At 37.1% G+C, this 1153433-nt stretch overlaps 2 protein-coding genes, 1 long non-coding RNA gene, 1 other non-coding gene and 1 pseudogene across 13 annotated transcripts; 2 read left to right on the forward strand and 3 right to left on the reverse strand.

Annotated features, from left to right (window-relative positions):
* The first annotated feature begins 20574 nt into the window (after positions 1-20574).
* LOC110565286 (small ribosomal subunit protein eS24-like) lies at positions 20575-20956 on the forward strand (annotated as a pseudogene).
* Positions 20957-103076: 82120 nt separating this feature from the next.
* LOC132646368 (uncharacterized) lies at positions 103077-144808 on the reverse strand. 6 transcript variants are annotated; one of them, XR_009584580.1, is made up of 4 exons: positions 144696-144808; positions 142112-142223; positions 108689-109891; positions 103077-105433 (listed from the first exon to the last, which is right to left on the reverse strand). It is a non-coding gene; the product is annotated as an uncharacterized LOC132646368 (long non-coding RNA). The 6 variants fall into 6 exon arrangements; XR_009584582.1 differs by having other exon boundaries at positions 144662-144792; XR_009584581.1 differs by lacking the exon at positions 144696-144808 and adding an exon at positions 142470-142791.
* On the forward strand, positions 142812-636457 carry Brinp3 (BMP/retinoic acid inducible neural specific 3). 5 transcript variants are annotated; one of them, XM_060364421.1, is made up of 9 exons: positions 142812-143054; positions 143139-143286; positions 161944-162229; positions 366435-366625; positions 386774-386964; positions 454243-454348; positions 460645-460881; positions 534533-534755; positions 634982-636457. In XM_060364421.1, exons 3-9 carry the CDS (start codon positions 161994-161996, stop codon positions 636096-636098), a joined length of 2301 nt encoding a protein of 766 aa, XP_060220404.1. In that variant the 5' UTR covers positions 142812-143054; positions 143139-143286; positions 161944-161993; the 3' UTR covers positions 636099-636457. The 5 variants fall into 5 exon arrangements, with proteins under 5 accessions (XP_060220404.1, XP_060220401.1, XP_060220402.1 ...); XM_060364418.1 differs by having other exon boundaries at positions 142812-143286; XM_060364419.1 differs by lacking the exons at positions 142812-143054; positions 143139-143286 and adding an exon at positions 144802-144941.
* LOC132646646 (U6 spliceosomal RNA) lies at positions 273344-273446 on the reverse strand. Its single transcript, XR_009584895.1, has one exon. It is a non-coding gene; the product is annotated as a U6 spliceosomal RNA (small nuclear RNA).
* A 68864-nt stretch (positions 636458-705321) lies between the features above and the next one.
* On the reverse strand, positions 705322-712530 carry LOC132646542 (uncharacterized). The gene is given in 6 exon segments (XM_060365086.1): positions 705322-707190; positions 707282-708473; positions 708573-709694; positions 709697-710898; positions 711139-711791; positions 711874-712530. Coding segments are annotated over 6 exon segments (6651 nt in total). The 3' UTR covers positions 705322-705365.
* Between the last annotated feature and the right edge of the window lie 440903 nt (positions 712531-1153433).

Genomic DNA, 1153433 nt, shown 5'->3' on the forward strand with positions numbered 1-1153433 from the left:
ACTTCATTCTGTTAATATATCTTTCTTTTAATTAATTACACTTTATTCACTTTGTATCCCCCATAAGTCCCTCCCTCTTAAGCTTATTTACTACACCATTCTTTACCTCACAAACACAGGAACAAATGGTCAGCAGTTATGGACTCTTCTATAGGTAAGTGTCGCATCCTAACTAATTTAGGCCACATAACAAGGTACTCTGGTCTGTTCATGTGGTATGTGTGAGCCTACTGTCACTCCTTATAACTGCCTAGAACAGTGTGCGCTCTATAAACTGACGATTAAATTTATACTTTGCAGTAACTTAGACTTTTCATGATGCCATACTTTAGAGATCTTCAAATATGAGCACCTAAAACTGTCCATAATGCTTTATGAACAGTTTTAGCATCCTGTGGTAATTGCATTAAGTTATAATATTCTTTCAATCATTTTTCGGCACCGCTGCATGTTTCTGACATGTTGTAGGCATTGTAGATGTAAATAGAAAGACAAATACATTGTGTTTCATTACTCTGGGTGTAGTAAGTAACAGAAATATTAAACACATAAGTAAGAAAATATACACAAAGGTCATAAGTACCAAAACTTAAATCACCATGTTTATTAGATTTAAGGTCATGGAGATTGAAACAATTAGTAATTGTTTCATTATTAGTAATATGGAAATCCTGAGCAAGAGAGTGATTTTTGACTGTAGACATTTGAAATGAGTGAAGCCACTAAGCCTAACGATTAGAGGGAAAAAGAGGACTCAGTTGAGGGGTGGTTAAAATTTTCAAAATATGGAAGTTATTTAACAGATTTTTATTTATTTATTTATTTATTTATTTATTTATTTTATCAGTTACATTTTATTAACTCTGTATCCCAGCCGTGTCCCGATCCCTCATTCCCTCCCAGTCCCTCCCTCCCTCCCTCATCTCCACCGTGCCCCTTTCCAAGTCCACTGATAGGGGGGGTTAACAGATTTTTTTAAAAAAGTATAAAAAAGCAGTGACAGATTGATGATAGATAAACAAGAATGCTAGGGTTATTTAGAATACACATTTGTGGAATGCTATGAACAATGCTATACATCTTTATTTCAGTCTTTTATACAGTGGACAAAAACCACTGTCACAGGCCCTATTACACTCATATCTGCTTGTACAGGTGTCTATATATTCATATAATATAAGTCAGTTTCATAGTAAAGCTGGATTAAAAAAGAGCTATCACAGAGAATAAAATGATTATGTCTGATATTTAGAAACCTCCCTTATGGTTATTTTGTTAATTACTTAAGTAATGTCATTGAAACCCATGTACATATTTTTGTGAAAATATTGTGGTAAAGTTTGTTAGATGGGTTCGTGGAGGTAAAACATTTAGTCAAAGTTTATGGTTTATGATATTAAAATAGACTCTGTATCTCTTGTAGTTTATATATATATATATATATATATATATATATATAATCTAGTGCATTTTGATTCCATTTGAACATGTAATGCAATACTCTTTAACAAAGAGCTTTTATGTGCAATATAATAAACTTGAGATATAAATAAATCCTTTTATAGAAAATAAATTTTAAAGTGTAATTCATTAATCATGCCACTGTTCTACAAGCTTGTAAACAATACCTAATTTGTTTTGTCCATTTCACCATTAAATAATAAAAGTTATCTGTGGAGGAAAATATTAAGTCATAAGACCAGCTATTTGGGAAACAGATTCTCTGAAATAAGTAATCAGATGGATTGTCTGACATATATATAAAGCACAATCAAAAGAACAACTCTTGCCTTTAATCTTCCCTCCTCTATAAATAGCAGTGTGAAATTAGCACATTGGGAACTCAGACATCACTAACGTGACCCTCAAATGACTATAAACACTTCACAGAGCAATAGAGTTTTATACTAATTACTTTTTCAATGAGCAACATTATCAGAAGAGCATTTCCATTAATATTTCACCTTGAAGATCAAAACTAAAATTGTATTCACATAATACTTTCCCATAAGTGTTTCTGTTTACACGACATCCATTATTTTCTTTCTGAATAAGCAGATTTACTGCCATTAGCTTGCCATGGCTGTGAATATATTTTAGAGCAGCACATAGGAGCAGGAAATAAGATTCCTGGAACATGGCCATAGTTTGATTTTGTCTTCTGTTAGATGTATCATTATTTTGAAAAAAATAGATTGATTGCTGATTTGGGGGAAATATGTGCAGAGAATAAAATTGGGAACCAACTCAGCATCAAATAGTACTGGTAGTATTAACTGAAAATTGAATGTGTATGCGTACTAACCTTTCTTTCTTTTTTTGCTTAATTGTAGCAAATTTGCTTGATTTCATTGCTGTTTTAAAATTATCTGGAATGAATTTCATAAAATGCATCCATTTAGTTATGCTAAATCTTTGCAAGAAAGTTGAGCATAAGCTTCACAAGTAAAACTGCGTAAGTTAAATTCTACTTTGAGTGTCATTTAATATATACTATGTCAATATTACACTTATATATTATTTTAACAAGTTATGTCATAGCTGGTAGTGATGGTCAGTTTAAAATATCAATACAATCTAGGGTTACAAAGAAAGAGTCTCAATGGTTAGTTGCTTAGGTAAGATCAAATTATGAGCATGCCAGTTAGGGACTTTTTCTTGAATGGATTATTTGAAGAGGGAAACTGCCCCAACTTATGACTGAGCACTGAACTGTAGACTAGAACTTCAGGTCAAAGGCATGCACAAATAATCCCATCACCTTGCACTTGACTCTAGAAGCTTTAAGGTTTTTTTTTCCTTGATTGTCCCTTGATGATAGACTGTAACCTACTGTATTAGTTACTTTTTTGTTGTGATATAATACCATAGCCAAGGTATCTCAGAAGAAAACGTTTCTTTGGTTTATGGTTATACAGCACAAAGATTTCAGGATAGTGAAAGTGTCAGGCATGCTCTTAGGAATAGGAAGATAGAGTTCACATCTCAGGAAGCAGGAAGCAGAATGCATAAACTGGAAGTGGCATGAACTTTCAACCTCAAAGCCAACACCCAATGAGTGAGGTCCTTCCTGCAGGTATGGTGCCCAAGCTAAACCATCTCAAACACTGTCACCACCTGGGATCCTAGTAATCAAATATGAGAGACTATGGGGAAAAAAATTATTCAAGCTATTGTACCTGGAACTGAAAGCCACTTTTTGTAGTTAGAATTTGCTGTTTTGTGGGTAGTTCTTTCTTCTACCCTTTTCCACCACTTTTCTTCCACTCTTTCAATCCCCTAATACTAGAATGCAGAGAAAAAATAAGGAGGAAAGAAAAGCAATCCCTGAATAAAGTCATAAGTGAGGGGGGCATTATAGTTAGACTACTTCCTGAGGATTAGGGGTGTCGAGTTCCCTGTAGCAAATTTGATCTTTGCCTTTAGGATATCTGATTTTTTCTCTTACTACTTCTTTGTGCATGACTACTTAATAAACCATGACCAACAACAACTGATGACAAGCAACAGTCAACCAACAACCCACCCAAGCTCTGCAAGGCCCTAACATTTATATACACTCTTTGAAAAGTCCCCAGAACTCCAAACGTTACACTATTGCAGGTAATATATGCAGCTGGCAAAACCATGTCTCTTCTAGAGCATAAGGCTAACTGTAATCAGCATCCACATATACTCATCCAGGGATTAAAATGAAAACATATCCTTATAATAGGTTTTTTTAAGAATCCAAAATTGTCACTACAACTTTTGTCAGGGTATTTTATCATAGCAACAGAAATGAAACTAAAATGCTACTAGGTTTAGTGAATATGAAAACAAAAATTCTCAGAACATAATAAGAAACATGGGGGCAGTTAAACAACTATAAATTTACTTTAATCCAATTTAAACTAATTTAACTTACTATTGAATATTTATCATGAGATAGAGATTATGTAAAATAATCTGTAATCTACAATTTTGACTAATGTGTTATATGGTAGAGAAAATATTTCCCATCCAGATGTATATAAATGGTCATCCCTGTAACTTGAAATTCTACTAGCTAGCAAGGTGAGTTTGAATAGCAAGAGAAATGATATTGCTAATCTGCTGATTCTATAATAAGGAAGTTCCATTTTCCTGTGTAACAAGAGTTCTCAAATGTGGCTAATGGCTCAGAAGAGTATCAAAGTGGCAAATAAGGACAAAGAAACACTGTATCCTCCTGACTTCTGAGATTCTTCACTGCCATTACAGACTCAGATTTAGACTCTGCATTAGAGTTTGACAAGGCCTTAGCTTTAGACTCAAGTTTTCGGTTAGAAATATGGTCTATCAGAATTAGGGTTACTCTTATTATGAAGAAGCTTCATGATGAAAATACACCTTGGGAACAAAGCCTTTATTTCAGCTTATACTTCTCCATCACTGTTCATCATCAAGGAAATCAAGACAGGAATTCAAACAGGATAATAACCTGGAGACTGGAGCTGATGCAGAGCCAGTGGAGGGCTTGCTCCAGTACTAGAATTAAATATTTCTAACTAAGCATAACTCCAAAATTTAAACCAGTAATTGTAGGCCTAATCCTAAAATATAATCCTGATCCTATACCATACATAATAACCCTTAATCTCAAACCAAGCCTAACCTAACCCTAACCAAACCCTAACCTAACCCTAACCTAACCCTAACCCTCTAAGCCTCTAAACCTAACCTTGACTTAGGGTGGGAATTTATATTCTAATGAGAGACAGAAAAAGATTGTATCTTGATAGAAGGCTAGTAGGAGAGGTAATTGGAAAAGCAAAAGGGAGGGGGATGTGTTATCACCTATATTAAGTAAGAAAAAAATATATTTCTTATAGAAGTTAAAAAATATTAAGTTACAGGAAAAATTCAATATTCAAAACCCGTAAATTCATCCAAAATTTAATATATTAAAAAGAAGTTGGTTAAATTGTGCACAATTCATTACTACCTCATGTTTTGCCATAGTTCTGTTATATGATGTTTTACTTTTATATAAAATATATAAATATATATACATACATGTGTATGTATGTACATATATATGTGTGTATATATACACATAAAGTTTTCTTAGATAAGTTTACTGCTTTTTAGTACAATAAAATAAGTGGAGTGAAATGTGAAATTTCTTAACAATTTCATAGTTAAGAATTTTGAGACTAGTTTTACAGCAAATAGTTTTATAGGAAATCTTTTCATTCAGAGAAGTGGGGTCTATATATCACTTACTCAATTTTTTTCTGTCTGAATAAAATATTAGACATTTTATCAGATACATAAAAATGAGCAATATTAAAATTTTGTTTAAATGGCTTATAATACTGTAGACCTGGTTTAAATATAGAACAGGAGTAGAGGTCTTAGTTAAAAAACAAAAACAATCAAACAAAAACTATTTGTTTAATGAAGAAACACTTTGAACAAGTACATTTAAGTACCAGCAAGAAAATGAGTGATCAGCCAACATTACCTACAAGGTCACAGTGTGGTTATCAAAGAAAGGACACATTTCTGTAGAAACTGGATTGTATTCTGTTTAGGCAGAAATATGATGTGGATTTAAGGAGTAATATTCAAAATGAAGTAAAAAACAAATAGCACTGGCCACATAAGATGGCACAACGGAAGGCAGAGGCAGAGGGAGCTATTTGAGTTTGAGGCTGTAATACCAGGATCACCGGACCCTCAGAGACCACCAGGAGACAACTTGATGTAATGCCAAGAGAGCTTTATTACAAGAGCGATTGAACTCAGGACCCAAGTCTCACTGACACAGCAATAGAGAAGCGGGGACCTCGAGCTCTGAGTGAGCAGGGTTTTTAAAGGGAAAGTCTGTGAACAGGGGGTTTCCATGACAGCAAGCAGAGGTGCACAGGTTTCCATGACAGCAAAAGGGGGGGGGGCACATGTCTTGACATTACAGGATTAGGTAAAAGTTAGAGGGGAGAGGTGACCTTCTCTGAAGCACATAATCACAATTGCTATTCTTCTAAATTATATCTGAAACATTGGGGAGAATTTTCCCAGCCGATTCCCAACCGTTTTTCATTGATAATTGCCAGGGAGATTGTCTCTGTTTTCTATGAAGTATTTATTCTGTGATATTTCGTGGAGGCTGTTGCTAGGAGAGTTAACTTTGTTGTCTGCCAAGTGTACATTCTATGATATTTCCTGATACCTGAGTTCAGCTCCCAGTTAAAATGGCTCTTTATTTCAAAATGGAGTTATACCCAGTCTAACTTAAACTCTTCAAGGCCAAACCGCTTTACAGAGTGAGTTCCAGGACAGCAAAAGCTACATGGAAAAACTATGTCTAAAAATAAATAAATAAATAAAAATAAAAAAACTACAACTAAAAATTAACATTTTTAAATGTGTTTAGCTGAAAAACATTAGATACAGGTAGAGTTGAATTAGTTCTATATACCCATGATATTGATGGCCAAGGTTAACAACTTTTAGTTCTGGTCACTTTATTTAAGAAGTAGGTTTCTTATACATGTTTTCCTTGTGAAGAGAAAATTTTCAAAATACTTTAAATATTGTAAAATATGTTGGAGGCTTGTGGTGAGAGGACACATCTTTAAATGTTAGCACTGGAAAGGCAGAAGAAGGTGAGTCTCTGAGTTCAAGGCCAGCCTGAGACCATAGTGAAATTAAGTACAGCCAGGATTACACAGAGAAACCCTGTATCAAAAAAATTAAACAAACAAATAGGCGAGTAAACAAACAGCAACAACAAAAAAGACAACAGTAGAAAAAGTAACATCTGGGAGATGAAGGCAGTAACACCTTAATAGAAAATTAAAAATACATGTTTAGTATTTCTTTTAGCAAACTTTTCATTTAACAATTATAATTATTGTGGAAATTATTTGAAAACTATGAACAATAAAATTAGAGGTGCTTCCCACTGCTGACCAGTGAAAATGATAGTGCTGTAAAAGAAAATCACATGTGCCAGAAAATTAAAAGAAAAAGATTATAATCTTCAAAGAAATAATAAAATATGAACATCCTTTAAACAGTTTCAAGACTTACACATTCATAATGAGAAAATGTATCAGAGCACATAAGGGTATTGAAGAATATTCATGTTCCCAATCACTCTGCAGTGCCAGGAATGAAAGCATGAAAATCAATGTGCCTGCCTTTTACAAAAGACTGTGTATGTGTTTTGGGGTGTGTGTGTGTGTTTCATTAGAATCTATATCAGTAAAATGAGTTATTATTACATATGTGGATTTAGAAATAAAAAAGTTAAGATTAAAATCATTTAGAGAGCAGAAATGCAAATTAACCATTATTAACTATATGAGCTAACTGTTTACTTTGTTTTGCTTTATTTCTTAAAGAATATTTATACTGTTGTGGTTGTTGTTTGAATAAGAATGGCCCCCTATAGACTCATATATTTGAATGTTTGGTTACCAGGGAGTGGCCCTATTTGAAAGAAATAGGAGTTGTGTCTTTGTTGAAGTAAAAAGGGGTGGGCTTTGAGGCTTCAAAAGCTATGCAAAGCCCAAAAGCTGTTGGTCATAAAGTAGACCTCTTTCCTACTTTATTTTTTTTCAATGCAGTTTATTCAGGAACCTTGAACAATCATCTGACCCTGGGGAAAGCCAGCCCACAGCTTAAATAGCCTCTGGGTAGCCAACCCAGGCGTGCCACGTGGGCAATGCAAATAGGTCCACATACATGGAAGCAAGCCAGATCCTCAGCCTTAGCCAAATGTGGAATTGTTCGTGACAGAGAGCACTCACCATCGGGAAGGTGGAAGGAGGAAACCAGCTCCATCTTTAAGGCATAGCATTCCGCAGCTCTCTACAGTTCCCCCTTTTTGTTTTAGACGCATCAGGCAAGAGTAGAGGTCTGATCTCTGATATTAGAAATAAATTGGGACTTTGTACCGATGTTCATTTAGGTGTCATCCACCCAAAGAGCATCAGACCCGTCCGATACCTTTTTCTCAGAGGCGGGACCTGGGGCATCAACCCGCATGCAACCAGACATGCTCTTCTCTGGGTCCAAAGCGGCTGACCCTGAGTGCAGTCACTTCACACTCATCAAGGGAAAATTCTGCCAGGAAGACATCACAATCCTGAACATCTATGCCCCAAATACAAGGGCACCCACATTTGTGAAAGAAACATTGATAAAATTTAAAGCACATATAGATCCACACACATTAATAGTGGGAGACTTCAACACCCCACTCTCAACAAAGGACAGGTCAACCAAACAGAAATTAAACAAAGAAACAATGTCTCTCACAGAGGTCATGAATCAAATGGACCTAACAGACATTTACAGAACTTTACACCCAAACACAAAAGAATTTACCTTCTTCTCAGCACCTCATGGAACCTTCTCCAAAATAGACCACATAGTGGGTCACAAAGCGAGCCTCAACAGATACAAGAAGATTGAAATAATCCCATGTATCTTGTCTGATCACCATGGAATAAAGCTGGACCTCAACAATAACAGAAATAACAAAAAGCCTACACACACATGGAAACTGAACAACTTGTTACTAAATGACAGCTGGGTCAGGGAAGAAATAAAGAAAGAAATTAAAGTCTTTCTAGAAATCAATGAAAATGAAGACACAACATACCCGAACTTGTGGGACAAAATGAAAGCAGTGCTAAGAGGAAAGTTCATAGCACTAAATGCCTTCAAGAAGAAATTCGAGACAGCTCATTCAAGCACCCTAATGGCTCACTCAAAAACCCTAGAAAAAGAAGAAGCAGACACACCAAGAAGGAGTAGACGGCTGGAAATAATCTTACCTACTTTTTAAGAACCGTGTCTGCCTCTCTGTCACCATCTTCCCTGCCAAGAAGATAATGAAGTATACTTCTGAAACTTTGAACCAGCCTCAATTAAATACTTTTCTTTGTAAAATAATAGTGGCCTTTGTCATGGTGTCTTTTCACAATAGAATACTAACCAAGTCAATTGTCAGGAATTTTCTTTAAAATGTTGCCCGAACGTCACATAAAGAATTACAGTCAGCAAAGGAATGCTGAGAGTGTGAAAAATAGGCTTCCTCAAGATAGAACAGCCAATTGGTTATCCAATATCAAATTGTCCGTTCTGAAAATATTCATAGAAATATATTATTCAGACTGAGAGGGTTATATTTAGGAATAGGTGTGTATACATATATGTATGTATTTAACAATAATTAATGAAGAAGCCATAAACATGAAAGTGATTGGGGAAGGCTTATTGGAGAGTTTGGATGAAGGAAATAAAAAAATAATGTAAATATATTAGAATCTCATCACTAAAAGAAATAATTAATTTAAAAGAATAAATTTCATGTTTAAGTACATGATTGATGGTGTACGGAAAGTGGTCCCACTTAAGTCTCTCATTCTAAGTACTATGCGGATGTCCCTTCCCTGTATTCTTCAGGGGTGTTTTTGCAGTTCATTAGTCTATTATAGCTCTTTTATTCTTTTCTTTTCCCATCCTTACTCTTCTCACCATATTTAAATCCTCATTCAAGAAAATTTTAATCATTGACCAGTAGGTGCCAGACATACTTCCCCAAGACATCAATAAACAAGACACCTAAATAGCATTTCTTAAGTAAAGAAGGGTTTTCTGTGTTGCTGTAGATAATTTGGAAAATATACAGTAAGTGAGACTTTGTTGAAAATATAAGTGAGCAATGGAGACACCAAATGTTTTAAAGTAAGATTTTTTTTTTTACTTATTTTTTTTTTCAATGCAGTTTATTCAGGAACCTTGAACAAACATCTGACCCTGGGGAAAGCCAGCCCACAGCTTAAATAGCCTCTGGGTAGCCAACCCAGGCGTGCCACGTGGGCAATGCAGATAGGTCCACATACATGGAAGCAAGCCAGATCCTCAGCCTTAGCCAAATGTGGAATTGTTCGTGACAGAGAGCACTCACCAGCAGGAAGGTGGAAGGAGGAAACCAGCTCCATCTTTAAGGCATAGCATTCCGCAGCTCTCTACAGTTCCCCCTTTTTGTTTTAGACGCATCAGGCAAGAGTAGAGGTCTGATCTCTGATATTAGAAATAAATTGGGACTTTGTACCGATGTTCATTTAGGTGTCATCCACCCAAAGAGCATCAGACCCTTCCGATACCTTTTTCTTAGGTATTTATTTATATTTATTTTTATTGAAAAGAATTTTCTTTTTTCCATATGGCTTTTATTTATAATAACCTACATACAGTAAGAAGAGTTATGAAACAATCAGGAAAGTCATATCTAAAAGTTACCTTCAAAATGCTTAGCTCCTTTATATTATGCAGTCTTGAAGGAAATACTGTTTATCCTATTTAGGTGAGTCTACAGTTTAGTACCTAAATCGTTACCTGTCATATCTTGCATTTATTAGCTTTAAAATCATCTTTCTAGACCCTTCAAATATTTTCTTAAATCCTTATCAATTTAAGCCTAGCTGTGAAACTACAACTCTCTAGTTTAACCCTATCAGAGAACTTGAAAAGGAATAAAATTATTACTTAAGTAGGAAGGACAGGCAAGTAGCTTCCAAGACTAAGACAGAGACAGTTTGCTGCCTGGTCATTAACCATTTTCATCTTTAATTTAATCCAACATAGTGAAGGAAGAATTATTAGAGATGGAATTTATCTCCACAAAAGTTATTGGCCAAATTGCTTATTGTTTTTACATTTCAGTTTCTGTAAACAGAAGATTTATAATTGAAGTAGACAAATATAACTTAGCATCTTCTAAAAGATAATTTTTAACAGAGAAATCTACATCACCTCATTTCTATGTGATCTTCTTTATCAAGTATTAGGAAATTTTATAGTCATGATGATCTGAGAAGATTTTCATTTAGTTCAAGGGTTTAACAGGCTTTCTTGGGCAGAAACTGATGACTCAGTGTCTTTTCTGACCTTAGCTTGAGTATCATACAATGTGTTCTGCAGTCACAATGAGTGTAATTCTTAATATGAGGAGTGAAATAAATTGTACTGAACAAGAAACTGTGCCAATTTTGTGTGTGTTGTTACTAGTGTTTTGAAATAAAGAAACACTTTGATTTCTACCAGAAATATATTTTAAGAACCATGTGTATGTCTGGGTTCATAGAAAATCCAAAATATTCTATATACACTATTTGACATTTTTCTAAAACTAGATGTTTTATAATGTAGTTTAATTTGTAATTGAACACAAAATTAAATAATAATAACGTTAGTAAAATAAGCACTCATGAAAATATAATGTTGTAAAATTTCCTGCATCTCATTACTTGCCATTTGGAACACAAGTTAAATAAAACAAGTAGTACTGAAAATTAAGTAATATGATATGCTTAGAGTTGATTTATCATTGGGATAACTACTGAGTGATTAATGGGAAAATAACCTGGACAGTGTGGACAACTGCATGAAAGAGTGACTCATGTACTGTGTAAAAAAGAGCAGAGCATTCCAAGTTTCTATCATACTGCATAGAAATGCATGCTTCTTATAACTTATGTACTGTATAATTCAGATTGAAATTGGACACAGGTGACTCAAATGATATTAAATCCAGTTGAAGATAAGGAGGGACAACATATTCTACTACAAGACAATGACATATGATTCCTTCTTAGGAAAGAATGGCTATTGAAACATAATGGTGGATCAATGGAATCAAATAGAAAACCCAGAAATAAACCCACACACTTACAGATTCTTGATTTTTGACAAAGAAGGCAAAAGCATTCAATGGAAAAAAGACAGCATATTCAACAAATGGTGCTGGCCTAACTAGATGTCTACATGTACAAAAATGCAAATAGATCTGTATTTATCACCCTGAACAAAACTAAAGTCCAAGTGGATCAAAGACCTCAACATAAAACCAGATACACTAAATTGGTTAGAAGAAAAAGTGGGGGAGAGCCTTGAATGCACTGGCACAGGAAACAACTTCCTGAACAGAACACCAGCAGCACAGGCTGTAAGAGCAACAATCAATAAATCGGGACCTCATGAAACTGAAAAGCATCTATAAAACAAAGGACACTGTCATCAGAACAAAACGACAGGCTACAGACTGGGAAAGGATCTTCACCAACCCTATATCTAACAGAGAGCTAATATCCAGAATATATAAACGACTCAAGATTAAAAAAGCAACAACTCAAGTAAGCCAATTACATAGCTAAACAGAAAATTCTCAATAGAGAAATACTGAATGACAGAGAAACACTTAAAGAAATGCTTAACATCTGTCTTTAGTCATCAGGAAAATGCAAATCAAAACAACCCTGATATTTCACCTTATACCCATCAGAATGGCTAAGATCAAATACTCAAGTGGCAAAACCTGCTGGAGAGGATGTGGATAAAGAGGAACCTTCCTCCATTGCTGGTGGGAATGTAATCTCGTACAACCAATTTGGAAATCAATCTGGTGGGTTCTCAGGAAAATTAGTAATAGTGCTTCCCGAAGATCCAGCTATGCCACTCCTAGAATATATCCAAAATATGCTCAAGTATACAATAAGGACATTTGCTCAACCATGTTCATAACAGCTTTATTCATAATAGCCAGCATCTGGAAACAACCCAGATGTCCCTCAACTGAAAAATGGATAGAGAAATTGTGGTTCATTTATACAATGGAATATTATTCAGCAATTAAAAACAATTAAAATCATGAAATTTGCAGGCAAATGTGGGAACTAGAAAAGATCATCCTGAGTAAGGTATGACAGAAGCAGAAAGACTCACATGGTATATACTCACATATAAATGGATATTAGACATATTATATAGGATAGACATACTTAAATCTGTACACCTAAAGAAACTAATCAAGAAGAAGGACTCTGGGTAAAATGCTCAATCTTCATTCAAAAAGGCAAACCAGATGAGCATCGAAGAGGGAGAAAACAGAGAATAGGACAGGAGCCTACCACAGAGGGCCTCTGAAAGACTCCACCCAGCAGATTATGGAAGGAGATGCTGAGACTCATAGAAAAACTTTGTGCAGAAGCCAGGGAATTGTATGAAAGAAGGGGGAGATGAAAGACTTCGAGGGGACAGGAGTTCTACAAGGAGAGCAACAGAATAAAAAATCTGGCCCAGGAGTCTTTTCTGAGACTGATACTCCAGCCAAGGACCATGCATGGAGATAATCTAGAACCCCTGCTCAGATGTAGCCCAAGGCAGCTCAATGTCCAAGTAGATTCCTTAGTAAGGAGAAGATGGGCTGTCTCTGGCATGAATGCAGTGGCAGGCTCAATGTTCTCCTCCCACTGTGTGGAGGGCAGCCTTACCGGTCCAAAGAGAAAGACAATGCAGCCAGTTCTTCATTGTCCAGGTTATTTGTCCTGATAGGCTAGGGTCAGAAGGAAGGGGAGGAGGACCACCCTAACAGTGGAATGGGTAAGAGGCATAGGAAGAGTAGAGGGAAAGAGTGTGGGATTAGGAAGGAAAGAGTGAGGGGGGATACAGCTGGGATACAAAGTGAATAAATTGTAACAAATAAAAATGTGACTAAATTATAATAAATAAATAAATTTTAAAAAATAACATAAGTTAAAACTTTCATGTTCAATTCCTTTTAAAGAAGACTTTGAAAATACTGTTTAAAAATACTTAACTATTAAAATTTAGCTGGTGTAAGCCCTCATTCAGTGGTTATTTCTTCCATGGATATTTTACCATCAGATTAAAATTATGATGTTATTTCTCTCAGTGCCTCACATTTTTCATATTTAGTATATGTCTAATTTTTTGGTAGATATAAACTGATCTTGTATAGAAATTATATTAGTTTTGTTTAAGAATTTCTTTTGGGATACAGAGTTAATAAAATGTAACTGATAAGAAAAAAATAAAATTAAAAAAAAACCAATAGAGAGACAGGAGTGGAATTGGGGAGGAGGGACTAGAGTATCAATTTGGTCAAAATACATTATATGCATGTAGAAAATTTTCAAACAATTTAAAAACCTAATACCTTTTTAAAATGACTTCACATTTAAACATAGTGTATTAAAATAGGAACAAATTAAGAATGTTAAATCGAACCACAGGACTCAGGACCTACTCTCCTGCAGGACAGATGAGACATAGCAAAAGGAATTGATGAACAGATAGACAATTGTCTCCTTACTAAACCTGAATAGTCACCAGATATGTGAAAACACTAAATAGGAGGGGTGTGGAATTTGAGTGACTAAACTGTGTTAACAATAAATAGAAAAATGTTAATAAATAAAAGTTGCCAACAAAAAAAAGAATTTCTTTGATGAATATTAATAATAGTTTGTTTCTGCCTTGTTCTGCTTTCTTCACAATTTGATATTAGCATTAAAATAAGGAAATACCTCCTACCACAATGATTGAGGCTATCTAATAATAAAATAGAATCATTTAATATGTCAGAAAAAGTTGGCTACATTTTAAATAATGGTGTTTGAAATTTAAAATTTTATCTCTTTCAATTTCAAATATCCTGAGATGAATTATTCCTTAAATACTATCTCTCAATCTAAGCATGACACTGCTATGTACAAACAACCTTGATTTTTTTTTATCCAAAAAAAAAAAAAACATATGGAGGACTTGAAGGCTCTATGTGTTTCTACTGACCAAAGAAGACCATAATTCATCCTCTATCATCTGTCTTTTTTGTCTTTTATATTCTTCTCCCCTTCTTCCTTCACCTTCCTTTAGTCCATTCTTTCACCAGCCTCATACCTCTCCTTTACATTCTCACCTTCCTGTTCCACCCTGTCCTTTTCCTCTCCTTTAACTTACCTCTCAAAATCTCATTTAACATTGTTTTAAATGTACCTGTCTTATAAATCCACTATCAACTAATAATCTCACAGAAGACAAAACTGAATTGCTAATTTTGGCTAATACAATTTTAAGAGACACAGACTGTGAAACCATAAGAAATGAACACCCTTGTTATCTGTAAATCACCTTTTTTTTTTTTTTTTAGTTGGTAAATGGTATTGTAAACATGGTAGCAAAACATTTTTTGGAACAGGCAAGCAGAAGTCATGCTTAAAAGATTCCTGTTACTTAGTTTACCTAAAGGTTTGTCTATCTTGTTGATTTTCTGAAAGAATCAACTCTTGCTTTCATTGATTCTTTGAACTGTTCTTTTTGTTTCTAATGTATTGGTTTCAGCCCTGAGTTTGATTATTTCCAGCCCTCTACTCCTCTTGGGTGTGTCTGCTTCTTTTTTTCCTAGTGCTTTCAGCTGTGCCATTAAGTTGCTTGTATGAGATGTTTCAAATTTCTTTTTTATTTTATTTTATTTTTATTTTTTTAATTTTTTATTTAACTTCTATTAATTACACTTTACTCATTTTGTATCCCCCATAAGCTCCTCCCTTCTCCTCTCCCAGTCCCACCCTCCTCCCCTTTCTGCATGCATGCCCCTCCCCAAGTCCACTGATAGGGGAGGTCCTCCTCTCCTTCTTTCTGATCTTAGTCTATCAGTGAAAGCAATTAGTGTTAAGAATTTTCCACTTAGCACTGCTTTCATTGTGTCCCATAAGTTTGGGCAAGTTGTACATTCATTTTCATTAAGTACTAGGAAGTTTTTAATTTCTTTCTTCATTTCCTCCTTGACCCAGTTGTCATTGAGAGTTGTTCAATTTCCATGTTTTTTGCTGGCTTTTTGTTATTTCTATTATTGTTGAGGTCTAGTTTTAGACCATGGTGGTCTGTTATGATATGACATATTATTTCAATATTCTTGTATCTGTTGAGGCTTCCTTTGTGCCCAACTATATAATCAATTTTGGAGAAGGTTCAATGAGGTGCTGAGATGAAGGTATACTCTTTCGTGCTTGGGTGAAAGGTTCTGTAGACATCTATTAGGTCATTTTTATTTAAGACCTCTGTGTCATTATTACTCTTTTATTCTGTCTAGATATCTGTCCTTTCTTGAGAGTGGGGTATTAAAGTCTCCTACTGCAGGAGCCCGCCAGCAGAGTCCAACGGTTCTTGAGTCAGGAGTGATGATTAAAATTAATAAACTAACATACAACACATGGGACCTTTCCTAGAGGCTCTAGTAGAGACTAGACTCCACCAGCGCCCTGGCTTTATTTCAGACTGCTTTTAAGCCAGAGTGAAAACAGCTCAGCACAAGGAGGTGAAACAAGAGGTATGATTTTGACAAGCTATCCAACCTGCTGTCACAAACAAAAGGAGATGGACTTGGAAAGTCTTCACTGACTTCAGTGAAGGCCTGGTAAGACCAGTCTTTCCACTGAGATTTAAATATCAAAGCAGATGCTAGAACAATGGCTCCCAACATCCTACTATTAAGGTATTGGAATCAATGTGTGATTTAAGCTTTAATAATGTTTCTTTGACAAATGCAGGAGCCCTTGTTTTTGCTGCATAGATATTCAAGACTGTGATGTCCTCCTGGAGGATTTTTCCTTTGATAAGAATGCAGTGTCCTTCTCCATCTCTTTTGATTGATTTTGGTTGAAAGCTTATTTTATTAGTTATTAAGATGAATACTTCAGCTTGCTTCTTATGTCTGTTTGCTTGGAAACCTTTTTCCAGCCCTTTACTTGGAGGTAGTGTCTATCTTTTTGGCAGAGGTGTTTTTCTTGAATGCAGCAGAATGTTGGATCCTGTTTCCACAGCCATTCTGTTAGTCTCTGTCTTTTTATTGAAGAATTGAGACCATTGATATTAATAAATATTAATGACCAATGATTGTTAGTTCCTTTTATTGTGGAGTTGGTGTTGATTGTGTATTTGTAGAAGACAAATAACAGGACAGGAGCCTTCCACAGAGGACCTCTAAAAGATTCAAACCACCAGGGTATCGAAGGAAATACTAAAACTTACAGCCAAACTTTGGGCAGAGGGAAGGAAACCTTATGGATGAGGAGAGAGATATAAAGACTTGGAGTGGATAGGAAGTCCACAAGTGGAACTAAAAACCTCTGCCCAGAGGGGCCTGCAGAGACAGATATTCCAACCAAGCCCATGCATAGAGAGGACCTAGACCCATTGCTCAGAGGAAGCCCATAGGCTGCGCAGTGGGTTTCCAAGTGAGTTGCCTATTAAGAGGTACAGGGACTGTCTCTGACAGGAACTCAGTGGACAGCTCTTTGATCACCTCCTACTGCAGGGTGCAGCATTGACAGGACACAGAGGAAGATGATACAGCCATCCTTGATGAGACCTGATAGGCTAAGGTCAGACAGACAGGGAAGAGGTCCTCCCCCATCAGCAGACTATGGAAAGGGAAAAAGGGGAGAATAGGGAGGGTGTGTGTGGGGCACTAGGAGGAGATGAAGGAGGGAGTTGCAGACGGAATACAAAGTGAATAAACTGTCATAAGTAAATTTTTTAAAATGATGCCTAAATCTGTATAATAGTGGAAGTCAACCAACATCTTTTACATTACGAAAATGGCCATTTTATTTAATATAAATGATATTATTTTTTATTTAATATAATTGGTCTTAGAGTTTTTTTAAATTGTTTTTCCAAATCTTTAAATTTTAACTCACTCAAATTCCAGAACCTACTTGAGAATGTAGCTTTATGAATAAGCAATAAATAGTAATAGGAATGTTGCCAGTGGGGAAGGCAGGAATGGTTAATTTCCTTTGTTAAATTTAGTGAATTTAAGAGTCACAGAGAAAACATAGATCTGGTAGCCAATTGAATGAGGGAGTTTTCAGAGAAGTTTCACTGCAGCGAGGCACATGTCGAATATAGATAACAGTGTCCCAGAGAAAGAGATTCTAAACTGAATAAAACAGGAAAAGAAGGAATTCCCTGACCAGGAGTCTTTATCTCTTTCTGTTTCATAACTGTGTATGCAAAGTGACAGCCACCTCACACTCTTTCAGCCACAGCTGGAATTGCTCTTGATGACACACTTTCCCACTCATGAACTATACCCTCCAACTGAATCTAAAATATCCCTTCATCCCTTAATTAATTTTTGTAAGGTATTTTTTGTCAATCAGTGGGAAAATTAACTAATGCAAGTGATTCTAGGGCCACAGAAATAGAAATTTCCACGCAGTTTTTTTCAGACTAGTATTGTTCCTAAGGTACTAAGGAGTTTCTTCTTGGGTTTTAATGTCTCTAATAAAAGACTTTAAGGATGGGCCTAGAAGCATGCTTAAGGTCAGTTTTACTGGGGTTTGAACAGAAAACAATAAGAAAGGCAAGCTTTAAAACTTGGCAGTTCCCAGAATGAAAGAGATGGATAAGAGTCAGAAAGATAGTCATGCCTTTTGAGTTAGCATTCAAGATAACTGCCATGCTCAAAAGTAAATGCTGACAACCAGCTGCATGGAGATAAGAATAGCAGTGAGGAACTTCAGAGAATAATTAAGAAATTTCAGTGGGTAGAAGAAAGCATGTTCAAGGTTGGGGCTAATATAATAAAAAGAAAAGACAGAAAATAGAAAATTTGTACTTTTTAAGTTAGAATGCAGAAAACAACCAGGCTTAGTAATTCTGCATGGTGAAAAATTTTAAAAGGCTGCTTTGGGGAAGGCTTTGGGACTTTGTAAATGTATTATCTCATTAGGAAAATAATCATTCCTCCCATCTCTCTAGTATGACTTCAGATGAATCAGCTTTCCTGTAGGGGTTCTATTAGACAGGTGAGTGAGTGGTCAGGCTGGGTTAATTTTTAAGAGACATGACAATATTCTGCAAAAACTTAATGTTAGGAGCATCGGGCTGGTATGTCATCACCAGGGCTAGAGAATGGACTCAGATTTCATTCATTCTTTTTTTTTTTTTTTTTTTGATTCACCAAATATTTATTGAGCAGCTGCTCTAACACAGACATCTGATAAAATGTTAACCATCATTATTTTTTTTCAAACCCTTAGCCAGGCTAACTAAAAGGCAGAGAGACACCACCCAAATCAACAAAATCAGAAATGAAAAGGGGGATATAACTACAGACACTGAGGGAATCCAAACAATCATTAGGACTTACTTCAAAAGTCTATATGCCACAAAATTTGAAAATCTAAATGAAATGGACAATTTTCTTGATCGATTTGACTTGCCAAAGCTGAATCAGGACCAGGTAAATCAACTAAATAGTCCTATATCCCCCAAAGAATAGAAGCGGTCATCAAAAGTCTCCCATCCAAAAAAGGCCCAGGACCAGATGGCTTCAGTGCAGTATTCTACCAGACCTTCAAAGAAGAGCTAACACCAATTCTCTTCAAACTATTCCACAAAAAAACCATCATTATTTTTATTAACATGTATTACATAAAAAGTTTCCTTATAGAAATTTTACACACATCTAAATATATGTTTACGTTTTTGTCTAATTTTCTCCCATCAGATTTCATTCTTTTAACTAGGAATAGTAATCTCTTCCTTGGCTAATATAGCAGTTATCTCCAATTGGTAAATGTTTATTAATAAAGGAATGGTTTTCTCCAAAGTAGCCTCATTGAGTATAAAACCACTTTTAATGACAAGCCCAATGTCCAAGAGTAGTTGAGCAAGCAAAACAAACTCAATTGCATTTTGGAGGTTCTTGATCTCATAATGCTTTGCCAGAGGTGTTTTTTTGTTTGTTTGTTTTTAAATCTTGCAGGTCTTTTGTACATGTATGTATATATATATATATATATGTGTGTGTGTGTGTGTGTGTATATATGTATATGTATGTACATATATAAATAATTTCCAGTTTTAGTTTTATGGGATTGATATTTGTGCAGAAGTGTAAGTCTCTGTGTGTATATGTGTTTCTTTTCTTTTTTTCTTTGGCTATTTTTCTTGTTTGTTTTTTCCTATTCTGGTTTCTTTGTTTTTGTTTTTGTTTTATCTCATTTTTCTATTATTTTTAGATTCTATTTATTTTCTATTATTTTTATATATTGTTCATATATAATGAAAAAGACAGAAATGATAAGAGTTTGAAAAAAGAGGAAGTGGGGAGGATATAAGTGGTGTTGCAAAGGTGAACCATAATCAGGATACATTGTATGGGAAAAAAACTGTTTTCAATAAAAGAAAAATAAAATTGTAGTAAAAATATGTAATTCCCATTAAAATTTCAATGATATATCTCACAGAACTGACAGAAATCAATGCAAAAAATATGAAAACACACAAGACCATATGTAGCCAAAGAAAATTTCCATTTATGATTTATTTTAAAATTATTATTTTTTATTATCTGAGAATTCCATGCATTATATTTTTATCATAATCTTTCTGTTATCATTCTCCTCCCAGATCCTCTCCCACCTATCCACTCACCTAACTTCATGTTCTTTTTTTCTGATTACACAAAATGAGTATAAACATGAAGAGAATTTTTCTTTTTTGGGCCTCAATAATACCCTTTATCTTAAAGGGAGGTCAAGTTTTGATACTTTATTATCTAGTATCCCTCAGCAAATGTGATGTGGAATCAAAAGCCAACCGTGAGGGACAGACTCATCCTCTATAACCTCAAAAGATACTAACCCTTGTAACATTACCCCTTGAAAGCCAAGAGTCACTTAAGAGATGTGTTGACCGGGCACTTTAGCTATCATAAAGGACACCATGATGGTCCAGACCAGGAAGTTCATGACAAATCGTCTGCTTCAGAGGAAACAGATGGTCATTGATGCCCTTCATCCTGGGAAGGCAACAGCATCAGAAACAGAAATCTAGGAAAAGCTGGCCAGAAGGTATAAAACCACAACAGATGTCATGGTAGCAAGATTATTGGCTTTGGCATGATGTATGATTCTCTAGATTATGTAAAAAAGAATGATGAGCCTAAGCAAAGACTTGCAAGTCATGGCCTTTATGGGGGAAAAACAACAACAACAACAACAACAAAAAACACAACTCCTGAAAACAATGAAAGGAATACAAGAAGAGAATGAGGAAGGAAAAGGGAATGTCAAAGGCCAGTGTGGGTGGCCTGTGGTAATTTGACCTGCTGTGATGTGCACATTTCCAAGAAAACAAACTAAGAAGCTTAAAATGAGAGATAGGTATGTGTTGAAATTGGGGTAGAAGCTTAAAATGAGAGATAGGTATGTGTTGAAATTGGGGTAGAAGCACTTAGAGTCTCTACTCTAAATGATTTTCAGGCCTTAGAGGACAATCAGGGACCCAGATTGTTTGAGCTACATTGTTTCAGGACCATCTGAGTGTAGATTCAGTGTAAATCAGAGAAGATAAATTTAAGATAACAATTGAGTAAACAGCATCCAAATGGCAGAGATCCAGTTCTAACGCTGTTCATCAAGGGGATGGGTCTCTTTATTACTGTTGGCTGAGATCAAGTAAGAGGTTTCTATAAAGCTGAAAATAAAATCTCACACAAATTCACAAAGTAATAAAATAATGTTATTCAGAGGTAAAAGAAATCATAGATTAGAGAGGGAGATACTGGCACTCTTGGTATTGAACAAATAAGTAAGTGTAATCAAGGACTTCAGGTCTTTTTTGGAGCTTTCCATGACATGATCCAAGAGAAAGAGGAGTTTGATCATTTAATGAGTGTGGCTATCTGTTTTTAGTGATAAATTAAATTATATAATTATTTGTATTGTGCATGTCAACTCCCTTCCCACAGTTTACCTGATTTTAATAATGTCCACCTAATTTTGTACAGACATCTGATAGTAAAAAGAACATTCACATTGTACATTCACTTGAAAGACGCTGCATGCATTCAAAATAAGTTCAGGGAAGATTGGCCTTTCTAGTCACTAAACCTGAATACATTGTGAATACACTGGAAATACATATGTAAAATTGATTACTGTTCAGGTTTGAGAAACACATATACTATTGTTGACAGGACTTTGGTGTATAGTTTTATGATATTAGAGGTTCAAGCAGATTCTGAGGTTTCTAGGTAAATTGCTTGGGTAGAAGTATGTGTGCATAATATATGCACACAAAGGGTCGAGGCTGTCAAGTTCATTATTAGAAAGAGATATTTGGCTGTGCACAATCAAAACCAAAGAGGATCACAAGCTACTAAACTTTATTTCCAGTTTTTGCTGTCCTCATTTATACTGAAAGCTTGGTCACAGCCTGATTGCTGTCTTCAAGAGATCTCTATAAGATAACCAGACACCAGACCAGAAACTAAAGATTCCTAATACTTCTGTCCTTTATATGGGATAGAACAAAAGACATTTCTGTGTTCTCAATAAGGGCATGAATGGAAATGGTCATTTTTGAGTTGCCTGATCATGCACTGGCTAACAAGTTTCTATTTTCTGTTTTAATCATAAAAAGAATGCATAGGTATTAATATATAAACAAGGAAAATGGGACAGAAGACAGGAGAAAGACAGAGAAAGAGAGACTGAGAGAGAGAGAGAGAGAGAGAGAGAGAGAGAGAGAGAGAGAGAGAGAGAGAGAGAACAGTAAAAAGCATGGAGGGAGAAATTTTAATGAAGGTCAAAGGATAGAGCATTGTCCTTGGTTGAGGTATCAGTCTCTGCAGGCCACTCTTGGCTCAGTTTATTTTGGCTCTGTGGTCTCCTTTTGGAGCTCCTGTCGATTCCCTGAACTCTGCTCAAAGCTTGGCTATGAGTCTCAGCCTCTGCTATAATACCTCAATCAGTAGTCTTTCAGACTGTGTTAGGCTCTTATCCTCTTCGCTGTCTTCCCTAGCTTCCGATGTCTATCACAGTTTTCCTACTGAATGAGGATTGAGCATCTTCCCTGTGTCTTCCTTGCTGTTTAGCTTCTTTAGGAGTATAGGTTTTAGTATGTTTATCCTGTATTATATGGCTAATACCCTCTTATGAGTGAATATATATCATGTGTGTTTTTCTGCTTCTGGGATAACTCACTCAAAATGATCTTTTCTAGTTCCCACCATTTGCCTGCAAATCTCATGATTTCTTGTTTTCAGTTGCTGAGTAGTATTCCATTGTGTAAATGTAACACACTTTCTTTATCCATTCCTCCTTTGAGGGATATCTAGGTTGTTTCCAGCTTCTGGCTGTTACAAATACAGCTGCTATAAACATTGTTGAGCAAATGTCCTTGTTGTATATTTGGGCATATTTGTGTATAGTTTAGGAGTGGTGTAGCTGGACCTTGAGGTAGCATTATTCCTAAATTTCTGAAGAAGCACCAGATTGATGTCCAAAGTGGTTGTACAAGTTTACATTCCCACCAGCAATGGAGGACGTTTCCCCTTTCTCTATATCCACTTCAGCATGGAGACTTAAAATCCTAGCTCTGATGTAGTCCATAGACTCAGTATCCAAGGGGGTCCCTAATAAGAGGTTTATCCTTTACAGGCTTTCTCTGGCATGAACTCAGTGACAGGCTTTCTGATCACCTCACCCTGGGGGAGAGGGGATGCAGCCTTTGCAAGGCCACAGAGGAAGACAATGCAGTCAGTCTTCATGAGACCTGATAGGCAAGTGTCAAATAGAAGGGAAGGAGGACCTCCCCTATCAGTGAACTAGGGGATTGGCATATGGGGAGAGGAGGAAAGGAGGGTGAGATTGGGATGAGATGAGGGAGGGGGCCACAGCCATGATAAAAATGGAATAAATTGTAATAAATGTTAATAATAAAAAAGAATTTAAAAAGGGATAGAGCATGCTCATGAGGGAAAGAGGAAATGGAGAAAAGCTGGTTTCTTAGACTGAGTATTTTACAACTCATCTAAAAGGCAAACCTTAGGGACTGATAGGACTGACTGTTTAATGTGGAAGAATTTTTAACTTTATTATTATTATTGTTGTTGTTGCTGTTATTATTATAACTATTTATTCACTTTGTATCCCAGCTGTGGCCCTCTCCCTTATCTACTTGCAACCCCACCCTTCCTCTCACTTCTCCTTCTATAACCTCCTTCTAGTCCACTGATAAGGGAGGTCCTCCTCCCTACCATTGGACCCTAGCCTTTCAGGTCTCATCAGGACTGGTTGCAGAGTCCTCCTCTGTGGCTTGGCAAGGTTTTAAGGCTAGACTTTGAATCACTGTGCCTTGCAAGGTTGACATCATTTTGCTGGTTTTTGTTTTTCTAATTTATTTATTTTTATTTATTACAATTTATTTACTTTGTGTCCCTTCTGCAGGCACCCCCTTCCCATCCCAATCCAACCCTCTCTTTCTCTTCTCTTACCATGTGCCAACCCCAGTCAACTAATAGGGGAGGTCCTCCTCCCCTAATATCTGACCCTAGGCTTTCAGGTCTTATCAGGAATGGTTGTATTGTCTTTCTCTATGGCCTGGCAAGGTTTTAAAACTAGACTTTGCATCACTGTGTTTGTAAGGTTGACATGGCTTCACTGGTCTTTCTTAATCATTTTTAAAAAATTATTAATTTTTTAATTTATTACAATTTATTCACTTTATATCCCAGCTGTAGCCCCCATCCTCCCTACCTCTACTCCTCCCATGCCCCTCTCCCAGTCCAGTGATAGAAGTCCACTCCCCTTTCCATCTGACCCTAGCCTATCAGGTCTCATCAGGACTGGATGTGTTGTCTTCCTCTTTGGCCAGGTAAGGCTGCTCCCTCAACAAGGGGAGGTGATAAAAGACCTAGCCACTGAGTTCATGCCTGAGAAAGCCCCTGTTTCCCTTAATATGGAACCCATTTGGAGACTGAGCTACAAAAGGCTACATCTGTGCAGTGATTCTAGGTTATCTCCATGAATGTTCCTTGGTTGGAGTATCAGTCTCAGAAAAGACCTTTGTGCCCAGATTTTTAGTTTCTGTTGGTCTCCTTGTAGAGCTTCTGTTTCCTCTAGGTCTTTCATGTCCCCATTTTTTCATAAGATTCCCAGCTCTCTGAAAAAACTTTGGCTATGTGTCTCAGCATCTGCTTTAATACTCTGCTGGGTAGAGTTTTTCAGAGGCCCTCTGCGGTAAGCTCCTGTCCTGTTCCCTGTATTCTCCCTCTTCTGTTGTCTATCCCATTTTCCTTTCTGAGTGAAGATTGAACATCTTACCCAGGGTCAAACTTCTTCTTTAGGTGTTCAGATTTTAGTATGTTTATCCTATATTATATGGCTAATATCCACTTACGAGTGAGTATATACCATGTGTGTCTTTCTGCTTCTGTATTACCTAATGCAAGACGATCTTTTCCAGTTCCCGCCATTTAACTGCAAATTTCATGACATCCTTGATTTTAATTGCTGAGTAGTATTCCATTGTGTAAATGTACCACTGTATCCATTCCTCAGCTGAGGAACATCTAAGTTGTTTCCAGATACTGACTATTATGGAAAAAAAGCTGCTATGAGCATAGTTCAGCGAATCTCCTTGTTGTATGGTTCAACATCTTTCAGATATATGCCCAGGAGTAGTATAGCTGGATCTTGAGGTAGCACTAGTGCTAATTGTCTGAGAAATGGTTGTACAGGTTTACCTTCTCACTTGCAATGGAGGAGGATTTCCCTTCCTCCACATCCTCTCCAGCATGTGTTGTTATTTGAATTTTTGACCTTAGCCATTCCGATGGGCGTAAGGTGAAATCTCGGAGTCGTTTTGATTTGTATTTCCCTAATGACTATGGATGCTGAACATTTCTTTAAGTGTTTCTCTGCCACTCAATATTCCTCTATTGAGAATTCTCTGTTTAGCCCTGTACCACATTTTTTTATTTGGATTACTTGTTTTGTTGCTTTTTAATTTCTTGAGTTCTTTATATAGTTTGGATATTAGCCCTCTGTCAGACATAGGGTTGGTGAAAATCCTTCCCAGTGGTGCCTTTTTTTCTAATGACAATATCCTTTGCTTTATAGAAGCTTTTCAGTTTCATGAGGTCCCATTTATTGATTCTTGTTGACCTTAGAGCCTGTGCTGTTAGTGTAGGGTTTAGGAAGTTTTCTCCTGTGGCAATGAGTTCCAGGTTCTTCCCCACTTTTTCTTCTAACTGATTTAGTGTGTCTGGTTTTATGTTGAGGTCTTTGATGCACGTGGACTTTAGTTTGGGGCATGGTGATAAATATGGGTCTGTTTTCATTTTTCTACATGTAGACATCCAGTTGGACCAGCACCATTTGTTGAAGATACTGTCTTTTTTCCATTGTATGGTTTTGGCTTCTTTTTCAAAAATCAAGTATCTGTTAGTGTGTGGGCTTATTTCTGGATCTTCTATTTGATTCCATTGATCAACCATTCTGTTTATATGCCCATACCTTGCAGTTTTTACCACTATTGCTCTGTAGTACAGCTTGAGATCAGGGATAGAGCTACCATCAGACAATATGTTGTTGTATGTGATTGTTTTAGCAATTCTGGGTTTTTGTTTTTCCATATGAAGTTGAGAATTGTTTTTTCAAGTTCTGTAAAGAATTGGGTTGGTGTTTTGATGGGATTTGGAATGAATCTGTAGATTGCTTTTGATAGTATGGACATTTACACTACCTTAATACTACTAATCCATGAGCGTGGGAGATCTTTCCAGACTCTGATATCTTCTTCAGAGACTTAAATTTTTTTTCAAACAGTTCTTTCGCTTGCTGGGATAGAGTCACACCAAGGTACTTCATGTTATTTGTGGCTATTGTGAAGGGTGTAGTTTCCCTAATTTTTTTTTCAGCCCTTTTGTATTTTATATATAGGAGGGCTTACTAATTTTTTTTATTTAATTTTGTATCTGGCCACTTTGCTGAATGTGTTTATAAGCTGATGGAGTTGTCTGGTTGAATTTTTGGGATAACTCATGTGTGCTATCATATCATCTACAAATAGTGACACTTTGATACATCCTTTCTGATTTGTATCCCCTTGATTTCGTTTAGTTGTTTTATTGCTCTAGCTAGGACTTCAAGTACTATGTTCAAGAGATACAGAGAGAGTGGGCAGCCTTGCCTTGTCTCTGATTTCAGTGGGATTGATTTATACATCTCTCCATTTAGTTTAATGTCAGTTATAGGCTTGTTGTGTATTGTATTTACTATGTTTAGAAATGTGTCTTCTTCCCTGATCTCTCCAAGACTTTAAACATGTATGGGTGCTGGATTTTGTCAAATGCTTTTCTGGCATCTAAGGAGATGATCAGTTGGCTTTTCTTCTTCAGTTTATTTATATGGTGGATTACATTGATGGTACTCATATACTGAACCACCTCAGCATGCCTGGGATTTGTCATGGTTGATGATATCTTTCATGTGTTCTTGAATTCAGTTTACGAGTTTTTTGTTGTTGTTGTTTTGAGTATTTTTGCATCAATGTTTACAATAGAGGTCTGAAGTTCTCTTTTTTGTTGGGTCTTTGTAGGGTTTAGGTATCAAGGTGACTGTGGCCTCATAAAATGAGTTTGGTAATGTTTCTTCTGTTTCTATTTTGTGGAATATTTTGAAGAGAATTAGAGTTACCTCTTCTTTGGAGATCTGGTAGAATTCTGTGTTGAAACCATTTGGACCTGGGCTTTTTTGGAAGGGAGACTTTTGATGACTGGTTCTATTTCATTGGGGATATAGTACTGTTTAATCTATTTACCTGATCATGATTTAATTTTGGTAGATGGAATCTATCAAGAAAATTGTCCATTTCATATAGATTTTCAAATTTTGTGGTACATAGGTTTTTGTAGTTAGACCTAATGATTGTTTGGATTTCCTCAGTGTCTGTCGTTGTGTCCTTCTTTTGTGTCTGATTTGCTGATTTGGATATTTTCTCTCCTCCTTTTAGTTGGTTTGGCTAAGGGTTTGTCTATCTTGTTTGATTTTCTGAAAGAATCAGCTCTTGGTCTCATTGATTCTTTGAACTGTTTTCTTTGTTTCTAATTCATTGATTTCACCTCTGAGTTTGATTATTTCCAATCATCTACTCCTCTGGGGTGTGTCTACTGGTTTTTTGTTTTTTTGTTTTTTTTTTCCACTAGGGCTTTTATTTTTCTTGTATGAGATGTCGCAAACTTCCTTCTGAAGGCACTTAGTGCTCTCATCTTGCCTCTTAACCTGGGTTTATTTGCCTCTTAACATATTTGGGTAAGTAGTGCCTTCATTTTCATTGAATTTTAACAAGTTTCTCTTTTTTTTTTTTTTTTCATTTCTTCCCTGCCCCAGATGTCATTGATTAGAGAGTTGTTTATTTTCCATGTGTATGTAGGCTTTTTTGTTATTTCTGTTGTTGTTAAGGTCTAATTTGGGGCCTTGGTGGTCTGATAGGATACAAAGGATTATTCCAATATTGTTGTATCTGTTGAGGCTTGCTTTGGTGCTAGAATATGTGAACTTTTTTTGGGAAAGTTCCATGAGGTGCTGAGAAAAAGTTATACTCTTTTGAGTTTGGGTGAAACATTTCGTAGATATCTATTAGGTCCATTTGATTTAGGACCTTTGTAAGTGCCATTATTTCCCTATTTAGCTTCTGCCTAGATGATCTGTCCCTTGGTTGAGAGTGGATTGTTGAAGTCTCCCACTATTAAAATGTTAAGATCGATGTGTGATTTAAGCTTTAAGAATGTTTTATTTACAAATGCAGTGCTCTTGTTTTTGGGGCATTCATGATCAGGATTGTTATGTCCTCCTTGTGGATTTTTCCTGTGAAGAGAATGGAGTGCCCCTCCTCATCTTTTTTGATGAATTTTGGTTAAAATTCTATTTTATTAAATATTAGGATAGCTACTCCAACTTGTTTTCTGGATCCCATTGCTTGAAAAATCCTTTTTCTAGCCCTTTCCTCTGAGGTTCTGTCTGTCTTTGTTGCATAGCTGTATTTCTTAGATGCAGCAGAATGTTGAATCCTATTTCTGCAACCATTATGTTAGTCTGTGCCTAACTGTGCCTTTTTATTGGAGAGTTGTGTTCGTTGATGTTGGTCGATAATTGTGACCAATGAATGTTTTTTTCCTTTTATTGTGGAGTAGAGTTTGTAGTGTTACTATGTTTCTATACTTGTTTTGTTCTTTTGTTTTTTTAAATTTTTTTGTTGTTGTTGTTGTGATGCTGTCTACAACCTGTGTTTTCTTGGGTATAGTTGATTTTGTTAGATTAGAGTTTTCCTTCTACTATCTTCTGTAGGGCTAATTTGCTTTGTAGATAGTGTTTAATTTTAGTTTTATCATGGAATATTTTGTTTTCTCCATCTATGTTGATTATTAGTTTTTCTGGGTATAGCAGTCTGGGTTGCATCTGTGGTCTCTAAGAATCTGTATGACATCTGCCCAGGCCCTTCTGTCTTTCACATTTTCTATTGTGAAGTCTGATGTGATTCTGATAGGTCTACCTTTATACGATACATGGCCTTTGTCCCGTGGCTGCTTTTAATATTTTTTCTTTGTTGTGTAGATTTAGTGTTTTAACTATTATATGGTGTAAGGAGTTTCTTTCTGTCATAGTCTATTTGGTGTTCTGTAGGTCTTTTGTATGTTTATGGGCATTTCTTTCTCCAAGTTGGGAAAATTTTCTTCTATGATTTTATTGAAAATATTTTATAGACCTTGAAGACTAGAATCTTGTTTTCTATCTGTTCTTATTACTCTTAGATTTTGTCTTTTCATGGTTTCTTGAATGTTTTGTTTCTGGAACTCTCCAATTTTACTTTTTCTTTTTCAGATGTATCAGTTCCTGCAAGTGTATCTTCAGCGCCTGAGATTCTCTCTTCCCTTTCTTGTATTTTATTGAGGATGCTTGCCTTTGTGTTTCCTGATCTTTTCTCTAAGTTCTCCAGCTCCAGGGTTCTTCCCGTTTGTGTCTTCTATATTGATTCTAATTCTGTTTTCATGTCTTGCAACATTTCCTTCATCTGTTTGAATGTAGATTCCTGTCTGTCCATGATGGCCTCTATATTTTTTTTTCATCTCTATATGGCTCTACTTGTGCTTCTACAATGTGCCTCTGTTTGTTTGGCTTTTTTTCCTTTATATTTCTTTGAGAGCTGTGGTCATTTTTCCTTTTTGTGCCTTTAATAACTGGATATGCATAGATTTGAGATCATTTTCCTGTGTTTCTTATGAATTAAAATTTCCATTCGCACATGCCTATTGTTCTGTCCTCCAGGTATTCAGATCTGTCTGCTTTGCACCATCTTGGCTCCAGGAAATGTTTGCCTGGACTCCACTGGGAGACCTACAGAACAGGGGCTTCAATGTTGAGAATGCTTTCCTAAGGATCCCTATGTTGCCCACAGTGGGGATGTAGGTGGGAGTGATCTGATGTCTGTCTGCTAGAGTAGAGGGACTCTGGATCTGGGGCTCTGCAAGCACTCACTTCAAGGTGCACTCAGTTGTTTGCAGGCCTAATTGGAAAGCACCATGGTTCTTTACCCTGTTCCTTACTCTCAGATTTTTGCCCACAGGTGCAAATGAAAGTATAGGATATCCATAAGCTCAGTGGTGTCGGCTGTTTGGCTGCAGAGCAGGGAGACCCTCTGCTGTCTCAGTCATCTATCGAGGAGGCTCCTGCTTGCAGCAGGAGCTGCTGCCTCTGCCGAGCAGGGAGGCTTGTGTTTGGGGCAGTGGCCACTGCCATCTGCAGAAGACAAGCTGGTTGACCCATGCTTGGGGCAAAGGTACTTGGAGGGAAGTCGAATGTTTACCACTCTCAGACCCCTGAGAAGTTCACAGGTGACTGCATCCAAACTGTCCCAGTTCACCGGGTTGTCCCCTCTCACCCAGGAAGCCTCAATGTAGATATTCTGCTTTCAGCAGCCCCTCCACTCACCAATTTTGGAGTTTCAGATCCTCTGCCCCTTGGATAAGGTGCTCACTGGTTGCTGCCATCTTGGATTCCCCCGTCCTTCGTTTTTTTCCACACTTTATTTCTCAGGAAGAAATGCTCCAGAGAACTTCTTCTAGAACTCTGGCTGAGTCTTTCAGCTTTCCCTGACTTGTGTCAATTTAGCAGACTTGTTTTTGCAGAATCACACCACTGCTGTTGATTCCTGTTGCTGTTTGGTGTTTGCTCTTTGTCTGTTCTGCTAGTATCTGGACCGCGAAGAAGAGACAACAAAGAGTGGAATCACCTCAAGGAACTATGTCAACAAAAGTCTACAACTCCCTTTTCCTAATAATCTTCTTTTTCCTCAACCTCTGAACAGTGTGTTAGAAGGGAGGCAAAAGTGTTTAAGAACCCTAAAAAGAACATTTTCAAAAAAAATTCTAAGCCTACACATTCTTATGAAGCTGACATTATAGGTAAGCAAGGGATGGTTAGTAATGTTCTTAGTTGGTCTTGGCAAGTTCTGTGTGGTCTTTTTTTGTTTGTTTTGTTTTGTTTTGTTTTGAAGTTTTTTGTTTTCTGACAATGAATGGTGACATGATATTATCACATCACAGCTCTGTGATCTCATCAGCCTCTAGTTAGAATACAGCTGGCTTTCTCTTTTCTCTATGACTTCCAAGCATGATTCAATATTGGATTCTATCACAGAGAATATAAAGTATTATCGATGGCTGTTTATATGCTATGATATGTCACAGTCCATCTGATACAAATAAATGAAGAATGTAAGATATATAAAACTAAGAGAAGAAACAGACATGTTCCTACAGAAACTATAGTTTCTTTTTCTTTTTCTTTTTTTTTAATTAATTACACTTTATTCATTTTGTATCCCCCCACAAGCCCCTCCCTCCTCCCTTCCCGATCCCACCCTCCATTCCCTTTCTACATGCATGCTCCACCCGAAGTCCACTGATAGGGGAGGGTCTCCTCTCCTTTGTGATCTTAGTCTATCAGTTCACATCAAAAGTAGCTGCATTGTCCTCTACTGTGGCCTGGTAAGGCTGCTCCCCCACAGGGGGAGGTGATCAAAGAGCAGGCCAATCAGATTATGTCAGAGGCAGTCCCTCTTCGCATTATTATGTAACCCACATGGACACTGAACTGCCATGGGCTACTTCTGTGCAGGGGTTCTGGGTTATCTCCATAAATAGTCCTTGGTTGGAGTATGAGTCTCTGGGAAGTTCCCTGTGTTCAAATTTTCTTGTTCTGTTGCTCTCCTTGTGGAGACGCTGTCCTCTCCAGCTCTTACTATTTTCCACTTCTTACATAAAATTCCATTCACTCTGCTCAACAGTTGACCATCAGTCTCAACATCTGCTTTGATAGTCTGTAGGGCAGAGGCTTTCAGAGGCCCTCTATGGTAGGTTCCTAGTTTGTTTCCTGTTTTCTTCTTCTGGCTTTCAGAAGTCCTCTGTAGAAGGTTCCTAGGTTGTTTCCTGTTTTCTTTTTCTTCTGAAGTCCATCCTCTTCGCCTTTCAGGATGGGGATTGACCATTTTAGTTAGAGTCCTCTCTCTTGCTTAGTTTCTTTAGATGCACAGATTTTAGTGGGTTTGTCCTATGTTGTATGTCTATATGAGTGAGTATATACCCTGTGTGTGTTTTTGCTTCTGGGACAACTCACTCAGGATGATCCTTTCCAGGTCCCACCATTTACCTGCAAATTTCATGATTTCCTTATTTTTCATTGCTGAGTAATACTCCATTGTATAGATGTACCACAGTTTCTGCATCCATTCTTCAGTTAAGGGGCATCTGGGCTGTTTCCAGCTTCTGGCTATTACAAATAAAGCTGCTACAAACATGGTTGAGCAAATGTCCTTTTTTGTGTACTTGAGCCTCTTTTGGATATATGCCCAGGAGTGGTATGGGTGGATCTTGGGGAAGCGCTATTCCTAGTTGTCTGAGAAAGCGCCAGATTGATTTCCAGAGTGGTTGTACACGTTTACATTCCCACCAGCAGTGGAGAAGGGTTCCCCTTTCTCCACAACCTCTCCAGCATGTGTTGTCACTTGAGTTTTTGATCTTGGCTATTCTCATGGGTGTAAGGTGAAATCTTAGGGTTGTTTTGATTTGCATTTCCCTAATGGCTAATGAGGTTGAGCATTTCTTTAAGTGTTTCTCCACCATTCTATATTCCTCTACAGAGAATTCTCTGTTTAGCTCTGTTCCCCATTTTTTAAGTGGATTACTTGGTTTGCTGCTTTTCAGCTTCTTTAGTTCTTTATATATACTGGATATGAGTCCTCTATCAGATGAAGGGTTGGTGAAGGTTCTTTTCCAATCTGTAGGCAGTCGCTTTGTTTTGATGACAGTGTCTTTTGCTTTGCAGAAGCTTTTCAGTTTCATGAGGTCCCATTTATTGATTGTTGCTCTTAGAGCCTGTGCTGTTGGTGTTCTGTTCAGGAAGTTTTCTCCTGTACCAATGAGTTCTAGGGTATTCCCCACTTTTTTTTCTAGCTGATTTAATGTGTCTGGTTTTATGTTGAGGTCTTTGATCCACTTGGACTTCAGTTTTGTGCAGGGTGATAAGTATGGATCTATTTTCATTTTTCTACATGTAGACATCCAGTTGGACCAGCACCATTTGTTGAAGATGCTATCTTTTTTTGCCATTGAATGGTTTTGGCATCTTTGTCAAAGATCAGGTGTCCATAAGTGTGTGGGTTTATTTCTGGGTCCTCTGTTCGTTTCCATTGATCCACCATTCTGTTTCTATGCCAGTACCATGCAGCTTTTTATGTTGCTCTATAGTACAACTTAAGATCAGGGATGGAGATACCTCCAGAAGATCTTTTATTGTAGAGGATTTTTTTTTAGCAATTCTGGGTTTCTTGTTATTCCATATGAAGTTGAGAATTTTTCTTTCCAGGTCTGTAAAGAATTGTGTTGGTGATTTGATGGGAATTGCATTGAATCTGTAGATTGCTTTTGGTAAGATGGCCATTTTTACTATGTTAATCCTGCCAAGCCATGAGCATTATCCTAATTATTGTTTGGATTTCCTCAGTGTCTGTAGTTATGTCCCCCTTTTCATTTCTGATTTTGTTTATTAGGATGGTGTCTCTCTGCCTTTTAGTTAGCTTGGCTAAGGGTTTGTCTATCTTGTTGATTTTCTCAAAGAACGAGCTCTTCGTTTCATTGATTCTTTGAATTGTTTTATTTGTTTCTAATTGATTGATTTCAGCCCTGAGTTTGATTATATGCAGCTGTCTACTCCTCTTTGGTGTGTCTGCTTCATCTTTTTCTAGGGTTTTTAACTGAGCCATTAAGTTACTTGAATTTGCTGTCTCAAATTTCTTCTTGAAGGCACTTAGTGCTATGAACTTTCCTCTTAGCACTGCCTTCATTGTGTCCCACAAGTTTGGGTATGTTGTGTCTTCATTTTCATTGAGTTCTAGGAAGATTTTAATTTCTTTCTTTATTTCTTCCCTGACACAGCTGTCTTTTAGTAGCAAGTTGTTCAGTTTCCATGTATGTGTAGGCTTTTTGCTATTTCTGTTGTTATTGTGGTTCAGCTTTATTCCATGGTGATCAGACAGGATACAAGGGATTATTTCAATCTTCTTGTATCTGTTGAGGCTTGCTGTGTGGTCTATTTTGGAGAAGGTTTCATAAGGTGCTGAGAAGAAGGTAAATTCTTTTGTTTGGGTGTAAGGTTATGTAAATGTCTGTTAGGTCCATTTGATTCATGACTTCTGTTAGAGATATTGTTTCTTTGTTTAATTTCTGTTTAGTTGATCTGTCCTTTGTTGAGAGTGGGGTGTTGAAGTCTCCCACTATGAGTGTGTGGGGAGCTATGTGTGGTTTAAGTTTTATCATTGTTTCTTTCACAAATGTGGGTGCCCTTTTATTTGGGGCATAGATGTTCAGGATTGTGATGTCTTCTTGGTGGAATTTTCCCTTGATGAGTATGAAGTGTCCTTCCCCATCTCTTTTGATTTATTTTGGTTGAAAGTCTATTTTATTAGGTATTAGAATGGCTACTCCTGCTTGTTTCTTGGGTCCATTTGCTTGGAAAGCTGTCTTCTATCCCTTTACCCTCAGGTAATGTCTATCTTTGTGACTTAGGTGTGTTTCTTGTATACAACAGATTGCTGGTTTTTTTTTACACATCCATTCTGTTAATCTGTGTCTTTTTATTGGAGAATTAAGTCCATTGATATTGAGAGAGATTAATGACCAGTGGCTGTTAAATCCTTTGACTTTGATGTTGGCTGTGGTTATATGGTTGTGTGCTTGGTTGCTTTTTGTTTTACTGTAGTGGGGTTATTTATTTCCTGTGTTTTTTTGGATGTAGCTAGTTTTCTTGGGTTGTATTTTCCCTTCTAGTGTCTTCTGTAATGCTGGATTTGTTTATAGGTATTGCTGAAATTTGTTTTTGTCATTGAATATCTTGCTTTCTCTGTCTATGAGGACTGAGAGTTTTGCTGGGTATAGTAGCCTGGGCTGACATCTGTGTTCTCTTAGGGTCTGCATGATATCAGTCGAGGCCCTTCTGGCTTTCATATTCTCTGTTGAAACCTCAGGTGTGATTCTAATGGGTTTGCCATTATATGTTACTTGGCCTTTTTCTCTTGCAGCTTTTAGTATTTTTTCTTTGTTCTGTATACTTACAGTTTTGATTATTATGTGGCGGGAGGATTTTCTTTTCTGGTCTAATTTATTGGGTGTTCTATAGGCCTCTTGTATTCTTATTGGCCTCTCCTTTAAGTTGGGGAAATTTTCTTCAATGATTTTGTTGAAGATATTTTCTGGGCCTTGGTGCAGGGAATCTTCTTTTTCCTCTATTCCTATTATTCTTAGGTTTAGTCTTTTTATGTTGTCTTGAATTTCTTGGATGGTCTGTGTCAGGAATTTTTTAGACTTAAAATTTTCTTTGACAGATACATCTATTTCTTCCATTGTATCTTCCACACCTGAGATTCTTTCTTCCATTTCTTGTAGCCTATTGGTTATGCTAACCTCTGTAGTTCCTGTTTTCTTCTCTAAGTTCTTTCTCTCCACAATTTCTTCCATTTGTGTTTTCTTTTCTTTTTTTTTTAATTTTTCCAATTCTATCTTCAGGTCTTGAGCTATTTTGTTGGTTTCCTTCATCTGTCTGACTGTATTTTCATGTTTTTCCGTCAATTCCTTCAGCTGTTTGTTTGAACAATCCACTGTTTCTTTTATTTCATTCAGTGATTTAAGCATTTCCTCTCTAAAGGCCACAGCTGTTTGGCCGCAACTTCCTCTATTTCTTTCTGTATTTTATTTGTCTCCTCTGTTATCTTCCTCATGAGCATAGACGTTAGGTCATCTCCTTGAATTTCAATTATGCTGGGGTGTCTAGGGCTATTTGCCCCTGGATAACTGGGTTCTGGAGATGCCATATTGCTCTGGCTTTTGTTGGTTGAACTTTTATGCTGTCCTCTACCCATTGGGCTATCTTAGTTGTTTGAACTTAGTTTCTGGTTGTTCTTGGAGTCTTGTAGTGGAGAAAATCCCTTTGGCAGGAAGATGTTTTTTCCTGAAGGAAGCTTTCTCAGCTTTTTGGGTATAGTCACTGGATGGCCGGCGCTTTTCAGGAGTTGCTACAGCTTACTCAGTCATAGAGACCTGGGCGGTAACTGTGGTCCTGATTAGTCAAGAGGGCTCTCTTCTCACCGGGAGAAGTCCTGGAGACAGCTGCCCTCCTTCTGGGTTTCTTGCTGTAAATTTAGTGATCAGCTGCTCTAACCTGTGTGTCCCATCATTTGGTCGGTTTTGTTAGGGATAACTGGTTGCCCCTTGGAGCAGTATCTGGGGGTTGATCTCAGGGTTCCTGGTCTTTTGTAGGTCTGAGATTGGGGCTCTGTGCCCCAGAACCCAAGAGGTAATCTGTGGTGGATGAGTACTGCTCTGCTGGTAACAGCAGGTTATCTGGGGTACAGCAGTTCCCTGGGTTGGGCCAGTCTGTGGGACCTTTTCCGGGGATATACTGGGTTGCCTAAGTCTGTCCCCTTTGCTTCGTTCCTTGTTCCTTGTGAGGGTTTCTCCAGACAGTGACTCTAAGACTCTGGTGTCTTGGGGCACACAGTTCTGTCTGTAAGGAGTAGTTGGTACAAAGCAGGCCTCTGGGCTGGCGAAGGGTGCCTCTGCCTGCTATTCTGCGGGGGCTGGGTTCCCAATATCTCTGTGCTCCCTGTTTGGGCCCGATCTGTGATGGCTGGCTGTACTCGCCTGTTTGCGATCTGCAGTCTGTTAGGCTTTCCCCTGGCACAGCCTAGGTGACCCCAGCAGCACAGTTTCTTCCTTCCCTGTGGGGCCCTCTCTGGGCATGGGTTCCCAGTCCCTGTTGCACTGGGGCGCACAGCTTGTCTGTTGCGACTGGGACTCCCAGTCTCAGGCTCCCTTGTGCCCACCAATCACCCTGGGAAAGTGATCGGGACAAGCAGCCTTGCGGCTCTAGCCCGGATACCCAAAGCCCGCGTTACCTGGGATTTCTTCCGGGTTCTGGCTGGACAGCCGAGAGTGGACCCGACCGATTCCCACGCCGTGGGAGTCTCCCCTCATCTGGGAAACATGATCGCTGCAGTTTTAGGGCCCAGAGTTTAGTCTGCTGGTCGCTGCATGGAGAGTGCTGTCCTGCTTCTCAGAAGCAGTGCTCTCCCGGCGCCGTCATCTTGGCTTCTCCCCAAAACTATAGTTTCTTATAGCGTAGTTTTAATTCATGAATATGGAAGGTATGACAAAAATAGAAAATTAGTAAGAAGTAGCATCATATAAATAACAAGTGCAGGTGAGATCAATAATTACTAAAATAAGTGAGCAGAACATGATCAGATAAGGGCTGTCTGCATAATCTCAATGTATCCCTCTGAAGACACTAATTTATATAAAGGGGAAAATAGTAATTATAGTGAAGAAGCCTGAGAGACAACAACTTAATAAACTGATCAATGTAGCAACAGCACTAATAAGATATATTGATGTTTCAAACATCCTGATATGATGAACAGAAAATAACGTAATGTCAGTAGCATACTTCCAAAACTGCGCAACTGAAAATAATAATGTGAGTTTTGAAATACAACACAGTCAATTTATTGTATATATGTTGCTTTCAGAAAAATAGGAAGTCAGCTACTGTATAGTTAGGGAGTTTGAAGAATGTGACAAGTGGGTGCTGGATCAAAGCAACAATGCAAACACCACATACCTGAAATAGATAAAGTTGTAAAGAGGCTACTAAAATTCAGTTTATTTATTTGTGTTTAGGAAGTGTGGTAAACAGAAAATTCTTTAAAAATAATGACCAGACACAGAGATAGAGACAATAGCACAGTGGTTCTTAATCTCTGAGTCATGAACCTTTCACAGAGGTTGTCTAAGACCTCTGATGTTTACATGATGATTCATAACAATAGCAACATTATGGTTATGAAGTAGTAACAAAAGTAATAGTATGGTTGGGATTCACCACAACATAAGGAACTATATGAAAGGATCACAGTATTAGGATGATTGAGGTATTAGGATGATTGAGAACAACTGAAATAACACTATAGCATAAACGAGCTACTTCCTAAAACCAACTTGCTTTTCCTGTAAATGATTAGATGGTCTGAGGACTCTTACTGTCTCTAAATCCCCAACTTTCTTTTAGTACATTTGTTTTTGGAAGCTCATTTTAAGCCATGCTCTTTTCCTAGGAGTTAAACTTGTTCCCCTTGACTTAAGACAGATTCTCAGCAACTCTAAGAGTTAACATGTTTTTCTCAAGGGCTTAGTAGCTTATGTTTTGGACATAATTAGCAAAGGATAAAATGTTCCATTTATCATTCTTAATGTAATATGATCATAAACTTCAAGAGAAAGTTAACCTGTACAATGGCCTAAATCATGTTGAATAAATCCCTTGTAAGTTCACCGAGCATTTGCCCACTTGTTCACATAAATACTTTAAAACTACTTCCTTTCATTCCTTAGAATTATATATTTTCTTCAACTACAATGGTTTTCCTTTAAGATTTCTGTTGACTGTTGCTTTGACTTGTCACAGCAACTATTTTTTGTTAGTATTTAAAACTACCATCCAATTCATTTATAGGTCTGTGATCTCATCCTTTTTTAAACATTTTATGAAATACTGCTAATTCAGTAACTGATAGAAAAATAAACTTTCCAATAAATGTCTGTAGGGGTTAGCATCTGGAATCTTTCCTTTATACCATGTCCTATGGATGCTCAGGATGTGCTATGTCCTTTCTGTTAAATTGTGAAGTATTTGCATATATACTAAGCATATCCACATGCTTAAAGTCATCCCTAGGTCATGTATGACAACAAATATGAAATGAATAGTATGAATAAAGCTATTGTATTTATGGAATTATAACACAATATTATATCCACAATATTATTATATTATTTAATATAACAATATTATTATATCCACAATATTCAACACAGATGCAATTTTCAGATATTTATAATTCACTTTGATATGAATTTGAAGATTCAAAATTAGGGATATGAAAGGCTAGAATAAGAACTACCAAGAAACTTAAGATGTCCAACTTAAACCATTTCATTTTTTATAAACTAAGATTAGCAGGAAGTATCTATCTATCTATCTATCTATCTATCCAGGATATTAGATGGAGGGTTGGTGAAAATCTTTTCCCAGTCTGTAGGCTGTTGTTTTGTTCTGCTGACAGTGTCCTTTGCCCAGCAGAGTATAAAAGCAGATGATGAGATACACAGCCAAACTTTGGAGTCTTATGAAAGAGTGGGGGATAGAAGGACCTGGAGAGGACAGGAGCTCCAGAGAAAACCAACAGATCTGGGCCCAACAGGGTCTGCAGCAACTGATGCACCGACAAAGGACCATGCATGGAGAGGACCCAGGCCCTCTTTTCAGATGTAGCCCATAGGCAGCTCAGTCTCCATGTAGGTTGCCTAGTAAGGGGAGCAGAGGCTGTACTTATATGGAATCTGTTGCCTGCTCTTTGATCACTGGTCCTGGACGAGATGACCTTACCAAGCCACAGAGGAAGAAGATGCAGGCAGTCCTGTAGAAAGTTTTTGTTTGTAGTCAATTGGTAAGGGAGGAGTGCTCCCTCTTTCTGAGGACTAAGGGACAAGGATAGAAGGAAAGAGGTAGAGGTAGGTCCAGGAGGAGACAAGGGAGGGGACTATAATCAGGATATAAAATGAATAAATTAATAATAAAAAGAAGTTTCCCAGAAAGAAGCCCTACCTCTAAAAGAGATGGTTCACTGATTAAAATTTAGTTGGTTAATTTGTAAAGTAACCCCCCATAGAATTATGGTTAACACTTGTTTCCATGAATTGGCAATGCAAAGAACATCAAGCTTCAGTAGGACCTATTTTTAGCACAACAATTGTTAGCCACAGGATATCTGGAACCTAAGCATTAAGCCAGCCAGCCCAGTCTATACACATCTCGGAGGGGCCTACACATTTTCCAGGGTTGTATCCATTCCCTTCATTATGTAATTATTACACCAATATGCTAACCAGGTAAGGATTCTGCTTCTGTAATCGCTCTTAAGTGCTGTTTGCCAAAATTAACTAAGGTAAAACCTCACATAGAAAGAAATACCCAGAAGTGATCTAATTGTCATCTGTACCTTTAAAAATCTACCAGGACCCTCATATTAGCAAGAGAGTCCACTGCCAAAGCACTGATTAATAAACTTATTTTTGGAACCTTAAAAAAATAACAAAAACAAGAAATGTGGTGATTACATACAGGTTGGAATGCTGGTCCTTAACCCAAGTTAGCTTAGTCTGTTTTATTACCATTGTCACTAGAGCAATAAGACAACTAAAGGAGATCAAGGAGATACAAACTAGAAAGGAAGAAGTCAAAGTATCACTATTTACAGATGATATGAACATATACATGATTCACAGCAAAAATTCTACAAGAAAATTCCTACAACTGATAAATATCTTCACCAGCGTAGAAGGATACAGAATGAACAAAAAACAAAACTAAGAAAACAAGAACAAAAATCTCAATAGCTCTCAAGTATTCAAAAGACAAATGGGCTGAGAATGAAATTAGAAAAACAACTCCCTTCACAACAGTCACAAATAATATAAAATACATAGGTGTAACTCTAACCAAGCAAGTAAAAGACTTGTATGAAAAAAACTTTCACGTCTGTGAGAAAAGAAATTGAAGAAGATATCAGAAGATGGAATAATCTCCCATGCTCATGGCTCAGTAGGATTAAGATAATAAAATGGCCATCCTACTAAAAGCAAGTTATAGATTCAATGCAATTCCCATAAAATAACAACACAATTCTTTACAGACCTAGAAAGAACAATTCACAACTTCATATGAAAAAAAAAAGTGCTGCTAAAACAATTCTATACTATAAAAGGTTTTCTGGCGGTCTCTCCATCTCTGATCTCAAGCCGTATTATAGAGCAACATTAATAAAAACATCACAGTACTGGCATAGAAACAGACTTGTCGATCAATGGAATCAAACAGAAGAACCAGAAATAAACCCACACATCTATGGACACCCTATTTTTTACAAAGAAGCCAAAATCATACAATCGAAAAAAGATAGCATCTTCAACAAATGGTTCTGATCTAACTGCATATCTACATGTACAAAAATGCAAATAGACCCATATTTATCACCCTCCACTAAAGTAAAGTTCAAGTTGATCAAAGACCTCAACAACCAGACACACTAAATCTGTTAGAAGAAAAAGTAGAGAAGGGTCTTGATGTTATTGGCATGGTAGACAATTTCCTGAACAGAACACCAAGAGCTTGGACTCTAAGATCAACAATCAATAAATGAGACCTCATGAAACTGAAAAGCTTCAGTAAAGCAAAGGACACTGGCAAAAGAAGAAAATGGCAGCCTGGAAAAAAGATCTTCACCAACCTTACATCTGACAGAGGGCTAATATCCAGAATATATAAAGAACTCAAGAAATTAAACACCATCAAACCAAATAATCCAATTAAACAATTGGGTAAGGAGCTAAACAGAGAATTATCAACAGAGGACTATTGAATGGAAGAGAAATTCTTAAAGAAATGTTCAATATCCTCAGTCAATCAGGAAAATACAAATCAAAACGACACTGAGATTCCACCTTACACCCATGAAAATGGCTAAGTTAAAAATCACAAGTGACAAAACATGCTGGAGAGGATGTGGAGAAAGAGGAACCCTCCTCCATTGATAGTGGGAATATAAACTTGTACAACCACTTTAGAAATCAGTATCGCATTTTCTCAGAAAATTTGGTATAGACTCAAGACTCAGCTATGCCACTCCTGGGTATATATCTGAAAGATGCTCCACCATATAACAAGGACATTTGCAGAACTTTGTTCATATCAGCTTTATTCATAGTAGACAAAATATGGAATCAACCTAGATGTCCCTTAACTGAGGAATGGATACAGAAATTGTGTTACTTTTATACAAACCAATACTACTCATTAAGAACAAGGGAATCCCTGTTCCCATTACTATGGAACCCACTTGGACACTGAACTGCCATGGGCTACACCTGTGCAGGGGTTGTAGGTTATCTCCATGCATGGTACTTGCTTCTGACATGAACTGATTGGCCTGCTCTTTGATCACCTCCCCCTGAGGAGGGAGCAGCCTTACCAGGCCACAGAGGAAGACAATGCAGCCACTCCTGATGAGACCTAACAGACTAGGATCAGAAGGAAGAAAAAGAAACCCTCCCCTTCCAGTGGACTTGGGGAGGAAAGTGTGTGGAGAAGGGGGAGGAAGAGACGGATTGGGAGGGGAGGAGGGAGGGAACTAGAGGAGGCATACAAAGTAAATAAAGTAAAATTAAAAAAAAAAGAACAAGGGAATCATGAAATTTACAGGCAAATGGGTCTAACTAGAAAAGATAATCCTGAGTGAGGTAACCTAGAAGCAGAAATACACACATGGTATCTATTCACTGATAAGTGAATATTAGCCCTATAAAATAGGATAAACATACTAAAATCTACAGACTTAAAGAAGCTAAGCAACAAGGAAGACCCTAAGGAAGATGCTTAATCCTCATTCAGAAGAGAAAACAGGATGAACACTGGAAGTGGAAGAAGAGAGAGGACAGGTTTGGAGCCTACCACAGGTCTCCTCTAAAAGACGCCACCCAGCAGGGGATCAAAGGAAATGCAGACACTCACAGCCAGACTTTGGACAGAGAACAGGGAGTCTGCTGGAAGAGGGGGGAGACAGAAGGACTTAGAGGCAATAGGAGCTCAACAAGCAGACCAGGTAAAAAAAGCTAGGCCCAGGGGAAAATACAGAGACTGATATAGCAACCAAAGTCCATGCTTAGAGAGGCTATAGAACCCCTGCCCAGATGTAGCCCCATAGACAGCTTTGTCTCCTTGTGGATCTTCTAGAAAGGAGTGAAGAGATGTCTGTGACATGAACTCTTGCATCTTGATCACTTCTCCCTGGTGGGGCAACCTAGTTAGCCCACAGAGGAAGATAATCCAGACAGTCCTGATGGGACCTTATAGACAAATGTCAGGCAGTAGGGGGGGAGGACTTCCCCCATCAGTGGACTAGGGGAGACAGATAGTGGAGGAAGAGGCAGGGAGGTTGAGAATGGCGGAGATGAAGGACCGTGTTACAACTGGGATGTAAAGTGAATAAATTGTAAAAATTAATAATAATAAATAAATAAATATAAAATAAAGAAAAAGGAAAAAAAAGAAACACATAAATACAAGAAAGGGGAGTATCTTTTGTGGTTTAGACATTCCTAGTGTCCTGCCTAGTGCTACTCAATAAAGCCACAGGCAACTTCATCTGAAAGACTATATCCTGGGTATTATTCTGTTTCACTAAGTAGTAATTGCAGCCCGATGGTAAAAGAGTAGGCTTAGAGAATCACTGTATAGTTTTACATGGTAAAAAATAATAATAATAATAATCAACCAAGAAAGTTGAGTCTAGACCTTGGCTGGGGGAATGGGACATGAGTAATTTTGCTTTTATTTATGTCACTACAAGTATATTTTCTTTTGACTTATTTGTTTTTTCTAAGACCACCTGCTGTTTCACAATTTCTCACATGCTACATTCCATAATTGTGTTTATATTTCTATCCAGACTCACCTGTTTGTTTTGTTCTTTGTTTTTGTTATTGTTTGTTTGTTTGATTGATTGATTGATTGATTGATTTTTTTATCTCAGAACCAATAGATAGAACAAAAGAAAAGCTCACTCTTCTATTGTTACCTGTTACTTGGCTTTCTACATGGTATTGCTACTTGATAGTTAGGGAAGCCATCGAAAGAGAGGAGTTGAGACTTTTTTTCAGGTGTTCTAAGGTACATTCAGTACCAGACAAAATAGGTCAATAATGAGGAAAAGTTAGAACAAGAGGAATACAGGTGACAGAGAAATAGAGAGAAAGAGAGGGAGAGAGAGCCAATGTTACAAAGCAAATAACAAAGTACCTACTACAGAGGGAATTCAGGCTCAGAAGAAATTAGAAATCCAGAATTTCTGATAGCCCATATTTGGAGAAAATTATAAATGAGGAGGATTACAGAGATGGGCCAGGATTTGCCAATAATAAGGTTTTCTGTTCTCCTGTGCGATTTCTGATGTTGTGGCAACAAACATATGGTAGAAAGAGCCTCTTATTCAAGGCTAAAGATACTGAACTGCTAAAGGAGAGAAAAGCTACACCTGGGCTCCAGGAGCCCTGTTGGTCCCTTTCACTCCTGAGTAGCATGTCTTCCCTGCTCTAGAAACATAAGATGTCCTTCAGTGACACAGCTCTTCAATGGAATAAGCTTCTAGTCACCAGGCTGTTCTTTCTTCATGCCTGTGTAGTATACAAAACACCTGCCCTCAGACTCAGATAACTTTTACAGTTTCTACAGTCATGTAGTACTTCATGGTTCTATTAAAAGTTTAAAAAATGATTGTATTAGTAATTAATAACATAAATTTGCATTCACTTTTTTTTTCAACTAATTGATATTTCAAGGACAAGTTTACTTACTAAGGGTAATAGCTTGACCATGGATTATTTGATTATAAGAAATCCAAAGGAATATTAATACAAAAGAATACAAGTGACATGTCCTTATAAGGAGATTAAAGAGAATGCTTTATATTTCTAAGATAGTGGTGTGGATGTCTTTCATTAGTTGCACTTAATTTTTTCTCATAAAATTGAAATCATATCAGATAGTGTTTTCACACAGAAGTCAAAATGAAATAAATCATTTTCCATAGGATAAAATTTTAAAACATTTTAAAATAAAATAACCTAAGCAAAAAGTCCAGCGTTAGCAGCAGATGAAGTGTTTCTAAGTGGGCTACTACCAGACATACACACGGTATGTTCTCAGAATATTCCCAGTCCCGTACTTTGCTAACTTTCGACATTGGAATATTTATACAACTGAACAAAGTACAGCTTTTATATTCTCTGTACAGCTGTGGCATACAGGGATTTCAAAAATCTTTCAAACAAACTGGAATGAAAGCAGAATACAAAGAACGTAAGTCGTTGTATATTAAAGAGTAATATTCTAAATGAGTCAGTGAAGAATGATTTTCCAGGCTTACTAGCCACACTGCATGATACCCTGGGGTGAAAAAGTATAAATAAACAATTAATAAACCAAAAAATGATGTGCAGAGCCCTCAGTGTCACTTCCCACTTTTCAGCACAGATCTTTATAATGAATATAAGCATTCTTATAGAACACCCATATTCAGCCATAGATCTAAGTATTCTTTAAATATTAAAAATTAAATCCTATCCTACCCCACAAGTTTACCTCAAACCTTCTGTAGGAATTTGCGTGTGTGTGTGTGTGTGTGTGTGTGTAACAGGACTATCTATCTATCATCTGCCTGCATGACTGTTGATTTACCTACTGATGTTACCTACCTACCTATCTTTATAATTTAAAAAGTGACCAGTTGGAATCAAAGGGAGGGAAGGCAGTTAGTCTAAAAACATCTCTGTTCAAGCTGGAGAGGCAAAAGAAATGTGCATGATTTTTTTCAAGAACTTAGATGCCTCAGATAAAAGAGCAGCAATCCAGCCAATGCCCATAGCTGGATATCTGGAAGTTTTAGACTGAAAAGGAGATTTAGTATAATGGGTCAGGATGTGCTAGGAATAAGGTTTCTTGGCTTCAAGTGGAGTTTAAGGATGTGATGACAGTAGAAAAATGTAAAAATATAATTCTTCAAGGTCAAAGATAAGAAAATATAATTGTTGTGTGTTCCTACAGGAAGATAGAAAAAACCTGTAGTCTGGTGGCTATGTGTGATGGCAACATTTATAAATGCAATTACACAGGTAAGATGGAGCCTGTGCACTCTAGATGGTATTTTCCCTATTAATTTTCTCCAGAGAGCCTGATATTAAGTAAAGCTCCCCACATTCAGATCATGCCTTCTCGCTCAACCCCAATTCAAACATTGTCCACATTAGAAATATTCTTTCATTTTCTTTTTTTTCTTTTTCTTTATTAATTACACTTTACTCACTTTGTATCGCCCCCCCCCGTGGTTCCCTCCCTCCTCCCATCCCAATCCCTCCATTCCTCCACCCTCTGCATGCATGCCCCTCCCCAAGTCCACTGATAGGGGAAGACTTCTTTTCCTTCCTTCTGATCCTAGTCAATTAGGTCTCATCAGGGGTGACTGCATTATCTTTTTCTGTGGCCTGGTAATGCTGCTTCCCCCTCAGGGGGAGGTAATTAAAGAGCAGGCCAATCAGTTCATGTGAGAGACAGTCCCTGTTCCTATTACAATGGAATCCACTTGGATACTGAACTGCCATAGGCTACATCTGTGCAGGGGTCTTAGGTTATCTCCATGCATAGTCCTTGGTTGTAATAGCAGTCTCAGCAAAGACCCCTGTGCTCAGATTTTTTTGGTTCTGTTGCTCTCCTTATGGAGTTCCTGTCCTCTCCAGATCTTACTATTTCCCACTTCTTTCCTAAGATTCCCTGCACTCTGACCAAAGGTTGCCCATAAGTCTCAGTATCTACATTGATAGTTTGCAGGGCAGAGATTTTCAGAGGTCCTCTGTGTCAGGCTCCTGACTTGTTCCCTCTTTTCTCCTTCTTCTGATGTCCAGCCTCTTTGCCTTTCTGAATAGGAATTGAGCATTTTAGCAAGAGTCCTCCCTCTTGATTAGTTTCTTTAGGTGTACAGATTTTAGTAGGTTTATCCTATATTATATGTCTATTTGAGTGAGTATATACTGTGTGCATCTTTCTGCTTCTGGTTTACCTCACTCAGGATGATCTTTTCCAGATCCCACCATTTACCTGCAAATTTCATGATTTCCTTGTTTTTTATTGCTGTGTAATAGTCCGTTGTGTAGATATACCACAATTTGTGCATCCATTCCTCCACTGAGGGACATCTGGGCTGTTTCTGGAGTATATTTTACTTAAAACCTTACATATATTTCAGTACTGTCATGTTGACCCTAAATTTTAACCACCATAACTCAGTTTTTCACAGATCTTCTTAAAGGTGTGTGAAAGAAGCCCTTGTCCTTTTCCTGACAAAATGAGAAGTTTTAAAGTCCCATCCCCATAAGTATAGAGAAATAACATTATATTACAATACTGATTAAATCTTGAAATAAGCCTGCAACAAAGTTAGGAAGCCTAAAGCAATCATGGTTTCTAACATTTAAGTTGTACCATTATATGTTCTTCCATATATCATGAAATATAATACACTTAATGGATTTAATGTTGTCATTATCTATAAAAATAAAATTTTATCAATTGCTAGTAACTTATGGAAGAAACATTTTGCCCTTTACTGTGGCAAGCATGGTAATTGAAGATCCATTATAAGGCATTCACTTTAAAGCAATCTAAAGATAAAGCTTTTGGAAATGCTAAGGTAAGACCAAGTGATAAGTTAAGAATTTTGTAATATGTCTGGACACAGAGGTCTTTTCTGAGACTGATTCTCCAAACAAGCACCATGCATGGATATAACCTAGGGCCGCTGCTCAGAAGTAGCTCATGGCAGCTCAGTATCCATGTGTATTCCCTGGTAGGGAGAACAGGGACTGTCTGCTACATGAACTTAGTGGCTGGCTCTTTGACCCTCTCCTCCAGAGTAAGGAGCAGCCTTGCTGGGCTGCTGAGGAGGAGGAGGACCTTGCAGACAGTCCTGATGGGGCCTGATGGGCTGGGGTCTGATGGAAGGGGAGGAAGACCTCCCTTATCAGTGGACTTGGAGAGGGACAGGGAGGGATGGGGGAGGAAGGATGTTATTGGGAGGAAATGAGGGAGAGATCTACAGCTGGGATACAGGATGTGTAAACTGTAATTAATATTAAAAAAATAAAATTTAATTAAAATAAATAAATAAATAAAAATCGTTCAGTGAAAAAAAAAAGGATTATATAAATTACCAAGGGAAATACAAACTCCTTAGTAGCAGGTATTACCAAGAGACAAATCATATTAGAACAAAAATGCCAAGAGAAGACTTTTGGTTTTGTCTTCTTCATTTTCTAAAAAGAGTAGCATTTCTTATCTCTTCATAAACAGTTGTATGTTTTTTTTGTCTTTGTTAAATATCATTAAAATTTTTATGAGCTTTATAATATTAAAAAAAACAGTTGACAGTTCATGATAGGTGGCCTCAAACATCTCTAAAAGTGTAATATCTAAATGATATGTATAGACTACTATTATGAATAGAAATAAAAATTCAAGAATTCAAATCATGTATGACACATATATCATCTATATAACATATTTTCAGCATGAATAAATAGATCACATGGAAGAAAACTAGCCTATTTTTTTCTCTTGAATTTTTTTTGGTACTTCATCATGCAGTAAGGTACACTTAATTTTATTTTTTACTTTTATTAACAATAGATTCTTTTCTTATATAATATATCCTTTTCTCATTATTATTATTATTATTATTATTATTATTATTTGGAATTTGTTCACTTTGTATATCAGTTGTAGCTTCCTCCCTCATCTTCTCTTGCTCCTTTCCCCAATTATCACTATTCCCTAGTCCACTGATAGGGGAAGTCCTCCTCCCCTATTGTCTAACCCTAGCCCATGAGGTTCTATCAGGACTGCCTGGATCCTCTTCCTCTGTGTGCTGGCTAGGTTGCCCCACCAGGAAGAAGCGATCAAGGAGCAGGCAACAGAGTTCATGTCAGAGAATCTCTCTTCTCCCCTTACTAGGGAACCCACTTGGAGACTGAGCTGTCTATGGCCTAAATCTGGGCAGGAGTCAAAGTCTTCTATGCTTGGTTGATGCATTATTCTCTATAGTGTGCCCTGGGTCCACATTTATCGGCTTTGTTGGTGTCTTTGTGTGGCTCCTGTTGTCCCCTCTTGGTCCTTCAAGATCCCCTTTTTTCCTTAAGACTCCCTGTGCTCTGCACAAAGTTTGGCTGTAGGTCTCTGCATCTGCTTTACCCCCTGTTGGGTGGAATCTTTTAGAGAAGATCTATGGTAGGCTCCTAACCTGTTCTCTTTCATCTACCATTTCCAGTTTCTATCCTGTTTTCCCTTCTGAATGAAAAATAAGTATATCTGTGAGGGTGGGACTGGGAGGAAATGAGGTGGGGGCTACTGCTGGGATACAAAGTGAATAAACTATAACTAATATAAAAAATAAAAATTTAATTAAAAAGAGATCTAAGAATAGTTCTAATATAAATGAATTCTGGAGTATGGATGTGAGATATGTATTGCTGTAAAGTTATCAGTACTTATTAAATGACAGACATTCTTGCAGTGTATAAATAAAAGAGGTCTGCCTCCCCTTCCATCTGACCCTAGCTTATCAGGTATCTTCAGAACTGGCACCAAAGTCTTCCTCTGTGATCTAGCATGGCTGCTCCTCCTTTGAGGGTGGGGGGAGGGCAAGTGGAGATCAAAGAGGCAGCTACTGAGTTCATGTCAAAAATAGTCCCTGTTCCCCTTACTAGGATACTGAGCTGCCAAGGGCGATATCTGAGCAGAGGTTCTAGGTAATATCCATGCATGGTCTGTGGTTGGAGAAACAGTCTCAGAAAAGACCCCTGTTCCCTGATATATTTGGTCCTTGTGGAGCTCCTGTCCTCTCCAGGTCATACTAACTCCCCCTTCCTTCCTATGATTCCCTGCACTCTGCTGAAGGTTTGGTTATGAGTCTCAGCATCTGCTTTGATACACTGCTAGGCAGAGTCTTTCAGAGGCCCTCTGCAATAGGCTCCTGTCTTGTTACTTGTTTTCTCCTACTTCCAATGTCTATCAGGAGAAGATGAAAGAGGGAGGGGGCTACAGCTGGGATACAAAGTAAAAAAACCTGTGATTAATATAAAAAATAAAAATTATTAAAAAAATAGTTCCCTGAGCCCTAAGGTGGTGGGACGGCGGGTATTTGATGAAGACATTCACTTTAGGGTTGAGTTCTCCAAGGTTTTTCGCTGTCTGTGTAATGTCTGGCTGGGTCTCCTTCTTGTCTGTTCCCATTTGCTGCAGGAGAAAGCTTCTCTGATGATGGCTGAACAAGCCACCTGTGTACGATTATAGTAGAATATCATTAGGAGTCAATTTACTTATTTGTGTTCAAGACAGTGTTTTTCTGTGTGTTATTCTGGCTAGCCTTGAATTCACAGAGATCCACCTGCCTCTGCCTCCAACATGCTGCGATTAAAGGCTTGTACCAAAAAAAAAAGTATTTCCTAATTACCATTTCTACCTTTCTCTCTGCTCTCCTCCTATTCCTCTTCACCTCCCCTCCATCCAGATCTGCTTCCTTTCTGCCATTCATTACAAAAGAACAGGGGTATAGAGATAACAATAAAATCTACAAAAATTATGTAATAAGATGAAACAAACAAACAAATCACATCAAAGTTGGACAAGGTAAACCAACAAAAGGAAAACAGCCCCACATAAGGCACAAGAATCAGAGACCCATGCAGGCCCTGTGCTTGCTGCTCCAGTCTCTGTGAACTCACGTGAGCTTTACTCAGTTAATTTAGTTGATTCAGGGTTTTGTTATTTTGGTGCCCTCCATTCTCTCTGGCTCATTCACTCTTTCTATCTCTTCTTCTGTGGGGTTCTCTGAGCTCTTAAGGGAGGAATCTGATGGAAGCCTCCCATTTAGGGGTGCCCTCCCCTCCCTCTGTATGTGTGTGTGATGTGCTGTGGGTGTTTGTATTTGTTCTCATCTGTTGTAGGAGGTAGCTTCTCTAATGCGGGCTGAAAAGGAACTGAGTTTTGAGTATAGCAGAATATCAATAGGAGTCATTTTATCATTTTGTTTTTGTTTGCTTTTATACCAATAGTAATTGGTTTTCACTTAGCTCTCTGGGCTGCTTAGCATCAGGTTCTTGGTAACCCAGGCACTGTCAGGTATTGCTTCTAGCTTCATGGAGTGGGCCTTACATAAAATCAGTTATTTCCACAAGTAATATGCCACCATTGGTCTACCTTATTTTTGAAAGCAGGACAGCATTGTAGAACAAAGGGTTTGTGTTTGGGTTGCTGTTTGCATTTCTCTTTTAGTAACCTTCAGAATACCTTCCTATACAAAAGATTCTTGGACAGAGTTGTGAAGGTTGTAACTATGCACCATCCTGAGCTCTCCATGTCACGTGAGTTTTGAGTGTTGTCTTCAGTAACAGGAGTTTGCTCTCCATTTGTGGAAAACAGCTTATTGTCTTGGCAACAGCCTAGGTGGTTTGGGGATATCGTGGGCACCCTTTTTATCCAATAATTTAATTGGATGTAAGGCAGTCTTGGAACTAGAAGTTTTCCTTGGTGAAAATGAGATGTTCAGTTATGAAGCTGTCTCCTCGATTATTGGGAGACTTCATTATCATCATCTTTATATACTTTAGGAAGTTTCCACTGTACCTGGTTTCCGTGTCTTCTCTCAAAGGCCACTTAATTTTAGCTGCTTTTCTTCACATAACCTTTCTCAGCCTCCCCAACCCCTTCTCCTATACCAGTGCCTCTGTCCCCAGTACTCTGCTAAAATTCATTGTTTCCTCCTCCCAGAGAGATCCCCATGTGCACACTAGTTCATCCCTTTATACCTAATCTCTCTGGGTATAAAGATTGTAGCTTGATTATCATTTACATAATGGCTAATATCTATATGTGAGCAAATACATACTCTATTTGTCTTTCTGAGTCTGGCTTACCTCACTCAGAATGACTGTCTCTCTCTCTCTTTTTCTATTTCCGTCCATTTGCCTGCAAATTCCATGATGTCATTCATGATAAGAGTACTTCTATTTATCTTAATTGAAATAAACCAACTTGAAAAATGACAGTAAAGCATTTTAGTGAAATAGCCTTTAGTTATCAATCCTGAAGTTAAAAATGATGAAAGACACTTAAAAAGAATTTTTTTTTTTAACTTTATGGGCAAGAGCTGTGTGGCTACCTAACCCACTGAAGTCACCCACCAATTGTTCCCAGGAATTCTTCCCACTGTGCTAAGAGAAGGATGTTACTAACAGTAAAGTCAGGTACTGTAAAGCTAAGCCACTGTCACCAAGGAATAAATACAAGTCAAAGTGAAGAGGGAAAATGAATATTATAAGTAAGGTTTTATACTTAGGATTTATGAGATGTATGCATTTGACAAGGAAAAGTAACATTTCACAACTGAAATGTTAAATGAATGGTTAAATTTATGGGCTAGAAGACCAGTAGGATAGTTATTTAAAATATGTTTTATAGAATGATGATATCTTTATATATTTTTCTCCAGGAAACTTTCCAAATTACATACATATAGCACAAAATCTTGTATGCTATCTAAAAATGAGACATTTCATTGTTAATTTTGCCATATTAAAATTTGAGTCTATAGGATAGCAGGTTCTTAAATTTAATATGAGCATGTCTACTGTTCTGGATAGGAGTTTGAGAATATTCACATATACTTCTTATGTTTTCTCTTATTTTAATTTTTTCCCTTCTATTGAATATAGATTACTTTTCTTAAACAGTATATTTTGATTATGACTTTCCCACATACAATATAACCCGAATACAGTTTTTCCTCTCTCTTCTTCTCCTAATTCCTCCCTACCTTCCCTCCTCTCTAGGCCCACTATAATCACTATAATGTATATGCAGAGGACACGGTGCAAAGCAGTGGCGGCCCTATGCTTGCATTTTCAGAATTATATGCACCTTGCTTAGTTGACTCAGAGGACCTCTTTTTCCTTGTGTTCTCTGTCCCCTCTGGCTCTTACAATCTTTCAACCTTCTTTTCCAGACTTTTTCAATAATTATATTTTATTCACATAGATGTGCAAAAATTCAGAAATTTTATTGGTTCATGGCAACATGCACAACAAATGTGGATTTGCTCAGAGATCTTCATAAGGATTGTGGAGTACTCAAATGAAAAGAGATTACCAGGCAATGTGTCCCTAAGGAAGATTTGAAATACTGTTCGCCACAGAAGGCTAAAACTTTTCTATGTAATTTGCTTAGAGTTGATTGTAGATTTATTTTAACTACTCAGGTCAATACTTCCCAAAACAGAAATTATTTCTAATTATATTGTTCATGCAATAGATGTGCTAATACCATACAAATAATTCCTCAAAATCAAAAGATATTTGGACAGAAATACCTGAAGTAAATATAGGCCAGATCAGGTCTTATTGTCAGAGATTTAATTAATTATAGATAACTTGGATAGAATTTTGGGGAGGCACCTTCTCCTCAAAATTCTAATGAACACTTCCAAGCACAGTGTTTATTAGAGAAGGCACTACATAGCCAGGAAGGATGTGAGAATGACCACTCCTGTATCTTTGTGTATTCGAGCTTATAAAAAGTTTGGAAAAAACATGATAAAACTATTAATATGTTTTATGGAAATAATAGACTTACTCACGATGAAACATGGTTCTGTGAATGATAAAATGAGGTCTATTTGATTAGATGACCATTGTCCTCAAAGTTACATCAATGATATATGAGATGTAAATGTCATTTTTGCAGAGAAGTGCATATTAGTGATTGACTCTGAGTTACCAATAATGAGTTGGTGTCATATTAAGGGAAGAAATAAAAGTGCTTCCCCTGGCAGTCATTTAACCAAGAACAGACACAAATTTGAATTCTCTGTTTTATATTCCGTCTGTCTTCCATCTGTGCATCTCTCCTTTTGATTATCTATCTGCTGTGTGAGCTTTGTATACGTGTCCTGTCTCTTATACTGCCTGTGTATGTCTGTGTCCGGTATTTATCTGTTGTGTCTCTGTATGAGTGGTGTCTGTCTGTCTGTCTCTAACAGATAACTTCTCTATTTAATGAATAAAATATAAAGTGTCACACTGGGAAGGAATGGGTTATAGAAATATTTAGTACTTAATAACAAACGCTTAAGTACCGGCTCCTGGCTCCTAAAGATCCCAACTGGTCCGGGAAACAAACATCATTATTTATCAACGAAACTGAGATTGGTTTCAATATTTTTCTTTTAGAGGCGGGTTAAACAAACAGTTTGAGTAAAAGTTGGCTAGCACTCTTCAGTTTTAAATGTCTTTATGATGTAATATTAATTCTGCCTTTGAAGTCCAGCAAAATCTCCAGTCTTTTACTGAGAGATGTGTTCATAATAGTGAACTGCCACATCATTGAAGGAAATTTTGATATTAAAACCATTTCATTTTAATTGTAATTTAAAAATAACTTCCAATATGAACATTTTCAAATCCAAAATTCAATGAAAGACAATTGTACACCAAATTTAATTAAATGGAAAAATGAAAACACTTCGATTTCCAAGGAATAGAAATACTTTTCACTATATAATAATATAGATATTTTTGTTACCTGGTAAGACTATTGAAAAAGCATCTATACTTACTTTTTTTAAAAACTTAGTAAAAATGTTCTAATAGTATACGAAGGTTAGAAAGAATAAAATGTAAAGCCCTTCCATGGAAAACCCAAAATTTCAAAGACTTTATCCTAGAATCAGTAGTTTTGATCTGTTTTAGTCCCAGAATCTAGAGGCTTAGCCAAGAGCCAGTTGGATCAAAACTTGTCTCCCTGACATATTTCAAAAAGAGAATGGTTAATCATGTTTACTTAAAATGGGAAGAAGGACCCCAATAGCATATCTCAGACAGATGTAGATGAATTCTTTGTATGTGCATGGAAAGAAAGGATGTCTTGCTCATAGTGTCCTTTTGCATTATTTATGCCTCAATGAATTATTTTGATGATTCTTAGAAGAAAATTATATCTGTGGTGCAGCTTTACATAATTAGTTGTATTAATTTTAGTATAAAATTTGTATGTATGTAGATATTTTTCAAATTTTTGTTCATGTTGAAATAATTATCTTTTCTTTCAAACACAGACAATACAGTTTTCTAATAAAATGTTCAACGGAATTATAATAGAGACACCTACATTTATTATTAAAATTTAGATTTAAGATCAAATATTTCCTTTCCTGTTATTTGGCAGTATATTATATAATGTATATTACTTACACTTCAGTAGTTATTAGTCATTATTGTTGTAATTCACAGAAAATTATATCACTTTGTAGCAGAAAGTTAAGTAATTAATTTCTTTTGTTTATTAATATAATTTTTATATAATGGAAATTATAACAACAAAGTGCATTTTAATTTTAATCTATGATTAAGGCTGTTATTACCATTATATTTAAGGATGTTTTGTATTTCTAATGCATGAGTAGGAATATGTAATGATTTCAATGTGAATCTAAGTCTATATTAAGATTTTTGAATAGAACGATTATGTTACGTTTATCCGTCTATTGAAAGGTTAGTATAATATTACATTTCCAATGAAATGCAAAGTTAGATCCACCTACTGGAAGCTTGGTGCAAATATATTCCAGAGCTATGATTAAGCACCGTTTGTTTGTTTGTTTGTTTCTTAAAGTCATTGCTCATGTCAGAAATAAATAATGGACTGGTAAAATGCATGCTCTTTTATTTTCAGGCAGTTTTTTATTTTAAAGATAAAACTACCTTGGATGTTATACAAATAGTAAGGAATGAAATTCATAATAAAATTTACTCCCATAAACACTGAGCATTACATATTGTACAGAGAAAGACAGACATTTCAAAGGGAAAATATACTAACCATGAGCTTTTCAAGTTTTGAGCAAACATGATGAAAGTCACAAATAAGAAAAACTAAGAACGCTGACATATATTTTGGCACTTATTTCTAGGATTGTGTGATATTTCAATAAATGAATAAAATGAAGTACATGCATGGCTTTAAACTATAAAACCACTGCAAGAGAACACTGGAGAATTACTGAGGACACGGAAATATTTATTGTAAATAACTCCAAAAGCACTGGCCAATAATCAAAACAAATACATACATGGAGTCCAAAACAGCTCTAAGCAGCTTCTGTACAGTGAAGGATACATTGAATAGACTGAAAATTCAGATACAGTATGAGGAATTTCCTTTAGTGTGTATCTGACAAGGGGTTAATATGCAGAAGATAAAAAAAAAACCTAAAAATCGAGTATTCATAGGTGTGTGGGTTTATTTCTGGGTCTTCTATGCGGTTCCATTGATCCTCCTTTCCGTTTTTATGCCAATACCATGCAGTTTTTATTACTATTGCTCTGTAGTACAGCTTGAGATCAGGGACGGAGATACCTCCAGATGATCTGTTGTTGTACAGAATTGTTTTGGAGATTCTGGGTTTTTTTGTTTCTCCATATGAAGTTGAGAATCTTTTTTTTCAAGGTCTGTAAAGAATTGAGTTGGTATTTTGATGGGAATTGCATTGAATCTGTAGATTGCTTTTGGCAGGATGGACATTTTCACAATGTTAATCCTACCAATCCATGAGCATGGGAGATCTTTCCATCTTCTGATATCTTCTTCAATTTCTTTCTTCAGAGACTTGAAGTGTTTCTCAAACAGGTCTTTCATTTGCTTGGTTAGAGTCACCCCAAGGTACTTTATGTTCTTAGTGGCTATTGTGAAGGGTGTTGTTTCCCTAATTTCTTTCTCAGCCTTTTTGTCTTTGGTATATAGGAGGGCTTCTGATTTTTTTTTTGAGTTGATTTTGTATCCTGCCACTTTGCTGAAGGTGTTTATCAGCTGAAGGAGTTCTCTGGTTGAATTTTTGGGGTCGCTCATATATACTGTCATATCATCTGTGAATAGTGACACTTTGACCTCTTCCTTTCTGATTTGTATCCCCTTGATCTCCTTTAGTTGTCTTATTGCTCTGGCTAGGACTTCAAGTACTATGTTGAAAAGGTATGGACAGAGTGGGCAGCCTTGTCTTGTCCCTGATTTCAGTGGGATTGATTTAAGTTTCTCTCCATTGAGTTTGATGTTGGCTATAGGCTTGCTGTATATTGCCTTTACTATGTTTAGATATGTGCCTTGTATCCCTAATCTCTCCAAGACTTTAAACATGAATGGGTGTTGGACTTTGTCAAATGCTTTTTCAGCATCTAAGGAGATGATCATGTGGTTTTTCTCCTTCAGTTTGTTTATGTGGTGGATTACATTGATGGATTTCTGTATGTTGAACCACCCTTGCATGCCTGGGATGAAGCCTACTTGGTCGTGGTGGATGATATCTTTGATGTGTTCTTGGATTCAGTTTGCAAGCATTTTATTGAGTATTTTTGTGTCAATGTTCATAAGTGAGATAGATCTGAAGTTCTCTTTTTTGTTGGGTCTTTGTGTGGTTTAATATCACAGTGACTGTCGCTTCATAGAATGAGTTTAGTAATGTACCTTCTATTTCTATTTTCTGGAATAGTTTGAGGAGAATTGGTGTTAGCACTTCTTTGAAGGTCTGGTAGAATTCCGCGCTGAAACCATCTGGCCCAGGGCTTTTTTTGGAGGGGAGTCTGTGAATGACTGCTTCAATTTCCTTGGGGGATATAGGGCTATTCAGTCTTTCTACCTGATCTTGACTTAATGTTGGAAGATGGAATCTATCAAGAAAATTGTCCATTTCATTTAGGTTTTCAAATTTTGTGGCATATAGGCTTTTGTAGTATGACCTAATGATTGTTTGAATTTCCTTGGTGTCTGTAGTTATGTCACCCTTTTCATCTCTGATTTTGTTGATTTGGATAGATTCTCTCTGCTTTTTAGTTAGTTTGGCTAAGGGTTTGTCTATCTTGTTGATTTGTTGATTTTCTCAAAGAACCAGCTTTTTGTTTCATTGATTCTTTGGATAGTTTTATTTGTTTCTAATTAATTGATTTCAGTCCTGAGTTTGATTATTTCCAGCTGTCTGCTCCTCTTGGGTGTATCTGCTTTTTTTTTTTTTTTTTTTTTTTTTTTTTTTTTTTTTTTTTTCTAGGGTTTTCAGTTGGGTCATTAAGTTGTTTGTATGTGATGTTATGAATTTCTTCTTGCAGGCACTTAGTGCTATAAATTTTCCCCTGAGCACTGCTTTCAATGTGTCCCATAAATTTGGGTATGTTGTGCCTTCATTTTCATTGAATTCTAGGAAGTCTTTAATTTCTTTCTTTATTTCTTCCTTAACCCAGCTGTCATTGAGTAACAAGTTGTTCAGTTTCCATGTGTGTGTCGGCTTTTTGTTATTTCTGTTTTTTTTTTTTGAGGTTCAGCTTTAGTCCATGGTGGTCAGATAGAATACAAGGGATTATTTCAATCTTTTTGTATCTGTTGAGGCTTGCTTTATGACCAATTATATGATCTATTTTGGAGAAGGTTCCATGCGGTGCTGAAAAGAAGGTATACTCTTTTGAGTTTGGATGAAAAGATCTGTAGATGTCTATTAGGTCCATTGATTTAAGGTCTCTGTAAGTGTTTTTATTTCCCTATTTGTTTTCTGTCTAGTTGATCTGTCCCTTGGTGAGAGTGGAGTGTTGAAGTCTCCCACTATTAGGGTATTAGGATCAATGTGTGATTTAAGCTTTAATATTGTTTCATTTACAAATGTAGGTGCTCTTGTATTTGGGGCATAGATATTCAAAATTGTGATGTCCTCTTGGTGAATTTTTCCTTTGATGAGAATATAGTGGCCCTCCTTATCTTTTTTGATTAACTTGGGTTGAAAGTCTATTTTATTAGATATTAGGATGGCTACTCCAGCTTGTTTTTTGGAACCATTTGCTTGAAAAACATTTTTCCAGCCCTTTACTCTGAGGTAGTGTTTATCTTTGTTGCATAGGTGTGTTTCTTGGATGCAACAGAATGTTGGATCCTGTTTCCGTAACCATTCTGATAGTCTGTGTCTTTTTATTGGGGAGTTGAGTCCTTTGATGTTGATAGAAACTAGTGACCAACAATTGTTACTTTAGATGTGGGGTTGGTGGTGTCACTGAGTTTCATTGCTTATAATCTTTTGGTTTTTTTGTTGTGTAGTTATCTATTTCCTCTGTTTCCTTAGATGTAGTTGTTTTTCTTGGTTTGGAGTTTCCCTTTTAGTAACTTCTGTAGAGCTGGGTTACTATGTAGATATTGTTTAAATTTGGTTTTGTCTTGGAAAATTTTGAATTCTCCGTCTATGTTGATTGAAAGTTTTTCTGGGTATAGTAGTCTGGGTTGGAATCTGTGGTCTCTTGAGGACTGTATGATTTCTGTCCAGGCCCTTCTGGCTTTCATAGTTTCTGTTGAGAAATCTGGTGTGATTCTGATAGGTCTACCTTCATATGTTACTTGGCCTTTTTCCCTTGCTGCTTTTAGAATTTTTTCTTTGTTCTGTAGGTTCAGTGTTTTGACTATGATGTGATGTGACAAATTTATTTTCTGGTCTAGTCTACTTGGTGTTCTGTAGGCCTCTTGTATGTTTATGGCCATCTCCTTCTTTAAGTTGGGAAAGTTTTCTTCTATAATTTTCTTGAAAATATTTTCCGGACCTTTGAGCCTGATGCTGTTAGGCACAGCATACTCAGCTATGTTGTGAATTTCTGTCTATCCTGGGCTATGTGAACCTTATCTCCAAAACCAAAAACAACAACAGGAGTAGATTGAAAGGTGTTATTCTAGTTTACCACATTCAGAAGAATTTTGACAAGAAAGAATTCAATAGCAATTGGAAGAAGACACTGGACAGGGCAGCACAGAGACTGTAAGCTTTTCTCAAGTACAGGAAAACAAGCTAATTTAAATAGTCTTAATTAAATCAAGACTAAAACTATGAGTCTTGACGGGCAAGAATTCAATCAAGCTGTGATAACCAGCTGGGCAAAAGTAACAGGCACAACTATGCAAGGCTAAACAAAAAGTGTTTAAAAGAAGTCTATCCACTGATAAGGGAGGTCCTCCTCCCATAGGAGGAAAAGAAGGAGATAAGTTGGGATTGGGAAGAGGTGAGGGAGAGAGATACAGCCTGGATATAAAGTGCATATAATGTAATAAATAATAAATCAAAAAAAGAGGAAAAAATAAGTCTCTCCAGAAAGAGCATTGCTTCATTCTCCACCTAGATATAAATCAAAGCACCAGAAATTTAAAAATTCCCACTTTCTATACTGATTACCATGTTTCCTCTTAAAATCATACTCTTCACTATTATATATTGATGAAAACTTGGTGTAAATACAATAGATAATATAGAAGCAGACCTGCTTTTATGGTCCAACTGCAGATGGCTCATTATGGACAGGTTAAAGTTTTCAATTAAATAATGATGGGGAATTACTACAACAAAAATAATTATAGATGTCTTTCTGTTTTTGAATTTTTTTAATTAATTTATATTTTTATTAATTACAGTTTATTCCCTTTGTATCCAAGCTGTAGCTCCCTCCCTATCCCCTTCCAATCCCACCCTTGCCTTCTCCTCCCATGCCCCTCCCCTAGTCCACTGATAGGGGTGGTCCTCCTCCCCTTCCATCTGACCCTAGTTTATCTTTCTAGCAGAAATTATATCCCAATAGAAGATGGAATAATATAGTTTTAAAAGCAGTATTATATGACTTGTTAATGTCCGTCTTTATGACTTTGGGGTAAGCTCAGTTTTCTCAAATATATTTAAATCATACATAGTAGGAAAATACCCCACAATGTAATTATAATGCCATGAAGACTTTTCTCGTGTGTAAACACCTCATTCACTATGTATTAGCTAGCCAACATACACGACTAAAAGAAACTGATCCTAACCTGATATCCATTATGTTCTCCCAAACAACAACAACCAAGAAAACCAGAGTCTTGCCAGATGCCTGACTGGCATCAAATCTCCACTTGACTCATCATGCCCTGAGACCCAGGATCTGTCCATATTGCTGGGCAAAAGTTGTTCTAAGCTCCTCATCCCGGTGTAAAGGCACCAAGGCTAACAAGCAGGACTAGGATGCAGGCTTTCACTCTAGGAAAACAGAGGGCACCAGACTGTAGCTCACAAGCACGATACTTAGGAAAAATGCCGTCACCTAAAACACCAGAAAAACAGACAAAATCAATATTCTCAACCCTGTTCTGAATTTCTACCCTCTTGAAAATTGTAAACCTTTCTGATGAAAGAACAAAAGATGATAGAGGACGTGTAAAACCAACAAACCAACACCAGGTACAAATACATCAAGGAAGAAATAAAAACAACATGGAAATCCATTCAACACGAAAAACTAAAATTGCATGTCTCTTCTAAAAAGCTATATATCCCATAGTAATATCCTCTAATTAAAATGATGGAGAAATTTCCAAAAGAAGAGTTCAAAGAGGTGATTATGACCATGACCAAATAACTCAAAATATTGGAAAATTTGTTCTGAGAGATGTATACCAGACCAAGACTAATTTTCCTTACTTGATCTCGTTTGTGGATGCTATCTTTGAATCTTTAGGTACATGCCTATGTTTGGAATATCCATATAAATCATGACTAAGTAGTTATGTAGATTTTTTTAAGGGAGGAGACAGAGAACCCAGTGGTATGAAAGGTTAAATCTGAATAATGTAATAGGAAGGGTTTAATGGAATATTTGGGAGGATTAAACACTGAACATCTCTAAAAAAAAGTCATAAGAAACTCAACTATTGCAAAAGCTTTCTAATTATATATATATATATATATATATATATATATATATATATATACACATACACAAATGTAAAGAGTTTAAATAATTTTTATCTTTCTACTCCAGTTCCAATCCCTCCCAGTCCCATGCCTATTTCTGTAGTGAAAATCATGTCACTGTCTCCTTTCCTATCTTGCCATTCTTAATGGATAACAAAGATCTTCTCTAAAACTTACTTTCCTCACCTCAGCCCATCATCCCAGCATTCAACCCAATAGCCACTCACTGGAAATACACTAGCTGAACAGACCAGGGGAACAGGTGAGTCAACTGAGGATTTTGAACACTCCCTCATCCCCTCTAAATCCAATCCTCCAGTCTCATCCTAAGTGCTTCAGCAGAATAGCAAATGCAGTCTCCCCTCCCCCATGCCCTCATTTTCTGTGGATTCCCACAGACCATCCCCTTTTATCCTTTCTCCTTGACTACTCATTTTACTGTATCCCCCACCTCAAGCAGGTACCCTCTGATAATCCATAAGCAATGCCTGCCAAAAAACCCAGGCAGACTATCTGCAAATCTTCTCTTCTGCCTGTCCCCCCACTACCACCATTACATACACACTCCAGTAGCAAAAACAGCAAGCACAAAAACAACAAAATTACAGGTATCAACAATTATTGGGTCATTGATATCTCTGAATATAAATGGTCATAAACAATAAAATAAACAATAAAATAACACAGACCCATATAACAGTATGGATGTGAAAACAGGATCCATCTCTCTACTGCATTAAAGAAACACACCTCAACATCAATAAGGTAGACATTACCTCAGGGTAAAGGGCTAGAAAAAATGGAAAAGGATAAAGAATTTAAATGTAATCAATCTATAATGGGGCCCCAATGTTCCTCTGGACCCAAAGATTATAAATAAAGCTGTAATGTCATGAGTGTGTCATAATTTTAGAGTTATTGAACACAGAATCCCCAACAATACAGGCTGTTGGTAGTACTACTGATTATTCTCCAGAACTTGACTTTAAGATCCTATTGCTGGGGACCACACACACAAAATTGTAGAACTTAGCCTAATCAAGCTGTTATTCACCTGGAAGCCACTACTGATCACCTTTCATGGTGCTAGAAGGCATTATACATTACATTGGAGAAAAAAATTTATCATCAAACTCATCCTCCATGAAAACTGCAAAGTAAGATAACGATCGTCATGTCAAGACAAGGTGCTGACATTACAGTGGCTCTAACACTGTAGGAGTAGACAGACATTTTTGAGTAGATACAAAACTCACTCTACACATTGAAACTCACACATCACACCATTGTCAGGACCAATAACCAATGGTTAGGAAGGTCGTAGGCCCTGTTGGAAGACCTAGCACTATTTCTTTTTAATTTGCTCCTGATAACTCTTCATTCTATGTATAGAACAGGACATTGGCTACCCCTCATCAGACAAGTTCCGTCTTCAGTACATGGTGATTAACATTGAGAACCACAAGTCATCACTGTTCAAGCATTATGACTGTGGAATGCCCGTCCATAAACGGAATATCTATATCACAATGCTTTCTCCTAAGACAGAGGAATCATTGTGGAAGAAGAAGCAGATTTTATGAGCCGCAGTTGGTGGATAACTGCTAGTAAAGAGGGTGTCTCAGGTGCAACAGGACAGCTGCACATATGTACTCATGGCACTTCTGACAGCATTCAAAGGACCTGTGCAGCCTCGAGCCAGACCAAATCCCAGCACAGAGTGTAAAGGTGTGCACAGCCTTCCGATCTGTTGACCAAAGGAAGCTCTCGGCAACTCAGAGCTCCCGGGAAAGAAACAGGCAGTTTTCTATTAGAATGTGGTCATTTTTAATTCAACTACACTCCACTGGAAGATCACATATGCAATAATGCACGTTTAGTAGGAATTTAATTTTATGGGGTTTTAAAAGTCAGGGAAGAATATTTGGGAAGACAAGGAAGAAATAATATGGGAGAAGGTGAAAATAATAAATACACATTTGGTAAGAGAAATTGAGAAAAGTACCTTAGAGCATATGATTTAGAGAATTACAAAGGACATATACAGCACACACACACACACACACACACACACATATGAAACATATAAATTTAGAGACTGCGGATTTATCTATTGAAACCGAAACAAACATGGTCATAAACCAAATGAAAATATTGCAATATGATATGGATAAGCATTTTACACGAGGAAGCCAAAATTAAAATAATGAAAATGTTTTATTCCTAAGCACAGAAATATAAATTATTCATTAAGAGGTATCTATGTATAAAATTTTGTACCATCAAAGGTCATTAAATCATATGCACACACAGGCATGTCTATTTGTTTAAGTTTTATGATAATTAATATTTAAGAAAATTAGCAAGAATTGTAGGTTGCTTTTTTTATAATTTTATTTTTTCTTATTAGTTACATTTTATTAACACTGTATCCCAGGTGTATTCTGCTCCCTCATTCCCTCCCAATCCCCCCCTCCCTCCCTCATCTCCACCCTGCCCCTTTCCAAGTCCACTGATAGGGGGGACCTCCTCCCCATTCATCTGACCCTGTTTTATCAGGTATCTTCAGGAGTGTCTGCAAAGTCCTCCTCTGTTGCCTAACAGGACTGCTCCTGCCTTGGGGGGGGGATGGGAAGGTCAAAGAGCCAGCCATTGAGTTCCTGTTAGGAATACTCCCTGTTGCTCTTACTATGGGAAACCAATTGATTACATGGGCTACATCCGAGCAGAGGTTCTAGGTTATATCAAAACATGGTCGTTGGTTGAATGTCAGTCTCAGAAAAGACCCTGTGCCCAGATATATTTGGTCCTTCTGGAGCTCCTATCCTTTCCCCATCATGCTAACTCCCCTTCTTTCCTATGATTCCCTGTACTCTGCTGAAGGTTTGGTTAAGAGTCTTAGTGTCTACTTTGAAACACTGCTAGGTAGAGTCTTTCAGATGCCTTCTGCGGTAGACTCCTGTCATACATTCAATGCACATCCCATCTGTTTTTCTAAATGAGGATTGATCATCTTACCCCATGTCTGCTCTCTTGATAAACTTTTTAGGTGTAAAGATTTCATTATGTTTATCATATCTTATAGGTCCATATAAGCGAGTTTATACCGTGTTTGTTTTTCTCCTTCTGGGATATTTCACTCAGAATGATCTTTTCTAGATCCCACCATTTGCCTGCAAATTTCATGATTTCCTCCTTTTTGATTGCTGAGTTGTATTCCATTGTGTAGAAATACCACAATTTCTGTATCCACTCCTCCATTGATGGACATCTGGGCTGTTTTTAGGTTCTGGCTATTACAAATAAAGCTGCTATAAACATGGTTGAGCAAATATCCCTGTTGTGCACTTGAGCAAATTTTGGGTATATACCTACCAGTGGTATAGCTGGATCTTGAGGAAGCACTATTCCTAATTGTCTTAGAAAGCGCCAGATAGACTTCCAAAGTGGTTTTACCAGTTTACATTCCCACCAGCAGTGGAGGAGGGTTCCTCTTTCTCCACAACTTCTCCATCATGTGTTGTCACTTGAGTTTTTCATCTTGGCCATTCTGATGGGTGTAAAGTGAAATCTCAGGGTCATTTTGATTTGCATTTCCTTGATGGCTAATGAGGTTGAGCATTTCTTTAAGTGTTTCTCTGCCATTCGATATTCCTCTGTCGAGAATTCTCTGTTTAGCTCTGTTCCACATTTTTTAATTGGATTACTTAGTTTGCTGAAAAGCATTTGACAAAGTCCAACACCCATTCATGTTTACAGTCTTGGAGAAATCAGGGATACAAGGCACATACTTAAACATAGTAAAGGCAAGATACAGTAAACCTATAGCCAACATCAAACTCAAAGGAGAGAAATTTAAGTCAATCCCACTGAAATCAGGGACAAGACAAGGCTGCCCTCTCTCTCCATATCTCTTCAACATAGTACTTGAAGTCCTAGCCAGAGCAATAAGTCAACTAAAGGAGATCAAGGGGATACAAATAGGAAAGGAAGAAGTCAAAGTGTCACTATTCGCAGATGATATGATAGTACATATGAGCAACCCCAAAAATTCAACCAGAGAACTCCTTCAGCTGATAAACACTTTCAGCAAAGTGGCAGGATACAAAATCAACTCAAAAAAATCAGAAGCCCTCCTGTATACCAAAGACAATAGGGCCTAGAAAGAAATTAGGGAAACAACAAACACCCTTCACAATAGCCACTAATAACATAAAGTACCTTGGGGTGACTCTAACCAAGCAAGTGAAAGACCTGTTTGAGAAAAACTTCAAGTCTCTGAAGAAAGAAATTGAAGAAGATATCAGAAGATGGAAAGATCTCCCGTGCTCATGGATTGGTAGGTTAACATTGTGAAAATGTCCATCCTGCCAAAAGCAATCTACAGATTCAATGCAATTCCCATCAAAATACCAACTCAATTCTTTACAGACCTTGAAAAAAAGATTCTCAACTTCATATGGAGAAACAAAAAAACCCAGAATCTCCAAAACAATTCTGTACAGCAACAGATTGTCTGGAGGTATCTCCATACCTGATCTCAAGCTGTACTACAGAGCAATAGTAATAAAAACTGCATGGTAGTGGCATAAAAACAGAAAGTAGGATCAATAAAACTGCATAGAAGACTCAGAAATAAACCCACACACCTATGAATACTCAATTTTTGACAAAGAAGCCAAAACCATTCCATGGAAAAAAGACAGCATCTTCAACAAGTAGTTCTGGTCCAACTGGATGTCTACATGCAGAAAAATGAAAATAGATCCATATTTATCACCCTGCACAAAACTAACGTCCAAGTGGATCAAAGACCTCAACATAAAAGCAGATACTCTAAATCTGTTAGAAGAAAAAGTGGGGAACAGCCTAGAACTCATTGGCACAGGAGACAACTTCCTGAACAGAACACCAACAGCACAGGCTCTAAGATCAACAATCAATAAATGGGACCTCATGAAACTGAAAAGCTTCTGTAAAGCAAAGGACACTGTCCTCAGAACAAAACGACAGCCTACAGACTGGGAAACAATCTTCACCAACCCTTTATCTGACAGAGGGCTAATATCCAGTATATACAAAGAACTAAAGAAGCTGAAAAGCAGCAAACCATGTAGGTTGCTTTTTAGGAACATGCCACAAATAGAAAACACCAGGGAAGAAAGAAACTCAACTGAGGAACTGCTTCCATTATGTTGGTCTGTCAACATATTTGTTGTACATTGTCATGCTTGATGATAGGTGTGAGAGCTTCCAGCCCAATGTGGACTGTGCTACCAATAGGAAGGTGGGCTTGGTTATATAAGAATGCTGGCTCAGTATGAGGCAGGGACAAAAACAGTAAGCACTATCTCTTTTTATTCATTATTGAGTCCTTGACTCCATGTTCCTGCTTTGATTTCCTGCCCTGGCTTGATGGGAGACTGCATACTGCAAGTGGAAATAAACACTTTTCTCCCCAATATTTCCAGTTATGGTGAATTTCACAACAATGTAAAGCAAACAAGGGAAGTAAGTAAAAAATATTCTTGGCAAAATGGCAATTATGATAATAATCTTAAAAACCTATTTATAATTATCTGGTTGCAATAAATATTTAACTTTAAATGTATCGATAAAATTGCACATTATATGCATCTTTTTAATTCTATCTATCTATCTATCTATCTATCTATCTATCTATCTATCTATCACAATTATTCCCTTTGTAGCCCTACTGCAGCCCCCTCACTGGTCTCCTCCATGTCCCACCCACTCTCCCTCTTCTCCCCCTATGCCCTTTCCCTTGTCCTCTGATAAAGGAGGAATTTCTCCCCTTCTATCTATCTGACCCTAGCCTATCGGGTGTATGCCTTAAATAAACTTTTAAAATGTGCAAAATTACACATGAACAACTAAACTCATTTTCAAAAGTAAAATGTGAAAGGAATTCATGTATTTATTTTTACAGAATTGACAAATAAACATGATCTATTCACTGTCGAGGAAATTTGGGAGATTGGTAATTGTTTCTGATATAAAAGGTAAACTGTGCACAATTTTTGGCTTACACAGAAAGGGGAACTGTGTAGAGTAACATGGCTCTACATATCCAACAACATGGCTGCTCTCATAACATCCAAAGACCTATGTCAGTGCGATCTGGCTGGAATGCAGACTTGCAGTTAGTGCACAGTCTAAATCCCGACAACATAGGCAAAGTTAGTTTGTAAAAGGAAGAACCAGTGTAGGAAAGTTATGTCTAACTGAGAGGCAGACAGAAAGATCTGAAAGACTATGATGCACACAAATCTCATGTTAAAGAGAAAAGAGAAATAACTTAAGGCATAGAAGCACATAGGGGGAAAGCCATTTTATAGGGACAGTTTAATGGAGACAAGTTAAAGAGAAAACAAGCTAGAAACAGGTAAAAACAGAACTAGCAAAAGAATGAGAATGTCCAGAAAATTAGAACAGACTTTTAGAGTTAGTTTGAGGCCAAACACAATTCATTCAGAAGTTGAGAGAAACCAGGTTGAATCATGATCCAGAAGAGCTGAATTGAACAGCCAGCCAGCCAGAGGGCAGAAAGACCTAGAAAAATGTAAGATTATTCATCAAGAAGTCTCAGAGGCTGAAAATATTCTAGGCCTACATTAGCATAGGCCTAAATTAGCAGATCTCTTAGCCTAGGCATAGGTTAGCAGGTGGAGGCAGTAAGCTTCCAAGACTACAATTACAACAGGAGAATAAAATTTAATTTTACAATTCAGAATATGTTATCCAGTGTATTATAAACATTATGAATGAATGTAGAAATTTGCATGGTCAAATTTTTAGCCTTAACTCTCTCAAATACTACATTCCAGAGATGAAATATCATAATTCAAAGTTTTAGTAATATAAGCAAACAAGAAAAATAATTGCTTGGAAATATATATATATATACATAATATATATATAGTGTGTATATAGACATATATTTTATATTTCATATATTATATATTATATGTTAAATATATTATATTCGCATACACATATCTAAAGTTTTGTAAAAGATAAGTTGGTAGAAGTGATATAAAAATACCTGACCCATGGCATTCAGATTTTTTAAAAGGCAGGAGAAAAACCCAAAGGATTCTAATTTCTTAATTTATTAAGGTTTTTATATCCATATTTTAAGCTGGTATGTGATTATGTTGATGTTACACATATAATTTTGATTATATTCCATATCTTTTTACAGGAGTATATTCAATATATCCATAGTATAAATGAAGAAGGGTGACCAAAAAAACAAGTAAGTAAATTCAGTTTGGCTATGATAAATTTTTAATTTTAAACACTCATACAACAGAAACTCCTTCCTGTTCAGCAATGGTAGCACTTTGCTCTGGTCTAACTTATTAACTTGGAGGTTACTATTTGTAAACTGTCCATCTCTTTCTTCAAAAGGAGATGCCATGTAAAACATAGAAGAGAGAGAGAAAAAATGAGTTCAAAATCAGTCTCTAATGAATATATGTAGGTTTATTTTTATTTTTCTATTTATTTATTTTTCTATCTATCTATCTATCTATCTATCTATCTATCTATCTATCTATCTATCTGTCTGTCTGTCTGTCTGTCTGTCTGTCTGTCTGTCTGTCTGTCTATCATCCCTCCTCTCCTCCTAATCTCACCCTTCCTCCCTCCTCTCCTCCCATGCTCCTTCCCCAGTCCACTGGTAGGGGAGGTCCTCCTCCCCTTCTCTCTGACCCTAGCCTATCAGGTCTCCTTAGGACTGGTTGCATTGTCTTCTTCTGTGGCCTAGTGAGGTTGCTTCTCCCTCAGGGGTTGGTGATCAAAGAGCCAGCCAATGAGTTCATTTCCTTCATGACGTTGTGGGAAGATCGTTTTTTAATGTCTTTTTAATGTCTTTATTGTTACTGCTTTTAATGTCTTTCCTATTAGTACTTTATTTACTATACAAAAATATTTCTAGGCAATCCATTTATTTGTCTCTATCAGTTTCATACAAACATAATTCCCTCTATTTTGCTTATCATCTTTATGATAATGCCAAATATTTGTGCATTGGTGTTTGGCAATAACAGTGAGTCATCAAAAATATAGTCTGTTTTCTAAGTTGCTTAATAGTTGTTTGAAAATGGGAAAATAAATATTTAAACCATACTTTTTCTCTTAGGCTTATAACAAAACTTTATATTCACTGTGTAGAAACTATAATTATATATGTATATAAAATGTACATATATACTTATAAATATATATGTTTAGAAAATATATTTTATTTAAAGTATAATAAATATTTTAAAATTTATTAAATTTAGTATTTATTTACTATTAAATATATATTTAAAAGAACTTCTTAAGCCTGTTTAAAGCAGAGAATGCATTTCAAACCCCTTTTTCTTTTCTTCTTTTTTTGATGGGGGAGCATAATAATCTGTTACAGCCACTTAACACATAGGTGACTTGCATGGAATATGTTTTAATTACTCAAATATAAAGCATTGTTAATTACTTCTTTAGATAATTAATTACTTCTTTAGATAATTCTAATAAGGATATTATATTAATATGTAATATGTTCTTCCAGTTCACCAAACTAAAATCACAGGTGTTAAACCTTTCTTTACCTCAATAAAATCTTTCAAACTTTCAATCTTTAGAAGCAAAGTAACGAATTTCACAGAGGAACAAAGTGGCATTCAGACCTCTGTTGCCTTTTCATTGTGCTTGTGTTGTGCTAAATTTATATCAAAGAAACCCTGCTAATTAACTAGATATTTCTGAGATGGGAAGTCTTTTCTAAAGTGTGTCTTTTTTTTTTTTTTTGAAGAATGTTATCATAAAAGAGCTATGAATTGCTGCTGTTATCTTTCTCCTTGCATATCTTCACAGGACTATCAAATATTGCTAGATCCCTTTAGGTAGAGAGCTTATAGAGACTATACTACTATCATTCACCAATATGTTGTCTCTACATGCAGGGGGTGAAAGGAAGTGCAAGTTAAGGTTATGATCCTTAGTTGTAATTACAACCTACTATAACAGCAATAGTCATTTAGCCTCCAGTTTATACCATCTAAAGTAAAGGTCATCAAAGTTTGAACAATCAATCCCAAACAAATTTACATAATAACAGTGTTAGATGAAGTCAGACAGCTTTGTGCTTTGCTAACCCCGGTTGTTAATGAGACAGGCTTCCCTGTATTGGCTGCCTGTGACTATTGCAACAGATATTTACCATTACTTTTGGATTCTTTTAACTAAATATTATGTAAACAGAAAAAAGAATTTTCTAAAAACCAGTAACACTCATGAATACTACTCACCCTAACATTTGTACATCTTTTTGAAAATCTCTTTTATTCTCAGAACTACTGGGGTACTTTTACTCTCAACTTCCTGTGTACCTTATAAGTGATTAAAACAGCTGGGGTCAACATCCCAACTTCCCTTCATCTTTTAAGGCATGTTCCTAAACTCTGATGTAGTTTCCTTGTAATTCTATCATATTTTCAGGGCCTTCTTTAGGACTCTGAAGTACTTGGTGAAGGGTGGTATGAGTCAGAATCCTGGTTTTTTTTTAGAGACCGACAACAACATTTGGTTATAAAGTGTAGCAATAGGGATGTTGAATCAAGCTCATTTAGACTCTGATAGCCATGTCTAAGCAAGGATTTCAAGAGCTCTATGCGAACTGTATTTTTAAATTCCATTTTTCATTAGGCTGAGTTCACATTTACGGTCTAAGGCAGTGCTCTGTTTTCCCTTAGCAGCACCAAACATACTTAAAATATATTTTTTGTCCTTGACTGTGGGATCTCTGCTCATTTTATACAAAGCTGTTATTCTGCTCTGTTAGACTGAGTGCTAGCAATGGGCTTGAGAGTTATGGGGTAGCAGGCAAGCCACATTCTGCAACTCTTAACCAGAGTACTGTACTTCTGTGTGTTTCTGCCTCCACTACATCAGACTTTACTTCAAGTGCTTTCCATTCATAAGTGGTGGAGTGGACCTGCAAGGGTAATTTTTAATGAAATGTTTTTTTCTTAATTTAGCCATGGAAAATAATGATATCTTGTTCTTGGAACAGTATTTATCACTTTTTTTTTTTGCAACCTCCTCCTTCTTAGAGTCTTCTAAGAAGCCTCTGCTCATGAACAGACAGTTCTGAGGCACAACACATTCTACTAAGGTTACAGTAATATTACACTTGTCCTTTCATAACATTCACTAAAGTCTTCATCTTCTGATAATTGTCAAGCTAATGTTATCTAAGTACAAGCCTAAAGCTTTATTGAGAAATTTCTACATAGTTTTTATACTGTGATCATAATCATATATTTGCTTTATGATTTTCATTTATGTAAGATTATCATTTGGTTCAGAATTAAGTTCTGCTTGTAAAGGTTTTTTGCAGTCTAGCTTATCATTTTGGGATGTTTCATTATTATGACTTTTCCTCAACTGAAGTACATCACAGTGCAAAGAATATAAGCAAATTCAAATACTGGAGAAATACATGCTTAAATAGGTGCATATCGCCATGATTAAGATGACCAGAAATCAAAATACAACTTCATTTTTACTAGATGTACTCTAGTGAGAGGAGTGAGGTAAGCACAGAGTGATATGAGGCTTTAACCATGGTGTGTAGCATTGCATCAGATATATAATTTAATGCAGAGGGGGCTCTAGAGATAATATATTGAAAGAAAAAAGTTGTGAATACAAAATTTATAAGACAAAGTCCTAAAATTGGAAATATATACTTAAAAAGTTCTTTCGTTCTTTCAACTAGAGAAGAAACGTAAATTCTGTTGAATTTTCAGTGATTATTTACATGAATATTAACATCTATTTTATTTGATAATTCAAACCATGTCTCAAATGACTTATGATTTTAAATATAATTGTAAATAAGTGTCCATGTAAATGTAGTAAATACACATTTATGGAAAACATAAGATGAATTAACTTGTGTTCTCATCAGCATACTGTTATGATTTTTATTTGCAAATGAATTAGAATAAGTTTGATTAAGAATTTCTGTCTCCGACATGAACTCAGTGGCTGAATCTTTAATTACCTCCGCCTGAAGGGGGAGCAGCCTTACCAGGCCACAAAGGAAGATAATGCAGTCAGTCCTGATGAGACCAGATAGGCTAGGGTCAGAGGGAAGGGGAGGAGGACCTCCCCTATTAGTGGACTAGAGGAGGGGCGTGTGAGTAAATGTGGGAAGGTAGGATTGGGAGGGAATGAAAAAGGGGGCTACAGCTGGGGTACAAAATGAATAAACTGTAATTAAGAAAAAAATTAATTAAAAACAATTTCTAGATACACAGTCATAAACACAAACACAAATGCATAGATAGTATTTTCTCTTGACTTAGATGATTAATGATAACTGATTTTCATATAAATCTCTTTTTATTTAGAAGTTGAAATAAAATTCTTTTAAGAGATAAAAGAATTACCCTACAAGAGAAAAATGTAGGAGTATAAATCAGACTTCACTATGTCACATCTATACAGACACATACACACAAAGAGAGAGACAGACAGACACACAGAAACACAGACAGAGATAGGGACTAATGGAGACAAACACGAAGATAAAAGCATCAATAATAACAAACACAGGAAAACACCAACATGTATGCAAAAACATTGTCACACATAAACATACTACACACAGAAAAGTCATAGACAAATACAAGCACACAGAAAGACACAGATATACATTCAAATACAAGTGTACATACACAGATACAGACCTATATTGTAAGACTTAATTTTTGCTTTTACACAGGACTTTAGAAACGGGAGCTTTTTAAAAACATGATTTTAAATTCAAGCACATTCTGTAAATCTCACAGAAAGTAAATACAGGATAGATGGTTATCTCTTATCCTTACCTATTACAAATAGCTTAGAGTATAATACAATTTCTAGATACACAGTCATAAACACAAACACAAATGCATAGATAGTATTTTCTCTTGACTTAGATGGTTAATGAAAACTGATTTTCATATAAATCTTTTTTATTTAGAAATTGAAATAAAATTCTTTTAAGAGATAAAAAATTAACCTACATAAATTAAACTACTTATTGTCAATAAGGGGTGTGGATCATCTCATATTGTCTTTCAATTATTTATATTCCATGCAAATATGTCTTCATTAAAATCCTAATGTTTATGTGAAAATTATCTTGGAAGTTCTTAAAATATGACATGTCAGAGAACCTTAATGAACTTAAACAGATATCAAGGATATAGGATCTTTAAATAACTGATGTCATGTGCCTGAAACTCTATAACAGTTTTAAACTCGAAGTTTGGCTGTATACTGTAAGCAGATTACTTTATTTGATTTTTATTCATTTACTCTAATCCTTTTTTATAATGTGCCTTACGTAATCATTATTTATCATGTAATTAAATAGAGATATCATTTAATCTCATCTTTCTGATGTTTTTAAATACACTAAATTGAGGAAACCAAGTAAATTTATGTGCATTCCAGAAATGAAAGTACAAAAAAAACTTATTAATATGTCAATCTGTCTTGTAAAACACATTAAGAAATGCATTCACTTTTTCTGTTTTTGTTTACACCAACAGAACCAACATCACAAGACACTTATTTCCTTTTGAGTGTTGAAGTTAAATTACTAGAAAGGCCAGTGAAATCTCAGCTTTGACTTAGGAACAGTGCTATGTTTTCTGGGACATGAAGGGTGAGACATGTGGGCAATTATGTGTTGGAGTTCAACAATCTCAAGGTTGGCTGTTGAAATTACTATAAGATTTTTGAAAAAAAAAAAGCTGACTTCCCTTATATGGAAATTTTAAATGTGGCATTTTGCAGGAGAATTTGCAAAATATAAACAATATTTTTAATAGATGAACCTGGAAAATGAATAAACCTTTGCTGACTGGTCTAAAACACTGATAGGAATGGAAGTTGAAGCAGAAAAAGAATATGGACAATCTCAAGCAGAAGGGAATTTGTAGCCAAACATAGGAAGCATCCAACTCAACTACAATCGGTGTTATGAAATAAGATACAAACACATGTGGAGAGTATAGAAGCTACAAATCTCCTCTGGCAAGAAGTGAGCCCTTTTGACCTTTTAGGACATGGGGTCCCTCTTCTGTACTGTCCATGAAATGTATACAATGGTGTTTGTAAGAAGACTCAGCAAAAAGAGGCTTTGGGACTTATTTTGAATGTTCTGTATAGCAAAGGACATTCAAATAGTTTAGCACCTAAATATTTACCTTGGAAACACTGGGAAACGAAATGAACATTATTTCTAGTTAGTTGAAAATACAGAATGTGCAATGAATATAGATGAACTTCTGCTACTAGTACAGTGGAGCAAAGTTATTGAAACTGGTGTTAAATAGTTCAGCAGGAGAGAAGTTTGGAGAAAACCAAGTAGCAAAGCATAATTTAACTTCAGATACATTAAGAGAAGTACCTGAATATTATTAAGATTTAGCTAGTGAAGGGTAAGTAATAAAGTATAAAAATAAATAAAAAACAAAACCTAACCATCTAATCAATGAAAGAAATGCTAAGAGTTTGCAAGAAAGCGCATCATGAAAGGTACTAACTGCTAAGTATGAGGAACTGTCTCCAAAGCCCAGGACATACGTCATGAAAGCAAAGGATCAGTTTCCATGAATTGTTCTTTGATCTCCTTATTTGCAAAGTAGGATGCATGCAGTTATACACATACAGAAATATACACAAATTAATAAATTAAGGCATTTAAAATTAAAAAAAAAAAAAACACTTGAAGGCAGAGTCTATGGGCTACATCTGAGTAGGGGTTTTAGGTCCTGTCCATTCATGGTCCTTGGTTGGGGTATCAGTTTCTGCAGGGCCCCCAGGGCCCAGATTTTTTGTCTCTATTGGTCTCCTTGTGGAGCTCCTGTCCCCTCCAGGTCTTTCCATCCCCCCTTCCTTCATAAAATGCCTTGCATTCTCCCCAGAGTTCGGCTATGAGTCTCAGCCTCTGCTTAGATATCTTGATCAGTAGAGTCTTTCAGAGGCCCTCTGTAGTAGGTGCCTGTCCAGTTCCCTGTCTTCTTCGGCTTCCAATGTCTATTGCAGTTTCCTTCTGAGTAAGGACTGAACATCTTCCGTAGGGTTTTCCTTGTTGTTTAGCTTCTTAGGACTAAAGAGTTTGTTATATTTATCCTATATTATATGTTTAATAACCACTTATGAGTGATTTTATACCATGTATGTCTTTCTGCTTCTGGGTTACCTCACTCAAAATGATCTTTTCCAGTTCCCACTGTTTGCCTGCAAATTTCTTGATTTCTTGTTTTTAATTGCTGAGTAGTATTCCATGGTAAAAATGCACCATAATTTCTATATCCATTTCTCCGTTGAGGGACTTCTAGGTTGTTTCCAGATGCTGGCTATTAAAAATACAGCCTCCAAGAAAGGAGCAGGGACTGTCTCTAGCATGAACTCAGTAGCAGATACTCTGATGACCTCCCCCTGGGAGGTGTAGCCTTGCCAGGCCACAGAGGACTACAATGCAGGCAGTCCTGATGAGACCTGATAGGCTAGGATCAGATCGAAGGGGAGGAGGAACTCAGAAATCAATGGACTAGGGGAGGGACATCAGAGGAGAAGAGGGAGGGAGGAAGTGGTTGGGAAGAGACTAGGGAGGGAGCAACAACTGGGATACAAATTGAATAAATTGTAATAAATAATCATGATGACTTTAAAATAAGAAAATTTAAAAAACACAAATAGAAAATACATTCATAATTATTTTGCTAATGTATTTCGGCAAGATTCTAAATGCTTCCAAACACACAATCTTGTTTATTTTCCTTTTGCCATGTGAAATGCAATATATTCTGCTTGTTAAGTATCTTGGAATGCAAAGTCTCCGAGATAGGAACAGATGAAATAACGGCTTAACCTATCTCGAGCTACAAAACTACCTGTAGCTTCCAGTACACTGAGAATGAAATATGATAATTTTGAGTCTCATACTAACATCACAAATATCAAATCCATGGCAATGAATTGTTGCCTTTGAACATTTAAAAAGTAGTGGAAAGAAATGTGCTCACACATTGCCAGGGAAAGCATCTCAGACATTGCTTCCTAAAGAATATAAGCAGAAAATTCTAAGTACAAAAAGAAAAAAATAAAAAATAAAAGGATAAAGATATGTTGGGAAGAAGTTGAATGCAATCCAAGGCTTAGAGAAGAGTAGCCCATCGCTCAGATCTCCCAAATGTTATATGTGTGTATGCAGGGAGCAACTTATAAAGATTTCTAACTATGAAATCAAATGAACACATTCTTCAGATAGAAGAAGGATGAAGTGAGCTAATCAATAAGATCCACCAGAGACACAAATGGATGAGTGGGTTCCTGGTTTATTTAAAATTGGTAGGTGAAAGAGATACCAGGATAAATGACAGATAAAATGCAGACAGAAATAAAGCAGGGGAAAATGTAATACTATAAAGGGGCACCTTTTTTTAAAAAAAGTTTCTGTACATAAGAACAAAGGAAATATATTGAATATGGCCAAAATTACAGAGAAAATAAGATGAATATGGTTGGGAATGTATTTCTGTTTTATATATTTATATTAGTGCTGACTTAAGACAAAACTAATTTTACTATTCTTTGTTTTTTTTTAAGTTTTTTTTATTTTTTATTTTTTTTTTACTATTCTATTAAAGGTAAAATATAGATTTTAGGATTTTGTTCTTCAAGGAAAAATAATCTCAAATTAAATAATTATAGAGGCATGCTCAGTTGCATTAAAAATACTTGAACTAATTTTAATACAAAATGAAAGCTAATAGGAACTTCTATAATGCACGTAAAGAGTAAATTAATTGCTAGAGTGAAGGGCTAGGAAAAGAAAGTGAATGTCAGACAAAAATCAAGCAAGCGGTGCTGGGGAGATGGTTCAGTCCATATTGCTTTGAAAGCATGAGGACATTCCAGTCTGTAGAAACCAAGTGAAAATTAGCCATATAGTTTTGCAATCCCAGTGCTGGAAGGCAGAGAGAAAAAGTTTCCTATTTCTAGCCAGCCTAGCATTGTTGGCCAGAGACTCTTTTATAGAAAAAAAGGTGACTCTGGAACAGTCTTTTCTGTACATTACACAATATTGCACTCGGGAAAGCTCTAGAGTTTTGTTTGCCTATACAAGACATGACAACAACACCCCAGACAATAATAAAACATGAATAATGTTCACTATACCTCTCATAGAAGAGAGCTATAGCCAGTCTTGGTTGTCATGAGATTGAAAGTCAGTTTTATGAATAAAGCTTCTATGAACATAGTTGAGCAAATGTCCTTGTTGTATGGTTGAGCATCTTTCAGGTACATGCCCAGGAGTGGTGGAGCTGGAACTTGAGGTAGCAGTATTCCAAATTTTCTGAGAAAGCACCTGAATGATTTCCAAAATGGTTGTAGAAATTTACATTCCTAGAAGCAATAGAGGAGACTTCCCTTTTCTCAACATCTTCTCCAGCATGTGCTGTCACTTGAGTTTTTGATCTTAGCCATTCTGATTGGGTGTAAGTTTTTTTTTTTTTTGACTTGCATTTCCTTGATGACTAAGGACATTGAGCATTTCTTTAAGTATTTCTCTGCCTTTTGATATTCCTCTGTTGAGGATTCTCTGCTTATCCCTGTACGCCATTTTAATGGAATTATTTGATTTGTTGGTATTTAATTTCTTGAGTTATTTCTATATTCTGAATATTACTCCTCTGTAAGATCATCTTGAGTGAGGTAAGCCAGAAGAAGAAAGACACACATGGCATATACTTACTTATTATATTAGCCATATATTATAGGCTATACACAGTAAAAGTTATATTCCTAAAGAAGCTAAACAACAAAGAGGGCCCTAGTGAGGTGGCTGAAACTTCATTCAGGAAGGCAAACAATATAGACATCAGAAGTAGAAGACAAGAGCAGGACATCAGCCTTCAACAAGGGGTCTCTGAATGACTCTACCCAGCAGGGTATTAAAGTAGATGCTTAGACTCATAGCCAAACTTTAGGAAGAGTGGAAGGAATCTTATAGAAGAAAGGGGAGAAAGAAAGACCTGGAGGGGACAGGAGCTCCACAAAGAGACCAACGGAACCAAATACTCTGTGCCCAGGAGAGCCTGCAGAGACTGATGAATCAACCAAGAACCATGCATGGAGAGAACCTAGACTGCCTGCTCAGATGTATCTCATGTGTGGCTCAGTCTCCATGTAGGTTCCCTCGTAAAGGGAGCATGGGCTATCTCTGACATGGACTCAGTGGCCAGCTCTTTAATCACCTCCTACTGGTGAGGCCGCCTATGTAGACCACAGAGAAAGAGGATTCAAGAAGTCCTGATGAGACATGATAGGCTAGGGTCAGATAGTCGGGGAGGAGGGCCTATCTTATCAGTGAACTAGGGAAGGGAAATAGGGGAGGATGAGGAGGGAAGGTGGAACTGGGAGGAAATGCAGGGACTATACCTGGGTTACAAAGTGAATAAATTGTAATAAATAATAATAATACACTAAAAATTAAAATTTTGAAAAGTAAAGTAATAACAATACTTTAAATCCATTATGTCAGCAATCATGTGTCTGTGTATGATGTGCTCATGTGGGTGTGTTACAAGTACATGTGATACACAGCCATTAGCATAGGTTTCTCCTGCTTAGAGGCTGAGGCCAATTGTTTTCTCCTCTTGCTCTCCTCATTGTTCCTTTAATTTTTTAACAATTTATTCATTGTATATCCAGATTTTAGCCCCATCCTTCACCTCCTCCCACACACCCTTTCTTCCTATTCCTCCCTATTCCCTTCTTCTACTCCACTGAAAGGGAGAGTTCATCTCCCCTGCCATCTGCCCCTAGCTTATCAAGTCTCATCAGGGATGCCAGATCCTCTTCCTCTGTGTCCTGGCAAGGATGCATTACCAGGGACAAGTGATCCAAGAGCAGGCAACTGAGTGCATGACAGACCAGCTTCTGCTCAGAATCCACATGGAGACTGAGCTGCCTATATAGGCTGCATCTGAGCAGGGGGTTTAGGTCGTCTCCATGCATTGGTCGGTGCATCAGTCTCTGTCAGAACCCCCACACCCCGGGGCTCAGATATTTTAGCTTTGTTGGTCTCCTTGTGAGGCTCCTGTTCCCTCTTTGTCCTTTTATCCCTCCCTTCTTACATAAGACTCGCTGTGCTCTGCCCAAAGTTGGCTGTGAGTCAAAGCATCTGTGTTGATCCCCTGTTGGGTGAAGCCTTTCAGAGAACCTCTATAGTAGGCTCCCACCCTGTTCCCTCTCTTCTGTCGATTCTGGTGTTTAGCTTGCTTGCCATTCTGAATGAGATTTAAACATCCTCCCAAAGGTCTTCCTTCTTTAGGTCTGTAGATTTTAGTATGGTTATCCTATATTTTATGGCTAATATACACTTATAATTTAGTGTATGTGTGTCTTTATGTCTTTATGTTCCTGGGTACTTCACTCTGGATTATCTTTTCTAGTTCAGTCGTTTACATTCACATTTCATGATTTCTTTCTTTTTAATAGCTGAGTTGTGTTCCATTGTGTAAACATGCCACAATTTCTGCATCTGTTCCTCTGTTGAGGGACATCTAGGTTTATTTATTTATTTATTTATTTATTTATTTATTTTATAGATTCTAAGCTATTATAGATAAAGCTGCTATGAACATAACTGAGCAAATGTCCTTGGTGAATGATGGGGCTTCTTTTGGGTATATTCCCAGGAGTGGTATAGTGGTCTTGATGTAGCACTTTTTCCAATTTTCTGAGAAAGCACCAGAATTATTTCCAAAGTGGTTGTGCAAGTTTGTACTCCCATCAGCAAAAGAGGAGGGTTCCCTTTTCTTAAGATCCTCTCCAGCATGTGTTGTCACTTCAATTTCTGATCTTAGCCATTCTGATAGATTTAAGATAGAATCTCATAGTCCTTTTAATTTGCAAGAAATAATAAGAATAAATGAAATAGTCCTCTATCATAATTATTCCTTTAAAGTACAGTCTCTCTCTCTCTCTCTCTGCATTTGGAGCTCATTGAACTACCTGACCAATGAAAATTAATGTGTTATATGTCTCCACTTTCCCAGGCCTGTGCATATAGTTACACCATCTCAGCAAACGATTTCTATGTGGATGTCTGGTATGCAAACTCAGATGCTCCTTCACGCATCCCTGGCAAGCCTTGTAACAGCACTCTTCCCATATCTCGAAATTAAACCCTTTCAGAACAAAAATTAAGATAAAAAATCTCATTGATGTCATAGGAAAAGCATTGATATTTATAAAAGAGAATTTTAAGTCTAAAAAGAAAGAAAACTTGACAAAGAATTTAAAACTTACAAGGGAAGAATTCTACTCATGTTATATGTGTATAAACAAGCTGGTGTGAGGGAGCTACTAAAATTAAATTTCCAGTCTGCATATTTATTTACTGAATGTCATGAAAATTTTCTTTTCTAAAAATAGGAGGACAAACAAATTAAATATCTCATTTCTGGTTAGTACAGAAATGAGGAATAAGTCAGCAAAGACTACTAAATGATGCGAAGAAAGAAGTTTTCTTTAGTTTTTGTACAAACAGCTTCTCTGAGGAAATAAAATTTGAGCAGAAACTCTATAGGGACAAGGTTTGCGTCAGATATCTGAAGGCAGGTCCTTAGGACAGAGGCACTCAGAGACAATGACAACAGGTCCTGGCATATTAACTAGCTGTGAAGGTCAGCGAGGAAATCCATGAGTCATACAGAGTAGTAAAGGCTCACCATGAGCTTTGAAGTCCTTGATAAGTACTTTTATAGTATTTTGAGCTGGAAGATAAGGTGGAGATTTAATATATTGCAATAAAACAAAATAAATAAAAGCAATTGATAAGTAAAGTGTATGGTATGTAACAAGCATACATTATTTATTTATATATTTATTTACACATTCATTTATTTATTTATTTATTTATTTATTTATTTACTTACTTACTTACTTACTTATTTTTAGTTTTGTAGTCTTGGCTGTCCTTAGCTCACTTTGTAGAGCTTGAACTAATAGAGATTCTCCTTCCTCTGCCTCCCAGAGTGCAAGGATTGCAGTCTACAGGACCCTGCCTCTGCACCTGGCTGAGTATATGGCTTTTTGTTTCTTTGTTTCATTTGTTTGCTTCTGTCTTTCTTTCTCTTTCTTTCTTTTCTCTCTTTTTTTTAATATGGCTTCTTAGCATTGCTTTTATGTGTCTGGAAAAGATGAGTGGGATTCATATTGAGGTGATAGTTAATGTGTAAAGAAAATATCAGGGAAGGATTTCAGTGGTGTTGAAAATAAATGGCTGTTCTTTAATTTACATAAAATATTTTCCTACAGTAAGACTATATTATGGTTGTAAAGGTAAAACATCCAAAATGATAGTGAAAACAGTATGTTTATGAAATATTTTAGTTTAAAGTGAAGTAAGCAAAATGACAATATTAAAATATTATTCAGTCTTGCATAAAATTAAAAGAATAATAAAATAAATTATTTTATATCTGAAAGTTAAATTAAATAATTAGTTTGTATTTTAAGTTGACACATAATACTGGAGTATAAAAACATTTAGAACACTACATCTGATATCTAAATATATAAATGATCTGAAGCTAGGACTAAGTTAAAAATTCTTGAGTTTCTCCCATTAGTTCCAGCAGTATCTTTTGAAAACTTGGAAATTGCTCATGAATATTATTTTTTTATTATCAGTTTCAAAAAGGATGTCATCAGTCTGCCTCATGGGATTGATACAAGGACTAATTAGATAATGTTTATGCAACATTTTGAAGATTAAAAGTGTTAAGTATTATTATGATTATTACTTCACCAGTGACTCATTTGTGTTCCTCAAGGACTTAATCTATTACTTGGCTGACAACATTTCAAATCATCAAGCCACTGAAGGGAGTTCGACACTCTAGCAGACTCAGCCTAAAATAGGCTTCTTTGAAATAGTCTCAGTAATCAGAAGTCCTTTAACTATATTTCACTCAATCCAGTCTTTCCCTAGAAGATTACTCAATCAGTTCTCAAGTACTCTAAATTATTTCTCCGGTGATTAATTCATTTTGTCTAATAAATATTTCTTTAGCATAATGCCTATGGAAACAAAATCAGAACTTTTCAAAAGATTTGAAAAGAAACCTTTGAATTCTAAAGCTATTATTTAAGAAAATAATACATTTGTTGATTGCATTACTAAATATACATTTTGAAGAAATTATTCAAAGAATGGAGACAGAAACTCTGTCTGCATATTCAATGATGACTGTATCCCAAAATAACTTTCCTCATCGATTCATTCTGTTATTTAAAACCATACCCTAATTTCATATTGCTTTAAGTTCTCTTTGTATGTCTCTCTCTCTCACACACACACACGCACTTTCCCTCTTTCATCTCTCTCTCTCTCTGTGTGTGCTTGTGCAATGATGTGTGCATCATAGTGATTAAATGTAAGACTTCAGGATTTGTGGAAGGCTGGATTCTTCAATCACTGAGCCATCTCTGAGGGGGAATATTGTAAAAATGATGCGTCAAAGCAGATGCTGAGACTATAGCCAACTGTTGGGCAACGTTCAGGGAATCTTATGTAAAAAGTGGGAAATAGTAAGATCTGGAGAGGACAGGAACCCCACAAGGAGAGCAACAGAACTAGAAAATTTGAACATAGGGGTCTTCCCAGAGACTCATACTCCAACCAAGTACCAGGTATGGAGATAACTTAGAACCCCTGCACAGATGTAGCCCATGGAAGTTCACTGTCCAAGTGGGTTACATAGTAATGGGAAGAGGGACTGCCTCTGGCCTGTTCTTTGATCACCTCCCCCTGAAGGGAGAGCAGCCTTACCAGGTCACAGAATATGACAATGCAGCCATTCCTGATGGGATCTGATAGACTAAGATCAGAAAGAAGGAGAGGAGGACCTCCCCTATCAGTGGACTTGGGGAGGGGCATGTGTGAAGAAGGAGGAGGGAGGGCCTTATGGGAGATAGAAAGTGAATAAACTGTAATTAATTAAAATAAATAAATTTTTTAAAAAAAGAATATTTTAAAGCAAAAAAAAATTGAAATAAGACTATACAACAATTTTGTTCTTGTTGCAAAACTGGTAGAAATAATAAAGACATAATTATTCTTCAGTGTAGCAAAAGATTATGTAATATTGATAAGTTAATGTACTATTGAATAATGACAAAGTAAATACTGCTTCAAAATATAAGCTATTTTCCCTCTTAAAATGACAGATTTAATGTAAATAAGTCAGTTAAAAATCATTTTTTATTCTTATTAATAAAATTTTATTTTAAGTTTATAGGAAATTGTTTATACTAATGTTTTGGTTGAGTTCTTGATGATTACAGTTAAAATATTATGTAAGGTACATAGATATGGCCTTCAAAATTACCACCATTCTTTTAAATTTAATTCATAATTTTTTTTACACAGTTAACTTAAAATTGCATTAAGCTTATGTATATTATGGGCAAGCATTTGTGAAAGGAGTATTTACCCCCCCACCACTTATCATTCTTTTTCTCATGACCTGTTGCATTCCTGAATTCATTTAGTGAAGTTTATAGATCCTATGGTTACATTTGGGATGCAATATGTTTTACTCTGGTATTATGTAGTTTTAAGAAATGTAGATCATTTCTTTTATTTTTATTAATTATTTTTTCAATTTACTCACTTTGCATCTAGGCTGTGGCTCCATCCCTCGTCTCCTCCCAATCCCTCTCTCCCTCCCTCTTCTCCTCCTGTGTCCCTCCTCTAGTCCACTGATAGGGGAGGTCCTCTTCCTCTTCTATCTGACCCTGGCCTATCAGGTCTCATCATGACTGGCTGTACTGTCTTCCTCTGTGGCCTGGCAAGGCTGGACCCACCAGGGGAAGGTGATCAAAAGCCAGCCACTGACTTAATGCCAGAGACAACCCCTGCTCCCCTTACTAGGACACCCACATGGAGATTGAGCTGTCTATTGTCCCCATCTGAGCAGGGGGATTAGGGTTCTCTGCATGCATGGTCCTTGGTTATAGTATCAGTTTCTATAGGGTCCCCAGGGCCCAGGTTTTTGTTTGTTTGTTTTTGATCTGTTAGTTTCCTTTTGGAACTCCTTTCCCCTCCAGGTCTTTCTGTCTCCCGCTTCTTCCAGAGTGGATGTTACTCATTTTTAACTGACACTATCTGTTAATAAAATCTAGTTGTACATTGAAATTTAATGGAGAATATTCGAATTTATATCGTTTTCTGTTAGAAAGTTTTATGGATATTGATTTTGAATTTCTGTAGTGAAAAGAAAAAGTGACTGTCATGTAAAATTAGAAAATATATTGATTCTTTATGGGATGAACATTACAAAGATTACTATAAAGCACTAATTTAGAAGAGATTTGTAAAGTTTTCAGAAGTCTATTCATGCTCTGCAATAATATTTTAAATTTTATTCCTTTCAGTGAAATTAGAGGGCCAGTTAGTTAGATGGCTCAAAGGGAAATGACACTTGGCAACAAATCTGGTTGGTCACTTGAGTTGTACCCCTGGACCTATGCTATGGAAGTGAACTGACTTCTGCAAGTTAATTCCTGACCTCTGCACATGCATCCATTTAGATGTGTGATTATATGACTGTGTGTGTGTGTGTTTGTGTGTGTGCATGTGTATACACACACACTCAATTTACATACAGATGAATAAATTAATTCAATAGAAATAAAATCAGGGAACTAGAAAACAGGAGGAATGCAGTATGAAGGAGAGAGGGTTTTTTGTATTAAATTTTATACATTCATAATATATTGAATGAAAAATACAATTAAAATTAAAAGACTACTTCAGTATCCATACAGGAAAATTTAGTGTTCTACCCCAAGCTCCACAGTGAGGATGAGAACTAAAATCAACAGGCCTCACTGCAGAAGTGTGCCGTATCTACTTAAGTGATTCTATTTATTAGACCTTTCACCCAAGTTTCAGTTTTAAAAAGTTAACATGATATTTTGTATAAAAATTTAAAAAGCCAAGGAGTTTCTCTCTAGTTGGTTGGTTTCTTCAGTGGTTGGTTGGTTGAGTGATAGATCACTGGATTTTAAGTTGGGGTTTCCATGTGCTGCAGCTAACAAGGACTTATAATCTTTATTCTCATAAGAAAATATAGCTAATCTATAATAGAATATAAATATAGTTATATAAATAATATACAAATAAATATATAAATAAAATAAATATAAAATAAAATATTACTAATGAATAACAATGATTAGCAGTGGACTTAGTTTGATTGTATATTCTGTGTGTGGGTAGTGAAGTCAAGTGCAGAATCCTAGGTAGCTGGTTACACTATGTGTACAGTCAGGAAATACAGTTAAATCAGTTTTGTGTTCAGCGTTAGCCATTTGCTATAATCCAGGATCCAAACTTTGAAATGGTGCAACTCATATTTAGTATGGGTTTTCCACTTCTGTTAATCAAATCTAGACAATTCTTCAACAATACTTCCAATAGCTCTTTTCTATAATGAGTCTAAATCTAAGCAACTTAACTGCTCTTATCTTTATTATCCATAAAGTGAAGCCAAAGATGATCCAACATTTTAAGCAGTAGCTGGTTATAAAGAATTTTTATTAATAAAATAGGCCAACAAATGTAGGTGGTAAAGCCGGGAAAATGAATAACAGTTTTGAAAATTTCAACCATGCTGATATGAACTTGAATCTTTCTACATGAAGAATAAAGGGAGTTGAGGTTTTTTTTTTGTTTTGTTTTGTTTTTTTTTTTCTACCCAGTTAAACTTTACTTGGTAGCTCATTTATGATGTCATTATGGGAAAAGTATAATTTATAAAGCTTCGTAGATAGTTTTTGGTATTGTGAACCTGTATAACTAAAGAATAAGAGCTTGGGAAGTACTGGGATAGCAATATCTATAAGTAAATTTTGCTCTTGCAATGGAAACATATTCATTTGTGAATATGATGTGAGCAGTTTTGCTTATGTTCTTTGTTTCACAGTGGCATTAGAATAATGCAAAGTTATAAGGGAAATTACCAAATAACCATTCCTACATAGTGAACTACAACAGAAAGGGGCACCTTTACTCCAAAAATAGAGAAAACCCATGACCTGGGAAAAATGGTAGACCAATGAAAGACTTTTAATTTGGAAAAAAATGTGACTCTCTCTCTGTTTCTCTCTTTCTCTCTCTTTCTCTCTCCTCTCTCTTTTTCTGTCTTGGCCACTATTAACTATAGTGGCATACTGAATTCATTGATTATATACCAAGGAATTGTATAACTGAATAATTTTTTAACTTTTGTGGTTTTTCAAAGTGTTTTCATAGCAGTTGCTGAGGTTTCCATTTTTACCAAGTGTGAAATCTGTTTTCTGGGGTCTTCTACCACATTTTTTATCATTTGCTTTTCTAATTTTAGCCATTCCTACTAAAGGAAGATAAAATTTCAAGTCAAAGTATCACTATTCACAGATTATATGATAATACATATAAGTGACCCAAAAAATTCTACCAGAGAACTCCTAGAGCTGATGAACACCTTCAGCAAAGTTGCTGGATACAAACATATCTCAAAAAAGTAGCCCTTCTACATACAAATGATAAAGGGACTGAAAAAGAAATTAGGAAAAAAAATATCCTTCACAGTAGTCACAAATAATATAAAGTATATTGATGTAACTCTAAACGAGCAAGAGAAAGACCTGCTTAAAGTCTCTAAAGAAAGAAATTGAAGATGGTATCAGAAGACTGAAAGATCTCCCATGCTCATGGTTCACAGAATTAACATGGTAGAAGTGCCCATCTTATTAAAAGCATTCTACACATTCAATGCAATTACCATCAAAACACTAACACAATTTTTTACACACCTTGAAAGAACAATGCTCAACCTCATGTGGAAAAACAAAAAAATTCCAAGAATAGCTAAAACAATCCTGAACAATAGAAGATCTTCTGGAGGTGTCACCATCCCTGATTTCAAACTGCACTAGAGTATTAGTAATAAAAATTGCATGGTATTGGCACAGATACTGACAGATTAATCAATGGAATCAAATCAAAGACCCAGAAATAAACCCACACATCAACAGACAAGTCCAAGAGGATCAAAGACTTCAACATAAAATGGAATTTAAGTTTAATTAAAGAGAAAGTGAGGAATAGCCTTGAATGCATTAAGAGAGGAGACACCTTCCTGAACAGAGCACCAATAGCTCAGACACTGAAAAGCTTTCAGAAACTGAAAAGCTTCTTTAAAGCCAAGGACAAAACAGTAGCAAAGAAAATTGGAAAAGATCTTCACCAACCCTACATCCAACAGAAAACTAATACCCAAAATATATAAAGAACTTAAGAAATTAGATACCAGCAAACCAAATCCTCCAATTAAAAATGACTATTAGAGTTAGTGGAGATTTGAGTTTTATGCAGGGTGATAAATATGGATCTATTTGCGTTCTTCTACATGCACACCTACCCTTGGACCATCACCGGTTGTTGAAGATGCTGTCTTTTTTTCCATTGTATGGTTTTCGCTTCTTTCTCCAAAATCAAGTTTCTATAGCGTAAGGCAGAGAATTCTCAACATATGAATCTCGAAAAGGCAAAGAAACATGTAAAGAAATGTTCAACATCCTTAATCATCATGGAAATGCAAATCAAAACGACCCTGAGATTCCATCTTATATCTGTCAAGATGCCTATGATCAAAAACTCAAGTGATAGCACATCTTTGTGAGGTTGTGGAGAAAAGGGAACATTCCACCATTTCTGGTTTGGGTGAAAAGTTATACAGTCCTTGTGGAAATCAATCTGTCAGTTTTTCTGAAAATTGGGAGTAGTTATACCTCAAGACCCAGCACATACACAAAAGGATCTCCACTATACCACAGACACTTGCTCAACTGTGTTCATAGCAGCTGTGTTTATTCATAATAGCCAGAACCAAGAAACAACCACTATGTCCCTCAGTTGAAGAATAGATAAAGAAAATGTGGTACATTTACACAGTGTAATACTACTCAGCTATTAAAAACAAGGACATTTGAAATTTGCAGACAAATTAATGGAACTAGGAAAAAAATCATTCTGAGTAGATCCTGCAGCAACTGGAGTGGGTGTGCCCTCTCTGACTCTGATGCCTCCCTTTGGATCCTGTTCCCCTTACTGTGCTGCCTGGTCTCAGTGGAAAAGGATGTGCCTACTTCTCCAGCAACTTAGTTTCCCAGGGCGAGATGGTATCCATGGGGACCTCCCCTTATACTGAAGAGAAGGAGAAAGCAGAATTCAGGGGAGGGGAGCCCAACGGGTACTGGGAGCAAAGGAAAGGGCTAAAATCAAGATGTAAGGTGAATACATAAATTAATTTTTTAAAAAAATAAAATTTTAAAGTAGTTTTAGCTGGGCAGTCATGGTGCAGGCCTTTAATCCCAGCACTAGAGAGTTATAGGGAAGAGGATCTCTGAGAAGCATACAAAAAAAAGTTAAAAATTTTCTATACTCCTGTTCCCACAAATATGTCTTACATTTTCATTAGTCATTAGAAGTATAAAATGGTATTCAAGAATCACACAATAATAGAAGTGGGTAGAGTTTTACTCTACATAACTGAAAGTAAAGGAATATAATGTAAAGTATCTAAAATAAGATTTTGCTGTCATTGTGCTACAGGTGACATCAGTTGTATGCATAAAAGGAGTCTAATTACAAACATAAATATATTTTTTTATTTCAGATACCTGAGTTTACAACGAAAGTAATATTCTACTTCAAATTTCTACCAAGATACCTTTTATTTTTATTTTTAAGTTTTTAAATTTAATTTTTTATTTTATTACATTTTATTCATCAGGTATCCTGATTGAAGCCCCTACCTCAACTCCTCCCAGTCCTATTCTTCCACCTTCCCTCCCTCTTCTCCCCTGTCCTTTTCTCATAGCCCATTGAAAAGGGGAGTACCCCTTCTCTGTCATCTGTCCATAGCTTATCAAGTCTCAACAGGACTGGCTGGATCCTCTTCCTCTATGGCCTGGCAAGATCACACCACCAGGGGCAAGTGATCAAAGAGCAGACAACTGAATTCAAGACAGAGGCAGCCGTGCTCCCCCTACTGGGGAAACTACAAGGAGATTGAGCTGTCTATGGGGTACATCTGAGCAGGTAGGTGGTCTAGGTCCTCTTCATGCATGGCCCTTGGTTGGTACATCAATCTTTGCAGACTCTCCCGGGCTTTGGGATTTTATTTTAGCTTTGTTGGTCTCCCTGTGGGACTTCTGTCCCCTCTGTGTACGTCTATTTCCCCTCCTTCCATTAGACTACCTGGGCTCTGCCCAAAGTGCAGCTGTGAGTGTCAGCATCTGCTTTGATCCCCTGTTGGGTGGAGCCTTTCAGAGGACCTTCTATAGTAGACTCTCATCTTGTTCCCTCTCTTCCACAGCTTCTGATGTCTATCCCATTTACCATTCTGTATGAGATAAGCATCCTCCCTAATGTCCTCCTTGTTGTTTAGCTTCTTTAGTCTGTAGCTTTTAGTATAGCTGTCCTATACTATAATATCCACTTATAAGTGAGTATATACCGTGCGTGTCTTTCTGCTTCTGCGTACTTCACTCAGGATGATCTTTTCTAATTCCATCTATTTGCCTGCAAATTTCATGATTTCCTTGTTTTTAATAGCTGAGTAGTACTCCATTGTGGTAATGTGCCTCAACTTCTGTATACATTCTTCTGTTGAGGGACATCTGGGTTGCAAACTTGTACAGCTACTCTGGAAATCAATCTGGTGCTTTCTCAGAAAGTTGGAGATAGGTTTACCTCAAAGTACAGCTATATAACTTCTGGGCATATACCCAAAAGATGCCCCACCATTCACCAAGATATCTTTTAAATGGAAACATTTGCATAAAATGTGCAAGAATTTGATGTGGTGGCAATGAGAATTTGATGTGAAAATACAGTTATAGTTCCAAACTTGAGAGAATGAGAAAAACTCTGGAGTTCCACATGCACTTGAAATACCTTTAGTCACATCTAATACTGCTTTTAAAATATCATAATCAAGATACCACCAGACATAACAAAGAGCATGATACAACCATACCTGGTACTCCAGAAGTCATGAATGCTAAGTAAGCATCGCAGCCTAAGGATTTATAGTAAAGTCATTCATAATTGCTAACTATAAACACATGCCTATGTGTAATTATCCATTCATGATTTACATATGATAGCGAGATAGAAAGGACCTCAGTGAAGTTGTAGGTGAAGCTACAGTTACACATGACTGCCTTCTGCTTTCTTCTGTGCATGTTGCCTGAGAACAAAGAAATGTCCCATTCTTATTGAAGTGAGTCATTTTTACACTACTTTGTTGATGAGTGTGTGGAACTCGGGGTGTATGTATACATCTGCATATTTGTGCCGTGCCATGGGCAGGTCAGAGGACAGTTCTGAGTCAGTTCTCCGCTTTCAGGAATCAAACACAGGTCCTTCTGTTTGGAGGCAGATGCCCTAGTCCACTGAGTCCTTTTGCAAGCCTTAAAATAATAATAAGAGGTACTGTTTAACTTCCTTGGATTTTTTTTCTTTTGTATATGCCCTTTGTTTCAGAGTGCTACTGAACAGAGAGTTGTCCTCGTTTTCAATGTTTCCATTGTTTAAAATTCAGTTAGATAGCCCGATTTTCATCTAACAAAATTCTGAGATTAATCTAAACTCACTTCTCCCTCAAACATTCTGTGATGTATCAAATTGTGGACTATTATCCAACACGTATTAGTGTGTGTTTTAAGCTCCTACCAGGCACAATAGTACTTCTATGACATTCACAAATATCCAATTATTTACTCTCCAATTTCTTCAGTTTTAAAATAACCCTAAGGTTTATGATGAAGGAAAATAAAATTGGGTTATTTTGATCATTTTTTTTTCTCCAGAGAAGTAGGAAACTAGCCACTTAGAAACAGCATGTTGACGTACCTTATCATATAGCCTCTGCTGCTTCTTTTTTATCTATTGCTTCAAAACATCATTATTTCTGTAGATTGCAAACTATATGTGACTAAAATTGCCCAGCCATTTTTTAAATGATATACTTACGTAGTCATGCAAACTCTTAGAAAAAGAACAGATTTTAAAAGACATTTAATTTTGGCAGATCTAGCTTCAACTTTTGAAATTTAACTTTGACCAGTAATCTATATCTAGCAGGAGAGCTGTCCATCTTGTGAAAAAAATTTCTCTGTTTCAGATAAGAGAGGAAACAGAACTTGCTTTATTGTTGTTCCTGTCTGGAAAAAAAAATGAAGAATAGCACGGATCTCTGCTGTTGTGCACGTGTGGACAAAGTTCAAAGAAGTACAGCCTGGCTGGTATTTGCAGAAAGTAGATTTCCAGGAAGCCTCTTCAGCTGGTCTCCACACACCCTTATCATTTCAGAAGGCTGGCTGTGTTTGTTCTCTTAAAGTGGTATAAATCTGTAACAGCTCAGAAACATAGATGTCAAAGCCCAGAAGGCAGCAATGTATTTCTCTGACAGTATGAACAAAAACAACAACATAAAGGTTTGTGCAAAGGATTCTGTGAAGTCCTACAACATCCCCCACAGTCACCCCTCACAAAGCCTGCAAGTATGTGGTCAGAAATGAGTTTGTCTAGAATAAAACCAGTTACTTATTGCCCCTCAGGAGTTGGTCTGAAATGGCATCAGTAGTCTCATTTTAATAGCCGATTATGACCTAAATGTTGTAAATCTTAGTAATTCCACTTAAAATTAAGTTGCAGATGGTGTACTCAGGAATGGAATAATGTATACATGTGTTATAAACTTGTCTACAGAGCATCAGGACCAGAACTACTTTTTTTCTTTTTCTCTTTGTCTGAAAGATTTTAAAACCAGAATAAGACTCTTGTTTTATTACCATACTTCAAGTAGTTAAAGACACTTGCTTTCAAAGCGTAATGTGAACTAACTTAATCTTCAACTGCAGCACTGAACAGAAGCCATTGTTAATGCTTAGGTGGAGAAAAAAGAAGAGTCTATGGGTTTAAGAATTAACAGACTCTTTAATCAGAACCGTTGAGAAATTAACACAGTGATGGTGATTAGATTGAATTTGGACTAATTTTTTTATTTTTTTTATATTTAACTAATTTTTTTAAATTTTTATTTTTTTATATTAATTATAAGTTATTTACTTTGTATCCCAGCCATAGCCCCTCCCTCATTCCCTCCCAACCCCACCTCCTTCTCTCATCTCCTCTCTGCCCCTTTCTAAGTCCGCTGATAGGGAGGACCTCCTCCACTGCCATCTGACTCTAGCTTATCAGGTATCTTCAGGACTGGCTGCAATGTCCTCCTCTGTGGCCTAGCAAGGCTGCTCTTCCATTGGGGGAGGGAGGTCAAAGAGCCATCCATTGAGTTCATCTCAGAAATAGTCTTTGTTCCCCTTTATACTTGGATACTGAGCAATCATGGGTTACATCGGAGCAGGGGTTCTAGGTTATGTTTATACATGGTTCTTGGTTGGAGAAACAGTCTCAAAGAAGACCCCTATGCTCCGATATATTTAGTTCTTGTGGAGCTCCTGTACTCTCCAGGTCTTATTAACTCCTCCTTCTTTCATATGACTCCCTGCACTCTGCCCAAGGTTTGGTTATGAGTCTCAGCATCTGCTTTGATACACTTTTAGGTAGAGTCTTTCAGAGGCTCTCTGTGGTAGGCTCCTGTCTTGTTACTTGTTTTCTACTACTTCCAGTGTCCATCCGATCTGTCTTTCTAAGTGAGTGATCATCTTATCTCGGGTCCTCTCTTTTCTTATCTTCTGTAGTTGTATAGATTTTAGTATGTTTATCCTATCTTATAGGTCTAGAACCCACTTATAAGTGAGTATACACCATGTGTGTCTTTCTGTTCCGGGGATACCTCACGCAGGATGATCTTTTCTAGATCCCACCATTTGCCTGCAAATTACTTGATTTTCTTGTTTTTAATTGCTGAGTAGTATTCCATTGTGTAGATGTACCACAATTTCTGTATCTAATCCTCCACTGAGGTACATCTAGATTGTTTCCAGCTTCTGTCTATTACGCATAAGGCTCTATGAACATGGTTGAGCAAATGTCCTTGTTGCATAGTTGAGCATATTTTGGATATATGCCTAGGGCTGGTATAGCTGGATCTTGAGGAAACACTATTCCTAATTGTCTGAGAAAGCGTCAGATTGATTTCCAAAGTGGCTGTAATTTGAGCACATGGAATGGGAAGTAGTTACTAAGTTTAAATTGAATAACTTGCTCACTGCTAAGGATTTACTGTTCCTTCAATACATAAGCAAATCTATGATTTTTCTGTTTTACGGTATCATTTAAGAATTTTATACATAAGTACCGTGTTTATAACATTTACATCTTTCTATATGCTTTCACCAACTTACCTGATGCCACTAACTACTCAAATTCATTACTTTATGACCTGTTATTCTATAATTATTACTACAATATATATATTTGTGTATATGTATAAATTATGTATATTACATATACTTAATATATGATATACTATATATAATGACTTATATGTAATATGTAAAATATGTATAAATTATATATAGACATATGTGTATGTAGCAGGATACATATATGTGTGTATTTGTGTGTATGTATTCTGCTGTGTCTATATACTCTTACTTATATGTATATAGCTGTATTCAGGGATGATTACTTTGGACTAGAAAATCTATAGAAGACTGAATCACCCCTCCTTCTTGCCCTCTTAGCATCTATTAATTGCATGGAGCTTTTAATCTAGGGATGGATCCAACTGAGATTTTCCCTGTTTGCTTTGCGATACCTATTGTTTTATTGGGCATCCATTTTGTCCTTGAGACTTTCTGTTTCTTTTCTTCTTTCTTATTTTTTTTTTTTGACCTATTCTTTGTGTTTGCACTTTTTCATCATCTGACACTCAGGTAGAGAACACAAGCAACCCATGGCCATAGAATTCTGTTTTATGGAGTTTCCAAATGAAGCGCTTCTCAGCAAAGTATTTATTTCTTGCTCTCCACCAAATTCCTATCTTTATTACTTATCTCCATTGTAGATTTGACTTAAAAATAGCTAAGTTTTTCCTAGCTGATTGTCTTTCAGCATACTCTATGTGTCCAATATTGTAAGTAAACTTAGATTAGAAAAATTTCCTCACTTTCAGTTATCAAAGGCTACATTTATTGTCCTGTGTGGAAGGAAAAAATAAATCTCAATGTTCGGAAGGTAGAAATAGGATGGTGTTGAGTATGATTATGACAGGTATTTAGGGAGAGGGAATTAATATGTTAAAAATGTGACATGAAATTTTCAAAGAATTAATAACATGTTATAAAAATAAAACCTACTAGGAAACATTAGAGTTCATGTTTTGAGGAAATATTCATGGCCTGTCGTATCAGACATTAGAACTGTTATTAGCAGTCAGCACACCTTATGAGATACATGTCTGCATAATTTATTTAAATAATGCAGTTTGTGTTCTGTTTGGTGTGATAAAAACACCCTGACTAAAAACAACCTGGGTAAGAAAGGGTTTATTTCTCTTTACAGGTTACAATGCTTCATGGAGGGAAGTCAAAATAGTAACTAAAAGCAAGAGCTTGAAACAGAGACCATTGAGGAATGCCACTTACTGTCTTTCTTGCAATAACACCTTGCTCAGTTACATTTCTTTTGCAGACCGGGCCAATTTGCCCAAAGATGCTAAAAGCCAGAGTGATTTGGGCTTCCCCACATCAATTAAATATGTACCTAACTATCTACCCACCTATCTGCCTGTCTGTCATCTATCTATCTATCTATCTATCTATCTATCTATCTATCTATCATCATCTTTTTCTTCATTTGTCTCCTTCTCTTGCTTTTTTGCAACAATGAATGGACAATTATCCTCCAGTATGCACTTGGTATGATGGCACTATACTTAGGCACCAGCACCCCACACAATAAAGTCAAAAGCCCATGGACATAACTTCTGGATTTATGAGCCCAAATCAACCTTTTAAAAAATTGTTAAACTTTGAAGTTTTTCACAAAAACAGAAAACTAATTAACACATTACATCTAGAGTTAAACTGTCATTGTTTGGATTAAGTTTGGTAATAGTTGTCTCTGTCAACTTGCTTAGGTTAATTTTTGTTTATCATGTCTGTATTTTCCTAAATTAAATTGAGAAAGTGATGCCTACCACCATAATATTTTCTAGAAATTAATTAAACATTGGGATATATCCAATTAAAATCATTGAATATTTTAAACATTATTTGTAGTAGGCAATTGTTTTTAATATTATTTGATTTTTCTTCATATCTGCTCTTAATATTTCATTTCTATGTTTTATATCATTATTTTATCATAATTTTTAAACTTAGGAATGACAAAATATTATTGATAACACCAATAAAATTTATAATTTATTGGTTGTTTACATTGTCCCATATTGAACACTCCTCTCCTTTCTTCTTCCTATTTCCTCATTCTTTCTTTAAATTTTACCAATTTTTATAAATTCAACACATTTTAATTTGAAATGAACGAAGCAAGGATTTTATTTACCCTTGTTTTGTAGGTTCAGCAATAAAATAAATGTTATCTTGAGGCAATCACTTCCTAGAAAATAAAGGGTTGGGCTTTTTGTTGTTTGTTTGTTTGTTTGTTTGTTTGTTTGTTTTTTGGTTGATACAAAGAAGATGAAATCTGTTGCTCTCCTTGTGGAGCTCCTGTCTTCTACAGGTCTTTTTATCTCCCCTTTTTTTCATAACGTACCCTGCGCTCTGCCCAACGATCCTCAGCATCTGCTTTGATACCCTAATGAGTAGAGTCTTTCAGGGACCCTCTGTGATAGGCTCCTGTCCTGTTTCCTGTTTTCTCCTTCTTCCAATATCCATCCTGTTTGTCTTTCCAAGTGAGGATAGATCACCTTACTCAGGATCCTCCTTCTTGCTTAGCTTCTTTAGGTGTACAGATTTTGGTATGTTTATCCTATTTTACATGTCTAATATTCCCTTATAAGTAAGTATGTACCCTGTGTGTCCTTTCACTTCTGGGATACTTCACTTAGGATGATCTTTTCTAGATCCCAGCATTTGCCTGAAAATTTCATGATTTACTTGTTTTTAATTGCTGAGAAGTATTCCATTGTGTAGATTTACCACAATTTCTTTATCCATTCCTCAGTGAGGGACATCTGGGTTGTTTCCAAACTCTGGCTATTATGAATAAAGCTGCTACAAGCATAGTTGAGCCAATGGACTTGTTCTGTACTTGAGCATATTTTGGATATATGCCTAAGAGCGGTACGGTGAGGAAGTGCTATTTCTAATTGTCTGAGAAAGTGCCAGAATGATTTCCAAAGTGGTTGTAAAAGTTCACATTCCTACCAGCAGTGGAGGAGGGTTCCCCTTTGTCCACATCCTCTCATGCATGTGATTTTGATTTGCATTTCCCTGCTGACTAAGGATGTTGAGCATTTACTTTTTATTAATTTTTAATTTTTTAGATTAATTACAGTTTATTTACTTTGTAGCCCACCTGTAGTCCCCTCCATCATTCCCTCCCAAACGCACCCTCCCTCCCTCATTTCTTCTCTGCCCCTTTCCAAGTCCACTGATAGGGGAGGTTCTCCTCCCCTTTCATCTGACCTTAGCTTATCCAGTCTCTTCAGGACTGGCTGCAATGTCCTCCTCTGTGGCCTAGAAAGGCTGCTCCTCCCTCTGTGGTGGAGAGGTCAAAGACCCAGCCACTGAGTTCATGTCAGACAGTCCCTGTTCCCCTTACTAGGGTACCCACTTGGATACTGAGCTACTATGGGCTTTGTTGTAGCAGGGGTTCTAGGTTATATTCAGGTATGGTCCTTAGTTGGAGAATCACTCTCAGAAAGAACCCCTGTGCCCAGATATATTTGATCCTATGGAACGCCTGTCCTCTCCAGTTCTTTAAGTGTTTCTCTACCATTTTATATTCTGAGACTGATACTCCAACCAAGGACCATTCATGGATATAACCACAAAACCCTGCTCAGATATAGCCCAGGGCAGCTCAGTATCCAAGTGGGTACCCTAGTAAAGGGAAAAGGGACTGTCTCTGATGTGAACTCAGTGACTGGCTCGTTGTTCACCTCCCCCTGAAGGGGGAGCAGCCTTGCCAGCCCACACAGAAGGACAATGTAGCCTGTCCTTATGACTGCTGATAGGCTAGGGTCAGATGGACAGGGAGGAGGACCTTCCCTCTCAGTGGACTTGGAGAGGGGAATGGGAGGAATTAGGGAGGGAATGGGGGGGCCTACAGTTGGGATACAAAGGGAATAGACTGTAATAAATATAAAAAATAAAAAAATTAAAAAAACAAAGAAGTTGAAGTGTCACTCCATTTGAAAATTTTAGGGAAAATACAATTGTATTGTTATTTTTATGAAGACAGATTGTTTTTTTAGGATGCTGTTGCCAGAAGTTCTGAAGTTGTTCTGAAGTTCCCAGTAACTTTGTCAAATGTATTGTTAACACAAAGCTGTAATTTTTAGTAAACTTACTGCCCAGTGAGTAGCGATTGATCTCGGAAATCCACATTGGTGAAAAGAAAGTATCCATTTCCCTCAAATTTTCCTTCAGACTCCACTCAACTGCCATTGCGTGTGTGGACTCTTTCTCACTCCATCTCATGTACACACAACATTAATTATAATTAAAAGTAGAAGTGGGAATTTAGCAGACACTGCTACTTCATCTGATTAATATATATTAATTTATAATGAGGATGAAGTGCCAAAATTCTGTGATATAAATCATTATCATAAATATATTTATACCATACCATAAATATCTCAAGAATAATTTCTAACAAAATAAAACATTAATTTAATGCAAAATAAAGTGTTCCAGAAATTTCCATATTATTTTGTCATGAGCAGCTAGCATACAGGAAAAATAAATAAGTTCTTTCTTTGAATCAATGATCAATGCAATTAATAATCAATAAACTTAAAAGCATTGACTCTTTGTTTTCTTTCTAAATATGTATTACTTCATATTGTTATCTCATTCTATTTTTAAGTGCTTAGATTTTTTATTACTGTTATTGTATCATCAATAAAGACATTGTAACTTTTTCTCATGGAGATAAAATAACTAGGATAATATTTTAATCATTGATAATTCAATTTTCTCCTTTTTTTAAAGATTCTCCATAAGAAAATTTGCAATAATAACAAGCTAATAAGTCTTAATTGCATTTTATTTCTCATTTCCCATACAAATACGTTAGAATTAGATAACTGCTTTTTTTCTAGAATGCTTTGTATGTTCTTGCTTCTGTTTTATACACACTCCAAATAAACATTATATTCATTATTCTCACAATCAACATTTGTTTGTATTCCTTTCTTGACTGTGTTACTGTTCCTGGAATTTTCTACTCGTGATTTCATGCTTTCATTTGTTGGCCTTCCCCTAGTGCAATAAAAGACATTAGACTGTTGCTCCAGGTTATTTTCAAATATGTACATATTTTTAAGTTTTTATATATTGCAAGGAATCATATACTTCTTGCTCAGTAGTTCTTTTATTTTAATTTTTGGAGGTTTTATACATGAGAACATGTCTTGCCCCACGTTGATTTTCCCCTATCCTCCATCCATCGCCTGATGTGTTTATGGATGAACAGGGGATGTGTACGGGTAACCAATAAGGGCACACTTCCTTGGAGAAGACTTATGCTTCCATTCTGAGCAAGTACTGACTTCCTTTATCTTTTCCTCTAGCGGAGGGACATTTGAACTTTTCATATCTATTCTAGCATGTGGACTGGTGTTATCATTACATAGGTTTAGGCAACCATATTTCTGAGATTTCATGACAAAGAGTCTGTCATGTCTAGAAGAATCTATTCGCGTAGAACCTGGTTCTCTGGTTTTACAATTTTTCCACTGTCTCTTTAACAATGTACCCTGACCCTTTGGTATTGGGATTATCTTATATATGCACTATTTTGGGTGGGTACTGAGTACCTCTTGATTTGTGTTTTGAACAGTTGTATATCTCTGAAGTAGACTCTGCTTGATGTAAAAAAAAAAAAAAAGCTTCTTTGATGGGGCATAAGAATTATAGTTACCTATAGATGTAATGTTAGATTATTTAAGACACAATTAGAAACTTTTGATTTAAGAAAAGTATTCATTGATTTTTATCATACTCTTTCTGTACATAGATATCTTCTTTTCGTTCTCTTCATTCTTTTTCTTTCTTTTGTTCTTTCTTTTTCTCTTTCTTTATTTTTTTTCTTTTTCTTTTTTCTTTTGCTTCCAACTTTCTTCCCTTTATCCATGTGTAGCAGATTCTGGAATCTCTGCTCTATTCCTCAACAAGGTTGAATATAATGAGAAAGGAGATACAAACAATGGCTTCATCTCCATGCATTTTACTTTTCTCTAAACACTCTCCTTACAAACGTCATAGCCTAACTAGATATTCAATATTTTCAAACAGACTAAAGTTATTATTTATAGATTTTTCTCATTGCTCTCATTGGGAATGCTAGACTGAATTATGTAGTCAGTCTTTGCTGAGATATTTCTCCAGAACATTCATTATCTTGATAAGTTTCATCCAACTGGATGCATGTAGGTAAGGGTTTAGAAGTTGTCAATACAATATAAGTCTTTTAAAATGTTTATTTTAGACAATTTTGTTCTATGACTATTTCATGATCAACTGAGCATTTTATCAATATTATACAGTGTCTTACCATAAAAGAGCAGGTGTAATTGACTGTTTCTCATCACACAAGTTTTATTTAATGACCTCTCACATACAGAATGTGACTCTTAACTGAAGTTATTACAGGCCTCAAGTTTCCAACTCAAAGTTTATATTACTCTTTCTAAAATCTTTGTCTTGTTGAGTTTTGTTTCACATAGCATGCCACAAAGTTTCAGATCTCATAGAAGATTAGCTCCTTGGGATTCCTGGATGTCATGTGTGCTTGCTTTTTCTCTGATTATCTATACTGTTTAGCTTCTCCTGATTTTCAGATACAAAGTTTTTCTCCAGTGCGTACCTAAGCTATTATGTTCATTCTGCAGCTCTCAGAAGCACACACAGAGAGTTTGATGTTTGTAGCACTTCACACACTGGTAATGAAAAGAATTTATTTTTTCAAAACTTAATTGTTGGATGGATATACTCATTCCTTCTTCTGCATAAATGCCATATTTCCAAAGTAAATCTCACATACATTTATTTATAGATAATACAATATAACTTGTTTTATGTAAGTGAAAAAAATCAATGACTTTGAGTAGCTTATTGTATAGATAAATAAAATTAGCGAATATAGAGAATGTATCACTGCTCTCTATTTTTATTTATTTAATCACTTTATACCCTGATGTAATCCCCCTCTCTCCTCTCCTTCCAGCCTTACCTTCATCCCCCCTTCTTCTCCTCCCCCCTTCTCCTTTCTCTCAGAGAAGGGAGAGGCTCCCAAGTGGTACCAACCTCCCATGGCACCTCAAGTGGCAGCATGGTTAAACACATCTCTCCCACTGAGGCCTGACAAGGCAGCTCAGCTATGGTTCAAAAGGGGAAATGAATCCAAAGGCAGACAGCTGAGTTAGAGATATCCCTTACCTCCAATGTTAGAGGACTAGCCTGTGGACCAAGGTGTCCATCTGCTACTTATGTATAGGGTGTCTAGGTCCAGCCCATGCATGCTCTTTGGTTGGTGGTTCAGTCTCTTTGAACCCCCATGGGCTCAGGTCACTTTACTCTGTAGGTCTTCTTGTGGTGTCCTTGATCCCTCCCGCTTCCTCTATCCTTTCCCCCAACCTTCCACAAGACTGTCTGAGCCTATTGTTTGGCTGTGTGTCTTTGCATCTGTTGCCATCAGTTGCTACAGGCATCCTCTCAGAAGAAAGGTATGCTAGGCTCCTGTCTGCAAACATAGCAGTGTATCATTAATAGTGACATGGATAGGCTCTCTCCCATAGGGTTGGTCTCAAGTTTCACTAGTCATTGGTTTGCCATTCCCTCAATCTCTGTTCTATCTTTATCCCTACACTTCTTACAGGCAAAACAAATTTGGGTCAAAAGTTTTGGGGTGGGTTGGTATAATCCTCCCTCCCCTGGACATTCTACCTGTCTATAGGAGATGGTGACTTCGGGCTCCTTAACCCATGCTGCTAGGTCTCAGCTAGAGTAAGTTACCCCTGTAGACTGCCAAGAATCTTCTCTGTCCCAGAGATGAGCCATCCCCAAGCGGATAAAAGGTCCTTGTGGTATGGTGGAGCACCTTTTGGGTATATGCACAGGAATGATATAGCTGTGTCTTGAGGTAGATATTTTCCCAATTTTCAGAGAAACCTCCACATTGATTTCCATAGTGGCTATACAAGTTTGTTCTCCCACTAGCAATGGAAGAGTATTCCCTTTGCTCTTTTAAGGTATTTCAACTCTGGTAAAAACAGAAGCTTCAGGGCCTGTGGTTATTTCAGTGATCCATTACTGTTACTTTTGAGTTACAGAAACATATGTGATCTGTCAAATAAATTATAAACAATGTATGAATAAACACTTCTGATTATATAATGTTATTTTTATATGTTGCATATTATAATCTAACCAAAATTAATTTAAAAAATACTGTAACTTTATTTATTTTGTTCTTATGTGCTCTGAGTATCTCTTGATACTGTTTCCTTCCATACTTAGTATGTGTAAGAATGCATTGCTTTTTCTAGGTGTATTCATCATTTATTCATATTCAAGATTATGTCTTTTATGTATTTATTTTATTTTCATAGTTCACACTTATTTTTTGTTTACTATAAAAACATTTCTAATGTTGCCTAGAAGAGAACCAATGCATCAACTTATCTTATGCAGACTGTATATGTTAATTATATAATATTAGTTAATACATTCCTTTTATGCTGTAACTGTTGCCTGAATTAATACCAATGTATCACCTTATCTTATGAAGGCTATATGTATTAATTATATTATTTAATACCTTCCTTTTATTCTAAAAAGTATAATTGATGAAAAGTGTAGTCTTTTATCTTAGATTTAAAAATATGAACTGCATACTTCAACAAAAACTGTTGTGTTCCTTCCTCATGAACAAAAATCCAAAATTCTGAACATAGGATATGTATGAAGAAGCACGGCAATGATTAAGTGATACATTCTTTCTGTATAGAAGGCTCTGCATGCATCCATTATGGTAAAGACCTGCATAGATTGTAAATTCTGGAGGCACGGCAGATAGAAAAGAGACCCCACAGTGCTTCAACCAACCCTGGCTGTTAATTGTGTGCTCTAAGTGGCATATTGGGAATCTTAGGAAGTTCCCTTGCCACACAGGCAAAAGAAGATGATTGGAACAATAAGATGCAAGATGAGAAAGTGCTGCTACCCCGTGAAGTCAAGTGACAAGAACATTGTGATTGACTGTGTGCAAGGCCTCTGTTAAATTGAGCAGAATCAAGACTGACAGAGAACTCTGAGATTGGCAATCAGTAAGTCACATTTTGTTACATGCACAAGGATCAGAGTGTATTTTATGAAACAAATAGTGAAAGGAAAATATGAAGGCTATAGTGGCAAAGAAGAAAAAGTATTATAAAAGCATTTTAGAGCTGAGTTTATCATGCTTTGAGACAATAAAAATACAGTATGAATGTTAACAACACAAATTCTGTGACTGCGAAAAGGTAGCAGTTAGCATCTATAGGCAATAAACCCTCTTCTGTAGCTCAAGACTTTGAGTGATCAAGTTCAGCATGTTTTTTCCTTTTCTTTCTTTTTTTCTCTTTCTCTATCTCTTTATCCCCCTTTTGTGACAAAGAGTGTTATGATAGGCACTAACTTCAAACTTACTATGTGCTCAAAGATGATTTTGATTTAATGAACCTGTTTCTTAGATTTCCCTAAGCCCTTCCTACTGAAGATTTCATGAATTTGAGTACAATTTAAACTATCAGATGGTCAACCATAGAAATAAAGAAAACTAATATGAAATGATATTCATGTCATTATTTAATCTAATATGGAATGACTTAAAGGATGTCTATATAAGCCCACAGTGTTATTACAAGGACATTTCAATAACAACATAAGGAAAAATCAATGATACACAGCATATGATACGCAGAACATCATAATGGGTTATGGTTAGTGACTAGGAGGAACAAATAATTATTATTAAGATGGTATTATCCTGAACTTAATAAAACTACAAACCAAGAATTTGGTAATGTACAGATAAAATAGTCCATAAATTTTAGCAAACCAAAGTTTAGCAAAGTGAAATAATGATGATATACCATCATACATCAATGCTTATTCTAGAGATGTAGAAGCAGTTTAATATTCAAAAATCAATCAGTGCTATCACCTTGACAAGAGAGGTCAGGACAGGACTCTGGCTCAGTAGCAGAATATTTGTCTAGCATGACGTTCAAGGCCTTGGTTTTGAAATTCAGGATTACAAAATAGGACAGAAGAAAGATATGTGAGTATATATGTAGAAGCAGAAAATCACTTGGGCAAATTCAGCATCTTATGAAATAGTCTTATCTCTAGTAATAAAACTTCTGTAATTTGATGACCATAAATAAGAAATGTCTTGACCTAATAACTAACAATATTTGGTTTTAGCTGACCAATCTAATATCATTGGCTATTGCATTAAAATGTAGCATAGATCCTAAATAGCTCAACTAGAAAACTGAAATATAAAGAAATGTTACGTATATAAAAGCAGGAAGCAAAACTCATTCAAAGATAACGTATTTACAGAGAAAACAAGGATAATAATGATAACTTTGTGAAAATTTGTAGTAAATTTAGTAAGATCACATGACACAAAGTCAAAACATAAAAATCAATTTAAACAATATTATATATATATGTAAATATAATTTAAAACGTAAATTAAAATATATATTTTAGGTTATCTCCATCAGTGGTTCTTGGTTGGAGTATCAGTCTCAGAAGTGACCGCTCTGCCCAGATTTTTTGGTTCTGTTGCTCTCCTTGTGGAACTCCTGTCCTGCCCAGGTCTTATTATTTCCCATTTCTTTCATAAGATTTGCTGCATTCTGCCCAAAGGTTGGCCATAAGTTTCAGCATCTGCTTTGATAGCCTGCAGGGTAGAGCCTTTCAGAGGCCCTCTGTGGCAGGTCCCGAGGTTGTTTCCTGTTTTCTTCTTCTTCTGATGTCCATCCTCTTAGCCTTTCTGAATGGGGATTGAGCGTTTTAGCCAGAGTCCTCCTTCTTGATTAGTTTCTTCACACGTAGACCATGGCAGTTCAGTGTCCAAGTGGGCTCCATAGTTATGGGAACAGGGACTGTCTCTGACATGAACTGATTGGCCTGCTCTTTGATCACTTCCCTGTGATGGCGGAGCAGCCTTACCAGGCCACAGAGGAAGACAATGCAGCCAGTCCTGATGAGACCTGATAGACTAGGATCAGAAGAAAGCAGAGGAAGACCTCCCCTATCAGTGGACTTGGGGAGGGGCATATATAGAGAAGAGGCAGGGAGGGTGGGACTGGGAAGGGAGGAGGGAGGTGTTCACAGAGGGATACAAAGTGAATAAAGTGTAATTAATAAAAATTTAAAAAATAAAAAATTACATTAAAATATATATTTTTAAATACAATAATACAGGCAGAGAAAGAAAATGGACACTTATATTCTTTCACATGTAAATGGTAAATTTCACAAACAAATGGAACTTGTTAAATAAAAAGGACTATGATACACAGAGAAAGGGACATCAAGGGGAAGATGTGGAGTAAAAGGTTGAAGTATTCACTGATGTCAAATGTGTGTGTACATAAATATCAGTATAATGTTCCCTAATGTGTACAAATGCTATGGAATTTTCAGGTAATTTGATGGAACTGTAAAATATATTCTGAGTTATGCTGATAAATAACTTATGTCTGGAACTGAACAAAGCATGTTCTCTTCTATATATGGTTCTTATCTTAAAAGCTTACTCTTTTGTGTTTAAATTTGAACACCTGTAGAAACTAGGGAACAAGAAAAGAATTAATAGAGAAAAGATGTCTTAAGGAAGTGGAGATAGTAGAAGATAGATAATATAAACAGAGATAAGAGAATACTGGACATGAAAATGTTCAAATAGGCCTGGGGTAGAAATGGCAGGGCAGGGAGGAACAGTTAATCATAGTGAAGAATCTATGTAAAAGCCATGTGAAAGCCTGGTGAAGTTGTGTACACCTGTAATCCCTGCACTCAAGAAGGCAGAGGCTGGCAGATCTCTGTGAGTTCCAGGCAGTCTGGTCTACAAAGTGAGTCCAGGACAGGCAAGGCTACACAGAGAAACCCTGTCTCTGGAGAAAAACAAAAGAAAAACAAAATAAAAGAGCCACTTGGAACCTTACTGCTCTCTAAACCAATTTAAAGTTTAAGTAAAAAAGAAGATACTCTGCATGGCAGGAAGATGCTGTTCCTCAAAATCACTGTTTATTAAACAAAATTTCCAGTGCCAGGTGTGATGTACCTCCTCATAATCCATCTATCAGAGGATTCCCACTGGAATTTTCAGAGAGGCCCCAGAGGCACTCAATGCAGGATATTGCCACTTCTTTGGCAGTTTATCACAGCTAAATGATAAAACCTTATTTTTGAAGACAAGAAACACCATGGTTGAAAGATACAGAGAAAGCAGACTGGAATTGAACTGTAAGGTTCTTCCCTGCTGGGTAGATACAGGGGTCTTTTCTGAGACTGATTCTCCAACCAAGGCCCATGAATAGATATAACCTAGAACCCCTGCTCAGATGTAGCCCATGGCAGCTCAGCATCCAAGTGGGTTCCCTAGTAAGTAGACATGAAGTCAATGGCTGGCTCTTTGATGCCCCTCCCCCACCCTGAGGGAGGAGCAGCCTTGCTAGGCCACAGAGGAGGACACTGCAGCCAATCCTGATGAGACCTGATAAACTAGGGTCAGATGGAAGGGGAGGAGGACCTCCCCTATCAGTGGACTTAGAGAGGGGAAGGGAGGAGATGAAGGAGAGAGGGTGGGATTGGGAGGGATGAGGGAGCAGCTACAGCTGGACTACAAAGTGAATACACTGTAATTAATATAAAAAATAAAAATTATAACAAAAAAGAAAAAAAACAATAACAACAACAAAAAGCAGCATGGCACATGTAGAAGTAAACAACTATCTTTTATTGGATATAAGGTCAACTACACAAGAAGGAATATATGCATGATACTCTACACCTGGTCAAAAACACATAGGAAACAACTTAGATGTCCCTCAGTGGAGGAAAGGATACACAAAGTGTGGTACATTTACACAATGGAATACTACTCAGTAATTAAAAACAAGGAAATCATGAAATTAGCAGGCAAACGGTGGGGACTAGAAAAGATGATCCTGAGTGAGGTAACGCAGAAGCAGAAAGACACAAATGGTATATGCTCACTTAAAGGTGGTTATTATCATATAATATAGTATAAACATGAAAATCTATAGCCCTAAAGAAGCTAAACAACAAGGAAGACCCTAGGGAAGAAACTGAAACCTTACTTAGAAGGGCAAACAGGATAGCTGTTAGAAGTAGGAAAAGACAAGGAACAGTACAAGAGCCTTCCACAGAGGACCTCTTAAAGACCAGCAGGGTATCAAAGAAGATACTAGATTCATACCCAAACTTTGAGCAGAGTCCCAAAATCCTTATAGAAAAAGAGGTTGATAGAAAGACCTGGAGGGAACAAGAACTCAGGAGAACAACAGAGTCAAAATGCCTGGGACCAAGGGGCCCTGCAGAGACAGATTCTCAAATAAGGACTATGCATGTAGAGGACCTAGAACCCCTGTTTAAAGGAAGCCCATGGGCTACTCAGCTTCCAAGTAGGTTCCCTAGTAAGGGTACAAGGGCTGTCCTGCCATATGAACTCAGTGGCAGATTCTTGGATCACCTCCTCCTGGGGGGTGGGGGGGCGTGCAGCCTTTCCATGCCACAGAGGAAGATGATGTAGCCAACCTTGATGAGAACTGATAAGCTTGGGTCAAAAATAAGAGGTCATCCTCTATCAGGGTACTAGGAAGAGGGCCTAGGGTGAGAACAGTGAGGATGGCTGGGACTGGAAGGAGACAAGCAAGGAGGACTGCAGAAGGGATACAAAGTGAATAAATTGTAAAAATGATAAATATATAAATAAAATTAAATAAAAAAACATAGATGGCATGTGTGTGCCCTACATCAGAAAGAAATATTGTTCTTTAGGTATATTACACTAAACTACACAAGAAATATTATGCTTATAGCTGTAGACAAATGGGGCCTCTCTGGTTCTTGTGAAAGCTGGAACTCGTGAAGAAGACTGAACTTTTCAACAGCTATTTATAAATGAGAGAGAGAGGCTAATGAAGTTCTACTTCTTCCTATTAAACTCTTCTCCATGGATAGAGACAGTCATTAATTACAGTTCTGTGCCAAAAGATGAACCCACCAGGCTCCAGTAAATAGTGACTCACAAAAGGTCTTAGCAAAATCTGTGGCTCACCAAACTTAAAGGAAAGAGGACCTGTTATATGCTGGATTGGTTTGAGAGTATTGGGGGCTGATAGAGACAAGGATGGTAAGCAATGTCCAGAAAATACTTAAAAAATTGTCAAACAAAACATTTAATCAATAAAAATATTCTTAAATGAAAAAGTTATAAACAAAAGGATTGAGTTTTAGTATATAAAGTAACATGCCTAATATTGGATGTCATTATATTAAGAGAAATTGGCAGTCACACAAAGAGAAATATTACCAGATTTCACGAGGAGGTGCAGTCCAAAGTTGGTGTCAAAGAAGTTCAGGCTGGAGTATGCCTTCCCAGAACTGGCAATGAGGAGGAGGAGGGCTCAGAGGACAGAGAGAGCACAGGTCAGAGGTGTGGGACATCAAGTGCATTGGAGGAACATTTTCTGCTGTTCTGTTGCCAGTATGATAACTACAAATGGCAACGAATTAATATATAACAGATATTCAGGTTAATTTTGAATGTTCCCTATGAAAAGAAATGATGTGTTAAGATGTGATAGATACCTCAATCTGTTCCAATAATCATACATTTCCTATTGCTACAATACATGGATATGTACAACTACTATTCACAAATTAAAAATAATAATGTATCTTAGCAAAAACACATTACAGATAAAACAGACTAAATTCATAAAACGTTTAAAGAAAATGGGATTTTTGTAGACAATTACATAAATTTATTTAGAATTTTAAAAACTATGAATTATCAAATAAACAAGTATACATTAACCACTATGAAAATTGTAAAGGCTGCAATGCATGGGGATGCTTGCCTAACACTGCTAAGGACTATGCCTCCTTGGGAAATCATCTTCAGTCTTTCAGGGACTGGCTTCACTCTCAGCACAACAGGGCTATGGGAAAATGTTCATAATTTAATTTCAAGAATCGTCAATAGAAAAATGTAAATATTTACACATAGGACATAAATTATTATTCATAATAGGTATCAGGTGACTACTTTTGGTGGTGATGAGAAATGTTCTTCATGTCTGTATTGGTGGTAGCTGTGTGTGTATGTGTGTGTGTGAATTTTAGGTATAGTCATATATTTTGCTTTCTTTAAAATGTAAGCTTAACTTCTCAGGCCTCATCAAGGCTGGCTGCATCATCTTCCTCTGTGGCCTGGCGAGACTGCAACCCCAGGCAGAGGTGATCAAAGAGCCAGCCACTGAGTTCATGTCAGAGACAGCCCCTGTCCGCCTTACTAGGGAATCCCACTTGGAAACGGAGCAGCCAATGGGCTTCCTTTGAACAGAGCGTCTAGGTCCTCTCCATGCATAGTTAGGTGGAGTAAGTCTCTGCAGGCCACCTTGGACAAAAGTATTTTGGCTCTGTTGTTCTCCTTGTGAAGCTCCTGACCCCTCTAGGTCTTTTTATCTCCCCCTTCTTCCATAGGGTTTCCAGCACTCTGCCCAAAGTTTGGCTGCAGTGGGGAGACAAAGTGAATAAATTATAATAAATAAATATTTTAATGGAAAATATAAGCTTAAATGAGCATAATTTAATGTGTACAAAGAAAGTTCACAGTTTATTAGTAAACCTGCATCCAATGATAGTTTATCCTTCTGAAGAAATCACATAGAATATTTTGAATTTTTTATAAAACAATACTGCGACTGTGCAGTAAAAACAAATGCATCCCAAATAACAAACAAAATATCTTAAAACCCAAGTGCAGTTAGAAATAGAGTTAGGAAAAGAAACAAATCCCAAACAGACAGAAGAAATAATTCAACAAACATTTATTCTGTACTTTACCTTGTCCAGGGCACTAAAATAGGTTTTAGGCACACAAACTCCCAAAATAGGTAAATGCCTATGTGTTTGTCATTGATTAAGTTCATGCTAAAAATACCTTTAGAATAAAAAAAACGTACAGTTTTAATATTTTGTATTATATGCAAATATTTAAAGCTTTATAATGTATTCCACTAATATGGGGAAAATTGCATATTTAAAAAAAGTTTAGCTGCTGAGGTTGTGCAATTATGTTAAATAGTAATTAAATCTGATAACTTTCACCATGATGGCAGTTTAGCTTTGAGTGTCTCTTTGGACAATAGCATTAAAAACTAACAAGGCATAAAATTGTGCATGTTGAAAATCAATTTACTGGACAGAGAATCGAAATAAATGGTAGGGCGAAGGTGTGGTTCTACTGATATACTGCTTACATAGCCTGTGTTAGGCCCTTACATCATGCCCCTGCTCTATGCCAACAGACAAAGAGATGCAGAAGCACTGAACAGAACACAGAAGCCCAAGCCACGAAATTTGCTGAACCTGCCTTTTCAAAGATACACATTAACTTTGTTAAATGAAAATATGAATTATTATGAGAATTAAAAGCTAGGAATGATCTAAAGGGAAACACTGTTAGTCATAGGTTACAAACGTACAGCAGCATATATTTGTTGTTGAACATTATGTATGCAATTGCCATCATTCACTGTGGCAGGCCTGAAGTGGCATTTCTTCCTTTTCAGTCTTCTGGAACTGAACCAGTCCAGTTCCAAGAGATATTCCTTAAGGTCTTCAGCTGGAGAGAGCTGGAAGAATCTATAAACTGTAGTCTATAGACTTAGGGTACTTAAACACTTCAGATTAAAATTTCAAGATAATTGATTCACTTCAGGAAAACACAGGAGGAAATGAAATTGAGGCTGAATCACAGTACCTCTTTCCTTTTCTTTCTTGTCTTCCATTTCAAATACAAACCTCTTTTCCACTCCTCTGTCAATTGCTCTCTCCAGACATTAAACAAAAACAAAACAAAACAAAAAAATGAAAACTGCTTTTTCTCTTTTACACATTAAAACACTTATTTAATTTATGTAATACAAATTAGAATAGCAGCCAAAGATATTTTTTACTTATCTGGTTATTCTTGGATAAAGATAAGTATAAGGATAGTTGATAAATACAGAGAACTTAAGGAAAACATAAACATTACTATATCAGTTCCATTAATTCCAATAAAAATATTAAAAATACTTAAGGGGTATTACAGTAACTAGGGTTATTTCAAGCCATATCGCTTAATTGTATCAAAGAGTCTTGCTTCCAAATATTGATCTAATGTGTGCTGACATCTCCAAAACAAAGTTGTCTTAGGGACTCCAGAAAAAAACAGATACAGCCTACTTTTGTGACATTCAGTAGTGATAAAGAACAAGGCATCTGTATTCCTAATTCCAGTCAATGGCTTCTACTTTCTTGAATGCAAACAGACTGATGAGATAGGATAAATCCCAGGTTCCCTATTCTGCTGTTTTATCTTAACTCCATAATTCTAAAATCCCTGTCTGTAGTCATACCCTCCAAATAAAGTCATGCTATTAAGGGGAAAACTTAGCTAACACTTAGAATATTCTCTTTTTTTTAAGCTTCAATTTTTTTTTTCATTTTATTTCACTTAGAATATTCTAAAGGACATTCATTTAAACCCAGGAAGGAATTAGCTCGTGTCACAGAGGTCCATGAAATTCATCAGATTCACAGTTCTCCTCCCTTCAAGGCTGTTTTTCAGTAACAATTTGGCAAGCAAGGAACTTCTTTAACCTAAGAAAATTTTTATAAATCAGGCAAATGTTTCCATGAGTGAACTCCATGATGGCTTGTCCTTTCTCTAAAGCAGATTCCTGTGAGCTAGCAATCCTCTTGTAAATTATAACACTTCCTTATATTCCTGTAAGTAGCACCAATAAACTCACTGATTCAGCATCTTTGACTTGGGTTGTACTGTTATTTTGGTTGACCCTTTGGTTCTCAATCTGGGAGGAGTAGGCATTTGTATACATCTTCGCAGAAAGAGTGTCACACAAACAGCCTCTCAGAAACCTTGAAAGACCATGAAGTCCAAAGGTGAGAATCCTTTCTTTTGACAGCAATACCATCTTTTTTGAGATCCCTGAGTGTGTATCAAAGTGTGTCTTCTGCCCTACTAGAACTCTATTATCTGTAAATTTCATTGGGAAAATGCCTGGTGTTTTTTGTACTTGATCATTTTAATATTATTTTCTATGTGATAAGGTTAGTGTATGGTTCTCTAATTCGTAGTAGAAATGTAAGTAAATGTAATAAACTATATTGTTGTATTTAAAAGAATTATTTTTTTCTGAATATTAGGTTTACTTAAAATTGGAAAGACATTAATATTATTATTATTATTGTGCCTTTACCTCAATATTTATAGATGTTTAGAGAACAATTCTTATTTTTATGATTTTGTACACATGCCCATGTAGTTGCATCTTATTCTGTGGGCATATTGATCCCTCACATTAGAGTGTAAATGTCAAAGGGCAGCTATCTCAACCTAATTAAAATTGACTTGAGTTCCTAATTCATTTCCTTATGCAGTAAATAGTTGGGGAGGGATTGCTCTGTACTACATGACTGCTGGGGCATTAAATGTTGGGACTGCAGTAGGAAATTTGTTTAGTTGAAGATGTAGATAGCCCACCAGAGAAGGAACTTTGATTTGTGTGTAAAAGCTGAGAAGAAATCAGCTAGATGAATCTGCAATGGTAGTTATTTCTAGCAGGACAAAGAGTCTGTTTAAAAAAAAATGAAGTAAATGAAAGCCTGACAAGTAAAACAGAACTAAAACATTGTCTTGAGCGATCGGAACAAGAATTTTATGCAACCTGAAGTTAGAGCCAGATTTTTAATTGATCCTTTGAACACTGAAAAATCATGCTAAAACTAAAGAGCCCCAAGAAAGCAGTAGTGGCATCATCATATGACTTTCAAAACTCAACGGTGGTTAGGTGGTAGAAAATTTGGTTAAGATGCAGGAAAAAAGATATGACTAAGAAACTTTGATGTCTTAGAAGAAGTATATTGAGTTACAGTCTAAAAGATGTGATCACAATTGAGTTGTTTACTGCATGGATGAATCTCATAGCTATTGAAGAAAAAAAGTTATTCAAGATTGATTAATATAGCTGTATAGATAATTGCTGTGTCACTCAAATGGGGACACTCAAAAGGAATTAAGGCTTGAAAAAAAAACAAATGGCGATCTCAGTTTTTAGTTTATTAATATGTAGAAATTTATGACATTTTCCTAATAGGGCACAGTTCGTGGGCATTCCTCACATTAATCTAAGCTCGTAAGGGACATTTAGGACATTATTATGCATTTCCCAGTTTTAGTTAATAGGTTTTTCACAAGTAGGTATTAGAAACAACTATGGCACATTGTAGTAGAAGAGTGAGTCCACTGAAAGGGTCTTATCACCTAAAGGATTCTTTAATGGGACATGTAACTGGACTCAAAATAAGTTTTAAATGGTATTGGTAAAAAAAGTTTAAGATAAAACACACACACACACATACACACACACACACACATAGGAATTCCAGTATAGTGACAATGAAACCATGTTGTCCTGTTCCCTACACGTTTGATCGCCCTGTACCACAGGACTTCTGACATTGTTTCTGCATAGCATTGATCCTAGAGTCCCTTCTGTTACCTAAAATGGAAATAAGAAGCTTACTACAGTGTCTTCTGCCAATCCCTAATTATGTGAGGTGATTACATTTTTAGTTGGAAATTTAAATCAGTGGGTGTCTACATTTGATTACCTACTTACACTGGTCTAAAATCAGTCAACTCTATAGCTCTTCTAGTCCAAATCAGTGATTTTTTTTTTTTTTACAGATCTGTGCTACTTTATTTTTTTATTAGTTACATTTTACTAACTCTGTATCCCAGCTGTATTTCACTCCCTCATTCCCACCCAAACCCTCCCTCACTCCCTCATCTCCTCCCTGCCCCTTTCCAAGTCCACTGATTGGGGAGGATCTCCTCCCCTTTCATCTGACTCTGTTTTAACAGGTATCTTCAGGACTGGCTGCAAAGTCCTCCTCTGTGGCCTAGCAGGACTGCTCCTCCCTTGGGGCTTGGGGAGGTCAAAGAGCCTGCCATTGAGGTCCTGTCAGAAATAGTCCCTGTTCCCCTTACTATGGGAAACCAATTGGTTACTGAGAAGCCATGGATTTCATCCAAGCAGAGGTTCTACGTTATATCCATGCATGGTCCTTGGTGGAGTGTCACTCTCAGAAAAGACCCCTGTGCCCAGATATATTTGGTCCTGGTGGAGCTCTTATCCTTTCCATGTCATACTAACTCCCCTTCTTTCATATGATTCTCTGAACTCTGCTGAAGTTTTGGTTATGAGTCTTAGTATCTGCATTGATACACTACTAGGTAGAGTCTTTCAGAGGCCCTCTGCAGTAGGCTCCTGTCCTGTTACTTGTTTTCTCCTAAGTCCAATGCACCTCCCATTTGTCTTTCTAAGTGAGGATTGATCATCTTACCCTGGGTCTTCTTTCTTGTTTATCTTCTTTAGGTGTATAGATTTCATTATGTTTATCATATCTTATAGGACTATATAAGTGAGTATATACCATGTGTGTCTTTGTCCTTCTGGGATACCTCACTCACAATGATCTTTTCTAGATCCCACCATTTGCCTGCAAATTTCATGATTTCCTCATTTTTGATTGCTGAGTAGTATTCCATTGTGTAAAATTACCACAATTTCTGTATCCATTCCTCCATTGAGGGACATCTGGGTTGTTTTCAGGTTCTGGCTATTACAAATAAAGCTGCTAGAAACATGGTTGAGCAAATGTCCTTGTTGTGTAGTTGAGCAAATTTTGGATTTATGCCTAGGAGTGGTATAGCTGGATCTTGAGGAAGCACTATTCCTAATTGTCTGAGAAAGGGCCAGATATTTTTCAACCATGAAAATGGATTTCCAACAATCAGTAGCCAATATTTCAACAAATTAACATTATAGGTATTATACTAACTATTTAAGAGATTTCAAATAAATTTTTTTGGGGAAGGAGGAAGGTTCAAGACAGGGATTCTCTGTGTAGCCCTGGTTGTCCCAGAGTCACTTTGCAGACCAGGCTGCCCACAAACTCACAGAGAACTGCCTGCCTCTGCTTCCCAAGTCCTGGATTACAGGTGTATGCCATCATGACCAGCTTTGAATAACTTTTTAAAAAATGTATTTATATTTTTTTATAAATTACAGTTTATTCTTTTTGTATCCCCACTGTATCCCACTCCTTCAGCCACTACCAATCCAATCCTCCTTCCCTCATTTCCTCCCATGCCCCTTCCAAAGTCTACTGAAAGGGGAGGTCCTCCTACCCTTCCATCTGTCTATAGTCTATCAGGTCTCATCAGGACTGGCTGTTTTCATTGTCTTCCTCTGTGGCTTGGCAAAGCTATTCCCCCCTCAGGGGGAGGTGAACAAAGAGTCAACCACAGAGTTCATGTCAGAGACAGTCCCTGTTTCCCTTATTAAGGAAACCACTTGGAGAATGAGCTGCCATGGGCTACATCTGTGCAAAGGTTCTAGGTTATCTCCATGCATGGTCCTTGGTTGGAGTATCAGTCTCAGAAAAGACCCCTGTGCCCAGAATTTTTTGATCGGTTGCTCTCCTTGTAGAGCTCCTGTCCCCTCCAGGTCTTTCTATCTCTCCCTTCTTTCATAAGATTTCCTGTACTCTGCTCAAAGTTTGGTTATGAGTCTCAGCATCTCCTTTGATACATTGTTGGATAAAGTCTTTCAAAGGCTCCACAAGGAGAATAAGAGAACCAAAACATCTGGGCACAAGGGTATTTTCTGAGACTGATACTACTACCAAGGACAATTCATGGATATAACCTTTAACCCCTGGTTGAATGTAGCCCATGGCAGCTCAGTATATAAGTGGGTATCCTAGTAAGAGGAACAGGGACTGTCTCTGACATGAAATCAATGGCTGGCTCTTTGACACCACCCCTGAGGGGGACACAGTCTTGCCACGCAACAGAGGAGGACAATGTAGCCAGTCCTAATGAGACCTGATAAGCTAGAGTAAGAAGGAAAGGGAGAAGGGCCTCCCCTATCAGTGGACTTGGAGAGGGGCATAGGAGGAGAAGAGGGAGGGAGGATGGAACTGAGAGGGAATGAGGGAGGGGGCTACAGCTGGGATACAAAGTGAATGAAATGTAATTAATGTAAAAAATAAAATAAAAATTTAATTAAAATAATCTTTCTAGTTGAGGGGCATCTGGGCTGTTTCCAGCTTCTGGCTATTAAAAATAAAGCAGATACAAACATGGTTGAGCAAATGTCCTTTTTGTGTACTTGAGCCTCTTTTGGATATATGCCTAGGAGTGGTATGGCTGGACCTTGAGGAAGAGCTATTCCTAGTTTTCTGAGAAAGCGCCAGATTTATTTCCAGAGTGGTTGTACAAGTTTACATTACATTCCCACCAGCAGTGGAGGAGGGTTCCCCTTTCTCCACAACCTCTCAAGCATGTGTTGTCACTTGAGTTTTTGATCTTGGCCATTCTCATCAGTGTAAGGTGAAATCTCAGGGTCATTTTGATTTGCATTTCCCTAATGGCTAATGAATGGATGCAGAAATTGTGGTACATCTATACAATGGAGTATTACTCTGCAATGAAAAATAAGGAAATCATGAAATTTGCAGGTAAATGGTGGGACCTGGAAAGGATCATCCTAAGTGAGTTGTCCCAGGAGCAAAAAGACACACACAGTATATACTCACTTATATAAACATACAACATAGGATAAACCCACTAAAATTGGTACATCTAAAGAAACTAAGCAAGAGAGAGGACCCTAACTAAAATGCTCAATCCCCATCCTGAAAGGCAAAGAGGATGGACATCAGAAGAAGAAGAAAACAGGAAACAACCTAGGAACCTGCCACAGAGGGCATCTGAAAGCCTCTGCCCTGCAGACTATCAAAACAGATGCTGAGCCTGATGGCCAACTGGCAGGCAGAGTGAAGGAATTTTATGTAAAAAGTGGGAAATAGCAAGAGCTGGAGAGGACAGAAACTCCACAAGGAGAGCAACAGAACAAGAAAATTTGAACACAGGGAACTTCCCAAAGACTCATACTCCAACCAAGGACTATTCATGGAGATAACCTAGAACTCCTGCACAGATGTAACCCATGGCAGTTTAGTTTCCAAGAGGGTTATATAGCGATGGGAAGAGAGACTGCTTCTGACATAAACTGATTGGCCTGCTCTTTGATCACCTCCCCCTGAGGGGGGAGCAGCCTTACCAGGCCACAGAAGAAGACAATGCAGCCACTCCTGATGAGACCTGATAGTCTAAGATCAGAAGAAAGGAGAGGAGGACCTCCCCTATCAGTGGATGTGGGGAGGAGCATGCATGCAGAACGGGAAGGTAGGGTGGGAGCGGGAGGGGGAGGAGAGAGGGGCTTATGGGCGGATACAAAATGAATAAAGTGTAATTAATAATAAAAATATATATATGGTAATTTAAAAGCAAAAAAAATAATCTTTCTAGAGTTTAAAACATGTTTTCAAATGTTTTAAGAAATGTTTCCAAACAACTTAAGCCTAACTGTGAAACTAGTCTCCAACCCCATCAGAGACTTGAGAAGGAATAAAGTTATTAAGTAAATAAAAAGTACAGAGAAGCAATTTCAAAAACTAAGATATGACAAAGACAGTTTACTGCCTGGTCAGTCATCCATTTTCTCTATAAAATATAGACACATCATCTTCAGCCTTCTAGCCCAGTATATCTGACAGACATACTGTGAATCAGGAAATGTGAAGGACTTGCTTACCCTGTCATCACATATTGGACAGCATATTGTCTATAAAGAGAGCTGGGGAATTTTTGCCCAGTGGCTAGCTTGCTATTAATGAAGCTATCTCCAAAAGGAGATTTTATGATGCTCATCATCTTTATTGAAACAGACTGGGGGTGTTGCCATGAGCTGCTAAATCTCTAATCTAATGGCCTTAAATTAATAAAAATGTAGTTGAGCAAATGTCCTTGGTGTATAGTGCAGCATCTTTCAGATATATGTCCAGGAATGGTATAGCTGGGTCTTGAGATAACAGTATTCCTAAGTTTTTCAGAGAAAGCACCAGAATGATTCCCAAGGTGGTTGTACAAGTTTACATTCCCACAAACAAGGCAAGAGGGTTCCCCTTTCTCCACAGAATCTCCAGCATGTGTTGTCACTTGAGTTTTTGATCTTAGCTATTACGATGGATGTAAGCTGAAATCTCAGGATTGTTTTGATTTGCATTTCCCTAATGACCAAGGACACAGAACATTTCTTTAAGTGTTTCTCTGCAATTCGATATTTCTCTTTTGAAAATTCTCTGTTTAGCTCTTTACCCCATTTTTTAATTGGACTACTTGATTTGTTGTTTTTTAACTGCTTGTGTTCTTTATACATTCTGAATATTAATCCTCTGTCAGACATAGGGTTGGTGAAGATCCTATTCCAGTCTGTAGGCTGTTGTTTTGTTCTGATGACCGTGTCCTTGGTTTTACAGTTTCATTAGCTCTTAATCAATGATTGTTGATCTTAGAGCCTGTGTTGTTGATGTTCTGTTTAGGAAGTTGTCTCTAATTCCAAGAATTTCAAGGCTCTTCCCCAGATATTCTTCTAATAGCTTTAGAATATCTGGTTTTTTGTTAAGGTCTTTGATCCACTTAGAGTTTAGTTTTGTGCACGATGATAAGTATGAATTTATTTGCATTTTGCTAGCTATTCAGTGAGACCAGCAACATTTGTTGAAGTTGTTATCTTTTTTTCATTGTATGGTTTTGGCTTCTTTGACAAAAATCAAGTGTCCATAGGTGTGTAGGTTTATTTCTGGATCTTCTGTTCAATTCCATTCATTCATCAGTCTCTTTCTATTCCAGTACCATGCCATTTTCATTACTGTTGGCCTATAGTGCAAACTGAGACTAGGGATTGTGATACCTCCAGAAGATCTTTTATTATACAGGGTTTAACCTATTTTGAGATTTTTGTTTTTCTCTGGGAAGATGCTTAATCCTCATTAGGAAGAGCAAACAGTATGGACATCAGAAGTGATAGAAATCAGGGAACAGGACAGGAGCTTACCAGAGAACACCTCTGAAACACTCTACCCTGCTAGGTATCAGAGCAGATGCTGAGACTCATAGCCAAATTTGGGGCAAAATGTAGGGAAGGTTATGGAAGAAGAAGGAGATAGAAAGACCTGGAGGGAACAGGAGCTCCACAGAAGACCAACAGAGACAAAAATCTGGCCCCCAGAGGTCTACAGAGACTGATGAATCAACCAAGGACTATGTGTGGAGAAGGCCTGCTCAGATGTAGCCTAAGGGAAGCTCCCCATGGGATTTACCTAGTAAGGGGAGGAAGGGCAGTCTCTGGCATGGACTCAGTTGCCTGATCTTTGGTTACCTCTCCCTGTCAAAATGGCTTTGCTAGGCCAAGGAGAAAGAGGATCCATACAGTCCTGATGAGGCAAGATGGACTAGGGTCAGATACTAGGGGAGGAGGGTCTTCCCCATCAGTGGACTAGGAAAGGGTCATGGGAAGGAAGAAGAGGGAGAGTGGGACTGGGAGGAGATGAAAGAGGGAACTACAGCAGAGGTACAAAGTGAATAAATTATAATGAACAACAACAGTAATAATAATAACAAAACAAAAACATAAAAATTGGTCATTAATTTTGCTAAGTTCCAATAAAGTCTTTATGAATTAGAAAAAAATACTCAAATGTATGTATGTTTCAACTCTGCTATGAGGTATTGGGCTTGTAGAACTCACTTGAAAGTGAAGGTTTACTTTCAGTTCTGTTAAAAGCTAAAAGCTCCTATTACAAACTTTGTAATCATTAACTTATACAGTTAATGGTTCATCAATCAGACTTATGCTCATATCAGATACTAGTCTAGCTTATCATAGATATATACTCCTTAGGTTGATCAGATAGTAACTATCTAGAAACAAACAATGTTTGCCTATTCAGATTTACTTCAGATAGACAGGTAGATAGATAGTTGATAAATATATAGATAATTATAGATAGATAGATAGATAGATAGATAGATATGCTTTTACTTTGTGTAAATATAAATGTAAATAGATGAATTTATAGTCCTAAAAAAACCTCAGAGTTTTCAGCATGCTTTTTTACAGAACCCAGGACTATCAACTCAGAATGGGACCACCCACAACAGGCTGGGCTCTCTCTCCTATCACTACTTAATCATTCAGAAAATGCCTACAGCTGAATCCTCAACTAAAGCTCCTCCCTCTCTGATGACTCTCACTTGTGTCAAGTTGATACAAATCCAGCCAGTATACCAGTATTAAAAAAAAAAAAAGTGTTACAATGGAATATTCTAACACAATAAATAAGTACCTATATTTTCTTAATCTTAATGTAACAATAAATCATGTTCATATTGTCTATGAGCCAATTATTTACTGACAAGAAATTTTACTAATCAGGTTTAGAAAGAAGTTGTTTATTTAAACATAATATCAGTTTAAAAATATAAACTTTTACAAACTGTTTAGGGTAATTAACTTATAAAAGTTAATATACAAGTTAATATGTAAAGAACATACTCATGGTCGTGTCAGATACTAGTCTAGTTTATTACAGAAACATACATCCTCACATGTATTAATACAAATATTATTATTATTAACACATACAAAAATATTAATACTGAGTCAGTAGTTTAATCATTATAAACATATTAAATATATTCCTTTCAATGTGCATGCATCAAATTTCAAATGGATATGTATATGTATATACATATATAGAAATAGATATATATACCCCTTGACTTGTCATGCATTTTCCCTATACTCAATCAAGAAAATTGTGATGATAAAGTTTAGTATTATTAACTCATGTTCAATAGTAAATAATGTATTAAATTTAATGAACAAATATAAATTGTTCCTAGCTTCTCTAAGCAATGTAACTATATATATGACAAATTTAGTATAACTTTTTTAAAATAAAAAAAAAAACAATGAAAGCTAGTGAGAGCTGGAGAGATGGCTCAATGGTTAAGAGCATTGGGCAGGTTCAGTTCCAGAACCAACAGGATGGTTCATAACTGTCTGTAACTGGAGAGTCCTAAGGATAGCACTCCCTTACTGTGATTACAATAAATATTAAACTAATTAAAAACTATTATTTAATAAATTATTTTACTAAAACTTGTTATATCATGTGATTAAAATGCCTATCCCTTACTATCAATATCTCTTTTAATTTTTACTTTAAGATTTTTTTTTAATGAGAAGTTTATGTTTTTTTGTTTAACTTTTATTAGTTACACTATATCCACTTTGTATAAACCCCTCCCTCCTCCCCTCCTAACCCCGCCTTCCCTCCCCTTTCTTCACACATGCCCCTCCCCGAGTGCTCTGAGAAGAGAGGGCCCCCTCTCCTTCCTTCTTATTTTAGTCTATCAAATCTCATCAGGAGTGTCTGCCTTGTTATCTTCCGTGGCCTGGTAAGGCTGCTCCCCACTCCAGGGAAGGGGGGTGATCAAAGAGCAGGTCAATCAGTTTATGTCAGAGGCAGTCCCTCTTCCCATTACTATGTAACCCACTTGGACACTGAAACTGCCATGGGCTACATCTGTGCAGGGGTTCTAGGTTATCTCCATGCATGGTACTTGGTTGGAGTATGAGTCTCTGGAAAGACCCCTGTGTTCAAATTTTCTGGTTCTGTTGCTCTCCTTGTAGAGTTCCTGTCCTCTCCAGATCTTACTATTTCCCACTTCTTTCATAAGATTCCATGCACTCTGCCCAACAGTTGGCTATAAGTCTCAGCATTTGCTTTGATAGTCTGCAGGACAGAGCCTTTCAGAGACCCTCTGTGGCAGGATCCTAACTTGTTTCCTGTTTTCTTCTTCTCTTTGCCTTTCGAGATGGGGATTGAGCATTTTAGCAAGAGTCCTCCCTCTTGATTAGTTTCTTTATATGTACAGACTTTAGTAGGTTTATCCTATATTATATGTCTATATGAGTGAGTATATACCGTGTGTGTCCAAGATTTTTAATATATTACCTGTAAACAAAATACACTGGATTATGGAAGAAATTCTATGTATATATTTTTCTATTTATGTACAAAAGTTATGAGACATGCAATAATTTCCTCATAAAAATGTATATGGTAAGGTGTTTGCGTTATATTTGAAGTGAGGACATAAAAATAAAATAAAGAAGCTATAACAGAGATATAAATATCATGATAAATATCTAATTTTTATTCTTTATAATATTTGAGAAAACTAATTTTTACTATACAAATTGTAAGCTTGTATTCTTTACATCGATACTGAAAGGATTTGTCCTCTTATTAATAATTTCAAGTGTTTAATTATCTGTATTTGACAATGTACCATAGTGTAAATAAAAGCATGAATAGTTAGAGTCGTTCAATTATAATTTGTAGAACTCATTTAGAGTTGATGAAACTGAGTAATTAGTTTGGACAATCATCATGCATTTTTTTTTGAGCTGAATATTTTGTGTAGAAATTGAAGGACAAGTGCAAAGATTTTTGAGAAAAGAAAGAAAAATGCATACAATTCAAATCTCTTTCAACATTTACAAGTTGGTATTAATCAGCAACCTCCTACAGCTGTATGAAGAACTTACAATCATCTGTCAGTAAGTCTCTTCCAGTGTGGTGAACATACTCTGATAGAAAGAGAGACACCATGGATTCCTCCAGACATCTGTTTAGTGATGACATAAAGTGTGGATGATTGTTGATTAACTATAGAAAAATGTAGGTAGATAGTTGAAAAAAAGGATTGGGGTACAGTGCTAATTTTGGATCCATTTCATTATAAAGGCTGTTATGCTACCAAGTAAGATTCCTGAATAAAAAGGTGCATGGACTGCGTAAGGTTAGAAAAGAGCAAGTCCAAAGATACGCATTTGGAGGTAAGGTAAGAAGAAGCCAACAGTATCAGAAAGAAAATGAAACCTCAGGAATTTTTTCTAATCATTAAAAGTGCAAGAAATGTACTTAGAGGAATTTCAGCTCATGGGATGGAGAGAGGCCTCTGTAGTTAAAAGCACTGATGCCTTTCCAGCATACCTGGCTTGGATTCCCAATATGCTAATGATGTCTCACAATCATCCGTAACTCCACAGCGCAGCGATCCAATGATTTTCTGGCTTCCACAAGCACCAGACAAGCACACGGTGCACAAACAAATATTCAGGGAAATGCATACACAAAGTAAATAAATAAACAAACAAACAAACAAATAATAATAAAATAATTCAACACAAAATCTGATTTCATGAGAATAAACTAGAGAATGTTTCTTGAGCACACAGTGATGGTACATTTTAGAAGCAACATTATGTTTTAAGAAAAAGTGTAACATTAAGAGTTATTAGTTCATCAAGGACCATGAAGATCAAGAATTAGCCGCTGGACAGGGTTAGAAATACCTCAAGGCCTACCTGTGTAATAGTTTCTCCCACTTTCACCACTAAAATTCAGTGACCATTTAATCACTGACACTTTTTCTGTTTTGTAGTTCTGTCCTTTCCAAGATGGTATGTATCTACAATCAATTCTTATGTATCCTTCTCACAAATACATATATACATACATATATGTACACACACACACACACACATATATATATATATATATACATATGTTTTCTCTATGTATTACTTAATTTGGTGATCCACTTATTTGCTCACTGCATTACATAATGTTATATCAAGATGGCACGCTTCTGTCTTCACTTTTTTTAAGGATAGTTGTGTGCTGCCAAATTGTAGAAATTGAGAAAAGTGACACAAGTATTTTCTGTGTATGCATGTAAGCCACTTGATAAAATACAAAAGGATATGGTTATTTAACTGAATAATAAAACTGTACTGAATTTTCCAAACTACTCTCCAAAAAAAAAAAAAAAAAATGCCTGTCATTTTGCATACTCGCCAGCAAGAAAAAAGGATACATTTATTTTACATTCTCTCACATTTTTTTTGTTTTGTTTTAATATAGCTGTTGTAATAGATGGGCTTGTTGTGTTTCAATGACCTCTTAATTTGCACTTCCCTAACATCATAAAGCTGAGGTTTTTTTTTTTTTCTTTCTGTCTTTCTTTGAACAAAGTGAAAACTTTTATTATCATCTCAAATGTGTAACGAAAATAATTTAGACTAATACAATAAAATCACTGTTTCTTTTTTGTTTTTATCAAAAATGGACTGAAATAAGTGATATTCAGGAAAAACAAAACGAATCAAAAGCAGCCAGAAAAGAGGTGGGACAAACAGACACAAATGAAGTGGCCACACAGAGCAGTTTGCCATCATCCCTTTGTCGTCTGCAGCCATTATTGTTTTCACTCATTAGTTTCAAGCCCAGCACCATTGATTTCTCTTCTTCTGTGCCAGCTTGCATAGCACCTTCTATTGCTATGAGAGCTAGTCCACAGAGAGGTGTTTTCCCAGTCAGTTCTACTGCTCCAAGTCATGCCTCCAAAGTGTTTGCTGTCATTATAGGGACTTACCATCAAGTTCTGAGAGACACCCAGCGACAGTGGCAACAGCATTTTCTCTTGGGGGGAGTGGTCTCTTGGACCTCTCTAAACACCTTACATAGAATTTCTCCATGCTTGGCACTGGGGCATTTGTTAGGGAGTTGATGGCATGTACCTACAAATTTCATGATTTCGATTTTTTGAGAGTTGAATGAATTTCCATTGTGTATTTAGACTGTATTTTTTTATTCATTAATTAATTGAAGGACATTTAGGTTTTTTTTTTTTTTCCAATTACTAAGTATTGTGAACACAGAGGCAATGAACATGACAGAGTAAGTATATACAGAATTGAATGTTGAGGCCTTTGGCATTATAATACAGCAGTGCAGGAAGATATTCTTTTAGCTTTTGGGGGAATTCTCCACACTCATTTCCATTGTATATGTACTTATTTGCAATTTCACCAACAGTGAGCAGGGACGCCCCTTTCCCTACAAATCAATGTCCCTCTAACTGTTCATCCAAGAAGCTCCGTTCTATGGTAGACAAGGATACTACAAACATCTCGACCTGATTCTTTCTGGAGAGGTCACAGAATATAGAGGAGTTCCTCCTGTGATCCATTTCCAACCCAGTGAAATTACCAACTGTGTTCTATATACCTGTCTTAATTTCAGTTTTATTACTGTGAAGAGAAACCATGACCAAATCAACTCTTTATTTTTTACAATTTATTCATTTTATATCCCAATTGTAGCCCCCTTCCTCATCTCTTTCTGGCACCACCTTCCCTCCATCTCCCCCTTCTCTTCCTCCAGCAGGGAGCTTAGGGAAGAAGGGGGCAGGGATAAAAGGACCCAGAGTGTACAGGTATTCCACAAGGATACCAACAAATATCTCAGCCAGGGGGACCCTACAGAGACTAATGCACCAACCAAGGACCATGCAAGGAGAGGACCTAAACTTCCTCTTCAGATGTAGCTTATAGGCAGCTCAGTCTCTATGTGGGTTCCCGAGTAAAGGGAGCAGGGACTGCCTCTGCCATGAACTCAATTGCCTGCTCTTTGACCACTTACACCTGGTGATGTGGTCTTGCGCGGCCACAAAGGAAAAGGATTTATGCAGTCCTGATGAAACCTGATAAGCTAAGGTCAGATGAGAGGGGAAGAGAACTCCCTCTTCCAAATAAACTCTTATAAAGGAAAGCTCTTAGAATTGGGGCTTTCTTACAGTTTCAAAGGTTTAGTCCATTATCATCATGATGGAAAGTATGGCAGGATGCAGGATGACATGGGTTTGGAGACAGAACTGAGAGTTCTACCTCTTCACCTGAAGGCAGAAGAGTAAGACTGAGTTTGATACTGGACTGAGATTGAGCATAGGAGACTTCAAAGCCCACATCAATAGTGAAGTGTCGCTGTAAAGTGTCACAGAAAGTGACACACATCCTCCAACAAGGCCACACCAATAGCGCTGCTCTTCCTGGGTCAAGATTCACACATGTAAGTCTATGGAGACTGTATATACCCATACAAACTGCCGTCTTACCTAGTATATCGACAGAAAATGTAGCTTAAACTCTTCATCAAAGAAGTTTCATTTTAGAGCAAACAGAGGAGCACGTCATATAAACCCACAGCTAGTCAAAATGCATAAAATGAGTGACATGCAATGCCCAGGCTCTGCTCCAAATAGTTCCTCTACAATACAACCCCAATACCTAAGGCTCAGAAAACATTGTGGAAGAGGGGTTAGAGAGATTGTAAAAGAAGGATGAGAATACTTGTGACTAGACTGTCTTCTATATATGACAAGAAAGTGAACCCATGAACTTTTTTTACATGATCATTTAATTTTTACATTAATTACAGTTTATTCACTTTGTATCCCAGCTGTAGCCCCCTCCCTCATTCCTTCCCAATCCTACCCTCCCTCCCTCATCTCATCCCATGCCTCTCTCCAAATCTACTGATAGGGGAGGTGCTCCTCCCTTTCCATCTGACCCTAGCCTATCAGGTCTCATCAGACTGGCTGCATTGTCTTCCTCTGTGGCCTGATAAGGCTGCACCCCCCTCCCCAGGAGAAGGTTATCAAAAAGCCACCCACTGAGTTCATGTCAGAGAAAGTCCCTGTTCCTCTTACTAGGAACCCCGCTTGGATACTGAAATCTTAACATATGGTCACTTGAACAAGACATGCATAATGACAAGATTAACTGATATTGAAGCATGGATGTGATTCATCTCACAAAGACTCACCCTTAGATAAAGAGCTACAGGTAACCTATACTAATATGAGGAGAATCAGTTTTTTTTCTTGTTAGATTATCTAATAGAAGGAAACAGTAATAAATACATATACATATGATCAATATTAAATGGAGTCATATATACATACATACACACACACATATATATATATATATATATATATATATATATATATATATATATATGAGAGAACGACAAGCTCATAAACTTTAGAAAGGGAAAAAAGTGAGTAAATGAGAGAAGTGGAAATAGAGAAATTACAAGTTGGAAAGCATACTAATATAGTCCTCAATATGACAAACTCAAAAAAATGATACTTGAATTAAGCAGAATTTAATGAATAAACAGCATTCATCATTATGATGGTGTAAAGACTTCTTTAGTAAACATACTGTTAGATGAAAATACTGAGATCATTCAGTAAATACATAGGAACATATTCACTCAGAGGGGCTGAGGTTTCTCTACTATATCATCACAAAAACTTGGAAGCCATTTGAAATTCAGTCACTTTCTTATAAGCTGTTACTTTGTCTTACAGAAAAATATTGGTCTTTAAATTACAGTTTGAGTTCCCTAGATCCGTGGTGAAGGGCTAGTAACACCACCTTCTTCATCTACACTCCAGGCTTAGCTTCTTTGAGTGCAGAGGTAAATAATTTTCCATTTTTTCATCATAAAACATGAGGATCGAATAATGTCTAACATAAACATTCGGAATATAATAAGAAGCATGAGAATTACCAAGCAGTTATTGTATCTGGAGACATTGCTAATAAGAAGCCTTAGTAGCTTTATGACCCTGGGTAAAGACAGTAAATTACGAAAGCTAGTTCTTTTGAAACTCAAAAAGCTCAGTTTTGCAGTGTTTATGAGGTTGTGTAAGACAGTATGGAAAAATGCTTGCTTCTATAACTTGAATTCTTTTTCTGGGGGTGGGGGAAAATGCATTATCTTTTAAAAACTATTTATTTTTGAAATTATAATACAATTACATAAATGCTCCATTCCCTTTCCTCCCTCTAAAACCCTCTCATGTGTCTCTCTTTGCTCTTTTTTCATACACATAGCCTTTTTTCATAGATACAAAGTGAATAAATTGTAATAAATAAATAGAAAAAGAGAAAAAGAAAAGAAAGCATATACCTATGAGAAACATTATCCATACAGAGCATGTTGTATAACTAGAATTCTTATGGAAGACTACCACAGGTAAGGCTCAGAGACTGCTCAGTCTTTCCATCCAACAGCCTTTATGTACTTTGATCCCATCTGAACCTTAAAGGAACCAGAATTACCATGGTGACTGCTTTAATTAGAGATGAAGCATAATAGGCTTCTCCCTCTGTAGTGTTCTCTTTGACTTTTCCAAAGTCATCCTCTCTGTTTCTCAAAGAAGGGCCGGAGAACTTGCCTTCTTTTTTAATTAATTAATGTACTTATTTTTTACCTTACATCCAAACCACAACCCCCTCCTTCTCTCTCTCCCACACTCTCTCCCTTTTCTCCTTATCATCCTCCCCTATTCCTCAGGGAAGGGGAGACCCTTCCACCAACCCACCACAGAACATCAAGTCACATAAAGACTGAGCACATCCTCCTCTGTTGTGGCCTGCCAAGGCAGCCACACCAGAGGGAAGTGATCAAAAAGCAGGCAACAGAATCCATGGCAGAGAAAGCCCCTGCTGACTTCTAGCCAGAGCTGCTACAGTCTTTTTTTTTTCCCTCCAGAATGGTGGACCATGTTCTTAAACAAATTCTAAACATCTTCTAAGAGCTTATCCAAAAATATTATTTTTGCAAATCCACAGCACATGTTGTCAGTGCTGGATTATAACAAATATGTCTGCCTAAAGAAGCTGTCAATAATCCTCTAGCAAAATCTTATGAGCCAGGAGGTAAATACCTCCTTCTATTTCTATATTTATTTATGCTTCATGACCTAAGTCACCAATTTCACAGAACATGTTGGGAAAGAAAGAAAGCAGGTTCACTTTCATTTTTTCTGAGCTCCCAGAACAGTCACTTTATATTCTGTAACAAATATTCAGGTATTTGATGCATGACTTGTGATCACACTTAAATCCCTAGAAGGATGTCTTAGAGAATGGATTCCTGAAATGACTTCAAGATGTAGTGTCCGTCTATACAGAAGCTTGCAAGTTCCCAACCAGGTACCTTTCATTCAGAATAACCAAGTGATATTATGCCTATGAAGAATAACAACATATTACATGGAGATGACTTCCAAGCACTTTACAAACATGAATTGTATGCAAATACAAATACAAATTTTATAACCCTGTGAACATTTTCATTGATTGTTTTACGAGATGAACATATTTACCTAGCCTCTCAATAAACTTTGTAGTGTGTATCAAATTCTCTTGCACATTTTTTGTTATTATTATTTTAAACTCCAATCATTCTTTATTATAGAAGGAAGTTGCAGTTAGCTTCATATATAATAGTTTTCTTAGTATCTATTGTTATAATTTTGATTTATCTGTAACTAGACTCCAAGTTATCCTAGGTTTTATCCCTTAACCTTTCATTTAAGAAATTATTTTCTATTGAAACCCATATGTCTATAGATCAGTGTCAAATAAGTCTTCTTTTCCATGAGGGTATAAGCTGTCTCAGATACTTAAAGATCCAGGAAGGGAAACTCCTGGTAGGGGAAACTCTTGATATTTGGAAAGGTTAAACACTGGCGTCTACAAAATGAGGTCCACAGTTTTTCCTTTCTACTGAGACATATCAAGTTCCCGTCTAAAAGGAGAATGGTTGCTTCCCTGTCACCAGTCCTACCTTTAGACTTCACCATTCTCTTGTTCTGTCTTCATATTGTCCTTCTCTAGTTCTTTAACAAAGGAAAAGATTAATTTTCGTTTTGAGTCCTTGCTAAGATCTCTGTTATCTGCCTTAATGAAGGAGATTCCATTGCAGGCCATGAAGTCTCTGAGAAGGAAATATCTGAATTTACAGACAGGTAAAAGGAGAAAAGAAATCAGTAGCTTATCATTTTTAAGTTTTGATAAAGATTTTATTTAATTAATTTGCCCAGTTTCTGTTAATTTTTTTATGATTGCTGCATTTTATATGATTGTTCTGTATTTTAATACCAGTCTATTTTTCATATATGTGTTTTGAGAAATTTTTTCCAAGTCTGTGGCCATCCTTTAATAGCATTACTATCATTTGCAATGAAAAGGCTTTTAATAAGAATGATCTTCAACTTACTATTTTTCATGAATTATTAGTTATATCAAAATATTTCTAAACTCAAGATCATCTAGATATTTATATATGCTGTTTTCTCATACTTTTATAGTCTATACTTTTTACTTTAAGTCAGTCATCAATTTTGAGCAAATTTGTGTAAAATATATAGTGTCAATATCTTGATTAACTTTATATGTGTATTAGTTGAATGTTGGTGTGGATATCTAGTTGAATACCACAAAGATATCTTGTGAGCATAATCAGGGAAAATAGATATCCATTTGTTTAAAAGTTAAATATCTATAAAGCCTATTAGCTTATGGAATGGTCTGGTTTCTCTTGTAACATACTGGTCTCATTTTTATTAAACTTCCTGCCTGACTTATTCACAGAAGAAGCTGAGAATTCCTCAATCTATATTGAATGTGTAATATGATTCTTTAATCATTTAGAAAAACACTCTGGCTTAATAAAATCAGTGCAGCATCATGCTTCCTTTATGACACCTTCAACTTTCCAGACATGAAGGACTTTATTGTTGCATATTCTTTGTAGCTAGGTGTGGTTCTGTAAATGACTTGACTCGTAGATTCTGATTTTCCATCAAATCTCTAAAGAGATGCTTCATGCTCTTTTTCCCCACATTTTGCCAAATGCAACCATAAAGTACAAAGACTTAGTGCACTGATGAGCCATGAGAGAAGACCTTTCTGGGTCACCGAAGCCCTGTGAAACAGAACACCAAAGCCATTCTAGAAACTTATCTGAACTCTGTCCAAACAAAGAAATAAAACAAACTTTAATTTATTTTGAGTTCCTAATTAATACATTCGCCTTAGGTAGAACAAAGCTGCCTTTCTAATTCAACTGTTTGTATTAAAATTTAAGAGAAATGAAACTATGGTTTAAAGTTATAGTTAAAGAAATTAAAATACTTATAGAAGCAGTAATATTTGTTTCTAGGATTATTATTTTCTCTGTTGATGGAGTAATTTTGTTAGTATTTTGTATTCTACTTAGCATCTTTTCCTTTAATTTTCTCATTTAGCTTTTTTTTTCCTAGGAAACAGGTGGTCTACAAATGATATCAACATATTTGTTTTCTTTTCTTAAAAAGATTATTATTAAAGATTATTAAAGAAGTAGGTTAGTATAGTGTGAAATGAATATTGTTCATATTCATCAATATATATTCTTCACTATAAATTCATAGTTTTTTCACAGAACCAAAATTGGATGATGTTTGTGAAGGACTGTTTTCCATCTCCCTACAAGGAATCTGTTTCTTGAGAAGAGAAAGTACAAGCATTAGAGAGACTTAGAGATACCAAGAGAATTAGCAATCAAGTAGTTCAGCTTCTCTTTATTTTCATTAAAGAGGTGAAAGGCCTTCAGAGTTCATAAGACACTAAAATTAATGATGCATTCTAATTAAGTAAATGTTCAGTTTGCTTTCTTGATTGTACACTATTAAAAAAAATGTACAAGAAGAAAAGGATCAAATTGCTACATGCCATTCCCTTCATTAAAATACACTCTCTACACAGTCTGTCATTCTCTTGTGGTCTCATTTTAAGATATCTCTCTCTCTCATATTTCTTTTTATGTGAAAGCATTCTAATTATTTTTTATCAATTTATATCCCAACTGTAGTCATATCCTTCAATTCCTCCAAGTCCAACCTTCCCTTGTTTTACCCCCCATTTTCTCCCTCTAAGCTACTGAAATGGGGAGTCCTCATCTCCTATCATCTGACCCTAGCCTATCAAGTCTCATCAGGGCTGCCTGGGTCCACTTCCTCTGTGGTCTGACAAGGTTGCCTCACCAGGGGGAAGTGATCAAACAGCAGGCAACAGAGTCCATGTCAGAGTCAGTCCCTACTACTATTAACTAGAGAACCCTCAAGGAGATTGAGTTGCCAATGGGCTACCCCCTGGTCTGGGTCTTCTTCATGCATGGTCCTTGGTTGGTACATCAATCTCTGCAGGCCATCCAGGCTTGGATATTTTGGCTTTTTTGGTCTACTTGTGAAGCTTCTGTCCCCTTCATGTCCTTCTATCCACCCCTACTCCCTTCTTCATAAGACTCCCTGAGATCTGCCCAAAGTATGGCTATGAGTCTCAGCATCTGTTTCCATTCCCTGCTGGGTGGAACCTAGAGAGGATGTTTAATTCTCAATCAGAATAGTAGACAGGATAGACACAGGAAAGAATGGAAAAAGGAAACAGGACAGGAGCCTATCATACACATCCTTCTTGTTATTTAGCTTCTTTTGGTCTGTGGATTTTACTACAGTTGTCCTATATTGCATGGGTAATATCTGCTTATAAGCGAGTACATACCTTTTGTGTATTTTTGCTTTTGAATTACCTCACTCAAGATGATCTTTTCTAGTTCCATCCATTTGCCTGCAAATTTCATGAATTCCTTGTTTTTTTTTTTTTGTTTTTTTTTTTTGTTTTTTTTTTTTTTATTGAGCAGTATTCCATTGTGTAAATGTACCACAATTTCTCTATACATTCTTAGGTAAAGGGGCATCTAGGTTGTTTCCAGATTTTGGCTATTATGAATAAAGCTGCTATGTACGTAGTTGAGCAAATGCCCTTGTTGTATGATAGAGTATATTTGGGGTATATGACCAAAGGCAGTATAGCTAGGCTTGAGATAACACTATTCTCAATTTTTTGAGAAAGTGCCAGGTCTCAAGTTTTACTATAGAGTGACAATAATGAAAAACTGCATGGATCTGGCATAGAAACCGACTGGTGGAACAATGGAATTGAGTAGAAGATCCAGAAATAAATCCACACACTTAGAGACACCTGATTTTTGACAAAGAAGCCAAAACTATATAATGGAAAAGAGACAGATTCTTCGACAAATGGTGCTGGTCTATCTGGATGTGTACATGTAAAACATGCAAATGGATCCATATTTATTGTCTTGCACAAAACTAAAGTCCAAGTGGATCAAAGACCTCAACATAAAACCAGACACAGCTGTGTCCCGATCCCTCATTCCCTCCCAGTCCCTCCCTCCCTCATCTCCACTGTGCCCCTTTCCAAGTTCACTGATAGGGGGGACCTCCTCCCCATTCATCTAAACTATACCCCTTAGAGTGTTATTTTAAAGGTAAAAATAAAACTCAGTGTGGTTGTATAGAAAAAAAAAAAAAAAAAAAAAAAAAAAAAAACGAGACACAGTAAATCAATTAGAAGGAAACTTGAGGAAAAGCGTTGAACTCCTTGGCACAGTAGACAGCTTTCTGAACAGAACACCAACAGGTCAGGTTCTAAGATAAAAAATTAATAAATGGGACCTCATGAAACTGAGAAGCTTCTGTAAAGCAAAAGACACTGTCAGTGGAACAAAAGGACAGCTTACAGAGTGTCAAAAACTCTTCACCAAACTTACATTTATCAGAGGTCTAATATGTCGATAATATATAAAGAACTCTTTCTGCTTCTGGGATACCTCACTCAGGATGATCTTTTCTAGATCCTGCCATTTGCCTGCAAATTTCATGATTTCCTTGTTTTTTAATGGCTGAGTAGTATTCCACTGTGTAAAAGTACCACAATTTCTGTATCCATTCTTCCATTGATGGACATCTGGGTTGTTTCCAGATTCTGGCTATTACAAATAAAGCTCCTACAAACATGGTTGAACAAATGTCCTTGTTGTGTACTTGAGCAGCTTTTGGATATATGCCTAGGAGTGGTATAGCTGGATCTTGAGGAAGTGTTATTCCTAACTGTCTGAGAAAGTGCCAGAATGATTTCCAAGGTGGTTGTACAAGTTTACATTCCCACCAGCAATGTAGGAGCATTCCCCTTTCTCCACATCCTCTCCAGCATGTACTGTCACTTGAGTTTTTGATCTTAGCCACTCTGTTAGGTGTAAAGTGAAATCTCAGGGTTGTTTTGATTTGCATTCCCCTGATGGCTAAGAATGTTGAGCATTTCTTTAAGTGTTTCTCTGCCATTCTACATTCTTCTATAGAGAATTCTCTGATTAGCTACGTACCCCATTTTTTTTTAATTTGGTACATTCTCACTTATAAGTGGATACTAGACCTATAAGATAAGATTAACATATTAAAATTGGTACACCTAAAGAAGATAAGAAAGAGGACCCAGGCTAAGAGGATCAATCCCCACTTAGAAAGACAAAGGGGAAGGACATTTGAAAAAGGAGAAAACAAGAAACAAGACAGGAGCCTACTCCTGAGGGCCTCTGAAAGACAGTACCTAGTAGTGTGTCAAAACAGATGCTGAGACTCATAACCAAACTTTGGGCAGAATGCAGGGAATCATATGAAGGAAGAGGTAGTTAGTAAGACCTGGGGAGCACAGAAGCTCCACAAGGAGAGCAACAGAACCAAAATACCTGGGCTCAAGGGTATTTTCTGAGACTGATACTCCAACCAAGATACATTCATGGATATAACCAAGAACTCCTGCTCAGATATAACCCGTGTCAGCTCAGTGTCCAAGTGGGTTCCCTAATAATGGGAACAGGGACTGTCTCTGACATGAACTCAGTGGCTGGCTCTTTGTCCACCACTCCCCCTGAGGGAGGAGCAGCCATGACAGAGCACAGAGGAGGACAGTGCCTTCAGTCCTGATGAGACCTGATAAGCTAGGGTCAGATGGAAGGGAAGGTAGAACTCCCCTATCGGTGGGCTTGGAGAGGAGCATGGGATATGAGAGAGGGTGGGTAGGATTGGAATGGAATGAAGGCAGCTGCAGCTGGGATGCAAAGCAAATAAAATGTAATCAATAAAAAATAAAAATTTAATTTAAAAATATATATGAAAAAAATCAAGAAATTAAAAACCAACAAACCAAATAATCCAATTAAAAGTGGGGTAGAGAGTTAAATAGAGAATTACCAACAGAGGAATATCAAATGGCTGAGAAACACTTAAAGAAATGCTCAGTGTACCTACTCATAAGGAAAATGCAAATCAAAAGGACCCTGAGATTCCACCTCACACCCATCAGAATGGAGAAGATCAATAACTCAAGTGTCAACACATGCTTGAGAGGATGTGGGGAAAGAGTGACCCTCCTCAATTGCTGGTGGGAATGTAAACTTGTACAATTTGAAAATCTTTTATATTTCTTAAATCTCAGCAGCTCTGTGCTTAGTGCCTTTTCAACATATTTGCACTGGTTCTCCCTATCTAGTTTTCAATTAATTGAGCATGATTCTTTCTTTCTTCCTTTCTCCCCCGTCCTCATATAATAGTGTATTTCTCTTCTGATACCATCTTGGTCATGAATCAAGTTGTATGATAAGTTGTATATTTGAAATAAATCTATGCAATCATAGATAGTCTTAACCATTCAGCTTACTTGTAGAAAATAGTGTGGTTTCTTTCATTTCAATACCTAAATAAGTTCACTGTTTCTAGGAACTGTAAAGAAGATTTGCTTCCATTCCTTTTCCAATTCCAGAAGGTTCTCATACAGAATGACCTGGCTTATGCAACTCCAAAATAACTCCAGCCATTATTCTTCTCTTACTATTATTTCTTGTTCATACCTTGCATCTTCTTTTTTGAGTTTTATGATTATAAACAATATGACGTACATATCATAAGGTGCATAATTATAAAGTTATTTTTGTCAGGAAATATGACATTTACAATTACATTTATGATAAGTGGTAGGGACTATCATACCTATTTGTATCATTTCCTGTGTAATGAATACATGTAATCACAGAATTAATGAATAGTTTTTAGTAGATAAGTAACTAATATAATGATTTGACAAAATAACGTTCATCTTATAAACCTCAAATAGCAAAATTATTATATATATTAGTTTTATAGTTCAGATCTTTATATCACAACATATTAGTTTTCTCCAAAAATATTTTATTTCTGAGAAGCAAATGAATAATTTTTACATTACATAGCATGCTAATGTAATTAACAAAATCACTTAAAATTAATATTTCTATCCTAATTGTTCTTCTCGTCACCACTGGAAGAAATGCAGTATGGTGAATTAAGGGAACCTAGTATGGGCTGAAGAGTTGGTACATGGCTAAGAGTGAATGAATGCTGTTCTTAGAGGGGATCTGAGCTCTATTACCAGCACCAGTGTCTAGTGGGACACAAAGGCCTGAGGCTCTGCTTCCAGGGCTATCCAAAGCATCTGGTCACTGGCTCGCTCACACCTGTGTGCACGCACACACACAGATACAGACACACACACACACAGAGATTAAAAATAAATAGATAAATAAAAAATAACAAAAAATTGGTGACATCTCAGTGCTTTATTTTTTGAGATTATAATTGTCACAGTTCTCCCTTTAAAAAAATCCAATATATCCTGTCTTGTTTTGTTTTTCAAAGTCACGCCCCTCTTTTCATTAATTGCTATTGCATGAAAAATTATCCTGTATATGAATACATATTTATAAATATAACCCACCTAGTCTGTATAATGTTACATGTATGTATATATTTAGGGCTGACCTTTATTACTAGATAAGAAACTGGTATGCTCCTCCCTGGGCAAGGCTATGGCTCCTCTTATCAGCAGTCCTCAGGGGCCTGGAGGTGCAAAGGGTCGAAGCCTGCTGGCTTTTGCTATTCCCACTGGCTTCTCTAGTTGTCTTGTTATAGGCTGGTTTCACTGTAATTCCAAAATTGAAATGAATTTTCCAGTTTAATTTTGGAGAAAATAAAATATTTTAATATAATGATCTGCATTATAAAACTACTTTGTATAAAATTACACTTGGAGGGCCAGTCACTGGAGACTGTGGTCAGTGAATTAAGGAAGAACACTTCTCATCTGCTCTACAATCTCTAGTCTTTCTACCTTGCCTTATTTGTTTTTGTTTTGTTTTGTTTTGTTTTTTTACCCCCCAACATGATGGGAAAGGCTGTGCAAGTATTCTCTAAGGCTTCTATCTGAAACCAGAAAGTAGACCTTAAACCCTCTCCAGTGACCACATTTACAGACAGCTTCATCAGAAGTTTTTAGTCCAGAGAAATAAGACTAATAAAGTTCTGTTTTCTGCACCATCCAACATATATTTTATCGTAACAGCCTGAAAAGACAGATTAAAACAGAAGTTAATAACTGATATCCAATTCTCCTATACCTCGCTGCTCCATTTTCAAATAAGCACACGGTTCTACTTCAAAGCACGGTAAAAATCCAGTTGACTAGCAAGCCTTGAACCATATTTATTGCTGACATAGAGTGGATTGTGAGCACTGTCACTTCTAGCAGGTTTGCATTCAATTGGTCAATATATAACAAATACTGTAAAAATATTTTGAAATAGAATGATTTATTTAGTACTTAGTTTCAGACCTCCAAAAAACATTTATTGGGCTTTTCCTCTCTCTTGAGTACTGTGCTGGATAATAGGAATATAGAGTGAGGGAGATAAAAACAGCATGAAAAAACAAAACAAACAAACAAACAAACAAAAAACCCAACCTGTGATTTTTTTTTCAATGACAAAACAATGGTTGACAGAATGTTATCTGAAATGCATGTAAGACTTGGTATTGAGCACACAAACATGTACAGTAATACAAACTCTACTCAACAAATGTTTCTAGCAACATTTCCATAAGTCATAAATAATGCTTTCAGCTTAAATATTTTAATTTGGTAAGGGAATTGCATGAGGGTTTAAAAATTTTTAGAGTTTATTTTTGTCAGTTTTGTTGTTATTTCTATATAATTCATAAAGAACATTTATCAAATAGATTTTGATGCGCACATTCACTTTAGGTTTGCTGTATAAAGAAACAAACAAATAAATACTTGCATAAAATGCTCAAAGGTTGACATATATGAAAGCTTGAAGTAATTTTATGGATTTCTGCTTTTCAGAAAATTGAGCATTTTTATATGACTGAGGTTTTGTTACTTCATCATAAATTGGATTTTTGTATTATTTTAACAGGATGTATTTTGTTCTGCATGTTTCCGTAATAAGAAATTCAGAACAAATCTTTTATATGAGGATTATTAAATTGTGGTTCTCTTTGCAATAGTCCCATTTTCTATGTAGATTAGAATTTTAAGAAACAAATCAGATGTGACATAAGAGTATTATATTTCAGGTAGTTAGACTTTCCAGAGATTATAGTGTGAGGGGAAAATAGTCTAAAGACAATACAAGACATGTACAGATAGAAAAAAAAAAGGCACTTGTGATAAATCAGCATTATGCTGTTAAATATTTTCTCATTGTGTAGGGTGTGGAGAAGTGTCTATTGGGTGAGTTGGAGCAGAAATTGAATTAGTAGCTTCCTAAAAGTTCTGACATAGCTGGCTGCAACTGATTAGTCTTTGTAGTGTGTTCCCACCCTTCCACATACTCTCTATCTTAATCTGAAATGATATGTGCTGTAAAAACTACTAAAGGATTTCACTGGTACAGAAGTCACTAGCTGAAAGCCTAGAAAAGATCATTTCAAATCCCTTAGATAACTAGTTGTCATATGCTGATAATAACTATGTCACCTTGCAGTTCTCAACTTCTTCATCAGTATGAGAGGACAAACTAAATTATTTTTATAACCCGGCTAGTTCCAAGACATTTTTTACTTGAGATTCAAATGCACTCAATTAGTTAATTCACAACATATTGATCTTATAAAATTTAATGTGGAGAATTCTATATGCAGAGGTACTAAAGAAACTTTGGACACTTTTAACAGGAAAGCTCTGAAGACGAAATGAACTCAACAAGGAGACTAAAGTGAATAATTTTCAATACCTTAATGAGTATAAATATGCATACATAAATTTGTGTCAAAAATGTATTTTTCATAAGCAAGCACACATATATATATATACACACACACTCTTCCTTAATGGGCTCATATATTTATATTTTTATTATAAATTAAATTTAATGTTAAAAGTAACCTAAAGCATCTAGATATTTTTCATTACAAGCAAATTGCAAGATGATTTCCTTAAGAATACATTCATTTTGAGGGGACAGGTGAGATAGTTTAGTAGAGTGAATACTTGCCACCAAGCTCAAAAGCTGAGGTCAATCCTGGAAATCCATATGCTGAAAGAAAGAAATGGCTTCTCATGTGGACCATGCACAGGAGCTTGTGTGCACGCAAGTGCACACGCACACACACACACACACACATACACACACACTGTTGGTTTGTTGAGTTGAAGTGTTGTTTGTTGCACAGGCTAGGCTGGCCTTGATCTTTTAGTCCTCCTGCCTCAGTTCTAGCCTGGTGTAATTACAGAATACAAGTGTGTATCACTGTGGATGCCTATAAAACAAAATTTGTTTCAATTGTCCAACGTAAGTCATATTGGGTCCTCCATAAACAACACATTTCTCTAAATGGTCAGTAAGGTGAATGCCTTTGAATAACATTCTATGGTCCTCAGAGAAAGAAAGTATGGTCTTTACATGCCACAGTTGTTAAGCTGTATTGGTAATGAACATATTTCAAGACATAAGAGGAAGATAAAGAGCTGGAGGGAACAGGAACTCCACAAGGAGTTCAACAGTGCCAAAATATCTGTGGCCAGTGGCCCTGAAGATACTCCAACCAAAGATAGGACATGGACAGGACCTAGGCCACCTGCTCATAGGAAGTCCATAGGCTGCTCATTTTCCAAGTGGGTTACCTAGTAAAGGAGACACGGGCTATTTCTGACATGAACTCAGTGGCAGGCTCTTTGGTCACCTCCCCCTGGAGGGTACAGCCTTGCCAGGCTACAGAAGATGATGGAGCCAGACTTGATGAGACCTGATAGGCTAAGGTCAAATAGATGTGGAGGAGGTCTTCCCCTATCAGTGGATTAAGGAAGGGGTGTAGGGGGATAAGAGGAAGGTGGGACTGGGAAGAGATGAGGACAGGGGCTACAGCAGGGATATAAACTGAATAAATTGAAATAAATAAACAAACAAACAAATAAATGGGAAAAAAGATGTTGGTGCTCTTTCTGTGGAGTCAAGACCTCTTAGCAGAATTTTATAGCCTCAGTAACAAGCACAGAGGCACACCCAAACCATCTATCATCTCGCTGGAAAATGAGACACCAAAGGAAAACATCTACTCTCTCACAGCTCTCAGGACAGTTTGCTTCCTAAAAAGAGAAAGTTATGTCAGAAAATCCACTAAATTTTTGCCTTTGACAGTCTTACACTAGAGGTCCTTGAGCACAAACATTTGCTTCTGCTGTATGACACATACTATCTTTCTTTCTCTGCATTACAGTATTGATTTCTACAATGTTGACTATCATAAAGGAAATTTGTTTTTAAGCAATGGAATTCTAGTGTACTTTTCTGCTGAGGCTTAAGTCCTCTTTTTGGTAAAGCCCTATATATTTGCACCAAGTAGCTTATCTTTTACTAGTGAAGTTTGGAGATAAGGTGTTATATCAATAGACCAACAGAGGAAAACATTAATATAAATATTTTGCCAATGAAATGTATTTTGTAATTCAAAATTGCAAAGCATTCTTATTTGATAGACTTTTGGGAACTTTTGAACCTTAATAGTCAGTGTGCACTTGGAATCCAAATTGACACAAATTTCAAGGCTTGTTTTTCTTCATGTTTAGCATAATAGAATAACAGAACCATCAAGAGCTATCCAGCTTCTTCACAAGTTTGGGCATGCCCTCTCTTCAAGATCAGCGTGAACAGGCCAGTTCTCTAGACTCTTGGCAAGCCCCGTGGCTTTATCATGACCAGCAGAAATTCACTTGGGATAATATTCATTGGCATCAGATACAGGAATTGGAACTAAGATGCTCACTTACTAAATGTGAAAAGAGAATTATTGTTAGTAAGATGGAGTTAGTAAGAAAGAGTATTGTTTTTTAAAACATAGCTAGAGCATTCTCATAGTATACACATGGGCTGCTAGCCTCAAAGTCACTTTGTTTCCAGAAAAGAAAGAGTTAAAAGCAATGGGATCCCTAAATACAACTCAAGACAACAATGGTTACTTTACCTGTGAGTGTTTTTATACCTTAAGGTGTTGATATTGTTTCCAGAGTTCCCTCCCCACTTCCAATTCACAGTTGAGGGCTTCTACTCTCCCAGAAAAGAGGAAAAGAAAATTTCCACTGACCCAGCTCCTCCGTGATTTACATACAGAAAGGAAATAAATGAATGGAGTGGGGGATGGGTCACTGAGAAGCAATGTGTTGCCTTTTCAACCACAGAAAATAAGATTACTTACCAAGAACATTTTTATCCCTGGCAAATGCTTAGCCTTTCGATCATTCAACAACTCAGTTTCTGCAACAAATAAATCTATTTCCAGGTTAACATCTCTTCCTATTTCTAAAACAGACAGATGCATAATTTGGAAGCTTCAGCAAGACTGAGCTGGAGTCCAAGGCTAATAACTCCCCTACCTGACTGCACTCTCTCCACATCTTCTGGATCATTCAGAGACCCTCTAAAGATGGGCACTCAGAATCTTCCCAAATAAAAGCTTTTGAGCACTGAGGTGATGTTCATTCCATGTTAATATAAATGCATGAGTAATAATAAATAAATAAGTAAATAAATAAAACAGTTACAGTGTTTTCCAGCCTCTCAATCAAACAGTTCCCAGTGGTAGTAGGTTTCCGAGAGAAAAGGGAAAAAAGAAGAGGGCAGAAGCAAGGCAGGAAGCAGGGAAAGAAAGGTAGAGGAGTAGGTTTCCGGAGAGAGCAGGGTGGGGGCGAAGGGGGTCACAGACAGGAAAAGGGAGAAGAGATCAGGCTAATCTTACCCAATCGATCCGGTGATCAGGTGATCAGTTTATGCGGTATCGGTATCCTGATACGAAAATGGCACGACAATGCAATCCACAGCAAAGCTATTTCTCTACTTTAGCTCTGTAACTGCAGGAATCAAATGCAAGGCAAACAGGGCACAGGCAGTCAATCATGCACCCGAGCGACCCCTCCCCCAAGGGACCAGGGACTGCCGTAAAATCTAGCAATAGTGTAAGGTTTTGGCGCTGGGGACTCGGGACTGAAAGCAATAGCCTTAAACACAGGCAGCATGATTTCACAAGGAAGTGGGACCTAGGAGGGCTGCTGCCGCCTTTGGCATCCCATCACCCACTTCTGTGTCCCCTTGCTAACCCTCCAAAGCATAGCGCCCTGGAAAACTCCGTGTTACTAGGACCTTCCACCATTCCTCTCCCAGCCCGTCAAGGCAAAAATCGCTGGCTATGTTTTCAACGCAGTGGGACCGGTCCTGCTGGTTTATTTGGAGTGTGTGTTATGTCAGGCATTCTTAGTAAGCCTCTGTCCGTTTCTGCATGAGAAAGGGTTTCACGGAACTGCTAGTGAAAAGCACTGATGGAATACTATTAATCCTAATGATAACGTTCCTAGCTCAGGTAAACTCTGAAAAGAAACGCGAGGGGGAAGATCCTGCAGGATTTCCGAAGCGGTGCTCTCCTAAATTCTCATTGGATCTTCCCCAGCAGCCTAAATCATTGCTGCTGCTCTCTGAGGATGATGACTACAGCCTAGCCCTCTAGTTGTCTACTCCCTGTCTTGAAGACATCCTTTTACTTCTCTTTGCAGAACTGTCTATGATACACATTCTGTTCTCTGGGTTGCCCAGCTTTTGTCTCTCCTCACAGTGTGGGGGCATGCACTTCGGTAAATTTGTTCACCGGAGGATCATCACAGAAAAAGTCCCCGCAGCTACCCTCATCAGTAAAAAGCACTTCTTTCACATTTCGCCTCTTTTACTTTTGGGTTCTTGGACGCCCCTCCAATAACTGTCTTTCACTTGGTTAGATGCCACCAGGAACTGCTGAGTATTTTCAAGCGCTATTGCCCTGCAGCTCACAAATCTACACTGCTTTGGAAGACCATGGAATATCTATCTCCTTGAATCCTGGATGTATTTCTCTCACAGTCATCTTGCTTCATTAAATTTCCTCTGGTAAGTATTTATTTATGAATGATGAGTAACTTACTACTTGTATTTTTTTAAATAAGCATTACTTTTTCTTCAATCTGCTCTCTGTGTGTCAGTCTTTCTTCGTGTCTTTGCATATTTACTTTCAGATTTCAACTACCTATGTAGTTGAAACTACTAAGATATAGTCCATGCAAAGAGGCAACCCAATATCTCCTTCTTTCTTCAAATAGAAAAGAATTTATATTATCAGTTTCTGTCAGGTAACGTGGACATCACCTCCCTACCATGCACCCCTCTTGGAACACAGCATTGTGCCATTTGAAAAGGTAATTTTTCTGTTAGTCTATGAAAATGCCTAGAGGACAGGTGACGATTTCTGGGTTCGAGAAAGTTCACTAGTCTCTCTGATGTTCAGAAGGTTGTCCAGGTTGGTGTGTGCTCATCTCTTTCTAAAGAACTGAATGGTTGAGGGGGCACTGGCAAAGTGTGTCTATTGATTTAGTAAGTTCCTAAATACTAATGTGCCACTCTATGACAAGAAAAGGAGTCCTGTTTTTGAGGGCATCATTCTTTTATTCAGTATCCTAAACGTACATGGGCACATTATTTTGGTCATTGTGTCTCCTGACTAGGCAGCATTTTGCAATGCATTTAGGTTGTGTGAGTTATGTTAGGGAGCAGTTAACTGGTCAAAGAGGTCTCCTTTCAGATGAAGAGATCCATCAGAAGCCACTGATTATCTGGGTTTAATATACTGAAATTCAGGGAGGGACATTACATGAAAAATTTAATTGCCTCACTCTTCACACGAGCCCACCCCTGCCCTCAGTTTTTAATAAGTATGTTAATATGGTCCCTGCGTTGTGCTTTTATGAAAATTTCTACGAGCTTTAACTGATAATCACTTCTCATCCGGCTACTTGCACTGAGGAACATTTACATGTTGACTTTTACTTCACATTGGGCAAGAGTTTGGTATTTATCAAACACAAACCTGCATGTGTCAGTAATCTGTAAGCACCCTGAGGGTTTTCCTGTGATTGCCCCTCACCCCCAATGAGGACAAGTTTCCCTAATAACCCCCTTTAAGGGGGTGGGTGAGAGTAAGGATCTATTGTTCAAGCCTCTCCTTCCTAAGTTATTTTGGTGGTTTTGTTTTGGGGGCTGGTGGTGTTCTTTTTAATTTCTGGGAAAGAACTATTCCAGTCATTGATGGCTGACGCGACATTCTAGGCAATGATTTCTTTTTAATTCAAAAGCCTTTAAAGCTTCCAGACATAAAAGTACTCCAGCTGCAGCATCGCCACATCCCCCTCCCCCCTCTCAGATTCCAGGGCTTTCCCCCTTGCTTCCCAGCGAGTAGGAGAGGGGTTGGGGCTGACACAGTGATCCGCACCTCTTGGCGTCCCTTTCCCAGCGCTAGTTTCTACCTGGTGTCTTTGCCAGTTCGGTCCGTCCTCTCCGACAAGCCAGGGCCATTAGCGTCCGTGACTTCATTTGAAGAAACAAGGCTTTGGTGTAATTCGCCAATTCAAATATCCTCTCTAGAGGACTACTGCTGTTGCGCAAGGGTGGAGGGAGAGAGAAAGAGAGAAAGGAGAAAACTTTCAGTGCAGTCAGACCTTTTTTCTGCTTAATCAGTGTGGCACAGTGAGGCTCAGACATTCGCTGTCTAGGTAAGTGCGTTTTGCTGTGTTAGAACCCTGGACTCAGCCTTCTATGGGGAACATTGACAGGAGAGAAGGGCTCTTGCAGCCAAGAATGCTTTAACCAGAGGGCTAGCAACAGGCTACTGTGTCTGGAGATTTAGCGGCGGCTCTTAGCTACACCTAAGCCTCCTGGGTTCTGGGAACGTGGAGGGCAAAGCGCCTGGTTGCCTGGCTGGACCAGGGCTCAATGCTGGTGCAGGAGAGGGAGGGTGGGGATGGAGTCCCTGACCCGCTGGCGCAAGCTACGCTCTCAGCCCTAAGGCGCGGTGGACATTTGCAGCCCTGGAGAGTGGGCTCAAAGGGTTTTTCAACCTTCCACAACGCCGGGTGTCTAGTTTTCGTGGGCTTCTAAACCTCTTCTGCGGGAACGAGAGACTTGCTTTTTCTGTAATCTCTTAACACCTTTCTGCCTTGCAATTTCTTTATTATTTTCATGAGCTAAAGCTAAACACAGCGTGCGAAGCTTCCCCAGGATGCCTGTTTTTAAAAACCCTGATCGCTGTCGTTATCTGCCTGTTTAGTAGGGCTTAGGATAGCTGAAGGACTTTTTTAGATCAGTGTTTAAGTATTCCTAATCATCACTCCTTCCTCTCCTTCCTTCAGTAACTCACAGAATCCGGAGGGCGGCAGGGTGAAGTGAGTTGGGTTTCAACTTGGAGACAGGGTTTGGAATGCAATGTTATCCGCAGTCCGAGGCTTAGGAGCTACACGCTTATGTTAAAGCCACTGTAAAGTTCTCGCTTTTATTTTGCTCATCCCTTTTCCTGGAGGTGGGGGTGGGAGGAAAGAAGACCCATTTCTGGGCTCTCTGCTCCAGAGGTGACCACCAGGGAAGGGGCGGCACCGCTGGGATACTGTTTCTGCAGCGGCTGTAGCCAAACAGTGGAAGAGAGTCCAAGTCTTCGATGGCTGTTTTCCTAGTCCCTAAGAGTTGAAGCAGGAAGCCGTGTACTTTCCTTCAGGTCCAGAACGTCATCAGTCTTTCAGATCAGGGACCTCTTCGTAAGGGGAGCCTGGTTTGGAGACTTAGGGTAGGCTGTGCTTGAAAGGGTAAAATGGACTTCCCCTGCTGTGTGAGCTGCCAAACAGCTGTTTGAAAAGAGGAGGAGGTGGCCAGGGTTACAAATTAACCCTAGCGTCCCTTGCAAAGGATAGTCAGTCAAATGTGTGTAAGCAAAGAAGCTAGCCCCAAGCTGTAAAGCTGTCACAGTAGCGTGGAGACAGATGATTCAGACTCTGAGGACTTTCTCTTTTGATCTGTTTGTCATCATGCAGTTGATCAGGTAAGGATTGAATATCTATACGATATCAGCAACCGTATAGTCTGTGTTTGACCTACCTTGTGATAATATTTCCATTTCAAGCTACAGAAAAGATGCATTTTTCATACGGTCCTAAGATCCATAACTTCTTATATTCACACTAATGGGTACCTTTTATAGCATTTAAAGACTCAATGTGCATTCATTTAAATGATTAATGTGATTTTATTTAAATGCTGAACAGTGGTAGAGAAATCATGAAAAGGACCTAGGCAAGAGTCAGTGATTAGGAAGGTAGAGAGTTAGAGGAAGGGGTTGAGGGGAGGTAGCCCTAATGAAATATGGAAGTGACAGTTGCAGAAAAGCCTTATATGAGTCTTTTGTTGGGGTCAGAAACCTTCCTATATAGAGGCCAACTGGAGAACTTCTAAGGGCTTCTTGAACTAGAAAAGTAATTTTGATTCCTTGGGGGAATGTTTTTTAATGGGCATTCCTGTTCTGTTTTCTCAATCTTGAAAATAAAAATGCATGAGCTTGGCACTGGATTGGTGTGTAAAATTGCAGGAGAAAGAGGAGATTGCCCCAAGACAGGGTTTTACAAGAACCCAGTACCAACATCTTTAAGTCTCAGAAAAAAACAAACAAACAAACAACAACAAAAAAAAACAGTTGAAAAACTGGAAGAGAGAGAGAAAGAAAGAGAGAATTATGGGAACCCCCCCCAAAAAAAACCCCTCTTTTTTAATTCAAAGTTTGGTAGATATGTAGACTGAGCAATTAGTAGATTTTTTTTCCACTATCAGATGTAACTTGAAGTTGCAATATATCTCCATGGTCTAAAGTTTTGTTATTACTGTCTTCATTTTGTTATGCTCTGTTCATAGTTGAAGGAGCTGAAAATTTGCAGATAGTGAAGCAAAATACCAAACGAATTAATAAAGCAGCATCATAAAACCATGCCAGTTGCTAATAGCATATTTGTCAAAGAAATTATCTTTACAATATCTGTGGAAATAATTTGAGTGCTTACATATATTGATGTGGACGTCTGAATCAATATTTTTTTCTGCTTGTAAGGCTCACTGATAAAATACTGAATAAATAAGAATAATTGTAACTTTGGGTTGGAAAATTGCAAAGTTATAGTACTTTTATTAGTTTGAAGCAAATTGTAGTTTTACCCTACAAGAGAATGTCATTAGTATAGTTCAATTTGTCAATTCTTTTGCATTTTAGTCTGTGGACTTTTATTGTAATAAACATGTTCATTGTGTCTTTGTGTGGATGTGTGCATCTGTGTCCACTTTTGGATTGATAGAGGATATAATTATGTCAAATATTGTTTAAATTATATCTTTGAAGTGAAATATACAGGGTATCATATAGGATCAATTTCATCTACTTTAAATCAGATCATATATTATTTCATCCTCTCATGGGCTATTTTGTTTTAAGAAACCCAACATTATTGTAAATGTCTGCTTTATAAATTATAGTACCTGTTGATTGTTTTCAACAAAATTTTTGGTGTGTTATAGCTAAGTAAATCAAATCTAAGTTGAAAGTAGTCTTTATATTAAAGTGGAGGTGTTTAGACATTTTATATAAACATGCACATACCATCCCTACCATTAACTGTGCTACTAGACTGGTGTTTTATTCAATGCAAAACAATTGCTTTCCCTAATAGTTCTTCATAGGTATCTCTGTGGAAGAGGAACCTGAAACATAGCCATAGACTTTATAACTTTGATGTCTCCCTGTTGGTCCTTTATTTCTTGCTGTTATTTTACTATATTCATATTGTCTTTAAAATGAAAGATACTGGTTAGAGCAAGATTCACAAATGTTTATTGATAAAGAATATTTACTTTAATATCTAAGTATTTTCAGCATATAAAAACTATGATAACTGTGTGATGTGGCAAAGTTTGCATAATTTTTAAAAAAAAAACCTTATGTGGTATTTTTAATTATGTTCATGACTTAGAATCAATGACGAAGGCTTCTAACACACTTTCCAATGCACTGCTTTCCCTCTTAAGAGGAAGTTCATAGAAAAGGTCGATTGTTGGTAGATCCAGGACTTTCTCCCTCATTTCTGCTTTAGTTCTACCTCATTTCTATTGCCCTACAGAGACATTTTCCACCCAGTTTTAGTTTATTCTTTTCATAGATATTCTTCTCACATGGATAACAAAGAGGAGTGTACTCTTTCTAAAGCATGCTAACATTGGTGAAAAACATGTTGCAAAAAAAAAACATAATTCATCCATTCAAAAGATTACATTATGTTTGAATTTCTTATTCTTAAAACAGTGTTATAAAAAACTTCTCAAGAACAAATGTTGACCCAACTATTTTAATTTGAGTATGCAGTATTCTTAGTCTATGCTGTAACGGTACCACCTGAGTTTTACTATTATGTGATTTTTAAAAAGTGAAAGAGCACACTTGTTGAAACACACTAGGTGTTATTTTATTGACAGGGTATTTATCTTGGATTTTCTATTTTTAGGAAAGGATAAACACTTAGAAAATGAGACTTTTAATTTACTAACTTTATACTGACAATGAAAGAAGGTGCTTATTATTAGTGGATTTATATTTATCAATATGATAGTCTCTAGCCTCAATTGAAATAAAATGTATTATCACATAATATTAAAGTACAGAAATATAAAAATTGTAATTTATACTGTTATTTTTTACAAATTTATATTCAGTTTACTAAAATGAAGAAAGGTGACTTCTGAACTGATATACTTAACTCAACAACTACTTGGAGAATTTTTTTTTAGAAACTTAAAATTATGTTTCTGAAGAATATTTCAATGTACCACTAAGTATAGCATATCATTTACAATTTATAAATTGCCACTGAGGGCAAAAGACAAAAGTACTACTTTCTGTTAGAATATCAGTTTTTAATGGACAGTTTCAATGGTTAAATAATAGAAGAGTGTAATAATGTTTACTCTGTTCTATAAAAACAAATTGAGTCTTGAAGTTGAAATTTAATATGAATAATAATGGGCTTTCCATTCAATCAATACCTGGAAGGTATAGCTGGAACGTTTAGCAACCAGTTCATTGCTTTCTTGGTGGTATCAAATGACAATATAGCCCTTCACAAATTGTTTTCAAGTATACATGACAATAGCATTTTAAAACTCTCATGACTATCCTTTGCAAGAATATCTGATGAGCCATATAAAACACTTCTATATAATTTCTAACAACTATTCATATGCAATTTCAAAGGTTTGATAGATAACTATTTTATAAGTTAGAAATTTACTCCTTTATATAAAGTTTGAAATAAATAATGCAAAGAGTTTTGAAGTGCTTCCTAATTAATATTCCAAGCAAAAAGTTTTCATTCTCTGTCACATTAAGTAAGCCCAATTGTGAACCAATAAGAAATATTTTCCCCAAAGATTAAGTTACATAATTAATATTTTCGATGGACTGACTGTTTCATTACATATTTAGGGATAAAATCACTGTGTTGTTTATAGGTTTAATTTTAATTAAGAAATGTAGAAAATGATATGTAATCTACTTGAGAAAACAGTGATTCTCAATCTGTTATTCTTAGCCTTAACTTATTATTTTTAAAAATTTATTATGTGTGTAGTTTAAAATATACTTATCCATAGTCTGACCTATTTTACATATCATTTTAAGTATGTATTTTAATGTATAAACCTTAATTTACCCAGATGCCTTTAAGAGCACCCAAAGCATAACAAATTTTCCTTAATAGCTAATAAAGGAACTATCATACTATAGTTCCAGCAAATTAAATCTATAAAATACACGTTTATTGATTGAATTAATAAATATATGAACATTACATTCAAATGCATTATAGCACTCTGCTCTATAAGAATTATTTTCTCATAATGGTGTGTTTCATTTAAATTCCATTATAGATTTATAGTGAAGGAATACTTACAGATAGACCTTGTATTCCTGAATTCTGTATCAGCCAACCTCATCAGAATTGAGCTAATTTTTATTAACTTTTCTGGACTCTTGCATCTTGATAATTTTTAAATTTATCTTTAGAATATTACACCATTAAACTGCACTCTAGCCTTGGAAAGAACAGAACTGAGTAAGCATGCATTTTAGATTGCTGAGTATAAAATAGTGGCCATTATGTAGCATATAATTATTTCTAGATACACATTTACTCCCTTTTACGCTCAAACAAACTTTTTATTTCAAACATTTTTAATGAGATTCACAAACGTAATCCAGTTTGGGTGAAATGTTATATTACAGAATATAATTGAACATGGTGGGTTTATTCCGTTATATTTAAGAATCACATGCATTTTCACTTGTAATTTTTTTTTTTTTTGCTTAAATTCCTCAATTTCAGAAAGCTGAAGCTAGAGGATTGCTGTGATTTCTAAAACAGCTAGCCTAGGTTACACAGATTTATTCTCAGCTATGAAGTGAGATCTTGTTTTAGAAATGAAACAAAATAAAACAAAGTAAATCAAGCTTATTCTCAATGTTTATTATTGTATAATATGTAATGTATGAAAACTTTGAAAGCAGGAGTCGTTATGGCTCTTATGAGATATGCTAATTAACAGAGCCTTTTATCACAGTTAATGTAAATATAGAACAAAACTAATGATATTAGGAAAATTTGGGGATGGGTGATATCACTCAAGTGTCTTTCATGTCTTCAATGAATAACAATTCTTATGGCTTAAAAAATCAGCTCTGCCTTGCCAGGCCACAGAGGAAGACAAGACTGGTTAGTCCTGATGAGACCTGTTAGACTATGGTCAAATAGAAGGGGAGGAGGTCCTCCCCTAGCAGTGGGCTAAGGTTTGTGCATAAGGGGAGAAGAGGGAGGGAGGGAGGGAGACTGGGAGGAGACCAGGGAGGGGACCACAGCAGGGATACAAATTGAATAAATTGTAATAAATGATAATAATTTTAAAATGTTTTTAAAAAGTAAAATAAAAAAGAGCTCTGAAAAAAACTCTGCAAATGTATATGGAAAAAAAAACACTTTTTTTTAAATAGAAAAGTTTTCTTAGACAGATTCAACAATCACTTCAGTTTTATAAGAAAAGCCATGAAAGGATCAATAAGTAATGCAGACAATGTGTGCAAAATGTTTTTCTTAAGGTCATTAATGTGTGGTTTTCTCAACATATGAGTGAACACCAAAAAGCATCTTAATAAATGGACAAATTTGAGTTTACTCATTTCATTAAAATTGAATGGCTCTAGCTTAGAGAAATAGAACTTATTCTCTGTTCCACCGGTTGTTGGTATACAAAGGCATAATTACATGAATGTTGTAAGTAATATTTCTAATTATATTATAGAATAGCAAAATATAAAATAGTAAAAAAGTTTTGCAAAAATTATGTCATGTTTCATAAAAAATAACATCAGTTAATTGTGGCAATAATAACAAAGAGCAGATTGATGTTGGTTACTGCTGGTATTGCTCAAAATCAGGTTTTGAAATAATGTGTTAACTTTAAAAAAAAAAAAAAACATAAATGCCGAATCTGAAGAGATGGCTCAGTATTTAAGAGGATTTCCTATGCTTGCAGAGAAACTTGGATTGTAGCACATACACAGTGACTCCCAAGTGTCTGTAACTACAGTTTCAGGGGATCTGATGTCTTATTCTGGCCTCTGTTGATATAAGAGAAAACATTAATATAAATAAAATAAACAATAAAGACTGATTAAACTAATCTCTGAATAAAAATATTTCAATAGAATCTGTTTTGCTAACATAGAGGACATTCATTTCAAGGGTTCTGCCCACCATTCCAAGGCAGTCAAAGACTAAAAACTATGTTACTTGTTACAAATTGTGAACGAGATATTCCAAGACTTAAGAATGGAGATTTAGAATTCATAGTAAAGAAAAACAAATTCCTACTGTATTTTTTGAAGGACACTCTAGGTAAATCTCATGATATTAAACAACCCTTTGTTTTTCAAGTAATTTTATATTCATCTGTGAGTCAATATATTGCTGGCCCTATGCAGTTATAGATCTTTCTCCTCCCCTTTCCATGATAGAGATCAATTTCCACAATTTTAATACAAAAAATAGATTACTGACATCTTAAAAGTAAACAATCATTATTGAATAATATAGCTACACATAGTACTATGTTTGAATGGTAAACTACATATGGGAAACAAATTTGATCATTTTTTTTAATGGCAGTAAACTCTAGTACGGTTTTTCTTGTTACATCCTTTTTATCCAGCCACAAACTACATAAAATTCAACATGTTTTTGTTCAGTTAGTTTGAAAGATATAAAAGTTTCTAGTGTGTTGAGCATGGGCTGGAGTGAGAGCAGAAAACTACTTACTGCCTTTATCACCTTTAAACCCATCTGGGCAACTGCTCACTGACAAATCAATTCTCATCTTTGTAAGAGACCATTGCTCCTAAGAACTGTTGTGATCATGTGTTAAAATATTAATCTTCAATGATCCCTAGCACACAAGGCAAAACAATGTTTAATTGACGCATGTACCTTCGACATGGTTATTTCATCACAAAAATGGCCAAAATTGGCTGTGCTTTGCTGCCTTTTAGAGATGTCTGAGATAAAGAGGACTATCTTTTTGAGTATCTATTGGTATAACCTGCTCATTAATATGTAGCTATTACTAAATTAGGCCTCAGGTAAGTGTCGTAATAGCTATCCAGTTACTATTGTTGTGAAATAATTCTAGTCATGTTCTATCGAGTTGGTTTCCAAATCACCACCCTTAAGTAACAACACACCAGGCATATCTAACTGTTATTCTTTAATAATCAGACATAAGTTTTGCACATTTTACTCTTTTGTTTTCTGAATTTTCTTCAAAAATTAATTATTATTGAAGACAGCTATTTTATATGTAGTTTTTATCTTATGAAAATTTCAATTGATTTTTCTATTCAGATTAAATGTATCATCACTTTAAGGTAGCAATCGTTAAATTATTTTAGGCCTTAAATTAATAGTTTTTGAGAGTTGTTCTTAAAAACATGAAAATTTTCAAAATTTCTATTTTAAGGAATAGTGATGTAAGCAGATGCCTCCTGGTCAGAAGAACAAAGCACATTCAGCTGAATATATCACTAACATCAGGTGTTATGAGACGGCCTCATTAGCTAGCATGTCTGTCAGCCAGGTCAGATATGCAAATGTTAGTGAAAAGACATTATTCAGTTAGAGATATGTGTAGTTCTGGCATGATTTGTCGGGTGGCTGCTAGGAAGGTGCTGGAGAATAGGAGATACATTTTAAAATATGTAATCTTGTATTGGTTTGCTCACTGATGATAACCTCTGGTTAGTTTTTATTTCTGATTCTTAAAAATAACTACGTATTGAAAAGCTGACAACTGTGTACATGAAGCCTTAGGAGTGCAACAATGAAAACATAGCTGATATAAGCAATGATAAGGCAGATGCCTACAACTCTGTTAGTTGAAATTTTCTCAGCACTCATTAATCCAGTAAGTGGAAGGTGATGCTTGTCCACTCATTTAATTGTCATTCATGTCAAATTTTCTTATTGGAAATATATCTGCCTTTAAAGACAGACATATTCAATATTTTAAAAACTTGGATCTTTCTTGAAAGTTCAATAAATTTAATATTTCTCGTATGTGTGGTCAGATAACACATTGCTATTTAAGATTTTTAACGAAACAACTTTTAATTATATAGTGAACTTTCTTTGCAGATTTGATAAACTTTGAGGTTTTCTTTCTTGCTTCACATCAATAAAAATAAAAATATTGTCTGTCTGGTGACCCAATTCTAAAGTTGTTTAAAAGAAGTTACTTGTTATTAGACTAATACAAGTCTTTAGCTGAAAGAAGCGCAATTTCTTCTACTGAACAAATTTGCAGTGATCACTTTGCAAATTATTGCATAACAATATTATTTTAAAGCATTTCAAAATGTTTACTGAAAAAACCCCAATGATTCTATTCATGAATGCAAGGGCAAAATGATAATTATCTTTGAGTTTCATTAATTTAGAAACAACATATTGCCAAAAAATGTGAATTTACTCACACTTCTCACATTTCCTTCAAAATAATATTTATGTGCCAAATTATTATACTGATAAGAAATACTTTATTTTGATAAAGCATAAAGATAAAAGACTCTGCCAAAAAAAGATGAATGGTAAAGCCATATTGAATATTAATGTCTGCAATTGTTATTTCAACTCTTCCTACATTTATACTATTTTAACCTTTATCTTAAACTGTCTTCTGTTTTACTCTTCTAATGATAGAATATTATTAATTGTAAAGCATTACCAGTTGTTTCCAAAGTTCCTCATGACACTTGCTAAAAAAATGATAAGATATATTAAAGAACTATTTTAATGGGATTTTATAAGAAAGTAATGTTTGACTCAGTTTTCTTTCTTTCTTTCTTTCTTTCTTTCTTTCTTTCTTTCTTTCTTTCTTTCTTTTCTTCTATTATAATTTATTTACTTTGTATTCCTGCTGTAGCCCCTCCCTCATTTTCTCCAAGTTCCAACCACTCTCCCTCATCTCCCTCTATGCCCTTTCTCAGTTCTTAATAGTAAAACAAAAAAGCAAGAGATAAAGAACTGTAGTAGATGAGCCAATGCATGACCAATGAACAAAGGGAAGAGTAGGTGAAAGGAGACACTGGCTTAAAACACCTTTCAAAGTTCTTCCAAAGTGATAACATACCACAGGAAAGTTGATGGTGAGGTACTCCCCTGTGAAAGGTATGGATTGGACAAAAACATATTAAGCACACAGTGCTGACTAAAATGGATGCATCAGATCCCAATTAAAGACATTTTAAAAATACAATACAGAGAATCCAGACCAGAGTCAGATATAGAAGAATATCATTGTCACAGAATTTCTCACATATTCTTTATGTAAACAAATACTTTATTTTATGTGTATTTTATTGTTTTTCCTGCATGTTTATGTATGTGAACTTCATGTATTTCTGAAGCTCATGGAAGATGGAAGAGGGTCTCAGATACAGATGAAACTGGAACTATGGATGGCTTAGGGTCACAATGTGGGCCTTGGGAACAAATCCCAGTTTCTCTGTAAGAGTAATAAATACTCAGATCCCTCAATATTCATTTAAAACTTGCTTTTAATGCAGTTAAATACAAATCAGTTATAAACATCTATTTTGGATCAGCCTTCATTTGACTTTTGTCTTGTTTTCCTTATGATTTCTAACTTGAATTTTACAGTATTTGTTATGTGTTCTCCCATTCTGAAACTTCCATCTTATATAGCTATTTGGTAACCCAAGTGGTTCTCACACTTTATTCTAGAAAGAATCATTTTCCCATGTGCTGGACAATGTTAAGGAATGAAACTCACCTTCTCTTCTTCATTTTTCCTAATCTGTGCTACCATTAAGCAGCAGCATTTAATGTCCTCTTTATTGGTAAGACAAGATTGTATTGACAGGATCAAGCAGGAGATTAGTTCTCTCTGCAGTGTGTACTTCCCAGAGGAATGCTCACCCTCATTAAGATGGAAAACACTTAGAGCTCTAATTCAGAGGCTCTGTGCTGCCTTCTGAGTTAAAATAAATAAGGAGAAATGGCCCTCTGGATCCGCGTTTAACACAGGTAAATATATAGAAGGACATCCTTATATAGACAGCTTTAACCCACACAATGTGAGTGATGCAAGGGAGTTCAATATTCTAAAGTGGATGGCTGAGCTAAGAAAATGTAAAAAAAAAAAAAGTACAATAATCTACTACTTGTAGATGAGCTTAGTCGGAATCTCTATCTAGAACTAGAAGACACAGTTATCTAGCCTAGAAAGTTAGAGAAAAAGAGTTAAATTTAACACATGTTCTAATACTTTACTAGGTACAAAATAGGATGCACAGTATTAGCGACCACAGGATGATGGCCTGAGCTAACACTGAGAGGAAGACTCTGTGCTATGAACAGATAAACAAAACTGTGAAGAGGCTGTCGCCAGAACATTGAAAAAGTTTAGAAAGCCTTAAGACTCAATCTAAAACATTCTTTTTTCTTATCTATTTATTTATTTATTTATTTATTTATTTATTCATTCATTCATTTTACATTTTAATCATATCTCCTCTCCTTCAGTTCCCATTCTTAATTTTAATACTTGTAGCTTATGATAAATAAGGAAATTTGCTAAAGACAGTTTCTTATTCCACAGTATTTTTAATGTCAATGTGTTTATCTAACTGAGTTTTATTCAGTCTACAAATAAGTAGTCTAACTACTTTGATGACTGTTGTGAGATCTTTCTCTTTGTGATTTATAGCTGTTTAAGTTTAAGGATTTAGCAATGTGTTACATATATTTTAAAAAAATTATCAATGAAAAATAAATTTAAAATATTGTAGTTTTCATTTATGTCAGCAATACTAGAACAGCTAGTGTCAGAATTTTCCACTTCTACGCATTACAGTTTGTTACTTGAACAAAAGCACAGACATCAAGCAATCATTCTACACTTCTAGTAAAGTGAAGGGAAGAAGGAAGTACTATCTGTGTGTAAAATGGCATACATGAGTAAAGCTTGTAATATGTTCATAAATTTATTCTGTTAATAAAATGTTAAATCCTAGTTTATTTCACACTTCATCATCTTTCAAATATCCAATGTATAGTTTAAGTATAAAAAATTTAAGACACTTCTAAAATTTTTTCCTTGTTATTGTCATTTATTACAATTCATCACTTTGTGTCCCCTCCCTCATCTCTTCCTGGTCCCATCTCCAATCTCTTCCCCTCCCCATGTCCCTCCCCTAAACCACTGATACGAAAGGTCTTCCTCCTCTACTATTTGATCCTCTTTCTCAGTGGCCTAGTACAGCCACAGGAGCAGGAGGAGGTGATCAAAAAGCAGGCAACCAAGTTCATGCCAGTGACTGCCCCTGCTCCCCTGACTAGTGAACCCACATGGAAACTGAGCTGTCCATTGGCTACAGCTGAGCAGGGGGTCTAAGTCCTCTCCATACATAGTCCTTGATTGATTTTTAAGACATTTTAAATCTAAAATTGTAGACCATCATTCGTATTTCACTAAAATAATAAAGTAAATAAAATAATAAAATCGCAAGAGATGAGGTCTTTGAAACCAAAAGCCAACAGGCACGAACATGTAGAAACACCAACATGCCCATGCAGTGGAAACGTGCCTCTTTATGCTCATGTAGGAAAAGTGTGTGTTTTCAAACTTAACATTTATCAGTATTTGTTCTGATGTTTTATTTACTACAAACATCAATTTTTATAAATACAGTGAAATTTACTAACATATATCACATTGTATATTTTCTGGAAAGAAAAATAATAGCCCCTCTTTTTTTATCAATAGAAACTATAAATAAATCGGCATAGTAGAAACAGCTCACGTTCTTCAATCACACTAACATGACTGAATTTGATACCCCTCTTCACTGACTGGCTCAGAATCTTTAATTACGTTTATAGTTGTGTCAAGGAGCTTTAATACCAGGAGAGTTTTGCTTGTGGCTGGAGTGATGACTCTGCAGTTAAGAGCATTTGCCAGTATAATCATTTGTAGAGAAGTATTCCTATTTGTAACAGTGGCCTACATCCAGCTAAAAATTATCATATTTTGTACATTGTACATAAACCATAATATTCATGGTATTACATATGGCATATACTCACTTATAAGTGGATATTAGCCATATAATATAGGATAAACATGCTAAAATCCATAGTTCTAAAGAAGCTAAACCACAAGGAGGACCACAGGGAGGAGGCTGAAACCTACATCTGACAGAGGGCTAATGTTCACCATAGATTTTTTTAAAAGATCATTGGTATTTTGCAAATAAATTTAGAACATGAAACAATAGACAGAATATTATTGTATAAAAATTAGTAACAGTATGTATGTAATGAATAGTTTTTACAATTTTATTATCATCATTATTATTATTGTTATTTACAATTTGTTTTCTCTATATCCCAGTTGTAGTCCCCTCCCTCATCTATTCCGTGTCCCTCCTTCATTTCATCTTCTTCCCTATCCATCTTCCCTAGTCCTCTGATAGGAGTTCTCCTCCCCTACTGTCTGACCCTAGCCTATTAGGTTCCATCAGAACAGCCTGGATCCTCTTTCTCTGTGGGCAAGCTAGGTTGCCCCACCAGGGAGAAGTGATCAAGGAGCAGGTAACCAAGTTCATGTCAGAGACTGACTCTTCTCCCCTTATGGAGACTGAGCTGTCTGTGGGCCACATCTGGACAGGGGTGCAGGTCCTCTATGTGCATGGTCTTTGGTTGATGCACCAGTCTCTGCACTCTCCCCTGGGCCTTGTGTTTTTTGTTTGTTTGTTTGTTTGATGTTGTTGTTCTTTTGTTTTTGTTTGTTTGTTTGTTTGTTTGTTTGTTTGTTTTCCTGTGGCTTTGTTGGTCTCCTTGTCTACCTCCTGCCACATCCTGATCCTTTTATATCCCCATTCTTCCATTAGTTTCCCTGCACTCTGTCCAAAGTTTGGCTGTGTCTTGGTATTTGTTTTTTTCCTCAAATGAGAATGATTTCTTTATTTACTTATTTTTGTAACAGAAAGAATATCTCAACGATGCTAATTTTAAAAGTACTTATCACACTATAACGTCTTGGTTTTTTAATTTGAATTTCGGGATACAAAGTGAATAAAGTGAAATTAATAAAAGCTTAAAAAAGAAGGGGAAAATGACATAATACCCACAAAATTAACACAATGTGTAAATATATTAATTTTATCCAAAAGATTTGGAAGTTATAAAACGATTGATCTGACAATGATGCCTTTAAACAAGGAGAGTCCATGAATTTCTTCACACATGTTCCCACATATATATTATATAAGACATGATAATAAATTGTTTTAAAAGTATTTTCATATGATAATTGTCTATGTTAGTTACAAAAAGGAGCTTTTCTTATTCACCATAATGGAGCTACTTCATGTTATTTGGAATGTATATTTTCTAGACTCTGTTTTAGTAAGTTTGTAGTGCAAATTGTGACATTAGTGATCTAGGCCATGTGGCTTTGTTGTCACTATTAGATATTTTTAGTTACAAGTTATTGGAATATACCTCTTATCAAAGTACCTTAGGATTAAATTAATTAAAATGCAGCTAGAACAATAAATTAAGGGTATTAAATTTCATCTGAGTGCAAAAGACATTCAAGCTATTATAAATTATTTTACTTACTATTTTGAATTTTAGTTATATTATGAAGAATTCTGCTGGCTAAAGCTTTTACTCTATTACTTTCTACTACTGACAATGTAAACACTTTATAATGTCTTTGAAAATGTAAATGAGAAAGCAAATTAAATTCAAATGATTCTAGAACATGTTGTGCACAATATATAGATATTTTACCGGCAGCGTGGCACGTAATGATTTGTAGTAATCCACACTGGGAAAATATGCTGGGGTTACATGTCTCTGACTTCATTCTTAGATGGGTGTAATATAATGTATTCAGCTTCATAGCTTATGAATTATCTATATTGTTTAGTTTCTGTGTTCACAAGAGCTGTGTGAGTTAATGCAAAGGCAAGATGCACTATACATGTGGGTATTTTAAATTCATGAGAAAAAATTTAATTATAAATTTTCTAGCACTTTAGCCAGAGTCCTCCTTCTTGATTAGTTTCTTTAGGTGTACAGATTTTAGTAGGTTTATCCTATGTTATATGTCTAAATGCTCAATCCCTGTTCAGAAAGGCAAAGAGGATGGACATCAGAAGAAGGAGATAACAGGGAACAGAACAGGAGCCTGCCACAGATGGCCTCTGAAAGACTCTACCCTGCATGGTATCAAAGCAGATGCTGAGACTTATGGCCAAACTTTGGGCAGAGTGCAGTAATATCATGAAAGAAGTGGGAAACAGTAAGACCTGGGAGGACAGGAGCTCCACATGGAGAGCAACAGAACCAAAATATCTGGGCTAGAGGGTATTTTCTCAGACTGATACTCCAACCAAGATACATTCTTGGATATATCCAAGAACCCCTGCTCAGATGTAGCCCATGGCAGCTCAGTGTACAAGTAGGTTCCATAGTAATGGGAACAGGGACTGTCTGACATGAACTGATTGGCCTGCTCTTTGATCACCTCCGGCTGAGGGGGGAGCAGCTTTACCAGAGCACAGAGGAAGACAATACAGGCACTTCTGATAAGACCTAATAGACTAGGATCAGAAGGAAGGAAAAGAAATCCTCCCCTATCAGTGGACTTGGGCAGGGGCATGAGTAGAGAAGGGGGAGGGAGGGAGTAATAGGGAGGGGAGAAGTGTGGAAGCTACAGGGGCACGGTGGAGATGAGGGAGGGAGGGAGGGACTGGGAGGGAATGAGGGATCGGGACATGACTGGGATACAGAGTTAATAAAATGTAACTGATAAAAAAAATGAAAAAAAAAACAAAGTGAATAAAATGTAATTAATAAAAATTAAAAAATAAAATATTAAAATTTTTTCTCTAGTTATATAGTAAGAAGTTTAAGAAAATATGGAAAATATTTCTGAACAAATACTTTTCCTTCTTGTGCCACTTTATTGTAAACAATCTCCTACTTACCTATCATCTATCTGCTTAGATACACACACCTGATTGTATACACATATTCATGTTATCCTGTTTTCTCAAGTACCTACAAGAGCTGGGTGTAGTGGGGTACACCTTTATTCCAGCTCTCAAGAGACAAGAGGCGGTGGTGGGTAGATGGAGTTGGAGGTTTGCCTCTACGACATATAAAACATTTTGTTTGTTTTGTCTCAAACCAAATGTTTGTCTCAAACCAAACTAACAAAAACAGATCCTCTGCAGTAATCATGAGAGGTCATCATGCTTCTGTAGGAAGTGTGGTGGTTTCATAAAGTTGAGCCTTTAATTGGAGCCCTTGCCAGGAATGGTAGTATACTTCCAGCACCCTTACAGAGAATAGAAAGGGGAATCCATAAAATCTCCCAGGCCATTTTCCCTGCATTTGTACAAAATATCCTACCTCGGACAAATTGGAAGGCAAGACGAACTAACATTTGAGGTTGTCTTCAATGTTCACATGCACTGTGGGGTATGTATATCTGTATTCAGACACATTAAGGCAACACACACTCTGTGTGTTGTGTGTGCGTGTGTGTGCGTGTACATATATACATATATATCTTAAAAAGATTAAAATAAATGATAAAATATCAAATATACCTATTGTCAAAACTTACTGTGTAATCATTTATTTGTTTTATTTAATATAAATTTTACATAGCTTCATATATTAACATAATAAAAATTATTATTTTGATCATACTGAATTTGACAAATACTTTAGCAGAAGAATAAATATTTGCTCAAGCTTATTATTGTTTAAGATAGTTAAAGAATGGTCCACTGGATGGCATTCTTATGACATGATCTGTAGCTTATTTAAGGATTTATTTTCTATTGATGCAAAAATTTAGACACAATGTATAAAAAATACGCAGCTCTGAAACAAGAAGTAATTGTGGTTTGCTTCTTGGTCACTTCTGATATCAACTGACTTAAAGTGTCAAGTAGACTAACTAAAATCAGCGAAATTTGCCAGCTCAGCAGCTCAGCGGATGCAGAGTTTCTTGCCAGGTAACTAATTGCCTGTGTATTCTGTCTAGGTGTTGAGGGAAAGCTGAGAGGATGAAGGCTCTAAGTCCCCACTGGAAGCATGATATGGCGGCGCAGAGCTGGTGCTGAATTGTCCTCTCTGATGGCTCTATGGGAGTGGATAGTACTGAGTCTTCATTGCTGGGTTTTAGCGGTTGCTGCTGTCTCTGACCAGCATGCCACAAGCCCCTTCGACTGGCTCCTCTCTGATAAGGGACCCTTCCATCGTGCACAGGAGTACACTGATTTTGTGGACAGAAGCCGACAGGGATTTAGCACACGATACAAGATATACAGGTATGAGGAGAAAGCAACTACAGATATTGTACTTGGAGGTTGTGTGTAAATAATAATGGCTGCTCCAATTGAATGTTCCAGAAGGGCCATCTTTGCTTAACCCTGCAGTGATGTTCTCCGAGATTTAAAATTATTTCTTGTAGGTGTGACATATTATCAGAAAAATAGCTAACTGGTTATATAACTTTCTCAAATTCGAGAATATATGCCAGTTTTCTTTTGAGTCCATTTCTTATTACATAGCATATGCTTAAAAATTACTTTTATAACTTATATCAGTCTGTCAAACTTCTTAAGCCTAAATGGGAATAAAATCTACTAGTCACTGAAAAGTTTTGCCAACTTATCTTCTTTTACAAGAATGTGATTGTGTATTACTAAGCTTAGAGAAAAAAAAAAAAAAAGCAAAGGTATGACTATAATGACTATAAGGAAACACCAGAGAGATAGACATGGGAATAAGCAATACAACAGGAGTAAGATGTCTGTCTACTGACATATGCCATTTTTAAACTTGAATTGTAAGTAAGTTGTACAGAAGAAGTTCTATATTAAACCCAAAAAAAGCTACTTATTCACACACAGCCCAGAGATTCCATTAAACAGATAGTGAAATGAGGGTCACTTGAATAAGTTACATCATATTTTTATTTACTATTATGAATGTTTATGCAAGTTATTTTTGGGGGGTTGTTTCTTTGGCAGAGTTGGCAACTCCTAGTTGTGGGTATTTATGAAAAATCAAATTGAACTTATCATGTTTCTGTCTCTGGCTATTTAGAAAATGTTTTATAAATATTTTATTTTATGCAGTTTGTGCACCAGAGGGCAGTGTGCTTCAGGTATATGCATAGTCTTTTATTATGGAATTAAGAAAAAAAATATAAATCTTATCTACACACCATTTTTTCAGAAGATACTGCATATACGCAAGTTCCATTTATTGCTGAACTTTCCCAAAGAAGATGCGCTATTTGCACACACACAGCCCTATAATGTCCAAAAGCAGAAAAAAGTAGTATTTTTAAGTCTTTAGAGAAAGTGACATATATTGAGAATCTTATGCCTTAAATTATAAGAGACAGTAACTACATGAAATTTCTGGTTGTGCATTTTTGTGAATATTTGCTGAAGCTCCCCTTTAAAGACTCCATAAAGATGCTTGACTTTAAGATTGTGAATGTCTAAAATTTCAGCCTTGAAAGATTTTTGACATGCAGGAAAGCTGACAGCAGAGAATTTCTCTGTGTTGTTTTGGTGTCTCTCTCTGGATGTCCTATATGTTAGTTCTGGTGGTTTGGCCTGTTAGCAAATCATGTGTGAACAACAGACTGCTTCAGTATGTTTCTTCAAGGTTTGAGTTGAATAAAAATGATTATTTGGGTCACAGCACTTAAAAGTTTGGAAGAAATAAAACATTTGAAGATTTTCCACAAGGCTCATCTATTGCTTGGTCTTTGGGTATTTTACAACGGATTTCACTAGTCTCCTTCATGCTATCCTTGTGGCTTGAACTACATGTTCAGATGATAAGCAGATTTTTAAATGAAGATTTAAAATCCACCTGTTTCTATGCTGGGTTGTAGCAATTTAAAGTCTTTTGTGCTTTTCTAGCAATGCAATTCTCATTGATAATTGCTGTGTAATGAATGATCTAACATCTTCATTGGAGTTCTTCAGTGTCGGTGAGAAGCTGACTTGTCCAACCAGAATTTCTTTACGTGCAGAGATTGCTTTCTCTCTCCCCATACAATGCTATCAATGCAAAACTTTACTTTGAAAAAAATTACTCCAGTGTTGAAAGGTTAGACAATTTCAGAATTCGATACTAGAATAACTTTTTAAGGTTTGGCCTTATTTTTGTCCTTTATTTAAAAAAAAATAATAATTTTTGGATGCTGTTATTCCAAAACTCAGAAGGCAGGGGCAGGCTGATCTCAGCGTTCAAAGCCAGATGGGTCTACAAAGGAAGTTTCAGAATAGACAGGACTACACAGAGAAACCCTATCTTAAAAAAAAAGTTATAGTGATTTTTAAAATTATTTTGCATATATTGGCCAGAAATATTAATTTAAAATTATGAATATTTGCAACATAGATTGAAAATTAAGATATTTTACACTATCTACTTGTGCTATTATTTTAAGACCATAGGATTTCCTAAAGTAATCAGCCATATCTATGATTGTTTATTACTGCCATAAATTCCTTCATGTGGCATATTAAATTGCCAAATCTTCTGGAAGACATTAGCTCTGAATTTAGAACATATTAAGCATGTTAACATAATTAGGTCAAATCTCTTTCTCTTGCCTTTCTTCATTTCATCTCCTTTCCTGGAAACATTTTCCCTTCACTTTAAACACTAGACCGAAATGAGATTATTAAAAATCACACACCCAGAGAACAATATGTAATTGTTTTCTTATCTTTCAAAAAGATGCAGCTTTTTTTTTTTACATTATTTCAATGACTTTCTTTTCTTAAAAAAAATGCAGCTTTTGTCAAATAAAAAGGCCTCTGTCTGTTTCTTAATACAAGCACATGTAAAGAACTATCAAATTTTGTTTCTGGAAATCAAGAGGACAATGCCTCATATTGATATTCAGCACTGTCTGTGATGCAGAGTCCCCTTCGGTGTGTTATCACACTGCAAATTCCTTCCCTCTGCCTTGCTAGAAATAAAATTACACAAGAGTAAATTGGTAGGTGTTTTTTTTTTTTAAGAAATATTTCCTATGTAATATTGTAACATGTTTAACTATAATTTTTTTTTATTTATCAATATATTGTAGTTGAACCTACTAAACTGGAAAAATCTAAACAGAAGTGCAGAGGTGATGCTGAGCTATTGTGTGGTCGACTCCTGGAGTCCTTCATGGCTTAGGATCTAGAGGATGCAGAACATGAATCCAAACACTTCTCTCGATTAGTTGCATTTGAGAATGCAGTTTTATAATGTCATTTGTGTTTATATATACTTTGAAAATACAAGCAAAGGGTAGAGCATTTAAAGATAAAATATGGGTTTGTAGAGCGATAGCTCAGAGGTTAAAAATATTGGCTGCTTTCACAGTGTACCAACAATCAATTCCCAGCTCTCACCCGGTGGCTCACAACCACTCCTGGCTCCAGTTCCAGGGGATCCTTTTGTGACCTCTGTGTGCAATGTGCTGGCTTGTAATACATAGGCAATATCAAGCAAAACCCTCATAAAATACTCATGAAGGTAAATAAATCTAAAACATAACAGAAAAGAATTAATAAAAGTGAAACAAAAGTAGGATTATACTTATTATACTTACATTTTTGTTTTTTTTACAAATTATGCAGAATTCTTCTTCCAGATTTTTTACATTCACTTAACACATGGTAACTCACTTAAGCATCTGGTCAAGAGTGGCAGTCAGGCAGTCAAATCAAATCTAGGAGACAGTGTCTTCATTGCCTTCAGGTACCTACCTGCTCAAGAACACTGTCACAGTTGCTTCATAAGAAGTTAGTCAGTCTTCCCTTGACTATGCACCTAATTTGTGTAGCCTCACTGCAATGACCTATTCATGAATGTATGTAGGAAAAAATATTTACAACAATGAAAGGGTAGAGGATTGTCTGGAAAATATACCTTATGCAATATTGTGAAATAATTTACTGGAAAAATGGTATTTATTTTAATTGAACTTTTGCTATGTTTCTTCATGTGTAAATTCTGGAACGTCTAGAAGAAAACACATGAGTATTGATATTGAAAATTATTTCTTAGTAAGATGAAGAGATGGTTCTCTGGACAAGGTTCTTGCTCTACATGCACGAGAAACTAAGTTCTAATGCCCAGCATCTGGGAAAAGCCATATAGAGCAGAGCAGTGTATTTCCATAACCTCAATGAAAGACTCTGACTCAAAATATGTAATGAGGAGAGTGATAGAAGGAGGTCAATAAGGTCAAAGTGTGCTAACCACATGCACATAGGCTGTGTGAGGAAGCATACACTTTATACACATGTACATGCAAAAGTACACCGAAAACATATACAAATACACATACACAAACACACGGTGTCTCAGTTTCGTTTTGTGGCAACATGTAAGTTCTGACAAAGTCTCTTTATTAACCCTAATAAAGAAAAAATAAAATAAAATAAGGCAGTAACACACTTCGATTTGTATTCAGCAAAAAAGTTGGTCAGAATAGTGAAGGAAGTAAGAAGTAGTAGTTTACCATGGCAAACAAAGGAATTATTAATTATCCTAAAACTCAGTGGTAGGACGCACTTATTCATATTCTTTACACACAAATAGAGATGTTCCATAAATACTAAACTCGCCTATAATCATTACAGATGTGTACATTTGGTCGCCTCAATATGATATATGACATTGTAACATCCAAACAAACAATAAAGTTGAGAACGATGCTAATTTGCAAACATATAAGAATTGGTTTAGATAAGGAGACAGAAGTAAAACCAAATGAAATTAATGAGAGTAAATCACACATAAATTATTACATCCAGAGATGCATATGATGCATTACTTTTGTGAAAGATTTTTTTTGGTGATTCTATCCTTGACACTGGACATAATGATTAAAAATATTCTTAGTACATAAGCTCAGTTAGTGTGACATTCACCAAGAACAATGGTCAGGCTAAAAGTTAAAACAAACAAACAAACAAACAAACAAAAAAAAACCCTTTAAAAATTGAAAAAATCAATATTCAATGTGCAAAAGCAAGTTTATTTAAATATATAAAATAGGCATTAAAATAAAAACAAGTTTATAGGGCCAACAAGATGGCCCAGGCAGTAAAATATTGCTGTACATGTCTGATGACCTGAATTTTATATTTGGACTCAACAAAATGGTAGAAAGAGAGAGCTAACTCAAGAGTAATCTTCTGTCCATTATTGTCTCCTGTGGCATTTGATCTTCCTTCAACAGGATATAAAGCTTTTAAAAACAACCAATAAAGGTTACTGAAAACCTTAGAAAAACAAATTATTTTAAACTTATATATAGAAAGATATAATATATGTCTTAAAATTATCTGCCATAGGGAGGAATAAATATACATTAAGTGCTTTCTATACAAAATGATAATGGTATAATTATAAAATTTAGTAAAAAATCACTTCAAGGAAATTAAAACTCTAATTACTTCAGCAATTGCAAGGGCATCGAGATCTAGCAAACATAGTCATAAAAGAACTCTGTTTGGACTATGTGGTATATTGTAACCTGAAAACCTGAAACAGTAACGCTGCTCACAGGAGGTACAAAGCTGGATGATTCCCTCCAAGCCCACACACAAACCAGGCCACCTTATGAGGAAAATGTCATACTGCATCTTCAAGATCAATTTAATAATTGTGATTGTCACATAAATATCAATTAAACATCCATGTTGTTTGTAAAAAAAAAAGTAAATCACCGAAAAAGCAGTGTAAGAAAAATAACAATGCTTTGAGCAACTTTATAAACTAAAGCACAAGCATATGATATGCTTCTTTAGTAAAGTATTTGTTGAATATTTGTATAATTTGATTTTATTCTAACACACTAGATATTTCAACATAATAAATAAAATTATCATATCCTTACATCTTAAAGTTCTCAAATATTACTTTAAAGACAAAGTTATAAACATATATACTATATATTTTTAGGAAAATTAGTTTGTTGCTCTGAATTTCAAAAGTCCTACAATATTATTGGTAATAAATAACATTTTATTTTAGTAGCAAGGGAAATTCAAAAGTTCTTGAAAGCTTAGTAAAACTAAAACACATCCATAAATACCTAAAAAACAAATTCACTTTGACTTACATTGATGTTACTGTACTTTATCAAAAAATATGAGCACAAGGGAAAAGTTAATTTCAGAAACACTTTCAAATAACTATAAATGAAATTATAAGATTTTATCAAGATTATTGTAATTAAAGTAAAAACAACAAAAGAAGATGGGCTGTGCCTGATTTTAAATTTTTCTTCATGATTGTAATCAAAGTACATTTCATATGAGGGAGATCCATAAAACACTTTAGCAGTCTTTTAGGAAAAGAAAAAAATATTTTTGCCACAGACTATAAAAGAGGAGACAGGCTTAATACTGTGTTTCTGTTGTGAGATTCATTCTTTCGCATATGATAACACTAAGTCCTCATTAAAATAACAATGAATTCCATTTTAAAAAGCATTACATAATGGCATGTATCTAATGGGCTTTCTTATTCCTGAATGTTACTGCCATTAGATTAATATTCAATTAATAGATTAATATGAATTTATTTATTTATATTAATCAGAATGTATCAACAATTTTTCTTATCTTTTTATTTCTATCTTTCTATTTACACTTCTATTCATTGAGCAAGCCAATAACTTTTCTATCAAAGACATCAATTTTATATTTATATCTGTCTGACTTAAAACACAAAGCTCATTCCAACAAAATACTTTTTGTCATAATGATAAACAGGTGTTTAACTTCTATCTATCTTTGGCATAAATCAATTGTGCTAACACAGAATCCTGAGATTTTAGCATCCTCATTTTTGTTATAGTTTTATAACCACATCAGTGAAATTAAATATTCAGTTTGATCACTACATATCTGCTCAATTATAAAATCTACATTTCTATAGCAAAAACAAAATGGGAACACATAAGAATGTGTAAATCACCATTTAAGCTAAAGCCAAATTCAGGGCTTTATGTTTGTATAAATGTGTCTTTTTCAAGTATTTTATAAATACCTCCATTATAAAAATAGCTGAGAGTCTTTTTTTTTTATTTTATTTTTTATTTTTTTTTTATTTTTTTTTTAATTTTTTTTTAATCAGTTACATTTTATTAACTCTGTATCCCAGCCGTGTCCCGATCCCTCATTCCCTCCCAGTCCCTCCCTCCCTCCCTCCCTCATCTCCACCGTGCCCCTTTCCAAGTCCACTGATGGGGGGGACCTCCTCCCCATTCATCTGATCCTGTTTTATCAGGTATCTTCAGGACTGGCTGCAAAGCCCTCCTCTGTGGCCTAACAGGACTGCTCCTCCCTTTGGGGGTGGGGAGGCCAAAGAGCCAGTCATTGAGTTCCTTTTAGAAATAGTCCCTGTTCCCCTCACTTTGGGAAACCAATTGGTTACTGAGCTACCACAGGCTACATCTGAGTGGAGGTTCTAGGTTATATCCATACATGGTCCTTGGTTGAATGTCAGTCTCAGAAAAGACCCTGTGCCCAGATATATTTGGTCCTTGTGGAGCTCCTATCCTTTCCCCATCAGACTAACTCCCCTTCTTTCTTATGATTCCCTGTACTCTGCCAAAGGTTTGGTCATGAGTCTTTGCTTTGAAAACACTGCTAGTTAAGAGTCTTTCAGATGTGCTCAGTAGACTCCTGTCATAAGTTCAATGCACATCCCATCTGTCTTTCTAAATGAGGATTGATCATCTTACCCCATGTCCGCTCAATTGATTATCTTTTTTAGGTGTATAGATTTCATTATGTTTATCATATCTTATAGGTCTATATAAGTGAGTATATCCCATGTTTGTCTTTCTCCTTCTGGGATATTTCACTCAGAATGATCTTTTCTAGATCCCACCATTTGCCTGCAAATTTCATGATTTCCTCCTTTTTGATTGCTGAGTAGTATTCCATTGTATAAAAATACCACAATTTCTGTACCCATTCCACCGTTGATGGACATCTTACACTTCTGTGTTACTGGTATGTTTGTTTATAAAACGTATTACTTCTCTTTCTTCGACAATTCCAAGTCTTTTGATTCTTATGTGATTTTCAGGGGTTTTCTTATGATGGAAGCTATTAGTCCTACGGAATTCCTACAAATTATTTCATCAGTCTGCAGCACACTGAACAGTGCAGGGATAAATTATGACTATTCTAGGCAGAGTTTTACACATTTGTAAACACAATTACTGAGCACACTTATTCTGTGTATCTATCACTGAGATTAAATAATGTAATGTATTTTAAATTTTGTTATTTAATCTTAATCTAGAATTTGACTCTGTGTAGAAATTCATACTTTCAACACCCTTTGGAAATATTTGAATTATTACATTTAAGAATAAATTTATTAATTCAAGACTTAAGAGATTATGATTCAATTTCAGAAGAATCAGTTCTTAAATTCAATTGTAAACAATTTCATGATTGTATTTAAGAATATGCTTTTAAATAACTAGTTAAACTTAAGATGTTTTATTTTAAAATTGTCTTCAATTTTTTTTATTTGGAGGTGAGAAAATGTAAAAATTTTGCTAATTCATGTGGTTATTTATAGAGAGGAATGAACAACTACAATGTCAGTATTAAATGCATGATTTGATTATTTGGTATGTCTGGTTACATCTATCTGTTTACTGTGACTGTAACAGTACATAGGTACTCTTTTTCAAGTTCAGTAGCCCAAATTATCAGTGTGGTCTTTCATCCTTACTAGTCTGGAACTTTCAAGATATTATTTTGCACATTTTTTAAGTGAGCAGTATATTAAAATTTATTGAATTTTGCGAGTTTTTGTGATCTCATTTTTCCCACATTTGCAAAAATATTTTAGTTTAAAATTTTTCTCTCTTAAAACAATTGCAAGAGGCAGTAGGAATAGCCTGTCCTGGGACTACCATGTCCTTTCTCCAACAGAGATTTCTCTGGATGCTTACTTAAATAGATATTAGCAGCTCACTAATTAAACTACTTCTCCTGTCAGCCTGGAAAAAAAGAAAAAAAAAAAAGGAAAAAGAAAAGGATTCCCCTTTTCCCCTTTGCTGTGTCTGTGTGCTTTCTTACCTTAAACACACACATACACAGCTATTATCTCAAAACACACTCGAAAATTACATTTCAACAAATACTCAAATGTAGTCAAGTATTTTTTTACAGAATGCAATCATTGAAAGGCTTATCATAACTCGCAATGTCTTCATATAATACAAAATTCAACAATTAAACAATTCTTTCTATATCCAATTAAAAAAACATAAAGATAAGAGTGTTTTGCTGCTATCATTTTAAAAGTGAAGGGAGAGTAGTAAAAAATCTCACAATTGAACAACTGCATAACTCAGATACTCACTAGAATGATTATTAATGTCTTACCTGTGAAAAAAACAACTTTTTAAGCCTGTATCTTCTAATCTTTCTCATTTTTACTTTGCCACTCTTTATTCAGAAGCCATAATTTACATATAGTATTAAGCCTCTCATTTTTTTCTTTTAATAGAAAATAATTATCCTACTGCATTATCTTTCCATGGTACCAACTGATTTTTCTATTTTCATAGCACTGTCTGTATTTATGTATCTGTTATAGGTTATTAATATTTAGTATTGATTTATCTTTTTGTTAAGCAGTGGTTATTTTTAATCCAGTTGTATACCCAAATAATCACACAGAGACTAGGATTTTTTTAATTAACCTAGAGTACAATGCTGGGAAATGATTACTCCATCCTAAATTTCCAAGCCTGTATAGTTTCCTACTATTCATATTTTACCTATTATATTTGCTTTTAGTCACATATTAGGTCTCCTTCATCTCTCCATGTCATTCCAAGTTCTCTCATGCCTACCCCTGCCTCCACTCTCCTGCTTCCTCTCTCTCTCCTCTGGACCAGGATGTCATACCCTTTTCTCTCCATTGCTAGGCTTTGGGACTGGTTGTTTAATTGACAATACAGAGAACAAATGGGAGTATGTTTACACAAACTTGAGACAGGTGATCCTTATAATAAGCAACACAATGCAATGTCCCAGATGAAACTAATTAGTGAGGTAGAGAAATCAGTATTTGACCGAACAAGGGTAAATTGTATACATTCCAAAAGAACATTATACCAACGTATATCATTTAAAGTAATATTAAAAAGAACCCATACATCTGGTCCTTTTTTAAATATGTCTGAAATTTCCTTCTTTTCTTCACTATAATCCAGCATACTTTTACAATTCTGCGTATTTGAAGATATGTGAAATATACTACTTTTTAAAAATAGGAGGGGATAAATTGCTATTTTGAAGGCTTGAAGTATTTTACATTGAAATTGTGAAATGCCAAACTCATATCTCCTAAATTGAATCATTTCTTTCTGCACATGGAGCTTCAAAACCTTCTCTGGATACATAAAAGTTATTAATAGGTTTTAAATTTTTGTTGCTAATACTTTTGGATTTAGCAATGTGGTTACTGCCTAATTTGATTGTGGCTGGCTGGGAAAACTCCACTGAAAGTACTGTATGACATCCGCTGTCTATGCTTTGTTCACTTCTGAAGTCTAACTGTGACAGAACTAGGAAACACATTTGAACTCAGCACTCCTGCTGATACACTCTGATTTATTCTCACAGGCGTCCAGCTTTCTCCTAGGTCCTTACTTTGAATATTGACTTTGAGTAATCAAGATGTATATAAACATTTCAATTTTTGTATTGTTCTTTATTGACTGATTTTCTTTATCCACAAAATAACCTAACAATCACAATTTAGAGGGGAAATAATTTGGTTTATCTTTACCTTCTCTTCTATACAGTAAAACTCATGCATATTTAATCTAGGGCTATTCCTTTCTCTGTTAAGCAATTAATATTTATTATAAGAAATTAATTTTTATTAGAAATTATTTCTCATCAATCTTTCACAAATCTTTGCTTTACTTTTTACATGAAATTCATTAAAACTTATTTTGTTTTTCTCAATAGATACTGTGCATAAAAGTTAAATTACTTTATATTGGGCATTATTTTAGTTTAACTTTTCTCATTTATAATAAAACATAAGCAATTGTCAATAGCTCATAGAGCTAGCTAGTTGGCTTTGTAGAACTGTTCATATTAGTATTTCTTCATTTTATTTTTTTGGCATTTGTTTCATACTGCTTTATCCCTGTGTTCTTTATTCTTCAGCTCATTCATGAGGAAATGAGGATAATCCATACATTTATTTATTGTGGTGTTGGATTCAAGCAAAACTGAACAAGAAACCTTTTTTAAAAAATCAAATTTAAATGATTGACATAAAGGAAAAATGCAGTGTTTATGAAAAGTGAAAGTTCAAAACTATGCAGTAGGAAAGAATGAAGATTTCCACCTTAGATTCAATATCAGAATTATTTTCAGCTTCATTTGTGATTTAGTGAATTGAGTAAAATATATGGCATAATACATTGGCCTGTTTCTTTTAGTTATTTATGTAATTTATATGTAAGTTATTGTAAGAAAAGTCACAATTGCTTATAAAATTAGAATCATAAAACACATGAATAAGATTGATTGAATCTACTGAAGGCAAAACGACTTTCAGCAAAGTAAATAGTTTTACTTTCTTTGCAAATTTTATAATAATCAAACCTTAAACATGCAAATAAGTTAGATTGTTAGATTTTGTACAGTATATGCTGCATGAGCTTTTTTTTTTTATTTTAACTGAATGTTCTTGAGAAGCATTACCCTAAGAAACCTAAGGCCATCCATGCTAAGTACTGAAACTCAGTGGCAGCAAGTGGTGGAAAAACCTTATTTATTTATATCAGAGTGTTTTTCAAGTAAAAATTTTCACAAAATATTTGAAATATGCAATTTGAGAAGTTTTGACATGCATAGCCGTGCACTTTATAAAGTAGCAATGTCTCCTCATGACTGGAGAGCTTTCTGAAAGACTGGCGGAATCACTCTCTTCTTCTTCCTCCACCCATGTAATCCGCAGACCTGCTTTCATGTCCTATAGCCCATTTTAGGTTTTCAGGCTCTCCTACTAATGTAATTCAACAGAACATACTTTCTGTTCATCCTGTCTTCATAAGTTTGGACTAATATCCTCTCCTGTTCCATTTTTAACAGCTTATGAATTTTTATTTCTGACAAGCATTTGATTTCAGATGTTACAATTTGTTTGTTCACTCATAAATTCATGAAATTTATGTTTCCAACACATACACACACTCAACTCAAAACAAAACAAAACCGACATAGTGATAAAGAGATTCCTGGAGTTCTAATTAGAACAATGAGTTCTAATCAGTAAAAAACAGACCAATCCTGTTAGAGTCCTGATTTATGACAGAGAAGCAAGAGACTACAGTGGCTACAGGGAAGCCTAGAACACCACTGCTCCTGGGATCTGAGGACGGTATACCTGAAAAAGTGCTGATGTGCTCGGCCCTTTACCTTGCTACCACTTTATGCTAAGAGCTGGCTCTGTCTGTCTTATAGTATCTTCAGAGGAAACGTTTATTCTTCTTTTCAGGCCCTTCTACTATATGGTAGAGAATGCTCTTCTCATAGCCAAAGATCTGTCAGTCCTGTCTGGATATAAACCAGAACAAATGTTCACATATGGGTTAGAGTATAGAATTTCATTTACAGTAACATTCTAAATATGGTCACCTTGAAAATTGTCTTGGTGGTTTTAATATAAAGCATTCAATGTTGAGATTTTTAAAAGATGTATTAATTTTTCTGCTCGTGTGCTTAAGTGGGTGCATGTGTACCACTAGTTTGTAGGAGCCTGTGACTGGGAGAAGACAGAGTTTGATCCCTGGAAATTTAGCTGCAGGTAGTGCTGGGCCACCAATGTAGGTTCTGGAAACTGAGTCTTTTTCCTGTTCCAGAGCAGTAACTGCTTTTAACAACCAATCCATCTCTCCAGCCCTGTAAGAATTTTATAGCAAACACACCAGACAGCACAGACTATTTGTTTAAAGACACAATGGGTTTTAACATTAAAAATGTGAGTCTCTCTGAAGTTAGGATCATTATCTTTTTGAACAGTAATTATGGGAATATTAAAGCAGGTGGCAATGATGGGGCTAATATTTTGATTTAGTTTATATAGACAAAAAGGAAAATAACAACAGAACTGTCAAAGAAAAGAGAATTGTTAATGAGATCAGGTCATAACTAAATAAATGAAAAAAACACTAAGACAATATTTAATACTCTATTATATTGATTCATACAAAAAATAAAACAATGTTATTTTAATGAGTTTATTCCAAACAACTAAAGGCTATACTCTATATTACATAATGATCAAAAAGTGATTCTCTAATGATGCTTAGATTTGAGAAGAACATGTTAATTTGAATATTCTCTGAAATTTTGACAAGTAATGTTATATTTTTAATCAAACTTCCACAAAACCATTTTTTCAATATTCTGTATTTTTATCCAAGGTTCTAGTAAAATAAAATAGAAAGTACTTTTGAAGCCCGTGTATTTTGAAAGTTTAAATTGCAACAAGGCATTAAAATTTTGAGTTTTCATATAAGTAGTAGGATGCATGATTAATATGTATAAGGCCCTAGCTTTCATCGCAAAACCGTATTAAAGAAATGAATAATTAAACATATAAATAAATAAAGTACTTAAAATTTTACAAAGTTTAAATATTACTAAACATATACTTGTTTAATACTGGCTTCTGTCTAAAGCATCTGCTAAGAAGGACAAAGCTGATTTTTTTGTTCCTGGAAGTATTCTGTCTAATGCTCTCTCTTTCATATGTAAACCCTGGAGATTCTTTAATAGTAATTAAAGAATATAATACAATATTGCTACTTGAAACTTAACTTCCATAGTATTTTATGGGATAATAAAATGACATTTATTGTCACACTAATGTTGTAAGATCTTTTTGTACATATGACTCAACACCTCATCATGCTATACTTTTATTAAAGATGGCTATTTTCCAGAGGATTAAATACAATGTCTAAGGTTGTTTACTTAAAAAGCAACAGGACAAAAGCTTAAGTATTTTCACTATAATGCAGCAATGCAGATTTCTTGTGAAGAAAGCAAATGGCTTTACTTGTGTTTTTCTTAAATAATAACAAGAAAGCCACAATGAACTTTAAAACTCCTTTAATAAACAGATTAATTCTACTCAAGGCAGAGAGCAGCACACAGGATAAGTTTGTTTGTTTGTTTGTTTGTTTTTGTTTTTTGTTTTGTTTTGTTTTGTTTTTTAGGAAGGCTAGAATTGTAAGACTATGGTAACCTGTCCTGTAATTGCCTGATCATCTGCCAATACTGTGTAAGACTGAAGAGAACCTGAGAACAAATGCAGTGTGCTGTCCATTATGGTTCCAGGGTGGAGGATAAGGTCATGGCATAGCATGTGCTCAATAAAAAACGCTAAGACGTCATTAAGTCTTCCAGAAGGTGGCAGTGTGGAGCTAAGTTTCAGTCATCCCCACTCATCCTCAGCTGTAGCTTCTCAACCAGCTAAACCTCAGGGTCTACTTGTTAAGTGTGATTTTTCTTTTACACAGACTGTATTATTCTAGATGTATTTATTATGTGAAGTGTATTATTCAGATAATTTTACACACTGATAAAAATTTATTAAGATAATTCCTCATTAAATATTTTGCATTCAATATTTTTTAATTAAAACTTTATAAGCTTAGCTTTGAAGTGAGAGCTGCTATGAGAGAATTTACCTTGTCTCATAAGGAATTTTATGTTATCTAAGACAATTACAGTATCTAGTATTCTAAGGAAAAACAGGAACGCGCATAAAATTTGTCCTTGTTTCTAGAGTTGTCTCTTTATGATGGATATAACTACAGCAACTTCTATCTTTCTCTCCTTTAACACACCCACCTAAAATCGACCTAGATCAAAGCAATACAAAATTTTGTTTTTATCATTTCATAAAACCTTAGCTATTATTTATATAAACAAAAATAGAACAGATATAAGCCTCAATGTGTATGTTTAATTTGAAAGTCAATTTATAAAAGAAGATATAATAATAACTTCAAATAAAGAGATAAAGAGCACAAATAGAAATTGCAACCCTAATGGGGAAATAAGTTAGAACTAATTTAAAGGAACAGTCAAACAAGAATATTGAAATCAATATATAGATATATATACATTTATATATATATATATACATATTATACAATATATATAACCCAAAACATCCTTCCTTTACAACATTTACTTTATTAATAACAGTTGCCAGAAACTATGGATTGTAAAAATTTCAGACACTGTAGAAAGAATATGGCCTTCCCAAACCTTGAAACGCTAAATATATTGTGTTAGAGACCCAACCATATAGATCCTGTGTTTTTAAATGCCAAAATTAAATTTAGGTTATCTTCTAAATGCAAGGGAATACTATTGAAAGTTTATAATCAGCCTATCTGAGTTACCTCAAAAGCACCATTAGCACTATGGAAATGGTTGACTTAGAAGAAAGACAGAGCAGATAATAGAATAGCAGAGGTGAGATTTGTAACAATCTGTACAGAGTATAGGAAGACTGTCAATGATAGATTTGTAGTAGGCTATGCAGACATAGATCAGTGTAGATTAAATTATACCTTCATGGCCTCTTCAACTCAAACAAAACACTTTTTCAAATGTTTCAGCCATTAAAACTGAGTGAGGATTGATCATGTTAGCCAAGGTCCTCCTCTTTGCTTAGTTTCTTTAGGTGTACCACCTCCTCCTGATGGGGGAGCAGCCTTACAATGCCACAGAGGAAGACAATGCAGACAGTCTTGATGAGACCTGATAGGCTAAGATCAGAGGGAAGGGGAGGAGGACCTCCCCTATCAGTGGACTTGGGGAGGGACATAGAAAATGAGGAAGGGAGGGTGGGTTTTGGAGAGGATGAGGGAGGAGTCTACAGCTGGGATACAAAGTGAATATAAAACTGTAATTAATAACAAAAATTAAAAAAATAATAACAAAAAAACTGTACCAGTTAGGACTGAGAAGATGGTTCAGTGGTTATAAGAACTTGCTACTCTTCCAAGGGGGAACAATTTAGTTCCCAACATAAATGTTTAGGGAGGTTTCAACTGCTGCACTCGTTCTTCACTGTGTTCTGAAGTATCTGGCCCCTTAGGGCATCTGCACTCACATATGCACTCTCACATACAAGCACACCTATATAACACAATTAAAAATAATAAAAGTAAGTATTTTTAAAAGTGTGTCAGTTAGATTGGCCTGCTCTTTGATCACCTCCTGCTGAGGGGGGAGCAGCCTTACCAGGCCACAGAGGAAGACAATGCAGCCACTCCTGGTGAGACCTGATAGACTAAGATCAGAGGGAAGAAAAAGAAACCCTCCCCTACCAGTGGACTTGGGGAGGGGAGTGTGTGGAGAAGGGAGAGGAAGGGAGGGATTGGAAGGGGAAGAGGGAGGGAACTAGAGGGGAGATACAAAGTAAATAAAGTATAATTAAAAATAAAAAAAGTTTGTCAGTTAACAAAATTACATATTTTAGTCTGTGCTTTCTATTTTAATAAGCTAAAATATATTCTTTTTCCTAATTTAAAAATAAATAATGTATTATACACTGTCTGTAAATTAACATAAAATTGCCTTTGGAACCACCCTAAGTATAAGACATGTCTATCTAATGGATCCTTAGTATGTTTCAGTTTTTTGAAGTGAGGTCACTCTTTTCCTTGTCATCCTGGCAAATTCAAGCATTTAAAAAAAATGGATAAAAGTGGACTTCGACTGAGAAACCATAAAAAATATTAATACTCTAGTCCAGTTGAGATGACAACTTGGCTTCAATCTCATCTACTACAATGGGCAGGACAAATGCAGGCTAAAGCAGATAGCTCTTAGTTCAACACTGCTGGGAAGAGTCCACAGGCTTTTTCATGGCTGAATTGTAGACACTTAGATACACAGAGCTCTAGAAGCCGTGTGTTTCCAATTAAAAGAGCTGTTTAGTTTTGTGAGCATGCAAAACATGGGGTGTTAGCTATTGTGAATGGTCCAGAGTGAAAATGGTAAATTGTTCAATTGCTGTTGTCAGATGAACTTTATAGTTCCTAGAACCTGTTATTTTGAAAATGGAGGGACTGCTAAACACCAACTACAAATTCTCCCATTTGCAATCGCAGTACAATGCTGTGATCCCTGCTCATCAGATGAAAGCTCAGCTCAGTGAGTCATAGCAGGACTTAGGAATGAGACAAGAAGTAAGCTTACACCACAGGTTCTATTTGTTTCCTTAGAGTTTTGTATGATGTGTAAATTTGCCTTTTGTAGTTTTGATTTTTATAGTGTACAAACCTTAACATTTGTATGTCTGAATGTGCTTTATTAATATGTTCTCCTGTTATCTTCGGTATTGTCCTCCCTACTTAATATTTTACAGTAAAAACGAATGTTGAGCAAGATGTTTGTGCTCATGGTAAATTATTTTATTTTTCAGTTATCATAGGAATATAGATAAGCATTTGGATGTTTTAGAAAATATAATTCTGCACATTCACAATAACTTACTTTCTACTGGTCAAAGACAAGATCAAGGATAGTGCAATGAGAAACATCAAAAAGGACTATTATTGAAGAGTTTTTAAGAATGTATTTATTTTTCTGCCTTGTATCATATTTCCTTTTATTTTCCATGGAAAGGAAACATTTTTCAGCTTAATAATTAAAATAATTATCATAAAAATAACATCCATACATATAAATTTTGTATAAGTTGTTACTATAAACTTGAATCAATTGTTTTTAGCCAATGAATCAATACCTACTACTGCCAGTATTTAAAGATTAGGCAATAATCTCCACCATTTCAGGATTAATTTTATTTAAAATAATATCACAATCAAGGAATGTACTGTACCTTTAGACATATTTCTCACAATAGTCTAAGTGCAGACCTAATTCATAACATTTTATGTTATCCATTTCACATAGAATTTCTAGTAATTACCATACCGTCCAGTAGTTTAATGAGACATTATAAGTCATAAATCATTTCGGAGAGATATAGAAATCCTGTGAAATATCATTTTATTAGAATATATCTGAGTCACTCACACTGACAGTCAATTCTGTTTCTTATAAACTGTTCAGTAATTAAAGAGTTCTGATGGGGTGGCCATACTAGGCCACAGCAGAAGAGGATCCAGGCAGCACTGATGAGACCTGATAGCCAAGGTTCAGATGAAAGGTGAGGAGGACCTCCCCTATCAGTGGACTAGGGGAGGAGGATGGGGGGAGGAGAAAGAGGGAGGGAGCAGGAGAAGATGAAGGAGGGGCTACAACCAGGATACAAAGTGAAAAATTGTTAAAAATAATAAAAGTTAAATATAAAAAATAAATTATTCAGTAAGATTGAACTAAAGTATTGTATAGATCATCTCTAAAGGAGAGAAAAACAATTGAATTTCTTGTTTCATAAAGCCAAAACAGACTTTGTCAATGTTTCAACATTTTACACTAATAAAATGTGAAATGTTATTACCGCTTTTAAATTTGATGATTTTTAAATGTCACTAAAAATGTTAGCCGTTCGTATATAAGGTTTGAAAATGAAGAGGTTTTGATGATAAAAACTCAACTATAAAACACTCAAATGTATTTTAGCAATATAGTTGAGCACTGCAGCTCTGAAATGTTCACTGTAATTTTTGTCATTTCAGAACTGACCTTCTGACCTTTGTCTTCTGGCCTAAACACACACAGCTCTTATGCAAATCTTACCTCATTTGTAAGAAGTTTGAATACTGCTAAGTCAACACTCTTGGACTGAGGCTTCTTCCACCTTCCATTTTTGCCAGTTCAAAATTTTAAATTTAAATTTTAATTTTTTATATTAATTACAGTTTATTCACTTTGTATCCCAGCTGTAGCCCCCTCAATCTTCCCTCCCAATACCACCCAACTTCCCTCATCTCCTCCCATGCCCCTCTCCAACTCTATTGATAGGGGAGGTTCATTTAACATTAATGTAGGTTCTGGTTTCCCTAAGTCGTAGTTTAGAGAGTAAAAAGCCTAATACAAGGTTGGTTAGTTACCATATTGACCTCTTTTTCTCTCTGCCATGCTACTCCCTGAGTTATTAAACCCAGTTCCTGACAAGGTGGCTACCAAATAACCTAGCTTTTATTTTCATTAAATAATTAATTTAGAGGTAAGATCTCTGTACCTAGTTTGGCTTGAACTTGTTCTATTCTTCCCTCAGTGTCTTGAATGCTGGAATTACAGATAATATGACCTCACCTAGCCTGAATCCACTTTGGGTGTTTGAAACATTTTCTTTCTGCAATTTACCTAACCTTGATAAAAGAGATCTTTGAAGTAAATATCTATCTTGAATAATGATGAAGTCAATCATTATGACAAGAAAGAAAAAAGACCAGGCTCAAGTGAAGTCAGTTTAAATTAGAAATTTTCCTAAAACTCTAAACTGTAGGACATTTTTCATGGAGAAAGGATTTTTGCATAATTACACAACAAGAGTTCCATTATAATTGTTCTCAAGATTTTCATGAATATTATGAAATAAACATGACTAATGATGCTTTTTGAAAAACAGGTATATACAATATTAAACATAAAAGTCTTTCATTAATTTATTATTATTATTGAAACCCCAGTCATAATTAATAAAAACATTTACTACAAAATCATACTGTGCCAAAATGTAGTTGATATAAAGTAAGTTTATATGCTACTATTGAACTTTAAGAGAGCAATGTTGATTTGATCTAACTCTCCAGTGGCCTATTTTGAAAATCCTGTGCACTCATTTTTGTTGACAATATGGAAGTGGCTGATCATGTGTTAATTAAAGCTCTAAATTTGCAGTATTGCCTTGCTACTTTGATGACTTGAAAGTTTGAGCAAATAACTTAAAGTCATTCATTATTTCTTTCATCACCAATAAAAGGAGAGAAGGGTGTTATCTACCTTACTGCTCTATTATGATAACGCAACAAAATAACACTTGTGAGAAAACAGTTTAAGGTCTGATGGAAGAATAGTTGCATTACAAAGTAAGATTACATAAAACAAAGCAACAAAAACAATGAAGCTTCCAAGTTTCACTACTACCAGAAGTGTATAAGAACATTTTTGTGAGAACAAGACACGAATTAAAATCTAAGCTAATATTATACAAAACAAATGAAAACTGAGATTACAAAGGGAATTAAGTTTGAAGATGGGAGATTAAGATTTGAATTATGATAAAATGTGTATTACTTCTTAAGAAGTCACCTTCCAAATGGTGGGAACTGGAAAAGATCATCCTGAGTGAGCTATCCCAGAAGCAGAAAGACACACAGTATATACTCACTCATATAGACATACAATATAGGATAAACCTACTAAAATCTGTACACACCTAAAGAAACTAATCAAGAGGGAGGACTTTGGCTAAAACTCTCAATCCCCATCCAGAAAGGCAAAGAGGATGGACATCAGAAGAAGGAGAAAACAGGGAAAAAGTCAGGAGCCTGCCACCAAGGGCCTCTGAGAGGCTCTGCCCTGCAGACTATCAAAGCAGATGCTGAGATTTATGGGCAACCTTTGGGCAGAGTGCAGCAAATCTTAGGAAAGGAGTGGAAAATAGTAAGATCTGGAGAGGACAGGAACTCCACAAGGAGAACAACAGAACCACAAAATCTGAGCACAGGGGTCTTTCCTGCGACTGATATGCTAACCAAGGACCATGCATGGAGATAACCTAGAACCCCTCCACAGATGTACAGCCCATGGCAGTTCAATGTCCAAGTAGGTTCCATAGTAATGGGAACAGGGACTGCCTCTAACATGAGCTGATTGGCCTGCTCTTTGATGACCTCCCCCTGAAAGGGGAGCAGCCTTACCAGGCCACAGAAGAAGACAATGCAGCCACTCCTGATGAGACTTAATAGAATAGGATCAGAAGGAAGGACAGGAGGACCTCCCCTTTCAGTGGACTTGGGGAGGGGCATGTGTAGAGAAGGAGAAGGAAGGGAGCGATTGGGAGAGAAGGAGGGAAGGAGCTACAGGGGGGATACAAAGTGAATAAAGTGTAATTAATAAAATATTAAAATACGAGCTCATTCTAAAAAAAGAACTCACATTTCTCTTCTTCAGGAATCAGTCTTCTGAAAAGCTGGAATTGATTAATAATATCAGATGTATTGTAAACTCTCAAAACACTCATATAATTTAGAGTTTCTTCTATTCTGATATCATTTGAATATTTTTATCTAAATGGACTCAATGTGCTTCTGCTGATGACTGCTTTAGTTGTCGTTCGTCATGGATGGAAATATAAACAAAACTGAAGTATAATACAAATTATTTAAAGAAATATAATAATAAATGATTATGGGATCATCATATTCAAGATACTCTATGACTTGTACAACTCTTAAAACACCACAATTTTGTTTTTACACTTATTTACTTGTATTTATGTGTGTGAACTTGCAAGTGCTTGCACGCACGAACACACACACACGTATGTGTGTGTCTGGAGATACTTCTACTATATGGGACACAGAGATTAAAATCAATCCATCATGCTAAGAGACAACTCTTCTTACTAGCTGATAAATATGTATGATCTGATACAATTTAAGTTTGAATTTTTCCACTTGCTACTTTCTTTTTGTTTTTTTGTCCTACTAATTTTTAGTTTATCTTTGCCCTGACATCCAAAAATATGCTCTTAACTTGTTAGGAAATTAGACTCTCTTTAATTAATTAATATTAACTAATTAATTAATATCTTTGCCTCTGTGCTCTAAAACGTTTCAGTCTTGCCACAAAATAAGATTCAGGTCAGTGTCACTGGTTATATGTCATCTACTCAATGACTGCTTTTCTCACTAGTCACTCTGCGTATGAGTTCCAGGCCTGCTGGTGTTACTACTACTGCAGACACTGCTGCTCTGCAGACCTTTCACACTTTCTGTGTCCTAACGTGGCTGCATGTTGCTTATTTTGCAGTTTCCTTGCTGCCTATGAAGCACCTGCACAGCAGCATTCCACCATTTCAGACATTTATAAAAACTGGGTACCAGTTTTGAGCTTTATATCACTCTGCCTCACTCATTATTTTTCTCAGTGTTTTTTTTTTTTCTTATTTTTCCACTTGAATGACACCTGTATGAGGGGAAGACCGTCATTTGTAGAATTTTATGTTATGTATATCAATTTTTGATCTACTATGCACTCCTCATTAATGAATTTTATTTGAAGGATTTAATGTAAAGCAGCCATTTTTATTCTAATTTATGAAAAGTATTCAATGTACCCTTCAGTTTTAACATGAAATTCAAATGTGATTTTAAATAGTTTTTTTGTGATCCTGAACCTATTTTCTTTGATACTTGATTTTAATAAATATGCACTGAACATCTAGTGAAATGTCTTAAGCTGTGTTTCAGAAAGTTTAGTCACACACAAAAAAAATAAGCGTTAGATAGGAGAGTATGAATTTAGAAAGACAATTTTTTAAATTACAATTGATTAGAAAATAAAAATCTCTAGATAAAAGATGATAGCACAACAGAGTGAATTATGGATGAATTACTGTTTGTGTGGAAAATCCACATTTTTTTTAAAGAAATACCTCATTTTGGAAGACTACTAAGGTAATGAAATCATCTAACATGGAAGCTGTAATCATTACTTTGATTACTTTGATTTTTGAAATAATAAATAAAGATAGAAACAGGAGCAGGCACTTATAATCATAGGATTAGGGATAGAACTCAAAGGCAAACAGTAATGTATTGTTCAGGAGAACGGTAATTTAAGACAGGAGAAAAAAATAAATTTTTTCTTTTGTTATGTGAACTGAATGCAAAAAAGCCCAGGAGAGAATATGCGAAGTTCATAAGGCCAAGAACAATATAAGAACTCAGGAAGGGTAGAATGAAGAATGTCTGAAATAGGCAAGAAAAATAGGCACTGCAAATTTTTAAATAATTTGAATGTTTATCAATTGTAAATGTCAAAAGAAAATTAATATGCATATTATTTAGTGAAGAGAGAGTGACTAATTGGAGAATAGTCAATAAAACTAATTCAGAGGAATCCATTGATTATCCAAGAAATAATAACTTTTAATGGATGTTATGGAAGGGATCCTGAGTACACAGGCTGCAAGCAGAACCTGAAAAAACATGCAGAATTTCCTAACACCTTTTGCAAGAAAAACTGTACAAAGTAAAGACAGTGAGCAAGAATTATTTTAATAAAATTTAATAATTAAATTTAATGATAAGAAAAATAATTTTATTTTCATTAGAAGAAAAATATATATTTAGTCAGAAGTTTTAAGAAAAGAGGGGCTTCTTCTAAATGAAAAGAACATAAGAATGTCTACTCAGAACAAATTTTGTTATGACACATAAGATAATTTTCCACTGCTGAGATAATACATTAAATTAAAACAGCACCACTCTTTTAGAATACAGTTCAGTAGGACAGATAGCAAAACACAGAAGTGTGAATTTCTTCACTTGGAATTTTACCCATGTAAAGTCCGAAGGCAAGATCCCATCTCCATGCAGTGGGAAGCCTGACTATCTATTGTCAAACAACTTACAATAGGAACAGGGACTGTCTCTGACATCTTCTTTTCTTTTTTTTTAACTTTTTTAATATTTATTTTTAATTAATTACTTTTTTTATTTTTTAATGATTTATTTTTTAATCATTTATTACAATTTACTCAATTTGTATTCCAGCTGTAGCTTCTCCCTGTTCTCCTCCCAGTCCCACCCATCTTCTATCTTCAACCCCTGTACCCTTTCTTAGTCCACTGATAGGGGAGGACCTCCTCCACTTCTGTCTGACCCTAGCCTATCAGGTCTCATCAGGACTGGATGCATCATCTTTCTCTGTGGCCTGGCAAGGATGCATCCCTGAGGGGGAGGTGATCAAAGAGCTAGCCACTGATTTCATGTCACAGACATCCCCTGCTCCTGTTACTAGGGAACCCACTTGGAGACAGAGAAGTCTTTGGGCTTCTTCTGAGCAAGGGGTCTAGGTCCATCCATGGTTGGAGTGTCAGTCTTGGCAGGCCCCCTGCAACTCCCATTTAGACAAATGGGCTAAGAAAGTAATTTCAAGTCTCTGAAGAAGGAAATTAATGAACATATCAGAAGATGGAAAGATTTCCCAGGCTCATGGTTTGGTAGGACTAATAATGAAAATGGCCACCCTACTAAAAGCAATCTACAGATTCTATGCAATCCCCTTCAAAATACCTACACAATTTTTTTTTCAGACCTTGAAAGAACAATTCTCAATGTTAATCTCAACCTATTTATGAGTAGTTCTAAATTCCAGTAAGGGCACATCCTTGCAGAACATCCACCTTCCACCACATTTCCATAAGGATTTATCCAGCAAGAAAAACCCCGCACACTGAACATTAACATCACCTGACCATTTTAAAGGATGGACTACATCCCACAGCTACAGCTAAAACAATGATGTGTTCATGATCAGGAGAGCAGCCACACCGAGACGGCTGCTCAGGCTGTCCCAGAATGACTTAATCACAAGCCACTTTACTCCTTTCCTTCTTGCCCACACCGAACAAATCTGCTCCATCTGCTTTTCATGTTATTTGTTTCTCTCTTTTGTGTACTGGGAACAGGTGGTATTGGAGCTTAGTTTGTGAAGGTTGCAAAGGCCCACTGTTTTGACTAACATAATTCCAGTAAGATTATGACACAGTTTTATGTTTTAACAAAGTACTTACTCATTAAATCTACTATTGTTGGTTAATGAAAACCATGACTAAAAAGCAATTGGGTTTTCAGGAACAGAATTTAACGCACATACTTAAATCATGATAAATCTTGAACTTAACTAAAGTAATCAAATGTTCGTTGATAGCTGTCCTTCTACTGTGCTTTATCCATGTGTCTATTTTTTTTTAATTTCATGAAAATACTCAACATAATCAGGTGCAAGTCTGTATTAGGCTTGAAATGTTAGGATGGTAAAACCTCTGGGGGAGAAAAAAATCAAACATATATTACTTATATTAGACATTTAATGTTGCCACAGCAATACTGACATTTCTTTTTTTTATTTCAATTTTATGAGGTAGGCTGCAGAGTTAAAAATATAAGAGGAGAATATTTTATTTATTCCTATAGAATCAAGTGTGAACATGCAGCTGTAGTTTAAACACAAGTTTCCATCACCATAATATATTTCACAACTAAGGGATACATAGAGACTTTAACAATCTTCAGAATTACCTGTATGCCTCTTTATCTTCAAGTCCTGTAATGTACATATCAATATACAATTTCAAAACTTTCTTGCATTACTGAGACTGTACATGCCAATGCATTTAAAGTTTCACTGATTAAAAATAAAATTCTAGGCTTTTCATTATTTATTGGCCTTTCATGAGTGTCAAATTTATTGGCTTCCTTTTGAAATGAATACTGTTAGAGAGGAAAATTTTATTGCAACAATTTTGTTTGAGCCATTTACCTTTCAGGAAGGCACAAATCAACATTGTTTGGGTCTAATGGTTATTGATTTAGAAATAATTCTAACAAGTATACTTCTTTAAGGTCAAGGAAAGGTTTTGCCAACTTAGCTGTTGTACAACATTATACATTGCCTAAGCCTCTTTCCACAGAATCCATTTTACTTCATCAGTTTATAGTTCATGTTCCTCAGAGAAAAGTGAAATTAAAACCCTTCACATAATATTCACTATTTCTTGTTAAATAGGCTAAAATTTCTCAGAGCAGAAAGAAATGCCTTTCTTTGCAAAGCAAAAATTCAGGCTCTTTTGAAACAAACAAATTTGCACATTCTTAGTACCAGTGGACTTAGTTCTAGATTTTTCACCATGGACATGAACTGATGATTAGAGAGTAAGAAAGGGAAACCATGTACCTTAATTTTGGGGAAGCATATAAACTTATTTGAGACGCTGTCTTTTGTTGGCTTCCGAAGCTTCACTCTACAATGCATCTTCTCATTTTATTATATGTTCTTCTTTTGCAGTTATTTAACACATCAGTTCTGCTTCTGTCTGTCTTCAGTCTGATTCTAATTTATTGTTACAGTTTCTTGCTCCCTTGAAGTTGTTTCTCAGCTCATCCATCTTCCCCTTAATTGAAATCCTCTTTTGTGTCTCTGGTTTTTTTTGTTGTTGTTGTTTGCTTGTTTGTTTGTCTTTGTTATTGTTTTCTTCCTGAATATTTTAAAGATTCAACGCCACAAAGCATATTTCTTTCAAACAGCTGTCACAGTACTTAAATTTTCTTCTAATGTTATGAAGGAAAATAAATACTTCTAAAAGATGATTTTCTAACTGTAACATCTTTAACAAAAATGCAATTTTCTGTAAATTCTAATACTTATAGAGCTCCTTTATAATAGGTTTCACATATTCTACATTCTTTGAAATCAAAATTAACAGTATTATTACCAGTCATTATTACCAGTGATAATTACCAGTCATTATTACCAGTAATAATGACTGACCTTAGTATCTCTCAGTTCTTCTACAGAGAGCAGGAAGATACAATATTTAGCAGAGTTCCTACATTACATTTTTTTAATCAGGAAATTCCTATTAGTTTAGACCTGATATTTTATAGCCAGCCATTGCAGGGCTAAAGAAGCATTGATTTGTCTATACAAAGAAAATGATAATGCCTGATATAGTTCAAAGAGTTAGAAGTTAAGTAGGCTGAGTATTTTCACCATAAAATAATAATAAATATTTAAGGAGATAGATGCGTTTTCATAATTTAAACATTGTACAGTGCAGACATTTATCAAAAGCTCAAATGGTACCCAGTAGCTATGAATGTTATTATTATCAGGTAAAACTGCTTTCATTTTAAGACAGAATGTATGCAGCTCTAGATACCTCTAATCACAAAATTACTAGAAATGTTCATCCTCTTTCCCTGACTTTGTCATTCTTAACATAATTATTCTGACCCTGTTTTTAAATAACCCTGGGTCAGAAGTAAGTTGTGATTCAAGACTTGCTGTCTTTGAGTGAATGTAGAAAAAATGGGAATGGAAATAATAAGAAAAATAGAATACATGTTTACAAACTTTTTAAAAGTCAATTGAGTATAGGAAACCTCCACCAACTATTCTAACCATACACAAAATCTGTAATTTATATGTATATATGTTTGTGTGTGTGTGTGTGTGTGTATGTGTGTGTGTGTGTGTGTGTGTGTGTGTGTGTGTAGTGATAGCCAAGAATTCAAAGTCATTAAGGACAGACTGAAACTCCATTAACATAAAACATGCTATATATGGTCAATATTGTGTTACAGTGATAGTAAGTTATTAAACCTTCCAAAGAATAAAAAAGCTTTAAAATAAAGCTTTTCTAGTAGTAATAAAAAACAAAAATGTTAGAATTAAGCGTTACTGTGAGATAATTGCATATGTTTGGTTTAGTGCTGGGAAGATTGAAATTTTTTTTTCTTTTTAAATGTTTTTATTATTATCAATTATCACAATCTATTCAGTTTCTATCCCCTTTGTGTCCTGCTCTCTCATCTTCTCCCAATCCCACCCTCCATCCCTCTTCTTCCCCTATGCCCCTCCTCTGGTCCACTGATAGGTGAGACATTCCTCCCCTTCCATTTGACCTTAGACTATCAGGTCTCATCAGGACTGGTTACATTGTCTTCCTCTGTGTCCTGGAAAGGCTGCATCCCTAAAGGGGGAAGTGATCAGAGAGCCTGTCACTGAGCTTATGCCAGAGACAGATCCTGCTCCCTTACTAGGGATCCCCCCCCTTGGAGAATGAGTCTATGGGCTATAGCTCACCTGGGGTTTTAAGTCCTCTCCATGCATTGCCTTGGTTGGGGTATCAGTCTCTGCAGGGTCCCCAGGGCTCAGGTTTATTGGCTCTGTTGGTATCCTTTTGGAGCTCCTGTCCCTTCCAGGTCTTTCTATCTCCCCCTTCTTTCATAAAGAAAAAGGAGATACAAAACCAAGAGGAGACAAGAGATCCACAAGGAGATCTGCAGAGCAAAAATCTGGTCTCAGGGGTTCCTGCAGACTGATGAATCAACCAAGGGCCATGCATGGAGAAGACCTAGACACCCTACTCAGATGTAGTCATTGGGTAGCCCAGTCCTCATGTCACTTCCCTAGTAAGAAAAGCAGGGGTGGTCACTGACATGAACTCGGTTGCCAGCTATTTAATCACCTTCCATGGTGAGGCAGCCTAAACAGCAAGAGGATCCAGACAGTCCTGATGAGACCTGATAGTCTAGGGTCAGGTAGCAGGAGAGGAGGACCTCTCCAATCAGTGGACTAAAAGAGAGATGGGAGAAAAAGGGAAGGAGGGAGGGTGGAATGAGAAAGAGATAATGGGGGGGGGCTACAGCCAGGATACCGAGTGAATAAAGTGTAATAATAATAAAGGAAAAAAATTTCCTCTATGTCATTATGTTAAAAAAATGGATTTCAGGTCTGTTTGGTAGATTGGGCTTTCCACAATTCTAGAGTCCCGAACAACAGACTGACTCTATTTTGTTGTTGTTGTTTTGACAATTGTATATTGAACAAAACATATCATTTGGAAATGTTGTGGTCTGCTTCCAGAAATAGGAAACCACCCCCGCCAAATAAAGAAGAGTTTAACCATTTATAGCAAGGTCATTGCTCCAACATCTCTTCATGCCTCATAAGTGAATCCATAGGAAGCTACAAGAAACCTAATTACAAGTATCTGTTCAATAAAAATAAAAAAAAACATACAAACAAACAAAGAAAAACAGGAGGAAGAATCCTATCAGGTAGAGATGGAATGAGAAGAGGTATAGGACAAAACAATTTTCTCCATTTTTTTTTTCAGTTGAGATGAGTAAAAACTTATTGTCTGCATAGACGAAAAATGAACACTTGTAGCTCTTCAAATATCATACTAAGCTTTGTATTTTCAATTACTGAATTCAATATGGAAACTGAAATTCACAATTTGAGAATACCCTGAGATTTAAATATGATAATAATGTCTGGTATTTTGTTTTATTTTGAAAATCACCAGTATTTATAAATGATATGAAATGTTGATTAAAATGTACAATATCTGTAAGTTATTTGAATTATCCTTAAGGGTTTTGCAAATAATCTCTTTCATGAATTGAATCCTTAAACAATTTAATGATGTGTAACCTAACTTTTTTTCTCTGTTTTTGAGATTTGTAAGAAATCAGAGTGTTAGAATTTTTTGAGTTCTAGGTTGTAAAAATTCAAAGTATATGACATCTCTGAACTGAAAATGGTTAATCATTTGGGTTTCAAAGACAGAGACCATGTGAATGATTGCAGGCAGAGCTTTTAATATTCCAAGTGTGACATCATTTTACTCTGGAGTTGCACCTTAGATATAATTATGGTTTTTACTCCTCTGATTCTAAAGTTTATGTGTAAAAATGTTTACTATTTTTTCCCAAGCCACACAGCTCTAAAGTCAGAGAGTGGGAACACAGATATAGTCCTTTGCTGAGATGATAGAAATTCAGAAGAAGAAAAAAAAAAGGGGGGGATAAAGTCAGGAGCCTGACACAGAGGGAAACAAACAATCAAACAAAGAAAAACAGGATAGTCTGCTCTGCCCTGCCGACTATCAATGCAGATGCTGAGACTTATGGGCAGCCTTTGGGCACAGTGCAGGGAATCTTATGAAAGAAGTAGGAAACAGTAAGATCTGGAGAGGACAGGAACTCCACAAGCAGAACAACAGAACCAAAAAATCTGAGCACAGGGGTCTTTCCTGAGATTGATACTCCAACCAAGGACTTTGCATGGAGATAACCTAAGACCCCTACACAGATGTAGCCCATGCCAGTTCAGCATCCAAGTGGGTTCCATTGTAATAGGAACAGGGATTGTCTCTGACATGAACTGATTGGCCTGCTCTTTAATTACCTCCCCCTGAGGGGAAAGCAGCATTACCAGGCCACAGAAGAAGACAATGCAGCCACTCCTTATGAGACATAATTGACTAGGATCAGAAGGAAGGAAAAGAAGTCCTCCCCTATCAGTGGACTTGGGGAGGGGCATGCAGGCAGAGGGTAAAGGAAGGGAGGGATTGGAAGGGGAGGAGGGAGGGAACCACAGGGAGGATACAAAGTGAATAAAGTGTAATTAATAAAGAATTAAAAAAATAAATAAAAATAAAAAACAACCAACCAAAAAAAAAAAAAAAGAAAAAGAAATGGATGTTGATACCATTCATAAAGAAACACATTATTTATGAAAACAAGTCACAGAGAATCTAAGTCTGTGAATAATACATTAATTATTTCTTATTCATGCCCACTCTTTTTCTCTGAAATTCCATACATAGTACATTTACCAATGATGGTAGAGGTCAGTGAAACAGAATTATTTGCTAGAAGCACAGCCCCTATGTACAGCAATGTCCAGACCGAAGATCTGCAAACCTTGTTGCCAAAATCATGTCTAGGAAAAGCTTTCATAGCATTACAGCATGTAAAATCAGGGTGACTTTTGTTTTCAAGTCTGGATTAACATGACACAATTCTAACATTTACTTTGTAAGTCCTCATGACTTCGGCCACATTTGAAGCTTCTAGTGGGAGTAACATTTTTTTTCTTTCAATGAAACTAATTTGATTCTCTGTTTGGTTGCAGATTTCATTTAATCCTAATTGTGTTGAATTTAGACTTATCCTAGGATTTCTATGCACATCACTAATACCTAAGGCTTGCCAAAGTTTTAGAAACAGCCTGCAAAAAGAAACGTATATTTTTATCTTTTAAAAGAGCATTTCACAAATTATTCCAGCATTTGTCTGCTAATGGAATTTCATATTTTATTAAATTTAAGCAAATTCAATCTATCTATTATAAATGGCTATATTATATTATAATGATCAAATAAATGAATTTTTACTTATTTTTATAATCAAATCATTTAACATTTAACATTCAATCACTGTCATCAATGAAACACATATAAAGCATTGTTTATCGGTTGTCTTCTATAGGGTACTTATATTGTTTAAATCCTTACATGGATAACTTTGAAAAGCAGGTGATATTAGTTAAGAAAGAAAACTGAATGTTCCCCTTTCTTCACATTCTCACTAGCACGTGCTGCTACTTGAGTTTTTGATCTTAGGCATTCTGATCTGTGTAAGATGGAATCTCATCATCATTTGATTTGCATATGCCCTATGACTAAGGACATTGAGCATTTCTTTAAGTGTTTCTCCACAATTCAAAATTCTTTAAAAAATTCTCTGCTTAGCTCTCTATCCCATTTTTAGCTGGATTATTTGGTTTGTTGGCGTTTAATTTCGTGAGTTCTTTATGTATTCTGGATATTAATAGGAGTGTAAACTTGTACAACCACTTTGAAAGTCAATTTTGTGCTTTCTCACAAAACTGAGAATAACCATACCTCAAGACCCAGCTATACCACTCCTGCTGGGCTTATGTTTCTGAAAAATGTTCCCCCACACAACAGGGGCATTCGCTCAATCATGTTTATAATAGCTTAATTCATAATAGCCAGAAACTGGACAAAACCTAGATGTCCCTCAACAGAAGAATGAATAAAGAAACTTTGTGGTACATTTATGCAATGAAATACTACTCAGCCATTAAAAACAAGGAAATCTTGAAATTTGCTGGCAAATGAATGGAACTAGAAAAGATCATCCTGAGTGAGGTAATACAGAACCAGAAAGACACACATGCTACATACTCAGCTTTTAGTCATATAGTTCATGATAGACATGTTATAATGTACAGACCCTAAGAAGATATGTCCAATGGGTATCTTGGGCTTCATGTTGGCTCATTGTTAGTAGAGTGGGAAATGTCATTGACACAGACTATGCCGCCTGCTTTTTGTTTTTCCTTTTTATTTATTTTTATTACAGTTTATTCACTTTGTATCCCTGCTGTAGCTCCTTCCCTCATCTCCTCCCAGTCCTACCCTCCTTTCTCCCTATGCTCTTCCCCTACTCCACTGATAGGGGAGGTCCTCCTCCCCTTCCATCTAACCCTAGCCTATCAGGTCTCATCAGGACTGGTTACATTTTCTTCCTCTGTGGCCTGTCAAGGCTGCTCCCCATTAAGGGGGAAGTGATCAAAGAACCAGCCACTGAGTTCATGTCAGAGACAGCCCCTGTTCCCAATACTAGGAAGCCCACTTGGAGATTCAGCTGCCATGGGCTACATGTGAGCAGGAATTTTGACAGCATGCATGGTCCTTGGTTGAAGTAATGGTCTCTGCAAAGATCCTTGGGCCCAGAATTTTAGGTTCTGTTGGTCTACATGTGGAGCTCCTGACACACTACACCTGTTGCCTGCTTTTTGATCACTTCCTCCTGATAGGACTTCCCAACCAAGCCACAGGGGAGGAAGATGAACTCAGTAGTCAGGTGAATAGATGCTCTGGGGTGTCTGGGTAGGGAGAGCTCCCCTAATCTGACGATTGGTAGGGAGGGGATGGTGGAGGGAGGGTGGGAGGTGGAGAAGAGAGGGAGAGGCCTATGACTGAGGTGCAAATTGAATTAAAAAAAGGAAAAAAAACTGAATGTGCAGATTATTTACTTTACTAAAAAAATTCAAAATTGTCTGTACCATGTTTAATATTATACCCCAAATAAGTTGAAACATAGGCATGTATCCACAGTAAGAATATTCAACAAATTCATATGCACACACACAGAGTAATCCAGTGTCCACATCTTCAATGGTTATTACATTGCACTCAAAATTACTACATTTTGGATGAACACTGTAATAATAATTATTCTCAAAATGCAGATAATGCACAGTTTACTTTCATACAAAGTTATTCTCAGAAAATGTACATAAAGATCGCACTCATAGTAATGTATTTATATGAAAAAATTAATGAAATGGCACATGAATTATATTTTTAGTATTGTTTTAAAAATTGCATAGCTTCAACAGCTCATCAGTCGTGGATGGACTGTACCACCTGATGAGAGCCTTACTTCCTTACATCCCTATTCCTTTTCCTTGCCTTCAATGATAACTCAACAGTAATCATGACAGTAATTTTAAAAATTTCCCTGCATTGTATGTTAAAGTAAGGTTCAGTGGAATATTATTGTAAAGTCATTACACACTAATAAAATATTGAGGCCTTTGAAAGAAAATTTGCTCAGATACCCTTCAGAAATTTTGATGGATAAGATACTCATTATTATATCACTTCAATTGTATCCACCACAAAAAATGTCACATTTGTGTTAAAGAAAAAAAAATCAGAGGAGAGGATTGAGAACCTGTGCAAGAAATGAAATGTATTGGGCTACGGTTGAAATTCTTTTTTTTTTTTTTTCTAGTTATAATTAACTTTAGGTCATGTTCATACCGCTGCCAGCAGAAGAGTTAGTACTCTTCTTCCTTGCCTGTTGAGGGAGTACCCTACAATGACCACATTTGCCAAGGTTTCAGGACAGTGAAATCGTTGCTTTACTCTCAAGAGGTTTTACAGAAGAAGACCATTTTGACCTCATTCTGATGAGCAAAAATAGAAACTTCAACTGGTGGAAGGTCTGAAATCGCTAACAGCATTATTCAGCCATAGTGACATACAAAAAAAATCTCAGCTCCTTTGCTTGAATCTTTGTACGAGGTAGCTCCTCTCTCCTGGGTAAGCCATGAAAGTGGAACTTTCCTTGTCATGAATGCGAAATTGATGATGTTTCAAAGACACTTATCGATACTGGAGGGCTGGAATTTCCATTTTTTCTAAACAGAAGTTTAAAAATTTAGAGTTCACCAAGTATGTGGAATAATCATACCTTAAGTAGAAACACTATAGCTCGTTGGTGGTGGTTTATGATTTTAATCCCAGCACTCAGGCGGCTAGGGCAGGCATATCTCTGTGAGTTGGATGGCAGCCTGGTCTACAAATTCAGTTCCAGATAGCCAGGCCTACACAGAGAAACCTTTTCTCAAAAGCTTGTCTCAAACATTACAATGAGAATTGTGACAATTTTGTGAAGTGCTTTTTTGTTGTTGAAAGAGAAAACATGTATCAGTTTTGCTAATACATGATTATAAGTAAAATGTCTTCTAAATATGTGATTTTTAGACTGCTCCTATTATTGAGTTAATAAATCTGAATGAATTGCCTTTCCTTATTATTTCAATTCTTTGTTTTCCCCAGGTACAATAAGAATTTACATTTTCCAAGTTCGGGAGCTCTCTAGTTTTTATGCATATTCTAAATGCACAGTTTAGGACGTAAAATAGGGAGTTCTTGGTGAAGGTGATTTTCAGGAACAAGTGGATATATAATTGTAGCCTGGTGATTAAGAGAAAATGGGATAAGTCTTAGAATACTCAGGGTGTCCATTGCTGCTTTGAGTAACAAATGTTCCTCCTTGAATAGCTTTCTTTGGGACGACCATGGCCACCTGGAGGACCATCTGCTTGCTTACTGAATCTTATTTAAGATTCACAGATAGATTCATTGCAAAAATGAATCTACTTTGGCCTTGAAATTTGGTTTGCTTGAAAACATATACCAACACAGCTGATATTTGTATAACCTCTCAAGAGAAACAAATTATTTTAAAAGACAGACTGTCTTGTCAGTGGTGTGGAGACATAGACAGTAATTCTTGCTGTTTTGGCCTCACTCTCTTAATGACCCACAAGTTAGGGAAAATCAGATTTGTTTGGATACAGGAAAGAATTACACAGCTAGCTAGTATAAAGACATGTTTTTTTTTTAATTTTTATTATTAGTTACATTTTATTAACTCTGTATCCTAGCTGTCTTCTGCTCCCTCATTCCCTCCCATTGCCACTCTCCTTCCCTCATCTCCTCCCTTCCCCTTTCCAAGTCCACTGATAAGGTAGGTCCTCCTACCCTTTCATCTGACCATGTTTTATTAGGTATCTTCAGGACTGGCTGCAAAGTTCTCTGTGGCCTAGCAGCGCTGCTCCTCCCTTGGGGGGTGGGATGTCAAAGAGCCTACCATTGAGTTCCTGTTAGAATTAGTCCTTGTTCCCCTCACTATGGGAAACCAATTGGTTACTGAGCTTCCACAGGCTACTTCCGAGCAGATGTTCTATGTTATATCCATACATGGTCCTTCGTTGGAGAAACAGTCTCACATAAGACCCCTGTGCCCACATATATTAGGTCCTTGTGGAACTCCTATCCTATCCATGTCATATCGACTTTCCCTTCTTTCATATGATCCCCTGAACTCTGCTGAAGATTTGGTTATGAATCTTAATATCTGATTTAATACACTGCTAGGTAGATTCCTTCATAGGGCCTCTGTGGTAGGCTCCTATCCTGTTACTTGTTTTCTCCTACATCCAATGCCCATCACATTTATCTTTCTAAGTGAGGATTGATCATCTTACCCAGGGTCTTTTTTCTTGTTTATCTTCTTTAGGTGTATAGATTTCAGTATGTTTATCATATCTTATAGGTCTAAATAACTGAGTATATACCACATGTGTCTTTCTCCTCCTGGAATACCTCACTCAGAATGATCTTTTCTAGACCCCACCATTTGCCTGCAAATTTTATGATTTCCTCTTTTTAAATTGCTAAATAGTATTCCATTGTGTAAAAATACCACAATTTCTGTTTCCATTCCTCCGTTGATGGACAGCTGGGTTGTTTCCAGGTTCTGGCTATTACAAATAAAGCTGCTACAAACATGGTTGAGAAAATGTCCTTGTTGTGTACTTGAGCAACTTTTGGATATATACCTAGGAGAGGTGTAGCTGGGTCTTGAGGAAGAGGGATTTTAATAATGTTTTTAGGCACACAGGTCAGGAAAAAGTCAGGCACTAAGAAAGAAAGATATACTCAAGTGTGAGTATCTGCATCCAAGAAGAGTCATAATAAATTGTCTTGAAATTATCCCCACATACCATTCATAAGGCCCTTAAGTTATATACCAAAAATTGGCTACGAAATATTTTTGTTGTTCTTTTTTTTTTTATCTCTTTTTGTAAGTGAGTTTCTAGTTTGGTTCTGGGGATGATTTAAATAAAATTCTCTCCTGATAACACATAACAAATAGCCATTAGCATTGTACAAGATGCTAAATAAATATTCTTTCACAGTAAAGGGGACTTCTCATTAACTTTCTAGAAAATTACAGGGTTTTAGTTAGAAATGGAGAAAGACCTTAAACTGTTGTTAATTATGCTGGAATTATTGCTCCTATTTAGGTCAGAAGCTTCATCAGCCCCCATGGTAAGACTCCTTTCCCTTCTCAGAACTCAATAATGTATTTTTCTTTTCCTATTCTCCCTCAGTTTTAAATGACTTAAACATACTAACCTGGAATTATACAGTTTCTTTAAAAGTGATTTTTTTTCTTTTTTATTAATTAATTCAATTTACATCTCTGTCAGAGGCCCGTCCTCCTCTCCTCCCAGTCCCACCATCACTCCTCCACCTTCTTTGGCCTATTCCTCAAAGTAAGGGGCCCTGATTTTATATTTTTTCAATAAAAATTAGCATATATGCAAAATGAAACAAATTTTAGAAAAAAAATTGAATCCCTATTGTTTTAACATTGACCAATGTAAAGGTTTGAAGGAGAATGGCCTCCATGTGCCCATGCTTGTTCCTCAGTCACTGTGACTCTTTGGTTAGGATTAAAGGTGTGGCACGGTGGGTGTAGGTGGGTTCTTCCTGAAGAGCTTTGTCACTGGTGGTGGGCTTTGAAGTTTCAAAAGCCCATGGCAGGCCCAGTCTCTCTCTGTGTGTCTCTCTTACTGTCTGTCTCTGTGTGTGTCTCTCTGTCTCTGTCTTAGTCTCTGTCTCTCTGTCTCACTCTGTGTCTCTCCCCCCCACCCCACCCCACGCCCCGTTTACTATTTGTGGATCTGGATGTAAGCTCTCAGCTATGGTTGTAGCACTGTCTGCCTGCCACAATGTTTCCTGCCATGACAATCATGAACTAACATTCTGCAACTCTCAGCAATCTCTCAATTAAACGCTTTATTTTAGATTTCTGTGGTCATAGTTTCTTCTTCACAGCAATATAACAATAACTAAAACATCCAGCTTCATTAGTGTCTGAAACATTCTCATTAAATCACAGCAAAATACATAAGATCCATGCATATTTATGTGCCATGAGAAGGAAAATAAAATTCATTAAAAAAAAGACAGTTGTGAGAGATACGGAGAGTTTTGGGAAATGGTACAGACAATGTGAAGGAGTTAGATTGAATCATGCATCTGCTGTGACATTGATGATATTTCATTTTTAAAAGATATTTATGAAGTTAGAGTAAATTTATTTGTGAAAAATAGAAAGGCAAGCTAAATAATTTACCTTTGAAAAAAGTCATTACGGACACAAATTATTTGCTGGCATACATCCACACACTGAGCCTATGAGCAAAATACTTGAAAAATGCATTATCAGTAGAATGACACTAGGATTGAGCATTGAGTAGAGAGAATTTCAAACCCAGGAGACACTGGGTAGTGCTATTGGAATCAGACCATTGATCCTCTGGCTCTATTGTTGAGCTCTGGATGAATGACAATAAAAAGAAAAAGAGGTAACAGACTTTCTAGGTAAGAAAGACAGAGAAATCATGACCCTGGCTATAGGTAAGATGACTAGAGTTAAAAGCACCAGGGAAACAATTGCAATCAGTAATGTTATGTCAGGGCACTGTTCTTCATTGTGAATTTAAGTACACATGAAGAGACTGATTCAGTTCCTCCAAATAATCTGTACTTACACACTATCTAAATTCAGAGGAAACTTCAGTATGAACAATTTTTATATTATTTATATTACTGGGTATTTTTCAGTGGGTCAGCAACAATGTGATTTTGATGTGCTTTTCAAAAGGAAAAATTCATTTGTGAGAGGTATAAAAGAGTAGCATGCATTTCTCAGCACTCCTTTCTCCTTTATCTCATCGTCATACCACATATGTTCTTTTATTTTTACCAAGAAGAATATATTAACTTATAAAGAAATGGCTCTTCAACTTACAACAAACACAATTAGATATTTGTTATCTCATCACTCTTATTATTATTTTTACTTAAATACACCTGCACTTTTGTTTAAAGAGAGGATCTCATTCCATATCCCAAATAGGCTAGGAACTTACCTTGTAGCTCAGAGTGAACACAAAAGCATGGCCATCTCTTTGCTTCATCCTTCTGAGTGCTGAGATTATAGGATCTGACCCACCACATCTGGTTTGTATCAGAGAAGGGTAAATTGTTATGTGTTTGCAATATGATATAGGATACAGACACATACATTTATATAATAAATATATAGATTTTGTTTAGTTGGAACTATAATAACCATAGAAAATATGCTGATAATGGGTAGCATTAATATTTAAGTGCAGATTTTTTTGTAAAATAGAAATGTAAAAAAGTCAATTAAGCATATTCCTTTAACCAACTCAAGGTAAATTTTTTCTAAAGCTCTTAATGTAGAATGAGTAGTATTTATAGACACAATTATATTTCTTTTATTATTCTTTTACATGGAATTATGTCCAATTATATAATTTTGCATTATTGTCTCCTTTTAAACTAAACATTTTTAATAGTGAGGGTTTGTGGCATTTACTTATATATAGTTGTAGGTGGAAAAGTCGTTAGGTTTTGGTTTTTATATTTTTTATTATTATCATTTATTATAATTTATTCCATTTGTATCCCAGCTCTGTCCCTGCCCTAGTCTCCTCCCAATCCCACCCTCCCTCCCTCTTCTCCCCTTATGCCCCTCCCCTAGTCCACTGATAAGTGAGGTCTTCCTCCCCTTCTGTTTGACCCTAGACTATCAGGTCTCATCAGGACTGGTTGCATTGTCTTCCTCTTTGGCCTGGCAAGGCTGCACCCCTGCCCCCAAGAGGAGGTGATCAGAGAGCCTGTCACTTAGTTCATACCAGTGAATTCAGAGACAGATCCTGCTTCCTTCTTTTTTTTTTTTTTTATTTTTTTCCCTTTTTTTCTTAAATTTTTCATCAATTACACTTTATTCATTCTGCATCCCCCTATAAGCCCCTCCCTCCTCCCATCCCAATCCCACCCTCCCTCCTCCCTCTGCTTGCATGCCACTCCCCAAGTCCACTAATAGGGGAGGTTCTCCTCTCCTTTCTGATCTTAGTCTGTCAGTTCACATCAAAAGTGGCTGTATTGTCCTCTACTGTGGCCTGGTAAGGCTGCAACCCCCCCCCCAGAGGGAGGTGATCAAAGAGTAGGCCAATCAGATTATGTCAGAGGCAGTCCCTCTTCACATTACTATGTAACCCAATTGGACTCTGAACTGCCCTGGGCTACATCTGTGCAGGGGATCTAGGTTATCTTCATGAATAGTCCTTGGTTGGAGTATGAGTCACTGGGAAGTTCCCTATGTTCAAATTTTCTTGTTCTGTTGCTCTCCTTGTGGAGATCCTGTCCTCTCCAGCTCTTACTATTTCCCAGTTCTTACCTAAAATTCCGTTCACTCTGCCCAACAGTTGCCCATCAGGCTCAGCATCTGCTTTGAAAGTCTGAAGGGCAGAGGCTTTCAGAGGTCCTCTGTGGTAGGTTCCTAGGTTGTTTCCTGTTTTCTTCTTCTTCTGATGTCCATCCTCTTTGCCTTTCTGGATGGGGATTGGACGTTTTAGTTAGGGTCCTCTCTCTTGCTTAGTTTCTTTAGATGCACAGGTTTTAGTGGGTTTGTCCTATGTTGTATGTCTATATGAGTGAGTATATACCATGTGTGTCTTTTTGCTTCTGGGACAACTCACTCAGGATGATCCTTTCCAGATCCCACCATTTACCTGCGAATTTCATGATTTCCTTATTTTTCATTGCTGAGTAATATTCCATTGTGTAGATGTACCACAATTTCTGCATCCATTCTTCAGTTGAGGGGCATCTGGGTTGTTTCCAGCTTCTGGCTATGACAAATAAAGCTGCTACAAACATGGTTGAGCAAATGTCCTTTTTGTGTACTTGAGCCTCTTTTGGATATATGCCCAGTAGTGGTATGGCTGGATCTTGAGGAAGCGCTATTCCTAGTTGTCTGAGAAAGCGCCAGATTGATTTCCAGAGTGGTTGTACAAGTTTACATTCCCACCAGCAGTGGAGAAGAGTTCCCCTTTCTCCACAACCTCTCCAGCATGTGTTGTCACTTGAGTTTTTGATCTTGGCCATTCTCATGGGTGTAAGGTGAAATCTCAGGGTTGTTTTGATTTGCATTTCCCTAATGGCTAATGAGGTTGAGCATTTCTTTAAGTGCTTCTCTGCCATTCGGTATTCCTCTACAGAGAAGATATGAGAAGATGGAAAGATCTCCCATGCTCATGGCTTGGTAGGATTAACATAGTAAAAATGGCCATCTTACCAAAAGCAATCTACAGATTCAATGCAATGCCCATCAAATTACCAACACAATTCTTTACAGACCTGGAAAGGAAAATTCTCAACTTCATATGGAATAACAAGAAACCCAGAATTGCTAAAACAATCCTCTACAATAAAAGATCTTCTGGAGGTATCTCCATCCCTGATCTTAAGTTGTACTATAGAGCAACAGTTTTAAAAACTGCATGGTACTGGCATAGAAACAGAATGGTGGATCAATGGAACCGAACAGAGGACCCAGAAATAAACCCACACACTTATGGACACCTGATCTTTGACAAAGACGCCAAAACCATACAATGGAAAAAAGATAGCATCTTCAACAAATGGTGCTGGTCTAACTGGATGTCTACATGTAGAAAAATGAAAATAGATCCATACTTGTCACCCTGCACAAAACTGAAGTCCAAGTGGATCAAAGACCTCAACATAAAACCAGACACATTAAATCGGCTTGAGAAAAAAGTGGGAAATACCCTAGAACTCATTGGTACAGGGGGAAACTTCCTGAACAGAACACCAACAGCACAGACTCTAAGAGCAACAACCAATAAATGGGACCTCATGAAACTGAAAAGCTTCTGTAAAGCAAAGGACACCGTCATCAAAACAAAGCGACCACCTACAGATTGGGAAAGAATCTTCACCAACCCTTTATCTGACAGAGGACTCATATCCAGTATATATAAAGAACTAAAGAAGCTGAAAAGCAGCAAACCAAGTAATCCACTTAAAAAATGGGGAACAGAGCTAAACAGAGAATCCTGCTTCCTTCTTAGGGAACCCACTTGGAGACTGAGTCTATTGGCTATATCTGACCTGGGGTTTTAGATCCTCTCCATGCATTATCCTTGGTTGGGGTTTCAGTCTCCACAGGGCCCCCAGGGCTCAGATTTTTTTGGCTCTGTTGGTCTCTACTTGGAGCTCCTGTCCCTTCCAGGTCTTTCTATCTCCCCCTTATTTTATAAGATTCCCTGTACTTTGCCCAAAGTTTGTCTGTGAGTCTCAGCCTCTGCTTTGAAACCTCGATCAGTATAGTCTTTCAGAGGCTGTCTGTGGTAGGCTCTTGTCCTCTTCCCTAGCTTCTCCTGCTTCCAATGTCTATTACATTCGTCCTTCTGAATGAAGATAGAGCATCTTCCCTAGATTTTGTTTTAATAGACCTTGATTAATACCAGCCATCGAGTATAATGCCTAGTCTGCCAAAAATTCAATAAGCTTGAATAATTGAGTAAGTATAGGCTAGATGATCCAGTATCATTCTTTCCTTATTGTTGACTTCCTTCTTTTTTTATATTTCCTTTTTTTTAAGGAAAGCAAATACATGTAGTATGACCTCATGAATTATATCCAGTTCTGCTTTAATTTTAAAAAATTACTTTTCTCATAACAACAGAATAAAGGAATACACTACCAGTGTGCTTCTGCCAGCAGCAGACACCTGCCTGTAAGCACACCTGTAATTTCATCTGTCTACAGCCATTTTTGGAATTACTCTGACATTCCAGGCTTCGTCATTCCAATGGGAGGCTAGGAAAACTTGCTTCAAAATTCAAGGCAAAGTTTATTATTATAATAATTATAATAATTATTATTATTTACAAGTCCCTGCTCCCCTTGGAATTTTACCTTTAGAACCATAGGTGTTACTATTGAAGCTGCAGGCCTGAAAGACAATAAAAAGTCAGGAATTCCAAACCATTTGTGTGAATTAAGGGGCTTATGTAATATATTGCTGTAGTACACAGGGAAGGGTAGGGAAGTATCAAGAAACGCTGTAATAGCTACTGCAGCTAAGAAAGAAAGAAAGAAAGAAAGAAAGAAAGAAAGAAAGAAAGAAAGAAAGAAAGAAAGAAAGAGAAAGAGAGAGAGAGAGAAAGAAAGAAAGAAAGAAAGAAAGAAAGAAAGAAAGAAAGAAAGAAAGAAAGGAAGGAAGGAAGGAAGGAAGGAAGGAAGAAGAAAGCTTGTTTCCCTTTGAATTTTAAAATTGTTCCAAAGCAGCTTATTTTATATTTGATTAATCAAATAAAAGGATGATTTTTAAATCATAGGTTAAAAAGTAGGTCTACTTAAAAAAATCTTGAAAAAAATTGAGATCTACTTAAAAAAATAACCCTTAAATCACTTCTAAAACAACTTCATTTGTTTAATTAGTAATTTCCTTTCAAAGAAGTTTTACTGTAGTTTAGGAAGTTGTTCTCCACTTGAATTTAGAAAATTTTGCAGTCTTTAACTGTCAGTTTCTTAGCAACAGGAAGAAAGAGAGGCAGCATATAACTAATTTTAGTTTCTGAAATAAGCATATTAAATAAACCCTGATCTTAATCCCCTATACAACTTTCTCTGGTTAGGATATGATTAAGAAGTAGGAAAAAGCTCATCCTAAGTGGTTTTAATCCAGAATGAAGCACTGCCTTGTTCTTGCTCTCTGAGGTATCTCTTACTCAGTGTAAGTCATCTTTACTGAAGACCAGCTGTAAAACCCAAAGATTCAAAATTTGCAAATGACAGACAATAGCACTGTAGTTCCTGCTACATGGAATAATTAGTGTGTGTTCTTTGTAGTGAATAGTATGTTATTGTTTGCTTGTTTTCTTCTAAAACTGTTTACCTTCCCTGTATTTATCTCACATTTCTTTTCTCTTTTTAATTGAAAATAGAATTTTTATCAAATATTTCCAAATTAAAGTCTTCCATCCCTCTCCTCCTCCAAGTTTTTTCCCACCTCTACTCCAAACTAGATCTACCACAATTTAGTGTATCTTTAGAAAATAAAGAGGCTTCTAAAGGATATTAAAATAAAATAAAACATATCAAAAAACTAGCACATCAGAATAGGACAAAACAAGAAAAAACCCTAAGAGAAGGCACAAGCAACATAGAACCACTCATTGACAGACTCAGAAATCCCATAAAGAACTAAAGTAGAAATTATATATGCAAAAGTGTAGAGTAAAAGGAGAGAAGAAACACATACACACATATGTGTGTTATATATATATAGTTTTTTTCAAAAAAGAAAAGCGTTGTCAAGACATTCTGAGACTTGGAACCCACAAGATGCCTTTGGGTTCCTTTTTTACTGTCCCTCTACTTCTGGGCATGCTGCCTGCTCTTACTGCTCTTAACAGTAGCTTGTTTCCCCAGTGAGACTCCAGCATAGAAAACTATCTTTGTATTTGCAAGTGGTTATCAATTGAAGATTACTTCTGGATTAAGGATGGGGCATGTGTCTACTTCCTTTTTCAGTTCTAGGACTCCAGGTGGTAGAGGTACATGAGGGCTGCGTCAGTCTCTGTGACTTCATATGTATGTCAATCATGTTGACTTCAAAGGTTGTTTGCCTGATAGGCTAGGGTCAGATGGAAGGGGAGGAGGACCTCTCCTATCAATGGATTTGGAAAAGGGCATAAAGGAGATGAGGGAGGGAGGATGGAATTGGGAGGAAATTGGCAAGCTGGGGTTGGCTACCCAGAGGCTATTTAAGCTGTGGGCTGGGCTGGCTTTCCCCAGGGTCAGATGATTGTTCAAGGTTCCTGAATAAACTGCATTGAAAAAAAAAAGAAGAAGAAGACAAAAAAATAGATTTACTTTCAAAAATTAAAGAAACAAAAAGCAAAAAAAATAATAATAAAAATTATAAAAAAATAAATACAAAAAAGTTGTTTGCTCTGGCCTCAGGTTTTTGGCATCGCAAGCAGTGTCTGATATGGCTCACATCTTTTGGAGTGGGCCTTCAGTCAGAAGATATTAGTTGGTTACTCTCACAAATTTTGTGCCAACATTGCACCAGCATATATTGTAGTTATGATACAACTGTATATCAAAGCATTTGTGCCTGTGTTGGTGTTTACATTTATGCTTTAGTAGCCTGCAGAGTACTTTCCTGTACCAAAGACACCAGCACGTAAGGGTGAAAGTTCTATGTAGGTACCAGCTCAACTTCTCTATGTTCAACAAGAGGTGTATGTGTTTTCTTCAGCTATAGGTCACTGCGCTTAGCATATTGAAAACAGCCTAGAGTTTTGACAACAGCCTGGTTTGCTTGAGGATTCTCACGGGACCCCTTTGGCCAACAACTCCATTAGATGTAACACAATCCAAATACTTGAACCTTCATTTGGTGACAAGAGATGGTCATTTGGTGCTGTTGCTCCTATTATTTGGCGATTTCTTTTATACCCCCTTCATGCATGTTTGTATTTTAACAAGCTTCTACTGAGGCACACAGTGGGAGCACACTCCTTTGATTCTAGCGCTTGAGAAGCAGAGGCAGGAGGATCTTGTGAGTAAGAGGCCAGCCTTGTCTACAGAGTGAGTTCCAGAATAAACGAGGCTACACAGAAAAACTTTGTCTCAAAACAAAACAAAGAACCGAAAATAATTAAAAAAATAAAACCTTCTACATTAGCATTCCACACTAGCACTCAAACAGCCCTAATTTTAACTGTCACTCTTCAAATTTCCCCCTTTCTCTCTCTCCTGTTCCTCTTGTCCCAGTCCTCCCATTCATCAACCACAAGTATCTTTTGTATTTCTCTTTTCTATGAAGATGCACTGCACCCCAGTTCACTTACTCTACACCTGACCTCTATGGGTCTATAAATTGTAGCTTGGTTATCATTAACTTAACAACTAATATCCACATATGAGTGAAACCTCACACAGGATGAAGTTTTCTAGCTTTGCCCATATACCTGTGAATTTCATGATTTCATTTGTCATGATTGAGTCATATCTCATTGTGTAAATGTACTGTATATATGTATGTATATATATATTATATTCATCTATTGAGAGACATGTAGGTTGTGTTCAGTTTCTAGCTGTTTTGAATAAAGTAGCAATGAACATAGCTGAAAAAGTGTCTCTGTGGTACGATAAAGCATCCTCTGGTATAACCGGAACAGGAAGTAGATCAGTTCCTTCTTCCCGAGGAAGCACAGCTCTGGTTAACAGAGTGGCTGTGAAAATTTGCACTTCCACCAGCAACAGATGAGTGTTTCTCATGCTTCTCATCCATGCCAGCATGAGCTGTCATTTGCTTTATTGATCTTAGTCATTTTAACTGGTACAAGATAAAATAATAAGCAAGTTTGGATTTACATTTACCTGATGACTAAGGATGCTGAAAATTTCTTTATTGCTTTTCAGCCATTTGCGTTTCCTCTTTTGAGAATTCTCTGTTTAGATCTGTACCCCATTTTTAGTTGGGTTATTTGCTTTCTAGTTACTTATTTGCTTGACACACACACAAACATGTATTCATATTTGGCAAAATCTTTTTCCACTTTGTAGCATGCCGTTTTGTTTGAATGACGGTTTCTTTTGGCAGGCATGACTTCCCACTTATTAATTTTTGATCTTAGTGCCTGTGGTAATGATGGTTTATTTACAAAATTAAAACTTTTCTTTAAAAAAAAAGCTGTATGCATGCAGTGTGCGTGCATGTGTGTTTCTGCGTGTGTGTGTTTGTGTGTGATGTCCAAGTGCATGAAATTCCAGAGAAAGACAGAAGAGAACTTCTGATCACTTAGGACTGGAGCTACGTATGGTTTTTAGATGTCATGTGGGTGCTGGAAATGAAGATCTGGTTTTCTGGAATAACCCATGCCCTTAACCATCTTAACCATGTTCATATTTATGAAAAACATGATATTGTTATTTGTCATAGATTTAAAACATAGAAATCAAGTTATGAGAACCACATTCTGTCATGAGCATTTGTGGCATCTATTGAATTATAGGAATTTTCCTTCTCAAATCAACTTTCCGGTGTTCTACTTCTGGTTTTGAAATTTAGTTCACTGGTTAAATTTTCCATGTCTTTGTTCAGCTCCCACAAATTTTGGAAACTCTCTTCAGTGTTGTTGTTAAACCTAGAAAAACATTTAGTGCCCAGAAAAGGGCTGGCAAAGTTATAAAGGAGCACTAATATACAAGGTATATATGTTACTTGAGTAACCAAATTAAAATTCAAGTTGAAAAATGCTTTATAAATGTCCAAAGTAGACATGATTATTGTTTAGCTTTAGATACTTATACATATTTACCCAATATAGACATGAAAGAAATTTAAGCCAACCATTAAATGTCAGATATGTGAAGAGCTGTGGAGATCTTGAAAAAACTTAATAAATTTGTTTTTGTTTATCATATTTAATTCGGGTTTCAAGCTGTATGCTATAAAAAATCCAATTAAAAACATTTTTAGAGGGATCAAAATTGAATTTAAATTATGGAGCACATTGAACATATCATTGAGATAGTAGAATGAATTGTATAAAAATAAGTACTGATCTAAGTAAAAATTTGCTGAAAATTCATTTTTGAAAACTAAGTTAAATTTAAATTCTTAATTTTATCATGTTCATACTTATTTGAATTTTTTTCTTTATATGAAAAACAGCAATTATATTTAGATAAAAATGATTGACTAGTTTGCTTTTTGAAAATTTGCTATGCTTGTTTGATATTGGCTTCTGTAAAATTGTGGCCATTGAATGTAAGCTGTCAATACATGGAAGGTGCCTTTGAAGACTAGCAAAGAAGAAGAAAGAAGAAAAAGCATGCTTGTTGCTTTGTCATGCTTTGCCAACTTAGGGACTTAGTATTGGGCACCCTGACTGGAATCTTACTAATTTAGGTAAGCATGTTTACAAGGAGTTACTCCCTTACTGAACTCAGATTCTTCTTCTTTTTCTTTAAAAACAAACAAACAAAATTAAAAAGAAACTTTTAGCCTTTTAATTGGCTATGTTTTCTTAATAAATTTTTTAAATTATTTTTTATTAATTACAGTTAATTCACTTTGAATCCCAGTTGTTGCCCCATTCCTCATTCCTTCCCAATTCCACCCTGCCTTCCTTATCTCTTCCCATGCCCCTCCCCAATTCCACTGATAGGTGTGGTTCTCCTCCCCTTCCCTCTAACCCTACTGGCTGCATCGTCTTCATCTATGGCCTGATACTGCTGTTCCCTCATCAGGGGAGGTGATCAAAGAACCAAGCACTGAGTTCATGTCAGATACAACCCCTGTTCTCATTACTAGAGAACCCACTTGGGTTGGAGTCTGCAAGACATTTGCCCAGACCTTTCTGGATTCCATATTTTCTGTTGAGAAGTCCGGTGTGATTCTGATAGGTCTAACTTCATGTTACTTGGCCTTTTTCCCTTGCTGCTTTGAATATTTTGTTGTTGTTGTTCTGCAAATTTAGTGTTTTACGATTATGTGACATGAGTAGTTTCTTTTCTGTTCTAGTCTATTTGGTGTTCTGTAGGCCTCTTGTATGTTTATGGACATTTCTTTCTTTAAGTTGGGAAATTTTTCTTCTATGACTTTCTTGAAAATATTTTCTGGACCTTGGAGCCCAGAATCTTCTTTTATGTCTATTCCTATTCTTAGATTTCATCTTTTCATGGCTTCCTTGATTTCTTGGATATGTTGTGTTTGGGACTTTTCTGAATTTTCTTCTTTGAGAGATGTATCAATTTCTGCAATTCAGGCCCTGAGATTTTCTCTTCTATCTCTTGTATTCTGTTGGCGATGCTTACCTTCAAGGTTCCTGATCTTTTCTCTGAGTTTTCCAGCTGCAGGGTTTCCTCTGTTTGTGTTTTCTTTATTGATTCTAATTCTGTTTTCAAGTCTTGCACCATTTCCTTAATCTGTTTGAAAATGGATTCCTGTCTTTCTATGATGGCCTCTATTTTTGTTGTTGTTGTTGTTGTTTATTTCTCTCTATATGCCACTACTTGTGCCTCTATTTGTTTGGCTGTATTTGCCTGTATTTCTTTGAGAGTGTTGTTTTCCCTTCATGTGTCTCAAATAACTGGACAAGCATAGATTTGGCATTATTTTCCTGAGTTTCTGATGAATTAGCATATCCATTGATTTGGGGGGTTGCTTTTGAAGCCATGATGTCCTTATTTTTGTTGGATATGTTCTTGTGCTGACCTCTAGCCATCTGCTTATCTATAATCTTTGCTGTTTGTTTCTGGAGTCTGTACTTCAGACTGGGTCAGTCCATCTCTTATGTCTGCAGTATTCTTCAGGAAGATGAGAGAGGTCCACCAGTTTGAGAGTGGGTGTTGGTGTTTAAGCTGCAGCTAAAGGAAAAAGTTTGTATGCATATGTGTGCAAGCATGCCCTGTGAGTGGAAGTGTGCCTTGAGGGACAGGATTCTAGAGTGTGTAGATCCCTGGAAGGGTGGAGCTTAAACACAAGAGGTGGTGCTGATGATTTCAGTGCTTGCAATGTGCATGGGCAGGTGACCTGAATACCTCAGTGTCCTACAGGTCTGTCATAATGTCCCCCTGGTATTCAGTTCTGTCCGGGCTTCAGGAATTGTTTGCCTGGACTCTACTGGGAGACCCACAGAACAGGGGCTTCAATGTTGAGAATGCTGCCTCCCAAGGATCCCTATGTTGCCCACTGGAGTGTGACTGGGAGGGATCTCATGTCTGGCTGCTAGAGTAGAGGGACCCTGGATCTGGGACTCTGCAGGCACTCACTTGAAGGCGCACTCTGGCCCTATGTTCTAAATAACATAAAAAGAGTATGCTCTGGCTCTTATGGCTATTATGCTCTTTCTTCTTTTTCTTCTTCTTCTCCTTCTCCTTCTGCTTCTGCTGCTTCTGCTTCTTTTGTGTGGTTCCCTGAGCTCTGCTGAAAGCTCTGCTGGAGATGTACTATTTAGATATATGTGTTCCAAGGACTCTCTCTGTGTGTAATGTCTGGCTGTGAGTTGCTGTCTGCTTCCAGAGGAAGGTTCTCTAATTTTTAATAAAAAAGAAGATACACATTTATGAGTACAGCTGAATGTCTTTAGGAGTCATTTTATTGATGTTATTATTATTGTTGTTGTTGTTTTTATTATTAGTAGTACAATAGTGTTTGGATTTTACCCTAGGTCTCTGGTGTGTCTAGTCTCTGGCTTGGTAGGATATGGGTTCCATCTCATGGAGTGGGCTTTACGTTAAATCAGTGAGTTGCCTACTGCCACAAGCTCTGTGCTACAGTTGCTCTAGCATATCTTCCAGAGGATATCAAGTGTTTTGTTGCTGCTTTGGTGCTCATGTTTCTTTTTTGGTAGCTTGCAGAGTACTGTCCTGCATGAAAGACACTTGAATGCATGGCTAAAGGCTCCATGTAGACACTATCACAACTTCTCCATGTTCAGTGAGTTGTGGAAATGTAGTCCTTGGAAATGGAGTCTTCCTGTCAGTTTTCTAGGAGTAGCTGACCTTCTTAGCAAAAGCTTTCGTTGTTTAAGGATTTTCATAGGACATCTCCACTTTGCCCAACAACTCAGCTGTTACTAACATGTTCTGAAAAGCAGACAAAATATTCCAATCCATTGCTATTTATAAAAATAAAAGTTTTAATTGATGTAAATATTTTTAAATTTTTAAATACCAAACTTTGGACACACTAAAGCTTTTATATTTAAATAAATACATTACCAAACTAATAAATCTTATTTATCTTTGACTATTAATTCAAAACAGTACTTTTAGGTATAAATCTAAGAACCTGCATCACTGAGATCTTTAACCAGGGATGCAGTGATCTGTAAAATAGTGTAAGAATAGACACAAGAAGACTGTAATCAAGTTGTGTGTCAGTTATACATATAGACAAACAAATTAATGTCTAACTAGAAAGACAATTTCTCCTTTGAACTTGCCTTTGTATCTTCCAGAATTTAAAAAAATAATAATAATGCATTTATTTTCCCAAACAACTTGTTTTGCTACTGCTGCAATACTTTTATTTAAAAGATCAAAGGATACTAGCAAATATTAAGATGAATGCATTGTGATAAAATATTTTGAGTGCAAATTTGACATCCAGCTTGACCAAACTAGAACATCAATACATGGTCATGGGAAGCTTTATTTTTGTGCTGATTCATCTTTATTACAATGAGATGGCTATTACTGGTAAAAGGATTAATTATTATATGAAATTCTTTTGTGATGTTAATTTGGACTTTAGAAAAAAACACCTCTCAGAGTCAATTACTTTTTTTTTTTATATTGGTGATGTGAAACACATTTTGCCACCATATAAAGCATACAGAAATTGGTATATATATTTTCTATTTTTAGAATTTCTGGTTCCTAATAATAAAACTTTGTCCTCCGTATACAGGATTCTCCTCTCTTTTAAATTAACTTGATCTATGTCACACTAGGACTTAGTGTTCCCCTGTCCATTTAAAAGCTATATCAAGTTCTTTAGAACCAAGTAAGGGGAAAGCCAAACTAAAATTCATTCCATTTTATATCACTTGAGATTGAAATCTGAGATGTCAGAAGACTCAGCCAGACAGCTCTGACTTGCAGTGGCATTGAAATACAGGCTTGTAAAAATAGTAGTATAATGTGATTTGTGTCAGGCTTTATGGAACATGGTGGATAGATTATTAGAAGATAATGATGCAGAAATGATTACTTTGAAACTTATGTTATTCTTTGCTAATTTCTCAGAATGAGGAATGAAAAGACTCTAGCGGAACAGATGTGTCTAAGAATTGCTATCACAAGAGTGAACAGAGGATCTGAGACCCTGAATATCCAACATCTAGAACTGCATGTTAAATTCTGAAGCTGTTCACAATGGTATACAATGCAACAAATTCACAATGCTTTCTAGTTTATAACTTACAAAAACCTATTTGAATCTAGTTTTGTTAGTCTAAAATCTATCAATATTTCTGACATAGTTAGTAATTTGGGATAAATAAATTTAAAAAATGAAGAAATAGCAAAAGTAGGGTACCTGAAAATCATTATACATTATTGAAAGTTCCTAAGCATTCTGGCCCTATAGTATAAATAACATAAAAAGAGTATGCTAACCAGACTGACTAATCTTTAGTAATAATACTTTTATACATGTGGATTAATTTTGTTGCTTGTCTGTTCTTAGCAATTTCAGCAATTTACATAGTATAGAAAGGAATATTTGCAAATCAAATCCATATAGCCACCTCTGGAATCCCCAAAGCTTAAATTAAAGACTGAAAAGACATTATTGCATATTTTCTGCTTTATTTTAGAATAGCATGTCTGGTATTTCCCCTTCTGCAGTTTGAATTCATTTCTCTGTCTTGCTTGGGGATGTGATATTGCATTAATTTATATGATAAGCTTCTAAGCTCAGGTCTTGCTTCTCACAGCATCTTCACAGCTTAAACCATTCAAATTAAAATGATGAGAAATATGTATGATTATTTGAAAATGTGTTTTATTATGAAAAACTGAAAATTATCATATAATTAATTCAGGAATTTTTAATGTAAAAGATGGGTTTGTTATCTAATCCTTCCCATAACTGGGAAAAGAATTAATTCATTTTTGTTCATATTTCATTTTCTGTACAACAAATATACTTAATTCTGTGAAGGTATTTTGAAAGTCCTTATGCAAATTATTTTATAGCAACCATATAATTGTGAAGTTCAAATTAAACCTTTTGAACATTGAGGTATGGTTACTGTCCAGAGAAGCATATCAGAAACAAACAGAAAAAATTGACGTTAATAATATATAAAGTCACCATTAAACTATGAGGATTATTGGTTAGAACATTTAAACTTTCTAAGCCTAAATTTGCTCACCCGCAAAATTCGGTTAATAATTTACCTTACCTGGCAAGCTCAGGGGGCTTTTCTAGGTCTGTGTGATATGGTGTCTTTCAAAGAGCCTTCAAAATTATCAGCTACTTTACAAATGTGAGGTAATATTATTTTTCCCTAGGTTCTTTTTTCTGAATATCTTGTTTGCTGCCATATGTTCATCATATCTTTTCTTTCTTAAAATTTAAATATTAAAACATTTTTAGCAATTGAATTTCCTTAAGCAAAGTAAACATATCAATAAATTACATGTTTTAAAGTTATAAACACGCTGGAAAGTTTTTTTGTCTTAAGTGTTTCAGCATTTTGCCTAGGTTCTATGTGTGTGTGAAGCCTCCCGATTTCCTGAAATTGATGTTGTGGATGGCTGTACATCACTGTGGAGAGTTAAGAATGCTCCCACAGACTTGTGTATTTGAATACTTGGTCCCCAGGTGGTGGAGCCCTTAGAGAAGAATTAGGTGTGTTGGAGAATGTGTCACTGAAAGCAGGCTTTGAGGTTTCAGTTCTGGCTTTGCTTCCTTCATGTGGCTGAAGAAAAAAGCTGCCCAGTGTCATGTCTGCCTGGCAGCATGTTCCCCATGTGAAGTCTAACTCTTTGAAACTGCTAGCCACAAATTAAACCAAAACAAACTGTTGCTGTTGTTTTTAAAGTTGACTCGGTCATAGTTGGTTTTTTATTATTTTTTTATTTTTTATTTTTTTGTCATGACAATAAAAAAGAACACAAACATGGGGGTACCAGAACTGCACCTGGTTCTGCTGCAAGAGCAGTGAGTGTTTGTAACAAATAAACCTGCCCTTCCCCTTGATATATTTAGTATTTTTGTTGGTCAGAACAATTTATTCAGAACAGACCTCCAAATGAAAATAATGTAAATGTCTAGCAACCCATGAATGGTTCAATAAATTGTGGTATATCCATACAGTTAAAAATGGTTTTCATCAGTCAAAAGACATGAGCCACTGACACATTCTGTAATGGATGAATTTAAGAAATAGAGTCACAAGGAAGGGCAATCACATCCTCTTTAGCACAATTCCATTTTTCTGTCTAAAAAATAAAATATGAGTTTAGTACTTATAGATCATTTCCAAGAAAATTTAGCCTCATGACATAGAATTCCTTTAAGTTATTTTTTTAATGTTACATTTTCTGATTTTTTTTTACATTTTAGTTTTGTTGTTTGAAAATTACATACATGAACGTAATATATTCTGATTCTGAGAGACCAAAGAATTAAAAATTATTTTTTTGAGGTATTGGTTCAAAGTTTAAAGTACAAGCCTGAACAAAGGCCAGACGGGTGGAGACATTTCCAGCCACCTGTGAAGAGGAACCAGCCTTACTGCATTCTTTTCCTGTCCACTAGAGATATAGTTGCTAGGAAACTCGCCCCTCTTTCCTAGGACAGCCAAACAAGGGAAGCCAGATTATTAATGGTTTGGGGCCTTCCTACCCAATCTATTCAAAATGTAACATCTCCTTTTTTTTTTTGTTCTTCTCAATGCAGTTTATTCAGGAACCTTGAACAATCTTCTGACCCTGGGGAAAGCCAGCCCACAGCTTAAAATAGCCTCTGGGTAGCCAACCCCAGCGTGCCACGTGGGCAATGCAGATAGGTCCACATACATGGAAGCAAGCCAGATCCTCAGCCTTAGCCAAATATGGAGTTGTTTATGACAGAGAGCACTCACCATCGGGAAGGTGGAAGGCGGAAACCAGCTCCATCTTTAAGGCACGGCATTACGCAGCTCTCTACATTTCCCCCTTTTTGTTTTAGATGCATCAGGCAAGAGTAGAGGTCTGATCTCTGGTATTAGAAATAAATTGGGACTTTGTACCAATGTTCATTTAGATCTCCTTTTCTGTTTCAACCAATAGACACCTGCAAAGCAGGCATCCCCCTGCTTTGGGCGCACTGGTAGAGACAGAACAATTTAAAGCAATCATCTAACCTGAGCACAAGGCTCCTATAGCTTGTAATAAAAATATCCTCATGTGTTTTGCAATAGACTCGACCCCTGGTGGTCTTTTGGGATCTTGCGAATCTGGCACAATTCCTCATTCCAAACTTCCCTCTCCTTCTTATCATTATCAACCCCCTCATTCTAGCCATGCCATTAAAGCTGAGAGTAGAGTTCATCAATATTGAAAGGGCCATTTGACTCTGTGTATTTCTCTATCACTAAATAACTATACTCAGCAGCCACTAAGGACCTTTAAGTTTTTTCCCTTATTTCATACCAGATTTAACTTCCCGTGAGGTGATCTAAACATGAAACTGGAAAGCAGTTGTGTACATTCCTAACTATAGTACCACTATTGCATTTATCTTGCCTGAGAACTTGTTTTTGTAAATTATAGGATATATAACTGGGTAAGAGCATTAGTGAATTTTCTTTCCCAGAAAACCCACATAATACCATCTACATTTATGAAAACAACTGAGAAGAGGCTTACAGAGCATTCCAGGTTCTTTGCTCTCTTACATACCTCCTAGATATGTGGTACCTTCAGGGATCATGAATGCTTTTAAATATATATTGCAGTATTAGCACAGGATTTTGATTTCTGCTACCCATAACTTTTCTATGTCATATAATAATATTTACAAAATTACTTAGGGAATAAAAAAACTGATTCTATCAAACCAATATGTGTATAATATAATAATGACGAGCATTAAAAACATAACAGAAATAATATGAAGTATTAGATAAGCTAAAACTGCTTCAAAATAAAAAAGAAACTGAAAAATACTCAATACTTCAAGGTAGCTCCAAAATACTTTTAGTTTTCTTCATAAAGTGCATTATTCAAAACTCTTATCCAGGATAATTGTTGAATCCCGTCAACACAGATCTTAAACCTTTCATCTACACAGATACATTATACTCAGAGAAAGGCTGTATACATGCCCTGCTCTGTGCCAGCAATAAACACAGAAGTCAGTTGTTTAACATCTGCATCTGTGTTTGAGCACAGATCATATGATGCTGTCAGCTCCCCTTGCTGTGCAAGGTTCTGTCAGGTGATGTGATCCCACAGCTTCTGTGTTCACTCAGTTAGAAAACAGAATCAAGCCTGGGGCTATACAACTGTGTCAGTATTGCCATTAGAATTCAAGTGATTTTTGTAGCAGAAATTAATGAATTACCTGATTAGAACCTGAATAAATCATCACTGCTTAAGCCAGATTATCATAATTTAGCTGGGATGGAATTCAACCATAGACAGTTTAATTTGTGCTCACATCACCCTAGGACAAAAAAATAAAAAATAATAAAAAATAATAAATAAATAAATAAGATAAATTTTTAAATAACTTCTTTTGTATAATTTGTTAGTTCAGAAGTTTATATTTCCATGACAGTAGGAAAAAATAATGCGGGTGAAAGATGGAAAAACTGCACTGTTATTTGTTAGCCTGTACGTCGAGAGGTAATATTTTTCCCCTTTATAGGGATAACTCCATTAAAACTCTGGCACTCTGAACCACCAGAGAGCATGCATGGGACAGAACTAGGCTCTGCACACATGTAAGAGTCGTGCACTCAGTCTGTATGTGGGGCTCATAACAGTGAGAACAGAGGCAGGATCTGTCTGACTCTGCTGCTTGACTTTGGATCCCTTTCCCCAACTGAGCTGCCTTTTCTAGCCACAATAGGAGAACTAGTACTACTATAACTTGATACACCAAGGATGATTGTTGTCCATGGGTGACCTCTCATTTTCTATTTTTTTATTTATTTTTTTATTTTATCAATTACATTTTATTAACTCTGTATCCCAGCCGTGTCCCGATCCCTCATTCCCTCTCAGTCCCTCCCTCCCTCCCTCATCTCCACCGTGCCCCTTTCCAAGTCCACTGATGGGGGGACCTCCTCCCCATTCATCTGATCCTGTTTTATTAGGTATCTTCAGGACTGGCTGCAAAGCCCTCCTCTGTGGCCTAACAGGACTGCTCCTCCCTTTGGGGGTGGGGAGACCAAAGAGCCAGTCATTGAGTTCCTGTTAGAAATAGTCCCTGTTCCCCTCACTTTGGGAAACCAATTTGTTACTGAGCTACCACAGGCTACATCTGAGTGGAGGTTCTAGGTTATATCCATACATGGTCCTTGACCTATAAGATATGATAAACATAATGAAATCTATACACCTAAAAAAGATAATCAATTGAGCGGACATGGGGTAAGATGATCAATCCTCGTTTAGAAAGACAGATGGGATATGCATTGAACGTATGACAGGAGTCTACTGAGTGCATCTGAAAGACTCTAACTAGCAGTGTTTTCAAAGCAAAGACTCATGACCAAACTTTTGGCAGAGTACAGGGAATCATAAGAAAGCAGGGGAGTTAGTCTGATAGGGAAAGGATAGGAGCTCCACAAGGACCAAATATATCTGGGCACAGGGTCTTTTCTGAGACTGACATTCTATTTTTTTAATTATTATTTTTTAAATAATTTATTCACTTTGTATGCTGGTTGTAGCTCACTCCTTCACCTCCTCCAGGTCACACCTTCTCTCTGTCTTCCACTCCTCCCTCATCTCCCTCCCCTAGTTCACTGCTAGTGTTGTGCCCAAGTCTCCAGGACCCCAAAAGACCACCAAGGAGCTGATTCTGATGCAAACATAGTAATGTCTTTATTGCAAGCTATAGCTCCCACCCATACCCTCACCAACACAGTGGTTGTGGAGTATAAAGATCTGACTTACGGAGAGAGGGGTTTTATTGGGGTCCTAACAATGGTAGGGAATTTGCAGTTGCAAGATTGGTTTGCATTTAGCAAGGTCAAACTTGTTACAAAGAGGTTGGCTAACTGACTTTAAGTGAGCTATCTATAGTCCTCAGGAACTTTTGGTATTTTCCAGCTGCCCTCTTGTTAATTTCCGTTTTGGAGTGGTTTCTGCCTAAGGCAGTTTCTGTTTTTTCCAGTAAACAGTGACTTGCTTCCTTGAAATAGAATCATATGCCTGTTCCTGTTCCTCTCTGCCAAATGTGATGGCCTGTCATGGAGTCAGAATTGTCTCACACTAGGGGAAGTCTTATTCCACTACTATCTGACCCTAGCCTAGCAGGACTCTTCAGGAGAGCAACAGAACCAAAAAAATCTGGGCACAGGGGTCTTTTCTGAGACTGATACTCCAAGCAAGGACTATTCATGGATGTAACCTAGAACCCCTGCTCAGATGTATCCCATGGCAGCTCAGTATCCAAATGGGTGCCCTAGTAAAGGGAACAGGGACTGTCTCTGACTTAAACTCAGTGGCTGGCTCTTTGATCACCTCCCCTGAGGGAGGAGCAGCCTTGCCAGGCCACAGAGGAAGACAATGCAACCAGTCCTGATCAGACCTGATCTAGGGTCTGCTAAGGTCAGATGGAAGGGGAGAAGGGTGGACCCTCCCTATCAGTGGACTTGCAGAAGGCATGGGAGGAGATGAAAGAGGGAGGGTGGAATGGGGAGGGAATAAGGGAAGGGGCTACGCTGGGATACAAAATGAATAAACTGTAATTAATATATAAAAAATAAAAAAGAAAGTTTTTAGTGTTAACTAGCACACATAATTGCATCCATTTCTTCACCTTGTGAACCCCAACCTATTTAACCATTCTTGTTCCAGTACCCCCCTTTATATCAGTGCCATCTGTTATTTTCTCTTTCTTTTTTCCTCCTTCCTTCCTTCCTTCCTTGCTTCCTTTTTTTCTTCCTTCCTTTCTTTTCTTTCTCATTTTGAGACATGTTTTCTCTCTGTATGCCATCCTCAAACTCAGTTTGTGTAGCAGCCTGAAATAAAACTCAGAGATCTCCCTGCCTCTACCTCCTTGTAATTAAATACATAGGCTATATGCTCAAATATTTTCCCTTTCTTGACACCATACCTCTTCATGTCTCCTTATTCAGTTCCTGATATCTCTGGGTGTTTCAAATGAGACATACATATCTAAAGATTCCAAACAAACACACAAATGGGAGGAAAAATGTGACCATAGACTGAACTTATTTGTCAGAAATTACTTATCTCAATTATAGCTTTGGACAGAGATATCCAAGAGATATCATTCTCAATAATATTATTGGCTATTGCCAATATTCCTGGTTATTAACCAGGAGAAATTGAAATTGAAATTAAGGATGTTATCATATGCTTAAGTCATAGAACATGTGGAAGTCAACTTGCTATTGACTTGAAAATTGTGTTTTTAGGAGCTAGTTTTCACAGTAGTGGAAGACACTTATACATGTTACTGGGGGAGAAAGGTAATCATCGATCTTCTCTATATCTGAACCTGTATTCTACGACAGTGGTCTTTCTGTCAATATGATCACTGATGAAACAGTAGCATAAATGTTATAGGAATAATTATTCATTTTCCGATGAGAATTAATACTTACTTTATAAGATAGAACTTTATACCTAGAAGAGGTATTTGTGTGGTTGTGGGAGGGAGGTGGTATGAACCCATGCTTAGGCAGATCATGAGCCCCAGGGGAACTTGTAGTCATTATTTCCATATGTTAGTAAATTTCTCAAATATTATCAGAAAACCTTATTTTATTTATTTATTTATTTACTAGTAGGTGACAGCTAACACAAACACCCACTATTGGTCGATGTGCAGGGAATCAGTGACTGAAATAATTGTCCCTAAATGGAATGACTATATTTTATAATGTCCCTTCCACAGGCTTAAGATTCACTTAAGAAAAGGGGGCAGGAAGAGCCAGAGGCAGTGGGTAACTGCAGGGAAACAGTTTATGGACATAATATTGAAGCTGCATATATTCAATTCATAGTGGTGTGATTGCAGGTAAATAAAATGTATATAACCAAGGTAGACAAAATTCCATTGTAGATGTTGGAGATGGGCTGAGGAGCTACTAGTATCTGAAGCTTTCTTTAAGAGTTGCCTCTAGTAGGTAGAGGAGGTTCAGCAGAAGGTAGCACACCTAAGACAATCTAAGCAGCAGTGATGAGAATTGGTGTTTTTGTTTTTATGGAAAGATAAAATCAATGACATAAAATTTAGTGGGTATTATTAAATGAGGGATGGATCTGGAAGGAGGAATATGAGTATGATCAAATATTCTCCATGAAATTCTCAAATAATTAAAAAAATATTTTAAATAATTGAAGTGTTTTATGATAATTTAATATAAATAGACTTTTGAAGACTTTTATGGCAGAAAAGTTATCACATCACTTACAAATGCAGTCCTTTTTATTATAAGTTTAAAAACTTTAATTTGGTTTATACTATATAATCATAAAATATGAGTGGTATATTACAATGGGTAATGTAAATTTTCTAGTCAGTTCAGCACTGATATACGGACCTAAGACATTTTCATCTACTGTGTGAATGGATAGCTTTAATGGCACCCTCCTCTACGGAAGCTTCCAAGAGATTTTAATATAGAGCCTGACAGAATTTTCTTAAAGTAAAATTAAATTTCTAAATTGATAGTTGCTATTAAGTTTAAAGACGATGTTACTAATTTTAATTTAGACTAAGAAGCTGTTATAGCCCATTAACATCTGAATACTCGTGTATCTAAAAGTCTTCCAGTTGACGACTGTAAGAACACGTTCATTGCATTTATTTATATGATTTTGAAAATTATGTTTTCATAGAGTGTAAGGTCAACTATGATTTTTTTCTTTTAAATTTAAAAATGTTTTATTTCAGTTCATTCAAATTAAAATGTCTTTTGAAAAATATCATAGATTAAGCTTTACTGTCTCATACATGCACATACACATATGAAAAATTGTTATTTTACAATGTTTCACATGGATTTTATCTTAGGAGTAAAAGATATTAACCCTAAAGAAAAATGTAAATGTTAGTATGGAAACCTACTATGTAAGAAGCTTCAATAATACATTTTAAAAAGAACTTACCTGAAGTTATACTACATAGGGAACACTGCTTTCCCAGAAGCCATATATTATTAAATAAAAAGTACCAGGAATAGAATATTTGTTTTTGAGTTGCTTGTCAAGAGCCACAGAGACTCCCCAAACATTAGACGATATTATGATTGTTTTTGATGGCCCACTACATTCAGTGGTACCAGATTTGGTGATTACTGGACATGTAAAAATCAAGTTGGTATTGAACTTGCAGCTTCCTCCTTATAGGCTTGCTTTCATAGTATAAGAAAAATGTTCTTCAGGCTGCTTGGGAAAAAAAAAAAAATGTCAGGTACAGTTTACCAAGCTATGACCCCTGTGAGCTAAAATAGTTACTAAGCTGACAAAAAAATACCACTAGTATATGAAAAGCTTTTGTTCACCAGTTGTAATTGTCATTTCAGAGGCTTACTGCTGAATAGCTTACTGACTTACTCACTTTATTTATTTGTTTACTTATTTACTTATTTTAATCTCTTTCTGAATTCTGCTTGGCTGTGTCAACTCATCTGTTGAGGCCTAACCTCTCCAAGCTGACTGATTCAATCAGGCTTCTCTTTTGGCTTCTGACTGAATTGCTCTGCTTGGCTAAAGCTTACTCTGGCAATATATTCTAATTGTGTGGCTTGTTCTCATTCTCTGGCTAATTCTTTCTTCATCTGTGTCTAGTTTGTTCTCTCTGCAACCTGTCCTGTAAAACTGTTCCAGTAAAAGTGCTGCACATGCAACTCCTACTTCCACTACAAACACTTTCTCTCCTCGCACTGCTCTTTTTTTTCTTATTTCTTCGTCATTATTACTATTATTAAATATGATTTATTCACTTTGTATCCTAGTGTGACACCCTCCCTTATCTCTTCTGGTCTGGTCCCATTCTCCCTCTTCACTTCTATACCCCTCCCCTACTATCTGACCCTAGCCTATCAGGTTTCATCAGGACTGTGAGGATACTCTATTCTCTGTGGCGCAGTAAGTTCACTTCACCAGGGGGAGTTGAACAAAAAGCAGGCAACTAAATGAATATTAGCCATAGAATATAGGATGAAGATGAACATGCTAAAATCTATAGCCCTTTATAAAGAAACTAAACAACAAGGATGACCCTACGGAAGATGCTTAATCCTCACTTAGAAGGGCAAACAGGATAGATACTAGGTGTAGAAGAGCTAAAAATTAGAATGTAGATGTAGGAGAAGTAGGGAACAGGACAGGAGCCTTCCACAGAGGGCTTCTGAAAGACTCTACCTAGCAGGATATCAAAGCAGATGCTGAGACTCATAGCCAAACTTTGGGCAGAGTGCAGGGAGTCTTATGGAAAAAGAGGTAGATAGAAAGATCTGGAGGGGACAGGAGCTCCACACGGAGACCAACAGAGCCAAAAAATTTGGGCCCGGGGGGAATGCAGAGACTGATGCACCAAGCAAAAACCATACATGGAGAGGACCTAGACACCCAGTTCAGATGAAACCCATGGGCAGCTCAGTTTCCATGTGGATTCGCTAGTAAGTGGAGCAGGGGCAGTCACTGGCATGAAATTGGTTGCCTGTAATGCTCTTAAATAGCCTCTTTTCCTATGCTGTTCTGGTGAGATTTGGGCATATCTTATTCTGTCAAATCTTTCTCTGATTTAAATCTTTGTCTGCCGCTCAATTACATGTCACCTTCAAACATTCCTGCTGCCTTCTATAAACTACCCTTGTTTTCATTGTGTGGGATTAAAGGCGTAAATTAGATGTATTTGTGTTCCAGCCATATCATACTGTAATCCAGGGTGAGTCTGCCTTCCATCCAGATAGCATTGACTTGGAAGCTCTATCCATGTGATTCTTTTCCAGAACAGCCCTGTTCCCAAATAATTAAATTTCCACTATACAAGTAGGAGAGTGTCATGACTATTAGGGGTGGGGTAACCAACTGTTCTCAAATTAAAATAAAGGCTCACTACACAAAATAAAACTCATGAATAGAAGTGTCAACTGGACAAGAACCCTGGCTGCATAGTTTACTCTCCCCATGTTTTATGCCACTAAATGGACATAGTGTCCAAATGTTCATGTTTATACTCTGATTAATTCCACAGAAAAGCTTTTTTCTTTTGCTTTTTCTTCCTATTATTTCTTTCCTTCTTTCTTTCTTTCTTTCTTTCTTTCTTTCTTTCTTTCTTTCTTTCTTTCTTTCTCTCTTTCTTTCTTTCTCTCATAGAGTTAGGGGTTGACATACAGACATACTACTGGATAAATCACAGAGAGTAAGAGACTGTGGATAATTCAGCCCTAAATTGATTACGTATAGCATAGATGAGGAATCAGAAAGTATATAAGAAGTTGGTGAGGTCACTAAGAAACTGTGTTTTTTAGACTTTGTACTATAGGAATTCACAATATATTTAGTAGATGCTGCAGAAGATCTTCATAAAGATAAAGCGGGTCATACATCCCAATACCAATAGCAGAGAGGCTCTTGAAGTCCCATCACTAGCTAAGGCAGTACTGGAAATTGTTGGCTGCCTCATGTAGGTTGTTGATGTTCTAGGGGATGTTCTTACAGTCATTTTCATAATGACCACACTTTCTGGACTTAGTGATAAAAGAAAAAAAAAAACAGTACATGAAGTTGGGTGGGGAAAGTAGAGAAATATGGGGGAAGTTTGAGGAAAAAGAACTGGAATGTATTTAAAACCAACATTGTATAAATTTATGAAGTTATCAATAAATAAAAATACAGTTATAGGTACTGTTAGATTTTATTGCCTCTCTATCTTCTGGTTTGTTTTCTGTGTTGGGAATCAAAACCAGAGTGTTGTCCTTGCTACAAAAGTGCTCATTCACTTAACAAAATAATTGCCATTAACTGCCAATTTAGAATGTGCAGGATTTATAAGAAATAAAGACCATTTTTTGCTAAAGCTAAAATATATATGTTTATACAAGAATATATATGCATTGGATCATAAATAATGTGTTAAGAACAAGGGTGAATAACTTCTCATTTTTATTTCCTTTTATTATTTTTATTTATTACAACTTATTTACTTTGTATCCTGGCTGTAGCTCCCTTCCTCATTTCCTCCTGGTCCCACCTCCCTCCCCTCCCTGCATGCTCCTCCCCTAGTCCACTGATAGGGGAGGTCCTTCTACCTACAATCTGACCCTAGCCTATCAGGTCTCATCAGGAGTGTCTAGATCCTCTTTCTGTGTTGCCTAGTAAAGCCACCTCACCAGGAGGAGGTGATCAAAGTGCAGGCAACTGAGTTCATGCCAGAAACTGCCCCTGCTCCCATTACTAGGGTCCCCACAGGGAGGCTGAGTTTTCCATGTGCTACATCTGAGAAGGGTGTCTAAGTCCTCTCCATGTATGGTCCTTATTTGGTTCATCAGTCTCTGCAGGACCCCTGGACCCAGGATTTTTGTCTCTGGTGATTTCCTTGTGGAGCTCCTGTCCCATCCAGGTCTTTCTATTTCCTCCTTCTTTCATAAGATTCCCTGCACTCTGCTCAAGGTTGGGCTATGGGTCTCAGCCTCTGCTGTGACACCCTGCTGGGTGGAGTCTTTCAGAGGCCTCTGTGCAGGCTCCTGTCTTCTCCCACTTGTGCTGTCTATTCTTTTTGTTCTTCTGAATGAGGATTAAGCATCTTCCCTATGGTAAACTTGTACAACCACTTTGGAAATCAACCTGGTGCTTTCTAGGAAAATTAGGAACAGTGCTACCTCAAGATACCGCTGTGCCACTCCCGGCTATATACCCTAAAAGTGTTCCACCATTCAACAAGGACATTTGCTCAGTAATGTTCATAGCAGATTTATTTGTAATAGCCAGAATCTGGAAACAACCTAGATGACCCTCAACTGAGGAATGGACACAGAAATTATGATACATTTACACAATGGAATACTACTCAGCAATTTAAAATAAGGGAAACATGAAATTTGCAGGCAAATGGATGGAACTAGAAAAGATCATCCTAGTGAGGTACCCCAGGAACATAAAGACACACACGGTATATACTAACTTATGAGTTTCCAATAATAGAATAACATTTAGGCTAGGTCTTAGTTTTAATCTCTACAGCTGCAAGAAAAATTATATTTAAAAACTTAAAATTCACTTCCGTATTGTATCAGCAACAATATATCTGAATATAATTGGTTCATTTTCTTTGAAAGAAAAACTTACTTTTTATTATCTTGAGTCAATTAGACTATAATGAGGAAAGTTTTAACTCAAAGTGGGTCATGTCAATAATTCTCAACCTATGATATGTTTTGCAAGGAAAATGAAGATCTTAAGTTCACATGTGTCCACAGGAATCAATCCATCATCTGATTCACTAAGCCTCTACCATGACAAGCACCTACCATAGTATTAAACTCCGGGCTTTGCTTACTATCTACATGTCAGAGCCTAAACGAAAAGATACATTACACAGTTTAAAGGTGTATGCTTTAAGTAACTATGAAGCACTGTGGGTTGTATTTGTTCTTCTAAATGTTTTGTTTTTCTGTGCAATACCTGTCACATTTTGTTTTACCTCAGACAGATTTCCCTCATTCCACAGTATGACAGCAGGCAGAAATTGAGGCAATACTCTTTTGCACACTGTCAGTTAAAAAAGAAGAACTCTTTCATTATCATGAACTAGAGGGCTTTTCTTCTGGTGCCCTATTGGATCAACATATGCATACACCTAAATATGAACAAATAATAATTACTAGGGCACCACCTTATGTGTTAATGTTAAAGTAGGGTTTCTGAAGTGTATCATAAGCACAGCTTTAGGATTATCTCAGTGGCTTAAATTAATCAGGATAACTGAGGAAATTATGGGTAAGATTTACTTTGCTGAAACATGATGAACTCCTTGATAGACAATGAACAAGACTTGTGTCCTGTCATAATAACAAAAGGAGATGGAAAGTAATAGGCAGGAAAAACTAATACTGATTCCAAGTATAAACTCAAGTATAAACTCAAACATCAAACTGTTGAAACATCAGTATTTTCTTTAAAGTCTTGAGACAAAGAGGGGCAATTCATGATCTAAAAGCAAATGAGTAAAAAACTATAAATATTTTGATGTAAATATTTTTCTGAAATAATATTACTTTAAAACTAAAATATAATTATGTCACTTCTCCTCATATACTTCATCATACTCTTCTTTCTTCCAAACACTCATACTTAAATATTATTTCTTTTTTTATTAAGGCTTATTATTATTGTTATTATTATTCTTTATTACAATTTATTCACTTTGTTGTAATCTCCTCCCTGTCCTACTCCCAGTCTCCTTCCTTCTTTCCACTCTGTGTCCCTCTCCTAGTCCACTGCTTTTTGACCCTAGCCTCTCAGTTCTCATCAGGACTATCAGCTCAGCCAGTAAGAACTCTAAGGCCTCTGAAAGACTCTACCCTGCAGGGTATCAAAACAGATGCTGAGACTCATAGCCCAACTTTGCGCAGAGTGCAGGGAATCTTATGAAAGAAGTGGGAGATAGTAAGACCTGGAGAGGACAGGAGCTTCACAAGGAGAGCAACAGATCCAAAAAGTTTGGGCACAGGGGTCTTTTCTGGGACTGATACTCCAGCCAAGGACCACTCATGGAGATGGCCTAGAACCCCTGCACAGAGGCAGCCCATGGCAATTCAGTGTCCAAGTGGGTTCCCAAGTGGGAACAGGGACTGTCTCTGACAGGAACCAATTGGCCTTCTCTTTGATCACCTCCCCCTGAGTTGGGAGCAGCATTATCAGGCCACAGAGGAAGACAATGCAGCCACTCCTGTTGAGAACTGATAGACTAGGATCAGAAGGAAGGGGAGGAGGACCTCCTTTATTAGTGGACTGGGAGAAGGGAATGGGTAAAGAATTGGGAGGAAAGGTGGGATTGGGAGGGGGGAGAGAGGGAGCTACAAGGGGGATACAAATGAATAAATTGTAATTGATAAAAATAAAAATAAATGTGTAAAAGAAATGGAAATAAAACAGCTCTGTCTGTTCTTCCAGAGGTTCTGAGTTCAATTCTCAGCACCCACACAGTGGCTTGCAACCACCTATACCCTCTAATACCCTCTTCACAGATATATATTATTTCTTCATCAAATTGTTTTGTATAAGTTATATTACCTTTATATATTTTATTTTTTACCTGACTATATGGTCACTTTTTGAAAAGGTTCCTTGAGGTGCCGAGAAGAAGGTATATTCTTTTGAGTTTGGGTGAAAAGTTCTATAGACATCTATAAGGTCCATTTGATTTAGGGCCTCTATAAATGTCATTATTTTCCTTCTGTCTAGATGATCTGTCCCTTGGTGAGAGTGGAGTGTTGAAGTCTCCCACTATTAAGGTGTTGGGATAGATTTGTGATTTAAGCTTTAATAATGTTTCACATAAAAATGCAGGGTTTCTTGTATTTTAGGCACAGATATTCAGGATCGTGATGTCCTCATGGTGGATTTATTATTTTTTTTATGAGAATGAAATGTTCCTCCTCATCTTTTTTGATTAATTTCGCTTGAAAGTCTACTTTATTAGATATTAGGATGGTTACTTCAGCTTATTCTCTGGGTCTGTTTGCTTAAAAAACCCTTTTCCAACCCTTTACTCTGCATAGCTCGTGAGTAGCTCAGTCTCCATGTGGGTCCCTAGTAAGGACTCAGTGGCAGGCTCTCTTGATCACCTCTTCCTGGAGGATTCAGCCTTGCCAGGCCACAGAGGAAGACAATGCAGCCATTCCTGAATAGACCTGGTAAGCTAAGGCCAGATAGAAAGGGAGGAGCAACTCCCCTATCAGTGGACTAGGGGAGGGGCATAGGGGTAGGAGAGGGAGGGTAGGACTGGGAGGAGGAGACCAGGGGTTGGTCTATAGCCAAGACACAAAGTGAATAAATTCTAATAAATAAAAAATAACTTTTAAAAATACAAAAAAATACCACTGTAATTTATCAGAATTTTTACCTACCTTAAAACAACTTTTGAAGGACTAATCCACTTTAAAGTTTTCTGACATACTTCTAAATTTAAATTTTATGACCTGTTTAAAGTTATTACTAATTAACATACATGTATTATTAATCTATATATTGAAGATCCTTTTCTGACCCCACATTCTAGATATCTTCAATGATGGAATTTGGAGCCTAAGTTCCAATTATCAGCAAGGTGTTTTCAGCCATTATGTGTGTATCATACCAGATGTATGTGTTAAGCTGAAAGTTCATAGAGGACGGTAGGGAATATTTTCAATACTTCTTGTGAGATCAACCATTCAGGCTAGATTGTCAAGGGTACTATGACTTTTTAAATTAATAAATGCATATTTGAAGAAATGTGGAGAATGTCTGGTGTACTATAAGAAACAATGAATCACTGAAATTACCATCACTTGGCTCAAAACGCAGCAAAAACCTCATAATTGGAGGCTGAATGTGTCATACATAAAATTAGGAAAGTAAAATTTAAATGAATTCAGACAAGCTTAAAAAGTTTTTAAAAATAATGATCTGAACAATAATTTTGTTTCTCATCTCAGGAAATCCAATATGATGAAATGAATGTTAAATTGAGAGTTGGAGGAAGGGAGTACCTTTGGAAATCTCATTAAGTATCTCATTACCATTTCCAACACAACCTAGTCTAGTTCCATGGACTTGATGTGGTTAAATATTTATTTCCCTTTCTTCTTTTCTTGTGAACGTACAGCTACCAAAGGCTTGTCTAATTTTCTCACTATTAAAGCTGTGGGGAAATCTATACAAGAACTGTTTATTGTTATGATAAGGAAATATTTCAGGCTCATGCCTATGTTCTGCCACTGTTATTAGTAACTTAAAGTCATAGTCAAAAGAATTCCAGGTAAGCCCTTCTTAGACAGGTATCTTTTCAGCTATGAAGTTAAGTAACTAAAATAAAAATAAAATATATAAGTAAACAAAGAAATAACCAAACCTAGAAATAAGTCTATAAAATCATTCTAAAAAATGTCTTCTATTCTTTACAAAGGATCATGTTGGTAGTCTTTTCTCAATTTTTGTTTGGGAGAGAGTGAAATATTTACCTTTTATGTTTTACATTAGATAAAAGAGAGAGAAAAAAGAAAATGCATATGGAATAAAAAGATAACAAGTGAAAATATGAACAACACATGAAATATACATGAATGTAAAATAAAAGTGATTTTATATTTAACATTTTAAATAAATAATTAAACATGAAATCATGTATGCTGTTACTGTTTCTATTCTGAATGAAAGATCTATTATTTAAGATATGATAAAAGTTGATATCAAAACAACTTTTTTGATGGTAAGAAAAATATGAATCAAATTATAGATATCATATACATATATACATACATACACACACACACATATATATATATACATATAAAGAATATGGAAGAAATAAGAACTTGCCTTATATTTTACATTTATTTAAGTCTTCTGTTTGGTAGCCTCAAAAAATTTAACTTTTTACTCAGAAAGAATTCATCATCTCTGAGAAGAACAGATCTTTTTTCCTCCTTATTTTTCAGTGCTCAAGGCAGAACCCAGGGCAGCACACAAAACAGCCACCCGTGAAAATATGTCTCTACTACTTTTAATTTTAATTTCAGACAATGATATGAGTAAGTTTACTAAACTTGGAATGCGACTATGAACATATTCCTAAACCCAGATAAGATTTGAAATTGTAATCCCCCTGCCCCATCTTTCTAAATAGCTGATGTTAAAGGAGAGGCTAAAAGCAGGTATTAATGGTAAAACACTATTGAGTTTTGAATACTTTATTTTTTATTAATTTTCTCTTTTAAATTTGTTACCAAAATAAAATTACATCATTTCTCCTTACCATTCCTCTACATCCACCTATAACCCTCTGCCTTTCTCTCTTTTAAATTCACGGCCTTTTTTCTTTGCTGTTTTATGCACACAGACACACAGACGATCAGCAACACACGCACACACTCTATATACATCTTCTCAGGCCTGACCATTGGTATTGGATAACAATTGGTATTTGGTGCTCAATCCTCATTCCTAAAGGAAAATGGGATGGACACCAGAAGAGGGAGAAAACAGGGAACAGAACAGGAGTATACCACAGAGGGCCTCTGAAAGACTCTACCCAGCAGGATATCAAAGCAGATGCTGAGACCCATAGCCAAACTTTGGGCAGAGTGCAAGGAATCTTATGAAAGAAGGGGGAGATAGAAAGACCTAGAGAGAGAGGACAGGAGCTTCACATGAAAACCAACAGAGGCAAAAAAACCTGTGTCCAGGGGGTCTTGCAGAGACTGATGAACCAAATAACCAATATGCATGGAGAGGACCTAGACACCCTGCTCAGATGTAGCACATAGACTGATCAGCCTCCGTGTGGGGACCCTAGTAATGGGAGCAGGGGCAGTTTCTGGCATGAACTCAGTTGCCTGCTCTTTGATCACCTCCTCCTGGTGAGGTGGCTTTACCAGACAACACAGAAAGAGGATCTAGACACTCCTGATAAGACCTGATAGGCTAGGGTCAGATGGAAGCAGAGGTCCTCCTCCCGTATCAGCGGACTGTGGGAGGGGCATGGAAGGAGAGGAGGGAGGGAGGAATGGATTGGGAGCTAATGAGGGAAGGGACTACAGCTGGGATACACAGTGAATAAGTTATAATTAATTAAAAAATATATTTTTTAAATTGGTATTTTGTGTGTTCTTCCTGGTTAAAGCTTTTTTTCTGCTATCAATAATGTGTAGTTGCATGTAGTTTTTATGTAGTGTTGCTACCTACTGAGCCTTCCCTGTACACATTAGCATGTGTATTGAGGTCCTTGTTCAGTTCATGGTTAAAAAGTCACATTGCTAAGATTTCATGTGTGTTGCTCTGGCATTTCTACAAGATGAATTTTCACATAAAATTCCCCATCTTATAATGTTCCTACCCCTCCTCAGTGACTGAGGAGTTGTGTTCTGTACAGTTGTAAATGTATCAGTTGTGGCTTGCTCCTGATCGCTTTTCACATTGTAAAAGGAGAGAAAATGAAGCAAGTCACTGGGGAAGGTGTAAAATCAGGGCTGCTTGGGAAAGTTTAACATCTATGGGGTGTAAATTTTTAGCTTAACAAGAAGGGAGGAAGCAAATGTCATTCTACTAATGTGATCATCCTGTTTTATATATTTGTTACTATCATGTCAGTGACAGAAAAACTCATGTATATAATAAAATTAAAATGAATACAAACATAAAATTTTGCTTAGGATGTAAAGTAGCTCAAAATGTGAGTTATTTTATATTTGGATCTACTATATTTCATAAGAATAGAAATAAATTTTCTTTTACATACAGTTTTTTTTTTCTGTTAAAGAAGAAGCCTTGGAATTACCCTTTCTTTCTAGGGAATCTGATAGCATATAAGGGGCCACAGCCAAACAATATGTCATATTAGTTAGAGAAGGAGCAAAGGCAAGACACGGACTGACAGCAACACCGTTCATAATGAAGCCAAATTCAGTGTAAACCCTGAGTCCAGGGAAAGAAGATAATAATCGCAATGTTAAGCGACACAAACCACACAGCCTGTCATCTGGGTTCTCCCCTGCCTTCGGGTGTCTCCACTGCCTACTGGCTTCCTCTCTGCCCTCCATTTCCAAGTGAAATAAACTTTCTGATAAAGACAAGTTAAAGGAAATGAAATAAAATGTATAATTTCTGTACTTATAGATTGGGAGAATATATTCAAGAGAAATGCTTGAATTATGAGTGAGTGAACATCAATTTAGTATTCCTTCACTTCCTACTCTCACATCTCTCCAAGTCCAGCTTATCAACTGGAAGTACTTAAGAAGTGAATAATGACTATTTCTAACAGGAACTCAACGACTGGCTCTTTGGTCTCCCCACCCCCCCAAGGGAGGAGCAGTCCTGTTAGGCCACAGAGGAGGGCTTTGCAGCCAGTCCTGAAGATACCTGATAAAACAGGATCAGATGAATGGGGAGGAGGTCCCCCCATCAGTGGACTTGGAAAGGGGCACAGTGGAGATGAGGGAGGGAGGGACTGGGAGGGAATGAGGGATCGGGACATGGTTGGGATACAGAGTTAATAAAATGTAACTGATAAGAAAAAAATAAAATTCAAAAAAAAGAAGTGAATAATGACTAAATGTACAAATTAATTAGATAATTTATATAAATATGCATTATCACCTTGCATTCTGTGGTTTGTTGCATTTAATTGTAAAACAGAATGGAATATAGCTTATTTAAAAGAAAATTCAAAGTTGAATCAGATTGTTTTGGTCCTGATCGCTGATGACTGGTTAAAATCATTGGTTTCCATGAAAACCAATAAACACCTGATCTGTGAAGGCTAAGCAAGAATAAATATTTAAACTTGTTCTTACTGGTCCAGGTTCAATGAAAGTGTGAAAACCTTGGTCTGGAAATATTGTTAAATTAGTAACACTATATTGTAGAGGGATTTTAATAAAACAACTTGGCTGTTCTCCAAGGGATTAATAACTTCCAAAGACCTTCTAGGTCTGTGTGATCCATCTGGAATGCAAACATTCTACACACCTTTAATTCAGATATGCTCTTAGTACCTATACCTGCAATTCTAATCAATGACATTTATTTGAAGCACAGAAAAATGATAACTCAGAGAATGACTTTATAGAATGAGTCAAAGATACACCAAACTCTCATGAGAACAGATAGGAAATAGAGGCTAAGGAGTTGAGTTTGGTGCAGGACAGTTGAATGCAGTTGAGTTCAGCTGAGTTTCTGCAGTTCCATTCACTTCATGTAGTCAGTTCAGTCAGTACAGTGCAGTTCATGTAGTCCAGAAGCAATTTTTCCCAAGCAAAACAATTCAATGAGAAGTGGAGGAGAGTGGCCAGTTTGAATCCATCAGCTTGGAGAGGAGTTTTGAGTCAGAACAGCTGAGTTGTACAAGGCAGCTTGAGTTTAGACAGAACTGGAAAGGGTGAGCTTATGCTGCAGTAAGTCTCAGACGATGAAAACATTCTAAGCCTAGATTAGCAGAGAGAAGATGGAAACTGAAACCTTTAAGGTCCAGGCTTATGGAAGATTAGATTGTACAGAGGCTATGAGTGTCTAGGTGTAGGCCTAGGGATAAACAGATAGAATTGCTTTAGGTTTATTCCCAAGCCATGTCTACATAAAGTTTTTGTGTGGATGTCATTTCATATATTCCTCTAAATAAATAAAAACATTTACACTATATGAGGATGATATCATTTTGTTGCATTTGTTATATATGTATGTACTATACAGTGTGCAACTAATCAATACATTGAATTATTGTTATGAGACAGTTTGCACTTAAAAACAACAATGTGTATTATGAATTTCAGCATCAGTATCATCAGTTTATCAGCGAGGAGAATGAAAATATTTATTTACTTTAAGACCTCCTGATTCTCTCCATCTATTAAGTTTTCATGAGCCTTCCCTGCCTGCCTTCTACATTTGCAAGGAAATCAGTATAATGAATATTGAGGATATACCTCCAAATTAGGTATATTATCAATACTTGGTGTGGGCAACAATTTGAATTATTACTAACAAATAATGAGAGTCAGTGGATCTCTCTAGATTTCCAGATTGCAGTTCAGCACAGTGGCATTAACTTAAGGGAGAGGCATTTGTGGCAAACTGACGCGAATAGTCCTAGTTTAATTTTTCTATCGAGGTAATGAGTGGAGAGAAGTGAGGACAAGCTTCAGTCTAAACCTATTGATCAGTAACCCCACAGAGATGAAACAGAATGCCTGTTTGTAACTGGACTGTGCAGCAAATCATATATAAATTGTAACACAAACCATCATTGTATAATTGGCTGGTACCAACATAGGATGGCAGTTACAGTATGCTATTGAAATGTATTAAATTTGATACACAGTATAGTAATAAACACATAATCTCAACATGTAAGAGGCTGGGGTGGGAAGATTTTACTAAAATCCAGGAAGTGGATGGCTTAGTATGTTAACGAAGAATTGAAGTAGGTAAAAATCATTTAAACAAACATCATTTTTTTTCATATTAAAATTCTATTTTTTCTTCTTACCATGCTTACAGAAGTTTTTAAACTTTAATCCATGATGAATGGCAAATAAAGCTTTTGACTGTATCTTTTCAAAGACTAATCAAATGAATTCCATCAGTCCACCTTTTCTTGTGCTTACATCTTACTTAATGTTTACTAAAATGAAGTCTCCAGAAAAAGAGTCCAAAGCTGATGGAATTACCTATGGGCATCATCTCTAAAATATAATCTTTAGCAAAATGACAGAAGCAATAACCATCTAACCATAAGCCACGGATAAACTAATTAAATTACTACACACATATTGGCAAGACATTAGTTCTTATCACTTATTTTTCACTAAAACTAATGGATCAAACCTTCCTCGGTGGATTTACTGAGTACCCATTGAGAAAAGTAAGACATTCTAAGCATGCTGCTAAGAAAGACCCCTGAGAGAGCAATTCGTTCAGGAGTCTTTCCTTTTCTAGGCCTCAATTGCTTTTTTTGTAAACTAGATCCCTTTGTTCTCCAGAAATTCAATGCTACAATTTAAGTGAACATCTGTAAAATATATTTCATAAGTACAAGAATATTAATGTAAAATTGTTGTGGTTTATTTCAAAATAAAAGTTAGTATTGAGCTTGGGTATATAGTACTTGAAAGAAGAAATTTGGATAGCAAAAGGGAGTATGTTCTTACCTTTAATTAAATTTTGTTTCTTAATCCTCTTTGCTAGCTTAATTTCAGTATCTCTCCTTATAGCTTGGGATATATAGCAGCTCAGCAACTTTATTCAAGGGCAGAATATGGCCCCTGAGACAGCTCCTTCATAACTGCTAAAAAAAGTTAGAGCAGTTTGCAATAAAACAAATATAGAGGTTGCTAGTTTTTTGGCACAGGCACATCCATGGTGTCCTTAAAAAAGAAAATTAGCAGTTGATAAAACAGTTCAAGGAACACATTGCCAGCTGAAGTCAGCCTTTCCGGAAATAATGGCATTTTAATTATGTTGTGTTTAATAATACTATTTTCATTAAAATATATTTTTCTAGAGAATCATTAAATACGCTGCATTAGTTAGGCAAAATAAATTTAAGTGAAAGAAAAGAGAGTATCTTACAGTACTATGCAGCCTTAAACTTGTGAACAACTTGACACTTTCAACATGATGTATATCTTCTTAGTTCAATTTGTTACTCTGAATTCAGGCCAAAGAATTTATGATGAGTAATTTGCCTTCAATTATTTACCCACCTGAAATATAAGCTATTCAAAAACGCAGCACAACTAACATCAAATGGGTGGTATGGATTAAAGCTGAGTCCAAAATAATAGGATATTTGCTATTTTATAATTCCTCAACATAAAGAGTTTTAATTCAAAAGAAAATGTTAAAATGCTTGTAACTATTTCTAAGAATAATTTTAAACTCCTTGACTCTACTTTAGCACATAGAGAAATGTTTAAATTCTTAAAACTAATTTTTTTGCAGTGAATGCATGCACCTAGGCATCAAATTCATTTAGAAAAATTAAATGCAAATTTATCCTAACTTTTACCATAATAAAACCAAGCAAAGCTTTCAACATGATTTAAAATTTAATAGTTAGAAACATAAGCTATGTATAAGATAACATTTAAAAATATATCGATGATTATTTTTTAATGATGAGACTATACTAGAAAATGAAAAGAGAGCAGAGGGGAACATTGAGTTTGTCTGAAGTTTGTACATATGCACACATGTATAGATGCAGGCATACATCATGTGCATATATTACCAAGTTAAACTCCATATGTATTTTAAACCAGGGATTTGGTTCATGTGCTAAGCATATTGATGTATCAGCTGGGAACATGCTGAAGTCCAGAACAGTAAATGCTGTGCAATAATCAACACACAGAATTTTACTCCCATCTTTATGCACATATCCTTCCTATCAGATCCAGGCTCAGGCTGTCATTACTGTACGCATTTCTAGGTGCCTGTGAAGTTCTTAGGGAATATTTTAATTATCTCTTCTGCATTTACCAAGCCTTTGGAAGACAATATGAATGTGGGTAAAATACACGCATCCTTGTTCACATGTGTTCTTGCTGACAAATTTAATGTTGCTCACATCCTTCTTTTAACAAAACAGAGTCATACGCAAGATGTCTTCTACTACAAAGAGCTACTTTTTTTAAAAAGAACTTAAAGCTATTTTAAGGTCCGTGGCAAAGTGGCTTTCCTTTTATTCCTTTTTAAAATAATTATTATTAAGATTATTTATAATTTATTCACTTTGTATCCCGGTTGTAGCTACCACCCTCATCTCCTCCCAGTCCCACCCTCCCTCCCACTTCTCTCCCTATGCCCTTTCCCTAGTCCCCGTCAAATGGGGAAGGGTGCAGCCTTGCCAGGCCACAGAGGAAGATGATTCAGCCCACTTTTCATATTCTTTAACTTGATAATGTCCCCCCTGTACACTCTACTGTAAATCGTACTGCCTGCAAGAAGTATTTTGCTTGTGGGAAAAAAAAAAAAAAAAAAAACCCTCAGGTAAAACTGAGTTTTACTTCATCCTTTTACTAGATATACTAGATATCCTTATCTAGTATACTTCTTTTATTTTCATCAGCAAATATGAAATAGTATAGGCTCTCAGTGATTAAGTGAGGATATTTTCTTTTGTGTGTAAGTTAGCTCCTGGCCTGTTGAAGTTAATGCAAACTCTGGATGAGGCTGTCATCAGGATTATTACCATTAGTGCAATGGCCACCCAGGTTGGCATTACTCATTATTATTTTATTACTTTAATTTCATATTTGTGTTATGAAATGCCAGGTACAGACCACAATATAATATAAAGCACATTTTAATGGGCTTATTAATCATCAGGGAACAAAACCTTTTGAATGCTAATCTCTAAGGAGGCTTTTAATTTCACACTTTAGAGTACTTAAGGATTCTTTTGTTCCACTTTGACTTAACACAGTTGGCTATAGTCACCAAGTAAAATAGTAAAGGTTTAAAGAGAGGGGCTATACAGGTACTAGCATTCTCAGAATATGTTGTGAACTAAAGAAAATGGTGTTCACAAACAAATTAGTAATGTCTCCTCTCCCACTTCATGTGTGATATATAAACCTATAAAAGGAGCCTTTTATGGTAGAAGAGGGCATACCCAGGCATGAGATTCATTAGAGATGGTAATAAAGTAGCTGTAATAATAAAAACTGAGGCCAAAAATTTAAGAGAAGAGAAGTGTATTAGTTAGTGTGTAGAAAGAAATGTAATCACATTATAATGTCAGTAAAGATTTAAAAAAAATAGAAAAAGTGGATTACTTAAATCCTAAGAAACTGATGTCAATATTTTAAAGCAGAAAAGAAAAAATGATTATATGATTAATGCTTAGATCTATTTTTTCTCATAGACTCCAGAATACAGAATGTCTCCTAGTACGTGAAACACTGCCTGTCATTTTCTCCAGTGTGAATGAAAGTGAAACCTATGTTTCCACTGGAGTTTTTAATTCTGGCATGTCAGAAGTTAGACTGAGCTCTGGTGTTGTACACTGAATATAATATTGTTATTTATCAAAGCATATTATTGGAGAAGAAAATAATATTTTATATACCTACATTTTACCTGTCTTCTTTTTTTCTATTTCCTATATCTTATTTTTTCTTTCATTCTCTTTTGAATGTTATGAACATTTTGGAAGACAGCCCCATTTTAGTCAACATTAGCATTCCCTTAAGAAAATATCATCAACCAGAGGACATGATGCATGGTGATAACCATTAGTTTGGAATACACTTTACTTTTTCAAAAGGAAAAATATTGTTGTTGTTGTTACTACTACAAGTAGTAAGAGTGGTAGTAGTGGTGGTGGTGTTGGCAGTGGTGCCAACTGTGCTTAAGAGCCTGTAGAAGAATAAGGTGTGTGTGAAAGGGAGGTTGTACTTGCCACAGTGTAAATGTGGAGGTTTGAGGAAAACTTCGGGAACTGGTTCTCTCATTACATGTTGATATGGACGCTTCGGATCAAACTCAGTCTCCAGGCTTGTGTGCCAAGAAACCAAACCTCCGAAGTTATCATGAATGATTCCATTTCCCCTTTGAAGTAAAAAAAAAAGGTTTGTATACAAAAAAAACCCAAAACATCAATTTTTAGTCACTTATGAGAAAAAGAAATTTTATAGCTGATAAATAATAAGATGGACATTTTCTCTAGCATTTGCATTTTATTATATGTATGTATATATATATTATATATATATATTTCTCTTCACTATTTTGTACAAAACAGTGGTGCCAGGTACACATCATTTTTCAGTCTAAATTGTTTTTATACCTCCAAAATGAGAAATAAAAAATAGCACATAGTTACAGTTGCAAAGATTTGAAGTTTAAAGATTTCAAATTTTTTATTGATTTATTGAATATTGATCTTAGAGCCTGTGCTGTTGGTGTTCTGTTCAGGAAGTTGTCTCCTGTGCCAATGAGGTCCAGGCTCTTCCCCACTTTTTCTTCTAACAGGTTTAGTGTGCCTGGTTTTATGTTGAGGTCTTTGATCCACTTGGACTTTAGTTTTGTGCAGGGTGATAAATATGGATCTATTTTCATTTTTCTACATGTGGACATCCAGTTAGACCAGCACCATTTGTTGAAGATGCTATCTTTTCTCCATTGTATGGTTTTGTCTTCTTTGTAATAATCAAGTATTTATAGGTGTGTGGGTTTATTTCTGGGTCTTTGATTCAATTCCATTGACGGTCCTTTCTGTTTCTGTGTGCTTGTATCATGCCATTTTTATTTTTGCTCTATAGTACATATTGAACTAAGGTGTGGAGTACCTCCACAACATCTTCTATTATACAGGGTTGTTAGAGCAAATCTGGATTTTTTTGTTGTTGTTTTTCCATATTAAATTGAGAATTTTTCTTTCAAGTTCTATAAAGAACTGTGTTGGTATTTTGATGGGAATTGTACTGAATCTGTAGATTGCTTTTGGTAGCATGGTCATTTTCACTGTGTTAATCTAACAATTCATGAACATGGGAGAGCTTACTGTCTTATGATTTCTTCTTTTTTCTTTCTTCTTAGACTTGATGTTTTTGTTTTGTTTCGTCTCTTTAAATTTTTTTTATTAATTACACTTTATTTGCTTTGTATCCCCCCTCTAATTCCCTCCTGCCTCCCCTTCCAATCCTTCCCTTCATCCCCCTTCTTCACACATGCCCCTCCCCAAGTCCACTGATAGGGGAGGTCCCCCTTTCCTTCCTTCTATCCTAGTCTATCAGATCTCATCAGGAGTGGCTGCATTGTCATCTTCTGTGGCCTGGTAAGGCTGCTCCCCCTCAGCGTGAGGTGATCAAAGAGCAGGCCAATCAGTTCATGTCAGAGACAGTCCCTGTTCCCATTACTATGGAACCCACTAGGAGACTGAACTATCATGGGCTACATCTGGGCAGCAGTTCTAGGTTCTCTCCATGCATGGTCCTTTGTTGGAATATCAGTTTCAGGGAAGACCCCTGTGCTCAGATTTTTTCGTTCTGTTGCTCTGCTTGTGGTGCTCCTGTCCTCTCCAGATCTTACTATTTCCCACTTCTTTCATAAGATTCCTTGCATTCTGCCCAAAGTTTGGCCATAAGTCTTAATGTCTCTTTTTTAATCATAAAAGTTTTTCACTTGCTTGGTTAGAGTCACAAGGAGAACCCTAGAGAATATGCTTAATTTTCGATAAGAAGGGCAAACAATATAGATATTCGAAGTGGGAGAACACAGGGAACAAGAAAGAGCCCACCACAGAGAGCCTCTGAAAGACCCTACCAAGCAGGGTATCAAAGCAGTTGCTGAGACTCATAGTCAACCTGTGGGCAGAGTGCAGGGAATCAATGGAAAAAGGGGGAAATAGAAAGACCTGGAGGGGACAGGACCTCCACAAGGACACCAACAGAGCCAAAAAAAAAATTTGGTCCAAGTGGTCCTGCAGAGACTGATGAATCGACCTAAGACCACGCATGGAGAGGCCCTATAACCCATGCTCAGATGTAGCCCATGGTCGGCTCATTCTCCATGGATTCACTTTGTAAGGGGAATCGGGACAGTCACTGGTATGAACTTGGTTGCCTGCTCTGGGATCACCTCCCCATGTCTAGTTTCCCTTACTAGGCCATAGAGAAAGAGGATCCAGACTGTCCAGATGAGACTTTATAGGCTAGTGTCAGATAGTAGGGGAAGAGGACCTCTCCTATCAGTGGACTAGGGGAGGAATATGGGAGGGGGAGAGGAAGGGTGGGTGGCACAAGGAGGAGATGTGGGAGGAGGCTCAAGCCAGGATACATTTTAATGTGAATACATTTTGATAAGTAATAATAATAATAATAATAAATGCAAAAATTTTCAAATAAAGGTATCTGTTGAACTATATTCCTCCTGTAAAATATAAGACAGAATGCCTTTTATTCTCTTTGCAATTTTAGATAAACTATTAACATATTTTGACATTCTTTGGCTTGATTACAATCCCTGCCAGTCATTTCCTGATTATCTGAGTTTCTTCATTTCTAAATTTCTTTTTTATAAAAATACTGTTTCCTGGATTAAATGTGCTCCAATACAGTGCAAAATTAATTTCACAGATATTATAGCCTATAAGGTGAATGTAGGTAACATTCACAGTTCTTGGGTGTTAAAAACAAAAATTTTGTTTTAGGGGACACAATTCATCTAATACCCTGTGATATATTGACTCAAATAAGAATTCAAAAATATTCTTGTTGTTGATTTTGTTTTGATTTTGTGCATATATGATTTTTGTCTGCAAGTTGTATATGTATCTCGTGTGAGTTTGAAACTCCTGAGTTCTGAAAAGGGCTCAGATCCTCTGGAATTGCAGTCACAGACTGTTGTGACTCTCCTCAAAAAGAGCAAGAGAAATTCCAAACTGCTGAGGAAATTCCCTAGTTTCTTATATTCATCTCTTTAATTTCATGAAAGCTGGAAGGAGTAGGAATCTTCTACCTTACCTGATTTTTTTGTTTGTTTGTTTGTTTTGAGATAGGGTTTCTCTGTGTATTATTGGCTGTCTTAGACTCTCTTGTAGACAAGGCTGGACTCAAGCTCACAGCAATCTCCCTGTCTCTACTTTCCTGAGTGTTGTGATTACAGATGTGTGCCACCACTTTTGGCTTGAAATACCTGAAATTTTAAGTAGATGTCAATGTCATTTATTTTGAATGGCAACTCAGAATGAATCCCCATTATAATTCACAGAAAGATATGTTTAGTCACTCTATATTTTAACATTGAAGATGGATAATGTTCTTTTCAATCTATAACATTTTGTTTTTAGTGTTTTTCACCGTAATTAATGTGCAAACATGTATGAGAAATGAGGTTTTCTGTTGCTTGTACACTTTTGCGGTATGAGACCTGAATGAACTGTAACATAGTAGAGAGTCTTATTCACTGAATTATCTCAGTGATAACTTCAGAGGCAGTTAATAATCCTGAAGAATGTGAGAAATGACAGTTCCTACACACACACGATAACTTTCATGAATTGGAGGTGGGATGAGGAAGAGAGATGTGTCAAGGATGACACTTCCTGCCTTCTTTGAGTGACAGCAAAGACCAAATTTTCATTTAATTAGAAGAGGAAGAATACTGGAAACCGTTGTTTGAGAGAGAACATTAAAGCATAATTTTGGATTTATTAGGTATAAAACTCATGAAACTACCAAGTAGATATATCCAGAAAGAAGTTAGGCATTACATTTCAAAGTCCACACATGTGCTGGGAGCACGCGAGTGCGCACGCACACACACGCACACACACACACACACACACACACACACACACACACACAAAGCATCCCAGGGTGAATCATTAGCACAAAAGAGGGTATTTATAGCCATATAGGTGAATAAAGTCACCATGTATCAACATGACAGAATCAACATGGGAGAAAGAAGAGGGGAGTGTTGAGCATTGTGCAGAATTAAGCCTCCACCAAATAGGAAGAGTCTTACTCAAGCAGGAGTAGCACTGTGCTTCACGACAGTGAGGGAGTGAGCATTAGTGAGAAGCTGGTAATTGAAATTGTACTAAATGATGAAAACAGAAAGCATTTGTTCAAAAATGTGAAAAACTGCAGGATAGTTATTTTATTCAACCATCTATTCAGCAGAGGACTGGAAGCTTTGACAGAAAAATTAGGCCAGATAAAAAGTACCAGCTCCAAAAGGTTCAGGTAAAGCAATTTCAGTAGTGATGACAAATTGAGCTATGTTGCAGAATTGGATACCAAAAAGAGCAACAACAAGACTAAGAGCAACCAAACAGAAGGGATTATATTAGAAAAAAATGAACATCCAAAATGAAATAGGCAGATATTCTTATTTATAATAATTCTACAAACTCCAACAATGATAGGAATGCACTGATTTGTAGAGGTACAAGCCATAAAAATGATAAGCTTCAGTGATAACAATTAAGGAATTTTTTAAAAAATAAAATAAAAAATCAACTGAGGAACATACTTATGAGTAGAAAGCTATATCTGTGTACGTAGCTGAAGACAACAATTAATTTCAAATATCCACACGTGAAATTTGTTTATTGACATGCTATGATTCTGAGATGGCTCATTGGCCTCCTGGTCCTCAACTCAACTTGACTAAGACTATGTGGAGTAGAGACAATGGGAAAGTATTTGTGTCAGTGGTGCTCTCAAAGATCATAGGACACTTTCCCGTTGCCTTCTGGACCTGAATTCAGAAACTCTGCTCGCTACTTGAGATTTCATGATATGCTACAACACACAGACACCCAATGCTTTCAGTGTTAAGTCTGCTCATTTGTTCAAGGAAAACATGTATTTTTAACACAACAAAACTCTTATCATCTTAGGTATTTGTTGTATTAAGAGAAATTTGAATAGCACACAGATGTACCACTTCTTCCCATACACAAATGACATTCTTCCAAGGATATAAAAAACATTCCTGAATCAAAATAGAAGCAGAAAAGAATACAAATTTTAAAACAACATTAAAAGTAAATAGTAAAATATCCAGTCTCCAGGCTTAGCCTATAATGCTGTTTTAGGAATCATGCAAGAAAAAATCTACTAGCATTAGGATTCCTTATTTCAAACTTATCCCAATATTTTTTCTTAGCTGCCGAATGTCCTATCAGAAATACCACTGTGCTAAAAGCCTGTGCTGCTTCCTGGATTGATTTACAGGCAAAAGTTGATGTTTCAGAAATAGTGCATTTTGAAAATGAAGTTACCAACAGTTTCAGTGTCAGATTTAATAAATATTACTTTCTTTGTATACATTAATTCTATTAATTTTACATTTTTTATAAAACTTAGTATCTCATAAATATGAAAGCAAATTTTACCATTATCGTAATAGCTGACATCCATTCAATTTAAAAATAATATTTTAAAAATATGACCTATGATATTTGGTAATATGTTAGTTAACTTTGTAAAAGAATAAAAGAACAGTCTTGGAATGAACTGTCATCACCTTGTCTCTCTAAGCATAGCCTCCACCCATCATCCCCAACTCCCCTTCTTGGCCAGATTGGTATATATGAATTCCTTATCAAAATGGTTGGTATTAGTCATCATTCTAATACTCATAGTTTTACATTTTTGTTATTTGTATAATAATATGAACAGAATGAGGTATCTGTGGGATGAGACCCAAGATTGAATGAAAACAATTCTCTTTCATATGGTCCTGTGCACACTCATAGAGCAGCTTTGTTTGTTAAGGTCAATTCAGATATGTTCTCTGTACAAACAGGAGGTCAGATGTGGAATTTTCCTTTGTGGTAACAAAAAAAGGGCTCTTTATTTTGCTGCATTATAAACTTCAGACTTTTAGGCTATGTGTGTTAACCATATAATAATATACTCATTAAAATATAAAAAATAATTAAAAAAAACATTGTGTTTTTTATTACCAATGAAACAGAAGATAGAGTGTTTAAAAACAAGACTGCCCATGTTAATTTTTTCACAAATTTTCAAATGTAGACATTGAAAAGAAAAGAGTACTTTGACCAAAGTGTTCAGGATGCTAGGTATCAACATGCATAGGAATGGAAATGCACCATTATTTTATACAATGTATAGAAGTCAATGAAAAGTTTCAATCTTTAACAAATATTTAATTCAAAATTAGCTAAGAAAAAAACTATCAATGTATCTTACCTATATTTGTAACTGTTGGCTATCTAAGATACAGTGTTTTCTAGGATCAGAAGGAAGGAGAGGAAGTCCTCCCCTATCAGTTGATTGGGCGGAGGGGCATGGGTAGAGAAGGGGAAGGAAGGTTTAATTGGGAGGGGAGGAGGGAAGAAGGTACAGGGGGGGATACAAAGTGAATAAAATGTAATTAATAAAAATAAAAAAGAATACTTGAAAAAGGTCAATGAAAATGGTAAAGTTTTAATATGTGAAAGTTAAAACTAAAAAAAAAAATAGAGAGAGAGTGAGAGTGAGAGTGAAGGCCATTGATACTGGCAATAGGTGCTTCGATTTAATCCTCAATGCATAGTGTATATTTTTCTTGTTTTGATAAGATTCTTGATAAAAGCACTGCAATGAAGCAGGAATTTAACTCACACTGTAAGGATGAAGTCTATCATGTGGATGATAGCATCCACAATGAAGAAGTGGAGATATAGGAATTCTGGATTAAGGTTACTGACTCAGGGACCTCTGCCAGATAGAAGATGTTACTCACATTAAGGATGGGGTCTTCTTCATCGGTTAAACCTTTCTGCAAATGTCTTCACAGAACAACAATGCATGTGTGCCTATGGTGATTTTTCATTCCAACTGATTTGACAATAAAAATTAACTATTTAACACACACACACACACACACACACACACACACACACACACACAGAGAGAGAGAGACCTAATAGGAGTACAGTAAGAAAAAACAGCTTTCATGAAGCAAACAGTATGCAGGCAGAAAAGGAATTATACAGCCAGAGAGAGTAATTATAAGCCACACATAATATAATGGATTAATATTTATTACACATAAAGAACTCAAATGTCTCAATAGAAAACACATCATGAATTTGAATGAACAATAGACTTGAATAAATGTTCATTAAAGACATAAATTGTCAACAAAGAAAGAAAGAGAATCCACAACATTGAGTACTGGTGAAATGAACCCTCAAACCATTTTATTTCTTTTAACGTTTACTAGAGTGGCTTTGCAGAAAAAATTAAAGATAGTTTCTTGTCAAGGAAATGTCAGAAGTCAAAACTCTCAGAGGCAGTTAATATCATTTAAAATAACAAAGCTACCTATAAACATACACAGATCTTTAAAATGTGAAAATACTAAAATAGAATTGTCATTCAATCCATAAAAATCACTTCTGGTTACTTTTACCAAATATGTTTGAAATTAATATGCTCAACAAAGGAATACACATCTATGCACATTGTAATGCTATTTGTAACATTGTAATTTCTAGGGAATGGAATTATATTTATAATCTATGTCTACTGACACAAAATTATAAAATTGACAAAGACATATTTATACTTATACAATGGACTATGATACAGCCTAATAAAGAAATTATATGTGAATAATTGAAGAATCAAAAATGTGGATGGATTCTAAAATGAGCTTTGGGTGTTATGTAGCTAAAAGTTGTAGTGTAAGGATAAAAGAGGCTGGTAGCGAGGAAGTAATTGTGTGTGTGTGTGTGTGTGTGTGTGTGTGTGTGTGTATTAAAGATAGCTGACAAAACTACTCAGGGGACAATTGATGTCTTGTGAGACAAGGTATCTCTGTGTACTGATGTTCATTGATTAGACTAGTCAGAAAACCTCAGAAATACATCTGCCTCTGCCTCCCCAGCACTGGCTTTACGGACATGCACCACTAAAAGCCCTGGGTTTTAGAGATTGTATCCAGGTCCTTGTACTTGTACAAGCACTCATTTGACTGAAGCATCATTCCAGACTAAGAGTATATATTTGACATTGTGAAAATGATGACTTTCTTGACTTCTTTCTCATTTTAATAATAAATCACATTTTCTCACATAAAATATAAATTTAAGCATTCACACATTTTTAATTTATGATCTAAAAAGAACATTGCCATCCCCAATGTTTACATGAGTGAACATATTATATTTTAGGAAGACAACTTATACTATATAGTAAGCAGATAAAACATGCTGTGCTGAAATGCAAAATTATTATAAACAGACACCTCTTATGATCTTGGGCATCTGTGTTGGAATTTTTGTCCTTTTTGAATTGTTGTGCCTGAAATGAAACAGAGTTTCAAATTCACTCTGACAGTACAGAGTACATTGGGCCCATCAAGCGCCCTGATGCCCTCACTATAACTCTATTAATGCTGCCTAGGATTGCATTAACTCCAGCTAGCTTGTCTTATTAGTTCTATTGATTAACTGAAAACATGAAGACCTTCAGTACATGAATTATTTTCAAGCCAAGCTTAGCTCAACTTCTAAATTCTCTTATTGATTTCTGGAAAGCATATCTGGAATTTTACATTTATCTTTATTAAGTGGTCATCATTTGGCTTTACCCTATTGTTCCTTTGAAACTCATTCTGGTCCTTCAGTCAGCAGTTAGATAAGATAGGCTCCAAAGGGAACCTGAAAAGCATACTTTACTTGCCCTTTCCAATTCATCAATAATTATGATCACAAGGGTTGAAGTCTACAGTGGTATCTTAGAAACTTCTTCCAAGATGACATGAAATCTATGAGAAGTAATTCATGGTGATTCATCACTATATATATATATATATATAGTGAGTGTGTGTGTGTGTATGTGCGTGTGTGTATTATATATATATATATATAATTTTAATTTTAAGTTACATATGTGTTTTACATAGATACATTATGGTTAACCATTGCATACACGGTGCCCACAAAAGCCAGAAGAAGGCACTAGATACCCAGGAACTGGAGTTACCTGGACTTGTGAGTTGCCATGTGGGTGTTGATAATTGAACTCAAGTGCCTTATAAGAATACAAAGTGCTCTTATCTGCTTGTTCATCTCTCTAGCCCCCAAAGTGTCCATAGGCATGTGTTTTTATTTCTGGGTCTTTCATTTGATTGCATCAATCTACCAGCCTGTTTCTATGCCAGTACCATGCAGTTTTTATTTCTGTTGCTCTATATATTACAGCATGAGACCAGGGATGGAGATACCTCCAGATGATCTGTTATTGCACAGGGTTGTTTTAGCTATTCAGGGTTTTTTGTTTGTTTGTTTTTCCAAATGTGCATTGAACATATGACAGGAGTCTACTGAGCGCATCTGAAAGACTCTAACTAGCAGTGTTTTCAAAGCAAAGACTCATGACCAAACCTTCAGCACAGTACAGGGAATCATAGGAAAGAAGGGGAGTTAGTCTGATGGGGAAAGGATAGGAGCTCCACAAGGACCAAATATATCTGGGCACAGGGTCTTTTCTGAGACTGACATTCAACCAAGGACCATGTATGGATATAACCTAGAACCTCTGCTCAGATGTAGCCTGTGGTAGCTCAGTAACCAATTGGTTTCCCATAGTAAGGGGAACAAGGACTATTTCTAACAGGAACTCAATGACTGGCTCTTTGACCTCCCCACCCCCCAAGGGAGGAGCAGTCCTGTTAGGCCACAGAGGAGGGCTTTGCAGCCAGTCCTGAAGATACCTGATAAAACAGGATCAGATGAATGGGGAGGAGGTCCCCCCTATCAGTGGACTTGGAAAGGGGCACGGTGGAGATGAAGGAGGGAGGGAGGGACTGGGAGGGAATGAGGGAGCGGGACAGGGCTGGGATACAGAGTTAATAAAATGTAACTGATAAGAAAAAAATAAAATTAAAAAAAAGTTTTCTAGTAAAGATGTAGAGGCATTTTTTTAAAAAAAAAATTAGAACTCTGAGTTGGGGACTGGCATGTGGACTCTGACATCTGCCTTCTTAACTGGTAAGTAAGTGAGTGAAAACTATTATCTCCTGATAAAATCATCTTCTCTAAGAAAATCTATGTTGAATTTGTGTATTTTTACTATCATATAATTATGTTGAATATTTATACACACGTAACATTTTACTATACTTCATCACATAGGCTTTCTGATCACTGCCCCCTGGCGTGTGCAGCCTTGCCAGGTCACAGAGGAAGACAATGCAACCAGCCCAGATGAGACCTGATAGGCTAGGGTCATATCGAAGGGAAGGAGGACCTCCTCTATAAGTGAGTTAAGGGATAAGCATAGGAGGAAGAGGCTGGGTTTGGGAGGAGACAAGGGAGTGGGCCACAGCCAGGATGCAAATAGAATAAATTATAATAAATGATAATAATAATAAATTCTAAAAAATTGTATAGAATCAATTTTCTTTAAAAAATTTATTTCTCAAAGCAGAATCCATTAATACAAAGACACATTTGTAATTTTGATATAGTTTTATAGTCAAATTGTCTGTATTTTATTTAGGAAGTATCCCATGAAATATTAATATGATTTTGCCTTAATTTGCTATATTCTATAATTTTCAAATTGTCTATTAAAAATAATATAATAATAATATTAGCTTCATAGAGTTAAGATATGGATAAATTAAAGGAGTTCCAGAATAATCTTACAATTGTGTTAGGTATAGATACACACACAGTTTTTTATAGATAGTGCAAAGATTATCTTGTAGACTATGACACTGAAAGTAATATGACAGGAAATTACAAAATGGATTCTCTTCAATTATTAATACACATACAAAATTCTCTATCAGAATGATTTATGATTAATTTTCCTTAAGAATAAGAGCAATTCAACTGATTTCATGTAAATCAATCTTTCAGAATTTCATTACTTAGTAAGCATTTATTTATAAATTGATTTCTTAGATGATATGATATTTTATATATATATGGGGAATACTATTTTTATTGTATATAACATATACTATGTTCAGTTTTCAATATTTCCTCCTACAAAATGAAATTTCCTCTCTAATATACAATGTGAAACTAGAAATAAAATACATAAAATTTTGATAACTTTGTATGCACAATTCTGTATTATTAATTATAGGAGTATATACCAAATGTGTCTTTCTGATTCTGGGTTACCTCACTCAGGATGATCTTTTCTAGTTCCCACCATTAGCCTAATAATTTCATGATTTCCTTGTTTTTAATTGATGAGTATTATTCCATTGTGCAAATGTACTGCAATTTCTATATCCATTTCTTGGTTGAGGAACATCTCAGTTGTTTCCAGTTTCTGGCTAAAATGAAGAACCCTGCTATGAATATGGTTGAGCAAATGTCCTTGTTGTATACTTAAGCATATTTTGGATATATGCCTGGGAGTGGTATAGCTGGATCTTGAGATAGCACTATTCCTGACTTTTCTGAGAAAAGCCACATTGATTGCCAAAGTGATGGTACAAGGTTACATTCCTACCAGCATTGGAGGAGGGTTACCCTTTCTCCACAACCTCTCCAGCAGGTGTCATACCGTAAGGTTTTGATCTTAACCATTCTGATGGGCATGAGGGTCAATTCGATATGCATTTCCTGGATCACTAAGGGCACTGAGCATTTTTTAAGTGTTTCTCTGTCATTTGCTATTCCTTTGTTTAGCTCTGTACTCATTTTTAAATTGGATTACTTGATTTGTTGGTGTTTAAATTCTTGAATTCTTCATATATTCTGAAAAAGACACATATGTTATAACCTCACTTTTATGGTATACTAGCCATATAATATAAGATAAACATACTAAAATCTATAGTCCTAAAGAAGGCAAATAACAAGGAGGACCCTAGGGAAGAGCCTGAAACCTCATTCAGAAGGACAAACAGGGTAAAAATCAAAAGTAGGAGAAGACAGAAAATAGGACAGGAGCCTTCAACCAGGGGCCTATGAAAGACTTTACACTTCAGGGTATCAAAGTAGATTGCTGAGACTCATAGCCAAACATTGGGCAGAATGCAAGAAACCTTATGGAAGAAGAGGAAGAGAGAAAGATCTGGAGGGGCCAGGAACTCCAAAGAAGGTCAACAGAACAACAACAACAACAAAAAACCAAAACCAAACCAAACCAAACCAAACCAAACCAAAAACAAACAAACAAACAAAACTGTGCCCAAGGGGGCCTGCAGACACAGATACTCCAACCAAGTACCATGATGCATGGAGAGGACCTAGACCCGCTGCTCAGATGAAGGCCATAGGTACAGAGGCTGTCTCTGACCCAAACTCAGTGGCTGGCTCTTTGATCACCTCTCCTGGGGTTGGGTGTGTGTGTGAAGCCTTCCCAGGCCACAGAGGACTATGATGCAAATGGCTCTGATAAGACCTGATTGGCTCAGTTCAGATAGAAGGGACAGAGGTCCTCCCCTCTCAGTGGACTATGCCAAGGGCATGGGAGGAGATGAGGGGGCCCTACAGCTTGAACACAAATTTAATAAATTTTAATAATGTGTAAATATACACATACATACATACATACATACATTTTAAAATTATTTTAGGAAATATGAGTTTAAGAAAATAGAAAGTAGTCAGAAACAAATATATATCTCATAATTTTTAGTTAAAATGACAGGAAGCTTGTGATATCTTCATTTTTTATTTACTTTATTTTATTTCACTTACAAATGAATGGGAAGTTTGCATATAAATGAGATGGGTGTTTTAGTGTTGCAGGAGGACCTTACTAAATGTTGCCAGGACTGGGTCAGCGTACTGACGAGCATTTCCCAGCGGAGGCTAGATGAGTACTGCTTCAGAACCAGGAGTTCCAGCTACCAACATGTTAGAGGCCAACAAACCAATAATGACTGATGGCACTTTTACCTAGGGATAGAAAGGGATGTGAACGTCATCCATAATCTCGTGTTCCACTGTTAACTGAAGAAAGTGTAGATCTTCACAGTCACTCTTACGTGGAAGTCACCTTTCCTTTTGTTTTTCTAGTCCATGGAAAGGTCTAGCCATGCACATGGGTTTCACATGCTCTGTTGACATATTTTACATTAAAGACGGAAGAAATGCTGTTATTGACATTTTTCAAAGTCGTAAAGTAGAGGTTATTTCCATTTGGTCTACCCTAAATGCTTTTTAAAACTCCTCTATCAGTGGGACTTGGAGAGGGACAGGGAGGAGAGGAGACAGGGAGGGTGGGATTGGGAGGGAATGAGGTAGGGGTCTACAGCTGGGATACAGAGTTAATAAACTGTAATTAATATAAAAGTAAATAAATAAAAAGTCTGTAAACAATATTTAAACTTTCTAATGGGAAATATTTTTGCTTTATTCCATATTTAACCTTATACTTCAGAGATGAATTTCTTATTCTTCATAAATACAAATAGTGATTTCCTGCTAAAGTATAAACTACTGCCTTACTTCATGGAGATATACAGTTACTAAGGAACAGGAATGCCCTAGTTTCAAGTTTTATCTTTCATAAGATTAACTGTGGCAGAAATGTAATATTAAGAAATCAGTTCATTTTAGAAATCTAGTGCTTGCATATTATTAGATGGTTGAAAACATTAAAGGATGATGAGTAGGTTGATGGCACAGAGCTTGTACTCATTCTGAGTTTGAATTTTGATTTCATTAATAGATAAATGGTGTTACTTGTATTTTCTGTGCCTCAATTTCCCCCTTGATGTAACTAAAATCATCTAGTCAAGAGGTTGTTATAATGATTCTATGTGTTAATTCTTGTGATAGGCTTAGAACCAATAATAATAATTAATAATAACAATTAATAATAGACAGCATGTACAGTTTTCTGTGTCTATATTATTTGGAAAATGAAAATGCTGGCCTAAAATCTAGTGATATTTACTGAGTACCTTAAGGATGCTTATTACAACTTTATTTTGTCATACAATTTATTGAAATGAATGATATTCTCATCACACCGGTCAATACATAAGCTAGGGAATATCAAGGGAATTTAACAGGTAATTTGGATGGTCAAGTAGCTGAACTCATATCCAAGTCTTCTGGTTTGAATTTCATTTGACTTCTCATTAGTAAAAGCTTAGTTACACTGTAACAGAAAATGCCTGCTAAAAGTCCTAACTGATGTTCAGTTTACATGATTGGTACATAGTTCATTCTTTATATAAGAGAATGTCAGAGATCTCTAATGAGATCTCAAATTTGGGTAGTAATTTTTGCTAGGTGTAACATAGCTGTTTTGATTGCATGTTTTTGAAAGGAAAAATGCGCTCAAAGGTAGTTACGACCTTTCTTTCTTCAGTATTGGACTGGAATTACTGTGTCACTTCACTGCCCTCTAAAGGTGGCATATTATGTCTTGTGAATTATGTCGTGTTTTCTTCTTCTACTACTGCGAAAAGAAACCAGATTCTGTATCTCATGGTTTACACCCTCTATATCTACCAATAATGATCAAAAAAAGGAACACTGCATTACTACTGTTCTTTGAAAAGTATCCAAGCAGGCCTTTTTCAGCCAAAAATGAGATGCATAGAGAGATAATATATACATATATACCAGGAATGGATGGGTGCCAGAATACTAATTTCAAGGCCCTTCTTTCATATCCCTTTCCACCTGCAGTGCTTGGAAGACACAGAGCAACACTGTATCTGTTCTGGCTTGTCAATTTGCCAAACCAAAGAAGGGTAAGCACTTGATGAAAGGTAGAGTGAGCTGCACTGACATGACCACAGAAATTAAAATGATTGGGGCATGTGCTCTCCCAGTATTGGGTGTTAGTATCAGTTATGTGGCTTGGACCTGTAAACTCATCATTATGCACCTCCACTTGGGTCCTAGGTACTGGGCAGTACTGTGAGCACAGGTTTCAGCCAGTTTCTTGGCTAATTACTGTACAAAAAAAAAAAAAAATCAAACAAAAAAAGCAAAAAACAAGCAATAATGAGAATGTTTTAATGTTTTGCTTGAAATTCAACAGAAGAACTTTTGAATGGTGAAATAAGAGAATGCTTTGAATGCTGTGTTCTAAAGAGATGAAAATTTACTTTGCCGTGGCATTTGCCAAAGGTAGGCTGTCATTTCCTAAGCAAGATTAAAGAATGTTTGAGAGCCGCATCTCCTCCTTTGAATAAATTGAATCTTGGTTCAGCGTGAACTACATCAAAATTTATGATTTGTTTTTTTTTTCTTGACTTTTTACACTACTTGACTGAAGCATGAGGTTTTTGTTTTTGTTTTTGTTTTTGTTTTTCAAACTTTTAAAGTGATTTCACAATTCTCATTTTCTCAGGAGCTTGTTGGAAACAGAAACAATGTTTTTATTTGTAATGGTGTTTTAAGAGAGGGAATGTAAATCCCAGCTGTGTGACAAGGAAAGATGTGACAGGATTTCTAAGTATACGTAATTAGGAAAAGTTTTGAGCATTGAAAAACAAAACAAAATCTGAGAACTCTTTAGAGGTATTGCAATGCATTCTGTTAGTTCCCCTGATGTTTATAGTTTATGTCAAAAAAAAGTGAAGTATAGAAAAGAAAAGTTATTGTACTGAATATTTTGGTGCTTCCAAGCCTCGCAGGATATTAATATTTAAACTAATTTTTTCTTAATATTAAGAGAGAAATGTATACCATACCCAGATTCTCCAAAGAATGGTGTGTAATAGATATATATGCATTGTAAGTATACATATAATTATCTACATTGTGTAGTAAGTTTTTTCCTAATCTTTATCTAGAAAATTTATACCACAAATTGTTTATATAAAAGGGCAAATGATACTAAAATAGTATCATTGGATATAATATTTCTAAGTATTAATCCATATAGACTGGACATACAAGATAAATAATGTATGTTTCATGAGACTAGGCTAATGAGTTAAATAAAAAATGGGCTTTTCACCAACCATTTACATAATTATTATTTGTTAGTATATAGTGAATAACTTGCAGAATGTTAAAAATTATTTTGATGATTTAAGGAAAAAATAGTTAGAATATATCCTAGTCATTGACATACATTATATTAGAAATTAAATTATTCAAGATAAAATAAAAGTAAACATTTATTTTTGAAAATTACCAGAAGATATGAAAATATTTTTACAGTCCAATTGGTTTATATTCCTTCGCATCAGTGAGTGAAAATTATCTGTAAGATTTGAAGGAATATAGCTCTGCTCCTGAAGGGACTCTTTCAGTAAAAATGGCTTGTTTTCATTGACAGTCTGTGCTGAGAAATTATCATGTGTCACCAGGACCCCATTTTTGGTACAGAACTTTCCAGAGTTCTAAGACATCTGGAAAATTAAATAGGACTAGTGTATAATGCACAAGGGCCTAAGAAACTTGCTTGTTTGTTTTTATGAACCAAAAGTACATACAGGTAAATTTATCTATTTAAGATATAGTGATAGTTAAATGATTACTCATTTTTACTGTTCCTTGTCATATATATATATATATATATATATATATATATATATATATATACAATATATGACCAAAAGAAGCTAAATGAGAAGAAGAATCCTAGGATGATGCTTAATTATCATTCAGAAGGGAAAACAAGATAGACACTGGAAGCAGTAGAAGAGAGGAAACAAGAATGGAGCCTACCACAGATATACTCTGAAAGACTCCAACATGCAGGGTATCAAAGCAGATGCAGGTACTCACAGTCAAACTTTAGACAGAGCACAGGGAGTCTTACAGAAGAAAGGATATAAAAGCACAGGAGGACTTCCTCTATCAGTGGACTTGGAAAGAGGAATAGAATAGGGGGATGGAGGGATGGTTGGACCTGGAGGAGATGAGGAAGGGGCCTATAACTGGGATTAAAAGTGAATAATTTGTTAATAATAATGATGATGATTGTAATAATAAAAGAATAAAAGAGCTATAGGCAAAAAGGAACAGAATGAATATAACAGTATATAGGTCATTCAGAAGTCTTGGGCAGTCTAAGAACAAAAAAGCTCTTAAATATCTTCTGGAGGTATATCCTTCCTTGATCTTAAGCTATATATAGAACAATAGTAATAAAATCATCATGATACTGGCATAGAAACAGAGTGGTGGGTCAATGTAAGTAAATCAAAGATCCAGAATAAACCAACACACTTACTTATACTTGATTTTTGACAGAGAAATCAAAAATATACAATGGGAAAAAAGACAGTATGTTTCTTCAACAAATGGTGCTAGACTAACTGGATGTCTACATGTAGAAAAATGCAAATAGACTCATATTTATCACCTTGCACAAAAGTAAAGCCCAGCTGGATCAAAGACCTCAGCATAAAATGAGATACACTGATTAGACTTGTTAGAAGAAAAAAATGAGGAAGAGTCTTGACCTCATTGGCACAGGGTACAACTTCCTAAACAGAACTCCAACAGCACATGCTCTAATATCAACAATTGATAAATGAGACCTCATGAAACTGAAAAGCTTCTGTAAAGCAAAGGACAGTGTCAACAGAACAAAATGACAGCCTGCACACTGGGAAAATATTTTCACAAACCATGCATCAGAGAGAGGGTTAATATCCAGAATATATAAAGAACTCAAGAATTTAAACACCAACAAACCAAGTAACCCAACTAAAAATCGGGTACAGAGCTAAAGAGAGAATTCTCAACAGAGGAAATTGAATGGCAAAGAAACAGTTAAAGAAATGCTCAATCCTTTTAGTCAACCAGGAAGTAAAAATCAATACGACCGTGAGATTAAACCTCACACCCATCAGAATGGCTAATATCAAAACATCAAGGGATGGCACATGCTGGATAGGTTGTGGAGAAAGGGGAACCCTTCTCCATAGCTGGTGGAAATGTAAACTTGTACAACCACTTGTACAAGGAAGTCAATATTATGCCTTCTCAGGAAATTAGGAATAGTGCTACCTCAAGATCCAGCTATTCCACAGCCTGGGCATGTATCTGAAAGATGCTAAACCATTCAAGAAGGACATTTGCCCTACCATGTTCATAGCTGTGTTACTACAGAATCTCAAAACAACCTACATGTCTCTCAACTGAAGTATGGATACAGAAATTGTACATTTACACTACTCACCAATTTAAACAAGAAAATCATGAAATTTGCAGACTAATGGATGGTATTAGAAAAGATCATCCTGAGTGAGGTATCCCAGAAGCAGAAAGACACACGTGGTATATATTCACTTGTAAGTGGATATTAAACATATAATATTAGCATAAACATACTTAAATCTATAGTTATAAAGAAGCTAAACAACATGGATGGCCTAGGAACATGGCTGAAACTTCACTCAGAAGGGCAAACAGGATAGACAAGGGAAATAGAAGATAGGGATCAGGACAGGATCCTTCCACAGGGGGCTTCTGAAAGACTCTACCCATTGGATACAGTGCAGGAATCTATTATTATTATTATTATTGTTGTTGTTGTTATTAAGTTGCAATAACAATTTATTTATTTGTTTAACTTTAAATATTTTTTTCCTTTTTAATTTATTTTTTGGTTATTATTATTTATTCACTTTGTATCCCAGCTGTAGCCCCTTCTCTCGTCCCCTTCTCCCTCCCTCCTTCCACTGATAGGGGAGGTCCTCCTCCTTTCCAGCTGACCCTAGCCTATCAGGTCTCATCAGGACTGGCTGCATTGTCTTCCTTTGTGGCCTGGTACAGCTGCACTCCCCATGGGGAATCTCAGGGAAGAAGTGAGAGACAGAAAGCTTTGGAGAGGACAGGTCTACCAACAGACCAACACAGCCACAAAATTTCAGCCAGGGGGTTCTGGAGAGATAGATACTCCAAATTTGTTCTCTTATTCCTGAGGGTCCTACCAAGACATCAGGAGTAGTTGATGTATGTGCTACACCTCCTGTTTGTGTCATAATTGAGAGATGAAACTTAAGCTAGGACATTCTGATATTTTAAGGATAATGACAACAAACTTGCTCAATTGTTTATCCCTTTGTGTATTGTGGGGTAGTGTACAAATGGCCTTTTTATTATTACAGACAGAAAATAACCAACTGTCTTTTCCCAAGAGAAACATTATTTCCAGATGCTAGGACAGTACAACATGTAAATTTTCATTAACAGAAAGCCTGTGTGAAACATTTACAGTGAGACAGCAATAGTTGTTTTTGTTTTTGTTTTTTTATTTCTTTGGTATTTAGTTCCTTGATAAATTTTAAGATATTTACAGTTATGAATCTTTTTGTATACTTAGACTGAGATGAACTGAATGAATGAATTTCATTCAAGGAAATATATTCAGTTCATTAGGACTAACAACTTTGATCCATAAACTTGGGGTATTTTTGCATTAAGTTCAATTCTTTTGCTGACAATATTTTCCTACATTTATTGCTCAAACATTAATCTCCTTTGTATTAATACATTTTAAGCACTTTCTTCTTCTGATTGCCTTGTAAATATTTTGAATTGTGCACTATTAGTTTACAGAAATATAGCTATATGTTGACTAAATTTTGAGTCCTGTATTTTATTGAATTTATTCATTCCAATAGTGTGTGTATATGTGTTTGGGTATTCTTTAGGAATGTGCCTACATAAAGACCTTTAAATTTGCAAACAAGAGTTTTAACTCTCTTCTGAATCATACATCATTTATTTATTTATAAAGCCTAAATACTCTTACTAAAATTTCCATTATTGTGTAGCATCCAAGTGATGCAAGAAGACATTCTTCCCTTATTGCTATTCACAGGGGGAAACTCAGTCTTTCCTACTTAATATTGTGTATTATAAGAGGTTGAGTTCTTCAAGGGAATTTGCTATTGCACAAATAGTGGTGTGAAAGAAGTAGACACTGACATTTCTATTTGAAATCAATCACAATAACTGCTGTATTTTTTTTTTAGGAACACAAAAATGAGTGGAAGGAAGACAGACATTTTTCATGTCAGTTGATAGCTCTTCCAGCAGGAACAGATAAGATGCTGTTTGGCATGGACTATAAAGACCAAAGTCCTTTACCCACATGTAGATATGTAAATTAATTATATTACTCAAAATTAATAATTTAGTTTCTCAATGCTCTGGTCTCTTTGCCAGTTTGTTGCAGTCACATGTGGCTAGTGGCAACTAATTAGAGTAGGAATGTGGAGTTATTCCATAATTGAAGATAATTCTACTGACCACAGGCTCCAGGATCTACATATGTGCATCTGTGATTGTTATTCTGTCATGGGCTAGTAAGTGAGGCAGTGTCTTTCTGAATGCAATGCTTACTTATAAATATAGATGCTTTCTCTTCAGTCTCTTGAGTATCAAGGACTCAGGTTTGCAATGACTTCATGAATATTCAAATTTAGTAACTCTCCATGTTTGATAGTTATTTGTTATAAAACCATTGTACCATTTTTTTGTTTTGTTTTGTTTTGTGGGTTATGGATTTTCTTTTTCCTTTTTTTCCACACATGTCTAATAAATCTATGGATTATTTAAAACTTTATCTATTTCTATAGTTGGTTTTGAGGATTGTTTTTAGAATGTACCCATTTATCTAACTTCAGGTTTATTTATTCAAAGTTATATAAGCAACTTAACATTTCTAAAAATACTTTCTGTCTCTATGGTTATTCTTTTTGGCTTGTAATTTTCTCTTATTGTTGCTTGATTAGATTACCTAATCACTTATCCATTTAATTTATAGTCTAATAATCAGCTTAAGAAAAACATTTGCTATAAAGGCATATATTAACTAAATTAACTCTCTGATAATGTAAAAAGGAGGAAAACAGCATGCAACTTTTCTTGCAGTAGCTCATTTATCCATAATCCTTCTGAATTATATTCATTAAGAAAATCAATTAAATGTGGAATATGCTATCACGGCAAGGAGCACAGTACCAGATGTGAGTTAGGCCGGAGTCTTCAGCAAAACTACTGTAGGAAGAGCTAAACACACTTAGTTAAATTACTAATAAAAATGTAGGAGTGTATTTACACATGTGCCCTTTAGTGATGATTAATTACAAGTTGGAACACTGTCACAAGACATGACTTTTAATGAAATGAATTATTACTGTGGAATTTAGATACAAAAGTTTTGCAAGTATTCTTGGTCAGTAGCTATTACTCATATGGATGCTTCCTGGTTAATGTGGTTGCATTAAGCTAGTTTATGAACTGAATGTATACTTATAAACACAAAGAGCAAACATTTTTCATGTCTCCATTAGTTAATTGACTGAGTTTACCGTATTTTTGAAAACCAGTGATCTTTTGTCACCCTCTGTAATCACTGGATACTCATAGATCATACATTTAGTATTAATTTGAAAGCCTTTGTATTTAAAAATAGTAACATATTAACTTATTTAATAAAACTTTATTTATTTTACCTAACTTGTGCATTTTAACTGTACCATTGTTTTTAACATCCATATATATAAAGAAGATGATTAGTACAAATATACATAAAGACAAAAATTTCCTGTGTTTTACTCTTACTCTGAAACAGATTCTCCAGACAAAGCACTTTTGGTGTTGCCTGATACACTGGCTGTGGTTCTTCAGGTTTCAGTTCAGTTTTATATGTTGTTTTTTTGGAATTAAAAATTCCGTTAAAAATTTTGTTTCTACATATCCTTCCCTCATCCTTTATATCTTCACCATCATTTCTTCAAAGATATTTTCAAACATCTCACAAATTTTGGTGTCAGAGAGATAAATGATTTATAGGTATGGAGACATACATGCTGCATGCACGCAGCCATGCTTCACCTAACATTCAGAGTAATGAGTCATCAGGTGCATGTAATTGACTTAGAGTTTTCTTATGTAAGGGAAACATGGCTGAGATATGATAAGGGCATATAATATCATGACACCACTCTCTAGGAGCACTCTGTCCTAGATCAGATATTAATTACACACTGTGCATGACTGTAGTACGAATATATTTTCTTTTCTTATTTTCTTCTTTCCTCCTTTGCCTTGTCTTTACTTCTTTGTTCTGCCTTCCTCCCTGTGTACCTCTCTTTTCTCCAACACTCTCTATCACTGTCTTGTGACATCCATTGTTTCACAGAAAATGGTTTTAAATAGTGAATGCGTAGAAGGTTTAAAACAAATCCTTTTTCTGACAATTACTAAATATCACTCAGATGATCATCATATTTTGATGGAGATGAAAATTTTTCAATTTCTATGATAGTATGATGATGCATCATTCTCACATATTTTCATATTAAGGATAAATTAATATTTACAAAAATTGACAAATTGCAAAATCAAAATGACTCTGTAGTCTACAAATTTTCATGTTTAATAAGGCAACTTCACATTTTATTGAAATAAATAAAATGTTCTTTCTGTCTAACAACTCTTGGTGTTACATAGGTTAAAATTTTGGCTGTCAACTCATTATGAGTCAAATAAATTCCTAACAGTCAATCATTATATTCAGTCTATACTTTATGGGCTATCCTAAATTAAGGAAATTAATGTTGCAGAAAAGGGCTCAGTGGTAGGCTCTCTTTTCATCTCCCCTTTGGGGGAGCAGCCTTGCCAGGCCACAGAGGAAGACAATACAGCCAGTCCTGATGAGACCCTAGAGGCTAGGGTCAGATAGAAAGGGAGGAGGTCCTCCCTTATCAGTGGATTTGGGGAGAGGCATGGGAGGAATGAGGGAGGGGCCACAGCTGGGATACAAAGTTAATAAATTGTAATAAATAATAATAACTAAATTTTTAAAACTTTTAAAAAGAAACGATCTTTGTCACTCACTCAGTCTTTTTCTCTTTTTTCTATAAATGTTACCTTTCAAGATTGTTACCTTAATATCAGTTTTCAAAATATTCTAACATATAAATTGTGAAAATTTTTGAAGAATTATTAAACTTGCTTTATGACTTCTTAAGATCACTCAAGGTATATTTAAGTTAGTAAATTTCTTGGAATTTTATCATTTCATATAAAATACAGTACAAAAACCAGCTTATTAAAAATTTACCTTAAAAAAGAAATTAACCATTATATCCATGAAAAATTATGATAGTTATAATTTGAGTCACTTTTTCCTAAATGAGATTGTTCTTGGATTTTTACTATTATTATTGTGAGCTTTTGCCATATGTTGTTGTGAGTTTTATTTGATCTTATTGTTATTTTCTGTGATATTGAGACCAAAATAGCTACTTTTTGTCATATTAAAACAAAGTTTTCAGACCCTAAAATAAACCATGCATCCTAATATTCATTAAAATGATGTGTGAGTTGTTTCTGCATTATACCAGTTAAATGTATCCATGTTAGAGATTGCTGATATAAAAGAGTCACAATATCCACACAAAATGAAAATGAAACAAAAACTTAGCTCATTAGATTATTGATTTACAGTTGAGTGGGAGAAAAATACATTTCTCAGAAACTTCCTGAACACTGTTTACAAATTATCTTAAAATTGATCGTGCATGTTAATGTTTTTTTCCCAAGAAAAGCAATTATGAATTACATTTCACATAAACCTTAAGCTTTGAGACAGAAATTGCTTTTACCACAGAATCTATTAGAGACTTCGTAAACACTGTATTCTAAGATTGTATTTGTTCTGTGTTTTCCATAAACCTAAGTCTGGACTTTTTTTCTATGTTGCATTAGTTATATATTTTATTCTCTTTTGTAAGTTATTTGGTACCTATTATTTTATTTTATGGATGTGGCAGCTTTGATCAAAGCCCAGTACTTTTTTTTTTTTTTTTGCTAAAGCAATGAGACAACAAAATGAGAGACCATGGATGCAAATCAGAAAGGAAGACATCAGAGTATCACCAAAGCAGACAGTATGATAGTATACATAACTGACTCAGTTTTTAAGCCTACAACTTAACAAACACCATCAGTAAAATGACTGGTTACAAAATTAACTCAAAATAGTCAGTAGCCCTCCTAAATATGAAAGAGAAGGGCTGAGAAAGAAATAAGGGAAACAACACCTTTCACAATAGCCACAAAGAACATACAGTACCTTGGTCTAACTCTAACCAAACAGTGAAAGACTTGTATGAATAAAAATTCAAATCTCCGAAGAAAAAAACTGAAGAAGATAAGAGAATATGGAAAGATATCCCATGTTCATAGATAGGGAAGACTGACATAGAAAAAAAATGGCTATCACACTAAAGGAATCTAGAGATTCAATGCAATTTCCATCAAAATACAAACACAATTCTTTAAAAACTATGAAAGAACAATTCTCAACTTCATATACAAAAACAAATAACTCAGAATAGCTAAAACAAACCTGTACAGTAAAAGAGCTTCTGGAGGTATCTCCTTCCCTGTTCTCAAGCTGTTTATAGAGCAACACTAATGAAAACTGCATGGTACTGGCCTAGAAACAGAATGGCAGATAAACGGAATCAAATAGAAGACCCAGAAATAAACCCACACACACATGAATACTTGATTTTTGACAAAGAAGCCAAAATCATACAAAATCATGCCCTATATTTGACAGAGGGCTGATATCCAGAATATATAGAGCTCAAGAAGTTAAACAGTAACAAAACAAGAAATCCAATTAAAAAATGGTTACAGACCTAAACAGAGAATTCTTAATAGAGGACTATCGAATGGCAAAGAAACACTTTAAAAATGTTTAATATCCATAGTCATCAGGGAAATGCAAATCAAAACAACCCTGAGATTCCACCTTACATCAGAATGGCTAAGATCAAAAACTCAAGGGAAGACACATGCAGGAGGGGTTGGGAAGAAAAAGGAACCCTCCCCAACTCCTGTTTTAAATGGAAAGGCATCAATTTTGTTTACTACAATTGTTCTTAGCACTATGATGTTTTCAGCTGGAAAATTCTGTAGCTTTATGTTGTTGATAATGATTTGTGTGTTGTAGGATGTTTAGTAACAATCATTGCTACTCCCAGTAATTCTTAAGTATAGAGGAATAAATAATTAACTTTGGTGAGTTTTCTCTAACTATATCCGTAAGGGTGAAAGGGTAAGAAAGACAAATAGCTGAAAAATCTAATTCAGTATAACAAATTACAAAGCCTGTTATGAGAGCAAGAAAGCATTCCTTGGGTACATTGGGAAGAAAGGATCCTATAGAATGCCACATCTCAAGGTGAGAGTGAGATGAAGATGTATGCAAATCCTGGATTAGCTGCTCATGTGTTAAAGAAGTTAGATTGTTTTCTGCCAGCACTGAGAGCTTATTAAATGAGACAAATAAAGGAAGATCTTCATTACCAAAAGCATAACTAAGGCTCTGCTTCCTACAGGATATTAAAAAGAGAGTGTTGATTCCCAATAAATTATATTAATATCCTGCTATTAAAGACCTGGAGGAGGCAGGAGTTCCACAAAAAGAACAACAGAATCAACCAAATAAGCAAACAAACAAAACAAACAAACAAATGAAACAAAAAACAAAAACTGGGCACATGGATTTTTTTCTGAGACTGATTTTCCAACCAAGGACCATGCATGCAGATAACCTAGACCCCTGCACAGATGTAGCTCATGGCAGCTCAGTGTCCAAGTGGGTACCCTAGTAAGAGGAAGAGGGACTGTCTCTGACATGACTGGCTGGCTCTTTGATCACCTACCCCTGAGGGGGGAGCAGCCTTACCAGACCACAGAGAAAGACAATGCAGCCAGTCCTGATGAAACATGATAGGCTAGGGTCAGATGGAAGGGGTGGAGGACTACCCCATCAGTGGACTGGGAGAGGGGCATGGGAGGAGATGAGGGACAGAGGGTAGGGGTACAGCTGTAATACAAAGTGAATACATTGTTAATTAATTAATTAATTAATTAGAAAACAAAAGGTGTAGACATTTCCTAGTTGCCTATAGATCTTTGTCTTCAGCCTTCTGTGTTTGCATGGCTGTTTGTGTTGTGCTTTTCAGCTAGGTTTAGACAGCCATATTCTTTTTTTAATGATAATTTATTATTATTATTATTAATTACACTTTATTCATTTTGTATCCCCTCATAAGCCCCTCCCTCCTCCCCTCCTGATCCCACCCTTCCTCCCCTTTCTTCATGCATACCCCTCCCCAAGTCCAGGGAGAAGCTTCACTGACATTTGTAGTACAGTGACCTTTCTCTCTCTCTTTTGACCTCTCTCTCTTTCTATCGTGTGTGTGTGTGTGTGTGTGTGTTTCATATACACACACACACAAATATCCAATTCCTCTGGATTTTGCAATCATTTTTTCATGTTTTCTGTGTTCTTTGCTGAGCCTTTGTGTTAGAATTGTTCTCTAGATGTTGTATCTAGGTATGTCACCATTATTTGTTCTCTGGGTTTTAAAGTTTATGGTTTCTATAGTGGTTCAGTTGTGGCTACTTAAAATCTGACTTTAATTTTCACTTGGTCACAATGATTGCCATCCACAGCAATAATGGTCACAATTTAACCAAGCTCACCTGTCACTGAATATGAACTAACAATGCAGACAGCGACTTCGTGGTTCTACTTCGACACTGATGAGGGCAGCACTGGTAATAATATTCAGGAAGAAAGTATTATTCTGACTATACTTTAATATTGCTGAAGAATACTAAAAGATATTAACCTTTGGCTCTTTATTTTATGAATTTCTATAACTAATTATAGGAAATTTTGTTCCTACATTACTAACCTTTTTTTCTGGCTTATTAAACCATGTACTTCATTATGGAAAGTGTGGCAGTATATAAAATATGGAATATGTGTTAAATAAAAATATTCTTTTTTATGTGTCTACAGATGTCATTTTAGCTGGAATATTTAATAAATGAAAAGAATAATTTCTGCTGTTCTTAGACAGCAAAAACAATGCATTCTTTCTAAACAACAGCCACCTGTGTCAGCCACATGCTTGGATGTCACAGAAAAATGTTTAACAGAATTCTTACTCTGTCAGATTTAAATATACACATTCTTGTGTTTACTTGGATGAAAGAGAAGACAATGTTTCATTATAATCAAACAAAATAAAAAAATAAATGATATCATTTTATCTTGCAAACACATAGGAAAAATGAATTTCATTTTATAACGTGATAAGTGTGATTAGACAGGCATCAGCAAAGTTAGAAAATAAAGATTGGCAGCTTAGTGTGGGATAAAGGACATTCATTGTTATGTTTTCAGACAGTTCAAAAAGTCACATGTCATCATTTAAAAATAAATTTCTGTAATTATTTACTAAAGATCAGATTTTAAGTAGACTGCATGAAATCTAGCTATAGTTTCTTAATTGAACATAGCCTCTTTTTAAATTCTGTTTTAAGACAGATCTTATATCGAAATCATGGCTGGCCTATAAAACTTATATGTGGAACAGGCTAGCCCCTAACTTGTGGTAATTGTCCTACTTCAGCCTCCCACAAAATTAATCATTCCTAAAATTAACTGACACAGATGTAGTTGGTATCATCATGTTGTAAGCTGTAACTGTGCAAATTGATTCTTTACATGTTAAATTTGTTTGTAGAGATGGTATTTTGCTTGGTATGTGTTCTATTTACCTTCAGTTATTAATATGACACTACCTAAAGTAACTTGAAGAGGGAGTCTCAGATGCAATCAGATTGGCCAGATTGTCATGTTGGTCAAGTACTGTCTGATTTTTGATTGATATGGTAGAGACCATCTCACTATGGGCAGCTAAGTCAAAGCAGCCATGGCTGTGTGACAAAGCTATATAAGAAAAGCAAGCAGCGAGCAGCCAGTGGGCAAGCATATTCCTCCATGGTTTCTGTTTCAAATCCCACTTGAGTTCCTGCTCTGATTTCTCTCAATGATGGCATGTGACCTACAAGCAGGAGCTGAAGAAAGTCCTTACTATACAAATTTTATTTTGGTGGATATTTTGCCAAAGAAGCAAAATAAAGTGTGATTGAACATTTGAGGGTCTGGAGAGATGGCTCAATGATTAAGAACACTGCATTCTCTCTCAGAGGACCCAGGTTCAATTTCCAGCCTCAGAGAGTGTCTTACAGTCACCAGGAACTTCCGTTTCAGGGAATTTATAACCCTTATCTGACCTTAACAGACAAAAGGCAGATATGTGACAAATGAACACACATGAAAGGCAAAGCATTAATTTAATAAAGGTAACTGAATATATAAAATTAATGAAAAAATTGAAATGTGATAACTAATGGAAATCTAAAACTAACATAACCCTTACACACATGAACATATATGAATGCACATATGTGTGCGTGTGTGAGAACGTGCACACACAGACACACAAAGATACATGGTATAAAATCTTTAAGGCAAAAAAAAGTTTTCGTTTATTAAGGGGCTTCATTTTTCTACTTTCTACTTTAGAGTAATTGGTCTAAATGTCAGGTGTTGTCCTTTAATTGTTATCAGGATAAGTTCACTGGAGAGATGAGGGAAATAAAACACTGGTAGGTGTATCCCAGCCCCCTGCTTTCTCTATTGTCTGCAGACCTTTGTCTTACAAACATGTGATTTTGTTCTACAGGTTTGGACACCAGAACAGAGCTGTAGTTCAGTATCTGAACATATTCGTAGAGTAATGAATGTGGCTTAGGCACGTTTCCCCATGTCCTTGCCTGCTTTAACAACAGGAACCAATGGTGTGAATTCTTATGTGTTATGGCCACAATGTGTCTAAGTGTGGTTGTACTTTCAGTCTTCCTTTATACCGTTCAACTGCAAATATCAAGAATTCCTAGTCAAATTTCATTGTTAACCCTGGCTTCTATCACTTTCTGGGATTATTTGTTTTGGGAAAAAAATAAAATATTCAGTTCTACCTGAATCTAACTGAAATCATTGCTGAAAGATGCTCCTCTGCTGTAGAATCTTTCCTGTTGCCTATTCTCTAGAATTTGGCTTTGTTCCCCATAAATAATTACAATACTAAAGAAAGTCAAGTTTCAGGTGAAGTTCACCAGGTGATGAGCTCTTCTTCTTAGTTTCCCTATGTGTTCATTTTGTATGTATGATTTTCTTTTATGTATGTGTTATAAAACAAGGAACTTTCATGCATCATAGAAGAAAATTCACTTGATTATATATAAAGAAAAGGCTTCAATACCTATTGCAGAGTAGAAATGGAGAATTCTAAAACACAAATCATATTCTCTAATTATCAGTAACAACGCAAACCACAAGTTCCTCCTGGGTAATACCCTCCTGGCTATCTCTGATAGTTCTTATGGCACTACAGCTAAAAGAGGCTATGGTAACCCAGCAAGGAATAGATCGGCATCCCAAAATTCTTTTTAGAGCAGTGATTCTCTGTCTGTGGGTCAAGATCCCTTTGACAAATATCTGTCTCCAAAAACATTTATGTTATGGTTCACAATAGTAGCAAAAATACAGTTATGTAGTAGAAATGAAAATAATTTTAAGGTTGGGGGTCACCCTAACACAAAGAAGTATTAATAAAAAATAAAAAATTTAATTAAAATAGATCACAGCTTTAGGAAGATTGATAGCCTCTGATCTAGAGTGATGTGTGGTACTGGTAATTAATTTATAACAGGACATCATAGATATTTCAAGTTTGTAACCAAAGTTTTCTATGTCCCTGATTCTTTGCTGTCTGGCTTCTTTCTGTGACACAACACTTATGTCTGAAATCTCTCCAAACTACTCTAAAAATAATTAGTAAAAACTATATGAATTAAATTTAATTGTGAAAGTAAAACAAGAAAAGTTTATCTTAGTAAATTTTTAAATGGAGGAATTTAAACCAACTCAAATCTTCTCTAGTATGACAATGATTTTCTGGGGTCAATTGTTATCTGCATATCATTCTTATATTTTTAGAACTGATTAAGGGATTGCCTTTTGGTTACCCATGAACTGTTTGGTTCATATTCTCTATTCTCAAACTTTCATAGCTATTTGACTTGGGAACATCATATGAACATCATGGGAACAGATGTGTCATAACTTGTTAGTTTTACTCAGAAAATAGTAGGAATAATATCAGTAAAATGTAGTATGTTGTACTTCATCTTCTTCCAAAGTAGGCGTTGAGTGAATACTAAGCTCTGATTAAATCATAATTCACCTGATGTAACTATATTAAAAAAAGATATTGAGAATCCATTCTTTTAGTCTTGGATAAAATGAACCATATCAATTTAAAATGTGAAGACACAAGCTGCACATGGGCAGATATGATAATATACCGCCGAGTGACAGTTAAAAGCATAGCCCTGGAGGATACAAAATCCTTAGCCTATTTCTAGTATAATGTGTGACACATTCTTTGCAGATAAACGATTTTTGATACCATAGAAAAGCAGACTCCAGGGGTTGGTGGGCATTCATAAAGATCATGCGTGGATAACTATAAGTATAATAAGGACAGTGAACTGAAAATCATGGAATTCCTTATTCTTCCAATATCTTCCTGACTAAAGTTGCTTTACTGGCTTCTATAGTCATTTTATAATACATAACATCGGTCTTTTTAGATTTTATTTTTAAGATCATAGTAAAATTAAATCATGAGTACATCCAAACTTCCCATCTAGCCCTTCTTGCTCTAATATTCAAGGCCTCTCTATTATGTATAAATGTAAACATGTGTACACTTACGTATCCATAAATATAACATTATATACACATAATTTTATTTGTGTGTCTGTTTTTAGAGTTGCTCACATTGTGTTGGATAACCATTTGCTGTACCAGCCACTGAGTAAGATGATTTCTGCCACTCTGTGCATTTTTCACTCCTGGAAGTTCTTTGTGTATGATTGAGGCTTGTGGACTTTCCACCTTAGAATGTCTGTTATTGTTGTCCCTATTCAGTTCTTGTTTAGACAGTAATGCTGACGAGACTTTGTGGGTGTAAGTTTTACTTTGCCAGGAGACATAATCTCACAACAAAATCTCTGATCATCGGGAATTTAAAGTCTTTCTGCTCCCTCTTCTGCTATGTTCCCTGATCCTTAGGTACCAGATTTGTTTTGTAGATGTTTGCTAAGACTGGACTCCAGAGCTCGGCATTTTTATTAGTTGTGGTATATGTAATGGTTTCTGGTTTTTCAAAAAAGAAGATTATTTGATGAAGGGAGAGTCTATACTTATCTGTGTTCAGAAAGATAAATATTTAGAGTATTGGTAAGGATTATACTTGTTTAGGAAAGTGGTAGTTGCAGGTTCTCCTCCCAGATACATGACTTCACTGGCCCTTGGTAGTCGGCTAGTTTTCCACTATTAGGCATGATTTTCTTGTAGAGCACTATTAAGTCTAATTAGAAAGACATTATTTACTGATAAAAAGAGTATATCAGCACTGCACATTTAGGGTTTTCTAACAGTGATGTTTATTGTTTTTTAAAGGAGTCATAGTTGTGTAGGACCATTGATTTTGTACCTCCTTAGGAAACTTGCATGCACACTTCTGGTCCTATGAAGGCTAGTTTTCAGGCAGGAGGCATTCAGGTCATTTATAGCTCAGGGACATTTGTGCCCAGTGTCTGAAAATGCCTGATGTCTTCAGTTTGATGTTTTTTCCTTCTGTGGCTCAATCACTCAAAAGAGTATTTCCCATGCCTGATGTTTTGGAATTTTGATAGATGGTTTCGGCTCATGGAGGGAAAGTCCTCAAGCTAGATGAGAAAATTTCATCTAAGCTATATGTATAATTATACATAGACTTGCAACTATTACAGCTTTTGTTTTCAGGTAAACAATTACTAGTATGATTCCTTATTTTGCTGTAAGACATCCTTACTGTTATTCTACCCTCCTACCACATTTTTCTGTGTTTATATTCCTCTACTCTCTCTAATGACAGTGGTACCTTCTTTCCCCATTTTCCATATCTGAAAGCTGATACCTTGCTATCTCCCTTTTATTGCTCCCAAACAATTTAACCACAACAATGGTTCATTTTTTTTTTATTTTTTATTCTATTTATTTATTTATCTATCTATTTATTTATTTATTTTCCTTTTCTTGGTTTCTGCACTTACCGTGGTATATGTATACTCACTTCTGAAGATTTGGACACTTCTGAAGTGTACAATCAGAGAGGGCATTTTTCATCGTGGTCTGGGCTACATCAATCAAAACAATTCTCTCAGACCCCATCATTTACCTGTAACAGTCATTATCTAATCTTACTGTACAGCTGAATAATATCTCATGGTGTAGGTATTACCATAGTTTTGTTATGTATTAGTTAAATAACATGTAGGATGTTTCCATCTCCCAGCTACTGTGAATAGAGTGACAATGAACGTGTCTGAACAAGTATCTGTGGAGCAGAATGTTGAGGCCTTTGGTCATACACCAGTGAGTGGTATAGCTGGTATAATGGACCTATTTTTGACTTTTTTGAGAATTCTCTATATTGTTTTCCATAGTTAAAACACATGTTTTCACCGTAGCTTACTCACAATGAGGAATGTACAATTTCATGAGTTTCTGTAAATTTCAATTTTGTCTTGCTGAAAATTTTTGTGTGGATCACAACTAAATGGTTGTTGAATGGCTTTTGTATGCTACAACAGTATAAGAAAAAGTAAATGATTGACATTTGATTTTTTCCCTTTCAACAATCATTAGCCCAACTAGAATCTAGGCTTGAACAACATTCATTCATGAATTTATGAGCTGACACTGCAACAGTCAATTTTGTGAACAAATTTGAAGGATAACCCCAACAGAGTCAAATTTGCTACAAAATAACTGTCTTTAGCTTTTACTGACTTTAGAACACAGACTGACCTTAAAACACAGAGTCATCTTTGCTATCTAACTCAGCCCTGGAAATACTGAAGTAAAAATTTCATAGGAAGAACAGAACAACACAAACAGCAAAATTGTCCAGTAATTACCATGAGATGTTCCCAAAACAAAAGTCCCTTAATTTTATTTTTCTTATTATGTTTTCTTCTCTTCCTCCTTCTCTTCTTCCTCTTCTTCATTTTTCTTCTTCCTCTTTTTTTTTTCTAATAAATGACTAAAAGGCACTAAAGATTTTTCTGTGAACATATATCTTTTGGTTAAAGAATGTTGACTGAAGTACATAGAGGGACAGTTTATTATTGGGTATGAAAAAATAAATATTTTCATGGAAATTTCATCTAGTTCATTAAACAGCAGTTTAATAAGCTGAGTACTAGATAAAGCAATTATGATGGTTATTTTGGTTCTTATTTTTTACCGCTTGTATTATAATACTAATAATTACTATTAAAGTCACAGTCAAGCAAGCACTACACACAAGACACACAAATGCACTAGACACACAAATTAACACTTCACTGGCATCCTACATCAGAGTAGTTTATGGTCCCAGAGTGACCATAAACTTGTGACAATATCTTGTTATGTTTTAGCTGAGTGAGTTGAAGATTGACTGAAAAGCTGAGCTGACTTCACCAAGGGACCTGCCACAATAAATAGCAGAATAAACAATTAAGTTTAACCCAATAAAGTAAAACTTACTTTGTATTTGCTTTACTATCACAGAATTACTCTTTTGTTATCTCTAACTTTAATATATATCTAAAATGATTTCTCAGAGACCAAGTTATTTTTATTATTATTATTGTTTATTATTATTAGTTACATTTTATTAACTCTGTATCCCAGCTGTATCCCACTCCCTTATTTCCTCCCAATCCCACCCTCCCTCCCTCAGCTTCTCCCTGCCCCTTTCCAAGTCCAAGGATTGGGGAGGACCTCCTCCCCTTTCATCTGGCCCTATTTTATCAGCTATCTTCAGGACTGGCTGCAAAGTCCTCCTCTGTGGCCTAGCAGGACTGCTCCTCCCTTGGGGAGTGGGGAGACCAAAGAGCCAGTCATTGAGTTCCTAAAACCAAGTTATTTTTTTTGTATATCTGCTAGACACCTAAATATTTACTTCTGTAAACCGAAAGCACCTTTATATTTTCTTTTTTAAAATTTATTTATTGTTCTTTTACAGTTTGTTCACTTTGTATCCAAGCTGTAGCCTCTTCCTTAGTCCCCTCCCAATTCTAATCTCTCTCCCTCCTCTCCTCTCATGGCCCTATCCAAGTCCACTGATAGGGGAGGTTCTCCTTCCCTTCCCTCTGACCCCAGCTTATCAGGTCTCATCAGGACTGGCTATATTGTCTTCTGTGACCTGGTAAAGCTGCACTCCTCTTAGGGGAGGTGATCAAAGAACAGGCCACTAAGTTCATGTCAGAGACAGTCCCTGTTTCCATTACCTACTTAGAGACAGAGCTGCCACGTGCTACATCTGTGCACGGGTTCTAGGTTATCTCCACGAATGGTCCTTGGTTGGAGTATAAGTCTCAGAAAGGACCGCTGTGCCCAGATTTTTTTTTCTCTCCTTAAAAATATGAATGCTTCATGAATTTCCGTGTCATCCTTGGGCAGGGGCCATGCTAATCTTCTCTGTATGGTTCCAATTTTAGTATCTGTGCTGCTGAAGCGCGCACACCTTGATATTTTCTAATCACAAATATCTGCTCCCATTAATATTTTTAATTTTTACCAAAAAAGAAACGGAGTACATGTGTAATATGTTTACATTACATACATGAGTGATGCATTGACATTATTTCTGTACTTTCCTCTAACCCCTCAAACTTCTTTCCTTCCCCTACTCATTTACAAAACCATGACCTATTATTTAATTATTGTCATAATCTTGTTATACATGTGTATACATACATATAAATAATATAAATAATAAGTGAGTTTATAGATGTTCATGAGTGCAAATTTAGCACTGGTGGTTCTTCCTCAGTTTTCATATCTTTATTTCAATACACTAGTGATTAATATACCACCACATTTGTTATTACTTTATATCATTCTTGACTGAGAAAATTCTCCCAATAATTAGCTAAAAATCCACAGTAGAGTTATGTCTGAATGCATACACCAGTCCTTTAAATTTCACTGAATAAAATTCATAAGCCTTACAACTTTAGTTCAAAGCCTTTTATCATATAGACATTTCTGCATTAATTCTAGGCTACAGGCAAACAGAAATATTTGTCATTTGGGAAAAGCCTTAGAAGTTTTATATATATATATATATATATATATATATATATATATATATATATATATATTTGCACTTATCCATTTCCATTCTTAAAATAATCATGAGATTCTGAGAAGGGCTAGGGAGGTTTTTTTTTCTTCTTCTTACATGAATAATCAGTCCTAGTCCTTAAAGGTGAGATTTCACTTGTAAATACAGAGATATGGATGGAGTACAATCCTTAATTTATTAATCTAATAGTTTATTTATATTTAAAAATATTTTTCTCTTACACAATAAACCTTGGAGGCAATTTCTAATCCCTCCATTCCTCCAAGTTTCTCACCTCCACTCCCCTAGATCCACTCCTGCTTACCTTAAGAAAAGCACATGACATAAACATAGTTGAGCAAATGTCTTTGTTGTGTGGTTGAGCACCTTTTGGATATATGCACAGGAGTGGTATGGTTGGATCTTGAGGCAGTACTGTTCCTAATTGTCTGAGAAAGCACAAGATTGATTTTCAAAGTGGTTGTATAAGATGACATTCCCACCAGCAGTGAAGGAGTGTTCCCCTTTCTCCTCACCCTATCCAGAATGTGTTGTGACTTGAGCTTTTGATCTTAGCTATTTTGATAGGTATAAGATAGAATCTCAGAGTTGTTTTTATTTGCATTTCCTTGATAACTAAGAATGCTGAGCATTCCTGTAAATGTTTCTCTGCCATTCAGTATCCCTCTGTTAAGAATTCTCTAGTTAGCTCTGTACTCCTTTTTTTTTTCTTATTTTGACATTGTAATTTAATGAGAAAATAGGGGATCAACAATTCATCAAGATTCTGTAGCAGTAATTATATTCTACATTGTGACAATCAGGTCACAGGCTGATCAGTGTTGTTAATAACAGCTAATTTATCATCGAATCAAATTAAGCTATGAAGATGAACAAGGTTGTTTTGAAGGAAAGATAAATAGAAAATATAAAACTAACATTTCAAAGTGGGTCAGAACACAACAAACAATCTAAAATTATTTAAACTAATACTTGCATAAAGAAAATCAAGAGAATGAAACATTGTGAATGTCATGGGAAGAAAATTTTCATAACACAGAGAGAAATTGTCTAAGCCAATGACAATTGGAGAAAGGTTTATCATGGTGCCTTCTCCTCAAATCAATGTGGTGTTTTAAAATACCAATTAAATGTCTTTTATCCTTCTTCACTATATTTTCTGTACTCCATTTGTATTCAGTATTACAAACTTGCTGTGCTTCTTTTTATTTTTTAAAATTGAATAACTTGGTTTGTTGGTGTTTAAATTCTTGAGTTCTTTATATAGTCTGTATATTAGCCCTCTGTCAGACATAGGGTTGGATGAAGCTCTTTACCCAATCTGTAGGCTATCCTTTTGTTCAGTTGATAGTGTCCTTTGCTTTACAAAAGATTTTCAGTTTCATGAGGTCCCATTTATTGATTGATGATCTGAGAGCTTTTGCTGTTGGTGGCCTGTTGAAGAAGTTGTGGCAATGAGTTTTCCCCACTTTTTCTTCTAACAGATTTTAGTATGCCTGGTTTTATGTTGAGGTCTTCGATTCACTTGGACTTTACTTTTGTGTGGGGTGATAAATATGGATCTATTTGCATTTTTCTACATGTAGAAATACAGTTAGAACAGCACCATTTGTTGAAGATGTTATCTTTTATACATCGTAAGGTTTTGGCTTCTTTGTCAAAAATCAAGGATCCCTAGATGTGTTTATTTCTGGATTCTATTCCATTCCATTGGTCCACCAGTCTGTTTCTTTGTTAGCATAAGGCTGTTTTTACTTTTGTTGCTCTATAGTGCAGCTTGAGATCAGGTCTGACAATACCTCCAAAAGACCTTTTATTGTACAGAATTGTTTTAGCTATTTTTTTTTTGTTCTTCCATATGAAAGTATGAATTGTTCTTTCAATGTCTGTAAAGAATTGTGTTGGTCTTCTGATGGAAATTGCATTAAATAGGATGATCATTTTCACTATGTTTTCCCATTAATCCATTATCATGGGAGATCTTTCCATCTTCTGATATCTTCTTCAGTTTCTTTCTTTAGAGACTTGCATAGTAGCTTTATTCCTAATAGCCAGTATCTGGAAACAACCTAAATGCCTTTCAAGAGAGGAATGGGTACAGAAATTGTGGTAAGTTTACACAATGTGATACTCCTTGGCAATTAAAAACAAGAAAGTCATGAAATTTTCAGGTAAATGGATGGAACTAGAAGAGATCATCCTGAGTGAGGTAACCCAGAAGCAAAAAGACACATATGGTATATACTCACTTATAAGTGGATACCAGCCATATAATATAGGATAAAAATACTAAAATCTATAGTTCTAAAGAAGCTAAACAGAAAGGAAGACCCTAGAGAAGATGCTTAATCCTCATTCAAAAGGACAAATAGGATGGACATTGGAAGTAAAAAAAGACAGGGAGTAAGACAGCATCCTTCCACAGGGGGTTTCTGAAAGATTCTACCCAGCATGGTATTAAAGCATAGGCTGAGACTCATAGCCAAGTTTGGGCAGAGTGCAGGTAATATTATGAAAGAAGAGGGAGATAAAAACAAAAACAAAAAACAAAACAAAACAAAACAAAAACAAAAACAAAAAATACAGAGAGTGTGCAGGAGTTCCACACGGAGAACCCACCCAAAACTTTCAGTCCCAGAGGGCCCTGCAGAGATTGATGAATCAACCAAGGACCCTGTGTGGAGAGGACTTAGACCTCCTTCTCAGATGTAGCCTATGGGCAGCTTAGTCTCCTAGTGGGTACCCTAGTAAGAGAGCAGGGACTGTCTCTGGCATGAACTTGGTAGCCTGCTCTTTGATCAGCCGCTCCTGGTGGGGTGGCCTACTAGGCCGCAGAGAAAGGGGATTTAGACAGTCCTGGTGTGTCCTGATAGGCTAGGGTCAGATAGTAAGGGTAGAGGACCTCCTTATTAGACTAGGTGAGGAGCATTGAGATGGAAGAGGGAAAGAAGGTGGTACTGGAAGGAAATGAAGGAGGAGGCTACATTAGAGATACAAAGTGAATACAGTGTAAAATAATAATAATAATAATAATAATAATAATAATAATAATAATAACAGTATTAGTAAAAAGCATGCCTCCCAGGGATATCAGCTCAACTCAGCATAACACATTACAACAATACTAGGCACACATCCTTATATCAAGCCTGGACAAAGCAACCTAATGGGAGAAAAAGTTTCACAAGAGCAAACAGAGAGGTCAGGAACACCCACACTTCCAGTGTTAGGAATCCTACAAGAACACCAAGCTATACAACCATAACATATATGCATAAGACTTAGCTCAGACCCATTCAGGTTCCTTGATTGTAGCTTGAGTCTCTGTGAGCCCCTATGAGCCCTGCTTAATTGATTCTGTGGGCTTTATTCTTCTGGTGTCTTTGACCCTATCATCATTCCTCCCCCTCTTCTGCAGTGTTCCCAAACTGCCATGTATTTGGCAGTTGGTCTTTGCATATGGTGGATAAACTTCATTGATGATTGGGCTAGGCACTTATTTCTGGGTATAGAAGAGAGGATGATGCTTACTGGGCATTCATTCCTCTCTTTAATCACTTTGAATGTACCCAGTGATTCCAAATTAAACACTTTTGGAATGTGATTGTTGTATTTGCTTGGGGGAATTATTTAAATACTTACAGATTGTCAACTATCCTTTTAATGTTTTTAAATTTATTTATTTATTTCTTTAGTATTTATTACAATTTATTCACTAGGTATCCTTGTCAAGGCCCCCCACCCCTTCTCCTCCCAGTTCCACATACGCTCCTCTTTTTTCCTTTATGCCATCTGACACTAGTCTATCACGTCTCATCAGGACTGGCTGCATTGTCTTCCTCTGTAACCTGCCAAGGCTGCACTCCTCAGGGAGAGATGTTCAAAGAGCCTGCCACTGAGTTCATGTCAGAAACAGTCCCTGTCTCTTTCTAAGGAACTCGTTCGGAAAACTGTGCAGCCTATTGGCTTCATCTGAACACGGGGTCTAGGTCCCCTCCATGCATGGTTCTTGGTTGCAGTATTGGTCTCTGCAGGTCTCCTGGGGCCCTGTTTTTTTTTTTTCCTCCTCTGTTTTTCTCCTTTTGGAGCTCCTGTCGCCTCCAGGTGTTTCTATCTCCCCTTCTTCCATAAAGTTCCCTGCACTCTGCCCAAAGTTTGACTTAGACTCATTGACTTTTCTTATAAGAAGAGTGTGATTATTTATGTATAGGCAAAAATACTGGTTTACAAAATAAGCATTTAAAGTGGGGATATGTTAACTTATTTGATAAATTGTGTTGGTTAACTTTTGTGAATTTTATATAAACGTGTCATCTGGGTAGAAGGAACCACTGCTGATGAATTTCTTACATCAATTCGGCCTTGAACACCAGATTGTCCTTGAACTTTCTATTTTTTTTTTAATTAAAGGTTTGATGGGGGAGGGCTCAGCCTACTGTTTGTAGTGGAATCTCTAGAAAGATGGGACTAGGATTTACAAGAAAATGAACTGAGCACATAGAAAGAGCAAAGTTTGAAACAGTGTTCTTCCATTGTCTCTGTTTCAGTTCTTGAATCTGACTTCCTTGCTTGAGTTCCTTACTTGGCTTTCCTCGGTGAAGGACTGTAATACGAAATAAACTTTTTGTTCCCATGTCTGTTTATAACCATGGTGTTTGTGCAACAATACAAAGCAAACTAGGACATAAATGTTAACGTTGGGAATTTATAAACTTGGGTCACAATTTGACAAATGGCACTATTATAGATAATGCTAGATTATTCTAGATTATTATAATGGTATAAGTATAATCACCAGGGTTCTTATAAATGGAATTTTCAGAAAATACGCTTTAGAGAAGACTTCCTGACCTCACTAGCATTAACAAGGATAGTAATACAGAATGACAAAGTTACTAGACATCCAGAAAGTGGCACCAAGATCTTATTTGTTTCTGTATGTTTATTTTGTTTATAAGAATGTGTTTTTTTTTTCATTTATTTAGGGCATTCTTCCAACTTTGTACCATTGCTGTTATTTCTCTTTTCCTTATAGGTATAAATGCTGAGCTTCAATTCCATTAAGCTGCCAGAAAAAGGGTAAAGCAAATTGTATCATTGTGGAACATTCCTTCAAGATTGAAAGCATACTGCCAAAATTCTTACCTGAAAGATAAAGAAATTTTTTTCTTATTTCCATTAAGAATCAGGGTACTTTGCTTCTTAAAGCAATATATATATATATATATATATATATACATATATATATACATATACATACATATGTGGATAAAACAGAGTTTTTTAGAATAAACTTACCCCGTTATAGCTTGAAAATATATAATAACTGTTCCATTTAAAGGCAAGAATATATTGCTCACTATGTTTTAGGCTTGTGAAAGCATGATATTATATGATGCGACAAACAGTTCCTCATTACAAACCTTTCAAACCATTTCTAAGTCTAAACTGGCTTTAACTTGCATTATAACCTGATAGATTGTGCTTTAGTTTTACAGTATTCTTGAATAATATAGATGGGGTAGTATAAGTAAGCAATGAGCAGCCCATTAGACTGAAATAATGCTACTACAACTATTCGATAGCATAATATAAGATATTAATGATAAAATGATTTAAATATACAAAAATTTTCAGCATGTTTGAAGTTAACATGACCTACATTCGTCATTCACCTGTTTTTTTTTTTACAAAACATTGTCTTTCAATTATGTAACATATGATAAATAGTGTACAATATATAATGTACATATAAAAATACACATATAAAATTGCAAACAGGAGCAGCATTGACATGATTATCTTGTTTTAGTTCTTCATCATTAGATGCTGCAAAGAGACAGACCTCTTTTACTTCTGTGGGCTTAAATTTTACCTGCTCAGTAACACAACCAAAATATCCTAGCCGAGGAGAACAGAAAAATTACCTTTTCTCAATCTCCAATAAACTGAGTCCTTCAGTAATAAGTATTTGAAAATTAAATTAGAACCAGAGATGACTGTACTGTTAAGAGAAGTGGCTGCTTTTACACAGGATCTGAGTTTTATTTATTATCAGCACCCACATGGTGGTGTTTATATTTCCAAGGGAATTATCTTCTGTGAGTACCAGGCATGTATGTGGTGATCAGGTATACCATGCTTGGAAAAATCTATACATATAAATTAATATAATAACAATTTATTATTTATTATTATTAAACTAAGCATCATGTTACTTTTAGAGCCATTCATATAGGTCTACTGTTCTGACATTTCTCAACTAGAGTGAGATATTAAATTTAGATATTAATGAAAGTTTTCATAATCCATTCAGAAGATACCTTATTGCTAATCACTAGGTATTAGACATGATTTACATTTGTTTTAACACATATTGATTGCACAAATGTGCGGTATTTATTCATTGTGATAGTCCCATATTCAGAGACTGTATATATTCTTCTTTTACTGCTGACAGTCTTCCAAGCACCTGGGACAGAATTCAATTTCTAAGTGCACCTAAAGCTGAGGATTGATAGCAGAAGTTGGGGAAAGGTTGTAAGAGCCAGAGCAACAGGAAGATTGCTGTGACATTGTGTCTTCTAGAAATGTCAAAGAAGTTACATCAATACTCTAGATTTTGATTGGCTTTTATTTAGTTTCCACACATGGGAAGAAATATGAAATGAGTTTCTTTGTATCACTAGTTTATTTCTTGTAATATGATGATATTTAATTCTATTCAATTTGTTGCAACTGGCAAATTGCAAATTCTTAAGTATTTATTTATTTATTTATTTATTTATTTATTTATTTATTTATTTATTTTGATTTATTCCAATTCATTCATTTTATATCCTGGCTGTAGGTAGGGTGGCTGAAACAAGTAACATTTCTTTTTAAAATTATTTTATTTTTATTATTTATTACAATTTATTTAATTTGTATCCTGGCTGTGACCCCTTCCTCATCTCCTCCCCATTTTACTCTCCCTCCCTCTTCTTCCCCTGTGCCCCTCACCTAGTCCACTGATAGGTGAGGTCTTTCTCTTCTCCTATTTGACCATAGCCTATCAGGTCTCATCAAGACTGGTTGCATTGTCTTCCTCTGTGGCCTGGCAAAGCTTCACCCCCAGGAAGAGGTGATTAGAGAACCTGTCAGTAAGTTCATGCCAGAGAAAGCCCCTGCTCCCCTTATTAAAGAACCCATTTGGAGACTGAGTCTATGGGCTACATCTAAACCAGAGTTTTAAGTCTTCTCTATGCATTGTCCTTGGTTGGGGTATCAGTCTCTACAGGGCCCCCAGGGCTCAGTTTTTTGACTCTGTTGGTCTCCTTTTGGAGCTCCTGTCCCATCTAGGTCTTTCTTTTTATTTCTTTTTTTTAAAACATTAATTATAGTTTATTCACTTTGTATCCCCCTCCCTCACTCCCTCCCAATCTCGCCCTAACTCTAACATCTCCTCCCTTATGTCCCTCTCCAAGTCCAGTGATCAGGGAGGTCCTCCTCCCCTTTCCTCTGACCCTAGCTTATCAGGACTGGCTGCATTGTCTTCCTCTGTGGCCTGGTAAGGATGTTCCCCCCCTCAGGGTGACCATCTAGGTCTTTCTATTCCCCCTTTCTTTCATAAGATTACCTGTTCTCTGCCTAAAGTCTCAGCCTCTGCTTTGATACTTCAATCAGTAGAGTCTCTCAGAAGCCATCTGTGGTGGGCTCCTGTCCTGTTTCCTGTCTTCTCCTGCTTCGATTGTCTATCGCATGTATCTTTCTGAATGAGGATTCAGAATCTTCCCTAGGGTATTCCTTGTGGTTTAGCTTCTTTAGGACTGTAGATCTTAGTATGTTTATCTTATATTATATGGCTAATATCCACTTAAGAGTGAGTATGTACCATGTGTGTCTTTCTGCTTCTGGTTTACTTCACTCAAGATGATATTTTCTAGTTCCTACCATTTACCTGTAAATTTCATGATTTTCTTGTTTTTAATAAGTGAGTAGTATTTCATTGTATAAATATACCACAATTTCTGTATCCATTCCTCCATTGTGGGACACTTAGGTTGTTTCCAGATTCTCACTATTACTAATAGAGGTGCTGCAAACATGGTTGAGCAAATGTCCTTGTCGTACGCCTAGGAGTGGTATACCTGGATTTTGAGGTAGCACTATTCCCAGTTTTCTGACAAAACGTGGCATTTCTTTATAACTACATAATTACACGATGTTCCATTTTTTAAGTGACTCACAGAGTAGAGACACCTGAGAGGAAGGTAACTTAATACAGGAATTTCTTCCATCATATTAGTCTGTGTCCATGTCTGTGGGACACTGTCTTGATTGGTAACAGAGGCAGAGGTATCCCACTTTGTGGCTCTATAATAAACTAAGTCCAGCAGTCTATGGAATTCACACCAATATGCAGTGAAACTCCATCACCTATGCTTCACTTCCTGCATTCCTGTTTTTGACCTGAACTCATGCCTTTGCTTCCTTCAGTGATGGACTGTAATAAGTGGGCTAAATAAACCCTTTCCTCAGCCAAGTTTATCAGAACAACACAGAGCATTAGAGATATATCATTTTGTATTCATCTTTGTTTGCTGATGTACAGCTTAATTTAGAAAGCTGTTGTGATATTGTGATGTTGTGATATTGTGTGATGTAGTCTGTGAGAGATGTCAATTAGCATCTCTTCACCCCAGATAAATGTGCAATAGATTTTATTGGATTTAACTTTTCAAAGAAATGGGCTGTTTATTCCAAACAGTGAAAATTAACAAAATGACAAGTGAAAATCTGAAGTAACTCTGCATATAACATATTATGTTACCAATTCAAATAGTGTAGGTTTTTTTTTTTGTTTTTTTGTTGTTTTTTTTTTTTTTTTTTGTTACAGTGGAATGGATCCTATACTGAAAAATCAGAGAAACTTTGAAATTATAAAATTATAAATTATATGCCATCATATGGTTAGATGGATTACTGTATTGATAATACTAAATTCTTTCTATATGTCCTAGTGTGTCTGCTCTTGTATTAGAACTTATTTTGTCACAAGACACTGTGATACAGTTATTTTGTTTCACATAAAAGTATGTCCCTGTTTCATTGTTTTAATAAGACTGACCTGAAAATTATGGATCCCATCAGTGCTTATTCAACTTTGTTCTTACTGTGAAAGATAGCTTGCGGGGAGTTGTTTTCTTGCTGTTGTTTTTGGTTTTTGTTTTTGTTTTTTTCTTCACTCAGGACTTGAAATACAACATTAATTTTCTCCCACAAAGTAGGACATCTGATGTTTCCATATTGGGGATGCCTTTACATTTTACTTGTAGTTCAATTTTCTCTGAATATTATAAATAATTTCTTTGTTCTATACTCTTAGTTATTTGATTGTAACAGTTTGTGAACAAGGTATTTTGTGACAACTCATGTTTAGCACGTTAAAACTTCTACCTAGATATTTACATTTTATCCAAGATTAGGTCATTATATGTTAAATTTTGTTCAGCAGGTTTCTTGCCTTATTCTTCCTCTCTGGATACGTCATTCCTTTGGATATTTTATTGTTCCAACAATGGTCTCATATATTACTTATTATTTTCTCTTAATATTTTACCTTTTTGAATTTGATATACTAAAACTCCTTGTGATTGGTAATATTTTTTGACAACTTAAACAATGTTGGAAGTAAGACTCTCAAAAGAGATATTGGGCTTCATAATAAAGGGAGGTGAACCATGGAACCAATCTCATGAGAGTCTTTATCTGTGGTCTCTGCTTCAGTTCTTTCCTAACACTTCAGTCTTAATCTTCTTCTCTGTCTTCCCTCAACAATAGACTATACTCTGTAAGTAGAATAAACCATTATGCCTAAAGTGATAAACTTTGGTCAGGGTCTTTATCATAACAACAAAAAAGCAAACCAGGTCATCTCTTTTACTTTATTTTATTTTGTCATTAAAATATGACATCATTTCTTTATTTTCTCATCCAACATTAGTTATACCTTTCTTTGTTTTGTTTCAAATACCAGGTCTATTTTTAAGTTGTGTTTCATGCATATATATAAATTGTATATGCATATACATGAATATTCATAAATAAAACCTGCTCAGTCTGACTAATGTTACTCAAATCCATCTTTTCAGGACTGACTATTTGTTATTGTATAACCAACTATGTGGTCTTCTCATGAGAAGACTATTTCTCTCTATTTTTTCTTTATTTAGTATACTGCTGAAGATTTCCGGCAAAAAAATTATTTATTGAGCTCTTTACTTGAGTTCTTTGTTTATAAGAAGTTTGTTTAGTTTGGATTCAGTTCAAAATATTTCCTCTTTGATGAATTTCTCATTTATATCCTACATAATCTTCCTAAAAGTAAGTTTACCTATTTTGTCATGTAATTTATTCATTGTGTTGAAAATGATGGTTGAATTATTTATCAGATATTTTATCCACTTCACATTCCTTATAATCATCCACTAAGAGGTTATAGTATTTAGAAGTGCCACAATATTTTTTCTTGTGTTTTTACAATGCATTCTGTACTTGTTGATCAAGTAGTTCTATTACCTTTATTGGGTGGCCTTTTTACTAAGATTATTTCACTGCTTTATGTGTCTGTGATTTGGTAATACACGGTTGATTTTATTCTTTTCTAAAAATAATAATATAATTTTTGTAGTTTTTTTCTATATTTAATGGGCACTTTTATACCACAGAAGAGTTGAAGGAAAAATAAACTCTCTGTGTTCAAACCAAAGTGTTTATCCTTTGGAATTTCAGTGAAATATGGCACAGTCAAGTGAGGATATGGACAAATCTCTGCAGTGACTCATACATTGAAAATGGAAGAGCCTCTTAAATGACTAGCTTCCCTTCAGCTTCAAGTGCTAATGAGTCTATTGCTTTTCACGTTCTGTGTAAAGTATCTATATTTGATTGTGAAGTGTTTATCACACCTCTTCAATCATACATTGCTTTCCATTTTTATGTCATGTGGATACAGAGGCCAGAATTCATCCACTATCCAAACTCATCAGAAATGATCAAGGGACAATCTAGGCCTGGGACCAGTGAGGTTGGCAGTAGGAATTATGACATTTAATCTCTGCTGAAATTATGGATATGTTTTCTTAGTCATTGGACATAGGACAAGTGTTAGTCCAATATATGTGCAGGGAAGCATGTGGTTATTAATATTCCTAGCTTTATTTTTCTATCTATATTTTCACACATAAGTAATCCATATAGAGCTGGATAAATTCTATTGCTAACTTCTTTGACTCTACAGATCCAGAAGAAACAACTTTCTTCAGATTCTCAGTTGCAGTTACCTCTAGGGCATGAGAAAGTGTGTACAGTAGCAGGAGACAGACCAAAGTTTGTTAAGTTAAAATTCCTAGAGGATTAAGCAGAATAAAGTGTGTCTAGATCACAGCAAAGGTCTTTTTTTTAAATATATATACTTCTTAAGCTGTGTGCCTGAGGTTATAACAAGAGTAGGTGCAACAGCCAAAGTATGTACTCAAGATCACTGCCTTGGTCACACGTAAGGGGAAGTAATATTTTTTTAATGACTCTTTTTTTTGAATTCTATTTTTTTTATCAGTTACATTTTATTAACTCTGTATCCCAGCCCTGTCCCGCTCCCTCATTCCCTCCCAGTTCCTCCCTTCCTCCCTCAGCTCCACCATGCCCCTTTCCAAGTCCACTGATGGGGGGGGGACCTCCTCCCCATTCATCTGATCATGTTTTATCAGGTATCTTCAGGACTGGCTGCAAAGCCCTCCTCTGTGGCCTAACAGGACTGCTCCTTCCTTGGGGGTGGGGATGCCAAAGAGCCAGTCATTGAGTTCCTCTTAGAAATAGTCCTTGTTCCCCTCACTTTGGGAAACCAATTGGTTACTGAGCTACCACAGGCTATATCTGAGTGGAGGTTCTAGGTTATATCCATACATGGTCCTTGGTTGAATGTCAGTCTCAGAAAAGACCCTGTGCCCAGATAAGTTTGGTTCTTGTGGAGCTCCTATCCTTTCCCCATCAGACTAACTCCCCTTTTTTCTTATGATTCCCTGTACTCTGCCAAAGGTTTGGTCATGAGTCTTTGCTTTGAAAACACTGCTAGTTAGAGTCTTTCAGATGCGCTCAGTAGACTCCTGTCATACATTCAATGCACATCCCATCTGTCTTTCTAAACAAGGATTGATCATCTTACCCCATGTCCGCTCAATTGATTATCTTTTTTAGGTGTATAGATTTCATTATGTTTATCATATCTTATAGGTCTATGTAAGTGAGTATATACCAAGTTTGTCTTTCTCCTTCTGGGATATTTCACTCAGAATGATCTTTTCTAGATCCCATCATTTGCCTGCAAATTTCATGATTTCCTCCTTTTTGATTGCCGAGTAGTATTCCATTGTGTAAAAATACCACAATTTATCTGTTAATTATAAACAGGAGCTTTTTTCAGTGCTAGTTGAAGTGGTGCAAACCACGTAGTTGGCAACCTCAGTTCTTTAACAGTTATAATTCTAAACAAATCTGCATCTGTGCTAATTGAAGAATAGGCTTCCTGATGTCTTAGTTATTAAAGAGAATATACTTCATTTTTATCCATTTTATACCTACCATTTTCTTCTAGTCATTTTTTTATTAAATATTTTATTTATTTTACATGGTGATCACAGTTTTCCCTCCCTCCTCTTCCCCCAGTCCCTCCCTTTCCCCTCACCTCCCCACCATCCTCCCATCCTCTCTGTCTTCTCAGAACTGGCTCAGAAAAAGGACGCCTTCCATGGATTTCAACCCACAGTGGTGTATCAGGTTGTAGTAGTCTAAACACATTTTCTGTTATTGTGGCTAGGCAAGACAGCCCATTTAGGGGAAAGGGATACCAAGGCGGGCAACAGAGTCAAATACAGCTCCTGATCCTGCTGTTAGGAGTCCTACATGAAGATCAAGTTGTACCAGGTTGCATATGTGTGGAGGAACTAGGTCCATCCCAAGTATGCTCTCTGTTTGGTGGTTTAGTCTCTGTTGGCCCTTTGGACTCAGGCTAGTTGTTTCTTTATGTTTTCTTGTGGTGTCCTTGACTGATCTAGCTCATTCCATTTTTGTCCTCCTCTTCCAGAGAATTCCTCAAGGTCTGCCTAATATTTCATTGTGGGTCTCTGCATCTGTTTCCATCAGTTGCAGGGTGATGTACCTTATACGACAGTATGCTAGGCTCCTATTTTGAAATGTAGAAGAATTTCATGAATAGGTCAGGGATGGGCTCTTTCTCATGCTATAGGTCTCAAGCTGGGCCAGTCATTGTTTGACCATTTCCCCATTTCTGCTTCATCTTTACCCTGCACATCTTGTTGGCAGGAAAAATTGTCGGTCTAAGATTTTGTGGATGGGTTGGTGTCCAACTCCACTAAAAATACCACTCACTGTTATAATATCAGTGAGACTGATACAGTTCTCTGATTAGTGAGCACAGTGGAAGGTCTGTGAAGTCTCACAAATTCAAATGAGAAAAAGTTTCAGCCCCAAGAGCACTTTTACAATTTTAAAATAGGTCTCTTTTCTAGTAAGCTTATGGTTTCAAGACCTTGTGAATTCTTTGGAAGATAATACAAATTCCCTTTTTCCTGCAATGCCACCTTGAAGTTTTATGTTGTTTATCTATTAAGTCAACAAGACAGTGATGGTTGGGAAACTTTCCATTAGCTAGAATTGTCAATAACTTCACTGATAAAAGAGTTCTTGAGGCTCTCATTCACGTTTATGCCTGCTTTAGGGAGACACTCATCCCATTTCTGTAGTCCAGTGTAGCAGGTATCTTGATATTTTATTTCTTTTATTAAACTGCTGCCCCAGATCTCTGAATCTTGAAAGGTTTCTATTTTCCTTCCGTTGATTTCCAAGTTAGCACACAATGACCACAAAATGTATCTATTTACCTGTCAAATCACTTTTTTGTGGAGATAAAGGCGTTTATTGGGGACTTTGAATGTACCTTGCTCTTGCTATGATAACTTCTTTTCTAAACATCCAATACTCTTTCTTAGAGTTTGTTAACTTTATGCTTTTAAAAAGAAGTGTTTACGGTAGGATAAACATGGTAAGCAAATCTAAAAGATCAATACAGACTTGAAGAAATGAAGCCCAACCTAGATTTTTCTTCAGTTTATTTTGACACAATTTATTTCATGCAGAAGTATAAGCAGAACTATTTCATGTTTTAAAAATAAAATATGCATAATCAAAAAGAAAAATCTATATATGATTATATGTTATGTTCATGTCTGTGGGTAAATTTTAAGAGAAGGCTACAGAAGCGTTCAGATAGGCAAGCAATGGAAAACTGAACTATTTGGCTCATTTGAACTAATTCCTCTTTATTTGTCATGTCTCCATTATCCATATATTATTACAATGTTGTATATTGGACTCTTAAATGTTAGAAGTACAAAAAGAATATCACCTACAAAATAAAGTTTAGCTGACACTCTGTAGCACACAAATTAAATAGATTTTATATCTTTTTGCTGTGGATTTATATCACAGTAAATATAGTAAGCCTTAGGACATGGGAAGAGGGAGAAAACAGGGAATGTGAAAGGAGTCTACCACAGAGGGCCTCTGAAAGACTTTACCCAGCAGAGTATTAAAGCAGATGCTGGGACTGACTCATAACCAAACATTGGACAGAGTGCAGGGAATCTTATGAAAGAAGAGGGAGATAGAAAGACCTAGAGAGAGAGGACAGGAGCTTCACATGGAAACCAACAGAGGCAAAAAACCTGAGCCCAATGGTCTTTTCTGAGACTCATACTCCAACCAAAGACCATTCACAGAGATAAGCTAGAAACCCTGCACAGATGTGCAGCCATGGCAGCCCAGTCTTCCCTAGTAAGGGAAACAGGGGCTGTCTCTCTCATAAACTCAGTGCCTGGCTCTTTGACCACCTCCCCCTGAGGCGGGCAGCCTTACTAGGTCACAGTGGAAGATAATAAAGACAGCCCTGAGGAGACCTGATAGGCTAAGGTCCAATGGAAGGGCAGGAGGACCTCTCCTATCAGTGGACAGGATAAGGGGCGTAGGAGGAGAAAAGGGAGGGAGGGGTTGGTGGATGGAGGAGGCTACAGCTGGGATAAAAAGTGAATACAATGTAATACATAAAAAATTAAAAAAAAAAACCAAAAAAATTAAAAGAGAAAAAATATTTAATCAAGTTAAAATATGAATATTTTTTCCATTTTTCCTGTTTGAAAAAGAGTGTAAATATATTGTACAATTTACCTTTCATTTTGTCACTTTTCACGTGCTTATGGATAGAAAATTAGTGAGTAATATTTTTAAGCAAAAATTCATATTTCAAAAAACAGTAGTAGAATACAGGAAGGAATATAAATCAACCATGGAGTTTCTTATATCTTACTTTCCACCTTTGATGCTTTATGTTATTAGTATTATTCAACACTGTACATAATTCTTGTGTTTTGCTGATATTCATGGAATCCTAAAGTTATTTCATCAAATATTCATTATGCTCCTTGTGTGTATTTTTCTAGGTAATGTCATTTAGGTAGGTAAAATGTAAAAAGAAGGAATATAGATGAAGGGAGAGAGAACTGTGTAGATTGTTACTATTGAGTTCAGTGGAATTTTATTTACTATTTACTACATAATTTTAAAAATGATTGTGAATGTTGCACACATTGTTATAATCTTTATTCCTTAAATTTTATTTGCAGTAGCTCCCAGAGAAGGTTAGAGTTTCAAGTGTGACTGAGCTAGAAAATTCTTCCCTGCAGGCAACCATTCATATTTCTAGAAAATGCTGTGCAGGCTGTCATGGAAAAAAAAGGCTTCAATAGTGTTACCCAGCTGTGAACCCTGTGAATGTCAATTCCAGCTGGCCAGGCAAGGTATGCCCACTTTTACAATACTGGCCTGATTCTTAGGATGGAAACTATTCTAAAACTGGGGCTGAGTCCTCAATGAGAGAACCCATTCCTGGAACTCTCAATAATTATATATATCTATTTTTTTTTCATTTGTTCATATAATATGTTCATAAGTAGTAGCAGGTGACATATTTATATTATTTGACTAACATGAAATATTAAAAAAATGACTTCTGAATATTACTGTGATATAGACTAAAGTTACTTTCAGAATTAATTAAAGCCACATTTTGCCTGGAGTGGTTGTGAATACCAAAGCATAAGTTGCTGAGAATAAGTGGTAGTTGAGTACTCAGCAAAACAAGATATTGATGTCACTCCCTTTAAGCCTTAGGAAACATGAGAAAAGGAACAAAAAAGAGGAAAGATCTGGAAAGCTGTGTAAAGTGTTATATCTAGAAAGAGCATAGTCATCACAGTCTTTAATTAACCATACCTAAGGTTTCATGTTCAGTGCATATAAAAGAGAAATCATGTCAACAGCCAATTGTTGAAGGGCTAAAAACTCAAGGGATCTTAAGGCTGCCAGCTGAATTTTTTAATACTTGTAGACTCTAAGAAAGAGGGAATCATTTTCCTCATTACTGTTTCCATGTTGAGCCCAACAAACTCTAATATATATTTGCAAACTCATGACCAAAGAGATGACAATGATTAAACAAAATAAATGATAAGACAAAACATCAAAACTTAGACCTTTTAATTTATTTTTTTATTAATTATAATTATTCACTTTGTATCCCAACTGTAGCCCCTCCCTCCCAGACCCATCCTCTTTCCCTCTACTCCTCCCATGCCCCTCTCTAAGTCCCCTGATAGAGGATGTCCTCCTCTTCTTCCATCTGGCCCTATCCTATCAGGTCTTTTCAGGACTGTCTGCATTGTCTTCCTCTATGGCCTGTTAAGGCTGCTCTCTCCCTCAGGGAGAGGTGATCAAAGAGACAGCAAGTGAGTTTATATCACAGACAGTTCTCTGTTCCCCTTACTAGGAAACCCACTTGGAGGCTGAGCTTCCATGGGCTACATCTGTGTAAAAAGAAATAAAGTCTTTCTGGGATGAGAGGGATTTATGAGAAGATATGAGGTGTAATTTTTAAAATAATTATATTTTCTATAATTATATTATATATATACATATAAATTGTTACAAATTTTTGAAAATATTTTCTCCTAAAAACTTGCTGTATCAACCACAATTTTATAATTTTTAGAAATTTATTTTTAGTGTTTGACGTTTGTATAGTGTGGATGGTCATGTGACACCACCCTTGTTCTCCTCTTTTATCTTGTTGAAGTAGGATCTCTCTTGTTGCTTTTGCCATTCCAGGTTAATAGGTTCAAGAGATTGCAGAATGTTCTCCTGTCTTTGTGTCTAATGTTAATATAAGACACCACCAGGAAGACACAAAGACGCCATCATCCTTTTTCATATGAGTTCTGGGAATTAGGCTCAGACTGCAAGCACTTTTACCAGCTGAGCTCTGAGCTATATCACTAGCCTCATGATATTACTTCTATTAATTTTTTTGTTATGATTGCCTACTTACCTCTTTTAAAGCTCTAAATTTTTAGAAACAATTTATTTCATTAAATTTGTCAAAATGTCTTCAAACTAATTCTCTTATAGTTACAAAATACTTATCATGTCTTATTTCTTAGCCTTGGCATACATTACTTAAAATGTTACAAATGACATTTTAAAATGTTTAATCATTTATTTCACTAAAATATATTATTACTATTTATTTTATAGTATTTTTGCAGTTATATGTATGGACATTATTGGACAGCTGATGATGATGTCAGGAAACCTCTTTTGCTTTTCCACTTCATTCATTTTTAAGATATTGTTTCTAAAGCAAATTATACTTCATTGATACAGTCCTCATTAGTTAGCATACTTCAATGATAATAATTCTGTCTTCCAAGCCTGGAGTAACAGAAGACACCACACACAGAGATAAACATGAATGTTAGCTCCTGATGGTGAATCTATGCCAATGACAAACACATTAACTACTCAACTGTCTTTCCAGGCATATAATTTTTCTTTTAGTGGTGACTTTTTATTGTTCATGATATTTGGGAGACTATCTTAATTCAATGCATCTAGTATATAGATGCATTAGTGGTAGTGACAGCATTTTTAACCATTTTTATGCACACTGAAGCAGATCACAATTATGGAAACTGCCATATTGGTTTACATTTTATTGTACTTTCCTTCTTTAACAAAAACTATTTCTTTTCTTATTTTCATACAGCTTGGATCATCACATAGATTGGAGTAACTATAGATGTTATATAAGGATCTACCTGTCTTGTAACTCAGCCAAACAATGTAATAAGTTTTACCAAACAGAAAACAAAAACAAGTCTAGCTCTAAGAAGTTTTTTTTTAACTATGTAATAGTTTGTTGTGTTTTAACAAATTTGACAATTAATTGGTTAGTATGCAGAGACATACATATTAAGATCAAAGCATAATTTGTAGGAATTGTTTTTCTATCCAACATATGGTCCTGGCAAACTAATTCAGGTTGTCAGACTTGCAAGCAAGTGTCTGTACCTGCTGATCCATCTCATTGTCCCTAAATATGTGTCTTTCCCACGTTTTTATACTTTGATTTAAGCAGAGATTTATTGCAACTGCACTCAAACTTCTTTTTTTTTTTTTTTTTTTTTTTTCAATGCAGTTTATTCAGGAACCTTGAACAATCATCTGACCCTGGGGAAAGCCAGCCCACAGCTTAAATAGCCTCTGGGTAGCCAACCCCAACGTGCCACGTGGGCAATGCAGATAGGTCCACATACATGGAAGCAAGCCAGATCCCCATCCTTAGCCAAATATGGAGTTGTTTGTGACAGAGAGCACTCACCATCGGGAAGGTGGAAGGCAGAAACCAGCTCCATCTTTAAGGCGCGGCATTACACAGCTCTCTACAGTTCCCCCTTTTTGTTTTAGACGCATCAGGCAAGAGTAGAGGTCTGATCTCTGATATTAGAAATAAATTGGGACTTTGTACTGATGTTCATTTAGGTGTCATCCACCCAAAGAGCATCAGACCCGTCTGATACCTTTTTCTCAGAGGTGGAACCTGGGGCATCAACCCGCATGCAATCAGACATGCTCTTCTCTGGGTCCAAAGCGGCTGACCCTGAGTGCAGTGCTTAGCCTCGCATCCTGAGCGTAACATTTTAGCTTTTTATGGTAGCCAACCATGTTCACAAACTTCTTGAAAAAATAAATAATCATTTGTATTTGTTTGTTTACTCTTTTGTGTACCTTTGTACATATCAGAAAAATGCATTTCCAAAAGTATCTTGGATTCCTTCCAAAAAATTTATTTAGTGTAGGAATTCAGGTTGTGTAAATATAGGTACTTCTTAAAAGTTAGGTGTTTATCACTTAACACTCACACATTCAAGGAACAAGTGTAAAGGGATTTTTGTTACTGAAGGCTTTTCATGAGCTGTAATGATGCTGCTGTCTTATGATTCATCATCCCTGTCCTGTTGGTCTTGTTTTCTTGTGTAATCTCAGTGACATGAGTTATAACAGCCAACCACTCAGAACTGGTAAATAATCAGACTTAACACAGCTCACTAAAAAGTGAAAAAAAAATCTAAAGAGTCATTTCACATAATTTTCATTACGCCTCTGCTCTGCAGACCATTTTATGTGCTAAATGTTGTCACTTATCATTTATTCAGCTAAAGTATTATGTAAGAGCTTAAGTTATCTCAACTTTCCTTTCAGTGCTGTGATTATAATAGTTAGAATATTACCTTTTATAAATGTAAGAGTTTTAAGTGGACACTTTCCTTCTTCCATTTGAACCCTGAATACCTCAACTGTACTTGAATACCTCAACATTACTATGTTTCTAGACCATTCAAATGGATAATGATCTGTCTCTTATCTTTCCAGTTATGATAGCCATTAAAATAATAGTTATTATTTTAAAATTTCAAAAATTTAATTTATCTATTTATTTTGGAAAGTAAAGTGACTATTTTCTGTTTGCTTTCATCAAATTGTCATAATTTAAATGATGCATATTAAAGAGATACATGCTTTGTGGCAGTCTTCCAATAAACACATCTACACTAATTGGTAGATTATCCAGACTCCACTGTCTAATTTACATTTCAAATAAACTATTAATGTAGCACAAACTTTAAATTGATGCAACCTTACTCATACTACATTGTACAGTCAAATTTGTTTTAGGTAAATAATTTAATATTTTTGGTACTATTAAGTAGTTTTAAGCTGCATCATCAACTACTTAAGGGAGTCAGTTAAGTAAATGATGTAAATGATTCATTACCTCTTGAAACATACTTCTTCAAGTATTTTTGGATAATTTTTATGGTATTTTGGACAATAACAATTTCAAATCTAAAAGTATACAACATTATCACAAATTGTGTAAGACTTCCTACTGTACAGGGAATAAGAGATTTAACCTCTACAACCCAGAATTCATGTTTCCATTCTTGAAATGGACAAAATGGCTCCTCAGGCAGATTATGGTTCTAATCATCTCAGATCCTCTGAACCACCACTGTTTAAGCCAACACACATTGATCTGTCTTCACCATAATTATGACCTAGAGGATAATAATAATTTAACACTATTTCTTTTTAGTTCTGATCAACTGGGTTTGTCTTCTTGGTCAGTTATTTTATATCTTGATTGACAGTTCATTGGGAACTATCAGTAGTCACATAGGATGAAGAATGTTACTTTGTTACAAGGCAAGGAAATTAAAAAAATGATTTTGGTATAAGCAATTTTTTTCTGCACTACACTTATAGACAAATGATTGTTGTTCATCTTAGATGCCCCCAAATACCTGGATGAGTTGAACAGTTTCCTTTCTTGTCATTCAGGGGCCTGGGCTTATTTCTTCTCTTGGGGTGTCCAGACACATGTGTCTTAGACTCAAAGGAATGAAGCTTAGCTGTTGGGGTGGATCAGCAGAATTCCAATTAGTCAGGGGAGGGAAGCCCTGTCTCCAATACAGCTCATTCAGTGATTCAGCCCTTTTAGTGACACAGTTCTTTCAGTGATACAGCTTTATTTATTGGGGGGTGGGAGTGCTATATAAACATTGGGGGAGTGGGGTTTTAGGTGAATGTACATCACTGGCTTGGGCTGAGTTACTGGAAAGATTCGTTTGCATGGAGAGGAATTCCAGGTGCCATTGCCTAGTCTCTGGACTATGTGACTACCTTGAGAATACAGGGGTTGTACCAGGGGATGAAGGCAAAGAACACAGAGGGAACGGTTCTTACTCCTGCCAGTCTCAAGATAGAGATTTTCAGGATTTAGACATGTCTCAACCTCATTCTAGCTTTAGGAAGGTTACCCTGGTCTCATGGTTCATGTGCCTCGCACTTTGTCCCATGCCAAACTTATTATAAAAGGAGAAAGCCACATTTTCAGAATCAAATGTGATAGTATGTTGAAGTGAGACATTCTTCAATATCATGCTGTATGTATAAAATACCTTTGATTTTATGAGCTTTTGAGCAGACTGTGATGACATGGGTCAATATACCCAGTACTTAGAATGCTAGAGCATGATTATAGGTCTATTTGTTTCCTTAAATAAAAACTCAACAATGTTTCATTCATACTGATATAATGACCAACAGAATTCCTATAACCTTTATATACTCTTGATGTTTGTAATTGGATATTGTGTTTATGTCAGAGATTAGTATTGATTTTTTTTCTTCTTCATGTTTAAAGCCAACTTTATTCTTCAAATTTTTCCTCTGGATGATAGGGTTGTTTTCCCCAAATCTACTATTCTCATTCTGACTCTAATAAAAGTTTAAACATATAAAAATATTATTTAACATTTTTATAAATTTTGTAGCATTTACATAATATGCCTATACACACATATGAATAGTACAATGATCAAGATAAATGAACAATAATATGGAATTCTATTACCTTCTTTTTAAATTGTTGGTTCATTTTCAGTACATATATTGAATGTCAGCACCTGTAATAGGTGCCAAGTGTACAGAAGCAAAGAAATGAAATCCATATACTAAAATGTATTTCTCTAAAAGGAAATAAATATATTAAAAATGAAATTATATTTGGATATGAGCTTATCACAGAGATACACACGTAGCATTAAACCAGAGAAAAGAAGCTAGGAAATGGTACCAGATATATTAGAAGAAAGGAGCATATCAGGAAAAGGAAGAAGAAGAGGAGGAGGAGAAGGAGGAGGTTTGTATCACTTTGAATTGAATTTCAGGGATAGAATATAGAGCCAGATGGAGTAGAGAAAGAGCATAATTGAAAGATTTGGCTGAAAATGTTATCTTAAAGCCGTTCTTTGATAAGGACTGTTCTAGAACTGTGTTCCTGACTATCCACCATGAAAGATTAAGATGAGCAAGTCAAAGCAGTGATGTTTAAAGGCAAATCAAGCTTGTTTCTCTCATCATTTCATGCCCACTTACACCTTTAGGGTTACTTCTGTTTATAAGATTTAACTAATTCCTAGGACAATGCATTAAAATTGCCTGTTTAAACAAATGAGCAAATCTAAAATTAAAAAAAAAAATAAGCCATTCATTTTTTTTTAGGGAAGATGAGTGGAACAGAAGCCTGTGTTGGCAACCTAATTCAAGAATCAACTGGATTAAAAGAAAAAATTAATAAAAAAGTTCTGTAAATGTATCGATGCCAAGCCACAGTAGCAATTACTTTTATTAACAACAACAACAACATACGTGGGGCCACTACAGTTATGAACATTTCTTTTTTTACTATACTGTTAACTGTCAGAAATGTGCACAGTACTTTTGCCCACTAATGATGGTGTATGACCCTGATAAACAGGTTGCAATAGTAAATTCCATAGGCATTTGCTAAAATGTAAGTTCACATTTTATATGTACTTGAAGAAATAGTCATGAGATACATTGTTTCCCTTATATAATTTTTCTAAGCATGAGTAGGGAAAATGAAACAATCAAAATATTGATATCAGGGCAATGTTTTCTATAGAAATAATCAAACTATGATAATTCGTGTTCTCATTATGTGATAAAATGATGATATCGCAAAAACTTAAAATTAATGCATAAATGGAATTTGATTAGAAACTAGGATGAGGAGATTTTTAGGAAGTAATAAAATTCTGTTTCCATATTAGTTACAAATCTGAACAGCATCATAGTTTTATCAAGCTTTGAGGTGAAACGTAATGAAGTCACTCTGAAAATATCTTCCCTCTTTCCAAGTGATCCTAGTAAAAAGAAAGAAAAAACTTTGTTTTCTTAATATGGTTAATACTTCCATTCATTTTTTCATTCCTGAAAATATGCATTCAGTGTATGTATGTATATATACTAGTTCATTTTAAAGTTTATTATGTTTTTTTATGAAATTTGCCTTCTATCTCAAAAGTGCAACTCTTGGTTTGTTTGTTTATTTTAATTAAAATTGATAGGAAAATAACTGATAATATTAATAAAATAAATTTTAGCACAAAGATTGCAGGAATGAGGAGTATATTCACTTAAACCAACAACTACTTGAAGAAGACAGAACAATGGTAAAAATCTAACAGGATAAATAGGAATTAAAAGTACAGAAATATTCAACAGAGATTTTGTGCAGAGGAACCAACGCAGGTGAAAGTACATATGTATTTAAAATGTGTTGTTTAAAAAACAGACAATATTATAACACAGTTTCATTCAATCTGAGTTTGTTAAGAATGACTAAGTGAGGTCAAAATTGAAAATTTGAGGGAAAGGAAGTTATGAAGTTTGGACATGGACTCAAATTCTCATGTACAGTTTACAAAGGAAAGGTACAAAAACATTTCCCCAGAGGCAGGAGAAAAAAGAGAAGCATAGAATCTGTTGCTGCACACTAGACAATTGGATGAAGAACTTCATGAGCCTTCCACAAAACAGCTTCACTTTCTACTATGAAGTAAGAAGCAAGGCTTGCTATGAAAAGGGGTGAGAAATCTGAGGAGGGGCAGATGAGTGACAAAAATCTTGTGTTTTATCAGGGAATGGCTGGGTTTGTGACAGTTATAAATGAACACACTTCCATACATTTTTCAGTTTAATATCTTGCAAAAGTCACATGTAATTCTTTTTCTAAAGATGATCCACAAATTAGGTATTGTTGTCAGAAAAAATTGAATGGCAAAAAACTCTAGACATCTTTTAGCTTGTCAATGTAACCAAACCTTCACAAAACTATCTTTTTATAACCACCCTTATGATTCCTTGTTATGAAAATATTGAGAACACTTAAGTTGGTAAATTTGGAATATATTCGGTATAACCTTTAATAATTCTATCATAAGTTACATGCAGGTATCATGTTAGCACTGATTGGTCTTGGTCCAGAAATGCTACGGGTGTTGGAGTTTAGCTGAGCCACAGGTACCTTAAGCTTTATATCACTGAGCTGTCAGAATTTATGAAAAATTGTAGACCTCCAGTGGATATTTCTGTGACTCTGTTTTATTCAATATTTACAACTTTATTCACTACTTTATTTATAATTTTATTCACTATTTATAACTTCTGCACATAATAACACTTTAACTTCGGCTTTGACATCTATCTTTCTGTGGGCAGTAGTACTTTGTTTTTGCTTAAGTTCATCGGCTATATTTTATAATAAAAATTAAGAGAGAGCATCTACAGGCAAACTGCCTGTATAGAAGACAAACTAGAGCAACCTGGGCAAGAAGTTTGGTTTCTAAGTGCCACAGTTTCCTCGTCTCTGAGGTATGATGAACTGAATCTCCTTAATGCTGTTCACGGATGTCTGTGACATAGCCACATGAGCTTCCAGAACAAATAACTACTCGATGACACAGGTTTTGGCATTCATTGCAACCCAATGATCATCTTTTGTTCTGGCCTGCAGCTGAACAGAATATGGTACTACAGGTTTGTCATGTGATGCTCCCATATGATTTTAAATTTCTGTATGCAGTTGTGGTCCAGTGCTAATCATAGACGTGAGCAGTGCCAAGATACATGGACATCGTACGACTACAAACATTTCTCATACCTATGAGTTACTTTGGGCAAAATGAAAAATTTATAAAATGTTTTACATCTTCATTTTCTAATTAAAATATTATTGAAAAAAAAACTTGCAAACAGAAAACCACATACAGCCTAATTAAAATTCACACATCGGAGAAAAGTCTAATGTTGATGTTCTAAGAATATTATAAAGATCAAAATGCTAATTGAGGCATGTAAATTAAATAATATATTTAGATGAGATGTGTCTATTTGTTTCCTACGCTAGCCTCAAATGTGATCATTCTGGAGTAAATATTAAATAATTGCATTGTTTCTGGTGCTCAGACCTAATCAGGACAAATTTACATACCTTCAAATTATCGATATCAAATGTATGTTAAGTGTACAGAAAGCAAAAGCTGTATGAAATATATAATGAGAGCAACAGAACCAAAATATCTGGGTACAGAGATATTTTCTGAGACTAATACTCCAACCAAGGACCATTTATGAATATAACTTAGAACCCCTGCTCAGATATAGCCATGGAGCTCAGTATCCAAGTGAGTTCCCTAGTAAGAGGAACAGGGACTGTCTCTATGAGATCAGTGGCTGGCTCTTTGACCACACTCCCCCTGAGTGGGGAGCAGCCTTGCCAGGCCACAAAGAAGGACAATGCAGCCAGTCCTGATGAGACCGGATAAGTTAGGGTCAGATGGAAAGGGAGGAGGAGGACCTACCCTATCAGTGGACCTGGAGAGGGGATTGGAAGGACATGAAAGAGGAAGGATCGGATTGGGGTGGAGTGAGGGTGGGGGTTCCAGCTGGGATATAAAGTGAATAAACTGTAATTAATACATAAAATAAAAATTGATTAAAAATATAGTATATTAACAAGAAAATTTGACTGAATAAAACAATAAGATCTAGATGTGGACAGGTACTAAAAGGAATGGAGAGGTGCCTCTCAACTTAATTAAAAGAAAAACTAGAAATAACATGGATCATGGAAAATAGAGAATAACATTGGTCAACAAAATAGAAGTTTCATAGTAAAAAAGATCACTAAGCACTGGGTTCCACAATTCCTTCAAAGTAGGAAACATATTTTAACAACTATGCGATTGTGGCTCTGATTTTTAGTTGGCCACAAAAACCATCCTACTCCAAAGACTAAATATTTAGCAAACACAAGGACACAGTGCCTGTCTAACATGAATGAGTCCTTGAGCTTGATTGCCAACACCAAGGGAGGGAGGAGGATATATATATATAATTTTCCTAAGCAAGCAATTTATTTTATCTTTGAAATAAATTGTCTTGGCAACTGCAGTTGTACTTATAGTGTGAGTGGAAAAGTGTTTATCATGTGTAAATCTGGTCATCTAAATCCATTATAATAATATTCATGATATTCCACAAGAAAAGAACACAGATTTTATAGACACTAGCAGTTTTATCCAAAATGCTCTGTGTGGACTTACTGAGCACTGCAAGAAAACTGTCTATGGCTAGTCTATAAACCACCTCACAATGACAATTGTTTATTGTTCAGTGTTATCAAGTAAAAAAACTCCCTGGCATGCGTTATGGCAATAGACAGATAAATCATGTGTAGAGCCTATGTAAGAAGTTACAAGACCAGGTAAAATATTCTTTTTCTTCTGTAAAAATAGTAATGATATAGGAACCATCTAATATTTGGCATCCTTTTCCTTGTTCCCAGAGTATATAAACTATGTCATACCTTTTCTAATTTCCAAAATTATCAAGTTAAAGATATGTACTAAAACATAGTCACTTTATTGAGATACATATTTGAAAAATATAAAAAATTGGCATTTAAAGCACATGAGTTGAGTAATACTACTCTCTTTTTCAAAGGCCTCGTCACAATTAGATCTGGAAATCTATTCATTTTGTGAATTAGATTCAGCTTCCATCAACTTTCTGAAACAACTATAGGTCATGGCTGATAGTTAGGTCCTTTTAGTTGAGCCCTTTTTGTATCATAATCCCATCATATTCTGTGTTCTTTATAAAATGCCATGCCAGTAAATTCAATTATAGAATGTCCTTTCAAAATATAGTGAACTACTTATAACAAACTGTCTTTACTTTTTCCTGCAAATGTGACAACATGGATGATTGGTAGACATTTCCACCGCCTCAGGAATTACTTGAAATAATTGCACAGTGCATTATTTTAATTTTAAATGTTTTTAATTGAAATAGAAATATATCACTTTGTTTCCCTCCTCTAGTCACTTTCATTTTTACTCTCTTGAATCTCTACCATGTCTTCTACCTCAAAACTGCATTTTTCATTTCTTATAGTTCTTTGAGACTCACCAAACTATGCCCTGAAACCTCAAATGTCTACTCTTCCTCATTTCCCTAGATTCTACTATCTTACTTTTTATTTTTATAAATTATATTATTTTTTAATATTTTCAAATTTTATGTACTTTTAAATAATTTAATTTTTGTAAGAAATCAATGTCTTTAAAGTAAAGTTGTTCTTTTTTTTTAAATCTCAAAAAAAAAAAAAAGCCTCTCACAATGTAAGAGATGAACAAATCACCCTATATCAAAAGCTTAACATCTGGGAACACATAGAATAATTACCAGTTACTTTTAAGAGAATTGTGTATTAAGAACTGAGATCAGATAAATGATCAGAAGAAATAACTATCTTATAATCCAAAATTGGATATTATACTGAGAACTCTGAAATTTTGATTTCCTTAAAAAGCACAAAAACATAATTCTTTTTTTTTTTTCAATCCCCTCTGTGGGGATCCAGGGGTTGCTCCAGGGCGGCTGACTAGGATTTACCACATGGTTTTGTAGAAACATGGCTTCACAGGTGGTTTCTGCAACTGTGTGGCTTCTGGCCTCCAGGTCCTGGAAGGAATGAAGCTTAAACAAGCAGGTGACTCAAAGACAACTTATTCCATTGAAAATGTCTCTGTTTAAAATTTCCTTCTACATGTCGCACATAATTAATTACTTAAAACAGAGGGGACTATGTATTGAGAATTCTGGAAATTTGATTTAGTTTTTTTTTTTTTTTTTTTTTCCTCTCAATGCAGTTTATTCAGGAACCTTGAACAATCTTCTGACCCTGGGGAAAGCCAGCCCACAGCTTAAATAGCCTCTGGGTAGTCAACGCCAGCGTGCCACGTTGGCAATGCAGATAGGTCCACATACATGGAAGCAAGCCAGATCCTCAGCCTTAGCCAAATATTGAGTTGTTTGTGACAGAGAGCACTCACCATCGGGAAGGTGGAAGGCGGAAACCAGCTCCATCTTTTTTTTTTTTTTTTGTACCACTTTTTTTTATTTTATTATTTTTTTATCAGTTACATTTTATTAACTCTGTATCCCAGCCCTGTCCCGATCCCTCATTCCCTCCCAGTCCCTCCCTCCCTCCCTCATCTCCACCGTGCCCCTTTCCAAGTCCACTGATAGGGGGTGACCTCCTCCCCATTCATCTGATCCTGTTTTATCAGGTATCTTCAGGACTGGCTGCAAAGCCCTTCTCTGTGGCCTAACAGGACTGCTCCTCCCTTCGGATGTGGGGAGACCAAAGAGCCAGTCATTGAGTTCCTGTTAGAAATAGTCCTTGTTCCCTTCACTACACAGCTCTCTACAGTTCCCCCCTTTTGTTTTAGACGCATCAGGCAAGAGTAGAGGTCTGATCTCTGATATTAGAAATAAATTGGGACTTTGCCACGTGGGCAATGCAGATAGGTCCACATACATGGAAGCAAGCCAGATCCTCAGCCTTAGCCAAATGTGGAATTGTTCGTGACAGAGAGTACTCACCATCAGGAAGGTGGAAGGCAGAAACCAGCTCCATCTTTAAGGCACAGCATTCCGCAGCTCTCTACAGTTCCCCCTTTTTGTTTTAGACACATCAGGCAAGAGTAGAGGTCTGATCTCTGATATTAGAAATAAATTGGGACTTTGTACTGATGTTCATTTAGGTGTCATCCACCCAAAGAGCATCAGACCCATCCGATACCTTTTTCTCAGAGGCGGGACCTGGGGCATCAACCCGCATGCAATCAGACATGCTCTTCTCTGGGTCCAAAGCGGCTGACCCTGAGTGCAGTGCTTAGCCTCGCATCCTGAGCATAACATTTTAGCTTTTTACGGTATCCAACCATGCTTGGGGCGAATGTCCTGCTTCAATTGCTTTAAAGGCCTGAATGATCATGGCTGCATCACACTGTTGTGAGACTCTAATCTTTCATATATACCACAGGCAAACCAAGGAGACCAACACCAGAAGACCTACTAATGCTCCCATGCCCGCCCATTCCTTCAGATGATTCATGGCTGCAGCAATCCATGATGATAATCCTGTGGCTAGTCCTGCGTCCACTCTGGTAGAATTTACTGTGACAATGGCCACTCTCAGCTGCTCCATCGTAGTATCGAATTCTCCAGTCCAATTACCTAAAATATAGCTAGACAATTGTTTAGACAGATTTGCAGCACAGGAAAAATTCTCATGTTATATGCTAGTGACTGAAAGTCCAGCATATTTTCATTGACAGCCAAGTTGAGCGATTTGCCATAGGGTATCAATTTGCTCCTGCACGAGGTCAATCCTCTGAACACCATCAAGCTTCCTTTTAGTTGAGCATTAATTCCTTTATGTAAGGCATGAGCTACATTGGCTAAATGATTATTCAGGATCTGAGCAGTCTGCCCAGTATGACTCATGGCTAATGCCCCGGTGGTAGCTCCAACAGCCGCCAATGAGATGGTAGTAACAATAGTGGCTGCAGTTCCAAGATACCTTTTCTGTCTGAAGAGAGTCATAGCGTGAGGGGCATCAATGGGCACAGGCACCCAGTGAGGCATGCGAGTAACCAGGGCATACCTAAATTTACTAGCATTCCAGCATTGGGCAAAAAAGCAAGTATCATTACCACAATTACTTGGCTCTATTTGGCTAATAATAAATAAAAATGGGGATATAGAGAAACAGGTGTGGGCTTATAGGAAATATTATGAGAAGCCTTAACCCCCTCGTTGAAACATCCTGCGTCAGTTCTAGAACTAGCAGTGGTGGTGTCCAAGGTCTGAGTAGGTTCAGGAGACCATTGCCCCCATGGGCGAGACGTGCTCCATGCCAAGTGACTAACTCCATGTTTTCCTCCACTTTTGAAAGTCATTTAAGGTTCTTAAATTATTTTTTCCCTTTTTTTTTTTAAATTTTTCATCAATTACACTTTATTCATTCTGCATCCCCCCATAAGCCCCTCCCTCCTCCCCTCCCAGTCCCACCCTCCCTCCTCCCTCTGCTTGCATGCCACTCCCCAAGTCCACTAATAGGGGAGGTTCTCCTCTCCTTTCTGATCTTAGTCTGTCAGTTCACATCAAAAGTGGCTGCATTGTCCTCTACTATGGCCTGGTAAGGCTGCTCCCCCCCCAGAGGGAGGTGATCAAAGAGCAGGCCAATCAGATTATGTCAGAGGCAGTCCCTCTTCACATTACTATGTAACCCAATTGGACTCTGAACTGCCCTGGGCTACATCTGTGCAGGGGTTCTGGGTTATCTCTATGAATAGTCCTTGGTTGGAGTATGAGTCTCTGGGAAGTTCCCTGTGTTCAAATTTTCTTGTTCTGTTGCTCTCCTTGTGGAGACCCTGTCCTCTCCAGCTCTTACTATTTCCCAGTTCTTACCTAAAATTCTGTTCACCTGCCCAACAGTTGCCCATCAGGCTCAGCATCTGCTTTGATAGTCTGTAGGGCAGAGGCTTTCAGAGGCCCTCTGTGGTAGGTTCCTAGGTTGTTTCCTGTTTTCTTCTTCTTCTGATGTCCATCCTCTTTGCCTTTCCGGATGGGGATTGGACATTTTTGTTAGGGTCCTCTCTCTTGCTTAGTTTCTTTAGATGCACAGGTTTTAGTGGGTTTGTCCTATGTTGTATGTTTATATGAGTGAGTATATACCATGTATGTCTTTTTGCTTCTGGGACAACTCACTCAGGAAGATCCTTTCCAGATCCCACCATTTACCTGCAAATTTCATGATTTCCCTATTTTTCATTGCTGAGTAATATTCCATGGTGTAGATGTACCACAATTTCTGCATCCATTCTTCAGTTGAGGGGCATCTGGGTTGTTTCCAGCTTCTGGCTATTACACATAAAGCTGCTACAAACATGGTTGAGCAAATGTCCTTTTTGTGTACTTGAGCCTCTTTTGGATATATGTCCAGTAGTGGTATGGCTGGATCTTGAGGAAGCGCTATTCCTAGTTGTCTGAGAAAGCGCCAGATTGATTTCCAGAGTGGCTGTACAAGTTTACATTCCCACCAGCAGTGGAGAAGGGTTCCCCTTTCTTCACAACCTTTCCAGCATGTGTTGTCACTTGAGTTTTTGATCTTGGCCATTCTCATGGGTGTAAGGTGAAATCTCAGGGTTGTTTTGATTTGCATTTCCCTAATGGCTAGTGAGGTTGAGCATTTCTTTAAGTGCTTCTCTGCCATTCGGTATTCCTCTACAGAGAATTCTCTGTTTAGCACTGTTCCCCATTTTTTAAGTGGATTACTTGGTTTGCTGCTTTTCAGCTTCTTTAGTTCTTTATATATACTGGATATGAGTCCTCTGTCAGATACAGGGTTGGTGAAGATTCTTTCCCAATCTGTAGGTGGTTGCTTTGTTTTGATGATGGTGTCCTTTGCTTTACAGAAGCTTTTCAGTTTCATGAGGTCCCATATATTGACTGTTGCTCTTAGAGCCTGTGTTGTTGGTGTTCTATTCAGGAAGTTTTCCCCTGTACCAATGAGTTCTAGGGTATTTCCCACTTTTTTTTTTCAAGCCAATTTAATGTGTCTGGTTTTATGTTGAGGTCTTTGATCCACTTGGACTTCAGTTTTGTGCAGGGTGACAAGTATGGATCTATTTTCATTTTTCTACATGTAGATATCCAGTTAGACCAGCACCATTTGTTGAAGATGCTATCTTTTTTCCATTGTATGGTTTTGGCGTCTTTGTCAAAGATCAGGTGTCCATAAGTGTGTGGGTGTATTTCTGGGTCCTCTGCTCAGTTCCATTGATCCACCATTCTGTTTCTATGCCAGTATCATGCAGTTTTTAAAACTGTTGCTCTATAGTACAACTTAAGATCAGGGATGGAGATACCTCCGGAAGATCTTTTATTGTAGAGGATTGTTTTATCAATTCTGGGTTTCTTGTTATTCCATATGAAGTTGAGAATTTTTCTTTCCAGGTCTGTAAAGAATTGTGTTGGTAATTTGATGGGCATTGCATTGAATCTGTAGATTGCTTTTGGTAAGATGGCCATTTTTACTATGTTAATCTTGCCAAGCCATGAGCATGGGAGATCTTTCCATCTTCTCATATCTTCTTCTAATTCTTTCTTCAGAGATTTGAAATTTTTTCATACAAGTCTTTGACTTCCTTTGTTAGGGTTACTCCGAGGTACCTTATGTCATTTGTGGCTATTGTGAAGGGTGTTGTTTCCCTATTTTCTTTCTCAGCCCTTTTGTCTTTTGTATACAGGAGGGCTACTGATTTTTTTGAGTTAATTTTGTATCCGGCCACTTTGCTGAAGGTGTTTATCAGCTGTAGGAGTTTTTGGGGTCACTCACATATACTATCATATCATCTGCAAATAGTGATAATTTGACTTCTTCCTTTCCAATTTGTATCCCCTTGATCTCCTTCAACTGTCTTATTGCTCTAGCAAGGACTTCCAGCACTATGTTGAAGAGATAGGGAGAGAGTGGGCAGCCTTGTCTTGTCCCTGATTTCAGTGGGATTGCTTTAAGTTTCTCTCCACTCAGTTTGATGTTGGCTATAGGCTTGCTCTATATTGCCTTTACTATGTTTAGATATGTGCCTTGTATCCCTGATCTCTCCAATACTTTGAACATGAATGGATGTTGGATTTTGTCAAAGGCTTTTTCAGCATCTAGGGAGATTATCATGTGGTTTTTTTCTTTCAGTTTGTTAATATGGTGGATCACATTGATGGATTTCCGTATATTGAACCACCCCTGCATACCTGGGATGAAGCCTACTTGGTCATAGTGGATAATATCTTTGATGTGCTCTTGGATTCGGTTTGCAAGTATTTTATTAAGTATTTTTGCATCAATGTTCATAAGGGAGATTGGCCTGAAATTCTCTTTCTTTGTTGAGTCTTTGTGAGGTTTAGGTACCAAGGTGACTGTGGCTTCATAGAATGAATTTGGTAATATTCCTTCTGTTTCTATGTTGCGGAATAGTTTGAAGAGAATTGGTGTTAGCTCTTCTTTGAAGGTCTGGTAGAATTCTGCACTGAAACCATCTGGTCCTGGGCTTTTTTTGGATGGGAGACTTTTGATGACCGCTTCTATTTCTTTGGGGGATATAGGACTATTTAGTTGATTTACCTGGTCCTGATTCAGCTTTGGTAAGTCAAATCGATCAAGAAAATTGTCCATTTCATTTAGATTTTCAAATTTTGTGGCATATAGACTTTTGAAGTAAGTCCTAATGATTGTTTGGATTTCCTCAGTGTCTGTAGTTATATCCCCCTTTTCATTTCTGATTTTGTTGATTTGGGTGGTGTCTCTCTGCCTTTTAGTTAGCCTGGCTAAGGGTTTGTCGATCTTGTTGATTTTCTCAAAGAACCAGCTCTTGGTTTCATTGATTCTTTGAATTGTTTTATTTGTTTCCAATTGATTGATTTCAGCCCTGAGTTTGATCATTTCCAGCCGTCTACTCCTTCTTGGTGTGTCTGCTTCTTCTTTTTCTAGGGTTTTTAAGTGAGCCATTAGGGTGCTTGAATGAGCTGTCTCGAATTTCTTCTTGAAGGCACTTAGTGCTATGAACTTTCCTCTTAGCACTGCTTTCATTGTGTCCCTCAGGTTCGGGTATGTTGTGTCTTCATTTTCATTGAGTTCTAGAAAGACTTTATTTTCTTTCTTTATTTCTTCCCTGACCCAGCTGTCATTTAGTAACAAGTTGTTCAGTTTCCATGTGTGTGTAGGCTTTTTGTTATTTTTGTTATTGTTGAGGTCCAGCTTTATTCCATGGTGATCAGACAAGATACATGGGATTATTTCAATCTTCTTGTACCTGTTGAGGCTTGCTTTGTGACCCACTATATGGTCTATTTTGGAGAAGGTTCCATGAGGTGCTGAGAAGGTAAATTCTTTTGTGTTTGGGTGTAAAGTTCTGTAAATGTCTGTTAGGTCCATTTGATTCATGACCTCTGTCAGAGACATTGTTTCTTTGTTTAATTTCTGTTTTGTTGACCTGTCCTTTGTTGAGAGTGGGGTGTTGAAGTCTCCCACTATTAATGTGTGGGGATCTATATGTGCTTTAAATTTTATCAATGTTTCTTTCACATATGTGGGTGCCCTTGTATTTGGGGCATAGATGTTCAGGATTGTGATGTCTTCCTGGTGGAATTTTCCCTTGATGAGTATAAAGTGTCCTTCCCCATCTCTTTTGATTAATTTTGGTTGAAAGTCTATTTTATCAGATATTAGAATGGCTACTCCTGCTTTCTTCTTGGGTCTGTTTGGTTAGAAAGTCGTCTTCCAACCCTTTACCCTCAGGTAATGTCTATCTTTGTGTCTTAGGTGTGTTTCTTGTATGCAACAGATTGCTGGGTTTTGTTTACGTATCCATTCTGTTAATCTGTGTCTTTTTATTGGAGAGTTGAGTCCATTGATGTTGAGAGAGATTAATGACCAGTGGCTGTTAGATCTCTTGATTTTGATGTTGGCTGTGGTCATCAGGTTGTGTGCTTGGTTGCTTTTTGTTTTACTGAAGTGAGGTTATTTTTTTCCTGTGTTTTCTTGAATGTAGCTAGCTTTCTTGGGTTGTATTTTCCCTTCCAGTGTCTTCCGTAATGCTGGATTTGTTTGTAGGTATTGTTGAAATTTGTTTTTGTCATTGAATATCTTGTTTTCTCCATCTATGAGGACTGAGAGTTTTACGGGGTATAGTAGCCTGGGCTGACATCTGTGTTCTCTTAGGGTCTGCATGATATCCGTCCAGGCCCTTCTGGCTTTCATAGTCTCTGTTGAAAAGTCAGGTGTGATTCTAATGGGTTTGCCATTATATGTTACTTGGCCTTTTTCCCTGCAGCTTTTAGTATTTTTTCTTTGTTCTGTATACTTACTGTTTTGAGTATTATGTGGCGGGAGGATTTTCTTTTCTGGTCAAATTTGTTGGGTGTTCTGTAGGCCTCATGTATTCTAATTGGCCTCTCCTTTAGCTTGGGGAAATTTTCTTCAATGATTTTGTTGAAAATATTTTCTGGGCCTTGGAGAAGGGAGTCTTCTTTTTCCTCTATACCTATTATTCTTAGGTTTTGTCTTTTCATATTGTCTTGCATTTCTTGGACGGTCTGTGTCAGGAATTTTTTGGATTTTACATTTTCTTTGACAGATACATCGATTTCTTCCATTGTATCTTCTACACCTGAGATTCTTTCTTCTATCTCTTGTAGTCTGTTGGTTATGCTTACCTCTGTAGTTCCTGTTTTCTTCCCTAGATTCTTCCTTTCCATTATTTCTTCCATTTGTGTTTTCTTTAATTTTTCCAATTCTATCTTCAGGTCTTGAGTTGTTTTGTTTACTTCCTTCACCTGTCTGATTGTACTTTCCTGTTTTTCTTTTAGTTCCTTCAACTCTGTTTCTATCATTTCATTCAGTGTTTTAAGCATTTCCTTTCTAAAGGCTATAAACTGTTTGGCTGCAGCTTCCTCTATTTCTTTACGGATGGCAATATTCTGTTTGAGTTTATCTTCCTCTATGTCTTTATGAATCTTATTTGTTTCCTCTGTTATCATCTTCATGAGCATACTTGTTAGGTCATCTTCTTGGATTTCAGTTGTGGTTGGGTGTCCAGGGCTACTTGCCCCTGGGTAACTGGGTTCTGGAGATGCCATATTGCTCTGTCTTTTGTTGCTTGAGCTTTTACGCTGGCCTCTACCCATTGTGTTATCTTAGGTGTTTGGGGTTATTTTCTGGTTTTTCCTGGGGATCCTGTGGTGGAGAGAATTCCCTTTGCAGAAAGCTGGTTTTTCCTGAAGGAAGTCTTCTCAGCTTTTTGGATATAGTCCCTGGATGGCTGGTATTTTTTCAGGAGTTGCTCACCTCAGGGATATAGACCTGAGTGGTAACTGTGGTCTTTGTTAGTCGAGAGGGTTCTCCTCTCACCCAGGGAAGTCCTGAGGGCAGCTGCCCTGTTTCTGGGTTTCTTGTTGTAAATTTAATGATCAGCTGCTGTGACCCAGTTGGACATCAGGCGCACCTCAACTGTTTTTGCCTGTGTCTGGAGCACAGCTGAGTGCTGACGCCTCGGCCCCACTAGACTGCTAGACTTTTTCTAGGGAAGGATTGGGTGATTTAGGTCAGTACAGTTTCCTTCCTTCCCCGTGGATTCTCTGGAGACATGGACTCCCTGTGTCTTTTTTTGCCCTGGTGCACACTGCTCAGTGTCCACCAGCTGGCTGGCCACAGAAACTGCCTGTGCCTGGAGCACAGCTGTGTGATGGCGGCTCAGTCTCTGCCAGCTGTCTGGTGCACAGAAACTGCCTGTGTTTGCCTTTGCAGCTTTTGGGAGCCTGAGTGCCTCCCTAAGCTGGGTAATTTTCTGGGGACCTTTTCAGGTTGGGGGTGAGCTGAGTACTCTGAGATCAGACCCGCCGTTTCTATTTCCGGCGGCGAATCAGGCGCGCAGGCAGGCAGGGCTCTGTGCTGGAACCTGGGTCCCTGGCTCTGGCTTCGGGCTGGCTCCTGGGGTGCCCGTGGAACCAGCCTGAGTCTTTTCCAGGGGATGTCTGGGTGACCTTAGGCCGGTCCCAATCATTTCCTGTACCCTGGGGTTATCTCTCGACTGAAAATTCCAGTCTCTGATAGTGTGGTGCACAGGGTTCAGTCTGGGACCATGACCAGAGACACTGGCTTGTGGCTCTGGGCTGGGTCTGGGGCTGGCGGCCGGCAGCCAAGCGTCTGGTGGAACCGGGATCTCTTCCTCGGTTTAGCGGGGTGAGTTAAAAGCTGATTGAATCCCCCACCATGGGGTATCCTCTCACCTGGGAAACACAATGACTGTGTTTTATGTTGGCAAGTTCAGATTGCTGGTCACTGTGCTGATCCTGCTGTGCTGCTGCTCAGAATGAGAGTCCTCCCGGCGCCGCCATCTTGCCGCCCCCCCCCCAGATAATTTTTTAATAAACTCACTCTGTCTGAATTTATAAAAAGATTTAAAGTTCATTCAATCCCAAACCCATGTATTTCTTTAAATTAGCAGTATTTCTTTTTTTTATTGTTTATTATTATTAGTTACATTTTATTAACTCTGTATCCCAGCTGTAACCTGCCCCCTTATTCCCTCCCAATCCCACCCTTTCTCCCTCAGCTTCTCCATGCCCCTTTCCAAGTCCTGGGATTGGGGAGGACCTCCTCCCTCTTTTTTTTTAATCTTTTTTTTTAATTTTATTCTTTTAATATTAGTTACAGTTTGTTAACTTTGTATCCCTGCTGTATCCCACTCCATCTTTTCTTCCCAATCCCACCCTCCCACCCTTATCTCCTCCCTGCCCCTTTCCAAGTCCATTGATAAGGGAGAATCTCCTCCTCTTACATCTGATAAACATACTGGTTTATCAGGTGTCTTCAGGACTGGCTGCAAAGTGTTCCTCTGTGGCCTAGCAGGGCTGCTCCTCCCTTGGAGGGGGTAGTCAAAGAGCCCGCCATCGAGTTCATGTCAGAAACAGTCCCTGTTTTCCTTATTAGGGTACCCACTTGGATACTGAGCTACAAAGGGCTACATCTGAGCAGGGGCTCTAGGTTGGATCCATACATGGTCCTTGTTTGGAGAAACAGTCTCATAAAAGACCCCTGTGCCCAGATACATTTGGTCCTTATGGAACTCTGTCTTCTCCAGGTCTTATTAACTCCCCCCGCCCTTATTTTTGTATTCCCTGCATTCTCCTGGAGGTTTGGTTATGGGTCTTAATATCTGCTTTGATACACTGCTAGGTAGAGTCTTTCAGAGGCCCTCTGTGGTAGGCTCCTGTCCTGTTACTTGTTGGTTCCTATATCCAATGTTCATCCCATTTGTCTTTCTAAGTGAGGATTGATCATCGTACCCTGGGTCCTCTTCCTTGTTTATCTTCTTTAGGTGGATAGATTTCAGTATATTTATCCTCTTATATGTCTTTATAAGTGAGTATATACCATGTGTGTCTTTCTGCTTTGGGGATACCTCACTCAGGCTGATCGTTTCTAGGTCCCACCATTTGCCTGCAAATTTCATGATTTCCTCGTTTTTAATTGCTGAGTAGTATTCCATTGCGTTAAAGTACCACAATTTCTGTATTCATTCCTCACCTGAGGGACATTTGGGTTGTTTCCAGGTTCTAGCTATTACGAATAAAGCTGCTACAAACGTGGTTGAGCAAATGTCCTTGTTGTGTACTTGAGCATATATTGGATGTATGCTTAGGAGTGGTATAGCTGGATCTTGAGGAAGCACTATTCTTCATTGTCTGAGAAAGCACCAGATTGATTTCCAAAGTGGCTGTACAAGTTTGCATTCCCACCAAAAATGGAGGAGTCCCCTTTCTCCACAACCTCTCCAGCATGTGTTGTCACTTGAGTTTTTGATCTTAGCCATTCTGGTGGGTTTCAGGTGAAATCTCAGTGTCGTTTTGATTTGCATCTCTGATGGCTAAGGATGTTGAGCATTTCTTTAAGTGTAACTCTGCCATTCTGTATTCCTCTACTGAGAATTATGTTTAGCTCTGTACCCCATTTATTAATCGATTTGCTTGATTTGCTGCTTTTTAACTTCTTTAGTTCATTATATATTCTGGATATCAGCCCTCTGTCAGGTATAGGGTTGGTGAAGATCCTTTTCCAGTCTGTAGGCTGTCGTTTTGTTTTCATGACTATGTCCTTTGCTTTACAGAAGCTTCTCAGCTTCATGAGGTCCCATTTATTGATTGTTGCTGTGCTGTTGGTGTTCTGTTCAGGAAGTTGTCTCCTATGCCAGAGTTCCAATGTCTTACCCACTTTTTCTTCTAACAGATTTAGAGTATCTGGTTTCATGTTGAGGTCTTTGATCCACTTGGACTTTAGTTTTGTGCAGGGTGATAAATATGGATCTATTTTCATTTTCTGCATGTAGACATACTATTGGATCAGCACCATTTTTTGAAGATGCTGTCTTTTTCCACTGAATGATTTTGGCTTCTCTGTCAAAAATCAAATATCCATAGGTATGTGGGTTTAATTTTGGGTCTTTTATTCGGTTCCATTGATCCACTATCTTATTTCTATGCCAATACCATGCCGATTTTATTAGCATTGCTCTGTAGTACATCTCGAGATCAGAGAACTTCAGACTATCTCTTATGAACATTGATACAAAAATACTCAATGAAATACTGGCAAATCGAATCCAAGAACACATAAAAGATATCATCTACTATGACCAAGTAGGCTTCATCCCAGGCATGCAAGGGTTGTTAAATATACGGAAATCCATGAATGTAATCCACCACATAAACAAACTGAGGGAGAAAAACCACATGACCGTCTCCTTAGATGCTGAAAAAGCATTTTACAGTCTAATGCCCATTCATGTTTAAAGTCTTGGAAAGATCAGGGATTCAAGGAATATACTTTTACTATGGTAAAGGCAATATACAGCAAGCCTATAGCCAACATTAAACTCAATGGAGAGAAATTCAAACCAATCCCACTGAAATCAGGGACAAGACAAGGCTGCCCACTCTCTCCATATCTCTTCAAGATAGTACTTGAAGTCCTAGCCAGAGCAATAAGACAACTAAAGGAGATCAAGGGGATACAAAAAGGAAAGGAAGCGGTCAAAGTGTCACTATTTGCAGATGATATGATAGTATACATGAGCGAACCCAAAAATTAAACCAGAGAACTCCTCCAGCTGATAAACATCTTCAGCAGATTGTCTGAATACAAAATTAATTAAAAAAGAATCAGAAGCCCTCCTGTATACCAAAGACAAAAGGGCCGAGAAAGAAATCAGGGAAACAACACCCTTCACAATAGCCACTAATAACATAAAGTACCTTGGGGTGACTCTAACCAAGCATGTGAAAGACCTGTTTGAAATAAACTTCAAGTCTCTGAAGAAAGAAATTGAAGAAGATATCAGAGGATGGAAACAACTCCCATGCTCATGAATTGGTAGGATTAACATAGTGAAAATGGCTATTTTGCCAAAAGAAATCTACACATTCAATGCAATTCTCATCAAAATACCAACTCAATTTGTTTTTTTAAAAATCATCATGTGCTATTTATTTATTTATATTTATCAATTTTTTTTCATTTTATTTTTTTCTTATCAGTTACATTTTATTAACTCTGTATCCCATCCATATCCAGCTCCCTCATTCGCTCCCATTCCCACCCTTCCTCCCTCATCTCCAGAGTGCCCCTTTCTAAGTCCACTGATGGGGGGGACCTCCTCCCCATTCATCTGATCCTGTTTTATCAGGTATCTTCAGACTGGCTGCAAATCCCTCCTCTGTGGCTTAACAGGACTGCTCCTCCCTTTGGGGGTGAGGAGGTCAAAGAGCCAGTCATTGAGTTTCTGTTAGAAATTGGCCTTATTCCCCTCACTATGGGAAACCAATTGGTTACTGAGCTACCACAGGCTACATCTGAGCAGAGGTTCTAGGTTATATCCATATATGGTCCTTGGTTGAATGTCAGTCTCAGAAAAGACCCCTGTGCCCAGATATATTTGGTCCTTGTGGAGCTCCTATCCTTTCCCCATCAGACTAACTCCCCTTCTTTCTTATGATTCCCTGTACTCTGCCAAAGGTTTGGTCATGAGTCTTTGTATCTGCTTTGAAAACACTGCTCGTTAGAGTCTTTCAGATACGCTCAGTAGGCTCCTGTCATACATTCAATGCACATCCCATCTGTCTTTCTAAAGGAGGATTGATCATTTTACCCCATGTCTGCTCTCTTGATTATCTTTTTTAGGTGTATAGATTTCATTATCTTTATCATATCTTATAGGTCTATATAAGTGAGTATATACCGTGTTTGTCTTTCTCCTTCTGGGATATTTCACTCAAAATGATCTTTTCTAGATCCCACCATTTGCCTGCAAATTTCATGATTTCCTCATTTTTGGTTGCTGAGTAGTATTCCATTGTGTAAAAATATCACAATTCCTGTACCCATTCCTCTGTTGATGGACATCTGGGTTGTTTCCAGGTTCTGGCTATTACAAATAAAGCTGCTATAAACATGGTTGAGCAAGTATTCCTTTTGTGTACTTGAGCAAAGTTTGAGTATATACCTAGCAGTGGTATAGCTGGGTCTTGAGGAAGCACTATTCCTAATTTTCTGAGAAAGCGCCAAATAGATTTCCAGAGTGGTTGTACAAGTTTACATTCCCACCAGCAGTGGAGGAGGGTTCCTCTTTCTCCACAACCTCTCCAGCATGTGTTGTCACTTGAGTTTTTCATCTTGGCCATTCTGATGGGTGTAAGGTGAAATCTCAGGGTCATTTTGATTTGCATTTCCCTGATGGCTAATGAGGTTGACCATTTCTTTAAGTGTTTCTCTGCCATTTGATATTCCTCTGTCTAGAAGTTTCTGTTTAGCTCTGTTCCCCATTTTTAAATTGGATTACTTGGTTTGCTGCTTTTCAGCTTCTTTAGTTCTTTGTATATATTTGGATATTAGTCCTCTGTCTGATAAAGGGTTAGTGAAGAGTCTTTCCCAATCTGTAGGCAGTCGTTTTGTTTTGCTGACGGTGTCCTTTGCTTTACAGAAGCTTTTCAGTTTCATGAGGTCCCATTTATTGATTGTTGCTCTTAGAGCCTGTGTTGTTGGTGTTCTGTTCAGGAAGTTGTCTCCTGTGCCAATGAGTTCTAGGCTGTTCCCCACTTTTTCTTCTAACAGATTTAGAGTATCTGGTTTCATGTTGAGGTCTTTGATCCACTTGGACTTTAGTTTTGTGCAGGGTGATAAATATGGATCTATTTTCATTTTTCTGCATGTAGACATCCAGTTGGACCAGCACCATTTTTTGAAGATGTTGTCTTTTTTCCATTGAATGGTTTTGGCTTCTTTGTCAAAAATCAAGTATTCATAGGTGTGTGGGTTTATTTCTGGGTCTTCTATGCGGTTCCATTGTTCCTCCTTTCTGTTTTTATGCCAATACCATGCACCAACTCAATTCTTTACAGACCTTGAAAAAAAGATTCTTAGCTTCATATGGAGAAAGAAAAAACCCAGAATTTCCAAAAAGATCCTGTACAACAACAGATCTTCTGGAGGCATCCCCTCTATCCTTCTTTCTCTCTTCTCTAGTGATAGAGGATGAAACCAGAAATAGAAAGGGTGGCGGAAAAAACAAAACCAGAAAATAGTGAAGATCATTACGGGGTATATTCATTTTATTTTAAGTGTGTGGATATTTTCATTGAATATATGTTGAATATGTGCACCACATGGGAGCAGTGCTCACAAAGATCAGGGGAGAGCATCAGGTTTTCTTGAACTGTAGATATAGATGGTTGTGAGTGTGTATGTGTGTGTGTGGGTGTGTGTGTATTGGGACCTGAATATGGCTCTCTGCAAGAACAGAAAGTGCTACCTTTTTTGATTTTGATAATAACTATTTAAAACCATTTTATCTATTCAGTATTTACATGAAAAAGGCTAAAGCTGAAGCAATGTGAAAATCAGAAGTCAGAGCAATCTGTTAGAATGATGCATTCCTGGTTTCTATATACTCCTATACATTATTGTTTATTCTGTTAGCCCATGTTTTTTTTTTGTTTTTTTTTTTACTGTGTATGGAAAATACAGCATAAGTAGCTACATCAAAATTATATATAAGAATAAATAAGAATAACTGTATAGAAAGTCGTTAAGTTATTTGTATATTTCCTTGATAATTATATATATATATATATATATATATATATATATATATACACACACATAGAGTGTTTTCTATATAACACCAAATGTGAAATTTCCATAAATATAATTTGTTCATATTAATCAATTTATAATTTCGTTTTTCCTGCTCCCCACTCTTTTTTGTGACTTTTGTTCATTTTTTTCAGTCCCTTTTCAACTATGTTACCTGTTTCTCTATCTTTGATTTTATTGAATGAGTTTATATCTTGCCCTGATATATCAGAACAACCACAGTCTAATATGTTGGCTGATGTACATAGTAAATCACCAGTTTCTTTACAAGATATTTCACCCTTCCAACCAAATCTAAAACCTTAAATAGACACATATTTTCTATCATACTGAAACCTGTTAATTGTATTGGAATATAATTATATGTTTCCTGTTTTCCATGAAGAATGGATGAATTTTCACTAGTCATTATCATTTTAGAATGGGAATTTATATTAAAATATATTACACATTATGGTACATTTTACCAGATAGAAGTTGCAGTTGATAACATTATAGTTATTTTTACAAAGAGAAATTGTTTAATTTGATATGTACATTTAAACTCCACACATTGTGAGGTTAACCTATTATACTACAATTTATTGAATAGTTCTAATTAAATTTCAAAGAAGTAGCCTATAAGGTATTGACTAAAATGTACAAAGTCATATTCTTTATAATCATAATTATTATTACTCTCATTATTATTATTTATTACAATATATTCACCTTGTATGCTGGCTGTAGCTCCCTTTCACATCTGCTCAGAGTTACACCCTCCACTTCTCATGTCCCACCCCATGCCCTTCCCCATATCTTCTGATAGGGAAGGTCCTCCTTCCTTACTATCTGACTCTAGCCTATCAGGTCTCATCAGGTCTGTCCCAATCCCATTTCTCTGTGTCCTACTAAGGCTACCTTGCCAGGGGAGGAGTTCAAAGAGCAGGTAACCAAGTTCATTCCAGAGACTTCTCCCTGCTCCCCTTACTATGGAACCCCCGTGGAGACTGAGTTGCCTGTGTGCTACATCTCAACAGAATGTTTGGGTCTTCTCCATGCGTAGTTCTTGGTTGACTCATGAGTCTCTGCAGTTCCTCTTGGTTCCAAATTTTTTGACTCTGTCTCCTAGTGAAGCTTCTGTCTGCTCCAGGTTTTTCTATCTCCCCCTTCTTCCATAAGATTCAGAAAAAGCAAGGAAGGCCCTTGAACTCATTGGCACAGGAGACAACTTTCTGAACAGAATACCAACAGCACAGGCTCTAAGAGCAATAATCAATAAATGGGACCTCATGAAACTGAAAAGTTTCTGTAAATAAAGGACACTGTCAACAAAACAAAAGGACAGCCTAAAGACTGGGAAAAGATTTTTACCAACCCTACATCTGACAGAGGACTAAAATCTAGAATATATAAAGAGCTCCAGAAATTAAATACCAACAAACAAAGTAATCTAATTAAAAAATGGGGTACAAAGCTAAACAGAGAATTTCAAAAGAGGATTATTGAACAACAGAGAAACACTTAAAAAAATGCTGCAAGTCCTTAGTCATCAAGGAAATACAAATCAAAAGTACCCTGAGATTACAACATACACCCATCAGAATAAATAAGGTAGACCTGATAGGTTAGGGTCAGAGGGAACAGGAGGGGAGGAGGACCTCCCCTATCAGTGGACTTGGGGAGGGGCATAGGAGTAGATGAGGGAAGATGTAATTGGAAAGGGATGATGGATGGGGCTACAGCTGTCATACAAAGAGAATAAACTGTAATTTATAAATAAATGAATAAAATAAATAAATAAGTTACAACACATGCTAGAGAGATTGTGGAGAAGGGGAAACCTCTCCCATTGCTGGTGGAAATGTAAACTTGTACAACACTTTGGAAATCAATCTGACACTTTTTTAGAAAATGGGGAATAATGCTACATCAAGATCCAGCTATACATCTCCTGGGCTTATGTCTGAAAGATGCTCAAACAAACAACAAGAATATTTGTTCAGCTAATTTCATAGCAGTCTTTTCATAATAGCCAGAATCTGGAAACAACCTAGATGTCTCTCAACTGAAGAATGGATACAGAAAGTGTGGTACATTTACACAATTGAATACTACTCAGCAATTAAATTTTTAAAAAAGGAAATCATGACATATGCAGGCAAATGGATGAACTAGAAAAGATCATCCTCTATGAGGTAACCAAGAAGCAGAAAGACACACAAGGTATATACTCACTTATGAATAGATATTAGCCATATACTATAGGATAAACATACTAAAATATATAGTCCTAAATATATAGTCTTGTTTACAACAAGAAGGACCTTGGGAAGATGTTTAATCCTCTTCAGAAGGGCAAACAGAAAAGATAGCAGAAGTGGGAGAAGACAGGGAACACAACAGGGGCTACCACAGAGGGCCTCTGAAAGACTACATACCCCTCAGGGTATCAAAACAGATGCTGAGACTCATAGCCAAACTTTGGGCAGAGTGTAGGGAATCCTATTTAAGCAGAGTTGTATTCTAGTGTTTCTCATGCAAGCAGATGATACAAACAGATTTCATTTAAGAATTTGGATCAATATTTCTAAACCTTCATTGTAGAAACGTTTGGTTTTTTCTTAAAATAGCTTTTTGCCCCTTGAACTGAAAGATCTCAATGACATTACGATAAATCTTTTCAGAAAATAGCCTGAGAGTATTGAAGGGGGACAGAAAAAAGTTCAATGTGACAACTCAAGGTCTATTTCATAGGCTGTTTTAAGGAACGAGGACAATCTATGACATAACTGACTCCACAGCTGATAGCGCTGAACGCTCAGGCTGCTTTATCCATTTCAGCAGCTTCTGGTTGAGTGGATATATTTAGGAGATCACTTTGAAGCATGAAGTATCTTTTTCCCCAAATATCTCTGGGGATCATATAAAAGTATTGTTAGAAATTCTATATTTTGACTTCTCGTCACTCAGCTGCCATTCCAAGCTATATTTTAGCTCTTTGAAATTTGTTCCATTTTACAATCTCTCTAAATTATAGCTAATTTTAAACTTTGTAGGAATTCTTATGATGATCATTATATTGAAATTTGTAAAAACACAATTTTTAAAAGATCATCATTGTCTATTAAAGTTTGGTACAATTTCAAATATGGTTAGTTACTTGAACATAGTATATATGGTTAGTTACTGGAATTGTGAAGAGTTCTTATCTCAGGTGACCTAAGGAAAATGTTTAGTATATCTTGCTTCTGTCTGACCACATTTTAAATTTTTTATTTAATTAAAGGGTAATATGCTTTTAATATATAATCCAGAAATGCTAAGAACATGTTTTTAGATACAAAATACCTCCTGTGCCAATGAGTTTTAGGCTCTTCCCCACTTTCTCTTCTAACAGATTTAGCATATCTGGTTTTATGTTGAGGTCTTTGATCCTCTTAGACTTTACTTTTGTGTAGCGTAATAAATATGGGTCTATTTGCATTTTTCTACATGTAGACATCCAGTTAGACCAGCACCATTTGTTGAAGATGCTATCTTTTTTCCATTGTATGGTTTTGACTTTTTTGTCAAAAATCAAGTTTCCGTAGGTGTGTAGGTTTATTTCTGGGTCTTTGATTTGATTCCAGTGTTCCACCAGTCTGTTTTTGTGCCAGCACCATGCAGTTTTCATTACTGTTACTGTGTAGTACTGCTTGAGATCAGGGATGAAGATACTTCCAGAAGTTATTTTCTTGTACAGGGTTGTTTTTAGCTATTCTGGGTTTTCTGTTTTTTTTTTTTTTTTTCATATGAAATTGAGAATTGTTCTTTCAAGTTTTGTAAAGAATTTTGTTGGTATTTTGATGAGAATTGCATTGAGTCTGTAGATTGCTTTTGGTAAGGTGGTAATTTTCACTATGTTAATCCTACCAATCCATGAACAGTCAATCAATTTTACGAATAAAGACTCAGGACCCAGATGACAGCGTGAAAATCTGCTATCTCAGAGAGGAAGAGAATGCACTAGCTGAAGTTCTGTCTCATCCACCATTCCAGAAAGAAAAACCCACTTCTACTCAGCTCCTTTCCCAGAGGAAAAAGTTCTTCCTATTCAGCTCACATCCCTGAAGGCAAAAAGCCCTTTCTATTCAGCTCATGTCTCAGAAGGAAGAAAGCCCTTCCTCCTTCACACTGTCTTAAATACCCTCCACCTTAATGTCTCTCTATCAGTTCTGCTGGCTTCCTCTCACTTTCCATGTTTCTTTGTCTTTTCTTTTTCTTTTATTTTTTAAAGTTCACTTTCTGTCAATCTATTGATAGCTCTGTGTCTTGACCTAGGCTTAACTTCATTTAATCCTGTTTACAGAAAGCTCTTGCATTAAAGGTCAATGCCAGGGCTGAGGCATACAATAAGAATGTGTTTACAGTAAACAGAAAGCTCTAGGATCAAAGATTGAGCCATACCACAATTAAACACAGGTTTTACAGTCTACAAGCTAGTGGTAGACAATGGTTTCAAATGTCTTGCAACAAGAACATAGCACATCTTTCTAGGTGTGTTGTTTCTTTTTCTGCAGAGAATGCCCATAGGGTTGTGTCATGTTTGTGCCTTTTTGGAAATCTTTGAGGGTAAAATGCATTTGTTTTGTTTCTTTACTGACTGTTTCATCCCAATTCCCTCTTCCTTCCCTTTATTTCTCCCTACCTCTCTCTTGATCTCTCTCATATCTAGATATTATTAAGTTTTTATTATTAAAGGAAGAACTGTAATATTAAGTAACATTCAAATAAAATTGTAGTTTGTTTTTTTTTCCATTTTTTAGTATTTTGAAGAAACTTTTGTCAACATTATTTCCTCTATCAAGGCCCATTTCTTGTCTTTTGGTTTCCAAATTTCTAGCCTTTAATGATCACATTCTGTTGCCAACTTTTTAAGTGTTATTGCTTACATCCTTACACTTTCTCCAGTTTCCTAGAATCAATCTTTGCTCCATCAGTATGCTCTGTGCTTCCATTAATCCATGTCTGTTTCTGATTCTCTTTTTTAGCCTTGGATGGTTTTTCACATTTCTCACTTATGAAAATCCTTGTCAGCTTTCAAGGCAATGCTTAACTGGTGTGTCTTCTGTGCACCCTTTCCTGATATTCAAGATTAAAATAAATCTCCAACATCTGTGAACCACAACAATTTATGATTCCCTTGGGTAAGAGTTTGTGCTTGCCCTTTAGTTGGTTGGCACTCTTACTGGGTATCTGCTGCAACCAAGAGTCCGTGCAAAATAACTGGAAAGTCATACTTCGAGGCAAAAGTATCATCATTTCAAGTCAAACTCCCAGTGTTAATTGGATTTATGATGAGAAAAAGAAAATCTAAGAGCCATAAATTAGAACTATTGATTTCCTTACTGTTGTTTAGATGTTATAATTCTTATGACTAAATAATTTGCATACAATTTCAAATATTGATTTAGTATTTTTACTTGAATTACATTATGTTGAAATTAAACTTCTACTTTACCTCTCTTGGCATAATCTGTCATTTATTCTTTTGCAGTGTATTTTGCATAATTCAAAGAGGATATATCCAAGGAAAGAAATATTGATTTAGGGGTGAGAACAACAGGGAGCAGCAGGGATTTTAGGTGAAAAGGTGAAAGCTTTAAGTATATCCAAAAGAAGATTGTTTTGATCAGAAGATTGATTCTGATCATTTTATAGCAATGTTGGAAAAACAGAGAGAAGAGAGTAAAACCAAGCTAGCGAAACAAGAATGTTTTGATAGTCTTAAATTACAAAATTAGAATAATGCATTATTGGCCTCACTGAATATTTCAACTTTGCGAAGATTATTTTGAACAACATGCACAGTGTTAGATACTACATGACTTCATATTTTATTACCAAATATTCTTGGCGAATAAAGAATGTTTGTATACTTCTAGATATGCATTAAATATATTAGCACTGAACATATCAAAAAAGAATGCTGTTCCATTTCAAAGCTCTCACCTGAAGCTGCAGACAATGACAATGATTCTATAGAAATCCAGAACTCAGAGCAGCTTCTCAGGCAAAGGCACTTGAGACGTGAGCATCAATACAGGAACATGACCTTAGAACCATGCGAAGGTAGAAGGAGGAAATGAATAATGTTTTTATGTGAAATGGAGTGATTTCTACTTATATGAACATAGTAATAATAAGAAAATATTTTTAAAACAGTTCTTTGATTATATAATCTTATTTTAAGATCAAAGTTGTATGCAGTGTATATCATTATATAATGGAATCTATAGCAAAATACAGGATGAGACTTGTAAAAATAAAAAGTATCTTTGAGTCCCATAATTTTAGAAAACAGTGCTATGTATTTTTCTATAGTAACAATAAATATTTGAGAGGGAAAAATTTTAAGTTGCGTTGTGTTTGTGTAGTACGTCTTCATTATCTACTCTTCTCTTGAATCTCAGAGTGTTTTTAATTTACATTTCCCTGATGACTAAGGAGGTTGAAAAGTTTTTAAGTATTTATTGGCCGTGTATTTTTTTTCTTTTGAGTCCTGTCTACTTAAACTATTAGACCATTGATTGACTGATTGGAATAGTTTATGTTTTGGTGTTTGAGTGTTGCATTTCATTATACATTTCTAATTTTGTTTCAGAGTTGTCTATTGTGAAAATAACACATTTTTCCATTTTGTCTGATACCTAGTCACTGAGTGATGGTTGCAATTGCTGGCTGATGTTTTTATGTTTCAGGTATTCCAACTCATGTGTGTGTGTGATGTGTAGTGTGTGCTTGTTGTGTGTGTGTGTGTTTGTGTGTGCATATGTGCTACTATTTGTTTTGTTTTGTTTTGTTTTCAGAAAACATTACCATTGTCTGTATTTTGATCTATTGGTCCTATGATTTTTTTTCTAGCAGTTTCAGAGTCTCAGGCCTTATGTTAAAGTACTTAATCTATGTTAGTTGAGACTTTTTAATTTCTTCTTTAAGTAAGAATTATGTGTCCCGTTCCATTTCCTGCCTATGAAAATTCAGGTTTACCAGTAAATTGATGAAGAGATAACCTTTTCTCAAATGCATGCTTGTATAATTTTGTCAAAACATATAAACTCACCAAATAACATATATCTGTGCCCTACTGTTCTGTAGACTTGTGCCACAACTATTCTGTTTTTGTTTTGTTTTGTTTTAGTATATTTTCAGATGAAATGTTGTGATTGTTTCAACATTTGTTTCAATTACTTTAGATATTTGTGGCCCTTGTTTCTATATAAACTTACAATAATCACCTTTGTCTAACAAAGAATGTCAATGGAATTTTGATAAGAATGCATGAATATGTATATTGTTTCTGGTAAAATAATTATTTTTACAGTAATGATTCTGCTGATCCATGAGCACAGAAATCTTCCTGTCTTTGCAGGCCTTCATTTTATTTAAATGCTGTCTTAATAAATTCTTTGTAAAGGTCTTTCATCTCTTTCATTATATTTACCTCTAAATATTTTACTATTATAAAGCTATTTAGAATGCTGTCCAATTAAGCTTAAGTTTTATTCAATAAGAGAGAAACTCTTCTTGCTACTGAAAACCTAGACTATCTACCCAGACCTAGTGAGGTCATTTGTATTGTTGTTGAAAGACAAGCATAAATTTACTAAGCCAGCGTTATTCTCAAGTACAGTCTAAACAATTATCTTTATACTACAGATAAGCATATGCCTTACTCACCTTGAAGGAAGTTTCTCTTTGGAACGCACTGATTCCATTACAGAAAGTGACAATTATCAAAATCAGAGACAAGCTGATAGTAGGGTTCATGGCCCAACTAGTACTTCTTAGATAAACCCTGCACCTAGGTCTCAGGGAACATCACTGAAGAGAAGACAGAAAGAGTCTAAGAGCCATGTGAACAGGAAATGTCTATGATTTTGTGTCTTCTACCAATGACAGAAAAGTTTCACCCCGAGTAAGATGCTTTTTCCTGTTTTTCTTTCTCAGTAAGTTTGCAGCTGCTAAATTTAGTAAAGTAACCTACTTTTGCACTTTGGTTTTTGTATTCTTTTACTTTGCTGGAAGTGTTTATTAAAATTAAACATCACCTGGTAGGCACTCAAAGTCTTATATGCACAGAAACGGTTTTTTTAAATAGCAATAATTTGAATTCCTTCATATCTTTATTGTTTTTTCTTTCTTTTGTGTTATTGCTGTAGTGAAAATATTTAGCAATATATTGATATCCTTGTCTCACTCTAGACTTAGAGAAAATCTGTCAGTTTGATAAAGTATGAGACTGTTAAATAACATTTTTATGTTGATAAACGTTCCTTCTATTCCTGCTTCTATCAGCATATTTATTATGTGTGAATATTGCCATTTCCAGATAGTTTTTGCCACATTGAGACTATTATTCAATTATATTCTTAAAGTTAATTTATTTGCTCAAATACACAAAATTGCATATGTTGAGTCAATATTCTATTCAAGAAATGAAACAATATGATTATAGCATATGATCTCCTAAACAGGTTCTAAAATTCAGTTAGTAAGAATTAATTGGGCCACTTTTGCACTTTTGCATATACATTAACAAAATATTTCTCTGTACATTTTATACATTGTGCTAGTGTCATGGTAGTGCTGGCTTTACAAAATGATGTTGGTATTTCTGGTTAAATTTCTATTTTACTCTGCCCTGCAGACTATCAAAGCAGATGCTGAGCCTGATGGCCAACTGTCCGGCAGCGTGAATGGAATTTTATGTAAGAAGTGGGAAATAGTAAGAGCTGGAGAGGACAGGGTCTCCACAAGGAGAGCAACAGAACAAGAAAATTTGAACACAGGGAACTTTCCAGAGACTCATACTCCAACCAACGACTATTCATGGAGATAACCTAGAACCCCTGCACAGATGTAGCTCATGGCAGTTCAGTGTCCAAGTAGGTTACCTAGTAATGGGAAGAGGGACTGCCTCTGACATAATCTGATTGGCCTGCTCTTTGATCACCTCCCCCTGAGGGGGGAGCAGCCTTACCAGGCCACAGAAGAGGACAATGCAGCCACTTTTGATGAGAACTGATAGACTAAGATCAGAAGGAAGGAGAAGAGAACCTCCCCTATCAGTGAACTTGGGGAGGAGCATGCATGCAGAAAGGGAAGGGAGGGTGGAATCGGGAGGGGAGAAGGGAGGGGCTTATGGGGGGATACAAAATGAATAAAGTGTAATTAATGAAAAATAAAAAAAGTTAAAAAATTCTATTTTATATAACAATTTGAGAACCATCAATGTTATGTCTTCTTCACTGGTTTGGTAAGAAACAGAAATCTAGCTTTCTTTGTTTATTTAAGTGGCAAGGAGCTTCTGTTGTATATATTTGAAATAATGTATTCCAATGTGTGTCCTATTTTTTTTTTTTAGAAATTTGTCACTTTTTAATCTTTCAATATTCAAAATATATGTAATTTTCATACTATAACCCTATTTAATAAAATGAATTTTGACTAAATTTACAACTTCCTATATCCACAGGCCATTTTAAATTTTATTTAGTTTCCTACTAAATTCTAACTACATTAATTAGTTTTGTCGCATTATTTTATTTAAAATGTGCAGCAAAGATTTTTTGAAATGAAATTTACTGATTTCTGGTATTTTTTTTTTTTTTTTTTTTTTTTACAAATTATTCTTATGTAGTCTTGGCTGGCCTGAAACTTGCTATGGAGTCCCAGCTGCTTGTGAACTCAGAGAGATCAACAGATCAATGTGATTCTGCCCACCACATACTGGGGTTATGTGTGTGTTTCTCCATTCCTGGCAAGAGATCTCTTTTATGAGGTTACTATTCAGCACATAAAACAGTTCTCTTTTCATGAAAGTGGTAGTATTCTTTTTTTTTTGGTAAACTTTTTTTTTTAATATTAGTTACAGTTTATTAACTTTGAATCCTAGCTGCATCACACTACCTCATTCCCTCCCAACCCCACCTTCTCTCCTTCATCTTCTCCCTACCCCTTTCCAAGTCTACTGACAAGGGAGGATCTCTTCCCCTTTCATCTGACCCTAGATTATCAGGTGTCTTCAGGCCTGGCTCAAACATATTTGTAGTAGCTTTATTTGTAATAGCCAGAACCTGGAAACAACCCAGATGTCCATCAACAGAGGAATGGATACAGAAATTGTGGTATTTTTACACAATGAAATACTACTCAGCAATTAAAAACAAGGAAATCCTGAAATTTGTAGGCAAATGGTGGGATCTAGAAAAGATCATCCAGAGTGAGGTATCCCAGAACGAGAAAGACACACACGACATATACTCACTTACAAGTGGGTACTAGACCTACAGGGTCGGATAAACATACTGAAATCTGTACACCTAAAGAAGGTAAACAAGAAAGAGGACCCTGGGTAAGATGATCAACCCTCACTTAGAAAGACAAATGGGATGGACATTGGAAGTAGGAGAAAACAAATTACAGGACAGGAGCCTACCACAGAGGGCCTCTAAAGTCTCTACCTAGCAGTTTATCAAAGCAGATATTGAGACTCATAACCAAACCTTCGGCAGAGAACAGGGTAGTATTCTTTGGTTAAGAATACTAAAACAGAGAAACCCCAGAGTCCTAAGAGTGCATAGATGGCACAAGGTAAAGAACTCACCCTTCTTATTTTTAAGTATCTGCATTTTTGTCTTTTTCTGGAGAACTATATGTAAAATCATGTAAACAACAACAAACCAACACATAATCATCTTTATCTGAGTTCAGCAAACCAGTTACTCTAAGCTTCAGTTCATATATTTTCTTTTGAAGACTTCTATATTTTTTTTAATTTTATTTGATTTTTAGAGAAAATGAGTGACTTAATTTTTATATATTTTTAACTTTTTCTCATTATTATTATTATTATTATTATTATTATTATCATTCACTACAATATATTAAATTTATATCCTGGCAGGGGCATTCCTAATCTCCTCCCAATCCTACCTTCCCTCCCTCCTCTCCCCTTATGTCCCTCCCCTAGTCAACTAATAGGGGGGGTCCTCCTCCCCTTCTATTTTACCCTAGAGCTTATCAGGTCTCATCAGGATTGGTTGCATTGTTTTTTTCCATGGCCTGGCAAGGCTGCATCCCTCAGAGGAAGGTGATTAGAAAGTCTGCCATTGAGTTCATACCAGAGAAAGCCCTGCTCCCCTTACTAGGGACCCCACTTGGATACTGAGTCTATGGGCTACATCTCATCTGAGTTTTATGTCCTCTCCTTGCATTGTCCTTGTTTGGGGTATCATTGCCTTAAGAGACCATAGGACTCAGTGTTTTTGGCTTCGTTGGTCTCCTTTTGGAGCTCCTGTCCCTTTCTGGTCTTTCTATCTCCCCCTTTTTAAATAAAATTCCCTGCGTTCTGCTCAAGTTTGGCTATGAGTCTCAGCCTCTGCTTGGATACCTCAATCAGCAGAGTCTTTCAGAGGCTGTCTGTGGTAGGTTACTGTCCTGTTCCCTGATTTCTCTTGCTTCGATATCTATTGCTATTGTTCTTCTGAATAAGGATTGGGCATTTTCCTTATGGTCTTCCTTGTTGTTTAGCTTCTTTAGGAGTATAGATTTTAGTATAATATGTTTATCCTATATCTCTAATAACCACTTATGAGTCAGTATATACCATGTGTCTTTGTGTTTCTGGGTTACCTAACTCAGGATAAGCTTTTCTAGTTCCCACCATTTGCCTGCAAATTTCATGATTTCCTTGTTTTTAATAGCTGAGTAGTATTTCGTTGTGTAAATAAATGCACCACACTTTTAGTATCTATTCTTCAGTTGAGAGACATCTAGGTTGATTCCAGATTCTGGCTATTATGAATAAGGCTGCTAAGAACATAGTTGAGTAAATGTCCTTGTATGATTGAGCATCTTTCTGATATAGGCCCAAAAGTTGTATAGCTGGATCTTGAGGTAGCATTATTCCTAATTTTCAGAAAAAGTGCCAGATTGATTTCTGAATGTACAAGTTTGCACTCTCCAGCAATGGAGGACGGTTCCCTTTTCTCCATAATCTCTCCAGCACTTGGTGTCACTTGAGATTTTCTTTTCTTTTTTTTTTTAATTTTTTCTTAATTACACTTTATTCATTTTGTATCCCTCCATAAGCTGCTCCCTTCTCCCCTCCCGATTCCACCCTCCTTCCCCTTTCTGCATGCATGCCACTCCCCAAGTCCACTGATAGGGAGGTTCTCCTTTCCTTTCTGATCTTAGTCTATCAGTTCACATCAAAAGTGGCTGCATTGTCCTTTACTGTGGCCTGGTAAGGCTGCTCTCCCCCAGGGGGAGGTGATCAAAGAGCAGGCCAATCAGATTATGTCAGAGGCAGTCCCTCTTCCCATTACTATGTAACCCACTTGGACACTGAACTGCCATGGGCTACATCTGTGCAGGGGTTCTAGGTTATCTCCATGAATAGTCCTTGGTTGGAGTATGAGTCTCTGGGAAGTTCCCTGTGTTCAAATTTTCTTGTTCTGTTGCTCTCCTTGTGGAGACCCTGTCCTCTCCAGCTCTTACTATTTCCCACTTCTTACATAAAATTCCATTCACTCTGCCCAACAGTTGCCCATCAGGCTCAGCATCTGCTTTGATAGTCTGTAGGGCAGAGGCTTTCAGAGGCCCTCTGTAGTAGGTTCCGAGTTTGTTTCCTGTTTTCTTCTTCTGGCTTTCAGAGGCCCTCTGTGGTAGGTTCCTAGGTTGTTTCCTGTTTTCTTCTTCTTCTGATGGCCATCCTCTTTGCCTTTCAGGATGGGGATTGACCGTTTTAGTTAGGGTCCTCTCTCTTGCTTAGTTTCTTTAGATGCACAGATTTTAGTGGGTTTGTCCTATGTTGTATGTCTATATGAGTGAGTATATACCGTGTGTGTCTTTTTGCTTCTGGGACAACTCACTCAGGATCATCCTTTCCAGGTCCCACCATTTACCTGCAAATTCATGATTTCCTTATTTTTCATTGCTGAGTAATATTCCATTGTATAGATTTACCACAATTTCTGCATCCATTCTTCAGTTGAAGGGCATCTGGGTTGTTTCCAGCTTCTGGCTATTACAAATAAAGTTGCTACAAACATGGTTGAGCAAATGTCCTTTTTGTGTACTTGAGCCTCTTTTGGATATATGTCCAGGAGTGGTATGGCTGGATCTTGGGGAAGCGCTATTCCTAGTTGTCTGAGAAAGCGCCAGATTGATTTCCAGAGTGGTTATACAAGTTTACATTCCTACCAGCAGTGGAGAAGAGTTCCCCTTTCTCCACAACCTCTCCAGTATGTGTTGTCACTTGAGTTTTTAATCTTGGCCATTCTGATGGGTATAAGGTGAAATCTCAGGGTTGTTTTGATTTGCATTTCCCTAATGGCTAATGAGATTGAGCATTTCTTTAAGTGCTTCTCTGCCATTCGATATTCCTCTACAGAGAATTCTCTGTTTAGCTCTGTTCCCCATTTTGTAAGTGGATTACTTGGTTTGCTGCTTTGGATGGGTGTAAGGTGGAGTCTCAGGGTAAGTTTTGATTTGCATATCCTTGATGACTAAGGACTTGGAGATTTCTTTAAATTTTTCTCCACCAATGATGCTGGATTGCTTTGTTTGGTGTATAGCTTCTTGAGTTCTTTATATATTCTAGGTATTAGCCCTCTTTCAGATGTAGAGTTGGTTAAGGTCTTTTCCCAGTCTGTAGGCTCTCCATTTGTTCTGTTGGCAGGGTCTTTTGCTTTACAGAAGCTTTTCAGTTTCCTGAGGTCCCATTTATTGATTGTTGTTCTTAGAGTCTGTATTGTCGCTGTTCTGTTAAGGAAGTTGTCTCTTGTGCCAATGAGTTCAAGGCTCTTTCCCAATTTTTCTTCTAGTGGATTTCATGTGTCTGATTTTATATTGAAATCTTTGATCCACTTAGACTTTACTTTTGTACAGGGTGATAAATATATATTTTATTGCATTTTTCTATATTCAGTTATACCTACACCATTTGTTGAAGATGCTATCTTTTTTTCATTTTATAGTTTTGACATTTTTGTCAAAAATCCAGTATGCATAGGTGTGTGGGCTTATTTCTGGAGCTTTGATTTGACTCTATTGATCCACTAGTCTGTTTCTATGGCAGTATCATGCTGGGATTTTTTGTTTGTTTGTTTGTTTGTTTGCTTTTTCTTTTTCTTTAGCTCTATAATACAGCTTGAGATCAAGGATGGAGATATCTCCAAAAGATTTTCTATTGTACAGGGTTGTTTTAGTTATTCTGTTTTTTGTTTGTTTATTTGTTTTTCTATATGAAATAGAGAATTATTCTTTCAATGTCTTTAAAGAACTGTGTTGCTATTTTTGTGGGAATTACATTGAAATTGTAGATTGCTTTTGGCAATCAGAGACTTATTTATTTTTCAAACTAATCTTTCACTTGCTTTGTTAGAATCACACCAAAGTACGTCATGCCATTTGTGGATATTTTGAAGGGTGAGGTTTCCCTAATTTATTTTTCTGCCTATTTTTCTTTTGTACATAAGAAGACTGTTGATTTTTTTGAGTTAATTTTGTTTCTAGCCACTTTGTTGAAGGTATTTGTCAGCTGAAGGAATTCTCTGGTAGAATTTTTGCCGTCATTCATTTATACTATCATACCATCTGTGAATAGTGATACTTTTACTTCTTCCTTTCTGATTTGCGTCTCCTTTATATTCTTACATGTTTTATTGCTTTAGGTAGCATTCAAGTAATAGGTTGAAGAGATAGGTAGACAGTGGGCAGCTTTGTCTTGTTCCTGATTTCAGTGGGATTGATTTAAGTTTCTCTCCATTTAGTTTGATGTTGGCTACTGGCTTGCTGTATATTGCCTTTACTATGTTTAGGTATGTCCTTTGTATCCCTGATCTCTCCACCAATTTAAATATCTTTTGGTATTGGATTTTGTCAAATGCTTTTCAGGACCTTAAGAGATGATAATGTTTTGTTTGTTTGTTTGTTTTATATTTGTTTTTATGTTTTCTGTTTCTTTTATTTTGTTTATATGGTGAATTACATTGATGTATTTTTGTATATCAGACTACTTCGGTATTTCTCCAATGAAGCCTACTTGGTCATGGTGGATGATATCTTTTATTTGCTCTTATATTTGGTTTGTGAGTATTTTATATTTTATTGAGTGTTTTTCCATAAACGTTCATAAGTGTGATTGGTTGGTACTTCTCTTTCTTTATTGGATCTTTGTGTTGTTTAGGTATCTAGGTGACTGTGGCCACATGGAATGAGATTGGTAATGATCCTTCTGTTTCTATTTTATTGGAATAGTTAAAGAATTCTATTTTTTTTTAATTTTAGAGTTTGTTAACCATCCATTCTGCACATATTTATATGGAAAGGACAATCTATTCTCTTTATATAAGTTGAAGATTTTTTTTTCTTTGTCTCCTCAGTTGAAGCACAGATTTCTGAGAAAGACAAATAAAGAAGTTCTTTTCTCTACAGAGTGTTCTGCTGTAAAGGTGCAGGGGTTATATGTGTTGTTACATAAGTTCTACACCCTGAAAATAATGAATTAAAAACATAAAATTGTGGGTTTTGTCCTGAGTAATATATTATCATTGAAGAAAGCAACATAGCTAGTTTTGATTGTTTTTATTTTTCTATTTATTACAATTTATAATGTATCCTGGCTACAGCAGCCTCCATCTCTGCCCAGTCCAACCCACTCTCTCTCTTCTCCCCCTATGCCACTTCCCTAGTCCACTGCTAGTGGAGGACCTCCTTCCCTTCTATCCGACCCTAGCCTATCAAGTCTCATCAAAGCAGGCTGCATCATCTTCCTGTGTGGTTTGGCAAGGTTGCATCCACCAGGGGGAGCTGATCAAAGAGCATCCCTTACTAAGGTAACTGAGGAGGGGTCTAGGTCCTCACCTTGCATAGTCCCCGATTGAAGTATTTGTCTCTGCAGGCCCCAATAGGCCCAGGATTGTTTTTGGCTCTGTTAGTCGGCTTGTGGGGTTCCTCTCCCCTCCAGGTCTTTCTATCTCCTTTCCTTCCATAAGGTTTCTGGCACCCTGCCCAAAGTTTGTTTATAAGTCTCAGTATCTCCTTCGATACCCTGGAGGGTAGAGTCTTTCAGAGGCCCACTGTGGAAGTCTTCTGTACTGTTCCTTGTCTTCTGCTTCCAATGTCTATCCTGTTTGCCCTTCTAAGTAAGGTTTCAGCTTCTTCCCTAGGGTCCTCCTTGTTGTTTAGCTTCTTTAGGACTATGGATTTTAGTATGTTTACCCTATATTATATGTCTAATCTCCACTTATATGTGAATATATACCATGTGTGTCTTTCTGCTCTGGGATACCTCACTCAGATGATCTTTTCTACTTCCCACCATTTGCTGACAAATTTCATGATTTCCTTGATTTTAATTGCTGAGTAGTTGTTCATTGTGTAAATGTACCACAATTTCTGCATCTATTTTTTCAGTTGACAGACATCTAGGTTTTTAAATGATTCTGGCTACCATGAATGCAGCTACTATGAACATAGTTGAGCAAATGTTCTTGTGATATGGTTTAGCATCTTTTAGATATATGTCCATGAGTGGTACAGCTGGATCTTGAGGTAGCACTATTACTAATTTTCTGAGAAAGCCCCAAATTGATTTGCCTAGTGGATATAGAAAGTTATATTTCTACTATCAATGGAAGAGGGTTCCCCTTTTTCTCTAACCTTTACAGCATGCATCATCCCTTGAGTTTTTGATTTAGCCATTTTAATGGGTGTGAGGTGGAATTTCAGGATAGTTTCTATTTGCATTTAGCAGATGACTAATGACGTTGAGCATTTCTTTAAGTGTTTCTCTGCCATTAGATATTCCTCTATTGAGGAATTCTCTATTTAGCTCTACACCCCATTTTTAATTGGATTACTTGCGTTGTTGGTGTTTAACTTCTTGAGTTCTTTATATATTCTTGATTTTAGCACTGTCTCAGATGTAGAGTTGGTGAAGATCCTTTCCCAGTCTGTAGGCTGTCATTTTGTTCTGAAGACAGTGTCTTTTGCTTTACAGAAGCTTTTCAGTTCCATGAGGTCCCATTTATTGATTGTTGATCTTAGAGGCTGTGTTGTTGGTGTTCTTTTTAGGAAATCGCCTCCTGTGATAATGAATTCAAGGCTCTTCCCCACTTTTTCTTCTAACAAGTTTATTTTTTTTCTGGTTAATGTTAATGTCTTTGATCTACTTGGACTTAACTTTGTGCAGTTTGATAAATATGGGTGTATTTGCATTTTTCTTCATGATGCCAAGCAGTTAGATCAGCACCATTTGCTGAAGATGCTATCTTCTTTTGGTTTTGTTTTCTTTGTCAAAAATTAATTTTCCATAGCTGTGTGGGTTTCTTTCTGCATCTTCTATTCAATTCCATTGATCCAGAATACTGTTTCTATGCCAGTACCATGACGTTTTTATTGTTTTTTTTTGTTTATTAGTGTATTTTTTTAATAAATGTATATTTGTGCACCACCTACATGCACTATCCACAGAGTACAGAAGGGGTCATTTGAATCCCATGGAACTAGAATTACAGACATTTGTGAACTGCCATGTGGGCGCTGTAAATTGAACTCAGGTGCTCAGCCAGTGCTCTTAACCACTGAGCCATCTCTCCAGCCCTAGTTTTGAATTTTAAGTTAAATTAAGTTTAGTTAGTTAGTTAGTTAGTTATGGCTTGATTTTTTTTATTGTCTAAATCTATCATTATTGAATAATCAGATACTTAATTTTTTGAATTCTTTTTTAAATAAAAGATAATTTCCATCTGCTGTTGTATGGTCAAATTTAGAAAATTAAAATGTGTTATCAACTTATAACACTTATCTTTATGTCCTTTACAAGTGTAAAGCTGTGCTTTATAGTTACATTTTTCACTTGGATGGTGGTGAAACAATCTTCTTCACATGGTAAATATAAATTATTATGAGAGTTGTGTAGATTCTTGAAAATATCTAACAATATGAATAGTGTCTCAGTATTGGCTGTTGTGAAGATTTTTAAATTTTATTTATATATTTTTAAGTCATAAATGATTCCTTTATTAGAGGATATAGAGTGGGTAAACCAACACTCAGGAAGATGCAGCCCAGTGTTGAATACATGTAGGAAAGAGGATGAGGAGTGAAAGTCAAGGAATTACTCATACACATGACAAATGCATTTATAGGTCCAAATGATCCTTAAATTATGCTTAAATACTGTGAATACAAAGCTAAATATTCAAAATATAAAGTAAACTAAATATTACATATAGTCAGTAGAATGATCTAAAAACTGGACACTATTTTGTGTACTTATTAATCATTATGTGCAACGATATATTACTATATAATATATTTCCATACCTATCTGACTAGAAAAATGCTAAGAAGTGCACTTACAACTTACAAACAGTGGAATATGGATTCTTTTGTTTTTCTTATTAGTTACATTTTATTAACTCTGTATCCCAGCTGTATCCTGCTCCCTCATTCCCTCCCAATCCTACCCTCCCTCCCTCATCTCCACCCTGCCCCTTTCCAAGTCCACTGATAGGGGGAGACCTCCTCCCCATTCATCTAACCCTGTTTTATCAGGTATCTTCAGGACTGGCTGCAAAGCCCTCCTCTGTGGCCTATCAGGACTGCTCCTCCCTTCGGGGGTGGGGAGACCAAAGAGGCAGCCATTAAGTTCCTGTTAGAAATAGTCCTTGTTCCCCTCACTATGGGAAACCAATTGGTCACTGAGCTACCACGGGCTACATTTGAGCAGAGGTTCTAGGTTATATCCATACATGGTCCTTGGTTGAGTGTCAGTCTCAGAAAAGACCCTGTGCCCAGATTTTTTAAATTAAGGTATTCTTTTTCATCCTTGGAGTCATATCACAAAGTTTCCAACATTTTGGGGTCTAAGTCACATTTTTAGTGTTTCAAATGTTTGTACTCCCTGATTTGTAACCTGGTTTAAATATGCTAGGTATCATATCACATATCAGGTATTAAGTTGCAAACTTTTATTTACCATCTTCACAACTCTCACGATATTAATGCAATATACTTTATAAGGTTATTGTGAGTATTCAGTTGGAAAATCATTCATAAATCTATGATTGATTCAAGTTTCACAGTTGGCATTCAAAAAGTAGAATTCTGGATTATGTATGTATGGAATAAGGATATAGGAGAAATTCAAGGAAATGTGATAGTCTTTGTTAAATCAAAGGAAATTAACACATCAGCAACCTGGTAACATGTTCAATCTTGAGATGTTTATGTTATTTCTTTAGTAGAATTATATAAAATATGGATGCTTACACTTAGTTTTAAGTACAACTTCTTTTTTTAATTTTTTTAATTAATTACAGTTTATTTATTCACTTTGTATCCCAACTGTAGCCCCCTCCCTCATCCCTTCCCAATTCCACTCTCCCTCTCTCTTCTACCCATGCCCTTCCCCCAGTCCACTGATAGGGGAGGTCCTCCTCCCCTTCCATCTGATCCTAGTCTATCAGGTCTCATCAGGATTGGCTGCATTGTCTTCCTCTGTAGCCTGGTAAGGCTGCCCCTCCTGATCCAAGAGCAGGCCAATGAGTTCATGTCAGAGACAGTCCCTGTTCCCATTACTAGGGAACCTACTTGGACACTGAGCTGCATCTGTGCAGGGTTTCTAGGTTATCTCCATGAATGGTCCTTGTTTGAAGTATCAGTCTCAGAAAAGACCCCTGGGCCCAGATATTTATTTATTTATTTTGCTCTCCTTGTGGAGCTCCTGTCCACTCCACGTCTTTCTATCTTTCCCTATAGTCTATATAATAAAAGTGTTTATTTGGGGTCTTAAAGCTATTTGGGGCCTACTCATATGACTATGGACTTTTACTTTAATTATCTATCAAGTTTTAAACACAAAACAGTTATTTTGGTAGTGCTCTTCCTCAGGAGATAAATACTTGAAAATTTATGTAAATTTCTCTTTTAATTAGCAGCTCAAGAAAAATTAAATTATCTATGACTTCTTTTGATTGTTAAATTTATTAATACAATGTCAGTTGCTTTAAAAATATCTACAGGGAAAGGGAAGATACTTATTTTAGCTGAGTCTGTAATTAGAAGTGAGTCATCTTCCATTGACGGGGCAAATTACCGGCAATTTTCCAATTTGCCAGATTTTCGCATGTATCACATGAATAATTGAATAATTAGAATGAGCCAAATCTAGGGTAGTTAATTTTAGTTGGGTAAATTCAGTACCATCTGGACTTCTGGCTTTCCTAACTTTTAATTGACCTACTTCTTTCAAAAGAATCCCAATACCCAATTTATAAAATAGATGTTTAAGAACAAACCAGAATGAGCTAGGCCACATGTTAGAATACTTAATTACTGTTTATTCAAATCACAACAAATAAAATAAGAGACTGATACGCGGTGTTAGAAAGCTCATTTCAATTTAATAATTTCACAATACTGTAGTTTATTCTCCTAACACTTAATTTTGTTTTTGTAATACTTCAGTTTTTATCGTAAAAATTCTTTATTCCAAGCTACCTATCTTTAAATGTATGGTTAAGATATGACTGTAAGTTGGGTTACCTACAAATTCAGAGTCCTTTCGTTCTCATCAGAATGGTTTGACTTCTGTAAAATATTAACATTTTCTTTAAACTCATGTTTTTTTATCTGATTTTTATCTGTTTATATGGAGAGCAAAATATTAATGTTTCTAAAAGCTTAATTTAATTACTTTTTGGAGAACATCTTGGCATGAGATTTTTATTAAGTAAAAACGCTAATTTCCATCTGCTGCTATATGCTCAAATTTAGAAAATTAAAATATGTTATCAAATTATAAGACTTATCTTTATGTCCTTTACAAGTGTAATGCTGTGCTTTGGGATTTTTGCTTCTTATTTGGATGGTGGCATACCAATCTGCTTTACATGATAAGTTTAAATTATCATTTTTATGGTTGCTATATTAAAAGCATTAAGAAGTCTCCATTTTTTTAAAAAAAGGTATTCTGTGATCAGGAATAATTATATTTTCTAATAGACACTTACAGCTGTATGTGGTTGAAAATAGCTGAATTTTTTCCTGTATTACAAAAATAATTTGTATTAGATGAGAATACAAAATCGAGGCACAACAATATTTTATAGACTAACTCTGATCCTCAGACTCTTGATTCTTGTTTATACTTATTGTCTGAGAGTCTATCAATAGCTAGTTTAATATGTGCGGAATACTGAGCAATGTGAAAAGCAGTGAGCAAGCATGGGAAGGTTTATGCGAAACATATCTGAGGAGAAAATGTAGGAAAAAAAAACCAACAAAGTTGAAAATTTGGTAAAATTCTTTTGCCTTATAGAACTAAAATTTGGAATTGAAGAATGGGGCTACCAGAAAAAGCCTAAAAATTATACAGTGAAACAAAATAAGCAACAGAAGAACCATCACTAGGAATGTGTTTCCTCTAGTTACAGGACTAGGGAAGGGGTATTACTTCTCTCAGAAAACTACAAATACTAAAAATGAACAAGAAATACAGCAGAAACAAAACCAGACAAACACAAACAAATAAAAACAAACATTATAAAGCCACTCTACTCACTTACTATAGTCTCCGTGGAGATTCTAGACTTTGGACTCTGTCTCTCGCAAGGCTAAAAGGAATGATCCAACCAACAGGTAAGGCTCTTCCATTGCATGCAAACTCAGTGGGGATCTAGGAGGGGATAAGCCCCACTGCTCTGAGTAATACTGGAGATCCCATGGGAAGCCTAAATTTCAACCAAAATGCAACAGTAAATAGGCACCTTTAATAAGGTCTTAAAGGAAAACAGGTAAATAATATTTTGCGCTCCATGAAACATATACTAAAACTTTTAGCACATGCTATTTGCACAAGGCATTATTATAGTCTTAATTATAGAAATATGTAGTAAAGCAATGACCTAGCGTAACAATAGAATGTATGCCTTCTTTTAGTGTTACTAAAGTTCTTTAAATTTTTTAAATTTTTTCATATTTTTCCTCACAATTTATTCATTATATATTCCTATTGAAGTTTCCCCATTGTCACCCTCCCTCCACCTTCCCACCACCTCCTTCCCCTAGTCCACTGAAAGGAGTTCTCCACTATTGCCATCTTCCCATAGTTTGTTAAGTCTCATCAGGACTGCCTGGATCCTCTTCCTCAGTGGCTTGGCAAGGCTGCATCACCAGGGGCATGTGATCAAAGAACAGTCAACTGAGTTGATATTAGAGGCAGCCCCTGCTCCCCTCACTCAGAGATCATGTCTTTGAGGAGTATCTTTCTCCACTGAGATTCAACACAGGTTGACTATGAGGATTGGACCTCTTATTGTACTGGAAAATAATGCAACAAAGCACTTTCTATGTTTTGATTGTTGCAAGGGAAAACTATCTGATTCAAATAAGGAACAGTGTTTTCTAAATTCATTTGTGAAACTCTCAGACTTTAGTTATAAATAAATCCCAGTGTAAGAAAATGAAAATCTAAATTATAGTGAACAAGCACAACTATGAGTAAGAGCACAAATATCAGAAATTTAAGAACTACCTGAAATGATGTAAATGAATCTCACAAAAAAGGTCCGTGCAGTTAGAGCCACAATTAAGCAAATGGGACAGATTAAAGGTCTTAGCAGTTCTGTGGAATGAATCAATAAGAACAATTACAAATAATAAGAAAAGGAAACAAAATTACATAAAACATTAGTTAGCATAAAGAAAAATATCAGAGAAGAAGAAAAAAATTAGGGATCAGGGAAAATTACACAATAATAATGAGGGTAAAAAAAAAAAAGCAATTAGGAAAAAGACAAAAACAAACCCAAACAAAATAGTACCACAAAGTAATGAAAGAAACTTGATTTTCTTTGAGATTATTTTAAAATAAGATATCTGTAACCCTGGACTATTACAAACAAAAAGAGTGAAACAAAAGCTAAAAACAGGAATTCATACGAAATTAAGCCTTTTCACATGTAATGATGCATTGTATAGTGAAATGATGCTTAAATGATTTTTTATCAGAAATCATAAATTCATAGAATCAATATGTAGAATAAATGTTATTATGAATTCAAGATATACATACTCAGTGATACAATAGAAAAGAAATAAAAAGTTGGTTTTCCAATAGTAAAAGAGAAGTGATCTTTTACCCTCACGAGAAAAATAACCAAATGGCCATTTTGTGAGTGCTGTGAGAAGCAGCAGAGTAGACAGAGTAAATACAGCATATATATACACACATACACATATCTGTGTATGTACATGTATATAGGCATGAAAGGGACAAGAAGAATTTACTAGCTAAATGAAGGAGAAACTGTAGAAGGAGGCCAGAAACAAAAAAAAAAAGAGAATAGAAGATGATGTGTTATCATAAAAAAATACAATTAAAAGCACAATTCCAGGTATATATAATAAATTTTCTTTAATTTTATTGAGTATTCTAAGTTATACTTGGTTAGTTGGGTAAAAACCACTAATATTTAAGCCTATAATGAATTCAGGAAACTTTAATAATTCTCTATAAAAAAGGAAGAAAATTAAAAAAAAATGACATTAGAAGATCTACTAGCACTAACAAAATTATGACTACAGTAAACTTTAATTGCATATTCACATAATATATGCTATGTAGAACCACTAGTGAAAGTACAACAAATGTTACAGGTAGCATTTTATTTTATTTTAATTACTTTATTAATTACAATTTATTCATTTTGTATCCCCGCTATAGCCCCACCCTGGTCTCCACCCAGTCCCATACACCCACCCTCTTCTCCCCCTATGCCATTACCCTAGTCCTAGGGGAGGTCCTTCTCCCAGTCTATATGAGCCTAGCTTATCAGAGCTCATCAGGGCTGGCTGCATCTTCCTCTGTGACCTGCAAGGCTGCATCGTCCCACCCCCAAGAGAAGGTAAACAAAGAGCAGGCCACTGAGTTCATGTCAGAGAAACTCCTGATCCCCTTGGTAAGGAAACCACTTGGAAAGTGAGCAGCCTATGGGCTTCCTCTAGCAGGAGGTCCAGGTCCTCTTCATGCATGGTCCTTGGTTGGAGTATCAGTCTCAGAAAAGACCCCTTTTTTTTTGGTTCTGTTGCTCTCCTTGTGGAGCTCCTGTCCCCTCCAGGTCTTGTTATCTTCTCCTTCTTTCATAAGATTGCCTGCACTCTGCCCAAAGTTTGGTTATGAGTCTCAGCATCTGCTTTGATACCCTGCTGGGTAGAGTCTTTCAGAGGCCCTCTGTGTGGGCTCCTGTCCTGTTCCCGTTTACTCCCTCTTCTGATGTCCATCCAGTTTGCCTTTCTGAACGAGGATTGATCATCTTACCCAGGATCCTCCTTCTTATTTAGCTTCTTCGGGTGCACAGATTTTAGTATGTTTATCCTATATTATATGTCTAATCTTCATTTATAAGTGAGTACATACCATGTGTGTCTTTCTGCTTCTGGGATGATCTTTTCTAGTTCCCACCATTTGCCTGCAAATTTGGCGATTTCCTTATTTTTTAAAATTATTTTTTTTTATTTTTTACACAAATTACATTTTATTCGCTTTGTATCCCAGCTGTAGCCCCTTCTCTCATTCCCTCCCAATTTCGCCCTCTCTCCTAGTGTAAAAGTACCACAATTTCTGTATCTATCCCTCAGTTGAGGGACATCTAGGCTTTTTTCAGATTCTGGATATTTTGAATAAAGCTGCTAGGAACATAGTTGAGCCAATGTCCTTATTGTGTATTGAGCATCTCTTGAATATGTGTCTAGCAGTGGTATAGCTGGGTCTTGTGGTAGCACTATTCCTAATTGTCTGAGAAAGCGCCAGATAGACTTCCAAAGTGACAGGCAGCATTTCTAAAGATATATCAAAAGGAAGTTCTAAAAATTGTCATGTAAGCGAAACAGAAGAATAATGAAAGAAAGAGATATCTTAATGAACTTAGCATCCAAAGAGTACTTGCTGCCCCCAGCGTACCAGCATTCCACTTCCTGAACGCACTTAAGGAAGTTTACAACCACCCTTAATTTCAGATCCCCTGGCAGCATCCACACATATGTTTCATATGCTCATAAATAAAAACAATCTTTTCTTTAAAACAGTACATTTTGTACATAGTATTGCATACAAGTTGCATTGCATTGCATACAAGTAAATACATTAATATGAGTAGTGTAAGAGACAAAGTCATATTTCTATTGAGCTGCAAAAAAAGTCACAGTTTATATATAGATGTATGTGTGGAACAGAGGAGTTTAAAAGATATATCACTTGAACAATAAATAAAACAAAGCTGTTGAAAAACAAACAAACAAACAAACAAAAACAAGGCCAAAGCCTGGTGCAGTAGTGCACTCCTAATATTCCAGCACTCAGTGAGGAGCCAGAGGCAGGTGGATCTGTGAGTTCAAGGCCAGCCTTGTACACAAAGTGAATTCAAGGCTTTACAAAGAAAACTTGTGTTGGGGTGGGGAGAGGAAGAAGGCAAAGAAGAATTCAAAGTAACTTAGGATTTAATTTCCTACTTAATGGGGAGGCCCCAGCTGGTACCAATCCAGGCTGGTGAGTCGAAGCAGAACTAAGCACATCCTCTCCAACTGGGGAGTGGCAAGGCAGCCCAGCTAGGGGAAGTCAACAAGTGGCAGTTAACACTTTCAGAAACAGCCCATACTCCTATGGTTAGGAGACCCACATGATGACCATGTCGCACATTTGCCACATTATGTGTTTGGGATCTAGGTTCAGTCCATGCAATCCCTTTGGTTGGTGGTTCAGTATCTGTGAGCCCCTGTGGACCAGGCTTAGATTGCTCTGTAGGTCTTTTTGTGGTGTCTTTGACCCTTTCAGCTCGCTCCGTCCTTTCTCTCACTCTTCCATAGCACTACCTCTACTCAGTCCATTGCCTGGCTTTGGGTCTTTGCATCTCTTTCCATCAGCTGCTGGATGAACACCCTCAGAAGACAGATATGCTAGACTCCTATAAACAATTGTACCAGCACATGGTTAATAGTGACAGTGGTCTGCCCTCTCTCGTGGGATGGGTCTCAAGGTGGGCCAGCAACTGGTTTGCCATTCCCTCAAGTTCTATTCCATCTTTGCCCCTTTAATTCTTGGAGCAAGACACAGTTTGGGTCTAAGGTTTTATGTGTGTGTTGGTGTCCCCCATCATCCACTGGGAGTCCCATCTCGCTACAGGAGGTGTCAACATTATTCTCACCCATTGCTTGGAGTCTCAGCTAGGATCACTGCCATATACTCCTAGGAGCCTCCCCTGTCCCAGAGATGTCCTCAACCAATTTCAGTTCTCTCTCCCAGTTGTTCTCTTCACTCTCCTCCTCATTTCTTTGTTCACCGGAACCGCACTGCCATTATCCTCCCCACCACATCTCTCACACTGTACTGACTTCTAGATATTTATTGTATTTCCCATTCTGACTAAGATAAAAACACCTTCCCTTGTGCTCTCCTTGGCTTATTTGGGTTTGTGAACTATAGTATATTTATCCTGCACTGTGTCTATTATCTACTTATAAGTGAGTGCATTCCATATGTGCATGTTGGTTACCTCACTCAAGATGATCTTTTCTAGTTCTACCCATTTACCTGCAAATTTCATGATTTCCTAGTTTTTAATAGCTGAGTAGTATTCCATTGTATAAATGTACCACAATTTCTGTATTCATTATTCAGTGGAAGGGCATTTGGATTATTTCCAGTTTCTGGCTATTACGAAAAAGGCTGCAATAAACATAGTTGAGCAAGTGTCCTTGTGGTAAGGTGGAGCATCTTTTTGGTATATGCCCAGTAATGGTATAGCTGGATCAGGAGGGAGATCTATTTCTAATTTTCTGAGAAACATCCAGATTGATTTCCACAGTGCCTGTACCTGTGTGCACTCCTACCAGCAATGGAGGAGTGCTCCTCTTAGTCGTTATCATCACCAACATGTGATGTCACTTGAGATTTTGATCTTAGCCATTCATAACTGTGTAATATGGAATCTCAGAGTCATTTTGATTTGCATTTCTCTGATGACTAAGGACACTGAACATTTCTTTAAGTTCTTCTCAACCACTGGAGATTGCTTTGTTTAGAATTGTCTGTTTAGTTCTGTACCCCTTTTTCAATTGTACTGTTTGGTTAGTTGGTGTTCAATTTCTTGAGTTCTTTATATACTTGTATATTAGCCCTTTGTCAAATGTGGGGTTGGTGATGATCTTTTCCCAATCTGTAAGTTGTCTTTTTTTTTTCTTTTGTTTTGCAGAAGACTTTCATTTTAAAGAGGTCCAATTTATTAATTCTTGATCTTAAAACCTGCGGTGTTGGAGTTCTGTTCTGGAAGTTCTTTTCTGTGCCACTGACTTCAAAGTTCTTCCCCACTTTTTCTTCTAATAGGTTTAGTTCATATGGTTTGATGTTGAGTTCTTTGATCCACTTCAACTTGAGTATTGTTCATGGTGACAAATATGTATCCATTTACATTTTTCTTCATGTAGATATTTTCTACATGTAGATTTTCTACAGGTAGTTCTTCAGTTAGAAGAGCCCCATTTGTTGAAGATACTATCTTTTTTTCCATTGTATGGTTTTGTCTCCTTTTTTTAAAAAATCAAGTGTTCATAGGTATGTGGATTTATTTCTGGGTCTTTGATTTGATTCCATTTTTTCAACCAGTTTTATTCATATTCTTCTCCTGTTTAATTGTATTTTCCTGTATTTCTTTAAGGGATTTATTCCTTTCCACATTAAAGATCTCCATCATCTTTTTAAGAATAGATTTTAGATCAATCTCTGTGCTTTGGTTTTGTTACAATTTATTTAATTTTTATCTCTGCTGTGACCCCTTCCTCATCTCCTACCGATCCCACCCTCCTTCGCATTTCTTCACCTATGCCCCAAATAAATTTCATGAGATATCATATCTTTTAAAGAATTGCCACATATTTGGGTATTATAAACATCTTTTTTTTTCTAGAATGTGTTCCCGTGCAAAGGTCAAAAAATCATTCTGTTACTATGTAATCCACTTGGACACTGAACTGCCATGGGCTACATCTGTGCAGGGGTTCTAGGTTATCTCCATGAATAGTCCTTGGTTGGAGTATGAGTCTCTGGGAAGTTCCCTGTGTTCAAATTTTCTTGTTCTGTTGCTCTCTTTGTGGAGACCCTGTCCTCTCCAGCTCTTACTATTTCCCACTTCTTACATAAAATTCCATTCACTCTGCCCAACAGTTGCCCATCAGGCTCAGCATCTGCTTTGATAGTCTGTAGGGCAGAGGCTTTCAGAGGCCCTCTGTGGTAGATTCCTAGGTTGTTTCCTGTTTTCTTCTTCTTCTGATGTCCATTCAGGCCTTTACAGCCATTGAAGCAGGACAGTCTCCCCAAGCATGGTTGGATACCATAAAAAGCTAAAATGTTACGCTCAGGATGAGAGGCTAAGCACTGCATTCAGGGTCAGCCGCTTTCGACCCAGAGAAGAGCATGTCTGATTGCATGCAGGTTGATGCCCCAGGTCCCGCCTCTGAGAAAAAGGTATCAGACGGGTCTGATGCTCTTTGGGTGGATGACACCTAAATGAACATCGGTACAAAGTCCCAATTTATTTCTAATATCAGAGATCAGACCTCTACTCTTGCCTGATGCGTCTAAAACAAAAAGGGGGAACTGTAGAGAGCTGTGTAATGCCGTGCCTTAAAGATGGAGCTGGTTTCCACCTTCCACCTTCCCGATGGTGAGTGCTCTCTGTCACAGACAACTCCATATTTGGCTAAGGCTGAGGACCTGGCTTGCTTCCGTGTATGTGGACCTATCTGCATTGCCCACGTGGCACGCTGGGGTTGGCTACCCAGAGGCTATTTAAGCTGTGGGCTGGCTTTCCCCAGGGTCAGATGATTGTTCAAGGTTCCTGAATAAACTGCATTGAGGAAAAAAATAAAAACAAAAACAAAAAAAAACAAACAAAAAAAAACTGGCACAGGGGGAAAAATATCATTTTGTTTTAATTTTGATGAATTTTTTCTTTTTGTGCTTTTTTTATTTTTATATTAATTACAGTTTATTCACTTTGTATCCCAGCTATAGCCCCCCCCCTCATTCCCTTACAATCCCACCCTATCTCCCTCATCTCCTTCTATGCCCCTCTCCAAGTCCATGGATAAGGGAGGTCCTCTTCACCTTCCATCTGATCCTAGCCTATCAGGTCTTATCAGAACTGGCTGCATTGTCCTCCTCTGTGGCCCACCAAGGCTGCTCCCCTAATTTTTTATGCTCTTTGATAATGCTACAGTGCATTTCTGACTTATCTGTGAATTTATATGTAGGTTTCTATCATCTCTGGAATCCTTCTTATGTATTAGCCAAACTTCAGCACAGTGGTTGTTTGATAAAATTTATTTTTTTCATCACCTTTACAATTTCATCCTTGAGTTCCCCCAACATTGTTGTCTATTCCCATCTAAGTAGCTCTTTGATTTTTACCACCAGCTTGTCATTTTTTTCCTGAGCTTTTATTCTCTGAATTTCTGTCCTATTGTTTGGACTGCCATTCATGACCCATAACAGTTATCAACATAATCCTGCTCTCCAATCAGATGCTAGAATTTCTGTTCCAATAAAATGTGAATTAATTCTAAAAATCCTTCTCCCCTTTCCATTGATAAGATATTTATATTCACAGGTGTGCTATTTAGTCTGGACAAGATAAGAGTAACTTGTATTCAATATTTACTTCTGATTTAGACCATATTAGAATTCTCCCAGGCTTTTGCATTTGACGGTTTTATTTACCTCTTATTTTCTCTTCTGCCTATCTAGTTGTCTTTTCACTCTTCCCACACCTCTCTCCCAAATCTCCCCTGTACTTCACATACACCTAGTCACACACTCTTACCAAGGTCAGATAATGTCTCTGAAGCCCAGTGTTCAACCAGTGGTATAAATTTGTAATTCAGTTAACACATTTGTGCTATTGTAACACATCTGAGATTCAAACTAATGCTGGTGTACAGCTTTGCATAACTCTTTGTAGCAATGAGATATGTTTACAAAAAGGAGCACATTCTTCAATTGTGGAACATTTTAAGCTCTTAGGTTCCTTACTTCACACATAGAAAAAAAAATCTGTCTTCAGTTACCATATTAGTTATTTGTCATGTTCTTATTTGTCATTTGAATAAATTTTCTTCTTGCGACCAAATTAAAAACGTCTTACTGGTTTCTGTGGAAAAAATAATTTTAAACATTTTTCAGAAAACTAATCAAATATATTTTTATTGAAAATACAATAACTGAATTTGTGTAAATCTTTATCCTACCTTTTTTAAGGCTGATGCTTATGTGACAATAAAGATCTTATAACTGAGAAACCATGATTGCTCCACGCACATACATGAAAATTAAAATATCTACCTCTTCATTGACAGAGTCAGACAAAGACAATAGAGACAGATTAAAACAGAGATGCACAGAGGTGGAGAGAGAGACACATATACAGAAAAGAGGGAAAGAGAGAATAAAAAAGGTAGACAAAGAAAGATACAGATAGACAGAGACAGACATACAAAGGGACAGAGAGGGACTGAGGGGGAGGAATAAAGAGACAGACAGGGGACAAAGAGACAGACAGGAAGAGAGACACAAGAAAGCAAATAAAGAGTGAGAGAAAGGAGTGAAAAAAAGGAGGAATTGAGGGGAGAGTGAAGCTATTAGTGCAAGTAGGTCTTTACATAGTTGTTAAAGCTTTTCAGTTTTATCTAAATAGTTATTCAATATTCTGCCACACCTCAGTCCCTGAAGCACACAGAAAAGGTAACTGAGAAAGAAGTACTTCCACTGTCCTTTGAGTTCTATATGTTTCAATCACTGTAAGTCAGCCTCTAATTTCTTCTTTTTTATTAATTTTTTATTTTAATATTAATTACAGTTTATTTACTTTGTATCCCAGCTGTAACCCCCTTCCTCATTCCCTCTCAACCCCACCCTCCCTCCCTCATCTCCTCCCTACTCTTCACTAAGTCCACTGATAGAGGAGGTCCTCCTCCCCTTCCATCTGACCCTAGCTTATCAGGTATCTTCAGGACTGGCTGCAATGTCCTCCTCTGAGGCCTAGTAAGGCTGCTCCTCCCTCGGGAGGGAGGGGTTAATGAGCCAGCCATTGAGATCATGTCAGAGACAGTCTCTATTCCCCTTACTAGGGTAACCCACTTGGAGACTGAACTGCCATAGGCTACGTCTGAGCAGGGGTTCTAGGTTATATCCATGCATGGTCCTTGGTTGGAGAATCAGTCTCAGAAAATACCCCCGTGCTCAGATATGGTCCCTGTGAAGCTCCTGCTCAACCATGTTCGTAGCAGCTTTATTCGTAATAGCCAGAACCTGGAAACAACCCAGATGTCCATCAACGGAGGAATGGATACAGAAATTGTGGTACACTTACACAATGAAATACTACTTAGCAATTAAAAACGAAGAAATCATGAAATTTGCAGACAAATGGTGGGAACTAGAAAAGATCATTCTGAGTGACGTGTCCCAGAAGCAGAAAGACACACATGGTGTATACTCACTTATAAGTGGATAATAGACCTATAAGATAGGATAAACATACTGAAATCAATACACCTAAAGAAGCTAAACAGGAAGGAGGACCCAGGGTAAGATGATCAATCCTCACTTAGAAAGACAAATGGGATGGACATTGGAAGTAGTAGAAAGCAAGAAACAGGACAGGAGCCTACCTTAGAGGGCCTCTGAAAGACTCTACCTAGCAGTGTATCAAAGCTGATGGGGAGACTCATAACCAAACCTTGGGCCAAGTACAGGGAATCATAAGAAGGGGGAATTAGTAAGACCTGGAGAGGACAGAAGCTCATTTCTTCTCTTACAAATATGTCTTCATTTGTTTATTCAGAATCCATTCCCCAAGTGAGGACTCTGTGGTGTACATATGAATTTTAAGAACAAAATTGACATAAATAAAAAAAATTATCAGTGATGATGTGGATCTCATTTTATAGTAGAAGTAAAATGATATGAATCAGTTAACCATTTAGTATATAATAAACATGTAACCTAATATATATATATATATATATATATATGCACAGAAGAAAAAAAACACATGCTAAATGATAATCCATAGAAATAAGACAAATTGGCTGCAGCAAGGGAGTGTCAGTGATAAAGAAGGCAACCTACACCAGGCCTTTGGGATTTAAAATTCGGGGAATGTGTTTGATACTTACAATATTTAGTTAGTGTGAGATTTAACTGTGGAACATAGAAAGAATTAGTATGTTCAAATTATAATTTGCATTTTGTAATCTACAGATAACAGTCATGCTAAGAGATAGGTGACATAATTTTTTGAAATGGCTGCTCATGTGTGAAGTACAAAAATCTTAAAAACTCCAGGCTAACTCAATATGAAAGGTTGCAATTTAGAGAATTAATAAATTGTACAATTAATGCATTACATTTTACTTCACATTTATCTTGTCAGAATGTGCTATATCCAACTTCACTGTGCCATAAAGACATGAAATATGCAAAATGAAGGTCAAATCAAAATAAATTACTCAAATCTTAACACTTACCAACTACTGCAATTAAATTTTATTTGTCTCAATTACATAGGAACAGAATAAAATATTTAAATATTTTTCATTATTAATGTGATTTTACAATTTAAGATGTGTTTAAGAATCTTGAGCTCAGAAGCCATATAATTAATGCTATGTTCAGCAAATGTAGATGAATCCTATTTAATTCAATAGCTTTGAAATTGCAATGAAAATTTTTGTAGTTTTATATCCTTAAGTTTTGAAAAATACAGTATACCTATGTCAGTTTCAAAGCTCCATTTTCCAAATTCTTGTGTTTAGTTAAAGCCTGCTACTTTGTCTGTTTTCCCTCATTGCCTTTCAGTGTCTTTCCCTTTGTCTTCATCTCTAAGCCTCTGCTCTCCTCCCTATTTCCTCACCCTCTACTCCTTCTCCTCTCCTGGCCAGGTCCAGTCTTCAGTCCACATTCAGTCTGCTAATTTCTTTTCCTGATCTGGACTCTTCCAAATGCTGCATGTTGTTTGTTCTCTCGTGTTTACAATAAATACCTTTCATTTAACCATACCTTGATTACTTACGTGAAGACCACATTTCAGTTTATGCAATTTCAATTTTTAATTACGTGTGGTAACCGCATTACCTACTGTGTTAAAGAGGGATTTTGACTTCTTCCTATCCAGTTTGTATCCCATTGATCTCCTTCAACTGTCTTATTGCTCTATCAAGGACTTCCAGCACTATGTTGAAGAGATACGGAGAGAACTGTACCACACATTCAGAGTATTCCCCTACACCACCAACTGTGCCCTTCTGTTATTTGTTATTTTTTGTTCTCTAGGTCATTTCACTTCTACAGCCATATATTTATATATTTATATTTGGGGAATTATATAAAAACTTAGAAACAGCAAATAAGAGAATCATATGCTCATAGTTATTTAAGACTGGCTAATTTGCTTCAGTTCTCCAGTTATATCCATTTTCTGTCAAAGGGCATATCACAATTATTTATTGCCATAAAAAGCTAAAATGTTACGCTCAGGATGCGAGGCTAAGCACTGCACTCAGGGTCAGCCGCTGTGGACCCAGAGAAGAGCATGTCTGATTGCATGCAGGTTGATGCCCCAGGTCCCGCCTCTGAGAAAAAGGTATCAGACGGGTCTGATGCTCTTTGTGTGGATGACACCTAAATGAACATCGGTACAAAGTCCTAATTTATTTCTAATATCAGAGATCAGACCTCTACTCTTGCCTGATGCGTCTAAAACAAAAAGGGGGAACTGTAGAGAGCTGTGTAATGCAGCGCCTTAAAGATGGAGCTGGTTTCCACCTTCCACCTTCCTGATGGTGAGTGCTCTCTGTCACAAACAACTCCACATTTGGCTAAGGCTGAGGATCTGGCTTGCTTCCCTGTATGTGGACCTATCTGCATTGCCCACGTGGCACGCTGGGGTTGGCTACCCAGAGGCTTATTTAAGCTGTGGGCTGGCTTTCCCCAGGGTCAGATGATTGTTCAAGGTTCCTGAATAAACTACATTGAAAAAAAAATTCATGCATGCACATGTACCTGCACACACACACACACACACACCATATAGGCATATATGCTCTTTTTAATTCATTGATTAATTTGATATCTCTGATATTGAACACTTGGTTTTGTTTTGCTACTTGCTGTTTTGAGTGATGCTGCAATATTTCTGTGATGTGAAATCATTTGGGCATAGAAACCAAAAGCAGAGAACCTGTATGCCTGGACCATATGCTGGACCTGTTTTCAGTTTCTTGAGGAAACTCCTTAGGGGTTTCTCAGCAACTGACTAGTTTCTGTACCCCCCAACAGTGTCTAGGTCTTCCTTATTGTCCTAGTTTTATTACTGAATGTATTTCTTTCTGTAGAGATGGGATATATTAATTGTTTTAATTTTTATTTATTTGACAGCTAATGAGATTAGAATTTTATAATCTATATAGTAATCCATATAGTAATCCTCTGTCAAATGTAAAGAAACAAAAATTTCTACCATGCTTTAGCTTCCCTTTAGGATCTTAATTCTTGCCATGTGTGTGTAGAAGACTTTTTAAATTTCATGATAAGTTTCTGGAAAAAAACTGACTCAGTGTTTAAGAGGACATACTTCTGTTCTAGAGAAGCCAGATCTGGTTCCAGTACACATATGGCTGATTTACAACAGCTGGTCACTGTAGTTTTGGAGAATCTGTTGCTCTCTTCTATCCTCTAAGGGAACCCATACATATGTGACATATACACTCATAAGTAAATATAAATAAAGTCTTTTAAAGAAAACTCATTCAAAGTGTACATACACATTGAAAAAAAGAATTGCATTAAATATGAACAGTATAAGCACCAAAGCCACATTTCTACTAAGATCTGTGAAAATTCAAGCTATAAATATAAAGATGTATGGAAATAAAGGATTAGAATAGATATATCATTCAAGCACCAATTGAAGAGAGGGTGATGGTTAAAATACAGGGTAAATTGGAAATCAGAGTTAATAAATTCATCATATCATTTCCTCATATAATGATAAAATTTAATATATGTATAATTTATTTATTTATTATTTATTACACTTTATTTACTTTGTATCCTGGCTGTAGATTTCAACATGATTAAAGAACACAAATGGATTTAAAGAAAAGATTTAACAAACACATTTAAATAGAATAAAAAGATTAAAAGATTGTTTTACAAACTTATAGCAAATTGATATTTCAATACTTTCCCATTTATCATTTGTTAAGAAAAATCATATTCTGGTTATAATTTAGAGTAATTCAACACAAGCAAACCAACATGTTCTACCTGACATTTGTACAATACCCCAAATAATAATTTAAAAAACCCTAAAGTCACAAATGTGAAGCCCACATATAAAATAATATATTAATGTATAAAATAAATATTTAAACATTTTGTTTTCACTTTATATTATCTCTTTGGTCTCTTAGCCTGCTAGTGTGTCTCCCCACCATGTGTATTCAATACTTATTCAGGCCAGCAAAGGGGGACAGATCATGAGGAAATAGTGTTATTGATGGTTATGAGTTGCATTTAGGCTCTGAGAATCAGACATGGGTCCTCTGGAAGAACAACCAGTGCTCCTAACTAATGACATGTCATTCCACTAAAGCAAATAAACTTTTTTTTTATTTTTTATTTTTTTATCAGTTACATTTTATTAACTCTGTATCCCAGCCATGTCCCGATCCCTCATTCTCTCCCAGTCCCTCCCTCCCTCCCTCATCTCCACCATGCCCCTTTCCAAGTCCACTGATGGGGGGACCTCCTCCCCATTCATCTGATCCTGTTTTATCAGGTATCTTCAGGACTGGCTGCAAAGCCCTCCTCTGTGGCCTAACAGGACTGCTCCTCCCTTCGGGGGTGGGGAGACCAAAGAGCCAGTCATTGAGTTCCTGTTAGAAATAGTCCCTGTTCCCCTCACTTTGGGAAACCAATTTGTTACTGAGCTACCGCAGGCTACATCTGAGTGGAGGTTCTAGGTTATATCCATACATGGTCCTTGGTTGAATGTCAGTCTCAGAAAAGACCCTGTGCCCAGATATATTTGGTCCTTGTGGAGCTCCTATCCTTTCCCCATCAGACTAACTCCCCTTCTTTCTTATGATTCCCTGTACTCTGCCAAAGGTTTGGTCATGAGTCTTTGCTTTGAAAACACTGCTAGTTAGAGTCTTTCAGATGCACTCAGTAGACTCCTGTCATACTTTCAATGCACATCCCATCTGTCTTTCTAAACGAGGATTGATCATCTTACCCCATGTCTGCTCAATTGATTATCTTTTTTAGGTGTATAGATTTCATTATGTTTATAATATCTTATAGGTCTATATAAGTGAGTATATCCCATGTTTGTCTTTCTCCTTCTGGGATATTTCACTCAGAATGATCTTTTCTAGATCCCACCCACCATTTGCCTGCAAATTTCATGATTTCCTCCTTTTTGATTGCTGAGTAGTATTCCATTGTGTAAAAATATCACAATTTCTGTACCCATTCCTCCGTTGACGGACATCTGGGTTGTTTCCAGGTTCTGGCTATTACAAATAAAGCTGCTATAAACATGGTTGAGCAAGTATCCCTTTTGTGTACTTGAACGAACTTTGGGTATATACCTAGCAGTGGTATAGCTGGGTCTTGAGGAAGCAATATTCCTAATTGTCTTAGAAAGCGCCAGATAGCTTTCCAGAGTGGTTGTACCAGTTTACCTTCCCACCAGCAGTGGAGGAGGTTTCCCCTTTCTCCACAACCTCTCCAGCATGTGTTGTCACTTGAGTTTTTCATCTTGGCCATTCTGATGGGTGTAAGGTGATATCTCAGGGTCGTTTTGATTTGCATTTCCCTGATGGCTAATGAGGATGAGCATTTCTTTAAGTGTTTTTCTGCCATTCGATATTCCTCTGTCGAGAATTCTCTGTTTAGCTCTGTTCCCCATTTTTTAATTGGATTACTTGGTTTGCTGCTTTTCAGCTTCTTTAGTTCTTTGTATATACTGGATATTAGTCCTCTGTCAGATAAAGGGTTAGTGAAGATTCTTTCCCATTCTGTAGGCAGTTGTTTTGTTTTGATGACAGTGTCCTTTGCTTTACAGAAACTTTTCAGTTTCATGAGGTCCCATTTATTGATTGTTGCTCTTAGAGCCTGTGCTGTTGGTGTTCTGTTCAGGAAGTTGTCTCCTGTGCCAATGAGTTCTAGGCTGTTCCCCACTTTTTTTTTCCAATTGATTTAGGGTATCTGGTTTTATGTTGAGGTCCTTGATCCACTTTGACTTTAGTTTTGTGCAGGGTGATAAATATGGATCTATTTTCATTTTTCTGCTGTAGACATCCAGTTGGTCCAGCACCATTTGTTGAAGATGCTGTCTTTTTTCCATTGAATGGATTTGGCTTCTTTGTCAAATATCGAGTATTCATAGGTGTGTGGATTTATTCTGGGTCTTCTATGCGGTTCCATTGATCTTCCTTTCTGTTTCTATGCCAATACCATGCAGTTTGTATTACTGTTGCCCTGTAGTACAGCTTGAGATCAGGGATGGAGATACCTCCAGATGATCTGTTGTTGTACAGGATCGTTTTGGAGATTCTGGGTTTTTTGTTTCTCCATATGAAGCTGAGAATCTTTTTTTCAAGGTCTGTAAAGAATTGAGTTGGTATTTTGAAGGGAATTGCATTGAATCTGTAGATTGCTTTTGGTAGTATGGCCATTTTCACAATGTTAATCCTACCAATCCATGAGCACGGGAGATCTTTGCATCTTCTGATATCTTTGATTTCTTTCTTCAGAGACCTGAAGTTTTTCTCAAACAGGTCTTTCGCTTGCTTGGTTAGAGTCACACCAAGGTACTTTATGTTATTAGTGGCTATTGTGAAGGGTGTTGTTTCCCTAATTTCTTTCTCAGCCTTTTTGTCTTTGGTATATAGGAGGGCTTCTGATTTTTTTGAGTTGATTTTGTATCCTGCTACTTTGCTGAAGGTGTTTATCAGCTGAAGGAGTTCTCTGGTTGAATTTTTGGGGTCGCTCATGTATACTATCATATCATCTGCAAATAGTGACACTTTGACCTCTTCCTTTCCGATTTGTATCCCCTTGATCTCCTTTAGTTGTCTTATTGCTTTGGCTAGGACTTCAAGTACTATGTTGAAGAGATATGGGGACAATGGACAGCCTTGTCTTGTCCCTGATTTCAGTGGGATTGATTTAAGAAATAAACTGTTTTTTAACATGAGTATCATATTGTTGATTTTTTAACATTTTATCCTAACCAACTGGTGTCTTCTTTACAAAACCAGTTCCAATGCCTGTGTTGTTGTTGTTGTTGTTCTTCTTCTTCTTCTTCCTCTTCTTCTTCTTCTGCTGCTGCTGCTGCTTCTTGGAATGTGTTCTTTGCATTTTTTACTAATTACTATTATGTGTTACAATGATTCACTTTGTATCATGACTGCAGACTCCTCCCTTGTCTCCTCCCATTTCCACCCTCCCTCCCTTTTCTCCCTCTATGCTCCTCCCCTAGTCCACTGATAAGGGATGTCCTCCACTCCTTCTCTCTGAACCTCACTTATCAGGTTTCATCAGATTGGCTGCATTGTCCTCCTCTGTGGCCTGATAAGGCTGCATTCCTAGAGGGGGCAGTGATCAGGGAGCCTGCCACTGAGATCATGCCAGAGACAACCCCTGCTCCCCATACTAGGGAACCCACTTGGAGACTGAGTCTATGAACTACATCTGAGCCAGGGATTTATGTCCTCTCTATGCATGGTCCTTGGTTGGTACATCAGTCTCTGCAGGGCTCCTACCCACCCCCCGCTTTTTTTTTTTTTTTTTTTGGCTCTGTTGGTCTCCTTTTTCATTCTAATAGTTTCAAAGTCTTATATGTTAAATTTATTCATTGGTTTATTTGGAGTTGGTTTGTAGATAAAGAATTTGCTTCATTCTTCTTCAGAAGGATTACCAGTTTTCTCTGAATCATTTAAGAGGCTGCATATCTGCTGTACTTTTGTGAAAACTTGGAGTACAATAGACTTATGAGCTTACATCAGGATCTTGTATTCTATTCCACTGATCTTCATTTTGGATTTTGTTCCAAGATATGCTTATATTTCATATGCTTTTATGTGGTTACTATAGCTCTACAGTGTAACTTGAAGTCAAGAATGGAGATAAGTCAGCATTGTCTTTTTGTTCAGGATTGCTTTGAACGTCTGGTTCTTTTGTGCTTTCATGAGAAATTTCAAATTCTAAAATTATTTCTATGAAGAATTATATTAGAATTTTGAAGTAAGCTAGTACTCTAGGGTTGGGTTTTTTGCTTTTTTTCTTTTTGAAATAATCCATTTTTAAAACATTATTTCTGGCAATTAACGCACAAAGAAAATCTTTCTGTCATCAGGTGTTTTTGTTTCAACTTATGTTTTAAGATTTTCATTGTAAGGGTATTTTAGTTCCTTGGAAAGAGGTATTATTTAGGGATTAAAATAATTATTATTTTTAAAAGAAGTAAAGGTTTGATTTGTGCTCCTGTTTTCCAAGATTTTTGAGGTTTCAGCCCATTATTTCTTTTGTTGTGTTAGAACTGAGCATGGTAGATGAATGCATAATCACTTTTTTCTACTTTACAATCATTTCCATCTCTCAAAGTCTCCTCTGTCATTCATCTATAGATGTTAAAGCAGAGAGCACATTAAGAGCATTCCCTATCACATGGAGTGGTTAATGATAGGCACACAAACTTTGGTACTACTTTAATCATGGCTGAGGTGTTTCCAAAGTATTCATGTTTACACTTAGTTCCCAGATGTAGTTCTGTTTGGGTAAAACCTGGAGGTTAGTCCTTGTTTGAGAGAAGTTTGGAGATAAAAGATACCACCAAAAAGTTGCTAATCACTTATAAGTGGATACTAGACCTACAAGATAGGATAAACATACTAAAATCTGTACACCTAAAGAAGATAAACAAAAAAGGGGACTTGGGGTAAGATGAAAATCCTCACTTAGAAAGACAAATACGATGGGCATTGGAAGTAGTAGAAAACAAAAAAACAGGAAAGGAGCCTACCTTAGAGGGCCTCTGAAAGACTCTACCTAGCAGTGTATCAAAGCAGATGGTGAGACTCATAACCAAACCTTGGCTGAGTGCAGGGAATCATATGAATGAAGGAGTTATTGAGACCTGAAGAGGACAGGAGCTCCATAAGGATCAAATATATCTGGGCACAAAGGTCCTTTCTCAGACTGATTCTCCAACCAAGGACCATGCATGGCTATGGATATGCAGGAGATAGAACCCCTGCTGGGACGTAGCATAGCCCATGGCAGCTCAGTATCCAAGTGGGTTGCCCTAGCAAGGGAAACAGGGACTGTCTCTGACATGAACCCAGTGGCTGGCTCTTTGACCTCCAGCCTAGCTAGGTCACAGAGAAGGACATTGCAACCAGTCCTGATGAGACCTGATAAGCTAGGGTCAGATGGAAGGGGAGGAGGACCTCCCCTATCTGTGGACTTAGAGAGGGGCAGGGAGAAAATGAGAGAGGGAGGGTGGGATTGGAAGGGAATGAGGGAGGGGGTTACAGCTGGGATACAAAGTAAATAAACTGTAATTAATATATAAAAAATAAAAAATAAGAACAAAAAGTCACTAATCAAGTATTATATAAATTAGTAATTATTGAAACAATATTAATTTTCCATCTTTAAGAATAATTTCTATTGTTAGTTTGGTTTTCTTACTAGCATTTTATTTTTAATATGTGCTCAGACCAATTAGAGAGCTTCTTGAATAGTACTTGAGTATTTTAAGAAAATTTTCTTATTTTTAAACAAAATATGTATATATAGCATTATAGGTTAATGGTCTATAATTTCAGTGTATATTCATATTCAATATCAAAGTACTTAATGGTAAAATATATTTATCCCTATGCTTTAATGATTTTAAGGCTTTAACCTGAATATACACAAAGTTAGTATTTTTAGATTATTAAATCCTGAGGTTGAAAACATATTAATATTCAGAGTTCTGAAAATTGATTTACATTGTGATTATGCTATATTAAACTTTATTTTTCTGACTGATAAAGCATTGCAATTTCCAAGTCTTAATGTCACCTATAAAATTTTTTATTGAAATGCATAATTTTCCAATTATGAACAGGCAATTACTTGAACCATCATAAATGCAAAAACAAAGATTTTGTTGTTTGCTTATAGAATTTTCATAAAGAATCCAGTTAGATAGATAATTTTATTTTAGTGTATTTATGTCTTTTCTATGGGAGTATCTATTCTAATCAATAATGACCAAATCTATGCAATCATGTGGTTAGGACAAAAGAAGAGTTGTGATATATTCATTTATTACTTAGAATAGATGGCATCAAAAATTCTGGGCTCAGGGGCTTCTGCAGGGACTAATGAATCAACCAACGACCATGCATGGAGAGCACCTAGATCCTCTGCTCAGAAGTAGCCCATAGGCAGCTCAGTCTCCATGTGGGTTCCCTAGTTAAGGGAGCAAAGGGTGGTCTCTGACATGCAATCAGTGGCCAGCTCTTTGATAACCTCCACCTGATGAGGTGGCCTAATTAGGCCACAATGAAAGAGGTTCCAGGCAGACCTGATGAGACCTGATAGGCTAGGGTCAGAGAGTAGGGGAGGAGGACCTCCCCTAGCAGTGGACTAGGAGAAGAGTATGGGGTCAGAAAAAGAGAGGGAGGGTCCCTGAGGAGATGAGGGAGTGTCCTACAGACAGGATAAAAAGTGAACAAATTGTAATAAATAATAAAGAAAAGTTTAAAACTCACGATAGATGGCATCTAAGGGAGGAACAGTCCTGTTAGGCCACAGACGAGGACTTTGCAGCCAGTCCTGAAGATACCTGATAAAACAGGATCAGATGAATGTGGAGGAGGTCCTCCCCTGTCAGTGGACTTGGAAAGGGGCAGGGAGGAGATGAGGGAGAAATGGTGGGATTGGGAGGGAATGAATGAGCGGGATACAGCTGGGATACAGAGTTAATAAAATGTAACTAATAAGAAAAAAAATAAAATTTAAAACAAACAAACAAACAAAAAAACTCCTGGCACAAGGAAAAAAATAAGTTTCAAACTTAAGATTAAAAAGATCCTGAGTGTGTGTGTGTACGTGTGTGTATTCACATGCACCCAACATGTTCTTCATAACATGATTAAAAGGATAATTGATCACTGCTGTCTTGTATTACTGCAGTACTGAAATGAGTATGAACTACTACTCTTCTGTTTATGGTACTAATATGGCATTGATTGTGATGATTAAATTTGCTGGTATTTTCCTTATAATCAGAATGACATTCTCTTAAATCAGAGCAAATTATTTTTAAACAATTATAAAAATTAGATTGATGTCAGTCATTTCACAGCTCTATACATTTAGCAAATTTTAAAAAAGAAAAGGACATGACTAGCCTTAAACAATACAATATTTAAAAATGTTCTCAACAACTCAAAATTGTCTTTTTGGTTCAATGATACACAAATGCCTGCTGCTGTAATCAATGCTTATTGTTTTACTGTTCATTGTAATCATGTTACTTACTTCACTCATCTACTCTGAATTAGGCAGGTTATTTAAAATAGAGTAGTCATTAATTTCTAATGTTGAAACTGGAAAAAGTAACATTTTATAAAATCACTGAGGGATTGTGATTCTCTTCTAAGATGAAAATTTCATAGGTACTTTCTAATAAATTTCTAGCTGTGTTCAAAAGGAACTCCCAAACCTCTGGTGTGTAGTGAGTTTCCTGTGCTTGGGGGAAGAATAGTGGAAGACAGTGCATCTTCTGCTCTGCTACCTACTCAGAATAGCTCTGTTCAGTGTCTGGTGTGTATTTAGCACACAGTGTTCTAGTGTGTATTTAGCACATTTTTATTATCAGTTGTTCAATGATGGATATTTACGTTATTTTTTATTTTCTAGTTATTGTAACTACAGCTGCAATAAATATGGCTGAGTAAGTATCTATGGAATAGGACACTGAATACTTCAGGCACATGTCAAAGAGTACCATAGAGAGGTGATTTAGCTTGAAAAACCAACACACTGATTTTTAAACTGGCTTCACCAGTTTGCAATCTCACAAACAGTGAATGAAGGTTCCCTTTCCCTCGTGTCCACTCCATTGTTTGTTGTAGTTTGGTTTGTTGGTCTTTGACATTTTGGCTAGGGTAGAATGAAATCTCCAGGTGTTTTGATTTGTATTTACCTCATTGTTAGGGAAAATTAGTATATATATAGTAAATATATATATATATATATATATATATATATATATATATATATACATTTCTCCTTTTGAGAACTCCCTGTTCATGTTCAGTCAGGTCCATGGTCCATGGTCCATTTGTTGAATGAGTCTTTTATTTCATTTTATTTTGATTATTTGTTCATAGTTCAGGTCATCCAGCATAAGAATTTTTTTTTTAATTTTAACTGTTACCAGGCAGATGAAAAATAATGTCATTTCTAAAATCAGAACATTGTGTAATGAGAATGGCAAAAGCAAGCTAATTATATATGAAACATTTACACATAATAAAGTTATGAGAAATATCAGTCATTGCAGGCATTATTTAAGGTTGGTATGTTTTTACAGCTGTAATTACAAGGTTATTGCTCCTAACATTTGCCAGGTCACTTTATGGCACTCTTGTTGAATTTGTTCCTACTACTACTTCAATACAATATTTTGATTTAATATAATGTCTCTAAGTTTAATGACTATTGATAAGATTAATATTATAAGCCAACACGTGTAGTAGTGTAAAAACCGATGCAATTAACAGCCTTTGGTAATAGAAATACATTCATTTGGTACAAATTAGTAAAGGATAACTGGTTTGAGCAACTGCATTATCTTGATCTTTCAAAAATTTAGACAACTTTTCCTATGATGTTGTGTTCAAATTTTTCAGCATTTACAATGACTAATTCTCTACTTATAGGAATCAAAACCTGTGGTGATATTAATTGCATTGAGAACATTTACTTCTTGGCATAGAATTTAAATATGAACATGACAGGGAGGACAATGGCCATATAGAAATTATGTGACCATAACTTCCATGCATTTTGATAGTGTAGTTCTTGTTCTTCAACCTTTTAGTAAAATGAGTAGGAAAAAACCCAAATTAACATTGTAGGTAAATAAATGTATGTAGGTGCAAACTATAGATACTTGCAAATCAGAATTTTTAGCAAGCAAAACACATGATACTAACAAACTATTAGAAGTTTATTCTTTTAATTTATTACTATTATTATCAATAACTATTTTAATTTTAATTTTATTTGCTTTGTATCTCAGTTGTAGCCCCCTGCCTCTTTCCCTCTTCCTCCTCTGTCCCTCATCCGTAGTTTTCAGATAGGGAAAGTCCCCTCCCCTGTTGTCTGACCCCTAGCCTATTAGGTCTCATCAGGACTGCCTGACCCCTCTTCCTCTGTGGGCTGGCTAGGTTGATCCACCAGGGAGAAGTGAACAAGAAGCAGGCAACTGACTTTATGTCAGAGACTGTCTCTTCTCCCCTTACTATTTCATAGAACCAGAAAAGTCATATCAAAGTAATGTTTTATTTGGTCTGGTTATGGTTCCTTTTTTCAATCTATAGAATTATTGTACTTCTAAACAGGCTGAGACATGTCTTTTATTTTTTTTTTTCTGGGTAGGGGTTGTCTGTGTAGCCTTGGCTCTCCTGTACTCACTTTGACCAGGTTGTCCTCAAATTCTGTGATCCACCTGCCTCTGTCTCCTATGTGCTTGGGTTAAAGGCACGTGCCATCATTCCTGGCTAATACATTGAATTCTAATAGTGTGATTCTTTCATTTAAAGAATCACCACAGTTATAACGAGAATATGTTTATGCAGTGTGTTGGCTCTAAATGGGAATGGAGGACTGAGTGAGCTTTCAGGCCATTTTTATTTATTCCAAGCATGCAACATCTGGGTCGAATCAAGATTGCTTTGGATAAAATGTTCTCGATATGGTAATCAAACCTAGTATATATTTTTACATGCTTTCAGTAGAGCACTATCTTGCTTTACTTTGAGAAAACTGAGATGAATCTTTTTTTTTTGCATGAAAGAGAAATTAAAACTTCAAGTTCCAATTCATATACAGATATTAACTTCTAATTTGTTTCCTGAAGTTTTCCTAGTGTAAAAATATATATGTCATGGTACTGAAAATATTTCTAGAGAGCAAGCCAAAAGTCCAAACAATAAATCCATAATCATAATGACTTTACATGACCATGTTTATTTCAAAACCTTGTATATTGTTTGTTCCTGGAATCTGCAAAGATATGTTTCATAGGATGTAAAGTGATGATCTGTGTCCATTACTGTATCGGGACAGTGAACAATATTGATGTAATATTTTAGCATGTCATCGGGCAAATAAAGCAGCAGTTGCTTTAGGGAACAGCAGCAGAATCCAGCTGATCCCAGGCCCATGAAAGAAAGAGTGGGTGTCAACATTTTTCTCTGAATAGGTTGTAGTCACCAAACCCAATTTCCTCTTAGAATGTTGTTTATCACCTCTTCTCAGTATTGTTCCAGAAGCTTTTATCTGAGATGTCAGAAAAGCATTGCAGAGAGTACAAGATGTTATATATCAGTACAGTGCAAATAATATTCCTAAGTAGAAATAAGAATCCAAGTAGATACTGTCAATTTATATTTTTTTCTGCACAAACAAAAATATTGGATATACACTTGTTTTATATTTTATCTGAATCTCCATGAGAAAATATGGGGAGTGAAGAAATTGTAGTGCCTTAATCGAAGCTCTGACATTTATGAAAGTAATTCCTTGTAAATCACTTGGAAACTTAATTAATCTATGATTGGTGGTATCTACAGTGCATTCTTCTTGGTAAGTGACATTGAAAAGAAAATGATGTTCAAGAATAAAGAGGTGTTTTCTCTATAAAAAATGATAAAACAGTTAATTGAGACTGTGAGCTTATCAGATTTGGTAAACTGAGGTAATCAAAACCGTGGAAGGCTGAAGCACAATATTTAAAAGCTATTTACAGTCTTAGGCTGTTCATATTAGTTTATGAGATACATAAATATAAGGGAAGACAAATCACAAAACATGAGTTAGATGAGGACAAGTCATATCAAGCAACAGTCATGAAGCAAGTTAAGTTGTAAAAAAATATAACTACATGCTTATATTTCATACAGGTAAAGCTATATTAAAGACTTTTTCTTTCGTTTTTCTCATTTAGGTTATATCTCAGTATAATCCTCGACTCCCTGTGGCTATATATTTACATTGCTTAAATTAAATATAGTTTTTGGATGATAACCAAAAGACAAACTTATGGTTATTGGCTATTATGTGATGTTTTCATTCTATGTATGACTAAGTCTAAATAAGACATATAATACAGAATAGACATTTTATATTATTATTATGTCATCGTATTTTATTAAATGGCTTGTACTTCTCTTAGTAGTAACTATTGCTCAAACTTCTCCAAAACTTCACTTGTGTTTCCCACCTCTTTTGCTGGAGTTCCTTTCTCTATATGCAGTCAGATTTTTAAATTTCTCTCATGAGTCAGATTCTGTGCTTATGGCCTTTCTGTATCTGGTATATTTTACCTAATTTTAGTATCTTCAGGTCCAGTCGTCACAAAATCAGGATTTAATTTTTTATAACTAGAAGGTTTTAATTGGTAGGAAACTAATTTGTATAAATATACTTTAATGAGTATATTTTCATATTATTGATGAACAAAAATTTCAGAAATTTATTGCTACATCTTTTTTGCTGTATTGACAGTAACAAGATAAATATTTCATTTAAAATTGTCTCATTTTAAATGATTTAAATGCATATTTCTAAACATTCCAATGTACTATGTGTTGTAATATGAAAATATTCAAGCAAATTTTTGCACAAGAGGAATTTATAAGATAAAATGTTAATATCAACTCAAGCTTAGACAGGTTAAAAAGACTGTGTGTGTGTTTAAAGTATTATAATAAATTCAATTGTTAGAGGCTGTGTGTTTAATGAAGGACACCACATTGAATGGATCTTGAGGAAAATATACGAAATTATGTAGACAGCAGTTTTTCTTCACAGTGTGGTTTCTTGAGCAGCAGCATTAGCATTTTTCCTTTATTATTCTGCAATAAAGAAGAACAGAATTATGCCATTTTCAGAAAAATGCACCATGTTAAAGGAAATACATGCAGAATTAAGGATTAAAGGAAAACAGAAGCATGAAAGTAGAAAAGGAGTATTTGAGATGTGAAATGCAAGTAGGACAGACTGGAACCAAAAGAGGCTAAACAGAGATGAAGATACTTGATTAAATTATTCACCTATATAAAATTGCATAATGAAACCCAACTGTGCTTATAATCAACATGTAACACTAAGTTTTTTTTATTTTAAAGTATATAATATTATTTCACCCAATTAACCAGTAACTATGATATAGAATTTCCAAGTGTCTTTAATAACTGCTGAGCTTAAGAGCACTTGCTGAGGCAAAAGTGTTTAAAGCCCTTTAAATGATCTAATAGAGAAGGAGTAAGTAATTCATGTTCGGGACAAAGTCTTCTCTTTATTCCTTAGTGAATATGACCTTACAATTAGCTTTCCAAAATTAGGGATTTTTAATTCCCAAAGTGTGTCACGTTTGCAAAATATGTGCAGTTAGGAATGCCACGGTCTGACCTCTCAGTCTTCCAAGTATCTGCAATGTCCCTCATTAATCTGTGTAAACCTTGCCCTACTTCTCTTTATCAGGCAGCCCTTTCTCCTTTGAGTATTGCTTTACATACCGCCTTTCCAGAGATGCCATCCCTGGCAATTAATTAAAAAACAGGACAGCTGCACAGTACCATTGGCTGTTAGCTCAAGTGGGTAGTGCATTTCTAAGAACATGCTATTTGAATACTGTTCAATAGAATTCTCTTTATTTATTTAGATAGTAAAATCCTAGAAGATGATCAGTATGACAGCATAGTTATTCTTGATGGGTATATCTAAGTCACACATTTTTGCCTACATACTCTAAGCATTTTTGAAGATATACACCCCCATCCTGTATTTTAAAATACTTTGAATATCATTTTATCTAGTTTGAAATAGGATTTTTCTAAAGCTTAATATGGACTTAACTGAAGCTAAATGTCAATATTTTTCATGTAGGATGTGTAATGTCTTTACCTGGCATTTCTGTCATTTGAAAAATTTGTCTATAAATTTATACATCTTGAAAATTTATCTAAGTAGATTTTGAAATTTTGAATATGTCACATACAATTAATTTTATAAAGATGAACCTGAAATGATCAGAAATAGAGTTTTTCATTTTGATGACTTAAAACTTCTACAATTCTGAATATACCTCAAATGTTAAATTTTTATTTTCTAAAATGAATGGAAAAGGTACCTTGGGAGTGATTTTATCAGTTTTATTATTTTTTTTTACTAATGTTCTCACATAAATTATCTCAGTTTTTATTTTTCTCATTTTTAATAACTATTCATTTTCTTCACAAGGAAGTAATGTTTATGAATATGCATGCCCTTGGGAATTTATGTCATTTAAAGGTCTTCAATTTTGGAAGCATATTGTCACTCTTAGTTGGGTTTTAGTAAAAATTTCAGTTAACTGACTTATAGATTTGGCTTCTACGTAAAACTCCTGGCATGTTACTGCACACTGTAGTCACAGTAATGAGCGACCTCAACTAAGCTCTCAAGTGAATTTTCAAATGAAAGCACGACCGGTTCAGGACATAAATCTAGGCTGCTCTTTACCCCGCTCTTTACCCGAGGGCCATGTGGAGCTCAATAGTCCACCCTGTTCCAAGGGATGGGTGCCACTCACCCAGAGACTGCCCCCAACTGGGCCCAACTTTGTCCTGCTCAGTTACCTCTTTTGTACTTTTGGTTTTGTTTTGAGACAGGCTCTCACTTTGTATCCTAGGTTGGCTTGAACTAAAGATCCTCCTGCTTCAGCCCCTGGAGTGCTGAAATGAAAATTGTATACCAAGAATGTTTTCCATGCTTCACTTTTTCTATTTTCTTTACATACTGGGTCCTATTTCACATGCATGGCTTTGTTCTATTCCCGTTTACTTTGCTTAAAAAGTCCTTCTATTGAAAAAAAAAAAAAAAAAACTTAGATTGTACAGCTGTGAATAAAAGTAAATTTGCTTTTCAGGGAGTTTGGCCGTTGGAAGGTAAATAACCTCGCAGTTGAGAGAAGAAACTTCCTTGGCTCTCCTCTGCCTCTTGCCCCTGAATTCTTCCGCAACATAAGACTTTTGGGACGCCGACCCACTCTTCAACAAATCACAGAAAATCTTATCAAGAAATATGGGACTCATTTCTTGCTATCTGCTACTCTGGGAGGTAGGAGCCTTTGAAAATATTTGTGCTTGTGTTTGCCTGTGAATAAGACTGCATATTCAGTCCAGAAGGTCATTTAATCCATATTACCACTATAGACTGTCTTCATCATCAAAAATTTTGATGAAGTGATGGCTTAATATCTTCCATAATATTCACAGTTATGAGAAAGATAAGGGCACTACTTAGTGTCTTCCAAAACCTGCATAGAAGTCAAATATACATGAAATGTATGCATTGTTATGACATTCTATCATACAAATTGATACAGTAAATCATGTTTAAAAAATAAATAGCTTCAATGGAGGTGAGACTCATCACTTCTGGTAACAGAATAAAATACGATTTCCTGGAGTAAGTGGTAAAATTCTATTATAGCTTTAAAAACTGCTATTTTGGTAGTGTGTACTTGACCTTTGATTTGGGGAAGGTGAAAAATATAAAAACCGATCATGAATATTAAAAAAAGATTAAGACTCACTTATTTCTTAGGTTATTGAGGTTAAGAAACCTATTATTAAGCATGGTTAAACATGGGTTAGCATTGTGGTTATTATTCAGCAGTGTGAATAATCCTAAAGTTTGTTTAAGAAGATAATAAGAAAGAAATAAAATATGATATTATCATAAAATGTTTTTTTTCAATCTTTCAAATCTTTCTATATAGTCAGATTAATATTTTCAACAAGTTGTGCATATTCCAAAGGATGTTGCCAACAGAAAGTGGTTTATCACAAAGTAAATAAACTGTGATTAATATAAAAAAATAAAAATTATTTTTTTTAAAAAAGAAAGTAGGTTTTCTGGTTCTATTATGAGACTGGTTGTAAAATTTTGATAAGGAATATGTGGGAAGATCATGTGCTTTCTTGTCAGTTTTTACATAAATTCAGAAAATGTAGCTGAGCTGATATTCTCACTGTTGAAGACTAATTTTTCACTGTGCTCAGCACTATAGCATCAGCTTTCTCTGTTATTGGCCACCCAAACCAATCTGTCAGGAATTCAGGCAGATAATGACTTGAAAATATATACCATAAGAAACTCTGTCTTCACCTTGTAGAGGGATACTTATAGCAAGTTGTCAAAGATATGAATGTCTCCAAAATTTATCATAGTAATTCTGTGGTTCATCCTTCATGCAGTATATTTGAAAAAAGTGATCCAATATAAGATCTTTCTTTCAGTATGAATCAAAAACTTGTCACTTACTTTAAAACCTAAATTTGCTGTGGTTTATAAATCCCAAATTACTCTACCCATCAGGATATTGAGGCAGATGCTGAGGCATATAGCCAAACTTTGAGTGTAGGAAATCCTATGGAAGAAGAGAAAGATAGGAAGACTTGTAGGGTACAGGAGCTTTACAAGGAGATCAACAAATCTAAAAAACCTGGGCCCAGGGGGACCTGCCAAGGCAAATACTTCAACCAAGGACTATACATGAAGAGGACCTGGCCCCTCTGCTCATATGAAGCCCATAGGCTTCTCAGTTTCCAAGTGGGTATCCTAGTAAGGGGATCGGGGGTTGTTTCTGACATGAACTCAGTGTCATGCTCTTTGATCACAGCCCACTTGGGGGTGGAGTCTTGCCAGGCCACAGAGGAAGATGATGCTTCCAGCCTTAGTGAGACCTGATAGGCTAGGGTCAAATAGAAGGAAACGAGTTCTTCCCTATCAGGGGTGTAGGGAAAGGGCATAGGGAGTGAAGAGGGACGGAGGGTGGGGCTTGGAGGAGATGATGGGAATGGGGAGAGCTACAGACTGGATACTAAGTGAGTAAATTGTAATAAATAATTAAAAAAGAAAACAAAAAACCAAAAACAAAAATGTATTAGCTTTATTTTGAACATCATGTGTGACTGTTATTAATGTATTTTATACTTACAGTACCTTTTAATTTACTGAGAATACAGCAAACCTATTATTCTGTGCCATATTCTTATCATATTTTGCCTTGTTCATAAGCTTTATACTTATTCAAAAATATTTGATTTGTTTGTTGACCTTTACTGTGTGTGTTACCTGTTCTCTCTGTTCCTATAATAGCTTTTGGATATAAGGCAGGCTTTTGTTAAACTGTTTGTTCATTAAATAACAATATGGAATTATACCAGGAGACTAACACTAAGATTGTCTAGTTTTCTAAAAAAAAAAAACCAACAACAACAACAAAATGGTAGCTCTGTAATTTGCAGAGGATATTCAAGTTCTCATCCTGAAATAAAGAAAACATAAAAAATAAAAACAACTGAAATTGAGCCAGGTGTGGTGGTGCACAGCTTTAATCCCAGCACTCAGGAGGCAGAGGCAGGCAGATCCCTGTGAGTGTGAGTTGATGACGGCCAGGGCTACACAGTGTAAACCCTGTCACAAAAAACCAACAACCAAAACCAAAACAATGACAACTAAACAAAACTTGAAACTGGTGAATTTTACAAAGAGATTTGGTGTTCTAGCAAAAGGCAGATATGTAAAGTATGAGCAGGTTGGGAAGTGATAGAGCCCTCCCATATTGAGAAGATGCCAGTCTACTGTGTCATGTCATGACACTAAAAGGGCAGCATGAAGGTGATGGGCACAAAGAACAGGCTACTGCAAGTGGATGCAACCTCATTCCCACCTTCGTAGGTGGGTATTCACAAAACAGCAGATAGAGACAACAAATATGTCCTAAGTCCCTTCTGTCTCCACTTTAAACTAACTGAACACATTAAAATCATTTTTACCAATCTCTATGATTTTGCTATTTATTTTATAGTTAGGGAAGAAACAACATAAATATGGAAGTCATGATGATACTTTTGAAACGTGTTTGGAGATTCCTTTAATGCAGTATAAATTTCAATATCAACATATGATATTTAAGTTTCTGCCATTATGTTAGTATAGATATAAGAAAAATAGAATATCTCAACAATTACAAATTTGTGCAACATGTGTCTAATTTGTCTTGTAATGCCAAGTATTATAAGTATAATGAAGTCTAAAATTTGAAAGCAACGTTGTTTCTAAATATTCACAAAATTGAATAATTTAAGGCGTATATAAGACTTCACTACTTGTTAATCAGCAAGGTAAAGGAGCTATAATAATTTCTACCTATAAAATAAAGTTTACAGGTAGGGAAAACAGAAGCATATGTAGCTCCATATATTCAATTGTTAATATGTTTTTCAAATTTTGTTGATTTTTTTACTTAATTATTTCATTACTTTTACAATATGAATGTTACATTTGTGTTGAGTATTGTTTTGCTTTTATTGTTTTTGTTTTTGTTTTGATTGGTGTTGCTGGTGATCAGTGATTTCTAAATAGTGTTTAAAACCTTCATGGGATTAAGTCACTTCTGAGAAGGCCCGTTCCTCTGTTCCGATGACACTGGGGTGTTACTATTTACATTTGTCACTTTATCTTACACAAAAATTTTCCAAAGGCTCTAAATAGAAATTATTACCAATGAACAGATTAAGTGAAATTGCATCCTCTAAAGACAATGTAGGCTTGTTTATCATTCAATAAAAATGTGTCTGGCAAATAAGACAATTTAATGCAGAATATAAATAAATTAAAATTTAATGCATAAAATAAAATAAAATTAGGGATAATTTTTTCCAATGATCTAACAAAAATCTGTTATGAAAGCTTAATACACTGATGACCATAATTAAATAGAGAAAATAATCACAAGACAAGTGTGTATTTATAGGCTAATGGAAGCAGCATTTCCTGAATATTCTGCTGAGCCTTCAACTTAAGGCTCAGTGAATTCACTGTCCCACTATCAGTGCCATTTTTTACAGATATGGAAACTAAATACATAAATCCATTAAAATTTGTAAGGAAAAACAGATAATTAACAAATATCTAAAACCATTTGGTATTTTGAACAATGTGTTCAAAGCTCTGCTCATTCCTGACTGCTTTTTCTCTGAGGATTGTATGGGCTTCGTTTATGTGAAAGTTCTGTTCAAGCATTCCCTTTAGGGGGTTGAACTGGAATCAATGTTCCAAATTTCTGATCATGGAATAGCTCTTGAATTTAAAGATCATGGCCTTTTCTGTTTGAATTATTTTTTTCCCTCTAAATGTTACCTGTAGATTCCTTTCGGACTCTTCATTGGATAGGGTTAACAATTGGGTTGAAGTAAGTGAAATTATTAAATAGGTTAAGCATATTCACTATCTTTACTTAGGCAGTAAGTTCTGATTAATTTCTGGCAAATTTTAGATTGTAGCTGTTGTAATTGAACTTAATCTGGTTTTTGTTCTCTGTCCATTTGCTTCATATGTTTTGCCTGTTACAGAATGAAACTATTATATTCTGTTTTTAGGGAAACATGAGATTCATAATAACTACATTAAAGGAATTTTCTCTGCACCTTTTCTTCTCATTTTCTCTCATGTACCTCCTAAAATATTCAGAATAATTAGAACATCAACACACTGAAGGCTCATATATATTAAAATAATTTTAATATAAAAAGGTAAAAGTATTATAATGTGTCAGGGAAGCCAGAATATTTACCAAAATATAATCATTTGAAAAAAATAAATTGACTTTAAAATACTGTCAATAGTAAAAACATGAAAAGAAATAAGTCAAAGTTTTTCTTTCCCAGTGTTCCTTAGGGAATCATGCTATTGACTTAAGTATAAAATCTGGCTACTCTATTTAAAGCCTTTAATAGGATATTTTATGATAGATAATGCTGCTGATTGAACTATTTTTTTCTTTAGAGAAAATCCGCTATACAAAATCCGTCAACGTGCATCATTTTCCCTGCGTGTTTTGTGTTTTTTGCTTCCATGCTGTTCATCAGTGCAGTACTGGTACTTGCTGTTACCTTGGACAATGATATCTAAACCTCATCACTGTTTAAATTTCTAATATAGCCCGTTCAATTTAAAAATCTGTCTTGATAACGATTACAATGCTAGAGTGTATTGATTTCCAGCTATGGAATATATTACATAATAATTTTGTTAGCCATTTTGTTATAGTATAATATATAATGAAAAAATAATAGTGCATCTCTGTAATGTTTTTGGCAAATAAAAATAAGAAATAAAGAAGAAGAATTTTGTTGTGAGGAAAGAATAAAAAGAGAAAAACTAATATTTTTTGAAGTATTTGCACTGGGCATGATTAACATAGAAGACAGCAAAGTAGAAAAGGGACACCATTTTTACAGTTAAGACAATGTTATTCACTCATACTTCCTCTTTATTTCAAACTTTTCCATTTCTCTGATATGTAAAATGAAAGATCTGAAGTTTAATAAATATTTTCTCATTTTAATTGTTTACAAGGTAGTTATTTACTAAAATTATGAAAATGTTATGCTTCAATAAGAATAATGATAAATATAATAGGATAAATTGAAATAAAATTCTTGTTACTTGTTTTTGATAGCAGTGTTCTTGGTGATGAAGGATTAGAAGTTAAGAGGTAGAATGGCAGTCATTTGAGTATAAATTTTCTCTGCATTCCTTTATGCAGAATACTGATAAAATGAATCAATCCTGTGTACATTGCTTGATTAATATATAGCTGCTATCTATTGCAAAGCATAAAACTTAAATGTTTCCTATAATCATAGCATCACCCAGGAGAATAATGAATGATTTTTTTTTTTAAAGAATAAGCCCTTTAGTGACAAAGAACCTCAAATATAGAGTGAACTATGAGCATCCTTCATGGAACTTATTATAAATGCAGAATCAGAGACTCAGAACCACATCAATTTAACAACATTTACAGGTGACTTCAATACACATTACTTTCAAACAGCACTGCTTGAATTGCCTAACTAAATTCAAAGTGCACTCAAGTGTTCAAGAATTGCACTTCTGAGAATTAATCTATAGAAAGAATAGCAGAAATTCTCAACTAAACATGAAACAAATGTTCAAACATCTTCATTTTTTATTGTTTTTGAGTGGCTACAAAATTAAAACTGGGTTATTTTTCATTCGGTCAGTGGAGTCATTGTTAACTTATGTTAAGCTAGGTCCAATTACTTTATTTATTTAATTGTTCTTTAGGGAGTCTTGTAGTGTTTGAGAAATTCTGTTAGAACTGTTTTGGCTTTTCCTGGGGATAACTGTAAATAATCATAGGATCACTTGTTCTCCTTCAGAGTATTTGGGGAAACATTTACATGTTTTTTTTCAAAGCTGTACAAACATAAAAAAGCTGTACAAACATAACGTGGTGCAAATGTTGACTGGTGTTAAGCCAGCATGTCTGTATTTTATCTACAGCCTTTACATACAACAGTAATTGTACATCTTTTCCGAAGACACTCTTACGGCTGTTTATTTCTTAATGCTGTTTGTTTCTGAAGTACTTTTTGCCCAACTTTTATCAGATGAAAAGAGAGCAGCCACCCGGCTGTGCACCTTCACTGTTTTTTTTTAATTAAATTTTTATCTTTTTAATATTAATTATAGTTTATTCACTTTGTATCCAAGCTGTAGCCCCCTCCCACATTCCTACGCAATCCCACCTTCCCTCCTTCATCTCCTCCCATGCTGCTCTCAAAGTCAGCTGATAGGGAGGACCTCTTCCTCTTCCATCTGACCCTAGCTTATCAGGACTGGTTGCATTGTCCTCTTCTGTGGCCTGGCAAGGCTGCTCCTACCTCAGGTCGACGTGATCAAAGAGGCAGCCACTGAGTTCATGTCAGAGACCGTCCGTGTTTCCCTTACTAGGTTTCTTCAATAACCTTCACTGTTTTGAAGAAGATAAATTATGAGAGCAAAATGCAAAGGTGAATTGAACACAAGCCACCCATACTTCAAAATTTCACACAAATAATAATGTAATATTCTATGACAAAATTCAGTCTCTATGTATTTTAAATAAATGCCTAAATCAACTATGAAAAATTTAAGAGTATTTAATCCATATTGAGAGGATTCTTCCCATGAAAGTTTTTTTTATTCTTATAGTATTTTTGTAAGATAATATTATATAAATCAAAGATACATCACAATAAGATTTTTAAGTGTCAAGATGTTGAAGAAGCTAAACAACAAGGATAACCTTAGGGAAGAGGCTGAAACCTCACTAAGAAGGGTATACAGGATAGACATCAGAAATAGGAGAAGACAAGGAACAGGACAGGAGCCTTTGACAGGGGATTTCTTTTTTTTTTTTTTTTTTCAATGCAGTTTATTCAGGAACCTTGAACAATCATCTGGCCCTGGGGAAAGCCAGCCCACAGCTTATATAGCCTCTGGGTAGCCAACCCCAACGTGCCACGTGGGCAATGCAGATAGGTCCACATACATGGAAGCAAGCCAGATCCTCAGCCTTAGCCAAATGTGGAGTTGTTCGTGACAGAGAGCACTCACCATCGGGAAGGTGGAAGGCGGAAACCAGCTCCATCTTTAAGGCACAGCATTCCGCAGCTCTCTACAGTTCCCCCTTTTTGTTTTAGATGCATGAGGCAAGAGTAGAGGTCTGATCTCTGATATTAGAAATAAATTGGGAATTTGTACTGATGTTCATTTAGGTGTCATCCACCCAAAGAGCATCAGACCCGGCCGATACCTTTTTCTCAGAGGCGGGACCTGGGGTATCAACCCGCATGCAATCAGACAGGGGATTTCTTAAAGACTGTATCCATCAGGTTATTAAAGGAGGTGCTGAGAGTCATAGCTAAACTTTGAACAGATTGCGGGGAATCTTATAGAAGAAAGGAAAGACAGAAAGACCTGGAGGGGACAGGAGCTCGACAAGGAGACCAACAAAGCCAAAAACCTGGACCCAGGGGGCCCTGCAGAGACAGATACTCCAACCAAGGAACATGCATGAAGAGGATGTAGACTCCTTGCTCATTTGAAGCCCATATGCTGCTCAGTTTCCAAGTGGGTCTCCTCGTAAGGGGATCAAGGGTTGTCTCTGACATGAACTCAGTGGCCTGCTCTTTGATCAGCTCTCCTGGGGGAAGGCAGCCTTGCCAGGCAACAGAAAAAGATGATGCAGCCAGCCCTGATGAAGCTTGATAAGCTAGGGTCAGATAGAAGGTGAGGAGGTTCTCTTCTATCAGTGAACTATGGGGTGGGGGAAGCATGGGGAGAAAAGATGGAGGGTGGGTGGGACTGGGAGGATAGGAGGAATGGGGGGGAATACTACAGCCAGGATACAAAGTGAATAAATTGTGAAAAATACAAAATAATTAATTAATTTAAAAAGCTTTTGAGGTTTGTTACAGATCTGCCATCTGTGCTTATGTATTTATTTATTTATTTATTTATTTATTTATTATTTTTTTATTTATTGTCGGAAATGCTGTAAGGCAGTAGAGTAACCATGAAACTATGATAACCACACAATGAATAAAGTATGGTCAACCAGAGGATGAGAGAGGTGTACTTTTTTTCTATTCTTTTCAACAGTTCTAATGCATGATGGCATATACCTGGTTCATTTAGAATCTAGGCCACAGAGAACTTTGCAGCCAGCCTGAAGATACCTGATAAAACAGGGTCAGGTGAAAGGGGAGGAGGTCCTCCCCTATCAGTGGACTTGGAAAGGGGCAGGAAGGAGATGAGGGAGGGAGGGTGAGGTTGGGAGGGCATGAGGGAGCAGGATACAGCTGGGATACAGAGTTAATAAAATGTAACTAATAATATAAATTTAAAAAAGAAACCTGACATTCAACCAAGGACCATGTATGGATATAACCTAGAACCTCCACTCAGATGTAGCCTGTGGTAGCTCAGTAACCAATTGGTTTCCCAAAGTGAGGGGAACAAGGACTATTTCTAACAGGAACTCAATGACTGGCTCTTTGGTCTCCCCACCCCCGAAGGGAGGAGCAGTCCTGTTAGGCCACAGAGGAGGGCTTTGCAGTCAGTCCTGAAGATACTTGATAAAGCAGGATCAGATGAATGGGGAGGAGGTCCCCCCTATCAGTGGACTTGGAAAGGGGCACGGTGGAGATGAGGGAGGGAGGGAGGGACTGGGAGGGAATGAGGGATCGGGACACGTCTGGGATACAGAGTTAATAAAATGTAACTGATAAAATAATAATAATAGTAATAATAAAAATAAATATCAAAAACAAAAAAAAATAAAAAAGAAACCTTAAAAAAAGAAGAAGAAGAAAACAGGAAACAACCTAAGAACCTGCTACAGAGGGCCTCTGAAAGCCAGAAGAAGAAAACAGGAAACAACCTAGGAACCTGCCACAGAGGGCATCTGAAAGTCTCTGCCCTGCAGACTATCAAAACAGATGCTGAGCCTGATGGCCAACTGGCAGGCAGAGTGAATGGAATTTTATGTAAGAAGTGGGAAATAGCAAGAGCTGGAGAGGACAGAAACTCCACAAGGAGAGCAACAGAACAAGAAAATTTGAACACAGGGAACTTCCCAAAGACTCATACTCCAACCAAGGACTATTCATGGAGATAACCTAGAACCCCTGCACAGTTGTAGCCCATGGCAGTTCAGAGTCCAAGTGGGTTACATAGTAATGTGAAGAGGGACTGCCTCTGACATAATCTGATTGGCCTGCTCTTTGATCACCTCCCCCTGAGGGGGGAGCAGCCTTACCAGGCTACAGAAGATGACAATACAGTCACTCCTGATGTGATCTAATAGACTAAGATCAGAAGGAAGGAGGGGAGGACCTCCCCTATCAGTGGATGTGGGGAGGAGCATGCATGCAGAAAGGGGAGGTAGTGTGGGAGTGGGAGGGGGAGGAGGGCGGGGCTTATGGGGGGATACAAAATGAATAAAGTGTAATTAATAATAATAATAATAATAACAAAAAACAAAAACAAACAAACAAACAAAAAAAGAATCTGTTGATCATGGCATTCCCCCTTTAAATACCACAGGAAATAGATTATTTTCATATGGTGCTAATTGATCATATTTTCATATGGTGCTTATGGACCAGTGGTTCACATATGCTTACTTGTCACCATAAAACAATTTCAGTAAGTGATTGCAAAATTAAACAAAATGTGTTGAATTGCTCTCATTAATTTAAACCCAGGAGTCATGTAAAGATTGATTTTTTTAATTGAGATTATAATTACAAAGTTTCAATCCTAATCCTTCCCCAACAAATTCTATGCTGCACTCCTTAAAATCATGACTTTTTCACTAATTGTTATTTAACATATATATATATATATATATATATATATATATATATATATATACATATATTTCTAAATATAATTTGGTCTTTCCACACAACGTTATTTGTAAGTATGTTTTCAGGGCTGACCATTTGGTACTAAACAAGCTATTAACTTATGCATAGGAATGTTTTGCCTATGTGTTTACGTGTATGCACCACATGTGTACCTGCTGCCTCTGGGGGGCATAAAAGGGTGTTAGACCTCTGAGGCTATAACTAAGAAACATTATTAATAACCATGTGGGTTCTGAGACCTAAATGCAGGTTCTTGCAAGAGCTTGCAATGCTCTTATCTACTTACTCATCTCGCCAAACACTTCATGTCATTTCTTCTTTTTTCATTTATAATAACAATAATATTTCTTAAAATTTATTCACTTTGAATCCTGGCTGTGCACTCTCCCTCATTTCCTCACAGTCTCACCCAACTCCCTTCACACCCCCATGTCCCTCCCCTAGTCCACTGATAGGGAAGTCCTCCTTCCCTACTATCTGACTCTAGCCTATGAAGTCTCACTGGGGCTTCCTGGATTCTCCTTCTCTGTGACCTAGTAAGGCCACCTTGCCAGGGGGAGATGAACAAAGAGCAGGAAACTAAGTTCATGCCAGTGGTTGCTTGTGGTCCCCTTACTAGAGAACCCTGATGGAGACTTAGCTGTCCCTGAGCTATACCTAAGGAAGGGGTCTATGGTTGATTCACCAGTATCTGCAGAAAGCCCTGGGCCTAGATTTTGGCTCTGCTGCTCTCCTTGTGGAGCCCCTGTCTCCCCCAGGTCTTTCTATCTCCCCCTTCTTCCATAAGATTCCCTGTACTCTGCCCAAAGTTTGGCTAAGCGTCTCAGAATCTCCTTTGATACCCCGATGGATAGAATCATTCAAAGGCCCTCTCTAGAAGGCTCCTGTCCTGTTCTGTCTTCTCCTACATCTGATGTCTATCATGTTTGCCCCTCTCAGTGAGGGTTAAGCATCTTCCCTACGGTCTTTCTTGTTGTTTAGCTTTCTTAGGATTACATATTTTAGTATGTTTATCCTATAATGTATGGCTGATATCCACTTATAATTGAGTGTATACCAACTGTGTCTTTCTACCTCTGGATGATCTTTGCTAGTTCCATCCATTTGCCTGAAAATTTTAAAATTTCTTTGTTTTTATTTGCTGAATTGTAGTCCATTATGTAAATGTACCACAATTTCTTTATCCATTCCTCAGTTGAGGGACATCTAGATTGTTTCCAGATTCTGACTATTATATATAAAGTTGCTATGAACATATTTGCGCAAATGCCCTTGTGTAGTTGAGTAATTTTCTGATATATGCCCAAGAGTGGTGTAGCTTGATTTTGAGATAGCACTATTCCTAATTTTTTGATGATGCATTCTATTAGTTTTAATCCTAAATTTTTAGAATATTATTTCTTGTAAAGATAATAATATACACATGAGAATGAAAAGTGACAAAAACCATATAAAATTAGACAGTAAAAAAGTGATTCAATTTCTATTTCTACTGGAATCAACGTAGCTTATATGCATGTCAGAATAGGAAAAAAAGAAAATGACATGTTTGAGAAGTACATAAGGCTGTCAGCTAATTATGGCATAATGTCAAAACTGTGATTTGGTTTTGCTTAATATTTCTGTGCTTCACATTCTCCATGAAAGCATCCATCAATTTGTGCTTTTATTGTACACAAACCATAACAAAATTTCATTTGGAGAAGACAGCTGCTTGGTTTCCATATGTAATAATCACATCTTATTCTTTCTGCAATCTTTTTTTTTTTCATGTTCTAGCAGACTTTGAATGCTGAAATACTTTCAAAAGTACAGTCTGTGTTTGTAATATGTGACTGTCCTTTGTAACTCATGACTTGCTTAGTGTAAGAAAAATTAAACATATATTTCTAAAAGACTTGAATAATTAAATACTTGTGGAAATTCTTTTCAAATTGAGAATACACCCTTATATCTCAGACCTTGTTCTAAGTATCTCAAATAGTTTGATAACCATAAAAACTCGGGAAAATATAATTTTTTATATGTTAAATTTAAAACAGATGCCTTAATAAGAGAATGTTTTTATTCTCTATAAGATTGATGATTCTTTTTAATTATTATTAATTATGGTTTATAATACTTGTAACCTGGCTGTGGCCCCCTCCCTTGTCTCCTCCCAATTCCACTCTCCCTCCATCACCTCCCACTATGCCCCGTTTCTAGCCCACGGATAGGGGAGGACCTCCTCCACTGCTATCTGACACTAGCCTATCATATCTCATCAGGGCTGGTTGCATTGTCATCCTCTGTGTCCTGGCATGGCTGCACCCTCCAGGGAGGGGTGATCAGAGAGCCTGCCACTGAGTTCATGCCAGAGACAGCCCCTGCCTGCTCCCCTTACTAGAGAACCAACTTGGAGACTGACTATGGGCTTTGCCACAGCTCTATGTGTAATAACCAGAATCTGGAAACAGCCTAGATGTCCCTCAGTGGAGGAATGGATACAGAAGTTGTTTCATTTTTATAACTGGTGATTTTTGAAAATACAACACATTAATTGACTTAGGAAAAGGTGGTTAACATCAAATAGATGTTTGTCGTATTACAAATAAGAAATTAACACTGTGTACTCTGCCCAAAATTTGGCTATGAGCATAGTTAAACTTTAGGCAGAGTGCAGGGAATGTTATGGAAGAAAGTGAAGCCAATAAAACCTGGAGGGGACAGAAGCTCCACAAGGAGACCAACAGAGCCAAAAATTATAGGTGCAGGGAGTCCTGCAGAGACTGATGAATCAACACAGGACCATTCACAGAGAGCATCTAGACCCCATGCTCAGATATAGACTGTGGGCAGCTCAGTTTCCATGTGGGTGCCCTAGTATAGGGATAAGGGACAGTCACTGGCATGAACTAGGTTGCCTGCTCTTTGAACACCAGCCCCTGTTTATAAGTGGCCTTACTAGGCCACAGAGAAAGGGAATCCAGATAGTATTGATGAGACTTAATAGTCTAGGTTCAGATATTAAGGAAGGAGAACCTGCACTATCAGTGAACTAGCGGAGGGACATAGGGAAGAAAGAGAGAGGGAGGTAGGACTGGGAGGAGATGAGGGAGAAGGCCACAGCTGGGATAGAACATAAATAAATTGTAGTAAATAATAATAACTTTTTAAAGATATGAAAATTAATTAACACTCATTAAAAATAACACATTTAGATTGATGCAGTCTCTAAGATTTGACTAAGGGAGATTTTTTGCATACCTGAATTAAGATTCTATTATCTAGGATAAAAAACAGGATATTTACAAATAGGTCACCTTCATCAGACTGTTGGAAACCCATCATTGTTTTTAAGCATACAAAGTATTTTAATTACAAAATTACAGTATATAATTATATTGATTGATTCTAGGTTCTCGTAAAAATTTAGTAACATAAGCTTAATATGAAATATTGACTTTATTATTCATCGTGGGGTCCAATAAAATTAGGAAAAGAAAATAAACTATTATTTACTATACATATATTTGCTCTGTCAAGGGCAGTATAGTTATTATATTGTTTAACATTCCCAAGGATTTTAAAGAAGTTGATAGCTCTCATTTGAACCTGAGGGCACTAACACCCTATACACCTTTAATAAATCTCAAATTGAGCAAAGGAAGTTAGTAAAGGCTGACAATTTATCCTTCATGTATGACAGTACAAACATGCATGCCCCTCTCATTTTATCATATTGTCTTTAGAATTGTTTATTTAAATTGGCCAAATTTGAATAAATACATGGAATTTCTAAACACATAAGTATACTAAGATACTCGATATTCTTATTTTTATCATTGTATGAAGTAGTTATTAATGCTTTTATGTTGAAGAAAACACAAATATCTGTAACGTCTACATGCCAGTGCAATAAAAATTAAAGGGAATATTTAGCTCTTCTTTAGATAGAAAATGAATATTCTCTTTGCTTATTCATTTCAGTCCCATATTTCTCTATGATCTTTTTCAATATAGAGTATTCTGTGAGTCAACACATAAATTAGTATATTCTGAGTTGCTTGATCTAAAATGATAATTACTGCATTTTTCTGCATTATTTTTGATTTTGCACAGGATGGTCTAATATTTGGTAAATACTTTTGGATTAGTGGACAATAGCAAATAAAAAAACAAGCAAACAAACAACAGCAACAACAAAATCAACAAGAATAAGATGCTCTCTCATTTTAGGTAAAACATGATTGGAGTTTCATGACAAATTATTTAATACTATATTTTTCCTCTGAAAGTGATGATAGGGAAACATATTTTAGAAATATCCATGTTGAGAACCTATATTGACAATATAGGTAACGCACTCTAGGACAGAGCTAAAAACTTATTAAAGGAAAATTTGAAAATCAGCCTTTATTTATCAAAATGCTCACATTAGTAAAATGCTTTGGTCTAAAATATTTTTTATTTTGTTTTTCTAAACATTATATGGATTCAACACAGTAAACTAAATATATATGCATATATATATGAGGGAAGCTAGGAAGCTTTTGCTGAAATTACTGGGATTCGTTCTCCAATGCATGCTCACATGTGGTCTCATTTGCTGTTAATACTCAATGCAGTCGTAGGATAGAAGCAGAACAAGTACCACAATGGCTGATGCAATGGTTAGAGGTCAGGCCACTATGAGCACAATGTTTAGTACAATCTTTCAAGCAAGAAAGAAACTGTCATTTGAAAACTGCTTATGAAGGATGGATGTTTTCATATACATCAATATATCCAAATGAAAAGACATAGTTTAGTATCACCAACATGAATTCTCATTGGTGACATCAAAAATAAAATCTTAAAGACCCCTCTCAAATATTAAGAAAGTTTTTCCTGATTTATAATAAACTATATTTTTTTAATTTTTATGTTTTAATATTAGTTACAGTTTGTTAACTTTGTATCCCTGCTGTATCCCACTCCCTTTTTTCCTCCCAACCCCACCCTTCCACCCTTATCTCCTCCCTGCCCCTTTCCAAGTCCACTGATAAGGGAGAACCTCCTCCCCTTACATCTGATACTGCTTTATCAGGTGTCTTCAGGACTGGCTGCAAAGTGTTCCTCTGTGTCCTAGCAAGGCTGCTCCTCCCGGTGTGTGTGTTGGGGGGAGGTCAAAGAGCCCGCCATCGAGTTCATGTCAGAAACAGTCCCTGTTTCCCTTATTAGGGTACCTGCTTGGATACTGAGTTACCAAGGACTACATGTGAGCAGGGGCTCTAGGTTGCATCCATACATGGTCCTTGTTTGGAGAAACAGTCTCATAAAAGACCCCTGTGCCCAGATATATTTGGTCCTTGTGGAACTCCTGTAATCTATAGGTTGTATTAACTGCCCCCCCCCTTTTTTTTTATTCCCTGCATTCTCTGGGAGGTTTGGTTATGGGTCTTAATATCTGCTTTGATACACTGTTAGGCAGAGTCTTTCAGAGGCTCCTGGTAGGCTCCTGTCCTGTTACTTTAAACTACATTTTTAAATCATTAAAAAAAAAAAAAAAGAAACTGCAGAAAAACATTTTGAACACTATCTCAATTTATTTGTCTAAATAGAATGATCTTGAATTTCATGTTAACCTTAATCTTGCTTAAGAAATAATTTATTTCTTCATTATTTCCTTGATTTTAATTGCTAAGTGGTATTCCATTGTGTAAATGTACCACAATTTCTGTATCCATTCCTACCTTGAGGGACATCTGGGTTGTTTCCAGATTCTGGCTATTATAAATGAAGTTGCTATGAACATGGTTGAACAATTATCCTTATTGAATGGTGAGTCATCTTTTGGATATATGCCTAGGAGTGGTATAGCTGGATCTTGAGGAAGCACTGTTCCTAATAATCTAAGAAAGTGCCAGTGTTATTTCCAATGCGGTTGTACAAGGTTACATTCCCACCAGCAATGGAAGAGTGTTCCCCTTTCTGCACAACCTTTACTGTATGCATCATCCATTAAGGAGTTTTTTATTGTTTATTTTTTAATTTACTTTTTATTAATTACAATTTATTCATTTTATATACCAGCTGTAGCCCCTTCCTCATCCCCTCCCAATCTTATCCTTCTTCCCTGTTTTCCTCCCATGCCCCACCCCAAGTCTACTGATAGGAGTGATCCTCCTCCCCTTCCCTCTGACCCTAGCTTATCAGGTCTCATCAGGACTGGCTATATTGTCTTCCTTGGTGGCGTGGTAAGGCTGCTACCCCCTCAGGGGGAGGTGATAAAAAACCAGCCACTGAGTTCATGTCAGAGACAGCCCCTGTTCCTGTACTCACTGGAGACTGAAATGTCTACATCTGTGCAGGGGTTCAAGGTTATCTCCTATGCATGGACTTTGGTTAGAGTATCAGACTCAGAAAAGCCACCCGGGCCCAGATTTTTTGGTTTTTGTTGCTTTCCTTGTAGAGCTCCTGTCCCCACCTGGTCTTTCTATCTCCACCTTCTTTCATCAGATTCCCTCCACTCTGCCCAAAGTTTGGCTACGAGTCTCAGCATCTGCTTTAATACCCTGCTGGGGTAGAATGTGCTTAATCATGTTTATAGCAGCTTTATTTATATTAGGCAGAATCTGGAAACAACCCAAATTTTCTTCAACTGAGGAATGGATGCAGAAATTGTGGTACATTTACACAATGGAATACTACCCAGCAATTATAAACAATCATGAAATTTGCAGGCAAGTGCTAGGAACTAGAAAAGATCTTTCTGAGTGATGTATCCCAGAAGCAGAAAGACACACATAGTCTATACTCACTTATAAGTGGATATTAGACATATAATATAATATAGGATGAACATACTAAAATCTATACCCCTAAGAAGCTAAGCAAGAAGGAGGACCCTGGGTAAGATGATCAATCCTCATTCAGTAAAACAAACAGGATGGACATGGGAAGAGGGAGAAAACAGGAAATTGACATGTATCTTATAAATACACTATGTGTTATAACTGAAATTTCTTTGGAATTTATCTGTGAAGTCACAATATTTGTCAAATGACAATTCTGGACTCACAGTCTGTTTTTATGAAAGGTCTATTACTCTTCAATAATTAAGTTAGTCACATTATACTGACATTCCATTTATGCTACTTTAAAATTTTTGTACTATGCCTTTCATTTACATTATTTTATATTTGTAGATTTATAACACATTCTTTTATGATGACAGTCTCTTTCAGAAAAATATTCTTGTCAATTTTCAATTAATCATTTGTATTTAGAACTGACATAGCCTGTTCTGAAATACAAAATATGACTTGTTCTGTCTTTTGATAAGTTTACATTAAAATTGTGCATTAATTTTATATTTTAATGATAAATAGAGATGTTTAAGTAAAATATGTAAGTTGTTTGTTAAAGTCTGGTTTTGTGAGTTTTAGGACTATTTTATAATTTTTAATTTACATTTTCATTTCAGTGGTGAGCTTAAATGTATAATGGTAATAATCCTGCATCAGTGTGGTTTTGTATATTTATTATTTTCATATAGCTTATGTATATGTAATTTCCATATTTGAGTGCAATAATTTGTTATTGATTTTTCTGAATATTTAACAACTACAGTAGCATTTATCATTTTATTTTTTATTAAAAAATCAACCCAGTATATATTATTTGCGTATTTGCCTAGTCACTGCATTTGTGTACATGTCTGAGTTTGTGTGTTTATGTTTCTGTGTATGTTTGAGTGTTGAGACAGAATTTCAGACAGCACAAACAGCCCAGAAACTCCCTACATTTCCCTGAGAGGATTTTGTCTCCTGGCACCATTCTTGCCTTCAGCTTCACTGTAGCAGGTTTGCAGAGCAGTGGCTTCTCATCCAGCACTTACGTGGGTCTCATTGTAATCAGAAACTGTCCTGACATTCTCTAGTAGGCTATTTGTCTATCTTCCTGAGAGCTAGGTCTTTCCTCATATTAAAAACATATGATCTAATACTTTACAGACTCCTCATTAATCAGGAATAGATATTCATCATCAAATACATTGTAGTATTAGTGATAATCATAGGTTCTCTTCCTAAGTATCATGATATGCAAATTTAATTTTTACAAAATTTCCTAGTCTTGAAACATTCTCACACTTTTAGAATTACCATGTTTGTTAAGGAGAAAGAATATTATTAATTTCACTGGTGAATATTATTTATTTTCGCTTCATTTTTAATCTTTCATCAATATTAACTTACAATTATCAGTTGTGTGTATACACCTTCAAATAGTCAAGGTTTAGGAGAATTTACTTTTGAAACAATTGTGTCAGCTCAGTAACTCTTGCACATGAAATATTCTATTACAAAAAGGTTTTTAAAAACTCATGATTAAACCATGCAATAAAATAGGTAATTTTATTATTTTTAGTTTTCATTTATTTTAGATTTACTATGTCAATTTTCCATGCATGTTATTCTTCCCTCGGAAAAAAATTATGTGAGTAGTTAGTACATTTGCTATTTATGCTTTTGAAAGGAGCTTCTTTGAGACATATCTAAATTTCTAACACTTTAGAACCCATTGTAAACTACTCTTATTTTTTATTGTCTCATTTTGTATAAACATTTTTGGTCATCATTCATTTAGTTTCAGAATAATATACAGTTCCCTGTAGCACATCACATATGTTTATCAGTATAACCCATTCCCTGTGCACTGTCAGAGCACTGTCCTTTAAACTATGATATCATGAAGACCTCCTGGAAAATTACAACAGTGCCTACACAGTTTACTACAGCAAAATATTATAGTAAATATTTTCTTAGGTTTTCAGAGATGGGGGAAATGATTTAATCATATTGTAATCTCAAAAATTATTTTAGGAGGGGAAGAGAGAGGGAGGGTGTAACTGAGAGGAAATTAGTAAGGGGGCTACAGCCAGGATACAAAGTGAATTAATACTACTACTACTGATAATAATAATACTATTGATAATAATAGTGTTAAAATATTTTAAATCATTTCCATCGCATAATTTTCATAAATAAATTATGTTAACACCTTGCTATAATATGAATTAAATTGAGCTGCTGTAATACAGACGTCTATGGGCTCAAGCATTAGATGATCCCATGAACTATGCTATTATAAAATATTCATCAATTTTTCAGAAGGAGAGAGGAGACATACTGATCTTGTGGATGATCTTTTTTTTACCTTTTCTAAGCATAGTCAGTTTGCAAATGGGCACAGTGCCACCAGAACAGATGGGTTCATAAGAGACAGAACATACAGCCGGTTTGGCAATTATGTTCAATATTGCAAGTCTGAGAAGGAAAAAAAAAAATGTTCTTCATGTTTAACTTAGATAATGTGGGAGTTGTTCATTAGCATTTAACCTTTGGAAACCTGGGCCTCCCTGTAACTCTCTCTAAGTCTTGTCTCAGCGTCCACTGTCCACTATCAAGTTGTACAACTTCATTGAGTTTAGTGATTTACACGGGGCTTATTCATGTACCTTTAATACATAACAGGAAGGAAATTTATGAATGTGTTACTAATTTGTATACACGTGAATAAAACAGAGATGCTGTTCATTCTAAGTATATAACAATACTAATTATATTTTATTGTTTCTTTCTTGGTATACTGTTCCCATTGTAAAATACTGTGTTTCAAAACTTCACTTAGTATTTTATCATACTTATCTTTGTGGTCTACATGTGTTAACTCAGTTACACTACATGAAAAGGTCAATTAGTATAATGAAAATGTATTTTAATATTTCAATATTTAAAGTTTGCCAAACATACATCAAAAGCCTGCAATAACTGTGAAACTTATATGTACTTGTAAAAGAAAATAATAAGAAACTTTAAAATCTTCATTAACTTTTCTTTTTTTTACTAATCGTTTCTTCACAGCAATTCATAGGAATTCTTTCCTGGAGATATGTATAAAACTTATTTTAACTGGGAAACATAATCATTTTATATCATTAATACAGGAGAGGAGTCACTCACAATTTTTGTGGACAAGCGGAAGTTGAGCAAACGCTCTGACGGAAGTGATACCAGCACCAATAGTTCATCTGTCACTTTGGAGACCTTACATCAGTTGGCTGCTTCCTATTTCATTGACAGGGACAGCACCCTTCGCAGACTTCACCATATCCAAATTGCATCCACTGCCATCAAGGTAAGCATGAAATTACCAAAACATTGTCTTTTCTCTTCGTTTATCCCATTTTTATAATATCTTTCTGGATATTTTGCTGACCAGTTATTTGCATAATTATGCTTAAAATATGCTTTGCTTTTTCAATTGCTGTTAATTATAATATAAAATTATATGCATCCTGATGCAGTATTATCAATTGATAAGTAGCATTTTAAAAGTTTTTGTAACCAATTGTAATTAAACTTTACTTGCATTTTGAAGTTCTTCTTGTTATGTGTGACTCTTTGGAATGGTTTATGTAAGATTAACCTTAAAAATCATGTATATTGTCTTTGCAATTATTTCTCCTGTTATGCTTTTCAATTACAGGAAGATGTATTATTTTGATACAAATGATTCACAGAAAAAAATAGAGATTTCCTTTTTAAGGTTTAAAAACTAGAGTTATAATATACAAGTTCTGAAACACAATGTATTCCATAATGTGGAATTAATGGAGCAATACTTTCTACTCACTGAAGGCATTTGACTTTGTACATAGTAAGGCTGACTATCAAAATTGATATAGCGACAAATGATATTGGTAAAATTATCAAAGGAAATAAAAAAAGATAAAAAATAGGGTTTGGAAAGATGGGGTACTGAAACAATATTCTTTTAATAATACTTCTACAGAATATTAGAATAATCATGTTATTGTGTTTAGAAAATGTCAAGTGTATTTTAATAACTAAGTGGGAATAGGCATAGTAATTTCTTGAATGAAATTGCTATAACAAAATAACTAAAGAATATTTTGTCATCTCCTGTCTCACATTTCATACTCAGTACAAGAAGCAAATATTAAGTATAACATTCATTGTTTTATTACATTAAAATGAATATGTCCATGTCCTTTTGCCTGTAAGTTGCAGGGTTATCACTTTGATATTTGGTGAAAATGAGCATATGTACACTCAGACATACACAGACGCACACGCACAGGCACACACAAACACGCATGCACATATATTAAAGATAATCTTGGAAAATATTGAAATGTTTAGCAGAAGGATTTTTGAACAATATGGAAAGTTCTAACATGTTTATGTTTAGTGTCTCTAGTACAAGGAGTTGAGAATTTTTCTGTATAATTATAAAGCACCATATAAATAATTTATGTTTTATGAGATATAATTTACAATGTAGCAGTCAGCTTATAAATGTGGAGCTTGCACAGAGGAACTGAGCATAAAAGAAACATTTAAGTTGTAAAACTAAATATGTAACTAATGCAATTTCAGATATTTGAATGTAGAGAAGCTTCAAGGTAGGATATTGTTAGATAATTTGCTTGATGATGCTGAATAGGACTAGACTTTCTCAGAGGTCAATTTAAATAATAAAAACTCTATGTAAACCTATAATTTTTAATAGAGAAATCATGACTATATGTTTATTATATAGTTATTGACTTTTGTTTCACTAAAAGTAGAATTATAAAACCAAGGTTTTAGTACTTATAAGTAGAAAATATTCACTCACATATTAAGACTAAATTTAATAAATATTTGTCAAAAGACTTTTTCTCACACAAAAGAATATCACTGAATGTATACACACACACACATATATATTCCTATGTCAGACATTTATTTATTCCTTTGTTTATTTATTTAGATTTATTCATTTTGTATCCCAGCTGCAGCCACCTCCTTCATCTCCTTCCAGACCCACCCACTATCCCTCCCTCCCATCCTCCTCCCCTTTACCCCTGAGGACGGGAGGACTTCCTTCCCTTCTATCTGACCCTAGCTTATCAGGTGTCATCATGGCTGAGTGCATCATCTTCCTCTGTGGCCTGGAAAATCTGTAATATCGCCCCGAGTGGGAGGTGATCAAAGAGCCTGGCACTGAGCTCATGTCAGAGACAGACCCTGTACTGCTTACTAGTGAACCCACTTGGAAACTGAATAGCCTATGGGCTGCCTCTGAGCAGGGGACCTAGGTCCTCTCCATACATGAACCTTGGTTGGAGTATCATTCTCTGGCTCCACTGGACACAGGTATTTTGGCCCCTTTGTTCTCCGTGTGGAGCTCCTGTCCTCTCCAGGTCTTCGTATCTCCCTCTTCTTTCGCAAGGGTTCCTGCACTTTGCCCAAAGTTTGGCTATGAGTCTTAGTATATCCTTCAATACCCCGGTTGGGAGAGACTTTCAGAAGTCCTCTGTGAAAGGCTCCAGTCCTGTTCCTTGTCTTATCCTACTTTCACTGTCTATCCTGTTTGTCCTTCTGAATGAGAATTAAGGTTCTTTGCTATGGTCCTCCCTGTTGTTTAGCATCTTTAGGGCTTTAGATTTTAGTATGTTTATCCTACATAATATGGCTAATATCCACATGTAAGTGAGTATAAACCATGTGTGTCTTTCTGCTTCTGGGTTAACTTACTCAGGATGATTTCTTCTAGTTCCCACCATTTACCTGCAAATTTCACGATTTCTCTGTTTTAAATAGCTGAGTAATATTCCATTGTGTAGGTGTACCACAATTTCTGCATCCATTCCTCAGTTGAGAGACATCTAAGTTGTTTCCAGGTTCTGCCTATTACAAATAAAGCTGTTATGAAATAAGAAGACCAACAAAACTAAAAGATTTGAGCCCAGAGGGTCCTGCAGAGACTAATGCACCATCAAAGACCATGCATGGAGGGGTCCTATGCTCAGATGTGGCCATTGGCAGCACCGTTTCCATGTGGGTCTCTGAGGGGAGCAGGGGCTGCCTCTGTTATGAACTCAGTTGACTGTTCCTTGATCACTTGGCCCTGGTGATGCAGCATTGCCAGGCCACAGAGGAAGAGGATCCAGACAGTCCTGATGAGACTAAACAAGGTATGGGCAGATGGCAATAGTGGAGAATTCCCACTTTCAGTGGATTAGGGGAAAGAGATGGGGGAAAGAAGGAGGAATTGTGAAACTTGGGGAAGGTGATGGATGGGCTTTAATCAGGATATATAATGAATAAACTGTTAAGAAAAAAGTAAAAATTAAAAATAAAAAAAAAGAAAAGACCTGGAGAGGACATGAGCTACTCTATGAGACCAGCAGGGCCAAAAAATCTGGGATCAAGAGGGCCTGCAGAGAATGATGAATCAGCAAAAGACAATGGATAGACAATACCTAGATCCCTCTTCTCAGATGTAGCCCATGGGCAGGTCAGTCTCCATGCGGGGGACCTAGTAAGGGGAACGGGGCCAGTCACATGCATGAATGTGGTTGCCTGCTTTTTTATCAACTTCCCATGGTGAGGTGGCCTTACTAGACTGCAGAGAAAGAGGATCCAGACAGTCCTGATGAAACTTGATAAGGTAGGATGAGATAGTGGAGGAGGATTTTCCTTATCAGTGAAGTAGGGGAGAAGGATAGGGGAGGAAGAAGGAGGAAGCAGGGGACCTGGAGTAGATTAGGGAGGGAGCTACAGCCAGATAAAAGTTAATAAACTGTCCAGAGACTCATACTCCAACCAAGGACTATTCATGGAGATAACCTAGAACCCCTGCACAGATGTAGCCCATGGCAGTTCAGTGTCCAAGTGGGTTACATAGTAATGGGAAGAGGGACTGCCTCTGACATAATCTGACTGGCCTGCTCTTTAGTCAACTCCCCCTGTGGGGGAACAGCCTTACCAGGCCACAGTAGAGGACAATGCAGCCACTTTTGATGTGAACTGATAGACTAAGATCAGAAAGGAGAGGAGAACCTCCCCTATCAGTGGCATGCATGCAGAAAGGGGAGGGAGGGTGGGATCAGGAGGGGAGGAGGGAAGGGCTTATGGGGGGATACAAAATGAATAAAGTGTAATTAATACAAATTTAAAATAATAATAATAATTTTAATAATAGTAATAACAATAAAATAATGAGGAAAAGAAGAAGAATACAGTGAAACAAAAATTTATGAAAATGGAAATGATACATATGCTAGATCGCAATAACAGGTATGATTTCTGGCACAGAATTTTTTCAAGTGCCAGACGCAAGGACTTACAAGGAGGCAACTTCATCTCTCTGACCTTAATTTTGTCCTCAAAGCTATTGATTTTTAGAGGAACGTGTAATTTTTAAGTGTCTGGTTATGTCTGAAGCATGATAGCCACATTCTGGGTTACTCTGATGGTTTTATGTCACTGTGCTGTCCTCAAGATGCAATGAAGCCCACTGATATATGTTCCTATCAGACTCAGGTCCACAGACTTCTTTAAGTGCAAACATTCTAAAAATGGCCCTGTGTGGGCAAAACAATAAGTCATGCATGCTTGTGTATAATAATACACATATTAAACTGTGTATAAATGGCACAGTGCACACGGTAAACACGGGCAAATAATGAGATGTGTGGATGCTGAAGTGCACGTAAATACAAATAAAAATGGCACAGGTCTACTTTATGGAAGACATGTCCACAATTATCCAGGGGTGAAGTAAATAATCGAATACAGAGTTTTTTATACTGTGTCGAAATTAAATTTAATTTCTGCATTAAATCCCCAGAGTTCTATTCATTCCTTTCATATATTATACATTATATTAGTTATATATATTTTATATATTTATATAAAAATGTATTTATAATTATATATTTATACTTATTATATAAAGCTGATATTAGAATAACAAAATGCAGTTTCTCTGTTTTATTAATGTGTGTGTGTTTTTGAAGTACCATGTATTGGGCATTTTTTTCTTTAATAAATGTTGAGTGCTTTTTCTTCTCAATTCTCATAATTTAAAAGGCAAAGCACTGCTAAAAATAAGCACAAATGATATGATCAGACATCAACAAAAATACAATTAAATCTTCACAATCATGCCAACTTTATTCATGTGAATTTTGAAAAACACAAAGGAATTGAACAATTAGTGCTAACTGTGAGCTGCATTCTAGAAAATGAAATACAGCAATTTGTTGTGTTTATCTCCTATAATTATGAAAGTAAATGTGAGCAGTAGCTCATTAATGCAACTGTAAATTTCAAAACAGAAGCTCAAGCTGCTGTGGAGTTCAATATTATCCTATATAAGTGTGATTAATACATTGACATAAGTGTATTCCTCAATAAATCATTCATTGTACTGTGAAATAAATATCTAAAATTAGCTATTACTTTTTAAGAGCTCAAGTCAACTGAGTTAACTGACATATAATTTCATTAATACAGTCTTTATTTTGAAATAGCCTGATAAAGTTAGAAGTTTTAAGAGGGCCATTAAAGAGAAAATAAAAATAAAATTTATCTGGGGAGATATTGGAATGAAAAACTAATTTTGATTATACATATGCATTGTGGTTAATGTTTTGTTACATTAAGTTTAAAAATTATTCAGTCATTAAAATTGAATTATTTGGTAGAATTTAATTAATTGTTTTAGAATAGTATAATTGTTATTTTATTGAAATATCTGATGTCTTGCTCTTCCATAGTGTGCTATATGCTATGACAGAACAGTAGTTACTCTAATAAAAAAAATCTGAAAGGTTTTTTTTACTTTTAGTATTTATACATTAAAATGCAGAAACACACACATTGTATGCTAAGGTTAACTCACTTCACAAGGGTTATTCTTGTTTCTTTCAGATTTAGAGTTCTGCAAGTACATGAGGGATCAGCTCCAGAAGAGGTCAGGGACTGAAGAAGGGTAGCTATATGGAATCAAGGGAGGAGCAGTCCTGTTAGGCACAGAGGAGGGCTTTGCAGCCAGTCTGAAGATACCTGATAAAACAGGGTCAGATGAATGGGAAGGAGGTCCCCCCCTATCAGCAGACTTGGAAAGGGGCAGGGTGGAGATGAGGGAGGGAGGGAGGGATTGGGAAGGAATAAGGGAGCGTGACACGTCTGGGATACAGAGTTAATAAAATGTAACTGATAAGAATAAAATAAAATTCAAAAAAAAAAAGAAAAGAAAAGAAAAGAAGAAAAGAAAAGAAAAGAAAAGAAAAGAAAAGAAAAGAAAAGAAAAGAAAAGAAAAGAAAAGAAAGACCAGGAAGGACTGAATTAGGCACAGGGCCTGAGAGGAGTGTTCCATCCTGACCAACTGGCACTCTGAGTGATTGTTAAATACAAAACTTAGTAGGCAGGGATAGATTCACGTTGTTCCAAAACATAGATATCATTTTTTTATTCCAAGGCATGTATGTTGATTTTCTTGATCATTAGTTTATCATTTATAAATCATGGGAGAACAGAATAATCCTTTACAGTCACTTTCCCTCATGAGATGTACAACCCAACTTTTAGCAATGTTCCAGTTTCAAGGGCATATTTTGCCAAATCATGACAGCCTCGTCTCAGGCTGGTAGTTCTTGCTGTTTCAATGGTACTACATAGCACGAATATCTCCAGTCAGTCTGGGCTGCTTGTCATATCCTAAGCAGTGTATTATCAACTTTTAATAGTCAGAGTGAGAATTGTCATTAGGTCCAGAAAAGGTCTTGAGGCCAAAGTTGCTGCAGTTATTATTCATTTTCTGCTATAATTTCATATTTATGTTTATATATTTATGGGATTTATATATCTAATCTTGGTATCATTTGTACCTTTGTCATAGAATGCCACAGTGGCCCTCGAGAGTTCAGTTTTCTGAGAAAGGGAGGCCTTAACATTTTGACTTTAATCATTTATCCACAACATTCTCTGTTCATCTGTAGTGGGAAGAGGCTTTTAATATTTTCTACTGCCAAATTCTCTAACTTACAGAATATTGTTTACCTTTTAACATTTACTTTGTTTTGATTATTTTGTTTCTTAGTAAGTGGAGAGGCAGAGGACAGTCACCTTGTCTCATGTCTGCAAGCATAGCAGGTTATCATTACTACTATCAGGGGTTAGCACTCTCCCATGGGGTGTGTCTCAGGTTGGGTCAGTCATCGGTTGGCCATTTCCACAAATTTTCCTTCAACTTTATCCCAGTCCACCTTGTAGGCAGGGTAAATTTTGGGTAAAGTTTTGTGGGTGGGTTGGTTTACCCTCCCTCCAAGTCTTCCCTGGCTATGAGGAGATGAACCCCTTCTGTCTCCGTATCACCTGCTGTAAACAGTCTCAGCTAGTTACTCCATATCCTCCCAGGAACCCATCTGCACTGTCACAGGTCTCCAGCTTGTCCCAGTGATCCCAGCCATGGGCTTCCCATCACTCTCCCAGCCCTACTGCCTCCCACACCTGCTTTTCTACAGCTGGTCCTCATCCTCATTCCCCTCTGCCTACCTCTCCCACCCAGTTCCCTCTCTACATCTTCTTCCAAGTTACACATCCTTATGACTGAAAGACTGTGAAATCTGTGGGATTTATAACCTAACAAATATGTGTATATCTTTCTGTGTGTGTCTATTTCTGTAGGTCTCTCTCTCTCTCTCTCTCTCTCTCTCTCTCTCTCTCTCTGTGCGTGTGTGTGTGTGTGTGTGTGTGTGTGTGTGTGTGCGCGTGTGTGCCTATGCATGTCTCTGTGCTCCTGTGCTCCTGTGCTGGATTATTTAAATTAGTTCATTGAGGATAAAATACTAACTTTAAATAAGACAGGTGTCATTCCACAGGATGGGGTTAAACAAAGTCTGAAAAAAAAAAAAAAAGAAAGAAAAGAAAAGAAAACACTCCGCCTCAGGGCCAGATTTTTTTAATCTCTGCTTCTTTTTTTTTATTTTTTATTTAACTTTTATAAATTACACTTTATTCCTTTTGTAGCCCCCCATAAGCCCCTCTCTCCTCCCCTCCTGGTCCCACCCTCCCCCCCTTTTTGCATGCATGCCTCTCCCCAAGTCCACTGATAGGGGAGGTCCTCCTCTCCTTCTTTCTAATTTTTTTTTTTTTGTTGTTGTTGTTCTTTTCAGTGCAGTTTATTCAGGAACCTTGAACAATCTTCTGACCCTGGGGCAAGCCAGCCCACAGCTTAAAATAGCCTCTGGGTAGCCAACCTCAGGATGCCTCGTGGGCAATGCAGATAGGTCCACATACATGGAAGCAAGCCAGATCCTCAGCCTTAGCCAAATATGGAGTTGTTTGTGACAGAGAACACTCACCATCCGGAAGGTGGAAGGCAGGAAACCAGCACCATCTTTAAGGCACAGCATTACACAGCTCTCTACAGTTCCCCCTTTTTGTTTTAGACGCATCAGGCAAGAGTAGAGGTCTGATCTCTGATATTAGAAATAAATTGAGACTTTGTACCGATGTTCATTTAGGTGTCATCCACCCAAAGAGCATCAGACCCGTCTGATACCTTTTTCTCAGAGGCAGGACCTGGAGCATCAACCCGCATGCAATCAGACATGCTCTTCTCTGGGTCCAAAGCGGCTGACCCTGAGTGCAGTGCTTAGCCTCGCATCCTGAGCGTAACATTTCAGCTTTTTATGGTAGCCAACCATGCTTGGGGAGACTGTTCTGCTTCAATGGCTGTCAAGGCCTGAATGATCATGGCTGCATTACGCTGTTGTGAAACTCTAATCTTGCATATACACCACAGGCAAACCAAGGAGACCAACACCAGAAGGCCTGCTAAAGCTCCCATGCCCGCCCATTCCTTCAGATGATTCAAGGCTGCAGCAATCCATGATGATAATCCTGTGGCTAGTCCTGCGTCCACTCTGGTAGAATTTACTGTGACAATGGCCACTCTCAGCTGCTCCATCATAGTATCGAATTCTTCAGTCCAATTACCTAAAATATAGCTAGAAAATTGTTTAGACAGATTTGCAGCACGGGAAAAATTCTCATATTGTATGCTAGTGACACAAAGTCCAGCATACTTCCACTGACAGCCAAGTTGAGTGATTTGCCATAGGGTATCAATTTGCTCCTGCACAAGGTCAGTCCTCTGATTGAACACCATCAAGTCTCCTTTTAGTTGAGCATTAATTCCTTTTTGTACATCTAAAGCATGAGCTACATTGGCTAAGAGATTATTTAGGGTCTGAGCAGTCTGCATAGTATGACTCATGGCTAATGCTGCGGTGGTAGCTCCAACAGCCGCCAATGAGATGGCAGTAATAATGGCGGCTGTAATTCCAAGATCCCTTTTCTGTCTGAAGAGAGTCATAGCGTGAGGGGCATCAATGGGCACAGGCACCCAGTGAGGCATGCGAGTAACCAGGGCATACCTAAATTCACTAGCATTCCAGCATTGGGCAAAAAAGCAAGTATCATTAACAAAATTACTTGGCTCTATCTGGCTAACAATGAATAAAAATGGGGGTTATAAACAAACAGGTGTGGACTTATAGGAAATATTATGAGAAGCCTTAACCCCCTCGTTGGAACATCCTGCATCAGTTCTAGAACTAGCAGTGGTGGTGTCCGAGGTCTGAGTAGGTTCAGGAGATCATTGCCCCCAGGGGTGAGACGTGCTCCATGTAAATTGAAAGACACACACGGTATATACTCACTCATATAGACATACAACATAGGACAAACCCACTAAAATCTGTGCATCTAAAGAAACGAAGCAGAGAGAGGACCCTACCTAAAGCGGTCAATCCCCATCCTGAAAGGCAAAGAGGATGGACATCAGAAGAAGAAGAAAACAGGAAACAACCTAGGAACCTACCACAGAGGGCCTCTGAAAGCCTCTGCCCTACAGACTATCAAAGCAGATGCTGAGCCTGATGGGCAACTGTTGGGCAGAGTGAATGGAATTTTAGGTAAGAACTGGGAAATAGTAAGAGCTGGAGAGGACAGGGTCTCCACAAGGAGAGCAACAGAACCAGAAAATTTGAACACAGGGAACTTCCCAGAGACTCATACTCCAACCAAAGACTATTCATGGAGATAACCTAGAACCTCTGCACAGATGTAGCCCATGGCAGCTCAGTCTCCAAGTGGGTTACGTGGTAATGGGAAGAGGGACTGCCTCTGACATAATCTGATTGGCCTGCTCTTTGATCACCTCCCCCTGGGGGGGGAGCAGCCTTACCAGGCCATAGTAGAGGACAATGCAGCCACTTTTGATGTGAACTGATGGACTAAGATCAGAAAGGAGAGGAGAACCTCCCCTATCAGTGGACTTGGGGAGTGGCATGCATGCAGAAAGGAGAAGGAGGGTGGGATCGGGAGGGGAGGAGGGAGGGGCTTATTGTGGGATGCAGAATGAATAAAGTGTAATTGATGAAAAATTAAAAAAAAAGAAAAGATAATTTAAGAACCTTAAATGACTTTCAAAAGTGGAGGAAAACATGGAGTTAGTCAATTTACTCTCTGCTTCTTAACTAAAGATTACATACAGTCAACTTTTCCAAGCTCCTTTCACATTGATTTCATTGCAAAGATAGACTGCCCTGTCAAACTGTAAGCCTAAATAAATTCATCCTTTCTTAACTCGATTCTGTCTGTCTTTTTACAGAAAGAACAAGAAGAATGCCAAATGTTTGTGTGTGTGTGTATATAATATTTGAATCCACTGATAAAATTAAACTTGAAAATCATTAAGAATTATTATTTATATTTGAAAGTAAAATTATTTGCTTGCTATTAATTTTACTTTATATACTTAATGAATTTTAAGAGTGAGAAACTAAAGCTAGACCCAAAATCCTTGTTATCCAAAACATTGAAACATGAAGATTATAAATTCAAGGCCTGAAATTATTACAGCATATGATCAATTTAGAAAGACACTCTTACTATCCTAAAGTAAAAATAAATCACAAAACATTTGGGATATAGCTCAGTGCTAATGTGCTTAAAATGAGTCACCTCTGACGGGTGAAATTTGTGTTACAATCAATCTACTTGACCTAGCCATTAAAGTTGAAGCTCAGCTCATTTGCTCTTTACAATGATTTCTTCTATTTTTTGAGATTTTAATTTAATTATATAATTTTCACTTAACATTTACTCCCTTTTAATCCACCGATACACCCATTCGTTTTTCGTTGTTTTTTGTTTTTTATTTAGGGTTTTTTTAAATATTTTTTATTTTTATTTTTTTATATAATTTACAGTTTATTTTGTATCACAGCTGTCGCCCACTCCTAATCCCACCCTTTTTCCCTCATCTCCTCCCTGCCCCTCTCTAAGTCCACTGATAGGGGAGGTCCTTCTCCCCTTCCATCTGACCCTAGCTTATCAGGTCTCACCAGGACTGGCTGCAATGTCCTTCTCTATGTCCTAGCTAGGCTTCTCCTCTGATGGGGGGGGGAGGTCAAAGAGCTAGTCACAGAGTTCATGCCAGAGACAGTCCCTGTTCCCGTTACTAGGGTACCCACTTGGGTACTGAGCTGCCATGGGCTATGTCTGAGCAGGAGTTCTAGGTTCTATCCATGCATGGCACCTGTTTGGAGAATCAATTTCAGACAAGCCCCTGTGCCCAGATATATTTGGTCCTTGTGGAGCTCCTGTTCTCTCCAGGTCTTACTAACTCTCTCTTCTTTCATATGATTCCCTGCACTCTGTCCAAAGTTTGGCCATGAGTCTCAGCATCTGCTTTGACAACCCAGATGTCCCTCAAAGGAGGAATGAATACAGAAATTGCAGTACATTTACACAATGGAATACTACTCAGCAATGAAAATCGAGGAAATCATTAAATTTGCAGGCAACTGGTGGGACCTAGGAAAGATTATTCTGAGTGAGGTATCCCAGAAGCAGAAAGACACACATGGTATATACTCACTTATAAGTGGATACTAGACCTATAAGATAGGATAAACACACTAAAATCTGTACACCTAAAGAAACTAAACAAGAAGGAGGACCCGGGATAAGAAGATCAATCCTCACTTAGAAAGACAATTGGGATGGACATTGGAAGTAGAAGGAAACAAGAAGCAGGATAGGAGCCAATCATAGAGGGCCTCTGAAAGACTCTACATAGCAGTGTATCAAAGAAGATACACCCATTCTTAATTCTTTTCTAATTCATGACCTCTTCTTCCATTAATTGTTAAAATACATATCAAGTTTTCATTAATTGTATGTACATACATTTATACATATACGTATACATATGTACATATACACACAAGATAGAAGAAATGATTCAGGGGAAAGAATTCAGATATTTAGTCAGATCTATTACTGCAGGTATTTTGTTGGCTTCTGGAGAAGTGATGCAAAACACATTTTAGTTCTATAGTTGTCTCTGAGTGTGAGGAAGTGAGGCTGGGGGTGCTGAGTGTGAGGATGGTCGCCTGCCTCACTTACATCAGCTTTCAAGAGCTTTTGTTGTTATAGTGCACTTAGAAGAATTAAGTGATGCACTGAGGGTGATAAGTCTTTGGCACTTTCTTTTATATATGTGTATAAAAATTACATGTATTTATGTAAATTGATACAATGTTTCTCTGAGTTCCTAGTGCTTTTATTTTGGCAAGAAAAGTGATTAGAAATTGTTTTTTTGTGAAAATAATGGAGGTGTTTAGTCAGTTTTAAATTTGTGGTAATAAAATATTCATAATCACCAATACTATATGGATTTAGAATTTGCCTAATATTCACAATTGTCTAATTTTCATTTTAGATATATTTTTTTCTCTCATTGATTAATTTTAATTTTATGCAATTCTACTTGTTTTTCTGGTGTTTCTGACCCCTATGCCTTCTGTAATCCTTCCTCCCCTTCTTCCATGGAGTTCCCCTGCTGTACATAACATTTGGCTTTGGGTCTCTACATCTGTTCACCTCAGCTTCCAGAGAAATCCTCTCTAATGAAAACTGGGCTAGGCTATGACTGTAGCGGAATATCATTTGATTTTTTTTTCATTCATGTCTCATTCTACCTTAGGTCTTCAAACCCTCTAACTAGCTTCCAGTTCCTGAATGTTGAGGCTGTGTGGGGCATGGCCTCCTCTCATATCGTAGAATTCAAGTTAGACCAGTCATTGGTTTGAGCACTTCACACCAGCTCTGAGCCACCATTACTCCAGCATATACTGCAGGCAGGACAGGTTGTGGGTCAAAGGTTTTGTGGCTGGGCTTCTGTTGCAGCCCCACCACTAGATGCCTTGCCTAGTTATAGAAGATGGACAGTTCATGCTCTGTATATTCCATAACTAGGATGCCTCACTAGGGTCAGACTCAAATATTCCAGGACCATGTTGCTTCACTAGCTTTCCCCACCATCCCCACCATCCCCTTCAGTTCAAGTTCCTTCTCTCTGTACTTTCTCTCTCCATCCTTCCTTCCCTCACCTAACCAAGCACCCCTGTTCCCACACCTACCTTCCTCCAGTTCATCCACAAAATCTATTCTATTTTCTCTTCCAAGAGAGATCCATTTCTACCTGTCACCCCTATGATCCCCCCTTGTTACTTACCCTCTCTGGGTTTGTGGATTGTAGTGCATTATCCTTTCCTAACAGATAATATCTGTGTATAAGTGGCTACATAATCTGTTTACTTTTATGGGTCTAATTTTTTTCTAGTTCAGTCCATTTATGTGCAAATTTTATGATGTCATTTTTTAATTTTAAATCTGAATAATTCTCTATTGTGTAAATGTATTATATTTTTATTTCATTATTTAGTTGAAAAACATCTATGTTGTTCAAAGTGTCTGACTATTATGTATAAAACCACAACAAACATTGTTTATCAAGTGTCATTGTGGTAGGATTGAGAATCTTTTGTGCATATCGCCTGAGTGGTATAGCTGGATCTTGACATAGAGTGAGTCCCATTTTCAAAAGACTTAACCATATTAAATTACATAGTTGCTGAAAAAGGATGCAATCACACCCAAAATGGAAAATTGTTCTCCTTGTTCCACATACTTGTCAGCATCAGTTATCACTTTAGTTATTCATCTTAGGTATCTTTACAGGTGTAAAGTAGAATCCTAAAATAGTTCTGATTTTCATTGCATGATGGCTAAAGATGTAAGACATTTCTTTGTTTCTCACCAATTTGAGATTCCTCTATCATACTTTTGATTCTTTTAGTTTCATGCTTTTGTTAAAAATTGATTCCTTTCTTGTGTAATATATCCTAATTAGTTTCCTCTTCCTCTAATCCTCCCAGTACAATCCCATTTCCCTTCCCTTCCAGATCTGCTAAGTTTTTTGTCACTCGTTAGAAAAGAGATGGCTCCTAATATACAAAATAAAATGTAACAAAATAAAATATAAGAATACAAAAACCAGCAGTGGAGAAGGGTTCCCCTTTCTCCAGCATGTGTTGTCACTTGAGTTTTTGATCTTGGCCATTCTCATGGGTGTAAGGTGAAATCTCAGGGTTGTTTTGATTTGCATTTCCCTACCCTTCTCCACTGCTGGTGGGAATGTAAACTTGTACAACCACTCTGGAAATCAATCTGGCGCTTTCTCAGACAACTAGGAATAGCGCTTCCTCAAGATCCAGCCATACCACTCCTGGGCATATATCCAAAAGAGGCTCAAGTACACAAAAAGAACATTTGCTCAACCATGTTTGTAGCAGCTTTATTTGTAATAGCCAGAAGCTGGAAACAACCCAGATGCCCCTCAACTGAAGAATGGATGCAGAAATTGTGGTACATCTACACAATGGAATATTACTCAGCAATGAAAAATAAGGAAATCATGAAATTTGCAGGTAAATGGTGGGATCTGGAAAGGATCATCCTGAGTGAGTTGTCCCAGAAGCAAAAAGACACACACGGTATATACTCACTCATATAGACATACAACATAGGACAAACCCACTAAAACCTGTGCATCTAAAGAAACTAAGCAAGAGAGAGGACCCTAACTAAAATGTCCAATCCCCATCTGGAAAGGCAAAGAGGATGGACATCAGAAGAAGAAGAAAACAGGAAACAACCTAGGAACCTACCACAGAGGGCCTCTGAAAGCCTCTGCCCTACAGACTATCAAAGCAGATGCTGAGCCTGATGGGCAACTGTTGGGCAGAGTGAATGGAATTTTAGGTAAGAACTGGGAAATAGTAAGAGCTGGAGAGGACAGGGTCTCCACAAGGAGAGCAACAGAACCAGAAAATTTGAACACAGGGAACTTCCCAGAGACTCATACTCCAACCAAGGACTATTCATAGAGATAACCCAAACCCCTGCAAAGATGTAGCCCAGGGCAGTTCAGAGTCCAATTGGGTTGCATAGTAACGTGAAGAGGGACTGCCTCTGACATAATCTGATTGGCCTGCTCTTTGATCATCTCCCCCTGATGGGGGAGCAGCCTTACCAGGCCATAGTAGAGGACAATGCAGCCACTTTTGATGTGAACTGATAGACTAAGATCAGAAAGGAGAGGAGAACCTCCCCTATTAGTGGACTTGGGGAGGGGCATGCATGCAGAGGGAGGAGGGAGGGTGTGATCAGGAGGGGAGGAGGGAGGGGCTTATGGGGGGATGCAGAATGAACAAAGTGTCATTGATGAAAAATTAAAAAAAAAAAGTCAAGGCAAGGCAAGCTCCCTGCAAACGCTGACATCTTTTGAGCAACTTGTTTTGTTCTTAACATATTCCTAAGAGCTTAATAAATATTATTTTTGCAAAAAAAAAAAAAAAGAATACAAAAACCATGACAACAAAGTTGTACAAAACAAAACAAAAGAAGAATGATGACCAGGAGAATGCACAAGAATCAGAAACCATTGGTTCACACACTCAAGAGTCTCAGAGAAATAATAAACTGAATGCTATAAAATGTATGCTGAGGATCTTGTGCAGATCCATCTAAGCCATATGTTCCCTGCACTTTCATTCTCTGTGAGTTTAGATGTGTTTTGTTTAGTTGATTTAGAAAGTCTTGTTCTCATGGTGTTCTCCATGTCCTTCAGCTGAACTACTGTTTCAGCTTCATCTTCCACAAGGTTATTCAAGTTTCGAGGATTAGGGATTTTATGGAGATATGCCATTTAAAGCTATGTGTTCCAAGGTCTCTATCTCTCTCTGCCTTATATCTAATCTCTGGTCTCTATGTTTCTTTCCATCTGTTGCAAGAGAAAGCTTCTCTGATGATGGCTAAATAGGCACTGATCTATGAGTATAGAAGAATATAATAGCAATTATTTTATAATATTTGTAACCTTTTTATATTTTTTTATTTATTCAGTTTACATACCTGTTACAGCAATCTCCCTTCTCTTCTCCCTTCTCTTGACTCCCACCCTTTTCCCCCTATCATTCTCCTCTTATTTTAAGAAAAGGGGAGCCCCGCTACCACCAACCTGCCCTGTTACATCAAGTCACACCAGCACTAAACACATCTTCTTCCACTGAGGCCCAACAATGCCATCTAGCAAGGGGAAAGTTATCCAGAAGCAGGCAACACAGTCCATTCCTGAAACAGACTCCACTCTAGTTGCTAGTGGATCCTCGTGAAAACCAAGCAACCCATCAGATCCATATGTGTAGGGGACCTAGGAGCACTCGTTGCATGCTCTCTGGCTGGTGGTTTAGTCTCTGTGAGCTCCCAGTGGTCCTTGGTAACTTGACTCTTGATAGTCTTATGGAGTTCTTTTCCCCTCTGTTTCCATTTATCTCTCCCACGGTTGTTGCACAAGACTCCCAGAGCTCTGCCTAATATTTGGCTGTGGATCTCTGCATCTGTTTTAATCCACTGCTGGGTGGAGCCTCTGACAGGACAACTATGCTAATTTAATGTCTGTAAGCATGGCATAGCACCAAATAAGGGGTGGCTTTCTCCAATGGGGTGGGTCTGAAGTTGGGTCAGTCATTGTGTAGCCCTCAGTATCTACTCTGTCAATATCCTTGAGCACCTTATTGGCAGGGGAAATTTTAAGTCATAGGTTTTGTGGTTGGGTGATGTCTCCCTTCCTCTACTGGAAGTTACACTTGGATGTAGAAGATGGTCACCTTTTTAAAGACTAGTAGTATTTTGTTTTCCTATAATTATAGTTATTAAGATAACAATACACAGTTATACTTAATTGGGCTTACGGCAAAAAATTAAATATGACAATTATCATGAGAATATTAGGAACAACGAAGAAAACATAAATAAGAAAATAAATTTTAAAAATCATGGGAGAAGAAGGAGGGAGAGTAGGATTGGGAGGAAATGGAGGAGGAGGCTACAGTTGGGAAACAAAGTGAATAAACTGTAATTAATATAAAAAAATAAAATTAAAATTAAAAAATCAAATAGATACAATTTGATCTTATAATATCAATGAGCATGTGAAATATAAGTAACCATTTATATATATCCATATCTATCACATATATATGATATAGATTTTCATCACAACAGATTTTTCAAGCCAAATGCAATTTAAACTTTATTCTTCTCAGTTATTATTTGAAATTTCAAGTATAGATTATTAATTAATCCCACATTAGGCAACAGAAGCAGTTAAATTTCTGTGAGTTCAACCAGCCTGGTTTCTATAATGTGCCCTAGCAGAGGCAGGGATATAATATTCTGATAAAACAGAACAGCAAAAAGTAAAGACATGGGAATAGGTAGACCATGCAGATAAAATGCAAATATTAGAACATAAGATTTTAGAGAAAATAACCAGTATAGATATATTCAAAAGAATATCATAGTTAATTATCTTAGAGAAATACAATTTTTAAAATTTGGTAAATAAAAGAGCTTAAGCCAATTTAAGAGACAAGAAAATAGGGAAATATAACAGTTTCAGATTTTAACACCTTCTGTTTTCTTTTTACTGGAAAGAAACATGTAATCAGCAAAAAAATAATATATAAGTGATTGTAATAAAAGCCATTCATACATTAATCAGTGATCAAAGAAATATTGAAAGTCATCAAATAGAAAACAAAAACTTTTAAAGTGTCTACAGGCGAACAAAAAGTACGAAGAAATAACACTAAAGAGATGGTTCTTTTCTAGCTCTATCTGTTTGCAAATTTCATTATTCCCTTGTTTTTAATAGCTGAGTAGTATTCTTTTGTGTAAATGTACCACAATTTCTGCAGCCATTCCTTGTTTGAGGGACATCTAGATTGTTTCCAGATTTTGACCAGAAAAGAGTATCCCGAGTAAGGTAATCCAGAAACAGAAAGACACATATGGTGTATATGTACTTATAAGTGGATATTAGCCATATAATATAGAATAAACATATAAGAATCTATATTCCTAAAGAAACTAAACAGCAAGGAGGACCACAGGGAAAACAGGATAGACATAGGAAGCCAGAGATGGACAAGGGACAGGACAGGATCTTTCCACAGGGGCCTCTGAAAGACTCTACACATCTGGGTATTGAAGCAGATACTGAGACTCATAGCCAAACTTTGGGCAGAGTGTAGGGAATCTTATGGGAAAAGGCAGAGATAGAAAGACCTGGAGGATACAGCAACTCCACAAGGAGACCAACAGAGTCAAAATCTGGGCCCAGAGGGCCTTCAGAATTTGATGAATCAATGGAGGACCATGTATGGAGAGGACCTGCACACTCTGTTGAGACATAGCCCATAGGAAGCTCCATCTCTATGAGGGTCCCTTAATAAGAGGAGCAGGGTCAGTCTGTGGCATGAACTCTGTTTCCTGTGTTTTGATCACCTCTTCATGGCTGGGTAACCTTACTAGGCCGCAGAGCAAGAGAATCTACACAGTCCTGATGAGATCTGATAAGATAGGGACAGATAGTAGGGGAGGAGGATCTCACCTATCAGTTTACTAGGGGAGGGGTAAAGTGTGGGAAAGAGGGAGGGAGGGGGTGACCAGAGGAAGATGAGGGTGGGAGCTGCAGCCAGAATACAAAGTGAATAAATTGCAATATTAATAATAATAATAACTAGAAGAAGAAAAGAATAATAAGACAACAAAGTATTAAAAAGGGAGAGAATTCGGTAGATATAATGCTTGCCCATTAATGTGAGATTCTAAGTTCAGGTCATTAGAACCCACCTAAACACAGATGCTTTAAACCTAGTGATTCTCAGATGAGAAGGGAAGCAAAATAGTGGAATGATAGAAGCATATGGGACTACTACTCTGGCATCTGAATCAGTACAAAAGAAGAGATTTAGTCTCTCCCATAGTGGGAGGAAAAGACTCCATACACTCAGCAGGTAGATGATAGGTATCAGGAAATATCAGTATCCTTTCAAGACATAGATAACAATGTAAGGCAAATTGAAAAGATTATCAAGTCAAACATATAAAAGTTTTTCACTGTTTGCATAAACTTTCAAGCAGCTTATAAAATATTAAGCTTAAAATGGAATAAACTGATTTTTTTTCATGAAACAAATAACAAAACATAACTACATAAATAAAAAAATGGGGTACAGAGCTAAACAGAGAATTCTCTGCAGAGGAATATTGAATGGCAGAGAAACACTTAAAGAAATTTGCAACCTCATTAGCCATCAGGGAAATGCAAATCAAAACAACCCTAAGATTTCACCTTACATCCATCAGAATGGCTAAAATAAAAAACTCAAGAGACAACACATGCTGGAGAGGTTGTGGAAAAAGGGGAACCCTCCTCCACTGCTGGTGGGAATGTAAACTTGTACAACCACTCTGGAAAGCAATCTGGCGCTTTCTCAGACAACTAGGAAAACACTTCCTCAAGATCCAGCTATACCACTCCTAGGCATATATCCAAAAGATTCTCAAGTACACAATAAGGACAGTTGCTCAACCATGTTTGTAGCAGCCTTATTTGTAATAGTCAGAAGCTGGAAACGGCCCAGATACCCCTCAGTGGAGGAATGGATGCACAAATTGTGGTATATCTACAGAATGGAATATTACTCAGCAATAAAAACAAAACAAAACAAAAAAACAAAACAAAAAAAAAAAAAGGAAATAATGAAATTTGCAGGTAAATGGTGGGATGTAGAAAAGATCATCCTGAGTGAGCTATCCCAGAAGCAGAAAGATGCACACGGTATATACTCACTCATATAGACATATAATATAGGATAAACCTACTAAAATCTGTACACATAAACAAATTAATCAAGAGGGAGGACTCTTGCTAAAATGCTCAATTCCTATCCAAAAAGGCAAAGAGGCTGGACATCAGAAGAAGGAGAAAAGAGGGAACAGGTCAGGAGCCTGACAAAGAGGACCTCTGAAAAGCTCTACCCTGCAGACTATCGATGTAGATGCTGAGACTTATGGGCAACTTATGGGCAACCTTTGGGCAGAGTGCAGGGAATCATATGAAAGAAGTGGGAAATAGTAAGATCTGGAGAGGACAATAACTCCACAAGGAGAGCAACAGAACCAAAAAAATCTGAGCACAGGGGTCTTTCCTGAGACTGATCTCCAACCAAGGACTATGCATGGAGATAACCTAAGACCCCTGCACAGATGTAGCCCATGGCAGTTCAGTATCCAAGTGGGTTCTATTGTAATCGGAACAGGGACTGTCTCTGACATGAGCTGATTGGTCTGCTCTTTAATTACCTCCTCCTGAGGGGGAAGCAGCATTACCAGGCCACAGAAGAAGACAAAAGCAGCTACTCCTGATGAGACCTAATTGACTAGGATCAGAAGGAAGGAAAAGAAGTCCTCCCTTATCAGTGGATTTGGGGAGGGGCATGCATGTAGAGGGTGGAGGAAGGGAGGGGTTGGGACGGGAGGAGGGAGAGAACCACAGGGGGGATACAAAGTGAATAAAGTGTAATTAATAAAGAAAAAAAATAATAAAATAATAAACTCAAGCAAAACAAAAAAGTAAATGTGGAAGTCAATAAATTATAAAACTAGAAACATTGAGAAAATGCATTTAAAACAATTACTATTTTTATAGAACATAAATAAAATCGATATGAACCCAACAAGAATTACCAAGTAACAAAATAATTACAAGTTCAATTTCTAATATTAGAACTAAAAGAGATAGCGTTACCCTCAGTGACTGTAACGTATGAATACAAATAAGGACCCAGTACCAGCCAATTTGTGCTAAAGGTATGAAAATTAATTGTCATATTTCTTGACAGACAACTTTCTCAGTCTTATTCAAGAATATATAACCTTGTATCACTCAATGCTTATTAGACAGACTGATGTTTAGTTAAAGAAACATCTTGCTAAAAGACATCCTGCCCAGATGGCTCCAGTATTAAATTTTAACAAATAATTTTATATGATAAAATTATATCAGTCTTCAAAACTCATATAGAATATTGAGATAGATTGATGTTGCCTAAACTATGTTGTGAATTGAAGTCATTTTGGTGCCAGACTGGATAAAGTACCACCAATGAAGCCAGGGTAGTGTATAATAGCACACATACAGGTCCACACTAAATTAAAGCATCTTGAACTAAATGTGTCCAAAGTTAGGTTGATTCCTTGAGGAACATGGAAAAATTTAATAATTTTAATTATCCAATTAATAATGCTAAGTTTAGGATCCTAAATTTAGTAAATTTAGGCATTTACTGAGAAACAGAACTAAATCAGAAATGGGTTTCTATAAAAGAAAATAAAATCAGGGAGAAATGGACCTTCCTTGCTTGATAAGGACTACATACAAAAGCCAAAATCTCACACACCCATGAATATTTGATTTCTTGACCAAGAAGCCAAACCATACAAAGGAAAATGTATCTTCAACAAATGATGCTGGATGTCTACATGTAGAAAAATGCAAATAGATCCATATTTATCACCCTGCACCTTGATCCAAGTGGATCAAAGACCTCAACATAAAACTAGACACACTACATCTACTAGAAGAAAAAGTGGAAGAACCTTCAACTCATTGGCACAGGAGAAACCTTCCTGAACAGAACACCAACAGCTCAGGCTCTAAGATCAGCAATCAATAAATGGGACCCCATGAAACTGAGAAGCTTCTGTAAAGCTAATGACACCTCAACATAACAAAACAACAGCCTACAGATGTGGAAAAGATCTTCACCAACCTTACTTCTGGCAGAAGGCTAATCTCCAGGTATTTAAAGAATTACAGAAATTAAACAGAAAGAAAAGAAACAATACAATTAAAAATGGGGTACAGAAATAACAGAATTCTCAATAGAGATATATTGAATGCTAGAGAAACACTTAAATAAATGCTCAAAGTCCTTAGTCATCATGGAAATACGAATCAAAATGACTCTGAAATTCCATTTCATACCCATCTGAATGTCTAAGATCAAAAACTCAAATGACAGCACATGCTGGAGCTAGAGAGGTTTTGGAGAAAGGAATACACTACTTCTTGGCTGGGGGGAGTGCAAACTTGTAAAACCACTTTGGAAATCAGTCTGGCACTTTCTCAAAAATATTTGAGAATATTTTTACCTTGAGACCCAACTATACCACTCCTTGGCAAATATATCTGCAAGATGTTAAACCATAAAATAAGGAAATTTACTCATCTATTTTCATAGCAGCTTTATTTTTAATATCCAGAATTTAGAAACAAGCTAGATGATAGTCAATGAAAAACAGATGAAAAATTGTGGCACATCTATACAATGGAATACTACTCAGCTATTAAAAACAAGAAAATTGATTATTTGAAAGCAAATGGATGGAACTAGTGAAGTAACCCAGACCCAGAAAGAAACACATGGTATATACTCACTTATAAGCGGATATTAGTAATAGAGTACAAGATAATCATACTATTATTCATATACCTAACAAAGCTAAATAACAAGTATGATGCTAGGAAAGATGCTTAATTCTCATTCAGAAAGTAAAGTAGAATAAATACAAGAAGTAGAAGACAGGGGAAAGGAAGGAAGCCTTCCACAGAGGGCCTCTTATAGATTCCACCCAGCAGGAGATCAAAGCAGATGCTTAGACTCACAGCAGAGCGCTGGGAGTCTTATGGAAGAGTGGGAGGATAGAAGGATCCTGAGAGGACAGAAGCTCCATAAGAAAACCAAGAGAGCCAAAAAATCTTGGCCTCTGGGGGCCTGCTGATGGACCAAGCAAGGACCATGCTTGGAGAGGACCTAGATTCCCTGCTCATATGTAACTAATAGGCAGATCATCTCTCCATGTAGGTATCATAGTAAGGGGATCAGTCCCTGGCATGGACTCTGATGGACTCCTAGCTCTTTGATGTTTTCCCACTGACAGTGTGGCCTTGCCAGGCCACAGAGAAAGAGGATTCAGGCAGGCCTAATATCCTAATATTCAAATTAGACTTGACAGGCTAGGATCAGAAGGCAGGGGAGGAGTGTTCCCCTTTTCTGAGGACTAAGGAAGGGGGATAGTGGGAAAGAAGTATGGAGAGTGTGTCCTGGAGGAGAGAGGGAGGGAGTTATATTTGGGATGTAAAGTAAACACATTATAAATAATATTTTAAGAGGATCCAAACAGGTGTTTTCTAATTTCAATAGCAAAACTGGCTTGCTATTGCGCTGTTCTTCAGGTTGCAGCTATTTCCATCACTCAATTCAAAGAACTAAGTCATTTTGATACGACAAAACCAAAACTGTCTTTATTCACAGGTGGTATAAGTGATAAAATTCCAATGACATCCTTAAAAGCACAGAAAATAGAATGGCATTTTTCATGCTTACAGAATAATATAGTCTTAAAATCCATTTCTATAGAATGCAGAATTAGTAAATATGAACAGTTCCATGAAAATAATTGATGCCATTACTCAAGTACTTCTGTTTTTTAAACTTTTTTAAATATTTAAAAATATTTTAAATATTTCTGTTTCACCTCTTTAAAAACATATGGAATACATATGCTTATGTCATCGTCATCATACGTGTACATTTGCTGTGTCTATCAGTACATTTATTTATATATGATGAGTAAACATTTGGAATTTTTTTGTCGTCAATGTTGTTTTGTTTTTTTGATACAGGATTTCCTAGTGTAGCCTTGGCTGTCCTGGACTCACTTTGTAACCAGCCTTTTCATTGCTTTCTACATATCTTGTTTTCCTCTTCTTCTCTCTTCTTCGTCATTGCACTGTCCACAAGCATTTGAAAAGAAATGTCCTGCATTTATTGACACTCTGGGATACATATTAGTTAAATTTCTTTACTTTTCATCCCAGTTTTTTTTCCCAGAAGTGAAAGTCAAATGTATAATATGAAGGTTTTTCTCAGCTCATCTCACCTGCCTAAAATATATGTGAGCATAGCATTTTTACTTAAAACCCTTGAGTCAGAAAATAGTTGTCTCTGCCTTCTTTCTTTAAGCATTATTTCCTAAACACCACAACCATACACTTAGAAAAGGCTGATGGTCTCAGTTTACTGAGTAAGTTTAAATTAATTTTGTAGTTTTAATCTACCATTTCATCCCTAAAATGTCAGTTAAAATTTTCTTTGCATGTTTCTTTATCTTATTAAATATAGATATTTCTCTCATCTTTCTGCCTGGGGTGAAGGCAGCAATACATCCATTGTATATAAGAAAATCTTTATTATTTTCTGAATGCTATTTTATCAACAGCATCCTTTGTCCTTGATAAGTTAAAATGTCAATTATTTGTTAATCTCACTCGTCTCATTTGGATGACAGAGATAGTCTGTTGTGAGTTTTCAAACATGTATTTAGAATTGGAAGCCCTCGTTTTTGTAATTGGCTTTGCATGTCTACTACCTGTTATTAATTAATTAATTAATTTTTTCTATTGCACTACAATAATAGGGAAGAGTAAATTGAAGAACAAAAAGAACTTACTTGGCTCTCAATTCTGTTATAGTCAGCTAGTGTGTGAAAATCAAGGCAGCCAGAACGTTAAACAGCCAGATAAAGTTCATCCATAGACCAGAGCACAAAACAGTGAATTAGTACATGCCTGCCAGTGCTCAAGCTTTTAGTTACATTTTTATGTAGTCCAGGACCCCAATTCTAGGGCATAGTGCTTCCCAGAGTAGGTAGGTCTAATGTCAATTAACACTTTAAGACAATCATCCACACAGATATTCTAAGAGGCTCTTCTACTGATTCTAGTTTTTTTTTCCCCAAGATAACATTTGAAGCTAATCAACACTGTCTGCTATACAAATTTATTCATTTCTGCAAACCCCTGACTTGAATCCTTCATCTTTACATATGTGCTTCAACTTCTCCTAGATACAAATAACTGGTTTTAGTCATGCACTACATTTCCAGCATTAATCTATCATAACTTAAAGAATTCAATGTAAACCTCTCCATCCTGTTAATACAATACAACCAGCTAGAAAATAACTGTAGAAAGTAGAGTGAGTGAAATCAAAGTAGATTCGGCATTTGAAAGTATCATTTTGTAGCTCAGACCCTCAAGGCTTCAAGCTGTTCCACCTAAATTAAACTTAAATAACTAATTCACAAGCAGAATCATTTCAAAAATAAAGATTACACCTTCTCTGATGGATCCACTCAATTGATATTCTGTGAGGGCAGAGCTGAACATCCATAATCTCTTTCTTCAGTGACATTTATCAGATATGCTTTTTATTTTTGATAAAAGAATTTGGGTATTAAAAGAAGCTGAAAAAAATCTAATCAGAATGGTTCTCCAAGACACACTAGCCTCAAGAAAAGACAACTTCCTTCTTAGTAATACTTAGGTCACTTGAAATAGGCTTTTTTCTTCAGAATTTTATGGTGACATTTTTCTTATTTTTAGAGTGCTAGAAGAATAAGTCTGTCTCTGTGTTAACAATTACTTGAACAGCAATTCAACTTGTTTTTGAATGAAATACATATCATTGTTATCATATTTTAAAGAAACGTGGCCTTTTGCTTTCGATTGTTTGTTACACTATGTATATATTGACATACATAGGATTCATTAATCTGTATGTTGAGATTGAAAGTTCAAGTTAACATCATTGTGCTACATACAGGTCATTTATTTCTACTAAAACTCAGTCTTGGCTTATTATAAACAATAATCTGGAACAAAGACTCTCACGGGTAGTACTTTTAGTCAATAAAATTGTGAACACCATCTCTTCCCACATACGACTTAAATTATAGATCCTAAGGGAACATCAAAGGCACAAATATAAAATAATAAAGGTAGCAGTCTATCCTGTTTAGTAAGGGCAAGTGGTTAATAAAGGGTTTCACTAAGCCCATATGGCTCTCTCTGGACATACTTATCTTGGTAGAAAAGTTGAATTCAGGTGTAATAAATGCCTGATATATTGATCGGAACTTTCTTCATTTCTGAGGTACTTCTCTAACTGTACAGTGTGTTTGTGTGTTTGTGTGTGAGTGTGTGTGTGTGTGTGTGCAGCATTTACAAACATCTTTTATCTTTTACCAATTTCTCAGACTCCTGAGTTATTTTCCCACCTACTTGAAGTGCAAAATATCAGATCTTCAAAAATACTGGTTAATCTGAATTTTCAAATAAGGGAATTTCCCTAAAATTAAAACATAATTTAAATGAAAATGGCATTTTTCGGAAGCACTGTGCAAACCCTTAGCAGATTGAATAAAAGAAGACAGATTCATTTTTATAAATGTTAAAGGCACATGTGAATGACAGTTTAAACAACATATGCAGGAAATACAAGCCGTAAGTTTGCATTCAGTTTGTGTGTAGCTTGCCCCACCACAGTGAAGAGACAAGATTTGCCAGTTTTTATCTATAGCATCATCATTGGTTTTGAAATCAGCTTTTGGGGGATGTAATTTATATTTCACATAATTTATTGAAAATGTGTATTTCCATGAATTTTAGTGTAGGGAAAATATCAGCCCAGAAAGTTTTAGAGTATCTTCATCAGATCATGAGGAACCACAGGCCCTTTATTTATAACCACACTCAAATGCCTATTCCCAGAAATGGCCACATATTTTCTCCCTTTTGATTTCCTTGTTCTGGACTTTTGTATAAGTGGCAACAAAGGAATGTATAAATATTTTAAAATATATATGTTGCATTTAGAAAAGTCTTTTTGTGTATTTTTTTTCATTTTTTTATTATTATCCTTTATTACACTCAAAAATTTTAAAACTGAAAAGAACAACTGATGGCTTAGAACCATTTATAACTGGGTAAAAAGCATGTAGAACTTTGGTTTTAGTATTATTACTTCATAGATTATAAAATTAGATTTTTTTTAATTTTATTTTTTTCTTATCAGTTACATTTTATTAACTCTGTATCCCAGCCGTGTCCTGATCCCTAATTCCCTCCCAGTGTGTTTGTGTGTGAGTGTGTGTGTGTGTGTGTCCCTCCCTCCCTCCCGCATCTCCACCGTGCCCCTTTCCAAGTCCACTGATAGGGGGGACCTCCTCCCCATTCATCTGATCCTGTTTTATCAGGTATCTTCAGGACTGGCTGCAAAGCCCTCCTCTGTGGCCTAACAGGACTGCTCCTCCTTTGGGGGGTGGGGAGACCAAAGAGCCAGTCATTGAGTTCCTGTTAGAAATAGTCCTTGTTCCCCTCACTTTGAGAAACCAATTGGTTACTGAGCTACCACAGGTTACATCTGAGCAGAGGTTCTAGGTTATATCCATACATGGTCCTTGGTTGAATGTCAGTCTCAGAAAAGACCCTGTGCCCAGATATATTTTGGTCCTTGTGAAGCTCCTATCCTTTCCCCATCAGACTAACTCCCCTTCTTTCTTATGATTTTGTGTATTTTCATAGTTGTAGCATTTCTGACATTTTAAGACTTAATACTCCACTGTTTTCATCTGTAGTTATTGCGTCCATCAACTGATGGATATTAGCTAGTTAAGATCTTAGAAATCTTACTATAAACATTTAGAGAAGATGACTACTTGAACAAGTACTTGCTTTTCCCTTTAATATATGCTGAAGAGTTAGTTCATTTGTCTTGTTATAGATTTGTGTGTGACTATCCCAGGAAGTATCAAGTTACGGCTGTGCATTTTTTTCCTTCATACTGGATGGAGATCACAATTTCTCCACTTGAATGCCAGTATTTTATACTCTCTGATACTTTTGTTGTAGTTATGTTTGTGGGGGCATAATCTCTTTGAATAGAGTTCCCTGGGAGAGAGCAATGTCCAGCTTCTTTTTATGTACCTATTAGCTATCCATACATCATCCTTGGAGACATTCATATTTTAATCTTATGCTATTTGTCTGTTTTTGATACAGAGTTGTAAAAGAGTTTTATATATATATATATATATATTTGAGATACAATTACATAATCATATATATAATATGTAAATGTTTTTTTCTTTATGCTGGGAGTTGCCTTTTTAATTTCTTTGTGACATTATAAAACATTATTCTATTTTAAGAAGTGTAATGTATTTTTTTAAATTTATATTACTTATGATTCTTGAAGTTTTGAACTTACAGGCAAAGAAATAGTATTAATAACTGTTTCATTTTTCATATTAAGGGAGATTATTATTATTCCTTTGTGCATTTTTCATAGGCATTCTTTAAAATGAGCACTTTATAGTTTGATGACTGTTTTATTATAAAAGAATGTCAAAATGTCAAATGATTGTTTTTTGTTGAGATGAGCATTGAATCAATAAATTTTTCAGTAATTTTCAATAATTTGTGATTTTCCAGCTATATTCTAACTTCATAGTATTGTATAATTTGATGATATACCATTATTAGAGAAGTTATTAGTATTGTTTAGATTTCTATAAAGTGAGACGTATTAGTATTATGTCTTATTTATTCTTGAGTTTCAGTTATTTTAAATATATTTATTTCTAGCATCTGCCTTTATTGTTTAAATTCAGCTAGTGTAGCTTTTATTTTAAAATGATTTAAATATTGTTTTAAAAAAGCAGGTTGTGTTTGCCACTTATACAATTTTTTTGCTTCAATTTACATTCTTTATCTACTTGGTTCTGTTTATGTAACACTTGTTTCAATACAGGAATTTATAACTACTGATTTGTTTGGGGGGATTTATTTTTGTTTTGTTTTTAGTGTTCTGTGAGTGTGTGTGCATGTGTGTTTGTTTCTATTTGTTTTTCCATGACACGTGACACATTTCTTTGTGCTTATATTGTGTAGTATTTATTGAGCTTTTTAAGTGTGATTGCTCTTGTTTGTAAATTACTTTTAGAGGATGGGTTTGTCACTGTTCTATCCCCCTCTTACCTCCTCTCTTAACCTTGTATCATTCTCTTACACATTTTGCTTCAATAGATAGTACTTTAGAATTTTCTAAATCTCTGCTGTTTTCTTGTATATTTTTCATGTTCTTTGGATTGTACATTATCAATTGACTTATATAAGTATTCATTGTTCCCCAATTCTAGGATTTTAAATCTATTTTGAAACTGCCTGAACATTTTTCTTTAGTTTTAAACTATATTCAGAAATTTCATTAATTTTTATCATGTCTATCACATTATTTATACTCCAGATAAAACTGCTATCACCTTTTTTCATTTCTTTGAAATTAAAGTATTTATGTTGCATGTTTTTAAATTATTATACTATGTGTATGTGTGTTATGGCTTTATCTATATCTGCATACCATGTATCTACCTAGTGCCTAAACAGAAGACAAAGAATGCATTTCATTGTCTAGTCCTGGAAATTCATAGGGTTTTGTGATGCTTTGAATTTACTGGAGATTGAACCAAGATTCAATAGTGCAGCAGTCAGTGCTCTTTACTACTGAGCCATCTCTAGAGTTTTTCACTATTTTCAATTCTTTTTTTTTTTCAATTAAACAACTGGCTCCTTGTTAAAATAATTGGTACCGGCCTCTTTCCGGGGTAAGGGTCATGATTTTCCACTTTATTGTATGCTTCACATGCTTTGTTTTGTTTTTATACAGGGAATATTTAGGTAATACTTGAAGGATGGAGGGAGGGAAACTAGGGTCAAAATGTAATATATGATGAAAGAATAAATTTTTAAAATTAAATATTAAGAGAAAAAAGCTAAAAATAAAAGAGAAGAAAGTAAAACATGTTCTTTTTTTTTTTTTTGCTTATTTGTGAAATTTTATTGACACAGTCCCATAGCAAACAGTCCCATAGCAAAGGAAGTGAGGTGAATATACAATTAACTTATTAACATTTGTTGAACATGTTTATTTACAAGTTCCACAAAAGGCATGTTAGGGTAGTCTATACCATATTAATACTACACTAAGGAGATGGTGATTTAGTTTGAGACTCCTGCTTATGTTGTATTTTTTTTATTTATTTTTTATTCTTTTTTATTTTTAGTTACATTTTATTAACTCTGTATCCCAGCTGTATCCGGCTCCCTCAATCCCTCCCAAACCTTCTCTCCCTCCCTCATCTTCTCCCTGCCCCTTTCCAAGTCCACTGATAGGGGAGGACCTCCTCCCTTTTCATGTGATCCTGTTTTATCAGGTATCTTCAGGACTGGCTACAAAATTCTCCTCTGTGGCCTAGCAGAACTGCTCCTCCCTTGGGGGGTGGGGAGGTCAAAGAGCCTGCCATTGAGTTCCTGTTAGAAATAGTTCCACTTACCATGGGAAACCAATTGGTTACTGCGCTACCACGGGCTACATCTGAGCAGAGGTTCTAGGTTATATCCATACATGGTCCTTGGTGGAGTGTCAGTCTCAGAAAAGATCTCTGTGCCGAGATATGTTTGCTCTCTATGGAGCTCCTATTCTTTCTACGTCATGCAAACTCCCCCTTCTTTCATATGATTCCCTGCACTCTGCCAAAGTTTTGGTTATAAGTCTTAGTATCTGCTTTGATGCATTGCTAGGTAGAGTCTTTCAGGGGCCCTCTGCTGTAGGCTCCTGTCCTGATAATTGTTTTCTTCTATGTCAAATGCAACTCCCATTTTTCTTTCTAAGTGAGGATTGAACATCTTACCCTGGGTCCTCTTTCTTGTTTATCTTTTTTAGGTGTATAGATTTCATTATGTTTATCATATCTTATAGGACTATATGAGTGAGTATATACCATGTGTGTCTTTCTTCTTCTGGGATACCTCACTCAGAATGATCTTTTCTAGATCCCACCATTTGCCTGGAAATTTCATGATTTCCTTGTTTTTGATTGCTGAGTAGTATTCCATTGTGTAAAAATAGCACATTCCTCAACATAAAACCAGATACTCTAAATCGGTTAGATAAAAAAGTGGGGAACAGCCTAGAACTCATTGGCACAGGAGACAACTTCCTGAACAGAACACCAATAGCACAGGCTCTAAGAACAACAATCAATAAATGGGACTTCATGAAACTGAAAAGCTTCTGTAAAGCAAAAGACACTGTCATCAGAACAAAATGACAGCCTACAGACTGGGAAAGGATCTTCACCAATCCTATATCTGACAGAGGGCTGATATCCAGCATATATAAAGAACTAAAGAAGTTAAAAAACAATAAATCAAGCAATCCAATTAAAAATGAGCTAAACAGAGAATTCTCTGTAGAGGAATATAGAATGGCAGAGAAAAACCTAAAGAAAAGCTCAACATCCTTAGCCATCAGGGAGATGCAAATAAAGACAACCCTGAGATTTCACCTTACACCCATCAGAATAGCTAAGATGAACAACTCAAGTGACAACACATGCTAAAGTGGTTGTGTAGAAAGGGGAACCCTCCTCCATTGTTGGTGGGAATGTAAACTGGTACAACCATTTGGAAGTCAGTCTGGCGCTTTCTCAGACAATTAGGAATAGTGCTTCCTTAAGATCCAGCTATACCACTCCTAGGCATATACCCTAAATTTGATCAAGTACACAACAAAAACATTTGCTCAACCATGTTTGTAGCAGATTTATTTGTAATAGCCAGAAACTGGAAACAACCCAGATGTCCCCCAATGGAGGAATGGATACAGAAATTGTGTTTCTACACTATAAACTATGTGACAATTTTGAAATCTGTTCATGAGATTGCGTACAACCATGCTACAGTGAAGCAGTCATCTTTGGTGCTTTGATTAAAACAAATTCAATTATCTTAAAATCATGTCTATTAATCATCATTGTCTGAATATGAAAAAAAATTGATGTCATTTCCATACCTCTGGTAAGTGAAGATCAAAAGTGCTGCCTGGGATTGGAAAATATGTGATAGTTTTACAGCTATCTTCATTTGTGTTCTTTCAAAATAATAATAGAGAGTTATAGTGTTAGGTATATTGACTGAAAATAATAATTTTGTATTCTGTTACTTCCACACTGTTCTGGTAATTTAGCTGCCTGCCAACACAAGAAGGCAGATATTGTCAGTCACTGTATGCTGCTCTCAATTTGTTGCCTTGTATAGCTCTTGAGTAAAGAAATAGCCAAAATTAATAAATTCTTTTATTTTCTTTTGTTCCACCCACTTTTAAAAAGCCTGTGCTATAAATTGATATATGATGTCAGACACAGGCTTGTTTTCCAATTTGATTTTGAATCCTTGATTTGGTGGTACAGCTACACTAGCAGTATGTGATCTTGTTGTTAAATGTGTTCATTTGTATCAGTTTAGACATTTATAACAGGTAGATAAACACAGTGCTGCTTAGAAGAGCATCTGACATACAACAAGGATTGTTGAAATGTTAATTTTATTAATTATAGTAGTGATTTTAGTGAAAGTTCATGTAGATAAAAAGAACTCAATAATAATCTCCAATTTAGAAAAAATTAAATTAGAGTAGAAATGAGAAAAGATCATCCTGCGTGAGGTATCCCAGAAACAGAAAGACACACATGGTATATAATCACTTATAAGTGGATATTAGACATATAATATAGGATAAACATATTAAAATCTGTATACCTAAAGAAACTAAGCAAGAAGAAGGACCCTGGGTGAAATGATCAACTCTCTTTCAGAAAGACAAATGGGATGGACATTGGAAGAAAAAGAAAACAGTAAACGGGACAGGAGCCAACAACAGAGGGCCTCTGAAAGACTCTACCCAGCAATGTATCAAAGCAGATGCTGAGACTCATAACCAAACCTTTGGTAGAGTGCAGGGAATCTTATGAAAAGAGGGGGAGATAGTAAGACCTGGAGGGGACAGGAGCTCCACAAGAAGAGCAACAGAACTAAAAAAGTCTGGGCACAGGGGTCTTTTCCAAGACTGATATTTCAACCAAGGACTATTCATGGAGATAACCTAGAACCCTTGCACAGATGTAGCTCATGGCAGCTCATTCTCCAAGTGGTTTCCTTAATAAGGAAAACAGAGACTGTCTCTGACATGAACTCAGTGGCTGGCTCTTTGTTCATCTCTCCATGAGGGGGGAGCAGCTTTGCCAAGCCACAGTGGAAGACAATGAATACAACAAGTCCTGATGAGACCTGATAGGCTAGAGTCAGATGGAAGGGGAGGAGGACCTCCCCTATTAGTGGACTTGGGGAAGAGTATGGGAGGAAATGAGAGAGGGAGGGTGAGATTGGGTGGGGCAGAAGGAAGGGGTACAGCTGGGATACAATATGAATAAATTGTAATTAATATAAAAAATAAAAATTAAAAAAATATTTTATTTTGTTTTATTTTATATCAATCACAGGTCATTCACTTGTATCCCAGCTGTAACCCCCTCCCTCTTTCCCACACAACCCCACCCTCCATCCCTCATCTCCTCCCTGCCCTCTTCCAAGTCCACTGATCGGGGGGTCCTCCTCCCCTTCCATCTGATTCTAGCCTATCAGATCTCATCAGGACTGGCTGTGCCATGGCAACACTGAGGTCTGGAGGTGGGAATTAGGACAGTGAAGGTCAGATACTGAGAATAATCTTGCAAAATAGTTTAGGAAAACTAGAAATTGAGCATTGTTGAGAATTATCAGAAATATAAGATAGTCATGGAAATAAAAAATTTTATTATTTATTTGCTTTTAAAAATTCATCATCATTATATTATTATTAAGTATCTATTTACTTTGTATCCTAACTGTATCCCCCTCCCTTATCTCCTCCAGTCCTACCCTCCCTCTCTCTTTCCTCCCATGTCCCTTTCCTAGTCAACTGGTAGGGGTGTTCCTCCTCTCCTACTATCTGACCCTATCCTGTCAGGTTTTATCAGAACTGTCTAGGTCCTCTTTTTCTGTTGCCTAGTAAGGGACCCTCACCAGGTGAAGGTGGTCAAGGAACTGGCCACTGAGTCCAAGTCAGAAACAGCTCCTGCTCTTCTAACTGGGGAACCCTCTATGGAGAATAAGCTACCCATGACTCCATATGAGCAGGGAGTCTAGGTCCTCTCCATTCATGATCCTTGGTTGAGGTTCAGTCTCTACAGGAACATTTGAGCCCATATTTTTGGCTCCTTGTGGAGCTCCTATTCCCTCCAGATCTTTCCATCCCCTTCTATGATAAGATTGCCTGCACCCTAGCCAAAGTTTGGCAAAGATGTTTTTAAGTTAGTTTTATTTCAATTTCAGGGGCAACCAAGTGCATGAGTTATAGTATTTCACCAACAGGAAGCTTTATAACTCTAAAGAGTTTGATATCTATTTATGGATTAAAGAGGAAGAATCCATAAATACTTGGCCTCTTGTAAAGTTTACGACAGTGGCTTAAAAGAAAGCAAGCTGTGGTAAGAGAGAGTTAGCACTTGTCTCAGCAGCACAGACATATAAGACCATACTAAGGAATAAAAAATAGGAAGTTGACAAAGTGATGAGATGTATTTACTAGAAAATGGCAGCAATTACATGGGAGAACAAGAAAATATAAATGTATCTGAATATATTTACTTATTATTACATTTGTATTATATTTATATAAATGTATTTGAATATACAGAGAGAAAGATGGAGTTTGAGAATTGACTAAGTAGTTACAAATGCTCACCATTTTTGGATGATTCTGATCCAACTTTCATCACCCACATCGTGACTCATATCCATCTGTAACCCCTAGTACAGAGCATCTGATACCCTCTTGTGTTTTGTCTCATGTGGTCACCAGACATGTAAGAGGCTCAGACACATGCATGCAGAGAATGCACACTTACACATGAAAAATAATACATTTTTACTTTAATCACAGGTCATTCACTTGTATCCCAGCCTTAGCTCCCTCCCTCTTTCCCTCCCAATCCCACACTCCCTCCCTCATCTCCTCCCTGTCCCCTTCCAAGCCCACTGATAGGGGAGGTCCTCCTCCCCTTCCATCTGACCCTAGCCTATCAAGAATCTTCAGGACTGGTTGCAATGTCCTTATCTGTGGCCTAGCAAGGCTGATCCTCCCTCGGGTGTGGGGGGGGGAGGAAAAGCTTAATGAGCCAGTCATTGAGCTCATGTCAGAAATAATCCTTGTCCCCCTTACTAGGGAACCCACTTGGGTACTGAGCTACCATGGGCTACATCTGAGCAGGACTTTTAGGTTATATCCATGCATGGTCCTTGGTGAGAGAAACAGTCTCATAGAAGACCCCTGTGCCCTGATATATTTGGTCCTTGTGGGGCTCCTGTCTCCTCTAGGTCATTCTAATTTCCCCTTCTTTCATATGATTCCCTGTGCTCTGCTGAAGGTTTGGTTATGAGTCACAGCATTTGCTTTGATACACTGCTAAGTAGAGTCTTTAAATAATATTTTTTATTGTTGCTTACAAAAGCAAAATACATTTTTTAATTTTATTAACTGCACTTTATTCACTTTGTATCCCCCCATAAGCCCCTCTCTCCTCCCCTCCTGACCCCACCCTTCCTCCCCCTTCTTCACGCATGACCCTCCCCAAGTCCACTGATAGGGGAGGTCCTCCTCTCCTTCCTTCTGATCTTAGTCTATCAGGTCTCATCAGGAGTGGCTGCATTGTCATCTTCTGTGGCCTGGTAAGGCTGGAAAAAAGGTATTGTTAGGTTACTAATGGTTAAAATATGTTATTGTCAAAATATGAATATGGGATTTTTAATATGCTATGTTAATATAGCACACATTCTGTAGCAAGTAGCAAATCTGTGCCCTCATTTTGAAATAGCCTCAAGTGTCAGTATAAGTATAAAAAAAAATCTTATCGGTCTTATTGAGTTTACACTAAATTCTTAATGATACACACTGTTCTCTATTTTATTCTCTATATTCACTCTTCAGGTTTATCTTCCATCACTTTCACTCCATTCTTGACAAAAAAGTATAGTAGAGTTCATTTTAATGCTTTTTTCCCCCCTCCTTATTTGGGACTTTTCAGATTCAGCTTGACTGATATTCCTAGATTTACTTTCTGACACTTTCTTGTCCCATATTCCAGTGATTTCTGACATACTCATGGTTTCTTATTTCCAGTGATACCTGCTGTCGCTGAATGAGTAGTCTCTGCTATTTGGTGATGTTCTGCTCCTGCATCTTACTGAGCAATTACCTCACTGACTTGAGAGGGTTTATCAAATTGTAGGAAAATGTGTAGGAAGTAAATGTCAAAGAAAGGCATCTCAGAAAGCTCATGTACAAGTGACTATAGAAATGAACATGCTAAATAATAAAATAAAATAAATATGTTGGTGACATAAAAATGAAGTTAACAAAGGGTGTTGTTGTTCCCTCTTTAATAATCTAAACTTTTAAGAAATTATTTGTTCATCCTAAAATTTGAAGAGTGTGTTTTTTCAGAATTTAAAAGAGTCTTAACTGTGTTTAACTCATAATTGGTGGTACAGTCTATAACAAATTTATTTTCCCAATTAATAATATTTTACTGTGATACTTACCATCACTTCATCAGTTGATGTGAGGTGCACAGAATCTATACTGCACATTACTACTTTTCCTCTAGCTGCAATGGGAGAGAGAGTGGTTAAATTGCTTGTACACTTTAAAGTGCATTAGCTTCTAAACACCTGTCCCTTTAAGTGCATCATGACTAGATATGAACTGTATCCTATTAAATTAAGACAGAAATTTGATTGAATCTTCACCGTATTTTCCTCACTTTGAAACTACAGAGTTCTGTTACAATGTTGTGAGTCATAAATGGAAAATTTTGTTTTCCTTAAAAAGATACTTTTCTTCAAATTTAGAGGCTTATGTAAGAACTATAATAATTCTGTCAGCTTTAAAATATATAGCATTAGTCACTTTGACTTACGTCAGTTGGAAATGCTGGAGTCTGTTTTAGTTAGGTGTATGAAAAATGTACTTTCACCTTCCCACAACTCAAAAGTGCCTGATGCAATTTAGATCTCTCTCAAACAAGTTCACCTTTGGTCCTAAAATTCAAGACCTCATCTGAGATGTCATACATAGAAAAAAAACCTGTGATTTACACAGGAGCCAGAAGTTTGCAATCATTCCTTTTTTTTTTCCTTAACGTGAGAAAACTAGGTAACTAGATTTCTCTTCTTTTCTTTTTGGCTTTTTATTTTTTTTTAATTTAAATTTTTCTTTTTAGATACAATTTGTTAACTCTGTGTCCCAGCTGTATCCTGCTCCCTCATTCCCTCCCCCTCCCCAACTCCCTCCCTGGTCTCCTCCCTGCCCCTTTCCAAGTCTTTAGGCGAGGACCTCCTCACCTTTTATTTGACCCTGTTTTATCAGGTATCTTCAAGGCTGGCTGCAAAGTTCTCCTCTGTGGCCTAACAGGACTTCTCCTCCCCTGGGGGGGAGGATCAAAGAGCCTGCCCTTGAGATCCTGTTAGAAATAGTCCTTGTTCCCCTTACTTTGGAAAACTACTTGGTTACTGAGCTACCAAGGGCCACATCCGAGCAGAAGTTCTATGTTATATCCATAGATGGTCCTTGGTTGAGTGTCAGTCTCAGAGAAGACCCTGTGCCTGGATATATTTGGTACTTGTAGAGCTCCTATCCTTTCCATATCATACTAACTTTTTAAACTAAATACTTGCACTTATTATTTAACTTATCAACATTTATTTTCTTTTTTAAAAGATAATAAAATATCTGATATCACCTGATGATATTTATTTAAAACAACATATTTACACATGTGAATATGTGATTGCTTTGATTTGTTAAATTCTTAACCACCTAGTTCCTGGTAATTGCTCTGAAGTGTTACAAATTTTTTCAGATAAGGGGCTTGAATAGTGAATGTTAGTGCGCAATGGTGACATTCTCGTACTGTGGGGTCATACGCTTTGTAGAAAGAAATGGTGCCATGTTTGTCTATGAGGTTTTTATTCAGCAGAATCAGATATCGGAACAGTACAAGTCAATGAGACATAATTAGAATGAATTCAAGAACCCTGATTGATTTTGCCTGAGGGAGTAGGTAAGGACTCTCAGCACTCTATAACTTTGAACCACATGGCTTACTTCTCTCCAGTATACTCTACTGTTCTCAGGAGTCCCGCATGTGATGGGTTCTAATATTCACTTCTTTGAATAAGAGTCCAAATGATCAAAACTAATTAAGGCAAATTGAATATGGAATAAACTGAGGAAAAAAATAGAAAACAGAATGTGCACCTCAAAAGATCTATAGGCAATGCAAATGATTTTTGCCTTTTTTTTTTAGCAAATACTAGTCAATAGTAAATTAACTGAAGCAATTATTATAGAAAGACTGAGATGAACATCTACATGTATTTGAAATATAAAAATGTGTTTGACAATAAATTATTCTGAATGGTAAGGTTTTTAAGTATGTAGAATTGTTTGTTTTTCCATTTGTATTTCAAAATGAATGAATGTTAAAGCTAAAGTACTAAGATAGGAAAAATGAAAGCCTATTTAAGTGGTCCTTGGCCCTGAACCTCCACATACATAAGATGTGGATACACATGTGGTAAGAACATATGTGTTAGTGATTGTTTGCTTCAGTATGAAGGCAAAAATACAGATTTCTGAAAAGTGTAAGGTTGTGTTCTATCCATGAATTTACCAATGAGACCTCAGGTAATAAGACTCCCTGCACTCTGCCCAAGTTTGGCTATGAGTCTCAGCATCTGCTTTCATACACTGCTGGGTAGAGGCTTTCAGAGGCCCTTTGTGGTACGTTCCTGCCCTCTTTTCTATTTTCTCCCTCTTCGGATGTCCGTCTCATTTGTCTTTCTGAAATAGGATTGAGCATCTTACACAGGGTCCTCCTTCTTGCTTAAATTCTTTAGGTGTTCAGATTTTAGTGTGTTTATCCTATGTGTCTAATATCCACTTATAAGTGAGTATATACCATGTGTGTCTTTCTGTTACTGGGATACCACAGGCAGGATGATCTTTTCTAGTTCCTACCATTTGCCTTCAAATTTGATAATTTTCTTGTTTTAACTTGTTGAGTAGTATTCCATTGTGTAAATGTACCACAATTTCTGTATCCATTACATCCTCTCCAGTATATATTGTCAGGTGAGGTTTTGTTCTTAGCCATTCTGATGGGTCTAAGGTGAAATCTCAGCGTCATTTTGATTTCCATTTTCCTGATGACTAAGGACATTAACATTTCTTTAAGTGTTCCTCTGTCATTCAATATTCCTGTAGTGAAAAACTGTTTAGTTCTGTACCCCATTTTTTAATTGGATTACTTGATTTGTTCCTTTGTAACTTCTTGTATTCATTATATATTCTGGATATAAACCCGCTGTCAAATATAAGTTTGGTGAAGATCCTAACCTAGTCTGTAGGCTGTGGTTTTCTTCTGATGACATTGTCCTTTGCTTTACAGCAGCTTTTCAGTTTTATGAGGTCCCATTTATTGATTATTGATCTTAGAGCCTGTCCTGTTGGTGTTCTGTTCAGGAAGTTGTCTCCTGTGCCAATGAGTTCAAGACTCTTGTCCACTTTTTCTTCTAGCAAGTTTAGTGTTTCTGGTTTTATGTTGAGGTCTTTGATCCACTTGGACCTTAGTTTTGTAAAGGCTGATAAATATGGATCCATTTGCATTTTTCTACATGTAGTTATCCAGTTAGACCAGCACCATTTGTTGAAGATGCTGTCTTTTTTTCCATTGTAGGATTTTGGCTTTTTTGTCAAAAATCAAGAATCTGCAGGAATGTTTCTTTTGGGATATTATGGGAACCACACATGCACTTGTTCCTCAGTAATGCATTTGGGGGAGGGAGTACACATAAAATAAAATACATTATAAACTATATTTACATAAATTTCACTTAATAGAAAATATTTTGAAACTTGCTTTTGGATGGGAAAGAATTTTAGACAAAAAAGGAGAAGAAACTTCATTTTTCCTTACTGGCAGAGGGAAATTAAAAATTTCTGAAAGACAGGTTGATATTGAATACGTTACCAGAAGAAATGAATACCAATTTGGTTTAATCAATAAAGTTTGGAAAAGCTGAAATAAAACAATGAAAGTAAATAAAAGACATAACATTAATGTCTTTTACTCTAACATATCTACGTAATCTGAAGATTTCATTTACTTCAAAATAAATAAAGCAGAAGAAAGTCTAAAATAAAGAGTAATCAGTGCAATTTGAGATTGATGGATTATGCTCATCTGGTGAGACAAGCATGAGATCACTCAAATTACATAATTAGAAATTATAGGTAAATGCTGTAAAAAATGTCTTCTGTGAATCCAACATTTTGACAGAAGGGAATATGAAACTGGAGTGGAAAATCCCTTACAAATGGCTGAGTAGGTAATGGTGCTTGCAGAGTTCGAGAGCAGCTTCCAAACTTACTGGCAGAAAAGTAACTGCTGGGAGCTCTCATCAGATCTCAACACCTGTGTCATGGTACACACTTGTCTGCACACACACACACACACACACACACACACACACCATATACCCAAGCACACCAACTCTTTGTAAAATGAAGTTTAGCTGATAAAGAAGGTAAAATCTTTCCCAGATTTCTAAATTAAAATGGACCTAAATATTTCTTGATATTTGTTTTGAGGCTCAAGACATTAATGGAAAGTGAAAATTCTGTATAAAACAGGTCACCTGTAATCCTGGAAAATTTTACAGATAGTAGAATTTATACACTTAAATTATGCCCACTATAAATAAAAAGTTACTTTTAAAACTGACATTAATTTATAATATAAAAGTATTTTTTAAGCAGAGATTGAATGTTGGCCTTTAATCTACACTTTAAGGAGGTAGAAGTAACAGAGTATCTTTCACATTGAGCCTAATCTCAGGCTAGCCAGAGTTACATAGTGAGATCTTTAAAAATATATATATTTATTAAATTAAAACTAAAATAATAAAAAGAATTCCAGAATCCTATTACTGCATTTTTCAATTTATTTTTTTTATTAATTACAGTTTATTTACTTTGTATCCCAGCCTCCCTTATCCCTCCAAATCCCACGCTCCCTCCCTCATCTCCTTCCATACCCCTCTCTAATTCCACTGATAGGTGAGGTTCTCCTCCCCTTCCCTCTGACATTAGCTTATCAGGTCTCATCAAGACTGGCTGCATTTTCTTCCTATGTGGCCTGGTAAGACTTAATTCCCTGAGGGAGGCCACATAAGAAGACAATGGTAGTGATCATAGAGCCATAATAGATACACAGTAGAACTGGTACAGATCCATATATGCCCTGTGCTTGGTGCTTCAGTCTGTGAGTTCTTACGAGCTTTGCTCAGCTGATCGAGGGGGGTCTTGTTCCTCTAATGTTTTGCTCCTCTCTGGATCTTTCTTTTTGGCTCCTCTTCTATGGGATTCCAGGAGCTCTGAGGGCACAGATGTGATGGAGTCATCTTAGAGATGTGTATTTCAAGTACTCTGCCTGCCTGAACAGTGTATGACTCTCTGCACCTGTTCCTGTCTGCATCAGGAGAAAACTTACTTGATGATGACTGAATAAGACACTGATATCTGAGTATAACAAAATATCATTATGAATCATTGATACTTTTTCTTTTTTTCACTCGGTAGTCTTTGGTTTTACCTTAGGTCTCTAGGCCATCTAGTGTCTGGTACTTGATCACGTTAGCATTGTCTGCTATGGGTTCTATCTTGTGAAGTGGGACTCAATTAAAATCAAACATTGTTGGCTACCCCAGGAATTACTGTACTATCATTGCCCTAGCATAACACTCAGGCAGGATGACTTTTAGATCAAAGGTATTGTGTCTTCATTAGTATTTATACTTATAACTATTTGCTACAAAAATAAATTTTCAACACACGTATTGATTGTACATGACATATTACAAGAATGTTTCCACACAATAGGTTATATTCTAAGTATATGATGTTTCTCAGTGTTTTAATTCTTTTTTAATAACAATTTCATTTTTTATATTAATTAGTTTATTCACTTTGTATTCCAGCTGTAGCCCATTATCTAATACCCTCCCTCATCTCCTCCTATGCACCTCCATATCTTGGCAGAGGGGTCTTTCCTAAGACTGATACTCCAACCAAGGTCAATGCAGGCTGATAACCTAGAACCCCTGCTCAGAGCCCATGGCAGCTCAGTCTACAAGTGAGTACCCTAGTAAGGGGAACAGGGACTGTATCTGACATGAACTTAGTGGCTAAATCTTTGACTGCCTCCCCTTGATGGGTGGAGCAACCTTGCCAGGCCACAGAGGAGGACAATGCAGCCAGTAGTGATGAAACCTGATAGAATAGGGTCAGAGGGAAGAAGAGGAGGACCTCCCCTATCTGTTTTTTTTTTTTTTTTTTAATTTTTAGAGTGCTTGTGTATCATACTTGAAATCCTGACTCTTGTACTCACTGCATGATATATATGAATTTGGATGGATGATTTACTTCAAGTGGTTCTTACTAGACTTCATTTCATTTTACTGTGGGCATCACATGATTCAGAAAGAAGAAAGGATTTCATCACAAACTGCCAAACAGGATAGTTTTTGCTTCCTCACTGATTATGGATTAGTAATTAGCTTTGAAGAATGATATAAGACCAATAAACATTGGAAGTAGGAGAAAACAAGTAACAGGACAGGAGCCTACCCCAGAGGGCCTCTGAAAGACTCTACTTAGCAATGTATCAAAGCAGATGCTGAGACTCATAAACAAATCTTCAGCAGAGTGCAGGAAATCATATGAATGAAGAGGGAGTTAGTATGACCTGGAGAGGACAGGAGCTCCACAAGGACCAATATATTAGGGTGCAGGGGTCTTTTATGAGACTGTATCTCCAACCAAGGACTATGTATGGCTATAACCTAGAACCCTTGCTCAGATGGAGCCCATGGTAGCTCAGTATCTAAGTGGGTTCCCTAATAAGGGGAACAGGGACTATTTCTGACATGAAATCAATGGCTGGCTCTTTGACCTCTCCTCCACAACTGAGGAAGGAGCAGCCTTGCTAGGCCACAGAGGAGGACATTGCAGCCAGTCCTGAAGATACCTGATAAGCTAGGGTCAGATGGAAGGGGAGGAGGACCTCCTCTATCAGTGGACTTTGAAAGAGGCAGGGAGGAGATGAGAGAGAGAGGGTAAGATTGGGAGGGAAAGAATCAGGGGCTATGGCTGGGATACAAAGTAAATAACCTGTGATTAATATAAAAAAATAAAAACTATTAAATAAAAAATACCTAATAAACATAATATCTTTTGAAACACAGAAAACAGATTTTTTTAATTGGATTGCTTGATATGTTGCTTTTTTCTTTTTTTATTGTTCATTATTATTAGTTACATTTTATTAACTCTGTATCCCAGCTCTATCCCACTCTCTTATTCCCTTCCAATCCCACCCTCCCTCCCTCAGCTTCTCCCTGCTCCTTTCCAAGACCAGGGATTGGGGAGGATCTCCTCCCCTTTCGTCTCACCCTGAAGGAGAAAGACAAACATGGTATATACTCGCTTATGTAGACCTACAGATATGATAAACATAATGAAGTCTACACACCTAAAGAAGATAAAAAAGAAAACAGATGTTTATCAATGCAAAGAAACCAACAAAAGTTTCTGTAACACTAGTAATTGCTTCTACACTAAGCTAAGAGATATATCCTTGAGATGGTTGGATAGACACTTCAAAACACACTGAAATTACATCACACTGAAATTACATCTCTGGCCCTTCCTCCACTTCAGAGCATAGAAAAGAGCCCAATGCTCCACACTCAACAAAATTCCTTTGGTATTTTACATTATCAAACTGTTCATGATAAGAAATACTGTTTTCTGAAACACAGTGATACTACCAACTCCACAATAAAAGGATCTAACATTCATTGGTCACTATTATCTTTCAATATCAATGGACTCAACTCTCCAATAAAAAGAGACAGAGTAACACTATGGTTGCAGAAACAGGATCCAACATTCTGCTGCATTTGAGAAACACACTTTTGCAACAAAGATAAAAACTATCTCAGATATAGCCCCCTCCTTCATTCATCTCTCACACAAAATGAATAAATTGTATATAACAACAACAAATATATATATATATATATATATATATATATATATATTATAAGAAAAGCAATGCTGGAAGAGTCACACAATAAATTTAAAACATATATAAATACAGATAAATAATATCATATCAAGTCTTTGAGTATAGTAAATTAAATTCTGACTATTTCATGATAGACAAAATTTATGTATTTTCTACCATATTCTATTATAATCTAATACATTCTATTATATTTTAAAACTGCAAATCACTTATTTGGAACTATTTATATGGTACTTTGTGAAATATTTCTCAAAATATACTTCTAGAATGAAATCATGTTTAAATTTTTATTATCTGTGTTCTTGCCATAACAACTTGATATTGATTACATATTATTAAAGATATGTTTACTTGCAAAAAAAAAACTATCTCAGACACTCATAACCAAGCTTTGGGCACAGCACAGGGGATCTTATGTATAAAGGGGGAGATATAAAAGCCTGGAGAGGGCAAGAGCTCAACAAGGAGAGCAACTGTATCAAAATATCTGGGCACAGGGGTCTTTTCTGAGACTGATAGTCCAACCAAGGACCATTCATGGATATTACCTAGAACCCCTGCTCAGACAGCCCAAGGCAGTTCAGTATCAAAGTGAGTTCCCTACTAATGGGAACAGGAACTATCTCTGACATGAACTCAGTGTCTGGCTCTTTGACTGCCTCCCGCTGACTGGGTAACAGCCTTGCCAGGTCACAGAGAAGGACAATGCATCCAGTCCTGATGAGATCTGGTAAGCTAGAGACAGAAGGACTGGGAGAAGGACCTCCTTGAACAGTGGATTTGGAGAGGGGCTTGGGACAAGATGAGGGAGGGAAAGTAGGATTGAGAAGGAATGAGGGAGGGGGCTATAGCTGGGATAAAAAATTAATAAACTATAATTAATATGAAAAATAAATTAAAAATAGACAAAAAAAGCTATCTCAGGGTAAAGGGCTGGATTATGGTTTTTCAAGCAAATGGACCCAGAAAACAAGGTGGGGTAGCTAACCTAATATCTAATAAAATACACTTTCAACCAAAATTAATCAAAAAAGATAAGGAGGGGTACTTCATTCTCATCAAAGTAAAAATCCACCATGAGGATATCACAATCCTGAACATCTATGCCCCAAAATACAAGAACATCTGCTTTTGTAAATGAAACATAATTAAATCTCAAATAACACATCCATCCCAACAACTTAATAGTGGGAGACTTCAACACTCTACTCTCACCAAGGAACAGATCATCTAGACAGAAACTAAATAGGGAAATAATGACACCAAAACTCAAAGGAGTATAACTTCTTTTCAGCAACACATATAGTTGGGCAAAAAGCAAGCCTCAACTGATACAAGAAGATTGAAATAGTCTCTTGTATCCTATCAGACCACCATGACCTAAAACTAGACCTCAACAACAGGAGAAATAACAAAAAGCCTACACACACTTAGAAACTAAACAACTCTCTACTCAATGACACCTTGGTCAGGGAAAAAATGAAAAGAAAAAATAGAGACTTCATAAAATTTAATGAAAATGAAAGCACAACCTCCCCAAACTTATGGGACACACTGAAAGCAGTGCAAAGAGAAAAGTTTATAGCAGTATGATGTACCTCCAGAAAAAAGTTGGAGATATCTCATACAAGCAACTTAAAGCCACACCTAAAAGCCCTAGGAAAAGAAATGAAGCAGACATACCCAAGAGGAGTAGACAATTGGAAATGATCAAACTCAGACCAGAAATCAATGAATTAGAAACAAAGAAAACAATTCAAAGAATCAATGAGACCAAGAGCCGGTTCTTTGAGAAAATCAACAAGATAAACACACCCTTAACCAAAACTAACTGAAAGGCAGAGAGAAATTATCCAAATCAGCAAAATCAGAAATGAAAAGGGGGACACAACAGCAGACACTGAGGAAATCAAAACAATCATTAAGTCTTACAAAGCCTGTATGCCACAAAATATGAAAATGGAGAGTTTTGCTGATAGATTAAATTTACCAAAATTAAATCAGCATCAGGTAACTAGTTTAATAGTTCTATATCCCCAGGGAAATAAAAGCAGTCATCAAAATCTCCCTTGTAAAAAATCCCAAGGCTAGATGGTTTCAGCTCAGAATTCTACCAGACTTTCAAAGAGGGGCTAACTTCAATTCTCTTCAAATTATTCCACAAAATAGAAACAGAAGGAACATTACCAAACTCATTCTATGAAGCCTCAGTCATTTTGATACCTAAACGACACAAAGACCCAACAAAAAAAGAGAACTTCAGACCTATCTCTCTTATGAACTTTGATGCAAAAATACTCAATAAAATATTTGCAAACCGAATCCAAGAACACCTTAAAGATATCATCCACCATGCCCAAGTAGGCTTCATTCCAGGAATGCAAGGGTGATTTAATATATAGTATCCATCAGTGTAAACCTCCACGTAAACAAATTGAAGGAGAAAAACCATGTGATCATCTCCTTAGATGCCGACAAAGCATTAGATAAAATCCAACACCCATTCCTGTTTAAAATATTGGACATTAGGGATACAAGGCACATACCTAAGCATGGTAAAAACAATATATAACAAGCCTACAGCTAACATAAAACTAAAATGAGAGAAACTTAAATCAATCCTACTGAAATCAGAGAAAAGGCAAGGCTGCCCACTCTTTCCATGTCTCCTCAACATAGTACTTGAAGTCCTTGCTAGAGCAATAAGACAATTAAAGTGGATCAAGGGGAAACAAATCAGAAAGGTAGAAGTCAAAGTATCTCTATTTGCAGACGATATGATAGTATACATGAGCAACCCCAAAAATTCAACCAGAGAACTCCTCCAGCTGATAAACACCTTCAGCAAAGTGGCTGGATACAAAATTAAATAAAAAAAAGAAGTAACTTTTCTGAATATGAAAGACAAAAGTGTCAAGAAAGAAATTAGGGAAACAACACTCTTTACAATAACCACTAATAACACAAAGTCCCTTGATGTGACTCTAACCAAGCAAGTGAAAGACCTATTTGAAAAAAAAAATAAGTCTCTAAGAAAGAAATTAAAGATAATATCAAAAGATGGAAAGACCTCCCATGCTCATGGATAGGTAGGTTTAACATAGTGAAAATGGCCATCCTGCCGAAAGCAATCTAAAGATTCAATGCAATTTCCATCAAAATACAAACACAATTCTTTACAGAACTTGAAAGAAAATTCTCAATTTCATATGAAGAAAGAAAAAATCCAGAAATGCTAAAAAAAAAAATTCTGTACAACTACAGATCATCTGGAGGTATCTCCTGATCTCAAACTGTACTACAGAGAAATACTCATAAAAACTTGCATCGTATTGGCATAGAAACAGAATGATGGATCAATGGAATTGAATAGAACACCCTGAAATAAACACACACAGCTATGGATACTTGATTTTTTTTTTATGATGAAGCATAAACCACACATTGGAAAAAATAAAGCATCTTCAACAAATGGTGTTGGTCTAACTGGATGTCTACATGTAGAAAACTGCAAATAGAACCCATATTTATCACCCTGCACAAAACTAAAGTCCAAGTGGATCGAAGACTACAACATAAATCCAGACACACTAAATCTGTTAGAAGAAAAATTGGGGAAGAGCCTTGAACTCATTTGCACAGGAGACAACTTCCTGAATAGAACACCAACATTACAGGCTGTAAGATCAACATTCAATAAATGGGACCTCATGAAATAGAAAAGCTTCTGTAAAGCAAAGGACACTGTAGTCAGAACAAAACAACAGCCTACAGATAGGGAAAGGATCTTCACCAACTCTATATCTGACACAGGGCTAATATCCAGAAATTGTAATGAACTCAAGAAATTAAACAGCAACAAATCAAGTAATCTGATTAAAAAATGTGGTGTAGAGCTAAAGAGACACTCCTCTGTAGACGAATATTGAATGGCAGAGAAACACTTAAAGAAATGCTCAGTGTCCTTAGTCATAGAGAAATGCAAATCAAAACAACCCTGAGATTTCACCTTACACCCATCAGAATGGCTAAGATCAAGAACTCAAGTGACAACACCTGCTGGAGAGGTTGTGGAGAAAGGGGAACCCTCCTCCATTGCTGGTGGGAATGTAAACTTGTACAACCACTTTGGAAATCAATCTGGCCTTTTTTCAGACAATTAGGAATAGTGCCTCCTCAAGATCAAGCTATACTACTTCTAGGCATATATCCTAAATTTGCTCAAGTACACAACAAGGACATTTGCTCAACCATGTTTATAGCAGCTTTATTTGTAATACCCAGAATCTGGAAACAACCCAGATATCCATCAACTGAGGAATGAATACAGAAATTTTGGTTAATTTACACAGTGGAATACTACTCAGCAATTAAAAACAAAGAGATCATGAAATTTGCAAGCAAATGGTAGGAACTAGAAAAGATCATACTGAGTGAGGTAATCCAGAAGCAGAAAGACAGACATGGTATATTTCGACTTATAAGTAACATACAACATAGGATAAACATACTATAATCTGTACACTTAAAGGAGCTAAGCAAGAAAAGGACCCTGAGTAATATGATTAATCCTCACTCAGAAAGGCAAACTGGACAGACAAGAGAAGAGGGAGAGAACATACAACTAGAGAGGAGCCCACAACAGAGGACCTTTGTAAGTCTCTACCCAGCATGGTAACAAAGCAGATGCTTCTTAGCCAAACTTTGTGTAGAGTGCAGGTAATCTTATGAAAGAAGGGGAAATAGAAAGCCCTGGAGGAGACAGGAGCTCCACAAGGAGAATGACGAAACCAAGAAATCTGGACACAAGGCACTTTTCTGAGACTGATACTCCAACCAAGGCCCATACATGAAGTAACCTAGAACCCATGCACAGATGTAGTCTATGGTAGCTCAGTGTCCAAGTGGGTTCCCTAGTAATGGGAACATTGACCGTCTCTGACATGAACTCAGTGGCTGGCTCTTTGATCACCTCCCACTGATGGGGGTCACAGAGGAAGACAATGCAGCCAGTCTTGACGAGACCTGATAGGCTAGGGTCAGAGGGAAAGGGAGGAAGACCTCCCCTATCAGTGGACTTGGGTAGGGAAAAGGGAGGAGATGAAGGAGGGAGGGTGGGATTGAAAAGGGATGGTGGAGGGGCTACATCTGGGATACAAAGTGAATAAACTGTAATTTATAAAAAAAAATAAATTTAAAAAAATTAACCCCTTTTTTGAAGCAACTATAGCAAGTAAGGGAGGTCATAACAGAATAATTTTATTTCATAAATTGAGCTTCTTGTAAAGGAAAATCAGAGATCTAAAAGGTTTCCAGAAAGGAGATGCTGGCATTAGGCATGCATTATAAAAATTAAGAAATTATAAAATTGTGTTTTTAGGTCATAGGACTGAAGAAGTATCTCAGATTTTTCAAATCACTAATTAAATGTTTAGGTTACTTCTCAGAACAGAACAGTGAGAAATTTCTGGGAAGTAAATAATAAGGAGGAACAAAATTATGCTTCACTAAATAAAACAAATTTAAAAACTGTGTAATGACACTGCTGGAATATTTGAACATTTCTGAAAGCAAAGCATTGTGGAAGATTTTGTAACTGTAAATATTCTTTTTTGTTTGTTTCTGAGCACAGTGTAGACAAGTGAGTGTAGCAATACCGTAATGAAAAAAAATCTTTCCAGTATTGTCTGAAAGTTTGTATGCATATATGTGTGTTAGTTATGTGTGTGCATGGACACAGAACACATATGCCAGTACATTATTCATAAGTGTGTGATCAATGGACTATCAATACAAAGATTATCCCAATGCTTACTATTAATACATTTAACTAGTTATTACTCATTTTTAATCTTAATTTTGAGTCATCAATTTTTTAAGCATCCTTGATTGCCTTGGCAATTTGCTACCTTCCTGTCAGTATCTTGGATGTTGGGATTACTATTCATTATAACAATAACATAATAATTTAAGGGAAATAAAGACATCTTATATGAAAAAAAGAAAGATTTTTTTCTGTAATCTTTTATTTTTTTATTTGTATTTAAAAATAAAAAAATAAAATAAAATACTATCTAAGAATATTTATTTCCTTCTAATTTTATGGCAGTTGAGTGGATTTTAGTATTTGGAAGGATTAAACATCTCTAATTGGCCCAGGGAAGACCAGCTTGGAAATGCAAATTCAGACACAGGACTTTATAGCATGGACTTTTCTATGGCATTCTGTTATGCTGTCACTGCAACTTGATTGTCCTCATTTTCAATAAAGCTTCCAAACAATCTAACACATACCTCAGAAGTACTGAAGTGTCTTTGAGAATCTTGTCTTTAAAAAAACTATGTAGTGAGGAGGATATAACACAAAGGATCACTATACAAGATGAACGATATCAGGAACAAGAAAAAGATGTCTGAGAGTCCACAGATTTATTACATATTTTAAAATTTTTTTCTAAGAAACAGATAAATTTAGCTTAAGATAAATAATAGTTTTCATTGCATTTTATCATATTTTCATTAATGTTTAAAAGTTAAAAGTATTGTGAAGCATATACTTCAAGCAATATTTCTGATGAAATTAAATTAGAAGAGTGTTGCAATAAATGATATGATGAAATAAAATAAATAAATTTGATGAGTACTTTGAATATTTATGTCTCTTGGAATTTCAATAATTCATACATAATTTATGTGGTTCATGGGATTATTCTTTTTCTCTAAAATTTATTTGTTATCTGCTAAAGTCACCTTAGTGTTGACTTTTGTTGATTATTAGTGCCAAAATAATTTGAATTTCCACATACATTTTTGTGAGCAAAGCCAGTTCTATTCAGATATAAAAAGAATGATGGAACTGTGTAATGGCCAGTTACAACAAGAAATCCACTTCTGTCTTGCTAACGATGCTCAAGCCCAGAGCTTTGCTGTGCTGGTCTCATCAGTTCTCTGGGGCGCTCATGTAATTGCATGATAAATGGTGGGATATGCTCATTCCAGTATGAAAGTTCAGCCAGTCTATGCACAGGCATTATTTGTCCTATTACAAAGAGATAACTGAAGTCAGCAACTATGAACATCATTTCTGAAATATGTGATATGGCTGGAATTTCAAAAGGCACAAGTAATAAGAACAACTTTAATAAATATTTCAGAATGATAATGTTAAGTATTCAATTTCAATGTAATAATCAGAACTTTTGTGTTAAGGTTTTTTTCTCTTTTTTAAGATAGAAGACATTAAGAGAAATGTTCTAATATAGTACATTATTTCCTAAACCAAAAAAATGCAAAAATTAAATTATCTGATTAAATTTGAGACAAACACACAAGAACTTATTTCTAATCAGATACCTATTATTTTTGTGTTAATATGCGGCAACACTTTGGGAGACGGTTGCTGGCATTCTGACAGTGACAGATGGGTCAGGGTGTGCTTTGTGTGAGCTGCTAGACATGTTGGGCTGTCAGTGACCTTGATTCTGTTATCACTGTCCTCTATTGCAATGATAGGGACTTCATGCCAGCACGTGACATTTAATCTTGAATATTTTCAGTTACTCTGTCAAAGAAAACAAAACAGAGAACTCAGTTTTTAATATGTACCTTCTGGAGCATCAGCTTATTTCTCACTGCTGGGATGAGGCTCCACCCACAGGAAGCAGTGCACTGTGGTAAGCAGTGGGGATAATGATGGCTAGTTCTCCACAGTGAAGGACTGACTCTTGATACAACATCAATAAACTCTTCATTTCTATTTGGGTGCTAACAGAGATTTGATTTTGATCTTGCTTTGTGCTCAGCTGTAAACCAAAGTCTCTGCCAGCCCTGTTTCTTCATTATTCCACTAAATAAAGACAGGGAATATTAAGATTCATCAATACCTGGGAGTTTTTCAATCTGAGGCTGTTGATGGTGTTTGAAACATGACAAAAAAGAAACAAACAAAAAGAAAAACACCAAGAAAAGCCTGACTATTTTCTGTCTTAAACAGAGAACAGTATCTCCAGTTTTTTGTTTTTTTTTCAAATCCTTTTTGGAATATGTAGTTATACTAAACATGGACTTTCAGAAGATATCAAACTCAACATTTTTGTATATAATTTAAAATGATACATCTGACAGAGGGCTAATATCCAGAATATAAAAGGAACTCAAACACCAACCAACTAAGGAATCCATTTAAAAATGGGATAGAGAGCTAAACAGAGGGATATCTAATGGCCGAGAAACACTTAAAGAAATGCTCAACATCCTTAGTCATCAAGGAAAGGCAAATCAAAACAATCTTGAGATTATACATTACACCTTCAGAATGGCTAAGATCAAAACCTCAAGTGACAATACATGCTGGAGAGGATGTGGAGAAAGGGGAACACTCCTCCACTTCTGGTGGTAATGTAAACTTGTATAACTATTTTGGAAATCAGTCTGATGCTTTCTCACACATTTCCAAATATATCTGGGCACAGGGTCTTTTCTGAGACTGACATTCACCCAAGGACCATGTATGGATATAACCTAGAACCTCCACTCAGATGTAGCCTGTGGTAGCTCAGTAACCAATTGGTTTCCCAAAGTGAGGGGAGCAAGGACTATTTCTAACAGGAACTCAATGACTGGCTCTTTGGCCTCCCCACCCCCCAAGGGAGGAGCAGTCCTGTTAGGCCACAGAGAAGGACTTTGCAGCCAGTCCTGAAGATACCTGATAAAACAGGATCAGATGAATAGGGAGGAGGTCCCCCCCTATCAGTGGACTTGGAAAGGGGCACGGTGGAGATGAGGGAGGGAGGGATGGAGGGACTGGGGGGGAATGAGGGATTGGGACATGGCTGGGATACAGAGTTAATAAAATGTAACTGATAAGAAAAAAATAAAATTCAAAAAAAAAGGAGCTATACCATTCCCAGGCATATATCCAAAATATGGTCAAGTATGCAATAAGGTCATTTGTCCAACCATGTTCATAGTATCTTTATTCATAATAGTCAGAATCTGGACACAACCCAGATGTCCTCAAAGACAGAATGGATGCAGAAATCATGGTTCTTTTTTTTTTTCTTTTTTTACAATGGAATACTACTTAGTAATTAAGAACAAGGAAATAATGAAATTTGCAGGCAAATGGTGGGAACTAGAAAAGATCATCCTGACTGAAGTATCACAGAAGCAGAAAGACACACATGGAATATACTTACTATAAGTGGATATTAGACATATAATATAGGATAAACATTCTTAAATCTGTACATCTAGAGAAGCTAAGCAAAAAGGAGAACAGAAAGGGAAACTGTATGGACGTCAGAAGAGGGACAGTGAACAGGAGAGGAGCCTACAACAGATGACTTCTGAAAGACTCTACCCATCAAGTTATTAAAGCAGATGCTGAAAATCATAGCCAAACTCTGGGTAAAGTGCAGGGAATCTTAGGAAAAAAGGAGGAAGATAGAAAGATGGGACAGGACAGGGGCTCTACAAGGAGAACAACAGAACCAAGAAATCTTGGCCCAGGGGTCTTTTCTGACACTGATACTCCAACCAAGGACCAAACATGGAGATAACGTAGGAAATCTGTACAGATGTAGCCCATGTCAGCTCAGTTTCCAAATGTTTTTCCTAGTTAGTGGAACAGGGACTATCTCTGAAATGAACTCAGTGGCTGGCTCTTTGATTACCTCTGCCTGAAGAGGGAGCAGCCTTACCAGGCCAACAAGGAAGACAATGCAGTGATTCTTGGTGAGACCTGATAGGGTAGTGTCAGATGGGAGGGAAGCAGGACCTCTCCTATCAGTGGACTCAGGGAGGAACATGAGAGAATATGAGGGAAGGAGGGTGGGGTTGGGAGGGAGGGGCTACAGCTGGGATACAAAGTAATAAATTTTAAAAAAATGATATTATTTTACCATAAATAAAACTCAAGTGAGAATAATTGCTGGAGAGGTTGTAGAGAATGGGTAACCCTCCTCCATTGCTGTTGGCTATGTAACCTTGTAAATTCATTTTGAAATTCAATCTGGAGCTTTCTCAGAAAATTAGGGATAGTGCTATCTCAAGATCCAGCTATATTTCTCCTGGGCATGTATCTGAAAGATGGTCGTCCATTCAACAAGGTCTTTTGCTCAACTCTTTTATAGCAGCTTTATTCATAATAGCCAGAATCTAGAAGCAATTTAGATGTTCCTCAACTAAGAAATGGATTAAAAATATGGTGCATTTACACAAGGAACACTACCCAGCAATTAAGAACAAAGAAGTCATGAAATTTGTAGGCAAATGTTTGGAAGTAGAAAAGATCATCCTAAGTGAGGTAACCCAGGAACAGAAAGGCACACATGCTATATACTCACTTAGAGTGGATATTAGCCATACAAAAAGGATAAATGTACTAAAATCTGTAGTTCTAAGCAAGCTAAGCAACAAGGAAGATCCCAGGGCAGATGCTTAATCCTCTTTCAGAGGGCAAACAGGCTAGACGTCGGAACTTGGAGAAGACAAGGAACAAGACAGGGGCCTCTGAAAGCAGGGTATTGAAGCAGGTGTTGAGACTCGTAGCCAAACTCTAGGCAGAGTGCAGGGAATCTTATGGAAGAATGGGGAGCGAGAAAGGCCTGGAAGGAACAGGAGCTCCACAAGGAGACCAACAAAGCCAAAAATTCTGAGCCATTGGCCCTGCAGAGGCTGATGAACCAACCAAGTACCGTGCATAGAGTGGACCTAGACCACCTGCTCAGATGAAGCTTATGGGCAGCCCAGTCTCCAAGGGGTTCCCTAGAAAGGGGAGCAGGTATAGTTTCTGGTATGAAAAATTTAGCCGCTCTTTAATCACCTCCCCCAGGGCAAGATGGCCTCACTAGGACACAGAGAAAGAGCGTCTAGACTGTCCTGATGAGATCTGATAAGCAATGGACACATACAAGTGGAGGAGGTGTTCCGCTATCATTTTGACTAAGGAAGGGTCACAAGGTGGGAAGAGGGAGGAATGCCTGAACTGGGAGGAGATGAGAGATTTAAAATAACTAAATTTTAATTAGTAATGATAATAATAATAAAAAGAAATTAGAATGAAAAATGCTGTCTATTTTATATTATTGTTATATTCATTCTCTAAACTTTGATGTAGAAAAATTAATTCATATTGTACATGAAAATATTTTGTCAGTTTTAACAGAATAAAATCCTAAATTTTGGGTCCAATGACAGGGCACAGTGATTCAAGGTATTTGATGCCAAGAATATTGACCTGGGTTCTATCCTTGGAATCCATTTTAGGTAAGAAAGCTGGCTCCAGCATATTCTGACACACAAAAGGTGCACACACACACGCATACTCACACACACATACTGGAATGAAATAATGAATAGATACATAAAAAATGAAAATATAGTACATATAACAAGCAAAAAGAAAAACAGAGAAAAAGTCATACACCAATTTACTTTTCAATTTGTTTTCATTTATAAAATAAGTACAATGAATTGTTGCCTTGTAATTCTCATCCCAATTTCTGATAATATCTTTAATTTGAAATAAAACTGCATCTTTGGAGCTTGCATAATAATCTTACTATATGCAGACAACATGTATCATCTCTGTCTTGTACTGGGGCAGGCTGACTGTTATCTCTGTGCATGTCCTTCTGCAGGAAGTTTTTCCTTCTCTTCAGTATTTGTTCTGAAGACATCAGATGATGACTAGATGATTGTAGTGTACTAACAAAATACCATTTACAGCTTGATAATAGAGCACAAAGTTACACTGGAGAATACCATCAGTTACAACTATCACAAACATAACCTAAGCCTTCGTAATGTATATCCTGGCACCCAATATTGTCTCTCTCTCTCTCTTCTTTTTTCTGTCTTGCTTCATTTATTTTAAATTGCTACAATTTAAGATCTGAACGTAAATAAAAAATAACATATGTAGGAGTGAGACACAGGTTTGGCAGCTCCATGGCCCAAAAGTACTAAATGTGTAAGCTCCATGGAAACCATGGTTTAAGCACAAAAAGACCCACTTTATATTAGGCAAGTTGGCCCTGACGCCATTGTGTCCACTTTACCTATTACACATCACATTAAGAGACACTTTAAAAACATTTTTTTCTATCCTGGTGTGTAATCCTATTTTTTTAAACGTGTCCTTGGATAGTATACAGAGTTTCTCTCAATAGATTGGCGTGTGGCTATTTGTGGGTAGGAAGTCTCAATATTACTTTGATGGAGGATAATTTGTAGAGTACAGAAAAGTAGGCCAGTCATTGTAGCCATGTGTGCACCCATGGAGTCAAGACCAAAAAGAAACCACTTTGAAATAATTGTGTTCCTGAAAAGTAAACTCTGCTGTGTCCACAAATAAATCCATGTTCTAGTTTTCTTAACAGTCTTCTCAAACTGTAACGCCTCTCTTCACACAAACTATTTATGTTCCACATTGTTTGAATTTTCATACTTTAGTAAATTATGCTATTATTATTTGCCTTGTATATATGTGATGGATATACATAGTAATGTTTGTAATATTGTTTTGAGACATAGTCTTACTAGGTAGCCTTGGCTGGCCTTCAAACACCCTATATAGTCAGATAGTAGGGGAGGAGGACTTCCTTTATCTGTGGAAGAGGGAAGGGACATAGGGGAAAAGCAGAGAGAGAGGATGGAATTGGGAGAAGATGAGAGAGGGAGCTACAACTGGGATACAAAATGAATAAATTATAAATAATAATAATAATAGTAACATACTATTATTATAAATAAAAAAATTAAAAATACTACATGCATTGTTTGCAGATTTTTAACTTCTTGGCAGATGAATAGGAGATGTAAACTTATAAAACATGGAAAGATTTATGTTAATCATTTTTATTAAAGCGTTTTCTCTGTGGAACAAGAGAAAGTAAAAGTAGTATAATGCAGAGGTCCAAAGAGGAAAAGTATTGGAGCTAGTAAACTCTACTGACATGAACTCCCTAGGAATTTCAACACACTGTTTGCCTACACAGGTTCCAGTAAAGTTAATAGGAACTGTGTGACTAATTCTCTCTTCAGAGTCCTAAAAATGTATCCTGCAGTATTAGAGAGTCTGAACAACAACAAAACAAACAAACAAACAAACAAACAAACCCACCCTATATAGAACAGGCAGGCCTTCATCTCACAGAAATCCTAACGCCTCTCCCTCTCAAATGCAGGGATTAAAGATGTGCACCACCACACCCGGCTAATGTACCATCTTAATGGCATAGTTTAAGCATCTAAGCTCTGAACACAAAATAACTTCTGAAGAACATTCCAAAGTGACTGCTGTGGCTGGACAGAGGTCTCTGCTTCTGCAGACACTACAGTGCAGGTCTCAGCATCTACATAGATGGTGCACAAGATCACCTTCATAGCCAGCTTCAGAGATTCTGTTAGGTGTTGTGTACTAAAGAGGCATCTGCATTCATGCTTGTATATGATCTTATACAGATATGCAGTATATGCATAATTTTGGCAATACATGAATAAAAGTAAGATAAAAAATGAATCCTATAAATTATTTAATGCAATATCTAAATATATATTTAATCAATTGACATTGTAGGGAATAGAATTTAGGTAAGAAATATCTGTAAGAAATTATTGGAATAGAAATGTAATTCAAAACTAGCATATAGTATGGGAAAAAACTTCTGTTTGAGTGACAATTGTGTTTTTCATAGGAAAATGTTGACAATATACACATTGATTATGTATAATAAACTATTTTGTACTACTGCTAAACAGGTGGAACAGGCTCAAGAAAACAAGGACATTAAATATATTTAATTCATTATATATTTAATAATGTATCATGCACTAAGAATAATGTTCATTATTTCATGTAGCTTTAAAAGAATTGATTTGTTATACTCATGCATTTTTATCTGAAAGTACTTGACATATGAGTCTGTACTTTTCAAAAATAATATATTAAACCAAAAAACTTTGAGACTTACAAAATATTTGATCCCAAAGAAAACTTAAGAAAACATTTTCAAGTACTTTATAAAAACACTTTCAAGAACTTTAGAATAACTATGTTTGAAAATTCACTTATTGGTTAAAAGTAAATTCCTTAAAATGTTTCTGTGAGATAAAGAACTGAGTCCACATGGAGTCACAGTCTGATGTAAAAGGCTTAATAAATGTTGAAATAAATTAATAACAGTCAGGAGAAAATGAAATAGATGCCTCACTATCTATCTCCCACACAAACCAGAAACAATCCTAAAGCTACACATTTAGTTGAATAAATAATAAAGTCATTTTTGCCTTTGGTTTCAGCAGTTTTAATATTTTAAATTTTTTATAATTTAAGCAATATGTAATGTTGAAATATCCTTTGTAGTTGGCAGAAAACTACAATTTCTAAACTCCAATTTAGATTTCTAAAACTCCAATATAGTTTTAATTTTTGTGTTTTTCTCATTGATTTTTCTAAAACATTCTTTAAAAGTTTAGTAAATTAAGTATCACCTTATAATAAAGCTTTTCCTTTACAATTACCTTGTAATAGTGTCTAAGAAAAATAATAGAATTTATGTGCTGATTTACTGTGTAGATACTGAACTATATTGGATTCTTGAACTCCATCTGTACTATTCCAGGTGCAGTGCAGTTATCAGTAAGAAGATGAGCACTAAACAGACATTATTGCTTTCATTGATTGCTTAATAAAGCCTAGAAATGTTTGTAGTTAGAAAGTGGAAAAGATAGGAAAATGCTTTCAACATATTAATCTCTAATTATTTGCATATTTCTTCCCCAAGTTCTTTTGTAGTCCTGAGAAATAGTGCTTTTAATAGTGTTTTAAACATAAATTCTCAAAATTATTTTACTGAATGCTTTTCTGGAATATTTTATTGACACATACTTTTCAGCCCCTGAGTTCATTTATTGATTGATTCATAAGAATTATTCATTTTATGTCTATGTGTATTTGGCCTGCATGTATGTTCATCACTTATTTGACTGGTAATCTCAGAGGCCAGAAGAGGGCATGGCATCCCTGTAGATAGTCACTGATGATTATGTGCTGTCATGTGCATGCTAGGAATTGAACCTAGGTCTTCTGGAACAGCAGCCAGTACTCTTAGCCATGGTACCATCTCTCTAGTCCTTGATGCACAGGTTTTTGAATGGACGAATGCATAAATAGGCAAATAAAATAAAATCCATATCTGAGGCTGGAGTTGTATATGACTTAGTACCTGTCCTGATATAACGAATAAAGAAAAAGTACTAATGTTATTAATAAAAAGATATTAACTTATTAACCATGTTAGTTGTTAGTAAATAACATAACCATAGAAAAGATAATTCAAAATGTAACTATTTCAGCATCTATTGTATATATCAAAATTAAAAACTTACCAGAAATAACAAATCCTTTTATGTCTTTACTTTTACCTCCATGCACTCAGAAAATACCATCCTGGTCTCTGATACTAACTTATTTTGCCTAATTTTTAAATGTGTAACAATGTAGCATTGTAGTCTCCTAATTTTTGCTTAACATAAGCATAAGGGACATCTGTAATATGCCATTTTTGAGATCTGTCATTCTTATTACATATCATCGTCTTTAATATTTGGCTATAGTAGTCAAGCAATCAATTTATTTCCACATTATATTAGTAACTGAAAGAAATTGTGACATTTTCCTAAATTGCACTGCTGTCAGGCTCTGCATACTGAGACTGTCCTTGCTGTGAATGTCTTTGCATACCTTTTGGCACATTCATACTAATTTATACTGGACACCCAGTGTAATATCTTTCCCTAATTACAAAGACATTTTCAGTGTAGGTTTAGGGAAACAATTGTTTTGTAGTATTATCAACACTATTTATTTTCATCTTTTTAAAAAGCTCTTTGTAAAGTTTTAATACATAGTATTATTATCCCATTATGCTTCTACTTTCAGGTCCTTGATAGGAAAGGCAAACAATTTTGTCTTGCTTAACTATTTTTTTTTTTTTTAGAATTTCATATGTGAGTTCTGTATTTACATCATTTTTACCTTTTTTTACTAGATCCAGTTTCTCCCTTATGCTCCTGATTCTTTTGCTATCTAATGACCTCTTCAACTTCCTGACTTAGGCATGACTCACTAATAGTCCATTGTTTAATCTACGTAAGCAGAGTTGTATATATAATTACTCCAAAATTACTTTAATACAGCTAAATTTAGCTGTGAAATACAACTTTGTCTTTTCAATAATAAAGTCCGTGGGTAAGTTCTCCTTTGAAATTCTGGTATAACTATGTGGAGAATTGATGAAGGATGACCCCTCCTGAATGGCCCTACTTGATGATCCCACTCATGTTTGCATCTTCCTGGTTCTAATCAGAATCAGAGTAAAAACTAACTACCTAACTAAACAAACATAAATATTAAGACAAGAATTTAGGAGGGAGATAGGATGGAGGGTTCCTGGGAAGAATTGGAAGAGGTGAGGTTTGATATTATCAAGACACATGGTATACATTGATGACATTTTAAAAGAGTAAATAAAAATAAAATAATAAAAAAAATTAGAGATCTGTGAAAGAAAATTACTGTGAATGGTTTGATTCTATGAACAAACAATGGTTATGAACAGCAGTTTCTTCCCATTTCCACTATTTTCATGTGCAATAAAACTCTGAAAGTAAACAAGCAAAAATGGGGAAAACATGAGCAGCTATGCCTCTGGGCTACTCATTTATCTAGTTGCTTGCATTTACAACATGGACATTTATTACTGTTTCTACTGAAAATGGCAGTTGAACAAATAATAATAATATTGCTACTCTCTATTTCTTGTAGTCATGTAACCAAGAAGCAGTACATAGATGACAAGACACTGTCCAGAGAAAGACACATTCATGTCTTTTTCAGAACTAAAAAGAGATAAGAAATTCTTCCCTTTGTGTATTTTTTAATATTCTTAGAAACATTAAGTTTCATAAGATGTAGATTTAAAAATATTATGGCATGTTGACTTGCAATAAGTGATAATCATACATTGTGTTGAAATTTTAAGAAGCAATAGTCAACTTTGTCATTTGTTGACCTAATCGGTATTTATTTATTTATGTATTTATTTAAAAGACTCAAAAATAAAAGTTGTTGCTCAGATAAAAGGTATGTATAGGTTGGTAAGTGGAACAGAATTTGTTAATAATACACCAGAACCTGTATTCTGTTTTTAATATCTACCACTGCAAAAAAGTAAATGACAAGTAATTAGGAATTGTACTCAAATCTTATTGCTAAAAATAAGTGATGATAAAAAGTAGGATACTTTAAAATAAAATATATGATTATTCATGTGTGTACTAGGTTCCAAAGTACATATAATTTATGCTCAATGTAAATAAATGTTTTTGTTTAATCTTATTTGAGAACACAATAGCATCATTAGGCACAGAACAGCTGTTTTTGTTTTCGTAGCTGTTCTTTCCTGCTATGTGATATTTAACACTGCTTCTCTCCTTAATCAACATTTCAGTATTAGTGTTCCATTTGTCAGTCTTATGTTATCACTTACTTGTAGTTTTGACAATGAACATATATGTATGCACATATATTCCGATTCTGTGAAAAGTATAATTTGGAATTACTAACATGCAAACATATTTTATTTGTTTATAAATGAAAAATAATGTTATACAGAAGAGCACTGTGTTTCATTCTTAGAATGTGTGTTATGTGTGTGTGTTCATGACTGTTTGTGCTTTCTAAAATATATAAATACAACATGCTCAGTCATTTTAATGTTAGAGCTATGTATATGATCTCAGGGTAGGTACTTGGTACTGGATACTGTGTGGTCTCCTGCTTTCAGCATTCCTTACTTTCCTGAAGTTTGATGTGTAGGGTTGAGACTGGCTAACACTCCCTCCTCCCATGTCAGCATATGTAGATATTACTCTTGTTCATATCTTGTTAAGCATCCATGTTAATGAGACCTAATGGGTGTAGTTTCTGTGACATTTCTACTAGACAATATCTTACAGCAAACGTCATATTTTTTTTTTTAATTTTCCTCTCTTCTTCCTCTATGATATCTGAGTCTTAGGAAAATACATATTGTAATAGATTTGTGAGTTGGTACTTGGCGCCACAGATTTTCTTGTTCTCTGAATTTTGATGGGCAATGATTTTCTGTAATGATTTCTATCTGTTGCAAGGTTACTGGTGGGTGATGTCTACATTATCTGTGGAGATAAGCATGAATATCCAGAACGTAATTGGGAATTATGCTAGTTTGGAAAATTGAAAATTGTAGATTCTTCTCCAAAATCGTCAACTTTGTTATGTAGGCCTAAGTAGATGGTTCTTAGTGGGAAGTTTAATGTTTATCTTGTTGAGAACATTAAGTACAGTTAGACAGACTATGATTACTGCATGTGAGTATTGCATCCTTTGACATGTAATCCCCTGATAGATTACTGTTTTAGTTCATAGGCACAGAGTTAGGAAGATTTTTAAAAAAATTTTTAAATGTACTTTATTAGAGGGTAGCAATTATCTTTCTTACTTTGCTTACTTTATTTATTTATTTATTTATTTTATTTATTTATTTAGCATTTACTTTACATCCTTGTAGCCTCATCCCTCCTCCCCTCCCAGCCTCTTCCTTCTTCTCTTCTCCTTCCCCTTCCTCTTTTCCTCAGAAAAGGGAGCTCCATTTCCCATCCACCCCAGCTTAAGAAGCAGGACTGAGTATGTCCTCTTTACCTGTGGTCTGGCAAGGCTGTCCTGCCAGGGGGAAGTGATCAAAATCTGGCAAGTGAGTCCTTGTCCGATGCACTCCCCTCTTCCCTTACTAGAGGACCTACATGAATCCTAAACTGCCCAAGTGCTACGTCTTTATAAGAAGTCTAAGTCCAGATCATACATGGTCATGGTCTTCTGGGATCTGGTCTGTTGGTCTTCCTGTGGAGCTCCTGTCAAACCCAAGTCCTTTTATCTTTCCTCCCACTTTCCCTCAGGACTCCCTATACAAAACCAATGTTTGGGATTGAGTCTAGGCATCTGTTTTGAGGTGCTGCTAGGTAAAGCCTCTCAGAGGACACGTTTGTCAGGCTCTTGTCTGCAAGAATAGCAGAGTTTGTGGTGTCAGGCATCAGCACTCTCCACTAGGGTGGGTCTTTGGTTGTGCATTCCCTCAGTCTCTGTTCCATCTGCTCTATCTTTATCCTGGGGGAAAAAATAACTGTTTTACTCTATTGAGAGCTAGCACAGAGGCCTCTGAAAGCATAAAAGTTAGTTCTCAAGTAGGTTTCTTTCTGGTCAGAAACACCTCAGGTCCTCAGGATCACATGTTTAAAGGCATAATAGCTTCAGCAATAGGGATGTGCTTCTAACTTATGGGTGGCAACCAAGGGCAAGAGTCAAATCTTATATAACTTCCGGAATCTCTTGGAAAACCCAGACAAATCACTCAGATGGGATTTCCCAAGCCTCCTATTGTAGTTATTCTTAGGTATTCTAGATCTATTGCAGGAAACACTCTCATACCTCATAGGAAGGGTTTGATATATATATATATATATATATATATATATATATATATATATATATATGTGTGTGTGTGTGTGTGTGTGTGTTTATAATAATTAAAATGATTCCCCAGAGATTCAGTTAATAAAATTTATATGTAATATATGTATTGTATACATATACATGAATATAATATTTAAATATATGTATATAATAAATATATATGTTAATAATAATTAAAATATTATTCCCTATAGCCTAAATTAATTAATTATTACATTTTTTCCTTTGTATTCTGTCTGTAACCCATCCTTCTCTCCTCCCAGGCCCACCAACCTCTCTCCTCTATTCCCCTCCCCTAGTCCACTGATCGGGGAGGATCTCCTCCCCTTCTGTGTGAGCCTAGCCTATGATAAACATGTTACAATCTATAGTTCTAAAACCTATAGTTCTAAAGAAGCTAAACAACAAGGAGGACCCTAGGGAAGAAGCTTAATCTTTATTTAGAAGGGCAATCAGGGTAGACATCTGAAGTGGGAGAAGACAGAGAACAGGACAGGAACTTTCAACAGGGGCCTCTGAAAACTCAACCCAGCAGGGTATGGAAGGAGATGCTGAAAAAATTCATAGCCAAACTTTGGGCAGAGTGCAGGAAATCTTATGGAAGAAGAGGGAGACAGAAAGTCCTGGAGGGGATAGAACCTATACAAGGATATCAACAGAACCAAAAAACCTGGGCTTAGGTGGCCCTGTAGAAACAAGTACTCCAACCAAGGACCATATATGGTGAGAACTTAGACCCCCTGCTCAGATAAAGCCCATAGGTTACTCAGTTTCCAAGTGGGTACCCTAGTAATGGGATCAGGGGCTGTCTCTCACATGAACTCAGTGGCTTGTTCTTTGATCTCCTCTTCCTGTTAGGTGCATCCTTGATAGGCCACAAAGGAAGATGATGCAGCCAGCTTTGATGAGTCGCTATAGCTTTTAAGGTAGCATTGATAGATAGTTTGTTTTATTTAGTTAACCATACACATTTCAATTAATCTAAGCAAACATATCCTGTATTATTTTGTCACAAAATTACTATGGTTTTCTTGATTTAGGAAGATATCTGTTCAGGATCTCCACAAGGACCAAATACATCTGGGCACAGGGGTCTTTTCTAGGACTGTTTCTCCAGCAAAGGAACATGCAAGGAGATAACCTAGAACCCCTGCACAGTTGTATCCCATGGCAGTTTAGTGTCCAATTGGGTTCTATAGTAATGGGAAGAGGGACTGCCTCTGACATAATCTAATTGGCCTGCTCTTTGATCACATCCCCCTGAGTAGGGAGCTGCCTTACCAGGCCACAGATGATGACAATGCAGCCACTCCTGATGAGATCTGATAGACTAAGATCAGAAGGAAGGAGAGGAGGAGCTCCCCTATCAGTGGATTTGGGGAGGGGCATTCGTGAAAAGGGGATGGGAGGGTGGATGGGGAGGGGAGTGGGAGGGGCATATGGGGGGATACAAAGTGAATAAAGTGTAATTAATAATAAAAAATAAAATAACAAATAAATATTTTAAAAGCAAAAAAATAATCAACTCAGAGAAAGAGAACATTCTTAACAAATTTGGTTGGAGGAGGATCCAATGAAGGGTAAATTACTCAAATTAAGATGGTGACTGATTAGCTCTGTTCCCCATTTTTTAATTGGATTACTTGGTTTGCTGCTTTTCAGCTTCTTTAGTTCTTTGTATATACTGGATATTAGTCCTCTGTCAGATAAAGGGTTAGTGAAGATTCTTTCCCAATCTGTAGGCAGTCGTTTTGTTTTGATGATGGTATCCTTTGCTTTACAGAAACTTTTCAGTTTCATGAGGTCCCATTTATTGATTGTTGCTCTTAGAGCCTGTGCTGAAATGCTCATCCTCATTAGCCATCAGGGAAATGCAAATCAAAACAACCCTGAGATATCACCTTACACCCATCAGAATGGCCAAGATGAAAAACTCAAGCGATAACACATGCTGGAGAGGTTGTGGAGAAAGGGGAACCCTCCTCCACTGCTGGTGGGAATGTAAACTGGTACAACCACTCTGGAAAGATATCTGGCGCTTTCTAAGACAAATAGGAATAGTGCTTCCTCCAGACCCAGCTATACCACTGCTAGGTATATACCCAAAGTTTGTTCAAGTACACAAAAAGGACACTTGCTCAATCATGTTTATAGCAGCTCTATTTGTAATAGCCAGAACCTGGAAACAACCCAGATGTCCATCAACGCTGGAATAGGTACAGAAATTGTGGTATTTTTATACAATGGAATACTACTCAGCAATCAAAAAGGAGGAAATCATGAAATTTGCAGGCAAATGGTGGGATCTAGAAAAGATCATTCTGAGTGAAATATCCCAGAAGGAGAAAGACAAACATGGGATATACTCACTTATATAGACCTATAAGATATGATAAACATAATGAAATCTATACACCTAAAAAAGATAATCAATTGAGTGGACATGGGGTAAGATGATCAATCCTCATTTAGAAAGACAGATGGGATGTGCATTGAACGTATGACAGGAGTCTACTGAGCGCATCTGAAAGACTCTAACTAGCAGTGTTTTCAAAGCAAAGACTCATGACCAAACCTTTGGCAGAGTACAGGGAATCATAAGAAAGAAGGGGAGTTAGTCTGATGGGGAAAGGATAGGAGCTCCACAAGGACCAAATATATCTGGGCACAGGGTCTTTTCTGAGACTGACATTCAACCAAGGACCATGTATGGATATAACCTAGAACCTCCACTCAGATGTAGCCTGTGGTAGCTCAGTAACCAATTGGTTTCCCAAAGTGAGGGGAACAGGGACTATTTCTAACAGGAACTCAATGACTGGCTCTTTGGTCTCCCCACCCCCGAAGGGAGGAGCAGTCCTGTTAGGCCACAGAGGAGGGCTTTGCAGCCAGTCCTGAAGATACCTGATAAAACAGGATCAGATGAATGGGGAGGAGGTCCCCCCTATCAGTGGACTTGGAAAGGGGCACGGTGGAGATGAGGGAGGGAGGGAGGGACTGGGAGGGAATGAGGGATCGGGACATGGCTGGGATACAGAGTTAATAAAATGTAACTGATAAAAAAAAAATAAAAAATAAAAAAAATAAATAAAAAAAAAATAAAAAAAAATGCAACATCAGAGGGAAGGTGGGATTAGGAGGGGAGGAGGAAGGGGTTCATGGAAGGATACAAAGTGAATAAAGTGTAATTAATAAAATTTTAAAGAATTAAAAAAGAAAAAAAAAAAAAGATGGTGACTGAACAGAGACACAGCCTGTCTGCTGTGTAGAGGGAACACAAATAGCTTGGAATGTTGTTGCATTCAAAAATTGGATATATTTTCAGTTCATATAATAAAATTGATAGATGATTTTAGGTGTCTTTTGAAATGATTTTGATTTACAAACAAAAATAAAAATAATTATTTATAAGTAAACATTCTCTAACAGCCTTTAGAAGTATAGTCCTGTTGTTTCTCTGGAAAAATCAGTGGTTATATGTTAGTTACATTTTTTTCCCAAAGTGATTTTTGTATTTATTAGATTTCTGGAGACAAGATTATTTGCTCATCTTTGTGCTTTGAAGTTCCTCTTGCTGTCATCTATTACATCTCTGAACTTTCAGTAATGTTTACCATCAAATACTTCAGTATTAGACAAGAACACTCAACAACAACAACAAAAAAAACATTTTAAGAGTCTGATTTATTTAACAAAGTTGATGTTTTCTTTATCAGGTGACAGAAACACGGACCGGTCCTCTTGGCTGCAGTAACTATGACAACCTAGACTCTGTCAGCTCTGTTCTGGTTCAAAGTCCTGAGAATAAAATTCAGTTGCAAGGTATGTAGATAAATTTTTATTAATTCTTTATGAGTCTAGATGATAAACTATCCGGTTATAATTTATTTCATATTTATGAAATATGAGTCAGTTGGCACTGGAAAGGTAGCTCAAAAGCACTTGGTCTTTTTCCAGAGGACCTGAGTAGGGTTCCTGGCACCCACATATAGACACTCACCACCCTCTGTAACTCTGGACTTAGAGGATCTGAAACCTCTGGCCTTCTTGGGCACCTGCACTGTTAATAAATACCGTTTACTTCAGATATTATAAAACATTTAAGTATTTTAAATTACATGAAATTTATTATTCATTTGAGTTTAAAGTTATTAAAATATTTTTATTATTTTAAACAGTAAATATACTGTTCACAGCACAGTAATTCTCTGTGGATTATTTTCTTTTAATGTGAGACTTATTTTTTCATTGGTATATTACAATTAATCAAAATATACAGGAACTCTAGAAAAAATCCTATTTTATTTAATTATCCACAAAAGTCATTTATGATGAAAGCTTGATTTCATTATTTGTGTATTATTGCACAGTTTCACAATATAAAGAGAAACTCAGGACTGCTGAGATGGTCAGTGTATAGACACACTTTGACTCTGAGCATGACAATGGAGTTTGGTTACTCGGGAACAAAAGCTGGAAAGAGAGGATCAGTTTTCACAGGCTGTCTATCTTCTGCCCTCCAACACATACAAACACACATCCATACCCTCACTCACACATACATACATGCACACAACACATACACATGAATGTACAAAAACACACATAAAAGCACACACAGAGAGAATTACAGGTACACATATAGAGAGATAAACACACTCACAAAAGGAGAGAAAGGGAGAGAGAATTACAGGGATACATACAAAAAAAACACACACACACACATACACATGCATACAAACACACCATAATTTTAAAAATGTCAACAGCCTTACTGAGAACATGATGAAATGAATTAATACTTATTGAGTTTTATTTTAAAATCTTATTTATTTATTAATTTATTTCAATTTATTCATTTTGTATCCCCTCTGCAGCCCTCTGCCTTTTCTTCTCCCAGTCCCACCTACCCTCCCTCATCTACCCTTAAGCCCTTTCCCAAGTCCACTGGTAGGAGAGGTTCTCCTCCCCTTCCACCTGACCCTAGCCTGTCAGATCTCATCAGGACTGGTTGCATTGTTCTCCTCTGTGGGCTGCCATGGCTGCTTCCCCCTGGGGGGGAGGGTTCAAAGAGCCAGCCAAGGTTTAGAATATATTTCTGTATGCAATTTAAATTTCTTGAAAAGCTTCCATTTTTATAAAGCTTTAATAAGGAAATGTGAATGTGAAAAATGAAAGTATAATAATAAAATAAACTATGTTTAGGATACTGGAATAGAATTTTGACTTCAAGGATGGAATCTATCTATCTATCTATCTATCTATCTATCTATCTATCTATCTATCTACATAGATAGATAGATATATTAAATGTGCATGCAGTGTGCATATCTTTTATATATGCAGGTCTTTATTTATATTTATTTATTTATTATTATTATTTTTGTTTTTTTTCTTTATTATTTACACTTTACTCAATTGTATCCCCCTCGTGGTTCCCTCCCTCCTCCTGTCCCAATCCCTCCCTTCCTCCACCCTCTGCATGCATGCCCCTCCCCAAGTCCACTGATAGGGGAGGTCTTTTCCTTCCTTCTGATCCTAGTCAATTAGGTCTCATCAGGAGTGGCTGCCTTGTCCTCTCCTGTGGCCTGGTAATGCTGCTTCCCCTCAGGGGGAGGTAATTAAAGAGTAGGCCAATCAGTTCATGTCAGAGACAGTCCCTGTTCCTATCACAATGGAACCCACTTGGATACTGAACTGCCATAGGCTACATCTGTGCAGGGTCTTAGGTTATCTCCATGCATTGTCCTTGGTATATTTATTTTTAATATTCATATTCTATTTCTTTTACAATTTATAATTCATTTTAGTATTTCACTGCATGTACTGTAATCACACAATTTTAAGCTTCTCTTCTTTCCTTTGCCCCTCTCAATTCTGTGTGTGTGTGTGTGTGTGTGTGTGTGTGTGTGTGTGTGTGTGCGTGCGTGTTTAAGGAGAACTGCCAGGAACTGTATAAGTATCAAGTGGCTGCCCTCTACTCATTACTGATACTTTCTCCTCCAGTAGCCATAGTTTGTAAGTTTTCATCTGGGGACTTTTTTGAGTTTCTCTCCATCAATTTTGGCATTCAAGGTAGTGTTACAGTTTTCAGGTTTTGCTTAGACAACCACATTGTTGATATTTCATGTGTGTGGCTTCCCTGTCATAAACAGAGTACACCATAAGCACACTTCTTCACCATCTCACTCTTGTAATTTTTTCATTGAATCTCAAGTTAGTTGATCTCTTCATTTTACCAGTTGTGATTTTCTGAAATGGTTTCTGTCTATAATAAATGAAAGTTTCCTTGAAGAGAAACTTTTTTTTTATCAGTTACATTTTATTAACTCTGTATCCCAGCCATGTCCCCATCCCTCATTCCCTCCCAGTCCCTCCCTCCCTCCCTCATCTCCACCGTGCCCCTTTCCAAGTCCACTGATAGGGGAGGATGGGGTAAGGTGATCAATCCTCATTTAGAAAGACAGATGGGATGTGCATTGAACGTATGACAGGAGTCTACTGAGCACATCTGAAAGACTCTAACTAGCAGTGTTTTCAAAGCAAAGACTCATGACTAAACCTTTGGCAGAGTACAGGGAATCATAAGAAAGAAGGGGAGTTAGCCTTGAAGAGAAACTTACCTGTGGTCATAGGATAGTTATTAATATGTAGTTAGGAGTTATAGCGAGTTAGGGGAGCAGGTATAGTTTACTCTCCCCTGGGTTTTAAGGTGTCACTGGCCACGGGTTAGTTTCTCAGTTCTGCAATAACCAGCATGGATTCCCTCTTATTAAGTCCAGGTAGCTGTTGGTTCTATCTAGCTCTACTGCGTCTTTGTAGATCTCTTGCCATTCTGATAATTGGTGTTGCAGATCGGTAAGACTACTGATGACTTTCCTCTTCTTGAAGCTGAGATAGATAGATAGAAAGATAGATAGATAGATAGATAGATAGATAGATAGATAGATAGATAATATTTAGAAAGATATATTAGGTTTAGTTAATGGAGGAATTTACTTTTCTAAGTCAATTTTATGGTGGTATTTTCTTTTCAAATCTATAGTAACTGCCACCATCTGACATATTTCCTTATGTGAAAATTCCTATTTTTCCTCTATATATTCTCCTTAAAAGAAATACTACCCATATGTTTAAATGTCATTTAAAAAGAGATGAGATAATTATAGAGACTTCTTCTTCATACATAAATTTAATTAACATGACCACGTTTATTTTTCTTGAATAACTATGTCCCATGCACACTGAAACAACACTATGTCCAATACATGGGTTTGTGTAGTCATTCTTTGATATGAAAATTTGACCTCAGAATGTTGAAAGCAATTCATGTGTCATATAAATGGTCAAATGTTGTCTTTAGTAAAGTGTTTTTTTATTTCTCTTCTGAAGCTAATATCGTTACTGACATATTTAGTAGTATCTCGTGAATTACATATATCAGTACTTAATAGTTACTAAGTTACATTTTATTACATTACCACAGTAATCATACTTTTATTAAATATACTAACAATGATAGGAGAGGAGTATGTCTGTAATTTTCACATCCATAGTGTGCCAAAGAGTGGACTTTCAAATAAACTTTCCACTAAATATTTCTATTTAGAATAAAATTAAAACTTATATAATACTATTCCAAATAAGTAAATGTGCAGAATATACATTTACTGACTAATACATGGGATTATTTTTCAGCTGATAAAGGATTTGGGTTCAGCTATTCATGTGTTTGTGGTGTTAATTTTTTTCTGAATATAAATGCATGGTTTTCACTAAATATGGTGCATACATTAAAGTCAAAGGGGAAGTAGTAAATTCATGTTGTTGTGAAAGAAATGTAACTATTATCAAAGTTTATTTTGCTGGTAAAAAAATTGTTAATGTTGGTGAAATTTTCCAAATGTTTATATATGCTTTGGTTCACTATTTCCTTCTGTGTTGCTTTTTTGTTTTTATTTGTATGTTCATGTGGTATGCATGGGTTTTGTATGTGTATTTGTGTGTATGTGGGTACACATGTACCCTAATGTGAATGCACATGTGTGGAAGTGCTTGTGGGGACATGAATGTCAGGCGTTTTAGGGACTAACCATTTTCCTTAGCCCTCTCTTCTTTCCATCTTCCCTTCCTTCCTTCCTTCCTTCCTTCCTTCCTTCCTTCCTTTATTTCTTTCTTTCCTTTCTTTCTCTTTCTCAAGTAGCTCAAGCTTGTCTCCATCTTGTTATATAAGTTAGGATGTCCTAGATTCTTTATCTTCTAGCTTCTTCCCCTCAGTTACTGGGGTGACAGGCATGTGAGACCATGAGAGCCTTCATTAGAATATTTTACTGCTCTTTTCTTGTTGTTGTTATGGTCGTGGTAATTGTTTTTACTGTTTTATTGTGCATTAGGAAATACTGAAATTGAAACTATGGTTTTCTTCAAATATATTAAATATAAATATCAGTTTTAATGTTTATTTCAAACACCAGTTCTCTAAAGAAATAATAACCACAAATCTGGTATCTAATATAGTAATGAACTGTATCAGTAGGGATGAGTTGCACACAGCAAAGAAATGAACTGTGAATAACTATGTCAGCTCATCTTCTCCTCTCTACCCAATCTTTGTCCTTGCTCCTAAACAACAGAATCCTATAAGGTAGGCATTCTTGGTGTCCATTGTTGAGATCTGCCCTCCTAATAACCTGGCTTAATTCTTAGAATATAAGTAATAATATTATAGTATCTTTGTTGTTACAGATTGTTAGTCTAAAAATAAACTAAATATTGCATTTAAGAGGAAGAGAAGAGTGAGCATGCATCTTGAAACATCTAGGTTTAGTGTAAATTTTGTAAAACATAAAATGCTCCAATTAATTACATCAGAGATCCTAAAGATTGCTATAAAAAGTGTAGAATACTAATCAAATCCTTAAATTTTGAAATTCCATATTCACAAAAGCTTTTTTTATTGAAATTGTATAGTCAGATAATTTTCTTTTTTAATTCATTTTTTAATTAATTACAGTTTATTCATTTTGTATTCCAGCTGTAGCCCCTTTTTTATCCCCTCTCAATCCCATCCTCCATCTCTCATCTCCTCCCATGCCCCTTCCTAAGTCCACTGATTGGGGAGGTCCTCCTCCCCTTCCCTCTCACGCTAGTGTATCAGGTCTCATCAGGACTGGCTACATTGTCTTCCTCTGTGGCCTGGTAAGGCTGTTCCTCCCTCATTTTCTTAATGATAGTTTTTGTTTGTTTGTTTAGTAAAATGGATCTTTTATTTCTCAAAGAAGAAACTGAAATAAATAATTTTCTATGTTATTTTTCTCATATTAGAATGTTTGAGCTATTATAAAAGTAAACAAACAAACAAAAACCTACCACCTCCCTGAAATTTAACAAGTGGAATGGTAATACAAATATTTCAAAAGTCATAAAATTTCATATTGTCACAGTTGTTTCTTCCATATCCTTGCCCTGAGTCTTGAATGTTCTTTTTTTTTTAATTTTTAATTTTTATAGTGCAGGGAATTTTATGGAGGAAGAGAAGGGTGGGAATAGAATGACATGGAGAGAACAAGAGCCCCACTGGGGTACCAAAAAACTAAAAGATCTGAGCCCAGGAAGGTCCTGCATTGACTGATGTACCAATGGAGGACCATGCTTTGAGAGGACCTAGACCCTTGCTAAGATATGGTCAACTGGCAACTCATTCTCCATGTGGATCTCTGAGTAAGGGTGCCTCTTTCAGGAACTCAGTTGATTGCTCTTTTATCACTTGCCCTGGTGATGCAGCCTTGCCAGTCCATAGAGGAAGACGATGCAAACAGTCTTGATGAGACTTAACAAGCTATGGGCAAATGGCTTGTGGAGAACTCCCCCTTTCAGTAGACTAGGAGAAGGGGATGGGGGAGAAGGAGGGAGGATGGGACTGGGGGAAGTTGAGGGAGAGGGCTTCAATCAGGATATATAAAAAATAAATTGTGAAGAAAAAAATAAAATTAATGACAGTTTTTAAATAGAGATAAATTCATGAGTTAAAATTAACTTTCTCTACTTGGGATTGTAAACTAGTGCTGGCTGTTTAAAATTGATGCTGCAAACTTGATCACTTCATTTGTCTTTCAAAGGGCTTCAAGTTCTCCTTCCGGACTATCTTCAGGAACGTTTTGTGCAGGCAGCCTTGAGCTACATTGCTTGTAATTCTGAGGGGGAGTTTATCTGCAAGGATAATGACTGCTGGTGCCACTGTGGTCCAAAATTCCCAGAATGCAACTGCCCCTCCATGGACATTCAAGCCATGGAAGAGAATCTTCTTCGAATAACTGAAACATGGAAAGCCTACAACAGTGACTTTGAAGATTCAGGTAAAATAGATATTTTACTATCCTGATCTCAGTTTTGCCCCTAAAACATGACGAAAGAACTGCTTTCTCCCTTTGAAGCAGTGTTTCATTTCATAGTTGAAAGGGTTCGCATTTTCCTTATTCTTTCAATTGGACAGTTATACTGCATTCGTTTCAGCTCATGCCATGTTTTACTAAGGGTTTTGATGTTTTGTGTATTGCTTATATGCTATTTGGTATCAGGGCACAACCTGCTGTTGATTTGAAGTTAGCTTTTATTAAGAAATTGGATTGCCAGTTTATGATGCCAGATTGTGATTTAATGTTCTTCATGTTTCTCTACAATTCTTTGGAAGCCCTTGAGTTTCATTTGTGAGGAAAACGTTGTCAGCGTGTGCTGTGGGCTTTCAGAGTCACATCATTCTCATGACATCTCACTTTAATTTGACCACATTTAGAGCAAGATACAAAATTAACTCAAAAAAATCAGTAGCCCTCCTGTATACAAAAGACAAAAGGCCTGAAAAAGAAATTAGGGAAACAACATCCTTCACAATAGCCACAAATGACATAAAGTACCTTGGTGTAACCCTAACCAAGCAAGTCAAAGACTGTTATGAAAAAAAATTTCAAGTCTCTGAAGAAAGAATTAGAAGAAGACATCAGAAGATGGAAAAATCTCCCATGCTCATGGCTTGGCAGGATTAACATAGTAAAAATGGCCATCTTACCAAAAGCAATCTACAGATTCAATGCATTTCCCATCAAATTACCAACACAATTCTTTACAGACCTTGAAAAATAAATTCTCAACTTCATATGGAATAACAAGAAACCCAGAATTGCTAAAACAATCCTCTACAATAAAAGATCTTCTGGAGGTATCTCCATCCCTGATCTCAAGCTGTACTATAGACAAACAGTAATAAGAGTACACATTTTAAAAATACTGACCTTAAAACAATGCATGGTTAAAATATTACTTGAAATAAAATAACATTATTTAAAAGTCTATCTATTTATCTATCTATCTTTCTATCTATCTATCTATCTATCTATCTATCTATCTATCTATCTATCATCTATCTATCTATCTGTAGGTGTATATACATACATATGTATTTAAAAGACCATGTATATATTTAGACATAAATATGTATATATATATGTATCCATGTATATATATGAATATAAGTATTTGTGTGTATATATAGGTGGTCTTTTAAATATATATATAGCAACACAAACAATATTAAATCTAATGTAATATCAGTGGTATAATTTAGTCGAGTTGTGCAAGTCATCATGAAACTCAAACAATCAAAGTGAAGCATGACCTTATATAACAACAAACAAGTAGAACTGGGGAGGATGGATACATTGAGGTTTATTTTTATCAAAATAAAGAATGAAGACTTGGAAGTAGATACTGGAAATTGAATTTCAATAGAATAGTTGTTTACTATCACATGACTTCGGTTAGACACAAAGAATAAGATTAGAGAGTGATTACTTAGTTTTATGACAGCAAGAATATATTTGGATATTTGAAAAAGTTTGAGAGAAAACTCCTATTATTATCACCTAAAATGTCTGAATTACTGTGAGGAACAATGGATACTTAGTATGATTTAGTTACTCCATATTAGTTTTGTACATCTTTTATAATATTTATTTTATTATTATTATCATTTTTTACAATTTATTCAATTAGTATCCTAGCTGGACCCCCTCCCTTGTCTCCTCTTAATTCCATCCTCCCTCCCTCTTCTCCCTTTATGCTCCTCTACTATGCCACTGATAGAGGAGGTCCTCTTCCCCTTCTATCTGACCCTAGCCTATCAGGTTTCATCCTAATACTAAATCACATGGCATAATAATGATTGTCAATTTGTACTAAATTATAATTTAAAAAGTAACAAAGATGTGTTAGAAGGGTAGATTTGACAACAATATGGGTAAGAATAGAAAATGATAGAGAAATGACAAATGAACACCCTGAGTTTCAGTGCTTTTCCTTGGGGCACATTTATCAACTCACGGCAGATTCCAAAACCAAGAGACCTACTTAGTCCCTAGAAAATGTTTCTGCTTCAAGGCAAATAACCTCAACAAATGTCTACAGCCCAATTATGCTATAATGATTATACTGAGAGTGCGAAGTAGGCAGTAAGTATTTATATTCTTTTCTAAATTTCAATCTAGATTTGAAAGCTGATGATTAGATAAACTAATAATGCCTGAAGGAGTCGAAGGGAATCTTATACAATCGCATGCCACAAGAGCAAAACCAAGATTTGAAATTAAATGTGCTCTAAGGTTATTTCAGAAGGAAAGGTATTAAACAAAGCATGATTATAACTTTGATTTTGACTTTAGAGATTTTAAAATGATCAGTTCTTATAGTGATTATTGAACATAGAACATGCTAAGAAATAAAATACTGGTCTATTGGAGATGAAAATAGTTTCTAATACATGGATGAAAGATATAAAATTGTATTAGTACTTTCTTGACTGAACAATATATACTGCACAATATTAAGAAATGTCAACCCGTAGATAGCAATCAGATTCACATGCAAGCAAACACGTGCACACACACACACACACACACAGAGAGAGAGAGAGAGAGAGAGAGAAATTAATTATACTTCTAGTCTCTCTTTCTGTTTCATTGAGCCATTTTACTCACATTTTATTCTAATTCCATGCTTCATTGTTTAGCTCAGATTTGAGTACCTTTTTAAGTTATATAAACTGCATGCTTCCTTCCTTTTGCTCAGGTTGTCTTAGTTATTCATCATGAACATATGTGTGTGTGTGTGTGTGTGTGTGTGTGTGTGTGTGTGTGTGTGAGATAGAGAGGGAGAGAGTTCTATATGATAGACAATTTTACACACAAAAATCTTAAGAATATGGTTGTCTACACCAGACCTACACAACGATAGCACTGCGCCTTCCAATATTGTTGGGAAAAAAATCTCATAAGGCCCCCAAATTGGTTTTAAAATGTAGACAAATAATGGCTGTTGAGAGAAAAATTAGTCTTCTCTTGAGACAAGCCCCTAATAGTCTATTCCTGAGTGATCATATGAAAAATACTAAAAACACTCAGCAAGTCACAAATTTTATATATATATATATATATATATATATATATATATATAAACCTTCATATATATGATGTATGTATGTGTATGTGTGTACATTTGTATGTGTGTACACCAGTATATGCATATATACATATATATGACTGTGTGTAATGATAATATTAATTAAAGAAGAATATGTCATGAATTGGGGACAACTTGGTGCCAGATGTAGGAGGAGTTGAAAGGGGGAGTAGAATGGAAATTGTATAAACACAGTACTCATTCATACAATTATCAAAAATATGTTAAAAAATGAAAAATTTGGTCATTACAAACCTGTAATAATCTGATTTTTTTTTCTAGTTCTAATGTGTTCTTCTTTTTCTTGCCTGGTTGTTCTCAGTGGGTCTTGTAGTGCTATGTTGAGTGTAAACAGTAGAAATGAATATTCTGTTCTTGACTGGGACCTGAGTCTGAAATCCATTGGCTAGTCTCATGTTTTGAATGTTTAAAATATGAGAAAACTGTGAAACACTAGAAAACAATATAGGAGCTATGATTTATCTCGTTAAAGTAAATAATATATATTTTAACAACACTTCACAGCAATAAAAACAAATATTATAAAATAAAAACCAAAATGAGAGAATGAATAATAGATAGACCCTGAAGATATAAGAAAATGTTAGAAGATAATCAGGAAAAGGCAACATATTCAGAATGTAAGGAACTTTAAAATCTCAAAGCAGAAAAAAGTCTTGATTTTTAGAAAAGAAATTCACCAAAATCTTTTTCAAAAATGACATATAAATGGACAAGAAAATATAAGAATGCTTAAATTTTCTGTCATGACTGCAATGAAAACTAAAGCCTCAATAGAGCAGTTTACTCAGGAAGGATAGCTGGTCTAGCCAGTTAAAAACAGGAGCTACCAAGGCTGTGCAGTGAACCTGTGCAGTGAGGATGTGAAATAGCACAGCCAGAACAGAAGGCAAGACGGCTCTTCATTCAAAGCTTAACAGTGAATGCCTCATGTGCTTGAGTTTCTCTGTACTTGAGACACAGAAACTTCAAAATGATTCTATTCACAGGTAAAATCTAAACAAGAATCCGGCTTATTGGGAAAGAATGGATGAGAGGAAGGAACAAGAAAGCTTGATTGAAAATCTTGTGTAATACTGTGTCACGAAGGATGTTAGAAGAACCAGTTTTGAGATTTTCATAATTAAAAATTAGAAGTTTAGAGAAGCAGAATATATGGATGTCATGCAATGCACATGTGTCCTGACATGAAGAAGCACACTTTATGTGTCAGTTAAAGAACACTTAACCAGTTGAAGAAAATCAGACTCTGTAAGCTGATAATCTAAACACTAAAATGAGTAGCAAATATCTTTCTGCCTGTTATCATGATAGTGACTGAAAGAAATAAAAAGACCTTGAGCTTGTTTGAGGTTCTACCAGGGGAGCACAGCTACTCTTATACCCTTGACCTAAGATCGGTCCTCCTCTACTCAGTGAATGTCGTCCTTTTCTCCCAGAAGCAGAAAGACAGACATGGTATATACTCACTTATAAGTGGATACCAGATATATAATACAGGATAAACATACTAAAATCTGTACATCTAAGGAAACTAATCAAGAAGGAAGACCCTGGGTAAGATGATAAATCCTTACTCAGAAAGACAAATGGGATGGATATTGAAAGAAGGAGAAAACAGGAAACAGCACAGGAGCCTACCACAGAGGGCCTCTGAAAGACTCTACTCAGCAGTATATCAAAGCAAATGCTAAGACTCATAACCAAACTTTGGGCAGAGTGCAGGGAATCATATGAAATATGTGGGAGTTAGTATGATGTGGAGAGGACAGGAGCTCCCCAAGTAGAGCAACAGAACCAAAATATCTAGGCACAAGTATCTTTTCTGAGACTGATACTCCAACCAATGACCATTCATTGACATAACCTAGAACTCCTCAACAGATGTAGCCCATGGCAGCTCAGTATCCAAGTGGGTAGCCTAGTAAGGGGAACAGGGACTGTCTCTGACATGAACTCAGTGGCTGGCTCTTTGATCACCTTCCCCTGAGAGGGGAACAGCCTTGCCAGGCCACAGAGAAGGACAATGCAGCCAGTCCTGATGAGACCTGATAAGATAGGGTCAGATAGAAGGGGAATAAAACCTCCCATATCAGTGGACTTGGTAATGGGCATGAGAGGAGAAGAGGGAAGGAAGGTGGAATTGGGAGGGAATGAAGGAAGGGGCTACAGCTGGAATACTAAGTGAATAAACTGTAATTAATATAAAAAATAAAAATTTAATTAAAAAGGAAATAAAAAGGAAAGATGCATAAGATAATTATACTAAAATGTTCACTAGATATTTAAAATCAAAAGTTTGATTAGGAAAAATGTATAAAACAGAAAAATAAAGTGATGTTACAAATTACTATCTCAAATTTTTGTTTTAGGCAGCTTTCTTCTAGATAATGGCATGTTTAATAAAACGAAGTGCAAATTAGTAAAATGTCCATATGAAATTAGTGAGGATTCGATTACAGAAAAAAAAGACACATGACAACCACATGCTGGGTGTGTTAGTATACAATAATGTGTAAGGGACACAATCTTCAGGGTTGTAACAGACCTAGTGTCTAAAGATATTTGAACCATGATTTTAAAACTAATGCTAACATAATGTAAGAGCTAGATGAAAGGGAGAAAAACTATGAGAAGAGTCGTTCTGGTCATGACAGAGCTATAGTAGTCATGATATCACAACAGTTAGTATTGCCTGAAAGGGAGGCTCTCACAAAGCTGTACCTCAACTCTGCTAAACAATTAGGGTCCTGGTATCTTCTGGGAAAGAGAAAGCGATTGCCTTCATTCGTATGACCACATGTCAGCCCTAGGCTTCAATAGACAGTTCAAAACCTCTGCCTATGTAGGCAGGCCTCCTTGGTTAAACTCAGTATGTAACAAGAAAAACACAGAAACAGAAGTCTGAGGTAAAGACATGAAAAATAGGAGATATGGTAATTATGTTGAGAGGGATATATGAGAGATAGGGGAAAGAATCATCAGAATGTATCATATTGATATATGAAATTGCTAGAGAAGAAATTTAATAAAAACTACTTTAAAAGTAATTCCCTATACAATCATTTAAAAACTGCACTGCTGTATCTTACTGCTATTTTCTCAACTACCAGAGAAATTAAATAATCAAAGGCATAAAACCATGATAGTTAGAATTATTTTGTTTTAGTCTGCTAAAACTTTAAAGGTACAAGAGATAATAATTTGTCATACCTACATTTATTGCAGAAATTCAAATCCTTTTATATGTTACATAAAGGAGGAAAAACCAAACAAAACTGAGGCTTTGTAGTTTACTTTTAAATGGTTGGTACAATGTAACTTGAAAAATAAAACAAATGCCAGTAATGAACGTGCTAAAATACAGTTTTTATTGAAGCTGAGCAATATCAGCTTGTAATTCATTAATTAGGAATATAATTATCTGAATTTAGGTTTTTTTTTTGCAGTTATCAATAGCAGCATGAAGCATGTCAGGGAGCATATCACAACAATTTAAACTGCTAATTGCAGTCACCACAGGGGAAAAAAAAAGGAGGAAAATAAATTTCATATCACCTCAGGTCATGATAACTTGTTTGTAAATGCTTTTATGTTGGCTATGCTTACAATTATCACATGTAAAATCCAATCTGTAGATTAGAGTAGCATCTTGTATTTGGGTCATTTTGTTCTGTTATATGTAATTCTTAGAAAATATATTTATTGCAGCCTGTAAATAAAGGTGTCGACAGTTTCAAGAACAGATGTACTTCTTGTCAGTCCTTGCAATCTGAAAATTTTCCAATCTGTTTAATTACAAGAAAATGTTCATTTGGATTTAGAAGATTCTTTCTGAGAAATAGCAACATGGGGTATTTCAAAGTGTGAACCACAGATATTTATAAAGTTAATAATAAAATAGTATTAAAATGCATTAATTCTTTACATTTCAGAAAATGAAGCAATTATAACAAATGCTGTTGGCACACAGGCACATCAAGTACAAGGTGTAATTACAAATTAAATGAATTATAGATACAGACAAAAGTATTCATATACTTATATTTGCAATAATTAAATATTATTTATTCACTATGCTTAATTATGTGAAAGTAACAAATATATGTCCACTGATGGAAAGCCAATGTCTTTCCCTTATTTGGGCCAAGATTCCAAAATTTTATGGAGAATATTAAAATATTTAAGTCTTGTATATGAATCTAAATTTTGCTTAAATTTAAATTATAATAAAATAATTTACCAAATGCCCCCAAAATAAATAAACTCAAATAAATGCCATTATATTTTCTACTAATTTTCTAATTCATCAACTATTTTGTTTAAATGAGAAACTTAATTATTTAAGGAATGGTTCTGGAATATAGGGATCTTTCACAGGTAATAGTCTTATAGGATAAAAAGCTTGTTTGACATAAAGTGCAGTATTTTGTAATATTTTGACATGACACTTGGAGTCTAAGGAGTCAACAAATCTCTTCAACAAAATCTTGTCCTATTATATTAAAGGATATTTAAGTGATGTTCCAAGAATATCAGTTGTAGAGCACCTTGTAATGTAAAGTGTCTAGGTATGACTTCTGGAAAGGGCCATACATTTTAAGTTTTGATCTGAGGTGACAAACGCCATAAAGACAGAACAGTATAGAATTTTATAGTTTTCAAAAGCCCAGGTATCTTCATCTACAATTTAACTACTTACTCATTCTTCTCAGTTTCATGTCAGTAGCTGTAAATTTTACCTTCTTAACCAGGGCCCAGAGGGACTTGCTGAGACTGAAGCAACAACCAAGGATCATGCATGAACACCACCTTGGCTCTCTACAAAGATGTAGCAGATGGGCAGCTTAAGCTTCATATGGGTCATCTAGTAAGGGAAGTGAGGATTGCATTGGGCAGACTCACTTGCCCGCTTTTTGATCACTGTCTCCTGGCTGCACTGCCTTGTCAGGCCACATTGGAAGAGGACATACTCAGTCCTGATGCAACATGATGAATAGTGGTGTATGGAAAAGGAGAGGGCAGAGGAGGAAGGAGGAATGGTGGCACTGTAAGGAGAGGAGGTATGGGGCTACAGAAAGGATGCCAAGTCGATAAACCAACAGGACATATAGCTTGTGAGAAAAAGAAAAACAAAAGACCAACCAACAAAACAAGCAAAAAACCTTTTTTTGGGAAACAGCACTATTCACAAATAAAAGTGTTAAATGTCAAAGGGACTTTAGAAGTTATAACATTTAGAAAAACATTACTATTTCCTACTCTATTTTTATTCTCCTCTCTAAAAATAAATAACTCCTATTTGCTTTAAGAATCGACATTTCAGGTTTAGCATTGCATGACAAATTGTATATACTGGTATATAATATGGATGCTAAATGATACCTGATAATTATAAATTCCCTTTTTTATAGACATGCATCACACAGATTAAGCCTTTAACTAACTAAGGCACCACAGTTTGTTTGTCAAACGTTGCTTGCCCATTTCTTATTGACCCTGGACTTCCTATATATCATCAGAGAACATTAGGTAACAGTGCACAAGTCATGTGGAACAACGTCTCATTGCCATGTAGGATGATTCTGTGCCATACCTGACTAAAAAGAGTTTTCAGAAACACAACTGATTTTTAAAATTAAAAAAAAATAATTATTTATTACAATTTATTCACTTTGTTTCTCTGCTGCGACATCCTCCCTCATCCCTTGCCAAACCTACCCTCCCTCCCTTTTCTTCTCCTATGCCCCTCACCTAGTTCACTGATAGGGAAAGCCGTCCTCCCCTTCTTTCTGACCCTAGCCTATCAGATCTCATCAGGACTGGCTGCATTGTCTTCCTCTGTTGACTGGTAAGGCTGCTCCACCCTCAGGGGGGTGATCAAAGAGCCAGCCACTGAGTTCATGTCAGAGACAGTCCCTACACCCCTTACTAAGGACCCCACTTGGAGACTGAGTCAATGGGCTATATCTGAGCAAGGGTTTTAGTCCTCCTTGGTTGAGGTATCAGTCTCTGCAGGGTACCCAGGGCACAGTTTTTGTTTTTGTTTTTTGTTTTGTTTTCTTGTTGTTGGTTTTTTGTTGTTGTTGTTGTTGGCTCTGTTGTTCTCCTTTTAGAACTCCTGTGCCTACCACAGACAGCCTCTGAATCTACAGATCAAAGTATCAAATCAAAGGCTGAAACTCATAGCCAAACTTTGGCCAGAATGAATAGAATTTCATGAAAGAAGGGAGAGATAGATCTGGAGGGGACAGAACTGATATTTATTCTTCAATTCAGGGTTTTATTAAAAAAATACTTTCTGGTTATTGCAGAAAATAGTTTTACCAATGATTTTCCCAATATTTATCTTGTGTCATTATTCCAGTTCCAGACATAATTCAGTGTCATTGATATCTCAATAAGCCATTAGGTCAATGTTACAAGATTAAGCTCTCCAATGATGACTAGTATTTCTTCTTGAAACTCTTGTTACAATTTTTGTAGATGTCAAGAAGAGAATGACAACACTACAATGGTAAATGACACTATAATCTTTGCATAAACAAATGTAGTTTCTTATGTGCATTCTATATTCACGACAGCTTAGCAGATGTCCGCTCTTAATTTTGCTTTTTTGTGAACCCAAGCTAAAGTAAACACCACCGTGTAACGGTTTGGTTATGAGAACACTGAGGTAAAATACCATTGATTTCTATTGGATCCCATGTGAATCTACCTTCACTCTATTTGAAATCATGTTTTATGATGCAGCCTAACTTGATTGGAAACATAGAAATAGCATTTTACCATGTGAACTGAAGAAAAAAAGAAAGTATTTCTGCAAAGTCAAAATGCTAGTCACAGTTGGATTTTCAAGTGCTGGATATGAAACTCATAATCTGTGCCATCAAGCCATATGATTTCACAACACGGGGGCAAAATACAGAGTTTTCCCTTTCTAGGCAGCTTTCTTTAATTTGCTGTTCTAGCAAAAAAAAAAAAAGACAGTAACTAAAGCAAGATAGACATGCCTTATTAGTAACAAGCAACACTGACTTTAGCAAACTGCTTGCACTTTAAAGTTCAACAACTTCATTGATCACATAGTAAGTTTATTTAAACTGATGATGTAATAAAGAAAATTATGCTACCTTCTTGTATTATGTTGCCTTCTTGTGGGTTACATCATTGTGGAATTTACTTACTAGTGCTTATTACATAATTATTTAAAGGAATTTGGTAAGTTAGAGTTAAGACAAGAAAAAAAACTTTTTGTAATACCAAGTAGCAATCTAAATTACTATAAAAACATTTTTAACTTATGATAAATTTCTCTTTGGCTCTACAGTAGTTTTTAAACAATTTCCACACAAAATACAGTTACTAGGACCAATAAAGAGGAAAGAATATCAAATTGGTTTTCATGCTGTTCTGTTTGGTTAGTTATTGTTTTCATGGTAATTGTGTTTAACTGTGTAGTATTTAATATATTATGAATAACACCTTTGACATTAACAAATTTTATTTTGTACTTCAATTAATTTTTAGTCTCATCTGAAGTAAGATGTGTGTAGAGTGCCAAACAGGTGTTTTACACAATGATGCTTGATTTAGATCCTGGGTGTTACTGCCAAAAACCTCATATCTGTTCCAGTTGGCCATGAAGTCTTTCATTCCCTGTCAAAATCAGCGTTAGCATTTGAAGAGGTTAGGAGGGGTTTGCGGATTCTGTGGAGCAAAAAGCAACCTATTTCCTGTGTCATCACACAAAACTGTGTACTATATGCCAGGCAGAGAACACATATTAAATCATAATATGTGTGTTATTTAGTAGATAATATAATACAGTTGTAATGCATGTATGATCAAACATGTATATGGTTTTGGTTTTCTCAATTTTGTTCTCTTTTTTTCCTGAGAATGTCACAGTAACTGCCATATTTGCTTTTCATTAAGTGTGCCCTAAAAATAGACGTTTTTTTCTTTTTTTCTATTTATTTATTTATTTATTCCACTTTATTTACTTTGTATCCTGGCTGTAGCCCCCTCAATCCCCTCCAACCCTAACCATCCTCCCTCTTTCTCCCTTATGCATGTTCCTTAGTCCACTGATAGGAGAAGTCCTCCCCCCCTTCTATATAACCCTAGTCTATCAGGTCTCATCAGGGTTGGCTGTTTTGTCTTCCTCTGTGGCCTAGTGAGGCTGCAACCCCAAGGGGGAGGTGATCAGAGAGTTAGCCACTGAGTTCATGTCAGAGACAGCTCTGCCCTCCTTACTAGGGAACCCACTTGGAAACTGAGCAGGGAGTCTAGGTCCTCACTATGCATGGTCCTTGGTTGGAGTATCTTTCTCTGGAAGCCCCCCTGGGCCCAGGTTATTTTGGCTCTGTTGTTCTCCTGTGCATTTCCTGTACCTTCCAAGTTGTTCTATCTCCTTCTTCCATAGGTTTCCTGCACTCTGTCCAAAGTTTGGCTGAGGCTCACTATCTCCTTGCATACCCTGTAGGGTAAAGTCTTTCAGAGGCCCCCTGTGGAAGACTCCTGTCCTGGTCCCTGTCTTCTCCTACTTCCAGTGTCTATCCTGTTTGCCCTTCTGAGTGAGGTTTCAGCCTCTTCCTTAGGGTCCTCTTTGTTATTTAGCTAATTTAGGAGTATAGATTTTAGTACGTTTTTCAAGTGGTTAAACAGCAAAAATAGCAAGTAATCCAATAAAAAAATGGGGTTTAGAGCTAATCAAAGTATTCTCAACAGAGGAATATCGAATGGCAGAGGAACAGTTAAAGATGTTCAACATCAAAAAATAAATAAATACAAATAAAATAAAATAAAAAATGTTCAACATCCTTAGTCATTAGGGAAATGCAAATCAAAACAACCCTAAGATTTCACCTTACACCCATCAGAATGGCTAAAATCAAAAACTCAAAGGATGAGACATGCTGGAGAGGTTGTGGAGAAAGGAGAACCCTCCTCCATTGCTCGTGGGAATGTAAACTTATAAAACCACTTTGGAAATCAATCTGCTGCTTTCTCAGACAATTAGGAATAGTGCTTCGTCAAGATTCAGCTATACCACTTCTGGGCATATATCTTAAAGATGCTAAACCATGCAACAAAGACATTTGATCAACTGTGTTCCTAAAAATACATAAATATAAATACATAAGTAAAAATATATAAATACATATAAACATAAATATTCTCTGTGTTATTTTGAATGTAATAAAAGAACTGTGAATGTTAGCCTTCATTGTGTTTTGTTTTTGTGTAATTTATTCTTTAAATGCTAAGTAGAACATGAACAAAGTCCTTGAAATAAATGTTAGTAGAACATATAGATACATCAGAGAATATATACATATATATTTATAATTTTGTTTTTTATTGGTTTGAAATTCTTTATCACAAGAAAATGTCTACTTATAGATGATATGGATTTTTCTTATATTTTCAATTATGTTAATCTGTATGTAAGTTATACTTTACTCAAATACAGATTTTAGCAATAAGCAAAGCATTTAAGGATTATTCTCAACACTACATAAACAAGATAGACAGTGACCTCATTAGGTGCTTTTATTGGAAAGACTATGGAACCATGAGCAAAGTAAAGCAGTGTAGCCAGAAGCTTTATAAAAGTGTGTCTGATGATATTGACTAAGATTTTGATACTGCTTACATGATTATTCATTTAAACTGCATCCTTTTTGAAACCCTGTCAAAGTCTTTTGGCCTTCATTGCATGTGTTGCTTCCATGACAACCTCCTAAGGACTATGTAGATTTTATTAAAATCTTCCACTGTGGTATGCCTGGCACTTTATAAATTATTGAATCTATTATTTTATAAATGTTAGGCATTGCTCTGTTACACTGAGAAACTACTTTTACTTATTTTGGGGGTAAATACACATATGCTATTTATATTTATTCTATACATTTATATAGCATGTACAAATATATTATTTCCCTGAAAATATATTTGTATTTTTTTTGTTTTCAGTAAATCTAAACAACAGTCTCCCCTCCACTTCCGTCAGTTAGATATATTTCAATATAATCATTTCAGCTAAAACACACAAGTAAGTGTTTTTTCACCTGGGGGAATAATGATATCTTTTACATTTCATATATGAATAGCCTTGTTAATTATTCTGTGTCAAAACATCAATGTAAGCTGTTTCAGATTTTTTTCTGCATACCTGAATGCTGGCACAACATTAAGGAATTATTGTCAAAGCATAATTTATCACCAGAAACATTATATATCTAGTAATCATAGTTTTCAAAATAAATACTTAAGAGTTACAAAAAATAATTAAAGGAACTGGGGATATAGTTCAGTGATTGAGTGCTTACTTGCCATACTCAGGTCAACCCCTAGGACTGCCAAGATTTACAGAAAAAAAAAAAAATCAAGTTTGCTAAAAGAAATTTATATGTTAGACAAGTTGTCATTCACACTTTTTTAAATTTTATTTTTTTTTTACCAGTTACATTTTATTAACTCTGTATCCCAGCTGTATCCCGCTCCCTCATTCCCTCCCAATCCTACCCTCCCTCCCTCATCTCCACCCTGCCCCTTTCCAAGACCACTGATGGGGGGGGACCTCCTCCTCATTCATCTGATCCTGTTTTATCAGGTATCTTCAGGACTGGCTGCAAAGTCCTCCTCTGTGGCCTAAGAGGACTGCTCCTCCCTTGGGGGGTGAGGAGGTCAATGAGCCAGTCATTGAGTTCCTGTTATAAATAGTCCCTGTTCCCCTTACTATGGGAAACCAATTGCAGAGTACAGGGAATCATATGAAAGAAGGGGGAGTTAGTATGATGGAGAAAGGATAGGAGCTTCACAAGGACCAAATATATCTGGGCACAGGGTCTTTTCTGAGACTGACATTAAACCAAGGACCATGTATGGATATAACCTAGAACCTCTGCTCGGATGTAGCCTGTGGTAGCTCATTCACACTCTTTATCACATAGACATATCACACATAAGAACTAATAATTGATAGCCCAGAATCTTGAAGTTTTTAGCCTTGTGAGTTGTTTGAGTAAATGGGCTTTGAATGGAGAAAGTGCTGACTGCTGAAGTAAGGAAGACTGTAGGTGAATGGCTATGACTACATTTAGGCTATAACCAAAACTACAGGTGACATTCAATATGGGAAGGACAGACACCCTTTGTTATTAAAGGAGGACAAAGGAAAGGCCACTCAGTAGCCATATGAGAGGGCTACAGGACAAAGGGCAAAACTCAGAATTGTTTTTTGTTTTTCTTGAAAACGACATATTTTAGCAGTATTAATTATTTCTGCAAAACATAATTAATGGTGCCATGGACAAAAAGACATTGCACATTATCTTATATTATATGGAAAAAGACAAATATCAGTATTGTGATATTTTTATATAATAAAAAGTATCATTTGCTGGTATTTTTATTTTATTATTTCCAGTGCAGAGTGATGTTAAAAGTAACTATATTTCATATTGCTGATATACAGAGGCTATTATTATGGTGGACTATAACAGAATACAGAGTATAAGAGCATTTCAGGCTCTATTCTTATTCTTTTTGTTTTTTTTTAATTTTTCATCAATTACACTTTATTCATTCTGCATCCCCCCATAAGCCCCTCCCTTCTCCCCTCCCAATCCCACCGTCCCTCCTCCCTCTGCTTGCATGCCACTCCCCAAGTCCACTAATAGGGGAGGTTCTCCTCTCCTTTCTGATCTTAGTCTATCAGTTCACATCAAAAGTGCTGCATTGTCCTCTACTATGGCCTGGTAAGGCTGCTCCCCACCAGAGGGAGGTGATCAAAGAGCAGGCCAATCAGATTATGTCAGAGGCAGTCCCTCTTCACATTACTATGTAACCCAATTGGACTCTGAACTGCCCTGGGCTACATCTGTGCAGGGGTTCTGGGTTATCTCCATGAATAGTCCTTGGTTGGAGTATGAGTCTCTGGGAAGTTCCCTGTGTTCAAATTTTCTTGTTCTGTTGCTCTACTTGTGGAGACCCTGTCCTCTCCAGCTCTTACTATTTCCCAGTTCTTACGTAAAATTCCATTCACTCTGCCCAACAGTTGCCCATCAGGCTCAGCATCTGCTTTGATAGTCTGAAGGGCAGAGGCTTTCAGAGGCCCTCTGTGGTAGGTTCCTAGGTTGTTTCCTGTTTTCTTCTTCTTCTGATGTCCATCCTCTTTGCCTTTCCAGATGGGGATTGGACATTTTAGTTAGGGTCCTCTCTCTTGCTTAGTTTCTTTAGATGCACAGGTTTTAGTGGGTTTGTCCTATGTTGTATGTCTATATGAGTGAGTATATACCATGTGTGTCTTTTTGCTTCTGGGACAACTCACTACCACTCTGGAAATCAATCTGGCGCTTTCTCAGACAACTAGGAATAGCGCTTCCTCAAGATCCAGCCGTACCACTACTGGGCATATATCCAAAAGAGGCTCAAGTACACAAAAAGGACATTTGCTCAACCATGTTTGTAGCAGCTTTATTTGTAATAGCCAGAAGCTGGAAACAACCCAGATGCCCCTCAACTGAAGAATGGATGCAGAAATTGTGGTACATCTACACAATGGAATATTACTCAGCAATGAAAAATAAGGAAATCATGAAATTCGCAGGTAAATGGTGGGATCTGGAAAGGATCATCCTGAGCGAGTTGTCCCAGAAGCAAAAAGACACACATGGTATATACTCACTCTTTTTGGTTTTTTTTTTGCTGCTGTTGTCTTAAACAGGGCTTAAGCCCATGCTGTCTTAAAAGTTCTATGAGTGGTCGTACCAGTTTACATTACCACCAGCAGTAGAGGAGGGTTCCCCTTTCTCCACAACCTCTCCAGCATGTATTGTCACTTGAGTTTTTGATCTTAGCCATTCTGATGGGTGTAAGGTGAAATCTCAGGTTCATTTTGATTTGCATTTTCCTTATGACAAAGGACATTGAACATTTCTTTCAGTGTTTCTCTACCATTTGATATTCCTCTATTGAGAATTCTCTCTTTAGCTCTGTACTCCTCTGAAAATCAATCTGGTGCTTCCTCAGCCAACTAGGAATAGCGATTCCTCAAGATCCAGCTATGCCACTCATAGGCATATATCCAAAAGAGGTTCAAGTACACAGTAAGGACATTTGCTCAACCATGTCTGTGGCAGCTTTATTTGTAATAGCCAGAAGCTGGAAACAGCTCAGATGCCCCTCAGTGGAGGAATGGATACAGAAATTGTGGTACATCTACACAATGGACTATTCTAAGCAATAAAAAAACAAGGAAATCATGAAATTTGCAGGTAAATGGTGAGATCTGGAAAAGATCATCCTGAGTGAGCTATCCCAGAAGCAGAAGATGCACACAGTATATACTCACTCATATAGACATATAATAAACCTATTAAAGTCTGTACACCTAATCAAAAAGGAGGGCTCTTGCTAAAATGCTCAATCCCTGACCCATCCAGCAGGTCTGGCAATGGAGATCCTGAATAGGGGAGTGGGAATGAAAAAAGGGGACAAGGGCACAAGAAATGAAGACCAAGACAGTATCTCTGATCAAAGTCTCCGTTTATTCAAGTTTTCCATACAACAATATAGGCAGAAGTGGAAGAAATGTAATTACCTTTGGCAGGGTTACTAAATAACTAGAAATCACAGGATGGCCCACCAAGATGTGCTAATAATGGTAATTTGGAAAGTTCCTCAGAAGAGTTACTTAGGAAGCCCTGAGGGAGAGGAGGATTTAAGGTAATTCAGAAAGATGATCTTATCAAAAGCCCCAGGTCAGCCAGGAATGCAATATTGTATCCGGGCAGTAGTCCGGTCAAGCCAGATGACAAAATTTAGGGGGCAACAAGGTGCCAGAAGGCCCCCAACAAATCCCTATGCAGAAACACAAAGAGGATGGACATCAGAAGAAGGAGAAAAGAAGGAACAAGTCAGGAGCCTGACACAGAGGACTTCTGAAAGGCTCTGCCCTGAAGACTATCAAAGCAGATGCTAAAACTTATGGCGAACTGTTGGGCAGAGTTCAGGGAATCTTTTGAAAGAAGTGGGAAACAGTAAGATCTGGAGACGACAGGAACTCCACAAGGAGAGCAACATAACCAAAAAATCTGAGCATAGGGGTCTTTCCTGAGACTCTTACTCCAACCAAGGACTATGCATGGAGATAACCTAAGACCCCTGCACAGATGTAGCCCATGGAAGTTCAGTGTCCAAGTGGGTTCAATAGTAGTAGGAACAGGGGCTGTCTCTGACATGATCTGTTGGCCTGCTCTTTAATTCCCTCCCCCTGAGGGGGGAGCAGCATTACCAGGCCACAGAAGAAGACAGTGCAGCCACTCCTAATGAAACCTAATTGACTAGGATCAGAAGGAAGGAAAAGAAGACCTTCCCTAACAGTGGACTTGGGGACAAGTGCAGAGGCAAGAGGAAGAGAGGGATTGGGATGGGAGGAGAGAGGGAACCACAGGAGGGCTACAAAGTGATTAAAGTGTAATTAATAAAGAATTTTAAAAAATGGTTAAAAAAGAGTTGCATGAGGTCAAGGAGATTATTGAACTCCTGGACCTCCAGATTCTACCTCCCAAGTGCCAGGAATTACAGGTATGCGCTTCCTTGCCCCCAAGTCAATTTCACTTTAATGCAAATATTTCCAATAATATGATTAAAATTATACTTAATAAATCTAGACAAAATGCATCATGAGTAGCCTTTTCACATTTAGTAAGAAGTGCTAAGTCCCAAAAAGTGCCCTGATTAAATACCATTCTTACAAAGCACAATGTCTATTCAAGAGCGTGCATTTTAACTTCACATGCAATAATTTATACAATAGTTTTTGTAATACAGATTTGAGTATGGTTACTGTACCCCAAACAAAAGAATCTTCAAGTGTGGAGGCTGCTTCCCAGCTGTTGACACAACTGAGATTTGATTGTACTTGACATAATAAGTAAATACATATATGGATGGATTCAAATATTGGTGGTATTTTTGGATGGTAGCATACATTTAAATGTGCCTTACGAAGAATGAGGCTAGAGAGAACTAGCTCATTAAGGACTGTTTTTCCTTTGGGCCCCACCTGCTTCTACTTTTCCAAGCTGTCACATGTAAACACTTTCCTCCAGCACTCTCCCCCATCACTCATCACACATGAGGGTAGAGGCAACTGAAGATAAGGTCTTGGATCAAATCCTTTGTGACTAGAAGCCTGTTAAATCTTCACTCACTAGAGTTGTTTTTTTGCTGTATTATGTTATGACAACTGAAAGCTAACTACAGTAGCACTTACTGATGAAGTTAGAGGCTTTGGATCAGATACCAATAGCTTAAACTATGTAGTCCTGGAAATATAACTTGATACAAAGACTGCAGACACAGGGCCAGTGGCATAATGAATAAAGTACCTAACCTCAGATCAGAAGATCAGGCAGGTCTCTAACTCACCTAGTGTAGTGTGCATGTCACCACACCCTGAGGCAAAGAAACTCTTTTTTATTAAATATTAGTTACAGTTTATTAACTTTGTATCCCAGCTGTATCCCACTCCCTCATTCCCTCCCATTCCCACCCACCCTCCTTCATCACTCTACCCCTTTCCAAGTCCACTGATAGGGGAAGACCTCCTCCCCTTTCACCTGACCATAGCTTATTAAGTATCTTAGGCCTGGTAGCAAAGTCCTCCTCTGTGGCCTAGTAGAGCTGCTCCTCCCTTGGTGCAGGTCAAAGAACCAGCCATTGAGTTCATATCAGAAATAGTCCCTGTTCCCTTTACTAGGGTACCCACTTGGATACTGACCTATGTGGGCAACATCCAAGCAGGGGTTCTAGGTTATAGGCATGCATGGTCCTTGGTTGGAGATACAGTCTCACAAAAGACCCCTGTGCCCAGATATATTTGGTCCTTGTGGAGCTCCTGTCTTTTCCAGTTCATACTAACTCCCCCTTCTTCCATATGATTCCCTGTACTCTGCTGAAGGCTTGGTTATGAGTCTCAATATCTGCTTTGATACACTGCTAAGTAGAGACTTTCAGAGACCCTCAGTGGTAGACTCCTGTCCTGTTACTTGTTTTCTCCTACATCCAATGTCCATCCCATTGTCTTTCTAAGTGGGGGTTGGTCATCTTACTCAGAGTCCTATTTCTTGTTTATCTTCTTTAGGGGTACAGATTTCAGGATGTTTATCCTTTATTATATATCCAAGATCCACTTATAAGTGAGTATATACCGTGTGTGTCTTTTTCCTTCTGGGATACCTCACTCAGAATGATCTTTTGTAGATCCCACCATTTGCCCACAAATTTCATGATTTCCTTCTTTTTAATTGCTGAGTAGTATTCCATTATGTAAAAGTACCACAATTTCTGTATTCATTCCTCTGCTTAGGGACATCTGTGTTGTTTCCAGGTTCTGGCTATTACAAATAAATCTGCTACAAACATGGTTGAGCAAATGTCCTTGTTGTGTACTTGAACATCTTTTGGATATATGCCTAGGAGTGGAGTGCTATAACTGGATCTTGAGGAAGCACTATTCCTAGTTGTCTGAGAGGGCCAGATTGATTTCCAAAGTGGTTGTACAAGTTTACATTTCCATCAGCAATGGAGGAGGGTTCCCTTTCTCCACAACCTCTCCAGCATGTGTTGTCACTTGAGTTTTTGGTCGTAGCCATTCTGATGGGTGTAATTTGAAATCTCAGGGTCATTCTGACTTGCATCTCTCTGATGGCTAAGGATGCTGAGCATCTCTTTAAGTGTTTCTCTGCCATTCTATATTCCTCTACAGAGAATTCTCTATTTAGCTGCATGCCCCATTTTTTAATTGGATTGCTTGATTTATTGCTTTTTAACCTCTTTAGTTCTTTAAATATTCTGGATATCAACCCTCTGTCAAATATAGGGTTGGTGAAGATCTTTTCGCAGTCTGTAGGCTGTGGTTTTGTTCTGACAACAGTGTCTTTTGCTTTACAGAAGCTTTTCAGTTTCATGAGGTCCCATTTATTGATTGTTGCTCTTAGAGCCTGTGCTGTTGGTGTTCTGTTCAGGAAGTTGTCTCCTGTGCCAATGAGTTCTAGGCTCTTCCCCACTTTTTTTTTTCTGACCAATGTAGTGCCTCTGGTTTTATGTTGAGGTCTTTGTTCCACTTGGACTTTAGTTTTATATAGGGTGATAAATATGGATCTATTTTCATCTTTCTGCATGTAGACATCCAGTTGAAGCAGCACCATTTGTTGAAGATGCTGTCTTTTTTTCTATTGTATGGTTTTGGCTTCTTTATTAAAACTCAAGTATTCATAGGTGTGTGGGTTTATTTCTGGGTCTTCTATTCAGTTCCATTGATCCTCCTTTCTGTTTCTATGCCAACACCATGCAGTTTTTATTAATATTGCTCTGTAGTACAGCTTGAGATCAGGGATGGATATATCTCCAGACGATCTGTTGTTGAACAGGATTTTTTTGGAAATTGTGGGTTTTTTGTTTCTTCATATGAAATTGAGAATTTTTCTTTCAAGGTCTATAAAGAATTTTCTTGGTATTTTGATGGGAATTGCGTTGAATCTGTAGATTGTTTTTGGCAAGATGTCCATTTTCACTATGTTAATCTTTCCAATCCATGAGCATGGGAGAGCTTTCCATCTTCTGATATCTTTTTCTATTTCTTTCTTCAGAGACTTGAAGTTTTTTTTCAAACAGGTCTTTCACTTGTCTGGTTAGAGTCATCCCACGGTACTTTATGTTATCATTGGCTATTGTAAAGGGTGTTGTTGCCCTGATTTCTTTCTCAGCCCTTTTGTCTTTGGTATACAGAAGGGCTACTGATTTTTTTTTTTTTTTTGAGATGATTTTGTATCCAGCCACTTTGCTGAAGGTGTTCATCAGCTGAAGGAGTTCTCTGGTTGAATTTTTGGGGTCGCTCATATATACTATCATATCATCTGTGATTAGTGAAAAGTTGACCTCTTTCTTTCTGCTTTGTGTCCTCTTGATTAAGCAACTCTTGATATTCTATTTGATGATGTTTTTTGTATCCTCCAGTTCTCATTGAGCTTCGTAGAGACAGATAGAAGGATAGAATGGATAGACAGACAAATGGACAGACAGAAGCACATACACATGCACACACACACACGGTGGGGAGCAAGGGAGAGATAGAAAAATGGAGGAGACAGACATTTGGAAGCATTAGTTGGAGATGTTATTTCATCCTTAGCTTACTTATATACAAACTAATGAAAAACACTATACATAAAACAGATTTCACATTTAATTTGTGTGAGGTGAGATTTACTGCTACACTTTCAGTAACTGTTAATATTTTTTAAAAGAAAACCATTGCTCAAAATTAATTTTTAAAACAGTTGTTTTTTAAAGCTTTAATATATTATAAAAATTTTTCCTTCCATTTCTTTCTTCAAACCTTTCGTATGTACTCCTTACCACTCTCCTTCAAATTAATGGCCTCGTTATAACTAATTGTTATTGCTTATATATAAACCAAATATTCCCAATCATGACCTGTTAGGACTGTATAATGCTACTTAAAGAGTAATATCTTGGCTCATAAAATATCAGTGTGCCTTCTGATGCCACAATTGAAAAGTCGCAGTGCTTACTAACTCATAAGATGCAGTTTCCTTTGGTTTGAACAACACTGTTATATTCTCACTTAGTGACAACATTATAGCACACACATAGCATCTGCCACACAGTTAAATGATCTGTCACACAGTATCCCATTTGCTTTCTGTTATCTTGCTAGCAAGATCTTAAGGGCTACCTTTAAAAAAGAAAGAACCCTTGTGCTGGCAAAGTTAGTGCTGTGCAGAAAAAATTGACAAAGTGTTAGTGGAAAGATCTTGAAGTTAATTGGCAGCAAAACAAATGTGTGATGCTCTGTCCAGGTTTCAAGAACTGTGTTACGTGAACTTGGATCAAATACTGTCCTTCAAGGGTTGAATAGATTTGTCACCCTGGCTATGCAAGACATCACAGAATAACAAGATAAATTTTCACAAACACCATCGAAGCATGAAGCTACGTCTCAACTCTTAAAACTGACAAGACTGCAGGTCACCAACTTGTCAAACCTACCTGAAGATGAATGCTCTTTTTCTTTAGGCTTAGTATTGATTGTTTACATTCTATTCTAGTCATGAAGGACTCAGTGGATCACAAAGCTAAAGCTTTTGACTTTGAACATATCTAAGACAGTACTTACTTAATTTGAAATAAAATTATTTTATGCAGCCCCTCCCCACACTTTTTTCCTCCCCAAAAAACAAGTTACATTGTGTGTGTGTGTGTGTGTGTGTGTGTGTGTGTGTGTGTGTGTGTGCAAAAATGGATATACTTCTAACTTCTGTCCACTAGTATGAGTCATCTTTGGGGATAGGCACACTGTCTTCTTCACAAGGAAAGCTTTACCATCTGTGTACAATTCTATAATTCTTGCAAGTTTGTCTCGTAAGTTTAATGTTCCCACCTTCTTAGACAACTATATTTTAAAGAAATTTTAAAGTATTAATTTTTCTGACTCATGGTAGAGGACTAGCAATATGTAATTGAATTCAGGAGCCAGAGGTTCCTAGACTCAAAACATTGAAAGTTTATTTATACTTTACACTTGTATGTGGCAGCTCAGCTCTTCTTTGCCCTTTACACTTCAAAGACATGTTAAAAACAAACAAACAAAAAAGCTCTCTGTTGAATGCTGGGGCTTCTACAATTGTTGCAGAGTGGGGAGGGGTCTATAGGATCTTCATTCTAGCTCACAGGTCCTTTACCAGATGTAATATAAGTTATTTATGCTCAGAGTTCTTTTTATTAAAGTATGTGATGTAGTGAGTTGGAGAAAGCATCATTATGCTAGAGGAACGTACACCAAAGAAAACTCACAAAATCAATCACACTTTCTGCTTTATAATTTGATTCGTCAAATTCAGATGATGTGTCTCAAGGAGAAGAAATGATCAAATTGTACTGGTTTAAGCTTAAAGTGAGATGACTTAAATATTATATATATTTGTGATAATTATTTCAAATTGAAATTTCATTGTGGTTTCACATTTCAGTGTTAGGAATGTGAATTAGGCATCAACTGGCCTGTCTGATGTTAGAGTGTCTCCATTACAAGACATGGAATATTAACTAATAGGTCTAGTCAGATTATTATGATGATGCTCTTGCTTTCCCAAGGCAGCAACTTCAAAGCTTAGATGTTATTGCAATTAGTTTCCTTTAATTCTTCTCAACCCTCTCTCCTATATTTCTGAATATTCTAGTAATTTCTTAGTGCTTTAGATAACAGTAAGGAAAAACAGCATATCCTGTTTACATATTTAACATATTTGTATTACATATTTGTAATTACTGAGTGTACTTTTCAAACAAGCTAATTATTTCTTGTGTAGTCTTTCTTTCCATAACTGATTTCAAATGTATTAGTTTTACAATTTTATTATTAAGAGTTTTCTCATAGATAATCCAATTATAAATAGTGCTAATCAGAAAGAGAAAAATCTTCTATTGAGTTTAACCTCGTTAAATAAACTATAGTAAATTATATTTCATCAATGTAAAATTCATTCAACATTTGTTTAGCAAAAATACTTTAAGTAGTGTGCATTTTAGACCTGTGACAAATAAATTATGATATGACCTTACCAAAGCATTTTAGTCATTTAAAATAAACCAGAGCCTGCATATGTAATGTAATTTGTAATTATCAATAATCTCAAATACAACTAAATATCATAATATAAATCTCTACCATGTTGTGATATTTCTAATGGGATTTTCTTCTATTTGTGAAAAGTATTAACAACTGTTTCTCTTTGAAATGTATTTAAAAATCTGCAATAAGAACAGCGATAGCTATAACGTTAAAATTCTGTGAGCCTGATCTTTGTTTTAGTTAGTTAGTCACTTAGTAAGTTTTATCTTCTGGCATCTTTTTGTTGTTGTTGTTATTCTGTTAAAATATATGCTTGCACGTTGGAAGTTCTCAGATGGAATATAACATACTACCTAGCAAATTTCCTAAGGGAAACTACATTTGTTCAACAATCTTTAAAAAAATGCTTGAAACTCTCAACATTTTACATTTCAGAGCCAGCAGATTTGATGATAACATTCTTGGATGTGAAAATCCTTCCTAAGAGGCAAGAGGGCAGTAGACAAATCCACTTAGTTGGAGTTACAAGAAATACATTTACTCTTGAAAAGCAAAACCCATTTTAATGCATGTCCTTTAAAATGGTATTTGTTTTCTTTCTTTCCAAATTCACCTGATGTTGTTTTAAAGAATTAAACATAGATTTTGAAAGAATTAAATCATGCTTGAATAAATTCATATTATAGTTACCAAATTATGTAATATTTTAAAGAACGGTATCCCCATGTGATGTGACAACTATAACACATCTTACATCAGAGTTGACACGTCTAATAATACTTGGTGGAACAGCCTGGTGTGCAAGCTTGGCTTTGAATTGTAAAGAAATCACTGAAGTATGAATAAGAGAAAAAGGAAGGGAATGTCAGTCAGTGTGGAACTCATGCTTCCAAGAAATTAATCCCATAACAAAATAGCCTGAAAAGCATACAGCTGCTCATGTCATGTTTCCTAACATAATAACCCAAGTGGGGCTAGGAGTCCTGGAGTCTGTCCATGCAGTCTTCAGCATTATTTCCTACTATGAAAACCGGCTTCTGGTTAAAAGTTTTCTTGTATTATCATGGTTCCAGAGATAGTTAGTGTCTGGTAACTATATCCATGTTTTTTGTTATGTATCTTATTTTCCAGACTCACAAGGAAGCAAACCTTCATGAAATCCTTCATGTTTCAAGAGAGATTCCACATTCTTGCTTCGTATTTTTGTCAACCCTACTAGACAGCATACTGCCTGAACATATTTTGTAATTTTCTTTTTTGGCAATTCACAGTTTCCATTTCTTTCACGATTTAACTAAATCTCTGCATAGCACTTAAGAGTGTCTATCTAAATATCAGAAAAGTTTGTAGGTACTGGCTACTTAATCATGAGCAAGTACATAATAAGAAGTAGGCAAAAATGGTTATAAAAAGTTCAGAACTGTGACCTCTGAGAACAGAAATTCTATTTTAAAACCTAGCTTTTTTATTTTTTTTTTTACTTTTTGCCAGTGTAAATGATGAAGGTGGGTGCTTGACAGTGCAGGAAGACCCCTAAAGCACTATGCGTTGGTGAGGAGCATTGAAGATAATTTCTTAGGGAAGTGAACACTTTTCCAATGTCTTGAGAACAAATGGGCATTGATCTGGTTCTGATTAAGACTATCCAATCATAAGATGGAGGAGTGACTAACAGTGATGCTGGCAATTACAGTTTTTAGCATGACAGTGAAGGAAGTTTGGTGTTTTCTTTAATTATATATAATAAATATATATATATATATATATAATGGGAAGAATGTGACTGTTTTTCACTTTGTCATATTGTGCTTCAAAAAAAAAAGAGCGGTTTACAATTAGGAATGTGTTGTTCTTTCTTTACTTTGATATTCATTGTATCCACTGTTCCTTGCTTTTTTGGCAAAGTAAATATCATCATTAGAATTTTATCAATCCCAATTAGCCTAAGAGGAAATAATATTAATGAAACTGTAATAGATACACACCCCAGAAATTTGTCATTGATTTCAGTGGAAGAATTTTCTCTTCAGCATTGGCCTGTGTTCGCTAATGTTGTATTTCAGATTTATTCTTCATTGCATTGGATCCTCATAGATAAATAATTGACATAAGAAAACTGAATACAAGGGGCTTGTGTAAATATAAAAATTACGTAGTTCTTTTTATTATTAAAACACACATCTATTATGTTCTACAGTCCCTGTGCTCATGTGCAAGATTAATTTTATAGTACTGTGCCCATGGTTTTTCCAGTCTTTAACTTGCATTCATCTCATGGATGCCCTTCTTTAAAATGGTCTAAATATGGCTCTATAATCTATGTTCTAAAATTTAAATTCATTTAAAAATCACAGTTACTTAGAGTTCACTAGGACATAATCTAAGGAAAGCCTTGGTTAATGCTCCCTGTTGTATACAGCAACAATTACTAACACAGGCATGGATACATTTATGCCTGGTGTCTTTTTGCTTGCTTCATATCAGCATCTTCATATTTTTCTCTGGTGCAATGCCATCTCAAGGAACTGTTCAAACTGTTTACTTTAAAATACTTAAATACATATGTTTAAAATACATAAAACATGTGTTTTAGTATTTTTAGGGAATAATGCACATTATATAGTTCTACAGCCCCAGAAGAATATCATGAAATATCCAGAGAGTCACCAAATTTTACAATGATGATGCAATTATCTTTTATCAGACAGGGAATCTACTTACTTGGTGTATAGGACCTACAAAACCTACTCCTTTCCCCGACTGCTAATGGTGCTCTGACTAACAGTGGCATGCTGGTAGAATATGAGTTGCCATTGCTGAGACCATGAAATTGTAATGGTACTTAATGAAATTATATTACTTCAAGAAGCATGACAGACACTTAGAAGTCGGGTCTGGAATAACGTGTTGATTCTTCATGGTGATACCTCCTCATTTTGGAAAGAACTGTCATACTGCACATTCTTAGCTTCAAACTTCATGTTGAAATACCAAAAGGTACTACCCAAGTGCAAAAGGCCACGGTTAAACTTAGTTTGTCAGTAAACAAAACACTTATAATACTAATACTGTTGCTACTCCTTCTACATTCATACCTACATTTAGTAAATGGATTAGAAGATATGAGGAAGTGCTGACAAGGACAGGGTGTGACCGTCATCAGGATGCACTGTGTATGTGAACGAACTTGTCAAGGAACAAATACAATTAATAAAAGTTTCATAAATCAGAGTTGTCAAAGAGATATAAAAGCCTCTGTCAGTCTCTCAGGAAGTTGATACTTAACACATTGTAGCAGCTGCCAAGACTCAACTTGATTTGAGAGATTCAGACAGAAGAGTTATCTGACATATGTTATTGATGAGTGGAGCTGCACATTGGTTTACAAATAAGTAGGATGAAACTGAAGAGAAGAATTATTTGAAAAATCTAGGTTTAAAATAATGAAACAATAGAATACTGTCTTGAGGAAAATATAGGGGAAATTACACAGCTAAGAAATCATTGTGTGTTTTCATATTAATGGAGCCCAAAAATGAAGTGAAAATTAGTGAGCCAAGGGAAACTATAGTTGTATCAAAAGGATGTGTGGCCTTCGGGGAATACAGAATATGTAGATATAAATGTACATACTCATGCCTATTTTTCTATATTAGGAAGTTGTTTTGTCCTAATTGCCGGAAATTCACCCCAAGGCTGTAAATGTTATGGCGAAGTTCTCTCTCATTGAACTACTGTGCTGCCAGTCCCCACAGGATTTATTTACTCTTATAAAAAAGGCAAAATCACAACAAAGAACAGCATTAATCTAAAGTATTTTTCATGAAGAAGCAGTGTCAGATTACCTGAAAGAGGTTAATATAAAAACCTCGCTATAAAATTTAATTACTTCGTAGGATTATCAAAAACATTGTGCTAGTATTATATATTTGATTTTTTTTTCACTAAAGGACAAATTTGAGATTCATGTTGTTCCTGCATCAATTGAGATGAACTGCGTAGAGACGAAATAGTAAACAATAAATGCTAAGGGAAATAAACTTCAATTATTTTGTGGGTGTTCCAATAATGTTCTGAGGACTAAATGAAAATACATTTATCTTCAGCTATGTTTTATCTGTGCCCTTGATGTATCTCCTTGTAATTGTGCCTATGAAGTACAGATACGAATTTTTCATGATGTATGTGGTATTGTATAGATGCCAGCATATAGATTACAGACCTTCAGTCCAAACTTCCTGTTGAATGCAACCAACAAAAGAAAATAGAAATGTTTGTTTACCACAAGTTGCAAGTACAGGATCGTTTTGAAGATTCTGGGTTTTTTGTTTCTCCATATGAAGCTGAGAATCTTTTTTTCAAGGTCTGTAAAGAATTGAGTTGGTATTTTGATGGGAATTGCATTGAATCTGTAGATTGCTTTTGGCAGTATGGCCATTTTCACGATGTTAATACTACCAATCCATGAGCACGGGAGATCTTTCCATCTTCTGATATCTTCTTTGATTTCTTTCTTCAGAGACTTGACGTTTTTCTCAAACAGGTCTTTCACTTGCTTGGTTAGAGTCAAACCAAGGTACTTTATGTTATTAGTGGCTATTATGAAGGGTGTTGTTTCCCTAATTTCTTTCTCAGCCTTTTTGTCTTTGGTATATAGGAGGGCTTCTGATTTTTTTGAGTTGATTTTGTATCCTGCCACTTTGCTGAAGGTGTTTATCAGCTGAAGGAGTTCTCTGGTTGAATTTTTGGGGTCGCTCATGTATACTATCATATCATCTGCAAATAGTGACACTTTGACCTCTTCCTTTCTGATTTGTATCCCCTTGATCTCCTTTAGTTGTCTTATTGCTCTGGCTAGGACTTCAAGTACTATGTTGAAGAGACTGGTCACAGGGTCTTTTCTGAGACTGACATTCAACCAAGGACCATGTATGGATATAAGCTAGAACCTCCACTCAGATGTAGCCTGTGGTAGCTCAGTAACCAATTGGTTTCCCAAAGTGAGGGGAACAGGGACTATTTCTAACAGGAACTCAATGACTGGCTCTTTGGTCTCCCCACCCCCGAAGGGAGGAGCAGTCCTTTTAGGCCACAGAGGAGGGCTTTGCAGCCAGTCCTGAAGATACCTGATAAAACAGGATCAGATGAATGGGGAGGAGGTCCCCCCTATCAGTGGACTTGGAAAGGGGCACAGTGGAGATGAGGGAGGGAAGGAGGGATTGGGAGGGAAGGAGGGATCGGGACACGGCTGGGATACAGAGTTAATAAAATGTAACTGATAATAAAAAATAAAAAAAAAAAAACAAGTTGCAAGTAACCTTGTAAACATAGTTCAACATGCTGTTTTTCCCCTAAAGAAGTGACTGGAAAGCTCCTTTGAATTATTTATGCTAGCCATCTGTTCCTTGCTTTTCATTTCTTCCAGAACAGACAAATCTCATGGCCTTCAGACTTTAGCTACTACTTCGTGCAGATGAGCAGCTGGTTTCTTATCAAAAATCCATACTGAAGCTGTTTATCCTAAATTGGGGAATTTCATTATTATCTCCAGGGCTCTGGCAGAACTAATCTGTTTAAACAGTATCTTTCTTAAAAACAGGTGCTTAAGTGGCTTATCTAATTCTACCATTTTAACAATAGTACTCAGAATAAGGCAGTTCACATTTATTCTTCTAAAACAAAATAATATGAGGGTGGGTATAAAGAATTTTTTGCCCTGGAAATAATGTCTGGATCTCAACATATGGCACTCTAATAGGGCCATGATTTTTTTTTAAGAAAAATAGGTTTAATTAATTAATTAAATTTATTTATTCACTTTCTATTCCTGCTGTAGCCCTTTTTCTTTTCTCCTTCCAGTCCCATCCACCTTCCCTCTTCTCCCCCTATGCCCTTTCCCTAGTCCCCAGATAGGGAAGGACCTCTTCCCCTTCTATCTGACCTTAGCCTATCAGGTCTCATCAGGACTGGCTGCATCCTCTTCCTCTGTGGCCTGGAAAGTCTGCACTCCCCATGGGGAGGTGATCAAATAGCAGGCAACCAAGTTCATGCCAGTGACTGTCCCATCCCCTTACTATGGAACCCCATGGATACTGAGCGGCCCATGTGCTACATCTGAGCATGGGGTCTACTTGGTCGTCTCCACTCATGATCTTTGGTCAATTCATCAGTCTCAGCAGACTCCTCTGGGCCCAGGTTTTTTAGTTTTGTTTGTCTCCTTGAGTCTCAGCATCTGCTTTAATACCCTAATGGGTGGAGTCTTTCAAAGGCCCTCTGTGGTAGCCTCCTGTCTGTTCGCTGTCTTCTCCTACTTCAGATGTCTATCCTGTTTGCCTTTCTGAATGAGGATTAAGCATCTTCCCTAGGATCCTCCTTGTTGCTGAGCTTCCTTAGGACTATAGATTTTCGTATGTTTATCCTATATTATATGGCTAATATCCACTTGTAAGTGAGTATATACCACTTATGTGTGTCTTTCTGCTTCTGGATTACCTCACTAAGAATGATCTTTTATGCTAGAATAAAAAGTGGGAAGAGCCTTGACCTCATTGGCATAGGAGACACCTTCCACTGCAACACCAACAACACAGACTCTCAGATCAACAATCAATAAATGGGATCTCAGAAATGGAAAAGATTTTGTAAAGCAAAGATCACTGTCAACAGTACAAAAAAAAAAAAAACAGCTTACAGACTCTGAAAAGATCTTCATCAGCCCTACTTCTGACAGAGTGCTAATTTACAGAGTCTATAAAGAATGGCATTGCGGAGCTTGGAGTGATAAAGCAGCAGCAGCAGAAGAAGAAAGACAAAGACAAGGCCAAGGTAGTGGAAGTCATGGGGGTAAGCAAGAAGAGAGAGGACAAGAGGTGCTGCCTGGACAAGCTCATGCCAGCTCAGGCAGCCTTCGAGAAGATACAGAAGAAACAGAAAATGCAAAATATCCCGAAGAAGGCATACAAAATCCACAAGCATAGAGTGAAGGACTTTAGAAAATGCCTGGACACACTTACTGAGCATTACAACATACCCAAAGTCAGCTGGACCTAAGTGGCCTGCCATGGGTCCAGCTAAAATGTAGGAGCCCCAGCTAATCATGTTGTTCCCCTCTGTGTTTTCCTCAAGGTTCTACAGCTGTCTGGTGCATCTGCTAAGACAAGTCTTCCTGAAACTTGATTAAAGTCAGGATGTTCTTCCACTGGGTTTTGGTTTCTGGGTAGTGGCTTTTCTTATTTGGTCTGCAACATTGTGTATTGACAAGATGAGGTCATTTCTGGGTAAGGGCTATGGAAGGAGGGTCCTCTTCCCAACCTATTGCAGCATCTGTCTTCACCTGCACCTCTATGCCAGACAGGTAAGCCCTGCCTGTGGACCATCACAGAAGTTCCTACAGTGCTGGTCCATTTAGACATCAGTGCTGGACATCAGAACTTTTGAAACAGGGTAGGATCGGGAGGGGAGGAGGGAGGGGCTTATGGGGGGATGCAGAATGAATAAAGTGTAATTGATGAAAAATAAAAAAAATAAAAAACAAAAACAAAACAAAACAAAAAAAAAGAAGTTAAACACCAACAAACTAAGTAATCCAAATAAAATATGGTACACAGAGATAACAGAGAATCCTCAAGAGTTATACTGAATGACAGAGGAACACTTAAAGAATTGCTCAACATCCTTAGTCATTCAGGAAATGCAAATCAAAATGACACTGATATTCTACCTTAACCTTTCAGATAAGAATGGCTCAGATCAAAAACCCAAGAGACAACACATGCTGCAGAGGTTGTGGAGAAAAGGGAACCTCCTCCATTTCTGGCAGGAATGTAGAGTAGTACAACCACTTTGCAAAACAATCTGGTGCTTTCTCAGAAAATTAGGAATAGCGCTACCTCAAGATCCAGCCATACCACTCCTGGGCATATATCCAGAAAATGTTCAACCATAGAACAAAGGCATTTGTTCAACCATGTTCACAGCAGCTTTATGGATAATAGCCAGCATCTGGAAACAACCTAGATGTCCTCAATCGAGGACTGGATAAAGAAATTGTGGTACATTTATGCAATGAAATACACTCGGCAATAAAAACAATGAAAATTATGAATTGTGTAGGCAAATGGAAGTAATAGAAAATAAATACTTTCAAAAAAAGCATGAGTAGTGAAGGAAGGAACAGAGAAACATAAGGAGTCAATACAGAAAAAAAGTAAATAGTTCAATAAAAAAAATTGTGAAAAAAAATAAAGCTTAAATTGCTTTATCTCTGAATGCTTACAAAAAAACTGAAAGTAAAAATAATATCAGTTCTTGCCAGGTAGTGGTGGTGCATGCCTTTAATCCTAGCACTAAGAGACAAAGGTAGGCAGGTCTCTGCATTCAAGTCTAGCCTGGTGTACAGAGCCAGTTACAGGACAGCCTGGTGTACACAGAGAAACTCTGTCTTGAAAAAACAAACATAGATGACAGGCAGATACATAGATTGATAAATAGACAAATACCTAAATAGATGAATGAATACATAAATGTACAATGCATAAAAAATAATTCTCAAACATTAAAATATTTATGAAGATGGGATAATTTCAAATATTTTTTTCTGCATTTAAATTTATGTTGATACTAAGTTTAGACAAAGACAGCAAAACAAAAGAGAGAACAGAATGTTATTAGCTAGCACCCATTGTGCAATCAAGAAATGTTCATGGCCAAGTACTCAGTCAGTACTCACAACCTTAACTCAAGAGCATAGTGAAAGGAGTTTACCCTGATTAGTGAAATATGTCTGTAGCAGCTTTATTTGTAATAGCCAGAAGCTGGAAACAGCCCAGATGCCGCTCAACTCAAAAATGGATACAGAAATTGTGGTACATCTACATAATGGAATATTACTCAGCAATGAATAACAAGGAAATCATGAAATTTGCAGGTAAATGGTGGGACCTGGAAAGGATCATCCTGAGTGAGCTGTCCCAGAAGCAGAAAGACACACATGGTATATACTCACTCATACAGACATGGTATATACTCACTTATATAGACATATAACATGGGATAAAACTACTAAAATCTGTACATCTAAAGAAACTAATTAAGAGAGAGGACCCTAACTAAAAACCTCAATCCCCATCCCGAAAGACAAGGAGAAAGGCCATCAGAAGAAGAAGAAAACAGGAAACAAGCTAGAAACCTGCCACGGAGGGCCTCTGAAAGGCTATACCCTGCAGACTATCAAAGCAGCTGCTGAGACTTATGGCCAACTGTTGTCAGTGTGCATGGAATCTTATGTAAGACATGGGAAATAGTAAGATCTGGAGTGGAGAGGAACTCCACAAGGACAGCAACAGAACCAGAAATTTGAACACAGGGGTCTTCCCAGAGACTCATACTCCAACCAAGTACCATGCATGGAGATAACCTAGAACCCCTGCACAGATGTAGCCCATGGCAGTTTAGTGTCCAAATGGGTTACATAGTAATGAGAAGAGGGACTGCTTCTGACATAATCTGATTGGCCTGCTCTTTGATCACCTCCCCCTGTGAGGGGAGCAGCCTTACCAGGCCACAGAAGATGACAATGCAGCCACTCCTGATGAGATCTGATAGACTAAGATCAGAAGGAAGGAGAGGAGGACCTCCCCTATCAGTGGAGTTGGGGAGGGGCATGCGTGAAGAAGGGAGTGGGAGGGTGGGATCAGAAGGGGAAGAGGGAGGGGCTAATGGGGGGATACAAAGTGAATAAAGTGTAATTAATAAAAAAAAGGGGTGGGAGTAGTTTTCTTCCATGGTGCATTTCCAGATAAGTGGCCTTTGCTTCACTGCTTAACCTCCAAGCCTGGCTCACACACCAAAATACATGAAAGAGACTAGCAGAAAAGAACTGTGCCAATGAAAGAGGGAGGGCAATGAGGGAGCAAATGTCTCACATCACTATATGATCTATGAAACTATCAAACAATAAAAGATAAAACCTTAAGGAAAATAAAGAAATATATGCAAAGTTGTTGCAACACATGCAAATAAATAAACATTTCACATTAACACCTCAGTACATTAAAATAATAGTTTAATAGGCACCACAAAACATTTGACAAAATTTAACATCCTTTTATTATAAGACTTTCTCAATAAAGAAAATATCAGCCACATTGTAAATGAATAAAGCCTCAAAATTAAAACCCACAGCAGATGTTCTACTGAATGGTGAAAACTTTGGAAGTCTTGGTCTAGAGCAAGGCTGGCCAGGGAAGTCTTGAGTCTTCTCTTCAGCATGAGATTGGAAAACCCAGCCAAACGAACTAAACAGAGGAGACAAATAAATCACCCAAATTGGAATGGAAAATAAATTTAAGTTGACCTTGGTTGCAGATAACAAGATCTTAAGCATTGAAAATCCTAAAGAGTTCAGTACTTACATGAATTAATTTACTTTTTTTTACCTTTTTAAAAAAATAAATGACCCAAAATACCTCACTTGAGGGATTCAATCAAATATGGTGTGTTTATGTTGTAGAATTCTACTCATCAATAACTGGAAATATTTTTTAGCATGGATCCACAGAAACTCTGATAAAAACTTTAGGGCATCATGTTAAGGAAAGGGGAACCAGTCTTTAAGATTAATGGTTTTGTCTTCATTATGTGAAATTTTTTTTAATGATATAGATAAACTGAATAAAGTTTGTTTTCAGAAATTTCAGAAGCAGGAAGTGCTACTTATATTAGATGTATGTTTGGTGTAACAAAATAGCATTCTACCTTGACAGTGATGATGCTTTTATATACTGATAATATACTAGACTTAGATATATACATTGTCAAATATATATTTATACATATTTGTACGTATACATACATTAATTTCATCAATTGTGTTTTTTTTAGGGTTTCCTCTTTCTTTACTAATTTTTATTTTGTTTTATTTTTAATTACACTTTATTTACTTTGTATTCCCCCTCTATTTCCCTCCCTCCTCCCCTCCCAATCCTTCCCTTCTTCAACATTCTCCACTTGTGTCCCTCCCCAAGTCCACTGGTAGAGGAGGGTTTCTTTTTTTCCTTCTGATCCTAGTCTGTTAGGTCTCATCAGGAGTAGCTAGATTTTCTTCCTCTATGGCCTGGTAAGGTTGCTCCCCCCTCAGGGGGAAGTGATCAAAGAGAAGGCCAATCAGTTCATGTCAGAGACAGTCCCCATTCCCATTACTATAGAACCCACTTGGACATTAAACTGCCATGGGCTACATCTGTGCAGGGGTTCTAAGTTATCTCCATGCATGGGACTTGGTTGGAGTATGAATCTCAGGAAAGACCCCAGCGCTCAAATTTTGAGTTCTGTTGTTCTCCTTGTGGACCTCCTGTCCTCTCCAGATCTTACTATTTCCCAGTTCTTTTATAAGATTCCCTGCATTCTGCCCAAAGTTTGGCCATAAGTCTCAGCATCTGAGAGTTATTTGATAGTATGCAGGGCAGAGCCCTTCAGAGACCATCTGTGGGAGGCTCCTAACTTGTTTCCTGTTTTCTTCTTCTTCTGATGTCCATCCTCTTTGCCTTTCTGGATAGGATTGAGCATTTTAGCAAAAGTCCTCCATCTAGATTAGTTTCTTTAGATGTACACATTTTAGTAGGTTTATCCTATATTACATGTCAATATGAGTGAGTATATACCATGTGTGTCTTTCTGCTTCTGGAATAGCTCATTCAGGATGATCCTTTCCAGTTCCCACCATTTACCTGCAAATTTCATGATTTCCTTGTTTTTCATTGCTGAGTAATAGTCCATTGTGTAGATGTACCACAATTTTTGTATCCATTCTTCAGTTGAGGTTCATCTGGGTTGTTTCCAGGTTCTGGCTATTACAAATAAAGCTGCTATAAACATGGCTGAGCAAATGTCCTTATCGTGTACTTGAGCGTCTTTTGGATATATGCCTAGGAGTGGTATGGCTGGATCTTGAGGAAGGGCTATTCCTAATTATCTGAGAAAGCGCCAGATTGATTTCCAAAGTGGTTGTACAATTTTACATTCCCACTAGCAGTGGAGGAAGGTTCCCCTTTCTCCACATCCTCTAGCATGTATTGTCACTTGAGTTTTTATCTTGGCCATTCTGATGGGTGTAAGGTGAAATCTCAGGGTCATTTTGATTTGCATTTCCCTGATGGCTAATGACATTGAGCATTTCTTTAAGTGTTTCTCTACCATTCGATATTCCTCTATCGAGAATTCTGTTTAGCTCTGTTCCCCATTCTTTAATTGGATTACTTGGTTTGCTGCTTTTCTGCTTCTTTAGTTCTTTATGTATACTGGATATTAGCCCTCTGTCAGATAGAGGGTTGGTGAAGATTCCTTCGCAATCTGTAGGCATTTGTTTTGTTTTGATGACAGTGTCCTTTGCTTTACAGAATCTTTTCACTTTCATGAGGTCCCATTTATTGATGCTCTTAGAGCCTGTGCTGTTGGTGTTGTGTTCAGGAAGTTGTCTCCTGTACCAATGAATTCAAGGCTCTTCCCCAGTTTTTTCTAACAAGTTTAGTGTGTCTGGTTTTATGCTGAGGTCTTTGATCCACTTGGACTTTAGTTTTGTGCAGGGTGATAAGTATGGATCTATTTGCATTTTTCTACATCTAGACATCCAGTTAGACCAGCATCATTTGTTGAAGATGCTATCTTTTTTCCATTGTATGGTTTTGGCATCTTTTTCAAAGATCAGGTGTCCATCAGTGTGTGGACTTAGTTATATATGTTGTCAAATGTATATTCATGCATATTTGTATGTATACCTACATTAATTTCATCAGTTGTGTTTTTCAATGTTTTGAAAGCTAGGATAAAGATTAGTACAGCTTACTTGAATTGCACATGCACAAGATAGTCTACTGTTTTCCATTTTTGATTTAATTTTTATTATTTTTATCAGTCGTTTGAAAATTGTATGCACTGTGTTCTGAGCATATACAACCCCCGTCCTTTCCCAACCAAGTTTGGGTCCTCTATATTTAAAAATAATAAGTACAATTTTTGCTGCCTATATTGCTATTAGAAATGTTACCATCCACTAAACCATAGCTTTCTCTAGGTTTAGATATTTTAAAGTAGAATGTGAAACACAAAGGCTTATCTTTGAAGAATTATGAGTTAAAGAACGTGTACTCAGAAATTGTTATAAACTGAATTTTTAATTTCTAAAGCATTTGAAAAAGAGCTAGAGAGAGAATTCTTGCTTTTTAAAAAAAAAAACTAAACAAATGTGATAGATATTGGAAGTGGGAGAAGACAGGAAACAGGACAGAAGCCTACCACAAAGGGCTTCTGAGAGACTCTACTGATTGAGACATCGAAGCAAAACCTGAGACTCATAGCCAAACTTTGGGCAGAATGCATGGAATTTTATGAAAGGAGGGGGAGATAGAAAGACCTGGAGGGGACAAGAGCTCCAAAAGGTGACCAAAATAGCCATAAAAACTGAGCCCTGGATGCCCTGCAGTGATTGATACCCCAACCAAGGACAATACAAAGAGAGGACCTAAAAACACTGCTAAGATGCAACCCATACACTCAGAAGTGAGGTCCCTTGTAAGGGGAGCAGGGGCTTTTCTCTGGTATAAACTCAGTGTCAGGCTCCCTGATCACCTCCCCTGCCATTCTACGGAGGAAGACAATGCAACCAGTCCTGATGATACCTGATAGGCTATGGTCAAATAAAAGGGGAACAGGACCTCCTCTATCAGTGGACTAGGGGAAGATGAGGGAGGGAGAGTGAGATGGGAGGAGTTGAGGGAGGAGGCAACAGCTGGGATTCAAATCGAATGAATTGTAAAAAAATTATTAAAAAAATCTAAACAAACTGAATATTTCAGATTTATTTACTCATTTCATATATTATCTCAACTAATTTGTTATTTATGTTAGATTGTATACTTTTCTGAACTGTGTTGGTTTCTCTGTATAAAACACTTGGTTTACAAACCGTTCCTGGGCCATCGGGATTAGGTCCTCATCACTTTTCTTCCAATATGAGAACATTTTTTCCAATATCAAAGAGTAGTAAAATTTAAGCAAACTCTCTCCCAAATGTTAAATGTCCATGGCTGACATCAAATTTCTTGCTTAACTCCAAAATATAAGGAGACTAACTGTATGAGCGCAGATTGCAAGTCAGATGAGAAGGAGGGGTACCTGCTTCCAGGGATATTATAGACTGATGACATGCACTGAGGATTCAGAGTGTGTATTTTTTTCAGGTGATCCCCTTCAGGGGCCATTTTTCCTCTATAAGCTGAATCATTATTTTCTGTGCCTCAAAAAATGGGTAGAGGTTATCATTGGAGGAGATAAGGCATCATTTCCCCTTATATCACTTCCTGGGTGAGGCCAGTTTAACAGAGGGAAGCCACACTATTTATCGAAGGCCCATTTCTGGGCAACGATGACAAGTACGCTCATAATGGACAGTACTACTAGAAACAACACACACAATGCCCCAAAGTGTGACAGTTGATAGCGTGATAGCCCAAATAACCTTCCTCAAGAACTTATGACCTTCTTGGTGATGCTGCAGAAGTTTACGTTTAAGTGCTCTGGCACTAGATTGTACTCATTGAGACACAATTCTGTGAGGAGCAAAGAAAAAATTTATCAAGGTCACAGGTTGATATTAAAGTGTTCTGACTCAGTAATATTAAATATATTTTCCTCAAATTTTATTTTAAATGCAAATCAAATTTTATCTGCTTTCATTGAGAGTTTCCTTGAAGGAGTTTTAAATTAGACTAATGAAAATTGCGGATCCTTTTTAATAATTCATCGTAAGGATATAATTCATTAATAATTACTGCTTTTGTCAGAGATAGGGACTAGGCTGAAAAAAAAAGAGAGGCTTGATATGGATATTGAAAGAGACCTGGGGATATCGTGTTTAAGATTACAAACAGTCTCTGGGGTTTCCCAATATAATTATGTTTTCTTCATTATTTTGTAAGGGTGTTAATTGCCTGCTAGCAGGTAACTTCCCATGTGACTGTCAAGAAATGTAATCAATAGTAAGAGCAGAGGGACCAAGCTGTTGTGGTTTATGTGACCAATATCCTTTTTCCATCCCTGGCAAGGTGTCTCTGTTTTAATAAAATGAACAGGTGCATATGTAGGAGGCTTCTCCAAAAAAGCCACCAGCTAAATCAGTACATCTGATGTGTCTCAAATTAAAATGTGGCCAATCAGAACCTGAAAATATAATTGCCTCATTTTCAAACTTAAATACATTATAGGCCTCCTGCTAGTACTGCACCTGGCAAATCTACTTATTAAAGTTGTGTAGGGAAGAGTTTGCTGAGACATTTTGAATATTATGCTGACATTGTAATAAAAGAAAGGAGGAAGGAGGCATGATCTAATTCCACTGACGTCTGCTCAGATTAATATAGACCATTACTCCTGCAGAGCAGGTAATCGAATCTCATTCATGGAAATATTTCAGGTAATTTTTCACAAAGTAAAACCCATTGCATTTAAATATATCACCTCACTGATAGTTTTTCAATGTTTCTAAATACTTTCATTACTCAGATATTGTATCAGATTGGACTTTGACTCACCTGATGTATTGAGTATTCCTTCTTTATTATATATGTGCCTTTATACCTTTTTAGTGTTTGCTTATACATTAATTTGTGTAGACCTATGTAAATAATGTGTAGAATCCCAAGAAAGGTAAGATTCAACTTCTGCCAACGTACTGCCAATATATATAATTCTAGGTATTTGATCTTTTTTGTAGGCAAAAAAATAAATAAATAAATAAGATAGATAACCAGGATTGAGATTTTTCTCAATATCATTTTAAGCAAACATTGTTACTTTTATTACCACATTTTTCTTTTTTTATTATGTGATTTTTTTATTAATTAGAGTTTATTCACTTTGAATCCCAGCTGTAGCCCCCTTCCTCATTCCCTCCTAATCCCACCCTTCCTCCCTCTTCTTCTCCTATGCCCCTCCCTCACTCCAATGATAGGGTAGGCCCTCTTCCTCCCCTTCCATCTGACCCTAACCTATCAGGTCTCTCAGGACTGGCGTCTTTGTCTTCCACTGTGGACTGGTAAGGCTGCTTTCCCCTCAGGTGGAAGTGATCAAAGAGCCAGCCACTGAGTTCATGTCAGAGACAGTGCCTGTTCCCATTACTATGGAAACCACTTAGACACTGAACTGCCATGGGCTACATCTGTGCAGGGGTTCTAAGTTATCTCCATGCATGGTCCACTTTTATGGATAATAAAATATTAGCATTGGCATACTGGCATGAGGCTTATGCATATAAAACCAATTATATTGGATAAGTATCTTTTAACCATGAAATGGTTATAATGGTGAAAGTACAAATAACAATGTGCAGTAACAGTCATAAAATCATGACTAAGTATTGAATGAGAAGAACATCGTTAATCTAAATAAAAATGTTGAGTCATATTGTGTTCCAAAGTAGTACTACTGTACATGGATGTAATGCCACGGTGATTCGTGCAGTGTATTGAATGCTATGTGCAAAACAATTATTGAATGTATGGTACATGGTATAAAATACTCAAGCTTTTAGAAAGAAATTTGATTTATTATTATTATTATTAATTACAATTTATTCACTTTGTCTCATGGCTGTGGCCCTCTCCCTTCTCTCTTCCTAGTCCCACCCACCATCCCTCTTCTCCCCCTATGCCCTTTCCCTAGTCCACGGATAGGGGAAGTCTGCCTTCTCTTCCCTCTGACCCTGGCCTATCAGGTCTTATCAGGAGTGGCTGCATTGGCTTCCCTTGTGGCCTAACAAGGCAGTACCCTCTCCCCAGGGGGAGGTGCTCAGAGAGACTGCCATTTGGTTTATATCAGAGACAGCCCCTGCTCCCCTTACTAGGGTACCTCCATGGAGACTGAGATGCCTATGCTCTACATCTGTGCAGGGGTATAAGGTACTCTTCATGGAAAATCCTTGGTTGGAGCATCAGCAACATTATGTAACATTCAAAATTATCTAAAATTACATTACTGGAGAAGTATGTTTTCAAAAGTAAACTGAGAAAAAATAGGCATGTTTGTTTTGTTTTGTTTTTAGAATATTTTTTTATTGGTGACATATATCACTGAAAGATATAGAAAATTTTCTGTTCATGTAAAGCCTTAGGAAAAAATACTTTATTTTTCTATATTACACAGTTAGTACTCTGCCTTTTTAAATTTTATTAATTTTTTTATTAATAAGTTTTGATTTACTTTTTATCCCAGCTGTAGCCCCCTCCCTTATCTCCTTTGTATGCCACCATCCCTCTCTCATATCCTCCCATGCCCTTCCCGATATCAAGGAGGTCATCCTCCTCTTCCCTCTGACTCTAGCCTATCAGGTCTCATCAGGACTGTCTTCCACTGTGGCCTGGTAAGACTGTTCCCCCATCGGGGATGTGGTCAAAGAGCCAGCCACTGTGTTCATGTTAGAGACAGTCCCTGTTCTCCTTACTAGGGAAACCACTTGGAGAATGATCTGCCATGGACTATATCTGTGCAAGGGCTCTAGGTTATCTTCATGCATGGCCCTTGGTTAGAAAATCAGTCTCAGAAAAGACTCCTGTGCCCAGATTTCTTGGTTCTGTTGCTCTCCTTGTGGAACTCCTGTCCCTTCCAGGTCTTTCTGTCTCCCCCTTCTTTCATAAGATTCCCTGCACTCTGCCCAAAGTTTGACTATGATTCTCAGAATCTGCTTTAATTCTTTGCTGGGTAGAGTATTTTAGAGGCCCTCTATGGTAAGCTCCTGTCCTGTTCCCTGTTTTCTCCCTCTTTCGATGTCTGTCCCATTTGCCATTCTTAGTGAGGATTGATCATTTTACCCACGGTCCTCCTTCTTGCTTAGCTTCCTGAAGGTGTACAGATTTTAGTATGTTTATCCTATACTATATGTGTATGTCTAATATCCACTCATAAGTAAGAGTATACCATGTGTGGTTTTTTTTTTGTTTGTTTTTGTTTTTTGCTTCTGGGATACCTCACTCAGGATGATCTTTGTTAAACTACAAATTCTCATTCAGCTTTCATAGCACTTGCAGTCATAGTATTTTAAATATTGACCTGTAGTATTATACCATCATAACATTATTTTTCTTTTACAGTTATTATTTGTTTACCATTTCATTACATGTAGATATTAAGAAGAATTTAATTTTTGTTGATTAAAAATTTTAGACCATAGGTCTCCCGAAATAACTAAGTTTCATAAATTCAGTTGTCTCTGTGATTACTGTTCCTGCAGAAACTTCTCTTCTGCTAGTACAGGAACTGAATACTTACAATGGTCTACTTAGATGACAAATTATACTGATTTTACTAGTCATCATTCATTGCAGTAGTGAATATAGCTGTCAACTCATATTACCTTCTCTTAATGCTGTTGTCTGCAATTATTTGCAGAGAAGGACAATTGTAACATGTAATGTCAACATTACTTGAAGTTTAAAATGAAAAGTGTTTGTGTTTTGTGCTGTTGACTAATGGCAGGATTTGGCCAGGTATTTAAATAGTGTATACATTCTGTTTATGATTAAGGGCCAAGGCCCAGAAATTTCCAGCTTCCTCTTAGAGAGCCTAAGTACTTGAAAGTTAAGAATAAGAAAGTGGTGGGGTTCATAACTAAACTATGGGCACAGTGCAGAAAATTTTATGAAGGAAGGGGGAGATAGAAAGACCTGGACGGACAAGTGCTCCACAAGGAGAGCAACAGAACCAAAAATTCTAGGCCCAGGGAGCTTTTCTGAGACTGATACTCTAGCCAAGGACCATGCATGGAGGTAACCTAGAACCGTTGTTCAGATGTAGCCAATAGCAGCTCAGTGTCTAAGTGGGTTCCATAGAAAGAGGAACAGGGACTGTCTCTGACATAAACTCAGTGGCTAGCTCTTTGATCACCTCACCCTAAAGGGGGTGCAGCCTTACCTGGCCACAAAGGAAGGCAATGAAGCCAGTCCTGAAGAGACCTGATAAACTAAGGTCAGATGGAAGGGGAGGAGGGCCTCCCCTATCAATGGACTTGGAGATGGGCATGGAAGGTAATGAGGGAGGGATGATGGGATTGGGAGGGACTAAGGAAGGGGGGTACAGCTGTGATAAAAAGCGAATGAAACAGTAATTATTATAAAAAAAGAAATATAAAAGTTTAAAAAATCTCCAATTAATGACATAAAAAAATAAGAAGAGAGTCAAAAGACATGTATTTATACACACACATGCACACACACACATACACACACACACACACACACACATACACAGACACATGCACACACTCAAAAGGTTTTTGTGTGTATATTTGCTCTAAAATTTTGACAACTTTGAGATAGTCCATGACTTATAGTTACCAGAGATTTTAAATAAATCAAGAAAGTAAACAAACTTAGAAGGTCTAAGAACCATCCCTGAAGAACTGTGACTGAGATTCCTAGCACTGGACAATAAGTAAAGGAAAATACCTCAAGAATGTTGAAATGTGGCTTAGTCTATGGTCTCCCTCTAATTCTAAAACAAATACCCCCGAATGTGTCTTCCAAAAGAAGTTGAGTGTGACAGTCACTTCTCTACATGCTCCATTCCTGAACTTCACAGGCTGTATTATTTATGGAGAATGGTATGACCCTCTTACTTCATTGATGTTGAATATAGAACAAACATAATTCATTCTTTCAGTTCCCTGAATGTGTACAATACAGAAGCTATAGAAAAGGCAGATTTCCTATAGTTATCAGTGAACTTTTTTTTTGTAACTTGGAATATATTTTTTATTGTTTGTTATTATTAGTTACATTTTATTAACTCTGTATCCCAGCTGTATCCCGCTCCCTTATTCCCTCCCAATCCCACCCTCCCTCCCTCAGCTTCTCCCTGCCCCTTTCAAAGTCCACGGAATGGGGAGGATCTCCTCCCCTTTCATCTGGCCCTGTTTTACCAGGAAACTGTTTTATCATCTTAACTTGGATAGAAACCTGATTATAATATATATATGAGAAAAAGAAAAGAATGTGAAAACCTATTGCCAGCCATTTGAGGGTAAACAAAAATGATGACCATTCCTTCCATCTGCTTCTTTACTTTTTCTACTCTTGCTGCAGTTTCATCACACAATAACTGGTATTGCTTTGCTTAAAGATATTGTTCATGGCCAAAAAAGAAAAACTAAGCATGAAGATCTGTTTTTCACTGCTGTTGAAATCAACAAAGCAGTAGGGTCCAGGTGCTTAGTTTGATAGTCTTTGGGATCTTATCTGAGATGCCTCAGATAACACAATGGTGATAGATCAATAATTTATACTCTTGAAAATAAGCAAAACACACTACGTTGCCTAAACCACTTAATAAATATTGAGTAGCTTATTATGGTCGCCAAAAAGAAACTTTTCTGAAACTTATAAGACAAGAAATACTTTTGAGATCTATGATGAGCAACAGTCTGACGAACAGAGACTGGTGAATAGAGATGAAACAAATAGATTAGCAGAGAGATTTGCTTGTTAGGTTCTTGTTCCATGAGAAATTAAAATGAATAGTGTTCTTTAAATATTTTTCTAAGTTTTCAAATCCTAAGTTGTCTGCCCTGAGATCATGTGATAGAAGTAACAGTAATCAGTTTGAGCAAATCCTATTTATGTATTTTTTAATTTCTTTCCTATTTATAAATTAAGGCATAACACTAAAGAAAATGAGATCATTGTTTCAAGAGGGAACAAATACAGTGGTACATGAAACAGGTTGAAGTTTAAAATGGGGGGACTAATATAACTGATTAAAATACACTTAAAAACTGTAACTTTTTAATAACTGTAACTTTCTTGTTTGGAAGCAGTGGATTCAGTGTCTGTTTGTACAGTCAAGGCACACTTCTGCCTAAGAACTAATTTTCCCCTGGAATTCAATACAAAAAAAAAAAAAGCCAACTTCTTTACAGCCAAGAGTTCAGTCTTTTTAGAATGAGACACAAAATATATTGTGAAGTAAAATTCCCATGGAACATAACAATGAATGTATTTTCGTTTTATTTCTCTGTGTTTTGCCCTAACATATAAAAGATGGCTAGAGGTTTTAAAGTGCTATATCTCTGGTAAATCATTATCACAAAGCTTGCACAATAGTGAAGCATCATTTTATTGAGCATTTATTTGGGAGTTTGAGATATTAGTATTCCTGTAGATCAATCCCTCTGATAACAATTTTCCTAGCATTGCAATTTGCCATTTCAATTTAATATTGCCAGTAGTGTTAGACCTGCTATTACATTTATGGCTTAGATTACTTTTGAAAATATTGTTAGGAGAAAGAAGTAATATTGCTGTGATTTTATCATTAGATCACTTTCTTATACACAATACCAGGACTCCACAAAAGCATCAGGTTCTCAGGCCATATGGAATCATTTATATTTTTATGACCACCTCGTGGGGTTGTCCACTAAGATAGAATAGAGATTTTGAGAGCTGTGGTCAGAGTAGTTCACTGCTTCAGCAAGTAGCATAAACATGATATAACCCCTCTAAAATCTAGAACTTTATTTCGGAGGGAACAAAATAACAAATAATTTTTGGAGTTCTGTTTCATAACTTTATGAAATTCCCGGATACATAATACAAAATGGAAATTCTATTAAATAGAATGCAAGGCCAGTAAAATACAAGCTTATTATACAATTCTTGCTTTTGTTATTTTCTCCAAAAATTTTGAAAATATGAATAAAATTTAAATAACTAGAGAATTAATATCACAGTTCTTTCAAAAATCAACTATGAAATTGGGTCAATTTATTACCATTCATTTAATATTTTTTCACAAAATGTATCTTATATGTAAAACACATAGTCTATCATTTACTACCTAATATATAAGCTTAGATTTTATTTTGAAATATAAGCAATATATGATATAAATATAATATATATGATATAAATCCATATAAATTAATGCATACAGTTTTATCTGTACTGAGAATTATTACTATTCTTTGTTCTGAAGCCTTTCATCACATTCCCTTAGAACTGTCGTTCACACAGAAGAACTCCTTTGGGAGAGTGAACATTAATAATATCAACTCAGACAGAAAATAATCTTCTCCTGATGCTGACTTCCCTAAACAATAACAGAACTAAGAATAAAACTCATTTTCCTAGAATGGCAAAGTAAATAAGATGTAATATGCAATACAGTTTGCAAATATAAGATGTTATCATCAGGGAATTCTTTGGAGCAGTGCTCAAGTTACAGTCACTGGGAATCTGGTGGCATCTAACGTACTTGCATGAGGTCTCTTAGCTGAAGCCTCTGCTACATGAAGAACTTGGAGTCCTACAGTTTCACATTTCAAGAGTACAGTAGAAATCTGTTGAAGCTTTGTTTTAGGGTATCTCACAACAAACTTAACAGAGAAGAAAACATAACACTATATATTTATCCTCAATAATACATTAAAATAATTTGCCAGAAAGTAAAATAATGTTGATTTCTTTAGACAATTTTGGTTTATGAAATTTAATTATTTTTTTAAAAAGGTAATATACACGAAAGGCTAGTATTCTTGATTTCACATCCGTTAATAAACAGATACTGAATTTGATATGGTAACTTTCCATAAAATCTCAATGTCATCCTCAATTGTTCGAGAAGCCCATATTGGACATGTGAGATAGGGTGTTAGGCACGGTTGCACTAAAGCCTTATATTCTGTTTCTTCTTTCTTGGTACAGCAAGCTGTATGTTAGCAATTTGGAGATTTCTTTTAGGGTTTGAATCTGAGGGCCATGAGATGGAGACTGGGATGCCTCCCTTTCTATTGACCTTGACAATGCAAAAAGTCCAGGAGAAAGGAAATCTGTAAGTTTGAATGTGATCACACTGGCATTTCCTACCAGTTTTGTAGGGGTTCTCTATCTGGACCAGTTATTTTACAGAACAAAATTAATGCTTTGGTTATAATGAGAGAATGATGACAATGGTAAATAATCTAGGCACAAATATCTTTATTTATTTATTCATTTATTTATTTACTTACTTATTGCCACAAATATCTTACTGTGAAAAGCTTATATAGAAAACCAAAGACATTGCAGGTATTAAGGAGAAAATATTATTTTGTTAACAACTATTAATTCACTTTTAAACTGATATATAAAATACAGTAACTTTATGCTTAAGGCAAGTTATACATACCTAACTTACCACTTACATTTTTTTATGGTGAAAACACTCAAAATACTTCCTTCTGTACTTTGTAATTTTTTATATTAATTACAGTTTATTAACTTTGTATCCCAGCTGTAGCTCCCTTCTTCCTTCCCTCCCAATCTTACCCTCCCTCCCTCATCTTCTACTATGCCCCTCTCCAAATCCACTGATATGGGATGTCCTCCTCCTCTTCCATCTGACCCTAGGTTATCAGGTCTCATCAGGACTGGATACATTGTTCTCCTCTGTGGCCTGGCAAGGCTGCTCCCCCGTGAGAGGGGGTGGTCAAAGAGCTAGCCACTGAGTTCATGTTAGAGACAGTCCCTGTTCCCATTACGAGGGAGAGGGAACCCACTTAGATACTGAGCTGCCATGGGCTATATCTGTAGATGGTATGTTGGGATGTGAGGAAGACAATTGACTGATAGATTTTGTGCTATAGATAAGATTTTTTTGAAATACCTCACATCCCAACTTCCCATCTACTCTTTTCAGCTTCTTATAACAAATCAGTCTGTTCCATTTTTAAAATATTTTTAAGCCTTCATGAATGATATTATGTTTGCCTATGTATGGATTTAGAAATTATATTTTGTACTGTGAACACCCTATATGTTATACTTTAGGCTTATCCAAATTTTACAATCACAGAATTTACTTCTTTTTATGACTATTATTCTACTGTGTATATTATGATATGAATGCATACATACATACATACATACACACATACATATATACATATATAGGTACATACATATATAAATACAAATATACATAGTCACATACACAAAAATTTCAGTATTTGTGACATTTTTTATATAATTAAAAGTATCATTTGCTGGGTGTAAGGTGAAATCTCAGGGTAGTTTTGATTTGCATCTCTCTGATGGCTAAGGATGTTGAACATCTCCTTATGTGTTTCTCTGCCATTCTATATTCTTCTAAAGAGAATTCTCTGTTTAGCTCCATACCCCATTTTTTAATTGGGTTACTTGGATTATTGCCTCTTAACTTTTTTAGTTCTTTATATATTCCAGATATCAGCTCTCTGTAAAATGTTGGGTTGGTGAAGATCGTTTCCCAATCTGTAGGCTGTCATTTTGTTCTAACAAGAGTGTCTTTTGCTTTACAGAAGCTTTTCAGTTTCATGAGGTCCCATTTGTTGATTGTTGCTCTTAGGGCCTGTGCTAATGGTGTTCTGTTCAGGGAGTTGTCTCCTGTGCCAATGAGTTCTAGGCTCTTCCCCATTTTTTCTTCTAACAGATTTAGAGTATCTGGTTTTATGTGGAGGTCTTTGATCCACTTGGACTTCAGTTTTGTGCAGGGTGATAAATATGGACCTACTTTCATTTTTCTGCATGTAGACATCCAGTTGGAACAGTACAATTTGTTGAAGATGCTGTCTTTTTTTCATTGAATGTTTTTGGCTTCTTTGTCAAAAATCAAGTATTCATAGGTGTGTGGATGCTGGAGAGGCTGTGGAGAAAGAGGAACCCTCCTCCATTGCTGGTGGGAATGTCAACTGGTACAACCTCTATGGAAATCAATCTGGCACTTTCTCATACAATTAGGAATAGTGCTACCTCAAGATCCAGCTATACAACTCCTAGGCATATATCCAAAAAATGTTCAAGTACACAACAAGGGCATTTGCTCAACCATGTTTGTAGCAGCCTTATTAGTAATAGTCAGTTAGGCCACCTTGATCTAGCCACTGAGTCTATGTCAGAGACAGCTCCTGCTCCCCTTACTACCTGCAGAGACTGATAAGTCAACCAATGACAATGCATGGAGAGGACCTCCACCCCCTACTCAGATGTATAGCCCATGGTCAGCTCAGTCTCCAGATAACAGTATCTGTCAAAGCTGTTTTTCCTTTTCTTTAAAATCCATAGCTTTGCATACAGTGTGACAGTGTTCTGCTACTGAGCTTCATCACCTAGCCCAGATTTTTGTTTGTCTGTTTTGTTTGCTTGTTTTGAAGAAACTCAATGTTATTGTATATAGGTACTATTTTATATCCTCACCAGCATGCACAGGTTTCTCATTTTATCAATGTTCTTGCTAAAAATGTGTGCCTTTTGTCCATTAGACATTTGCCTTTGATAAAGTTACTTAAGTAAGAAAGTATCTAATTGTGGTTATACTATTTATTACACTAATAATTTGTGTTGTTAAAAAAGTTTTCTCAGACCATTTGAGTGTTTTTCATTTCAGAAATATATTTAAACCTATTGCTCATTTTTGATGGGGTTATATATTTCTAAACCAGAAGATTTTAACTTCATTATATATGCTGTGAATACATTTCTTACAAGAGAAATTTACTGAATATATTCAGAATCTAGTTGGCGATCTCTTTACTCTGTTATTTCTTTTTTTTTTTTTTTTTCAATGCAGTTTATTCAGGAACATTGAACAATCCTCAGACCCCGGGGAAAGCCAGCCCACAGCTTAAATAGCCTCTGGGTAGCCAACCCAGGCATGCCACGTGGGCAATGCAGATAGGTCCACTTACATGGAAGCAAGCCAGATCCTCAGCCTTAGCCAAATGTGGAATTGTTCGTGACAGAGAGCACTCACCATTGGGAAGGTGGAAGGCGGAAACCAGCTCCATCTTTAAGGCACAGCATTCCGCAGCTCTCTACAGTTCCCCCTTTTTGTTTTAGACGCATCAGGCAAGAGTAGAGGTCTGATCTCTGATATTAGAAATAAATTCGGACTTTGTACCGATGTTCATTTAGGTGTCATCCACCCAAAGAGCATCAGACTCGTCCAATACCTTTTTCTCAGAGGCGGGACCTGGGGCATCAACCCGCATGCAATCAGACATGCTCTTCTCTGGGTTGAAAGCGGCTGACCCTGAGTGCAGTGCTTAGCCTCGCATCCTGAGCATAACATTTTAGTTTTTTATGGTAGCCAACCATGCTTGGGGAGACTGTCCTGCTTCAATGGCTGTAAAGGCCTGAATGATCATGGCTGCATCACACTGTTGTGAGACTCTAATCTTGCGTATATACCACAGGCAAACCAAGGAGACCAACACCAGAAGGCCTGCTAACACTCCCATGCCCGCCCATTCCTTCAGATGATTCATGGCTGCAGCAATCCATGATGATAATCCTGTGGCTAGTCCTGCATCCACTCTGGTAGAATTTACTGTGACAATGGCCACTCTCAGCTGCTCCATCGTAGTATCGAATTCTCCAGTCCAATTACCTAAAATATAGCGCGACAATTGTTTAGACAGATTTGCAGCACAGGAAAAATTCTCATGTTATATGCTAGTTACTCAAATATCTAGAATCCTTTTTAAATGTTCTACGGTCTCTCTTTTTGGTAATAGTTTTATTTCTAGTTGTTGGAAAACTTTTGTAGAAAAAAAAAGAAAAAAAAGTCATTGCTTTTTCCATTATTTTTTTGAGTCTTCGCTAAGCTTTCCTCCATCTGTTTCACATTTCAGGTTATGCACTTAAGTCTTTAATCCATTTTGAGCTGATTTTATCTCTGGTCAAAGATAAGGCTCTACCTTCCTCCTATTAAGTGTGAAAAGTTAACTTTTCCAGCACTAAGTACTGTTTTTGTTTGTTTGTTTGTTTGTTTTTGTTTTTGTTTTGTTTTGTTTTTTGTTATATTTTCCTCATGAATATTCTTTAGGTTTGAAAAAGACTAAGTTGGCCTTAGGTGGATGGCTTATGTTTAAGTTTCCTGTGATGTTCTGTTACTTTCTTTGGCTATTTTAAACACTTGTTGTGTTGAGTGTTCCTGCTCTGTAGGATATGTTGAGGTCAGGCATTGTAATGACTTTTGTCAGCTCATGACTGCTTTACCTCTTTCTGGATTTAGGAGGTTTGAGATGGGAAAATGTCATGAAATGCAAAGGGTTAGAAAAGTGAAAGATATATTTGGTCCTTGTGGAGCTCCTATCCTTTCCATGTCATACTAACTCCCACTTCTTTCATATGATTCCCTGCACTCTGCCGAAGGTTTGGTTATAAGTCTTAGTATCTGTTTTGAAACACTGTCAGGTAGAGTCTTTCAGATGCCTTCTACGGTAGACTCCTGTCTGGCACAGGGGTCTTTTCTGAGACTGACACTCCACCAAGGACCATGTATAGATATAACCTAGAACCTTTGCTCAGATGAAGCCCGTGGTAACCAATTGGTTACCATGAAGCTCAGTAACCAATTGGTTTCTCATCGTAAGGGGAACAGGGACTATTTCTAACAGGAACTCAATGGCAGGCTCTTTGACCTCCCCACCCCTCAAGGGAGGAACAGTCCTGCTAGGCCACAAAGGAGGACTTTGCAGCCAGTCCTGAAGATACCTGATAAAACAGGGTCAGATGAAAGGGGAGGAGGTCCTCCCCAATCCATGAACTTGGAAAGGGGCAGGGAGAAGATGAGGGAACGAGGATGAGATTGGGATGGATTAAGGGAGCGGGATACAGCCGAGATACATACAGAGTTAATAAAATTTAACTAATAATAAAAAATAAAATTAATTAAAAAAAAGAAAAGTCAAATAAAGGTAAGGGAAAGACAGAAATCTGGAACAATATCTGCATCCACCTATTTGCAAAACTCTTTTAAGTGTACCGGCCCTGAGACTACATGGCTCTTCACTGAAGTATAGACAGCTGGTGGAGAGGTGTGTGAACTTTGTTGCATGCTGTTGCCTTTTTGCAGACTACTTTTCTGTGAAAGCTACTATGTACATTTTGAAGAAAAGTGTCTTCTGTCACACGTTCAGTTACATATTTTTGAGAAATGATGGCTTCCAATTAATGCTATGGTTCCACATCCAATGTGAGGGATTTTTGTTTTGTTTTGATTTTGTTTTTTTGTTTGTTTATCAAAACCTCAGTCCAAGAAGACTTACCGAATTTACAGCTTTAGTCAGGTGATGGTGGTGCCAAGTGATTTTTTTTATAAACAACTTTAAAAAAAATAGCCAACAGTGTATGTAAAATGACAATACAGTATGTGTGTTGTTTGATTATGGAATAGTCTAAGTATAATAAGAAATACCCGAAGTTCCTGACAAAATTTAATTAATGTAAAGCATGCTCTGGAAGAACCTGAAACAGTATAATGTATTTATCTGAAAACAACTATAGGAAACTTTCAGCAAGTGGAGAAATTAAATAAAAAGAAAAGAAAAGAATAAACAGCAACAACAAAAACAATTGCAATCATGGAATCCTAGTAACAGAAAAAAATGCAAACATTTAAATCCTGTAAACTTGCTCAACTGCTTTGGAAATCAGTCTGGGGATTTCTCAGGAAATTAGGAATAGGGATACCTCAAGATCGAGATATGCTACTCGCCCTGAGCATAAATCCAAAAGAAGCTCAACCATACAACAAAGCAGCCAACTTATACAAGAGACGCTGGGTACCTATTTGTCACTGTAAGCATTCTGAACCGTTAAAAATTGCATTACCTTGCCTTTTTCCTCTGTTAGACATCTGTCCTCATGCAGACCTCTCTAGAGAAAGGTAGATAATAGCTATAGTCCCAGCACAAAGGGACTCTAGTTTCTTGATATCAGTTCTTTTCAATTCTGTGTAAGGACTTGAATCTGACTGGTATGAAAACTTGCCCCATAACCATCATTTCGTCTGTGTCAGGTTTTTCTTCATTGCTTTTCTCTGAGTTTTCCTGCTTGAAAAATACATCTACATTTATTCAAAGGGGTTTTCAATATTCTAAAAGAATTATTAAAATATAATTTAATGATCAATTACATAAATATTACTTCACCTATGAGTCTTTAATTTGCTTGGAATTATTTTTAGATTAATTTATCTAGGAAGCATAAAATAATGCATTTTATGTTTATTCTTAATTATTGATTGGCCAATGTGAACATTCAAAAAGTTCTTGATGTAATTTATAGTAATCTAACCATCTTCTTTGGAAATATTCTCTGATGTTTGTTTGTGAGTTAGTATTATTTTCAAAACTGTATGTTTTTTAATGTGTGAATATTATGCTTGACATGATAGCATAAATAACACTCAAAATATAAATGAAAGTTTTGTTTTTCTTTTAGATTCTTCTAGGTGGACATTTTTTCTTCCTGTTTTCAAAGAAAAAGGAATCAAAGGAAAATTAAATAAATAAAACAGTAGCAATATTATTAACAAATAATAAATAATAATGATAATAATAATAAACAGTTGCCTTTCAAGAAGAAAGGGATGGTAAAAAGTTAACTAATTAATTTCCCCTTTCATTAACAATAGATTATCTTTTCATACAATTTAATCAGAATATAGTTTCCCCTCTTCATTTCCATTCCACCCCTTCTCTCAGTGAATTCACTGTCTCTCATTAGAAGAGAATGAGCTTCTAAGATATAACAACAAAGCATAAAACAATAAAATATAAGAAGATTAAAAATAGATTGTATAGAAGCTGCATAAGATAAGCAACAGAAAAATAAAAGAGCCCCAAGAGAAGGCACAAGATTCAGAAACGCATTTTTCCCCCAGAGAGGACAAGAACTCCACAAAAGACCAGCAGAGTCAACTAACTAAGGACCATAGGGGCCCATAGAGACTGAACCACCAACCAGAGAGTATGCTTGTACTTGACCTAGGTCCCCTACACACATGGGGGACTCAGTATTCTTGAGGGTCCCCTAGCAATTAAAATGAGCCTGTCTCTGACTTTGGCTCTGTTGCATATTTTTCAAAAACCTTTCACTAGCTGGGCTACCTTGTCAGGCTTTAGGGTAAGAGGCTGCACTTAGTCCTGATGAGACTCAACGTGTTGGAGGGGGCTGGTGGTGGTGGAGCTCCACTTTTTCTGACAAAGTGAGGGAGAAAGGGGGAAGAAGATGGGAGGGTAGAACTGGGAGGAGAAGAGGGAGGTGGCTGCAATAAAGATGTTACTAAATAAATAAATGAATTTTTAGAAATCTCTTTAAACTTAGAATACTGGACATCACTGGTATAGGACTCTGTTGCAAGAGTTCTTCTGTTTACAATATTAGGAAAAAAATTTAAAAAATATGTGTGCAAGAAGGACCTTTATCCATCACGCCAGGAGACATGACACCAGTAAAGATCCCCATGAGGAATTTGATTAGAATCTTTGCTTAAAATATAGGCATCACAGTGAGTTAATTTCAGGTAGAATTTGAAATTCTGAGTGTGGAACACAACACTCATTTCTTCAAGTTCGTTCAGTAAATAACAAGTCACTGTAACTTCAGAGATATTTTTTATTTTTTTACCCAGACAATAGAACTTTATTTAGTAATACAAATTAATGATGTTATAATGTAGATGTACCTCAGAGACATTAAGCTAAGCAAAAGAAAGCAATGCCTACATACTGCATGATTGCGTTTATATTAAGCAGAGGTGGAGAGTAGGCTCTGGGTTCTTAGACCTTAGGAGGCACAGGAGGGAATGGCATGTATCCTTTTTTGGTGTGTGTGTGTGTGTGTGTGTGTGTGTGTGTGTGTGTGGTTTTCTTTTCCTGAAATGATAGAAATGTTGTAGGAATGATGGAAACATTGTAGATTTAATTGTGTCCACAAATGCACAAATCAATGACTATAACTAAACTATATACAATAAAAAGGTCAATTCTATATTATACAAATTATATCAATACAGCAATTATGAGGACAGCCCCTCATCATTAGGTAAGAGAGGACCAGTTGCAAGGTCTCTTAAGGAATATGGTTTAAGGAAGAAGGCATTTTGGATTAGTTCACCAAGAAGGAGAAGGGCTCCATGAGCTCTTTCCTGATCCATGATTGGCTGTTAACAGGTCTAGTCTCATATCTAAACATAGTAAAGGAAATATACAGCAAGCCTATAGCCAACATAAAACTAAACGGAGAGAAACTTAAAGCAATCCACTGAAGTCAGGGACAAGGCAAGGCTGCCCACTCTCTCCATATCTCTTCAACATAGTTCTGGAAATCCTTGCTAGAGCAATAAGACAATTGAAGGAGATCAAGGGGATACAAATTGGAAAGGAAGAAGTCAAAGTATCACTATTTGCAGATGACATGATAATATACCTGACTGACCCCAAAAATTCTACCAGGGAACTCCTACAGCTGATAAACACCTTCAGCAAAGTGGCAGGACACAAAATTAATACAGGGATAATTTTTAAAGGAATTGAGAGGGTACCCAATTTATATAATATTTCTCTCATATGTACCTATGTTATGTATATTTGTATAACATATTTAACATATTTCTCTGATTTATGAACTCTCTAGAATTTGGAGTATAACATTAGCAGTTACACTCTCATTCAAAGGAAAGGTTCATTTTCTAAAGCTGTGTTACATCTTGGAAGTTCATGTCTTTGAACTGTCTTAGCCTGATAATTTGGTGGGAAGCTTTGCTTTGGGTACTTTTTATGTTGTTTTATTTTGCTTCATTTAAATGTGCAGACCAAAGAAACATCAAGGAATGCTCTGCAGTTTTTTGTTTGTTTGGTTTCATAGAGACCATTGTGTAATCAGTAACTCTAAAGTTTCGATAGCCAGACCTACAGAGGAAGAGGATCCAGGTAGTCCTGGTGGAACCTAATAGGCTAGGGTCAGACAATAGGGGCAGAGAACTTCCCCTATCAGTGGACTAGGGGAGAGACATAGAAGGGGAAGAGGGAGAGAGGGTGGCATGATTGGGAGGAGATGAGGGAGGGGCTACAACTGGGGTAAAAGTGAATAAATTGATAATAATATTTTTTAAATGTTTCAATAACTTTAATGTTTTTTTTTCCAACTGATCATCACTACACTCCTCCCAGTGCACCCCAACCTCCTCATTTCTCTCCTGTGCAGCTCTGTTTTCATTCAGAAAAGAGAAGGCCTGGCAGGGATATCTGCAGAACACAATTTAACAAAATAAAATAAGACAAACCATTTAATCAAAGATGGGCCAGACAACAAGGAAGAAGGAAAGGGGTCCCAAGGCCAGGCAAAAGAGTCAGAAACACCCCTAACCCCACTCTTAGGGGTCCTACAATAATGTCAAGGTAAACAACCACAATATACATGTTAAAGATCCACGCACAGACCCATGCAGGTTCTCCTCATTCTGTTATAGATTCTCTGAGCCTTTATGAGACCTGATTAATTGATTTTGTGGGATGTATTCTCCTGGTCGCACTCTGGCTCCTACAATCCTTTCTTCCCTTTTCTGCAGGGTTCCCTAAGTCCTGCCTTGTGTTTGGCTTGAGTTTCCTAGGTAGTATATTGCATTTGTGTACATGATGTGGAAGAAAAATGATGTAAATACATTGGATTTTAAAATAAAAAAATTAAGAAGAAAGTAAATATATACATATTTACATGTAACATCTTAAGGCAAAAAGAGGGTTACCTATGGAAGAAACTGGAAAAGTTTAGGGCCCCATTCAACAACCCTCATTGTTGTTGTTCTACTGGAAGAAGAAAGGGAAATCAAGAGATGATGTTTTGGAATTTGGAGTCAATATCTCCTTTCCTATATATGTGCATCTGTCCCCTGTCTTCACATCTTCACCAATCAGTTTCCTTCTCACTCTAATGTAACTAGTCTGATGGCTATTTAAATCTAACCTTGAGGCCAAAGTTTGAGTTTTTACATCAGGAGATATGTATTCTCTAGCATTCTGTCAGTTCTCTCTTTTTTATTTTTATTTTTTTTTATCATTTCTTACAATTTATTCAATTTGTATTCTGGCTGTGGCCATCTGCCCTGTCTTCTCCCAATCTCACTCTCCCTCTCTCTCTCCTTTCTGTATGTCCCTCCCTTCGTCCACTGACAGCTGAGGACCTCCTCCCCTACCATCTTACCCTAGCATACCTGGTCTCATCAGGACTAGCCTCATCTTCTTTCTCTGTGGCCTGGCATGGTTGCACTCCTATGGTGGAGGTGATCATAAAGCCAGCCAGAGTCCATGTCAGAGACAGCTCCTGCTCCCCTCACTAGGGAACCCACTTGGAGAATGAGCTGCTTATGGGCAACAACTGAGCAAGGGGTTTAAGTCCTCTGCATGTGTGGTCCTTGGTTGGAACATCAGTCTCCACAGGCCCCACTGGTCCCAGTGTTTTGGCTCTGTTGGTTTCCTTTTGGAGTTCCTGTCCACTCCAGATCTTTCTATCTCCCCTTTCTTCCATAAGTTTCCCTGCATTCTGCCCAAAATATAGCTATGAGTCTCAGCAAAATTTTCAAATTCTGCTTACATTTTGAAATAGGCACCTGATTTTACATGCCATCTCTGTAATAAAACTTTAATTTTTAAAAATAATTTGTAATTTTTATATTAATCACAGGTTATTTACTTTGTAACCCAGCTATAGCCCTCTTCCTCATTCCCTCCCAATCTCACTCTCCCTCCCTCATCTCCTCCCAGCAGTGAATCAAAGCAGATATTGAGACTCATAACCAAACCTTCGTCAGAGTGCAAGGAATCATATGAAAGAGGGGGAGTTAGTAAGAACTGGAGAGGACAGAAACTCCACAAAGACCAAATATATCTGGGCACAGGGGTCTTTTATGAGACTGTTTCTCCAACCAAGAACCATGTATGGATATAACCTAGAACCCCTGCTCAGATATAGCCCTTAGTAGTTCAGTATTCAAGTGGGTACCACAGTAAGTGGAACAGGAACAATTTCTGACATGATCTCTATGGCTGGCTCTTGGACATCCCCCTCCACCCTGAGGGAGGAGCAGCCTTTCTAGGCCACAGAGGAGGACATTGCAGCCAGTCCTAAGATACCTGATAAGCTAGGGTGAGGTGGAAGGGGAGGAGGACCTCCCCTATCAGTGGACTTTGAAAACTTTATTTTTTGATTAATGTATATGGTATGATTTGTCTAATTTCCATCTTTATCATTGTATCTATTTGTAATGATATTTGTCCAATACATACTAGGAATTCAACCATACATATTATTTTCTTTTTAGAAGCTATTATGTAAAATTTCCTCTGATACTTTTCCATCTGTCAGCAGGATTCTTCCCATAAAGGAAGAAAATGGGCTTTAATTGAGTTCAACTGATAAAAAATTCTTTAAATGACAGTGCATAAAATATAAAATTACCACAGAAGGTAGAGAAGCATTCTTTACTGCAACGTAATCCAGAAAAAAATAAAGATGTTCATAAAATATATTTAGTAAAGCCATCTTTGTTAAAGGCTATGGATAGACTGCAAAAGAAACAGTTAATGATTCTGCTTTGGTATTTCCTTAAACATTGAAAAGACACAAAAGGTATTGGTATTGCTATTCAGCAAAATGTATGGAATTATTGCATTTTAATATAAATGGATATCACATTCCTTTCAGAAAATATAAAATAACCAGAAAAACACATTATTTATTTTTAGATACCTACTAAATTCTTAAGGCATGCTTTGGGTTTATGCTCCTAATTAACCCACAATTTCATTGCCTCACCAAATTGTCATGCATCTTATACATGACAATTTATCTAATCAGCATTATATTATGATATAATATAATATATTATATCATATAATATAATGATATTTATGTGATTTATAAATATAAATCTAATTTATATTTTTATCTATAATTATTATATAATTTATCTAATCAGCATTATATTATTTTATCAATTTTGTATAAGTTCTATTGCCAAGACTGTTAGTATATTTTTTAATAGACTTGCAGAAATGTATGGTCACCTTTGGTGTAACATTGACATACTGTAAAACCTGGAAAATTTAGATTTGGATATACATCCAAAACAACCAAACAAATAAAACACCAACTTGTAGTTGAGGTTATGTCATGTATATAAAAGTCAATAACATAGGTGACTTAGTGCTACTGAATAAGAAACTGACTGTCAAAGAACAAGAAATATCTGCATGAGAATATGATCTGGTTTAAAATACAATTAGGAACAGTGAAAAAATAATTTGAAATTAAAATGTCAGCTTTGAAGCTAAGACTTTGCAAATGTCTGTTTTTTCCCTATAGGTAACTATGGTAAAACAGTAGGAAATAAAAATATAAAAATTCAGCCAATGTGGAGTGCACGCGCTTATGTAAATATGCAGTATAGTACTGTGTTCAGTTTAAGAAATTAAGGATTGCATTATCAACTTATCAATCTGTGTAGAAAAAAATAACAAGAAATACATTTGAATTCACTGTAATGTTTCCAATGAGAGTAAAAAGCAAAAAAAAAAAATGACTTCGAAAATGTTATCACAAAATCAGATACTATCACTCTCTTTGATTAAAAGCACTGTTTGTATGGATTCTTCATATATATCTTCAAGCTTGTTTACATATCCTTTTATTTAAATAATCTCTTTGTATATTCTCTATATATTTTACATTCTGCACATTTTCTGCTACCAGGCTATTCCTAGGCTTTAATACTAACTGAGATTTTCCATGTTTTATTGCTGTTTCTACTGACAAGAAAATTTAACTCTACTAAATGATAATTAATTTATAAAACATATAGCTATAGTCATGTGTGTATAATTATATACCATTAAGCACAATTTGTTTTTACTTATTTCTTAAACATTAAATATTTACAAAACCTATAGAAAACACAATATTATTCTGATATTATTACTTTAAAATTTGATAACTTTACATATCTATAATAATAAAATCATGAAAGCATTTTTCCTTCCTTAGTCTGAGATACACATAACTTTACTTTTACATGGAATGAGCAACAGTTTGGAACTATGTAGGTAAATTTATAAATGAAAATATTTCTTCAGATAGTAGAAAATATGTTACACTTCATGAAGGAAATTATATGCTGATACCTGTCTAAAAACAGTCCAATGTCAAAATATTTTGCAGACATTTTTGAAGATATACGCCATAGGAATTTTTAACATAGAATTCTGAACATTAAAATTATATTATAAAGTATACTGGCCAATGTTTTCAATTCCCATAAATACATGTAAAATGTATACAAAGGTATTAGAGGAAGGGTCATTGGAAAATAATAATTGTGTTAATATGATAAAATATTTTTAATATGAATCTTCACAGAGTTAGAGCTTATATTATCTGAAAGGATGTGGAAAGATACCCAGAAAGAGACACAGGAAAAGGGCGGGGGGGGAGAGAGAGAAAGAGAAAGGATGACATTTTAAATTAACTGAGAGCATATTAACAGTTAACTAGCATCTATATCAAGAGAAGCACATTAACAGCCTCACAGGTTACTCAGCTATTAAAATTAATGAGCATGTCTATTGTCTTCCTTGTTTAGCTCAGGCTTCGACAGTCATATTGATGAGACCTTGAGTATAGCTTCCTATATTACTTGGAGACATAGTGTCACAGTAAACTTCTTGATCTTTTGGCTCTTCATCAATGATCCCTAAAACCTAAGTGCAGCAGTTGCATTTTATATTTACCTTTGGAAATGGGTTTCACAACTCTGTGTTTTAATTGGTTATAGTTGTCTGTAATGGTCTTTGTTGCAAAAAGGAGTTTCCATGATAAGGGATGAGGCCACATTTACCTGTGTTTATAAGGATAATATTCATCATCCTAGTTTGATAAAGTTATGGTTGTAGGTTTACCTCCACGATCCATGACTTCACTAAACATGAGTAGATGGATAGATTTTCAATACTAGTCATAATTTTAACTCTTGTTGAATGGGTTTAAGTCCAGTTAGAGTTGTTGCTTATCTCCAGAGTTATGTGTAACATATAGCATCCTTGGTGTTATTGTGCTTTGCTGATAGTTGTGGTTCACAGGCATCATAGCTGGGTAGGAATATTGTTAGTCTAGGGTGGTACAAAGAGAGATAATGCCAACTAGTTATCCAATACCAAAAGGTTAGCTCTGAAATCACATGGACATTTAACATTATGCATACCTAGAAGGTTGTATTTATGTATTTTTGAATATGGATTATGTTATAAAACATATATTATATATTACATATTACATATATTGTTATATAATACATTATATATTATATAATATATTCATATATTTGTAGCACAAGTAATAAAAAAACTGTCCATAAATTTAAAAGAAAATGAGACAGGATAAATGGGATGGTTGGAGGAAGAAAAAAGAAGAGGAAAATGATGTAATATTACCTTAAAAAATAGAAGGAATAATTTAAAAATGAATAACAAGTAAAAAAAATTTAAAAAACTATAAAGTAAAGCCAACCTTATTGCATTTTAGTGAAGAAACTTCAGCATCTGAGATATTAACACTGTGTGTACTGAAGGATTGGTAATTTTTGAAAAATTGTCACTGTCCTATTCTGCTTGCCTCCACAGAGTTCATTTATGCAATGCACTCCCTCTGTATTATTCTCTGTTTCCTGTGAATGAGTTTTGCTAGAAGACTGAAGCTGACTATAAATTCTACCATCCCAGATGCTCATTAGCATTTTCTTTGTTGTATCTGTTATTTTCTTTGCATCATTGAAAACAATGCTGTAGAAGATGCACAAATAGCCAATAAGTATTTTAAAGTTGTTCTGCATACATAACAGTGAGGGAAATGAAAACTGAAACTACTTTCAGTTTCCATTGAAAATATGACAAGTATTGCTGATGAGGATGTGAAAAAGAGCAACACTTAAACAATGTTATTGGGAATATAAACTAATATAGACATTAAGGAAGTCAGTATAGATGTTTGTTGTTTCTCATTGTTAGAAAATGGCTGAATATATGACCCAGTTATATGTTATCTGATGTATAGTCAAAGGATTCTGTATCCTCCCGCAGAGATACTTGACCAGCCAGCCTTTGGATGGATGGTTACATACAATAGCTAGGAAACAGAACGACCTAAAGGCCTATCAACAGATGGATAGATAATAAAACTTTAATATGAAGTCACAGTGGAATTTATTCAGATTTAATGAAAAATAAAATTATGAAACTTGCTAGAAATTAGATGAATGTGGAATATGGTATATTAACTGAGAGGTCAGGACTCAAACATCACGTGTTCTCTCTCATATGCAGATTCTACATTTTAGTGGACACATGGGTTTGAGTGTCGTATAACCTATGAAATTAGAAATGATACATCAAGAGGGGAAAAGAAGTACTGAGGAAAGGATGCAGGAATAGGATTTGTGTGACACAGAAGCAAAAAGAAACCAACACAAGAATCATAAATGTAAATGTACATAAGCAAGATGAGTTAGAAGACAGAAAAGGAAAATAAAGAAAAAACAAAATTTGCATAACACAACTGGACAGGGGTGGTACAAGCCTCTCTTCCTAGCACTCAGGGAGGTAAAAGCAGATTGATCTCTGTGAGCCTGGACTACAGAGTGAGTTCAAGGACAACCAAGGATACTCAAAGAAACCTTTTTTCACAAACCATGAAAACAAACAAAAAACTAAAAGCATAACACTTTTTGTGCTACATAATAACAATGTAAAAAAAATACTGTTATAAACCAGGTATAGCATCCTGCTCTTGTAATCCCAACATCAGAAAGCTACTGAAGCATAATCACAAGTTTAGTATCACCTTGCACTCTGTCTGAGTGCTAGGCCAACCTTAGCTCTAGACTGAGTCTGTCTCAAAAAATAAACAAAACAATGCTGTTATATATACTACAATAAGCAGGATAGTACATTCAACAAAAGAATCATCTTGCTCTAAATATTAATAATGTCAAGATAGTAAATCCTGCCTTCAATCTTATGAATTTTTGAACAATGTAATAATGCTTGTTTGTTCCATTAAAACATTAAATAAATTTAAGAAGATTCAATTTTATAATGTTTTTTTGTTTATTAGTTTGTAAGTATGACTACTATTTCCAAGAGAAAGTATATATCTGTCTTTTTCTTTTTAATTTTTTAAAATTATTTTTTAATTAATTAATTATTCACTTCGTATGCCAGCTGTAGCCCCCTCCCTCATTCCCTCCCAGTCCCACCCTCCCTCTCTCATCTCCTCCCATGCACCTCCCAAATACACTGATAGGGGAGGTCCTCTTCCCCTTCCCTCTGACACTAGCCTATCAGGTCTTCATCAGGTCTCATCAGGACTGGCTGCATTTTCTTCCTCTGTTTCCTGGTAAGGCTTTTCTTCATCCTCAGGCAGAGGTGAGCAAAGAGCCAGCCACTGAGTTCATGTCAGAGACAGTCCCTGTTCCCATTACTAGAAAATTCCCCTTGGAAACTGAGCTGCCATGGGTTACATCTGTGCAGGGATTTTAGGTTAACTATATCTTTTTACTTAGGGTCACCCTTGTAGTTTAGTTTGCTTAGGACAATAGAGTCTAGTAAGTATATCCTATATTATATGGCTAATATTCATTTATAAATAAGTATATACCATAAGTGTCTTTCTGCTTCTAAGTTACCTCACTCAAGATGATCTTTTCTAGTTCCATCAATTTGCCTGCAAATTTCATGATTTCCTTGTTTTAGATTGCTGAGTAGTATTCCTTTTGTGTAAATGTACCACACTTTCTGTATCCATTCTTCAGCTGAGAGACATCTAGGTTGTTATAATAATAATCATAATAATAATAATCATTTATAATAGTCAGATTCTGACTATTATAAATGAAGCTGCTGTGAACATAGCTGGCAAATGTCCTTGTTGTATGGTTGAGCATCTTTCTAATATATGCCCAGGAGTGGTATAATTGGATCTTGAGGTAGCACTATTCCTAATTTTCTGAGAAATCACCAGACTGATTTCCAAAGCAAATGTACAAGGTTACATTCCCACCAGCAATGGAGAAGTGTTTCCCTTTCTCCATAACCTCTTCAGCATGTGTCATCCCTTGAGTTTTTGATCTAGCCATTCTGTTGGATGTGAGGTGGAATCTCAGGTTCATTTTAATTTGCTGAAACCTCATTCAGAAGGGCAAATAGGATAGACTTTGGAAGTAGGAGAATAGAGGGAACAGGACATGAGCCTTCCCCATGGACCTCTGAAAGTCTCTAGCTATCAGGGTATCAAAGCAGATGCTGAGACACATACCAAATACTTGGACAGAGTTTAGGAATCTTATGGAAGAAAGGGAAGATAGAAAGACCTGGAAGTGACAGGAATTCCACAAGGGGATCACACAAACATAAACGCAGGGCCAGGGAGTCCTGCAGAGACAGATACTTCAATTAAGGTTCATGCATTTAGATGACCTAGTTCCCCTGTGCAAATGAAGCCCATAGGCTACTCAGTTTTCAAGTGGGTTCCCTAGTAAGGGAATCCGGAGCTGTCTCTGACATGAACTCAGTGGCTGGCTCTTTGATCACATGTCTCTGGGGAATGCATCCTTGCCAGGCTACAAAAGAAGATTATACTGTCAGCCCTGAAATGATAGGCTAGGGTCAGATAGAAGTGGAGGAGGTCCTCCCATATCAGAGGGCTAGGGAAAGGGTATATGGAGATAAGAAAGGATGTGGGTGGGGCTGGGAGGAGATGAAGGTGGCAACAGCCAGGATACAAAGTGAATAAATTTTAATAATTAATTAATTAATTAAAATCATATCTTACTCAAAAATTTGTTCAAAACAATGCAGTTTGATCAAACTGCTATAGGCCATACTGGCTTGATGGTTTACTTGAAACTTTAAGAAAGGGAGTTGAGTTTAAACATATCAGGCATTACTAGAGTTCCTCAAATTGGCATCATACTGAGGCTTTGTAGCAGGCAGTGTTGAGCAAGAGCAAGCACCCAAATTTGATGCTTGTTTTTAAACAGGAAGTAAATGTTAACAATTTTAACTGGTGGCCAAACCAAAAACTCACTGGAAAGTCTGCCTTTGTAAATCATCAGCTACGTTATGTCTGCGCAGCTCCTGCCGAGCTTCAGCATAAGACAAAACAACAATCTTCTGAATGACTGCTACTGGAGATGCACAAATGATGTAATCGGATGCCCACTGGCCAGAGAAGGCAATCATGGAAAACTCAACAGCGGAAAAAATCAAGCTGTTCATCACATATCTTAAAACAATTCTTTTAAGCATATCTGCCCCAATCATTTGAAAATCAGCTTTACTAGTCCGTGGCTAACCCCCAGAATTTAAAAATTTTAAGGTCTGCACTTTGAACAAAGAAATATTTTGATATTAATTTTGAACTTTCCATTAAATTTTACTTACTTCTAATGACAAAACCTAAACTGAGCAATTTTATTTACTTGGTCCTCACATAAAGTATTTATTTACAATGATATTCATGATAAAATTATTTCATTAATATGACATTTTATTTTCATTTACAATTTCATCTAAAATACTGAAAATATGAATAGTTGTTCTTGAGATTTCATTTTATTTCTAGTATATGGGTGTTCAGCTGTAATGTATATTGTGCCCATGTGCATAGAGTGTCTATAGAGGACCTCAACACATGTCAGGTCCTCTAGAACTAGACTTACGGATGGCCATGGAACTCCGTGTCATTGCTGATATCTAAACCTAGTAGAGAAGCAGGCAGTGTTCTTAGCCATTGAGTCATCACGCCAGTCTCTGACTTCAAATGGTGCCTTATTTTCTAAATTGTGTTGTACATTAAGTTAAAATATCTTCTGGTATACCTAATTCTTCTATTTTATTCTATCTTTCTATTTTCTATCTATGTAACTTTGATTTATTTAATAGTTTCTGTGTTCCATTCAAATTTCATTTTTATAATCCATCGATAATAATTTTTTAAATGGCAAAATGAAAGAAAATGTTTATGGTGGTATTTCCCTGAAATCTGTTGAGTTCCAGGTATAATACATGTCAAAATTGAAGATGCACTTGTAGCTTTTGAAAATAAGGCATATCATTAATTAGTCATTATTAAAAATGAAATGAAAGGTTTACTCACACTTGCTGTCATGGATTGAAACATCTGTATGTTCTCTGCATAACAGGTGTTCAATAACTGTTGTGGGTGACTGTCAATGGTAGCTCCTAATGACTTTGTAATGAAGTAATTATTCATGTGTCATGTTAAAAATACTTCACAGAGATCAAGCACTGATGATTTTCAACAGAAACACACTATTGCAAACACTTCAATAAGATAAATAATGCCTACCTTAAAATGTTCTTGAAATTTCCTGATTCAGAACTTTCCCCAGTAGTTTAATGAAAATGAGTTCATTTAGAAATCCATAACAAAACAACATGATAAAGTCTTATTGGAAGTGTCAAAGTCAAATATAACAGTGAAATGAATGATTAGTTTTGAAAGTACTGGCATTGTGCTGTGACTATCCAAAGAGAGTTTTCCAATTTTCACACATCAATTCTTTATTCAAAAGGGAAAATTCTCTAAAGAGGCATATGGAAACAACAACAACAAAAAAAATTGCACAGTATTGTGAAACCAAATCTTTTACATTATCTGCCTATCTATCTATCTATCTATCTATTTATCTATCTATCTATCTATCTATTATTACAATTTATTTACTTTGTATCCCAGCTGTAGCCCCTCCCTCTTCTCCTCCTATGCCCCTCCCCCAGTCCACTGATAAGGAGGGATCTCCTTCTCTTCTATCTGACCCTAGCCTATAAGGTCTCATCAGGGCTGACGCATTGTCTTCCTCTGTAGCCTGGCAAGGCTGCACACCCCAGGAGGAGGTTATTAAAGAGCTGGCCACTGAGTTAATGACAGAGACAGTCCCTATTACCCTTCGTAGGGAACCCACTTGGAGACTGAGTTTATGGGCTACATCTGAGCAGGTCCTCTCCATACATGGACCTTGGTTGTAGTATAGGTTTCTGCAAGGTCCAATGGGCCCAGATATTTTGGCTTTATAGTTCTCCTTAATGTATTATTTATATTTTCCTTGTTTAATAGATTATTTGACATGGGAGGAGATGAGCGAGTGAGGGTGGGATTGGAAGAGAATGAAAGAGGGGGCTACAGCTGGGATACAAAGTGAATAAAATGTAATTAATATAAAACATTAAAAAAGATTATTTGAAACACGTCTAATGCAAATATATTACAAAGTTTCCTCCAATTGTATTTCTATTATTGAAAAGATTTTTTTTCCTTTATTTGAGTCTTTTTTTTCACATAATAATCTATACACTGAATATCGGAGAGATGTGATATTTAAATGGGCTGTGTTTCCGTGATTAAACATGCCCTCTAAATATATTTTTCAAATACTTTTTGCTGTTTTTGAAGAATTCAAAAAGTATGTTTTGACCACTTTCACCAAACTCTTCTCAGATACACCTCAACATAACGACTCACTTAGCTTTGTGTTCTCTTTCTGTCTCTCTTTAAACTCGTTAAATCCAGTTTTTCTGTTGCCTAATTACCTCTGAATACATGTATTCATAATTTCTGTCACTTTATACTTTCCAATGCCCTGTTAGGAGCAGAACACAGTTGAATACATATAATAACTTCTGGTTTTAAAAATTAATTATTTTTTATTAATTTCAGTTTATTCAATTTGTTTTTTTTTCTTTTTTTTGAATTTTTTTTCTTACCAGTTACATTTTATTAACTTTGTATCCCAGCCATGTCCTGATCCCTCATTCCCTCCCAGTCCCTCCCTCCCTCATCGCCACCGTGCCCCTTTCCAAGGCCACTGATAGGGGGGAGCTCCTCCCCATTCATCTGATCCTGTTTTATCAGGTATCTTCAGGACTGGCTGCAAAGCCCTCCTCTGTGGCCTAACAGGAATGCTCCTCCCTTGGGGGATGGGGAGGCCAGAGAGCCAGTCATTGAGTTCCTGTTAGAAATAGTCCTTGTTCCCCTCACTTTGGGAAACCAATTGGTTACTGAGCTACCACAAGCTACATCTGAGCGGAGGTTCTAGGTTATATCCATACATGGTCCTTGGTTGAATGTCAGTCTCAGAAAAGACCCTGTGCCCAGATATATTTGGTCCTTGTGGAGCTCCTATCCTTTCCCCATCAGACTAACTCCCCTTCTTTCTTATGATTCCCTGTACTCTGCCAAAGGTTTGGTCATGAGTCTTTGCTTTGAAAACACTGCTAGTTAGAGTCTTTCAGATGCTCTCAGTAGACTCCTGTCATGCATTCAATGCACATCCCATCTGTCTTTCTAAATGAGGATTGATCATCTTACCCCATGTCTGCTCTCTTGATCATCTTTTTTTAGGTGTATAGATTTCATTATGTTTATCATATCTTATAGGTCTATATAAGTGAGTATATCCCATGTTTGTCTTTCTCCTTCTGGGATATTTCACTCAGAATGACCTTTTCTAGATCCCACCATTTGCCTACAAATTTCATGATTTCCTCCTTTTTGATTGCTGAGTAGTATTCCATTGTGTAGAAATATCACAATTTCTGTACCCATTCTTCCATTGATGGAAATCTGGGTTGTTTCCAGGTTCTGGCTATTACAAATAAAGCTGCTATAAACACAGTTGACCAAGTATCCCTTTTGTGTACTTGAGCAAACTTTGGGTATATACCTAGCAGGGGTATAGCTGGGTCTTGAGGAAGCACTATTCCTAATTGTCTTAGAAAGTGCTAGATAGATTTCCAGAGTGGTTGTACCAGTTTACATTCCCACCAGCAGTGGAGGAGGGTTCCCCTTTCTCCACAACCTCTCCAGCATGTGTTGTCACTTGAGTTTTTCATCTTGGCCATTCTGATGGGTGTAAGGTGATATCTCAGGGTCGTTTTGATTTGCATTTCCCTGATGGCTAATGAGGATGAGCATTTCTTTAAGTGTTTTTCTGCCATTTGATATTCCTCTGTCGAGAATTCTCTGTTTAGCTCTGTTCCCCATTTTTTAATTGGATTACTTGGTTTGCTGCTTTTCAGCGTCTTTAGTTCTTTGCATATAGTAGATATTAGTCCTATGTCAGATAAAGGGTTAGTGAAGATTCTTTCCCAATCTGTTGGCAGTCGTTTTGTTTTGATGACAGTGTCCTTTGCTTTACAGAAGCTTTTCAGTTTCATGAGGTCCCATTTATTGATTGTTGCACCCATTCATGTTTAAAGTCTTGGAGAGATCAGGGATACAAGGCACATACCTAAAGATAGTAAAGGCAATATACAGCAAGCCTATAGCTAACATCAAACTCAATGGAGAGAAACTTAAATCAATCCTACTGAAATCAGGGAAAAGACAAGGCTGCCCATTGTCTCCATATCTCTTCAACATAGTACTTGAAGTCCTAGCCAGAGCAATAAGACAACTAAAGGAGATCAAGGGAATACAAATCGGAAAGGAAGAGGTCAAAGTGTCACTATTTGCAGATGATATGATAGTATACATGAGCGACCCCAAAAATTCAACCAGAGAACTCCTTCAGCTGATAAACACCTTTAGCAAAGTGGCAGGATACAAAATCAACTCAAAAAAATCAGAAGCCCTCCTGTATACCAAAGACAAAAAGGCTGAGAAAGAAATTAGGGAAACAACACCCTTCACAATAGCCACTAATAACATAAAGTACCTTGGTGTGACTCTAACCAAGCAAGTGAAAGACCTTTTTGAGAAAAACGTCAAGTCTCTGAAGAAAGAAATCAGAGAAGATATCAGAAGATGGAAAGATCTCCCGTGCTCATGGATTGGTAGGATTAACATTGTGAAAATGGCCATACTGCCAAAAGCAATCTACAGATTCAATGCAATTCCCATCAAAATACCAACTCAATTCTTTACAGACCTTGAAAAAAAGATTCTCAGCTTCATATGGAGAAACAAAAAACCCAGAATCTCCAAAACGATCCTGTACAACAACAGATCATCTGGAGGTATCTCTATCCCTGATCTCAAGCTGTACTACAGGGCAATAGTAATAAAAACTGCAGGGTATTGGCATAGTAACAGATAGGAGGATCAATGGAACCACATAGAAGACCCAGAAATAAACCCACACACCGATGAATACTCGATATTTGACAAAGAAGCCAAATCCATTCAATGGAAAAAAGACAGCATCTTCAACAAATGGTGCTGGACCAACTGGATGTCTACATGCAGAAAAATGAAAATAGGCCCATATTTATCACCCTGCACAAAACTAAAGTCAAAGTGGATCAAGGACCTCAACATAAAACCAGATACTCTAAATCAATTGGGAAAAAAAGTGGGGAACAGCCTAGAACTCATTGGCACAGGAGACAACTTCCTGAACAGAACACCAACAGCACAGGCTCTAAGAGTTTATTCAATTTGTATTCCCACTGTCATCCCCTCTCTCATCCCCTCCCAATCTCACCCTCCCTCTCTCATCTCCTCCCATGCCCCTCTGCAAGTCCACTAATAGGAGAGGTCCTCCTCCCTTTCCATCTGATCCTAGTCTATCAGGTGTCATCAGGACTGGCTGCATTATCTTCCTCTGTGGCCAGCCAATGCTGCTTCCCCCTCAGGGGGAGGTGATTAAGAGCCAGCCTTTGAGTTCATGGCAGAGACAGTCCCTGTTACTATGGAACACACTTGGAAGAATGAGCTGCCATAGGCTACATCAGCACTTGGATTCTAGGTTATCTCCATTCATGGTCTTTGATTGGAGTAACGATTTTTAAATTCCTTCCTCTCCCTCTTCCATGACGATCCCTGAGCCTGGAAACAGCAATGGTGACATACACATGTGGGATGCTGAAGTCACTTATTTCCTACTTTTTGTCCATATATCTGTCGCAATATTAATTGTCATCCACTGCAAGAAGCTTCTCTTATGAGAGTTAGATCCATTGACCTATGGTTATTCCACAGAGTCATTAAGAATTGTTTTAGTACCCTGCCTATCAAACAGAATAATAATATAGGTAATTCTGTAGGGACTATGACCTCTCTATCTACCATTTTTGGCCAATATTGAAGTACCACATAAAAATTATTTCTACTATAGTGGGGCTTAAACATAATTGCTTGCTTCAATATTGTCCTTGTTTTGACTTACTTCATTTGTTTTCTTTTCCAAAATTTGATGTAGGTATACATCTTGGAGGAAGCCTATTAATTTACTACATAAGAATGTTGAAAAATAACAATAAAAATAATGATGCTTTACATAAATAAAGAAATTAATAAATGTCTAAATTTTGATAACCTACTTCCAATAAACATTTCAGAAAAAAAGAAAAATACAACGTAGATGATTTAGTATCCTTTTTGTATATAACTATATCTTTTAAAATATTTAGTATACTTGAAATATATCCTATATAGACTTTATATATTTTTGTTCAAAATACATTTTATTTCAAAATTATGAGAGGAAATAATGAGAAATGTTATTCATAGATAGATAATTTAAAACAGAACTATCTATGGTAGAAGGTAAATGTTAAAGTTATCCAGAGAAGCAGAACAAGTCCATGCTACACAAGATAGTTTATCTTCCTTGCTCTTCACTTGCCTAGTTTTCATGCACCCTGGGCAAGTACTCCATCGGGGACCTACTCCAGAAGTCCCAAACCGGTTATTTTCACTAGGAAGTAGAACTGGAAAGTAGGTAAAAACAAACAAACAAACAAACAACCTCTTAAAGAACAGAAGGCTTGATACATCTTACTTGATTGATGTGTTAATGCAACTAACCCATTATATGTAAAGTAGCAAAGTAATCCAATTAAAAGATGGGGCACAGAGCTAGACAGAGAACTCTACACAGGAACATCGAATGGCAGAGAAACACTTGAAGAAATGCTCAGTGTCCTTAGTCATCAGGGAAAGGCAAATCAAAACAACCCTGAGATTTCACCTCATCAGAATGGCTAAGATCAAAAACTCAAGGGGTGACACATGCTGGAGAGGTTGTGGAGAAAGGGGAACCTTTTTCCTTTGCTGGAGGGAATGTAAACTTGTACAACCACTTTGGATATCAATCTGGCGCTTTCTCAGAAAACTGGGAATAGCGCTATCTCAAGACCTAGCTATATCACTCCCAGGTATATACTAAAAGATGCTCTAACATATAACTAAGACATTTGCTCAATTATATATATTTTGAAATAAATATATAATAAATGTATATGAGATTTATATTTTATATATGATATTTGTATATGACATATGTTATAAATATTATTTTTATAATAATATAAATAAATATATATGAAATATATATATATGAAAAAGTAACTGAGGTGTATTGGTAATTAAGAAAAAAAAACACAATATAATCACTCTTCAGTAATAAAAGTAATATGTAATAAGTGTAACATGCCTCGATCTCTTTTGCCCAAGTTTGCTCTTATTTAAGCTATATAGAAAACATAACATTATATATATATATGAAATATACAAACAAAAATGTAGCAAACACCATTTTCCTAAGTTAGTCTTCAGTTTAGTGCTTTCAAATATATTCCTAATATTACATATTGAACATTTTCTTTTCATCAATAGAGTTGTGATTATCTGGAAAAGGAAAACAGTAATACAACATAAGTTAATCTATGCTGCAACATATGACAGATGTCATTGTTATGGTTCAATGATACATCTGTATCTGTACGGTTTGTATAATGACATGCCTTTAAAAGACAGGTTAGTTATTACTAGCTTGAATATGCTGTCATCAATCTTGTGTGCTTATATAAGAAATAAATCCATTATTTCATTTGTTTTCATGTAACATGAACTTTGTTATGTGTGTGTGTAAGAATGTATGTGGTGTATGAGTATGTGTGTGTAGATAGTTTGTTAATTAGATAGATAGATAGATAGATAGATAGATAGATAGATAGATAGACACACATACAGGCTACATAAATTAGAGAAGGGCATCAGGTGCTCTGCTCTATTAATTTCAACCTCATCACTTGGAAATGCTGTCTCCTACTGAACAGGAGTGAGGCTGTAAGCATGCAATCCCCTACAGTTCTACGGCATGTGCCTCACCCTTCACAGTGTGAGGGTTATGTGCAGCCACATGGCCATGACTGGCTTTTACATGGATTTGAACTTGGGTTCTCATGCTTTTGCTGCAGTGTTGTTACCAGCTGAAGCATCTCCTGGACATCACATAACATCAACTGTTATTCTTCTTGAAGATTTACCATTAATTTTGTATGAAAGCAAAAATAGTGTGTGAGATTGATTGAGAGAAAAGCAATAGCTACTGTGGAGCTTTAACTATATTTTATGTAGCCATTTTTTAAAAATGGTATGTCCCGAAATGTGACATAAGAACAGTGGGATAAAAGAAAATAACTGAATATAAAAATTGTCTACTGAAAATGCACTCTCTTAAGATGAAATTTAGTAATAAGTCTCACGTGTTTCTATACTGATTTAACAACTGTATCTGAAGAGTTTTTTATTATACATTAAGAAATAATTATTTACACTAATATCAGATACAAAGGACAACTATATGTCATACATTACAGAAACGTTCAAATGCTAGCAAAGGAAGAATACAGAAAACAATTTGGATTTACTATTTCTATCTAAACTATTGTTCTGCATAAATTATTTTCATATTCTTTCATGAAACTTCTATTTTTAAGAAGATCAAAACAAACCATTTTAACACTTCCCAAATCTCATTTTTTTTTGTTTGTTAGTCAAAAATATTATGCTGCTAGCATTTATTTTTAAATATGTTGGATGTGTTTTGGCTAGAAGAGAAATAATTGCTTAAAAATTAAAATGTTGAATTCTCACATTTTTCAGATGAATTCAAGTTCTTTATGAAAAGACTACCCATGAATTATTTCCTCAACACATCAACTATAATGCATTTGTGGACAATGGATTCTAATTTTCAGCGCCGCTATGAACAACTGGAGAACAGCATGAAACAGCTTTTCCTGAAGGCACACAGAATTGTACACAAGCTCTTTAGCCTTAGTAAACGGTGCCACAAACAGCCCCTCATCAGCCTGCCAAGACAGAGGTAAGAGTGGGACAGCATGACAACTGTGTTTCTGTCCCAAAAGCTGGGTTCTACTTATTCCTGACTGCATGTGTGGTGAGACACATCACAATGTTGTTTTTACGGTTAGACAATTTAAAAAGAGTAGATTCTCTTGTCTCAAACTAATGCTCTGCATTTGTTTTCAAAGAACTGATTTAATGAGAAATGCATACACTGAAACTTTTTGTTTTCTTTTTCTGTTAAAGTAGTCAATGAATCATTCCCCCTGTTTATTTTTATTTTATTTCTTTTTACAGAAACCAGTTAATAACTGTATTTTAGAAAATACGATACAAGAAAATGCTCACAGTTAAACGTGGAATAAGTAGACTAGAGACACAAACTGAAATTTCTCCATTTCTGATTTCTCAACAAAACAATTGTTTATTTTGTATCACAACTTTTTGAAAATTCACAAATGCCACTATATGCTAATCCAAAATTTTATTTGCAAATATTTCTAATGTTTAATATAGTAAAGGGAATACTTAAGTATTTGTATCTGAAATTATTTTGTAAATCTGATTTATGCTTCTAATTTACAATATTCTTACTCATTGCTTGAATAAAAGTCTTATACTTACCTACTGGAAATCTAGTTAAACATACATCCAAAAGAAAATATGCATCGGAAAGTATACATTGTAGCAGAACTATCTGGAATGAAATCAAAAAGTTTTGAATTGATGCTTAATTTGTTAAGAGGAGAAATCTATCTCTAAATATCTTCTCATGTAAAAATACAACCTGTAGATTAAACCTCTATGAAAGATGTGATTTCAAGCCAATACAAATGGTATTATTCATTGTTTAGTGTTGTACTTCAAATATAAGAAATACCTGCCATCTGAATTGAAGATTAGTTTTTCTTATATAAAATACATAATGAGAATTTAGTATGTAGAGTCTCCATCTGTCTACAGGCTATAATTTTTTTTTACAGATTTGTAGATTCTACTTGTCCACATAGATATCCTTATGTTGAGCTTTTATAAAAATGAAGTTATGTAATATGTGGTGATTGTCGATTATATACATGCAAATTTACTAGACAGTCCTCATTTGGTGGACGATTCTATTTCTCCACTAAACATTTTGGCTGATATCTGTACAAATTTCTTTGTACAATTTTTGGTTGTGAACATCTGTTTTCAATCTTACAGAGTATATACTGAAGTAAGGCATTGCTGAGTCCTGAGGTCATTGTATTTGTAGCATTCTTCAGGAGCTGCCTTCTTCCTGAATGATTTTTTTTTATTTTCACTTCTCACAAATGACATCAACTCATACTTCATAATATATCAACAGGGGCTAATTTCAATTGTTTGATTATAAAAAACTGTCTGAATAAAGTTGCATGGAGTGTGTGAGTGCATGTGTGTGTGTGTATACATTCTTAATGACTAATAATGTTAAATATATTTTTCTTATTATTCATCAATGCATCTTTTATTTAATGTGGTTTCACTTCTTAAAAATTCCAAGAAGCCAGTCCTGATGAGACCTGATAGACTATGGTCAGATAGAAGGGGAGGAGGACCTCCCCTATCATTTCCTGGGAGAGGGGCATAAGAGAAGAAGAGGGAGGGAAGGTAGGAATGAGAGGGGAGAGAGAAGGGGGCTACAGGTTGGATACAAAGTGAATAAACTCTAATTAAGAAAATTTTAAAAAGTAAAAAAAATTCTTACTCATGTAAGTAAGAATATATACTAATTTGAGAAATTTAATTTTTAAATATATATTGTAACTATCTGTGAATATATACATCAATTGTGTTTTATGTACATTTCTTTATTCCTGTCACATGCAGTACTTGTAATTCATCTGTAATTCATTGATGTTTCTGTCAATGTATGTTAGTTGAATTATGGACAAGGAGAGGTATGCTATTTGATTGTAATGAATTTTATCATGTATGCATAGGGGATGAGAGCAGATATTATGATGATACTGAATATCTTATTCCAAATAGGAGAATAACAAAATTAAAAGGATTAGTAAGAAAACTGTTAAATTTGGATAATAATTATGTTGATATTAAATTATGTTTGAGATAATCAGTTGAATACACATATACGTATGCATACGCATACATTTGAAACATATGGCATATTTTTTTAATTGTATTTTTTTCACAATTTATTCATTATACATCCCGATTGAAGCCCCCTTCTTCAACTCCTCCCAGTCTCACCTTTCTTCCCTCTTCCCACCATTCCCTTCCCCTTAGTCCATCAAAAGGGGGTGGTTCACTCTGGTAGAATTTACTGTGACAATGGCCACTCTCAGCTGCTCCATCGTAGTATCGAATTCTCCAGTCCAATTACCTAAAATATAGCTCGACAATTGTTTAGATAGATTTGCAGCACAGGAAAAATTCTCATGTTGTATGCTAGTGACACAAAGTCCAGCATACTTTCATTAACAGCCAGATTGAGCGATTTGCCATAGGATATCAATTTGCTCCTGCAAGAGGTCAATCCTCTGATTGACCACCATCAAGCTTCCTTTTAGTTGAGCACTGCACTCAGGGTCAGCCGCTTTGGACCCAGAGAAGAGCATGTCTGATTGCATGCGGGTTGATGCCCCAGGTCCCGCCTCTGAGAAAAAGGTATCGGACAGGTCTGATGCTCTTTGGGTGGATGACACCTAAATGAACATCTGTACAAAGTCCCAATTTATTTCTAATATCAGAGATCAGACCTCTACTCTTGCCTGATGCGTCTAAAACAAAAAGGGGGAACTGTAGAGAGCTGCGGAATGCTATGCCTTAAAGATTGACTGGTTTCCGCCTTCCACCTTCCCGATGGTGAGTGCTCTCTGTCACGAACAATTCCACATTTGGCTAAGGCTGAGGATCTGGCTTGCTTCCATGTATGTGGACCTATCTGCATTGCCCACGTGGCATGCCTGGGTTGGCTACCCAGAGGCTATTTAAGCTGTGGGCTGGCTTTCCCCAGGGTCCGAGGATTGTTCAAGGTTCCTGAATAAACTGCATTGAAAAAAAAAAAAAGAAAAGAAAAACAGAAAAAGAAAAAGAAAAAAAAAAGGGGGGGGGTTCTCCTCCTCTGCGATCTTCCCATAGCTTATCAAGTTTCATCAGGACTTCCTGGATCCTCTTCCTTTGTGGCCTGGCAAAACCGCATCACCAGGGATAAGCGATCAAAGAGCAGGCAATTGTGTTCATGACAGCGGCAGCCCTTGCTCCCCTTACTGGGGAACCCACATGGAGACTGAGCTTCCATCTGAGCAGAGGATCTAATTCCTATCTGTGCAGGGGATCTAGGTCCTAACCATGCGTGGAATATTTAAACACATAGGATGGTAGTAGTCAGTACAAACAAATCAATGAACTGAGCACAGTTTCATGGTATATGTCTATGCACATCAAATTATAAGTTGAAAATACAAAATGCACTATTAGTGCAAAATTTGTAATGAAAATATGAGAAGCTGAAAATTAAATATGTACAAATCACATAGAACAGAATATCAGAATATATATACATATATATATAACTTATAACAGAATTCAACATAGTATTGATAAAATTTTATTTTCTGAAACTTCTAAAACAAAAGTCTATGTCACTACCAGCATTTCTTCAAATACTTTTTTAGCATTATTATTACTATTTTGTCTATTTTCCGACACAGTCAGAAAGAAGTGAAAAAGCTTGCCAGTTGAAATACTGCTTTGAATTTGGATTTTTTTTTTTCATCCACACCTTCCAATTAATTAGAAAGAAAGTTGTATTTCTATTTTTCTTTCATTTTTGGTTAGGGTTGAAACTATAAAATGAGAAAAATTCATTTCCGTGCGTTAATAGACTAAATGAGACAGTCTGTCAGAGTGTGTCAGTGGGAATATCTTAAGAGACTCTTAAACGAGTGGGTAATTACCACTGCTGTACTCAGATGGACTCTATATTTGCATCTCTCTTTATGTATATATATACATTTGTATTTACTAATACATACAGTATATATAGTATATGGTATGTATATATACATATATATAGACTTAAATTTTTTTCAACCAACTACCCATAAGGATGTCAAAAATCATATGTCAAATGAAATCATCCAAACACAGATTTATTTGATGCCCAAATACAGGCTTGAATTATTTCTAAGAAGTCATTCAACTTTCTGCCTTTAACCTGCTGAGCTATATTGCTTTCTATTGCACTGACTAAAAACAACATGGGAAGAAAGGGGTTTATTCACTTACACTTCTAAGTTACAATCCATCATAGAGGGCAGTCAGGCCAGGAAGTCAAGGAGGAAGTGGAGATATCAATCATAGACGTGTGCTTCTTATTGACTGTCTCTTTCTCTGCCTTTGCTCTCAGACATTTTTTTTTCTAGGCAGTCCAGTCCCACCTTCCTACAGTTGGTGCTGTCCATAGTTGTCTGAACCTTTCCCACATCAAAAATTAAATCCAGACAGTTTCTTCAAGACATAACCACATTCCAACCTTATCAATTATGGCATTTTTTTTTTCAGTTGAGCTTGTATCCTCTCTGGTGACTCTAGATTTTGCCAAATTGACAATAAATCTAAGCAAAACACAATGGAGTCTAGTAGATTGTATTGTTATTGTGGATTAAAGGAATTTAAAAAACACCAAGAATTTAAGGAAAATTAAATTGAAATGATTTACAGTGTCTTGAATGAGAGAAAAATAGCCTGAGAAAGCTGAAATAAAATACATACATCAATGTGTCTCTGGGGGAGGTTAGGAGTGTCCACTGACAAGTTCTGAGGAGCTGGACTCTAGATCTGAATAACAGTTCTGAGCTGTTTTGGTATAGGGACACTCCATTAGTCTTAAAAATCATTGAGTGGCCTAATGTGATATTGAGACTTGAATATATAAATAGGTTTCTGCAAGAATGCGTATACGAATAATAATTATGTATTTATACATTGCAGTATAGATACTTAGGTTTGTTTGCTAAAATCACTGAGAAGGGCAATGGTGGGCTCATTGTTTTTGTTATGTAATGCTACTAAAGTTTGATAATTTTTCCATATTTCAGGAATGATTTGCTTGTAATGGAATTCTCATAGCTGTTATGTATACAAACATTCTAAATTGTACTTGTAGCGCTCTAAAAGCACTTTGAAGCAATGGCCATTATAATAGTCTTTCCAAATAATTAGAAATAATGTTTTTTACTAAAAATCAAAGTTCAATAGGTAATAATATAATATGAAATCTAAATGATATCATTAAACTTTTTATGTCAACTACACGAAATATTTTGTTCATCTTTACTTTGAATTGATTTTTCTACCCACAAGAGCAAAACTATGCATTAGTCATTTGGTAAATATCATTTAGCTATAAAAATCTCCAAAATAAGGGTCATCAAACTAGAGTAAACTATCTAAAATTTTATTGTTATTTTAGACTCATAAAAATTCTTTACACTGCAGAAAGTTGTTGGTTTCGTAGTAGAAGATAGAAGATTTAATATTATTCCCTGTCTTTAAAACTAAAATTTTTTTTATTGGTATTGAATATGACACTAGTTTGTCTTGATATGAGAGTTTCATTCATTTCAATTTTAACATCAACAGGCCCATGTATTCAATTTTGAATGTATTTCTTTTTTTAAGAATGAAATAATTATTTATTTATTTTTATTATTAGTTACGTTTTATTAACTTTTTATCCCAGCTGTATCCCACACCCTCATTCCCTTCCAAACCCACCCTCCCTCCCTCATCTCCTCCCTGCCCCTTTCCAAGTCCACAGATAGGGGAGGACCTCTTCCCCTTTCATCTGACCCTATTTTCTCAGGTATCTTCAGGACTGGCTGCAAAGTCCTCCTCTGTTACCTGGCAGGGATGCTCCTCCCTTGAGGGGTGGGTCACAGAGCCTGCCATTGAGTTCATGTCAGAAATAATCTCTGTTCCCCTTACTAGGGTACCCACTTGGATACTGAGCTACCATGGCTACATCAAAGCAGAGGTTCCAGGTTATATCCATACATGGTCCTTGGTTGGAGAAACAGTCTCATAAAAGTCCCCATTGCCCAGATATATTTGGTCCTGTTGGAGCTCCTATCCTTTCCACGTCATACTAACTCCCCCTTCTTTCATATGATTCCCTGCACTCTGCCAAAGGTTTGGTAATGAGTCTCAGTATCTGCTTTGATACACTGCTAGGAAGTCTTTCAGAGGCCCTCTGTGGTAGGCTCCTGTCCTGTTGCATGTTTTCTCCTACATCCAATGCCCATCTCATTTGTCTTTCTAAGTGAGGATTGATCATCTTACCCCGGGTCATCTTTCTTATTTATATTCTTTAGGTGAACAGATTTCATTAGGTTTATCATATCTTATAGGTCTAAGTAAGTGAGTATATACCATGTGTGTCTTTCTCCTTCTTGAATACCTCACTCAAAATGATATTTTCTAGATCTCAACATTTGCCTGCAAATTTCATGATTTCTTTGTTTTTAAATGCTGAGTAGTATTCCATTGTGTAGTACCACAATTTCTGTATCCATTCCTCAACTGAGGGACAACTGGGTTGTTTCCAGGTTCAGGCTATTCCAATAAAGCTGCTACAAACATGGTTGAGCAAATGTCCATGTTGTGTACTTGAGCATCTTATGGATATATACCTGGGAGTAGTATAACTAGGTCTTGAGGAAGCACTATTCTTAATCCTCTGAGAGTCAGATTGATTTCCAAAGTGGTTGTATCAGTTTACATTCCCACTAGTAATGGAGGAGGGTTCCCCTTTCTCCACAACTTCTCCAGCATGTATTGTCATTTGAGTTTTAGATTTTAGCGATTTTGATGGTTGTAAGGTGAAATCTCAGTATCATTTTGATTTGCATCTCTTTGATGGCTAAGGACGTTAAACATCTTTAAGTGTTTCTCTGTCATTCTATATTCCTCTAATGAGAATTCTCTGTTTAGCTCCGGACCCCATTTTTAATTGGATTGCTTGGTTTACTGTTTTTTAACTTCTTTGGTTCGTTATATATACTGGGTATCAGCCCTCTGTCAGATATAGGGTTGGTGAAGATCATTTCCCAGTCTGTAGGATGTCATTTTGTTCTGACGAAAATGTCTTTTACTTTACAGAAGATTTTCAGTTTCATGAGGTCCCATTGATTGTTTCTAATTGATTGTTGATTTGAGAGCTTGTGCTGTTGGTGTTCTGTTCAGGAAGTTCTCTCTTGTGCCAATGAGTTCTAGACAATTCCCCACTTTTTCTTCTAAACAATTTAGAGTATCTGGTTTTATGTGGAGGTCTTTGATCCACTTGGAGTTTAGTTCTGTAGAGGGTGATAAATATGTATCTACTTTAATTTTTCTGCATGAAAACATCCAGTTGGAGCAGCACCATTTGTTGAAGATGCTGTCTTTTTTCCATTGAATGGTTTTGGCTTCTTTGTCAAAAATCAAGTATTCATAGATGTGTGGGTTTATTTCTGGGTCTTCTAATCAGTTCCATTGATCCTCCTTTCTGTTTCTATGCCAACACCATCCGGTTTTTATTACTATTGCTCTGTAGTACACCTTGAGGTTAGGAATGAGATGCCTTCAGATGATCTATTGTTATACAGGATCGTTTTGGAAATTCTGGGTTTTTTGCTATTCCATATGAAGCTGAGAATCTTTCTTTCAAATTCTGTAAAGAATTGTGTTGGTATTTTGATGGGAATTGCACTGAATCTTTAGATTGCTTTTGGCAAATGGCCAGTTTTCATTATGTTAATCCTACTAATCCATGAGCATGGGAGATCTTTACATCTTCTGATATCTTCTATTTCTTGAAACATGAAGTTTTTTTCAAACAGGTCTTTCACTTGCTTGGTTAGAGTTACCCCAAGGTATTTTATGTTATTAGTGGCTATTGTGAAAGGTGTTATTGCCCTGATTTCTTTCTAGGCCCTTTTGTCTTTGATATACAGGAGAGCTTCCGATTTTTTTTTTTAGTTGATTTTATATCCAGCCACTTTGCTGATGGTGATTATCAACTGAAGGAGTTCTTTGGTTGAATTTTTGGGGTCGCTCATGTCATCTGCGAATAGTGACACTTTGACCTCTTCCTTTCCGATTTATATCACCTTATCTCCTTTAGTTGTTTTATTACTTTAGCTAGGACTTCAAGTACTATGTTGAAGAAATATGGAGAGAGTGGGCAGCCTTGTCTTGTCCCTGATTTCAGTGGGATTGATTTAAGTTTTTCTTCATTGAGTTTGATGTTGGCTATAGGCTTGCTGTATATTGCCTTTACTATGTTTAGATATGTGCCTTATACCCATGATCTCTCCAAGGTTTTAAACATGAATTGGTGTTTGATTTTGTTAAATGCTTTTTTAGCATCAAGGAGATGATCATGTTTTTTTTTTCCTTCAATTTCTTTATATGGTGGATTACATTGATGGATTTCCATATGTTGATTTATGTCAGCCCTGCATTTGATTATTTCCAGCAGTCTGGTTCTCTTAGGTGTATTTGCTTCCTTTTTTTCTAGGGCTTTCAGTTGGGCCATTAAGTTGCTTGTATGAGATGTCACAAATTTCTTCTTGAAGGCACTTAGTGCTATGAATTTTCCTTTGAGCACTGCTTTCATTGTGTCCCATAAATTACGGTATGTTGTACCTTCATTTTCTTTGAATTCTAGGAAGTCTTTAATTTCTTTCTTTATTCCTTAACCCAGCTGTCATTGAGAAGCAAGATGTTCAGTTTCCATGGGATTGTAGGCATTTTGTTAATGCCATTGTTTTTGAGGTCCAGCTTTAGTCCATGGTTTTCAGACAGAATACAGGGGATTATTTCAATCTTCTTGTATCTGTTGAGGCTTGTGAACAACTATGCGGTCTGTTTGGAGAAGGTTCCTTGAGGTCCTGAAAAGAAGGTATACTCTTTTGAGTTTGGGTGAAAAGTTCTGTAGACATCTATTCTTCGGTCCATTTGATTTAGGACTTCTGTAAGTCTCTTTGTTTCTTTATTAGGCTTCTGTGTAGATGATCTGTCCTTTGGTGAAAATATGGTGTTGAAGTCTCCCACTATTTTTTTCTTTCTTTCTTTCTTTCTTTCTTTCTTTCTTTCTTTCTTTCTTTCTTTCTTTCTTTCTTTTATTTTATTATTATTATTTTTTTATCAGTTACATTTTATTAACTCTGTATCCCAGCTGTGTCCCGATCCCTCATTCCCTCCCAGTCCCTCCCTCCCTCCCTCATCTCCACCGTGCCCCTTTCCAAGTCCACTGATAGGGGGGACCTCCTCCCCATTCATCTGATCCTGTTTTATCAGGTATCTTCAGGACTGGCTGCAAAGCCCTCCTCTGTGGCCTAACAGGACTGCTCCTCCCTTCGGGGGTGGGGAGACCAAAGAGCCAGTCATTGAGTTCCTGTTAGAAATAGTCCTTGTTCCCCTCACTTTGGGAAACCAATTGGTTACTGAGCTACCACAGGCTACATCTGAGCAGACGTTCTAGGTTATAACCATACATGGTCCTTGGCTGAATGTCAGTCTCAGAAAAGACCCTGTGCCCAGATATACTTGGTCCTTGTGGAGCTCCTATCCTTTCCCTAACAGACTAACTCCCCTTCTTTCTTATGATTCCCTGTACTCTGCCAAAGGTTTGGTCATGAGTCTTTGTTCGAAAACAATGCTAGCTAGAGTCTTTCAGATGCGCTCAGTAGACTCCTGTCATATGTTCAATGCAAAACCCATCTGTCTTTCTAAACGAGGATTGATCATCTTACGCCATGTCCGCACAATTGATTATCCTTTTTAGGTGTATAGATTTCATTATGTTTATCATATCTTATAGGTCTATATAAGTGAGTATATCCCGTGTTTGTCTTTCTCCTTCTGGAATATTTCACTCAGAATGATTCTTTTCTAGGTCCCACCATTTGCCTAAAATTTCATTATTTCCTCCTTTTTGATTGCTGAGTAGTATTCCATTGTGTAAACATACCACAATTTCTGTAACCATTCCTCCATTGATGGACATCTGGGTTGTTTCCAGGTTCTGGCTATTACAAATAAAGCTGCTATAAACATTGTTGAGCAAGTATCCCTTTTGTGTACTTGAGCAAATTTGGGTATATACCTAGCAGTGGTATAGCTGGGTCTTGAGGAAGCACTATTCCCAATTGTCTTAGAAAGGGCCAGATAGCTTTCCAGAGTGGTTGTACCAGTTTACATTCCCACCAGCAGTGGAGGAGGGTTCCCCTTTCTCCACAACCTCTCCAGCATGTGTTGTCACTTGAGTTTTTCATCTTGGCCATTCTGATGGGTGTAAGGTGATATCTCAGGGTCGTTTTGATTTGCATTTCCCTGATGGCTAATGAGGATGAGCATTTCTTTAAGTGTTTCTCTGCCATTCGATATTCCTCTGTCGAGAATTCTCTGTTTAGCTCTGTTCCCCATTTTTTAATTGGATTACTTGGATTGCTGCTTTTCAGCTTCTTTAGTTCTTCGTATATACTAGATATTAGTCCTCTGTCAGATAAAGGGTTAGTGAAAATTCTTTCCCAATCTGTAGGCAGTCGTTTTGTTTTGATGACGGTATCCTTTGCTTTACAGAAACTTTTCAGTTTCATGAGGTCCCATTTATTGATTGTTGCTCTTAGAGCCTCTGCTGTTGGTGTTCTGTTCAGGAAGTTGTCTCCTGTGCCAATGAGTTCTAGGCTGTTCCCCACTTTTTTTTCCAATTGATTTAGGGTATCTGGTTTTATGTTGAGGTCCTTGATCCACTTTGACTTTAGTTTTGTGCAGGGTGATAAATATGGATCTATTTTCATTTTTCTGCATGTAGACATCCAGTTGGTCCAGCACCATTTGTTGAAGATGCTGTCTTTTTTCCATTGAATGGATTTGGCTTCTTTGTCAAATATCGAGTATTCATAGGTGTGTGGATTCATTTCTGGGTCTTCTATGCGGTTCCATTGATCCTCCTTTCTGTTTCTATGCCAATACCATGCAGTTTTTATTACTGTTGCCCTGTAGTACAGCTTGAGGTCAGGGATGGAGATACCTCCAGATGATCTGTTGTTGTACAGGATCGTTTTGGAGATTCTGGTTTTTTTGTTTCTCCATATGAAGCCGAGAATCTTTTTTTCAAGGTCTGTGAAGAACTGAGTTGGTATTTTGATGGGAATTGCATTGAATCTGTAGATTGCCATTTTCACAATGTTAATCCTACCAATCCATGAGCATGGGAAATCTTTCCATCTTCTGATATCTTCTTCGATTTCTTTCTTCAGAGACTTGAAGTTTTTCTCAAACAGGTCTTTCACTTGCTTGGTTAGCGTTACACCAAGGTCCTTTATGTTATTAGTGGCTATTGAGAAGGGTGTTGTTTCCCTAATTTCTTTCTCAGCCTTTTTGTCTTTGGTATATAGGAGGGCTTCTGATTTTTTTGAGTTGATTTTGTATCCTGCCACTTTGCTGAAGGTGTTTATCAGCTGAAGGAGTTCTCTGGTTGAATTTTTGGAGTCGCTCATGTATACTATCATATCATCTGCAAATAGTGACACTTTGACCTCTTCCTTTCCGATTTGTATCCCCTTAATCTCCTTTAGTTGTCTTATTGCTCTGGCTAGGACTTCAAGTACTAAGTTGAAGAGATATGGGGACAATGGACATCCTTGTCTTTTCCCTGATTTCAGTGGGATTGATTTAAGTTTTTCTCCATTGAGTTTGATGTTAGCTATAGGCTTGCTATATATTGCCTTTACTATCTTTAGGTATGTGCCTTGTATCCCTGATCTCTCCAAGACTTTAAACATGAATGGGTGTTGGACTTTGTCAAATGCTTTTTCGGCATCTAAGGAGATGATCATGTGGTTTTTCTCCTTCAGTTTGTTTATGTAGTGGATTACATTGATGGATTTCCGTATGTTGAACCACCCTTGCATGCCTGGGTTGAAGCCTACTTGGTCATGGTGGATGATATCTTTGATATGTTCTTGGATTCTGTTTGCAAGTATTTTATTGAGTATTTTTGCGTCAATGTTCATAAGACAGATAGGCCTGAAGTTCTCTTTTTTTGTTGGGTCTTTGTGTGGTTTAGGTATTAAGGTGACTGTGGCTTCGTAGAATGAGTTTGGTAGTGTTCCTTCTGTTTCTATTTTGTGGAATAGCTTGAGGAGAATTGGAGTTAGCACTTCTTTGAAGGTCTTGTAGAATTCTGCGCTGAAGCCATCTGGTCCAGGGCGTTTTTTGGAGGGGAGACTGTTAATGACTGCTTCGATTTCCTTGGGAGATATAGGGCTATTCAGTTTTTCTACCTGATCTTGACTTAGTTTTGGTAGATGGAATCTTTCAAGAAAATTATCCATTTCATTTAGATTCTCAAATTTTGTGGCATATAGGCTTTTGTAGTATGACCTAATAATTGTTTGGATTTCCTCAATGTCTGTGGTTATGTCCCCATTTTCATTTCTGATTTTGCTGATCTGGATAGTTTCTCTCTGCTTTTTAGTTAGTTTGGCTAAGGGTTTGTCTATCTTGTTGATTTTCTCAAAGAACCAGCTTTTTGTTTCATTGATTCTTTGGATAGTTTTATTTGTTTCTAGTTGATTGATTTCAGCCCTTAGTTTGATTATTTCCAGCCTTCTGCTCCTCTTGGGTGTATCTGCTTCTTTTTTTTCTAGGGTTTTCAGTTGGGCCATTAAGTTGTTTGTATGTGATGTTACGAATTTCTTCTTGCAGGCACTTAGTGCTATAAATTTTCCTCTGAGCACTGCTTTCAATGTGTCCCATAAGTTACGGTATGTTGTACCTTCATTTTCATTGAATTCTAGGAAGTCTTTAATTTCTTTCTTTATTTCTTCCTTAACCCAGCTGTCATTGAGTAGTAAGTTGTTCAGTTTCCATGTGCGTGTCGGCTTTTTGTTGTTTCTGTTGTTGTTGATGTCTAGCTTTAGTCCATGGTGGTCAGATAGTATACAAGGGATTATTTCAATCCTTTTGTATCTGTTGAGGCTTGCTTTGTGACCCACTATATGGTCTATTTTGGAAAAGGTTCCATGTGGTGCTGAAAAGAAGGTGTACTCTTTTGAGTTTGGGTGAAACGATCTGTAGACGTCTATTAGGTCCATTTGATTTAGGATTCTGTGAGTGCTTTTATTTCCCTATTTGGTGTCTGTCTAGTTGATCTGTCCCTTGGTGAGAGTGGAGTGTTGAAGTCTCTCACTATTAAGGTATTAGGATCAATGTATGATTTAAGCTTTAATGTTTCATTTACGAATGTCGGTGCTCTTGTATTTGGGGCATAGATATTCAAGATTGTGATGTCCTCTTGGTGGATTTTTCCTTTGATGAGAATATAGTGGCCCTCCTTATCTTTTTTGATTAACTTGGGTTGAAAGTCTATTTTATTACATATTAGGATAACTATTCCAGCTTGTTTTCTATAACGATTTGCTTGAAAAACAGTTTTCCAGCCCTTTACTCTGAGGTAGTATTTTTCTTTGTTGCAGAATTGTGTTTCTTGGATTTAACAGAATGTTGGATCCTGTTTCTGCACCCATTCTGTTAGTCTATGTGTTTTTATTGGAGAGTTGAGTCCATTGATGTTGATAGATAATAGTGACTAATGAATGTTAGTTCCTTTCATTGTGGTGTCTTACTGTGTTGGTTGTCTTACTGTGATTCATTGATTATTTTCTTTTAATTTTTGTTGGGATATTATTTGTATACTATGTATTCTTGGGTATAGTTGATCTCGTTGGATTGGAGTTTTCCTTCTAGTATCTTCTGTAGGGCTGGTTTGCTGTGTAGATATTGCATAAATTTAGTTTTGTCATAGAATATTTTGTTTTCTCCATCTATGTTGATTGAAAGCTTTGCAGGGCAAAGTAGTCTGGTTTGGCATCTGTAGTCTCTTAAAGTCTGCATGACACCTGCCCAGGCCCTTCTGGCTTTCATAGTTTCATAGTTTCTGGCATGATTCTGATAGTTCTACCTTCATATGTTACTTGGTAAAATATATTTCCCTTGTTGTTTTTAGTATATTTTCTTTGTTTTGTAGATTTAATGTTTTGATTATAATGTGATAAGAGGTGTTTCTTTTCTGGTCTAGTTTATTTGGTGTTCTGTAGGCCTCTTGTATATTTGTGGACATCTCTTTAAGTTGGGAAAATTTTCTTCTATGCTTTTCTTTAAAATATTGTCTGGACATTGGCACCTGGAATCTTCTTTTTCAACAATTCCTATTATTCTTAGATTTTGTTTTTTCATGGTGTCCTTGATTTCTTAGATATTTTATGTTTGGGACTTTTCTGATTTTACTTTTACTTTGATAGAATTATCAATTCCCGCAAGGGTATCGTCAGCACCAGAGAATCTCTCTTCCATCTCTTGTATTCTGTTGGTGATGCTTACCTTTGTAGTTCCTGATATTTTCTCCAAGTTCTCCAGTTCCAGGGTCTTCTCAGTTTGTGTTTTCCTTATTGATTCTAATTCTGTTTTCATGCCTTGTACCATTTCCTTCAAGTGTTTTACATGTGGATTCCTGTCTCTCTATGATGGTTTCTATTTTTTTTTTATTCATTTTATCTCGATATGCCACTAATTGTGTCTCCACTCATGTCTCTATTTATTTGGCTATATTTGCCTGCGTTTCTTTGAGAATTTTGTTCATTTCTTCTTTTTTTGCCTACACTTTTTTGGCCAAATCTTTGATAGATTTGTTCATTTCCTATTTAACTGTGTGTATTTGTATGGCTATTGCTCTGAGAGATTTGTTTGTTTCCTCTTTATGTGCCTCAAATAATTGGGTAAGCATACCTTTAAAGACATTTTCCTGTACTTTTGATGAATTCTAGTATCCATCAATTTGGGGCTTGTTGGTGAAGCCATGATGTCCTGATTTATGTTGAATGTGCTCTTTCACTGCCCCCTGGACATTAGCTTATCTGTAACCTTCCCTGTTTGTTCTTGGATTCTGCATTTCAGACTGGTACTGTCTCTCTCTGGTGTCTGGAGAATTATTCAGGAAACTGAGAGAGGTGTCATGGCCTCAGTGTGTGTGTTGGTGCTTTAGCTGTACCTGTAGGAGGAAAGTGCATGGGCACGGAAGGACAAATGCAGGCAAGAGTATGCTTGTGTGTGTGTGTGTGTGTGTGTGTGTGTGTGTGTGTGTGTGTTTGTGTAAATGTGTGTGGAAGTGTGCCTAGAGGGACAGAGTGATAGAGAATGTTGAACCCTTGAGTGTGTGGGAGAGGTTATGTCTTACAGGCTTCTAAGGGGTTACTTGTGCATGCACTGTAGATGTAGCAGGTGCTGGTGATAGTGGCAGGGCAATTTCCTTATGCAAATTCTCTGTAAACCTCAGTAGTTTACAGGCCCCTAGAATTCTGCTCTGTCTGAGCTCCCAGCATTATCCTCCTTAACTCCACTGTTAAACCCACAGAGCAGGATTTTTGATGTCCCAAGAGTCTCTCTCTTTCTCTACAGTGGATGTGTGGGTGGGCCAGGTCCAATGCCTGGCCGCTAGTTTCGAAAGACCCTGGATCTGAGGCTCTTCAGACACTCAAGGGCTCACTCACTCTCAAGCAGGTCACATTGGCAAGGATTGGGGTATCCAGGCTCTCTACTCTCTGGTTTGGCCCTGCTTAGTCATAACCTCTCCAGCATGTGTTGTCACTTGAGTGTTTAATCTTAGCCATTCTGATGGGTTTAAGGTGAAATATCAGGGTCGTTTTGATTTGCATCTATCTGATGGCTAAAGATGCTGAGCATCTCTTTAAGTGTTTCTCTGCCATTCTGTATTCCTCTACTGAGAATTCTCTGTTTAGCTCCGAACCCCATTTTTTTAATTGGATTACTTGATTTATTGCTTTTTAACTTCTTTAGTTCTTTAGATATTCTGGATATCAGCATTCTGTCAGATATAGGGTTGGTGAAGATCCTTTCCCAGTCTGTAGGCTGTTGTTTTGTTCTGACTACAGTGTCCTTTGCTTTACAGCTTTTCAGTTTTATAAGGTCCCACTTATTGATTCTTGATCTTAGAGCCTGTGCTTTTGGTGTTCTGTTCAGGAAGTTGTCACCTGTGCCAATGAGTTCTAGGCTCTTCTGTACCTTTTCTTCTAACCTATTTAGTGTGTGTGGTGTTATGTTGAGGTCTTCATGATTTTATACATATTATCCCGAAAGAATATTTTATTGTTGAATTGTATCCATTCTGTAATGATTGACAGTAATACTCTAGGTAATAATTAAGTTATAATATTCTTTTACATAATTTTTATTCTTGTCTCATATATTTCATCACACCTGCCATTTCTTTTCTCTCTCCTCCCCCAGTATCTTCCTGACCTGTCCTTTCACCCAGATCTACCCCAGCCCTGCCTCCCCTCAGAAAGTGAAGGCCTTCCAGGGACATCAACTGTACCAACAAAAAGACATAACAAGCTACAATAAGACCAGGCACATATCGTGACATAAAGGCTTGTGGGACATCGAGCAGGCAAAAGTGAGAAACAGCCTCTGCTTGCACTTCTAGGAATCCCACAAGAACACTAATCTACTTAGCCATAACCTATGTAAGAGGACCTAGTTCAGACCACTTGAGGCTCCCTGATCTTTGCAAGCCCCCATGAGCCACAGTTAGTCGATTTTGTGGGGCTAGGGAAATGCCTCAGCCATTAAAAGCATGGCTCAGAGACTGATGAATCAACCAAGGACATCCATGGAGAGGACCTAGATCCCCTTCTCACATGTAACCCATAGGCAGCTCAGTCTCCATGGGGGTTTCCTAGTAAGAAGAGCAGGAGCAATCACTGGCATGAACTCGGTTGCCTGCTCTTTGATCACCTCCTCCTGTTGAGGTGGCCTTACTAGACCACAGAAAAAGAAGATCCAGACAGTACTGATGAGACCTGATATACTAGGGTCAGATAATAGAGGAGGAGGACCTCACCTATCAGTCCACTAGGGGAGGAACATAGAGGGGGAAGATGGAGAGTGAGTGGGACAAGAAGGAGATGAGGGAGGGGGCTACATCCAGGGTACAAAGTGAATAAATTGTAATAAATAAACAACAACAATAACAACAAAAAGACAAAAAAAAATCAACTTTAACAGTTAGCTTCAGCTGTAACCAACTTCCATCAAGCATGAGCAATTCTTATACAAGTAAGTATAGTGATTGCTACCTTCATCCTTATAAGCCAGTTCATTCCTACAGCTGATCCATATTAAAACCCATTTTCCCTTATTTTTCTTTCCTTTGGTTTATTCATTCTACAAAATTCATGGAATCACTAATTTTCATTGTATATTTTTAACACTCATGAGGAATGCAAACTAAGTGTATACAAAACTTCATCAACACCATGTACATTTAAAAATCAAGAAAAATTTACGTATCTAATTTTATGGAAAATACATCAGCATTTTCTTCTTTACAAAAAATTCTTAGATTTTATATAAAACGTATTAACAGTTTTAATAACTGATTAAATAGATAAATTATGTTCTAAACATTTTTTTTCTTTTTACAGGTAGTTTTCAAACTTCCTTACTGTGACTTTTAATATGGTTCCTTACACTGTGGTAACTCCATAATGAATAATTATTTCATTGTTTTTTTCATAAACTATAAATGGTCTACTGTTATGAATCTTAATGTAAATATCTAATATACAGAATATTTGCTAAAGAAGCCCCCTCAGAGGGGTTACACACCATAGTTTGAGAAACACTGTTCTAAATGATGGTATCAATATAATCAATCCCATTTTGTACTTAAAATAAGCTAACTAAAAAGCAGAGAGACACCACCCAAATCAACAAAATCAGAAATGAAAAGGGGGATATAACTACAGACACTGAGGAAATCCAAACAATCATTAGGACTTACTTCAAAAGTCTACATGCCACAAAATTTGAAAACCTAAATGAAATGGACAATTTTCTTGATCGATTTGACTTACCAAAGCTGAATCAGGACCAGGTAAATCAACTAAATAGACCTATATCCCCCAAAGAAATAGAAGCGGTCATCAAAAGTCTCCCATCCAAAAAAAGCCCAGGACCAGATGGCTTCAGCGCAGAATTCTACCAGACCTTCAAAGAAGAGCTAACACCAATTCTCTTCAAACTATTCCACAAAATAGAAACAGAAGGAACATTACCAAACTCATTCTATGAAGCCACAGTCACCTTGGTACCTAAACCTCACAAAGACTCAACAAAGAAAGAGAATTTCAGGCCAATCTCCCTTATGAACATTGATGCAAAAATACTTAATAAAATACTTGCAAACTGAATCCAAGAACACATCAAAGATATTATCCACTGTGACCAAGTAGGCTTCATCCCAGGTATGCAGGGGTGGTTCAATATACAGAAATCCATCAATGTGATCCACCATATTAACAAACTGAAAGAAAAAAACCACATGATAATCTCCCTAGATGCTGAAAAAGCATTTGACAAAATCCAACATCCATTCATGTTTAAAGTATTGGAGAGATCAGGGATACAAGGCAAATATCTAAATATAGTACAGGTGATATACAGCAAGCCTATAGCCAACATCAAACTGAACGGAGAGAAACTTAAAGCAATCCCACTGAAATCAGGGACAAGACAAGGCTGCCCACTCTCTCCATATCTCTTCAACATAGTGCTGGAAGTCCTTGCTAGAGCAATAAGACAGTTGAAGGAGATCAAGGGGATACAAATTGGAAAGGAAGAAGTCAAATTATCACTATTTGCAGATGATATGATAGTATATGTGAGTGACCCCAAAAACTCTACCAGGGAACTCCTGCAGCTGATAAACACCTTCAGCAAAGTGGCCGGATACAAAATTAACTCAAAAAAATCAGTATCCCTCCTGTATACAAAAGACAAAAGGGCTGAGAAAGAAATTAGGGAAACAACACCCTTCACAATAGCCACAAATGACATAAGGTACCTCAGAGTAACCCTAACCAAGGAAGTCAAAGACTTGTATGAAAAAAATTTCAAATCTCTGAAGAAAGAATTAGAAGAAGATATGAGAAGATGGAAAGATCTCCCATGTTCATGGCTTGGCAGGATTAACATAGTAATAATGGCCATCTTACCAAAAGCAATCTACAAAATCAATGCAATTCCCATCAAATTACCAACACAATTCTTTACAGACCTGGAAAGAAAAATTCTCAACTTCATACGGAATAACAAGAAACCCAGAATTGCTAAAACAATCCTCTACAATAAAAGATCTTCTGGAGGTATCTCCATCCCTGATCTTAAGCTGTACTATAGAGCAACAGTTTTAAAAACTGCATGGTACTGGCATAGAAACAGAATGGTGGATCAATGGAACCGAACAGAGGACCCAGAAAAAAACCCACACACTTATGGACACCTGATCTTTGACAAAGACGCCAAAACCATACAATGGAAAAAAGATCGCATCTTCAACAAATGATGCTGGTCTAACTGGATGTCTACATGTAGAAAAATGAAAATAGATCCATACTTGTCACCCTGCACAAAACTGAAGTCCAAGTGGATCAAAGACCTCAACATCAAACCAGACATATTAAATTGGCTTGAAAAAAAAGTGGGAAATACCCTAGAACTCATTGGTACAGGGGAAAACTTCCTGAACAGAACACCAACAGCACAGGCTCTAAGAGCAACAATCAATAAATGGGACCTCATGAAAGTGAAAAGCTTCTGTAAAGCAAAGGACACTGTCATCAAAACAAAGTGACCGCCTACAGATTGGGAAAGAATCTTCACCAACCCTGTATCTGACAGAGGACTCATATCCAGTATATATAAAGAACTAAAGAAGGTGAAAAGCAGCAAACCAAGTAATCCACTTAAAAAATGGGGAACAGAGCTAAACAGAGAATTCTCTGTAGAGGAATACCGAATGGCAGAGAAACACTTAAAGAAATGCTCAACCTCACTAGCCATTAGGGAAATGCACATCAAAACAACCCTGAGATTTCACCTTACACCCATGAGAATGGCCAAGATGAAAAACTCAAGTGACAACACATGCTGGAGAGGTTGTGGAGAAAGGGGAACCCTTCTCCACTGCTGGTGGGAATGTAAACTTGTACAACCACTCTGGAAATCAATCTGGCGCTTTCTCAGACAACTAGGAATAGCGCTTCCTCAAGATCCAGCCATACAACTCCTGGGCATATATCCAAAAGAGGCTCAAGTACACAAAAAGGACATTTGCTCAACCATGTTTGTAGCAGCTTTATTTGTAATAGCCAGAAGCTGGAAACAACCTAGATGCCCCTCAACTGAAGAATGGATGCAGAAATTGTGGTACATCTACACAATGGAATATTACTCAGCAATGAAAAATAAGGAAATCATAAAATTTGCAGTAAATGGTGGGATCTGGAAAGGATCATCCTGAGTGAGTTGTCACAGAAGCAAAAAGACACACATGGTATATACTCACTCATATAGACATACAACATAGGACAAACCCACTAAAACCTGTGCATCTAAAGAAACTAAGCAATAGAGAGGACCCTAACTAAGATGTCCAATCCCCATCCGGAAAGGCAAAGAGGATAGACATCAGAAGAAGAAGAAAAGAGGAAACAACCTAGGAACCTAACACAGAGGGCCTTTGAAAGCCTCTGCCCTACAGACTATCAATGCAGATGCTGAGCCTGATGGGCAACTGTTGGGCAGAGTGAAGGAAATTTTAGGTACGAACTGGGAAATAGTAAGAGCTGGAGAGGACAGGGTCTCCACAAGGAGAGCAACAGAACCAGAAAATTTGAACACAGGGAACTTCCCAGAGACTCATACTCCAACCAAGGACTATTCATGGAGATAACCTAGAACCCCTGCACAGATGTAGCCCAGGGCAGTTCAGAGTCCAATTGGGTTACATAGTAATGGGAAGAGGGACTGCCTCTGACATAATCTGATTGGCCTGCTCTTTGATTACCTCTCCCTGGGGGGGCGGGGGGAGCAGCCTTACCAGGCCATAGTAGAGGACAATGCAGCTACTTTTGATGTGAACTGATAGACTAAGATCAGAAAGGAGAGGAGAATCTCCCCTATCAGTGGACTTGGGGAGTGGCATGCATGCAGAGGGAGGAGGGAGGGTGGGATTGGGAGTTGAGGAGGGAGGGGCTTATGGGGGGGATGCAGAATGAATAAAGTGTAATTGATGAAAAATTAAAAAAAATAAAAAAATAAACATCAGGTAAAAGTTTCAAAATATATTTTTTTCATATCAAATAAACTTAATGGACTGAGGAATCACTATTAAGGTAATTTGTACTTAAACAAATTACTCCATTTAGAAACATGGGGAATGTTTATATAAGCTATTTTATAATTCTCATTCAGAAAATAAAATAAATACAAAAACTTCTTTAATTCACTTCCTGTGTGTACATCCATATACAGTATGTTATTTACATGGTATGTGACAAAATCAAGCTTTTATCTCTAAGTATTAAACCAAGAAACTATTTTTTAAAACCAAAAGACTTTAAGAATCAAGGTGTCTGCTTGGATATCCTGATCAGTAGAGTGTTTCAGAGGCCCTCTGTGGTAGGCTCCTGTCCTGTTCCCTGTCTTCTCCCACAAACGCCTGCTCAGATATAGCCAATTAGCAGCTCAGTCTCCAAGTACATTACCTAGTAAGGGGAGCAGGGGCTGCATCTGACATGAACTCAGTGGCATGCTCTTTGATCACCTCCCTCTGGTGATGCACAGCCTTGCTGCCAGGCCACAGAGGAAGACAATGTAGCCAGTCCTTATGAGTGCTGATAGACTAGGGTCAGATAGAAAGGGAGAAGGACCTCCCCTAACAGTGGACTAGGGAAGAGGCATAGAAGGAGAAGGGAGAGGAAGGCAGGACTAGGGGGAAATGAGGGAGGGTGCTAAAGCTGGGATTTCAAAGTCAATAAATCATAATAAATAGTAATAAAATAATTTTAAAAAAGAATCAAGATGGTAAATATGAAATATTACTAAAAAATATACCACTGCAAAGAGCTAATCCTTGAAAAATATCTTTGAAGTACTGGAAGATGGCAAATACAAATTACAAAGAGAGTGAATATGTTCAAAAATCAATACCAATTGAAATAAGATAATTCTCTTTTTCATGATCTAGAAGCACTTCAGACAGCAACAAACAGAACAGTGTAAAGGAACATTAATGTGGCAAAAGGACAGAGAAAATGAAGGTCAGCATGCTTGGTGTTTTATTAAAGAAGCAGCAAGATTTTATGTAGATATTTCAGAGGGAACAAAAATGTATCAATTTGGATGTAATACCTTTAACTGAACTGTAGTAAAATTCGTTCATGCAAGTAGAAAGTTAGCTAAAAATGAGTCAATAGTCAAAACATTACAACTACAAGAAAAGCCTGTCAAAGTTAAGGGATATATTTGTATATATACATGTATACACACACACACATACACACACCTACCTCATGAGAGAGCAAGGAATACACACATATACACATAAAATACACATTCACATATACTTACTACATTGTGTTCATGTGCACACAAATATATACATGTCAGTAAAGTATATTTAAAAGATAAAAAAAAGTCCGTTGCTATTTCTTTTAGAAGTGAACCATTTGAGTTTTTTTTACTCCGTGGAGTTACTAAAAAGACCATTCACAACAAGAAATAAGTACTGATTTTAATGAAAGACATATTATAGAAAACAAGCAGGCATGAAGGAAAGACTGGTCAGCATGTAACTGTCACATCTGCTTGTATAACAGATGGAAGGTTCCTATATTACCATCAACAGTATCCCTTGATGTGTTGCCATAATCATACCTACATAAAAGGTGATAATTTTGGAAGAGACTCCCTACCAAGAACTATCTTGTTAAATATCAACTAATGTGTGTAAGCACAGTCTGTGTCAAACACTGTTCCAAACACTTTACATGTTTTTCCTAACTCAACAGAATGCTAAACTTGGGTGGTGCTATTTTTCTAAGGATCACTTGAGGACCAACCCTAGTGCTCCAAATTGCATCAGAATTGAGTGCATCCTCTGCCACTGAGGCCTGTCAAGGCAGCCTCCACAGATGGAAGTGATAAAAAGCAGGCAACAGAGTCCATGTCAGACACAGCCCCTGCTCTGCTTACTAAGGGACCCACATGAAGACTAAACTGCCCCTAGGTACATATGTATAGGAGGCCTATGCCCAGCCCATGCATGGTCCTTAGATGGTACTTCAGTCTCCACAAGCTCCCCTGTGCAGAAGATAGTTGATTCTGTTGGTCTTGTAAAGTTGTTGTCCCCTCTGGTTCCCATATACTTCCCCCCCTCCCCCACTCTTCCACAAGACTCCCTGAGCTCTGCTTAAAGTTTGGCTGTGAGTCTCAGCATCTGTTTTGATCTGCTACTGGGTGAAGGGTCTCAGGGGACAGCTATGCCAAGTTCCGGTTTGCAAGCATAACATGACATAGTTAATAGTGTCAGTGGTTGGTTCTCCCCCAGTGGGGTGGGTCTCTGGTTGGGCCAGGCATTGGTTGAAGATTCCCTCAAACTCTGCTCTGTATTTATCTTTGTACATCTTGTAGGGAAGGGAAAAGTTGGGTTGAAATTTTTGTTGGTGTGTTGGCGTTCCCCTCCCTCTGGTAGAAGTCCTGTCTGGCTAGAAGGTAGCTTCTTCAGTGCCCATGACCCCTACTACTAGGAATCTTATTCAGGGTCATCCTCATATCCTCCCAGAAGCCTACCCTGTAGTATGTCTCTAGCTCTAATGCCAATCATTTTTAATATATTCATTTCAAATATTCTTAGTTCAATAAGGAATTTCTAGATTCTGCACATTTTTCTATCTTGTTTATTTATATGGGTATTAGGAAAAAGACCAAAGGTGTATAGTATAGAATCTTCAAGCCACAGATGCAACTCCAAGGTGGAGAACCAAAGCACCTGTTGATGATAGACTAAGGATTTTCCCTCCTCTGTGGCAGTAACTCAAGGCAAGCAAGCTACTTGTGTTTCCTGGACCAGAGTTCAGCTTCTTGTACTGTTACCTTTCTGGTGCAGCAGAGCTAGAGGGTAGTTTTTAAGAGAAGAAAACAGATGACGACCCCACCTATAGACCAATTAACTATATTTGGAAAGCTGGTGGCTAGCCATCCCTTGTAGGAAATGTGAATGTAGAATCAAATATTTAAAAACATACAGTATGACAGAAAAATCAATGGGATATGAAATGCAAAAGTTTAATGGGAGAATTCTAAAATTATGTATGAATGGATTAAACTATGCTTTGATACATGAATACATTGTGTATTGTTTAAGCCAAATTAAATATAACTGCCTCTGAAATATTCTTTTTACATTATGATGATTTTCATAATATTTTTTCTGGGGTTTTTAAATGAATAATTTTATTTTTATTTATAGGCATACTACTTTTTATCTTTATAGGTCTGTGTTCTTTTTTAATTTATTATTTATTACAGTTTATTCACTTTGTATCTGGCTGTAGGGCCGTCGATAGTCTCCACCCTTTCCCACCCTCCCTTCCTCTACTCCCCTATGCCCATCCACTAGTCCACTGATAGGGGAGGTACTCCTCTCTTCTATCTGACCCTCGTCTATCAGGTGTCATTAGGACTGTCTGCATCCTCTTCCCCTGTGACCTGGAAAGGCTGCATCTCCCAGGGGGAGGTGAGTTCAGAGACAGTTCCTGCTTCCCTTACTAGAGACCCCACTTGGAGACTGATGTGCCTATGGTCTACATCTTAGCATGGGATCTAGGTCCTCTCCATGTGTGGTCCTTGATTGGAGTATGAGTCTCTGCAGGTCCCCTGGGCCTAGGTATTTGACTCTGTTGGTCTTCTTGTGGATCTCCTGTCCCCTCCAGGTCTTTCTATCTCCCCCTTCTTTCATAAGTTCCCTACAGTCTCCCCAAAGTTTAGCTATGAGTCTCAAAATCTGCTTTGATATTCTGCTGAATAGGGTCTTTCAGAGGTGCTAGTTGGTAGGCTCCTGTCCTGTTCATGGTCTTCTTCTACTTCTGATGTCTATCCCATTTGTCCTTCTGAATGAGGATAAGCATCTTATTTAAGGTCCTCCTTGTTGTTTAGCTTCTTTAGGGATATAGATTTTAGTATATTCATCCTTTATTATATGTCTAATATCCTCAAGATCCAGCTTTAACACTCCTAGGCATATATCCAAAATATGCTCAACTAGACAAGGACATTTGCTCAACTATGTTCTTAGCAGCTTTATTCATAATAGCCAGTATAAATATATATTAACTTATAAGTGATATTAATCATACAGTATACAATAAAGGCATTTTACTTTAAATTTGTACAAACAAAATTTTTTATATTAATTATTTATTCACTTTACATGTTGATCCTTCCCTCTTCTCCTCTCCTCCCACCTCCTTTCCTTTTTCCCTAATCACCCTTCTCTACGCCACAGATAAGGGGAACCTTGCCTCTAACTAACCAACCCCAGCTCATTAAGTGCATCAGGACTGAGCACATCCTCTTCCCTGGTTGCCTGGTAAGGTGGCTCCACCAAGAGGAAATGCTCAGAAAGCAGGCAACAGAGTCTATGTCAGAGACAGCCTTGACTCCTCTTACTAGGAAATGCACAGTAAGCCCTAGCTGTTAATATGCTACATCTGTGTAGGGCCTACCTCCAGTCTCGGCATGGTACTTGGTTGGTGCTTCAGTTTCCACAAGCCCCTCTAGGTATTCAATATTTCTTGACCTACTTATCTGTTACTTACTAGACTCTGTGTGTGAATGAGAGCATTTGTTTCTGACCATGGCCTTATTCACTCAACACCATGTTCTTCAGTTATGTTCATATTATCATATACGGCAATTTTAATTTATATATGGTTAAAAATTTTACTACTCTCTGTTTACTACATTTCTTTTCTTTTTATTGAAAATTGATTCTCTCAAGCAATACCTCCTGACCAACAGCTTTCCTTCCCTGCAATCAACATTCATTTTTATTATTTCACAAACTAGAATCTTTGGTTGTTTCAATTCCTGTTCATTGTGAATAATGCCCCAATGAACATGGACGTGCAGGTGTCATATTTAAAAGCCTATTCCATCTAATACATATGTATTTTTATAGTATAATTAGTTATAAACCCCATCATTAATATCACTGAAATATAATGTGCACATTTAAATGTGACCAATGCATATATCTGAAGAAAGAGTAATAAATAAAATAAAGAGCATGTTCAACATCCCTAAATGCAAAACAGCTTAAACCTATTGGAGACGTGAGGGTTCTTTGATCGTCTGTCTGAAATGAGAATGTTATTACAATAAAGAAAACTATAACAAATGTAGGAAAATGTCAATAAAAACTTATGTTGAAAGATAGCAAAATGGAAGAACTGAAAATTCAGTCCTCATGTGTTAAGTTCTTTAAAAGTCTTTAAAAATACTACAATAAAATGGATTTTTTGCATATTAGATTTTTTCACATTTAATGTTTTTAATTATTAATTTTATTAAATTAAATTGATATATATTTATATCATTTCCTTTTCCTCCTGCCTTTCTTTGATTAACCCTAAATTACTTTCATATTAATAGTCTTTTAATTATTTTACCCACACATATGCATGCAAACACAGATAGATATACATATATACATTGATATGTATATTTGAAAATATATAAATGAAACCTAAGAAATGTGTTTAGTCTTGAGCATATTTATATAAATTTAGGGCTGACCACTTGGTATTATATTACATATTAGGTATCTCCTTTTAGGGAATTCTAATTCTCACTCTTTTGGTAATTGATAATTTATTGTATCATTTTGTCTACAGGTAGAGCCTTGTAAGGGTTCTCCATACTATAACAGTATATCAACCGGTGTTGGAATTGTTCAGGTCTTTTTGAGGCAGGCATATTGTTGAGATGGCATGCAATCCCTTTCCTGTCATATGTACTGTAGAATACAATACCTCAGCAGAATCCCTAATCCTTAGTTTGGTAAAATCATTTCATCAAATTTTCTGTGATGGACCCTGAGCATTGGGTCTTGATGTTGTACTGAAAGTATGTTGATTGAGGCTGGGCATCTCATTATCATTTGGCTCTGTTGTGAATTTCTGTAATGATCTCCTATTGCAAAACATACTTCTTTGAAGAGCAGTGAGATTTACCCTACTGTATGAGGATAGGAAGAATTTTTAAAACAGAGTAAGGAGACCCAATGACCTAGAAAAGTGGCCATGATAAAGTCTCCTCTAAAATACAGGGCTTCACTAACTAGGTATAGTGAATAAATTTAGAATACTGTGCATGATTTCTCACCTTATTATATTAGCCTTATGTAAACTTAGACAATTATTAAATACCAGAAAGATGGATGATTATGTTAATGTTTCAATGGTCATAAATGTAATTTCACTGAATATAAATATAAAATGATTTTGGAATGGTGATCATTTTCACCAAATTAAGTCTATCAAGTTTGAGCAAAGGAGATCTGTGAATTTTACTAATACCCTCCTCAATCTCTTTCTTCTGGGATTGTGTTTTCTTTTTTTTTTTTTTTTAATTTTTCATCAATTACACTGTATTCATTCTGCATCCCCCCATAAGCCCCTCCCTCCTCACCTCCCAATTCCACTCTCCCTCCTCCCTCTGCTTGCATGCCACTCCACAAGTCCACTGATAGGGGAGGTTCTCCTCTCCTTTCTGATCTTAGTCTATCAGTTCACATCAAAAGTGGCTGCATTGTCCTCTACTATGGCCTGGTAAGGCTGCTCCCCCCCAGGGGGAGGTGATCAAAGAGCAGGCCAATCAGATTATGTCAGAGGCAGTCCCTCTTCCCATTACTATGTAACCCAATTGGACTCTGAACTGCCCTGGGCTACATCTGTGCAGGGGTTCTAGGTTATCTCCATGAATAGTCCTTGGTTGGAGTACGAGTCTCTGGGAAGTTCCCTGTGTTCAAATTTTCTGGTTCTGTTGCTCTCCTTGTGGAGACCCTGTCCTCTCCAGCTCTTACTATTTCCCAGTTCTTACCTAAAATTCCATTCACTCTGCCCAACAGTTGCCCATCAGGCTCAGCATCTGCTTTGATAGTCTGAAGGGCAGAGGCTTTCAAAGGCCCTCTGTGTTAGGTTCCTAGGTTGTTTCCTCTTTTCTTCTTCTTCTGATGTCCATCCTCTTTGCCTTTCTGGATGGGGATTGGACATCTTAGTTAGGGTCCTCTCTCTTGCTTAGTTTCTTTAGATGCACAGGTTTTAGTGGGTTTGTCCTATGTTGTATGTCTATATGAGTGAGTATATACCATGTGTGTCTTTTTGCTTCTGTGACAACTCACTCAGGATGATCCTTTCCAGATCCCACCATTTACCTGCAAATTTCATGATTTCCTTATTTTTCATTGCTGAGTAATATTCCATTGTGTAGATGTACCACAATTTCTGCATCCATTCTTCAGTTGAGGGGCATCTGGGTTGTTTCCAGCTTCTGGCTATTACAAATAAAGCTGCTACAAACATGGTTAAGCAAATGTCCTTTTTGTGTACTTGAGCCTCTTTTGGATATATGCCCAGGAGTTGTATGGCTGGATCTTGAGGAAGCGCTATTCCTAGTTGTCTGAGAAAGCGCCAGATTGATTTCCAGAGTGGTTGTACAAGTTTACATTCCCACCAGCAGTGGAGAAGGGTTCCCCTTTCTCCACAACCTCTCCAGCATGTGTTGTCACTTGAGTTTTTCATCTTGGCCATTCTCATGGGTGTAAGGTGAAATCTCAGGGTTGTTTTGATTTGCATTTCCCTAATGGCTAGTGAGGTTGAGCATTTCTTTAAGTGTTTCTCTGCCATTCGGTATTCCTCTACAGAGAATTCTCTGTTTAGCTCTGTTCCCCATTTTTTAAGTGGATTACTTGGTTTGCTGCTTTTCACCTTCTTTAGTTCTTTATATATACTGGATATGAGTCCTCTGTCAGATAAAGGGTTGGTGAAGATTCTTTCCCAATCTGTAGGCAGTTGCTTTGTTTTGATGACAGTGTCCTTTGCTTTACAGAAGCTTTTCAGTTTCATGAGGTCCCATTTATTGATTGTTGCTCTTAGAGCCTGTGCTGTTGGTGTTCTGTTCAGGAAGTTTTCCCCTGTACCAATGAGTTCTAGGGTATTTCCCACTTTTTTTTCAAGCCAATTTAATGTGTCTGGTTTTATGTTGAGGTCTTTGATCCACTTGGACTTCAGTTTTGTGCAGGGTGACAAGTATGGATCTATTTTCATTTTTCTACATGTAGACATCCAGTTAGACCAGCATCATTTGTTGAAGATGCGATCTTTTTTCCATTGTATGGTTTTGGCATCTTTGTCAAAGATCAGGTGTCTATAAGTGTGTGGGGTTTTTTCTGGGTCCTCTGTTCGGATCCACCATTCTGTTTCTATGACAGTACCATGCAGTTTTTAAAACTGTTGCTCTATAGTACAGCTTAAGATCAGGGATGGAGATACCTCCAGAAGATCTTTTATTGTAGAGGATTGTTTTAGCAATTCTGGGTTCCTTGTTATTCCATATGAAGTTGAGAATTTTTCTTTCCAGGTCTGTAAAGAATTGTGTTGGTAATTTGATGGGAATTGCATTGATTGTGTAGATTGCTTTTGGTAAGATGGCCATTATTACTATGTTAATCCTGCCAAGCCATGAACATGGGAGATCTTTCCATCTTCTCATATCTTCTTCTAATTCTTTCTTCAGAGACTTGAAATTTTTTTCATACAAGTCTTTGACTTCCTTGGTTAGGGTTACTCCGAGGTACCTTATGTCATTTGTGGCTATTGTGAAGGGTGTTGTTTCCCTAATTTCTTTCTCAGCCCTTTTGTCTTTTGTATATAGGTGGGATACTGATTTTTTTGAGTTAATTTTGTACCCGGCCACTTTGCTGAAGGTGTTTATCAGCTGTAGGAGTTCCCTGGTAGAGTTTTTGGGGTCACTCACATATACTATCATATCATCTGCAAATAGTGATAATTTGACTTCTACTTTTCCAATTTGTATCCCCTTGATCTCCTTCAACTGTCTTATTGCTCTAGCAAGGACTTCCAGCACTATGTTGAAGAGATATGGAGAGAGTGGGCAGCCTTGTCTTGTCCCTGATTTTAGTGGGATTGCTTTAAGTTTCTCTCCGTTCAGTTTGATGTTGGCTATAGGCTTGCTGTATATCGCCTTTACTATGTTTAGATATGTGCCTTGTATCCCTGATCTCTCCAATACTTTGAACATGAATGGATGTTGGATTTTGTCAAATGCTTTTTCAGCATCTAGGGAGATTATCATGTGGTTTTTTTCTTTCAGTTTGTTAATATGGTGGATCACATTGATGGATTTCGTATATTGAACCACCCCTGCATACCTGGGATGAAGCCTACTTGGTCATAGTGGATAATATCTTTGATGTGTTCTTGGATTCAGTTTGCAAGTATTTTATTAAGTATTTTTGCATCAATGTTCATAAGAGAGATTGGCCTGAAATTCTCTTTCTTTTTTGAGTCTTTGTGAGGTTTAGGTACCAAGGTGACCTAAACCTCATAGAATGAATTTGGTAATATTTCTTCTGTTTCTATTTTGTGGAATAGTTTGAAGACTATTGGTGTTAGCTCTTCTTTGAAGGTCTGGTAGAATTCTGCGCTGAAGCCATCTGGTCCTGGGCTTTTTTTGGATGGGAGACTTTTGATGACCGCTTCTATTTCTTTGGGGGATATAGGACTATTTAGTTGATTTACCTGGTACTGATTCAGCTTTGGTAAGTCAAATCGATCAAGAAAATTGTTCATTTCATTTAAATTTTCAAATTTTATTGCATATAGACTTTTGAAGTAAGTCCTAATGATTGTTTGAATTTCCTCAGTATCTGTATTTATATCCCCCTTTTCATTTCTGATTTTATTGATTTGGGTGGTGTCTCTCTGCCTTTTAGTTAGCCTGGCTAAGGGTTTGTCGATCTTGTTGATTTTCTCAAAGAACCAGCTCTTGGTTTCATTGATTCTTTGAATTGTTTTATTTGTTTCCAATTGATTGATTTCAGCCCTAAGTTTGATTATTTCCAGCCGTCTACTCCTTCTTGGTGTGTCTGCTTCTTCTTTTTCTAGTGTTTTTAAGTGAGCCATTAGGGTGCTTGAATAAGCTGTCTCAAATTTCTTCTTGAAGGCACTTAGTGCTATGAACTTTCCTCTTAGTACTGCTTTCATTGTGTCCCACAAGTTCGGGTATGTTGTGTCTTCATTTTCATTGATTTCTAGAAAGACTTTAATTTCTTTCTTTATTTCTTCCCTGACCCAGCTGTCATTTAGTAACAAGTTGTTCAGTTTCCATGTGTGTGTAGGCTTTTTGCTATTTCTGTTATTGTTGAGGTCCAGCTTTATTCCATGGTGATCAGACAAGATACATGGGATTATTTCAATCTTCTTGTATCTGTTGAGGCTTGCTTTGTGAACCACTATATGGTCTATTTTGGAGAAGTTTCCATGAGATGCTGAGAAGAAGGTAAATTCTTTTGTGTTTGGGTGTAAAGTTCTGTAAATGTCTGTTAGGTCCATTTGATTCATGACCTCTGTCAGAGACATTGTTTCTTTCTTTAATTTCTGTTTTGTTGACCTGTCCTTTGTTGAGAGTGGGGTGTTGAAGTCTCCCACTATTAATGTGTGTGGATCTATATGTGCTTTAAATTTTATCAATGTTTCTTTCACAAATGTGGGTGCCCTTATATTTGGGGCATAGATGTTCAGGATTGTGATGTCTTCCTGGTGGAATTTTCCCTTGATGAGTATGAAGTGTCCTTCCCCATCTCTTTTGATTAATTTTGGTTGAAAGTCTATTTTATCAGATATTAGAATGGCTACTCCTGCTTGCTTCTTGGGTCCGTTTGCTTGGAAAGTCATCCTCCCACCCTTTACCCTCAGGTAATGTCTATCTTTGTGTCTTAGGTGTGTTTCTTGTATGCAACAGATTGCTGGGTTTTGTTTACGTATCCATTCTGTTAATCTGTGTCTTTTTATTGGAGAGTTGAGTCCATTGATGTTGAGAGAGATTAATGACCAGTGGCTGTTAGATCTCTTGATTTTGATGTTGGCTGTGGTCATCAGGTTGTGTGCTTGGTTGCTTTTTGTTTTACTGAAGTGAGGTTATTTATTTCCTGTGTTTTCTTGAATGTAGCTAGCTTTCTTGGGTTGTATTTTCCCTTCCAGTGTCTTCTGTAATGCTGGATTTGTTTGTAGGTATTGTTGAAATTTGTTTTTGTCATTGAATATCTTGTTTTCTCCATCTATGAGGACTGAGAGTTTTGCGGGGTATAGTAGCCTGGGCTGACATCTGTGTTCTCTTAGGGTCTGCATGATATCCGTCCAGGCCCTTCTGGCTTTCATAGTCTCTGTTAAAAAGTCAGGTGTGATTCTAATGGGTTTGCCATTATATGTTACTTGGCCTTTTTCCCTTGCAGCTTTTAGTATTTTTTCTTTGTTCTGTATACTTACTGTTTTGATTATTATGTGGCAGGAGGATTTTCTTTTCTGGTCAAATTTGTTGGGTGTTCTGTAGGCCTCATGTATTCTAATTGGCCTCTCCTTCAGCTTGGGGAAATTTTCTTCAATGATTTTGTTGAAAATATTTTCTGGGCCTTGGAGAAGGGAGTCTTCTTTTTCCTCTATACCTATTATTCTTAGGTTTTGTCTTTTCATATTGTCTTGCATTTCTTGGATGGTCTGTGTCAGGAATTTTTTGGATTTTACATTTTCTTTGACAGATACATCGATTTCTTCCATTGTATCTTCTACACCTGAGATTCTTTCTTCCATCTCTTGTAGTCTGTTAGTTATGCTTACCTCTGTAGTTCCTGTTTTCTTCCCTAGATTCTTCCTTTCCATTATTTCTTCCATTTGTGTTTTCTTTAATTTTTCCAATTCTATCTTCAGGTCTTGAGTTGTTTTGTTTTCTTCCTTCACCTGTCTGACTGTACTTTCCTGTTTTTCTTTTAGTTCCTTCAACTCTGTTTCTTTTATTTCATTCAGTGTTTTAAGCATTTCCTTTCTAAAGGCCATAAACTGTTTGGCTGCAGCTTCCTCTATTTCTTTATGGATGGCAATATTCTGTTTGAGTTTATCTTCCTCTATGTCTTTACGAATCTTATTTGTTTCCTCTGTTATCATTTTCATGAGCATACTTGTTACGTCATCTTCTTGGATTTCAGTTATGGTGGGGTGTCCAGGGCTACTTGCCCCTGGGTAACTGGGTTCTGGAGATGCCATATTGCTCTCTCTTTTGTTGCTTGAGCTTTTACACTGGCCTCTACCCATTGTGCTATCTCAGGTGTTTGGGGTTATTTTCTGATGGTTCCTGGGGATCCTGTGGTGGAGAGAATCCCCTTTGCAGAAAGCTGGTTTTTCCTGAAGGATGTCTTCTCAGCTTTTTGGGTGTAGTCCCTGGATGGCTGGTGTTTTTTCAGGAGTTGCTCACCTCAGGGATATAGACCTGAGTGGTAACTGTGGTCTTTGTTAGTCGAGAGGGTTCTCCTCTCACCCAGGGAAGTCCTGAGGGTAGCTGCCCTGTTTCTGGGTTTCTTGTTGTAAATTTAATGATCAGCTGCTGTGACCCAGTTGGACATCAGGCACACAGTAACTGTTTGTGCCTATGTCTGGAGCACAGCTGAGTGCTGGCGCCTCGGCCCCACTAGTCTGCTAGACTTTTTCTAGGGAAGGATTGTGTGATTTAGGTCAGTACAGTTTCCTTGCTTCCCTGTGGATTCTCTGGAAACATGAACTCCCAGTGTCTTTTTTTGCCCTGGTGCACACTGCTCAGTGTCCACCAGCTGGCTGGCCGCAGAAACTGCCTGTGCCTGGAGCACAGCTGTGTGATGGCGGCTCAGTCTCTGCCAGCTGTCTGGTGTGCAGAAACTGCCTGTGTCTGCCTTTGCGGCCTTTGGGAGCCTGGGTGCCTCCCTAAGCTGGGTAATTTTCCGGGGACCTTTTCAGGTTGGGGGTGTCGGCTGAGTGCTCTGAGATCAGACCAGCCATTTCCCTCCCTGTGTGTTTGCACCAGACAGTGAAACTCATTTGCTGGTGCCCTGGTGCCCACAGTTCTATCTCAGGCGGCGAGTCAGGTGCGCAGGCAGGCACAGTGCTGGAACCTGGGTCCCGGCTCTGGCTTCAGGCTGGCTCCTGGGGTGCCTGTGGACCCCGAGTCTTTTCCAGGGGATGTCTGGGTGACCTAAGGCCGGTCCCAGTCGTTTTCTGTACCCTGGGGTTATCTCTCGACTGAAAATTCCAGTCTCTGATAGTGTGGTGCCCAAGGTTCAGTCTGGGACCTTGACCAGAGACACTGGCTTGTGGCTCTGGGCTGGGGCTGGGGCTGGCAGCCGGCAGCCGGCAGCCAAGCGTCTGGCGGAACCGGGATCAGTTCCGCGGTTTAGCAGGTGAGTTAAAAGCTGATTGAATCCCCCACGGTGGGGTATCCTCTCACCTGGGAAACACAATGACTGTGCTTTATGGCCACGAGTTCTGATTACTGGTCACTGTGCTGATCCTGCTGCTGCTGCTCAGAATGAGAGTCCTCCTGGCGCCGCCATCTTGCCCCTCCCCCCTGTTTTCTTTTTAGGGATCTTTTCCCACATTGCTTAGGCTTTTTCCTAGGTAGTTTTGAGTCTGTTTTGAATATGTTTGATTTTTATCATCTATTTTTTAAGAGATTTCTATATAGAAAGGGTGCTGAGTTTTCTAAGTTGATCTTTATTCCACCACTTTGCTGAAACTGTTGATCATCACTAGAAGTTTCTGGTGTAGCTGGGCAGGCCTGATACACATCATTAATCCCAGCACTTGGGAGGCAAAGGAAGGTAGAACTCTGTTAGTTCAAGGCCAATCTGGTGTACATAGTGAGTTCCATGATTGCCAGAGCTTCACAGGAAAATAGTGCCTCAAAAAAAAAAAAAAAAGGCAAAAGATTTATATGACAAGGACATTTTCTCAACCATGTTTGTAGCAGCTTTATTTGTAATAGACAGAAGCTGGAAACAACCCAGATGCCCCTCAGTGGAGGAATGGATACAGAAATTGTGGTACATCTACACAATGGAATATTACTCAGCAATTAAAAACAAGAAAATCAAGGGAGGCCAAGATGGCGGCACCAGGAGAAAACTGCATCTAAGGAGCAGGACAACAGTTTTCATACAGTGACCAAGAGACTGAACTCTGGGCCCTAAAAACAACAGTGATCATGTTTCCCAGGTGAGAGGAAACCCCCACGGCGTGAGAATCAGTCGGGTCCACGCTCAGGCCACCCAGCCAGAACCTGGAAGACATCTTGGTTGGCGCAGGCACTAGGTCACCTGACCACAGCCACATACCTGCATGTCCCAATCACCTTCCCAGGCTGAACAGTGGGCACAAAAACACCAGAGACTGGGAGTCCCAGTTGGGAGAAAAACCCATAGGGAAGGAAAGTAGTGGGACTGGCCACAGGTCACCCAGTCTTCCTCTGGAAAAAGTCTCCCAGACAGGCGAGTTCAAGCCCCCATCACTGAACTGGCCTCCCACCACCAGCACAGACAGGGGCTGTGTGCCAGCTCTCTAGCACAGACGGAGCTTTGCGTCCTAATGCAACAGAGACAAGGAGTTCCTTTTGGGAGAGGGGCCCACAGGGAAGGAAAGAAACAGTACTGACTTGGGACACCCAGGCTTTTCCTGGGGAAAGTCTCTTGCAGAACAGAGGGTAAAAGCCCCATCACTGAACTGGGCTCCAAGCGCCAGCACCAGCGCCAGCTCCAGTGCCCCCACAGAGAGGGGCTGCGCACCCAGTTCTCTAGCACAGACAGAGCTTCGCACCCTACTGCAACACAGTCTGGGAGTTCCTGTTGGGAGAGGCCCCCACAGGGAAGGAAGGAAACAGTACTAACTTGGGACACCCAGGCTTTACCTGGGGAAAGTCTCTCACAGACCAGCGGGTCTGAGTCACCATCACTGATCTGGCCCCAGGCCCGAAACACAGAGAGTAGTTGGGCACCCAGCTCCCACAGACTAGCAGGCAGGGGAGCTTGCTGCTAGCCCAGAGACCTGCTTTGCACCAACTATTCTTCACAGACAGAACTATGTGCCCCAGGACAACAGAGACTTGGAGACACTGTCTGGAGAAATCCTCACAGGGAATTAAGCAAAGAGGACAGACTTAGACCAACCAGTATATCCCCAGAAAAGGTCCCACAGACTGGCACAAACCAGGGACCTGCTGTGAACCAGATAGCCTGCTGTTACTAGGAGAGCAGTACTCACCCGCCACAGATTACTGCTTAGGTACTGGGGCACAGAGCCCCAATCTCAGACCAACAAAAGCCCAGGATCCCTGAGATCAACCCCCAGATACTGCTCCACAGGGCAACCAGTTATCCCTAACAAAACCGACCAAACACCCGGACATACAGGTTACAGCAGCAGATCACTAAATACACAGCAAGAAACTGGGCAGCTGTCTTCAGGACTTCTCCTGGTGAGAGGAGAGCCCTCTCAACTAATAAGGACAACAGTTACCCTTCAGGTCTCTACGCCTGAGGTGAGCAGCGGCAACTCCTGAAAAACACCAGCCATCCAGGGACTATACCCAAAAACAAAGAAGGCTTCCTTCAGGAAAAACCATCTTCCTACCAAAGGGATTCTCTCCACCACAGGATTCCAGGAATCCAGGATTCCAGAAACCAACTTCAAAAACCTAAGATAACCCAATGGGTAGAGGCCAGCGTAAAAGTTCAACCAACAAAAGCCAGAGCAATATGGCATCTCCAGAACCCAGTTATCCAGGGACAAGTAGCCTTAGACTCCCCAGCATAATTGAAATGCAAGAAGAGGACCTACCATCTATGATCACAAAGAAGATAAGAGAGGAAACAAAATGTGTAAAGAAATAGAGGAAGTTGCAGCCAAACAGTTAGAGGCATAAAGAGTGGAAATGCTTAAATCACTGAATGAAATAAAAGAAAAGGAGGACTGTTCAAAAAAACAGCTAAAGGAATTGATGGAAAAACAAGAAAATACAGACAGACAGGTGAAGGAAATCAACAAAATGGCTCAAGAACTGAAGATAGAATTAGAAAACTTAAAGAAAACACATATGGAGGAAATTGTTGAAAGAACTTAGGGAAGAAAACAGGAACCACAGAGGTTAGCATAACCAATAGACTACAAGAGATGGAAGAAAGAATCTCAGGTGTGGAAGATACAATGGAAGAAATCAATGTATCTGTCAAAGAAAATGTTAAATCTAAAAAATTCCTGACACAGAACGTCCAAGAAACTCAAGACAACATAAAAAGACAAAACCTAAGAATAATAGGAATAGAGGAAAAAGAAGATTCCCTGCACCAAGGCCCAGAAAATATCTTCAACAAAACCATTGAAGAAAATTTCCCCAACTTAAAGGAGAGACCAATAAGAATACAAGAGGCCTATAGAACACCCAATAAATTAGACCAGAAAAGAAAATCCTCCCGCCACATAATAATCAAAACCGTAAGTATACAGAACAAATTAAAAATACTAAAAGCTGCAAGAGAAAAAGGCCAAGTAACATATAATGGCAAACCCATTAGAATCACAAATGCCTTTTCAACAGAGACTATGAAAGCCAGAAGGGCCTGGACGGATATCATGCAGACCCTAAGAGAACACAGATGTCAGCCCAGGCTACTATACCCAGCAAAACTCTCAGTCCTCATAGACAGAGAAAACAAGATATTCAATGACAAAAACAAATTTCAACAATACCTACAAACAAATCCAGCATTACAGAAGACACTGGAAGGGAAAATGCAACCCAAGAAAACTAGCTACATCCAAGAAAACACATGAAATAAATACAGTACATTTACAGTAAAACAAAAAGCAACCAAGCACACAACCGTATGAGCACAGCCAACATCAAAGTCAAAGGATTTAACAGCCACTGGTCATTAAGCTCTCTCAATATCAATGGACTTAATTCTCCAATAAAAAGACACAGACTAACAGAATGGATGCATAAACAAAACCTAGCAATCTGTTGTATACAAGAAACACACCTAAGTCACAAAGATAGACATTACCTGAGGATAAAGGAATGGAAGACAGCTTTCCAAGCAAATGGATGCAAGAAGCAAGCAGGAGTAGCCATTTCTAATATCTAATATCTGATAAAATAGACTTTCAATCAAAATTAATCAAAAAAGATGGGGAAGGACACTTCATACTCATCAAGGGAAAATTCCACCAAGAAGATGTCACAATTCTGAATATCTATGCCCCAAATATAAGGGAACCCACATTTGTGAAAGAAACATTGATAAAACTTAAACTACATGTAGATCCACACACTATAATAGTGGGAGACTTCAACACCCCACTCTCAACAAAGGACAGGTCAACTAAACAGAAATTAAACAAAGAAACAATATCTCTAACAGAGGTCATGAATCAAATGGACTTAACAGACATTTACAGAACCTTACACCCAAAAACAAAAGAATTTACCTTCTTCTCAGCACCTCATGGAACCTTCTCCAAAATAGACCACATAGTCGGTCACAAAGCAAGCCTCAAAAGATACAAGAAGTTTGAAATAATCCCTTGTATCCTGTCTGATCACCATGGAATAAAGCTGGACCTCAACAATAACAGAAATAGCAAAAAGCCCACACACACATGGAAACTGAACAACTTGTTACTAAATGACAGCAGGGTCAGGGAAGAAATATAGAAAGAAATTAAAATCTTCCTAGAACTCAATGAAAATGAAGATAAAACATACCCAAACTTGTGGGACACAAGGAAGGCAGTGCTTAAGAGGAAAGTTCATAGCACCAAGTGCCTTCAAGAAGAAATTTGAGACAGCGCATTCAAGCAACTTAATGGCTCACTTAAAAACACTAGAAAAAGAAGAAGCAGACACACCAAAAAGGAGTAGACGTCTGGAAATAATCAAACTCAGGGCTGAAATCAAACAATTAGAAACAAATAAAACAATTCAAAGAATCAATGAAACCAAGAGCTGGTTCTTTGAGAAAATCAACAAGATAGACAAACCCTTAGCCAAGCTAACTAAAAGGCAGAGAGACACCATCCAAATCAACAAAATCAGAAATGAAAAGGGGGACATAACTACAGACACTGAGGAAATTCAAACAATCATTGGGACTTACTTCAAAAGTCTATATGCAATAAAATTTGAAAATTTAAATGAAATGAACAATTTTCTTGATCAATTCCACTTACCAAAGCTAAATCAGGACCAGGTAAATGAAGTAAATAGTCCTATATCCCCCAAGGAATTAGAAGCAGTCATCGAAAGTCTCCCATCCAAAAAAAGCCCAGGACCTGATGGTTTCAGTTCAGAATTCTACTAGACATTCAAAAAAGAGCTAACTCCAATTCTCTTCTAACTATTCCACAAAACTGAAACAGAAGGAAAATTACAAAACTCATTCTATGAAACCACAGTCACCTTGGTAGCTAAACCTCACAAAGACCCAACCAAAAAAGAGAACTTCAGGCCAGTCTCCCTTATGAACATTGATGCAAAAATACTCAACAAAATACTCACAAACCCAATACAAGAACACTTCAAAGATATCATCCTCCATGACCATGTAGGCTTCATCCCAGAAATGCAAGGGTGGTTCAATATACAGAAATCCATCAATGTGATACACCATATTAACAAACTGAAAGAAAAAAAAAAACACATGATAATCTCCCTAGATGCTGAAAAAGCATTTGACAAAATCCAACATCCTTTCATGTTTAAACTATTGGGGAGATCAGGGATACAAGGCACATATCTAAACATAATAATGGCGATATACAGCAAGCCTATAGCCAACATCAAACTGAACGGAGAGAAACTTAAAGTAATCCCACTGAAATCAGGCACAAGGCTGCCCACTCTCTCCATATCTCTTCAACATAGTGCTGGAAGTCCTTGCTAGAGCAATAAGACAATTGAAAGAGATCAAGGGGATACAAATTGGAAAGGAAGAAGTCAAATTATCACTATTTGCAGATGATATGATAGTATATGTGAGTGACCCCAAAAACTCTACCAGGGAACTCCTACAGCTGATAAACACCTTTAGCAAAGTGGCCGGATACAAAATTAACTCAAAAAAATCAGTATCCCTCCTGTATACAAAAGACAAAAGGGCTGAGAAAGAAATTAGGGAAACAACACCCTTCACAATAGCCACAAATGACATAAGGTACCTCGGAGTAACCCTAACCAAGGAAGTCAAAGACTTGTATGAAAAAAATTTCAAATCTCTGAAGAAAGAATTAGAAGAAGATATGAGAAGATGGAAAGATCTCCCATGTTCATGGCTTGGCAGGATTAACATAGTAATAATGGCCATCTTACCAAAAGCAATCTACAAAATCAATGCAATTCCCATCAAATTACCAACACAATTCTTTACAGACCTAGAAAGAAAAATTCTCAGCTTCATATGGAATATCACGAAACCCAGAATTGCTAAAACAATCCTCTACAATAAAAGATCTTCTGGAGGTATCTCCATCCCTGATATTAAGCTGTACTATAGAGCAACAGTTTTAAAAACTGCATGGTACTGGCATAGAAACAGAATGGTGGATCAATGGAACTGAACAGAGGACCCAGAAATAAACCCACACACTTATGGACACCTGATCTTTGACAAAGACGCCAAAACCATACAATGGAAAAAAGATAGCATCTTCAACAAATGGTGCTGGTCCAACTGGATGTCTACATGTAGAAAAATAAAAATAGATCCATACTTATCACCCTGCACAAAACTGAAATCCAAGTGGATCAAAGACCTCAACATAAAACCAGACACATTAAATCGGCTAGAAAAAAAGTGGGGAATACCCTAGAACTCATTGGTACAGGAGAAAACTTCCTGAACAGAACACCAACAGCACAGGCTCTAAGAGCAAAAATCAATAAATGGGACCTTATGAAACTGAAAAGCTTCTGCAAAGGAAAGGACACCTTAATCAAAACAAAGCGACTGCCTACAGATTGGGAAAGAATGTTCACCAACCCTTTATCTGATAGAGGACTCATATACAGTATTTATAAAGAACTAAAGAAACTGAAAAGCAGCAAACCAAGTAATCCAATTAAAAAATGGGGAACAGAGCTCTCTGTAGAGGAATATCGAATGGCAGAGAAACAATTAAAGAAATGCTCAACTTCATTAACCATTAGGGAAATGTAAATCAAAACAGCCCTGAGATTTCACCTTACACCCATCAGAATGTCCAAGATGAAAAACTCAAGTGAGAATACATGTTGGAGAGGTTTTGGGGAAAGGGGAACCCTCCTCCACTGCTGGTGGGAATGTAAACTTGTACAACCACTCTGGAAATCAATCTAGCGCTTTCTCAGACAACTAAGAACAGTGCTTCCTCAAGATCCAGCCATACCACTCCTAGGCATATATCCAAAAGAGGCTCATGTACACAAAAAAGGAGATTTGCTCAACCATGTTTGTAGCAGCTTTATTTGTAATAGCCAGAAGCTGGAAACAGCCCAGATGCCCCTCACATGAAGAATGGATGCAGAAATTGTGGTACTTTTACACAATGGAGTATTACTCAGCAATGAAAAATAAGGAAATCATGAAATTTTCAGGTAAATGGTGGGACCTAGAAAGGATCATCCTGAGTGAGCTGTCCCTGAAGCAGAAAGACACACGGTATATATTTACTCATATATACATAATATAGGATAAACCCACTAAAATCTGTACATCTAAAGAAACAAAGCAAGAGAGAGGACCCTGACTAAAATGCTCAACCCCCATTCTGATAGGCAAAGAGGTTGGACATCAGAAGAAGAACAAAACTGGAAACCACCTAAGAACCTGCCGCAGAGGGCCTCTGAAAGGCTCTGCCCTACAGGCTGTCAAAGCAGATGATAAGATTTATGGCCAACTGTTGGGCAGAGTGCATGGAATCTTATGTAAGAAGTGGGAAATAGTAAGATCTGAAGAGGACGGGAACCATACAAGGAGAGCAACAGAACCAGAAAATTTGAACACAGGGAACTTCCCAGAGACTCATACTCCAACCAAGGACTATTCACGGAGATTACCTAGAACCCCTGTACAGATGTAGCCCATGGCAGTTCAGTGTCCAAGTGGGTTACATAGTAATGGGAAGAGGGACTGCCTCTGACATAATCTGATTGTCCTGCTCTTTGATCACCTTCCTCTGAGGGGGAGCAGCCTTACCAGGCCACAGAAGATGACAATGCAGCCACTCCTGATGTGATCTGATAGACTAATATCAGAACGAAGAAGAGGACCTCCCCTATCAGTAGACTTTGGGAGGGGCATGCATGAATTAGGAGGAGGGAGGGTGGGATCAGGAGGGGAGGAGGAAGGTGCTTATGGGGGGGATACAAAATGAATAAAGTGTAATTAATAGAAAAAAAACAAGAAAATCATGAAATTTGCAGGTAAGTGGTGGGATCTGGAAAAGATCATCCTGAGTGAGCTATCCCAGAAGCAGAAAGACGCACACTATATATATTCACTCATATAGATATATAACATAGGGTAAACCTACTGCAATCTCTATACCTAAAGAAACTAATCAAGAAGGAGGACTCTGGCTAACATGTTCAATCCCATTCACAAAGGCAAAGAGAATGGGCATCAGAAGAAGGAGAAAACAGGGAACAGGTCAGGAGCCTGCCACAGAGGGTCTCTGAAAGGCTCTACCCTGCAGGATATTAAAGCAGATGCTGAGATTTATATCCAAACTTTGGACAGAGTGCAGGGAATCTTAGGAAAGAAAGGGGGGATAGTAAGACCTGGCGAGGAGAAGAACTCCACAAGCAGAGCAACAGAACCAAAAAATCTGGGCACAGGGGTCTTTTGTGAGACTGATACTCCAACCAAGGACCATTAATAGAGATAACCTAGAACCCCTACACAGATGTAGCCCATGGCAGTTCAGTGTTGAAGTGCGTTCCATAGTAATGGGAATAGGAACTGTCTCTGATATGAAATGATTGGCCTGCTCTTTAATCAGCTCCCCCTGAGGGGGGAGCAGCCTTACCAGGCCACAGAGAAAGAAAATGCATCTACTCCTGATGAGACCTAACAGACTAGGATCAGAAGGAAAGAGAGGAAGACCTCCCCTATCAATTAGAGTTGGGGAGGAAAATAGGTGAAGAAAAGGGAGGGAGGGGAGGAAGGAGGGAGATACAGGGGGAATACAAATCTCACAAGGCCCTAGCCTTAGATAAAGAGATGTATGTATTTTGTAGCTGAAAAGGGAGAATCGGTTTCTTCAGCTGATTATATATATATATATAATTTGTATATATATATATACAAAATCAAAATAGAGAAAGGTTGAATTTGATAAGGTGTGTGTGTCATGTATGAGAAAAGTTGGAAGGTCAAAAGAGAGGGATAAAAACAGTAAAAGTACAGTATTTATACATGTAATTGTACAAAACTCTTAAATTTTAAAAAAATAAGTTAAAATATCTGAAAATATAACCTGTAGTCTAAAAATTGACAAATACTTAACTAGTAGTTAGACAAGAATATTCTGATTATTTTTATGTAAGCCTGGGTGTCTTCATTCAAAATTTATCATTTACTTTTGCACAATGTTTGTTCATGAATTAAATAGTCATACATTTTATGAATACATTGCCTCAACAACACTCAGTTTCATATCTGTTAAATTTTCCACTTGAATTTCTATTTTCCTAGGAATAAATATCTCACTGAGAGTCTGCCCCTAAGCACCAGCTGAAAAAAATATATATAAACTACTTCTAGTGAGCACCCAAGACCACTCAGGTTTTCACCAGAACCTTTGGTGAAAACAAACAGACACATATACTAAAACAGAAATATCAAGAAAAAAATAGGCTGTAGTTTATTAAGTTTATCAATGCCTAGTGTAAATAGATAGATAGATAGATAGATAGATAGATAGATAGATAGACAGATTGAGAAATAAACTTTTTAGTTTCAATAATATCTAAATTCTCAGAGCTTTTGTACTTTCTAATAATAAGGGCACTGAAAAATGAGCACCTATAATTGAGGGTGTAAAAATACCATTTCTGTTTCTTATCAGTGTTTCCTTTATTGGGTTGGGTAAAATGTCTGTTGGAATGTTATTAATTTCTCATCACACTGCCTATTTTCTTAATTTATGACTTTTTTCATATTGTAACAAGCACTTCCTCAGAGATATCAATTGTAAACTTCGTTAGGTCATTTCAGTTTTATCATAATGTACTTTTAATATGTCATTTTAATTTTATAAAAAGTTAATTGATTAATACTGTTCTTGGTGAATAAATTACTTTTGTCATAAGATATCTTTGCTAGTTAAAAGCTAGGAGGAATATTTCCTATATTCTGAGAACAAGTATATCTATATCTCTGCACTTTACAGAATGCTTTATTAGTTTTTATGCTTTTTAAGATTTCTTACATATCCAGTCTCATTCTAGCCTGTCAAGTTTATGAGGTATATACATGTGAGTTATTATCTTTTACAGATGAGGAAACTGAGGGCTAAAGGTTATGTGGCACTTTAATGGTCAGAGCATGTGAAATGATAGTTGAGTAGTCTACAACTAAGTTTAACCAAATGCACTTTTCTCTCGCACACAAAATGAACACTTCACAATATGTTCTTGACCAACAGAGTGTACTTTTAAACCTTAGCCATTAAAATAGCTTCATCCTAAAATTAGCTAAGTATCACAGCGATTTAGCATTGATGACCTTCAGAGATTTATTTTACTAATTAAGAATAGCCAAATTTATAAAATATATTAGTATTATAGTATCTAAAATTTCTAGTGACAGCAAATCAACAATTTGGTCTTCTCTTTAATAAAATTAAAGGGTACAGTCTGCAAAAGCTGATACATTTAATTTGGAAAATGTCTAAGTAGCAGATCTCATGGAATAGAACATGATATTAAAACTCTAAAGGGAAGGATTCTTTTCACAGATATTTACAAGAGAGTCAGTGTATCAATCTGCACCTGTTTTTACAAGGAGGTACAACTGCTCAAATTCCAAATTGAATTAGCTTCAATTTTTTTTTAATAAAGAGACTCCCTGTTGTAAGTTTTTTCTTCACTTATGAATGGATATTTGTTCTTTTCTGCAAGGCAGGAGTGGCAGTCACTGGGATGTCCTCTGCCAGAGGCACCTGTGAATCTTGGCAAACTGGAGAGTCTTACACTGTTACTATGAATAGGGCTACACTATGTGAGTAAAGAGGCCACCATACTTCTCTTGAATGAAGCAACAAAATGCAAATTCTGTCATGCTCACATAGAGTAACTAGTTTAGTATTTAAGGCTTGTTTCACAAAGCTCGAAAACATATCCTTCAGTTTTCATTTTAGCAGTTTACCTTACAAAAGACTGTTGTGATGCATAAAAAATGTGAAAATTGTGTCTGGTCCAAAACTTCTGGGTTTTGTAAATAAAATTAACTGGAAGCTTACCATAGAGCTTTATGCTTTCAAGTAATTAAATGCTTAAAAATAGGTTCATATGCATAAAATAAGTGTGGGGGCACACATTTTATAGCAAGCTTAGTAAGCAACACAGAAGAAATTCCAAGACAATCTCATTTGAATGCTAGATGACAGTGCTGTTTAATCAAAAAATAAGCACATATTCCTGATTATGTTATCATAGATATTTATTCATTTTCTGTCTTATCTTTATAATGCTTAATATTTAGGTAAGCACAGATATTTGACAAGGATCATCAAAAATGGATTAAATATTAGACAAAAAAAAAAACCAATGTGTAGGGACACATTCAAAGTAAACATTTGATACAATTTAAAAGTTCTGGCAAATAAATGTTTTTAACAATACAGAAAAAATGAAAATACATTCAAGTTTGTACAGAATAGACATTCTTTTTCTAATTTTTAAAATCCTATTTTATCTTCTGCTTTGTTGGGAAATCATTCAAAATGTTCATTCATTCATGACAACTTTTCTTAATTCTCCTTCTTATTATCAATGTTAGAAATTTACTTTAGCTTCTACACTAACATAAGGAACTACTCCCTACATTTACTTAAGTGCCTTACTAATAATTGACAACAAACCTCAAGACACAAATACTAGGTTTTCTTCATAATTTCTTGAAAAGACAATAGGCTGCTATGAGCCTTACCACTAAGAACAATAAGATGCTTTCTCAGTCGTTTCTTATTGTGATCATGAAAGGACTTAGCTGGTCTACTGCTCTTTTTGTCGACCATATGCCACTGCCAACTACTCTTTTTGCAAAGCTACAATCACAAATCCTCACGTGCGCTACAATAGCTGCCATTGTGTTATCCCTACCACCTTCTCCCTTCTATCTTTGCCACCTGGGGAGGAGAGTTAAGTAAAGAGAGAGAAGGTCATACTTGTTGCTCCCAAAGATTGCAGCCCAATAATACAGTTGGGAGAATATTTTTCTCCCTCTTTCAGACTACCTGCTGGTACTCTGAAAGAAAGATTCAGATAGGAAACATTCTAGTCAGTACCGACTTGATTTCTTCATGTACTGTAACCAAAGTGGTGATTTTGGCAATAGAAAATTTTTTCCATTTTTTCATTATTATCATTTATTACAATTTATCCAATTGGTATCCTGGCTGTACCTCCTTCCTCATCTCCTTCCAGTCCCACCTCCCTCCCTCTTCTACCCCTATGCCCTTCCTCTAGTCCACTGATAGGGAGGTCCTTCTCCCCTTCTATTAGACCCTAGCCTATCAGGCCTGATCAGGACTGGTTTCATTGTTTTCCTCTCTGGCCTGGCAAGGCTGCACCCCATCACATTCTCCAGGGGGAGGTGATCAGAGAGCCTGCCACTGAATTCATGCCAGAAAAAGTCCTGATCCACTTACTCCCTTTACTAGTGGAGCCCACTTGAAATTGAGTCTATGGGCTACATCTGAGCAAAGGATTTAGTTCCTCTCCATGCATGGTCCTTGGCTGTGGTATCATTCTCTTCAGGATCCCCAGGGCTCAGTTTTTTTATTGTTTATTTATTGATTTATTTTTATTATTTACACTTTATTCACTTTGTAGGGTTCAGATTTTATGGCTATGTTGGAGTCCTTTTGGAGCTCCTGTCCACTCCAAGTCTTTCTATCTCCACCTTCTTTCTTAAGATTCCCTGCACTCTGCCCAAAGTTTGGCTATGAGTCTCAGCATCTGCTTTAATACCCTGCTGGATACAGTCTTTCAGAGACCCGCTGTGGTAGGCTCCTGTCTTGTTCCCTGTCTTCTCCTGCTTCCGATGTCTATCACATTTGTCCTTCTGAATGAGGATTGAGCATCTTCCCTAGGGTCTTCCTTGTTTACCTTCTTTAGAAGTATAGATATTAGTATCTACTCCTAGGCATATATCAGCAATAGACTATTGTGATCAATTACAGTAGTAGATTTCCATAGTTTTCAAACATCTTTATTGCTAGCTACCCTTCCTCTCACCACTCTATTTCACCTACTTTACGGTCTAGGATGTGGAGAGGATTATTCTATTTATGTCAGCATTGGGAGAATATTTGCATTGATTCAATAAGTAGTTCTATCTATATAACTAAATACCTAAATATATACATACATATAGATTCCTGATATATAATATTTATATGTATATGAATTTCTACTTGTAAATATAGCCATATATTTATTATATATTATGTACTTAGTTATTTTTTATGTAAGATTCATATTTTATGTATATATTATGTATATAATATTTGTTATATGAATACTATATGTTTGTGTGTTTAGCTAGGTATTGGTCCCACATCTCACCACCTGCTGCACTCCAGAGAGTGAGACCTGCACCTTTTATAGACTATACAGTAGAGCTGGCCCTACTGGCAGGAGTGCTGGTGAGCCAGCCCTGAGGACTAAGCCTGTGAGCATAGAAGAACTGGCCCTGCCACTCATCTGCCTTGAGATTGTGTGCAGCTTGAGGAGATGTCCACAAATGCTTCACACTTCACCACTTAAGGAAGTTGGGAGAGGTGGCCCCTGGGATCAATATATATAAATATTTAGGTAGTGAGTTGGATATGTATGTTTTCAGGGCTATTTGCCAATGAACAATCAATTGTCAGCTCTTTCCCAGGGAAGGCCACCTCTCCTGACCCAGTTTCACCTAGTTTCCTGTTAATCTTTGTCTAGTGTTGAGGTCTCTGTGGCTTTTCCCAGTGCAATTTGGCACATGTGTTGGTGTTCTATTTGTTCAGCTTAATTGTGAATAGTCATTTGGTGAGATTTTACATGCATAGCTTCTGATTTTACTAGGGACATAATCTCAAAGCAAACTTCTCTGGCTAGTACCATGTTTCACCCTCTCCTTTGCTATGTTCCTTGAGCTTGAGAAGTAGTAGAATTTGATAGGTATTCACATTGAGACTGGGATCTACAACTCTGCATAGTGATTGGTTATGGTTTTCTGAGTCTGTTGCAAAGGGAGTTTTCTTTGATGATGGGTGAATACACACTTTTCTCTGATTATAAAAAACAAATTGGGCAGTATGCATGGAATCTTATGTAAGAAGTGGAAAATAGTAAGATCTGGAGAGGACAGGAACTCCACAAGGAGAGCAACAGACCAAAAAATTTAAACACAGGGAACTTCCCAGAGACTCATACTCCAACCAAGTACCATGCATGGAGATAACCTAGAACCCCTGCACAGATGTAGCCCATGGCAGTTTTGTGTCCAAGTGTGTTACATAGTAATGAGAAGAGGGACTGCCTCTGACATAATCTGATTGACCTGCTCTTTGATCACCTGCTTCTGAGGTGGGAGCAGCCTTACCAGGCCACAGAAGATAACAATGCAGCCACTCCTGATGTGATCTGATAGACTAAGATCAGAAGGAAGGAGAGGAGGACCTTCCCTATCAGTGGACTTGGGGGGGAGCAGGCATGAAGAAGGGGGGAGGGGAGGAAGAAGAGGCTTATGGGGGAATACAAAGTGAATAAAGTATAATTAATAAAAAAAGAAAACCCTTCAAAATAAAACAACAAATGTTTGTTGAGTTTATGCTAGATAAATACATCAGTGGTTGTAGATTTTCCAAATAACTATCACTTTACTCTCACTGAGTAGTTAATTAGGTTACAGTACCTTGCATTAGAGTATCTCTCATGTAGAGTAAGCCCTAAGTTCAATTAGACAGCAGTTGGTTACTACCAAGGTATATGGGCTGCCATTGCATCTGTAGGTTTATTGTGTCATGCTGGTCCTTGATCTGGTTCACAGACATCATAACTGGGTAAGACCGGTGATTGCCTCCCTTAGTAGAAGCTTGCAGGGCCCCTATGTTACCATGAAATCTAGTCCTGAGAGAGGGGCATGCAGGTTAGTTCTAGCCCATGAGACTCAGTACCCTCTTTCTTTAGTACATGGTATCTTGAGCAATAGAGACCCTACTTTATACTTCTATGTATTAACCAAGTACAACAGCAATAGACTGTATGTTTTGGGAGGCTTTTAGACAACCTTAGTAAACAACTCTAAAGATGGATTTTTATGCCTGGTATTGGGGATTTGTTAGTTATCTTAGATCCTGGAGAGAGTAATTACAGAATTGAGAATTCATTAAAATTCCATATGTATATTTATACACCAAATTACATGGAATATAGGACTGGTGGGTAAAAATAGTTTGTAGTGTGATTCTTGTAGCTTTTTCAACTGTCCATGTTATTATTTTACCTAAATCCCTCCTTCTCCTCTATTTACCTTGCTGTTCTCACCATGAGGAATCCCCCTCTTTTCCATTTACCATGTCAGATCAGTGAAACGATGGTATTCAACCTACTCCATTCTATACAGTCAAGTACAATTATATTTTTTCTAATATTATAGCAGTGATATCATAGATGGCCTACACTGTTTCCCTCAATTATGGTTATGACACGGCTTTTCTAAATCATTCCACTACTAAAATTTCAGCATGACATCATAACTTTCCCTCATCATTCCTAACCTACAAGTATGATTGTTACATCATATCTAGACATATCTACAATTGTGACTGTGGACTGTGACATCACAGATGGCCCACATTATTCCACTCTTACATACCTTTGCCTGAATATCAACTTTTTACATAGAAATCACTAGGCTTATTTTTTAAAACTATTTTCTAAGTTCCCCAATGGGTTGTCTCTGACATGGACTCAGTGGATCGCTCTCTGATGAACCTCCCCCTGTGGGGTGCAGCCTTGCCAGGCCACAGAAATAGAGTATGCAGCCAGTCCTGATGAGGCCTGATTGAGACCTGATAGACTAGGGTCAGATAGTAGTTGAGGAAGTCTTTCCCTATCAATGGACTAGAAGAGGAGCATAGGGGTAAAAGAAGGAGGAAGGGTAGGAGAAGGAAGAGATGAGAGAGGGGGCTATGGCCAGGATACCAAGTAATTAAATTGTAATAAATAATAAATATATAAGAAAAGAAATTTAAAAAACAATAAAGGCATGTGGTCCAACTTTTGGCAAAAAAAAAGTAAGGCATATTTTAAAATGGGCTCAATTTACTGAAGAACAGCTAGGTTTCTTCTGAGGGTTAGGAATTATGAAAGTATTATAAATGCTCAGATAGTGCCATTCTTTAGTTTTATTGATTTTCTTTAATTGAAAATAGTTTCATGATGTTTTTAATTAAGCATGGGTAGTTTATGTATACAAGGACCATCATTTTTTTTCAATTCCTCCATGATTTTAGTTGTGCAGTGTATGTACATGTTTTACTGTGTCACTAATTATTAAGTATAAAATTAATATGATTTAATACATTCTTTGTGACTGTTGGGAGGGCATAGCAAGGAAGTAAAGAGTAGTGCTAGGAAGGTAACAACAAACAACCTCTTATTTGTTAGCATCACGCAGTTTGTATCAATCATGTTTATCAATAGCGTACTCATACTTTACAATAGGCATGCTACTCTAAACACAGATTGGCTTATTGTCCTCGGTTTTCAGAAACTGCACCTGGATTTTTAATGGCATTTAAAAGAACATAACGCTGTAATTATCTGCTGCATGAATTACAAGCATCCCCCAAAACCAATGAATAATATAGCAGTGCAAACTAAAATTATGGCTCGAAGTTTATTTGAATGTCGATGGGTGAAAATATGTCTCCCCATGCGCTCCTCATCTACTTGTCAATGAAATTACTATCATCTGACTTGGAAAAGACACTTCCATATTGTTTTCAAATTACTAGATAAACAGAATTATTTTCTGAATTAGTTTATGTACAAGAATCTGTCTGAAGGAAAGGAGAGAAGGGGCAAGAATTGTCCTCAGCCTTCTCACACAGCTGTGCCTAACAAGGTGTCATCCTTCATCACAACAACAAAGGAGTGGTGTCAGGAAAGTGGAACAATCAGGCACAGTTGGATCTTTATTCTTGTGTTTTGTCTGAAGTTGGAGTGCGTATAGATAAAATCACAGTGAAATTTCTCTTCAGTCTGTTCTGTACCACATGGTAGTCTTAGCCAAGTAAATCAGATCTTTCATCTACTTGTTCTTATGAAACCATACTCAAAGATATCAAAAAGTATTGGAAGATTTTAAATTTCACTTGCTATTGTGAAACGTATGGTGGCATGAAGATTTAATTTCTTTCAGCATATGTCAAGCCTTCACAAATAAGTAGACTTTGTAAAGGTTCCAACAACAGTTGTATTTAACGTATCTTTTCTTCAATAACCCCTTGTATAACATGTATTAGAAAAATTGGTTTACAGAGTATATTGTTTCTCTTGATTTTCTGAGTTCCTTCTAGTATAGGCAAACCCATCACATTTTTTTTCGTTGTTGTTTATTTGATTTAACCACAGTAAATAACAAAGAAGCAGTAAGTAATAGTAACATGTTTTATTTACAAATTATGTGAATTGTAGGTGAAATTGTATCACAGCTCACCTGTTATTTTTTAAGATACCTTGCAAATATCTCTTCTCTTAAGCATGTTTCTATACCATGTACTATCTCAGTACTGTAAATTTAATAGAGAATGATAATATTATTCATTAATCAATTTCTTTCCATTTCCTTACTTGAACCAGTTTATCAATAATAGGCTTTAGGAAACAGACTTTGATAGATACAAATAAGTTGTCAGCACATAATACAACAGAGATTCTTTACAAAAACTATAGAACAAAATAATGTTGATAAATCTGCAATTAATGTGATTAAAATCATTTGAATTTTGATAAAGTGGTTGCATACTTTCAAGGTAAGTACCCAGTGTTATTCTTGTGTGTGTATGTATGTGTGTGTGTGTGTATGTTTATATTTTCATCATGTGATATTATTCTTACGACAACTGAATAGGAATTTTTGAATCAATAATTTTCTTTTATTGTTTTGAGTTTCTAGAGGAAAAACACAAGTTACTCACTTAAGGAATCCACCTTAGTTTTACATCATTCAGTGACTATTGAATAGTCATTCCCAATTTTCTCATCCCACAATAAGTATGTGTGTCTATAACACGCTTTATACAGTGGTGAGAACAATACTACTGTGTTTCATTTTTGATCCAAAGAACTAAGAAGTCCAATAATTGCCTCTACCTTTCAGTTTTATCCCAGTGCATTGGTTCTGTAGCTATATGTTATAATTGTGTACAGTATTACTCTGTTGGAACACAGATAGTACAAAGGCAGTCCTACACCATGCACCTGTATCCTGTGTGTAATCATTTACCAAAGACTGTATTGTAGGACCTGGGTTGTAGGTATTCTTTCTTACCTCATCAATCTTCCCTTATTTCAGGGGCCTATAATGAATGAGTGAATGAATGGGGGACTCTTTACCCGTTTTTTAGTGCTCCTTAAAATTGGTAGGAGTGACTTCTACTATTCTTTATTAGGTGAAGAAACTCACGTGGCCACAGTGAAAGTTTCGTTAATTGCTGAATCCCCCAGTTGTTCAGAAACTGTGGGAGAAACAAAACAAAATTAATGCAATCTGGCAAATTTGTACATTGTGAGTTGAAAAAGTGAAAGAAGACAGGTAAAAAGAAATACATGTTAATAATTTAACATTTATTACTCTCTTAGGAAAAGCCTACACTAAGAGTCTTTCCTATTAAATATTTAAAATTTTTGCATGGAGTTTTATTTAAGAAGATAATATAAAATATTTTTAAATAGTTTGAAATTTACAATTTCTTGACTATACAGAATTTTTTAATTAATTTTTATTTTTTTATATTAATCACACGTTATTTACTTTGTATCCCAGCTGTAGCCCATTACTCATTCCCTCCCTCCATCATCTCTTCCCTGCCCCTTTCCAAGTCCACTGATAGGGGAGGTCCTCCTCCCCTTCCATCTGACCCTGTTTTATCAGGTATCTTCAGGACTGGCTGCAAAGTCCTCCTCTGTTGCCTAGCAAGGCTGCTCCTCCCTTGGGGTGGGGGAAGGTAAAGGAGCCAGTCATTACGTTCATGTCAGAAATAGTCCCTGTTCCCCTTACTAGGAAAGCCCATTTGGTTACAGAGCTACCATGGGCTACATCTGAGCAGAGGTTCTAGGTTATTCCAGACATGGTCTTTGGTTGGAGAAACAGTCTCATAGAGGACCCCCATGCATACAGATATTTTAATGAATTATTCTTTATTTGGGAGGTAAACAGAGAATAAATTAATGTTCTATTTAATGAAAGACATAGGAATAATAATATGAGTAAATATGATTAAATTATGTTATATTTATAAAATCACAATGATCAATAAATGCTAATAAAATATAATTAGAATATTTCCAAAATATTATTACCCTTTTTATCTCAGGAATAAAAATGAAGTGATTTGAAATGGTATTAAATGTGTCAGTTAATGTTTTAATTAATTGACTTTAAATTATTTAATAATTCACTCACATTTTTACACAAAATACATACACAATACCAAGATTGATGAACTTATTATTTTCACACTCAAAATAAAAATGAGTACTGTTTATGATCAAATTAAATATATTAATATTGTGAAAGACACATGACTCTTATATTGATTGTCAGAGTAGCTGTTTAAGCTTTGCAACCTACACCTCCTGGAAAGCTAATTTGAAGCTAATTTGTTCTAATTTGAAGAATCCCAGTACCTTCTCTCTATTAGGTACAGTTTAAAAGAGTAAAAGGAAAAGCAGGCCTGTAGCAATTAACAAATGCAGAAGCGATTTCACATGTCAGTAAATTTTAAGAAACACCTACAGAGAAGGAGAGATGTTCCGCCAACCACCACGGAAAAATCTCTCTGAAGAAGTAATATTTCAACAAATGCATAAAGGGCCGCATGATAATATCATACGCATATCTGAGCAAAAGTGAATCGTGAAGGCAAAGACACTGACTGTCTTCTCTCAGATCAGGAAGAAACTTCTGTTGTTGAGGTAGAGAGTAGATGTGCTCACAGACCAGGTGTAGCTCTGGATGGCGGTAGTGCTACACTTAACAGGAGGTCCTTTGAAAGAGACAGGAAGAACAACAAAGAAAGTCTGCGCAGTCTCTGAAAAGGCAGCATGGATCTGAGTTCTCTATAATTTGCCTGTTAGTTCCAAGGACCCAATGTGAAGAGATAAAGCAGCACAAAACACCGTTAAATCAAAATACTTGTTTGAAACTAAATCAGTGTTTTGCACAAAGTAATATTAAAATCATGGTTATATAGTAGGCTACCATCCTGTTCCCTCTCTTCCACTGCTTCTCGTGTCTATCCTATTTCCCTTTCTGAATGATATTTAAGTATCCTTCCTAGGGTCCTCCTTAGTGTTGAGCTTCTTATGTCTGTAGATGACTATCTCCTATTATACGGCTAATATCTACTTAAACGTGAATGTATATCATGCATGCTTTCTGTTTCTGGATTACCTCACTCAGGATGAGCTTTTCTAATTCCATTCACTTACCCGCAAATTTCGCGATTTCCTTGTTTTTAATAGCTGAGTAGTATTCCTTTGTGTAAATGTACCACAATTTCCGTATCCATTCCTCCACTGAGGGACATTTAGGTTGTTTTCAGATTTTGGCTATTACAAAAAGGCTCCACCCAACAGGAGAGGGAAGCAGATGCTGAGACTCAAGGCCAAATTTTGGGCAGAGCTCAGGGAGTCTTATGGAAGAAGAGGGGGGTGGTGATAAAGAGATATGGAGGAAACAGGAGCTCCAGGAGACCAACAAAGCAAAAGGATCTGAGCCCAGAAGGTCTCCAGAGACTGATGCACCAATGCAGGACCATGCATGGAGAGGACCTAGACCTCCTGCTCAGATGTGACCAATTGGCAGCTCAGTCTCCATGTGGCTCTCCCAATGAAGGGAACAGAGGTTGCCTCTGTCAAGAACTCAGTTGCCTGCTCTTTGATCAGTGGCCCCGCCACCGATGAGGTAGCCTTGTCAGGCCAGGGAGGATCCAAACAGTCCTACTGAGACCTAGCAAAAGCTATGGGCAGAAAGCAATAGTGGAGAAATCCCCTTTTTAGTGGACTAGGAGACAAGAGAAAATGGGAGAGAAAATGGATCGGGAAGAATTGAGGAAGGAGGTTTTGATAGGGGTATATAGTAAATAAATTGTAAAAAAAAATTAATAAAAAGGAAAAAATACATGTTCATATATAATCAAATGCTCTTCAGTTGGAATGATTACCATCATCATGAAGTCAAAACCTTAGTATTGAATATTCTGTTTATATCATTGTCATTTGCTAACATTTAATTGTCCCAGTCAAATCTTTAGCTATTTTTTTGAGCATACGTTAATGCGTGAACAAAAGGACTGTTATGCTAACATGCACAGAAGTATGTGTCATGGATAAGTAGGACTTCCAGGCTGTCAAGCGTGTTCCAGGATTAAGGAGTCTCACTGTTGCTTCAGGTCTTCAGAACCTAGGTGAACTGTCAGAGCATAGAGTAAATTTTAGGTGCCGCTATAGTTCTGCGGGTTCAGCTTTTCTATGAAAACATGGCCCCAAGCTGCCTATGTTATGCCAGTTTCTATGTAGACACCTTAACTTATCCTTAGGTAATTGTAACTGCAGAAAACAAAACCATTAGAAAATTTGCCTATTGGCTGTGTGGTCTCATGCTATACTAAAAAGTAAATTACAGACAAGTGTTATAAAACAAGGGAAGTAGGTCTCTCTCTCTCTCTCTCACACACACACACACACAAACTCTCTCTCTCTCTCTCTCTCTCTCTCTCTCTCTCTCTCTCTCTCTCTCTCTCTCTTTTCTAGACAGGGTTTCCCTGTGTAGCCTTGGGCTGTCCTGGACTTGCTCTGTAGAGCAGGCTGGCCTCGAACTCACAGAGACCTGGCAGCCTCTGCCTCCCTGTGTGTGGGATTATAGTTGTGAGCCACAACCCCCAGCTGGAAGTAAGTTTCTCTTAAAAGCATTTAAGAATTTAAATCAAGAAGTTAGATGGATTGCACATACAATCTTCACAAATCGATATTTTTTAAATCCTGTATTTATAAGCATACCCACTTTTTGTACTTGATGACCGAGCACTATATTCTATTTTCATTCTTAAGCCTTGAAGTATGTGACCTTTATTCAGTTGAAAGGACTCTAGTTAGGACTTTGAATACTCATGTCTGAGGCCTTGTTCTACTTCTAATTATCTGTGCATCCTTGGGAAATTATCCTTGCCAATCCGGTTTCAATTTCCTCATCTGCCAAATGAAGGTGTTGAACAAGGTGATCTCCAAGGTCCTATCCTGCCCTAATTTCCATGATTGTCTGACTCATGGTACTTTGTGAATGCCGATCTAATTAATTTTCTTAGTCACCTTCACGACACTCTGTGGAATATATTTTCTCATGACGTTCAATAAGCCGATTTCTGTATCTGCAAAGGTTTTAGTTAAATAAAAACAGTAATTTGGGCTTTCCTTAGCCACAGAGTTGAGCTTTTGAAAACGTACAGTACTTGCAGGAAACAGCTACTCTCTCCCCTCTTCTCCCAGCATCAGTTTTTATGTCTCCATTTTCTAGGATAAGCTATAAAATGCTGCTGATTTAATCTGTCTACGCTCAGTGTTGCACATGATGCTTTGTGCTCCGAAACTGTCTCCCAAATGCGTACAATAGATAAACGAGCCTTCTAAAATTGTTTCCAGCTATTTAAATTGGAATGATTTATTTAAATGCCATAATGTATCACTCTTGTCATTTTCCTTGTCAATAAATATTCACTAAGCAGATTCTATATCTTCTAAATTTCTCTGTACTACAAGAATGAAAACAAAAGCTGTTACACCAGCTCTAAAAATTTTGGTTCATTTAGGGATATATGATCATAAACTACATATATAATGTTAAGATATTTTAAATGGGTTCAGATTTTTCAAGCAATGAGAGAACAGAAGACAATTTGCAGATTCTTTATTCAGTGTACCCATTAACATAAGGCCAGTACTCAAGCAAATCTTGATAACTTCATGCACTGTGTAAACAAGGAAATGATTTAAACCAAGTTTTGGAAGTAAGCTTAATGAGCTAGCACTTAGAAGAGAGTAGTGAGATAGTGGATAGTGAAACTGAAGTTTCAGCAATTTCAGAATTTTCAGTTTCAAGAAGTGCTTACTGTGAAAAAGAAACGTGTTTTGTTTCCCTTATACATCTTGTTTATTTTTTCTTTTAGTGTCAATGCTATAGCTCTGTATTTAAAAATAAATTGAAATGATATAACTGGTAAATTAGGAGGTTTTGTTGTTCTTTTTATACAACATATTTTCTTCATTATTTCTCATTCCCCATCTACTCCCAGATTATTAACTCCCTATTAATCAATACCATGCTTTCTCTTTATATTTTTAATAGATAAACAGGGAAACAAAAGAATAAAAACAAAAACAGCAAAAGAAAAATCACAAGAAATACACACACATGCACAACTAATTGAAAATTAATATTTAAGCTTATGATACATTTAAATATTGAGAGAGCACACAAGTATTCTGAATCAAAGAAAATCATTTTATTACTCAAGACAGGGAAAGTAGTAAATTTTGAATTTCCATTTATTATGAAAACATTAACTCTGTTTGCCTTAAATTCACATGATATATGGCAGACAGACAAATGTATGCCTTAATTGTTAAAAGGTTTTGTTACAACTAAGAAAACTAAGGGTGAGAGTTAGACAGTATTTGAGCAAACTGAAAGCATTTTAATGAAAGATTTAGCCCCTGACCTCTGCAATAGGAACCCCTATCCCAGTCACCATGGCTCTGTTGCTGTCTTGATGCACTGGCTTGTGCTGCTAGCTACAGAATATGCTCTGTGTTAGAAGGCAAGACTTGTAGGAGGAAGCTCTCAGGAACAATGTTCCAGCAAGCCAAGGGCCCACAGTGACTTCCTGCCTTAATAGAAAAAGTTCCTCCAGTGACTCCTAGATCATGTCTTCTTTAATCTGATCTTGTGAAAGCCATTGTTTCTGACTGACTATCTTCATGCATTCAGTGACTGAAGTAAAACATCATTTACTTGTCTGTAAATGAATCTCCACTGATTTTCAGTGAAGACCTGAAAGAATGGTCACAAATTGTGTGGCTTTACAAGTAGACATTTGATTTCTCAACATTTTAAAACTTCTGGGAGTTGCTAAGAATTTGCATTATCCATGACTTCCAGCTTCATTATTCTAGTCTCTGTTTCTAATGTCATGTGGCTTTCCTACCCATGTATATTTCTTTCCTATCACTTGCCATATAAGTAGAAAAATACTTAAATTTAGAGTCGGTTAAATATAGTTTGAACTCAACAATACTGTAGCAGATATTTATAAATAAATTCACAATCTGAGTATCTGGGCTTAAATTTAACAAGAGAAACTATTAAACCTAGTACTGAATTATGTATCTAGATCTATGTCTAAAATATTAGTGTTTGATACATGAATGAAGAAATGAATGGAATCAGGACTGTGTTGACTAGACAATGGAAACAATGGAAAAATGAAAGGAAATAAAAATGTCTCAGTACTTGCATGTTGAAGTTGTTATATGTGGAGAAAATCCATGAAAAGGTGGGGGGTTGAACTGAAGTACCAGTTACCCTCTTTTGTTTACTGCCTGTGTTTATGGGATTCTGCAAATGATGTTGCCCCAATATTGTCTTCTACTGATCTTTATTGAGTCTTTACTTTATGTACCATCATTATTGGTTATTTCAGTGTACATAATTCACATTTATAATACTCCTGTGAATATTAGCATAATTTGGCTATTCTTCTATATTACATGTTGTATAATTATGAATTTCTAGTGAACCAAGAAGTTTTGACACAAAAAGTTTCAAGTTAGCTTCTCATGCTTCCATTTACAGTGTCTTCATACCATACTATCTAAAATAATGGATGACATATAACCACAACTTTATAAGCATTTAGTGATTAAATTTGCTTACCTAAGTCTTCCATAATTGAACTCCTTAAAAGTGTTTATATTATTATATAGTGTTACTTTGAGGGACCAAAACAATGTATTATTTAACATTTGTAGAAATATTTTTTATCTTTTTACTTCCACAATAACATTTAAATTAAAATGATGTGGAAATCGATTTTGAAGTTTTAGTGCATTCATTAAGATTTGATACTAGTTTCCTTTTTAACTTTTTCTTTATTATTTTTATTAAAATTTATTTACTTTGTATCCCAGCTGTAGCCCCCTCCCTCATCTCCTCCTGGTCTTGTCTTCCCTCCCTTTCTCTGCCCATGTCCTTCCCCTAGTTCACTGATAGTGGAGGTCTTCCTGGACTATTATCTGACCCTGGTCCATCAGGTCTCATTAGGACTGTCGGGATCCACTTTCTCTGTGGCTTGCCACAGGAAGGTGATCAAGGATCTAGCCACTGAGTCCATGTCAGAAATAGACCTTGCTCCTCTTACTTACGGAACCTATATGGAGACTGGAAAGTCCATGGGTTACATCTGAGCTGGGGGTCTAGGTCCTCTCCATGCACGGTCCTTTGTTAATTCATCAGTCTCTGCATGACACCCTGAGCCCAGATATTTTGGCTTTATTTTTCTCCTTGTGGAGCAGCTTTATTCATAATAACCAGAATCTGGAAACAACCTAAATGTCTCACAACGGAGAAATGGATACAGAAATTGTGGTACATTTACACAATGGAATACTACTCAGCAATTAAAAACAAGGAAATCATGAAATTTGCAGGCAAATGGATGAAACTACAAAAGATCATCCTGAGTTTGATATCCCAGAAGCAGAGAGATAAAAATGGTATATACTCACTTATAAGAGGATATAAGCCATGTAATATATGATAAACATACTAAAATCTACAGTCCTAAAGAAACTAAACAAGAAGTACCCTGGGAAGAGGCTTAATCCTCCTCATTCAGAAGGGCAAACATGATAGACATCTGAAGTAGGAGAAGCCAAGAAACAGGTGGACTCTGAAAGACTCTATCCATCAGGGTATTGAAGCTTATTCTGAGACTCATAGCCAAACTTTGGGCAGAGTGCAGGGCATCCTCATGGAAGAAGGGGAGATAGAAAGACCTGAAGGGACAGGAGTTCCTTTTAGTTCCTCAATGTGTTATTTTTCCTTTCTTGCAAGCGGGTGAGGTAGATTGAAGACCAAACTCAGGGCTCCTCTCCTTCCAGTCAAGTGTTCTACTATGAGTTATACCAGAAATCCTTGTCTTTTAAAACATATCTTTTTAAATTCAAAATTTAGACTATGACTTATGTTTGATATGTTACCTAAAAGGTCATTTGTCATTTAGCTCATATTATTATACAATTAAAAATCTTGCAATATATTTAAATTATAAGGAGCAAACTCAGTGGCTGTCTGCCATGAACATGGTGAACTAGAGTTCCAGTCTGTTCTATGGTCTTTCCAAACACTTTGTTTCCATATTTGGCAGTTTGCCTGATTCCCTCATGTTTCCATGTATCACTTTGTTACATGGTTTTCACCTTGCTTGAGAACATGACTTTCATTGATAAATGGTGTTGAGTTGTATACCCAAGTTTAATGTTGACTCTTCTATTTGTCATAGTTTAACTTAATGTTTTCACCAGATGGAAAAATGTCTTCTTCTGTGAAATTGTTAGTATTTAGTCAAATATTATCTTAGAAAGAAAATGTTTTGCCTATAAACAAATTATTATTGATGTCTTTTATATTATTTCCTGGAATATCCTCTATTACTCTTTGAGCACCATAAAATCTAGTCAGCTGGAGAAAGCTTGCTACACAATTTCAGCTTGAGATCTCTATATTCTGCAGCCTCTGTTGCAGCAGTAAGGAATTATCATCTAGTTCTGATGGGAAAGCAAGAATTATGGCAAGGACCTGTAGTGTTTAGGGTACACCTGGGAACCCCCTAACAATTAACTGGCTAGAATTGCTCACTCAACACCATGATTCTTATTTAATCTCATATGGCTTCTAAGAGCAGAATATCTACCCATTTAGGTTGTCCTCAATCTTTTAAAATATTGTATGTTTTAATTGACTTATAGCATAAACATGACACCATAATTTATCTTTAGTTTTGGCTAATGTTCTCCACCTAACCCTAAGTCCAGTTCTCACCACTATCCCATTACTTTCACCACCTCTTAATCATTTCCATCCCCAGTAACCCCCTTCTACTTTAATATTACATGTGTGACAAAACAGTAGCAATGTCACTTTAATATAAATGTTAAGAATTCATCATCATTAATGAAAATTTCATACCCTGCTCCCAAAATACAATGGACTCTGGTCTCAGTAAATTTCTATTTTCTGAATTATTAATTAGAAACATAAGAGCAGGTAAAATCATAAACATCTAACAATCTAAGTCCTCAAATGGGCACTTTTACACAACCAATTGTGTTCCTTTAAATGGTAAGACAGAAAGAGAAGGCTAAAAGAAAAATCAGTCAAAAAGCCTGAAAGTTTGTAATACAAACTAACAAAACACAAACATGAACTGTTTGAATGCTTACTTTTAAAAATTAAAAAAAAACCTTTTTGAATATAAAAGATACTTGAATACTGACTTGAGGTTATGTGATACTGACCATAAATTGCTATTACTGTTACATCTATTGTGAGATAGAACATTAAGAATGGTTTCATTGCTTAACTAAAACCTTAATATCTAGTGTGGCTAGCACACTTCTTTTCTTAAGCATGTAGTACAACAAAGGGATTCCCGTGTGCATGGGCCTACATGTGACATGACATGCATAATATAAACATATGCTCCAGAGGCACTAAGACTCATTGATAGCACACTGTTTTTCCTACCTATGCAACATTTCTGTTCCACCTACCCCTTCCTCTGTCCTAAAGTTCTCCTCACACTGTTTGTTTCTCCTGTTAATTTATCTTGACCTGTAATTATTCAAATACATATATAAGACTTATGGTATCACAGCCCATGTTAAATTAAATAACAATATCTATTTAATCATAGAATCACCAACCATGCTTGGGGAAACTGTCCTGCTTCAATGGCTGTAAAGGCCTGAATGGTCATGGCTGCATTACGCTGTTGTGAGACTCTAATCTTGCATATATACCACAGGCAAACCAAGGAGAGCAACACCAGAAGGCCTGCTAACGCTCCCATGCCCGCCCATTCCTTCAGATGATTCATGGCTGCAGCAATCCATGATGATAATCCTGTGGCTAGTCCTGCGTCCACTCTGGTAGAGTTTATTGTGACAATGGCCACTCTCAGCTGCTCCATCGTAGTATCTAATTCTCCAGTCCAATTACCTAAAATATAGCTCGAACATCAATACAAAGTCCCAATTTATTTCTAATATCAGAGATCAGACCTCTACTCTTGCCTGATGTGTCTAAAACAAAAAGGGGGAACTGTAGAGAGCTGCGGAATGCTATGCCTTAAAGATGGAGCTGGTTTCCGCCTTCCACCTTCCCGATGGTGAGTGCTCTCTGTCACAAACAATTTCATATTTGGCTAAGGCTGAGGATCTGGCTTGCTTCCATGTATGTGGACCTATCTGCATTGCCCACGTGGCATGCTGGGGTTGGCTACCCAGAGGCTACTTAAGCTGTGGGTTGGCTTTCCCCAGGATCAGATGATTGTTCAAGGTTCCTGAATAAACTGCATTGAAAAAAAAAAAATCACCAGTAGGAGGGATTTTAGAAATCTTTGTCTACTCTCATTTAAATATGAATATATGTTTTTCTCTACCTAACAAAATGCAAATATTTTTGTATACTACAACATTCTAAGGATGATGTAAGTTTTCACTCTCCAGAGAAAGTTTAAAATTGTATATAGCTTGGAAATGAATAAGGAAATGTAATATTAGGTTTTGTAATTTTGATAACTTAATTCAATGACATATTATTGGTTATAAACATAATTAATTTGATAATAAATACATATTTATGACAAAAAAGAATGCTTTAATGAGTTAAAATGCTCCTTTAACACTCAATCATTTAACATACATAAAGAAGTACTATTAAAATACATCAGCATAAAATAACTTGAGTTCCAAGAGCTGGCTCACAAACACACAACTGAAAATGTGGGAAAGAGAATTAAAGTGTATAATAAAATATGTGTGAAAACAATAAAAAAATCAAATCAAATCAAATATGTGTGGATAATATTTTTCAGTAAATCACTCCCATTTGTGTATGACAATTTTATACACATGTGTTTTTAAACTGAATAAGGATATAAGCAGCTTATCCATTCATATTTTAAGTAATTCTTTACTGTACTAAGAAATTAGTATTTTTACATACACTTTTTTCATTTATGATTGCACATGGTTATTATACAAAGTTGTGTTTAATATGAATGTTGTAAGAATTAACAAGATGATTTTTGTAAAATTATATGAGAGTCTTAGTTTTAACATAAAACAATGGTATAGAAAAAATTGATTTTAAATTCTGAAAAATACTGAAAACGTCAACAATGTTTTCATGAAGAAATTAAATACTAGAAATGATGACTTCACTTCCTCAACTGGAACTTAATTTAAGTAATAATTATCTTTTAATGAATAAATAATTATCTTTTCAATTTTGGATTAATATTTTAAGATTTTTGTGGCCTTATACCTAAAGCAGTACTCTTATAGTCATGTACAAAACTTGGGATGTTTATAATTCAACACAAATTTTAAAAAATGAGGTACTCAAACTCATTATGCTAAAAAAACATGACAGAATCAGATGTATTTCATATGCAAATAGGCAAATGTTTGTGGGTTCAATCTGTTCCTGAATTTGTCTTCATAAATAAAAATTTCTCTTCACAAATAAAACAATATTTTTCTCACCTGATTTTTAAGTCAGGAAACCTATTAAGAAAGGTAATGCAAATGTGTTTACCTGAAATTGTCTTTAATTTCTTCAGAATGTTATGTTTACACCAACCGCTGACATTGCAAGAACACTCGAAGACACTTTATTCCAGGGTGAGGATCTGTTATATAGTAGTCATGCTACTTTGAATCTAATTTTCCAAACAAATAACAGAAAGAACAGCAGGTGTTTTCGCCTAACCCCATTGGTTATGATTAGAGATATTACAAAACTATGAAAATTGATGTTGACATACAATTTTGAAAGCTAATTTCCATGTGTGTGTGACATGCCACAGCATATCTGAAATTTGTGTATTCCCACTTGCCAGAGCAACACATTATTTGTTAGAGCCTTTAGTTCTAAGAGCAGATCTTGTCAACTTTAATCAGTGTCTAGCTATTAATGGTAGCTTTTAATGATTTCTGCAAAAGACATACACTTCAATTAGTATATTTCCAGGACAAACATTGCAATTATTCTGATGATGAATCTAATGTTGCCAGAATCCATTGTACCACACAGGTAAGACAAAATTATCAAATATAATCAGTACTGTGCACATATTTCAGGAACATCTTAATCTTTTCCTTGATTTTTCCTTTAACTACACAGCATATAGTGAATACAAAATATCTTCAATAATACGAAATAAAAATAACAATTGAATTACTGAATTAATAATGTTAACAAAACTCCCCAGTTGCGCTTCATCATTTTTATTGATAATAGTTTTTACAACTTAGTCATTTGTATCCAGATTGTAGCCCTCTCCTTCATTCCTTCATCTCCTCCTGGTCCCACCCTCCATCCCTCTTCCCTCTCATTCCCCTCCCTTAGTCCAATGATAGGGGAAATCCTCTCCCCTATGATCTGACCCTAGCCTATTTAGTCCCATCAGGACTGCCTGAATCCTCTTCCTCTGTGGGCTTGCAAGGTCACTGCATCAGAGGGAAGTGATTAAAGAGAGCAAGTAACCTAGCTCATGTCAGAGACTGCCCTTGCTCCCCTTTCCAGGAAACCCACAAGGAGACTGAGTAACCTATGGACTACATCTGAGCAGGGGGTCTATGCCTCTCCATGCATATTCCTTGGTCAATGCATCAGTCTCTGTTAGTCCCCCTGGGCCAAGATTTTTTGGTTTATTTGATCTCTTTGTGTGGTTCCTGTCCCCTCCAGGTCCTTCTATGAGGGCCCCATCTTCTGTAAGACTCCCTGCACTTTATTCAAAGTTTGGTTGTGAGTCTCTGCACTTTCTTCCATCTCCTGATGGGTGGAGTCTGTTTATAGGACATCTGTGGTACGCTCCTATTCTCTTGAGTCTCTTCTCCCACTTCCAGGGTCTTTCTTGTTTGACCTTCTGAATGAGAAATAACCATCTTCCCTAGAGCCATCTTTGTTATTAAGCTTTTCTAGATTTGTAGATTTTATTTAGTATGTTTATCCTATATTATAATGCTAATATTCGCTTATAAGTGAGTATATATTATGTGTGTTTTTTGCTTCTGGGTTCCCTCACTCAGAATGATATTTTCTGGTTCTAACCATTTGCCTACAAATTTCATGGTTTATTTGTTTTTAAAAGCTGGGAGAAAATTTGCTGGCTTTCTTTCTCAGTTAACTTCCAAGAGAATCATGCATATTCCTAAATCTTATGCTTTAGACAAAATACAAGGAAGTCAAATAGGTACAGGGAAGATCAGCCCTGCTGGGCCACAGAGGAGGACGTTACAGCCAGTCCTGAAGACACCTGATAAACCCAGGGTCAGATGAAAGGTAGGAGGTCCTCCCCTATCAGTGGACTTGGAAAGGGGCAAGGAGGAGATGAGGGAGGGAGGGTGGGATTGGAAGGGAATAAGGAAGGGGAAAACAGCTGGGATACAAATTTAAACTGTAACTAATATTTAAAAAAAGAAAAATGTTTACAGATGCAATTTCATTCACTCTATTCTACATGATATCAGAGTTAGGAGGTGAATTTTTTTACGTCTTTTTTAATTTTTGCGATATAATATAATTATTACAACATTACTATCTTATGCTTCCCTCTTCCAATGCCTCCCATATACTCAACTTTTTCTCATTTTCATTTCACGGCTGCTTCATCGTAATTGGTGTGCATGTATATATATTTGCATATATATAAACATCACGGACATACACATGTATGTTACTAAATATAACCTGGTTATACAATATTACTTGTATGTATGTTTTCAGGGCTGACTATCTGAAATTGAACAGCCAATTGATGTACTCTTTTCTGGTAAAGTTTTTCATAACCTGCTCTCCTCAATTGCCTATATTACTTTCTGTAGTGTTGAGGCCTCAAGAACTTTCCTCATCTGTTGTGGTTTGTCCACTGTTCTATTTCTTGTTCAGCTAATGTTTGGGTAGTCATGTTGATGACAGACTATATGTGCATATTCTAGCATTACTAGGAGACTCATAAAACAGCAAGTTGCCTTACGGTCTGGAACTGACAGTGTTTCTGGACCCTTTTGCACATGTTCCAAAAGCCTTAGGGAAAGTCTGGTTTTTTTAGATGAATCCGTCAGCACTAGGATAGGAAGTGTGCCTGTAAGGTAAGGTTTGGTGTAGTGGTCTCCATATATTACAAAGAGAAGTCCTTAATGAGGTGTGAAGTGTATACCAACCTGTGGTACAAGGACAAATGTTTACAGAGCATTGTAAACACTAACCTACTTTAAGAAATTATCTGTCACCTATTATTATCCACAGCAATGCCATTGCCATCTCAGCTGGTCCAGGGAAAATAGAATCTTGGAGATTATTTACAACTCTCTGTATTATGGACCCCAGCCACAAAGATGGTGTCCTTAACTTTATGTTTCCTTAAGCGTCTAACTTTTAATTTCAATTATTTATAAAATCGGTCAATTATTTACAGAATATATATTATAGTATTTATTTCTTTTCCCCATATCTTTTATTAAATTGATTGTGGAAAATAATAAACTTATAAAATATTACAGTAAACATATAACAATACTGAGTGATAGTGACACTCTTTAACTCATTGCAGAGGCAGGAGCATGCTATACAAAACATGCTATAAGAACTGACAGCTAGATGACAAATATGTTTGGGTACAGCCTGTTCTTTTATTTCATCATAATTGCATAATTCTAAAGTTTCCTGCTAACTAAGTTCCAATTTTAAACCCAAAAACGATTAGAAAGCTCAGCGTCAGCCGCTTTCGACCCAGAGAAGAGCATGTCTGATTGCATGCCAGTTGATGCCCCAGGTCCCGCCTCTGAAAAAAGGTATCAGATGGGTCTGATGCTCTTTCGGTGGATGACACCTAAATGAACATCGGTACAAAAATCCCAATTTATTTCTAATATCAGAGATCAGACCTCTACTCTTGCCTGATGTGTCTAAAACAAAAAGGGGGAACTGCAGAGAGCTGCGTAATGCCGCGCCTTAAAGATGGAGCTGGTTTCTGCCTTCCACCTTCCCGATGGTGAGTGCTCTCTGTCACAAACAACTCCACATTTGGCTAAGGCTGAGGATCTGGACCTCAGATGGACCAGGTATGTGGACCTATCTGCATTGCCCACGTGGCACGCTGGGGTTGGCTACCCAGAGGCTATTTAAGCTGTGGGCTGGCTTTCCCCAGGGTCAGATGATTGTTCAAGGTTCCTGAATAAACTGCATTGAAAAAAAAAAAAAGATTAGAAAGAAAAAGCACCATGATATGAATATTGGTAATTAAAGAGTACAGTGTGGAGTTGGATGCAAACAGGAAAAGAAACAGGACATAATTTTAAGACAAAGATATCTATTTGCTGAAAACTGCATTGCTGATTCTGAGAGAGTCCTTTAGAAATTCATTTTTTAAAATTCTATAGATTACATCTATTTATATCTATAGAATATGCTGTTTAAACTTTTAACTCAATTTCTTCATGTATTTTATTATAACTTATGGAGTAAATATTATTAAACAAATACTGTTAAGGGAACTACAACGATAAATGATGAAAATTAAAACCCTTACCACAATCATTAGAGCTGTCATCTTAAAAAATTATTTTAATTGTTTAACCAATGAAGAAACTGGAAAGACAGCAAGGCAAGTTAGAGTCAGCAGCTGACGTGGATAGGAACAGTATGGAAAGTTTAATTTATGAAAAATACCAGTTTACAAATACAGAAATAAAATGAGGAAGTTTTATAGATTTTTGAAGGGGTCTATGAGTAGAAAGCAATAAATTCTAATGCTAATGGAGACAAGTAAACATGTTTCGAGGCAAGAGTTCTTAAAATAGTGCGAATGGAGCATACCTGGAGGAGGAAAGACATCCACAGACAGAGAATTTCACCAAAATCTAAAACAAAACATCCTTGGAGTTTTCTCTGAGTTCTCACATTTTCTTTTCTACATGAGATGGTTAGAAGTTGATATAAAAAGTAGCATGATACCATATGGGTGTTAATATAGCCTCAATGTTTATTAAAGGGTTCAATGTAAATATGTACATACCTACAGGCAAATTTTTTATCTGAAATACTTGAAAAGAGAATAATATGTATGTTTTTATTTGAGAAGCATTACAGACTTTTATTAATTGAGGTTTAAAGTTTTTCTATGTCCTACCTCATAAATATGTATTACAATTTTAGGTCTATTATGTAAATATTTCCTAATGCAAAGCCAGAATATTAAAGTTTTGATAGAATAGAAAATGTTCAAGCTACAAAGGACTTTAAAAATAGCACAGGGAAATACCTAGCCAGCATAATAAGTAGGAGAATGCTTTAGGGGCATGACAGGAAACTAAGGAGTTAAGAGCCTTGATACTTTTTTTCTTTTTGTCATCTTAAATCTATTTTTAAATTTAGTTTTATTTCTATATTTAATTGTTATAATTGATTCACTTTGTATCCCTGCTGCAGCCCTCTTTCTTGTCTTCTCCCAGTCTCATGCCCACCCTCCCTCTTCTTCCCCTGTGCCTTTTCCCTAGTGCCCTGATAGAAGAGGTCCTCCTCCTCTTCTATCTGAACTTAGCTTATCAGGTCTCATCAAAGCTGGCTGCATCATCTTCCTCTGTGGACTGGCAAGGCTGCATCTCCCAGAGGGATTTGAGCAAAGAGCTTGCCACTGAGTTCATGTCAGAGACAGCTCCTCTGTCCCTTATTAGGGAACCCACTTTGAATAGGGGGTCTAGGTCCTCTCCAGGCAAGGTCTGTAGTTGAAGTAATCTGTCTCTACGGACCCCCCTGGGCTCAGGTATTTTGGGTCTGTTTTTCTCCTTGTGGAATTCTTGTCCCCTCCAGGTCTTTCTATCTCCCTCTTCTTCCATAAAGATTGCAGCACTCTGCCCAAAGTTTGGATATGAGTCTCAGTATCACCTTCCATACCATGGTGGGTAAAGTCTCTTCAGAGATCCTCTGTGGAAGACTCCTGTCCTCTTCCTTGTCTTCTCCTACTTATGATGTCTATCTTGTCTGTCCTCCTGTTTCTGGGATACCTGACTCAGGATGATCTTTTCTAGTTCCCACAATTTGCCAGGAAATGTCATGATTTTCTTGTAGTAGTATTCCATTGTATAAATGTACCACACTTTCTGTATCTGTTCCTCGGTTGAGGTTGAGGGACATTCTGACTTATACGAAGAGAGCTGCTATGAATATGGTTGAGCAAATGTTCTTACTGAATGGTGGGGCATTTTTTGGGTATATGCCTAGAAGAGGTATAGCTGGATCTTGAGGTAGCACTATTTTTAGTTTTCTGAGGAAGTGCCAGACTGATTTCCAAAGTGGTTATACAAATTTACATTCCCACCAGCAATGGAGGAGGGTTCTCCTTTCTCCATATCATCTCCAGCATATGTTGTCACTTGAGTTTTTGATCTTAGCCATTTTGATGGGTGTGAGGTGAAATCTCAGGGTCATTTTGATTTGTATTTCCTGAATGACTAAAGATGTTTATTTAAGTGTTTCTCTGCCATTCGATATCCTTCTGTTGAGAATTCTCTTTTTAGCTCTGTACATCATTATATAATTGGATTACTTGGTTTGTTGGTATTTAACTCCTCAGTTCTTTATTTATTCTCAATATTATCTCACTGTCAGGTGTAGGATTGGGGAATATTTTCCCAGCCTGTAAGCTCTTGTTTTGTTCTAAAGACAGTGTACTTTGCTTTACAGAAACTTTTCCCCACTTTTTCTTCTAACAGATTTAGTGTGTCTGGTTTTATGTTGAGGCCTTTGACCCACTTGTACTTTAAGTTTGTGCAAGGTGATAAATATGGGTCTATATTCATTTTTCTACCTGCATTTTTCTATCCAGTTAGAGCAGTACCATTTGTTGAAGTTGCTGTCTTTTTTCCATTGTATGGTTCTGGCTTCTTTGTCAAATATTGCCATCTTTGTATAGAGGTGTGTGGGTTTATTTTTGCATCTTTGATTCAATTCCATTGGTCCACTAGTCTGTTTTTATGACAGTACCATGCCATTTTTATTAATGTTGCTCAGTAATTCAACTTGAGATTTGGGATAGAGATACCTCCAGAAGCTCTTGTATTGTACAGGATCTTTTTTTTTTTCATCAATTACACTTTATTCATTCTGCATCCCCCCATAAGCCCCTCCCTCCTCCCCTCCCAATCCCACCCTCCCTCCTTCCTCTGCTTGCATGCCACTCCCCAAGTCCACTAATAGGGGAGGTTCTCCTCTCCTTTCTGATCTTAGTCTGTCAGTTCACATTAAAAGTGGCTGCATTGTCCTCTACTATGGCCTGGTAAGGCCGCTTCCCCCCCAGAGGGAGGTGATCAAAGAGCAGGCCAATCAGATTATGTCAGAGGCAGTCCCTCTTCACATTACTATGTAACCCAATTGGACTCTGAATTGCCCTGGGCTACATTTGTGCAGGGGTTCTGGGTTATCTCCATGAATTTTTTTTTTTTTTTTTTTTTTTTTTTTTTTTTTTTTTTTTTTTGGTTTATTTGCCATGTGAGTATCTTCTTTTTTTTTTTTTCAATGCAGTTTATTCAGGAACCTTGAACAAACATCTGACCCTGGGGAAAGCCAGCCCACAGTTTAAATAGCCTCTGGGTAGCCAACCCCAGCGTGCCACGTGGGCAATGCAGATAGGTCCACATGCATGGAAGCAAGCCAGCTCCACAGCCTTAGCCAAATGTGGAATTGTTCTTGACAGAGAGCACTCACCATCGGGAAGGTGGAAGGCGGAAACCAGCTCCATCTTTAAGGCACAGCATTCCACAGCTCTCTACAGTTCCCCCTTTTTGTTTTAGATGCATCAGGCAAGAGTAGAGGTCTGATCTCTGATATTAGAAATAAATTGGGACTTTGTACTGATGTTCATTTAGGTGTCATCCACCCAAAGAGCATCAGAGTACAGGATCATTTTATCTATTCTGGCTTTTAGGATTTTCCATGTGAAATTGAGAATTGTTCCTTCAATGTCTGTAAAAAAAAGATGTTGGTAATTTGATGGGAATGTCATAGAATTTGTAGGTTGCTTTTGGTAGGATAGCCGTTTTCACTGTGAGCACAGGATACCTTTTCAGCTTCTGCTACCTTCTTCATTTCTTTCTTAGAGACTTGAGGTTTTTTTTTTTTTTTTCATATAGGTCTTTCATTGCTTGGTTAGAGTTACACCAATGTACTTTATGTTATTTGTCGCTATTGTGAAGGGTGTTGTTTCACTAATTTCTTTCTCAGCCCGTTTGTCTTTTGTATACAGGAGGATTTCAGATTTTTTTTTTGAGGTAATTTTTTATCCAGCCACTTTGCTGAAGGTATTTATTAGCTGAAGGAGTTCTCTGGTAGAATTTTTGGATTCACTCATATATACTATCATATCATCTGTGAATAATGATACTTTGACTTGTTCCTTTCTGATTTGTTTATTTTTTGTTATTCTAGTTTTTTTTTTAACAAAAAGTTTGTTACACAAAATTAAAGCTTTCTTAAACAACAAATAAAATAATAAAGGGCCAAAAACTGAAAAGAATTAATGGAAAAATATGTACAAGTCATATATTTAATAGGACTTCAAGTTTATAAGACAAACAAATCAAAACAGCAAAATTTGATCTTACAAATGGGTTTGCAAAAGTAAATATTTCCCAGTAGAAGATATACAAATTTCCAAAAGGAATATGAAAAATACCGTCAACATCATACATTTTCTGAGAAAATCAAATAAAATCAATGACATTGATTTACACTTGATTAAGATGCCTATTACAAAAAATACATATACAAAATACACGTTTTGGCAAGAACGTGAAGAAGAGAGTCCCACCTAGACTGGTTGTGGGAATGTAAAGTGATAGACCCACTATTCCAAACAAAGTGGAAATCAGGATGGGAAAAGCCCAAAAGTTCAGAGCACTTACAGCTCTTATAGAGGATGCTCCAGTTCCTAGCATCCATGATAAATGGCTCACAGTAAACTGCAACTTCTGCTCCAGTGGGTCTGATGTCCCTAATTTCTTCAGACAGCAACCTTCCTGTGCACAGGCATAAATGCAGATAGTTTAAAACAAGAAAATAAACCTTTAAAATAGCAAAAAAATCTTTTAAAAATCTTTAAAAATGACACTTGTTCAAAACCTTAAAAGTAAAAGAATTGTGTGATCTAGGAATCCCATACTTCCATAGATAGTGCAAAAAAATATTAAAAAGAAAGATAGCCTCACTTTCATAGTCATTGCAATATTATTCACATATGCTAAGACATGGATCCTTTGTAAGAATTAAAAATAATTAATGGATATTGTGAATGTCAGGCATATGTCTACACAGTATGCTTTATACTTAAAGGTGGCCTGCCATTTGCATGAATAAATGTGGGTAGCTTAAGACAGCATAAGCCACAGAAGGTAGATGCTACGGGTTTATTTATGTGTAGGAGCTGAATTTGTATCCATTTGGTCTCCTTTAATTGTCTTAATACTCTAGCTAGGACTTCAAGAGCTATGTTGAAGAGAAAAGCAGAGAGTGGGCAGCCTTGCCGCGCCCCTGACTTCAGTGGGATTGATTTAAGTTTCTCTCCACTTAACTTGATGTTGGCTATAGATTTGCTGTATACTGATTTTAATATGTTTAGGTAAGTGCCCTGTATCCCTGTTCTCTCCAAATTTTTAAACATGGATGGGTGATGAATTTTTTCAAATGCTTTCTTGGCATCTAAGGATATGATCAAGTGAAAGATTTGAGAAATCTAGTCCTTATAAATCTAGGCCATTTATAATATAAATGGCAAAATGATCCGTTTTACTTTTAAATAATTTTTAGCCAACTGTATTTTTCCGGAATGAAATGAACTAGTGCATTAAAGTGTACAATGAGTAAATCTCCTCAAGAAATTTTAATCCATTACCATGATTCTGTAACTATTCCACAATAAAACTTACCAGATAATTTTAAGTTGAAGTTAAAAATACAATGTCTAACCTTCATGTATATACTCTCAATGAATGTCAATATACTGCCAAGCATTTTGCGTAAGTGGAGAAGGCTGGGGTCACAAAAAAAAATGCAGTGAGAAAAGGAAAGAAAAGTGTTTGGCTCAGTTGTCTTTAAGTTTTACAGGGTTGGACTGGCAAGGTTTGTATATGTTGAATGTAAACAATACGATGTCTTGATAAATGTGCTGTTGCTCAATCATTTTCCCAATGAAATCAGCATAGCTGTCACCTTCCAAGATGTACAACAGAGTTCCACATTTGAAATTTCTTATAACATAAAGTCTGTAGTCTTTGATAATGCTTTTATGAAGTAAAAAAAAAAAAATACTGTTCTTTTCTTTTGACATGAAGAGCTGTGCTGTGAATACTGAAATGAATGTTATGGTTTTGATTTAATCCTTGGTTCTTCCTTGGGAAATGTAATGCTTCAGCACAATTCTGACCAAAACAACTTAAAAAATGATATATGGTGACATGTTTCTTTCAATTTAGAGGACTGGAGAGAGGTTGCGCTTGAGATCATTTACAGAAGTGATGTATGTGGGGATAAACAAAAATAATAAGTAAAACTTTTCTTATAAGTCTCCAAATACTGTTAAAAACACACTGACTTCAATTCCCTAAATGAAAAACAAAAATTGGTGGGATTAAATTATTCACAATATACCTTGCTTTTCTTATTCTTCTCTCAAAACCCCAAACTATAAAAAGATTTCTCTTAAGTTTTTAGTATAGAAAAATCATTTGGATATATGCAAGAAATGCAATCCTGCTTATTATGTAGACAAATCTTATAAAATTGTGATACATCAAAGAGTCAGTGATTTCCTCATCATTTTATCCTAAAGTATGTTATTATAATTATATCTAAAATTAGAATACAATCTCATGAATATAAATACATATTGTAAACATAATGTGCATTGTGTCAATAATATTTGAGATGTCCTTATTCTTTCTCAAATTTTAAAAGTTCAAGAACATTGTTTTGCTAAATATTTCACTCTGTCCAACAAAGTAGACTCACATATCTATTGAGCTAATTGGATCAATTTTCTTCAAAAATTTGTCTTCTTGTCTTTAAATTTAAAGTAGCTAAGACAAGTTTTTCTTCAATTTTTGTTGTTTTATTATTTTCTTTATACTTAGTAAACAAATCTCTTCAGGTATAATCACTTCTGAAACATGTCTCACCTTTCATGCATAGAAAGTATTTGTTTTGTTTCTCAAATAATAGAAAATTAATTTCTTCCTATATTTTTACTCAACATAGAATTAAATTCTACCTTGCAATCCATCCATGCTCCTCTTAACCTAATAACCCCTTTTATTCTCATCTTAGATTATTATTATTCAAACACCTATGTGTATAATGTTTGTATGTTCACAAATATATAAATGTGACCTGCTGAGTCCATTTTTGGTGTTCATCTATATACATATATATGTGTGTATGATTATATATATATGTATATATATAATGTATATATATATATATAATCACACACACATATATATTCATATACATATATATATATATATATATATATATATATATATATATATGGCTTCATGACTGATGGAATTGCTCTGAATTTTCTCCATTTAGGATGATGACAGCTGGCACTGGGTTTGAATAATCAATAATGGAGTTCATTTCTGGGACAGAGCAATTCTCCCCTTCCTAGCAGTCTTTAGTCACTTGTAGTACTTGGTGTAGGTCTTGGTTGGACCCTGTATAATTTTTCTCCTATGATAGCATGTCTATTGATATAGTCACTGTTTCAGTCTTGTATATGACAAGGAAAATATTTCACTGCATACTTACTGGTAATTTTATGTTTACAATTTTTGATACCTTTCTTGCCATGTCCTCTGCGCATAAATACAGAATTATGATGTACATATGCCCATTGAGAATTGTGTTCTGATCTGTTGATATCTGTACTGTGTTCATATATGTTTTTCTGTGATGGTCTCCATTTGTTGTCAAAAATTGTCTTTGGTGAAGGGTCACAGGGACACTTACCTACAGGCTTAAGGATAAAAGTAGTTACTATGTAGTTAAAAATTGTGCTAGCCTAGAATAGTGATGGTAATAATTTCATTTCTAAGGTCCATGACATCACTGGGCCTATAATGTTGGCTAGGTGTCTAGAACCAGGAATTATTTTCCACTTGTTGAGTGAATTTTCAATACAGTTTGCAGCTATTGGTTACCAACATGTGAGTGCCACATATTGCATCTATATGGATATTTGTCATGCACATCATTGTTATGGTTGATTGGTGTTGCATTTGTTAAGACTGTTTTATTGCTTCTCTCCTATGGCAGTTTGCACTGTACTTTCTGGTACTGTAGAGTAAAGGATTTGGCTATCATGTTAGATCCAACTGGAATATTCCCAAGTCCTATGCCTTACTATGTAGTGTTTTCAGTAATAGGTACTTAATTTCAACCCCTAAGAGACAACCAAGGGCTGCATTGATAGTCTATATTGGTCTGGGAATCACTTAGAATACTTTGACCAAGGATCAAAAGGAGGTTTCTTACACCCGTTACTAGGGTTTTTTATTCTATGATCACAGGGGGAGCACTATTAGCCCAAATAGAATAACTTTCTAAAAGTGTGTTTTATTTATTTTTCTCTTTCCTTAGCTACCTGACATGTTTTCTGTCTTGAATTCACAAAATATTTTCTCATGTTTGAGACATGATATGCATTATTAGAGTAAATATCAGAAACAGAAGTGACTGAAGCTTTTGGTTTCTTTCAAGGAATGCAACAATGCATTAGTTTGTCCCATAAGCATCGCCAAGTTTATGGGAAACTGGGAAAGGAACTTGTTTTATTTAGTGTGTTATGCTGAGCAAATTAAGGTTTGTTAACTTTAATAATGAAGCTATTGCTATTCTCTTGGCATATAACTATAACAGGGAAGGAAACTCATGTAAGAGTCATGAGGACAATTCTGTTTTAAACAAAAAATTGAGTCAATAAAAATCCCAATTAAGATATTGTTAATGAACCATTAAAAAAAGAGTCATTATTTTGTGGCTGTGTTCCATTTTGATTCTCAGCATTTCATTTGCTAACAAACAACTGTATCACTCGGATATACATTTTTACACAAATTTAGAATACTGTGTTTGTGTCTGTATGTATAATGTGAGAGATCAACCTAAAAATGGGAAGGTAGAATAATGTACATCACTTACGTAAGAATGCAATTAACCAAATCCCAAACTGCTTCCCTGTGTTTGGTCTTAAACTGTGTGCATGTACATATTTGTTGGGGGTGGGGGTTTGTTGTTTGTGCATATGGAGGCCTGTAGAGAATATTCGGTGTCCAGCTCTATTAGCCTGGGCCTCATTCTCTCAGGAAAGACCATCTAACTGAATTTACAGCCAAGGTAACTACTAGCAAGCCCAAGCAATATTCCTTTCTATGCCTGCCCGCATCATTCTCTGACCATATTTATTTACATGGGAGGAAAAGAAATCAGTCAGAAGTGCTCTCTAGTGCTGAGCACTGCATGGTGCAATACCTCCAAAAACGTAAAGACAATTGCTTTAGGCAAGGTTGACATTTAAAATTGCACCGTGGTCTAGAATAGGAGAAGCTGTGATTTCACTCATGAGATTTTACTGGATGGCACCTGTTAACATTTTCTCATGAAGAATGAATGATGCTCTAAGACTTCATAGTTCATGAGGCTCATGGAATTTCTGAGACTTTCATGGCATTCATAAGGTCCTCATATATCCTTGATTTTATAATAGACCTAATTAATTGGCCATATTTGTTGTTGTCTACTGGCATAGCTATGAATAATTTTGACAATGGGTTGGAGTACTGGTGTTGTGATCTCTTCTGAGTTTTTAAACTCTTATAAAAACACACAATAAACTAATTGGTTTAGGAAGGTAACAAAAAATAAATAAAATTGAACTCCATATTGTTTTATTGTTGTTGTCATCGTCGTTATTTGTTGTTTGTTTGTTTGGTTGGTTTTTTTTTTTTACAATGACTTTTTAATTTTTATTAATTACAGTTTATTCACTTTGTATCTCCCCTGTAGCTCCCTCCCTTCTCCCGTCCCAATCTCACCCTCCCTACCCCTTCTCCACCCATGACCCTCCCCCATTCCACTGATAGGGGAAGTCTTCCTCCCCTTCCTTCTGATCCTAGTCTATCAGGTCTCATCAGGACTGGCTGGATGCATTGTCTTCCTTTGTGTCCTAGTAAGCCTGCTCCTTTGAGACAGGGTTTCTCTGTGTAATCTTGGCTGTCCTGAGACTCACTCTGTAGACCAGGCTGGCCTGAACTCACAAGATCTGCCTGCCTCTGCCTCCCTGAGTGCTGGCATATTTTTAAAATAAATAATTAACTTATTTACTCTTCCCTCTCCCTCTTTTTACAGCTTCTCCCTTTCCCCTCACCTCTCTCCATTATCCCACTCCTGTTCTCCTCAGAGAAGAAGGGACCTCCCATGGATATAAATCCTCCTTGGCATATCAAATTGTAGTAGGACTAGGAGCATCTTTTCCCATTGAGACTAAATAAGGGTTCCAAATGCGGTGAACAGAGGCAGAAACAGCCTCTGCTTCTGCTCTTAGCGGTCCCACAGGAAGACTAAGCTGTACATTGTTACGTATATGTAGAGTGCCTTTTTTCATCCTATGTATGCTCTCTGGTTGGTGGTTCAGTCTTTGTGAGGCTCTATGGGTCCAGGTTAGTTGATCCTGTAGGTTTTCTCGTGGTATTCTTGACCCCTCACTTTCTTTCAATCCATCCTCCACTACTCAACATAATTTCCCAAGCTTACTTAATTATTGGCTGTAGGTCTCTGCCTCTGTCTTCATTAGCTGCTAGCTGAAGCCTCTCAGACAGCAGTTATACTATTCTCCTGTCTGCAAGTGTATAACAGAATGTTATTTAGAGTGTCAGGAGTGGGCTCTTTCTCAGGAAATGGAGAGAGAACTGGGATCAGAGAACTGGGTGTTATCTCTGGGACAAGCTAGAAATCTACAACAATGGAAACTTCCAGGAATCTATGAGAGTGACCCCAGCTAAGACTTCTAGCAATAGGGGATATGGCATATGAAACTGTCGTCACTTCCTGTAACCAAGTAAGACTTCCAATGGAGGGATAGGGAAAACAAAGAGGAAGCAAAATCTGAGGGAATGCCCAACCAATGACTGGCCCTACTTGAGAATTCTGTAATGTTACTTATGATGTACAGGAGCCTTGGAAGACTGCTTTCATGCCTCTGGAAACTGGGAAGGATGTACTTTAGACTTTTTAATACTATTTTTTCTTGTATAAGTTGGAAAGGGTAGCCTACAGATTGCTAATTACTGAGCATTTAAAAAGGTTTATTTATTTTTGTTTATTTTTTATTTTATTTTGTTTTATATATTTTTTCATAATGGTCTTAGCAGTTATTTGCATATTTTATAGTTATTCCATTCATTCCCAAATGAGATTTTTTTATTAAAAGGTAGAAGCACAACAAAGCCAATATATCAATAAGAAAAAGGAATATAAAGTAATTGTTCAAATAAGAAATCTCTCATTTTCAAATAAATTATAAGCAGTACAGTGAAAACGTTAAATGAAGACAAGGCTAGAAGGAATAAGGATAAAGATGGATTTTCATCCTGACAGAAGAACAGATTATGCTCTTGAAGTGACAGAAATTTCTGTCTATCTCCCTGACAGTTGATAAGAGGCTCCCATCTATAACTTCATGGTTTACCCTACAAGTAAGAGAGAAGAGCAATTCTCAATTCCTGTTTGATTTGTGTCACTGCTGATAGCATCCAGAAAGACTCATTCTTTTTACCAACCAGATGATATTTTGTTAATGGAAAGTCTTATCACTGCAGTAAAAGAGATGTTCCATATTGTATAAGTCAGTCTGAGAGCCCAAAGGTTAGAATATTGGTTCTTGGTTTTGTTTCTTTAATAGATGTAGGAAGATTATTTAAAATAATTCATCATTTTCTTATCTTAATTAAGAAATGACAGGAAAGAAGAGCAGGTATATTGGACTTCTGTTTTCTTAAAAATCAGTCATTTTATAATACTGATTTTATTTTTTCAAATGTATTATAATATTAAATTTCTAGAAAATATCACCAGAACATATTTATGTATTCTCTTTTCTTAATTAAAAGGGTCATATGAAACATGAGTTTAAAGTTTGTGACAGTTGTATATTGTCACCCAACACTTAAAAGATGTATACTTAAAATCCTTCAATTATTGGAACAATTTTCACAGTTTGAAACACGCATAATATCACATTACCCACACACATACAATCTGATATTAGTGTATTCCCATGGAAGATATTGTTCGCTAGAGCCATTTGCAGTCATTGACCCTTGGTGGTGTGTGGTTCGTTGCAGTCATGCTTCTAACTAGATATCATCTCCAGCACAGAGCAGAAGTCGTGAATATCTGTAGTACTGATGATGTGACTTCACAGACATCACTTTTTTTATTTTATTTTTCTTATTAGTTACATTTTGTTATTTCTGTATCCCAGCTGTATCTCCCTCCCTCATTCCCTCCCCAATCCCACCCTCCCTCCCTCATCTCCTCTCTGCCTCTTTCCAAGTCCACTGATAGGAGAGGACCTCCTCCCCTTTCATATGACTCCATTTTGTCAGGTATCTTCAGGACTGGCTGCAAAGTCCTCCTCTGTGGCCTAACAGTATTGCTCCTCCCTTGTGGGGTGGGGAGGTCAAAGAGCCAGTCATTGAGTTCCTGTTAAAAATAGTCCTTGTTCCCCTTACTATGGGAAACCAAATGATTACTGAGCTATCACAGGTCACTTAAATGGAAGCTGATTTTAGATATTTTTCACTTGTCTATGTCTAACAACCAAAGAACACTAGTATCTTCATTTAAATTATTAGTTTAAAATAAATTTATAGTAATTTATAGTCAATAAATAATTTATAATTCAGTTTGGAATAATGTTTCTTGATGACATAGCTGTCACATAATTTTTAATAATTGAATACATTATTTCAGATTTGTCCCAGCAGAAAAGCTAGATTAGAAACTTGTTTTTCTCTCTGTCTGTCTGTCCATCTAACTCTCCCTCTCTGCGTATGTGTGCATATATGTGTAAAGTGCACAAAGAAAGGGATAGCTTAGAAATTACATTTTCTTTATTTTATAGTGTAAATAATCTCCAAGAGAAGAACTGTTCTGCATCAAGAGTGTCAGCTTGAGCCCTGGGGCTCAAGGCTGCAATGTCTGGAGCAGTGGAGTGAGGACAGAGAGAGTGACAGAGCATTATGTGGCCTGATCTGTGTGTAACTGAGCTAACAATCAGCTTATGATTGTGTAAATGGCTGTGGGCATTTAATCCCCAGAGTTTATATTTGGTTTAAGGTATTAAGGTCTAAGAAGGACAAATCTATAAAAGTCAAAATGAAATGGCCTTCCTAAAAGAGTAATCCTTAATTTCAAAGATACAAGGAAATTATATTGTTTAGATTTAAAATTTAGGATACACATAGCCCAGAACTGGAAAGCAATAAAGGATTAGAAGGTTGGAATAAAGGACCTTTGAAATAAGATTGTTGGTGTTCAGAGAGGATTTATCTATGAGAAGAGGTAATTGTTTTGGAATCAACATATGTTCTAACACCTCAGTGAAACCTGTTAGCATTTACAATGTATGAACAGGATTCGAGGTAGTTTTTTGTTTGTTTGTTTTGTTTTTTTGCATAAACTTCTGAGGACTTCGAAACCATCACATGGAAACAACATTCACTTTGCAGTAGTATCTCAGTTAATTACAGACTGCTATTGTGTTGAAATCAAAACGCACAGATAGTGTGTAATATTAATCATGCAGACATGGATTGTTAAAGAGAAATAAATGTTCACTTTCCTGAGAAAAATGCAGTTATAATAAGGAAACTACCTACAATGGCATTTCTATAAATGTATGGTAGTAACAACAGTAATGATCAGAGAAACAAGTTTTTGCATTTCTTTCTTGTTAATTTTGTGTGTATGTACTCTACCCTACTAGCAATGTACTTTGCTTCTTGAAACAACTCTTTGACATATTGTTTTTATTTTTTCATGCAAGATAAAAAACAAAGAAACAGGATTTAAAGATAATATTTGCCGAAGGCTTGGTTATGAGTCTTAGTATCTGCTTTGATACACTGCTAGGTAGAGTCTCTCAGGGGCCTTTTTACTGTTTTCTCTTATGTTCAAGGAACCTCCCATTTGTCTTTCTAAACATATGAAAGAAGGGGGAGTTTGTATGATGTGGAAAGGATAGGAGCTCCACAAGGACCAAATATATATGGGCACAGGGGTCTTTTCTGAGACTGACACTCAACCAATGACCGTGTATGGATATAACCTAGAACCTCTGTGTGGATGAAGCCTGTGGTAGCTCAGTAACCATAGTTAAGTGGAAGAGAGACTATTTCTGACAGGAACTCAATGGCAGGCTCTTTGACCTCCTTACCTCCCAAGGGAGGAGCAGTCCTGCTAGGCCACAGAGAAGGACTTTGTAGCCAGTTCTGAAGATACCTGATAAAACAGGATCAGATGAAGGAGAGGAGGTCCTCCCCAATCATTGGACTTGGAATGGGGCAGGGAGGAGATAAGGGAGGGAGGGAGGGATTGGGAGGGAATGAGGGAGCAGATACAGCTGGAATACAGAGTTAATAAAATGTAACTAATAATAAAAAATAAAAAAGATAATATTTGGTCCCCAAGAAAATGTATTTAAGCAAACATCCTGCATTTTGCCCAAAAATCAAACCATTATAACACAAATAAAAAAATTATTTTCCAGATCTTTGATGTTGCCTTGTATGACATCAATTAGGTATTTCTTTTCTATAATGTTGAACACTATCAGCACTCCTTTTAAAAATAGCATTTTATTTTAATCTCAAAAATAAAATATTTACAATATATTTATAGTTACTTTTATGAGTTTATTTTCATTTTAATGATTGACAAACATGTGCCACTAAGTAACTAAAATGTATTGGCTCAGAATTTCTTAACTTTTAAATTGTGCTAAATCAATACATCCACTAAATACAATATTGGCAAACACTAAAAGACAGTGCTAAAAATCCACAGAGGAGGACATTGCAGCCAGTTTTGATGAGACCTGATAAGGTAGGGTCAGATGTAAGGGGAGGAGAACCCCCCTATCAGTAGACTTGGAGAAGGACATAAAAGGAGATGAGGGAGGGTGGTATTGGGAGGAGATGAGAGAGGGAGCTACAGTTGGGATACAAAGTGAATAAACTGTAATTAATATAAAAATATTTAATTAAAAAAATTCTTTAAGTGGATGCAATATGACTGGCCCATTGTATGAGGCTTTCATTAGACTCATCTTGGTGAAACACAACACAATTTTATTGAGCTAGGCTTTAGTTTTTGCCTTATGGCAAAAGATTTATTTCTGATGTTAATGTAAAACACAATTCGTCAATTACTTAAGTGCCCCTTGGGTCTTAACTAATATTTTAATGCCTAACTAGATTTAGATCTACTTGAGAAGGTATTTTCCTCTTTGTCACACTTTTCTCTATAAGCTTTGTGAAAATTTGTTTATAAAGACAAATCTTTCTCTGATGGGCCAAAGGGATATTTCTCCTCTTACAATGTCAATGTACTTAAATATTGATTGCTTTGATTGTTCTTTCCCTGAGTTAGTCTCCAAACCTCTTTGCTTTCCTGTTCTCTCACAATACATATTTTTTTTATAATTTGATTTTTTAAATCTTTCATTCTTCTCTCCCAATCTTTTCTCCCACCATTTCATGCTCTCTTTATTTGATGAACTGCTTTTTTTAAAATTACTTTTACTCTTCTCTCATATATTACGCCTTGACTACAGTTTCTCCTCCTCTCCCTTCCCCCAGTCTCTTTCCCTTACCATTCCCCATAAAATAGCAAGCCTCTCTGAGATTTCAGCCAAACACAGCATAACAAGCTATACTAAGTCCAGGCAGGCACACACCATCATATAAATGCTGGACAAGGCAACTTAGTAGGAGGAAGAGGCAAAGGAGTCAGAGCCAGCTTCGTACTCTGATCATTAATAGTCTCATAGGAGCACCAAGCCACCCCGCCATAACAAACATGAAGGGTACCCAGGCAGACCCCCAGGCTCCTGGATTCCTGCAGGGCTCCATAGTCCCAGTAAATTGAGTTGATTCTGTGGACCACGTTCTCCTGTCCCAGGCACTTTTGGTTCTGCTAACCCTTTTCCCCCCTCCACTGCAGAACTACCTGATCTCCACTCAATGTCTGGTTGTGGGATTTTGCATCTGCTCCCATCTGTCTCCAGATGAAGTCTCTCTGGTGGCTTTGAAGACACTCCTGCTAGGCCCTAGTCCCAGAACACTGTAGGCTGATGTTCTAATCTCTCCACCTGAGGCTTTCTTTGCCTGACTACAAAAGATGGCCGGTTCAGGTTCCCTGTCTCTGTTATCAGGAGTCACTGCTAGGTTAACTCCTGTAGATTCTTTGGAGTATGCGTTGTACCATGTCTCCTCCAGGTGAAGAAACCTGAAATGCCACCCCAATTTCAATCACTCCTCTCAGTATTTTCTCATGCCTTCCCCCTTGCCTGATTCCTCCTGGCTCCCAACCCCAAAGACTGGCAGTCCAACTTAAAATTCATTCTAGTTTCCCTTCCACTGGAGATTTTCGGTCCCCCACTTAAGCCCTACTTGTTACTTAGCTTCTCTGGGTCTGGACAATAATATGCCAACTTTTATTTACAGCTAATAGTCACTTAAAACTGAGTACATACCACGTTTTTCTCTCAGACTCTGGGTTGTTTTGTTTTTACAGCTAAGGTTAAGTATTGTTCTTTCAAGATTTGTAAAAAATTGTGTTGGAATTTTGGTGGGCATTGTGTTGAATCTGTACATTGCTTTTGGTAGGACGGCTACTTTTACTCTGCTAACCTTAGTAATCCAGGAGCATGGAAGATCTTTCCGTCTTCTGATATATTCTCCAATTTTCTTCTGCAAAGACCTGAAGTTTTTACTCACACAAGAGTTGCATTTGCATGGTTTGGATTACCCCAGGGTATTCTTTTTTTTTTTTTGTAAGTTAATATTTTTATTGTAAGAAGAAATAAATACAAAGGACAAATGTATTTTATACATATTTATGAAAAAATATTCTTTTTATAGGTAAAGCATATGTGCTAACTAAATCTCAAAAAATAACTTTTTTATAATATCTGTTTAACAATATCTGTTACTTATTGTGGAATATTTTTGACAAAATATGATATGACAGAAATGAGCTGATGAGAGACCTGCCCAGTCAGTAAAGTAATGAAATTAATTACAGCTTCGAGAATATGTATACTGTACAGGAATTTAATCCAGTAACCTAGCTTCCATGGCAATTGATCACATCCAAAGACCTAGGCTTATATAAACCAGGGGGAATGCTTACTGTCCCTGGAGAACAGTATTTCAGAAATTTTAGGAGTTAGAGAATGTAAACTTGTACAACCATTTGGAAATCAATCTTGTGCTTTCTCAGATAATTAGGAAGAGCACTACCACTCAAGATACAACTATACCACTCCTGGGCATATACACTAAACCTGAAGATGCTCAACCATTCAACAGGGGCATGTGCTCAACTATGTTCAAAGCAGCTTTATTCGTAATAGCCAGAATCTGGAAACAACCTAGATCTCCCTCAACTTAGGAAAGGATACAGAAATTTTGGTACATTTACACAATGAAATACTACTCAGCAATTAAAAACCAGTAAATCATAAAATTTGCAGTCAAATGGATGGAACTAGAAAAAAAATTGGATGGATGGAAAAAAAATTATCCTGAATAAGGTAACCCAGAAGCAGAAAGACACACAGGTATATACTCACATATACGTTGTTATTAGCCATATAATGTAGGATAAATATAATAAAATATATACTCTTTTTATTAATTACAATTTAGTCACCTTGTATCCCAGCTGTAACCCCTAGCTCAGAGCCTCCTAATCCCACACTCCCTCGCTTTTCTCCTCCCCTCTCCAAGTCCACTGATAGGGGATGTCCTCATTCCTTTCCATCTGAACTTAGCCTATCAGGTCTCATCAGGACTGTATTGTCTTCTTGTGTGCCCTAGTAAGGTTGTTCCCCATTAGTAGAGGTGATCAAAGAGCCAGCCACTGAGTTCATGTCAAAGACAGTCCCTGTTCCCCTTCCTAGGGTCACCTAGGACCCTGAGCTGCCCTGGACTACATCTGTGCAGGGGTTCTAGGTTATCTGCATGTGTGGTCCTTGGTTGGCATATTAGATTGTTGTTCTGTTGCTCTTCTTGTGGAGCTCCTTTACCCTCCAGTCTTTAATCTTCTCTTTCCTCCATAAGATTCCCTGCACTCTGCCCAAAGTTTGGCTATGATTCTCAGCATCTGATTTGATACCCTGCTGAGTAGAGTCTTTCAGTATCCCTCTTTGGTAGGCTCCTGTTCCTGTCTTGTTTCTTTCCTCTTCCAGTGTCCATCCAGGTTGCCTTTCTAAATGAGGATTGTTCATTTTACCCAGGCTTCACCAAATTGCTTAGCTTCTGTTCTTCTTTTTTTCTTTTTTTTTCAATGCAGTTTATTCAGGAACCTTGAATAATCCTGAGACCCTGGGGAAAGCCAGCCCACAGCTTAAATAGCCTCTGGGTAGCCAACCCAGGCATGCCACGTGGGCAATGCAGATAGGTCCACATACATGGAAGCAAGCCAGATCCTTAGGATTAGCCAAATGTGGAATTGTTCGTGACAGAGAGCACTCACCATCAGGAAGGTGGAAGGCAGAAACCAGCTCCATCTTTAAGGCATAGCATTCCGCAGCTCTCTACAGTTCCCCCTTTTTGTTTTAGACACATCAGGCAAGAGTAGAGGTCTGATCTCTGATATTAGAAATAAATTGGGACTATGTACCGATGTTAATTTAGGTGTCATCCACCCAAAGAGCATCAGACCCGTCCGATAGCTTTTTCTCAGAGGCGGGACCTGGGGCATCAACCCGCATGCAATCAGACATGCTCTTCTCTGGGTCCAAAGTGGCTGACCCTGAGTGCAGTGCTTAGCCTCGCATCCTGAGCGTAACATTTTAGCTTTTTGTGGTATCTAACCATGCTTGGGGAGACTGTCCTGCTTCAATGGCTGTAAAGGCCTGAATGATCATGGCTGCATCACACTGTTGTGAGACTCTAATCTTGCATATATACCACAGGCAAACCAAGGAGACCAACACCAGAAGGCCTGCTAATGCTCCCATGCCCAGCCATTCCTTCAGATGATTCATGGTTGCAGCAATCCATGATGATAATCCTGTGGCTAGTCCTGCGTCCACTCTGGGAGAATTTACTGTGACAATGGCCACTCTCAGCTGCTCCATCGTAGTATCGAATTCTCCAGTCCAATTACCTAAAATATAGCTCGACAATTGTTTAGACAAATTTGCAGCACAGAAAAAATTCTCATGTTATATGCTAGTGACTCAAAGTCCAACATATGTTCATTGACAGCCAAGTTGAGCGATTTGCCATAGGGTATCAATTTGCTCCTGCACGAGGTCAATCCTCTGATTGAACACCATCAAGCCTCCTTTTAGTTGAACATTAATTCCTTTATGTACAACTAAGGCATGAGCTACATTGGCTAAATGATTATTCAGGGTCTGAGCAGTCTGCCCAGTATGACTCATGGCTAATGCCCCGGTGGTAGCTCCAACAGCCGCCAATGAGATGGTAGTAACAATGGTGGCTGTAGTTCCAAGATCCCTTTTCTGTCTGAAGAGAGTCATAGCGTGAGGGGCATCAACGGGCACAGGCACCCAGTGAGGCATGCGAGTAACCAGGGCATACCTTAATTTACTAGCATTCCAGCATTGGGCAAAAAAGCAAGTATCATTACCACAATTACTTGGCTCTATCTGGCTAATAATGAATAAAAATTGGGGATATAGACAAACAGGTGTGGGCTTATAGGAAATATTATGAGAAGCCTTAACCCCCTCGTTGCAACATCCTGCATCAGTACTAGAACTAGCAGTGGTGGTGTCCGAGGTCTGAGTAGGTTCAGGAGACCATTGAGCCCAGGGGCGAGACGTGCTCCATGCCAATTGACTAACTGCATGTTTTCCTCCACTTTTGAAAGTCATTTAAGGTTCTTAAATTATTTTTTCCCTTTTTTTTAATTTTTCATCAATTACACTTTATTCATTCTGTATCCCCCCATAAGCCCCTCCCTCCTCCCCTCCCAATCCCACCCTCCCTCCTCCCTCTGCTTGCATGCCACTCCCCAAGTCCACTAATAGGGGAGGTTCTCCTCTCCTTTCTGATCTTAGTCTGTCAGTTCACATCAAAAGTGACTGCATTGTCCTCTACTATGGCCTGGTAAGGCTGCTCCCCCCCAGAGGGAGGTGATCAAAGAGCAGGCCAATCAGATTTTGTCAGAGGCAGTCCCTCTTCCCATTACTATGTAACCCAATTGGACTCTGAACTGCCCTGGGCTACATCTGTGCAGGGGTTCTGGGTTATCTCCATGAATAGTCCTTGGTTGGAGTATGAGTCTCTGGGAAGTTCCCTGTGTTCAAATTTTCTGGTTCTGTTGCTCTCCTTGTGGAGACCCTGTCCTCTCCAGCTCTTACTATTTCCCAGTTCTTACCTAAAATTCTATTCACTCTGCCCAACAGTTGCCCATCAGGCTCAGCATCTGCTTTGATAGTCTGCAGGGCAGAGGCTTTCAGAGGCCCTCTGTGTTAGGGTTCTAGGTTGTTTCCTGTTTTCTTCTTCTTCTGATGTCTATCCTCTTTGCCTTTCTGGATGGGGATTGGACAATTTAGTTAGGGTCCTCTCTCTTGCTTAGTTTCTTTAGATGCACAGGTTTTAGTGGGTTTGTCCTATGTTGTATGTCTATATGAGTGAGTATATACCATGTGTGTCTTTTTGCTTCTGTGACAACTCACTCAGGATGATCCTTGCCAGATCCCACCATTTACCAGCAAATTTCATGATTTCCTTATTTTTCATTGCTGAGTAATATTCCATTGTGTAGATGTACCACAATTTCTGCATCCATTCTTCAGTTGAGGGGCATCTGGGTTGTTTCCAGCTTCTGGCTATTACAAATAAAGCTGCTACAAACATGGTTGAGCAAATGTCCTTATTGTGTACATGAGCCTCTTTTGGATATATGCCCAGTAGTGGTATGGCTGGATCTTGAGGAAGCGCTATTCCTAGTTGTCTGAGAAAGCGCCAGATTGATTTCCAGAGTGGTTGTACAAGTTTACATTCCCACCAGCAGTGGAGAAGGGTTCCCCTTTCTCCACAACCTCTCCAGCATGTGTTGTCACTTAAGTTTTTGATCTTGGCCATTCTCATGGGTGTAAGGTGAAATCTCAGGGTTGTTTTGATTTGCATTTCCCTAATGGCTAGTGAGGTTGAGCATTTCTTTAAGTGCTTCTCTGCCATTCGGTATTCCTCTACAGAGAATTCTCTGTTTAGCTCTATTCCCCATTTTTTAAGTGGATTACTTGGTTTGCTGCTTCTCGGCTTCTTTAGTTCTTTATGTATACTGGATATGAGTCCTCTGTCAGATAAAGGGTTGGTGAAGATTCTTTCCCAATCTGTAGGTGGTTGCTTTGTTTTGATGACAGTGTCCTTTGCTTTACAGAAGCTTTTCAGTTTCATGAAGTCCCATTTATTGACTGTTGCTCTTAGAGCCTGTGCTGTTGGTGTTCTGTTCAGATAGTTTTCCCCTGTACCAATGAGTTCTAGGGTATTTCCCACTTTTTTTCAAGCCGATTTAATGTATCTGGTTTTACGTTGGGGTCTTTGATCCACTTGGACTTCAGTTTTGTGCAGGGTGACAAGTATGGATCTATTTTCATTTTTCTACATGTAGACATCCAGTTAGACCAGCACCATTTGTTGAAGATGCTATCTTTTTTTCATTGTATGGTTTTGGCGTCTTTGTCAAAGATCAGGTGTCCATAAGTGTGTGGGTTTATTTCTGGGTCCTCTGTTCAGTTCCATTGATCCACCATTCTGTTTCTATGCCAGTACCATGCAGTTTTTAAAACTGTTGCTCTATAGTACAACTTAAGATCAGGGATGGAGATACCTCAGGAAGATCTTTTATTGTAGAGGATTGTTTTAGCAATTCTGGGTTTCTTGTTATTCCATATGAAGTTGAGAATTTTTCTTTCCAGGTCTGTAAAGAATTGTGTTGGTGATTTGATGGGAATTGCATTGATTTTGTAGATTGCTTTTGGTAAGATGGCCATTATTACTATGTTAATCCTGCCAAGCCATGAGCATGGGAGATCTTTCCATCTTCTCATATCTTCTTCTAATTCTTTCTTCAGAGATTTGAAATTTTTTTCATACAAGTCTTTGACTTCCTTGGTTAGGGTTACTCCGAGGTACCTTATGTCATTTGTGGCTATTGTGAAGGGTGTTGTTTCCCTAATTTCTTTCTCAGCCCTTTTGTCTTTTGTATACAGGAGAGCTACTGATTTTTTTGAGTTTATTTTGTATCCGGCCACTTTGCTGAAGGTGTTTATCAGCTGTAGGAGTTCCCTGGTAGAGTTTTTGGGGTCACTCACATATACTATCATATCATCTGCAAATAGTGATAATTTGACTTCTTCCTTTCCAATTTGTATCCCCTTGATCTCCTTCAACTGTCTTATTGCTCTAACAAGGACTTCTAGCACTATGTTGAAGAGATATGGAGAGAGTGGGCAGCCTTGTCTTGTCCCTGATTTCAGTGGGATTGCTTTAAGTTTCTCTCCGTTCAGTTTGATGTTGGCTATAGGCTTGCTGTATATTGCCTTTACTATGTTTAGATATGTGCCTTGTATCCCTGATCTCTCCAAAACTTTGAACATGAATGGATGTTGGATTTTGTCAAATACTTTTTCAGCATCTAGGGAGATTATCATGTGGTTTTTTTTCTTTCAGTTTGTTAATATGGTGGATCACATTGATGGATTTCTGTATATTGAACCACCCCTGCATACCTGGGATGAAGCCTACTTGGTCATAGTGGATAATATCTTTGATGTGTTCTTGGATTCGGTTTGCAAGTATTTTATTAAGTATTTTTGCATCAATGTTCATAAGGGAGATTGGCCTGAAATTCTCTTTCTTTGTTGAGTCTTTGTGAGGTTTAGGTACCAAGGTGACTGTGGCTTCATAGAATGAATTTGGTAATATTCCTTCTGTTTCTATTTTGTGGAATAGTTTGAAGAGAATTGGTGTTAGCTCTTCTTTGAAGGTCTGGTAGAATTCTGCGCTGAAGCCATCTGGTCCTGGGCTTTTTTTAGATGGGAGACTTTTGATGACCGCTTCTATTTCTTTGGGGGACATAGGACTATTTAGTTGATTTACCTAGTCCTGATTCAGCTTTGCTAAGTCAAATCGATCAAGAAAATTGTCCATTTCATTTAGATTTTCAAATTTTGTGGCATATAGACTTTTGAAGTAAGTCCTAATGATTGTTTGGAATTCCTCAGTGTCTGTAGTTATATCCCCCTTTTCATTTCTGATTTTGTTGATTTGGGTGGTGTCTCTCTGCCTTTTAGTTAGCCTGGCTAAGGGTTTGTCGATCTTGTTGATTTTCTCAAAGAACCAGCTCTTGGTTTCATTGATTCTTTGAATTGTTTTATTTGTTTCCAATTGATTGATTTCAGCCCTGAATTTGATTCTTTCCAACAGTCTACTCCTTCTTGGTGTGTCTGCTTCTTGTTTTTCTAGGGTTTTTAAGTGAGCCATTAGGGTGCTTGAATGAGCTGTCTCGAATTTCTTCTTGAAGGCACTTAGTGCTATGAACTTTCCTATTAGCACTGCTTTCATTGTGTCCCACAAGTTCGGGTATGTTGTGTCTTCATTTTCATTGATTTCTAGAAAGACTTTAATTTCTTTATTTATTTCTTCCCTGACCCAGCTGTCATTTAGTAACAAGTTGTTCAGTTTCCATGTGTGTGTAGGCTTTTTGTTATTTCTGTTATTGTTGAGGTCCAGCTTTATTCCATGGTGATCAGACAAGATACATGGGATTATTTCAATCTTCTTGTATCTGTTGAGGCTTGCTTTGTGACCCACTATATGGTCTATTTTGGAGAAGGTTCCATGAGATGCTGAGAAGAAGGTAAATTCTTTTGTGTTTTGTTGTAAAGTTCTGTAAATGTCTGTTAGGTCCATTTGATTCATGACCTCTGTCAGAGACATTGTTTCTTTCTTTAATTTCTATTTGGTTGACCTGTCCTTTGTTGAGAGTGGGGTGTTGAAGTCTCCCACTATTAATGTGTGTGGATCTATATGTGCTTTAAATTTTATCAATGTTTCTTTCACAAATGTGGGTGCCCTTGTATTTGGGGCATAGATGTTCAGGATTGTGATGTCTTCCTGGTGGAATTTTCCCTTGATGAGTATGAAGTGTCCTTCCCCATCTCTTTTGATTAATTTTGGTTGAAAGTCTATTTTATCAGATATTAGAATGGCTACTCCTGCTTGCTTCTTGGGTCCGTTTGCTTGGAAAGTTGTCTTCCAACCCTTTACCCTCAGGTAATGTCTATCTTTGTGTCTTAGGTGTGATTCTTGTATGCAACAGATTGCTGGGTTTTGTTTACGTATCCATTCTGTTAATCTGTGTCTTTTTATTGGAGAATTAAGTCCATTGATGTTGAGAGAGATTAATGACCAGTGGCTGTTAGATCTCTTGATTTTGATGTTGGCTGTGGTCATCAGGTTGTGTGCTTGGTTGCTTTTTGTTTTACTGAAGTGAGGTTATTTATTTCCTGTGTTTTCTTGAATGTAGCTAGCTTTCTTGGGTTGTATTTTCCCTTCCAGTGTCTTCTGTAATGCTGGATTTGTTTGTAGGTATTGTTGAAATTTGTTTTTGTCATTGAATATCTTGTTTTCTCCATCTATGAGGACTGAGAGTTTTGCGGGGTATAGTAGCCTGGGCTGACATCTGTGTTCTCTTAGGGTCTGCATGATATCCGTCCAGGCCCTTCTGGCTTTCATAGTCTCTGTTGAAAAGTCAGGTGTGATTCTAATGGGTTTGCCATTATATGTTACTTGGCCTTTTTCCCTTGCAGCTTTTAGTATTTTTTCTTTGTTCTGTATACTTACTGTTTTGATTATTATGTGGCAGGAGGATTTTCTTTTCTGGTCAAATTTGTTGGGTGTTCTGTAGGCCTCATGTATTCTAATTGGCCTCTCCTTCAGCTTGGGGAAATTTTCTTTAATGATTTTGTTGAAAATATTTTCTGGGCCTTGGAGAAGGGAGTCTTCTTTTTCCTCTATACCTATTATTCTTAGGTTTTGTCTTTTCATATTGTCTTGCATTTCTTGGACGGTCTGTGTCAGGAATTTTTTAGATTTAACATTTTCTTTGACAGATACATCAATTTCTTCCATTGTATCTTCTACACCTGAGATTCTTTCTTCCATCTCTTGTAGTCTGTTGGTTATGCTTACCTCTGTAGTTCCTGTTTTCTTCCCTAGATTCTTCCTTTCCATTATTTCTTCCATTTGTGCTTTCTTTAATTTTTCCAATTCTGTCTTCAGGTCTTGAGCTGTTTTGTTTACTTCCTTCACCTGTCTGATTGTACTTTCCTGTTTTTCTTTTAGTTCCTTCAACTCTGTTTCTTTCATTTCATTCAGTGTTTTAAGCATTTCCTTTCCAAAGGCCATAAACTGTTTGGCTGCAGCTTCCTCTATTTCTTTACGGATGGCAATATTCTGTTTGAGTTTATCTTCCTCTATGTCTTTACGAATCTTATTTGTTTCCTCTATTATCATCTTCATGAGCATACTTGTTAGGTCATCTTCTTGGATTTCAGTTATGGTGGGGTGTCCAGGGCTACTTGCCCCTGGGTAACTGGGTTCTGGAGATGCCATATTGCTCTCTCTTTTGTTGCTTGAGCTTTTATGCTGGTCTCTACCCATTGTGTTATCTTAGGAGTTTGGGGTTATTTTCTGGTGGTTCCTGGGGATCCTGTGGTGGAGAGAATCCTCTTTGCAGAAAGCTGGTTTTTCCTGAAGGATGTCTTCTCAGCTTTTTGGGTATAGTCCCTGGATGGCTGGTGTTTTTTCAGGAGTTGCTCACCTCAGGGATATATACCTGAGTGGTAACTGTGGTCTTTGTTAGTCGAGAGGGTTCTCCTCCCATCCAGGGAAGTCCTGAGGGCAGCTGCCCTGTTTCTGGGTTTCTTGTTGTAAATTTAATGATCAGCTGCTGTGACCCAGTTGGACATCAGGTGCGCCTCAACTGTTTGTACCTGTGTCTGGAGTACAGCTGAGTGCTGGTGCCTCAGCCCCACTAGACTGCTAGACTTTTTCTAGGGAAGGATTGGGTAATTTAGGTCAGTACAGTTTCCTTCCTTCCCCGTGGATTCTCTGGAGACAGGGACTCCCAGTGTCTTTTTTTGCCCTGGTGCACACTGCTCAGTGTCCGCCAGCTGGCTGGCCACAGAAACTGCCTGTGCCTGGAGCACAGCTGTGTGATGGAGGCTCAGTCTGCCAGCTGTCTGGTGCGCAGAAACTGCCTGTGTCTGCCTTTGCAGCTTTTGGGAGCCTGGGTGCCTCCCTAAGCTGGGTAATTTTCCGGGGACCTTTTCAGGTTGGGGGTGAGCTGAGTGCTCTGAGATCAGACCCGCTGTTTCTATCTCCGGCGGCGAATCAGGCGCGCAGGCAGGCAGGGCTCTGTGCTGGAACCTGGGTCCCAGGCTCTGGCTTCAGCCTGGCTCCTGGGGTGCCCGTGGAACCTGAGACTTTTCCAGGGGATGTCTGGGTGACCTAGGGCCGGTCCCAATCATTTCCTGTACCCTGGGGTTATCTCTCGACTGAAAATTCCAGTCTCTGATAGTGTGGTGTACAAGGTTCAGTCTGGGACCGTGACCAGAGACACTGGCTTGTGGCTCTGGGCTGGGGCTGGAGCTGGTGGCCAGCAGCCAAGCGTCTGGCGGAACCGGGATCTCTTCCACTGTTTAGCCTGGTGAGTTAAAAGCTGATTGAATCCCCCACCGTGGGTTATCCTCTCACCTGGGAAACACAATGACTGTGTTTTATGGCCGAGAGTTCTGATTGCTGGTCACTGTGCTGATCCTGCTGTGCTGCTGCTCAGAATGAGAGTCCTCCCGGCGCCGCCATCTTGCCCCCACCCCTTTTTTTTTCTTTCAATGCAGTTTATTCAGGAACCTTGAACAATCCTCGGACCCGCCAAGGTATTCTTTATTACTTGTGACTATTGTGAAAGGTGAAACACCTGATTTCCCTCTCAGCTGGTTTGTCATTTTTAGATAGGAGGATTACTGAGGTTTTGTTTTTTGTTTGTTGGTTGGTTTGTTTGTAATTAAATTTGTATCCAGGCACTTCTCTGAGGAGTTTATGAGATGTATGAGATGTAGAAGTTCCCTGGTAGAATACTTGGGAGCACATGCATATACTATCATATCATCTGCAAATAGTGATACTTTGACTTCTTCATTTCCAGTTTATATCTTCCTGATCTCCTTTAGTTGTGTTATTGCTCTAGCTAGAACTTCAATTACTATATTGAAAAGATATGGAGTGGACAGCCTTGTCATATTCTCAATTTTAGTGAGATTGCTTTTATTTTCTCTCCATTTAATTTCATGTTGGCTTGTTGTATATTGCCTTTATTATGTTTAGGTATTTGCCTTGAATCCGAGATCTCTTCAAGACTTTTATCATGAAGGAGTATTGGATTTTGTCAAAGACTTTTCAGCCTTTACAATGATCTTGTGGGATTTTTTTTCCATTTTGTTTATATGGTAGATTGCATTGACAGATTTTCATGTACTAAGCCAACCCTGTATTATGGGATGAAGTTTACTTGATCATGGTGCATGGTCGTTTTGATAAATTCTTGGATTTTTTAAAATTATTTTATTGATATCATTTTATTATTTTATTAAGAATAAAATAATAAATGAGTCAATATACATAGGGGAAATTGGTCTGAAATTTTCTTGATGAATCTTTGTGCAGCTTGGGTATCAGGTGAATGTGGCTTAATAAAATGAATTTGACAATGTCCTTTCTGTTTCTACTCTGTGTAATAATTTGAGGAATATTGATATTAGCTCTTTTTTGAATGTCTGCTTGAATGTTGTGCTAAAACTGTCTGACACTGGACTTATTTTGATGTCTGTGTCTATATCTTTGGGGGTGTAAGTCTATTTATGTTCTTAATCTGACCTTGATTTCACTTCTATAAGTGGTATTTATCAAGAAAATTGTCCATTTCTTCTATATTTTCAAATTTTGTGGAGTACAAATGTGACTTAATGATTCTTTGGATTTCTTCAGTTTCTCTTATTACCCCTCCCCCGTTGTTTCAAATTTTGTGTTTTAGTTTCTCTATCATGTTGATTTTCTTTTTTTAATTAAATTTTTATTTTTTATATTAATTACAGTTTATTCACTTTGTATCCCAGCTGTAGCCACCTCCCTCATTCCCTCCCAATTCTTTTTTTTTAACTTTTCTTTTTTTTCTAATCTTTTTTTATTTTATTATTAATTTTTTTTATCAGTTACATTTTATTAACTCTGTATCCCAGCCGTGTCCCGATCCCTCATTCCCTCCCAGTCCCTCCCTCCCTCCCTCATCTCCACCATGCCCCTTTCCAAGTCCACTGATAGGGGAGACCTCCTCCCCATTCATCTGATCCTGTTTTATCAGGTATCTTCAGGACTGGCTGCAAAGCCCTCCTCTGTGGCCTAAGAGGACTGCTCCTCCCTTCGGGGGTGGGGAGACCAAAGAGCCAGTCATTGAGTTCCTGTTAGAAATAGTCCTTATTCCTCTCACTTTGGGAAACCAATTGGTTACTGAGCTACCACAGGCTACATCTGAGCGGAGGTTCTAGGTTATATCCATACATGGTCCTTGGTTGAATGTCAGTCTCAGAAAAGACCCTGTGCCCAGATATATTTGGTCCTTGTGGAGCTCCTATCCTTTCCCCATCAGACTAACTCCCCTTCTTTCTTATGATTCCCTGTACTCTGCCAAAGGTTTGGTCATGAGTCTTTGCTTTGAAAACACTGCTAGTTAGAGTCTTTCAGATGTGCTCAGTAGACTCCTGTCATACGTTCAATGCACATCCCATCTGTCTTTCTAAACGAGGATTGATCATCTTACCCCATGTCCGCACAATTGATTATCTTTTTAGGTGTATAGATTTCATTATGTTTATCATATCTTATAGGTCTATATAAGTGAGTATATCCCATGGTTGTCTTTCACGTTGATTTTCTTAAATAGCAGCTATTTGTTACATTGATTATTTGCTTTCTTTTTATAGATTTCAGCTTCAGTTTACTTCTGTCCTGCTGTCTACTTCTCTTGGGTATGTTTGTTTTAGACCTTTCAGGTGGGCTGACAAGTTACTATTATGAGATCTCTCTAATTTCTTTATGAAGGCACTAAGTGCTATGAGCTCTCCTCTTAGCACTGCTTCCATCCATTGTATCTCCTAAGTTTGGGTATGTGGTGCATTTCCTTTCACTGAGTTTTTGAAGTTTTTAAGGTTTTCTTTTTTTTTTTATTTCTGCCTTGACTTAATAGTTTTTCAGCAAGGAATTTTTCAGTTTCCATGAGTGTGTTGTTTCTGTTGTTGAAATCCAACTTTTATCCATGGTTGCCTGATAGGTTACAGAAAGTCGTTTCAATTTTTTGTATCTTCTGAGAGAGGTTTTATGACTGAATTGACTAAATATGTGATCAGTTTTGGACAATAGTTCATGAGGTAATGAGAAAATGGTATATATATATATATATATATATATATATATATATAATCTATGTATATATACATAATAAACATATATATGCATATATTCTTTATTGTTAATATTTATTATATTTTATTCACTTTGTATCTAGACTGTAGTCCACTCCCTCATCTCTTCCTGGTCCTACTTACCAACTCTCCCTCTCCTACCCCATGTACCTCCCTAGTCCACTGATAATGGAGGTTCCCCCCCACCCCATTATCTGACCCTAGCCTATCAGGTCTCATGAGGACTCTCCGGATTTTTTTTCCCTGTGGCCTAATTAGGCCACCTCTACTGGTGGGTGGGGGTATCAAAAAGCCAGCCCCTGAGTACATGTCAGAAACAACCCCTGTTCCTCTCACTAGAGAACTCACATGGAGACTGAGCTGCCCATGGACTACATCTGAGCCAGGGGTCTAGTTCCTCTCCATACACAGTCCTTGGTTGATTCATCAGTCCCTGCAGGACCCCCAGGCCCAGATTTTGTTTTTGGCTCTGTTGGTCTCCTTATGGATCTGCTATCCCTTTGTGGTCTTTCTATCTCCCCCTTCTTCTATAAGATTCCCTGCACTGTGCCCAAAGTTTGGCTGTGAGTCTCAGCATATGCTTTCACATCCTGATGTCTAGAGTCTTTCAGAGGCTCTCTATGGAAGACTCCTGTACTATCTTTGTCTTCTACTACTTCCAGTGTCTATCCTTCTGACCCAGGATTAGGCTTCTTCCCTAAGGTCTTCCATGTTGTTTAGCTTCTTAACATCTACAGCTTTTAGTATGTTTATGCTATAGTATATGGCTAATATCCATTTATAAGTGAGTATATATCATGTATGTCTTTCTGTTTCTGGGTTACCTCACTCTGTTTGAAAAAAATATGTCAACTTTTGAGTACATCTAAAACATCCACTGTGCAATGTTGAAACTTGCTGAATATCTACTTTTGACAGCTGCCTGCACCAAGATTTCAATGAGAGCAAAGAAAAGAAAGATTATTGGATTTTTTTTCCTTTGAAAAGTGCCTTCTTACCTTGTGAAATATAGCCAAGTAGTCAAAGGGTGTTTCGTGAGAGGAAAGGGCAAGAATCTAAGAGGCCAAGCCCTCCTTTGCTACCTCTCCTTAGCAGATGAAGTGTACGCTGAGTGCTGAGCTTTCAGTATTTACTCAGGATGAGCTGAAAAGCAAGAAAATTAATGTTATCTGTTAGCAGTATGTCTGTGAAAATATGAACAAACTTAACACTGGCTGAAAATGTCTAAAAGCTAAGAAAGTAATTCTTTTCTCTCAATGTTCCAACAATTCTTTCTATACTCCTCTACTTTTGTGATCTCACTCTTTAGCCTTAGGCTGATTTATTTGTTCTCATGCTCTCAAAACATGATTAGAGTCTACAGTGAGAGATGGGTATGCCCTAAGAATTTATACTTTGGTTTCAGGGAAGAAAATAAAATCTTCAATTCAGATGGACTATATGTATGTCTGTATGAAATATAAAATGATAGACCTGTACAGAACAAAATAAGCAAGTAAAAATAGAAGAAGGAATGAGGGAAGTAAAGGGAGAAGGAGAGAATAAGGGAGGAAAGCACAGAGAGCATAAAGAAAATAAGAAGGGGAAGATGAAGGGAGAAGACTAGAGGGGGGAGAAACAGAATGGAATAAACAGGTCAGTTACTGCATGCACTCTCATCTTCATAGAGCCTCATAAATTAATTTGTAACATTTGGGAACACTTGTGGGAGAGTTTTTCACAAGAGTTTATCTTAACAGTATTTAGAAAAACTCAGAAATAATTTTTTAAATCCAGTTGTGGCTACTAAAACAAAATACTACAGACTAGCTAATAAATTATGAAAAAAATATGGCTTACAGTTCCAGAGCCTGGGAATCCAAGACCCATGAGCAAGCAATACTATGGAGAAATTTCTGTTGTTATTGTTGTGTTGTTGTTGTTGGTGGTGGTGGTGGTGGTGTTACTGCTGCTGTAGTATTTAATGGTAGCCCACTAAAAAAAAAAATCAAGAGGTATGCTATAGTTTAAACTTGTCCTATATTAAGGAATTTATTCTCAGTGACAATAGAATAAATTCATTACTGAGCATGTTAACTCCCATGACTAAACGGCTTCCCATAGGACCCGTTGTCAAGCATTGGTACTTTGCATCATATTCCAAACAATGTAATAGTTTCTGGATTTTTTTATAGTGGTTTTTGGTCTGAGTAATAATTGAGAGAAATGGTTTGGTTTCTCTCAGACTCTCTCTGTAAGTCTCTCTCTGTGGTGAGTGTGTGTGTGTGTGTGGTGTGTGTATGTGTGGTGTATGTGTGTGTGTAAAATGGACCTTTATTTCATATTTATCATTACTGGTTGTAGATCTGGCAAAAAGTGCAGGAAATGGGGAGCTGGGATTAACTTCATGGCACACACACACACACACACAATCACGCAGAATTTAAGCATTCGTTTTGTTTTATATTTCTAGAACCTCAACCTACTGGCTCACTCGCATCCAGTCTTTTCTCTACTGCAATGAGAATGGCCTTCTGGGCAGCTTCTCCGAAGAGACTCACTCCTGCACCTGCCCCAATGACCAGGTTGTGTGCACAGCCTTTCTGCCCTGCACCGTGGGTGATGCCTCCGCCTGCCTGACCTGTGCGCCTGACAACCGCACTCGCTGCGGCACCTGCAACACAGGCTACATGCTGAGCCAGGGACTCTGCAAGCCTGAAGTTGCCGAATCAACTGATCACTACATAGGCTTTGAGACTGACCTGCAAGACCTGGAGATGAAATACCTGTTGCAGAAAACAGACAGACGAATAGAAGTCCATGCCATCTTTATCAGCAATGACATGCGCCTCAACAGCTGGTTTGATCCTTCCTGGAGGAAGCGTATGCTCCTGACCTTGAAGAGTAACAAGTACAAGTCCAGTCTAGTCCACATGATCTTGGGTCTCTCTTTACAGATTTGCTTAACTAAAAACAGCACTTTGGAGCCGGTGCTGGCTGTTTACGTCAACCCCTTTGGAGGCAGCCACTCTGAGAGCTGGTTTATGCCGGTGAGTGAGAGCAGCTTTCCAGACTGGGAGCGGACTAAGCTGGACCTGCCCCTGCAGTGTTACAACTGGACACTGACTCTGGGAAACAAATGGAAGACATTTTTTGAGACAGTACACATCTACCTGAGGAGTCGCATCAAGGCAAACGGCCCCAATAGCAACGAGAGCATTTACTACGAGCCTTTGGAGTTTATTGACCCATCCCGGAACCTGGGCTACATGAAAATCAACAACATCCAAGTGTTTGGCTACAGCATGCACTTTGATCCTGAAGCCATCCGGGACCTGATTCTGCAGCTGGACTACCCCTACACTCAGGGATCCCAGGACTCGGCCCTTTTGCAGCTGCTGGAGATAAGAGACCGTGTAAATAAGCTCTCCCCACCTGGTCAACGCCGCCTAGATCTTTTCTCTTGCTTGCTTCGTCATAGACTCAAGCTGTCTACTAGTGAGGTGGTGAGAATTCAATCTGCTCTGCAGGCATTTAATGCCAAATTGCCAAACACAGTGGATTATGACACAACCAAATTATGTAGTTAGCCGTAAATGTCAAGCACAACCCAAAATCTTGAAGGAGTTTTTACAGTGCTTTTGTGGAACAGTTTATGTTTGGAAAAGTAAATTTAAATTGTCTTTTCAATATCTGTCTTATATCAGTCAATAACGTTGGATGGCAATTTAAACACATGAACTTGCTGACAATGAATATATTATACTACAGTTTTGGTTTATGAATGAAATAAATACTGACACCAGTCTAGAAGACATTCTACTTTTTACAATAAATTTCATTTGTAATTTTATATGTTCCGTGGCAATGCTTTTGTGCATTACATCCTCTAGAGGGAACATAAAATGATACCAATAAAATTTTGTAGCTGAACAGTTATTAACAAGAAGTGCTGTGGGATTCTTTTTTTTCCATGAAATGAGTTCTATTTTGATATAGTTTGTAGAAACCTGGGGAAAATTCACCAGGACTTTTTAATGGAAACTGTTAAAGGTTCCTTTTGGTCATCTTTCTGAAAACCCAAATAGGTGGACTGCTTGTGTCCAGTTCCTTTCAGAATAGCTGAAGGATGTTTATCAGCTTCACTCTGGAAATAAAAAGAGAAACAGTCATCATTAAATTTGTCATGCGAACTAATTCTTAAGTAAACATCAACACATTTCAACAATCATGAAGATTAAATGAATATATGCCCAAGTACAAAGAACACATACCAATAACTTCCTTAACAACCTTCTTTTCTTCATTCTCTCATTCCAATTCTAATAACCAGTAACTAATATTCTATATAGTAATTTTAAAGAATGAAAAGCTAGTCATTTCAGAATCTTACCAATGTCCATAAGATAACACGTCTGGAATTCAAAAAGTTATAATCTAAGGGTTTAAAAATATTTAAATAACTAGTTGATATGCAAATAGCTACATTTTCTTTCTGAGACTCACAATACTAAAATACATTTGATGACAGAACTTTCATAACTAGTTTAAGTGTTCAATTCTAAGTAATATTGATTTTACATTTGTATGCTATATAAAAGTAGACATATATTCAGTTATTTTTTATGAATTTATATTTTGTTTTGATGACATATATAATTATTAGTAAAATACTTTGTTATTACTCAGATCTTGTTTAAATTTAGTTTATAATGTTTCCTTACTGTATAAACAAATGCACTGTCAAGGCCACTTTTCCTTAGGTCAAAGGGCATCATTTCTAAGAACACAGAAGAAGCTCATGAAATGAGTGTGAAATTTAAATAAAGCAATGAATGCAATTGATGCATGCATTCTGCACATTTCCTGGACTCTTGAGGTAAGTATTTTCAGTTAAAAAATAATGTTGATAGATCCCACAATAAATGTTTATTCAGAAAGCCAAAATGTATTGCCTAATGTGTAGTAGCTGCCAAAATTGTTGAAAATTCAATAGAAAATACACATAGACATTCAACATTCTTTAAATTCTGGTGTGATCACAAATGTGCTATTGGTACAAATAATATTTGGTCTCAGACTGTTCTCGTTCCTTTAAAAAAAGTGCAATTTTTTTTTTCTTTAAGAACACAAACCAAGAATTTAGCAAAGATTTTCCTTGAGCCAATTTAATAATTTTTATTTCCACAACAGGTTATTTTTAAAGGAGTCATTATATTCCTTTGTTTAATTTGACTTAATGAAGAATTTATAGTGAAAGAAAAGTCGCAAAAAATTGAGTCAAAATCAGTCATTGTTGTGGCACACTTGAACTCACAGTACATCTGAAAACGCGATAAAAGTCTTCACTTACCAGATATAATCAATCACCCACAATTTAAGCAACCTCATTGCTGTGTCTTAAATGACCTTTAAAAGACTGTCATGGATGTTAGCTGACCTAAGACGCCGCCACCCAGGAATTATCTGAACAGGGTCCACAATTCCTGGCAGGCTCTACGAGGCAGTCATTCTGAGGTAATTCCAAAAAACGTTCAGCGGTGCTCTATCTTTTATAGCTCACTACAACATGGATAGCATAATGGAAAGGAGATCCCTTTGTCACAGGTAAGAAAGTACTTAAAGCCTCCCTGCAATGTAAAGTAAAACTCACACTGAATGGAATGAAGTAGCATGATCCCCAACTCTCTGGATGTACTCATTCAATAAATCACTTGAATCTCTTAATGGCTTCTATGAAGGGCAAATAAAAAAATGAATTCTATTATCGAAATTGTATTTCTATATAATGAAAGTAATTAATGTAAACATACTAAAGAAATTCTAAACTGCTCATACAAATTGTAAAGAATATATCTCCAAAATATAACTGCCAGTTATTAATTATGACTTATTAATAATGACAAATATTCAGTAAGTTACAGACAACATAATAATCCATTATGCATGCAAAGAGTGGAGTCCATGACAATTCCACTTTTTTCTGAATTGGTTTATATGGAAAATTTCTTCTTTGGAGTTATTTAAAGAATTTGATAATTACTTGTTTTGGTTTGAGACAGTGTACTATAGCCACTATTGGACATTTTAGGATTTTGTAGTTGAGGAAGCACTATTCCTAATTTTCTGAGAAAACGCCAGATTGATTTCCAAAGTGGTTGTACAAGTTTACATTCCCACCAGCAATGGAGGAGAGTTCCTGAGTCTACACATTCCCCAGCAAGGGGAACAGGGACTGTTTCAGACATGAACTCAGTGGCTTGCTCTTTGATCACCTCCCCAAGAGGAGGGTGGGCAGCCTTACCAGGCCACACAGGAAGACAATGCAGACAGATGAGACAAGATAGGCTGGGGTCACAGGAAGGGGAGGAGGACCTCCCTATCAGTGGACTGAGGGAGGGGCAAAGGAGGAAAAGAGGAAGGGAGAGCAGGATAGGGAGAGGATGAGGGAGGGTGCTGTAGCTGGGATACAAAATGAATGAACCTTAATTAATTAAAAAAATAAATAAATTCTTAAAAAATGTCCAACCTCTTCCTTTTTAAACCTGAAAACTCACAGCTCAGTATAGCCATTCATTTTTGTTTTCTTGTATTGATATTCCACTTTCTTCTCCTGCACTTACAAAATCAGATATTTTTTCTGTATTTTATATTTCTTGTAATCTAAAAAATACTTAGAGATAATTCAGTTATCATCCATAAATAATTTCAGCAATTGATAAATGTGTTTTAATAAGTGGGAACTTTCACAAACATCTTCATTTACTTACATGATGGTGACATTAGAATTTTTAATAATCTATGTTCGGCTGATGAATTAGAATATCTATGTCACATTATTTGATATTTATGGCATGGAGGCCAAGTGTGATAAATTAAAACAAATAAATGAATGTTAGATAGAATAAAAATCCCATATATATATATAAAATTACTTCATGCACTGACAATCATTTTAACCAATTAATGACTGACATTTTCAGTCTAGTGATTAGGCCATACACTTTCTCTAAAATAACTGCACTGCATGTTATCCTAATTAGCTATCATTAAGGTGCTACCCCTGTAGCACAGTGTACAAGAAAATTTCCATGTGAGATTTTAATCTCTTCACAGATTTCTGGTTCCTCTATTCCTGTCAGTAGCATTATTACAGATATTGGTTGTGAAAATGAATCTTTCAAAAATACAAGAATAAATAAGAACTTTAAATAACTAATATTCAGAACTTTGTACTCATTTTTACCTTTTATTTAAATTTACTGTGTCTGTGCATCCTTACCAAAAGTTACTTAATTTGCCTGTAGATTATTTCAGATAGTGGGTAAAAAGAAATACACCCAGCTTTTGTAAAATCAGCTCTTTACCTCATTCATAGATCTTGTGAAGTGGAATATAAACATGCTTTTGTCCTGAATTTTAGGTAACTGTGTGTAAATTATCAAATTCTTTTAAATAATGGTGCAATAAATATTTTGAAGTTTTATTTTTATAAAATTGAAATACTTTTCAATAAATAGAGGAAAATGAAATCACAAAATAAACTTGTATTAATAATAGAAAATATGAACCCCTGAATGCCAATGATGTATTAAAATATATTTATAATATAACTTCAATTGATTTAAACAATTTCACAAAAATATTTCAAAGTAGCAAATTCTTGATTTTGAAATATGATTTTCTTTGCTTTTAACTGGTAATTAAATTTTTAAAATTCATTTTTTGAAAATATTATAACAAGAAAAAAAAGAAAAACTGTATAAAATGAATATAACATTCATTTGTACACAGCCCATATTTTGTATTTTGGAGTTCTAGTCAGCTCAAAACTACTAAAAAACCAAAGAATAACAATGTCTGTCTATATGTAAAACAAATGATGACTTATAATGCAAACAATACAGGTCCGGAAAGAGCAACAATAAAATATTCATCAAGACCTCATTTTATTACATATAAATACATGTGCCATAAAAATTAGAAAGGTAACAAAAAAGAATGAACCACAAAATAAAGAATATTAACTAAACAGATATAATCTCTGTTTACCCAATGGTAGCCACGGATGATAAATTAGCAGAAATAAATAAAGTTCAGTAAGTTGACATGACTGGTAATGAGTACTACATGTTTCACAATATCATCGACATCAGTTCTATACCAGTTGATTTTCAAGTTTATTCCCAGTTAAACAAGAGCTCAGTGGCATTTTTTATTATTGTGAATAAAAAGATTGGTAAGTGTAAGTGTGTTTGAAAGAACAAATGGAAGGATATAAACTAATGTAACCATTGGACAAATTAGCGAGAAAATTTTTATATAGATATCAAAATGCCTGTCATGGAAAAGAATCCAAAAATCGTGAGTGAAGGTATGAAAGATATCACTGCAATAAATATTTTAAGAGGGCAAATGAAACAGACTTACCTGAGTAAGGGCATCGTCTCTTTATTTGAAACAGAGGTTTAAAGGTAATATAGAAGCACTGAGTCACGCCATTTCTTTTAAGCTAGGGAGTAAACACCATGTACAAATAATGAAATGCTTCTAGGTGATGAGTTTTACAGTATCACAAAGCTATAGTCTAGGAAGAAACTGCCTAAGGAAAATAGCATAAGCCACAAACACATGCCTTCTGTGGAATTTTCCATGGTAACTGTATTTGGAAAAAGAGAAGAAAAACATAAATGATGTTATTGCAATAGGCACCTAAGACACTATAATTAAAAACGTAATCAATGAGAAATTTATCAAGTTTTAACAAAGTTTGAAAATCTGATATGCATTTGCATATAGCTCCTGGCCAAGTAACTGTTGAGGCATCAGTTGATAGAACTCCCTCCTGGATACTGTTGACCAGCAGCACTATTATGAGACTAGTTCTCCTTTACTTGACCAGCTTCCTCATACATGGAATGGTGTTTTTTAAAGATGAGTCAGTCTCCTGTCATCTTGATTGAAATTCTTTATCTGCCTTATATACCTTTTTATTCACATGTTTTCACCGTGTTTAAGATCTTTTCTAATATCCTACATGTGGTGTAGAGCCATACTTCTTGGGGATTACAGCTTTGCTCCCTCCCTTGTTACCTCATACAGCATTCCTTAGTCCTTTGTGCTACATAAACACCTTTCACTTCTCTGTTTTAGGAGCTCTGATGATGCACACTTTCAGTTTTAAGCGTTTATTAGGGAGCGTTATGAATAAAAGCGTGTTCCATTGATAGAAATCCACAGCTCAGCTGTTGCCTCTAATTCCCCCAGATACCTTCCCAATTCTTCCTCTACTGAGTTACTGAATGAACACTGAAGGAATAATACATTTAAAATGCTAATTTGTTGTGCTTCTCAGTACAGGGTAAAGATATAACTTGATAGTGAGCATGTAATTTTTTTTAATGTACCCCTCAGCTATTCCCAGCCCAGATCTCCCACTGAATTTATTTCTCCCTAAAGCAGATCTATCTGTGCAAAGGTGCTTTTGGTGTAGACACACATTTCGTTATGCGTAACTACTCTTTCTCACAAAGTGTCCTGTCATTTGCCGGCAACAACTTTTCTATCGTTCAATATTGATTGTCTTAAAAATTTAATACTTCCAATATTTTTTCCTTTTTGAGACATGATGATTTTTTTTTCTTAAAAACATTATTAGTATAAAGGACTATTTCTTGTGATACCCTGCTTTTACAACAAGGTAAAAAAAAATCTACTGAAGACTTCCATATGTTTTACTATGACTATTAAAATGTTAGAATATGCTTTCAGGTGGTACAAATACATAAACTTCCTTTAAATTTTAATAAGAACAAATTTGATGCCCTGTATTTAAAAACATCCATTACCCTGAACAATTTGTAAACCTAGGAAAAGGTAACGGAATGAATGAATGAATGAATGAATGAATGAATGATGTTATGTTGAAAGATGATTTTCAATTTAAAGACAATGAAAATAATTTTGTATATAATGTTCAACTTTGTATTATTTATGTTATAGTAAAGTTGAAATCAACATAGCAAAGCCAACATTATAATGAATTAAATATTCTTCCTAAATTTAAACCTTGCTGTTTTATCATTCAAGTAGGGTTCTGCTGTTACTGCATTGAGATAAAAGGCTGATTTCACTGCTTGGCTTCAGCCAGGGTTGCCTGAAATGTTTATTCTTAGCATTTACAAAAAGGTGATCATTTAAAATTCTATTGCAAATAAAATTCCAGTGAATGTCCTATCCAAAATGCCTTTAACAGGAATACATATTAATAATGACTGAAAAATTCTCCTCTTGGAGTTCATAGGATTTGCTTAATTCATTTTTTATTTTTCTTTATTAAAAATAGATTCCTTTCCCCAACAATATATTTTAATTACCCTTTGCCTTCCCTCTCCTTTATGCAGTATGTCCCCATCTCCCCTCCTATCTGGATCCACACCCTTTATGGCTCATTAAAAAAAAAAAAAGCAGGCTTCTATGACAACAACAAAATATAGCAAATAAAATCTATTAAAATAAAACAAAAACATCACATCAAAGTTGGACAAGGCAAAGCCCAAAAGAAGGCAGAAGATTCAGTTATCCAATTGTTCATGCCATTAGAAGTCCCATTAAAAAATACTAAAAATGAAAGCTATAATATACACACAGAGGACACTTGCAGGCCTTGTCCTTGCTGCTTCAGTCTCTGTGAATTCATATGAGTGTTGCTCAGTTGAGCTAGAGGGCATTGTTCTCCTGGTGTCCTCCATCTTCTCAGGATCTTACACTCTTTCCTCCTCCTATTTTTTGAGGTTCCCTGAGCACGAATGGAAAGGATTTGATGGAGACATCCCATTTGGACTTATGTTTTCCAAAGTCTATCTGTGTCTCTGTCTCTCTCTACCTCTCTCTCTCTCTCTCTCTCTCTCTCTCTCTCTCCTTTTTTGCTCCATGGGTCTCTGAATTTGTTCTCATTTGCTGCAAGAATGAGTTTCTCTGATGATAGCTGAAAAACATGATGTCATATAAGTGGTATATGAGTATAGCAGAATATCATTAGGAGTGATTTTGTCATTATATTTTCCTTTTCTTTTTTTTTTAAGACTAGTATTTACCTTAGGTTTCTGAGTGTCTTAAAACTATTTACTCTGTTCCACATCCGTAGTGATAAGGAAATTCAAAGAAAAAGCAATTTGAAATTCTATTCCATATCTGTCAGCATGACTACCTCCAAAAACAGAGGTGACCGCTCACGCCGGCAAACATGTGAAGGGAGCACAACTGCAATGGTGGTGGGAGTGCAAACAGCTACTACAGAAATCAAGATGCTGGAACCCAAGAAGGTGGTGGGAGTGCAAACAGCTACTACAGGAATCAAGATGCTGGAACCCAAGAAGGTGGTGGGAGTGCAAACAGCCACTACAGGAATCAAGATGCTGGAACCCAAGAAGGTGGTGGGAGTGCAAACAGCTACTACAGAAATCAAGATGCTGGAACCCAAGAAGGTGGTGGGAGTGCAAACAGCTACTACAGGAATCAAGATGCTGGAACCCAAGAAGGTTGGCACTAGATTTACCTCAAGATCCAGTTACGACACTCTTTGGCAGATGCACAAAAGACAATTTATTCTGCCCAAGTACACTTCCTCAACCATATTCATGACTACTAGATTCATAATAAACAGAAACTTGAAGTAACCTAAATGTCCCACAACTGAAGAACGAATAAAAAAAAAATGTGGTACATTTAAAAAATGGGATATTGTACAGCTGTTAAAAAATAATGACATTACGAAATTTGTGGGCAAATGGATGGAACTAGTCACCCCAAGGTCTAACCCTGATCCAGAAATAAAAATATGGCATGTATTTGCTTATATGTGGCTATTGACCATTAAATAAATGAAAAGAAATCTAAACTCTGTAGAGCCAGATAGGTTAGGCACAGAGAGGTATCCAAGGGACTAGGATACATACATGGATCTTCCTGGGAGAGGGGGAAGTGAAATAGATTTTACAGATAGACTAGAGGCTGGTGGGGTTGGCAATGGGATGACCAGGTGGTGAAGGGGAGAGGAGATGGGGTTGACGGAGGGAGGGAATTCAAAGAGAAACAGCCTTAATTGAGGGACATTTGAGGATCGGTAGGAAAGTCGGTTGTAAACATATGAAGGATATCCTAATCAAGTTTCCAAATAATAATGTCAATGGAGTTGCACCTGGCCATCTGTTGTCACTAAACAAAGCTTCCAGTACTGGGACTCGGTTATATCTAATTGAGTTGTTGGCCAAAGGGCTCTCATGTAAATTCCCAAACAATGCAGGCCATTGCCAAGGCAGGAGATTGCTCTTTACAAAATGATAGCAATGCCCTATAGCTAAAGACAAGGACTGGCCACAGAACTCACTGAACAAGGAAAAGGCAAGCTTGTGCCTGCTAACAAAACCTGCATTCCTAAATTCTAACATCTTTCTTCAGGAAGGTCCTCTGCAGGCTACCAAAAGAGAAAAATAAAGAACAACCCAGCCATAAACCTACAATCTGTCCTGCTTACAAATTTTGGTAAGGCAATGATGGCAGAAAGCTTGTGGGAGTAACTTATAGAAGTTTTATTTGACTTCAGGTCCACTCCCTGAGATAGAAAGCATACCTGACACTGTTTGGGTGACCCAGAACAAGAGATGGATTCATTTACTTTTAAATAAAATATTTAAGATTATATAAATAATCTTATCATAGTTATATAAAGCACTTTTGATAGTTGTTTTACTGAATACATATCTATGAGTATTTTAAAATATACTTTGATATATATTAATTTCAGTATCAGGCAATCCTTTTGAGTATTTTAAGATAATGAAAAATATACAATATTATATTTTTATTATTAAAATATATGATTTATCACTATCTTTGCTGATTTCCAGATTATCAAATATTTTTATAATGACAGTATATAGTACACAAATTACAAAACCTATTTTCCTTTTAACATTAATTAAAATATATATAAATAGGATATTTGCATGATAATTAAAAATGTGTGAAGTTAAAATATGTAGAAAAGTTTTAATTGTAACTCATAAGGAGGTAAAAAAAAAAAAACCTGTGAATTGTGAATCTCAGCTAATAAAAATTCTATGATTACACTGACTCCAGGAATTAGACAAAAGTTTGCTATACTGCCTTGATTTTTCTTGGCACAATGTCTTAGCAAGTGACAGCATAATAATTATACAACACATATGCATGGCATTATATCTGCTATATAATAATTCATTCTTATTTTCTATATATTTAACTCATAATATTCTAAAACATATTACCCCACTTGATAAAGCATTAATTTAATAAGCAATTCCAACAATGATTTTCTATGCATGTAGATGATAGAATTTATAATCATTTTATTTTCAAACTATAAAATTTGTATGATTTGTACTAATGAATGAAACAGTATCCATTTTTAACAGGAAAAGAAAATGTGTGAGGCAGCAAAATAGTAATGAATGAAAGATGCAATGCTGCTCAAACTATTAATTCCACTTTTATTTTTCTGTTTTTATTTTTACAATAAATGTATTAATAAGTGCAATAAGAATCTAAATATTTCTGCTCTCCATTATACATATGTACCATTGTGAATATTTTTGTAGACTTATTCTAATATGGATTTTAATGATACATATTTATCTATAATTTAAAATATGTGCTTAGTAAAATTAAAACTAAAGTGTAATAAAAATTTAAAACATAAAACTATATGCCTTAAATATGCATGACTCCTATATTTTGGTCCAGCCCTGTAATCTCATTAGAAAAGCTCAAATTAGTGATTCACAGTTCACAAGCATGGGTGAGAGACAGTGAGTTCCATACTAACTTTCCTTCAAAAACAAACAACATAATTAACAGAACTATTTGAAATGAATGTAGCTTAGTTTAAAGTATCAAAATGAAGGTTATTAATTTTTTAGATCTTTATTTACTAAATGCCTTTAAATTCTCTTTTTTACTCAAGTACTTATCTAATTATTTATTTATTTAGAAAATAAGAGTACATAAATTTGTTCCAGAAAAAGCTTAGGGTAATAAACATATAATAATTTTAAATATAATTATTACTACATTTGAGATTCTTGTTTTGGTAATTAATTAATTAATTAATTAATTAAATACAAAACAGAGGCAGTTAAAAGCTCCTTGTTTTTATATGTATAAAAATAAATTTATCTATAATTAAAGTGTTATTTTTTTATATTTTGCTTTCTTTCTCTTTTATTTTAAATAATTAAAATTCACATGCATTCATCTTTGAGTTCAGCACATCCTTGGGTCCAATTGACATCTCTACTGTGTTATCAGGTTTATCTTAACAGTAGTTCACTGACATGGTCAAAACACCAAAAAAAAAAAAAAGAAAAAGAAAAAGAAAAAAAAAAGAAAATTTTGAGAACATTGTTCCTCTTTGCATCCTTGCTTAAGTAATAGTTTCATGTATCAAAATTTTTGTTGATATTAACTTTGACGATATGATATATATTAGGTATCAGAATCTAATTTCATGGAGAATCTGATTGACTCTTCTACATGTCACAAGAATTCAAGAAGTCAGTATTCTTTCTACCACATCTGATGTGACTGAATAGGAAAAAGTGTGCTTTTAAATATATGTACTTGCTGGTAATAACACATTTGTCAACCTGGTCTAGCTTCCTGAATTCAATCACCTGAGTCTACATTAAAAAAAAAAAAAAGAAGAAGAAGAAAAAAAAAAAAACCTGCTCTATAAAATTGTTCTCTGACATAGGTGTGCCAGAGACAGAGAGAAAGAGAGAGAGAGAAATAGAGAGAGAAAGAGAAATGGACAGTGACAGACTGAAGACAGAGACAGAAAAAGAGACAAAGAGTCGGAGAGATACAGACATAGAGACAGTTAAAGATAAAGAGAAAAGAGATAGAGAGAAAAACAAGGAAAAAAAACCCATAATGTTAATTTTATAAAAAACTTCATTGGACTGGTTGATATAATGATGAAAATAACATCAAAACTTTGATCATAAATATCTCTCTCTAGACAGGGAATGCCTATTCCCAATAAAAAAATGATCATTGAGTTATGTAGCTTGTATATTTTTTCCTTATAACTATAGAAAACCTACAATTGCAAAGCTTCACACAGCAGAATAAAAAAATCACAAGCATAAAATAATAATTATAAAAAATAAAAATTAATAACAAACACCAGTTCAAATATTCAGATCTCAGAGAAACAAATGAGGCAAAAATAAAAAAAAAATCTAAACCTAAGTGTTGTGTCTCTACATGATTCACGTTTTCTCTGGAGAAAGGATGAGGTCAGAAGACAGATTTTGGATGATATTAATATCCTGATAAACTGTTTCACAGTGAGGTCCATTATGCCCTTATATCACATGAAATACAATGAGAAATTGCTACCTGAGAACAAAGAAAGAGATCTTCACAAAAGACTAAACTGACTGACACTTTGATCTTGCCCTTCTTCATACTTCAACAATAAGAGAAAAAAAAACTTTATGCTGCTTATAAGTATACTATATTGTTACTACAGCACTGTTGTCATAGGACATATAAGCATATCAAATTCAAGTTTCAGAAAACTGAATCAAAAAGATAATCTTAAAAATAGTCTGAAGAGCTTCAATCCCTTGCTTGGTGGAGTCTTTTAGAGTGTGGTAGGCTCCCAACTTATTCCCTCTCTTCCAGTGTCTATCCTCTTTTCCTTTCTGAATGAGAATTAAGCATCTTCCCTAGGGTCCTCCATGTCCTTTAGCTTCTTTAGGTTTGCACATTTTAGTATGCTTGTCCTATATTATATGGCTAATATCCACTTACAAGTACATATATACCATGTGTGCTTTTCTGCTTCTGGGATACCTTACTCAGAATGATCTTTTCTAGTTCAACCATGTACCTGCAAATTTCATTATTTCTTGTTTTTAATAGCTGAGTAGTATACCATTGTGTAAATGCACCACAATTTTTGTATCCATTCTTCCATTGAGAGACATGTAGGTTGTTTTCAGATTTTGGCTATTATAAACAAAGCTGCTATGAACATAGTTGAGCAAATGTTCTTGTTGTATGGTTGAGCATCTTTCTGATATATGCCCAGAAGTGGTACATCTGGGTCTTGAAGTAGCAGTATTCCCAATTTTCTAAGAAAGCACCAGACTGAGTTTGAAATGGTTATACAAATTTACACCAGCAATGGAGGAGGGTTCCCCTTTCTCCACCTCCTCTCCAGTATATGTTGTCACTTGAGTTTTTGATCTTAGCCATTCTGATAGGTGTGGAATCTCAGAGAAGTTTTGATTTGAGTTTCTCTAATGAATAAGGAATTGAGCATTTCTTTTTATTTTTTTTTTCATTTCTTTAAGTGTTTCTTCATCATTCAATATTCCACTATTGACAATTCTTTGTTTAGCTCTACACCCTATTGCAGAGACACACAGCCAGGCTTCAGACAGAGCACAGGGAGTCTTATGGAAGAATGGGGATATAGAGGAACCTGTAATGGACAGTAGCCACACAAGGAAACCAACAAAGCCAAAAAAAAAAAAAAAGTTGGGCCCAGGAGGTCTGCAGAGACTGATAACAACAAAAGAACGCACATAAAGAGGACCTAGACTCCTGCTCAGATGTAGCCCAAAGATAAATCAGTCTCCATGTGGGTTCCTTAGTAATGGAAGAAGAGACAGTCTCTGACATGAATTCCTTTGCCTGCTCCTTGATCACTTCTCCCTGATGGTACGACTCACCCAGCCCACTTAGAAAGAAGATCCAGGTAGTCTTAATGGTACTTGATAGGCTATGGTCAGAGTAGGGGAGGAGGACTTCCCATCAGTGCTCTAGGGAAAATGGATAGGGGATGAAGAGGGAATGAGGTTGGGACCATGGGAAGATGAGAGAGGGTGCTACAACCAGGATAAAAAGTGAATAAATTGTAGAAGAAGGAGAAGAAGAAGAAAAGTCTGAAGAGAAATACACTGTAACCAAGACAGAACAATTTAACAAGCAGCTCAATAAATTACTTGAAAGCAATGCATGTAAAAAAAAAATTAAAATTTAGGAGGAAAAAAAAATCTTCAGACTAATAAATTACCCTTCAAATCTAAGTTAAAAATAAGGCATCTTTACTAATCACTAAACTGATTGACATTTTCTTGAAGTTCTGTAGCAAAACCAGAAAATTCTCAACAAGAATTTATTTTGTTTACTCTTTAATGTTTAAAATCTTTCAGAAAGAAAGCCACTTTAGAAACTTCTATTTTATGTGGAAAACACTAAATTTCTATTTTATGTGTGTATATACATCTATCTATCTATTTATCTATCTATATAAATATATATATGTATATCTTACTCTTTTTTTGTCAGCAATATTTTTTTATTACTGGAAATAGATTCCTTTCTCATACAATACATCCCAAACACAGTTTATCCTCTCTCTGCTCTTTTAAGCTCCACCCCACTCTCTCTTTCCCCAAATTCACTGCTCCTCCTTCATCTCCTATTCAGAAAAGAGCAAAAGACAGACTGGAAAAAAACAATATACCATAAGACAAGACAAAAGCCCTTATATCAAGGAAGGACAAGGCAATTCAATAGAAGAAAAAGAGTCCCAAGGGTGGGTAAAAGAGTCAGAGTTATTTTCACACCTAATATTAGGAATTACACAAAATCATCAAGCTAACAAACATAACATATGCAAAGGACCTGGTACAGACCCTTGTAGGTCTTGTGCTTGCAGTTTTGGTCTCTGTGAGCTGAAATGAGAGCTGATTACCTGATTCAGTGGGCCATGTTCTCCGAATGTTCTTCACTCCATCTGATTTCTATAGTCTTTCCTACACTCTTTTGTGGAGCTCACTGATTTCCTAGGGAAGAGCACCTTGGAGAACTCCAATTTAGAGTCTTTCTTCTTATAAGATCTGGCTGTATTTCTCTCATTCTTAATTTATATAAATAAATCAAATTTTCTGTAAAAGGAAAAATACAGTAATATAATTAGTTAATTGCAACTGGCAATGATATTATGTTCCTTGGGAGTAGGATGTTGGATATTAAGTGTGAAGATGTTTTGAAACTACACTATTACAACATAATCTGTTATAACATGATGGTGATGGTACATAGCATCATTTAAAGTTGAAGTTGTTATAATTAAATTGTATATTAACAAAACTACAGTATTATGTTCCCACTCAGTATATAGGGCCTTCTGTAATCTAAGAAGTACCAGACATGAATACTTTGCTGTTGAATGGACCTCAGAGCCAAACACAAAGGAAATGTTATACCCACAAGAGTCACTATGTAATCACACAAGTAAATGTAACTTAACTGACTGTTACTGTTTTTGACAGTGTTCACAGCTGGGTAAGACTCTAGATAAGTTGTCAATCTGCTTTGTTTATAACCTTTAATTAGTGCTGCTCTCAAACTTCATCAGAAAAGTTTCTTTTTGCAGCAGGAAAAAGTTAATGCAGAGACTCATAACTACTCAAAGTGTCCTTATGTAACATCTATGTAACTGCTCAAAAGATTACAGAATATTGTGAAAGCTCGGTCTGGAAGAATGTAAGAAATGAATGTAAGGGAAGTGTGCTTCAAAATGGTATCTCCACTATGTGATACAATTATTTTATTCTTGACTTTATTTTGACAATGGTTATCTTTGCCCAAACCGGAAAATTCATCCTTTCAGTACTTTGTCATAGATGAAGAAGGGGATTATGCATGCATACATCTCCCTACAAGACTATTTGCCTGAAATGGATGCTAGAGAAAGAATATAATTTCATAGGTGGCAGTAACTGAAAATCAATACATGTTGTAATAAATACTCTTTCACCCATGATAAAGCAACCAACCTTCACAAAATTCAAATAGGTCACATATGCAAAAAATATATATACATGGTAACAGCAATAGACATTCTAATATGGACAGGAGAAAACCTAAGACACCTCAACCCTAAATGAAGAACGAAAAGAAATTAAGTCATTCTAAGAACAGGAGAACTAGTATTCCACTGGGAAAAACGAAAACATTGGTTGTACAACACCAAATAGTCAACCATGAAAACATACATACCACTAACATTATACAGACTGAGCATGTATGTATGCATGTACATAATCAGCAAGGAAGTATATAAGGAGTTTTTAGGGAGGAAAGGGAAATTAAAAAATGAAGTATTTACATTGTAATTTCAAAAACATGATTTTTAAAATGGTCATGAAAGTAGGAGGAAAGGAGAATGTCTTTAAATTTTTTTCTATGGGAAATTGTGAAATGGGTGGTGCAAGAGGGTAATGGAAGTAAAGATGACTAAAATTCATTAAAATATCTATGAAAAATCAACACATAAAAATTTTAAGTAACTGAAAAACTCTAAAGAAAGCCCAAAAATATACATTTCAAAATATTATATGCTGTGGAGATATATTAGTTAATTGTAAATATTCTCAACTAAAATGAATATTGCATAAGTAAATAAAAAGGAGAAGAAATATATGCAGTGGTTATAAGGTAAGTACATATGAGTATTGGACAATATTTCTTACCAATCAACTTTAATGTGAGTATTTCAACGCAGCATATTACTATTTATGATTTATTGCATATAGCACATATAATTTTTTAAATTATTTTAAACATGAAACACAAGGATAGAAAAATATATAAACAATATCAAAGTAAATAACCAATGACATAAAAACTTGCACAGCTATATGAATATGTACAAAAGCAGGGTTAAGAAAAAAGGAAAAAATCAGAGATAAAATAAACATTTCATAATGAAATATTATAAGACAAGACAACATAACAAACTTTTGTATGTATGTATCTGTGTGCATGTGTATATATATATACATATATATATGTATAATAAATCATTAATTGTTTAAGACATTGATATTATGGAGAGAAGAAACATCTCAACTATGACTACTTGGAGCTACAATATATCTCTTTCAGAATACTCTATGTCAAGGAGGTAGAAGGTCAATAATAATATATCAAACCTGAGCAATATTTCATTCAAAATATCTTAATTTATATTTATTGAATATAATTTTAAACAATAGAAAAATTTATTATCCTGTTATAACTATGCTGTTCTTATGAATTTTGAGGAGATGAAAGTAGAAAGGCATGCCTTCGTATTCATCAAAGGTCAGTAATACAAACATGATTTGTCACCGTTGGCATTGTTTCTGATTCCCTGTAGGTTATAATGTCTGTATGAGTTACTTAATAGGAACTTACTTCCTGCTAATATTCCTTGCAGGAAAGTTGCTCTGCATAACCTATGTGTATTAGGGTACATGTGTTCACCTCCCACCCAGTTCTTGAAGTCATAGCTATGGTATAAGTTAGCAGAAATTCTCCTTGGGAAACAATGGCTTTTCTGCCTCTATTATTCAGCCATCCTTTGAAACTAATATGAAATCCTTACTGCTCATTAACACTAGAATTTAGAAACTTTATATTGTATTTAAAATTACAACATTTAATATAGTGAACTTTTTCATTTCAGAACATATCTTTTTACCTAAAATGAAAATGGTAGATTTTTACTGATTTTTAAAACTATCCTCACTTTCTGTAAGAATTATTCAGTATCTTAATGGATAACCTTAAATATTTCCTACACCAACACAGGAGTCTAGATTTTGTTTTCAATTTAGAGATAGTTTCTTTTTTTTACCATATAATTTATTTTAATTTTTATTATTAGTTACATTGTATTAACTCTGTATCTCAGCTGTATCCCGCTCCCTCTTTCCCTCCCAATCCCATTCTCCCTTCCTCATCTCCTCCCTGCCCCTTTCCAAGTCCACTGACTGGGGAGGGCCTCCTCCCCTTTCATCTGACCCTGTTTTTACAAGTATCTTCAGGACTGGCTGCCAAGTTCTTCTCTGTGGCCTAGCGGGACAGCTCCTTCCTTGGGGGGTGGGGGGGTCAAAGAGCCTGCCATTGAATTCATGTCAGAAATAGTCCCTGTTCCCCTTACTAGGAAAAAAAATCAATTGGTTACTGAGCTACAATGTGCTACAACATCCGAGCAGAAGTTCTTGGTTATATCCATACATGGTCCTTGGTGGAGTATCAGTCTCAGAAAAGACTCCTGTGATCAGATATAGTTGGTCCGTATGGAGCTCCTATCCTCTCCGGCTTCTTTCATATGATTCCCTGCATTCTGCCGAAGGTTTGGTTAGGAGTCTTAGTATCTGCTTTGATACACTGCTGGGTAGAGTCGTTCAGAGGCCCTCTGTGGTAGGCTCCTGTCCATCAAAGATATGCAACTCAAAACCACCCTGTGTTTTCACCTTACAACCATCAGAATGGCTGAAATAAAAAACTCAAACGACTATATGAGTGAGTATATATCATGTGTGTCTTTTTGCTTCTGGGACAACTCACTCAGGATGATCCTTTCCAGATCCCACCATTTACCTGCAAATTTCATGATTTCCTTATTTTTCTTTGCTGAGTAATATTCCATTGTGTAGATGTACCACAATTTCTGCATCCATTCTTCAGTTGAGGGGCATCTGGGTTGTTTCCAGCTTCTGGCTATTACAAATAAAGCTGCTACAAACATGGTTGAGCAAATGTCCTTTTTGTGTACTTGAGCCTCTTTTGGATATATGCCCAGTAGTGGTATGGCTGGATCTTGAGGAAGCGCTATTCCTAGTTGTCTGAGAAAGCACCAGATTGATTTCCAGAGTGGTTGTACAAGTTTACATTCCCACCAGCAGTGGAGAAGGGTTCCCCTTTCTCCACAACCTCTCCAGCATGTGTTGTCACTTGAGTTTTTGATCTTGGCCATTCTCATGGGTGTAAGGTGAAATCTCAGGGTTGTTTTGATTTGCATTTCCCTAATGGCTAGTGAGGTTGAGCATTTCTTTAAGTGCTTCTCTGCCATTCGGTATTCCTCTACAGAGAATTCTCTGTTTAGCTCTGTTCCCCATTTTTTAAGTGGATTACTTGGTTTGCTGCTTTTCAGCTTCTTTAGTTCTTTATATATACTGGATATGAGTCCTCTGTCAGATAAAGGGTTGGTGAAGATTCTTTCCCAATCTGTAGGTGGTCGCTTTGTTTTGATGACGGTGTCCTTTGCTTTACAGAAGCTTTTCAGTTTCATGAGGTCCCATTTATTGGTTGTTGCTCTTAGAGCCTGTGCTGTTGGTGTTCTGTTCAGGAAGTTTCCCCCTGTACCAATGAGTTCTAGGGTATTTCCCACTTTTTTTTCAAGCCGATTTAATGTGTCTGGTTTTATGTTGTATATACTCACTCATATAGACATACAACATAGGACAAACCCACTAAAACCTGTGCATCTAAAGAAACTAAGCAAGAGAGAGGACCCTAACTAAAACGTCCAATCCCCATCCAGAAAGGCAAAGAGGATGGACATCAGAAGAAGAAGAAAACAGGAAACAACCTGGGAACCTACCACAGAGAGCCTCTGAAAGCCTCTGCCCTTCAGACTATCAAAGCAGATGCTGAGCCTGATGGGCAACTGTTGGGCAGGAGAATGGAATTTTAGGTAAGAACTGGGACATAGTAAGAGCTGGAGAGGTCAGGGTCTCCACAAGGAGAGCAACAGAACAAGAAAATTTGAACATAGGGAACTTCCCAGAGACTCATACTCCAACCAAGGACTATTCATGGAGATAACCTAGAACCCCTTCACAGATGTAGCCCAGGGCAGTTCAGAGTCCAATTGGGTTACATAGTAATGTGAAGAGGGACTGCCTCTGACATAATCTGATTGGCCTGCTCTTTGATCACCTCCCTCTGGGGGGGGAGCAGCCTTACCAGGCCACAGTAGAGGACAATACAGCCACTTTTGATGTGAACTGACAGACTAAGATCAGAAAGGAGAGGAGAACCTCCCCTATTAGTGGACTTGGGGAGTGGCATGCAAGCAGAGGGAGGAGGGAGGGTGAGACTGGGAGGAGAGGAGGGAGGGGCTTATGGGGGGATGCAGAATGAATAAAGTGTAATTGATGAAAAATTTAAGAAAAAAGGGAAAAAATAATTTAAGAACCTTAAATGACTTTCAAAATTGGAGGAAAACATGGAGGTAGTCAATTGGCATGGAGCACGTCTCGCCCCTGGGGGCAATGGTCTCCTGAACCTACTCAGACCTCGGACACCACCACTGCTAGTTCTAGAACTGACGCAGGATGTTCTAACGAGGGGTTAAGGCTTCTCATAATATTTCCTATAAGCCCACACCTGTTTGTCTATAGCCCCCATTTTTATTCATTATTAGCCAGATAGAGCCAAGTAATTGTGGTAATGATACTTGCTTTTTTGCCCAATGCTGGAATGCTAGTAAATTTAGGTATGCCCTGGTTACTCGCATGCCTCACTGGGTGCCTGTGCCCATTGATGCCCCTCACGCTATGACTCTCTTCAGACAGAAAAGGGATCTTGGAACTACAGCCACCATTGTTACTACCATCTCATTGACGGCTGTTGGAGCTACCACCAGGGCATTAGCCATGAGTCATACTGGGCAGACTGCTCAGACCCTGAATAATCATATAGCCAATGTAGCTCATGCCTTAGTTGTACATAAAGGAATTAATGCTCAACTAAAAGGAAGCTTGATGGTGTTCAATCAGAGGATTGACCTCTTGCAGGAGCAAATTGATACCCTATGGCAAATCGCTCAACCTGGCTGTCAATGAAAGTATGCTGGAATTTGTGTCACTAGCATACAACATGAGAATTTTTCCTGTGCTGCAAATCTGTCTAAACAATTGTCGAGCTATATTTTAGGTAATTGGACTGAAGAATTCGATACTACGATGGAGCAGCTGAGAGTGGCCATTGTCACTGTAAATTCTACCGGAGTGGACGCAGGACTAGCCACAGGATTATCAACATGGATTGCTGCAGCCATGAATCATCTGAAGGAATGGGCGGGCATGGGAGTGTTAGCAGGCCTTCTGGTGTTGGTCTCCTTGGTTTGCCTGTGGTATATATGCAAGATTAGAGTCTCACAACAGTGTGATGCAGCCATGATCATTCAGGCCTTTACAGCCATTGAAGCAGGACATTCTCCCCAAGCATGGTTGGCTACCATAAAAAGCTAAAATGTTATGCTCAGGATGCGAGGCTAAGCACTGCACTCAGGGTCAGCCGCTTTGGACCCAGAGAAGAGCATGTCTGATTGCATGCGCGTTGATGCCCCAGGTCCCGCCTCTGAGAAAAAGGTATCGGACGGGTCTGATGCTCTTTGGGTGGATGACACCTAAATGAACATCTGTACAAAGTCCCAATTTATTTCTAATATCAGAGATCAGACCTTTACTCTTGCCTGATGCGTCTAAAACAAAAAGGGGGAACTGTAGAGAGCTGCAGAATGCTATGCCTTAAAGATGGAGCTGGTTTCCGCCTTCCACCTTCCTGATGGTGAGTGCTCTCTGTCACGAACAACTCCACATTTGGCTAAGGCCGAGGATCTGGCTTGCTTCCATGTATGTGGACCTATCTGCATTGCCCCTGTGGCACGCCTGGGTTGGCTACCCAGAGGCTATTTAAGCTGTGGGTTGGCTTTCCCCGGGGTCCAAGGATTGTTCAATGTTCCTGAATAAACTGCATTGAAAAAAAAAAAAAAAAAAACTCAAATGACAACACATGCTGGAGAGGTTGTGGAGAAAGAGGAACCCTCCTCCATTGCTGGTGGGAATGTAAACTGGTACAACCACTTTGGAAATCAATCTGGCACTTTCTCAGACAATTCTCAATACCCAGCTATACCACTCCTAGGCATATATACCCAAAATTTGCTCAAGTACACAACAAGGACATTTGCTCAACCATGTTTGTAGCAGCTTTATTTGTAATAGCCAGAACCTGGAAACAACCCAGATGTCCATCAACGGAGGAATGGATATAGAAATTGTGGTATTTTTTACACAATGGAATACTACTCAGCAATGAAATCTGAGGAAATCATGAAACTTGCAGGGAAATGGTGAAATCTAGAAAAGATCATTCTGAGTGAGGTATCCCAAAAGCAGAAAGACACACATGGTATATACTCACTTACATAAACCTATAAGATATGATAAACATAATGAAATCTATATACCTAAAGAAGATAAACAAGCAAGAAGACCCAGGGTAAGGTGATCAATCCTCACTTAGAAAGACAAATGGGATGGGCATTAGACGTAGAATTTCTCAAAGTAATTTTCTTCTTTTTTTTTTTTCCAATTGTAATATAGTATTCTGGAGACCTTGATGTGAAATTTAGATAAGCTAATTTTTATTTTTGTAGGGGGAAAAATATATGTAGTTATTCTCAGTTAGCAGAAAAAGACACAAAAAAAACAACTACAAAAAATGAATTTCTGTCTATGAAAGACATCAGTGAAACACAAGACTATGAAATGTGGACTTGTTAACACAAGTGCATAGTGCTTGTTAATTGTAAAAGGTTACTGTAAAATAACAGAAAACTACAAGTGAATTTCTAGGAACTCTGCCTTTCTCTCATGATTTTCCAGGAAAATCAAACCAAATAATTTTCAGGAAAAAAATATTTCAGTGAAATATTCAGTACATTACTACAAATTTCACAGAGATTATTTCAAAGGAAAAAGGAAAGAATGAAAGAGAAAGAAAAGAATAAACAAATTATTCATATATTGTGACAAGTATCATGGTAATAATATGTATTGCCTCAACTATTTTTTTTAATTTTTTCATTAATTTATTTATTAATCAGTTTACAACCTGATTGTATGCCTCTCTCTCCTATCCTCCTACTGCCATGCTCACACCCTTCCCTTTTCTCTTCCAGGCCCACCTTCACAACCTCTCTCCCCATTCACTCCTCTTCTTCTCTGAGAAGGGAAGGACCTGTGAGTACCAACTAATACTCATCTGGTAAGGAGAATTGATAATGTGTCTGAATTCTGATCTAGGCAAAGTTGTTAACACTCTTTTAACAGATCTAATCTTGTTTGCTTAAAAGAAACTTATTCTGATATCAATTGTACTCTTACTGTGCCTGAAAATAGTAATATTTTTGCCTCCAGACTTCATTGTTGAAGGACAACAGAGCCAAAAGCTATTCCTGAAGTGAATACTCAAAGCCAGCTCACATAACCATCACATCCGTGACCCAAAATGGTAATAATAAAGTTATTCTGGCTGAGTCATTCTCTGCTATGGTTCTTTTGCTCAACCATCACTCTTACTAATGTAATAATATATTTCATGCATTACTTTTTATGTAATGCATGCTCCAATTGGATATCTGACTCTGATAATGTATTTTTATGACAATAAGTAAAAATTTATATTTTAAAAATTATTCCTTTATTGATCAATTTAGTGGCATCTAAATAGCATTTTATGGGAATATTTTTCAGAAGATCAAACTATATTCTGGTTTACGGCTTCAGCGTGTTTGGCTGTAATTCATTTGATGTAACTTGTCCCTAATTTCATGTCCAAGTATAAAGAATAACCAAAATAGCCATCATGATTTCCTTGTTTTTAGTTGTTGAGTAGTTAAAAACAAGGAAATCATGAAAATTGCAGGCAAATGGTGGGATCTAGAAAAGATCATCCTGAGTGAGGTATTACAGGAGCAGAAAGACACACATGGTATATATTCACTTATATAGACCTATAATATAGGATAAACATACTAAAATACATGCACCTAAAGAAGATAAAAGAGAAAGAGCACCCAGAGTAAGATAATTAATCCTCACTTAGAAAGACAAATGGGATGGACATTGGAAGTAGGAGAAAACAAGTAACAGGACAGGAGCCTACTGCAGAGGGCATCTGAAAGACTCTACCTAGCAGTATATCAAAGCAGATGATGAGACTCATTACCAAACCTTTGGCAGAGTGCAGGGATTCATATGAAAGAAGGGTAAGTTAGTATGACCTTTAGGGGACAGGAGCTCCACAAGGTCCAAATATATCAGAGCACAGGGAGATTGTTTCTCCAACAAAGGACCATGCATGGATATAACCTAAAAGTGCTGCTCTGATGTAGTCCATGGTAGCTCAGTATCCAAGTGGGTTCCCTATGTATGGGGACAAGGATTATTTCTGACATGAACTCAGCAACTAGCTCATTCATCTCCCCCTCCCCCTTGAGGGAGGAGCAGTCTTATTAGGCCACAGAGGAGGACATTGCAGCCAGTCCTGAAGATGCCTGAGAGGCTAGGGTCAGATGGAAGTGGAGGAGGACCTCCCCTATCAGTGGACTTGGAAGAGGGCAGGGTGGAGAGGATGGAGGGAAGGTGAGATTCAGAGGACAAGAGGGAGTGTGCAAGAGGGAAGGGGCTACAGCTGAGATACAAGTAAATGACCTGTGATTAAAACAAAATAAAATAAAGAAAAAAAAATAACCATCACTTACATTCTGATGCAGCAATAACACACAACTGTGATTATTTCACCACCTAAGCTTTTTTTGGCTTTATCCTAAATTACTCTACATAGTGATAATGTCTATGTTTATGACACATTTGAAAGCAGTACTCTATTATTTGAGTACATAGAAGCACTTGTAATTGTTCTAATGCTATTTTTTTCTCAATGTATGTCATTCTCAGTCACAGGAGCTACAAGGGAGAGAGAGAAAGAGAGATTGGGAAAGAGAAATTGTGCCTTATTTAATCATGCTTTTACCAGAATTTACTTAATACTGGGTATCTTGAAATTAAAACACAAGATATTTTATACTACTATGCCATTATTATTATTATTATTATTATTATTATTATTATTATTATTAAATATGGATTCAGTTTGCATCCTGATTTTAGTCCTCTTCCTCATCTACTCCAAATCCCACCCTCCATTCCTCTTCCTTCCCTATCCTTCCCTAGTCCACTGATAGCGGAAGTCCTCCTGCCCTACTGTCTAAACCTAGCATATCAGGTTCATCAGGACTGCCTGGATCCTCTTCTTCTGTGGGTTGCCTACATCTCCCCACCAAGGAGAAGTGATCAAGGAGCAGTCAACCAAGTTCATGTCAGAGACTGACTCTTCTCCTTTTATTAGGGAATCCACACGGAGACTGAGCTGTGTATGAGCTACATCTGAGCAGGGAGTATGGGTCCTCTCTATGTATGGTTTTGGCTTGATACATCAATCTCTGTAGTCGCCTCTGGGCCTAGCTTTGTTTGGCTTTCTTAGTCTGCTTGTGTGGTTCCTGTGCCCTCTAGGTCTTTCTATATCAACCTTTTTCCATAAGACTCCATGTGCTTTGTCCAAAGTTTGGCCGTGAGTCTCTAGATCTGTTTCAATCCATGCTGGGTGGAGTCTTTTAGAGGACATCTGTGGTAGGATCGCATCCTATTATTTATACTTCTTAAAGTAAGGTATTATTGGAATACTGCTCATCTGCTTTCACTTATCCTGAGCAAAAGTATTTTGAAAGTATTTTCTTATTTAAAAAAAAAAGTTCACTCAATAATAAGTAATATTAGATTAGGTCAATATTTGCCCAATTGATATGCCATCATTTATGCTTATCTACTGTTAAAATAGTTTCATTTATTTTACAGTAGTCGCTTACAATGTGCTTGTTAGAGCTAAGTTCTAAAATTGAAGTAATACAAAATGTGGGTGATATAGTACGGCTGTTCCAGGAAAATGCATGCCCTTTACTTTTAATATTAGAAATCATATGTTGTGTTAGCTTACAGTATTCCAGTAAAATGTTCCATTTCTCTTGTACCAAAGTTTTAGTAAAAAAAAAAAAAAAAAAAAAAGTTTTAGCAAAAAAAAAAAAAAAAGATGATGTATATTTGTCATTCTGTCACATCTTCGTTGTAATTCTCAACATTCAACAACAAATAAATAAACAACGACAAAAGGCACTTGTGTCAAGTTACTGAATTTCAGTGATTTTGGAACAATAAAAGTTATAAAGCTAACACAGTTGCTTGAGTTTCAGCAAATCTGAGCCGAGTGATGCAATTACTGTCATTTTGACCTTGATCTCCATGTATTGCATTCATGGAGGGCTTTTATTATTTGTACAACTTGGAGATATTGGATTGATGGAAATTTTCTTATGATTTATTTATGCCCTCTCTCATGAGTACAGCTTCTAAGCTTCCCCGGGAATGTCCTGACCATAGTACCCCTCAGGCTCTTAGAGAGATACCTTTATCTGGCCCTACTTGAAGGTTTTCCTTACTCCCAGAAGGTTGGGACTCAAATAAATATGCCAGAGACCTCCTTCTGGGGGTCTGACTCTAAGATACTCTTGGAATGTCTGCCTCTGCCCTTATTCAGGAATGAGATAATTAGAACAAAGTAAACTTAAAGAGGTAAACAAGATTAGATGGCCTAGAGAAGTTGGCAGCAGATCAAGTTAAAAGCCTCCTGCTAAAACTGATGGACAAAGGATGACATGGATTGATGATAAGAGAATAAAATATTAAGACCTCTCTTTCCAGAAAAGTTAGCTCATGCAGAGTCACTGTGATATCATATAAAGAAACAAAAAGGATACCAGGATTAGACATATAAACAAATTCTGCAAAAATATAAATTATAAATATATTATGGCAGAAATTAAATAATAATTGGAGCAGCTTTAGCTTGAAGACTTTTTCTAGGTCTAATGACAATTAGGATGACTTTTAAAAATTGATAATAATCTGCTTCACACATGACAATTTGCCCTGGCTAGCTTGGAGATTTTTCTTTCTGTCTAGTGCCTTTGAACCATAAGAACAGACCGAGCACAGGCTGTTATGCTTTGGCAAAATATGTCCTTGAAACAACAAAACTGTTAAAAGTTGTGGGGTTAATGAGGGAAAAATGATTGTAAAAGTTAACTGTGTTCTGTCATGCTTTATCAATGATGACTAAACTTATTACCAAGAAAAAAGTTAAAACGTGTCTAGAGACAAAAAGGATATGATCTATGTGTTGGAATAACATGAATCTACAGCTGATTACTAAGTTATGTATAAATAAAGAAGCATTCTGACTACTAGTCAGTCAGGATGCAAAACTCTCCTCCATTTCTATGCCTGACCTACTCCTCCCTCACCAAACTCATTTTCTCTGTGGGACCTCACCACTGCAGGACTGGCCTGTAAGGGAAAGCTATGGCAAGGGATTAAACCAAACATAGGTCTCCTCTAAGCATGAGCTGCTTAACCTCTGCCTGTGTGACACAGGAATGAAGCTGACCTACCCATGGCTAATTGAATCTTGGTTTGAAAGTCTTGGGTTTTATCACTTTTCTCAGTTTTTATTTCCTGAAACACAAAGTTATATATAACATGAACAACTAGAGGGTCAAAATATAAGAGCATATGTTGGCAATGAAACAATACTAATATTCAATCTCTCTGATTTAACTGGACTAGTGATCAATTATGTGAGATAAAGATAATTTTCGCGGGGGCTGGAGAGATGGCTCAGAGGTTAAGAACACTCACTGTTCTTCCAAAGGTCCTGAGTTCAATTCCCAGCAACCACATGGTGGCTCACAACCATCTATAGTAAGATCTAGTGTGCAGGCAGGATGTTGTATAAATAATAAATAAATCTTAAAAAAAAAAAAGATAATTTTCGCTTAGTGCCAATTAATGTAACTTTTTGTCCCATTTAATGGAAGAATGTTTCAGCTTCCAATTATCAGAATATATGTATTTTCAAAGGGCCATTTCATAAATTTGTCTTTAAACTATGTCAGTGCCCACACATTTGAATATTTACCCATTATTATGTTGCATTTAAATATGTGAATTAAAGCTCAGTAGTCAATGTGCAGCTGTTGTGGAACTAAGCTGCTTTCAGTATTTAGAGCTTATGTGTTGCTGTAATCTGACTGATAAAGGTATTCCTCTGATTTTAATGGTTTAGCTCTGCTGACTTCTTTTGCTTATTTCTTTAATGTGCATGTGTATTTTGCCTGCACATATGTCTTTGTGTGCACCATGTAAATAACTGGTGTTTAAGGAGGCAGAAGCAAGTCAACAATCCTCTGGAACTGGAGTTACAGGTATTTTTGAGCCAACATGTCATGCTAAAAGTCAAACAGGTCCTCTGGAAGAAAAACCAGTGCTAGTGGGTGGAGCTATTTCTCTACCCACTTCTGCTGATGTGCTTACTATCATAGTGATCAGAACTATAAATTATACTAAATGCACAGTACACTCTACGATATTTAAAGTAAACTGAGATAGGGTAAGATAGGAGATATAGTCATCCTCATGTAGATAGTCAACTCAAAATCCATCTGACGTAAGCTCCCGTTCTTTTCTGTTGATGTTCATGAAGACAGACAGAGAGCGCTAGCAGCTAGACTAATGATAGCCATAAGCAAAAATATAAATAGTTGGGAGAAAAAGCAGACTATAATATCGCAGTTTTCTGTGTTTAGAAAAATAATCTATTCTTCTGAAGTAAATTTAGGAGTAAAATAATAAATTTAAACAATAATGGCAATGTGATAGTCTCACTCTCATTTACATTGAATTTAATTATTTTGTTGTAGGTACCTCTAGTGATTATGATGATGACCCATTTGATAACATCTGGTGAATGGTCCTACACCCATGTGCAAGGGAAAATATTGAGTCTCAATGAGTTAACATTAAAAAAAAAAGGAATGAGATTAGGAGAAGAGATGGAGGGGAAAGTTATGTTGTTTGTTATGGTCAAAATATATTTATTCATCTACGAAATTCCTAAATAAAAACATATTCAACAAAAGAACTAAAAAAAGAGAGATAATTAAAGGCAGGGGAGAAGTACATAAAATAACATGTTCAAAATTTTTATAATCCTTCCAGTAGTTTTCTGTATATAATGGCACCCCTTCTACTGTCTGTATACACACATTGATGCTTTTTAGGTACTGTTTTCTCTGGAACAGGTCAACACTCTTCAGTCTTTTGGAGGGACACTGAAAGTAAACAACATCAACAAAAACTATAAGTGAATTGTCTTTCTAGGATTCCTTTGAAAAAGAGCTGGATGGTCTTATGGATAGAACTTTTTCTATCCTGAGAAGACTGAAGGTATAAGTTATATTTGACACTAGGAAGCCAACACCAACTCACTTCTACAGAAGAAATTACTGGAGAAGGATCTGTGAGAATGAAAGCCAAAACACAAACTAATGGAAGGGACAAGGTAAGTTAACTCATTTAATTTTTCAGTATTTTCATTTAATTACATATTTCTCAAACATTAAATCTCATGATTGAGGTATCTGTATATAATATAATATAGTCGTCCCTTTGTTCCTTTGTCTGGAGGAAATACATAAAATACAAATAGAAATACATGGGTCCAGTCTGACTAATTCCAAAAGTATAACTCCAAATCAATGCTATAAAAAATTGATATTGGTTTTAAGAGAATTCTTTGTTATGAAATACAGTTCAGGTGATTTGTGCTTAGTTATAAAAAGCTCATAGATAGCCTAAGAAATCCTGTTCTCATCAAAATGAACACACAGCTGGTAAGAGAAAATGATTAACAAAGGAACAAAATGAATTAAAGGTTTGAATCATTTTTCTTTTTACTCAAACTTTGATATGTTAGACATTAATTCTTGGAAACAGCATAAGAATTTACATGTCTCCCAAAATGAATAAAAAATTATGACAGTATAATTTCAAAAGGATTACATTTGTGGGAGAGAAGATTGAATATGTTTTTCCAAAGGCACTATAAATGCATCTCTGACTTCACAAAATCTTGCGCAAATGACAAAACCCCAATTAGTATTTCCTGCCATGCTCAAATAAGATGTGGAAATGAAAATTAGTTTTATATTGGTTTTCTTATTTTTATAACTTCCCCAATTTCTAAATTCGTATTAAACAATATGAGTGCAAAATAGAACTGCTGAAAGTAGATAGCCTATTTCCATCATACATATTGCTTATTACATTTCCAGTTAAACAAAGCGTTATATAATCAAGTGGCTAGCTTTGGAATTAATTTTTAGAGGAACACAGCAATGCCAAACATATATATATTACTATAAGTGCAGATTAAATAATCCCTTATGTATTTATCATTTTCTAAAAATCTATATTTCCTATAACATATTCATTATTATAACATCAAATTAAAAAATATTATGTATTTTATTATCTTCTAATAAGCTATATATCCTATAAACACTTAAAATGTGGTATTATCATGCTACTGCTTGTTCACACTGAGATATAACTTAACAGGTTCAGAATCTGAAAAGTGTTATAATCTAATGCACTAATTTTCAACAGGCATTAAACTTTTAAAAATGCTAGGAAGCAAGCCCAAGAGGCTCTCTACTGAGCTTAATGAAACTCTGCTATTTCACAGTTTGTAGCATTGACTTTTGAATCACTGCTGGCTACAAGGAGTGAAACGTCCAAGACTGTGTTTTAATGGCCAGGAAACTTCAAAGAGAATTCAATAAAAATGAAAGAAAGACAGAACAAATTAAGTGGCAATTTTTTATGTAGGAAGAATAATTGAGTGGAATAAAATGCTAACTTCAGGTAAGTGATTTGAGCATAAGTTCAAAAATACACTCCTTCTGAAATAATTTGTAGATGTTGTAAAGTAATAATTTTGCTCATTCATATTATAATTTAATGCAGAGAAATCTAATTTATAAAACTTGAATGATATCACAATGTTATACGTGCTGGGAAAATAACTTTGGTGTTTAGAAAATATGAAATAGCATCTCATAATTGCAAGTTCCACACTGAAAGCTACCATTTCAAATATTTGCAGCAAGACTTAAAAAGCATACAATCATATTTTCTCAAAGAATGTGCTTCAAAGAAAAATGGGGAACAGAGCTAAACAGAGAATTCTCGACAGAGGAATATCAAATGGCAGAAAAACACTTAAAGAAATGCTCATCCTCATTAGCCATCAGGGAAATGCAAATCAAAACGACCCTGAGATATCACCTTACACCCATCAGAATGGCCAAGATGAAAAACTCAAGCGATAACACATGCTGGAGAGGTTGTGGAGAAAGGGGAACCCTGCTCCACTGCTGGTGGGAATGTAAACTGGTACAACCACTCTGGAAAGCTATCTGGCGCTTTCTAAGACAAATAGGAATAGTGCTTCCTCCAGACCCAGCTATACCACTGCTAGGTATATACCCAAAGTTTGTTCAAGTACACAAAAAGGACACTTGCTCAACCATGTTTATAGCAGCTCTATTTGTAATAGCCAGAACCTGGAAACAACCCAGATGTCCATCAACGGTGGAATGGGTACAGAAATTGTGGTATTTTTATACAATGGAATACTACTCAGCAATCAAAAAGGAGGAAATCATGAAATTTGCAGGCAAATGGTGGGATCTAGAAAAGATCATTCTGAGTGAAATATCCCAGAAGGAGAAAGACAAACATGGGATATACTCACTTATATAGACCTATAAGATATGATAAACATAATGAAATCTATACACCTAAAAAAGATAATCAATTGAGCGGACATGGGGTAAGATGATCAATCCTCGTTTAGAAAGACAGATGGGATATGCATTGAATGTATGACAGGAGTCTACTGAGCGCATCTGAAAGACTCTAACTAGCAGTGTTTTCAAAGCAAAGACTCATGACCAAACCTTTGGCAGAGTACAGGGAATCATAAGAAAGAAGGGGAGTTAGTCTGATGGGGAAAGGATAGGAGCTCCACAAGGACCAAATATATCTGGGCACAGGGTCTTTTCTGAGACTGACATTCAACCAAGGACCATGTATGGATATAACCTAGAACCTCCACTCAGATGTAGCCTGTGGTAGCTCAGTAACCAATTGGTTTCCCAAAGTGAGGGGAACAGGGACTATTTCTAACAGGAACTCGATGACTGGCTCTTTGGTCTCCCCACCCCCGAAGGGAGGAGCAGTCCTGTTAGGCCACAGAGGAGGGCTTTGCAGCCAGTCCTGAAGATACCTGATAAAACAGGATCAGATGAATGGGGAGGAGGTCCCCCCCATCAGTGGACTTGGAAAGGGGCACGGTGGAGATGAGGGAGGGAGGGAGGGAGGGAGGGAGGGACTGGGAGGGAATGAGGGATCGGGACACGGCTGGGATACAGAGTTAATAAAATGTAACTGATAAAAAAAAATAAAAAAAAAATACAAAAAAAAAAAAATACAAAAAAAAAAAAGAAAAAAAAAAAAAAAAAAAAAACCTTGATAATTAACAGAAAGATAGTTGCTATCCTACATGGCAATATTTCAAACAAAAAATAGAAACAGATTTATTCGTGAAACTATGTGGAAGTTCCTGAAAATGTGAAGATTCCTCATGAACAGACTACAGCCAGGTTTATATACCAGGCTCTTTCACTCCTGAGTATGGATCAATCTTCAGGATTTGAAATTTTTTGGATCAAAGCTGCAGAAGTTCTAAGTTTGGAGATAGCACATACGTCTGTTAAACTTCTGAGCCACAAAGTGATTGTGAAGTAGAAAATAGTCTCTAAAAACCACAAAACAGCCATCAGTTCTGACAAAGAATTCTGTAGAATCGAGAGGTGCTCAAGAATAGTGTTAGGTATAATATCCACGGAGTTTATTATAGTAAGAGATTATTTTTTTTTATTTTATTTTTCTTTTTAGTTACATTTTGTTAACTCTGTGCCCCAGCTGTATCCTGCTCCCTCATTCCCTCCCCAACCCCACTCTCCCTCCCTGGCCTCCTCCCTGCCCCTTTCCAAGTCCACTGATGGGGGGGGAACCTCCTTCCCTTTCATTTGACCCTGTTTTATCAGGTATCTTCAGGGCTGGCTGCAAAGTCCTCCTCTGTGGCCTAACAGGACTGAGATTATTTTATATAGTGAAGATTACAGATAGATGGTACAGCTCTGAAAGTATTCTATGTATTTCTTCCCCTTGTTTTCTACCCCAAAATATAAACAGTGCTTAAAAATGCTAGGTGTGTGTGTGATGACTTGTACAGTAATTCCTTTACTTAAAGTTATGATTTCTGAGGTGGGAAAAAAAAAAACAGATAGAAAGAAAGAAGAAGCTTAGTTGGTTCAAAGCTTATCAAGCATACATAGGATCTCATGATTAATTCCCGCATGATATAAACTGCTACAATGGCACACACCTGTAATTCCAACACTCAGTAGCCTGACAATATAAGATCTTTTCTTGAAAAAAACGAACAAGCAAAACAACTTATTTATTTATCCGTTCATTTATTTATTTATTTATTTTTCTTTTTAAATTTTATTGTTATTATTATTATTATTATTATCATTATTTACTGATAGTGTATCCCTGCTGTAGACTCCTTAGGTCTGCTTACAGTCCCACCCACCCTCCTCTTCTCCTATGCACCTCACCTAGTCCACTGATAGGGGAGGAACTCTTTCACTTCCATCTGACCTTAGCCTATCAGGTCTCATCAGGGCTGATTGCATCATCTTCCTGTGTGGCCTGGCAAGGTTGCACCCCCAGGGAGAGGTGATCAAAGAGTCAGCCACCAAGTTCATGTTAGAGACAACCGCTGATCCCCTTACTAGGGAAGCCACTTGGAAACTGAGCAGCCTATGGGATTCCTCTGAGCAAGAGGTCTAGGTTCTCTCCATGCATGGTTCTTGGTTGGAATATCGGTCTCTGCAGGCTTCCCTAGGCACAGTCTGTTTGGCTCTGTTTATCTCCTTGTGGAGCTCCTATTCTCTCCAGGTTTCTCAGCATCTTTTTTGATACCCTGATGTGTAGAGTCTTTCAGAGGCCCCCTGCGGATGGCTCATGTCCTGTTCCCTCTCTTCTACTTCTGGTGTCTATCCTGTTTGCCCTTCTGAATGAGATTTCAGTTTCTTCGATATGGTCCTCCTTGTTCTTTAGCTTTGTTGGGAGTATAGATTTTAGTGTGTTTATCCAATTTACACAGGGGATATTGGCAAAACAACAATTTAATGCAGAGGAATCTAATTTATAAAACTTGCATGAAACTAGGGATATATTTCACATGATATGAGAAAATTCATTGCTGGAAAAATATTGCAGCAATGGTGATGAAGAAAATAACCATGACAATTTTACTTTCTACATGTCCAAAGATTTTATCAAAAAGAGAAAAATGAAATAGTTCAGATATAAACAATATTTGAAGTTTTAGGTAATTTCATAATATGCTGTTTCACATTGTCCAACATCACACACTGAAAGATGTGAACTGCCTGTTACATACCTGTTTATTAGTTATTGCAGATGCTTCTTCATTATACTTAAATACTCCCGACGAAGCACCATTACATTCCAGAGTTCCAGTAAAAAACACCAGCATACGAATACTATGTTGCTGTCCTCTATCATTCACCTCACTGCATACTGCCATCTAGGCATTGCAGTATTGCACATTGCAAAAGCAATAGCATGACCGTGGTGTGATGTTAAATTTTGAAAGACAAGCATGTCATATGATTTTTATTATGGTTTGGTTGTATTTATTCTGTTTTGTCATTAGGTCTTATTATTTTCCATATATGTATATATATATGGAAGATATGAATACTAGAATGTTATTTTTGTTTTTTTTGAGTATTCACTCTTGGACTTGGAATTCAGTCTCTGTGAATAAAAGGGTTTTTTACTCCACTTATCGTCTTAAGAAGGGGATCACAAAAGGCATGTTCATTGATGTTGATGTTTGGTCATGTGAATGTGATTTACTAACTGTGTGAACTTCTGAAATCTGGAGATTCTCTGGCTGTCAAAATTATACAATAGGTACCAAAAACACCACATCCTGTAACACATTTTAAACTACTAATTGAGCCTTGGAGACTCTTGATAACCAAATACCTATTCATCAGATAGGACAGTTCAGATGCTTAGTACATTGTTTCTAATGGACAAATCTCTCTTAGCAACAAAAAGAAATTCTTTACTAAGCATAACTTATACTATCTCTACTAATATTTTATAGGGGAGAGATAGTCACACAAAAATCATGTACTGATCAGGAAGGGTGAGTATGATGTCCTTCACTCAATGATCTAGTCTCAGTAGCAAACAAACTCAAGGGAAAGAAGACTCTGAGTACCTCATGAAAATACTCTCTTTTCAGACCGTTGATTGTGCATGCCATTAATTCTTAAATTAAGATTTGTGGTGGCATCATGAACATGCAACAAGATATATGCTCAAGTACCATGCATGGAGATAACCTAGAACCCTTGCACAGATGTAGTCCATGTCAGTTTAGTGTCCAATTGGGTTACATAGTAATGGGAAGAGGGACTGCCTCTGACATAATCTGATTGGCCTGCTCTTTGATCACATCCCCTCCCCGAGAGGGGAAGAGCCTTACCAGGCCAAAGAAGATGACAATGCAGCCACTTCTGATGAAATCTGATAGACTAATATCAGAAGGAAGGAAAGGAGGACCTCCCCTAGCATTGTACTTGAGGAGGGGCATGCGTGAAGAAGGAGGTGGGAGGGCAGGATCAGAAGGGGAGAAGGGAGGGGGTTATGGGGGTATAAAAAGTAAATAAAGGTAATTAATAAAAATAACTAAATAAAGGAAATAAAATAAAAAAGAAAGTATGTCAGAGACAGTCCCTGTTCCTATTACAATGGAACCCACTTGGACACAGAACTGCCATGGGCTACAACTGTGCAGGGATCTTAGGTTATCTCCATGCATAGTCCTTGGTTGGAGTATCAGTCTCAGGAAAGACCCCTGTGCTCAGATTTTTTGGTTCTGTTGCTCTCCTTGTGGAGTTCCTGTCTTCTCCAGATCTTACTGTTTCCCACTTCTTTCCTAAGATTCCCTGCACTCTGCCCAAAGGTTGCCCATAAGTCTCAGCATCTGCATTGATAGTCTGCAGGGCAGAGACTTTCAGAGGTCCTCTGTGTCAGGCTCCTGACTTATTCCTCTTTTCTTCTTCTGATGTCCAACCTCTTTGCCTTTCTGGATAGGAATTGAGCATTTTAGCAAGAGTCCTCCCTTTTGATTAGTTTCTTTAGGAGTACAGATTTTAGTAGATTTATCTTATATTATATGTCTATATGAGTGAGTATATACCGTGTGCATCTTTCTGCTTCTGGGATAGCTCACTCAGGATGATCTTTTCCAGATCTCACCATTTACCTGCAAATTTCATGATTTTCTTGTTTTTTGCTCTTTAATTACCTCCCCCTAAGGGGGAAGCAGCATTACCAGGCCATAGAAGACAATGCAGCCACTCCTTATGAGACCTAGTTGACTAGGATCAGTAGGAAGGAAAAGAAGACCTCCCCTATCAGTGGACTTGGGGAAGGGCATGCATGCAGAGGGTGGAGGTAGGGAGGGATTGGGAAGGGAGGAGGGAAGCACAGGGGGGATACAAAGTGAATGAAGTGTATTAATAAAGAAAAAAATAAAAATAATAAAAAATTGAAAAAAGAAAGTATGGACCTGAACTCAGTGACTGGCTCTTGGATAACCTCCTCCTGGAGTGGACAGGCAGCCTTACCAGGCCACAGAGGAAGACAATGCAGCCAGTCCTGATAAGACCTGATAGGCTAGTGTCAGAGGGAAGGGGAGGAGGACCTCCCTATCAGTGGGCTGAGGGAGAGGCATGGAAGGAAAAAAGGGAGGGTGAGATTTAGAGAGGACAAGAGAGGGGGCTACAGCTGGGATACAAAGTGAATAAATTGTAATGAAGAAGTAAAAACTGGAAAAAAGTATTGTTTAATTATCTTCTTTTATTTATATGATAATCTAAAAAAAATGTTACCTTAGCAATCTTGAAGATCACAAAAACAGCTAATATTGAATTTATACACAGTACATGCTTAGCAATGTTCTAACCAATTTAACAGGCATTTCATTTAATTCTCACAACATATTAAAGGAAAGGCAGCCCCAACCATTAAATGAAGCAGCATTGAATTCAGGCTCATGTCCCACAAAGTGAGGTAGCAAATTTTAATTCTTCTCATTTGAAAGGGCATACTTTAACAGAGATGAAAGATCATTTTCATACCTCGATTGAGTTGTGTTTATACTCATACATAATATGAGTAACAGGAAGACAATATTTAAAATGCTAAATTTATTTTGAATTCTGAGATGTTTCCCCATCATATCTGTTAGGATTATCTTGGGTAAAGAGAACCTGCTTCTCCAGATTTTAGGACATGTTGGGCTCCTAGTAAAATGACTGCAGCATTTTACATATTTTTTTCAGCTCTTTTATAATTTCTCTATTATTATTATTATTATTTATTACAGTGATTCACTTTGTATCCTGGCTGTATCCTGTATCCTGTGCCAGCCTTCCCTCATCTCCTTCCGATCCCACCCTCCCTCCCTCCTCCTTCCCTATGTACCTCCTCTAGTCCACTGATAGAGGAGGTACTCCCCTCCTACTATCCGACTCCATCCTAATAAGGAGTGCACAGGCTCTCTCTGACATGGACTCAGAAGCTGGCTCTTTGATCACCTACCCCTGCCAAGGTGGCCTAACTAGGCATTTACATCTTTACATTTCTAAATGATAACGTAGTAAAAAATGAAGTCAGACTCTATAAAAAAAAAAAAAAGACGAGCACATTAAGATTCTCATCTTTTCATTTTCCTGGAGTGTTTTAAATTAATTTTGAAACCAGGATAGCTAATAATTTTGTGTGATTTATAATGTTGAGTAGACTGTAAACATAGAAAATATATATAAACATAGAAAATATATATTATATATATTTATAATGTTGAGTAGCTGTAAACATAGAAAATATATAAGGAAATGTATACATTAGAAAAATATTTGTCGTCCCAGAGAATGATGGGTATTAAGGGAGCCATATTTGCAGGCCTTGTTCACAGTGCTGCTCTCCTAGAAGAGGGACAGCATTGAGCCAGTAATATTTACCAAGCTATGTTCTCAGTGACAGTTTTCATCATTTAATCTGCATACAGGGACTCTGTTCAGTCTTCTTACCTGATTCAGTATAACCTGACTATACTAAATAATTTTGAGACTATCAGGGTTAGAGAAGATATAAAATTGCTTTATAAATTCCAAAACACTGCTTTATTCCTTTAATTAATCATTTTTGTTAATATATAGGCCAATGTATTCAATTAATTTATTAACTTTGAAATCTTTTTTTAGTTTTGCGATAAAAGGACTGAATAAACTTGCCTGTCATCCATCACAGTTTTAATTTTATGTACTTTTGTTTTAATGACAATACATATCATTTCATCTTAGTGTGGATCATCTTGGCTGTTTACCAACATCTTTATGATTGTAAACAGCACACAAGAATGAGGCATGTCTCAGACTACTTATCTCAATGATCAACAGAGTTTGAAGAGCATCATGAAGGCTCTGTGTGTCCAAAATTTTGTAGAAAAAAGACTATAATTTTAGATGATTTATAATTGTAAAATTATTGTAGAAATGTTGGTTCGTGGCAGAATTTGCAAAACAATTTTTCATTACATTCATTGGCCATATCAAAAGAATGAATGACTATGTGTGATTTTGAACCTCAGTCTTTTATGGTCTGAGGCATGTCATCTCAAATTCATATATTTAAGTCCTATCTCTACAACATAAATTTAAAAAATATAAATTTTGGAAAAGGACATTGCAAAGGTGATGTTATGATACAATGTGACTGATATCCTTAAAGAAGAAGGAGAAACCAACATGCATGTGCATAGGCAAGGAGTTGCAAAAAAGAAAACAACAATAGAAAAAGGCAGGAATTCAAAACCAGAGAAAGAATTAAACCTATGCACAGCTTGACCTTGTGCTTCTGAAGTCCTTGAAGATATATTTTCTTTAAGACTCCCCTCTCATATATCAACCCTAACACACCAAAGAATGTGAGAACTCTCCCTTCATTTACTGACACTGAGTGTTGAAGCAATAGTCTATTGGGAGAAGCAATGGACCACAGAAGAGAAGCCAGATTAAGGTGGAAATACAATGTGCAAAACAAAAATGATGTGACTGATTACCATTTTCACTCCTCCTGATAGACATCATGTTAAAGTCTACATTAACCTTCAAATTACCATGTCAGAAAAGGCACATGTAACTGAGAAGTAAAATGCAATGTGTCTGCTAAGGTTCCTTGTGTCATGGAGCGAAGAGATGCTGAAGACAGATAAAGTAGTAGCAGTTAGAATAGACAGATGGGCAGCCTCATCTGTCAAGCAAGGTATTAGAAGTCATCCTGATATCCTGCCTAAAAAAGATAGCCAAAAATTGCATCAGGAGCTAATCAAACTTGCCTATGATAACTAGGCTAGTGAAATATTTAGAGGTACTAAAATGTCTAATGGAGGAACAAATTAGAATAAAATATTGAAGAAAGGGATCCTAGTGTTTTTATATCTAGCCAAGGTAGACATTTGAGTATTATTCATTCCTCAAAAAAACAAAGATTCTTTATATATACTGGATATTAGCCCCCTGTCAGATAGAGGGTTGGTGAAGATTCTTTCCTAATCTGTAGGCAGTTATTTTGTTTTGAGATGGTGTCCTTTGCTTTACAGAAGCTTTTCAGTTTCATGAAGTCCCATTTATTGATTGTTGCTCTTAAGAACCTGTGCTGTTGGCGTTCTGTTCAGGAAGTTGTCTCCTGTGACAATGAGTTCTAGCCTCTTCCCCACTTTTTCTTCTAACCGATTTAGAGTATCTTGTTTATGTTGAGGTCTTTGATCCACTTGGACTTTAGTTTTGTGCAGGGTGATAAGTATGGATATATTTACATTTTTCTACATGTAGATATCCAGTTAGACCAGCACCATTTGTTGAAGATGCTATCTTTTTTCCATTGTATGGTTTTGGCATTTTTGTCAAAGATCAGTTGTCCATAAGTGTGTGGGTTTATTTCTGGGTCTTCTATTCGGTTCCATTGATCCACCAGTCTGTTTCTATGCCAGTGTAAAAAGCTAAAGAAGTTGAAAAGCAACAAATCAAGTAATCCAATTAAAAAAAAAATGGGGAACAGAGCTAAACAGAGAACTCTCTGTAGAGGAATATCAAATGGCAGAGAAACACTTAAAGAAATGCTTTACATCATTAGCCATCAGGGAAATGCAAATCAAAATGACCCTGAGATTTCACCTTACACCCATCAAAATAGCCAAGATCAAAACATCAAGAGACAACACATGCTGGAGAGGTTGTGGAGAAAGGGGAACTCTTCTCCACTGCTGCTGGGAATGTAAACTTGTACAACCACTCTGGAAGGCAATTGGCGCTTTCTCAGACAACTAGGAATAGCGCTTCCCCAAGATCTAGCTATACCACTCCTAGGCATATATCCAATAGATGCTCAAGTACACAATAAGGACATTTGCTCAACCATGTTAATAGCAGCTTTATTTGTAATAGCCAGAAGATGGAAACAACCCAGATGCTCCTCAACTGAAGAATGGATACAGAAATTGTGGTACATCTACACAATGGAGTATTACTCAGCAATGAAAAATAAGGAAATCATGAAATTTGCAGGTAAATGGTGGGATCTGGAAAGGATCATCCTGAGTAAGCTATCCCAGAAGCAGAATGACCCACATGGTATATACTCACTCGTATAGACATATAATATAAAATAAACCTACTAAAATCTGTACACTTAAAGAAACTAATCAAGAGGGAGGACTGTAGCGAAAATGCTAAATCCCCATCCCAAAAGGCAAAGAGGATGGACACCAGAAAAAGAACTAAACAGGAAACAATTAGGAGCCTGCCACAGAGGGCCTCTGAAAAGCTCTGCCCTGAAGACTATCAAAGCAGATGTTGAGACTTATGGCCAAACTTTGGGCAGAATGCAGGGAATCTTATGAAAGAAGTGGGAAATAATAGTAAGAGCTGGAGAGTACAGGAGGTCCACAGGAGAACAAGAGAACCAAAAAATTGAGCACAGGGGTGCTCAATTTCCTGAGACTCATACTCCAACCAAGTACCATGCATGGAGGTAACCTAGAATCCCTGCACAGATGTAGCCCATGGCAGTTCACTGTCCAAGTGGGTTCCATAGTAATGGGAACAAGGACTGCTTCTGACATAAACTGATTGGCCTGCTCTTTGATCACTTCCCCCCTGAGGGGGGAGCAGCCTTACCAGGCCACAGAGGAAGACAATGCAGCCACTCCTGATGAGATCTAACAGACTAGGATCAGAAGGAAGAAAAAGAAACCCCTCCCTACCAGTGGACTTGGGGAGGGGAGTGCGTGGAGAAGGTAAAGGAAGGGAGGGATTGAGCGGGGAGGAGGGAGGGAACTAGAGGGGGGATACAAAGTAAATAAAGTATAATTAAAAATAAAAAAATAAAGGAATTGGAAAGAAAAAATAATGTCAAAACAAAACAAAACAAAAATTCAAAACTATATTTCTAAACCAATTATTATTTCAAAAATAAAAGCTGGCCAGTGGCTGACCCTGCTTACCTTACTAGGTCACTCACATGGAGACTGAGTTGCCCATGGGTTACATCTGAACAAGGGGTCTAGTTTCTCTCCATGCATGGTCTTTGTTTGTTTTATCAGTCTCTGCATGATCCCCTGGGCACAGATATTTTAGCGCTATTCCTCTCCTTGTGGAGCTCCTGTCCATCCCAGCTCATTCTGTCTCCCCCTTCTTCCATAAAATTCCCTGTACCCTGCCCATAGTTTGGCTATGAGTCTCAGCATCTCTTTTCTTTTTTTTTAATGAAAACTTTATATTTATTACCATAATTTTAATGTTTAGATTTAGTAAATTGAATGTCTTTGTAGTTGATGAAAACTTTATAGAATATTTCAGTGGCTAATAGACACAGTACACTGAAATGTATCATAACAGAAAATTAATATGTCCAATTAGCACATATTATTCATTATAATTTCAAAATATATGTGATATTGTTGGCAGCGACAATCATTTCTCAACTGAATGTGTTACACAATATCATCATCTCTTTTCATACCCTGCTGGGTAGAGTCTTTCAGAGACCCTCTGTGGTAGGCTTCTGTCTTGTACCCTATTTCTCTTGTCTTCTCCTACTTCTGAGCTCCATCCTGTTTGTCCTTCTGAATGAGGATTAAGCTTCTTCCCTAGGGACCGTCTTGTTGTTCAGCTTCTTAATACTATAGATTTTAGTATATTTATCATATATTGTATTTCTAACATCCACTAATAAGTGAATATATCCCATGTGTGTCTTTTTGTTTATGGGATACCTCACTCAGGATGATCTTTTCTAGTCCCATCCATTTTCCTGAAAATTTCAGGATGTTCTTGTTTTTAATTGCTGAGTAGCATTTCATTATGTAAATGTACCACAATTTCTGTATCCATTCCTCAGTTGAGGGGTATCTAGGTTGTTTCCAGATTCTGGCTACTATGAATAAAGAACATAGATGATCACCTCCCTCTGGTGAAGTAGCCTTACTAGGCCACAAAAAGGATCCAAAGAGTCCTGATTAGAGTGAATAGGTTAGGGTCAGATAGTAGGGGAGAAGGACTTCCCATATCAGTGTAGCTCAGTGAGGGACACATGGGGGAATGAGCGAGTGAGGGTGGGACAGGGAGGAGGTGAGGGAGGGGGTTTTAGCTATGATACAAAGTGAATAAATCATTATTATAATAATGATAAATTAAAACTGGAAATGCTCATTATTTGAGTGCATGTGTTCTCTTTTATGATTTCAACACAAACATGTATCTATTTAATGTGCAACCACAAGTGAGCCATCCACAAACTCTTATTCCAAAACTTGTGTACTAAAAAGAAGCAATTTCTGGAGAAATGTGGAAGAAGTGTAGTATGATTTTCCTGTTTAAATCCTGAACTTGAACTTATAGTACAGAGTCTCCATGAGATTGGATCTGCAAATATTCTGATATGGCAGGGGGAGTTACTGGTCAGGTCTCATGTTATTTTTTTTTACAATATTTATTTATTTATTTTTGCATAGTAGTGTTAAAAGCCAGTGAGCTTGTACTGAACCCCTGAACCACAGCACCAGTCCTTGGAATTGTCCTTTTTATTTTTATTTTAAGTTTTATTAATTACAATTTATTCACTTTGTATACCCCTGTAGCTCTCTGCCTCCTCCCCTTCCAATCTCACTCTCTCTCCTCCTCCAGGTCTCATGTCTTAATGAGGATTTACAGAAATAAAAAAGTATAAGGGAGGGGAGATGTGTGTTTCATCAGTATAATGACTTGTAAAATGCATGATTATAACTAACATTTTCTAGTCTCAAGTTAACAATCCTAATTAATGTATTATTCCAGACAAATAGGCAAACAGAATACAGGGAAACAGAACTTGGACTGATTGTGAGGAGGAAAAAATTAACAAGAATGGACGGCATTACGGAATGAAAATGATCACAAAATACATGAAAATTTCATAATATAAGAAAATAAAATGTTAAAAAAATAATGCATTTGTGTTAGCCGTTTCAAAGTTTGAAAATATATTTAAGTAAATTTATACCCATTAGTTCTTTTAGAATTTTATGTACATCTTCTTAAGGCTTCTTCCAAGCCCTTTCACCTTAAAGGTGACTTCTTTTTCTGTACACAATGTCATCCTTATCAAGCATATTAATCATTAGCTTATAAATGTTTTCTTTTCAATAGATCAAAATTTAATTATGTGAATTTTTGCTACCGTTTTGATAAATGACACTCAACTCTAAGGTGGGCAAATATTTCTAGAAGATTTTTATTATGCAGTTATTACCTATTGCCACATATCAAATTCCAGACCAAACAGTGTGCTCAACTAGAAAAGATCATCCTGAATGAGGTAACCCAGAAACAAAAAGACACTCATGGTATATACTCACTAATAAGTAGATATTAGCTATATAATATAGGATAAACATATAAAAATCAACAGACCTATTTTGTGTTTTCTCTTACTTCCAATGTCCATCCCATTTGTCTTTCTAAGTGAGGATTGATCATTTTACCCCAGGTCCTCTTTTTTTGTTGTTGTTTATTTTCTTTAGGTGTACAGATTTTACTATGTTTATCCTATCTTATAGGTCTAGTACCAATTTATAAGTGAGTATGTATCCTGTGTGTCTTTCTGCTCCTGTGATAGATACCTCACTCAGGATGATCTTTTCTAGATCCCACCATTTGCCTGCAAATTTCATGATTTCCTTGTTTTTAATTGCTGAATAGTATTCCATTGTTTAAAAGTACCACAATTTCTGTATCCATTCCTTTGTTGATGGACATCTGGTTTGTTTCCAGATTCTGGCTATTATGAATAAAGCTGCTACAAACATGTTTGAGCAAATGTCCTTGTTGTATACTTGAGCATCTTTTGAATATATATGCCTAGGAGTGGTATAGCTGTATGAGGTATCCCAGGAGCAGAAAGACACACACAGTATATACTCACTTATATAGACCTATAAAATAGGATAAACATACTAAAAAAGTGCTCATTGACGGCTGTTGGAGCTACCACCAGGGCATTAGCCATGAGTCATACTGGGCAGACTGCTCAGACCCTGAATAATCATTTAGCCAATGTAGCTCATGCCTTAGTTGTACATAAAGGAATTAATGCTCAACTAAAAGGAAGCTTGATGGTGTTCAATCAGAGGATTGACCTCTTGCAGGAGCAAATTGATACCCTATGGCAAATCGCTCAACCTGGCTGTCAATGAAAGTATGCTGGACTTTGTGTCACTAGCATACAACATGAGAATTTTTCCTGCGCTGCAAATCTGTCTAAACAATTGCCGAGCTATATTTTAGGTAATTGGACTGGAGAATTCGATACTACGATGGAGCAGCTGAGAGTGGCCATTGTCACAGTAAATTCTACCAGAGTGGACGCAGGACTAGCCACAGGATTATCAACATGGATTGCTGCAGCCATGAATCATCTGAAGGAATGGGCGGGCATGGGAGTGTTAGCAGGCCTTCTGGTGTTGGTCTCCTTGGTTTGCCTGTGGTATATATGCAAGATTAGAGTCTCACAACAGTGTGATGCAGCCATGATCATTCAGGCCTTTACAGCCATTGAAGCAAGGCATTCTCCCCAAGCATGGTTGGATACCATAAAAAGCTAAAATGATACGCTCAGGATGCGAGGCTAAGCACTGCACTCAGGGTCAGCCGCTTTGGACCCAGAGAAGAGCATGTCTGATTGCATGCGGGTTGATGCCCCAGGTCCCGCCTCTGAGAAAAAGGTATTGGACGGGTCCGATGCTCTTTGGGTGGATGACACCTAAATGAACATCTGTACAAAGTCCCAATTTATTTCTAATATCAGAGATCAGACCTCTACTCTTGCCTGATGCGTCTAAAACAAAAAGGGGAAACTGTAGAGAGCTGCAGAATACTATGCCTTAAAGATGGAGCTGGTTTCCGCCCTCCACCTTCCCGATGGTGAGTGCTCTCTGTCAGGAACAACTCCACATTTGGCTAAGGCCGAGGATCTGGCTTGCTTCCATGTATGTGGACCTATCTGCATTGCCCCCGTGGCACGCCTGGGTTGGCTACCCAGAGGCTATTTAAGCTGTGGGCTGGCTTTCCCCGGGGTCCGAGGATTGTTCAATGTTCCTGAATAAACTGCATTGAAAAAAAAAAAAAAAAAAAAAAAAAAAAAAAGAAGATAAAAGAGAAAGAGGACCCGGAGTAAGATGATTAATCCTCACTTAGAAAGACAAATGGGATGGACATTGGAAGTAGGAGAAAACAAGTAACAGGACAGAAGCCTACCACAGAGGGCCTCTGAAACACTCTACCCAGCAGTGTATCAAAGCAGATGCTGAGACTCATAACCAAACTTTAGGCAGAGTGCAGGGAATCATAAGATAAAAGCGGAGTTAATATGACCAGGAGAGGACAGGAGCTCCACAAGGACAAAATATATCAGGGCACAGGGCCCTCTATGAGACTGTTTCTCCAACCAAGGACCATGTATGGCTATAACCTAGAACTCCTGCTTGGCTGTAGCCCATGGTAGCTAAGGGGAGCAGGAGCTATTTCAGACATGAACTCAATGACTGGCTCCTTTACCTCCCCTTCGCCCCAAGGGAGGAGCAGCCTTGGTAGGCCACAGAGGAGGATATGGCAGCCAGTTCTGAAGATACCTGATAAGCTAAGGTCAGATGGAAGGGAAGAAGGACCTCTCTTAGCAGTGGACTTGGAAAGTGGCAGGGAGGAGATGAGGGAAGGAGGGTGGGATTGGGAGGGAATGAGGAAGGGGGCTGGAATACAAAATAAATAACCTATAATTAATATAAAAAATTAATTATAAAAAACAAAGCTGCTACAAACATAGTTGAAAAAAGAATAAAAACTTTTAAAAAGTTGGTATCGACTTTTTGTTCAAAAACCTTCAGATTCTCCTGGTTTCAATGAAATGCATTTCCTTGTCCATAGGCCTGTGGGCTTGAGTGAGTAATTTGTGTTGCATAACAGAGTGAGAAGAAACTGAGTGTAAGTGAAGGATCACTGCACACTTGAGTGATTTGACTACTTAGGGGGTCTGGTCATCATCTGTGAAATGAAAAATTCCTCCTGGCAATTGCTGTAACTCCAGCATGGAACTTGACCAGATACATTGAGCAGAACTTCACCCCACAACTGCCTGCAGAAATCCCTGCTGACTCCTGTTCTGAAACAGAGCCATAGAGTTAAAGCCCTCTGTCCATCAAAGCGCCTTTGACCTGCGGATACAAAAACCAGGCATATACACTTAATATGTAAACAAGTTGAATTCAAAATAATTGCTCATTGCAGCAGTAAGAGGTGACACCTATAAACAACAGGATTTATGAATGGTGTAAATTTTACCTCATCCAGGAAATAAGCTCTCAGTTAGGAGGTAATTCTTTATAATTCTAATGGCTGAGCTCATTTTGCAATTTAAATTTTAATTAAAATTAAATTTCACTAACAATTTAATTCATACAAAAATTTCCATGTGTTTGTTTAACAAGTAACCCATGACTCCACATTAAACATGTAGTTTTTGTTGAAGTTGTTGCTGTTGTTTTGCTTTGTTTCATTTGAGACTGGGTCATACTATGCAGCTCTAGATGTCCTGGAAGTCACTGTATACAACAGGCCGGCCTCGAACACACACAGATTTTCCTGCTTATCTCCCATGTGCTGAGGTTAAAAAGCATAGCCACTATACCTGGCAGTAAATATCATAGTTTTAATTCCAGAGTACGAAGTAGATTTATATTTACACCTCCACTGGAATAAAAAAAAAAAAAAAAAAACCAAAAAAAAAAAAATCTTAACAAAGCAAAAACCACGCAGGATTTTTGGCCCATAAAAAATATTTGGATTTTCTGATCTCAGAGTCCTATAAGCAATGTCATTGTGTGTTTTGGGTGACCTTCCCCAAGTTTCCCCATGGGAATTTGAGTCTGGCAAAGGAACAGAGAGCTGCTATGCCTAAAGCTATCTCTTTCAATAATAAACTGCCTTTGTGGATAAGAGTGTTGCATCTTTTGATGACTTGTAAGAATCTGGCAAGCTAACTTGTTCACCTGGAACTAGAAGAAAATCTTAGACCTGTCAGTATCTTGAGGACATGACCAAGATTCATCAGTTAAACAAAGATAAACACGATTCCCATAGTTCCCTAAAGACAATGAATGAAGGCTTACAAAAACCTAAGGGCAAATATATTACATAATATTACTTGCTGAATGAAGTATATGTATGTATTCAAATATGTGAACCCAAAATTCAAAATTTTGCCAAATTGGAAAATATTTTAATATTTATGAGAGGCACAAAATTTCTTTTTTTTTAATTTTATTGTTCTCATTAGTTACATTTTGTTAATTCTGTATCCCAGCTGTATCCCTCATATTGTTCGCTAGAGCCATTTGCAGTCATTGACCCTTGGTGGTGTGTGGTTCATTGCAGTCATGCTTCTAACTAGATATCATCTCCAGCACAGAGCAGAAGTCGTGAATATCTGTAGTACTGATGATGTGACTTCACAGACATCACTTTTTTATTTTATTTTTCTTATTAGTTACATTTTGTTATTTCTGTATCCCAGCTTTATTCCGCTCCCTCATTCCCTCCCCAATCCCACCCTCCCTCCTTCATCTCCTACCTGCCCCTTTTCAAGTCCACTGATAGGGGAGGACCTCCTCCCCTTTCATATGACTCCCTTTTGTCAGGTATTTTCAAGACTGGCTACAAAGTCCTCCTATGTGGCCTAACTGTACTGCTCCTCCTTTGGGAGGTGGGGAGGTCAAAGAGCCAGTCATTGAGTTCCTGCTAGAAATAGTCCTTGTTCCCCTTACTATGGGAAACCAATTGATTACTGAGCTATCATGGGTCACACCTGAGCAGAGGTTCTAGGTTTTATCCTCTCTTGGTCTTTGGTTGAGTGTCCATCTCAGAAAAGACCCTGTGCCCAGATAGGTTTGGTCCTTGTGGAGCTCTTATCCTTTCCACATCAAACTCCCCTTCTTTCATATGATTCCCTGCACTCTGCCGAAGGTTTGGTTATGAGTCTTAGTATCTACTTTGGAGCACTGCTAGGTAGAGTCTTTCAGATGCTTTCTGCGGTAGACTCCTGTCATACGTTCAATGCATATCCCATTTGTCTTTCTAAATGAGGATAGATCATCATACCCCATGTCCACTTTCTTGATTATCTTCTTTAGGTGTATAGATTTCATTATGTTTATCATGTCTTTTAAGTCTATATAAGCGAGTATATTCCATGTTTGTCTTTCTCCTTCTGGGATACTTCACTCAGAATGATCTTTTCTAGATCCCACCATTTGCCTGCAAATTTCATGATTTCCTCCTTTTTGATTGCTGAGTAGTATTCCATTGTGTAAAAATACCACAATTTCTGTATCCATTCCTCCGTTGATGGACATCTGGGTTGTTTCCAGGTTCTGGCTATTACAAATAAAGCTGCTACAAACATGGATGAGCAAATGTCCTTATTGTGTACTTGAGCAAATTTTGGGTATATGCCTAGCAGTGGTATAACAAAATTTCTTAATCACCTAATATCCCATAGTAACTAATTTTATATAACAAGTTTATAATCATTTTATCTATATGAAATGGATTGTTTTCAATATATGAATATATATACATATACATAAACTGAGGTTTACAGAATAAAATATGTATGTTTGAAATAAAGTATTTCAATAGCACTTTTTATTTATACACTAGAGAATTATATTCTGTTGAGTAATAAGCCTCAAAGATTTAAAAATCTTTAATATCAAAAGAAAACAAATAAATGTGACATGAGAATATTATACAGTTAATTCTTAATGTTATGCTCATTTATTGTTCTGTGCTTTGTGATGAAATAAAGCTTTTCTATACAAGAAGTTCTGTACTTTATGAATTATTGTCTGTTGAGCCAGATGTTCTACATTTATGTTAGGCACAAATAAATGACCTGTCTACTCAGTAAGTCAAGATACAGATACAGTGGTTACACTCAAAGACCCACACCCTGGAGATGAAAACAATGGTATGCTCTAAAACAATATTGAACCCCCACTGGTGCATCTATGGGTATAAAATAATGTGACGCAGCAGTATAACAAGTGCTGAGTGAACATGCATAGAATCTGAGTTCAGTCACCCATGGAGAATTATAACAAGAATACTGGAAAGAATAAAATGTATGAATGATGAATAAAGAATAAAATGATGAATGTATTTGTTTGAAATATCACTATTACCATTTTTAAATACCTAGAAAAACTCTACACCCTTCAGTTACTTAAAGAAATTTAAGACCAACTTTTTTGAGAACATACATGTAAAATTCTTCAATATCAATAGGATAGTATCAACACATACCTTAAATTAAAAAAAAATTATCTTATGAAAAAACACTGTATTTGTGAGTTGTGTTGACAAACCCAACAAAACTATTGTGTTCATTAGGTGTGAAAGATGATTCTATTTTGCATCATTTATTTTAATTAAATATTTAAATGTATTATAGTTGTGCATATTAATAAAATATCATAAGATATTTTATGAGATTATAGAGGTTCTGGCAAATCCAAATGATTTAGATTAACACAAAAAATCAGATTGGGAAAAAAAGTGATCAAACAATGAAAGAGGAATGAGAGAAATGTAAAGCAGACAATAGGGTCTTCCCTGACTATTTGCCCACTCCACTGACCTTTTCAGATAAGATCTGCCTGTGCCTCAATCCTGGTCTTTACTTCCTGCACAATCCCAAACGGCATGTCCCAGCACACCAGTTTGAAAGAAGACTTCTATGGTGTGCTGTAGGTTGGCCCCCAGTTCTCCACTGTAGCAGCTTCTGTCCGTATTTACAGAGCTAAGGCTGGTGAGAGGCCCAAGCTGCTGCCAGAGCACCTGAAGATCATGTGGAAAGAATCAACCTCCCAGAGTGCCTAAAGATAAACAAAACTTAATGCAGTGCGACTGAGATTTTTGAAAGTTTTCAAATATAAACAAGAGTTCACCTAAAAACATAACCATATAACAGTGCAAAGGCCAAAAAATAAGCTTGCCCTGGACTAAAGAGCAGTGTAACATCCATTTTCCACTCAAAGTTTACATGCGGTAGGCTGTTTTTTGCCTAGCAAAGTTTACTTTCAGCAGTCAGGAGTGGCTGCTGAAAAGTAGGTTCACATTTGTGGCCTGGGGCGTGTTCCAGCAGACGGTACACACAGACAAGAGTGCAGTCCTTTTGCTTGAGTTTGTTGAGTGTTGCAAGCCATTCATCGGGAGATTGCAAGGTGTTATTAAGGAGAGGGTCCTGGATGCCTAGTGGGGAATAACTTGGCAGCGTTCACGGAAGATCAATTGGCGTAGTGTCTCCAGCTAACTCTGTTATCTCTCATATTGTTCTTTTGGAAAAAAAAAAATAAGAAAAGTATTGAGACCCCTTTTTTGCTTTATTTGGACATTATCAGTGTTTCGTTTTAGTATTCTCATAGCTGCCCAAGATCAAGGGAGCAAGTTAGAATTGGTTGTTCATTATGTTTATCATATCTTATAGGTCTATATAAGTGAGTATATCCCATGTTTGTCTTTCTCCTTCTGGATATTTCACTCAGAATGATTTTTTCTAGATCCCACCATTTGCCTGCAAATTTCATGATTTCCTCCTTTTTGATTGCTGAGTAGTATTCCATTGTGTAAAAATACCACAATTTCTGTACCCATTCCTCCGTTGATGGACATCTGGTTTGTTTCCAGGTTCTGGCTATTACAAATAAAGCTGCTATAAACATGGTTGAGCAAGTATCCCTTTTGTGTACTTGAACGAACTTTGGGTATATACCTAGCAGTGGTATAGCTGGGTTTTGAGGAAGCACTATTCCTAATTGTCTTAGAAAGCGCCAGATAGCTTTCCAGAGTGGTTGTACCAGTTTACATTCCCACCAGCAGTGGAGGAGGGTTCCCCTTTCTCCACAACCTCTCCAGCATGTGTTGTCGCTTGAGTTTTTCATCTTGGCCATTCTGATGGGTGTAAGGTGATATCTCAGGGTCGTTTTGATTTGCATTTCCCTGATGGCTAATGAGGATGAGCATTTCTTTAAGTGTTTTTCTGCCATTCAATATTCCTCTGTCTAGAATTCTCTGTTTAGCTCTGTTCCCCATTTTTTAATTGGATTACTTGGTTTGCTGCTTTTCAGCTTCTTTAGTTCTTTGTATATACTGGATTATTAGTCCTCTGTCAGATAAAGGGTTAGTGAAGATTCTTTCCCAATCTGTAGGCAGTCGTTTTGTTTTGATGACGGTATCCTTTGCTTTACAGAAACTTTTCAGTTTCATGAGGTCCCATTTATTGACAAACATAATGAAATCTATACACCTAAAAAAGATAATCAATTGATCGGACATGGGGTAAGATGATCAATCCTCCTTTAGAAAGACAGATGGGATGTGCATTGAACGTATGACAGGAGTCTACTGAGCACATCTGAAAGACTCTAACTAGCAGTGTTTTCAAAGCAAAGACTCATGACCAAACCTTTGGCAGAGTACAGGGAATCATAAGAAAGAAGGGGAGTTAGTCTGATGGGGAAAGGATAGGAGCTCCACAAGGACCAAATATATCTGGGCACAGGGTCTTTTCTGAGACTGACATTCAACCAAGGACCATGTATGGATATAACCTAGAACCTCCACTCAGATGTAGCCTGTGGTAGCTCAGTAACCAATTGGTTTCCCAAAGTGAGGGGAACAAGGACTATTTCTAACAGGAACTCAATGACTGGCTCTTTGGTCTCCCCACCCCCAAAGGGAGGAGCAGTCCTGTTAGGCCACAGAGGAGGGCTTTGCAGCCAGTCCTGAAGATACTTGATAAAACAGGATCAGATGAATGGGGAGGAGGTCCCCCCTATCAGTGGACTTGGAAAGGGGCATGGTGGAGATGAGGGAGGGAGGGAGGGACTGGGAGGGAATGAGGGATCGGGACACGGCTGGGATACAGAGTTAATAAAATGTAACTGATAAAAAAAATAATAATAAAATAATAAAAAGAATTGGTTGTTCATTGTTCTTAGGATAACATGTCTCCAAAAAAGGATTTTTCACATAATGTTAAGACTTTCATTTTTCACAGATTTGTAAAGCTACCCCCCCAAAAATAACAGTAAGTTTAAATAAAGACACAGCTAATGGGTAGAAAAGGACGTTCCCATTTTGAATTAAAATAACAGTGTCAAAAGTAAACTTTCTCTTTTTCTTTCTTTTTAAAATAAATAACTTTTTTCTCCACTTATTTAATCCCTTTACATCCCGATTTCAGCCCCATCCCCTCTCTTCTCTCAGTCCCACCCTCATGCCCCTTCTCCCATTCCCACTTCTCCTTCCTCCCAGAAAACAGGAGACATACAGTTTGTATCACCCCACCCTGGAATCTCAGGACACTGCAGGACTAAGCACATCCTCTCTCCCTGGAGAGTGACAAAGCAGCCCAGCAAGGGGAAAGTGACCCAGCAGTAGGTAGCAGATACCAAGACAGCCACTACTCCTGTTATTAGGCGGCACACATGATTACCAACCTGCATATTTGCTACACATGTATGAGTGTGTGGTCTAAGTTCTGTCCATGCAAGCTCTTTGGTGGCTGGTTCAGTCTATGTGAACACCCATGGGACCCAGGTTAGATTATTCTGTAGGTGTTCTCATGGTGTCTTTGATGCCTTAGGCTCTCCTTTCCTTCCACAGCACTACCAGAGCTCAGCCCTTTGCTTGCCTTGAGTCTCTGCATCTGTCTCCATTAGCTGCCTGAAGTAACCTCTCCGATGTCAGTTATGCTATACTACTGTCTGCACACACACCAGGGTATCATTAATAGTGACAGTGGTTGACCCTGTCCTGGGAGATAGGTCCCAAGCTGATCCAGTCACTGGTTTGCTGTTCCCTGAATCTCTATTCCATCTTTGACACCAAAATTCTTGGAGAAAAGACCCATTTTGGGTCTAAGCTTTTAAGTGTCAGTTGGTATCTCCATCTCTCTTCTGGGAGTCTCATGTGGCTACAGGAAGAGCCAACTTTATGCTCCTTAACACCTGTTGCTTGGAGTCTCAGCTAGGGTCAGCCATAGACTCCCAGGAGCCTCCGCTGCATTTGTATGAGTTGCCTGACATTGAGGCTCACAAAGCTGCACCAGGAATAACACCATTGGTAATGTTCTTGCTTGTGTCAATAGTAGATGGTAAGTTCCAATGATTGAAAACAGGGTGTACTTTTGACAGGACATGGAAAAAAAGAATGGAGACTGAACTAGCAGAACTCTCCCTGACAGATGACTTTCATAGGATCAGAATTTGAAAAAGTAATTACTATGACATTATTACATGATGTGAAGTCAACTGCCTTCTAAGTAGTTCTCCTTATTTCGTAGGTAACTACGCCTGACAGCCTTGGTCAGTCATGGATGCAAAGATCCTTTTAACAAGAGTCAGTGTGCTTCAGAGGTGAAAAACAAGCAGTCCCCCCAGAGTCAGTGTCAGTGACTCTGGTCCAATGTACATTCTCCTCAAACTCAGAGAACACTTCAAGACTTCCTACTGAAACATTGCTAGAACAATGTGAGAATGCAAGAACCAGAAGACGTGGATGGTTGACCAGCTATTTTCTCCTAATTGATACATTTCACTAAAGCTCAGGAAGGAAACAAAACCAATGATCTCAGGCAGTTCCTGAGACCTACAAGTCTCAAAAGACAAGTTTCAGAAGTAGCTGCCTGCAAGTGGTCCAGAGAGTACCAGAGATTAATTTTTGTGAGTTATTGCTCATGCTAAGGTGGTCTCTTCAGTGATAATGCTGCCTTTTTGACACCTATGTTCTTATAAACATCTTCTTGCTGATGCAATTGGAAGAAACTCCAATAATGAAACCACTGATTCACTACCTTAGTTGTCTATTCTGATATCAGTGCCCTATATGAGACAAGTAGACGTCTCTGCAATAGATAGCCAGTTAAACAATGGCTCATGAGTGCATTTGATGAGCAGCCTGAAAACTGTTTGACCACAGTAAAGCACAGACAAGGGTCAATGTCGCAATGCATGTCACTAACTCCAGTGTTTAAAGCTAGCAATCTTAAAAGATCCAAGTAAATGCAATGAATAATTTGTTTTATTCCTGCACATTTAATATGTGTATCAGAGGCAGTGTTCAAACAATTTAATGCAGAATGTGTTCATTTTGAAAGTCAGGAGTTGGTTAGTCATGCTGCTCATATCTCACAGGTTGAAAATTTATAGATGTTTAACACTTAATTTTCTAATGATTTAGTGAAACTGTTTTGGAACAAATAATAATGACAATTGATAAAAACAATTACTAGATTTAAAATATTCAACTTTATAATAAACATTGTCTTATATATAAATTATAAAAACATTCATACAATTAATTTCAAAATATATTAAGCAGTTGTTTGGAAGAAATCAGGATGAATGGAAACACACACACACCAGAGGCGCAGAGAGGCAGAGTGAGAGACTATTTTAAAGCAGAACGCACTCAGCTAAAACCAAAACTAACATTCAAAATATATGGGAAATACCATTTAGTTACTGTATTAATTAACTTGGTGAAAATTGAGAACTAGAATGTTGCAGTGTTGGAATCACAATTCACAGCTTGAAATAAGCGCTTTGAACTGAATCTTATACTTGAAGAAAAGTGGTATGTATTTCTATCCAATAATTTAAATGATGGCACTAGACAGTTCTAGCACAACAACTCAGCTATGCTTAGAAGCCTGGCTATTCTTTAACAGGAACACACCAAACTCTCATTTCTTTGCTTTAGAGCTTCAATAAACAAATATTTCCCTGTGTCACACAATGTTTCACCTAAACATACTGAAATACAATTGACAAATTCTCTGCTACTTTTTTAAATGTAGAACATGTTCAGCCTTCTTTTTAACACAGAATGCAATGTCCATGGCTTAGAGAGGATAGCCAGAAAGTGTTGTTTCAGATTGGTTTTCAGTGAATAAATTGATTATTAAATGACATAAATTCCTTCAACATTATATTTTCTTTCAAATTTGGTCTTCCTGTTTATCTAAAATTCACTCAGCTTACACTTAAATCAGTTTTATTGATCAATCTAAACTCCACTTAGATCAATTTTATGGACCCTTGAGGTTCGGGATAAATGTTGAACAGTGCTCAATTCAACAATTTTCATTCTATCATATCTTCTGGCATCTCCCTGATCACCTACTTCTTAGTGTTGTTTTCCTAAAACCTTCTTAAAGTTTCTAGTTGTAAGAGATCAATTCCAAGAAAAGCTAATAACATCCTTCACAGGTAGTGCAAAATGACCTAGAGGGCTTGTGTAATAGTGGCTCTTGGGTAGAATAATAGACTAGATTACTAAATAAATCAGTTGTTTACTAAAAATCCTAACATCTCTATATGAGAAAACAAGAAAAAATAGAAAATTAATATGTCTGAATCCAAAAAGATAGCCACATATACAAAATGAATTTAAACTTTTCAGATTTTGCTGTACATAAGAAAGATTGATAAGGCTATTTGGTCAAGTACACATTTGTAACACACTAATGAGAAGCAAATTCCATTAAAAGATTAAACTAATTTGCATATAGATGCCATTAAAAATGAAAGTCTTTCTATTTTTTTAAAAAATTAACAGAGCCCATCTGAACATACAGAGTTGATGTTATAAGCATTAAACAGGATTTACACAACCATTAAGAAAACTCTCATTAACAGTTTCATTAAGAAACAACAACAAAACAAAATTGTTGAGCTCTTCCCTGGATGAGAGTGTTTTTCCTATCAACATTGTTTGTTTGAATTAAATTATAACCTCAAAAAATAAAATAAATAATAAAAAAGAAAGCTAACAAAAACCATTTTGAAAAGTCTGTTTCATCAAGATGAGAGGCAGAAATAAGGTCACACCTGTAGATCCACACAGCAGTTGGCTTGATTTACACAGTGGAAATTAGTGAGAGAGACTGCACTTCAGGCAATATAGAAGGCAAGACAGACACCTGAGGTTGTCCTGTGACTTCCATGCTTTTGCTCTTCTCTTCTCCTAGGGCACATGCACAAAGGCACACACATGCAAAGTATAAAAGTACCAAAATGCAAATAAGCACAATATGAACTCTGATAAACCAAAACCACAGGTAAAGGGACCAACGCTGGGCATATGAAAGGGGTTCTTTTTTATATTAAATTTTTATTTTTATATTAATTACAGTTTATTCACTTTGTATCCCAGCTGTACCGCCCTCCTTCATTCCCTCCCAAACCCACCCGCCCTTCCATATGTCCTCCCCTGCTCCTCTCCAAGACCAATGATAAATATCTGGGCACAGGGACTTTTCTGAGACTGTTTCTCCAACCAAGGACCATGCATGAATATAACCTATAACGCCTGAATAGACGTAGCCCATGGCAGCTCAGTATCCAAGTGGGTACCCTAGTAAGGGGAACAAGGACTATTTCTGATATGAACTCAGTGATTGGCTGTTTGACCTCCCTCCCTGGCCGAGGGAGGAGTATCCTTGCCAGGCCACAGTGGAGGACATTGCAGCCAGTCCTGATGAGACCTGATAAGATAGGGTCAAGTGAAAGGTGTTCTTAAAGCCAATTGAAATCTGTTAAAAAGTAATGTTGGTGACAGTGAAAAGCAGTCCTTTGACATTCATTTTTTTGTAAACAAGCAAAGACAAAAGAAAAAAGTCTGCCTCAAAAAAAAAAAGTTTAGAAAATCTAGGGATACTTGCTTGGGCTATGTCTTTATTCTATATAGACTTTAGAAAATTATGCCTCAAAGACAGTTTTTCCTGAAGCAATAAAAAGAAACATGTTTATATGTGCTTTACACATGGCATTGTCAAAGAGCTGGATCTACGAGTACATAGTGTGCAGAATGAACACATCGCAGGCTTATTCCTTTTAAATCAAAACCACAAACATCACATAATTATCCTAACTAAACTTTGAGAGTATGGACTTTTTAAAACTACTGGCTAGAATATCAAAGCACACATTTTTACATTTCATACATTCTATTTACAACCTAGTATAAGTAACATCAGCACAATTTTGCTTCAGTTAATACAAATTTCTTCTGGAAAAATATTCTTCAGGGAGAAAAATAGGTAATATTTTGAGAGCTAATTGGGGGATATATTTATTTTCCATTTGAAAATAATAGAATGAATATTTTAAAAGAATGCTTTTTTAATAACTTTTATTGGTAAATCCAATAATAGCTGAGTAAAGTAGACATTACTAAGTGTAAATATGATCTCGCACAGTAAAAAGCTGTGAGAAGTTTATACCAACAAGTACTTATCATTCTTTGATATTAACAATTACTAGAAGAAGAAAAAAAAAAACCCTAAGCAGCCTTCCTCACCTTGAATTAGCAAGTTGAGAGAAAGGAGTTTAATGATTTAAGTGAAATTATTTCACTACTGTAAGTGATTTGACTATATATTTTGAACAAAAATTAATGTTATGTCAGTTTCTCTCCACATATTGTACTCATGTTAGTGAACTCAGCCTATACAAATGCTTTCACTTTATTCATAAGGTAGACACAGTTATCATAAGAAGTGATTTTGAGGCAGACTTTGGGCCTAACATTGCAAAACTATCCTCACTTCCTTTTCTCTTTTGATAATTTTGTGTGTGAATACTACATTTATATCATTTTATTCACCTTTTCCTCAGCTTAACTCCTTTCATAACCCACATTTTCTCTCAAATTTGTATTTTCTTCTTTAATAGTGGTACACATATACATTTGATAATATTTAGTATATGCACTTTAATAATATATATAATAATTATACACAACTTGCCAATATATTTGGTGTTGCTAGTGTGTGTATCTGTTGAGGGCTGATCACTTGGGACTGGATAGCTTTCCAGGGGACTCATGTCTGAACCATGAGTCCTTACTGTTTCTCCAAATCTGTGTAGCATGTGGGGGTGCAGCCTTGTGGGATTTCTCCATTTCTCTCCTGTTCTCGTTGACATGTTACCTGGTGTTTTTGTTATGCACGTCATGGTTAGGTGACCATATTACTGAAATTTTACGGATGTAGCTCTTTTGTCATATATAGTAAACATACTCTTACAACAACAATCCTAATCATTTGGCTATTGTAATCTCTCCATTCCCTCTTCTTCAATCTTCCTTAATGTAGGAGTTGGATTTTAAATGTAATGATTGGGATTGGATACCCCATACCCCATAGTCAATTCTTCTCTGCATTTTGGAAGGTGATAGATTTCTATTACAGTGTTTTGTTGCAAAAGAAGCTCCCTTGGTGAGAGGTGATAAGAAAAAACTGAATACAGTTAGATAGTTCCCCAGCTTAGTAAGATGGCAATAGTAGGGTCCATGACAACATCAGCCATGGGTCATTCACTAAGTTTACAATCCCAGACATTAATTTCCTATTACCGAGTGAGTCGTTAAGTCCAAGCGGGCAGTTGTTCACTCTCTTTGTATAATGCCTCCATGGCACGACTGGGGAGGCTTGCTCTCCTGGTCTTTTTATTTTTTTAATTTTAATTTTTTATGTTAATTACAGTTTATTCACTTTGTAACCAGCTGTAGCACCCTCATTCCATCCCAATCCCACCCTCACTCCCTCATCTCTTCCCATGTCCCTCTCCAAGTCTACTGATAGGGGAGGTCCTCTTCACTTCCGTCTGACCCTAGCCTATCAGGTCTCATCAGGACTGGCTGCATTGTCCTCCTCTGTGGCCTGGAATGGCTGGCTCTCTGATCTGCTGTTCATTTTTGAGGTTCAAAGTCTTTACATCACAGTAGGGCTGTTGATTTTTGTTCCCCCCACCTGGAAGCTTGATTAGCACCTGTAAAGTGCTATGAAAAGCAGTCTTCACAGAGGAGGCTTCCACATCAGTTCTAGCTGGATTCCTCCAAGCACTATATCAAAAGTGTGTGGCCTATTTAGCAGCTGAATCTTACCTTCATGTTCTGGGAAACAGCCAAGGGCAATGACAGTAACCTACACTGTTTTGGAAAAATCTCTTCTATTCTGTTGACCAAGAACTGGAACACAGGTTGCCCATGCCTATTACTGGGTATTTTTGTTAGATAACTTATGGCTCTTTTGAGGAGCATTATCACCCCAAGTAGCATTACTACACATGCACACACACACTCAGCTACATATGTGTGTATCTTTGCATGTGTAATATATGTTTATATGTTTCTATATATGTAACATATGTTTATCTTCATATGCATACTTGTAGACAATTTAAGCTAACATAAAATTAGCTCCCCAGTTGTCCTTAATGTCAATTATGCTGCATCCCTTCCTACATTACCCTTCCCTTTCCTACATTACCCTCCCTCCTCTTGCCCCAATAAAAGTCCTTTACCCCTTTTTCTCATTTCCCCTTTCATAGAACCAAAGTCCATTTCTCCTCCCACCATGTACCCTTTTCATCCTGGCATCTGCAGTAACTTCTTCAGAATGGTTTAGAACTAGTAACTGAAAATAAGAAAAAACACGTGTTCTTTGTTAGGGCAGGGTTACCTCAGTATAATACTTTCTAGTTCCATCTGTTTATCTGAATGTGTTCAACATCCTAAGCAATTAAAATTATTTACAGATTTCAGTCAGATCCAATCAGAATGGCTAAGATCAAGAAACAAGCAAACAATTGTGTTCACAGTTGTCACAACACCACCTTACAAAGCAGACTGCATGAAAATCCACCAGTGCTAAATACCCAGAAACAACTGGCTACCATAACCACTATCAAGAGTGCTCCCTCTGTTTGAGGGGGTGAAGGAACCACATTGTTACAGGCCTACATATGTGGCTCTCTGAAATCAGACACTATCAGAAGCCCACTGAACTTCTCATTCACAAGCTCCCCTTCCAACATCTGGTGTGACAAATTACTCAGGACTTCAAGACATATCTGTGCTTTCAGAATGCAGATATTGGTTGCTTTGCAGGAGGCAAATGAAGCCTATATTGTTGGCCTTTTTGACAATACCAACATGTGTGCTACCTATGCTAAACGTGTAACAATTATTCCAAAAGATACCTAGCTAGCACTCCTCATATGAGAACTTGCTGAAGAATCCACTATGAGGGGAAACATTTCATTCTCAATGTGTTTTTTCCTTTTCTTCCTGTTGTCAGTAGTTCTGAATGTTAAATATTTTTTTCTATGAGTTCAAAATGGACCTAAGTGGTTTAGGAATGAAAAAATAAGGGACAGAACTCAGGTATTGGCAGTTTTTCAATTTTCATTTGCATGTGAATTTTTAATATAAATGCAAGATGTAAAGCATTAATGCAAGCAAAATATTTCATTGAATAGATTTTAACAGTTCAAATTTATAACAATTATACATATACTTATTAAAATTTTATGGACAATGCCAGCATTTGTGGTTTCTTTTAATAAGTAAATTTCTTATTGACCACAACTAAATGGTGTACCATTTTTGTCATACAGTAGATTCCATCCATTCACTTTTACTTTTTTATTTGACTTGTCTTACATTAAAGTTTGTTTTATTGTTGTCTGTGTTCTGTACTGATCCTGTAAGTTTGCTATAAAATATATGAACCTATTTAAAAAAAAAAAAAAAAAAAACAAAGACAATGCAGCCACTCCAGATGAGACCTAATTGACTAGGATCAGAAGGAAGGAAAAGAAGACCTCCCCTATCAGTGGACTTGGGAAGGGGCATGCGTGCAGACGGGGAGGAAGGGAGGGATTAGGACAGGAGGAGGGAGGGAACCACAGTGGGGATACAAAGTGAATAAAGTATAATTAATAAAAAATTAAAAAAAAGAAACAAAAAGTTATCAACAAACACTGGTGCAGGTATGCGCAACAGTGATATTTGTGGGATTAAAAACTGATACACTGAAAATTGCCATGAATAATTTCCAAAAAGCTAAAAATAGTCTACAGTGTGATGCCGGTATCTCACTCCTAATCGTATGCCCAAAGGATTCAACACCATACTCCGTAGATGAGGCTTGTTCACTGCTGTTTTATTCAAGATAGCTAGAAAATGAAAGCAAACTCTAGCCCTTTGTTAGTTCACAGGTGATCCCAGTAGCCTGCCTCTTGGGGCCTTGTAACCTGTTATATCATCAACTGCCACAATCATCAACTGCACCCCATCAAAGGAGGATAAAAGGACTTCCCTGCCTTCATAGTTCTATTTCTCTCCACTTCTCTATTTCTCTGTTCTCCTTCTGTCCCCACATTTTCTCTCTCTGCACTTTTCTGCCCTTCTGTCCTTTCTGTCTGTTTGCCTGTCTGCATGTCCAATCATCTGCCTTTTCAGCTCCTCCTGGAAGCCCTAGTCAATTGGGAAGACCCTACCTAAACTGAAAAAAAGAAAATCTCTACCAGATTGATATGGGATGTCACATCATACTGAGACAAGTGCCACACCAAGGCAGGTGGTTCTTGATCTTGTAATATGCCAGATTTAAGAAGCTATGAAGAACAAGTCAGTAAATACATCACCTATAGATTCTGTCTCAGCTACTGTCTTCAGGTTCCTGCTTAAGTCCTGCCCTGCTCACTGAGTGACTGTGATGTGAAACCATAAGGTGAAATAAAGATTTTCCTCTTCAAGATGATTTTAGTCTTGGTGTTTATCAAAGCAATAGAAACAATAGAAATAGAAATACATTCTCTACTTCCTTTGAATTTAGCTTTGGTGACACTCTGTAATTAATTGACAAAATGTTTGATGATACAAGTCTTCTATCTACACATTACAGTTTTCTTATGAAATAGATACACATATTTTTCCTGACTAAATTTCAATATATACAGTTGACATCTAAGAGGAAACCACAGTGTAATTTCCATGCCATGATAATAGAACACTATAAAATAGACCAAATTTCATTCTGCTCTCGACATGCATAAAGCCCAGAGCTTCTGTTTTATTCTTTTCTTTTTTCCTGTTTTCATTTTTTTTCCTATACATTCCTTTCATTTTCTTTACCTTTCTAGTGTTTTGTTATTGCTGAAACCCAGACAATTGTACAAAGAAGATGTAATCGACCATTCATTGAAAGAACATTTTGTTTATTTTTACTATTATTTTTAGTCAAATACATGTAACTCCTACTTTTTAGATGAAGAAAATGCTGCATAACATGTCTGAGAAAAACAAGTAATCTGGTAGTTGTAAACATGATTCATGGTATACAACCTCCCAGATAGCACACAGTGATTCAAAATCTTCTCGTCTTCTTGTTATACTTTGACATTATGGCTTGCGTTCTACTTTGATTTTATTTTAGTTTTCTTAAATTTCCAACAGTGATTGTCTTATCTGGCAGTCACTCTTATTTTTATTGAAAATAAATAACTGCATGACTGTATAAAATAATTATTTGTGGTGGGAGAGATGACTTAGTGGATAAAGCAACTTGTTACAGTTGAAAAGGAATTGGGTTTCTTCCCAGCACCACATGGTGACATACAATCATCAGTTATTCCAGTTCTGGGAAATTATGGCCTCTTTCAGACTCTGTAATTACCAGTACGTACCAGTTATATTTACATGCATGCAGAAAAGCATTCATGCATAAAGCCAAAGTATGCAAATATTTTTAAAAGGGAATTTATGAGTCCCTAAATAAGCTAAATATACTTTGCTCATAGTGTCATTATCTTTTAGCTACTTAAGTATCTTGTATCTAAAATAATCATCCTTCTTCATTGAATAACTGACATGAACATAAAGACAGGCTTTATTCCCACGTAAATCTATGCAGAGAACAAGCAAATTTTCTCTTCCCCATTTCAGTCATGTTCCTTTCCAACAATTATAGAGAAAAATCTTCATTGCTATTCACATTTTTCTTAAATGAGACTTGTTTTAGTTTATTTTTTCCATAATTTTATTTTTCTCATTAGTTACATTTTGTTAATTCTGTATCCCAGCTATATCCCCCATTCCCTCCCCAATCCCACCCTCCCTCCCTCATCTCCTACCTGCCCCTTTCCAAGTCCACTAATAGCGGAGGACCTCCTCCCCTTTCATATGACTCCCTTTTGTCAGGTATTTTCAAGACTGGCTACAAAGTCCTCCTCTGTGGCCTAACAGTACTGCTCCTCCTTTGGGAGGTGGGGAGGTCAAAGAGCCAGTCATTGAGTTCCTGTTAGAAATAGTCCTTGTTCCCCTTACTATGGGAAACCAATTGATTACTGAGCTATCACGGGTCACATCAAGCAGAGGTTCTAGGTTTTATCCTCTCATGGACTTTGGTTGAGTGTCCATCTCAGAAAAGACCCTGTGCCCAGATAGGTTTGGTCCTTGTGGAGCTCCTATCCTTTCCACATCAAACTCCCCTTCTTTCATATGATTCCCTGCACTCTGCCGAAGGTTTGGTTGTGAGTCTTAGTATCTATTTTGGAGCACTGCTAGGTAGAGTCTTTCAGATGCTTTCTGCGGTAGACTCCTGTCATACGTTCAATGCATATCCCATTTGTCTTTCTAAATGAGGATAGATCATCATACCCCGTGTCCAATTTCTTGATTATCTTCTTTAGGTGTATAGATTTCATTATGTTTATCCTAACTTTTAGGTCTATATAAGTGAGTATATTCCATGTTTGTCTTTCTCCTTCTGGGATACTTCACTCAGAATGATCTTTTCTAGATCCCACCATTTGCCTGCAAATTTCATGATTTCCTCCTTTTTGATTGCTGAGTAGTATTCCATTGTGTAAAAATACCACAATTTCTGTATCCATTCCTTCATTGATGGACATCTGGGTTGTTTCCAGGTTCTGGCTATTACAAATAAAGCTGCTACAAATATGGTTGAGCAAATGTCTTTATTGTGTACTTGAGCAAATTTTGGGTATATGCCTAGCACTGGTATAGCTGGAAGCTATATATATACTGGTCTTGAGGAAGCGCTATTCATAATTGTCTGAGAAAGCACCAGATTGACTTCCAAAGTGGTTGTACCAGTTTACATTCCCACCAGCAATGGAGGAGGGTTCCTCTTTCTCCACAACCTCTCCAACATGTGTTGTCATTTGTGTTTTTCATCTTGGCCATTCTGATGGGTGTAAGGTGAAATTTTAGGGTCGTTTTGATTTGCATTTCCCTAATGGCTAATGACGTTGAACATTTCTTTAAGTCTTTCTCTGCCATTCTATATTCCTCTACAGAGAATTCTTTGTTTAGCTCCGTTCCCCATTTTTTAATTGGATTACTTGTTTTGCTGCTTTTCAGCTTCTTTAGTTCTTTATATATACTAGATATTAGCCCTCTGTCAGATAGAGGGTTGGTGAAGATTCTTTCCCAATCTGTAGACAGTCATATTGTTTTGATGATGGTGTCCTTTGCTTTACAGAAGCTTTTCAGTTTCATGAGGTCCCATTTGTTGATTGTTGCTCTTAAAGCCTGTGCTGTTGGAGTTCTGTTCAGGAAGTTGTCTCCTGTGCCAATGAGTTCTAGGCTGTTATCCACTTTTCTTTCCAATTGATTTAGGGTATCTGGTTTTATGTTGAGGTCCTTGATCCACTTTGACTTTAGTTTTGTGCAGGGTGATAAATATGGATCTATTTTCATTTTTCTGCATGTAGACATCCAGTTGGTCCAGCACCATTTGTTGAAGATGCTGTCTTTTTTCCATTGAATGGATTTGGCTTCTTTGTCAAATATCAAGTATTCATAGGTGTGTGGATTTATTTCTGGGTCTTCAATGCAGTTCCATTGATCCTCCTTTCTGTTTCTATGCCAATACCATGCAGTTTTTATTACTGTTGCCCTGTAGTACAGCTTGAGATCAGGAATGGAGATACCTCCATATGATCTGTTGTTGTACAGGATCGTTTTAGAGATTCTGGGTTTTTTATTTCTCCATATGAAGCTGAGAATCTTTTTTTCAAGGTCTGTAAAGAATTGAGTTGGTATTTTGATGGGAATTGCATTGAATCTGTAGATTGCTTTTGGCAGGATGGCCATTTTCACAATGTTAATCCTACCAATCCATGAGCACGGGAGATCTTTCCATCTTCTGATATCTTCTTCGATTTCTTTCTTCGGAGACTTGAAGTTTTTCTCAAACAGTTCTTTCACTTGCTTGGTTAGAGTCACACCAAGGTACTTTATGTTATTAGTGGCTATTGTGAAGGGTGTTGTTTCCCTAATTTCTTTCTCAGCCTTTTTGTCTTTGGTATACAGGAGGGCTTCTGATTTTTTTGAGTTGATTTTGTATCCTGCCACTTTGCTGAAGGTGTTTAGCAGCTGAAGGAGTTCTCTGGTTGAATTTTTGGGGTCGCTCATGTATACTATCATATCATCTGCAAATAGTGACACTTTGACCTCTTCCTTTCTGATTTGTATCCCCTTGATCTCCTTTAGTTGTCTTATTGCTCTGGCTAGGACTTCGAGTACTATGTTGAAGAGATATGGGGACAATGGACAGCCTTGTCTTGTCCCTGATTTCAGTGGGATTGATTTAAGTTTCTCTCCATTGAGTTTGATATTAGCTATAGGCTTGCTGTATATTGCCTTTACTATGTTTAGGTATGTGCCTTGTATCCCTGATCTCTCCAATACTTTAAACATGAATGGGTGTTAGACTTTGTCAAATGATTTTTCGGCATCTAAGGAGATGATCATGTGGTTTTTCTCCTTCAGTTTGTTTATATAGTGGATTACATTGATGGATTTCCATATGTTGAACCACCCTTGCATGCCTGGGCTGAAGCCTACTTGGTCATGGTAGATGATATCTTTGATATGTTCTTGGATTCAGTTTGCAAGTATTTTATTGAGTATTTTTGTGTCAATGTTCATAAGAGAGATAGGCCTTAAGTTCTCTTTTTTTGTTGGGTCTTTGTGTGGTTTGGGTATCAAGGTAACTGTCGCTTCATAGAATGAGTTTGGTAATGTTCCTTCTGTTTCTATTTTGTGGAATAGTTTGAGGAGAATTGGTATTAGCACTTCTTTGAAGGTCTAGTAGAATTCTGTGCTGAAACCATTTGGCCCAGGGCTTTTTTTTTTTTTTTTTTGGAGGGGAGGCTGTTAATGACTGCTTCAATTTCCTTGGGGGATATAGGGCTACTCAGTCTTTCTATCTGATCTTGACTTAACGTTGGTAGATGGAATCTATCAAGAAAATTGTCCATTTCGTTTAATTTTTCAAATTTTGTGGCGTATAGGCTTTTGTAGTATGACCTAATGATTGTTTGGATTTCTTCAGTGTCTGTAGTTATGTCCCCCTTTTCATTTCTGATTTTGTGATTTGGATAGATTCTCTCTGCTTTTTAGTTAGCTTGGCTAAGGGTTTGTCTATCTTGTTGATTTTCTCAAAGAACCAGTTTTTTGTTTCATTGATTCTTTGAATAGTTTTATTTGTTTCTAATTGATTGATTTCAGCCCTGAGTTTGATTATTTCCAGCTGTCTGCTCCTCTTGGGTGTATCTGCTTCTTTTTTTTCTAGGGTTTTCAGTTGGGCCATTAAGTTACTTGTATGTGATGTTATAGATTTCTTCTTGAAGGCATTTAGTGCTATAAATTTTCCTCTGAGCACCGCTTTCAATGTGTCCCATAAATTTGGGTATGTTGTGCCTTTAATTTCTTTAATTTCTTTCTTTATTTCTTCCTTAACCTAGCTATCATTGAGTAACAAGTTGTTCAGTTTCCATGTGCGTGTCAGCTTTTTGTTGTTTTCATTGTTGTTGATGTCCAGCTTTAGTCCATGGTGGTCCGATAGAATACAAGGGATTATCTCAATCTTTTTATATCTGTTGAGGCTTGCTTTGTGACCAACTATATGGTCTATTTTGGAGAAGGTTCCTTGAGGTGCTGAAAAGAAGGTATACTCTTTTGAGTTTGGGTGGAAAGATCTGTAGAAGTCTATTAGGTCCATTTGATTTAGGGACTCTGTAAGTGCTTTTATTTCCCTATTTGGTTTCTGTCTAGTTGATCTGTCCCTTGGTGAGAGTGGGGTGTTGAAGTCACCCACTATTAGGGTATTGCCATCAATGTGTGGTTTAAGCTTTAATAATGTTTCATTCATGAATGTGGGTGCTCTTGTATTTGGGGCATAGATGTTTAGAATTGTGATGTCTTCTTGGTGAATTTTTCCTTTGATGAAAATGTAGTGCCCCTCTATGTCTTTTTTGATTAGTTTTGGTTGAAAATCTATTTTATCAGATATTAGGATAGCTACTCCTGCTTGTTTTTTGGGTCCATTTGCTTGAAAAACTGTTTTCCAGCCTTTTACTCTGAGGTAATGTTTATCTTTGTTGCTTACGTGTGTTTCTTGGTTGCAGCAGAATGTTGGTTCCTGTTTCCGTACCCATTCTGTTAGTCTGTGTCTTTTTATTGGAGAGTTGAGTCCATTGATGTTGATAGATAATCATGACCATTGAATGTTATTTCTGATTATTGTGGAGTTGGCGACGTTACTGTGAATCATTGCTTGTTTGCTTTTGACTTTTGTTGGAAATTATCTTTAACCTATGTTTTCTTGGGTGTATTTGTTTTCATTGGATTGGAATTTTCCTTCTAGTATCTTCTGTAGGGCTGGGTTGCTGTTGAAATATTGCTTAAATTTAGTTTTGTCGTGGAATATTTTATTTTCTCCATCTATGTTGATTGAAAGCTTTGCTGGGTAAAGTAGTCTAGGTTGGCACCATGGTCCCTTAGGGCCCGCATGATCTCTCCCCAGGCTCTTCTGGCTTTCATAGTTTCTGATGAGAAGTCCGGTGTGATTCTGATAGGTTTGTCTTTATATGTTACTTGGCCTTTTTCCCTTGCCGCTTTTAGTATCTTTTCTTTGTTCTGTCGATTAAGTGTTTTGACTATGATGTGGCGTGAGGAGTTTCTTCTCTGGTCTAGTCTATTTGGTGTTCTGTAGGCCTCTTGTATGTTTGTGGACATCTCTTTCTTTAGGTTGGGAAAATTTTCTTATATGATTTTCTTGAAAATATTTTCTGGACCTTGTAACCTGGACTCCTCTTCTTCTTCAATTCCTATTATTCTTAGATTTTGCCTTTTCATGGCATCCTTGATTTCTTGGATGGTTTGTGTTTGGGATTTTTCTGATTTTATTTTTGCTTTGAGAGAAGTATCAATTTCTGTGAGTGTATCTTCAGCACCCTAGATTCTCTTTTCCTTCTCTTGAATTCTATTAGTGATGCTTACCTTTGAGATTCCTTCTCTTTTCTCTAAGTTCTTCAGTTCCAGGGTTTTCTCAGTTTGTGTTTTCTTTATTGATTCTAATTCTGTTTTCATGTCTTGCAACATTTCCTTCATCTGTTTGAGTGTGGATTCCTGTGTCTCCAAGATGGACTCTATTTTTTTGTTTGTTTCCTCTCTTAGTGCCTCTGCTTCTACCTCCAATTGTTTGGCTATATTTGCATGTGTTTCTTTAAGAGCTTCTTCGTTCACCTCGTTTGTCTTTGTTTCTATTTGGGAGGCCAAATCGTTAAGGGATTTTTTTGTATCCTCTTTAACTGTTTGAATCTCTATGACTATTTCTCCGAGAGATTTTTTTGGTTTCCTCTTTATGTGCCTCAAATAACTGGATAATCATAGCTTTAAAATCATTTTCTTTTTCTGTTTCTGCTGAGTTGGAGTGTCCAATAATTTTGGAGGTTGCCAGTGAAGCCATGATATCTTGATTTGCGTTGGTTGTGTTCTTTCGCCAACCTCTGGCCATTTGGTTATCTGTCGTGTTCACTGTCTGTTCCTGGATTCTGCAGGTCAGACTGGTTTTTCTCTGGTATCTGTGCCAGACCCCCCGAAGGTTGTCTTCCGTCAGGGAGACCCCGTACCCAAAGATCAACGAGTCCAGTTGTTCGGATGCAACCAGCAAGAGGCTTTATTGAGTACACGGGTACCCGGGGCGACAAAGTCTCTCGGAAGACTTGCGCGCCTCTCGGTTGGGGTGACAGGTTTTTATAGGGCTCGGGAGCAGGAAGCGCGGTTACAGAAGCGAGAAGCATAGTTACAGGGGTCTGATTGGGTGGTTTGAACAAAGCCGTAGTTAAGTCACGGACAGGGAAGGCGGGAAGGCAGATTGTGAGCAGAGTCACGTACCCGGAACCGGGAAGGCGGGAAGGCAGATTGTGAGCAGAGTCACGTACCCGGAACCGGGAAGGCGGGAAGGCAGATTGTGAGCAGAGTCACGTACCCGGAACCGGGAAGGCGGGAAGGCAGATTGTGAGCAGAGTCAGGTACCCAGAACCGGGAAGGCGGGAAGGCAGATTGTGAGCCGAGTCAGCATTATGCTAGGACTTTATTCTTTCATTCCCCCATTTTTCTTCTAGCTTAGAATGGAATCCTTCATTCTGCGGGTCTAGGGAGAGTCAATCTCCGTCTCCAGCTGCTTGAGTTGATGATACTGCTGGGTTAGCACTAACGTCTGTATGACGGAGAGCCGGTCCTTCATAAACTGAACTAACCTATTTAGAATGCAAGGCCCGAAAAGTAGAATTAAAAGAATTATAATTAAGGGGCCCATGAGAGAGGAAACAAGAGTGGTGAACCAGGGGGCCTTATTGAACCAGCTTTCATACCAACTTTGTCTCTCATTGAAGAGCTTTTCTCTCTGATTAAGTCTCTCTCTAAGTTTGGCCATATTGTCTCTGACTAGTCCGGTGTGATCGGCATAGAAACAGCACTCCTCTTTTAGAGCCGCACATAGTCCTCCCTCTTGCAAAAAGAGGATATCTAGCCCTCTAGGGTTCTGTAGAACTACCTCAGACAGTGAGGTCAAGGATTTCTCCAAGGCACTTACTGATTCTTCTAACGCCTGTAGATCGGCATGCATAGCGTGTTGAAGTTGTAGGAACTCATGGGTCACTGATAGGGCGGTGGCCCCAGTCCCAATCCCTGTGGCTATGCCCCCAACCATTAGTCCCCCCAGCATTATTGCCAGGGTTAGAGACAAAGGTTCACTAGGGTATCGAGTCCCTTTTTCAAAGTGCCTATAAACTTCTTCTGGTTCATGGTAAACTATTTTAGGCCATAGTTCGATTAAAATACAAAATTCAGAACTATCATTCCAGCCTTGGGCTGATATACAAGGGGTCAGGCCAGTGTTGCAGGCCCACAAGGTATTATTGGGGGCAGCCAGGTAATAACTTCCTGAGGTAAGAGGGGCAGTGGAATTACAAAGTGGCTGATTGGCAGCGGGTATGGTCCCTACACAAAGTCCTTGCCCGGATACCTCTGACAGGGTTAGCTTATGCTGAACGGAGGGATAGCAAGTTGCTGGCGGTGTGGTATGATTAGAGAAATTGCCCATTATAGCTAATCCCTCATAATAGGGTGGGGTAGAAACCAGGCATAACCAACATTCTTGAGTCAGGTGGGGATCGGAGCGGTTTAGCACCTGGTAGGCTCTTGCTATTAAATCGAGGAGCCTACCTCCTGACCCAGGTCGCTGAGGTTGCATTGCGGGGCCTGTAATTAACCGAGCGGAGCTGGGGGAAGAAACAGAAGTACTTGGGGGTGATGTTGGCCGGGGTGGAGGTCGTGGTAGAGAGGGCTTCTGTAAGACTGGGTTGGGACCCACAGAGGCAATTGTGGGTGAGGTCTTTTTAAGTTTGAGTTTAAAGGTAAGGCCCATATCCCATCCATGCATATAAAGCCTGATGCCCCATTCAAAACCCCTGGTGCTAGTTGTCCAGGGCGCTTTCTTTCCCTGCTCAGTGAACTGAATGAGCAGGGGATTACACCACCCCTTTGTAGTGCTACTGGTGGCACATTTTGTCTTTAATTGATCTGGGATATGATTGGGGGTCGCCCCTGGCTGGCGATCTTTTCTCTTAACAGTTATATAATCCCAATTGGAGGAGGGAGCCCAGTAGGTGTCTCCCGTAGTTTCACAGGACCAAGAGGCACAAAAGTAGTCATTTGCCCACCCACATTTATAGTTGAGGTTTTTGTTCCTATGACTTCCCGGACAGACATAGATCCCTGCCTGACCATGTAGGTCTGCTCTCTCAATCCCGTTGTGACAGCCCAGAACTATGGGGCGACGGCCCTCTAGCTGGGGGGCGCTTGACCCCGGAGTGTACACAACCTCGGGGGTTCCCCAGTCGGGGCTGGCCCCTAGAGCAAGGGCACAGAGATCTACCTCCAGACTGGGCCAGTGGGGTTGGGCTCCAAACTGGGAACTGGTGTTAACAATGTCCCCAGCTTGATTTTCGATAATCCAGGTATAGTTAAAAATTTGGTGCGGGGAAGAGGCCTGGGTTGTTGTAATACTCAGGGTAAGAAGCAAGACTATTAGGGTTCCCCCCCCCCCGAGTCAGTCTTATCTTGAGAGGATTTTGAGTGCGGTGGAGTTTCCATCGGGTTCCCGAGTCCGAGGCGTCAGGCGGCTGCTCAGGGGTGGCGGCCTTGACGTGGGAGGCGTGGACCCAGGCGGCGACGCTGTCTACTTTCAGAGCTGTGGGTGTCATCAGCAGAACAGTGTAAGGTCCTTTCCAGCGTGGTTCCAGGTTCCTTGTCTGGTGTCGCCGTACCCAAACCACGTCTCCAATCTGGAATTGGTGCGGGACCGCAGGTTGACTTAGCTGCTCTCAATACGCGGCCGCCAGAGGCTTCCGAACCTCCCGTTGCACAAGCTGTAGAGCCTGCAAATGAGCTTGAAGAGAGGGGGTATCAGCAAAGGAGGCTATTCCAGAGTCAAAGAAATGGGCAGCTGGTGGCGGGGCGCCATACAAGATCTCAAAAGGAGTGAGCCCATGGGGGCCCGGAGTGTTTCGAGCCCTATACAACGCTAGGGGAAGGAGGGATACCCAGTCCTTAGCACCAGTTGCAAGCGTTAATTTGGTTAAAGTCTCCTTAATAGTTCTATTCATACGTTCTACCTGCCCTGAGCTCTGGGGGCGGTATGCACAATGTAATTTCCAATCAATCCCCAACAATGTGGCCACTGACTGACTTACCTGGGAGACGAAGGCAGGCCCGTTGTCAGAGCCCAGTACTCGCGGCATTCCATACCTAGGGAAGATTTCTTCTAAAAGTTTCTTGGTGACAACTCTGGCAGTCTCATGTTTAGTAGGGTAGGCTTCTGCCCACCCAGAAAAAGTGTCTATAAATACCAGTAAGTACCGGTACCCATAGAGTCCAGGTTTCACCTCAGTGAAGTCTATCTCCCAATGAGTGCCAGGGCGGTGTCCTCGGACCCTGACCCCCGCACCGATCTTGTTACGGCTTGCATTGACTCGGGCACATGCCGTGCACTCTTCAGCTACTTGTTGTAGGATTTTATCTTTACCTAGCAGATAGTGGGCATTTTCCTCTCTGTCCAGGAGGGTTTTCATCTTTTTGGAGCTAAGATGGGTCAGTTGATGGAGATACTTGATCAGGTCCCGGGTCTGTTGTAGGGGCCACACAGGTCGCTCGTTGAAAGTCCAGAGTCTTGTTGTGGGGTTGTATGTGGCCCCCATTCCTTTGAGGAGGTTTTGGTTCTCCTCAGTATAATGGAAATGGAAGGAGGGTTTTTGGACGGAGTGGGCCTCTGCCATGGCCAGATCTATGGCCATGAGGCGGGGAGCCTCTGAATTTCCTTGCATCGCTACTTCCCTGGCTGTCATGTCCGCCAAGCGGTTGCCCCTGGCTTCCGAGCTGTCCCCCTTTTGGTGACCTGGGCAATGAATAATGCTCAGCCTCGAGGGTAAGAACAAAGCCTCTAACAAGGCCAATATCTCCATCTTATTTTTAATCTCTTTCCCTTCGGAGGTAAGCAGTCCCCTTCTTCGATATATTTCTCCATGGATATGAGCAGTAGCAAAGGCATAACGGCTGTCTGTATAGACATTTAGCTTCTTACCTTCCGCCATTCGGAGGGCTTGGGTCAGGGCGATGAGTTTAGCCCGTTGCGCTGAGGTTCCAGGTGGTAGGGCCTTGGTCCAAATTACCTCAGTTTCGGTGGTGACCGCAGCCCCTGCTCTCCGCTCTCCGTTGTCCAGGAAACTGCTCCCGTCGGTGAACCAGGTGAAGTCGGCCTCCGAAAGGGGTTGGTCAGTTAGGTCAGGTCGGATGCCATGTACCTCTGTAAGTATCTGGAAACAATCATGAACTTCTGGACCTACTGGTAGGGGAAGCAGCGTTGCTAGGTTGAGGGCTACCACAGGACCAAATTGCACTCTATCAGTGTCTAGTAACAGAGCCTGGTAATGAGTCATGCGGGCATTAGAGAGCCATCGGCCCGGAGGTTGTTTTACCAGGGCCTCAACCGCATGTGGAGCCAGGATAGTTACCGGCTGCCCCATAGTCAGTTTGCCAGAGTCCTTGAGCAAGAGGGCGATCGCAGCCACCATCCGTAGGCAAGGGGGCCAACCTGAGGCCACTGGGTCGAGTTTCTTAGACAGGTAGGCAACCGGACGCCTCCAAGGTCCAAGTTTTTGAGTTAGGACTCCTCTAGCATACCCTTGTCTCTCGTCCACGAACAACTCAAAGGGCTTGTTTAAATCCGGCAATCCTAATGCAGGGGAAGTTAGCAGGGCCTCTTTTATTGATGCGTAGGCCCTCTGTTGTTCATCCCCCCAAGTGAAGAGAGTCCCTTGTTTGGTAAGGGGGTAGAGTGGTGCGGCCATCTCTGCAAACCCCGGGATCCAGAGGCGGCAAAACCCCGCCGTACCTAGGAACTCTCTTAACTGCCTCGGATTTTTGGTTCTGGAATTCCCAAAATTGTCTGTTTCCGTGCCTCGGTCAGCCACCTTTGCCCATTTTTGATCTGGTATCCCAAATAAGTAACTTGTCTTTGGCAAATCTGGGCCTTTTTGGCTGAGGCCCGGTATCCTAGAATTTCTGAAGTTCTCAAGAGGGCCTCTGTTCCCTCCTTACATTCTTTCTCAGTTTCTGCAGCCAGGAGGAGGTCATCCACATACTGGAGTAAAATTAGGGTAGGGTGATGGACCCTGAAGTCAGCCAAGTCCCGGTGTAGAGCTTCATCGAAAAGGGTGGGGCTATTTTTGAACCCCTGTGGTAATCTTGTCCAAGTAAGCTGGCCCGATATTCCCAGCTCTGGATCCTTCCACTCAAAGGCAAAAATAGATTGGCTCTTTGGGTGGAGCCTCAAACAGAAGAAAGCATCCTTGAGGTCCAGGATTGTATACCAAACATATCTCAGGAGAAGCCCAGTCAACAGATTGTATGGGTTGGGGACTGTGGGGTGTATGTCCTCCACTCTTTTGTTGACTTCCCTTAAGTCCTGTACTGGGCGATAATCTCCTGTTCCTGGCTTTTTGACTGGAAGGAGAGGCGTATTCCAAGGAGATTGGCATGGTACCAATATGCCCTGATCTAAAAGTCTCTGAATGTGGGGTCTGATTCCCTGGTAGGCCTCATGTGACATTGGATATTGTTTGATAGAGACAGGAGTCGCAGATGCCTTTAGAGCAATCACCAAGGGCGGTTGGTGAATGGCGAGACCCATTCCTCCGGTCTCCGCCCAAGCCAGGGAAAATTTCTCTAGCCAACTAGTCACATCCTGCGACTCAGGTTTCTCAGGCTCGTGGAGCCGGTACTCATCTTCTAAGTGTATGGTTAGCACATGCAAGGGCTGTCCCTGCGGCCCGGTAATATGGGCTTTAGTCCCCTCAAAGTGGATTTGTGCCCTAAGTTTCATAAGTAGGTCTCTCCCCAGCAGGGGGTAGGGACAATCAGGGACGTGCAAAAAGGAGTGAGTTACCCTACCGGTGGCGAGTTGTACCTTCCTCTCGGTAGTCCAATGGTACCTCTTTCCTCCGGTTGCTCCTTGATCCCATGCTGATTTGTCAGTTAGGGGTCCCGGTGAGGTGGTGAGTACCGAATGTTGGGCTCTGGTGTCCACCAGGAAGGTGACAGGTTGCCCCCCCACGTTAAGAGTTATCCTGGGTTCAGGGGGAGGCTCCTGACCCCGACACCCCTAGTCTTCCAGATTGAGCAAATTGGTCTGAGGCCTGGGTCTTTGAGGTCCCTTTTGGTGGCCCTTTGGCTTCTTGGGACAGTCTCGGGCCCAATGCCCTCTTTCCTTGCAGTAGGCTCATTGATCCTTGTCCAGTCGGGGACCCCTATGGCCTCCCAAGTCCTGTCTACTCTGCCTTTGTTCTGTCACTACAGTGGCCAACAACCTGCTAAACTCTTTATTTCTCTTCCGCTCCCTGACATTCTCCCTTTCTTCTGCCTCTCTCTTCAGCCTTTCATCCCTTTCTTCCTGTGTCTCTCTCTTGTTATAAATCCGCTCTGCCTCCTTCAGCAAATCCTGCACTGTATTTTCTCTTAAATTGTCAAGTCTTTCTAACTTCCGTCTAATATCTGGGGCTGACTGCCAAATGAAAGACATGGCTAAGTTAGTTGCCTGATCCGGACTATCTGAATCGTAGGCAGTATACACACGGTATGCCTCCTTGAGGCGTTCTAGGAAGGCAGAGGGAGATTCTTCAGACTTTTGAGTCACTAATTTAACCTGGGCCAAATTAGTTGGGCGCTTTGCGGCCCCACGGAGACCCGCCATGAGCAACTGGCGATATTGACGTAGGCGTTCCCTACCGCGCTCAGTGGAGAAGTCCCAATCCGGTCGCTCCAAGGGAAAAGCCGCATCTATTCTGTGTGGCAGCTGGGTGGGTTTTCCATCGTCTCCTGGAACATTTTTACATGCCTCTATGACAACCCGCTGCTTTTCCTCAGTTGTCAACAGCGTCTGGAGCAGCTGTTGGCAATCATCCCAGGTGGGCTGGTGAGTCACTAAAATAGACTCGATCAATGCAGTGAGCCTAGAGGGATCCTTTGAAAAAGCAGGGTTATTATTTTTCCAATTATATAAATCAGACGCAGAAAAGGGCCAATATTGGAGCTGGCGATCAGGCCCCATCCGTAGCGGTAGGGCCTGGGATGTGGAGTCGGGAGTGACTTCCCGTCTTCCCCTTAAGCGTCCCGCCACCGGGGACGAGGGGGGGCTCTCCCTGGGGTCCCCCTCTGGCGGTTGCCTCCTCTGGTTCCTGTGCCGGGTTTGGGCCCCGGTAAGGAGGGGGTTGTTCGGTCATCAGGTCCAGTAGAGGGCCATCATCCGCCGGCAGGACCGGGGGTGTCTTCTTGTGGCTAGGGTCCTTTTCTGGAGTAGGTTTCATAAAGACTGGGTAAAGGGTGGAGTTAACTGGGGTAGGAACTAATGGAGGCGGGAGAGAGGGGGCAGAAGGAGTGGGTTTTGGGCAAGGGGGAGGCAAGAAGGGCTTCACCCACGGTGGGGGGTCCTTGACCAGAGATTCCCACGTGATGATATAAGGGACTTGGTCTGGATGCCCATGGGGCCCAGGATTCATGACTTTGGCCTTCACCTGCAAAATAATATCTAGGTTAAAGGTGCCATCTCGTGGCCAGCCCACGTCAAAGGTGGGCCATTCAGATGAGCAGAAGATGTCCCACTTTCCTTTCCGCACTTCCACCGAGAGATTGTGGCCGATGTCACGGACTTCCTTGAAGTGCTGCAAAGTTAAACTTTTGGGGGTGGTGATAGTTTGTCCCATGTTGGTAGACAGACAAACAACACTCACTACACTTATGACAAAAATCAGGCAGACAGAAGACAACACAAACCGCGAGGTACGAGATCGACGCGAAAGCGAAAGTAAAAATTCAGATGGAGACCGTGTCGGAGGTCCGGTTCCTCCGTCTCCCAGATGAAGCACGTAGCCTTCTCTGGGGCGTCGCCCCAAAGAATCCCACTCGGCTCGTGTTTCCAGACAGGAGGGAACCCAAAAAGGGTTACCTTTCAGACGGGGAAGCAAATGATTCCCCTACCAGGCACTCCTGAGACGTCTCCCAGGAGGCATGGAAAAGAAGTCCAAGCCCATCGGCTCCTTCTAGTTTCCATCTGATACAGATGACCTGGCCAAGCCAAGACCACAGGGGGACTCGAACCCCCTGGAAACGAACTCACAAAGACAGACCGTTTAACACAACGATACACAAGACTCACAGAATAGGAAGCCGGCAGTCTTACCTCCCGACGCTGGGTCGGTGGTCCCTGGGCAGGGGTCTCAAATCCCGGACGAGCCCCCAAATGCAAGACCCCCCCGAAGGTTGTCTTCCGTCAGGGAGACCCCGTACCCAAAGATCAACGAGTCCAGTTGTTCGGATGCAACCAGCAAGAGGCTTTATTGAGTACACGGGTACCCGGGGCGACAAAGTCTCTCGGAAGACTTGCGCGCCTCTCGGTTGGGGTGACAGGTTTTTATAGGGCTCGGGAGCAGGAAGCGCGGTTACAGAAGCGAGAAGCATAGTTACAGGGGTCTGATTGGGTGGTTTGAACAAAGCCGTAGTTAAGTCACGGACAGGGAAGGCGGGAAGGCAGATTGTGAGCAGAGTCACGTACCCGGAACCGGGAAGGCGGGAAAGCAGATTGTGAGCAGAGTCAGGTACCCAGAACCGGGAAGGCGGGAAGGCAGATTGTGAGCCGAGTCAGCATTATGCTAGGACTTTATTCTTTCATTTGGAGAATTCTTCAGGAGAATGAAGGTCTAGTGAGGTCTAGTGGTTTCAGTGTGTGCGTTGGTTATTCAGCTATACCTGTAGAAGGAAAGTTCACAGGCACAGAAGGGCAAATGCGGGGTAGCATGTGTTTGTGCGTGTGCTTGTGGGTGTGTCCTAAGGGACAGGGTGTTGGTGAATGAAGAGGCCTTCAGTGTGTGAGAGGGGTGCTTTGCAGGCACTGAAGTTGTTGCAGGCGCTAAGGGATCGCAAGCGCTGTTGAAGAATGCGTGCACGTATTGATTTTACAGGTCTGCTGGTCTTTGGTGTCTATTCAGCTGGTTTTCTGCCACTGAGGGGTTGGATGGCCCATACAGTCAGTGGCTGGGCCGCCCTGTGTAGTCTGTGCTGCCACTTGCAGGCTTGGGATCTGGGAAGAGTTGTACTGCGGGTCTGAGTCTCTGTGGCTAGCAGTGTATTGGGCGTGCGCTCTGGCGGGGTGGAGTTTCAGAGGTGCGTGCACTCCTGCAGAGCCGGAAGGTGGTGGTAGTGGGGAGTGTGTTCCGCTGGTCAAGAGCTCGGTGAGAGGGCTCTAGGTCTGGTGTGTTCTCCTCTGAGTGGTGGCATTCAGCAGGCCATTACTGCTCTCTGCTGGGGCTGCGGGGTCTGGAGCCCTGCCTCTGCCCTGTCTTGGGGCCCAGGCACTGTTGCAGCTTTGGTATCCAGGAAGAATTGTATTGTGCATCTGAGTTTCTGTGGTTAGGGCTCAGTAGTTGGAGCTCTGTGATTGGGCCTGCGCTCCTCCTGTGAGGAGGTTTCTGGGGTTATTGCGCTCTGGCCGCTTGGGGCATGAGCTCCGCTGCACTTCCTGCTGAGGTCTAAGCCGCAGGATCAAGTCAGCCGGATGGGAGAGGGGACCATCCTCAGGACCTGAGGGCCCCGAGCGGGAAGTGTCCCAGGAGGGGTCGGGTGTTCAACAGGTGGTTACAGCAGACCGCTGCTGTAAGGGGCCCCGAACACTGTCTCTGCTGCCTTGATCTCCTGGATGTGAGTCTTGTGCTCAGCTGCCTGGTGCTATGTGCACGGGGGTTTCCCCGTGGGAGGCCCAGACAAGGGAAGCGTCCTATTTCCTTCCCAGAGAAGTCCGCGCCCTATCTAAATCTACTAGCACTCCACACTTCTGTGGTGGCCCCTCTCCTTTAGAAAGCCCCACAGTCCAAATTCTAGCTTTGATTGACTCTCCACTCACCAATTACGGAGATTCATGTCTTCTGCCCCTCCCTCATTCCGTCCCAATCCCACTCTCCCTCCCTCATCTCCTCCTTGCCCCTCTCCAAGTCCACTGATATGGGAAGACCTCCTCCTCTTCCATCTGACCTTAGCTTATCAGGTCTCTCAGGACTGGCTGCAATGTCCTCCGCTGTGGCGTATCAAGGCTGCTCCTTTCTTGGAGAGAGAGGTCAAAGAGCCTGCCACTGAGTTCATGTCAGAGACAGTCTCTGTTCCCCTTACTAGGGATCCCACTTGGATGCTGAGCTGCCATGGGCTACATCTGAGCAGGGTTTCTAGGCTATATCCATTCATGGTCCTTTGTTGGAGAATCAGTCTCAGAAAAGACCTCTGTGCCCTGGTAGATTTGGTCCTTGTGGCACTCCTGTCCTCTCCAGGTCTTTCATCTCAGAGGCCCTCTGTGGTAAGCTCTTGTCCTCTTCCCTGTTTTCTTTCTCTTCCAATGTCTGTCGCATTTGCCTTAGCCCTCTGTCTGATGTAGGGTTGGTGAGGATCTCTTCCCAGTCTGTAGAACTTCATTTTAATGACAGTGTCAGTTTCTATTTTTTTGTTCTCTTAATTTTTCAAAAATGTTGTCTAGATAGACTTTTCCATATAATTCCACGAAAATCACCATTAGTATGATTACTGCACAACCATTTGCTAAATCCAATATTTCTCTCTCTCTCTGCCTTCATTCAATTTACATATCAAATTACATCACACAGTTAAATTTCACTTGTATATCCTTCAGTTAATATATATGACACAAGAATTTATTGGAATGGTGGAGTTCAAGATATTGAAGACCAAATTGTCAATTTAGACTATAATGCATTTACAACTGAAGGTGAGGTTAAATTTTTCTATTCTGAAATAGAATAAATAATCTTTCAGTACTAAAAGAGTTCTACAGAGATTCCTGGAAAAGATACTTTGGTCTGTATATAGTAATAAGATCTACCAATCTAAAATAACTATACCATGAAAAATGAATAGAAAATTGAAGAAAGATTTAGTGGGGTTTTTTTTGTTTTTTTTTTTTTTTTTTTTTTTTTTTTTAGACACAGATTGAAATGTTTATAATGCAGATAGAACTCAGAGTTCTGGGTAGATAAAAACAAAAAAACAAATAAAAACAAACAAAAAGCAACAAAGCAATAGGGCAAAACCCAAACCAAGCAAAACCTCTGGAGTCCAGTAGAGGCTGGCTATGCCTCCTTCCTTTGCATTGCTTTGGCTAGCTGCACCTTATATAAGGAGGCTTTTATCCCCACCCATCCCCAATAACATTATATTTAAAAGATATCTCCCATAGCTACCCAAGCTCAGGAGCCAGCAGTTGACAGAACTCTCTAACCATTTCTTGTTCAAGTCACTACAGGTACTACAGTTCTCCATTCAGGCTACTCTGTAAACTATCAGGGACCCAGAAAACTTTAGTCTACCATGAGTTTCTTTTTGTACGAGACCAGTGATATCATCCGGGTCTAGTGAATAGCCAAAGGAGCATTTAAACTAACCTGGAAAAGACAGTGCAATGTGCCAGGCCACAGAGGAGGATAATGCAGCCAGACCCAATAACACCTGATAGGTAGGGTCAGATGGAAAAGGAAGAGGACCTCCCCTATCAGTAGACTTGGAAAGAGGCATAGGAGGAGATGAGGGAGTGAGGGTGGGATTGAGAGACAAGCAGGAAGGGGACTACAGCTGGGAGTCAAAACAAATAAGCTGTAATTAATATAAAAATAAAAATTAACCTAAAAAAAAGACAGGGAAAGGTAGTTCATTACTCTTCTACAGCTTAAAGCAGCTGGCATTACACCAAAGATCCTCCATACCCCAGTCAAGAAAGAGAAGCCACAGACCTACTGCCAAATAGACTATCTCTGAACTATGGTATATACTCACTTACAAGTGAATATGAGACATATAATATTGGATTAACCTACTAAAATCTGTACACCTAAAGAAGCTAAGTAAGAAAGAGGACTCTGGGTAACATAATCAATCCTCATTCAGAAAGGCAAACAGGATAGATATCTGAAGAGGAAGAAAACAGGGAACAGGACAGAAGCCTACCACAGAGGGCCTCTGAAAGACTCTACCCAGCAGGGTATTGAAGTAAATGCTGAGACTCATAGCCAAACTTTGGGCAGAGTGCAGGGAATCTTATGAAAGAAGGGGGAGATGAAACACTTGGAGGGGATAGGAGCTCCACAAGAACAGCAAGAGTACCAAAAAATATGGGCACAGTGGTCTTTTCTGAGACTGATACTCCAACCAATGATCATTCATGGAGTTAACCAAGAACCCTTGCACAGATGTAGCCCATGGCAGCTCAGTCTCCAAGTGGGTACCCTAGTAAGGGGAACAGGGACTGTCTCTGACATGAACTAGGTGGCTGGCTCTTTGATCATCAATCCTGGAAGAGGAGACAGCTTTATCAGCCCACAGAGGAAGACAATGGAGCCAGTCTTGATGAGACTTGAGGAGAGATTTCAATAGAAGAAATAAAAATGGCTATAAATAACTATAAAAAGTGATTTTACTCTTATCTACCTCACAACAGCCAGAATTACCATCACCAAGTACATAAATAACAACAAATTCTCCTATGTGTGTGGAAGGAAATATTTTTATATACTGTTTGGGATGTGTAAACTAGTACACCCCTTTCAAAACCCAGTCTGCATGTTTTTCAAAAAAAAAAGAGAGAGAGAGAGAAAGAGAACTACTACATAAATCAGCAGAAATAGTAATTGAGCATATTCCCAAAGGACTCTCCATCTTATTATGGATAAACTTGCATACTTGTATTAATTTCATTTAGATTTTTTTTAAAATTAGAGGTCCTTTAGAGACCTGAAAAATATACAGGGGCTATGGTTTGGAAAGGTTCTTAAGGAGAGTGGTATTAGGATGGAAGAACACATGTTTTATTTAAAAAAAAAAAATAGTAGAGACAGTGGCAAGGTTGAAACATAGATATGGACAGGGAATACAAGTTCATTTTCTTTAAAACAAAATGATGTTGCATGTGGGTACTATCCATACGTCAATCCCACAAACAGACACGTTTCCCAGAACAGACGCATTATCACATGAAAATCAGTGCCAGCATTTCTTGGTAAGGAAAGCCCTAGAGGCCACCAAAACTTTATAGGTTATGGCCATTAACATTTATTATTCAGGCTCAGCATCTGCTTTGATAGTCTGTAGGGCAGAGGCTTTCAGAGGCCCTCTGTGGTAGGTTCCTAGTTTGTTTCCTGTTTTCTTCTTCTGGCTTTCAGAAACCCTCTGTAGAAGGTTCCTAGGTTGTTTCCTGTTTTCTTCTTCTTCTGATGTCCATCCTCTTTGCCTTTCAGGATGGGGATTGACCGTTTTAGTTAGGGTCCTCTCTCTTGTTTAGTTTCTTTAGATGCACAGGTTTTAGTGGGTTTGTCCTATGTTGTATGTATGAGTGAGTATATACCGTGTGTGTCTTTTTGCTTCTGGGGCAACTCACTCAGGATGATCCTTTATCCCACCATTTACCTGCAAATTCCATGATTTCCTTACTTTTCATTGCTGAGTAATATTCCATTGTATAGATGTACCACAATTTCTGCATCCATTCTTCAGTTGAGGGACATCTGGGCTGTTTCCAGCTTCTGGCTATTACAAATAAAGCTGCTACAAACATGGTTGAGCAAATGTCCTTTTTGTGTACTTGAGCCTCTTTTGGATATATGCCCAGGAGTGGTATGGCTGGATCTTGGGGAAGCACTATTCCTAGTTGTCTGAGAAAGCACCAGATTGATTTCCAGAGTGGTTGTACAAGTTTACATTCCCATAAGCAGTGGAGAAGGGTTCCCCTTCCTCCACAACCTCTCCAGCATGTGTTGTCACTTGAGTTTTTGATCTTGGCCATTCTCATGGGTGTAAGGTAAAATCTCAGGGTTGTTTTGATTTGCATTTCCCTAATGGCTAATGAGGTTGAGCATTTCTTTAAGTGCTTCTCTGCCATTCAATATTACTCTCCAGAGAATTCTCTGTTTACCTCTGTTCCCCATTTTTTAAGTGGATTACTTGGTTTGCTGCTTTTCAGCTTCTTTAGTTCTTTATATATACTGGATATGAGTCCTCTATCAGATAAAGGGTTGGTGAAGATTCTTTCCCAATCTGTAGGCAGTCACTTTGTTTTGATGACTGTGTCCTTTGCTTTGCAGAAGCTTTTCAGTTTCATGCGGTCCCATTTATTGATTGTTGCTCTTAGAGCCTGTGCTGTTGGTGTTCTGTTCAGGAAGTTTTCTCCTGTACCAATGAGTTCTAGGGTATTCCCAACTTTTTTTTCTAGCCTATTTAATGTGTCTGGTTTTATGTTGAGGTCTTTGATCTACTTGGACTTCAGTTTTGTGCAGGGTGATAAGTATGGATCTATTTTCATTTTTCTACATGTAGACATCCAGTTAGACCAGCAGCATTTGTTGAAGATGCTATCTTTTTTCCATTGTATGGTTTTGGCATCTTTGTCAAAGATCAGGTGTCCATAAGTGTGTGGGTTTATTTCTGGGTCCTCTGTTCGGTTCCATTGATCCACCATTCTGTTCCTATGCCAGTACCATGAAGTTTTTAAAACTGTTGCTCTATAGTACAACTTAAGATCAGGGATGGAGATACCTCCAGAAGATCTTTTATTGTAGAGGCCTGTTTTAGCAATTCTGGGTTTCTTGTTATTCCATATGAAGTTGAGAATTTTTCTTTCCAGGTCTGTAAAGAATTGTGTTGGTAATTTGATGGGAATTGCATTGAATCTGTAGATTGCTTTTGGTAAGATGGCCATTTTTACTATGTTAATCCTGCCAAGCCATGAGCATGGGAGATCTTTCCATCTTCTGATATCTTCTTCTAATTCTTTCTTCAGAGACTTGAAATTTTTTTCATACAAGTCTTTGACTTCCTTGGTTAGGGTTACTCCGAGGTACCTTATGTCATTTGTGGCTATTGTGAAGGGTGTTGTTTCCCTGATGGTCAACTGTTGGGCAGAGTGAATGGAATTTTATGTAAGAAGTGGGAAATAGTAAGAGCTGTAGAGGACATGGTTTCCACAAGGAGAGCAACAGAACAAGAAAATTTGAACACAGGGAACTTCCCAGAGACTTATACTCCAACCAAAAACTATTCATGGAGATAACCTAGAACCCCTGCACAGATATAGCCCATGGCAGTTCACTGTCCAAGTGGGTTACATAGTAATGGAAAGAGAGACTGCCTCTGACATAATCTGATTGGTCTATTCTTTGATCACCTCCCCTGAGGGGGGAGCAGCCTTACCAGGCCACAGTAGAGGACAATGCAGCCACTTTTGATGTGAACTAATAGACTAAAATCAGAAAGGAGAGGAGAACCTCCCCTATAAGTGGATTTGGGGAGTGGCATGCATGCAGAGGGAGGAGGGAGGGTGGGATCGGGAGGGGAGGAGGGAAGGGCTTATGGGGGATGCAGAATGAATAAAGTGTAATTAATAAAATAAAAGAAAAAAAGAAAAAAATATATATAAGAGTACTCTTTACAGATGTCGAAAAACAGAAGGAAAGAGGAGAGAATAAGAAGGAACTATAGAGGAAGGAATAACATCACACATTATATTCATGTATGCAACTATAATGAAATCTATTTTATATGATATATGTGTGTGTGTGTGTGTGTGTGTGTGTGTGTTAGCTCATGACTCCAGTAGGTCAAATTTCTTATCCACACTGGTTCGTTTGTACCTGAGGCATGATGTCAGAAGTCCATATAAACTGAAACATATGAAGTGGCGTTTTCATTCACTCAGTATGATAAGTCAGTCCCATTTATTGTGTTGCTGAAGGCTGTGTCATTCTCATTTAGCCACTTATGTTCAAATGAAACATGTTCTGTTCAAGTTGTTGACTGCTACAAATAAAGCTGCTTGCAAATTTAAAAAAAAAAACATTTATTATTCAACAGAAATAAGAGGTAAGACCTGATTGCTGTAAAGTTTCACATATGTTGGTTACAGAGAACATAGAAACAATGCTAGAACAGAGACATAAGACTCCTTCTTGCTGGCTAGCCTTCATAATGCCAAAAGTTGGTGTGACAATATGGGGAAGAAAAGTCAGCAACAGTCTCCGTCTGCATCAGATTGCCTGCTAAATACCAAGTTGCCAGGCAAAAGTCTTTACTGGGTCAATAATAATATGATTGTTGTGTGTAACCAACTACTTACTAATTGCTGGAGAGATTATATGCATTACGTGGTGAATATACTCCTTTTGTTTTCCAAATAAACATACTGTCAGAGTGCCTCTTACATTTATTTATATTCCCAGACTTGTGCTACTATCAGCCTCAATCGAAGAAGCTTTCTTTTTTAGGGAACCACCTCTAACAGAAACACATGGCCAGTCAAGATTTTGAGAAAAAGTGACTGTTGATGGTTCGAGATTAAAAGTGTACACATATCATGTGACTCACAAAACAACACAGAAGAGTAAATAGAAAGCATATTTCTGTTTACCTCCAATACACATTTACCTCCAAAAATATATGGTGGCAAGTTGTAGAAAGCTGTCACATAGCCAGGACATGTTTGGCTCATGGTTTCACAACATTTGACTTTGCCTCCATAGACCTGCAGAAGAATGTGACAATACACATGCAACCGTAAGTGTGGAAGGAGCTCACGGGGCGTCTCTACACCCAGCGGAGTTAATGGTGGCCCTGGAGTGTAAGAGGAGAATTCACTTTTGTGTGTGTCTGTGGTGTAGTCCCTGGTAACTTATTCATGTTCCCACGGATGGCTTCAGATCCATGCCTCTGTTAGTGGCTCTGAATAAAAAAGAAAGAAAGGGTGGAAGAAGAAAACCATGCTGGGTGAATGTAGGAGTTCTCAGTCAGATATTCATCTCTCACTTTGTAAAGTACTCAACTTCAAAAGGATCAATGACCTTAATGTTAGTCTCGATTCTGTGAAACTGCTAGAAAAAAAAAAAAAAAACAACAAACAGTTGGAACACTTCAAGACATGACACTAGCAATACTTTCCTTTAGAGGAATGTTAATAATGTGGAGAATAAAGCAAAGATAGAGATGAGATTGCATCAAAGTAAAAGCTTCTGCATAGCAATGTAAATAGCAGAGTAGACTATGTACAGAGAAGAATTACTTTTCCTGCTAATAATCTAATATAAGACTGTCAGTCAGAATTGTTTCCATTAATTAATTTATTTACTCACCTTACAGCCTGATTGCAGGTCCCTCCCTCCTCTCCTCTCAGTCCCACACTCACACTACTTTCCCCCACTTCACCCTCCTCTCCTCATGTGTACCAACCTACCCTGGCATATCCAGAACACATGTCAAACAATAAAAATTCAAGTTAATCTAATTAAATGTTCAATAAACTTAATAGAAATGTCTTCAAAGAAAATGTTTCTATGGTTAAAAGAATTGTGAAAATGCTCAATATCATGGGTCATGAGGGACCCACAAATCAAGTCTATAATAAAAATTCACCTTATCAGAGCTGAGTTTTACAATAAAATAAAATGAGGAATACTGGCAACAACATGGAAAAGAAGGAACGTTTATACAATAGTGGTGAGAAAAGAAATAGGTCCAGTTACCGCAGCAAACAGCAAGGGAGTTCCATTACAGACAGAATTATTTTTTTCACAGAACTGAAAATAAAACTATCATAGGATGTGACCATTTGTGAATGAACACCCACCTGAATAGAACTGCACATGTAAAAGACAACATAAGGGCCAATAAAACAGCTCAACTGATAAAGCTCTTACCTCATGACCCTGACATCAGTTTCATCACTGGAACCCAATGGAAATAGAAAAAGAGAATGAAGCCCAGATAGTTTTCCCCTGACCTTCATACATTCATCATGCCCTGTGTGTTCCAACACATATCATATACACATGGTGACTTAGTATTCAGTCACAAAGAGAGGGGGAATATTGTGCATTGAAACATGAAGAGAAAATCCACAGGATTTTATGTTAAGTGAAAAACGCTCGATGCAGAAAAATAATTTTCTCTTATTTCTTTTATATGAATAATTTTAGAATGTACTATAAAGATGAAAAAGGAACACAGTTGAGCAAATGTCCTTGTGTACTTGTACATCTTTTGCATATATACCTAGCACTGGTATAGCTGGATCTTGAGGAAACACTATTCCTAATTATCTGAGAAAGGACCATATTGATTTCCAAAGTGGATGTACAAGTTTGCATTCCCATCAGCAATGGAGGAGGGTTCTGCTTTCTCCACAACCTCTCCAGCATGTGTTGCCACTTGAGTTTTGTTTTTTTTCTTCTCACACAGTTTATTCACACGAATCAAATTTCTTGTACAAATCAGTATATAAAATTTTTTCAATGTGCACCATAATTCTTTTTTTTTCTTTTTTTATCAGTTACATTTTATTAACTGTATCCCAGCCGTGTCCCGATCCCTCATACCCTCCCAGTCCCTCCCTCCCTCCCTCATCTCCACCGTGCCCCTTTCCAAGTCCACTGATAGGGGGGACCTCCTCTCCATTCATCTGATCCTGTTTTATCAGGTATCTTCAGGACTGGCTGCAAAGCCCTCCTCTGTGGCCTAACAGGACTGCTCCTCCCTTCGGTGGTGGGGAGACCAAAGAGCCAGTCATTGAGTTCCTGTTAGAAATAGTCCCTGTTCCCCTCACTTTGGGAAACCAATTGGTTACTGAGCTACCACAGGCTACATCTGAGTGGAGGTTCTAGGTTATATCCATACATGGTCCTTGGTTGAATGTCAGTCTCAGAAAAGACCCTGTGGCCAGATATATTTGGTCCTTATGGAGCTCCTATCCTTTCCCCATCAGACTAACTCCCCTTCTTTCTTATGATTCCCTGTACTCTGCCAAAGGTTTGGTCATGAGTCTTTGCTTTGAAAACACTGCTAGTTAGAGTCTCTCAGATGCGCTCAGTAGACTCTTGTCATACGTTCAATGCACATCCCATCTGCCTTTCTAAATGAGGATTGATCATCTTACCCCATGTCTGCTCAATTGATTATCTTTTTTAGGTGTATAGATTTCATTATATTTATCATATATTATAGGTCTATATAAGTGAGTATATCCCATGTTTGTCTTTCTCCTTCTGGGATATTTCACTCAGAATGATCTTTTCTAGATCCCACCATTTGCCTGCAAATTTCATGATTTCCTCCTTTTTGATTGCTGAGTAGTATTCCATTGTATAAAAATACCACAATTTCTGTACCCATTCTACCGTTGATGGACATCTGGGTTGTTTCCAGGTTCTGGCTATTACAAATAGAGCTGCTATAAACATGGTTGAGCAAGTGTCCTTTTTGTGTACTTGAACAAACTTTGGGTATATACCTAGCAGTGGTATAGCTGGGTCTGGAGGAAGCACTATTCCTATTTGTCTTAGAAAGTGCCAGATAGCTTTCCAGAGTGGTTGTACCAGTTTACATTCCCACCAGCAGTGGAGGAGGGTTCCCCTTTCTCCACAACCTCTCCAGCATGTGTTGTTGCTTGAGTTTTTCATCTTGGCCATTCTGATGGGTGTAAGGTGATATCTCAGGGTCGTTTTGATTTGCATTTCCCTGATGGCTAATGAGGATGAGCATTTCTTTAAGTATTTTTCTGCCATTCGATATTCCTCTGTCGAGAATTCTCTGTTTAGCTCTGTTCCCCATTTTTTAATTGGATTACTTGGATTGCTGCTTTTCAGCTTCTTTAGTTCTTTGTATATACTGGATATTAGTCCTCTGTCAAATAAAGGGTTAGTGAAGATTCTTTCCCAATCTGTAGGCAGTCGTTTTGTTTTGATGACGGTATCCTTTGCTTTACAGAAACTTTTCAGTTTCATGAGGTCCCATTTATTGATTGTTGCTCTTAGAGCCTGTGCTGTTGGTGTTCTGTTCAGGAAGTTGTCTCCTGTGCCAATGAGTTCTAGGCTGTTATCCACTTTTCTTTCCAATTGATTTAGGGTATCTGGTTTTATGTTGAGGTCCTTGATCCACTTTGACTTTAGTTTTGTGCAGGGTGATAAATATGGATCTATTTTCATTTTTCTGCATGTAGACATCCAGTTGGTCCAGCACCATTTGTTGAAGATGCTGTCTTTTTTCCATTGAATGGATTTGGCTTCTTTGTCAAATATCAAGTATTCATAGGTGTGTGGATTTATTTCTGGGTCTTCAATGCAGTTCCATTGATCCTCCTTTCTGTTTCTATGCCAATACCATGCAGTTTTTATTACTGTTGCCCTGTAGTACAGCTTGAGATCAGGAATGGAGATACCTCCAGATGATCTGTTGTTGTACAGGATCGTTTTAGAGATTCTGGGTTTTTTATTTCTCCATATGAAGCTGAGAATCTTTTTTTCAAGGTCTGTAAAGAATTGAGTTGGTATTTTGATGGGAATTGCATTGAATCTGTAGATTGCTTTTGGCAGGATGGCCATTTTCACAATGTTAATCCTACCAATCCATGAGCACGGGAGATCTTTCCATCTTCTGATATCTTCTTCGATTTCTTTCTTCAGAGACTTGAAGTTTTTCTCAAACAGTTCTTTCACTTGCTTGGTTAGAGTCACACCAAGGTACTTTATGTTATTAGTGGCTATTGTGAAGGGTGTTGTTTCCCTAATTTCTTTCTCAGCCTTTTTGTCTTTGGTATATAGGAGGGCTTCTGATTTTTTTTGAGTTGAGTTTGTATCCTGCCACTTTGCTGAAGGTGTTTATCAGCTGAAGGAATTCTCTGGTTGAATTTTTGGGGTCGCTCATGTATACTATCATATCATCTGCAAATAGTGACACTTTGACCTCTTCCTTTCCGATTTATATCCCTTTGATCTCCTTTAGTTGTCTTATTGCTCTGGCTAGGACTTCAAGTACTATGTTGAAGAGATAAGGGGACAATGGACAGCCTTGTCTTGTCCCTGATTTCAGTGGGATTGATTTAACTTTCTCTCCATTGAGTTTGATGTTAGCTATAGGCTTGCTATATATTGCCTTTACTATGTTTAGGTATGTGCCTTGTATCCCTGATCTCTCCAAGACTTTAAACATGAATGGGTGTTGGACTTTGTCAAATGATTTTTCGGCATCTAAGGAGATGATCATGTGGTTTTTCTCCTTCAGTTTCTTTATGTAGTGGATTACATTGATGGATTTCCGTATGTTGAACCACCCTTGCATGCCTGGGATGAAGCCTACTTGGTCATGGTGGATGATATCGGTTTGCAAGTACTTTATTGAGTATTTTTACGTTAATGTTCATAAGACAGATAGGCCTGAAGTTCTCCTTTTTTGTTGGGTCTTTGTGTGGTTTAGGTATTAAGGTGACTGTGGCTTCATAGAATGAGTTTGGTAGTGTTCCTTCTGTTTCTATTTTGTGGAATAGCTTGAGAAGAATTGGATTTAGCACTTCTTTGAAGGTCTTGTAGAATTCTGCACTGAAGCCATCTGGTCCAGGACGTTTTTTGGAGGGGAGACTGTTAATGACTGCTTCGATTTCCTTGGGAGATATAGGGCTATTCAGTCTTTCTACCTGATCTTGACTTAGTTTTGGTAGATGGAATCTTTCAAGAAAATTATCCATTTCATTTAGATTCTCAAATTTTGTGGCATATAGGCTTTTGTAGTATGACCTAATAATTGTTTGGATTTCCTCAATGTCTGTGGTTATGTCCCCATTTTCATTTCTGATTTTGCTGATCTAGATAGTTTCTCTCTGCTTTTTAGTTAGTTTGGCTAAGGGTTTGTCTATCTTGTTGATTTTCTCAAAGAACCAGCTTTTTGTTTCATTGATTCTTTGGATAGTTTTATTTGTTTCTAGTTGATTGATTTCAGCCCTTAGTTTGATTATTTCCAGCTGTCTGCTCCTCTTGGGTGTATCTGCTTCTTTTTTTTCTAGGGTTTTCAGTTGGGCCATTAAGTTGTTTGTATGTGATGTTACGAATTTCTTCTTGCAGGCACTTAGTGCTATAAATTTTCCTTGGAGCACTGCTTTCAATGTGTCCCATAAATTTGGGTATGTTGTGCCTTCCTTTTCATTGAATTCTAGGAAGTCTTTAATTTCTTTCTTTATTTCTTCCTTAACCCAGCTGTCATTGAGTAGTAAGTTGTTCAGTTTCCATGTGCGTGTCGGCTTTTTGTTGTTTCTGTTGTTGTTGATGTCTAGCTTTAGTCCATGGTGGTCAGATAGTATACAACAGATTATTTCAATCCTTTTGTATCTGTTGAGGCTTGCTTTGTGGCCCACTATATGGTCTATTTTGGAAAAGGTTCCATGCGGTGCTGAAAAGAAGGTGTACTCTTTTGAGTTTGGGTGAAATGATCTGTAGACGTCTATTAGGTCCATTTGATTTAGGGATTCTGGGAGTGCTTTTATTTCCCTATTTGGTGTCTGTCTAGTTGATCTGTCCCTTGGTGAGAGTGGAGTGTTGAAGTCTCCCACTATTAAGGTATTAGGATCAATGTATGATTTAAGCTTTAATGATGTTTCATTTACGAATGTTGGTGCTCTTGTATTTGGGGCATAGATATTCAAGATTGTGATGTCCTCTTGGTGGATTTTTCCTTTGATGAGAATATAGTGGCCCTCCTTATCTTTTTTGATTAACTTGGGTTGAAAGTCTATTTTATTAGATATTAGGATGGCTACTCCAGCTTGTTTTCTGGAACCGTTTGCTTGAAAAACAGTTTTCCAGCCCTTTACTCTGAGGTAGTGTTTGTCTTTGTTGCATAGGTGTGTTTCTTGGATGCAACAGAATGTTGGATCCTGTTTCCTTAACCATTCTGTTAGCCTGTGTCTTTTTATTGGTGAGTTGAGTCCATTGATATTGATAGATAATAGTGACCAATGCATGTTAGTTCCTTTTGTAATGGAGTCGATGATCTAACCCTGTTTCATTGCTTGTTTTCTTTTCATTTTTGTTGGGACATTATCTGTATGCCCTGTTTTCTTGGGTGAATTTGTTTTCATTGGATTGGAGTTTTCCTTCTAGTATCTTCTGTAGGGATGGTTTGCTGTGTAGATATTGTGTAAATTTAGTTTTGTCATGGAATATTTTGTTTTCTCCATCTATGTTGATTGAAAGCTTTGCAGGGTATAGTAGTCTGGGTTGACATTTGTGCTCTCTTAGAGTCTCCATGATACTTACCCAGGCCCTTCTGGCTTTCATAGTTTCTGATGAGAAGTCCGGTGTGATTCTGATAGGTGTACCTTCATATGTTACTTGGCCTTTTTCCCTTGCTGCTTTTAATATCTTTTCTTTGTTCTGTAGATTTAGTGTTTTGACTATGATGTGACGTGATGTGTTTCTTTTCTGGTCTAGTCTATTTGGAGTTCTGTAGGCCTCTTGTATATTTATGGACATCTCTTTCTTTAAGTTGGGAAAATTTTCTTCTATGATTTTCTTGAAAATATTTTCTGGACCTTGGAGTCTGGAGTCTTCTTTTTCGTGAATTCCTATTATTCTTAGATTTTGTCTTTTCATAGCATCCTTGATTTCTTGGATATTTTGTGATTGGAACTTTTCTGATTTTACTTTTTCTTTGAGAGAAGTATCCATTTCTGCAAGTGTGTCTTCAGCTCCAGAGATTCTCTCTTCCATCTCTTGTATTCTGTTGGTGATGCTTACTTTTGTGGTTCCTGATCTTTTCTCCAAGTTCTCCAGCTCAAGGGTTTTTTCAGTTTGTGTTTTCTTTATTGATTCTAATTATGTTTTCATGCCTTGCACCATTTCTTTCATGTGTTTGAATTTGGATTCCTGTCTCTCTACGATGGCCTCTATTTCTGTTTTCATTTCCTTCTTATATGCCACTAATTTTTCCTCTACTTGTGTATCTGTTTGGCTATGTTTGCCTGTGTTTCTTTAAGGATATTGTCTATTTCTTCTTTCTTTGCCTCCAATTGACTGGCCAACTCTTTGAAAGATTTGTTCATTTCCTCCTTCTGAGCCTCAAATAATTGGGCAAGCATGGCTTTAAAATCATTTTCTTGTGCTTCTGCTGAATTGGAGTATCCATCGATTTTGGGGTTTGCTGGTGAAGTCATGATGTCCTGATTTATGTTGGAAGTGTTCTTTCGCCTACCCCTGGCCATTGGCTTATCTGAAACCTTCGCTGTTTGTTTTTGGATTCTGCAGATCAGACTGGTGCTGTCTCTCTCTGGTATCTGGAGAGTTCTTCAGGAAGCTGAGAACTCTCAGCATGTGCTGAGGACAAGCTGTACCTGTGGGAGGAAAGTATGCAGGCGCAAACGGGGCAAATGCAAGCGTGTGTGTGTGTGTGTGTGTGTGCGCGCGCGCGTGTGTGTGTGTGTGTGTGTGTGTGTGTGTGTCTGTGTGTGTAAGTGTGCGTGGATGAGTTTCTTGAGTGACAGAGTGATGGCTAATGTTGAGTGTGTGTTGCAGGTGCTAATGATGATCGCAGCGCAATTTCTGGCATTAACTGTCTTAACTCCTCAATCAGGCCCACAGGGCAGGAACTTCAATGTCCCTAGTGCCCCTCTGTTTCCCAAAGTGGGTATGTGGGTGGGAGGGGGGTTCGATGCCTGGCTTCTGATTTAGAAGGGCCCAGGATCTGGGGAACTGCAGATTCTCAAGGGTGCACTCACTTACAGGCAGATCTCTTGGCAGAGATCGTGGTATCCGGGGCTCTCTGCTCTCTGGTTTGGCCCTGCTTCTTTGATGTGTTCCGCCAGTTCTGTGCTGCTGTCACTGCCAGGTTCTGAGGTCTTGCTGCAGCTGGAGATTTCAGGGTGGTCACTTCAGCAGGGATGGGGTAACCAGGCTCTCTGTTCTCTGGTTTGGCCCTGGTTAGTCTTAAACTGGAGGGCTGTGGTGTCCTGCCAGTTCAGTGCTTCTCTGCCGCTAAGTCCCGCTGTAACTGGAGACTGGGTTGCTAGTCCCAGTGCTTTCTGGGAAGTCCTGGGATCTCTTTGTTGTGCTCTCTAAGCTTGTGAGGCCCAGCGCCTGGTGTGTCCAGGTTGTTTGACGTTTCTGCCTGGTTTTGGTGAGTATATAGCGTATTCTCTGTCACTGTGGAATTGGGCGGGCTGTACCGTCAGTGATGGCGATCCTGCGGAACTAATATGGTGTCTAGCAGATTCGCGCCCTGGGAGGATGGTGCAGCCGCTGCGCGAATCTGGGACTCCGGGACACGTACTGCTGGCTCTTGTCTGCCGCGAAAGTGCTTGGGGCTCTGTCTCAGCGGCTGTATACCCCAGGCAGTTAGGTCTGTGCTGAGAAAGACGAGTCCGCTGTGCCGCTGTGCCGAGAAGGAAGGAGGTCTGGGGGAAGGGAGTGCTGCAAGAACAAAGGATCGTTTCTCTCCTTCCCCAAGCAAGTCTCCGGGTGACCGGAGGCCAAAGTTTTCACCTCCTGCGATGTTCCCTGCTGTTCAGAAAGCCTCGCTGTGGTTTTCCTGGGTTGGGGGTCCTTCCATTCTCCAACTCAGAAGATCAGGTATCCAACCGCTCAGAAACTGTGTGTGCTAGTCGCCATCTTGGCTCCGCCCCTCTAAGGTTCCTTTTTTCAATCTATAGAATTATTGTACTTCTAAACAGGATGAGAGATGTCTTTTTTTTTAGACCTATAAGATATGATAAACATAATGAAATCTATACACCTAAAAAAAGATAATCAATTGAGCGGACATGGGGTAATATGATCAATCCTCGTTTAGAAAGACAGATGGGATGTGCATTGAACATATGACAGGAGTCTACTGAGCACATCTGAAAGAGTAACCTTTGAACTGTTCATACAGGCGATTCCATCCTGCTGTCACTAGCATGTTTTGTTACTGCTAACTAAAATGCTTTTCCTATTGTTCTTTCTTGTATCAGCGTAGATATTCTTTTTCTGTACATAGCAAAACTGTGGCATGCAGCACAAAGAAGAATTATTATGAGTGGCTACTGTCCAAGTGCTCCAAACGATCTTTACCGTCAGTGTATTTTTCTGATAAAACATTTATAGTTCATAAAATAATGATTGCTAAATATTCCTTGTGGATTTCTTCCAGATTTCAGTGAATAAACACAGAGATGGAAAATATGTCGGGGAAAAATGTCTTGACTTGTAATGGAAGCTTCAGGCTAACAGGTCACAAATCCCTGTATGATATTATTTAATGTAGAATATGCCCATCACCTATTTTTCATCTTATGCATGAATAATTTATTGAAGCCATTGCTTTATTAAAGAAATAGTTGCTAAAAAATCAAATGCTTTAATAATACCTCAAAAAGCATAGTAAACTGAGCATTTCTGTGCTTTAGCATTATACTAGCTGAGTGCTAATACATTAATAAACATTTTATGTTAGCATTCTAATACACAAATATCAATGATTATTCATATTATTAGGTCTTATACAGAACTTTACTGAAATAATTTAATGAAATTTGAAAATAGAAGAGTGATTTTATTGCATTATAATACTGGTATTAAAAAGGAATTAGATTATATTTCAAATTATATATTACTCTATGTTGAGTAAATGTTGCATACTGAGTGAATAGAATTATCTGTACACATGGCATATTTGTACCTTCATTGACACCTAATTAGTCACTGGCTCCAGAAATGAAGGGTTCAGAAACATTCTAGAGGGGTAGACATGTGAAAGTTTCCTGGGTTTAAAAGTAGTGTTGGCTCTGGTTTCTTCTTCATTCCTTTGGTCCTACTTTTACAGCTTCTCATCCTTAAGTCAGTGGGCAAGGCTTAGACCTCTGAGCTTTGCCTAAGAGAATCCACATTAATTACTGCTCATCAGCATTCATCATGATGACAGCTCCTGTTAACTGTGCTGTTTATTTTCTTCTCACCTTTTCTTCTTGGCTGTCAAATGGAAGAATTTTATGGTTCTTGAGGGAGAAATTCTTCTCTGTGACCAGATGCTTTAACAGGAAAAAAGGTGTCCTATCCCTGTTGTTGTGCTGGCTTTGGTAATTCCTCGTAAGTGAAATGGTACAAAAGCAGCAATTAAGAGTCTCCTTTAATTGAGTTCATTTATAACAAAACAGTGTAAAACCAACTAGAAATATCTTGACCAAAATATTGAACTATGTCAGTATTTAAATATTTTTCAGAGCTAATAATAGAAATTTTCCAGTGTCAAGATGACATGATCACATTGTATGACTTTATATTAAAATATCGCTTTAGTAATTATTACTATTACCTCCATAACAATGAAGACTATCAAAATGTTAGACTAGTTGCTTTTTTACAAATGTTTACTTCCTTAATTAGGTATTTATTATTATAATTGTGTGTATAGGTCTATGTCTGTTTGCATGTGTGAAATTTAGTGACTTCCATTACAATACTCCACCATATATTTGAGACACGTCATTAATTTATTTGACTTGCATACCAATGTAAAACAAAGTACACAACCTGATAACCACTAGATTTCCATATGTCTACCACCATGCTAACTTTTAGATGGAAACTACGGATTCAAACTCGGGTTCCCATGTTCATGCAGCAGGTGATTGAGTGATTAGGCAATCATCCCAACCCTTTTCCCATATCTGACAGTGTTAAATGAGACAAATGCGCGGATTCCCATATTTTCAATTGAAAAATCTACCTATGAAAAGATTAAATTTACACTAAATTGAAGCTTAACTTAAAATAATGAGACTTAAAATGCTGAAATTATACCAATGAATTTGTTTGTTTTCTGATAATAAGAAATACAGTAAATTTGGATATACAGTATAGTCTTTGGATAAAGATTTATTTATTCTTTTATTTATTACTTATTACAATTTTTAAAATTTATTTTATATTAATTACAGTTTATTCATTTTGTAGCCCAGCTGTAGCCCCCTCCCTCCCTCATCTCTTCCCAAGCCCTACTCCAAGTCTACTCTTATCTGGATATGGCCACCTCCTTCATATCCTCCCAAATCCACACTTACTCCTTTTTTTCCCACTGATAGGGGAGGTCCTCCTCCCCTTCTATCTAACCCTAGCCTATCAGGTCTCATCAGGACTGGCTGCATTGTCTTCCTCTGTGGCCCAGCAAGGCTACACCCAACAGGCAGAGGTGATCAGAGAGTAGGCCACTGAGTTAAAGCCAGAGTTATTCTCTGTTCCCCTTACTAGGGAACCCACCTGGAGAACGACTCTATGGCCTACATCTGAGAGAGGATTTAAGTACTCTCCATGCATTGTCCTAGGTTGGGGTATTAGTCTCTGAAGACATCCCAGAGCCCAGTTTTTTGGCTCAGTTGGTCTCCTTTTGGAGCTCCTGTCCCCACTCATCTGCAAGTCTATCAATCTCCCCCTTCTTTGATAAAATTCCATGCATTCTGCCCAAAGTTTGGCTACAAGTCTCTGTTTTTGTTTCGATACCTCGATCAGTAGTTTTTTAGAGGCCATCTGTGGTAGGCTCCTGTCTTGTTCCTTGTCATCTCCTGCTTCAGATGTGTATTGCATTTGCCCTTCAAAATGATATTTGAGCATCTGTCTTTAGCCATACCACCTTAAATGGCCCTGAATTCGTCTGATCTCAGAAGCTAAGCAAGGTCAGGCATGGTTAGTACTTGGAGAGTCAAATGAAAGGGGAGGAGGACCTCCTCTATCAGTGTACTAGGGGAGGCACATAGGGGTCAGAGAGTGGGAATGGAAGGAGAAGAGGGAGAGGGCCAAAGCCAGGATACAAGTTGAATAAATTGTAATAAATGATAATAATAAAAAATAAGAAAGATTTTTAAAGTACATAGTCTGGTTTTTTGTCCTCCTTAATGAAATAGCTAACAAAATGGATAGCAAAACAACTGTCTTAACTATGAGTTTAGCAAAGGAAAATCCCTTTTGTGTAGGAGTCTTCAAATATGATTAAAAAGTAGTTGCTGAAGAGATATGGAGAGAGTGGACAGCCTTGCCTTGTCCCTGATTTTAGTAGGAATGATTTAAGTTTCTCCCCAATGAGTTTGATGTTGGCTATAGGCTTCCTGTATATCGCCTTTATTATGTTCAGGTATGTGCCTTGTATCCATGATCTCCCCAATACTTTAAACATGAATGGATGTTGGATTTTGTCAAATGCCTTTTCAGCATCTAAGGAGATGATCATGTGGTTTTTCTCCTTCAGTTTGTTTATTTGGTGGATCACATTGATGGATTTCCCTATAATGTACCACTCCTGCATACCTGGGATGAAGTCTACTTGGTCATAGTGTATGATGTCCTTGATGTGTTCTTGGATTTGGTTTGCAAGTATTTTGTTGAGTATTTTTGCATCAATGTTCATGAGGGAGATTGGCCTGGAATTCTCTTTCTTTGTTGGGTCTTTGTGAGGTTTAGGTAGCAAGGTGATTGTGACTTCATAGAATGAATTTGGTAGTATTCCTTCTGTTTCTATCTTGTGGAATATTTTGAAGAGTATTGGTGTTAGCTCTTCTTTGAAGGTCTGGTAGAATTCTCTGCTGAAACAATCTGGGCCTGAACTTTTTTGCATGGTAGACTTTTGATGACAGCTTCTATTTCCTTAGGGGATATAGAACTATATAATTGGTTTACCTGGTCTTGATTCAGCTTTGGCATGTAGAATTGGTCAAGAAAATTGTCCATTTCATTTAGATTTTCAAATTTTGTGACACATAGACTTTTGAAGTAAGACCTAATTATTTTTTAGATTTCTTCAGTGTCTGTGGTTATGTTCCCCTTTTCGTTTCTGATTTTGTTGATTTGGATGGTTTCTCTCTGCCTTTTAGTTAGTTTGGCTAACGTTTTCTCTATGTTGTTGATTTTCTCAAAGAACCAGCTCTTGGTTGCATTGATTCTTTGAATTCTTTTATTTGTTTCTAAATTATTGATTTCAGCCCTGATTTTAATTATTTCCAGCCATCTACTCCTCTTTGGCGTGTCTGCTTCTTTTTTTTTTCTAGGGCTTTTAAGTGATCAAATAAGTTGCTTGTATGAGATGTTTCGAATTTCTTTTTGAAGGCACTTAGTGCTATGAACTTTCCTCTTAGCAAGGCTTTCATTGTGTCCCATAAATTTGGGTATGTTGTGCACACATTTTCATTGAATTCTAGGAAGTCTTTAATTTCTTTCTTTATTTCTTCTCTGACATACCTGTCATTTAGAAGCAAGTTGTTCAGTTTCCATGTGTGTGTGGGCTTTTTGCTTTTTTTTTCATTGAGGTCCAGTTTTAGTCCATGGTGATCAGATAGGATACAAGGGATTATTTCAATCTTCTTGTATCTGTCGAGGCTTGCTTTGTGACCAACTATATGGTCTAGAGCAATACAATTGAAGCAGATCAAGAAGATACAAATTGGAAAGGAAGAAGTCAAAGTACCACTGTTTGAAGATGATATGATAGTATACCTGAGTGACCCCAAAAACTCTACCAGGGAACTCCTACAGGTGATTAACACCTTCAGCAAAATGGCTGGATACAAAATTGAATCAAAAAACTCAGTAGCCTTCCTGTATACAAAGGACAAAAGGGCCGAGAAAGAAATTAGGGAACAACACCCTTACAATAGCCACAAAGGACATAAAGTACCTTGGTGTGAACCTAACCAAGCAAGTCAAAGACTTGTATGAAAAAAAAATTCCAGTCTCTGAAGAAAGATTTAGAAGAAGATATCAGAAGATGGAAAGGTCTCCCATGCTCATGGCTTGGCAGGATTAACATAGTAAAAATGGCCACCTTACCAAAAGCAATCTACAGATTCAATGCAGTTCCCATCAAATTACCAACACAATTTTTTAAAGACCTTGAAAGAAAAATTCTCACCTTCTTATGGAACAACAAGAAACCCAGAATTGCTAAAACAATTCTCTACAGTAAAAGATCTTCAGGAGCTATCTCCATCCATGATCTCAAGCTGTACTACAGAGCAACAATACTAAAAACTGCATGGTACTGGCATAGAAACAGACTGGTGGATCAATGGAATTAAATAGAAGACACTGACATAAATCCACACACTTATGGACACCCGATTTTTGACAAAGAAGCCAAAACCATTCAATGGAAAAAAAAGACAGCATCTTCAACAAATGGTGCTGGTCTAACTGGAAGTCTACATGTATAAAAATGAAAAAAATCCATACTTATCACCCTGCACAAAACTAAAGTCCAAGTGGATCAAAAACCTCAACATAAAACCAGACACACTAAACCGCTTAGAAGAAAAAGTGGGGAATACCCTTGAACTTATTGGCACAGGAGACAACTTCCTGAATAGAATACCAACAGCACAGGCTCTAAGAGCAACAATCAATAAATGGGACCCAATGAAACTGAAAAGCTTCTGTAAAGCAAAGAACACTGTCCTCAGAACAAAACAACAGTGTACAGATTGGGAAAGGATCATCACCAACCCTCTATCTGACAGAGGACTAATATCCAGTATATATAAAGAACTAAAGACGTTAAATAGCAAAAAATCAAGTAATCCAATTAAAAAATGGAGTGCAGAGCTAAACCGAGAATTCTCTGCAGAGGAATATCGAATGGCAGAGAAACACTTAAAGAAATGCTCAACCTCATTAGCCATCAGGGAAATGCAAATCAAAAGGACACTAAAATTTCACCTTATACCCATCAGATTGGCTAAGATCAAAACTCAAGAGACAACACATGCTGGAGAGGTTGTGGAAAAAGGGGAACCCTCCTCCACTGCTGGTGGGAATGTAAATTTATACAATCACTCTGGAAAGCAATCTGGTGCTTTCTCAGACAACTAGGAATAGTGCTTCCTTAAGATCCAGCTATACCACTCCTAGGCATATATCCAAAAGTTTCTCAAGTACAAAATAAGGACATTTGCTCAACCATGTTTGTAGCAGCTTTATTTTTAATAGCCAGAAGCTGGAAACAGCCCAGATGCCCCTCAGTGGAGGAATGGATGCACAAATTGTGGTATATCTACACAATGGAATATTACTCAGCAAAAAAAAAAAAAAAAAGGAAATCATGAAATTTGCAGGTAAATGGTGAGATCTGGAAAAGATCATCCTGAGTGAGCTATCCCAGAAGCAGAAAGATGCACACGGTATATACTCACTCATATAGACATATAATGTAGGATAAACCTACTAAAATCTGTATACCTAAAGAAACTAATCAAGAGGGAGGACTCTTGCTCAAATGCTCAATTCCTATCCAGAAAGGCAAAGAGGCTAGACATCAGAAGAAGGAGAAAAGTGGGAGCAAGTCAGGAGCATGACACAGAGGACCTCTGAAAAGCTCTGCCCTGCAGACTATCAATGTAGATACTGAGACTTATGGCCAACCTTTGGCAGAGTGCAGGGAATCTTAGGAAAGAAGTGGGAAACAGTAAGATCTGGAGAGGCTGGAACTCCACAAGGAGAGCAACAGAACCAAAAAATCTGAGCACAGGGTTCTTTCCTGAGACTGATAATCCAATCAAGGACTATGCATGGAGATAACCTAAGACCCCTGCATAAATATAGCCCATGGCAGTTCAGTATCCAAGTGGGTTCCATTGTAATAGGAACAGGGACTGTCTCTGACATGAACTGATTGGCCTGCTCTTTAATTACCTCCCATTGAGGGAGAAGCAGCATGACCAGGCCACAGAAGAAGACAATGCAGCCAGTCCTGATGATACCTAATTGACTAGGATCAGAAGGAAGGAAAAGAAGTCCTCCTTTATCAGTGGACTTGGGGAAGGGCATGCATGCAGAGGGTGGAAGAAGGGAGGGATTGGGATGGGAGGAGGGAAACAAAGTGAATAAAGTGTAATTAATAAAGAAAAAAAAGTAGTTGCTTACCTCTGTCAGAGCCTTAGCATTATTGCATTGGTGGAAAATCTTTCAAGACAGGTTGCTATTGCTGCATGTCAACTTTGCATTCCATTTTGATTTGCCTCAAATATTCCCTTTTCTGTAAGTAGAATTACTGGATTGATTTGAAACATCGAATTACAATTCATTTTATACTTTGAGTACACATCACCTTAAAGTTGTTTAAACATCTGTCATTATCAGTAAAGAAGCATTTTTAGTTATCTGACCTACTGTAAGTTCAATGGGAGATTTCCCTGCTGAAAATCTTTTCTTGTGATGTGCGCTTTCTAAGTTTGCCTACACATTTTCTCTCTATGCACAACATCCCCTCGACTGAGAATATTATTTACCCAAAACTCTTTGCACTACCTCAAAGCTGTAAGCACTTTCAAGAATCTCACTAACAAGATATAAACACAACATTTATCATTTCTTATGTGTTGTGCCTTTCTTTGAAATACTTTCCCCTTAAACTCAAATGTTACAAAAAAAAAAAATCCTACTCTTCAGAGGCTCCTGACAAAGAGAAAAGAAAATTAAATATGAGAAAAATCACAAAACACAATGGGTTCTCTTCTTTTGAGCTCTGTATGGTTTCCTATTCTTCCAAGACTTTTGAGTAAAAGAAGCAATTTTGCCTGCCTTTTTCCTGAGCTGTATCCCAGTGGTAAATCCCATTAAATAGAATTAGACAGGAAGCAAGCAGCATATTCTGCTGGGGTCTATACTGCTGTCAATATTTTTATTTATTTCCAAAAGCATTCACAAACATCTTTGTGACACAGTGCCATAGTCACTGTAGTTATAAATATTATTGAACCTTATGTAAATATGTGCCAATGAAGGAACATAATTATCATTCAGATAATAGGAGAACATATGTTAAAAATACATCAACACACTGAAGTAATTAGTCATTTGTTCTCTGTTCTCCTAATAAAATGTTGTCAAGATTATGGGATAAAGTATTGCATGTCAATTAACTATGATGCATTTCATTTTTTAATAATGCTGCAAATAGAATGTATGAGAAACTAAAGCACACAAAAGTATATATTATGTAATTAAGAAATTATATGTAAAATTAAAGTAAAAACACCAAGTAATCATCACAAAAGACTTTTATTTTAATCTTCACTATTTTTATTATTGAAATCTAAAATTAATGGAAATATAGAAAGAAAGTATTGATTAAAATGACTAACAGTTATTTCTCTTTTCTAACTTCACCACCTTCCCAGATTTGCTTTAGTTTGTTACTTTTTTGTTGACTTGCACATTCATAGTGTCAATTCGTATGATGTATATATTAATATTCTACATTATCACCTCCTGTCATTTCTTTTCTCTAGTGTTATTTTCTGGATTTTTTTTAATTTCCTTGATTGACTCAATAATCTAATTACAACAAACATTAATAAACTTTGAAGATGATATCTAGTCTTGCATAAAGAGTTCAGGGCCCTGAGGAGTCATGAAATGTATTGGATACTAAATATGTTTGAATAAGAATTAACTTATCAGTGGACTTGGAAAGGGGCAGGGAGAAGATGACGAAGGGAGGGTGGGATTGGAAAGGAAAGAGGGAGCGGGATACAGCAGGGATACAAAGTTAACAAACTGTAACTAATATTAAAAAATATTAAATAAAAAGAAAGAAAAAAATTGTCTCCATAGGCTAATAGATTTGAATCTTTGGTCATTGGAGAGAAGTGTTACTTGATAGGGATTGGGTGGTATGGCCAGTTTGGAGTAGATGTGGTTTTTTTGGAGGAAGTGCTCAAGCCAGGCCCTGTGTCCCTGCCTCTTCCTGTTTCCTACCAATATGTATGTAGAACTCTTAGCTGACTCTCTAGAACTGTGCCTGTCTACATGTTTTCATGTTTCCTGCCATGAAACTAGTGGACTAAACCTTTGAAACTGTAAGCCAGCCCCAATTAAATGTTTTCCTTTATACAAGTTGCAATGGTCATGGTAATAGAACTCTGACTAGGTCACTAAATGTGCTACCACTTTAAGTGTGGTGGCATTAAAAAAACAGAAATGTATTCACTGAGGACCACATGACATAACACACTCTTCCACCATTGAAACATAAGAACAGAAATATAGTTTTAAAGAGGATTAAATCATGACTTTCACATATATATATATTTTTGTCCATATTCTTTCCACCAGACATGATTCATCGGCATTCGTGCACACAAGAATTATCATTTCACTATTATATTCATTATATCATAATCAGGTAACCTGGGAGTCGTAACAAAAATGTCTACCACAGCACAAATAGTTTTATGCAAATATGAAAATACTAATAAAAAGAGATTAGTTACCTAACTCTGACAGATAATTTGGCATAGTAAAACAGATTTCTTTGAGGTTACACAGGGAAAAGAATTTCTGATGACTAGATAGTATTTCTATATGGAAAGATAAAATTATAGATAAGTTGGAAGGTTTGAAAATGCTGTCAGGATTTTGGATTATTTATATTACTAACTATACAGTATTGTTTCTTCTGTATGGACCATTTCATGTTGAAGATGAATTTGGATTACTAGCTTTACACAAATGGAAATTTGTGTGTTACTTTTTCTGAGAACACATTAAAAGTGGGAACCACTGAAGCAATTACCCACACATGACAAGTGTTCTCAAGCACTTCACAAAAACTGCTAGACAGTTCTACCCACAGTCTGTGAACTGAATATTAAAGAAGAGATTCATAACACTCTTCTTTCTTCTGGTTCTGCCTTCAGTTTAGCTTTACCCTACGTTTGCTCAATTTGTTTAGTTGTAAATTCAATTTACCTATAAGTGAAGGGGCTGAAGTCGCACTTATTGACTAAAGGCCTGAGTTTTGCTCTTCACTTTGGCTCTAGAGAAATGGTCTGAAGACACCAATAGAAAAAAGAGATCACCGTTTTCTTCCAAACAGTATCAATTCTTAAGTGACTATTAGCATTAGGAAGCTATTAGAAATAACCTATTACACACACACACACACACACACACACACACACACACACACACAAGCAGTCTATCACTCTATCACTACCGGGTGAACATGTATGCTACTGAGACACTGAATCTCCAAGCTCCTAATGCAGAACCTCAACCTGAAGAAGATAGCCACTGATATTCACACAGCACAGTGTGAAGACTGAGGCTCCCAAACACATACTTGATTAGAATAAAACACAACCTAAAGGTTATTTTCAAATAAATGATAGCTATTTCTGCTTAACTAAGTATATCACCACCACTTCTAGCGGTTTATTTTCTAATCTACCTTATTCATGGATATGGCATTTATATTTATTTCTCCTTTGATAAAACTTCCTTTTTTAGCAAAATGTGACCATAAATCAGTATTGGTGACAAATATAAACACAATAAAGTGATCTTTCAAGTTTGATATCAGCCCTAAATAACATTTCATACAAATTATCTTCTGTCTTGTACATTTGTATAAAAGATCTTTATTATCTTACAGCACAAATGTTTTTAAAATGTTCACTGTATTTAAAAAAATTATTCTACAACTTTGAAGTCTAAAAATTAAATGCATGATTTTCTTTTTATTCCATTGTTTTGTGTTCCCGGGGTAAAAGTTAGATATTACATAGAAAAAACTATAATTAATTTCAGAGGACATCAGCATAGTTGAATATTGATATATCAAAACAGAAAATAAAATATTGTAAGGAGAAAGAAAGTTTCTCTTACCCTCCCCCCACTGAGGTTTAATAATTTGAGTGTAGGAAATAAGCTGACAATAGAATGATAAATAAGTGCAAAATGTAGCCTGATGTGGTGGCACACACATTTAACGCTAGCACTTGGGAAGCAGAGGCAGGCAGATAGCTGATTTTAAGGCCAGCCTTGTCTACAAATCAAGGCCAGTACAGCCAAGGTTACACAGAGAAAGCCTTTCTCAAATAAATAAATAAATAAATAAATAAATAAATAAATAAATAAGAAGAAGAAGAAAGGAAAAGAAGATGGAGAAGGGGATGGGGATGGGGAAGGGGAAGGAGAAGGAGAAAGAGAAGAGAAGAAGCAGAAGGAAAGAGTGAAAGAAAGAAAGAAAGAAAGATCTGTATGCATATCAGTACAAAAGTAAAAAGTATACAGGAAACTAACGAAATATGAAATTCAAAGAGCCAGGAAGTTTGAGATTACATAACCACTTCATAACCAAGAAATCAGCAGAGGCTGTAGATGACCGTGAAAAATATTATAGATTACTTTAAAGAAAACTAATGAATTAGGTAGTTATATAGTTAGATAGTCTGATGTTAGATTACAGACTTATAAATATCCATTTACTTTAAATAAAATATAAAGAAGTGAAAGGAACGGATGCCTGCTCTATATTCTCTCAGCTAACATATCTGAGAAGGGATGACATCAGACTGAACTTGCATGGTAAAGGACTGTTGCACTTGTATTCATGTGCTCCAGCTGCAGAGATTTATAACTCCTGGCTCATGATATCTCCTGAAAGATGGTGTCCAAGGCAAGGAATGACATGCCTTCCACAGGAACTCCTTTAGACCAGGGTATTTCAAAGGAAAACCCTCTTAAGAGCGAGGACCCAGTTTTGAGTAGAAAAGAATTTTAAAAAATGTACTTTTCAAAAAAATGGTCTTTGCTGACATTTCATTGCACAATAGTAATTCAAAGACTTTGGGCAAAAGCCAACTTTGACTACATATGTAATTTGAGAGCAGACTATTCACTCTTTCTTCCTTTTTCCTCCTTTTCTGAAATTCTTTTCCTCCTTCTCTCTTTTCTTTTTCTCCTTAAAATAACATATCTTATTACTTTATTCTATTTAATGAATAGTATAATCTTCTTAAAAATTAAATATTTTAAATATTGATTAATATATGGCAAAAGTTTGAAACAGGCTTATTAATATATTTTATCTATTTAAAATATTTTCAAATTAGAATGTGACATGTTGGGGTGGGTTAGTAGGGACATGGGCTCCCCTTTTCTGTGGAGAGGGGAGGAAAGATAGGTTGAAGAGGGAGGGAAGGCTGGAATGAGAGGAGAGAAAGAAGGGGTGTACAAGAGGGATGTAAGGCAAATTTAAGAAGAAGAGTTTTTAAATTTTTTTCTTTATTATTATTATTTTTACTTTTTTTTCACTTTGTATTCTGGCTGTAGCCCCCTCCATCATCTCCTCTCAGTTCCACCCTCCCTCCCCATCCCCCATGTCCCTCTGCTAGTTCACTGACAGGGGAAGTCCTCCTCCCACACTATCTGACCCTAGCTTTTTAGGTCACCACAGGACTGTATGGATCCACTTTCTCTGTGGCCTAATAAGGTCACTTAGCCAGGGGGAGAGGATGAAAGAGCAAGCCACTGAGTGCATGTCAGAGACAGCCCCTGCTCCTCTTTCTAGGGAATCCACATGGAGACAAAACTGCCTATAGGCCTCATCTGAGCAGGGAGTCTGGTCTCTCCATGCAAGGTCCTTGGTTGAAGTATCAGTCTCTGCAGGACACCCTGAACCCAGATAATTTTTTGGCTCTGTTGGCCTCCTTGTGTAACTCCGGTCTTTCCATCTCCCTGTTCTTCCATGAGATCTCTTGCCCTTTGTAGGAAAATAGTTTTATTGATCTTCTATTATTAGAATAGCATTCTGCTTTTATAACCCTCTAAAATAGCTTTTGGATCTACTTTGTGAATGTTTCATGGTTATGCTTCAGTAGGCTTCAATGCTACGTTTTCTTACAACACATTTTTTTAAATATTTTTTTATTTTTAAATAATTTTATACATTCACTTGTATCCCAGCTGTAGCCCTCTCCCTTTTCCCCTCCCAATCCTCCACTCCCTCCCTCATCTCCTCCCTACCCCCTTCCGAGTCCACTGAGAAGGGATGTCCTCTTCTCCTTCTCTCTGGCCCTAGCTTATCAGGTATCTTCAGGATGGTTACAATGTCCTTATCTGTGGCCTAGAAAGGCTGCTCCTCCCTCAGGAAAGAGGGGAGCTCATGGGTTCATGTCAGAAACAATTCATGTCCCCCTTACTAGGGAACCCACTTGGATACTGAGCTACCATGGGCTATGTCTCAACAGGAGTTGTAGGTTATATCCATGCATGGTCTTTGGTTGAATAAACAGATATATATGGATATATATGTGTTCAGATATATTTGGACCTTGTGGGGCTTCCTGTCCCCTCTAAGATATACTAGTTCCTCCTTCCTTCATATAATTACCTACACTCTGCTGAAGGTTTGATTACTGGTCTCAACATCTGCTTTGATACACTGCTAGGTAGAGTCTTTCAGGTGCCTTCTGTGGTAGACTACTGTCCTGTTGTTTTCTCCTATTTCCAATGCCCATTCCCTTTGTCTTTCTAGATGAGGATTGGTCATCTTACTTCTGGACCTCTTTCTTGTTTATCTTCTTTAGGCATACATATTTTAGTATGTTTATCCTATCTATATAAGTGAGGATATACCATGTGTGTCTTTCTGCTTTTGGGATACCTCACTCAGGATGATTTTTTTCTAGATCCTACCATTTGCCTGCAAAATTCATGATTTCCTTGTTTTTAATTGCTGAGTAGTATTCCATTTTTTTAAAATACCACAATTTCTGTATCCATTCCACCGTTGATGGACATCTGGGTTGTTTTCAGGTTCCGGCTATTACAAATAAAGCTGCTACAAACATGGTTGAGCAAATGTCCTTGTTGTGTACTTTAACATCTTTTGGGTGTTTGCCTAGGAGTGGTATAGCTGGGTCTTGAAGAAGCACTATTCCTAAGTGTCTGAGAAGCACCAGATTGATTTCCAAAGTGGTTGTACAAGTTTACACTCCCACCAGCGATGAAGGAGGGTTCTCCTTTCTCCACAGCCTCTCTAGCATGTGTTGTCACTTGAGTTTTTGATTTTAGCCATTCTGATGGGTGTAAGGTGAAATCTCAGGGTTTTGATTTGCATCTCTCTGATGGCTAGGAATGTTGAACATCCCCTTATGTGTTTCTCTGCCATTCTATATTCTTCTACAGAGAATTCTCTGTTTAGCTCCATACCTTGTTTTTTAATTGGGTTACTTGAATTATTGCCTTTTAACTTTTTTAGTTCTTTATATATTCCAGATATCAGCCCTCTCTCAGATGTTGGATTGGTGAAGATCCTTTCCCAATCTGTAGGCTGTCGTTTTGTTCTAACGACAGTGTCTTTTGCTTTACAGAAGCTTTTCAATTTCATGAGGTCCCATTTATTGCTTGTTGCTCTTAGGGCCTGCTTACAACACATTTTTAACTTTCGTAAACAAAGTGATAAGGTATGCATTTTCGCTTAAATACTATTCAAATTCTTTGAAATAATTATGTAGTGTGTGTTGCTACAGAAAACATATTTTTATCTTTCTATACAGTTTGTGGTATCTGTTCAATTTCTGTGAAATCCTGGGACAAGTACTAAAGTTAAATTGTCTTGACCAAATAAGGAACTCATCATGGGGATTTATTTTAGAGTTACATTGAAAGTAACACTTGAAGGCAGAGATAAAGAAGAGACAGTTTACATAGGGATTGGAAGCCTTTATAGATTAGCTTGACTTTTCCCCTAAAAATGCAATTGGCTATTGCAAAGGATAAGAAGCAACATTTACTTTTGGACCTAATTATAGTATCATTTATATTATGGAATAAATATTTCTCTCCAACTGTGGAGAAGAAGTAGATGTTCTGCTTTAATATAGGCCAATAGATTCTTGTTGGGGGACCCTTGCCTCCAGCCTAAACTCTAGTACACATCATGACCTCTCTTTTTTTTTTAATCATTTTATCATTAAGTGCAATAATAAAGCATGAAAAAAATAGCATAATCTGAGCATGGCCAGCATGGTTAGAAAATATTTTTACAGTAAATGTAATATTTATAATCTAAATGTGACAACACTAAATATTACTTTTTAAGCATAGAGACAATAATTATGGGACTATCAAAACTCTTACAGTGAAAGACAAGCAAGTAAATCTCCTTTTATAAACACACACACACGGAAAGAGAGAGCACCAAAATGATATTACTCAACTACAGAGATTTGCAGATAAACCAATCAACCACCACCATAACATATGGTTGCATATTTTCATAAAGGACTTTATTGCATACTACTACTACATGCCATGAGTGTAATTAAACTGAAGGTAATAAGATACAGCAATATTTGGAATTTATTTAGCATGTGTTTTCCTCCTTATTGGCAGTTGTAAATCATACTGTTTTAGGAAAGAATCCAAATGTTCTGTAAAAATATTTTTAATTAATTAATGCTGTAAGCTGTAATTATAAAAATGACAAACTTAAGAAACCCTGAATGTAAAGTCATTTTAAACACAGGTCTCTTTGAAAATACTAGACTGAAGAAAATAAAAGTTATGATTCAAATATCACTGAAACCATGATATTTTACATTATATGAAACTCTTTATGCTTATATCTATCTCTGCCAAAATTCCTACCCTATACTATATCTTCTGAAGCTGGGAAACCAATTGCTGCCAAATCGAACTCAATAATACTTCACTGGCAATGTTGCCAACAACACAGGATGTGTCACTAGATCCACAATTTCAGTTTCAGGGACAGCAGTATCTTCAAAGGAAGAAGCAATTGATTCATACTAAACACACTCAGGCTGATTCTGTAATTAGGAGATGGTTTGAATGCAAAGCATGTTCTAAGTGTTATGCAGAATGTAAATTAGTCTCAGAAAGATGCCCAAATGTGGTCTTGTAAAGACAGCAGATGGCTGACAAAATACAATTTCCACAATTATTTCAGAATTGTAACTCTTTTAAGTCAATTTAGCATTATTATTGAAGCACAGTTCTTGAAATTGTCATTAGAAAAATGATGTAAATATTTATAATTTTATGAAATAATTTACCAAGTACCTAAAATAATGAACATTCAAAGTTTTCCCATAACACAAGTCATAGTAATGAGATAGTACTTGCAATCTGTTTGCTGTATGAGTGTAAACACCTCTACAAATGAAACTTCACTATATCTAGCAGCATATAACTATATCAATCCAAGAAATCTACATTGTGTTTATAATTTCACTAGATTTTGTACTTAGTTTTAGATATATACATAAGTGTGTACACATATCTGTAAAAAAACAAAAAAATGATTTATTTAAGGCTGATTTTTAAAAAATACTAGTTCTGCGAGAAAGTTACAGATATATATTCATTATATTCATTCACTTTATATTCTTCCCTGATCCGTACTTTCTTCAATTCCCACTAAAATATGATTCTTTAAAAAAGTCAAAGACATGCAGAAAAATGAAAAGAGATCCATATTTATCACCCTGCACAAAACTAAAGTCTAACTGGATCGAAGACCTCAACATAAAACCAGGTACTCTAAATCGGTTAGAAGAAAAAGTGGGGAAGAGCCTAGAACTCATTGGCACCGGAGACAACTTCCTGAACAGAACACCAACAGCACAGGCTCTAAGAGCAACAACCAATAAATGGGACCTCATGAAACTGAAAAGCAATTAGAAATAGTGCTTCCTCAAGACCCAGCTATATCACTCCTAGGCATATATCCAAAATTTGTTCAAGTACACAACAAGGACATTTGCTCAATCATGTTTTTAGCAGCTTTATTTGTAATAGCCAGAACCTAGAAACAACCCAAATGTCCATCAACAGAGGAATGGACAGAGAAATTGTGGTATTTTTACACAATGGAATACTACTCAGCAATCAAAACTGAGGAAATCATGAATTTTACAGGAAAATGGTGGGATCTAGAAAAGATCTTTCTGAGTGAAGTATCCCAGAAAGAGAAAGACACACATCATATATACTCACTTATAAAGACCTGTAAGATATCATAAACATCATGAATTCTATAAACCTAAAGAAGATAAACAAGAAAGAGAACATGGGTTAAGATGATCAATCCTCACTTAGAAAGACAAATGGGATGTGCATTGGATGTAGGAGAAAACAAGTAACAGGACAGGAGCCTACCACAGAGGGCCTCTGAAAGACTCTAACTAGCAGTGTATCAAAGCAGATACTGAGACTCATAACCAAACCTTCAGGAGAGTGCAGGGAATCATATGAAAGAAGGGGGAGTTAGTATGACGTAGAAAGGATAGGAGCTCTACAAGGACCAAATATATCTGGTCACAGGGTCTTTTCTGAGACTGACGCTCCACCAAGGATCATGTATGAATATAACCTAGAACCTCTACTCGGATGTAGCCCATGGTAGCTCAGTAACCAACTGGTTTCCCATAGAAAGGGGAACAGGGACTATTTTTGACAGGACTCAATGGCAGGCTCTTTGACCTCCCCCTCCCCCAAGGGAGGAGCAGTCCTGCTAGGCTACAGAGGAGGACTTTGCAGCCAGTCCTGAAGATACCTGATAAAACAGAGTCAGATGAAAGGGGAGAAGGTCCTCCCCAATCAGTGGACTTGGAAAGGGGCAGAGAGAAGATGAGGGAATGAAGGTGGGATTGGGAGGGAATGAGGGAGCAGGATACAGCTGGGATACAGAGTTAATAAAATGTAACTAATAGTAAAAATTTTAAAAAAAGAAAAAAAAAATCAAGATTTCTTTCTACTGCCTAAGTATAATTTAGAGTGGGGTCTTTTACTAGAGTCTTGTCTGTTTACCTGGGGCTGCACTCTTGGGGAAAACTATCTTTCCCTCTTCCAATATCTAAAACTTAACAATAGCTTCATAACTAGGGATATAAATTCTTGCTCTACTTCATTCTCTGTGTTTCGATTTAGTCAAAGGTAGAACTGCCAGGTCTTGTGCAAGTTACTACAATATTTGTAGTGCATATGTGTTGTACAGAAGGCACTATTTCTTCTTTTTATTAATTAATTTTTATAATTTTTATGTTAATCACAGGTTATTTACTTTGCATCCCAGCCATAACCCCCTTCCTCATTCCCTCCCAATTCCTCCCTTCCTCCCTCCCTCCCTCCCTCCCTCATCTCTTCCCTGACCCTTTCCAAGTCCACTAAGAGTGGAGGTCCTCCTCCCCTTCCATCTGACACTAGTTTATCAGGTATCTTCAGGACTGGCTGCTGAGTCTTCCTCTGTGGCCTACAAAGGCTTCTCCTCCCTCAGGGTGTGGGGGAAGGCCAAAGAGCCAGGCATTGAGTTCATGTCAGAAATAGTCCTTGTTCCCCTTACTAGGGTACCCACTTGGATACTGAGCTTCCATGGGCTACATCCAAGCAGGGGTTCAAAGGCACTATTTCTTGTAGTCACTGCCTTTGGCTTTTACACTATTTCTGTCTCAAAATCTTCCGAGGAGGGGTGTGAAGTCCCCTATTTACTATTCTTTGTGAAGTTGTCAATATTCATCTGCTGGAAATTGAAGTTTATTAGATGCGTGTAAAGAGATGCATTGATCTATGGATATAGTTATGTGATTAGGAGTCAGCTTACTATTATGTTAATTTTGTAGGTGAATATGGTAGAGAGACTATAGCTTTCCTAGCAATAATAACACCTTCTGAGAGATTATAGTATCAACACTGGCTATTTATTTTCCCATTGGTGCATTACAGTACACATGTATCCACATATGTACAGAATATCACATCAAACTTTATAAAATCTTAGAACAGCATAACAGAAGACTCTATTGATTGATAAAAGTTAAATCTGGGGATGTTTCAATTTGTGGTATAGACTTTCCAGTTCAAAAGAGAGACATAATATTTTATTAATTCATCTCATCTTGAGCACTTTTGCTATGCCAATATGTATCTTGTTTGTCCCTTAGACCTCCAGGCCACATATGAAATATTGAAGATTATTGATGGACATTGTGTTTCATGTCAAAATGACTAGCACATGCTCATGTGTCCAAACACTTGGTCTGATGGTTGTACAGTTTTGGAAGGCTGTGACACACTTAAGCATTAGGGCCTTGCTGGAGAATGGGGTCACTTAGAGAATTTCTAAGGGATTTTTACCCACCCCAATTCAGGTTTGATCTCTAGTATTTGCTTCCTAATGACTAACTCCATGCTACTGCAACCTCCTGCAACTGGGTTTTCATGGGTTTCACTATGATGGACACTATCTAAGAAAACATAAGACAAAGTAAATCCTTTCTTCAATAAGTTGTATGGTAAGATTATCAGACACAGTTATGAGAAAATACTTTTTGCAATTAAATTCAACATACATTTTGAAAATAAATTAATTTCAAGACAATTTTTGTCCAAAAGATATCATGCTGTTTTAATTAAACTTCAGTTCTTAATTATATCTGACAAGTAACAGTCACAACATATTTAAAATCATTCAGATTAAATAAATTCATTGTTCAGTAAGATTCATGTACACTGTATGTGATTGTTTAAAATTATATTAAAAATAGAATATATGTCAGTAATAATTTGATATTTTAAGAGTGTGACTTCTGGGGGCTTTCAAGGCTGTGCCCCCCAGGGGGAGGTGATCAGAGAGCCTGCCACTGAGTTCATGCCAGAGACAGTCCCTGTTTACCTTTTGGGGTCAAATAGAAGGGGGGAGGACCTTCAGTCTCAATGGACTAGAGGAGAGGCATAGGAGGAGGGGGGAGTGGGATTGGCAGGAGATGAAGGAAGGGTCCACAGCTGGAATGCAAACTGAATAAATTGTAATAAATGATGAAAATAAAAAAGGAAAAAAGAGCTTGACCAGTCATTGTTGTTAGAAAAATTCAAAATAAATATATACATGCATGCAGTTAGGCAACTCTTTTTTTTTTTTTTTTTTTTTTTTTTTTAGTAGTATGATGATTGGTGTTAATTGTAAATTTGACAAAGTCTGGAATAACTAGGAATATATTTGATACATAACATTGCAACATTCTGGTTAAAATGGTAACTAAATCAGGGTTATATTATTTACAAATATAGTCCTTTGTACAGTACATATGCAAAACATAGAAATCCTATTTTTTGTTATCAAGTCTTATAAAAGTGTTCTTTTAATTTCCTTTGTTGTTTTTTAAAGGACTACATTTCCTCTATTCTCAATTACCAACTTATGAAATCATCTTAGATTCACGTCAATACGTTTATGAATAATATGCATTTAACACAGTAGATTTTTATTCAGTAATAGAGAATCAAATTATGTCATGTTAGGAAAATGATGGAATTTCAGGTCATAATATTAGCCTCAAAACAGTAACACAGAAAAATATATTTGGTGTCTTCTTTGTTATGTAAATTGTAAAAATACGTGAAAGAAGAAAGGAACTAACTAAAGAAAAGAAGTTATATAGTTGGGGAGGCCAATAAAAACTGGAGAGAAAATATTGTTCAATGATCATTGCAATGATACAGATAACATTTTACCATCATTTATGTTCATATTAAAATATTTACTCTTAAAACTTCCTGAAGAATATTAGTAACAATCTTCATAGATTCTTTTATTTTATTTTTATTAGCATCCAAAAGATTTGTTTTCTACAATTTTAAATTCCGTCATCAAAAACTTTCCTTTTTATTTATTTTTTTATTTTTGGCGTTATATAGAATTACATTTCTCCTTCCCAGTGTCTCTCCATGTGTGTCTCCTTGTATTCTTTAAATTCATTACCTATATTTTCATGAATTGCTGTAACATGAACTTATGTAGATACACATATCCATATACACATGCATATACATACACAAATGAATATGTATATATAAATTATATGTTCATATATGTATTATATACCTCAGTATAACCTGCTCAGTTCCTTGTATGTATTTGAGCTGATCAAGATAACCAATTGCTCTACTCTTCCCTGAGGAAGACTTTTTCTCGAGCTCTCAGCTTTCCTTATTTGCATAATTCATTGTATAAAATTGAGTTAATGGGTTCTTTTCCCCATCCAGAAATGGTAGAAATTAGCATGTCTACTAATATGTCCTTGTTGAGCTTGTGTTTATGCAATCACGTATTAGTATTATTTCTACTAATTTAGTAGAAATTAGCATTTTTACTAATATGTCCTTGTTGAGTTTGTGTTTATGCAATCACGTATGTGAGAATTTATGGGTGTAGTTTAGAGACACAGCCTCTTACCATCTTTCTTCGTCCTCTTCTGCAATGTTCCTTGAGAACAGGGTGCAGAACTAGTTTTGTAGAAGCATCCATTGAGATTGGGTTCCATAACTACATTTTGATTGGTAGTGGTTTTCTGTTTGTCAGTTACAAAGACTTTCTTTTTCTTGATCACAGGTAAGGATTAAACTCATTAGTGGGTATAAAGGAAAGATTAGAATGTAGTTAGGGCTTATGCTGATAAATGAAGTGAGGGCTGTAGTTTTTCCTACAATTTCTATGATTTCAATAAGCCTGGGTAGTTGAATCAACAACTAACACTAATTATATATAAGGAATATAAAGAATTTGTATTTACATTTCAACTTAATCCACTATTTTTAGGTCAGAAGAAAGTCATCTATCCACACAATTGTTGTATTGAATTCTAAGTTAATTAGCAGATGGCCAATTAGAAAGAATCCCCCTCTTCTCTATTTATTAAACCTGATAATTAATATCTCTTGAATAATATCTAACTTATCCATAATTTCAGTGTTAGGAATTCCATTGTGAGTTTTATAAATGATCTACCAAATGTAATAATAACAACAAATAAATATAAAATTATTTCATTTTAGTACTTAATATGTTTAGCTGTTTCCTGCATGTGTTGTGTTAATTCCTGTCTGCACCTCTCATTTTGCTGCATGAGTGTTAGGACTACAAATGCATTTTCCACATCTGACTCTTATATGTGGCTTCTGGGATGGAACTCAAGCAATTAAAACTGCCCAGCTAGAGCTTTTACCAACTGAGCCATCTACAATTTCTTCATTTATACTTAAAATTTCTTACATATAAAATCAATTAGAATGTATTATTTAAAATTTACTCTCCCAAAAGAATTAAAATTGGGGCAAAAGAGAAAATGTCGAAAATAAATAGAAGAGAAGATTATATTTACACAACATTCCTAAAAGTCGAAGGCTGACATGCAACAGAAGAGGTTTTGGAATCTGATATTCCCAGTTTGGTTGGCTACTTTGCATTCATCAAAACTCCCTGTTAGCCACACTGTAAAATATTTGATGGGATTTTTGTTATTGTAGAGGTGAATCATTTCTGAAAACAAATGAGGTCTTTTATTGTTAACAATAAATACAAACATTGACCTGGCAAAGTATCCAAAGGGAGTATGGACTTAAAAAAAATTTAAAATAAAAAAACCTACATAAATTTCTTCTATTTTCCTAATCCATATTCAGATACATGTGAAAAATGGGCTGCATATCATGATCTCCACTACTTTTTTTCTTTATTAGTAATATTTATTACAATTTATTCACTTTGAATCCTGCTGTAGCCCCCTTCCTCATCTCCTCCCAGTCCCACCTTCCACCCCTCTTCACCTCCTATGTCCCTCCCCTGTCCACTAATAGGAGAGTTCCTCCTCCCCTATTACCTGACCCTAGCCTATCAGTTCTCATCTGGACTGTCTGAATCCTATTTCTCTGTGGCCTATTAAGGCCAACTGGCCAGGGGAAGGTGTTCAAAGCTAACCAAGTTCATGCCAGTATCTTACCCTGCTCCTCTTACGAGGAAACCTACATGGGGACTGAGCTGCTCACGGGTTACATATAAACAGGGGGTCTAGGTCCTCTCCATGCATGATTTTGGTTGATTCATCAGTATCTGCAAGACACAATGAATCCAGATTTTTTGGCTCTATTGGTCTCTTTGTGTAGCTCCTGTAGCCTCCATGTCTTTCTATCTCCCCTTCTTCCATAAGATTCCCTGCACTCTGCCCAAAGTTTGGCTATGAGTCTCAGCATCTGTTTTGATACCCTGCAGGGTAGAGTCTTTCAGAGTCTCTCTGTGGAGGGCTCCTATCCTGTTCCCTGTCTTCTGCTACTTCCCAATTCTATCATGTTTGTCCTTTTCAATGAGGATTAAGCCTCTTCCTTAGGGTCCTTTTGTTGTTTAGCTTATTTAGGTATACAGATTTTAGTATGTTTATTCTATATGGCTTATAAGTGACTATATACCATGTGTATCTTTCTGCTTCTGGCTAATAGAAAAGATCTCCACTATCTTAATAGAGGTAAGTAAATGGCTATCTGTATCTTTAATTCTGTGTCTAGGTAAAAGAAAATTCAATTGTACTAATATTATGAAAGCAGATGAATCAAAGAATAAGAATGAAAACATGACGTCTAAAAACCAAATATTTCACTTTATATAATGAGCTAAGTTATTCCTATATAATATGCATTCAGTCATAAAAAGAAAACCATACTAACAAATATGTGTGAACCCTGGCATAAAGGGTACCAGGAGGAGCCTTGGGTCTTCTTTTTTATTAGCATTTGAGTCCATTCGCTCAAGTGACATTAAAGTTAAAAATCCAACAGAAAAAAAAATCTTTGTCTGCAAATTTCTTGGGCTGCCTTTCCCTATTTTTTTTTTAACATTTTTTCTTTATTTTTTTCTTTTTATTTTTTTTACTATTAATTACACTTTATTCATTTTGTATTCCCCCATAAGCCCCTCCTTCCTCCCCTCCCGATCCCACCCTCCCTCCCCTTCCTCATGCATGCCCCTCCCCAAGTCCACTGATAGGGGAGGTCTTCCTCTCCTTCTTTCTGATCTTAGACAATCAGTTCTCATAAGGAGTGGCTGCATTGTCATCTTCTGTGGCCTGGTAAGGCTACTCCCCCCTCAGGGGGTGGTGATCAAAGAGCAGGCCAATCAGATTATATCAGAGGCAGCCCCTCTTCCCATTACTATGTAACCCACTTGGACACTGAACTGTCATGGGCTACATCTGTGCAGGGGTTCTAGGTTATCCCCATGAATAGTCCTTGGTTGGAGTATGTGTCTCTGGGAAGACCCCTGTATTCAAGTTTTCTGGTTCTGTTGCTCTCCTTGTGTGGTTCCTGTCCTCTCCAGCTCTTACTATTTCCCACTTCTTACATAAGATTCCATGCACTCTGCCCAACAGTTGGCCATAAGTCCCAGCGTCTGCTTTGACTATTTGCAGGGTAGAGGCTTTCAGAGGCCCTTTGTGGCAGGTTCCTAGGTTGTTTCCTGTTTTCTTCATCTTCTGATGCCCAACCTCTTTGCCTTTCAGGATCGGGATTGAGTATTTTTATCTCAGACACATCTTCCAAAATTTTTCCAATGTACCTTGTTAATCAGTAGTAGCACCAATCTTTCTCTCTTTCTAATCTCTATCTCTAGATAGATAGATGGTGAGATAGATAGATAGAGAGAGAGAGAGAGAGAGAGAGAGAGAGAGGTATAGACAAATCTAAAATCAGCAGAAAATTCAGGGACAATCCTTAATTCAAAACAATGAATTAATCTTTTAGAGGAAGCATAATTTCAAACAGACTGGATGGGCCAGAGAACAAATATTTTTAATTTTTAATATAAGAATTAAAAATCTCAGCCAAAGGTATGTGTCAATGAAGGTACTTGTCATGCAGAAAACTGGTGACTTTGATTTGGATTGCTGGAACCCTTGAAAGAGTGGAAGGAAAGACTGGAATCTGAAAAATTGTCCTCTGATGGCCATGAGCACTGTGGCACAAAATAGACTCTACTATCGCCTACAGACAAATTAATTAATTTAAAACATAAAGTTTGTATTGTGTTATATATGTAATACATTCTCAATACTAAAACATTATTTTGTTTTCTTTTTTTGCTTTATTATCATTATTATCATTTATTACAATTTATTTAACTTATAACCTGGCTGTGGTCCCCTCACTCATCTTCTCCAATCCCAACTTCCCTCCCTCTTCTCCCCTAGTGCACTTATAGCGGAGGACCTCCTACCCTTCTATCTGACCCTAGCATATCAGGTCTCAACATGAGAGGTTTGTCTTCTTTTAAACTTAGCTATTAAATAAATTAATTGTAAATACTAGAAAAATATAGTTACCTTACAAAATGCATGTTGTCTTATGGAAGTTAGGGCAAGGTGAGCAAAGAGATAGTCACTGAGCTCATATCACAGACAGTCCCTGTTCCCATTACACACTTGGACACTGAGCTATCATGGGCTACATCTGTGCAGGGGTTATAGGTAATCTCCTTGCATGGTTCTTGGTTGGAGTATCAGTCTCGCAAAAGACCCCTGTGCCCAGATTTTTTGGTTCTGTTGCTCTCCATGTGGAGCTCCTATCTCCTACAGGTCTTTTTATCTCCCCCATATGTCATAAGATTTCCTGCACTTTGCCCAATTTTTGGCTATGAGTCTCAGCATCTGCTTTGATATCATGCTGGTTAGAATCTTCCAGAGGTCCTTGGTGGTAGACTCCTGTTCTGTTTCCTGTTTTCTCCATCTTCCTATGTCCATCCTATTTGCCTTTCTGAGTGAAGATTGATCATCTTACCCAGGGTCCTCCTTCTTGCTCAGCTTCTTTTGGTGTACAGATTTTAGCATGTGTATATTATATTATATGTCTAGCATCCACTTATAAGTGAGTATATGCCATATGTGTCTTTCTGGTTCTGGAATACCTCATTCAGGATGATCCTTTCTAGTTCCCATCATTTGCCTGAAAATTTCATGATTTCTTTGATTTTGATTAATGAGTAGTATTCCATTGTGTAAATGTTCCACAATTTCTGTATCCATTCCTCTGTTGATGGACATCTGTGTTGTTTCCAGGTTCTGGATATTACGAATAACGCTGCTACAGACATGGTTGAGCAAATGTCCTTGTTATGTACTTGAGCTTCTTTTGAATATATACCTAGGAGTGGTATAGCTGGTTGTTTCCAGGTTCTGGCTATGAAATCTCAGGGTCATTTTGATTTGCATTTCCTTGATGAACTAAGGACATTGAGTGTTTCTTTCAATATTGTTGAACATTTTATGTTCAGCTCTGTACCCATTTTTATTTGGATTACTTATTTTTTGTTGGAGTTTAACTTATTAAGTTCTTTACATATTCTGGATATTAGCCCTATGTCAGATAACAGGTTGGCGAAGATCCTTTCCCAATCTATAGACTATCATTTTGTTTTGATGACAGTGTCCTTTGCTTTACAGAAGCTTTAATTTTTTTGGGGGGTCCCATTTATTGATTGTTGATCTTAGAGCCTATGCTGTTGGTGTTCTGTTCAGGAAGTTGTCTCCTGTGCCAGTGAGTTAAAGGCTCTTTGCCACTGTTTTTCTTCTAACAGAATTAGTGTATCTGGATTTCAGTATGTTTATCCTATCTTATCGTTCTAGTATTCACTTATAAGTAAATATATACAGTGTGTGTCTTTCTGCTTCTAGGATACCTCACTCAGGGAGATCTTTTCTAGATCCCACCATTTGCCTGCAAATTTTATGATTTCCTTGTTTTTAATTGCTGAGTAGTAAATGGTAAATGTACTATTTACCTGAGTAGTAAATTAGGTAAATATACAATTTCTGTATCTATTCATTCATTGAGGGACATCTGGGTTGTTTCCAGGTTCTGGCTGTTATGAATAAAGCTGCTACAGACATGGTTAAGCAAATGTCCTTGTTGTGTACTTGAGCATAGTTTGGATATATGCCTAGGAGTGTCATATCTGGATTTTTTTTTCAATGCAGTTTATTCAGGAACCTTGAACAATCATCTGACCCTGGGTCTTGAGGCAGCCTATTCCTAAATGTCTGAGAAAGTGCCAGACTGATTTCCAGAGTGGTTGTATAAATTTACATTCCCATCAGCAAAGGAGTAGTATTCCCCTTTCTTCACAACCTCTCCAGCATTTGTTGTCGCTTGAGTTTTTGATCTTAGACATTCTGATGATTATGAGGTGAAATCTCAGGGTCATTTTGATTTGCGTCTCCCTGATGGCTAAGGACATTGAGCATTTCTTTAAGTGTTTTTCTGCTGTTATACATTCCTCTACAGAGAGTTCTCTATGTAACTCTGACCCTGTTTTTTTAATTGGATTAATTGATTTGTAGCTTTTTAAATTCTTTATATATATTGGATATTAGCCATCTGTCAGATATGGAGTTGGTGAAGTTCCTACACCTAAAGAAGCTAAACAAGAAGGAAGACCCAGGGTAAGATCAATCCTTACTTAGAAAGAAAAATGGGATGGACATTGGAAGTAGGAGAAAATGAGAAGTAGGCTAGGACCCTACCATAGAGGGCCTCTGAAAGACTCTGCATAGCAGTGTATGAAAGCAGATGCTGAGATTCAAGTCCAAATTTTGGGCAGAGTGCAGGGAATCATGTGAAAGAAGAGAGAGTCAGTAAGACCTGGAGAGAATAGGAGATCCACATGGACCAAATATATCTGGGAAGAGAGGCTTGTCTGAAACTGATTCTCCAACCAGGGACCATGCATGGATATAACCTAGAAACCTTGCTCAGACAATGCCAATGGCAGCTCAGTATCCAAGTGGCTTCTCTAGTAAGGGGAACAGGGACTGTCTCCAGCATGAACTCTGTGGTTAGCTCTTTGACCTCCCCACCTCCCGTGGGAGGAGCAGCCTAGCTAGGGCACAGAGAAGGACACTGCAGCCAGTCCTAATGAGATCTGATAAGCTAGGGTGAGATGGAAGGGAAGGAGGACGTCCCCTATCAGTGGACTTAGAGAGGGGCAGGGAGGAGATGAGGGAGGGATTGTGGAATTGGGAGGTAATGAGGAAGAGTTTACAGCTGGGATACAAAGTAAATAAACTGTAATTAATAAAAAAAATATTTAAAAAAAGAATTAGTGTGCCTGGTTTTATGTTGACGTCTTTGGTCCACTTGGACTTTAGTTTTGTGCAGAGTGATAAATGTGGATCTACTTGCATTTTCTACATATAGACATCCAGTTAGACCAGCACTATATATTGAAGATGCTGTCTTTTTTTTCCCACTGTATGGTTTTGGTTTCTTTGTCAAAAATCAAGTATCCCTACATGTGTTAGTTTATTTCTGGGCCATCATGCCAAAATCAATCTACAGATTCAATACAATTCCCATCAAAATACCAACACAATTCTTCACAGAATTTGCAAGAATAATACGCAATTTCTTATGGAAAAACAAACAAACAAACAAACAAAAAACAGAATTGCCAAAACAATTCTATCCAACAACCTTCTGGAAGTATCTCCATTCCTGATCTCAAGCTGTACTACAGAGCAATAATAATAAGAACTGCATGGCTCTGGCATAGAAGGTGGATCAGTGGAATGGAATAGAAGACCTAGAAATAAACCATGATTTATTTTTAATCTCCTGTTAAAGAGGAAATTATGTGTAAATAATTGTGTTTAATTTTAATATCTTAGGTTGTAAAAAGAATTGCTGTAAATTTTGAATTATTCAGCATTCTAATACAATTGTTGGAGTGTAAGAAAAAAAAGGGAAAACTTAAAATGGGCTTGAGAGTCAAGGGCTAGTGTGATGCTAAGTGCATTTGGAAGTATTGCAAGAATGAGCTAATCCCTATACCCATTGAGGAATTCCAAAGCTGCATAATTTAAATTAATGATATTAATTGTAAAGAAACATTTATTTAGTCTACTAAACCTCTTAAAATTTTGTTGAATGTCTGTTTTGGAAAAGAGAAAACGATTCATTAACCAGATAAATAACCAAAATGTACCACTCCTTAGTTAACAAATTTAATTTGATTTTTTAAATTATTTCATTTTATTTTTCTTTATTAATTACACTTTACTCACTTTGTATCCCGGCCCCCGCAGTTCCCTACCTCCTCCCATCCCAGTCCCTCCCTTCATCCATCCTCTGCATGTATGCCCCTCCCCAAATTCACTGATAGGGGAGGACTTCTTTCTCTTCCTTCTGATCCTAGTCAATTAGGTCTCATCAGGAGTGGCTGCCTTGTCCTCTTTAGTGGCCTGGTAATGCTGCTTCCCCCTCAGGGGGAGGTAATTAAAGAGCATGCCAATCATTTCATGTCAGAGACAGTCCCTGTTCCTATTACAATGGAACCCACTTGGATACTGAACTGCCATGGGCTACATCTGTGCAGGGGTCTTAGGTTATCTCCATCCATAGTCCTTGGTTGGAATAGCAGTCTCAAGAAAGACCCCTGTGCTCAGATTTTTTGGTTCTGTTGCTCTCCTTGTGGAGTTCCTGTCCTCTCCAGATCTTACTGTTTCCCACTTCTTTCCTAAGATTCCCTGCACTCTGCCAAAGGTTGGCCATAAGTCTCAGTATCTACATTGAAAGTCTACAGGGCAGAGCTTTTCAGAGGTCCTCTGTGTCAGGCTCCTGACTTGTTCCCTCTTTTCTCCTTCTTCTGATGTCCAGCCTCTTTGCCTTTCTGGATAGGAATTGAGCATTTCAGCAAGATTCCTCCCTCTCAGCTCTTCTTTGAAGGTCTGGTAGAATTCTGTGCTGAAACCATCTGGCCCTGGGCTTTTTTTGCATGGTAGACTTTTGATGACAGCTTCTATTTACTTAGGGGATATATGACTATTTAACTGGTTTACCTGGTCTTGATTCATCTTTGGTATGTAGAATCGGTCAAGAAAATTGTCCATTTCATTTAGATTTTCAAATTTGTGGCATATAGACTTTGGAAGTAAGACCTAATTATTGTTTAGATTTCTTCAGTGTCTGTGGTTATTTTCCCCTTTTTGTTTCTGATTTTGTTGATTTGGATAGTGTCTCTCCGCCTTTTAGTTAGTTTGGCTAAGGGTTTGTCTCTTTTTGATTTTCTCAAAGAAACAGCTCTTGGTTTCATTCATTCTTTGAATTGTTTTATTTGTTTCTAATTGATTGATTTCAGCCCTGAGTTTGATTATTTCCAGCCGTCTATTCCTCTTTAGTGTGTCTGCTTTTTTTTTTCCTAGGGCTCTTAAGTGAACCATTAAGTTGCTTGCATGAGATGTTTTGAGTGCCTTCTTTTTGAAGGCACTTAGTGCTATGAACTTTCCTCTTAGCACTGTTTTCATTGTGTCCCATAAGTTTGGGTATGTTGTACCTTCATTATCATTGAATTGTAGGAAGTCTTTAATTTCTTTCTTTATAACTTCTCTGAAACAGCTGTCATTTGGAAGCACTTTATTCAGTTTCCATGTGTGTGTAGGCCATTTGTTGTTTTTGTCATTGAGGTCCAGTTTTAGTCCATGGTGATCACATAGGATACAAGGGATTATTTCAATCTTCTTGTATCTGTTGAGGCTTGATTTGTGACCAACTATATGGTCTATTTTGGAGAAGGTTCCATGAGGTGCTGAGAAGAAGGTAAATTCTTTCCAGTTTGGGTGAAAGGTTCTGTAGATGTCTGTGAGATCCATTTGATTCATGACCTCTGTCAGAGTTCTTGTTTCTTTGTTTAATTTCTGTTTTGTTGACCTGTCCTTTGTTGAGAGTGGGGTGTTGAAGTCTCCCACTATTAATGTGTGGGGGTCTATGTGTGGTTTAAGTTTTATTAAAGTTTCTTTTACAAATGTGGGTTCCCTTGCATTTGGGGAATAGATGTTCAGGATTGTGATATCTTCCTGGTGGATTTTTCCCTTGATGAGTATGAAGTGTCTTTCTCTATCTCTTTTGATTGATTTTGGTTGAAAATCTACTTTATTATATATTAGGATGGCTACTCCTGCTTGCTTCTTGGGTCCATTTGCTTGGAAAACTGTCTTCCTGCCCTTTACTCTCAGGTAATGTCTATCTTTGTGATTTAAGTGTGTTTCTTGTATGCAACAGATTGTTGGGTCTTGTTTACACATCCATTCTGTTAGTCTGTGTCTTTTTATTGGAGAATTGAATCCATTGATGTTGAGGGATATTAATGACCAGTGGCTGTTAGATCCTTTGATATTGATATTGGGCATGGTAGCGTGTTTGTGTGTTTGGCTACTTTGTTTTGCTATAGTGAGGTTATTTATTTCCTATGATTTCTTGAAAGTAGTTAGTTTTCTTGGGTTGTCTTTTTCCTTCTAGTATCTTCTATAATGCTGAATTTGTGTGTAGGTATTGTTGAAATTTGTTTTTGTCGTTGAATATCTTGTTTTCTCCATCTATAAGGACTAAGAGTTTTGCTGGGTACAGTAGCCTAGGCTGACATCTGTGTTCTCTTAGGCTCTGCATGATATCTGTCCAGGCTCTTCTGGCTTTCATAGTTTCTGTTGAGAAGTCAGGTGTGATTCTGATGGGTTTGTCATTATATGTTACTTGGCCTTTTTCCCTTGCAGCTTTTAGTATTTTTTCTTTGTTCTGTATACTTACTGTTTTCATTATTATGTGATGGGAGGATTTTCTTTTCTGGTCTAATTTATTAGGTGTATTGTAGGCCTCTTGTATTCTTATAGGCTTCCCCTTTAAGCTGGGGAAACTTCCTTCAATGCTTTTGTAGAAAATATTTTCTGGGCCTTGGAGGAGGGAATCTTCTTTTTCCTCTATTCCTATTATTCTTAGGTTTTGTCTTTTTATGTTGTCTTGGATTTCTTGGATGGTTTGTGTCATGACTTTTTTAGATTTAGTATTTTCTTTGATGGGTACATTGATTTCTTCCATTGTATCTTCCACACCTGAGATTCTTTCTTGCATCTCTTGTAGTCTGTTGGTTATGCTTACTTCTGTATTTCCTGTTTTCTTTCCTAGGTTCTCCCTCTCCGTGATTTCCTCCATTTGTGTTTTCTTTAATTCTTCCAATTCTATCTTCAGATCTTGAACCGTTTTGTTTATTTCCTTTACCTGTCTGACTGTATTTTCCTGTTTTTCCTTAAATTTCTTCAGCTGTTTGTTTGAGTTTTCCTGTTTCTTTTATTTCTTTTAGTAACACAGACTGTTTGGCTGCATCTTTCTCTATTTATGGATGACCATAATCTGTTTTATTATATCTTCCCCTAATTCTTTATGCATTTTATTTACTTCCTCTATTAACCTCTTTATTAGCATAGATGTAAGGTCATCTTCTTGAATTTCACTTATGTTAGGGTGTCCAGAATTACTTGCCCCTGGATAACTGGGTTCTGGGGATGCCATGTTGTTTTGCCTTTTGTTGGTTGTGCTTTTTCACTGGCCTCTACCCATCTCTCTGTCTCAGGTGTTGTCTGTTAATTTCTTGTGCCTGCTGAGTCCTGGGGTGGGAAGAATCCACTTGGCGGGGTTCTGAAGTTCTCCTCTGCTTTTTGGGTATGGTCAACTGAATGGTGGTGCTTCTCAGGAATTGTCACAGTTCACTTCAGGTGTATGGACCTGTATGGTAACTGTGGTATTCAGGAAGTTCTCCTCTTATCAGGAGAGGTCCTGGTGATGGCTGCCCTGGGGCTGGGTTTCTTGCTCTGAATTTAGTGATCAGCAGCTGTTGCTCTTAAGGTGTAATTGTTGGGTGGAGCCCTCTTGAAGGACCAGGGATTCCCACAGTTTTGTCAATCTAGCTAGGGATAATTGGTTGATCCTTGGCACAGTATCTGAGGGCTGCTATAATGGCTTTCTGGTTTTTTGTAGGTCTGAGGATGCAGCTGTGTGCCCCGGTGCCCTAGCAATACTCAATAATGGTGGGTGAGCACAGTGCTCCTGCCTGCAATAGAAGGCTAGAGTCTAGAGTCTTCGTGAATCCAGAAAGTCTTTTGGTGCTGGGTGTCCTGAGCATTAGACCTGATGACCCCCCGCTGTGGGGTTTCCTCCTGACAGGGACACCCAGTCTTTGCTTTGGGGACTGCTATTCTGTCTGGGATGGCGAGTAGAAACAGCAGGCACAAACGCCCGCCAGTGGCTCTGCATTTCTGGCCTTTGGGAGCCTGGAAGTCTGCCTAAACTGGGTAATTTTTCCTGAAACCTTTTCAGGGTGGTGGTATCAGCTGAGTGCTCTGAGATCAGACCAGCTGTTTCCCTCCCTGTGGGTTTGCACCTGACAATGAAACTCAGTCTCTGGTGCCCTGGGGCCCACAGTTCTAGCTGAGGCAGTGAATCAGGTGTGCAGGCAGGGCTCTGGCCAGTGCCTGGATCCCAGGCTCTGGCTCTGGGCTGGCTCCTCGGGTGCCCGTGGAACCCGAGTCTTTTCCAGGGTATGTCTGGGTGACCTAAGGTCGGTCCTAATCATTATCTGCACCTTGGGGTTATCTCTCGACTGGAAATTCCAGTCTGTGATGTTGTGGTGCCCACAGTTCAGTCTGGGATGGTGACCAGTGCACGCTGGCATGTGGCTCTGGGCTGGCGACCAAGCACCTGGTGGAACCAGGATCTCTTCCGTGGTTTAGCAGGGTGAGTTAAAGCTGATTGAATCCCCCACCGTGGGGTATCCTCTCACCTGGGAAACACAGTCACTTGTGTTTTATGGCCATGAGTTCTGATTGCTGGTCACTGTGCCAATCCTACTGTGTTGCTGGTCAGAATGAGAGTCATCCTGGAGCTGCCATCTTGCCCTGCCTCTTAATTTGACTTTTGAAGGCAGTTAGTAAAGTGGAATTAAAATATTAAGGTACTTTATTTTTTTTATTTGAGTATGTTTTTAAAACTTCATAAAAAATTTTCATGGATACTTTTGAAACCCAAAATATTTCCAAATTATAGAGATTTTCTTCTTTGATAATAAATATTAGATGAGAAATTGATTCACACTTTTCCCAAAACTATTACTTATTTCCAAAGTCTCTTTGATCTCACATTTTTAGTTTGGGTATGTTACATGACTTTTTCTAAAGTACAAAATTTATAAAATGAATCTCTCTCTACATATAGAGAAATGAGATTTATTATAGTGACTTACTTGCTATATCTAGCTAATCCAACAATAACTGTCTATGAATGGAACTCCAAGAATCTAGTAGTTGTTCAGTCCTTGAAGCTGAATGCCTCAGATAAACTTCAGTGTATACTGTAATCCCAAAGATGTAGGCTCCAACACCAGTGAAAGAATGGAACAAGCAAGCAAGGAGAGCAACTTCATTCTTCTTCCATCAGAAGGTGTGGTCCAGATCAAAAGATCTGGATTAAATGTTTGTTCTTCTGACCTCAGACAGACATGAAAGGTAAATATTCCCACTTCAAATTATTAAGTAAAAATACTTCACAGGTGTGCCCAGTCATTTTTGGGTTTTAGCTAATTCCAGTGTACTCAATTGACAACCAAGAATAGCCATCACATACTTACTTAAAATCATTCATTAATGTCACCTTCCACCTGCCAAAAAGAATTATTAAGCTCTTATTCTATGTTAGATGTTACACTATGTTCTGTAAGTGATTAAATGATAAATAAGAAATGATTATGACTTTCAATCATCCATCTACTGGGAAAAGTAAAACATGAACACAAATAACTAAGGGCAATAAAAAGTGATTGGAGTCTTCAGAGAGCTATAAACTAAGTGTTAGCAGATGCATACTAAGAGTTTACTTTTAATTTGTGAAAGAAAGTTTCTGGGAGTACATGATTTTAGTATTCAGATTTATCTTAGTAAAAATGTTGAGACAAGAAGCAGGCATGAACAAATATCACTGTTGCCCCAAATTTATGTTTTAATTCTTTCACAAATTTTGGAATTACATAAATGTATAAAGAAATGTCGGTCATGAAACATAACTAGAGCATTTAAACAACATAGTTTTTCTTGGTTGTTACATGACCATCTCTAGAAAGACATGATTAAACACCTTTTTTATTTTTTTTACCTCAAATAGGCACCTATGACACAAGAGAATAATTACAACAAAGTATTCCTTAATGAACAAATGAGTTTACGGTGGTTACTCAGGAGACAATGAACAACTGGGGCACAGCTGTACCATTTAAAGGACCAGACAGTATTGCAATTGATAAGACCAAGCTGTAGGTTACAGGAATGAAAAAACAAAAACAAAAACCTGGACTTTTTAGTGTAAACAATATTAATAGTCTTTTTGAGATTCCCAGAAAATGGTCAGAAGGAGGAATGAGGCCCTACTAAGGACATAAACATTGAGGGTGATTCATTATTGCTTTATCTCAAAATATCAACAAGGAAAAGGATTGTCATCTCTATGTCAGACCTTCACAATGTATATTAATAATTATACTGCTATATTTTATTCATATCTAGCAGAAGAATTTAACCAAATACTAGGGTAAAGGAACCTTTTCTTTAATAATGTTTCCACAAATATCACTTTTTTCTTTTAGCCTGAAAGCAATATATTTTCCTTGGTAAAAATTTATTAGCTTCAATTAGGTAGGATATATTATAAAAATATACTGAAGTAATATTAATGTATAAAATGGAAAAGTAAAAGCTATTATTCTCTATAGAATGAACATGCCATGAAAGGCAGGCCAGTAAGCAGCACCCCTCTCTGGCCTATGCATCTGCTCCTGTCTCCAGGTTCCTGCTCTCTGTGAGTTCCTGCCCTCACTGCTTTCGATGATAAACTGTTTATGGAACTGTGAATGAAATATTCCTTTCCTCTCCACCTTATTTTTGGTCATGGTAGTTCATCAGGGCAGTAGTAGCCCTAATTAAGACATTCATTCATATTACTGATAAATTAGCTGCTGCTCATGAGCATTTTACTGGTGATATATGTAAAGTGCTATGAGAACATTATTGGCCAGAATACGTGCTAATACACAACTAATGTGATTGTTATTACCTACTGTAAACTTCTACAACTACCTAAGAATTTACCTTTTGAATAGCTCTGTAAGAGGTTATTTAAATTTTTAGCCTTTGGTCACATCATTATTTACGTTAAGTTAATTGTTCTGGGAAGATTCACATTAAGAATAGGTAGCACCATTCAATGAGTTGGGGTTCTTAAATGAATAAAAAGAAGAAACTGAACTGAATTCTATATTTCATATATCTGATCTTCACAACTGTAGAAAAAACTGAAACTGACCACCAACATAAATTCCTGATGCCAGGATTTTCTTACTTTGGACTGTTTGCTGGAATTGTGAACCTAAATAAACTTTTTTTTCTGGAAAAAAAAAGTTATTACTCTCAACGGGGACAGTGTGAGTATGTGAAAAAGATGAGAAGTCACCAATCAAGGGATAGTGCTTTTTTTTTAATATCTCAAGTTAGATAACTAGAAAATTTCATCTGCACAAATTATATGCAAAACTAAGCAAAATAAATGTTGATGAGATGAGTCAAGTTGCAGAGGGTTAAATAGTTCACCTTACAATACTTGAGCCTGTATATAGTAAATTACTTTTCCTGACATCTAATTTCTACAAATTCAATTTTAAAATGTGTTCTCACGATCATTAGCCATAGGTATTTGGTACTCCTGCAGTTTGTTTGTTTGTTTATTTATTTATTTATTTATTTTTGCTTTCTATGTATAAGAACAATATATTTACGTAGGAAGAAAGTATAGAATGACTCAGATTTCTGTTATTAATGCAGTGATCTAATTTGTCAATGCTGTGATATAATGTGGTATTGCATTTATATTGACTTACATGCTGACAGTTGTTTCATACGAATTTGGCATTAGAAAAAAATGGCATTCTTTTAAAAGTTTTTTGATCTATATATTTATGTACATGGTAATGAATTTCATGATGGAATTTTTATTTAAATGTGTCAATTTGATCATATCAACTTCCCTGTACCCCTTTGCTCCCCTGCTCATTTTTCCTTCCATCAGGATTGCTATCTATCTATCTATCTATCTATCTATCTATCTATCTGATTATATAATGAAAAAAATCAATATATATTGGTATAAGATGAACAGGATATTGTGAGAAAGAGATTCTGGTGTAAAGGGTAGGAGGAGAACTTTTATAGTATATGTGGGAATCTATATATTGTATAGAATCCACATATAAGAGAAGTATGTGCTTTTGACATTTTGAATATAATTTCATTTATGGTTGTCACAAATTCTACCAATTTTCATTTTTCTTTATGTCTGAATTAAAATCCACTGTAGATAACAATTATATTTTCTTTATCTATTCATTTGTTGAAGGACACAGAAACTGTATATTTTGGTTATTGGTATATTGCTGTAATAAAAATGCTTGTGCAGTCATCTCTGTTGGTTATTTGACTATAGAGTTCTTTGCTTGTGTAACCAAACAGGAGTGAAACACATAGCGATATGGTAAGGCTATATCTACTTATGTGGGTTTTTTTTTCCTCAGTGTCTCTGTTCTGATTTTCAGAGTGGTCATTGCATCCAGACTTCAGTATCTAATGGTTCCTTTCCCCTCACAATCTGTCTGCCAATTTTTTAGTATCTTAATGATATCCATTCTGGTGGGGTGAGAGGAAATCTCAACATAGTTTTAATGTGTAATTCCTTTATGTCTGACAATGTTGAACATTTATGTTCTTAGTGCAGGAAAGTGTCCTCTGCCTTTCTCCAAAGAACAATTATTTCAGTTTGCTTCCTTTTATTTTAATTTAGACAACATTTTTTATATAGTTCATTTTGTATAAAACAGTGAGATCCTTCTGTCTCAATCCCTGAATGCTGGTATTACAGGCATATGAACTGTGGTTAAATTAATTGCATTAAAATAAAATATTTTCTTTTAAGCTAATGTTATATCCAAGAAAGGCGAAGATAGACTACAGTTTATACTCCTCCCTCCCGCCCCCACATGCATATTTCTTGTCATCTTAACATTTTATATAACAGAGCACAATTGTGAAAAATAGAAGTTAACATTGTTACAATGTTATTAGTCAGATTACAGATCCTTTAAATTTTTAAATTTTAAATGACATTCCCACTGATTTCCTTTTTATGTTCTAGGAGCACATCTAGTGACCTGCACTGTTTTCAATTCTTTCTCTACAGTTTCTATTAGTTTTTTTTTATTTAATTTAATTTTTTAAATTATTAGTTACATTTCATTAACTATGTATCCCAGCTGTATCCCTCTCCCTTATTCCCTCCCAATCCCACCCTCCCTCCCTCATTTACTCCCTGCCCATTTCCAAGTCCACTGATTGGGGAGGACCTCCTCCCCTTTCATCTGACCCTGTTTTTTCATATATCTTCAGGACTGGCTTCAAAGTCCTCCTCTGTGGCCTAGCAGGACTGCTCCTCCCTTGGGAGGTGGGGAGGTCAAAGAGCCTGCCATTGAGTTCCTGTCAGAAACAGTCCCTGTTCCCCTTACTATGGGAAAACAATTGGTTACTAAGCTACCATGGGCTACATTGAGCAGAGGTTGTAGGTTATATCCATACATGGTCCTTGGTGGAGTGTCAGTCTCAGAAAAGACCCCTGTGCCCAGATATATTTGGTCCTGTTGGAGCTCCTATCCTTTCCACGTCATACTAACTCCCCTTCTTTCATATGATTCCCTGCACTCTGCCTAAGGTTTGGTTATGAGTCTTAGTATCTGCTTTGAAACACTGCTAGGTAGAGTCTTTCAGATGCCTTCTGCGGTAGACTCCTGTCATACATCCAATGCACATCCCATTTGTCTTTCTAAGTGAGGATTGATCATCTTACCCTGTGTCCACTTTCTTGTTTATCTTCTTTAGGTGTATAGATTTCATTACGTTTATCACATCTTGTAGGTCTATATAAGCGAGTATATACCATGTTTGTCTTTCTCCTTCTGAGATACTTCACTCAGAATGATCTTTTCTAGATCCCAACAATGCCTGCAAATTTCATGATTTCCTCATTTTTGATTGCTGAGTACTATTCCATTGTGTAAATGTACCACAATTTCTGTATCCATTCCTCCGTTGAGGGACATCTGGGTTGTTTCCAGGTTCTGGCTATTACAAATAAAGCTGCTACAAACATGGTTGAGCAAATGTCCTTATTGTGTACTTGAGCAAATTTTGGGTATATGCCTAGCAGTGGTATAGCTGGGTCTTGAGGAAGCACTATTTTTAGTGGTCTGAGAAAGCGCCAAATTGACTTCCAAAGTGGTTGTACCAGTTTACATTCCCACCAGCAGTGGAGGAGGGTTCCCCTTTCTCCACAACCTCTCCAGCATGTGTTGTCATTTGAGTTTTTCATCTTGGTCATTCTGATGGGTGTAAGGTGAAATCTCAGGGTCATTTTGATTTGCATTTCCCTAATGGCTAATGAGGTTGAGCATTTCTTTTAAGTGTTTCTCTGCCATTCTATATTCCTCTATCAAGAATTCTCTGTTTAGCTCTGTTACCCATTTTTTTTTTTTAGATTTGAAGAAATATGTTTAGAAGACAATTTTTAAAAACAAACAAAAGTGCCATTACAACCAACAATGACAGTGATTATTATTGAGAAGAAGATTAGGAGACTTATAACACTTTCTCCGATCCCAGAGCTAATAAGTGCAGGACTTGAAATTAACTCTCAGATTTTTAATACTAACATCCATGTCCAGAACCACTGTGCAATACCACCTTAATATCAATTATATCAAAATTATATATTATAATATATTAGCTAGGAACTTTAAACTGTATGAAGTTGGGAAGCCAAAAGGAGGAGCAGATATTCCAATTAGAATATGAAATTTCTTTACGGTGTATGTGGTGTGAGTGAACTGAGTGAAAGCTGACAGCTACAGAAACATTACAATCTATAATTTTGATATAATTGATATTAAGGTGTTCCCCATTTTTTAATTGGATTACTTGGTTTGTTACTTTTCAACTTCTTTAGTTCTTTATATATACTGGATATTAGCCCTCTCTCAGATAAAGGGTTGGTGAAGGTTCTTTCCCAATCTGTAGGCAGTCATTTTGTTTTGATGACGGTGTCCTTTGCTTTGCAGAAGCTTTCAGTTTCATGAGGTCCCATTTGTTGATTGTTGCTCTTAGAGCCTGTGCTTTTGGTGTTCTGTTCAGGAAGTTGTCTCCTGTGCCAATGAGTTCTAGGCTGTTCCCCACTTTTTCTTTTAACCGATTTAGAGTATCTGGTTTTATGTTGAGGTCTTTGATCCACTTGGACTTTAATTTTGTGAAGGGTGATAAATATGGATCTATTTTCATTTTTCTGCATGAAGATATCCAGTTGGACCAGCACCATTTGTTGAAGATGCTGTTTTTTTTCCATTGAATGGTTTTGGCTGCTTTGTCAAAAATCAAGTATTCATTAGTGTGTGGGTTTATTTCTGGGTCTTCTATTCGGCTCCATTGATCCTCCTTTCTGTTTCTATGCCAATACCATGCAGTTTTTATTACTATTGCTCTGTAGTACAGCTTGAGATCGGGGATGGAGATACCTTCAGAGGAACTGTTGTTGTACAGGATTATTTTGGAGATTCTGGGTTTTTTGTTTCTCCATATGAAGCTGAGAATCTTTTTTTCAAGGTCTGTAAGGAATTGAGTTGGTATTTTGATGGGAATTGTATTGAATCTTTAGATTGATTTTGGCAGGATGGTCATTTTTACAATGTTAATCCTACCAATCCATGAGCATGGGAGATCTTTCTATCTTCTGATATCTTCTTCAATTTCTTTCTTCAGAGACTTGAAGTTTTTTTTCAAACAGGTCTTTCACTTGCTTGGTTAGTGTCACCCCAAGGTACTTTATGTTATTAGTGGCTATTATGAAGGGTGTTGTTTCCCTGATTTCTTTCTCAGCCTTTTTGTCTTTGGTATACAGGAGGGCTAGTCCTGCAGTTTATTAAAACAATAATGATGATTGAACTGAGTAAGTCATTTTAGAAAAAATGTTTAAAATTCCTTCATCTTTGAATAATATTACATGTTATTAGATATGAGACTATAACACTATGCAAAATATAATATTTAAACTAAAACTGAAAATTTAAAGATGAGGCAGGAGTTTTTTGGGTGATTTTTCTATTTTGCTATGCCAGGAAACAACTTCCAGTGGATTACTTCTGCAGGAAAAAGAAAATACATCAAGGAAAGAAAGATAATGAATATAGATAGAAAGAAACAGGAAGCGATAGAAAATGTTAGTTTTTATTTTTTTTTCTTAAAGTTGCTAGTTTATAAGCGGACTAAAGCCATGTAAATGCAAACAACTGAATGTCTTCAAGGCCCTTGGTGAGTACTGAATAATTCATTTGTATTTCAGGTTTGCATTTCAAAGATTAAAATTTAAAATGTTCAGTTCCATATTATTTCCTTATAAGTGATAAATATGGTTTTTAGTTCAGCATGAGGATGAATAGATACAGTTTAGATAAACAAAGACAATTAAAAATGATCTGCCTTAACGTTTATAGAAAAAAATCATTCAAACTGTACAGAATTAACATATAATGCATCAAAAGAGAATAATCAGAAAGAAAAGTATATTTGATAAACCTTCCTATATTCTAGAATGACACTGTATGACATATTTCATACTTTCAGGGTAAATGTTGCAGTTTATTTGGACTAAAATTGTACCAGCCAAGAAAGAGCTAATTGCAGACTTTGAGTTTAAACATTGCTTTTAAACATTACTTTTAAAAATCTTACTCAAATCTCTTGCGATTTATTCATTCTTCTGATTTGTCTTTTCTACACTGTGGTGTTGACGTTTAATTTGCAACATGTTTGGATCATACAGATTATATTTTATTCCGTATTGAGTATGGTTATCATAAAATGGGCAAGAGTTCATAGTAAAAGACACCTTTGATGAATTTCCCTTTTACAGTAAATAGATTCTTTTCTGACATAAAACACTTTGATTACAGTTTCCCCTTCTCCTACACCTCGCAGCTCCTCTTTACTATCTCTTAGATCCAGATCCACTTCCTTTCTGTCTCTCATTAGAAAAAGATGTCTAAAGGATAATAATGCAATAAAATAAAATAAAATTTAATAAATATAACAAAAACTATCACATCAGAATTGTACAAGACAAACTCAAGAAAGAGATACAGAAAGGCTCAGGAATTGGAGACTGACATATTTGCACATTCAGGATCCCATAATGACATTAAAATGGAAGCCATGATACATACACAGAGGCAAAGGTGCCAATCCATTCAGTCCCTGTGTGTGAGGCCTTATTCTCTGCGTGTTCATATGAGATTATTTTCTTTTAAACATAATTTTGTATTTGTTTTATTCTACTTCATTTATTTATTTAATCCCTTTGTCTCCTCATCTCAGCCCCTGCCCTACTCTCCCCACAGTCCCACCTCCACACCTCCCTCCCACATTTCCCCTTCTTCCTCCCAGAAAATGGGAGGTCCCCAATTGGGTTTCTAAGTTCACTGCAGGACTAAGAACATCCTCTCCCACTGGGAAGTGAGAAGGCCAGCGATAGGTAGCACATTCAGAGACAGCTCCTATTCCTCTTGTTAGGGGACCAATATGATGACCAAGCTGCATATTTGCTACATATGTGTAAGTAGATCTATTTCCAATTTTCTGAGAAAATGCCAGACTGATTTCCACAGTGGCCGTACAAGTGTGCATCCCCACCAGCAATGTGGTGTGTTCCTTTTGCTCCACATACTTGCCAGCATGTGCCTTCACTTGATTTTTTGACCTGAGCCATTCTGATGGTTGTAAAATGAAATCTCAGAGTCATTTTGATTTGGATTTTCTTGATGACTAAAGACACTGAGCATGTGTTTAAGAGCTTCTCAGCCATTCAAGATTCTTCTCTTGAGAAAGATTCTGTTTAGCTCTGTACCCCACTTATACATGGGTTATTTGGTTTTGGTTATTTGCTTATTTTTGTTTTATTTGGTGTTTAATTTCTTTAATTCTTTATATATATTTTTATATTAGGCCTCTGTTGGATGTGGGGTTGCTGGAAATCTTTCCCTAGTCTGTGTGCTGTCATTTTGTTCTATTGACAGTGTCCTTTGCCTTACAGAAGCATTTCAGTTTCATTATGTCCCATTTATTAATTATTGATCTTAGAGCCTGTGCTGTTGATGTTCTGTTCAGGAAGTTGTCTCTTGTGTCAATGATTTCAAGGATCTTCTCCACTTTTTCTCTAATAGATTTGGTGTGTCTAGTTTTATATTGATTCACATGGACATGAGTTTTGTGCAGGGTGATAGGTATGGATCTAATTACATTTTCTACACGTAGACATTCAATTACAATGCAGCATTGGTTAAAGATGCTTTCTGTTTTCCATTATATGGTTTTGGCTTCTTTTTCAAAATCAAGTGTTCATGGGTTTGTGAGATTATCTTGGGACTTCCATTTGATTCCATTGATCAGCCAGTTTCTATACCCATACCATGCAGTTTTTTATTACTGTTTCTCTGTAGTCCAGCTTGAGATCAGGGATGGAGATACCTCTCAATGTTTTCTTTTTTAATTGTATAAAAATGTTTTAGCTATTCTGTTTTTTTTTCTGTATGAATTTGAGAGGTGTTCTTTCAAGTTCGGTAAAATAATTGTGTAGGTATTTTGATAGAAAATGAATTGAATATATATATTGCTATTGGTAAGATGTCCATTTTTATTATGTTAATCCAATCAATCCATGAGCATGGGAGATCTTTACATCTTCTAATAGCTTCTTCAATTTCTTTCTTCAGATACTAGAAATATTTTATCATACAGGTGTTTCACTTCCTTGGTTAGATTTATATCAAGATACTTTATATTATTTGTGGCTATTTTAAAAGATGTTGTTTCCCTAATTTCTTTCTCAGCCCTTTTGACTCTTGTATATTGAAAAGATACAGGTTTATTTTTAGTTAATTTTGTATCCAGCCATTTTTCTGAAGATGTTTTTCAGTTGTTGAAATTCCCTTGCAGAACTTTTGGGGTGACTTATGTACACTATCATATTATCTGTGAATAGCAATACATTGACTTCTTCCTATTCAAATTGTATCACCTTGATCTCCTTCAGTAGCCTTAATGCTTTATCTAGAACTTCAAGTACTATATTGAGTAGATACGGAGAAAGCAGGCAGCCATATCTTGTCCCTGAATTTAGTGGAAAAACTTGTTTAAGTTTCTCTCCATTTAATTTGATGTTGGATATTGGCTTACTGTATATAGCCTTTATTTTATTTAAGTATGCATCTTATATCCCTGATCTCTCCAAGACTTTAAACATGAAGGAGTGTTGGATTTTGTCAAAGGCTCTTTCAGCATCTAGTGAGATGATCATGTTTTGTTTTTTTCCTTTAAGTTTGCTTACATGGCGGATTACATTGACAGATTTTTGTATGCTTAATCATCCCTACATCCCTTGAATGATGCCTATTTACTCATGGTGGATATGTTTGATGTGTTTTGGGATTTGGTTTGTGAGTATTGTATTTAGTATTTTTGAATCAATGTTCATAAAGGAGATTGATTTGAAATGTCCTTTCTTTGTTGGATCTTTGTTAAGTTTAGGTATCAGGGTAACTGTGGCCTCATTTAAGGAGTTTGACATTTCTGTTCCTTCCGTTTCTGTTTTGTCGAATGGTTTGAGGAGTATTAGTGTTAGGTCTTCTTTGAAAATCTGGGAGAATTCTGCACTAAAATTGTCTGGCCCTGGACTTATTTTGGTTGGAAGACATTTAATGACTGCTTCTATTTCCTTATGAGTTATAGGAGTATTTAAATAGTTTATCTGATATTGATTTAGTTTTATAAGTGGTATCTATCTAGGAATATGTCCATTTTGTTTAGATTCTCCAATTCTGTGGATTACAGGGTTTTGTAATATGACCTACTAATTCTTTGGATTTACTCATTTTCTGTTATGTCCCACTTTACATTTCTGATTTTGTTAATTTGGATAGTATCTCACTGGTTTTGTTTTTTGTTTCGGGTTTTTTTGTTGTTTGTTTTTATTATTTTTTGTTGTTGTTGTTGTTAATTTTGTTAAGGGTTTATCTTGTTGATTTTCTCAAAGAACCAACTCTTGGTTTCCTTGATTTTTTTATATTGATTTCTCTGTTTCTATTTTATTGATTTCAGGAGTTTTATTATCTCCTGCTGTCTAATCCTTTTGGGTATGTTTACTTCTTGCTTCTTGGGTATGTTTGTTGTAGAGTTTTCAGGTTTGTGTTTAAGTCACTGGTGTGAGATTTCTCTAATTCTTTGTAAATACACTTAGTGCTATAAACCTTTCTCTTAGCACCGCTTTCATTGTGAAGCACAGATTTGGGCATTTTGTGGCCACATTTTCATTGAATTCTAGAAAGTCTTTAGTGTCTATCTTTATTTCATCCCTGTCACAGTGATAATTGAGTTAAGATTTGTTCCATTTCTATGAGTTTGTAGGCTTTCTGTTGTTTCTGCTGTTGAAGTCACACTTTAACCCATAGTGGTCTGATAGGATACAAGGAGTTATTTCAATTTTCTTGTGCCTGTTGAGGTTTACTTTGTGTCCCACTATATTGTCAATTTTGGATAAGGTTCCATGAGGTGATGAGAAGAAGGTATATTCTTTTGTGTTCGGGTAAAATGTTCTATAGTTGTTCATTAAGTCCACTTGATTCATAATGTCAGTTTCACTCTTTCTTTCTTTTTGATTTTTTATTTATTTTATTTATTACAATTTATTCACTTTGTAGCCCCCTCCTAAACTCACCCTCCCTCTCTTCTCCTCCCATGCTTCTCACCAAGTCTAATGATAAGAGACGTCTTCCTCCCATTCCATCTGACCCTAGCCTATCATGTCTCATAATGACTGGTTGCATTGTCTTCCTCTGTGGCCTGGTAAGGCTCCCCCCACCCGCCCCTGCCTCAAGGTGAGGTCATTGAAGAGCCAGGTCTGAGTTTATTTTCTGTCTAGATGACTTCTCCACTGGTGTTGTGTTGAAGTCTCCCACTATAAATGTGTGGTGTTCAATGCACTATTTAAGCTTTATTAATGTTTCTTTTATGAAACATGGGTGCCCTTGCTGGATTGGTGTTTACTTTCTGTTGTTGTTGTTGTTCACATGTAGGATAACTACCTGTGGCAAAGAAATTAGTATGTAGAGGTGGAGGCTCTCTGTTGGCATTGGCTTATACTCTCCACATTCAATGTGTTGTATACTTGATGTCTTCAGCAATGGAGCATTGATGTCAGAAAGCAACATATTGTCTTGGCAAAAGCCTGGGAGGGAATGAGGGAGTGGGATATACCTGGGATACAGAGTTAATAAAATGTAACTAATAACAAAAATAAAAATAAAATGTTAAAAAAACAAGGAAATTCTGAAGGTAAAAATTTAAAAAAAATGAAAGCAGAAACTTCAGAGGCAAGCTTCACAGACAGAAGATATACAAGAGATAGAAAGAGAATGACAGACATTGAAGATACAGTAGAAGAAAAGGATCTATCAGTCAAAGAAAGTATTAAATCTAAAAATTCATGACACAAAACATCCAGAAAATCTATGACACTATAAAGGACCAAACCTAAAAAAAATAAGAATAGAGGGAGCAAAAGAATCTGAGCTCAAAGGCTCCCAAACCGTTTTCAACAAGATCATAGAAGATAAATTTTCTAACTTGAAGTAGGAGATGCTTATAAAGGTACAAAAAGCATACAGAACACCAAGTAGACTGTAACAAAAAAAGAAAGCTTCCTTGCCATACAAAAATCAAAACACTACACATATAAAACAAAGAAAGAATATTCAGACACAGAGAAATATGGCACAGCTAGCCTGATAGGCTAGGGTCAGATAAAAGGGGAGGAGATCCTCTCCTATTAGATGACTAGGGAAAGGGATAGAGGGAGACGAGTAAGGGAGCTACAGCAGGAATACAAAGTGAATAAATTGTAATAAATAAATAAATGGAATTTTAAAAAATATGCAAGGGAAAAGGACCAAGTAACATAAATGCAGGCCAATTGGAGTTATATCTGATTTCTCAACAGAGACTTGAAAAGTCAAAAGAGCCTGGAAAGATTGACTACAGACTCTAAAGGACCCCCAGATTCCAACTGAGTCTATTATACCTAGCAAAACTTTCAATAACCATAAATAGAGAAAGTAATAGATGTAATGAAAATGCCAAAATTAAACCATATCTATCTACAATGCCAGAACTATTAAAAGTGCTGAAAAAAAAATCTCTAACCTAAGTAGGTTAAATATACCTATGAAAACACAGAAAATAGATAATATTTTTGCCAGTAAAGTCAAAATAAGGGAAGCACACACATAATCCCACATTCACAATCACAAACACACACACACACACACACACCACCACCACCACCACCACCACCACCATCACCAATAACAACAAAATAACAGAGATCAACAATCATTAGTATTGCTATCTCTCAAGATCAATGGTCTCAATTCCTTAATAAGAGTAAACAGATTAACAAAATGGATATGAAAACAGGATCCCTACCTCTACTGTATCTAAAAGACATTCCTCAACATTAAGGATAGATATTTTCTTATACAATAATCAGTTGGTAAAAGATATTCTAAGTAAATGAACCTAAGAAGCAAGTTGGTGTAGCTACTTCAATTTAAAAAACAAACAGATAAACAAACAGAGGTTTCAAAACCAATACTAAGCAGAAAAGATGGGGAAGAGCATTATATACGTATCAAAGAAAATATCTGCCAATGACTTTTCAATTCTTAACATCCATTTTCCAAACAAAAAGTCTATCAAATGTGTAAAAGAAATACTGCTATTTGTTTAAATCACATGTCAGCTCTCATATACTGATAGTGAGACACTTTAGTATTCCACTGTCACCAACAAACAGGTGATTCAGACACAAAGTAAACAAAAATACTGGAGCTAACAAACATTATAAACCAAATGGACCTAACAGATATATATAGAACATTTCACCCAAATACAAAGAATATATCTTCTACTTTGAACCTTGTGGGACTTTTTCCAAAATTAACCACATGCTCAGGCACAAAGCAAGTCTCAACAGATACAAAAAAAGAAAAGAAAGGAAATAAATAATACCTTGCATCCTATCAGACCACCAGTTATTTATGATGGATATCTACAACAGAAGCCCATGGTAGCTCAGTATCCTAGTGGGTTGCCTAGTAAGGAAAAAGGGACTGTCTCTGATATGAACTCAGTGGCTGGCTCTTTCATCACCACCCCCTGAAGAGGGTGCAGCCTTACCAGACCACAAAGGAAGACAATGCAGCGAGTCCTGATGAGACTTGATAAGCTAGGGTCAGATGGAAGGGAAGGAGGACCTCCCCTTTCAGTGGACTAAGAAAGGGGCATGGGAAGAGATGAGGGAGAGAGGGTGGGATTAAGAGGGAATGAGGGAGGTGGCTACAGCTGGGACACAAATTGAATAAATTGTAATTAATATAAAAAAGAAAAATTAAAAAAAAAACACAAAGCTTACAAACATATGGAAACAAAACAGTTTTCTACTGAATCAAAATTATGTGCATTAGGGAATAAAGAAAGAAATTAAAGATTTTCTAGAATTGACTATAAATGAATACACAGGATACTCAACTTATGGGACACATAGAGGTGGTTATAAGAGATAAACTCATAAAACTAAGGTCCTACACTGAAAAATAATTGAAGAAAGCTCATACTAGTAACTTAGTAGCACACCTGAAAGTACTAGAACAAAAAAGAAGCAATCACACCCAAAAGGAATAGATGAGAAGAAATAATGAAACTGCAGGCTGAAATTAATAAAATAAAGACGAAATGAACAATACAAACAACCAATAAAACAAAGAGTTGGTTCTTTGAGAAAAATCAATGAGACAAAAAACCAAAACCAAAACAAACCAAAAAACTCTTAGCCAAACTAAATAAAAGAAACAGAGGCCATAACCTAAATAAAGATATCAAAAGGAAGGGAGGTTATAGCAACAGACACCAAGGAAATTCAAAGAAGCATTAGATCACACTTCAAAACCTGTGCTACAAAGAAGGAAGGAAAAAAGAAAGGAAGGAAGGTAGGAAGGAAGGAAGGAAGGAAGGAAAAAAGAAAGAAAATGTGAAAGAAATCGATAATTTTCTCAATAGATACCACTTACCCAAGTTAAATTAAAATCAGATAATCACAAGGAGAGCAACAAAACTAGAAGATTTGAACACAGGTGTCTTCCCAGAGACCCATACTCCAACCAAGTGACAGGCATGGAGATAACTTAGAACCCCTGTGCAGATGTAATCCGTGGCAATTTAGTGTGTAAATGGGTTACATAGTAATGGGAAGAGGGACTGCCTCTGACACAATCTGATAGGCCTGCTCTTCGATCACCTCCCCCTGAGGGGAGAGCAGTCTTACCAGGCCACAGAAGATGACAATGCAGCCACTCCTGATGTTATCTGATAGACAAAGATCAGAAGGAAGGAGAGGAGTACCTCCTCTATCAGTGGACTTGGGAAGGGGCATGCATGAAGAGGGGGTAGGGAGGGTGGGACTGGGAGGGGAGGACAGAGGGGCTTATGGGGGGGATACAAAGTTAATAAAGTGTAAAAAATAATAATAATATATAGATATATAGATATATATATGAAAAGCAAACACCTAAAAGGCCACCTCATAAAAAAAAATCAGAAAATCATGTTAAATGGACTTATAAGCCTTATAGAAGCAGTCATTAAACGTCTCCCAACCAAAAACCACAGGTCCTCTTCCACTTCCATCTGACCCTAGTTTATCAGGTCTCAGCAGGACTGGCTATAATGTCCTCCTCTGTGGCTTAGCAAGGCTGTTTCTCCCTCGGGGGGTAGGGGAAGGTCAAACAGCCATCCACTGAGTTCATATCAGAGACAGTCCCTGTTCCCCTTACTGACAAAAACCACTTGGATGCTGAGCTGACATGGGCTACGGTTAAGCAGGGGTTCTACGTTTTATCCATGCATGATCCTTGGCTGGAGAACCAGTCTCAGAAAAGATTTGTGTCCAGACATATTTGGTTCTTATGGCATTCCTGTCCTCTCTAGGTCTTACTAACTCCCTCTTCTTTCACATGATCCCCTGCACTCTGCCCAAGGTTTGGTTATGAGTCTCAGCATTGGAAGTAGGAGAAAACAAAGAAACAGGACAGGAGCCTATTACTGAGGGCCTCTGAAAGACTCTACCTAGCCATGTATCAAAGCAGATGCTGAGACAAGAAAACTTTCAACACCCTTAGCCATCAGGAAAATGCAAATCAAACTACTTTGAGATTCCATCTTGTAACTGTCAGAATGGTGATGATCAATAACACAAGTGAAAGCTCATACACATGTAGCAAAAGGAACACATAATAATGGGGAATTTGGAGTCTCAACTTGTCATCTCTAGTAGCTAGATAAGGCCCCTGTGCCCAGACAAACTTGTATTCAATTTAGTTGTTGGCAAAAAAGGGTCCATAGAAATACCAAAACAACTCAGGCTGTTGATAAGACAAAGAATTGCTCTCTGTAAAATCACTGTGGGCCCACATTGCTGAGGACAACAACCACACAACTCACAGAATATGGAGAAGTCCAGCTGTTCCCTATATGGAGCCTTCACTCCTACATTCTAGTCTCTTTAGTCCAGGACAATGCTCTGCCAGGCACTTAAAGAGAAACGTAGTCACCAACCCAGCTACAAAACCTTGACTTATAATTTGTTCTTTCTACAAAATATCTTAGGGCAATGGTAACCCAGAATTTGTGAGAGTACCCAACCAATGTCTGATTTGACATAAGGCTTACTCCGTGAGAAGAAACACTGCACAGTGTTTGGATAACCAAGAAACAAAGACTGCATAGTTCAGAGACCTAGGATAAAACCAAACACTGCTGATTCATGTGTATGAATCATGTATATGTGTATGTGTACGCATTTATCTGTATTACATAATGTATTATATAGAGATATGAGCCTTATCCAGTGATACCATAAAGGCTCTCTCTGGCAGCAGGTGGGAACAAATGCTAAGATCCACAGCCAGACAATATGCTGAGAGAGAGAGTCTAAATTGGAAACCTTCATCAAATTGCTCCCCTCAGAGCTCAAGAAATCTCAAGGAAGAAAGAAAGATCTTAAGAGCACCTAGTGGCCAGCTCTCTGATCACCTCCCCCTGGGAGTGGCAGGCTTGCCAGGCTACAGAGGAAGATGATACAGCCAGTCCTGATGAGACCTGATAGGCTAGGGTCAGAATGATGGGGAGGAAGTCCTCCCCTCTCAGTGTACTAGGGAAAGGGGTAGAGGTGAAGAAGAGAGTGTGGATGGAACTGGGAGGAGAAGAGGGAGGGGCTGCAATGGGGATTCAAAGTGAATAAATTGTAATAGATAAATATAAAAATAAATTTAAATTTAAAAATATTAAAAAAAAACAAGAGGAAGAGAAATTAAAGAAGAAATACAAGATGATCCATTGGCTTTCCCATAAACACTCACCCATTCAGATGTACATATACAAACGCACAAACTTCTACAAAATAATGTAATGATTTTTAATAAACTTACAATCTACAAAGTAAAAAAAAAAAAAAGAAAGGAAGAAAGAAAGGGTCGGGTCGAGGACACCAGGTTAACAAAGCTTTCTGAATCAAGTAACCAAGGTGCATATGAGATCACAGAGACTAGAGCAGCAAACATAGAGCCAACATGGGTCTATACCAGGTTCTCTGTGCTGATATTATAGCTATATGCTTAGTGTTTTTATGGGACTCCTGACTGTGAGAACAAGTGAGTCTCTGACTTTTCGCTTGCTCTTGAGACTCTTTTGCTCCTGTTGGGTTGCTATGTTCAATTTTGATATGATAGTTTTCACTTCATCTTATTGTATTTTATTTTGTTATGTTTGGTTGTTATCTATTAGAAGCCTGTTTTTCTCTAAGGAGAGGCAGGAAAGGACTGAATCTGAAGTGAAGGGAAGTGGAGAAGAACTGGATGGAGTAGAAGACGGGGAAACTGTAATCAGGATATATTGTGTGATAAAACAATATATTTTCAATTAAAGAAAAAAACACACTATAGTCATAAAATTTTAAAAATGGCTATTGTCAAAACCACTACAGATAACATGTGTATAAGACAACATGCCACGGAAATGAAACTTCTACCTAGTGCTAGCAGAGATTTAAATTAGTATAGTCTTTATAAAAACAATATGAAGGTACCTAAAATAAATGGAAATTCATTTGATATGTAATTCCCACTGTTGGATATATACCCAAAGAAAATAAAATATGAATGTGAGAAATATGAATTCCTTCATGCTCATTGCAGCACTACTCACCAAGCTGAAAAAACCCAAGTGTCCCACCAATTGATCAACAGGTTCTTTACAATATACATATATCCTATTGCACAACAGTATCATAAAATAGATGAAATTCTGTGGTTTTTCATGTTGCTGTCATCCTTAGGGCAAGAAAAGTCAATCAGGCATAGATAAGCAAGCACCTAAAGCTGTCACTAATATGTAGAATCTACAAAGTTTATCTCATGAAAGTTGAAAATAGAACTGGGGAGAGTGGAATCGCGTGGAAATATAAAGAAAAAATTTAAACAAAGAGCTATAGGTCATAAAATACAAATCCATTAACCTGCTTTGTATATTAATAAAACAATGAAATAAAAAAGCTATCAGTGGAAGTTCCTGTTTCCAGTCCTTGATATTTCTGACTATTATTAAATTTTCCATGTAATCATTGTGGTCACTAAATACAGATCAAATTTAAATTTATCTTTTGCAAAGTGAACTTATAAAGGCATTCTTTTTAATTCAAATTTCTGTAAGCTTATTTTTGTTGTTGTTCCTCTTCTTTAATGAGCTATTTCTCTAAAGATTGCCTAAATAAAAAAGAAAAAATAGAAAACGTGCTGTCAAAATTTATCTGTACTTGTGAAAATTTTTAAATACATGATTTTTAAAAATATGAACTGTGTTCAACATCATGGCTTTGAGAATTTAAACATCAACTTCACTCAGGCTCTGAATCAGCTTAGACTAACTCTATGACATTGGGTTATTTTTCATATTTTTCTGATTAAATTCTTCCATCTAGTAAGGACAATGTTGGTTGTAATCTCAGAGGCTAATATCAAGGAGCACGAGGGAGGACACAAAGGAAGAATGCAGGGGTTGTGCAGGCACATAGTTGCTCTTCAGTGAATTTTAGCTATTTTTAAATTTTAAATATAGTCAAGAAAGCTAGACAATGACTCACTGTCTTTCTTTTATTCATAAAACTTCAAAGTACATCTACACATGAAATGGGTACTTTGTGATCAAATTTCAAAGAAAATATGGGAATCATATGCTTCATCATTTACAGGTATGTGTCTAAGAAAAAGTAACACAGTCTCAATTTTTGATTTTTTTGAAAAAGTCAATCTTTTCATTCAAAATTCAAAAACCAACAGGTAACTTGCATGACCTCTCACATATGTATAAGAGGCCTAAGGAAAGAAGAAAGTACAACTTGAGCTCCCACTGGATAGAAGAGCATGGTAAGTCCTCTAAGAAGCCAGCATTATACACATGTTTAAAGCCTTGCGGGGAGATGAGAATCTGGTCTATGAGCTGGGAGAAGGCAGGTGATACAGCCTCGGAGAATATGTGTCATTCCATTCACCCCATCCTCCCAATGGATGTTTGAAAATTATTATTGTTAGAGCCTTTTAAGTGATTTACAGCCAGAGGTATAAAATACTCAAAGATAACTGGGTTATTGCTTAAAGGCCAAATGTGACAAATCCTTTTCGCAGACCTCAAAAAAAATGATAATTTTAGGCTAAAGAATATTCTGCATCCATAAAAACACATGAGAATCTAATAACAGTAAAACATAAAAGACATAATAACTAGCATATGAAAATAAGATACATAGGTGCTGGCAATTTAACTTCACTGTTAAAGCCAACCAATCACAATGGCATGTATTAATATTAACATAAAATATTAATACATGGTATCATATATTATATGATATTAATATATTATAGCAACAAGGACAGGAGTCCACATGTAGAATAATGCAAATAGATCCATATTTATCAGCTTGCACAAAGGTAATGTCCAAGTTGATCAAAGACCTCAACATTAAACCAGACACACTGAATCTGTTAGAAGAAAAAAATGGAGAGAAAATGTGGACTCATTGGCAAAGGAGACAACTTTCTGGACAGGACACGAAGAACTCACGCTCTAAGATCAACAATCAATAAAAGGAACCTCATGAAACTTAAAAGTTTCTGTAAAGCAGAGGACACACTCAACAGAACAAAACAACAGCCAACAGATGGGGAAAATATCTTCAACAACCCTATATCTGACAGAGAGCTAATATGCAGAATATATAAAGAACTCAGGAAATTAAACACCAACAAATCAAATAATCTAATTTTTAAAAATGGGGTATAGAGCAAAACAGAGAATTTTCAACAGAGGAATATGGAATAGCAGAGAAACACTTAAGGAAATGTTCAACATTCTTAGTCATCAGGTAAATGCTAATCAAAACAACCCTGAGGTTCCATCTCACACCCATCAGAATGGCTAAGATCAAAAACTCAAGTGACAAAACATGCTGGAAAAGGATGTGCAGAAAAGGGAACCCTCCTCCATTGCTTGTGGGAATGTAAACTTGTATAACCACTTTTGAAATCAATCTGATGCTTTCTCAGAAAACTGGGAATAGTACTACCTCAAGATCCAGATATACCCCTCCTGGGCATATATAGCCAAAAGATGTTCAGCCATACAGCAAGGACATTTGCTCCACAATATTTATAGCACTATATTCATAATAGCCAGAATCTGGAAACAACCTAGATGTCTCTCAACCAAAAATTGGATACAGAAATTTTGGTAAAATTATACAACAGAATACAATTCACCTATTTGAAAAAAAAAAAAAAGTAGTCATTAAATTTACAGGCAAGAGGATGGAACTAGAAAAGATCATCCCGAGAGATATATCCCAGACACACAGAGACATGCATATGTACTCATTTATAAGTGGGTATTAGCCATGTTACATAGGATAAATATAATAAATTTTACAGACCTAAAGAGGCTAAATACTAAGGAAGACCCTAGGGAAGATGTTTAAGTCTCATTCAGAAGGGAAAAAAGGATAGACACTGGAAGTGCCAAAAGAGAGGGAACAAGACCGGAGCCTACCGTAGATGTCCTCTAAAAGACTCCAACCAGCAGCAGATGAAAGCAGATGCAGAGACTCACAACCAAACTTTGGACAGAGCTTAGGAAGGCTTACAGAAGAAGGGGGCTATAAAAGGATCCGGAGAGGATAAGAGCCACACAAGGAGACCAATGAAACCAAAATAGCAGGGTCCAGAGGGTCGTGCAGAGACTGATGCAGCAACCAAAGATCATACATAGAGAAGACATAGACCCACTGCTAAGATATAAACCATAGACTGTTCAGTCTCTATCTGGGTTCCCTTTAAGAGGTAACTAACATTAACTCAGTTGCCTGCTCCTTTCAATTGCCTGATCACCTTTCCCTAGTGGGGCAACCTAGCCAGCCCATGGAGAAAGAGGATCTATGCAGTCCTGATGGGACCTGATAGGCTAGGATCAGACATTAGAGGAGGAGGTTTTCCCTTATCAGGAGGAGAATGCTGGGGGGAGGGAAGTAAGAGGGAGGGTGGGATGAAAGGAGATGAGGAAGGGGGCTACATCTGGGATACAAAGTAAATAAATTGTAAATAGTAATACTAATAATCAAAACTAACATTTTATTAATATTTAATATTAATACAGATATCATATATTATATATTATAGCAACTGGGTCAGAGGCATAGCTCCTTATATCACCTATGGCAACCTAGGAATTTTTTTTTCATGGCAATCCTGCATATTTTACGAAAGTTTTGTTCAGGTTTTAAAAAGTTAGTCATTTAACAGAAAAACAGATACAAAACTGGACTGTCCACTCCATACCATAAAGTGGCTGTCTTCACACAGAGCTCTCAAATTTGGAATTCCAGTTCTTTTCTTTTATGATGTTTTCCAGCTGAAGTCCATGACTAAAAGCAAAGCCATTGAATTTTCTGTAAATTATTTGCTTACATATGTTAGAGACATCTGCCAAGGCAAAACCTGATTCTTGGGTTTTGCTATACAGAAAATAAATCAGGATAAGACAGTATGAAGAAGAGTTGCAGTCCACTAAAAGATTTTGCAGTGTAGATTTCTCAAACAAAGTCAGGTCTTGAGAGGAAGGTAGTACACCTGGAAATGTGGGCATGGGCTTCTCAGATAGAGGAGCAGTAAAGTGTCCTAGCATTAGCCATACATATCGTATTGACAGCTGCAAAGTCACATCTCAAAAAAAATGAGAAATGCAGTGCTTTCATGCATAGCATAGGTGAGATTCAAATGAGATCATGTAAAATCAGGATCTACTAGTGTTTCACTGTGATATGGCCCAAGGGCTGACATTTCTGAAAGATTTGTTCATTTCTTCTTTTTTCCTCTAATAACTGCATAAGCATAGTTTTAAAGTCATTTTCCTGTGTTTCCACTGAATTAAAATATCCATTGGTTTTGAGGGTTGCTGGTGGGACCATGATGTCATGATTTTTGTTGATTGTATTCTTACACCAACCTCTGACTATTTGCTTATCTGTAACCGTCACTGTTTATTCCTGGAGTCTGTACTTCAGACTGGAACCGTCTTTCTCTGGTGTCTGGAGTATTCTTCAGGAAGATGAGAGAGGTTTGAGAGTGTGAGTTGGTGCTTCAGCTGTACCTGAGGGAGTAAAAGCTGCTGGTGCAGAATTGTTATACTGAGGGGGGAACAAGCATGAGTGTGTGTGTGTGTGTGTGTTTGTGTGTGTGTGTGTGTGTGTGCCCAGAAGTGTGTCTTGTAGGAAAGAATGCTAGAGATTGTAGGTGCTTGGGATATGGGTGACGGGAGCAAACACAGGAAGGGATGTGGATGCTACCACTGTTTGCAAGCGCAGATTGAGGGTACAAGGTGCCTGTGCAGATTTCCTGAATACCCAGCAGTCTACAGTCTACGGTGGTCTCTGTGGGCTGGATCCTGTCCTCTGTGGCTGAATCTGGGGGGCAAGACCTGCACACTGTTTGGGGTTCTATGAGCCCGGCACTGCTCTGTGTTAAAAACTGTGGGCATGGCCGACTGGGTTCTGCTCTTTGATTTGGAAAGCACTATGGGCTTCCTCTGCCACCTCTGTCTCTGCCTCCCCCAAGGAGAGATGACAGAGGCCTGTCATGGGAAAATGCTGAGGGTTTGAGTGTTCTCTGTCTCAAATCTGAAGCAGGGAGATCTGTGCTCTGAGGAGTCAGCACTGTGCTCTTTGCACGGAGCTGCGTGCAAGGGCCTGCCTCCTCTGCCTCCGCAGCTGACTGCGGTACCTCTACTGCTGCCTCTGTACTTTAAGGAACAGTGCCTTGGAACTGAGTCCCCAGGAGGAGTCCAGGGAGATGTCCGCAGTTGACTGTATCCTATTGGTCTTAGTTAAGGGTTTGTCCCCCTTCTCTCCAGAAGCCTTGGTGATGTTGTTTTGTGCCGGAGCAAGCCGGGTAGAGTCGAACGGTTCTTGAGTTGGGTGTGAGGATTAAAATTAATAAAATAAACACACAGCACTCAGGAAAATTTTTAAAGGTCCAGACTTGACAGCTTTTGCAAAAGGCAGGTTGCTTGCAACAAGCAGTGCCAGCAGCAAGTCTCTCCTCCTCCTCTGCCTCCAGCCTTCTGACCACTTTATTTTTTGAGGAGTTACTTTTAGCCAGTAAAACATCTCAGAACAATAGGTTAATTTGCGCAAGGAGCCTAAGGAAGAGGTGTAACCCTCACAAGCTATCCCACCTGTTGTCACAAACAAAAGGAGATGGACATGTAAGTTCTCCTCTGCCATTAATAAAGGCCTGCTAAAAGCCATCTCTCCACCGAGATTTAAATATCAAAGCAGGCCACTGAGTCACGGCTCCCGACAGTTTTGGGTCCCCTTGCCCCTCCATTCATCAAATTTGGAGTTTGAGATCCTTTGCCCCTCATATAAGGTGTGAGCTGTTTGTCGCCATCTTGGATCCCCCTTACCCCCCATTAGTTTGTACTCCAGAACTATAAAAGCTGATTTGGATGAAAAAAACAGTATTTTTTTTAATACAGGTTAAAACTTCAATGCTACCAAAATTATGTAGATCAGTATATTAAAATTTTGATACTGTGTTAGAGCATAGAGACATAAGCAAGAAATAAACAATTATTATTATTTTCACATTAATTTATTCTAATCAGAATAAATTAGATAGTACAATAAATTGATAGTACATCTGTACTGTTATTCCTTCCTCATGCCTGTGGTCACATCAAGTGCAAATGATAATTCATTGACTTCGTTCTAATTATCAGCTTTTGTGTGTTTTCCTTCTTTCTAAGTTTTACATTATCTGATGTTGACTGAGAATAGAGATATTGAGACTTCCCCTCATTTTAATGAAAGCAATTTTAATAATTCTCATTTAGAGTAAAAAATACATTTTAAAAATATTTTTGATATATATTTGCCAGGCGTTGAATTTAGTCTTTCTATTGCATGGATACTTCACCATGATTAAAGCCAATTTGGGAGAAAAACATTTCACCTTACAACCCCCAGGTCACAATCCATCAATAAAGGGGGTCAGAGCAGAAATTCAAGGCAGGAAACTAGAGGTAAGAAATGAAGCAGATGCCATGGATGAATGCTGCTCATTGGCTTGTCCCTCTTGCCTTGCTCAGCCTGCTTTCTTGTATGTCCTAAGACTGCTTCCCAAAGGAAGTAGAACCATCCACAGTGAGCTGTAGCATCTCATGTCAATATCCATCACTATTAATAAAAGCCACTTGAGGGCCTCTGAAAGACTCAACTCCATAGGGAATTGAAGCAGTTTATAATGTTTTCATTTGAGATGTTTATCAGCAATTTTCTCAAAACTGTTTCTCTATTAAATGTAATTAATTTGCCAGCTGAAAAACATCCTGGTGTGGACTCTGAGAGGGTATAAAGAAGATCTCACAGACAGAGAGGGAACACTTTGCTTAGCTTTGAGATTTTATTAGAAAGAAACAGTTCAGGGGTAGCTGTGGCTGTTTCTGCTCCTCTGGCTTTTCAGGTCCTGCTGCTGATTCTGTCCCTGCTTCAGCAGAAGGCTGTTGCTGCTCTTTGCTGTTTTTCTGTTTGGTGTTGTTTTTGTTTGCTATTGCTGTTGCTGTTTGCTGTTTGACTTGACTGCTGGTATTCTGACAACAAAATGTGGAAATGCCCCAATGAACTAAGTCTAAAGAGGTCCACATGCCCATCCATATCAACCTTTCTCTCCTACCTAAGGTATGTGGTTTGGAAGGGAGGTAGAGTCATTTAGGAACACAACAACCCAACCAGAAGGAAGTATCTAAAGAGAATTATGCCTCCTCTCCCTACTAACTTTCTTTCTCTCTTACCTGACATTGACTGTTGGTTGTGATTGGGGAACAGAAGGGAGAAAGAGGCATAACAGAACCCCAAATACAGCAGGTTGGTTTTTTTATTAATTTTTTATTAATTACAATTTATTCACTTTGCTCTCTCCCTCATTCCATCCTAATCTCACCCTCCCTCCCTCATCTCCTCCCATGCCCTTCTTCAAGTTCACTGATAGGGGAGGTCCTTCTCCGCTTCCTTCTGACCCTAGCTTATCAGGTCTCATAAGGACTGGCTGCATTGTTTTCCTCTGTGGCCTGGTAAGGCTGTTCCCAGCTCTGGGGGAGGTGATCAAAGAGCTAGCCACTGAGTTCATGTCAGAGACAGTCTCTGTTCCTATTACTAGGAAACTCACTTGGACACTGAGCTTCCATGTGCTATATCTGTGCAGAGGTTCTAGGTTATCTCTATGCATGGTCCTTGGTTGGAGTATCAGTCTCAGAAAAGACCCCTGGGCCCATATTTCTTGTTTCTATTGCTCTCCTTGTGGAGATATGGTCCCCTCCAGCTCTTTCTGTCTCCCCCTTCTTTTATAAGATTCCCTGCACTCTCCCCAAAGTTTAGCTATGATCCTGAGCATCTGCTTTGATACCTGCTTTGAGAGTCTTTTAGAGCCTCTCTGTGGTAGGCTTAGCCTACAATGTGTTGCTAATATAAAACCTCAGCAGACTGGATAAAACAGTGCTCTTATTTAGAGCAAAGGTTTGAGGCCTGTTCATTCCTCCTGTCAGAAAACTAAAGTGGGAGGTATAGGCAGGCCCATCTCTGTGAGTTCAAGGTTGGCCTGGTCTACAAAGCGAAACAAGGACAGCCAAGGCTACACAGAGAAATCCTGTCTCAGAAAAACAAACAAACAAAAACAAAACACCACCACAACAAAACAAAACAAAAAGAAAGAAAAAAGAGAGAAAGAAAGGAAACTAAAGTAGAATACTCATATTCATTTTTAGAACGATTTAGAGAGCCCAGGAATGCATTCATTTCAATGCTCTATGCAAGGCATCCTTAACCTTCCTAATGTTGCAACCCTTTAATACAGTTCCTCATGTTTTGTTGACACCCCCAACCATGAATTTTTTTCACTACTACTTCATAATTATAATTTTACTACTGCTATGAATTATAATTGTAAATACATGTATATTTTGATGGTCTTAAGAAATCTCTGTGAAAGTGCCCTGTGACACCCCAAAGGGGTTGTGGCCTATAATTGACTTTGACTCAATGGTAACGAGAATGCTAGAAACTTAGATATCAAGGAAAAATAAGTGATAATGAGGAAGAAAACAGGATTGGGCTTAAGTTTCTTGCTGACACCAGGACTCAGCTTCTTTGGCCTTCCAGTTTGGCAGAAGCAGGAACACAGTATCTTCTGCTCGTAGTGCCACACTGGGAATTATAAGGCATCCTGCCTTGTTCCTGACTAGCTATTAGGTTATCACCCTTTCCAAAGGAAAGACAGCAATTGCTGGACTAAACTTCCAAGACAATATCATATTAGCCAATGTTATTAATCCTGTTTTAATATATGTTCATGCTAATGTTGCTACTCATTTAGAGAACTCTAAGACAGACTATCAATATATTTTTAAATTCATAGTTAGACTGTTTGGGGCTTAGTTTATTAAGTTGCAGATACATGACACATGCATTTTTATCAACGGTATCTTTCATAATTAAAACATGAAAAATTATGACCCCTGCCCCATGATAGGAAATGAACTTCATCTCATAACAAAACACTGTAAAATGTGTTCAGAAATTTGCAAGAAATTTATTTCATGCAAATGAATGAAAATTTAAGAGATAATAGATGCTACTTGCTGCAGATGAACTCCAGAGGAGAGATAGTCATTGTCATAAATTGTGTATGTACTATAGAGTCCACAAGTCTCCAATTAATAGTTCCATGTACGTGACAATACTGATAGCCCTGCTTACTAAGTAGGTCATCATACAAACAAAATATATGAACAACATATTAAAAAGACTTTTTTGGGGGAAGGAAGGGGTTAACAGTGGGAAGGGACTTAGGCATGTGTATGAGCAGTCAGAATGCATCACATGTATGTATGAATCTGTCAAAAATTATATTTAATCAATAAAAAATATTCAGTTGATGCTACCTGCTGCTAAAGAGAAAAGACCACAAAGCAATATTGTCATATCATCAATAAAGGCTTTAAATAACTTTAGTTTTCAAAATTAAGATTTTTTTTTTTTTTTTGTTTTTCAGGACAGGGGTTCTCTGTATACCTTAGCTGATCTGGATTCCCTTTGTAGACCTTGCTGACTTTAAGCTCACAGCAATCTGCCTGCCTCTGTCTCCCTGAGTGCTAGATTAAAGGCGTGCATGACAGTATCTAGCTCAAAACCAAGATTTCTTAAAACAAAAAATATGTCTTTAATGATCTAATCCCCCCAAATAATTTTAATACACTAAATTAAAAGTGCAACCCAATAGACTTAGCATGTGAAAAAACTTGGGTTGATCTCCAACACCACTAAATAATAGTAGTCAGAATGACCACCATCATGTAATCTGCTTCACAAAGCAATCTATATTGTGAGGCCAATGTTTCATTGCCAGTCCATTTCAAAATAAGCAATGATACCAGACATAGCTCTTACAAAAAAAATAAATAAAAAATAAAACATAAACAACAACAGTTATCTGGATATCCTATGAGGAACTATAGCATGAGATTATAGATTTAGGTAGTCTGCAACAGCATGTTTCACTGTGAATATGATTACATGAGCTTCTTTCAGTCATGGACCAAAAGAGAAATAAAAATAAGGCATTTGTTATTTACTCAGTGTACAAAGAGAAATTTCTGCTATGGGCTTCGGATTTCATGTGATGACATTCTTAGTTTTGGGAATATGGGGAATCAGTTGCCTGCTAAGTTAATACATTGCAAATGTCAGTGACAATCAAAATGATACTAGACTCACAGAGAGAGAGAATGCATGTCTAAATATTGCTAAAAATATTAAACATTGCTCAAAAAAAAAGTCCTTTTCTGGACTCTCTACTATCATGCCAATCAACGGGTTTTCTAGAATCTTCAAGGTGATATGGTTATTATTTTTTTGGACACTTCAATTCACAAAGCTCAATGTTTAAACACCACCACATAATATTTATCTTTAATGTTTATCATATTTAATATATAGTATTATAAATAACCAAAAATGAAATCAGCATTAGAGTACTACTTAGCATGTGGAAGGCCATTTATTTGATGCCCCATATCCTGACAACAAGAACAATAATAATATAAAATTATTAAAATTGAGATTTATATTTAATGTTTATTAATCTCATCCTGGGTTTGACACATTTATCGTTTTAAATTCATCACAACACAATGATGCATCAGCTAGGTCTTAGTCCTGGCATTGGGAGAAAGTTGTGAAGTTCTTTTTTACATGAATAAATAGTTGGTTCTGCAGGGTTATGGATGAAAAAAAATCCTCTTCTTATGAAAAGAAATAAGAGTTATTAAGAAGGCTCAAGGATAAGAGCACTAATGAAGTCATAAAGATCTGAGTTGGAATCCCCCATAAAGTATGGCTGCAGGTAGTCCTGTGATCCAGTGGGGTCATGGGCAGAAATTTGAGGATAGTTGGATTTACACGCTGTCAGCTTAGCTCTACTTTCAGGGAGAGAATGTGCTACAAAGGAATAAGATGAGGAGTGCTGATAGACACCCAATGTCCCCTTATGGCCTTTATGTGTATGTGCTAATATAGACTTTTATACAGATGTGTGCAAACATACCACATATAACAGTCACACATGGAGAGACAGCTAGACAGACAGAGTGACAGAGATAGAGAGACAGAGAAACAGAGAGACACAGAGGGAGGAAAAAAGCTGCTTCTTTCCTTTACATAATAGTTCTTCTGGATTTCAGTGACACAAAGAATCTCTATTTTAAGGGGTATTCAAATTGATGTCCAAAGGAACCCCAAAATCCCCAGCCCCAAGCTTCTATATGTTGTAGTTCTTTCAATTTTCTGGAATTCTCTGATTTTGACATAGATCACTTACAAAGACAATTCTTCATTCTCTGCAGAACCCTAGAGCTTAATTCAGTGTTCCACTCTGTGTTCTAACAGTTGATCCAAGCTGGTAGTTACTTTAAGAAATTGTGCAAATTTAAAGTTAGATGTGGGGGGATTAAGAGCTAGTACTATCAGAAGGAAATAAGTTGAATTCCTTAAATTTCTAGTGGCAGATAGAATTAGGACCTAATAGATACCACTGAATAGATAATATCATTCTGTAGATAGATTTAGAATGTTACCATATTTTCATCAGTACCTACTCCTAGAGAAGTATTTGATTTTGAATGACTTCATATGTATATATAGATCATGGAAGAAATAATGAAAAAGAAAGGAGGTGTGCTTCTAGCAGTGTTTTAGGCAAATCTGGATGGAAGTTTCAGTTGTAAAATTGCTAGGGATAATACATAAGGTCATAACAATTCACTGTGCCTAATAATCCAAATTAAACAATAAATACATTTTTGATATCTCAAACTGTTAACACTTGTATCTAAAACTGAGTTCAAGAACTGCTCACCTATTCTAAAATACTGTACATATAAAAACATTCAAGCCATGTAACTCTGAAAAATATAAATGTTTATTGTTTTACTATTATTCTTTTACATCAGTATCCCCAAGAGGAAAGTATCTGAAATTATGATAAAAGGAAATTACATCTTTAGTATTAAATGAAGTCTTTAAGTAATTCTTAATGTTTTTATTCAGTCACTCAAATTCATAAGTTGGTAGGTCAACAGCAATTTCTGTCTGCAAGAATGATGCCTTTACCATAATAACATCAATAGATTAAATGAAGCACTCAGAAAAGTTTTTCCATATGAAAAAAAATACAATTAGTTGTGTGAACAATTTCACTGAGATGCATTGATGTATTTTCAAAAAATATGTTTATGTTCCTCCAGCAGTGACATATATGTCTAACCACAGCAGCTTAGAAGCTAAGAAAGAAGTGTATGAGGATCAGGAGTATTGGGCCATTCTAAGCAATATGGCAACAATCTTCTTAAAAAGGAGTATCTTGTTTTCCATCATCAATATTGATTTCCATATAGAAAACAAAAATTGTTTTTCATTATTTCTGATATGACTGGTGTTAAGCAAAATTATATCAAGGTATGCCTTTAATATTAGTTACAATTTGAGCAGTTTTTCTGTTGTCATAATAATCATCTTAGTCAATTCAGTGCAACCACATCCATTAGGTTAGTTTATGTTTATAACAAAATTACATGTTGGGCAAGATGGCTAAAATTCTCTCATTTTATATGCTTTTATTTTATTTATCACTAAAGTAGCTGAATGTGACGCATCAGTCCTACCACAGATCTTATTTACATCTGATAAACAGAACAGAATGATGCACACTATTTTTTTGTTTCAGTTGTCTCTCTGACAGAAACTGCCACTGCATTATATTTGTTTATATTTTATGTAATAACATAATGGTATGCTTAGAATTTTAAGAGAATTCATGTTGTAATTATATGCTTTAAATGACAGCTTCTTGACATTTTCATAAGTGTCCCGTTGGCTTAATTTTTTTTAATGAAGTAACAAAAAAAATTGTAGTTTCATTTGTGAAAGATTATTCAGTTCATATTATGTGAATCTGATTTATTATTTTCCCATGTGAAAACATATATTTTAGGTATAGTCTGTATTTTGCTATATGGGGGCTGGTCATACAAAAGTGTTTCATCCTGGCCTTGAACATGGGGTTTTCCAATTAGCTAGGCTCACACTATACACCACTGAAGCTCTGTCTACTTTATTTCATATTGACTGGCATAGAACTCTAATTTGCTAGATTTTAACCTAAATCAAGAGAAAGTATCTATGACTTTAAACTTTACAAAACTCTCTTAGCAAAAGTTTCTTAGAGGTATCAGACATTCCACATTTTTTTTTCATTTCAATAGAGAGCTTGTATTTTCTTCGTAACTTTTACTTGTATGCTTAATGTTCTCCCATTAAAATATTAATTAGATGCACTGATTTTTTTGTTTGTATCCCAAATGACTGAATTGTTAAGTACAAATTAAGCAGATTAACCCATCTTTCACTCATAAATAGATTCTTAGCACTAGTTTTGGTTTATATTTATGTGTATGTACACAAATATATGCATATTATTTATATTATAGTGAAAACTAAATGGATTGTTTCTAAAGTTAAAAAATATTAATTAGTAGTCACAATGCTCTTTTATGAGAAAGCAAGTACTACTAATTTTAAAATACTTTCAATATCGAATTCTCCAGTCCAATTACCTAAAATATAGCTCGACAATTGTTTAGACAGATTTGCAGCACAGGAAAAATTCTCATGTTATATGCTAGTGACTCAAAGTCCAGCATATTTTCATTGACAGCCAAGTTGAGCGATTTGCCATAGGGTATCAATTTGCTCCTGCACGAGGTCAATCTTCTGATTGAACACCATCAAGCTTCCTTTTAGTTGAGCATTAATTCCTTTATGTACAACTAAGGCATGAGCTACATTGTCACAGTAAATTCTACCAGAGTGGACGCAGGACTAGCCACAGGATTATCATCATGGATTGCTGCAGCCATGAATCATCTGAAGGAATGGGCGGGCATGGGAGCGTTAGCAGGCCTTCTGGTGTTGGTCTCCTTGGTTTGCCTGTGGTATATATGCAAGATTAGAGTCTCACAACAGTGTGATGCAGCCATGATCATTCGGGCCTTTACAGCCATTGAAGCAGGACATTAGCCCCAAGCATGGTTGGATACATAAAAAGCTAAAATGTTATGCTCAGGATGCGAGGCTAAGCACTGCACTCAGGGTCAGCCACTTTGGACCCAGAGAAGAGCATGTCTGATTGCATGCGGGTTGATGCCCCAGGTCCCGCCTCTGAGAAAAAGGTATCGGACGAGTCTGATGCTCTTTGGGTGGATGACACCTAAATGAACATTGGTACAAAGTCCCAATTTATTTCTAATATCAGAGATCAGACCTCTACTCTTGCCTGATGCGTCTAAAACAAAAAGGGGGAACTGTAGAGAGCTGCGGAATGCTGTGCCTTAAAGATGGAGCTGGTTTCCGCCTTCCACCTTCCTGATGGTGAGTGCTCTCTGTCACGAACAATTCCACATTTGGCTAAGGCTGAGGATCTGGCTTGCTTCCATGTATGTGGACCTATCTGCATTGCCCACGTGGCATGCCTGGGTTGGCTACCCAAAGGCTATTTAAGCTGTGGGTTGGCTTTCCCCAGGGTCAGATGATTGTTCAAGGTTCCTGAATAAACTGCATTGAAAAAAAAAATACTTTCAATAAATTTCATATTTTAATGCTTCTGGAGATGTCAGGGGAGAATTATCTGATATACTTTGTTTTCAAGAGACTAATCTAGTGGAAAGATGCATAAAAATATGAATAAAAGATAGTATGCCATGTTTTCATGTTACAGTGTGCAGAAAAGTGTTTCCATATGGGGTAGAAGTACATTCTGCCTTGATGGTCAATAGACTCTCCTCAAGAGGGCAGTTGGTGAGCTAAGCATATGGAGGTCACCCATATATACTCAGTTTATGAACTGGAGGCAACTGGCAGAAGCATTAAATAGATTAGCAGCTTCTGACTACAACTAATAGGTAGAGAGGTGTTCTGGGCTCAGCTCACTAATGTATGACATATTGGAAAATCTGGATAAAGTCCAGTCTATCATGGGTATAGGTATTACTCATCCACTCTGGTGTAAGTTAAAGTTTAGGAGAGATCATGGTTAATTCATTCAAGCAAGAGTATACTGTCTAATATTAACCTATAGTTGAACAAATAACAAAACCTTGTATATAATTTTATTCTTTAAATGCATTGCCTCATTTATAGATTCATGTAATATGATAGCTTTGGCCCAACCCTCCTAACCCTGTAATTACTTCCTCAAATAGAGACCATGTAGGAGGTAAAAAAAAAAAAAATCCAAAACATACAATGTTTTAACATCCACTAAATGCTTAGTACTTTAGGTAATAAATTTCAACAATATCACCTTCTGACCCATTGTGCTAATATTATGCACTCCTATTTCTTCTGATATTTTAGTGGGACCTTTTGATATAGAAGAACAAAATGAGTCTTAGCATGCTTTGATTTGATCATTTTTCCAGTTTTGTTCTGCTCATCATGCTTTGCACGGCTGTATTTATGAGCTTGCCTGTATCTTGTTCATGCTTGATCCATATCTGAAGTCTGGGTTTAAAAGTCAGAAATGATTTTCTACAGTTCATGGGTCAGATAAATATGTGACAGAAACATTTTTGCAATGAGTCAAGAAGCACAGTTTTTGTGAAACTGTCATATATACACTAGTAAAAAAAGTAAACTGAAAAAAATTAAGGAAATTGTTAGAATATCTGTATTTTCTCAATGATTATTTTTATAGAATAGTGATATCTGAAAATGAAGTAACTCAGTAATTACCAAAAGGTATGTGCAAGTGTACTAATTTGGTCCTTCTGTTTTAGAAATTATGAATAATATTTATTTTATATGTTTTAATAATCTTATTTCACTTAAAATTAGAACATTTTTGTTTATAAATTTGATAATATAAATTAGGTGAAATTAAAAGAATGTTTTATAAACAAAAATATGAGAGTTTATTCTCCTAAATATACTAGACAAAGAGTCAGATAATACTCTCTATCTACAAGAGAGTATTAACATATCTTATTACCACAGCAGATTTACAGGCAATGAATATCATGAACATGTGATGCAAACAGATACAAATTCTTAAACAAATGTCTATAAAAGACAGTCTATTCTAGTGTCACAGGATCTTGGAATATAATTATTACAAAGTTTCTAGGGAACATAGGCAAGTAGTTGTTAAAATCTGTTCTAAAATACATAATTTATGGCTGCAATTCATCACTTTACCCTGTGCATGCTCACCTGAGCCCAGTGACTATTTGTGTTCTAGACACTCTCTAAGCCTGTCTGACCTGCCTGTCATATCCCTTTAGTGGCTTAATTGGTGAGGTCATGCCTGAATACTTTTTAGGCAGATTAAGGGCCTCCAGTTCTTAATACTTTAATTTTGCTTCTCATGTTAATTCATCATTTGAGATACAAAGCACAGTGGGGTTACTCTGTCTAGGTACACTTTCACAGAAATAATTGTGAGCAGACTAGTCATGACCTTGGTTTTATCTGTGCTCAATTTTTGATCTGAAACTTCAGTGAACATCAATTTTGAAACCATTTCCAAGTACACTGAGAAATAGTGTTTGAAGCTTGGGACCATAAATTCTCCTTCCGATATTTCCCTGTTCAGGGTAGATTGAGTAGGATTAAAGGGAGCAGTCATGCACTCAGGGTTAAATAAAAAAGGTATTACACTTGAATGGTAATTTAGGTAGGACGGATGTTTTTCACATTACAGACACAGGGGTAAAGCATGGCAGGAAACTATTCACTGGGGAAGATAAAGGGAAATGATGCTTTAAGCCTCCCTGACCTACAAACAGAGAGAAAAGCTCTTATTAACTGAAACTAGGAGCAAGTAGAAGGCAGAGGACAAACAATCTCACCAGCAATCACTGGGGGAAGTTAGGTGCAGTTTGCTTCAGTAGTTCAACAATGGTGAATGTGAATACCAAGGTTCAGTCAAGTAATTGATGAAGTAAATTAAGTCTGAATTTCGCTTAATATCTTTTACTTCCCAAGCACACATAAGGAGAAAAAAAATTCTAAATTAAAACCAGTTTGAGATGTGCTTTGAAAATATCAGGTTAACATTATTGAAGTTTGAGGACGTTCAGGAAAAGTACTGATTTAGCTTTATAGTTTAAACATGTTCAATAATGTCTGCTTTAAAAATGTGTAATGCAATGAATCTTATATACATATTTCAACATATTTTAAGAATGTTTATAATAATATGATCTATGAGAAAAAAACAAGAATTATGAGATGCAGAGCTCAGGGAACCCTGAGGAGGAGGAAGAAGGAAGGATCAGTATAAAAACAAATACTGTTCTACAGAGGGAACATAACGATGTAACGGCTCCTAATGACATTCTGCTATACTCAGAGATCAGTATGCTCTTGCTGAGCCATCATCGAAGAAGCTTCTTCCTGAAGCCGACGTAAACAAATACAGAGACCCACGGCCACACAGTATGCAGAGTAAGATATCATGTGTCACACTGCCCTCAACTGAATGTCTCCTCATAGAGCTCCCTTGAGGGCTTCGGAAACTCCAGAGAAGAAAAGGCAGAAAGAGTCTAAGAGCCAGAGGAGATGGAAAACAACAAGAAAACAAGGTTCTCCAAATCGAAAAGATCTTTGACCTCACAGAGACCGTGACAACGTGCACAGGGCCTGCAGAGAATGGAGTCCTCCAGCTACAAGGAGAAATGGACACATGACCCCGTTCCTAAACTAGGAGCAACCTACAATTGACAGTCACTTGTGCGGCCCACACTGTGCTGTGTGCAACCTGTTCTCCCAGCACTGTGCCATGTGCACCCTACCTCCGGCACTGTGCTGTGCGCACACATGTTTACCGGGTAAGTATTATTATTTTTTCCTTTTTAAAAACTCTATTCACTTTACATCCTGATCTTACACCCTCTCTCTTCTCCTAGTCCCACTCTCCCTGTTTCTTCCCTCTCTCCCTACTCCCTGACTCCTCAGAAAAGAGGAGCACCTCCGCACCAATTCACCCCAGCACATCAAGTCACATCAGGACTGAAGGCATCCTTTCCACTGAGGCTGAGCAAGGCATCTACACTAGAGGGAAGTGATGGAAAAGCAGGCAACAGAGTCCATGTCAGAAATAGCCCCTGCTCGTTCTAGTGAACCTACATGAGGACTAAGCTTCCCATTGGCTACATAAGTGTAGTGTGCCTATGTATAGTACATTCATGATTCTTCTTAAACAGATAAAATGTTGAAGTATTTATTGAAACTAACAAGCAATTCAACATCACATAACCTACATCCATTTGATTCATCACAACAATTGGTTTCAATATTTCTGTTTATTTTCTGACATGATGACCTGTCCATTGTTGAGAGAGAACAACTGAAGTCTCTCCTTATTAATTTGTTGAGTTTAATCATTCCTTTATGAATGTGGGTGCCCTTGCATTTTTGAGGAAGAGATGTTCAGAACTGAGACATCATCTTGTTGTATTTTTCCTTTGATGAGTATGAAGTATGCTTTCCCATCTCCTTTGATTAGTATTCTTGAATGGCTATTTATTAGATATTACAACGACTACTCCAGCTTACTTTATGTGTCCATTTGCTTGGACTACCTTTTTCCATCCCTTTGCTCAGAGATTGTGTCCATCTTTGTTGCTGAGATGTGTTTCTTATATGCAGAATGATGAATCCTGATTTTGCATCCATTCTCTTAGCCTGTGTCTTTTTATGAGGCAATTAAGTCGAGATGTCAAGAGATATTAATGACCAATGATTATTAATTCCTGTTATATTGATGCTGTTGTTGGTAATGTGTATGTGTAATTGTGTGTTTCCCTTCTTTTGTTTTTTCTGGTGTGGAATTATTTATTTCTTGTTTTTTCTTGGATGTATTTAACCATTTGAGTTGGAGTTTTGTTCTAGTATTTTCTGTAAGGCTGAATTTGTCGATAGATATTGTTTAAATTTACTTTTTTCTTAGAATACCTTGTTTTCTCCAACTGTGGTGACTGAGAGTTCAGCTGAGCATAGTAGTCTAGTTTCACATCTGTATTATCTTAGAGGCTGCAAGACATCTGTTGAAGCCAGTCTATATTTTAGATTCTCTAATGAAGTTTCTTAAAAGTCAGGTCTGATTCTGATAAGTCTGCTTTGATAAGTTACTTGGCCTTTATCCCTTGCAGCTTTTAAAGTTCTTTCTGTGCTATGTAGATTTAGAGTTGTGATTATTATGTGGCAGAAGGATTGTCTTTTCCAGTCTAATCTAACTGGTGCTCTGTATGATTCTTATATACTTATAAGTCTCTCTCTCTTTAGGTTGGGGACATTTTCTTCTATGATTTGTTGAAAATATTTTCTGGTTTTTGGAGCTGGACCCTTCCCCTTGTTCTATTCCTGTTACTTTTAGGTTTGATCTTTCACCGTATCCCAGATTTCCTGAATGTTTTGTGTCAGGAATTTTTTAGAGTTAACATTTTCTTTGAGTGATGTATCAATTTCTTGCATCATATTTTCTATTCCAGAGATTCCCTCTTTTTCTCTTACATTCCATTGGTGATGCTTGTGTCTGTTGTTCCTGCTTACTTTCCTAGCTTTTCCATCTCCAGATACCCTCAGTATTAGGCTGAGTTTAAGAAATTCTGATGAAGAGCAGGAAGAAGGATTCTAGAGCCAGAGAAGTCAAGGACACCACAAGAAAACCCACAAATTCTACACATGTGGACTCATAGTACTTACTGAGACTAAACCAACAATCTGTAACCAATAGAAGTCAAACCTGAGCCCTCGGTATGTATGCTATGGTTCTGCAGCTTGATATTTTTGTGTGAGTCCTAACAAAGGGAACAGAGTTATGATATTGTTAAATTCTTTGAAGACCCTTGTTCTCCAACTGGGTTGCCTTTTCCAGCCTTAATATGAAAGGAGATTTTTAATCTTATTGTAACTTGATATGCCATGTTTGGTTGACATTCCTGGGATCCCTGCTCTTTTCTGAAGAGAAATGGAAGAAGATTATATGTGCAGAGAAGGGGCCACGTAGGAGGTAGGAGAGCAGAGGGAGGGAGGAGAAACTATAGTCAGAATATACTATATGAGAGAATAAATTAATTTTAAAAACTTTAAAATTTAACCTATGACTTGCAAAGTATTAATTTAAACTATGTGGAACTATTGCTCCCAAGGCAATAGAGACAATTTAACAAAAGTTAAACATGTATAATTATTCTTATATATACTAATATACTACACAGTTATAAGGGCTTAAGAAAAAGATGAATACCATTGACTCACCAAGGCACTGGGAGAAAAAAAAATTAAATGAAAGCACCGAAGTGGTTATATTTTAAAGAAATAATAGAAGCAAATTTACTGATTTAACTATGAAATAATATTACCACACTAGAATATTCTTTAATAGATGTAAACACATACTATATATAAACACATTTGTTTTGTTATAAAGTAAACACCAAGGTCAGTGTAGGAAACCCTTACCTAACAGTATTAAACCATACTATTGTGAAAAGTAGATCTAATAATGCAAACAATCTCCATACATTCTTATTTTCTAGATATCTGTTCTAATCCCCTTCAATGTTACATTGAAACCCAGTTAGATTCTGGAGGATGAAAAAAACGGGACATAGAACAAGGCTGATGTTAGATGTTATTACCTATTTTTCTGGGCTTCTTTACTGGTTTATTTGCTCTTTGTAATACTCTTATACATAACTATGCCAATATAGTACCCTAAATATTTGGGGGACATGCCTGCTATTCTCTCCGTTAATTCTGAATTAAACTTGATGACACCATCATTTTTGTATTGGAAAAGAAAAATATATATATTTAAGAAATACATTTTGATAGATTTGGTGGAGGTGAGTTATACTGTAATTTTTTTAGTGTTTTCAATAATTAAGGCCTCACAGTGAGTTTATGGTGCAAAATAGTTCAAATTAAAAGAAACTGATATGGGTTGGGGATTTAGCTCAGTGGTAAAGCACTTGTCTAACAAGCGCAAGGCCCTGGGTTCAGTCCTTAGCTCTGGAAGAAAAAAAATAACAAATAAAGTTAAAAAAAAAAAAGAAATTGATACAAAAGAGGAAAGAAACACAGAAGGAAGATAAGATAGAAGAGGGAAGAAAAAAGCGAATAAATATTCAATTTTTGTTGACTTCACTCTCAACCTAAGAAAAAGACAAATACATAAATAATGACAAATCTCTGTGTGAGTTGAAATACTTTCCAAAATATCTTCCAGAAGTGACTCTAAATGATATTCTAAATGATTGCAGAAATTATTATCCCAAACACATTGTGAGAAACCACTGGGTTGCAATTTTACTAAAAGGTTCTTAGTGATGTCATATTTACTGCTATTTGAAACAAGGTAACTGGAAAAGACTTTCATTATGCTCTAATACAACTGAAGCCTTTGGAAAAATAGAAGACACTTTTTTGCATTATTTTTAACATAAGAAGTTAAACAGCAAAAAATCAAGTAATCAAACTAAAAGTGTGGTACAGAGCTAAACAAAGAATACTCAATAGAGGAATATTGAATGTCAGAGAAAGACTTTAAAAAGTGTTCAATGTTCTTAGTCATCAGAAAGATGCAAATCAAAACAACCCTAAGATTTCACCTTACACCTATCAGAATGGCTAAGATCCAAAACTCAAGTGACAACACACGCTGGAGAGGATGTGGAGAAAGAGGAACCCTCCTCCATTTCTGGTGGGAAGATTTACTTGTACAATGACTTTGGAAATCAATCTGGTGCTTTCTCAGAAAATTAAGAATAGTGCAACCTCAAGATAAAGCTATATAGCATATACCGCTCCTAGGCATATATCTAAAATATGCTCAAGTATCCAACAAGGACATTTGCTCAACCATGTTTGTAGTGCCTCTATTCATAATAGCCAGAAGCTAGAAACAACCTAGATGTCCCTCAACGAAGGAATGGATACAGAAATTGTGGTACATTTACATATTGGAATACTACTCAACTATTAAAAGCAAAGAAATCATGAAATTTGCAGGCAAATGCTGGGAACTAGAAAAGATCATCCTGAGTGAGGTATCCCAGAAGCAGAAAGACACACGTGGTATATACTACTCATAAGTGGATATTAGCCATACAATATAGGATAAACATACTAAAATCTATACTCCTAAAGAAACTAAACAACAAGGAAGACCCTAGAGAACATGCTCAGTCCTCATTCAGAAGGACAGATGCAGTAGACATTGGAAGTAGGAAAAGACAGGACAGGTGCCTACCACAGTCAGCCTCTGAAAAAACTCTACTGATTGAGGTATTGAAGCAGAGGCTGAAACTCATAGCATTGGAAGAAGTGCAGGGAGCCTTATGAAAGAAGGCAGAGATAGAAAAACCTGGAGGGGACAGGAGTGCCAAAAGGAGACCAACAGAGACATAGATAGATAGATAGATAGATAGATAGATAGATAGATAGATAGATAGATAGATAAATATGAGCCTTGGGAGCCCTGCAGAGACTGATAACCCACCAAAGACAAAGCATGGAGAGGACTAAAACCCCTGCTCAGATGTAGGCCATAGACTCATTCTCCAAGTGGGGTCCCTAATAAAGGGAGCAGGGTCTTTCTCTGGAGTGAATTCAGTGAGAGGCCTTTGATCACCTTCTTCCTCAGGGGTGCAGCCTTGCCAATCACAGAGGAAGACAATGCAACCTGTCTGATGAGACTTTATACCTTAGGGTCAAATTCAAGGGGAGGGAGACCTCAACTATTACTGGACTAGGGGAAGGGCATGGGGGAGGAAAGGGAGTGAGGGTGGGATTGGGAGGAGATGAGGCAGAGGACACAGCAGATACAAATTGAATAAATTGTAATAAATGATAATAATAATAATAATAAGTTTAAATGCTAATGTTGAAAGCAGAAAGGGGATCAGGACATAAAATGCAAGGTGAGCACCAATAGATGAATGGATTAAAAATACAGCTGTTATTGAATATCATTCATATCTTGTAACTTTAATAAGAGAAGTTATCTCTAAAGGTTTTGAGAAAATGGAAACCGTCAAATGTCTTAATTGTGGTAAGCAAGGTCATTAATAAAGGAATTGTAGACAGAGACGACCTGATTCCTAAAGAAAGCCTGAGCCTTCTGGTATATGCACAATACGTGGCAAAGTCAGGGATTAGACCAGTCTGCAGATAACCAAGGGACAAAAAAAAAAAAAAAAGGAAACACCTGTCAGGAAATGTTCCAGGGGGCCTCTCAAGGGCCCCAATATAAAAATCAAATCAACTGTATCTCAGGTCAACAGAGGAGAAACTTGTCCACAGAATAATTAAACAACACTGCTGTGAAAATAGACATTAAGAACCCAGATATCAAAGTTAGAGCAGCTCCAATAGATAAAGCGAAATAAAATGAAATAAAACAAAATAAAATAAAATAAAATAAAATAAAATAAAATGAAATGAAAATCCAAAAGGGACCAAAGTATTTTGGCAAGTTTCTATAGATGGTAGAAGCCAAAACTAAAGGTATTTATAAATAATATTAAAGGTATGGTAGACACGGAGTACATATAACAATAATATCACCAAAATCTTGGCCTCCAGGTTAGCCTATTTGGGAGGTTGATGTTAAATTTCTGGGGATTGGAACTTTATCCTGGATAAAACAAAGTATAAAATGGCTTAAATGCATAGGTCTAGAAGGTCAAATAGAAAAATTAAAGTCATATGTGGCTGATATAGCTATGAATTTATGGGAAGAGCTCTATTAGAACTGTGGAAAGTATAGATTAGCATTCATTCAACTTCTTGGACCAGCCTGACAAAGGAGTTATTCCTGATGAAGATATTGAAAAAAATGTTATCAATAACAGTCACAGACTGGTCAGGTTATTCATACATGAGACACAACAGAAGTTGGCTCTTCAATTTTATATGGGAGAGCTGACAGAACACTAAAGGCCCCCGAGTAAGGTGGATGGCTAATATGCCTGTTGGATAGAACAATGACTTATGACAGATAAAAATTATAGGCCTAGAACAGCTAGTCCAAGAGCAGCTGGAGGCTCAACATATAGGAGAGCGAACAAGTCCTTGGAATTTTCCTGTATTTGTCATTTAAAAGAAATCTGAAATATGAAGTATGTTGACAGATCTGAAAGCAATCAATAAAATCATTCAGCCAATAGGGTCTTTACATCCTGGAATACCCCATTGCACTCATTGTTACATAAGTCATGGTTTAGTATAGTAATTTATTTAAAAGATTGTTTTTCAGGTATGTCAGAAATAGTCCTGTTAAGCTAGGGTCAGATGGAAGGGCAGGGGGACCTCCCCTATCAGTGGACTTGGAAAGGGGCAGTGAGGAGATGAGGGAGAGAAGGTGGGATTGGGAGAGAGGAGGCTATGGCTAGGATACAAAGTAAATCACCTGTGATAATATTAAAAATATATAAAAATTATTAAAAAGATTGTTTTTTTTTTTACTATACCTTTACAAGAATAAGAAAAACATTTGCTTTCACTTTGCCCACATTTAACCACACCTTGTCAACTAAGCAATAGCATTGGACAATCTTGCCACAAATAATGATAAACAGTCCTATCTTATGCCAATATTTTGTACAACAGCCATTAGAAATAATTTGTAAGCAGTTTTCTCAATCTATAATTTATCATTATATGGATGATATTTTGCTGGGTGATTTAGATGTTTAATGAAGTGAATTGAATTTTGCTTTGCTAGGTATTACAAACTGCTCCGGAAAAAAATCATAAAGAGGAGATTCCTTAATTATCTAGGATATAAGATAGGCCTGCATTAAAAAAAGACCTCAAAAAGTAAAATTTAGAGCAACCAATAGCAAACACTTAAGAAATTTCAAAAATTCTTGTGAGATATTAATTGGTTAAGGCTCAAAATTGGAAAAAAAACTACTCCACACCTAAGTAAATTATTTTTAACTTTACAAGGTGATAAGAACTGAAATAGTCCAAGAAAATTATCAATTGAAGCTCTGGTAGAAAAGAAATTACGAGATGCACATGTGGATCACTTGGATCTAAAGTTAGACTGTATTTAACTCATTCCTTCACAGTAATTCTTATGGAGAGAGAAGATTATATCTTAGCACACAAACAGAGTAAAAAAATTTAAAGATCTATATAGAAAAGGTTTCTGAATTTATTAAAGGAAAAATGAGATTTTGTCAATTGCAGGAATAGATCCAGCAGAAATTGTGGTTCCTTGGCTGAAACTACCTCATTATGGGGAGAAAATGAATACTGGCAAAGAGCTTGCAATAATTTTAGGGGAGAATTTAGCAAGAAATATCCCAAAGCAAAAGATTTCAGTTTCTATAAAGAACTAATTGGATTCTCCCTCATATAGTCAAAGGGATACCAATTTCTGGAGTCCTAACATTCTATACTGAATAAATAAATCAGAAAAGGCTGAACTTATTCTGAATGATCCAGAATTAATGTCATTATTTATTCAACTACAACAGTAATCAAAAATAAAAACCATCCATTGTGTATAATCCATATCAGATACTATATGTCTCTTCCAGGAACTCTAGCACAAGATAATGATAAAATTGATCAGATGTTATTAGGAAATATGCTAAAACACTCAGAATTTCATAAGTAACATCAAACTAATGGCAAAGGTTTGAAAAATAATTTGTTATCAATTGGCTACAAGACAGGGAAATGATATGGAAATGTCTTACTTGTTCATTGCATTTCCAAACTCCATTACCTGCAGGAAGTAACCGAAAACCCACCTAAAGAAATGAAATTTGGCAAATGAGTGTGTTGCAGAGTTTGGAAAAACAAAGTATGTGTACCATACTATAGACACATCATCAGGATTTCAATGGGTAACTGCTTTAAATTCTGAAAAACCTGATCCTGAAATTACACATTTACAAGAAGTTATGTAGATCATGTGAATATCTGTAAAAATTAAGACTGACAATCCTCGCACATGTCTCTAGTAAAATGTAAAAATATCTGCACATTAAAATATAAATCCTGTTAAAGGTGTACCACATAATCCTACAGAACAAACAGTTGTAAGAATCTAACTGGGGATTCGGCAAGATGGCTGTCCTGGGATGACTCTCATTCTGACCAGCAGCACAGCAGGATCAGCACAGTGACCAGCAGTCAGAACTTGCAGCCCTAAAACACAAGTGGTTGTGATTCCCAGGTGAGAGGCCACCGGTGGGGGATTCAATCAGCTCCAACTCACCCAGTTAAACCTCGGAAGCTATCCCAGTTCCACCAAGTGCTTGGTCGCCAGCCCAGAGCCACACCCCTGTGTGCTCTGATCACTGCCCCAGACGGAACTATGGGCCCCACAACATCGGAGAATGGGATTTCCAGTTGAGAGATAACCCCATGGTGCAGGAAACGATTAGGACTGACCTTAGGTCACCCAGACATTCCCTGGAAAAGACTCAGGGTTCCTCAGTCATCCAGGAGCCAGCCCAGAGCCAGAGCCTAGGACCCAGGCACTGACACAGAGTCCTGCCTGTGTGCTTGACTCACTGCCCTAGATAGAACTGTGGGGCCCAGGGCACCAGAGACTGAGTTTTGCTGTGGGCTGCAAACCCCAGGGAGGGGAACAGCTGGTCTGATCTCAGAGCACTAAGCCGATACCACCACCCCGAAAAGGTCTCGGGAAAAATTACCCAATTTTGGCAGATGCCTAGGCACCCAATCCCCAGAAAGGCAGAAAGGCAGAGCTATGCCTCTGTGCCTTCGGGTTCTACTTGCCATCACAGGCAGAAGGGCTGTCCCCAAAGCAAAGACTGGGAAATACCACAGTGGGGGGATCATCAGATCCAACACTCAGAAAACCCAGCTCCAAAAGACTTTCTGGATTCACGCAGATTCTAGGCTCTAGCCTTCTACTGCAGGCAGGAGTGCATTGGTCACAAGCCTATATTAAGTACCTCTAGGGCACTGGGGCACACAGCTGCATCCTTAGACCTACAAAAGCCAGAGCACCATTACAGCAGCCCTCAGATACTACTCCGAGGTTCAACCAGTTATCTTTAGCTAAATTAACAAAACTGTGGGAATCCCTGGTTCTTCAAGAGGGCTCCACCCAACAATTAAGAGCAACAGCTGCTCCACCCAACCTTAAGAGCAACAGCTGCTGCTCACTAAATTCAGAGCAAGAAACCCAGCAGCAGGGCAGCCATCACCAGGATCTCTCATGATGAGAGGAGAGCCTTCCTGAACACAACAATCACCACACAGGTCCGTACGCCTGAACTGAACTGTGACAATTCCTGAGAAGAACCACCATTCAGTTGACCATACCCAAAAAGCAGAGGAGAACTTCAGAACACCTCCAGGTGGATTCTCCCCACCCCAGGAGCAGCAAGCAGCAAGCAGCAAAAATTAACAGACAACACCAGAGACAGAGAGATGGGTAGACGCCAGCAAAAAAGCACAACCAGCAAAAGGCAAAGCAACATGGAATCCCCAGAACCAAGTTATCCAGGGGCAAGTAGCCCTGGACAACCTAACATAAGTAAAATTCAAGATGACCTTTAGTCTATGCTTATGAAGAGGTTAATGGGTGAAGCATATAAAATGCATAAAGAATTAGGGGAAGATATAATAAAACAGATTATGGCCATCCGTAAAGAAATGCAGGAAGATGCAGCAAAACAATTTGTGGCTTTCAGAGAGGAAATGGTTAAATCACTGAAAGAAATAAAAGAAACAGAGGAATGTTCAAAGAAACAGGTAAAGGAATTGAAGGGAAAACAGTAAAATACAGTCAGACAGGTGAAGGAAATCAACAAAACAGTTCAAGATCTGAAGACAGAATTGGAAAAATTAAAGAGATGGAAGAAAGAATCTCAGGTGTGGAAGATACAATTGAAAAAATTAATGTATCCATCAAAAAAATCTAAAAAATTCCTGAAACAAATCATCCAAGAAATCCAAGACAACATAAAAAGACAAAACTTAAGAATAACAGGAATAGAGGAAAAAGAAGATTCCCTCCTCCAAGTCCCAGAAAATATTTTCAACAAAATCATTGAAGAAAATTTCCCCAAATTAAAGGAGATGCCTAGAAGAATACAAGAGGCCTACAGAACACCTAATAAATTAGACCAGAAAAGAAAATCCTCCCAACACATAATAATCAAAACAATAAATATACAAAACAAAGAAAAAATACTAAAAGCTGAAAGGGAAAAAAGCCAAGTAACATATAATGGCAAACCCATCAGAATCACACCTGAATTCTCAACAGAAATTATGAAAGCCAGAAGAGCCTAGACTGATAGCATGCAGACCCTAAGAGAACACAGATATCAGCATAGGCTACGGTACCCAACAAAACTCTCAGTCCTCATAGATGAAGAAAACAAGATATTCAATGACAAAAACGAATTTCATCAATACCTACACACAAATCCAGCATTATAGAAGATACTAGAAGGGAAAATACAACCCAAGAAAACTATCTAATTTCAGGAAATAAATAACCTCACTACAGCAAAACAAAAGGTAGCCAAACACAGAAACACACTACCATGGCCAATATCAATATCACAGGATCTAACAGCCACTGGTCACTAATCTCCATCAATATCAATGGACTCAATTGTCCAATAAAAAGACACAGACTAACAGAATGGATGCGTAAACAAGACCCAACAATCTGTTGCATACAAGAAACACACCTAAATCACAAAGATTAATATTACCTGAGAGTAAAGGACTGGAAGACAGTTTTCCAAGCAAATGGACACAAGAAGCAAGCAGGAGTAGCCATTGTAATATCTGATAAAATGGATTTTCAACCAAAATTAATCAAAAGAGATAAAGAAGGATACTTCATACTCATCAAGGAAAAAATCCACCAGGAAGACATCACAATCCTGAACATCTATTCCCCAAACGCAAGGGCACCCACATTTGTAAAAGAAAGTTTAATAAAATTACCACGCATAGATCCCCACATATTAATAGTGGGAGACTTCAACATCTCACTCTCAACAAAGGACAGGTCAACAAAACAGAAATTAAACAAAGAAACAAGAACTCTGACAGAGGTCATGAATCAAATGGACCTCATGGACATGTACAGAACCTTTCACCCAAACACAAAAGAATTTACCTTCTTCTCAGCACTTCATGGAACCTTCTCCAAAATAGACCATATAGTTGGTCACAAAGCAAGACTCAACAGATACAAGAAGATTGACATAATCCCTTGTATCCTATCTGATCAACATGGACTAAAGTTGGACCTCAATGACAAAAATAGCAAAAGGCCTACACACACATGGAAACTGAACAACTTGCTACTAAATGATAGCTGGATCAGAGAAGAAATAAAGAAAGAAATTAAAGACTTCCTAGAATTCAATGAAAATGAAGGCAAAACATACCTAAACTTGTGGGACACAATGAAAGCAGTGCTAAGAGTAAAGTTCATAGCACTAAGTGCCCTCAAGAAGAAATTCAAAACATCTCATGCAAGCAACTTAATGGCTCACTTAAAAGTGCTAGGGAAAAAAAAAAAGAAGCAGACACACCAAAGTGGAGTAGACGGCTGGAAATAATCAAACTCAGGGCTGAAATCAATCAATTAGAAACAAGTAAAACAATTCAAAGAATCAATGAAACCAAGAACTGGTTCTTTGAGAAAATCAAGAAAATAGACAAACCCTTAGCCAAACTAACTGAAGAAATCCAAACAATAATTAGGCATTACTTCCAAAGTCTATATGCCATAAAAGTTGAAAATCTAAATGAAATGGACAATTTTCTTGACCAATTTCACATGCCAAAGCTGAATCAAGACCAGGTAAACCAATTAAATAGTCTGATATCCCCTAAGGAAATAAAAGCTGTCATCAAAAGTCTACCATGAAAAAATGTCCAGGGCCAGATGGTTTCAGTGCAGAATTCTACCAGACCTTCAAAGAAGAGCTAACACTAATATTCTTCAAACTATCCCACAAAATAGAAACAGAAGGAAAACTACCAAACTCATTCTATGAAGCCACAGTCACCTTGGTACTTAAACCTCAAAAAGACCCAACAAAGAAAGAAAATTTCAGGCAAATCTCCCTCATGAACATCAGTGCAAAAATACTCAACAAAATACTTGCAAACTAAATCCAAGAACACATCAAAGATATCATTCACTACGACCAAGCAGGCTTCATCCCAGTCATGCAGGAGTGGCTCATTATAGGGAAATCCATCAATGTGATCCACCACATAAACAAACTGAAGGAGAAAAACCACATGATCATCTCCTTAGATGCTGAAAAAACATTTGACAAAATCCAACATCCATTCATGTTTAAAATCTTGGAGAAATCAGGGATATAAGGCACATACCTGAACATAGTAAAGGCAATATACAGCAAGCCTATAGCTAATATCAAACTCAGTGGAGAGAAACTTAAATTATTCCCACTGAAATAAGAGACAATATAAGGCTGCCCACTCTCTCTATATCTCTTCAACATTGTTCTTGAAGTCCTTGCTAGAGCAATAAGAAAATTGAAGGAGCTCAAGGGGATACAAATTGGAAAGGAAGAAGTCAAAGTATCACTATTTGCAGATGATATGATGGTATACCTGAATGACCCCCAAAACTCTACCAGGGAATTCCTACAGCTGATAAATACCTTGAGCAAAGTGGCCGGATACAAAATTAACTAAAAAAAAAAAAAAAAAAAAAAAAAAAAATCCGTAGCCCTCCTGTACCTCCTGTATACAAAAGACAAAAATGCTGAGAAAGAAATTAGAGAAAAAAACACCCTTCACAATAGCCACAAAGGACATAAAGTACCTTGGTGTGAACCTAACCAAGCATGTCAAAGACATGTAGGAAAAAAATTTCCAGGCTCTGAAGAAAGAATTAGAAGAAATCAGAAGATGGAAAGGTCTCCCATGCTCATAGCTTGGCAGGATTACTATAGTAAAAATGGCCATCTTACCAAAAGCAATCTACAGATTCAATGCAGTTCCCATCAAATTACCAACACAATTCTTTACAGACCTGGAAAGAAAAATTCTCACCTTCATATGGAACAACAAGAAACCCAGAATTGCTAACACAATTCTCTACAGTAAAAGATCTTCAGGAGGTATCTCCATCTCTGATCTCAAGCTATACTATAGAGCAACAATACTAAAAACTGCATGGTACTGGCATAGAAACAGAATGGTAAATCAATGGAATCAGATAGAAGACCCTAACTTAAATCCATATAATAATGGACACCTGATTTTTGACAAAGATGCCAAAACCATTCAATGGAAAAAGAGACAGCATCTTCAACAGGTGCTGCTGGTCTGACTGGATGTCTACATGTAGAAAAATGCAAATAGATCCGTACTTATCACCCTGTACAACACTAAAGTCCAAATGGAACAAAGACTTTAATATAAAAGCAGACACACTAAACCGCTTACAAGAAAAAGTGGGGAAGAGCCTAAAACTCGTTGGCAGAGAAGACAACTTCCTGAACAGAATGCCAACACACAGGCTCTAAGAGCACCAGTCAATAAATGGGACCTCATGGAACTGAAAAGTTTTGTAAAGCAAAGGATACTGTCATCAGAGTAAAACGACTGCCTACAGATTGGGAAAAAATCTTCACTAACCCTATATCTGACAGAGGACTAATATCCAGTATATATAAAGAACTCAAGAAGATAAACATCAAAAAATCAAGTAATCCAATTAAAAAATGGGGAACAGAGCTAGACAGAGAATTCTCAATAGAGAAATATAGAATGGCAGAGAAACACTTAAAGAAATGTTCAGGGGGGAGCCAAGATTGCGGCGCCAGGAGAGCACTGTATCTGAGAAGCGGGACAATACTCTCTGTGCAGCGACCAGGAGACTGAATTCTGGGCCCTGAAACTACAGCGATTGTGTTTCCCAGGTGAGAGGAGGCTCCCACAGCGTGGGAATCGGTCGGGTCCACTCTCGGCTGCCCAGCCAGAACCTGGAAGAAATCCCGGGTAACGCAGGCGTTAGGTCTCCGGCTGGAGCCGCAAGTCTGTATGTCCCGATCACTTTCCCAGGCTGATCAGTGGGCACAAGGGTCCCTGAGACTGGGAGTCCCAGTCGCAAGAAAACCCCACGGGGAAGCAAAGTTGCGAGTCTGATAACGGATCACCCAGTCTTTCCCCAGAAGGTCTCGTGGACCACGTGTACCCGACGCCATCACAACTGAGCTCCCGACACTCGGAGAACTGCTTGCCCAGCTCACTGATACAGAGGAGCTGCGCACCTCAGTGCAACAGGAACTGCAAATCCCTGTCCAGAGAGGGCCCCACAGGGAAGGAAGAAACCATGCTGCTGGGGTCACCTAGGGAAACTCTAACAGACTGCAGATCACAAACAGGCAAGTACGCCCAGCCATCACAGATCTGGGCCCAAACAGGGAACACAGAGTGATTGGAAACTAAGCTCCCACAGACTAGCAGGCGAGCACATGCCCCGCCAGCCCAGAGGCCTGCTTTGTACCAACTACTCCTTACAGACAGAACTGTGTGCCCCAAGACACACAGTCAGTCTTAGCGTCACTGTTTGGAGAAACCCACACAATGAACAAGGAACGAAACAAAGGGGATGGACTTAGGCAACCCAGTATATCCCCAGAAAGGTCCCAAAGACTGGCCCAACCCAGGGAACTGCTGTGCCCCAGATAACCTGCTGTTACCAGGACAGCAGTACTCACCCGCCACAGATTACCTCTTGGGTTCCCGGGCAGAGAGCCCCAACATCAGACCTACAAATGCCTGGGAACCCTGAGATCAACCCACAGGTACTGCTCCAAGGGGCAACCAGTTATCCCTAACAAAACTGACCAAAACACGGGACACACAGGTTACAGCAGCTGGTCACTAAATTTACAGCAAGAAACCCAGAAGAAGGGCAACTGTCTCCAGGACTTCTCCCGGTGAGAGGAGAGCCCTCTTAACTAATCAGGACCACAGTTACCACCCAGGTCTCTATGCCTGAGGTGAGCTGTAGCAACTCCTGAAAAACACCGGGCATCCAGTGACTATACCCAAAAAGCTGAAAAGGCTTCCTTCAGGAAAAAACATCTCCCAGCCAAAGGGATTCTCTCCACTACAAGAGTCCAGGAACAACCAGAAACTAAATTCAAACAACTAAGATAGCCCAATGTGTAGAGGACAGCGTAAAAGTTCAACCAACAAAAGCCAGAGCAATATGGCATCTCCAGAACCCAGTTATTCAGGGGCAAATAGCCCTCGACACCCCAGCATAATTGAAATTCAAGGAGATGACCTAACATCTATGCTCATGAAGAAGATAAGAGAGGAAACAAATAAAATATGAAAAGAAATAGAGGAAGCTGCAGCCAGTCTGTGGCCTTTACAAAGGAAATGCTTAAATCACTGAATGAAATAAAAGAAAGTGGATTGTTCAAACAAACAGCTGAAGGAATTGACAGAAAAACATGAAAATACAGTCAGACAGGTGAAGGAAACAACAAAATACCTCAAAACCTGAAGGTAGAATTGGAAAAATTAAAAAAAAGCACAAATGGAAGAAATGGTGGAGATAAAGAACTTAGGGAAGAAAGCAGGAACTACAGAGGTTAGCATAACCAATGGGCTACAAGAAATGGAAGAAAGAATCTCAGGTGTGAAAGATACAATGGAAGAAATAAATGTATCTGTCAAAGAAAATGTTAAATCTAAAAAATTACTGACACAGACCCTCCAAGATATTCAAGACAACATAGAAAGACAAAACCTAAGAATAATAGGAATAGAGGAAAAAGAAGATTCCCTGCACCAAGGCCCAGAAAATATTTTCAACAAAATCATTGAAGAAAATTTCCCCAACTTAAAGGAGAGGCCAATAAGAATACAAGAGGCCTATAGAACACCCAATGAATTAGACCAGAAAAGAAAATCCTCCCAACATATAATAATCAAAACTGTAAGTATACAGAACAAAGAAAAAATACTAAAAGCTAAAAGGGAAAAAAGCCAAGTAACATATAATGGCAAACCCATCAGAATCACACCTGACTTTTCAAAAGAGACTATGAAAGCCAGAAGGACCTGGACGGATATCATGCACACCCTAAGAGAACACAGATGTTAGCCCAGGCTATTATACCCAGCAAAAATCTCAGTCCTCATAGACGGAGAAAACAATATATTCAATGACAAAAACAAATTTCAACAATACCTACAAACAAATCCAGCATTATAGAAGACACTAGAAGGGAAAAAACAACCCAAGAAAACTAGCTACATTCAAGAAAACACAGGAAATAAATAACCCCACTGCAGTAAAACAAAAAGCAACCAAGCACACAACCGTATGACCACAGACAACATCAAATTCAAAGGATCTAACAGCCACTGGTCATTAATCTCTCTCAACATCAATGGACTTAATTCTCCAAAAAAAAGACACAGACTAACAAAATGGATGCATAAACAAAACCCAGCAATCTGCTGTATACAAGAAACACACCTAAGTCACAAAGATAGACATTACCTGAGGGTAAAAGGATGGAAGACAGCTTTCGAAGCAAATGGATGCGAGAAGCAAGCAGGAGTAGCCATTCTAATATCTGATAAAATAGACTTTCAACCAAAATTAATGAAAAAAGATGGGGAAGGACACTTCATACACATCAAGGGAAAATTCCAAGAAGACATCACAATCCTGAACATCTATGTCCCAAATACAAGGGCACCAACAATTGTGAAAGAAACATTGATAAAACTTAAACTACACATAGATCCCCACACACTAATAGTGGGAATCTTCAACACCCCACTCTCAACAAAGGACAGGTCAACTAAACAGAAATTAAACAAAGAAACAATATCTCTAACAGAGGTCATGAATCAAATGGACCTAACAGACATTTACAGAACCTTACACCCAAACACAAAAGAATTTACCTTCTTCTCAGCACCTCTATTTCTCCAAAATAGACCACATAGTTGGTCACAAAGCAAGCCTCAAAAGATACAAGAAGTTTGAAATAATCCCTTGTATCCTGTCTGATCACCATGGAATAAAGCTGGACCTCAGTAACAACAGAAATAGCAAAAGGCCTACACATACATGGAAACTGAACAACTTACTACTAAAAGACAGCTGGGTTAGGGAACAAATAAAGAAAGAAATTAAAATCTTCCTAGAATTCAATGAAAATGAAGACACAGCATACCCAAACTTGTGGGACACAATGAAGGCAGTGCTAAGAGGAAAGTTCATAGCACTTAGTGCCTTCAAGAAGAAATTTGAGACAGCGCATTCAAGCAACTTAATGGCTCACTTAAAAACCCTAGCAAAAGAAGAAGGAGACACACCAAAGAGGAATAGATGGCTGGAAATAATCAAATTCAGGGCTGTAATCAATCAATTAGAAACAAATAAAACAATTCAAAGAATCAATGAAACCAAGAGCTGGTTCTTTGAGAAAATCAACAAGACAGACAAACCCTTAGCCAAGCTAACTAAAAGGCAGAGAGACACCATCCAAAACAACAAAATCAGAAATGAAAAGGGGGACATAACTACAGACACTGAGGAAATCCAAACAATCATTAAGACTTACTTCAAAAGTCTATAGACAACAAAATTTGAAAATTTAAATGAAATGGACAATTTTCTTGATCGATTCCACTTACCAAAGCTGAATCAGGACCAGGTAAATCAATTAAATAGTCCTATATCCCCCAAGGAAATAGAAGCAGTCTTCGAAAGTCTCCCATCCAAAAAAAGCCCAGGACCTGATGGTTTCAGCGCAGAATTCTACCAGACATTCAAAAAAGAGCTAACTCCAATTCTCTTCAAACTATTCCACAAAATAGAAACAGAAGGAAAACTACCAAACTCATTCTATGAAGCCACAGTCTCCTTGGTACCTAAACCTCACAAAGACCCAACAAAAAAAGAGAACTTCAGGCTAATCTCCCTTATGAAGATTGATGCAAAAATACTCAACAAAATACTCACAAACCGAATACAAGAACACATCAAAGATATCATCCAACATGACCAAGTAGGCTTCATCTCAGGTAGGCAGGGCTGGTTCAATATACGGAAATCCATCAATGTGATCAACTATATTAACAAACTGAAAGAAAAAAAACCACATGATAATCTCCCTAGATGCCAAAAAAGCATTTGACAAAATCCAACATCCATTCATCTTCAAAGTATTAGAGAGATCAGGGATATAAGGCACATATCTAAACATAGTAAAGGCGATATACAGCAAGCCTATAGCCAACATCAAACTGAACGGAGAGAAACTTAAAGCAATCCCACTGAAATCAGAGACAAGACAAGGCTGCCGATTCTCTCCATATCTCTTCATCACAGTTCTGGAAGTCCTTGCTAGAGCAATAAGAGAGTTGAAGGAGATCAAGGGGATATAAAATTGGAAAAGAAGAAGTCAAATTATCACTATTTGCAGATGATATGATAGTATACGTAAGTGACCCCAAAATTTCTACCAGGGAACTCCTACAGCTGATTAACATCTTCAGCAAAGTCGCAAGATACAAAATTAACTCAAAAAAATCAGTAGCCCTCCTGTATACAAAAGACAAAAGAGTTGAGAAAGAAATTAGGGAAACAATACCCTTCACAATAGCCACAACTGACATAAGGTACCTCGGAGTAACCCTAACCAAGGAAGTCAAAGACTTGTATGAAAAAAAATTTCAAGTCTCTGAAGAAAGAATTAGAAGAAGATATGAGAAGATGGAAAGATTTCCCATGCTCATGGCTTGGCAGGATTAACATAGTAAAAATGGCCATCTTACCAAAAGTAATCTACAGATTCAATGCAATTCCCATCAAATTACCAACATAATTCTTTACAGACCTGGAAAGAAAAATTCTCAACTTCATATGTAATAACAAGAAACGCAGAATTGCTAAAACAAATCCTCTACAATAAAAGATCTTCTGGAGGTATCTCCATCCCTGATCTTAAGTTGTACTATAAAGCAACAGTTTTAAAAACTGCTTGGTACTGGCAGAAACAGAATGGTGGATCAATGGAACTGAACAGAGGACCCAGAAATAAACCCACACACTTATAAACACCTGATCTTTGACAAAGACGCCAAAAGCATACAATGGAAAAAAAGATAGCATCTTCAACAAATGGTGCTGGTCCAACTGGATGTCTACATGTAGAAAAATAAAAATAGATCCATACTTATCACCCTGCACAAAACTGAAGTCCAAGGGATCAAAGACCTCAACATAAAACCAGACACATTAAATCGGCTAGAAAAAAAAGTGGGGAATACCCTAGAACTCATTGGTACAGGAGAAAACTTCCTGAACAAAACACCAACAATACAGGCTCTAAGAGCAACAATCAACAAATGGAACCTCATGAAACTGAAAAGCTGCAAATTTCATGATTTCCTCCTTTTTGATTGCTGAGTAGTATTCCATTGTATAAAAATACCACAATTTCTGTACCCATTCCACCGTTGATGGACATCTGGGTTGTTTCCAGGTTCTGGCTATTACAAATAGAGCTGCTATAAACATGGTTGAGCAAGTGTCCTGTTTGTGTACTTGAACAAACTTTGGGTATATACCTAGCAGTGGTATAGCTGGGTCTGGAGGAAGCACTATTCCTATTTGTCTTAGAAAGCGCCAGATAGCTTTCCAGAGTGGTTGTACCAGTTTACATTCCCACCAGCAGTGGAGCAGGGTTCCCCTTTCTCCACAACCTCTCCAGCATGTGTTATCGCTTGAGTTTTTCATCTTGGCCATTCTGATGGGTGTAAGGTGATATCTCAGGGTCGTTTTGATTTGCATTTCCCTGATGGAGGAAATCATGAAATTTGCAGGCAAATGGTGGGATCTAGAAAAGATCATTCTGAGTGAAATATCCCAGAAGGAGAAAGACAAAAATGGGATATACTCACTTATATAGACCTATAAGATATGATAAACATAATGAAATCTATACACCTAAAAAAGATAAGCAATTGAGCGGACATGGGGTAAGATGATCAATCCTCGTTTAGAAAGACAGATGGGATGTGCATTGAACGTATGACAGGAGTCTACTGAGCGCATCTGAAAGACTCTAACTAGCAGTGTTTTCAAAGCAAAGACTCATGACCAAACCTTTGGCAGAGTACAGGGAATCATAAGAAAGAAGGGGAGTTAGTCTGTTGGGGAAAGGATAGGAGCTCCACAAGGACCAAATATATCTGGGCACAGGGTCTTTTCTGAGACTGACATTCAACCAAGGACCATGTATGGATATAACCTAGAACCTCCACTCAGATGTAGCCTGTGGTAGCTCAGTAACCAATTGGTTTCCCAAAGTGAGGGGAACAGGGACTATTTCTAACAGGAACTCGATGACTGGCTCTTTGGTCTCCCCACCCCTGAAGGGAGGAGCAGTCCTGTTAGGCCACAGAGGAGGGCTTTGCAGCCAGTCCTGAAGATACCTGATAAAACAGGATCAGATGAATGGGGAGGAGGTCCCCCCATCAGTGGACTTGGAAAGGGGCACGGTGGAGATGAGGGAGGGAGGGAGGGAGGGACTGGGAGGGAATGAGGGATCGGGACACGGCTGGGATACAGAGTTAATAAAATGTAACTGATAAAAAAAAATAAAAAAAAAGACCAAAAAAAAAAAAAAAAAAAAAAAAAAAAAAAAAAAGAAACTGAAAAGCTTCTGCAAAGCAAAGTACACTGTCATCGAAACAAAGTGACTGCCTACAGATTGGGAAAGAATCTTCACCAACCCTTTATCTGACAGAGGACTCATATCCAGTATATATAAAGAATTAAAGAAGCTGAAAAGCAGCAAACCAAGTAATCCAAAAAAAAATGGGGAACAGAGCTAAAAAGAGAATTCTCTGTAGAGGAATATCAAATGGCAGAGAAGCACTTGAAGAAATGCTCAACTTCATTAGCCATTAGGGAAATGCAAATCAAAACAACTCTGAGATTTCATCTTACACCCATGAGAATGGCCAAGATCAAAAACTCAAGTGACAACACATGCTGGAGAGGTTGTGGAGAAAGGGGAACCCTTCTCTACTGCTGGTGGGAATGTAAACTTGTACAACTACTCTGGAAATCAATCTGGCACTTTCTCAGACAACCAGGAGTAGTGCTTCCCCAAGATCCAGCCATACCACTCCTGGGCATATATCCAAAAGAGGCTGAAGTACACAAAAAGGACATTTGCTCAACCATGTTTGTAGCAGCTTTATTTGTAATAGCCAGAAGCTGAAAACAACCCAGATGCCCCTCAACTGAAGAATGGATGCAGAAATTGTGGTACATCTATACAATGGAGTATTATTCTGCAATGAAAAATAAGAAAATCATGAAATTTGCAGGTAAATGGTGGGACCTGGAAAGGATCATCCTGAGTGAGTTGTCCCAGAAGCAAAAAGACACACAGGGTATATACTCACTCATTTAGACATACAACATAGGACAAACCCACTAAAATCCGTGCATCTAAAGAAACTAAGCAAGAGAGAGGACCCTAACTAAAACAGTCAATCCCATCCTGAAAGGCAAAGAGGATGGACATCAGAAGAAGAAGAAAACAGGAAACAACCTAGGAACCTTCTACAGAGGACTACTAAAAGCCAGAAGAAGAAAACAGGAAACAACCTAGGAACCTACCACAGAGGGCCTCTGAAAGCCTCTGCCCTATAGACTTATCAAAGCAGATGCTGAGCCTTATGGTCAAATGTTGGGCAGAGTGAATGGAATTTTATGTAAGAAGTGGGAAATAGTAAGAGCTGGAGAGGACAGGGTCTCCACAAATAGAGCAACAGAACAAGAAAATTTGAACACAGGGAACTTCCCAGAGACTCATACTACAACCAAGGACTATTCATGGAGGTAACCTAGAACCCTTGCACAGATGTAGCCCATGGCAGTTCATTGTCCAAGTGGGTTACATAATAATGGGAAGAGGGACTGCCTCTGACATAATCTGATTGGCCTGCTCTTTGATCACCTCCTCCTTGGGGGGAGCAGCCTTACCAGGCCACAGTAGAGGACAATGCAGCCACTTTTGATGTGAACTGATAGACTAAGATCAGAAAGGAGAGGAGAACCTCCCCTATTAGTGGACTTGGGGAGTGACATGCATGCAGAAAGAGGAGGGAGGGTGGGATTGGGAGGGGAGGAGGGAGGGGCCTATGGGGGGAATACAAAATGAATAAAGTGTAAGTAATAAAAAATTTAAAAAAAAGAAATGTTCAATGTCCTTAGTCATGAGAAAAATGCCAATCAAAACAACCCTAAGATTTCACCTTACACCTATCAGAATGGCTAAGATCAAAACTCAAGAGCTAACACATGTTGGAGAGGTTGTGGAGAAAGGGGAACCCTCCTCCACTGCTGGTGTGAATGTAAACTTTACAACCACTCTGGAAAGCCATCTGGCCCTTTTTCAGACAACTAGGAATAGCACTTCCTCAAGATCTAGCTATACCACTCCTAGGCATATACCCAAGAGGCTCAAGTACACAATAAAGACATTTGCTCAATCATGTTTGTAGCAGCTTTATTTGTAATAGCCAAAAGCTGGAAACAGTACAGATGCCCCTCAGTGAAGGACTGGATACAGAAATTGTGGTACATCTACACAGTGGAATATTATTCAGCAATAAAAAACAAGGAAATCTTGAAATTTGCAGGTAAATGGGGGGTTCTGGAAAAGATCATCCTGTGTGAGCTATCCGAGAAGCAGAAAGACACACATGGTATATACCTACTCATGCAGACATATAATATAGGATAAAACCTACTAAAATCTCTATACCTAAAAAAACTAATCAAAAGGGAGGATTCTTGCTAAAATCCTCAATTCTTATCCAGAAAGGCAAAGAGGCTGGACGTCAGAAGAAGGAGAATAGAGGGAACAAGTCAGGAGCCTGACACAGAGGACCTCTGAAAGGGTCTGCCCTGCTGACTATCAATGCAGATGCTGAGATTTATGCGCAACCTTTGGGCAGAGTGCATGGAATCTTATGTAAGAAGTGGGAAAGAGTAAGATCTGGAGAGGACCGGAACTCCACGAGGAGAGCAACAGAACCAAGAAATCTGAGCAGAGGGGTCTCTCCTGAGACTGATACTCCAACCAAGAACTATGAATGGAGATAACCTTAAGACCCCTGCACAGATGTAGCTCATGGCAGTTCAGTATCCAAGTGGGTTCCATTGTAATCGGAACAGGGACTATCTCTGACATGAACTGATTGGCCTGCTCTTTAATTACCATCCCCCTGAGGGGGAAGGAACATTACCAGGCCACAGAAGAAAACAATGCAGCCACTCCTGATAAGATCTAATTCACTCTGATCAGAAGGAAAGAAAAGAAGTCCTCCCTATCAGTGGACTTGGGGAGGGGCATGCATGCAGAGGGTGAAGGAATGGAGGGATTGGGATGGAGGAAGGAGGAAACCACAAGGGGGATTGTTGTAGCAAGTTATTAATATTTACTGTGGGTTTAACTTCTGGTAACGCTGCTGCTAATCCTCAGCAGCTGTAAAACCAAATCACCACACAGAGACTGGGTTTTTAGTTAACCTAGAACACAATCCTGGACAATATTTACTCCCTCCTAAACCTCCAAGCCCTCAGTTTCATAACATTTAGATTTCCCACATTATACTTGCTTTTTGTGAAATCTTAGGTCTGGTTCATGCTCCAAGTCCTCCAAGCTCTCTCCTCCTGCTTTGCTCTCCTCGTGCTGTTCTCCTCGAGCTCCTCCTCCTTCTCGCCCCTTCCTGTTCTCTAGCTCCTCCCCTCTTTCCTGTCCTCTGGCTCCTCCCATTGCACAACATTGTATCTAGTTGCTTTATTTGTGTCCTGTTTACACAAGAGTTGAGACAGGATGCTTATAGTGAGTATCACAATGCAATATCCAGATTGAAATCAGAGAGTTGGGGGTGGGGAAATCAGCATTTGAATTAACAAGGGTAAGGCATATATATTTTAAAAGAACATTATACCAACAGGGGATACAAAGGGAATAAAGTGTAATTAATAAAGAATAAATAAATAAATAATATATAATATATATTATATATTATTATATTATATTATATATATATATTATATAATTAATATATAATATATAAAAGTACAATTAGATCTTCTTTATATCTATATATTATATATATAAAGATAATATCTATCTATATATATATTATATATATACTAAAAGTACAATTAGATCTTCTATATATATATAAAGAAGATCTAATTGTACTTTTAAAGAAATGCTTAATAAACAGAAATGGGTACCAAAGCCTCCAACAGAGACAGGTTGTACAATGCTGTATTAATGTGAATTTTTAAATGCTAATGAGAAAAAAAATCAACAACTGCTGAAAAAATTGGATTATTAAAAACAAACAAACAAACAAACTGCTGAACTAAACCAGTCTTTTTATTTTAAGGATATCTTAACTTCAGAAGAAAAGGCATGAAATGTGTTGTGTTGGGGAAGAGGTTTTTTCTTTGTTTCAATGAATGAAGAAAAGCTATGGATTCCTTGAAATTTAATTACAATTAGGTTTGAGCAGGGAAGACCTCCTGAAAATCTTGACCACAGACGTGAAGGAGGAAAACAAGAACAACAAAACAGATAAAATGAATGTTGATCCCTGTAAAAAGGAACAGCTCTGAGACTGGCCTGGACATGAAACTGTCTCTGCATAGCCAGTAACTCTTGTTGGCTCCAGAGTCCTCTGGACATATCATATAATCCTTTCAGATGGCATGGATGGAGATTTATATTATACTGTTCAAATGGACAGAAAGCTTACTGCATTCACCTGCTCAAACAAAGAACAGAGGATCATTTTTAGGTGATTAATACACACCACACATCCCAAACACATGTTAACAGAGAAATGCACATTACATTTAAAAGTTTATATGGCTACAGGACTGGGATCTTGAGGCAAGGGTTGAGGCAGAAGTCACAGAAAGTACTGCTTAGTGGCTTGCTCCACAGGGTGCCGGAGCCAGCGGGGCAGAGTTGAACGGTTCTTGAGTTGGGTGTGAGAATTAAAATTAATAAAATAAACACACAGCACACAGGAAACTTTTTAAAGGTCCAGACTGGACAGCCACAGCTAAAGGCAGACTGCTGCAGCAAGTCTCAAGTCTCTGCCTGCCTCCTCTGCCTCCAGCCTTCTCACCACTTTATTTTTTTGAGTAGTTACTTTTAGCCAGTAAAACATCTCAGAACAATAGGTTAATTTGCACAAGGAGCCTGAGGAAGAGGTGTAACCCTCACAAGCTATGCCACCTGTTGTCAGAAACAAAAGGAGATGGACTTCCAAGTTCTCCTCTGCCATTACTAAAGGCCTCCTAAAAGCCATCTCTCTGCTGAGATTTAAATATCACAGCTCCTGACAACAGGGTTTGCTCAGCATGCTTTCTTTTGGAAGTCAGAATCACTAGCTCAAGGTCCACCCACCCACAATGGGATGAGGCTGCCCACATCAATAATTATTTACAAAATGTCCCACAAGAATCCAGGACTGTTTACAGTCCAGGCTCATGGAAGCATTAGCTCTATTGAGGCTCCTTCCTTCCTGAAGAGTCTAACTTGTGTCAAGTTATATTAAACTGTCGGAATGGACAGCATCTTCAACAAATGCTACTGATCAAACTAGATGGTGCATATAGAAGAATCGAAATATATCTATACTAATTAGCCTGCACAAAACTCAACTCCAAATGAATAAAAGACCCCAACATAAAACCAGATACACTGAATCTGAGGGGATAGCCTTGAACTTACTGATGTTGGAAAAGCCTTTCTCAGCAGACCACAGTTAATACAAACACTAAAATCAATAATTAATAAACATTGCCTGAAACACTTTTTTATAATAGAGGACACCATCATTAAATGGTAGCCTACAGAATTGGAAAAAAAAAATTTACCCACTACATAACTGATAGAGGCCTAATATATGTAAATATATTTATATAATATACAATGTGTAAAAAAACACAAAACTGGGTATTAAGAATACAAGTTACCCAATTGAAAAATTATATAGAGATTTAGGCAGAGAATTCTCAAAAGAAGAAATTCAAATGGCTATAAACCACCTAAAGAAATATTCAACATCCCTGTTCATCAAGAAAATGCAGATCAAAACTATTTTGATATTTCATTTAAAACATTTCAAATGGCCAAAATCAATTTAAAAAAAAAAAAAAGGACAGCTCATGCTAGTGATGATAGGGAATAAGGGAAACACTCATCCATTTCTGCCGAGAGTACAAATTTCCATAGCCACTTTGGAAATCAGCGGGGCAATCATTGTGAAAGACCGGAATTGATTTATCTTAAGGTAATCAATTATTGAGCTGTGTCACTCTTGGGTGTATATGTAAATGATCCTTCATAGTAACATAAATAAGTCTGTTCAACCATATTTATTGCTGCTGTATTCATAATAGCCAGAAATTAAAGAAAAAAAAAACTAGATATCCATCAAAAGATGAATAGATCAAGAAAATGTTGGACATGTGTACAATGGAATATTAGTCGAATGTTAAAAAGAAAATCATGATGTTTTCTTGATAAATTGATGGAACTAAAAAGCAAATAATTCATCTGATAACCCAAATCAAAAATAGACAAATGTACCATATATTCACTTCTAAGTCACTGTTAGCTGTTACACCAAAGATTAGCAAGCTACAATCCATAACATTGTGGTATAGAATGATTGACTGAGGAAGGGCAGATTTAAAAAGGGAAATAAGCTATATAGTTATGGATTAAGGGAGGGAAAAGACTGGAACAGGACCAGCAACTAGGGGGAAAGTATGCAGTTGAGTGAGGGAGTATGGGTAAACTCAGCAAAAACTGAGGGCCATTTGAGGGGTTGTATAGTAACCTAATGCAGTAGAAGCTTACATTTATCACATTTATCTAACTGAAATTGCCAAATTATGGGGGAAACAAAGCCCCAACTCTTCATTTGTCTTTTGTTCCCTAATGAAGCTCAAGTCATGGGAATGATTTACCTCTAAATGAGTTATTGGCCAAAGTGATTCCATGGGAATCTCCAAGCTCCCAGGCTGTTGCCAAGTCTATAAGTTGCCCTCTAAAAACTGGCAGAAAGTTCCTTTTCTTGAAAACAAAACAAAACAAGAAAAACTATATAACCCTGGGAGCATGAAGTAGAGCCGGGTCCTATCTAGAGACATCACCCCTACTGTTTAGGCTCTTCATACTATACGGTCCTCTGCATACTAACAAATGATTACTATAATCACCAACCCAGCTAAAAACCCTTAGGTATACAATGCTACCCTGCTCACAGGATATGCTAATGCAATCGTGGCAAAAATTTGTGGAAATAACCAAGTAATATCTAGTTTAATGTACCGTCCACTTCATGAGATGCAACCTATATTCAAAACTGCTTGAGTGACAAAAAACCTGAGAATAGATAACTGAGGGACCTAGGGATAAACTAAATACTATTGTCTACAAAAGGAACATAGCAATAACATAGCAATAAATAACTCCTATTGAGAGTCTTCTATATTCATAGATCAGAGCCTTGTTTAGCCATCCCCAGGGAAGCTTCATTCTGCAGTAGATGGAAACAAATGCAGATATGCACAGCTAGAAAATTATCAGAGAATGAGAGAGCTTGGAAAACCCAGCTCTACATAAAATATCTTTATCAAATTGTTCCCCTCAGAACTCAGAGAATTCTGTGGAAGAAGAGGCAGAAAAACAGTAAGAGCCAGAGGGTTAAAACAAACAGAAAGAAAAGAGGTCAGGAGAAGGAGAAGAAACTAGAGACCCACTCATTCATACACTCAGGAATTCCATAAAAACATTAAACTTAGATATTATATTATATATATATTCATATATATATATATATGAAAATGGTACAACATTATGAGACATGGAATGTTCAAAGATAACTTCAGTTTAATTTTTTGTTGGCCTTCTGTTTCTGGGCATTCAGTCTACTCTTAGAAGTCCTTTGTCTCTCCTTTGAAATAAACTAATTTCCAAATGGGTATCAATTGGAGATTTCTACTGGGTTAGGGGAGAAGGGAGTATGAGTCCACTTCTTTCAGCTTTAGGACTTTTGCAGACCTGTGCAGGCACTAGGCATGCTTCTTTAGTCTCTGTGAGTTTATATGTGAATATATATTTTTGATTTAGAGGGCCTTGCTTTCTTGATGCTCTTCATCCCTTCTGGCTGTTAATACTTTCTCTGTTTACTCTTTTCTGGGCTTTCCTGACCCCTGTGGGAAAGGATTTAATGGATACATTTCATTTTAGAATGAGTGTTTTAAGATCACTTACTGTATGGTGTCTGTTTGTGGGTCTCTCTGATACATGCTCAATCTTCTCTGATGATGGCTGAGCAAGGCACTGATCTCTGAATAAACCCTACATTTTCTAATTTCCAGGATTAGGACTAGTTAGTATTTCTACGTGAAAAAACTATCTTTAAGTCAATTTATTTTAGTGCAATAAGGAGTATAAGGGTTTGATTTTTTTAATGTCTTCTAAATCACTTTTCAAAAATACAATTTCAAAGAAGAGATAACTGTAAAAAGAATTCAATAATGAAAGCAATCTAAGTCATACATGGTGGTTCATGCCTATAGTCTCAGGATGCTGAGGCAAGAAAAATACAAGATCAGTTAATAGAAATACATTGCTTTATATTTTATAAGGAGCTAAAAAGTACAAAGGGCAAAATGATAAAATTTTAAGAGGATGAGAAATGATAATTTTTTTGACTTGGTAATTATTGATAACAAATAATTATCAAAATCATTTCACTAGTTTATGTAAATATTTAAAATTATGTCAATAAAATTTAAGACAGATACACACATAAAAGTATAAATAAAAATAAGTCAACTTATATAATGTAGCACAGTATATAAAAACTGTATAGTACAGGCAAATTTATGATATTTGTATATAAAGATTATTTCAGTGTTATAGCAAAGAAAAAATGTCAACTAAAAAGAAGATGATGAATCCTCACTTAGAAAGACAAATGGGATGGACATTGGAAGGAGGAGAAAACAAGTAACAGGACAGAAGCCTACCCCAGAGGGCCTCTGAAAGACTTTACCCAGCAGTGTATCAAAGCAGATGCTGAGACTCATAACCGAACCTTGGGTTGAGTGTAGGGAATCATATGAAATAAGGGGGAGTTAGTGTGACCTGGAGAGGACAAGAGCTCCATAATGACCAAATGTATCAGAGCACAGGGGTCTTTTATGAGACTGTTTGTCCAACCAAGGACCATATATGGATATAACCTGGAACTCCTGCTCAGATGTAGCCCATGGTAGCTCAGTATCCAAGCGGGTATCCTAGGAGGGGAACAGAGACATGAACTCAATGGCTAGCTCTTTGACCTCCTCCCTCCCGAGGGAGGAGCATCCTTGCCAGGCCACAGAGGAGGATATTACAGCCAGTCCTGAAGATACCTGATAAGCTAAGGTCAGATGGAAGGGGAGGAGGACCAGCCCTATTAGTGGACTTGGAAAGGGGCAGGGAGGAGATGAGGGAGGGAGGATGGAGTTGAGATGGAATAAGAGAGTGGAATACAGTTGGGATACAAAGTTAATAAACTGTAACTAATATTTAAAAAATAAAAATGTAATTAAAAATGCAAGATAAGAAAGTTTCCAAAATACTTCTCATTTTTATAGGTAGTATTATTTTAAATTTTATTTCTTGTTATTGTTGGAGAAGGCCTCTGTACCATAACATGTATGCAGAGTTTAGGGGAAATTGTTGGGAAGTTCATACCCTTCTTCCAATTTTATATAGGTTCTAAAGTTTGAACTTGTCATAATTGAATGGCAAGAGCTTTAGCCACAAAGCCATCTCACTGCCCCTAAATGTCATTACTGTAAAATAATTTTACAAATTCTTAAACAAATATTAGTAATATCACTGTTCCCTAACTCATATTATCTGATTCTGAATTCTATCTTTGATATCTCTCTCCTGTTCCTTCAAATTCCACTCAAGAGTTATAGCTAAGCCTTTGGTGGTGTTCCCTTCAATTATCGCTGATTAACCCCCAAAGACTCTACTCCATTCCAGATGCTACTTTCACTCATACAGAATCTGTTAATAATTTCAACAAAGGTCAATTCCGTAGTGATTAGCAATATGGTGTCAGAATTTCTTTCTGTGCATAAAAAATGATATCAAGAGAGGATCATGGGTTTTGACTCTAGCTACAAAACCATTCTTTTCTCTCCATATCCATAGCAACAGTGCTGTTGAAAACCAGATAAAAGCAGAAAATCAAGCCACTACTGAATTGGAAACCCTATCACCATTGTCTGGCTTGCACACTCCTGAAAGGCGCTATGCCCATTAATGGAAGACCAAAGTAATGACCTGTCTTATCCTACTGTGAACCTTGTAAGCCATAGTAATGACTGGTGTGGCAAGACAGGCTTACTGGGGCAATAGTAGAAAGAATCTCTTGGGACTCACCAACCATTTCCTTATTAGCTTTAAGTACTGTTCCACAAGTCAAAACATATACAAAGTACCATTTTTTCCCTGGATTTTAGTTACTTTACGTTATATACTCATATCTGAAGATTTGCTACTAGGAACCTTAGATGAGAGAGAACATGAGGTGTTTCTCTAGATTACCTTGTTTAATATGATCCTTTCTAACTCCATCCATTAACATACTAAGTTCATTCTTTCATTTTATCGTTACTGCTAATAATAACTCATAGTATACATGTAATATATTTTCATTTTCCATTGTTTAGTTAAAGAGAATTAGATTGTTTCCATTTGTTAGATATTGTGAATGGAACAAAATCCAATATAGTTCAGCAAGGAACTGTTGAAGTAGGATATTGAATCTTTTGGATATGAGGCAATGAGGGGTAAATTTTTGTCATATGGTACATTCATTTTAGGTCTTACAAGGTTCACCACACTGAATTCCAAAGCAGCTGGACCAGTTTGTAATCTGACCAACAATGAATGAGTAGTCTTTTTTACTGTCCTTTGTTGTTTTTATGAAGTAAAAAAAAAAAAAAAAAAAAAGTAAGCCTTTGCTGCATACACTATGTACTGCAGAAAGGAGACCTAAAAGTTAGTCTGGAGACTAACTTTCATGGTACCAGAAGGTGCCATTCAAGCTTCCAAAGGAAGGGTGCAGCCAAAAGTTCTGTCAAGCTATGAAACACAGTATCTGTGGTCAGAAAATCTTAAGGATGCAACAGCAGTAAGCATAACTTGATCGTAATCAAAAGTCCACTAGTTAGACTTAATATACTTTCAACAAGAGGGACACATAGTGAAGTTATGGATTTTGGAGGAGCATCAATAAGCACAAATAGCGTATAATTTCTAAGGACATTCTAAATATTCAGCCTTATACCACAAACAAGTATAATCCACACCCCACATTACAGCAACGTTTCTTTGCAACAGAAGACCATTACAAAAACTACAAACAATCAAAATACAAAAGCGTAAAGCCCAGTCCCTACAGGTACATCTAAAAAGCGGATTTCACACCTAGATTCAGGATACCATTCTAAAATAGGAAGCAGAGAGTTTTAAAAACCCAGATGATAAGGCAGTTTGCTCTGAGATTGCGTCTCTAATGAATATCAGAAACTAAAATCTAAATATCACAGTAATGCCTACCTAAAAAATACCTGAACAAAAAAAGGACAATATACATGCTAATGTGGACTGGAAAACCTCATAAGACTTCAACACTATACAAAGAAGGACAAGAAACTTAGGAATGCTGACACTGAGGAAAATAGTCTTCAGCAGAGAATTACTTACAAAATGCTGATTCTGCTTCTGGGATACCTCACTCAGGATGATCTTTTCTAGATCCCACCATTTGCCTGAAAATTTCATGATTTCCTCTTTTTTTAAAAAAAAAAAATGCTGAGTAGTATTCCATTGTGTAAAAGTACCACAATTTCTGTATCCATTCCTCTATTGAGGGACATATGAGTTGTTTCCAGGTTCTGGCTATTACAAATAAAGCTGCTACAAACATGGTTGAGCAATGTCCTTGTGTACTTGAACATCGTTTGTATATATGCTTAGGAGTGGTATAGCTGAATCTTGAAGCGGTATTCCAAATTGTCTGAGAAAGCACCAGATTGATTTCCAAAGTGTTTGTAAAAGTTGGCATTCTCACCAACAATGGAGGAGGGTTCTCCTTTCTCCACAACATTTCCAGCATGTGTTGTCACTTGAGTTTTTGATCTTGGCCATTCTGATGGGTATGAGGTGAAATCTCAGTGTCGTTTTGATTTTCATCTCTCTGATGGCTAAGGACGTCGAGCACCTCTTTAAGTGTTTCTCTGCTATTCTATATTCTTCTACAGAGAATTCTTTGTTTACTTCCATACTCAATTTTTAATTGGATTGCTTGATTTATTGCATTTTAACTTCTTTAGTTCTTTATGTATTCTGGATATCAGCCTTCTGTCTCAATTATAAGTGGGTACTAGACCTATTACATAGGATAAATATACTAAAATCTGTATACATAAAGAAGAAAAACAAGAAAGAGGACCTGAGGTAATATGATCAATCCTCACTTAGAAAGACAAATGGGATGGACATTGGAAGTAGAAGAAAACAAGTAACAGTACAGGAGCCTACCACAAAGGGCCTCTGAAAGACTCTACAGTGCAGTGTATCAAAGCAGATGCTGAGACTCATAACCAAACCTTCCACAAAGTGCAGGGAATCATATGAAAGAAGGGGGAGCTAGTGAGACCTAGAGAGGACATGAGCTCCACTAGGATCAAATATATCAGAACACAGGGGTCTTTTATGAGGTTGTTTGTCCAACCAAGGACCGTGTGTGGATATAACCTAGAACCCCTGCTCAGATGTAGCCCATGGTAGCTCAGTATCCAAGTGGGTGTCCTAATAAGGGGAACAGGGACTATTTCTGACATGAACTCAATGACTGGCTCTTTGATCTCCTATTCTCCCCCCCCTCCCTGAGGGAAGAGCAACCACAGAGGAGGACATTGCAGCCAGTCCTGAAGATAACTGATAAGCTTGGGTCAGATGGAAGGGGAGGAGGACCTCCCCTATCAGTGGACTTGGAAAGGGGCAGAAAGGAAATGAGGGAGGGAGGGTAGGATTGGGAGGGAATGAAGGAGGGAGTTATGGCTGGGATACAAAGTAAATAACCTGTGATTAATATTAAAAAATATTAAAAAATAAAAATTATTTTATTTATTTATTTAAATTATAAAAAGTAAGAAAATGCTCTCAAAAAAATGCTTATTCAACACCAAATTGTCAGCCCTGAAATCATAAAAATATGTGTATCTGTATTTATGTATGCATGCATGCATGTATATGTTTGTCTGCATATATGTATGCATGTATGTATGCATATTATTCCCAAATGAGGCCATGAAGTTGAAAGAAAGCAAACAAAGAGGAGGGTATGTGGAGGATTTGTGGGGAATAAAGGGAAAGGGAAATCTATATATATGCATATATATGTTTGTGTATGTTCAGAAATAACTTATATTTTAAAAACTGAGTTATTCAATAGCATAAAACAATTAGTAATGATGGACATAAGAAAATAAGAAAAGAAGCTGATGAAAGGCCAAATCGAATAGTATTTCAGAGAGAAGGTTTTTAATTAATACTCAGGAAGACAAAAATGCTTATAAGCATCAGGATGTAGCTGTGTCCAGAAGGGATTAAACACTGTTTTTCATTTTGACATTTTACAGCATGTTATCATTGTTATTATTTGTTTTATATCTCCTTCTTGGAGCATCTGAGAGTATGCTTGACAATCACACTACAAATATCTCTTATACTTTGCAATTTGGTGGAATGTATTTTTTTATAATGTGTCCTTATGATTCTCAGAATTTTCTCAGTATCTATTGTTATGGCTCCTTTTTGTTACTGATTTTATTAAGTTAGACACTTTCTCTGTCCCTTTTAGTTAATTTACATAAGGGCTTGTCTATCAAGTTGATTTTCTCAGAGAACAAAGTCTTTGTTTCATTGATTCTTTTTATTGCTCTCTTTGTTTCTATTTTACTGACTTCAGTCTTCAGTCTGATTATTTCTTGTCATCTATTTCTCTTGGGTATGCTTACTTCATTTTATTCTAGAAGTTCCAGGTATATTGTGAAGTTACTAGTGTGTGTTATTTCCAGATTATTTTTTTTCTTTATTTATTTCTGCAGACACTTAGTACAAGAGCTAGCCTCTTGAACCACTTTCATTGCCTCCAATAAGTTTGGGTATGTTGTGTATTCAATTTCATTTAATTTTAGAAAGTCTTTAATTTGTTTCTTTATGTCTGTCTTGTCCCGTTTTTCTTTAGACACATGTTCAGTTTCTGTGAGTTTATAGGCTTTCTGTTGTTTCTGCTGTTGCTGATATCCAGGTTTTATGCAAAGTGATCTAAAAAGATACAGGGATTTGAGACTTTGTGTCTGAGTATGTGGCCACTCTGTGAGAATATTTCAGGAGGTGCACAGAAGAAGGAATATTCTTTTGTGTTTGTTTGAAAATGTTCTCTGGAGATCTGTAAGATCCATTGGTTTATGAAGTCGGTTAGGTCCAGTATTTCTCTGTTTAGTTTATGACTGAATGACCTGTCAGTTGAAAGGAATGTGGTACTGCAATTGCCCACTATTAAGTGTGTGAGGGTTAATATACGATTTTAAGCTATAGTGCTGTTTGTTTTACAGGCTTGGTCTTCCGTGAGTTTGGGGCAAAGATGTTTACAATTGAAATGTCATGTTGGTAGATTTTTCCTTTTATAAGTATGTAGTGTCCTTTCCTGTCTCTTCTGATTAAAAATGCTGACATGCATTCCTCCTACTACTCCTGTCACCACTTCTCTGCCTTCACCCTGCCCCCCACACACACCTTGGGAGGATATCTGCTGTTCAGGTTCAGTCAATGACAGTCATAAAGAGGTAAGAAGCCCATCTGCCCTTGAATTTGAAATAACCAAGCCCCTACTATCTTTCCTGCCCACTGCCCAACTGCACTGCCGTGCTCCTAAACTCAGACTGGCAGATATCTTCTGCTCAGGTACAGGTCATGCTAGTGAGAAGAACAAAGACTCTCTGCTGGACCACAGGCCACCCTAGCCCCAACACTTAATGAGACTCTTTGCTGGTTCTGAGGTTAAGGAGTTCTCCATAAATATAGACCAGAAAGACCACAAGACCCAAGAAGAAACAAAGCACTCACCCAACAAAGATGAACTCAGAAATTGGCCTGTAATCATCCAAATCCAGATGCCTAGACCCCAATGTAAGAACATGATCAACATGACCCAGGGCAACATGGTACCACCAAAGCCCAACTATCCTACAACAACAACCTCGGAATATTTCAACCCAGCTGGAGCACAAGTAAATGACCTTAAAGCAATTCTACTAAAATCAGGAACAAGACAATGCTGTCCACGCTCTCCATGTCTATACAACATAGTAACTGAAGTTCTAGCCAGAGCAATAAGAAAACTAAAGCAGACAAAGTGAATACAAATTGGAAAGGGTCGTTTTGATGTGCAACTCGCTGATGGCTGAGGATGTTGAATATTTCTTTAGGTGTTTCTCTGCCATTCTATATTCTTCTACAGACAATTCTCTGTTTAACTCTGTACTCCATTTTTTAATTGGATTACTTGATTTGTTGCTTTTTAACTTCTTTAGTTCTTTGTACATTCTGAATATTAGCCCTCTGTCAGATACAGGGTTGGTGAAGATCCTTTCCCAGTCTGTAGGCTTTCATTTTGTTCTGACAACAGTGTCTTTTGCTTTACAGAAGCTTTTCAGTTTTATGAGGTCACATTTGTTGACTGTTGGTCTTAGAGCTTGTGTTATTGGTGTTCTGTTCAGGAAGTTGTCTCCTGTGACAGTGATTTCTAGACGTTTCTCTACTTTTTCTTCTAACTGATTCAGTGTGTTCGGTTTTATGTTGAGGTATTTGATCCACTTGAACTTTAGTTTTGTGCAGGTGATAAATATGATATTTTTCATTTTTTTCTGCATGTAGACATCAAGTTGGACCAGCATCACTTGCTGAAGATACTATCTCTTTTCCATTGAATGGTTTTGGCTTCTTTGTCAAAAATCAAGTTTCCCTAAGTGTGTGGATTTATTTCTGGGTCTACTACTCAGCAATTAAAAACAAGGAAATCATGAATTTTGCAGGCAAATAGTATGATCTAGAAAAGATCATCCTGAGTGAAGTATCCCAGAAGCAGAAAGACACATATGCTATATACTCAGTTATAAGTGGATACTAGGCCTATAAGATAAGATAAACAACCAGAGGGGGGATACAAAGTGAATAAAGTATAATTAATAAAGAATTTAAAAATAAGATATTATTTTAATATATTATTATTAAATTAATATTTTATTATTAAATCTTAATATTATTTATTAATTAATAAAGAATTTAAAAATAAGATAGGATAAACATACTAAAATATGTACACCTAAAGAAGATAAACAAGAAGAAGGACCCAGGATAAGATGATCATTCCTCACTTAGAAAGACAAATTGGATGGACATTGAAAGTAGGAGAAAACAACATGACAGGAGCCTTCCTCAGAGGGCCTCTGAAAGACTCTACCCAGCAGTGTATGAAAGTAGATGCTCATAACCAAACCTTGGGCAGAGTGCAGGGAATCATGTGAAAGGAGGGGGAGTTAGTAAGACCTGGAGAGGACAGGAGATCCACAAGGACCAAAAATATTTGGGCACAGGGGTCCTTTCTGAGACTGTTCTCCAACCAAGGACCATGTGTGGATATAACTTAGAACCCTTTCTCAGACCTAGCCCATGGCAGTTCAGTATCCAAGTGGGTTTCCCTGGTAAGGGGAAAAGGGACTGTCTCTGACAAGAACTCAATGGCTGGCTCTTTGATCTTCCTCCCCTCCCCAAGAAAGTAGCAGCCTTGCTAGGCCACTGTCCTGATGAAACTTGATAAACTAGGGTCAGATGGAAGGGGAGGAGGACCTCCCCTATCAGTGGACTTAGAGAGGGGCAGGGAGGAGATGAAAGAGGGTGGGTGAGATTGGGAGAAAGGGAGGGAGGGAGGGGGCTACAGCTGGGATACAAAGTAAATAAAGTGTAATTAATATAAAAATGAAAATAAAACAAATTGCAAAGGAAGAAATCAAAGTATTGCTATTCACAGATGATAGAATCGTATACTTAAGATACCAAAAATTCTACCAGGGATCTTCTACAGCTGATTAATACCTTCAGCAATGTGTCTAGATACAAAATTACATAATTAATTTTATTATTATTATTATCATTATTATTATTATTACTATTATTATTATGAGTAGGTCTCCTCTGCACAGATGATAAATGACATGCGATAAAAATTAGAGAAACAAATCCCATAACAATAACCACAAAAATAAAAAATATATATATTTAAGGTAACTAACCAAAAAATGAAAGAACTGTATAAAAATAACTTCATGTTTGAAGAAAGAAATTGAAGAAGATATCAGGATATAAAAAGACCTCCTGTGCTCACAGACTGGTAAAATTAACATAGTAAAAATGACCATCTTACCAAAACAATCTATACATTCAACAAAATCCCCATCAAAATGCAGGCACATGCTTTATAGACCTTGAAAGAACAATACTCAACTTCATATCAAAAACATAATAATCATACCTGAAATAATACAGTACAAAAAAAGAATTTCCAGACATAGCATCATCCCAGATTTCAAGTTATACTACAGAGCTATACCATAAAAACTGCTTGTTATTGGCATAAAAACAGAAAGGTTGATCAATGAACCAAGTAGATGTCCCAGATTCCTATGGACACCTGAATTTTTATAAAGAACCATGAAATATACAATGGAAAAAAAAAAGAAAGCTTCTTTAACAAATGGTGTTGATATAACTGGATATCACCATGAAGAATAACACAAATAGATCCATATTCATCACATTGAACAAAACTTAAGTCCAAGTGGATCAAAGAGCTCAACATAAAACTAGATAGAACCTAACTAGAAAGAAAGAATTTGGAGCATAGCCTTGAATACATTGGCACCATAGACAACTTTCTGAATAGAACACCAGTAGCTCAGGCACTAAGACTGACAACTAATAAACAGGACCTTATGAAAATGTAAAGCTTCTGTAAGGCAAAGGACACCATCCAGAGGACAAAACAACAGCCTACAGAATGGGCAAAGATCTTCACCAACTCCATACATGACCAAGAGGGATTCATGTGGGGCAAGCAGGGTGATAGGGGGAGAAAGTACGAGGAGAGACAACTGAAACTGGAGTATTTGGGAGATGCAGTAGAAACCTGGTGCAGTGGAAACCAGTATTCTATATGGATAACTAAGGGAGACCTTACTAATGAGGATACAGAGTATGAACAGGCAGTCTTCTGTAACCAGGCATGGCTTCCAGTAGAAGGATGGAATTGAGGTAGATAATGAGGGGATAGACAGGTGAAATTTGAGGGGTGATATGGAAAGTTAGTGCCAGGGAAACCTCCAAAAATATATGAAGCAGATCCTAATGAAGTTTACAGATAATGAGGCAAAGTACCCAGGGCGATCTCTAGCTACCATGCAAATCTTCTAGTACCTGGAATAGAGTATATCCAATTGAGTTGTTGGAAAAAGGGGTCTCATGGAACATGCCAAGCAACTCAAGCAGTTTCCCAGTTAGTAGATTGTGCTCTGAGAACTGACAGCAAGGTCCCATTGAGAAAAATAACATGTACACAACTCATTGAACATGGAGATGGCCAGCTGGAGGATACTTAGAACCTTCACCCCTTTGTTCTAGTGTCTTTGGTACAGGAAGGCACTATGCAGGCTAACAAATCAGAAATGTAAACACCAACCCAGACATAAAACCTTTGATCTACAACCTGCCCAGCCTAAAAATTATGCTAGGACAATGGTGGCACAAAGCTTGTGAAAATCATCATTCAATGTCTGATTTGACATAAGACCCACTCAAGTAGTTGTAGTCCATATCAAATACTCCTTGAGTGACCAAGAACCACAAAATTGAGACACTAGAGAACTAAGCAAAACAAAATTTGCTCTACTGGACTAAAAGGGTGTGGGGGGAGGAAGAAAGTGACAGTAAAATTACCCCTAATGATATTCTGTTATTCTCATGCCTTATTGAGCCAACAGCAGAGAATTTTACTCCTGAAAAGTTAGGAAAAGATGGAGAGCCTCTTTCTCTGACACTATACAAAAAGTGCATACAAATACACATCTCTAAATGGGATGTCTCCATCAAATCCATTCAAAGCACAGGAAACTCAGCAGAAAAGAAACAGAAAGAGAATGAGAGCCAGAGGAAGAGGAGGGAAGAAGAGAACAAAGTCCTCTAAATAAATTGAGAAAAGCTTATGTGAATTCACAGAGACAGAAGCATCAAAAACAGGGCCAAAACATGTCTGCTGTACCAGGTACTCTGAGCATAAATTATAGTATTTTCATGGGACTCCTGAATGTGCAAACCAGTGGGTCTGTGATTCTTGTGCTTTTTCTTGTGACTCTTTTTGGTTGGTGGTGATTTACTTTGTCTAATGGGATGGTTTTGTTTTATCTCATTAATTTTTTTTTTCTGTGCTTGGCTGTTATCTCTTAGAATATTGTTCTTTTCTAATGAGGGACAGAAAAGGAATGGATTCAGATGGGAGGTGGGGAGAGACTTGGAAGAGTAAAAAAGGGGAAGCTATTTAGGATATATTGTATGAGAAAAGAATCTAACTTTTATAAAATGGGAAAATTAGGAAGTGTCTTAAAACTTATATTGGAGGAAAATTACAGACATGACCATACTACTTTGAATATACTATAAAAGTTCTGTTTCTTTGTCTCTCGATATTTTCATTTATGCTCATTAACAAAGTTATATTACTTTAATTAAAAGCTTAATTTTTTTATTTTTTTCTTTATTAATTACACTTTATTCCCTTTGTATCCCCCCTGTGGTTCCCTCCAGTCTCCCATCCCAATCCTTCCCTTTCTCCACCCTCTGCATGCATGCCCCTCCCCAAGTCCACTGATAGGGGAGGTCTTCTTTTCCTTCCTTCTGATCTTAGTCAATTAGGTCTCATCAGGAGTGGCTGCATTGTCTTCTTCTGTGGCGTGGTAATGCTGCTTCCCCCTCAGGGGGAGGTAATTAAAGAGCAGGCCAATCAGTTCATGTCAGAGACAGTCCCTGTTCCTATTACAATGGAACCCACTTGGATACTGAACTGCCATGGGCTACATTAAAAAAATAAATATCTCGTAGAAGTTTACTTAAATTATTTTATGTGAAGGTGGAAGAAAATTCCAGAGCCTCACACATGCTAGGTATTGAAATATTTTTGTCTCTAACAGACATATGATAATTGAAGGACAATAATAAAAGCAAAGAATAATATATATTAGATAACATTCATGGGCTGCAGTGGGATTCCATGTACTATAGCAAGCTCTGGGCATATTTATACAGATCAGGCAAAGAAGAAGATTATAAGAATCAAAAGGGAGAAACTTACCTACGCTTACAAATACTTTTTTCATAGCTTTTGAAAACAGTAGGCAGCAGTTGCAGCAGCTCACTGATTAAGATACCATTGTAGGGTTACTATTTTTTTCTCTTTCAGAAGCATCTAGTCTGAGTTGGGTCAATATTAGATTCTAGTGATAATCATTGTTCCACAAATCTATACAAGGTTGTGAATTGTGAAGAGGAAGATAAATGTAAGAAGTCCACAGATATCATAGAGTCTATAGAAATTTCTCATCATTCACAGTTTGTGTGAGCTCTTCTTTTTTATAGCTGAAACTTTTATTTTGTTAGGTTGCTCAAGAAGGATTTTAGCTTGGTGTCGTTCAATTTTCTGTGTTGGCGTCCTTTTCAATTTTATATGTTTATAACTTCCTCAAGAATATGTGTGTGTGTGTATATATATATATACATGTATGTATAAGAATATATATAATATATGCATGTATTCTTGAGAAAGTTATATAAATATGTAAAAATAAATATAAAATACAGTTATATATAAAAATGTAAATATAAAAATACAGTTATATATAAACACACAGATCTGCCAATAAATGCATCCCATATATATGTATATATACATATATGTATATGTACTTGATAAATATGTCTTATACAATATATAACCATGGATATAAAACTATTTATGTCCATGATGAACATAAAACCACTTAATTATATTAATATTTTATTCTTACCTTAAATTTAATTGTTTAAGACTCATAAATTTTTTTTGGTTGTTTTGATTCAAAACATAAGGAAAACCATAATCTTAAAGTCAAAATTTTGCCAGAATTGTAGAGTAAAACACACATTTCTCAATAGAATCCCAGCATTGGAAAACTAATCACTTGATGTTTTATGAGTAACTTTCTTATAAAACTGGAAAAAATCTGTGTGAAGTAGGCAGAATAAGAATTGTTCTATTCCTCCATTGATGGACATCTGGGTTGTTTCCAGGTTCTGTCTCTTACAAATAAATGTGCTACAAACATGGTTGAGCAAATGTCCTTGTTGTGTACTTGAGCATATTTTGGATATATGCCTAGGATTGGTATAGCTGTATCTTGAGGAAGCACTATTCCTAGTTGTCTGAGAAGGTGCCAGATTGATTTCCAAAGTGGTTGTGCAAGTTTGCATTCCCACCAGCAATAGAGGAGAGTTCCACTTTCTAAACAACCTCTCCAGCATGTGTTGCCAGTTGAGTTTTTGATCTTAGCCATTCTGATAGGTGTAAGGTGAAATCTCAGGGTGGTGTTGTTTGATCTCTCTGATGGCTAAGGATGTTGAGCATCTCTTTAAGTGTTTCTCTGTCATTCTATATTCTTCTACAGAGAATGGTACTTTTATACAATGGAATACTACTCAGCAATTAAAAACAAGGAAATCATGATTTTTACAAGCAAATGGTGGGATCTAGAAAAGATCATCCTGAGTGAAGTATCCCAGGAGAAGAAAGACAGACCCGATATATACTCACTTATAAGTGGGTACTAGACCTATAAGATAAGATAAACATACTAAAAGCTGTACATCTAAAGAAGATAAACAAGAAAGAGGACCAGCAGTAAGACAATCAATCCTCACCTAGAAAGACAAAGGGGATCAACATTGGAAGTAAAAGAAAACAAGTAACAGGACAGGAGCCTACCTCAGAGGGCTTCTGAAAGACTCTACCTAGCAGTGTATCAAAGCAGATGCTACGACTCATAACCAAATTTTTGGCAGAGTACAGGGAATCATATGAAAGAAGAGGGAGTTAGTGTGACCTAGAGGGAACAGGAGCTCCACAAGGACCAAATATATCAAGCCACAGGGGTCTTTTATGAGACTGTTTCTCCAACCAAGGACCATGCGTGGATATAACCTAAAACCATTGCTCGGATGTAGCCCACGGTATCTCAGTATCCAAGTAGGTGACCTAGTAAGGGGGACAAGGATTATTCCTGACATGAACTCCATGACTGGCTCATGGAGCTTCCCCTCCCCACTGAGGGAGGAGCAGCCTTGCTAGGTCACAGATAAGGACATTACAGCCAGTCCTGAAGATACCTGATAAACTAAGGTCAGAAGGAACGGGAGGAGGACCTCCACTAGGAGTGGACTTAGAAGAGGGCAGGAAGGAGATGAGGGAGGGAGGGTGGGATTGGGAGGGGAAAAAGGGAGGGGGCTACAGCTTGAATACAAGTGAATGACCTGTGCTTAAATTAAAAATTAAAAAACAACAACAAAAACCCCACAAAATCAAACAAACGAACCAAAAAGAATTGTTTTAGGATATATCCTCAAAAAACTGATCTTGTATGTACAGACTCATCCTTTAGCCTAATGTAGATGTCCTCCTTGGAAAATCATTCATAAATTTTTCTAATACAAACCAAGTTTCTTCCTCAATTTTTCTCAACTGAGAATTTAATACCATTTGTTAGTATTAAAAAATTCCTTTATATTTTATTTTTTTTAAAACATTATTTAGGTACCAATGACTGAATCTGAGTTCTCATACATGGTAGGCAAAAGCAGAAATTGTTGTTTTAGAGAAATTCTGTAAAGACAAATTAATAGGCACCTTGAAACTTTTAAAATACAAAGCTATGAGCTATTCATAAAAGCTACCTTTACTGATAAAAACTTAAAAGTATTATTGTTTACTTTATATGAATGACCCTCTAAATTCTATGAAAAGGACAAGGAATGTAGATAATTGTGTTATACTCACATTAATAACCTACATTGCATATAGTCTATTTCACATTACTTTAATGTAACATTGCAGTTTATTTCCTACCTGATGTTTTCATTCTATGCATTACTAAATGCTTTTGCTTAACAATGCTAAATTGAACTGTAAGGTAACAACACAATTTAGGTTACTGGAAGTCAATTAACTCCACATGATACTTGAGAAAAATTGGCTTATACAATTGTAATTTCAGAAAATAAAAAGTTTCCTTTTTTTATAGAAAGGGTAGCTCGCAAAGGAGCTGTTATTACACAAAAGTATATTTTGGGCTGCAACCTTGCAAAAAATGCAAATAATTGCTTTCTCTCTTTTACATTGTTAACTTAAAAGTATCCTCTAGCCTGGGAAATTTCTACTAAATCATGTAGCATGTTCAATGATTTGAGTTGCTTTAAGAATTGCTGTTTTAAAACGGATTAAAACACTGATGACATTAGCTTTTAACCTCAGTCATAAAATACAAGTACTATCCTATATCCCTACAATTTAAATGCAAATAGTCTTTAAACAAAGCTAATCTTGAGGGCTTTGGGATAGTGAATGATAAATGGAAGGGGATCTTATAAAGTCTGAGCGTGAACAACTCTGATTTCTGTTTCACATCAATCATCTCCCCACATGGATCAACAATTAAAACAGTTCAGTGCTTTGAGGGAGTGGGAACAGGCAAGTTCATCATTCAGCTGCCCATGGCTGTACCCTGGGGAGAAGCTAGCTGATCCAAAGGGTAAATGTTAATTGAAAAAAATGTGTAAAGGAGACTGGAGATCCTCTATATTCTTTATTTATTTACCTGAAAAGCAAAAACTAAGCTGTGACCAGAAAGCTTAATATTCTTTTCTATTCTACTACAACCTCTTTTTAATGAAAAAAAGAACAAACAATTTATATAATTGCAAAAAGGTAACCTTTTGTTGTGTTTATATATGATTTTATCTGTAACATTTAAAATAAAAAGATAAAATTTTGATTGATATTTTCTTATATCAACAAATATTTTTGGAGCTATCAAAAGTGAGTACAAAAAAAGTAGAAGGTATCATCTGTTCTTTATCAAAGAGATCTGAACTTCTTAGAGAAGTCAATTCCAGGTCTGGAGCAAAGAGAACATGTACTGACCCTGGAATACATTGTGGTTCCAGTCCTAACAAACTTTCAAAGAAGGATTAAAGAATATTCAGGACAAGAAAGCTATTCTGATGGGTCAAGAACTGACTAAATAATAGTGGTAATAACATAAATTCATACTGATATCAATCAGCTAACTGATAAATCCATCAGTTGAAAATAAGCAAGTAAAAGAATAGCTAGATCACTTTCTTTTTTTTTTTTTTTTCAATGCAGTTTATTCAGGAACCTTGAACAATCCTCGGACCCTGGGGAAAGCCAGCCCACAGCTTAAATAGCCTCTGGGTAGTCAACCCCAGCGTGCCACGTGGGCAATGCAGATAGGTCCACATACATGGAAGCAAGCCAGATCCTCAGCCTTAGCCAATGTGGAATTGTTCGTGACAGAGAGCACTCTCCATCGGGAAGGTGGAAGGCGGAAACCAGCGCCATCTTTAAGGCACAGCATTCTGCAGCTCTCTACAGTTCCCCCTTTTTGTTTTAGATGCATCAGGCAAGAGTAGAGGTCTGATCTCTGATATTAGAAATAAATTGGGACTTTGTACCGATGTTCATTTAGGTGTCATCCACCCAAAGAGCATCAGACCCGTCCAATACCTTTTTCTCAGAGGCGGGACCTGGGGCATCAACCCGCATGCAATCAGACATGCTCTTCTCTGGGTCCAAAGCGGCTGACCCTGAGTGCAGTGCTTAGCCTCGCATCCTGAGCGTAACATTTTAGCTTTTTATGGTATCCAACCATGCTTGGGGAGAATGTCCTGCTTCAATGGCTGTAAAGGCCTGAATGATCATGGCTACATCTTTGAGTCACTAGCATATAACATGAGAATTTTTCCTGTGCTGCAAATCTGTCTAAACAATTGTCGAGCTATATTTTAGGTAATTGGACTGGAGAATTCGATATTACGATGGAGCAGCTTAGAGTGGCCATTGTCACAGTAAATTCTACCAGAGTGGACGCAGGACTAGCCACAGGATTATCAACATGGATTGCTGCAGCCATGAATCATCTGAAGGAATGGGCGGGCATGGGAGCGTTAGCAGGCCTTCTGGTGTTGGTCTCCTTGGTTTGCCTGTGGTATATATGCAAGATAGAGTCTCACAACAGTGTGATGCAGCCATGATCATTCAGGCCTTTACAGCCATAGATCACTTTCTTACAGTAGTTTAGTCAATATAGAAAGAGTTATAGAGCCAAAATGTACCAACATATAACATGTAGTTGAAGACAGGAAAGTAAAATTAGATGTTAATAATAACACAGTAATTATATAGTTAGGTTACTTTACTTAAGTCAATAAAATAATATTACCTCAATGAAAAACACTGCCATAATATTTCTAATGATTCACCACAATAATAAAACATAATATTTTTTAAATATTCCAAACAAAAATCATGCACTATTCAAACTGAAAGAAAAGTCTAAACTTCAATCCACCTGTACTTATCAAAACTGCCATAGTCAGAGCATACAGTTATACTATAATTACATTACTATATGTCCTCTCGTGTACAAAGCATAAAACATTTAAGTCTAATAGACATAAATTCCAGCTATTCCATGGTAATTATTATCTTTCTGTATACACATGTCTCTGTATATGTGGAACCTGACAAAGGGAATGAAATTACATTCAAAAGACTGAGATATAGCATGCATTAACTGCACTAAGACTTTCTAAAAAATTGTTAACTTCTGGAGGTATAACCATCTTGATTTCAAGCTATACTCTAGAGCAACAGTAATAAAAATGGCATGGTACTGACATATAAGTAAACTGTAGGATCAATGTAATCAAATTGAAGATCCTGAAAAAAGCCCACATACCTATGGACATCTGATTTTTGACAAAGAAACTAAAACCATACAATGGAAAAAAGACAGCATCTTCAACAAATGGTGTTGGTCTAACTGGATATCTACATGAAGAAAAATGCAAATCTACATGAAGAAAAATGCAAATAGATCCATACTAATAACCAGGCACCAAAATAAAGTCCAAGTGGATCAAAGACCTCAATTTAAAACCAGACAGACACACTAAATCTGTTAAAGAAAAAGTAGAGAAGAGCCTCGAACTTATTGGCACAGAAGACAACTTCCTGGACAAAACACCAAGAGCTCTGGTTCTGAGAGCAACAATCAACAAATGTGACTTCATAAAACTAAAAATCCTTTGTAATGCAAAGAACACTGTCAACAGAACAAAATGAAAGCCTATAGACTGGGAAAAGATCTTCACCAACCCTACATCTGACAGAGGACTAATATCCAGAATATATAAAGAACTCAAGAAATTAAACACCAACAAACCAAATAATCCAATTAAAAAATGGGGTACAATCCTAAACAGAGAATTCTCATCAGAGAAAAAAACAAATGGCAGGGAAACACTTAAGGAATGCTCATGTCCTTAGTTATCAGGGAAATGCAAATCAAAAGAACTCTGAGATTCCATCTCACACCCCTTAAAATAACTAAGAACAAAAACTCAAGTGAATATATATATTGGAGAGAATTTAGAGAAGGGGAACCCTCCTCCATTGCTGGTGGAAATGTAAACTTGTACAACCACTTTGGAAATCAATATGCCACTTCCTCAGAAAAATGGGGAATAACAGTAGCCCAGGACCCAGCTATACTATTCCTGGGCTCAACCAACCATACAAGGACATTTGCTCAATTATGTTCATAGCAGCTTTATTCATAATAGCCAGAATTTAGAAACAATCTAGATGTCCCTCAACTGAAGAATGGATACAGAAATTGTGGCACATTTACACAATGGAGTACTTATCTATTAAAAAAAGAAATCATTAAATTCGCAGGCAAATGGGATACATCTGAATGAGGTATCCCAAAAGCAGAGAGACATGCATGGTATATACTCACTTATAAGTATATATTAGCCATATTATATGGGATAAACATACTAAAATCTACAGACCTAAAGAAATTAAATAACAAGGAGGATCCTAGGGAAGATGCTTAACTCTCATTTAGAAGGGAAAACAGGATAGACACCAGGACTAGTAGAGAGAGGGAACAGGACTGCAGCCTACCACAGATGTCCTCTAAAAAACCCAAACTAGTAGGGGATGGAAGTAGATGCAGAGACTCACAGCCAAACTTTGGACAGAGTATAGGAATCTTATGAAAGAAGGAGGACATGAAAGGACCCGCAGGAGACAGGAGCCACACAAGGAGACCAACAAAGCCAAATAAAATAAATACAGGGCCCAGCCTTGACTGCAGAAAGTGATGCATCAGCCAAAGAGCATACATAGAGAGGACATAGACCTCCTGCTTAGATGTAGCTCATAGACAACTCATTCTCCATATGGGTTCCCTAGTAAGAGAAGAAGAGACAGTCTCTGACATGAACTAGGTTGCTTGCTCCTTGATCATTTCTCCCTGGTGGGGTCACCTAGCCTTCCCAGAGATGAAGATGATCCAGGCAATCCTGATGAGACCTGATAGGCTAGGGTCAGACAGTAGGGGGAAGGACTTCCCTTATCAATGGACTAGGGGAGTCCATTGAGGAAAAGGAAGGGAGGATGGGACCAGGAGGCGATGAAAGAGAGGGTTACAACTGGGATACAAATTGAAATATTGTAAAATAATAATAATAATAATAATAATAATGAAAAGAATGTATGTATTGTTCCTAAGGACTTGAGTTCAGTTCCTAGCTCCTATGATGAGTGCCTCATAAGTCTAAACAGAAAACAAACGTAATTCCCTTGAATTATTGTGATATGAATAATTTGTTATAAAAGTAGAACTTCAGAGTCATATCCATAAAAGTACAATGCAGTTCCCAAGGTTCTTCTTTTTGTTCTTTTTTTTTTTTTAATTAAAAAGGATAAAGACAGACTCAGACTGGAATTTCCTACAATTAGTATATGGAAAGATAGTGACTCTGCATTTATACACTATAAACGAAACAAAGTAGTTAAACATGCAGATAAGCTGCTTTGGTGCACATGTATCTAATCAGATGTCCTTGGATGTCAAGAATATAAGGGACAGAGAAAACTGAGAATGTCAATCCTTATACATCTTACTTCTAAACGCTTGCATTTTTAATCATCTTCATGGATGGAATGAACAGCAACACTGTGGAGAACAACTTCTCTTTGCTCAGCTACCACTGGACACCAACCACCATTGAAGGACAAGAAGGGGCTGACTTTAGACTTTTTCTGTATGTAAGTCCGTTTCCTGCCAGTAATTTCAGTAATTATGCCTCCTGTATTTATGCAAGAGTTTTATTTTACGTCTTGGAAAGACATATTACTGTTCTGCATCAGTTAGGCTCTGGATTCTCTAATGTGAGACATGAATGAAACGGAATGTGAATGACATGTTAAGATGTGGAGTGCTCAACCGAGGACCTAGACCCCCAGCTCAGATGGAGCCTATTGGCAGCTCAGATTCCATGTGGCTCTCCTAGTTAGGGGAGCAGGGGCTGCCTCTATCATGAACTCAATTGCCTGCTCTTTGATCACTTGCTCATGGTGATGTGGCTTTACCAGGCCATGGAGGAAATAGATCCAGGCCTGTCCTGTAATGAGCAGATGACAATGGTAGAGAAGGGGATAGGGAAAAATAGGGAGGGAGGTTGGGATCGGAGGGAGTTGAAGGAAGGGGCTTCAATTAGGATATATAATGAACAAATTGTGAAAAAATTAAATAAAAATTATACTTATTAAAATATGTTTGCTGAATATATACTTTATGGACACCTGGATGAATTATGGGAGAAGAGTATGTGGAAAATCTAAGCAGGAAAAGAAATAAATTCCCGAAATGTTAACTTCTCTTGTCACTCATGATCTGTGGCTACACCTTCATGGTCTAGAAATCTCCCTCATTATAAGTAGGAGTTGTAATGAATGAAATTTCTATGACTATCCATTTATTCAATTCAGAAGTGTGTTTTGAAGAACTTTGCTAAATTATAAACTGTAGAGATCAATACTGATCACAGAAAAATAATTTAAGAAAAATGTGTTTTCCTGGTACCTATAAAGCCTAATAAGCAAAAAAAAAAAAAAATATATATATATATATATATATATATATTATAGGTGCCTGGTTACTTTAATTAAAATGTTTCCAAATATGAACCACGCATTATCATTATATCAGTCCTATGTCATTCTTATGTACTACATTCTCAATTTTAAAACTCGTATCTTTATTTTTTGCCATGTCTTAGCAAGCACAACATAAACACCAGGAGCTTTATGGGTACTCAGTTTACAATAGTGAACAGAACAGAAATGTTCCTAAGAATATAATACCCATGTACAAGTAGGGAAGGCATATTAATAAATGTATTATGTGCTACTTGAAAAAGTCCTAAGTGTTATGGAAGAAAGAGAATAAGTGATAAAAATAAAGAAGAGGATGGCTTAAATTTTAAGTAAAAGTTCCATGAGATGGTGTAGTGAGGAAATGAAATAACTTCAATTGATAATAAAGATTGATTGGGAGCTGGTCTTGCAAGTATTGGATTTTGGTCATCCCAGAAATATGATCAGCCATTGCAAAGTCCTGGAATAGAAATATAAATGGTGTTTTCAACAAAAGCAAAGTGTTATTGAAACTGGATCTGAGGGACAGTAAAATAGAAGTCAAAGCAACATTAGTGGCAGTGTTCAACAGTTCTTTGGAGGACACGTATGTCACCTTGCTTCTTTCTGAATCAATTGGTGAGTGAATGGAGACTGTCATTTGAAGAAATTGAAAGATCTCTGGTATGATTTTTGTCTTTGACACTGTAGAGCAGTGGTTCTCAACCTTTCTAATGCTGTCAACCTGTAATATAGTTCTTCATGTTGCAGTGATCCCCAACCATAAAATTTTGTTGCTACTTCATAATTGGAATTTTGCTGCTATTATGAATTGTAATGCAAATATTTGATATTTATGACAAGTGATATGAACCCCCCCCAAAAGGAATTGTAACCCACAGGGGGAGAACCACTGGAGACTTCTGAGACAAAGCTTGGCATCAGAGATGTACTAGACATAGAAAAATTCGTCTTTGAATTACTTCAGGAAAAAACTTAAGCAGCGATAATAAGACAAGCTCAAACTATAGTTGGTAAATGTAGAATCAGACTAGCAATGAGAATGAAAGAAAGAAGCGTTACAACCACACAGAAAGAAAGGGGCATCTTTGCCGAGATGAGAAGGAATTCAGATGGATTAAGTATGAAGATGATCTATACAACTCCTATTAATTCTCACCAGTGAGTTCCAGTTCCAGATAGAATGTGGAGCATTATGTATAGACAGATTACCTATTTCAAAATCTGGAATAGGTTTACGAATAGTGGATTTCATAGTGCACGTGGGCTATAAAGGTTCAAAATTAAATGGCACTAATAGAATTACAAACACAATAAAGTGAACTTTACAGATTTAGTTTGGAATGCTGTAACACTGAAGCGTGGAAGCAGAACTAGCAGGTGTGAATAAATCATATAGACAGCACAGATAAAAATTAGGAGTATCGTCTCTTGAAATTTAAGTTATGAAAGTATATCAAGGTGACAAATGTAAGCTTCTTGTGCATGCTCTAGACAGGTCAGATACAAAGAAGACACCTGAGGATTTGGCATTGAATTTGACAATAAAGACTGTTGGAAAATTTGAAACGAACGTATTAGAAAACATTTTAGTAGCAAAGTGAGCTATAAAGCCACCGTGTCCTATGAAAAAGTGTAGAATTATTATAACATAGAATCAGAAATATATTTTCAACACCTGCAGTAAAAAGACAAGTATGTATGGGTAGATAGGTTATAGAGTGGTGGATTTTGAGAATGTTTTATTGCTTAAATTTTTTAGTGAAGAAAAAAATGACTCAAAAATAAGACAAAAGAATAGAGATGGGAAAACTTCTATTCTGATCAATATTGCTTATGTTTTTATTAATACTTTAACTTTTCTCCGAGTTTATACATTTTTGCCATCATTTTTCATCTATTCTTCAACAAAATGCCAGAAAGTCTACGCATATTAGGATTTAATGATATTTAATTGAAAAATGATCATCTAGTTGTTGGAGAGGTCAGAGGTGTGGAGCACTGCTTGTTCTTAAAGAGGAACTCAGCTCAATTCCTAGCACTCACATGGCAACTCATGACTGTCAATAATGACATCTGATGCCCTCTTATGGTATGGAGGTATGCATACAGACAAAGCACCTATATACATAAAATAGATAAAAAAAATGAGTCTTAAAAAATTTGGAGAAACCATTTGATTGAGTTTCACTTCATTTTATATGCATACCATTTCCAGTCCTATTAAATCATTCTGCTTATTTGTAAACACATGAGGTAATTAAGATATAATAATATAGAAATGACTATATCATTCTCAAAAACCAAGAAATAGAGCATTATTAGTCATACGGAGAATATAAAGAGGTGTGTACATGTTTGTGTGTGCATGCACTTTTCTAAAGGTGAGTTTACAATTGATGTTTGCATAGCGACAAAAGAAAATTTCTAAAAATGTGTGTATCCCCACTGATTATTACAGACAACAATGACAATGAACGGAGCACTGACTTTCATTGCTCTTTACAAAAAAGGTATTTCAAAAACGATTTGTGATCAAAGAGCCAGCCACTGAGGAGAACAATGCAGCCAGTCCTGATGAAGACCTGATAAGCTAGGGTCAGAGGGAAGGGGAGGAGGACCTCCCCAACCAGTGAACTTGGAGAGGGGCATGGGAAGAGAAGAAAGGGGAAGGAAAGGTGGGATTGGGAGGGGATGAGGGAGAGGGCTACTGCTGGGATGCAAAGTGAATGAACTGTAATTTGTAAAAATATAAATTTTAAAAAAGTGAAAAAAAAGATTTGTGAGCTTTTTCAGTATTTACAAGTATTCCTTAAGGCTGATACCCACTTTCTCTTCTCTTCTAAAGATGAAAAATAAATTTAGAGAAATATCTGTCCACATGCAAACAAGTAAGCAGATGAACTGGAACCTAGAACACACAATGGATGTTTACCCCTATTTCACTTTTGTTTAGAACACTTAGCCCACATAAAATAATACAATTGTTGCATTGGAATACCACAAGAATGCAGAATAGCATTGATTTTCAATGAAAAGTCTTTAACGTATAAGGAGCCTTCTAAAAGACTCATTATAATGGAATGACACTTGGTCTTAGGCACAGATGAAGTGATATTTTAGGAATGTTAGTCATGGAAATAGAGGATTGATGATGTTGTCAGTTCATAAAGAACAGTTCACTAGCAAAACATTTAATAAGATGTTTCTCCTTGAGTGTTATGATGGTATCATGCCTTTGGAAAAAGATTAATGTGAAAACAGTGTTATTCTTTTAACTGTTTCAAAAAGAACTTTCAGTAGACCTTTGTCCTACCTAAAGGGAAAAAGTGTGTAATTCTCTCAGCAATATGAAAAGACCTTTAAACGATGCACATTTGAATAATAATGCCATTTCTTTTTCTTTTCTTTTCTTTTTTTGTGTGGCTGTGTGAGGGAATAAAGACAGGGCTTCTCTGTGTAGCCCTGGCTGTCCTGGAACTTGCTCTGTAGACCAGGCTAGCCTTAAACTCAGAGATTCACCTTCTCTGCCTCTCAGGTGCTAGGAGAATTAAAGGTCTGTGCCACTACCAACCTAGTTCAACTGAACATTTTTTTTTAACTTTTCTAAACCACTTTACACTGATAACATTATTTGATTCCTAAAGTGGCTTTATAGGTTTAAATTTTCATCATTTATAGACGAGGAAACAAGAGCTTAGGAGTCTAGTAAAGTGACAAAATTAATAGGCTGAGCTCTGGGATCAAAGGTGCTTACATCTTTTTGGAGCGCAGTACACACACCTGACAGGTATGCAATCTTTACAAAACTGCTGGCTTCATAATTGACCCTAAGAATTTTGTATTCATCCCAATATTTCAGTTTTGCATTCTTTCTAGAATAGTGTGATGACATATTAAGTCTTGTTTTATTTGTTTGTTTGTGGCTGGTAAATTCATTAATATTCAAAGCATGATCATTAAACACTTTGAATGGATTTCCTTTGAAATTTGGATTGATTTGCCCATTGTTTTTATACTTCACATTAAGTTTTTGTTTTAGCTCATTACATAATCAAAATGTTATCTGCTTTATGCTCTTTAAATCACTTAAACAGTAGGGGTTCAAGAGGAAATAGTCCTTCCAAATTCGTCACTTAGCTTTCTACAATATATACCTCTGTGGAGGTTTTCTTAATGATACTCCACATGATGGGGAAGACAGAGCTCAAGTTGCACACCATTTGTCAAAACAAGGGAGTGGTTAGACCTAAAAGGCTATTGGCCAAAGCAGAGAACCCATAAGCAACCCAGACTATTTCCAAGGCTATTGGTTGCTCTCCATAAACTGTCAGCAAGGCCCTTTTGCTGAAGACAACACTTACATCATTCATTGAATATGGCAAAGTAGATCTGGTGCCAATCTATATCCTTCAAACCTACATTCATGGTACTCTGAGGCATTCTGCCTGCTGCAAAGATAGAACTGTAAACAATAGTCCTGCTACAAACTCTTTGATCTGCAAGAGTGACCTGCCTGCAATGTCTGTACCAAACAATATATGATTTGAGTTAAGGCCCATTTCATGGCATTGATCTCTGAGCCAATGCTAGTTGGGTGGCCAAGAATGTGAGATTTGACAAGTCGGGGACCTAAGGGAAAACTAAATACTACTGTTCTGCTACAGGAACATAGCAACCTAATGACTCCTAACATTGTGCTAAACTCACAGATGAGTGCCTTACTCAATCATCAGAGAAGCTTCCTCCAAAAGCAGATGGAATAAATACAGACCCCCCCCCCGTCATATTATCACTGAAGGAGAGACCTTAGAAAACTCAACACCGCCCCCCAAAAATAGGTTCATTAAATTCCTCACCTTATCTTTGATCACCTCCCCCTGGGGGTGGGGGGCAGCCTTGCCAGGCCACAGAGGAAGACAGTGCAACCAGTCCTGACCTGATGAAACCTGATAGGCTAGGGTGAGATGGAAGGGGAGGAAGACTTGGAAAGGTACATGGGAGGAAATGAGAGAGGGAGGGTGGGATTGGAAGGGAATAAGGGAGGGAGTTACAGCTGGGATACAAAGTGAATAAACTGTAATGAATATAAAATATAAAAATTTATATTTTGTGTTTCTGAATTTCTGAGGAGCCAGTACACTTTTACCTGGCAAGGTATTCTTTTTGGAGAAAACTATGTTTTGAAACCATTATATTCCACAATAATAAGTGCTTTTTTTTTTTTTTTTTTTGCTTTTTAAATTTTTTTTATTGAATTTTTTCATTAAGCATACTAGGCAAAATTTGTCCCCTATCAGTCTTGTTTTTTGTTTTTTGTTTTTTTTTTTGTTTTGTTTTGTTTTGTTGGGGTTTTTTTTGACATTGTAAATTTTATTTTATTATTTTTTTTTTTTCAACGTAGTTTATTCAGGAACCTTGAACAATCATCTGACCTTGGGGAAAGCCAGCCCACAGCTTAAATAGCCTCTGGGTAGCCAACCCCAGCGTGCCACGTGGGCAATGCAGATAGGTCCACATACATGGAAGCAAGCCAGATCCTCAGCCTTAGCCAAATATGGAGTTGTTTGTGACAGAGAGCACTCACCATCGGGAAGGTGGAAGGCGGAAACCAGCTCCATCTTTAAGGCGCGGCATTCCGCAGCTCTCTACAGTTCCCCTTTTTGTTTTAGACGCATCAGGCAAGAGTAGAGGTCTGATCTCTGATATTAGAAATAAATGCTTTTGTATTGAAGGATTGATTAACTATTTTTTTGGTGATTCATTTGGGACAGCCTGAAAATGACATAAAATCAAGCAAGCATAATTGTAGATGAAATGCTTATATCTATATTTAATATATGTGTCTGATGCTGGTGTGAACTTTTACAGTAGCCCAGTGTCCTTACGTTAAAGCTGCTATCTATCTACCACTGCTTCAACAACTATCTGTACTTACAAAAGAAACAAATTGGGAGGCCTAACAATCTAAATGTTGTTAGCAATTTACTCAGCATACTACATGTTCCTTTAGCTTTTCTAATAAAAAGATGAAACAATAAAATTAAAAGTACTAAAGAAGAGATTCAAAGTCATAACTGTAAGAAATCTGCACATTCAAATAAAAGTAAGTTCATCAAAAAGCTTTTTCCACACCAAAGATCAGAAAACCTCACCAAGAACATGCAGTTTTTTAAAAAGTGCTACAGTTTGCCAAAATATCCTTACATTCAAATAAAAGACAATACCAGGGTTACCTTTCAATTCTATTTCTGTGACATTTTAATATACACATTCCTTCAGATAATACATGAGTCTCCCACTATGTTATCAGAAGTGCTGACTGCAAAAGATATTTAAATTCAGAACAGAGATGATGAAAAATCACATTAATATCTTATACAGACACATGCAGTACGTCTTTGGAGAATCAAAGGATTTGAGGTAAAGACTGCTTCACTAAGAAGAAATTCATGTCATGAAAAACATAGAATTTTACCGACAGGTTAGGTCATTTCCAAAGCATGAATTCTTAACATAAATTTAGAACATAAATGATACTGTAGGTTGAGGGGTTAACCCTGGGATACAGTTTTAGTTTAGCATGTATTCAATAAATAAACAAATAATTAGAAATGACTGAGATTCTTTAAAATAGAACATAGTCAATTACAAAAATAAGCAAGCTATCAAATCTGAATTAGAACACTGACCCTATAATAAAAGTAAAATTTTTGTAAACAAGAATTAAAGACAGCGGGATGTAGTGGCACATGTCTTTATACCCAGCACTGAGGGAGGCAGAGGCATGCAGACCAAGTGCTGTGAGTTTCAGGCCAGCCTGGTCTACAAAGGGAGTCCAGGACAGCCAAGGCTACACAGAAAATTCTTATCTCAAAAAAAAAAAAAAAAAAAGAAAGAAAGAAAAGAAAAATGAAATGAAGACTTTGTTTTGGTAGGAGGTTAAAAAGATGGCTCAGTGGTTAAGAGCATTGACTGCTCTTCCAAATTAGCCTGGTTCAAATCCCAGCACCCACATGACAGCTCACAGCTGTCTGTAAATCCAAGATCAGACACCCTCACAGGATATACATGGTAGCAAATCATTATTGCATGTAAAATAAACAAATTTTTAAAAGACTTGGTTTTGGTATAGTTTTATGGTTAAAGGTACTTGTATGCATAAGTCTGTTAACACAAGTTAACTCTTAGAAGCCCTGTAAAGGTGCCAGGAATGTATTGGCTCAACAAAATTATCCTCTGATCTCCACACATCTGCTATAGCATAATCCATGTTTCCTCTCTAAATAATAAGTTTGTTTTAGATTTACAGTATTAGAAGATACTTCATGACAATTCTGTCATGTATTTGGTGCAACATCTGTTTAAATATGAGACATTCTTTAATTATGTTATTAATCTGTGTGTTTATTTGTTGCAAATAAATACAATGTATGAATAAGTAATTTCATCAAGTCTGTGTGCTTTTCTTTTGGTTGAATATTTAATGTACCTTTTCATAACAATACCAAATTATGAATATTAAATTGTGAATGATAAATTTGATTCTTGGTAGATTGGTCTAATATGTATATATATTTCTAGCTGATCTCATTTCTTTTCTAATTTTCATCCTACCACAGTTTCATCCTACCACAGAAAATTTGATTATAATTATTATTTGAAATAATCTCTTCTTCCTACTTTGGTACCACCAGATTTATTCCTTCCTTCTTTCCTCCCTCCCTTTCTCTCTTTCCTTTCATATATGTGGATGTATGCATGTATGTGTGTTATATATATGCGTTGATATGTGTGTGAGACAGTACATGTTTATCTTTGTGCATTTAAGGGCCACAGTTTGATGTGGCTTGTCTTCATCAATAATTCTCCACTTGATTTATCTATCTCTGTCCCTGTCTGTCTATGTATCTATCATCTCTCTATCTGTCTGTCCATCCATCTATCTATCTATTGTCCATCTATCTGTCTGTCTATTTTTTATGATAAGGCTTCTCACTAAACCTGGAGATCATCAAGAGCTGAATCTGTTGGCCAGTGAGCTTCTAGAATTAGAACATCTCTGACCCTACCCCCATGTGCTAGGGTTACAGACATGGCTGACATGCATGCATTTATGTAGAAACTGAGAACACAAGCTTATGTCCTCATGCTTATTCAGCAGGTAATGGCACTTGACTGAGCCATTTCTCCAGTCCTCAGACACTTAGCCAATGAGCCATCTTTCCTGACTCAAGTCCTGAAACGGTTAATTTTAAATTATATGACTTTTTATTGTGTAGTAGACTAATAAATGCATATAAATTCTATTAAATGTGAAAATTCTGCTTTGCTTTTACACATTGGTTCTACAAATTGTAGAATACAATTACGTATTTTGGAGGCTAATAAGAATGATATCTTTTCTCACTCTCAATTATAATTGAATGGACTGTGTGAGAATGGTAATTTTTTTTTTAATTTCCTGAGTATTGTCCTGTGTCTAGTTTCACTCTGTAATGGCAGCAGTATTGTCTTTGCCTCTTCAGTGTCAGTGTGCAGTTCCAACCCAAAGACTGCCATTTATAGCTGGTGTCAACACTACTTCATCTTTTCCAAAGGCAATAAATCAATTTTTTTTCCAAAATAACAGGCATTAGCATTTTACCATACATAGAAGGATAAGGTCATATCAAGGAGGATTTATATTGAAATATATGGAAAAGATAAAAGTTGTTTTAAAAAACTAGAATTACTTAGCATAAAACAAAGATACTCTAATTGATTATTTGAATGAAAAATTCAGTCAATAACGGTGCATCTGAACAAATAGCCAGTAAACTTAAGCAGTGTGATATGCCTGACAAAGTATCATCGCATACTTCTAAATAATTAAATTACTCAGGGCTCTCAATGAGTGTCATTTAAATGTTCTCATATGATTCTCCTTCATACATTGAAAAGTGGGATCAGTACTTAGATTAAATTGCCTGTTTGAGGGCACTAGCTTAGAAAAAAAGTTAAGAACAGGAAAAGAATTTGGATCTCCCAAATCTACATTCAATTACTTTGCCCAACTACTGAATACATAATGAATAAGGCAAGAGATAAATTCTGGGCAACCTCACTTCTGTTTTATTTACTTAATTAAATATTATTCCAAAGTGAAGGTACAAATTAATTGCTTAATTGGTCTAAAATTGTCTAAAATCTGTCTAAAATCTGTGCTAATGGATGTTTTCTATAGATTGGAAGAGACAGCAAAGGCAATTTCAATGCCATTGCATTTTGTTTCTATACTATATATTAGGTAACTGTTGATTGCACAGCAAACATTTACTTAATATTTATATAAATGAATTTCCTGTGACCATGTTTCATGGGTATTTTTTTCACCTATTAATACTAATCCAATAAATATTTATATTAATGTCAAATGTTACATGAAAATTTGTGGTGAAGAAAGTTCCTCTTTGTAGTACAATAGCTTTTCTGTGCATATGGCCCATTAAATCTATACAATTATCTCTTTAAGGCTACATGTATTGATAATAAGACATTATATTCAATGTTATTCAGAGAGTAAAATATGTAAGTTCCAATAAGGTTACACCAACTACATAACCTTATTTCTTGGTTACATTTTATGGACATGTAAAATACTTTTATGTTATTTAGGATAGTAAGATCTTGAGGTAATTTGTGACTCATTATGGCAGTAGATGCATAATGAGTAAAAATAAGTTCTACCTCTGAACAGGAATACTAGTAAGAGAAAAAGAAGACAAATGGAGAGCTACATAAATTCTTGTGATTGACTAAACCCATGGTCCTGTTTTTATGAAAAATGCAACATAGTTAAAAAAAACATTGTATATTTTTTAAAAATAAATGACAAATACCCATAAATCTATAATTAATCACTAAAAGATGTGTGAATGACTTTCTGTATTTTCATACTTGTCACATCTAAAATTCTTACCTACATATGTATGTTGTGTTTCACACCTAAACATAATCTCACTAATATATCTGGTGATAAATATACGTAAGTAGATATATGAATTCATACTGACACACTTTTACTTGGCCTTTAATTGTATTAAATAAGTTATCATTTTCTTATTTTCCTGAATTTGATCTTTTTATTCATGTTTATTTTTCTATCACCTATTCATGTTGTGGTAATTATCATATTTGTATATGTAGCTTATAATTCTGCCATGCTATGGAGTGCATGATTTTATCTTCCCAAAAACATTATGTTGAGACCCAGTTTCCAAAGTGATGGTATTTGGAGGTGGTGTTTTTGTAGCTGAGTAATTTTATGTGGGTGGAGCATTCATCCAGAAGTGTAGTGCCTTTTGAAGAAGAAAAAGAGACTAAAGTTTCTCTGACTCTTCTTTTGTGCCCTCTTTTTCTCTCCTTGCCCCTCCCACCTTCTTCTAGGCCATGTTAAGATACAAAATGACAGTTGATTTGACACATAGACCATTCCCATTTCTAATTTCCAGTTCATTATCACAACAACAAAACTAAAGTACAACATGTACAAAAACAAAAATGTGCTTATTTTTTCTATCCAAGTGGGGACTGAATTTGCTTCCAGGTTTTGTAGTTATATTTAGTCTTATGTCATTTGTTGTTGTTTTAACACACTAATGGTGCATATTAGAACTGTGTTGTATTTTTAGAACAATTATATATTTTTTGTTATTCAAATATAAAGAAAAATACATCAATGTGTCTTTCTGGCTATGATTTGTTTCCTTGAACATGGTGGCTGTGATTCAATCTCACTTTGATGTATATGAGTAGATGTGGATAAATAACACTCCATTTTCTGTGATTAACATATTTTCTTCATCCATTAATCTGCTAATGAGTGTTTTGGCTAGTTACATATCTTATAGATTTGAACTGTGCCCAAATAAACACACTATCTGCAAAAAGCATTGGATAAAAAGGAAGAAACTCATGTTGAATCTTTTCTCAGACAATGACATAATTTCCTTTGGTGTCTAGAAGAAGGATAGCTGGATCACAGGGCATTTAAAATTATTGCTTTGACAAATGCCATACTGCTCTCCATAGTGTCTGTTTTAATTTACATCTTTATCAACAGTACCCACGATTTCTTTTTCTTCTATGTGCTTGCTAGCATTTGTGTTTATAATTTTCCTTCCAACTGGTGTAAGAAAATATCAAGTTTGATTTATATTTCCCTGATGCCTAATGAAACAGCATATTTTAATATATATTTCTTGTCATGCATACAGAACTATATTCTCAAAGACCAGGCAATTCTCAACTTTTAAAGATAATGATGAATTGTTTTCCATAAGACTTTATCAATTGACAATTTCATAAACAAACAATAGATTTTTCAGAGATACTATACAAACATATCTGCTTTTGATATTAACAAATTTAATTTATGTATCTAGATGTGTTTGCATATTTTTGCTGACCAACTGTAAAGTGGAACTTCAAGGAGTTATCACTTTGTTCGGCTTAATAATACTGGCCTTGTTTTTCTTCTGAGAAGTATGTATTCAGTATTTGTGGTTCTTCTGAAGATTTATATGGTAGACTGATGCAGGATGTCAGCAGTGCCTCATCTTCAAACAAAGGTTCTTGTCATTATCCTAGAAGCAGTTGATGTTTTTGTTTTCTGCTCTTGAACCTATGCTGGCTTTGTGATGGCCTCACCACTCTGTGACTTCTAGGCTGAGGCTGAGCACATCATCTATTGTTACCATTTTATCTTGAAGTGCAGTCATGACCAGAAGCCTGGCTATGAAGCTAGTGGACCAGCCAGTTTCCAGCCCAGAGAAGATACCAGAAATGTGGCCTCTCACTTTGAGATTTTCTATCTCTATATAGAAGTTAACACAATTTGGCCCCAAGGTCATCACCACTTATCACCCCTGAGCACTATTTAAAGAGACGAACAACAGAAAGAAATAAAGCTGGCAAACAACAAACACATCTTATTCTGTCATTTGGCAGCCAATTTCAAAAACATTGTTTTTCATTAAAATATGTTGAGTTCTATATTTATGTTAAATGCATTGCAAATATTTCCCCATTATAATGCAGTCTCTTCTTAGCTGAAAATGTTCAGAAGATTTTAAATTTGACGTATGTAGCTTAAAATAATCTTTACTTAATGGTGATCATTTTCTGTAGATTGGTTAAGAAATGTAACACCTCAGAATATTTTTAAGTGTGGTCATTTTTTTTCTAAGCATTTAGAAGCTTTGTCTATGGTATTTTGAGTTATAAACCATCTGTGCCTGAAGCATAGATAAGTTGTGACAGAGGAACTCATTTCATTTATTTTCTTGATATAGGCAGCAAATGCAATGCTCATTTTGCCATTTCAGCCCTAAATCAAAGCCTCAAGTTTGTATGGATCTATTTGTGGGTATGCTATTCTGTTTTCTGTTAATTTTCTCATCTTGTTCACTTTTTACACTGTCTGAATTACTATAACTTAAAATAGTTTTAAGGTTTGAGCTAAAGCAATATTTTTTCTACATTTTTCTTCTTTAGGCAGGCTTAGACTATGAATAATTCTCTGCTAGTTTATACAGATCTTACAATCATTGAATCCTTAAGCCAGTGTGAATTTGCAGAGACTAACTGATATCTTTATGACACTCACCTATTCTATTTATTGGTACAGAAATATATCTCATTGCTTAGAACTTAAAATTTAGTAATATTTTATAATTTTTTGGACATTATACATAGTTGTAATTTTAGGTAATTTAAATTTTTGTGAAAGTTGTGGTTACTAAATGTTGCTTACAAACACTGAATTTTTTTGTATTGATCTTATTCAATTAGGGTTACTATTGTTGAAGTCAATTTTGGTCTTGATAGTACATCTGTACTGCTATTCCTTCCTCATGCCTGTGGTCATATCAAGAGCAAATGATAATTCATTGACTTCGTTCTAATTATCAGCTTTTGTGTGTTTTCCTTCTTTCTAAATTTTACATTATCCAATGTTGACTGAGAATAGAGATATTGAGACTTCCCCTCATTTTAATGAAAGCAATTTTAATAATACTCGTTTAGAGTAATACATTTTAAAAATATTTTTGATATATATTTGCCAGGCGTTGAATTTAGTCTTTCTATTGCAAGGATACTTTACCATGATTAAAGCCAATTTGGGAGAAAAACATTTCATCTTACAACCCCCAGGTCACAATCCATCAATAAAGGGGGTCAGAGCAGAAATTCAAGGCAGGAAACTAGAGGTAAGAAATGAAGCAGATGCCATGGATGAATGCTGCTCATTGGCTTGTCCCTCTTGCCTTGCTCAGCCTGCTTTCTTCTATGTCCTAAGACTGCTTCCCAAAGGAAGTAAAACCATCCACAGTGAGCTGTAGCATTTCATATCAATATCCATCACTATTAATAAAAGCCACTTGAGTGCCTCTGAAAGTCTTGACCCCACAGGATATTGAAGGAGATGTTGAGACTCATAGCCAAACTTTGGGCAGAGTGCAGGGAATCTTATGAAAGAAAGGGAAGATAGAAAGACCTGGAGGGGAGAAGAGCTCTAGAAGGAGAGGAACAAATCCAAAATATCTGGGCACAAGGGTCTTTTCTGAGACTGATATTCCAACCAAGGCCCATGTGTGGAGATAACCAAGAACCGCTGCACAGATGTAGCCCAGGGCAGCTCAGTTGTCAAGCAGGTATCCTAGTAATGGGAACAGGGACTGTTTCTGACATGAACTCAGTGGCTGGTTTTTTGATCACTTCCCTCTGAGGGGCGGGGTGGGGGGAAGGAGCAGCCTTATCAGGCCATAGAGGAAGACAATGCAGCAGTCCTAATGAGACCTGATAGGCTTGGGTTAGAGGGAAGGGGAGGAGGACCTCCCCTATCAGTGGACTTCAGGAGGGGAATGGGAGGAGATGAGGGAGGAAGGATGGGATTGGGAGGGTATGAGGGAAGAAGATACAACTAGGATACCAAGTGAAGAAATTGTAATTGATAAAAAATAAATTAATTTAAAAAAAATTAAAATAAAATGTACTCGTGGTGCACCTACAGACAAATATTTTAAAGACATCTTTTTTTTTTTTTTTTTTTTTCAGTTGAGAGTTCCTCCTCTCAAATAACATTAGCTTGTGTCACATTGACATAAAATTAGCCAGGAGACCTGGTTCAGCAATGTTTTCCATTTCCTATTTTTACATCACTAATCTATGTGTTCCATTAAAAGAAAAAAAACGATGAGGGGCAGGAGAAATGACCTAGCAGTTAAGAGCACTAGTTGCCCTTACTGAGAGCTCAGGTTTGACATTCTGCACTCATATGGCAGCTCTTAACAGTCTATAATAACTGCAGTCCCTGGAGATCTGATTCCATCTTCTGGACTCTGTGGGCATTTCATTCATATGGTGCACAGATATACACACAAACAAAACACCAGTGCATGTAAAATGAAAATATGTTAAATGAAACTCTATTGGTATTTTTATGTAACCTTAAAATTATAATTTCCAGGAGTTGTTTGGTTGGTAGTTCAGTCTCAGTGAGCCTCCATGGACCCAGGTTAGTTGACTTTGTAGGTTTTCCTGTATAGTCGTTGACCTCCTCCAGATCCCTCAATCATTTCCCCAACTCTTCCATAGGACCCTCCAAGCTCTGTGTAATATTTGGCTGTGGGTTTCTGCATCTGTTTCCATCAGCTTCTGGGTGAAGCCTCTCAGAGGAGTTAAGCTAGGCTCTTATCTACAAGCATAGCATAACATTAATAGTGTCAGAGATTGGTTCTCTCCTATGGGGTCGGTCAGAGTTAGCACCAGTGTTTGGTTGGCCATTCACTAAATCTTTTCAACATCTTTCTCCCTGCACATCTGGTAGGACAGATTTGGGGTCTAAGGATTTGTGAATGTCCTTATCACTCCACTGAAAGTCCTGCATGGCTATAGGAGGTGGCCACTGCAGGCTTCATATTTCCTTCTGCTAGGAGTCTCAGCTAGAGTAATCCCCATACACTTTCTGGGGCTTCCACTATCCCAAGTCTCTGGCAAGTCCCAAAGATGCTCTGCCCCCAATAATCCCATTTCTCTTCTGTCCAGCACTCTTTCCCTTGATCTCCCTATTCCTAGTCCCTATCCTGTTCCCCTCTCTATCCCCTGTCCCACCCAGTTCCCTCCATCTCCACTGCCTATTTTATTTCTCCTTCTGGGTGAGATTCAAGCATCCTCCCTTGAGCTCTCCCTTGGGCTTCTTTAGGTATGTGGATTGTAGCATGGTTATCCTGTGCTTTATGGCTAATATTCACTTATAAGTGAGTACATGCAATACATGTCTTTTGGGGTTTGGGTTACATCACTCAGGATAATGTTTTCTAGTTCTATGTATTTGTTTGCAAATTGTATGATATTTTTGTTTTTAGTAGCAAAATAATATTCCATTATGTAAATGTGCCACATTTTCTTTATCTATTCTTCCATTGAGGGATATCTTTGTTGTTTCCAGTTTCTGGGTATTATAAATATAGCTGCTATGAAAATAGTTGAGCATGTGTTCTCATGATATGGAGGAGCATCTTTTGGTTTTATGTGCAGGAGCTGTATAACTGGGTCTTGAGGGAGAGCTATTCCCAATTTCCTGAAAAGCTGCCAGATTGATTTCCAAAGTGGTTGTGTATGTTGGTACTCTCACCAGAAATGGAAGAGCGTTCTCCTTTCTCTATGAATCATAGTCATCCTAATGCGTATACGGACTGGTCCTAGGGACCTGAACATATGTAGCAGATGTACATCTTGGTCTTTCTGTGGGTTCTCCAACAACTGGAACAAGTGCCCTCTCTGACTCTGATGCTTCTCTTTGTAGCCGTCCTAACTGGGCTGCCTTGTCGGGCATCAGGTGAAGAGTATACACCTACTCCTGCAGCAACTTAATGTGCCAGGGCGTGTTGGCACCCATGGAGGACCTCCCACATCTCTAAGGAGAAAGAGAGGGAAGAAGGAGGTGAAGGGTTAAGGGGGCACTGGGGAAAGAGGCTGCATTCATGACATACAGTTAATAAATAAATAAATGGAAAAAGAATATATGTGTGTAATATAAAACATGTAAAATGTTACCATTTAAGAGGACTTTGTGGGAAAAAAAATCCCTGATTTTCTATTTTAAATATATTTCTCACATTGTTCTTTTTGGGTGTTTACTTTTTAAGATGAAAAGATATTTCATACACACATATTTTGTTCTTCTGCAAACACTAATACATCTTAAATTTTAAGTACTTGCGTAGTGTTACTTCTGAACTTCACTGAAGGATACTCACATTCATTGGATGTAAGTCTATAACCCTACCTCATTCTATGTGAGTTCTGATTGTGATGCTGAATATTTTTTCCTGAGGTTTGTTTGAAGGGTAGGCTTTGTTTGTTTGTTTGTTTGTTTGTTTCTTTGAGACAAGGGTTGTTATGTATAGATTTCTGTTGTCTTGGAATTGCTTTGTAGACCAGCCTAGAAACTATGTGCTTTTAAGAGATCATTTCACATCTACTTTTTTTTTTTTTTCAAGCTTCCTTCTTCTTAATCTCTGGCTAGAGACAATCCTGCTTGAGGCAATTCAATTCTTCTTGCTGCCTAAAGTTTCCTGGAGAGAGACAGTGTGCTCTCTGAGCCCTCATTACTCAGACCCAGGGTCCTCTTACCTGAATCCTGAATTTTCTGCTTGTGCATCTTTATGATCTGAGATTTATTTTTCCCCTACCAAGTCAGTTTTGTTTAGAGATATTCCATAATTGCAAAAACTTCCAAAAGCTAATAACCTTAAGTTATAACCTAATAACCTAATAAATATTAATAGTAAGTATTATTAAAGAGAATCAAAAGTGATCAAAGTGCAGCAGAATTTTGAATTTAGATTAAAAAATCTACAACTGCAACAAATTGTTCCTCTCTTTATATTAATAATTTTTAAAACAAGATTTCTCTTCAATAATGATATATAATAACTGATAATATATATAATATATATAACTGATAATTATCAAGGATCTTGGTATTTAATCACGAATCTTAACTGATAAAGCTCCATCGCTATAAACACATGCACATCATAGGGTAATTTGGGAATAAGAGAGGAAGTAAAGACAATAAATGACTCTGATAAGGTAACTCAGGTTTGGCTAGAACTGCTTTAAAATGTTTTTGTCACATTATTGACCAAAAAAAAAAAATATATACATACACTTTACTTCTGATAGGTATAGATGTTCTTTGTTTTCTAACTATAAATTTTATAGAAGTGTGAGTAATATCAAACTGCATAATGTTTTTTCCTTCGGTCATGAAAATGTTTTCATTTAGGCACTGGGGCAAAAGTCAACACCTCACCAAGCATCTTGTTCAACTTTATGATAATCTTGAAAGTAAAGTCCAAATAAGAAGACAAGCAATGCATTTTCTATCAGTGTGTCAGAAATTGGCAGTTTTAGGAAATTATAACAAAACTAAACTGATTTTTGGAAAGGAGGAATTGAAGCCGTAAAGTATCTGTTTTAAAAGCAATATGTAAATATCACTCATAAACATTGTTAAGCACTCCAAATCTCATATTCCGTGAGTGGAAATTTTTCTTAGATTATATTAAGGTTATTTTTCCAGAAAAGCTCTCTGTAGTTCAACCCCTGTATCAGAGTGTTAACATCAAATTTGCTGATTGTTTTTCTTTTATTCGTGTTCTCAGTTAGATCTTCATGCAATATAGAACATTTTTTCTCATGTTCATGAAAGATAAAAGGTACGGAAGAAAGTGCTTGTCCTATTCTTTTCTCCTTGAATGATACAGGATTATCATAAAACTTGGAACTCCTCTACTTGACTTCAGGTGGCTGCATATATCAAATCTATACTCAGAATCAATTGGAGGCATGGCTAAGTGGACATACTGTATCTCCTGTAAAATTCCTGATGAAACTTAAACCCTCAAGGGGATGGTAATAGGACTCTATGACGTATATAGATTATCATGATGGAGTCCTTCTGTGCTGTTTTTATATCTTTATGAAAGAGAGCCGTGAGAATTCTCTTAACTTCCTGCAGCCTTGTGAGGTCATAGAAAGAAATTAAGATCAAGAGCTCAGAACAGAAACATCATCTGATCCTCAGCCCATCAAATCAGCTCCCTGACTTCTGATTCCTCCCTTTTAGAAATATGAGAAAGATACCCCTGCTCAACTCTCCATTAAATCAATGGTTCTTTGTGGGCACAGACTTATTAAAACATGAAGTGAGTGTATTGTGTGTAACATGGGCACATTTGGTCTTCAGGTCTTTTGATGAGGTCACCTATTCATTTCTTTCCTACTAGGCATTAGTTTTCCTAAAAAGATCACAATCCATTATGAATTCAGTATTTGTTTTTAAACATTGATATGACAGATTTACTTGTTATTTTTAGTAGGGTATAGGTTTACAGGTATTTGTGGCTAACAGAACTTTAAAATTTTTGCTATGTGATATGATTTTTTAATTAATTTTTTATTTTTTACATTAATTACAATGTATTCACTTGGTATCCCAGCTGTAGCCTCCTCCCCATTCCCTCCCAATCCCACACTCCCTTCCTCATCTTTTGTTTGATTTGATTTTAAGAACTTGTTTTTGAAGTAACAGGACAGGAGCCTACCACAGAGGGCCCCTGAAAGACTCTGCTTAGCAGTGTATCAAAGCAAATACTAAGACTCATAACCAAACCTTCGGCAGACTGCAGGGAATCATATGAAAGATGGGGGAGTTAGAATGACATGGAAAGTATAGGAGCTCCACAAGGACCAAATATATCTGGGCACAGGGGTCTTTTCTGAGACTGACACTCCACCAAGGACTGTGTATGGATATAACTTAGAGCCTCTGCTCAGATATAGTCCATGGTAGCTCAGTAACCAATTGATTTTTCCCTAGTAAGGGGAACAGGGACTATTTCTGACAGGAACTCAATGGCAGGCTCTTTGACCTTCCCACCCCCCAACGGAGGAATAGTCCTGCTAGGCTACAGAGGAGGACTTTGCAGCCAGTCCTGAAGATACCTGATAAAGCAGGGTCAGATGAAAAGGGAGGAGGTCCTCCCCTATCAGTGGACTTTGACAGAGGCAGGGAGGAGATGAGGACGGGAGGGTTTGGGAGGGAATGAGGGAATGGAATACAGTTGGGATACAGAGTTAATAAAATGTAACTAAAAATAAAAAATAAAATAAAATAAAAATAACTTGTTTTTGGAAAGGTTGTTAGGAACTTCTCCCAGAAGAATACAGCTACTTATATACTATTGAAAGAAGATTGGCCCTCCTCTCTTCCATGTGGGTCTTCTTTTTCTACAGAGCATGCAGTTTCAGGGGGGATGCGTATGGAATGGTGAGGGAGAAAGGAGACATCCACTTAGCCAGTTAGATCAGTTGAATCAACCCTGCCTGTCTGTGGGCAGACAGATGTTGCAGCAAGGTCACATTTCCATTCAATATTACTTAGGGAAGGCCCAAGATGGCTTCTTGGACTGTTGATCCTGAGTGAGGCCCAGCTGTGATTGTGTCCTATATCTTGTTCTTGAAAGCCATGGCTGTTCTCATTTTCTGTGTGGTTTGGTGTGCTGTTGAGGTGGACATATGAGAGTAAAGGCAGGGAATCTCCCTTGGATGGCAAGTGGGAAACTATAAAGCTAGATGACTTTAGCATGTATAAGCTTATCTCTGGGTGTTCCAGTATTGCCTGTATAATGCCTTCTCTTCTGTTCCCCAGAGTGTTTGATCACTGGCAAAAAAAACAAAAACAAAAAAAAACAAAAACAAAAAACAAAAAACAAACAAAACAAAACAAACAAAAAAACAAAACAGAAAGAGAGAGCGGGTTCTGTTTTTGGTATATATCACAATATCATAATATTCCAAAAGTTCAAAAAGCACCCAAGAGCAGAATATGGTTTCCAGGTTGGAGAGGAAATGAATTGTAGTGTTGCAGTCAAAAGAAAAGAAATAGCTTAGCCTTAAAAAATACATCAGCTATTTCTACAAACACTTTAACCAACATAGGAAGTAGAGTAGAGATAGTACTGAAAACAAGAAAACTCTGGAAAAGGCATATGTATTATGCTGAAAAACAAAGGAAACAGAGCTTATCCATAGAAGGAAAGAGCCTTGTGTACTCTTTTTAGTAAAATGGGGCTTCTTTGGAATGTGATAAGCACAGTTTTTTCTTCAAAATGCGATGTCTATTTATTCATGTAGACTATGAAATTGGTCTCATCTTTAAGTAAAAGGGTCTTCTTTTAAAATTTTATGTATTTATTGCTGAATTATACTTTTGGCCTTTAAAACTTAGAAAGAAAAAATGAAAGAAGAAAAGAAAGAAAGAAAGAAAGAAAGAAAGAAAGAAAGAAAGAAAGAAAGAAAGGAAGGAAGGAAGGAAGAAAAAAATGTAAGCAAAGTTGTTTCTTACAACTTCATGGATACTGGTTTGTACTCTCATAATGGCTGATAGTTTTCCAGCTTATTTGAGTCTTTGTAACATCTGTAAGATGCAATTTTACAATTAGATTTATATTATCTTCCTTTTTCAATTGGGTTTATTTTCTCTTTCCACGTCTGCATACAAGAGAACACGTGTTTTGGTACATAAATCTAATCAGAATACAAGCATATTTATTATTTTACACATGTTCTCTGACCACTCTGTTGCAATTTGTGGTGATTTCCTACAAATAAAGCATTCCTTCCAGGAGAGAGAAGAGTGGACTGTGACATTCTGAATATAAAAATACAAACAAAATATGTACATGTCTCAGAAAGGACAACCAAGATTCATTATTACTCTCTTGAGCTTTCTATGAACGGTACCAGTTATTGGAGAAATAAGAATTTCAGATGCCAAATTGCCTATAGTTGTTGTTAAAAAGTCTAGGTTGAAGCTCCCATGAGTAGTTAGTATGTAAGGGTTTTAATGATGCAGCTGCCATTTAGATATATGCATGAAGGGACCTATAATAATTTAAATGCAGGTTTGGATGGAATAATTTTTTTATTTGCTGTGGATGCCATATCTGGGCTGAGCAAGCATTTGTTCACGTCTCCCCAGGAAAAGTAACACAACACAGTTAGTGCTTAGAGGATATCACAACAAGAGGTGAATTGTGGTGTAGTAGTTTCATGGCCTTCACAGTAGACAATGGGACCTGTAACTGATGTGAAGGTGAAGCATCTCAGGGAACAATACTGATATAGCTACTTTTTTCCTATGTTGTATGGGATGATGCACTTCCTTCCTGTAGTGCCGGTTACTTGTTTCCTGAGCTTGATAACAGGTCACACAATCAAGGTGTATCTTTATGCATATCCTCAAAATCCCTTCATTATCAAATATCACAGTCTTCCTATCAACTACTCTACCTCCTGTTCTTTTTCATAGTAGATCTAGGTGAGAGCTGTGAGCAGAATTGTCATTGCTCTTGGTTACCTACAGGAAATAAATGGTAAGACATTACTGCTAAAAGCACATGAAGCTTTGGCTTCAGGGCATGTAGAAACTGATGAAAAAACTGGCTTCCTGCCAGTTTTCAGGGTCCCAGAAGGTGCTGTACAGGCTACTCTGGAGAAGTAAAGACATAAATAACCTTTCCAGCCCTGTGCTCTACATACCGCATTATTGGCCTGCCAGGGAAGATGTTGTGCCAGGGCACAACAGTGACTCCACTATGGTGGGATAATTAACCAAATTTTTATTGGATATGTGTCTTAATCAAAAGGAGTGAATTCATGCCTAATATTGTAAACCAAAATGGCTTGGTAGGTCATTTGTTTGAGGGAGAACTACTGTTATAATTTTACCTAATGGTCATGTTATCAAACTGCTTTCTAAATTTTTATGTTTATTCCCCCAAATCTGAGATACTTTCAACCTTGATCGGAGAAGCTTCTATTTACAGTAGACAGCACTTTCTGGAAATACTAAAAATCTGGTCGAAATGACTCTACATGCTCATCTCTGAATGGAACATTTTTAGCAACATCCCACCTATAAAGAACAGGGAAGATTTGGGAAGAGAGAGAGAGAGAGTAAAGTAAATAAGTGATTGAGGATTAGTTGAGAAATATTTTCTTCTGGACATCACATGGCTCTTGAACCCAGCAATTCATAGCATCTGTGGCTGCCTGAATACAAACTGTGAAAAATCAAGCCCATCAACATAAGGAATGGGGGAAGATCTCATGAAGATCCTCCTCTGGCAAAGAAGATACTTGCCAGTGATGCTAGCTCTGAGAGCAAGTCGCTCTTACCTGTGTGGTTGTTGAAAGTTGCCCATAATCCATTAGAATATCCTACACCCATGTATTTATTAATTGCATTAATTGGGTGTAATGGGTTATAGTAAAAAGGAAGAGGAAGCAGCCTTATGAAATTTCAGGGGAAATTGACCTCCATAATACTGGAGGTCAAATAATTTAGAATAATGAAACGAGGTTTGAATATGATCATTAAACACTGTATAGATTTATAAAATTTTTCAATTATTTAAGTGCTGTAAGCAATAATCATGTAATAACCTGAATCCTATGCTACATTGATATTTCCTACATTAACAAATTAGTCCATTAAATTTTTATTTATCTTTACTTTATTTCCATGACATGGTCAGAATTAATAAAAATTCTTCATCACAATATAATTTGAATGACTTTTGAATCAGGCCCCCACTGTTCATATTTCTGTCTGCATTCTGGCATTTTATATATCCATCAGAATGGCTTATTACATTCTGTGAGAGCATTACTGTTCTGTGCTAGCCTGCATTTCCAGTTACTTCTGAATACTGGTACAGGTCATTTCCAAAGACCATTTCCATGAACCACAAGGTCAAGTTTATCTCAATAATTGCTGTACTTCTTGGTAATGTTTTTTTTTTATTATTAATTGCTTCCTTGTTATGATGACAAAGACAACATAAAGGAGGATGGTTAATAGACCTTGAGGGGGAAAGATATGACATCATAAGTACAAGAAAGTTGATAATGTTGTGTCTTTAGTTGAAAGCACAGATAGGTGGATGTTGTGCTCAGCTTATTTTCTCCTTTTGTGGGGAGAGATCCCAGATTTGTTGAATCACCCATATTTGGTGTGAGGTTAGAGGTCAGTTAATTCTTTCAGGAAAGACTATAATAGACATGCTTAGAAGTATGTTTTCAAATCCAGTAAAGCCTAAAAATAAAGATTGACGGCCAATTCTGCTAGAAATTTCAGCTAAATTAACCTCACATTGTGAGGTAAGACTTCAATATATGAATGTAATCAGGATTTCTGGTAAAGGATAAACAGTGATGTTCCTGCATGTGATAAGTCAGGCATGATAGAAAAGGGGTGGGAATCATAGTTTCTTTTTTAAGTTGTTCTCAAATTAAAAACTCATAGGAGGAATGTAAGAAAAGGTTTAAGAAAAAAAAACCTTATAAACAATAATACAGTAAGAATGTCGTGTTGTAGATGAATGATCTGAAAAAATAAAGAAAGATAAATATATGTTTCTGATCGGTTAAATGAGACAGAGCAGAATGTGATATTTTTCATTCATACTTTTGTTATTGAAAGAACAGATTCAGTGAGAAGCCTTAGTTAAGGCAGTATATGAAAGAGGGAGGATAAACTGGAAGAGGTAGAAGAGTTGTTGGCTCTCTGTGGAAGTGTACAAAATTGTCCAGAATAGTTAAACATGAGCATAAAAAGGAGTTAGGATATCGTGTCCTGTTGGCATTAATTTGCATTTAAATTTCCTACTGAATAATATAAAGTGAAAGTAGATTTTATGATGTGTGTGTGTGTGTGTGTGTGTGTGTATGTGTGTGTAAGTTTAAGTCAACAGCAACATGGGGTTGTAGCATAACCAAGGAGTAGACAGAGTGAAGACTGTTATTTAAAGTGTCAGTTCTTATGTTCTAGCCAAAGAATTGCTAAGGATAAGCATGAGGGAGTACTCTGTTATATGAGAAGTTGTGGCCATTATCAGGAAAAACATTTTATTTCTTTAAAAAAAAAAAACTTGTACCAATTCTGTGTAACATTGTTGTGGAATGCTGCTTATTTGTCAGGCTGCTTTGTTATTGAGTTCTCGGCAAAAACCGTATTTTCACCTTGGCCTTCACCTGGAGACAGGGATAGGCAGGATGTTTTGCCACGTTCACTTCCATTTGTTTGTGTGGGGATCACACAGACTGTGGTCGAGGTACACAAGTTTGACTTCTCCATGAACCCCTTCATTGTATTGAGGTGCTTTGCTCTGACTGTAACAAGGGACTGTGGAATAAACCATTGCAACAGTTTCTACTGGCAGCCCTCTTGAACTGATCCCATGTGTAGTGTGTTGGGTTTTTTTTTAACTTTCTTTTTTTCCTTTTTTCTTTTTTTAATTTATTTTTTTATTCATTGCAGTTTATTCATTTTGTACCCAAGCTGTAGCCCCCTCTCTCATTCCCTCCCAATCCTACCCTCCCTCTCAGTCCTCACTCCTCACTCAAAAACTGTTCAATTCTGTCAGCCAGCTCTAGCAGTTTGGTGCCCAAACAAGGACCTTGAGATATGGGAAAGCAATGAAGAACACCACAGTGTTGGCCAGTTCGTATCATAAAGTAAAGAGAAAAAGGTGCAGAGAGAAAAATCTGAGAGAAAAAAAAAAATGGGATAAGGCAGTAGTCTTATGTTTTTTGTATGGAATTTAATTATAAATAGTCTGTGTATGTGTATGTGAAACTTTCAGGGTTACAGAGAAAGAGGAAAGAAAGATGGGAGGCTTTGGGACAAAATGAAATTAAACCAATGGCACCTCCAGAAGAGTAATATGTCCCTCCTAATGACAATTTCTTGTTGGAAGAAGACTTTGAGGATGTCTTAGATCCTGATGAGGCTGCAGAGCTGGAGGATTCTGAGGGATACCCTCCAATTCAGGCTATGAATGTTAAAAAACTTGAGCTCCAGCAAAAAGAAATTTAAAAAGGGAATGGGGCTTAGGGAAAATAAACAGAAAAATTAACTACTAGGAAAAATGAGGCTCAATCCCCCACTCCAACTCCCTCATTGATTGCAGGCATGGACCCTCCCCCTGGAACAGCTATAGTTGCTACAGTCCAAAAGACCAGGGGACCTTTTCATTTACCCATTGCACTAGCAACTGTATCCTTTTTATAAGCTTCTTTGTAACAAGCTAGGCAGAAAGGAGAAGATATAACTGACTTTTATGGCTTTCCAATTATAGAGCAGCTTGATGGACAGGGTAATATGGTGAGAGTCCATGTGCCTATATCTTTTAAACAATTAGAAGAATTGAAAACTGCATGCTCTCAATATGGTACTACAGCACCGTTTACTCAAGCTCTGTTAGAGTCCTTGTCTACTGAGGCCCTCTGCCCAGGGGACCAGAAACAATTAACAACAGAATGTTTGACAAGAGAAGATCATTTACTGTGGAAGTCAAAATCTGCTGAGCAGTGTGAAGCAACAGCTAAAATCTCTCAAGCTAGGAAAAAAAAAAAAAAAGTCAGCTTCTCAGTTTTTCCAGTAAGAAAGCAAATGGTTAATTCTGCTACAAAACATCTATGGTGATAAAAATTGGATTTAATCAATAGCAAGGTGATTTGTCTGTTTTGAATGTATAAGTTTACCATGTTCAATATGTCTTGGATATAAATTATTGCTCATTTGATATGTTTTTAAATTTATTTATTTTTTATTAATTACAGTTAATTCCCTTTGTATCTCAGCTGTATTCCCATCCCTTGGCCCTCCCAATCCTACCCTTCCTCCCTCATTGCCTCCCATACCCCTCCCCAAGTCCACTGATAGGGGAGGTCCTCCTCCACTTCCCTTTGACCCTAGCCTATCAGGTCTCACCAGGGCTGGCTGCATTGCTTTCCTTGTGGCCTACTAGGGCTTCCCCCTATCAGGGAGAGGTGATCAAAGAACCAGCCACTGAGTTCATGTCAGAGACAGTACCTGTTCCCCTACTAAGAAAAACCAATTGGATACTGAGCTGCCATGGGCTACATCCAAGCAGGAGTTCTAGCTTATCTCCATAAATGGTCTTCGGTTGGAGTATCAGTCTCTGAAAAGATCCTTGTACACAGAATTTTTTGGTTCTGTTTCTCTCCTTGTGGAGCTCCTATCCCTTACAGGTCTTTCAATCTTCCCCTTCTTTCATAAGATTCCCTGAACTCTGCCCAAAGGTTGGCTGTGAGTCTCAGCATATGCTTTGATACCTTGCTAGGTAGAGTCTTTCAATGACCTTCTGTGGTAGGTTCCTTTCCTGTTCCCTGTTTTCTCCTTCTTAGATGTCCATCCTCTTTGCCTTTCTGGGTGAGGACTGGTCTTATTCTCCAGCGTCTTCCTTCTTGCTTATCTTCTTTATGTTTACAAATTTAAGTATGTTTAGTCTATACCTTATAAGTGAGTATAAGTACTTACAAGTGAGTATAAACCATGTGTGTGTCTGTTTCTTGGATACTTTACTCAGGATGATCTTTTCTAGTCCAATCCATTTGCCTGCAAATTTAGTATTTCCTTGTTTTTAATTGCTGAGTAGTATTTCATTGTGTAAATATATCACACTTTCTGAAGCCATTCCTCAGTTGAGGGACATCTGAGTTGTTTCTTCTGTAAAGCAAAGGATACTGTCATCAGAAGAAAACAACAGCCTACAGATTGGGAATGGATCTTCACCAACCCTATATCTGACAGAGGGCTTATATCTAGTATATATAAAGAACTTAAGTTAAGCAGCAACAAACAAAATAATCCTTTTTTTAAAAAATGGGGTACAGAGCTAAAAAAAAGAATTCTCAATAGAGGAATATCGAATGGCAGAGAAACACTTAAAGAAATGTTCAGCCTCCTTAGTGATCAGGGAGATGCAAATCAAAACAACCCTGAGGTTTCATCTTATACCCATCAGAATGGCTAAGATCAAAAACTCAAGTAACAACACATGCTGGAGAGGTTGTGGAGAAAGGGGAACACTCCTCCATTGCTGGTGGGAATATACACTTGTACAACCACTTTGGAAATCAGTCTGGCGCTTTCTCAGACAATTAGGAATAGTGAGTGCTTCCTCAAGATCCAGCTATATCTTTCCTTGGCATATATCCAAAATATGCTCAAATACACAACAAGGACATTTGTTCAAACTTTGGGTATATTTTAAACATCTGCAAAAAATTTAAAAAGGGGAATCATATCCCCAAATCTTAATCATACTCTCTTTATTTTAATTTTTTTAAGTGTGGATATACAAGGCCATTCTGCAACTGATCTATTGTGGCACCCTAATGCCAAAGATAATTATGCCCAAGTGAAATGGAAAGATCTGATTACTGGAATATGACAGGGCCCCCAACTCTGTATTAACATGGGGAAGAGGGTATGTTTGTGTTTTTTCTGCAGGACGCTGAAGGAGCCTGGTGAATCCCAGAAAGGTTGGTGCGATTTGTGGTAGATTCCTGGAAGAAGGATACTCCTGCTGCTGACAATAATGAATTCTTTCTTGATGGTGAATTGGGCTTAAGATCCTGACCCACCTTTGTTCAATTCTGCTCCTGAGAGAAGATGTTTGTAGAGAATTTTTTAAAATAACTTTTTAAAGTTCTATGAGGTTTTTTGACAGCTTTTTAATTATAATTAATTATAATTTATTCAGTTTGTATCCCAGCTGTGGCCCCCTCTCTTGTCTCCTCTGTATCCCATCCTCCCTCCCTCTTTTCCCCCTGTGTCCCTCCTCTAGTCCACTGAGAGAGAAGGTCCTCCTCCCCTTCTATTTGACCCTAGCCGATCAGGTCTTATCAAGACTGGTTGCATTGTCTTCCTCTGTGGCTTGGCAAAGCTGCATCCCCTAGGAGGAGACGATCAAGCAGCCTGTCACTGAGTTCATGCTAGAGACAGCTCTTGTTCCCCTTAATAGGGAACCCACTTGGATACTTAGTCCATGGGCTACTTCTGCGCCAGGGTTTTAGATCCTTTCCATGAATGATCTTTTGTTTGGGAATCAGTCTCTGCAGCGCTCTCATGGCTCAGATTTTGTTTGTTTGTTTGGTTTGGTTTGGTTTGGTTTCATCTTGGCTCTGTTGATCTCCTTTTTGAGCTCCTGTCCCCTCCAGGTCTTTCTATCACTCCCTTCTTTCACAAAACTCCATGCTCAATTCCCACTCAAGAACTATTCAACTCTACTGACAGGCTCAGAACATCATGAAAATGTAGAAATAGCAGAGTTATAGTTTTAGTTCCACTTTCCAGTGCTTTGGTCAGTATCATAGATATTTTAGATCTCTACTCTTGTTTGTTGATATATTAAAATAAATACTTAACCTGGAAATTCACTTAAGTTTTAGTTGAGAAAATTGAGACTGTGCCTGTATTAATACTGTGCTGACAGTGAACAAGGAAATGATAGAGCCTATTACTTAAGATGACAGATGTCGTGAGAATAATTTTCCTACTTATTTGTGTGAAAAGTAACACACCTAAGTGTTTAGGGAATGTTCCAATTAATCTTAGCTAATTTAATATTTTTAAAGACCTTCCTGAGTTCGAGAAATCAGTATCTTTTTCATTATAATCATCCTTCATTTTCAAAGCTAAAAAATTTCCCCTCAGCTGAATTGAACCACCCTAAATTGCTGATATTCACAACTTAAGTTTAATCTCTAAGAAATATCCTCACTTCTAAAAGATATGTTGTTGTTTCTGTAATTGTTCCCACCAGTTTTGCATCTGAAAAGATAAGAGATTATATATATGTAAATAGTCAACATTCTTATGTACTTTTTATGATTAAATAAATCATGTGGGTTTTTTATGATTTTGATTAAAAGTTACAAAAGTATCAATGAATTTGTCTCCATAACTTTAAATGCACATGTATAGTGTTGGTAATCAGGATTTAGTTAGCACAAACACAGCAAATGTTCCATAGAGTTACAACACATCCATCAAGTGTTATATATGATATATACAAAGACTAACAGCAAAAGCTGAAAATCACAAACGTGTTACAGAACGATTTAACATGAACTAAATGTTTTGACATATTTCTAATTCTGCTTTCATGTGTGTTAATAATGTATCAAATCTCCATTCATTTATTTTCACGTTTAAATACATGCTACACCTCAGAAGTAAAAGAATCAGAGTTTATAGAGAAGGTGATGTCAGGGATGGTAGTCCTTCTCTTCTTTTATATGGAGCCAGATATAGAGTGGGCATAGGCTCCTTTGCATGGTCGTAAAAGTTACATCATCTGTGTGTACTTATGGCTGCTTGCGTTCATATTTGCAAAACAGTCATATCTTCATCTCTGGAGTAGTCAAAGCCTTAGTGTAATTCATCTCTGTCTTTTGAAGAATTTCAGCTCAGGTCTCCAACCACCTATAAAACTCATAATTGGGGAAATATTTCTCCTACCTTTCATCAGAATGATGGGGGTTATCTCACTACAATCAGTTAAAAAAAGGAAAAAATACATTTTATAATCTGTTGGCAGATATATCCATGTTAGGAAATTAATAACTGTGTCTATAGTAGAAAATGGACTGTCTGTCCATTTATCTTCTAGATCCATGTAACAGCAAAATATTCATTTTTCTCTTTTTCTAATTGAATTGTAAGCATGGAATGAGTCTCAGTTAAATGTTTACTTGTAAAAACGAGCATAGTTGGAAATTTCTTTTTTTTTTCACTTGAAGTCTTTCAGATATGGATTTCTTCTTCCCTTCCTTTCTTCCTTCCTTCCTTCCTTCCTTTTTTCCTTCCTATCTTCCTTCCTTCCTTCTCTTCTCTCTTTTTCTTTCCTTCTTTCTTTTTAGTTCCACTCTTTTCTGATTCCATTGGTAACATGTGTGATGTATCCAAGTGATACTATCTATTAGACCCTACCTAAAAGTGAAAATCTCATTTTTTTTCCTGTTTCTAAGTTTTCTGGTACTTGTACTCTGTGAAGATACTATTCATTGTTGTGCTAAGAACACAAGTTATTACTAAAGTTCACAACTGAAATTAGATTGCAAATATTCATTTTCAAGTATCACATTAGGATAAACACATCTATTATATATTGTGAAAATCCCAGTTTTTCATTAATGTCCTCTAATCTGTGTCCCTAAAAGAAGGGAAAATAATTATTCAAATAAAGAAGATAGACTTGAAGACAATAAGAGTGGAAAGATGAAGAGGGTCATTTATTTATTTATTTATTGTAACTCAAAATTTCCAAGTGTTTGTTATAAAGCACTTTATTATATCTTCATAGCTATAGATTTTTTTATTCTATCACTTAACACAATAAAATTAAGTTTTAGTTAATATTATTTTAATGAGCTTTTCATTTAATTTATTACTTTCTTACTGTAGTTTTTGCCTCCTTAGTATTGTGTTGTGACAATTGTGACAAAAATTAGTTATGGTTTAAAAAAATGGTATCTGGAGAATTCTAAAACAGGAAGTTTCATGTGCTTTAACAGATGTGATGCACATATGTGGATATGTCCATAAAAGAACTTACAACACTAACTGTGCAGAGATCTAGTCAAAATAGCTCTTACACTTGTTTAATGTTATGGACTGTAGTTAAAGTATAATGAAAATTTAAAAAAATTGAACATGATTTTAAAATTTGTTTCTCCTTATGAGCACATATTTATTTTTTAATTGTACCCTGACATACTGCAATTCTCCCAATAATTAGGATCTAAGAAAGAAAGTAATGAGTCAGTAAAATATGTTAAATTTTGTTGTGGGGAGGGCTCTTATTTCCTTTCTTCTCCAACCCAGAAACAGTTTCTTTTCTTGTTCTCCTAAAAGAAAATTTAGTAAGGGCACAGTAACCAAACAAGCCGTCAAGAATTTAACTAGATGAAGGCAATCAAGACACAGTATACTTCAGAAAAAGAGTGATTAGAGGGTATAGCAATGCCTCTGTTTTAGCAAGCATAGGGCTCACATTTCCTCTCTCTGCTGTTCCCTCTCTTTCCTCCCACATGGTGGGTACTTCCAGGAAGAGGGTTTGCCTATTTTGGAAACCCAAGTTACTAGCAGCTAGTCTCTTAGAAGTGGAGTCATCAGATGTCACAATACGTGCAGATGTTTAAGTAAGCATACAGCTGAAATGTTCCAGTGCCCAATCTAAGAAATCCCTGTTAAGATCAAGTGAATCAACTTTTAGGTACTTACTTCACCTTTGCATTTTAAATCAGTCTTATTTTCAAGGTACATAGGGAAATGAATGTAACAAAAAGAGCCAGCTGTTGGCCTTTCAATTAAGAAAAAAGAAAAATAAGCTTCAACAGAATGACAAAGAACCAACACCCAAGCCTCTAAAATGTAGCAAACAAAGCCAAAGATGCAACAGATGCTGCCTCCCATAGTATCACAGACTTTGCAGAGAGGAAACTCCCTTGAAAGTCTGCCAGCGGGAATATTCCAATTTTTGATTAGTTCAGATTTCCCTCAGCTCTCAAGAGCTCTAGCAGGAAACCTACTTGCCTCTGTGGTGATAGGAGAAGCAATGTTCAAGTAATCTAAAAAAACAAAGCCAAGAGTCCATATGGCTATAAGCAGAGTATAAAACTTTTAAGATAATTTATTTAGAAAAGTAATGGATTACTTGTTATGGAAAGCATCTTACTAATTGCACATCAAAAGAGTAACGTTTCTCCTGGATTTGCTTTCAAGATGATCCCCCTACTTCTGCCCCTCTGAGTGCTGGGATTAAAGGCATGCACTTCCACACCTGTCTCAGGTGTTAAATAGTTTTTTTTTTTTTTTTTTTTAAACAAGTTTATCTGCATCACTCATTCAGATGCATTCAGTTGAAAAGTTAGAGTTAATTCCTGGGGCTGGGGCAGAATCACAAGACCACATTCCTTTCAGGCAGAGGGCTAGCCCAGAGGCTAGGGCAGAGTCCCACATTCCTTTCGGATAAGGGGCCAGCAGCAGTCCCCACCCAGATAAACCTCAGGGTATGACTGGAGTCACATGGCCCCTAAGAACTAGAGGTCAGATGTCTCCCAGGTAGCTAGGCCTGACCATTAGCAGTCTTGGCGCCTAAAAATAGACCAATCATTTTAAAGATCAGCTTCCCTAGAGACCACCCCGCTTGCGTTTTGTTCCTCTTACCCAATCCTGTAATGCCAAGGCTTCTACTACCCCACTGGCGTTTTTGTTCCTTTAAAAACCTTGATCTCCCCGGAGTCGGGGGTCGCTTGCCCATATGTCTTTGTAAAGGGCAGCCACCCGGGCTCAAGCTTGTAATAAAAAGACCCTCATGAGTTTTGCAACGGAGTTGGTTCCTGTAGATCTTTTGGGGGCTCTCGAACTGGGTGTAACACAGTATTTCCTCTAATAATATCTGCCTCATTAGTATATTCAATAGGATTTTTACCACAGCAGTTCTAGCAAAAAGTCTCCAAACATTGTTTCTTTATGTCAATAACTCTTTATGCATAGTATTGTGTATATGAAATATATATTTGTTGTTATGTAAAAATATTTATGGATCACTAAAATCCAATATGCATATATACCAGAGTTTCTCAGTAAATAAATGGCTGGAATGAATATAAATTATCTTAGGTATGTGGAAATCAATGCAGAAGCTTCAGAAAAAAAAAAATCTAAGCTTAGCAATACCATCATTTTTGAGAATAAACCCCAAAGCTACATTACTTCTCTGGGTATAAACCCCCAAATTTAATTCAATCTTTTACAGGAATACTGGTGTTTCTATGTTTATATCACTAATACTGGTATTTAGCACGGAACTGCTAAATACCATATACTCTATATGTTGTTTTTCATATACTCTATAAAGTAGTTTGAGAAGATTTTCTGTTGTAATGTTTTCAAGGCAAAATTAATGTTTGGCATTTTCTCAAGTCTCTCCTTAATTTTCTAGCATCTCATTGTTGTTCCATGCAGTTTTTATTGTTTAATAAATGAATGGAATATAAAAAGTAAATATGTAGATTTTAATTACCCTATTCACATAACTAGAATTGTTAGAGTGCAGATTTCAGTTTAAAAATTAAATTTGAGTCTCTGACTCTAATTATTACATAATTAAGGATCTTGTAACACTGCTTTTGTTAATTACTATAATTTTGACAAATATGAAAAAAATTTACTAGTAGCTTTGAATGGAAGAATAATTTTTACAATCTTACTGGAAAAATATTTGTTAATTTATATCATTGCTTAAGCATCACAGTTTCAACTTTTCAATCAAATTTATAGTTTATGCTAAAGGTTTTTAAAAAGGGCAAAAGTTTAAGCATTTATTTAGAAATTACTTTGTACAATAAAAAATGAAAGACATCTACATAGAGAGATATGACTAATTTAAAAGTAAAATCCATTGTAAGCCATAAATAAGTACTCTAAAAATAAAAGTATTGCTTTTCGCAGATGATATGATAATATATACAAGTGACTCCTAAGATTCTACCAGAGAATTCCAATGGCTGATAAACACCTTCAGCAAATTGTCTGGATATAAAATTAACTCAAAAAAGTCAGTAGCTCTCAAACAAACAAACAAACAAACAAAAACAGGCAGAGAAAGAAATTAGGGAAAAAAACACCTTTCACAATAGCCAGAAATTATAGAAAATATCTTGGTGTAACTCTAACCAACCAAGTCAAAGACCTGTATGACAAAAACCTCAAGTCTCTGATAAAAGAAGTTGAAGAAGATTTTAGAAGATGGAAATATTTCCTATGCTTGTTGGTCAGTAGGATTAACATGGCAAAAATGACCATCCTACCAAAAGCCATGTACAGATTCAATGCAACTCCCATCAAAATTCCAACACAATTCTTTACAGATTTGGAAAGAGAAACCATTAACTTCATACGGGAAAAAAAAAAAAAAAACTCAGGATAGCAAAAACAATTCCACATAATAAAAGAACTTCTGGCTGTATCAATATTCCTGATTTCAAGCTATACCACAGGGCAACAGAGATAAAAACTGCATGATATTGGTATAGAAACAGACTGATCAATGTAACCAAACTGAAGACCCAGAAATAAACCCACACTTCTAAGGGTACCTTACTTTTGACAAAGAAGTCAAAACTAGACAACGCAAAAAAGAAAGCAGCTTTAACAAATGGTGCTGGTCTAACTGGTTGTCTGCATGTAGAAAAGATGTAAATAGACCCATATTTATGACCCTGCCCAAAACTCAAGTCCAAGTGGATCAAAAAATTTGACATAAAACAGAGACTCTCAATCCATTAGAAGACAAAATGGGGTAAAGTCTGGAACTTACTGGCATACGAGACAATCTCTTGAACAGAACACCAACAGCACAGGCTCTGAGATCAACAATTAATAAACTGGATCTCATGAAACTGAGAAGCTTCTGTAAGTCAAAGGACACTGTCAATAGAACAAAACAGCGGCTTACAGATTGGGAAAAGATCTTCATCAGCACTAACTCTGACAGAGGGCTAATGTCCAAAGTATATAAAAAAACTTAAGAAATTATACACTAACAAATCAAATAATCCAATTAAAAAATATGGAGCAGATCTAAACAGAGAATTCACAACAGAGGAACCTCAATGGCTGAGAAGCACTTAATGAAATGCTCAAAGTACTTAGTCATCAGAGAAATGAAAGTCAAAACGACTCTAAGATTCCATCTTACACCCAACAGAATGGCTAAGAACAAAATCTCAAGTGACAACACATGCTGGTGAGGATGTGGCAAAAGGGGAACCTCCTCCATTGCTAGAGGGAATGTAATACAACCTCTCTGGAAATCAAGCTCACACTTTCAGAAAACTGGAAATAGTTCTACTTCAAGACTCAGCTATACCACTCCTGAGCATATATCCAAAAGAAGTTCTACCGTACAACAGAAACATTTACTCAACTTTGTTCCTAATAGCTTTGTTCATAATAGCCAGGAACTAAAAACAACTTAGATGTCCCTCAACTGAAGAGTGGATAAAGAAATTGTAATGTATTTAAACAATGGAATACTATTCAGCTATTAAAAATAAGGAAATCATGAATTTGCAGACAAATGGAAGGAACTAGAAAAGATCACCCTGAGTTTGGTAACCCAGACCCAGAAAAATACACATGATATGTATCACTTATAAGTGGATTTTAGCCAGATAGTAGAGGATAAACATACTAAGTGTTACAGACCCAAAGAAACTAAGGAACAAGGAGGAAAAGGGGGAAGGGGCTTGATGGACTGAAACTCAGAAGGGGAAATAGAATATACAGCAGAAGTGGATGAAGAAGGGGAACTGGGCAAGAGATTGAATGGGAAGAGAAACAAGAGTGGGGATCAGATTGGGAGAATAGGGGTGGAAAGTGAAAGGGCTGAGAAGAAGAAGATAATCTGAATGGGGCCTATGCATCTCTTTGACAAGCTGGAGGCCTGCAAGAGAGTAGGCTCCTAGAAAGATATGGGTGTGACTCTAGATGAGATTCCCAACAGGGGGTGGGGTGGAGTGGAGAGACATGGAGACAAAAGTGACCACCTCCTAGCCAGGCAGGACTAGCAGAAAGAGGGAACAACAATCTATCCACAAGACCTTTGATCCAAAAATTATCCTGCCTACAAGAAGTGCAGGGATAAAGAGGGAACCAAGATAGAGGGAATATCCACATCAATAATTGCTCGAACCTGAGACCCCAGCCCACTGTAGAGAGCCAGCCCCTGAGGATAGAAACAGATGCTGGGACTTGCAGCCAAGCATGAGGCAGTGCTTAGGGGGTCTTGTGAAAGTGTTGCAGGAAAGATGGAAGGATTTGGAGGGAACAGGAACCAACAAGAAGACCAGGAGAGACAACTGACCCAGAACCACGGGGCTTACAGAGACTGAGAAATCAACTAAGGAGCATGCATGGTTTGGACATATGCTGCCTTCCCTGCCTTCAGTAGATGAGGACACACTCAGTCCTGGTGTGACAGTGCTGGAGAGGGTTGATGTCAGGGGGAAGAGGGGGTTCCTTTTTTTCTTGGGGGAAAGGGAAAGAGGAAAGGGAAAGGAGAGGGAAGGGGAAAATGGGAAAAGGAGTGGGCACCTTTGGAATGCAAGGTAAATAAAGTTAAATAAGATAAAAACTTTTAAAAATGTACTTTTCTGGAATCTTTTGAAATTATGTTTACATCATTCTCCACTTTCTTTCCTTTGAAACCCTCCTACACACACCACCTTTAAAAATCCACTGACTTTTTTTTTTTTTTTCTTTTCACGGAATGGTTTCACATACTTATGTGTAGCATATACATTGCTACATACAGAAATCCTCCCTTCTTGGTCTGTATGATGCTCCTTGTGTTCGTGTGGGTTTTTTTGTTTGTTTTTTTGTTTTCCATTAGTCCTTTTCAATATGGCTAGAAATGTTTTGCAGGAACTTTTTGTGAAAAGAAAAAGTATTCTTTTTCTTTTCACATACCAGTTAGGCTATGTCAAAAAACATGGCTGTCAGAATTCTGGTAAGAAATAACAAAAGGATTTATAAGCCTGATGCAAAAGAAACATTAAAGTAGATCAATTGTTTGCAGTGTTTTCCCAGTGTTAGTATTTTGGAACACAACCTGCTCCTGTGATGTCATCATGTGTCACCAGCCAGCCAGGTGACCACACCTGGAAGGCATGGTTATTGTGCCCCTTAAAAGGGCTGATACCGACACGTGGTCCCTCTCTTATTTACTCTCTTTCATACTTTCTCTTCTTCTCTCTCTTACACTCTCTTTCTCTTTCTCTCTCTCTCAGGGCTCCCCCTTCCCCTTCCCCTTCCCTTTTCTTTCTCTCTCCCCACCATGTCCTGCTTCCCACTCCCTCCTTACCCTCCTAACAAATCTCTCGCAGAGAATATCAGGTGACTCCTGCTTCTTTTTAATTTTTAACATTGGTGCGTTGGGCCGGGACAGGATGGTTACAACCAATTTTCTCTGTTCTATCCCCAAAAACCAAGCCCCAGCATAAAGCATCAGCTTGCTCCAGTGTGTGGACCCCCTAGGGCCATGGCCACTTGGCTGTGCCACAGGGTCTTCTCTGATTTCCCGGGCTGCTTCCGCTCTCCCAGACTTGGGTCCCTGTCCTGTGGCAGGTGGCTGTGCTCCAATCCAGCACTGGGGCTCTCTGAGAGGCAGAGCGATGCAGGTCCGGTTCTGGTGGGCCACTGGAGATGCCCAGTGCAGCCCGGAGGAGCATGGCAAGGCTCCAGGCACACACCAGGGGTACATGGTGCTGGGCGCTCAGAAGCTGCCTGCTCCTGCCATGGCAACCGAAAGTGAGGACCCACCCTGGCCGGCTCTCCCGAGTCTCGGATTCAAACAACACAAAAATCAAATTTGCAAAACTTGGTAAGGAGTTTCTGAAAGACCAGCACAGCTGCAGAACTTTTAAATTTCCCTCGGGATCCCTGGCCGCCTCCATCTTGGTTTTGGGAGGAAATGGACGGAACCATGACTTCACCATAGACTTTCACGAGGCGTCGCCGCCATCTTGATTTCGGGCAAAGAGGCCCTGACTCCTGCACGTCCTGCTGGCAGCTGTTTCCAGCGTCCATTAGTTGCGTGCTTCTAAGGCTTTTCCCAAGCTTTACAAAAAAAAAAAAAAAATATATATATATATATATATATATATTTTTTTTTTTTCTCCCTGATTTCTGTACACTTTACTCTTATATTTTTATATTTTAAATTCCTTATCTAATGCTTTATATAATTTATATAATTTTCTCATTGGGTTTGCATATATAAGTCTTAATCATAATTAACTGTTTATCTTATCTTTTAGACCAGGCCACACCAAGGAGCCTCATTTCAAGTTGGTATGGATTTTTATAAAAATTCACAGTTACATTTTACTATCTTATGATTCAACCCTGCTTCAAAATAAATTTTATATAATAATAAAATTTCAAAGTTACAAATATCTATTCACATTAAGTTGTGTGTTGCTCAAATATAATTTTTAAATTGCTTTATACTGTTCTGCTCAGGGATTCATTATTACATACAAATTGTTTACCAATATTCTAGATTAAGATATATTAATTTTAGAGGTATTTATTTATGTTAAAACTAGGTCAATTTGCTGCATATCTACTATCAAAAGGTTAAAATATACTTGGTTAATTTTAAATTTGGTTTATGCTGTTCTGCTAAATTGTTGGTTTTAAACTTATAGCTCAAGGGTTCGTTATTATATAAAGTTGTTTACCAATATTCTAAATTAAGCTCTATTGATTTTTAAATATATATATATTTATATTAAAATTGGGTCAATTTACAGTATCTCTGCTATCAAAAGTTTAATGGAAGCTTGGTCTTGTTCTCTTAAAATGATGTTATTAATCTGTAGTATAGCCTTAGACTATTATAAGCTATAAACTTTTATATATTAAATTATACAAAAACTCTTGTGCTCTCACTTTAATAAATTATATTCATGACTTTAAAGATTCTAACTTAGCAAGGACAAAATTTAAAGGCCTAATATTGAATGGTTAACAGATGCAGGTTAATAGTCATTTCATAAAATACTTATTTCATAAGATATTTATAGTCCTGCAGATATTATTAAATAATAACAACATTTTAATGTTATAAATCTTGTGGAGAACTGTTTGTTAAGCTGCTTTGTTTATCAAGAAATATGTTTCCACCCTGGGCTTTACCTTGAGACTAAAAAGAGGAAGTTTCACCAAGTTCCTTAAAACTTGCTCTAAGTTCCTTAGAGTTTGTTTATATGACCTTGGACCACCATGTCTGATACAGGGAATTTTAGAAAAAAAATTGGCAGTTTCAGAACTTCTTTTTGTATTAATGTAACTTGTCCTTGTTTAGGTCTATCAGTTATGTTCAGGCACTCTGATTAGTGCTAAGCGCAAAGCTTTTGCTGTTCAATATTAATGCAAATTGGTAGGATCAGCAAGATTTGCTAGCCGCTCTATAAACTGTATCTAATTAAAAGGTTTGCTTTGATTTTAGTTCAGAAAGGGCAGATTTAAAATTATGCTAAGTACTGCATTTGAGCCTTACCTAGTCTCTTTGTTTAGGTTTTTTTACGGTTAAGCCTAGGCTACTTAAAATATAGTTCTAAAACATGGAGCTTAGAAATATGCCAGAATTAGATTATAGCATTCTGTTTTATAGGACACAGTTTAGAGAAGATGATAAAGACAGACAAAGTAACTCAGATATGCTGGCCTTCAAGTTTGTCAGAGATCTGATGAACATGGTCTCACTGCAATTTTTAATAAACAGCTGAGGATGGTCATGGAGTCACCATATAGGAGTTGGTAAAAATTGAGCCATCCCCAAGGGCTCTAAACCTAGACCTAGCTGAGTTTGGAAGCTGCTGATGTCCCCCCAAAAATGCAAGATGTTTGCATAGCCAAAAAGTCCGTTCTGCCAGGTGATGTGTTCAAATGCAGCCAAATAGATGCTGATCCTGCTGCTGACACGCCAAAGCTGGCTGCTGGCAAACTGGCCTCTGGAAGTCAAAATGCTCCCAAGCAGGCTTGTCCTCTGTGCCCAGCCATGGAGGTTCAACCAGTACAAGAGCACAGACACTTCCAGGCTTCTAGCTCATTAGCCTGCAGAGGACAGGGGGTTCCTCGACTTAGCAACCTCCACAGCTCTCACACATGTCTGTTTTTGACCTCAGAATGAGGTCCCACAGACATATTGCCAACTTCTATGTTGGGAGACTTCAGGTGCCTTCCCAGTTCTCTTTATATGCAGGAGACCAGGCCTTAAGCCTAAGTCCTAGAGCTGCTACTTTCAGGCCTAGACAAAGTACAGACTCAAGAAACAGGCCTAAATGAAATCTTTTACCATTCCTTTAGCTAAAGGACAATAAATGTTCATAGCAGTTTCAACTATGTCTCATGGTAAATAACTAAATACAAAGGTCCCTCTCAAAAAACATATTTGAGAGATGTCTTAAAGTTAATAAATACAAGTAGTACATGTTTGAGAGTCTAAAAATGTTTCTTAAGGTTGGTAATGCAACTTATATATGCTTGAGGGTCTAAAAAATGTTTTGAGGTTGATAAATGCAAATTATAAAGGTTACAAGGTCTAAGGTGATTTAAGGTATCTTAAATAGGTAAAAAGGATTAATATTTCTTCCTGTTGTTATGCTACTGTTGTATTGACTATCCAGAGTTTTGACCTTTATTAATAGGGCTCTAATTTATTAATCTAACTCTGATACAAAAACATCCCACTATACCACATACTATCATGGTCCTAAGCTCAAGATTGTAAGCCTCCATAATGTGTATGCTTATACTAAAAGTTAAGATCAAGTGAGTTTCCCTTTTTACTTCATAAAAGGCTTTTGCCTTTTCAGAGCTCACCTTAAAAAGTACTTATGCTGTTAACACATATGTATATCTACTGCCTTTTTCTACAATGCAGAGTACAATTGTGATACTAACATGTTTAAAGTTTTATCTCCTTCTTAAAACTTAAAAGTAATTCTTGTAATCTGCAGAAAGTCCACCTAAATCCACCTCTCAGGTCAATCGGACTCCATTTAAGTACTGCACTTATTGCCTATCTCAAAATTGGGACTCCTCCCCCTTCCCTGGTTTTGGGACTTCATTTCCTGGCTACCAGACTGCTATATACTGCATGCAACTACTGGCTGGATTGGTGGGTTCCCCTTATTGACCAGCCACTAGATTGGTGAGTTCACTCCATTTTCTCAGCATAAACACCTCTCTTGGTAGGGGAAGCTTGACAGCAGACCTCCAGAAACTCCTACTATCTTTTGAGAAGGAGGGACCCCCCTCAGCCGTAGCCTTAACTGTCTATAGGTTTGACCCTCTATGCTAACCTCCATTTTAGGAGCACAGTCTCCCTTGGGCGGTACGTCCCCTCTCACACACAGTTCCTTCTCCCCCTCGCTTGCTCACTCATGGGAAGACCTAGCGCTAGGCATCCGTGTGCTTTCAGCCATGCCACTGGGCACCATGCCCTGGTCTCTGGCCAAAAGCTGACTAGCTATTGGACCAGGTAGGAACCTCGCTTGGAGTCACACTTTCCCTTGGGATGCCTTGGAAGGTCTTGACTTCTCTGCCCCCCGTGGGAGACGCCCAGACATCCATCCTTCCAGATAGGATATCCTCTGGAGAATTTCAGGTTTCTACACCTAGTGCCAGCTGGCACCAGGGACTCTAAGTTTACACGCTTCTGTAACCAAACCTCACCTCAATGACAGATCGAAAACAAAGCCTTCTTTAAATATTGCCAGTAATTGGGTAAATAAAGGTCTCCCGGTAGACAGAAGTTCCCATGTACAAGCCTCATCGATCCAAACCTTTCAATGAATACTTACAGGATTTTTCTCCATACTCAACTTTATCTTTTGTCTATATATGTGTTTCAGTGTCCTGCCAGACACAGATGTTTCCTATAGCCTTAACAGTGCCAAAGCAGCTACAGGTGTTTAACTTTGACCTCACAGACTTCCAACAAGCTGGACCTGCATCTTCCCTCACAGCCATGGATGTTCTTGCAGACGCTGGAAAGCATCAAAGAAGTTTATTCTTCCTGGTCTTGGCCAACATTTCAGCCTTTTGACCTCCGTACAGCGCCCCCAGTGTCAGCAGGAAGTAGCCAGAAGAGAATCTACGGCTGTTATTCACTTGTTAACAAAAGGCTGAAATGGTGTGTTTCAAGACCAGGACAGGCCGCTCCAGGTTCTCCCTGCATTCCCCAGTCCCTACCTGCTGCTTTGCATGGCTGTCAACTCTCTCTATTGACAACCCTCTACCCTAAATTTTCCAGGGCAGAGGCTTCCCTTACTCTTGACCTTTCAATCTGACCACTTTGTTGCTATAATTCTTCTCTCTCTCAACTTCTTGCATGACAACCAAGAGCTGCTTCCAATGAGCCAAAATTTATATACTTTAACTTACCTTATAAAAAGCAGCCCAAGCTCCCCATTTTTAATCATAGAGAAAGGGATGAATGTTAGTATTTTGGAACACAACCTGCTCCTGTGATGTCATCATGTGTCGCCAACCCGCCAGGTGACCACACCTGGAAGGCATGGTTATCGTGCCCCTTAAAAGGGCTAACCCCGACATGTGGTCCCTCTCTTCTTTTCTCTCTCTTACTTTCTCTTCTTTTCTCTCTTACACTCTCTTTCTCTTTCTCTCTCTCTCTTGGGGCGCCCCCTTCCCCTTCCCTTTATTTCTCTCTCCCCACCATGTCCTGCTTTCCACTCCCTCCTTACCCTCCTAATATACTTCTTGCAGAGAATATTGGTTGATACCAGCCTCATTGCTTTTTAAAAAAATAAATAAATAAATAACACCCAGTCATGTAGATTCCTGGGTTTTTATGGTGTGTGGTACTGCAGGAACATTTGCGTGGAGGAACTTGCTAGAAATTCATATTCTTGGGCACCAACCAACTCCCATTCAGTGAGAAACTCCATGAGTCAAGCCCAACATTTTGTCATTAGAAGAAAACTTTAAAATCTGTGCAGGTGCTCAAGTATAAAAACTGCTGACCTAGATAATTACTTCACCGAAATGCTTGGTTTCCCTTCTACAAACATGTCAGTAATTGCTATGGAAATGTATTAAAATAAACTCAACATGCAATTATGTCTGATATTCAGGGGGCAGAGTGATTTGGACAAGAGAATAACATGGATAATCCCAAGTCTCTCCTTAGCTGTTACATCACAATCCACCCATCAAGTTCTTCTGTGCGCAGAGCCTCTAATGAGAACTGGAATTGACTGCCTCTTGTTGCAGCAACTTTGTTTCCCTGCCCACTCTGGTGAAGGTGTTCATGTGCAGTGAAATAGCCTGAAGGAAAACAGCAGGAGGGAAGAGGCTGGGAGAGTCTTGTCTTTCTGAGTATTTGAGCACATATTGTGTTATCAGAAGCAATTTTTCCCCCAGAACCTCTTCTCCCATCTTAAAATTTAACACACCAATATAAATTCATTGTTAAAGACTCTATAGTAAAAATTTGAACTACTGTGTTGGCACTGATGTGGTTAGGGAGGCTGTCTGTCCTTTCAACTGCCTTTTAATTATTTTGCCTTTCTTTAGTAAGGTGTCACTAGTTGTTTCTGTTTATTCTTCCAAAACTGCTATCAGCAGATCTTTTCTTTCTTTTCTCTGAGTTTTTCTAGACTTTCATCTCCCTGTTCAATAGGTTTTGAGTACCAGTCTAAAGATCTACTTAATACCAGATGAGAAAGAAAAGAAAAGAACATTAAGCACCAAGACACTATTAGAGATTTAATTCTAAAGGAGTTTCAAGGTTTGAAACATCAAACAAACCTTGTTCTGAGGGGTATTATTTGGTTTCTCTTTGCTATGCTGCTGTCTGCAACATGGTAAAAGAAGAAGAAAATCTTTTAGAAATTCTTTTGTGAATTAGATTGAAAAGAAAAATAAAACACCCTATTATCGACCTAGTCACGATAATCCTAAACTTTTCTTTTTGTGTGCTCTTTTGTGTTTAATTCAAAAGATAATCCTTTCTATGTATCATTATCTCATGAATCTTTAAAATAATATGTGAACATTAAAATAATTTTATGAACATTCCCAGACACACAATAGTATTGTAAATTATCTATTACTTATATGAAGAAGAAATTGCCTTGAGCTAACTGGCATGTTAACTCATAATATTGATGAAATCTTCATTGCAATCAGTACTGAGGTTGAGGCCATCCCTGTTGTCAATGCCATCACTATTGCATTAATCCTAATTCTCTTCCTGGAAGGCAGGTTCATGTGCTACTGTTGTGATTCAGTTGATTGATCTGTTAGATATATTCGCTGAAATCAAAGCAGGACAAAGAAAACAATAAAGATCCTGTTAATTCAATTACAACATTAAGACTTTCAAGGTTGTGTAACATAGGCATATGTACAGTGTTTTAGTGTAAAGTATGATAACGACTTATATTGAAATGCTAAGTCTTCCTCTTCCGGTCCACCTACTTAAGCAGTTCTTTTGCAAGTTGTCTCGCTAATGTTTAAGACAACTTTGTTCTTTTTTAAATAAAATGTTTTGCCAATTATCCTTATTCTCAATGTGTTTATTACCATACATGTCAGAGTTGAATTATAATTCAAATAAAAAGTTTACAATATTCTGTATTACTTCAGGTGAATAATGTAAAGGATCAAGCCTTAAGAAAAAACATGACAGCACAAAGGATTAATATGATTTTTGTTGGCTCTTTAAATAGGTACGAGAGGCCGTACCACAATGTGTTCTTTGCAATGTTATGTTTGTTATGTTTTTATGTTTTCCAAGTATTATCTGCTCTCCTTTTGTTTATAAGATACTAATAAAAATATGTAGGATGATGAGGATGGTATATAGATAATTAAATTCTATCAAGTATATTCAACTCTGTGATGAAATTTCAGCGTTCTATGTTCTTGTAAATAAAAAGGTGTTTAGCTACATAATGTTATATATTATTAACCCTATTAATATCACAGCGGTATTATTTAACCTGTTATCACATTTAATAAGACACAGACACCTGTTAGATTTTATAATTGCCTTATTTACCTTAAGCTGGGCAGATATTTCCACCCATGTTATCTCAATAATCTCACTATCCACCTTCCAGCCTCCATCCAATCCCATCTGCTTTAACCATCCTTATTTGATCTCCTTCCATCCACAATCTTATAAATACTTGCTTGTAATGTTCATTTGTGCCTTTCCAGGCCATTATTAGAGTCCATCCTTCCGGCCCACATCCTTCTACACCCTAACCAGCTGTGGTGTACTGCATTCTCCTCTTCCAATCAATGTTCCTGTCTTTCCCTTGTTTCTCCTGAACCCAAAGCCTGAAACATTAGCCACACCTACCCCATTATGCCTTGCCCCTGTTTTAGGCCATCAATCCATCAGGTATAATGTATTAGACAGATTTATACAACCAGGTTACATGTATCCAGGAAGTAATCAGATCTTAAAGGCCAGTAATTAGTGTCAAAATACAAGCATCTGACCAGACCCCAAAAATTCTAATCTAAAACTAGAAATCAAAAATACATTTACTTAAAGCATTTTTTTTTTTTTTGTGAGGGGCTGGAGAGATACTTGGTGATTATAAGCACTTTTTGCATGTGCGAAAAGCCAGATTGCAGTTTCCAGCACCCACATGACAAGTCACAGGCAGTGAGTCCATCACTCTTTCCACTCTTTCCTGGTTTCTGTGGGTACTACAAGCACATGGTACACATACATGCATGCAAAAAAGTCATACACATAAAATATAAATGAGTAATTTTTTTTTAGTGCAAGCTTTAAGTTATAGTAGAAAGATTTAGTTCTTGAACCTATGTCACAAGTTGTAGTGAGAATGAAGGTACACTAAAAATACTTTATAAAATTATCTTCTGACGATGAATAAAGATGCATTATCTTGGTTAAATTTTCTACTGCTATGTAAAACTATTACCAAAGCCAACTTGGAAAGAAGGAGGTTTATTTCATTTTAAAGCCTGTAGTTCACCAATCAAGGAAGTCAGGGCAGGTACTCATGGCAGAAACCTGATGGCAGGATATGAAGCAGGAGCCATGAAAGAGTGCTGCTTACTGCCTTGTTCCTTATGGCTTGCTCAGCCTGATTCCTTGTTGCACACAGGTCTACTAGCTGAGGGATGTAACTGTGCTCAGTGAGAAGGCCTTTCTACATAAATTCTCAATGAAGAAATGCACCACAGGCTTGCCCACAGAACTGAGATTGTTATAACCTGCTTAACCTGCTTAAACTCTATAGCCTCTCTGTTGAGACTAGTTTAGATCTTAGCATAACAGAGGATACTCCTCTGTTAGTTATCCTTCGCTAACATCTGCTTTTGTCCTTAGCATAACAGAAGCCATTTTGTTTTTAAGTCTCCATTTTAATCATAAGGTGAAATTAACTTCAGGTTCTCAGTACTGAATTTATAATTCAATGCTTGATAAACTTCCATCAATCTGAGCCTGGTGTTCAAATGGTCAGTGTGAAGCTATTTATGAACCCATAATAAAATATCCTTTTTGAAAATGACCCAGTTTGTATCAGTTTTCATAAAATTATCAGAGCAATATACTGAAGTTCATTATTAAAGCTGACACTTTATCATCAAGATATTTCAATAGTAACATGCAAATATTCCCAATTTAAAAATAATCTAAAACTGGAAACATTAATAGTCAAAGTGTTTTGAAGTTACTCTACATCTATAGCCAATTGCTAAATAACTCATAGTTATTACACCATAAATGATGGAGAGCTGGACCTCATACTCTTGAACATACAAGTTGTTCTTAGATTCAGCTTTCTGAAAATCAGTGGTACTTGTTCCTTTCTTTACTATGAAATAATAGAAAAAGGATATTTTTTTAGAAATTGAATTTAGCCTATGCACATGTTGAAAATATCTGTTTTTGACAGTATTATTCATGAACCAGAAGAACATTTGTCTAAATCATTTGAAGACAATATGTCAATACCCATTTTTAATCTCTGAATTCTAAACAAAGATATATTTGTTTGTACCTGTCATTGAGCAGAGTAAACAAAGCAATAATGTGTTTTTAATAAGCCAATGTTAGTTTTGCTTTTAAATCTGTGAAAGCCTAACTCTTTTAAAGCCAGCAGCTGTTCTCAGAGAGCAGAACTGCTGCCAGCCTATGAAAATAATTTCTACCATTTCTAATTCAGGCTCACCCGCATGCTTGGAGAGTCACAAACATCTGGGATTCTAGAGTTTTCTTTCTGTATTTAAATAAAAACTGGAGTATTATTTTTTAAAATTCTTTAGCTCTTAAAAAGAAAAAATATTTGAATATGGTTATTAAAATGGCAACCATACAGCCAAGCAGCTATCATTTTTTACTCAGTACCCCAAAACTCAGTGTCTTTTTTTTGTTTGTTTGTTTTTTATTTTTATTTATTTTTTATCAGTTACATTTTATTAACTCCGTATCCCAGCCGTGTCCCGATCCCTCATTCCCTCCCAGTCCCTCCCTCCCTCCCTCATCTCCACCTTGCCCCTTTCCAAGTCCACTGATAGGGGGGACCTCCTCCCCATTCATCTGATCCTGTTTTATCAGGTATCTTCAGGACTGGCTGCAAAGCCCTCCTCTGTGGCCTAACAGGACTGCTCCTCCCTTCGGGGGTGGGGAGACCAAAGAGCCAGTCATTGAGTTCCTGTTAGAAATAGTCCCTGTTCCCCTCACTTTGGGAAACCAATTGGTTACTGATCTACCACAGGCTACATCTGAGTGGAGGTTCTAGGTTATATCCATACATGGTCCTTGGTTGAATGTCAGTCTCAGAAAAGACCCTGTGCCCAGGTATATTTGGTCCTTGTGGAGCTCCTATCCTTTCCCCATCAGACTAACTCCCCTTCTTTCTTATGATTCCCTGTACTCTGCCAAAGGTTTGGTCATGAGTCTTTGCTTTGAAAACACTGCTAGTTAGAGTCTCTCAGATGCGCTCAGTAGACTCCTGTCATACGTTCAATGCACATCCCATCTGCCTTTCTAAATGAGGATTGATCATCTTACCCCATGTCTGCTCAATTGATTATCTTTTTTAGGTGTATAGATTTCATTATGTTTATCATATCTTATAGGTCTATATAAGTGAGTATATCCCATGTTTGTCTTTCTCCTTCTGGGATATTTCACTTAGAATGATCTTTTCTAGATCCCACCATTTGCCTGCAAATTTCATGATTTCCTCCTTTTTGATTGCTGAGTAGTATTCCATTGTATAAAAAAAACACAATTTCTGTACCCATTCCACCGTTGATGGACATCTGGGTTGTTTCCAGGTTCTGGCTATTACAAATAGAGCTGCTATAAACATGGTTGAGCAAGTGTCCTTTTTGTGTACTTGAACAAACTTTGGGTATATACCTAGCAGTGGTATAGCTGGGTCTGGAGGAAGCACTATTCCTATTTGTCTTAGAAAGTGCCAGATAGCTTTCCAGAGTGGTTGTACCAGTTTACATTCCCACCAGCAGTGGAGGAGGGTTCCCCTTTCTCCACAACCTCTCCAGCATGTGTTATCGCTTGAGTTTTTCATCTTGGCCATTCTGATGGGTGTAAGGTGATATCTCAGGGTCGTTTTGATTTGCATTTCCCTGATGGCTAATGAGGACGAGCATTTCTTTAAGTGTTTTTCTGCCATTCGATATTCCTCTGTCGAAACTCAGTGTCTTAAAAGAAAAATTTTAACAGGTTTCAACATGCTATCGATCAGCAATTGAAATAGAAGGCTATGTTAATTATGTTTATGGAGGTTGATCAGGAAACACAAGTTTTCTGATTTGTTAGAGAGATGCCTCTGCTTTGAAAGATAGACTTCGAATCAAAACATCATAAAAACAAGCCTGATAGTGAGAGACACTGGCCCACACTATTTTGTTGGCTCCTTTAGTACATGTGTAGGTCCTAGGCTGGAATGACCTGATCACAAAGTGTAACATTTGGGATTGTTTCACATGTCCTGCGTGAGGCAGGACATCTTCAAATCATGACAACGCTTGTTTCATAGGACTTCATACACAGTGGCTAAACACTTCGAGTACAAGTTCATGTGTAAATGAAAGACATTTCACTTTTCTGATGTCTTTTCTGATATAGTTATAGAAATCATTTTATATCACTTCGGCATACATGGTGGAAACAGAGCATACTATCAGACCTAGCATTACAGTGCATGGATCCAGCTGTCTGATGGAAGGATTATAAAGCGAACACAGGGACTTGATTTTAAAAACATCTGCACATAAATATAGTTCTATTACATATTTTTTCAATGATACTTAATTCTCAATCTACTTATATGTGAGTGGCATAAGTTCCAAAAGAAAATAATTAAAATCTGGAAAGACCTCTTATCCTCGTGTATTTATAACACTACTAAAGATTGCAAAATTTATATGTACATATACACATGGTATATATGTGCCTGTATCTATAATATTAACAATATTATAATTTGCAAGTGGATTTAGTAATTTTACATTTCAGATATGATTATTTATGAGATGTATAAAATAACATCCCTAAAATCCTCCTAGATCCGAGTTCCTCCACATTTTCCATTTACCCACCTCTCCAACCCCACAATTCCTTCTCTCTCTTTAAGAAATGAATAGGCAAATATATAAATAAACAAATTAGAACAAAAGAAAACAAACAAACTGAAAATAAACAAAAAGCACATATACACACATACCCACACATGCTCACTAGAAAACCCATACAAACACAAAATCAGAACCTGTGATATATATGTAAAAGACTGTAAGGTTAAATAAAAATATTATCAGAGAAGCCATCGTGATACTGAACAATCTCCACAAATACTACTGAGTTCATTTTGTTTTGGCCATCTACTGCCAAGCCTGGTACCTACCCTTTAGTGTGCCTTCTGTATTTAGTGAGACTACATTGAAAAAAGCTTTATGTGTGTGTGTATGTGTGGTTTTCAGTTGCAGACAGCTTCTTAATTAGGTATAGGAGATCATGTCCTCTTCCCTCTCTCAGTACTGAGAACCCATCTGCTTTGAACCTGTGTAGCTCCTATACATTCGGCCACTGTCTCTTATGAGCATGTGTGCCTCAGTCCTATTGTCACTACAGGTCCCTTTTTCTATGCATGTTCCATCCCTCTGATTCTTGTTCCTCTTCTACAAAGTTCTCTGAGCCTTGCGACTAGAGGTTTTAGGAACATATCCCATTCAACTCAGTGTTTCCAGGTCTCTCGCTTTGCACATTGTCTTGTTATGGATCTCTGTATTTGTTCCCACCTACTGCAGGTAGAAGTTTCTCTGACGGTGGCTGAGCAAGACAGTAATTTTCAAGTATAGTAGAATGCCATTAAGAGTTATTATATGGCTATATTCATTTAGCAGAACAGGAGTGTTTCATTTTCCTATAGGTTTATGGCCTATCTTGTCCCAGGTTTTGGCCACCCAAGCAGGTATAGATTCCCTCTCATGGAGTGGGCCCTAACTCAATATGATTGTGGTTTGTTATTCCTATAACTTTTGTGATATTTTTGCATCAGCATATCATGTAGGCAGTTCACCACTGTAGATCAAAGCGTGTGTAACTTTTTGCTTATCTTCTCTGGTAGTGTACAGAGTACCTTCCAGTACCATGCCTACTCTTCAGTAGTGGTGACAGCTCAATTTAGGCAACAGCTTGACATCTGCATACTCAACAAGGTATCTTGGAGTTGTCATCAGCAACTCCATTTGTGGAGAACAACCAATAAACTGAGCAGTAATTTAAATGTTTGATGGTCTCCATGATAATTTTAGCAATATGCATTTTTTAAAACAAAAATCATCTAGTTGAGATAAAAAATAAATTCATTAATCTCAATAATTTTCAAACTCTCTTTACATTCCTCTCATTGCTTCATGACTCAAAAAACTTTAGTTTTTTTTTGTTGTTGTTGTTGTTTCCTCTGGAATTTTCTGTACATCATCTGTACCTATGCAGTACATATTAAACTTGACTTCTTTTCACCTGTGTTGTTTATATTAGTATGCCATTTTTTTTCTTTTCTCAGTAAGAACCAATAATATTGATTCATCAATTGGTGACCATCTTATTAACGATTACAAATAAATCTACTAGAAGGCTTGTATATGGAATTCATACAGGCAAAAGCTTAGCTCCTATAGAGGGCAATATTCAGGAATACAAATGGTGACTTATCTGGTTTGTATCTATTGAAAACTTCAGAAAACAAATTGCACTGCTATTTTATACATCCCTCAACACAAAGTTCTTGGTGATATTTATATATGTATATGTATATATATGCACACACGTATATAAGCATAAATATATGTATATGTATTATATATAATATATATATAACTATCTTTTCTTTATCTTTTATTTATTTATGTTTTTTTTTGGTTCTTTCAAGACAGGATTTTTCTGTGTAGCCTTGGTTGTGCTGAACTCACTTTATAGACGAGGCTGACCTTGAACTTACAGAGCTCTACTTGCCTCTGCATCCTAGAGTGCTGGGATTACAAACATGTGCCATAGCACCTGGGTGACACAAATTTATCATTTTATACATAGTTGCTCTTTAACCTGAGTTCTTAGAAGATGATATGCAAATTTGGAGATAAGTCTTTCTCAGTTATGTGACTGTTGATTACATTGTGGTTATTTTCTTGCTGTCAATATCTAATTCAATTTCAGTAGTTAGCAAAGCCTTCAGAATTCTGTTTTGCTGAGGAACTTTTTTCTGAATCTGTGCTTAAATAGTCATAGAATATCATGAGACAATGAAACACAGGATGACACACAAGCATGTACACATAATACCACTGGTTGAAGCTAGGAAATTTCTAGAATTATATTCAAAATCTTTTTGTGAAATGCAATTGTCCTACTGAATTCTTCTTGTCATGTTTCCATGTAATACAATACTTTTAAAAGATGATTATAATACATACGGCACTCTTAAATACATAAATAAAATATTTTTAAAGTGTAGTCCTTTACAAATAGTCATGCGTTTCTTTCAAGATTTCTCTTCCTCTATTCATGGAGGCTGATTAATAGCTAAAATTTTCAAACTGAATTTTTGTACGGTGAAATCAATCTTTATATGTATACCGTGTGCATCTTTCTGCTTCTGGGATAGCTCATTCAGGATGATCTTTTCCAGATCCCACCATTTACCTGCAAATTTCATGATTTTCTTGTTTTTTATTGCTGAGTAATATTCCATTGTGTAGATAAACCACAATTTGTGCATCCATTATTCTCCACTGAGGGGCATCCGGGCTTTTTCCAGGTTCTGGCTATTAAAAATAAGGCTGCTACAAACATGGTTGAGCAAATGTCCTTATTATGTACTTGAGAATCTTTTGGATATATGCCTAGGAATGGTATAGCTGGATCTTGAGGAAGCGCTATTCCTAGCTGTCTGAGAAAGCGCCAGATTGCTTTCCAGAGTGGTTGTACAAGTTTACATTACCACCAGCAGTGGAGGAGGGTGCCCCTTTCTCCACAACCTCTCCAGCATGTGTTGTCTCTTGAGTTTTGATGTTAGCCATTCTGATGGGTGTAAGGTGAAATCTTAGGGTTGTTTTGATTTGCATTTCCCTGATGGCTAATGAGGTTGAGCATTTCTTTAAGAGTTTCTCTGACATTCGATATTCCTTTGCAGAGAATTCTTTGTTTAGCTCTGCACCCCATTTTTTAATTGGATTACTTGATATTTTGATGTTTAACTTCCTGAATTCTTTATATATACTGGATATTAGTCCTCTGTTAGATAAAGGGTTGGTGAAGATCCTTTCCCAATCTGTAGGCTGTCGTTTTGTTCTGATGACAGTATCCTTTGCTTTACAGAAGTTTTCAGTTTCACGAGGTCCCATTTATTCATTGTTGCTCTTAGAGCCTGTGCTGTTGGTGTTCTGTTCAGGAAGTTGCCTTCTGTGCCAATGAATTCCAGGGTCTTCCCCACTTTTTCTTCTAATAAGTTTAGAGTGTCTGTTTTTATATTGAGGTCTTTGATCCACTTGGACTTTAGTTTTATGCAGGGTGATAAGTACAGATCTATTTGCATTTTTCTACATGTAGACATGCAGTTAGTTCAGCACCATTTGTTGAAGATGCTGTCTTTTTTCCATTGAATGGTTTTGGCATCTTTGTCAAAAATCAGGTGTCCATAAGTGTGTGGATTTATGTCAGGGTCTTCTATTTGATTCCATTGATCCACCAGTCTGTTTGTAATCCAGTACCATGCAGTTTTTAGTATTGTTTCTCTATAGCACAGCTTGAGTTCAGGGATGGAGATACCTCCTGAAGATCTTTTACTGTAGAGAATTGCTTTAGCAATTCTGGGTTTCTTGTTGTTCCATATGAAGGTGAGAATTTTTCTTTCCAGTTCTGTAAAGAATTGTGTTGGTAATTTGATGGGAATTACATTGAATCTGTAGATTGCTTTTGGTAAGATGGCCATTTGTACTATGTTAATCCTGCCAAGCCATGAGCATGGGAGATCTTTTCATCTTCTGATATCTTCTTCTAATTCTTTCTTCAGAGACTGGAAATTTTTTTCCTACAGTCTTTGACTTGCTTGGTTAGGTTTACACCTAGGTACTTTATATACTTTGTGGCTATTGTGAAGGGTGTTATTTCCCTAATTTCTTTCTCAGTCCTTTTGTCTTTTGTATACAGGAGGGCTACTGATTTTTTTGAGTAAATTTTGTATCCAGCCACTTTGCTGAAGGTGTTAATCAGCTGTAGGAGTTCTCTGGTAGAATTTTTAGGGTCACTCATGTATACTATCATATCATCTGCAAATAGTGATACTTTGACTTCTTCCTTTCCAATTTGTATCCCCTTGATCTCCTTTAATTTTCTTATTGCTCTAGCAAGGACTTCCAGAACAATGTTGAAGAGATATGGAGCAAGTGGGCAGCCTTGCCTTGTCCCTGATTTCAGTGGGAATGATTTAAGTTTCTCTCTGTTGAGTTTGATGTTGGCCATAGGCTTGCTGTATATTGCCTTTACTATGTCCCGATATGTGCCTTGTATCCTTGATCTCTCCAATACTTTAAACATGAATGGATGTTGGATTTTGTCAAATGCCTTTTCAGCATCTAAGGAGATGATCATGTGGTTTTTCTCCTTCAGTTTGTTTGTGGTGGATCACATTGATGGATTTCCATATATTGAACCACCCCTGCATGCCTGGGATGAAGCCTATTTGGTAATAGTGGATGATGTCCTTGATGTTTTCGTGGATTTGGTTTGCAAGTATTTTGTTGAGTATTTTGGCATCAATGTTCATGAGGGAGATTGGCCTGAAATTCTCTTTCTTTGTTGGGTCTTTGTGAGGTTTAGGTACCAAGGTGACTGTGGCTTCATAGAATGAGTTTGGTAGTGTTCCTTCTGTTTCTATTTTGTGGAATTGTTTGAAGAGTATTGGTATTAGATTTTCTTTGAAGGTCTGGTAGAATTCTGCTCTGAAACCATCTGGCCCTGGGCTTTTTTTGCATGGTAGACTGTTGAGGACAGCTTCTATTTCCTTAGGAGACATTGGACTATTTAATTGATTTACCTGGTCCTGATTCAGCTTTGGTAAGTCGAATCGATCAAGAAAATTGTCCATTTCATTTAGATTTTCAAATTTTGTGGCATATAGACTTTTGAAGTAAGTCCTAATGATTGTTTGGATTTCCTCAGTGTCTGTAGACTGACACTCATAGCCAAACTTTGGGCAGAGTTCAGGGAATCGTAGGAAAGATGGGGGAGATATAAAGACCTGGAGGGGACAGGAGCCCCCAAAAAAGACCAACAAAGCCATTCTCTTCAGAAAGACCTGAAGAAAATTATACCCCAATCAAGGATAATGCATTGAGAGGTCCTAAAACCTCAACTCAGATGTAGTCCATAGACTCATTCTCTGAGTGGGAGCCTTATTAATGGGAGCAGGGACTTTCCCTGGAATGAACTCAGTGGCTGAATTCAGTTCTTTGAAGCAAGTCCTCTGCTTTGATACCTCGATCAGTAGAGTCTTTCAGAGGTCATCTGTGGTAGGCTCTTGTCCTGTTCCTTGTCTTCTGCTTCTGATGTCTATCAACAAGGACAATTGCTCAACCATGTTTGTAGGAGCTCTATTCATAATAGTCATCATCTGGAAACAACCTAGATGTCCCTCAATGGAGTAATGGATACAGAAATTGTGGTACATTTGCACAATGGAATACTACTTAGCAATTAAAAACAATGAAATCATGACATTGGAGGCAAATGGTGGGAACTAGCAAAGAATATCTTGAGTGAGGTATCCCAGAAGCAGAAAGACACACTTACTATATACTCACTCATAAGAGGATATTAGCAATATAATATAGGATAAACATACTAAAGTCTATAGACCTAAAGAAGTTAAACAAGAAGGAAGACCCTAGGGAAGATGCTCTTTTTACTTTTTATACAGTTGAAGCAAACACGTTTATAGGAACTCCAAACTAACTAATGTAGCATGTGTGTAATGTGAAAAATGAAGTTGTATATCTTCCCCATAGAACTTTTCTTTCATCAAACTTTGATTACTGATCAGAGCAAAGAATCATTGTTCAAAGAACCACCTTTTTCTACTAATTGCAAAACAGAAAGAACTCAAGCCTAAGTGACTAATGATTAAATTAACAAATCATCTCAGCTGAACATCAGTTGTGAATTGTAAATTAAACAGTGTCATGAAAACATCTACTGAGAAAGTTATTGAAATACTTCCCTGATTTAAGAGGGATGATGAGGACTTCCCTGTATTAAGCATTTAGTGAAACCCTTTACTTTGTGATGAAAAAAATTTAGCTAGTTTTGATAAACTCTATGACATTGAGTCAAAAATCTCATAGACGAATAGAACAAAAACCACTTTAAAGTGAGAGGAAATTTAAATAGTTTTCATTTTATTGAGTAGAATAAACAGGCATTCTACAACATTTTATGCTGCATGTGCCATAAAATATGGTGCAGGCATGGTCTATACCACTGAAACAGGGAGTGGCTCCTCAGCCACATTGGAAGCACAATGAAGCTAGATAGGGAAGAGAAGGGTGTAGGAAGTGGTTGCTCAGAATACAGTTCATGGATGTGTGAAAGAAGCCCAAATGCCTGGGGTACTGCTGTCAGGAGAAACCTGATATCCATCAGTATGCAAAAGGTGCTCACTTTATTTTCAGTGAGTTCTAATAATAATTTTAATAATTCTTTTTCTCTCCCCCTCACTTCTTTTCCTCCCAGACCCCCTGTGTGTATGTGTATGTGAAAATGTAAGGTACTGTACTGCCTTGTCCCTCTATTCACAAAAGACTGACAATTTATTCCTGGAAAATTCTTTACTCTCCATCTGTGCCTGTCTCAATGCTTTCTCTGACAAAGAAAGAAAGAAAATTCTGTGTTCATACAGAGGTCTTCTCCTTAAAGCCTGAATTCAAGCTCATCAGCTCTTGATACACTCACACAGTTTTATTTTTAATCTGGTGTGTTCAGCTGTGCTCTGAGGTGCCCTAGGAAGCTACATCAAAATTCGATGCTGTGGAGTATTTTAAATTTTGAGAAAAACAATAATGCTTGACATTTGTCAGACAATGAGAGTGGCTAGTTCTAGAGAGCTTGCTGTGTCAGTACTATATTAAGCTAACATGCCTTTGATCACATCAGCCTATTATGCAAAGCTGAGCTTTTGGCAGTTGCTGTAGTAAAATGAAATAACAGTGCAAAGGTCTGGGTGGAAGAGCAAGAGAGAATGGCACTGTCCAAATGACACTAAAGAGTGAAACACTGAGACACTGTACAAAGCTATGAATCCTATTCTGCAAGTAGTTTGGGGTTATTTAAAAATTAACTTTTAAGTTCACATAATCACTATGTTGTGGTAACATGAACATTTATGAAACACTTAGATTGAGTGGTTTAATGACCATACTATGAAAGAATCTTTCTTTTTTTCTGAGTGATCTTATGAACATTAATTGGTAGCTAAGATCCATGAACGACATCTTCAGTTTTCAAAATTACATGACTCCAGATGTAGAATATTCTGGGAAACACATCTACTAAAATATTCCCAAATGTATGTATTTCATCTCATGAGATGAAGATTTTTTTCAATTTCTGTAAAACTGACATGGCATTTTTGGTTAGAGATTGTATTGAATCTACAGATTTATTTGGGAGTATGACTATTTTAGTGACTTTCGGTAGTAATGATTCATAAATTTTTGGTTAAGTAAGATGACTCAGCTCTGCATATCCATGAGCAGACAATGGTTCTGTTCACATAGGCAAAGGTTCTGCAGAATGCACACACGTGTTATTAATAGGGTTGCTTTCATGCTAAGTGTTCTGAAGGCAAATGAGACAGAACAAACTCAAACCACACTATGGACACAGGAAACACATTAGACCTACACATGTCTGTTACTTTGGTTATAATGATGGACTCACAGGTGGATATGTATATTCAAACATTAAATTGTACTCACTAAAGTGCAATATTTATATATTAGCTATACTTCTATGAGACAGTTATAAATATACTAAATAAATAAATAAAATAAATATTTTAGATTCTACGTTCTTCTAATTTATTATGGTTTTCTATTTTCTTTTTATTTTTTATTATTAGTTACATTTTATTAACTCTGTATCCCAACTATATCCTGCTCCCTCATTCCCTCCCAATCCCACCCTCCCTCCCTCATCTCCTCCCTTCCCCTTTCCAAGTCCACTGCTTGGGGAAGACCTCCTCCCCTTTCATCTGACACTGTTTTATCACATATATTCCGGACTGGCTGCAAAGTCTTCCTCTGTGGCCTAGATGGTCTGCTCCTCCCTTGGGGGGGTGGGAAGGTCAAAGAGCCTGCCATTGAGTTCCTATCAGAAATAGTCCCTGTTCCAATTACTATGGGAAACCAACTGGTTACTGAGCTACCATGGGCTACATCCAAGCAGAAGTTCTAGGTTATATCCATACATGGTCCTTGGTGGAGTGTCAGTCAGAAAAGACCCCTGTGCCCAGATATATTTGGTCGTTGTGGAGATCCTATCCTTTCCACGTCATACAAACTTCTTCTTCTTTCATATGATTCCCTGCACTCTGCCGAAGGTTTGGTTATGAGTCTCAGCATCTGCTTTGATACACTGATAGGTAGAGTCTTTCAGATGCCTTTTTTGGTAGGCTCCTGTCCTGTTGCTTGTTTTCTCCAACATCCAATGCACCTTCTATTTGTCTTTCTAAGTGAGTATTGATCATCTTACTCAGGGTCCTCTTTCTTGTTTATCTTCTTTATGTTGTATAGATTTCATTATGTTTATCATATCTTATAGGACTATATGAGTGAGAATATACCATGTACATCTTTCTGCTTCTGGGATACCTCACTTAGAATGATCTTTGCCAGTTCCCACCATTTGCCTGCAAATTTCATGATTTCCTTATTTTTTCATTGCTGAGTAATATTCCATTGTATAGCTGTACCACAGTTTCTGCAACCATTCTTCAGTTGAGGGACATCTGGGTTGTTTCCAGGTTCTGGTTATTATAAATAAACCTGCTAAAAACATGGTTGTGCACATGTCCTTGTTGTGTACTTGAGCAAATTTTGGGTATATGCCTAGGAGTGGTATAGTTGGATCTTGAGGAAGCACTATTCCTAATTGTCTGAGAAAGCACCAGATAGACTTCCAAAGTGGTTGTACAGGTTTATGTTCTCACCAGCAATGGAGGAGGGTTGCCCTTTCTCCACAACATCTCCAGAATGTGTTGTCACTTGAGTTATTCATCTTAACCATTCTGATGGGTATAAGGTGAAATCTCGGGGTTGTTTTGATTTACAGTTCCCTGATGGCTAAAGATGTTGGGCATCTCTTTAAGTGTTTCTCTGCCATTATATATTCCTCTATAGAGAATTCTCTGTTTAGCTTTGTACACCATTTCTTAATTGGATTACTTGATTTATTGCCTTTTAACTTCTTTAGTTCTTTATATATGGTAGATATCAACCCTTGTCTGATAAAGGGTTGGTGAAGATCCTTTCCCAGTCTGTAGGCTATCTTTTTGTTCTGATGACAGTGTCTTTTGCTTTACAGAAGCTTTTCAGTTTCATGAGGTCCCATTTATTGATTGTTGCTCTTAGAGCCTGTGCTGTTGGGTGTTGTGTTCAGAAAGTTGTCTCCTGTGCCAATGAGTTCTAGGCTCCTCCTCACTTTTTTTTAAACGCTTTAGAGTATCTGGTTTTATATTGAGGTCTTTGATCCACTTGGACTTTAGTTTTGTGCAAGGTGATAAGTATGATGGATCTATTTGCATTTTTCTGCATGTAGACATCCAGTTGGACCAGCACCATTTGTTGAAGATGCTGTTGTTGTTTTTTTTTTTTTCCCATTGGATGGTTTTGGTTTCTTTGTCAAAAATTGAGTATTCAACGCTGTGTGGATTTATTTCTGCGTCTTCTATTCGGTTCCATTGATCCACCTTTCTGTTTCTCTACCAATACCATGTTGTTTTTATTACTATTGCTCTATAGTACAGCTTGAGATCAGGGATGGAGATACCTCCAGACAATCTGTTGTTGTACAGTATTGTTTTGGAATATCTGAGTTCTTTGTTTCTCCATATAAAGCTGAGAATCTTTCTTTCAAGGTCTGTAAAGATCGGAGTTGGTATTTTGATGGGAATTGCGTTAAATCTGTAGATTTTTTTTGGTAGGATGGCTTTTTCACAATATTAATCCTACCAATCCATGAGCACAGGAGATCTTTCCAACTTCTGATATCTTCTTCAATTTCTTTCTTCAGAGACTTAAAGTTTTTTTCAAACAGGTCTTTCACTTGCTTGGTTAGAGTTACCCCAAGGTACTTTGTATTACTAGTGATTATTCTGGAGAGCATCTGATTTTTTTGAGTTGATTTTTGTATCCTGCCACTTTGCTGAAGGTGTTTATCAGCTGAAGGAGTTCTCTGGTTGAATTTTTCAGGTCCCTCACATATACTATCATATCATCTGTGAATAGTGACACTTTGACCTCTTCTTTTCCAAATTGTATTCCCTTGATCTCCTTTAGTTGTCTTCTTGCTTTAGCTAAGGCTTCAAGTACTAAGTTGAAGAGATGTGGAGAGAGTGGGCAGCCTTGTCTTGTCCCTGATTTGAGTGGGATTAATTTAAGTTTCTCTCCATTGAGTTTGATGTTGGCTATAGGCTTGCTGTATATCGCCTTTACTATGTTACATATGTGTCTTGTATCCCTGATCTCTCCAATACTTTAAACATGAATGGATACTGGACTTTGTCAAATGCTTTTTCTGCATCTAAGGAGATGATCATGTGGTTTTTCTCCTTCAGTTTGTTTATGTGGTGGATTACATTACGAATTTCCATATGTTGAACCATCCTTGTATGCCTGTGATGAAGCCTACTTGGTCATGGTAGATGATATCTTTGATGTGTTCTTGGATTCAGTTTGCAAGTATTTTATTGAGTATTTTTGCATCAATGTTCATAAGAGAGATAGGTCTGAAGTTCTCTTTTTTTTTGTTGGGTCTCTGTGTGGTTTAGGTACCAAGGTGACTGTGGCTTCAGAGAATGAGTTTGGTAATGTTCCTTCTGTTTCTATTTTGTGGAATAATTTGGAGAGAATTGGAGTTAGCACTTCTTTGTAGGTCTGGTAGAATTCTGCAGTGAATCCATCTGGCCCAGGGCTTTTTTTGGAAGGGAGACTGTTGATGAGTGCTACTATATCCTTGGGGGATATAGGACTACTCAATCTTTCTGCCTGATCTTGATTTAATTTTGGTAGATGGACTCTATCTAGAAAATTGTCCATTTCTTTTAGATTTTCAAATTTTGTGGCACATGGGTTTTTGTAGTATGACCTAATGTTTGTTTGGATTTCCTCACTGTCTGTACTTATATGCCCCTTTCCATTTCTTATTTTGCTGATTTGGATACTTTCTCTCTGCCTTTTAGTTAGCTTGGTTAAAGGTTTGTCTGTCTTGTTGATTTTCTCAAAGAACCAGCTCTTGGTTTCATTGATTCTTTGAATAGTTTTATTTGTTTCTAATTGATTGATTTCATCCCTGAGTTTGATTATTTCCAGCCATCTGCTCTTCTTGGTTGTATTTGCTTCTTTTATTTTTTTTTCTAGGGCTTTCAGTAAGGCTTCATTAAGTTTATTGTATGAGATCTCACAAATTTATTCTTGAAGGCACTTAATGCTATGAATTTTCCTCTGAGCACTGCTTTCATTGTGTCCCATAAATTAGGGTATATTGTACCTTCATTTTCATTGAATTCTAGGAAGTCTTTAATTTCTTTCTTTATTTCTTCCTTAACCCAGCTGTCATTGAGCAGCAAGTTGTTCAGTTTCCATGTGCTTTTAGGCTTTTTTCTAATCCCCTGGTTGCTGAGGTGCAGCGTAAGTCCATGGTGGTCAGACAGAATACAGGGGATTATTTCAATCCTCTTGTATCTGTTGAGGCTTAGTTTATGACCAATTATATGGTCTATTTGGAAAAGGTTCCATGAGGTGCTGAAAAGAACGTATACTCTTTTGAGTTTGGGTGGAAAGTTCTATAGACATCTATTAGGTCCATTTGATTTAGGACCTCTGTAAGTGCCTTTATTTATTTATTCATTTATTTATTTTTGTGAATGGGAATTGTTTATTTATTTATTTTTCTTTATTAATTACACTTTACTCACTTTGTATCCCCCCCGTGGTTCACTCCCTTCTCCCATCCCAATCCCTCCTTTTCTCCACCCTCTGCCTGCATGCCCCTCCCCAAGTCCACTGATAGGGGAGGACTTCTTTTCCTTCCTTCTTATCCTATTCAATTAGGTCTCATGAGGAGTGGCTGCAATGTCTTCTTCTGTGGCCTGGTAATGCTACTTCCTCCTGGGGGAGGGGGTGGAATTAAAGAGCAGACCAATCAGTTCATGTCAGAGACAGTCCCTGTTCCTATTACAATGGAACCCACTTGGATACTAAACTGCCATGGGCTACATCTGTGCAGGGGTCTTAGGTTATCTCCATACATAGTCCTTGGTTGGAATAGCAGTCTCAGGAAAGACCCCTATGCTCAGATTTTTTTGGTTGTGTTGCTCTCCTTATGGAGTTCCTGTCCTCTTCAGATCTTACTGTTTCCCATTTCTTTCCTAAGATTCCGTGCACTCTGCCCAAAGGTTGCCCATAAGTCTCAGTATATACTTTGATAGTCTGCAGGGCAGAGCCTTTCAGAGGTCCTCTGTGTCAGGCTCCTGACTTGTTCCCTCTTATCTCCTTCTTCTGGTGTCCAGCCTCTTTGCCTTTCTGGATAGGAACTGAGCATTTTAGCAAGAGTCCTCCCTCTTGATTAGTTTCTTTAGTTGTACAGATTTTAGTAGGTTTATCCTATATTATATGTCTATATGAGTGAGTATATACCGTGTGCATCTTTCTGCTTCTGTGATAGCTCACTCAGGATGATCTTTTCCAGATCCCACCATTTACCTGCAAATGTCATGATTTCCTTGTTTTTTTTCTTTCTTTCATTTTTTTTTTTTTTTTTTTTTTTGGTGAGTAATTACTCCATTGTGTAGATATACCACAATTTGTGCATCCATTCCTCCACTGAGGAGAGTCTGGGCTGTTTCCAGCTTCTGGGTATTACAAATAAGGCTGCTAAAAACATGGGTGAGCAAATGTCCTTATTGTGTACTTGAGAATATTTTGAATATATGCCTAGGAGTGGTATAGCTGGACCTTGAGGAAGCGCTATTCCTAGTTATCTGAGAAAGCGCCAGATTGCTTTCCAGAGTGGTTGTACAAGTTTACATTACCACCAGCAATGGAGGAGGGTTCCCCTTTTTCCACAACCTCTCCAGCATGTGTTGTCTCTTGAGGTTTTGATCTTAGCCATTCTGATGGGTGTAAGGTGAAATCTTAGGGTTGTTTCGATTTGCATTTCCCTGATGGCTAATGAGGTTGAGCATTTCTTTAAATTTTTCTCTGCCATTCGATATTCCTCTGCAGAGAATTCTCTGTTTAGCTCTGCACCCCATTTTTTAATTGGATTACTTGATTTTTTGTTGTTTAACTTCTTTAGTTCTTTATATATACTGGATATTAGCCCTCTGTCAGATATAGGATTCGTGAAGATCTTTTCCCAATCTGTAGGCTGTCGTTTTGTTCTGAGGACAGTATCCTTTGCTTTACAAATACTTTTCACTTTCATGAAGTCCCATTTATTGATTGTTGCTCTTAAAGGGTGTGTTTGTGTTCTGTTCAGGAAGTTGTCTCCTGAACCAATGAGTTCTAGGGTCTTCCCCCCTATTTCTTTTAATCAATTCAATGTGTCTAGTTTTATGTTGAAGTCTTTTGATCCACTTGGACTTTAGTTTTGTGTTGGGTGATAAGTATGGATCTATTTGCATTTTTCTACATACAGACTTCCAGTTAGACCAGCACCATTTGTTGAAGATGCTGTCTTTCTTCCATTGAATGGATTTGGCATCTTTGTCAAAAATCAGGTGTCCATAAGTTTGTGGATTTATGTCAGGGTCTTCTCTTCCATTCCATTGATCCACCAGTCTGTTTCTAGGCCAGTACCATGCAGTTTTTAGTATTGTTGTTCTATAGTACAGCTTGAGATCAGAGATGGAGATACCTCTTGAAGATCTTTTACTGTAGAGAATTGTTTTAGTAATTCTGGGTTTCTTGTAGTTCCATATGAAGGTGAGAATTGTTCTTTCAAGGTCTGTAAAGAATTGTGTTGGTAATTTGATGGGAATTGCATTGAATCTGTAGATTGCTTTTGGTAAAATGGCCATTTTTATTATATTAATCCTGCCAAGCCATGAGCATGGGGGATCTTTCCATCTTCTGACATCTTCTTCTCATTCTTTCTTCAGAGACTGGAAGTTTTTTTCATACAAGTTTTGACTTGCTTGGTTAGGTTCACACCAAGGTAATTTATGTCCTTTGTAGCTATTTTGAAGCATGCTCTTTCCCTAATTTCTTTATCGTCCCATTTATCTGTTGTATACAGGAAGGCTCCTGATTTTTTTGTGTTACTTTTGTATCCAGCCAGTTTGCTGAAGGTGTTAATTAGATGTAGGAGTTCCCTGATAGAGATTTTGGAGTCACTCAGGTATACTATCATATCATCTGCAAATAATGATACTTTGACTTCTTCCTTTCTAATGTGTATCCACTTAATCTCCCTCAATTGTCTTATTGCTCTTGCGAGGACTTCAAGAACAATGTTGAAAAGATAAGGACAGAGTGGACAGCCTTGCCTTGTCCCTGATTTCAGAGGAAATTGTTTAAGTTTCTCTCCATTGAGTTTAATGTTGGCCATAGGCTTGCTGTATATTGCCTTTACTATGTCCCGGTATGTGCCTTGTATCCCTGATCTCTCCAATACTTTAAACATGAATGGATGTTGGATTTTGTCAAAGGCTTTTTCAGATTCTAAGGAGATTATCATGTGGTTTTTCTCCTTCAGTTTGTTTGTGGTGGATCACATTGATGGATTTCCATATATTGAACCACCCCTACATGCCTGAGATGAAGCCTATTTGGTCATAGTGGATGATGTCTTTGATGTGTTCTTGGATTCGGTTTGCAAGTATTTTGTTGAGTATTTTAGCATTAATGTTCATGAGGGAGATTGGCCTGAAATTCTCTTTCTTTGTTGGGTCTTTGTGAGGTTTAGGTACCAAGGTGACTGTGGCTTCATAGAATGAGTTTGTTAGTGTTCCTTCTGTTTCTATTTTGTGGAATATTTTTGAAGAGTATTGGTATTAGCTCTTCTTTGAAGGTTTGGTAGAATTCGGTGCTGAAGCCATCTGGCCCTTGGCTTTTTTTTGCATGGTAGACTTTTGATGACAGCTTCTATTTCCTTAGGTGATATAGGACTATTTAATTGGTTTACCTTGTCTTGATTCAGCTTTGTCTTGTGGAATCGGTCCTGAAAATTGTCCATTTCATTTAGATTTTCAAATTTTGTGGCATATAGACTTTGGAAGTAAGACCTAATTATTGTTTGGATTTCTTCAATGTCTGTGGTTATGTCCCCCTTTTCGTTTCAGGTTTTGTTGATTTGGATAGTTTCTCCCTGCCTCTTCGTTAGTTTGTCTAAGGGTTTATTTGTTTCTAATTTATTGGTTTCAGCCCTGAGTTTGATTATTTCCAGCCATCTATTCCTTTTTGGTGTGTCTGCTTCTTTTTTTTTTCCTAGGGATCTTAAGTGAGCCATTAAGTTGCTCACATGAGATGTTTCAAATTTCTTTTAGAAGGCACTTAGTGCTATGAACTTTCCTCTTAGCACTGCTTTCATTGTGTCCCATAAGTTTGGGTATGTTGTGCCTTCATTTTCATTGAATTCTAGGAAGTCTTTAATTTCTTTCTTTATTTCTTGTCTGACCCAGCTGTCATTTAGAAGCATGTTGTTCAGTTTCCATGTATGTGTAGGCCTTTTGCTATTTTTGTCATTGAGGTCCAGTTTTAGTCCATGGTGATCACATAGGATACAAGGGATTATTTCAATCTTCTTGTATCTGTTGAGGCTTGCTTTGTGACCAATTATATGGTCTATTTTGGAGAAGGTTCCATGACGTGCTGAGAAGAAGGTAAATTCTTTCGAGTTTGGGTGAAAGGTTCTGTAGATGTCTGTGAGGTCCATTTGATTCATGACCTCTGTCAGAGTTCCTGTTTCTTTGTTTAATTTCTGTTTTATTGACCTGTCCTTTGTTGAGAGTCGGGTGTTGAAGTCTCCCACTATTAATGTATGGGGGTCTATGTGTGGTTTAAGTTTTATTAAAGTTTCTTTTATAAATGTGTGTGCCCTTGCATTTGTGGAATAGATGTTCAGGATTGTGATATCTTCCTGGTGGATTTTTCCCTTGATGAGTATGAAGTGTCCTTCTCTATCTCTTTTGATTGATTTTGGTTGAAAATCTACTTTATTAGATATTAGGATGGCTACTCCTGCTTGCTTCTTGGGTCCATTTGCTTGGAAAACTGTCTTCCTGCCCTTTACTCTCAGGTAATGTCTATCTTTGTGAGTTAAGTGTGTTTCTTGTATGCAACAGATTGTTGGGTCTTGTTTACACATCCATTCTGTTAGTCTGTGTCTTTTTATTGGAGAATTGAATCCATTGATGTTGAGGGATATTAATGACCAGTGGCTGTTAGATCCTTTGATATTGATATTGGCTATGGTCGTGTGTTTGTGTGTTTGGCTACTTTGTTTTGCTATAGTGAGGTTATTTATTTCCTATGATTTCTTGAAAGTAGTTAGTTTTCTTGGGTTGTCTTTTTCCTTCTAGTATCTTCTGTAACGCTGAATTTGTGTGTAGGTATTGTTCAAATTTGTTTTTGTCATTGAATATCTTGTTTTCTCCATCTATAAGGACTGAGAGTTTTGCTGGGTACAGTAGCCTAGGCTGACATCTGTGTTCTCTTAGGCTCTGCATGATATCTGTCCAGGCTCTTCTGGCTTTCATAGTTTCTGTTGAGAAGTCAGGTGTGATTCTGATGGGTTTGTCATTATATGTTACTTGGCCTTTTTCCCTTGCAGCTTTTAGTATTTTTTCTTTGTTCTGTATACTTACTGTTTTCATTATTATGTGATGGGAGGATTTTCTTTTCTGGTCTAATTTATTAGGTGTATTGTAGGCCTCTTGTATTCTTTTAAGCTTCCCCTTTAAGTTGGGGAAACTTCCTTGATTTTGTTGAAAATATTTTCTGTGCCTTGGAGGAGGGAATCTTCTTTGTCCTCTATTGCTATTATTCTTAGGTTTTGTCTTTTCATGTTGTCTTGGATTTCTTGGATGGTTTGTGTCATGACTTTTTTAGATTTATTATTTTCTTTGATGGATACATCGATTTTTTCCATTGTATCTTCCATACCTGATATTCTTTCTTGCATCTCTTGTAGTCTGTTGGTTATGCTTACTTCTGTATTTCCTGTTTTCTTTCCTAGGTTCTCCCTCTCCGTGATTTCCTCCATTTGTGTTTTCTTTAATTCTTCCAATTCTATCTTCAGATCTTGAACCGTTTTGTTTATTTCCTTTACCTGTCTGACTGTATTTTCCTGTTTTTCCTTAAATTTCTTCAGCTGTTTGTTTGAGCTTTCCTCTGTTTCTTTTATTTCTTTTAGTAACACAGACTATTAGGCTGCATCTTTCTCTATTTTTTTACGGATGACCATAATCTGTTTTATTATATCTTCCCCTAATTCTTTATGCATTTTATTTACTTCCTCCATTAACTTCTTCATTAGCATGAATGTTAGGTCATCTTCTTGAATTTCACTTATGTTAGGTTGTCCAGGGCTACTTGCCCCTGGATAACTGGGTTCTGGGGATGCCATGTTGTTTTGCCTTTTGTTGGTTGTACTTTTTCACTGGCCTCTACCCATCTCTCTGTCTCAGGTGTTGTCTGTTAATTTCTTGTGTCTGCTGAGTCCTGGAGTGGGGAGAATCCACTTGGCGGGGTTCTGAAGTTCTCCTCTGTTTTTTGGGTATGGTCAACTGAATGGTGGTGCTTCTCAGGAATTGTCACAGTTCACTTCAGGTGTATGACCCTGTATGGTAACTGTGGTATTCAGGAAAGCTCTCCTCTCCTCAGGAGAGGTCCTGGTGATGGCTGTCCTGCTGCTGGGTTTCTTGCTCTGAATTAATTGAGCAGCAGCTGTTGCTCTTAAGGTGTAATTTTTGGGTGCAGCCGTCTTGAAGGGCCAGGTATTCCCACAGTTTTGTCAGTCTATCTAGGGACAACTGGTTGATCCTTGGCACAGTATCTGAGGGCTTCTGTAATGTCTCTCTGGCTTTTGTAGGTCTGAGGATGCATCTGTGTGCCCCAGTGTCCTAGGGGTACTCAATAATGGCGGCTGAGCACAGCGCTCCTGCCTGCAGTAGAAGGCTAGAGCCTAGAGTCTGCATGAATCCAGAAAGTCTTTTGGTCCTGGGTGTCTTGAGTGTTAGTCTTGATGTTCCCCCCACTGTGGGGTTTCCTCCTAACAGGGACACCCAGTCTTTGCTTTGGGGACTGCCATGCTGTCTGGGATGGCGAGTAGAACCTGCAGGCACAGATGTGCTTGGCTCTGCCTTTCTGGCCTTTGGGAGTCTGGGCATCTGTTTAAACTGGGTAATTTTCCTGAGACCTTTTCAGGGTGGGGGTGTCGGCTGAGTGCTCTGAGATCAGACCAGCCGATTCCCTCCCTGTGGGTTTGCACCCAACAGTAAAACTCAGTCTCTGGTCCCCTGGGGCCCAAAGTTCTATCTGGGACAGCGAATCAGGTATGCAGGTAGGGCTCTGTGCCATAGCCTGGGTGCCCAGCTCTGGCTCTGGGCTGGCTCCTGGGGCACCTGTGGAACCCGACTCTTTTCCAGGGCATGTCTGGGTGACCTAAGGTTGGTCCCAATCGTTTCCTGCACTGTGGGGTTATCTCTCGACTGGAAATTCCAGCCTCTGATGTTGTGGTGAGGACAGTTCAGTCTGGGCCCATGAGCAGAGCACACTGGCTTGTGGCTCTGGGCTGGCGACCAAGCCTCTGGAGTAACTGGGATCTCTTCCACAGTTTAGCCGGGTAAGTTAAAGCTGATTGAATCCCCCACCGTGGGGTATCTGCTCACCTAGGAAACATAATCACTTGTGTTTTATGGCCGCGAGTTTTGATTGCTGGTCACTGTGCCAATCCTGTTGTGCTGCTGGTCAAAATGAGAGTCCTCCTGGTTCTTCCATCTTGCCCTGCTTCCCCTTTATTTCTTTATTAGGCTTCTGTCTAGATGATCTGTCCCTTGGTGAAAATGAGGTGTTGAAGTCTCCCACTATTAAGGTGTTGAGATCGATGTGTGATTTGAGTTTTAATAACATTTCCTTTATGAATTTAGGTGCCCTTGTATTTGTGCATAGATGTTCAGAATTGTGATGTCCTTTTGGTGGATTTTTCCTTTGATGGGAATATAGTGCTCCTTCCCATATTTTTTGATTGATTTTGTTGAATGCTATTTTATTAAATATTAGAATAGCTACCCCAGCTTGTTTTCTGGGTCCATTTTCCTGAAAGGCATTTTTCCAGCCCTTTACTCTGAGATAGTGTTTGTCTTTGTTACAGAGATGCATTTTTGAATGCAGCAGAATGTTGGATCCTGTTTACACACCCATTCTGCTAGACTGTGTCTTTTTATTGGAAAGTTCAGTCAATTGATGTTGATAGAAAATAGTGACCAATGAATGGTTAGTTCCTTTTATATTGGAGTCGGTGGTTTTACTGTGTTTCATTGTTTGTTTTCTTTTAATTTTTGTTGGGATATTATCTGTATGCTATGTTTTCTTGGGTGAAGTTGTTTTCATTGGATTGGAGTTTTCCTTCTATTATCTTCTGTAGGGCTGGTTTGCTGTGTAGATGTTGCATAAATTTAATTTTGTCATGGAATGTTTTGTTTTCTCCATCTATGTTGATTGAAAGCTTTGCAGGGTATTGTAGTCTGGGTTGGCATCTGTGGTCCCTTACAGTCTATATGACATCTGCCCTGGCCTTTCTAGCTTTCATAGTTTCTGGTGAGAAGTCCAGTGTGATTCTGATAGGTCTACCTTCATATGTTACTTGGCCTTTTCCTCTTGCTGCTTTTAATATCTTACTTTTGTTCTATAGATTTAGTGTTTTGACTATGATATGACGTGATGTGTTTCCTTTCTGGTCTAGTCTATTTGGTGTTCCGTAGGCCTCTTGTATGTTTGTGGACATCTCTTTCTTTAAGTTGGGAAAATTTTCTTCTATGGTTTTCTTGAAAATATTGTCTGGACATTGGAGGCTGGAATCTTCTTTTTCATCAATTCTTATTATTCTTAGATTTTATTTTTTTCATGGTGTCCTTGATTTCTTAGATATTTTGTGTTTGGGACTTTTCTGATTTTACTTTTTGTTTGAGTGAAGTATCCAATTCTGAGAGTGTATCTTCAGCTCCAGAGATTCTCTCTTCCATCTCTTGTATTCTGTTAGTGATGCTTACCTTTGTGGTTCCTGAACTTTTCTCCAAGTTCTCTAGGTACAGGGGTTTCTCAGTTTGTGTTTTCTTTATTGAATCTAATTCTGTTTTCATGCCTTGCACCATTTCCTTCATCTGTTTGAATGTGCATTCCTGTCTCTCTACGAAAGTCTCTATTTTTTTGTTCATTTCATCTCTATATGCCACTAATTGTATCTCTACTTGTGCTTCTATTTTTTTTTTTTTTGGCCATATTTGCCTGTGTTTCCTTAAGAATTTTGTCCATTTCCTCTTTCTTTGCCTCCAATTTACTGGCCAAATCTTTGATAGATTTGTTCATTTCCTCTTTAACTGTCTGAATTTGCATGGCTATTGCTCTTAGAGAATTGTTTGTTTCCTCTTTATGAGCCTCAAATATTTGGGTAAGCATAGCTTTATAGTCATTTTCCTGTGCTTCTGGTGAATTGGAGTATCCATCAATTTTGGGGGTTGCTGGTGAAGTCATGATGTCCTGATTTATGTTGGATGCATTCTTTCACTTACCCCTGGCCATTGGCTTCTCTGAAACCCTCCCTGTTTGTTTCTGGATTCTGCATTTCAGACTAGTACTGTCTCTCTTTGGCGTCTGGAGAGTTCTTCAGGAAGCTGAGAGAGGTTCCTTGGCCTCAGCATGTGCGTTGGTGCACTGTCTGTACCTGTGGGAGGAGAGTATGTGGGCACAGAAGGGCAAATGCAGGCTCACTTGTGCACGCGAGTGCATGTGTGTGTGTGTGTGTGCGTCTGTGTGTGTGTGTGTAATTGTGCTTTGAAGTGTGTCTCCAGGGATGGAGTGTTAGAGAATGTTGAACCCTTGAGTGTGTGGGAGGGGACTCTGCCTTGCAGGCTTCTAGGTGGTTATTTGTGCACACACTGTATATTTAGCAGGTGCTGGTGATGGTCGCTGTGCAATTCCTGGCATTAACTGCCTTAACTCCTCAGTTGGACCTGCAGAGCAGGGGCTTCAATGTCCCAAGTGACCTTCTGTTTCCCACAGTGGGTATATGGGTTGGAGGGGTCTGATGCCTGGCTTCTATTTTAAAAGGATCCTGGATCTGGGGCTCTGCAGACACTCAAGGGCACACTCACTCTCAAGCAGTTCACACTGGCAGGGATCAGGGGAGTCAGTGCTCTCTGCTCTCTGGTTTTGCCCTGCTTGGTCTGCAGGAGGACTGAGGAGCTTTGTCAGCTCAGTGCTGCTGCAGCCACCAGGTTAGGAAGTCCAGCTGCAGCTGGAGAGTGGGATGCCTTCTGGAAAGTCCTGGGGACCCTCCACTGTGCTCTCCGAGCCTGGGAGGCCCAGCGCCTGGTATGCCTAGCTTGTATGTCAGGTCTGCTGGGCTTTGGTGGGTATATAGTGAATTATCTGTCACTGAGGGTTTGGACGGGCCATTCAGTCAGTGGCTGAGAGACCCTGCAGAGCCAGTTTGGTGGCCAGCAGACCTGGAACCCTGAGAAGATGGTGCCGCGGGTCTGGGACTCCAAGACTGGTACAGCTGGCAGTTACTGCTTAGGGGCTAGGAGCTCAGCCTCAGCCTCTACAGACTCCAGTCTGTGAGCTTTGAGCTGAGAATCTCAGTGAGCTGCCTGTGCAAAGGAGGGGGGAGGTCTGAGAAAGGGGAGTGCCAGGATCGTTTCTCTCCTTCCCCAAACAAGTCCACGGGTGACCTGAGACCAAAGTTCTCACCTCCTGCAATGTTCCCTGTCATTTAGAAAGCCTCTCCATCGATTCCCTGGCTACAGAGGTTCTTCCACTCACCCACTCAGACATTCATTTCAGCTCTTCCACAGCTCAGAATTTGTGAGTGCTAGTGGCCATCTTGGCTCCACCCCATCGTTTTCTTAGGCACATTTAAATACCAGTTATCAAGTTAATAATTTTTAAGTGCCCTTTTTAGAGATTTTCCTTTCCAAAATTATTGTTATTGCTATTGTTATTATTATTATTTACAATTTATTCACTTTATATCCTGGATGTAGCCCCCTCTCTCATCTCCACTCCATCCTACCCTTCTTCCTTTTTCTCCCTTACCCTCTTCTCTAGTCCACTGATAGGGAAAGTCCTCCTACCTTACTATTTGTCCTTACCCTATCAGGTCCCATCAGGACTATTTGGATTCTCTTCTTCTGTGGACTGGCTAGGTCACCCCACCAGGAAGAAGTGATCAGGGAGCAGACAACTGAGTTCATGTCAGAGACTGTCTCTTCTCCCCTTACTAGGAAACCCTCATGGAAACTGGGTTGTCTATGGGCTACATCAAGGCAGGGGTTCTAGATCCTCTCTCTCTATGGTTTTTGGTTGATACATCAGCTTCTGCAGTATCCCCTTGGCCAAGCTTTTTGTCTTTGTTGGTCTCCTTGTGGGGTTCTGTCCCCTCTGGGTCCTTCTATATCTCTCTTCTTCTGTAAGTTTGGCAGTGAGTCTCTGCATCTGCTTTCATTCCCTGCAGGGTGGAGTCTTTTAGAGGACATCTGTGGTAGGCTCCCATCCTGTAACCTCTCCTCTACTGCTTTCTAGTGTCTATCTTGTTTTCCTTTCTGAATGAGAATTAAGGATCTTCCCTAGGGTCTTCCTTGTTGGTTAGCTTCTTTAGGACTATAGATTTTAGTGTGTTTATCCTATATTACATGGCTAACAGCCAATTATAAATTAGTATATACCATGAGTGTCTTTCTGCTTTTCGGTTACCTCACTCAGAATGATCTTCTATTTCCATACATTTTCCTGCAAATTTCATGATTTCCTTGTTTTTAATAGCTGTGTAATATCCTATTATGTATAAGTAACAAAATATCTGTATCCATTCTTCGGTTGAAGGATATTTGTTCTATGAATCATATTAATTATGTAATTTTATGTTTTAATTAATTTCTACAAAGTAACACAACATATTTTACCATAAATAGTCAATTTTAGAATCAAATGAGGTTCATGTTTATATTTGTATTATCGTTATTAATAATATGAGAAAGCATTTTCTTCATATTTACTTCTTCATTTAAAAAAAGAGAAATGAAATCCATATAATATACACATAAAAGTAATTTGTTAGAGTATATGAATTTATTAAGTATATTCTTTTTAACAGTCTTTCTACTTGAGGCTATTCTATTTCTTAAATTTAAATTCAACTGTAATAAGGAATGAAATCACCATGAAGTTATTGGCATTTATATCTTATTTATCTAAAAATACTCCATTGCACAAGATTATTCATGTTTTAAGTACAAAGAAACATGAACTTGCTTAGTCTATTCAAATGTGATCATTCTTGGTGAACACGTCTATGTCTGTTCATTCATGAATATTTATAGATTCTTAAGCAAAGACAGAGTTAACACCTTGAATTTTATGATCACAGTTTTGTTAACAGTTCAGAAGTTTCATGCTCTCCTTTGAGAGACCCTTTCTCTGATCTATTTTTGAAAAATTGTGTAAAATCACTATATTAATATTTAAACAAATAACAAATCTTTGCAAATAAGACACAGGCTGCTTTGGTATAATCACTCTGGGTTCCAAGCCCTTAAGAATGTACTCTAAATATTTTATGGAGGCGATTTTAAAATTAATTGATTTTTTTGTTCCTAAGGCTCTGGTGCCTCATGCTTGTTCTCACAAATTCCAAACTAAAAGATGTTTATTAGAAGCTTCTACAGAAATATGAACATAAATCAGATACTAAAGAAGTCACAAAAACATAATTAAAAATAGAGCTTGAAGTGTTCTGCAAGATGTTTAATATATTCCATACTTCATAATATTGATAGTTGATTTCAGAAACTCATGTGTCTGAGAATAATTTTCTGGGGTACTATCTTTTTCCCACTCCTAGGGAACAGCTTAAATAACTGATGAGTAACTTTCATCTAAGATAGTTTAAGGATCGGTTTTTATGAATATTTGAACATATCATATACTGTGAAACTTCTAAATGATAAAGAATCAAAAATTATTAATGTATTCCTTCTTTGTTAGTTTTTATTTATTTTCATTTTTATTAATTACAGGTTATTCACTTTGTATCCCTCCTGTACCTCTCTCCCTCTTGCCCTCCCAATTCCATCCTCCCACTTCCCTATCCATGTTGTGTCCCTCTCCCAGTCCACTGATAAGGAAAGTCCTCCTCCACTTCCCTCTGATCCTAGTCTATCAGGACTCATCAGGAGTGGCTGCGTTGTCTTCTTCTGTGGCCTAGTAAGGTTGTTCCCCCCTCAGGGGGAGGTGATCAAAGAGCAGGCCAGTCAGTTCCTTTCAGAGACAGTCTCTATCCCCATTACTATGGAACTCACTTGGATACTGAACTGCCATAGGCTACCTCTGTGCAGTTGTTACAGACCATCTCCATGTGTGGTCCTTGGCTGGAGTATCAGTTTCAGAAAAGACCCTTATGCCCAGACTTTTTGGATCTGTTGCTATCCTAATGGAGTGCCTGTCCTCCCCAGGTCTTACTAGCTCACATTTCTTTCATAAGATTCCATGCACTTTGCTCAAAGTTTGGCTATGAGTTCCAGCCTCAAAACCCAGCAGGGTAGAGCATTTCAGAGGCCTTCTATGGTAGGCTCCTGTCCTGTTCCCTCTTTTCTCCCTCTTCCAATGTCCATCCTCTTTGCCTTTCTGAATGGAGATTGAACATCTTACCCAGAGTCCTCTTTCGTGATTAGCTTCCTTAGGTGTACAAATTTTAGTATGTTTATCCTATATTATATGTCTAGTATCCACTTATGAGTGAATATATACCCTGTGTGTCTTTCTGCTTCTGGGATACCTCACTTAGGATGATCTTTGCCAGTTCCCCCCACTTGCCTGCAAATTTAGGATTTCCTTGTGTTTTGTTGCTGAGCAGTATTTCATTATGTAGATGTACCACAATTTCTGTATCCATTCCTCGGTTGAGGGGCATCTGGGCTGTTTCCGGCTTCTGGCTATTACAAATAAAGTTGCTACAAACATGGTTGAGCAGATGTCATTGTTACATTCTTTTGGATGTATGTCTAGGAGTAGTATAGCTGGATCTTGAGGAAGCACTATTCCTAATTGCCTGAGAAAGCACCAGACTGATTTCCAAAGTAGTTGTACAAGTGTACATTCCTACCAGCAGTGGAGGAAGGTTCCCCTTTCTACACAACTTCTCCAGCATGTGTTGTCACTTGAGTTTTTGATCTTAGCCATTCTGATGGGTGTAAGGTGAAATCTCAGGGTTGTTTTGATTTGCATTTACCTGATGACTAAGGACATTGAACATTTCTTTAAGTATTTCTCTGCCGTTTGATATTCCTCTACTGAGAATTCTCTGTTTAACTCTGTACCCTATTTTTTAATTGGATTACTTGATTTGTTGCTATTTAACTTCTTGAGTTCTTTATACATACTGGATATCAGCCCTCTATAAGATACAGGGTTGGTGAAGATCCTTTCTGAATCTGTAGGCAGTCATTTCATTCTGACATTATCCTTTGCTTTACAGAAGCTTTTCAATTTTATGAGGTCCCATTTATTGATTGTTGCTCTTAGAGCCTGTGCTGTTGGTGTTGTGTTTAGGATGTTGTCTCCTGTGCCAATGAGTTCCAGGCTCTTCTCCATTTTTTTCTTCTAATAGATTTAGTGTGTCTGTTTTTATATTGAGGTCTTTGATCAACTTGGACTTTAGTTTTATGCAGGGTGATAAGTATGGATCTATTTGCATTATTCTACAAGTAGACATCCAGCACCACTTGTTGAAGATGCTATCTTTTTTTCCATTGTATGGTTTTTGGCATCTTTGTCAAAAAACAGGTGTCAGGCACCCGGGCTTATTTCTGGGTCTTCTATCCAATTCCATTGGTCCACCCTTCTGTTTCTATGCAAGTACCATGCAGTTTTTATTACTGTTGCTCTATAGTACAGCTTGAGATCAGGGATGGAGATATGTCCTGAAGATCTTTTATTGTTGAAGTTTGCTTTAGCAAATCTGGGTTTCTTGTTATTCCATATGAAATTGAGAATTTTTCTTTCCAGGTCTGTAAAGAATTGTGTTGGTAATTTGATGGGAATTGCATTGAATCTGTAGATTGCTTTTGATAAGATGACCATTTTTTTTTTTTATTTGTTAATCTTGCCAAGCCATGAGCATGGGAGATCTTTCCATCTTCTAATATTTTCTTCTAATTCTTTCTTCAGAGACTTGATTTTTTTTTTCATTCAAGTCTTTGACTTGGTTGGTTGGGGTCACACCAAGGTACTTTATGTCCTTTGTGGCTATTGTGAAGGCTGTTGTTTCCTTATTTTTTTTCAGCCCTTTTGTCTTTTGTATACAGGAGTGCAACTGATTTTATGAATTAATTTTGTATCCAGCCACATTGCTAAAGGTGTTTATCAGAGTTTCCTGGTTGAGTTTGGGGGGGTCAGACATGTATACTATCATATCATCTGTCAATAGTGATACTTTGACTTTTTCCTTTCTCAGTTTGTATCCCCTTGATCTCCTTCAAGTGTCTTATTGCTCTAGCAAGGACTTCTAGAACTATGTCAAAGAGATATGGAGAGACTGGCCATCCTTGCCTTGTCCCGGATTTCAGTGGTATTGTTTTAATTTTCTCTCCATTTAGTTTGATGTTGGCTATAGACTTGCTGTATATTGCTTTTACTATGTTTAGGTATGTGCCTTGTATCCCTGATCTCTCCAATATTTTAAACATGAAAGGAAGTTGTATTTTGTCAAATGCTTTTTCAGCATCTAAGGAGATTATCATGTGGGGTTTTTTCTTTCAGTTTGTTAATATGGTGGATTACATTGATGGATTTCTCTATATTGAACCAACCTTGCATACCTGGGATGAAGCCTACTTGGTCATAGTCGATGATATCTGTGGTGTGTTCTTTTATTTGGTTTGCAAGTATTTTGTTGAGTATTTTTGCATCAATGTTCATAAAGGAGATTGGCCTAAAATTCTCTATCTTTGTTGGGTCTTTGTGAGGTTTAGGTACCAAGATGACTGTGGCTTCAGAGAATGAGTTTGCTAGTGTTTCTTTTGTTTCTATTTTGTGGAATAGAATGTAGAGAATTGGAGTGAGCAATTCTTTGAAGGACTGGTTGAATTCTGCACTTGAAATCATCTAGCCCCGGGCTTTTTTTAGATGGGAGACTTTTGATGACTTCTTCTATTTCCTTAGGGGATATAGGACTGTTTAATTGATTTACCTGGTTTTGATTCAGCTTTGGTATGTGAAATTGATTAAGAAAATTGTCCATTTCATTTAGATTTTCGAATTTTGTGGTATATAGAGTTTTGAAGTAAGTCCTAATGATCGTGTGGATTTCCTTAGTGTCTGTTGTTATGTCCCCCTTTTCATTTCTGATTTTGTTGATTTGGATGGTGTCTCTCTGCCTTTTAGTTAGTTTGGCTAAGGGTTTATCTATGTTGTTTATTTTCTCAAAGAACCAGCTCTTGGTTTCATTGATTCTTTAAATTGTTTTATTTGTTTCTAATTTATTGATTTTTAGCCCTGAGTTTGATTATTTCTAGCCATCTACTCCTTTTTGGTGTGTCTGCTTCTTCTTCTTCTTTTTTTTTTTTTCCTATGGCTTTTAGGTCACCCATTACGATGCTTGAATAAACTGTCTCGAATTTCTTCTTGAAGACACTTAGTGCGTTATTGCTTCATCTTTTGTTGGTTGAGCTTTTATGTTGGCCTCTATCCGTTGGGATATTTTAGGTGTTTAGTTTCTGGTGCTTCCTGGAATCATGTGATGGGAAGAATCCCCTTAGCAGGAAGATGATTTTTTCCTGAAGGAGGCCTCCTCAGCTTTTTGGATAGTCACTGAATGGCCAGTGTTTTTCAGGAGTTGCCAGAGCTCACCTCAGGCATAGAGACCTCAGTGGTAACTGGTCTTTTTTAGTCAAGGGGGCTGTCCTTTCACCCAGAGGAGTCCTGGAGACAGCTGCCTTCCTTCTGGGTTGCTTGCTGTAAATTTAGTAAGCTGTTACTATAACCTGGGTGCCCCTTTGCTTTGTCAGTTTAGTTAGGGATAACTGGTTGCCCCTTGGAGAAGTATCTGGGGGTTGATCTGGGTGATCTCAGGCTTCTCTAGGTCTGAGGTTGGAGTTCTGTAGCTTAGTCCCCAAGTGGTAATCAGTGGAAGGTGAGCACTGCTCTCATGTGTGCAGCAGGAGGCTAGAGTTTGGAGCCTGTGGTTAACCAAAAACTTTCCAGGAGCTAGGTGTCCTGAGGTAGGGCCAGATGTTTAGCCCACCATCAGGTTTTCTCCCACCAGGAAGACCCAGTCTGTGGTGTTTGGCGTGGTACATAGAGTGTCCAGGTGCTGGCAAGTGGTAGCTCCAAGCTGGTGACTGGGCAAGAACCTGAGACCTTTTCCTGAGAACTTTCCCCAAGTGTGGTGGTGGTTAGGGTATAGGGGTTGGCTGAGTGTTCTAAGCTGTGACCTGCTGTTTCTCACCTGTGGGGTTTTCTCCTGGCAGGGTAACTCAGTCTCTGGTGCCCTGGGGCACACAGTTCTGTCTGTGTTGGAGAGTTGGGCATGCAGCAAATGTCTGGGCTGGTGGCTGGAGCCCTGCTCAGGGCTGGCAGCTGTGTATCCACTGGACTGCAGGACCTTTTCCATGGAAAGACTGGGTGACCTGAGGTCAGTCCCATTTGTTTCCTTCCCTGTGGGGTTTTCTCACTACTTGGACTCCCAGTCTCTGGTATTTTGGTGCCCACAGTTCAGCCTGGGAAGGTGATCAGGACACTCAGTCATGTGGCTCTGGTCTGACGACTGAGTGCCTGCGTGACCCAGGAACTCTTTCGTGTTCTGGCTGAGTGATCTGAGAGTGGACCCAATTGATTGCCACACCGCATAGTTTTCTCTTTCCTGGGAAACACGATTGGTGTTGTTTTAGGACCCAGAGTTCAGTCTCTTCGTCGCTGTACTGACATTGCTGTTCTGCTCCTCAGACACAGTATCCTCCCTGTGCTGCCATCTTGGATTCTCCCATGTGCATTCCTTCTTTTATCTCTAATGTGTTATTGGGATATTTTATCATGCACAATGAAAATATTTTTATTTTATTAATTAACTATAAACCTATATGGAATCAGGAATTAATTATTTCTGATGTATGCCAGCTTCAAATTTAAGGTCATTTTTTTTTTTTTTGATAACTGAGTCAGACATAGGATGCTTCCAGTACTGAGTGCCTTTACAGCTACTGTATCCCTCTTGGCTTGATTCTGGAAATGTGTTTGTGGTGGTGACAGAATAAAGTGGGATAAAGTCAGCTATTATACTCTGATCAAGTGGTATCAACTACACACCAATCTGGAACCTTAGCATGTTTATTATGGATGGGTCATGGGGAGAGGTTACCTCGTCTTGGAAGGAGGTCTTTATTGATAAGCAGTCTCTGGTCTCAGTCATTCTAAAGGAGGAAGCAGTGATTGCTAGATTTGTACACACTAGACAATTGTTCATAAACATCATCCATGTATACTCTGTCAGCATTCAACATTTGGACCAATGAAGGCATTGCAGTTTCCTCAGAAGCTAACCCTAAGAAGGCTTTCCTGAGGCCTTCTTTCATGGCATAGCTGGGTCTGGTCAAACAATACACTCAGAATTTCACTTGCTCAGAACTTAGTTAACTCTTTAAACAGAGGATTCAAATATATAAATCTTTGCATATAAATCTTTGTGTTTTCTCAGCTGCACTCTTTTACCTACTAAGGACCTCTGATTGTTTTTCTACCTCCATCATTCTCACTGTAATAGTTTCCATAGTGTTTAACAATCCTAGTATGATGCTGAAGATCAGTTCCACATGGCTCATTTAAACATGCCATTTTTTTTATCAATGCTATTATATAGAATAATGTAATCATAGTAATTTCTATGAGTTAAAATTTTCCTTAAATCTGCTTTAAAGCACGTTAACCTTTAGTCACCATTCCTGAAAATATTAAAGAGTATATGCTACTTTTGTTCTCAATTGAGGGCTACATTCCTCTTGAGGGAAAGTTTTTCATTCAGAAACACCTTTACCCCTAAGCTTATTATTTAATTAGCATAGGCTATGTCAATTTTTACTTCAATAATCAGGGCATATTTGGAGCAAAGTCTCAAATGCTTCCAACTACTAAAATCTGCCTAAAACGACTTGCATTCTCTATGCTAATATTTTATTGGCCTTTTATTATACAGGTCTGAAGATGTGAACCATCCTTAGGGCTCTTAGTTTTTGCATCTTAATTCTGAACAAGCAGTTAATATTTTATTGCTTTGTTATTAATAATTTATTTTTTCTATTCTTCTAAAAATTTAAGGAACAAATTATGTGTAGTCCCATAAATATCTAGGTTCTACTCCTATTGCTTCATTGAGTTATAAATACTTTAGCCAGCATTGCTGGTTTTGCATATAAATTCTAGCACTGAGGAGTTGAAGTAGGCATATTGCTAGTTAAAGGCCAGGTTAAATTAGATAAAGAACTATATGGTTATCTAGAGTATAACAAGAAACTTATCACTAGCAAACACAACTTTCATATCCCCAAATTGGATATGGCTGTGTTGCCATAATTATAAACAAAAACCCACGTGCATCTGTTTGTGCTCATTAGCAGACATTTAAGCAGAGCTATCAGGACACCTGTAATGAGACCTGTTGAGAAATGGTAAGCAGGTCAACTAGAATCTGGAAGATGAATCAATTAACAAATCACTGATAGAAATGACTCTGGAATATGAGAGGAGATAAAAAGAGTAAGAGGGAGAAAAAAACAAGAGAATGGAATGGTACAGGTAAAGAGAATAAGCAAGAATAAAATGTTCAATATTAACACTGAATCTTCTATTAATATCCGAGGTTAATATTTTGAATATAGTAACAAAAATACCCACAAATCTACTTAGACAAGTGACCATAGGGCGAATCATGGATTCCATCAATATGTCTGATTTCTCACCACCCATAATAGAAAAACATGAAGGGGCTCCGCTACCTTCTGGGTCCTTCTAGTTCTTCCTTCTTCCATAAGACTCTCTGTGCTCAGTCCAAAGTTTGGTTGTGAGTATCAGCATCTGCTTCAATCCCCTGCTGGGTATAATCTTTTAGTGGAGATCCATGGTAGGCTCCTGTTCTTTTCTCTCTTCTACGTCTTCCGGTGTCTATCCTGTTTTCTCTTTTGAGAAATAAGGATCTTATTTTAGGTCCTCCTTGTTGTTTAGCAACTTTAGGGCTGTAGATTTTGGTATTTTTTTCCTATATTATATGGCTCATATCCAGTTATCAGTGAGTAATGACACCCTGTCTGGGGGAGGTGATCAAAGAGCAGGCAACCAAGTTCATTCCAGAGACTGCCCTTGCTCCCCTTACTAGGAACTTCACATGGAGACTGAGCTGCCCATGGGCTCCATTTGAGCAGGGCATCTAGGGCCTCTCCATGCATTGTCCTTGGTTGATTCATAAGTCTCTGCAGGTACTGCTGGATGCAGGTTTTTTGGCTATGTTGTTCTTGTGGAGCTCCCTCCCTCTCCCATTTTTCTATCTCCCCCTTATTCCATAAGATTCCCTGCACTCTGCTCAAAGTTTGGCTATGAGTGTCAGCATCTGCTGAGACACCCTGCTGGATAGAATCTTTCAGAGACCCTCTGTGGTTGGCTCCTATTCTATTCTCTGTCTTCTCCAGCTTCACATGTCTATCCTGTATGGCCTTCGGAATGAAGATTAAGTGTCATCCCTAGGGTCTTTGTTGTTTAGCTTCTTTAGGACTATAGATTTATAGATTTTAGTATAGATTTTAGGATTATACGGATAACATCCACTTATAAGTGAGTATACACCATATGTGCCTTTTTTGCTTCTGGGTTACCTCTTTCAAGATGATCTTTTCTTCTTTTATCCATTTGGTTGCAAATGTCACGATTTCCTTGTTTTTAATTGCTGAGTAGTATTGCATTGTGTAAATGTACCACAGATTCTGTATCCATTCTTATGTTGAGGGACATCTAGGTTGTTTCCAGGTTCTGGCTATTAAAAATAAAGCTGCTACAAACATGGTTGAGCAAATGCCCTTGTTGTATAGTGGTGTATCTTTCAGATATATGCCCATGATTAGTGTAGCTGGGTGTTGAGGTTTTTTTTCCCCAATTTATTCACTTTGTATTCCAATTGTTGTGCCCTCCCTCATCTCCTCCTGGTCCCACCCTCTTTACTCCCCACCACCACTGCATGTCCCTTCACTCGTCCACTGATAGGGGTGGTCCTCTTCCACTACTATGTGGTCTTAGCCTATCATGTCTTATCAGGTCTATCTGGAATATTTCTCTGTGCCCTAGTAAGGCCACCTCCTCAGGGGGACTTTTTCAAAGAACATGCAATCAAGTTTATGTCATAGACTGCTCCTGCTCCCCATACTAGGACACCTACATGAAGACTGAGCTGCCCATGTGCTACATCTGAGCAGGGCCTCTAGTTCTCTCCATGCATGGTCCTTCATCTGACTCTGCAGATCCCACTGGACCCAGATCTTTTGGCTCTGTTGGTATTCTTGTGGAGCTTGTATCCATTCCAGGTCTTTCTATCTCCCCCTTCTTCCTTAAGGTTCCCTGCACTGTGCCTGAAGTTTGACTATGAGTCTCAGTATCTGCTTTTATACAATGCTGGGTAGAATCCTTCAGGGGCCTTTTGTAGTAGGCTGCTGTCCTGTTTGAAGTCTTTCCCCACTTCCAATATTTATCCTGTTTGCCCTTCTGCACAAGGATTAAGCATCTTGCTAAGGTCCTCTTTGTGGTTTAGCTTCTTTAGGACTATAAATTTTAGTATGTTTGTTCTATATTACATGGCTAATATCCACTGATAAGTAAGTATATTTCATGTGTCTTTCTGTCCAGCATGTGTTTTTAAATGAAGTTTTGATCTTAAGCATTCTGTTGAGTGTAAGGAGGAAACTCATGGTCATTTTGATTTGCATTTCTCTGATGACTGAGGATATTGATGATCATATCTTAAAGAGCTTCTCTGTCACTCAATAATCCTCTTTTGAGATTATCTATTTTTAGCTCTGAGATTCTATTTTTAGCACTGAGATTCTATTTTTAGCTTTGTACCCCATTTTTTAATTGGATTACTTTGTTTGTTGGTATTTTGCTTCTTTCATTCTTTATAGATTTTAGATATCATTCTTTTGTCAGATGTACGGTTTTGTCAGATGTACAGTTGGTGAAGATCTTTTCCCAGTCTGTAGGCTGCCATTTTGTTTTGATGACGGTGTCCTTTACTTTACAGAAGCTTTTCGGTTTAAGGAGGTACCATTTATTGATTGCTGCTCTTAGAGCCTTTACTATTGGTTTCTGTTCAGGAAATTGTCTCCTGTGCAAATGAATTCAAGGCTCTTGCCCACTTTTTCTTCTTACGGATTTAGTGTGTCTGGTTTTAGGTTGAGGTTTTTGATCCACTTAGACTTTAGTTTTGTGCAGGGTGATGAATATGGATCAATTTGCATTTTTCTATAGGTAGATACCCAGTTAGACCAGCACCATTTGTTGAATATGTTGTCTTTTTTTCCATTGAATAGTTTTGGCTTCTTTGTCAAAAATCATCTATATGTAGGTTGTGGGTTTCTTTATGATTTTTTGATTACATTCCATTAATCCTGTTTCTATGCTGGTACCATGCAGTTTTTATTACTGTTACTCTGTATAGAAAGATCTCCTATGCTGGTGGATTGGTAGGATTAACAGTGAAAATGACCATCTTACCAAAAGCAGTCTGCAGATCAAAATACCAACACAGTTCTTTAGAGACCTTGAAAAAACAATTCTCATTTTCATATGGAAAAACAAAAATCTCAGTGTAGCTAAAAAAAATAAAAATAAAAAAACCCCTATAGTATATATGATCTTCTGAAGATATCTCCATCCCTGTCATTTGAGGTTTGATCTTAGCCATTTTGATGGGTGCGAACTGGAATCCTAGAGTTGTTTTGATTTGTATTTCCCTTATAACTAAGAACTTTGAACATATATTTAACTGTTTCTCTGCCATTTAATATTCCTCTATTGAGAATTCTCTGTTTAGTTCTCTTTTTAATGGGTTTAGTTGGTTTATTTGTGTTTAATTTCTTGATTTCTATATATGTCATGGATATTAGGCCTCTTTCAGATGCAGGGTTGGTGAAGATCTTTTTCCATTCTGTGGGATGTTCTGTTCCATTAAACTTGCTTTTTGCTTTACAGAAACTGTTCAGTTTCATGAGATCCCATTTATTGATTGTTCATCTTTGAGCCTAAGCTGTTGGTGTTCCATTCTAAGTGTACAACATTGGTGGAGAGGCAGGCTTTGGATGTATCAGTCCTTTCAAAAAGTCTATTCTTAATAATCTTATTATTCATTAAAATATAAGAACTAATCTTTTAATCATAATGTTGTTTTGTAATTCTACTTAATTTGTAGTGAAGTTTGGTAAAAATAATAGCCACTGAGGAAAGTTTCCCATGGCAAAGGCAAAAAGCTCGACATGAACAAATGATTCATTTTCAGGAAAGTTTGAGTGGCTGCTCAGTAGCAAGTACATACTTAGCACACATAAGACCCTGTGTTCAAGCCACAGCATAAAAAAGTAATAAGAAAAAAATCATAATAGTAACAAAATATGCTTCATTTCACAATGAAGCATGACTCAGCTGTTAAAAAAATACAATCATGAAATGCATGGGCAAATGAATGGAACTAGAAAAAATTATCTTGGGTGACATAACCTATAGCCAGAATGGCAGTAATGGTATATATTCACTTATAAGTTGATATTAGTTGTTAAGTAAATGCAAACCAAGCTTACTTAGTTGTTAAGTAAAAGCAAACATAAGTCCATCAAGGTTCAGTGTACACTAAAGGACAAATAGATCTCCCTAGGAAAGAAAATTAAAGTAGACATTTTTTGAGGACGGGGAGGGGATTGATTGAATAGTGAAGGGGAGAGAATATGTGTCAAGGCAGCTAAAATTAGTGACATGTTCTTATAGAGTAGCTTTATTTTTCTGAAATCTGAACTCAATAATTTGTTACAGAAAAATGTCTTCTAATAGTGTACTTCTATATCAACAGTAGCATAATACTTAAAATGTTTCATTAATACATGAAAGACAGTATATAATTTTAAGAATTTCAAGTAAATAAAACATTATTATTTATTTTTACAATAATTAAGGAAATAAACAATCATACCAGAAGCTTGGAAATTAACATTAAAGCAAAATTAGCTTCTCTGTTTACATTTTTGTTAAGGACTATTCAATATCACTATTCATATTCATATTTAAGTTTCAAAATTGTAATACTGAATAGCAAATATCATAAAATGGGAAGCACAAAATTGAAAATGTGAAATAACACTATGTAGCATTTTTGTATAATATGAATGCTTGACAAAAGACTCATTTCTTTATAAATATAAGGATGTGATTTTTAGATTTCTTCCTACTTATCCATGATGTAGAGTAATAAGCCTGGGGAAGGGCAGGATATTAAAAGACATCTGTGATATCTGATAGCTCCAAAAATGATACAAATTAGTAATGTTTTATATTTGAATATTTTTATATTTTTATTAATCTTAACTGTAATATTCCTAATTAGTTCTTAAATTATAGAGTATTGCATAAGGTATACTTCAAATACTCTATACAAAGACACTATAAGTTCATATTTATTTTATGAGCTAATTGAGATGTATTATATACATTAATTATAATATTATAGCTGTATGAAAGAATTCCATCAAAGAGCTAAGGAGGTAGTATAAAAGCTTGAGACTATATAATTTATTCATAGTGTACCTTGACAGCATTTATGCTATTTTTTGAGGGGGTTGAAAACTTTTGATGGCTATACTTTTTGATAAAGCAGCTGCAATGCAAGTACTTTCAAATATGTAATAGTAAAACAAATGTACAAAAAATCGTCTGAATAATGAGAGTTTAAATAAAGAAATTTAGCACAGATTATAGAAAAATATTTCATATTAATATGACATAATGTAACAGAATGGTTTGGAGTATACTTGCAATTTTGGAAATATAAACATATACAAAAATAAAAATTAAGAAGACCTATACAAAAGAGAGAATTTAAAAATAAAGTGTAAAGTCAGTAAGGTACATGAACAATGTTTTAAAAATAACATGATTTCTATTGTTTCATAGTCATTAGAAACTTTTTAGTTTCCAGATTAATACTGTAGTGTGTACAAAGGTGAAAACAGACATATTTTTACTCTATCATAAATAATGCTGCAATAATATTCATATGACTAAAGGTATTCTGGTTTGAGTATGAAATGTCTCTTATGGTAGCACAATTTTGGTAGGCTGTGTTTACTAAAATGTATGTGTTACTGAAGGGAGTAGGTCAAAGTTTGTTGTTCATAGTTCTACCTCATCGTGAGCCATTCCATTCAGACTGCTTACTTTAATTTGTGATTTGAAGACACTCCTACAGGACATGCTACACCTACTTTAATTTTCTTTCCAAAACAGAAATATTCTTAGCCTGTGAGCAAGGTAAATTCTTTTTCTATATATGATGCTTACGCCAGTAATTTGCTCACAGTGATGTAAGAGAACCAATGTATTTTTTAAATTATCTCCTTACTATGATTCTGTATATTCAAGTTATATAATAACATTTACATTTTGAGAGTTATAGTGATCCTCTTTATATATAAACATAGCATCATCTCTTGCTTCTAGAACTAGCAAGTAAAGAAGAATATATTAGTATTAGATAACTAATACCTCTTCATCTTTAAATGGAATATCCCAATTTCTCATTTTGCCTGAAGTGCTCTCTCTCTAGGAGGGGAAAAAAATCAACTCACTAACATCTGCTCAAAGCAGTAAAGCATGTATGGCCCACATGAACTCAAAATGGCAGTCTATCTGTAAAAGGAGAAAACTAAATAAATGGGAGGAATAGTAGAATCCTCACAGCTGAAAGGCAATTTGAGCAGCTGCTAGGATTGAATCAATGAGCTCCGGAGGTGATTGATCAATTACTCTAACTTCTACAGGAACCCTTTTTACTTCCTACTGATTTTAGCAGCATGATGAGACCAAAATGGCCAGGAGCAATCCGGACATTCAATTTAGTGCAACCATGACCATGTTTCCTGGTGGAAACATTTCTCCTTTGGGAACAGGATTAATTTATCGAGCACAATATTATAGGACCAGAGGGAAAACAAGCACTTTTGCAGGTAATTTGACTTTATTGTGAGATTTGCACTCTTCTTTATTGTTGGAATCATGCACTTGAGTCACAGAAGAAAGATTATCATACATGGATTGCTATATTAAGGTATAAGGTATATATAAGGTATAAGTTGTATCTTCAAGATGGTATTATGGCCCTAAATAAGAATTTTCTTGGTTGTGGTTTCAGTCTCTGAGGGACCCCAGGGTTCAGTTATTTTGGCTCTATTGGTCTTATTTTGGAGCTCCTGTCCCCTCCAGGTCTTCATCTCCTCCTTCTTTCATAAGATTCTCTGCACTCTGCCCAAAGTTTGGCTATGGGTCTCAGCCTTTGTTTCTATGCTTTGATCAGTGGAGTCTTTCAGAGGCTGTCTGTAGTAGGCACCTGTCCTGTTCCCTGTGTTCTGCTTCTGATGTTTATGGTGTTTGCCCTTCTGAATGAGTATTGAGCATCTTCCCTAGTGTCCTCCTTGTTGTCTAGCTTCTTCAGTAATATAGATTTTAGTATGTTTATCCTATATTATATGTCTAATAACTAATTATGAGTGAGTATATACCACATCCAAGGACCATGCATGGAAAGGACCTAAAACCCCTGCTAAGATATAGCCCATAGATTCAGTCACCAAATCAGTTCCCTAGAAAGAGGAGGAGTGGCTGTCTCTGACATGAACTCAGTGAGTGGCAGGCTCTCTGATTACCTCCTCCTGGAGGGTGCAGCCTTGCCAGGCCACAGAGGAAGATAATGCAGCCAGTCAAAATGAGATCTGATAAGCTAAGGTCAGATAGAAGGGGAAGAGGTTGTCCCCTATCAGTGGACTAAGAGAGGGACACAGGGGAGAACAAAAAGGGAGGGTAGCAATTGAAATCAAAGAAATGATGAAATTTGCAGGCAAATGGTGGGAGATCATCCTGAGTGAGGTATTCCAGAAGCAGAAAGACACACTTGGTATATGCTCACTTATAAGTGGATATTAAACATATAATATGGGATAATTATACTAAAATCTGTATACCTGAGGAAGCTAATCAAGAAGGAGGACCCTGGGTAAGAGGATCAATCTTCACTCAGAAAGGCAAATGAGACAGACATTGGAAAAGGGAGAAAGCAGGGAACAGGACAGGAGCCTATCACAGAGGGCCTCTGAAAGACTATCCAGTAGTGTATCAAAACATATCCTCAGATTCATAGCCAAACTTTGGTCAGAGTGCAGGGAATCTTATGAAAAAAGAGGGAGATAGAAAGACCTGGACTTTGTGTCACTAGCATACAACATGAGAATTTTTCCTGTGCTGCAAATCTGTCTAAACAATTGTTTAGCTATATTTTAGGTAATTGGACTGGAGAATTCGATACTACGATGGAGCAGCTGACAGTGGCCATTATCACGGTAAATTCTACCAGAGTGGACACAGGACTAGCCACAGGATTATCATCATGGATTGTTGCAGCCATGAATCTTTTGAAGGAATGGGCGGGCATGGGAACGTTAGCAGGCCTTCTGGTGTTGGTCTCCTTGGTTTGCCTGTGGTGTATATGCAAGATTAGAATCTCACAACAGCGTAATGCAGCCATGATCATTCAGGCCTTTACAGCCATTGAAGCAGGACAGTCTCCCCAAGCATGGTTGGCTACCATAAAAAGCTAAAATGTTATGCTCAGGATGCAAGTCTAAGCACTGCACTCAGGGTCAGCCGCTTTCGACCCAGAGAAGAGCAAGTCTGATTGCATGCGGGTTGATGCCCCAGGTCCTGCCTCTGAGAAAAAGGTATCAGATGGGGCTGATGCTCTTTGGGTGGATGACACCTAAATGAACATCGGTATAAAGTCCTAATTTATTTCTAATATCAGAGATCAGACCTCTACTCTTGCCTGATGCGTCTAAAACCAAAAGGGGGAACTGTAGAGAGCTGCGTAATGCAGCGCCTTAAAGATGGAGCTGGTTTCCGCCTTCCACCTTCCCGATGGTGAGTGCTCTCTGTCACAAACAACTCCACATTTGGCTAAGGCTGAGGATCTGGCTTGCTTCCATGTGTGTGGACCTATCTGCATTGCCCATGTGGCATGCTGGAGTTGGCTACCCAGAGGCTATTTAAGCTGTGGGCTGGCTTTCCCCAGGGTCAGATGATTGTTCAAGGTTCCTGAATAAACTGCATTGAAAAAAAAAAAAAAAAAAAAAGAAGAAGAAAGAAAGAAAGACCTGGAGGGAACAGGAGCTCCACAAGGAGAGCAACAGAACCAAAATATCTGGGCACAGAATTATTTTCTGAGACTGATACTCCAAAAAAAGACCATGCATGGAGACAACTTAGAACCCGTGCACAGATGTAGCCAATGGCAGTTCAGTGTCCAAGAGGATTCCCCAATAACAAGAACAGGGACTGTCTCTGACATAAACTCATGGTCTGGCTCCTTGATCACCTCAACCTCAAGGTGTGTGTGGGGGGACCTTACCAGTCCACGGAGGAAGACAAAGAAGCCAGTCCTGATGAGACCTGTTAGACTAGGGTCAGATGGAAGGGGAGGAGGAGCTTCCCTATCATTGGACTGGGGGAGGAGCATAGGAGAAGAAGAGGGAGGGAGGATGGGATTGGGAGGGAATGGGGGAGGTGGCTCTAGCTGGGATATAAAGTGAATAAAATATAATTAATAAAAATAAAATAAAAATTATAAAAATGAAGGAGAGAGGGTAGGATGGGAGGAGAGGAGGCAGGGGGCCATAGCCTGGATACAAAGTGAATAAATTGCAATAAATAATAATAACTAAATTTTAAAAAAAAGAATTTTCTTTGAGATGTTCTCAATATAATGAGATATACAATAATTTTGACAAACATTGTATTTTCACTGATAAAACATGGTTTTACCAGAAAATTTATAGGTATGAACCAATTTGTTATTTTATCATAATAGATATGCCCTGTTGTAGATACTTTATGTGTAATACTGTGGCAATAGGCATAGTAGTTTTCTTAAAGTTTATGAGATTTCTTTCTGGGTGAAAACACTGTGGGCCTTAAGGAAGGTCTAATCTGTAAGAACAAATCATTACTATCACTGAAATAAAGGGATGTGCAATCAATCTGTCAGCAAAGCCTTGCTACATTATTATGAAGACTACATCACTGTCTCTGTCATTCATAGGTTAGATATTTAGCAGTGACAGTAGCTACATCATTCTGTCACTAGAACATCATATAGTTGAACACACACATGGTTTAAAACTCTATCATCAAGGTCTGTATGCCTATAGTTACTGAAAAAACATTGACAAAGCAGGACAACAATGAGTGCTAACCTCTTCCAACAGGTTATTGGGAGCCTTATGCACGTCTTAACCTGTGGCGTTCATTACATGGGACAATATATCGTTTTAGAGACAACCTAAAACATTGCAAAGGGTAATTTTAAAAAAGCACTCCCATAAAACTTTGTGAAAGATCCAAGTACCTTAAAAAATATGAATCTCCTCCTTCCAGATAAAATGGCAAGCTGCTGCTAGATCTTCAGTGCAATCATGTTATAGCAAGTTAAGCTGTTGGATACACAGTATGATGAGTGAATTTCATGAGCTTGAAAAATTACTCACTTTAATAATCTGTTAAAAATTTTCTTGGTGAAAAGTACTTTTTACATTTTTATATTAATTATAGTTTATTCATTTTGTATCCCAGCTGCAGCCCCTTTCCTCATACCCTCCCAATCCCACCTTTCCTCTCTCTTGTCTTCTCATGCCCCTTCCCCAGTCCACTTTGATAAAGGAGGTCTTCCTCCTCTTCCCTCTGACCCTAGCCTATCAGGTCTAATCAGGACTGGCTACATTGTCCTCTTCTGCAGCCTGGCAAGGCTGCTCCCCCCTCAGGGGGAGTGATCAAAGAGCCAGCCATTGAGTTCATGGCAGAGACAGTCCCTGTTCTCCTCACCAGTGAACCCACTTGGATACTGAGCTGCCATGGGCTACATCTGAGCAGGAGTTCTAGGTTATATCCATTAATGGTCCTTGGTTAGAAAAGTATGTTTTATATGTTCATAGACACTATTTTAGCACAAACACTTGATAAAGCTGTCAAGTCCATTAAGAGTAATTTGAAGATTGCAATGATCCCATTTATATATTAGCAAGACATTTGAATTTAGGGCAGGTTTTAAAAAGACTCTATTAACAGATATTAGTGAGTTGAAGACTGATTTCTAGATAGCAGTTCACACAAATGAGAAATGGAGAAATTCCATTTGAAGATAGAGTCGCATAAGACAATACCTACTTTAGTTAATTAATACTTAGCATTATCTTTTTACTTTTATCCAAGTTCAAGAGAAGATGTCATGATAAAGTATAAACAGGATCATTTTTTATATAATTTTTATTTTTTTTTAATTATTAGTTGCAGTTTGTTAACTTTGTATCTCTCCTGTATCCCGCTCCCTTTCTCCCTCCTACTCCTACTCTCCCATCCTCATCTCCTCTCTGCCCCTTTCCAAGTTCACTGATAAGGGAGAAACTCCTACCCTTCCATCTGATACTGGTTTATCAGGTGTCTTCAAGACTGCAAAGTCCTCCTCTGTGGCCTAGCAGGGCTGCTACTTCCTGGGAGAGGGTGGGGGAGAGTCAAAGAGCTCGCCATCAAGTTCATGTCAGAAACAGTCCCTGTTCCCCTTATTAGGGTTCCCACTTGGATACTGAGCTACAAAGGGCTACATGGAGCAGAGACTCTAGGTTGCATCCATACAAGGTCCTTGTTTGGAGATACAGTCTCATAAAAGATCCCTGTGCCCAGATATATTTGGTCCTTGTGGAACTCCTGTCCTCTCCAGGTCATGTTAACTACCTGCCCCCCCCTTTTTTTTTTTGGTTCCCTGCACCCTGCACACTGCCAAAGGTTTGGTTATGAGTCTTAATATCTGCTTTGATACATTGCTAGGTAGAGTTTTTCAGAGGCCTTCTGTGGTTGGCTCCAAACAGGATCATTTTAATCTTCAAAGCTGTTTATAGCTTTGGCATTGTAGCAGTTTTAAACTTGAAAATTATGATCAACTTTAGAATCAATAGATGTTTGTTTCTAATATTTAGATTATGTTTCTTTGAGGTCTGTGTCTCTTTCTCCTCAGTCTGACCCTATTTGTCATTTTCTAAGGCAACTATGAAGGTGTTGAATGAGGACTTCTTTTCTACGTGTGGAACATGCCTACCTTCTTGTGAAGAATCTCAAGCCATCCTATAAGATGATGAGTGACCTGTGAGCCATTTATCCCTATCTTCTTAACAACGTTTTGCCAACTGCTAGACTTGACCTCCAGGCCCAAATACTCCTATCCACTTACTGATCACTAATGTAGCAGGAAATTCTTCAGAGTAAACATAATTCAACTTAGCTACCAACCAGTGCCTTCCGGAGGACTCAACCACAAAGTAAGTAAATGATGGGTATTTGGGGAAATTAAACTTTGGTATGACTAATATTCATTTAGTTTAAATAATAATGATGATTAGAAAAGGCATTCAGGAGAAATTAGAATCTTGGTTTTGTGTTTGTTTTAGAGATCACTCTAAGTAATCTGGTTGCTCTGGAATTCACTGTGTACACAAGTCACATAGTCATAGTGATGGACAAACGTTTCCAGCTATCTACCCATTAACATATACTTGGAAAGTGGTCATGCTTCTGTGATCTGTTTTTATTTTATTTTATTTATTTTTATTAAATTTTTATTTTGTATATAAATTACAGTTTGTTACTTTGTATCCCAGCTGTAGCCCCCTCCTTCATTCCCTTCCAATCCTCACCCATCCTCCCTCATCTCCTCCCATGCCCCTCTCCAAGTCTACTGATAAGGGGAGGTCCTCCTCCCCTTCTATCTGACCCTAGCTTATTAGGTCTCATCAGGACTGGCTGCATTGTCTTCCTCTGTGGCCTGGCAAGGCTGCTCCCCCCCTCAAGGGGAGGCTCTTTGTTTTGATTTTATTAAGCTTGCTACAAAGTATCTCTTTTTGAAACTCCCTGGCTTTTCATTTTGTAAATCTGCAAATGTTTCTTGCAGGCCCTAACCATGTGTTTATATCATTATCTCTGCCAAGTCTATGTGCATTTAAATAAAATAAAACACAACAGAATCACAAAGATTGGTAAATTCTTTTAAGATATTTTATTAACATATTTAGTTATATATTACAGATATATATGTAATATATATATATATATATTACATCCTGATTGCGATTTCCCTTCCATTATTTCCTTCCAGCAACCCCCACCCTGACCTTGTTTCTCTTCAAAAACAGCAGGACACTCATGAATATCAACCAGCCTTGGCATATCAAGTTGCATTAAGACTGAGCACCTCAGCTCCTGTTAAAGCTAGACAAGTAAACCCAGTAGAAGGAAATGGTCCCAAATGCAAGCAACAGAGTCAGAGTCAGCTCCATCTCTTACTGATAGGAATTCCATAAGAAGACCAAGCTACACAACTGTAACATTTGTGCAGAAGGACTAGGTCAGTCCCATGAAGATTTCCTGGTTGATGATTCAGTATCTGTGTGTTCTATATGTTCAAGTTATTTATTCCATAGTTTTTCTGGTGCTCATCTGGCTACTATCTTCCTTCCCCCCTGTTCTTCAGCAGGATTTTCTATGCTCTGCCTAATGTTTCACTGTGGGTCTCTGCATTGGCTTCCATCATTTGCTGGCTGAAGCCTGACCGAAGACAACTGGGCTAGACAGCAATCTGTGAGTATCACAGAATATCATTAGGGATCATTTATTTGACTCCTTTTTTCCCCCCATTTGTGTTTAGTTCTATTCTAGGACTCTGGTATATCCAGTCTGTGTTTCCTGTCCCTCCAGTCAGTGTCAGGGGTGGGCTCCTTCTTGTGGCATGGGTCTCGACCTAGACCAGTCATTGGGTGGCCACTCTCACAAATACTTTGTCACCAAATCTTCTAAGCTGGGCAAAATGTTGGTCGAAGAGTTTGTTGCTGGGTGTGTGCTCCAGTCCCACAACTGGAGGTTTTCCCTGGTTACAGGAGGTGGCCAGTTCAAGTGCCATATCCCACATTGCTAGGGGTCTCATCTAGCTTCATCCTCATAGCTTCCCAGGAGTTTTCATTGCACTACATTTCTAGATCATCCCAAAATGCCCCCATCTTTTCAGTTATCTCTCCCTGTACTCTCTGTCTCTGTTCTCTCCCCAACTGTTCCCTCTCCCCTCTTTCCATCCTCTTCGCAGACTCCTCCCTTCTACCCACTCATTTATTCTATTTTGAAACATATTTAAAATATAGTACTTGTATTAATTCTTTGAGAGTATCATATAATTTTCTTGACCAATTTCATCTCTCTCTCCCCAAACTCCTCCTGGATTCATCCCTTGTCCATCCCTACCACCCCATTTCTTGTCTTTGTTTTTGTTTATGAAGAGACTCTCACAGCAGACTATGGTTCTCTTAAAATATTTCTACAAGTTTCCTCAATACTCCCAAGCTTTAAGTGTAGGAGTGGTGTTGTAAATGCTTTGTGTGTGTGTGTTTGTGTGTGTGTGTGCATGAACAACCCATAGGCAGTTATTCTCTGAATTTTAACTAGTTCTGACTTTCTGTAGTGATCCCATCTTCTGCAAAAAGAAGTTGCCTCCATGAGGGGTTAGAGCTACTCTTGTGTATGGATATAAGTATATGTATTATCAATGCAGAGAGTTATATTTATTATTATATTATATAATATATATTTATATTGAAGTAGCAAGTACTCCTCTCTCTCATGTATATATATATATATATACATATACATATATACATATACACACATATACATATATATCCATAGTCAGTACTCCTATAACTATATATATTATATATATAATAATATATATTACTATATTGCAGTAGTGGCTACTCCAGTAACTTCCATCACCTCCCTAGCCATAGCTAGTAGTAATAGGCATGAGTTACTCCTACCAAGTGAGCCTTAAATCCAAACAGGTAGTTGTTGGATACCACCAGGATTTAAGAGTCGCTATTGTACCTTTAAGAGGTCATTGTTGTATCTCATAAGCATTAAGACTAGATGTGGCTAAGAACTGCTTTTCAATAGTCATATGAAGCTGAGTCAGAATTGTGTTTCTTAGGCATTACAGCTATATATGACTATTGATGCCTTCGTTTCTCTTGGCAGCCTGCACAATATCTTTTAATACTATGACTGCTAGTATCTTTTATTCAGTAAGAAACAACCAGGAACAAATCTCAAAAAGAAGTACTGTGGGATTTCCCTCTACTGGAGTTTTTTAGAGCCATGCTTAATTGGCTGTCAATAGAAGACCCAAATTCCTATAAACTTCTTGTCAGAAGAAGATACATAAATTATGCTGTCAACATCTTTAAACTATGCAGAATTATTCTATGGGGTTTTGTTTTTGGATGTATACAGAAATACTTGTTTATTGCACATAGGTACCAACCTACCACATCCGTACTTCCATCTAAGTCCATTTTGGTAAACTCATTGTATATTGTGGTTACATATTTCTAGGAGCTGTGTGACCAAAGTGGATGTCCCCTTCAAAATGTAGATGATTTTTCACAAATTTTAAATTACAGACTCCTTTGAAAGCTTCACCAAAAAAGAGACTCCTCTCTATATAGCAATTGAAGTTAAACAACCATTTTGGAAAACCCATGAGTATTATTTTTCATGAGTTTCGGGATTCTACTCGTTCCCCTGTGACACAATGTTTCAATCTAAAGGAAACAGCCACACAGTAAAATACTTTTTAAAACATGATCATGCTCATGTGCCATATACCTCCTTCTGGATAGTTTATAAATTTATTGTGTTATGTTAACATCTGCTTCTTTGGTTTTTCTGTGGGAGGATTCCCCCAAAGAAAAATGATTAATATCTCAAACCAATCAGAATGCATACCCTACATTTCTGCATTGTTTTCACACTTTTTGGTGTTACAAAAAGTTACATCTGGCCCTAGTTAGCACAGGACCATATGTTAGGTAACTAAAATCAACCACAGTGCACTTAAAGGTGTTGAACTTATTGTAAATATTTAATGTTAAAATCCGCTTATTTCCTTTCACCAGATTTTTCAGTTTTTCCTTATAATTTCTTTTTCCCCCTCTGTTTGGCTATTGATCAATTTTATGCTACCCTGTGGGGACTTTGTGATATGAAATGTTTCCTCTTGGGAATTGTAACTATAATAAACTACCTATCCATTTGGTAGTCATCTTCTGGTATGTTGACCTTATTTCACTATACACTTAGTACAAAATGGAGTTTGAGATCACAGCCATAATATATTTTTCTTTATTGATTTACTAGACAAAATGGAATTTGCTGTTATATCTATAATTTTGAAGGGAGTTACAAGTATCACCTTGATATGTCCCTTTAATGTTAGAGTCATTTGCTGATGCCACCAACTTGTAGGTCTATGTGGTCAATCCTGATGTTATAGATGACATTTTCACTTGATAAATGTTTAGTGTTCCTGATGATAGCCAGTTCCTGGTGAGCGTTCAGGTGAATTCATGAGTTAAAGTTCAGAAGTCTCTAATAGAGCCCACAATCAAGTTTAAAATTGTTTTTCAGTTTAAGGGTGTTTATATTCAACAATCAATATAATATATTCCACAATTTAAAGTAGTGATATACCCATCATCTACACAGAATGTCCAAAAAATTGTGTAGTAGCATACTTACGTAAGCAGAAAATTTTCTGAGCAGAGTACACCAAAAGCCCTGCAAATGACCTTGCAGAAATAAGCACACCATTAGCTCACTGTAAATAAAAGACTCAGTAGTAAAATCGGTATATGAATTTCATCTTTCCTGTAGAACAGGAACCTTACCTTAATTTTTGGGATGCTTTGTGTTCTAGGTCACAGGTGGCATTGTTGTCATCTATGAAAGATCTGTGAGTGTGAAGGAGGTCTCACCTGTTGTCATGATTCTTAGTTTAAATTATTCAGCTGATATAAGGCCTGAGCAAGACTGCTTTGTATATCAGCCCCACAGATTGGCATAGATAATTTTGGGGAGAGGAATAATTCTCATTATTTCTATAGCATAACTCATCATTATAATTAGAAGTGTCTTGGCTGTACTGTATTTATCTAAAAACATATTTTTTAATTGTGTAATAGCATTTTTCCTAACCTACAGTGAACAAAAGCTTCATAGTTTTACAGAAATTTGGCTTAAGTGGTTTCTAAATGTACTTATATTCTTTGATAAGAGTGATGTTTTCTGGTGATTTAAATTTGTAATTTCATTTATTGATTGTTAATCTTAGAGCCTGTGCTGTTGGTGTTCTGTTTAGGAAGTTATCTCCTGTGCCAATGAATTCACGGCTCTTCCCCACTTTTTCTTCTAACAGGTTTTTTTTTTTTTTTTTTTGTATCTAGTTTTATATTGAGGTCTTTGATCATCTTGGACTTTACTGTTGTGTAGGGTGATGAATATAGATCTATTTGCATTTTTCTACAAATAGTCATTTAGTTAGACCAGTACCATCTGTTGAAGATGCTAACTTTTTCCATTGTATGGTTTTGGCTTCTTTGTCAAAAATCATATATCCATTGTGTGTGGGTTTATTTCTGGGTCTTCAATTCAATTCCATTTATCCATCAGTGTGTTTCTATGCCAGTACCATGAAGTTTTATTACTGTTGTTCTATAATACAGCTTGAGATGAGTGATAGAGATACCTCTAGAAGATCTTTTATTGTGCAGGATTGTTTTAATTATTCTGTATTTTGTTTGTTTGCATGTTTTTCCATATGAAAATGAAAATTGTTCTTTTGAGGTCTGTAAAAAATTATATTGGCATTTTGATGTGAATTTCATTGAATCTGTAATTTCTTTTGAGAAGATGTCCATTTTCACTATTTTAATCCTAAAAATCCATGAGCATGAGAGATATTTCGATCTTCTGATATCTTCTTCAATTTCTTTCTTCAGAGACTTGAAGGTTTTTTCCCACAGGTCTTTTACTTGCTTGGTTAGAGTCACACCAAGGTACATTATGTTACTTGTGGATATTGTGAAGGGTGTTGTTTCCCTAATTTCATTTTCAGCCAGTTTGTCTTTTTTATACAGGAGGGTTTTTTGTTTTTTTCTTTTTGACTTAATTTTATATCCAGCAGGTGGTCTAGGCCCTCTCCATGCATGGCCCTTGGTTAATTCATCATTCTCTGCAGGACTCCTGGGTCTAGATTTTTTGGCTCTGTTGGTTTCCTTGTGGAGCTCCTGTCTCCTCCAGGCCTTTCTATCTCCTTTTCTTCCATAAAGTTTCTTGTAGTCTGCCCATAGTTTGATTATGAGACTCAGCATCTGATTGAATACCCTGCTGGGCAGGGTCTTTCAGAGACCCTTTGTGGAAGGCTTCTGTCCCTGTCTTTTCCTCAGTCTCCTATTCTGTTAGCCCTTCTGAATGAAGATTAAGCACCTTCTACAGAGTACTTTTTGTTGTTTAGCTTCTTTAGGACTATACTTTTTAGTATGTTTATCCTATATTATATGTCTAATATCCCCTTATAAATGAGTATATAACCTGTGTGTCTTTCTGCTTCTGGGTTGCCTCACTCAGGATGATCTTTTCTGGATCCCACCATTTGCCTGCATATTTCAGGATTCCCTTGTTTTTAATTGCTGAGTAGTATTTCATTGTGTGAATGTACCACAACTTCTGTATCCATTCCTCAGTTGAGGGACATCTAGGTTGTTTCCGGATTCTGACTATAACAAATAAAGCTGCTATGAACATAGCTGATCAAATGTCCTTGTTGTATGGCTGAGCATCTTTTGGATCTATGCGCAGGAGTGCTATAGCTGGATCCTGAGGTAGCACTGTTCTTGATTTTCTGAGAAAGAGTCAGATTGATTACCAAAGTGGTTTACAGATGTACATAATTTTAAATGATGACATATTCTTGTTTTGTTTTCTTTACAAAGTAATAGGCTTTTAAATGTATTTTGAAAACAATAGTGATTGAATTTTACTTTTTATTCCTTTCCCTTTCTATGTTCCCCACTCTCACTTGCTTTACTTTTGCTAATCCTTTCCTTCCCAGGAAATAGTTTCACTTCTGCTTTTCTGTCACATGTAGCTAGGTATTCTCTATTTTTATTTATTAGGGTACCTCCTCCATTCAGATATGTTTCTCACCTCTGACATTTACATTTTTAACTTCACAATAAATAGGCACACACACGGAATCTAGAGTTAGCATATAGGAGAAAATATGCAGCATTTGTGTTTATTAGTCTGTCTTGTGTGTCTTACAAATTGTCCATTTTCCTAAAAACACCATAATTTAATTTCTCTACAGCTGAAATTTTAACTGTGTGCACGTGCGCGCGCACACACACACACACACACACACACACACACACACTATTTTATCCATTTATCTACTGGTAGACTGGCAAATGCTATTACAAGATATTTGAAAAGCTCCTACACAGCAACAGAAACAAGATCTAGAGTAAAGAGATAGCCTACAAGAGGAAAGGTTTTGCCAACTGTATATCAAACTGGATATTAATATATACAGTTCTAAAACATTTAATGCTAAAAAATAATCCAATCACTAATTAAGCTAATGAACTGAATAAATAGTCCTTATTCATTATTATCCTTACTCATCCTTACTCATCATTGAAATGCAAATGGGAACTGTTCTGAGTATCACTCTTACCCCAGGCAGAATGACTCTCATCAAGACGAGAAGTGTCAATCAATAGCGGTGAGAATGTGGGGAGAAACATATAATATACAGTGCTGGAGGGAATAGAAATAGAACTGCTTGAAAATCAGGAGAGGTTCCTAAACATTAAAACTAGATCCACCACAGGACCCACTCCTGAGGATTTATTGAGATGCTCATAATTTAATATAGTACAGGGATACTGCATTTCCATATTATTGCTGCACTAGTCATAACAATAAGTAGAACTAGAATAAACACCGTTATAAATGAATGGATAAAAATTGTGGTAAAACTTAAGGAAAGTGTATTTGTTCAAAACACTTGCCTAAAAATTAAAAAAAAAAAAATCTCCTTCTCTATTCTCTCTATGTATATTTACTGCTAATTGTTAAATTGAAAATGTTTCTAGATGGGTTCCCCAAGTCTTCTGAAATTTCAGGTGGCAAATATCATCCTGATAGTTATTTTCTGTTGTCTCTCTTCCACTTTTCACATACCTCAGTATGGAAGAACAGTGCCAGTAAATCCCTATCTTGATGTCTTCAACACTTTTATATCTTGTGACCGTATCTAAGGATACTGTGAATTGACTGAGAGATCTTTCAAATTGTTGTGTGTTTCCTTTTCATCTATTGTATTAATTTTTTTCTAAATTAAAAAAATAATTTTTCTCATTGCTTTGATTTTTATATTATTTTATTGCTTCTATTCTATTCTATTCTAGTCTCATGTTCCTCTGAATGATACAATGAGGAAATTGTGACTCTCATTCCAAACACACCACTAATCTTTTATTATGCTCTTGCACATATTAATAGGAAAAGCAAGTCTAAAATGCTAATTTTTATCTTTGTGGCCATTTTTTTTAAGACCCAGTTTAGAAAATTTTAAATTATAGTTCTTTTTTATTCTATTTGATCACTTGGCAACCTAGTATTTTGGTGAGTGCAGAATGAAACTATCAGAGAAACTGATTTTGCCCAAAATTGACTCAGCAAGCAATAATAGAAATGTGAGATCTTCACAAAGGTTGTTATAAGATTATTTCTCCTACCACTGGTAGAAGCTGCATGCTGAAGTCTCAGCAACATGACTGCCTAGAGAGGAGCAGAAGGGGTCAGCAGAAAGACCAGAAGGTCTGAACCCTACACATGGAACTGTAGGCAACTTACTAATTCATAGGACAAGAAAAATAGTCTTCCCCATGGAAGAGCACACCCATTGTTTATTCATTATCAAAAGGTCATCCCTGAAAACATATTCATACAGGTAACATATGGATGAGCATGTTACATTAAGTAACATATGGACTAATTAGGTTATAGTTTGGAATTTATATGTATATAATAGCCACATACAGGAGTATACTTGTAAACACACATGTGATTAAACATGTAAAAAATACTGCAGGAGCAATGCTTTTCTGTAGCTTAGCAGTCACATGTCTTTCTGAATAAATGTTGCTATTTTTGTTCCCTACTTTCCATTACTATGCTCTATACTCATTTTCACTTGATCTTCTACCAATAAACACACACAAACACAATACATTGTAAAGTTAACCAAAAAAAAAAAAAAAAAAAAAAAACTGAGAGTTTTCTGGATATGTTTTATTTTTACAGTTACTTGGTAAAGTGCATACATTAAAATGAACACATTTTATAAATGTTAAGGTTGATGGAGATAGAACTCTTTTGGTAGCCATGGCTGGCCTTGACTGTTCAACTGCCTCAAACTCTCAAGTGATGTGGTTACAGGATTGGATGATTTTTGTCTGGCTCAACAACATGATCTGATGTGATGAAAATAAAAAGGACTTATCTGATATCATGGGATGATGAATCAGGTTCCACTGGCACATTTTCTATCTCTTGAAGTTCTTCTTTTTAAATTTATTGAAATGTGTAATATTTCATCACGGTTGGGCCTTTACCTCACACTGAGAGGAAAATAACATATTTAAGCAAGAGTCTATAAAATTTGAAAGTGTCAGTTGACAGTGATCTTAGCTAACTGTTCATTGTCATACATGGTAGAGCTACAGAAGTGAGAGGACTCAGAATAACAAATGTGATGACTGCTTGATTTTCAAGGTGTAAAAAAAGAGAGAGAGAGAATAGATTCTGTATTGTTCCCTGTCTGCTCCAGCTTCCGACATCTATTGTTTTTGTCCTTCTGAATGAGCATAGAGCCATCTTTCCTAGGGTCTTCCTTCTTGTTAGCTTCTTTAGGAATTGAGATTTTAGTATGTTTATCCTGTATTATGTGGCTAATATCTCTTATGAGTGAGTATATACCATGTGTGTATTTCTTCTGGGTTACCTCACTCAAGATGGTCTTTTCTAGTTTCCACAATTTGCCTGCACATTTCATGATTTCCTTGTTTTTAATAGCTGAGTAGTATTCCATTGTGTAAATGTACCACACTTTCTGTATCCATTCCTCTGTTGAGGGACATGTGGTTTTTTTTTCCAGTTTCTGGCTATTATGAATAGAACTGCTACTAACATGGTTGACAAGGGCTTACCACAGATGGCCTCTGAAAGACTCTGCTGAGTGAGGCATCTAAGTAGAGATTGAGAATCATAGCCAAACTTCGGGGAGAGTGCAGGAAATCTTAGGAAAGAAGCGGGGGATAGAAAGACCTGGACAGGGCAGGAGCTCCAAAAGGAGACTAACAGAGGCTTGAAAACTAAGCCCTGGAGGCCCTGAAGAGAATGATATCCTAACCAAGGACAATGCATGGAGAGAACCTAAAACCCTGGCTCAGATGTAGCCCATAGATTCAGTCAGTCTCCAAGTGGGGTCTGTAGTAAGGGGAGCAGGGACTTTAGCTGGCATGAACTCAGTGGCAGTCTCTCTGATCACCTCCTCATTGGGGATTCAGCATTGCCAGTCCAAAGAGGAAGACAATAAAGCCAGTACTGATGTCCTCGATAGGGTAGGGTCAGATGGAAGGCGAGGAGGACCTCTCCTATCAGTGGACTTGGGGAGGGGCATGGTAGAAGATGAGGAGGGAGGGTGGAATTTGGGGGGGATGGAGGGGACTACAACTGAGATACAAATGGAAAAAAATGTAATAAATGGTAATAATTTTAAAAAGGAAAAAGTACATCAGTGATTAAGATAAATGCCCCTCCAGACATTTGAGAATAAAATATCTTTAGAGGAGTTATACATCTGTATTGGAGAAGTTACTCCCTTATTTCAGATTACAAAAGTACTGTTTCACAAAAGTAAGTTATTATATGCTAATGAGAAACAGATAATTATTTATCTCTAAGTGGATAACTAAAGCCTGTGGTTTTAAGAATTCTATGAGGATGATAGTTATGTTCAGTTATAGATAAAGGTACTAAAAATATAATGACTTGTCAATTGTCAGTGCTTTTTTTACAGTCACTACTACAAAACAAGTTCTGATATAAATTTTCCCCAGGAGACTCTAAGAGTGAAGGGAAAGGAAACAGAAAATGTCCTTGGTATTTGATGTGGCATCCGCTTCTGCAGCATGGTTGTTCAGAGTGTGGGCTGCACACACATAGGCGCTTTCACTGGCTCTTCTCTGGGGCGTATCACACAGAGATGTGACCAACTTACCTGAGTCTCTGTGTCACACTTACCTCTGTGTCTATCCCAAGAAAAATCATCCTGGAATAAATAAGCCACAAAAATCAAAATGGAATGGATTGAAGAATATTTATACTCTTTAAAGTATAACATGCTGCAGTATTTGCTCAGGCTGAAATATAATATTCTCTCACAATAGATATTTTATTATTTTATCTTTTTGTATTTAAAAAGTTTATTTTTTATATTAATTATAGTTTGTTCACTTTGTATTCCATCTGTAGCCCCATCCCTTGGGCCTCCCAATCCCACCCTCCCTCCCTCATCTCCTCCCATGCCCCTCCCTAAGTCTACTGATAGGGGAGATCCTCCTTCCTTTCCCTCTCCCCCTAGTCTATCAGGTCTCATCAAGACTGCCTGCATTGTCTTCCTCTGTTGCCTGGTGAGGCTGCTCTCCACTCAGGGAGAAGATATCAAAGAGCCAGACCCTGAGTTCATATCAGAGACAGTCCCTGTTCTCCTTACTAAGACACCCACTTGAAGAATGAGCTCCTGTGGGCTACATCTGTGCAGAGGTTCTAACTTATCTCCATGCATGGTCCTCGGTTGGAGTATCAATCTCAGAAAAGACCTCTGTACCCAGATATTTTGGTTCTGTTGCTCTCCTGTGGAGCTCCTATCCCCTCCAGATCTTTCTATCTCCCACTTTTTTTCTAATATTCTGTGCACTTTGCCCAAAGTTTGCCTATGAGTCTCAGCATCTGCTTTGATACCCTGCTGGGAAGTCTTTCAGAGTCCCTCTATGGTAGGCCCCCAAAATAGATATTTTAGAGGTTTTTCTATTTTTGTGTCTCTGAGTCTCTCTTTTTCTCTCTTTTCCTCCTTCTGTCTATCTCTCTATCATTCCCTCTCTCTTTGTCCCTCTCTCTCTCTCTCTTTCATGTGTGTGTGTGTGTGTGTGTGTTAGTGAAATAGCACTTTGTGACTCCACAGATAGCCCATATTATGAACAGGACATGTTTTCAGAGTGGTTCTTTTTTTATGATAATTTCTTTTTATTTTTATTTATTTATTTTTATTATTAGTTACATTTTATTAACTATGTATCCCAACTGTATCCCGCTCCCTCATTCCCTCCCAATCCCACCCTCCCTCCCTCATCTTCTCTGTTCCCTTTTCCAAGTCCACTGATGGGGGGGACCTCCTCCCCATTCATCTGATCCTGTTTTATCAGGTATCTTCAGGACTGGCTGCAAAGCCCTCCTCTGTGGCCTAACAGGACTGCTCCTCCCTTCGGGGGTGGGGAGACCAAAGAGCCAGTCATTGAGTTCCTGTTAGAAATAGTCCCTGTTCCCCTCACTTTGGGAAACCAATTGGTTACTGAGCTACCACAGGCTACATCTGAGTGGAGGTTCTAGGTTATATCCATACATGGTCCTTGGTTGAATGTCAGTCTCAGAAAAGACCCTGTGCCCAGATATATTTGGTCCTTGTGGAGCTCCTATCCTTTCCCCATCAGACTAACTCCCCTTCTTTCTTATGATTCCCTGTACTCTGCCAAAGGTTTGGTCATGAGTCTTTGCTTTGAAAACACTGCTAGTTAGAGTCTTTCAGATGCGCTCAGTAGACTCCTGTCATATGTTCAATGCACATCCCATCTGTCTTTCTAAATGAGGATTGATCATCTTACCCCATGTCTGCTCAATTGATTATCTTTTTTAGGTGTATAGATTTCATTATGTTTATCATATCTTATAGGTCTATATAAGTGAGTATATCCCATGTTTGTCTTTCTCCTTCTGGGATATTTCACTCAGAATGATCTTTTCTAGATCCCACCATTTGCCTGCAAATTTCATGATTTCCTCCTTTTTGATTGCTGAGTAGTATTCCATTGTATAAAAAAAACACAATTTCTGTACCCATTCCACCGTTGATGGACATCTGGGTTGTTTCCAGGTTCTGGCTATTACAAATAGAGCTGCTATAAACATGGTTGAGCAAGTGTCCTTTTTGTGTACTTGAACAAACTTTGGGTATATACCTAGCAGTGGTATAGCTGGATCTGGAGGAAGCACTATTCCTATTTGTCTTAGAAAGTGCCAGATAGCTTTCCAGAGTGGTTGTACCAGTTTACATTCCCACCAGCAGTGGAGCAGGGTTCCCCTTTCTCCACAACCTCTCCAGCATGTGTTATCGCTTGAGTTTTTCATCTTGGCCATTCTGATGGGTGTAAGGTGATATCTCAGGGTCGTTTTGATTTGCATTTCCCTGATGGCTAATGAGGATGAGCATTTCTTTAAGTGTTTTTCTGCCATTCGATATTCCTCTGTCGAGAATTCTCTGTTTAGCTCTGTTCCCCATTTTTTAATTGGATTACTTGGTTTGCTGCTTTTCAGCTTCTTTAGTTCTTTGTATATACTGGATATTAGTCCTCTGTCAGATAAAGGGTTAGTGAAGATTCTTTCCCAATCTGTAGGCAGTCGTTTTGTTTTGATGATGGTATCCTTTGCTTTACAGAAACTTTTCAGTTTCATGAGGTCCCATTTATTGATTGTTGCTCTTAGAGCCTGTGCTGTTGGTGTTCTGTTCAGGAAGTTGTCTCCTGTGCCAATGAGTTCTAGGCTGTTCCCCACTTTTTTTTCCAATTGATTTAGGGTATCTGGTTTTATGTTGAGGTCCTTGATCCACTTTGACTTTAGTTTTGTGCAGGGTGATAAATATGGATCTATTTTCATTTTTCTGCATGTAGACATCCAGTTGGTCCAGCACCATTTGTTGAAGATGCTGTCTTTTTTCCATTGAATGGAATTGGCTTCTCTGTCGAATATCGAGTATTCATAGGTGTGTGGATTTATTTCTCGGTCTTCTATGTGGTTCCATTGATCCTCCTTTCTGTTTCTATGCCATTACCATGCAGTTTTTATTACTGTTGCCCTGTAGTACAGCTTGAGATCAGGAATGGAGATACCTCCAGATGATCTGTTGTTGTACAGGATCGTTTTGGAGATTCTGGGTTTTTTGTTTCTCCATATGAAGCTGAGAATCTTTTTTTCAAGGTCTGTAAAGAATTGAGTTGGTATTTTGATGGGAATTGCATTGAATCTGTAGATTGCTTTTGGCAGTATGGCCATTTTCACAATGTTAATCCTACCAATCCATGAGCACGGGAGATCTTTCCATCTTCTGATATCTTCTTCTATTTCTTTCTTCAGAGACTTGAAGTTTTTCTCAAACAGGTCTTTCACTTGCTTGGTTAGGGTCACACCAAGGTACTTTATGTTATTAGTGGCTATTGTGAAGGGTGTTGTTTCCCTAATTTCTTTCTCAGCCTTTTTGTCTTTGGTATATAGGAGGGCTTCTGATTTTTTTGAGTTGATTTTGTATCCTGCCACTTTGCTGAAGGTGTTTATCAGCTGAAGGAGTTCTCTGGTTGAATTTTTGGGGTTGCTCATGTATACTATCATATCATCTGCAAATAGTGACACTTTGACCTCTTCCTTTCCGATTTGTATCCCCTTGATCTCCTTTAGTTGTCTTATTGCTCTGGCTAGGACTTCAAGTACTATGTTGAAGAGATATGGGGACAATGGACAGCCTTGTCTTGTCCCTGATTTCAGTGGGATTGATTTAAGTTTCTCTCCATTGAGTTTGATGTTAGCTATAGGCTTGCTATATATTGCCTTTACTATGTTTAGGTATGTGCCTTGTATCCCTGATCTCTCCAAGACTTTAAACATGAATGGGTGTTGGACTTTGTCAAATGCTTTTTCGGCGTCTAAGGAGATGATCATGTGGTTTTTCTCCTTCAGTTTGTTTATGTAGTGGATTACATTGATGGATTTCCGTATGTTGAACCACCCTTGCATGCCTGGGATGAAGCCTACTTGGTCATGGTGGATGATATCTTTGATGTGTTCTTGGATTCGGTTTGCAAGTATTTTATTGAGTATTTTTGCGTCAATGTTCATAAGAGAGATAGGCCTAAAGTTCTCTTTTTTTGTTGGGTCTTTGTGTGGTTTAGGTATTAAGGTGACTGTGGCTTCATAGAATGAGTTTGGTAGTGTTCCTTCTGTTTCTATTTTGTGGAATAGCTTGAGGAGAATTGGAGTTAGCACTTCTTTGAAGGTCTTGTAGAATTCTGCGCTGAAGCCATCTGGTCCAGGGCTTTTTTTGGAGGGGAGACTGTTAATGACTGCTTCGATTTCCTTGGGAGATATAGGGCTATTCAGTCTTTCTACCTGATCTTGACTTAGTTTTGGTAGATGGAATCTTTCAAGAAAATTATCCATTTCATTTAGATTCTCAAATTTTGTGGCATATAGGCTTTTGTAGTATGACCTAATAATTGTTTGGATTTCCTCAATGTCTGTGGTTATGTCCCCATTTTCATTTCTGATTTTGCTGATCTGGATAGTTTCTCTCTGCTTTTTAGTTAGTTTGGCTAAGGGTTTGTCTATCTTGTTGATTTTCTCAAAGAACCAGCTTTTTGTTTCATTGATTCTTTGGATAGTTTTATTTGTTTCTAGTTGATTGATTTCAGCCCTTAGTTTGATTATTTCCAGCCGTCTGCTCCTCTTGGGTGTATCTGCTTCTTTTTTTTCTAGGGTTTTCAGTTGGGCCATTAAGTTGTTTGTATGTGATGTTACGATTTTCTTCTTGCAGGCACTTAGTGCTATAAATTTTCCTCTGAGCACTGCTTTCAATGTGTCCCATAAATTTGGGTATGTTGTGCCTTCCTTTTCATTGAATTCTAGGAAGTCTTTAATTTCTTTCTTTATTTCTTCCTTAACCCAGCTGTCATTGAGTAGTAAGTTGTTCAGTTTCCATGTGCGTGTCGGCTTTTTGTTGTTTCTGTTGTTGTTGAGATTGAGCTTTAGTCCATGGTGGTCAGATAGTATACAAGGGATTATTTCAATCCTTTTGTATCTGTTGAGGCTTGCTTTGTGGCCCACTATATGGTCTATTTTGGAAAAGGTTCCATGCGGTGCTGAAAAGAAGGTGTACTCTTTTGAGTTTGGGTGAAATGATCTGTAGACGTCTATTAGGTCCATTTGATTTAGGGATTCTGTGAGTGCTTTTATTTCCCTATTTGGTGTCTGTCTAGTTGATCTGTCCCTTGGTGAGAGTGGAGTGTTGAAGTCTCCCACTATTAAGGTATTAGGATCAATGTATGATTTAAGCTTTAATAATGTTTCATTTACGAATGTCGGTGCTCTTGTATTTGGGGCATAGATATTCAAGATTGTGATGTCCTCTTGGTGGATTTTTCCTTTGATGAGAATATAGTGGCCCTCCTTATCTTTTTTGATTAACTTGGGTTGAAAGTCTATTTTATTAGATATTAGGATGGCTACTCCAGCTTGTTTTCTGGAACCGTTTGCTTGAAAAACAGTTTTCCAGCCCTTTACTCTGAGGTAGTGTTTGTCTTTGTTGCATAGGTGTGTTTCTTGGATGCAACAGAATGTTGGATCCTGTTTCCTTAACCATTCTGTTAGCCTGTGTCTTTTTATTGGTGAGTTGAGTCCATTGATATTGATAGATAATAGTGACCAATGCATATTAGTTCCTTTTGTAATGGAGTCGATGATCTAACCCTGTTTCATTGCTTGTTTTCTTTTCATTTTTGTTGGGACATTATCTGTATGCCCTGTTTTCTTGGGTGAATTTGTTTTCATTGGATTGGAGTTTTCCTTCTAGTATCTTCTGTAGGGATGGTTTGCTGTGTAGATATTGTATAAATTTAGTTTTGTCATGGAATATTTTGTTTTCTCCATCTATGTTGATTGAAAGCTTTGCAGGGTATAGTAGTCTGCGTTGAAATTTGTGATCTCTTAGAGTCTCCATGATACTTGCCCAGGCCCTTCTGGCTTTCATAGTTTCTGATGAGAAGTCCGGCGTGATTCTGATAGGTATACCTTCATATGTTACTTGGCCTTTTTCCCTTGCTGCTTTTAATATCTTTTCTTTGTTCTGTCGATTTAGTGTTTTGACTATGATGTGACGTGATGTGTTTCTTTTCTGGTCTAGTCTATTTGGAGTTCTGTAGGCCTCTTGTATATTTATGGACATCTCTTTCTTTAAGTTGGGAAAATTTTCTTCTATGATTTTCTTGAAAATATTTTCTGGACCTTGGAGTCTGGAGTCTTCTTTTTCGTGAATTCCTATTATTCTTAGATTTTGTCTTTTCATAGCATCCTTGATTTCTTGGATATTTTGTGATTGGAACTTTTCTGATTTTACTTTTTCTTTGAGAGAAGTATCCATTTCTGCAAGTGTGTCTTTAGCTCCAGAGATTCTCTCTTCCATCTCTTGTATTCTGTTGGTGATGCTTACTTTTGTGGTTCCTGATCTTTTCTCCAAGTTCTCCAGGTCAAGGGTTTTCTCATTTTGTGTTTTCTTTATTGATTCTAATTCTGTTTTCATGCCTTGCACCATTTCTTTCATGTGTTTGAATTTGGATTCCTGTCTCTCTACGATGGCCTCTATTTCTTTTTTCATTTCCTTCTTATATGCCACTAATTTTTCCTCTACTTGTGTATCTATTTGTTTGGCTATGTTTGCCTGTGTTTCTTTAAGGATATTGTCTATTTCTTCTTTCTTTGCCTCCAATTGACTGGCCATCTCTTTGAAAGACTTGTTTATTTCCTCCTTATGAGCCTCAAATAATTGGGCAAGCATGGCTTTAAAATCATTTTCCTGTGCTTCTGCTGAATTGGTGTATCCATCGATTTTGGGGTTTGCTGGTGAAGTCATGATGTCCTGATTTATGTTGGAAGTGTTCTTTCACCTACCTCTGGCCATTGGCTTATCTGAAACCTTCCCTGTTTGTTTTTGGATTCTGCAGATCAGACTGGTGCTGTCTCTCTCTGGTGTCTGGAGAGTTCTTCAGGAAGCTGAGCACTCTCAGCGTGTGCTGAGGACTAGCTGTACCTGTGGGAGGAAAGTACGCAGGTGCAAACGGGGCAAATGCTAGCGTGTGTGTACGCGCGCGCGCGTGTGTGTCTGTGTGTGTAAGTGTGCGTGGATGAGTTTCTCGAGGGACAGAGTGATGGCTAATGTTGAACCCTTGAGTGTGTGGGAGGGGCTCTGCACTGTATATGTCGCAGGCGCTAATGCTGATCGCAGCGCAATTTCTGGCATTAACTGTCTTAGCTCCTCAATCAGGCCCACAGGGCAGGAACTTCAATGTCCCTAGTGCCCCTCTGTTTCCCAAAGTGGGTATGTGGGTGGGAGGGGGGTTTGATGCCTGGCTTCTGATTTAGAAGGACCCAGGATCTGGGGAACTGCAGATTCTCAAGGGTGCACTCACTTACAGGCAGGTCTCTTGGCAGAGATCTTGGTATCCGGGGCTCTCTGCTCTCTGGTTTGGCCCTGCTTCTTTGATGTGTTCCGCCAGTTCTGTGCTGCTGTCACTGCCAGGTTCTGAGGTCTTGCTGGAGATTTCAGGGTGGTCACTTCAGCAGGGATTGGGTAACCAGGCTCTCTGTTCTCTGGTTTGGCCCTGGTTAGTCTTAAACTGGAGGGCTGTGGTGCCCTGCCAGTTCAGTACTGCTCTGCTGCCAAGTCCTGCTGTAACTGGAGTCTGGCTTGCTAGTCCCAATGCTTTCTGGGAAGTCCTGGGATCTCTTTGTTGTGCTCTCCAAGCTTGGGAGGCCCAGTGCCTGGTGTGTCCAGGTTGTATGACGTTTCTGCCTCGTTTCGGTGAGTATATAGCGTATTCTCTGTCACTGTGGGATTGGGCGGGCCATACCGTCAGTGATGGTGATCCTGCAGAGCTAGTATGGTGTCTAGCAGATTCGCGCCCTGGGAGGATGGTGCAGCCGCTGCGCGAATCTGGGACTCCGGGACACGTACTGCTGGCTTTTGTCTGCCGCTAAAGTGCTTGGGGCTCCGTCTCAGCGGTTGTATACCCCAGGCAGTTAGGTCTGCGCTGAGAAAGATGAGTCCGCTGTGCCTCTGTGCCAAGGAGGAAGGAGGTCTGGGGGAAGGGAGTGCAGCAAGAACAAAGGATCTTTTCTCTCCTTCCCCAAGCAAGTCTCCGGGTGACTGGAGGCCAAAGTTTTCACCTCCTGCGATGTTCTCTGGTGTTCAGAAAGCCTCGCTGTGGTTTTCCTGGGTTGGGGGTCCTTCCATTCTCCAACTCAGAAGATCAGGTATCCCACCGCTCAGAAAACTCTTCAGAGTGGTTCTTATAGTCTTATTTTAAGACAAGAACAACAGTGAAGAAATGGATATTAGCCTCTTGGGATAATGGGTGTGTTGTGTTCAAGAGCCCAAACACCTTCTATTCTAGCACTCCAAGAACATTTAATCTAAACTGAGATGATAAACTTTAGTACCAAATGATGTTTATCAGTAGAACTGAGAGTAATATATGTATGATAACTTCTGATAACTTTGAGTCTTCGTAAGATTTTTCTGACATATTGTTGTAGAGCATAATGATTTCATCAGATGGCTTTATTTGGTATCAATAAAGAAGCCTAACATAATTGGAAAGTCTGAAATTATTAAATCTGGTTCTGTAACTTCCATAATTCTATGTACTTATATTGTCTTGTGAACAGGGAAAAACCTCAATAGTTTCTCCTTTTTGGATTTAATTGACTTACACACAATTTGATGAAATCTTTAATAAATGCACTAAAGAGCCATACATACTTCAGACTGACACAAATTTTGTATAGTTAGTAAAACCATGTGCTCTCTCTCTCTGTTGGGTCTATCTTATTTTTAAAAAAAAGGTATGTCACCTCACGTCCATTTTCATTTTCAAACATCGTAAGTATGGCATATATTGTTACCTACTATATAAAATTCATTTACAGTTTCAAAAATATTTTAAAATCTCTGGTATAATATTTACTAAGTATTTGTGTAGAATTCCTTTGGATATGACATATTTGACACTTATAATTTCTCTTTGGGTTGCTTTTTAGTATAAAATTTAATGTTTTCATACATGCTACATTTTCAATAAAACATATTCTATTGTATGGTTTTTCTTGTTAAACTAGTAATAAATATTTACTGTGTTGAAATAAATATTTACTACACTCCACACTAATGTAGACAGAGTGAGGTTATGCTAGGCAGAAATCAGGGCCTGTGCAAATGCTTGTCCTGGCAGGAACTGAGGAATTAGTCTGAAAAGTTAAAGAGAAAGTAGCAATTATACTCTTTGGTTACAGGTTCATTTCAGAGGTCTCATTTAAATGTGGGTTTTATGGAATGTGGAGGTTTAAAAGGCAGGTTCCAGAGGAGACTCTTGACTATACTGTTGCTTTTAAGGCTTGCCCTGGGTCGCCCCACTCACCCTCTGAGCCCTCTGGAGCCTGCCCATAATGTCCTTAGGAGACATAAAGGGTGGGAAGGGAGGTGGTCCCTCCACACACCCTGCGTGAGGACTAAAGCCTGTTCATACACCTCTAGGTGCCACTTCTGCTCCTGGTGGAGATGAGCAGTTGTTGTATTTACTCAATGATTGTTAAATACATAAGGAAATGAAAAATAAAAGTAAGAAAAACCTACATGGTTTATACGACTTGACTATGGCAGACTAGAGGAGAAAAAAATGATCTTATTATCTACCAGAGAGGTTTTAATAAAGACTATGGCAATGACCAAATATAACACAGGTTTTAAAGAATGCCAGAAAATTGTTAATTATGATATTTGGGTAGTGTAGATGAAGATAGGAAAAACCTGGGTAATTTGTTATTTCTTTTTACTTGGTAGAGTTGCTTACGTTGTATGAACAAAAGTTAAGAATAAGGTCTTTTCAGAGAACACAGAAAGCTAAGAATCCTGAATAACCTCTATTAAAGGAGGATATCAGAGTGTCTTTTGGATGAGGGCACCAAGTGTGAGAGATGTAAAGTTATAAATAAGCGTAAGACAAGAGTACAAGGCATAACACCAAGTCTATGTCCAGAAATATGAACAATATTGATACAAATATTGGAATTTTGAAGTCTTTACTAAGTACCTACTATGTATCAAATAGTATAAGTAATTGTATGAATAATATCTGATATACCGCATCAGTATTACTCTCCACATTTACTTTAGGAGAAGAAAATCCAGATGGTGTTTTAGTTGAGTAGTTTAATAAAAATAACCCTGGACAATTGCATTGAAAACTGAATTTGAAATTGGAAGTATTATTCTGTGTTGTAAATCTTTCTGCTGTGTCAAAGACCATCATACATTCCTAGGTATATTCTACTGTAAAAAAGGAGAAAGACAGGAGGGAAAAAGGGAAAAAGGGAAAAAGGGAGAGAGACAGAAGAGAGAATGTGATCGATATTGTGAGGGGTGATATGTTAAGAAACTATAACTATTAAAACTATTTATACTTTATTATTTTTTAAATTTTATTTCATTAATTACACTTTATTCACTTTGTATCCCCTCATGGCCCCCTCCCTCTCTCTCCCTTCTCCACACATGCTCCTCCCCAAGTCCACTGATAGGGGAGGACCTCCTCTCCTTCCTTCTAATCTTAGTCTATCAGATCACATCAGGAGTGGCTGCACTGTCATCTTCTGTGTAAGGCTGGTAAGGCTGCTCCACCCTCAGGGGGAGGTGATCAAAGAACAGGCCAATCAGATTATGTCAGAGGCAGTCCCTCTTCCCATTACTATGTAACCCACTTGGACACTAAACTGCCATGGACTACATCTGTGCAGGGGTTCTAGGTTATCAACATGCCTGGTACTTTGTTGGAGTATGAATCTCTGGGAAGACTCCTGTGTTCGAATTTTCTGTTTCTGTTGCTCTGCATGTGGGGCTCCTGTCCTCTCCAGATCTTACTATTTCCCACTTCTTACATAAGATTCTGTGCACTCTGCCCAACAGTTGGCTGTAAGTCTCAGCGTCTTCTTTGATAGTCTGCAGGGCAGAGGCTTTCAGAGGCCCTCTGTGGCAGTTTCCTAGGTTGTTTGCTGTTTTCTTCTTCTTCTGATGTCCATCTTCTTTGCATTTCTAGATGGGGATTGAGGGTTTTAGTCAGGGTCCTCTCTCTTGATTAGTTTCTTTAGATGTACAGATTTTCGTAGGTTTATCCTATGTTCTCTGTCTATATGAGTGAGTATATACCATGTGTGTCTTTCTGCTTATAGGACAGCTAACTCAGGATGATCCTTTCCAGGTCCCACCATTTACCTGCAAATTTCATGATTTCCTTATTTTTCATTGCAGATGTACCACAATTTATGCATCCATTCTTTAGTTGAGGGGCATCTGGGCTGTTTTCAGGTTCTGGCTATTACAAATAAAGCTGTTACAAACATAGTTGAGCAAATGTCCTGAGTGTGTACTTGAGCCTCTTTTGCATATATGCCTAGGAGTGGTATGGCTGGATCTTGAGGAAGCGCTATTCCTAGTTGTCTGAGAAAGTGCCAGATTGATTTCCAGAGGGGTTGTACAAGTTTACATTCCCATCACCAATGGAGGAGGGTTCCCCTTTCTCCACAACCTCTCCAGCATGCATTGTCACTTGAGTTTTTCATCTTGGCCATTCTGATGGGTGTAAGGTGAAATCTCAGGGTCGTTTTGATTTGCATTTCCCTAATGGCTAATGATGTTGAGCATTTCTTTAAGTGTTTCTCTGCCATTGGATATTCCTCTAAAAAGAGTTCTCTGTTTAGCTCTGTTCCCCATTTTTTAATTGTATTACTTGGTTTGCTGCTTTTCAGCTTCTTTCGTTCTTGATATATACTGGATATTAGCCCTCTGTCAAATAAAGGGTTGGTGAAGATTCTTTCCCAATTGTAGGCTGTTGTTTTGCTTTGAGGATGGTGTCCTTTGCTTTACAGAAGCTTTTCAGTTTCATGAGGTCCCATTTATTGACTGTTGCTCTTAGAGCCTGTACTGTTGGTGTTCTGTTCAGGAAGTTGTCTCCTGTACCAATGAGTTCTAGCGTCTTCCCCCCTATTTCTTTTAATCAATTCAATGTGTCTAGTTTTATGTTGAGGTCTTTGATCCACTTGGACTTTAATTTTGTGCAGGTTGATAAGTATGGATCTATTTTCATTTTTCTACATGTAGACATCCAGTTGGACCAGCACCATATGTTGAAGATGCTATCTTTTTCCCATTGTATGGTTTTGGCATCTTTGTCAAAATCAGGTGTCCATAAGTGTGTGGGTTTATTTCTGGGTCTTCTGTTCAGTTCCATTGATCCACCATTTTGTTTCTATTCCAGTACCATGCAGTTTTTAGTATTGTGGCTCTGAGTACGGCTTAAGATCAGAGATGGAGATAACTCCAGAAGATCTTTTATTGTCGAGGATTGTTTTAGCCATTCTTGGTTTCTTGTTATTCCATATGAAGTTGAGAATTTTTCTTTCCAGGTCTGTAAAGAATTGTGTTGGTAATTTGATGGGAATTGCATTGAATCTGTAGATTGCTTTTGGTAAGATGGCCATTTTTACTACGTTAATCCTGCCAAGCCATGAGCATGGGAGATCTTTCCATCTTCTGATATCTTCAATTTCTTTCTTCAAAAACTTGAAATTTTTTTCATACAAGTCTTTGACTTGCTTGGGTAGGGTTACAACAAGGTACTTTATGTCATTTGTGGCTATTATGAAGCGTGTTGTTTCCCTAATTTCTTTCTCAGCCTTTTTGTTTTTGGTATACATGAGGGCCACTGATTTTTTTTGAGTTAATTTTCTATCCAGCCACTTTGCTGAAGGTGTTCATCAGCTGTAGAAATTCCCTGGTAGAGTTTTTGGGGTCACTCATGTATACTATCATAGCATCTGCAAATAGTGATAATTTGACTTCTTCCTTTCCAATTTGTATCCCCTTGATCTCCTTCAGCTGTCTTATTGCTCTAGAAAGGACTTCCAGAACTATGTTGAAGAGATATGGAGACAAGGGACAGCCTTGTCTTGTTCCTGATTTCAGTGGGATTGCTTTAAGCTTCTCTCAGTTCAGTTTGATATTGGCTATAGGCTTGCTGTATATTGCCTTTACTATGTTTAGATATGTGCCTTGTATCCCTGATCTCTCCAATACTTTAAACATGAATGGATGTTGGATTTTGTCAAATGCTTTTTCACCATTTAGGGAGATTGTTATGTGGGTTTTTTTTTATCTTTCAGTTTGTTTTTATGGTGGATCACATTGATGGATTTCCATATAATGAACCACCCCTGCATACCTGGGATGAAGCCTACTTGGTCATAGTGGATGATATCTTTGATGTGTTCTTGTATTCATTTTGCAAGTATTTTGTTGAATATTTTGGCATCAATGTTCATAAGGGAGATTGGCCTGAAATTCTCTTTCTTTGTGGGGTCTTTGTGAGGTTTAGGTACCAAGGTGACTGTGGCTTCATAGAATGAGTTTGGTAATGTTCCTTCTGTTTCTATTTTGTGGAATAGTTTGAAGAGAAATAGAATTAGTTCTTCTTTGTAGGTCTGGTAGAATTCTGCGCTGAAACCATCTGGCCCTGGGTTTTTGTTTGGATGGGAGAGTTTAATGACTGTTTCTATTTCCTTGGGGGATATAGGACTATTTAATTGATTTACCTGGTCCTTATTCAGCTTTGGTAAGTCGAATTGATCAAGAAAATTGTCCATTTCATTTAGATTTTCAATTTTTGTGGCATATAGACTTTTGAAGTAAGTCCTAATGATTGCTTGGATTTCCTCAGTGTCTGTAGTTATGTCCCCCTTTTCATCTCTGATTTTGTTGAGTTGAATAGATTCTCTCTGCTTTTTAGTTAGTTTGGCTAAGGGTTTGTTTATCTTGTTCATTTTCTCAAAGAACCTGGTCTTGGTTTCATTGTTTCTTTTAATTGTTTTATTTATTTCTAATTGATTGATTTCAGCCCTGAGTTTGATTATTTCCAGCCATCTGCTCCTCTTTGCTGTGTCTGTTTCTTCTTTTTCTAGGTTTCTTAAGTGAGCCATTATTTTGTTTGAATGAGCTGTCTCGAATTTCTTCTTGAAGGCCCTTAGTGCTATGAACTTTCCTTTTTGCATTGCTTTCATTGTGTCCCATGTTTTAAGATGTTATTAAAATTTACTATTGGTTTATCTTCTATTAATGCTTGTTGTTAATCTTAAACAGTTGTATAACCATATCACCACACAGAGACTGGGTTTTTAGTTAACCTAGAACACAATGCTGGGCAATATTTACTACCTCCTAAACCTCCAAGCCCTCAATTTCCTAACATTTAGATTTTCCACATTATACTTGCTTTTTTTGTGAAATCTTAGGACTGGTTCAAGCTCCTCGTCCTCCAAGATCTCTCCTCCAGCTCTGCTCTCCTAGCTCCTCCCCTCTTTCCTATCCTTTTGCTTCTCCCATAGCACAACATTGTATCTAGTTGCTTTATTTTGTCCTGTTTCCACAAGAGTTAAGACAGGATGCTTATAATGAGTATCACAATACAATATCCGGATTGAAACTAGAGAGTTGGGGGTGGGGAAATCAGCATTTGAATTAACAAGGGTAAGGCATATACATTTTAAAAGAACATTATACCAACGTTTCCCCATAAGTCCAATAAAAGGCTCCTTTTCTTTCAATACAATAATAATTATGAAATTATGAAAACTGTTAGGTAAAATCTACATGTGCAATGTCTAGTCCATGTATATTTAGCACATGGAGAGGGGATCTTAGGAGAAAGTATCTGATTATCCTATCTATCTTGAGAAGTTTAAATTTCTATACCTAAATTAACTTTTATCCTTATTGGTATTATCTATATGAAAAGATTTCTCAACTTCTAAACAACTTAAGCTCAAATGTGGTACTGTAACTATTTGGTCTTCAACCCCATTAGAGACTTGGGAAGGAGTAAAATTAGTTATGAGAGTAAATAGGAAGTGCATGTTAGCAGCTTCCTAATAATAATAATAATAATAAAATGACAGAGACAGTTTGCTGCTGAACAGTCACCCACAACTCTCTATAACGTTGGAGCATCATCTTCAGCCTTCTGGCTCAGAATATTTTGACAGACATATATGTGAAGCAGGAACTATTTAGGACTTACCTTGTCTTGGCAGAGTTCAGCAGTCGACTTGTCCTGCATTTAAGCTTGCCCATTTTAGGCAGAATTTGTCTGTTGTGAAGCGAGGGTATTTTCTTTACCCAGATTGCTTGTTTGCCACATTTGAAGCCATCTCCATATGGAGGTTCTTCAATGCTCATTATCTTCCTTCAGGTAGGCAGGGTGCTGCCAGGAAATGACCTGTCTCATTGTCAAAGAATCTTTAAAATAATAAGAACATTTTAAATGCCATATTCTATAGGTCTCTGAAGTTTTTGAAGACTACTTGTCTTTATGTAATTGCTTTGTATACAAAATCATATCTATCTGTTAAACGTATGATGTATACTCCTGTGATAAATTAGACTAGTGTCTGATGTGACTATGAGTTGAATAACTAACAATTAACTTACATACCTAATATTCTAATCACCTTTTAATAGTAGTTTAAAATTATTGGAAGTAACCTTGACTTTCTATCAATATACTAAAGCTTATACCAATGTATTAAAAATACTTATTTTTGCATCAATATGCAAAATCCTATACCAGAGTTAAAATTAATCTTATTTGGGAATAACAAATAAAACCTTAAGTTGAGTAGATTCAATAATCTACCCTTTTTTCTATTTCTATGAAATATCCCTGTATATTCCTTGTTTTACTTTGAATAAGACCATTAATAATAAACATCTCCCAATGACAATAAAATTTCGTAGCCGTAGCAAACAACCAAACCCCCTTTAAAGGAAATTGGACGCCATTCTCATGAATTTCTTCTAGCTGGCATTTTGGACATGTAGAAATCCTGTAGGGGGCCCAAATAAAACTGGTTAATTAAGCAAGCAGTAACATTTGTGGTCCAATAACATTTGAATGTTGAGAAATTTCAGGCTTAATAAAAGTCCTTTTTGGAACAGTCTAAAATGCTGGACCAGTTAAAATTAGTAGCTTTCTTCAAAGTTCTTTTGGGAGCAGGCTTTGATGAGAAAACAGCAATTGAAGCAGTTGAGGCAGGAACAAGCAGAATGCTGGAACATGCAAGATGCTGGAACAGATGTGTCAGTGTCTCAGCATGCTGAAGAATGATTCTGTTAGGTTTGATCCAGCAACTCTGGTGTCCAGTTCTTTTGTTCTGCAAACATTTCTCACAAGCATTATAAAGTTCTAAAATTATAAATGTATGAGATGTGCAGGATGAAACTAAACTGTAAGCCAATTTTATCTATGCAAATTAAAAGGTTAGCATAAAACATTTTGAGGACATTATAGCCAAGGATTTATTGGCCAAGTATTGTTGAAGTTTTTGGCTAAAAACATATTTTTTTTTTATGTCTCAGTCAGTTTCAGAGTTGTTCCCATGTAAAGGGATTAGCAATATAAGGTACCATATAATTGAACATACAATCATTATCATGTTGAAATCAAAACAAAGTTGTATAAATTAAAATATCTTTTTGGGCTCTAGCGTGCCTATTGTATTAGGCCAAGCTGTTACCTATTTCCCTAGAAAAGCCTTCCAATAGAGAGACAAGCTGGTTGCCTTGAGCAATAGAAAACACATGTTTTAAGTAAACTTTATATAAACTCCTTTTTAATTTAGAATATAAGCATACCGTAGGTATCTTGTATCTGCTTTTAGGTTTAGCCCTAGATTTTTATATTTCTTGTAGCTATTTGTCCTATCCCCTTGTTTATATAGAATGGGCGGTTATGCCCTTATAGCCAAACTTTATTTAAACTCCCTCTTACCTTTAGCATTTAAGCATACCCTAGGCATCTTGTACCTGGGTTTTACATTGTGGCCATTTTTTGGCTTACCCCTTATTTATACAGACTGGACAGTTATGCCTTTATAGCTGAACTTTATATAAAATCTCTTAGCATTAGCATATAAACTCTCTTACCCTTAGCGTTAAGTATATCCTAGGCATCCTGTACCTGGATTTTTACATTGGTTTTGGCTATTCTTTGGCTTGCCCTCTTTTTGATATAGGATGGACAGTTTTGTTTTTTAAACATATGAATATACTTTTTGAGTTTTCAGGACCAAACTAGGTTGGCATGTACTTTGACATCTTTAAGCCTCTTGTGTCTTTTTTACATTAAGCATGACCAACATTTTTCCCCCATGAAAATGTCTCACGTTTAAAAGGATAAGGCAGTTTTCAGAGCAGTGTGACATTATTTCTCTTTATATAAACCTAAAATATATTTGAATCCAACCTTTAGAACAGTAAGGACGACATACATCTATTATTACGAAAATAATTTACATGGTAACCTTAAGGAAAATTTTGTCATTTAGAATCTTAGACTATCTCTGTAAGTGGCTAAACAGCAGGAGTTGCCATCCTGGCTTTTATTATGTAAATAAGCTTGATCCAGAGCACTCAGAGATCTGCCTGTTTCTTTTTACTTTGTGTTGGGAAGAAAGGCATGTGCCTTCACCAACTAATGGGTTTTCCATTATATGTTACTTGGCCTTTTTCCCTTGCATCTTTTAGTATTATTTCTTTGTTCTGTATACTTACTGTTTTGATTATTATGTGGCGGGAGGATTTTCTTTTCTGGTCTAATTTATTGAGTGTTCTGTAGGCCTCTTGTATTCTTATTGGCCTCTCCTTTAAGTTGGGGAAATTTTCTTCAATGATTTTGTTGAAAATATTTTCTGGGCCTTGGTGCAGGGAATCTTCTTTTTCCTCTATTCCTATTATTCTTACGTTTTTTTGTTTGTTTGTTTGTTTGTTTGTTTTTTATGTTGCCTTGAATTTCTTGGACGGTCTGTTTCAGGAATTTTCTAGATTTAATATTTTCTTTGTAAGATACATCTATTTCTTCCATTGTATCTTCCACAACTGAGATTCTTTCTTCCATCTCTTGTAATCTATTGGTTATGCTAACCTCTGTAGTTCCTGTTTTCTTCCCTAAGATCTTTCTCTCCACAATTTCTTCCATTTGTGTTTTCTTTAATTTTTCCAATTCTATCTTCAGATCTTGAGTCATTTTGTTGACGTCCTTCATCTGTCTGACTGAATTTTCCTGTTTTTACTTCAATTCTTTCAGCTGTTTGTTTGAACAATCCTCTGTTTCTTTTATTTCTTTCAGTGATTTAAACATTTCCTCTCTAAAGGCCACAAACTGTTTGGCTGCAACTTCCTGTATTTCTTTACAGATGGCCATAATCTGTTTTTATCTTCCTCTATTTCTTTATGGAAGGTCATAATCTGTTTGAGTTTATCTTTGTCTAGGTCTTTATGCATTTTATTTGTTTCCTCTCTTATCCTCTTCATGAGCATAGATGTTAGGTCATCTTCTTGAATTTCAATTATGCTGGGGTATCCAGGGCTACTTGCCCCTGGATAACTGGGTTCTGGAGATGCCATATTGCTCTGTCTTTTGTTGGTTGAGCTTTTACGCTGGCCTCTACCCATTGGACTATGTTAGGGGTTTTGAGTTAATTTCTGGTGGTTCCTGGAATCCTGTGGTAGAGAGAATCCCCTTGGTAGGAAGATGGTTTTTCCTGAAGGAAGCCTTCTCAGCTTTTTGGAATAGTCACTGGATATCCAGTGTTTTTTCAGGAGTTGCCGCTGCTCACCTCAGACATAGAGACCTGAGTGGTAACTGTGGTCCTTGTTATTCGAGAGGTTTCTCATCTCACCCAGAGAAGTCCTGAAGACAGCTGCCCTCCCTCTGGGTTTCTTGCTGTAAATTTAGTGATCTGCTGCTGTAATCTGTGTGGCCCATGGTTTGGCCAGTTTTGTTAGGGATAACTGGTTGCTCCTTGGAGCAGTATCTGGGGGTTGATCTTGGGGATTCCGGGGTAAGTCTGAGGTTTGGGCTTTGTGCCCCAGTAGCCAAGCAGTAATCTCTGGCAGTGGGTACCACTCTCCTGGTAACAGCAGGCTAGCTGGTGCACAGCAGGTCCCTGGGTTGGGCCAGACTATGGGACCTATTCCAGGGTTATATTCAATGGCCTAAGTCCGTTCCTTTTGCTTCGTTCCCTCTGAGGATTTCTCCCAACAGTGACTCCCAGTCTCTGTTGCCCTGGGGCACACAGCTCTGCCTGTGCCGGAGAGCTGGTGCACAGCAACTGTCTGTGCCCACAACTGGAGCCCAGTTCAGTTATGGTGGCTCGTACCTGCTGGTCTGCGAGACATTTTTCAGGGAAAGACTGGGTGACCCAAGTCAGTACCGATTCCTTCCTTCCCTGTGGGGTTTTCTCAAAAGTGGGACTCCCAGTCTCTGGTGTTTTTTTTTTTTCGTGTGGCTCTGGTTTGTTACCCTAGTGTCTGAATGACCAGGGATCTCTTCCAGGTTCTGGCTGGGTGACCTGAGAGTGGACCCGACTGATTCCCACACTGTGGGGGTTTCCTCTCACCTGGGAAACATGATCGCTGTTGTTTTAGGGCCCAGAGTTCAGTCTCTTGGTCTCTGTACAGAAAATGTTGTCCTGCTTCTCAGACACAGTGTTCTCCTGGCGCCGCCATCTTGACACCCTCCGAAATAATCTAATTTTTATTTTTTTATATTAATCACAGATTATTTAGTTTATATCCCAGCTGAAGCCCCCTTCCTCATTCCCTCCCAACCTTACCCTCCCTCCCTCATCTCTTCCCTGCCCCACTCTAAGTCCACTGATAGCAGAGGTCCTCCTCTCCTTCCATCTGACCCTAGCTTATCAGATATCTTCAGGACTGGCTGCTATGTCCTCCTCTGTGGCCTAACAAGACTGTTCCTCCTCAGGGTGTGTGGGGGGGAGGTAAAGGAGCCAGTCCTTGAATTCATGTCAGAAGTAGTCCCTGTTCCCCTTACTATGGGAAACCAATTGGTTCCTGAGCTACCATGTACTACATACGAGCAGGTGTTCTAGGTTATATCCATACAAGGTCCTTGGTTGGAGATACAGTCTCATAAAAGACCCCTTTGCCCTGATATATTTGGTCTTTGTGGATCTCCTGTCCTTTCCAGGCCATACTAACTCCAGGTCATACTTATTCCCCTATCTTTCATATGATCCCTTGCACTCTGCGGAAGATTTGGTTATGAGTCTCAGCATCTGCTTTGATACACTGCTAGGTAGAATCTTTCAGAGGCCTTCTATCCTCTGTAGGCTTCTGTCCTGTTACTTGTTTTCTCCTACTTCCCCTGTGCATCCCATTTGTCTTTCTAAGTGAGGATTGATCATCTTATTCTGGGTCCTCTTTCTTGTTTATCTTCTATAGGTGCACATATTTTAGTATGTTTATCCTATCTTATAGGTCTATATAAGTGAGTATATACCATGTGTGTCTTTCTGCTCCTGGGATACCTCACTCAGGATGATCTTTTCTAGATCCCACCATTTGCCTACAAATTTCATGATTTCCTTGTTTTTAATTGCTGAGTAGTATTTCATTGTGTAAAAGTACCACAATTTCTGTATCCATTCCTCCATTGATGGACATCTGGGTTGGTTCCATGTTCTGGCTATTATGAATAAAGCTGCTACAAACACGGTTGAGCAAATGTCCTTGTTGTGTACTTGAGCTTCTTTTGGATATATGCCTAGGAATAGTATAGCTAGATCATGAAGAAGCAGTATTCCTAATTGTCTGAGAAAGTGCCAGATTGATTTCCAAAGTGGATGTACAAGTTTACATTCCCACCAGCAATGAAGGAGGGTTCCCAATTCTCCACAACCTCTCCAGCATGAGTGTTTAACCTTTGCCATTCTAATGGGTATAAGGTGAAATCTCAAGGTTGTTTTGATTTGCATCTCCCTGAAGGCTAAGGATGTTGAATATCTCTTTAGGTGTTTCTCTGCCATTCTATATTCCTCTAGAGAATTCTCTGTTTAGCTCTGTATCTCAATTTTTAATTGGATTGCTTGATTTATTGCTTTTTAATTTCTTTAGTTCTTTATATATTCTGGATATCAGCAATCTGTCAGATATAGGGTTGGTGAAGATCCTTTCCCAGTCGTTTTGTTCTGATGACTATGTCTTTTGCGTTACAGAAGCTTTTCATTTTCATGAAGTCCCATTTATACTTTAAAAGAAGAACTGACAAAACCACTGTGAACTCAAGCTTGAGAGAGGATAAAAAACAAGCAAATACATAATCCTGGTCATATCCAGGTACTCCAAGAGAGCTGTGCTCTGTGCTTCTAGCACTCAGAGCAGGGATTGATAAAATCTCCTGGGGACTATCAACCAAGGCCTAAGTACAGATGAGTAGAAAAAAAAAAGAAAGCACAACAACAACAACAACAACAACAAAAAATACTTCAGCCTTCTAATTTGTAGTTCTCATCCTTTTTTTCCTTTATTTTTTTTAATTGAAAAGTTTTTCCCTTACTAGGGAACTCATTTGGAGACTGAGCTGCCATGAGCTACATCTGAGCAGGGGTTTAGGTTATCTCCATGCATCGTCATTGGTTGGGGTATCATTCTCTTCACAGTATCTAGGGCTCAGTTTTTTGGGCTCTGTTGTGCTCCTTTTGATGTTCCTATACCCTCCAGGTCTTTCTATCTCCCCTTTCTTCCATAAAACTCCATGCATTTTGCCCAAAGTTTGCCTCTGAGTCTCAGCCTCTGCTTCTAGTAAGGGGAGCAGGGACTGTCTCTGGCATGAACTCAGTGGCAGGCTCTCTGATCATTTCCCTGTGGAGGTAGGGGTGCAGCCTTGCCAGGCCACAGAGGAAGACAACCAGTAATGATAAGACATGATAGGGTAGGGTCAAACAGAAGGGAAGGAGGCCCCCCCCCCTTTCAGTGGACTTGGGGAAGATCATAGAGGGAGAAGAGGGAGAGAGGGTGGGCCTGGAAGGAGACAAGAGAGGGGGCCATAGCTGGGATACAAATTGAATAAATTGTAATAAATGATACTAATAACAAAAGTAAAAGAACAAAAAATTTTCATACAACATATTCTAATTATAGTTTCTCCTCCCTAATTGCTCCCAAAAGTTCTGTATCTCTCCATCCACCCAACTCCACATGCTTTATTTTGTTTTTGTAGAAAATAAAGAGTCAAAACAAAAATCCAAAAACAAAACCATAAATCAAATAAAAGAAACACAAATAAACAAGAAACACATGCAAAAAATGTACAATATGATGACTCAGACTAGGTGTAATGATTAATTTTTTTTCTAGCACTAATATGATATTTTAATAAACTAAGCTGAGGAAATCACATAAGGTTTAAACTGCTTGCCAGAAAGCTAGAGAACCAAACTCAGCACCTTAGATGCTACATAAGGGCTGGATAGATGTTTGTTTCCCACTAATTCCAGCCAGGGAGGCAGAGACAAGGGATCCTGACAGCAAGATGGATCCTTTGAATAGTGATCTTCTGAGTTTGTGGATTAATTGAGAGACCCTTTATACACACTTTTACTTTTCACACTATATCACAATCGTGTGTTCCCACACAAATGTGAAAACACACACTAAACATATATTCTGGGTAAGTTTTAAAAAAATGTATTAAACTACAAAAATGGCAGAATTTTTAAAAAATGGGGAGTCACACAGTTTGGCTGGTTTGTCTACACTTGAGCCATTAGTGTGGCAACTTGAATCCTTTCTCCAGAACTCATATGAAGCTGGAAGGAAAGATCCTACTCCAGAACACTTTTCTCTGACATCACATGTACATGAAGACATATGAATGGCCACACTTAAATCCATGCATCATACTCACAAACAATAATGATAAAGTTATTGAAAGCAGTCATAGAGTAGATGGAACATTGACATTAAACTACAAACCTTCATGTAAACATTGGGAAAAAAGCCACTGTCACCAAAATTGTGGGTGTTGTAGATGTGTTTTTCCTTTTAAAGCTTATTAAAAATTTCATAGTATTATACATATATATTTTTGTCTAAACTACACATTTCATGTTTTTCAGTTTGGTAAAAGTGTATTTATATTGGTGGATATTTATTTTGTTTTTTTTATGCTTTAAACTGGATGAATGCTAATTGATATATTAATTGATGTGCAGAATAATAATATTTTTTTTCAGAGATGTCTAATTATCATTGCTTTTACTGTCTATTTTGAGTTGTTTCTGCTGCCAAAAAATGCATAATTTTTATTATGGAAAATTTTCCCTCAGGGCCTTTACATAGAATCTGTAGTCCTTGAAAGGGATGGGTGCAATGAAATGTTGTACCCTTAACTGAAAGCTTATCTTTGTAGTGTGTAAGCATCTCCCACATGGTACTAAATTGGAAGCCATGAAGAGATCATAAATTACAGCTGAGTCTTGCCACTGTGAGAAGTCAGAAGAGGTGTTGGTGATGGTGCAGCTTCTGTTGCAGTGGAGATCTCAGGACCACCGGATAATGAGTAACCACAGCAATAGCTGTAAAATGGATCTCATTAAAGACCACAAGATAAGCTGTGTGTGCTGTATATGAAATTTCTGGGGAAATAGGGCTATGCATGCCCTGCTAAACCCAGAACTTCATAATCATACTCTGAGTTTTAAACTTAGTTTTAATTTTGCTTTGAAATGATTGTAATTTACCCTGGTCCTTCCCTCTTGTAATAAGAAATTACATAAGTTGTTGTCAGTTTTAAAAGAACAAAGAACACATGGTTAAGAGGTTTTTCTTTTTTAATTTTTAAACAGACATTGTAGTTATCAAATGTTGACTGTGGGACTTTTAAGGTTGTGTAATAATTTATAAATTGATGCTATTTTGGGTTCTTAAAACAAATAAGAAAGAAATAATTTAAAATGATATAATTGTGTGTCAGTGTTGACAAAGGGTAGAATGCCAGAGTCAGCTTTAGTTGTAAACTAGAACAAATCTGATAATCTCAATTAAGGAGTTGTCCCCATCAGATGTGTATGTTATCTTCAAATGTTACTGTTGTTTGTGTGTGTGTGTTTATATTGAAATTAAGAGAATTTTCTTTCTTTTTTATGACTTTGAAATGTCTAATTAAATAGGCTTTATTTTATTAAATTTACTTCTTCCATTTTGAATTTTTTCTTTTTGTTCTCTGAATACAAACTTATTGCTTACTTTATGGATTATACATTTCCTCATCTTGGTAACATTTTATTTTCAGCATTACTAACACTGCTCAATGAGCTGAATTTTTATTTAGCATCAACCAATCAATTGTGGAGAGCCGCTTGTTTGTCAAGCTACTTTATTATTGAGCTCTCAGTGGAAAACATGTTTTCACCTGGACTTCACCTGAAGACAGAGATAGACAAGATGTTTTGCCAAGTTCACTTCCTTTTGTTTGTGTGAGGATCATACAGACAAGTGCTAGAGGTAAACAAGTTTGACTTCTCAATGAATTTTGCAATTTTGTTGTATTAAGGTGCTTTACTCTGACTATAAAATGAGACTATGGAATAAACCAAGAGGCCTAGTTTTTACTGAAAGCCCTCTTGAACAGATCCCATGTGTAGTGTTGAAAGACTCCCAAGAGCCTATCTAGACGGGGAGACCCCGCTTCCCAAGGAACAGCGAGACCAGCCTTCGGATGCAAGCCGCAAGAGGTTTATTTTGATACACGGGTACCCGGGGCGACCAAGCCTATCGGAGGACTTGCGCGCCTCTCGGTTAGGGTGACGGGTTTTTATAGGGCTCGGGAGCAGGAGGCGCGGTTACAGAAGCGAGAAGCAGTTACAGGGTTCTGATTGGGTGGTTTGAACAAAGCCGTAGTTAAGTCACGTACCCAGAACAGGGAAGGCGGGAAGGCAGATTGTGAGCAGGGTCACGTACCCACCCGGAACCGGAAGGCGGGAAAGAATGCAGCGGAGGTAGCTATCCCCTCAGGGAACTTACCGCTATACTGCGCCTACTCTACATAACAATCTCTGCTTATCTTTGGTCTTTCAGTGTCTGTTTTTTTTTTTTTTTTCTTTCAATCCTCACTCCCCACTCAAGAACTGTTTGACTCTGCTGGTGGGATCCAGCAATCAGTAACAATTTTTGTTAATAATATATGTTGTTATGATATGGTAAAACAGCCATTTCAGATCCAAAGTAATGTTCTTCATTTATAATTTGCATAACATTTTATATTGCATAGACAATCTGTTGTTGCGCAGGACTATTTTAGCAACTCTTTTTTTTTCCCACATGAAAATTGAGAATTGTTCTTTCATATTCTGTAAAGAACTGTGTTAGTATTTCAATGGGAATTGCATTGAATCTGTGGACTGCTTTTAGCAGGATGGCCTTTTTCAATATGTTAATCCTACCAATCCATGAGCATGGAAGATCTTTCCACTTTCTGTTATCTTCTTCAATTTCCTTTTTCAGAGACTAAGCATTTTTCATATAGGTCTTTCACAAGCTTGGTTAGAGTCGCACCAAGATACTTTATGTTATTTGTGGCTTTTGTGAGGAGTGTTGTTTCTTTAATTTCTTTATCAGCCTTTATGTCTTTTGTATACAGGAGGGCTACTAATTATTTGAGTTAATTTTGTATCCAGCATTTTGCTGAAGGCATTTATCAGCTGAAAGAGTTATAAATTTTTGGAGTCTCTCATGTATACTATCATATCAACTCTGAATAGTGATACTTTAACTTCTTCCTTTTCAATTTTATCCCTTTGATATCCTATAGGAATTATCATCCCTGATCTCAAGCTTTACTACAGAGCAATAGTAACAAAAATGGCATGGTATTGGTATAGAAACAGAATGGTGGATCAATGGAATTGAATGGAAGACCTAGAAATAAACCCACATCCTACAGATACTTGATTTTGACAAAGGAGCCAGAATAATACAATGGAAAAAAACATAGCATGTTCAACAAATGGTGTTGATCTAACTGCATGTCTACATGTAGAAAAATACAAATAGATCCATATTTATAACCCTGCACAAAACTAAAAATGACAGAGTGGATCAAAGACCTCAACATAAAACCAGACACCATGAATCTGTTAGAAGAAAAGGTGGGAAAGAGCCTTGAACACATTGGCACAGGAGAAAATTTCATGAAGAGAAAAATAGCACAGGCACCAAGATCAATACTCAATAAAAGTAACCTCGTGAAACTGAAAAGCTTCTGTAAAGCAAAGGACACTTTAGTCAGAACAAAACGACTGCCTACAGATTGGGAAAGGATCTTCACCAACCCTATATCTGACAGAGGGCTAATATCCAGAATATATAAAGAATTCAAGAAGTTAAACAACAACAAATCAATTAATCCAATTAAAAAATGAGGTGCAGAGCTAAACAGAGAGTTCTCAATAGTGGAATATTGAATAGAAGAGAAACACTTAAAGAAATGCTCATTGTCCTTTGTCATCAGGGAAATGCAAATCAAAATAACCCTGAGATTTCACCTTCCACCCATCAGAATGGCTAAGATCAAAAACTCAAGTAACAACACATGCTGGAGAGGATGTGGAAAAACAGGAATCTTCCTCCATTGCTGGTAGGAATGTACACTTGTACAACCACTTCAGAAATCAATTTGGCACTTTCTCAGACAATTATAAATAGTGCTTCTTCAAGATCCAGCTATACTACTTCAAGACATATATCCAAAGTATGCTCAAGTACACAACAAGGACATTTGCCAACTAACTTCGTAGCACCTTTATTCCTAATAGCCAGAACCTGGGAAAAACCCAAACGCCCTTCTTCTGAGGAATGGATACAGAAATTGTGGTACATTTACACAACAGAATACCACTTAACAATTAAATATGAGGAAATCATGAAATTTGAAGATAATTGGTAGGATCTAGAAAAGATCACCCTGAGTGAAGTAACCCAGAAACAGAAAGATACACATGGCATATGCTCACTTATGAGTGGTTATTAGATATATAATATAGGATAAACATACTAAAACCTGTATAAACACCTAAAGAAGCTAAGCAAGAAGGAGGACCCTGGGTAAGATGAATCCTCACTCAGAAAGGCAAATGAGACAGACATTGGAAGAGGGAGAAACAGGCAACAGGACAGGAGCCTACTACAGAGGGCCTCTGAAAGGCTCTGCTCAGCAGGATATCAAAGCAGATGCTGAGGCTTATAGCTAAACTTTGGGCAGTGCAAGGGAATCTTATGAAAGAAGGGGGAGATAGAAAGACCTGTAGGGGACATAAGCTCCACAAGGAGAGCACGAGAACCAAAAAGTCTGGGCTCAGGAGTCTTTTCTGAGACCAATACTCCAACCAAGGACCATTCACAGAGATAAACTTGACCCCTTCACAGATATAGCCCATGGCAGTTCAGTCTCCAAGTGGGTGTCCTAGTAAGGGGAACAGGAACTGTCTCTGGCATGAACTCAGTTGCTGGTTCTTTGATCACCTCTCTCTGAGGTGGGAGGAGCCTTACAAAACCACAGAAGAAGACAATGCACCCAGTCCTGAAGATTTTGGAGGAGGACCTCCCTTATACTTGGATTTGGAGAGGGGCATGGGAAGAGACCAGGGAGAGGAGATGGGATTGGGAAGGAATGAGGCTACAGCTGGGATACAAAGTGAATAAACGGTAATTAGTAAAAAATAAATAAAGTTTATAAATTAAAAAAGATTTAATGCACAATTCACAAGAGTCAGAAATCTCTATGTTTATCATGTACCAGCTTACCTTTCCCGTATGCATGCATTTTTACTTTTATATAAGCATTATGAAATTTTGTGTAGAGGTAATTTAATCCAACAGCATGGCTGCTCTGGCAAAGGATCACATTTGAAGACATAGGTTTATGTGATCCGGCTGGAATACGGACATGCTCTGGATTACAGTATTATCTGACTGTAATAGAGACATACCCTCAGTACACACCTTTACTTCCAAACAAAGAAGGTAAGATTATTTTATAGAGGAAAGCAGCCATGTTTGAAAGTGACCCCAAAATTCCACCGTACTGCAATGCATAGATCCCAAGTAGGTATGTCTGATGGACATCTTAGGCTTCATGTTGGCACACTAGTTAGGAGAGTGTGAGATATTTCTGATATAGACTATGTGGCCTTCTTTTTGATCACTTCCTCCAGAGGGGACTCCCCTACAAGGACGCAAGGGAGGAAGAATTCAGGACTCATGTAAATGGTTGAGCTGGGGTATCTTGGTAGGGGGCCTCCCCTATTCTCAAGAATATGGGAGAGAGAATATGGAAGGGAAGGGGGGACTAGTATGAATGGGAGGAATGAGGGGCATATGCCTGAAATGAAAAATGAATTATTATAGATAGATAGATAGATAGATAGATAGATAGATAGATAGATAGATAGATATGACTTCTAATTAAGGGGCAGGCAAAGTAATGAATTCAGAGAAATATTTGACAAAATGAGGCAGATAAGATATGCCAACTATAATGACAACAGAAGAAGAAGGAGAGGCTACTTAAAAGCAACACATAATGGGAAAGGTTTATTTATTTATTTTATTTTATTTATTACTGTGAGGACAATATTACAGAGATGGTTTGTTGAGAGAATAAGCCAAACACAGGTGAAGATGGATGAACAAGAAAAATGAGAAGGAGCTACACTACTAAAACATATTGACAGAATTAGTTTGAGGCAAGGTAGATCAATTCAGTCAGAAGCCAAGGGATATGAGCTTAAATCAGTCAGCATGGAGAGGAGTTTAGGCCAGAATATCTGGGTTGAACCAACCAGTGAGAGTTAGGAAAGAGATAGAGAGGCTTGGGAAAAGCTCTTATCTCATTTTTCTTCAGAGGAAATTAAAGCATTTACTATTTTGATTTGTGTAGTGATGGATATTCTTTGTATCTGTCTTGTTCAATATAATAGTGACCATATGTGCTAATTTCTTTGTGTTTCTGTATCTTAGGAATTCAATATTTAATTTTACTTATTTTACATATGTACATAAGATAGCTACCACTTTGATATACATGATAAATTGTGTTTTATTGACCAATTTTCTTCTCCTTTTACATCAAACATTCAATTCTGTAATCTGGGAATATATCTGGAAATCTCAGTAAGATTCTCTTCGGTTTCCACAATATACTGAAATGCTCACCTAATTAAAAATATCATTACAATCATAGCTGCAGTTTATTATATTGAAATACTGTAAGTGAAAATAGAAGAATGAAAAAGGCACAATTAACAGACTTCAAGAGAAAACTTACTTACTAACAACAGTGTAAGGCAATAACATTGAATCATGGCATCTCAGTGAATCTCATTGTCCAGAGGCTTATTAGATGTTGATTATATAGATGTGGCTAAAAACTGATATGGCTGACTTTTATCTTTAAGCTCCTTTATTGTGAGATGACACTGTTTGTCCAGGACACTTAAAGTCAGTTGTGTTCTCATATATTTTCTTTGGGATAGTCTGATAGCCAGTGCAACAAAGATCCATTTTATTATGTAGGCATTCCATCAGGATCAATAGTAATAATGAGACTCCAATGGAAAAAAATATCATTAAATATCTTTGTTGCATTGATTCTCTGACCAAGGGCCATGCATGGATATAACCTAGAATCCCTTCTCAGATGTAGCCCTTGGCAGCTCAGAATCCAAGTGGGTTACACTAGTAAGGGAAACAGGGACTGTCTCTGACATGAACTCAGTGGCTGGCTCTTTAACACCCCCCCCCTCCCACACACACACCTCCAGGGAGAGCAGCCTTGCTAGGACACAGAGGAGGACATGGCAGCCAGTCCTGAATATACCTGATAAGCTAGGGTCAAATGGAAGGGGAGGAGACCTCCCTTATTTGTGGACTTGGAAAGGGGTAGGGAGGAGATGAGGGAGGGAGGGTGCGAATGGGAGGGACTGAGGTAGGGGGCTATGGCTGGGATACACAGTAAATAAACTGTAATTAATAAAAAAATAAAAATTTAAAAAAAGAAGAAAAATATCTCTGATGCATGAATCTTTTTTCTAGTATCTTCTGTAATGCTAGATTTGTGGGTAGGTATTGTTTAAATTTGTTTTTGTCATCGAATACCTCAGTTTATCCATCAATGAAGACTAAGAGTTTTGCTGGATATAGTAGCCTGGGTGGAGCCCCTGCACAGAAGTAACCCAAGGCAGCTCAGTATCCAAGAGGGCTCCCCACTATTAGGAACAGGGAGAATCTATGACATGAATTCATGGGCTGGCTCTATGATCACCTCCACCTCAGGGGGGAGCAGCTTTACCAGTCCATAGAGGAAGACAAAGAAGCCAGTCCTGATGAGACCTGATAGAGTAGGGTCAGATGAAACTGGAGGAGGACCTCCCCTATAATTGGACTGGGGGAGAAGCATAGGAGAAGAGGGAGGGAGGGTGAGATTGGGGGGAGATGGATTGGGGTGCTACAGCTGGGATATAAAGTGTATAAACTGTAATTAATAAAAATAAAAAATTCAAAAAACTGTAAAATGCATTGTTCCTCAATTAGCAACACAATGTCTGTGTCTGTATTTTCTCTGGTACAAATGACTATTGTTAGCCTATTTCTCTAGTTAATTGGCAATATAGACCCTGATCACCAGTGCATTCATAATTTATCAGAAAGGCAAGAACATTTGATTTTATTTCTTGGAAATTACATAGGGAATTGGAGATCTATAAACCTCCAGAAAGTTAAATTATCCTGCAAGATGGTGCTTGTGTATTATCTAAGCAAATATTTTTTTTTCCTCTGCCTAAAGAAAATCCACAACTCTTAAGCTTGTTCTGTGGCTTTAGACAGATTACTGCTCCAATGGCCTAAAAGCACTTGAAAACATCTGAAATTAATTTTCACTCCACCTGCTACATTGTCTTCTTTAACTAGAGCAGTGTTGGCACTTATACAAACCTATTTTTGACTGTGTTAGTGTGTGTCAAGCACATTGGAGCAGTGAAAAAATTTAATCTGTATTGAAGAGAACTTTATCTGATTTTTAAGAGTCAGTGTCCTGGTGTAATGTCTTAGTATGACTGTTGGAAGTTCCTGTTCTGCATTGCATCCTACCTTATTACAGAACCATCATGATAGAATTACTTTAACTTTGTGCATTCTAGAACTGGTTTTGTAAAGTAAATAAATAAAACAAACAAACAAATAAATAAAATAAAAACTGGTGTTAATATATATTAGTGTATTATATTTCAATATAAAATAATTCTGGCATGACCAAAATATTCCTCTGATACTTATAGTTATGCATGTCTGATTAAGATGAATGTGATCACACGGTGTTTCGAGTATACCTGTTGCTTTTTATACAACTATCATGAATTTACCTTGATTACATATATTTTTTAAATTATGCTCATACTTCCATGTCTTTCATGTGGTGAATACTTTCAGTAAAGCATATATTAGATATATACTCTATAAGTTGTACATTTTAAAGGCTGATTTTATGTCTTTATAAAATTGTGTGTGTGTGTGTGTGTGTGTGTGTGTGTGTGTGTGTGTGTTCATGACACAGTGCACCTGTAGAAGACAGTTTGCAGGGCTGGCTCCTGTTCTTTCATCAGATTTATTTTTATCCATCACTTGCAATTTAAGTAATGTTATGGCTGAATTCATTTGGCTGAGATTTTTGCTTTTTGCTTTGAGTATAGGCTTGATGCTATGAGTAACTAGACAGTAGAACAATTTTTTAAATTTATTTAATTTTTGTTAATTATAGTTTATTTGCTTTATATCCCAGCTGTAGCCCCCTCCCTTGTCCCTTCCAAGTTTATCCCTACCTCCCTCATCTTCTCCCATGCCCCACTCAAAGTCCACTGATAGGGGAGGTCCTCTTCTCCTGCCGTCTGACTCTAGCCTATCAGGTCTCGCTGCATTGTCTTCAAATACAGTCCTGTGCTAAGGAATTCAAGTTTCTGACTGGCAATTAAGTCATGAGAAGCTACTTTCCAGATTAATAATTTTAGCATACATATATGTGTGTGTGTATACAGACATATATACGTGATTTTCAGAGTGATTTTATGTCTGGAAGCTAGCCTGTGTCACAGGAGAGCCATTAGGTTATGGCTCTGAATTGCAGCTTTCTGTGGTGGAATACAAACTGAGATGTGTGAAGAAACAATTTTTAAGAGCTAATAAGAAGCGACAGCAGCAAAACGACCTCCATGATCAAACATGTGATTACCTGCTGCTAAAGGAAATTGTAATAACCTAACTATCGTACTTTTGAAAACACTAAAAAAAAAAATTAAAGAACAAGAAAATAATGACTCAAAGATTATAAATAACATTTCATAAATTCATACATTTTTTATTTTTCATATACGTTCTGTAAAAATATGTAAGATTGTTTGATATCATAACTTGATTCTTTCTGAATTAATTGAATATATTTTTCTGTAAACATTTTGTTAAGGAGCTAGACGCAACTCAACATAATGATTGGTTATTTTTAAATTGTGAAAAATAGCTAGGGACAATATGGTAGACTAAGCTATTTTTATAATGTTAAGGAATGAGTTTACGTCCCTAATCATTACATTATGGCTACATATTATGGTTTATTATCATGCTCTGCAGGTCTTCTATTGAGTTTTATATTTAAACAACTTGTATAAAATGGATCCTGGTGCTTTTTATATTAAAAATATTCATATTCTTAATTACTCAGTGCTAAGTTAATGGAGACCATTTAATGTTTCCTAGCCTGGTATTTGATTTAACTTAACTTCTATCAATTGGCTAGAAGGGATTGAGTACTTTATCATACTAGCTGTTATGCTCTGCTAATTTCCTGTCCAAAAGAACCAATTAATGATGGTGTTCATGCTCAAAGTCAATATTCAGGTACACTGGAACACTGGGTGATACGATAAAAGATATGAACCTTTTTATTTTTATTAATTACAGTTTATTCACTTTGTATCCCAGCTGTAGCTCCCTATATCAGCCCCTCCCAATCCCACCCTCCCTTACCCTTCTCCACCCATGCCCTTCCCCAAGTCCACTGGTAGGGGAGGTCTTCCTCTCCTTCCTTCTGATTCTAGTTTATCAGGTCTCATCAGGAGTGGCTGCATTGTCTTCCTCTGTGGCTTGGTAAGGCTGCTCTCCCCTCAGGGGGAGGTGATCAAAGAGCAGGCCAATCAGTTCATGTCAGAGACAGTCCCTGTTCCCATTACTGTGGAACCCACTTGGACACTGAACTGCCATGGGCTACATGTGTGCAGGGATTCCATGTTATCTCCCTGAATGGTTCTTGGTTGGAGTATCAGTCTCAGAAAAGAGCCCTGTGCCCAGATTTTTTTGCTCTGTTGTTCTCTTTGTAGAGCTCCTGTCCTCTCCAGGTCTTACTATTTCCCACTTCTTTCATAAGATTCCCTGCACTTTGCCCAAAGATTGGCCATAAGTCTCAGCATTTGCTTTGATACCCTACAATGTAGAGTCTTTCAGAGGCCCTCTGTGGCAGGCTCCTGTCCTGTTCCCTGTTTTCTCTCTCTTCTGATGTCCATCCTCTTTGCCTTTCTGAATGGGGATTGATCATCTTAGCCAGGAATCTTCTTGATTAGCTTCCTTAGGTTTTAGTAGATTTTTAGTATGTTTATCCTATATTATATGTCTAATATTTACTTATGAGTGAGTATATACTCTGTGTGTCTTTCTGTTTCTGGGATACCTCACTCAGGATGATCTTTACCAGTTTCCACCATTTACCTGCAAATTTCATGATTTCCTTGTTTGTCATTGCTGAGTAATATTCCATTGTGTATATGTACCACAATTTGTGTATCCATTCTTCTGTTGAGGGGAATCTGGGCTGTTTCCAGCTTCTGGCTATTACAAATACACCTGCTACAAACAAGGGTGAGCAAATGTCCTTGTTGTATACTTGAGCATCTTTTGGATATATGTGTAGGAGTGGTACAGCTGCATCTTGAGGAGGCGTTAGTCCTAATCGAGAAAGGGCCAGACTGATTTCCAGAGTGGTTGTACAAGTTTACATTCCCATGAGTAGTGGAAGAGGTTTCCCTTTTCTCTATATCCTCTCCAGCATGTGTTGTCACTTGAAGTTTTGATCTTAGCCTTTTGATGGGTGAAATCTCAGGGTCGTTTTGATTTGTATTTTCTTGATGAGTAAAGATGTTGAGCATTTCTTTAAGTGTCTTTTTTTTTGCCATTCAATATTCCTTTGTTGAGAATTCTCTGTTTATGTCTATACCCCATTTTTAATTGGATTAATTGATTTGTTGCTATTTAACTTCTTGAGTTCTTTATTAAGATATCCCATTCAAGCAATATTTTAGTTATAGAAATGTATGAGCTTATGTTTACTTTTATGAATGTGCATTATGAATGATTGTATGCCTAGATACATGTGTGTGTATTAGTCACCTGTCGACCTCCATACAAATACATACATTCATTTTATGTTTATTTTTTCACAAAAGTTCAAAAGCCTACCCCACAACTGAAACTGCCAACAGTAATGGTAATGATTTCCATTAAATCACTGTAATTGTAGTAACTCCTTATTAAAAGACAATTAGGCGTCCATAAAACTAGTATAATAAATGCATTCCACATGAGTCTTTGGTATACTTTCCTACAGTGTTCATTAATATTACGCTTACCAGAGACCAAAACTCTGATGTGATGGTACATTGAGTTTGTAAATCACTTTTGATAGGATGGTCATTTTCATAATATTAATTTTTCCAATACATGTGCATGGAAGGACTTTAAATCTCTGGATAAGACAACTGAACTTTGATGAGAAATAGAGAGAAGGTAAATTGCTAATAAGGTTAGATAGAACTTCACACTATGAATGACAGATATGTAATATTTTCACATACTTTACCAGGAGGACACTATGGTTTTGAAGCAGAATTGATTGCCTGGGTTTATCTGTAATTCTTTTTAACTGAATAGTATTTTCGTCACATTGTGGACTTATCAAAAATAATGTAATATTTTCTAAATAAGATATTTTTGAATGGGTCTAAATCTGGGATACAAAGTGAATAAATTGTAATTTATAAAAAGAAAAATAAATTAAAAATAGATATTTTTGAAAACAACTTGGATTGTAGGCATAGATGGCCATCAAGATATCAGGGTAGCCACTGGATTAAATAATTCACCACTTGAATATCTCTAATTTAACTGAGAAATAATCTCATTTTACATGTTTGTTTTTATTCTCAAACAGGTCTTATGCTATGCTTAGTAGATTTTAGTTTTCATCCTATTTTATATTATTTTAGATGATTTTTTATATTAATTATATTTGATTCACTTTGTATCCCAGCTGCAGCCACCTCCCTCATTCCCTCCCAACCCCACCCTCTCTCCCTAATCTCCTTGATTTTTGGTTTGGTTTTCAGATGGGGTTTTACAGGGTAGTTCAAGCAAGCTGCACTCAGACTGAACTTCTATTTTCTGCTTTAGAGATCAAAATGGTATATTAGGATTACAGAATTACTTTAAGAGCTGTGCTTCTAAACATTTAATTCAAGTAATTGGATTCTAAAAACTGTTAGATTTTGTTTCTTCTCCTTTGTTCTGTTAATTTCAGAACTCAAACCTAAACTAGGCCAAATTAATAAAAAGCAAAACAACCCCAACAGCAGCAGCAAAACAAACAAAAAACAACTACAACTTTATTGGAATTAGAATAGCACATAAAGCCAAAATATATATGAACCAAAGATCAAATATTTAGACTAAGGGAATTCACAGAACAGTGATAGAACCAGTTAGGTAATGTGTAAATGCAGTCCAGAAATGGCTCTATGGCAATGGTAGCAAACCAATGAATTTCTACTGTTTCTATGTGCCTGAATATGAAACAATGCTTACACAACACAGTTTTTTACAGAGGAAGTAAGATGTTGGTTGATATTTAGTTAAATAGAGAGGGAGAAGATTAATAGAAATTGAAGAATAAACTTTAAACTATGTTCTTCAGGAATAGTATACATAAGCACAATGAAGACTACAAGAATATTTATTTACAACATTATAATAATCTTGAAAGAAACCCTGTTCTACAGCACTGAACATAAAAGCAAGGAGGCTTCTTTGGTGTCCTGTGAACAAGTATGTAAAGTACTTCTTTTTGTTTTTTTCCTGAAACTAGAATGCGTCAAAATTATATTAAAAATTTTTGTAGTAATTCAGTCTGGATTTTAAAAGATCTATCACTCAGACAGGGGTTTTCAGAGTAGGCACTATTTTTCTTCAGGCAAATAGATAAACTGCCAATGCATTATTATTTGCAGAGTGATGCAAACTGTATAGTTGCTGCTAAAACAACATGTGTAAATACAATTATTTTTGACCCTGGTCTCATTCACTAAAATTGCTACTGAAATTCTCAGCAACCATTGCCTCAAGCACTCTGTAAATACAGGCTAAATTCTGTAAATGCTAACAACTATTTGTTATGTTTCCTCAAAGTGGCCATTAATGGCTTCTTTACACAATATATTTATTGCTGAGCTGTTGTAAGCATATTTTATAGCTAAGATTATATGTGAAAGACTGAGATTTTCTGCAATTGTATATACTTTAACCAAAATTTTTTTTCTTCTTTTTATAAAAGGAGACAATGAATTCTCAATTTTTCATTCCCATCATTTTTTTTCAAGGATATGATATTGGTTGAAGACAGAAGACAGAGTACAGTTTCTGGGATGAAAATACTTCCTTCAAGCCAAGATTCTGTTTCTAAGAAATAATACTAATAATAAATAAATCAAAAAACAAGACCCTAATACAATGAAGAGAAAGAAGAGAGAGAGAGGGAAAGAGAGAGAGAGAGATGCTCTTTTGCAATAGTGAAGAGTTTCCTGCAATTTTTAAATCTAATTCCCTTCAGTGTTGAGAAGAAAGATGGCTCAAGTTCCTGGTAAGGAAATAATGAGATTCTAGAATGTGCTTTACAGATACTGAGAGCTAGAGGGGAAAAAATATGTTAAAAACGAGTAATAAGAAGCTAGGGACAGAGGTAATAAATAAAGCTTTGAAAGAATGGCCTTTAAAAATATTCATAGTTTAGTAAAATGCACATAGATAAACTGCATTAAATAACTCATTAAGGAGGATATTTGAGCAACTGAGAACACTTGAGGAAACATCTTCAGGCTGCCTATGAAGATAACTGACTCTAGAGGTGTGTCAGGATCAGGCACCAAACATTCTAACTCTTTGCATATTTAAAATCGTTCTTTATTTCCCTAATTATTAACACTTTTCTAGATACCTAAAGAGATAAGAGATTTGAATAGATAAAAAAATTCGAAGAGAGCTGGGCACCACATCTTTAATCCCAACACCCTGGAGGCAGAGACAAGAGATCTCTGTGAGTTCCAGGAAGTGTTGGTGTACAGCGCTGGTTCCAGGACATTCAGGGATGCACAAAGAAACCCTGTCTCAAAACAAAAACAAAAAAGAAGGAAAGGAAATGAAAAAAAAATTCAAAGAAGGCAACATATAGATTACATAATGTCTAGTCAACTTGTATATCTGTATTTCAGTATATGGAACTCTTATTATCTTCCTTTATAAAATGAACTTCAAAGTGCATGTGGACAGGCCTTGCTCTTCTTCCTTTGCTCTTCTATGTGCATGAAGTAGACAAAGCCCAGACTCACAGAGAATACTATACATTTTTGATGAGTAAAGAAGCAAGTGAATGACTGAAGGAAGGGGTATATGCATGAACAATTTTCACTCTCAAATAACAGAACAAGTAAAGGCATGTTTTTCTAAATTTAACTCAGCTCTTGAAATCTATCTTCATTAGTAAATCAAATTCTTCTTCATGATGAACAGCAATCTAAAGATTCTGAATGTTTTATGTTACAGTGTCCTTCCTGTGTCCATATATGGTCTAGCTCAAGGTTTGGAACATCTCTCAACACTTGCTTCATTCCTGCAGATTTAACTGGCTCCAAACCTTACCTTTTTTGTCTATACCTCAGGACAGTACCACCTTATAGTTGCAACAGTCTCAAACACTTGTGTTGAAAAACTCAACCTGTAAACACAAGAATTCAGGCTCTAGAATAATATATCTATTTAGATTTCTATAGGATCTCAAGAATTAAGTATGGGAATCAGGCAATAGAATGTGTACAATCAATGTGTAATGAATGAACTAGAAAATGAGTAAATAATGAGAGGTCTGATATGTTTTACCATGAAATAAGAAATTAATAAAAATCATCGAAAGGTCTGCAAAATGCTTAGATTTCTGTAGAAAGGTAGGATAAATATTTATTTTGAATTTTAAAAGCCTGTAAGTGATAAACATGCTAACCAGCATTAGAAAAGGTATTACTATAGTTAATGACATGAAGTTTTGCTACTAAGAATTAAGTTTTAAATTTTATTTATGCACTTTGATATGTATAAAACGTAAGATTCATTTTACAAGATGATTTATGAGATTTTAAATCATACTAAAACATTCTAGGAGAAATAAACAACTTAAACTTCACAGTATAGCTTTAACTTTATGAGAGTAAATTCTTAGTTCTAGAAAATTTCATAACTTTCATTTATTCAATCTACAATGACATTTGGAGTCATGTATCACCTTTTAACTTTTAACTTTGGAGCAAACAGCTTAACTTTACCATCATTATTGGAAGTACTTTAGAATTCACTAGTAGGTTTTAGACTTTCATTGTTTTTGAAACAAATTTGAAATGTAACCTTATTCTCTCTCTCATATATATATAGGAACATATATATATGTTCCTAGCAACATTGTATTCTAATCCACAAAAATTCCACTAATAGAAAATTCAGCCTGATTATTTTGAAACATATCTGTACATGTGTAATAAAATGTCTCTATTTCTTAAAGTATTGTTACAAATTGCATTTAACTTTAACCAAGACTCAATTGTATGGGCATAATACTGGAGTAATAACATCTCCATGGTTATTGGTTTTACACAATCACACTTGCAGCTTTCCAAAATATGGTTTGAAATGCTAGTGTTTTGGTCCATCTGCCTTTCCAGCACCAAACTGAAAAATTTTAAATTAAGTATGTGATGGGCATTACTGATTCTGTTTGTGGTGCTGTGATGTAAACACAATAGTCACTGGAATTTTTCAAAAAATATAAATTATGAGATTAAATTTTAAAATAATGATTGCTTATTTTCTGAATAAATACTGAAGGGACAAACAGCTCTTTTTCTACTTGAGTATATAAATTCAGGTGTATTACTCATACTGAACCACACAGCACATACTCATGGCAAGCATTATATAATCATTTTCTCCCCTTCATGGCCATCTCAAGGGTAGATGCAGTTCACAAATATGTGGGCTTTTTTTTTTGTATTTATATACACACTTTTAGAATGTCATTTGAAAAAAAATTTGAGAAGTGTGTTCTGAATATATCATCTCTATTTTAAATTTTCTATCATTATTCTCAGACATAAAATATATCTAGTCATAACCAGAGGGAAACTCAGACAGTGCCTGCCCTCTCATGGGAGGGCATCTTTCCACACTGACAGGCATATCTGTCACAGGGCAAGATGATTTATCTCCTCTGATTTCATTCCATAAAGACGCCCTATACAAGGTGAAGTGATAATTTTCCTCAGAGTTAACATGTCCAATATCTCATTTTTCATTCTAGTCCTTGTGAAATGACATCAAACACTAAATTTGAGACTAATTTTAGTGGTGAGGTTTGGCTGCCTGCCCACTTCTCTGGGAAAACAATCAAATTATGTCTACTTTTAAGTTATACAGTACCCGGCTGAGTTTGTTTGTTTTTCTTTTCCTTTCTTTCTTTCTTTCTTTCTTTCTTTCTTTCTTTCTTTCTTTCTTTCTTTCTTTCTTTCTTATAATTTATTCACCTGTGTTCCAGTTGTAGCCCTAATCCTCTTCTTCTCCCCGTTCCACACTCCCATCTGCTTCCTCCCTCATCCTTCTTCCATAGTCCACTGTCTGACCCTAGCCTATCAGATACCATCAGGACTGCCTGGATCCTCTTCTCTGGCTGGCTAGGTTGCCCCACCAATGAGAAGTGATCAAGGAACAGGGAATAGAGTTCACAGCAGAGACTGTCAATTCTCTCCTTACTATGGAAGCATGGAGACTAAGCTGTTTACATCTGAGCAGAGGGTCAAGGTTCTCCCTATGTGTGGTCTTTGGTTGATGCATCAGTCTCTGCAGTCCTCTCTGAGCCCAGCAATTTTGTCTTTGTTGGTCCACTTGTGGGGCTCTTTTCCCTTCTGGGTCCTTTCATATTCCACTTCTTCCAGAAGACTCCCTCCTCACAGCCTATCTTCAGCATGAGTTGTTTCAACCCATGCTACAAACCAGAAGAAAAGAATATATGACAAAATAATATTCTTGACAAAAATTCACTGAAATGATAATGTGTCATTGTTATAGGATTGTAAGAATGAAAATTAGGGAGATTCTAAGGGAAGAAATGCTGTCAAGATACACTATACCTCCCCTATCAGTGGACTTGGAAAGGGGCAGGGAGGAGACCAGGGAGGGAGTGTGGGGTTGGGGAGGGAATGAAGGAGTGGGATACAACTGGGACACAGAGTTAACAAAATGTAACTAATAAGAAAAATAAAATTAAAAAAAAGATACATTATAAATGTATAAAAATAATTAATTATTTTATGTGGTTGGAAAAAACAAAAAAAGAGTAGTCAGTCAAAAACAGGGTGATTTTTAAATAGAAAAAAAATATGTGTTTGGCTAACCTAATTTGAACCTAAGTAAAACATTATTTATTTGTCAAATGGTAATGACAGACTATAACAACTTGAAGGTAATATAACAGTTGTAGATAACCTAGGGTTTCAGGGGTTATTTACATTTAAGAAATCATGTCAAAAGGAACTGTAGGTATTATAACTGTAGTGGTTCAGTGAGATGTATAGACTTTGGATTTGGTTAATCTAGCTGTATAATGCTTTTTTAAGTATAATTTTTATTTTTTATATTAATCACAGGTTATTTACTTTGTATCCCAGCTGTAGCCCCCTCGCTCACTCCCTCCCAATCCCACCCTTCCTCCCTTATCTCCTCCCTGCCCCTTTCCAAGTCCACTGATAGGGGAGGTCCTCCTTCCATTCCATCTGACCCTTGCTTATCAGGTATCTTCAGGAATGATTGCAATGTCATCCTCTGTGGCCTAGTAAAGCTGCTCCTCCCTCAGGGTGGGGTGGGGGCAAAGACACAGCCATTGAGTTCATGTCAGAAATAGTTTTTGTTCCCCTTACTAGGATACACACTTGGATACTGAGCTACCATGGGATACATCTGAGCAGGGGTTCTAGGTTATATCCATATATGGTCCTTGATTGGAGAAATAGCCCTAGTATATTTGGTTCTTGTGGGGCTCCTGTCCTCTCCAGGTCATACTAAGTCCCCCTTCTTTCATATAATTTCCTGCACTCTACCAAACGTTTAGTTATGAGTCTCAACATCTGCTTTAATACACTGCTAGGTAGAGTCTTTCAGAGGCCCTCTGTGGTAGACTCCAGTCCTGTTACTTGTTTTCTCCTACTCCAATGTCCAAGCCATTTGTCTTTCTAAGTGAGGATTGATCATCTTATCCCGGTCGTCCTTTTTGTTTATCCTCCAGAACCTGGAAACAACCCAGATGTCCATCAAGAGAGGAATGGAAATTGTGGTACACAATGGAAAACTACTCAGCAACTAAAAACAAGGAACTCAGGAAATTTGAAGCAAATGGTGGGATCTAGAAAAGATCATCCTGAGTGAGGTATCCCAGGAGCAGAAAGACAAACAAGGTATATACTCACTTATAAGTGAGTAGTAGACCCACTTAGGATAAACATACTAAAATCTGTACACCTAGGGAGGATAAACAAAAAAGAGGACCCGGGGTAAGATGATCAATCCTGTATAATGCTTTTATTTGTAAATTCTTTACAATGAAGTTTTAATTACTAAGCAAAATGAATTAAGAAATATTCTTTTGTATTTTGTCATTTAAATAGAGAAATATTTTGCTCTTAAATGTATATGTTATTTTGAAACTAAAAAATATAAGTTTTATATATTATTAAGAAATTTACTGCAAAAGTTAAATAAAAAGATACAATGAATAATACCACTTATCTGAATGAGCGGAAGATCTGTGTAAAACACTGATGAAAAAATTATTCACAATTCATGAAAAAAATATGTATGTATATATATATATATATCATATGTTCATCAACTTAAAAAAAGAATTTTATTTTAAGCAAAGCAGAAGGTACATGGGAGCAGTTGGAAGAAAAACAAAAAGGAAAACATTACACTCATCATAAAATATAGAAAAAAGAGTGGTTTAAGTAACTGAATAACATTCTTGAAAGAAGACATAAATGGCCAATAAATACATGAAATTTTCTAAACTTCACAATTATTCAAAGAAGTAAAAATCAAGCCAAAACTGCAATGTCATATCTTCTCATTACAGAAAAAATGACTGTCAGCAACAACAATATTAATAGATAATAAAACAATCCATTCTAGAAAGGATACAGAGAGGCGGGAGCTCATTTATTGTTGGATGGCATGTAAGTCATTATAGCCACTATGGAAAACTATATAGAGTTGTGGTGTTGGATTTTGTTATCTTGACCGGATCCAAAATTGACTGGGACATAAGCCTCTGCTTATACCAGAAAAGATGTTTCTAAATTGGTTAATTGTTGGAAATTTTACCTAAATATGAGCTGAGATTTTGCACTCACCAGCTTCTGCATCCTGGCTGTGGATGTTATGTGACTCTGCTGACTGCTGTTATGATTTCTTAGCTATGACAGACGGCATCCTCCTTCAATTGTGAGCCAAAAATAAATTCTTCATTCCTTACGATGTTTTTGCCAAGGTATTTTGTTGCAGCTTGGAAAACTAGCTAAAACAGATTAATAAAACAAACAAATAACCCTGAAGCCAGGTAGGCATAGTGCATGCCTGTAACATGAGCCACTGAAAACCAGTAGCAGATGGTTCATTGTGAGCTCTAAACAAGCTAGAGGCTATAGAATGAGAACCCAACTATCCTGCAATTTCATAAGTAGGTATCTACCCAATAGTGATGAAATGCTTATATTTCAAAACTATTTGCTACATTTGTTAAGGGAATATTCTTTATATTAGACAAAATAAGTAATGGATCCTGATCCCCTTCAATAGTGAATAGATAAAGAAAACAGGTGAAAGTCATACAATGAAATTCTATTCAGTCACAAAGAGTGTGATCCTCTATAATCTGAAGCAACATTTATGGAACTGCAGCATTATCATGTTATGTGAAATAAGATTAATCTAAAATGTTCTCAATTATTTGTGGAAAGCTTCCAATCAACACTGTAGAGTACTAAGTGAAAGTATACTAGAGAATGGAAAATTTGGGAGTGTGGTATGAGAGTTATGCCAAGATTATGAAAACTCCAAGAGTAAAATAATTACTTCTGGTTTTTTTTTAGCAACAAAAGGTAGCTGTTGATGAGAGCAATCTGTGGTGTATTCATAAAGATGAAGTAGAAATACTTTTTAGCCCTTATTTGATTATTCCATCAATTCCTCTTGTGCAGTTCCAGAGCCATCCCAACTCTGTGCCTCTACCTGGCTTCCCAAAAGAAGATACCCTCTGTTTGCCTTTCTGAATGAGGATTGATCATCTTACCTAGGGTCCTCCTTCATGACTAGATCCTTTAGGTGTACAGATTTTAGTATGTTTATCCTATATTATATGTCCAATATCCACTTATAAGTGAGTATATACCATGTGTGTCTTTCTGCTTTTGGGCTAACTCACTCAGGATGATCTTTTCTAATTCCTACCATTTGCCTGCAATTTCATGATTTCCTTGTTTTCAATTGCTGAGTAGTATTCCATTGTGTAAATGTACCACACTTTCTGTATCCATTCCTCAGTCAACGGACATCTAGGTTGTTTCCAGAATCTGGTTTTTATAAATAAAGCTGCTGCAACATTGTTGAGCAAATGTCCTTGTTGTGTACTTGAGCATCTTTTGGATATGTGCCTAGGAGTGGCATAGCTGGATCTTGAGGTAGCGCTCTTCCTAATTTTTTGAGAAAGCTCCATTATTTATCAAAGTGATGGTACAATTTACATTCCCACCAGCAATGGTAGTGTTGTCCTTTCTCCACATTCTCTCCAGAGTGTGTTGTCACTTCAGTTTTTATTTTATTTTATTTTAACCATTCTGATGGGTGTAAGGTGAAATCTCAGGGATGATTTGATTTGCATTTCCCTGATGACTAAGGACACTGAACATTTCTTTAAGTGTTCTCTGCCAATCGATATTCCTCTATTGAGAATTAATTATTCAGCTCTGACACCCATTTTTAATTGGATTACTTGATTTTTTTTTCTGTTTAACTTCTTGAGTTCTTTATATATTCTGGATATTAGTCCTCTGAGGGAGAAAACAGGGAACAGGACAGGAGCCTACCACAGAGGGCCTCTGAAAGACTCTACCCAGCAACGTATTGAGGCAGATGCTGAGACTCGTAGCCAAACTTTGGTCAGAGTGCAGGGAATCTTATAAAAGAGGCAAGAGATAGAAAGACCTAGAAGAAATAGGAGCTCCACAAGGAGATCAACAGAACCAAAAAGTCTGGGCACAGGGGTCTTTTCTGAGACTAATACTCCAACTGAGGACCATTCATGGTGATAACTTAGAACCCCTGCACAGATATAACCCATGGTAGCTCAGTATCCAAGTGGGTACCCTAGTAAGGGGAAGAGGGGCTAGCTCTGACATGAACTCAATGGCTGGCTCTTTGATCACCTTTCTCAGAGTGGGGAGCAGCCTTACCAGGCCATAGAGGAAGACAATGCGGCCAGTCCTGATGAGACCTGATAGGCTAGGGTTAGATGGAAGGGGAGGTGGACCTCCCCTATCAGTGGACTGGGGGAGGGGCATGGAAGGAAAAGAGGGAGGTAGGGTGTGAATGTAAGGAGGTAAGGGAGGGGCTACAGATTGGATAAAAAAAATTGTAATGTATAAAAAGGAAAAAAAAAAAAGAGAAGTTCCTTTTCCATCTAGACACAAACAGGGGTATAAGACCTTAGACCTAGGGTCCTCTTGGAATTAGCTTGTCATTTTTACCTGCTTTGTTCTGCCACCTCATGTTACAGTGAATTTGTATAGCAAAGGACAGTATGCAAATTAGTGAGGCAGTTTAGTTTAATCCAACACTCAGGTTTCAGTTAGTCTGACAAAGGGTGCTTTTGAATTGATCTTTGTGAGTCAGAGATAATAGGTAAAGTTCTCAATGCATTTTTGTCTTTGTCTAATTTCAGTTTTTAGATTAAAACCACAATTACCATTTGCATTTTATCTTTAATTTGTTATTCAGAATAGCAGATGGTCAAGACACTTAGATTAATTCTAAGCATTCTTTGATATTTCTATAAAATAATTTGTAATAAAATTAGTATGTGTAAGTACTCACCAAACAAACATTTATGAAATAATCAGATTTTTGTAACACATATCCAGTCATTTATATAATAGGAACAACTGTCTAGATTTTGGACAGTTGTTTGATCTGAATCTGTAGCAAATAATGGCTGGATTCAGTATCCGATGTTCATGTGATACTGTAAAAATTTTTTGGATAAGTTATTTCTCCTCTTCCAAAGCTAGCTGTTTCTTAGCTCCCATGACCTCTCAGCTTTTATTACTATCTAAAGAAAGCATTGCATTCAGAACCATCTACTTCTAGCAAAAGCCTCTGGTAGCAATAAAATGTGATCTGTAAAAATTGTCTATTTTTATTAAAGGATTCAGAAAGTTTGTTGACTTCGCTTAGTGGCTCACCCATGACCCTCTCATAGAGTCCTTCATGTTTGTTAGCAAAATCAATCACCAATCACTTTCTATAAAATTCCATTTTCTGAAAGTTTCATGCAAATAGATTCACAGGTTATGAATCTATAAGTTGGTGTGTTTATTTTCCCTTCATATGGACAACTGTTTTGTGTTTGTGTGTTTTTGGTTTTACTAAAATTGAGTGTCTTGTGTGTTTTCCTTTCTACTTTATTATTTATTAAATCTTCAACTGCATTTATTTCTTGACTTTTGGAACCATTTTTAAACCATTGAAAAATGTAAACATTTTTAAACCTTTTTAAAAACATTTTAAACAGAAGACATTTAATTTGTCTTACTTTCTGGAACATTCCTATGGTGAAAATACTGTTGTTAATTGACTGACCTTAGATATGGTTAAACAAGGAAGTCCCAGCTGTTAGACTGACAGTTGAAAGTGAACCATCAAAATTTAAAAACTACAATTGCCTTTGTTATGATTGTGCAACAAAGTTACACGGTGGGGTCACAAATCATGCTACTTGACTGATTCCATGTTTGAGGTTTATTAAGGGAACAGGAAAGGGAAGGAGGACGAAAAGGGGAAAGGGAAGGGGTCACAAAGACCGTTTCTGGGCAGGTCAGGAGAGAAAGAGGGAGAGAGGAGGAACTTCTAATTCTCTTATAAGGAGACCCAGAGCATGCGCAGATGGTTCCATGTGGTCCATAGGTGGTTTCACAGATGCCTGATATCCGGTTTGTCAGGTCCCTTGGGGCTGGCCATAGAGATGTCAAATCCGGCCAAAGTAGATACTAAGACTCATAACCAAACCTTCGGCAGAGTGCAGGGAATCATATGAAAGTAGGGAGAGTTAGTATGACGTGGAAAGGATAGGAGCTCCACAAGGACCAACTATATCTGGGCACAGGGTCTTTTCTGAGACTGTTTCTCCAACCAAGGACCATGTATAAATATAACCTAGAACCCCTGCTCAGATGTAACCTGTGGTAACTCAGTAACTAATTGCTTTCCCATGGTAAGGGGAAGAGAGACTATTTCTGACAGGAACTCAATGGCAGGCTCTTTGACCTCCCCACTCCCCAAGGGAGGAGCAGTCCTGCTAGGCCACAGAGGAGAACTTTGCAGCCAGCCCTGAAGATACCTGATAAAACAGTGTCAGATGAAAGGGGAAGAGGTCTTCCCCAAGCAGTGGACTTGGAAAGGGCCAGGGAGGAGATGAGGGAGAGAGGGTGGGGTTGGGAGGGAATGAAGGAGTAGATATAGCTGGGATACAGAGTTAATAACATGTAACTAATAATAAAAATTAAAAAATAAAATTAAAAAAGATCTCTCCTTCCATATACCAGATAGGTGACAGTAATTAAAAAGATTCCATAAAATATTGGGAATTAATGTGCCAAAAATTGGTCAATTTGAACCATTATCTAAGGAATATGTAGGCCAAGTTATATTATAGAGGCATATGAGCTAAGAGGCCTTTAGCTCAGGCTCCACAAATATAGTTTTTTAAAATTAATTTATTTTTATTAATTACAGTTTATTCACTTTGTATCCTCCCATAAGGCCCTCCCCCCTCCCCTCCCGGTCCCATCCTTCCTCCCCCTTCTTCACGCATGCCCCTCCCCAAGTCCACTGATAGGGGCGGTCCTCCTCTCCTTCATTCTGATCTTAGTCTATCAGATCACATCAGGAATGGTTGCATTGTCATCTTCTGTGGCCTGGTAAGGCTGCTCTCCCCTTAGGGAGAGGTGATCAAAGAGCAGGCCAATCAGATTATGTCAGAGACAGTCCCTTTTCCCATTACTATGTAACCCACTTGGACACTGAACTATCATGTGCTACATCTGTGCAGGGGTTCTAGGTGATTTCCATACATGCATAGGGTTTTAAAATTCTCCAGAAGACATCCCAGTGGGGATTCTGGAGGAAAGGATGAATGGGATGTTGCCATTGGGAGGGTAGGAGTCAGTGACCTGTCAAGGCATCCCAAGAGCAAGGTTTGACTCAGTAGAGTGGTCCCACCTCATCCAACACCTTGCCAACATTGGCCAGAGTCCAGGGGCAAGGCTGCCTGTAGTAGACACAGTTTACCTAGTGCTGGGATTTTCATAGGTAAGTGTGAGGGGGAAAAACTATGCACTAGAGAGAAAAAAAAAATCTCTGCCAAGGGAAAAAGGAAGGCCTAAATGGAGGTCGGCAAAAAGGGTTAGCCGTAGCCAATGAAGACTGTGTTTGAGAGTATAGTGGGAAGTTGCCGGTAGCTTGACAGTCAGTTTTCCCTTACCCAGAGAAACGTTTATGCTGACCAATGAGGGAAACTTACCAATCCAGCAGGTATTGAATGCAGCAGATAGCGATCTAGTGGGTTGCAGGTGGATTTGGAATGAAATAGATTTCCAGCCACTCTGGTGGGGTGCCAGCAACCACCATGGGTGTGACCATTGGAGGCACCTATTCCCAGCCAATGCACCAATGTTAGGATTGTGCAACAGTAGGTTCACATATCATGTCACGTGACTGGTTCCACATGGAAGTTTCATTGAGGGAAGGGGAAAGGGAATGCAGTAAGAAAGGGGAAAGGGAAGGGGTCACAAAGGCCATTTCTGGGCAGGTCAGGAGAGAAAGAGGGAGCAGAACTTCTAGTTCTCTTATAAGGTGACCCAGAACATGCGCAGGTGGTTCCAGGTGGTCCCAGGTGGTCCATAGGTGGATTTACAGATGCCTGATATCAGGTCCCTTTGGGCTGGCCATAGAGATGCCTGCTTAGAGTTCTCTGTAGCCTTGGTTGGAGTATCAGTCTCAGAAAAGAACACTGTGCTCATATATAGCCCATGGCAGCTCAATATCCAAGTGGGTTTCCTAGTAACAGGAACAGGTACTGTCTCTGACATGAACTCAGTGGTAAGCTCTTTGACCACCTCCCTTTGATGGGGGAGCAGCCTTTCCAGGCCACAAAGGAGGACAATGCAGCCAGTTCGGATGAGACCTGATAAGCTAGGGTCAGATGGAAGGGGAGGAGGACCTCCCTATCTGTGGACTTGTAGAAGGGCATAGGAGGAGATGAAGGAGGGAGGGTGGAATTGGGACAGGAGTGGGGAGGGGACTACAGCTGGGATAGTGAATAACTGTAATCGATATAAAAAATAAAAATTTTAAATTAAAAACCAAAAAAACTTCAATTGTTTTCATGGGACAATAACAATTCTGTAACTAAATAATAGACAATATTTTGAAGGAAATATCTAGAAATTCAGTTTTCAAAAACGATGATTGATATTGTAGAGATATTCTTGGAAACACATAAAACTGAACATATTTTCAGTCTATATCCTTGAATGTGAAGAAACAGAGATATTTCTTCACTCCGACTGATTTTAAGGCCTCCCTATGCAAACAGCAAATGAAGGCAGCGATGTCAAAGGAGGAAAAACCTTCCTTGTCCTCTGATAGAGCACTTCAAGTATGTCAAAAGCACACCTCCTCAATGGAGTGGAGACTGGCTTGACCAAGCCCTTTTTAAAAATGTACTGGATACGTCATGTCTATTGTACTCATGAACTCACAACATCAATAGCTATCTGAACACATTTATAGAGACCATCATTATTCCATCAAGGATGGGTCAGGGGCTACCGTGCAGGCATTTCTTTCTGATTTAAACTTTCCAGGAGGAATGATGCCCATGAGACTCATAACGGAATAAAAAATGTCATATGTATGGAAAAATGGACATTAGCAAGCCTCTCAGAGGGCTTTACACTATCAGTAACACAGCTCAAGGAGGAGATGCTCATCAAGTAAAGTGAAGATAGAAGAATTCTAAGATCTATCAAGTTGTCTGCCAGTTGGGCAGAGAGCTCCAGTATGAGAGGTTTTGTAAGACATCACCTGTGTTGGTGTGGGATTTTCAGAGATGCAGCTGCATTCTGTAAGTAACTGCTTATCCAAATTCTGTTAATAACCCCAACAAAGGCATCAATTTACCAAGTAGGCTTTGGTGCAATCATTAATTTTGTTGCCTACAGTTTCCCTTTCCAGGTGGTGTGTGTGTGTGTGTGTGTGTGTGTGTGCATATCTCCCCAAGAAAATTCTGCCACACAGAGTCTCATATGACTCCATTTTTTTCTTAAGGAGATATTGGCAGTCGGTAGTTTCTCTGGGGGAGGTGGGGAATCATCTTCCTCAGTGATACGGACCTGCTAAATTGCTCTTACCCAAGTAAATACCCTTCATCTCTGCACATGTTAAGTACACACACACACACACACACACACACACACACCATGAAAATAAGGAAGAAGGGGTTTGGTAGAAGGGGAAAGATAATGAAAGAGTATTTGGGGCAATATCCATGTTTATTGGTGGTTCTAAACCTCTGCTGGTTTTGAAGCTTTTTTTTCTTTTTCATAACTACACTGGATCTCAGGGCTTCCACAGAACTATGAAAAGTAGGATGGCAGTAGTCCAAATGAAGATACAATTTTCTGCTGTTTTTCAATAATATTTCTAAAATAAACAATTTTTAAAAAACTTATAAGAGTTTGGTTACATATTTGATTTATGCTAAAGCTAGATTTGGTAATTCTTCAATTATTTGTAATAATGTAAAGTAGAACTTTCAGAAGACATCCTACAGTCATTAAATGAGGTCTTGCCTGCCCAAACATATTTTATTTAAGCATTTACTATAGATTGCTGGATAATTATGATAACATATACTTTAATAAATACCAAAACAGTGGTATAAGCACTTCACAATATAAGCTCATTAAACCATTGTAATAGTTCTACGACTTGCAAATTACCATTACTCTTAGTTCAAGCATAGGAAAGCTGAGCCTTGAGGATTATCAATAAACTACCAACGTCTACACATGGAAAATCAGGCTTGAAAGCATGGATTGCAACTCCAGAGGCTCTACTCTACTAACCATCATGTCTTCTGTACTTCCAAAGAAGCTGCCCTCTAACTTTTAGGTCTGTGGAAGTCCCACCTGTTCCTCATTAGACTGTCATGCTCATGGTCAGTGTCTATTTATACTTGTCATGCTCACGGTCAGTGCCTCTTTCTACTCTATTGCATCTATTGCATTGGTTGAAATTTACTTTTGAAAATATGACTCGTCATGATCCTTACAACTTGATTTTGAAATTCCCCTATTGTCTTTCCAAATGATTTATGATTTGAATATAATATACATTCATAACTGTCCATGGAACATTATACATTATTCAGAATGTCTCAAATTAAGTCTTTCTTACAGTAAGTACTTTGAAAACAAATATAAACCTTATATTTCATATTTTCTAATATTACTATAAATTTTATAAAAGTTAGAATAATAAGCAAACTCGGCTTTTTAACAAATAACATAGTAACAAATTGGCTACTTTGCATTTATGCTTTTTTTCCATTTAGGCTGATTGAGTTTAAGTACATTGCTGGTATTACTCTTAGTACACGGATCTCTTAAATTCTTTTAGAAAAATAAAAATATATATTCCTCTTTTTACCTTAAAAGGTAAAAAGTTAAAAGCCAGCTTGCTCAAACCAGTTTTTGCTAAAATGGCTTTCACAATATTCACATCTGTTCCATCAAATTAAGTTTGCAATTGTTACACTTGGCACTAACATTTTACAGTGTGCACTTGTCAACAGTCAAAACAGGCTCATTTGGTGCTTTTTAAGGAAGTTATGCACATAACATTTAGGTTTTGTTGTTGTGTTTGTTTAACTTCCTGTTTTAAGTTCATTCAAACCTTAAAACTCTCTTATTTTTTACTTTTTTTTTAAATTTTTGTCTCCTTTGTAGGCAGAATCCCAGGCTAGTGCAGGATTGCTTCTTGTTTCTGGTTTGCAATTCTATTTTCCAATGTTCACTTACCCTGTGAGTGTGATTTGCCTCAGCAGGAAGCATCATGCTTATTTCAAAGTAGACTCCCTTCATTTTTCTTTCAAGACTTTCAGTGTTTCTAAGAATGCGCTCAGCAGGGAATAGCACTTTATGGATGCTCTTCCTTTGCTGCTTCAGCTGACAATGTCTGTGCTTACACAGTGAGTGACATTCAGACAGAGAATAAAATTGTCCCATTAATTTGGATTGAGTTTTCTAATCATTTCTTGTTTTCCAATACAAAATAAAGCATGAATGAGGTTCAAACACATCTAAAACCAATTTAGTTAGCATAAGTATGTTAATCATCAGGTAATGCTGTAGGAAAATTGCTTAAACACACAAACTACAGGGGAAAAAAAAAGAAAACATTAGCAAGTCTCCACTGATTGTAGCTGAATTATTTTAATGTAAATTAAATGAAAACTTTAAAATAAATAGTGGAGAGGAAAATAGTGAGAATGATTAGAGGACTTTTTTAGAAAGAGATAAACACTACTTTGCAAAGGAAGACATGTTATGGATATTATGTTAATTTTATAAATAATACAAATAGTTATTTGGTTTCTGTCATAAAAATTGTCTCAAGAATTCAGACATGGTATAATTTCACTATATCAGTTCTAACTACTGAAGTAAAAAAAACTGGAAGGCTTAGTCTTGGCTGTGTCACTTTCTAAACAGGATGTGTATAGACCTATTTGTGAAGGAGGTTCAAACATTTTACCAACATAACAATCATTGCTGTTATCATGGTTCATCAGTTATAGTAAAAATTTTGTGAGCAAAGAAATAGATAATTTTGGATATATGCTTAGGACTGGTATAGATGGATCCCTAGGATGCACTATTCTTAATTATCTGAGAAAGAGCCAGATTTTTTTCCGAAGTGGGTGTACAAGTTTACATTCCCACCAGCAATGGAGGAGGGTTCCCCTTTCTTTTCATTCTCTCCAGCATGTATTGTCACTTGAGTTTTTGATCTTGGCCATTCTCATGGGTGTAAGATGAAATCTCAGGGTCGTTTAGATTTGCAGTTCCCTGATGACTCAGGACAAAGAGCGTTTAAGTGTTTCTCTGTCATTCTATATTCCTCTACAGAGAATTCTCTGTTTAGGTCTGTAACCCATTTTTTAATTGGATTGCTTGATTTATTGCCTTTTAACTCCTTTAGTTCTTTATGTATCCTGGATATCAGCCCTCTGTAAGATATAGGGTTGGTGAAGATCCTTTCCCAGTCAGTAGGCCATGGTTTTGTTCTGATGACAGTGTCTTTTGCTTTACAGAAGCTTTTCATTTTCTTGAGATTCCATTTATTGATTATTGATCTCAGAGTCTGTCTTGTTGATGTTCTGTTCAGGAAGTTGTCTCCTGTGCCAATGAGTTCTAGGCTCTTCCCCACTTTTTTTTTTTTTCTAACTGATTTAGTGTACCTGGTTTTATGTTGAGATCTTTTATCCACTTGCACTTCAGTTTTGTGCAGGGTGATAAATATGGATCAATTTTCATTTTTTGCATATAGACACCCAGTTGGACCAGCACCATTTGTTGAAGATGCTGTCTTTTTTCCAGTGAATGGTTTTGGATTCTTCGTCAAAATTCTAGTACCCATAGGTGTGTGGGTTTATTTCTGGGTTGTCTATTCAGTTCCACTGATCTACCATTCTGTTTCTATGCCAATACCATGCAGTTTGTATTATTATTGCTCTGTAGTACAGCTTGAGATCAAGGATGAAGATACCTCCAGATGATCTGTTGTTGTATAGGAATGTTTTGGAAATTCTGCATTTTTTGTTTTTCCATATGAAGTTGAGAATTTTTCTTTCAAGGTCTGTAAAGAATTGTGTTGGTATTTTGATGGGAATTGCATTGAATCTGTAGATTGCTTTTTGCAGTATGGCCATTTTCACTATGTTCTTCCTACCAATCCATGAGCACGGGAGATCTTTCTATCTTCTGATATCTTCTTCAATTTTTTTCTTCAGAGACTTGAACTTTTTTTCAAACAGGTCTTTCATTTGCTTGGTTAGAGTCACCCCAAGGTACTTTATGTTATTAGTGGCTTATTGTGAAGGGTGTCGTTTCTCTAATTTCTTTCTCTTCCCTTTATGCTCAAGTATACAACAAGGACATTTGTTCAACAATGTTTGTAGCAGCTGTTCATAATAGCCAGAACCTGGAAACAACCCAGATGTCCATCAATGGAGGAATGGATACAGAAACTTTTACATTTACATAATGGAATAATACTCAGCAATTAAAAACAATGATATTATGAAATTTGCAGGAAATGGTGGGATCTAGAAAAGATCATCCTGAATGAGGTGTCCTAGAAGTGAAAAGACACACATGGTATATACTCATTTATAAGTGGATACTAGACAGAAAAGATCGTATAAACATACTAAAATCTGTATATCTAAAGAGGCTAAACAAGAAGGAGGTCAAAGTGTAATATGGTTAATCCTCACTTAGAAAGACAAAGGGGAAGGACATTGGAAGAGAGATAAAACAAGAAACAGGACAGGAGCCTACCACTAAAGGCCTCTGAAAGACTCTACCTAACAGTGAATCAAAGGAGATGCTGAGACTCATAACCAAACTTTGGGCAGAATACAGGGAATCATATGAATTAAGAGGTAGTTAGTAAGAGCTGGAGAGTACAGGAGCTCCACAAGGAGAGCAACAGAATCAAAATATCTAGGCTCAAGGTATTTTCTGAAACTGATACTCCAACCAAGGTACATTCATGGATATAACATAGAACCCCTGCTCAGATGTAGCCCATGGCAGCTCAGTATCCAAGTGGGTTCCCTAGTAAGGGTAACATAAGCTCTGTGGCTGGCTTTTTGACACCCCCCCCCACGGAGGAGCAGCCTTGCTAGGACACAAAGGATTTCATTGCAGCCAGTGCTGATGAGACCTGATAAACTATGGTCAGATGGAAGGGGAGGAGGACCTCCTCTCTCAGTGGACTTAGAAAAGGGCATGGAAGAAGATGAGGGAAGAAGAGTGGGGTTGGAAGAGAATGAGGGAGGAGGCTACAGCTAGAATACAAATATAATAAAATGTAATTAATGTAAAAAATAAAAATTTAATTAAAAAAAGAATGAAAAAAGAAATAAATAATGTCTACTGTGTCTACCCTTCTATGTCTACATGAGAATCTAAATCAATTCCTTAAAATAAATAAATAAATAAATAAATAAATAAACAAACAAACAAAGAAAAAATTTCAGGCCCATAGCTCTGCAAAAGAAACTCAGGCCTTCCTGTTGAAAGGTAATATTACCTCTTTCTTAAGAGGAATACAGCACATTTGTCTTTGTGCATTCCCTGTATCTTCCCTTGTCACCACATCAATAATAGATCTCAAGGAACAATGTATCTGTGGAATCTCTAGTTGATCATTTAAGAACTGTGAGTAACAAAACAAAATGACACACAGCAGGATTATTTCTCAGTCGACACAGGAAAATACATTAAGTGTGTCTGACCTGAGGGCTCATGTAGCTACAAAGTAACACAAAGTCTTGCATAGCGGTTTAAACCAAAGCAGTTCTTCAAGTTTCATCAAAGGGAAGGTGGGAGAACCAGGAAGTAGAGACCAGTTTATGTGGTAGGAACTTCATGGTCTATATGCTGACATGATGGCCCAGATGGTGAAGGCACTTAGAAACAAGAGCTATTACCTGACTTTAATACCTAGGGATGATGTGATAGAAGGTGAGAACTGACTCCTACAAGCTGTCTTCTGATCTGCACATCATACTCATATGTGCACTTACACACATGCAAATAAACACATGCATTTATAAACACATATATGCTTAAGAACACAATAAATGTGATAAAATGTATTGAAACATTTTAGATTAGTTTATTATTTTTTTGCATATGAGTGTTGCCTGCATCTATGTTCACAGGAAGGTCAAACATGGCATCGGGTGCCCTGGAAGTAGAATTTGGTGATTCAAATAGTTATCATGTGAGTGCTGGGGACCAGTTATGGGTTCTTTGCAAAAAGAACAAGTGCTCTCAACTGCTGAGCAAACTCACCAGCCCAGATAAAAAATGGATTTCCATGAATAGCCCTTGGTTGGAGTATGAGTCATGGAGATAACCTAGAACCCCTGCACAGATGTAGCCCATGGCAGTTCAGTGTCCAAGTGGGTTACATAGTAATAGGAAGAGGGACTGCCTCTGACATAATCTGATTGGCCTGCTCTTTGATCACCTCCTCCTGAGGGGGGAGCAGCCTTACCAGGCCACAGTAGAGGACAATGCAGCCACTTTTGATGTGAACTGATAGACTAAGATCAGAAAGGAGAGGAGAACCTCCCCTATGAGTAGACTTGGGGAGTGGCATGAATGCAGAAAGGGGAGAGAGGGTGGGATTGGGAGGGGAGGAGGAAGGGGCTTATGGGGGGATACAAAATGAATAAAGTGTAATTAATAAAATAAATAAATAAATAAATAAATAAATGGATTTCATGCTTTCCTATCAGAGTGACCCATTACCATTTACTATATCTCCTATAACTTGGAAAAGTTAAGACATTTGGGCCAAATAATGAATGGAATTTTGTCTCAGATATAGCTTACTAGCTGTACATGGACTTTATCAATTTTTATCAAGATTTTATAATTTTATCAAGAGCTTATTAAGATATGTCATATACAAATGGTGTGGAGGGAAATTAAAACTACCACCCTCCTCACACATTTAAAGAGCTTGAAATGAATTTGTAGATATGAAACAGTTGCACCATTGATGGAGAGGCAGTAAATCATGACACTTTTCCAAACCGAAAGGACTCAGTATAGGCCATATCCAGCAGAGAAGAGTTTACTTAATATGTTTGTACCTAAAAACTGTAGTTATGAGGATCACAAAAGGTTATCTCAAAGACAAGTAATTAGTAGCCTAGTTGTATTATCGTGTCAGAGATGCATCGGCTGAAGCTGATCAAAGCATATTCAGTTAACTGATCTGTATCATTGAGCAAGCTCTTTATTGCATGTTTCCCAACACTAACCAGATTAGAAACAGAAAAAATTTATATCTGTATGATAAAAAAAAATTATTTTTGCCTTACTCAAAGCTATGTTAATTCTGCTACTAGCTGAAAAAAAAGGTTATAAAAATAGATATCATCTAAACATTTTATATGATTTTGATACAAAAATCAATGGTATGATGCTATTCAAACCATATGCTAAGTACAATTAAGTATAATGGATGACATATAAGAATTATGTGTTCTGACTGACTGAGTTTCAGGGTAAGTCACTTCTACAAAAGTTTCAAGATCGAGTTTTCCACAGAGTAAGAAGATGTTTTCTCCTTCACATACTAAAATGATCTAGTTTATACTGAACCTATCATCACTATTCAGAACATGCAATACCTTACATCACCACCCTGCTATTGATGTAGCATACTTTACATCTGGGAATAATTCTTCCCATATTTTTTGTATTATGACTACTGGAGACTAGAAAGTCTCAAATGGGCAAAATATTTTTTTTTCAAAAATTCATTTTTATTTATACCTGAATAAAATGCCATGGAATATATGTACCACACTTTCATTATCAATTCATCCATTATTGACATCAAGGTGATTTTTTTAAATTCTTTATTAAGTACATTTTATTCACTTTGTATTCCCCCTGTGGTTCCCTTCCTCCTCCAGTCCCAATCCGTCCCCTCCTCCACCCTCTGCATGCATGCCCCTCCCCAAGTCCATGGATAGGGGAGGTCTTCTTTTCCTTCCTTCTGATCCTAGTCAATAAAGTCTCATCAGGAGTGGGTGCATTGTCTTATTCTGTGGCCTGGTAATGCTGCTTCCCCCTCAGGGAGAGGTAATTAAAGAGCAGGCCAATCAGTTCATGTCAGAGACAGTCCCTGTTCATATTACAATGGAACCTACTTGAATACTGAACTGCCATGGGCTACATCTGTGCAGGGGTCTATTATCATTACTATTAATCACTCTTATTATCATTATTAATTATTGATTATTAATTAATAATAAATTAATTATTAATTAATCTATTCATTTTGTATCCCCCATAAGCCCCTCCCTCCTCCCCTCCTGACCGCACCCTTCCTCACCTTTCTGCATGCATGCCCCTCCAGAAATCCACTGACAGGGGAGGTCCTCCTCTCCTTCCCTCTGATCTTAGTCTATCTGATCACATCAGGAATGGCTGCATTGTCATTGTCTGTGGCATGGGAAGGCTGCTCCCCCTCAAGGGGAGGTGATCAAAGAGCAGGCAAATCAGATTGTGTCAGAGGCAGTTCCTCTTCCCAATAGTATGTAACCCATTTGGACACTGAACTGCCATGGGCTACATCTGTGCAGGGGTTCTAGGTTATCTCCATGAATAGTCCTTGGAGGAGTACATGTCTCTGGGAAGTTCCCTGTGTTCAAATTTTCTTGTTCTGTTGCTCTCCTTGTGGAGTTCCTGTCCTCTCCAGCTCTTGCTATTTCCCACTTCTTACATAAAAATCCATTCACTCTGCCCGACAGTTGGCCATCAGGCTCAGCATCTGATTTGATAGTCTGCAGGGCAGAGGCTTTCAGAGGCCCTCTGTGGCAGGTTCCTAGATTGTTTCCTCTTTTCTTCTTCTGGCTTTCAGAGGTCCTCTGTAGCAGGTTAATAGGTTGTTTCCTGTTTTCTTCTTCTGATGTCCATCCTCTTTGCCTTTCAGGATGGGGATTGAGCATTTTAGTTAAGATCCTCTCTTTTGCTTAGTTTGTTTAGATGTACCGATTTTAGTGGGTTTATCCTATGTTGTATGTTTATATGAGTGAGTATATACTAACTGGATGTCTACTTGTAGAAAAATGAAAATAGATCCATACTTATTACCCTGCACAAAACTGAAGTCCAAGTGGATCAAAGACCTCAACATAAAACCAGACACATTAAATCGGCTAGAAAAAAAAGTGGGAAATACCCTAGAACTCATTGGCACAGGAGACAACTTCCTGAACAGAACTCCAACAGCACAGGCTCTGAGAGCAACAATCAATAAATGGGAACTCATGAAATTGAAAAGCTTCTGTAAAGCAAAGGATACTGTTGTCAAAACAAAGCGACTGCCTACAGATTGGGAAAGAATCTTCACCAACCCTTTATCTGACAAAGGACTCATATCCAGTATATATAAAGAACTAAAGAAGCTGAAAAGCAGCAAACCAAGTAATCCACTTAAAAAAATGGGGAACAGAGCTAGACAGAGAACTCTTTGTAGAGGAATATTGAATGGCAGAGAATCATTTAAAGAAATGCTCAACTTCATTAGCCATTAGGGAAATGCAAATCAAAACAATCCTGAGATTTCACCTTACACACATGAGAATGGCCAAGATCAAAAACTCAAGTGACAACACATGCTGGAGAGGTTGTGGAGAAAGGGGAACCCTCCTTCACTGCTGGTGGGAATGTAAACTTGTACAACCACTCTGGAAATCAATCTGGTGCTTTCTCAGACAACTAGGAATAGCACTTCCTCAAGATCCAGCCATACCGCTCCTAGGCATATATCCAAAAGAGGCTCAAGTACACAAAAAGGACATTTGCTTAACCATGTTTGTAGCTGCTTTATTTGTAACAGTCAGAAGCTGGAAACAGCCCAGATGCCCCTCAACTGAAGAGTGGATGCAGAAATTGTGGTACATCTATACAATGGAGTATTACTCAGCAATGAAAAAATAAGGAAATCATGAAATTTGCAGGTAAATCGTGGGACCTAGAAAGGATCATCCTGAGTGAGTTGTGCAGGGGTCTTACGTTATCTCCATGCATAGTCCTTGGTTGGAGTATCAGTCTCAGGAAAGACCCCCGTGCTCAGATTTTGTTTCTGTTGCTCTCCTTGTGGAGTTCCTGTCCTCTCCAGATGTTACTGTTTCCCACTTCTTTCATGAGATTCCCTGAACTCTGCCCAAAGGTTGCCCATAAGTCTCAGCATCTGCACTGATAGATAGTCTGCAGGGCAGAGCCTTTCAGAGGTGGTCTGTGTCAGGCTCCTCACTTGTTCCCTCTTTTCTCCTTCTTCTGATGTCCATTCTCTTTGCCTTTCCAGATAGGGATTAAGCATTTTAGCAAGAGTCCTCCCTTTTGATTAGCTTCTTTAGCTGTACAGATTTTAGTAGGTTTTATCCTATATCATATATCTATATGAGTGAGTATATACTGTGTGCAACTTTCTGCTTCTGGGATAGTTTGCAACAATAATAAAAACTTCATGGTATTGGCATAGAAACAGACTGGTGGATCAATGGAATCGAATAGAAGACCCTGACATAAATCCACAAACTTATGGACACCTGGTTTTTTACAAAGATGCCAAAACAATTTAATGGAAAAAGACAGCATCTTCAACAAATGATGCTGGTCTAACTGGATATCTACATATAGAAAATGCAAATAGTTCCATGCTTATCACCCTGCACAAAACTGAAGTCCAAGTGGATCAAAGACCTCAACATAAAACCAGACACACTAAACCACTTGGAAGAAAAAGTGGGGAACACCCCTGAACTCATTGGTACAGGAGACAACTTTCACCACCAGCACAGGCTTCAGAGCAACAATCAGTAAATGGGACCTCATGAAACTGAAAAGCTTCTTTAAAGCAAAAGACACTGTTGTCCGAACAAAACAACTGCCTACAGATTGGGAAAGGATCTTTACCAACCCATTCTCTGACAGAGGACTAATATCCAATATATATAAAGAACCCAAGAAGTTAAACAGTAAACAATTCAAGTAATCCAATTAAAAAATGGCATGCAGAGCTAAACAGAATTCCCAATAGAGGAATATCGAATGGCAGAGAAACACTTAAAAGAAATGCTCTTTTTCAGCATCTAGGGAGATTATCATGTGGTTTTTTTCTTTCAGTTTGTTAATAAGATGGATCACATTAATGGATTTCCGTATATTGAACCACCCCTGCATACCTGGGATGAAGCCTACTTGGTCATGGTGGATGATATCTTTGATGTGTTCTTGTATTCAGTTTGCGAGTATTTTGTTGAGTATTTTCACGTCAATGTTCATAAGGGAGATTGGCCTGAAGTTCTCTTTCTTTCTTAAGTCTTTGTGGGGTTTAGGTACCAAGGTGACTGTGGCTTCATAGAATGAGTTTGGTAATGTTCCTTCTGTTTCGATTTTGTGGAATAGTTTAAAGAGAGTTGGTGTTAGCTCTTCTTTGAAGGTCTGGTAGAATTCTGCGCTGAAGCCATCTGGTCCTGGGCTCTTTTTGGTTGGGAGACTTTTGATGACTGCTTCTATTTCTTTGGGGGATATAGGACTATTTAATTGATTTACCTGGTCCTGATTCAGCTTTGGTAAGTCAAATCGATCAAGAAAATTGTCCATTTCATTTAGATTTTCAAATTTTGTGGCATATAGATTTTTGAAGTAAGTCCTAATGATTGTTTGGATTTCCTCAGTGTCTGTAGTTATGTCCCCCTTTTCATTTCTGATTTTGTTGATTTGGGTGGTGTCTCTCTGCCTTTTAGTTAGCTTGGCTAAGGGTTTGTCAATCTTGTTGATTTTCTCAAAGAACCAGCTCAAAATCCAACATCCATTCATGTTTAAATTATTGGAGAATTCAGGGATACAAGGCACATATCTAAACATAGTAAAGGCAATATACAGCAAGCCTATAGCCAACATCAAACTGAACGGAGAGAAACTTAAATCAATCCCACTGAAATCAGGGACAAGACAAGGCTGCCCACTCTCTCCATATCTCTTCAACATAGTGCTGAAAGTCCTTGCTAGAGCAATAAGACCGTTGAAGGGATCAAGGGGATACAAATTGGAAAAGAAGAAGTCAAATTATCACTATTTGCAGATGATATGATAGTATACGTGAGTGATCCCAAAAACTCTACCAGGGAACTCCTACAGCTGATAAACACCTTCAGCAAAGTGGCCGGATAGAAAATTAACTCAAAAAATCAGTAGCCCTCCTGTATATAAAATACAAAAGGGCTGAGAAAGAAATTAGGGAAACAACACCCTTCACAATAGCCACAAATGACATAAGGTACCTCGGAGTAACCCTAACCAAGGAAGTCAAAGACTTGTATGAAAAAAAATTTCAAGTCTCTGAAGAAAGAATTAGAAGAAGATATCAGAAGATGGAAAGATCTCCCATGCTCATGGCTTGGCAGGATTAACATAGTAAAAATGGCCATCTTACCAAAAGCAATCTACAGATTCAATGCAATTCCCATCAAATTACCAACACAATTCTTTACAGACCTGGAAAGAAAAATTCTCAACTTCATATGGATTAACAAGAAACCCAGAATTGCTAAAACAATCCTCTACAATAAAAGATCTTTTGGAGGTATCTCCATCCCTGATCTTAAGTTGTACTATAGAGCAACAGTTTTAAAAACTGCATGGTACTGGCATAGGAACAGAATGGTGGATCAATGGAACGGAACAAAGGACCCAGAAATAAACCCACATACTTATGGACACCTGATCTTTGACAAAGATGCCAAAACCATTCAATGGAAAAAAGATAGCATCTTCAACAAATGGTGCTGGTCCAACTGGATGTCTACATGTAGAAAAATAAAAATAGATCCATACTTATCACCCTGCACAAAACTGATGTCCAAGTGGATCAAAGACCTCAACATAAAACCTGACACATTAAATCAGCTAGAAAAAAAAATTGGGGAATACCCTAGAACTCATTGGTACAGGAGACAACTTCCTGAACAGAACACCAACAGCACAGGCTCTGAGAGCAACAATCAATAAATGGGACCTCATGAAATTTTAAAAGCTTCTGTAAAGCAAAGGATACTGTCATCAAAACAAAGTGACTGCCTACAGATTGGGAAAGAATCTTCACCAACCCTTTATCTGATAGAGCACTCATATCCAGTATATGTAAAGAACTAAAGAAGCTGAAAAGCAGCAGACCAAGTAATCCACTTAAAAAAATGGGGAACAGAGCTAAACAGAGAATTCTCCATACAGGAATACCAAATGGCAAAGAAGCACTTAAAGAAATGTTCAACCTCATTAGCCATTAGGGAAATGCAAATCAAAACAATCCTGAGATTTCATCTTACACCATGAGAATGGCCAAGATCAAAAACTCAAGTGACAACACATGCTGGAGAGGTTGTGGAGAAAGGGGAACCATTCTCCACTGTTGGTGGGAATGTAAACTTGTACTACCACTCTGGAAATCAATCTGGTGCTTTCTCAGACAACTAGGAATAGTGCTTCCCCAAGATCCAGCCATACCACTCCTAGGCATATATCCAAAGAGGCTCAAGTACACAAAAAGGACATTTGCTCAACCCTGGTTTTAGCAGCTTTATTTGTAATAGCCAGAAACTGGAAACAACCCATATGCCCCTCAACTGAAGAATGGATGTAAAAATTGTGGCACATCTACACAATGGAATATTACTCAGCAATGAAAAATAAGGAAATCATGAAATTTGCAGGTAAATGGTGGGACCTGGAAAGGATCATCCTCAGTGAGTTGTTCCAGAAGCAATAACACACATGGTATATACTCACTCATATAGACATACAACATAGGACAAACCCACTAAAACCTGTGCATCTAAAGAAACTAAGCAAGAGAGAGGACCCTAACTAAAATGTCCAATCCCCATCTGGAAAGGCAAAGAGGATGGACATCAGAAGAAGAAGAAAATAGGAAACAACCTAGGAACCTGCCACAGAGGGCCTCTGACAGCCTCTGCCCTACAGACTATCAAAGCAGATTCTGAGCCTGATGGGCAACTGTTAGGCAGAGTGAATGGAATTTCATGTAAGAAGTGGGAATTAGTAAGAGCTGGAGAGGACAAGGTCTCCACAAGGACAGCAACAGAACAAGAAAATTTCAACACAGGGAACTTCCCAGAGACTCATACTCCAACCAAGGACTATTCATGGAGATAACCTAGAACCCCCTGCACAGATGTAGCCTATGGCAGTTCAGTGTCCAAGTGGGTTACATAGTAATGGGAAGAGGGACTGCCTCTGACATAATCTGCTTGGCCTGCTCTTTGATCACTTCCCCCTTTAGGGGAGAGCAGCTTTACCAGGCCACAGTAGAGGACAATTCAGCCACTTTTGATGTGAACTGATAGACTAAGATCAGAAAGGAGAGGAAAACCTCCCCTGTCAGTGGACTTGGGGAGGGGCATGCATGCAGAAAGGGGAGGGAGGCTGGGATTGATAGGGGAGGAGGGAGGGGCTTATGGGGGAATACAAAATGAATAAAGTGTAATTAATAAAAAAAAAAGAAAATCTCGACCTCATTCGCCATCAGGGAAATGCAAATCAAAACAACCCTAAGATTTCACCTTACACCCATCAGAATGGCTAAGATCAAAAGGGGACGGGAGGAGGGAGGGGCCTATGGGGGGATGCAGAATGAATAATGTGTAATTGATGAAAAATTTAAGAAAAAAGGGAAAAACATAATTTAAGAACCTTAAATGACTTTCAAAATTGGAGGAAAACATGGAGTTAGTCAATTGGCATGGAGCACGTCTCGCCCCTGGGGGCAATGGTCTCCTGAACCTACTCAGACCTCAGACACCACCACTGCTAGTTCTAGAACTGACGCAGGATGTTCCAACGAGGGGTTAAGGCTTCTCATAATATTTCCTATAAGCCCACACCTGTTTGTCTATATCCCCCATTTTTATTCATTATTAGCCAGATAGAGCCAAGTAATTGTGGTAATGATACTTGCTTTTTTGCCCAATGCTGGAATGCTAGTAAATTTAGGTATGCCCTGGTTACTCGCATGCCTCACTGGGTGCCTGTGCCCATTGATGCCCCTCACGCTATGACTCTCTTCAGACAGAAAAGGGATCTTGGAACTACAGCCACCATTGTTACTACCATCTCATTGACGGCTGTTGGAGCTACCACCAGGGCATCAGCCATGAGTCATACTGGGCAGACTGCTCAGACCCTGAATAATCAGTTAGCCAATGTAGCTCATGCCTTAGTTGTACATAAAGGAATTAATGCTCAACTAAAAGGAAGCTTGATGGTGTTCAATCAGAGGATTGACCTCTTGCAGGAGCAAATTGATACCCTATGGCAAATCGCTCAACCTGGCTGTCAATGAAAGTATGCTGGACTTTGTGTCACTAGCATACAACATGAGAATTTTTCCTGTGCTGCAAATCTGTCTAAACAATTGTCGAGCTATATTTTAGGTAATTGGACTGGAGAATTCGATACTACGATGGAGCAGCTGAGAGTGGCCATTGTCACAGTAAATTCTACCGGAGTGGACGCAGGACTAGCCACAGGATTATCAACATGGATTGCTGCAGCCATGAATCATCTGAAGGAATGGGCGGGCATGGGAGCATTAGTAGGCCTTCTGGTGTTGGTCTCCTTGGTTTGCCTGTGGTATATATGCAAGATTAGAGTCTCACAACAGTGTGATGCAGCCATGATCATTCAGGCCTTTACAGCCATTGAAGCAGGACATTCTCCCCAAGCATGGTTGGATACCATAAAAAGCTAAAATGATATGCTCAGGATGCGAGGCTAAGCACTGCACTCAGGGTCAGCCGCTTTGGACCCAGAGAAGAGCATGTCTGATTGCATGCGGGTTGATGCCCCAGGTCCTGCCTCTGAGAAAAAGGTATTGGACGGGTCTGATGCTCTTTGGGTGGATGACACCTAAATGAACATTGGTACAAAGTCCCAATTTATTTCTAATATCAGAGATCAGACCTCTACTCTTGCCTGATGCGTCTAAAACAAAAAGGGGGAACTGTAGAGAGCTGCGTAATGCTGCGCTTTAAAGATGGAGCTGGTTTGCGCCTTCCACCTTCCCGATGGTGAGTGCTCTCTGTCACGAACAACTCCACATTTGGCTAAGGCCGAGGATCTGGCTTGCTTCCATGTATGTGGACCTATCTGCATTGCCCCCGTGGCACGCCTGGGTTGGCTACCCAGAGGCTATTTAAGCTGTGGGCTGGCTTTCCCCGGGGTCCGAGGATTGTTCAATGTTCCTGAATAAACTGCATTGAAAAAAAAAAAAAAAAAAAAAACTCAAGAGACAACACATGCTGGAGAGGCTGTGGAGAATGGGGAACCCTCCTCCACTGCTGGTGGGAATGTAAACTTGTACAACCACTCTGGAAAGCAATCTGGCACTTTCTCAGACAACTAGGAATAGTGCTTCCTCAAGATCCAGCTCTACCACTCCTAGGCATATACCCAAAAGAGGCTCAGGTACACAATAAGGACATTTGCTCAACCATGTTTGTAGCAGCCTTCTTTGTAATAGGCAGCTGGAAACAGCCCAGATGGCCCTCAGTGGAGGAATGGATGCACAAATTGAGGTATATCTACAGAATGGAATATTACTTAGCAATAAAAAAACAAGGAAATCATGAAATTTGCAGACAAATGGTGGGATATGGAAAATATTTTTTTAAAATAATTCAGAGCATAGTGTTGATTTTATGACAGTAAAAGTAACTTATACACAATATAGCATTTATAGTTTAAGATAAACATGGATAGAAACATCTTTATGCAGAAATATTATTAAACACTGGAAAAGATTTTGGTATATAGTGATCTTGACTAGGACAGTGGACCACTAAAAATAAAGAGACGTGAAATTGGGAGGGGTGGAGGCATGTAATTTAGGGAGAGGAATATGAGTGAATAGACTGTACACATGTATGAAATTCTTCAAAATTAATAAAATATTATCTTAAATTTGGAAAACTTCCTTCATAGACTTTCTTAACCTTTCAGAGCACTTTTTGCTCTTACAGAAGATTTGGGTTCATTTCTTACCACCCACATAAAGGCTCACAATCATCCCTAATTCCAGTTCCAAGTATTATGTACATGAGATGTACATAACAAAACAGCCATATGACAAAACAGCCATATACAAAATAAAATAAAATATTGTTCTAAATAAAAGCATTGTTTTAGATTCTTGCTGGTTATAGGCCTGTTCCTCTCAGGAGGAACAGTGTGGGAGATGAGTGGAATGAGGATCCACTAAAACATATTTTGTTTAAAAAATTCAAAACATCTAACACTAATATTTTATATGATAATTAAAAAATAAAAATACATTTTAAAAGAGAAAGATGAAGACAATTTAGGTTACCGGAACTGTAATCTATACTGATGTGGTAGTTGGAGCAGTTTTATAAAAATCTGCAAAATTGTGTATCACTGAGATAAAATTCTCATTTCGTTTACATATATGAAGGTCAGTTTAAAATTTGAATTTACATGTACGTATTTTTATTATAGAATAGTTGGGTTTTTACTTTTTATAAATTTATTGTTCCTAGTTAGTTGAAATATTCTACTAGTTAGTCATAAAGAAATTTAGGATGCCTCCATGCATGATCTTCCATTGGTGCATCAGTCTATGCAATAACCATGGGCTCAGAATTCTTGGTTTTGTTGGTCTCTTTGTGGGGCTCATGTCCCCTCCATTTCTCTCTAATCCCAACCCTCTCTTTCTTTATAAGACTCCTATCACTCTGCCCAGTGTTTGGCCATTAGATTCACTGTCTGCTTCTATCCCCTGTTGAATGAATATTTTCAGAACTGCCATCCTGTTACCTTTCTTCCTCTGCTTCTGGTGTCTATCCTGTTTAACATTCTGATTGATAATTAAGCATCCTCCCTACTGTTCTCCTTAGTGTTTAGCTTCTTTGGGTCTGTAGATGGCTGTCCTATATTATATAGCTAATATCTGCTTATTAGTGAATGAGTACCGTGCCTGTCTTTCTGCCCTGCTCAGATGTGACTGGTTGGCAATTCAGACTCCATGTGGATCTCTGAGTGAGGTGAGCAGGGGCTACATCTCATGAAGTCAGTTGACTGCTCTTTGTTCACTCACCCCTGATGATGCAGCCTTGCCAGCCCAGGGAGGAAGAAGATCCAAGCAGTCCTGATGAGACTTAAGAAGCAACAGGCAGATGACAATAGTGGAGAACTCCCCTTTTCAGTGGACCAGGTGAAGGAGATGAGTAGAAGAGGGCTGGAGAGTGGCACTGGGGAAAGTTGAGGGAGGAGGCTTCCCTCAATTAATAAATAGTAAAGAAAAAAAACTTTAAGAACTCTTTAAAAAAAGCTAGTGCTAAATTTATAAAAGTTAGACAGTAATATGGAGACATTAAGGTTTTCACGGTTACAAATGTCTTTCCATGTAGTTTAATTTTTTTCTATTGTAAAATCTTTTATGTTTTTAATATTTTTTCAAAATAATCAATATAGGCAATTGTCATGTTCCTGATGTCTGCCATTTTGGAATAATTTTTAATAAGGTAAGATCATCCATTATTACATGTTGCATTTCTTCCAGAAAAGCAGGCAGGGAGGCAGGCAGACAGACAGACAGGCAAATAGACAAGGAGGAAAGAAAAGAGGAAGAAAAAAAGAAAATAAGTCAGGCAAAAAGGAAGTAAAGAATGAAGAAAAAAAAGACAGTTTCACTAAACATTAAAGGTTCTGGCCACTCTTACCTATTGGGCTCATATGTATTTTCTAGATCCTAATATAATTCACATATTTGCAAGAAAAGAATTTGGAAATCAACTGAATAATCTATGAATAGAAACTCCAGATTAGGGAGGCAGAGTCGGGAATGTGAGCATGGTAGATGATGCCAGCAATTATAAGCTTGATATTTTTTCATGATTCATACAAGGTGATATCACTTTAAGAAATCACAATGTTAGATTATAACTAAAAGTTAATATTTAATAAAAGAAATATTAGGAGTCTGTCATACCAGGAATTCATGATTCCTTGGTTGATAATTCAAGAAAACTCTTCTTTTGGCCTAGTACCTTCACCATTATAATGACTCCTCACATTTTCAGGGAAGCAATAATGTTTAAAGGGAGGAGGCTATGAATTTAGAGAGTGTGTAGCACAAGAGGAACTGGAGTGAAGAGCAGAAGTAAACATGACTTAAATACAGTACTTGTGTAAAGTTCTCAAAAAATATTTAATTAGAAAGATCAGTAGTTCCTTGTTGGTATAATGTTCTTTTAAAATGTATACACCTTATCCTTGTTCATTCAAAGCTGATTTCTGCCCTGCACTCTCTGGTTTCAATTCAGATATTGCATTGTGATACTCATTCTAAGCATCCTGTCTCAACTCTGTGTAAACAGGCCAAAATAAAGCAACTAGACACAATTTTGAGCTGGGAGGAGCCAGAGGACAGGAAAGAGGGGAAGAGTTGGAGGACAGGAAAAGGTGGGATGAGAGCTTGTAGGAAGAGCTGGAGGACAGATCTTAGAACAACGTGAAGATGGATTGGACATAATATATCACTAAAAGCAAGTATAACACGGGAAATCTAAATGTTAGGAAACTATGAGGGCTTGGAGGTTTAGGAGAGAGTAACTATTGCCCAGCATTGTGCTCTAGGTTAACTAAATAAACCCAGTCTCTGCGTGGTGATTTGGGTATACAGCTGTTTAGGACTAACAGCAGCATTACTAAAAGATAACCATTAGTAAATATTAATTGTCTTCTACAACAGTTCCTGTTTAAAGTGTGACTGAAGTAATAGAAGCAAGGATTTATATTCATTTTGTTATTTGATAGACTATCAAATACTGGAAAAGTATTGAAAACTGAATAATTTATGGATATTTATTGCAGATATTCAAGTTTACAGAATTAAAATATAAATCCTGTGTGTTATTTTAGCTTCTTTCTCATTCTTTATTTTTCTTCCTTTCTCTTTCATAACTCTTTACACATGAAATATTAACTATAGTCTACTATCAAGAAAATCATTCCAGAAACCAGCACTAGATATTTAAATAAAATAGTTATTTGATAGAATCACAAAAACCCATTATTTAACAATACATGTATGAGCTCTATTTGATCATTTGTACTCTCCCCTCTTATACCTATTTTTTAAAATAACAAATTGGAAGCTTATGGACATAGAGAAAGTCTTTATGGAAGGCAAAATAAGGATAGAAGAATTCTCCCTACAATTGAGAGTTAAATTTACTTAAAGGATGTGTGTTTTTAAATGTCTAAAGAAATCTAATAGCATAGATAAAGTGTGCTGCATTTGAAAAGATTAATTTCTAAGAGCAGGCAACAGAGTCCACCTCACAGCCAAAACCTGCTTCCCTTACTAGGGCACTCTATCCTGAGGTACACCCTGATGGGAGGCCTTGGAAGGCCACATAGAAAGAAAATATAGGCAGTCCTGATGGGACTTGATTTGCTAGGATCAGTTAGTATGGGAGGAAGAAACCCCCTTTCTGGAGACTAAGGGAAGGGGATATTGGCAAGAAGAAGAGTATGTGGCACAGGAGGAGCTGAGGGAGGAGCCTACTATTGGGTTATAAGGAGAATAAACTAATGCAAAATAAATAAAACCCTTATTAGGGAACCCACTTGGATACTGAGCTACCATGGGCTATGTCTGAGCAGGGGTTGTAGGTTATGTCCATGCATGGTCCTTGTTTGGATAAACAGTCTCATAGAAGACCCCTGTGCTCAGATATATTTGGACCTTGTGGGGCTCCCTGTTCCCTCTAGGATATACTAATTCCTCCTTCCTTCATATGATTCCCTACACTCTGCCGATGGTTTGGTTATGGGTCTCAGCATCTGGGGGACAGGAATTGTTTCTGACATGAACACATGTGCTCCCTCTCCCCTCTGAGAGAGGAGCAGCCTTGCTAGGCCACAGATAAGGACATTGCAACCATCCTGAAGATACCTGTTAAGCTAGGGCCAGACCGAAGAAGAGAGGACACCTCCTCTCAGTGGACTCAGAAGGGGGCAGGGAGGAGATGAGGGAGGGAGGGGAGGATTCGGAGGGAAAGAAGGAGAGGGCTATAGCTGGGATACAAGTGAATGTATAAAATTATTTAAAAAATATTAAATAAAAAAACTTTTTTTCTTTTGATAAAACTTAAAAAAAATAAATAAAACCCCAATCTGTTCAATAAAAAAGGAAAAGAAAAGATCAGTTTCCCATATTTTTCTGTAAGTTTTCAAAATGAAAAAGAAGAAGAAGAAGATTAGTTGTTCAGGTCAGATCTTTAAAACTGTCTGGAGTTGATGAATTCTCTTACTAACTGTAGCCACATAGAGGTTCACACAGACAAAGGAGGAAGGAGAGAAAGTCAACATACCTTGTATATCATCAGGGCATTTTTCATCCCTGGGATGGGAGAATTGTGTCCTTTTTCTCCTCCCTTAATGGTTTACTGCATCAACTTCTTTTGCTTGAACAAGTCCCAAGAAGAAATTGAGAAAGGTGCATGGGTATAGCCTTACTTGACCAAACTTTGCCATACAAAAATGTGATGAAGCTAGCAATGCTAAGCATGTTGTCAACAATGAACAATGTGGGAAGTGTTGAGACCCTTCATTTGTGCATATTACACATTGAGCAAAAACCTCAACAAATACAGCAAAACCAGGCTATAGTTCCAAACTGAGAATGCAACATATTTGAAAGAATTGTTGATAATTACATGAAAAAACAAAAACAAACAAACAAACAAACAAAAAACCCCACAAAACTTAAAGGAAAAAAAACTTTTGTTCTTGAGCTTAGAATTTAAAAGATCAGGTTTAAAAGAGAGAGTTTAAAAGATCAGGTTTTTGTTAGTTATTTACTTGGTTTGTTTGTTCTTATGAATTAAACAAAATGAGATTCGTTTGATTTTCGAAGGGCTCCATCGTACTAGAGCATCTTTTGCATCTCTTGCATCTTTTGCATCTCTTGCATCTTTTGCATCTCTTGCATCTTTTGCATCTCTTCCATCTTTTGCATCTCTTGCATCATCTTTTGGTGCCACCAATACATTGTTTGCCACAGTCCTCTGATTTATCACTTAACTGAAGTTTTACTAAACAGTTCTGTCTGATGTATTTTATCTCTCTAAACTCACATAAAAGGGCTTCAGAAGTTCAAAATAATTTAGCACTGGGGAAAATGATCAGGGTAAATTGCTTTGGATTTGGAGGCCTTTCTAGAGATAAAAATAAATGACTAATAGCCAGTTAGTAAATGTCAGCTACAAAGAAAGCGGTAAAGCAGAGGTGAACCAATAAATGTTTTTGCAGTTGTTTTGACAAGTGTGTAAAAGTGACAAAAAAATAAGGGGATTTATGTAATAATATTGAATTTACTCAGTACACATGAATGTATTCATCCAGGTTCATGCACATTTATATCACTGAAAGAAACAGTCTTTAATTATATTCACACACCTCAGCACACAAATCCTCCATCTTGTCAGAATTTTTAGGTAATATTAATGGTAAAAATTGATCATTTTAAAAAGTCGTTTCTTAGGACTTAGCATATTCTAATACATTTTATTGGAACAATGGAAGTGTAAGACATCATTCAATTGTTTTTTAGATCATCCTGTTCAAGGTATCCTAGAAGTGGAAAGACACACATGGTATATACTCACTTATAAGTGGATATTAGAGATGTAATATAGGATAAACATACTAAAACATGTACACCTAAAGAAGCTAAGCAAGGAGGAGGACCCTGGGTAAGATCAATCCTCATTCAGAAAGGCAAAGAGGATGGACATCTGAAGAGGGAGAAAACAGGGAACAGGACAGGAGACTACCACAGAGGGCCTCTGAAAGACTCTACCCAGCAGTGTATCAAAGTAGCTGCTGAGACTGATAGCCAAAATTTGAGCAGAGTGCAGGGAATTTTATGAAAGAAGGGGGTGATAGAAAGCCATAGAGGATACTGGAGCTCCACAAGGAGAACAACAGAACTAAAATATCTGGGCACAGAGGTCTTTTCTGAGACTGATACTCCAACGAAGGTCCATTAATGGAGATAACCTAGAACCCCTGCACAGGTATAGCCTGGGCAGCTCAGTCACCAAGTGGCTTCCCTAGTAAGGTAAACATGCGCTGTTTCTGACATGAACTCAGTTGCTGGCTCTTTGATCATCTTCCCCTGAGAGGGGAGCAACCTTACCAGGCCACAAAGAAAGACAATGCAGACAGTCGTGATGACACCTGATAGGCTAGAGTCAAAGAGAAGGGGTGGAGGACCTCCCATATCAGTAGACATGGGCACGGGATGAGATGAGAAAAGGAGGGTGGAATTGGCAAGGGATGAGGGAGGGGGCTACAACTAAGATACAGAGTGAATAAACTGTAATTAATAAAATATAAATAAATTAAAAAGAAATCAAATGCATATCATTATAAACCAAAATGAAATCGAGTTTGCAAGCAAATATTTTTGTGATATTATTGCACATTTTAATATTAAGCTTACCTTTTACCAACCAAACTCCAATGTAATATCAATTATTGAATAAAATGCTTTCAAGTGATGGAAAAGAAAAGAAATCATGGTGTTTATATATTATTTGAAAAGAAGAATACTGTAGTTCTTATTTTCAGGAGATTAGCATTGACTGAGACAAAACCTAATGCCCTATAATATCCTGAGTGGAAAGTTGTTCATCTTCCTAGTCAATTTTAGGAGCCAGTGAAGTGAGGGAGGGCACTTTTTATATACCAGGAAGTAGACACTAAGAGAAAAGACTTCAGTTCCACTTTGTCTCCTATTTAATGAGATGTTTCCACTAAAATTTTCTAAGTTTCCAGATAAGGCATAAAAATAAGTACTTTTAGTATATCCATACAGAGTATCTCAGTGAGATGTGACAATGTATGTGAAGATGATAATAAATTTGAGATTTGATAGAATACATGTACAGTCTGCTTAATTTGTCTATGTTTGTTCACTTATCATTTATTCAACTCATATATCTTCATATTCCATTACTTATTATTGTATAAAAATAGATATCATATCTGTTAGGAAACAGACTCCTTTAAAATATTTTTACAATCTTTACACAGTGGCATGTTATAAATACTTTATAATAATATATAAAATTATCCAATATCTTTAATGTCACTGATAACATATTAAAGCTTGTAATTTTAATCTTCTAACTTCCCACAATTTATAAATGACATTTTCTGTACTGATTTTTAGTATTTCAATAATCAATCACTTGTAACAACTCTACAGTTGATATTTGTGATCGTCAGTCCAGTGTACCTCACTAGAGTGGGTTGGTTCTTTATACGCTTACACTTATTTCCTAAATTTCAAATTACTTCTCTTAGTTATAGTCACAGGTTGCGGAGTCTCTTATTCAGGCTTTTTAAACTGCCCTCTCTTCTTTACCATAATACCTTGGAAATATAAATACTTAACTCTTTGTTTTATTAGATCATTTATTTGTCTTAGATCTCCGTGCTACACATGAATTGCTTAATGTTGTTAGTTTTCATAATTTCCTCCAAGAATTATATTTGTTCTGAAATGTGAATAAAAATGTTAATCTATTTTTCACTAAAAACATCCAGGATTATTTCTTGAAGAATATAAAACTAAATACAGTAATTCTAAAATTGAACTGAGATGATTTTCATGCCTATATAAAATGAAACAATTTCACTGACTATAGTCTATTGACTTGTTTACATTGATGCGTATTTTAATACATCTCAAAATATGTACATAAAATGTCTAAAGACATGAAATGCATTGCAATGTTTATATAGATGTGGACTAGATAATGCACAAATATTTGCTTTCAGAAGTTGGGAATGTATTTTACTTGTTATCTAATCTGTATACTCCAATGCTTAATTCTTATATTTCTCATTTATCCTTACTTAAATAATTTCACCTAGGTCTTGGAAATATTTGTGATTTACTAATCCTACATAAGAGAAGAGCTTAATGATATCTATGACTTCCATATCTAAACTATGAAACCACACACAGACAAAAAAGTTGGGAGGGCAACCTTAGGAAATTATAAATCACATAAACACTACCTTTTTTTACTTTTCCATCACCAGATCTAGATAAAACATTCAGAACCTTACTAACTTTAACTAAAACTTAAATTTTTAAACTTTAACTCTGATCAGTAATAAGTGAACACAAGTCTATAATGTCATTTCAGTTATCAGTACAAACAGAGGCTATAAAAATGACAAGATTGATTAGTGAGCATTAATTAGTGATGAATATTCGAATTCTAGCAGGAAAGCAAGCAACAGAATTAATCTCAGCAATTTACTAAAATAACCACAAAAATGGCAAATATATTCTCAGAGGAAGGGAATCCAAATTTATTTCTATGATACATTACCAAAATGTCCATTTTGTTTAAAAATGTCTTAGTCAGTGTTCTATTGCTGTGAAGAGGTTTATCTCATTATTATCATAGCAGGAAGCATGGCTGCACATAGGCAGACATAGCGCTGAAATGTAGTTGGCTTCTGTAAGGAAAAGGACACTGTCAACAGAACAAAACAGCAATGCACAGACTGGGAAAAGCTTTTCACCAACTCAACATCTGACAAAAGGCTAACATCCAAAATAAATGAAGAAATAAGCACCAACAAACCAAATAATCCAATTAAAACTTTGTGTACACAGCTAAACAGAGAATTCTCAACAGAGGAATCTAAAATGACTGAGAAGCACTTAAAGAAATGCTTAATGTCATTAGACATCCGAGAAACACAAATCAAAAGGACTCTGAGGTCTACATCTGTATCCATAGGCAACAGTAAGAGTGAGAATCACTCTGCTGCCCTGGGGTTTTGAAAACTTCTTCCAATAAGGCTACCTCTACTCCAACAAATGACACTGCTCCCTAAGGATTCAAATACATGAGGCTATGGGAATCATTCTTACTCAGACCACCACAAACGTATTGTTAAAGTGTCTTGAAATTATTATTTTTTTAATGTATGCTGTACAGTATGATGATTCAATACACTTTTATATTGCACGTGGGTCATTAACTAATTGCATACATTGACTAATGCAATTAGTCAATGATCCTCGGGCAATATAAAAGTGTATTGAATCATCACACTGTATCCCATACATTTTGTTTTGTATATTTGTAATATATTTACATCATTTCCTCTATCTCTGTTTCTTTCCCATAATTCTTTCCTTGTCCTCCTGCCTCCCCCTCAAATTCATGCCTCTTTTTCTTAATATTGTTGTACTTAGAGACATACACCTACATGCATACTTGTGCACGCACCCTCTCATGAAGGAGCAAACATATAAATACAATCTGTTGAGTCCCTTCAGGGTTGCTCCATGAATATTCAGCTGCTTAGTCATTGGAGCTCATATTTGATGATTTGCTTTGGTTTTCTAGAATGAACAAATACAGAGATCACCTGTTTATGATGTTCTGTTTAATGATAGAACAGCCTAGGATCATATTAGCCTTTTTTTCTTAAAAGGCATTCGTTACTAAATAATATTTACTTCCCCATGTTGTTGCTTTGTTCAATGTAGTCTTCATTTGTCACATTTAAAATACATTTAGGTCTCCACAAGGAGAGCAACAGAACAAGAAAATTTGAACACAGGGAACTTCCCAGAGACTCATACTCCAACCAAGGACTATTCATGGAGATAACCCAGAACCCCTGCACAGATGTAGCCCAGGGCAGTTCAGAGTTCAATTGGGTTACATAGTAATGGGAAGAGGGACTGCCTCTGACATAATCTGATTGGCCTGCTCTTTGATCACCTCCCTCTGGGGGGGAGCAGCCTTACCAGGCCATAGTAGAGGACAATGCAGCCACTTTTGATGTGAACTGACAGACTAAGATCAGAAAGGAGAGGAGAACCTCCCCTATTAGTGGACTTGGGGAGTGGCATGCAAGTAGAGGGAGGAGGGAGGGTGGGATTGGGAGGGGAGGAGGGAGGGGCTTATGGGGGGAATGAATAAGGTGTAATTGATGGAAAAAAAATTAAAAAAATATAAAAAAATATTAAAAAAATACATTTAGTATTAAAAATGTATCCAGATAAGTATCATCAGTATTTCCTTAAATAGAATTTAAAAAACTCAAAATTATCTTCATTGCCTTGTGGTTGGTGTCCACAGAACTTCTGCTTCACACACTAAATAAATCTTTCAGTTCTGAATAGTGCACAATCTACAGCAGAAAGCTTTTTATCAGCTGTTTGGAGCCTGGAGGACTGAGATTCTCTGTTAGTTCCCCTTTCAGCTCATGCTCTCTGTTGTGTTTCATCTACCTGACAATATTTCTTCACATGTAAATCTCTCACAAATTTTCCCTGGTTTCCCTGGTTTTAGTCTATTACACCAAAGCTGAATATCAACTTCATCCTGAATTATTCCCTCCATTCTTTGCGGCTTGTCCTGCGTTTACTGAGGCCAGACGCAAGGTACCCCTTGTTTAAGACTGAAAACCATAACCAGCACCTCATTTCAACACCATTCTTGTTTCATTGAGAAAACCCCTGAAAAATGCTGGTGATCTCACAGGTGAAAATATGGACTTTAATCTGTCTGTCTCTTGTTGGTTTCAGGAAAGAATTGTCAAGTCATGTGCTCTCTCTCTCTCTCTCTCTCTCTCTCTCTTTCTGCAAAATCTTCAGAATATATTTCTGATTTTAGTTTCCATGCCATTTTAAAGTGCTGACCACTTTCAAAATTTTCTATTTGCTCTTTGGGTCTTTTCTCTCATTCAGAGCTATTTTGTCTGTTTCTCTATTTCCTGTCAAAACTAGAACAAGGAATATGGCACAGAAATTCCCTTATATAAATACCTGGAAGCGTCACTTTCAAGATTGGCCATGTGCAGCATGGCTAAGATTCTTTCACTAGATCTGGAAAGATGACTCAGAGGCAGGCTGCCAAGACTGAAAACCTGAGCTAGATACCAGGTACTCATATGGTGGGAAGACAGTAACAATTTGCCACAACGTAAAATTGGTATTCCTTTCTTCAGCATATAATATATGTTTATTAAAGTTCAAATTTTACAGTATATTTTTTGATGTTTAACCTTCCTCTAAGACAGCTTAAGATTTCTGCAGAAGCTCCTCATTTAGCACAGCCCTCGCCAGCAGGGTCTTTACATTTACTTTTCTACTTGTAGTCAGTTCAAGCCAACCCATAATTTTCTATTACCTTCCAAAAAATTGTATTTGAAATTTCTCCAGTGTTGCTCTACCCACTACCTGGTAGATTGTAAAGTAATTCCAAAAATTTAGGTAGGTTTTACACACAGCAGCAACTCATGTTGAGAAATGAACTTTGGTTTTGTTTTCTTTCTTTCTTCTTTTTATAAATCACAGTATTTACTTAATGTGTATATGTATGTATGCTTTCTCTCCCCCATCCCGTGTGTGTCTGTGTGTGTGTGTCTGTGTGTATGTGGTGTGCCAATGCCATTGTTACATAAATGGGGTTCAGATGACAAGTTTGGATGTCAGTTCTCTATTTCTACCACGTGGAACTTGGGAATCAGACTCATCTAAACAAGTTGGATAACAAGTATGTTTGCCCATTGAACAACTTAGCAAGCCCTTGTCTTAGATTTCTATATTAACTTTTTACTTATGTGTATTTGTGTGCCTTTTTGTGCATGGGGATCCTATATAGATTTGGGTACCCACAGAGACCAGAAAAGTGTATCCAGCCCCCAGAAACTAGAGTTAAAAGCAGTTGTGCGCAGCACGACAGGGGTGTCTTGTGGAAGAGCAGCAGCTGCTCTCAAATGCTGAGCCATCTCTGCAGGACAGCCTAATTTTCCACTGCAGAAGACTTGCCTAGGAGATCGGCATGCTGCTTTTCAATTTTGTCTTATAAATGATAGGTTTACCTTCGTATTATGGATGTATTATATTTCATTTTATTGGAATTTACCTAACTAATCTTATGGTTATCAATATTTAGTATAATTATTATGTGTTTGTGAGAATAATGTTAAGGTAAATAATACTACTGTAATTATATGTGGGCATCAAAGGATCGGTATGGCAGCGTTCTATGCCTTTATTTAGCTAATATTGCAGGAAAGATAATTCTTTATTGTTTTAAAGCTTAAAATATACACATAAAAGTAGATAGAGAAACACACAGATAAATAAAGCTGGATTAAAAATAGTTTCCTACATTAGAATACAAGCTTTATGAGATTGTAGAGGGTGGGGAAGTTCACATTTGAATCTGCTGATAAAAGTAAACTAGCCATAAATAGTATTAAAATATAGTAGCAATGTAAATAAACCATGATGGAACCCCTTTCCCTTATTATTATTTACCCTGAAATATGGACATTGAAAAGAAACCTCTTCAATTTTTTTTATTATTTCACACATTTTTATCATAATGAGAAAGAGTCACTGAAGCAACAGCATCACAGTCAACACAACGCCACCAATAAGAACATTTAGTAAGCACGAATAAGCAAATCTATGGGCATGCTGATTAAAAGTAAACTAGGTCTAACACAGCTGGTTTTTGCAATTACATGTCAGCAAGATATTGTTGAAATTAAATTAACATTGCTAATTTGAACATTACTATATAATGCTCATTATTAATTTTAAATTGGTTTTTGCAGTATATTTGTAAAAGTAATAGTACTTCACATATTAACCTATGTCTTTAATTTCACAAGTAATATTAATATAATTTCTAAGACAGGAGGAAGTTTATTAGTTTACATATAAGCCTGCAGATATATTTCTATTAAAATAACACGATGTGCTTGTAAGATTAAGAATTATAGAAGTGTTTTTCTTTGTTTGTTTGTTTGTACTATTAGCTTGATAATCTGAAGGCAAACATTTTTTCTCCAGTATGCTTCAATAAAGAAATTTTATTTCCAAATTCTTCTTAGCAATTTTTACTGTTTCTTTTTTTATTCCATTTTTATTTTTTATATTAATTACAGTTTATTCACTTTGTATCCCAGCTGTAGCCCCACCTTCATTTCCTCCCAGTCACACCCTCCTTCTCTCATCTCCTCCCATGCCCCTCTCCAAGTCCACTGATAGGGGTGGACCTCTTCCCCTTCTATCTGACCCTAATCTATAAGGTCTCTTCAGGACTGCCTGCATTGTCTTCCTCTGTGGCCTGGCAAGGCTGCTCCCCCATCAAGAGGAGGTGATCAAAAAGCCAGCCACTGATACTATTTCTGATGATTAATTTTTATCAAATAATATTTCCAAAAGCTAACAATTCTTTAAATTCTCTATTTTTATATTTTTGAAAATTTCACTATGGGGTGTCAACCTTGAGTGGGTGCATCTGCAGTGCAGTCCATACATCTAAGACTTGGAAAATCACATGGAGGAGGGTTTGGGCGGATAATAGCACCAGAAAACCAAGAAGTCTGTTGTGATATTGTACCATCTGCAAACAATAAGGAAGTGACACCCATAAACATCTAAGTAAACTCAGAAGTTTCTATGTACAGATAGATATGTGTATACACATCTCTCTCTTTCTCTCTCTCTCTCTCTGTGAGTGTGTGTGTGAATAAAACATTAATAAAGTAAAGACCATAAATTTGCACAGGAGTGGAGGATTTAGGAATTGCAGAGAGCAAGGGGTAGAGATGATGTAAACAAATATACATTTTCAAAAAGAGACCTGTTGCCAAGTTTTCAGACACTGAGTAAAGTTTTACACATTGAAGACTCAAAATTCTCCCCTTAGCCTAAGGTTATGATTGAGTTGTAGCCCTGGGGACAAAAGGTGCACATAGTGGGAATTGTAAGATGCACTGAAAGGGGAAGTGGAGCATGTGTCTATTTGAGAACTGAGGTCTGGCTACGACTAGGAAGACAGAGAGGAGTTTTGCATGAGCACTAGGAATGATATGAATACTAGCTAGGGTATAGAATATCAATTAGCATAGCCATGGTGACAGAATCTCTCAGTATCTATTTGTCTCTTACCATACACCCAGTGTAGATTGCTTCTGTTGGGGTGCTTTCTACAGTCTCAGAATCTAAGAGTTAGTTTGTAAGAAGCACTTCAGTTTCCAGGATATGCTGCATGCTCTGGTAATGCTTGCTGAGAACCTCTGGCACGAGAAGCATCTAGGAGGGTGGTCCAAGCGGCCTGTGGCAGGGGCAGTGGATGAACATCAGCCACCCTTGCTACATCTCTGAATTTCTATATTCAGAGCATCGGCAGGAACTCAGCCAAGTGCTGATCAAAACAGCCTGAAGCAAGCAAAACAAGGTGTGCCTCCGTGTAAAAGATCCTCAGGGAATCATAAGAAAGAAGGGGAGTTAGTCTGATGGGGAAAGGATAGGAGCTCCACAAGGACCAAATATATCTGGGCACAGGGTCTTTTCTGAGACTGACATTCAACCAAGGACCATGTATGGATATAACCTAGAACCTCCACTCAGATGTAGCCTGTGGTAGCTCAGTAACCAATTGGTTTCCCAAAGTGAGGGGAACAGGGACTATTTCTAACAGGAACTCAATGACTGGCTCTTTGGTCTCCCCACCCCCGAAGGGAGGAGCAGTCCTGTTAGACCACAGAGGAGGGCTTTGCAGCCAGTCCTGAAGATACCTGATAAAACAGGATCAGATGAATGGGGAGGAGGTCCCCCCTATCAGTGGACTTGGAAAGGGGCAAGGTGGAGATGAGGGAGGGAGGGAGGGACTGGGAGGGAATGAGGGATTGGGACACGGCTGGATACAGAGTTAATAAAATCTAACTGATAAAAAAAATAAAAATAAAATAAAAAAAAGAAAAAAACAAAAACAAAAACAAAAAAAGATCCTCTATGGCAGTCAAATATGTTCAGACATTATATGTAAAATGTAAATGACCAATTGTAAATCTACCTTGCAGTATGAACCATCTTCCTCATTCTTATATTTAACATTTCATCCTATAATTTTCCTCTCTATTCTATATTGATTCTTCTCTTTTTTTCCCTTCATTGGTCTTTAATCTTACCACTTATAAATTATTTTACATAAACTGAGCTTATATAAATGTCCTAATTTCCTTTTTATTGTACAAGTTTTAGCTTTTTAAACTATTCTTTTTAATTTTTGAGATTAAAATTTTTTATTTTTCTCTCATATATTGCATCCTGATCAGTTTTTCATCAATCTACTCCTCCCAGACCCCTCCCTTTCCCTCTCCCCAGATCCATTCCTCCTCTGTTTCCCTTCAGCAAGGAGGAGCCCTCCGACGGATACCAACACATCATGGCATAAGATGTTACATTAAGACTAGACACAAAGCCTCATATCAGGGAAGCTTCACTCGGCAATTGATTGGAGCAGATGCAGAGACTTACAACCAAACACTAGGCAGAGCTCATGGAATCCTGCTGAAGAAGGGGAGAAAAGCTTGTAAGAGGCAAAGGATCAAGGATGGCACAAGAACACTGTCCACAGGATCAACTACACATGGCTCAAAGGCGGTCACAGAGACTTCAGCAACAATCAGATTATAATTTAATTATAGCATTTTCCCTTTCCTTTTCTCCCTTCATATTATTCAATATACACTTTCTTACTTTCCTTCGAATTCATGGCCTCCTCTTTTACTAATTGTTTTTGTACACACATAGCATCTTCTGTCTCTTTATCATGAGTATGGGTCCTGTTTATTTATTTATTATTTATTTTTTAATGTTTTGTTTTTTTATTTCCTATATGTATGCACTGGAATGTTTCCTGGACTAAGTAATTAAAAAATTAAATTGACTTGTGACTCTATTTTTTTTTAAATTAATACAGTGGGAGTCCATTTTCTCATCTTTAAAAGCCATATGCATTACATGCAAATAAAAGTCCTTTCATTATGTTGGATGGATAACAATGGGCTGTTTCAAAGTTATGGTTTCAGGATGTTAGAAAGACAAAAAAGATAACAAATGTCTAAAGTGATACATATGCCAATTCCATTTGGCATTGCTATAATTAACTATCATTATCATGCCTGTGACAGTGAACACATAAATACATAAAATTACTGTGTATCAACTAAAATAAACACGGCTGGGATACAGATTTAAAAATTGTAACTGATAAAAAAAAAGAATATATCTATTTTAAGATTGTCTACGGCTCTTTCATTTTTTTTTTAGATTTTTGTGATTTTGAAAGTTTTTATTATTTTAATTTAGTGTTTGTCTTTTTTATTATTAGACATTTGATTGAGTCTTTGTGAATTTCACATTATGTATTCCCATCCTCATCATCTCTCCTCTCCCTTTGTGTCTGGCTTTTGCCCTTGTAACCTTTACCCCTAAAATAAAATAAAATAAAATAAAATAAAAATATAAAATAAAAATCTTGGGGAAGCTGCAGTGTCACAATATATGTTTTGTCCACACTTCTTTGTTTGCAATTATTTACTGTAGAGTCATTGGTCTGATTCCAGGGTTCTAGCTTCTACTATATTATCTATACTGGATTATCACTGGGACCTCTTTTGGCTGTCCTTTTGTACTTGTTGGAATCTGCTGTTAAGGTCTAAGGCTGGCATTACCAGATAGCTTCTGAGCTTGGTGCTAAAATGAGGGACTTCCTTCCTCAGCTGGGTTCCCTCCTTTCTCCCAGATCCTTTAAGGAGTATCACATAACCCTCATGGAGATTACAAGCCCAGCTCTTTCCCAGTAAGAAATCAGTTCAGTGTGTACCTGGGGATTCCTGGAAATAGCCTCCATGCTAATGAGCTATCTTTGTACCTTATCTTCCAACCAATGTCCCTTTTCTACATCCCTAACCTTACCTGGAGTTCCCTGCCCCCACAGAATAATTAAGTTCTGTGTTCTCCTTAAAACAGAACTGTGCTGCACTTGTGAGTTAAGTATCCCTGGCACTCTAGAGACAGATCTTCTGCTCTCATGCCCTAGGGGTGGGACCCTTGCAGCAGGGGCCAGCTTCACTGTGTTACCAGGCAAGGTGCACAGTTTTCTCGTGGTACAGCCAGTGAGGATCAGGGCCAGTTCTCCTGCTTTCATGACCTAGGGGCAAGCTGCCAAAGGTGTCAAGGGAGTGAGGCTGGGACATCTCTCCCTCACCCTCAACCTCACTACCACACAGCAGACAGGAGGCAGGGCCACCTCTCTCACACTCATACCCTTGGGGTCTGCTCACCTGCAACCCCTGTAAGATACTTGTGATCCTTGATGACAGGAATTTGTGATTGGATCTTCACTTTCTTCAGAAAAGACAGGGCCTGAGATAATCTGCCTACCAGGCAAAATGCAATATATGATCTGGTGTGCTAGGATTTCACCTTCAGTGTAATCGTCTATGACTGAGAATTGGAGGAGGCAGAAGATCCACTTGTTATGTTTACTTTTATTATTGGGTGATCTCTTCCTGACTAGAAATCAGTGCTTTTTTTGTTTACTTACTTGCTTTCTTATTTATTTGTTTGCTCCATTGTTTGTTTTTCTTGCTGAGTGTAGTCATGACCAGCAGCAGATACTGTCAAAAGGTACACACTGCTCCCACCTTCCTGTCATTGCTCATTTAGGCAATGGTTGCTTTATTTTGTCCTGTTTACACAAGAGTTGAGACAGGATGCTTATAATGAGTATGACAATGCAATATCCAGATTGAAACCAAAGAGTTGGGGGTGGGGAAACCAGCATTTGAATTAACAAGGGTAAGGCATATACATTTTAAAAGAACGTTATACCAACAACTGAGTTATTCTGTTTTATATACACTTATGATTTAACATCTCCATTAACTTTTTTATGTGCAATGTATGTCATTATGTAGTTCTAGATGATTCAGGCAATATGAACATAAATAACAGAATGACATGAATGTCCTCTGCCTTGATTGGTTAGCAAACTAGTTTCATTCAATGATGTCAGCCTAGTGCCAAGACACTCTTTAGGATCTGATCTCTTCTCCATTCCAATACCATGAGAGGAACCATCTTCTGCTGAAGGCAGGGTGATATCCAATTTGTTAACCAAACCTTTTGACACATGATAACTAAAAGGCCCAAGGTTACCATTAAGATACTAATTTAAGAATAAAGATTGCTGATGATAGTTACCAATAACATATATGTAGAATATCAATTCAAAAAAGAAATGCTGAGATGAAATTTGTCGTTCCTCGTGGACTTTCCCAACTCAGATATAATAGTTAGCTGAAAAATCTTCTTCATCTACTGGGCTTGCTACTTTTTTAGATCAAATTGGTGAAATGTATAAAGCTTCACTCAGAGAGAGGACCTTTGACTGTCATCCCTCAGATTCCAACATGTGTTTCTATCTGTGTCTCCCAGACCCTGCTCCTTTTGATGTAGCTGCTCCAGAACACAAAGCCTTCTCTTCTTCTTTCTTCCAAAATCAAGGCTCTAATTACCCATTGTAAAGGATTTATTCTTTCTGGTGGTAGCTCTAATCCTTAGACATGTACATTTTTATCTAGATTACCTGAAGGCATGAAACAATTCTATAATATATATTCTTCCTTACCTTATAGACTTAGTAAAGAATTTCTGTGGGAAAACGTGGTCAAAAATAAAACCAGAGCTAAATTTCAATGCCATCATGCCCTGTGGCTTTCTAATCCACACTTGAGTGTACCATGATCCTTCTGGCCTATCTTTTTCTAGTCAGAATTTTAGCACAGACAATTCAATAACCCTTAAAAGTTTTTACAAAGTGCCAACTCTAACATTTCTACTTTCCTGCAATAAAAATAAGTTTTCAGTCTAGTCCATGAATAAAAAGAAGTTATTGAAACTGACAGTTAGTCTAAATCTTTTGAAAAACTTGGATTATTTTGTGTTTCAAATAATATGAAGACATTCACACAATCCTTTTCTAAAGTACATTTTTTCCTAACAAATTACCAGTATGAGTTTTTAGGAAGGCCAATGTGAATTCAATTTAAATTAGAGAAGCAGAGAGATAAAGGCCAATGAGTCATACAATGAGCTAACACTGAAATTTATAATTTAATTAAGGAGTATACAATTCTTTTATGGAATGATCCTTTCTTTCAAACATAAGAATCTGAAGAACATTGCTTCAGTGTTTGTTCAATGAAATGAGATTAGTGTGTGGGCAGAACTCATTAAGTAACTTTGTAAACGAAAGTGTGTATTGTGCTGAATTTTCTACTTATTTTTCAGTGTCCTGTTATTTCTATTTATACTTAGGCTCTCATTTAAAATCACAATTTAAGATGATCATATATATACTTTAAATTTGGTGTGCACTATGTCAATATAGAAGGATGATGCATTTTTTTATGATCTTCCAGGTGGAGATTTTGCATATGCTTGTATGTCTGAAATGTATGTCCAATAGGTCCTATGTATCCAGACATGGCTCATTGGAAGAAATTTTGTTGATATCTAGAAAAAGAAGAAAAGAATTGTAATTTTTGTGTTTATTAATATCATCATCTTAACCCTGCAGTGTATAAATTTTCTTGGTAATATTCTTTGATTACATGCATATGTTTGTGACTATACATATGTAGATATAGTATATATGATATTTACGTACATATAATAAATGTACATGTGTTTATAACTCTCAATCTTCTCTGGCAGTATTAAGACAAATCTTTCTCTGATTCTACTAATTTTCGGTCCTAGCCAGTATACATGCAATCCAATATTGCTTATTATCATATAGACATTTGACCCAAAGTATATGTGTCCTTCCTTCTTAAGCTGCTCTCCAGCTTTTAAAGTCATTATATGTATGCTCAGGGAACCATATTTGCTATCTACAACCACATTAGGGTTGAAATCTATTCTTAGAACATTTCCTTTAGCTGTTTCTTGGTTTAATTGAAAGTTCTATTTCACTAAATGATAACACTTTCTTTATGCTCTCTGAGATGACTGTGCATTTGTTCCAAGTGACCTGCTCATGAAAGATTCTGGATTTGGTCTTTATAACAATATAAGGATTCACTGCTATTATATTATTCATCATCCCTATTAGTTAGATCAAACTTAATATAAACTTTGAAGCCAAAGTATACCACTCATTATAATTCTTTTCTACTAACATGCACAAATAAATATCAATGTGTGTGTCTCTATGTGTGTGTGTACGTGCTAACTCATGTGTGTGAGCACTCATGAGTAACTTTTTATCCTTAGAAGACCACTGTCAGTGTTCGCTCAATTGAACCACCACCATATAGATTCATAACATATTATACAAAATTTAGCACTTGGCTATGCTACCTTTAATCTAACATTAATGTTGTCTTTGTTCATAATTATTTTAAAAATAATATTGGAGTTTAATTAATGTATGTGTCATAGAGTTCTTCATCCTCATTTTTCTAATAGTCGCTTCCTTTTATTACCAGTGGTCCATTCCCACAGACAATTATGTTCTTTACCATCAACTGTTTTCTTACCTGTAATTGAAGGTTAAATAATCTCTTCTTTCTATTTTGTTTTTCCAGTTAAACCTCCTACATTTTAGTTACATTCACTCAACTGCAACCTTTTAACAAATGTATCAATAGTTAATTATATAAATCTAACATGTTCTTTAGCTGCTCTGTGGAAAGAGGGAACCACTTACCTGCCTTAAGCTCTCAGCTAGATTTTTAGATCTAGCTCCAGTGATAGTGGCGATGCACGGTGAAACTGGTAATGCTTAAAATTAACATCATGCAATTCACCGTTCCCAAGAGTTTCTAATATTATATATATAATTTTGTAGTTTTTATTTTTGTAAGTACAATCAAACAATATGGATTAGGTTCCATAAATAATGATCCATTTGCTTAAAATCTTATTGATATTAACTTTATATATTTTTCTTTGTGGTTCATTGCTAGAATAGAAATGATTTCTATATTTCATGAAACTTACTATTTAGGTTATTTCTATATCTATAGTCACATAATTAGTAACTGTAAAATGGCTAATCTTTTCTGAATTAATAATTTTTTTGCAAGAGAAAAATACCTATCACCAAGTTAAAATGCATTAGAACATGAACAGCCACCACAGAAAAAGTATCAGAACCTCATAAACTTCTGTGAATAAATTTGCTACACATACAGCAAACTTCAATACCTAATCCAATGTTTCAAAATACTGACCATAACCACAGTTGGTGATCTCCTTCATTACATTAAAATGAATATGGTGAATCATTTACGTCCTACAAGGCTATGATAAAAAAAAACAGATTTTAATAAGTTTTTTTTTTCTTGAAATTCAATACATACATTATGTCCAAAGTCATCAAATCTTATATACAAATAGGGTTAATCTCTTCTATGAATTGTTTTCTATTTCTTGACCTCAAGATGATATATAAAGATTTAAGATATTTACAGTACTAGAGACATGGCTGTGCAGTTAAGTCAAGTTCATTCCAAGGACCTAGGTCAGGTTTTTGACAACTTTCTGTAATTCCTGGTACAAGACGATCAAAGGGTCTTGTCTTCATGGAAACCAGAATGGACAGGTCTCTTGCAGTGTATAGAATGGGATACCCATCATCTCTTTGGTCTATTGCTTATTTATGTCAGGCAGTGTATGATCATATTTTTCAAAGAAAGGTCTCTGAGAAACTGTACTTTTTATGTTTTTCAAATTGCATTAAGATGTTTGTTTTGAGCATTGCTTGAATATTTGTAATTAGTTAATGTTAAAATGCTCAATAGTATGTGTTTGTGCATGTACATATTGTTTAAAGTTCCATGCTTCATGTTCCTGTATTTACTATATGTCACAGCATCTTGAAGAACTGCCTTCTAAGAGAATTATCTAGAGGTATTAGATAATGTAAAAGCAATGAGATTTATTTCAAAAAAGCATGTTGTGTGTGTTTAATGTAAGTATGGGATCTTAGGCCATGGCAGATATATGAAGGATGTGTGACACTTTGTGGGGTTTATTTTCGTCATTGTTATATGATGTTCAAGGTGATGTTGCCAGTTTTACATACCACAAACATTCCCCACTGAACTCATTGATACTCAAATAAATGTAGTTGAAACAGTAAAAAAAAAATAATAATATTTTTTTTTGTTTTCTTATTTGCTTCTAAGAACAATGAAGTTGATGATTTTTTGTTGTTAAACGAAGAAACAACCATGTTTCTGCTCAACTAGGAGCAAAAATGGATTCAAACCAAAAGTTAGGAAGTTAATAGAATAGAAAATTCTAAGATCAGAAGGAAGGAAAAGAAGACCTCCCCTATCAGTGGACTTGGGGAGGGGCATGCATGCAGAGGGTGGAGGAAGGGAAGGATTGGGACAGGAGGAGGGAGAGAACCACAGGGGGGATACAAAGTGAATAAAGTGTAATTAATAAAGAAAAAAAAGGATAAGAAAATGGAAAAAAGAAAAAAGAAAATTCTGTTTTAACATATAGAATATACATTACTTACAATACGGAATCATCAAGAACACAGAAGAAAAAGTAAAATTTCCTTAATGAAATAAGTGTAAAAAATGTCTTGTGCTTTAAAAGTGCAAAGTGATCTTGTGGTATGGTGGACTTTTTCCCAATGCAAAGGCAAAGTAGCAAGCTGAACATGGTTGCCAGGCAACGGAGCTTCAGAATTCCTGTAAGTGAAGTGAGTTCAAGGCTGTTTCACATAGGGCAAAATCGTGCTTTATTCAGAGTCAATTCTAATTAAAAGAGACTAGGAAGGCATTAAAATATTGTATATGTTCCTAATGTCAATAGGTGTGCATAATGATAAGATGAATCAATTGTGAGAATAAAGATGTTATTTTTTCTAAGTTTCAGCATGTGAGATCAGTAAGCAAAGATGGGCAATAATACATAAACTTTAAACTTAAAATGAGTCTTACAGTTGTTCAAGGTTTTCAAATTAGTAATAAGAAAACAAGTTTTTCCAGAAACTAACACTTGCTCATTTCAAATCATATACTTCAGTTGACTGGTGAAAATAATGGTACATTGCCTTGACTTTAGCTTCAAAGGAAGATCCAGGAGAGTGATTCTGAAGACAGTAACTGAGGTCATGCATTATTCATAAAAAGAAGAATCCAATCCACCAATTGTTAGGCAGGGGGTGCAAGACTGGAGGAAAACTTGGAAAATGTCCCTGAATCATTACTTTTCTCTAATTGTTTTCCAGGTATGGAAACCATAGGATAAGTATTTCAAATAATTTAGTAATTAGGAACAATCGTAAAGCACCTAGAGTTATAACGTTGAGAATTCATAAAGAGGTAGAATCAGAAATATAGGAACGATAAGATATTTGTAGATTCCGAGTTTCAGATATTTTAGGGTTACATATCAGCTGAAACAAAATCTCAGAAACAAAATAACATTAAGAATTACTGAATAAATCTTTGTGGCTCAGGTTGGCATATATGAAAGCAAATACTGAAAACTCTGCCTGGAGGAGTGCCATGAGAACAGAGAAAGATACAATGGCACAATTTAGAGTTCATGAATGCTAGAGTAGACTGAGGGAATGCAAGGAGAACATTACAGCGAGTGAATGAAATGGCAGAAGTTGTGCTTTGAAATGATAAGACTTCCAGGAGTACTGTGTTAGGCTAGAAACCTGGGGGAAAAAAATCTGTTAGGAAACTACAGGAAAAGTTGATGAAGAAGCCCAGGATAAAAAAGATCAAGGATAATGATGAGAAGATATCCCCAGAGTGTTTGGCAGGGCCAATTACTGTACCCTGGAATGATCTGATCATGCCTGGCTCCTCTTCTTGCATTTGTGCGCTCCATGAAATGGTTTCTTTAAAAGCCTTCCTTACAAATTGCTGCAACAGCTTCCATTTCATGATCCTGTTTGATTGAGTTTGCAGTAACTATCATTTTCTGAAATTACCTTGCTCATTCAGGTGTTATTTATTTACCAGCTTTTCACCCTGAAGCCGCTGACTGTGGTGCAAGTGCCAAGGCTGCAGGCGTTTCCCTTTGTTCATCTCAGAGCCACAGAGTACTTAAAGATCCTTAGGATATTCTGGACACTCCACAACTGTGCGTTGATGACTAAATGAGAGAGGGAACGACAAGGACTTAGTAAATGATTGTTGGATAAGGAGAGAAATCACCAGGATGAATAAGGTCTCTTGAGAACATGGAGCTTCAATTACAGCAAATTGTTCTTTTCTTATCTATTCAAGTAAAAGGAGTTTCCTTCCAAGTTTTAGAGAAAGCTTTTGCATGTTGATTTGTGGTAGTGTACCTTTTTAAACACCAAAACCTAAAGATGAAGAATTTTAAAATGGATTTTTGAATATATAATAAATAGATATCTCTATTTACATATAGTTCTAAATATCCCTTTATTATCCTGCTTAAATCACTAACCTCATTTAAAACCAAGTCATTATGTATAAAACATTAATGTATAAAAGACTGTATAATTTTAAAATATTAAAAGAAATAATCAAATATTATATGAAGTAATTCAATATTCAGTGCAGTGGCTGAAATATCCTTATTTCTTAGATGAACTGGATTTAATTTGAGAAATATGCATTCTGATCTCTGTGTGCGGCAGTATTACAGACGTGGAAGTGAGAATAATCAGTTTAGATTTCAGTCATTCCTGTTGACACAGATCTCATTTGTGGAAGGATTCCTTATTTTTTTTTAAATTTAATTTAATTTTTTTTATTATTAATTACATTTTATTAACTCTGTATCCCAGATGTATCCTGCTCCCTTATTCCCTCCCAATCCCACCCTCCCTCCCTCATCTCCTCCCTGCACCTTTCCAAGTCCACTGATTGGGGAGGACCTCCTCCCCTTTCATCTGACTCTGTTTTATCAGATATCTTCAGGGCTGGCTGCAAAGTCCTCCTCTGTGGCCTAGCAGGACTGTTTCTCCCTTGGGGGGTGGGAGGTCAAAGAGCCTGCCATTGAGTTCTTGTCAGAAACAGTCCCTGTTCCCCTAACTATGGGAAACCAATTGGTTACTGAGCTACCACGGGCTTCAACCTAGCAGAGGTTCTAGGTTATATCCATACATGGTCCTTGGTGGAGAGTCAGTCTCAGAAAGGATCTCTGTGCCCAGACGTATTTGGTGCTTGTGGAGCTCCTATCCTTTCCACCTCATACCAACTCCTCTTCTTTCATATAATTCCTTGCACTCTGCCGAAGGTTTGGTTATGAGTCTTAGAATCTGCTTTGAAACACTGCTAGTAGAGTCTTTCAGATACTTTCTGCGGTAGACTCCTGTCATACATCCAATGCACATCCCATTTGTCTTTCTAAGTGAGAATTGATTATCTTACCCTGTGTCTGCTTTCTTGTTTATCTTCTTTAGGTGTATAGATTTCATTATGTTTATCATATCTTGTAGGTCTATATAAGTGAGTATATACCATGTTTGTTTTTCTCCTTCTGGGATACTTCACTCAGAATGATCTTTTCTAGATCCCACCATTTGCCTGCAAATTTCATGATTTCCTCGTTTTTGATAGCTGAGTAGTATTCCATTGTGTAAAAATACCACAATTCCTGTATCCATTCCTCCATTGATGGACCCCTTCTTATGAAAGAAGGGGTTGTTTCCAGGTTCTGGCTATTACAAATAAAGCTGCTACAAACATGGTTGAGCCAATGTCCTTGTTGTGTACTTGAGCAAATTTTGGGTATATACCTAGCAGTGGTATAGCTGGGTCTTGAGGTAGCACTATTCCTAATTGTCTGAGAAAGCAACAGATTGACTTCCAAAGTGGTTGTACCAGTTTACATTCCCACCAGCAATGGAGGAGGGTTCCCCTTTCTCCACATCCTCTTCAGCATGTGTTGTCACTTGAGTTTTTGATCTTGGCCAGGCTTTCTTATTCTTAGGCAACACAGCATTAGAGTTGTAACTACAGACTCTAGCAATAGAACACAATTATGAGTACAGTCTCTACCAGTCATTGGAAGTGCTGTGAGCAGTTTATCGACAGATCCTATGGCTCAGTTAGTAATCTGAAAGTAATAACTGTACTATACATCCTTTATACCGTTACTTTGAAAGACGAGAAAATTTAGCTCTATGAAAATCTTTTCTTTATAATTTTTATTTTTATATTAATTACAGGTTATTTAGTTTATATCCCAGCTGTATCCCACCCTCTATCCCTCATCTACTCCCTGTCCCACTCTAAGTCCACTGATAGGGGAGATCCTCCTCCCCTTCCATCTGACCCTAGCTTATCAGGTTTCTTCAGGAATTGCTGCAATGTCCTCCTCTGTGGCCTAGTAAGACTGCTCCTCCCTCCGGGGTAGGGAGGAAGAGGTCAAAGATCCAGCCATTGAGATCATGTCAGAAATAGTCCTTGTTCCCTTTACTAGGACACCCACTTGGATACTGAGCTACCATGGACTACATCCATAGGTTATATCCATACATGGTCCTTGGTTGGAGCAACAGTCTCATAAAAGACCCCTCTGCCCAGATACATTAGGTCATTGTGGACATCCTGTCCTTCCCAGGCCATACTAACTCCCCCTTCTTTCATATGATTCCATGACCTCCCCTATCAGTGGTCTGGGAGAGGGGCACAACCAAGATGTCCCTCAATTGAAGAATAGATACAAAAATTATGGTACATTTACACAGTGGAATACTACTCAGTAATTAAAAACAAGGAAATCATTAAATTTGCTGGCAAATGGTGGAAACTAGAAAACATGATCCTGAGTAAGGTATCCCAGACACAGAAAGCCACACTTTGTATATAAGTTGTATTAGACATATGATATAGGATAAACATACCAACATCTGTACACATAAATAAGCTAAGCAAGAATGAGGACCCTGGGTAAGATGCTTAAGCTTCATTCAGAAAGGCAAACAAGATAGACATCTGAAGAATGAATAAACAAGGAACAAGACTGGAGCCTACCACAGAGATTCTCCCTATCAGGTTATCGAAGGAGATACTGAGACTCATAGAAAAACTCTGGGTATTAAAGCAGATGCTGAGACTCATAGCCAAACTGTGGGCAGAGTGCAGGGAATCTTTTGAAAGAAGGGGTAGATAGAAAGATCTGGAAGGATCTGGAGCTCCACAAGGAGAACAACAGAACCAAAAAAATCTGAGCCTAGGTTTTTTTTTTTTTTCTGAAACTGATACTCCATCCAAGGCCCATTCTTGGAGATAACCTAGAACCCCTATACATAGTTAGCCCAAGGCAGCTCAATGTGCAAGTGGGTTCCCTAGTAAGGAGAACAGGGGCTATCTCTGACATGAACTCAGTGGCTGGCCCTTTGATCACCTCCCCCTGTAAGGGGAGCAGCCTTACCAGGCCACAGAAGAATACTATGAAAGACAGTCCTGATGAGACCTGATAGTCTAGGGTCTGATGGAAGGGGAAATGTTCCTCCATTATCAGTGGATTGGGAAGGGGCATGGGACAAGATGAGAAAGGGAGGAAGGGAGTGATTGGGAGGGGATATGAATAAAATACAAAGTGAATAAACTGTAACAAATAAAAATTAAATTAACAAAAAACTAAAAAAAGAAAAAGAAAAATTAACAACACATTTTAAAGGTAAATAAAATTATCTTTGAAAAATGTGCAACAGAGTAAACTACAAACCATCCATTGAATTCTTACTGTGTAATTATAGGTGTTCATGAGATCATAACTAATAAATATTTTCTAGATGCCTATATTATTTCAATTATAAAAGTTTAACACCTACTTTAACAATAATCAAGACTGAATTTGCATAGATTTTTAGATTTTACAAGCATGGCAAGAGATTTAAAAGTTAGATGAGTAATGAGTAAAGGACAAAGGGTCGACTAGCTTAGAAAACACTGTATTTACTATCTAAATTCTAATCTCTGGAACTGAAGCTAAATATTCTAATCTAATTTTAGTAGCTCTGACTATTGTGCTGTATATGTTGAAAATTGTGAAATCAAATATTTAAGACATCATCACATAAGTATAAAAACATCATGACAATGTCTCAGTAACACCAATTTGTAGTCAACAGAATGGATAACTGACAAAGACTGGCGGCATTACACTCATAGTAGCCTTACAGATAGCAGTGTGAAAGAACATACCCCCATCATTATGGAACATTTGGTATACAGACATATGCTAGGTTTTCAGTAAGTAGTCAATTTGCAAAAGTATCTTGTTGCTTTTGTTTGAATTATTTATATTTACATGTTAGTGAAGGTTTTGGATGTGTACCAGTAAAATTTTATTTTATATTGCTTCTGATTGGAGCTAACTTTCAAAATTGGCATGACCTGGAAATCAATTGGGAACTGAATCCCAGTGGAGGAATTACCTCAGTCAGACTGGCCTGGGGACACAGCTGTGCCGCGTTGCCTTGATTGTTAATTGATGTCCTTGAAGGTCCTATTACACTCTGTGTGAAATTGTTCTCAAAGCAGGCTTTTCTTGACTACATCGGAAATGTAGTAAGTGTAATCCTGTCTGCCATTCCTGCTACACTTCTCTGGCTGTAGGTCAAGTTCATTGTTCAAATGTAAGGCTATATAGAATGAAAGGCAAGGCAACCTTCAACTTCTTATCTTTGGTTCCAGTAATGAATCACTTTAATGATGGCCTGTGACCTAAATTAAAAAGCAAAATAACCTTCCCCCAACTTGCTTTGGCCAAGATGTTTCTATCACAACAACAGAAAGGAAAATAGAAGTATGCCCATTATCAAATTTCCTTAGACAATATCAAGAAAGTCATGTTTCTGAGAAAATGGAGAGACCAAACCCTCTCTAGGGACATTTGGCAGGGTGGTAGTTACAGTTAATACTGTGAAAACAATACTCTGTCAAAGTACCATTAACAATGCTATTCTGTTGTTGGTGTCTTGATATTCATACTCATTTGCTTCTTCTGAAAATTTTGTACTTTTGGAAAAAGGCCACACAGCCTCCTGATTGCAAGTTTCCAGATCATCTCATACTTTCCTGCTTCACTCCGGAAGTCCCTGCCATGCAGTTCCTTGTCACAGGGCCAGATTACCTACAAGTTATCTTGTCAGTTCCAAATTGTCTACTGCCCACCTAAAGCACACTTCAGTCCAGCTGAGAGGAACACAGCAGCTGGCTCTTGCTTTACAAGGTTTTGCCCTTGTTATAACTTCTCCAGACAACTTGTTCTTGTATCCAAGATGAATCATGAAATCTAGATGATCCAGCAAAGCCTGTAAAATGGACACTTTGAATTTGTGGAAGCAGTTATATTTTTGTCGGAGGTTAAAAATATAGCTGAATAGAATAATGAAGAGTCTGTGCTTCAGCAATATTTAATGTCTGTGATTGTTTAACTGAAAACCATGGTAAGCTGGTGCGAATTTTAATACTTCATTCACATTTCATGTCCATGCCATGTTTCTTTCCTGACTGCATAGTAAGCCTCTGTGGCTTCCGTTGGGAGTCAGCAAGGAGATAACTTTCTGTGATGCCTCATGCTGTTTTGACATTAGGCCCAATACAAAGCTTTTCAAGAATAATATTTCTTGACTTCTTAGGATAGAGTAGTATAGTGGGAAGATCTAGTAGCTTAAAAAGACAGCATTAACACATGATGATGTCAATGACATCAGTTGCCTTAACAGAAAGCAGTTGGAGATTTTCAGACTTTGAATCAGAAAGGGAAGATCTAGAAGGAACAGACTAAATAACAGTGAGAATGGACAGAAAGAAGAGGGCTGACAGAGAAAAAACAATACAAACCAAAACCAAAAACTAAAACAGATTACTGGCCACAACCATTTGCTTTTTAGGAAGCAGCCAAGCACTACAAGCCAAGACGAAGTCACAGCCCCTAACAACACTAACACTATTTGCTGTAAAATCTGAAATTCTTATTAGTTGAGGCCCCAGAGGTGTAACACTTACCACTATCAAAAACCATTTGTCCCAACACCCAAAGGTAAAGAATTCAAGCTGTAGCTTCCACTGACCGCATACTATAGATACTACTATTTGCTACTGAATCCAGGAAACCGGAGATCAAACCCAAGGGCAAAGAGACTCACACTTAAACAGCTATAGCTGAAAGCATCTAGCTTCTAAAACTTAAATATTTAAACCCTTCTATCAGAGCATGGGAATATAACCTCCTAAGTCTACCAGTCTAGACCCTAAGACTTACTGCTTCATATCATAGGTCCATCACTAACAGAGCTACTCCTAACCTAAACAAACTTTCCCTTTTTAGAGGTAAAGAAGCAAAGATAGCCCAATCGTAACATGGTGAGTTCTAGAAATCTCTATCTCAGCAGCTTTTCTAAGTGATTTCTATTAACTCTGGATGAGATGATTTTTTTTTTGAAATATAGAAAGATACAACAAATAAGATTGGTGAGACTCTCAGACTCACATGTTATTACTCTGAATCAAGAAAACTGGAACAAATATTTCTTTAAATGGCATTATTTCTTGAGCTGAGAAAAAAAAAGCTAGGAAAATCTGAAGATTAAAAGAAATACAGTCTTCTTGAATAGCATCCTGGATGAGTATAAAAGTATAAGATCTGTGTAAAGACTTGTAGACTATGTGGTTATGCTTCTTTCTTTCTTTCTTTCTTTCTTTCTTTCTTTCTTTCTTTCTTTCTTTCTTTCTTTCTTTCTTTTTTTTCTGGGGTAAAAACCTGCTAGCTCAGAGAGGCAGAGAATGTAATCAGCTCACCTTCTCAGCTAAGGTCTGGATGGAAAAAACCCAAAAGTCTCACTAGCTTAGCTCACAGCCCAGGAACAAAAGGGCAAAAAAAATCCAAGGCCAAAGCCTTGCTAGCTCAAAGCCCAAAAAGTCAGGGAGCTGAGGAGCTGAAGCCAGAGCTTGAGCTAATAGCCCTTTCTTCTTTTCCACACTGTCTTAAATACCCCTCAACTCAAAGTTCCTCTTATTCTTTAATCCCTGTCATCTGGTTTCTTGCTCTGCCTCTTGACCTAGGATTAACTTTTTTAAAATCCTGTGTACAGAAAGCTCTTGCTACCTTTCTTTTTAACACACATATATATACACATATATATGTCTATATATGTGTATATATATGTGTGTATATATATGTATATAAATTTGGTAATCTGATCAGTGCTGCAGTTCAGAACTCAATTTTCAACTCATTAATCAAAATCACACAAAGCATAGTTTTTAGAACAGAGTGGGCTCAAAATAGAACTGAACAAGAAACTTCCTACCTGTCTGACTAGATTCCATAGTGTTGGAAGACATGTGCAAACTTAAGGAAGGAGAAAAGTCATTAATAGTTTTACCAAGCAGTAGACCCTTTATTCTACAACCATGACCTTCCAGACAAGATATGTTCCCCCTAATGTAACACAAGAATGGTTGTTATGGGGTAACTATCTGCTTTTTGGTTGAATGAAGGCCTGATTCATGTGGAAAATGTATGCCTGGCATTTGCAGGGAACTGCAAGCTTACTTGGCCTAGCCGCCCTGAGAGGCATGTATCATTGGTTTTCTTTCTGGTTAGAGTCCATGGCTCCTGGGACAGGATATGCCTTCCAGGAACCCTCAGGTACTGAAGCCTTCAGGCCACTTTGTGTTTCCTTGAATGCTCTTTCAAAAATCAGAGAGGCATGGAGGCTTGATAGGACATTTCGGCTTATACATTAGTCTTGTGAACCCTATGTAAATTGCAAACATCACTGTTTCCTGACAATTACACCTGTGTTGACCCTGGAAATTGCAATTATATTCTATTTCTGATACAGGTATAAGAAGTTTGGTTGCTTTCAATAAAAAGGCAACAGCATCAGTTTTGCTCTGGATCCTTCAAATGGGCCTTATCTAATTCCTTGTGTCAGTATTAGGTGACCTTGCCCCATTAAGTGCAGGCCCTCAGAGCTAAGTATTAGAATCTTAGTTAAAAGCTCATGGCTGAGGAAGCTGCTTGTGTTGTTTTGCTATATAAACATATTTTCAAACCACAGATCTTTATGTTAATATCTATGAGTAAATGTTATTCTTAACCTTGGTCAGATTAACTATTTTTTTATGGTGACAATGCAGATACTCATAAATGTTCAATGTGATGAAACTAAGTAACTGTTGAATATGCAACCTTAAACAGTACACCTATGCCCAGTTCCCAAGGCTCAGGGCAAATTCCTGAAGATGGTATGGAAAGAACATAAGAATCAAAAGGTAGAGAGAAGTGCTAAAACATACTGTCTTAATTATCTGAGAAAGTGCCAAATTGATTTCCAAAGTGGTTGTACAAGTTTACAATCGCACTGACAATGGAGGAGGGTTCCTCTTTTTCCACATCCTCTCCAGGATGTGTTGTCACTTGAGTTCTTGATCTTAGCCATTCTGATGAGTGTAAGGTAAAAATCTCAGGGTTATTTTCATTTGCATTTCCCTGATGAGTAAGGATGTTGAGCATTTCTTTAAGTGTTTCCCTGCCATTTGCTATTCCTCTTTTAGGAATAGTGCTACCTCAAGATCCTCAGCTATAGCACTCGTAGGCACATATACAAAAGATGCTCAAGTACACAACAAGAACATTTGCTCAACCATATTCATAGCAGCTTTATTCATAATAGCCCGAATCTGGAAACAACACAGATGTCCCTTAACTTAGGAATGGATACAGAAATTGTGGTACATTTGCACAATGGAATACTACTCAGCAATTAAAAACAAGAAAGTCATGAAATTCATTGGCAAGTGATAGGAACTAGGAAAGATCACCCTAGGTGAGGTATCCTAGAAGCAGAATGACACACATGGTATATACTCACTTATAAGTGGATATTAGATATAATATAGGATAATCATACTAAAATCAGTACACCTAAAGAAACTAAGCAAGATGGAGGACTCTGCATAAGATGCTCAATCTTCATTCAGAAAAGCAAATGGGATAGACATTAGAAGGTGAAAATAAGGAACAAGCCAGGAGCCTACCACAGAGGGCTTCTGAAAGGATCTACTCAGCAAGGTATTAAAGTAGATGCTGAGACTCATAGCCAAACTATAGCCAGAGTGCAGGGGATCTTATGAAAGAAGGAGGATATAGAAAGACCTGGAAGTATCTGGAGCTCCACAAGGATAACAACAGAACCAAAATATCTGGGCCCAGGGTTTCTTTCTGAGACTGATACTCCAACAATGGACCATTCATGGAGATAACCTAGAACCCCCTGCACAGAAGTAGCCAGTGGCAGCTCATTCTCCAAATGGGCTCCCTAATAAGAGGAACAGGGGCTGTCTCTGACATGAACTCAGTAGCTCGCTCTTTGTTCACCTCCCCCTGAGGGAGGAGCAGCCTGACCAGGCCACAGAGGAAGTCTATGAAAGACAGTCCTGATGAGACCTAACAGGCTAGGCTCAGATGGAAGGGGAGGAGAACCTCCACTATCAGTGGACTGGAGAAAGGGCATGGGAGGAGATAAGGGAGGGAGGAAGGGCAGGATTGGGAGGAAACAAGGGTGGAGCTACAACTGTGATACAAAGTGAATAAATTGTAATAAATTAAAAAATATATTTAAAAAGTAAAAAAATAAATAAAAGCACTTAAAACTTAGAAAAAAGTAATACTGTCTTCAAGATATGCCACAGACATTACAGTAATAAACTCATAGCATTTGTGGTTATTTACATACTACACAAATTCAAGTCAGATAAAATCCTAGTACAAACAGAAATGAGTTTATAAGTGATATCGCTAGCTTGGGAGAAATTATTATTTGTTGTGTCTTATAGGAGAGTGTGTCATCTTTCTTTAGGGATACAGCTGCTGCTAGTTCATTTTAGAGTAGAGGCCCTATACTCATGTGCATGTTGGTATCAATAACTGGACTTATTGGCTTATTAAAAATATTGAAAAAAATATTGAAGAAGCCATTAAGGTGGGACAGGAATGTATTATGGTTCCTGGGGGTGGGAAAGAGAGTTTGGAACGGATATGATAAAAAAGACATTGAATACGTATAGAAAGATGTCATAGAATAAATTTAAAATATTCATCATAAAAGGTAGTGTTAAAAAAAAGTTCCTATGTTGACAAAGAAGAAAATGTGAACAAAAGCAAACAATGAACCAAAAACAACATTCTATGGGTGATGTTCTCCAATTTGTGAGGATAAAAATGATTTGTGTAATGGCTATATGAAATTTATTCTTGAAAAAATTAGAATTCACACACAAATATTGATTAAATGGAGATATTAGTTAGTATGGGTAAGTTGCTATTCCTGAAATTCCCTTATGTACTATCGGTATATGACTTGGAATATTACATCTGGGTCTGATCAGATATGAAATAACTCTCCCTGAGAACTAGCTTTCATAGTAGCAGAAGGTGCTATGGAACATCCAAAACAGGGAAATAATCAATAATCCTATCTCTGATGCGAATGAGCAACAATGACCAGCCCTGGATAATATCTCTAAAGGTACAGTAGTGGCACTCACATCTCGGCAGTAAAAAATTGATCTCTAAATGGACTTAATCACACAAATGATAAAGAAATCATACATAGTACTAGAAACCTAACCAACTCCTCAGGGCTAGTGAGACCATAGATCTGAGATGAAAACTCACTACCAACACTTTATTAGACCAGCAAAGTTCCTTATTATGTTCTAAAACACATACCTGTACAAACAGATAAGCGTAGCTTTCATCCATCCTGTAAGAAACTCCTTTTCACAGGATGTATTAAACATCACAGAAAAACACATCTGCTAAGTGTAGAGGAAACACTTGTGGGGCTTCCAGCCCCAGTGGAATCACAGACAACACAACTTTTACACCGAAGGCTCAGAAAAAACATCACTGAAGACAGGGTGAAAAGACTGTAAGAGCCATAAGACTAGGAAGTCTGCTGTGTGACTTTTTTTTCTCCCAGATATATCAGTGAAACTTCACCTATAATACTGCAACAGTATAGCTGTGCTAATAGGATCAGAATTATATCAACATCAATAGAAATGCTAACATGGAAATATCAAGAGACCCATGCCTAGATAAACATATACAGACAGCTGACTGCTGAGACGCAGAAGATTGGTCTTCCTCGTGGCTGAGAGCCCTAATTGTTTATACAACACCAAACGATCAGACCTTGTATGTTATGGACATACAAGTAACTGACTCAGATGGATGTATTTATAGAGGTGTGTGTGTGTGTGTGTGTGTGTGTGTGTGTGTGTGTGTGGTGTAAAACAGTAATAATAAAAAAGAGAGGGCATGAATTTGAGGGGGAGTAAGGAAGGAGACATGAGAGTGGTTAGGAAGAATCTATGGGATAAATTGGAGGAGAAAACAGAAGAAGAAAAATGATGTAAGTATATTGCATTAAAATAAAAAAAATAAATATTAAAAAAAGGTTAGAAACATGCCCTTGAAATTCTTACTGCCTTAGAAGAGGTTTTATATAAAACAATAGGATGAGTGATATATATTCTTAGGCATACCATTGATTTGAAGCAAAAGAAAGAGAAAAGCAAGCTGAAATAGTAAAAGGGAAAAACAGTGACAATTGCTTTGACTTGAAAATAAGGTTTAGTAGAATGGTGGTTGCCTCTCAGCACCTAAAAGGCATCACCTATAGGAAGCCTAGTAGATATGAGAAGCTATGTGTGTTCAAATGTCAGATAAAACATCATAACATTTATTAAGCCTAGATACATCAGCTTATACATATTAAGTCATCTTTAAATTATTTATTACAATCCAGCATAAGAATTTGTTATTGATTGTAACCAGTCTGACAGCTATAAGATGGTATCTCAAAGTGGTTATGATTTACATTTCCCTGATGGCTAAGGATTTTTAACATTTCTTAGTTTCTTAGTCATTTAAGATTCTTCAGTTGATAATTCTCTGTTTGGATCTTACCCAAATTTTATTTTTGGTTATTTCTGAGGTATTTTTGCAAAGTTTCTTGAGTTCTTTATAAATTTTTGATATTTGACTTCTATCAAATATGGGATTGGTGAAAATCTTCTCTCAATCTTTGGCTGTTACTTTGGCTGATTAATGATGTCTATTGCATACAGGAGCTTTCAGATGTGTAGCCAGGAGAACACTCCTCCACTGCTGGTGGGAGTACAAACTTGTACAGTCACCATGGAAATCAATATGGAAGTACCTCAGAAAATTTAGAATCAATCTACTTGAAGATCCTGCTATACCATTTGTAGGCATATACCCAAAAGACACAGGATCATACCACAAGAATATGTGCTCAACTGTGTTAATTGCAGCCTTATTCATAACAGCTAGAAACTGGAAACAACCTAGATATCACTCAACCTAATAAAAGAGAAAAAAAATCAATTAAAAAAGTGGTAACTTTGCACAAAGGAGTATTACTCAGCTGTTTAAAAAAATGGTATCATGAAATGTACAGGCAAATAAATGGTAATAGAAAAAGTCATCTTTTCATGAGGTAACTCAGACTCAAAAAAATACAAATGGTATGTATTCACTTTTAAGTAGATATTAGCTGTTAAGTAAATTGTAATCAAGCTACAATTCACAGACCCAAAGAAGTTATGTAAAGAGGCGGACTCTCCGGTGACACATGGTTCTCCCTGAAAAAGGGGAAATAGCATAGATTCTGTGGGGAATGGGGCCATGTGCAGATAGGAGTAGAAGGGATGGGGATAAGGAATAGAGGGAGAGAGTACAGGGAGAGATATCTGGAACTTAGAGGCATTTGAGGGGTGGTAGGGATAACCATTGCAGTGAACACTTTTTAAATATATGAGGATGACCCTAGTGAGGACTGTCAGTAATGAAGGGTAAGGAGTCTGAACTGGCCATCTTCTGTAGCCAGGCAAGACTTCCAGTGTTGGGACCAGGCTGCATTTGGTTGAGTTTTGATTACCTGGGTTCCATAGTGGTGCCTGAACAACCCAGGCTGGCACGAAGACAGACATTTTGTTGTTGCTGTTTTGTTTTGTTTTTTATTTTTGTTTGTTTTGTTTTGTTTTTGTTTGTTTTGTTTTTTTTTCCAAAACCAAACAGCTGGTCTCCATTGGTGAGGACAACATCCACACAGCTCACTGAACACAGAGAGGTATAGCTGGTGCCTTCATGGAGCCTTCATCCCTAAGTTCTAGTCCTTTGGGCATGGGAAGGTACTCTGCAGGCAACGGAAAGAAAACCTGGACACCAACCCAGCCACAAAACCCTCCACCTACCCTCAGTCCTGCCTGCAAGACGTGCTGGGTCAATGGTGGTTAAGAGCTTGTGGAAGTAGCCAATCGGAGTTCAGTTTAACTTGAGACCCATGCTATGAGATGTATCCATTACCCTATATTGTCTGATGGCCAGGAACCAGAGACTTGGTAGCCTAGAGACCTAGAGTAGAACCAAATACAACGAACACAAGACAAAACAAAAACCAATGAAATTATTCCTAATAATGTTCTGCTATATTCATAGATTGGTACCTTTTCCAGAGAGTATTTTTCTGTCAGCAGATGAGAATGAGCATATAAACCCACAGCCAAACATTATGCATAGAGAGAATCTAAATTGATGCTGTTCACCAAGTCTCTCCCCTCAGAATTTGTGAGAACCCAACAGAAGAGTGGTAGGAAAGATTGTAAGTGTCAAAGGGGATGGGGGATAGCAGGAGAAGATGACCCAGCAGAGATTCAGGCTCATAGAGAATGAAGTGAAAAGTGAGACATATGAGGCCTGCAAGGATCTGTTGTAGGTCTTCTGCATATGTGTTGTGACTGGTAACTTTTTTTCTCTTTTTCCTTTGTGAAAGTGGGTGTGTCTCCTCTGACTCTTTTCCTGCGCTTGGAGGTCTTTTCCGCCTATTGGATTGCCTTGTCCAGCGTCCATTATAAGGGCTTTTACCTTGTCTTATAGTATCTTGTTTTTTCATGTTCGGTTGTTGTTTCTTAGTGGCCTGCTATTTTCTGAAGATAAACAGAAGGCAAGTGGTTCTGGAGGAGAGGGGAGGTAGGTGGAAGTTAGGATGAGTGAAGGGAGGGGAAACTGTGTTTGGGCTGTTTGTATGGGAAAAGCATCCATTTTCAGTAAAAACAAACATAAAAAATAATAAAAATAAAAAGCTGTGTGTAAAAATAAAAAATCGTGTCTATAACTAAAAGCATAAGTTCATTACAGACACGATTTGTTTTCAAATGCTTCTAATTAGCTATTCTATCAGCTACTGGCTGGTAGAGTCTATGAGAAAGAAAATACGTAGTATTTAAGGGTACTTAACCAGACTGTGACTAGTCTATGTGGAAACTGGTTCTTTTACCTGGCTTCCGTATCCTATGGCACACTGTTTACTGCCTCAGATGTTCGTTATATCTGAGTATATCTGAGCTCTGTTTTATAATGTCCGCTGCTTCTCAACTTCTTCATCCAAGCAAGAGGAAAGTGTTGCAAGATTGTGTGAGCTGACCTTGAATGTTTCTAGGAAAAGGCTGCTCAGTCTGGCAACACAATGGCTAAACCTGAGGGTCATGAAAACAAAAGGCAACTTCTCCATTGTAAGTGGATGCTAAACCCAGCACAGTCCTATTAAATTAAATCAGTGTTTTGATTTAAACGTAAAATTGGGACTATTACAAGTAAGTGCTAAAATTTATTTAACTCATAGATAAAACCTTGAGATTTATATATTTAAAGATTTTTAATTTATTTCGAATTTATGAGATTTATGATTTAATGAACTAATAAAATAAGTGTTGATATAAAAAACATAATGTAGTATCTTACTGTAAAAGAAGAATAAAATTTCATCATGAAATCAGATTGTCTACAAAGTCCACATGATTTTTTCCAGCTTTTTTTTTTCCACTGAAGTTTGCTTTCCAGGTCTGTCAACCAAGACTCAGTACTTATGGAAAAAGATAAGCTCCCTTACAAAGTGAATAAAGTGTAATTAATAAAGAATTAAAAAAATAAGATAAGCTCCCTTCTTTATGGATTATGGTGATGTCCATGTTACTAAATTCTATGAACATTTATCCTACTGTCAAACAATGACAAAAGTGAGTTCAGTTAAACAATCATATTCTCACAGAACTCAAATACAAGTTAAATAATTAAGCCTCAGGAAGGGGAAGTGATGATGAACGACACTTTGGGGATATAGCAAGCATAACAAGCCTTCTCTATCCGTAGCCAATAAAATCTTTTTCTCCAAACTTCAAGTTATTTAGGCAAAGCTGAAGTGACCTAGTTTTTGCATCCTAAAGCCATACTGGGTCTGAATTGGTAGTGACAACATGGTGAGTACCTTCATCAATGCCCCCAAGACTGGTCATGTGAGGTAACCATGAAGTCCACAGACATGCAAACAACTAACGATTCACAATAGCTTAGTAAGACTAGATCTGCTGCAATTGACTAAGGTACCTTTCCTCCTTGCCTTTCTCCTCCTCTCCTTACCTATCTCCCTTTTTTCTTATCTTCCTTGTTCCATTTCTTGCTCCATCCCCTTCTTTTCTTGTTGCTCTTATAGTAATTTTGCATTTCTTCTGAGAGCTAGTTTTTTCTTTTCTTAAATTTCTCCTTCAGATTCATGTCTCAAAATTCAGTTCCTTACTGAAACATTCTTCTTAAATACTAAAACCCTTCAATCAATAGTACCATGATGTGGAAATAGGGAGAAAAATTTGCAAGGAAGAAATGGATGAAATACGTACCAGTGTCACTCAATAAAGGTTTTAACACTTAGATATTTTATTTGGGTCTTACCAATGAACAAAATTATATCATATAGCTGACCTTGAGTTAGAACTCATGATTTTTCTTTGAGCCAGGAGAACATTAGCACAGCCTGGCAAGATACTGTCACTGAACGGGCAGTATAATCAAATCCTTTAAAAGCCATGTCATTCTTCTTTTAGGCTAGAATGGGAAACCATACGATCACTGAGATCCATCACCACAAGTTTATTTCCGCACATGATTTGCTTTAACACAAATCTCTTACTAAAAAGCAATGTGATGTGAAGTAACACGATAATGAGTAACTATTACAGATGGTGATTTGTGCAAAAGCATGACTAATAGGAAAGGCAAATCTGTATTCAGAGAGTCTATTCCATTACTCCTCCCTTGGATGCCTTTCTCCACATTTCCAATGGAATGATGCCATCTTGGGGGCCATTGGCAGCCTGAGAAGAGCTTAGTGATGTTGATTAATTCATACAAAACTTCCACAACCAGTATCATGCTGCTCTGATCATGAGTTTATATAACAAGGAACAGATAAGATGATAATCACAGCACATTTCTTCTTATCCTCATGAATATTAAGAGTTTACTCCTTTTTATTTCCTCTTCAGTGAGCATTGCCATGATTCCAAAATCAGTTCAAACTGTATCCATTCAGACAAATGTACATGCAGCTCTTTTTTAGACATTATTAACATCATTTTTAATTTTTTTTATACTTCAGCATATTTTGGATATATGTCTAGGAGTGGCATAGCTGGATCTTGAGGAAAAACTATTTCTAATTGTTTGAGAAAGTGCCAAATTGATTTCCAAAGTGATTGTACCAGGTTACATTCCCACCAGCAATGGAGGAGGGTTACCTTTTCTCCACAACCTCTCCAGAATGTGTTGCCACTTCAGTTTCTGATCTTTTTTTTTTTTTTTTTTTTTTTTTCAGTTTCTGATCTTAGCCATTCTGATGGGTATAAGGTGAAATCTCAGGGTTGTTTCGATTTGCATTTCTTTAAGTGTTTCTCTGCCAATTGATATACCTCTATAGAGAATTGTCTGTTTAGCTCTGTACCACATTTTTTTAATTGGATTACTTGATTTGTTGCTGTTTAACTTCTTGAGTTCTTTATATATTCTGGATATTAGCCCTCTGTCAGATACAGGGTTGGTGAAGATTCTTTCCCAGCCTGTAGGCTGTCCTTTTGTTTTGATGACAGTGTCCTTTGCTTTACAGAAGATTTTCAGTTTCATGAGGTTCTATTTATTGATTGTTGACCTTAGAGCCTGTGCTGTTGGTGTTCTGTTCAGGAAGTTGTCTCCTGTGCCAATGATTTCAAGGCTCTTTTCAAGGATCATGCATGGAGATAACCTAGAACCCCTGCACAGATGTAGCCCATGGCAGCTTATTCTCCAAGGGGGTTCCCTAGTAATGCGAACAGAGACTGTCTCTGACAAGAACTCAGCGTCTGGCTCTTTGATCACCTCCCCTTGATGGGGGAACAGCCTTACCAGGCCACAGAGTAAGACAGTGCAGCCAGTCTTGATGAGACCTGATAGGCTAGGGTCAGAGGGAAGATGAGAACAACCTCCCTATCAGTGGACTTGGAGAGGGGCATGGAAGGATATGATGGGATTGGGAGGGCACGAGGGAAGGGACTACAGCTGGGATACAAAGTGAATAAACTGTAATTAATACAAATAAATTAATTAAAAAAGAAATTTTAAAAAATTAATGATTTATTTTTTCACCTAAAATATTAACAGCTGTTACCCCTAAGCATAAATCCTTTTCCCTCTTTCTGAGTGTGTCTTATTAGCGCAATGAACAGCGAGGTACTTAAATCTCTAATCATGGCTCTTGGAGGCCACCATGACAAAGCTTTATAATAAAGCTCTCTTTTGAAATTCAAACATGGAGGTAAGGTGACAGTTCACTCAGTAGCAGTATTGGCTTGAAAGGACTAGAAACTGAATTAAATTCCAAGAACCCACTATTAAAAATATTCAGTGTGGTAGCACCTGTCTTTAAGAGCAACACTGATGAGACAAAGACAGACATATACCTATGACTTACAGGCCACCCAGACTAGCCTCATTTGTGAGTCCATGAGAAGTGACAAACACTATCAGACCAAAGTAGTAAACAAAGAAACAAATAAGAACAAAAATTGGTTGGCACAGGAGTTATGATTCTCAGTATTTCCCAATGTCTCCACCTGCAAGCATGTATGCAAACAGGCACCTTCATGAAAAACATATCAATCCCTCATCACAAACACATACACATACATGACAGAATATTTGGATGACAACAGAGAAAATACACTTGTTTATTATTTTCTTCCTCAAAGACCTCAGTAGAGGAATCTTACTATTATGTACAGGTACAAATCTATAGGAAAGTAATCAATGTTGGTCGGGTCAAGAGCATACGTGCAACTCATCCAGGCCACGTTTTCAGTCCCTTTAAACCAGGAACACTTATATTTCTTACATTTAATTTTGGAATGCTATTGAACCTGCTTCTAGGTTTATAGAGCTTTGGGTCTAGATAACACCAGAATCCTGCTGAATGTCCGAGGAGTTAAGAGAACCTGCAGCCAACAGTCGTATGTACAATTTCTATAACATACTGCAGAGGACGCCAGCCTAGTTTTGCCAAGGTTTGATCAAAACATACGAGGATGTTTTAGTGGTTTGGCCTATTTGCTTTGCCCTAATTTGTGTTTTACCAAAACACAAAATCTTTAGATATAGATTGACAAAAGTAATAGTTCCTACTTCCCTGTGTGTTTCTCCTATTGAAACAAGAGGGATAAATAAGGATAAATAATAAGAGATAAATCATGTGCCTCCTGTTTCCATGGCCAATAATATAAAGCACACTACTTTACCTAATACCTGGTAAACTAAATAATTGAGAAATATGATTGATAATTTAAAGGGTTTGAGTAATCCTCCTGGTAATAGCTAATGGAGATTTTGAGATGCCTAACTAAGGACTTTGGACTATTTAATCCAAACAGTAACACTAGAAAAATACTAAAGTGATTCCGGTATATCCTAAAAAAGATAATCAAGAGATCGGACATGGGGTAAGATGATCAATCCTCGTTTAGAAAGACAGATGGGATGTGCATTGAACGTATGACAGGAGTCTACTGAGCACATCTGAAAGACTCTAACTAGCAGTGTTTTCAAAGCAGATACAAAGACTCATGACCAAACCTTCGGCAGAGTACAGGAAATCCCCTCTGAAAGAAGGGGAGTTAGTATGATGGGGAAAGGATAGGAGCTCCACAAGGACCAAATATATCTGGGCACAGGGTCTTTTCTGAGACTGACATTCAACCAAGGACCATGTATGGATATAACCTAGAACCTCTGCTCAGATGTAGCCTGTGGTAGCTCAGTAACCAATTGGTTTCCCATAGTGAGGGGAAAAAGGACTATTTCTTTCTTTTTTTTTTCCTTTTTTTTTTTTTTCAATGCAGTTTATTCAGGAACCTTGAACAATCATCTGACCTTGGGGAAAGCCAGCCCACAGCTTAAATAGCCTCTGGGTAGCCAACCCCAGCGTGCCATGTGGGCAATGCAGATAGGTCCACATACATGGAAGCAAGCCAGATCCTTGGCCTTAGCCAAATGTGGAGTTGTTCGTGACAGAGAGCACTCACCATTGGGAAGGTGGAAGGCGGAAACCAGCTCCATCTTTAAGGCGCGGCATTATGCAGTTTCTAACAGGAACTCAATGTCTGGCTCTTTGGTCTCCCCACCCCCCAAGGGAGGACCAGTCCTGTTAGGCCCCAGAGGAGGGCTTTGCAGCCAGTCCTGAAGATACCTGATAAAACAGGATCGCATAAATTGGAAGGAAGTTCCCCCCCATCAGTGGACTTGGAAAGGGGCACAGTGGAGATGAGGGAGGGAGCATGGGATTGGGAGGGAGTGAGGGAGCGGGATACAGCTGGGATACAGAGTTAATAAAATGTAACTGATAAGAAAAGAATAAAATTAAAAAAAATAACTATGTCAGCTTCATGAGTGCACAAGAAGTCTTTTAGCATTCACTCATTTTGAAAATTATACAGAGTAGAAATGATTTTTGGCTTCTTGCATCGCAATTTTAAAATGATAAAATTAGGAGCTGGAACAATGTAAATGTTGGAAAAATGTTTACCATGGTTGCACAGGGTATTGTATTCTAAAATATAATATCTAGACTCAAATAAATAGCCAGGCATGGCTGTGGGCACCTCGAATTCAGATCTGAGGAGGCAGAGATGGGAGGATTCCCGAGGTTCAGTGGTTATTTAGTTTAGCCAAAAGGGTGAATTTCAGAGTCTATAACAGATCCTGTCTCCATAGATAAGGTGGAAGTGATTGAGACAGAAATTCACAGTCAACTTCTAACTTCCACTCACACCCATATGTACATACTCAGTGTATTAGAGTCACACACACACACGCACAGGCATACACACATAATGTTAAACTGATCATTGTGTTAAACAAAAAATCCCCAATGAATAAGTGTCAATCAAAAGGAAAAGTCTTCAGATATTAGTAACTTGGCTTGCTCTTACTTCACCATAATATTAAAAAATAATATCTGCAATATACCAAGTTCTTGAAGTTATGCAGAGTAAAGGTTTCTCAAAATCAGGTAGAGAGAGAGAAGGACTATAAAAGCTGTACAGGGATAGGCACAAACCATCTGTAACCATAGCATCTAGAACTTCAGAAACACTGTATCTGAAGATACTGCCATTAGCATGTCAATCATGATGCAATTAACATGAAAACACTGAGAAAGTCCTAAAATTGCTTTAATTGCATTGTTAAAAGATAAAGCAACCCAAAGAGCCCAAATAAATGAAGTTACATTTCAAGAATTAACCAAAAGTAAAATATCTTTACTACTTGGTCCAAGGAGATTTTTGTACAAGATATATCTCAATGGAAATAAGACAGTCTCTGAGCCAATTAGGTGTGACCCTTGCAAAGGTACATGAATCCTGTGTGTGGTGAATGATATGTTGTGACATGGAACTGGTTACATAAATTTTTATTGACACAGAACAAATGATACACACAGATTTACAGGACATGTTTGTGAATACAAAAGGTAGAAGGTTGCAGTGATGCTTCAGATGCTTCCTATGGGTTTGAGATGTTGTGTGATTACATTCTTACAATTAGGGTTGATGGAAGCTAATGATCTGCTAAGCTAATTTATTTCAAAAGTTGTGGTAGTGAAAAGAATGTTAAGTCAGATATAGAAATTAAAGAAGATGAGGTTTTTCATTTAAATCTACAAATGAGAAATAATGTAGAAAAATGGAAATTTGATTTTTCCCCTGGATATTCAAAGTCATCTGACTTCCAAATACTCATATTTGCCTTAAAAGCAATATAGATGAGTTTAAGTATATGCTTAATATTGGTAAAACACCAATAGTTGTTTAAAATAATTAGACAAGTTTTTTTTATGAATTAAGGAATGGTATAGAAAAACACTAATAAATATTATAAATTTATACTGACACGATGGATCACTGGGTAAAGTGCTGCCCAAGTCTGATAATATGAAGACAATTCTCAGAAACCACGTAAAATGGGAAATTAAACAACTGACTCCACGAATTAATTCTTTGATGTGAAAGAATTGTATGATGTAAATTACAAAATATTACAAAACAACATTAAGAAGATACTAACATTTGGAAAGACTTCCCATGGTTTGAGGCAATTTATAATGACAAGTTGTTTAAACTACAAAAAGCAACATGGAGACGTGATGTCAAAATACCACTCACATTCTTCTTAGAAATGGAAAAACATCCACAATTAATATTAAAATGTGTGACCTTCAGGAGTCAAAGCATTTCGGAGTAGAAGGGGCAAAGCTGAAGGTATTTAAACACTGTATTACAAGACCAACTTTGGAGTCATGAGAACAAAAACATACTATTCTCCTAGAAACAGAGATAGGAATGTTACACCCAGTTCACGAGCCGCCAAAAGATCTACAGGAATTGACTCCGTTGCAAAACACATGAGGGTCTTTTTATTGTAAATTACAAGCTGCAGCTTGGGCCCACAACACCCACTGCCAAACAGTGGGAGCTGAGCGTGCTGCGCCCAGGTTAGCTGGGTGATATATAGATTCTGGTCCCTCCCAGCATGCCCAAGGCAGGGAGAATTCCTGCCTGGCAAGCATCTATTGGTCAAGATGCTACATTTTGAATCGATTGGCTATAGGAAGGTTTCCAGACCATTAATGACCAGGTGTACCTCCCTAGGGGGATGGTCCAGTTTCCTAGCAATTGTATCTCTAGTGGGTGGGGAAAGAATGCAGTGATGTGGCTCTTCCCCTCAGGGCATTACTAAACTTCTTTACAGTACCTACTTTAGGTCTTAATAATAGCTGCTAATTTATCTTTTGGTCTCTCAGGAACATAGTAGGGCACATGAAAATAAGGCAGTGGGTGGAGGAAGGGAGAGATTGGGATGGGAGGAGGGAGGGAACCACAGGGTGGGGGGATACAAAGTGAATAAAGTGTAATTAATAAAGAAAAAAAGAAAAAGAAAATAAGGCCAGAGAGCTATAGCTATTTGATTTCCAGCTGACGAAAAAAAAAATGCACACAAAAGACAGAACATATCTTCAACAATTTGGTTGAAGAAAATGAACAGATAAGCATATTTTGTTTACACTGTATAAAAAACGAACTCAAAATTATTTAAAAGCTGTACTATTAGACCTGGAACTGTTAGTCTACTGGAGGAAAATATAAGTGAAGTATTTCAAGATAAAGGACCAGGTAATGATTGATTGAAAAGGGTTTAAAATGCAAGAAGTTAAAATATGGCTAGATGTAGTAAATTATATACATATATATAATACATAATATTATAATTATATATGTGTATATATATATATATATATATACATATATAAACATAGTTACCACCATTATTTATTTTTCTGCAACACACATTCTAATTGGTCTGGGATGGAATCTTATATTGCTGGTGTCAAATTTTTGTATATTTATTATCCCTTTGACTTCTATTTTGAAAAATAGTCATTTAGATTATTTATAAATTTTATTTGGATTATTTTTTGTGTGTGTGTTACCTTTCTTGAATTTTGGACATACTTTGGACCTTTGTCTTGCTACATCAATAGTAAGAGAAGAATTACAAAGATTTTTTTTCCAATTTTTCTAAGTGGTTTCTTCACTCTTCTGATTACTTGGTAATTTTTTTTTAAATTTATTTTTCATCTTTTCTGTTCATTCATATGTTATATGTGACTATAAATGTTCATGTGTTGTTTACTTGTTTAAAGAAGTATGCATTCACTTTTGTGTGCATGAGTTTGGAGAATTAATGTCAATGTGTTGACTTCTTCAGCAAGTCTTGGCCTCATGTTTTGATCAGCATCTCTCACTGAAGCTGGAGTTAACAGATTTGATTAGACTGCCTGGCCAGTAATTCCTACAGTTTCCCTTGGTTTTTATTCCCTAGCACTGGGGTTACAGTCATGTGCTGAAGTGCCTAGCTTTTTACATGATTGTTGGGAATCCAAACTCAGGTCCACATATTTGCATGCGAACCACTTTTCCATACATTCATGTCCTCAGCCCCTAAGTCAGTGCAATCTCATTTGTTGACTTTGTTTTTGTTTCCAGTACATTTTAAACCTGTTCAATAAATCATTGCCTGGGCCTTTATCTTGAAATATTTCACTTATATATTTAAAGATCCCTTAGAATGACAACATTCATTAGGACTATCAATAGCCACCATGAGCAGATCATTAAGATTCCTTAGAAAAAAGCATATTAAACAGGACTTAAATTAAAACATGCTACCATAGGATTCAGTTTTCCTACTCATGTGATTTCACCAAAACGAAGTCAGATTGCAGTGCGAATTATATTTGGCAATTCATCACATCATTCTTTTTATTAATTAAATTTTTATTTTTTATATTGGTTACAATTTATTTACTTTGTATCCCAGCTGTAGCCCCCTCCCTCATTTCCTCTCAATCCCACCCTCCCTTCCTCATCTCTTCTCTGCCCCTCTCTAAGTCTACTGATAGGGGAGGTCCTCCTCCCTTTCCATCTGACCCTAGCTTATCAGGTCTCTTCAGGACTGGCTGCCATGTCCTCCTCTGCGGCCTAGCAAGGCTTCTCCTCTCTCGGGGGGGAAAGGAGGAGGGAGGTCAAAGAGCCAGCTATTGAGTTTATGTCAGAAACAGTCCCTGTTCCCCTTATGAGAGTACACATTTGGATTCTGAGCTGCCGTAGACTACATTTGAGTAGGGGTTCTAGGTTATATCCATGCATGGTTGGAGAAACAGTCTCAGAAAAAGACTCCTGTGCCCAGATCCTTGTGGAACTTCTGTCCTTTCCAGGTCATACTAACCCTTCCCCTGTACTTATATCCCATCATTCTTAATAGCAGCATAGGAGCATAATCATCCTAGGGATCTGAATTAGGGTACTCTAGAGGAACATAAGGGAAGGGATGATTATCTATCTATCTATCTATCTATCTATCTATCTATCTATCTATCTATCTGTCTATCTGTGTTTATGTATGTATATATGTATACATATATACATTAATGTATATATGTATACATATATACATACACACACATACACACACACACACATATATATATCTATATATATAAAACTTCAAATAAGAAATAGAGCTTGTATGATAGAATTGTTTCCATATCTCAAACTATTACATTCCTCCAAGCTCCAAAAGCATCAGAGTTAAAATGATCATGTATCACTGAATGAATACTTACATCTGCCCGTGTAAGGGTACATGGGTTCCCCACTTACATGTGTTGTGGTTTTTTTTCCAAAAAAGAAAAAGGAAAAGAAAAAGAAAGAAAAGAATTGTAACAAAGGGTCATTCAGCATGTAGAACATTAATTCTTTTGTAAACTTCATCCTTGTTTTCTGATGACCAAGTAATAGAGAAGTCAAAGTTTCAACAACCATATATAAACAACAAAAAAACAAAACAGATTATAAATATTCTATTTCCAGCACAAAATTAAATATTTTTATTTGAAATTCTTGCCTTGATTAGTAGGAACCATGCGTTTTTCACTGGGGAAGGCACAGTGTACATTTGAAGTTGATAATTATCTTTGGCCTGGCCTTAGCATTGTATTTATCTGTGAGAGCAGAGAGAAATAATACCTTTTATCAGGAAAGATAAAGAGTATCAGTGCTGGATGCATAGTATAATGGCTTCAGAATGTCTGTAGTTCACTTTTTATCCATTTTGCAAATATTTACTGGATGAGTTAATGCTTTGCCATATGACACCCTCATGTGCCACCTGCTCTCCATGCCAGTTTTATATGCATGTTCATTCTTTGCAAAAGAGCCCTATGATAATCATTGTCTTTAGGCGTACAAGGCTTTTGGTCTTAAACCATGCTTTTGTGTACTTACTGAATTGATTTCAACCGGATAAAGTTAATATTGACCTTTAAGCTCCTCTCCATGCCAGATCCCACACTTGTTCAAATGATGGAAAAAGACACTGGATTTTATTTTTGCCCTCTGTTTCTCCTTATTTGACTCTTTGTTCTATTTCACACTCTCTTTCTTTAATCACATTGAATTTGTTAGAGTGCATTTTCTTGGAATTTACCAATTAACAAAATTTGGCGTGCTTTATGATATTAATGAAAAGTTTATTTGATTTTTGCCTTTTTAATGTGGGAAATTTAGACCCAGAAAATGTGAAGAGATCCCTAGAAGAAAAGGGGTCTAGATACAAGTATGATTCTTTTTTCCATAGATACTATTTCTAGAAATATTTCATTTAATGTGCATAAATATTTTGCCAGCATGCACATACATTCAGAATGTGCATGCAGTGCAGTAGAGGCCAGAAAAAAAAATGTAATACCCTTTGGCATGGGTGACAGGTAGTTATAAGCTGCCATGTCAGCTGATTGAATATAACCTGGATCTCCTGAAAGACCTGCAGTAGAACTTACCAGTTATTCACACACATTCTCTGAAGGCCAGGAAAGAAGTAATGACTAGAAAAGATGTTAGGGAAATAGAAGGCTTTAATGAGGTCCAAACTACTAGTCTTATTATATTTATTTTTAGAGTGATTTGGGTCCTTTGAAATTATCATATGATAAGATGAAATTTATAGAATAATGCAAAAGTTATTAACTGATTACACATTCCAAACCAAGCACTCTTTTTAGATGCCAAGGACACCAAAGTGAAGAAGAAAATCAAGGACAAATGAAACTTGTGTTATAGTAGGGAAACTCAGATAACAGAGAGGCTATTCGAGAGTTTGGGGAGATGTGAAGTGAAGTGTTTTGTAAGGAGATGATGAAAGGCTAGGAGATGAAGATTTACAGCTCTTAGATTTTCTTAGGCCAACATGAAACATAATGTTGTTCTACTCATGATTAGAAACCACTTAAAGGTTACGGGAAAGAAATAATTTGATATGATTTATGTACGTGCTTGTTCCAAAGCTGACTTTTTCTGATATCGATACAGCTGTTCATTCATTCCTTTGAATAGCATTTGCATGATGCAGGCAATGTTTGGATTTACTTTTAAACTACAAATATCCTATTATTAATATTGAGTTCTTTATTTGTTGATTTATTTATTACAATTTATTTACTTTGTATCTTGGCTGTCTTTATAAGCAATATATAGTAAGACATTTTATCTCTCAGGATGGTCCATTTTTATAAGTTGATTTATTTATTCATTTTACATACTGAACGCAGACCCCTCTCTCCTCTTCTCCCAGTCCCACCCCCCCACGTGCTTCCCGTTTTTCCCTTCCCATTCTTCTCAGAAAAGGGGAGTCCACCCCCCATATCAACTCACCTCAACACATTAAGTAGAATAAGGAATGAGAGCATCCTTTTCCACTGAGGCCAGGCAAGGCAGCTCTGCTAGGGGGCAGTTATCCAAATGCAGGCAACAGAGTAAATATCAGAGATAGCCCCAGCTCCACTTGATACGGAACCCTCATGAAGATCAAAATGCCCATTGGGTACATATATGTTGGGAGCATAGGTCCAGTCTGTGTGTGTGCTTTGGTTGGGGCTTCAGTCTCTGTCATCCCCCGTGGGGCTAGGTTAGCTGAGTCTATTGGTCTTCTCGTGGGGTTCTTCTCTCCATTTTTAACAGGTATGTTCTATGGATACTGCAGTGGAACTTCAACATATAACTACTATTTAAAAATTGGTATCTATTTTGTTGTTTTTTCTTTCTGTTTTCTTTTGTTTCTTTTTTATAATTTATTCACTTTATATCCCAATTATAGCCCCTCCCTTTTCTCCTCCCAGTCATACCTTCCGTCATCCCTCTTCCTTCCTTTTCCTCCTCCTTAGAAAAGAAGAGCCCTTCTCCCCTACCATTTAACCCCAGCTAATCAGGACTTCCTGCATCCTCTTCTTCTGTCACCTGGTAAGGCAGCCCTCCACCCCCGGGGAAGTGATCAAAGAGCAGGAAAGAGAGTACATGTCAGAGACAGGCCCTGCTCAGTGGAGACTGAGCAGTGCATGGGCTACATCTGAGCAGGGGCCTAAGGTCCTGTTCTTGAATGGTTCTTGGTGCATCAGTCTCTGTAGACCCTCATAGTCCCAGATTTGTTGTCTTTGTTGATCTTTTTGTGGAGTTCCTGTCCCCTCCGGGTCTTTCTATCCCCTCACTCTTCCATAAAACTTCTTGTGCTTTGCCCAAAGATTGTCTCTCAGTATCTGCTTCTATGCTCTTCTGTTTGGGTTCTTTCAGAGGACATCTATGGTAGGTTCACTTCCTTGTTCCCTCTCATCAACAACTTCCGGAGTCGATTCTATTTGCCTTCTGCATGAGAATTAGGCATCCTGTGTCGTGGATATAAACATGATTTTGTTTTGATCCCAGGTGTGGGATATGGGACTGATGCAGATGGTCCACGGCAGCAAACTATTTGCCTCTTGTGGGCTCTAAGAGAAGCTCTTTGCCAGTTCCAAATAGTTTGAATCAGAGGACTCTGGAGAGAGAACAAATGCCAGAGCCCAGAGAGTGGAGAAAAGAGAAAGAACAAAGTTGCTCCTGTTTTCCCCTTGCTGCTCCTAGTTTCTGTTGTGAGACAAGAAGTTGAAGATATCCTGAAATAGGGAGTAGACTGGCTCCAAAGAACCCGACTACCCTAACCAACAGGAAGGAGCTAAAAGAACTGTGCCTCCTCTCACACTAATCCTTTCTCTCTCCAACCTGGTATTGTGCTGGAAGGGATTGGGGTGGAGTAGGGAGAAAAAGGTAAGAAACATAAATAAAAGTGTTCTAAAAATGTCCACCAACAATCCTGCCTAGGTTCTCCTTGTTACTTAGCTTCTTTGGGTCTGTGGATTTTAGTATGATTATCCTCTATCATATGGCTAATATCCTCTTATAAATGAGAATAAACCATGCCTATTATTCTAGTTCTGGGTTATCTCACTGAGTATATTTTTTTTCTATTTCCATCAATTTGCCTACAAATTGCATGATTTCTTTTGTTTTTAATAGCTGAGTACTACTCCATTGTGAAAATCTACCACAATTTCTATGTCCATTCTTAAGTTGAGGGACATCTAGGTTGTTTTCAAATTCTGGTTATTGTAAATAAGGCTGGTATGAACATAGTTAAGCAAGTGTTCTTTTTGTATGGCGGAGCGTCTTTTACATACCCAGGAGTTGTATAGCTTAGTCTTGAGGTAGTGCTATTTCTAGTTTTCTGAGAAAGCACTAGATTGATTTCCAAGGTGGTTGTGCAAGTTTGCACTTCCACAAGCAATGGAGGAGTGGTTCCCTTTTTCCACATCCTGTCAGCATGTGCTGTCACTTGAGTTTTTTATCTTAGCGGTTCTGATGAGTGTACTACGGAATCTCAGAGTCATTTCAATTTGCATTTCCCTGATGAGTAAGGACATTGAACATTTTTGTAAGTGTTCCTCCACCATTCGATATACCTCTTTTGAGAATTCTGCATAGCTCTGTACCCCATCCCCATTTTTTAACTTTTATTAATTACACTTTATTCATTTTGTATCCCCCCATAAGCCTCTCCCTCCTCCCCTCCCGGTCCCACCCTCCCCCCCTTTCTGCATGCATGCCCCTCCCCAAGTCCACTGATAGGGGAGGTCCTCCTCTCCTTCTTTCTGATCTTAGTTTATCAGTTCTCATCAGAAGTGGCTGCATTGTCAGGGTTCTAGGTTATCTCCATGAATAGTCCTTGGTTGGAGTATGAGTCTCTGGGAAGTTCCTTGTGTTCAAATTTTCTTGTTCTGTTGCTCTCCTTGTGTAGTTCCTGTCCTCTCCAGCTCTTGCTATTTCCCACTTCTTACATAAAATTCCATTCAATCTGCCTGTCAGTTGGCCATCAGGCTCAGTATTTGCTTTCAGTCTGCATGGCAGAGGCTTTCAGAGGCCCTCTGTGGCAGGTTCCTAGGTTGTTTCTTGTTTTCTTCTTCTGGCTTTCAGAGGCCCTCTGTAGCAGGTTCCTAGGTTGTTTCCTGTTTTCTTCTTCTTCGGATGTCCATCCTCTTTGCCTTTCAGGATGGGTATTGAACATTTTAGTTAGGGTCCTCTCTTTTGCTTAGTATGTTTAGATGTACAGATTTTAGTGGGTTTATTCTATGTTGTATGTTTATATGAGTGAGTATATACCGTGTCTGTACCCCATTTTTAATTGAATTGTTTTTATTTGTTATTGTTTAATTTCTTGAGGTCTTTATATATTCTGGATATTAGCCTTCTGTCAGATGTATAGTTGGTGATGATCTTTTCCAAGTTTGTAGGCATCTCTTTTTTAAGATTGTGGAAATTTTCTTCTATGATTTTGCTGAAAATATTTTCTGGTTCCTGGATCTGGGAATCTTATCTTTCTCTTATTCCTATTATTCTTCAGTTTTGTCTTTTCATGGTGCCCTTATTTCCTGGATGTTTTGTGTCAGGAAATTTTGGATTTACCATTTTCTTTGACAGATGATTGATTTCTTCCACTGTGTCCTCTACATCTGAGATTATTTCCTCTATCTCTGTGTTCTTTTGGTGATGCCTACCTCTATACTGCCTGTTTTCTTCGCTAAATTCTCTCTTTCCAGGATTTCTTCAGTGTGTGCTTTCTTTAATGTTTCCATTTCCAACTTCGTATCTTGAACAGTTTTCTTGATTTCCTTCCCCTGTTTGTGTTTTCTTGCATTTCATTAAATGATTTTTCAATTCCTGTTTCACTTGTTGTTTGTAGTTTCCTGTATTTCTTTCAGTGATTTACTTATTTTCTCTTGAAAGTCTTCAATGTGTTTGACTGTATCTTCCTGTATTCCTTTATGGATTTTATTAATTTCCTCCATTCTTCATAAGCATAGGCTTAAGGTCATTTGTGTGTGTGTGTGTGTGTGTGTGTGTGTGTGTGTGTGTGTTTCAGTTCTGTTAGCATATCCAGGGCTGCTTGCCTGGGGATAACTGTGTTCTGGGGATGGCATATTGTTCTGCCATTGTTTTGTTTCTCGTATTTTTAGGCTGTTCTTTAGGAATCTGGTTGTCTCTGGCATTGACTGTTAGATACCGTTGCTTACTGGAGTTCTCTGGGACATGGACAGAGCTCTGGCCAGGAAGCTGGATGTTCATGCACAAACCCTTCTCAGATTGATGTGATTGATTTCAGACTGGTTAGTAGATCTCAGGAAGTTTCCGAAGCCTCTCAGCTGTATGATCCTGGGGACCAAGTGGAATCCTCGAGATTTCGATGGTCCTTTTTCACCCAGGAAAGTCCTGGAGTCAGCTGCTCTGCCACTGGCTTTCTTGCTCCAACGTTAGTGAGCCCAGCCACTATTCTTAGACACTGTTTCCAGGGTGCAGCCTTTTTAGACAATTTGTGAGCTCAGAGGTCCTACTGATCTCCTTAGGAAGATGGTTGGGCCTTGGAGCATCATCTAGGGTTGCTTCCGTGGGTCCCAAGCATCAGAAGGCTGGAGGTTGGAGCTGAGTGCTTTGGATGGTGAGATGGGCACCTAAATTTGGAGACATGAACCCCAAGTACCAGAAGGTATCAAATCCACAGGATAGTAAGAGTGGGCACCCAAGATTGGAGCTGCCAGCTGCCAGCTGGTACCAAAGGTATCCACAGATGGTTGGACTGGGTGGGTGGCTTACAGTTGTGGCCATGCTGGGCAGGAGCCCAGGAACTTTTCCTGGGATTAGCCTAGTGACCTGAAGTTGGAACTTCACATTTTCTTGTGGGCTCTCCTCTCACCTGAGAAACACAGATGTCAAAGTTTTGGCATCCTCAATGTGACCTGTTGGTCACTCTGTCCTCACTGTTGAGCTGCTTGCTGTTCAGATACAGTGTGAGGTCGGCATAACCATCTTAGGTATTCTTGTTTTCTATTTCTTTGCCCCTAGATTTGATTCAGTTGTTTTGACTGGAGGTATTCTGAGAACTTATCTTTCTGCTCTATTACTTTCTTTATTGTGATCATTTCACTATCTTCTGATTGACTTACTCAACCTTATTTTCCATTGTCACTTTGTACAGTTTTATTTGCAGTATTTGTTGCCATGACTAAAATTCAAATACATGACTTTTACAAAGTTTACTTAAAAACCAATATACTGCTTCAAACATAACATAGAAGTCTTATATGTTCTCTCATAAACTCACTGATGTTATGCAATCCTTTCTGTTTTACTTTGTTTCTCATGAGGAATTAGTAGTCAATGGAACTTCATTACTCTACAAAGTCACTGATGTCCCTTGAGACTGCTTTCCCATGAGCTTTCTATTGTTTGATTAAGAGTGTCGATCTGGCTTCCCATAAGATGTCCTTGTTTAGAGGTTATCTAGGTTTCTTTGATATTTCACTATTTTGACAGTTACCAGTCATTATTTCTTCACTTTATTTTACACAGTTTTTCTTGTCTGGAATTCTAGTGAGATGAAGAAACTTTGCTGTCATCATACATCTCTTTAGAATTCTTCTTGTCTTGCTGAATAATTCCTACTGTCTTCATGTATATTAGTTTCCATTTTAAACATGACTATTAAACACATATAACATGGTTTTTCTTATAGCACAATTCACTTTTATTTGATAATATTTAATAAACAGTAAAAAATGCATATATATTAAAAATAAATATTTGTAAAAGTTCTGTCATTTGTTCAATCAAGAATACATGTTTAACAAGTATTTAGATGGTCGGAAGGATAGGAGATGCCTTATGTTAATTATATGCAAGTATTGCCTATTTTTTGTAACATCTACAGCTTTCATTAACTATGAGGAATCCAGACATCGTAACCTTGTTTTAGGGAGCACTGTAGCTGCTTTTAAATCTGTGTCCTGTATTGTAGAACCAATATCTCTGGGAGTTGCCAGTAATTAATAGTGTTTATACATGATTGGTTGGAATTTATAGATTTGTCATGTTTTACATAGTTATGATTCTATACTCTATTTGTGTCTGAGTGTGTGTCTGTGTGTGTGTGTGTGTGTGTGAGAGAGAGAGAGAGAGAGAGAGAGAGAGAGAGAGAGACTGTGTGAGTAAAAATATACAAAAATCAACAATGTACCTGAAGGATAATATCAATTTTGACTCTGTTCCTAAAATTCTCTGTAATGTTCTTTAGTATACAATTAATGCATGAAGCTGAAGAGAACACAAGTTTGAAACTAATTCACAAAAGCTTAACAAGTTCTTCTTTCACAATCTCGAATACTAAGAGATTGTGTAATACTAATACTATTCTTTTTTTAAAAGAAGTTCAGTGTCCAAGTGGGTACCATAGTAATGGGAAGAGAGACTGCCTCTGACATAAACTGATTGGCCTGCTCTTTGATCACCTCCCCCTGATTGGAGAGCAGCCTTACCAGGCCACAGAGGAAGACAATGTAGCCACTCCTGATGAGATCTGATAGACTAAGATCAGAAGGAAGGAGAGGAGAACCTCCCCTATCAGTGAACTTGCGGAGGGGAATTTGTGAAGAAGGGGAAGGGAGGGTGGGATTGGGAGGGGAGGAGAGAGGGGTTTATGGGGGGATACAAAGTAAATAAAGTATAATTAATAAAAGTTAAAAAAACTAAAAATTATTTGTTCCTTTTTTATATATTACATCCACAGTATAGTTTCTTCTTCCTCGTCCCCTTCCAGTCTCCCCCCTCCATGTTTCCCAGCTTCATTCATTCCTCCTCCAGTTCCCTTCAAAAAATGAAAGGATGTCAACCAAACATGGCTTATCAACTTGCAATAAAACCAGACACCACCCCCATATTAAGACTAGACAAGGCATCCCACTAGAAGGAAAAGTGTTCCAAAAACAGACAAAAGAGCCAGAAAAAGCCCCCACTACCACTGTTAGGAGTCCCACAAGAAGATCTAGCTATACAACCATAATATGTATGAAGAAGGCCTAGGTGAGACTCATAAGGGCTCCCTCAAGCTTAGCTCTGAGCCCCTATGAACCAGTTGAGGTTGGTAGATTCTGTCAGATTTGAACTTTTGAATTTTAAAATTTATTTATTTGATTGCTTTGTTTGTTTCTTTTTTCTTTATTTAGTGCAGGTTGTGTTGGATTTTACCTAGTCTCTGGGATATCCAGCTGCAAGTTCCTAGCCCTCCAAGAAGTGTGAGAGGTGGTCTCCCTCCAATGCATAGTTCTCAAGATGGATCAGTCACTGATTGACCATCACCACAATTTTTACACCATATTTATTCCAGAATATCTTGCAGACAGGACAAACTGTAGGGTGGGGGTTTTGTGGCTGGGTTGGTGTCCCAGTCTCTTCACTGGAAGTCTTGACTGGTTACAGGATATGGATGGTTCAGACTCCACATCTCCAATTACTAGGATTCTTTGCTAGGGTCACCATCATAGAGTCCTGGAAGGTTTTTTTTTTTTTAATTTTTAATTTTTTAAATATTAGTTACATTTTATTAACTTTTTATCCCAGCTGTATCCCGCTCCCTCATTCCCTCCCAATCCCACCCTCCCTCCTTATCTCCTCCCTGCCCCTTTCCAAGTCCACTGATAGGGGAGGACCTCCTCCTCTTTCAGCTGACCCTGGTTATCAGGTATCTTCAGGACTGGCTGCAAAGTCCTCCTCTGTGGCCTAGCAGGGCTGCTGCTCCCTCAGAGTGTGTGTGTGTGTGGGGAGGGGGGTCAAAAAGCCAGGCATTCAGTTCATGTCAGAAATAGGCCCTGTTCCCCTTACTAGGGTCTGACTCAGTTTCTAGCTTTTCCATGAGATCTCCTTTAATTCCAATATCTATCCAAGTACTCTTTCCCTTCTTTGTCCTCCAGTCAGATCTTGTTCTTGTCCCCACCTTCTTCCAATCTACCTACTATATGTATTCTCTTTTTCTTTCTCACGGTAATCCATGCATTTCCACTTGAACCCTGCTTCTTAATTACCCTCTCTGGAGTATGGATTGTTGTATGATTATCTTTTACTTTACAGCTAATATCCACTTATAAGGGAATACATACCTTTTTTGTCTTTCTGGGTTTGGATTATCTCACTCAGAATGATTTTTTTCTAGTTTTATCCATTTTTGTGCAAATTCCATGTTGTTATTGTTATAATAGCTGAGTAATATTACATTGTGTAAATGTAGCACATTTTCTTTAATCATTCTTCAGTTGAAGGACATCTAGGTAGTATCCAGTTTCTGGCTATTATTAATAAAGCATCTGTTGACACAGATGAGCAAGCGTTACTGTGGTAGGTTGGGTAGTCCTCTGTGTATATGTCCAAGAGTGGTATAGCTGGGTCTTGAGGTGGATAAATTCCCAACTTTCTGAGGAACTGTATATTTTCATTGCTCTGCAACCTTGATAGCTGTCTTTGTGGTTTTGATCTTTGCCATTCTAGTCTGAGGCATGTAAGGCAGAATTCATAGTTGTTTTGTCTTACATTTCTCTGATGGTTAAGGATGTTGAACATTTCTTGAAGTGTTTCTCAGCCATTTGAGATTACTTTGCTGAGAATTCTCTGTTTAGATCTGTCCTCCATTTTAATTTTGGTAATGTGGTTTCTTGATAGCTATTTTTCTTGAGTTATTTATATATTTTGAATATATGTCCTCTGTCAGATATGTGGTTGATGAGGCACTTTTTCCACTGTTTCATTAACACCATTAATAGTGTTCTTTGCCTTAAAGAAGCTTTTACTTTTTATGAGGTCCCATTTAATTCTTTCTTTCTTTCTTTCTTTCTTCCTTTCTTTCTTTCTTTCTTTCTTTCTTTCTTTCTTTCTTTCTTTCTTTCTTTCTTTCCTTTTCTTTTTTGGCTTGTTTTTTTTTTGTTTCGTTTTTTTTTTTTTGTTTTGTTTTGTTTTGTTTCTTGAGACAAAGTTTCTTTTAGTAATAGCCCTGGCTGTCCTGGAACTTTCTTTATAAACCAGGCTGTCCTTGAATTTACAAAGATCTGCCCCCTTCTTCTTCCCTGAGTGTTGGGATTAAAAGCGTATACCAACACACCCAGCTGAGGTCCCATTTCTTTCCTTTCTTCTATTTTTTTTAATAATTCAAGGAACATTTCCCCTTTTCCATTAATTTATTTAATCACTTTTCATCCTTGTTGCAGCCACCCTCCTGTCCTTCCAGTTCCTCAACATATACCTCTCCTCCCATCCTCCCTTCTTCTCCTCAGACAACGGGGAGGTCCACCATGTTTACCAACCAGCCCTGCACATTAAGTAGCTGCAAGACTAGGTGCACCTTCTCCCACTGAGGAAAGACAATGCAGCTCAGTTAGACAAACCAGAGCCAAAGGCAAGCATCAGAGTCAGAGAGAGCCCCCAGTCCAGTTGTTGCCAGGAGGTCTTATTACTTAACTGTTGTTTTTAGTGCCTGAGCTAATAATATTCTGTTCAGGAAGTTATCTCCTGTGCCAAAGCAAGCAAGGCTATTTGTCACTGTTTTTTAGGATTTCATTGCTGTGAAGAGATACCACAAAAGAGGCAACTTGGAAAGGCAAATATTTGATCAGGACTGGCTTACAATTTCAGAGGTTTAGTCTCTATCATCAGTGCCCAGGCAGACAAGGTGCTGGAGATGGAGCTGAGAGTTCTACATCTTGATCCACAGGCATCAGAAAGAGACTGTGTGTCACAGTTGGTGTAGCTTGAGCATTGGATGCCTCAAAGTACTCCCCCCCAGTGACACATGTCCTCCAACAAGGCCACACTTCCTAAAAGTGCCACTCATTTTGGGCCAACCATTCAAACACATGAGTCTACATGGTTCATACCTAGGCAAACCACCACATCTACTTTCTTTTCCATGGGTCCAGTGTGTCTGGCTTTATGCTGAAATCTCTGATGCATTTTGTTCGTAAAGATTTGTGTTACGAAATAAGTATAGATCTAAGTGGATTGTTCTATGTGGAGATATCCAGTTTGACCAGCACCATTAGTTAAAGATGCTTTCTTTTGTCCAGTGTGTACTTCTGGCTTCTTTTCCAAAACTCAGGTGTCCATAGGTGTATAAATTTGCATCTGGGACTCTAAATGATTCCATTGATCAACCTGTGTTTTTATGGCAATACTTATTTTGTTACTAAAGCTTTGAAGTAGAGCTAAAAATCAGGAATGGTGATACTTCTGGAAGGTATTTTATTGTACAAGATATAGGAGATCCCTGGTAAAAATTTTACAGTTAAAATGTATAATTATTATTATATTATCTGAAAATAGTCATACCTTGATGCTTTCTTGTCAAAATTTTATCCCTTTTAGCTCCTTTATTTGTCTTGTTGCTTTAGCTAGAATTTCAAATAGTGTATTAAATATTTATGGAAAAAGAGGACAGAATTGTTTTCTTCCTGATTTCTTCTGGGATTGCTTTGAGTTTCTTTTCATTTAATTTGATGTTAGATATCTGCTTATTGAAATTACAATTGATATATTTGCTTTGTATCTTTGATCTCTACAAGGCTTTTTATTATGAAGAGGTGTTAGAAAACTTTCAAGACTTTTCAGTCTCTAATGATATCTTTTTTTTTCCTTTCGATTTCTTTATATGGTGGATTACATTGACAGATTTTAATGTGTTCAATCATCTCTGCTTCTCTGGGATGAAGCCTACATGATTATGGTGGATAATTTTTGATGTGTTCTTGAATTTTGTTTGTGAGTATTTTATGGAATATTTTGACAATTCATGAAGAAAATTGTTTATTTTTTATTTTTATTTTTTGAGTCTTTGTTGAGTGTGATTTCCAGAGTGGTTGTACCATTTTACATTCCCACCAGCAGTGGAGGAGGGTTCCCCTTTCTCCACAACATCTCCAGCATGTGTTGTCATTTGAGTTTTTCATCTTGGCCATTCTGATGGGTGTAAGGTGATATCTCAGGGTCGTTTTCATTTGCATTTCCCTAATGGCTAATGACGTTGAGCATTTCTTTAATTGTTTCTCTGCCATTCTATATTCCTCTACAGAGAATTCTCTGTTTAGCTCTGTTCCCCATTTTTTAATTGGATTATTTGGTTTGCTGCTTTTTAGCTTCTTTAGTTCTTTATATATACTGGATATTAGCCCCCTGTCAGATAAAGGGTTGGTGAAGATTCTTTCCCAATCTGTAGGCAGTCGTTTTGTTTTGATGACGGTGTCCTTTGCTTTACAGAAGCTTTTCAATTTCATGAGGTCCCATTTATTGATTGTTGCTCTCAGAGCCTGTACTGTTGGAGTTCTGTTCAGGAAGTTGTCTCCTGTGCCAATGAGTTCTAGGCTGTTCCCCACTTTTTCTTCTAACAGATTTAGTGTATCTGGTTTTATGTTGAGGTCTTTGATCTACTTAGACTTTAGTTTTGTGCAGGGTGATAAATGTGGATCTATTTTAATTTTTCTGCATGTAGACATCCAATTAAACCAGCACCATCTGTTGAAGATGCTATCTTTTTTCCATTGAAGGGTTTTGGCTTCTTCGTCAAAAATCAAGTATTCAGAGGTGTGTGAGTTTATTTCTGGGTCTTCTATTTGGTTCCATTGATCCTCCTTTCTTTTTCTATGCCAATACCATGCAGTTTTTATTACTATTGCTCTGTAGTACAGCTTGAGATTGGGAATGGAGATACCTCCAAATGATCTGTTGTTGTACAGGGTGGTTTTGGAGATTCTGTGTTTTTTGTTTCTCCATATGAAGCTGAGAATCTTTTTTTTTCAAGGTCTGAAAAGAATTGAGTTGGTATTTTGATGGGAATTGCATTGAATCTGTAGATGGCTTTTGGCAGGATGGCCATTTTCACAATGTTAATCCTGCCAATCCATGAGCACGGGCGATCTTTCCATCTTCTGATATCTTCCTCGATTTTTTTCTTCAGAGACTTGATGTTTTTCTCAAACAGGTCTTTCACTTGCTTGGTTAGTGTCACTCCAAGGTACTTTATGTTATTAGTGGCTATTGTGAAGGGTGTTGTTTCCCTTTTGTCTTTGGTATAGAGGAGGGCTTCTGATTTTTTTGAGTTGATTTTGTATCTTGCCACTTTGCTGAAGGTGTTTATCAGCTGAAGGAGTTCTCTGGTTGAATTTTTGGGGTCACTCATGTATACTATCATATCATCTGCAAATAGTGACACTTTGACCTCTTCCTTTCCAATTTGTATCCCCTTGATCTCCGTTAGTTGTCTTATTGCTCTGGCTAGGACTTCAAGTACTATGTTGAAGAGATATGGAGAGAGTGGGCAGCCTTGTCTTGTCCCTGATTTCAGTGGGATTGATTTAAGTTTCTCTCCAATGAGTTTGATGTTGGCTATAGGCTTACTGTATATTGCCTTTACTATGTTTCAGTATGTGCCTTGTATCCCTGATCTCTCCAAGAGATTAAACATGAATGGGTGTTGGACTTTGTCAAATGCTTTTTCAGCGCCCAAGGAGATGATCATGTGGTTTTTCTCGTTCAGTTTGTTTATGTGGTGGATTACATTGATGGATTTCCGTATGTTGAACCACCCTTGCATGCCTGGGTTGAAGCCTACTTGGTCATGGTGGAGGATATCTTTGATGTGTTCTTGTATTCGGTTTGCAAGTATTTTATTGAGTATTTTTGCATCAATATTCATAAGAGAGATAGGTCTGAAGTTCTCTTTTTTTGTTGGGTCTTTATGTGGTTTGGGTATCAAGGTGACTGTCGCTTCATAGAATGAGTTTGGTAGTGTTCCTTCTGTTTCTATTTTGTGGAATAGTTTGAGGAGAATTGGTATTAGCACTTCTTTGAATGTCTGGTAGAATTCTGCGCTGAAACCATCAGGCCCAGGGCTTTTTTTGGAGGGGAGACTGTTAATGACTGCTTCAATTTCCTTGGGGGATATAGGGCTATTCAGTCTTTCTATCTGATCTTGACTTAATGTTGGTAGATGGAATCTATCAAGAAAATTGTCCATTTCGTTTAAAATTTTAAATTTTGTGGCGTATAGGCTTTTGTAGTATGACCTAATGATTATTTGGATTTCCTGAGTGTCTGTAGTTATGTCCCCCTTTTCATTTCTGATTTTGCTGATTTGGATAGATTCTCTCTGCTTTTTAGTTAGCTTGGCCTAGGGTTTATCCATCTTGTTGATTTTCTCTAAGAACCAGCTGTTTATTTCATTGATTCTTTGAATAGTTTTATTTGTTTCTAATTGATTGATTTCAGCCCTGAGTTTGATTATTTCCAGCCTTCTGTTCCTCTTGGGTATATCTGCTTCTTTTTTTTCTAGGGTTTTCAGTTGGGCCATTAAGTTACTTGTATGTGATGTTATAAATTTCTTCTTGAAGGCACTTAGTGCTATAAATTTTCCTCTGAGCACTGCTTTCAATGTGTCCCATAAATTTTGGTATATGGTGCCTTCATTTTCATTGAATTCTAGAAAGTCTTTAATTTCTTTATTTCTTCCTTAACCCAGCTGTCATTGAGTAACAAGTTGTTCAGTTTCCATGTGCGTGTCAGCTTTTTGTTGTTTCCGTTGTTGTTGATGTCCAGCTTTAGTCCATGGTGGTCCGATAGGATACAAGGGATTATCTCAATCTTTTTATATCTGTTGAGGCTTGCTTTGTGACCAACTATATGGTTTATTTTAGAGAAGGTTCCATGAGGTGCTGAAAAGAAGTTATACTCTTTTGAGTTTGGGTGGAAAGATGTAGATGTCTATTAGGTCCATTTGATTTAGGGATTCTGTAAGTGCTTTTATTTCCCTCTTTGGTTTCTGTCTAGTTGATCTGTCCCTTGGTGAGAGTGGGGTGTTGAAGTCACCCCACTATTAGGGTATTGCAATCAATGTGTGGTTTAAGCTTTAATAATGTTTCATTTTTGAATGTGGGTGCTCTTGTATTTGGGGCATAGATGTTTAGAATTGTGATGTCTTCTTGGTGAATTTTTCCTTTGATGAAAATGTAGTGCCCCTCTATGTCTTTTTTGATTAGTTTTGGTTGAAAATCTATTTTATTAGATATTAGGATAGCCACTCCTGCTTGTTTTTTGGGTCCATTTGCTTGAAAATCTGTTTTCCAGCCTTTTACTCTGAGGTAATGTTTATCTTTGTTGCGTAGGTGTGTTTCTTGGACGCAGCAGAATGTTGGTTCCTGTTTCCGTACCCATTCTGTTAGTCTGTGTCTTTTTATTGGAGAGTTGAGTCCATTGATGTTGATAGATAATAATGACCATTGAATGTTATTTCCGATTATTGTGGAGTTGGCGATGTTACTGTGAATAATTGCTTGTTTGCTTTTGATTTTTGTTGGAGATTATCTTTAACCTATGTTTTCTTGGGTGTATTTGTTTTCATTGGATTGGAATTTTCCTTCTAGTATCTTCTATAGGACTGGGTTGCTGTTCAAATATTGCTTAAATTTAGTTCTGTTGTGGAATATTTTACTTTCTCCATCTACGTTGATTGAAAGCTTTGCTGGGTAAAGTAGTCTAGGTTGGCATCTGTGGTACCTTAGGGCCTGCATGATATCTCCCCAGGCCCTTCTGGCTTTCATAGTTTCTGATGAGAAGTCTGGTGTGATTCTGATAGGTTTGCCTTTATATGTTATTTGGCCTTTTTCCCTTGCTGCTTTTAGTATATTTTCTTTGTTCTGTAGATTAAGTATTTTGACTATGATGTGACGTGAGGAGTTTCTTCTCTGGTCTAGTCTATTTGGTGTTCTGTAGGCCTCTTGTATGTTTGTGGACATCTCTTTCTTTAGGTTGGGAAAATTTTCTTCTATGATTTTCTTGAAAATATTTTCTGGACCTTGTAACCTGGACTCCTCTTCTTCTTCAATTCCTATTATTCTTAGATTTTGCCTTTTCATGGTGTCCTTGATTTCTTGGATGGTTTGTGTTTGGGATTTTTCTGATTTTATTTTTGCTTTGAGAGAAGTATCAATTTCTGTGAGTGTATCTTCAGCACCCGAGATTCTCTCTTACATCTCTTGTATTCTATTAGTGATGCTTCCCTTTGTGATTCCTTCTCTTTTCTCTAAGTTCTTCAGTTCCAAGGTTTTCTCAGTTTGTGTTTTCTTTATTGATTCTAATTCTGTTTTCATGTCTTGCAACATTTCCTTCATCTGTTTGAGTGTGGATTCCTGTGTCTCCAAGATGGTCTCTATTTTTTTGTTTGTTTCCTCTCTTAGTGCCTCCGCTTCTGCCTCCAATTGTTTGGCTATATTTGCATGTGTTTCTTTAAGAGCTTCTTCGTTCACTTCATTTTTCTTTGTTTCTATTTGGGAGGCCAAATATTTAAGAGATTTTTTTTATATCCTCTTTAACTGTTTGAATCTCTATGACTATTTCTCTGAGAGATTTGTTGGTTTCCTCTTTATGTCCCTCAAATAACTGGATAATCATAGCTTTAAAATCATTTTCTTTTTCTGTTTCTGCTGAGTTGGAGTGTCCAATAATTTTGGAGGTTGCCGGTGAAGCCATGATATCTTGATTTGCGTTGTTTGTGTTCTTTCGCTGACCTCTGGCTATCTGTCGTGTTCACTGTCTGTTCCTGGATTCTGCAGGTCAGACTGGTTTTTCTCTGGTATCTGGAGAATTCTTCAGGAAAATGAAGGTCTAGTGAGGTCTCGTGGTTTCAGTGTGTGTGTTGGTTATTCAGCTATACCTGTAGAAGGAAAGTTCGCAGGTGCAGAAGAGCAATTGTGGGGTAGCGTGTGTTTGCGTGTGTGCTTGTGGGTGTGTCCTAAGGGACAGGGTGTTGGTGAATGAAGAGGCCTTCAGTGTGTGAGAGGGGTGCCCTGCAGGCACTGAAGTTGTTGCAGGCGCTAAGGGATCGCTAGTGCTGTTGAAGAATGCATGCACATATTGATTTTACAAGTCTGCTGGTCTTTGGTGTCTATTCAGCTGGTTTTCTGCCACTGAGGGGTTGGATGGCCTATACAATCATTGGCTGGGCAGCCCTATGTAGTCCATGCTGCCACTTGCAGAATTGGGATCTGGGAAGGGTTGTACTGTGGGTCTGAGTCTCTGGCTAGCACTGTCTTGGGCGTGCGCTCTGGCGGGATGGAGTTTCAGCGGTGCGTGCACTCCTGCAGAGCTGGGTGGTGGTGGTAGTAGGGAGTGTGTTCCACGGGTCAAGAGCCCGGTGAGAGGGCCCTAGGTGGCGTGTGTTCTCCTCTGAGTGGTGTTGTTCAGCAGGATGTTACTGCTCTCCGCTGCGGCAGCGGGGTCTGGAGCCCTGCCTCCCTGCCTCCACCAGTCTTGGGTCCCAGACACTGAGCTTTGCGGCTTTGGTATCCTGGAAGAATTGTATTGTGGATCTGAGTTTCTGTGGTTAGTGCTCAGTGGTTGGAGCTCTGTGATTAGGCCTGCGCTCCTCCTGTGAGGAGGTTTCTGGGGTTATTGCGCTCTGGCCACTTGGGGTGTGAGCTCCCTTGCACTTCCTGCTGTGGTCTAGCCGCAGGATCACTTCAGCGAGATGGGGGAGGGTATGCTCAATGGGAACAGAGGGCCCTGAGTGGGATGTGTGTCCAAGGAGGGGACAGGTGTTCAACGGGTGGTTACAGCAGACCGCTGTTGTAAGGGGCCCAGAGCACTGTCTCTGCTGCCTTGATCTCCTGGATGTGAGCTTTGCGCTCAGCTGCCTGGTGCTGTGTGCGGGTTTCCCCGTGGGAGGCCTGGACAAGGGAAGTGACCTATTTCCTTCCTGGAGAAGTCCGCACCCGATGTAAATCTCCAAGCACTCCACGCTTCTGTGGTGGCCCCTCTCCTTTAGAAAGCCCAAAAGTCCAAATTCTAGCTTTTATTGACTCTCCACTCACCAATTACGGAGATTCATGTCTTCTGCCTCTCCAAAATGGTGCGCTGTGCTCGCCGCCATCTTGGAGTCTCCCCTTTTTTTTTTTATTAATTTCTGCTTTGACCCACACAGTTGTTCAGTTTCCATGACTTTTTAGGTTTTCTTTTGTTTCTGTTATGGTTAAAATCCAGTATTAGTCCATAGTGATCCTATATGATACAGGGTTTATTTCAATTTTCTTGTAGTGAAACTTTGTAACTGAGTGGACAATTTTGTTTCATTAGCTGCTGAGAAGAAGATTTATTGTATTGTATGTAGGTGAAGATATCTGTTAAGTACATTTGATTCATAACATCTCTTAGCTCCATTATTTCTAGTCTAGTCTTTGCCTGGAATGCCTGTCCACTGGTAAGAGTAGTTTGTTAAAGTCTTCCATTATTAGTGTTTGGACTTTGATGTGTGATTTAAGCTTTAGTATTGTTTCTTTTTACAAAGGTGGGTGTCCTTGTATTTGAAACATATATGTTCAGAAATGACACATCTGAAAGGAATTTCCTTCCAGTGACATGGGTGCTCTGGCAAGGAATTACTTCCAAAGACCTTCTAGGTCTTTGTGATCCAGCTGGAATGCTGACACACTCTGGATTACAATATGATATGGCTGGAATGTAAACACTCCCTTAATACATACGTTTAATCTCTAACAATGAAGGGAAGGTACGTTTATAGAAGAAAGTAGCCATGTTTGAAAGTTACTTTAATTGAGGGGCAGGCAATGTGACTAAGAGAAAATTTTGGCAGAATGAATCAGAGATAAGATAGTCCCATGTCTCATGATTACAAGGCAGGAGAGAGAAGCTACTTAAGAGCAATTCAGGAAAGAGAAGAGAGATTTTTACCAAAAGTTTTTTTTTTTTTTTTAGGACAGTTTTACTGAGACAGGTTGCAAAGAGAACAAGCTAGACACAGGAGAAGACAGAACAAGCCAGAGACTAAGAACGAGCCAGAAAACACATTTTCAGAATTAGTTTGTCTAGTGTTTTGAATATTATGTGCAAAGGGGGCTTTCTTTTCTGGTCCAATATTTTTGGTGTTCTATAGGCTTCTTGTATTCTTATAGATTTGTTCTTCCTTTCTTAATGTTAGGAAAAATTGAGATGATTTTGTTAAAAATATTTTCTGGGTTTTTGAGTTGGGATTTTCTTTCTTCTGTTCCTATTATTCTTAGGTTTTGGTATTTTCATAATGTACCAGATTTCTTAAATGTTTTGGGTCAGGAAATTTTTAGATTTAACATTTTCTTTGACTGATGTATCACTTTCTTCTATCATTTCTAATATGCCTGAAATTCTCTCTTTTATCTCTTATATTCTGTTGGTATGCTTGCATCTATAGTTGCTGTTTGCTTACTTAAAATTTTCATCTCCAGAATTTCCCCATGTTGTATTTTATTTATTGTTTCTATTTCCATTTTCAGGTGTTGGACAGTATTATTCATTTTCTTCACCTGTTTTTTTTTTTTTTTTTGCCTTGATGTGATTCATTTATTTTCTCCCATTATTTGCTTATGTTTATAGTTTCTTTAATCATTTTTTATCATTTATTACAATTTATTCTATTTGTATCCCAGCTGTGGTCCCCTCCCTCATCTTCTTCCAATTCTACCCTCCCTCCCTCTTCTCCTCCTATCCCAGTCCCCTTGTCCACTGATAGGGGAGGTCCACTTCCCCTTCTATTTGACCCTACCCTATCAGGTCTCATCAGGACTGGCTGCATTGTCTTCCTCTGTGGCCTGACAAGGCTGCACACCCCTGGGAGAGGTGATCAGAGAACCTGCCACTGACTTCATTCCAGAGAAAGCCCCTGCTCCCCATACTAGGGACCTCACTTGGATACTGAGGATATGAAAAACATCTGAGGTGGGGTTTTAAGTCTTCTCCATGCATTGTCATTGGTTGGATTATCATTCTCTTCAGGGTCTCTTGCCAAAAAAAAAAAAAAGCCCAGGTCCTGATGGTTTCAGCACAGAATTCTACCAGACTTTCAAAGAAGAGCTGTTGGCAATACTCTTCAAACTGTTCCACAAAATAGAAACAGAGGAATACTACCAAACTCATAGTGTGAGGCCACAGTAACCTCGAGGAGAAGAGAGATGAAAGGGGAGCTACATAAGGGAGCAGCACAGAGAATGAGAGAAAGAAGAAGCAGTTTTACTGAGAGAGGTTGAAGAGAGAACAAGCTAAACATAGGTGAAGACAGAAGGAGCCAGAAGATTAGAATGTATTTCTAAAGTTAGTATGAGGTCAAGCTTGGCAATTTAGTCAGAAGCTGGGAAAAACCAGTTTGAATCACTCAGCATGGAGAGTAGTTTGAGCCAGAACAGATCAGATGAACCAGACAACCAAATTCAGGAAAAAAAAAGAAAGAAAGAAAGAACAAAAGAAAAGAAAAAGAAAAAGAAAAAAGAAAGGAAAAGGCTGAGCTTATTCACCTGTGAGTCTCAGAAGCTGAAAACACTCTAGGCAGGCCTAGGTTAGATTGTATTGAGGCTAGAAGCTTCCAGGACTAGAAATAGGTTAGCAAACAGAGGCAACAATTACATTAGGAGAATAAATGTTACTTTTAAGTTGTGGTAGATTGGACCAAATATATCTGGGCACAGGGGTCTTTTATGAGACTGTTTTTCCAACCAAGGACCATGTATGGATATAACCTAGAACCCCTGCTTGGATATAGTCCATGGTAGCTCAGTATCCAAGTGAGTACCCTAGTAAGGGGAACAGGGACTATTTCTGACATGAAATCAATGGCTGGCTCTTTTACTTTCCCCCCACCCCCAAAGGAGGAGCAGCCTTGCTAGACCACAGAGGAGGGTATTGCAGCCAGTCCTGAAGAGACCTAATAAGCTAGGATCATATGAAAGGGAAGGAGGACCTCCCCTATCAGTGGACTTGGAAAGGGACAGGGAGGAGATGAGGTAGGGAGGATGGAATTGAGAGGGAATGAGGTAGCGGGCTACAGCTGGAATACAAAATTAATAAGCTGTAACTAATATTAAAAAAATAAAAATTTAATTACAAAATGAAAAAAAGTTGTGGTAGATTGGTGGGCTCAACAGAGTTCTGGTGGGCTGTGGGTGGGGGTCTTACCTGGTTCAGGGTACTGGCATAGTCTCTGGAGAGCAGAAGGCTTCAGTCAGATTTATAGGTCGGAATATTTTGGAACATGGAGCTAGTATTTTCTTATGCCTTGAAAGGGCTTCCTTTTAGTTTTCATTTAGTTTAGTTTAGTTTAGTTTAGTTTTTTTCCCTATGGAGAATGTTTTCAATTAAAAAAGTATGTATTTAATCACTTTACATCTTTATCCCAAGCCCCTTCTTCCTGTCCTCCCAGACACACCTTCATGAACAAGGCCACTTTCCTCCTTCTCAGAGAAGGGGAGGCTCCTAAGGGGTACCAACCCACCCTAGCAGCTCAAGTCCCAGCAGGAGTAAGTGTCTCAATTCGGGCTAGTCATTCCTTTGCCATTCCCTCAATCTCTGCTCCATATTTATCCCTATGCTTCCTGTAGGCAAGACAAAATATGGGATTTATGGGTGGGTTAGTGTCACTGCCCTCTACTGGAAGCCCTACCTGGCTACAGGAAGAGGCCATTTCAGGCTGCATGTCCCCTGCTGCTATGGCTCTCAGCTAGAGTAACTTCCAAAGCCTCCCAGGGGCTTCCATTGTCCCAAGATGCTTTCCCACTGATCTTCATTCTCACTCCAGGCCATCTCCATCCCACCCACCTCACCGTCCCTACACCTGTTCCAGCCTTCCTCACCCTTCCTACCTCCTCTCCCACACAGCTCCCTCAGTTCATCTACTTCAGATGGAACAGCTATTAAAGGCTAGGCTCACAATCGAAACTGGAAGAGGTGTTTGTTTCTTTGTTTGTTTTTTATTTTTGAGTAAGGTGTCTATGTGTAACCCTGTGTTTCACTTTAGAGAGAGAGATACTAGCTGGTTTGAAACTCATAGAGGTCTGCCTGCCTCTGCCTCCCTAGTGCTGGCATTAAATTCATGAGCCATCACATCTTAGTAGTTCAGAGAAATCTTAGACTTGCTCTGCCATACACTTCTGGTTATTGAATTCCCCTCTACATCCAAGTTGTAGGTTGACAAGCTACTCATTTGGGACTACCATACATGCAGACAGTGAGAAAGTTCTCTCGTCTTTTGCATTTCAGGCTTCTATGGGTCCTTGATAGAATCTTTATTATGGAGAAAAGACTATGTTCTCATTTCTTTCTATTGCCACACTCATGTCCACCTCTGAGATTCTGATCACTTGGTTCCACAGCAGAGGATATTTCTGCATTGCACTTTCAGAATTACCTGTGACATCTATTTTACAAAATTAGCTTGTAGCTGTTTCTTTTCTAAAATCTTCAAGTATGTATCTAAGTATTTCACTTACATTTTGGAAAAGCATTAACTGGGAAAGAGATTATGTTATTCTTGTTCTATATTATCTACCAACTGCTGATTAGTGTATTTAAGTGTGGATTCTGTCTACTGAGATAGACCAGATTTTCACTTAAAAAATTAAGTGAGTAGGCATGTTATTGAAGTGCTTGAGATAAAAGATAATTGTAATTTCTAGTACCATAGAAATAATGAATAAAGGAAAAGTAGACATGTTTTAGATATATGTTTGACTTCGTAGGACTATGATTTTTTTAATGTATTATGAGTAAGATGAGAGGAAATGTAATTAGGAGAAAAATTTATTTCTGACATTGGCAATTAAAGTGATAGTGCCTCTGCATACTGAGAATAGAGAGACTTGAGAGAAAGCCTATTTGAGTGAAAAAAAAAACTAGAAGTAGCTTAGAATATATTTGGAAAGATTGAGAGAAAAGAAATTATTGTAAATATATAACATAGTTCATAAAAACTAAATAGAGGCGGGACCTGGGGCATCAACCCGCTTGCAATCAGACATGCTCTTCTCTAGGTCCAAAGCGGCTGACCCTGAGTGCAGTGCTTAGCCTCGCATCCTGAGCGCAACATTTTAGCTTTTTATGGTAGCCAACCATGCTTGGGGAGACTGTCCTGCTTCAATGGCTGTAAAGGCCTGAATGGTCATGGCTGCATTACGCTGTTGTGAGACTCTAATCTTGCATATATACCACAGGCAAACCAAGGAGACCAACACCAGAAGGCCTGCTAACGCTCCCATGCCCGCCCATTCCTTCAGATGATTCATGGCTACAGCAATCCATGATGATAATTCTGTGGCTAGTCCTGCATCCACTCTTGTAGAATTTACTGTGACAATGGCCACTCTCAGCTGCTCCATTGTAGTATCGAATTCTCCAGTCCAATTACCTAAAATATAGCTCGACAATTGTTTAGACAGATTTGCAGCACAGGAAAAATTCTTATGTTGTATGCTAGTGACTCAAAGTCCAGCATACTTTCATTGACAGCCAAGTTGAGCGATTTGCCATAGGGTATCAATTTGCTCCTGCATGAGGTCAATCCTCTGATTGAACACACCCAGGTCCCGCCTCTGAGAAAAAAGTATCAGATGGGTCTGATGCTCTTTGGGTGGATGACACCTAAATGAACATTGGTACAAAGTCCCAATTTATTTCTAATATCAGAGATCAGACCTCTACTCTTGCCTGATGCGTCTAAAACAAAAAGGGGGAACTGTAGAGAGCTGCGTAATGCTGCGCTTTAAAGATGGAGCTGGTTTGCGCCTTCCACCTTCCCGATGGTGAGTGTTCTCTGTCACGAACAACTCCACATTTGGCTAAGGCTGAGGATCTGGCTTGCTTCCATGTATGTGGACCTATCTGCATTGCCCACGTGACATGCTGGGGTTGGCTACCCAGAGGCTATTTAAGCTGTGGGCTGGCTTTCCCCAGGGTCAGATGATTGTTCAAGGTTCCTGAATAAACTGCATTGAAAAAAAGAAAACAAAAAAAACCTAAATAGATTAAAATTTTGTATATGTGTTTAAAATTTTAAAATTCTAAAATATAAATTTTTAAAATTTTTAAATTTTAGATATGTGTTTGACTTCATAGGACTATGATTTTTTTAATGTATTATGAGTAAGATGAGAGGAAATGTAATTAGGAGAAAAATTTATTTCTGACATTGGCAATTAAAGTGATAGTGCCTCTGCATACTGAGAATAGAGAGACAATACAATAAGGTTATAACCTTATTGTATTTCTAAGTTGAAGTTGTTTAACAATAAGATCCAATAAAAGAAGTAAATAAATAATTTATTCTGAGTTTTCCTATAAGGACTGAGGAACATAAATCAGTGTTCAAGGGCATGCAGAATGGCACGGGAGTAAAAGCACTTGCCACCAAACCTGACAACCTGAGTTTGACTGCAAGAACTCACATGGACAAAGACAAAAGCTAAGCTTTATTGTGGATTTCTGACCTTTATGCACACATACACACACACACACACACACACACACAAAAGAGAGAAAGAGAATATTCATGCCCCTTCTGTAAATAAAGAAGTATTAAAAATGATTAAATTATAGTAATAACTACATAATCTGATGTGTTTGATTTTCTCAAAATCAATAACTCCTGCTTGGCAAAAACAGGATAATTTGTCACAATGGCTCATGTTTTAAATATACTTATTGAGTACATTTTAATAACTCCAAGATGATGATGAAGACACTAGTCTTTGTGAGTTACTAAAACCACATATATAGCAAGAAATTGTATTATCTTTATCCAAACATTTCCATAGGAATGACTTTCAGACAATTATTGTAAGCGGTTATTAATATTTTCTATTGGTTTATCTTCTGGTAAAGCTTGCTGTTAATTTTAAACAGCTGTATAACCAAATCACCACACAGAGACTGGGTTTTTAGTTAACCTAGAACACAATGCTGGGCAATATTCACTTCCTCCTAAACTTCCAAGCCCTCAGTTTCCTAACATTTAGATTTCCGACATTATACTTGCTTTTTGTGAAATCTTAGGTCTAGTTCATGCTCCAAGTCCTCCAAGCTCTCTCCTCCGGCTCTGCTCTCCTTGTGCTATGCTCTCCTCATGCTCCTTCTACCCTTTCCTGTTCTCTAGCTCCTCCCCTCTTTCCTGTCCTCTGGCTCCTCCCATTGCACAACCTTGTATCTAGTTGCTTTATTTGTGTCCTCTTTACACAAGAGTTGAGACAGGATGCTTATAGTGAGTATCACAATGCAATATCCAGATTGAAACCAGAGAGTTGGGGGTGGGAAAATCAGCATTTGAATTAACAAGGGTAAGGCGTATACATTTTAAAAGAACATTATACCAACAGACAATTGCTATGGAAGTATCTAACATATTATAATGGATAGAGATTAAGGAGTGTAGCAGTAGATTTCAAAGCTTTACAAATATGCTTAGAGTCTACTGAGAATCATGAGTAGTCTTGTGTTAATAAAAGAGAGACTATCACCTTGAGAGTGGGGAGGGGCATGGAAGTAGTTGACTAAGGTATTCCTGGCAGTGGCTGGAGGGAGGAAAAATGAGTGGGGAATGTGATGCAGTTATATTTCAAATAAAATTATAAAACAAAACATAAAGAATCATTCTCATACATATTGATTAACAAAGTTTAAGCAAGGCAAGTCTATTAAAACTAACTTTTCCCCAATGCTAGCTGAAGATAGTTTGTATATATCAAGAAAAGTAATTTTTATTATAATTTTTAGTTTTTATTGTTTTAATTTTATTAATTATACTTTATTCACTTTTTATCCCCCCATAAACACCTCCCTCCCCCCCTCCAATCACACCTTTCCTCCTGCTTCTCCACCCATGCCTCTCCCCAAGTCTGCTCATAGGGGAGGTCTTACTCTCCTTCCTTCTGATCCTAGTCTATCAGATCTCATCAAGAATGCCTGCATTGTCTTCCTCTGTGGCCTGGTATGGCTGCTCCCCCAACAGGGTGAGGTGCTCAAAGAACAGGCCAATCAGTTCATTTCAGAGGCAACCCCTGTTCCCCTTACTAGAGTACATACTTGGACACTGAACAGCCATGGGCTACATCTGTGCAAGGGTTCTAGGTTATCTCCATGCATGATACTTGGTTGGCATATGAGTCTCAGGAAAGACCCTTGTACTCAGATTTTTTGGTTCTGTTGCTCTCCTTGTGGAACTCCTGTACTCTCCAGATCTTACTATTTCCCATTTCTTTCATAATATTCCATGCACTCTTCCCAACAGGTGGCCATAAGTCTCAGAATCTGCTTTGATATGTCTGCAGGGCAGAGCCTTTCAAAGGTCCTCTGTGGCAGACTCCTAACTTGTTCCCTGTTTTCTCCTTCTTCTAATGTCCATTCTCTTGCCTTTCTAGATGGAGATTGAACATTTTAGCCAGAGTCCTCCCTCATGATTAATTTCTTTAGGTGTACAGATTTTAGTAGGTTATATTATATGTCTATATGAGTGAGTATATATCATGTGTGTCTTTCTGCTTCTGGGATAGCTCACGCAGGGTGATCTTTTCCAGTTTCTACCATTTACCTGCAAATTTCATGATTTCCTTGTTTTTTATTGCTGAGTAATATTTCATTGTGTGGATGTACCACAATTTCTATATCCATTCTTCAGTTGACGGGCATCTGGGTTGTTTCCAGCTTTTGGCCATTACAAATAAAGCTGCTAAAAAACATGGTTGAGCAAATGTTCTTGTTGTGTACTTGAGCCTCTTTTGGATATATGCCCAGGATTGGTATAGCTGGATATTGAGGAAGTGCTATTCTTAGTTGTCTGAGAAAGTGCCAGACAGATTGATTTCCAGAGTGGTTGTACAAGTTTACACTTCCACCAGCAATGGAAGAGGGTTCCCCTTTCTCCATGATCTCTCCAGCATATGTTGTCACTTGAGTTTTTGATATTAGCCATTCTGATGGGTATAAGGTGAAATCTCAGGGTCGTTTTGATTTGCATTTTCCTGATGGCTAATGAAACTGAGCATCTCTTTGAGTGTTTCTCTGCCATTCGATATTCCTCTATCAAGAATTCTGTTTAGCTCTGTTCCCCATTTTTTAATTGGATTACTTGATTGGTTGCTTTTCAACTTTTTTTATTTTATTTTATTTATTTTTAATATTAGTTACATTTTTTTAAACTCTGTATCCCAGCTGAATCCTACTCCCTCATTCCCTCCTCAACCCTCCCTCCCTCCCTCATCTCCTCCTCGCCCCTTTCCAAGTCCACTGATTGGGGAGGACCTCCTCCCCTTTCATCTGACCCTGGTTTATCACATATCTTCAGAACTGGCTGCAAAGTCCTCCTCTGTGGCCTAGCAGGACTGCTCCTCCCTTGACGGGTGGGGAGGACAAAGAGCCTGCCATTGAGTTCCTGTCAAAAGTAGTCCCTGTTCCCCTTACTATGGGAAACCAATTGGTTACTGAGCTACCAAGGGCTTCATCCGAGCAAAGGTTCTAGGTTATATCCATATATGGTCCTTGGTTGAGTGTCAGTCTCAGAAAAAACCTTGTGCCAAGAGATATTTGGTCCTTGTGGAGCTCCTATCGGTTCCACCTCATACTAACTCCCCCTTCTTGCATATGATTCCTTGCACTCTGCGAAAGGCTTGGTTATGAGTCTTAGTATCTGCTTTGATATACTGCTAAGTAGAGTCTTTCAGCGGCCCTCTGCAGTAGGCTCCTATCCTGTTCCTTGTGTTCTCCTATGTCTAATGCACTTCCCATTTGTCTTTCTAAGTGAGGATTGATCATCATACCCCGGGTCCTCTTTCTTGTTTATCTTCTTTAGGTGTATATATTTCATTATGTTCATCATATCTTATAGGATTATATGAGTGAGTATATACCATGTGTTTCTTTCTCCTTCTGGGATACCTCACTCAGAATGATCTTTTCTAGATCCCACCATTTGCCTGCAAATTTCATGATTTCCTGGTTTTCATTGCTGAGAAGTATTCCATTGTGTTAATGTACCACAATTTTTGTATCCATTTCTCCGTTGATGGACATCTTCATTGTTTCCAGGTTCTGGCTATTACAAATAAACCCGCTACAAACATGGTTGAGTTTATGTCCTTGTTGTGTACTTGAGACTCTTTTGGGTATATGCCTAGGAGTGGTATAGCTGGATCTTGAGGTAGCAATATTCCTAATTGTCTGAGAAGCACTAGATTGACTTCCAAAGTGGTTGTACCAGTTTACATTCCTAACAGCAGTGGAGGAGTGTTCCCCTTTCTCCAAAACCTCTCCAGCATGTGTTGTCCCTTGAGTTATTCATCTTAGCTATTCTAATGGGTGTAAGGTGAAATCTCAGTGTCATTTTGATTTGCATTTCCCTGATGGCTAAGGATGTTGAGTGTCTCTTTAAGTGTTTCTCTGCCATTCTATATTCCTCTACAAGAATTCTCTGTTTAGCTCCATACCCCATTTTAAATTGGGTTACTTGATTTATTGCTTTTTAACTTCTTTAGTTCTTTTTATGTGCTGGATATCAGCCCTTTGTCAGATATAGGGTTGGTGAAGATCCTTTCTCTGTCTTTAGGCTGTCATTTTGTTTTGCTGACAGTGTCTTTTGCTTTACAGAAGCTTTTCAGTTTCATGAGGTCCCATTTATTGATTGTTGCTCTTAGAGCCTGTGCTGTTGGTGTTCTGTTCAGGAAGTTATCTCCTGTGCCAATGAGTTCTAGCTAAAGCAATAAGACAACTAAAGGAGATCAAGGGGATATAAATTGGAAAGGAAGAGGTCAAAGTGTCACTATTTGCAGATGATATGATAGTATTCATGACCGACTCCCAAAAATTCAACCAGAGAACTCCTTCAGCTGATAAACACCTTCAGCAAAGTGGCAGGATACAAAATCAACTCAAAAAAATCAGAAGCCTCCTGTATACCAAAGACAAAAGGGCCGAGAGAGAAATCAGGGAAACAACACCCTTCACAATAGCCACTAATAATTTAAATTCCCTTGGGGTGACTCTGACCAAGGAAGTGAAAGACCTGTTTGAAAAAAACTTTAAGTCTCTGAGGAAAGAAATTGAAGAAGATATCAGAAGATGGAAAGATCTCCCATGCTCATGGATTGGGAGGATTAACATTGTGAAAATGGCCATCCTGCCAAAAGCCATCTACAGATTCAATGCAATTCCCATCAAAATACCAACACAATTCTTTACAGAACTTGAAAGAAAAATTCTCAGCTTCATATGGAGAAACAAAAACCCCAGAATCTCCAAAACGATCCTGTACAACAACAGATCATATGGAGGTATCTCCATCCCCGATCTCAAGTTGTACTACAGAGCAATAGTAATAAAAACTGCATGGTATTGGCATAAAAACAGAAAGGAAGATCAATGTACTGAATACAAGACCCAGAAATAAACCCACACACCTCTGAATACTTGATTTTTGACGAAGAAGCCAAAACCATTCAAAGGAAAAGAGACAGCATCTTCAACAAATGGTGTTGGTCCAACTGGATGTACACATGCAGAAAAATGAAAATAGATCCATACTCATCACCCTGCACAAAACTAAAGTCCAAGTGGATCAAAGACCTCAACATAAAACCAGATACTTTAAATTGGTTAGAAGAAAAAGTGGGGAAGAATTTTTCAACTTCTTTAGTTCTTTATATATACTGTATATTAGCCCTTTGTCAGATAGAGGGTTGGTGAAGATTCTTCCCAATCTGTAGGCTGTTGTTTTGTTTTGATGACCGTGTCCTTTGCTTTACAGAAGTCTTTCAGTTTCATGACGTCCCATTTACTGATTGTTGCTCTTAGAGCCTGTGCTGTTGGTGTTCTGTTCAGGAAGTTATCTCCTGTGCCAATGAGTTCAAGGCTTTTCCCCACCTTTTCTTCTAACCGATTTAATGTGTATTATCTTTATCCAAACATTTCCACAGGAATGACTTTCAGATAATTGCTATGGAAGTGTCTAACATGTTATAATGGATAGAGATTAAGGAGTGTATTGGTCGATTTCAAAGCTCTACAAATATGCTTAGAGTCTGTTGAGAATCATGAGTAGTCTTGTGTTAATAAAAAAGAGACTATCACGTTGAGAGTGAGGGGCTGGGGCATGGAAGCATTTGACTAGAATATTCCTGGCAGTGGCTGGAGTGAGGAAAAATGAATGGGGAATGTGATGCAGTTATATTTCAAATAAAAAAAATTGTAAAACAAAACAAACAGAATCAATCTCATACATATTAACAAAGTTTAAGCAAGGCAAGTCTATTATAACTACTTTTCCCCAATGCTAGCTGAGGATAGTTTGTATATACCAAGAAAAGTAATTTTTATTATAATTTTTATTTTTTTATATTAATCACAGGTTATTTACTTTGTATTCCAGCTGTAGCCCTCTCCCTCATTCCCTCCAAATCCCACACTCCCTCCCTCCCTCCCTCATCTCCTCCGTGCCCCTTTCCAAGTCTACTGATAGGGGAGATCCTCCTCCCTTTCCACAAAAAAAGTAATTTATATTGTGTCTTATCTTAAGACTTTATTTTGCTGAGCTAGCTCACCATCCTTTCTTTATTCTTATACTCACAAAAGGATTGTTTACTCTTTGGTCATAACCGTGCCTTTTCATGGTACACACCAAAACCTGTGATCACAAAATCAAGGAACTTAGACCCACAATAGAATGAAGGTTTCCTTTGATCATTAACCTGCCTCAAACCTCTTTTTTCTTTTCACAAGCACAGCTATGAGCTTGTAATGCATGGGAGCTTACTCTGCTTCTTTTTTAGCTTGCAGAACCCTCCATACTCTCCAGAGAGGTGTCACTTTTTACTCTCAGTTCTGTCTTTGTTATATTTTCCCAGTAAACCAACCTAAACCACCTTAATCTTTCTAATCAACTATTGTAACTTCCTAAAATTATTTAAATCAAATCTAGAATTTTGTAAAACCTTCAATTAATTAATTTAAATGGCATTATCCTTTGAAAGTTCACCTTCATTTTGGTCTGCAGGATGGTTGCCAAATTCAGTGGGCTGTCTTTCACGAAGCGAACACACCAAACTATAGGCAGTGAGGGTCTCCGCGCTATTCACACTATGCTGGATACAGAAGTAAAATAGTGACTCAAGTAGCAACGGACCCCTGCCTGCTCCCAAGATCCAACTAAGAGATTTTTAACTGCAGCAACTTTATTATACGCTATTGGAGTTGAAATTATCGAGGCTGAGCACTCGTATATTAAATAAATAAATAAATAAATAAATAAATAAATAAACAAACAGACAAAAAAATAAATAATCTTAAAAAAAACACGATAACAATCCAGGGACAAAAACAGGGGGGCTGTGCCTCGCTGGGGTACAGTCATCGCAGCTGTACAAAATGGTGGGCCATCTCTAGAATGGTGGGTCATTTACCCACCACAGTTCCTCCTGCAAGACGTCTGTCAGACATGAAGTCAAACCATTACAACCAAATAGATTTCATACGACTTCTTTAGTACAGGAAACTGTATTAACTACATTTCTAGTTGTTAGGACAAAGCACCTATCAAAAGCAACTTAAGAAAAGTTTTTATTTTTACGGTAGTCTGGGGCATCATGAGGTGGTTTAGCCTTGGAAGCCGATGCATGAGGGAGCTGGCCGCATTTCATCCACAGTCAGGAAGCAGACAAAGGTGAATGCTGGGACCAGGCCTGCTTTCTCCTTTCTGTCCTTTTCCTTAAATAAATTTAGGAAGCCCATTTCATAAGTTAAATTCGGGAACCCGTCCTTTTCAGTTAACCTTTCTGAATCATCCTCAGAGATATTCTCAAAAGCATGACTTGCAGTCTGCTAAACGCCTTCAGGTTGACAGCAACAATCAAGCTGAGATCTTCTTTTTTACTTATGGAGTTCAAGGTGAATTAAGTTACGACCATTCCACCAGTGTTTAGGTTCTAATGTCTTTAATGAGAAAGGCACATTTGAAGATCTTATTTTTTAATTTCTTTTTTAATAATTATAGCTTATTTACTTTGTATATCAGCTGTAGCCCCCTCCATTGTGCTCTCCCAATCCCACTTTCGTACCCTCTTCTTCCCACATGCTCTCCCCCAGTCCACTGAGAGGAGAGGTCCTCCTCCCTTCCATCTTACCCTAGCTTATCAGGTCTCAATAAGTCTGGCTGCATTGTCTTCCCTCTGTGGCCTGTTAAGGCTACTCTCCCTGAAGGGGTAGGTGATCAAAGAGCAGGCCAATCAGTTCATGTCAGAGACTGACCCAGTTCCCCTTAGTAGGGTACCCACTGGGACACTGAGCTGCCATGGGCTACATCTTTGCATAGGTTCTAAGTTATGTCCATACATGGTCCTTGGTTGGAGTATCAGTCTCAGAAAAGATCCCTGTGCCCAAATTTTTTGGTTCTATTGCTCTCCTTGTGGAGCTTCTGTACTCTCCAGATCTTTCTATCTCCCCCTTCTTTCATAAGATTCCCCACATTCTACTCAAAGTTTGTCTATGATTCTCAGCATCTGCTTTAATACCCTACTGGGTAGTCTTTCAGAGGCCCTCTATGGTTGGCTCCTCTCCTGTTCCCTATTTTCTCCATTTTCTGATGCCCATCCATTTGCTTTTCTGAGTGAGGATTGATTATCTTACCCAGGATCCTCATTCTTGCTTAGCTTCTTCAGGTGTACAGATTTTAGTATGATTATCCTATATTACATGCCTAATATTCACTTATAAGTGAGTTTATACCATGTATATCTGTCTGCTGCTGGGATACCTCACCCAGGATGATCTTTTCTAGTTTCTTGTTCCCACCATTTGCCTGCAAATTTCATGATGTTCTGGTTTTTAATTGTTGTGTAGTATTCCATTGTGTAAATGTACCACAATTTTTGTATACATTCCTCATTTGAGGGACATCTGTTGTTTCCAGATTCTGATATTATGAATAAAGCTGCTATGAACATGGATTGGCAATATCCATGTTGTATAGCTGAGCATCTTTTGGATATATGCCAGGAGTAGTATAGCTGGATGTTGAGGTAACACCATTCCTAATTTTCTGAGAATTATAGAGCAACAGTAATAAAACTGCATGGTGTTGTCATAGAAACAGACTGGTGGCTCAATGGAATAGAAAAGAAGACCCAGAAATAAACCCACACAGTTATGGATACCTGATTTTTTACAAAGATGCCACAAACATACAATGAAAAAGAGGTAATATCTTCAAGAAATGGTGCTGGTCTAACTAAATATTTACAAGTAGAAAAATGCAAACAGATCCATACTTATCAGTATCACAAAACTAAAGTTCAATTTGATCAAAGATTTCAACATAAAACCAGACACGCCTAACCAGTTAGAAGAAAAAATAGCTATGGCTATCAGTCTCTGCTTCAATAACTGATCATTAGAGTCTTTCAGAGGACCTCTGTGGTAGGCTCCTTTCCTGTTTCATGTCTTTTCCTGCTTCTGATGTCTATTGCATTTTTCTTTCTGCATGAGGATTGCACATCTTTCCTATGGTCTTCCTTGTTGTTTAGCTTCTTTAAGAGTATAGATTTTAGTATGTTTATTTTATATTATATGGCTAAAATCCACTTATGAGTCAGTATATACCATGTGTGTCTTTCTGCTTCTTCGTTACCTCACTCAGGATGATCTTTTAGATCCCACCATTTGCCTGCAAATTTCATGACTTCCTTGTTTTTAATAGCTGAGTAGTATTCCATTGTGTAAATACCCTACAATTTCTGTATCCATTCCTTCACTGAGGGACATTTAGGTTGTTTCCAGCTTCTGGCTATTACACATAGAGCTGCTATGAACATGGAGATAGAAAGACATGGAGAAGACAGGACCTCCAAAATGAGAACAACAGAGCTATAAAAACTGAGACCTGTGGTCCCTGAGGAAAGTGGTACCCCAACCAAGGACAATGCATTGAGAGGACCTAAAATCCAACTCTGATGTAACCCATAGACTCAGTCTCCAAGTGCAGTAAGTGCAGCAGGGACTTTCTCTGGCATGAACTTCATGGCAGACTTCCTGGTCACTTCCCCTTGAGGGGTGAACAGCCTTTATAGGCCACAGAGGAAGACAATGCAATCTGCCCTGATCAGACCTGATAGGCTAGGCTCAAATAGAAGGGGTGGAGGTGCTCCTCAATCAGTGGACTAGGGGAGAGGCCTCAGAGGAGAAGAGGGAAGGAGGGTGGAATTGGGAAGAGATGAGGGAGGGGGCCATAACCAGTATACAAATTGAATACATTTCAATAAATGATAAAAATTTTGGGAAGAGCCTTGAACTCATGGGCACAGGAGATGACTTCCTAAACAGAACATCAACAGCACAGGTTCTAAGATCAACAATCAATAAATGAGACCTCATGAAACTGAAGAGCAAAGGCACCTGTTATCAGAACAAAATGACTGCCTAAAGACTGGAAAAGGATCTTCACTAACCCTCCATCTGACAGAGGGCTAATATCCAGAATATATAAAGGACTCAAAAAGTTAAACAGCAACAAATCAAGTAATCCAATTAAAAAATGGGGTACAGAGCTAAAGAGAGAATTTTCTGTAGAGGAATATAGAATGGTAGAAAAACACTTAAAGAAATGCTCAACATCCTTAGTCATCAGGTAAATGCAAATGCAAATGACCCTGATATTTCATCTTATACCCATCAGAATGCTAACATCAGAAACTGAACTGGCAACACATACTGGAGAGGATGTGGAGAAAGAGGAACCCTCCTCCATTGCTGGTGGGAATGTAAAATTGTACAACCACTTTGGAGGATCTTATTTTTACAAGTTAATGAAAGTTAAACTGCACCTCTAATTTTGAATTGAATTTATCTCTTCTCCTTTGAACATGATATGGTCTGTAGCTGTTTTCTCTTCTTTGAAAAGAATAGTGAACATCAGGGTAGATATTAAAGTGACATTGCACAGTCAAAGTCAAAGGAGAAACTAGCTAATGTCTTGTTGACACAAAGGCAATTCATCACAGGAGAAGTTGGAGCAGATGGCAAGGCAACCAAAACAGTCTTAGTAGTAGCTATTGTCAATAATATTTATCTGGTTGCAATGGTACACACAAAAGCTGAGGTACACAATGGGGAGCAGTATAGACAGAACTTGTCTCAAAATAAATCTTTTTTTTTTCCAAAATACAAAGCAAAATGTTACAAGCTTTTAAATGGGTGAGTAAGCTAAGTAAATACTTATTTGTAACAAACATTTTACAGTTGCACTTCAAATTCATTTTTCAAAACTGAGCACCTAGTGATGAGATTGAGTTCACTTCAAGAGTAATTTGTTATGTGGATCCTTACTAGGATGAGGGTGCTCCTCCTGGCGTGCTTAGTACAGACAGCATGGTAGCTGCCCTTTCTTTGCTCCTGCAGCAGCAAGACTTTCAGCTCTCAATAGTGGCCTTGGGATGACTGACAGGAAGCTGTGTAGAAACGCCTCAGAACAATAACCTCTGCCCCCAAGAATCTCAGAACTGGAATAAAATCACTGCAAGGCGTTACTGTAATCATTGGCCAGTAATTATTCCTTGCCCATTTGGGAAAATGCTTCATTTAGTTAGAACTATTTCTTTCTAAAATATGGCTGTCTGCAAATTACAGAGAAATTATAAGAAAACACCATTATTTAAAAAATTATAAGTTCCAATGATTTATACTTATGATGCAGCAATAAAAAGCCTTTCACATGACCAGAAAAGGGAGATAGTGAATGAGATACTCTAACTTCATTAATTTCCTTGGCATGGCTTATTTAATAATTCACTTACTAAATTTTATATATTTTATAAATATAGCAAACTTCTTCTTAACAGAACTAATAACCATGCCATGAAAAGAGAGACCCTTTGAGAAAGAGAAGGATTCATTAAATTTAATTATCTTTAACAACAAATGTATATATACATATGTATGTGTGTGTGTGTGTGTGTGTGTATGTGTATGTGTATTTATACACATACCCATGGTCAAGAATAATGGACAGCTGATAGGATGTAGGTGGATGATCAAATAGAATAAACCCCTTCTAGTTAGCTTTTCTCCATCTTTCCCATCAGAACCCTACTAGCGAAGACACACAGCAGCCTTCGATGGGACTTGTTTCTTTAACATCTTTGGATTCTGTTCATATAAAAGTTGGAGGCTTGACTCTCCCCAAGTCTGTACAGGTGGCATTTATTTGTACCTACCAGATTGTCCTTTCATTATTCCTACAGCACAGAGAAATAAGAAAAAAGTCATAATACGGTAATTTGATGCTTGGTTATATATTGTATGGTTATTTCCATTCATGTACCTCCAGTGGTCAACTAAGATGGTTATAAAGGAGAAAAAAAAAATGTAAGGTGCTGTAAAATTCAGTGCAGAAGGTGGAAAACATAACAAGAATTTATAGGCTGATCTCAGGAAAAAGTACTGCTGCTTGCCCCCAAGTCTGTAGATGCCCATTGGGTAAACTAAATCAGAATATTATCTGTCATCTTTGTCCTCATAGTCTTATCTTTCTTCTTTGCTATCTCAAAGCCTTGTATCAAATTCCTGTTCAGTCCTGTGTAGACATGTTATTGCTTTAGAAAGCATTTACCTGAGCTTGGTAACCTTCTCATTTTAAGGTGTAGGCCACAAGATAAGATAAACAAAGGTTTATTCAGGGTACCATGAATAGGCAACTTTCTAGGCAGATCACCCCATGATGAGAATGGCTCCCAAAGGACAACATACCCCATGATGTGAAAAGAGGCTGCTCCCTAAACAGGAGCAATTATTTCATGATGAGAACCAAATTGACTCTTCAAGGCAAGGTGAGATGCATTTTTGACTAACAGTTCACAGAATCAGACTTGTGATAATGATCAAAACCACATTTAAGCCAAGACTGTTTAACTATTTATGTTTCCTGTACATTTTTTTTTTGTTCCTTACCCATTTAAACGTGAAACTCTTCTCAGTCTGTCCCTGAAGATAGGGCTCAGAATGAAAGCTCTCTCAACTTTACCATACTCCCTCATTCCAGAATAACTATAATAAATAAAGTCCTTTCTTTTCACTGTTACTTTTTCTTAATTACTTGGAAGAGAGTGATCAGATGTGATCTGTTGAGATTCTCTAAATTCTGACCCCATTATGGCTTACAAAGTTATCAGCAAATCTATTGACTACCAGAAAATAAATAAAGATAAACCATTGTATTATATGTGGATGAAAAGGTTAATATTGCTAAGCATAAGCCACATTAATCATTAAAGATATGATTCCATTTGGCATGTTATAATGCTATCTAATTATATAAGAATGTATGAGGAAATGAAGAGGACCTTGTATTATGTAAGAACAGCTTCAGTTTCATATTTTATCTGTATCATGAATCATGTAGAAGAATGGCCTCAAATGTGGTTCTACACACAGTACATTCTTATTCTTGGTCAGCAATCCCAGGAATGGTAATGTGTACAAACATTTCTTACCAAACCCCCGGTTGTTTTGAAGTACAAGGCTCAGATAAAGATTCATCTCTAGGATATTGATTTTGAGGGTTCTTGAGAAATATACTTCATGACATATCTTCTCTTATAAAGCTAATGGTGTTCATTTGAAGAATCCCTTAATCCAGAATGTGGTGTTCCTCACAATCCCGTAATAACTGAAAAGAGAAAAATGAATTCTTTCTCCATATATAGTCCAGCAGACACAACCCACTGTCCACATGTTCTCTAAGAAAGCAAAGACTAGTTCTCAACTTCACAGTGATGTTTGTCATGCATAGCTCATCCTGAGTTACAACAATAGATAGATCTTCTAGGAATAAAAAATAATATTGCCATATATATATATATGTATATATATCTCAGAACCACACACACACGTATGTAAATATATGTAAATGTATATATACACACACACATATATATATATATATATATGTATACATGTGTTTGTGTGACAAAGGGTAGTACTACAGTGAGGTTCTTGACAAGTTTAATCTCAAATCTGTAATGACTGGGAAAAAAGCTAGCTGTCTTCGTTGATGCTTAATTTTAAAGTTCTGGTTTTCTGAAAATATTTATTTAACTTTTAATATGATCTATGTATATTAAAGAGGCAGAGATAGAATTTACTTGTTTTCTAAAGTAAAGTTGTTAAGAATGAGTATAAGGATCAGTCTCCTGGAGGCTTCTTAAAAATGGAAAAATATTTGCCTTCAGTTTAATCTGTACTTATACTGACAATGGTGACTGAATTCCTCACAAGCTGGATACATTAAATCAATCTCTGAATGATTAACTCTATTTTCTTAATTTTATAATAGAGAAATGTATATCATATCTTGCTTTCTTAGAATTAATTCAAATATAATTTAATACAATGTTATTAAAAGGTAAGGAACTTTGAATTGTCTATCTTTAATAACAATAATTAAATCATACATATGTGAACTCAGAAGTTGCCTTATTATTAGTTAGGTTAAACCTAAGTATGGCAACAAGGAATTGAAGAGATCAATAGTAAGGTACACAAAGTTTTCTAATCAAGAAAGCACACGGTAGCTCAGTGTGTTTGACACAGGTTAATCAAATTCAGTTTTCTGGATTTTGTTTTCAAAGAACCAAGTCCTTTAAAAGTTTAAAAAGTAACAAACAAATACCAGTCTATAGTAGAGAGAGAGAGTACAAGTGAAAAAAAAAAACAAACAAGTACTGCCTAAAATATTATCAAACTAAAAGGGTGAAAACATCACCTAAGATTAGCCTACATGATTTGTGTTTTATGTTGGTCTAAATAGCAACATGAATGATTAAGGAGCCAAGTGAGTATTTACAAGTGTGTCAGAATGTCTATAATGTGCTGTCATGGCGAAAATAAAATTCTCTAGCACTGTTGCTAACATAGCCCACATATGTGGTTCAACAGAGAGCAGACTAGAAGACTGCCTGCTGACACGCTGATACTTGTGGGAAGAAATCAGAAAGATCTGAGTCTGTTCCATTTGCCCTTGTGTTGAATGAACAATTAATCCATTAGTTCTGTCACACAGAATATCATCTTTATAAAACAGTATTGTTCTCTCATGCAAAGTAAGTAAATAAAAGTATATAGCAGGAAAGAGTAATGACAGTCTCTGCATGGTGTGAGGAATTCATTCTTCTACTTGGTGAAAATAAGTCATTAAGCTGGGTAACACAATTTAATCTCTTTAAAGTAACTCTGTACTTTGTAAGACCCCTGTATCTCTTAAAAAAATAAATGTATTCACAAGCAACCATCAGAAACTAATGTTTCTCTTCTGCAGGAGAGGTACTTCCCTGCAGCTAAGGAGAGGTAGGAATTGGGCAGGATTCAGCAGAACAAAACTCTATGGAAATGAAGCCAATACTTGAATGCACCAGATAGAAGACATAAATAGACAGTGGCCCAAAGCCAAGCACCAATTGTTCCCTGGTGGATGGGGGTGGCTACAGGCTTGGTTTTAAATAGGTGAAGCAGTACAGAGCCATATAATAAACCTAGGAAGTACATGTTTGTTCAAAAATATAACCCTTTCTAGCATTACGATGGGAACAGAACCGCTAATGGTAGAGAAGACAATGAGCAAGCTGCACAGGAGGGCTTGTCTTTAAAGTTACACAAAGCAAACCAACTCACCCAAAATAATGGCTTTCAAACTAACTAAAAACAAAACTTGTTATCCTTTTTATGTGATGAAAAAATCTTTAATTGGAAACTGCAAGTCTTCTAACATCTGTTAAATGCTTTGCCACATGGAATGCCAAATGAGAAGTTGCTTAACCTTTTTTTTTACTTACCCATTTTAATGTCTTCAAACACAATTGTTAGATCTCCTCATAATTTCTTTCTAAATAGTGAGCTCCTAATTAAAACTATTTATAAGAGCCTATTTATAATATTTATATCTATTTTATCTAGGTTAACATTTTTATAATTAAATAATTGCTATTTTTAAATTTTCCAAAATTACAAAAAAAATTTTATGATCTTATATTATCTGAGGAAATTGTCTTTGGAATCTTTCATATCTAAAATAAACTTAATGTATCCTGATTTGTACTGATCTCTAATTAAAGATATATTACCTCAGATTACATTAATTAATATGTTTGAAGCAAACATGACAATGTATTTGAAAACAAGAAAAATAAGTTTTGAAGAAACAGAGCAAAACCTAAGAACATATTCTGATATGGCTGATAATTAGAAATTATCAAAATAGATATTGTCAAAAATGACTCATAATAACATACTGCAATAGTCATAGATCAGAGCCTTGTTCAATCCCACTGGAGAAGTTTCTTATTTCAGTAAATAATTCAGAGATCCACAACAGGATGATGTGCAGAGGCTGAGAGACTTTGGGACACTCAGCCCTAACGGTGATGTCTTTATCAAATCCCTGGAGTGTAGTTGACTCTCCATTGTAGAAAGCTGATTTTGTGTTTCTCAGCAGTTAATGATTGCTAATTTCTTGATTCAGGTAGGACTTTGTGACTGCTTCCTCTTCTTAGTGCTGGGATTTGTTTGGTTTGAACTTGTGCAGGTCTCCTGTAGGCCTTCACAGTCTGTGAGTTAATATTTACATCAGTCCTGTTGTGTCTAGAAGATGTTATTTCCCTAACGTCATCCATCACCTCTGGCTCTTAAAATCTTTTGCCTTCAGTACAATACCCAGGCCCAGGATTATTTGGCAAATGCACAAGAGACTTCATGGTGTTTCTGAGTTTTTGTTTGGTTGTTTGTTCTTTTGTTTTGTTTTCTTTTGGTATCTTTTTGCATATCAGCTTCCTTCTTACACATGCTGGAGAGGCTGTGGAGAAAGGGGAACCCTCCTCCACTGCTGGTGGGAATGTAAACTGGTACAACCACTCTGGAAAGATATCTGGCGCTTTCTAAGACAAATAGGAATAGTGCTTCCTCCAGACCCAGCTATACCACTGCTAGGTATATACCCAAAGTTTGTTCAAGTACACAAAAAGGACACTTGCTCAATCATGTTTATAGCAGCTCTATTTGTAATAGCCAGAACCTGGAAACAACCCAGATGTCCATCAACGCTGGAATGGGTACAGAAATTGTGGTATTTTTATACAATGGAATACTACTCAGCAATCAAAAAGGAGGAAATCATGAAATTTGCAGGCAAATGGTGGGATCTAGAAAAGATCATTCTGAGTGAAATATCCCAGAAGGAGAAAGACAAACATGGGATATACTCACTTATATAGATCTATAAGATATGATAAACAATAATGAAATCTATACACCTAAAAAAGATAATCAATTGAGTGGACATGGGGTAAGATGATCAATCCTCATTTAGAAAGACAGATGGGATGTGCATTGAACGTATGACAGGAGTCTACTGAGCGCATCTGAAAGACTCTAACTAGCAGTGTTTTCAAAGCAAAGACTCATGACCAAACCTTTGGCAGAGTACAGGGAATCATAAGAAAGAAGGGGAGTTAGTCTGATGGGGAAAGGATAGGAGCTCCACAAGGACCAAATATATCTGGGCACAGGGTCTTTTCTGAGACTGACATTCAACCAAGGACCATGTATGGATATAACCTAGAACCTCCACTCAGATGTAGCCTGTGGTAGCTCAGTAACCAATTGGTTTCCCAAAGTGAGGGGAACAGGGACTATTTCTAACAGGAACTCGATGACTGGCTCTTTGGTCTCCCCACCCCCGAAGGGAGGAGCAGTCCTGTTAGGCCACAGAGGAGAGCTTTGCAGCCAGTCCTGAAGATATCTGATAAAACAGGATCAGATGAATGGGGAGGAGGTCCCCCCTATCAGTGGACTTGGAAAGGGGCACGGTGGAGATGAGGGAGGGAGGGAGGGACGGGGAGGGAATGAGGGATCGGGACATGGCTGGGATACAGAGTTAATAAAATGTAACTGATAAAAAATAAATAAATTAATTAATTAATTTAAAAAAAAATAAAATTCTTAAAGAAATTCATAAAATTTCTTTAAAATTCTTAAAATTTCAAAACTTCTAACTTACCTGGTTAGAACAGAAGAAGAAGAAAAAGATAGTGGATGCTCATGAATATTTGGAATAATGATGGACAATGAGTTTTATTTATTATCAAATAGTAAACCCAAATAATAAATATTTACATAAAAGTACATAACAATTTCAATTGATTAAAAATCATTAAAATATGAGTTATCCTTTTGATAAACACTCTATTAATAAGAATACAGAAATTTCTTCAATTTCATTAGCATGTCAATAGCAAAGCTAGAATTCATATTTGCTTTATAATGCTCTCCATGCTTGTCCCACATTGTCTTCTCATCCTTCTGTTATAATTATGCAAAACAAAGAAAAACCTGTACATACTGGAAAAGAAGTAATGTAGGCAGTAAGTAGTATTATGTTAAAACTCCCAGAAAAATAACAAAATTCTAAAAATCAATAACTGAATACTAGGAACTGGTAGGATACAAGAAGTTAATTGCTTTCCTTAAACCATGAATGAACCGAGAGGCAAATCTACTGTAATAGTCATCATCAATGACATAGGGAATGCCATTCATACTTATTCTTTTAGTAATAAAATATGTATTAGCAGCATGAAAGGAAGATGTAAAATAAAAATGCAGGTTTGTGTATGTGTCAGGCTTGTTTGAAGTATGTATATACCTTTTTTAAGGGTGCATTGACATTGCACGTGACTAGAGGTGTGTTGTTGTTGGTTTTATCCAGAAGCTAAGGTTCAACCAAGAGTGTTATTAGATGGTTGCTTTGATCCTGAGTTACATCCCCAGCCTTCCCTTACTATTAATAGCTAATGATGTGCTGTGTGAATTTAATACTCCTTACAACTTTCCATTAACAGAATGAAAAAGATAATAACAAGGACTGTGAAAAAAGTCATCAGAATAAAACTTGCATTGCACTATTGATTACTTTCCTGTACACAATAAATAATCATTAACCTACATAATTTTTTTATGTCATGATGAATACAACAAAATATTGTGAAATAAATTAATATAAAAATACCAAAACAGTTTACATGAACAAAGATGAATATAAAAGGATTCTGATTTTTGTAGAATAAAAACTAAAATACCAATTTTTTTCATAGCACTTATTTTATTTTGGTAAGCATTATTGTGGGAAGATAAAAATATCTTAAGATCATGTTATAATACAGAAAATAGTATATACATGGTATAAACTCACTTATAAGTGGATGCTAGACATATAATATAGGATAGGAAAAAACCTACAAAAATCTGTACACCTAAAGAAGCTGAGCTAAGAGGACCCTAGGTAAGGGTCAGTCTTCACTCAGAAAGGCAAATGGGATGGACATTGGAAGAGGACAACAGGAAACAGGATAGGAGCTTACCACAGAGGGCCTCTGATACACTCTACCCAGCAATGTATCAAAGTACATACTGAGACTCATAAACAAACTTTGGGTAGAGTGCAGGGAATCTGAGGAAAGAAGGGGAAGATAGTAAGACCTCAAGAGGAAAGGAGCTCCACAAGAAGAGCAACCAAACCAAAATATCTGGGCACAGGGGTCTTTTTTTGAGACTGTTTCTCCAACCAAGGACCATTCATGGATATAACCTGGAACCCCTGCTCAGATGTACCCCATGGAAGCTCAGTATCCAAGTAGGTTCCCTAGTAAGGGGAACATGGACTGTCTCTGACATGAATTCAATGGCTGGCTCTTTGACTGCCTCCCCCTGATGGAAAGTAGCCTTGTCAGGCCACAGAGGAGGACAATGCAGCCAGTTTTGATGAGACCTGATAGGCTAAGGTCAGATGGAAGGGGAGGAGGACCTCCTGTACCTATGGACTTGGAGAGGGGCATGGGAGGAGATGAGCAAGGGATGGTGGGATTGGGAGGGGGTGATGAGGGAGGCAGCTACAGCTGGTATACAAAGTGAGTAAACTGTAATTAATATAAAAATTAATTAAAAAAGAAAATAGTAACATGTTGAATCTGTCAGTTAAATATAATGAAAATATTATTGAAATTTTTTGGAACATATTATGTCTTTCTTATGCAAAATGATAGATCTCAAGCTAATGGTTAATTCTATAAAAACAAGCATTCTAGCAAAAAGAGTTCCTTAAGGTCTAAGAAGTCTTATAAAGATGCTTCAGGAATCACAAATGATAATAAACAGAGGTGAAATTCAAAAATTTGACCAAGAAAAATGAAAGGTATTTACACACATACAGACATGTACATGCACATGCACACACAAAGGCCTCATGATCCCTTGCTTGAGCATAAGACAAATAGTGTAAATGAAAAATGTGTTAATCTCCAGAGTGTAACAGTTCTTTTCCTTTAGATTCATTTGTTTCACATGTGAGTTTTGTCTGACTGTATGTGTATGCATCATGTGAATCCCTGATTTACAGAGAATGGAAAAGGAAGTGAAATCCCCAGGAATTGGAATTAAAAACAGTTCTAAGTCATCGTGTGGGTGCTGGTAACTGATCCTGGGTCTTTTCCAAGTGCTTGTAAGACTTGAGTCATCTCTTCAGTTCTAGGAATATGGTGATTCTTTAAGACAAAACAGAGTTAAAATATATCACCAACAAATATTGTATATTTTACTAAATATTACAAATCAATATTTATGAAAATTAAAATTAAAATGCAAATTAAAAAATGATACAGCATGATCTATATTTATGAGTTACTCCAAGGTTCTAGGTAACTCTATCAAGAAAAGATTACATTCTAATTTACCTATGATTGATTTATGACCGAAGAAAAAAGAATACATAAACAGCTATCACCAATAACACATGACAAAAAAAGAAATTACCATTAATCAAAACACATCATAGTTTTCATATAATGACAGTCATTTTTCTTTTATAAGTTATGATGCATTGTGAATAGCATAGTTATCTTGCCAAGTATAGAAAATGTTTTGAAATAGCATGCTGTGTTCACAATATGTAACAGTGATAGTAAGGTAAAATACTATGTGTTAAGAGTGCAATTTTACAATGTTTTTTGACATTTCATGTAAAATACAGATCTGTTGATAGACACATGCTAGATGTTTAAACTTAGAAAATAATTAAAATATAATTAGTTTCATAAATGAATGTTCATCCAGTTGTGTTGTTCTAAGAAATAAAAAGACATTTACCTATATGATCAAATAAAACGTTATAAGAAAAAAATCCCCAGTGAAGATTACTACTTTAGTCAAAATATGATGTATATACACACAGTAATATTAAGTGAAGTCAAAAATTGTAATAAATTTAGCTATGTGAGTATGTTTTTTGAAGTGTGCAATAATGTTTCATGAGATGAAATACAATAACATGAACTATCGACCAATCCTATCAGGCTGGATTGCTTTATAAAAGTGGTACAACAGAAACATTGATAACATGCATTTTATGTCCACATAATGATATCTTAGAAATGTATTAATGTTTCTCTGAGTCAATATGTTTAAGTAATTAGGACATGGTAAATAAGTTACATTTGTGGCCTGTATATATTTCTAAATTTACTATAATGACTTTTTCTAAATTTTTTAAAATGAACACTGTGTTTATAACATAGAAAATAAATAAAAAGCATTTAAATTATATCTTTTATTGAATTTTATGCACCAAGTATAAGGACAAAGGCAGCTATCAGGAAAAAGCTCAGGGATTTATATCTTGCTCCGGCAGAATCTTCAAATATTTGGACATAATTCCCAAGTGTTTACTAATACGGTTCTGAACAGAAAAGTACAACAGTAGGTCAAATCCTTAAAATAACAACAGACAGGGCACCGCAGGGAACTGGATAGGTCCACTGATTTTTTTGTAAAAGTAAGAAGAAACGTGCTTAGATCACTCTTACACAACAACTAGGGAGACTCCAACTTTGAAGAGTATATAAGGAAGTCTTGTCTTAAGCTGTAATCTCAGATCTACTGCCTGAAAGAGATAAACAACATTCAGCACACATTCAAGACATATATTTCTGCGCATTATGCTAGTTGAACTGAAAAATATACTTTACCACTAAACTGTTGTGAGGATTCGTACCTTCTTCAGAGCCAGTGCATGCAAAGCAGCCAACTGCAATTCATCACAATAAAGCTTTGATGAAATCTACACCTAATATCTCAATTTTATCTTACTTTAATTTGAGTTTCTTATTATTCAAACATTACAATGAAATTATTTTATTCCTCATACCAGAAATATAAGCTCTTGATTATATTAAATGGAGTTATAGTTTGAAAAAACAAGAAGAAATTAAGAGATTTGTCAGCAAAAGCAAATATATACATTAAATGCCATATAAGGCTAATAGGATCACAAGGTTTTCCATTTTTTTTATTTTAATTAAAATCTAATTACAATGCCTTCCATGTTCTCTTTCTTTTTTTCAACTCCTTCTATGTCCATTCCTCATGATCCCACCCAGGTCTTCACTTTCCTCTCAAACTGATGGTCGTTTTTCATTTGGCTGTTGAATACATATTCTACAGAGTCCATTTGGTATTTCTTGTGCATATACGAGATCATGGTTTCATAATTTGTATTAAGTAAACATTTAGGGGTCTTATCCCTAGGACAGACTGACTCACTCTCTGTCAGCAGTAATAAACACTATAAATCCTGTGAAACTTCCCGATCTGCATTAACATGTCTATTGACTTTGCTCTTGTTGCATCATGTTTAGGAGCCATATTGTTCCGGCTCCATGAGTGAAGCCTCCTTGATGATTGTAAGAGACCATAAATGTGTATTCATTAATTTAATTTAAGATTTGAGGATGTATGCTTGTGTATGTATGTATGTGTGTGTATACGTGTAAGTACGTATGTATGTGTGTGTAAATTTAGGTAAATATTACATAATATGATATGTTGAAGCCCCAGTGTTATTTGTTCCTGCTCTTAAAGAAAAGTCTAGTCATACAATTCTTCACTATTCACGTATATATCACTTAGTAAAATCCCTAGTTATCAGACTGAAAACTGTAATTTTTCAGGGCCTGTTAGGAAGCAAAAATATCAATGGCTTGTCGCTGTACTACAGTCCCTGATATCATTTCCCTATATTCACATCAACATGCGCATGGATATATTTCAAAAAATGGTGGGCACAGCACGACTATTCTGAGAAGAACATATGCATGGCCTGGAGTAAGAGTGGGGTTAAGGCAGGTCCAAATTCTGGAAATTTTGTTCTGAGAATAGCAGGAGTAGGACGGATCCACTCCTGCCCCAGGACTGCATGTCCCATTGCATGATGCATGTTACCCTGTATCCCCACCTTTGTCCACCAGAGGCAGCCAGCAAGAGTTCAGAAAGGGCTAAAGTATTCGGGATGACTCTCGTCTCATTCTCTCATCTGAAGCAGTTAAAAGAACATTTAAAAAGTAGATTGTAAATTCAATTTATTATGTAATTTGGCACCATCCCTGTTATCTTGCATCCATTGAGTAGTCTTTGTTTAGATTCCTTGAGAAAAAAAAAAAAAGTGAAAAGCTACTGGATAATCAGCAACTGCAATCCAGCCACAGTTGAGAATTGTACAAAAAAACAGAGCTAATGGTTATGCTAAGTAAAAATCAATACAGAATCAGGAAACCAGTTGCATCAAGCCAAGTTGCCAGCCCCACAAAAAAAAATTCTACCAAAATTGCCATAAAGGCATAGGTGGTATAAAGAAAATAATATCAGTCATCCAACAGATTTAAATAAAAACGTAAAATGATATGATAATCTCATAAATAGGTATTGGAATATAATTATTATATTATTTTTTATTATATTTTTGCCTGTAAATAAAATACTAATTATATTAAGTACTATTTGCATAAATTTCTTTACTCATTTCACGTTTCTTCCTTTTTATTAACTCTTAAGAGAATCTTAAATGAATTACTTATTTAATTTATTTATTTATTACAATTTATTAATTTTGTATCCTGGCTGTAGACTCCTCTTTCATCTCTTTTCAGTCCCACCGAAGCTCCCTCTTCTCCCCCTATGCCCTTTCCTTAGTCCCCTGATAGGGATGGTCTTCCTCCCCTTCCATCTGACCCTAGCCTATCAGGTGTCATCAGCACTGGCTGCATCATCTTCCTCTGTGGCTTGGCAAGGCTACACCCCCAAGGGGAGGTGATCAAAGAGCCAGCCACTGAGTTCATGTCAGAAGCAACCCTGACCCCTTACTAGGGAGCCCATTTGGAAACGGAGCAGTCTTTGGCCTTCCTCTGAACAAGGCATCTAGGTCCTCTCCATGATTGTCCTTCGTTAGAGTATCAGTTTCTGCAGAACCCTCTGGGACCAGGATTTTTTGTTCTGTTGGTCTCCTTGTAGAGTTCCTGTCCTCTACAGATCTTTCTGTCTCTTCCTTTTTCCATAAGGTTTCCTTCACTCTGCCCAAAGTTTGGCTATGAGTTATCAGTATCGCCTTCCATAACCTAGTGGGTAGATTCTTTCAGAGGTCCCCTTTGGAAGGCTCCTGTCCTGTTCCCTGTCTTCTCCTACTTCTGATGTTTATTCTGTTTGTCCTTCTAAGCGAGGTTTTAGCCTCTTCTCTAGGATCCTCCTTGTTGTTTAGCTTCTTTCAGACTGTAGATTTTAGAATGTTTATCCTTTATTATATGACAAATATCCACTTATTAGTGAGTATAAACCATGTGTATCTTTCTGCTCACAGTTGATGGTATCTACATTCAGAGGATCAGATGCCTACTTCTGGTCTCCACAAGCACTGAACTCTCACAGAGTGCACAAAAAGATGTACAAATACATAACACAAAATTAATAATAATTAAAAAGTAAACCTTAAGACTTATAAGAAAGTATATTTTTATGGCTTATATATTAAAAAAGATTCATCCTTGTTTTTGCAAGTGTCTTGGAGTACAGAGGAATAGAATTGAGTACACCAATGGTAGAGTCTACTTGCTTTTGGTTTTCCTGGATACAGTTTATTTTTAACACATGATATAAGACAAATGAACTGCCTAGTAATCAAGCTTATAAGCATAGCAAATTTTCCTTTACCTCCTTTAGAAATCAGTAACAAATTCTAAGCTATGTACAATGTCTATATTTTAATTTTCTTCTAAGGAATCTCTAAGAATGATCTTTTTCCCCTTTTCTAGTAAAGATAATATTTTTTGTAAAAAATGCCTTAAGCATAAGACAACATGTGAATGTTATTTTTTTTCTATTCTCTACTATGATATTTCAGTTCCAAATATTTGAAAGTAGGAGCAATGATGATACTTGAGATTCCAATTATGCTATGAATAAAATAAAGCTCTTTTTGCTCTGACCCAAATTTGTGTGCTTGATATATATTCTTTTATTCTGTGGGTAGGTGATAGTATCCCAGTCCTTATAATCTTTGTCTTGTATTTAAATGGTGTTGACATGTTTTCATTAAGAGGCTAAAATATGAAATGGTCTCTGTACAGTGTTTATTCAAATATTCTAAATTATAACTACTCAGTTCCTACTTAAACAATTTCATGATTTCTGAATATCTCTAAAATAAAAACAGATAATTGATGTGATGTCATATCTAAACTCTAGTAGCACGAATACTAAACCATCCTTCACAGTGATGCCAGATCCATTTAGGAGATGAAATTTAGAGATTTTACCCCATTTTAATTACATAGCATCAGATAGCTTTTAATATTAATAGGATGCAAAAAATTTGTAACATTATGCTAACATTTTACCAGTGATCCAGATTACTTTTCAGAAGACAATATATCAAAGTTTCTGTAATATATCTTGCAAGTGGAAATTATAGGAAGTTTATCAAAGATGAAGAAGAAATTTTTACTAAAAATATTACTAAATTTTTACTAATTTTAATAAAAATGTTGATAAACAATGGATATTTTGAAACTTCAGTAATCATGCAGTAAATATATTTTTCTACAATACAAAAATATATCTAAATTCTTATGTGAATATGTATCAAGCAATGATATTGATGATTTTGCATATGTGTTTTTAAGCAAATGTGTATTTGTGTCTTGGTTGTCTCCCAAAAATACATTAAATAAAGTAAACAACAATTTATTTTTTGATTTTTTTAATTGAAAAATTATAAAGCATAAGGTTATAAAGAAGAATAATTTTCAAGGTCATATAATGTATTAGAGTTTAACTGTATGACATGAGCCAATACATTAAAATACAAGCCTATAGGATACAGTAGAGTAATGTTAATTTACAACTAAATAACTTTTAATACTAAATTTAGTGCACCATAAATATCTAGTGTCACTGCCCAGTGGAACAGAACAACTTCCAGTCCCCAAAACATGAGTCACAGTAAGTGACTTAGGAAACAGAAACTGGTTTTGTCTTATACAGATTTTTTTGTACTGTGCCTTTTCTTTGTTTAGATGTGATTGGATACGCCTACGTTTACCATTTTGTAAGACTTGCCTAACCTGTTAATAGGAACCTGCCATATGAATTTGTTAGCAGGAGCATGCTATCAGACATAGCCTGAGTTGTAAAATAGGTCATGTATTTGAGTTTGTGTGACTATTCTCAGCAATGTCCACAAAATAACGAATACCTAATGATTCATTTCTCAGCGCCTACCCATGTTCCTAAGTGATACACTGCTTTATGTATTGATATATTTCTTTGGTTGCAGGACATATTTGCTTATCATAAGACCTCACCTCTGCATTACATTGTTAAAGTAACTAAGAAAGTGAGTTCAGTGATTGCACAAGTATCAATGGAAGCAATTTTTAAAATAAATGAATGGGAAAAATCATTCAATTTGTGAATGTTGTAAAAGAACTGTTAGATATTGGACATCCGATTCTTGTATACTGCCTCTAGAGTGGCATGTCCTCATTAAATAGTGAATTTAAGTAGAGTGAAAAATAAGGAAGGACATGAAGCTGGGTTTTGAAGACTATCTCTTTGTATCAGACTTACCAAAGTTACCTTGACAGTTGTGCATCAACAGTGAAAATGAAGAGGGTACACATTTGCTTGTTTCTCTTGTAACAATTTTTTTTTGTTGATACAAACCACTTAAAATGGTGACTAGATCACTGCAGCATGATTTCTAACCACCTATGGATCTGACTTAATTTGATAAAATTCCTACCTTTTGATTGGGGGAAAAAAAAAAACAACTGCATTTTTTTCACTTAGAGGAATCTTTTCTTCCATGTTTACCTGTAGAAACATTGTAATGTATCAACTGAGAAACATGTCTAGAAGCATTCCAGAGGATAAATGAAGAGAAGTAATCCTTCAAATGATAGCGCAAGGGTCAGATAGGAGATATTTTTTTGATATGTGAAAAAGACAGTGACTGGTATTTTTACACATATCCTGCTAAATTGAGTAATATTACCAGCATGTAAATGACTAACGTAAGATATGGTGAATATATTAAGTGTATCATACACTCATTCTACAATGTAAACTTATACACCACAATGTAGCCTGTAAATACAAACTATTCAGATACACACAAGAGCCAAATAAACAAAACGAAAGTTGTCAAGAAATAATACTGAACAAAGAAAGAAAACTGAACCATAACACAGTTCTCACCTTTCCCAATGCGGTGACCTTTTTTGTACAATTCCTTTACATGTTGAAGTTATCCCTAAATACAAAATTATTTTTCTATTGTTATGATCATAATGTAAATATCTTTGGAAGCACAAGTTTGTTAAGGGGTTGCGACCCACAGCTTGAGAAGCACTGGCCTAGTTTTTTTTTTTTTGTGTGTGTGTGTGTGTGTGTGTTTTGTTTTTTTTTTTTTTTTTTTTTTTTGTGAGAGGAGAAAGAGTAATCAAACTTTAAAGGGCTCGTTTTTGTGGAAGTTAAGTAGGTTAATTTAATTAGTTGCAGTGAAATTTAAGGATGAGAGCTGATGAAATTAAGGATGAGCATGATTCAAGAACTGAGTGATTACTGAAGGCTCTGACTCAACACAGTGACCTTTTAATTGTCCTTCAACTTCCTTGACATTCTTTGCACAAGGTATTTCAGTGCTGTTTCTGTAAAGCCCCTGAGCATGAACTGTTAGTCTTCCAGGACATCTGGGTTTTGTTACATCAAAAATCTATTCCTAGTCAATACGGAAATACAGGGCATTGGCAGTGCTCCAAATAAACTTTAGGTATGAGAAAAGGGAGCTGTCCAGAGCTGGCCTGTATGTAACTTTCATGGCTAATGCTCTAGAGCATAATGATGACACTTATAATTTTACTAGTGTCTTTTAAAAAATTATTCACTAAATTATTATAAAATTATTTAATGTTTATTAACTCTAAACCAATCTGGGACACTGACAGTCAATGGAAAAATATTTGGTTTTCGAATACAGAAATAGATCCTTATAATGGAGAATTTATTTATTTATTTACTTACTTAATACAATTTATTAATTTTGTATCCTTGCTGCAGCCTCCTCCCTCATCTCCTCCTAGTCCTATCCACCTTCTCTCTTCTCCCCATGCCCCTTCCCTAGTCCCCTGATAGTGGAGGACCTCTTCCCCTCCTACCTGATGCTAGCCTATCAGGTCTCATCAGGGCTGGCTGTATCATCTTCCTCAGTGGCCTGGCAAAGCTTCACCTCACTAGGGGATGTGATCAAAGAGCGGGTCACTGAGTTCATGTCAGAGACAGCCCCTGATCCCCTTACTAGGGAATCCACTAGAAAACTGAACAGCCTATGTGTTCCCCGTGAACAGAGTTTTGAGGTCCTTTCCATTCATGGTCCTTGGTTGGAGTATCAATCTCTGCAGGCCACACTGGTCACAGGAGTTTTGATTCTTTTGGTCTCCCTGTGGAGATCCTGTCCCCTCCAGGTCTTTCTATCTCGCTCTTCTTTGGCACTCTGGCCAAAGTTTGGCTATGACTCTTAGTATCTACTTCCATACCCTGGTGGGTAGAGTCTTTCAGAGGTCCCCTGTGGAAGGCCCTTGTCCTGTTCCTTGTCTTCTTCTACTTCCAATGTCAATCCTTTTTGCTGTTCTGAGTGAGGTTTCAGCCTCTTCCCTACTGTCCTTCTTGTTGTTTAGCTTCTTTAGGATTGTAGATTTTGGTATGTTTATTCTATATTATATGGCTAACATCCATTTATCAGAATATATACCATGTGTGTCTGTATGCTTTTGGGTTATCTCACTCAGGATGATCTTTTTAGTTCCCACCATTTGCCTGCAAATTTCATGATTTCATTGTTTTTAATTGCTGAGTAGTATCTCTTTGTGTAAATGTGCCTCATTTTTCTGTATCCATTCCTCTGTTGAGGGATATATAGGTTGTTTCCAGATTCTGGCTATTACAAATAAAGCTGCTATGAACATAGTTGAGCAAACGTCCTTTTTGTATTGTTTAGCATCTTTTGGATATATGCCTAGGAGTAGTATAGCTGGAACTTAATGTAGCACTATTTCTAATTTTCTTAGAATGCACCAGATTGGTTTGCAAAGGGGTTGTACAAGTTTACATTCAAACCATCAACAGAGGAGAGTTCCTCTTTCTCCACATCCTCTCCAGCATGCCTCATGCCTTGAGGTTTTAGACCTTAGCCATTCTGATGGGTGTGAAGTAAAATCTCAGGGTCATTTTGATTTGCATTTCCCTGATGACTAAGGACATTGACCATTTCTTTAAGTGTTTTTCTGCCATTCAATATTCCTCTATTGAGAATTCTCTGTCTAGCTCTGTACTCCATTTTTTAACTGAATTACTTAGTTTGTTGATATTTAAATTTTTTAGTTCTTTGTATGTTCTGGATATTAGCCCTCTGTCACATATAGGGTTGGTGAAGAACTTTTCCCAGTTGGTAGGCTGTTGTTTTGTTCTGACAACAGTGTCCTTTGCTTTATAGAAGCTTTTCAGTTTCATGAGGTCCAATTTATTGATTGTTGATCTTAGAGCTTGTGCTGTTGGTGTTCTGTTCAGGAAGTTGTCTCCTGTGCCAATGAGTTCAAGGGTATTCCCAACTTTTTCTTCTAACAATTATAGTGTGTCTGGTTTTATGTTGAGATCTTTAATTCACTTGGACTTTTGTTTTGTGCAGGGTGATAAATATTGATCTATTTCCATTTTTCTACCTGTAGACATCCAGTTAGACAAGCACCATTTGTTCAGGACGTTGTCTCCTATGCCAATGAGGTCATTGATGATCAACCTCTCCAATAATTTGAATATGTAATGTTCTCGTTAGGGTTATCATTGCTGTGATGAAACACCATGACCAAAGCAACATGGAGAGAAAAGGATTTATTTAGTTTTCACTTACACATCACTGTTTATATTCAAAGAGTTCAGAAAAGGAACTCAAACAGGAGAGGAACCTGGGAGCAGGAGCTCTGCAGCAGAAACCATGGATGGGTGCTGCTATCTAGATTGCTTCCCATGGCTTCCTCATCCTGTTTCCTCATAAAACCCACGACCACCTCCCCAGTGATGGAAGCACTCATAATAGACTGGGTCTTCCCAATCAATTTCTAATTAAGAAAGTACCTTACAGACTTTCCTACAGCTCCATCTTTTTTTTAAATATTTTTAAATTTTTCAAAGTTTTTTATTAAATTTTTAGTTTTTATATTAATTAGAGTTTGTACACTTTGTATGCCAGCTGTAGCTGCCTCCCTCATTCCCTTCCAATCCCACTCTCTGTCCTTCATCTCTTCCCATGCCCCTCTCCAAGTTCACTGATAGGGGAGGTAGTCCTCCTCTTCCATCTGACCCGAATTTATCAGGTCTCATCAGAACTGGCTGCATTGTTTTCCTCTGTGGACTGGCAAGGCTACTCCCCACTGAGGGGGAAGTAATAAAAAAAAGTCAGTCATTGAGTTCATGACAGAGACAGTTTCTGTTCTCCTTCCTAGGGTACCCACTTGGATACTGAGCTGCCATGGGCTACATCAGAGCAGGGGTTCTAGGTTATATCCATAAGTGATCTTTTTTTGGAGTATCAGTCTCAGAGAAGCCCCTTGTGACCAGATTTTTTGGTTCTGTTGATGATCAATCCTAACTCAGAAAGACAAATGGGATGGACATTGGAAGGAGGAAACAGGAAACAGGACAGGAGCCTACCACAGATAGCCTCTGAAAGACTACGCAGCAGTTTATCAAAGCAGATGCTGAGAATCATAACCAAACATTGGGCAGAGTGCAGAGAATCTTATGAAAGAAGTGGAAGATAATAACACCTTCAGAGGACAGCCCCTTCTTTTTTTTTTTTTTTTTCTTTTTTTTTTTCTTTTTTTTATCAGTTACATTTTATTAACTCTGTATCCCAGCCGTGTCCCGATCCCTCATTCCCTCCCAGTCCCTCCCTCCCTCCCTCCCTCATCTCCACCGTGCCCCTTTCCAAGTCCACTGATGGGGGGGACCTCCTCCCCATTCATCTGAACCTGTTTTATCAGGTATCTTCAGGACTGGCTGCAAAGCCCTCCTCTGTGGCCTAACAGGACTGCTCCTCCCTTTGGGGGTGGGGAGGCCAAAGAGCCAGTCATTGAGTTCCTTTTAGAAATAGTCCTTGTTCCCCTCACTTTGGGAAACCAATTGGTTACTGAGCTACCACAGGCTACATCTGAGTGGAGGTTCTAGGTTATGTCCATACATGGTCCTTGGTTGAATGTCAGTCTCAGAGAAGACCCTGTGCCCAGATATATTTGGTCCTTGTGGAGCTCCTATCCTTTCCCCATCAGACTAACTCCCCTTCTTTCTTATGATTCCCTGTACTCTGCCAAAGGTTTGGTCATGAGTCTTTGCTTTGAAAACACTGCTAGTTAGAGTCTTTCAGATGCGCTCAGTAGACTCCTGTCATACGTTCAATGCACATCCCATCTGTCTTTCTCAATGAGGATTGATCATCTTACCCCATGTCCGCTCAATTGATTATCCTTTTTAGGTGTATAGATTTCATTATGTTTATCATATCTTATAGGTCTATATAAGTGAGTATATCCCATGTTTGTCTTTCTCCTTCTGGGATATTTCACTCAGAATGATCTTTTCTAGATCCCACCATTTGCCTGCAAATTTCATGATTTCCTCCTTTTTGATTGCTGAGTAGTATTCCATTGTATAAAAATACCACAATTTTTGTACCCATTCCACCGTTGATGGACATCTGGGTTGTTTCCAGGTTCTGGCTATTACAAATAAAGCTGCTATAAACATGGTTGAGCAAGTGTCCTTTTTGTGTACTTGAACAAACTTTGGGTATATACCTAGCAGTGGTATAGCTGGGTCTGGAGGAAGCACTATTCCTATTTGTCTTAGAAAGCGCCAGATAGCTTTCCAGAGTGGTTGTACCAGTTTACATTCCCACCAGCAGTGGAGGAGGGTTCCCCTTTCTCCACAACCTCTCCAGCATGTGTTATCGCTTGAGTTTTTCATCTTGGCCATTCTGATGGGTGTAAGGTGATATCTCAGGGTCGTTTTGATTTGCATTTCCCTGATGGCTAATGAGGATGAGCATTTCTTTAAGTGTTTTTCTGCCATTCGATATTCCTCTGTCGAGAATTCTCTGTTTAGCTCTGTTCCCCATTTTTTAATTGGATTACTTGGATTGCTGCTTTTCAGCTTCTTTAGTTCTTTGTATATACTGGATATTAGTCCTCTGTCAGATAAAGGGTTAGTGAAGATTCTTTCCCAATCTGTAGGCAGTCGTTTTGTTTTGATGACGGTATCCTTTGCTTTACAGAAACTTTTCAGTTTCATGAGGTCCCATTTATTGATTGTTGCTCTTAGAGCCTGTGCTGTTGGTGTTCTGTTCAGGAAGTTGTCTCCTGTGCCAATGAGTTCTAGGCTGTTCCCCACTTTTTTTTCCAATTGATTTAGGGTATCTGGTTTTATGTTGAGGTCCTTGATCCACTTTGACTTTAGTTTTGTGCAGGGTGATAAATATGGATCTATTTTCATTTTTCTGCATGTAGACATCCAGTTGGTCCAGCACCATTTGTTGAAGATGCTGTCTTTTTTCCATTGAATGGAATTGGCTTCTTTGTCGAATATCGAGTATTCATAGGTGTGTGGATTTATTTCTGGGTCTTCTATGCGGTTCCATTGATCCTCCTTTCTGTTTCTATGCCAGTACCATGCAGTTTTTATTACTGTTGCCCTGTAGTACAGCTTGAGATCAGGAATGGAGATACCTCCAGATGATCTGTTGTTGTACAGGATCGTTTTGGAGATCCTGGGTTTTTTGTTTCTCCATATGAAGCTGAGAATCTTTTTTTCAAGGTCTGTAAAGAATTGAGTTGGTATTTTGATGGGAATTGCATTGAATCTGTAGATTGACAGCCCCTTCTTATACAGTTTTTTTTTTTAAAAAAAAAAAAAAAAAACTAAAAAAAAAAAAAAAAAAACTGACAGCCCCTTCTTATACAGTTTTTTTTTTTTCAAACAGGCTAGCCTTAGATTAGCCTTGGGTCTTCTTCTTCTTCTTCTTCTTCTTCTTCTTCTTCTTCTTCTTCTTCTTCTTCGTCTTCTTCTTCTTCTTCTCTTCCCCAACGTTTCTATTGCTTATTTGTGAATTTCACATTATGCATCCAGATTACACTCACTTCCCTGTTCATTACTCAGTTTTCCTTCTCAAGAAGAAAACATACACACACAAGTCCAATTTCTTTTCTTCCCACATTGATCTTCTTTTCTCTCAGATGACTTTAGCTACATTCAAACTGACATAAAATTATCTAGTACATTTACATTAAGAAAAGTGAATAACAGCATGAGGCAATGTGTACTCAAAATGTTCTAGACTTTAATCATCAGGAATTCCTTCTGAGCAAGCACTTCAAAAATTGTAGATGTTTGAAATTTTTGTTTTCAGATAATAATTAATAAATATTAATTATTATCAATAATTAATATTTAAAAATATTCCTTGTGCCATTTCTGATCCATGAATTCTCTACATAGCTTTTTCATTTCTGTAAATTTCCTCCTTTCTTCTGCTTTTAATTAAAGAATTAACTCCCTGATAATGTTAACAGGTGTTTGAAAATAGGATTTTTAAATAAATGTCAAGAAGTCCTGCTTTAATAGTAGTTTATTCTAATTTTTTTCTATTTTCCCTCAGCTGTTGGGCTTTCCAAAGGACTGTCCCTAAATCTGCGTATTCCTCTGACCTCCTTTGATCATTTTATTGAGTTGCCCTTTTTGCTTTCATTTATTTGTTTAAGGGTGTCTTAATGACTTCCAGATAAAATAACTTTTCTTTCAGTTGTGGGGATCTAGATAATATTTAGTTTGGATTGGTTATAAATGGAATGGGTTTCCTAAATATTTTGAAAAAAGGGTTTTGAGTAGACTAAAAAATGTCTTTACACCTCCATGTATCAGATGCTTTTTGGTCTATTGGGTACACTTAGGCCTAAGTAAGTCACTTATTTTCCTTTACAGAAAACTTCAGCCAAGCTTTTAGCCATCTCCTGCATTCATAGTAGTATTCCAGGTCAACTTCAGCTATTTATGATTGCTTGAAAAGTCAAATATAAAATCTGATTGTATTGAACTTCAGTGTTGATTCTCATTGATTTCTAGTAGCTTAGATCATTAGGGAGAGAAACATTCTAATGTTACAAATATGTTCAGCTAGAAAGCAATGTTAGAAAAATTGGTGACACTTGAGGAGATGAGAAAGTGGGTAATAATATGCAACCTTTTTATTTCACAGCCTCTCAAGATGTATATTTCTGAACGCATTTATCAAAGTGCTATTGTATAAATATTAGCAGTACTTTCTCTTCTCCAGATCAATGAATATTGTCTTTGATCTCCCCATTATTTCACCTTTCTATTAGAATACAGATGTTGCATATAGTTCATTCTTAATAATAACTATGAATATGTAAGTACAGATTTCTTAGGTGTAGAGTCCACAAATTGACTATAAAATTAATGAGCTATGTGTTTCAATTTTATTCTATGTTAAATTGAAAGTAGCTTGCAAATAGTTACAAGAACAAATATCTGAATAAAAATAAAAAGTAGAATACATGAAGCAATAGAATGAAAGTGAAATGGCATTATTATCAAGCAATCTCTGAGTATTTTACTGCATACTACTATTTATTGTAAATGGCAATGTTTAAATGGTTGACTATTGGATATCCTCATGACTTCATGCATATAAGTTGTGAAAGTTATTTTCAATTTCAAAATTCCTGATTCCATTTACAGTGCTTTGCTTCCATGCCACAGAGCATAAAATCTACACTATGGATTCAGGAGTCTATTAAGTCCTTAACATCAAACTGGTAAGAAATTGTTGGGATGGTTTGAAAAACATAAATAAAATCAGAGTAAAACAATGTACATTATTTGAATCCACTGGCTAAATTGATTTTGATGCTATAAATATCTGAATTAGAAGAATCCATGATGTACTATTCCGTTTATTATCTGTGGTTCTTTTCCTTATACATCACCTCCAAATGATCTACTGTGGAGTCTTTTGGCTTGAAGCTAAAGTACAATGTTTTAAACAATTAGATGTCTTCAAAACTTTCATTGTTATACATTTAAAAATAAGAGAAACGGAAATGGTCTGGTGGTGATGGTGCATGCCTTTAATTCCAGCACTCAGAAGGCAGAAGCAAATGTATTTCATTGAGCTGTGTGGGCCAGCTTGGTGTGGAGAACAAGTTCCAGGATAGTCAGAATTGTTACATGAAAAGACCTTGTCTCAAAAACCCAAAATAATAATTAATAATAATGATAAAAATAATTATACATAGAAATGGCCAACATTGATGTAAAATGCCTCATTTCATGTTTCCTGTAAGATTTCTTTTTAACAAACTCAGACTTCTTTGAAAGCTGAAGTTTGCATGCCATTGAAGTACTTTTGAATGATTTTTGTAATATTTATATAATTTAACATTTACAGTTTTCTTTTTAAATGAAATATGGTTTCTTCTAAATTTAAGTCAAAATTTTAAGTTTTTCTATTGTAGATACATGTAATTCACTTTTGCTATAACTTCTGCTTAATTTTTGTCCACTTTTTGAATTTATTAAGACTCTTAATTTTATGAAGATTTTTTTGACCCTCTGTCAACACAAAGTACCTTGTTGACATAGCCTACAAATAGATACTACCCATTTTTCTGTATCTGCCCTAAATTTAACGCTTTCAATAAACTGAATTAAATCAGGAGAAAAAAAAAACATGTCAAGAACCCAAGTATATGTCAGTAGGTGGACATACTGAAAAAAATCACATTTCACTATCTCTCAATTTTCATAAAAAGTCACTGCAAGGAAAATATTTATGGAGGATAGCCCGAAGGGCATTTTGTCCATACACTCATTAAGTACCTCTTAAATCTATATTTAGATTACGTTGTGCAATTAGGATATCCCCACAGGATCATCTCAGCTACTGTGAGCTATGGCCATGACAGAATCATTAAATTGAAGAACATTAAAAGAAACAGTGTGGGGAATTTTTCACTCTTTTCTTGACTAGAAGTTGAACATGTTTGTTGCTTTGTCATCCAAGGTCAATTTACAGTAATGTATTCCTTTTCAATTTTATTGCAAGAAATCTCAGCTTCTTTCTCAAAAAAAGGTTAACACAACCTGAAATTGTTTTCAAATGTAACCAGTTTCACCACAGTTTGCTTCTTCAATTTCTTTTCTTTATTTAGAGTAACTAAAATAGTATCATTAATAAGGAGAAAAACAAGTCTTCATAATGAATACAAATGTTAAAACAACTTTAAATTCTTGGCAGAACTAACAGTAGTGAGTAAAGTTACCTTTTATTGTTACAATATTATAAGGTATAGCAATTAGGTAGGCATGTATATAAAACTTAGAGGCAGTGTTGCTGCAACTGCATTAAATGTTTTTCCACAGAGCTAGAGAGATGGCTCAGAAAGCAAAGGTGATACCTGATCTTCTGTAGGGCATGGTTTTGGTTCCCAGCCCCACACCTCTCACTTCAGTTTCAGGATGTCCAATGTGCTGTTTTAGTTTCCATGTCACCAGGCATGCATGAGGTGCACATACATACATGCAGCAGAGTACTCATATACTTGAAAATCATTTAAAAATTGTCAACGAAATATTTTGTACCTTGTTATATATAGTCTGTGGATGGCACAAGACTATAGCATGTATATTACAACACTGCGAAAGTTATAGGCAAGAGGTCCATAGAGAGTCATATTGTCATGCATGTGGTACAGTATGGAAATGGATCAGGAATACCTACGAGGGTCTGAGGAAGTCTACTCTAAGGGAAATGATTTTAAGCTTCTTGATACCTGTCAGAATTAGATAAAGAAAAAGAATGAAAAAGGAATTTTGTTCTCAAAGTTCCTTCTTATGGGTTGTAGTAAAATTACAAGATACAAAGACTGACCAATGAAAAGAAAGAAAAACAAACATTTGGAAATGCTAAGTCTTAGGCAGTGAATGAGAGAAGAAAGCAATTTCTTCTTTTTCTCTTGCATTTTTTACAAACTGCCTTTCTGTATTACTAGTAAAACCATACCCTAAAGCCTCTGTGCTGAATGTTAGACATGAATGTTCTTTCAGTAGTCTATAGGTTTGCAGGGCAGTATTTGACTCATCCTTTCTTTCTTTCTTTCTTTCTTTCTTTCTTTCTTTCTTTCTTTCTTTCTTTCTTTCTTTCTTTCTTTCTTTCTTGTTTTCTTTCTTTCTTTCTTTCTTTCTTTCTTTCTTTCTTTCTTTCTTTCTTGTTTTTTCAGCAAGACCACACTTGATTTATTTATTTATTTATTTTTTTTTTTTGTTTCACCGTTTGGAGAGGTTTACATTCTCAGAGCTCAAGGATACTCTCAAAGTGGAGCACATCAAGGTTTTAGAACATAGTTAACTATGTTTACACACACAAAGCTTCTTATAGGCAATGGGAGAAACTGAACTAGAAACTAACAAATTCACCAGGGTGCCTGGGGACACTTGTAAAGAGGCTGATATGGAGGCTCTCAACTATAATCCCAGCACTCTTAACCTGAGATGGAAGGCACAGACCGGGCCACCCTGAAGCTTGGGGCATTCCAGAGAGAGGCTAGATCTAACCTATGGATCACAGTAATCTTGCAGAGAAACATTTGACCCCGTGTAAGCAAAAGTTCACACTGCCACGAACACCTCTTCTTCCATCTGCTTTGCTATGCCAACTTGTGAAATTCTCTACCCATTATAATTTCATTATTTTTTTTTATTTTTGGCATAGAAATGTGGTCACTTTTACCAAATAATTTCATTTTATTTTAAAAGGTGTTTTTTCTGTTTGTTTTTTGTTTTTATTTTTTTTACAAAGATAAAACAAAATGATTTATTGCTTTTGAATCACTGGTTCTTCCATCATGGTAAATCAAAATGTGCCTGGGAATATTAAATGGTGACTTCAGACTGTCTGTGACATGAACTCAGTGACAGGCTCTTTGACCTCTTCCCCCACCCCGAGGGAGGAGCAGCCTTGCTAGGCCACAGAGGAGGACATTGCAGCCAGTCCTGAAGAGACCTGATAAGCTAAGGTCAGAAGGAAGGGGAGGAGGACCTCCCCTATCAGTGGATTTAGAGAAGGGCAGGGAGGAAATGAAGGAGGGAGGGTGAGATTGGGAGGGAATGAGGGAGCAGGATACAGCTGGGATACAAAGTAAATAAACTGTAACTAATATAAGAACAATAAAGTTTGCAGTCATTTATGGGTCAGATCACCAATAGGATAGACATTTTATAGGTAATAATGGGAATGTACGAAGTAGAAAAAAATGAAAGCTCAGAATAGAACAATGGCAATACTGTTAAGTATTTTTTTTAAAAAAATAATTCTGTTAATTGTTTACATCTATACTCAAAAAGGACAGTGGATGGCTTCCCATTTCTGCTTAAAGTAGAGAGAGAGATCAAGTCAATTGGCTAATAAATTCATTTTACCATGAAATGAAAGAAAGAATTTCCGCAGTGGACTTCCTTATTATAAAATACCTTGGCTTCTGTTTTCACACCCACTCTTTTAGTATAGTCAAATGACTCTGTAAGTAGACCTGAGGATTCCAAAGACCTCACCTGCCCTTTGAGAGTAAGCACTGATGGGTGAGGTTAGCAATTAAATTCTGTCACTGTTCTCAGCCATTTACAAGCTAGTATAGTTTTGCCTAGTGTTTTGGTTGTAAGATTCAAAGAGATGAGAGAAGGATACTCCAAGATCTTTTGATGTTTGCACTGGACCTTGCAAGGTACCATGTTTTCATGTTCTGTTTCCCAAGGCATGCAATGGCATACTTCATACTCAAGGAGTGGGATAATTGAAAGTGCAATAATTCTCCACAAATAAGATATCAATTATACCCTGCCTCCACCACCCGCAGCAGGCAGGTAAGCTGCCTCAAAGTGCCTGATAGTTGGCACTTTGAATTAAGCAGGAGTGCAGGAGAGATGAACAACTCAGCTTCCTCCTAGGACCACTTTCTGGTCTCTGATTTGTCCAACCCAAATATCTACCCCATCCATGAACTTCTGGAGCCATGAAGGGCCAGTCCTGCAGATCCAAAACTACAGGATCTCCATGACAAAGGGCAGTAACAGGATATCTGATAGGACTCCTGGTGTAGATCCAGTATGTACAGTGTAGCAGAAGCCAGAGGCCCAGAAGCAGATCAGTGACTCATTAGAACGAATATTTCCATATATAGTTGTTTGGGCAAGAAGCATACCATGTGACATACTATGACAAACTGCAGTATCCACAGCAAGATTTTGTTTAGTTTATTTATTTTTATTTTTTGTTTTCTTTTGGAGAGGACTTTACAAGGGCAGAGGGCAGATACTAAGGGATGGGGAGGTGAGTGGGATTGGGGTGCATGATGTGAAATTCACAAAAATTAATTTAAAAGTTTCATTAATTGACAAAAAATGATCATATATGCATTATGTTTCAGTACATGTAGACATTATTAAATGATCTGATATAGTAAAACAATTTTCAATCTCTTTAAACATTTATCATTTTCTTATAACAGGAAACAGTACTGAACTCCTTCTGCTGCATTTCCCATCTGTTCTTCCTGACCTTGAGAACAATATTTTCTCTGCTTTGTAAAATCACAGTTTTAAAATTTCCCATAAGAAATTGAGAACATCATGCAGTGTTTGTCTTTCTATATTTAGCTTATTTCACTTTAAATAATGTTGTCTCTTACAACTATTACATGTGTCTGGAATGTCATCATAATTTGGAGAGGTTGGCCTAACCTAAGAGGTAAATGAATTTTAGAAATTCTCATTTAAAAGGAAGACCTAGAGGGGACAGGAGCTCCACATGGAGAGCAACAGATCCAAAAACCTGGGCACAGGGTTCTTTTCTGAGACTGATGAATCAACCAAGGACCATGCATGGAGATAACATACAACCACTAGAATCCCTGCACAGATGTAGCCCATGGCTGCTCAGTGTCCAAGTGGGTTCCCTAGTAAGGGGAACAGGTACTGTCTCTGACATGAACTGATTGGCCTGCTCTTTGATCACCTCCCCCTGAAGGGGGAGCAGCTTTACCAGGCCACAGAGGAAAACAATGCAGCCAGTCATGATGAGACCTGATAGGCTAAGGTCAGAGGGATGGGGAGAAGGACCTCCCCTATAGGTGGACTTGGTGAGGGGCATGGGAGGACATGAGGGGGGAAGGGAGGGATTGGTAGGAGATGAGAGACTGGGCAATAGTGGGGACACAAAGTGAATTAACTGTAATTTATAAAAAATATATAAATTAAAAAATGAAAGTAAGAAAAATGAAAACATAATGTGAAGATGGTAGAATATACTCTAAACATGTACAGAGAAAACTTGATGTTTTCATTGAAAAAAATGTTAATCACAGACATAGAAAGCAGCATTCTTAAACCAAATTTTAAGAAATACTAATTTTTTTTATCTTAATTACAAATGTTAGAAAATGCAGTTTTGGGAATGTTCTTTTTCTTCAAGCAAAGATATGCTTAGTTTAATCAAGTATTATACTACCATTTAATATAGCCTCAGTGCCACTTTTAAAACATAAAAAGAAAGAAAGAATATGTAGGGACTGGAAAGATAGTTCATTGTTTAAAAGCACAAAATGATCTTGCAGAAGGCTTGGGGTTGGTTGGTTCCCAACACTCAAAATGTGTGGTTCATGATTGCCTGTAACTCCAACTTCAGAGTATCCTTTTCTGACATGCCCAGCATATGCACCCAAATGTACATTCCCTCACAGATATATATAGATAGATAGATAGATATACATATATATACACAATTAAAGAAAAATAAAAAAATATAATCATATGCTGAATGTTGAAATTTTAAATTTTAAAATTGCTTGATTTTATCTTATTTAAAATTCAAAAAGGTAAATCTTATTCCTATTTTAAAGCTGCTCAAACTAAAATTAAGTTGTCAAAAATATGTTATGTCTTTTTCAAAAGAGCTAAGTTATAAAGAGAATGTTTTTTTTTTTTTCTTTTTTTTTTCCATCTGAGATGTGAGATGATTGAAAGTATGGATGTTTTCCAACACAGCTTTTCTTTCATTTGGTACTGAAATATCAATCACATAGAGAAAGAGGAGCCTGTATAATCCCAAACAAGTACTTCAGAGAGAGGATACATTTTCTCCTGTAGAATGCTGACACTGTATTTCTAGGGCTTACTGGTTTAGAGCCAAAAAACTTCAGGTTTATCACCGTAGCTAACATTATTTGGCAAAGAGAATGCATGTACTTTCAAAAGGACACTCTGATTACACACAGTGAATTCATATCCTTAACTATAAAATTTTCAGCATTTACAGAGTTCTGCCCCCTTACAATCAGTATTGAGCATTATGAAGGCAAAGTGGGAAGTACAACATTTTAAGTTGAGGTTGAGAGAATAGTATCTCTAAGTGTAAGATTTTCCTATTAAATTTGTAATATGTACACAAATGTATTAATGATGTGATTGGTTTTTCAGGTCACTCAAGAAATGACAAGCAGTCAAGACTGGTCTTTTCTGGGTTCAAACATAAAAATTGAAACCTTCCTTTTTTCTGATTCTTTGCTTCCTGGACGATCTCCAGGGAAACTCCTCGCAGCCCAGATTGAGTGGGTTAACCTGTTGCCCTCAAGACTATTTGTCTCCATGGAATTCTCCTTCTTCCATCCTCAAAGGCACCTTTCCCTTCACTGCCACACAAGCAGAGAAGTTTTTATACAGAAAGAGAATTAATCATGTGTTTGTCATACTGCACACCAAATAAGTCATTTGATACAATCGAGCAAATTGCTTGCTGTTAGTTCACTCCAAAGGAGTTTACAATAAGTTAGCCATACACTCCTCAGGAGGCAGACATGATTGATGGCAAGGTAAAATATTTTAATTTTCAATTTGCACAAAACCGCACTCCACTTCAAAAACTCATTTGAGAGTAACTCTGCTGTAGTAGGAAGGCATTTAGTATGTTTCTATCAAGAGATCTAAGGCATTTTTGGATCCAGTCCTGAATCATTCAAGGTCAGGGAGGTGACAATATGAAAATGGATTACAATTTATCACAAACAATTAAAAAAAAAGAAAAATAGTTAATGATCTGCAGAGGTAGCTAAGTACATCTGCAGTGGATTTAAAAGACAATAAAAAAGTCAGTATGATATAAAAAAACTCTACTGCTATTTTAACTTATATTTCATTATTATAAATTATAAACGACATCATTTTTTTGCTTGAGTGACTTTTTCTGCGTTTTGTATATTTTTGCTACAATCTTCACTCATAATGACGCTCATATTTATGTAAGAAAATTGTCTCCCTTAAAATTGCCCCTGAGCTGGCAGAGCAATGATCTAAGAGAGTGAATCTAGTGAACTATACTTCTCTTTAAACTGGCCAAGGAAAAAATAAAACATGGATTTATTCCAAGATAAGAAAACTAATAAATACAAAATAAATTAATTTTAGAAGATTTGAAGGAATAAGTACCACTAATTGGTATATATGCTGTTAGAATAATGTATAAATGCAATTTTAAAACATTTTAAAAATGAGAATGCCTCCAAAGCCTTCTGAATCTATGCCTACCTTCTTCCAGTCACAACTACACAATCACTTTTACCTACCTTTTATTTACATCCAAGAGATGCATTATGGAAAATAAGCATACTTTTGGTAATTAAGGTTTGTTTCAAGTAATCTATGAAATGTTAATATTCAAAACTTTTCATTCTCTTTTGATAACAACTACAAGTTTTTCTATTACGGAGAATCTCAGAGAGCCTTTTGTCATTGACTATGTAGAATTAGGAGCGTTGGTTTTGTCTTCTGCTCCAGAACTGTGATTTGATCTATTATGAATAAAGATATTCTCCTGAATAGTCACAGAAGTAGAAATGGCCAGGTAATTAACACCAATATATTTTAAATTCTTGTAAAAGATTCTATTTAGGTCTTTTAATCTTTCTCATGAATGTTCTCTGTAGCAAAAACAATCAGAAAATATATTAACTTTTACTTATTTATTATGAAATTTTAGGTTCTCTTCTTGCTTTGTTTTATTCAAGAGCAAATATCTTGTTTTAAATATTTCAATATTCTAGAGTACATACAATCTCAGAACTTATTTCTTGGTGTTTTTTAAAATTTTTATTTAACTGAGATTATATATTTTTATGAGGAATTACTAATATTGCAGTTTTTCCTCCACATTCCATTTTGGTCAGCTGGTATACAATTTCAGTCTGTCCCAATGTGTGTGATGTAAAACAATAGGGTTCTTAGTGAAATTTCCCCACTGTATTAGTTTTGCCTTTGCAAGGGTAACACAGACATATCATTCAGGGGTGTTCGTCACAAATCATTCATTATTTTTAATTAATTTATTTTTTATAAATTACAGTTTATTCACTTTGTATCCCAGTTATAGCCCCCCCATACCTTCCTAATCGCACCCTCCCTCCTTCATCTTCTCCCATGCCCCTCCTCAAGTCCAATGATAGGGAAGGTTCACCTCCCCTTCCCTGTGACCCTAGCCTATCAGGTCTATTCAGGACTGGCTGCATAGTTTATCTGCATTAGTTCTTTAGATGAAGTATTACTGTGATACTGGCCAAAGGCTGACTACCCAGGTTCTCATTCCTCCTATTTTTCATTGGCATATTTTGAGGAAAAAAAAAACCATTTACTTAGTAAAAACTATTGGACCCAACCTTAATAACTCTTTATAATCCATTGCTACCATATCACATTTTGTTTGGTGCTTAAATTACTCTTTATGATAGACTTTTTAAAGTTTAGTTAGTTACCCACTCTACATCTCAATTGTAGTCCTATCCCTCCTATTCTCCCTGTCCCACCTTCTATTCCTCCCTCATCCCCCTATTATCCATCTACTGCCCCTAAGAAAAGGGGAGACACCCCTTCTTTCTGCTGTAAACGTACCTCAGCACAATAAGGCTCATCAGAATTGCATAAGATAGCCATGCCAGGGTGGAGTGATCAAAAGGCATGCAACAGAGACCAGGGGTCTTTTCTGAGACTGATACTCCAACTAAGGATCATGCATGGATATAACCAGAACCCCTGCTCAGATGTAGCCCATGGCAGCTCAGTATCCAAGTGGGTTTCCCAGTATGGGGAACAGGGACTGTCTCTGACATGAGCTCATTGGCTCCGGGCTGGCTCTTTGACATCCCCCCTCCTCCTGAGGGAGGAACAGCCTTGCTAGGCCACAAAGGATGACATTGCAGCCAGTTCTGATGAGACCTAATAAACTAGGGTCAGATGGAAGGGGAGGAGGACCTCCCTGATCAGTGCATGTAGAGAGGTGCAGGGAGGAGATGAGGGAGGGAGGTTGGGATTGGGAGGGAATAAGGGAATGGCTGCAGCTGGGATACAAAGTAAGTAAACTGTAATTAATATAAAAAATAAAAATTAATAAAAGAGACAGCCTATTTCCCCTTTCTGGGGGATACCCATGGAGGCTAGGCTGCTCATTAGGTATGCTAATTTGGACTTATCATGATTTTTGATACAACACAAATATAAAAGTGCTTAAAGCTACTTTTACTTATTAGTTTGATAAGAAATTCCAGTCTTCTCTTTTCTGTCTCAGTTGTACAGTCAGCAATTTCTCCAAATATCTCTAATTTTAGTGTCGGATGGTATTTTGAACTCATGGTTCCTATCCCAAATATGAGCTAGGCTTCCACCCACTGAGAAAGAGTTACTCTAATTGTTAGCCTATAAGAGGTTTTTAGAAGGCAGCTTAGAAACACATTTCTCTTTCTGTGATACATTCATGACATTTTATTTTTAACTATATGCTGTAACCCAGTTGGTACCTTTAATTCAAATTCAGCATCAAAGAAATTATTCTGGTTGTTTCCTTCATTTCTTAACCTTCTTTAATAGAGGGAGAATCCTGCCATCCTTAGTTACCTATGCATTTGATCAAGTTGTTTTGCAGGAGTCAATATCAAGTCACTGGTTCTCATCAGTCTTTGTTGAAACATTTTTCATTTGACATCTATAGAAACAGTCACTTGGACATTAAACCCTCTGGCTCCAAGACCCCATTCCACCATTTCCTAACGGCGGCAGAACACTAAATATGCAGCGTGGCAGAACACTAAATATGCAGCGTCTTCTTTCTGCCACATTCTTCATTCCAATATGGCACACATTACCCTCTATCATCCAGATAATAGGGACATTTTTACTGTACTTCAGCCCAACTAATGTCTTTTAAAATGAATTTTAAATACTGTAAAGAGCAGGGACTAGGGAGGTACATGGGACAGTCCATAAATAGTAGGATTGTGTTTTAGAAACCAAACAATTCACTCTTCCTGTGTTATTATACATTCGTATATACGTATATATGGTATATATGTGTGTTTTACTGAACACTCTGGAAATACAATTCATTGAAGAGATGATTTTCTACCATTCACATGATCCAAAGAACAAAGGAAGAGGAACATAGTCGCTGGTACATGTTGCTGGCATGCTCAGATTTTCTCAGCGGTGTGGGCAGATTTCCATATGTGCCAATTCTTCCCTTAATTTGCCTGCTCTAGTACTGTCTTCAAGCAACCCTGTGGTAGTTAAAACACAAATATGTGGGCTTTGACTTTAATCTTCCATAGTATTTCTTCAATGTTTAAAGCACAGGTATAACTGACAAATGGTTCATGTCAATCTGCATTATGCTTTGGAGCTAATTCTTGTTTAAGGAAATATCCAAATATCTTAGTATTTATATATATATATATATACTAACCAGAGTTATAATCACAGAGGTAATTAAATATTTTGTAATTTTTTGCTAGCTTCTGTTTTGCCTTTGTAGCTGTGTTGTTTTTATGACTGTCAGATTATATTAGATGCCAATAACTTTGTGCTCGGTGCACAAGAATAAATTAATTAATTAATTAAAATAGACGTCAAATTAGTAGGACATTTCACCCATGCCACCAAGTGGTAAGTGCATTGTCTAATGTAAGAAGAGATTTATATTTCCCTGATGTCCACTCATCCCAAAATTCATTGGAATTGCTACACTCTGTGTAGCAGTCAGCACTATGAATTGTAAGCCTTTAATAAAAATTCTGCAACACACTTCTTGTGACAGACGTTTTGTTACTGTTAGATTATCAGATTTTGGCTTAACTGTTTTCTGAAGTTGACAAATTATGTTTTCATAACAACCACAGAAAAGTAGCAGGCAACATGGTGTCACTAATTTTCAATCACTAAAATTCAATAATGTAAACATGACAGAATTCTCCAGCATGGTGGGAGAAAATGATTTTACTAAACTCTTAATTCCACTGAGATTGTTATTTAAAATTGACAGCTGTGAGTACACTGTATGAGAATTGCAAAAGTTCATGCTGCCTGGTTTGATATGAGTTTTTAAAAAATCTTCACGTTACAGAATGCTCTTATTAAATTATTATAAATATATATATATATACTTGGATATAACAGTTGCTAACCAAAGCATAAATGCATGAGAGTCATTTCTTTTGTATTCTGTACATGAATGCTTCAATACTTTTCCATATAAATGTTTTTAAGGAAATCTTATTTAAAACACATTCTGGAATATTATAAAAATTTTATTTATTATTTGAATATAGAAATTTCTGAATATAACATTACACACCTATTAATCAGAGTTAATAGGTCATAAATGATATGTTCATTACAGTTGAATGCCATATCTTTGTATCAGCAAAAAATATATATAATGAGAATAACAGATCATTAGATTAAAATAGTTCTGGGTTCTAAATCCCATCTCTGATACTTGCTAGCTTATAACCTTAGGCAAGTTAATTATCATTACGTTTCTCATCAGTAAAGAGAATAATACTAGTAAGTACTAAGCAGAGTTAGCATGAAGTTCACTGAAGTGATTCATTCATATAGCAGAAGCATGCCTGAGGACATAGCACAGCACAATATGATACCTCCCCAATATAAAAATGGTGCCCGTTAGGAAATTATTCTGATAAAGTCAGCTTTTAACCAACAGTGTGCATTAGCAAAGAAAATCAATTTACAGCTTCTTTTTTTCTGACTTCCTCTATTATTAAGAATGTAAAGCCTGAAAGATTTGCCTTCTTGCTTTCTGTTCAGCTATTGCTAGTTATAAGACTTACTTGTGACCAATGAGATAGAAGTAAGATGCAATTCTTTTAAAAAGATTTTAAAGGAGAAGGTTTAAACGTCATTAAAAATTTTACAAGAATGAGAGCAAAGAGAAAAGAAGAAAGGAGAGCAAAAACGTAGGAATGAAGGAGAGAACATAGGAGGAACAGGAAGAATGGGGAGGGAGAGAAGGAAAGAAGGGAGGAAAAGGTGCTTTTAAGCAGTGATATAAGAAGCAAGACATTTATATCAGTATATTTTTGTAGTTTTTTTTAAAAGAAATCATTTTTATTTTCTATTTATTCATTACAATTTATTCACTTTGTATCCTAGCTGTAACCCCCTCCCTTGCCTCCTCTCAGTCCTTTCCACCTTCCTTCTTCTCCTCCTATGCCCCGCCCCTAGTCTACTGATAGGGAAGGTCCTCCACCCCTTCTTTTTTTTAACTTTTTAAAATTTTTTTTATTAATTACACTTTATTTATTTTGTATCCCCCCTAAGCCCCTCCCTCCTCCCCTCCCAATCCCACCCTCCCTCCACTTTCTGCATGCATGCCCCTCCCTCCCCAAGTCCACTGATAGGGGAGGTTCTCCTCTCCTTCTTTCTGATCTTAGTCTATCAGTTCTCATCAAAAGTGGCTGCATTGTCCTCTTCTGTGGTCTGGTAAGGCTGCTCCCCCCTCAGGGAGAGGTGATCAAAGAGCAGGCCAATCAGTTCATGTCAGAGACAGTCCCTCTTCCCATTACTATGTAACCCACTTGGACACTGAACTGTCATGGGCTACATCTGTGCAGGGGTTATCTCCATGAATAGTCCTTGGTTGGAGTATGAGTCTCTGGGAAGTTCCCTGTGTTCAAATTTTCTTGTTCTGTTGTTCTCCTTGTGGAGATCCTGTCCTCTCCAGCTCTTACTATTTCCCACTTCTTACATAAAATTCCATTCACTCTGCCCAACAGTTGGCCATCAGGCTCAGTATCTGCTTTGATCATCTGCAGGGCAGAGGCTTTCAGAAGCCCTCTTTAGCAGGTTCGTAGGTTGTTTGCTGTTTTCTTCTTCTTCTGATGTCCATCCTCTTTGCCTTTCAGGATGGATATTGACCGTTTTAGTTAGGATCCTCTCTCTTGCTTAGTTTCTTTAGATGCACAGATTTTAGTGGGTTTGTCCTATGTTGTATGTCTATATGAGTGAGTATATACCGTGTGTGTCTTTTCGCTTCTGAGACAACTCACTCAGGATGATCCTTTCCAGGTCCCACCATTTACCTGCAAATTTCATGATTTCCTTATTTTTTATTGCAGAGTAATACTCCATTGTATAGATGTACCACAATTTCTGCATCCGTTCTTCAGTTGAGGAGCATCTGGGTTGTTTCCAGCTTCTGGCTATTACAAATAAAGCTGCTATAAACATGGTTGAGCAAATGTCCTTTTTGTGTACTTGAGCTTCTTTTGGATACATGCCTAGGAGTGGTATTGCTGGATCTTGAGGAAGCGCTATTCCTAATTGTCTGAGAAAGTGCCAGATTGATTTCCAGAGTGGTTGAACAAGTTTACATTCCCACCAGCAGTGGAGGAGGGTTCCCCTTTCTCCACAACCTCTCCAGCATGTGTTGTCACTTGAGTTTTTGATCTTGGCCATTCTGATGGGTGTAAGGTGAAATCTCAGGGTTGTTTTGCAATGGAAAAAAGATAGCATCTTCAACAAATGATGCTGATCTAACTGGATGTCTACATGTAGAAAAATGAAAATAGATCCATAGTTATCACCCTGCACAAACTGAAGTCCAAGTGGATCAAAGACCTCAACATAAAACAAGACACATTAAATCAGATAGAAAAAAAAAGTGGGGAAGACCCTTGAACTCATTGGTACAGGAGACAACTTCCTGAACAGAACACCAACAGCACAGACTCTAAGAGCAACAATCAATAAATGGGACCTCATGAAACCAAAAATCTTCTATAAAGCAAAGGACACCGTCATCAAAACAAAACGACTGCCTATAGATTGGGAAAGAATCTTCACCAACCCTTTATCTGACAGAGGACTAATATCCAGTATATACAAAGAACTAAAGAAGCTGAAAAGCAGCAAACCAAGTAATCCACTTAAAAAATGGGGAACAGAGCTAAACAGAGAATTCTCAATAAAGGAATATCGAATGGCAGGGAAGCACTTAAAGAAATGCTCAACCTCATATTTTTGTAGTTTAATTCATTCTTCCCTCAATAACATTGCAACACTTTTTGCAATGAAGTTTATGGACACCAACTAATCTGTGTACTTGAACCACAGAATTCATCTAGTCTTCCTTTAACAAAACAAAACAAAACAAAACAAAACCTTTATTTTGGTACTCTAGTTATTTTTATTACTTATTTTTCTTATTATTCCAATTTATTCACTTTGTACCACTGCTGTAGCCCCCTCCCTCGTCTCCTCCTTCAGGTCCCATCCCCTCTCCTTCTCCCTCTCCGTCCACCCTCCCATGTCCCTCTCCTAGTCCTCTGATAGGGAAGGTCCTCCTTCCGTACTATCTGAACCTTGCCTATCAGGTCTCATCAAGATTGCATGGATCCTCTTTCTTTGTGACCTAGCAAGGTCACCTCACCAGGAGGAGGTGATCAAAGAGCAGGCAAAGGAGTTCATGGCAGAAACTGCCCCTGCTCCCCTTACTAGGGAAACCCCTGGTAAGTTGTCCATGGGCTACATCTGAGCAGGGGTCTAGGTCTTCTATATGCGTGATCTTTAGTTGGTTCATCAGTCTTTGCAGGCCTCCCTGGACCCATATTTTTTGGCTCTGCTTATTTCCTTTTGGTGCTCCTGTCCCCTCCAGGTCTTTCTATCTTTCTTAAGCAATGGAATTTCTACAGCAGTATATCAGCTGGCTTCCTGCTACAATACTTTCCTTTCAATGCCTGTCACACCTGGCCTACCACCCTGAAGAATTTTAACTGTTTAGTAACTTTACTCTATCTAAAGCCAGCTCCACAGAGAGTTAAGCAGATGTGAAAAAGGTCATCACTCACCCATCTTTGCCCCTATGTCCTCTGTTAAAGAAACTTCAGTGTAATACTGTGCCCTTCAGTAAGCAGTATACTTGCTTTTATTTTACAAAGAAAATAGTTTTGTGGACTCTTCTTGGATTTGAGTTAGTAAATACTGTGCCTGGATTTCAAACATTGAGATTCTTTCTATCAGAAATCTAAATCTAAATCTAAATCTCCTTTGATTAAGCCATTTGGTTTATAATCTTATTTTTACTCCTGAAGAAATCACAGCAAAGAATTCAGCTACTGAAACAAATAACATAATTTATTTAAAGACACCAACAAAAGTATTTACCATATATATCAAATATAGTTTTGCTTACTTTATGACCATCTATTAAAAAAATCCTGGGCCAAATAACCTTCATGAAGGGATTTTGAAAGGCACAATTTAAAAACATTTTGCACAGTTTTTATACACTCAACTCTCCCTTGCACTGGATATGATGCACAGACATCAAGAATTAAATCTCAGTACCAACACATATACAACCACCCTAAATTAGTCTTAGACTTTTGAAGGAAAAATAAAAATAGCCTTTTTAATGAAATATTAACTTTTTAGGAGGTGCCTTTGTTCAAATTTGCTATGGCTTCCTACCATTTATCCAAGTGTTGTTTTATCCATGTTTTCCATTTTTCATTCCATATCCACATTTTAAGGCCTGAATCTTCTGAAAATCTCTAAATATTCTTATATTGAGTTTTATTGAAATGATAGTGACTGACAGGGTTTGATTTCTTATTCTACCATGAGATTAATTATTCATCTGATAAGACAAAAGAAATGTTGGAATTTATATGTATATCTATGAAGCTAGAGAGAACAAGCTAGACACAGGTAAACACAAAATGAACCAGAGAATAGAAGAAACCAGAAGATTAGAAGAAATTGTTAGAGATAGTTTGAGGCCAAGCAGAACCATGCAGCCAGAGACTGAGAGAGAAGCCAGATTGAATCAGTCAGCTAGGAAAGGAGTATGAGCCAGACAGCTGAGTTGAACCAGCCAGCCAGAGTTCAGAAAGTACAAAAAAGCATGAGCTTTTTTTTTGAAGGGAAATTGGAAGGTTAGTAAAAGCCAAAAGCAGTGCTTGATTACAGGAAAGTGGTTTTTGGCACAGCAGGAAAGTTGCAGGTATAAACTATTAACAGTTTGCACCTATTAACAGTATGCACAAGACCTGCGCAAGTTGGTCAAATCAGTCTGATAAAATTTCAGTAAGGATAATGCATTATGCAGAAAAAATAACCACTAGCTAAAGAGATATTTGCAGTTGTTGACTGCTGAGAATCTGTAATGGTGTAAGTTGTGGTGGTTTGATAATACTCTTGTGAAGGCCCCACACTGAACACAAATTGCACTTGACATTTTTTTCCCATAGCTTATGTTTTTATTGAATACCATTGTATATATGTAGTAGAAATCAGGTTCAACATATCTACTAATTGAATAAAATAGTGTCATTTAATTTTTTAAATGTTTCTTTTAAATTTTAAGATTGTAATTGTTTTAAAGAGTTAAAGAGGTCACAGTTCCATGTGTTGGGAATGGCTGATACATATTGGAGGTACAGGGATAATAGGTAAACATGATCAAAATATACTGCAGAAAATTCTCAAAGAACCAATAAAAATGAGAAAAAATATTCTCTTTCCTTTATAAAGAATATGTTTATTTAAAGCAAAATTTTCAGGATATGTTTAATTTATAGAGACTTGTATTTCTAGTTTGAGGTGTTATCACATGCCATGGGTATGTTTTAATAGCTGTACTTTTTAAAATTTAAATTAATAAGAAATAGAATTACATTAAATTAAATGGTTTAACTTGTTTTAGAAAAACCTTCTTGGTTTATATTGGTGTTTCTCAATGTTGGAATAGTTGGTACTCTTGAACATGCTTTAAGTGGTAAGCTCTCCAACACTGTGTCAAGTAGCAATCCTGACATTTACATTACAACTCTACCTCCAATTTCTGTCAATCACCAATATCTGTAAGTATTGTAAAAGTAACTTGAAGATAAAATCCCAGCTGGCAGCCAGTAGTTTTGTTTGTTTGTTTATAACTTCTTTGTCATTGATACGAGTCATTTCTAATCCAGTATAGCATTTTCAAATTCACTTTAGTATTGTTGATCTTAAGCACTTATTTATAACTTCTCATGTACGGTAGGCCCCATCCTGTTCCCTCTCTTCAGCCACTTCCAGTGTCTATGGTGTCTATTTTATTTACCTTTCTGAATAAGAATTAAGCATCCTACCTTAGATCTTTCCTGTTATTTAGCTTCTTTAGGTCTATGAATTGGGTATAGCAGAAAAACAGGACTTAAGTTCAAAGAGTTGAACTCAGATCAGATTGCAGCAAAAGCAGGAGTGATGATTCAGGATATAATGCGAGATTCATTCATTTGTCTTGTGAATGTATAAATTTGAGATGAAAGAGAAGAGTAAGAGACAGATTAGAACTGACAACTAATATTGAGAAGTTATATGTGATTTGATCAAAACACAATCTATACATGCATGCAAATCTTTTTTAAAAAGCCTACACACACATGGACACACACACACACAAACAAGCATACATGCTCATGGACAAACACATTAAAATGTATTTCATAGCAAAACAGAATTAACTGTGATAAGTAGAAATACCTAAAAGATTTTTATTTTTAGAGACTGCTTTGAGCAATTTCATTTTATTTATGAGAGTCCTTTCAATACAGCTTTTCAGTATGAAGCAATAACTTTTAAAATTCTCATTGCCCACATTTATTATACCTGACTGTCAAATAGCAATTTTTTCATACAATTCTATATTGAATATTTATCTGATTTTTGTCTCCCATGTCCTTCCACACTGTCCTTTCTTGGTCCTCCTTGTATGTATGTAGTATGCATATATGTATGTATGTATTAATCCCATCTTTTTTTTTTTTTTTCCGTTGCTCCACTGTTTGACACATAGGTTGACTCTAGGTCAAATATTTGAACATAACTACTTTGAAGACATAAATAGGCATCATAGGCAAGTTTTTCTTTCATATGCTGACATGGAGTTCTTTGGGTAAATATCAAGCAAAGGTATAGATGAGTCATACTGTAGATGCTCCCACACTGATTTCTGCAGTTGCTGGACCAATTTGTATTCACACCATTAGGATGCCAGTGCTTTCTTTTCTATATCATAACCAGCACTTGTTTCCCTAGAGTTTTGTCTCATAGGACTGGGCTGTATATGGTTAGAAAAAGCCCCTGCTTTCAGATTCCTACTTTGGGGATTTCAGAAATCTAATACATTAGCCCATGTTTCCATGACATAAATATGTTTAGCATATTTATACAACTATTTAAAAGTTAAATATGACTAAAGAGATTTTTTATTGAGGCAGGGTTCACAATAACCCTGAATGTCATGAAACTTGGCTTTGTAGATGAGCTGGTTTGGAAAATCTGTAAATGTACCTATTTCTAACTATGCAGTGCTGAGATCAAAGGACTAGCCCAAACACAGCTATTAGAGAACTAACGTAAAACTTACAAACCTCAATATTAACTGTGTTTTGGAATTTTACATAATTAATTTCACACTCACTTTCATTTATTTTTAAGTAAATTTTATTTTTTATATTAAATACAATTTATTCACTTTGTATCCCAGCTGTAGCCCCCTCCCTTATTCCCTACAAATTGCACTCTCCCTCCCTAATCTCCTCCCATGCCCCTCTCCAAGTCCACTGCTAGGGGAGTTCTTCCTCCCCTTCCATCTTACCCTAGCTTATCAGGTCTCATGAGGACTGGCTGCATTGTCTTCCTCTGTGGCCTGACAAAGCTGCTCCCCATCAAGGGGGTGGTGGTCATCAAAGAGCCCACCACTGAGTACATGTCAGAGACAGTCCTTGTTCCCCATGTGTTATCCGCAGTGGTCCAGGGTTGCCCAGAACCTTCTGTGAAGTTAAAAGATACTTGCGGAATTAAATATATCAGAATGTCTAAAATAAAAAACTCAAGTGACAACACATGCTGGAGAGGTTGTGGAGAAAGAAGAACCCTCCTCCATAGCTGGTAGGAATGTAAATTTGTACAACCATTTTGGAAAACAATGTGGAGCTTTCTCAAAAAATTAGGAATATTACTACATCAAGATATACCACTCCGGGGAATATATACAAAAGATGCTCAGTCATAAAGCAAGGACATTTGCTAAACTGTGTTCACAGTATCTTTATTCATAATAGCTAGGATCTGGCAACAACCTAGACGTTCCTCAACAGGGTAATAGTTACAGAAATCATGGTACATTTACACAAAGAAATACCGCTCAGCAATTAAAAACAAAGAATGTATGAAATTTGCAAATGGATGAAACTAGAGAAGATCATCCTGAGTAACGTAGCCCAGAAGCAGAAAGACACACATGGTATATATTCACTCATAAGTGGATATTAGCCATATGCTATAGAAAAAAAACATACTAAAATCTGTGGACTGGAACAGCCCTGCTAGGCCACAGAGGAGAACATGGCAGCCAGTACTGATGAGACCTGATAAGCTAGGGTCAGATGGAAGGGGAGGAAGACCTCCCCTAGCAGTAGACTTGGAAAGGGGCAGGGAAGAAATGAGGGAGGGAGGGTGGGGTTGGGAGGGAATGAGGAAGTGGGCTATGCCTGGAATACAAAGTAAGTAACCTGTGATTAATATAAAAAATACAAATTAATAAAAAAGAAGCTAAAAAACAAGGAGGAGCCTAGGAAAGATGCTGATTTCTCATTCAGAAGAGCAAACAGGATAGACTTCAGAAGTGGGAGAAGACAGAGAACAGGGCAGGAGCTTTCCACAGAGGGCCTCTGAAAGAGTACCCAGCAGGGAATTGAAGCAGATGCTGAGACTCATAGCCAAACTTTGGGCAGAGTGCAGAGAATCTTATGAAAGAATGGGGAGAGAGAAAAACCAGGAGGAGACAGGAGCTCCACAAGGAGACCAACGGGCCAAAAATTCTGGACCTGGGAGGGTGGGTGGGCTGCAGAGACTGATGAATCAACCAAGAACCATGCATGGAAAAGATCTATACCTGCTGCTCAGATGTTGCTTGTGGGCAGCTTAGTCTCTGTGGGGGACTCCTAGTAAGGGGAGCAGGGGAAGCCTCTGGTCTGATCTAGGTTGCCTACTCTTTGATCACCTCCTACTGGTGAGGTGACCTTACTGGGCCACAGAATCCAGAGAGTTATGATGAGACCTGATTGGCAACGGTCAGATAATTGGGGAAGAGCACCTCCTCTTATCAGTGGACTAGGGGAGAGAAAAAGTTGGGGAAGCTGGAAGGAGGGAGGGATCTGGAAGAGATGAGGGATGGGGCTACAGCCTGGAATCAAAATGAATATATTGTAAATAATAATAATAATAAAAGTTTTCATTGCACAAAAGTAAAAGTTCAAATTAAAATTTTGTATATTTATATTCATTTGTATTTGTCTGTTTGCTTTTCTCCATACATCTTTCAACAAGATCAGTAGTAGAAATCTCAAACTGAAGTAAAATTGAAGTTAAAAAATAAAACAATTGTACTGTAGATTAAATGGTCTATGTGATAATGGTTTTTTGATAGAATGGATATCTTCTTTTTTACCAATTTACGAATTCTGAAATAATTTGTAAAAATACTTTGCTCTCAAAAAGTTTCATTGCTACTTAGGCAGAAGAGTCATAAAACATTTTAAAGTTTTATGTTATAAAGCTTTTGAAAGAAAAATGCCCTTGGCCCATAATTATGTTTCATTTCATAACCTGTTAGGTCCTATATCTCCATGCAGTTAAAGACCTGAAAGGGTAATTTGCATGTTTTGATGAGAAAAACTTAGGATGGAATTTTAATATCCTATTGAATTTGATTAAAATAAAGGTGAAAACTTGAATGAGTGAATTAAATGTCTATAACTTTCAAATCTGCTCAATATAGGGAATTTTATAGTTTTAACCACTAAAATAATTTTACTGCCAGACTGTAGTAGCACTTTAAAGCCATTTTTCCCTGTTTGTCCATACCTCCCTGGCATTTTGCATGAGCTCAGTAGGTGTCCTGTTGGCGATTTCATTAGGCTATTAATGTGACTCTGCTTTTTCATGTTTAATTTTAAATTGTTGATTTATTCTTACTTCTTTTCTTTAAATTTTTATTTCAATAATTAGCATTCAATGTGTTTAAACATACAAACACTCTAAAATTGAAATTGCGATTAACACTTATTGATAACGGAGAGTGATCTAGGGAATGTATTTTCTTAGAGTAGGTTAATTAAATAGCAAAATAGCACTTCAATTTATTTGCCTGATAATCTTTATTTTTTTCTTCTATATGTGTATATAATTGTATATAACCAGTACATTATTCCACCCAAACCATTTTATCACATATGACTTGGAATGCTCACAAAGAATCCCATGGAGACAGTTGAGGGAACCACCTTTCTGTTTAGTTGCACAAACATTAATCAAGTTTGAAATTCTCCAGTTCTTTAGGATTTCTACCACAGAGAAACCACTAGAATACAAAAGGATGGTTTTAAAAGGTAAGATAATTCTAATTGTACTATTTTATTCACTTTACATCCTTGTAGCCCTTGCCCTTCTCTCTTCCCAGTCCCACACTTTCCCTCTTGCCCTTTTCCTCAGAAAAGAGGAACTCCCTTGTCATCCACCTCAGTTCATCAAGTTGCTACAGTACTGAACATGTGTTCTTCCCCTGTGGCCTGTCAGTCCCGCTTGGGGAAACTGACCTGAAAGTTGCATAGTGAGTGCTTGTCCACTTCAGTCCCCACTTTCCTTATTAGAGTACCCATCTGAAGTCGAAATTGTCCATTTGGTATATCTTTTTAGGGGGTCTAGGTCCAGTTCATGTATGGTCCTTGGTTGATGCTTCAGTTTCAGCAAACCCTTCTGTGCCCTGGTTAGTTGGCTCTGTTGATTGGTTTCTGGAGCTTCTGTAACCTCCAAGTCCTTTTCTTTTTACTCCCACTTTTGCACAAGACTCCCTACTCATTGCCTAAATATTTGGCTGTGAGTCTCCACATCTGTTTTAGGTTCTGCTCGGTATAGCTTCTCAGAGGACAACTCTGTCGGCTCCTTTCTGCAATGTTAGCAGAGTATTGTTCATAGTTCAGGGGTTGGCGCTCACCCTCACTGTCTTTGATTGGGCCAGGCATTGGTTGGGTATTCCCTCAATCTCTTTTTTATCAGCTCTATCTTTACCCCTACACATCTCTTACCAGTGTATCAAAGCAGATGCTAAGACTCATAATCAAACTTTCGGCAGAGTGCAGGGAATCATATGAAAGAAGGGGGAGTTAACATGACGTGGAAAGGATAGGAGCTCCACAAGGACCAAATATCTCTGGGCACAGGGTCTTTTCTATGGCTGACACCCCACGAAGGACCATGTATTTATATAACCTAGAACCTCTGTTCAGATGTAGCCCGTGGTAGCTCAGTAACCAATTGGTTTCTCATAGTAAGGGGAACAGGGACTATTTCTGACAGGAACTCAATGGCAGTCTCTTTGACCTCCCCACCTCCCAAGGGAGGAGCAGTCCTGCTAGGCCACAGAGGAGGACTTTGCAGCCAGTCCTGAAGATACCTGATAAAACAGGGTCAGATGAAAAGGAAGAGTAAATTTTATGTCGACATTTTTGTGGTTATGTTGGTGTTCTCCATCCTTTACCGACTAGAAAAAAATTAAATATTTTTTTTCTACAAAATGTAATAGTGTTAGACAAGTGATTCTACTCTTCTTCGGATTAAATAACATGCCATAGATGTTTTCATTTACTTTGGAGAATGTGTTGAAACATTTAGCATTTTTATACATCAGTTTGTTTATGGTTAGTGTAGTATATAATTAATTAATGTAGCAATAATGTGTAACAATTCCTATGTATTTCTTTTATTTGAATAATTATTAAAACATTAGTTGTTCTGTTAAAAATAAAGCAAATAGACAAAATCTTGTCATTAAAGAGGAGTGTTGATACCATTTAATAGCTCCTCTTCTCTGAAAGAAGTCAAGGGGAGAATAGAGTGAGTAGGGCCTGAGGTGGGACTGGGTGGAAAGGGGGAGAGGTAGTATCATGCTGTAAAATGATTAGATAAAAATAAATCAATAAATAGGAAATTGGAGGAATTAAAAAAAGAACATCCCCCAAAATACATAACAACACACACAAAATTAATTGTAAATCAGACACTGAATTTCCCCTTAATTCATTTGATTTATCCACAGCATGTGATTGTACAATTGACTGAACACATTTAAACCAATTATCTATGTTTATCTATCTTTGATCATTGTTGTTTCTTGGTCTGTTTGGTGCATGAACTTCTCTAGCCATACACTGTATTATATTAATTTAGCATCTACCTTACTGATTAAACTTTTATCATTTTCCCCGATAGGTGACTTGTGAATTGTTCAATCTCAATCAAAAACAACCCATCTCTTTTATTGTAACTTTCTTACTTGTTAGCTTAAAATAATAACAAAATTGCTGTATTATTTCATCATAGCATGAAATTCTTTCAATAAGAAAATTAAGAAGACATTGGGAAAATAACAAATGCAGTTAGCTGAGAACATGCCTCTCACAAATTATACATGAGTACAAGAAAGATAAAACTGATAAAACAACAAGCAATGAGGTTTTTAGGAGAATCAAGCTGTTTCCCGTTGTATCTTAATAAATTAACGGATATTACTTGAGGTAGAGGTATTTTTCTTTGAAGCAGTTGTTACCATTTCAAGCTGTCATTACTGTAGGTCTGTACTTTGCATAGGAAAAATGCAGTGCTGATTTATATTAAAGATATATTAAAATAATCATAATTATCATAAAATTACAGTAATCATTACTATTTAAAACATCACTAAAAGGTGGGTAAATTGAGTAGGGAATTGCAATTCTCTTTAGCATACTATTTAAAAATTGTGTATGAATTATCCACACTCTAAGTGTAAAATCTTCAACTCATACTAGCCTGGCATCACCAGTACAGAGTTTTACTGAAAGTTTCAGGTAAGAAATATCTGAAGATATATGGAGCTAAAGTGTAGGAAATTTAGCCTTTGGAGCAGGTTTCCTATTCTTCCTTAAAAAAAAAAAAAAGTCTTTGGGAGACAACAAGATGGCAGTGCCAGGAGAACACTGAGTCTGAGGAGCAGGACAACATTTCCCATCCAGAGACCAAGAGGCTGAACTATAGGCCCTAAAACAACAACAATCGTGTTTCCCAGGTGAGAGGAAACCCCCAGGGCATGGGAATCAGCCCGGTCCACTCTCAGGTCCCCCAGCCAGAAGATAGCATCTTCAACAAATGGTGCTGAAGAAAAATACAAATAGACCCATACTTATCACCCTGCACAAAACTGAAGTGCAAGTGGATCAAAGACATCACAATAAAACCAGACACATTAAATCAGCTAGAAAAAAAAAGTGGGGAAGAGCCTTGAACTCATTGGCACAGGAGAGAACATCCTGAACAGAACACAAACAGCATGGTCTCTAAGAGCTACAATCAATAAATGGGACCTCATGAAACTGAAAAGCTTCTGTAAAGCAGAGGACACCATCAGCAAAACAAAATGACTGCTTACAGATTGAGAAAGAATCTTCACCAACCCTTTATCTGACAGAGGGCTAATATCCAGTATATATAAAGAACTAAAAAAGCTGAAAATCAGAAAACCAAGTAATCCAATTAAAAAAAAGGGGAACGGAGCTAAACAGAGAACTCTCTGTAAAGGAATATTGAATGGCAAAGAAACACTTAAAGAAATGCTCAACGTCATTAGCCA

This window comes from Meriones unguiculatus, chromosome 11 (genome assembly GCF_030254825.1).
Source record: "Meriones unguiculatus strain TT.TT164.6M chromosome 11, Bangor_MerUng_6.1, whole genome shotgun sequence".
Taxonomy (NCBI): Eukaryota; Metazoa; Chordata; class Mammalia; order Rodentia; family Muridae; genus Meriones; species Meriones unguiculatus.

Bases quoted from the DNA above. Each gene is read 5' to 3' on its own strand.
- Brinp3 (XM_060364418.1), top strand. From the start codon at position 161,994: ATGATATGGCGGCGCAGAGCTGGTGCTGAATTGTCCTCTCTGATGGCT. The intron at 162,230-366,434 runs GTATGAGGAGAA...TTTGCTTTTCAG, and splicing joins ACACGATACAAGATATACAG to GGAGTTTGGCCGTTGGAAGG. The intron at 454,349-460,644 runs GTATGTAGATAA...TGTCTTTCAAAG, and splicing joins GAATAAAATTCAGTTGCAAG to GGCTTCAAGTTCTCCTTCCG.